We start from the raw sequence: 1,153,433 nt of genomic DNA, 5'->3' as shown, positions 1-1,153,433 counted from the left end.
ACTCTGTATTTTAGACCTGGAACCCTTTGTTGTAGGTGGCTTCCCTATGATTGCAGGATGTCTAGCAGTGCCCAGCTCTGGCTCTGCTTCCCTGTATGCGTTCTGGCCACTGCCGCCAGGCAGGAAGCCAAGATGAATGTGAAGTTCCCTTCATGTGCTTCCCTTCTCTCAGAGATCACAGTCTTCCATTACCTGCTGTCTATTGCCTTGGAACTGTTGTCTCATCTATTCTGTTCTGTTCTGTTCAGTGCCAGCTGTTTTATTGAGGCCATGTGTGCAAGTTCTTCTGACTCATCATCATTTTAATGATAGACAAAATAATTGTAATGAATCTCTGTTTTCATTTTGGTCCAAATAAAGGATATCTCATCATCTTCAAATCCAGTCAAATAAAATATCTTGTAAATAGAATGAACACATTTCCTGGTTTTCTAACATAATCCTCATTAATGGCTATTATTAATAGTTCCCCATTGTAGTCTCAAAAATATTCCACTTTAAAAAAAATATTCCAGTTTTGGTAAGAAACATCCTGGATACTCATTTACAAGTACTAATAATAGTGATTTATAGTGGGAGAACCCTATATAACCAAGTTTATCTTTACTATACAGTAATTTTAATATTCACTTTACCTTTTCCAGGTTTCATATCATTATTTCTTTTTGGACATCTTTCTTGCCAGTTTGTGAGTCTGCATCCAATCTCCCTCTCCATTCGCGTGTGCTTTGAAATAAGTTTCAACATTGTAAAAACATGTTAGGAGAAATAAGCTGCACAAAACTAACCAAACTTGTATTAGGATATTTCTTAAGCAGAAAAAAAATACATCCTATTTACTCACAAAATTCTCCCTTTTTCAAAGATGTTTTTATTGTCAAAAGACAGCAGATTGCTTTATGTACCATGTCGATTGGATTAACTCCATGAATTCTCTGTCTGTAGCCCATACAACTGTGCAATGGACAGAATCATCGAATTATTCAGAGAAGTAATTAAGGCTTGTTCTTGCTCCTCAAACCTCTCTCCTCAGTTCCTCTGAAGAACAGTCATTCACATTTTAGTTATCATGACCTGACCTTCTGAAAAAAGACGTAAAAACTTGTATGTGCCCAAATATCTTACAGGAAAAGAAGTATGCAAAGAAAAATGTCCTATATTTCCTTACCTTAAGAAAATAATGAATCTTAGGTAAGAGAGTATTTGAGAGTAAATGTGGACTTCTGGCCATAAATATTACTCCCTTATTAGAGGGTGTCATGTTCTCTGAACTGCATTTCTGGCCATGAAGTCAATGTATGCTGGTTAGTAAACATGGTGTAAGGCAGACTTCTTGTTCATTGCTCATTTTTTTGACCATGCACCCAGTGAATGCACACTGACAACCTGAAGAGTTATCCAGTTGTTTTTCAATTGCTAAGTTCCGTATCATATTGAAGACGGTCATAAATGTTGAACTATCTGATCTTATGCAAATATGTTGTCTTTCCCTATATTTCCTGTTCAAACATTATTATTAAAACTATTCATAACCTATTTAATGTTGGGCTTGTGCCTACCACAAAATATGGAGAACACCTTCCACTAAATGCAGGCGTTCCATTTTATGGTCATTCTTACAGGATCTTCAAACTGTTAGTCCAGAGATGCTTATTTTGAGAGAGTAGCAGCTTGGGTGCTATAATATGTTCCCTCTGTTTTAAAACATCCCAAAGAATGCTGTCAGTCCTAAGTTTCTATACCTAGTATCTACTAAATCAGATCAGACCATTTTTATATAACGGTTGCAAATGCGTTTTTTTGAATGTTAAATCTGTTACTATTTTTCAATCAATTTAAAATGTGTAGAAAAAGTGTTCTGATTGTATATTATCCAATTTTCATCAGCTGCCGGAAGGAAATGCTATGAAAATCTGTGATTTAAAACCCTTAAAACTTCTGCTTGAAATGCATGTTTTGTTAAGAACATTAGATATGCAAAGCATCTTAAACAGAATTTTGATGCCTTTATTAATAGCATTTCAAGCTTTTCAGATATCAGATATTCATAGATTTTATTCTTGACTTACAAGGTCATGTATTTTAGACCTTTATCATTCTTCTATTGGAAAATAATTGAAACTGTCCAGGAAACTGGTAAAAGATAAAGAAATAATTACAGTATTAATAATAACACTAGCCTTTCTAAGATTTAATGAAAAATATATTTCACATAGGATATATAAATAACCATAAATATCAACAAACACATTTAACTCATTGGGTATAAGTCACTTGCCTGTAAGCCATGTGAAATACAAAGATCTTGTCTTCCATGAGGTTGTAATCTGGTTAAAGAAATAGAAATATACATGCCAACAAAGTAGTATATTTAAGTGCTGCTGGGGTTTAGAGGAGCAACACTTTTTTCTTTTCCTCTAATATCTCACAGCTGAAGTGGGATTTGAGTTGAGGAATGGAAGCAATGAATAATAGTAATTCATAATGAAAATACTACTGAAGAGTAACAAGTATATATGCAACATGTTTTTATTACATCTAACCAGCCTACATTAGATATAAAAATGGTGAAAATATGAAATGAACCAATTAGAACAGGAGATTTTCTTTTTTATAGCTATATTTGGTCTCATGGTAATTAAAAAAAAACAAACACAGAAGCACTGAAACTCTGTGTTAATTGGTACTTTGTTTAGTTTTGCACATTTAGTTTTACCTACTCTACCACTTAGTATTTATGTTCATCCCCAAGAGATTGCCAAAGAAATTGTGACTGAACCATGAGGGGATTTCATTTCTCCTCTAAAGCAAGTCCCAGGTTGTGGCAGCTCCATGAGGTCCTTGGGGTTTTTCTAGCCCTCCACCCCTCCACCCCCGTGGTATTGGATTAGGCCCAAAGTAGCAGCCGGAGCTCCAGCCATCACGTCTCTCTTCCAGACCCACAGCCAGTGGGAGGAATACTAGTAAAGAAAGGTATCAGCCCTTCCTTTAAGGAGGATTCAAGGATATACCATACTTTACTTTGCTTATGACAGGGAGGTTAGAAAATGCAGCTTTTCTAGACATAATGCATGCTATTATGTTTGCATGATGGCCTAGATAAAGGTTGGGAGAGGAAGGGGATATTGGAGACTAGGGTGAGAATATAGCCATTTGGGACATATTCCTACTAAACATTTTTCATATCCGTGATGCAAATTGTGGCATTACTATGTTGAAATGGGCCTGGCTGGCATTGCAGTCTTATATGAAGGTTATTCACTGGTTGATCTATTCTAGGCACTAAAAATATTACTCAATGCTTAGGTAGGCTCCACACATTCTACTTCTCAGATTGTATGAAGATTATGAAAAATTCCTTGAAAATGACTAAACCTCGAAGGGGAATAATAGATATTGGGCTTTGTGGTTAAATTATGCAAGGGTGTATATCATTGCTTTTGGCTGGATAGTTACATAGGTATGTATATAGGTAACAGGCTCTTTAGTTAGGTTGATGGAAAAACAGAAAGAAAGAGGAAAGAAGATGAGAGGAGAGGGGACAGAAAGGGAGGAGAGGAGATGAAGAAAACTGAACTAAGAAATGGGAGAGAATCCTTAGCAGTAAGGATAGTCTGGTCTAATCAAAATTTGCATCTCTCTGTATTGACCTATTCTGCTGACATTTTCTCCATGTAGCACATCTTTCTGCTCTGGAATGCTATTATGTGTCATTAAGATCCTGATTATTATTTGTAGATGAGCCTTTATTTCTAGATTTGTAAATGCTGAGAGTGTCCCTCAATATCATCCTGAGGAAGCATTTTCCTTCTAATATTTTATCACATGTTTACTTCCTTATTTACTTATTTTAAATATATATATATATATATACATATAAACATAAATATATATATATTTCTTTAATAAATATATATAAATGTATATATATATTTCTTTATTTCAGTGAGGAAGGGAGAGGGAAGGGGAGATAGAAACACCAATGATGAGAGAAAATCATTGATCGGCTGCCTCCTGCACGCCCCACACTGGGGTTGGAGCCCACAACCTGGGTATGACTGAAATTCAAACTGAGACCTCCCTGTTCATTGGTCAACACTCAATCATCGAGCCACGGCAGCTGGGCCCTGCTTACTGCTTAACAAGAGATGACTCTTCGCTGAGTGCTTTTTGTCTATGGGCCTGCTCTCTATATATCCTTCACTGTTGCCTCTGTCCTCTGCTAGCTGCATTTCCCATCCCCTAGTGGAAGGTCTTCTACCTTTTCACAGTTAAGGATCAGCTCCACACTGAGTCTTGGTTGAAAATGGACCCCCTGTATTGGGCACTCCATTATACTGTGTGTGTCGCCCCATTAAACCTATCTCTAGTACAGGAGAGCGAGACTGGCTATCATGTGTGCAGAACAAGGTGGGCCAGGCTGCAGAAACCAGCACTATCCAGTGACCTGACTTCAGAAGGACAATAGTCAGTGTAATTTGTACAATGAACTACGTCTCCTCTCAATGCATCACAGGCAAAAATTAAAATTCTCTGAGGAGTTTTCAGTGAAAGAGATTGCTTTTAGGCACATTAAAATGTTTTCAATGGCCTTCTTAACTGGTTTTAGGAACATAAATTCCCTTTTCTCCCATCAACATATACAGTCTACAAGAAAATAGGTAGAATTGAGAGAAGGTAGAACATCTGTGAAGGGAACTTGCTGTCAACTTGGAAAACCAGGTGCCAAGTTACTGACACTGCTCATAATCTATCCCCTGGGAATGCAGGCATATCTGACGTACCATGTAAATTTGTGATGACATAACTTTACATTTTAGTATACAGTGATATATTAGTTCATAAAATTATTTTTTTTATTTTTCTTTAAAATATCTATACCACCCAGATGGCATGGCTCAGCGGTTGAGTGTCCACCTATGATCCAGGAGGTCACAGTTTGATTCCAGGTCAGGGCACATTCCTGGGTTGTGGGCGCAATCTTCAGTGTGGGGGGTGTAGGAGGAAGCCAATCAATGATTCTCTCTCAACATTGGTGTTTATATCTCTCTCCCTCTACCTTCCTCTCTGAAATCTATAAAAATATATTTTTTTAAAAAAAAAATATCTATACTCATCTAACTCATTTGGCATTGGTGATCACCCAGAGGTGATTGCTGGGGTATTTAGCAAGGTCTCTTAGTCTTACTCTCTCCTATGAACTTAGTAGACACACCTGTGGCCCTCAGTTGACTGCACATTCCAAAGTGACCTGTCAAATATCCATACCTGCAAACATGCCTTCATGCACGCAACACTGAAGCTCAGGAAAAGGTTGGGGGTTTTTTTGACATGTTCAGATTAGATTTTTAAAATGAAATAGGTGAACTTTTTAGTGTGTCTAAGTTAATTTTTCAAAATTCAACTCTTGCATAGTCAATGGGGATGGGATAAACATTATGGGATTTTCATTTGCATTGCCCTTCCTGTTCTTGGAAATAATTTATTATAATTTCCATGAGATTTCATAATATTATTCATTCACTTCATAATTGAAACGTTGTTCAACGCTGCCTCATGTTGATTCCTGACCTATCCCAGCCAAAGGCACCTTCCGCTGCTACTCTCTCCTTCCCAACTAAGGAAGTTAGCAAGTTTGATAGACAATGATAACCTACACAGATGATTCCAGTCTTGATCATTTATAAAATGGAAATACGATCCCTACCTTCTAGAAATATATGGTAGATTAATTGATTCAAAATTATTTAAAATTTCAAATACTATACAAATATGACAAATTGTTACTGAACAAAAAGGTTTAAGAACAATAAAAGACATTGGGGAATTAAAATGTGATCATGATTTCATCAATAACATTAGTTTGTCATTAAAAATAAACAGTGATCATGTATTGTATTCAACTTTATTATCCAACTTTTAGCAAGCTAAGAGAAGGAAAACAAGTAATATGAAGTCCTAGAATATCAGGAAAATTGTCAGCAACTGAAACCGTACCTGGTACTTAGTAGGTCCCGAATAAAAAACAATTTGGTGAGATCTATCTCCTAGACTTCAAAAGCAGATTAGGAAAAAAAAACATGTACCCTCCCTTTGTAAAGATTCATATAAACTCACACGAAAATTTCATTTTGCCTGGCAAGTGACAAGTCCTTCATCTTTTGACAAAATCAGTAAGATCTATAAAGCACAAGCACAACTCCTCCTGTGGCAAAACTCCCAGCACCTGCCCAATGGGTTGAGGAAAGGCCAGGTCAGATCCATTCTCCTGGTCCTGAAACATGAAGTCATTCTGTGACTTCACCCCAGCTAATTTGGGGATGTGATGAGAATAGCTCATGGAGCTCGTATATGTAAAACAGCCTTGGGTTCCAAGGGAGAATTCTAGGGATAACTTTAGGGATAACTTGGTGCTGCTTCTGCCCAGCCTTCCCAGGATTCATTCTCTGTTATCTGTGTAAAAGGGCAGCACAATGTACAATGCTCTTTTGGGATACGGAGTTTTAGAAGCCATCTATGGAAGCAGGTGTAATGATTCAATCAGTTCTTTCATTTCTCACTAGTGTTCTTAACCTGGCACCAGTAAGAGGAAGGGAAGTTGGTGGAAGTAATTAGCAGGGGAAAAAAAGTTAAGGAAAAGGAGAATTTAAAGAGAATAATTTAAATACATCCCTCTAGAAGAGAGATAGGAGCAACATGAATAAATATACCAGGGAAAAGTGATATTTGAAGCCAGAGAGAGATAATATGTATTGACTGCGTATGATGTGCAAAGCATTATTCTAGGTCCTCAAATGTATCTACTAGATTTTCATTTTTCACCCTCTCAGCTTATTGTGCTTTGCTTTTTTAAAAAATGGTTAGCACATGCTAAAACTGTGACAAGTCAATCAAACATAACTGGGACTGAGTGTGTTTTCTGGAGATTGTAGAACTATGACCGAGACAACTCCAAAAACATACTATCGGTTGCTAACCCCTGGGTTTCTACAATCGGGCAGCCAAATGAAGTGGCCGAACGAACTGTAACACCAAGCTAACCGATTCATACGTCCATGTCCTTTCTGGGCATCGAGACCATAAAAATGAACCTAATTTTTAGTTTCAGGCTCTGAATAACAGTCTTTCCCATTAGAATTGATATCTTTTAAATGACTTCCCACATTCATGTAACTTCTGTGATTTTGTACACTTTGGATTGAGGGGAAAATATGCACACAGCTCAGAAAGTCAAAAGGTGCAGGGTGAATAGACTCTAGTGTCATTTCGAGTTAACTGCGGAAGTTCAAGGTTTTCGTTGAAAGAACATCTGTTTCCAGGACTCCGAGTGCCCGGTTTGCCTGTGGAGCTGGCAGCAGCACCCTGACTCTCCGGGCTCTGATTTCATTGCGAGAAAAGCCCTTGATGGAGGGCATCTGCTCCGCGCTAATAACACATTCTAGGGGAGGTTCAGAACCGAAATGAGAAGCAAATGGATTAGTTATCCCTCTACACGGGGCCTGGGAGTTAATTCATTAGGTTTGCTCCTCATCGCTTTGTGTACTGTGGGGCTGTGCCAAAACCAAATGCTACATGAGAAGTGAAAGGTGTACGCCTTCATTTCTCAGTGTGGGAACGTCAGGGTAAGGACTCTGGGATAGAGAAACCTTCGTAACACTGTGACATACATACCATCTGCCACGAGGGCCCTCTTCTTGGAATTGGAGGTGGAAGACTCATATACAATGGTGCGCATTCTCAAGCACATCATAGTCAAGCTGGGAAAACAAAAGTGATGGGAAAAGAACTGGATGATAATCCTGACTTCAGGTGGTTGTATCACCTTGGACACTTAGTATCCAAGACTTCATTTGTAAAATTAGAGGATTAGAACCAATTATTTCTAAGTTCTTCTCTAATTCTAAAATTGTATAGTTCCATATTATTATAGACTTCCATTGTTGCAAAGGGCTTCGGCGATCATGTCACGTTTTGTTCACCTGGTTCACTACTTTCTTCCAAATTGGCCTAATAGGTGGGAAAAGTTGAAGATGGCAGATGTAACTTGGTAATAGAGGTAATTACCTAAATATCAGAATGAATGAGCTCCCAAAAGTATGATGAAGGGAAGCAGAGAAACAGGGTATGCAATGATTTCAAAACAACCACCAAAGTCAGATTAACAGGAATCTACTTTGCACACTGTGGATCACAATTTTTAAATTATGATCTTAGGTATTTTTAAAAAGTATATCCATGCTCTTGGGGAATTTATCCCCATTCAAGGTTATGGCTTGTTTTGTGTTTCATAAGAAATTGTGCTTATTGAATATTTTCTATTGTAATTTATTTTTTTGTTTAAAACAGATCTAGTTCATCTAACATTTTTATGACCAAACTGTGAGCTTTCCAAGGGTAGAGTGAGGGAAACACCACAAAAACTTCTGAGAACCTGTGTGTATATATGTGTGTTTATGTGTTTGTATGTGTATATGTGTGTATGTGTGTGTTGTGTGTGTGTGTGTGTGTGTGTGTGTGTGTGTGTGTGTATAGTTGGAGTGAAGAGAAGTTTGACAACTCATCCAAATCATCCATGTGAGGCACACTCTGCAAACTTAGTGAGCACTCAAAATATTGGATTCTGTGCCACTGATCAAATTATTTTTACATTGTCAGATTCTTTTCACAAAGAATTTGAAACAATATCCAACTGAAAAGAAAATGTAGTGAACTAATAAATTACAACTATGGGAGATTAGTACCTGGGACAAGGAGGACATAACTGTGCCAATCATAGGATGCGTCTAGTCACTAAGCCTCATGCTCTGTTTGAGCTTTCTGGTAGCCAGAGGAAAGAAATGGAGACACCCTCAATTATAAGGTTCTCATTAAGGGACAGGAGGAAGCATCCTGGTCCCTCAGGGGAAATAACACATTTTGACAAACACATTAAATAGTTGTGTTTTGCTGACAAAATCCTGTGGAACTTTTCTCATTATTTACACTGAGTTCTAGAAAAGTTAATTATTTTTTCATGGCACACTGATAGGTGTATCTACCAATTGGACATCATATGGAACTTTGCTTCCCAGATAACTAAGGAGTTATTTGACTAACCCAGTTAGTACAAGGCCTCCTTGTCTTAAAGATGGGAATAATAAAGCATAAACTTACTATAGTTACTGGGAGTTTTCTTTTTACATTTTTTTGTGATAAAATATCCATTTTAGAAAAGTTACCATTTTTACCACAGAAAGATGCTCTTCTGACCTGTATCAGGAAATTAGAAGGGTTTTAGGATCTCTTTGCCAGGAACCAGGAAGGAAAACCAAATACACACGCCTTCTTCTTACTTAGTTTTATATTTATTTTATTTTTTAATTTTATTTTTCAGTTACAGTTGACATTAAATATTATTTTACATTGACTTCAGTTGTTCAGCACAGTGGTTAGGCAATCACATACTTTAAAAAAATGTTCCGATATTTCAAGTACCCAGTTGGCACCATACTAGTTATTTTATTGTCATTGATACATTCCCTATGCTGTGCTTTACATTCTGGTGACTATTTAGATATAGACACAGGGAACAAACTGATGGTTGCCAGAGGGGAGGGTGCTTGGGGGCTACCTGAAAAATGGAGGGATTAAGAAATACAAATTGGTAGTTTCAGATTTCTTCTTACATGATGCGATTACAGACTTGGAAGTTTTATTGCTGTGGCCTTTTATTGGGGAAAAATTGAAATATTGTTTTTGTTGGTTTATTTTTTAAAGTTCCAAACTTTCTGGATCTGATATAGGTGTTCTATGTGACATTGTTCTTAGTGCTTATCTTTGATTGATGCAATGTTCACATGTTTTCCTGCTGTATAATTTATAAGCATTGCAAGTTGTATTTCTTCTCCCCTTGATATGAGCAACTACTGGCTTCCTGAGAATGTCCACTAGCTTTGGGCATCAAAAGCTTCTGTCTCAGTCCTACAGTCTAAGAAGATAATCCACAAAGTACAAAGAACATAGAGGTTCAAGATTTTTAAACCACTGACGAGAATTTAAACAACATGGGCATGAAAAAAAAATAGTCCCGCATCTATGCCTCCATTTATTTTAACTCTTTCAAAATAATGCATAGCAATCAAGGCTTAGATCAAATAGCAATGTCTTAAGTTGCAACTATAAAGTGCACATTGAATCCTAATTCAAGACTTAAATATTGCTTATGAAATATTTTTCTCAGTAGGTATACAGGACTCATATTTTATAACATGCTAATATACTAATATGATATATTTTCTCTGGGCCCTTCTTAGAAATAAAATATTTGTATAATAAACTCAATGAAAATAAGCTTGCTGTTGTTCTAAGTATGGATTTGGAAGAGTAGTTCTTTACATGTATTTTTGAGCTAAGTCTTCCTTTATGTGAACACTTGTAATAGCTACAGCAACAGGCTGGAGAAATTTCTCCCAGCATGCTCTCTACACCTTCTGCTTCATCATGCTTTCCTAATAATTTTGGAAGTAGCTGTGTTATTGGTGGGGCGTTCTCTGTGTCCCCTCCTGTTGCTGGTGGAAGTGGATCTCTTGGGGTGCCACTGGAATAAGAATTTCCAGAGGCCCCTACTGGAGGATGAGGTATTGTGGAAAGTTTTATTTCTATGAACTTAAGCTCTGAGTTTCCAAGGTCCCATCTCCTTCCGTTCCACCAGGGAAAAGGCCCCATTTTGTCTTCAGCAGATCTGGCATCAAAGTTGTTGCCCAGAGTCTCCTTTCCTTAATGTGGTCCAGCCCAGCATCGGGCTGGCTTAGCTTGTGTTCCCAGCTGCAGCCCATGGTGGGTGGGGTCATGGCCATGTGGCTTCCAGGGCCAGATGGCGGGCTAGGGCAGGTCATGGAACAAATGAATGCAAGCAAGCAGGAACGAAGCACATGGAAAAAGAGAGAGAGAATTCGTTATCTTGGGATTATGTACTTCCAATTTTTCATGGGCTTGCACTGGGGCCCACCCTCCTAGCCAGGCAAGCACCCCTTTGTCACCACTGCTTCACTGTGTATGCACCCATCTTCCCCTTCGTCGGACCTCTTTCCCCAGTGATCCGCAGGGAATGGACCGGTGGCTCCCTGGGGAGTGTAAAGTTGCAGCTCCCTGGTGAAGCTGCCCAGATGACCCTGCCTGTCATGTCTGGCCTTCCCTTTGCTCCTTTCCTATTATTAATAACTAACTAATTACAATGGTAATAGCTAGTTGTTAAATTAAGTAAAAATGGATTCTAATTTTGAAGCAAACTTATGAAAGACACATTAGTCCAATAACAAAAATGCATTAATTAAATGCATTTAAATATTTTGACTTCTTAGAATTTTTGAATTCTATAATTTACAGTGTTACTACTTAACATATGTAATTTATATATATGACTAATGTATATATAATACAAATCAAGTACATTATGGACATGCACTTAACATTCATTTCCACTGTTTAGGAAAACCTCAAATGTACAGTATATATATCCTATCTAATAAAAGAGAAACATGGTAATTAGCCGTACATCTGCTACCCTTCCCATTGGCTAATCAGGGTGATATGCAAATTAACTGCCAGCCAAGATGGCGGCCGGCAGCAAGGCAGCTTGAAGCGAACATGAGGCTTGCTTGCTTCAGTGAGGGAGGACTCCAACGTTTCCTGCCTGCTGCTGCCAGCCTCTGAGCTTGCAGTTTGAAACATTGTTACAAACATAGAAGCTAAACAAAACCCCAGAAACCTGCTTTCAGCCAGCCGGTATCTCAGAGCTGGAGTTGAAACAGTGTTTTGATTATAGAACCCAAACAAACGAGATACCTGCTTTCAGCAGCGTAAGGCCTAAGAGCTGGAGCCAAGCCTCAGAGCTAAAGCTGGCCCAGAATAAAAAAAAAAGAAAAAGAAATAAAGGAATGGTTGGGAGCTTCAGTCACCCGCCAGCCTGAAAACAGCCCTCAGCCCCTCACCCAGACTGGCCAGGCACCCCAGTGGGGACCCCCACCCTGAAGGGTATGTGACCAGCTGCAAACAGCCATCGTCCCCTCATCCAGGCTGGCCAGGCACCCCAGCAGGGACCCCCACCCTGATCCAGGACACCCTTCAGGGCAAACCAGCAGGCCCCCACCTGTGCACCAGGCTTCTATCCTATATAGTTAAAGGGTCATATGCCTCCCAGCACCAGGATCAGCAGAGCCGCAAGGCCTCCCGGCACTGGGATCAGCGTGACAGGGGGCAGAGCCCAAACCCCCTGATTGCCCTGTGGCTCTGTGTGTGACAGGGGGTGGGGCCACAACCTCCCTATCTGCCCTGCTCTGTTCGTGACAGGGGAAGGTGCCCCAACCCCTTGATTAGCCCTGCTCTGTGCCTGATAGGGGGGAGCTCCCCAACCCCCTGATCGCCCTGCGGCTTTGTGTGTGACAGGCTGTGGTGCCCCAACACCCTGATCGACCCTACTCTGTGTGTGACAGGGTGCAGCACCACAATCCCCTGATTGGCCCTGCTCAGTGTGTGACAGGGTGCAGCGCCCCAACTCCCCCCACCACCACCACGGGCCCTGCTCTGTGTGTGACAGGGTAGAGCCATAACCTCCCCATCAGCCCTGCCCTGAGTGTGACAGGGTGTGCCACCCCAACCCCCTGATCCACCCTGCTCTGTGCGTGACAGGGTAGGGAGCCCCAACCCCCCTGATTGGCCCTGCTCTGTGTGTGACAGGGGCTGGCGCCACAACCTCCCCATCGACCCTGCCTTTAGTGTGACAAGGGGCGGCGCCCCAACCCCCCAATCGGCCCTACCCTGAGCATGACTGAGGGTGGCATTGCAACCTCCGGATCTGCCCTGCTCTGTGCATGACAGGGGGCGGCGCCCCAATTCCCCAATAGGCCCTGCTCTGAGCCCGACCAGGGGCTGAACCTAGGGATTGGGCCTGCCCTCTGCCACCCAGGAGCAGGCCTAAGCCAGCAGGTTGTTATCTCCTGAGGGGTCCCAGACTGTGAGAGGGCACAGGCCAGGCTGAGGGACTCCCCCTTCCCCCCCGAGTACACAAATTTTTGAGCACTGGGCCTCTAGTATATATATATGGAAAATCTCAGATATACAGTATATATAAATATATATTTTTTAATTCCACATGCCATCATTTCATATTCAAATTAAAACATCAACATAATAAAAAATCTGGTTTAAAATCTTACAGTGTTACCAGTTTAATTTTTGTTACACCTTACTAATAAATTTTCAGTAATGATCAGTTCTAATTCAGTTTAATTCTATTTTAATTCAGTGATATTTCTAAATTGGGTAATTAATATTTGACATTATTCTTAGTGCCTGACACCTGCTTGAATGTCCTTTACCACAAAGAGAGGTTTCCATTGAGCCAACATAAATAAAATCTGGGAGCAAGAGAAAATAGCTACCTTGAAGAAATTTGGCACATAAGAACCCAGCAAATACTTGAAATACTTTCCTGTTTTATTTCAAGAGTTCTTATATAGTACACCTTGAACAAGTACACTTTTCCTTTACCGTTCACCTTACTTACCCGGTGCCAGTCTCACAGGCTCAATCACAATGGACGCTATGAAACTAGACTGTCCATTCTAGATATCAGACTCCAAGTTTTGGTTGCTGATTGGGTTTACCAAATTTAAATAATTATTTTTATATGCATCTAAGTGATTTTTTTAGCTTTATTGACATATAATTGACACATAAAATTATGTAACTTTAAGATGTACGTAAGTTATTTTTTAAAATATGACATTTAGAACCAGAAAAAAGAATTTAAAATATACAAAATGAATTAATAACTAAATATGGTTTGCTAGGTCTTAACATAAGCATAATGATATACCCAATAAAATACATTGTCTTTCTAATGCATATTTCCAATAGCTCTTTACTAGGAAATTTATGGTTTTCCTTTTTAATATTTTTTCAATCATAGTTTATGTACAATGTTATATTAGTTTCAGATGAACTATCCAGTGGTTAGACATTTATAGACTTACAAAGTGATGACCCCGATAAGTCTAGTGCCCACCTGACACCATCCCTAGTGATTACAATATTATTGACTGTCTTCCTCATGCTGTACTTTACATTCCCATGAGTATTCTGCAAGGACCAATTTCTATTTCTTAATCTCTTCCTCTTTGTCACCCATCCCCCCAAACCTCCTCCCATATGGTAACCGCCAAAATGTTCCCTGTGTCTATTTGGGAGACCCATTAATTTAGATGACTACAGACATATCCTCAGGTTACTTTTGTAAATTTATTTTACTCATCTTTGTCCTTGCTAACTGCCATCAGTCTGCACTGGAATGGGTGATTCCTCGAATCATGCCTTCAATCATGCCTACAAATACTTAAAGCAATGCTAAAAGTATCCGCTTTCCTCCAGCGTAATTCACTACGAAGTCCCAACTTAACGCCCAAGAACAGTGTCTCTGCTCTGCTCCCTCTGATCAGCTGCTCCAACTCCAGGATGATTTTATACCAATTGGCTTTCTGCAGCTAAGAGGCAGCCCCGAAGGCGGGAACAGCCTAGAATAGGCTACTTGAGGGCACAAAAATCTTATAAATCAAATTACACTTTTCAACTATCAAACATCCCCCATCGATTGGAGGATCTCAGAGATTAGACTTTAGCTATTCCATGCCTACAGTACATGTGAGGAAAAGGCAAGTTTCAAAGTCAATCACACAATAACCCTAAACAACTTCCCAGATAAGGCTCAAATTGAGTTTGTCATTTTCCAACCTGGCCCTCCGACACAGCCCAAGCTTGTGCTCATTTTTATTTATCTATTTTTAAACGATATTTTTATTGATTTCAGAGAGGAAGGGAGAGAGAGAGAGAGAGAGAGAGAGAGAGAGAGAGAGAGAGAGACAGAGACAGAGAGAGACAGAGAGAGAGAGAGAAAGAAATATCAATGATGAGAGGGAATCATTGATTGGCTGCCTCTTGCATGCCCCACACTGGGGACCGAGCCCACAATCTGGGGACCGAGCCCACAATCTGGGCACTGAGCCCGCAACCTGAGCATGTGCCCTGACCAGGAATCCAACCATGACCTCCTGGTTCACAGATTGGAGCCATGCTGGCCAGGCTTGTGCACATTTCTAGATAGACAGCTCATGAAAAGTACAAATTTAAATCAAATCGTATTCAATGTTTTTACATGGTATGCATTTGGGGTATTTGTTGGCATGCAATCAATGTTATTTAATCAGCTGGTAGTGACTGCAGAGGACAGGCATGAACAATTTAATTGTATAGGTGATAATTAGAAATTTATCCTAATATTAGTTATGTTCCTCTTGACCGAGCTCACTTTTGAAGACCAGAGATACATACAGCTATAATCTTTGGCCCTGTGCTTCCCATTTTAGGATTTTCTGATTGCATTTCGGAAGGGTGATGAAATTTTTAAGTCCCTTCACTGCTAATGGAATCTATGCATATAAATGTTAAAATTATACCCCAGTATGAAAGTACAGTAATTTGCTTTTATTTTTCTCCTTCATTATTTTAATGAATTGGGATTTTTCCTATAAGCCAAAGATCTGAACTCCCCTAGCTCTTAGGGAAGGATGCAAGAAAATATAATTCCTTCACAAATGTTAGGTTGATTGGAAAACATCTTGCTCTGACCTACTCAGCCGGGCTAATCAAGAGCAGCATTCAGAGGGGCTCCTACGTACACAGTCTACAATCCATCCGCCCTTTGTTTGTCCCCAGCCCAGGTTTTGTCAGACATCAAGTTTAGTGTATCAAAAGCCACACCACCGTGGTGGAGAGAGATATAGCCACGTCTGGGGTCATTGGAGAGCACACTGAGTTTCACCTTAAGCTGCTCTGAGTTCATGAAAGACATCATCCACTTGCTTAGCTGGTTTAATGATCAGAATTGTCACATTTTAGTTATCAGCCCAAAGGGGCAGTGCTGAGGTTGAGTGTGAGCATGTGGTCCTACCTGATACAGGTTACCTGATGGCCAGATATGGGTCTCTTCAGGAACAGCCTCCATTTAAAGGAGCACTCTCCTGATCTATATATATAAAACCCTAATATGCAAACAGACCGAACTGTGGGACAACCGAACAACCAGTCACTATGATGTGTGCTGACCACCAGGAGGCATGCGCGGAACATGGTGGGTGTCAGCTGCGGTGGGAGGGTGAAGCAGGTGAGTAGGGACGCCAGACCAAGGCGGAGTGCCGGCCATTGTCATTGGCTGAGCCTCTGGTGGTTACTGAAAACTCTTTGCTCCTGAGGGCTGCCGTCCCGCCCAGTGCTCGCACCCGCTGCTGGTGCCAGTGCTGGCCCCGACTGCTCAGCGCCATCAGCGGGTGCAAGTGGTGGCTGCCGACCCCAATCACTCCTTAGGGCATCTCCACCTCTCCCTGCTCCTGAGGGGCGATCATCGGGGTAGCAGCCACTGCTCGCCAGCTGGTGCCGGCCCCCATTGCTCCACACTGTCAGCACTTGGGAGCAGCAGTGGTGGGAGCAGGGCTGCCAGCAGACAGGGGACCAGAGGCCATAGTGGGAGGGGCTGGGTGGGGGCACAGAGGGTGGGCCCCTGTGCCCACTGCAGCTTTGTGGCCCTCAGTTCCTTTCAAGGTACACAGATTTGTGCACTGGGCCTCTAGTTTAGAAATATTTATGGGTAGGAATTGGGTTTTCAACAGAAAAAAAAAAGGCTACTTACATGCAAAGCTGTTCGGTGGGAAGAAGGAAAAAATCAGTTGCAATCTCAGTGTCTTAAGCACAGGACTTACGTTGATATTAAAAGTTTTCTAATTGTCAACAGTCATTATGGGTTTTTGTCTCATTTCACTTGTGCATTGAAGATGATTAAACTCAAGCCTTTTATTCCGCGTTAAACTAACCCATGGCCCCTTCTAGTGTTAGGATAAAGTCAAGTCTTTTCAGAAATCTTTGTTATAAACCAAATAAAATGTAGTCCTCCCTTATTCTTACTTAAGGGAACCTGAATCATTTACCTAGAAAATCTTCAGTGTCTGAAGAATCGGTACAGTGTTCAGTTCTATGGGTTTAACTACACGTCTGCTGGAATTCTATAGCGGGAATGCTTCAGTCACAGGGCACAATTTATCCCATCGACATTCCGGTGCTCTGAGTTCTTCCATCTCCCAGGATGCTCTGGCTTTCCTGGAGCATCAGGAAAAAGAATGGCGTTCATTCTTGTGCATCACGGCGCCCTCATCCCAGCTCAGTTCTCACAGCCCCAACTGCCGTCTAAGCATGTCTGCTTCGCTCAGCACAGCCCTTACAGGGCTTTCCCCTTTGAAGGCACGCTCTCAGTAGGTGGCCAACACCCTTATGAAATCCTCTGACTTGAAAGGAAGACGGATTGTTACTGGAACATTAAGGAGGACAGAGAGCAGATGAAATTTAAATACAAACTTGCAGCTGTTCTTAAGCTCAAAAATTTAAATTAGTTCAGCCGAACCGCTGAATTCCGGGGAGAAGCACGCCGAGTGAGTGGACTACTCATTCCCTGATAGGAGGAAAATGCATCTAAAATATCAATGGAAACCTCGCCATCTTGAGAAATGAACATTTGTGCTCAGTGATCCCCTCCCCAGGCAGCCCTTTCATCTGAGTTCCTATAACCCTTAGAGAACAGAGAGGGAGCCGACGTGCAGATGGTCTCCCGGGCACTGAGCGCGCTCCCTCTCTGCGTCTTCCACACCAGGACCCTCTGCTTCTTTGAAAACTTCTCTGCCTTTCTTCTGCTCTCCTAATGCCTTCTTAGTGTCTCTCTGTTTCCCTTTTGGCTCCTCTTTCGACAGGTTCTCTTATAAAATTCCCAGCACTCCCACTCTCCGTCTCTACTTGCCTTGCCAGTGCCTCAGACCAGCTAGTCTTGCCATCCCAATGGCTGTCTACAGGCTCCTTATTAAACTGGCCGTTTCTACTCAGACCTTTATTCTCAATCCACTTCCAATTGTTCACAGACATGGCCAGGCAGGGGGTCACGTTTGGAGGTCGAGCTTGAGTGTATGCACTAATAAAAAATGTATCTGATGTCAAACTTCCCATTTCTATTCGTGGCTGTCCTGTCACCCTGTTAACTCAGCTGCAGAATGGAAGTCGCCTCTGTCTCATGTCACTCATCCCTCACCGTTGGTTTGTTTCTTCCTTCCCGTGTCACACCGCACCTCCCCCATGGACCATTGTCACCTCTTTTCCCTTTTTGAATAGTTGACGGTCCTGTTCCTGAGTGTCGCTGCTTTATTCCAGGCAGGTGTTCCGGGTTAGTGATAGAGTCACTTTTACTGTGTGTTCTCTTTGTTTAACAATCGATCGTGGCTTCTGTTTGCACACAGGACAAACGTAAAACCGCCAAACAGCAGTAAGGACCTGTATGAACTGACTCCATTTCACTTTATTTTATTTTTTTTCCAATTCTCACCTGGGGATATGTTTTTATTGATTTTTAGAGAGAGAGAGAAAGAGAAGTACGGATGGGAGAGAGAAACATGGATCAGGTGCCTCCTGTATGTGCCTCAACTTGGGTTCAAACCTGCAACCTAGGTATGTGACCTTCCCAGGAATCTAACCCATGACCTTTCGGGGTGGGGGACAGCGCTCCAACTAACTGAGCCGCCCAGGCAGGCCTGCTCGGCTTCACAGTTTCAATCCAGCAACGTTCCGCCTAGAGCCTTTTGGCTCTTTTCCATACTCACCACCAGCTTTGCTCCCTGACACCCTCACTTGCCTTTGCGTCGGCTCTCCTGTGCCCTCTCTCTACTGAGAACAGTCCTGCGCATCTTTAGCTCTCAGGTTTGCCCCCTCCATGGAGCCGGCCTGAACGCACACCGCACCCTGAGTTTCCTCAGGTTCGAATTGCCCCTCCGAATGTCACATGCAGGCTGACGCTCTCTCTGAATTGTATAGATCGCTTCCAAGTAGTTTTCTAACTTACATGAATACATAAACTTGCTCTCAAGTGAGAGTTAACATTCCTGAAGAGGAGGAACTGTGAGTGGTACCATTTTAAACGTGTGAGTTCTGCCATTGAATTTAAAAATAACTATTCCTAGTTTCTGGGATGTTTCCCCAATTCAGTTATTTCGAATCCCTGTGTGAGTATCAGAGAACTAGGTCTTTAATGGCATAATCAGATCCCATGTCAAATAAATGACATTAAGAGTGTTATTAATATAATTCCGTATTCCCAGAGATATTCTGGAACGTTTACATGCACTCTCATTTATTATAAATACATTGACGCATGCTTAAATGAAAAAGACTGAATGAAAATGAACTTAAAATGACAAAAACGACGTTCTATAAATGTAAGAATTAACATCTACATGCTCATGTAACTCTGAGCAAATATATAGAAATCATTACACCACACTCTGAACTCACTTCATATTTTTCTGCCTATAAAAATTACACATATTTATGGCATCACTGAACACTATTCCAACTCATATAGCTAAGGAATTATAGACATCTAGGTCATATTTGGAAAAATATGAAGATAAACATTATTTATATTCTATTCCTTTTAAGACCCACCAGGTATTTTGTGGGTTCCAAATTAGGTATCAGTGAATGCAAAGATTTTTGCCTCTGCAATTTTGTTTGCATAATTAAATTCATTGACATTTATATCTGTGATTATTAATCCCAAATGAAGTATATTTTGGAACACAAAAGAAAAATGCTGCTATTAATATTTGGGCCTGTGTGTACATTTCATTTGTGTTAGGCTTGATAAATGCTAAACAGAATAATAAAGCACAGCTGTAGGTTAATATGTTTTAGCAACACAAGACAGTCCCACCCAACACATAACCCTCCTGCTTGTTCACTGAAACCTTTGAAGTCGTTTATAATATGTCCACACATTTTTTAAATATGTGGTAGAGTACTATACGTGAAGCAAAGCATTTTTATTGCTCACAAAAGTACCAATACACAAGCATCAAACATTATGTGTTATGTTTTATATGTAGGAAAAAAGGGCTCATCTATTTCATATACATTGCTGAGCAGTTAAAAATATTGGGATCTAGCCCTGACCAGTTTGCCTCAGTGGCTAGAGCAGGGGTGGGGAAACTTTTTGACTCGAGGGCAACAATGGGTTCTTAAACTGGACCGGAGGGCCGGAACAAAAGCATGGATGGAGTGTTTGTGTGAACTAATATAAATTCAAAGTAAACATCATTACATAAAAGGGTACGGTCTTTTTTTTTTTTTTTTAGTTTTATTCATTTCAAACGGGCCGGATCCGGCCCACGGGCCGTAGTTTGCCCACGGCTGGGCTAGAGTGTCAACCTGTGGACTGAAGGGTCGGTCCCAGGTTTGATTCCGGTCAAGGGCATGTACCTTGGTTGCGGGCACATCCCCAGTGGGGGGGGTGTAGGAGGCAGCTGATCGATGTTTCTCTCTCATGGATGTTTCTAACTCTCTATCCCTCTCCCTTCCTTTCTGTAAAAAAATCAATAAAATACATTTTTAAAAGTATATTGGGATCTAGAAGATCAGAAAAAAATATAGTTTTTAAATTAAAAACCCTGGCATGAAAATGCCAGCAGCTAGGAACTTTTAAAAATTGTGGCGAATGAGCTGATTTTAGTGAACTAGATATAAGGCAGTGGTGTTATTACCAATTTCAAAAACCCTAATGATGTGGGCACATCACCCTTTAACCTAAGCTCTTATATGGACTGGTCCTCATTGAGAGGTAGCATTTTATACCCTAAATCTACGAGGGCTGAGGAGCCACACAGAAGCATGAGGGTAGTTCTAATTCTGTCACATGTCCACGCCATGGAGACCCACCTGTCATTCTCAGACTGCACACGGGATGCGCTCAATTATAGGCCTGGCATGACCGACTTCACCAAAATACTTATCCGTTATTTGCTGGCAGCTGATAAGCCCATCAAAAGGTAACCAATAAGTAAGAATTTCTTTGAAGAGTGACATTATCTTACTGCTGTCAGGGAGTGTGTGCAAAATAGCCATTGGTTTATCGTATTTACAAAGAGAAGGGGTGATGGAAGCAGGACTTTATTTTTAAGGTTAGGACCCTTAATCCAAAGCTGCAGAAGAAGATTTGATGTTTTGAAAATGGCTGGTTTTATCTGGGATCGGGTTAGGAGCTTTGCCAAGTCAACAGTCACCAAGTCAGTAGCAGTAAAAAGAAAAGAAAAAAACAAGGAAAGTTAGAGAGAAAGCTTAAGATAGGATAATATGTCATGACTTTGGGTGGTGGGCACATGGGGCAAAATACAGATCTTGTAACATAGAATCCACACCTGACGCCTATATGTTCATGTTGACCAATGTCACCCAATAAATTTAATTTTTTTAAAAAAAGAATGATATGTCACAATCCACAGATGCCACAGTAGGTATCTGAGCATGGCTTGCATCCAGTTATGGGTGTCTTGTTGCAATGCATGCATATTTATGCACACCGTGTGAAAACAGGGACTAATGTCCATAAACATGGAAAAGATTAGAAAACTCATTAATTAGGTCATTTGTACAACTCCATTGTCAACTTTAATCACTTGTTTCAATTGATGTCTCCTTTAGAAAATCAATCAGCAAGTAGCTATTTATTTACTCGGCAAGAATATTGTGTAGGGCCAGCTTCTGCTTGACCTATAATATAATTTCTAATAAACCATTCATTTCATTCTAATAAGCAGGAGGTTAGGTTGAACACATTAACATAAACTGTTAAATTAATAAATACTTATTAACTGCGTTAGATCTCACTCCTTGTCAGTGGAAATAATGTGGTTGCCTTTTGCAAGTGTGTGTCAGTTAGCCACTTTGTGTCTTTTGCATGAGGGCTTAAACAAAGTTAGCATTTTTACAAATTTCAACATTAAAAAGGATTAGGTCATTCCATAGTAAAACAGTAAATCTCATGATTCATAAACAGAATCTCAACTCATGAATGTATTATTAGCTATTCTATTTATAACTCTTGACTCAGCACGGCTCTATAACAGTCTAAACATTTTCATTTACTGCATGCTCACCTCCCAGGCACCCAATATCTCTTCCTATCTGTGCCATGATCTCTATCTGACTATTCTTATTGTATGGCCTCTCTCTCTCTCTCTCTCTCTCTCTCTCTCTCTCTCTCTCTCTCTCTCTCTATTTCTATCTCTATATCTCTCTCCTCCCCCTCCCCAACTCTCTGGCCACTGTAAACTTCCATTTATTTTACTTAATCATATCTGCATTCACAAAAGCCTGTGACATCGCCGTGCTTTCTTTGGCTTGTTTAAAGGTAGTTGTTTTTCTTCATAAACTATTCCTTGACTTTCCCCTTACAAGTCAGTTTTTCTATTATCATTCCCACGGGATTTAACATGTAAGTACCGCATTGAAAGAGTGTGACTCGGTAGCTCCCCTACCCCTCGGCACAGGCAGGTTCTGGATCAAGGAAAGTTGTGCGTTGGAGGGGAGCAAGCTGTGCCCCCGGGGAGATGCGGAGAGGGATTAGCTAGGAAACCAACATACAAATGGTCTTTTTTTCCATCCAATCTAAAATCTAGAGAATTAGTTCAAGACTTCCTTTTCATTTTTATAAAAATGATCTAAGGCAAGTCACTTAATCCCTCTAGACTTCCATTTTGTTGCCCATCCAATGAAAGTAAAATTAAATTAAAGTGTGCGTTTCTGAGGAAGCGCACCAAGAGCTGAAGTTTTACTGGAGAACAAGGTTTTCCAAAGCACCCCGATAGACCTAATAATCCAAATTCAGCATCTGCCTTTCAGCTTGGAAACTGGCAGCACCAGCGTTTTCCCAGATGCATCTCAAAGCCATATGGGAAAATATGAAGTGTGAACATTCTGGAACATGCTAACACACACACAGGAAGAGTGCAGCTTTACAAAGGGGCAAGGATGCTGGGGGCATCCCTTTCAAAGCGAACACTCCTATTGGACGCTGAGAGCAAGGACCAGGGCTTATGGTTTCCAGCCCCTTCGTCTTTGTGCCACAGCAGCTGGGGTCGGATTTCTGAAGGAGGGAGCTCTCTAAATAGGCACCGCTCCCCAGGCCCTTTGCTGGCCTCGGCCCCAGTGGTATGTCTCTTCTCCATGCAGCTGAGTTTTGATTAATCCCGAAAGGCCCTGCCTGCTCGTAATAATTTGAGGAGCCCCAGACCTGTTACAGGATGAGTTCCAAATGTTAGACACCAATATGAAAACACCCAAGGTCCATCTCCACCGGAGACACTCCTCCTGGAAGTAATCTTACAAAGATGCCAACTCCTGTGACCCAGCTGGAACGGCTAGTTATTCCTCTCAGGCCTGAGAAGAGCCCTCTTTCACCCTGAAATTCCCTTCTTGCAAAGTCCCAGTTCCTTCGTGGGGGTTCACTTTAGGCTCTTAGCTCCTTCTTTCTCTCAGCCTGCTGATGTCAAAGCTGGCTAATGACTTGTTACTAGTGGGGTCCCCAGATCTGCCACCTGTAATTTCAATGTGCAGAATCCAGCATTTCAAACAAATTATTTTGGCCCAAATGAAATGTTTAAATGGAATAGTTTTTTCTGGCATCTTCCATATAGTCACCCCATTTTTTTATCCACAGCTCATTGATTTCAGCTCTGACACAGATATGGAGACATGCTCAAGAGCATAACATATGTTATTAGTCAAAAGAAGGCCTCCCCATCATTCTTCTGGGCCAAGTGTATCCAGAAACTCATTTACAAGCGACTATACCCAGTTATTCTCCTGAGCTAATCTCATCGTAGCCAAATGCAGCACAGCTCCGTCCTAAACCTGGCATTCCCGAGATGAGGTCTAACTTCACAGTTAGAAGCATCTTGGTTTTCTCACAAGCTTTGCTTGTGCTTCAAGCACAAAATTCTTAAGGTTGACCAAGGATTTGATTCAAAAACCTTACCTCCTACATCTAAATCTGGGAATATTGGAGGTCACTGGAAATACTGAGTTTATTTTCTTTCATTTTCAAGTGTTTGAAGAACTAGTGTGCCAGGGAAACTTCTACACCGGCCAACAATACCAATACATGTGTGTGTAAAAACAGACTTAAGCCCTGGCTTGTATGGCACAGTTGGTTCATCATTTCCCATGCACCCAGAGGTGGCTGGTTTGGTTTCCGGTCAGGGCACATGCCAAGGTTACGGGCTAGATCCCCAGTAGGGGGAGTGCAGGAAGCAAGCGATTGATGTTTCTCTCATCAATGTTTCCGTCTCTTCCTCCCTCTCTCTCTAAAGCAATTTTTAAAAAGCATACTTAATGACTAGATTGACATTGGCATCTTCTAATGCTTTCAGCATTATCCTGATTGTGAAATGTATTTGTTCTTTTTCTCCCTCCTCTTCTGTCTTTTTTACCTTATTTAATAGTACATGGTTATGCTTCCATCAGAAATGGGCTTAAAAACTTACTCTACCCTTATGTACTCTTACACTGTCAAAATACTCATCAAAACTGCCATTGTATTAGAACAGCTTAGCAGCCAGATGACTCACCAACAATTATATTTCCCTAAAACTGCAGTCAATGGCATAGGTACCATGGAAGTTCTTCCTTCATCTGTTATAGGCTGATCCCATCAGGTAAAGTGGCTTCATTCACTTCATTCACTTCGACATCATTGAAAAGAGAAAATGGGAAAGGATCAGTTCATACTAAAAAGGGTTTAGTGCTACCTCATCATTCATTTTTAAATATAATCTTTGAAAAAGCTGCTCTAGATAAGCCTAGTCTGAGGTTAAACACTCAGGTACTTGCAGGGGTACATACCTTTGAGGTGGTTTTATCAATGCATAATACTGTAGTTACCCAATTCCCATATTTACTCTAGGTTTTTTGGTATTTTTTTCTATATTGTTGCTCATCTCTGCTATATTGACATTTGAAGTCTGTTGATGTGTGTGTTTTTTTCCATTGACTAAACTTTCTTTTATTATTAGCATGAAAGAAAGAAAGGTGAAGGCTCATGCAAATTTCTAGTCCCACTGAAATCTACATTGCTGTGTGTTCTAACAAGGGAGCTCAAGCTCTTCCAAATCATTGGGCTTCCTAGCATTCTTCTTTCTTAATGAAGACATTTTTATATAACCCAAATGCTCTCAGGCCAGATTCTTTCCAAATTCCTGTTGGGGAAATAGTTTGGGATAGTTCCCCATTTGACATTTTTCATCTGTAATGTGTGTGCAGGTCTAATCTTTAATGTGCCATTTTACTTTTTTTTTATTTATTAACTAGAGACCCAGTGCATGAAATTCATGCACAGAGGTGGTGTCCCTCAGCCCAGCCTGTACCCTCTCCAATCTGGGACCCTCAGGGGATGTCCAACTGCTGTTTTAGGATCAGGCCTAAACCTGCAGTCGGACATCCCTCTCACAATCTGGGACTGCTGGCTCCTAACCACTCACCTGCCTGCCTGCCTGATTGCCCCTAACTGCTTCTGCCTGCCTGCCTGATCGCCCCCTAACCACTCCCCTGCCAGCCCAATTGCCCCCAACTGCCCTCCCCTGCAGGCCTGTTCGCCCCCACCTGCCCTCCCCTCCCGGCCATCTCATGGTGGCCATCTTGTGATGACATGAAGGCAGCCATCTTGTGCCATCGTTGGGGTGGCCATCTTGTGATAACGCAAGGGTGTCGTGCGAGCGTACGCGGGCCACCTAGGCTTTTATTAGTATAGATTGAAAAGAAATCTCTTTTCTTGGGAGAATTTCGGGGGGAAAAAATCCAAGTAGTAACGTTTTTACTTCACCATATTATTTATTTTAACAGAGCTTTTGGCTTTTTATATGTTTAAATATTTATATTAAATATTTTCAAAGATTAGATATAAAAACAATTCAAGTTATTGAGGTGGTGTTTTTTCTCTAGAAAATGATTAGAAAACTTATGAAATGTGTATCTTACTTTTTATACCATCCTTCTTTACCTCACAATAACTTTTGATTCTTTAAACTAAAATTGTTAGATGTATTAGAAGACTAAGTCTAGGTTCACATGAGAAGTAAAATAGCAAATACTGAGAAACAGCATCTTTCTACCCTTAAGACTTAGGTAGAGTAACTCGATTTTGTTTTTTTAGTTATTTGCTTAGATACAAACAAATAAAAATAAAGGAGTATTTAAGAATTATAGGAATTGAGAAACACAGAACAATACTTGCTACAGTACACACACAAATAAAAGAAAACCAACAAAAAATATTAAACAAATGTTATCCAGTTATTCAATTTTTAATAGGATTCTAATGGTATCTCATCAACTGTCCAGCAGATTTTATTGTGGATGTAAAACCTCATTTTTTCCTTACTAACTGTTTTAAAAATTTAGGACAAATTTTCTATTGGTTGTAGTATTTATCACTGTAATTAATTTAGCAGAGATGATTCCATGTGTGTGTGTGTGTGTGTGTGTGTGTGTGTGTGTGTGTGTATATACATACTAGGGGCCCGGTGCACGAAATTCGTGCACTGGGTGTGTGTGTGGGGGGGGAGTGTCCCTCAGCCCAGCCTGCCCCCTCTCATATACTGGGAGCCCTCAGGCGTTGACCCCCATCACCCTCCAATCGCAGGATCGGCCCCTTGCCCAGGCCTGATGCCTCTGGCCTAGGCGTTCAGCCCGGGCAGCGGGGACCCGCAGCTGCAGTGGCCCCACGATCGTGGGCTTCGCTTTAGGCCCAGGCAAAGGACCCCTAGCTCCTGGGACTGCCAGCTTCGACCGTGCCCAGCTCCCATCGCTGGCTCCACCCCTACTTCCTGCTATCACTGGCCAGGGCGGAAAAGGCACCTGATTCTCCGATCATGGCTGGGGGGCAGGGCAGAGGCGGCCCCAGGGCCGCCTCTGCCCTGCCCCCCAGCTCTTAGCTCCCCCCTGGGTTTCCAATCACTGTCAGTGGCAGGGGGCTTCTCCCTGCTTTCCCTTTCGCCTCCCTGCATTGTGCCTACATATGCAAATTAACCACCATCTTGTTGGCAATTAACTGCCAATCTTAGTTGGCACTTAATTTGCATATAGCCCTGATTATCCAATGAAAAGGGTAGCTCGTACGCCAATTACCATTTTTCTCTTTTATTAGTGTTGATATATATATATGTGTGTGTGCGTATATATATATATATATATATATATATATATATATATATATATATATATATGCCTAAGTGACCATCACAACCGAATGGATGACCGAACAGGCTGCGTGGGGCGACCAGGCCAGCAGGGGGGGCAGTTGGGGGTGGCTAGGCTGGCAAGGGGGGTAGTGAGGGGTGACCAGGCTGATGGGGGGGCAGTTGGGGGTGACCAGGCTGGCGGGGGGGGGCGGTAAGGGGCAACCAGGCCAGGGGTGGTAGATAGGGGTGACCAGGCCAGTGGGGGGGCCAGGAAGGGGTGACCAAGTTGGCAGGGGGGCAGTTAGGGGGACCAGGCCAACAGGGAGGCAGTTGAGGGCAACCAGGTCAAGAGGGGGGCAGTTAGGGGTGACCAGGCTGGCAGGGGGGACAGTTGGGGAAAACTATGCCAGCAGGGGGGCAGTTGGGGGTGGTCAGGCCAGCAGGGGTGGCAGTTAGGGGTGATCAGGCAGGCAGACAGGTGAGCAGTTAGGAGCCAGTGGTCCCAGATTGTGAGAGGGATGTCCGACTGCCGGTTTAGGCCCGATTCTGGGGAATCACACATCCCCCGAGGGGTCCCAAATTGGAAAGGATGCAGGCTGGGCTGAGGGGACTCCCCCGCTCCTGTGCACAAATTTCATGTACTGGACCTCTAGTAATTTAATAAAATAATAACTTTCACACTGAAGTTTTTCATACCTCATTAGAACCCAAATATGAGTTTATCTTCAAAATTTGAGGCCAATCTTAAATCTTCATTCATTTATGAAAACATTTTAAAGAAGCTTCCATTGCCAGTGCCAAAAATGTTTTGGCTTTTTGGGTTAATTCAAAATTTGATATGGTTTAAATTAAACTTTAAATTTAGTGGGTTAACTTTTGCCATTAGGGATTTTAATTAACTGAATAATATGCCATTTTCTACCACTTTACCCGAATTTCATCTTTAAAAATCATAGAACTTGAGAGGAAAGTAAACAAGTTTTGGCTCAAGATGTATTTCCATAATGTTACAATTAGAAATCAATATAGCCTTTCACATATCGTACATAAACACGCCATCGGCAATCCCAATTGTTCCAATGTGTATGTTGGATATGTGTTTCCCATTCAAGACATACATCTCCAGTTCCCAGCAGACAAATCCGCAGATTTAAAATTGCAGTCTCTCCTCGAAGCTGACCCCCTTGCAATCTGCTCTTGAAGTCTCCAAGTGCCCGGAGTCCTCTTTTCCCTTCAGTGCAATTCAATAAATTCAATTCCACCAGCGTTAATTGGGCCTCTGCTCCGTGTAAAGGACTCAGTGTGAAGTACAACAAAGAATGAGCTTCTGTCTTTCTCCTCTGTGGTTCCAGCGCGGGAGAGGGGAGCTCCCTTCCCTTCCCCCGAGGAGCCAAAGCTATCACTGGTGTCACTGGGAACAGAAGCACAGCACCTGGATGTTGCCAGTGTCTTTGTTCTCTCCCAAGCCTCACATCCCCTTGCTGAGTTTTTGTGCACCTGCCCGAGCATGCGCACACGCTCACCTCCATCAGAGTCTCCAGGGCAGATAGGCCTTCGTGTTTCCATTTTCTTTCAACTAGTTTCCGTCTTATAGACCACACTCTCCTGTCATTTTCACTAATTTGAAAAAGACACCAGCAAACTATCAATATATGATGACAGGTTGGAAGAGAGGAGAAAGAAGGGTAAAAATTAAAGGTATTCAATAGCCCCAAAGCAATGCCAGGGTGGACATTTTGGCAGTCTGATAGTTAAGACATTTTCTACATAGCGTTATTCAGTAGAGTGTTATTAAAACAATTTGAATAAAATGTGCAATGTCATGGTTATAGCTGCACAGTGCCATCAGAATTGTTTATCTTCCACTTAGTGGAGTGCAACCCTGTGGACATTCCTTCCAAGTACAAGAGCATTTGCCTCGAGTAATATTTCAGATGGCAGACCAGTTGCTCAGGATGGGCACATGGCCTGGTGTGCACTGGTTCAGAGAGAGAGCAAATCTCATCTGAGTGCACAGTTCCTACTGGGCCCCAGTGTGAAGCACAAAGAGGAGCCCATGGATGCTGACTTGCCATACACCTTCACAAGCATGACAAGGGGTAGGAAGAATTCGGCACTGAGCTTCCCCCCAGAAATCACAGCTCCTCTACAACCAGGAAATATGCACTGTGGTGAGGGGCCACATATATTCTACCTCTGTGCCAAATAGATATGAGTCTGCCATGCTGAGTCAAAATTATGGGGTGGGATGGAATTCCGTGGCGGGGGTAACCTGGTGAGGTCACCAGGAGTGACCACATCTGCTCACCATGCCGCCCGTGTACGAAGCTGGGAACAAATTTTAAGATTCCTCTGCTGTCCGGAAAAAAATAAAAACACACACCGCACTCTTCAGCCTTTCCCTGGGGCCACCCAGAATGCGATCCACTTCTGAAGCTAAATTCAATATTTGATCTGCTAAATGAAAGGAAAGGGGATCGGTGTCAGCCAAGATAGTTCTTTAGACGAGCCTCCCTCCTGTCTACAAGAATTTTCTCAGAGCTTTCCCATGGAATTCACCCAGTGCGTGCTGAGAGCCTCCAGGCTTTGTGATCTTTCTCCCGTGGCATGTGCTCTATATGATCTGCAGATATTTACCCAAAACACTCACAGCTGAGAGCTCTTTCCACGCCGCCCACGTCAGCACACACCTGTACTCTCTCTTGCCAGCCGCCCACTGGATTGAAAGTCATAGGATTTGACCACTACGTTTTCCCACTTTGGGGTCTTGTTCAGTGTAAAGTCATGAACTAAAATATAAAAAAACACCAAAAATACTGGCTACATCAGCGCCAGCCCATTATTACTATAAAGTGAATGTTTATGCTTCCATCAAGTTTTCCCATCCTTCATTCCCCAAAAACTGTAAAAGGATGGAGATCGCAGCTCTTTTTGCCTGTTCTAATGGGAGTTGTCACTCCTAGGATTTAGATAATGTAGGGTGTCCCAAAAAATGTATGCACACACTTTGAATAGTTATAAAGGCAGAGTTTATTAAAATACATTTTATTTTAAAAATTGAGCTATCAGCTATGAGAGTGTGTAAACATTTTTTTTTTTTTTTTTGGCGGGGGGATCCCCTGTATATAACAAAGAAGCACACCACGGGACTGGATAGTTTTAATCATATTTGAGTTATATAATGCCAGACAGAAACGTGGGGCTGGGCATAGAAATATGTAAGTCCATATGTTCTAGATAAAGAGGTAAGTGGGTGTGCGTATGTGAGAGTATATGTGCATACACACACACACACACACACACACACACACACACACACATAATTTGGATCTGCTGCCATTTTTTAAAGTCCCATGTGTTTTACGTCTTCCTTCATTTTGACAGTTTCCATCCACTTGATGTTCAGAGACTAATGGAGATTTTACAGCCACATAGTCAAAGTCATTCTCCAACATGAGAGAGAAAGGTTCCCTGTGTATCGTAACTAAAAATTGAATAGACTTTGATGTAAAGATCAATTATAGCCAAAAAATAAAAGAGAAAAAGATCATATTAAAATAGTAAAAAATGATCCCCCACTGTAGTCATACCAAGTCTGTCAGTGACATTGGCTCCAGAGCCCAGCACCCTGCTAAACCATTTAGACATTTAAAGAAGAACAGAGGGCCCGACCGGCATGGCTCAGTGCTTGAATGTCAACCTATAAGCCAGGATTCCCAGTCCAGGCATATGCCCAGGTTGCAGGCTTGATCCCAGATGGGAAGTGTCCAGGAGGCAGCCAATCAATGATTCTCTCTCATCCCTGATGTTTCTATCTCTCTCTCCCTATCCCTTCTTCTCTGAAATCAATAAAAACATAGATTTTTAAAAAATAAATAAATAAAAGGAAGACAGAGGGGCTTTCAGATGATGTGGTGCAATTGAATGAAGATTAGTGAAAGTAATCATCCTACAATATTTTAGATATGTATCCATCTCAGCACCACCTGTGTGAATAAAACTCCTTAATAGGAAATTCTTGGGGAGATCCTTATGTCCTTTCACAGCTTGGTCACTGTATCCCACTAGTGGCATCATACTGAGAACCAGCACAGGCATCAACGTACTCAATAAATACTAATTGGATACCAGGGGCCCTGTTCACTGCACTCTCTTATGGAAGCGTCAATATTGCTTGAAGGACTACTTAATTTCTGATTTTTTTTTCAAAACCTACCTTCTGAATTCAACTTAAACATCCAGACTGTCGAACTCTTCCATCGATGAAAAGGGTACAAACATTGGAGGGAGGAACATTTATACTCTCACTCTGCTGTGTGCCAGGGTCTAGAATAGCATCCCACATAGTGAAAGGGCTTTAGATAATGTTGTGATGGCTGATCATCGAGAAGGAGCACTTCTAAGAACAGGGGTCAATATCAGATGCCTGTGACTGTTCCTCATCCCCCGCTTTCCTGCCCAGAGACAGGAGTAGCTGGAAACAATTCCAGCTGCATTATGGATACTTGCCCCATCTGTCACCTCTGTAACTGAAAGCTTCATTCCTAGTCAACTAAAACCAATTATTGCTTTGGGTGATCAACCTTCCCATGTCACAGTCTCAACTTTTGTAGAGTGCAGGACTTGCGAAATACTACTGCTAAGGTCCATGTATTCCGAAAATGCTGTTAGAACATCATAACCTTGGAGAACAGCCTGCCTTATGAACACATCAGGCTATGAACTCAATCTATGGCACAGCAGGTGGCCACTCTCCTGGTTTTCTCCTACTGCACCAGCTACTCATTCTCAACACATTGGATGGACCCTCTTTTGAAACCTGAACACTAAGTCTTTGAGTAACCCAGGGATCAAGCCTCATGCCTCTTCTTTTTCACTCTACACTCAAGTTATTGATTTTATCCAATTCCATGGCTTTAAATGCCATCCAATGATTTCCAAATTTATATCTCTAGTCCCAATCTCTCCCTTGAAGTCTGGATTTATATATAACTGTCTCCTCTTGGGCGTTATGCTCTTTGGGCATCTAAACCTCCACATGTGTAAAACTGAACCATTGACATTTGTTCTCACCCTCCCTCCAAACACTGGACCCTCTCCCAGTGTTCTACATTTCAATACATCTTATACAATCCATCCCGTTTCTTATGTTGCTAACTTAAAAGAGATCCTGTGCTCTTTTCTTTTGTGTATGCCCTGCATCCGCCAGCAAAGCCTGCTGCTCTAACAATCTGACCATCTCACACCTTCTACCGCCACCACCATAATCCTTGGTGTGGACTATGGAACACTCTCCTAATGGATCTCCAGCTTCCCCACAGGCTATGATCCACACAGCAGCCATTCAAGACAAAGCATATTCTGTAAATTATGCACTTAAATATTCCAGGGCTTTCTGATCACCACTGAAAGCCCAAGTGTTCACTGAGGGCCTACAAGTCCCAACATGGCATGGCTCCTAGATAAGTCTCCAGCTCTCTATCTCTCACTCCCTGGCCTGCTTGTCATTGATCATAATACCCAGCATGACCTACTTCAGGGTCTCGGCCCCTGCTGCCAGTGATGCTCTCCCCTCATGTGCTTCCATGGCTCCCTCTTTCCCCACTTCGTTCACATTCTTGCTTTGTATCACCTCTTTGGTCTGCCCTATCTGAAATAGTACATGTCCCACTTTTTCTTGCTCCCTTTGTTGTACCTTACTCTTTATAACACATACTAGAGGCCCAGTGCACAAAATTGGTGCATGGGGGGGAAGGTCCCCTCAGCACAGCCTGCACCCTCTCCAATCTGGGACCCCTTGGGGGAATGTCCTACTGCTGATTTACCCATGGATTGGGCCTAAACCAGCAGTTGGACATTGGACCTAAATCGGCAGTTGGACATTGGACCTAAATCGGCAGTTGGACATCCCTCTCACAACCTGGACCACTGGTTCCTAATTGCTCACCTGGTCACCCCTAACTGCCCCCCTCTGCCGGCCTGATCGCTCCCAACTGCCCCCTCTGCTGGCCTGGTCACCCTACGCAGCATGCTGTTCAGTTGTTTGGTCGTCCCTCACTAACCCCCCTGCTGGCCTGGTCATAGGCAGCCATCTTGTGAGGGCATGAGGGTTAATTTGCATGTTACTTCTTTATTATATAGGATTGTTCCTGGCATTATACAATATATTTATTTTTTGTGTTTATTGTCTCTTCCCTCAGTATGTAAGCCTCATTACAGCAGAGAATAGGCCTGCTTTATATACAATTAAATACCAAATATCCAAACTAGTACAGACACACAGAAGTTGTCTACTGAGTATCTGTTAAAGGAAGGACTCACGGTATCAGTTTATGGGTTCCAGCCAGTGGGGCAAATCTACCCTGTGCTGCTGAAGTGATCTTGCGTGAGAGCTTGGTTCAAAAGAATCTCTGAACTTTGCACATGGTGAGGACAGTAATAATATTTTAGCACTTAATATGTGCTTACTATGTTGCATGTGATGTGTGGACTATTTATTACTTATTTTCCTTAATCCTCAAAAAAAAAAAATCAGTGAGGATTATTTCTATTTTTTTGAGATAAGATACCAGAAGTAGAGGCTTCACAGTTAATACAGGAGAAAGCAGATAAGATGCTGAGGTTGCACAAACGGTGTGCTCTTCGGTTTCATACTTGAACACAAAGTCCAACCTCAAATGCGTATGCGGCAATTTGTGTTGAGAACAAGGCTATAGGTTGGAAACCACCCAGCGGCCTTCTTGCTTTCTTTTGTCGAAGCCTAGATATGGGCACAGGTAAGTACTCCTCTGCCTCAGAAAAGGGCGGTTATGCCGCCATGGGGAGGCTCCGAGGATGGTTTCAGTGGGGAGCAGAGAGGGCAGCCGCAATCGGCGCACCCATTCCCATCCTAGAACTACCACTTGGCCCTTGCCAGATGATGCCAGGGAGGAATATGGATCCAGAGTTGTCAGGTGTTCTACTTCCTCAGAAGAAACTAGAAAATCAGATTCTTAAATGAAATTTCTCCAAAATTGAAATGTTAGCTAGACACTGTCAAGCACTAGAGCCCATATAAAGCGTATCTGTAAACCACGCTCAGCCCACAGGCATTCTGGTTGTAAATCCAGGCCAGCACTCTGGGCCAGGTACCCAGTGGAGGGGTGAGAGGGAGGGAGTGATGATAAAGTAGGAGACAGCTCAGAGACATGTTGAAAGGAAGGAAAAGCTCATTCAAGGCAGAGCCATTGCCATGTGCGATAATCAGCCCCAGAGCTTTCCAACAAAGGGGAATTGCTTCCATCTGGGTGGTGAGAGGACCTGCGGAGCCAGTGGACTTGAGCAGACACCGGCTGCTGTGCTGTGGAGAAAGGTACCTGCTACACTAGGGTAGAGAGGGGCCTTCCTTGGTGTTGTGAGGTTGAGATAAAATAATGAATTCCATGCGATGCTCTGAAACGCATGAGGCGCTCTACACATTTAAAGAACATTTTCTTAATTACCAACTAGTACTGGCATATAAAACATTTAAAATGTATATGAAATTAAATTCCTGCACAGAATGGTTCTGTTACCATCTCATTAAAGATAACGTGAATTTTCAGGTTCTTGATTTTAACTATAAGTTATGATTAGGGCAGTAAGCTTTGCAAGCTCTACTTTTACATAAAGTCGTTGTTGTCTGTTTATATTTCATACCTGGGGGTGCAGCTGACCATTTGCCTTTTTTTTTCCCCTTCCTTTGATTTTATGCTGATTTTACAGGTTTTATGGTGAAAAAATCAGCTGTGGTTTGTTTTGCTTTTGTTTTTTGGTGACATGGAGGCACCTTTGAAAATTCAATGTACCCATAATTTTGAAAGTTGTTTTCAATGATTAAGAACTGATTTGAAATTTCCAGCGCGATGGTTTCTCTGCAGCTTTCAATAACCTTCCTGTCCTCAGACCAAAAGCTGAAGGGTGTGGGTTTGTGGCATTTAAAGTGACCCGGGAGTCACTTTTTCTCCCCTGAGCAGATCTGTCCACCCACATGGCCCAACTAATCTGTGCTCTGCAATTATAAATTAAGTAATAATTTAATTGTAAAATATTTAAGTTTAATATTTACATTCCATATTGGACAATATATTTTGAAGACAGCCATTTTCTGATGAATGTTTTTAATTTTAAGGCCTCTAATATAAGGAATAATAAAACTGACATTTCAGACGATTCTGAATTTAGGAGCATAAACAGGAAGTTTTAGGGCCTCGTTTTCAAGAATAGATGCTAACAGGGTAAACAAAATTAAACCTGTCATTATGCAAAACTGTGTTTTTCACCCCATGCATGATATTTTAATATGCATTTTATGAGATTTGCAGAGAGTTTAATTTTCAGTTCAGAGGAGAAGATAGCGTTGTGCAGTGGAGGTGATGAATTGGGTTATCACAGTTATGTGTATAACCCTTGAAAGGTAAGCAAACGAAACTCACCTCCAAGACAGAGCTATTACCCTTACAGCGGATTTCAGACTTGATCAGTGGGAAAACGCATGCAAGCCAGGTGTAGTGTTTTTTATACATATGCCTGCTGTTTGGTTACCAGTACAGTATTAGAATATTCAAACATTGTGTATAGGCTAGCTCAAGGCAGTATGTGCAAAATTTTTATTCCATTGGTTTTCCTACTTGTCTTTCACCTTTCCTCTTTGAATTAATTTATATCTCTCTTACTACAAGATATTCTTACTACAAGAATTTATTAGTACAGCCTAAGCCTTCAACTGGCCATTTTCTCTACATACCTCTTTCATTCCCACTTATCTATCTTTGCTCATATTCTTTTTTTTCCTTTATTGATTAAGTTATTACATATGTGTCCTTATCCCCCATTGCCCCCACCCTTCCACTCATGCCCTCACCCCCCTGGTGTCTGTGTCCATTGGTTAGGCTTATATGCATGCATACAAGTCCTTTGGTTGATCTCTCCCCTTTACCCCCACCTTCCCCTACCTTCCCTCTGAGGTTTGATGGTCTGATCGATGTTTCTCTGTCTCTAGATCTGCTTTTGTTCATCAGTTTATGTTGTTCATTATATTCCACTAATGAGTGAGATCATTTGATATTTATCTTCCTCTGACTGGCTTATTTCACTTAGCATAATGCTCTCCAGTTCCATCCATGCTGTTACAAATTGTAAGAATTCCTTCTTTTTTACTGCAGCATAGTATTCCATTGTGTAGATGTACCACAGTTTTCTAATCCATTCACCTGCTGATGGGCATTTAGGCTGTTTCCAAATCTTAATATCTATGGTAAATTGTGTTGCTATGAACATAGGGGTGCATATATCCTTTCTGATTGGTGTTTCTAGTTTCTTGGGATATATTCCTAGAAATGGGATCACTGGGTCAAATGGAAGTTCCATTATTAGTTTTTTGAGGAAACGCCATACTGTTCTCCACAGTGGCTGCACCAGTCTGCATTCCCACCAGCAGTGCAGGAGGGTTCCTTTTTCTCCACATCCTCACCAGCACTCATCATTTGTTGATTTGTTGATGATAGCCATTCTGACAGGTGTGAGATGGTACCGCATTGTCGTTTTGATTTGCATCTCTCAGATGATTAGTTACTTTGAGCATGTTTTCATATGTCTCTTGGTCTTCCTTATGTCCTCTTTCGAAATGTATCTATTTAGGTCCATTGCCCATTTTTGATTGGGTTGTTTATTTTTCTTTTGTTAAGTTGTATGAGTTCCCTGTAAATGTTGGAGATTAAACCCTTATCAAAGATAACATTTGCAAATATGTTCTCCCATGTAGTGGGCTTTCTTGTTGTTTGGTTGATGGTTTCTTTTGCTGTGCAGAAGCTTTTTATTTTGATATAGTCCCATTTGTTTATTTTCTCTTTAGTTTCCGTTGCCCTAGGAGCTGTTATTGGTGAAGTAATTGCTTTGGCACATGTCTGAGATTTTGCTGCCTGTGGATTCCTAAAATTTTTATGGTTTCCTGTCCTTTTTTATGTTTAAGTCCTTTATCCATTTTGAATTTATTTTTGTGTATGGTGTTGGGAAAACTGGACAGATATATGCAAAAAAAATGAAACTAGACCACCAATTTGCTCATATTCTTGAGATGATAAGTCATGGAGTGAGCCAGATATGACTTTAAGTTCTAGTCTCACTATGTATGACGTATGTCTTTGTGCAATTTTTTAAATCTCTGGGTTTCCTTATTCATGAAATAAATACGGTTACTCCAGGGACTAAATCAGGTGGGTGGCTCACCCCAGTGCCAGATATATATTTCACGTCATAGCTCATCTTCTTTAATGATGCAGCTCAAACACCTGCAAGGGACTCAACTTGACTGGGAACTTACGGGGCCATGGACAAAGCATTATGCCAAACAGGATGATCAGACGCAGTCCCTACTCAGCCCTCTAGTTCACCTTGGGCAGATTACCAAAACTCCCTAGGTCCAGCCACCAAATCAGGTAACCCAGGGGGAGACTCTGTGGGCTCTTCCAGGCCCCAGAGTCCTATGACTTGGCTCTGATTACTCCAGCTCTGCATGCATGTTCTAGCCCAGCTGGGGTGACGTTCCCATATGATGCTGTATTTATTCAGGCATCAGCTAGCAGTTGTTCAGCTTTTAAAAAGTAATATAAAGCAATGAAGAATGGGTGCCTTCTAATCCTTTTGTGCCTAAAGACTAAGCATTTGAGGGGAAAAATAAATGAATAGAAGCTTAATACAAGCTTTGGTTTGACTGCTCTCCCCATGTTTGCTTACAACATTAACCTGCTCCATGGCACATTTTCACAAGCAGCACATCTTATTTTGAGCCCCCTACTGAATGTTGATATTCTTTCCAAGGTAAAACAATCTTTTATGGCAATCTTCCACCCACAACAATATTATAAAATTTCTTACATTTATTTTTGGATAATAGGTATTCATTTCCTTACTAAACATATACTAGTATAAAAAAATCAAAAGGTCCCATTGTACTATTTGCATAGCACTTGCTGCTATTTTACAAAGAAAATTAAACATGGGCAGGGGTAGAAACGTGTAACATATAGAAGGGCACCTACCTGTCCTCAGGTATTCTCCTCCAAAGCAGTCATTTGATCAGCCATACATTCAGTGCAGAATGTCACATATATACCAGCATGTGTGAGCACACCTTCGTTCTCTGTTGACGCTATATGACATACTGCATAGGGCTCTCTCCCTGGCCTTTTACTTTTACTAGTATGTCTTGCAAATAGTTCCTTATAAGCCACACAAAACCATATGACTTTAAATAGTGACTTTATGTATTTTGTTATATTTATATTCCACAATTACCATCCTGAAGTCTTTTAAAGTTTATTTCCGGTTGTTTGTGATTACGTACAATGCTGCAATGCATGATGTTTTACTTACATCTTGGCAAACTCCGTTGAGTATATCCTAGCTCTCTGGTTAGGAGCAAAAGGTATGTGAATTTGTTGGCAATTTATCTTAAAAGATTCTTTATCATTGTTTTTTTAAACTCTTGCCCTCTTAAAATCACTGCCCATTGTACAGATGAGAAAAACTGGAGAATTCAGCAAGAACACTTGGATAGTAACTGTAGAGAAGACACGGTTAGAACTTAGACCTCCCTCCATTCTGCATCTCTTTCTATCACCTCCAGCCGAATGTTCAGTGAATTCCAAAAGAAAGGTCATTTGGAAACATGGACATCTCTAACAAATGGAATGCGGTGGTGGTTGATATGCCTTTGAAGAACCACATAGAGAGAGATGCAAAGAAAGGCACGCTGGGATTCTTTTCCCCACTGACTGACCTCTTTGGAGTTACAATAAAGCCAAGCTTTTCTCTTGCCTTGTTTACCAGGTTCTGTGAGAGAGAATAAAGAGAAAGATATTCTGTTGATGAAAATGATGACAGATAAAATGTGTTTGAAGGCTAGAAATGCTCTAACATCTGGAGCAGCTGGCAGCCTGGGATGGGACTCTGAGGGGAGCTCAGAGATACCTAATTTGAGGGATGGTTAAAAGTGAACTTGGGAACCGCTGATTCAGTGCAGTTATCTCTGGCTCTGGGAAGTTTGTGTGATGTTCAGAGGCTGGCACATAAAAATCCACATGACACATATTTGCTGAGTCTAATATCCTTATGAAAATGAACAGGAATGATTTACAGGAATATATTAGGTACAGCTGCTTTTATAAGCCAGGATATAACATGCTATATGACATAATGAGCCGTTAAAATGGGCAGAAAATACTTGCTAATAGTTCAATAATTATGTATATTGAAATACAGAAATAACATATAAGTACCAGTGGTATAGGAATCAATTAAAGTAGATAAAGTGCTAGGTATTCGGCAAGTGTACATGGTGTACCAAGAATAAAGCATTTTTCTGAAACTCAAAAATAACACAGTCTTTGTACCTCCACTATATTCCAGGATCACACACCGGAGGTACTCTCTACATAATGCAGCAACTTAGTCCTATAATGAGAACAGAGATAGGGTGGGCCAAGGCCAAGCCCCAAGGGCATCCAGCCATAAAAGCTGTCTTTTGGAAAGCTGTGACATCCGCGAGGCAGATTTGAGCACCAAAGACATCAGCTCAAGTCCCACATCAGAGCTTCCAGGGATGCCCACAAGAGGCAATGTCAAGGGAAAGAGAACACACAGACCCATAAATTCACATGGCAGGATTCTAGCATGACAGGCCTCTACTAGGAGTTTGCATTCTGAGGCTGACACGTACTTTCCTCATGATGCTTCAAGTCTAGATGAGGATATGATGTGCACGCACACATTTCTCTAATATGAAGCAATATGCGATACACATCATGTGAGGCCATAGACTAAGTACTGCTGGGCATGTAACAATGTGGGGAGTAGACTTTCCCCTGAGGTAGTCATGGGTGATATTATTGAAGACACCCTGAAGAGCACTAAGGTCTCTGACAAGTAGTAATACATTTTGGAAGGAAAGATAAAGGAAATAACATGAGCAAAATTATAGAAATAAAAATGCTCAGGATCTACTCCAGAGCCAGGGCATAGAGCAGATGGCTAAAGTGTGAGAACTATAGTAAGAGATCAGATTAAAAGGGGTTGGAGATGGGCAGGTTAAGGAGTTTACATATTATTTAGGAAGACAGACTCATTCAATATTTTAATCAGGGAAACAATGTGATTATAATGGTACTTTTGAAAGATTACTTTTGTAATCATTATAAAATGGTCTGGAAAGGGGAAGTTCTGAAGCAAGCCAATTATAATAATCAAGGTGATAAAAGCCTGGACTAGCACAGTGCCAGTTGGGATGGAAGGAAGTATAATATTGAAGAAGTATTGATTGGGAAAAGCAACATGAGATTTTGAAACTGATGAGAGAGAGAGAAGAGAGAGAGAGAGAGAGAGAGAGAGAGAGAGAGAGAGAGAAGAAAAATAATAGGTACAGGTCAACTTCACCTGATAGGTAAGAATAAGGGCACCACTGTTAGAGACAGCACAAAGAAGCATGGGTTTGAAGGACATTTACATGTTTTAGTCAATTAATTGGTGGGGTTTTCATGTAGAAATACCCAACAAGCCTTTAGAAATGTATAAATGGGCCTCAAACACAGTAACAGGCCTGGGATTACATGTTTGGAATGGGTTGTATGCACCTTAGAGATGATACTTAAACATATAGAGAAGGGCAGGAATGTCTGCAGGATAACTCAGGAAGGAGAAGAAAATAGACCAGAATGAGCATCCATCTCAGTGGAGCAAAAGCAAGATGAACCAGGCAAGGAAACGCAGAATAAAAGAAAGGCAAGAATAAAATAAAATAAAATAAAATAAAAACAATGAGACTTATGTGGTAACACAGGCACCAGTACAGAAAGGAGAGGTGAGGGGAACTGGATGCTTAAAGGTATAAAATAGGTCATTTAGACGGGAGGTCAAGGACTAAGAAAGGACCGTTGAATTTGCTCTGTAGGCAGTGATTGGTGATATTCAATGGAGCAGTTTAAGAGAATGTTGGTAGCAAAAGCTAAACAGCATCGTATCAGGTGCATTGCAATAACCTCTCAACTGGGCTTCCTATTTCTAAAATGTCCTGTTTCAACCATCCTTCTTTCTACAAAAAGTCATCTTTATAAACTTCAAATTTATTTTTTAATATATTTTATTGATTTTTTACAGAGAGGAAGGGAGAGGGATAGAGAGTTAGAAACATAGATGAGAGAGAAAGATCTATCAGCTGCCTCCTGCACACCCCTTACTGGGAATGTGCCCACAACCAAGGTACATGCCCTTGACCAGAATCAAACCCGGGACCCTTCAGTCCGCAGGTCGACGCTCTATCCACTGAGCCAAACTGGTTAGGGTTAAACTTCAAATTTAGTGATAGCACTCCTTTGGTTAAAGTTTTTCAATGGCTGCTTTTCCCTACAAATTTCAAGGCTCTCCCAACTGGGGCCATACCCAACGGACATCATTTACTAAAATCAACCTTATGTTTTTTGTCCGTCTCTCACCAGTCCTAACTGAGACTTCTTACCTTTGCTAGCACTCATTCTTCAAAACCAGCTATCTCCCAATGCCTACCAACAGCCCCAAGACCTACCTCAGTTATCTCCTCCCTAGCCCTCCAGGCAGAACTGACACACTCATTCCTCATTTCACTATTCCCAGAAACCTTTTCAGGGGTTGCTATTTTATTATTATATCACATTTTCTAAATAATGATCAGGACCTAAAAATATATGTGGGACCTATTCTATTAAAAAGTGGGTGGGTAGATTAGGCAGTCCATAAGAACGAAAGGGAGGGAAGGAGAGGGGAGGGGAGCAGGAGGAAGGAGGAAGGGGAAGAGAGAGAGGCCAGAGAAGAGGAAAGGACAGGAGAGCAGACAGGGAAGAAAGACTGAGGGACAAATAGCTGGTTCTGGGAGCCAGAGCTAGTCCAGCAGGGAAAGTGGGACTAAAACCAAGGACCAAGGTCTACAATATTGAATTACAACTGGGAGATTACTAAGCTCTGTACTCAGCAGGCCATAGGGAGCCATTGAGGCTTAAAAAAAAACAAAAACACAGAACTCCATTGCAGTTAGTGTGATTTCAGAGATTAAGTTTTTTCACTCATTAAAATCCTTCTGTGTTAGAATCAAGTATCAAATCCATATCCGGGTCCTCATAATCATCACCTGGATTCCACCTACAACTGCAGGCATAACTCAGGGTGCTCGAGCCCTCCCACCTCAGGGTTTTAGCACAGTCTGTTCCTCTGCAAGTCTCTCTGCACCTCTCTCTCTGGACATGCTGACTCTCTCAAATCTTACCTGCACATCACTGCCTCAGAGAGGGCTGCTCCCCTGAGATCCTGGGCTAGATCAGTTCCCTTAGTTAGGCAGGCATGGCCAACTCCTCTTTCCAGCACCAAATCACACACCAATTCTGTAGATGCCTGAGTCAGTGCTTGTCAACCCCTAATCCAAAATTATACTGTAAATTCTGCGAACTCAGGGACCATGTCAAACCCCCACACCTAACGCAGAAAAGTAACACAGAAGTTGGTTCCAGACTGTAGGTTCTGGGGATGACTTTTCTGATGTAAGGACTGGAGGTGGAGAGACATGTCTGTTTTTGAAATGTCCAGGAAAAAGAGATGTGCTACAAGTAGAAATGGAGAGGTCTGTTTACGAGCTAGTTAAGAATACAAGCCACAGGTCTTAGAGATTTATTAGGTGGAGTATTACTAAGTAATTTGAGAGGTCTCATAGAAGATAATTAACAAGTTCCATTATTTTCCCACCTTCTCTGATTTTGAGGAAATCCTTCCCAGGTCCCCTCCAGTATCTCCCACCATTGCAGTTCCTTTTACCAATATATTCTTTATAGAACATTCTACAGATATTTATTGAGGACCTGCTATGTGCGAGGCACTCTTCAGGGGGTGTGATAAACAGTGAACAAAGCAAAGCTCTCTACACGTATGCTACCTTCATTGTTTTGCAGACAATAAAGGGCAAATGGCATATCTAAGTATAGGATATCATACATTGAAAGGTGGTGTATATGGGAAAAGGAAAAGAAAGCCGGGTAAGGAGGGATCCGTAAACATGGCCCCGTGGCACTGCACCAGTTCCTGCAGAACATCACACGTATTCATTTTAAAAGCATCTTTCTTTCTTTGTTTTACTTTTAATGAAACCCAGAAACTGTCCAATTGTAGGTATTCAGTGAAATATAACTTCTCTTTTTCTCATCTGTATCCCGGAGATGAAATCCTCAAGGGCAGGGAGGGAACAAGAGGTCATAGACAGAAAGCTTCCTTGTCGGCCTGGGGGTGGGGGTCCTGCATCCAGACCCTGCCTACCCCTTCCCCTGCCAGCCCTGCCAGGCAGCCCCTCCCTTTTTATGCCCCTCCCCTGCCTGTCCCTCCCTGACTGCCCTCCCCTGACTGACTCTCCCCTGCCTGTCCCTCCCCTGACTGCCCTCCCCTGACTGCCCTCCCCTGCCTGTCCCTCCCCTGCCTGCCCCTCCCCTGACTGCCCTCCCCTGCCTGTCCCTCCCTGACTGCCCTCCCCTGACTGACTCTCCCCTGCCTGTCCCTCCCCTGCCTGCCCCTCCCCTGACTGCCCTCCCCTGCCTGCCCCTCCCCTGACTGCCCTCCCCTGCCCCTCCCCTGACTGCCCTCCCCTGCCTGCCCCTCCCCTGCCTGCCTCTCCCCTGACTGCCCTCCCCTGCCCCTCCCCTGCCTGCCCCTCCCCTGACTGCCCTCCCCTGCCCCTACCCTGACTGCCCTCCCCTGCCTGCCCCTCCCCTGACTGCCCTCCCCTGCCCCTACCCTGACTGCCCTCCCCTGCCTGCCCCTCCCCTGACTGCCCTCCCCTGCCTGCCCCTCCCCTGACTGCCCTCCCCTGCCCCTACCCTGACTGCCCTCCCCTGCCTGCCCCTCCCCTGACTGCCCTACCCTGCCCCTCCCCTGACTGCCCTCCCCTGACTGACCCTCCTCTGCCTGCCCCTCCCCTGACTGCCCTCCCCTGCCCCTCCCCTGACTGACCCTCCCCTGCCTGCCCCTCCCCTGACTTCCCTCCCCTGCCCCTCCCCTGACTGCCCTCCCCTGACTGCCCTCCCCTGCCTGCCCCTCCCCTGCCTGCCTCTCCCCTGACTGCCCTACCCTGCCCCTCCCCTGACTGCCCTCCCCTGACTGACCCTCCTCTGCCTGCCCCTCCCCTGACTGCCCTCCCCTGCCCCTCCCCTGACTGCCCTCCCCTGCCCCTCCCCTGACTGACCCTCCCCTGCCTGCCCCTCCCCTGACTGCCCCTCCCCTGCCTACCCCCCCTGACTGACCCTCCTCTGCCTGCCCCTCCCCTGACTGCCCTCCCCTGCCCCTCCCCTGACTGACCCTCCCCTGCCTGCCCCTCCCCTGACTGCCCTCCCCTGCCCCTCCCCTGACTGCCCCTCCCCTGCCTGCCCCTCCCCTGACTGCCCCTCCCCTGCCTACGCCCCCCCCTGCCTGATCCTCCCCTGACTGCCCCTCCCCTGCCTGCCCCTCCCCTGCCTGCCCCTCCCCTGCCTGCCCCTCCCCTGCCTGCCCTCCCCTGCCCCTCCCCTGACTGCCCTCCCCTGCCTGCCCCTCCCCTGACTGCCCTACCCTGCCCCTCCCCTGACTGCCCTCCCCTGACTGACCCTCCTCTGCCTGCCCCTCCCCTGACTGCCCTCCCCTGCCCCTCCCCTGACTGACCCTCCCCTGCCTGCCCCTCCCCTGACTTCCCTCCCCTGCCCCTCCCCTGACTGCCCTCCCCTGCCCCTCCCCTGACTGACCCTCCTCTGCCTGCCCCTCCCCTGACTGCCCTCCCCTGCCCCTCCCCTGACTGACCCTCCCCTGCCTGCCCCTCCCCTGACTTCCCTCCCCTGCCCCTCCCCTGACTGCCCTCCCCTGCCCCTCCCCTGACTGACCCTCCCCTGCCTGCCCCTCCCCTGACTGCTCGCCCCTGCCTACCCCCCCCCCCGCCTGATCCTCCCCTGACTGCCCTCCCCTGCCTGCCCCTCCCCTGACTGCCCTACCCTGCCCCTCCCCTGACTGCCCTCCCCTGACTGACCCTCCTCTGCCTGCCCCTCCCCTGACTGCCCTCCCCTGCCCCTCCCCTGACTGACCCTCCCCTGCCTGCCCCTCCCCTGACTTCCCTCCCCTGCCCCTCCCCTGACTGCCCTCCCCTGCCCCTCCCCTGACTGACCCTCCTCTGCCTGCCCCTCCCCTGACTGCCCTCCCCTGCCCCTCCCCTGACTGACCCTCCCCTGCCTGCCCCTCCCCTGACTTCCCTCCTCTGCCCCTCCCCTGACTGCCCTCCCCTGCCCCTCCCCTGACTGACCCTCCCCTGCCTGCCCCTCCCCTGACTGCTCGCCCCTGCCTACCCCCCCCCTGCCTGATCCTCCCCTGACTGCCCCTCCCCTGCCAGTCCCTCCCCTGACCGACCCTCCCCTGACTACCTCTCCCCTGCCTGACCCTGCAGCCCCTCTCCTCCCTGCCCCTCCCCTGTCCATAGCGCAGGCAGGGCTTTCAGCACTGCCCTCTCCTCAGCATCCCAGCATCTTCCTCACATGCTGGGTGATGCCTTTATTTTGCTCTTCTGAAAATATTAAAAGTTTTCTCAGGCTACTTTTCTCTGTCTTGCTTTCATCAGTTTCTTCTCTTTAAAATCTTTCATGGCTGTATTGAGCCACATAAAAGCACTGCGCAATGGCTTTTATTTGTAGGTTAAGTTTTTTCAAATAACTCACTTGCTGCATTTACTTTTTCATTCATGAATTATAACTTTTTCATGGCTTTCTATAGAGCATTAAGGCAATTTGCATATTCATCATAATAGTAAATAACACAATATCAGATGATAAATATTAGCTTTACCTCAACTTTTAGAGAACAGTTGCAATAATTCAAACTACTCAGATGCTGTTTACTTAGAAGGTGACTTTCTTGAAACAGAGGTAAATATACTTTTTTAATGTTTTTCATAACTTAAAAAGTAGGAAAAGAATGAATTAGTCCCTTCATTAGTGCAGTCCACAAGACATCTATTTTTACAGCTGAAAAAGAGTTTGTCAAGTAGACTCCAATTATTTGAATCAAAGCTTAACCACAAGAAGTTTAAAAGTTAAATATTTAATTATTATTTTTCTTATTCCCAATAGTGGAGTGATTTTTTTCATATTAAATGAAATGTACTGATTATTTTGGCTTTGTGCAAATACAATTTAATGTGTTTATACATGTTCAGTTAATAAATCAATCAGTCCCATAAAATTCTATATCCTGGCTTCTCTTTATAAAAATGTTTAATGCAAATGTTTCTTTCACTCCTGTAGTCATGTTACCCCTCTGTCCTGAGGGCAACTCCAATCCATTGATAAAAAAAAAAGAAAAGGAAGGATAAGAAGTGGTCCCTACTTTCTCACAAAGTCTGCAGTATAGTAACAAATAAAAATGTTTAAATAAATAAAATAATTTTTATAGGGTAATAAATATGTTTCCTCTGCTTGTATTGAAGATTTAGATGAGACACCTCCCACCCCCCAAAAGCCCAAGCACTTCAAATACATAAAAGAGAAATTGAAGATTGACCGGATCAGAGAGGATAAGGATTCGGGAAATTGATGAGCTGTGGTACCAGCCATCTGGAGACAGGAGCGCTTCTCTAACAGTCCATTTGAGAGGAACTTAAACACAGCCACCCAAATGTGTCATGTGTGTCTCCTGATGTTCAGGAACCCAGAGGCTGATTGCTGACTTTTTCCAGAAAAGACATAAATGGCTATTAGGGAGTGAGGGGCATGCCTATCAACCATGCCTTCCCAGCAGAAGGGAGCCAGCTGGGAGCTGGAGAGAAGTACTGTGAGGAAGGGAGGAGCCTTGAAACCCTCCCTCTCCGCTGTAGGTTTTCCCATTTAAAACAGCCCCAGGGCGTGTGTGTGTGTGTGTGTGTGTGTGTGTGTGTGTGTTGGGAAAAATAATTTAATTATATGTGAAGTTTTGATTATATACTCAATTCAACTTTTTAAAACCATACCTAGGGGACCATTTCTTTTTTAACCTGAGAGCAATCATAAAAGGTATGAGATTACTTGAGAGTTCACCCCAAAGCCTGGAAATGCAGCTTGTTCAAAATAGGTTGAAAGGTGGCAGGAGAGGGAAATAATAAAGCTGTTTCTTTCGATGCCCTTCCTAGTCCTGCTCATTCAGGGAGGTTACACAACGTGAGATTTGGCACAAGGGACCACCAAGGCTGTACATCAAGGGAGAACATAAAATTAGTTCAAAGAAGAGAAATGAGTGTGCATTTCAGAAGGAACACAAGTTTCATGGAGAGGAGAAGGGATTGCAAAAGGGTTGGCCACTGATTGCAGATGACTGTAGAGTTTGGACATTTTAAAATTTGTGGGCACATCAAAATGTGGCCCCATTGCCTAAATAGTTCAGTGGATCACTCTGTATAACTCACTGAAAGCTGGAGATTAGCTTCCAACTTGAGAATAAAAATGTATTATGACTTCCTATGTTTAGCTTTCTCTTTAAGAAATATGTATAAAATGGCCCATCGAGCCCCATTATAGGCCTCTACAGTTGGGTATACCAAGTAAATCAAGGTGTAAGAAAACATGTCAAACTCCCATGGCAGTAAGAATAGGAATCTTACTGAAGGAGAAGTGAAATGATACCTGGAACGGAAATGACATGAGTGGACAATTCTAGAGAAATGACAGACTGAAAACAGATAATTTGAAGAGCAATACAGAGAAGAGGTTTATCAGAGGATAGCTCTCTCCAGAAGTTTCCTGTGTCATATTGAACAACATTTAACTAAACATGTGGAGGTATTCATGGACCTAGGGACAGAGGTTTGAACTTGAAACCAGTGAATGAGGTTGTCTTTCTATCTAGTTGTACATCAAGTTCCTGAACATGTTCATATAATTCTTGGAAAAGATGGTTCTCCATAGGTCTTTTGGGCTCCTGCATGTTTTTCAGAGTTTGTCAAGAATGCAGGGCTGTGACTGCTCTTTCCTGGGGCCATTTGTCAGGGTCATGTTCACAGAAAGTAGCCTTGATGGGTGATGTTATGTCTACCTCTGGGACAAAGCAGTTTTGCTTACTGCTTGTTATAAAAAAGATGGATTCCCAACATCAGTGTTTCTCAGTTGCAGTGCACACCCACAGTGTGTGGAGCATCTGTCTGGGACTTTCCACATCATCTTCATGCCAGGACAAGGGAAACCAACATAAACATGACCACGCTCCCACTGCTTATTGTATTTTGGGTGACAGAATCCTTTATCTCTGACCCTGGAATTGTGTGTCTTCTTCCACCTTCCATGAACCATTAATAGGTGAACTTACTAGTTGCAAGTAGGATAAAATCTCTGACCCCACAATCATCACTGAGGCCCCCAGTTGCCATCATGTGCAGGCCTTTCCCTAGTTGGGGATATTATTCAATGGTATTCAAAATACTACATTTGGAAGGCTCATATGTTAGTGTCAACATCCCTTAATTTCTGAAAAACAAATTGTCAATGCCTCAAAACAAATAACAAGTACATACCTGGAAAAAGTCAGAATCCTCTTCTTACTCTATTTGTTTAGTACTCATCCTTTGAATGTCATCTTTAAAATAAGTTTCAAGATATTTTAAATTGAAGACAGCAAGTTTATATTAGTTCTCTTTCCACTCCACATATCTGTTAGCACACACTTACATAAATACATGATTTGAATAAGGGCAGGAAAATGGTCTGTTGGTCTCTTCTTATTCATCCTGTGACATTGATTGCTCTTGGACACATCAAAGAGCCACCTCAAGATTATCACAATATATAACAAAATAAACAGATGTGGGAATAAAAAAACTATTGCTATAATCTTATAAATGGCAGGCTGCACTGAGATAATTATGAGGATGAACAGCCTTCTTAATGTCAAATACAATAGTATTTTCAATAAACTTTTGACAAAACATCTTCTATTCCTTTGCAACCAATATTGAAGACTTGGGGAAATATGAACTTTTTTTTCAGATTCATAAAGGCATAAGAAGAGATAGTGACATAATTATAATTATATTAAGAAGCACGGTTGATTGGTTGTCAGCATACTTTACATTTTACAATCCTGGGTGTTTTTACATGATAATGGCATAATGACAGTAATGAACTTGGAAGTTATTCTTAGCAGAGTATCACAGTAGAGTAGAATCGATTTCTGCACAAGCTATAAATGTGGTCCCCAACCTTATAGGTTATTGTAAATGCAGAGCACAGATTCTCATTCATAACTACTTAATTAAAGAACATTATTGGTTTACCTGTAATTGCTTTAATTTATCACAGTGTTATAATTTATAAGTAATGTGTGTTATTCTTCAGTAGTTTCATTGTAATTACACATAATTTATAATTCACATTACTGGATTTCTAATTAGCCTCTAAATATTCTTGGTTATAAAAATAAAAATACTATTTTAAGAAGAATAGGATAATTAACAATGTATTAAATCTATTGGCTATCAAGCATTTACCAAACAATAAAGTCAACTAATTCAGGCTATGTAGTTGATGAGTTATAAAATTTTATAAAGTTATAGAGCACAACTTAGTCATGCCCTGAGGTGCTAAAATTAATATGTTTCCATTTCAAATTAATCTTGGTTAGCACCCTGGCTCACATTCTATTTAGCCAAGCTACCTCCTCTTGTGTTGGGTGATGGCATTAGAGAGGGCGACCAGGATTCATGTCCATAGAAATATTCCTAGATGAGCTTTTTTACAGTTTTCAAGGTCCTAGCTCAATAGGTTGAACAATGAAAAACCAGATTAACTGAATCTTTAGTGTTACAGGGAATTATGTGGTTGTTTCCACTATTTTGAATTTTTGTTGAAAGTGCTTTAAAAGCCTTGTTTTGACATGAAATAGCTAGAAGCCAAGTCATATGACCTGGTCCCTTTACTTAAAGATGAAAGACACATGACTGGCCTAAAGGTTTCATAGACTATGCACACACCTACATAGTGTGTTTTGAAAGGTTTTCAAACTTCAATAACTCCTCTAAACCAACCTGAAATGTCCACCATTAGAAACAGTGCATTGGGTTGGGCATTTATCCAGAAAGTTCCTGTAAATGCTAATATGTACTATGGGTATAACATTAATTATTGGTCCTTTTTATTAAATTCATACTAATTTATTTTTTTAAACTAGAGGCCTGGTGCACAAAATTCGTGTACTTGGGGGAGGGGTTGTCCCTCAGCCCAGCCTGCACCCTCTCCAATCTGGGACCCCTCGGTGGATGTCCGACTGCCGGTTTAGGGATCAGGCCTAAACCAGCAGTCAGACATCCCCCTCACAATCCGGAACTGCTGGCTCCCAACTGCTCGCCTGCCTGCCTGCCTGATTGCCCCTAACCATTTCTGCCTGCCAGGTTGATCATTCCCTAATCACTCCCCTGCCAGCCTGATTGACGCTTAACTGCTCCCCTGCTGGCCCTATCACCCCCAACTTCCCTCCCCTGCTGGCCCAGTCACCCCCAACTGCCCTCCCCTGCCAGCCTGGTCACCCCCAGCTGCCCTCCCCTGCTGGCCTGGTCACCCCTAACTACCCTCTCCTGCCAGCCTGGTCACCCCTAACTGCCTTCCCCTGCCTGCCTGGTCGCCCCCAACTTCCCTCACCTGCCGGCCATCTTGTGGATGTGGGCGTTGCCATCTTTGAGGGTGTGGCAGTCAATTAGCATATTCCTTCCTTATTGGCTGTGGGTGCAAAAATCTTTGAGGGAGAGGCAGCAATTAGCACATTCCCTCCTTATTGACTGTGGGTGCCTCCATCTTTGCGACTGGGTGATGGTCAATTAGCATATACCCTCTTTATTAGATAGGCTAAGATAGTATCAGGCAGAAGAGGCAAAATAGACAGAGAAAAAACTAAGTGAGAAAATAAGCAAGAAGAGGAGAACGCAGGGAGTTGTGATGAAGACAGAAGCCTCAGCAAAGCCACCTAACGGATCTGTGTGGTGGGAGCGGGACACACCCAGGAACCTAAGGGTCCTGTGAAGCAGCTATGGACTAAGACTGGCTAGCCCAGCCGTGGGCAAACTACGGCCTGCGGGCCGGATCTGGCCCGTTTGAAATGAATAAAACTAAAAAAAAAAAAAAGACCGTACCCTTTTATGTAATGATGTTTACTTTGAATTTATATTAGTTCACACAAACAAACCATCCATGCTTTTGTTCCGGCCCTCCGGTCCAGTTTAAGAACCCATTGTGGCCCTTGAGTCAAAAAGTTTGCCCACCCCTGTGCTAGACCATTGAGCAGAATGGGGACTCGCATCAAAGACAAGCATCCTTGCTTGGTAATTTTGCCTCAGGCTAACCATGAAATCGCCTGGCCAAAATGTTTTCACCCAAGCCCTTGAAGCTCTCACACTCCCATACATTTAATGAAAATGGAGCTTTCCATAAGCCAGGATAAAAATAATCAGTGATGACACTGTAAATGGAATCAAAACATAAAGCCCTAAAGTTACAAATGTCACTTACAGTTCAAGCCATATCACTGTAACTGCCAATCATTCTGCTAAACCCCCCTGCATTGAAATTTGGTTGTGATGAAAAAGGGGGGTCCCAGTTTAAAATAGTACTCCAGTTATTCTCATGATTATCTGCGGATATGAACTGTTAGCAGGAAGGGCTAGTCTGTGGGTTTTGTTTTCTGATATTGAAAAGGTCCACGTCTCTTCCCAGGTTCATTTCATATTCAGAGACTCAACCAAAGATTCCAAAGACGGCAGCCACTTCAACACCAGAGGGTTCATAGGTCTGTCCAGGCTCTTTCATTAGTGGTGTCACTATGATGAAATCAACAAAGCCCTATTCTGAGGACTTTCAGGACCAGTTTGGAAGCATTTTATGATAACGGTGCTCATTGTGACTGGACTTGACCTGTGGTTAACTCATGGCAGCAACTAAGAATGCATGCATTTAACCACATTGAATATCATCCTAGCCCAAACCAAGCTTTAAGTCAGCTCACTGATGTCACAGAAACACCGTGGAGCTGATTAGGTGGTTGCATTTAATCAGACTCAATATATTTTTTGAGTATTTTTAGGCAAGAAATGTGCAATTAAGATGTGTGGGCTGTCTGTGTTCCCTTCTCCTCTAGTCTGTCTGTGTTCCTTAGGCTCAAATCAGTTCTGAGTTTACATTGTAAATGTGTCACAATTATTCCCAGAAATAGGTTGATTAAGTTGATATTTTCAACAGTAAAATTTCCCTTTCTTTCTGAGAACTTGTATGTGTGGTTTTATTTTAATTTTTTAAATACTTTTATTGATTTCAGAAAGGAAGGGAGAGGGAGAGAGAGAGAATGAGAGAGAGAAACATCAATGATGAGAGAGAATCATTGATCTTGGCTGCCTTCTGCAGGCCCCACATTGAGGATTGAGCCCGCAAACTGGGCATGTACCCTGACCGGAAACCAAACCATGACCTCTTGGTTCATAGGTCACCACTCAACCACTGAGCCATGATGGCTGGGGATTGTGTATGTGGTTTTAAATCATACTCAACATATATAGGAATATCACATTGGAAATCTATGCTAATTGAGCCAGGAGTTTAATGGGCCTCACAAAGGGTAAAGACAAGCCATACCTCAGTTGATTGCTTCTTGATTGGGACGCAGAATGCAATCCCATTCTTCCTTTGGGGTCCGGCTTGAGTCTGTACAGTGCAGCACATAAATGATTTTCCATGGCTTTCTAAAAGGCGGTGCATATTAATATTTTAAACTGAAGTAATTGCTTCTTGCTCAGCAATGGGTTCCATTTATGAGTGTTTATCCTCGGCAAATGGAAAGTATGGTTAATCTAAGTTAAAAATGGGTTCTTTAAATAGCTCTAATTACATTCTGTTTATATTTGTATGTATTAGACACTTAAGATTTAATCGGTAGCAGTTCCAACAAACCATAATGTTTATTAGCTGGTTTTAAATTATTGTTATGGATGGCAAATGAATGAGAAAGGAAATGATTTTTTTTTTTTTTTACTATAAAACACAGTAAGTAAAAGGTGGACCAAGGTTAAAAAAATTTAGCATAACTTCACATTTTAAAATAATTGATCAGAAAGAGGCTACAGTAAATTCTTCCTTACCTTTCTTTTTTCTTCTTCTTCTTCTTTTTTTTTTTTTTTTTTTTTTTTTTTGCTGTAGAGGAATGGAAGAAATATGTTCTCTAATGGCATGAGGCTAGTGAAAATTTTGTTTTTAAAAATTATTAAGCTCTCAATGTTCAAGTGTCAGAAAGAGAAGGGATGAAATTTTAACATTTTAAATTAACATTTATTTTTCTTCAAGGAAAAGTAAACATCAGAAACAAAAGGCTGATTATTTAAATGTTAAAAATCAGTTTGGTTTAGGTGATGCAATAGCAGCTTAAATCAGGCTATTTGCTTAGTTCTAGACTCTGCGTAACCAGCAGAGGCATGGAGGAGACCTGCCTCCTCTCTGAGAAGCCTGTGGAAGGACATCCCTTACCTTTGGGGTCAACTTCTGAATTGCACCTGCGTGCTACTCGGTGAACTAAGAAACTCACAGTCATTTTATTGACATTTTACTTCCTATTTATTTTCCTGCGATTTTTCAAGAAATGCAAAATGAAGTTTCAACAAAAGGCAATTTATTAATAATCACACCTGTATCTCTATGGAATTATGAGAATTTAAAATTGTTTTCTAAATGCAATAGTATTCCCAGGAAAGAAATTTGTGGGTTATTGGTGTCATTTTATAAGAAAGCAGTGACAAAAATATGACAATTTCTCTAACATGGTAGATAAAGTTTAAAAAACAGAACAAGATTTTATACTGCACTTTCTCACTAACACACCGTTTAATTACAATGCTGTGTGACGTTAGGTAAGCCCCTAAACCTTTTTGTGCTTGAACTTCCCTACCAGTAAACGTAGGAATAACAGCAATACCTGTTTTATAAAGTTCATGAGAGGTGACTGGAGCCGTCTATGAAAACACATAGAACAGTGCTTTCGTATCAATATCAGGTGTTAATATTGTGTTCATTTGATCTCTCCCTGTAGCTCTGAGCTCTGCGCCAAGAGCTATAAGCCACCACAGTCAGCCATTTCTCCCTTTGCAGAATGTATCCCATTCTTCCTTCCTTCCCCATTCCATTGCTTCTTTCTAGAGCGTGCCCCTGACCTGTCACGCCTGAATATCAAGCCTCTCACATGCAGTTGAGTCTCTCTCCCCACCCAGCTGCAGGGCTCTTCTCCTGTGTTTGTCTCCTGGAGCACCCACCGTCAGGCCACCTCACTCTCAAGCCTGCTGAGAGCTTCTCTTTTCAATGAAGACAGCCCCAGGCACTCATCCAGGCTTGCAGGACACTCCAGCATCAGTGCCATACTTCTCTCTTGTCTCCCGTGTTCTGCAACACTGCTCGCATCCCAGCCCATTCTCACTGCACAGCTCGGGTTCTCCCTCCCGCCTCTGCTGCCTTCCTTTTTCTTGGAATGCGCTCTCAATATATCTGCCTCAAAGAGATCTTCCCCATCTTCAAGACGGAGACAAATGCCACCTCAGGACTGCCCCTTCCAAGCCTGCCCAGCTATGGGTTCTAAACACACTTGTTTAGAATGGCTCATGTGATAATTATCCTTTATTTGTCTCTTAGCATAAGCATTCATGAACATGTCTCTTCTCTACTGTATAATATCCTTGTTCCTATCCTAAGCATGTAACTCAGGCCTGGCACATAGCTGGTACTCAGTGCATGTGTATAAATGGGTAGTAATTTTATGACTACATGAATGTTGCTCAGTGCTGAGCACTGTATCTTGCATGACTAAGCATCAAGGTATGATAGTGTCCATCATAGGTAATATTTAAATTAATTAATCATTAATCAGTAACTCAGTCAATTACTTTGTAAAAATGGTGAATCCTTTCTCTCTTTTGCCTATCCCCACACTCTCTCAATGACCATCTCTTCTATAAGTCATGTCCTGGTTTCTTACTCTGTGTCATGCACTATGTTGGTGCCAGTGATCAGAGGTCAACAAGATGGTGATTGTCACTATCAATAGCAGCCACACAATGGCAGGGAGGCCGAGCCCAAGCAGCCATGGCAGTGAGATCTGATGAGCATTCTAGCAGGGATGGTTAGGGGACTTGAAAGCAAAAAACAGGGGACTCTGACTTGGTTTGGAAGTCAGAGAAGAGTCCCTGAGGAAGTGAATTTTAAGCCAAGATCCAAAGAAAGTACAGGGTGACTCCAGCAGAAGGGGAGGGGAGCAGGCCAGTATAATTACTGTGGTCCGTCCAGGTTTTAATTGATATTGTTGACTGCTGCATAGGGTTATGCCAGCAGTTCCCAACATACTATAGCTAGGATGACCTTAGATGTCACATTTTCTGGTGCCTTCACTATATACATAGGAACAGTGAGACGTAGGAAATGGCCCGGGCCGGTGGCTCAGTTGGTTGGAGTGTTATCCCATACAGCAGATATGGGACAATTCCGAGTCAGGGCACGTGCCTAGGTTGTAGGTTTGATCCCTAGTAAGGGTGCATATGGGAGGCAGCCCATCAATGTCTCTCTCTCTCTCTCTCTCTCTCTCTCTCTCTCTCTCTCTCTCTCATCATTAAATATATCCTCAGTGAGAATTTTTTTTAAAAAAGATGTAGAAAATGAAAGTGACTTTGGGCACATTATGCTACTCTAGAAAATTATAAGCTTTGGAATCAGAGAAATTTGGATTCCAGTTCTAACCACATCTTTTATTAGCTGGGCAAATTAATTAATCTCTGTACCCTCCTTCAGTTTCCTCATTTTAAAACAGGGATAATCATCCCTACTTTGCAGAATAGTTGAAGATGTTACAACCAGTGAACATTGAGCACTTACAAATATTCAACAAATGCTCGTTATTATCACTTGTTTGCTTTCTCTCATCCATTGCTAAAGTCAGAGGGCCCCTTGGCAGGCAACACAAACCTAGAACCCACAATTGCCAACCTATGATGCTTCTTTATCTGTGTCACGTTCAATCTGATAGAAAGTTAATGACCATGGATTCTCCTCGTCAGGAGTACTTAGGAATAGCAAACTAGCACATCCCCTCTCATGCCCACTTCAAGGCCGGTGAGACTTTTCTGTGCCCTGGAGAATCAGGCACACAGTTTGTAATTTTATTCAGCAGTGAATTGCCACCATAGTAGCATCAAAAGCTAAAGCCATATTTCAACCGAAAGAACCAGGTCTGCCTCCCAGAATAAAAGACTCTTTTAATAGGAAGAATAATCTATCAATTTTGTGAAAAGGCTGTTGCAAAAAGCTCAAAGTCCTACTGCAATATAATACATAAATGCTACATTGTCCTAGTTTTTTGCTGGAAATTGTGTGTTCGCACTAAAGTGCAGAATTTCTTTCCCCTCAGCCTGCAGTTTTAGAATACCCTATATAGACAACTCTATTTTCTAAGGGCTAATAAGAAAAAGAGATGGTGTGAAGAAAATGCAGATAAAAATAATAATTATAATAATGTGTGTATTTCCACAGTTAAAGTATTAAAAGTCTGTTTCTGCTCATGAAAGAAAAATCCTCTTACCATTATTATTGTTCCATGCACTTTATGTGTGGAGTTTCACTATACTGAGATATACAGGAGGGGAGTCATCTGTCCCTAGACAGGGGTCCCGCCTGCTCTTTTCTGGTATGAGTCACTCGAGTGTTCTTTGGAGCAAGCATGTCATTTGTCTGTTCACCAAAAAATGATAGATTCTTGGAAAAGCCCATGGAGGTTTTGAACTGGTGTTTTTTTTATGGGGAACAGACCAGGAAGACGTAAATAAGGATCCCAGAGAAAGAGCCCAGGCCATGGGTATAGTTAGGAGTGACTCTAAGCCAAGGAGAGAGGAAATGTGGTAAGATTGGAAACATACTCCTAAAGCACAGTTGTTTTGTATTTCTTGCATGGTGTGTTTATTTCTCATTTTTTTTTCCTTAGTTATTAAGAGCCACAGCCTTCTCAGTCGAGCTAAGAGAAAAGGGATGTTGTCTATTCTTTGGTGAGAAATATAAGGGAAGAAATGGGGAATGTAGCACATGGCTGGAACCAAAGAGATTAGAGAGCTCACCTTAGTGAAGAGCTCATCATGACTGAGGAGTACCACCCTGGCCAGTGTGGCTCGGCTGGTTGAGCCTTGTCCCATGCACCCAGAGGTCTCTGGTTCAATTCCTGGTCAGGGCACATGCCCAGGTTATGGCTTGATCACCAGTAGGGGGCGTGCAGGAGGCAGCCAATCCATGGTTCTCTCTCATTGATGTTTCTCTCTCTCCCTCTCTTCCTCTCTGTCTCTAAAATCAATAAAAACATATATATTTTTTTAAAAAAAGACAGAGAGATACCTGCTGCTTCCTCCACAGTGAATATTTTAGGGACTTGGTTTTCCTTTATTAATTTATTAAAGCTAGGATTCAATGACCAATAAGTATTTCATCTCAAGGCTTTAAGTTATACTCTAAATATCTCTTTCTTTTGCCCCAACCTCAATAATAAAAACTTTCAAAACATAGTGGCAAGCACTCGACTAAGGAGAACAGCACCGATAACCATAGAAATTTAAGCAGTTGCACATTTTATGCCGGTGCTCTTTATGTTCTCGCTTAGATTTCTTAGAGAGATTTTTGTTGCACTGTTTGAAAGGAAGCCATCAATAAGAAAAAATAATGATAACAATAATTTTGAAATACATTTAGCCAATATATAATGTCCCTAAATACACACATTGTTTTGCTTATAATGTGGAGTTGGTGTGTTCCATGTAGGAATATACAATAAAAATGCTAGTTCTCTTTTTACCCAGGATCTGAACATTAAATATTTTTTAACTTATGACATTTAAATTAGCTTTACTGAAGTTTGATAGTCTGTTCGATGCTTCTCTGTCTCAAACTTCAGAGGGAAGGCAGGGGAGGGGGGTGATCAACCAAAGGACTTGTGTGCATGCATATGAGCATAACCAATGGACACAGACACTATGGGGGGGTGAGGGCATGTGCTGAGGGGTGGGGGCGGCCAGGGAGTGGTCAATGGGGGGGAAAGGAGACATATGTAATACTATATGTAATACTTTAAACAATAAAGAATTAAAAATAATATTTAAAAATTAGCTTTCCTAATGAAATATCTCAAACATAGGGAAAATACAGATGTCCTCTAAACTGGGTTAGAAGGCATGCATATGTTTAGCTTCTCAAGAATCATTGATTCAACCAGTTATCTATGAAGTGTTTACTATGTGTTAAGCACTGCTCTATTGTACAACAAATTCCTGTCCAGTACACTGCATGTTCTGGTAAGGGAAGACAGATTATAAATAATACTCATAATAAATAAATTAGGTAGTATTTTAGAAAATGGCAAGTGGCATAGGAAAATAAAGTAGGGTATAGGGAGTTGGGAATACCATGGCAGGACAGAAGGCTGGGGCTGCAATTTTATATAGGGAGGCCTGATTGGAAAAGTGAGCTTGTGCAAAGATTTGAAGGAGGCCAAGGAGTGACCCATGTGGATATCAGGGGAAGAGAGCAAAGGCCCATTGGCAGCCTCTATGGCCCGTCTGGGGTGGTGTGAACAGAGTGAGTGAGTGTCTGAAAGAGGTGGTCAGAGAGATGGCTGTCTTCCAGGTCATCGCAGTGCTTTGCACTGAGTCCGAGTGAGCAAGGGGGCTCCTGGAGGGTTTTGAGTAGAGGAGTGAATTGGGGGGGAGCTCATGTTTAAAAATTCACTTGGGCTGCTTTGTTTTGAAAATAAGGTAAAATTAGAGAAATGCATGAGAGGGGCATTACAGTAATTGGGTGAGATTTGATGAGGTCTCAAAACAGAGAAGGTAGCTGTGTTGTGTTGGGAAGTGGTCAGAGTCTGGATATACTTTGAAGGTAGACTCATCTGAATTTCCACAGGGAGCCTGGCTGGCATGGCTTAGTGGTTGAGTATGGACCTATGAACCAGGAGGTCACAGTTCAATTCCAGTCAAGGCACATGCCCAGGTTCTTATGTGGGGCATACAGGAGGCAGCCAATCAATGATTCTCTCTTCATCATTGATGTTTCTATCTCTCCCTCTCCTTTCTTCTCTAAAATCAATAAACATATATATTTTTTAAAATAATAAAAAATAATAAATTTTTGCATGGATTGGATACCAGATGTGAGAAAGAGATGAATCAAGTATGGTGCCATGGTTATCAGCCTGAGTAACTAGAAGGATGGAGTTACCATTGCCCAAGATTCAGAAGACAGCAGGATTGGGGATGGGAGGTAGAGTCAGCAATTTAGGCCTTGCAAATACTCTCTCACAGGAGTTTGAAAAAATGTACACTCCCACCAGGCATGTATGAGACTCTGCAATATACCTATCCCTATATCAGAGTTAACTCTATAATCTGAGAACTCATATGTTTAAGTTGTAGAATATCCATAACAATTATCACTCAAATATCACCTCTTCCCCATTCTCTGCTCTCTCTTTCCAGAACTTTTATTGAAAGTGTTTATATATATTAAGCTCTATTTCATCTTTTATCACTTTTTTATTTCTCTGTGCTGCGTTCTGGATGATTTCCTTAAATATGTCTTCTAAATTATAGTTCTCTCTGCCTGTTACCTGATCTGCTATTAAACTCATCCACTTTTTATTTCAATGACTGTAATTTTCACTTATAAACGTTTTATTTGGTGTTTTAGATCCACCCATTATTTTTGTAGATTGGTGTGTTCTTTCTATTATGCATTTTATTACCTCAGTTATTTAAACCAAAATTATTTTCTAGTTTCTTTTTCAGCATTCTCTTATCTCTATCACTGGAGATGCAAATTCTCCTTTTCTTACATCTAATCACGCCCCTTCATGGTGAATGACTCCAGTGAATCATTTACAGCTTTCTTGTTGTTGTGAGGTTATCAAGAGCACGATGATCCTTTTGTCTGGGTGGTGGGAAGGATTCGATTGATTTGATTTCATCTTTGTTTCACTTAAAGGCTCCAGTGGCTTCGTAGGTCAGAGGTGAGTTTTTCGGTTTATGTGGCATGGATCAGAATTGAAGTTTCCAGACCCTGTGTAAATATTTTAAATCTGGCCCCCACACCCACACTTTAAGGAGGCTCAAAGTCACAATTTCTCCCGGGAGACTTTCCCACCAGAACACCAGAAAGACAACAGACTTCCCTGCCTCTCCTCTGGCGCATGGGCACATTTTTTCTAGATGCTCTTCACACAGGGCCGCCCAGTGCCTGCTCTAGACAGTGACCTGGGTTCCCTTCCCTCCCGGTGTGAGGACACAGGCCACCTGGAAGGCATGTCCTTAGTGGACAGTCACATCGTAGTCTCCAGGTGCCAATCTGAGTTTTTCTTTGTTTGTTTGTTTGTTTTTAATATATTTTATTGATTTTTCACAGAGAGGAAGGGAGAGAGATAGAGAGTTAGAAACATCGATGAGAGAGAAACATCGATCAGCTGCCTCCTGCACATCTCCCCACTGGGGATATGCCCGCAACCCAGGTACATGCCCTTGACCGGAATCGAACCTGGGACCTTTCAGTCCGCAGGCCGATGCTCTGTCCACTGAGCCAAACCGGTTTGGGCCCAATCTGAGTTTGATACTCCCCAGGGAACTTTGGTGTCATATTCTGGTCATGTTTTGTTTCTTTTACCTTGAGAGGGCCCTTTCTTTGTTGTAAACTATGCTGGTATAGTTTATGTTTTAAATTTTTGGTTGTCTTTTGTCCAAAATCCCTACCTATTTGAAGTTAGAAGTTGCTAAATATGACTCGTGTGGTCAGTGATGATAGTTAGCAGTCTATATGACACATAAGGAGCTTGAGTGCATAAAGCATTGGTGCACAAAGCATTCTTCAGTTTCTGGATTGTATGGAATTCTAGGGTCTTGGGGAAGCTTCAGGGTGGTGGCTATTTTCCAACCAAACTCAGGACTTCCAATGTTTTAACCACTAGTATAGCTAAATATCAGACAGTATAGAGTGAATTTTCTTATTGTTCTCTACATGTAATTCATATTTTAGTTTACTGCAATTAGATAATGATCTCAAAGGACTAACACTAGCCCAGGGAATAAAAGACTTCAGAAATATTTGGTCATTAAGGTATTCAAAACTACATAGAACTATCAAGAAGTCTATTTAGATTGTTTTGTTTCTTGAAGTAAAATAGACTGGGGGAAAAACTATTTTTAAGCCTGATAGTCAATTTCATGTACTCAATCTGATACAAAATAAAATACACATTGTAAAGATATTTAGGAAAATAGTTATTTACATTTTAATGAGTTCCAGGCACTTCAAAATCTAATCACAATTAAAAAAATCATTAAGTCCATAGGTTAATAAGATTGATATTGAAGTGTTTTTTTAGAAACTGCAAAGACAATCTTGGCATCTTCCTAGGGTCCAATAGAGCACATCTGTTTGAATTGTCATTCAGATAGTTTAGAGTAAAACAGCTTTTGCAAAAATTTTTGTTTGAAGTCAACAAATATAATTTGTAGGCCAAAGTAAGGATTTTCCTGTGTGGTCTCTTCTACATGCCAAAATTGGTATAGTCCTTGGATGCTGAGTAAATTGTAAAACCCTGCGTATTTAAGGATAGAATAGTTAAAGATTGATGTCAAGTTTCTCAATGATACCTAGTGGTCAGCAATGTGTTTGTCTTGCCTTCAAACTATTTTAGAAGAACTGTCCTGTACAAACTTTCAGTTTTAAGTTCTGAGGACCTAATGCACCTCATGGTGACTATAGTTAACAATACTATGGTAGTACATACTTAGATCTTAAGCATTTACACACACACACACACACACACACAAAGTAACTCAGTGAGGGGATGGATGTGTTAATTAACCTGATTGGGATGATCATTTCACCATGTATATATCAAATTATCCTGTTGTACACTTTAAAGAGATCACAATGTTATTTGTCAATTAGTTCCCAGTGGAGCTAGGAATTAAAAAAAGAGATCTGTCCTGGGTTGTTCCTACTTGTCAGTTATTTCCAGCCCTTAGCCAGCCAGATTGCAAGCAAAGACTAGACCAGGGATTGGGTTCTTTCAGGGATTTGCAAAATGTTGTCAAAATTGCCTCTGACTCCAAAGATTATTCTTCTAACATTAATTGGTTATGAAAACCCTCAGGAACAGAAATTTCCTATGAATTCCATAATTGTGGCAGATGAATTTTCACTTCAGTACAAAATTCAATATATATTGGAAAAATGGCGGTGCATGCAAGCCATTATTAATTAAATTTATTTATTTAATCGTGTGTGTGTGTGTGTGTGTGTGTGTGTGTGTGTGTGTGTATCAACAGATTCTGGGAATTCCTGACAGTAACTCTTTGCCTCCCAGGATCTGGAGTTCAATGTTGAAAAGGACTGTAGGAACAACCGAACAAATATGTAGAGTCTTTATCATTGATATTCAGCTGTGGTTCAGTTTCTTCGTGGCCTAATCAGCTGACACTCTGCAAGTGCCAGCACCCCAATTATTCCACTATTTAGTAGAACAAGTTTCTCCAGCGCCCACAGCCTGTGGCTGTGGATGGGATACCAGCAATTCTAAGGACACAGATTGTAGCGCATTCCTCATCACACAGAACCTCAACCCCCTAAAAATGCTCCTCAGATTCTAAGAATCTCAAGCTCTGTCTCCCATATGCTCACTAATAAACTTGATCCCATAGAGCCTCATGCAGACCTGTCCACTAGGCATGTCCTATCTGTCCCCAGGATTTGTGTTTTCAGTCCTGCCCTGTGACTGACCAGGCTGGTGGTTAATGACATGGGAGAGCCGTCATGCTCTTCTGAAGCGGGGACAATACCCATCTCCCCACGCTCTGGCTTTGCTGCCCCATGGCTCTCGGTGACCCTTATATTAGCATCCAGTTGACTTAATGATTTTGTGGACAGAAGCTGGGTCTCAGTGCAGATCATTGCTGACATCCCTTCCTAGGACCTACATGCAAATGCTGGCTTCTCTTCTTTCTCTTCCATCCAAAGCAGAAGCCTTATTGCAAAACACCTCGTAGAACCCTCTATTTACCCCTCTATTTATTCATCAGATGACTTAAACATGTTTTCATCTCAGGGAAGGTGCATTATTGATTAGATGTAATATATTGTTGTTGAGAGAATTTTCAGATTTATTCCTGCATGATAACAACCTGATGTGATTGAATCAAAGCGGCATTACCCTGTCACCCCGGCCACTGTGGCTTGGTTGGAGCGTCATCCTATGCACCAAAGGGTCATGAGTTCAATTCCTGGTTGGGCATGTACGCTCTGCCTTTCTCTGTCATGTTTTGCTCCATAGGACATAGCACCATGGGCCCTTTGTAGGTTCCATCCCAGTTCGGGGTACATACAGGAGGCAAGTGATCCAGGTTTCTCTCTCACATCAATGTTTCTCTCTGTCTCTTCTCTCTCTCTCTCTCTCTCTCTCTCTCTCTCTCTCTCTCTCTCTCTCTCCCCCATCATCTCTCTCTCTCTCTTCTAAAATCAATAAACAAATAAACAAAATAAGAGATACCTCATGGATATGGAAAACAGTGTGGTGATTATGGCTGGGTGGGGGTTGAGGGATAATTGGTGATGGAAAAAATTAAATTAAATTTTAAAATTTAAATTAATAAATATTTTAAACAGAATAAAAAAATGCTTAAACACATTTATCAACTACTATAGGTATATTTTTTGTTTCTAGAGCCCACACCCATACCAGGATATTTCTAATAGTTGTTTCAGAGATTTGTGATACATTTCACCCCTCTGGTAATTCTAAGTACAAAACCCAAAAGGTCATCCAGGTCTTCATGATGTTCCCCTCAGTTCTCTGCCAATTTGCTTCCAATGAAAATTAGAATTAGATGCAATGGACATCGTCCATTTTTATAAATAAGCATAGGTAAGCAATTATCTCTGAAGAGACTGGGAAAATTATCTTTATAAAAGCTGTTTTCTCAAGAGAACTAGACTCTCTGGAGGCTGTGATGTACCCCCACTCTCCTCACCTCAAAGCAAGTGAAAGTGTGCATGAATGCAGATTTCTCCATTTAATTTCCACAAAGTGTGTGTTTATACCGCTGCCTAATGAAATGATCAGCTCCTCTGCAGCGGGGGAGTGGCAGTGCAGAAGGGAGGGACCGTCCTTACAGGTCTATTATCCTGTCGATAAGTGCACAAAACTCTCATTAATGTTAATTAGATTTACTCGCCAGGACTAAGGGGAGGCTAAACCTTAAACAGCAAGTTCGAGAAAACCTATCTAGCAATGCAAAGCATAGGGAAGACAAATTAGAAATCATTCCTGCCTCCAAGCAACCTTAACTCGTGTAAAAGACGTTTATGTGGCCATTAACCCAAGCAGAAATTGAACTTGTCAGCAGTACATGCAGAATGTATACAAGGGTAACTGTTCATGAACAATTTCTCCAATGAATTAAGCACAAACGGGATTTATTTCCAGGCAGTAGATGTACACTGTCCATCATCTTCTTAATAGAACAACTACAAGAGGGCGAGGTTTTATAGCCCTCTTATTCATGCTTGCCTTTAAGGTAGAAGGCAGGGGATTAAAACATAAACTGCTGTTAGAGACTTGGCTTATGAATAAAACCAAAATGCTAAGGTCATCCTTGTCTTCTCTCTTTGTTGCTTAGCCATTTCCAATCCATCAGCAAATCCCATTATGTTTTTAAAAAATCAGCTTAAAAGTAGGCCACGTGTCTTCACCTTCACCTACACCCCTTTGTTCCACATCAACAGAGGTCAATCTGGTGATGGCAATAGCTGTAACTCAAACCCTAAACCACAACATAAAGGCCAGAATATCCCTTTTAATATGAAAGCCAAAGCCTGTCATTCTCTACCTTTTTCCTTAAGGGATGGCTATCTCGTTCAGAGTGCATGCCTTGTAGTGGTCCTAAAGGTGGACCTACCCTCACCCATCACCTCTATGAACTCAAATTATTTAATGTTCCTTCTATGTCACTTCTCTCAAACCACGTGCCTCTTTGGGATTCTGTGGACATGCAGAGACCTCTCCGGCCTCAAGGCCTTTCCACCTGCTTATCCCATAGGAAATGGCAACCTCCCTCCCCATCTCTTGCACTCCCTCTGCCTTTCTCTGTCATGCTTTTCTCCATAGAACGTAGCACTGTAACAACTATGCATTTAGCAATGTATCTGTCTACAGCTACCTGCCCCCAGTTGAATGGAAGCTTCATGAAGGCCCAACACCATAGATGGTGCCCAAAACACAGGAGACCTCCACCAAAACATGTCTTCAAGGACTAACGTAAATTACTGTTGTGGTAATTGAGAAAACATTGTGTTCATGCTCAGTTACTAACAGATAGTGAACCTATTTTCCCAAGCATCTGGAAGTCTCTACAAACAACATTAAGGGATTATGTAAGAAGATATATTCATAGGTCAGCTTTGGATATCCTAAGTTGGATACCATTAATTTCCCATATATATTTATTAGCTCCCAAACTGGATACTTAAAAATATCTTTTTGCACTCAATGCCTTTTATTCTTAAACTAGCGGCCCGGTGCACAGATTTGTGCACCGGTGGGGTCCCTCAGTGTGGCCTGCAGGGATCGGGCTGAAACCAGTAGTCCACACCACCTGCAGCTCCTGCCTGCCGCTCCTCCTCATCCCAGCCCTGCTGTGTCTGCCACCACCGCACCTTGGTAGGCATGCTGCCACTCTGCTGTGGTCTCCAGGCTGTGGCGGCCAACCCTGAGCCCTGCGTCTGGCGCCCATCAGTCAGCTGAGCAGCGCTCCTGCTGTGGGAGTGCACTGAACACCAGGGGGCAGCTCCTGTGTTGAGGGCCTGCCCCCTTATGGTCAGTGCGTGTCATAGCGACCAGTCAACTGGTTGTTCAGTTGTTTAGTCATTCAGTTGCTTAGGTTTTTATATATATAGATAGCTTCCTTGAAGCCCATATGTATTGTTTTCTCATTCTAAGTTCATTGAACAAAAACTTACATATACATGATGGTCTCTTTTATTTTTTTTAAGATTTTTTTTTTTTTTTTGAGAGAGAGAGAAACAATGATGTATCATTGATCTGCTGTCTCCTGCATGCCCTCTACTAGGGATTGAGCCAGCAACCTAGGCTTGTGCCCTGATCAAACCAGCAACCATTCAGTGCACAGGATGATGCCCAACCAACTGAGGCATATCGGCCAGGGCAGATGGTCTCTTTTTTATTTTTGTTAACTCTGGACCTGTCTCAATATCAGAGTTGCAACGAGAAAAAGACCAATACAGAACTTCTACAGAATAATCAGAAGTGTTGGAAACAGGAGCCTCAGCATGAGTGTACAGCCCTGAATTATGCAACCTACCAGCATTTGCCTGTGACATGTTGACAGAGGTTGACACTTAGTGGGTGAGTCCCGTGTAGTTGTCAACTGGCATTAAGACTCGCAGTTCATTCTGCAGCCAAAATAAAGAAGGAACGACAAAGTCCATATTTGAAATCTAGACTCCAGCACTGTGACAGCCTAAAGCATTTCTGATTGCCCCTCGGCACCCAGGGCCCCTCTGCTTTGCAGGGCACCCGGAGGGACACATCTACCCTTAAACAGCGTATCTGTGAACTGTTCAAACCTAAGTGCTTTTCCTCACTGTGGCAATAAAAAATACATTTTTATCATCAAACTTTTTTGTGTTTTTCTTAAGTTAATTATAATATCATAAAATAGAAAATAGGCAAGATAGGAAATCAGGGAAAGGAAGTATCTTATGAGAAGAGATGATACCTATCAGTGGTGTCAGAGGTCCAGAGAGATGTAACAGGAAGCTGTAACCTGTGGGGGGAAAGTTCATTGGGTGAGAAATTGTCTTCTATTTTGTAGGGTTTTATATATTTACTGCTTGCCCAGTAGGATATATTTTTTTATTTAAAAATTCTTGAAAGTCTACAATATTACCATATTATATTGCATGGTGTTGTAGTCACAGAATTAGTCTTTATAAGGAGTATGGTTTATTGCATGCCTATCATGTGTAAAGCAAGCTTCAAACTCCTAAAAGTAATTAGGGGTGCGAGCTGTGGAAATACTTTTATATTGTTTAAAGGTATTTGTGCTGCCTTTCTTTTGCGGCTCAATTACTATGTGTTTCTAAATTGGGGCTTTTTTCCTCTTCTTCTAAAGCATGGAGGTTGCGCTTTCTTTGTTTGTATGATGAATAAGAGCCTTATCTAGAAGCTGCTGCAAAGCCACACTCCACTTTAGGTGGACTTGAAAATTCAGCTTCTTCTTTCTCATCAACGTGAATGAATAGACTGAGAAAGTCTTCCCCCATCTGACTCGGCTAATTGAATTACTGCACAACACATTAAGCAAAGAAAATTCTGAGCAGCAGCAATTAAATTGTGTCCTCATGTTCCAGAGAGTAGGCTGTTCACAGAGAATAAGGAGATGAGATGGTGTAAGAAGATGGACACTGCTGTCAGGAAGGGGGAAGAAAGACTTTTTATTGGCCCTCAAGCTGGGCCATCCTACAAAGGACTAAACAGAAATAATGACGCACAGGTGGCTCAAGTGGTTTTCACGATGGATTGCTTCCAACCCAGCTAACAAAATTGTAAGGACAAAAAAAAAATTGCAAGGACAGTTGAGTTTAAGATATAAAAGTGTGTGGATGGGTCTTCCTAGTTTTCCTGGAGAAGGTCTTCAGTTTGGGAATCAATTGAACTTGCACCAGGCGGAGATATCCAGAGCAGGGCTCTTATTGTTTTAACTGAGACAGGTCATCTGTGGAAGGCACCTTGCCAGCACGCTAGTGTCTCCCCACTGCCTGAAGAGGTCCTTCTGTCCTAGCTACAGTTGTATACATTCAAGAGTCATACTAGCCATGGGGGTCAGAGGGCAGAATTTAGGTTGTTTGCAAACATTTCTAGTTCCTCTTCTTACTTCCTTCCTTGATCTTACCTATCACAGACGTAGCTAATTCAATGGATGTGAGCCTGATGCCTAGGCCTCTGAACTAGTGACATTTAGGCCAACAGACGAGAATGATCTAGGGAAATATCTGGACGAATGCACCAGGCAGGCAGAGCCACTATGAAGAACTGAAGTCCTCTTATCAGCCTGAGAGGGCTTCTGTGTTAGAATTCATAGAAGTGGGAGCAAACATGGAGGAAGGGGCTGATGATATAAAGGAGAGTCTGACTGTAACACAGAACCTGATGAGGGTCATGGAAACACAAGAGTTTGGAAAGGCCACATGGGTGCACATTATGGAGGGGCTTGAATACTAGATTTAGCAGATTAGTTTGATGGGTAGGCAGTAGGGAGCCACTTAACTAAGGGCTGCCATGATAGAAAGGGTATTTTAAGAAGATTAATTCAGTGTTGTACACAGTCAACATTATGAATAATAAACTCTTGAATTAAATTGATTTTCCAAAATGAGTTGGAATCAGAAAAGTGTTAGGTGGTACCAGATCAGGAATTTATTGCAATAAGGTAGGCTAAAATAATTTCAATGGAGATAAGAATGAAAGGAATCAAACAGGGTGGCATTATATATCAAGCATCAGTATCAGTTAACAACTAAAATGTAGGAACAATTCCTATCCTCATCATATCATAAGTGTCTTCAATTTCCAATTGACACCCATGACAAAAGTTGGGTGCCCATCTCTCAGAGTGCACCTACACCTGTGTAATGTATATTCATGAGAGCAGGTGATTTTTCTCTTTGGTTCACTATGGCATTCCAAATATCTAGAAGAGTACCTAGCACATAGTAGGTATTCAGTAACTGTTAGATGAATGAAAAGTATTCAAAGGTCGGAAAAGTCATCTTGAATCTGAAAAGGGTGCTGAAAAATGGAGGGTCATCATCATTGTACCAGGGAGTTACAGAATTTCTTTGATCAATTCCACACATGCAAAGAAATCATCATTTGGCATTCCTCAGATTCCAAAGATTAAACTTTTGGAGGAAGTGCTGAATGTCTAGTGCCCCCAGGCAAATGGCATATGAATAGTCTTGCAGGTCTGTCATATTTATCTGGACTACATACATTTCAGGTCAACAAGCCCCACATATTTATTAAATTACACCAGTTTCTTAGGGTTTCTCAGAAGGCAGCCAGGTTACATCAGCATGGAGGGTTACTGCTCTGGGATACATTCTAAAGCAGTAGAAAGAAATAGTGTCTTCTAAATCTGAAACAATAGCATAACTTTGTGAATTATTCTTATGAAATGACTAGAGGCCTGGTGCACAAAATTCATGCACTCGAAGGGGGGGGGTCCCTAAGCCCGGCCTGTACCCTCTTGCAACCTGGGAGCCCTCAGGGGATGTCTGACTGACCCTAAGCCATCAGTTGGACAGCCTTAGTGCTGCCACAGAGGCTGGAGAGGCTCCCGCCACCACTGCTGTGCTCGCCAGCCATGAGTCCGGCTTCTGGCTGAGTGGTGCTCCCCCTGTGGGAGTGCACTCACCACCAGGGGACAGCTCCTGCATTGAGCATCTGCCCCCTGGTGGTCAGTGCTCATCATAGTGACCAGCCATTCCACCGGTTGGTTTGAAACTGGCTCTCTGACATCCCCCGAGGAGTCCCAGATTTGAGGGCGCAAGCCAGGCTGAGGGACCCCACTGGTGCACAATTGGGGCCAAGGAGGTATGTGGGAGGTTGGCCAGCAGGGAGGGACCACAAGAGGGCTCCAAGGCATGTCCGGCCTGTCTCACTCAGTCCCAATTGGCCGGACCCCAGCAGCAAGATAACCTACTGGTAGGAGCATCTGCCCCCTGTTGGTCAGTGCACATCATAGCAAGCAGTTGAGCAGCCTTAGCATATCAGTAGCATATTATGCTTTGATTGGTTGAACAGCCAACTGGACACTTAGCATATTAGGCTTTTATTATATAGGGTGTTTTTTGGGGGGTTATCATTTTGCTTATTTACTTCAGTTGGCATTGCTGGCAGGGCCTACCTCCTGTGTAACCCGACACGGCAGGACTGCATGCCAATGCACAGGCTGCATTTTGAATGTCTCAGACCATTTGCTAGAGTATAAATGCATGTAGACTGTGGAAAGATGCGGTTCTGCATAGTTTATTTTGTCTCTCGTCCATAGGGCACTAAGCCCTGGACATTACTGTGTACAATGGGTTTTGAATTCCGTGCCCATGGACCACAGCCAGTACCTCACACAGAAGTTAATGATCGATTGTTATCTCAGCCCATAGCTTGCATTCCTTTTGATAAGACTATTTCAGCAAGGGGGTGGATCACAAAGTACAGGATTAATTAAGGTCAAATCCCAATGAAACGTGCACTCTATTTTCTCAAGGAAAGAACATGGAAGAATCACAGGGTGAATTTTATATACCAAAAACCAATTTTTAAAATAATGTTTAATTAAACTTGAAGCTTAATTTCCTTCTTGTTTAAAGAGATAAAATAGTAGTGCAACATAATTTAAGTGTACCAGTAGATCAGTGGGCAGGAAACATTCATCACTACTGTGAGCGACTGTCATATACAGTGGAGATGAACCACCCTGCACATCCTAACAATCCAAACACATCTAAATCCTCCAACAATGCTGACACTGGTTTATCAACATCTGACAGTAAAAATTGGTCTTTAAGAAACCATTGAATTTGGGTCCAGGGGTGTACGGTTATTTAAAAATGTTGGTTTTGATGAAGAATGATCAACAAAGTCAGCCTGTAGCTCAGAGCACTCATCATTCCTGTCTTCATGCATTGCAAACATGCCAATCCCAACAGGGATTCTAACTCAAGATCAGATCGTGCTGAACTCTCAAAACTGTGAGTTTCTCCCAGGATGGCAATGCCATTTCCTCCTAATTACCTCCTGAAAATTTGTCCTGTCATATTGTGAAGTCCTTTAGAAGAAATTAAGTGTATTTGTTGGAACTTAAACGCAGGCTCCATGAGCCAAAGTCCTTTGAATACTTCAGGCTGTCTCTCATACTATTAGAGAAGATAAGTTGTATGAAAGACTAAACTTAAAAAAAAGATTTTAAATGAGAATTGTCTTCATTCCTGAGTGTGGTTCCATAATCTTTCTTGTTCTGATTTTATCTTTCCTAACATGGTAGCTGCAGAGATGATTAAGTACCACTGCAGGGAAAGAGAGAGTGAAGAAAAATTCAACGATAAATTAAATGACGGGTTCACGGGTCTTTTTATTTATTTATTTATTTTACTCTTAGGCCTCTATCAACAAACAATAAGAGCCTTTGTAGCTGCCTATTTGTAAAACTATGTAAACTGGAATGAAAATATTAGTCTACATTAAGATGAGATTAACTATATGAATAATACAGTAATGATCTGAGTGTTATTATGTTTTCTTCTGCCTCGGATATTATTTTTAAATGATTTTTTTAAAATTCTTGAGATATTTGATGTTGGGCTAGACCACTAATATTTATGGGCTTTAGATTCTGCTCAGGTAGAATTAGTGTGCTGGTAAGTGCCTCATGGACGTGTCTCCAACCTCATCAGGAATGTACGATTTCCCATGTGCCCCAAGTTATTTCCCTGAGAAAAATTAGCATACAGCATAGGCATACAATTGTGTGTCTTCTATGTATGTTATAGAAGCCAGTGACAGACTCTCCTTCAATATCGTATTCAAGGGACCTAGCAGAATATACGTTAAGACACAGGGTAGAAAATCAATCAATATTTATTGAGCAAAAGAATTACCAATTCAGTGCACAGGGTTAATGAATGATTAAGTGTGAAAATATATTTGAAGGTGTTTTGGAAAACTGCTTATAGAAACAATTCATTAATAAAATTATAATATCCATGTGGACGCACAAAGATCCCTGAGGGTAAGAATCAAAGTTTAGGATGGTTTTATGTAGTTTGATGTGTATGGGGAGTTTCTGGTCTTCATTCTGGTTTTGATTATTGTTATCAATTTTAACTTTAGAACTGAGCATAGAATCATACCCATGTCCTCAAAAAAGTATTGTTGTTGTTATTTGGTACCTAATACAGTAAAGTCTTTAAGGCTTTCCTCAAATTTGTGTCTAAACTGGGTGTCCTTGTGTACTCAGTCCTGGTACCAGTAACTTTGTCCTGGGTCTTATCACCTTGTGTAACTCCAGGAATCTGGGTCAATTGACTGTCCATCTCCCTCACTGAATGCCTGGTTCCCTGAAGGTGGGGCAGCCTCTGTTGTGATAACCCTTTGGCCCCAGCATCTGAGACAATCCCTGGTACAACAGGAGCTGCTAAAAGAAGGGAGTCAAAAGGAAAGGGAGGGCACTGCAAGAGAGGGAGAGAGGAATAAATGATATGCTTACATTTAAATTCAGTTAGTGAAGGTAATAAACCCAGGGTTCCATTGAAGCAACAAAAGATACCCAGCTTTGTGCGCACATCACCTCCCTATCCGTGTTCCAAACTGGGCTTTTTCATTGTTTTCTTTATTTACACATGGGGAGGGGGGACTCGTATACCAAAAAAAAGTTGAAAGAATTATTTTTTTTTCAGATTATAAATTTTCCATTGTTGGTGATATATATTCTCATGGGAAGTAGTCCAAATAGACTTTTTCTAAAGCCTTCAGAAGTCGAAATATATGGAACGTGGGGAGGTAATAGATGTGAGCCACATATAACTTAAACTGGTACTTAAATTGTCCATAGAAAGTGGACATTAAAAAAATAAATGTCTGCCCCCTAAAAATGCCAAACAAAAACAAAACCTGACGCTTACATCCTTTAAACTGAAATCTTGGACTTTATGTTGCAAAAGCAAATGAGAAATGTCAAACACAGTTCAAGGGCAAGTCATGCAAATGGAAAATTAATGGCTTTATTTTTCTCTGTGTTAGGCATCATTTCCTAAACATTTGAAGCAAAGTGTATATTTAAGCCACATTTACATTTATCTTTGACATCTTTTTAAAGAAAATAGGAATTAAAATGCAATTTGCGTATATTCTTGTTCTTCATATTATTCCTATCTATTTAGCATTAATGTAGGGAGAGCTGTTCTTTTAGAAAATGTCAAAAGAACAAATTACTCAAAATGGTACTGTTGATTGTACGTAGACTGTTTGGCCTTATACTAATGTAATGAATTCTCTCAATAATAAGACATATTTTTCCAATTTTTCAAGATAATTTTAGTGATGCGTGAAAAGAAACTGAAGGATAAGGAGAAAGCTATATCAATGTGAAATATTTCAATCCACTTATATACCAGCTAGCTATTTCTTGAGGGCAACTTTAAATCTAAGTCAAGTCCCAAATGCATTGAGACTGGCGAGCTCACTCCGTCCTTCAGAAAACTATGTATATCACAAAATCAGTATACATTTTGACACAGTCGGCAGCCTTTGCTTGAAATAGGCTGTGAATCAACTGAGCATGGAAACTCAATTTGCCGGGGGATATACTGGCCTTTAAATAAAAAGGGTTGATATTCTCTGGTAGAGCGATGGTAAAATCTCCCAACATCTATAATGTCATGCCTACTGTCATTGTAGCAGACAGTCTTGGTTTCAAGTCATCAACTGCTCATAAAATGATGATGTGGACTTTTGAGAACAGCAGTATAATAAATGGGCTTTTAAGCTCACTCCAACACACACTTTTTTTCCAGTACTGAATTCATTACCTATGTTTTGTTTGTTATTTTATGTCTCCCAGAAGATTATTGTCGCGTCCTCTCTCCAGCAACCCTGGCCATGCAGAATCCCACCTGCTGATCACAGGGCTGCGTGACAGCCACGGCCGATCGCTAATGGTAACACCGCACATGTGAATAGATGGCTCTGGTTATCCACTTTAGCCCAGGGGTGCAAAGGGCCTGCTCAGAGAGGAGATGATGGAGCTACATAGAAACAGGGAGACCCAAATGAGGAATAAGTCAATATGTAAGCAATTATCCATGGGCGCATCCTACCTTCAAATAATTGGAACCACTGTGTACATTGCTTAAACCTGCCTGATTCTTGCTATCAACTTGCATCCTCTCTTCTGTGCTGGCCCTGAGCCACCTAAAGGATAAAGGGAAAGCACCTTGCATCAAGCCAGGCTTCAGGGAGATATGCAACTACTTTCAGTTGTTTTATGTGTTGAATTTTTTTCTGTCAAATGAAATGACTTTGGACCATTGTGCTCAGAAATGTGGGTGACAGGAAAAAACTGATTTTCAAGTTACCAAACATGATTTAAAAATGCATGTATTTTTAAATGGGTTTCAAGATATCTGAACAGTAAAAGTATATTTTCTCTATATGACTTTCTATAATAACAATTACTTGGGGTATTTCGAAAGGTTTCATTCATTCCGGTTTTCAGAAAATGGCTTTGAAAGAATAAAAATCTTGTTTGCAACACTACCGGCCAGCCGCCTGCTGCTAAATTTCACTTTCTGCTTATAATGGTCACTTATTAATATTGGTCATAAAACGATACAATATAAATGTTAGGCCAAATTCTTAATCTGTGTAAGTGAAAATATTAAACTACAACCCAGAACAGGTTGAGTGAGAGAGAAAGGGAAAGAAAAAAGAAGGAAGAAATAAAGACACTGGTCTCCTGACAGGGTTCAATTATGATTTTGATAATAACTGTATTATTAGAAAAAGATGGGTTAGAGGCAGGTTAAATTCTATTGAGGTAGTACGCTAATCTATGTGTATATATAACTAACATATATTAGACATAAGCAAGGCATTTAAAATATTCTTACTGTATTTTAAGTTATTCTAATTGCTTCTCCCACTCTAATTTTAATGCATCCAGATCATTTTTTTTCATATAAATGAAGTTTGAAAATGTCAGCCAAAATCCAAATTCCAGAATTTTATTAATGGCAAATGGTGAAGTAGAGGACTTGTGAGCTGGGCAAGCGGACCTGATCCTTCTGCTCTCTGTGTGGTGACTTGGCATCGCTCTTATCTGTGTCATGCAACCCAGTGCAGTAGGTGTCAACCGGTGGGTGTAGCAGTTTGGGTATTGTCATCTCGGCTCCTTGTGGCAGATGCCCTACAGAAACATTCGCTTCCCAGCTAAATGGATTTAGGAAAGGAATTCGGTTTAGATAAAGCAGGTTGTTTCTGTGCCAAACAATATCCAGCTGTAGAGCTTAAGAGCCCATTATCTTACATGTGATAAACAAACGGCCTGTTATATGGTGTGATCATCGCCTTTAAACACGTGCACACACGCACAGGCACGCACATTAGCTGCTTGCTCTCCATTTCCAAGCAAAGCTTCCAATCTCAGAGAACTGTATGTAAGACACTTGAGTGATGCCTAAATTAAGAGGCACTTTGTTCTTGCCAGGTTGTTAGATCTCCAAATTCAAATGCCAGTACTCAAATACCAATTTCCTTATCAACATGTAGATTAAAGGAAATGAAATAAAACTAAATAAATGGCATGGAAGGATTTCGAAAAATGAATCTACATCTATCTGCTGTGTGATTAGTGGTTTCCTTTGACATTGAATCCTTAAGGCCACTCAAATAAGAACAAGTCTACCCTCTTATTCCAACCCTTGATTGTTAATGGATCCCAAGACTTTCCATACAGAGAAGTTTATTTTATTGAATGCTTTGACAGGGGTTGTGAACTGGTCTCTTTGAATCCATTTTAGAATTGATGCTTTTGAAGACATAACGTATTACCACTGTAGCAAGAGAAATAATTAGATTTGGCCATACCACTTGTACTGGGCTATCTCAAACAGATGGGGAGCCCAATCCCTTCACAGCTATAAGCAAATAAAATTCTAAACAATGCTATATTTCAGGAATACCAGTCATAGATTTAAATAAATCAATGGCTATTTGAATATAAAGAAGATTCTAATTATACATTTTTGTTTTCTAAACTTTCCTCTTTCTCTCTTTCTCATTCCTTCTCTCTTTTTTTAGTGTGTCATATAATTCTTTAGAAGCAGTGCCAGCACACAGCAAACATTTGTAGTTAAATTGAAAAGCTGAATTTACCCAGAGGAACAAAAAAAGCTCTTTTTAAACTTTGATCTCATCATAAGTTTCCACTCTAGGAGGGATATAGACACTGTAGGCCAAATTTGGCTCTGGTTCCCTAAGAAAATATAGTCATTTGAATTCAGAGAGAATTGAAATTTCTGCATGTCTGAGGAGTGCGTTGGCCTCATAGCTTCAATCAACAAGCTCTGAACCTGTATGGCCCAAAGTTAGCCCTTCAATGAACAGTATATATTAAAGCCAAGTCTCCATCTTCAAAGGCCCCTAGCAGTGGATAGAACACAGAGATGAAAGGCTTGTTGGGAAGAGATAATTAAAACTTAATGGATGCTTGTCGTATAAGTAGGTGCAAAGAAAAATGATCACTTTAGGTATTCACAAGGAATTTATAAAGAGTTCTCTGTGTTATGAGTAATTACTTTTGGATAGTTAACACTAGGAAGATGACCCCTAAAAGATGTGGGTCAAAGCTAACTGCCCAACTATCTCTTCTGTTATGTTTTATGGGGTGTTTTATACTCAATGTAAGAAAAAGACACTAAATCCCAGAAAATCAGAGAAAAGCTGACCTCTTCTGAAATACTCTATTGAATTGGTTCAGATTAAAGCAATGACCTTTTGATTTTATGAGGTCTCTTCTAACAGGCCTCCAAAGATTAAAGGGCGTGATATGTAGCTTGGGAAAAAAAGACTGATTAGAGCCTTTGACCAAATGGTTTCAGAAAATAGAAACATCTCTTGCCTTAGGTGGTGGCCATAGAGGCATTTGCTCCAATTGCACCCAACCACAGCCTCTCAGGAAATGGTGGATCCACCAACAAAGCCAGATATGGACTTAGAGTGTCAGAAAGATGAGGGATAATTGTACAAAGCTTTTGGCATTTCAATCTCCAGTAAGCTACTATGTCTGCCTAGTGGCAGGTACTTTTGTTTGGGTGTGTCAGATGACTTGAGCTTGAATGAGCTTTTTCATGCACATTTCGTTTGAAGAAAGGTCTTGCTGTGTTCTTTTCTTTTGTCACTCATGTGTCTGTACAGTACAGTAGCATTGCTTTCTCCCAACCCAACCACCCCTTTTCAGTTCTGTCCTTCCTCTCATTCCCCTCCAACACTCTAAGCTTCTTAATGTAACTAGACAAAAAAAAATAGTCATTCTGATGTCAAATTGTGAATATGCTGATGGAGTTACTTTCTTCTCATCTATGTGATGTTATTTGTATACTGTACACACATCTGAATACTGTTAACATGTGACTAGTACTAGCAGAAACTCAGCTAGAAATCAGGCATTTGTCACAGGTGAGAGAGTAAACATAGACACAGGGACAAATATTGAGAAAAACAAATATGAACATCAAAATGGAAAGGGAAAGATAATATAGACTAAGCTGCACATTGATATGTTTAGTTTGAGGATTCTCTTTTGGAAAGCAAGATCCCATCCCTTCCAAGAAAAAGTTCTGTATGGTAACTGTAGAAATGGCCTTCATGCGTTTTCTTAACAATCTGAAGTCTCTGAGCCAATGCAACATATGAAGAGTGCTTCTCAAGAGAGTTACTATCAGAACATCAAAGTTAAAAATAAAATTCACAAACCTAAAAATCTTATCGTTTTTAGTAAATAAGTATTTTCTAATACTAGTTTGCAGTAGTAATAACTTAATTACAAAACTATGAGAAGAAATTCATTTCTATAGGTAAATAGATCATAATCAGTGGTGGCAGCGGAAGAAAATAAAATTTTATTGTTTACTAAAAAAAAAAAAGCAATCACAGTGAGCCACATTCTCCACACTGGCCCTTCACTGTCCTGCTTCCTTTCAGGGACCACAGGACTTCTCAGAGGAGTGGCTACTTTGAACAAAGTAATAAAATCCCTTAATGTTTTAACTCTTATAATGGACATTCTCAAGTACATACAAAAGTAGAGAGTATATTTTGCCAATCTTGTTTTATTTATTTATTATGTATCTGTTGCTGCAGTACTGTAAAGCAAATCATTTCATCTAGAAATACTTTAGTGATAATAAGGGCAATTATTACTTCACTTGGTTTTCTAATAACCACCATGCCATTATCACGCCTTACACAAAACAAGTGCCTAATATCAGCTAACATTCTGTCCATATGGAAAGTTCTCTGGTTGTCTCAGACATGTTTTTTGCGGTGTAAGCCGGGTTCCAAAGGAGGGTCACACGGTGCATTTTTCTCCTCTCATGTCTTTTGTACTCTATAATAATATCCTTCCCCATTTAATGACACTTATTTGTTGATGAGATCCAGAACTTTTTTTAAAAAAGGCAAGAACTTCCATGCAGGTGGCACTATTCTCCAACGTCTCTCATCCGTTGTCCCACTGGAGGGATGCTGAGATTGACCAGTGGGTCAGATGTTACCCTGATCCATCCCTTACAAAGGTCCCTGTCCTTTCACCGAAAACTCTTAGTGTCTTTGGGTGATGATTGGCTAGATCCATTATTCCACTGGGGTTACAAAATAGTGACTACTTAAATCAACCACTCTTTATCAAGTCATTCAATGCCTGCCTATCAGTTAGCCTGTTATCCAGCAGCTGTGTCCTTTTTCCAAAGATAACAAAGATGCAGTTATTTTTATGACCAAGTGAAGCCACCAACTATGTGAGATTCCCTGGCCATATGCCTGCAAAGGGTGGAGCTAGATGTCCTGTCAAAGAGTGAGGTGCACAGGAGATTTCTTCAACAGGTGCCAAGGCCGTCTCTGTATCATTCAATTTTGACAGTGAGGGTGAAGAGAAATCGTGCCTCCGTCCTGAGCGTGTCCTCAAGATACTTGGTGTGAGGCCGTATGGTGGAGGGTTGTCCTTACTCAATATGACGAAGGTGTCCTCCAGGCTCGCCGGAGATGCTCTCCATTAGCTTGTCGCAGAAGGCCATGGCTCATGGTGGGTCCATTTCTCACTTGATATACAAGTCAAGCAGGCAGAAGACTGAAAATCCATCTGAGATTTTACTCGGTGTCTCTGTCTTCAAATATAGCCAATCCCAGAGAATAAACTGTGAGCTGAAATAAGCTTTCTCCCAGAGGGCCCAGGGGCAAATGGAAGGCTCAGGCAAAGAATTAGTAAAGGCTCAGAGAATGAAATAAATGCTTGTTTCAAATGTAATGTGAAACCATTGCAGACTAACACCAACCTATTCTCTGAGAGAATAAAAGAAGCCCATCTTTTCAAAGTGCAAGGCCCTTTTCCACAATAGATACCAAATTGACTCCTAACTCTCCTGGGCCACCAGATCCAAAAGTAGCAAAACATTATTTTTATGTGATGGAGGAAGGCTCATCCTTGACCCACCTATGTGCCTATTGGAGTGGCTCAGGACAAAACATCATTTCTCTGGTCCCTGAAGAACTCCCTATGAAAACTACTGAATTCTTTCTCTCTCTCTCTCTCTCTCTCTCTCTCTCTCTCTCTCTCTCTCTCTCTCCCTCCCTCCCCCCTTCCTCCCACCCTCCCCCCTCTCTCTCTCCTTCTCTCTCTCTCTTCCATTCCTTCAGTCTCATTTGAGATACTAAAAGCCACATAATAGATGCAATGGCTTTGGAAACAGGGACAACTGGGCTTAAATCTACATCCAGCCAGGTACCTGCCTGCCCAGGTGACTGTACCCAGTTTCTTCTAATAAAATTGAGATTATAATATTTAATTTCCAAAATCCTTGCAGGGTCTGTAGGTTATGTACACAGAATACCTAGAGCAGTGCCCAGAATACAGAAGATACTTGATAAACGACCCAATAAATGGCAGTTACCACACTGATTTTTAGAGAATGTCCAATTCCTAGAACAATTTAACACCAATTAAGTTTCTTTTCTCATAAAGCACATCTAGTCTTTACACCAGATTTCCTGCCCTTTCCACACTCTTTGCGTAGGGTGGAGAGCATCTGCCTGCATGTCATCACTTCATCGCTGGCTTGGAACATGCCATGCGCTCATGGTTCCACCCAGGAGGAATAGAACAGCCAGTTTAAAATCTCTAAAATATTTCCCTGTGACCCAGCACACACTCAAATCTAAGAGATTTTTAATTGCTGTTCAGTATATGAGGTGAGGTAAGAGTCTTCCTACTCGGAGCTGCTGATACATAAGGCTGGAGTTGCTCAGTTCTACCTCCAGGCTCACTTCTGGACTAAGGCCAACAATATTTAACCAGTTTGCCCTGGCCAGTTTAGCTCAGTTGGTTGGGCATTGTCCTGTGCACTGAAAAGTTGCTGGTTTAGTTCCTGGTAGGGGGCATGCAGGAGGCAGCCAATTGATGTTGCACTCTCGCATTGATATTTCAATGTTTCTCTCTTCTCACTTCCTCTCTCTTTGGGGCTGCTCAGTGCAAGCTGTAACCAGTGTCTCACTGCCGGGGTCCAACCCCAGCAGGTCCAGGGGTCCCCAAAGGTGTGGACGGAGTCGGCGAAGAAGGAATGACACGGAGACAATGTTCTGTTGATCAGCAGCCTAGCCAGGATCTCCAGCCAGGTTCTGTACAGGTTCTCCAGCCAGGTTCAGTCACTAGGTTCTAGTCAGGTTCTCTTGCCAATTTCTGTAGTCAGGTTCAGTCCAGGATCTTTTGCCATGTTCTCTCCAGCGAAGTTCTTCTGTCTCTAGAGAACGTTCTGTGTAGGTTCTGTGTTCTGAATTCTGTCTCTCTTGGTCCTGTCTTCCAAGCCCTGTGTTCTAAGTTCTGTGTTCTGAGTTCTGTCTCTTTCTGTCTTGTTACATCTGTATTTATACCAGTTGATTCAATCCTATCAATCTCTATTACAAAGGTTAGGGCGTTTCTTATCTCCATTCCAGGGAGAAAAGGTTATGTAGTTTAAGCATGATTGTTCGTAGTTAAAGGGATTAATTACCCGCCTGGCACTTAGTTGAGGGGTTTTATTCCCTCCCTAACTTCAGGGGAAAATCCCTACCTGGGGATTCAACCTTTCTCGGAGAGGTGACCTTGGTTAAAACACAGCGCCAAGAAGGTGAGCAAACATATTAAGAACCGTATGCCATATATGCCAGGTCCCTTGAAACAGCAAGGATGGACCGGCTCCCGGCATCTCACTTGACAAAACTGGGCTTTGCCTTCTTATAGGCACAAACTCATCCTCTCCATAGACAGGGATTGTGCCTTATCCTCACCAGTCCCTTCACAAGCGCTGCCATTCTGCTCCTAAAATCTAGTCCATTGGTTGTGCCTTGCTATATGCTGATAGATTTCCTGCAGGTCCTAGGATTCTGGGTACCAGATGACCACTTCTGTTCCTCCATCTCTCAATTCATAAGTCTGGATGGAAGATACCCAACCATTTCACTCCCTGAGATGTTTATTTGTCTGGACTGAGTCCTCTTGTTGCTGTACTTTGTGGAGATCTCTCAAGGACTAAAACTTCCTTCAGCATCCGCAGGAGAAAGTGTAGCCCAGAACCTAGACCATCCTTCTTGGCTGGTGAGTTTAAGGCTTAGCCTCCCCGAATAGGCCCTGTCCACCCATACCTGGGGGAGCTTTATGACAGGACATCTGAATTTAGAACTGATATTTTGAACTTGTTTGTCACTGACTATTGGCAGGTAAGGGTCATATTCTCAACATGCCATATGGTGGAGTCATCTTGCTAGGAATCTCTTAACCGATGGTGGCTCCTCTACCAATGGCAAGAAGCAAAAACAGAACCTCTATTGATCCTATCTTCTTTGGTTTGCTACAAGAATTTTTGTCTTGGCTCATAAAAGAAAAAATTATTGATAAAAAATGTCTAGAATGTTATTAATTAAGAACAATAAAAACAGAATACAGAACTTTTCAATGAAAAGAAAGATGGCCACCTACAGGTAATCATTACTACTTCAGAGTATTTTTCTCAATTCATTGGGTATAAAATTCACACGTGTAAAATGATGAAGTTCTAGAGATCTGTTGTGCAGCATTGTGCCTAGAGCTAACAATACTGTACTTATCAATTTGTTAAGATGGTAGATCTCCTTTTAAGTGTCCTTACTACAATTTTAAAAGATTGGAATTATTATATACATATATATATGCATACACATATATAAGCACATATTTTTTAGTCCTCACCCAAGGATATATTTGTATGTTTATTGATTTTAAAGAGGAAGGAAGGGAGAGAGAGAGAGAAGGGGAGAAGCATCAGTGTAAGAGAGAAACATTGATCAGAACAGACTCTGACTGTGGATTAAACCCTCATCCTTCTTGGTGTACAGGGAAATGCTCCAATCAACTGAGCCACCCAACCAGGGCTATTTCTTTTAAATTTTGGCATTTGTTTATAATTTTTTTCACTTCAAACAAGGAATGAAAAGTTACAGGATCCAGAAAATCCAATGTATTTTTTACTGCTACACATGTGATAAATGTTGACTAAAATGGATGTTTATTGATAGTCGCTTGGAAATTTGACCATGATCATGAAACACTAGAGGCCCTGTGCATGAAATTCGTACACAGGTGGGGTCCCTAGCAGCTGCTGGCTGCTGGCTGGGGTGCCTCCCTTCCTCTGGACACCTGCTGCTGCCTCTGGCGGTGGGGGGCTCCCTTCTTCTGGCCACCTGCTGCCACTGCTGGCCCCGCCCCCTGGTCAAACTCCAGGTCGAATCTCATTCAAGGGGACAATTTGCATATTAGGCTTTTATTATATAGGATTATTTGTTATACTTGTTTTATAGAAATTCTGGCAACTATTTTGAGTCTTTCAAAGAGTTTATAAGTCAACTAACTGTAAAATTCTAGTTTAACCCCTTTTCCTATCACAATGCATGAGTTATTTAATTTCTTTGAGTTTCTGGGCCTTCCTCTTAAAAATTTGGGTATTGATACATACTGACCATAAAATAGGGTAGTGTGTGTTTCATCACTCTTTTGCAACTTTTTGCCACCATAACATGCATGACCCAGGACATCTTCATGTACAATACATTCCATGAGCACTCACTGGAATAGCTGTATTACCTCTGCAACATGAGAAAGATGTCAGAATGCAAATGAATGCAGATAAGTTCAGGCCGCTTAAAGGTATAAAATAAGTGACATTTTCTAAATTAAATCTACCAGTGTTTCACAACAAAGATGTTGAATTCTGTGGTGTTAAAATCCATAATAAATGGGTAAGCGGCAAACCAAATAAGGTGCTATTATTTCAGTAATTATATTCAAGTGGAAGGTCTGTTTCTCACTTTGCAGAGATTTCACCCAGGTGGGTAAACATTTTGCAAGTTTGAATACCACCTGACAAGAAACAATTAAGAAATGCAGTATTTAATTTGTTAATTTGTTACCTGATATAAATTAAAGATGAATTAAGCTATGTTCTTTATTTATTAGCAAGATTCACGTAAATAAGGTTTAGAGAAATAAATAGAATTGAGTTTCTTTGTGCCTGACTTTAATTATGAAATAAGTTTCAAAGACAGTTCCTCATTTGTTCCACTTAGAATAATTCAAAAAGCAAATCTCTGAGCCATAACTGATGGCTTTCAGATAGCACCTTCATCTCAAACACTTGCTTATTATAAAAACTAAATAATATTCTTGTAGGCATAACTTCTGATTCCCTTTGATTCCTAAAACTGAATTCTTAGTAGTCATTTAAATAAGAATGAGCATTTAAATATGTTGATAAACAAATTCTGTATTTATACATATATTTCTATATGTATATTCAAATTACACAAATAATTTGTAATATGTGTAAAATCTAATTGTAATTAATGGGAATTCACTGTCAATTCCCCTGGCAAGTGAGATAACTATCATTAAAAAATCTACTCAGCAGTATAATTAGGTTTTTAAACTACCTAACATTATTTTCATCATTGCTGAGGCTACAATTTTTTAAAATATATTTTATTGATTTTTTACAGAGAGGAAGGGAGAGGGATAGAGAGTTAGAAACATCGATGAGAGAGAAACATCTATCAGCTGCCTCCTGCACACCCCCTACTGGGTATGTGCCCGAAACCAGGATACATGCCCTTGACCGGAATCAAACCTGGGACCCTTGAGTCCGCAGGCCGACGCTCTATCCATTGAGCCAAAACGGTTACGGCTACAATTTTTTGATAGAAACTTTATCCCAACTATCAAGAGAAAAGAAAAAAAATACTCCTTTGTCTCTCATCTTACAACTTCCACTTCCTGTGGTTCAGTGTGAAAGCTGACGCATCTGTTTAACACCAAGCAGCTTTCAGAGCTCTCCTTGAGCATTTCCACCATCGGGGATTCATAACCAGCTCCTTCATGTGACCGTGTGATATGGCTTTCAAGTCTACATTTTAAAGCTGTTTCAGGGACCCACTTAATCAGAGTTACAGAGGCCCATTGCCTGTCCTTCATCTCCCTCCCCATACACACACCCTGCATTTCTTCTCAGCATCCACACCTCCCACCCCACCCCGTCTGCTGTGGCTGCTCAAGCCATGGTTTCCCAGCATGCCTTTTACCAAAAGGAGCATTCTGGGTTTGCTCCATACCATGTGTTTGGAGAATTAAAAATAAAAATAACACCACTTTATGTGAGCTCTTCAAAATGTTCAGAAAATTGAAGGAGGAGGATTTGAAGATTTGCTTATACTGCTGTTTCATTATTGGTGATTTTTAAATGATATTCAGGGGATTAAAAAAGATTGTCATGGAATTAGCATATATGATTCAGGACAGCAGGTCATACTTTTAGGTCAGAAATGGAATTGGAAAGAAAAGAACAAGCCCCTTGAGGCCAGGGATGAGATCTGTTCCGCCCGCTGCTTTATCCTGCACCTGGCACAGTGCCCAGCATGTAGTGGGCACTCAAAAGTGTGTTTATTAAAGACACAAACAAGAATGAGGAAGAGCAAGAGAATCAGATAATAGCTTCTCAATCCAAACCATGATGTAGCCAATCTGGAGAAACCATGATGACTTGCATGCTGTCGCGGTCAGAGCTAGCTGATGGAGTTAGCAAAGGTTAATAAAAACAGCACATGGGGTTGTTTTTAAAACAATTAATAACTGCTTCATCCCCACGTCCACCTGTGGTGTTATTTACTGTTTCCAGCCTACCTATCCATTTACCTTCTCCTGTCCCCCCGGGGCAAGGCCAGAGCCGAAACCCTTAAGCCAAGAAGAAGTGACTTCCTGAGTGGGACCCAGTTATAAAATTCTACTGTGAAAGCACAGGATGTGTCCTGGAGGGACGTTCTCAGAAGACGGCCAGCTGCAGTCCCCTGCCTAGCAGGCTTCTCCTCTTTAAAACCAGAAATGAAAGTTATTCGGGGGTCAGGCCCTTTCTTTTCCCCCCACACCCCCCCAACACACACACACAGACACACACACACACACACAAAAGCATTCACTAGGAGAGTAGAAGGGCTATCAGATATGAAATTACTTAAAGGTAGAACAGAACTGTGCTTAATAGCACAAACGGTGTGGCCCAGCTTCCCAGCCCCTTCCCACCCCCTCGCTAGCTCTGCAATGTTGTACAAGGCACTGTCCCTCTCTGTTCCTTGGTTTCCTCAACTGTTAAACAGTGATAATATCTACCTCGTAGGATTATTATAAAGATCAGATCAATTAAACCTCTAAAAAAAGAAATGGATTCTTTTCAAGTTCTTTGCACAGTCCTGGCACATGGCAAACACTGTGTCATCGCCTGGTAATTCCGCAAACGTGCTGAAAGTCACACTATTCCTAAGTAGCAGACATAGGATTTGAACCTAAGACTTTCCACATTCAAAGCCCAATCTGCTTCTGCCATATCAGAGTGAATGAGATGCTTTCCTTATCATTAGAATAGAATAATTCCTCTCATTAAGGGGGCTGCTCATTTGCAAAACTGGAGAGACAGTCTTGAAAGGCTGCATTAGAGATGTTTTACTAAATAGGAAATGAAGTTTTGAGAAGATAATGGTCAAGTGAGTGTGAAAGCCATAAGAAAATCACACGGAGCCCAGGGCACCTGGTCTGAGAAGGGAAAGGCCGGCTTGGAGCAGAGAGCCCCTGAGTGCCAGGGAGCGAAGATGAAAGACCTCGCTTCTCTCCCCTTCACTGGCACCTGAGCCTTTCTTCTGGGCGTTCACCACCAGGCGTGGAGGACCATTCATATCTGTTTCAAGTTCATGCTGCAAGTAGTAACCTGGGAGAATCAGGAGAGGACGATGTTCCCAAGCCCCAAATGCAAGAGGATTGGAAATCCTCCAAATTCAAGAGGACAACCAGAGTCTAAGGCGACAGGAAGTCAAGGTCAGTGATTTGACCGAAAAGCCTTTCACCAGATTATGAAGAGACCAAGTTGTTCCAAGTGAAGGTGCAGCCAAGCAAAGAGAACAAAGGGTTCTAAGGAGATCGGTAAGCAGGGGTGACAGGATGAAGGCTGGAAGAGTAGCCACGGAGAGGGATGGAGTGCGTCATGTGAAAGTAGCTGAAAGAGAAACTGAAGCCAATGAAAGAAGAATCAGGACATGTAGGGCTAAGAGGGGCCGTGGCATCACCCATCAGCCACTGGGATCCTTTAATACAGGAAGGAAACCCGGCCACCTGCCCATGTGCTTGCCCAGGGAATGGCGGAACAGGATGGAGAAGGGCAGGATCATAAGGGAAGGACAACCTGGACAGGCTCTCTTAGAAAGGGAGAGGTGGTGTACTGACGGCCTTTTTCTTTCAAAAGGGAAGAAAGAATTATAAAGCCACAGGGCAGGTGCGCGTGGGAATTAAACAGCAAAGAGGCACTTCACTCTCTGAAACGTGGGGACGTGGGAAATAAAGGCCCAGACACGGAGCAGGGAAGCGTGAATTGTGGTTCCTTTTGGCAGTTTAAAAGGATACAAGAAGCCCTTTGAGAAGTGACACAATGAATGAGGGGTTACAAAATTTAATATTTGGGAGTAGGGAGACTTTAAACTCTGTAGGGTACTTTATCAAGAAAAAAAAAAAATCCCATTGGATGGTTAGCTTATATGTTTAAAAAGTAGTGTAAAGATTTGTATTTTTTAACTATACCACGTTTTTTGTTGAAGAAGCAAAATATACACTAAATTAAGCCTGGTTTTATTTTTTAAAAGTCCTTGGGTGACTACTATGGTAGGGGCTAGGGAATTCAGCTGGAAATTTATAGCGCTTATATAGGGTTTTCTGCCCTGTATTTCTTGCGTTTGTATTGGAGTAATGAAGAAATATGGAAGCCGTCGGGTGGCCAAATAATATCTGTAAATTCCCATGGATAAAGCCTCCACTTTATATTTCAAAGTTATTAAGTTCAAGTCCTGTTATGGTTCCAGTTTTATTAGTTTTTTGCCCATCAATGCAATTATTGATTGATTAATTCTTAGTGGCTTTCCAAAGTAGAAAAAAATTATGGCTGAAGTAAAACACTTCACGGAGAGGAAAACATAAAGTATATATAAAGGGGAAATCTGAAGGATAATAAAAGCTTATTCCGGCCCAGCAGCTCTCCGGTGCAGAGGACTTGCGACAAGGAGAAGATTCGGGTTAGGCGTGGATTAGGAGGGACCAGACCCGCTTGAATGGGACCAGCGCTGATTTTAGGCTTCAGCCCAATAATGATGCCCAGCCCCCAACTATGTGCGGTGTGCAAGCATCTCACACCCTCCTCTTCCTCTGCCCTGCAGTCTGGGGGACAGACATGGCAAATGGCCCCTTCTGAGAACACTGAGTCTCACAGAAGTCAAGTGACTTGTTCATTATCACACAGCTGGACCCGGCAGACCCAGAATTCAACTGAGGTCCTTTTTCTCTCTCCCTTCTCTTTTCTACTTCTGACCCAGACCAAAGAGCGAGTTTAATGATTAGAGTTATGACAGGGATTCCAGGGGGATAGCAGGCCCACTAGTGACACCTGCGACCCAGAATGCGTTTAGAAGGCCAGGCAGATGGAAAACTTCTTTTTGAACTCTTCTTGACCACAAACACAAACCAGAAAGCATTTTCCCTGGAGGTCCCAGGACTGTCTTACCAGCTTCACTTCAAAAGATGGCATCCTCTTTGGCTGAAAGGACCAAGTGTTGCAAATAAAAATAAGGGAGAGCCAAGCCGGTGTTGCTCTGTGGTTGAGCGTCTACCTATGAACAAGGAGATCATGGTATGGTGCCCGGTCAGAGCATCTGCCCGGCTCCATCCCCAATGTGGGGTATGCAGGAGGCAGCCCATTGATGATTCTCTCAAATTGATGTTTCTTCTCCCTCTCCCTCTCCCCTCCTCTCTCTGAAATCCATTTAAAAATACTTTACAAATAAGAATAAGGGAGAAGGGGGTGTCAGTTTCTCAGTGTCAAAGGCAATCCTTTTCATCCCCCAGAAAACTTGGTGTCTGTGTAGGTTGGGAAAGTCACCTCTCAGATAGATGGCGGTCTCTGGGGAGTCACATGCCTGCCTGAGAGCAAAGGCTGTCTTCCAGGTGACTCCCCTGGCCCACCCTGGAGACTTCCTTTCCAGTCCTGATCGCCAGGGAATCTGGGGCCTGGTAGGAGATCCAGGCCAGGCTGGGACAAAATTACGTCTGCAAAGTAAATTTCATAACCAAGCATGTTTATTTAAACATGGAAGTTGAGCCGATATAAATTGCTATTTGGGGGAAGTAAAAAATGGTAGAATTGCGACAATTGCATAGGTTCAACCTAAGAGTTGCATGGACCATAATCCCACTTGGAATGCTTGTTAAATGATTCAGTTGGACCAAGTCGGCTTACTCACATTAAGATTTCTGATCTTAAAAGTCACAGCTCTTTTCCATAGATCTAATGTCTAATCCTTAAGTCCAAAAACATCCACTGCCTATTTAACAATAGCTCGAATAAAAATGAAAATGTTTACGTTAAATTAGGTATGGCAATTCTTTTATTATTACATAAGGGAGAATTTGATTTTGGCTGTCATCTTGTCAAGTCTTAAAACTTATGTCTATTTCTTTTTCCATTCAAAATCATGTCTTCTCTAATAAATTAAATATACTCAAGAGAAAGCAACAGAACTTAGCATTCGATGGTTTTTCAAGAAACGTGGACTAAGAGGATAAAATCTGATGGAAATTGAATATATCTCATCATGCTATTGTACAAGAGGTGGACCATGGCTGTAATGCTGTGGAACGTGCCATGCGAATGTCACTCCCTTCCTCCCTCTGCTCCTGTCACCTTTAATGACCTCTCCCCTTTACTCTGCCTGTCCAGACCTCACCCATCAGGTCCCAAATCTTGACATGGAATATTCTTTCATTGCTATAGCTAATGCGCTATCCTGTCTTCCTCAAAGTCTATACAAACAGTTTAATACCCATTTCTTCATTAGGTGGACTAATTTATGCATTTTATTACTTCTGATACTCTATGCACATTTTGATTATCTTATGTTCTTTGGGGCACCTCAAGTGGTATTAGGCTCAGCGGAGGGACTTGAGGATCTATCTAATGAATAACAGTTATTAAAATGTAACAGGTATAATCTTCCTGCTTTGAAAATTTACATAATACAGTTCAACATGAATATTCAAATCTACTGACACCAAAGCATAGAGGTATTACAGACAAAGATCATAGATAGATTACATAAATATCATATAAGTTTTGTATATATAATTATACACAGAGAAACAAGTTTTTCATCAACATGGATAGGAAAGCAGTATTAAGTCACTCTCACTTAGCCAGGTAGAAGTTGGACTTTGGTAGGTTTTTTGAAAAATGGATAGGCAAAATACGAATTTATCATCAGGCACAAAATGGGATTCAATAAAAATAGTCCACAGTGACGCTGAATAAAGAGGGGTGGGAAAGTTCACAGGAGACTATCCCAAGGATAGACCAAGAGAAAAATAGTGAGACAAGGTAGCCAGCCCTGGACGAGCTGGATTTCGGGGGAACAGAAAGGTCTAGTATCATTGCCCGGGTGGTAGCTACCCTAGAGAGATGCCCTGTGGCCGGAGAAGATGAGCTGTGATGGGTGGATCCCTGAGATGTACTGGTGGTGAGACGCCCAATGTAAGATGACCCATGGCCTCGAATTGAACTTGAGGTGGTCTAATGGGGGAAGTGGATGGTTACCTAGAAAAGCCGATCACAGCCACATAAGACCTTGAACCTTGTGGGAGAGATGAGTAAAGCCCTGAGGGTGTAGACACCAGGAAGAAGCCAAGCTGGGGTCTATGATGAATATCAGTGGGAGTAGACGAGAAAAGAATATGAAAGAAAGATGATGGCTGTCACCAAAGTGATAGGATAAGCAAGCAGTAGGGGGTGATTTCCGAGGAGGGCATTTCAGAGCAGCAAGTAAGCGGAATTAAATCAACTGCGCCAAGATGTCAAAAGGACTACGTTGGCCATAACCGGTTTGGCTCAGTGGATAGAGCGTTGGCCTGCGGACTGAAAGATCCCGGGTTCGATTCCGGTCAAGGGCATGTACCTTGGTTGCGGGCACATCTCCAGTAGGGAGTGTGCAGGAGGGAGCTGATCGATGTTTCTCTCTCATCGATGTTTCTAACTCTCTATCTCTCTCCCTTCCTCTCTGTAAAAAATCAATAAAATATATTTTTAAAAAAAGGACTATGTTGGCCCAGCCAGTGTAGCTCAGTTGGTTGACCATCCTCCCAGGCACCAAGAGACCACCAGTTCAATTCCCAGTCAGGGCACGTGCCTGGGTTGTGGGCTCCATCCCTAGTAGAGGGTATCCAGGAGGCGGCCAATTGATGTTGCTATCTCTCTCTCTCTCTCTTCCCGCCTCTCTCTCTCTCTCTCATAAATAAATAAGTAAATAAATAAATAAATATCAATTTAAAAACTATTTTAAAAAAGACTACATTGATCAAGAACTAGTAGCTACTGTGATTTTTTTATAAAGCGGTCAGTGAAAACCTTTCAAAAAATCAACCTTGTTTCCAGTAGAGAGGAAAAAGTCTCTGTAGGCGTACTTTGGGAGGGCATGTGCGATATTGAAAATGAAGGTAACTTTATTTTAAAGACTTTTACAGAATCCCTCCTTTTATAAAGAATGATGAGACACAGCGCGTTCCATCCGGGCGACGCTTTCCCTGGGAGCCACGTCGGCGCTGCTGGAGCTGCATTAATCTCTCCGTCCCCCGAGCCCCATTAGGTCCAGGCAGCCGTAATTTACTAAATTGCATACTCGAAGCCCGAAAGAGTTAACGCGCCTCCAAAAGTGCCTAACATTTACCCAGGGAGTCATTTACACCCGGAGCATCTGGCTGAATATGGATTCCATTGTTTACTGTACCGAGGGTCTCCCACAAAGGAGGTCACATGCTGCCTCTTACAGAAAAGTTCTGGGGAACAATTTCTTTCTTTGGAAAAATATGCACCGACGGCCCCGTTTCCCTCGGTAATCTGCTGTCCTGGTGCTAAAAGAAAAGATGTTGTGGGACATACACGGAGACTCTGATTTGCCAAAGCAAACTCCTTTATTTGCCTTTTAATTTCATTACCTACCTGCCGTCTGGGATGCTTAGGGGTGTAGTGAGACCAAGAAACGAGTCGATGTGGGAACAGTCTTTATTTCTGCTCTGGGAGAGGTCATTCTGTCGATTTGTACAAATGTTTGTATTTTCCCTCTCAGCACGCCGGAGACTCTGGCACACTGCTGTTTAATACAGAATACAAGAATAGTAAGACTGAATACAAGAATAGGAAGACAGAATACAAGAATAGGAAGACGTCACACAGGAATCCATGGTACTCGTTCTCCACAGGGGCCTTAGTGCACACCCTCAGGAACACACAAGCATCAACAGGAGCAGTAGCAGATTAGGCATTAATTTTTTAAAATTCCCTCCCGTATTCTGTGGCCAGCATCGTGGGCAGGATGTTGTAGGAAGAGAGGGAACTCTCCCGTGAAAGGAACTTGTAAACTGAGGGAAAGGATCAGCAAACAAACAAGTACATGCAGAATTCCAGATTTTACAGCAGGCACTTTTGGAGATAGCTTTTAACTGATAAGATAACCGTATCCTTTGCCAGGGTGACTGAAACTGTGGCTTAATACGTAATTGCTTAGCTATCTCAAGTGGTTGTATTCGCAACCAACATCTCTCTCAGCAACAGAAGTGGGTGGTCGTTGTCATTGATGTTGTATCTATTTGCTTAGAACTTCTGCAGTTGCTAAAATTACTTTGGCTCCTTGTTTATGTCCAAGTTTATTTTACCTTTTCAACATACTTCTTCATTGAGATGAATATAAGCAGAGGTTGTTATGTTAGAGGATTCAGTTTTTAAACCATTGTTGGTTTTTTTAAAACTAATTTCCTACATAAAATTGTATTTCTATTTACTAGTATATTTTGACCAGGATTGATTTTTTCAGCTAAAATAATGTTTATTCTTTCTAAACATTTGTTAGACAAAAATACAGAACACAGATGAATTCCGTTTTAATAGAATGAACTCTTCTCAAAATCACAAATCTGTGTGCCCTACAGTATATCTGTACAAGTCAAAAAACCAATGAAGTGGTTTTAAAACATGAGATAAGATGCCCCTTTGACCTCTACTTCTTGAAAAGAGAATTAATGTTTTCGTTCTGATTATCCTAGTTTTATGAGTATAAATTCTTATATGTATTTGAAGTGTGACTGTGCCGTTCAGGTTATGGAATAATGCTCCCTGTCCACACCCATTCTCCCTCTCCCCCACCCCCTCCCCCCTACACACACACACACACACACACTTCTTTCTCTGTCCCTTTCGTCTGTGGGTCTCCTGAAGCCTCCTGGGGTTTCTTTAATCCTCCTCCAGTTCTGTGGTTCTTTGCATTTTCCTCTGATCTCTGGACCCTTACACAGCACCACTGCGTTCCCAGCAGCCCTTGGGCCACCTTCTCTCCGATGACCCACGCCGTTGCTCTCATGTTGTGTTTAATACAAGTAAATACATGCATGCACCAGAATGACTGGAGCATACATCACATCTCCAAGTTCCTTTAACCATGAAACCCAACTCATAGAAAACGTGCGCCTTTAACAGTCCTGTAAAATAAAGGGGGGCGGACATGCTAGTATGTTCTGTTTGATGAAATTTCGGAAATTGGCATGAAGAAAGAACATGTGCCTTCCTCTTTCCTTGCTGGAATTCTGGAGTTGTCCGGCTGGCTTTGAATCAGGCGTTGTGCTCTTTACTCGCACTATGTGTAGATGTGTTTCATTTCATTGTGTATTTGAAAAAACCTTTAGCAAAGGATCATAAGCCACATAGTATTTGCCCATTAACCTAAAGCTAAAAGGGGCAGAGAAGCATGTTCTAAAGCCAAGTAACCTCCAGTAAATTATGGAGTAACAATATTTGGGGTTACTGTGATGTAAATGCATTAAGGCATGGACGTTAAAAGGGAAGCCAGATCTCACAGGCTCCTTATGGTTTGCTGTTGGTCTGAAAGGGGGTCATGTGTGCGTGCCTTTAAAGGAAAGAAATGACTTGGACTCTGAATGTGTACACTGCTGTGTGAAAGTAAAAATAATTTACTGGAGAGACAATGAGGGGGAAGCCTGCTAAACCCCATAGCAGAGAAATAGAACTACGCAGGGGGAAAGCAAGATCCCTGTACAGGTTTTGCCCGGCCAGTAGCAACAGCTATGAGCAGGAAGACGCCAGATACAGCCTTAAAGAGAAAAGGGAAATGTTCATTCGCTCTCGGGGGTCCTGGTTCTTCACCTGGATCGCAGCTCACTTCTTTCACAAGTGTAGCCGCATCTTACTACACGAAATATGTACTCTACTGCCTTGAAATGTCCACAATGGAAAAAGCAATGTTATCATTGCATGGTCACATTCGTAAAAGAAAAAAAAAATGAAACACATTTTAGAACGTGTGCTCCCAGAACATCACATGCTTTTATGGGAGCCAATCAGCTAAGGTTCCCAGGGAGGAGAAACAATGAACTAATATAGGAATCTCAGGATGTGGCCTTTGTGTCTGCAAGTATCTGAGACTGCTTCACTGATACCAGGTCATCGATCGTCACTGGGTAAAAGGATCCTCATCTCTGAGATAGACAGGGATCATTCTCTTGGTTTTATGAATGAAGGGCATCGATCACAATTCAAAGGGCTCACCTGAAACCACACCTGCAGGGCCTCAAGAAACTGCTGATCTCCCACACCCCCAGGGCTGTGCACCACCCTGGCTGTAACATCTGCAGAAGCTGAACAATGGAGCAAACCTCACTTTGGATAATAGATGTGCCCCAGAAAAATGCTTGCAAATTGAATTTTTGTCAGGCAAATTGTATTTTAAATAAACAATGAGCCACGGAAAGAAACCAAGGGTGGATTTTTTCCCATAACATAAAGAATCCTTTCATAGCGTGAAGAATACTTCACCATTTACCTACTTTACAACTCTGGAGTGTGATATAACGGTTGTTGTGCCAGCAAGTGCAGCCTGTAACTCAATACGTTTCCCATCGCTCTGCAGGGCAGGTCTTCTTTTGTCTTTCCTCGCAGCCTCTCATGGCCTGCTTTCCTCTAGTGCAGTGGTTCTCAACCCTCTGGCCCTTCAAACACAGTTCCTCATGTTGTGACCCAACCATAAAATTATTTTCCTTGCTACTTCATAACTGTCATGTTGCTACTGTCATGAATCGTCATGTAAATATCTGATATGCAGGATGGTCTTAGGCAACCCCTGTGAAAGGGTCATTCAACCGCCAAAGGGGTCGCGACCCACAGGTTGAGAACCACTGCTCTAGTGTGTCCCCCACATGCCTCATCTAGGACTGACCCATTCTGCCTCTATCCAAATACTTGATCAGACCCACCAGCCAAGGTCAAAATTCACTGATTGGTCAGGCTACAAATTCACATGCTCCTCTCAGCACTCGGATTGGTTTCCATTTCCGTTGACAACCTGAAGCATTTTTCAAAGCGGTTCCCTCGCTCACCTCCCTCTGCCCGCCTCTCTGTCTACTTCCCACTGCTCTGACAGGGTGCAGCCAGCAGACCTCCCTCATCTCTTGTCTTCTGCCCTTCACATACATTCATCTCAGCTCACTTCCCCTTCCTTTTTCTCAAGAGGAACAAGGTGCCCCACTGCTTCCAGAGGCCCACTGTTCTTTTCATGTCCCGGACCCCACTGCATCCTGCCTTCCCCAGCATTTCCCTTCATTGATGTCCCATTTCCCCGGCTTGTTCAGGCTCTTCCCAGGGTTCCAGCTCTGCTCTCTAACTGCCAGCATTGGCAGGAGCTCATGTGTTTTTACCTTGAACCTCAACCTCAGCTGTCTTTGAAGACCATCCTCATCTCCAAATCTAGGGAGAGTTGTCCTTGCTGTTCGCCTCCATGACCTTCTTCAATATTCTTGAAACTTGCGTTGCTCCAGAAGTGGATGTTTGTTCTCCATCTTGCTCCAACCATGTCTCCTTCCCACCCTCCTTCCCGTTCCTCCTATTACCAATGGCCTCCCTCTGTATGTTTTCTTGGGAGTATTACATAAAGCTTCAAAACCTTCACAGGATTAACCAGGAACCTAGGAAGTTATATGCAACCACTAAGTGATGACATAGATACACATCTGTAGACACAGAAAGATATTACATCCTATGTAGTGGGGGAAATTGAATAAATGCTATAACGAAATTCACCACAAGATGAACAGCAGTTACGGTGCAATGATGGGAGGATGCGTGTGTTTTATTTTCTCCCAAAGCTTTCACAATGCCCATGACCCCTAAGTCTGTATCTCTGATTATAACATATCTTCCTTGAAGTCCCAACAGAATTTCAAAACAACCTCATCCCAAAACAAAACTCATCAAATTCTGGAATAAATTTGTCTCCCTTCTGGTGTTTTCTGTTTTGCCCTTGACTTCAGTCTTCTGGCCCTACAACCATCTATGCTCTTTCCAAGGTGATAGAGTTAGTAAGTGGAAAAGACGGAACTTGATCCAGGCTGTCTGACTCCAAATGTCCTACTCTTTCCACCATCCCAGGTACCTGGCAACCAAGAAATGGGAACAAAAGTCCCTGGCAATCATGTAAAGGAATTCGATAAGAAGAGAACCAGAGGGGCCCTGAGAGGAGGATGAAAGGCTGTTCCCCCTTCATCCCACACTACACCTGGCTGCAGGGCTAAATCTTTTCTCGATTTGACACAATTTCAAAGGAAGTGTGCTTCCTGGGATCGCTGGTGGACAGTCCTTTTACCCAGGTGTGGCCGTGATGCACTTGGTCCACTGGACCACAGGTTACAATGGAAAGCTGAAGAGCTGGGGCCGCCCCCTCTAACTATGCTCACAGCACTGCCCCCAGCCTGCCCTTTAGATGCAGGACTCGGCAGAGTCGCCTTTTGGTGTAGTTATGCTTCTAAATTCCTGTCAGACAACAGCATACGGGAGATGTCATAGCTGAAGTACACATTTCTCGTTTTCTTTGGCTTACCAGTGCTGAATAAAAAAATAAATCTTTTTTTTCTCTGGATGAGTGACAGTATTCAAGCAAATGAACTAAGGGCAGAAGGGATGAAGCATTTATAAACAAACATGGGAGAAACACATCATGATATCATTGGAGAGAAGGAGGTAAGGGAAGACAGAGGCAAGCCAGAAATGGAAACATGGGTAGGTTAGCAATTAAGTGGGGTAGGAGGGTTAAACAAGGAAATGGATTTTTTAAAAATTAGAGTCAAAAGAAATTAAAACTCCCAGCCCAATTTCCAAAAGAAACAGGATCTCTCTCTTGCTTCTTGTCCTCATGCCCTGGGTACCTCTGAATACCTATTTCATTTCAGCAAACTCCTTCCTTTATTAACATATCTTTTTATTGCTTGAACTTCCTAATGTTCTAATTCCTTCCGCTTTATTTTATTTTGCCTGTATCCTGTTTCCTGCTGTGTCATCATTATCACAGCTACTTCTTGCCACATCAGATCGTATATCATCTTAAATCCTTCCATTTGCAATCATCATCCTCTCCTGGCAACCCCTCACCTATCACTTTTGCTAATTCTCCACTAGGCTGTGGTTATTCACCCATTCGGGGCTTTCTCTTTTTTTAATATAGCAGTTTGATGACTGCATTTTCAATTAAATTTATTGGGGTGGCATTGGTTAATAAGATTATATATGTTTCAAGTGTATATTTCTCGGATGCATCATGTATAATACTTTGTGTGCCCACCACCCAAAGTCAGATCATCTTCTGTCACTATATGTTTGGCCCCTTTTACCATTTACTACCCCCCTCCCCTCTAATAAGTTTGTCTATGAGTTTCAGTTTTGTATCCCACATATGAGTGAAATGCTATGGTTCTTAGTTTTTTCTGATTGACTTATGTCACATAGCATAATGTTATTCTCAAGGTTCAAATCTGTGAAGTTACTTAAAGTAACAGTTTTTGAAAAGCTGATTCCAATACCCTAGCAATATTGCTGGATCTTGGAATCACAACATAGTTTAATCAGGTTCTTTTCTAATTTTTCTAAGTTTTACAGGGTTATTGATGTAAACAAATTAATGTTAAGTCAACTGGCTCTCTGTGCACAACAAATTGAAAGGACTATGACATCATCACTCAGTCTATGTTAACTATTCTGATCATTAGCAGTTACTCTGTACTTGCACGCAGCTATTGGTAGTCACTCGCAAGAATGCTCTGAATGAATACATCCATCCCACCAATGCCTACTTTGTGATCCCTGCATCTGAAAAAAACAACATATAAGTGATGGGAACAATTGAGGAGCAGGGTGACCTTAATTGGATGTAATGTGATACATGAATAAACGTTTTTACAACAAATGTGCTGTTATTAGTTTCAGATAGAATACTGCACTTGCTAAAACTAGGCAAAGTCTGTCATACATAGGAGTAGTTTGCTTTATTGCACATATGACATGATCTGTTGCCAAAGTATTCATATTTTCAGAGTCTAATCAGGGCTAACCTTTGCTTATTACACATGCAAGTATCTTATTTAGTATGTGGTGGGTAGTGCTAGACCAGTGGTTGGCAAACTGCGGCTCGCGAGCCACATGTAGCTCTTTGGCCCCTTGTGTGTGGCTCTTCCACAAAATACCATGTGCGGGAGTGCATGTACAGTGCGATTGAAACTTCGTGGCCCATGCGCAGAAGTTGGTTTTTGGCCTGGGCGAGTCTATTTTGAAGAAGTGGCGTTAGAAGAAGTGGGGGGTGTCGGTCAGTCGGGCGATGGGAGACGCGCGTGATTCATGCATGAGTTGAGTGAGCCAGTCAGTCAGCAGTCCCATTGTGCAGTGGTTAGTGGTTGGAAGGGGTCGACCTCAGCGAACGTACCTCAATCAGATTGAGGACGCTTTTAGCAAAGGCCAGCTTAGGAGCACCCTAATTAAGTTAATAACAATGTACCTACCTATATAGTTTAAGTTTAAAAAATTTGGCTCTCAAAAGAAATTTCAATCATTGTACTGTTGATATTTGGCTCTGTTGATTAATGAGTTTGCCAACCACTGTGCTAGACAGTTACAAAAGGTCAGTTCTTTGTTAAAAAATATTTTTGTATTGATTTTTAGAGAGAGAGGAAGGAGGAGGGAGAGAGAAACATTGACCAGTTGCTTCCTGCATGCCCCCTCCCTAGGATGGAGTCCACAACCAGGGCATGTGTCCTGACCGAGAACTGAACTGGCTGCAACCCCTCAGTGCTAGAAACAATGCCCAACTAGCTGAGCCACACAGGCCAGGGCAAAAGGATGGGTTCTTTTAAGCTTCTGTAGATTTTCTCTATAAAAGTACACATTTCATTAAAAACATTTTCAAGTATGCTATTTAAGTTTCATCCAGCCTAATCATGCATTAGCAAAGTAATGTAGGTATTCTTGGATTCATAGCCAAAGAACAACTAAAACAATACAACTATCACTAGGAACGTCTATTCTTCTGAAGTAAGCCAGTTCAGAGTGACTGTGAATAGACTACACACATACAAATGAATATCCAGTTCTAGAATTTGCACCTCCTTCTGAGTCCCCCTCGCTGAAGTTATTTTTGTAATTCCTCCCATTCCAATCCAGTCTTCCCCACCAGATCTCACAGGTGAACACACACGACAGCCAACAGATTCACAGGAACCAGGAAGAATGACTGTCCTCAAGTCCAGGCACCCGATTCTCCAGGAGTGACGTGGGGTCCCTCTGAGGTCCAGGGAAGAGTTGAGTATAAAATCCCAATTGACTGGCTTTCCCTTTGGGTGAACGTTGGAGAGTTATAGCAGCAGGCAAGGAGCCTGGATGGATAGGTTGCAACTGCTAACAGGAGCCCACCCTGAAGTGGCCAACTAAAGAAACCTGAAAGTTAAACACTAATAATATTAAACATTAATATTGGACCACAGCACTCTTCACTTCCTTGCTGCAGGAAAATCAGACAATTTGACAGGAAGAAAAAGAAAATAGCAACACCCCTGTGTCGGTGAATAGCATCACTGATAGGAAGCAAGTTCACAGAGCAGTTACGAAGGGACACAGCGGGAGCAGAAGCAGCAGAAAGCACAGTCCATGCAGTGAGTGCATGCGGATAAAACCAACCAGAAGGCTAGCTCTCGAAATGTTAACAATCATTTGTTATCTCTGTGGTGGGATGATACATGTTTGGGGGACACTTTCTGCATTTCCTAAAAATGCAGCATTAACCATGAATATATATTATATTGCATAAGAAGAAGAAAAACTCCTCTGCGAATTTCCTCTTAATAATGAATGAGCAGCTACTGTCTGGCCCATTTTTCCGTTTCGCCCAGCATGGGGAGCACCCTGGCGAAGCGTCTCCACGCTCAGCTGCAATATTGATTCACACTGGCTTTTCCATGTCAGTGATCAGGGCGGGCAGAGCCGTGGAAGTAAGTTATGTAAAAGGTTCCCGCCTACCTGTTGTTTTAATTAATCTGGGTCCCTGAATGGCACACAGGCTAAATCGGGTGGCATGGAACCTGTCGCCGTTAAGTAATTAGTTTGAACCCAAACGCCCGTTGCGATCAAAAGTTATCACCATCCAATGACTACTCACCGGCCCATGCGAAATGGGCCGTGGTCTCCGTCTGATTCCTCACGGACGAGTGTCAGTCTCGTGAAAAGCATCACGGGAAGAAGCACTAATTGGTTGACATTCTCAGCATGAAAGCGGGAATAAAAAGATTGAAATCTAAAATAGCCTTCAGCCCGGCCGTGTGGCTCAGTGGTTGAGCGTCAGCCTATGAACCAGGTGGTCAGGGCACAGGCCTGGGTTGCAGGCTCCATCCCCAATGTGGGGCGTACAAGAGGCAGCCAATCAATCATTCTCTCTCTCATCATTGATGTTTCTATCTCTCTCCCCATCTCCCTTCCTTTCTGAAGTCAATAAAAATATATTAAAATCAAATCAAATAGCCTTCAAAGTTCGGCTGGGGGTGAAAATGGCCATGTGGCTTGGGTGGACTCCTGTGGCCACCATGACGCTGTGTGAGAAGGCAGGGTCCCTTCCCAGACAGCTTAGCACAAACCCTGTATTCCTAGGCAGAGGCCGCTGAACCTAAGGAAATGGAACCTGCTGTAGATTTCCCAAATCCTCAGCCTTTTACTCGGCTGTCCCTGGGGAAACGGAACAAAGATATTTTACCAAAAGGCAACAGACTGCAACTGATTTTGCTAAACCTTTAAAAAAAAATTCTCCGAAGGAGATCTCGTGTCATTATTACCAAGCAGTGTGTGTTCATCACTTTAATTACAGGAAAAATCGATAGGGCCTGGACAAGGCCGGGCATATTTTACCCGACACTTGTGCTTGTCTGCTCTGTGAAGCATGCCTCTCTGAGCAGAAATAACAGGCGGGAACTTACCGAAAGCCTGAGCATCGCAGAGCAAAGCTGTGTCTCACACTCCATCTATCTCGTGCGCGGTGCCTGGGCCGAGGCCGACAGCATGTTTGCAGTAAAGGAAACGGAAAACAAATTGAAAAGGCAATAATGGATGCACTCGCCGATTAGTGCGGCCGGGCACATTACTAACTCGCAAATATTGGAACTAGCACTGATGGAGACAAATGAATTTCTCAGAATTTAATCATGCAGATCACACTACAGCAGAGACCTCCCGTCACCAGTGGCACTAGAATTCCCACGCATGCCCGCTGCCGGGTGCGACGTGGAGGAGCTGTTTGTCTCCTTGCTTTGTGCCTTTGATGATATTCATTATTTACCCTGCATCTCTATCTCTTTTATTTGTTACAAATGAACTCCTTTCTTCTGAAGGAGATCAAATGTCTGGTTCAACGGCAGCTAAATGTTGCAAGCTAATAATCTGTTTCTGATCAGGTACATTTAAATAGGTGACACATCGGAGAGCCAGCAGCTGTTTTAAATGTGCAGCGAACATTACTAGAAGCATTTTTTTTTTCAAAATTTAACTTACAAAAATAAACACAAAAAAACAAACCTAGCAGCATCAATTCATTAAAAGAAAGCAACAAAATTACAAACCTGTTTTCAAAGAAAAAATGTCCAATGAACTGTCCGCCTTACCACAGAGTTTAAGTGGCCCTATAATTCCAAACTTCTACCATGAAGCTTCATTAAAGTATATAAATTAGTATACTGTCAGCGATGGCATTAAGTATTCAATAAGAGTAGACTTAATGCAATTAATAGCAATTAAAATTATACTTTTATGATGTCAGCACCAGCATTGTAAAGACATAATTGCCTGTAAGGACTTTTGTACCATATTTATCCTCTAAAACTGTCCAATTTATATGAAAAATGCCAAAAACATACCCCATATGGGTACCATTATCTTCTCGGGATTTTAGCAGTCATCCGTCTTCTCCAGCCCCTGCACATTAGGCTAATTTGCTTTAATTAGTTTTTCTCTCATTTTGTTAATAGGCATGTGGATGTTAAGTTTTCATTTCGGGGATACAGATGCTAACTTCGCTCATTATGTTGCTATTCGAGGGTCAGTACACTTTGAGATGAGCTGGACGCCCCCACGTAAAAGGCATCTCCTTTCACAATATCAGATGCTCGAGCTCATCCAACATACACACGCTGCTGCCGTCTGGTAAGAGCGCATCGCGAGCCCCCGAATTAATTAGCAGTTAGATGTGAGAGAGCAGCTCTGCCGTTTCTGCCGTGGCGAGGCGTTTCTGGGCGGACATCGTACATTAGACGAACTAAGGCACTGACTTCAGAAACACAGTCATCTGTGACTCGGCCGAGTGGTCCTGATTCCCGCGCTTCTCGGCCACGGCTCAGCCCCAGGCTGACAGCATCAGACATTTCCTACAGATCGCCACAGCTCCTGCCTCAGACTTCGGAGACCGCGGAAGCGGACCTAGTAAAAGCATTGTGCTAATTGCTATTATGGGTTTTCCTATCTGTGAACTTTTCTAACAGAGGAATCCTATCATATCAATGTGATCATAAAAATAATGACAGGCATGCAAAGAGCAAAGCATATGATTTAAAATGTGAGCTCTCTGAAGACATAAATTTTTTAGGGTTTTTTTTTTTTTTTTGCAAATGTTTATTTTTTTATTAAATGTACGGAGGAGAATTTTTCATACAATAATTTAGAAGGTTCAGCAGAGTTCCCAGATGCAATCTAGAGAACTTAGGAAAAACATGAAGGGCGGGCTTGCTTTTTCCCATTTGATAAATCTATTCAGTTTGTACACATGTCTTCCCATCATGAAAGATATTTATTGTGGTCATACAACCATTTTCTGTCTTTATGTTATTTTTCAAATGCTTTATAAATGCTGTCATCATGAAATAAACTATTTAAAACTATGCAAGCTCACAATTGTAAGATTATAAAAATTATACAATTTACTGTTTTCTAACAAGCAATAAAATAATTATCAAGTTAGTTTCTTTCAGTAGACTTCTCTTGTAAAGAGAAGTTGATGGTGAACAGAGTAAAAAGGGGTAAAAATCAAATTTCTCAGATGTCTTTGAGTAGAAAGGAAATACAATAAAAATGTTAAAATACATAATTATGTTAAATACTATGCAGTTTATATATAATATTTTATTCTCAACATAAAGAAATATATTTCTTTGAACTTCTGTCAGTAAGAAGACATACTCTCTGGATACTATTACTGAATAGTTTCATAGCTTCCTGAAAAACCTGCTTCTGTTGTTTTGTTTTTTGCTTTGTTTTTTTTGTAAAACTCCACTGTACTCTATAAGGCTTGAACTGTTTTCTTGAGTCAGCCAATCGTTGCATTGATAAGATCTATAAATTGAACATTTTCATGTAACTGAAAGAAATAATTAAGAAATCAAAGAAATTGAAAGAAGCTAAACTCAATTGCATGCTTGATCCTGTTTAACTGTTAGTCTCCGAGATTAAAGGGGCTTTCACAGGCAAGAATGTTTAGCAACGAAAAAACAAAGTAAGTAACAGAAAGGAGAATAAATTAGGATGTAATGGTCCTTCACACCCTCTCCCATAAGCCTTTCTGGTACAATTTGAATGTAACAAGTGTTTCTGTATTCCTTTTGTCTCAGCTGTATTATAAAGCATAGTGATTACTAGTCGCTGGAATTGAATTAGCCTTGTTTATATTTAGTTTCTTGTTTCTAGGAAAATAGAATGAATTGCACATCTACCTTTGTCCCATGTGTATAGTGAACGTACACGCTCAACCAGTTGTTTAGTAACAATGGGATGAGTGCTGGAAAAATAGCACTGTGAAAAAAATAGCCCTGAAAAAATGTATATCTCGAAGCAGCGCGGTAACAAAATGTAAGCACACATATTTCTCGTGACAATTCTCAAATTGCAACCAGGTTGTATTCCAAAAGGCATTTACATGGGAGTTGATTACTTAGGTATATAATTTCCCATGGAAACTATTTTAAATGGCGGTCCTAAGCTTAATTAACCCCAAATAGAATTGAATTCTGAAATCAGTAGGCTGTGTTTGTGGGGGGGAGGAGGTTTGTAGCAGGGAGTTCTTCTCGTTGAGTACTTGCTATAGATGAGTCTCTGTGTTCCGTATTTGATACCCGCTTGCAATCCTATGAGACAAACAGCATAATTATGCTTACTTTATAGGTGGTGAACTAGTCCTCTATTTCAGGATGAAAAACCAGAGCCTTTATCCTTAACTCAGATGTGGCCCAGATTTCAAAACAGTGAGTGGGATGTAGAGGTGAAAGCTGCTACTTCTCCTTTCAGGTCCCAGGTGTCTCTGTAGACTAAGAAAGTGTTTGGCCCAACGGTGACACCTCAGTTGGCTTTCCTCTCCTCCCTGAAGAACTAGATGAACATGGGCTCCCTTCTTCCTCAGGCAAATTCCAGAGCCCATAGTAGCTTTTCATCATCGGGTGTTGAGAGGAAAGCCCTGGGATGGTAGCTGACCACTCCTGAGCTCCTACAGTGCGCCCGGCTTCGTTAGAGAAACCAGAGACACTTTGGTAAAATCACAACATTCTTGCCTTAAAATTTATCTTCTCCTGTAGGAAGAAGTACAAGCATAGAAACAAATATGGCGACAGTGAGTGTTCAGAGTTATGCAGATAATAAAAGGCTGGGGTGACTGATGGTGACAGGGAGAGTAGTAGGAGAGGGATGAGCTAGTGGAATTATGAAAAGGATGGGTTCGGGCTGAGGCTGAATGATGTAGAGAGACAGCCATTCTAAAACCTGGGTGGAGGGTGGGGGCGGCAGAGGATGCTTATCAGCTGAAAACAATAAGCAGCGATTCTGAGAAGCAGGTGAAAGACCCTATTTGTTTTAGAGAAACAAAAGGAAAGCCAGTTTAGCTGAAGCAGAGCCTGAAAGGGGGAAAGTAGAGGAGACGGAGTGGGGAGAGGGCACTGCTCGCCGTAAGGGAGGATTTTGAGAAGTGCTAACTCGATTTGCTTTTTTCCTCCATCACCCTGTCTGCTGAGCGGAGAATGGACTTTAGGGGCACAGGTAGAAGAGGAAGGAAAACACAAGTGAGAGTCAACTGTGATTTAGATCAAGGTTGTTACAGTGGCACTAAAGAGAAGTGTTGAGGCTTGGATGTATGTTGGAGAAGAGTAAACAGGGTCAGCAGGACTTGACGATACATTGGATCTGCGATCCAGAATGGCCACTAGGTGTGTGGCCTGAAGAATGGGTTTATGGTGGTGTCGACTGAGAGAGAAGACCTGAGAAGGGGCTGGATTGGACTGGCTCTTCCGAGGTTCCCAGGACTGGGTTATGACGGGATAACAACACACAGCACAGGGATGACTGATGTTGCTGTAATTCTCCTCTAAAACCAGTAAGTTTTGATTCAAACAAATCATTATTTGATGGAATTTTAGCCATTATGAAAATGAAGTAAAAAAAAATGTAGGATTGGTTGGATATAAATATTGGGGAGAAGCTGAAAGTAATGTTAGAGATAAGTCTCTCTTACACTTACTGTGTACATCAGCCTTACTGTACTTTTCAAATTGTTTTCATTTCTTTCACTTCGAACATCACAAATGATTGCCTCACATCTCCTGTCGATTTCTAAATAATGGGCCTTTGTTGGCGTCAGGCGGAGCCAAGGTGATAGTGGCCATTTTATCTTGACGGGTTATTTTTCAATCCAGTGCTTGGTAAGGAGGCTGCCTGTGCAAACATGATGCCTTTCACGTGAGAAGAAAAATAGGAGCCACCTGAATGGGATGGGCATGTAGGCACTTGTATGTGCTGGATGCTCCTGGAGTAGCATCAAGAGGAAGGTTGATGTCTAATGTCCTGAGATTATTCTTGGCCTCACATTCTCTCAAGGGGAACGCAGATGCCTAAGTTGTAGGGCTCTCTGTAGATCTATTCTATTTCATGAAAGGCCCCATCAAATCGCCAGGCAGGAGAGAAATAGGACTGATGTGTGTTTGCCACAGTTACAGAGGTCAAGTCAGAGACAGAGCGTCTTGCTGAGATAGCCCCCAGCCCACGAGACACCTTGCTGGGAATTTTAGAATAAGCTGTGACGGACATGCTTTATGTATTACAGCATAAATCGTGAGTTCTATTTTCCTCAGTGCATTTATCTGTAAACAGAGATAGTAACACTCATAGACATGTATTGTTAAGAGTAACTAACCAAAAGGGACTAAGGTATTTCAAATACACAAAGAAGATGAAAGGCAGACCACTGTGACTGCTTTAAGAATGAGCTTTATAAACTTGTTTAAACAACTGGATTTATTTATATAGGTGCTCCACTTTGTCTTTTAATTTGAAAGTTCTGCAAGATTTCACAATCTCATCAGGACGAGAAAATCCTTATAGATTCTCATACCTAACGGAATTGGTAGCCAAGATAATAGACAACTGGTTTCTACAACAGTTTTTTTAAGCAGTATTGCTGTTTGCCACTAGAATTCTTTAAATCACTGAAGAACTGTAGAACAAATAATGGGTTTTCCTTTCTCATGAACATCTGATGAGAGTCATTGTCATTTAAAAAGTGTGTGGCCCTTTTTAAAATCATGCACAGAAGGCAGAAGTTTCCATTACCTGATAATCGCCTCCTGCCTCGTGTGTGACTTGGAAGTGATTTGCCCTCTACTGGTGATGACTTTGCTGACCTAAGAGGGATCACTCCTACAAGTAGTATTTAGACCAGTGGTTCTCAACCTTCTGGCCCTTTAAATACAGTTCCTCATGTGGTGACCCAACCATAAAATTATTTTCGTTGCTATTGCATAACTGTCATGTTGCTACTGTGATGAATCGTCATGTAAATATCTGATATGCAGGATGGTCTTAGGCGACCCCTGTGAAAGGGTCGTTCGACCGCCAAAGGGGTCGCGACCCACAGGTTGAGAACCGCTGATTTCGATGACCATCACCTGCAGAGGCCAGTTTTGAATACATTGGAAGAATATTAGTAGGAAGGTCAACAAACTGAGCAATTAGGCTTTGCTCTCTCCTGCACCTAAACCAGCGGTTCTCACCCTCGGCTGCGCATTAGAATCACCTGGGAATCTTTTTAAAATCCTGATTTCTGGGCCTCGTCCTCCGGAAATTCTGTTTCTTTGTTATGGGGTAGGGCCACAACATTAGTAACAAAGAAACAGAATTTCCGGAGGATGAGGCCCAGGAATCAGGATTTTAAAAAGATTCCCAGGTGATTCTAATGTGCAGCCAAGGTTGAGAATCACTGCCCTAGCCAGTGGTCGGCAAACTCGTTAGTCAACAGAGCCAAATATCAACAGTACAACGATTGAAATTTCTTTTGAGAGCCAAATTTTTTAAACTTAAACTATATAGGTAGGTACCTTGTTATTAACTTAATTAGGGTACTCCTAAGGCTTAGGAAGAGCCACACTCAAGGGGCCAAAGAGCCGCATGTGGCTCGCGAGCCGCAGTTTGCCGACCACTGTCCTAGACCCTAGCTAGGTATCCAGACCAAACAGCGCCTACATGGAGAACCTCCCTCCCTTCAGGATGTGAGATTCGCTGGCTGGTTTGCTACTCAGTGATTCCTCAATTGCCAAGGCTCTGGGACGCTACTTAAGCCAGACCTGCCAATACAGCTCCACCTGAGATGTTGAGATCAATTCCCCTGCGTGGAATAGCTCAGAACACGCCAGGTATTCAATCATCATTAACCCACTCTCGTTAGAACTGCCAGCCCTACTTCCAGCAGCTGCACGCTTGCTTTCTGCATTGCGAAGGAGCCCTGGCCCCTCCAGCGGGATCTTGAAGCAGCATAGCCTGCTAGTGAGAGTGTAGACTCTTTATTGGATGGACCTGGTTCGATTCCCAACACTGCACAATTATTCATTCTGTGAGTTTGGGAAACTTCTCTAACCTCTCTGAACTTCAGTGTTTTCAAATGGAGTAGGATGGCCATAAATATACATATTTTTATCCAGTTCTGGAAGAATTAGAAGAATTATATAGAAAGCAGCTAGTGGAGCTCTTTGCTCATGGTTAAATGCTAGTCGCTGATCCAGTCCCTGTGGACATGCTTTTCATTTCCTGAGTCCTTCCCTTTAATCCAAGATTTCGAACCCCTGTAGCAATTGCTAGATTTCCGTCTTGCCAGGAATCTTGTTTCTCATCCTTCCAATGCAGGAGGGGCCTGGAATTCCTGCCATAGTTTCTTGGCCACACGCATTTTTGCCACAGGTATTTTCACCACATAACTAATTGTCCCTAAGACAGTTTTGCTGTAAAAAGATAAAATCACACAAAAAAGAGGGACAGCAAAAGGAATAACAGAATTTAAAGATTTTCTTGTGAGATACAAAACATTTGAATGTATTTAAATGTGGGCAGATTCACGCCAATATTGCACAGATGAGTGATATTATTTTGTGGGTCACACCTGAGCTCTTGTCTTTGTTCTGTGGGAAATGCGGGTTCACCTGTGCGCCCTCGAAGGAGCCCTCTCATTCTCCTCCCCTTGTCATGCGTTTCCAAAAAAGAAACCAGCTAACTCTTGAGGCAAAAACCCTTGCCACCTAGAAGAAATGCCAACTGTTTTACCACTACCACTATTTAACTATTTTTTCTACCACTTCATCGTAGAGTACTGATACCAAATTGACACACACAAAAAGAGCTGTCAACCTGTAATTTTATCTTTTTTATGCAAAATTGCCTTGCAGCCAATTAGCTATGCATTGTAAACGCTTGGGGCAAAGATGCTTGTGGCAAAGATGTCTACCCCCAAAGTACCTAGAACCATTACGAGATGTGCTTGATTTCATTTTCTTATTTCCTTTCTACTAAAAAGGGACTTTGTGAGGGACAAGCATGAAAAAGAAAGTCAGGACTTACGGACAAGACAGGTGCTTCAGGTCATGTCAAGTGTCCTGTAATGTCTAATAAATAGATGGTACAAAGGAACCGGGACAGACAGGCAAAGTTCTGAGACTGGTCTACGTGTTACCTGCTCTGACTCTTCCTTGGATGTTGAAGCAGGGCTTGTTTGGCCATTGACCCCTTCAGTGAGTTGTGGACATGAGAAAGACTGTCACATGTCACATGCAAAACGTGTCAAGCAATGAGAATACAGGGCTTCAGTGGAATAGAGTCAGGGCCCTAACATTCCTGATATTATGAGTTATTAGCATGTGAAGGTGGCAATGTGCCACGAGCTACCAAATGTCATACAAGACATCAGACATGGGATGAGGAAAATTCCTCCAGTAGTCTCCAATACAATAGCCTATATTCCTCTTCGAAACACAACCCACCCAGATGTCTAGGTGACCACAAAGTCTAATAAAGATCTGTGGTTACCACAGAAATGCTGATAGAACAATGCTTTATTCAGGGCAGGACAGAATGAGGAATTCATTTTCAACCTCAAAGTGGGTTCTCCAATTTTAATATAAATTCATTATGGAAAAGAGCGGCAGTTCATTAACTCCTAGAAACTTTATACTTATTAAGTATTTAATGAGTTTAACCTTTATGTTAAATATAAAATAAGAAGAAACTCTGTACCTACCAAACCTGCAACACTTTTCAATCATAGTTATTTTAATCCACTTGATGGAAAAGATTACCTATGTAGACTTCAGAGATTTTAATTTGGTGAAAACTTCTATTTCGTTTTAGGTTTGGTTTGTCTACCTCACACCACTGATTTTATTGTTTCTCTTTCACTGCCGTCAATTAGGTGGGATTATTTTGTTTCCAAAGACTGTTTTTACACAGGCTGTGTAGCTGTTCAATGAAATATAATCCAACTCAGCCCTTTCTGCATCCAATAAAATCGTCAGTCAGTGTTGGGGGAGCAATCATCGAAATGATGAAATAGCGGTAGTGATGAAAATAAGCAATGGAAAATTCTGCAAAAGCTCAAATTATACCACCGGGACTTCCTGAATCACCACATCCCTTCTCTGGCCGAAAATCAGTTCTCCCTGCGAATGGAGAACCTGTCCTTAAAGGAAAACTGCTCTCCTGCGGAAAAATGACCTTCCAGGGGAGCATTCTGCTTTCTGCGACCAGCTCTATGTTGCCTCTTTCACGTTAGCAAGCAATTGCTCTTTCTTTGAGGCGCTATTGCTGTCAGGTAGATTTGGTTCAGTGGGTTATTTACTGTGAACCCACAATAAGCGTTGTAACCCCTGTGTTAGAGAGTGCTTGGTCGTGGGCCACCCTTCAAATGTTTAAACCGGCACAAAGGTGGCATTAGAATAAACACAAAAGGAATCATCAATTTTCAAAGTCTAAAGTATTTCTCACTTCATCTATGAAAACAAGAGTCTACAGTTGGTTTGCGAAGGGTAGAAAAGTGACCTGCTGGACAGGGGAAAAGCATAAAGGAAAATTAGTGATAAGTTAGACCCGTTAGCATGTCTAGTAAGTCCAAAGACCATGATCTTGACTTGGTTCGGGAGAATAAATTGAAGGGTGACTGACTGTATAATAAAAAAGCCTAAAATAATAATGTTGAACATGAACATTGAAAACAAGAACAGTGTCAGGAATGCTTTGAAGGATAAATCGCACTGTCCCGAGGAATGACCAAAGCAGAGAAAAAAATGACTTCTTCTTTTCTTTATTTCTTCCTCTTTATTTTATTTCAATCATTCTTGCAAACAAACAAACCAAAAAATCTTATTTGTTCTAAAGCTTCAGAACTATATCACTGCCACCACCCACCAAGGTATTTGTATTTTTTTTCAACTTCTTTATTAATTAAGTTATTACATATGTGTCCTTATCCCCACATTACCCCCCCCACACTCACTCATGCCCTCACCCCCCTGGTGTCTGTGTCCATTGGTTAGGCCTATATGCTTGCATATAAGTCCTTTGGTTGATCTCTCCCTCTTAACCCCACCCTCCCTTACCTTCCCTCTAAGGTTTGGTATTTGTATTTAAACCCCATCTAAAAGGCCTCCCTTTCATCCTATTGTGTAACCTATTTGTGGTCAACCAGTTCAGCATTAGGTAGTGCAAATGTAAAATATTTTCCCTCACATAATGGATCTCGGTGTTTTTAAGTATATTTTTTCTAAAACTATTAAATTGGCTACAGGTAGAAGAAACAAAATAACAAATTAATGAGTATGGGCTGTCTTATGACGTTATCATGTGTCTGGGCATCAAAGGAAGTGGTCTCTATTTCCTGTTCTCTATAGATGCGTAGATGCTGAATGTGGCTGAGGTTTCTGGGCTTCACACTCTCCATCTATTACCCAGAACCTGCCTCGGCTTGAATGTGGTACAGATCACACCAGGCAGAATCTCGCCAACAAGACAGGAAACTCAAGCTTCCTATGTGAAGGTCGTTTCTTTCAGGAGCTATAAGGGCTCTTTCACACCCATAAAGTACCGCTTGGTAAATTAAAGCTCTGTCAACTACTTTTGCTACTTCCCTCTACTGTAAAGATATAATCATCACGAGGAACAACTCAGGCACTTAGAGAATTCAGTTGTGTGTCTCTAAAGTGCATTGAGTTCCTTTAAAAATGTTATAATTTTGTTTATACTCGGTATAAGTACAGGGAGATAAGCAGCATGTAAAAAGAGGAAAGCAGACTTTGTCTAAGACTCTGTAGATGGATTTTATTCCCTATGCAAGACCTAGAGGATTTCTGAAGTGAAGGAAAAAAAGAAGCTAGGTTAGATCAAGCTGATTGGCTTCACGATTGTCACTCTATAAATTCCATAGGTGGTTCAGCACAGGAATCTGAGTTAATTTTAAAATACTGTAAAGTTCACACACAAATATAGGAACTTTCTGAAAAGGCTTTAAATGTCATTAATGTTTTCCCAAATTCCAACTGAACTTTTCTCTTGAGGAGAAAAAGTTAATCACATGTCAGGAAAAATACATAAGTGTCTCAAAAGCGACATCTCCACCATGGATGTTAGATCTCTGCCAGAAACAAATCCGTTCAAAATAGACTCAAGCCCTAACCAGTTTGGCTTAGTGGCTAGAGCGTCGGCCTGCGGACTGAAAGGTCCCAGGTTTGATTCTGGTCAAGGGCAAGTGCCTTGGTTGCGGGCACATCCCCAGTAGGGATGTGCAGGAGGCAGTTGATCGATGTTTCTCTCTCATCGATGTTTCTACCTCTCTATCCCTCTCCCTCTCCCTTCCTCTCTGTAAAAAGTAAATAAAATATATTTTAAAAAAATAGACTCAAGTTTTTCACTGAGAGAGAAAGTTCATTTACTTCAACTCACTTGCTGGTATTCCACTAACTGCTGAGATGTAGGAAACTGTGTGTGGAACAAGTGTGAGTTGGGGAAAACCGGGGCCTCAGAGAATCATGGGAGGCGGAAGGGAAAAGGCTTCTCACTTTAGCAAAGACTCATCACTGACTACCAGTATGGTCTTGGAATTGGGGCTTTGGGCCCTTTCTACCTGCACGTCATAGGCTACCTGTCCATGCTGAAGACCTACCTTCATGCTTTGCCCTAATGCAACCAATGCTTGGCCTTCCTGTTATCTCCTAATACCCAGCCTTCTTACCAAAACTCATATTGGCCTTGACTCTTTTTTTTATTTGTTCGGTAATCTTCAACTGAGGATATTTTTCCTTTGATTTTTAGAAAGAGTGGAAAGGAGAGGGAGAGAAACATCAATATGAGAGAGACACATTAATGGGTTGCCTACCACTCTTGCCCCGTCAAGTTCAAGCCTGCAACCGTGGTACGTGCCCTTGATCAGAATTGAACCCAGGGCCCTTCAAGTCTGCAGGCTTATGCTCTATGCACTGAGTCAAACCGGCTAGGTCTGGCCTTGACTCTTGACTTTTCCTTTCTTATGTCATACATAGCCCATTATATTGAGTCTGACACCAATGTCGAAAGACTTCATTTTTTACATAAACTTTGCCACTGGATCAATTGACATACATTTTAAGTGAGATACCTTGGTTATTTTTTTAATTGGACGGCCACTAGTGATTTGAATAATGGGTATTTCCAGAAATACAAATAGTAGATGCACAGCATGCAGGTAAGTTAAGTACCAACTCTACCTGGGAATCACCAGGTATTCTTGATGACTAAGTACCCACATTTACTTTCTGATAGTTCAGCACCTCTCTAATTACAATTATATTTCATGTCCATCTTATCAGGGTTCTTGGAAGAGAACACTGTATATAAATGAGTGTAAGCAGGTGGGCTACCAACATTGTCCTGTACTTTGGAATATTGTGATCTGAGATGTAACCAATACTTTCTTTCAATTTCCCTGAAGTTACATAACTCAGTATAAAGGTTTGAAAATAAAATTAGACCTAATATATTATGCCCATGGGTCACCAGCTTAAAGCTAAATTTAAGTACATATTAATCATTTTGACAAAATAACTCATGATTAATTATAGGAATATTAAAATAAGTAAAATTTGGACAAGATTGTAGGGTTTCCAATAATTTGATTTTTTCTTTTTCTTTGGGAGTAGACACATTACTGTTGAATACACAATAGACATAGTGACTTTGTTTTCTTGTTTAGTCATTGTGTACTTGATGTCGGCAGGGCGATTGTATCCTACGAATGTTTATCCGTCACTACATACGCCAACTGCTCCAACTTTTCATACAGCAATAATTATGTTTACACTCCTACACCCTTGTATAGCTATGTGAAATTCTCTTGAAACCATTTTTAACCTTATAGATCTTTGAGGTTGAAAAATATTTCCCAGTGTATGTTTTTACTTTTTTGAGAAACATTTTAAACATAGCAAGTGGTTTTATTTAGTTAATCTATTCATGAATACTGAAAAAAGAAATCAGACCTTTTAAGACATAACCTGTTTTCTTATTCTCATCATTTTAATGCCAATGGAAAATAACATTCATTTTTGTAGGTAAGGAGATATGAGGAATATTGGATTTATAACCATATTGTGGTTGGCTTATGTTAAAAATATTCTAGTCTTGATAAAATATAGCTCTTTATAAAGGTATAATGAAGTATTACTTTGTTCTTCTCTTTAATTTAAGATCATTTGACTTTATTCTGAAAAAGAAAATATCCATATTATGTTTAATAGTCTCTCTGCATACACATAAAAATACATATATATATATATTAAAAAGTAACCAATTGGAAATAGAAATGTGCTTTACCGCAATTATCAGAATATGGTTGAAGAATATATGTTTATATATGTTACGTACCATAGCCATTGAAGCAGGTGCCACCAGTCACTCTATGCGAGCTCAGAAAGTGGAATTTACTTGCTATTTTGGAATTGGAAGTGAGCCCATTTCCCCCAGAAATGGATTATAAAATTTGAGCTTGTGTGAGGGTGGGAAAGGATGCTTGCAGGGAAAGCAAGAGCCTAGAGGCGCTGGTGGGGCCCTTCCTCTGCTCCTCACAGCACCTAGACTACATTAGATTTATTCAATTAGCTGACTGTCAGGTTGAACAGTGCGGGCGAGCTGATCCTGAGATGAGAAACAAAACGAATTGATGCAGCAATCCTGGTGGGGCACGGAGATGCATTAGCCTCACTAAGCTCTAGAGCAGTGGTTCTCAACCTTCTGGCCCTTTAAATACAGTTCCTCATGTTGTGACCCAACCATAAAATTATTTTCGTTGCTACTTCATAACTGTAATGTTGCTACTGTTATGAATCGTAATGTAAATATCTGATATGCAGGATGGTCTTAGGCGACCCCTGTGAATGGGTCATTCGACCGCCAAAGGGGTCGGGACCCACAGGTTGAGAACCGCTGCTCTAGAGGCAGCCCATCCAATGAGGCCCCCGGGGAATGAGGCCCCGGGGCCACTCTCTCTGCAATGGTCTCTAAGCTCTGGGAGCAGGCCTGGGACCCAAGACCTATCTCAGGGTTCAGCTTCTCCAAGGACACAGAGATTTGCACCATGTTTAGTTCACCAAGCCCAGCCAGCCAATCCCAGCAGTATTTGCTCTAAGAGCAGAGTCCAGTGTAGAGGAAGGGTCTTTACAAATGATAACATTTGATAAAATCCTCTTAATTTCCCTTCATTGTTTGCCTTATAATTAATACGTATTCCCAGTGTAGACAAGATAATCAACGTGAGACAGGATTTTAAATTGAGGGACAGAGACATAACCTATTTTGAAAGGGTCTTTAAGGGAATTAAATTCCACTCTACTCTTCCTTTCTACTTTCTCACTATAGCCAATGTTCCAGGCAACCTTGACTGTGTTAGTGGAGGCCAGGAGTGGTCAGGGTGCTCGTGGTGAGGGAGGCCTCCCCTCGGACCACCCCCAGTGGCCCTCACCTTCCAGCAAAGGCCCTGTGGTTGTTACCAGTGACAGAGGATTCAGCTCTCCATAATGGCAGACAGGTGGTCTTACAGTCTCTAAACCCCTTCCCTCTTGTTAGAATGTTAATAGCAGGGAAGAAAGAAAAGTCACACTTAAAAATAGCATCCTGAACATCTTTGTTTTTCTCCATTTGGACTCCCTACTAGAATTTATAAAATGGCAGCTATCAGCAAACACAATCATTTCTCATGCAGGTGTTCAAATCATTTCATTGTTTTACACTTTTGATTTGTAATTTTCAGACTTTAAGGTACCATTTTAATGATACTTTCTAGTATTTTAGATAAATTCTTCATTATCTTAAAAATATAGAATTTGTTCTTTAAATATCTTGGGTATCCTTAGCCTTGTATCAATGAGCAGTTTCATAAATCAGTGAACCTTTATTGATTATTTTGAGAACCTGATATTTTCAGCCACTTAAAATACCCGCATGGTTAAAGATCCCTCTCTGATGACTCCACTGAATGTGGGGTGTTTTATCCTGTTTTAGAAACATTTATTCTTTAATATAGGTTTATACGGGCAACTGAAATAAAGTACAGTGTAGAAGTATTAATTACCTTGAAATTCATATCAGGTTGTTTTTCTGGCATTGATTGGTATGTTTAAAAAATAAAGTAACCATAATTTTTAATGTCAATATATAGATTAACCTACAATTCAAAATAATTTAGAGTGTAATGCAGCATTTGTAATTTGGGCCATTTCATCTTTTTTTTCTGGATTTTATCAAAAATTCATTTACAAAAAGTCATAAAATCCTCTTAATTTCCCTTCATTGTTTGCCTTATAATTAATACATATTCCCAGAGTAGACAAGATGATATGCAAATTTAGGCCATCTGTGGAATTTAGATGTAGGCCACCCGGCAGATTCTGGATTTAGCTGTCTCTAGCCCATTTCCCGTGTGGCCAGTCCTGCTCCCCCAGCACCTGGCCCCAGTGTTCTCTGCCCCCATCCTCATCCAGTCCCTGACCTTCCAGCCATGGCGATCACTGCTGATCAGCTCTGTTCCACCCTAATGCAGTAGGAGGAAAGCAAGAAGTTTCATGGATTACAAACATAGTGTAGTTGAGAGGTTTGTTTGTTTGTCTTTAATCTTCTACATGCCGAGTGAAAATTATTTTGCTGGGATGTATAATAAGATGGACATCTTCCTGGATTGAATTCCACATGGCAATGAAAGTTAGTGTGGCAGAGAGAGAGGTAGTACTGTTTGCACCATAGGCAATATTTACCCTGTTCTGTTTCGGTTTTCCAAGAATCATTTCTTCAGTATAATCTGTTTTAGTAAGTGCAGTTGTATCAACATTTTAAAACCCAGATACATACATACAACTTATGTAGAAAAGAACCTAAGAAGTGTAATCCCACAGGGGAAAACAATGACACAGCTTCTTAGGGAAGTTTTCTGCTACTTATCACAAGCTTTGCATGAAGAGCATGTGAAGGGAGTGAGAACCCTATGAGCCATCATTTGTGTAGCAAACTTACATCAGCACCCCAACAGGAACTTCATGCAAGTCCCCAACGTTTTCAGAGCAATTGGCTAGGATGGCTGTCTTTTCTCTGACTAACTGAAGGCGCACTGCATGATTGATTTGCTTCTGTTCCACGGAAGAGAAGCAAGAACAAGAGTCTTAAAGTTCCTGAGCAAGGCACAGAGCTTACAATATTACTTGCAAGCCACAGGAAATTCATGGCGAGATGGGAAAACAAATGGTATTTGCCTAGAGCTGGGGATGATGTTGTGACCAATTGGAGGTAGGAACATCTAATTCTGAATGATGCGTCACTCAGTTCCTGCACCCTGAGAAATTACTGCTATATTACTCTTGTAGTGAATGATTCTTTTGGTTTTCAGTATTAACTCATCTATGTGGCAGGAGGTTGGGTTGCTAATGTTCTCTTGGTCATCTTGTAAATGTACCGGGGACCCCGAGCCCCTGCATCTTGTGCATTCACCCACCTTGTTAACCACAAGCATGAAGTATTTCTTTTCTTAACTATTTGCTTAAGTCAGAGATATAAGTTGAGTGAAAAAATAAAGAATTGGCTGGGCTGTAATCATTTGAACGTTTGAAGTGATAGGAGTGGATGGGGATTTTTGCTTCGGAGCGCCTTTGCCTAACCATGCTCATGGGAACTAGGAAAGCCGGCGTTCTAATCTCAAACTCTGACGTCCTTTAACAAGTTACTTTGGTTCCCTGCTTCACTCTAACTTTTCTATGATGGGGATAATAATATTTATCCAGCTGAGAAGAAATCTCCAATTGTATGTTACAGAATACTTCACATTGATAAGGTATTCCCTTTAAGACTCTACGTGTTTTACAAATAAGATCAACTTCACAGTCTGGTGCTTCCTATTGCATAGATGTATAGACCCCAAACCAGAGGAACCACAGTTTGCCACAGGTTTTGCCATAATAATAGCTAACATTTGCTTAGTGTTCACATTATGCTGGACATGGAATATTATGCCATTGAATTCTCCAGCAACGTTGTGAGGATTTTATTTCTATTTTCCTTGTGAAAGACTAAGAGAGTTTCCCGGGATCATCCATTGAGTAAGCGGCAGTGCCCAGATCATGGTACAGACGCTTACAACCTCCCAGGATTGCCTTAGGCCAACCATGACAAACTTGAACCTCAGCGAGGGCTATACGACACAAGCTCATCGGACTGCTGAATGCGCATTTAGTTGTCCTGTTGCCTGAGCTGATTACCTGGTCATGACAATGATGACATTTCCCTTGGCACTTCTCCAACTGATCTCCCTGCATAATCTCTTTCCTGGCTACTGGGTGTTCCTTTGGCTGCATGGCACCCTGGTGCACAACTGGTAACAACCCCACCACCAAGTAGGTCATGTTAGCCCTGTCCTGCCAGGGTCACATGGGTTGGGTCTTTGGTTCCAATACCACTGGCCAAAGCTCACCCTTGTCTTGTTTCTCATGTCCTACGTCAGGAAATGAGATGAGAAGCTGTGGACTAGCTACTGTTCACCACATGGACATTTTCCCTTCACTGTATGCATGTGCAGTGTCTTCACTAAATCTTGTTACCCCAACCCAGCTACTCAGACCAGCAGTTCCCACACTGCTTTTCACTGAAATGGCCCACTTGTTCTGTTATGAAAGCCTAAAACCAAAATAAGACTTAAAAAATAAACGGACTAGACACTTCACCTCTGAACCAAAGCTGACCTGCAGACTTGATCTCATGTCTCTTAGAAACATGATAGGAGGAAAGGGATGCAGTTGGGTTGTCCTATTTTGTTAAATCAGACTCAGAGGCCTGAAAGCGGCCAATAACTGAACTGTTTTATCATTGCACAGAGCCAGGGATCTGACAGCTCCTTGCGGGAGTGTGCACAGCTTCCCCTCGCCATGAGACCGGTGTCTCCGAAGCTTTGGGAATATCTTAAATACTGTTAGCTAAGTTTTCAAAGTCATCACTCCCAGTGATCATTTGACAGGAAGCCTGTCACCTCCCAACTTCAAAGTCCTCCGGTGGCCATCAGTGAGCCGATTCTGAATGCCAGCAGCCTCCTGGCCCACAGCCTTTCCACGTGACCTTCTTCTCTTCCCCACTCCACCCAAGGCCTTCTTTTAGCCATACCTCCTTCAAGTTCCCACAGGAAAACTTGAAAATGCACTCAAGATTAGAACAGCCCCTCAGTTATGTATACTTTCCCTAAAAGAGCTTATCAAAATTTTAATTATAATGTACTTATTCATTGGTTTAATGGTCTTCTAAACTTCTTGCCCTCCACTTGCCCCTTTATCATTGCATCCCTCTCACTTAGGAATGTTCTGGCAGGTGACAGGTGGACAATGAATATTTGGTGAGTGCATAAATTGAAGTGGAAAAAAATGTAGTTTCAAAGTGTTAGGAGTGGTCAATCTCTTGCTTTCTTCCTTAAATGTGTACTTCTCAAAAAGAACAGGTACCCTCTTACTAACTAGAATAAGCATTCTGAAAGAAAAGGAAAAAGTCCACTTATTATATTTCTAAAAACTTTACATAAAAATAAGCATACTCTAAACAGATGTTTATGCTGACACATTAATATTTTAGTAAATATAAATAAGTATAAATATGAATATAATTCCTACCATGGTCTTCCCAGCTCATTTGTTTTCTTTGATATTAAAAGCCTAGCTCATTCACAAAACATTCCAGAAAAGAAAAAAAACTAATCATATTCTAGCCATTTCTTAAATATCAAGTATCATCATGAAATGCCAAACTTGAGCTCAGTGCATGAATCAGTAAATAATTTTAAACATGTATCACAGCAATAATAATCCTCACTCAAGCCAGTTTAAAATTTTTTATAACATTCCTGGCCCAAAGTGGGTAGTGCTGAGAAGAAAAACAAACAAACAAAAAAAAACAACAAAAACAAACAAACAAAAACCCTCTCCCAGCTTATTTTTTTCCAAATATGAAATGCTTGCCCTCACAGGTGGTTTCTCCTGGTGCTGTCCGTGGAGGGCCTGATTGCTTTTCATGAGACTTATGAACATGCACCTTTGTTTAAATAGTAATCTAGGGCAAGATGTGGGTGCTTCCTCTGTTTGAGCTTACGTGAGGCTTGAAATGGCAATGAAAGCCCAGCATACAAGTTCATCTGGACTTCCATTTATTAAGTAAGAAAATGTTTCTCTTTTAAACACTTCCTTCCCGGTGTCCTCTCCACACATCATGTGGCATTTAAAGATGCTGAACAGCTTTGCTATTTAAAAAAATTGGAAGTTTGGGGTTGCTGCTATTGATTTTTCCTGTTTGTCAAATCTGGAACCTGAGAATATGTGTGGAGACCATTTGCTTTGAGTTCTTCCTGGTAGAATTATGATAGGTTTTGCTCCCCTCTTAGATGCAGACACATTTGGGTATTTTTTTTTAATCGAAAAAGATACAGAACTACCCTGATGACCAGCCAAATCCTGAACATAGATTGTGTCACAGGGAGGAATTTCTGACTCGCCCTTCCCGGGAAATGGCACCTATGAGTTTGAGTGCATGCGACCGATCATTGGCCCACTGAGCACAGAAAATTGTGTCTCAGCAGGTTTTCCCTCAAACCTGGAGAAAATGCTCGTTCATTTGTTTGTGTGTTTGTTTTAAACATTTCAGGACAGAGGCACATTTTGTGGATATGCCACAAAGAAAGCTTATTTTTAAAAATCAAAGATATGATTTTCTCATTTATATACCTTGTGGTATAGATAACCTCTGCACAGACATCCATTGCAACTGGAACCCCTCGATTGCCGTGCTCTCGTGAATATGATGGATTAATAATAAAATAATCAAGAAGCATCCAGCCTGGGAGGTCCAGGAGCTACATGAGTCTACAGTACAGGCGCTTTCTACAGAGAGGGCCCTTTTGAACTGCCATGGGCTATAGGGTTACTTATTCCACTGGGAGAACATTATGCCGATACACTTGTGATTATGCGTTTCCTTTTCTAAATGTGTTGCTAATAACAAAAAATATTGAATGTAAGCTATAGATTTGGGGTGAAAGCAGCATTCAAGAGATTAACTATTGGTGAGAAAGAAAATGACTCAGGATTCTAAGAGGAATGTTTAACGTCAGAAGCAAAAAATGCTTCTTTACAAAAATATGTAAATAACTAGGGAGACATTGCTGTGTTTTGTATTTGGTTTGCTTATGAGAAAGCGAGTTTTTTTTTTAATGTTTCTATTAACACCTCCATCTATCAAAAGTTGAATAATGGGGATGGAAGAGAGGACAGTAAACACAAGCAATTTAAGTGCATTATGAAAGTGTAAACTATTTACTGTATTTTATGTAAGTGGGGTAGATCTTGACGGTTGTTTGTTTATGTATGTAGCATTTAATTATACTCTACCTTCTTTCAAAAATGATTTAAGGTAGCTACATCTTGATGCAACTAATTTCTAACATGAACTATTATTTTTGTTAGTAAAACCGTGGGTTACACATAAAACATTTTAAAAGTCCTTGTATTTGTATGAAAAAGAGAGTTGTAAAAAGAAAATATATTGGAAATGAATGTTCAACCTTTTAATATTCACAAAAACTAACAGAAGTTTCAAAGATGAGTAGTAGAGAATTCAAATTTAGTTGGATCATTCATAATACACAACGGCTCACATTCTTTTATTGTTAATCTTCACTGGAGGATATGTTTACTGATTTTTAGAGAGAGGAAGGGAGAGAAAGAGAAACATCAATGTGAGAGAGAAACGGACTAGTTGCCTCCTGCATGCACCCCAACCAGGGCACTAACCCACAACCTGGGTATGTGCCCTGACCTGGAATCAAACCCACCACCTCTTGGTGCACAGGACAAGGCTCCAACAGAGCCACCGGCCAGGGCGGGCTCTCTCATTGTTATGTTTCTCTTGCTTCTGCTATGCCTACTGCAATATTCCCAGTGAACCTTCAAGTTCCAGTTGTAGGAAGCTCAAAACACAAATGTGACCAGGATGCCTCCTGCTAAATCCCTTCGAAACTTTCCATTGGTCTCGGGATAAAAATTAAAAATCTTTAATGCACAGTCAGTTTGGCCCCTTCTGGACACCAACCCCTTCCACCTCTTGCTGCCTCACCTGAGCCTGAGCCATGGCTCTAAGAACCCACCCTGGCTTCTCTCAGTTCCTCATCTCACCATCCTCCCATCCATCCCAGGGCCTTGGGTAAGCTCCGCCCTCTTTCAGGAAGGTTCTTCACCCCCATCCCTCACTCTGGCTTCACTGGGCCCAGATCAATCCTTCTCTGGGTTTCTCAGGTCTTCCTGTGATGTGATCTTACAGCACTTACCATTACTGTATGTATACAGTGTTATTTGTGTGATAATCTCATTAATATTTATCTCAGCAAAATGGAGACATAGGAGTGCTGTGTCTGCCTTTGCTCATCTTTACATCCCCAAAACCTAAAACAGTGCCTGATGCACACAGTCGTATTTGCTGAGCAAACAAATATATGCACAAGAAGCTGGCATATCGGTTAGCCAGGCTTCATTTTCCATATGCAAAGGCCACTTGAACGAGTTTTCAAAGTACTTCATATAGGAGCCACCGCTCCTGCTTTCTGCGTGTGTTTATGATATTAAAATGGCAAGTAAGACCCCCAAAATGCTATTAATTTGGCTGACTAAAAAAAACCAAACAAACATACAAATATTTCTCAGCCACAACTTTATTGAACTAATTTGTTTATCTTGCTGAGATATCTTTTTTAATAACAAGCTCAGTTTGCTTTTTGACAGCCCGCAAATCACACTGTATTGTTGCGAGCTCATTCTTATTGTGGTAAAAACTGCTCTAGCTCTGGCCACTGTGGCTCTGTTGGTTAGGCATTGTCCCTTGCACCAATAGGTTGCCAGTTCAATTCCTGGTCAGCACACATAACCAGATCCCCAGTAGGGGGCGCACAGGAGGCAGCCAATCAATGTTGTGCTCTCACATCAGTGCCTCTCTCTCTCTAAAAACTCAATTAAAAAATATTTTTTAAAAACTCCTCTAATCTCCTAAATGTCTTCTTTTCTTCTTTGTTAAATATTTTTGTAAAGAATCTTCCTAATATTTATCTCTAATAATTGGACAAAATAAATCAGAAATAACAGAGTTCTACATATATAGTCTCTCATTCTGTTCAATTGTAAATAATTCAAACAATCTTTATCTCCAAACTTCATTATCAAATAATAAGTACAGTTTTAGATTTTTCTCTGGACTAGATTGCCAAACTCTTTTGCCTATTTTATTTCCATAGTAGGTAATTGTCTGGTATCAGCAGAAAAGCATTTAATAATTTTCTGCAGGAGTGAGCAGAAAATTAAGAACCTAAGAGCAAGGCAGCAACTATCTTTGAACAACGTTATTTGTCTATTTTCATCGGCATATTTAAATTTTGTTTGCATACATTTTTTTCCTATGGTGTTAAGCTAATTAATTTACATGGAAAGAATCTGTGTCTTATTGTTTTTCTCACTGTGCTTTGTTTCAAGATAAAATTGAAAATTGGTGGGGAGTATAGGATGTATTTATTACATAGAGACTTTGAGGAGCTCAGAGAATTTTAATCACCCTGAACAATGAAATCTAATGACAAAACAATTATTAGACTTTCTGTACTTTACTTGATTTTGCATGAGTGTTTTCAGCACTGTTGTTCCATCCTGTTTTGTTTGTTTCAGGATGGCCTATACTAATTGAGAAGTTACTTGGTGCTAGAAGAATATGACTAGTTCTATTTTTGATCCAATCAATTTCACACAACCCTTGAAAAACATCTACTTAAAATTTCCCATTACCTGTGAAGAGTCTATTCCTAGTCTCCCAACCAATGATTTCAGCTGACTAGGACGAGACCATTTTATTTGAATATATAAATATAAATAATAACTGTATCTTAGGATTCTAAAGCATTTTAAGATAGTTGCCAGTACTCAAATGCTTTATAGCTATTAACTCATTTTATCTTCAAAACAAACCATAGGAAAATTTTATCTTATCCCATTTTAAAGGTAGAGTTGGCTTAGAGATTGAGTGTCTTGACTAAGGTTACACAGGCTGAGCTGTTACATGGCCAAGCTGGGTTCATTCCCAAGTAGTTTGGGTTCAGAACCTACACTTGCAGTCTTACTAACGAGAGTTGGACAGGTAGCACCCAAAATAACAATAGTCCGAAAGCTGTAGGTGCTGGGAGAACATTGAGTGTTAGTGCCTCAATTCAACCACACTTTTTTTCTCTTCTCATCACCATTGAGCTTTGCTCCTCCTGTCAGCTGGCTTTTGTACCCTTTTTCTAAGCAAAATACCTGCCTCAGAAGTCACAAAATTTTTCCAAGATCAAATCTTATAATCAGACAGTCCTCATTCTTTCAGAGCTACCTATAGCATGTAACATTGTTGACTAATGATGTCTTCTCTAAACACTTTCTCCATCCTCCAGTGTGACTGCTTGACCCTGAGTCCCTTCCTCTTTCCCCCGGACCCCTGACTCTTCTTCGTGCTTCAACACTCTCTATGCAGACATTTCCTCAAGTGTAGACCAGTTTCTGCCCATTTCTTGAAGAGTGACATCTATTCTGTGACTCCCAACCCTAAAACTCAACATTTTCAGCTTAACATATATTAACCAGACATTGACCCCTCAGTGTCTTAAAAGATGAACACATCAGCTTTCTGAAAAAAAAAAAAAAAAAAAAAAACAAGTTATTTCTCTTTACTTCTCTTATTTCAATAACTCTATCAATTATATCTCAGTTAAAAAGTTCAAAACCTAAAAGTAATCTGACTTATCTTTGCCTATCTTACATCAGCCGTGTATTTTATGTTTGATTATCTTTATTTTCTTTTTTACATGTTCTTTCTACTTTGTGTGTGTGTGTGTGTGTGTGTGTGTGTGTGTGTGTGTTCTTTTGTCTCGTGTCTCATTGCAGGGTGAGAAGGGGGAAATGAATGGAACAGAGAGCGTTGGTTTCATTGTTCAATCAGAAATGATTCCAAGGACCATAATGCTAAAATCAGAAACTTAAGGAACAGATTCATTTTAGATGTGATTGCTATTCAAAATGACGGAGCGAAGTGCGAAAGCAAGGGACTCACACATGTTTTCCTTGAACAGAACCAGAAACTAATATTTGTAAATTCACAGAGTAGTGTGTAAACATAATCCTGGTCCCTGGGAATACATTGTGACATAAAATATCTCCTTCCCTTCATCTAATTATCATAATACGTAACAGGAACACCAATGAGAGGGACCTTAAACAAGATAGAAAGGAACAGGTCTTACATAGACTCACACACTTTTTACTCTCTGTAAAGACAAACGAATGAGCCATGTATATTTCTTGCTTTTACTACTAGAAAAAAAATAAAAGCTCAACCTGCATGGACACATGAAATCAAGTTTAGCTTCACACACACACTGCTAGGGTGGCCACAAACTTTTTATGACTGCTAATCCCTTTTCTATTTAACTGTTAAAAATCAACAGTCATCCCTTGTTCTAATGCATCTCTTAATTTTTAGAGTTTCAGAACTGAAATTAAGATAAAACATGGAATCCCCTTCTCTTCCAGTTTACTTATTTCATTTATTTTATTCTAGAGTCCCTGCTCTTCCACAACACAGTGAGTTAGGACGTCTGTACCAGCAAGAGGACTGAAGACCTACCTACAGACGATAAGGTAAGCCCCAGGCACTGGTATGTGCCCAGATCTACCAAACGAGACAAAAAGACCTCGTGAATCATACAACATGTGTGTGTTGACAAAATCAGACACTTGTGCTCAGTTGCGGGTACTTTGCGGCCTATTATTTATACCGTTAACCTCTGTGAGTCAGCTGTAGGTGAGTGATTCCAAAAAGCGCAAGTACTCTGACGTTCATGCTCTTTTTGATCCTATGAAAGGAATGACATTACTGCAGTCTTCTGGTTCAGGGAAATGAGGTGAATGAGGACATTTTAAAATATCACTTCTCTGCTTGTTAAGGAGAGAGAATCGTCTCCCTGGATGGAGTGGCCCCAGCATGACTGGTTACAGAGCTGGTGCCTGCTTTGCCCACGTGGGGAGCCACGCTTCCGCAGGGCTCTTGTTCCCGGGAATGTTCATCCATTCTGCGCAGCTCTCACAGGGCGACCTGAGAGAATTACGCTTGTACCTGGTTATGTGTTTCTCTCCTCCATAGAGCTCAGTGCACTTTCTCAATGGGAACCGTGATCTTGTAATTTAAAGCTTTGAACCCTGTGAAAAGATGCCTTTGGAAACTATTCTGTGGGGTTAAATGAAAAGTGTCTTCTACCAGGAAACAATGAAAGCGTTTACAACAGAAAACCGGAGGGGCCCCCCCTCAGGATGTGTGTACAGCGTTTGCCTAGAAGATCCGGTTCCTTGAGGAGACCATTCAGGAAGTGCTGGGGCTTTTGGCCGAAAGGGCTGAGTTCTCTGGGTTTCTTTGCCTTCTGCTGATGGGTGGTTTGTGTCTTCTTTCAATGCAACATTCAGTAAACATGTCCCATGGCGAAAGGGTTTTCCAAAGCAAGAAATAATTATGAAATGCATGTCTATGAGAACAATCAACATTTTAACATCAGAAAAAGTGAGTTACTTGCTCATATTTCTCTTGGATGCTTTTTAGTCATAGTTAATACATTGTTCTTTTCCAAGACGAAAAAAATCATTAGGAGAATTTGGAGGTTATGAGTCTAGGAGACTATGACAGTGGCTCTGGTTTTGTCACTGATATAATTTTATATCCAGGTTGCTAGATTTGGTTTATTTTATATCCCAAACAAGTAATCTTTACTTTTCCCCCCACGTTGAAATTGACACAAGTTCAGTACTCGTGGAGGAGTTGTTTCCTCTTACCTTCACAGAGGGTGATGAGAAGATAGAAGTACATTTTTTTGTTAAGAACAAAATTGTGGTTTGCTTGTTAACATAAAATAATGGCAATCACTGCTGTTTTCCTTGAATATCCCTCTCGGGCATTGATGTTTGACTTTTCCCCGGGGGTGTCCCAGAGAATGGGTAGGAGAGTCCTTTCATACAAGCTCCCACTTCCGTCAGACTGGGTGAGTAATTAATCAAAATGAGCAGGAAGCCCTGGCCTGAATTTCTGCGATTGCGCCGTTTCGTAGTGGCAGGCCGTCGCTCTTCCCTGGATTTCAGTGTAGGTGACGGGCAGATTCCTGCGTTACCATGACACGGTTCATGTGAAATAGATTTGTAACTTACCAGCGGGGATTTCCCAGTCACCGTGTGTTGAAGATGCTCTCTAGGAATGTTAGCATTCTGTTTTCCCCCCGGTCTCTGGAAACAAAGCCCCTGGAAGTTTCCGTGCACTAGATCTAGCCTAGATAACAAGGGACTTCTCTGCTTTGCTGATGTTTTCCTCAAATACTCCTCCCGGCTTCTCTGTTCATTCAAACGTGGATCACAAAAGGGGCGCACGCTGTGAAGAACTTGTCTTTGTAGTTTTAGAATAGACTTCGGTAAATTAAATTTTGAGGATAACTTATCATTGAGATTTTCCTGGAATTAGGTGCGCAGTTCCTCTTATTACTAATTCCGGGCGCCCTGAGCTGAAATGTAATCACTCGTGTGCCTTCCTCCAGTGAAAATATGACTCCGTCCTCGGTGCGAGAGCAGTCCTCCTTCCCCGAGCCCACGGTGGACGGCCAGCATTGCACCTTAGAAAAGCTCTTTCTCTGAGCACCACGCTCATAAAACACGTCAACCTCCCCTGTCTCCTCAGTCCCCTCTCTCCTCACCCTTCTCTTGTCAGCTCCTGGAAAGCACTCTTCCCATCACTCTGCCCCTGCGGGCGCTTCCCTGGGTTAGCCACTCAGCCTGCAAAGCTCTTACACAAACCTGAGTGTTGCAGTGCTCCTCGGAGATGCACATCGAGTGATAACTTCCCATAGGGGATGGTGCTGCTGTGTAGGACGCTGCTGCCTTCCAAAGGCTGGCAGAAGCCACTAGTATGTCTGCGTGAAGAGACAGAAGTGACCATCCAGGCGCCCAAACTCTTCCGAAGTCAGGAAACTACTGCGCATTTTCTAACCCTGGAAGAGCACTCAGGCCAATGAAACAGCTCTGACTGAAGGAACTCTCTCCGCATCACGATATCTAGGGCGATTCCTAGAGTTTGCCTGGCCTCACTTAGACGAGATTCCGGGACTAGATGGTGGGCATTTTCCAGCGTGGTTATAAATGAACTTTCTAGGTGCTAAGGGCACCCACATGTTTTAACTGAGCCTAACTGTTACAGAATTTACCAGGCGACCGAGAAATACGCAGGAGTACCGGAGGCACAGGAAAAACCAATTATTTCCAGACGTTTCACATGTACCGGTCCAGTGGCTCAGGGGAGACTGTTTCTCTCCAAATATTGAGCAAGCCAATATGGAGGAAGCTTTTCCTTTATACTCTTTGGTTTCTTTGTCCCCCAAATATGGGGTGGGACTTCCGGACCTTTCACGGGCTTTGCAAAAAGCCCTGTGTGTTGGGCTGGGGGCCGGGAGACCACACCTCAAGGCCCAGCCTGGCGCCAGCGCTGATAACTCCGTCTGGGGGTTGTGCATTGTTCATGGTTTACGGCCTCTCTAAAATGGGGGTGGTACTTATGTAAACAGGTCTTGCAGGACCAGATAATTAAAGGAGGGGCAGTGGCTACTATAGGCTAACAAGAATGTGCATAGGTTACTGGCACAGATTCAGATTGCTAGCCCCCAAAAATGTCTCCTTTCCCCATCATAACAAATACGCAGAAACATTCCCTAAATTTGCAAAGTTACAAAATGATGTTTTGCAAGTAAGTGGCCCCTAGAATCAAACATCACAGTGTTTCCACGGCATAGAGTCCGGCTATTGTTTAACAGGGTTGTCAGGAAGGAGAGAAAACGTGTGACATATCAGGGGTCTGTGTTAGAAGTAGAGGAAAGGAATAGCATATGTAATTGAAATCCACAGATAAGCCCGCACTACCATTTCTAGTCAGTAAGCTCCACCCTTTTCCAGGCCTTTGTAAAATTGAACTCTGAATTGCAAAAACACTGACATGCAAAATGTGAGTTACGTGTTTTCCTACCGGATCAGCATTGACCAAAAGAGAAAGGGAAAAGCCAATAACCTGCAAAAACGCTCAGACTGAAGGGTGCCCCCCCAGCATCAACTGGCATTGGAAGCAGATTATGTCACTTTGGGGCAGGTCATGGGTGAGTTGGAGAGATGAAAGAAACAGCAGGGGTGGGCAAACTTTTTGACTCGAGGGCCACAATGGGTTCTTAAACTGGACCGGAGGGCCGGAACAAAAGCATGGATGGAGTGTTTGTGTGAACTAATATAAATTCAAAGTAAACATCATTACATAAAAGGGTACGGTCTTTTTTTTTTTTTTTAGTTTTATTCATTTCAAACAGGCCAGAATCCCACCCACGGGCCATAGTTTGCCCACAGCTGGCATAGACCCACCATGGCAAAAACATCATCTTCCGCTCTGATGACTAGAAGTAGCTCTGTGTTTGTTGTCTTGTGGAAAAATCAGAATGGCTCCCTATTCTAGTAGGTGGGGCTTATCCCCGTACCAGTAGGTGGGACTTGTCACCTGGACGTTTCGGTACTTTGCCAACACACCGTATGGTACAAGGGAAAAGGGAGAGCTCTGAGTGTGTGCGCGACCGCGGCGGTGTTTCACCGCGCTTCTGACGCCCTCCCTCCTGACTCAGCTGGCTCAGCTCTGAGCCTGGACTGGGCGGTGAGGCTCACGGCCTCTCGTTTGGCCTGAGACATTGGGAAGAAGAACGGGCTCTCGGAAGCTGCCAGTCTGGTTTCAGAATTTGGGGAAGCCTGTACTCAAGGCGTGTTCCGGCCGCCTGGGTACTTTGACTCTTCATGTTTGCATCCAGTTTCAAAAGGGTGGGTTTCTCAGCATGATGTTCATGCCTGTCTTATCATATGACCAAGGTGACAATTTGCCTCAATTAGAAAAATCTAAGGGGCCAGACTGGTGTGGCTCAGGGGTTGAGCATTGACCCATGAACCAAGAGGTCATCAGTTCGATTCCCGGTCCGGGCTCATGCCCAGGTTGTAGGCTTGATCCCCAGTAGGGGACATAAAGGAGGCAGCAGATCAATGTTTCTCTCTCATCAATGTTTCTATTTCTCTATCTCTCTCCCTTCCTCTCTCTCTCTCAAATCAATAAAAAAAATACATATTTTAAAAAATTCTAAGGGGCATAAACAGATTTTCTTGCTAAAGTCTATAATCTAGGCGGGAATAGAAGTAAAAGACAAGAAGTTCAGAAAATTTCCTTTTGTTAGGTCACTGCAGTGTTTAAATCGTGAATTAAAATTGAGTAGCCATTTATATTGGGGAGTTAGAGAGTGAGCAAAACGGGCTTGCTGGAGCCGTCCCAGGGATGGTGAGAAAATAGCAGGAGTAACTGTGTAATGCAGAGAGGTCCTGGGCGAGCTCCCTGTAAAACATGTTGAAAAACACCTTGTGCAGTTTATTATTTCAGTCGAATCTGACACCAGACCTAAAGCGTCACCCCTCCAGAGTTGAAGTCTGTGGCTACGTCAGGGCTCTTAACAAACCCCATTGTAATTAGTCTTGGACCTCGACAGGGTGGGACTGTAAAACGGTATGACAAATGGCTCTCCACACGGGCGCGTGGCCTGGTCCCCGGTCGTGGGGCTCCCCTTTGTCAGGTTTGTGCAGATGGAGAGCAGAACTCTTGTGGAACTGAGGAAGGGCTCGGCCTGCTGATACATCCCACATCCCGCACCCTGACAGGCTTATTCTTGTCCGATATGCTCTGCCACCAACAGCCCCGGGCCCAGGGATTGTACTGTCCTGTGTCTTCTGTGTTCCTAAAGAGCCCAGGCTAGGGAAATGCACAGCATACAAGAAAGGGCTGTCCCTTTAAAACCTCCCATTGGCTGTCTGAGACCAGACCACTCACTTCACAGCATGTGGCCGACTCACTGGTGACCATATAAGAAAGTATCCTTTAAGATGCCATCCACAGAGAATAATAGGCGAGGGCAAAGCAAGATGATCAAAGGCACAGGGACAGTCGTCAGGAACCAGAGAAAATACTCCTCACGGAGCATATGGACAGTATTTTTTTTACTAATAGGTGGTTCCTCTTTGCCTCCAGTTTTCCTAACAGTACAAAAATAAACAACACATCCGATGAGACATGGGCTGCAGTTTGATGCAATGGAGAAAGCAGGAGCCTTGGTTTTGAATGGTTTCATATTAAATTCCCCTCCTGCCACTTCCTAACTTTAACAACATTGCAGTTTCTCACTTTTTCAGTATCTTTATCTGTAAAATGGGAATATAATCTATCTCTACTATTATTTTATGAAGACAAAATGTGACTAATATGCTAAGGTCCCTGTGTATATCATATTCAGTAAAGTGCGCCTGTTATTATTATTATTACTAGAAGCCCGGTACACAAATTCGTGCACGGGTGGGGTCCCTCGGGGCGGCCTGCAGGGATCGGACCCCATCTCGCATCCCCAGGCTCGCAGCCCCAGCTTGCGCCCCAGCCTCGCAGCCCTGCAGTCCTGCCTGGCACCCCGCCTTGGCCTGGCGCTGCCCCCTCACCTGCTCTACCATCCCGCCTGCAGGGCTGGGCCCCCACCGGTTCCCTCAGTGCCTGAGAGCCAGGCTGTGGCCCTGCCCCCCACCGCCGCTGCTGGTCACCATCTGCTGGGCGATCAACGGGGCCTGTTGCCGTCCGCTTACCTGCTCCACCATCCCGCCGTGGTCCGGCTCTTGTCAGGGCCCATCGGGGCCAGCAGTGCCTCCACTGCCACCTGCTGCCAGCACCGCGTCGCCAATGCCCACCATGTTCCACGCCACCCCCTGGTGGTCAGCTCACGTCATAGCAAGCAGTAGAACTCCTGGTCAAATGACAGCCCTAGGGAACAATTTGCATATTAGGCTTTTATTATATAGGATTTGGGGTAATTGTCTCATACAAACACCCTGTTCTTTGACAGTTTCTATTTTGAACTTCCTTTCCTAAGACCAACGGGTTAATGATTAGGGCTCAGATAATTCCAACATTCTTATACTTCATCGTGTTTTATTCCTGGAAAGGGGATGGCATTCTGAATTTGAGTAGTGGGAGAAAGAATGGGAACAGGCAAGGCCAAGAATTTATTTTTTCAGTAGCGCAGCCACCATTCCAGCAGCCACCGTACCTCTTGGATCCCCCTCATGAGATTAAGGGAGGCGCAAGGAGTGTTGAAAGTTTTACGGGCAGGAAATGCAGCCTGTTGCCAGTGTTCTCTGGAAGTCTTCTCTCTTGTCAGGTTCTGCTTTATGGCCGATGACCACAGTAAATAAGCCTGTTATAGGAGAGCTGGGATGGGCAGCTAAAAGGCTTAGCTCCCACATCTGGCTGCAGAGGACGCCACTGTTGAAAAGGCAGTGGTCCTTCTGTTTGCTGCTCTGTCCCTGGCTCCATCCACAAGTATGAGTCCAGTGGATGAATCAATGGATCGTTTTCCTGGGAAATAACATTCGGGGTGGTCTCCATTTAAGAGTTCAGAGGCAGCCTCTAATGACCGCGACTGCTATTCTTAACCTCGTGTCGAGGCAGCCACTCATCATTCCTTGCCCTTGATATTTGGGATTTCAAGACTCCATGAGTCCCCCCATCCTTCCACTGTGTGTGTGCCCAGGCTGGACCTGATTAGAACAGAGGTGCTTTTGAGGCCTGTCCATGGACACCCTTTACAATTATGAAGTCATTTCCAAGGTACAGTGTTCCATCGCTGATTTATTTCTTGCTCTGTGGGCCTGACCATATAAGAAATGTCAGACCAAGTGAGCCCCGTGACCCGTGCCGGCAGCGGTGACCCCGGGGAATATTCCTTATGAGATTGGGGTTGCCATCCACCTCTATCCTCAGTAAACCTCTCTGACATCCCCTGAGAGCTCACCAGCATTGGCTCCTGTAAGAATCCATGAACGTTATAAGCTAAAAGTGGATCCTCCACTTCAATGTTTACAGAGTTCCAGATGATACAAAGTTAAATAGTCTGATGAAGGATACCAACCTCTGACCAAATATGATTTCCAGAAAGGGCATGTTACCTTATAACAAAGCATTTTCATCGCTATTTCAAGTATAGGCGAATATCGAGGTTTCTTAGATTTCTACCTGCTTCTGTTTCTTTTTTTCTGTTTGCTCATGTCTCTGAAAACGGTATTTCCTCGGTTCACAGAGTTGGTGGAGTTTGCTTTATCAGATACGTAGATGTCACCAGACCACCACCTGCTTGTTGATTTGTCACATTGAGAGGAGACTAAAGGTGACAGAGCCTGGCCGGGTGGCTCAGTGGTTGAGCGCTGATCTATGAACCAGGAGGTCACAGCTAGCTTCCCGGGCAGGACACAAGCCTGGGTTGCGGGCTTGATCCCCAGCAGGGGGTGTGCAGGGGGCAGCAGATCAATGATTCTCTCTCATCATCGATGTTTCTATGTCCCTCTTCCTCTCCCCGCTCTCTCTGAAATCAATAGAGGAGACTACTAGTGATAAATTGTCTGACTGCGGCAAATTTTTAGAAGAGCCGGAGGTAAAAAAATAAAAATAAAAATTCAACTTGCAAACAAAATAAAACTCAGTTGACAACAGTGACTTTGACTGAACAGCATGTTCAGAGTAAAAGGTATTTTTTGTGCCTCCATAAAGGGAACTTTTTTCTTTTTACACATATATCATTCAAGTACCTAAAAAAGCCACACACCCTCTCAGACACGGTTATTGAAAAACTTTCATGAGCAGCTCAGCAACCTGCCTTCTAAGAGGGAGGCAGGCGAGGCTTTGAAAACTCTTCCTCATGTTGCAATGCATTTATTTAAAAACACCGTTTCTGTTACTCTTGGACACGCAGAGTAAAGCTCATTGCAAAGGGTGGTATCATGGGGATGGGCAGGCCATTTTCCTGCGCGGAGTTCCGGCCTCCTCTGATGTGCTCAATTAGGGGACTTTAATACAGCACTCGGGAGCGTGGGGGCTGCGTGTTGCTGTGATTTTTTTTATACATGGGTCTCATATCCTCCTGACCTGCCTGGCATGGGGGAGTCAGCGTCAGCTGGTGTTTCTCAGAGCTGCTCAAGGAGGTCCCCGCAGCAGGACTGGCAATTTGCGGGGGCCTCTGTGTGTGCCCAGCTCTATGCCCAGCTAGAGATCTGCCTGTTGTCCTTTCTGTCTGTTCAATTACTTACCATCCACACACTCCACAAACGAAAGGTCTTTGGTGTGAGTGTGATCTTAGAGTAGATTCATACAAAGTGCAATTGGCCTTTATCCAAAGGATGAGGTGTGCAGAGAACACCTGGCTCAGTACTCCCTCTTCCGGATCAGAGTTTGACCTCCAGACCTACCTCAGTTCCGTCTGCAGACAGTGTGAATAGTTCCTTTCCTCTGCTCTGGAAAGGGACCGTGGGAGGTGGGCGGGGAGGCCCTTTAGCTCTTCCCTTTAGAGGAGTTAGCAGCCTGGTGTCCCTGGGAATCGCGGCCAGTGGCCTCCACTCCCCTTCAAACACCACCCATTAGATTCAGCTGGCCGGGAAGTTAGGTGGGCGGAGCACTGTCCTCCACAGCCTCTCCTTGTGTGACCGCAACTTCAGCTCTTTCTTTGTTAATCCTCACCTGAGGTGTGAGAATATTTTTTTCCATTGATTTTTAGAGAGAGTGGAAAGGAGGGGAGAGGAGGGAGAAGAGGGGGAAAGGAGAGGGGAGAGGAGACAGGGGAAAGGGGAAAGGGGAGAACAAGAAAGAGAATGAGAGAGAGAAATCCATGTGAGAGAGACACATCGGTTGGTTGCCTCCCACACATGCCCCAAAGAAGTGGGAATCAGACCTGCAACCCAGGTACTGCCCTTGATCAGGAATCTAACCTGAGACCCTCCAGTGCCCAGGCTGATGCTCTAACTACTGAGTAACACTGGCCAGGGCAAGACTTCAGCTCTTGATGGATTTTAGGATCACAATTTATATGAAATGCCAGATTTCAAAATCAAGATGAAGTGGCATTCAACAAGAGATCTGATTACTACTTAAAAAGAAAAGAAAATCTAAGAGGAAGTAAGTGTCAGTCATAGATGGCCCGCATCTTAGTTTCACTGGTGTTCATTGTTCTTTACTGTGTGTGTGAGGTCTGTGATTCTACATAAATATCTCTTGGGGAGCATCATGTGTAGATCAGGAAACAATAAAGAATTTGCCGTCGGTCCTTTTAGACTAAAACTGTTAAAACTCAGACATTGGAGAGCGCAGGTTGTGTCTGGCCTGCATTTGAGAAAATTGGCTGAGAGGAGAAACGGAGTCCTTAAAGGCAAGGGCACCCCCCTAACCATGTATTTATGTATTTTTGTGTGGCATTGTGCAAGGTCTGCAGGGATACACAAATGAATCAAACATGTATCCAACTGGCAGAGAGCTCTCAGTCTGCTAAGGGGAATAAGTCATAAGGGGAATAAGTCACAAGGGAACTAAGTCATAAGGGGAATAACACATAAGAGGAATAAGTCATAAGCAAAACACGTCAAATAAAGTGGTTCATGACACAGCAGGGGTCTACATCACATGTCCTGGAAATTAGGAGAAGAGAGATCAGTCCCTTCAGTCCCTGCAGACATTGGTGGCAGAGCGACGTCAAAGAGCCACATTCTATCATGTTTTCAGTTCACGTGTGCTCTTGGCACGCAATGAACAGAATGAAAAGAGGTATTTTGGAAGACTCATTGGGCCAAAGTTGAAAGCAAGTGAAGCATTTTTCCTGTTCTTAACTAGCGTCATTTATTCACGTAGCAAATATTTCCTAAGTGCCCGCTTCTGAGGAACAAAGGTGGTATTGTCTGGACCAATAATTTATAGTTGTAGCAAAGGCCGCCCTGTATAACACAATGAGGTAGTTTGCGATGTTAAAGCTTCAACACTTGGAGTACTAACACCATAGGGATCTTTCAGTTCCCTCATCAGAAAGTCATGGCAGAGACAAAGCCCTAAGCGTGACCCTAACGTGTTGTTCCCACTTATTTGCTTGGGCCGGTGTTCTCAACTGCACACAATTTCCCTGCAGGGGACATTTCTGCTTGTCGCCACTTAAGGAGGGAGTACAACTAGCACCCAGTGGTAGGTAGAGGCCAAGGATGCTCTAGACACCCTGCAAGGCACAGGACAGCCCCGCAACAAAGAATCGCCCAACCCAAAGTGTCAGTACTCCAGAGGGTGAGAAGCCCTGGTGTTGGCTTATGTTCCTCCTCAAGTCGCTGATTGTGGCCCCAACACAATGCAGGTCTACATCAGTGGTCCCCAGCCTTTCTTTTGGCCATGCCCCACCTAAGCATCTCTAAAATCCTGATGCCCCCCTGTGACATACAATTCTTATTATTCAAAAAGAGAACTCCTATTCATGCGGAGGAAGCCTAAAAGGCCATTAACATGGTCTAACACACTTCCAAAGAACATGGCATCCATGAACAAGAAAAATAAAAGAATGAAAGGACAGTGGAAGTACTGAGGAAGAAATCACTAAGAAATTATTGAAAATAATAATAATAGTAATAATAATAATAATATGAAGTGATACAAAAAAATCGCAAATAAGTTTCAAAACATATAATAGAGAACTAAATGCATAAATATGTCACAATATATATTTATATGCTGTATATGAGGCCCCTAGAACCATAAGAAATGCAAAAAATCCACGGTAATAACTCATTCACAAATCGTCCCCTTAAAGTCAAATTGGCCCTAGCCAGTTTGGCTCAGTGGATAGAGCGTCCGCCTGGGGACTGAAGGGTCCCAGGTTCGATTCCGGTCAAGGGCATGTACCTTGGTTGCAGGCACATCCCCAGTGGGGGGTGTGCAGGAGGCAGCTGATCGATGCTTCTCTCTCATCGATGTTTCTAACCCTCTATCCCTCTCCCTTCCTATCTGTAAAAAATCAATAAAGTATATATTTTCTTAAAAAGTCAAATTGCCCCCCGGTGGGCGTGTGCCCCACATTGGGAACCACTGGTCTACACGAGAGGCCCGATATTCACACACCCCTTTATGAAGAACAGGCACCTCAGCCAGACAGTCAGAGAACCCAGAATCCATCATGTCATCAGGTGTAAGAGCAAACTGTCACAGGAAAGAGGACAGGAGGAGGAGCTCAGAGAACTCCCCCTGCTGGGCTGGAGAAGAGGCCGCCTGAGGTCCCAGTCAACGGGCTGAAAGTGGGCTCCCGGAGGATCGTGGCCAGCATTGCAGCCACATGAGAGGTACCATCTCTCAAGGGCCTGCTGAGCTGCGGATGGTTTGCCACCATAGCTGCCTGCTTATGGCAGCAAAGAGTTACTTTTTCTTGTATTTTCATTGCTGCCAACATGCTTCTTTGTCCTTCATTGCTTTCATTCGGATCTTCACCTCTGAGCTCCTGTTCTGCGGTCCGCCCCATGCACTCTTACCCCAGGACCCCGTGGCACATGTTTCCCCACACCGCCCAGCCTCCCCTGCTGGCTCTCTCCTCTGGGCCACCGAGTCACCACATGGTCATGGCAGGCAGGAATGGGGCCAGAGGGCCCTGCTCTTCTTGCTGGGGATACATTGGGAACAATGTACTCCTCTAAACCGGGGATGGGAATATGAATTCATGTCCCCAAGTAAATATTTGTGTCCATGGTGGTCTGAGTCCAGTTCCATCAGGACATTTGAATGCAAGTCGATCTTTGTAAAGTGTTCTGAAAGCCAACTGAAGTTTGTTTTTGATATATTTCACTACATTTTGGGTCTCAAAGTTGTGATGTGAAGATGGCGTGTTAGCAATTTTCTCTGACCAGCAATACATGGCCTCCCCTGCCAACCCCGAATGGTTCACAGCATGCAGGTTTTCAGTCGGAGAACACATTCCCCACCCGTATCTCACTCATTTCTCATGAGCTCAGCAAAGTCCAGGCTCCTTCAGCACAGTGCTTGCCATTGAGTGGATGCATAATAAAGAGTTGATAAATTCACAAATGCCCAATCTTTTGAGCTCATACAACATTCTGATGATCAGAATTACTTGCACAATGAGCCATGGTTTCCTAGCGGCAGATCTGGAGCCCTGGGCAGCTGGCTCCTCACTCAAGGCTCTTCCATGCTGCTTCCCTGGGTTTGTCTGGACCAGGACAGACGCACAGCTATAGGGTCTACAGTGGGACCAAACGATTTCCTGGATCCCAGAGGGCCCAGGTGGTTGCGTGGGGAGAGCTCTTTAGGAAGAGGTCCTGTGTACCTGAGCTTTGCCTGACTCCTTTGCACACCTTCCAGTGGGAAGGTCATTTAGAGAAATTCCATCAGAGACTGCTCTCCTGCCCTTTAAGGCAGGGGAACCCAGCTTTTGATTTATTTTGTGTCTCACCACAGGGCTGAGCACACCCTAGAGGCGTTTAATCTGTTGACTTGAATTGATCTGAGTTGCTGGGCTTGGCCTGAGCTGAACCTTTACACTATAGGACTCAGCAGGTCACCAGAACTCATTTCAGTTGAAATTCAAGGCCCCTGACAGCTCCAACCAACTCTCTCTAAGGTCCATGGGTCTGGTCCAAAGGTCATAGCTTTGATACAAGAGGCAGTTAAAGCAAAGCATGCTCTTCCTTCAAAGTCTACAGGTTGAAGATGCCAGATGACCGAGGGGTAATAGTTGCAGTCTCCTGCTCCAACACCATCAGTTACCTAAAGAGCAAAGTGCAAAGTCGATAGACCAGCATTCTGATCCTAATTTACCTTCTCAAATTGTTTCTCATTACTCCTTCCCATCGTTGATGTGCTCTCTCCAAGCTGAACCATTTCCTTAACTGCATGGAAGAAACCATTTCTCTCCTTCTGCCCCCACCTCTACCCATCTCTATATAACTCAGCCCTTCTTATTATGTGTCTACAACATGTCAACTGGTATGCTGAGTGCTGGCAATAGAGGTGCCAAGAGAGTCAAGGTCAACTATGGAGTTTGACTTCTTCAGCAACAGCTAATATAAAACAAATAATTTAATCAAATATTAATAGACTCCTGTGACAGAAAGTAACAGCAGACTCTTGGAAAGAAGTCATGGGCAAACTCCTTGGGAAGAAGCCAGTCCAGCTGAGAACTAAACCTATGAGAGAGTAGGAGGAAGGGCCTTGCAGGGCAAAGGCAGCCAACACAGCTGATGCAGTAGAACTCTACCTTCACGTCTGTTTCCATGATGCTTTATCTCACCACCAACCCGCCCACTCTGTCCCCTGGAGGGATGAACACGTACCCCTTGAATCCCATGCACCCTATCTGTTCCTTTTGTGATGTGTCTCACTGTTATATATATTCTGTATATACTTATATATTATTTTAAATTTTAAGTGAAACATATGTCCCAGATCGGCAGTCTGCCTTAAGTCGTATTGATTTGTAGCTCCTGCTCATGCTCTCCTAGAACTGTGCCCTTGTGATGAGCAGAGTGTCAAACAGCTTGCCACTTTCAGTCCTACAACAATAACGATAACAGTGTTGGAGAAGAAAAATAGAATAATTATATAAGAAAATGCACGCAGAGGAGGTGAATGCAGTCTGTGGAAAGCAAACTGAAGTCACTGGCAAATAAATGAGTTAAAAAATCATAGCAGGAAAATTGGTCTCCTAAGAGAACAGTGTTGTGCAGCCGCCTTGTTGTGGTATTGAATTCTACTTGAGTAAATTAGGAGTGGTGTTCCTCTGCTTAGCTGTCATTAAAGAGCCCAGTGGTAAGTGTCAGTATCCCCACCAAGATCCCACTGAGTTTTGTGAAATTCTCCAAAAACGTTTCCAACAGGAGAATTTTTAAGCTCTGTGTGTTCGACCATCTTAATGTGCGAACTGGCTGAGAGATCTAAGACTAGCAGTACGCGGCTCAATTCTAATTTGTTTGTTTTTTTACCATGTCTGCGACACCTTACCTTATGTCACGTTCCAATTTGATGGAAAATGACCTCCTGCGTCCAAAAAGAAATACATTTTTGAAGGAATGCCAATGCGCTGTCGTCGTCCTTGCTGCTCTCAGTAGCAGGCACCTGGCCACATCTTTCTCTGGGTCACTTATGGGCAGCAGAAGCAGAGTTGGCTCCTGGTGACACAGGCTGGCTTAGTCCCTCCCACCTGAGTGCAGCCTGAGGCACTCACAGTCTGTACTATATAGCGACCTTTTAAAAAATATATGTTTCGCCCTAGCTGGTTTGGCTCTCTGGATAGAGCATTGGCCTGCGGACTGAAGGGCCCCAGGTTCGATTCCAGTCAAGGGCATGTACCTTGGTTGCAGGCACTTCCCCAGTAGAGGGTGTGCAGGAGGCAGCTGATTGATGCTTCTCTCTCATCGATGTTTCTAACTCTCTATCCCTCTCCCTTCCTCTCTGTAAAAAATCAGTAAAATATATTTTAAAATATCTATATATATCTATATATATCTATATATATATCTATATCTATATATATATATATCTATATATATATATATATGTTTCTTTTAGTGATTTCAGAGAGGAAAGGAGAAAGCGGGAAAGATAGAAACATCCATGATGCGAGAGAATCATTGATTGGCTGCCTCCTGCTCACCCCCTACTGGGGATTGAGCCTGCAACCCAGGCATGAGCCCCGACCTGGAAATTGAAGCCAGGCTTGACCTTTACAAAATGTCTATAACATGAGTCCCAGGAATGAGGCCAGAAAGTCTTATTTTGATGGAAGGGAAATGACCCTTTTCTGGGCTAAATTCCGGTGGCTACATGCCACACCCTCTACAAACAGCAAATGTCCTCGAGTTGCATTTATCTGTGGCCTGCTTTGGTGGGTCATCCGCAGTTCATGTTTAGCAGCATAGACAGATCTTAGGGGAGCAAAGAAACACTTATTCAGGCCAATCAGGGAACCGACAGAGAGGGGAGGGGCAGGAGAGAGGGCCGGGAGGAAGAATAGAAACTCTTACAAAAGTTTGGGAATATCTGAAAGTGAGTCAGGGGTCCTAGTGGGATTCTTCCCCTTTTAACAACAAAGTGCAGCCTGAAAGGGCCTGCACAGCGCACTTTGTTTTCCTGCTCCGTTTGATCTGAAAGAACAATCAGATATGGCTGATTTCTGAAGCCGCACGGAATAGAGAGATGGGGAAGGCTCCCCGTGATGGCCAGCCCTGTCAACAGGAGGCATTCAGGTACTGACACCAGCCCCGGCCAACACTCAGAGGCTCAACACTTCCTCTTTCATTTCAAGATCGACTGCTGGGAATTTTCTTTGCACAATGCGTCGGATGATAAGTGTTTAGAGGAGAAATGGATCCCGCAGGAGAAGAAAGCATGAATCTCAGACGCTGTGGATGGACACTGGAGGAATCAAATAGTTGAAGGTTGGCACGGAGAAATTTCAGGGGGAGGGGGAGGCTGAGAGAAGCTGCAGGGAGAACGAAAATAGAGGTTCTGTCTACCTGCACCCCAAGTCTCTCATTTGAGCTCCGGTGGGTCATGGGGCTCTCTCCCCACCTGCCCGTGCACTGACCTCACCAGGTCATCAGATGGTTTGGAACGAAGCACAACCTAAAGTGACCAAGATAAGCAGGAAATCCCCTGTGCGGGTTTCTGCCAAGAAACTGAGCACCTTGGTGTCCCTGATAAAGGCCCCCACTTTTAAGGGACAGTGCAGATTCATCACCATCGTTTTTTAAAAATCCGTTTTTAAAGATATGTGGTCACTGGTGAAATATTTAACCAGTTTGCCCTAACCAGTTTGGCTTAGTGGATAGAGCGTTGGCCTGCGGACTGAAAGGTCCCAGGTTCAATTCTGGTCAAGGGCATGTACCTTGGTTGCAGGCACATCCCCAGTAGGGGGTGTGCAGGAGGCAGCTGATCGATGTTTCTCTCTCATCGATGTTTCTAACTCTCTATCTCTCTCCCTTCTTCTCTGTAAGAAATCAATAAAATATATTTAAAAAAATAAAAGGGCAGTCATAACTGAAGCTTGGAATTAGATTTCATGCAGCATAAAGGCATAAAATTCTTGCTAATTGTTAATCCATGGAAAGAAAAACCTCCCAACAGTAGCCTCCATGGGTCCTTGGAATCGTGTAATAGGATGGGTGCACTTGTTTGATTTTTGTTTCGTTCCTAAGTAAGAACACAATTCAACTGGAGTGCATTTCTCTCTGTCTCATCCCTGGAAAGTTCTAAAGTTATAAATAGTTGTATGGCTACCGATGAACTGCATGAGAACACCAAGAGATAGGTGTGTTTTCCCCTGGGCCTCCCAGCTGTCTTTGGTGCCATACAGATACACTCTATGCAAGGCAACACTTAGAAATGGGTAAAAAAGCTGACAAGATTTTAGGTTCTAAACTGACTCTAATCTGTTTAACTCAGTTTAGCAACTTATTGAGTATACTTAATAACATTCAGTTTGGTTTTAGATTCTTCCTGGGATACCATAAAATTAGCATCAGATAAAGAAAAAGTCATTTGTCTTGAAGATCAAGGTAGTTAGTCACTAGAAATGTGTTCTTGCATCTTTTTTTATAAAGAAAAAAGAACTCTGGTAAAAATAATAAATATACCATATTTCTAATATCTGTACACCTATGATTCAAGTCTTCAGTCATATCTAAACCACTAAGAAATAAGTTAATCTTTACCACACTGATGTTCAGTTTTTTATTCTTTAAGATACTACATAAAGCTCCTAATCTGTGATTGTTAAAATTTTCCTTTCCATTTATAAAGGACAACATTTTAATCTTTGAAGAAACAAAATGATTGCTACAATGCCTTGGAGTATAATAAATGTAGGTGATAGAAATTTGAAATAGGTTCTTTCCTATTTTTGAAGGAGCTGAAACAAAAATTTTGAGGAAGAAATCATAGTTCTTCCATCCTTTTTTCTGAGAAGCTAGAGTTGGCTAAGTGAAAGAGGTCAGAAGTAGTATCTAGAAGGAGGGACTGAGGGTCTGGGGCAGGATTCAGGTGACAAGGGCGTGGAGAGACAGGTAGTGACCTGGGATGTGTATGAGCATCAGCAACAATGGCAAAAGGATGAAAACTGAAAACTGGCCTCATTTTATAAGCAACTACATGCATTCTTTATGCTATAGATATAATTTTAGCCTGCATTTGTTCCATTTATGATCCCCCTTGATTTTAAAGAATAATAACCATTAATATACTTATTAGACTTGCAGCAGTTCTCAACCTGTGGGTCGCAAACAATGAAAATACATCCTGCATATCAGATATTTACATGACGATTCATAACAGTAGCAAATTACAGTTTTGAAGTAGCAATGAAAATAATTTTATGGTTGGGGGTCACCACAACATGAGGAACTGTATTAAAGGGCCGTGGCATTAGGAAGGTTGAGAACCACATAATTGAATTTTTTAAGCTTTGCCTTGCCCTTATCAAAAAGATTTGAATTGTTACAGTATTGGAAAGAATCCTATCACTGAATGCAGCGGTTCTCAACATGTGGGTCGCGACCCTTTTGGCGGTTGAATGACCCTTTCACAGGGGTCGCCTAAGACCATCCTGCATATCAGATATTTACATTAAGATTCATAACAGTAGCAACATTACAGTTATGAAGTAGCAACGAAAATAATTTTATGGTTGGATCACAACATGAGGAACTGTATTTAAAGGGCCAGAGGTTGAGAATCACTGAATGGAAACCAATGTCAAAAATATTAACCAGTTTTACCAAAAATGCACAAATGGAATCACATTTTTGTTTTGCTAATGATGCTTTTTAATTTTCAGTAATGTATCTAAGATAAACATTAAGGTAATTTTATACAAAATAGGAGCAAATGTTTTGGTTCGCTATTGGGAGGGAAACTCAACTAAGTATATAGGGAGCTGCATACAAATGCACCCATTTGTTTGCAGGAAAATGTTCCCAATACAGGTACTCTGGTAGTTCCATAGGAATGAGTAGTCTATGGGTTACCTAGAACCACCACCTAAAACATTTTCTATAGCAAATCCCTAGTTTAAAAGTTCAACTTGGCACACACATACACACACACACACAAGCATAGTCATATTGAAAATTAATTTTAAGATATCATGAAGCTAAGAGTGATAATGATGTAATTCCTGACATTAAGCAGATAATGTTTCTGGTGCTTATTGCTAGAGAATTAAAATCTCTAAACAATGACCTGAAATATTATAGGTCACATTTCTCTAGAAATTAAGAAGCACATATTTTGCCAATGTTACCCCAATAAATTTAAAGTTAAAAAGAAAAAGCATGTGTTTGCCTAGACCAGCCGTGGGCAAACTACGGCCTGCGGGTCAGATCCGGCCCATTTGAAATGAATAAAACTAAAAAAAAAAAAAAGACCGTACCCTTTTATGTAATGATGTTTACTTTGAATTTATATTAGTTCACACAAACACTCCATCCATGCTTTTGTTCCGGCCCTCCGGTCCAGTTTAAGAACCCATTGTGGCCCTCGAGTCAAAAAGTTTGCCCACCCCTGGCCTAGACAGATATATGCATTACCTTACATATGTGGCACTTGCAATATGACATGGAAATATATTCGTTTGCTCCCTCTTTGAGGGTAAAGAAATGTTACATATCTCAATACATCACCTGTCTCTGAAAGTTTAGGATGTAGTTCAGACTTTAGTCTATTGGGTGAAACTCACCAAGTCATGTTTCACTTGGATGTTTCAATAAAATTGTCTTTTTCTACGAAATGCCTACAGTTGGGTTGCCTGGAGTTGGATTGCTCTAAGTTGCTGACCAGAATTCTTTCAAGAGGAAAAAAAAGCAGGAAAGCAATTTGAGATGGTGTTAGAGCTGATTTTTGTCCTTTGATTTATCCTTCCCACATCGAATTCCTCTACAGCTTTCAAATTGCTACTGGCGAGGAAGTTGGCTCCCAATGAAAACAGTGACCTAGGGTGGAAGGCAGTCATTTTGGCTGATATGCGGGACTTGGGGGCACACAGCCTGGGGTCAGGTGGCTCTCACTTCATCCAGCTGCTTACTTTTCCATCTTGGTGCACTTCTGCCTTCAATCATTTCATTTTTTAAAAAATTACAGTTATTTAAAAGACTTCTACTTTTGTTCCTGGGCAGACACTTTGGTTCTTGAGTGAATTTCACACGTCCGTTTGGACTACCCTCAGTGCTGTGTAAATAGGTCCTATTGCAATACATGATGAGTCTAATGTGATTATCACTCCTCCAATGCTCTATGAATGCTGCCCTAGGTATCCACATGTGTATTTATTTAGTAATTGGCATAAGGTTATGCAAAACCAGTGGCAGCTGTCTCACTTCTTGCTCCCATTCATTCATGTGTGCTTTTAAACATTTTTTCTTTATTTTTTCCCATCACTATTTATCCCTCCATTCCCTCTTCCACCCCTACCTACCTCTTTCCCCCTGCAATCACCACACTGTTGTCCATGTCCATGAGGTCTTTCTCTTTTTTCTTTTATGCTCAATCCTCCAATCCCACCAACACCCACCCTGCCCCAAACCCACTACAGCTGTCTGCCTACTCTCTCTGAGTCTGTCTCTATTTTGTGCTTTTAAAGTAAAATTAAAGATTAAGTATTTGATTATACTTATAATCAATAATACTGCATTCTACACTTAAAATTTTATTAAGAAAGTAGACCTCATGGTGAGTGTTCTTACTACCATAGAATAAAATGTTAGCAAATAAATAGTTTCCTTATTAGAGCTTTTCAATTTTTTTAGCCAATTTCTAAAAACTCTACATATTCCTGGGTACACATATCAGGGGTTACCTTTTTGATCCACTTCACTTGGCCTATCAGCCTGTATTTGATTGCATGTCCTAATAGTTGCTTGACTATCAGGCTAACTTGCATTTTGCAACACACATACCACATACTCAGTCACTTAATCTCACTTAGGATAGCTGAGCACCTTGAAGAGGACATACCAAGCTTTTGTGAATGAGACTCCTTCACAATTTGGTATTTGTGTCTACAGGTTGAGGGTACAGCCAAAAGCACCCAGGTCAAAACTGAGCAGTCAAATTTACATATATTTTCTTTTAAAAAAATATGCTTTTATTTCTTTCAGAGAAGAAGGGAGAGGGGATAGAAAGAAACATTAATGATGAGAGAGAATCATTGATGTGCCCTGACCAGGAATGGAACCATGACCTCCTGGTTTATAAGCTGATGCTCAACCAACTGAGCCACACAGGCCAGGGCTACATATATTTTCTATTTTAGCTATAAGATTAGTCAATACATGTCCATGCTGATTCCTTGGGAATGACATTGATTTAAAGACTGTCTTATTTATTTTTCACATGATGGCTGAAATTTCAATGCATATTGTTACTTTTACATGTAAAGTGATACTGTGTTGATGGATTTTGTAGTCCTTTAATGACAAGGCAAAAAAAAATATATATATATATATATATATATATATATATATATATATATATATATATATATATATATATATATATTTGAAAAAATGCCTTTCTTTCTATGACTACCCAAGAAAGCACTGGGCTCAGATGGTAGTGCTCCCCCAGCTATTTGTCTGTCACAGATATGGGACACTGCAGCCTGTCTCAAGGTTGGTGTTTTAGACACATTCTGAGATCAATGGTTTTGCATGGACACTTTGGACTCCAAGTGATTTGGGGATGAACTCTATCAAGAACATGCTCAGGTGTGAAGAAAGCAGAAGGGCTTTTTGAAGTTTGGTGCTGGGAGCTCTATGTAAATGAAATCTTCTTGGTAAACACACTACGCCAACATTGAACATTATATGGCTTCCCTTGTATCTTCAGAAACGAAGAAAGATCTTGAACCCTCAGTGACTGGCCCCATTCCAAGGTCTTGCTTTCATAAATCCAGAGCAGACGGTTATTTTTCTACCGAACATTTCCAAAGAGCCCGTGCTCTGGTTCTGAAAGAAGCAGATGTGGAAAGGAATGTTTGATGTGATAAATGAACAATCACAAAGAAAAAGTTACTTAAGTAGCATGAGTCACATGAGAAAACAATTCAGCGAACAATGTGCTGATTCACTTGTTTTCAATAACAGTTTGTTTTTTGTGCTGCACTGTGATCTTATAAGTATTCCTACAGCTGGTGAATCTGAACACCTTAAAGGGGATGAACCGAATATTGAAATATGCAGAAGTCACCCAAAAGTGCATAGTAGTTTACGCTTGCATTTTTTGAGCAGTTATGCTGACTACTTCTGTAAATTAATTTCTCTATCTGGACCCATCATGAAACTCATGAGAATAAGAGCTTTAACATAACAGATTTACAAAGAGCAATTTCTTTTCCCTTTAGTCTCAAGGTTGGGCAGGTAAGCACTTGGATAAAAATACATTTTAACACTTCATGCTTTAAGCACTTTGAGTTAAAATTAGGAATATTTTACTAAGGTTCACCCTATTTATTTAATTCCCTCAGAATATCAAAAAAAATGCACTTAGTAAAAGATTGAAGGGCTAAAATCCATTTTTATGACTAAATTTTAACAAAAGTTCTATGTTAAGACAATATTTCCTGGCAGGTAATCTATAAGAATTTTTGAAAAATAATTATTGAACAGCAGTCGTGAACAAGATACTGCTCTAGGTAGGGCTGGAGATACAAATGTTAGACATCCTTTCCACCCTCCTTACCGCTACCATCCAATTCACAGTGTGATGACTAGAACTTCGAAAGGATAATGTGAGCAGCAGGCAGAAAACACATGCTCTCCTGGGTAAGTCTAAGTGGAGGAAGGACCTGCCGGCCCCAAGGGCCAGGTTAGTTAGAGAAAACAGAAGTGAGGGAAGGGAGCCCTTCTTGGATGTGGCGTTGGGAATAGAAATCACGAAAACAGGAAAGTAAAAGCCAAAATCAGCACCAGCACCTGCCACCAGGCGGTTTGAAAACCAAACTGTCTGCATTTAAATCCTTGTCCCGACCTTCACCAGTTTTATATGTATTTACTCTCTCTGGCCTCAGTTTCCTCACTTGGTTTGTTAGGCATTGTGAAATTTAATGAAACGGTATATGTAAAGTGTTTAGCACTGGGGCTAGCCTATAATAAGCCTTATGTTTTCTATTTGCTAATAATATTATTTTAAAAAGAAAAAGTAGAAAAGATCCAATTTGGCTTCCGTCTTGGGGAATGAGTCTGAAAAATGGTGTAGACTAAGATGTGTTGACCTCATTGAGTGATTATGAAAATAGTGCTCTGTTGATTTTCTAAGAGCTAACTCTCTATAAAAAAAAAAAATTTCTATTCACTGGAGGATTTCTCTGGCTATCTTACCTAATGATAGACAAACATGTAAATTGACCGTACCTTTGTTATGCTAACCAGACAATCAGGAGAGTATGCAAATTACCCTAACAAAGATGGCGGTTAATTTGCATATGTAGGCTCCAAGTGGTGGAGCGAAGCCTGACAGCCCGGGGGCGGAGCAGCACCGCCGGTCCCGGGGCCATGAGGCTTCGCTGCGCCGCCGGCTCCGGGGCCGGCTCTGGCCGGAGCCTGGCCAGAGCAAAGGCCTGGGTGCCGGATGCCAGAGGAAAACCGGTGCCAGCAGCCAGGAGAAAGGAAGGCCTATTTCATGAATCTCTTCATGCAACAGGCCTCTAGTTTATAATAATAAAAGTGTAATATGCTAATTAGACCAGACTTCCTTCTGGGATGAAACCGGGGCTGTAGCCTTGTCTGCAAGGGAGGGATCCAGGCAGCCGAGGCTGCTACTCTTGCATGAATTTTGTGCATCAGGCCTCTAGTCATTTATGTAATAGTCACTACTGTTTTCTGTCTCTATTCTGACTATTTCATAGAAATGGAATCAACATTATGTGACCTTTGTGTCTCCTTTCTCTCACTGAGTTTTTGAAGTTCATCCACACTGTAGCATGCGCCTGCATTTCATTCCTTCTATAGCTAAGTAATGCCCCATTGAATGTATAGGCCGCATTGTGTGTATCTGTTCACCTGCTAATGAGCCCTCAGGTTATGCCTACCTTTTAGCTACTGTGAATAATGCTGCTATGAATATTCATGTACAAGTATTTGTTTGAGGATCTGTTTTCAGTTGTGGGTGGGTATACAATTAGGAGTGGAATTGCTGGGCCACCTAGTAATTCTGTGTTTAACTTTTTGAGGAAATGCCAAACAGTTTCCAGAGAAGCTTATACCATTTTATACTCCAGTTTCTCTACATCCGTGCCAACACGTTTTCTCTTTCCTCATTTCTTATAGTATAATCATCCCGGTGAGCGCGTGGCCTGTCATTGTGGTTTGCGCTTTCATTTCCCTAATAACTAATGATGTTGAGCATATTTTCACGTGTTCATTGGTCACTTATCTATCTTCTTTGGAGAAATGCCCATTCAGGTCAACTTAGATGTTTTTATGTCTATAAAGCTCTTGGCAAACTGCAAAGAAAACAATAAGCAATAACAAGACCAATAATAGTAACAACAATAATAATGAGATTGGGGTTCTGGTCTCGGTTCCACCACAGCCAAGATTTGTGTCTTTAGCCAAGTCCGTTAGGAAATACATGTAAGAATCGAGACTGAGAAAGTCTTGACTCCTATCGAAGTTTTATTTGCTCGTGTTTTCTGCACATGTCAAAACAAGGATCATAGTGAAGAAATAAGCTTGAATACAAAGGACACATTAGAAGGGCCAGCCACATTTTCCAGTGGCACTTCCACATCTGTCTCCCTGGCAAGGGCTCTGCAGGATCCACCGCGGGTATCTCTGCTCCGCGAGGCTCCTTATCTCCAATCCAGCCAAGTGTCCTTTCTGTGTCTCTGCCTCTCCTCTGCCCCCCTCGCACGTGCAGCCCTTCAGAGCTGAGGGGAGGGTAAGATTTCAGCGATGAGGGTCAGGCAGCATTCCGTCTGGGAACTTGCAGAGATACGCCCTTATCTGTCCATTGCTGAGTGATGCTGAAATAGCACTGCAGAGGCCAGATATGACATCTGGGGCAGGGACTCATCTTACATGAATGGAGTGTTCATTAAAGGGCCCTGAGGCTGGGCTGCCTCACTCTTCAGCAGCTTATTCGTGGCCATAAATGAGCCCCACCCCCGCTCCCACTTGGGGTTCAGAGCGTCTCCATGAAAGCTACAGTGACATGATCGCATGCATTCACTGTGAGTCTGAAGGCAAACTGATGAGCCACTCTAGCATTATCATCGACTGACAACGCTCCTGACCAAAGCGTTGGAAGATACGACCCAAAGCGATAATTAAAAGAGTCTTCCCTGTATATTCAGTCCCAGGAGCTCCTGTGAGAGCTCGGAGTTACCTGGAGGAAGCCAGGCCTGCCTCCCCAGGCGGCCGCCGCTCTGAGGCTGGAGTCTTGGTGATTCTCCGAGGCCCTTCGGATGCACTGAGACTTCCCCCCTCGCCCAGGGACCCGCCATCCTGGTCCCTGCAGTACAGCGTGATTTTAATCTACTTACTTTTCAGCCTGTTTTAATTATGCTGTAAAAGTTTGCACTTCCATTAACTGACGGTCTGATTTCTCTATCTAGGACTGCTTTCCAGGGTCATTTTTTTTTTCCTGTTCAGTTGAATCACTAGGATTTGAGCTGCTATTATTATCATTGTGAGAGTGGACTGTGCTATCTGCCAGGACCGGGGCCTAGCAGTTTCTGGAGCACCGTCCGGGTCACGTGCCATGCAAGGTGTGTCATTTCTGAGGCAATTCCTTGAGATTGGCGGGCAGGTTCTTTCCTCCGTGCCCAGAGCCCAGGCTCGGCGACCCCGTAGCCCTGCAGTCAGCGGTAGAGGGGTGATTTCCAGGCGCCTCTCTCCAAGCCTGCAGCCTGTGTTTGTTAGTTCCACTAGCCTCTAGCAGTAGAACAAAACACCTTTCTTTTCTAAAAATATATTTTTATTGATTTCAGAGAGGAAGGGAGAGGGAGAGAGAGAGAAACCTCAATGATGAGAGAGAATCCTGCATGCCCCCTACTGGGGATAGAACCTGCAACCCAGACATGTGCCCTGACCGCAATCTAACCATATCCTCCTGGTTCATAGGTCAACGCTCAACCACTGAGCCACACCAGCTGGGCCCAAAACACCTCTCAATAGGGTTTGGAGCTTGAGCATGAGCTGGTTGAAGACATTCATGTGTGTTTTCTCCGAAAGGCCCCATCTGTGCCATGGTTGCAAAATTAAAGTTTGAGAATGGCAGTGGGGCTTTGTAAAAGCCCCTCATTCTTGAGACTCAGGAGAATAGAGAATCTCTATCTGATAAAGTTAGAAAACAAATCCCACCTCCATGTGGAGTTTCATTCAGCATCACTGTTTTTGAAACTTAGATTGTTTCTACTACACAATAAATGTATTTTGGTCCCTAGGATGAGAATTAAAGAAAGTTTTCATTATAGCAATTAAACTGTCTAAATGCAACTGATAAATGAAAACTAAATGAAGAAATGCATTATTTTCCCTGCTTGATGAAAACAGCTTCCAGTGTTATATTCTCAAAAGGATATTTAATTAACTGTTGAATAAGCTTCTAAACCTTACTTCCCTTTGCATTCTAAGTTCTCCTTCAATAATTTGGTAAGAGCTCTCCTTTACCCACACACATGCACAAAGGTGCCATAAATAAAAATACATTTCTGGTGATGCATTTTAGTGATAATCTATAAGCATGAAGAACTTTGGAAGTTAAAGATGAATAAATTCATTAATAATCTAGAGTAAAAGTTGATGACATACACTGCCTATCAGTACAAACAATAAAAATGAACATTTTATAGTATACCAAAATAAAAGTTCTACATTGATAACAAATTAATGTGTTAGATTTTATATAAGCCTCCCCCTGGCAAATGGATTTAACACCTAGAAGAATATGATAGAAAAAAAATCACAAATGAAATACAACATGGAATTAGAAAAATCTCAACTCTAATTCGGTGCCAGAGGAAGAAAAACAAAGCTTTGTGGGCAGGTAACGGTGACAGAGCAAAGTCACTAATTCCACATTCATGACAGACCCAGGGATAGCAAAGTGAAAAATGTAGAACTGAAGAATTCAGAGGTAACTTTGAAAAGAGAGAAGGGAGCTAATATTCCAATTTCATTTATTGCATGAAAACACCAGCGTTCCACTGTACAGTATGTATGACAATGCTTTGTATCGTAACATCATAGGTGACTTCCGCCATGCTCAGTCCACTCTCTCAGGCCTTTATCTTGCGCCCTCTGGTTGGAGGAGTCTGGCAGGAAGGACATGTTTCAAACCAATTCCCAGGACTTCCTCCCAGGCCCTTCGGCCACATCTCCCTGCTGCTTTCTTTCCGGTCCCTCAGCTGGAGGATGCACCCTGTGTTTGTTTACCTGCCCATCCCTTTATCAGACTCAACCTAATGCTCACACCCTTTGTAATCCACATGGGCCAGGTGTCTTAGACACCAGGTAAGTGATAGTTGTTTCTTCCTATTTGCAAAGTCTGGGCCATCATAAGGAAAACACAGCATGCATGCATACCTGTACAGCGCATGCACGCGCACACACACACACGTGCACACACACATACACACAGGATTGCATACATAAGCCATAAAAGAATGGGTAATGACCGCCGTCCCTCAACTCACAAATCTTTCAAGGCCTCCTTACCCCCAACACAGCAGACACTAGGACTCCCCACAAAGGAGGAGTTTCTGCCCCTTCTTCATGGTGAAGACAGGCAGTTACCCAAACCATTGAAACGCAAGGCATTCTAATCCTCCAGCATGTTTCTTAGGATCATTGACATGGAGCTGGGATGTCAGAGAAGGCTCCCCCTAGGCCACACTGCAGGTGTGTGTTAAATAAGAGTTTAAGGCAGGAAGGAAGCTAAGCATGTTTCTGGGCAGGGGCGTCAGACTGCGTGGAGGTGCAGAGGAGTGACATCTGTCATGATGTAGGACTTCCGTGTGCCTGGCGTGCAGAGTGCAGCGGTGGTGGAAGCAGAGACAGCATCTGTGACTGGTTGTGCTGTATCCACCCCCGGACGCTACCTGCTTTATCCACAGCATGTACATATGTGGGTTTTGCATAGCTCCACAGTCTCGGATAATGCCTTACGAATAGAAAGTATTGAACTGAAGATGAAGAAGACACATATGCTCAGAATAACAATATAGAAGGAGAAAAGCACTCCAGAGCAGAGAAAGAGGAGTCAGTTGTACAGAAATCTAAGACCCAAAGATGGAGAGGCATCCCGTTGGTCACATATACCTGGTTTTCAGTTACTCTCTAGGAAAGTGTGCTTATGTCTCTTCACCCTAATATTGGTGGGATGTACTGTTTGACATATCGACTCTGGCCACACACTCGGGTACAGGATCTCACAATGTAGCCCCATTCAGGACTCGGGGGGCCTTTCCACTGTTTCTATTCACCACCCCATGAATCGCTCTTGGTTCCTTCCAGACAGTTCCCGGTTCCCGGTCCCTTGCTTTTGTTGAAACGCGTTGCTCTATGCTTCTCCCAAGGACTCGAACCTCAGATCACCTTTCAATCCAGCCAGTGCCCTAGCTTCGCCCTTGATGGGGAACCCAGAAACCTCAGGGTGCCAAACTTCAATCGGGCAAAGCATTCGCCCTTTTTGCTCAAGAGAAAAAATACTGTACAAATGTAAATTCAGTTAGAGTATTCTACTCAAAGAATATTGACATCTTCATGTAGATGGCTGTTCTACTTCCAAAATGTGTTCTCATCTTACCGAGTGCCTGAAACATTGGTTGGTACAAATAAATCTACACTGCAGATTGGCGTTTCTGTGACATTGGGAAAGACTAGCAGGGGTCCTCAAACTTTTTAAACAGGGGGCCAGTTCACTGTCCCTCAGACCGTCGGAGGGCCGGACTATAGTTTAAAAAAAAACTATGAACAAATTTCTTTGCACATTGCACATATCTTATTTTGAAGTAAAAAAACAAAACGGGAACAAATACAATATTTGTATTTGCATGTGGCCCGCGGGCCGTAGTTTGAGGACCCCTGGACTAAGGCATCTCTGAATGTAAACCATTGCAATTATTCTAATACCAGCTCAGAGAGCTCCTGGATCATGCATAGTAATTGCAGGTTCAATGTGTGCCTGCGCTTTCTCTCTGTCCATTCCCGTTGTTCCCGAATTCAATATGAACACCCTTGATATTTCTTCTACATCATTTATCTTCTTTGGCCAAACATTATACTTCCAGGTTTTTAAAATGTGGTCTTATGGCTATGAAACGCTAAAATCATACTCAAAAATGAGTTTTTTTAAAAATTATTTAAACACCAAAAGTATACTAAAGTTTAAGACAGTGTCAACACATTGCAAAAAAAAATTCTTATCCATTAGGAGCTCATTTCAGTGAAAATGATGAATAATGCCATTAGTGTCTGATGATACATACACAGCGGGAAACATTGCCGCTGCCCAGTTGTCTTGTCTCGATGCTCTTTTTCTAAGAAGGTATTCCTTACCACTTACATGCCTTCCGGGGGCCTGTCAGCTCTCCTGTCCCTGCAGGATCTCTCCTCCTCTGGATCCCTGTCTCTCTTTATTTTTTAAATATATTTTTATTGACTTCAGAGAGGAAGGGAGAGAGAGAGAGAGAGAGAGAGAAATATCAATGATGGGAGACTGTCATAGATCAGCTGCCTCCCGCAACCTGGGTGTGCGCCCTGACTGGGAATCAAACTGTCACCTCCTGGTTCGTAAGTCAACACCCAATCACTGAGCCACACCAGCTGGGCTGTCTTTCTTTATATAGAGATGGATATATGCTTATATGCTCTACACATACACACAAGCACGCATGCATATGCACACCCACAGCCCGCTCTGCGGTACTTTGACTTGGCTGCCCACGCTGACTAATATAACAGGTATGATCCTCCTTTGCAGAACAGGAAACCAAAGGCAGAGGAATGGAGTAAACAACCATGAGGTTAGAGAACTTGAATGCGGACCTCAGTCTGTCTGAAATCAAAGCCACACTTTTTTCACTTCATCACACAGACTTTCCGCATAACACAGTCTTGCCCCACCTCCACCTTGACCCCTGGGAGATATGGGGGCGTTCAGCAGCTACTTGGCCCAGGCAAGGTGGCTCGGTCATCAGGAACACCTAGATTCCCCGTGGACAGGCACGGCTCCACCATCCATCTCTGAACTCCCAGGCTCGGCCCAAAAGCACCTGAGCATCATCTATTTCAACCCCCTCACTTTGCAGACCGGGCAGGGCAAAGTCAAGGTCACCACATTAGGTTTGTGGTTAGCCTTTTCCAACCAGGATACGACCTTACTCTTGGTCCTCAGTAGCACAGAAATGCTATAATATGCAATTTTATAACACTCTAAAAATTAGTTCCCGGGTCTCTGGCAGGGTCCCAGCTCTGTTAGCTGCTTTTGACCCAGAACTCTGACCTAAACTGCTTTTCAAGGGCCAAGTCATTTTTCTCAAATCATAAAACACATGTAACCAGATCACAACCAGGCTTTACACCTGGTCCTGTGTGTACTGCGCTGGATCAGCAGAATCCATCGTGGGGCCTGCTTTCCTCATGGCTCAGCCTTGCAACAGTATGCTCAGTGTTCAGGGAGGGGACCGGGAGTACCCCAGCTCCGCCCGACTGCAGACATATTAACTGCCACTTAGAGCATCTTCTTCGCTGGGAATCACACGTCATCCAGTCATACTGAAGTGCATTTCAGCCTATTTTTAACAGCCAGGCAAAGGGAGAGACACATTATATGAAGGAATTTAAAGAATCCTCTTGATAATGAAACACCAGCTACACTCTTAAAAGACTTTCTTGGGAGGAACAGTTTTTGTTTGAGGAAGAATTAAAAATGAAATGCTACTGAAAAGCATAAACAAAATCTGTTGTGGTCCTTTCAGCAAGAAGGAGCAGATGGAACCTGCACTCTTAGGGAAAGGGGAGCGGGTTAGAATGGGTGGTTCACACAGGTAAGACGTGTTCTGTGAGAAATTAATGAGGAAGAAAAGAAAAAGATATTCTACCATGGAATTACATCATAGGTCTTAACCTCAAGGCAGCTGTTCACCTACAAGATCTGTCATAATCCAATTAAAAGTCTGAGACACACACACAGACACACACACACACATCCTCAGTGTTTGAAAATGAAGGAGGTGCATGGAGGGGCCTGGAGAGTATTATGCTGGGTGAAATAAGCAAGTCAGAGAAAGACAAGTATCACATGATCTCACTCATGTATGGAGTCTAATGAACAAAATAAACTGATGAACAAAATAGATCCAGACATGGAAGCCTGCACCAGGCTGAGGAATCTCAGAGGGAAGGGGGAGTGGGAACAGGAAGAGATTAACCAGAGAATTTATATGTGTGTATGCATGACCCAGGGACACAGACAATAGTACAGTGAAGATCTGGTGGGGCGGGGGTTGGGGGGCCTCAATGGGGAAAATAGAGACATCTATAATACTTTCAACAATAAAGATAAATTTTTTAAAAACACACAAATCCATCTACTTTCTGTATGGGGGAGAAAACAATGATCTAATTAACACTGGGGGCAGGGGACAGAGAAGGAAACTGCTACTGGGGGAAAAAATGAAAGAGGTGAATCTTCTTCAAGCTTCAGAAAGAATAGTCAATAGTAAGAGTTCAAGGCAGGAAAGAAAGGTGAATGTGTGGCTCCATTCTAATTGAAGACTTTTCAAACTTTATGCCCAGATTACGGTCTAGTGGGCCACCAACTCCAACGCCCACAGGGGTTAATTACACGATTATATGAGCCTGCTCTGGCCAACACCTCACAAGGCAGCTCATCTGCAATCCATCCTCATTTAAGAATGCAGGCCCAGTGTTAGCAGGTACACTGCTTTTTTTATGTTTTTTACTATTATTATTATTGATTTCAGAGAGGAAAGGAGAGGGAGAGATAGAAATGTCAGTGATGAGAGAGAACCATTGATCAGTTGCCTCTTGCCTGCCCCTTACTGTTGATCCATTTTGCAACCCAGGCATGTGCCCTGACCAGGAATTGAACCCTGACCTCCTGATTCATAGATCAATGCTCAACTATTGAGCCACACTGGCTGGGTGGATATTCTGCTTTTTAAAGAAACTGTCAAAATCTAGATTTTTAGTGCAAAATATGCTTTCATAAATATAGTCAGCTAATTTTTTTAAATGTTCAAATACCACATGGACAAAGAACCGTCCCTGGCCTAAATTTGCTCTCAGTCTCTTCTGTCCTCTTCAATACACATCCTGGTCTCCCAGGTCCTCTCCAATTCCATGTCATAGGAACCAGAGCCTGAAAATCTGTTCCCTTTTTTCATATCATTGCTCTGGACAAGAGCCCCCTTGACCTTTCTGGTTAATGCTGAACATTTTGGTCTCTCTGTGTAATTCCTCTGGCCACATTCAATTAAGCTTTCACCCTGGGCATCCCACTGGGAACCCATGGTCCCAACTGGACATTCTATCTATTTCCCCCAAATAAGATGTGTTAATTCCTGCACATGTATCTTCTTTTTCCTTCTTATTTCTTTGTAATCATATTCCTGTTCATTATCTGATTCTTCAAGACATCACTCACACTTCCGGGCGCCCTTTCCTGACTAATTAATCTCTTCTCTCCTTGTCGCCGCCTCCTCCATGAAGCTCCTGACATGCCTCTTCTCAGCCCAGATCTCACACAGTTGTAGGTGTTCTACAGCCGTCTCCCCGACTCAACCCTGAGAATTTAACTTGGCAGCTACCAAACCTCCTCTGTAAAGGGCCAGATAGTCAATATTCTCCATATGATCTCTGTTGAATTACTCCGTTCTCATGTTATGGTGTGAAAATCAACAAGGTGTAAATAAATGGGTGTGGCTATATCTGAGAAATCTTTATTTACAAAAGAAAGGAGGCCAGCTTTGCCAACCCCTAATCTACATGGGCAAGGACCGGGTCTTGTTGTATAAAAATACTTAAGAAGCATTTGTTAGAGAATGAATTTTTCTCAAAACGAAATTCAACTTTTGCCTCTTCTTTGCTTCTTTACTTGACACTCAGGGACACAGCAGGATTTTTCACTTTTGAACTTGTACAACTACTTGCTATACAGACACCTCATGTGATTGTCATGATCACTATCAGTGTGATCATCACTCAATGCTGCTCTGAGGAGTTAGGGTTGATCTATATCATTTCTAGGGTCTTGAGTCAATCATCATCTTGCACTGCCACCTACTTGTGTATTTTTGTCTTTTTCCTCGATTACATTCTAAGTTCTAGAGAATAAGACAATATGTAATTTTTCTAAGAACTGTTAAAATGCCTACTAGAATGCTGTTGTCATAATGTTTATTCATTTATCCATTCAACACGTTTTTAGATTAGTGTGGGACAGGATACACACAGAAAAGTAGGCCCAACGGAAAGGATCCTTGCTCCTATCGAACTCCGTGTCTACTGAAAGAATGATTGTATGGTCACAAACTGAGATACATGTTCTGAAAGGAAGTGCATGGTTTTAAAACATTTCATACAGAAATCCAACAAAGCCTGGGGGAGAAGGAAAGACAGGTTTTCCTTGAGGAAGTAGCCTGAGATTAACTTACTCAGCCACTATTTACTCAGTGCCTATTATGTGTCAGGCACTGTTTAACACAGTGGTGATCTAAACAGAAAGAAGTTCCTGCCTTTTTTTTCTGGTAGGATCAGAATAATGAGTAGATATTAGAAGGGAAAGAGGATTTGAAAAGTGTTCCTGAAAGAGGGAACAGCATGAACCTTGGGTGGAAGGGAACATGGTCCATCCCAGGACATATAGATCAGTGTAGCTCTCACTCAGAAATGTCCAACAACAGAGGTGGAGAGAGGCCAGTGAGGTCAGGCCTCAAAGGCAATATGACCATATAATTTGTTCTCTGAAGCAGAATACTCTTGAGCGTGAATGAGGCCTTAATAATTATTACAACAAGCAAAAACTGGTACAATTTCAGCAAATTGGGATGTGTGAATATCCTTCTCCTAGGTCACATAAAGATTTCAGCATGACCTCATTTACATTTTTAAAAAAGATCACTCTTTTCCATGCTTCTATGTTTCTGGATCTATTTTGTTCATCAGTTCATTTTGCTCATTGAGGGAAAGAAGGATTAGGGGTTGGGAAGAGATTAACCAAAGAATTTATATGCATATATTCATAACCCATGGACACAGACAATAGTGTGGTGAAGGCCTGGGAGGGGGGTGATGAGTGAGGGGGTCAATGGGGGGAAAAAGAGGGCATATCTAATACTTTCAACAATAAAGATAAATTTTTATAAAAAAGATCACTCTGATTATCATGGATAACTGTGTTGAGGAGGAACAACGTCAACATGCAGAGACAAGTTGCTATGCGATTGCAGATGTCCAAGTCATAGATGGGTGTGGCCTGAGCTCCATGGTGAGTAGCTGTGGAAATGGAGAGAGAGAAATCGACTTTGTCAGTATTTAGGAGGCAGCTTTAACAGAACTTGGTTGATCTTATTGGTTATAGAACTGAATGGAATAAAGGGTGGGGGCTGGGAGGAATAGGACCTTGTGCTGGAGGGAGCGTAGAGTTTAAAAAGAGATTCAGGTACCAAGGACTCCTCTTGGCACCCGCAGCTAAGTCCCCAGGGAGTCTTTCGGACACTGGCCTTGATGAATCTGAAGAGTGCAGTGAGCAGCAGAGCCTCCTTTAGGGATTAATGAGACTCTAACTAGGGCTTCCATACCTGAGGAGGGTTGACAGGGCTAACTGTTCCCCCCTGGACAATGTGTACCATTTGCAATTTCATCAGAATTGCAGACAGAGTTCATGTGCTCTGAAGAAAATGGGAGATCTTGGCAGCTTTTGTGGCTCAAGACAAAGACTGAAGAGCCAGGGGGTGGAGGGTGGGTTAGCAGTGAAGGTTCAGTGCTGGGTGCTGGCATGCCACAGTCAAGAGTGAAACCTAATAGGAAGTGACAACCAGGCCAGCAAATGAGAGAAGGAGAGCGATGGTTTGTGCCCATGGATGTTGCAGAGACAGTTCGCTGCAATACTCAACCAAAGCTATATTTGGAAGCTCCGTTTAATACATAATTCAAAACCCACCTTAACTCACTGCAGTTTTCCATGAGATGTTGAGACAGTTGTCTGGTAATGGTGTAGCATTGACTCCTCATCAGTCATGTCTCTGGCCAGCGGGTGCTGCCCACTAGGAGACTGCTGTTCAGGTCTCTGAGAGCTTTCAGTCAATCTGATTGCATTTGACCGGGGAGGCCTCAGTAAAGATGTCACTTCCACCCTTTACCCTCGGGCACAGTCAGAGAGGGAGTCAACAGAGTGACCACGGCTCTCTAGTAAAGGTCAGGCATCCCTTAGCCCCGTCCCCAAGGCTTCACACTACTCCGTGGTTAGCAATTATTTTATCCTTTTACCTGGGAGTACTCAGTTACAAAACCTTACGTGTAAAATATTGGCTTGTCCCTACAATGCAGAGATACTGAGGGTGAAAAACATATGTGGCTGAACAGTGAGTCTCTGTGCGTGAGCATGCTGCACGGGTTCTTGTAATACCCTGGTCCCCTCTCCCCACTTTAAAACTCCAGAAACAAAGAGAGTTCCAGCTGAGACCGCACGTGAGGTTCAGGTGGAGGCTCGGTGCTGTCAAATGTGGCCCCTTGACTTCTCTCAAAATCAAAATAGTCGAGCACGTACTGTAAGAGATGCCATGGCGATATATCTCAAGACATTGGAAGATGTTCCTGATAGATTATTCAATCAAAAGTCATAAAGAACATGCTCAGGCTAATTAAATTCTTATTTTTAAGACAGGTATAAAAGACTACTTGAATAGAAAGGAAAATCCCCAAAGCAGTCATCTCTAGGTAGTGAAATTAGTAACAATTTTTATTTCCTTCATTTGGATTATCTACGTTGTCTAACTTGTTTTACAATCGTGCACTATGTATGTTACAAGAAAACGTTTACCTTAAGATATAGCATTCAGTGTTCGTACACATGAATATCCATTGAGTACTCATAAATATGTATGAGAGTCTCACTATACTGCCATCCAGTGAGGCTGCCATGAGGCTACTTTAATGGACTGGCTAAGAACATCGTCTCTAAAATCGGGCTGCCTTGCTTGCCGCCTTTGGTAATTTAATTCATCTCACTGGGCCTCAGGTATCCCGTGTATAAAACAGGGGTCCTCATAGTTGCGAACTCAAGAGTCATTGCATGAATCAATGAAAAGCACGCTGATAAATTGCTTAGCGTACAGTAAATGCCCAATAAACTTCAGTTAATTTTACTATTACTTAAAGTAATATTCCCCTTGAATAGGTGCCAGGAAGGTTCTACAGTGGAGGGTTGCATTGTACATAGAAAGTGCTTTAAAAAGGCCATCGCGCAGGAAGACTCTTGCCAGACACACAGCAGTCATTTATGGGAAACCGTTAGCCAGAGGGGCTGACATTCCTTGGCCCTTGCATACAATTACTCCCAGCCTTCCTGACACTTTCAAGTAGCTCTGGCTGCCCACAGTCGCTCGTCCATCCGGTGCAGAGAGTCCAGCACTGACCCTGGAAACCAGATCTGTTACCGTTCCTGCATTTTTCAGGTCACTCCAGACACGGAACTCAGGCCTCTATTTTTGGAATGTCCAGATAAAATCAGGGACAGTAATTGGCGATAATGAAACCTTATCGACTGAGTCACTTTGTTGGAATTAAAGAGAGTTTGGGGGTAAATATATCTTTGTGAGAACATAATTTGACTTTTTCAAAAGCTGGGCTCAAAATAAATAGATTCCTGGAAAAGTTTCAGAGCACAGTGGCATAATTTGTTACTTACTTTAGTTTACCTGAGCTAAGATCGTTGTGGGTTACCCATTTGGCCAACTCTTATCTTTGACCTCCACTGAGTGACTTTCCTATCTTACTACCCTGGGTTCCTGAATGCTGACAAACTCACCAGGTAGATATCGAGAGCCACCCAATTCACAATTAGGTGGGAACATGATATCATGTGCATTTTCAATACCAAGGGTACATAGGAGTCTATTTTTTTTCAAAACATTCTAAAGTATAAACATGTCTATGAATATGTAGCATTCCACCCACTTCATTCTGACTAATCTTAATGGCCTTTTATTAAGGTAAATTTTATGTGGATTTTGTATGATAGAGAAAAAAAAGTTCCACTCTTGACAACGTAATATACTAGACCAATTCTTTTTTTTTTTTTTTGAGATGTCAAATATCTACTTTATTATAGTGAGAAAGTGACAGTCAATTTAAATCAAAATTTATGGAGAACATTAGGAGCTGGAAGGACTTTGGCTAATCACTGTAATGTCCCCAACAAATGGTAAATGAAAGCATAAGGAAATTGAGTTAACACAAGTTAAAAGTTCACATACTTATACAATTATATTAGAAGAACCTACAACTTAATTAAATTATCTGAAACTGCTCATTTAGCGTCTATTGTACTAGTGAACATTTATGCAGTTTTACTGTTAGATGTATATTAAGTAATAGGTTTGGATTGGATCACATTGGGAGGACCCTAATGAGGCAGAGCAGGGGAGAGTTTAATCCATCAGGAAGCATCCTTCTGAATCTTTATACTGAATATTATTAGGCAGAGATTTCCCTAGTTAGTCGGTTACTCTCTCATATCTATCATTCTGGCATTTGGACTAACTGAAAAATCAAACAGGAATTTTGTACAGGGAAGAAATAATCTGATGGAGAAGAAATGTGTTATTGATCACCTCATCTTTGATTATATTGTTTTTAGTCTTGGATTTGCTTTATCAACTTTAGAAGCTCAAGAAGTAGAAAATGTGCGGAATTTTAAAAACTAAAGGCATCATTCACAGATTTGACACAGAGGGTAATTTTGTGAGATGCGGAAGACAGACATTTACACAATTCATATTCCTTTTTCTACTTGCAATTCATTTAAGATTAGTAAATTCTTCAATGCAAGGTACTATGCTGTAGAATTGTTATTTTCAAAATATGTGTAATGCACAGCGGAGGGTATTTGATAGCTGAGTATATATAGCATTTCTTTCTTGTACGGCTACGAGCTTGACTTTGTTGGGGAGAGCAGACACACTTTGTAACTGAAGTTTGCCACCAATTCCATGTGTATGGCCCTTTCTGGGGAAACTCCCAGTTAACCCAGGATGGAGCTCAGCCCCCTCACGGAGCAGCTGGAGACCGGTGTGCACCTGAAGAAAGGTGACCTTCCATTCAGCTCTTCATAAACAGTTTAGATGTAGAACTGTAATTTTTCAGTCATCAAGCCTTTGGGAAAATTCTAGCCTTGTTTTCTTTTCTGGTGGAACTCTGTGGAAAGAACAGATGAGTCGCCATAATACTTGGTAACACATCCATGCACACACTAGAAACGAGGGAGAAGAAAGTATGGCCTCCCGCAGACTCGTGTCTAGCGGCTGGCTGGGGGGAGAGCACGCGGCCTCCTCTCCACTGAAGTTAGAGAATTAATTCTCAGAGGGAATGAAAGGGCCCGTCCGATCCTATTTCACGGTGGCTGTGCGTGCTCGACGGGACAAAGCAAAGGGCATCCCTGGATTGTTCGCTGTTGACATCGCTTTGCACCAGAAGGTGGCAATTGTTTTACTAATCACACTAACAACCCCGCTTTGCCTGCATGAGATTTTTAGAGATGGCGTTCATTAGGCTGCTGTCAGGAGGTGCCTGTGGACATCCGCAGCTTTCACGCACAGATTTCTTTCTCGTGACGCTTTACTGCACTCCCATTCACGGGCTGAAATATGATGCCTCTTTTAGGATAATGAAAGCTGCACGATGTCTGTATTTCTCCTTATTAAACCTTGTTTTTTGCACCTGAAATCCAATTAATGCCCTTGAAGGTGACAACTCCAATGAAGCGATCTCCTGATAAGTAGGAGAATATAGTCTCGTTAACAATGTGAAGATCGTATTTAATTTCTCACAAGGAAAACGGTGAAGAATTTCTCCTCTCGCTCATGATTGCTGAAAAGGGCCGTAGACCGGTCAGATTTATGTGGACCCACAGTGAGAAATCATCCCTCTATTCATCACCAGGCAGTTATGTCCAACGTACCTCGCAAGGTGGCAAAATGGCATAAACCCCTCCGTTAAAACTGAGCAGCAGATACAAGCCTGGGAGCTCAGACGTTCACAGAAAGCCTAGCGGCCTCTTCCCCATCTGACAAAGTGCACAGAAACGTCCCAGATGCTAGCTCACGGGGGCTGCTGGGGATGCAGCTCCTACGACAACTGCCCAGCCCTGTCACCCCAACGCTGGTTGCAGCCCGGGGAGAGGAAGAGGAGGGAGCCGCCTCCCTCTGTGCGGGCAGCACCCCTTCCAGGTGGTCCCCTTGCCCGGCCTAGGCACCTACATGGCAAAGGGGGCCGAGGCCAGGGGGAGCGCTCGTTTTGTGAATCTGAGAACTCCAGACATTTGTCATCCAGCAAATATGCCTGCCGCTCAGCAGGATGGGTTTTTTTTTTTACATTTTTCCCAGGGCCTCTCTCTAATTGGGCCTCCTCGACGTCTCACCCGTCCTTCCTCCCCCCGAGTCACAAAAGCCAGAGTGCTCCCACAGCCAGTCACCAGTGGCAGGCCCATAAATCACAGGCGATGGCAAAGAACTTTCTCCCACCTTCTGCAAGGAACGCCTGTCGTGTAGAAAAGCACGCGGCATATGAAAGCCCCAGGAAGGAGCATGTCAGCTTTCTCATCAGTAAGTTCTAATAATGGCTCACATAAAAATGTTACCACCGATTAGTATTTCCCCTTCAATTCACATTTAAAAGAAAAATATTACGGCAGCGTTTCGTGTTCGTGCAGCCCTCGCGTGGGAATTTATGACAGCAAGGTGACGTGGCGTGCCTCACCGAGCGGGAGCGATATGAAATTTTAAAGATAGCTGAGTGCCCGTTCTTTAATTTTACTAAAATAATGAAAAACATACATTACTTGAGCTTACGAGACATGTAAATACTAATTCACGGGAAGCATCTAGTTTGTACATATATATTGCATTTTCCTCCTCAGTATTAAAAACCATCTCTCTTGCTATGCTTTGCTGGCTTTTATCCCCACAGTGAAAGGAAATATGCGTGTTGAAAATCATCCGCCAGCCCTTTTTAACCTCTGTCACACGTAGCCTACTGCTCTCTTTAACTTGGAGGAATTACTGGGCGTGGAAACGTGGGAGCTAAAGGATAGCCTGTACATTTTAATAGCAGTGGTGGGACAGGAATCATTGCTCTTCCCCCGAAGCAGGTTGGCATTAAAAGTTAAGGGGTTCTGTTTATTTCTCAGGAAAGATGTAGATGTAAGCGTTCGGCTATCAAAGTGGGACTTAGAGCAAGAACTGTTGTTTGCCTCCCAGCGACTGGCCGGACCCTGGGTCAGGCCTCCCAGAAAAGCCCAGTCTGGAGTCACATGGGACTGTGAGAGGCCCAGACCGGGCATCTCCCAGACACCCACACAAATCAACACCCTCCCCACCCCCACCCCCCCCCCGCACAGCCCCCGCCCTGCAGGGCACTGGGGAAGACACCGTGATTAAGAATTAACATTGCACCTTCTAAAAAACTCTTCATGTTAAAAAAGAGAAAAGGGAAAGAAAAATGTGCTACCTTCCACATGCCTTCTTAACACATGTGTCTACCTGCCATCAGCACATGCCCTTTAGTATTGCAAGGAAAACAGGAGAGCAAGCAATGGCTGAGGAGGAGGGGTGGGGGTGGGGGGCAGGGTAGCAGAGAGAGATCTGAAACATACTATTAGCTTTCTTTCCAATTTTTTATGGGCTTTTTCTAGGAAGGTGTTTTCTCTTAGTTTTTCTCTTTCTTTCTTCCTCTTTTCTTTATTCTGGCATCCACTGTGTTTGAGTTTGCTTTGGAATACTGAAGGTAAAATGCATCAGTAAGCTGCACTAGAATTACGTTGTAGTTGCTAAAGCCTTCGTACTGCTCGGTGTGGTTTTGGTCTGAGTTTCAGCAGTCACCGAGATCAAATGGATCTCTAAGTCACAGCTTATTTCTCTGGGGAATTTTTAAAAAAATCTTCTGAATATAAAGAAGACCACACCGGAGGCAGAGGCCTGGAAGGTACCAGCTTTGTCAATGACTCATTGAATATCTTTGGACAAGTCCTGTCACCTGTGTGGGCCTTGATTCTTTACTTCTAAGATTATTCTAGCATTGCAAGTAAATGCTTTGAGTTCTACCAAAGTGTATTTGGTCCGAGGAAGAAATATATCCCCTTTTTTCCCCTTTCAGCTTGTGTTTCTCAAAGTAATTAATTCCAAACAGAATTGCAAACTGGTCGTAGATACAGTCACAGACCCTCCTCTCAGCTGATCACAGTCTACACGTCCTCGTGTCCACGGCTCCCCAGTGTCGTGGGCCACAGGACTGTGGTCCCATGATTATATTCAAGGGTCCAAATGAAAATGCACTGATGAAAAGAAATGCCTATTCTATGCTTACTTACAAAATACGTTAATTCCTATAAGCTAAGTCTGTTTTCATTCAGGGTCATTGTGGTTTAATAAATGGTCAAGTTTTCTAGAAATTAAAATACACCTTGTGCCATGGCTGGGTGGCTCAGAGGTTGGAGTGTCATTTGTATCCCAAAAGGTGATGGGGAAATTCCTGGTCAGGGCACATACCTAGGTTGCAGGTTCGATCCCAGTTTGGGCTCGTGTGGGAAGCAACAGATCAGTGTTTCTCTCTCACATTGACATCCCTCTCTCTTTCTCTCTTCTTCTCTCTCTCTCTCTCCCTTTCTCTCTCTAAAAATTAATTGAAAAAGAAAATACACCTCTTGGGGGAACACACAAAGTCATGACTGGGACTTTGAGAGAAGGGAAATTCCTCTTCATTGGATAAAGCTGAAGGCACATGATGCAATATGAGCCCATCGGGGACTTGTCAATGAACATGTGATAAGGGGCAGCAGAGCTATTCTGTGTGTATTCAGCCTTCAGGCTGTGCCCTGCCAATAGGCGCTGGTTGAAGACAGCATTAATATTCATGAAGGGCGGAAGTCTGAGATTGAGTGACTCCGCTTCCCGACCCCCACTTACTCCTTTCTTGCTAAATCCATTAGTATAGATGGGTCAGCGCTAATAAACAAGAGAACAAAGCAGCTCTCCATTCAGGGCCAGTTCCACTTGACCCCTGGTCCACATTTCCCGTATGTGGCCACAAGATGCCTGACCTGTTCAATGACATTCATTTTTTTTATTTTTATTTATGCATTCTCTGTGCTTCAGGCCAATTTTTCCCAAGGCACCTTACACTTTTTAGACTTCAAATGTATTAAAAAGTTAAAATCTCAGACGGGAAAGGCTTCAAAAATAAATTGAGAAAAGAGTCTGTCATTCATCTCGGTAACCCTTGGGAGCCTTGTACGTTTTGCACGGCGGCTGCTGCACAGTGGGTGCCCGATAAATGCTCAGTGAACGGAACCTAATTGAATAGCATTGTCAGATTCCGAACCGTTCCATATGATCTTGTGAGCACCTTCCCTGTAGGTATAGACACATACCTGGAGGTATATGTGTCCATACACATCGCTACAATAATGTTACTCCAGTGAATCCAGGCAAAAACATATAGTGAACTTTCCTGTGATGGGTTGATATTGAATACTTTAAACCTCACATTTATAAGTGATTTTTGTTATGGCTATGAACATAAGCATAGGGTTTTCCAAATCATAGATATTTGGTGAAAACTGTGTATTTTGTTGTTGTTGTTAATTCTCACCTGTGGATATTTTATTCCCGTTGATTTTTAGAGAGAGTGGAAGGGAAGGAGAGAGAGAGAAAGATTGATGTAAGAGACACACATCTATTGGTTGCCTCCTGCACATGCCCCGACCTAGGCTGGCGATCAAACCTTCAACCCAGGTACATGCCCCTGACCGGGAATCGAACCCACGACCCCTCAGTCCCTGTGCTGGCACTCTAACCACGGAGCTAAACTGGCCAGGACAAAACTGTCTTATGGTTGGAAGGGAACATGTAGCTCATATGGCCTAATGGTTTTCAAAGGAGTTTTTTCAGGTTCCCCAAGGGCTACCAAGGGGCAGGAAGACAGAGACAGGGAGACGGAGTGTTTAGGAAACTCAGCTCTCTCCCACCCCCCACCCCCAATCCCACACCCCCGTCCCCACATCTCTTTAACAGAGAAACTCCACTTCTGGGTGTTGATGTAGTTACACATGGGACTTCCCGGCAGGAATGCGTTTGAACGACAGTTTACTGACTGGAGAAAAAACTAAAGCCACCAATCTTTAATGTAGGAAGAGAGAGCAAGAAATACTTTTGCAAACAGGTCATCTAAGGCACAGAGATATGAGTTAACTTAGTGAAGGTTATAGGACATGGCTATAGAGTACACGAGTCCTGACCCCCAGTCCAGTCCCAGCTTACCTAGGCAGCATGAAAAAGGTCAGAGAAAAATAGACTTCCATAGAAGAACCTGGGTGACCCCAACATGAATCTGCATAGCAGAACCGCAGGGACTGAAAAGCAACTAACAGTCAACTAATACACTAACATTGACCTGGGCCCCCTGCTAGTCACAATTATTTGCAGGAGACTAATTAATGCCTATTGAGGCTTTATTGACTTTTTAAAAACTACCAGACTCTCTTTCTCACCCTACGAGACAAAATGTTTCTGCTTCTTCCCTCTATGGCTACTAAAATATGTATGTCCTCACTCGGTCTCTTCAGGATGCTGGGGTCCTGGTTTTAGTTCATTCCATGATGTTTATAAGACAAATAAATTTTGCTTAATTTGTCATTGCACCCTTCAGTTCTATAGTACTCTATGTGAGGTTTCATTTTCATTGATCAGTATTAAGTTTATCTGTTTATCTAGTGCCACACTAATTATTTAGAATTTTTGCCAATGCTACCAAATATAAATCAATACTATGTAGTATTAGCTATAACTATTTTGAGGAAAAGAGTATATTACTTCGTAGTAAAGTTTAGCACTTTGAATATGCTGTCATATTTGTAAAGGTAATATTGACTCAGTAAATGTGATTTTGCTCTAAAACAAAAAAAAATCATTTTTATTATTAACCAACTGATGTCTCATTAGACTTCAAAATGTTCATTATCTGAAGGATTATGTATTTGACAATCAGGCTCATGCTTTTAAGCTCTTAGAACTGCTCAATGGTAACCAGCTTTAACTTTTTCATTAATAGCAAATGTTGATAAACCTTTACCTAATGAACGCCCAAGGTGACATCATGTTAAAGACGGTGAAGAAATGCGTTTAAAGAGCAGGCCCCCGGACGCTGGGAGGCGGGAGGGTGTGCTGTGCAGTGCAGAGCAAAGCAGTAATGGGCCGCAGCAGACCACCCCATGGTGGGAACTGCTCTCCAGCCTGGATTGTGTCAGACCAACAGCTGTTCCATCAGTCAATTAGTGACCAGGGACAAAATGTATTTTTAAAATCAATTAGCAGCCTCTCCAACTAAAAAAAGATCCCTGGGTAGGCTTTTCACAAAAAAAAAAAGAAAGCTAAGGGTGAATAAAGTAAAAGGATCATAAATTCCTGGACAGACAGCTCAAAAACCTGAGAGAGCCATACAGAGGTTAGCAGGTCACACCATACCCTTGGCAGGACTGCAGTAACTCATCCCAGGCAGACAAGAAAATATATATTATGTGGTTTTTTTCTCAGTATATATATTTTCAGTATATGTATTCAGTATGTATATGCAGTATATATATATATATATATATATATATATATATATATATATATATATATATATGTGTGTGTGTGTGTGTGTGTGTGTGTGTGTGTGTGTGCGTGCGTGTGTGTGTGTGTATGTACATATATACATATATATATTTATCATAAATTATATATAAAATTAGTGTATATATGTATAAATATTTAGCGTGTGTATGTATCCAGAGAGTGAGATTCCCCTTTATTTCTTATTAGCTGATTTTACTAACAACCTTCCCTACAAGGAATTCGTTGCTATCCAGCTCTATTCCACATTCAGTGGTGGAAGTGAAGTATGGGCCTTCCCAATATGAATATGTAGAATAGCTATTTATTATCTGCCATAAAATCAATCATAATTTTACTATTAAGTACCCTTTCTGTGTTATGTAGAGAAATAATAAAAATTCATTTAAACTTCGTTCTTAGCTATCTATCTTCTAATCCCTTTGTCCTACTTCTAAAATAACATTCTTATCCTAAATCTAATTTTCTCAGCATAAGGTTGGCATATACTAGATGCTTTAACAATATCGGGTTATAAAGTTGTAATTTCCCTGTGTAATAACAATTTCAGTATTCAGATATATGCACTTCAGGCTCTCATTAAGCAACTGCCAGTTGTCCAAGTTTCTGAAGAACATAATTCCCACTCAATAAAAGGAAAGGTCTGAGCCCTCCCTTGCAGCCAACATGAAAAGTACAGCTCACCAATTTGAGAACAGCAGCTGAAAACCCAGTAGATCTTGCAAAACAAGTTCAAATAACCAGTCAGGGGGAAAAAATTAAGAAAAGAAAAGAAACTACAGTAGGTACAGACAACCCCTAGAGACATTACAGGTTCGGTTCCAAACCACAGCAATATAACAAGTATCACAATAGAGCAATTCAGAATCTTTTGCTGGTGGAGGGTCCTGCCTTCAGTTTGTAAGAAACACCACCTCTGTGAAGCACCATAAAGCGAGGTGCACCATGCTTAGTAGTAAAGAAGTGTCAGACTAGCAGTTAGCTAGAAGGGAAAAGAGCCAGCCGAGGGGTGCTGAGATGACCTACATGTCAGTCATCACTAGGAAGAAACGCAAGCCCTAGCGCTGAGGTCGCCCAGGTCACAGAAACCGCAGTAAGTAGCGTGTAGTCCTAGGCTGGGGGTCTGAAGCCAGCAGCTGAGGTTCCTGCACGCTCAGAGCTGAAAGGAGGGAGAGACGTGCGTACGTGGTGCTCAAACCTCTGCAGTCAACCAGTGCAATGTGGTTTGGCCAGCTAAGGACAGGGTGGCACCTCCCATGGGCATGTGTAGCTGGTGCTGGCAGCACCAGAGGAAGCTGTAGGTGAGAGCCTTGGCTTTCTCTTCTCCTGGAGGTTCGTGGAAAGGAGTTTAGAGACAGGAGAGGCAGTTTTAGGAAAAGGGGGGGTCCATGGGAGAGGAATGCATACATGACGGGCAGAGATAGCACCAAGCTGCCATATTGAGGGGGCACCAGGTGAACTTTGAAACTTTGAAACTGATACCATGCAGGGAAAAGAGGGAAAGTGGCTGATGCAGAAAGCATGGGGGACATAAAATGAGGAAGGATCCAATTAGAAAGTAACATATACAAGACAAAGAAGTGGCCAGCATTTATAAACCCATAGACAAAGAGACTCACTGGACTAAGTTTTTTCCCAATTTAGAGGGCAGGGGGACTCTCCCATTTTGGGGGCCCCCTCCCCAGGGGGAGTTTGTATACACTTACAATGAATTTTTAACTTTTGCTTAAACTCTTTTAGTCCGTGAGTCTTATTCTTCAAACTTCATAGGACAAGAACCTGCGGTGAGAGTCCGAGCTTGCCATTTGGGATATCACAAGATCTGGGAACAGAAAGGTTGCTTTCCTTCCTCCAGTCTTCTAATTGTCTACTATTTGCAGAACTTTAGAGGAAGCCACATGCAAAGGAGTGTGGGAAGTGTAGTTTTTTAGGCTTCCAGACTTAGCATCACAGAGAAGAGCATGAAAAATGAACTTGAGGCCTGGAGACAGTAGGTAAATCATCAACACACATTTGTTCCTGAAATGAACTGACCAGGCTCGATTTTGTTCTTTAAAGACAGGCTGTAGCTGGTTTAGAGTTCCGCATCAACCATTGGGCTGGCAGTTGGTAGAATTCAATAGATGGCTGCATTTTTTGAGGAGGCACGAGAACATGAGGAGTAAGCTGGCCTCTGTGACTGTGATATTTTTCTGCCCGCTGGTTGCTTTAGGCAACCCCCCCAGGGTGGAAATGCAAACCAGTCAGTACAAAATATTTACTAATAATTCACGACGACTCAAGGTTAAAGCAGAAGCATTCTGGCCTATGTAAAGTTCTCAAGTGTGTAGGACACTCGCAGGTTTTCTTGTTGACAGGCAAAACTCAAAGTGTATCGTGTTTCTGGTTCCCCTGCGCCTACCTAAGAACCCACACCCCGTGTCCACTGGGTATTAGAAGCCGGATCTCTGCCCAAGTATCCCAACTTCACAATGATCTCTCTTCTCCTCACCCTCATCTCCATGGATTAGGAAAGTGAAGCTCTCTGAACAATTCACTCCGATGTATGAATAGCTACTCACCCTCCCATAGTCATTTCAAAGGTACTGGGATTTTAGAGGATGATAGTTATCTCCTGATCAGTCCTTTATGGTTAGAATGTTAGAAAGGAGGGCATATTGGAGAGCCGTGGGGCCAGATCGAAAGACGGGGCTGCGTCTGAAGAGCCCCAGAAGGTGCGCCAGCTGCGCTCACTGGGAAGCGGGTGGGCAGGTCCAGGCAGCTGGAACCGGGAGGGTTTGCCCAGTCCAGTACCGAGTAAGCGGAAGGGACTCACAAAGGCTGGGAAGGTGGGCAGTCTCTCCACCATAGTGCTCAGAATGATGCCCCCCCCTCCCACCAGCCCTCCACCAGGGACAGGAGCCTCCCACGGCCAAGTTACCCACCAGGCACGGGGCCCACTGTCTTACTGGGGACCCACAACATGTTTAAATTTTGTTGAAAATCAGAGGAAACGAATGCACTTTTAGGTCGAAGAAAATAGTTTAATATCTTCATCTTAATATCAACGCAGTTATAAAATATTATTCATTACTTTTAAAAAGAATGTTAATTCTCACCTAAGGATATTTTTCCATTGCTCTTCAGAGAGAGTGACAGAGAGGGAGGGAAGAGGAGAGAGAGGGCTTGAGAAACATCGACGTGAGACAGACACATCAACTGTTTGCCAAAGCTCTAACCACTGAGCGACACCAGCCAGGGCTAATTCTTTACATTTTAATGAAGGAAGGGCCACCATGGGAGTGGGGCCTAGAACCCTGAGCCCCTGCAGAGTAGAAAGAGTGGAATCACCAGTGAGCCGGATGTGGACCACAGCGATGAAGGCCAGGGAAAGTCCAGAGCAAAGGTAGGAGGGACAGAGAGCCGGGAGGCCTCAGAAAGCAAGCCACCCTGCCGGGAGCACTACAGAAACACCGCAGAGCAGGGCGCTCTGTGAAATTAGAAGCCCTCCCCTGAAGCCAGCCTCATTCTTCAAGTTCAAGGAAACTCACTTCATGTAGAAATGAACAACAGAAAAGTCTCCAGGTCAGATCCCATACAACATCGTGATGAGAGAAAGGAGAGACCAAACAGCGGCCTAACATCCTGACAGACAATGAAAGCACCCCAGGAAGATGTGTCCTCGAAAAGATCAAACGGCAGCGCCCCTGTCAAAACACGCTGCGAGGCGTTAGGAACGTGATGCCGACCACGCAGTGTGGCGAGGGGCAGAATCGGGGATCGCAGAACCGGGGGCCAGGCTTCAGGAAAGAATTTGAAAATCCGGTAAATATCGTTTTAGGAATGACTGCGCCAGAAGGAGCAACAAGGCTTATACACACAACACGTGGTGTCTCAAGAGAGAGAAAGAGGAATTTCTAAACATCAAAAATGAAAAGAAAAAAAAAAAAGATAAAAGAGATCCAAGAGAAACTGATCAATATTGAAGGAAAGAGAAGGAAATCGAACAAATGGAGTTTCTGAAGAAGAAAACCCAAACAAGAAAACAGAATCAGTGCTAAAAATGGCAAGCAGGGAGACTTCCCTAAAATGGTGGTTTAAAACCACATACGGAAGTGCACACTGCATTCCTGAGAACCCGAATGACCACCGACAAGGCAGAGTTCAGGAAATTACTGGACTGCAAGTAGAAAGAAAAAAATCCTTGGAACATCTTAGCAAAAAACAAACAGAAAGAAACTCGTGATTTAAAAGGGAAAGAAGATTAGATTATCGTCAGACATTTCTATAGCAATGCGTTATGCCAGAAGAAAAGAGAGTAACATCTTTAAAATATTCAGAGAAAGAAAGTGCGAGCCAAGGATTTGATATCTAGCAAGACTGACTCTCAAGTATAAAGGGAACAGTTAAACTGTTATCAACACGCGAGAACTCCAGGAGCACTGCTCCCAGGAGTCCTTCCTGAGGAATCTGGTGGAGAGAATGAGCTTATGCCTGGAGACACACTAACTGAAGGGCTGGTGGTGAGCATTAAATATATATTTACCTGGAAAGGTCAGAGGAAATGAGGGCTAAAAGGCAGGGAGCACATTAGGCAATGTTATGCGCCCTGACAATGAAGATACAATGTGCCTATTAAAAAATGAGGGGAGAACAGATCCAAAAGCTTAAGTTTTCAGTAATCATATTGGCGATGATATTTGTATTCCTATTTTTAGACTTTTGTGTGGGATGAGATTAAAAACAGATGTGAAATTATGGGACTTTCTAATTCTATTATTTCCTATGTCCTTAAGAATTAAGATTCAAGCTATTAAGAAAGAGGAATACAGTATTAGAAAGGCAGCTATGAAAGAAGGAAGAGATAGTGATGTAATTGAGGCTTTACATAGAAGTTTGAATTAAAATATAAATAGGGATTTATAAAACATTTTTATGATTAGATGTATGCGTGTATGTGTGTGTGTGTATTCCCTAGCTTTGTGAAGGGGGACAGGAAGAGATTAACCAAAGAACTTATATGCATATATGCATTACCCATGGACATAGACAATAGTGCGGTGAAGGCCTGGGGAGGGGGTGGAAGTCGGGATGAGGGTGTTAATGGGGGGGAAAAGGGAGACATCTGTAAAACTTTCAACAATAAAGATTATTTTTAAAGTATATGGTCAACTATAGTTTAATTTAAAAAATAAATAATATGGATAATGTTATGGAAGTGAAAAAAATAAAAGAACTAGAAACAATGATCAGCTTAATAGCAATGAATATCATTTAGCACTTTATGGCCTTGAAAATGGTTTCTCACATGAAAGAAACTAGGATTTGGGGGAGAAATTCCAAGTCTGGAGCAAGAAATATACAAAGTGAACCTGGAATATCTTATATTACAATAGAAGGTAGCAAAGAGGCTATTAAAGGCCAATACGACCACATCAAAAGGACTTAAGGACCAACACTGGCCAAAGACTGGACAAATCGAACTTCATGATGATACCGTTGCAATAGATCAAAACCCATAAATTTGTTTAGACTCATGAGTTCCTTTAAGTAGCATAACCATATTTTTTAAAGCAAGTATTAGGTGTCTTCAGAAGATAAGGAATTAATTCAATAACTTGAAAAACAGTACAGGGAAAGAATCTACTGAGGAGCCAAATAGTCGATGAAGAGAAGTGTCTAATTTATAAGTATTCCCACTAATAAGTGGAAAGGAAATAGTAAAACTAGGATACCACTATTTTTTCAGCCTTCATGAATGAGTACATAGGAGCATTTAGTATCAATGGCTGCTAAGATCACCAAAATGAGAGAACCAGGCATTGTGTGCCTCACACAGCCTTGCCAAAAACCATTATGGAAATGATGACTAAACTAGAAGGAACACTGAAGTATATAAAGACACCTTTAGTCTTGCCAAAGGGATCGAACCTGGGACTGATCCAGTTTCTGGATTCAGCTGCCAATTTGCAGGGAATTAAAAAAACAGAGGAACATGTTGAAGTGCACCAAGGGTATCACATCAGTGAAACGCAGACTATGGGATACTCTACAGGTTAAACAGCCCCAGTTCTTGAACAAAATGGGAGAAAATGAAAGGGATCTAGGTGAAACCTATACATTAAAAGAGTCTTAAAAGACATATCGAATTTTTAATGGGCGAAGCTAAGCTACAATGTCTAGGAATGCACATTGGGGTGATAAAACCATAAAAATGGAGGCAAGAGATTATTAGAGAAGGCAGATGAATGGTTACTTACGGCAGGAGGGAGGGATTATGACTTGAACAGGTCACATGGAAGGAGCTTCTACCAGGTTGACAGGGCTCTACTTTTTGACCTGGGTGGGGTTCACCATATGATAATATTGAGCCATGCATTTGATTTGTATCTTTTCTGTGTCTCTGTTTTACTTTACAATGAGAATATTTTAAAGCTACAAAGCCCTTAGAGCAGCTTTCTGTTTTACTGTTATGTCTCCTCTTCCAAAAACAACTTCTTTATCTCATTGTCAACAACTCTGCCTCTTCTATGTCTCCCTGGATTGCATCCTCTGAGGTGTCTCCTCTTTCTTCCTTCTTATATTAGACTAGAGGCCCTGTGCACAGATTTGTGCACCAGTGGGGTCCCTCGGCCTGGCCTGTGGGGATCGGGCTGAAACTGGCTCTCCAACATCCCCCAAGGGGTCCCGGATTGCGAGAGGGCACAGGCCGGACCAAGGGACCCCACTGGTGCACAATCGGCACCGGAGAGGGACCGCAGGAGGGTTCCAGGGCGTTTCCGACCCGTCTTGCCCAGTCTGCATCGGCCAGACCCCAGAAGCAAGCTAACCTACTGGTCGGAACGTCTGCCCCCTGGTAGTCAGTGTGCGTCAGAGTGACTGGTCAGACGGTCAAATGAATGGTCAGACACTTAGCATATTAGGGTTTTATTATATAGGATGCTGAATGAATATTAGTCACAGTCAGAGACCAGATCATGGTGGCTTGAGTACTTGCCCTGCCTACAGGTCCCTTCTGAGAGAGCAATAACCTGGGTTTCCTTCTATCTAGGTCATTATCCTTTGTTGCATGGGTCTCTGCTACCCTGCCCACAGGTGATAGAACTAAGGACCTTCAGATTCATTCAACATACATAGCAATGAACAGAATAGACTAAGATCCTTCTCTCCTCTACACAAGTTGCCCTGTTGTAGAGCTCAGAAGATCATCACCATCGTCACAGCTAACATTACAGAGTGTTTGCCACGTGCCAAGTACTGAGCTGGCGCTTTCACACCATTGTATCTTGTCTGATTTAGGCACCAACCCACAGAATTAGGTAATAACCCTATCTTCGTTTTACATTAAAATAATGAAGCCCAGGAAATTTGAATAATTTTCTTTAGTTTATTCAGCAGCCAGTAAGTGCTAGAATGTGGAATCCAAATTCAAGTAATTCAACTTCCTAGCCCGAGACCCTAAACATGATTACTGGTTAAACCAATAAATATCCTCTTTGTAGGAAAATAGTAATATTAATTAGAGAAGGATCTAAACCAAGGATAGACCAAACTATAGCTCTCAGGCCAGAACCAACCACACCATCTATTTTTATATGGCCCACAAGCTAAGAATAATTTTTGCATTTTGAAATGATTAAAAAATATATAAGAAGGATATCATTCTGTGATGCCTTAAACTTACATGAAATTCACATTCCAGCATTCGTAAATAAAGTTTTATTGGGACACAGCCCCACACTTCTGCATACATGCTGTCTGTCTATGGCTACCTTTGAGCTACAATGGCGGTGGTGAATATTTCCAACAGAGACCTTATGGCCCGCAGAGCTTAACATAGATCACATCCATCCTGTAAGAGCGAAAGGGCAGTGACTCACCCTAACCGGTTTGGCTCAGTGGACAGAGCATCGGCCTGCAGACTAAAGGGTCCCAGGCTCGATTCTGGTCAAGGGCATGTACCTTGGTTGCAGGCACATCCCCATTAAGGGGTGTGTAGGAGGCAGCTGATCAATGTTTCTCTCTCATTGATGTTTTTAATTATCCCTCTCCTTTCCTCTCTGTAAAAAAAAAGAAAACAAAAACAATAAAATATATATTTTTTTAAAAAAGGGGGCAGTGACTCTGGGGCTAGAGACTAGGTGGGGAATGTAAAGAGAGGAAGGAGGGAAAGACAGCCATCGGAAGCCCTGGGCAGTGGAATCCTTGTGCGAACAGTAGCTGTGAATTATATCAGAGGCAGGGGGCATGGGAGCCCCACAGGCGGTAGAGGAGAAGACAAGAGCAGCCGAGTTACTAGAGTTTTAGAGGAGCCCTAACACTTCTCACGCTTATCCCATGAGGCTTGTCTGCAGTGGTTCATGGTGGCAAGATGCAGTGTCCGCCTTACTTCTTCGTGTTTCCATGTAATAAGCTCCAAGTCTACGGGAGATGAGTTCAAGACAACTCTGACTCTGGTGACCTGGCAAACTCTGACACACAACTCAGCTTTCGGTCTCTTCCCTGACCCCAACCCCCTGAATGGGCCGCAGTGACCAGCCATGAACACGTCTGATTGGAGGTCGAGGTTGCAGAGCCTGGTGAAAGGCTCCGGCGTTCTCTGCAGTGTGAGGGTCAGAAGCCATCTCTTTGCTCCATTCCCACATGCCCGCCGAGATGAGGTCTTTTCATTTCAACCGCAATGATCAAACACCCATTTCCTCCTGTGTCTCCCCTACTCGCATCTTCAATGGCTACACCCGCTGCTTATAGAGCTCACCCAGACCCCAATCCCTTTCCCAGAGCATCCCGCCCTCTACCCTCCACCCTGAGCTCAGCCCTCCAGACCTCTCTCTTGAGAACCAGATGTCAGAATAGCTGAGACCGTCATGGTTAAAGTCCAGCGGTTGGGGCGCAGTTCACAGATCCGTCCGGAGCTCAGCTCTGGCCTGAGCATTCCGGGGGAGAGCTGCTCTCACAGAGCCTGGGCAGGAGCTTCAAGTCTCTGAGGGTCCAGCCACCCGGTGTCTTGCCAAGCACTCAGGAACAAGGCCCGTAACAGGCCAGGGGCATATGAACTGAAGTGACTGCCGCTCAGTGCAACAGAGGGAGGCCTGTGCACGTGCCCAGGCCCTGGGGGAGCACAGGGAGTGGGCTGCAGCGGAGGCTCCAGCAGTTTATCTAAAGAGGAAGAGACCCACAGCCTATGGCACTGATTTTCAGCCTTTCCATCCCATGGCACATAAGCTAAGCCCTGAAGTTCTGCGGCACACCGCAGAAGATGTTTCTTGCCGATCGAGCTGACAAAAATAAACAGGTGTCATTCTGATTCACTTACACCAGCTGGTTGTAGTGTTGGCTGTTGTCATTGTTTTTTATTTGACAACCTACGGGAAAAGAGGTCAGTTCTCCTAAGTAGTCAGGTGTTGCATGTTTTAAACATCCTGGTGGCGCACCAGTGCGTCTGCCGTGGCACACCGCTTGAGAATCACTGGCTGTGGTGCCTGAGTGGCGAAACCACTCATGACCCTGGCAGCCAGACTGCCCTGTGTTGAGGGTGATCCTCCCACGTGTCCTCACCAGCTTGGAGACTCCAGAAGGATCAGGCAGTTGCCCTGTTAGACTTGTTGCATTGGTCTAGAAATCAATGACTAGCGGTGATATGGGGACAAAGCTTGAGGTTTCCAGATTTGGGCTGTCCCATCTCATATGATGCCTGCAACTCAAAATGCTCTTTTTAGGATTTTAATCCTAAATGACCCAGAGAACTCTTTCCCAGGAAGCCCTCACGTCATGCTAAAATGGTTTCAGAATCACGTGGGGGGCAGGGGGCGCGGTAAATTCTGGGACCTTCACTCACTCTGTACTGTCTGGAGTCTGAGACCAAATAGGAAGAGAGTTCAGCACAGCCTTGGGTGGCAGACTGTCTAGCCTGGCCCTGCCTCTGCCTCTCAGAATCTGACTTGAGCCAGTTTCTTAGCTGCAGTTTCCTTATCTAAAAGCTGGGATCAGGACTCTGCTTATCTCCTAAATTTAGTGGGAGGATTAAACGAGATAAAGCACATCAAGTGCTTAGGGGAGCCTCTGGCCCTCAGCAAGTGCTCAGTCCATGTTCCCTGCCCTTGCCCTGCACTCTCTGTTACACCAGGAAACCCTACTACGAGTGGCAATTTAAGGAGGCAGCATTGAAGTGAATGAGCTTTATGCGATATTGTGAGCATTGTTGTTCTTTCAGTGAAAAATAAGGACTTCCCAAAATAAATCTTCTTTTTACAAGTCTAAAAGTTGGCCCTCTTAAAAAAAAAATAGTTTCATGAGAGACGAGAGGCAAACATACAAATATATTCAACTGATACTTGCCTCTCTATAAAAGTATACATGAACCTGTACAGTTTGTAAGAAGTAGGCTCACCATCTAACAAGGGCCTGGACATGGAAGTATGCCTTGTGAGTGTATCCTGGAGCAGTAAAATGCACATGCAACTAAGACACACTTTTAACATTGCCCAAGGCATTGGATAAATATTTTAAATACTACAATCTGCTAAGAATAAGGGCAGAAATCCATTTCTCTTTTATTTCACCTATAAATCTTAATAATTAAGTGCAAAAAAAAATTTTTTTTTTACATTTACCTGACAGGATTCTCTTTGAATTCAATCAATTGCCCGGATAATGAAGTTTCTTAACTCAGATTTTGAAATGAAAAGGAAAGATAAAGGAGAACGGAGTCAGTGGCTCACTTACATGTTCACTAGGACACAAAACACCGTTCTCAAAGGCCTGCCTCCAAAGCTACTCATCACTTATCACGTTCCTACACTCATCCTTTTCTGCCTCTGACAGCAAAGCCAGAGGAAAGCAATCTCCTTCAATCAACTTGAGAAAAATCCCCCTTTTGAAATCAAAGCCGGACTGTTAAGGCTCTTTGTAAACCATTATGGCTCTACCATTGTAACAGTGGTTATAAGACTACTGAGTGACAAATAATACTTGATATCCAAATGGCCCCTTTCAAGTTCTCTGTAATGTCACTCATAATATTAAGAAGAACCCTGTCTTTCACAGATTAACACAGATATGCAAACGACCTTTATTGTATCAGGTGTCCTTTCTGCTTGCAGATACTGCTCTCTCTGCATTCCTCCCCAGTCAGCTGCAGGTGTTTGAAGGTAAACAGCAGCTCTAATTCTCGGCCGGTAAAAGGATGAGTGAATGTCAGCGCCTCCCTTCAGCACCTGCCTGGACTTGCACTAGGGACTTGCTGGGAAGTATTTAAAACCAGTGGGGGTCAATTTGTACAGTTTGCCAATGTCTGTGGTGTAAACACTCCCACTATGACCATTGTCAACCTACCACGTGATGCCACTGAACTTGAGATTGGGAAGAGATAAATCTGGTTGTAAAGTCTTCAAAGTTATAGCCTTTTCAAGGAGGGCGGGCACTTTTAAAGATGTTTCTCTTTTTTTCCTGTTAATGACATTTTCTATGTGAGTTGAAGAAAATCTGATAGGAAGTTTCTTGATTTACTGAGTAGTCTTAGAGTTTTCTCTTATGATGCTTAACTTCAAGAGACAGGTTCAGTCAGAGCCACCGTATAATTAAAGGGCTTATTTCCAAATAGTTTCACAGCCCTTAGAATATGGAAATTGTTACTTTACCCATTTTTTTGATAGGTAAGTGCAATGCAGTGAAATACTTAGCATTTTCAAGGAGCATAAATCAAGGTTCTTAAAGTCACTTTAAATTTGTTTTGACATGTTCTGTACTTTATCACAATCAGAGAGGCACCTCATACAGTACCAGGGAAACAAATGGCAAGTTTATGCCTCTGTTAACCCCTAACATGGTTTAAATCTCCATTTACACCCACCAGCTTATGGCCTAGTTTGCAGCATCAGCAACCGGCCAGCCTGCATGGGCCCCCTGCCACCGCCCCAAGCCCTCAGCCCTCACATGTTGCTCTTACCCACAGGCTCGCGGCAGAAACCCGCTATCTGCTGCTGACCTACCTAAGGTGGCAATTCATATCTGGATCTGTAAACATCTGTATTATACAGTTTCAGTGCTAAGGCTTTAATAAGAAAACTTCAAATATATGGGAGTTTTTCTTGTTTCCTGGAAGCTCTTAGGCTAAGGCAACTGAATCTACCTCTATTTAAAAAAAAGGTAGAATAGGGAAGTATGAGATGGCTCTCTTGCAATTAATCCGAACAAGTTTTTCACAAGATAATGCAGTTCACTCATTCTACAAGGATGCATAACGTGTTTACACTCCTCTGGGCGTTTTGCTCCATCCTGGGAGTACGCAATGAATAAGACACATCCCCTCCCTTACAAGAGCTTGTGGACTAATATGGGGAAGGTTGGGCGGATCATGGAAGCAAATAACTTGAAATATATTGGACAAGTTCTGTACAATACGGGTAAAGAGAGAGCAAGGGAAGCATGCCCTGGCAACTACCCGCAGACTCAAAAGGTGGTCTCTGAGGGTTTCTGTGTCTGTTCCCTTTATGAGGCCACTTGCATTATGAATTGTTTTAACGAAAGACTACTCTCATTTTGTTTTTATATTAGCATAACTAGAAAATTTATCAACTATAAAAGCGTACTAATGATCATATGAGCTCAATGTCTTATACCTAAAATAATATATTACCTACTCATATTTCTAAATCATTAGCATGCCAATTATACTTGCTTTAGAATCTGAAGTTAAGAAACTTATATGCATATATGCATAGCCCATGTCCGCAGACAATAGTGCAGTGAAGGCCTGGGAGGCAGCACCAAGATTTTGATAGAGAAGTATTTTGTATGAGGTTGATGCACATGCTGTGATTATGCTATAAGTTACATAGAATCAACAATACTTTCAGACACTGATGCCTTCTCACAACGACGGAAGTAAATATTTACACTTAACCTCACACACCAGAAAGCAACCCAGTTAATTAAGATGTTGGGGGAAAGAACTGATCAGAAAATCAATGCATTTCAGCATAAAGACAAGGTGAGGAGAGATACGCTGTTGCTTCTCAGGTATGTAATGCAACCCAGAGCAGGCCCACATCTGCACCTCCATTGCCTTGGTTGTCAGACTGAAGTTGGGACAAGTACTGAGGTCTGATTTCCACTTTCCCCCTTGTCCTCCAGCCCTTATAGCACAAAGTGTTGTATGCAATATCTTGATTTTTTTTTACAGAGGAAAGTGAATTATAATTAATGACCGTCTCCCCTAAAACAAAATGGGTGGATGAGGCTTCAAAGTCATTGAAATCTCATCTTCCAGAACAGGGTTTGGGAAACTCTGGCGTGGGAAACGAATCAATCTGCCACCAGTTTTCGGGAAAGCACCTGAGATCATGGATTTTACATTTTTAAATAGAGGGGAGGGGAAAAAATTGTGACATGTAAAAATCATATGAAATTCAAATATCATTGTCCATTAATAAAATGTTGTTAGATCTCAACTTATTTACATCTTCCATCACAGCATTCATGCTGCTACAGTAGAGTTGAGTAATTACCATGGAGACCCTGTGGCCTGCCAAGCCAAAAATATTTACTGTCTAGCCCTTTAGAGAAAAGGTGTGTTGATCCATTTTCACAAAAACAGGTATTTGAGCAGCTATGTTTAGGATCTTGAGAGCCTAATCCAGACTTAAAGAGTGGGGTTTTCCGTTTTGGCAGGGGGATTGACGGTGATAAGAAAACTCTTCCCAAGTAGGGTGAAACCGGATGTGCTTTCAAACTAGTGGAATTCTTTCAAGATGAGAAAAATACTGAAAAGCCACCCAGAAATTTGATATCATTTTGATGTAGGCTTGCCTGAGGGAATGGGGGTAAATCAAGGACCAATAGGTGGTCCAAATGAGAGCAACTCTAAGACCAAGTGACCTTATTCAGAGTGGGTAACTTTCAGACTGTGATCTTGTGAAAATGCACAATTTCCAGGCCCTTTCACCAGCGAAGAAGCAAAAGCGATACCGTTAGCATATTGAAAGCTTCCTGTCCTTTTTGTAGGCACTCTTACTTTTTTGTACTCTAAACTAAACCATGTCAACCAACAATGAAATGTTAATGGTTATGTACAACTTTCCTCATAGTTTCCTATAAAAATTATATAGTATCTATTAAAATGTTTGGAATACAAGGAGCCGAAGTCTGTATTTACAAGTTTTCCTTTTTTAATTAGCATTCTTTCAGAGCCAATTGAGTCTGACAGGTAAATCGGCATGTAGGGACTTTTACTGTTCAGACACTCATGCCAGCTTCCCTTCACACACTCGACACTCGGTAGTACTTGGCTCCCAGAAGCAATAAACCGTAATGGCCTCACTCGCCGAGGCCTTTTAATTCATGGATCACAGACATGATAAATCACAGGAACTCCTCTGGTGCCTTTCTGTCTACAATGGCCAGATTCTTGAAAGCCAAACGCAGAACACCTTTTTAAAAGGTATCTACTCAATTGAATAAGGATGTTCACATTCAGAACAGAGAGAGAGTGTTTATGAAAGCATGTGTAATAGGAAGATAATGTACTTGGTGACAGATGTTGACCCCTAAATATCTCTGCTCCCCTGAGTACATGGCAAAGGAGCTTTTTCCCAGCATACCTTTGGGATTCCACTATCACCTCCTAAAGCCACATTCCCAGTTCAAGGAGGCAGTGGCAAGGGATCTGTTTTCTTGTTTTAATGGAAAATGTCTTCCCACCCACCCCCAGCTTTACAGAGAGATAACTGACATATAACATTGTGTATAATTTTATGATGTACAGCATGATGATTTGGTATATTATATATTGCAAAGTGATGACCACAATAAGGTTAGCTAGCACATCCATCCTCTCACATAGTTATCGTGTGTGTGTGTGTGTGTGTGTATGTATGTATGTATGCGTGCGCGCTGAGAACTTTTAAGATCAACTCTCTTAGTAAATTTCAAGTGTACAATATAAAGTATTGTTATTTATAATTACCATGCATATGTTATATACCCAGAACTTATCACCTTAGAAGTAGAAGTTTGTATCTATAAATTACCGTCACATTAACCCCCGCCCTGCCCCTGGCAGCCACCAATCAACTCTTTGTTTCTACAAGTTCAGTTTTATGGTGTGTGTTTTTAGATTCCACATGAGTGAGATCCTACACTATTTGTCTTTTTCTGTCTGATATATAGTTTTGCTTAGCATAATGCCCTCAAGGTCCATTCATATTTTTGCAAATTGCAAGATTTTCTTCTTTTCTTATGGCTGAATAATGGTCTATGGTAGATATGTGCCATGTTTTGTTTGCCCATTCAGTCACTGACAGACAGGTGGTTTCATATCTTGGCTGTTGTAAATAGTACAATGAGCATGGGCGTGCAGACGGATTTTGAGTTCATTAGTTTCCTTCAGATAACTACCTAGAACTTGAATGGTTGGATTGTATGGTAGTTGTATTGGGAATTCTCTGAGGCTGTAGCACATTCCCACCAACAGTGCACAAGGGTTTCCTTTTCTCCACATCATATTAGCATTTGTTCTTTCTCTCTTTCTTTCTTTCTTTCTTTCTTTTTTTCTTGCTTTCTTGCTTTCTTGCTTTCTTGCTTTCTTGCTTTCTTGCTTGCTTTCTTGCTTTCTTGCTTTCTTTCTATTTTATAATAGTCATTCTACCAGGTATGAGACTCTATCTCATTGTGGTTTGATTTTCAATTTCTGGATGATTAGTGATGTTGAGTACCTTTTGATGTACCTGCTGGCCATTGGTATATCATCTTTGGAAAAATATGTATTCAGGTTCTTTGTCCACATTTTTTTCTTTTTTTATTGCTTAAAATATTACAAAGAGTAGTATATTTGTCTCCTCCCCCCCCCTTGACCTTCCCCCAGCCTCCCCTACCCGCCCCCCAGTGTCTTGTGTCCATTGGTTATGCTTATATGCATGCATACAAGTCCTTCGGTTGATCTCTTACCCCCCACCACAACCCTCCCCAGCCTTCCTGCTGTAGTTTTTCAGTCTGTTTAATGCTGCTCTGCCTCTGTATCTATTTTTGTCCACTTTCTAATCAGACTATTACTTTTCTTTTACTATTGAATTTTATGAGTTTCTCATGTATTTTGGATATTAACCTCTTACCATATAAATGAATTACAATATTTTTTCCATTTGTAGGTTACCTTTTCATTTTGTCGACTATTTATTTTTCTGTGAAAAGTTTTTAATTGGTGTAGTCTCATTTATTTTTGCTTTTGCTGCTAGTACCAATGTCAAGAAGCTTTTTCCTGTGTTTGACAGTTTCAGGTCTTAAATTCAAGTCTATTGGGATTGAGATTGTTGCCTTATTTTTTTTCCAGATAATTTGTTGTTAGTATATACTCATAGAAATGCATTGTATGTTGATTTTATATCCTGAAAATTAACTGAGTTGGTTTATTAATTCTAACATTTAGGGTATTCTTTATACACTATCATATCATCTTTAGATAGAGATTGCTTTACTTCTTCCTTTCTGATCTGAAGACCTTTTATTTCTCTTTATTGGCTGATTTCTTTGGCTACAACTCCCTGTACTATGTTGAATAAGAGTGGTAAGTGTGGGTACTTTTGTTCTGTTCCTGATCTTAGAGTAAAGCTTTCAGCATTTCGCCATTCAATGGGATGTTAATTGTAGGCTTGTCATATCTGGCCTTTCCCATATTGAGGTAAATTCTTGCTACATTCAAATTGTTGAGATTTTTTTTTAATCATGAATAGTTATTGAATTTTCTCAAATGCTTTTTCTGCATCTATTGAGATGATTATATAAATTTAATTTTTCATTATATTCATATGATATAAGTGGTGTGTGTATGCTGAACCATCCTTGCCTCCCAGATGTATCATCATGATGTATGACCCTTTTAATGTGCAGTTGAATCTGGTTTGCTAGTATTTTGTTGAGGCTTTTTGTGTCTATATTCATCAGGGATATTGGCCTGTAGTCTTCTTTTCTTGTACTATCCTTATCTGCTTTGGTAGAAGGATAATGCTGGTCTTGTAAAATGAGTTTGGAAGTGATCCCAATGGAAGATGCCTTGGGATAACTCATGACAGGTCAGAAGATTTAAGTTCTTTTTGCTGTAACCAACAGCCTAAGAATTGTAGAATAAAAAGGGAAGGACCAGTTAACAGTCTGTTGTAAATAGAATTAACATTTAATTCAGCTTATCTCCCAGAGCACACAGACCCCTGGCTGTGCCACAAATAACACATTTGCTCAGTTCTAAAAGTTTTGTCTATAAAGCTAGAAAACTTCTATTCATGATATATGATGCATACTTTTTAACTTTTTTATTCTATTTTTATATCCATGAAATTTCTACAGTTTTCTTCTTTCTTCCAAATATTTGACTACCTATTAAGTTGATCACCTGTAGAGTTTGAATTCCTACCCCCCACCCCCCATGAGCGGTCTTGTCCTGTCTTTAGGAATAGTTTATCAGCGCCACCTTCACAGATTGGCTCCTCTTCCCTCCTCTCGTCTTCTTTTGGGGAACACAGATTTTTGTACACAATTCTCATCGGACTAGAGTCTGCAGATGAATAAGAAAAAAAGAGCAGCAGTAACAGTGTTTTAAAATATTCTGACCCTCTGTAGCATCAAAGTTAATACTAGTTTATAGGATTTCATTGGGCCTTCACAAAGAAAGTGATCAATGGCTATTGACTTCCCACATCACAATGGGTGTTAAATTATAGTGTGCTTTTCTAGGTTTCTGAAAGGATTTTATTTTACTCTTTATTTAATGCAGCTTTTCTAGCGGGTAAAATGCAGTCTCCAAGTTCTGGTTCCCATCTCCTTCAGTGTTCAATTAATATTAAAACTGTAAACAAATTTCAGCACCTCCATTTACAGGCTCTTTTCATTTTTGCATTTATGCTAATCACCATCCTGGAATCTCCACTGAGTGGTGTTCTTTAGGATTAGCTGTTAAGACCTTGGAGTTTTAGCTCAATATTGATTTCACTTGGATAAATGCTGTTCACCCTTAGTGGGGGGGGGGGGGGGAGGTCAATATTATTGCTAGTTAAGGAAGCCTGTTCTAGTACTGATGGTCTGGATGGCATGTTTGGGAGACTTTGTTAATTCTGTATTTAATGGTGTTATTAAATGAAGACTTTCTTGACCTCATCTTCAGATTATAAAATGTATAAGATATCATTCACATTTTAAGAGCTAACTGCTATTTTGAAGGTTAAGCCACATTTATGCTTATCTTATAAGGAGCTGGCTTTTAAAATGATTAAATGGTTTGCAAAATAGTTGGTGCAGTTTAATAAAGGGCAATCAACTGTCTTATCTGGGAGTGACCCAGGGTTCCAGAGGCAATATTTGAAAAATCAGCCCAGTTTGTTTTCTTTGATGTTGTTAAAGATTTCATTTGTTATCTTAATTTTAGGAGAGGATTTAATATCATCCTGTGCTTTGCCTCTTTTTCTCTCCTGGGTTGTTTTTTTTAAAGGTCACTCCACAATTGAAATGAGTCTACAAAGATGGGGAAGGAAGCATCGCTGCCTTGTGAAGAACTCAGAGAGAGGAGATTGAAAGTTGTGTTTGGGGACTAGGAATAGATTTCATCCGTTCATTCTGTCCTTACTCTCTATTACCAGAGATAATTGAGAGGTGACTGGACTTAACTGAATGAGGAATATACATCAATGCATCTTTTAATAAATAAGTGCAAATTTTAGGTTACTTTCAAGTAGCCAATATTTTATCTGTATTTTATTAAAATATAGGTTCATCATGTCAGCAAAGATAGTCTAAAACAAATCAAACACTAAATAAGTATTCTAAATAAAATCAAGTGCGTGTGTGTGTGTGTGTGTGTGTGTGTGTAGGAAAAAGAAGGGAAGGAGGGAGGGAAGGAGAGAGGAAGGGGAAGAGAATGAATGAAAGTTAAATTTTTGTTCTCTGAAAATATCAGGAAGTGATTCACTCTTGCTAATTTTAACCATTTTGGTGGCTTTATCTAAGTGACCTGTTTTCAAGTTTCTTAACCAGAACATCCTGAGATATATAATTTAACCTTTCCTTCATGATGCAGGACCATAAGTATAAATGTTGCACAATGACTTACTTGGATAACATTGAAGAATGTCCAACAATTTCCCGTTACATGACCTGCAGTCAGACAGCCCAGCTTATCCGAATACCTCTGTCTACTTTTAAGTTTATTTGTTGGTTAGGGTTCTTCTTTTCAGTGCCTACAGGTAGACTCTGATTTTCTGTATCTAAACCACTATACATTTCAAAGACATATAAACAAGTTTGTTAGAATTACATACAAAGCGGTGGCTGAGAATTTTAGAAGTCTCTGTGAGAGAAATGTGCAGAATTTAGCCGAAGAACAATTTATATCTATTCAAACCACTCTATAATTCCTCCTCCTTTTTGTCTTCCTCCTTCCTTTCTTTTCTTCTTGATCACAGCCACAATTGCCATAACACTGAATTCCACAGGTAAAGGTATTAATTTGGGATTGGGGAAGGGAAAAGTCTAATGATTTGACACTAAAGATTGTTTATGTAATGTATGCATATATTAAATAAGTTTTCCTGGAAAAGAAATGTATTTCTATATATGCATATAAATATACATAGTATATAATTAATGGGTAAATAATATACATTTTCTCTTAATTGAAATTTATGTGAGCATGTGTTCAGTAGATTCAGAGCTAGATGGGCACTTACAGACCGAAATCCTCATTTTAGAGATAATCACTAGGTTTATGAAAAATAAATTATACTTATGTATAATAGATGTTTACATGAAATATATGCAATGTATATGAAATTATGCTTAGTGTGTGTATATGTATACACTCTTTACTTTTAAATGGATAACATATGAACAAAATCCTCAAGTCTCCCACCTTCTCTCAAAGGTGGTCATTGCTTCCAGGCTTCTCTATACTTACATTTTGATCATTTAAGAAGTAATCATTAAGTGCTTGTTATTTAAAGTGCTGACCTGGGTGCTGGAAATAGAACAATCTTAAGACTTTGGGTTCCCTGCACTTGAAATCACTAATCTACACTAATAAAAGACAAAGATGCTAATTGACCATACCTTTGCTATGCCCACCAGCCAATCAGAAGAGTATGCAAATTAACCCAACAAAGATGGCGGTTAATTTGCATACACAGGCTCCCAGCAAAGACTGAAGACAGTGTAGAAGGAAGCCAAGCACTGCAGAAGGGAGCCAAGCAGTGGAGAAGGGAACGAATCGGAGGTAGCAGAGACAGGAGTGGAGCTGAGACAGCGGACAGGGGAGGGAGCGAGGTGGCGGACACAGGAAGGAGGTGAAGCAGAAGACATGGGAGGGAGCTGAGGTGGCAGGGAACGGAGGGAGCTGAGGCGGTGGGGAAGGGAAGGAGCAAAACCTCTTCAACTCAATAGTTCGCTCGTCCTCAAAGAAAGTTATACTCTTGCTTTGTCCATGAACACCTGCTGGATTCTGAACTGATTGGACTGAACCTGCGCCCTATGCATGGACCTAAAACGGCAGCCCTTTCCCCCTCTCCTCTGAAATCACATCGTTTTAATGTCGGTTGACTAAATGAACGATACCTGCCCACAGTGCTGAATCTGAAAAGAACCCAAACATAATCTTGCCTGGCTGGCCATGCCTATGAGCTGTGGGTTTCATAGGGTCTGACCTAAACTCGAACCCCTGACTGCAAGCAAGCCCAAGAGTGACACACTCCCACCGCATGCTCAGCATTGACACTGAGGAAGGGGTTTCCTGGCCGGCGTAGAGGTCGCAGGGCAGACTGCATTTCAGAGGCCCACATCCCCTGTCCACCTTTAAAGGTGGCTTTCCTAAACGAAGTGCAGTAGCCCAGCTGGCGTGGCTCAGGGGTCGTGTCGACCTGTGAACCAGGAGGTCATGGCACATACCCAGGTTGTAGGCCTGATCTCCAGTGTGGGGCGAGCAGGAGGACAATGATTCTCCATTGATGTTTCTATCTCTCTTCCTCTCTGAAATCAATAAAAATATATTTTAAAAAAAACAAGGTGCCATTATACTTATGTTTAAGTATACACTAGTATGTGATATTTCATGCAGATCAGTGTGATCCATCCAAGTGAATTTATTTGTAGGATACCAGATATTCCAATTATGCACACAGTTGATAAGAAATCAGGGCCTTTCTATGTAAGGGATTATATAAAAATGATTTAAAAAGATATATACGCACATGAACTGCCTGTCTTTGACGCATGTGCACGTAAAGAGTTCACAGTCTATAGAAGGTGGACATGGAATGGACACTTTTGAAAGCAGCTAGAACACAGCACCCTGTGTTATAACTTTCATAATTGCGCCTTCCTCCGGAGATAACGGCGTCGTTATCAGGGGCGCCTGTCCTAGGAAACACGGCAAGGTTATGATTGTTACGGCTTTGGTTATATTAACATACACATTAATATTTATAAATATTTGATGCCATGTTAATTTTTCATATAAGATGATTTATGTAACGCTGCTGTGCCCTGTTAGAGGGCATTTGCAATCTGCTTCAAAAGCAGCTGAACTGAGGCGTGTTCTGTAAGGGACCCCGCCTGTACATCACTGTTCTCACAGCGCGTTATCCCGAACAAAAATGTCTCAAAATAAATTAGGTGAGGTGTGGATTTACTCCATTAACATGTTAAATAAAACATAAAGGAAGAGATCATGCTGAAACTGTCGGCTGCATTCTTAAAAGGTGCTCTGTTCTCTGGAAGCAGGGCAAAGTTTGCAGATATACTCTTGTTCCAAAACAAAGTCATCCAGCCAGCGATGCGTTTGCAACATTGTTTTAAATAGCATGTGGTCTACATAGCATGCAAATGAGGATGTTCCGCCACGGATATTAACTTGGGATAGAAAACATTTGCGGTATTCTTGTTTTTCTCGGTCAATTCTCTTTTGCTAAATTTGAATATTAAGGAAATTGAATATAAATGAGGCAGGTTATGTATAGTAAATAAATCAACTATGAATTATGAAATGACTATTTGCTTTAGGTGAAAAAATTAATTTGTTTTTAGGAAGTTTAAGTAGCTTTAAGCATGAAGTTACTTTACATATACAATGGGGACTTGGAGCCAACGATATATAGTATGAAGAATTACAGGTTTGTTTAGTATTATCATAATGTTTTATAACACAGTCCACCACTCCACATTACCAAATAGTATTACTGATTAAATGCTTTACTTATTTTTCCATTTTGGTAAAAAGAGCCATTGAGTAAATTATCTACAAAAACTCTGACATACCCTATTATATATGACTAGAGGCCCGGTGCAAGAAATGCATGCATGAATAGGGTCCCTAGACCTAGCTGGCGATCAGGGCCAATTGGGGCCTTCCGGGTGCTGGCCAGGGCCTCCCGGCTGCCAGCCAGGGCCTCCCTTACCTGGCTGCTGGCTGCTGGCCAGGGCCTTCCTTCATTCCATGACACCCCCTTGTGGTCAGCACACATCATAGTGAGCAATTGGTCTCCCAATCAAACTCCCATGGGAATAATTTGCATATTAGGCATATATATATATATATATATATATATATATATATATATATATATTTCCTTATTATAATGGATGTTACCTTTATATCCTTTTATCTATATATAGACAATTTTAATATTGTCAGTGGTTATACTATTAGCAAATGTATTAACAAAACTTGAGCCTGGTGTATTTTTCTTTTTCAAAATTTTTCAATATCCTTTTAAGTGTTCCTTTATTTCAATGAGATTCAAGTTTTCTTTACAGAGAACCACCTCAATATTTACTTATTTTTCTTTCTGTATACCCAAAATAAGACATCACCCTGTGGTATAACAGTAAGAATTTATTTAGACTTTTGGAAATCCTAATTTAAAGTACATATATTTTAAATAAAGTTATATATGCCTTGAATTAATTATTTTATTATTTTAAATTTATCAAAAAATAATAATGGTGACTTTTCAATTCATCCCTTACATTATATTAAACTCTTAAAAACTTTAAAAAAATCAACTCAAGAAATTAGCTACAATTTGACTTTGTAAAATTTGGTTTGCTCTCAATATCCAGTTTCGCAAAATTAACAATTAATTTGAGTTAAATGTAATGACTCCCCCCCCCCTTATTTTTATACTCAAATGAATTCTGTCATCAGAATTATTCACATTACAAAAAAAAATTACTACAGGTCATGAGGGAGGAAAGTGCTTTAATTTAAGGTTGCCCAGAAAGATCTATGCACAAGGCATGTGAGGAAAAAGGAAGGTCAGGGTTACATTCCCAGGGGACAGACAGCTGGCACCCCACAGAATACATCATTTTCAAGTCATTTTGAATTCAAATAAAAAATAAATGTAAAATAAAATGTCTCAGGGCAAATAGTCAGAAAAAAAAGGCAGTAAGCACTGGATAAATTGGGTTAAGCATAGATAATTTTTAAATATATTTTTATTAAATTCAGAGAGGAAGGGAGAGATAGAAACATCAAAGATGAGAGAGAATCATTCATCGGTTGCCTCCTGCATGGCCTGGGCATGTGCCCTTGCCGGGGTCCAGCCCCAGCAGGTCCAGGGGTCCCCAAAGGTGTGGACGGAGTCGGCGAAGAAGGAAGGACATGGAGACAGCGTTCAGTTGATCAGCAGCCTAACCAGGATCTCCAGCCAAGTTCTGGTCTCGATCTCCAGAGAGGTTCTGCTTAGGATCTCCAGCCAGGTTCTGTCCAGGTTCTCCAGGCAGGTCCAGTCACCAGGTTCTAGTCAGGCTCTCCTGCCAATCTCCGCAGTCAGGTTCAGTCCAGGATCCCCTGCCATGCTCTCTCACCAGGCTCCGCCTCCAGGCTCCGAGGCCAGTCCCTGTCCAGGATCCTCCGGCATGCTCTCGCCAGCGAAGTTCTTCTGTCCCTAGAGAACGTTCTGTGTAGGTTCTGTGCCTAGGCTCTGTCTCTCTTGGTCCTGTCTTCCAAGCCCTGTCTCCTTAGTTCTGTGTTCTGAGTTGCCGGGAGCCGGTCCATCCTTGCTGTTTCAAGGGACCTGGCATATATGGCATACGGTTCTTAATATGCTTGCTCACCTTCTTGGCGCTGTGTTTTAACCAAGGTCACCTCTCCGAGAAAGGTTGAATCCCCAGGTAGGGATTTTCCCCTGAAGTTAGGGAGGGAATAAAACCCCTCAACTAAGTGCCAGGCGGGTAATTAATCCCTTTAACTACGAACAATCATGCTTAAACTACATAATCTTTTCTCCCTGGAATGGAGATAAGAAACGCCCTAACCTTTGTAATAGAAATTGACAGGATTAGAATCAACTAGTATAAATACAGATGCAACAAGACAACAACAGACAGAATTTAGAACACAGAACTAGAGACAGAAGAACTTCGCTGGAGAGAGCATGCCGGAGGATCCTGGAGAGGGACTGGCCTCAGAGCCTAGAGACAGAGCCTAGCGGGAGAACATGGCAAGGGATCCTGGACTGAACCTGACTACAGAGATTGGCAGGAGAACCTGACTGGAACCTGGACACTGAACCTGACTGGAGAGCCTGGACAGAACCTGGCTGGAGAACCTAGCGAGGGAACATGGCTACAGAACCTCGCTGGAGATCCGGGCTAGAGATCCTGGCTAGGTTGCTGATCAACTGAACGCTGTCTCCATGTCATTCCTTCTTCGCCGACTCCGTCCACACCTTTGGGGACCCCTGGACCCGCTGGGGTTGGACCCCGGCACTGAGTTCTGTCTTCTGAATTCTCTAGCCAAGTTCTGGTCTGGATCTCCAGAGAAGTTCTGGTTTCCATCTCCAGCCAGGTTCTGTGGCCATGTTCCCTCGCTAGGTTCTCCAGCCAGGTTCTGTCCAGGTTCTCCAGCCAGGTTCAGTCACCAGGTTCTAGTCAGGTTCTCTTGCCAAGTTCTATAGTCAGGTTCAGTCCAGGATCTATTGCCATGTTCTCTCCAGCGAAGTTCTTCTGTCTCCAGGCTCCGTGTAGGTTCTGTCTTCTGAATTCTGTCTCATGAGTTCTGTCTTGTTGATTCTGTTCTAAGTTCTGTGTCTTTCTGTCTTGTTACATCTGTATTTATACCAGTTGATTCAATCCCATCAATCTCTATTCCAAAGGTTAGGGCGTTTCTTATCTCCATTCCAGGGAGTAAAGATTATGTAGCTTAAGCATGATTGTTCGTAGTTAAAGGGATTAATTACCCGCCTGGCACTTAGTTAAGGGGTTTTATTCCCTCCCTAACTTCAGGGGAAAATCCCTACCTGGGGAAACAACCTTTCTCAGAGGTGACCTTGGTTAAAACACATAGTGCCAAGAAGGTGAGCAAACATATTAAGAAAAGTATGCCATATATGCCAGGTCCCTTGAAACAGCAAGCATGGACCGGCTCCCGGCATGCCCTGACCAGAATTGAACCGTGACCCCTTGGTTCATAGGTCAAGGCTCAACCACTGAGCCATGCCGGCTGGACTAAGCATAAGTAATTTGAGTTAGGTGTAGAATAGTTGTGTTACAGATGTGGAACTTTACTAATATCCCTAATACGTAGAACATGAAAATATGGCTACAAGTATTGTTAGAGTACCACAAATCTCTTTTGTCAAATATTAACCAGAATTCACTCTTCAGAATTCTTGCTTCCTAAAAAAAAAAAAAAAGAGGAATCAAAAATTTTAAGAGTGTGATATTATATATAATCAAAAAGTTACTAATCAACGTAACTAAAATTATCAGACTCATTGGCAGAACCACCTGTTAGAAAGAGAATGACACATCACCAGGCAGGAGAAACCCAGAATTAGGAGCTCTAGGTATAAAAGGAGAGCTGACGGGAAAAGGTAATTAAAGAGTGAACCCACTTGAAGGTTAGCATTGCGCTTCATATTCTTAAACAAGTCTTTTGACAACTGAGATATATTAAAGAATCAGATTGAAAGATTTGATGTTGCACTGATTCCTTTATAGGTATAAATATATATTAGGAAAACAATAAATTAAGGAAAAGAATGTAGATTCTTAATTGTAGTATTGTTAAAGCATCCAAGAGGCTGTGATACCTTTTATTTTAAAACAAAGGCAAACTATAAAACTATGCTAGGACAGATAGATGTGAATAGATATAGACACATGTGTCTGTCTATCTATCTATCAATCAATCTATCTATCTATCTATCTTTCTACCTACCTACCTACCTATCTATCTATCTAACCATCTATCCATCCACACATACAAGTAGATACACACATGGATATATATATGTGAGTATCTCCACATATACAAATCTATATTGTTAGCTAATTGTTAACAACTTTCTATTGTAAAGTTTCTCATCTAATCATAATATTACAAAGAAATAAAGCCATCATAAGAATAGTTTACAACTCCAAACTAAATTGAGTTATTTTTCTAAATTTAGGCAACACAAACTTGTTTCTTAAATACATTTGAGAGAGAGAGAGAGAGAGAGAGAGAGAGAGAGAGAGAGAGAGAGAGGTGTCTGAGAAATCATAATTACAAAAATAATGTACAATTTCATTGAAATCTATAATTTATATTTGGAGACAATTTAGTTATCAAAATTAAATAAATGTTAGCACTTCCAAATAAGGGATTAACTGAATTAAAATCCTAAACTACAAAGCAGTTTTTCTAGCTAAACATGAAAAAAATTCTCATAGTTGTATTCTCACTAAAACTTGATAGCAATAAAATTAATCTAAGGCAGATTAACACTAGTAAGATTAATGGATCAAACTCACAGGCTTACAAATCACATTTCTTATTATCACTGGTTAATACTCAGGCATACAGTGTTAATAGTCACCAAAATGGTGTGCCATGTGCTTGCATAACAGTGTAGTAAGTGAAAGCTTCATATGAAACACCATGTAGGCCAATTTCTGAGAAGTCTGCTTCCCTGGCCGGGGATGCTAAAAAGGCTGCGAACTTAAAGAAGTAGTTGTTGAATGAGCATGGATGGCTCACAATGATATATCCCCTCAAGCACAGAGGACCAGTTGATCAATTTCATATGCCCTTTTATTTTTGCATCTTTGGATCTATGCAGATGATTTTAATAAACGTTTAAAATTAAGACAAAACTGAAATGGTGTGGCATCACTTCACACAAATGATGACATTAAGCCTGTGACACAAACACTCGATATTTATTTTGGTTTTTACTCCATAGGATGAGCTGAAAGAACAATAATTGGTTAGATAAAGGAAAGGTATCCATGATAAATTCTCTATAACCCTTTCCAATGTGAGATGCCCTCATTTGATTCCCATGACATCTCTGGGCATCAGCAGACATAGAGAGGACTTCCTATTATTTCTTGTGTGGTGGACTTGACCCCAGGATGAAGTGACATGGTTATTTGACAAACAGTTTAGTTTATTGGTGATGGTACTGATCTTTGGTGTATCAAGTGGATTGTTGGCTATGGTTGTCTTCATAAACTAATCAAATCCTTTCCATTACCTTCTATGACATAAACTGTGTTGAAATATATATAAAAAAAAATCTAAACGTGGTGGGGGTTGGAGGAGTGGGGAGCAGACAAAGGAATTATTTTCTCCAGTTTAACCGTGAACATATAGCATGTCCGAACATGTAAAATTAATGTGCCCAGCACAGTCATTCACATTGTAGCCTATCAGTCTTCACAGAGCATGTCAAAATACGTTTATCTGCAGTAATATGCAGCCATTATGAAGATAACCTACATTAATAAAGTGACATCGGGCCGTAGTTCCCTTCTCTTCCAATGTATGGATAAGTCTGTTTATTCGCTCAGTCCTTCCTAGAAAAACTCTCCGGTCATCGTGTATTCATAAGGAAGCAAGATAGTGGGTTACTTTTTTGCCCCCGTCGCAGTTTTTCATATTAAATTCTGCCTCTAGGAAGAGTGACGGGTACTAATTCTCGGGTTAATCTGTCACCGCATGACTAAGCATGAAAGGAACACGTTCAGAAGTCACATGACGGAAAGGAACCAACGGTGCCAGGGTCGATGAGGATGTGTCTTTTTCCTTCCACTGTGATCTGCCGCCGCTGAGAACAACTGATTGGACGGGTTCATTATTGTTTTGCAGCCACACGTAAACCGTTATTAGCCACGTTTACTCCCGAAGGTGTTCTCTGGGGCAGTTTTTCAATGATTGGTCATTTCAAGGAGCAGCATGCTTATCATTCTCGCGGTTTCACTCTCCTGGTCCTTTCAGGAGGATTACCAATTCCACCATCTAGAGGCCTCTAGCAGTTAGAGCCTTCCCTGTCATTTTTCATCAGAATCAGAAGTGTTTATCATCCCCAAACTCTCCAGTCCTTAGAACGGTGACTTAACTCGATCCTGAATGTATTAGTCGCTGAAGAGAGAACCATCATTCTGAAGAAATCTTCTTAGAGTTCAGCCTTAAACCATCCTTTTAAAATACGTGCAGTTGATGCATTCATTTTGTTTAAAGAGATAGGTAAAGAAGTTGTAAACTATGTTATGTTGGGGGCAATTTTATGGTAAATCTCTACAACACAAAAACGAAAGGAAGATGAATAATGTTGCTGAGGAGCCGGGCCTGAGTTGTTGCCATGGTCAGTGTTTTCACATTGGGAGATAACTAACTTTCCTCAAAAACAGACTCAAGCCACAAAAAGATGTTTTCTTTGTGTAATTCTCATTAGGGAGGTGTGCACTCACATGTGCGCACGCGCGCTTGTGTGTGTGTGTGTGTGTGTGTGTGTGTGTGTGTGTGTTTTTAAGAGGCATTTCTCTCCCCTTGAGCTTGAATTTGTATTTCTGTGTGTGCATGATTTAATACGTGTGTATAAAATATAAATGCACTTATTATAATCAGAACTGGTTCTGTTCCTCTTATTCCCGATGAAGAGGAAGTGTGTGCCCTTGTTAAGTGTTTGGGTTCTGGAATCAGAGGACGTGCAAAACAAGGAGGTGATGATGGCAGGATAGAGAATATGCTCTGAGTTAAAAATGAGCAATACCTTTGAGAAACCATCCTAGAAACAGCCTGGGATGCTGACCTGTAAACGCATCACTTTCGAAGACCGCCCTTCATGTCTTGGGTGGAGGTAACTTTGATATCTGTCAAAACCTATTACACGTTGAGTTAGTTCCTATCCCATCTCACAGAAGGAATTCTTTCATTTCTGATCATAAATGGAACTAATACATATTTGAAGATTTATTTTAAATATCTATAATATTAGAATCATACCAATACTATTGAACAATATCATCGGCAAAAGTTTGTGCCCAGGAAACCAACTACTAAAATCATAGAAAATGCTATTCGATTTATAACATGGATTTTACTACTCTCAGAGAGAATGACTCAAAATCTAATTATGAAGTGTCACTGAATTTTCAGTGGAATTTATCCAGACAAATACTCTCACCCTCTTCATTTTGTGAATTTCGATTTTTCTTAAATGGGAATGTGTCACTTTTTGAAAATAATTCGGCTGGGCTTATTTGAAACCACTTCCTTTTAATAGGCTAATGATAAACACTGAAACATCAATTTACTTTATGCAAAATAGTTAGCCCAGGGCAATACTTCTTAAACTCCCCAGTGCACAGGAATGCTCTGAAGGCTTATTAAAAATGCTGATATATGGGTTCCATCCTCGGACATTCTGATTCCACAGAGCGGGGGTAGGCCCAGGAAGGTATATCTCATTAAGAACACCCAGGTGAATCTGATACAGGGGGGTCTAACGGTCTAAATTAGACAAACAGGACTAGCACAGATTCTGTCAGCTTGTTTATTATCAAGATAATCTTCAGATTTTAATTTAGAAGCTCTGTATTATCAAAACCTTCTTCAGAGTACAATAAAGGTTGATTTTTTTCTTTTAATAAATTTTATTTATCAATTTTAGAGAGAGAAAGGAAGAGAGAGAGAGAGAAAGGGAGAGAGAGAGAGAGAGAGAGAGAGAGAGATTTGTTGTTCCACTTATTTATGCATTCATCGATTGCTTCTTGTATGGGTCCTGACTGGAGATTGAACCAGCAACCTTGGCATATGGGAGGACCCTCTAACCAACTGAGCTACTTGGCCAGGGCAAGATTGATTTCTAATAAGGTTGAGAGTTAATATTACTGGTACCATGGCCCGATGTGAACCTAATATGTGAGTAACACTGAAAAGTCTTGAGGCAAGATGCCAGTCCTCACTGGTGAGTGTGAATGGAGGCTAGAGTCGATACTGACTCCATCAAGTGGGGCATAGGCCCAGGACTGACCCAGGACCCTCACCCGGGCTCTTCCTCGCAGCACCCCCTCCTTTATCTTCACTTTCAGCCTGTTCTCCCTCCTCTTCCTATGACTCAGATTCTCTGCCAATTTCCTCTGTCTTTACAGTCGCTTAGCTCATAATCTTCTCGTGGCCTACTTTTTTTTTTTCCCCCCCTCCTAGATATCTTATCCAAGGATAAAAGAGAGGAAGGTGCATCCTGGGTTTTCATAGAAGTTGTGGATTAAAAGCACTGGATTTGGGCTGGGAAAGAAGTGTTAAGTACACAGAGAGAGAAATTTGGACACTAACTCTGCCCAGCCCAGACTCTGCGTTCTCACAGTCTGCTTGAGAAATGTCTTGCTTCTTACATTTCCCCCGAAACCAAACAAAACCCAGAGAGGCTAAGAATCAGGATCGCACGGCCTGTCAGAACGTGCTTTATTTCCACTCTGAGTCCTTTTGCCATTTCATGGCCTTAACCCACAACTCTCCTCCCTCGAGAATTCATCACGCTGCCCAGCACACCGGCTCTGCTGCCTCCGTGCCCCGCTAGCCAAGTGTGCCAGTTTCAGTCCAGAGAACACGGAGATGTTGCTAGGAATTCCTTCCCCGCCCACCTGGGAGGCTTTGACTCTGAGAGTAGGGCTGTGTTTAGTGCCATTTTTTAAATGTTTTCATTGATTTCAGAGAGGAAGGAAAAGGGAGAGTTAGAAACATCGATGATGAGAGAGAATCATTGATCTGCTGCCTCCTGCACGCCCCCCACTGGGGACCGAACCCGCACCCCAGCCTGGGAATCAAACCGTGACCTCCTGGTTCCTAGGTCGACGCTCCACCACTTAACCACACTGGCCAGGCTCCAGTGCCATGTTGAAAACAGTCCCGTGCCCCACGGAGATGATTGCTTAGATGCCCAGACACAAACTCCTGTGACCGTGAGCTCGCTGACTTGTGGCGTCTGGATTCACAAACGGTCCCGTTTCAGCCTCTTCTAAGAATCAGTTCTGAGCCCAGCACAGGCTTGCCGTGGAAGGAAAGAAGACGTAGATGTTGCAATCCCGTGTTGGATTTTCGTTTTCTAAAGTCTTAAGGAAGTTGTCTGTCGCACTGTCTCCATTTCAAATCAGCACAATGGCCCAGGACACGCTTTGCTCTTCTGAGGAAACAGCGCATACGCGTGAATCGCATCCTAAATGCGCACGTGGAGAGGAGCAGGGAGCTGTGACCTCAAGAGCTTTTCTCTCTGGGCATTTTCAGGCAGAAAGGTGACTTCTTCTAAAACCAGTCACACGAGTTCTTTGGAACTTGCACATATACATGCGTAACCCATGGACACAGACAAAGTGTGGTGAAGGCCTGGGGTGAGGGACAGTGCCATGGGCTACAAGGGGTCAAGGGGGGGTGGGGGGACATATGTAATACTTTGAACAATAAAGATTTAAAGAATAAAATAAATCAGTCACACAAACACACTTAGCAGCAACATGTGAAACTCACCTCTCTGCTCACACATCCCGAGTTGCTATTTCACAGACAAGAAGTTCTGGGGAGACTGCACCCTCCATGGTCTGTGAATGACTTGGGATTTTCAAAAGTCCGCTCTGGAGCTGGCTCTTGCAATCAAGTTTGACATGAGAATAGTGCTGTCATTAGACTCAAGGAAGTGCCACCGTTTAATGCCCAATCACACTAAACTTAAGATCGCGTGTGTGTCACAAAGCTGTGTTTTGGAAATGTGCGTTTGAGCCGGATGACTGAGCAGGGCGCATATCTATCTAGACTCCTAGCCTCTGAGCAATTCAGCCTGGAGTTGTGGGTTCAGGAAGTTGGCCTGAGGAAATAATACCTGTTTATTCTACACTCAAATGCTTTGGAAAATGCATACATAGGATTACACGCCATTGACGACAAATTGCGCCGCCATGATCCATTTCTTGTAGAAGCCGCGTCTTCCTTTCAGGGGGAAGATTCTTGCCCTTCCACCTGTCTCGAGGCTTCCCAGGAGTGTGCCTCGCCTCCAATTTGGAGCATTTTAATGTTCTTTTTCCCAGGACTTCTGATGGTCTGCCCATAGGTTTTTGTGTGTAGACATTGTCTGGGGAGGGATTAGGCTGGGTTTTGAACGGCGTCAGTTTACAGAGTAAATTCTGGAAGGACTGAGAGGTTGGTTAATATTTTTAAGCTCAATCCTTAGAACTGTGGGGAGAAATACATATTCTAAGGGCATTAACATCTACCTAATAGGTCACCCCTACCCCCACCCCCCCAGGAGTGTTAGTACTCGGGAATTCCAGTTACTCCACACAGATGGTTTTGTCCGATGGCTCTAACTATCACGATATACCTTGAGCAAAACAACTGATGTCATTCAATAAAGAGTGAGGGCCAATTAAAGAGAAGCCCATTGTCAACATGTTATACAACCCACACTGCAAACGAGAACACTGTTTAAACGTAAAATGGAAAAAAAAAATGTGAAGGAGGCTAAAGTATTTTCTAAATAAAAATTTTTATAAAAGCTAGCCCTTACTCCTAAGATCTCTGAAATATTCTTCGAAGTATCCACCCAAAATTGTGGAGTAGTCTTTGTGTCCCCAACCTGAGGATTCCCCCGTCACAGCGTTGTGTTAAACTTCACCCAATTGTTCAGCTAATTCTTACGCTTCTCCAATTTTACTGGCTATGATGTTTTTATTGGGGTTCAGGGAAGCATGGCTAATGACATCAGCAGGCTTTGTGATTTCTCACTGCCAGTTTTCTACACAACTCACACTTTTGTCACTCAAACTGCACCCTGTTGCCTCCACAATCCATCTTAAAGCGCCGGCATGGGGGGTGGGGGGCTGTTAAATGGGCCCCTTCTTGGGATTTTGTGTTAGAAACAGAAAAGTTCCCATGAGTGAAGGGGATACATTAGCTTCTCCAGCCTCTGCCCCACTCTCTTCTCCACCAACCCCCTCCAACCTGCCCCCAAAAGGAATGAATTACATTTCTCTCCTTGTCCTTTAAATGAATAGCATAGTTTGGGTGAAATTATCGGGCAATTGCATGCCTTTTATGCAGATAATGCTATTTGATGAAAGCGGTGTTTTGATCTGCTCAGGATAATGCAGACCCAGGGCTGGCTTCATTGGGGAGAGTAAAGCTGTCTTCTGTGATAACTTCATCTCAGCATGAGGTCAGGCGGGGAAACTGGGCTGGGGGATTAAAAATGACACAGTCGGAGCAGCATTCAGTTCCCTGCTGTGCCCCTAGCTGCACACTATAGCTTATGTTTCTGATCTGTTATGGTATTGTCTGCCTTTCTCTCTCCGAGCAGAAAGAGATTGCTTAAAACTTTTCTTTTTGCAGCCAGAGGGATTAGTTCTGTGCAGCTTTTTTAATTAAAGAAACTGTATCTTTTTCAAGGCAATTGAAAGCTGCGAGGGAAGGGCCATCAACAGCCATAACTTTGGTACTATTCTCTGGAACAAAGTGTAAACTCCAAATGCGATATTCAGAAGCCAGGGGAAGGAGCTCCAGAATCCTGTTGTACGTTTAACCTCCCGTGATCGCTCGGGTCCCTCCGTGAAGAATGGTAAATACATCATTTTGTCGAAGTCTGGAGGATGCTTCCAGAAGGGGTGGCTTCAACTGCTTTGCTTTTTAGCTTAGCTGAGCTTGCTTAATTAAATCTTCATGATGATGGCGGAGTGCACTCGAAAATAGTGTGAGAGGGAATAGATTTGACTGTAGAGCCTTCCCTTTACCCAGAGACCACTTTTAAACATTCCCGTCCCCCTGGAAGTGATAACAGCAGAAAATGTCGGCTTTATCAGGGCAATTTGCATTTAAACAGTGCGAAGTGCAAGGTGATGGTGCTTTTCCATAAGGAACCTTTGCGTGGCCATCGGCGGTCATCGCCTTTACTAATCCGAGGGGAGCACGGACTGTGGCTGTCCAAAGCGATGATGCGTTTGTCAGGACGGATACATTTGAGTTGAATTTGTAGCTCAATTTAAACTCAGGTTCATGTCGAACAATCCTCAAATGTTTCAAATAAGGGCCATATGGTTATCACTTTACAAAGCACACGGGCTCCGTGCTTGGGTTGCAGCGTACACATCTCCAGCGAAATGCCACCCAGGTCCGTCGGAGACAGTCCCCAGCAGACAGCAACAAACAGGGCTTGTTCCCCCTGTCGGCCGCACCCTTGTCTTGAAGAAACGAAAAGCAGTCGTCTTAGGCTCTATCCGTCTTCCCATTTAAAATCCAAGGGGAATTGGGGAAATAATAAGGGTTTCATAAATAGCATCATATCGAATAGAAAATATTGAATAGACGCTTACTACAATTTTTTCCCTATTTCCGTAAGTACTACATCTGGCTGGAAAAAAAAAAAAGAGGAAAACAAAAATTGATGTCTTTGCCTTTCCCTGTGATATTTGTCTTGACTTCAACGTATGTTTCTGAGAAAAGTCAACCAAGTCCAGAAGTGACTTGATATGGCTTAGTATCATGGCCAGAATTTTTTAACTACACGTCATTAACACTCTAATGGGGCAGAAACGTCAAAAAGTATAGTTATAAATATATTTTCACAGTCAACTTATTTGTGATATATCTTTTTTTAAGTAGAAAGAATGGCAGAATTCATGCAGACATGGTATTCATGGTTCACTTTCATTCAGCATCTATTTGTTGAGCGTCTTTTATACTGGGTTTCCACTTCAAATTCACCTTTGGAAGAGGAAAGCCTGTATCATAGCTCTTTGTGTGAGAGCCAGTGGGTCCGACGGAGACTAGGCTAAGCCATGGAGCTCACAGCTCTTGGGAAAGGTCCTGACAAAACCAACCAACCGTCCAGCAGGCCCAGGGTGTATCACCTGAAGGAAATACAGAGGAAGCACTTCTGAGGGAGTGGGGTACCACTCAGGTGTTTTAATGAGTGGTGTCCGGAGACTGAGAGGACACCCCAGACAAAGGGAGGAGAGGCCAGGGCCCTTCTGGGGAAGGAGGCCATGTTCCGGGGTCAGATACTAAATGGCGTCACTCAGTGGCTACTCTGTTAACCCCATGTACAAGTTAATTTACAGACGGGACCCTGAAATAGCTAAAGGGCGTTGTATTATTAACAAACTTGTCTCATGTCCTTAATTTAGGATAAACATTGCCTCACCTAGTACCTACATTAAATATACTTACACCCTGAATACACTACATACTGCGTGCCTTAAAGACAGTCCTATATAATAAAGAGCGAATATGCTAATTAGACTGACCAGCAGAATGACCTTCCAGACAACCTTCCGGACGAAGCCAGGACTGCGAGGCCCAGCCAAGCCCCTTGCATGAATTTCGTGCATTGGGCCTCTAGTGTGTGTGTGTGTGTGTGTGTGTGTGTGTGTGTGTGTGTGTGTGTGTCGCTAACTAAAAAGTTGTGTATAGCAAATAGCCTGGCCGGTTAGCTAAAACGTCAGTTGGTTAAAACATCGGCTTGATACTCCAGGGTTTCAGGTTCCATCCCTGGTCAGGGCACATATAGGAACCAATCAATGAATGCATCAATGAGTTGAACAATAAATTGATGTTTTTTTCTCTCTCTCCCTTTCTCTTCTTCTAAAATCAATAAATAAAAATCTACAAAAAGAAAACATGACATTTTAGCCCTCACTGGTGTGGCTCAGTTGGTTGAGCATCATCTTGTGCACCGAAAGGTCACAGGTTCGATTCCCAACCAGGAACATACCTAGGTTATGAGGGTTCCATTCCCAGTTGGGGTGCATACAGGAGGCAAGCGATCCACGTTTCCCTCTCCCTCTCCCGCCCCCTCTCTCTAAAATCAATAAAAAATATTTTAAAATGTATATGGATTTTAAAAGGGACGCCCTGAGTACTATTATGAAGGTTGTGTCTTTCAGTGTGGAATCACGGGGCAGGTTTGAAGGGTACACACGGAGTTCCACCAGAATGGAAAATGCCACATGTGAAAAGATGCCTGTGTTCAAACTCCATCAGGGAAGCGGGTCTTTTCTGAGGTTCAAGCAAAACCAAGTCAGCAGCTGGGTTGTGGTCCATGCCTGCGTTTTCACCAAAAGTCAGAGACGCGTGGGGCTGGTCCACGCAGTGGGACACACACCAATGTCCCAGAAAGGCGTGAGCGTGGGCGCGGACCCATTTAAACATTGGTCTGTCTCATCACGGGGTCACTGGGTGGCTCCAAAATGCCTGGGCGTTGACAGAGGCCTACCTTCCTTAATTAAAGTCATGAAAGCATGTTTCCACTACAAGCAGTGATTTCATTTTATGACTTAGTCAGTGATAAAATTAGGATATTTGTTTTACAGTTTCCATCAATCTAACAGCCAAGGCACATGAGTTACTTATTTTTGCAAAGGGGGAAAAACGCCAAATACCCAATATCACTGCAGAGCTCCTTGGTTCTGAGGCTGCCAGTTGTTAATCAGGGGCCACATGCACAGCGATGTGTCCCACCACCGCACTACAGGGGCCTGGCGCTGGGGTTCCCCTGGATTCCCTGGCGGGGACCTCGGGGCTCCAGCCTGTGCTTAGAGCAGCCCATCACTTGTTCTCAGGTGAGACATTCCTCCTGTTGGAGGGATAGAGGGGACTGGCTTTCCTGGTCTTTTCAAAGGGCGAGCTGGACGGTCATTTCTCCCTTCCCAGGCAGCGCCCAGAGCCCTGGAGTGAGAGAGCTGGCAGCTCTTTTTTTTTTTTTTTTCAGGATGCTAATTCCATTCTTTTATTTCTTCATGCCACAAACATGTTTCGTTTTGCCACCTTGAAACTGCTTTTTTGGTATATTAATTTTAAACTGTTTTTTTTTTAAATATATTTTTATTGATTCCAGAGAGGAAGGGAGAGGGAGGGAAAGAGAGACAGAAATGTCAATGATGAGAGAGAATCATTGATCACTGATGGACTGCCTCCTGCACGCCCCCACGGGGATGGAGCTTGGGCTCTGATCAGGAAAGGAATGGTGACGCCTGGTTCCTAGGTCCAGGCTCAACCCCTGAGCCACACCGGCCGGGCTGCAGCTCTTGGTTTGGGTCCCCCGCAGGCAGGCCACTCTCCTGTTTGCTAGCGTGGATGTCACAGGCCCCAAGAATACCTAGGAGGCCCTGTGGTGTCTGGGAGCCTCCCTGCGGGACCAGGGACCTCCCTTCTGCAGGCCTCAAGCCCTGTGTTAGGGGAGGAAGTGGCTGCTCCGCACAGGAGGCGGCGGACAGCTCTGGGCTGGGTCCTCAGGACTGGAGGGGGCGCTGACACCCCCAGAGCAGCAGCATCCAGGGCAGGCCCTGGGGTGCACCTGTAATGAACAGCACACCCTCCGGAGGGAGGACACTGACTAGGGGTTAAATGGATGTTAATGTGGCTCCGCCTCAGCAGCCAGACAAGAGCCAGGCCCTCGCCCACCCAAGTGCAGGGGTCCCAGCCCACTCCCCACTTCCTAGGCGCTGGCAAAGGCCAGAGCAGGCCTTGCCGGGGTGGGTGGGGCTGCCCGGAGCTGGGCAACAGGTCTTTTTCTTTTTGGAGACACGCCTATCAGTGTGACTGGGGAGAGGAGTTCCGGCGGGGTGGGGGGCCAGGAGGGCGATGCTGCCAGCTCGGTCCAGTGGCCCCTTCTACCTGTTCATGCTTCCCATGAGGCGCTGCTCTAGCGAGGCAAAGGCGGCAGCAGCGCGGGCAGAGTTTGCAGTGAGGGCCGGAGGTTTGGAAAACAGACAGGACTTCTTGCATTTCCTCTCCTGGGATGGATGTTTTGTTTTGTTTCCAGCGGAGAGCACTGCGGGAGGTCCCCTCCATCCCCCATCCCCCGCCCTCCCCCGACAGCAGCCCCTGAGGCTAAAAACCCTCTGGCCACATTGGAAGCCACCTCTCTGCTCCCCAGGGTGGCACTGGGAGGAGAAAGCGGGCGCTGGATTTGGGCATTGCGCACCATCAGCTTTTCCTCAGGGCTCCAAAGGGCGGACTTCTTTGTTAGGGAGGGAAACCCCGCGGAGCCCCGCATTTAACACTCAAACTGCCTGCACCGCGGGCTGCGCCTCCCGCACGCAGATGGTCCAAGTCCCTGAGGACACCTGCGCGCTTTGTCCGCCAGCGACGCGGGCATGGGGTGCACAGGGCCCCATTCTTGAGCTCGCCAGTGTTTTGTCCTCACTGTATCCAATTAGGGTGAGTGTTCAGCGTCACATACCGAAACACTTTGAATATCATGTAGCAGGGAGCTGGCTACAGACAGGCTGCAAGATTTATGACCATTTCCGAATGGTCTGAGTCCTCTATTGTTCCCCGGGCGGGCGTCAACTCTAAGGAGGGTTCTAGGAAAAGGCCGAAAGGAGGGAGCAGCCGCCTGCTCGGCCCACCTCCCACCTGCGCTACCCTGTCATTCTTCTGTGTGGGCTCCTTGGGATGAGGCTGCGAGTCTGGTGTTCTGGGGTTTGTTTTGTGTTTCCTTGGTTTTGCTTTTCATGTATTTTTAGACAGTAAGGGACCAAAGAGCGAGGGAGCGTGTTACTTGGGCACTTACAAAAGTTTTAAACACGAATGGAACCGCCTTCAAGCTCCCTATGATCGTGTCAGGGATGCAAATGTTGAGTCGTCCCTGTGATTGTCCCGTAATATGGGGCGTTCCTTCATCAGTGACACGTTGTCTTTAAAAAATGAGAATGGCTAGAATGAGATAGGTGATAGCCTGGCCCCCCACCCCGACTTTTCTTCAAGTGTGGCATGCACTGGGCAGCAAGGGCATGGGGCCTGGGTGGCTTCCGCCCACGGAGAGGTGCCAGGGGTGGTGTTGGCACTGGCCCTAGGGAGCGGGGTCCTGTTGCAGGCATCCCCTGGCAGTGTGGGGGTCACTTCAGCACTGTAGGAACTCAGATCACTGGACTGAGCACACTCATTCAAGTTCAAGGATTCTCCTGGTGGGTTCTACCCCAAACTTTGGAGAAACTCTATCCTAAAGGCTCTGAGAGGAGGCATCGTTCTGTTTTGCCAGCGCTTAGTCTTTATGTCTTTACAAATGCAAGTCTATTTCTCTCCAACCCTAGTTACATCCGGGCCCTTGGTGCTGGGATGCCCTGCTCTGAGGCTGCGGGTGGGACGTGGGATAAGAAGGCGCAGAGCCCGCTGGTCCCTCTGCCATGCTTCTAGGGACAGGTCTGGGAGCCGGGGACACTGGTCCCAGCTACACTCGGGGGGGTGCTCCAGGCCCCAGCAGGAACCCCCAAAGCACCTGAGACCATGCACCTCCGCATCACCAGGGTCCTGAGACAGAGAGCTGCCCAGGTTCCATGGGCAGAAGGAAGAGCCCGGCCGCACAGCTGTTCTGGAAAAGTTGCAGGCGGGCAATACAAAATTCAATACAAAATTCGGAGCCCGGACTTCTAACTACCCAGGTGGGCATGCTCAAGCCTGGGCACCTGGCATAGAGGATGGGGCGCGGGAGCCTGCGTTTCACAGGGAGCCTGAGGGAGTGGAAATTGACCGTGTTTAGTGTCTTGGGGAGAGCAGCAAACTTTTATTTCCTCCCCCAGCAAAGTCAAGGCAGCAAGGGTGATGTTCAGCTGCTAGTGTGTGTGAGAGAGAGAAGAGAGAGAAGAGAAGAGAAGAGAAGAGAAGAGAAGAGAAGAGAAGAGAAGAGAAGAGAAGAGAAGAGAAGAGAAGAGAAGAGAAGAAGGAGCCTTCAGCGGACTGTAGATTTCTGGATTGCATCCCCCGACAGGTGCGCACCGGTAGGAGGTCCTCCTGTTTAAACCCAGGGGCAGACACTTGTTCTGTGACTTTGCGGAGTTGGGGCTTGTAAGGACCTCTGAGTGTTTAGAGTCCCCTCTCGGGTCCGAAGGTCCTTTGAGCTTTCCGGTCTGGGAGGAGAGGACGCTGGAAGGGAAGGCGCGGGGCCGCTCTCAGGGCTGCGGGCAGGATGGCGTCCTCTGGGGTGAAATCCTTAATTACCCTCCTGCCTCCGCATGCGTCTCGCTCCCACCGAGCGCCGACTGGGCCGCCCCGAGAGCCCACCCTGTGGAAGATCAAGAGAAGGAGTTTCCTAAGAAGGTGAGCGGTGGGGATGACACAGATAAGTGTTGGCACTGAGGTCCACAGCAATTACCCGCCCCGCCCCCTGCGCCCCCTCCTGCCCCGGGAGGCAAAGGACAGACCCCCGCGCACAGCCCGCGCGCCCGGTGGGTGCCTGTGAATTTCAGACGGCGCTGCAAGTTCATTAGTGTTTGCAATCAGCGGCGTCAGACCCCTCATCAGAGCCGAAAGCGGCGAGAGCCATTCATCAGCGGGAAGCGTTCTTCAGGGATGACCCCTGAGTCGCAGCGAGAGGAGTAGATGCCCTGATTGGTCACAGCGAGGGAGCCCTGTGCCTCCCCAACCTACGCCTGGCCTGGCGGAGGGAGGGAGGGAGGGAGGGAGGAGGGGCAGCGAACGTGGTTCAGTCCTGCGAATCCCATTTGACAGAAAAAGGCAGTAAACGGGGAATCTCTTTTTTTGAATAAAAAGAAGAAGAAATGAAGTACCTGTCATGGTGACAAGTGGCGCGCGGAGGAGTCCGGGATTATAAATGGTCGCGGCTGGATCCGGCTCGCCCGGGGACTGGCTCCCGCGATCCGCACGGGGAAGCGCATGGTAGGCTCCTCTCGGCCCGGCTCCCGCACTCACTCGCGGACACGTGTGCGCGCCGGCTCGGCTCGGGGCTCGGGGCTCGGGCACCCTCCGCCCGCGGAGCCCCCGTGCCATCCCCGGTCTGGGTGCCGCTCTGGGCGCCGCGCCCGCTGGCCTGCTCACCTTTCCCTCCCGCCTCCCTCGCCGTCTCCAGCCTCCCGCTCCCCAGCCCAGATCCCAAAACTCCGGTCCGGCCTCGGCAGCCAGGAGGCGGCTGGAGGGGCGGCGGGAAGGGAGGGGGCGGGCGCGGGGGAGAAAAAGAAAGTGAACTCATTGGCGCTGCGCGCTGCCCTCCCCTCGCGTCCCCAGCCCGCGCTGCGGGGCGGTGGGCACGGAAGGAAGTTGTAACACTTGCCGTTCTCTCCCCTTCCCGCCCCCCCGCCCCCCCACTCTGCTCCCTGGCGGGGCCCCCTCCCCTGCGCCCGGCTCCTTTGAATTGGCCGAGCGCGGGGTGCGGGGTGCGCGCAGCTCGGTGGACGCGGTGGCTGCGGGCCGGGCTGGAGCTGGTGGCGCGGGCAGCCAGCGGTAAGTGGCGCCGCCACCGGCGCGTCCTCCTTCCTTTCGGGGGTCCTAGTGCCCGGGCTTCGGTGCCGGGAGCGGGAAGGTGGGGGGGGCGGCCGAGCTTTCCCCAGCTGCCCGCCCAGGCAGCCGCCAGTTGGGCAGCCCTAGTGGCCTGGAAGCATCTCCGCCCGCGCAGTGCCCCCAGGTCCGGCCTCAGGGCTCCCGGCCTCCTGTCCCCGCCCCTCCCGCGCCTCTGACACCTCTGGCTACGGCTCCGGGGGCAACTTTGCCGGGGCCTCTGGCTGGAGGAGCTGGGTACCGCCCGGGTTCACATCGGTTCCCGGGAAAGGCAGCTCAGAGGCCGGCCGGCCGGGCGCTCGGTGGGGGCAGGGAGCCCAGCCGCTCTGGCTCCGATCGATCGGGGTGATCCCCAGTTTTGTGTGGGGCGCCGCGTCTTCCTCCCAGAGAAGGAGTCTGACCCGACCCTGCGGGGGCCCAGCGAGCGGGTAGCCCTGGGATGCCACCGCTTTCCGGGAAGGGGCAGCGAGGCTGCTCCAAGTAGCAGGGCGCCAAGTTGGGAAGGAGCGAGGGAAGGCGAGCCAGGGGCTGGGTGGCGCGTGGGCCGGTGCATCTCCACTGCAACTTGATCTGGACACTCTGGCCAGGGCCGGGGACACACCGACAGATGTCCTGAACCGGGCGTTTAAAAAATTCCAGGTTTATGAGTCTGCAACTCAATCAAAGTCTGTATCGCGTTTTACAACCTTTGGAAGGAGCTTCACACATTGCAGATGGCAGTGGGGAGGGCCGAGCCCTGCTGAGCACCTGCCTGTGCAGGATGGATCCTACCTGGACTGCCTCGCCTGCCCGGAAGGTGGTTGTAGTGGTAACCGGCTGCTAATTCTCATCGCTGATTATGAGTAACGAGGAATTCTGGTGTGTGACACAGCAAATGCATCTGTTTTCCGAAGTCCTTAGAATTTCAGGCAAAGGAAAAGTTCCCAGGTACTTTTGGGTAAGAGCAAGGGGAGTTAGAGAGTGAGAACTGTCCGCGCACTTTTTACAGGGCCAGGGCCAGCTGGGAGTCACCAGAACACGGCTGTCCCTTCATAATGCTCTCTTATCTTCTGATAATGTACTGGTCAAACATGTGTAGACTCCGGCAGAATCCACTGGGTGGTCTTTTCCCTAGAAATAGAAATATGTGCAGGCATTACCTTGCCCTTCTGTTTTCATAAGGAAAAGAAAGAGACAGGACTGGCCTCTTCGCAGGAGTACCCCTGAAGGTGGTATTGCAACTCAACAGAATTTGTGGGATTTTATCTCTTTAGTGAATTTGTTTAAAAATGAAGCATGTCCGTCCCTCACACCCCTCCTTCCCAATTGCCTTTCTGGAGAAGTTTTTGTAGTCTCTGGCGTATTAAGAACAGAGTTTAGAATTTAGAAACTGTACCATTCATGATGGAGTTTAATGTTTTAGTCAAAAGATTTTATAGGCACACCAACAATCTTGCTTTGTGTGTATGCCTTCATCCATTTTTGATTATCTGAAACTTTTAGCTTATATTTCTTAATACATGAAATTCTTGTAAGAGCCTTGAAACTTTCTATTTGTGATTTTAAATGCAGAGCAAATATTTAATTCTTGCTCTAAGAGCAAGAGGTTAGTTCAGTAATAAGACTTGCTAATCCCACTTTAAAATGTCATGGCATTCACAAATTATTCCTAAATTCTTCAAAGATAGGAGTTTATAATGAGTTTGCTTATTCTATTGTGTGTTTTAGGATTGTCTGTCTCTTCTTATTTTTTTCTTAACAATCTTGCCTTTTTTTACATGAATTTTAATATTCCTCTTACTCAAAGTATTATTTTTCCTAGTAGAAAATATACTTTATTTTAAAAAGAATATATTTATGTAGTTCCTTTGAGTAAAACAAATATATTTTTACAACTACTACACAATTTATATGAAAAAAGTATCTATATACTAATGACTGTGCCAGTGCTTATAAATTTGGAAAATATATTAGGATCTTGTGCCAATAGTCTTAATGTTAACCACCCATAGACAGAATATCGACCCTAATGAGGGTTGCTTGATTACTTAAAATAAAGCGGAGAAGTTTATGGTAGAATTGTGACTATTTTTCCATATTGAATCATTTTTGGATGGCTGTGTTTATTTTCCAGGAAGAACTGTTTTAGGTCAATCGTAGAAGCTTTGCTTGCTATAATCCAGTAGGCGTGTCAGGAGTCTTTGGTTGGAAAAGGGAACCTGCTTTATTAGGGTGAAGACAAAGGAACAGGAGGAGGCTTATCTTTGAACAGAAGAAAGCCCCTAAATAGAGTGAAAAGTTTTAAATTGATTCAGAAAGAAAACGTAGCTAGACAGTAATAATAACAATCCAGTTACCACCTTCAAGCTAGCCCTGCTTGGCTCTGCTTCTTCTAGCCAAGAGTCATTCTTCTCTTTGTAAAGACTCAAGCAAGTAAGAGACCAGGCAAAAGGGTATGGCTGTCACTGGGAGTAGAATGACCCGTCAGAAATACTTGATCAACTTTGGGCTTGAGGTACAAAAAGCGACGTTGTTGCCATAGCTGTGAACGTATGTTTGGAAATGCTCAAGTGTGTTCTACCTAGGAAGGAACTGGGAAAGAAGTCCAGAAGACGGTCACAGTCCCACATAAAAGCACCCCAAAGACAACTTCATCAGTTTATTCATATTGACTGTCTTAATAAATGCATTACCTCCTTTCTACTCAACTTTATTTCCCCTTTAACAAGTTAATGTCTGGTGGCTGGGGAACGTCACCAAGGTAGGATACTTACACTTCCGTGAATCGATGTATTCGGCAGCATTAATGAATTGCCTGCCTCTTCCCTGAAGATGTGCTGCGGAAACCTGTTAAGCCCATTCAGTTGCATGTTACTTGTCTATCCAGCGTTGCATTTGATAGTCAAATGTCCATTTTGACTTTCAGAACATACTTTTGCTGTCAGACTTGTACTCTGACCCACATTCAGTTACCCATCCCTTTGGATTGTCAGTTAAAGGCAGTGTTCACATTTGCTGTGTGAACTGGAATGGTACTTCCCGGAGGAGAATTTCACGTGCATAGAGAATAAAGAAGCAAACGGGGAAGCTAGTACAACGATGCAGTGCTGACCTCAAAGTTTCACCAACCAAGTCTTTAAAATTATGTCCTAGAAGCTTCTGTTAGAACATAGTTAAAATCTGATTTGGGAGGTACCGGTTGCTCGAAAAGTCCTGATAGAAATTTGGTGCTAACAACAACAAAACCTCTCGTTTCAAAACTGATTAATTGTCGTGTCTTATAAAAACTGATTTATTTCATACTTTTTATACCAAGCATTACCATTATGAAGCTCTCTTCCTAACTGAGATTAATGTTTCTGAGCAAAGCAGTGGTTTGGAGGGCTGCATTCATTTTAAGTGCTGTTGTAATCAATTTCAGATACAGCATTCCACAATGGATCGGTTTGCATCCAAACCTGCCTTATTATGGAGAATTAACTTGTTGGTGATGGATTGTAATACTTCTACATCCTGAGAAGTCATTTGTTTCCAAACAAGTGTGATGGCTTGTGAGAGTTTCAAAATATTGCTTCTTGTAATTAAAACAGCCTTGTTGGGGACTCAATTTGAACTTCCTCTGAGCATTATCTGCAGCACGAAGAATCAATTCATTAATATATTTTCAACTGAAATAGCCTTTTTTCTCCCTAAGATCTATGTGCCTCAAGGTTTGTTTTCTCGCTCTTCTAAGGGTTTTATGGTCCTTTGAGTCATAAGTGGTAAACATATACCTACGTGTTTGTATCAGTGGTCTAGTTGAGTTTTTCAAGGATTTCTTAGACTCACAGCTCTGTCTTGTGTATGCATTACAGCGTTATTTCACAAGGTGGTAGGTGTAACCCTAACAATGAAAAAGAATGCACTCGAGCCAATTCTTTATCCTCTTCGGAAATCTTCAAAGATGGTGAATGCTCTGGTCCCTCCTGTGATGTTTGCATGTGTTTCTTAGTTGTGTCCAGTGGGCCTCAGTGTTGTCAGCTTCGTAACCTCTACCGAGAGACCATGCCTGTTAGAATTTCCTTTGGCTTTGGTCCGTATTCCATTGCTTCCTGTGACACATGCTTACAGTCTCAACGAAATAAAATATTAAGAGTGTAGAGAATATAAGAGTAATATAAGGTAATGACATCCTGCTGTAGCTATAGTGTAGGGGATTTTTAAATAAAGATGCGACTGTTTTATAGAGCATATAAAGTCCCACGGTGATGCTGTTCTTTGATTGCAGGATAACAAAACTTGGTAGAACATATGCTTATTATATTTTAATTGTCTTCTCTGTAATGACAGATTACTTACATGGACTTAGTGTTTCTCTGGTTAAAAACATTCATTTCAAACAGTTTTAAAGGCTAAAATAATGCAACTTAAGATGCCATTTTCAAAGCATTATTTCAGCCAACCTTTAGAATATAAACTAACAAACCACAAACATGCTCTATGATACATATAGATGTTGCATACGCCAGAATGACAACAGGACACATTCATTTGAAAGAATTTTGATAATTTTGAAAATGATTTTGATTAAATAACTCAGGTGACTGGGTAGTCACAGTGGCTACAGAGAATTCTCCTAAAAGACAGTGATCTATGCAAATCTGTTTATTTCTGCTTTAAATAATCACTGTGCGAATTAAGTCAAGATCGAAGAAGATACTCATAAGTAATATGGCTAAAAGATTGAAACCATATCATATAATGTATCATATAATAATAATAATAATAATAATGAAACCACTGTCCTATTGACACTCTTGCAGTCTTTGGAAGAACTCGGACTGGGGTGGCACTGACTTTTCAAGCAAGTTTGTGTAGGTGCCAGTCTTCACTGATAGGACTCAGTGAGATGGTCGCTGGTTCTAACAAGTTCCGGAGCCCTGCAGAGTGAGTGTCATATGACCAAATTGTGGGGACATTCTCCTCTGTGAGTTAAGGAGTCTGTAATCACTTATGGGCATGTGACCATTTTAAAAATCGTTTTCCCCATATTGACAGTCGTCTGGCTTGCTCTGAACTATGCAAAAAAGAGATTAGTATCCCCTTTGCAAATGAAGTGAGTGTTTTGAGAGCCCCTAGTGTGTATACATTCAAACTTGTATTTTCCTATTCAGTTCTATGAAAGTTACGGTGGGGTGCTTTTTGTTGATAAAGTGTGTTTTCAAATGTTGTGGAATACTTTCACTTCCAATGGAGAATTTGGGGAAGAGTGGAGATGCTGCGATTGAGTTTGCCCTGGGGGGGGGCAGGGTCATATTATTTCATAATGATCAGCTGTATTATAACTGGGTCTACTGGGTCTCTGCTTCCACATTACAAGGAGATGGAAAGTGGAGGAGAGGAAGGAGAAATAGTGGGAATTATGTTTACAAAGAGTGATGGTCCTTTGAGCATTTTCTCTGCGTAGCTGTGTGTTTGGTAGCAAAAGCAGTCTAGAAAGGGCAGATTTGATCATTTAAGTTAATTGGGTAAGTACAGAAGAAAATTGACTTCTAATCTTTTTTTTCACTTTTAAGTTTATGCATTTTAGATCCTTGCATGTAAGTATAAGCATCATCAGTGTTTTTAAAAAAAAATAAAGAAATTCCAAATATTTTACTTGGTTCTTCATATTTTTGGGGAAAAGAAAATGTAGTTATACCTCTGTCTTAATAGATATTCTTTATTTGCACATGGGACTGAACACCTTATCATTTATAATTTTATAATCCTAGATTTTATAAAGAGACTTAAAAAAACACTCCAATTATTTTGAAAGATCATTAGAAGTAACTTGCAAGGTTACTTATCTTTGAAGATAAGGCTCTTAATCCATAGATTTCAGTCATTCTGCCATTTCTTCTATTATTAGTTGCAGTAGCCAGAATTCTTGTGATAACTCCTCTTCGGTTTGCCATAATTTAGAAAGAAATTATTATTCCTTCAGTCAGATTCAGAAGCACTTCTGAATAGTGGGATTATGGGAGTTTGTGGTCCCTGCTGGCCCCAGAAAAAAAAAAGAAAAAGAAAAAGAAAAAGGTATTCCTTTATTGGAATGGGTTATTGCGTCTTGAGTTAAATTAAGCTCAACTAATATTTTATGGTGAGAATCGTGGGCGCCCCATCACGAGGAGGAGGTAGGGCATCTTTTTGATAACAGGGACATTTCTCTAGGAAAGACCCTCCCTTGCTCCAGAGCACCCAGCACCCCGCTGTGTCCAGCATTTGGCTTCTGTGGAGGGCGCGTCAGGAGGGCTGCTGTGCTTGGACTCCTCGTTGAACCAAACGGTATGTGATACCGAGAGAGAGACACACACAGGCTTGAAATGGCTTTGCTGTAATTTATACATGAAGTGTTTTCCTGGGTTTGCATGGAGCACATGCAAACATGTTCATACATATGTAAGTTTATTTTGGTAATTATAAAAGCCAGCCCGTGGAAAGGTATATTTCTTGTTTATTTTCTCTACCAGATCCTTTTTAATAACGTAACTTCTATGCTAATACTTTGATCGGAGCATTTGGAATTTGTCAACATGTAGGTGGGGAAATTTGGCAAGGGACGATTCTTTTCAGTCGCTCTGAAAAGAACGCTGGCACAGGGCTTGTCATTTAAAATATTTCTCTCGGAATTGACAATAACCTCCAGCTAAAGAGAGCTGTCAGTCCTATGGTTCAAACCTGTGACTTGCTCCTCAGACGGACAAAAGGAGCATCTTGACCAGGGCCAGCACGTGCTCCTGTGTTTATAAGGAAAAAGGAAATGAAAATTTGAAAACGTAAATGTTGTTCACTTGCATTTTGTGTAATGATGAGAGTAATACATCTAGGCAAAAAAAAACCCAAAAAACCCTGCAAATAACAAACTTAGTTATTTAAATAAATACAGACAGGAGACTCAGTCTAATAAGAGAATAAAAGCTATAGTATAAATAAGCATATTTTGTCTCTTCATTGCCACAGAATAGGACATTCTTCTTGGAGTGATATTGCTGAAGTTGATGATGACATCAATAATAGTTGAGGAATAACTTGATATAATCGAAATAACTGAAATATCAATCCCCTTCATGTTTGCTAACACTGTAGGAAACATTCCAAAAGCATTAGAAAGCTTTTGAAAATAATCAGACCTTCGAAGAGAAAGAGAATATGTTTGTTTCCTTCCAAAGCGGTTGACGAATTGGGGTTCAGAAAGAGGTGAAGGTTGAAGGAAACTTCGGCCAGGTTGTTTTTCTCCAAATTAAAATAGGACATATGGTTTCCAGCTCTGCTGTATCTATAAGTTGATATTTCTGCTCCGAGTTAATTTTTTTTTTCCGAGTTAATTTTTAACTTGTCTTTCTCTCATGAAGGTGCTGGCACATTTAGCATTTAAAATAAATTCCAGCTTAAACAAAAATTAACATTATTACTTGGAGGTAAATCGTACCTGTCAAACCAGAATTGAATCCTCACTTCTTGTGCGTCCGAATAGTATAGCTTTTTCTCGCCTGTGTGAGTAGACTGCCCTAGTCTTTGTTTCCTGTGGTTGAAAAATTAAGTAAAATTTTCCCTTAGTGTTACTTTTGTCCTAGAATACACTATCTCTGAATGATAAGCCTCTGACATTACAACAAAACTTAGAAACAATGTGGGCATGTTAAGTTGATTTGCCAGTAAGATTTTTTTCTTTAATTATTACTAATTTTAAAAATCACATGTGTGTCAGAGACTTTTAATAAATACCAAAGATATACTACTTTTTTAATGTTTTCTCTGCTGTGTCTTAATTGTGACATAATTTTATATATTGCTTCAATCTGTATTATATTAGGTGGCATAGTATATGTGCAGTATGATAACTTTAAATGAAAAATCATTGCAGTGATATTATTTTAAAATTAAATGTATTTTTTTAAATACTGTACAGAAGGATCTAAAGCACAGTATATTGTAGCTAAAGGTACAGTCTCAAACAGAAAAGCCCTCACTGTATCTTTTCATATGAATAAACTTTCATCATTAAATTATGTACATATAACTTTTGTCTTTTATATATTTCCACTAATGAGAACTTCAGGTTTTTGTTTATATGGATAATGTGCTCTATAGTCCATAAATAAGGAATTTAAAAATATCAGTAATCAAAATTTACACTAACATCAATTTAAGTTTTTAAAGAATCTGAAGGGAATGAAGATGGTTAGGTAAATCTAGAAATCATAAAAAAATTTAACAAATATTTCACCTTACATAACTTTGACACTTGGAAAATTAAGTCACATAGTATTAATGCACTTGTAAAACATATGTTACATTTTATACATTATTTATTGATGTTCCGGTTTAAAGTAATCTCAGTAAAATTCATATAATCTTGCATTTCATTTCAATCTGATCTTAGCCAGTTAGGTCAACCCTTAGGATAGCCCTGACAGAAGTCTGATCTCTTTTCCTTCAAGTTTCATATAAAATCTGCTCCTTCCAATAACACAGCTCACCTCTGCTGTGCAGGTGTGTGATGTCTTTGACACGGGAGCGACCTGAGGAGAGGCTGGTTTTATAAGATGCACTAGTGAACTCTCACATCCTCTGCTGAAAGCAGCTCTTAAAACGGCACTGCACTTCAGATAGGAATCTTTGCATATCAACTTTAGTGAGTGCTACGTTTGCCCATCAGCAAAGAGTCATGTGAATGACTTAAATCCTTGATGTATCAAGTACTTCATTTAAATGTCATATAAGCTATATGAATTGGTTGTATAATTACCACCTGTGCTTTCAAAGGCTTGATCATCCTGAATGTTGAAGAAAGCAAAGTATTAGTAATTCTCAGCCTCAGAAATTGTTATTAAGGTAGACCTCTTAGGGACTGGTTTATTTTTTATTATTTTGTTTTTACCTTTAAAAATATCTTCGAGGGTAATTTGTATCACTTAATCTTAAAACTGGAGCATAACCATTTGATTTAGGAACAGATGTAAATCATTAGTGCACATTATGCATTTTCTTTATCAAATGAAAGTATCATGAGGTTTTTCTGGGTGAGATTCTGGTTCTTTCAAGATTAAGAATCATTGGTATAAATGGTTAATTTTGGAGGAAGAGTGTTATATAGTTTTAAGTCCCCGTTATTACTTTTAAAAGAATATCCCCCGGGGAACAGGAAGCTCTGTGGATAAGCTGCCACTCTTTGATGGAGGATTATATAGTTTCCCCTAAAACTCTGATCCAGGAATCTATTGCACAGCAGTTTTTTCAAGTAGCACTAGACTGGCATGGCCATCATTTAATTCCCTTTAAAAAGTTAATTGGTTCCTTTGCTGAATCTAATGTTTATGTAGAATTTTAGTCTAAATAGATATTTTAGGAATTAATAGATTCAACTCCTAAAATGCAAAGGTTAATAACTAATGCAAGCGAGGGCAGCCAGAAAAGTTTGGAGGATGCGTTCACATTTACGCCACGTGACCAGTGGATTCATTATGCGCAGTCCCGGCCCTTTACGTGGCTTTGCCTAGTCAACGAAGTCTGAAGGGGCCGGCGTTAGTTCTGTGTAAGCCTTTCCCGTGTTAGTGATATTGAAAGCAACTTGAGAAAGAGATAACAGCATGTGGAAATGAAGCCATCGCGACTTATGAAGGTTAGTTAATTTTCTCTGAACATGTATGTAAAAGAGTGAGGCTATGGGAGCATGCTTTGGTCATGAATTAACGAGAAAAAAGCAGGCTATTCTGTGTGGAATGAACAATTTCTTATAAAGCATTTGGAGTTTCACAGAAGTGTTGTCATGTTCGAAGGAGACTTTTTTTTTGGTAAAGGAAATGTGTTAAAAATTGAGGGGTCAGACTGGACAATTAATTGCATTTATATTTCTATCAGTTTTCATTTAGTCAGTGTCAATCAAATAAGTTACAATTTATCCTATTAAAATATTAAATATTGACTAATTAAGGTTATTTTTATTGTAAAACACAAGTGATGCCACATAAAAAATGTAATGTATTATAGACAAGAATTTGCCTTAAGAATGGGTCCTTATTTCTGAGGCTACTAGCTTCTTCAAGTTCAAAAAGAGTAGCAACGTTTATTATAGAAATTGCAAAGGGAAGAAGTAAATTTCTTACAACTTAAATAATTCAGGTTTTTCTGTGCTTATTCATTGAAGCATACGATAAACTTCAAAAGATGGCTCTTTATAATGTTCATATTCCTGTCCTGAATTATTATCCTCTTAAGGTTTTATATGTACATATGTATCTCTTGTGAAAGATATACAAATCTAAATGTTTTTCTATTTTTAGAAATTAGATTGAAAATATTTATAATGAGGAAACGATTTCAAAAGACTTGTTTTATAATCACTTTAATATCACAATTGAATACTCAAGCATCCTAAAGGATTCTAGACTTTTATATTGGTATAAATATGAGGCTAACACATAAATAATAGTACCTACACACTAGCTGGATAGAATCAAGTTTCAATTACTTTCTACAATTTTTAGCAGCAGAAGAATGTAAATAAGACCTTAACATGTTTTAGGTAGATATTGTCACATTTTCACTTTATTACTAGTGAAACACGAGGTTACCACATTTTAAACTAATTGGTTGGAACACATCAGTCATCATGTTGGCTGTTTCTGACTCTTGGGCTCTCTGCGTTTTACTGTCGGGTGTGAAGTCACACAGACTGAGGCTGTGGACGAGCGGGTTTCTTGTCTCCATCAGCTTGCAGAGAGCCCTAATCCCTTCCTTCGTTATTCTAAGCCACTTGCAGATTCTAATCCTTGCTCTCTCCACAGCTGTTTGAGGATTTTTTTTTTTTTCTATTTTGCAAATGTGCTGGGTATAGGTCCGTGGACGATTCAAACGCCCTGTCAGTGGTTCTTAGGAAGAAGTTCAGAGGTTAAAACAACAGCGGCTTCCCCGATACTGGGCAGTAAAAATCACTGGAAGGCCAATACTTTCTCCGCAACAAGGACGTTTTTATGGAGTCAAGTTCCACTCAGTCAAGTGGTTACTCATTCCTCTGGGACGTTTTCTAAAGTGATGACCATACTTTAAACTCTAAACAACAGATGATAGTTTCGTTCACTTTCTAAAAACCCATTAGAATATGACATTGTAGGGAGGAAGGTATTAATCCCTCGCATTTCTCTTCATGTACCAAGCTGGAGAAGGCTATACGTCCCGTGGGCAGCCAGCAGCTGTACAGTGACTTCACCCTGTAGAAACTTAGAGTCCTCTTTGGAGAAAACTCAACATGGTTACTCCCATTAATATTGTTAATACAACACAATTGGAAGCCCTAGCTTTATATAAACCTTAAGAAATGTTAAATTTGTCCACTTTTAAGGACAGCCTGTCTTCGTCATTTGTAGTCTTCCTCTTTTGTAATGCCTGAATGTTTCCCAGGTCTATGTACAGGGGGACTAGGTGTTTATAAGAATGAGTAAAGGTACTTTCCGAGATTAGAAATGTGGAGAAGATCATTGTGTCCAGCACCTACAAAGATATTGTATATGAACAAAATCATTTTTGTTTTCTTCTGTTTGAGATTCAAGAGAGAATCTGTTGCCTTATGAAAATTCTTTTTTTTTAAAATATATTTTATTGATTTTTTACAGAGAGGAAGGGAGAGAGATAGAGAGCTAGAAACATTGATGAGAGAGAAACACCGATCAGCTGCCTCCTGCACACTCCCCACTGGAGATGTGCCCGCAACCCAGGTACATGCCCTTGACCGGAATCGAACCTGGGACCCTTCAGTCCGCAAGCCGACGCTCTATCCACTGAGCCAAACCGGTTTCGGCATGAAAATTCTTAAGAACACAAGAAAGGCAGGGGAGGGATGGATAAATTAAGCTTTTTTTAGAGGCATACATAGTACGTCATATTTCTAGGTCTTTTCTAGTGAGCATATTGAGTGTGGGAAAAGGTAATCAAAGGTGAGGCCCAAATACGGAAAATGCTTTAGTTTCAGGGAAACTTTGGAGAATATTTTAGGGGGAAAATGTTCTATTTACCTTCAGTTAAAACTTGAAATTTTCCTCTTTTATGTTTAATACTAGAGGCCCGATGCAAGAAATTCGTGCAAGGGGCCCGGCCCTCGCAGCCCCAGCTTTGTCCGGAAGGACATCGGGAAGGTTATTTGGCTGTCAGGTCTAATTAGCATATTATGCTTTTATTATTAGAGATATTAGAAATTAATAATGAACCACTGCCCCTGAACCTATACAAATGAAGAGGTTGTATACATGTAGTGAAGCTGTGTCCTGATTTGAATGTCCATATTTATATTTAATTCATGCCTTACTTACACCTACATTTTCCCTCTCCCAATCCCTTTCAGTCAAACTCCACATGTTCTGTCAGTGTTCTGCGTCCTGGGGAAGACTGAAAGAAATAAGACACGATCTTAGGCCCTTAAGAAGTTTCTACTTCCAGGTGAGGATGAGATAAAAGCTAACTGAGAGGAATGAAGGTGATTAAGGAAGCCAGAGAGGTCATGGGAGAATTACTGCTTTGGTCAAGTTGTACTCTGATAGTCCATAGGTCTAAGAAATGCCAGAGAACTGAAGGGAGTACAAAGACGGAGCCTTCCTACAACCTGCAGACCTTAGCAGTGCCTTGAAACTCTATGGGACATCGGAAAGGCCCCGAGACAGTAACTACTAAGTAACAAAGTCCCCTGGAGTTCACACATGTGTAAAAGCATAGAGAGCTGAGCAAGTCAGAACCTATGCCTCACCCTTCTCCACTCCACACATGGAAGGCCATAGAAGCCCAAGGGATGGGGCATTGGGAGCCGGGGGCCTGGGAAAAACAGAGGTTGATCAGTTCCTTCCCTGTGGAATAGCTTGGCCAAATGTTCGTTGCACACTTGCCCACAAAACCCTGTGAAGGCCTCAGTAGACCCTCAGCTCTAGCACAGTGCCTGGCCCTGAGCAGCCATCAGTGAGTCATTGATGCGGGAATGAAATCATCGCTCACTCTGCATCAGCGTCAAGTGCCCTCACTAGAGAATAGCTCCTTTCCACAGAGGGTGTGTGACCTTCAGGCTTAGGTCATCATTGAGGCCAGTGTTGGCGAACCTTTTGAGCTCGGCGTGTCAGCATTTTGAAAAACCCTAACTTAACTCTGGTGCCCTGTCACATATAGAAATTTTTTGATATTTGCAACCATAGTAAACCAAAGACTTATATTTTTGATATTTATTTTATATATTTAAATGCCACTTAACAAAGAAAAATCAACCAAAAAAATGAGTTCGCGTGTCACCTCTGACACGCGTGTCATAGGTTCACCATCACCGATCTAGGCAGTGGGTCTCAACCTTCTGGCCCTTTAAATACAGTTCCTCATGTTGTGACCCAACCATAACATTATTTTCGTTGCTACTTCATAACTGTAATGTTGCTACTGTTATGAATCATCATGTAAATATCTGATATGCAGGATGGTCTTAGGCGACCCCTGTGAAAGGGTCGTTCGACTGCCAAAGGGGTCGCGACCCACAGGTTGAGAACCGCTGGTCTAGGGTGACTCAAATTCCACAAGTATGGTTCTGTTGTATGAAGATTGCCTGTGACTCATGTTAAACACACGGCACCAGCAACGACCTGCCAGCACTTGGATGAGAACAAAAGGTGCAGCTGTAGACTGTAGATCTTGGAGAAGGACAGGCATTGCCCTGGAGGGGTAAGGAGGTTCCCGGAGAGGGAACAGAGGAGGATCAGCACCAGCAAAGTGACGAGCAGGTCACAGCAATGTTGGCAGGTAATGTAGATGTAGGAAATGGACCGGCTCATTTGCATGTAAATGTTTCACTTCTACACAGATGTATGTTCTCATATTTCTTTTTTAAAATATATTTTTACTGATTTCAGAGAGGAATGGAGAGGGAGAGAGAGATAGAAACATCAATGATGAGAGAGAATCATTGATCGTCTGCCTCCCCAAACCCAGGCATGTACCCTGACTGGGAATTGAACCGTGACCTCTTGGTTAATGGGTCAACCTTCAAACACTGAGGCCCACTGCCGGGCTGTTCTCATCCTTCTTAAGAGACGTCGTTCTCTTTGTCTTTCATTTTCCTACTTTCGAAGAGACGGCTGCAGAGACATGTGTCCTCACTCGGTGGAGCAAGGTTGACAGTAAGTGGTGTTGACGCAGCCTCAGAGTCAGACTCGGGTGATGGGGACTGTGAACTGCAGGGCACACACTTCCTCAAGAAGGGAGACGCCACCTGCACCTCCACACCATCTTCCCACGTGGAGGGAAGCAGTGTTGCCAGATGCCAGCTTGCTAGATTTTGCAAGAAAGGCCAGGATATGAACTGTGTGAAATCTCTAGATTTTTAAATGTTGGCTCATTAAAACAAACACACACACGCACATACACACACACACACACACACACAGATACAACACCCCGGGCGGCGGGTCTGCGGTGTGGAGGCAGAGGTGTGCATCCTGAGTTGGGGGGCGAGGTGAGGTGGCGGGGAGAGGCTGTGGGAGCGAGCAGAGAGCCCCCTGGAGAAACCTGCGCTGAGTTTGGAGAGAGAGCTCGGGTCCAGACTGCGGATTCTCTTAAATGTCACCCTCTGCTACCCGTTTTGGAGGAGAAAATGTTTGCAGTTTGCGGGACACTTTTTCCTGCTTTAAAACAGAGCCCCAGGCTGCCAGCTGCCTTCTGGGAGCCCGGGCCCCACCCAGGCAGGGAGGGGCTGAGTGACAGGAGCGAGAGGGGTGGGCCTGCTCTTGCCCTTGCTCCTCTCTCCTGATCTCCTTCTCCCCCACCGCCCCCTCCCCCAGGCTCTGGGAACCCTACTCTATCTATAATTTGGCCGGGGGCGGGGGGGGGGGGGGGGACTCCATTAGCAAGCTGCTCTGTAGCTAATAGAGATTTTTAACAGCATTGGAATATTCCCTGAGTCCAGGTACTAAATTCTGTAAGAAAGGAGGGTGCAAAGTTAGCCTAGCCGTGGTCGGCAAACTGCGGCTCGCGAGCCACATGTGGCTCTTTGGCCCCGTGAGTGTGGCTCTTCCTAAGCCTTAGGAGTACCCTAATTAAGTTAATAACAATGTACCTACCTATATAGTTTAAGTTCAAAAAATTTGGCTCTCAAAAGAAACTTAAATCGTACTGTTGATATTTGGCTCTGTTGGCTGATGAGTTTGCCGACCACTGGCTGGCGTGTTGCATGAGGTCACATCCGCCCCATTCGTCGCTAAGGACGCCTGGCACATGCATTTATTCCCATGGTTCTGTGGCGGTGCACTGGGCTCCGGGAGGAGGGAGGTCCGCCTAAGTCCCATGTCTGCCACTTGCTCTCTGTGGCCTTGGCAGAGCCACTCTGTCTCTGAGCTTCACTGCCCCGTCTGGGGACACGGTGGGGACATTGGGGGGGTCAGGAGCCCGGCCCGCGCCCGGCTCCCTCAGATGCCACGGTGGTGAGGGCCTCAGCCGTGAGGTTGTCGGTGGCACCTCGGGCTGAGCGTCAGGCGCACTGGGGTGCCTTCTGCAGAGGCTGGAGTCGGGTCTGTTGACCAGAATTCTAGTTCCCGCGTGCCAGAGTTACCTTTCACGAAACTGAGGTGCTAACGTGCCCACGTGTGGGCTGATGTGGGGATGAAGCAGGCTAAGGCCTGGGGAGGACTTCCTGGGCCCGGGCTGCCGTGAGCGCGGAAGTCCCGTGTGTAAGTGCGTCCGTGTGCATGTTGGGGGCGGCACCCTCCCCAGCAGTCAGACCCCTGCACCCAGACTCTCTCAATCAGGAGGAGCAACTAAAATGCAATCGCAGGGGGTGGCTGTCCGGGGCTGCCACCTGGGATTTTACTGACAAATAAGGAGCAGTTCTTAGCCACGTGACTCTCTGGCCTGAGCCAGGCATCAGAAGTTCTGAGTTCGAGGGGAGGCGGATGGAGGGGCGCCGCTCACCTTTGGCCCATGCACGGCTAGAGCAGTAACACGGGGCCCATCCAGGGAGCACACCAGCCCCGCTGATCAGGGAAGGCTCCTGGCCGGGTCCCCAGCCACTTAGAGAGGAAGGAAGGCCCTGCGTGCGACACGTTTCACAAGAGCTTGTGTGGGCAGGAGGGAAAGATGCCTGGCATTTTAAGAGGCATGAGGTCTACTTTAAAGTGTCCTTTAGGGCGCACTCCCTAATGTCAGATCACTGGGATATTGGGGGCGGGGGGCCGGGGGCAGTGTCTGCACAGGGTCAGAATTTTAGGTATATTCTGGTTCAGAGTTTTAAGAAATGAAAATAAACATCACGTTTCTCCCCACATTACTATTGCACGTGCTGTTCAAACCACAGTATTTGAAGTGCCAGGAAATGTCCCATGGAAATTTTGTGTCCAAACTTCACCATATACGGTTGACGACCCCTGCACAGTTGAGAATCTGCACATAACTTTAGACTCTGGAAACTTGACTACACTCGTTCCTCAGGCTCCATGGGGAATCGGTGTCCGGAGCCCCCAGACACAAAAACCTGCAGACGCCCAAGTTCGCTGTTTAAAATTGTGTAAATCAGCGCATACAGTCGGTCCTCCGTGTCTGTGGGCTCTCAGCCACCACGGGAGGAAGTACTGTCTCAGTCCGTGGTTGGTTGAATCTTGATGGAAGACCAACTGCACACTTACTGAAAAAAATCTGTGTATACAGCATGGGGCAAAAGTAGGTTTACAGTTGTGAGTACCCAAAAATGGAGTCTATTCTTATATTATTATTTATGAACTAGAGGCCCAGTGCACGGAATTCGTGCACAGGTAGGGTCCCTAGGCCTGGCTGGCGATCAGGGCCAATCGGGGCCTTCCAGCTGCTGGCCGGGGCCTCCCTTCCCCAGCTGCTGCTGCCGGCCAGGGCCTTGCTTCGGTCCGTGCCACCCCCTCCCCTGGTGGTCAGCACACGTCATAGCGAGCGGTTGAACTCCAGGTCTCCTGGTCGAACTCTTGAGGGGACACTGTGCATATTAGCCTTTTATATATGTAGATTGTATCATTTTCCACAGGAACCATTGTAACCCTTTGGCCCCACCTGTAAATACACCTGCACAGTTCAAACCCTTGAAGTTTAGGGGTCAACTTTATATTTAAAACATTTTGATATATTAAATAGAAATAATTACAAAACACATGAACATAGTAAAGAAGAGTTGTTTCCCTAATAAAATTACTTAGCATTTCGATATATCTCATTTGTTTCTTTAAAAAAAAAAAGTATGCTACAAAACATGCCCACTAGCATATTAGTTAGCCCACTGGGTTTCTTAAAGTTTTGCTGAAAAGCAGGTTTTAAACATTCATCTGTGAAATGTTAGTTGGCTCCAACGTGAGACAGCCCCCTGCGTTCTTATTCAGCGCTAATGCCTTCATTAAGTTATCATTTATTAAGCATCTGTTTGGAGTCCAGCGTTGGTTCTGGCGCTGTGAGAAAGAGGTGCAGAAATAAAGAAGATGTACATTTCAGAAGCTCCCGAGAAGCACGTAGTAATTAGAGGCACCAACAACATGGCGCTGGATTTAAATTGGAATGTGTAACACACGCTCTAAGCAGGGAAAGCCAGGAAGAGGGAGGGATGTGAGGATGGATTCATTCCATTCCCCCTCCACCCGTCATGTCCACGGCCACTCTCTCCCTGGCCTCTCTCGCCCGAGGAGCCAAGCTGCCCTTCTGATTGACACCTCCTCCCCTTGGGTGCCAGGGGAGGAGGTGTGAGAGCCCTCCCCACGTCCCTGAGGTCCCACCACCCATCATGCCCTGCAGCTTCTCTCTTGGCTGAGTTTCCGTACCCACGCCCCTCGCCCTCAGTGTCCGGTCCCTCAGCTTCCTCACGTGCACTCCAAGCATTCCTCATCCTGGTCACTGCGCGTCTCCAGTCCTGCCCCCGCCCTCACCTCTCCCAGATGACTCCCCCACCCCCAGGTTTTCTTCCTCTGCTGTGATCAGAGCAGGCCTCTGTCCTCGGGCACTCCCAGTGGCTCCTCTGCAGGGTGATGCCCACACTCCTGCGTGGTAGTTGGGCTGTATTCTCCGTGGCAGTTGGGGTGTATTCTCCGTGGCAGTTGGGGTGTATTCTCCGTGGCAGTTGGGGTGTATTCTCCGTGGCAGTAGGGGTGTATTCTCCGTGGCAGTTGGGGTGTATTCTCCGTGGCAGTTGGGGTGTATTCTCCGTGGTAGTTGGGGTGTATTCTCCGTGGCAGTTGGGGTGTATTCTCCGTGGCAGTTGGGGTGTATTCTCCGTGGCAGTTGGGGTGTATTCTCCGTGGCAGTTGGGGTGTATTCTCCGTGGCAGTTGGGGTGTATTCTCCGTGGCAGTTGGGGTGTATTCTCCGTGGCAGTTGGGGTGTATTCTCCGTGGCAGTTGGGGTGTATTCTCCGTGGCAGTTGGGGTGTATTCTCCGTGGCAGTTGGGGTGTATTCTCCGTGGCAGTTGGGGTGTATTCTCCGTGGCAGTTGGGGTGTATTCTCCGTGGCAGTTGGGGTGTATTCTCCGTGGCAGTTGGGGTGTATTCTCCGTGGCAGTTGGGGTGTATTCTCCGTGGCAGTTGGGGTGTATTCTCCGTGGCAGTTGGGGTGTATTCTCCGTGGCAGTTGGGGTGTATTCTCCGTGGCAGTTGGGGTGTATTCTTCCTGGCAGTTGGGGTGTATTCTCCGTGGCAGTTGGGGTGTATTCTCCGTGGCAGTTGGGGTGTATTCTCCGTGGCAGTTGGGGTGTATTCTCCGTGGCAGTTGGGGTGTATTCTCCGTGGCAGTTGGGGTGTATTCTCCGTGGCAGTTGGGGTGTATTCTCCGTGGCACTTGGGGTGTATTCTCCGTGGCACTTGGGGTGTATTCTCCGTGGCACTTGGGGTGTATTCTCCGTGGCACTTGGGGTGTATTCTTTCTGGTAGTTGGGGTGTATTCTCCGTGGTAGTTGGGGTGTATTCTTTCTGGTAGTTGGGGTGTATTCTCCGTGGCAGTTGGGGTGTATTTTCCGTGGCAGTTGGGGTGTATTCTCCGTGGCAGTTGGGGTGTATTCTCCGTGGCAGTTGGGGTGTATTCTCCGTGGCAGTTGGGGTGTATTCTCCGTGGCAGTTGGGGTGTATTCTCCGTGGCAGTTGGGGTGTATTCTCCGTGGCAGTTGGGGTGTATTCTTCGTGGCAGTTGGGATGTATTCTCCGTGGCAGTTGGGGTGTATTCTCCGTGGCAGTTGGGGTGTATTCTTCCTGGTAGTTGGGGTGTATTCTCCGTGGTAGTTGGGGTGTATTCTCCGTGGCAGTTGGGGTGTATTCTCCGTGGCAGTTGGGGTGTATTCTCCGTGGCAGTTGGGGTGTATTCTCCGTGGCAGTTGGGGTGTATTCTCTGTGGCAGTTGGGGTGTATTCTCCGTGGTAGTTGGGATGTATTCTCCGTGGCAGTTGGGGTGTATTCTCCGTGGCAGTTGGGGTGTATTCTCCGTGGCAGTTGGGGTGTATTCTTCCTGGTAGTTGGGGTGTATTCTCCGTGGTAGTTGGGGTGTATTCTCCGTGGCAGTTGGGGTGTATTCTCCGTGGCAGTTAGGGTGTATTCTCCGTGGTAGTTGGGGTGTATTCTCCGTGGCAGTTGGGGTGTATTCTCCGTGGCAGTTGGGGTGTATTCTCCGTGGCAGTTGGGGTGTATTCTTCGTGGTAGTTGGGATGTATTCTCCGTGGCAGTTGGGGTGTATTCTCCGTGGCAGTTGGGGTGTATTCTCCGTGGCAGTTGGGGTGTATTCTTCGTGGTAGTTGGGATGTATTCTCCGTGGCAGTTGGGGCATATTCTCCGTGGCAGTTGGGGTGTATTCTTCGTGGTAGTTGGGGTGTATTCTTCGCAGCCTGGCCAAGCCCCTGCTGACCCACCTCCCTGGGCCCCTCGTGCACAGCTTGCTCCACAGGTGACTTCCGTGCTGTTTCCCTAAACACAGGGCAGGTCTCCCTCTGTGCCAGGTCACAGCCTCTGGGAAATGCCTCTTCATTCTCTCAGTAGCATTGTCTGTTATCTATCATCTATCTATCTATTATCTATCTATCTATCTATCTATCTATCTATCTATCTATCATCTATCTATCTATCTATCTATCTATCTATCTATCTAATCTATTGCTCTCCCCCCATACTATAGCACTTGTAGACTTATCATTTCCCTCCTTCTGCACTGCCTCTTCGTTTATTAGATCCGATTTCCAGGAGTAGAAAGGACTCTGAAGACCCTGCAGGTGAAGCACCATATTTTAAAATGGGATAAAACTAGGCTAAACCTGTAGCTGTTTATCTCTGCAGCGTCCCCACGAAGTGCTGCTCCCCTCGCCCTGGGACGCCGTCAGATGTCCCCTGCATCTCACAGCTCCGTGTCCCCCACATTGGCGCTTGGTCCTCCACATCTTGGATTCCTCGGAAGCCAGCTCAGCCCTTCTCCCTCCGCCCTGCGTCCACTCTCCCAGCCCCGCAGCCTCATCCATCCCCATGGCCTCCACGTTTGCCAAAGGCGGACAGTTCTCAGATTCCACCCAGAATGTCCCCTCTTAGCTGAAGGTCAATCTAGGGCAGTGATGGCGAACCTTTTGAGCTCGGCGTGTCAGCATTTTGAAAAACCCTAACTTAACTCTGGTGCCATGTCACATATAGACATTTTTTGATATTTGCAACCATAGTAAAACAAAGACTTATATTTTGATATTTATTTTATATATTTAAATGCCATTTAACAAAGAAAAATCAACCAAAAAAATGAGTTCACATGTCACCCCTGACACGCGTGTCATAGGTTCGCCATCACTGATCTAGGGACCACACATTCTGTCATGCAAACAGGGGTCCCTGGAGATGTGAGTGGCTAACAGGCAGAAGGCCGGCATAACCAGCACAAACCGGGCTGTCCTGGGCACAGATGCCCGTAGCCGTCACAAGCATGTGGAGCTACTTGGCATATGCCCTTGGATGTCTCCTAACACTAACATGTGATCTGAACTTGGGCTCTTTTCCTGAAGACCTGTATCCAGTTCCTTCAATACCTCGTTCCTTTCTTTTCTTATTTTCAAAGTATATTTGTATTGATTTTCAGAGAGGAAGGGAGAGGGGGAGAGAGATAGAAACATCAGTGGTGAGAGATAATCATTGATAGGCTGCCTCCTGCACGCCCCACACTGGGGATCGAGCCTGCAACCCGGGCATGTGCCCCTGATTGGGAATTGAACCCAAGACTCTCAGGTGTGCGGACTGACGCTCCAGCCACTGAGCAACACAAGCCCAGGCTCATCTCCATTTTTTCTTAGGGCTCAGTAGCGTATAGTAGAGCAGTTGTATGGGCAAGACTTATTGTAGTATTTAAGGATTTCTGATCCTATGTATTAGATCCATTAGGGCTGAGATTGTGCGTTATATCTAGGAAGTTGCTGACACCTGTAAAGTTACTTTGTGATTTCCTTTCTTTTAACCAATGTCCACTTGCCACTTGACAAAGACTTAGGGTTCATAAGCGAGATCTGCCTTTATAACCTGACATCTGATTTGTGGCTGCCTCTAGGGTTGGCGATACCACCCATCTTATGTTTCTCATCTCCCCATCTTATTCCTGATCCTTTAGTGAGATTCTCTAGTGAACTGTCCTGAGTCACGCGGTCACCTGAGGTCCTGGGGCTCAGGTCAGGCTGTAGCTAGGAAGGAGGGCAGACTGCACAGGTATTTCCTCCGGCCGCTTGGAAAACCAAGCATCAGGATCTCAGACTTTCAGAAGATATTTCTACAGCAGCGATGCAGCCCCCTGAGTTGTTGTTCCGTGCATGCAGCGTGTAGCAGATCGGACAGAAGCCTACGCTGCACTCTGGGCAGTGGGCACCTCTCTCATTCTTTCTTCAGGGCAGCAGCAGGTGTAACAGCGATTTCCTCCGTGTGTGTATGTTTACCAACCCGGCCGCCCCCCTGTCTCATTAGTGAAGATCGCCCATTTCAGGGCAGTCGTTTTGAAGAGGGTATTTTCCCACAGGCATAGTAAAATAGCTTTTAAACACGGTCTCTTCAGGCGTGGCTGCAACTTTCCACGGGAAACTGTAAAGGCAGCTCATTTCACAGGACCTTCTGAGCCACTCGCGTGGGCTCAGCGCAGATAAGATGAGTGAGGGGAGAGAGAAGGGGACCGCCCTGCCCCCCGGCTTCTGCCATGAGATCGGAGGGAGATGGCACCTCAGGGTCACAGCCATTCCGCACAAAAGGATTCTGAAGTATCCTGTCAGTGGCATCATTGATTGGAGCAGGTTTCCCCATCGTGTTGCAGCTGCCAGGGGAGTCTTCGTGACAGTTCACCCCACACCACAGAGCATTCAGCAAAAATGCCCCAAGTATGGAAGTCTTGTTTCTAGTAGTTTTATGATGAACTTCATTTGAAATTTAGTTCTAACCAAATTCCTGCGACCTTTTTAGAAAATCCAGACGTTTGCTCATGTGTGATTATATTTATAAAAGCCTAAGCGACCGTCCGACCGTTCAACCATCTGACCAGCAGCTATGATGTGCACTGACCACTAGGAGGCAGATACTCAATGCAGGAGCTGCTGAGCTGCAGTGACTTGGCAGCTGCAGGTCTTGGGTGACGCATCCAGAACCAGAGAGGAGGGAGCCCGATTCTGGGGTGTGTCACCTAAGAACTGCCCCCTTGCAATCCAGGACCCCTCAGGGGATGTCAGAGAGCAGGTTTCAGCCTGATCCCTGCAGGCCAGGCCGAGGGACCCCCCCCCCCTGAGTGCACAAATCCGTGCACCAGGCCTCTAGTTTACGATAATGGTTAAATTTGAGTTTCATTAAGACTTAGGGCATCATACAGATAAAGAGCAAAAGCAAGCTCTGTTTGGAACTGTAGCTAAGTGTGTTTGGCGGACAGCAGGCTGGTTGGATTGAAAATGAGAATATTAAAGTGAGCTGCCTATAATAAGGAACTAATCGAAGGTGGGTTTGGGGGACTCTGGTTAACTGGATCCCAAGAAGCTAAGTGTACCTCAAGTTCCGAATTTATGTAAAGACCACCAAGTCACATCTCAGGATGTCATCGCTGCTGGGCTCGAGCCCACTGACTACAATGGCTGGCATTTTCCCTGTTCTCACACTTACAAAAATAAAATCAGAAAGCGTGAGAGGATCAGAAAGACATCTGGTAGTACAAAATGTAGACATTTATCTGAAAGGACGCCTTTTAAAAAAGAAAAGTACAAAAAAGCCTGTTTTAGCCAATTATGCTTAAAAATATCAATTTCACATAATTCGTAGAAAGGTGAGTGAACGGCAGCAGGTTGAAACAAACCTTTTCCCTTGTATTAAATAATGGCTTCACTTCATTTCTCTGTTAAATGCCTTGCCTCCATACATGGATTATGCTAATTCACCATCCAAGTGTCATAATTAGGTTCAGGGGGTATTTCACAGTGGGAGAATGGGCGTGACATGTGGAGGAAAGAGAATTCCTGTGCTTACCTCTATCTTTCCAAGAAATGACTTATTGCAACCATTGTAGAGCCACACTTGTTTTACAAGATAGGGTATTAGTAACTGCTTTACATTTGGGTATTATTTTAATAGTATTTAATATAAAGGACAAACCTGAATTTCCATTCAGTCTGTTCACCTCTCAGTTAGAGCTAGGTGAGTGACATATAATTACAAATTAAAGAGACTAGATTCAGAAGCCCCCAGGAAATTAACCACATCTCACAGTTCTCTCTCGGTGTCTGTAAATGTCTCCTTTGTTAGTTGTGACTACCAAAAAAGAAAAAAAGTGGGGTCACCTTCATGAAGTCACGATGCTCTGTGTAAACGTTCGGAATCTAACTTTCGGTGCCACATGGCTTTTATGTGTAAGAGCTTGCTCAAATTTTGGTGCTTTGCGTTGAATTTTCTTTTCAAGGTTGGTACCCCTTTTAGTGCCACTAGTCAGCCCATTTCATCTTTTCATTGTATTTGGGGCCATTTTCCATTTGTTACAGGGTCTCAAAGAGAACACACTGTGTGTAATAATTTCTTAAATTTGCCCAGTTTTTCAGAACATTTGTTTATACGTACATTCACAGATTTAAAAAGTGTTCACATAGCCCATAGCAATTCGTGTTTAAAAATGAGAATTATATGAGGGGCAAAAAGTGTGTGCATGGACATTTGACTGCCATTAACCAATGCTTCTTTAAAATTAATTAGATTAGATTAATCCATAAATCAAATGGTTCTGCGGCCTGCCATCTAGCTTGTTCGGCTGCCTCATCCTGTTCCTTAGACAAACTGAGCACAAAACGGGATCCCGGCACAGCGTGTCAGGGGACCCTCCGATTCCAGCAGCCATTCTGAGCATGTGTTGTGGGGTGGTTTGGAGCTCCCGTGGAAGAGACTTCAGGACTGTCCCCAACATTCCAGCAGAAACCTGCCACCTAGGGAAAAACAAACAAACAAAAAAGAGACTGACGAGACAAATAGAATTCTTCTGAAACATACATAGTGTACTTCCATCTACAATATGAATGAAGATATATGTGAGGGGCTTTTTTGAGGAGAATTAACGGATGTTTGTTAAAAAATAAAAATAAAAAAAATCTGTGCATTGAAAATCTTTCCTTTGCCCCACCTAGAATTTCCAGTGATCTTGAAAGCCCTCTGATTCTTGACCGTTTTGTTTACCAAGCAGGGATGGGAGACCCCGCCACTGGAATGATGACTTCCGGTGACATGGGCGCCAGCGTCCGATCCGGCAGAAGACCTCTGCTGGGGGCGCGGCGTGTTTAGGGCTTTAACGCCGACGGCTGTGGCGCGGAGCGTGGCCGCTCCAGCTGCTCCGGGCGTCAGCGAGGCCATCACAGGCAGGTTCGGAGGGTCCCGCTGGCTGACAGTGTGTATGCCATTTAATCTCACCATCTGGTGGAACGCAAACACTCTTCATACAATTAAAGTTTGTAAAGTGAATCTCGTAGACTTCCCAGTTGTTGCAAATGGCCACCTGAAACGCGGTTTCACGAACACTGAGTGGCGATCCTGTGTCCCCCCCTTTTGAGATGAAGACGGGGTCTCCATGGATGTCGCAGTTTAACCTGCGCTGGCGCCTGCAAACTGAACAAGTGGGTGCTGTCGCCTCTGCTGAAGATTCGGCGTTTCATGCTTCGGGCATCCCTCTAAGATAACACGCGTGTTTTCATTTTTATTTTACACAAAAGAAGCCACGACTCAGCAGCGTTGTGTGTGTCTGTCGTCTCAGAAGCAGTGAAGCCACCGCTGAAATGCATGTCCGGGCGGAAAATGAATGATTTCTTCTTTGCGTGTCATAGTTTCTTAGAGCGCAGTCATCGTTAGGCGATAGGCACTTGGCTATGGTGAATTACTGGGCCGGCTGCAGTGCGTTCTCTGTGCAAGGAGCTCCCTTCCCTTCCCTTAGAAGTTGGCAAATTAGTAGATTTGTGAAACTGACAAATTAGTCTGCGAACCCTGCCAAGTTCAAACTTTATAAATCTGACCTAGACATTTTACTTGAAATAAATACACAGTCAGATAGACTCTTGTGTTTATAGCTGCCCCTCTGTTAAATTGAAAGTCTATGCTCTGTGTTGATGTAATAAAATTTAATTAGTTGTAAGTCAGGTTTTGGTTTCGTGGTAATTAGTTTAGTGTATAATTATTACATCTAATAGCAATCTGAAATCTGCAAGCATTTTGATCTTTTTCCAAGTTTAAAAAAATGAAACCTCTGTAAGATTTACAACAGAAATAGCAATCGTAAAATCACATTAGCTAATTTCATTACAGAAATTATGGAAAATGTTAAGTGGCAAAGCAGAATTTCAGTGGTGATGTGCGTGTGTCATGTTGAGCTAGTACATAAAATATTTTAGAGTGGGTTTTTTTTTCTTATTGACTTTGCAATAATCTAATGGGACTTTTAAGGTTTCTTACACATTAAAATGTATTATCTGTAACTTTGCATCATGGAATTTAATGTTATTCATAAAAAGCTATAGTAGGATGATCATCTGGGTGGACACACAAATTAAGGCAATTTTATTAATAAATTTGAAAATCACCTTTAATCCGTTGAATTCTGACAAGCGTTTAAAAATTCTGCATATAAATATTGCCTACTTCCAACATAATATAAAAATATACCACGTAAAGAAATCTAAACATTCGTTTTAAATTAGTAAATTTAATAAATTTTAAAATGTAATGTGTCTCTGAGTTACATGCTACTTTGTAACTAATTGGTCTGTCAGAGTCAAGGACTAAATTGAGGCCGTGATATTTACTTCTGGCGTTTTCCTGCATCTTTCAATCCCTTTCTCTAATTAGAAGCATTTTTAATTTTTTTTCTTGTACGTTCCAAATGCTGTCTCCTTTCTATTGTTAAACTTATCTTTAGTAGCTTTTTTTATTTTCAGCAAATGAATTGTTATTTTTAGCTTAAAGAGGACGACCCAAGTAGAGCTGTCGTATTCCACAAAACAGTCCCAGAACAAGTGTGTTTTCCACATCAAAGATCAGGTTTCTCATCGTCTTTCTTTAAAATACTTAGATTAAAAAATGAAAAGTTCAGGAAATAGTGTTCATGGTACATAGTGCAGTCTTAGTAAAAGTGGGTGAGTTGGCATCGCAAGGTTGTTAAATAGTTTAAAATGAATTTCCATAGCTTACTGACTTTTATAAGCGGAAATCAGGTTTATTGCAAATGTAGAGAAGGTATTTAAAATGTCTATTTCTTCTATAGTAGTTTTTCTTTTCATTTTACCTTATTAGTGAAAGGTCTATTTTGACTTCAAACGAGGTCTCATGATCATGTGCACTTGGCCAGGAGAAAAAAGTGATTTGAAATAAAATATTCATGAGCTGACATAATTAAAAGTATTATCCGAGACATCTAAATTGGCTTTTATAGTATACCATTATAAATATTTATTTAGGTCTTTGTGAATGCCTGGTGTGATGTACATGTTTCACCTAGGATATCATTTTGGTTTGTATAAATTTGAGTGTGTACTTATTTATGATGCATGTATATTAACATGCGTTGGTCGGGCATTAATGCTGAGTGTCCACTGAAGAAGTGTTTCCTGCAGTCCTCACAGGACAGGTGCAGAACTGAGGGGCGTGGAAAGACTGCTAAGAGGGACACCCTCAGTCAGTGGACGGCCAGCATGTGACATGAGACGTACCCCTTAAAGTTAGCCACACAACATGCTATACAGTTAGGCACAAATGAGAGATTTAGTAAAAGATGAGGTTGGATGGATGAATAGAGTTATCATCCGTTCCTATGTTTAGTAATCAACCTTATAGAAATTTGATTTCCTTGGTTCCCTGTCTGTGGAACCAAGTGCCCAAGATACTGTTTCACAAATCAGTGATCCATTTGCTAATTTATTTTGGGGAATCACCTCATGTTAAAAATATTTTTATTGATTACTTTGGGTACTGGAAATGAATGCACCCAAGCAGCTGAGGAACTATAATCATAAAGTGACTGGGTAAATCTAAGATTATTTATTTATAAAGTCAGTGAGTTACTGATTGAGTCCTACTATATGCAAAGACCCAGGTTAGGAACAATGATAAAAAGATCATCTTGGCGGATACTGCCGTCCCTCCAGAAACATAGGGTGGTAAAGATCTTGTGTTAAAATATGGAAGCAGAGTTCAGACTCAAAGGAATACCCAGAGCGTTTTGGTGACTGTTGCACCTAAACCAAACGAGAGCCTGGAGAAGCCTTCCTGCGTTTTGATGACGTGGCTATGCCTGATGTGGAACGGATTTTAAAATTCTGTCCTGCACACCAGCGCGAATAAACGTGAAGAGTTGACCATGTGAGTCTGAACAAAAAGGTGAAGCCAAAGAAGATTCTGATATCTTTGTCCTGGTCATGAGAGTAAATGTTTTTGTTTTTCAAAAACACACACACACACACAAAATGATTTCTGCCCAGTCAGCATGGCTCAGTGGTTGAGCATTGACCTAGGAACCAGGAGGTTGAGGTTCGATTCCTGGTCAGGGCGTGCAGGAGGCAGCCAGTCAATGATTCTCTCTCATCATTAATGTTTCTATCTCTCTATCCCTCTTCTTTCCGCTCCGAAAATCAATGAAAATGTATTTAAAAAAAATAAAAGGCTATTTCTATTTCTTATCCGACTCTCACGGTTCTGTGCAGTGAGAGTGGAGAACGGCAAGCAGTGTTACCAATTCATGTAGTCAGCAGTGTTTCTGAGGTGCCACGCCCCTAAGGACTCAGCCCCTGGGATACAGCTGTGGACACGCACAGTCCCCGTCACCACAGGCCTGATCCTGCCCTCATGTGTTGCAGGTGACAGCGGGACATCAGAGGACAACTCAGGCAGGATTTGAGGATTCACAGCAAGAGTTTGGGGAAAACACATCAGAAGTTTTGGGGACACGTATTTAGAAGTAGACCCTAGTAAACCCGGGGAGTGAATGGATCCCTGGAAAGAGATAAAGGAGTGATGGCCGAAGGGCGAAAATTTGAGGGCAGCCTTGCCTGCGGGAGCTATAAGGAGAAGAAAAGCCAGCACGGGAAGGGAAGTCAAGTGGATGGAGTTTGGGAAAGGGACAAGGCCACCTGCACAGACATGGGCGGACGGGACCAGAAGTTTCGAAATAGGAAATGGACAGGGAGTAGCGCCAGGCTCTGAGGAACGCGGTTGGGTGAGAGCCTGGATACGTGAGGAGGAGGAAATGGGCACTGTGGGCCTGGGTGTGGAATATGGGGGACATGGGACAATCAAATACAACATACACAGACCAACAGGGAAAAGAGGTGGAAACTAGTGGAAGAGCTTCAGGTTTAAAAATAACTTACGGATAAATATTTGGACCAATTCCTCTTTTGGGTAGGTTGTTATTGTTTTTTAATGTTATAATGTTGACTTTGGATTGCTTCTTTGTTGGTACAAAATAGGTAAAAATTGTTATTTTTTTATTAAGAATATGTTACAGTTACATTTTTTTTTTGGTAAATTATAAGGCATCATGAGAAAAGCAGGATTTATGTAAATTGATAACTAAAAAACTATTTCCCCAGAAATTAAGATTGATTTACTTAAAGGCTGTGGTCTCTGTATGTAGCTTATCTTGATGGGAAAATTCTCTTGTCTCAGGAATTTCTCCTTATCCATTAACTGAATAAATTTGATCCTAGGGGTACTATCTGTGAGAATCAGATGTGTTTCCTAAGTTCATAGCACCATGAACATAAAAGTACAGGCCATCTATCAGAAATTGAATTGATATACAGTATAACATCAGAACTGATTTCTTTTTTTTTTTAAATATATTTTATTGATTTTTTACAGAGAGGAAGAGAGAGAGATAGAGAGTTAGAAACATCCATGAGAGAGAAACATCGATCAGCTGCCTCCTGCACATCCCCCACTGGGGAAGTGCCCGCAACCCAGGTACATGCCCTTGACCGGGATCGAACCTGGGACCTTTCAGTCCGCAGGCCGACGCTCTATCCACTGAGCCAAACCGGTTTCGGCAGAACTAATTTCTCATTTTTCCTCCTTATTCTCTTGGATTCCTTGAAACATATGCTGATGTGAGTGTTTATGGCTACAGAGCAAAGCTCAGGGTTCCGCCCGCTTTCACAGCCTGCATTCTTTTTGTGTTCATTTGTCCTTCTTCTTCTGATTGTATCTAAAGAAAGCCTCTTTACCTACTAATCCTCTCTCTCTCTCTCTCTCTCTCTCTCTCTCTCTCTCTCTCTCTCTCCCACACACACACTTTAACAGGACTGTGTGGCCCTCCAGCTCAGATGGCCTGAGTGGCCCACAATTGTGGGAAGGGTTAGTTCAGTACTTAGGGGCGTTAGGAGACAGATTGAGCCCCGTCGGGGAGAGGGGGTGAGTGGAACTGATATTAGGACAATAGAGAAAATAATTGAAACTGGAGAACTCTAGTCCATTAATTTGGAGGTTCCCTGTATAGCCAATGAGCTTTAATATCCAATTTAATGAAAGATGCTTATTTTACTTTCCAGAGCCGAAAAATTAATTGGTAGCTATAATTTAAGGTTGGTCTCCTTTCTAATTGAAAGAATGTCTAAAGGGAGAAAAAGAAAAGAAAAAAAAAAACCCACATTTTTATTCCACTCATTTTCCTTTTTTTGAAAAGTTTTATGACAAGTATTGACATTTTCATTATTTCGGCTGGATATCTAATGTGTTATACACCGCCTGTAAGGAGGGAAGAAACTCTTTACAGAGAGCAGGCAGCTTGAACATGCAGTCCATTCTCAGTGTTAAAACGTGCGAGGATTACATTTGTCTAGCAGGAACCTGGCCCAGGGCAACGTCCACATAATGGACTTGAAGGCAGAGAACATGATCATGAACATATTATTTTTTCACTATGTTAGAAATTAATTTTACTAGTGATTCCTCACAACCTCCTGTGGCATTTTTCTTTAAGAACTAGAGGCCCGATGCATGACATTTATGTACTTGGGGGATGAAGGTAGGTGGGGGGGTCCCTCAGCCTGGCCTGCTCCCTTTCACAGTCCGGGAGCCCTTGGGGGATGTCCAACTGACAGCAGGGAGCGGGCCTAAGCCAGCAGTCAGACATCCTTAGCTCCCGCCACCACCGCTGCACTCAACACCCACAAGTTGTCAGCCAGGCTTCTGGCTGAGTGGTGCTCTCCCTGTGGGAGGCACTGACCACCAGGGGGCAGCTCTTACATTGAGCGCCTGCCCCCTGGTGGTCAGTGCACGTCATAGCAACCAGTCGTTCCACCATTCTGTGTATTTGCATGTTACACTTTTATTATATAGGATGTCATTGGCAGCGGGCCAAGCCCTGATGTTCTGTTGAGTTACCAGTGTTCATGCCTTAGCATGTTTCGTTTTTACCTTTACTACCTCAGGCCTCTGGTCTGCCTAATTTAAATATACATTACTGAATGAATGTCTATGAAGATTTATAATTATATACCTAGAGAACAAAGAAATATGTGCTCTGCCTAATTTAAATATATAAATAGGTAATGCATAAGTATATGTTGTTATATATAAATGCATATAATTCATTAGCATTAATTATATATGCAGTGGGCAAAAGTAGCTTTAGAGTTGTTCCTATGGAAAATAATACAATAATAAATAATATAAGAATGAACTGTTTTGCATACTCACAACTGTAAACCTACTTTTGCCCTCCCCGCGCATGTATTTACCAACCACAACATGCTAGTGTGCACGCAGAACTATTCCGTGCCGTGGTTTTTGCATGCCGTTCTTTCCTTACGCCACTGCATAATCTAAAATCAAGACCCGTCCCTCAGAGCGCAGGCACAGATGTGCCACAGAGTACAGAGGCCCACAGGAGCGTGGCCTACTTAAAACATCTGAAAATAACTCGAGAGAAGACCCTCCTACTCTTTCCCCTGCCAAAGAGCCGGAGACAGCAGGGGAGAGGGTCTAGCTATTATCTTGTCGGTGTTTCTCCTGGACCAGGGACCGAGGGTCCAGGCGAGGTGTCCGCTGCCAGCAGTGCAGGCTGAGCCTCGGGCTTCCTGAGGGCCATGGAGGAAGTGCCAGGCCGTGGGCCTGCAGAGCCCCTACATTTGAAAAGTCGGTTCATCTTCCAAGGAAGGCCGGGTGCCTCTACATTTCTTATGCACGTGGGTGCACGTGGGTGCTCGTGGGTGCTCACGGAGCCCCAGGTCAGTGCCTCGGCGGCTCTGGGAGTAGAGTTTGCCTTCATAGTTGACATGATGACTCCCTGTCCAACAGCTAATGAATACGATAGCTTCAACTATTTTGTGCTGCTCGGTGAATGACTTATTCCATCAAAATTAACTACAGTCCATGTTGTTGACGAGTTAGGGCTTGCGAAATGTCCAGCATGAATGTCATGCTCTAAGGCCACTTACTGTGAGACCAGCATCCTCATACACGCAAGGCCCAATGGGTAGCATAGGGCTTGGTCTCCAGTAGGCATGTCATAGGTGATGTTACCGCAATGAGCGATTATACACATGAAACTTTTAAGGGGCCGTGTAGCACAGTGATTCAGATTGTTGACTCCTGTCCGGCTGGCATGGCTCAGTGGTTGATCATTGTCCTATGAACCAAGAGGTCATGGTTCAATTCCGGTCAGGGCATATGACAGGGTTGCAGGCTTGATCCCCAGTGTGGGGGTGTGCAGGAGGTAGCTGATCAATGATTCTCTTTGATCATTGATGTTTCTATCTCTCCCTTTCCCTTTCTCTCTGAAATCAATAAAAATTATTTTTTAAAAAATATTGTGGACTCCAGAATGAAGCTCCTGTGTTTGACTTACAGCTTCAGCACTCGCTGCCTGCATGACCATGGGCAACTCACATAGTCTCTTTGGTTCAGTGTCATCTTCTATGTGGAGATAATAACAGTACTTACCTCCTAGGTTTGTAGTGAGGCTTCTACTTATAAAGACATCAGAATCATGCCTGGTACACAATTAGCACTCAGTAAGTGTGATTTATGATGAATGTTGTATAAGTGAATACATAAACTATTCTTTGGTTTAAAAGTGAATATTCTTTTAGAATCACAAGTTCTAAAGTAAACTGTAATAATCATTTGTTGAAATAATCGCTGACATTTAAGTAGTGTTTTACAGTTGGCAGAACTCTTCACATGTGTATGTTGACAGTTGGATATGTTACTTAACTTAAGCCTCACGAGGTGGGCAGGAGAGACGTTGGAATGTAGAGATGGTTAAGATGATTAGCGTCAAGGTGTCCCAGGAAAAGGTGGCCTACGAGAGTCAATCACGAGTGAGATGAGGCCTGTGGGAACCCCACTGGGGTCCAGCTGGGAGCCGAGGGCTGCCTCCTGTGTGGCTGGTTTTGGTGGTCAGGTGTTTAATAAATTCTCATTGTTCCCCCTCAGCTTGTATGAGGTGCTACCATCCCATCATCAGATTAAGATACTGAGACCCACCGATAAGTTTAATTCTTTTGAATGTACATGTAGATGATTGAGCCAGATGAAGGCGCCCCAAACCCTTCCGTTCTCTCAATCTACAACTTATCTTACAAATTCTGCCCGCTGTGTCTGGAGTACCCGCTCAGCATGACCCACGGAGTCACACAGGGAACCAGGCCTCCAGTCCCTGCTCCATCCCCCCACCCCATCACCCGCCAAGGTGTCCCTGTATTCGGCAGACATTTCTGCTACGAAACCACCCTGAAAATTCTCAAATTAGGTGATTATAACATGATCTTGGAATCATGATGGAAATGAAAAAGGAATTTTCTTTTATTTAAAATTAAAAACTATTTGGCACAGGTGTGTTCTTTTACTCTCTCAGCACTACGTACATTGATGTTGCTTGTGACAAGCTTTGAGGTTCAGGTGAGCCAACAAGTCAGTCATAGGATTTAATCTATGGGCCAAAGACAGACTTCCGTACAATAGTGCATACATTTTGGTATAGGTTTCCGCTCTGATTGAGTGTGTACTTGACACCTATACGATCCTATTAACTAATGTCACCCCAATACTAAAGCACGCTCGGAGTGCTTCGTGGAGGTGGAGGTGTGTGTCTTTCTAACAGACTGTCAGCCATCCATGGGCAGGAGTGGGATTTTCTCACGCGGGTCCTTCCTCCCAACCAGAGCCCCAGTTTATATCAACTAGTCAACAAACAAATGATCGAATCAGACATCCCGAACTCAAACTTCCGTGCCTTTGAATAACCCCAAATGCCTTCAAGATTTGTGGCGGCTGAGAACATTCAGATAACAGAATTGCCCACGTTTATTCTTTGAGATAGATGGCATCAATTTCTACCGCCTCACTAAAAAATTACGCTGGCCGGGGATGGAACTTGCCTTATAAATTTGACCGCCAGCTCCTGGGAGGCCCGAGAAAGATGGTTGCCTTCCCCGCACGGTGGCTCTTTCCTGCGGCTCTGGCAGTGACTCAAGCCCTGTGACAGTGCCAACCCCAAGGAGGAGTTTCATGGGATTAAAGAAATATGGACCCACAAATACATACATCAACTTGGCATGAAACCTGTGTCTTGCTTGTTCAGGAATTCCCTTTTTTTTTTTTTAATGTATCTTTGTTGTTGAAAGTATTAGAGATGTCCCTACCCCGCCTCCCATTGGCCCCTTCTAGCCTGCCCCTGCCCCAGGCCTTCACCACTATTGTCTGTGGCCTTGGCTTATGCATAGATGCCTGTAGGTTCTTTGGTTGATCTCTTTTTTATAGGCCTGATCATTTCTCATATTTGCTCCCCTTCTAAGTTTAATGACAGTAATTTTGAGCATGATGGGATAGTATTTCAGTTAAATGGTTTTTAAAAATTAACAGTTGAACGCATTACTAGTTTCTTTGGAAAATAACTCATAATCATTTTCCTGTAGTATCTGTGAGGCTTCCAACTTTTCCCAAACAATTATTGCTCTGTGTTTTATCTTGGGACCAATTAGGCATTGGAAAAAAAATTTTTCTAGTTAATTTCTGCAGATCAGCTTCTTACACAGTGATGTGGTTGTAATACTTCATCTATATGTACCTGTATATTTTAGATTCCAAATATTTAAAAGCAAGGTCATTGCCGGACGGACAGACATGGACCGGAGTATGTATTTGAAGCAGTGAGTGATACCATTCGTTTTCCCTCGAGTTCTTTATGTGATTTTATGTTAAGTATTCCCTGACTAAGGAACAGCTGAGTGTCTTCAAGGTGAGAATTTTGTATTAAGTAAAATACACTGTAAAAATGGCCGAGCAAAACCACATGTACATCTCGTATTTCAGTTAGATTTCACTTCACAGAGCTTTCAGGACCCCTTTTCCTTGTTCTCTTGGTGGTCTTTCAAAAGCCAGGTGTCCGGGATTGCCTCCAGCCCCCTCCAAAAGCCCCGGGCCTGGGATTAACCGGGAGGCTGCCTTTCATTCAGAGCCATTTACATAAGGCCCCTTCATTCAGGCCTCTCCACGGGCATGGATGGCCAAGAGGAACCCCAACCAGAGCAGTCGGCAGGGCCTGCTCTTGTTTTTCCATTGAATTAATTTTAAAAAACTCCTCACTCCCACCGCTGGAATGGAAAAAGAAAAAAAAAGACTGCAGAGGCACTTCTTAATTCAAATGCTGTATCCCAGCCTCAAAATGCTTGCTGCATGCTTTGTAGCCATATAGAATACAGCTGGACTTTTTTAAAGCAGTGTCATTATTAAACATCCCAGCACTATAATATTTCATGACAATTTACGTAATCGGACAACAAAAGGTACCACAAATCTCAAAGTAACCTCCGCTCAGAAACCGTCCCTTCTCACAGGATATGTGCACCGAATCCTTTGATTCAACTTTCAGGTTCAAAAAGCACCTTTGAGTATGTGTGTATGTGTGAAATAGGGAGTTGTTGTTTTTTGGGTTTTTTTTTAATGTGAACTCTGTCTTCTAAGTATTGAGTGTGTACTTGACACCTATACGATCCTATTAACCAATGTCACCCCAATACATTTAATAAAAAACAAAATAAATAAAAATACAAATCATACTATACAAACCTCCTCGCATGTAATACCATGGGAGAAGAGGCCTCCTTAATTTTAGACTTTTACATGAGTTTTGAGTATGTTTGTGGCTCAGTCAAGAAACTCTCCCCCTTGGACCATTTTTCCAGCCTCACATTCAGACCCATGTCTGTGTTCTTCCCCCAGAAGGTTCGAGAGCCATCGGCGGCGTCTTATGAGCAGGAACCCACGTCACTAAATTACAGTGTGTTTTAAGTATTTACTTAAATGTTTCAGTAAACATTGGAGTCCGTAATAGTTTCAGTTACACGCACACTAGAAATTTAAATAAAACCTGCTTTCAGGGTAGAAAATATATATGTATATCGAAGGGTTTTCTTCTTGAAAGAATGTGAACTTTGAATTAGGAAAATGCTGCTTTGAAAAGTTTATTTTCATTCCTAACACTTTAATGCTTTGGGGGACTCCTTTTTTCCCTTTTATTTTCTTTCTTGGCTTTTACTAAATGACTTGCATTTGAAAATGTTGATATTTAGTTACATACTAATGGAGGACGATAATCTCAGCCATGTGTCTGCCTTGCTCGTCTTTGTGTTTTCCCCCAAGAGGGGAGACGTGATGTTTATCCGCCGCTACACTTTAGTAGTTTTGAAATCCTACTTGGACATCTTACTTTAGCAGACATTTAGGGGGTGATTACATCTCAGACACGAGAGTAAAGAGCACTGTTTACACTACTTTAAGTTGGATAAGTTTCAGAAAGTCATTCTGTGTGAATAAATGGGCAGGGCTTTTTTTATTTCAATATTATTCAGTATGCCTGTAACATACAAATTATTTTTGTATTGGACTTCTAGATAACGGCCATTTCCCCCCCAGAATTTTTAGTAGAAATTAAATTCATTAAATAACACAATTTAGATTTCTTGCATTTTAGTAAAATCTTATTGTTTTCCCCCCTTTACAAATCACATCAGTGTGTTCATTTTTATTTTACTTTATTTTTTTCCCTTCCTGGCTACCATTTCACCTTAGAAGACTTCTTGATGCATTTTAGTAGCTATAGCTTGTTTCCCTTGTCTACATGGATGTATGAATGAGCTGGTTTTGTGACATTAAAACAGATCTAAACCCAGAAACCAACTAACGCATCAGACAATGAAGATCTTTGGAGAATGAAACAACTTTCTCAGGAATTGCAAGCAAGTTTTCTGTGTCCCTAAACTATCAGGACTGTTTCATTTCTTTCTTTACTGTTTCCCTTGAACCTTGAACCTAACAATAAGAAAGAATAGAAAAGCAGAGCCCTGCCATGGCTCACTAAACTAACACCTTTAAAAGGCGTGTGACTGTGACTGGATATGAATGAGACTGGTCCCCAAATCTTCTGCCGAAAGATGGGGCCTCCTGGGGGAGTCTTTAATTGTTTTTCCTCTTTTTTCTCTGCGGGGGTTCCGGAGCTCAGCTTTTTAACAAAACCCGTCTTAGTGCGGGGATCAAAACTGAACCTCTAATGTAGCCAGGATTTGACCACCTTTTCATAAAGTTAATCAAATCTGTTAAGAAAAATGTAAAGTAGCAGGATGGAATATTCTGGAAGCAAATTCCATAATATAATATGAAATTCCAACAGCTTGACCCTGCGGTAGGTGTTCACTTAAAATAAACTTTTAGCTGATCTTCAACAGAGCCAACAGGACAGTTGGGTTAAAAGGGTAACTTCATTTATGTGGAGATCAGCTTTGTGCACTTAGAGCAGTTGTGTTTCATTGTGTCGGGTTATGTCATATCTGCTATATTATTTGTCCTATTATTTATGTTCAGTGTTGCTTTATTTTTGCTTCACATTACAAGTGTAAAAATATTGTATAATGCATAAGCACCGCTACTATTTCATTAAAAAAAAATCAGCTGTGGTACATGTCCCGTTACAATTTTGGCTGATGTTTTGCTGGTTTGTTTTAATTTGGTTCTAAACATTTTTATGGAGGTAATAGATAGCATGTCCTTTGGGTTTAAAACATCATTCAGTGGTCATGTGTCTGTATCTTCAGGTATAAACGATTATCTGACGGATCTAGGAAAGCCTGACCTACATTTATGAAATTCAGTTTCTCCCTTTGAGGAATTCTTGCTGATGAAAAATATGACACTAGCAATTGGATAGTTGTGGCTTCCTAGTCAGCAAGGAGAGAGGGTTGGGATCTTTCAGACTTAGTTCTAACAAAGGGCAGGTTTGGGGGATATGAGATCATTTGAAGGGCAACCCTTTCCTTCAAGAGCCACTTCTATTATTCTGTGATGCCTAACTTATCCCAGTGGAATTTCATTCCTATTTGGAGTGAATGAACTACTCCCTATTAAAATGTTAATATCTCTGGTCATTTATGTCTAATATCATCTGGTCACTTACTCCTAAGCTTGAACTTTTAAGTATCAAATTCTGTCCTTTCTGAAGGAGAGAGTAAATTCGGGGTGATAAAGTGAAGACAACGGGTAGGCCTGGATTTCTTGGTGTCAGTGTGGACATTCCAGGAGGTTGGTTGGATAAGGGTCATAAATGTGAAAATAAGATTACCCGACGAGGGGTCGTTGTGGTGGGAAGTCCTAGGAATGGCTCAGGTACAGGCACAGTGTATTTCTACACAGGGTGACGGACCACATGATGTGCACCTCGGGGATCTGTTCTTCCAAGTGACAGCAGTAAGAGCTTGCCCACCAAAGCAGTGATGTTCAAGAGCATGATTCTGAACCTAGGATCTCCCGCCCATGGGGCCATGGCAGGGGACTTCTATGAGCCTCAGTCTCTACCTCCGTAAAATGCCTCCCTGCTAGGATTGTCGGGAGGATGAAGTGAGAGTGTACGTGTAAAGAAGAACCTACAAGATACGTGGTCAGTTATTTTATCACTGATTATTTTTTTTAATCCTCACGCAAAGATATTTTTTCATTATTGATTTTTAGAGAGAGTGGAAGGGAAGAGGAGAGACAGAGAGAAACATTCATGTGAGAGACACACATCGATTGGTTGCCCTCCGCACATCCTGACCAAGCCGAAGATAGGTGCCCTTGACCAGAATCGAACCTGGGACCCTTCAGTTTGAGGGCCGATGCTCTATCCACTTAGCCATACCAACGAGGGCTTATCACTGATTTTTAAAGCCATTCAAGTACTGCAAACATGCAGTATAATTTAAACCCAACATACCGCTAGTCCAGTGGTTCTCCACCTTGGCTGCACATTAGAATCACCTGGGAATCTTTTTAAAATCCTGATTTCTGGGCCTCATCCTCCGGAAATTCTGTTTCTTTGTTCTGGGGTGGGGCCACAACATTAGTAACAAAGAAACAGACTTTCCGGAGGATGAGGCCCAGAAATCAGGAGTTTAAAAAGATTCCCAGGTGATTCTAATGTGCAGCCAAGGTTGAGAACCACTGTGCTAGTCTATTATGATTAGCTAAGGAAGACCCAGGACAAACTCTTTTCACTTCACAGACATCTTCCTGTTTAATTAAATTATTCTAATTTTTAAAAAAATGATTGAACTCAAAAGGTAGTCAGATAAGTGTGATCCAGAATAGGATAACTTAAAACTATATATATCGTGAGTCAGTGTGCTAATATATTGGGTTTCATCAGACCCTCATTTCAACCTAGCAGTGGGTTTCACCATCTAAGGTTTCCAGCCAGAAGTGAGCACATTTAATTCACTTCATTGGACTTTGTAGCGACTCTTACTCCTGTGCAAACCAGGACTTATTGCAAAGACAGTCACTATATTCTGCAATTTTATTAATTATAATCTATATAAATATTTTCCTAGACTTTTCATCTGTATTAACATTTTGAGGTGTTAAATGACTCAAGTAAAAAAGGAAATCAATGGTGCAATCAGGTTGCTAGACTCAACCAACATGTTTGCATATTTAGCATAAACCCAACTCAAAGCAATGAACCTCCTGACGTGTGACTTAATTGTTTTCTCCAAAACATTTTCACTTCAAGAGTGTAAAAAAGAAACAATATTAGTCACTAAAGGAAATGCTAAGAAACTGTGGAATTTGAATTAAATGAGTTGGTTCATTTTTATAATGTATAGAAAAATAAGGTAAAATGAATAACACAAGTTTATAGGCCCAAATCTTTATTCCAATTAGGAGGAATAACCATCAATTAGATGAGAATATTAGATGAGAGTTGAACACTGAATTTATAGTATTAACAGCTGAAAAGTATGGATAAAATTAAGAATGAAATCGGGTTTCCTAAGATTAGAACTGCATGTTAGGGGAAACCAGAGTTTCCTGGGGAATACTGAAAGTGACCTTAATCACCACAAAGCCAACCTGGGCGATGCTGCATTGTTTTTAACCCATTATTTAAAGGATCCATTGCCCTCCGGCTCAAGAAGAATGGAGATAGAGGTTCTCGTCCATATTTCTTACTTGAGGAACGGTCCTTGGTTATAATTCATTAATATGCAGTTGCAGAATCCAGGACTACTTTGGTAGAAATAATTTCTTCTCCCAGGAACTCACGAATGATAAGGAATGGATTGGGGAAGGATAATTTCCTTTCCTTCTTTTCTGGTTATTTCAACGGAAGTTCAGTGTTCCAAGAGACCAGATAACACATGTCCATTTTTGATCAGCACTTCCATTCTTACCATGTCCTGAGCCATGTGCACATTTACAGAACTGCCCAAGCAGAAGCAGGGCAAGATGTGGGGATTGTTTCTGAAAACGCAACACACCTGGTCTAGATGGTATTATGTTAATACAACTGCATTTATCTTACGTATTTTTCATTCATCTAGTTTACTTGAGTTTTAGTGGAGAATTATGTGGAGGATAAATACAAATCTGTACGTATCCTCCAATATCTGAGTTTACTCAAGTTGAAAATATGTTCTATATTGAAACTAAAAATGTAGTTTGCCACATTGATGTGAAAAACCAATAGTTTTACGTTTTCATTTTGACATAGAAGAGGTAGCTCTATTTCATTATTCCAAAATAAATGTTTTCTAAATTGTGAAAAATGCTGACCAGCCGTTTGCGTCCTCCACTTGAGAAAGTTCAATATTATAAGAAGAAGTGGTTCGAGATGACAGCGAGAGTGCTTTAGGTTAGACAAGCAGAATATTTTTGTGCAACCAAGACTTTTAAACAGGCTGTACTAGAAGGTTATTACCAGTTCATTCCCAGTAGGTCTCTCCGTTTCTAAGACTGAAATTTCTGGGATAGAAGTTAATCAGGTCCTTTTATTGAGTATGCAAATCACTCCACTGGGCCTCTGGAGGGTTCCTGGGGATGCTGCTCTCCTTAAACAGTTTACAGTTTGATGTAGAAGCAAGACGATATCGCATGGAAGCCCCCCGATTCTCTGGAAATGACCACTGTGTCCCAGATGTAAACACTTAATAAAATAGATTTGATGATGCTGAAAATATTGTTAACTACAAAGGGATACATGGTTGAGTTGATTTTTGTGGGGGGTTTTTGTTGTTGTTTTAGAAAAGGAGAGGAGTTCTTATGGCTTTCATGCAAATTTTCAGTGTCTGAAAAATTCAAGTGTGTTTTGAAATTTAAACATACCTTTTCCAAATTAAGAGTTAGCCTATTTCTATTACTTGCCCTATACAACCCAGTATTCTTCGTCTTACTTGGGGGAAGTATGGTTTGAACTACCTAACTTACCCTCACAGAAATTATATGGTCCTGATGAATGACACCATTAGTGTATCTTATTTTTTTCATGACCTAAAATGACTTTGTTATAGTCGTGAGAAATCGCCTGTTTTATCCGGATTTTTGGAAGCAGGACAGAAGCCGTCAAAGGAAGGAGCACGAATGTGGCTGGGGGTATCTTCCATCCCTTTCCAAATCATTGAGTTTACTCTTTTTAAAAAAATCTATCTAGTCATCCAAGCAATCTAAGCTATTGTCTCAGTCCCATTAACTTCAGTGTCAACTTGTGCTTCTGATCAGCAACTGAACAAAGTCCTAAGTTGATGGACCCTTGGCATAAACAGAGATCTTTTCAAACACTTAGCACTTAGCACTATTGGAGCAGAAACTGGTTTGCATATTCTTCCCAATGACCTGTTCTTTGGACTGCCTGGGAAGCTGATCAAAGGCCTTGGGAGTCCCACCGAGTCTGGCTTTGCTGATTTTGAGGACATAACGTGTGAGTGAAGAGCTCACAAAGAAAAAAAATAAAGGACGTTCATTCTCACCCAGACAACAGAGGCTTCCAGCCAGTGCTGGCTTAGCAGCCTTTTCTGCGCAGCGTCCGCAGCCAGAGCCGCAGCGAGGGTGGGTGCTGCCCCTGGTCCCAGGCCTGGGAACAGCCCTCAGCCCTGTGCATCTGGTTCCCGCACTGGGAGCAAGACGCTGAAGCACAGGGTGCCAGCTGACTCGAAGGCAGCTCCCTCCCCTTCGTGGAAATTCCTGCTTCTCATATTGAATCGATTCGCTGAGTGAAACTTGACCTCTTGGGAGAGTGCATCCACTTTGCAATGTGCTCAAGTGCTTCAAAATGAAATGCCAGTTGTACGTAGAAAATGCAAAAAACCTGACTCCAATATGTCCAGCTTCGTTTGAAAATGAAAATGCCTTCAGAAATCTGCTTTTCTATTAAGAGAGCTACATTTGCCATACATTAGGTTTTCCTGCTCATTGTAAGTTCATTAAAGCAATGGATTCTAGCCTGGGCTGCTATCATTGTAACTCATGCTTAGGCTTCCTTTATAGGGGGAGCCAAATGGGGAAATGGCGCAATTAATTAAAGGAAAAGAAAAACTCTTTGCTAAATGGTGTTTTTGACTTCAAGAATGATGATGATCAATTTTCTGCAGGTGTGCACACCTATGCTTGTGTGTGTGTGTGTGTGCGCGCGACCACGCACGTGCGCGCATGGGTATGTGTGTGTAAGGCAGTACATAGGAGATTAAACACTCGTGCTAACTTTTTGTCAGTACCTGTTGAAAGGTAGAGAAAGTTCTTTGGTTTATGAGTTCAAGAGATAATATTTGGATGAAATTGATATGTAATCACTTTTGAAATGTGTAGTTGTTTGAAATATTTCTTTGATAAAATTTACCTCTTTCAAACAATAACTTCTAAAATTTACTGATCAGTGCCCAAACAATAACTTCTAATGTTTACTGATCAGTGCCATTAAGTTTACCTTGAAGAAAAAAAATGTGTTTATGTTTTTGTTTCTTTTCTGTTAATCCTCACCCAAGGATTTTTTTCCATTAATTTTAGAAAAAATGGAAGGGAGGGAGGGGGAAGTGAGAGAAGAGAGAGGAGAGAGAGAGAGAGAGAGAGAGAGAGAGAGAGAGAGAGAGAGAGAGAAAGAAACATTGATGTGAAAGAGACATATCGATTGGTGGCCTCAAGCACATGCCCTGACTGGGCTGGGAATCAAACATGCAACCCAAGTACATGCCCTTGACTGGGAATCGAACCCACAGCCCTTCTGTGCTTGAGCTGATGCTCTAGCCACTGAGAAACACCAGCCAGGGCATGCATGGGCTTATGTTTTTAGTAATAGATTACTTACTTGTTTTCGGTAACAATTACTTACTTCACTGGAACTTGTTATATTTATTGCATATTATTTATTGGGAAGTGAAGCTAAACCACATCTACATGTACAAAATGAATAGGTCCCCAAACAACCAATTTTGGCTTCTTGATCAATATTGGTCATTATATTTTTCTTAACTGAGTGCCAATTCATGTCAGTGATACGGTTGTTTTAAAAAAATTCTGTATATATGAGCTCAAATAGTTTGGGTAGGAAACACAAATGCATCTCACAAACACTGGATATATTTATACAGGATCCTACCCTGTTGAATAATGACTCCAGATTTCCTAATATCCAGGCAGTTGGCGTGAGGGTGGAGGTGGGAGGTATTGGCAGAGATAGCGCCACTTCCTTCGATCTTAATAAATGTAATTAGTTGAGATTTGTGCTTTGCCTTTTTATTTTTTAAATAGTGAAGCAATTGCAGTGTAAAAAGAGCAGTTGTTTGACTGTATTATTGAATAAAACAGATTTGCCTCCCTTATTCTTGAAAAGGAAAAACAGTTATTCAGAGTATAAAATGGAAAAAAAAAGAGATTAAAAATAATGGCCCTTAAATTTTACAAAGTACATAAGGAAAACTCATTAAAAACCTGCATTTTTAAAGTATAAACAAAATCTAAAATACATATGAGAAACTACAAGAACAAAAATCTTTTGAAGAAAAGACAAGATTCTAAATTTATTTTAGTTCTTTTATAAACACTTCAACAGATAATTATAATCATGAAGTAAGCCCCTGGCAGGTGTGGCTCAGTGGTCGGAGTACCAGCCCTCGGACCAAAGGGTCTCAGGTTCCATTCTGGGTCAATCCCAGGCCCAGTCAGGGCACGAGCAGGAGGCAACCCATCATGTCTCTCTCACATTGATGTTCCTCTCTCTCTCCCCCTCCCCACCCTTCCATTTTCTCTACAAATCAATGGAAAAAGTGCCCTCACTCCTCGGGTGAGGAATTAAAAATGAATAAATAAAGAAATAAATAGGCATAAAGCAAGACCATTATTTGAACTCCTGCGGAAAAGTTTTGATAGCAGAAGCTTCCGTATGGAACCAGGTTTGGTAGTATCTGCAAAAGGTCCCACCACTCTGTTTAGGAACCCCGGAACCCCATCCCTCTCTGGGTAGCAGATGTCAGTTTTTGTCTAGGAGAATCATGATTGGCCCGCTGTCTTCAAGTGAAGAATAACACCTCAATGGGAAAGAAATCTCTTTGCATTTCCTGCCCCTTTGGAGGAGTGAGAGCTCAGAAATGGGCTTGTTCGTTTTACGCAGGCACGACTATGGTGGTGGCAGGAGCCATAACGGGAAAGAATTCTTTGGTTGAACAGAAAATAAGTAGGAAAAAATGAGAAAGGTAAGGCAAGCTCTTAAGTCAGTGGCTTAAAAAAACAAAAACACCACCACGTTCTAACAGCTGTAATATCAGAGAACATACTAACACATTTTTTAATATAATTATATGAAACAGACATTTTTATATTTCCCTCTTCTCACATAAAAAGAGTTTTTTGTCAAGCAGTGACAATTTATTCCTTATGGAAACTGCTGTATTATTGTCTGATGGCCATTTTAGATCCATAAAACGAAATGGATTAAAGAAAATTAAACAGTATTTTTAAGTGTCTACGGCGTGTGGCATGTTAACAACAATCTATGTGAAACAGCACCAAAAATTAAGCTTGTGTTTCCAAGACTCTCTTGTACTGTAACACAGTACTTAAACGTGTACCTCTGAAAGTTTGTTTCAGAATACAATTGTGAGAGTCCCAAAAAGCAGGGGAGATAAAGTGAGATACAACCAAATAGGATGCTATGTATCGTGTTGCATAACATGCATAACATTTGTGCATTTGTATTTTATATTTCTGCCCCACATTATTTGTTACAGGCATTTTGAAAGTTAGATAAATACAATGAGTGCTTTTGGAGAGTCAGGAAAATTTCATTCTAACTCAGAATTTATGTCAATGCCTGCGCCATTTTAGCTAAGTTCATTCAGCTCCCAGGGCCTCAGTTTCCATATTCAGATGCCTCTTTTGAAGTCTGAGGATGCCTAAAGACGCTTGTTAGTATTCAGGTCGTCTTCTGACGTTAAGTTGAACACCCAGAAGGGGCTCAGTATCTCTCAGCACACGCCATGCCCTAATGAAATCTTGTTCAGGTCCCTGCAGGTGTGTAACCTGCCGCAGGGGGCCTCACTTACATGTTGTAGAGAATGGCTGGAGGCAGGTATTTTGATTTGGGTTGAGATGACTTTGAGAGCTGCTGAGCTTTTGCCTGTAATTAAACGGGTGAGTAAAAGTGAAAGGGACAAGACATGAAGGATAACGACTTGACAGTATCGAGTGGTCAGGTGTCAGAACTCTAACTGCAAAGAGGGAGGCCTGGTCCGTGCAGCCTGAGTCTGCAGGTACGAGAGCCCCTTGGGGCGAGGCTGGTGGTCCTCCCCACGGCACAGGCCCTGCTGAGGCTCCAGAGCTGTGCTGAATGTTTGCGGATGGACTCACGTCCACCATGCTCGTCATATGTCTACATGTCATGTCAGTGTGTCAATGTGAAACCCTAACTTAATTGATTATAAGCATCTTTTTTTTTTAATTTTAATTTTTTTGTATTGATTTCAGAGAAGAAGGGAGAGGGAGTCAGAGATAGAAACATCAATGATGAGAGAGAATCATTGATCTTGGCTGCCTCCTGCACGCCCCACACTGGGGATTAAGCCTGCAACCCGGGTATGTGTCATGGCCATGCATCAAGCCATGACCTCCTGGTTCATAGGATGCTCAACCATTGAGCCACACCGGCTGGGCTGTAATTTTTATTTTATTTTCCATCACCATTTATCCCCTCTGTGCCATCTTTCAACCTCTCCCCTTTCCTCACCTCCCCCCACCCCCACAATCACCACACTGTTGTCCATGCCCACGAGTTCTTCTTTTTAAAGACTGTATAATTAAGAGAGGATTTTGTTAAATATTACAGGGGGACACATATTTAGGTAAAAGGTGGAAGACTCTGAGTTAAAGTAGATGGAGAAATGTTAAGTGTAAGGCCTCAATCCATTACTCCAGTTCCGTTACCTGTGTTTACGCCCCCTAAGCTTACAGGGACACCTCAGTGTTGACCCTCTTGTTGCCCCGTGATAGAGAGCAACAGGTGACTTTGATGTGTGACGCTTGGTGGCCTCCCTCTCCTGGTGCTGGAAGACTCTGTAACTCTAGCTCGTGAGATTTTTCTGGATTCAGTGGCCCTGATTGCTCAAATGTCCCCAGCACACCAGTGCTTTACCCGCTTGTCTCCTACAAAAAACTCTCTTTGCTGTGTAGACTCAGTAATGAGTGGGAGGTGTTAACTCTAAATACCACCCCATCGCCACGCCCAGCCGGGCACGCTGGGAGGTGTGCTTTCCTAGGAATGCCTAGCACAACGCCAACCGTTGAAGGCAAAGAACCATTAGGAAACCAGACCTGGCGACTGTGCGGCACGTGACCTTGAGATGAAAGACTGACCTTGTGTGGGGTGCAAACGCTCAGGCTCCTCCCAGGCTCCCTGCTGAGGATCCCTGGGTATTGGCCCCATTTCAGTTCACCACCCCCCACCCCCCGCTGACACACACACACATCTCAAAAGTGGGCATCTTTGGTGGTCTGCAGGGTGTGCACTGCGGTTTTTGAAGAAGCATAATTGGTCGTGCCTGCTAATTAGAAAGCACATGTGTCCCTGCCCCCACCCCGCACCAGCCTGCACGAGAGGACTCACGTGGCCTGCCCAGCACCTGGCCACCGGGCGGTCTGACCGAGACCTGGGCGGTACCAAGGCCTCTCAGTCCAGGAGCATCTCACCTGCATGGAATCGCATTTATGAGTGGGTACGCAGGCACCTGCATCTTTGCAAGTACAATTTTGTGAGTTTTACCCTAACGATGTTTTCATTGTTTTGTTTGTTGTTTTTTTTTTTTTAAGGATGTTAATTAGCCTTAGAACCTGTTTGGTGGTTTCCTTAGAAATAATCACTAAAAGTGACTAATGATAGGGGAAGATGAATAACTATTCCATTGTGAGGTCTGTGTCACAGTTTCTTATTTCTACAGATGTATCATTGTTTGCATATATGCTTAACAAAAATTGAGTTTAGTTGCCAGTTTAAAGAAAAAGAAACATATTTCCTCATTTTGGTCCTTAGATTTTTCCCTCCAAACCTTCATCCTAGCTCACCAAATGCTTCCTAAATTAGTTTTCTCGGGCAGTACCGACATTCTTCAGTATTTTTAGTATGGCTCCGAGTATATATCAGTAACTCAGATAACACTGTCAAAATCAACACACAAATATTTGAACAAATATTCGCGGCTCTTCCTGTGCACCTGAGCCCTGGAAGCTCGCCCTGACACCTGGCCGCGGGCGAGCGCCTGGCCCCTCACTCCGGGGGTTATAATTGGAGGTCCTCTAAGCACCTCACTGCATATGGCTCCTAATGGAACAGGTTCACAGGGTAACCGGAGCCAAGAATCCATTTATAATAACTGTTCTCTGATGACAATTACAGACCCGTGGAAATTTGAGAACTGAATTCACAGGGAGGTGTCAAGCTTAAATGTCAGGATTGTTGCTAAGCTCTAACTTCTTTTTTTTTTTTTCATGTGCCATGTCTTACTTAATGACATTTTTCATTGAAAAAAATTAAGGGCGATCTATCCCCAGTGAAATAACCCTGGTATAATTCACAATTGGCCCACACAAGTGATATGTTGAAAACTGGGGTGGGAGGCTCCCAAATTTTCATATTATATTGAAGGAAAATTATACTTTATTTCATGTGCCTGCCATTGGCATAGGCACAAAAGCTAATATAAAATCCTTGACCTATTTCTGAGCACCTGCTCTGTGCTGGGCCCCCTCCTACAATGCACGGGTGTCCTGCTCGACCATGTAAACCCTAAACCCTGCCTTGTAAACTCATGTTGAATTTTACTCAGAGCAGTGGCAGAATGACTGTAGGAAAAAATATGTCTCGTGCGAAAGTTTTCATTTTGTGATCAGAGTACTCTTGAACTTGGGTTATAAAGAATATTTCAGCTCTACTGAAATTTCATTTGTTTAAGAAGAGCTTGAAATTCTTGGTATTCATCTGCATAAAAACCAAGTCCATATTTTTCATGGCAGCATCCAAAGCCCTCTGTACTAGGAATCCATCCTTTCTTTCTGCCTACTACTCAATTTTCCCTTAGAGTGCTCACTTCTCCTTGTACTTCCCACCCCTCCGTCTTTTCTCAAGCTATTTCCTCTGTACAGTGTCCCTTCCGCCATTTCCACTCAAGTCCATGCCGTGATGACAGGACAATTTCAGAGGTTGCCCCCTTAATATGTCACGACAGGTCATCTCATTGGACGTCCTCCTTCCTCAGCACAGGTGTGCCAGCTGCTAAACGTCGTGCAGTTGTTTTTATCTGGAATTCTTGAAACAGGTATGTGTTTATCCTTCCAGGATGCTTGGCACCTACGTACGAGGAACGGGCCTGCTCGTTAACATTCACACCATATCGACCCCATGTGCTTTGCAGTTTCAGTAGAAATCAGGATGGGTTTCCAGTCTCCTGTCCGAATTGAGCCCTGAATGCTCTGACCACTGGCCAGGGACTCTGCCACCAAAGAGTCAAAGCCCTTTTTGTCTTGGGGTTTCATGTCAGTGTCATAGTTAGAATCATCGTGTCGTCTTCCAATCGACGGTACATGCGTTTTAGATTAGACACTACATCTGATCTACGTTTTCCTCCTTGACTGATTATAGCTGGAATTTTGTGATTGTGCTTAGAAGGTTCAGCCAAGGATGGTCCTCCGTCCTTTTCACATGGCCTGTGCGCTGAACACATGTTTTACATTCTTACATAGATGAAAAGCAATGATGAGAAGCATAATATTTCATGACATGGGGACATTGCATGAAGTTGGAATGTTAGTGTCTTTATGGAATATGGTCACCTGTGTCTGTTGGCATCATGTCTTGGATGCCTTTGTGTCGCGACGGCAATGTCAGGAATTGTGACGGAGCCGGTCTGGCCCACGGAGCCTGGTTCCTCTGTGGCTCTTGACATAAAAAGCTTTTCTGACTATGCTTTGGGCACTTGGGTGATATTTTATTAGATGGTAAACTCTTTGAAGACAAGGGCCATCTTTGTGTCTTCGGCACCCCTTCAAATGCATGGCTTTTGGGCTCCTCTTTAAATGTCTGTTTGTGGACTGGCTGGTTGATGTTTGCTGGGAGCTGGTCAGAGCAGCCTGGAGCACCAACAGGGCTGTCGCTGCGGTCAGGCTGGGCCTTCCATGCTCCCTGGCAGAGACAGTCAGCAGGGACGCCAGGCGTTTCTGGCCTGCGCCACGCTGATGACTATTTCGGGACTTTGGCGAGTTTTCTGACATGTCATTCTCTCATGTTTTACAGAAAACACTAATTCTCACTTTGCAGTGTGGTTTCCATTTAGTCCCAAGGGTGTTTATGCATTAGTTTCTGATTAATGGAATGTTTTCTCCTTTCCCCAGATAAGCGAGGGGGGTGGCACCTATCTAAATTGCATCTGGTGTGTGTATAAGGGCTGAACAGCTGCGTTGGGAGCTAAGCACAGTTAAGTCCACGGATTTAGGTTAAAAAAAAAAAAAGTAAATAAATAAAAAGGCACTGGATCTTTCTTCTGTCTGCCAGCCACCACGATCTCCTCAACTTTCCCTGTCATAAGAAAAAGAAAGGCCAGAGGAGAATTCCTGTGAAATCTTGTCCTACTTCGGCATGTGTACTGAGCCAGGAATTATGCCCCTAATCCTCCTATCATTATCGTGTTTTGTTTGCTGGCTGAACGTTAGCAATAGGGTTTCCAGTACCTCTTTCATCATGACAGGAAGGTAAGCATTTTATGTTCCCAGGAGTGTATCCTGCGGCATTAGGCATACCATCATGGGTTTGGAATGTAAGAAACTAGGCGAAGCAAGGCTCTGGCAAGTGAACGGGAGACTATGTCAGGAGTAGACGCAAGTGCGTAACGTTCATTAACGTGTTTGTTAATAATGTATTCAGTCTGACCGTGTTTCCCAGCCTCTTCTGTGCCCATTATACGCTGGAGTAAATTAAAGCCCGGAAACCTTTGTGGGAGTTGTAATACTCAGACCGACATCTAATTCCCCCAGACAATAGGTCCAAGTCCGCTGGCCTCTCCCATTCTTTCCAGCCTTTACATGTATTGATTCTTTTGTGGACCTGTTTCATTCAGTCCGTGACAAACAGCACTGGGTAAAAGCGGGAAGTTTACCACATTCGACCGGAGGCACGTGAAAAAACCATCACCACCCAGCAGACATGCCTTCGGTCCCCGGGCGGAGCTCTTAATCCGAGTGACATTTCATCTATAATTACTCCATTAGATTTGAAGTGCGGGTCTGATTAGAAAGACTGACATGTTTATTTTTTGGCTGACCTATTTGGGTAGATGTGGATTGCATTCACCTGTGGTGTACAACCAGGCGTTGTAAACATTTCGTTAGTTGAGCAAGAATCCTGTTGGATTTCGAACTCACCATTTTATTATAGATTTGAAATCTCCTGATTACAGTTAGACAAGGAGTTGTGTGTGCCACGTATCTAGATATTACAAATAGATACATATCACAGAAAGCTTTTTAGGGTTTGCTATGCTTGAGATTGCTATGAACTCTATATGAACACTGCATCCAGCGGCTTCCACCACTGCACAGCTCGTGTTAAGCTTTCATGGAATTAACATAACATACTTTTCATTGTGCGCCATTGCTCAGGATTATGCCTTTGCTACACATCTGATGTTGTAAAACATACTGCGTAAATAATTGATAATAAACAAACAAATCTACTTTTGCCCTGGCGTACTTCACCAGTTTCAAGACTTTGAAGTCCCGTGAATAATTTATAGTCCTTATTAGTGCAGGCAAATCAGCCGGTCTCCTTGATCCCAGCTGCTCTCTGTCCTCGATGTTTCTGAGCAGAATTGCTAAGTGATCTCGCTGATGGGTGACGAGGCCGAGCACTGTGAAAATCAGGGGGTTCTGCTGACGTGACACCTCCCACCTGTGCCATTGCTTCGTAAGAACTGTTCCGATCATTGAAGGCTTTTTTCCTCTTTTCTGTATCATTTCCTACACATCAAAGGAACAAGCCGGGAAGTTTTTAAGATGGTGATACCTTGTTAGTCTACAACAGCGGTTCTCAACCTGTGGGTCGCGACCCCTATGGGGGTCAAACAACCCTTTCCCAGGGGTCGCCTAAGACCATCGGATAACACATATATAATTACATATTGTTTTTGTGATTAATCACTATGCTTTATTGGTTGATGTTCAATTAGTAACAATGAAAATACATCCTGCATATCAGATATTTACGATTCATAACAGTAGCAACATTACAGTTATGAAGTAGCAACGAAAATAATTTTATGGTTGGGGGTCACCACAACATGAGGAACTGTATTAAAGGATCGCGGCGTTAGGAAGGTTGAGAACCACTGGTCTACAAGAACCTGTAGGACGTTCCCCCTTTCCAACCTGAGTTCATACTTGCCTTGGGACTTTGTGTTTTCATTTCTGTCCCCATGAGATGCTACCTACCAGTTCTGGCCATCTTTTTTTTTAATGTTTTTATTGATTTTAGAAAGGGAGAGAGACAGAGACATCAATGAGGAGAGAGAATCATTGCTTGGCTGCCTCCTGCACGCCCCCTACTGGGGATCGAGCTCACAACAGGGGCACGGGCCCTGACCCGGAATGGAACTGTGACCTTTCTGGCCTGGCTGTTCTGTCATCTTTACAGGGAACTCAACACCTGGCGCCCCAAGAAGTCCTTTGCGGCCTCCTCTCCCCTTTTCCAGCTTAAACTCCCGATTTCTGCAGTTTTGTCATTCTATCTATGATTACTTTGTTCCTTAATCTAGTTCCTATACATGTGGCAAACCCATTTTTATTGTTTTTTGTTTCCTACAAGATGTTAAGAGTTCCATGGAAGAAGTGGGCGTTCAGTGTTTCACATTTGTTGGCTTGCTAAGCCAAGTGAATTGTTTACTTCTGAAGTCAAGGCCAGTGATTAACATCTTACCACTTAGCATCGTCCATAGCAGTGGGTTAAAGACGATGGCACCCCGACCCTCCCAGCCACAGGGAGTCTGGGTTCTGGGGACTGCACTCCCAATCCAATAAGAGCAGCTCTGCTTTTAACACCATAAGGGTTCATTTCACCACAGAGGCCATTATTCAGAGGACCAAGGCAAGGTTCCAATCCATGGCTTTAATTACTTACTGAAGAATAAATAATTTTCCCACCATGGTATGGCTTTGGGGAATGACACGTTGTAGCTCAAGAATACAAAAACAAAGTGTTAAGGGCACTATATGGGTAAATGGTTGGAAGGGTGACAGTAACTATTAGTGACTTAGGTTTAGTTATTTCATCTAACAGATTTTGAGCAGCTACCGACTAAATCATCCAGAGTAGCCTTACAGAGGGGGCTCCCAACTTCTCAGAAAGGGGTGTTCAGCTGTCAAGCCAGTTCTCCTGTTTGGCAAAGAGATAAAGAATCCGTGGGCGTCCAGCCAGTGTGGTTCAGTGATGGGGCATCAACTTATGAACCAGGAGGTCATGGCTTGATTTCCAGTCAGGGCACATGCCCAAGTTATGGGCCCAATCCCTAGTAGGGGGCATGCAGAAGGCAGCCAATTGAGGATTCTCTCTCTCTCTCTCTCTCTCTCTCTCTCTCTCTCTCTCTCTCTCTCTCCCTCTCTCTGCCTCTCTCTGAAATCAATATAAAAGAATCAATGGGAAGGCCTAGAATAGACTGCTGGGCCCCCATGCTTACCCTAACTACAATCAATACATTCTGTAGATTAGAGATTCCTTTGCATGAATAAACCCCCCACAAGGAGTTTCTGTAGAGGTGGCTTAGTCAGGTACACCTTAGTATGTATCACTTTATTAATCAGCTAATCAGAGGACTTTTCCTGCGGGAAGAAGCATATCAATGGAGGGTAAAGTGAGGCCATTTGTGAACTCAATGCAGTGAGCCGAGTGGCTTGTCCAAGCCAGAGTCCAACATGTAGGCACTGGGTCAGCTTGAAGAAGACCCAACTAACCCTTTCGGGTGTTGGTGTGAATTGTGAGGGGATGTTGCTGACATCTGCCACTTTGGTGAGGGAGAAAGGACAAATAGCTTGTCATGGCTTATGGCCCCGGATGAGGGACACTTGCCATGGAGCAGGCGAGCAAAGTCAATGGCAGTGGGAACGGGTGAAGCCACACAGGCAGCAGGTGTCAGCAGTGGGATGTCTCGGCTACTGGTCATACCCAGACTGCACAGAGTGTGACTGATGGCCCAGTGATGGACAATTAGGGGAAGAGAAGGAGTAGAGACAAATATCACGGACAGAGGTTTGCATCCATGGTCCGATGTGTTGTGAAGACACAAATGGAAATGGGGCAGGAGCTACATGGAAGGGAACAGCGGAGTTTGAACCCCACAGGAAGCCAAGGTCCAATCACAACCAGGAAAAGTTCTTGACATATAAAGGAAGATGATGGGCCTTGCCAACTTCTGCTTCTATCTCGTTTTGCAAACTGTAGGAAAGTGTCTACATTGGTAAGGTCTGAACAAAAAATCAAGTGTGGGATAGGTAGTGTTCGGACGCAATGGCGAGAGCTAGCCAGGAGAGACATTGCCACAAGCCCGGGAAGCACCCACGTGGCTGATGGGGTGGACCAGAGCGATACATGAAGAAGTGTTGCACATTTCACTATTCAGTGTCTTCGATGCAAAAATCATTGCTGGTTAGTGAGGAAAATTAAAGTTGCATAGACAAAATTTTAAGTTGAAAATTGGTGGAAAGTATGATGTGTGTTTGTTTTATTTTATTCTTTTTAATATTTTTATTGATTTCAGAAAGGAAGGGAGAGGGAGAGAGAGAGAGAAACATCAATGATGAGAGAGAATCATGGATCGGCTGCCTCTTGCACACCTTCTACTGGGGATCGAGCCCAAAACCCAGGCATGTGCCCTTAACTGGAATCGAACCTGGGACCCTTCAGTCCCTAGGCCGATGCTCTATCCACTGAGCCAAATCGGCTAGGGCATGTGTTTGTTTTATTAGAAAAAATAATAGCTCAGCATCCAAGTTTACTACTGGTGTAAAAATTCAGGAATAAATCTCAAATCACTGGAAATGTGGTACTAGTGTGTATGTATGTACATATGTGTATACACACACACGCACACACACACACATATTAATGGCATCAATTCAATTGGGCCAGTTTTTTTGCTAGAAATAATGGTTCAGAAATAGAAACCTTAAGTATTAGAAGTAGTGTTATTGAGCCCAATTCGTCTTTAAAACATAACCCACTAACTCAAAATCAAACACTGAGAATAAAGCGTTTTAAGTGAAAGAAAATATATCCAATTCTCACTTCAGGAAAATGAAAATATTACAGACCAAGAGGACATTCTTATTGAGCTCTATTTCAATGCTCTCATTTTAACCAGCTGGAATTATTTTTAAAGCACATCCAATTCAACCTTTTAAAATGACAGATTTGCTTTTTAATGGGAGATATGCATTTCATCATAAAGATGGAGCACAGTGTCCTTGGCTAAGTTTTTCTCCACAGACGGATGCTCTTTTTCTGTACTTTGTGCTCCAGTCCATGAGGAGCACAGATTATAGAACACGTGCCCCTGGCCGGGCAGATTCGGATGCAGGCAGCCTGGGAGAGACCATTGTAAAACCACACACTTCCTTCCAGCGTCCGGATTCCCCTCATTGTGATGTAATGGGCGTCCACACCAACAGGATCAGCAAAGGAGAAGACCTTGGAAACTAGAGTTGCTTTTAGTTTAAGAAGAGACAGGGCCAGCTGCCATGGCTCAGTGTCAACCTGGGAACCAGGAGGTTATACTTGGATTCCAGGTCAGGGCACACGCCGGGGTTGCAAACTCGATCCCCAGTGGGGGGCGTGCAGGAGGCATCCGATCCATGATTTTCTCTCATCATTGATGTTTATTTTTCTTTTTTTTTTATTGTTAAACTATTACAAAGGGTATTACATATGTGTCCATTTTTCCCCCCCAGCCCTTGACAGTCCCCTAGCCTCCCCTATCCCCCAGTGTCTTATATCCATTGGTTATGCTTATATGCATGCATACAAGTCCTTTGGTTGATCTCTTACCCCCCTACCTCCTGCCCCCCAACCCTCCCCGGCCTTCCCGCTGCAGTTTCTTTTTTTAAAAAAATATTTTTATTGATTTTTTTTATAGAGAGGAAGGGAGAGGGATAGAGAGTTAGAAACATTGATGAGAGAGAAACATCGATCAGCTGCCTCCTGCACAGACCCTACTGGGGATGTGCCCGCAACCAAGGTACATGCCCTTGACCAGAATTGAACCTGGGACCCCTCAGTCTGCAGGCCGACACTCTATGCACTGAGCCAAACTGGTCAGGGCTCATCATTGATGTTTCCATCTCTCTTTCCCTCTCCCTTCCTCTCTGAAATCAATAAAAATATATATTTTTTTTTTAAAAAAAGAAGAGTCCACGCCCATTTAAAATAACCAAACAGTACATTAGAAAAGGTCTCACAGGCTCCCTTTTTGGGAGATGGCTCTCACTCAAGGACCACCTTAAATCTACTCATGACAACCTTTCTTGGAATAAAAAGCATCTCCGAGTTCTAAGGAGAAACAACCGGCTGATAACAATGGAGCTGAATTAAGCTGTCTCCGAGTTTATGTCAGTAAACCTGACACATTTTCAGTTCAGATTGACATTCCCGAGACCTGGGCATGACTGATGCTGTTGGACAGCTCAGCTCAGCGCCTGGGAAGGCAGGGTCAGTGTCCTGGACTGTGGCCAGGGGGGCTGAGGGCAGCCGGGAAGCTTAGCCAAAGGAGGACGAAGGGCAGGGCCCGGAGCACGAGGGTCGAGGCCGGAAGGGGGCCAGGTGGCAGCCGCGTGGAGAACCCCAGAAGACCCAGGGGTGAGGGCAGTGGCCCACCTCCGGAAGCAGCCGAAGGCAGCCTCAGTCGGCCCACTTTCCCACGGGAGGGGGTGGAGGTCGGGAGAGGAGCGCAGGGCTGGTGGGAGCATCTCCTGTGTTAGAAACAGAGATCCCACCTGTCTCATCACCAGGCTGTTTATGGCGCGTTCATGGCAGAGCCCACTGCCTCTGAACAACCTCACAGAATTAGGTGTGTCAGCCGGGGCATGCTGTCTTACGGATGTCAGTGCTACATCTCTGGGGAAGCTCTCCAAGATCTTTTAGGACATAGGATGGTAACTATGCATTTAAAGACATTTTGGTAAAAATGACAGCCCGGAACGCTGTATTCCCGTGCTCTCCAGAGCTCTTTACAATCATAGAAAACAAATGGTGCCACTCCTCACAGTGGGCACATGAAAACCCTTGGTGCATGGGAAGCCCATTCATTCATTCATTCATTCATCAGCTGGAGCCATTGTCTGTGCTTGTCCCTGTGCTAAACGTGGGGGGTTACTGTGAAACCGGGCCCGCAGCCTGTTGCAGCTCCAGGGTCCAGCTGGATTGGAAAACAGGAGACATGTTAGCTCGATTTGACAGAAACTCGAGTAGTTCAGAACTAAACTTGAGAACTAAAAGTGTTAAAAAGTGGTTGGAAGTTCCTGGTGAACTTGAATGCACAACTAAGGTGTGAACTGTGCTTCTTTTAATCTAAGTGTACAGTTCTGCCTGCTCACGGCTGGTCCTGCCTCTGTGTGGAGTGGGGCGCGGGGGCTGAGGGGGACTGAGAGCATGCTGACGGACTGAGCCAGCCCACAGCCAGGCTGGCGGACAGAAGTGCAGGGGGCAGGTCTAGGGAGACTGGCACGTAAGGCCCAGGCAATGAGGTGAAAAATCAAGAAGCTAGAAGAATGGGGCGGGGGGGGGGGGGGGGGCAGGAAAGCCTGCATGACTGCTCTAAGCCTTGGGAGACAGTGGCGTTATTATTAAAATAGGTTCACACATAATGTTTTGTCCTTTCTCCCCTTTCCCCCCTCACTTCACCATTATAACTCACACCCGGACTCAAGGGGGCAGGTAACTTTGTGAAAGCATGGCCAATGCTAAGAGGGTGGGAGAGCCAGGCCAGTGTCGCTCAGTGGTTGAGCATCAACCTATGAACCAGGAGATCAGGATTCGATTCCAGGTCAGGGCACATGCCCAGGTTGCGGCCTCAACCCCCAGTGCGGGATGTGCAGGAGGCAGCTGAGCAATGAGTCTCTCTCATCATTGATGTTTCTGTCTCTCTCTCCCTTTCCCTTCCCTTCTAAAGTCAATAAACATATGTTAAAAAAAGAAAGAGTGTTGGAAAAAAAAATTGAGTGTTGGCGTTCTCCACTACCATCAACCCAGCCTTGCAAAGTGGTAGACGGGAAGGTAGTGGAAGGAAGGAAATTTCCCGGAGAACTGAGAACAGAGACTGCCTGGTGGTTTCTGGAGCCCCGAGAGCTGCCTGGAGGTCTTCAGTAAGAGGCACAGGCAGTTGGGAGACTTGCACTCCTGTCTGGGGCCAGGAGTTTAAGCCAACACCCTGGGCTCTGAGCAGATGCTGCTCTTCAGAGCCCACATCCCACAGCTCTGCCTGGCCTTTCTTTCCCCTCCTGCCTTCTGAATCCCTTCCTCCCTGGCCTGAGAGCGAGGGCTTCAGTGGCTGCGCTGAGGAATTTGCTGCAGCTCTGGCTCCAGGGGAGTGTCTTTGACTGGTGGCCTCTCGTCAAGGGCACTGCCTCACAGTCCCTCCGCAAGGACACCTGACCAAGCGTAGGGCCTTGGGCCTCCCTCCTGAACATGGCGGGAGCCCAGAGGCCTCCTGGGCTCAGTCAGAGTGTTAGAGCATGGGGATGACGGAAAAAGATGCATGTTTCAAGAAAATTAATTTCATGCAAGATGCAAAATGGTTCGGAAGCTGTTGCTATCAAGGTTAAACGCTAATGAAGCATCTTCGTGCTGTTGGTAGCGGATAGGGGCAAGATCATCCGCCTCGGTAAATAACTGTGGACAGTAGCAAGAAAAGAGTCAAGGCGTCTGATGGACTTTGAGCTCATTACAGTCACAAAAACACGAGGACCACGGAGACAGCTGGATACAGTAGGAGCGACAGTGGTTCAGTCTGATACAAGAATTAAAATAGTTTCAGAAGGTTTAAGAGAATTAGTGTAGGTGTGTATGGTACAGTAAGGTGAAAACATTCACTCCAAACTGACTCATAATTGGGTTTTGTGTGTGTGTGTTTTGAAAGAGTAAATAATTCGAAGTGAGTTTATCTTGAAAACACTCTTAAAGTAAATGTGATCACATTGGCACATCCTTGCAGAACTGTCTTGGGAGCGACGCACACATCTGTGTCGCCATCCACCAGTTCTTTCCAACGTGGTCATCTCGGTCTGTGTCACACAGTCTGTTCTGCTCGGTGACTCAACAGTCAACACGTTATCGTCTCCCCCGCCACGCATTTATTCTCTGGTCATTGTGTTAATGAGAGGCACAGTAAAGGACTCTTGCCGACTCCTCAACACCTTTTTCTGCAATGCTTACACCGAATTCACCTTCTTGGAAAATAATAACTACATGCAAGTTGAAAGGATTTAAAGCAAAAGTGAAAAGAAGCAATTCTCTCTGTTCAAATAAAATTACAGCTTTATTTTTTCTTTATACAAATATACATGTTTGCATTAAGTGATCTGGTAAGAACTTTCTCTAAAAACAAATTCACAGAAGATATTCATGAAAACCGTGTGTGCTGTTCCCCCTGTCCCAGCAGGCTTTGCGACTTTTCTGTTTCAGCAGCTGTGGGTCAGCTGATCCTGGGTCCGATCAGATCCACACTCTCATTCATTCTCTGTAGCTTCTCTGAATTTGAAACAACCCCGTCTACAATAAAATACAGTTTGCAAGTAGTTCTCTTATGCTTATCGGGGCATGCAATTGATACTTGAGCTCCAAAAGCACATACTGGCTCTGGCGTAAAAAATCAGATGTAGCCCACCCAGCATGGCTCAGTGGTCGAGCATCACCTATGAACCAGGAGGTCGTGGTTCGATTCCTGGTCCAGGGCACATGCCTGGGTTGCGGGCTCAATCCCCAGTGTGGGGCGTGCAGGAGGCAGCCGACCAACAATTCTCTTTCATCATTGCTGTTTCTAGCTCTCTCTCCCTCTCCTTTCCTCTCTGAAATCAATAAAAAAATATATTTTTAAAAAATGAAATGCAAACTCTCCTACCCCTGCCTGCTCACACGCTCTGCCCCACCTTAGACATTCCACACTGTGCCCTCCTTTGAGAATGCTGCCCTCCTGACCACAACAGCCCACAGATCTGAGTGGTTCTTTACTGTCACGCCCAGCAGTGGCATCTGCTGACCTCAGCTGTTTGCGTCATCACCTACAGAACTTGGAGCCCAGGATGACCGGTGTCCTTCGAGCCCACCTCTCCCGTGTGCACTTCTCATCTGTCTCCCTGTGGCTGGTCCCAGTTTTCCTCAGGGCCTCCCAGGTGCAGTGAGCGTTTCTGTGACTGATTCACACCCGCCTTTCTCCTCCTGGGTGCTCCCCGGGGGGGTCCCCAAATCACCATGCAGCATCTGCCAACCAAACTCATTGTAAAGCTTCCCTTTGTTTCAGTGTGCCCCTGGCACATCATTATCATGTAGACCAGTTGTATTTACCAGTTGTATCATGAGCAGTTGTATTTACCTGCATGTTTATTTATCTGCAAATTTCTCTTCTTACATTTGACTGCAGTGGTCCCCCTGTGTGAGTTTTATCCCAGAAGCTCAGGGGAGTCTCCTCGCATGCTCCCCGCTCACCAGGCTCGGGGTTGCCTGTGTCCGCTGGTGCAGAGTTAGCATGTATTGGGCAGAATAGGAAATAGTTAAGCCAACTGACAACTGATCCCGAGAAGTCAGACTTCCCATTTGCAGTGTGGCCACTGTCTCATCAACCACTGGGCATTTATTCCTCTCTGAGGTTGGCCAGGAGACAGAAAAGCAACTCATTATGTTAGTCAATGCTCAGAACAGAGGAATACATAAAATGGGGGGGGAGGGGGGGAATAATCAGCAAAACTAACGTGGGATCTAATAGAAATGGTTGCTTGCCTTTGTCACATTTACAATGTCCACATCCATGTTTTAAAACATGACCTAAGCCCAGCCGGTGTGGCTCAGTGGCTGAGCGTCAACCTATGAACCAGGAGACCGTGGTTTGATTCCTGGTCAGGGCACATGCCTGGGTTGTGGGCTCGATCCCCATTGGGGGCCGTGCAGGAGGCCGCTGATCAATGATTCTCTCGGATCACTGATGTTTCTATCTCTCCCTCTCCCGTCCTCTCTGAAATCAATAAAAATACATTAAGGAAAACAAACATGACCTAAGAACAAAGTACAGTTTGACTATAACCTCGTGTGGTGGATACCTGTCCTCCCTCCTCAGAGCAGACTTGCTTCCTGGGCTCCTAGTGCCTGTGTCTGTACAGAGTGGGGAGGGCCAGCCCTGCTCCCTGTAGTTTTGTTTTCCTCTTTTGGTGTTGATCAGCTCTCCCTGCAGAGTCTAGGGGTTGCTCTCGCTCCTTATATGGTAGTGCCACCGCCACCCTGATTCTCCCCACTCAGAAGCATCGAGGACTCCACTATGGCCCCATCGTGTTAGGGAAAACTTACTTATTGTGATTCAAGAAAATGCCTCCCTCTTCCTATGGTCAAGCCTTGAATTCCTGACGCGAGGCAGTGCTTCCTGTATGAATGCCTTCCCCTGTTCCTCACCCCTGTTATTCTTGTGAATTCTGCCAGCCGTTCTATGATGAGTCTGTTTCCCGCCTGTGTCATAGACTGGGACTCATTCATCCCAGGAGGATTTGTGGAGACCCTTTCATGGTCTGTGCTTGCTGAATGGCAGCTGCTAGTGCTCCAACAATCTAGGCATTTCCTTCCCCCCAAGTCAATTCCAGATTCTCTGGTCCTGTCTCCCTTTCCTAGAAGTCCATTTCAGGTTATTTGCTCAAGGAGTAAATAAAAAAAAAATTAGCAGGAGTTACTGGAATGTTCATTTGGGAGTTTCTCTGTAGAGGGAGGACTTGGCATGTCTTCCTAAGTTCTCCAGACTCAAATGTTCTCAGTCTCTCTCTTTTTTGAATTTGTAAAACTCTACTATTTTCTAACGTCCCCTCACGCTGTCTCATGCTGCACTCAACCTAAGTGTGAGACTCGGAAATTTGTTTGCTAAATCATCTGGCAAATGGTCTTGTTGATGTCCGCTGCGCTGCGCGGAGCCTACTGTCGTTAAGCACTTATTACGGGAACCCAGCCGGGCAAATTAAGAAAGCGCCGTATTTGCTCGTTATTTGGGGGCTGTTATGCTGCGCTTCCGAGGAGGCTGCACGCCGGACCTTGTGACCCTAAAGGACAGGCTGTTCTCTACTCAGAGGTGGCCCCGTGGAATCTGGACGTGTGACCTGGTGACCACAGAGCGATTACCTTCCAGGGAGAATGTCCTCGTGTTGCCGCGGGCCGCTCACCTGCTGGAAAATGGGAAACGCTTATAGCGGCAGCGCGAGGTTCACTGGGTGAGTCATCTGTTGTAACTAAGCTGGGAGCTTCTTATCCTTACAAATCAAGTTATTTACTCCCTTTTAAATTTAAGTGCTTTTTATAATGGCGACTCAGACCTTTATGCTCTCAGCTCAAGGTGAGCCTCCCGCTCTCCCCATCCCCCCACATCCATCCAGAGAGATCTGGGAGTGGTAGGTAGGACTGTCACCAAAGCTAGAGCTGCTGTTCCAGGTGTTTTCTTGGATGTGCGTGTGACAAACTGAAGCTGCCACAGAAGTAACCTACACATCGTGTAGGTAGCAGACCCTCTACGACAGTGGTTCTCAACCTTCCTAATGCTGCGACCCTTTAATACAGTTCCTCATGTTGTGGTGACCCCCAACCATAAAATTATTTTCGTTGCTACTTCATAACTGTAATGTTGCTACTGTTATGAATCGTAATGTAAATATCTGATATGCTATATGTGTTTTCTGATGGTCGTGACCCAGAGGTTGAGAACCGCTGCTCTATGATATTGAAAAATGACACGCCCTCCACCATGTGTAAATTACTTCTATGGCAGCTTCAATTTGTAATATGTGCATTCAAAACAACACCAGGAACACCAGCTGTAATTTATAGCTTCCTCTAAATTTCCTTTAGCCTTTCTGTGAGCCATTAAGAAAGCATATTTGGTCTGGCTGGCGTGGCTCAGTGGTTGACCATCAACTTATGAACCAGGAGGTCACAGTTGGATTCCTGGTTACAGTTGGATAGCTTGGGTTGTGGGCTCCATCCCCAGCGTGGGGCATGCTGGAGGCAGCCGATCAATGATTCTCTCTCATCATTGATGCTTCTGTCTCTCTCTCCCTCTCCCTTCCTCTCTGAAATCAATAAAAATGTAAAAAAGAAAGAAAGAAAGAAAGAAAGAAAGAAAGAAAGAAAGAAAGAAAGAAAGAAAGAAAGAAAGAAAGAAAGAAAGAAAGAAAGAAAAAAGAAAGAAAGGAAGGAAGAAAGAAAGGAAGGAAGGAAGGAAGGAAGGAAGGAAGGAAGGAAGGAAGGAAGGAAGGAAGGAAGGAAGGAAGGAAGATATATTTGGAGAACCTGAAAAATTTCTCAATATGCTAAAGATTGTGAAAATAGGATCAGAAGTAGTTTAAGGTTCATGACTGGAGGGTCCCTAATGCTGGTTTTCTACAGAACAGAATGTATTCTTGTTGTTATTTTAAAATGTCATCTCTGGCGTTGTGTTGTCTTCTACCCACAGCTTGGCCGTAGGCACCTCCTTCCTCTGGGAGAGGTGTCACAGGTGTGCTTAGGACCCTCCCGACGATGTCAGCGGCTGCTCTGAGCTGCTTCTAAATGTTGCCCTGGGTAAAGGGCTGCCGCTGCCATGATTGGGAAGAGAATCCCGTTGTGGGATCTTAGTGTGTTTGCCCAAAACATTCCAGTGGGTGTCGCGAGCTTCGAATATATAAATGATGCAAGAGAAGGTGGCCTTTCCTGTCTCCTGGTGGCATTTTCAATAATGCAGCTGCTTAAGCACAGAATAATGTCTAACATGCCTTTTCCTCGCAGCAGATTTGTACTTTATAAATGCTTCATGATGTTAAATATTTGCGAGAAGTAAGGGAACTTGCCTTTTCAAAATACAAAGCAGTGGCTAATCTTGCAGGATTCACGTCCACAAGCCGTTGGATGCCACATCTGTATGTGTCTAGCGTAGCTCTGTCTGTGAATCTGCCCGCAGCTCACTTTCCATGAATCTGCCTCTGGTTCTCTGGTCTCAGGAGGTACAGGTAGCTTCTTACCAAGACTTGAAGGCAGGCAGGGGTCAGCACAGTTTGTGTAAAGGGTCAACTAATAAATATTTCAGGGTGTGTGGGCAGGAGTCCACATCAGGGAGTCTGCGGTACCCACCAAGAGAGAAAACACATTTCTACGAAGACTTATTTGACCAAATTCCAAATATAGTAATAGTAATAGAGTATCCTCTTTGGAGTACAGGTCTCCTAATGAAAAGAATGGATGCTTTTGGGGAAAGTTAACATTTTGCTTAATTCGGATTCTAAGGCAGCGTTCCCTAGCATCCAAACCAGTATTGCAACGCTTGGCTCCAAAAACCATTTGAGCTCAAGGCCACACAGAAGCAGGCAGCAGACCGGACTTGGCCACAGGACAGTAGTGTGCTGAGCACAGTTAGAAGGTGGCTTTTCTCAGAGTGCGGCCTTGGGACTATCCGATGATGCGCAGCTGAGCTGGTTTATTAGACATGCAGGCCCTCGGTCCTCACTGCAGATTCCCAAGCTCAGATTATGTGGCCTTTCGCTGCTGCTCCTGCAGCCTCGGTTTAGTAGGCAAAGTACATTCCCCGTCTTTAGGAAATCCAGCTTGGACTTTTCCCCGTTAGCCTTCAGATAGGCTCAGCTCCTCCCGTGTAAAAATAAACATGATTTTGACCCTCTGTGCTCCAGCTACCTTCCCCTTGCTCCATTCAAAGCTGGACACTGCAAATGCTCATCGACTCTCCCACCATGAGCTCTTCACATCCACCCATGATCGAGGTCTTGTCCTCACCATTCTAGCAAAACTACACCCCCAAATTGCCAAGACCACTCTTCCAGTCCCTCTGGTGTTTGTTATCCTAAATCTCTGCCTGTCACTTGCCACTGGTGGGAACTACCCTGAATAGCTTTCTTTTGTGGGTACTTTTCACAGTGTCCCTGGGTAAGGTCCTTGAAAGAAGTATTACCTGGTGCTGGAGATGATTTCCTCGGACTCTCTTAGTCATTCGAAGTCATATTGACTGGGCTCAGGTGCAGGAGATAAAGAGGTCCTTGCACAGAGCGTGAGTCTAGGGCTCTGAGTGGTAGATATGACGGTTTTGAACATATGAACATACCAGACCCAGGGTGAACTCTAATGTGCAGTAAGTGTGCAAAAGCATGTGAGACCCCAGACCAGATCTCTGTTTCTCAGGTGATGAGACCTGGGTGATTGAAGCCATTTGTGGAGCAGGAAGGTCAGAATTGACTAGTTCATCTCTCCATCTGTGACTCCTTCATGCTCCAGCGGCCCTGGAGACACACAGAATGTGAGGAGGTTCAGGATATCTGGTCCCCCAACACCAGACCTGTACTCCTCCATCTTCTGTCACAAACCCTCTGTTTCCTTCAGTTCTCTCCCCTCCCCAACCCCAAGCCATGGGGGTTGCCAACACCTCGTACCTGCCCTCCCCACCTTCTCTCTCCGAGCTTTCTCCACCTGTGCACACCACCCTGCTCTCTTGCCTTGGTTCACCAGCTTCTAGGTTGGCTACTATATCTACAAATCCAGCTCTGACCTCTTGCCCTCAATACTCTCATTTTTAATGGGGGAGAAGCTAAAAAATTAACTGCACTTGGCTTCCAAGCAGTTATTGCTAATTCTGTTTATCAAAATGGAAGGAAAAGAAAGTCTCTTGAAATTACATTTCTCATTCCACCTAACCCATTTTATTCCGTTGTTTTCCTGTTATTCTCATCTCAAAGCCCAGAAACCTGACAATTATTCTTTCCTCTCACTTCATGTCAGGTATCCCAGTCTTTTAACTATTTTATTTGATTATTTTAATTATTTTATATTCTTATGGTACATATTATGATTCTGTTTAGTTTATAATTATATGTACTGGGGTTCCTCTCATTTCTATGATATCATGGGTTTGTACTCAGTTTTTTCAGCCTTACTGTCATTTTCTCCCTCCCACGTTTATTGTATGTATCATTGTCATACTAATCTTCTCAAAGCTCTGTCTCCTTCTAAGGCTTCCCTGTCCCCTGATTGGTAACAGGGCCTGTGTTTCTAATCCCACTTCCCACTGATCCCCGCACTGCATTCTTCATCCTCCCAGGCCCGGTCTTCTCACTCTTCCCGCCCTCCCGACTCCATACTCACACCCTTGCTCTTCCTGCTTCTGATTTCATCCATGTTCTTTCCTCAATCCAGACACCTTCCCTCCAAAGAGCGTGGCTCCTAGCCAAAAGGGTGACCTTCTGCCGGGAGCCGGTCCATCCTTGCTGTTTCAAGGGACCTGGCATATATGGCATACTTTTCTTAATATGTTTGCTCACCTTCTTGGCACTGTGTTTTAACCAAAGTCACCTCTCCGAGAAAGGTTGAATCCCCAGGTAGGGATTTTCCCCTGAAGTTAGGGAGGGAATAAAACCCCTCAACTAAGTGCCAGGCGGGTAATTAATCCCTTTAACTACGAACAATCATGCTTAAACTACATAATCTTTTCTCCCTGGAATGGAGATAAGAAACGCCCTAACCTTTGTAATAGAGATTGATAGGATTGAATCAACTGGTATAAATACAGTTGTAACAAGACAGAAAGACTCAGAACTCAGGAGACAGAATTCAGAAGACAGAACTCAGAACACAGAACTAAGGACACAGGGCTTGGAAGACAGGACCAAGAGAGACAGAGCCTAGGCACAGAACCTACACAGAACATTCTCTAGAGACAGAAGAACTTCGCTGGCGAGAGCATGCCGGAGGATCCTAGACAGGGACTGGCCTTGGAGCCTGGAGGCAGAGCCTGGCAAGAGATCAACTGAACGCTGTCTCCGTGTCATTCCTTCTTCGCCGACTCCGTCTACGCCTTTGGGGACCCCTGGACCCGCTGGGGCAGGACCCCAGCAACCTTCCAGTGGAGAAGGCCTGAGATGTGGCCGAGGGTGTCTCACGGGACTGTCATCACTCAGTTGTCTCACTGGATGTGACCACGGGACCCTCATTACTCATTGAGGTCACTTCTTCCTCTGTGGTGGCGTCCAATAAGGGCGGTGATGCAGGGCAAACCAGTCAGGAAAACACAGAGTCAACACAGGCCCGGCCACAGTCACCGTCTCCCATTACCTCTTCTGGATGTTTAACCCCACCCTCAGCGGAGATGTCCTCGACAGGGCACAAGGCACCATAGCATTGCGTCTCTCCAAGTTATTCTCTTTTCCCCGGAATGAGGACAAAACCCAGAACTCTTTTTAAGAGTAAAGAGAACATTTCAGAAAAATCTTTGAACTCGTGAGCAAAAGACAGGGCTCTTGTTTCCAAGAAGTGCAAATATTGTGCATGCCCTGTTTTTTTTGCTTTTGTCTTTTTTTTTAACTGGTGGAAACCAAAGATGGCATTTTTAGGGAGAACACTAATAAATTAGATTCATGTGAGCTTCCATGATTAATTATGCCATAATTAAATATTAACCACTTTAGTATGCCATATTTATGCAGTGGCTCCCTTTTCTATTTGAAAATTCTTAATTATATATAGAACTCTGTCTTAAATATAGGCTATGTCCTGAGACTAACCTGGAAAAGAAATTTGATGTGTCCATGAAAATAAGCCCCCAATATTAACACTAAAGACTTGGTAGATTATATCTACTGCCACCTATAAAAATCATTATCAAATAATTCTGCTTATTAATTTTTTAAAAGATTCCCCAATCCTCACATGAAGAAAGTATACTAAAATTATTATTTTTTGCAATGCTGAAAACATTGATTTCATCTGCATCTGATGAGGCAGACGCAATATTACTTCTGATTTAACCCCTTCCCCCAAATTATTTTATTTTAAATATACTTATTTGTTGTGGTGATTTTTAGTTATTTGAAAATTGATCCTTTACTTACCATGCCACTTTGCACAAATGTCTTAATTCTTGCCAGGCCTTAGTTTATTCAGTGGTATATTGGAGATAGAATAATTACTGAAAGCTTTGTTGCTAGGATTAATTGGGTTATTATATATAAAGCTGAAACATAGAGCCTAGCTAATGAAATACAGCAAATAGCATATTTACTAAATGAAAATGTACAATGAACCAAGCCCCATGCACTTCTCCCAACTGCTGTGAACACATTTTTTTGGTCCTCATTATTAGACTGTGTTAAAGACATGGTGAGGGGGACATGGATGCACAAGGATTCCCTTATCTCTTCCATAACATGTATCAAAGATCTGTCCATTTTTCAAGTGAAACCAAGACCGCTACCGAGTTGTGCCTGGCTCCCTGGGAGCTCATAGAGGGGGGATGTGCTCCTCTACGTTCAGGTCCAGACTGGACCAGCATGTGGCTCCCCCACTGCACGGCCATAGGAACCGGATCCCGGAGCATCAGGCAGGGCCTGGGCCTAGCAGCTTGGAGGAGCGCGCAGCCGACATTGCACCAGCAGCTGAGGATGCCCTGGAGGCCCGCAGGCGCCTGCTGGCACCTCTGCTGACACTCCAAGCTCAGACTAAGAAGAGGCCAGCCATCCAGCCATCGGAGGCTCCCTTCAGCTCAACTATTTAAAAAAAAAACTTATGTCAAGTGAGCACTTTACATGTTGTCCACCCACTCAGCCGGGGCCCCTCTGCGGCTGAAATAGATGGCTTACTTAAAGCCCTCTGCATGGCCCACCACCTCTTCCCTGCCACTTGCCTCCCTACAGCTGTGGCGTCCTAATCCTTTGATCCCGGACCCCAGAGTCTCGGAGAGCGTGGCGGAAAGGATGGAGTGGAGCTTTCAGTGTGGCAAGTGGAAGAAAATCAATTTTGACGTCCCAAAGATAGAACCGGCGGCGCAGAAGATCGCCAGTCACCAGCATGTTCTTGATCCTTGTCTTGGGCCTGACAATGCGGAAGAGGCCGAACGCAGTGCAGACCATCGGAGGAGATTTTTTCCCTTTCCGGGGAAGAATAAGAGAAATGGAATCTGAGGTTCAGGCCGCATGGTGAGCACCGCACCCTGCCCGTCCTGCTGCTCCCTGTACTTTCGCTTGATGTGACGGATTTAAACGTGCAGCCTCCCGCCGGAGGATTTGCGCATTGATTAGCAGTTAAAAGCATTTGCCTCTGAGTTCAGTTGGACGACTGTTTCCTGCACCAAGCAGAACAGATCTCCCCTGTAATTGGCAGGCCTGTTCTAAGTGGATATTCTGTTTAAGCTTCTAAAGAACTTCTAAGAACGTATTAAGTAATTGAATAAAGTAGAGTGCTTTCGGTCTTATAGCTGCACCTATTTCAGCATATCGTATAACCTGTGCGTCAGTTCAGATGCTATGTGTGAGCGATAAAACATGGGGTAAAAAGAATACGGGGGGGGGGGGGCGAAGGGGAGGGATGATGTGAATTGCCATGCCACCCACTCACACATTCCATCGTGGTTTAGTCATCCTTTTTCCCAATTATGCTGTTAAAGGTTTGGTTAGCACTATTTTTACCCTCAGAATAAAGCTGTTATGACCCAAAAGGTGTAGGGAAATGAAGATGGGCTTTCCATAATTCATAACAAACATGGTTGCTTTGAATGTGCTTAATTATTATCTCGATTCCATTCAAGACCATGATGATTTATTGCCTTTTGAGAGCTGCTTGGGAATGTCTCATTACGAAGAGTTACTGAGCGATACAGCGCAATCCACAAGGAGGCACATTTAACGTCGTCTCAGTAATAGAAACACCGCTGCTTAAGCTCTATCTGCAAGCCCGGAACTCTGAGCAACCAACAAACCCCGCTATGATAATAGAATGTAAAAATTAGTCCATATTTTTTGGCTATTGTCTAGAGAGAAGAAATTCAGCTCTTCTTAAATGAAAGGAAGAAATGCGGGCAGTTAAGGTAACTAGGGCTTGAATCTGCATGAAAATGTAAATGTATTAGGGAAGCTTAATACATCACTGCTTGGAAATAAGAGATATAATTCTAATCTCTTGACCCCTGATGTTTCTTAAAAATGCACTTACTTTGTGATCTTCAAGAAAGTGAAATAAATTGGCCTGTAACCTAGTCGGTAGCTTTTGTTGACCTGACATCTGATCTGTAGTTCAGCTGTGTCCTCCGAAAATCTGGAAGGTTGAATGCCCATTGTGGCTTAAGATATGAAAGCTCAATTGCCTTTCCTTCTTGATCAAAAAGGCATACTTAGCACTGTTTACGAATGTCCAACATTAACCTTTATTTCAGGAACTTATATTCCATTTATTTTTTATTAAAAAAAAATAAAACTACCTCATTAAATCTAGGTAATTCTCTAGAGTTTTATAAGGTTTAGCAAAATGATGTAAACAAAGTCCTTGAATTTTGACAGCGATCATATTGTCAACATAAGAATGTTAATGACGACAGGGCAGTCTTGCCTTTAAATTCATCTGGAGAGTTATCGGAGACCAGCGTTAGCAACGTTATCAGTACATAAAAATGCACTGTCGATTTTCTAGATTTATGCACATTCTTGAGATAGAAACAAATACATTAATTTTCTATTTTATCGCCCTTTAACTACTTCATGGCACACAAATGAAATTCCAGGTAGAGATAAGGAAGGTGCTGGCAAGACCGACCTCATTTATCTTGATTACAGGTGTGGACCTGTAGTGAAAGAACACATCAGAAACTTCTGAAGAAACGGCTCTGGGCTGGAGTGCAAATGAAATGCCAAGAGCCGCCCTGTGGCGGGGCGCAGGCCTGTAAGTGGTGTTTCGAGAGCTTTAGTAGTGGACAGGGACAAGCAGTCAGAGGCACTGTGGTGCAAGCGACTGGATCTTTATTGACGAAAAGAGGAAAACACGAAGCCTGCAAAGCAAGGCCGCTACCGCGGAATTGTGGCGAGCTCCTCTTCACTGGCTAAAGGACCACTTCGCTCACCTAGTTTTTGAAAAAGACGCGGTTGAGGTCAGATGAGCATTCTGTTGAGCCCAACAGAGGCTGTGGTTTTACTTTAAAAAGGATGCCGTTTTTCAACGTCCTGATTAAAGAAATCAACATCGACAACGAAAACCAGGACGAGTTGCCCAGCTTTCTAGAGCCAATCAAAATGCACTGAAAAGACCTTTCCGTGTTTCTTTATAACAATAATGTTCGGGGAATAAAACATTGGACTCAAGTTATATGTGACCGTAGGTCACGGAAAGCTATAGATCTCGAACGCCGGGGGAGATTGCTGCTCACAAACAGGTCTTTCCATTCGTGCCTCAAGCGTGTCAACAACGTAATCTCGGACCTCAAAGGACACGATTTCATTTACTTTCTCCGGTGGCTTGCAATCAGGGCTCCACTTCCATCGATCTGTAGATACCTTTTAAGATTAGGGCTCCACAGGCTCCAGGAATCCCCTATCAGCACTCCCTTTGGGAGGGGAGACAGCATTAATTAGGAAGGAGCACCTGACTGGGGATGAGGGAGGGAAGCTGGAGAAGGAGGCAGGGGGCCTCTCCCTCCCCACCCCCACTGGCGATCTCAGGGTCCACGCAGAATTTCTTATTCCCGGCCGGAAAGCCCCTCTTCTTTCATTTTTTTTTCCTTCCTAGTTGATTTCTCCAAAGGCCCGTGAACAATCTGCACGTAATATTACAGAACAATAGGCATTCTGCTGTGTGTCTGGCCTTTACTTACCAACCAGAGGCGATGCCAGCGCACGGGCCTCAGAATGTGCGGGTTTCCGTGGGGTCAGACTCTGCCCACTAAGGAGGTGGAAACATTCCTGAAGCCCGGCTTCCTGGCGGGTTCCTTTTTGGATCCAATTGCCGGGCCTAAGTCCAAGGTGCCGCGAGGTCCCCAGGGGAGTACCAGGTGCCTTCAAGGTGGTGTGGCCTCCTTCATTCCAGCTCAGTTCCCACGTGGTCTTGCACTTCCGCTGCATTAGGTCAACTGACTCATAGTCTGGGGAGCTGTCCTTTGTTACCGGGGCCGTTCCTGAGAAGCGTAAGTCATTGCAGCATCATTTGCCTCTGTCTGCTGCGCATCCTTTCCCTGTCAGCGTGGCTGCCACACCTCCATCATCCATCCTCCCTAAGATGAAGGAGATGCAGGTCTCATACCATTTGGTACAAGGGATATACACGGACAGGAATGTGGTATTTTAGACCATATTTCCTAGAAGCTTGCTAAGAGTAGAACCATGTCTTTCTCAATCACGGTTGACTTGCAAGCTCCCTGGCGTGGAGGTGGTGTGCAGGGGATGCGGAACTGAGGGGCACTCCCTGTTGATTCCATTTAGCCATGGTGCTCAGACAGTGCTGACATACCCACAGTCCTGGAGATGATGCAGGTCCTTCTGGAACAATGGCGGGCTTGCAGCCCATTACAGAACCATCTCTGTAGCCAGAGTGTCCACAGAAGGAGAGTGGGTGCGGTTCAGACATTTCTTGTGTAAAATGCCCTCTTCCACGTGTAAGTACGTTTTGAAATTTTCCCGTAATTTCTGTCTGTAATTTTTCCGCGGAGTGACTAATGAGGAGCGTGTCCACAGCGGCGATAGTGGCTCTGTGTGCCCCTGTCTGGGGATTTTTAAGGCAGACTCTGTCAGGAAGACTTGCCTGGCTAGTCCGATGAGAATAACTGAGGTGCGTTGAGCGCTCGCGGTGTCGGGACTCGTTCTAAGCACTTCGCATGTATTAACTCTTAAACCTCCGCACACTCCCATGAGATGAGTAACAGTGTTATACCCATTTTATAGAGGAGGACCCTGAGGCCCAGAGACATTACATCATTTTCCCAAGGCTACAGCGCCAATACATCGCAGAACTGAGACTTGGAGCCAGGCGGTCTGGCCTGATTTTTGTGCTTTTTTCACCTGTGCACAGTATGACTGCTGCTACTTTGTGATACTATTTGGGACTCCCCTTTTCAATTTTTCTTTCTATCTTTGAGGCAGAAAAACAAGTGAATAATAATGTTACAGGTATTATTGAAACTCTATAAATAGAACGGTATTATGCCTAAGGGAAAAAAAAATAAAGATTTTCATTAAATATGGAAAGCATGTCAGTGGAGATAAAATTGTTTCCGTAGAGTCCAGCCACAGATAAAGGACTTAGGGAAGACGGGCCCCCGGAAAAAGATAGTGAACATTGAGTGGCAGGTAACATGTATTCGGTGCCTTCTCTCTACAGGCGGTCGTCTACGTGCCCTACGTGTAGTAAGTCCCATTTTATAGGTGATGCAGTCGGTTGCCCGAAGTCCCATAGGTTCTAAGCAGCGGAGCAGGGTCCGCAGTGCAAATATACCTGACTCCACAGTCCGCGCTTTCTGCCCCACCTGCACTCCCCCATGCCAGGGGGAGGGAAGACAGCTGAGGGTCTCCCCCGGTCCCCTCCCAGCTACAGTCTTGGGCATCTGGAGGAGAGGATGTGCTTGCTGTCTTGTGAACCCCATGATCTTTTAAAACTATTTTAACTGTAACTATGATGGGAATGTGTTCTATAGGCGTCCAGTTTTTGCGATAATTCAGGATAGCTTCCTGTATGTTCGTTATTGCGCAAATTCATACATCATCTCATGTAAACTGCTGGATGACCCTGAGGGGTAGGAATCATTATCCCTATTTTATGAAGGAGGGAATGGAGGCCTAGAGAGAATTTAAAAAAAATAGCTGAAATTTATACAGTAAGTGACTGCAAAGCCCATGAGCTTTATCGCTTCATACAGTATGTTAAGTTAAACGATGTGAGTTTGCCATTTTGGTAGGTCAAAAAAATGGTCGAATATTGGCAATTTCGTGTTACCTAATTAATGGGTGAGATGATTTAACCCTTCCCTACTGTTAATGTTAAATACGTTGAGGGAGTACCTAATATATTTGCATGAGAAGAAAAAGAGCACGAAAATTTGACAGAACCAGTGCCTTGATTAGCATGAAAGTGAATTGATATTAATAAGTAGGTGACCAAAGAGAGTGTTAAAATTTCATTTGCTCACACGTATGAAATATCTGGCATTGTAGTTTTTCAAACTCTAATATGTTTTGTAGAGGAACTAAGTCATTGAAAATGAAGAAAACTAATTCCTTTCTATTAGTTTGAATATTGTCAACAAATACATTTGCTCAAAACCACATGCTAGGAGTTAAAATCTGAAAGCATTCAATAATGGCGGTTAAAATTCAACCTAAGAAAACACATGTGGTCATGTTTCTTTAAAGTCCAATTTCAAACTATCCAAGTGATAGTGTAAAATAGTTGTTTCCGTTTACATTGCAAATTGACATTTTTCAAGTTTTGCTGACAGCCTAATTGTAAAGTCTGCTCACTCTGCTAAAAAAAAAAAAAGGGAGGGAGGAGGGAAGGATGGAAAGAAAGGAGGGAGGGAGGGAGGGAGGGAGGGAGGGAGGGAGGGAGGGAGGGAGGGAGGGAGGGAGGGAGGAAGGAAAGAAGGAAGGAAGGAAGGAAGGAAGGAAGCTAGGAAGGTAGGAAGGTAGGAACTCCAATTTGGAAAATCCTTTTTACATTATTTGGCAAGATTTTTTGTACTTTATATGAAGTATTTAATATGCCTCTGTACGTGCTGGGTTTGTCTGTTTCCTCAGAAACCATTTGCCCAGTTCACCTTTCCGTTTGGCCATATTAACGGAAGACGAGGACTCAGGGTGCAAGCCCTTGGCCCTTAGGAAGGTCTTCCATTCTGCTGGCTTGCGAAATGTCTGCTTGGTAAAGAGGAGCCTCAGCTCTCCAGTGGTGGCCCCTGGGCCCTGACGGCTGCTTCTCCCCCTCCCTGCTCTTCTTCCTCCAGGCTCTCCTGGGACCCGGCAGCCGCTGCCTTTCGTAGCAGGGCTCCTGTCAGCGCTGATTCATAGCAAACTGCACCGAGGTGTCTCACTGCCAGCTAGCCAGAGGTCACCTCGCAGGTAGAAACATGTAACTGGCAAGCCATAGGTGGGCTAAAGAGAGCAGCTTTAATGACTGTAATATATGATATATTTATAATCACCTGATAGCTGGCAGGTAGTACAGTGTATATCCTATGTGTGTCCTGAGATCAGAGTTGTTCCCTGTTTGAGTTTTCCATTAGTAACTGGTCGTGAACAGTGTCTGGTATAAAACAGTATGTACAGCTCTATGAAGGCCAGCACATAAAACATATTTTCTTGCCCGGCCGGCGTGGCTCAGTGGTTGAGTATCGACCTATGAACCAGGAGATCACAGTTGGATTCCCGATCAGGGCACATGCCCGGGTTGTGAGTTTGTTCCCCAATGTGGGGCGTGCATGTTTCTGTCTTTCTCTCCTTCTCCCTTCCTCTCTGGAGTCAATAAAATTATATTTAAAGAAAAGAAACATAAAACATATTTTCTTCTTGTTATTCTTGGGAAATGATGATTACATAAGGTTTGAGCTCTAGCCTAAGAGGCTCCAAAGGCCCTCTCTTTGTGGATTAGAAGCGTGCCGTGGGTTTTACCCACCAGGACTGTCCGAACACAGCTGCGCAGGGCGCACCGGTCAGCAGGGTTTTGTTTTGCCTTCACTTAATCAAAAGTAATGAAGACTCATGTGCATCGGGTCGCTGAGAATTCCTGATGAAAGGCGTGATTGTTCTGTCTGGGCTAAGGACCTTAGCTCAAGCCACTTACACCGCTGCCCACGAGATGTTAACATTTTAAAACAAGTCTTGATTTCATTTGCACCGATTTTTATCAAAATAAAGGGGCTGGGGGAACACTGTGTCTTTGTTACATGTGGTAAACAAGCCGTTTTCTCTTGTAGAGCCCCCTGCTAAAATGTAGGCACGTCCAGCTCAGAGAGTCAGGTGAAGAATATTGGGACATGTGAGCTTTGTAGGGATTTGACATGACATTTATTTCCTAAAGACCAGAAACTTGATTGAAGCTGAACCTTGGAACAGTGGCCTTGGCGTGGCGTTGCTGCCCCAGATGAAGAGCTAGAAGGTGGCCGCAGCCCCTAGTCTGGTGCTGAGCCACGAGGGAGGGAGAGCACTGTAGCTAGAAATACCAGAGCTCAATCATGATGAGCCGCCAGCCTAGCACGAAGCTGCATTAGTCACTGTCTTTCAACTGTAACCTTCCAGAATGAACTAATAGGCGCTCAGCCACCTTCCAGTACAGACTGGGTTCATTTTCAGAGGCTTCGATGATGTCACCTATAAGATCAAAATGCAGGTGTTTGCTAAATTAATTAGAGAATTACATCAAGAAATATTGTTTAAAATCTAAAATAGGAAACGCTTTTTATTTTCCCTGCTGGCATTTGATGTCCTATAGACTCAATCTCCGAGTCACATTTTTCCACAAGCGTCAGCGCTCAGCACATATTGTATGCAAATGTCATCCTCGCTTTGAAAATACCTTTTGCATTTCCAGCAAGATCCTGTTTTGACAGTTCTTTATGCTTTTGGGGGAGCGTTCTTGTGGGGAGTTTTTTAAAAAAGCATCTTGAGTTTTTGCTTTGGCATATTCCTTGTCATGTGCTTGTTTCTGCTCCATCCCAGTTAACCCTCCATCAAATCACCTGGAAGCCTGGGTTCAAGCTCAAGGCATCCATCGACCCCCATCAGAGATGGCAGGGCGGGAGGTTTACACATGTTAACCCTCCGGGTTGGAGGTTGCTCCCCGGGACCACCGGCAGAGGTTTCTACTGCATTTTTGCCAATTGAATTATGATGGGAGATGGCATGAATATTGATCAGATTTCTAAACTGAATTTCCCGATTTCTAGACTGTGGTGTAAACTAACCCACAGGTTGTCATAACCAATTCAGTCTGTTTTTAACGACAGTCAGTGAAGCATGGAGGTCTTTCAAACTCGTGGAAATGTACAAAATTATCTGCACATCTGCTGTCAACTGATCTCCCTTAACCCCTCCCTGCCCATGATTCAGACCAGCAACAGAATGCATACCCAGGGAAGGGGTCAGTGTTTCTGTGTGCGTGTGCGTGTGCGTGCACACGTGTGTGTTTTTCCTGTTGTTTCTTCTTTTTCCAGTCATATATGTTTGGAATGATCAGGGGAAATGTGTTCATGTACTTGGTGACCACAGGCGTATTCTCTGCAGGATGAGTAAAGGAACCAGAATTGACTTGGGAAACAGAAATATAGCACAAGAAAGGAAATGTATGCCTCAAATTAGTCTGAGATTCAGAATACAACAAAAAGAGGTTATAGATTTTTTTTTTTTATATATTTTATTGATTTTTTTACAGAGAGGAAGGGAGAGGGATAGAGAGTTAGAAACATCAATGAGAGAGAAACATCGATCAGCTGCCTCCTGCACACTCCCCACTGGGGATGTGCCTGCAACCAAGGTACACGCCCTTGACTGGAATTGAACCTGGGACCCTTGAGTCCGCAGGCCGATGCTCTATCCACTGAGCCAAACCGGTTAGGGCTAGATGTGTTTTTTTTTAAATATATTTTTGTTGATTTCAGAGAGGAAGGGAGAGGGAGAGGGAGAGAGAGAGAGAGAAACATCAATGATGAGAGAGAATCATTGATCAGCTGCCTCCTGCACGCTCCCCTGTTCATAGGTGGCTGCTCAAGGACGCACTGCCCCTGAGCCCAGCCGGCCGGGCTAGGTTTTTTAATTATAGTGCGCTGGTGCTGAAACTTTCCTGCTTGGCCCAGGCTGGCATACAAAACAGCAATGAAATCAGTCTAATAGTAATATGAATAGTATTAATTATAGAAGTAGCAGTAAATGTATGTTTTAACATGGATGTTTTAATACAGCCTACAATTTACAATATGTTTTAACAGATCTGACATGACCTCACTTGTTCCTAAAAAAAAAAAACAAACCAAAAGCCCTTTTGAAAGCATTAACGTAGGAAATGTCCAAACCTGTAGAGAATTTTCATGAGTTTATTTGAGCCAAACTGGCGACAATTGCCGGGAAGCAAGGGACTGAGGTTTTGCTCCAGAGAATGGCAGCTTTGCAGTTCACTTTACCCGTTAGGGTGAAAGGCGTTATGATCAGGGTGGTAGATCAGGAGGAAGGAGGAAGCAAAGTGGGGAAATCTCTGAGACTGGGGAAAGAATGACATGAAGAGACAAATACTTGTTTTTGCATTGGTAAAGGCTGTGCCCTGAGGGGCCTGGGAAAGGGGATTGTTCTGACATTCCAAGCATATCTTATCTTTTTTAGATGCAAAAAAACCAGTAGACAGGCTCAGGTAAGGTAAAGATTGGCCTTCATCAAGGAAGATACAGGCCTGGAACAGGACTGCCTTCTGGTTCAGAAGTTTTCATTTCAGACCTTCCTCTGTGGTTACTTTAGTTCTCTGAGTTGGTGAGGCCGCCATGGAGGCTTCCCCTGAGCTTGTCAGGTATAGTTTGTGGCACCTGTTTCATCCACAGAAGTCAGCAATATTGTCTCTGTTCTATAAATGAGAAAACGGGCTCCGAGAGGTTGAGGGAGAGGAGTAAATCTTCGTGGTTGCCCTTTGCCCAGGAGTTTCTGTAATACCCAGTGCTTGCTTTGGGGTGCGTGGGTGTGAGTATAATCACAGAGCACTGGACAAATGAGACAGATGTGTGTGCGCTCAGAGACAGCAAAGACAGAAGCTGGGTAGGGTGTCCTACCCGTGGCTGGGCGAAGAGCAAGGAAATTGGAAAAGTAGAGACGGTACCAGTTCACAAAAGGAATAAAAAAATAGTAGGTGGAATTCCTGGGAGACTTTGGAAAGGAAGAAAGGAAAGCGTGGAGAACCAGCCCTGGACACATGGGTCCCAGGGCCAGGGACTGACTGTACATTTGATTTTCTCACTCTGGGCATCACGTTGTACAGAAAAGATGTCTGATGGAATGAAATGAGTCTCTGTTTCAACGACGCCTAAGAATCCTTCTTTAAGTTGTTCGTCAATAATAAAATTATCAATTGAGAAAAACAAAAATATCACTAAAAGGAACAGGAATTGAGCCGGTCGTGAGCGAGCTTCGATAGGTCTGTGTAAGCAATGGCAGGGCATGCACGCAGCTGAGTCCTGAGCCTCACCAGGCCCTATTTGGTAGCTAAAGGATGGAGAGGCGGAGGCTTAGGCCTTTCTGTGGGGTGGAGCCACCCGCCCCCTGGCTCCACGCTGGGTGGCTGGGGCAGTGAAGAGGACAGTCTGGCCGAGGCGCATCGCTGCAGGAGTCACCTGAATCTTCCCGCAGGTACCTGGGCCGGTGTGAAACTTGCTCATCCTTTCTGCCCTGACTTCTACTGCTGCTGCTCTTCTTCTGCCTTCCGTCAGTCCCTCTCTCTCTGAATTTGTAAGCTCAGTTACTGCATACGAAGGCTCACATGGTAGACAGTCCTTTCCATGGAGAGGGGCGGTCATGGCTTTTCCTATACATTGTCCCCCTTCGCCTTTGCTGAAGTCATTTTGTCTCCTGCCGCGTCAGGGAGCAGGCAAGGCAGTGTTTTCTGTCTGGGTTCCCCATTGGTGCTCCGAGCTGTCCTTTCCCAGTTTACCCGTGAGGATCTGTCTTCTCCTGGTGCCCTGGAGGCCCACGCAGAGTCACGTGACCACAGGCCCCCTGCGACCCCATGGTCCCTAGGCTTTCAAGGTCTCAGGTCCTTCCCCGATGACAATGACAACCTTGGGCACTGGCCAGTGGCCACTCTCAGTGGGATGGCCTCATGGCCTTTGTTGGCCACACAATCAGCCCCACTACCTCTCGGGAATGCTGGTGTCGTGACCTCTCTGTTGCCCACTCTCGGCCCCGATCCTTGAGTGGGAGGCTGTGTGCCTGTGAAACTAGCTACTCACAAGTCCTGTCCTGAGTCTCCTGCTTCCTCTGTGCCTGTGGGCAGACTTTCTGTTTGTTTCTTTCAATGTTGTTGTCCTTTCAGAATAGTTCTTTGCACATGGCTTCAGGGTAAAGAAGAAAATGGGCTCTCGTCTCAGCCATGCCTGTCCCCTCTTCGGCACGTGTAAGTCTGCCTTTCCTGTCCCATCAGCCCGCCCCGGGGGCTTTGGACATCTTTCCAGGAAAGCACACTAAGGGGAAGGTCTCAGTGTTCCCTGAGAATGAGTGGAGCGCCAAAAGACACCTTCTCACTGTGAGCACATCACCTCCTCTTCAGCTCTGCGTCTGTGTTTTCTCGGGATAAAAGGGAGGACTTGGTGCTCTTTGGGACCCACTGCGGCTCTGTAGTGTGTAACTCAGAGGTTGTATGTTGGAGATGGGCAGCTGAGGGTTTAAGAATGGATATTTCCCTGCACATCTCGGCCTCTTGATTTGTCTCCCGGTGCCTCTGCGACTACCTGCCAGGCCCCACCAGTTCCGAGAGGAGAGAGAGGGAGTCGGGCTCGTCACTGCTAAATGTTGTCGTACGTAGATAAATTATCTAGTTATTAGGTGTCTCTTCACTCTGTGGCAACATGGCATCAAGACACCTCATTAAGAACGTACAAAGTATTCTTGTGCTCACAGATTTTTTATTTTTTTAGAGTGAAGTATCCAGCTCTTGAGACGCAGGAATTCACCTTTCCCACCTAGCGTCAGGGTGTCAGGGTCAGATTTCTACCTTGGTCTTCTTCTGGTTCTGTAAGATGAAATGCCTTTGTAGACTTTATTATTTTAATTTATTGGGATGACATTGGTTAATACAATTATATAGTTTTCAGGTGTGCCATTCTATAATACATCATCTGTATATTGTATTGTGCATTCACCACCCAAAGTCCAGTCTCCTTCCGTCACCATTTACCCCCCTTCTAACCCTCACCCCTCTTTCCCTCTGGTGATCATGTTGTTTTCTGTGTCCATGAGTTGTTTTTTCGTTGTGGCGCTCTTTACAACAGCCAAGATCTGGAAACAGCCCGAGTTCCCCTCCGCAGATAAGTGGATAAACATGCCGTGGTACATTGACACCAGGGAATGCTACTCGGCTATAAAAAAGGAGGAAATCTTACCTTTTGCAACAGCATGGATGGACCCGGAAGACATTACGCTAAGTGAAATAAGCCAGTCAGAGAAAGACAAGTACTATATGATCTCACTCGCATGCGGGATCTAATGAACAACATCAGCTAACAAACAAAATAGAAACAGACTCACAGACACGGAGAACAGACTGACAGCTGTCAGAGGGACAAAAAAAAGTGAAGGGTGTAAACAAAATAAAAAGGAAAAGGCCCTTGTAGACTTCAGCAGGAGGCACTGATATTTTTTCCTTTGTAGTTTAGAAGCTCAAGTTCTGCTAGAGGGGCCCTGGCCGTGGGCGGAGCTCAGAGGTCACTGCCAAGCTGCACTCGGGTGGGCTGGTGGAGCTCCCGACGCCCCGGGAGCCTGCTGGCTTGGAGACGTGGGGTTCCTGGGTCAGGCTGTGTAAATAAGGGCTCGGTAATGTGGATGACGACGTAAACAGCCAAGCATCTTTGCTTTTTATCCTGTTTCCTTGCACGGCAGCAAAGACGCCGGTGGGGCTTCGTTGAGACTTGTCTTTGTGCCAGCAGCATTTTTATTTCAGCTTCTAACCTACTTACTCTTCTTTCCACCTCCCTTTTCAGTAAACAAAGATAGAGCCTTAGGTAGAGGCGAGGATTTGGGAGGGGTTTTAGGAAAATCATTCTTTACATTTTAGAGGTTGTTTGTAATAACTTTGCTTATGCTGTAAAAAATGTTAATAGCTTTTAGAGGGGGGAAAGAAAAGAAAAAGAAAAGAAACCCTGTGATAATTGGCCATCTATAAGCAGAGTCTTATGGTTTTAGCTGCAATCTCTGGTCCCGGGTGGTGACGGAGGAACATAATGCCTTCTGTGTACGCATGGTTTATGAACTGATGCGCACGGGGGCTTTGTGTGTATGAAAATGCGCCTTGCTCTGTATGCATCTTAACCATTTAATACTGGATTTGCAGGGAGGGAAACATTTTGTCTTTAAAATGCGGCAAGCTCACCTTAGACTATAGCGATACCACTAAGTGCGTCTTGAAAGTGTGAGGGAGGACAGCTTTGGAGGGAGATCAGACCCGCGCTGTAGGTCCCTGGGCGTTCCCGTCATCCGTGCTGCCTGATTTCCATTCCTCTTGCGGATACGTGTCATAATGAAAGTAACAAAGAGTTTCCTTAATGAATTGCTTGCATGTAGGGCATCTAACACGAGTGTTTCCAGTTCTAAAATTTGGAAGGGTGGCGTTTAAAGGCGCTGTATAGTTAGTTATCCCAACAGGTGGTAGCTGGTAATTGATAATTATATTTAAAGTATGTGCATTCATTGTGGGTAGTAGTAATATAGCATTTTTACCCACAGCTCTCAAAGCATGTGTGAATAAATATGCATTATTTCCCTATTTTAAATAGCCAGAGACTGGCTGAACGTTAATTAGACATAAGCAGACAGAAACTTCATGTCCCCTGCCTGCTTGGAGCTACTAAAAAATTCTTCCCAGAAACTGGGAGGAAGAACACAGTGAGCCTGGTCTCTGAGCAACTACTGTCAGGGGTCCCGTTCCAGCACCAAGCGTAGCCCCTGGAAGGCAAAAGGCCCCGCCCACATCCCCCGCTGAGCCCCACACACCTTGGCTGGCAATGCTTTCTAGCAAACGGAGACCTCCTAGCCCTGAATCCTGGCCTGCGGCCTGCAGCTATGCAGCAAGGGAGCCGAGGACAGAGCAGAGATACCATTTCTCTCACCCTTCACAGGACTTCCTTCTGAACTCTCTGTGACCTCTGGGTTAGGGAAGCATGTATTGGAAGGCCCACTCCGTGGCAAGCTATTTTCTAGGGGGTGGGATTCAGCGGTGACCAGCAGACAGGGACGCTGTGGTGGAGCTGGTGTCGCTGAGGGAAAGATGGCCTCAGCCACCCCTCCTGCTCCTCACAGCCTCGCCATCGCCGTCCGCACCCTCCTCCACCAGGAAGGACGCCCACCTTCTGTAACGACGGTGCTTCCATCCATTGCTGCATCTCCCTGTCAGAGGGACAGATATTTTTTAGCTTTCATTTTTGTAGTTCGTATAATTTTAATTTTGAACTTTGTGGGAGAAAAGCAATAGCTCATCAAACATGGTTTCTCAAACCATACATCTCCCTTCTCCCTCCTCTTCTCCCATCATCACAGCAAATGAAGGGGCAGGAGGAGGGTGCTGCCTGCCTCGTGGTTACCTGTCTGATGAGCATCTTTCCTGGACCAGACCTGGGAGCCTCCCAGACCCCAGGCTCTTCTTCGGTGGGGGAAGGAGAGAGGTGGCTGCCAGGGACTCCCTGTGTTGTTGGTTCAGAAGAACCCCTGATTCCCCTTCTGTCTTCTCATTATCTGCCTTTCTTCCAGCAGATTCCAGACATGTGTTTCCGATTTCAATTCCCCACGCTCCATCCTCTTTCTTTGTTCTTCTCAGTATTGTTCCCACTTTGGTGCTGAGTGTGCGATTCCCTGGCCTGCTGCCCACGGAGAGGGTCTGCCCTGTTCTATTCTAGTCCTTATGGAACCACCAGGTGTGGGCGGTGGAAGCTGGAGCTGGAGCAGATGAGCTTTGATTATCAACTGCGATGGCCCTGACGGGTGGGGGAATGGAAAGCAGGTTAGCTTTGGGTGCACAGCCTCTCCTGGCATTCATAATTGTGTCTATTATTAACTACGGGTCAGCTGGACTTGGCCACAGCTTCCACTTGAGTCCACTGAAGCCTGTACCTGTGCATCCAGTTGCTCAGGTTTCTGTTTCATGGGCAGCAGGACCCAACATGAAAACGTGGGAGAGCTCTGGCGAGCAGGCCCGAGAGGCTCTGGCCAGAGGGTGATGCCCAGAGCAGGAATGTTCTGGGCTCTGGCCCAGGAGAACCGCTCAGCTGTTCGAGGAGTGGCTCTTCTCCTAGAATAGCCATGCTGGCCACAGACGGCTGCCTGCAACATCGTGCTCTTGCACGGGGGCTCGACTCCGGGAGCAGCTGGTGAGATGTAGGTATGTCACTGGCATTCCCAGCCCTGGCTGCAGAGGGCGAGAGGGCAGACTCCCAGGGAATTGCTGGGCGGTCCACACCCTCCTCCTGCAATTCCAAAGCTCTGGGCGAGATGAATCGGCAGGAGAAAAATATGGCTGGAGAGCACCTTGGCTATGAACATGGCCAGGGGCCTGCCTGGTTTGCATATTGTTAGTATGTCTGTGATGTGCATCTCAGCATATTTGTATTGATTTCAGAGAGGAAGGGAGAGGGAAAGAGAAACATCAATGATGAGAGAGAATCATGGATTGGCTGCCTCCTGCACGCCCCCTACTGGGGATGGAGCCCACAACCTGGGCATGTGCCCTGACCGGGAATCAAACTGTGACCTCCTGGTTCCTAGGTTGACGCTCACCCACTGAGCCACATCGGCCAGGCTGGGATGTACATTTAAAATCATTACCTACGCTTTCCACCAATTTCTCAGGAGCATTCAAGGTTCCCATTCCCCGTATTGCAGGCATCTCTAGAGTTTTGCTGCTGCTGTTGATGTTTTGACGTCTTGGGGGCATTCATTCTTGACAGCTTATACACACATGCGTTCAGGTGACTGGCCCTGTGTCCCCCTGCCCCGCTGGTCCAAAGAGCCTGGAATTCTGCTTCCCGTTGATGCTGCTCTGGTTCCCAGCTGGTCCCGGGGGTGGCCCGGCAGGACCCCCACCCCCCACCCCACCCCCCCGCATGGCAGGCTGAGGAAGCCAAGTAGGAAAGGGAGGAGGAGCGTGAGCAGCTGCCACCCCTCTCTCAGGTCCGATTTACGGGGCCTCGGCCAAATGCCTAGGGAACTTCAGCATTGTGCGCGTGAGTAAGCCGTCATTTTCCGCCAATGAGGACACTTGTAGACGTGATCGTCTCAGAAGTGTGCAGAAGAGGGCTCCCCAGGAGGAGTTCCTCCACATGCCACCCCAACAGCTCCTCCAAGTCTCCCCTGAGAGGGACCAGCACCCAGATACTGCTACCATCCACCTGAGGCCCGAGCAGCCCTCCCTTTACTGCCTGGTGAGTAGCAGCAGGGACAATTCTCGGATGCCTCCCACAGTTTCCATCAGGACAAACTGTGAGCCTCCTGGACCAAACCCCACGCCTTCCCGCGGTGGCATCGCAGTGGCATCTCAGTGGCATTGTTCTGCAGCGGCCGGCTCCTGGCCTGCCGGTCACGCTCGCGCCATGTGCATTACGGTTCATCTGACTCAGGAAAGGGGCCGCCATGTATGTTACAATGTCGGTGGGAAACGCGCGGCCACATTCTCACAGGGCTGCCTCGAAAACCAGCTTCTGAAATGCAACCTGCCGTCAGCTGCGGCTCGCCTGTACCCAGTCCCTTTTGGGCAGCACGGTGAGTGGTCCAAAGTGCGTGCTTCTTCTGGAAGAGACAATCTGGGGACTGTTTGAAATTCACCAGGTGTCGGATTCTGTCTCCGCGTACATTTCATTTCGTCTTTGGCCATAGAGTTGGCACCCAACTGTGACGAGGTCATTGTCACAGTTTAGCCTCAACAGATAGTCAAGCACCGCTGTCTTCCCACCTTACCCAGATGAGTTTGGGTTAATTCTTTAACCAAGAAGCTGTACCCTCGGGGACACAGCATCCCCATGCTTCCACCAAGCACCGACGCCTCTCTTTAAGAAGGACCATTGCTGTCCACTCGAGGGGAGTGGCAGGGGCGCGGCCAGGTGCAAATCCCGGTTTCCTGGGGTGTGACCCAGGCTTTGCTCCCCGTGTCTGGATTGTGTATGTTGTTAAGTCACTCTGTACCCCTCACCTGGCCAGCTCTCCAGGCCCCAATTCTGTGATCACTGCTTCCCTCTTTACGGGGGAGGTTGCGAGTTGGGTGGCTGAGTCCCTTGGAGTCAGAGCGGCCACGGGCGCAGATCTGCTTCAGTGTCTCCAACAAAAGCCACCTCTTGCTTCATGGGACTGTCTGTTCTTCCTGCACGTGGACTTCCCAAGTCAGTCCTTCTCCCCGGCCCTGGCCCGGAGCAGAGGGTCCAGGCTCCTGCCCATGACGCGTTGTCCACACTCAGAGCCCGTGGCCCCGCTACACGAGGGAGCAGCGGAGGAACGGAGACCTCCCTCCCTGCCCAGCGCGGCCTCCTGCCCCGTGCCCGCGCCCAGCAATCACGTTCAGGGGCTGCCATTCAGCGAGGAGGTTCACTCCTTTTCCCACAATGAGCCTACTGTGTGGCATGGCCGAGGTCAGTGCTGGCATTAGAAATAGAGGTAGGACCCGGTCTGTCCACTCAGAAAGCAGGGGTGAGGCAGGCCTGGGTGATGGGAACAGAGCCTCCCAGGGACCCAAGAGACTGTGTAGCTTGGTGGGGACGGCAGCGACGCTGGCTCCTGGACTGGGAGGGGGGTGAAACGAGGCGGGGCTGGGTGCTGAGGGAGGCACAGAGGCCAGGCGGGGAGGCCAGGCTAAGCACCCGGGTCACCTGGGGGAGGCAGAAGGCAGGGAGCTGGTGTGGAGGACAGAGAAGCGGCACCTGATGATGTGAAACCTCTGCTCAGTTACCCCCTCAGACCCCACCCTGCTGCCACCTGACCTGGCTGGGTGCCAGTGGCCCTCATTTTTCGAGTGTCCCTGGGGGTGATACGCCCCACACCTGTGCTATGATACCTCAAACGGCCTCTGGGGCACAGTAATGGCTCTAATTGAAAGCAGGTGGGCATTTATGGGGAAAATATCAACTCCAGGTCTGTGATGTCCGACACCTCACAGTGCACGTGGCAGGCATGTCTTGACTTGGACCTGGCAGCAAATCCCACCTTCCTGGTGGAGTTTCAGGAAGACTAACGTGCAAGTAGTGGGTGTTAATGACGAGAGGATGTCTGGTGACTCATGCACGGATTGGAAGGCTGAGACTTGCAGTCTCTGAGGGGTGAAGGAGCCGGCCTGCTTGCTGCAAGGTTTGGAGTGACAGTAACAGGGTGAACTTGCAGGCAGGGCGTGGCTGTCCCAACGCTGAGCACACACCGCAGCCACCTCTCACCGGCAAACCCACGGAACACCCACCCCAGTGAGCTGACCACGCCCGGCGCCAGGAAGGAGACAGAGATGTCACCAGGCTTTCATTCGTTCAGCACATGTTTTGGGAGCTCCTACTGTGCGCTGAGAGACAGCGGCGGGCACGATATCCCTGGCCGCTGTCCTCAGGAAGCTTACAGCTTTGTGGGGGAACTCATATTGAATAAGTAACTGCACGTGCCATGCATATTGCAGAAGGGAAGGGGAGAGTAAGACAGGAAATGGTAACACAGGAAGTTACTCTGGTGTGGGTTTTCAGGGAAGATCTCAGTGACTGACACAGGGCAAAACCGGATGGAGGAAGAGAGAACTGGGCTGCGAGAAAGATGTTTGAGGAAAGGCAGACAGCGGGGCCCCACCGGAGGCAGGGGGAAAGGCGGTGGGAGCTAACGCGCATACGGAACCATTCAGGAAGGAAACATGGAGCCCCTACTATGTGCAAGCCTTGCCCTCGTCAGCAAGGGTAGAGCAGTGAACCAAACAGCCTACAGCATTTTCTATCCTTGTGAAGCTTGCTGTTAAGGGAACTTGATCTCATGGCAAAGAGACGTTAGGCAAGTGCCACGAAGAAATTTGTATTTGCCTTGGCTCATTGTCTGACTAAATCTTAGGCAGGGACCATCTGTGAGTATAGAATGGAAAAACAATAGCAGAATCCCTTTTAACTCAGTGCTTTCACCAACCCCTAAACTTCGGTGTTCTCTACTGTTCTCTCCATGGACAGAAATTTCAGAGGTTTTGTGGCTGTTGTTTAAAGATACCAAACAAGTGATGCTTTACACTGAGGAAGACGTGATCTTTCTGACACAAACATTTGTGGGACAGCACGGGGAAGGCATGCCTCTGGACGGACACTCGCCGGCAGCTCTCCCAGCAGTTCCTCACTGCAATCTCCCAGCAGTTTCTCATTGCTCTCGAATCAGTGCGGTTGATAAGAAGTGACAAACTATAATATGTTTGCTTACATAGACCATCTGCCTATTCATGACATGGACATTAATTCTCATAAACACTTACTTCAGCGATGCGAAATGCCCGATCTCCTTTCATGATGTGTTTACCCACAGGCAATTCCTGCTCTTTCAGGGGATTGTATAATGGGCCATACCAACTTTCTCTTCCCATTGCAGACTTTAGGAAATGTTACGTGCAATTGGCATGTCAAGGGTATGTGCCAAACCATTTATATGTGAGACAGTTTTCACAGGTAGTTTTGGTGTGAAGTAAGACACCTTGTTGATAAAGTCAGACAGAGCTTCGATGGTAACGGGCAGCCACAGTCATCCAAGCACAAAGCGGTGTCATTTTAAATCATGAATAAGTGGGGGCGGTGCCCACTGACCTTGCTCTGTATCCTGAATATGCTGTCAAGCCCCATGGGTCCTTAGAGAATCCTTTTGCCAAAACCCATTCAGAATTCAGGATTTCTGGATTTTAAAATAGTTATATGGTGGAGGTACTATCTAATATATAACACAGTTAATGAAAGCTAGGGCCACATTTGAAAGTTAAATGTGTTAACATGTTGCCTGACTGGCGTGGCTCAGTGGTTGAGTGTCAACTTGTGAACCAGGAGGTCACGGTTTGATTCCCAGTCAGGGAACATGCCCCAGTTGCAGGCTCAGTCCCCAGTGGGGGATATGCAGGAAGCAGCCGATCAATGATTCTCTCTCATCACTGATGTTTCTAGCTCTCTCTCCCTCTCCCTTCCTCTCTGGAATCAATACAAATATTTTTTAAAAATTTGAAAACAAAAAACATGTTGAAATGTCTTCTATAAACTCATGAATATTCAGAATTGGTGAGGTAAAGAGTATAAAGCAGTCCAGGCGGTTGTGTCCTCAGTGAGTTTCCTTCATTCTATTTTCAGAGTTTTCCAGGTTTGAAACTGTAGATAAGAGATGGTGGCGCTGTAGTCAACTTCCAAAGGAAAATTCCCATGTCTGGCTTCTGGCATTCAGCCTAAGAAATGTCAGAAACGTCTGGACATGCTAGTTATTGCTATTGGAATACATAGGTTTCTTTTGTTTTCTGTACAATAAGACTAAAGGTGGCGGGGCGAATAGTGTTACCTTTAAATAAGTTGGGGAAATGAATAAGTGAATGAACGAATGTATGTGGCAATAAAGAAATGGTCCCAGAGTCACAAATTAAACATCCTATATAATAAAAGCCCAGCAACCAAAACAGCAGAACGACCAGAGACCAGAACAACCATGGCCCCTCACGCTGGTCGGCCGCCCCCCAGCGAGTAGTTAGGGGTGATCAGGGAGGCAGGCAGAGTGATTAGGGGCAATCAGGCAGGCAGGCAAGTGTTTAGGGATGATCAGGCAGAGTGGTTAGGGGCGATCAGGCAGGCAGGCGAGCAGTTAGGGGCCAGTGGTCCTGGATTGCGAGAGGGATGTTCAACTGCTGGTTTAGTCCCATGGATAGGGCCTAAACTGGCAGTTGGACATCCCCCAAGGGGTCCCTGATTTCGAGAGGGTGCAGACAGGGCTGAGGGACCCCCCCCCGCCCAGGGACCTTCCCTCCCTACCCCTGCTTCCCGTGCACAGATTTCATTTCTTACTTGCTTTATCCTCAGAATGGTAGTCTGGAATCAGGTGAGCCCCAGATTCCCCAGGCATACAGGATTCTATAGCAAAGTGACTTCCCAATAGTTTTCCAACAACTGAGTGTCAGTTTAAGAACTGGGATAAGTCAAGTTGATGCCTTCCTGAAGATCTTTGCAACCAGCCGGTGTGGCTCAGTGGTTGAGCATCAACCCATGAACCAGGAGATCAGGGTTCAATTCTCCCATCAGGGCACATGCCCCGGTTGTGGGCTTGATCCACAGTAGGGAGCATGCAGGAGGCAGCTGATCGATGATTCTCTCTCATCATTGATGTTTCTCTCTCTCCCTCTCCCTTCCTCTCTCTATATTTTTGTGAATGACCTCTGCATACTCTTCCCTCTAATGGGAACATTCTCACCCGCTTCCCCATGGCAGACTTCTTACCGTCTTTGAGCTCTCAGCTCCAATGCAGTCCTCAGTCCTGCCCCATGCTACCAGTACGGGCCCCTCACTTACTTTGTTTTCCTCTCTCTCGGGAATGCTTGTATGTGTTCCCTCCCCATTGATCTGAATCCCTCACTGGCATGGGCACCCCATTAGGGCAGGAACTCTCTCTTCTCTCTGAATCCCTGGGGACCTAGGCCAGTGACCAGCAGACAACAGCCCCCAATCACCGTGTACTAAGTGAATAAATAACCCAATGAATGTTTCCATCATTGTTGGTGCATAATAGATACTTCTGTGTGAGGACTGAAGCTCTTTTCATTTGTAACTTTACCCTATTTTTTTTAAGACAATGGTGATGACAGTATTTAAAAACTACTAAAAGTTGTGAGTTTGGGGGGATTTTTAGTGCAAACACAAGTAATTTTTCTCCTCTTTTTTTTCATTCACTTACCTGCTCCAGTGACTCATTCTAAAAATGTCTGAGTCTTTTTATGGTAGAAACAAACAAGAGAAAAGAGAGACAGAGATAAAGAGCTGAGGTCATACATTCTGAACAGCTCTTTCTTCTAGATAAATGTTCTTTCGGTAAAAAAACAAATTATCTGAGAACCTTCTAAGATGTGTGGAGTTTTTCAAAATCTTGATTATAGTCCTGTGTGGCATTACAGCTGCTGCTCCGTTCAGTGTGTTGAGTTCTTTCCATTATGAGTAAGCTATATTTTGTTAGTGTCTAAAACTTGGCAGAAGTTCATTACAATCCTACAATCTGACATTGAGCATGCTGCAAAATCTTTGATATTTGTGTCATGTGAGTAAGTGGCTTCCTTAAGAGTTAAGTTTATCTTGCAGGAAAAAAAAAAAAAAAAAGATTTACTTTGTGGAGTTTCCTCCCGGAATGAGATCTAGTTGCAAATCAGATTGAAAAGATTTAAAACCAAATCGAGTCAGAGACAGGAGAGGAAGCAGATAGCATCGCTGACATTTCAAGTGAAATAAGGAGGAAGCTAGACAATAACTAATGCTTGTTGCTGATAGTAATATCATATCCCCAATAATCATGAAAAGCCTTTAATGGGGGGAAAATCATTACACATCCTGATTAGAAAGAAAACCCAAAACTGATGAATAGTTTGCTATTTCGAAGTGTAAAATGGAGCAATTAATTTCAGATTGCTTGGCACATTCTGACTTTCTAAAATTAAATTCAGAGAAATGAATTCAGAAGAAATTTCACAAAACAACATGAATTAAAATGGTTGGAAAAACAGTAGTCTAATTACAGCTGTAAAGGAAGAAACGAAGTTGAGGAGTACCCCTTGCTATCTGGTTACTTTGGTGAAGGAACTTCTGGGGGTGGGGGGAAGAATAAAGGATATTGGTCCTGGCCTGAAACTCTCTATTTAACAAGACCCTGGGCAGCCACAGCTACCAAGAAATTCCAGAGAGAGTCACTTCTGATACAGTCTGTCACCGACTCTGCGCCTGGCGCTATAAATAGGCCTGCTTGTGTCAGGCCTGTCATGTCATGGACATCAGCTGAGATCAACTGAGATGCCAGAAGTCACCATGGAAGCAGAGAAAGCTGTGTTCACGTAAGAAACACAGAAGCCCGCGTGCCACATTCTTGAAATATTTCCCCCGGACTCTCTTCATAACCTCTGTCTTATCTGGATTAATCCTCTTCTGAGGCCCTTGGATCCCGCTCCCCTTGGGGCCCCTCAGATGCTGGATACATTGCGAAATTGTGGTGTCGGGATTAGAGATGAAAGGGGCGATGCAGACCATGTGTCATCAGCATACTGATCTGGGAGTGCAGATGCCTCTGCTCTTCCTGGAGGTATCGCAGGGAGCGTGGAACAGGTGGGTGGTTCCTTCAGACCCTCGGACCCCTCCCTGCGAGGTGGGCCTGAGAGCAGGAGAGGCAGGACAGAGCAGGGCTTCTTCCCCTGTGACATCCGGGAGTGGTGTCATCAAGGCTTTCTCTCTGTTCTCATAGAGCCTTGAGTGCAGGCACAATGACTACCTCATAGAGGATGCAACTCAGGAACCTACTTGTTTGCCTGTTTGTTGTATGGATGCCATGTTCCGTGGTTGTGAAAGCAGACCCGTGGATGGACTCTCATGTTTGGCCTCCCGGACCTGGGGACTATCATGCATTGTCACTGCCTCTTTGACACAATTATTGAAGCCCACTTTCTGTCATCATCCACCAAGATCATCCCCTTGTGTTCTTTGAGGCTTTGGGCATCTGGTTTGAATATTTTCCTTCCACGCAGTTTCCTTAATCGGGCCCCTCCTTGGTGCTTGAATTTGTGTGTTTGCTGGACTCTCACTCCCTGGACAGTCGGAATCCTCATGACAAGAGCAGTGGCTTCTTTCTAGTCTACTGCCCAGTGCTCAGCTCATAGTAGACACTCAATAAATATTTATTGGCTAAAATAAATATCCAAATGCTTGGATGTCTTATAAGAGCTTTCCTTTTCATTTCTGATAATGCTTCCTTCTAATTCACTAGGAAATGAGAGGCCATTACATATAGACTCTATCGTTTTCTCCTCTCTTTAACAAAAGCAGTTATCTCCACCCACTCTTCTGTTTAGCTTCCCCCACTTCCTGTGCCCTGGATGGGATTCCTTCTGCTTCCTCGAAATGCTTGCTCTGTTAATTCTTCTCTAATTCCCAGATCGTCAGCAGCTTCCTGATCTTCAGTTATAAAATGCACAAGTCTCAACCATCCTTGTAAAAACACACTTTCAACACTGCCTCCCCCGGAAACAGCTGTCTCATTCCCTTCATAGCAACAGTCTAGAATGAGTAGTTTTTATTGGTCACTGCATTTGCCACTCCTTGTCCCACCGCCATCTCACCTACATCTCTCCTGAAATGACTCTCCAAGGCCACCAGTGGCCTCCTAATTCCTAACTCCAGTGTATTCTTTTCAGTCCCGTTCCAATCTGTTTTGCATTGTTGACTACACACCCTTGCCATCAGTTTGCCTTCTTAAAACTTTCTTGGTTCTCCTACCTGACCATTTTCTCTGAATCCTACTTTGGATCCTCCCACCCAGTTGTCCAGGTAAGAGATGATGGTGGATTGTGCTTAGGTAGTGGTTATCTGAGATGGAGAAAAGTGGCTGATTGAGGAAATATTTAAGGCAGTGATGGCGAACTTATGACACTCATTTTTTTGGTTGATTTTTCTTTGTTAAATGGCATTTAAATATATAAAATAAATATCAAAAATATAAATCTTTATTTTACTATGGTTGCAAGTATCAAAAAATTTCTATATGTGACACAGCACCAGAGTTAAGTTAGGGTTTTTCAAAATGCTGACACGCCAAGCTCAAAAGGTTCGCCATCACTGATTTAAGGGATAAAATTGATGAGAGTGGATGATGTCTTGGAAGTGATGAGTAAGAGGGGGAAGTAACCAAGATAACCCCAAAGGTTTTGACTTGCATAACTGGATGGTGGTGTCATTGCCTGAGTTAGAAAACGGTCCACATAGGCTACATGGTGGGAGGCTACCATAGGTTCAACTTTGCACAAGTGAGTTTGAGATGTCTTTGAAATGTCCAAAAATATATACTAAATAATCCTTAAGATCAGTCTGGAGCTTGGAAGAAAACGAACTAAGGATGAACTGAGGATGTATTGCTGAGTTACCTGTGAATAGGTGGAAACTGAGGTCATGGATGAGAAGGTCCAGACTCAAGAGAGGAGGTGAGGATGGAGTCTTGAAAAGTGCCAATGCTGGGGAGGATGAGACAAGTCTAATTCTTGAGACTGAGCAGTAATCAAGATGTAGGGGGGCAACTTGGGTAATGTTGGGGCATTGAAGACAAGGAAAAAAGTCGTTCAAGATATTTCAAGTGGAATGTACATAAAAAGTACTGTTAACTAATTTAGCAAGTCATGGCTCCTTAGGTAAAATGTAAAGTTGATATTCACATTAGCAGAATAATTTACTAGTAAACATAAATGCCTGTTGACTTCAAATATTCTTTTTCTTTTTTTATTACTGATGTTTCAGGACTTAGATAAGGAAACCAAAGAAAGGCAGGCCACTCGTGGCTGAGGGTCTTCTCCGTGTGCAAATGCAAAGACCCTTTCAAGAATGACATAATTTGTCTTTTCCGTTATAATAAGTAGCTGAGGGTATTGTAGCACCATGGTGGTGGTGGTCAAGACAGTCAAGAAATAACTTGAACTGGTCTTCTTTGGGTTGACTTTACTTTTTTAAATGGTATCATATTGACAAATGGAATTGTATGAACTGGCTGTAAAGCTCAAAACAATTCACAGCCACTCATTGTAAGGGTTTTATTGGAGCGTGGGCACCACGCAGGTTCCTGTGCCTTACCTTCAGAGGCATTAACTTCCATGGCCTCCAGATCGGCTCGCGTTGATTTGTTTTCCATTCTGTGATTGTAATATGTAAGCTTTGGCCATTGGCCCACCTAGACAGGTGGACAGAGGAGACTATGGAGGGGAGGGCAGAGACTCTGGAGTCCTCCATTCACAAGCTCCTTCCCCGGTTGCCCAGGAACGCCATGCGCCTGTCCTGGATCCGTGTATTTCCATGGTAGGTCACACATGCAGAGGAGACTCATTGTGCAGCCTAGCAATATAGGAACCGTTTAGGAAACCCTCACTGCTCACAGTTCCCCGAGAGGTTGCAAATACCACTTTACCTCTCACCTGAATGTGTTTTCTTGCAAATGAAATCATATTGAACTTTCATTAACTGCACCTGATGTTATCTATGTTCCAGTTAAATGAATGAGCATCTTGCATTTCTTCAAAAAATTAAATTTCCAGAATCTCTTCTATTTTAACGTCTATAATCCATCAATGCCTTTAATGCCCTACATGATATCACACTTTGGAGTGATTGGGATGTGACACACAGACTTCAGAACAGTTTTTTTAAAAAGCAAACACTATCGTTTGTTTAATGAGCGAAGGTCAATTGCTATGTGGATATTGACAGTCTGTGACATGCTGTCATATCTGGGTCAGTGGATGAGTTTACTTAATCTGTGGCCTTTGTTCCTAAAATTGGTTCCCAGGTTTCTTGAGAGAGTAAGCCCTCACTGCTTCCCCGGCTAACGTGGCGAACTTCCTCCAGCACGTTCAGAAAAGTGCAAGGGCAAGTGCACGGCAGTTTGTCAGATCTTCGTCTCTGGTTGTTGTTTATTTGTGGCACATATTGCTTTTCAAGTGGTCCCATGTGTGCGTCACGCCTTTCTATTGAGGTTGTAAATTCTGCTTGGATTTCCCGTTGCTTCTCCAGCACACAGTCCTTTCCTTTAAATTCTGTCACATCTTCTAAATGAAGACAGGGCCGTGGCCCAGTTTATTTTTCTGTTTAGCAACTGTGGTCTTTCTGAACCGTGGCGATCCAGACAGTGTGCAGGTTCCTGAGATTAAGGTGACAGCCGTGGTTCCTGCTACAGTCTCTTAGAAACAGGTATCCCAGGATGCCGCTGTGTGCCTGACCATAGGACTGAGCACTTCCTTCCTTCTGGGCCAGCCATGCATGACAGAGAGGGGTGGGAAGGCCGCTGTTGCTATGTCAATGCTGAATTTGCTTGAGGACTCTGAGCTGGCTTCTTAACTTTTCCATCACTAACCAATAAAACCAATAGAACAATAACTGTCCTCATTGATTTGATAGATCAGTGCCAGTTAATAAATCCAATAATTTGGGGAAAGCAATCCCTACTTTCTATTCACTACCAATATAACATTTCACTGTAGCAACCAGTAATTTCTTTCCGTGTGTGTGTACTCCCTGGTTCTACAAAGAGCAGCAACTCTCATAAGAGCTAACTTGGCTCTTGTGTTGAACAAACAGAGGCAGTAACAGGTGTACCAGAGGGTAGCACCTGTGGATTAAATGTGCTTTTCTCGTTTCACCTATGGCCTGCAATGAGGTTCCTAGGAATTGTCTCACTGACACAGTGCACACTAACCCAAGTATAAGAGAATTCTTTCTCCAGGATCACCAGCAGGCCACCACCACCACCTGCAGCCCCAAGGCATGGGGAGAGAAAAAATTAGAATTAGAATAAGAGGAGGGTAAGAAGGAGGAGAAAGAGGAGGGCACAAAAGAGAAAAACAAAACAGTGCTTATGATCAGACTCATGTTATAGTCCACCTGACCCCCTAGAATATCATTTTAGATGTGGTTGATCCACGTCTGCATGAGTGGACACAGTACCTGCCTCGCTTGCGAAAAATACCTGAGTTGCCAGTGTATTTGTTTTCTAGGACACAGGTGGTGTGGTTGTCACAATTGTTGTGGACAGGAAATAGGTAAAGGGAACAATATTGACGAGAGAATCCGAATAGCGCTAGGACAGTGGGCTGAATCCAACAACCCCTGGCGTCCCTCTGAATTCAGCATCACAGCCATATCACATTTCATGTCAGAACATGTCTCATCCATATGTGAAAGGGACACAGCTCCATGGGCCTCAGACGGTTGGAATAACCAAGTGTGGTCTGAGAGCCAGAAAACCTGTGCAACCTTGACTCTCTTGGTAAAAAGTAATGACATGGGTCTGTGGGGTCCAGAGCAGGGACCGTGGCCCGGCTTCCTTGCTGTGCCCTGCGCTGTGCTGGGCTCTGGCGGTGCAAGGATGGACTCACTTCCAATGAAACTGCCGATAAACAAGTAAACAAGTGAACAGGATACATTTTGACAATGGTGACTGTTAATTGAAAATAAAGCAGACATAGGAGAGTGAGCAGTTAATTGAGTTGGGTTCATCCGTGATGCAGCTGTGAGGGGTTGATTTGCTCATTGAAGACCGAAGAATGGTAAGGAACCTGCCATGTGAGAAGCCACAGAGATGGCTCATGGGAAGGGTCAGAGGTTGAAGAAAAGGTGTTTAGGAAGAACAGGAAGTCCCCCCTGGGATATGGTGAGCAGGGAGGTGTGGTTAGAGAGGAGGTTGGAAAGGGAAGTGGGAAGGCAGTGAGCTTCATTCACTACGTGAATGGCGCTTCAGCAAGACTTGATATATGAAGGCGAACACCAAGTGGTGAGAAGTTGTTTTTCTTAAGTGATATGGGCAATAGCAAATGGAACTGGAGATAGGCACCTTCAGAGAGAAGACTTTGGGAAGAGAGGCATGAAAAATGCCTGCGCCTCCATAGAAAGAGCTGGGGGAGGGGCTCCCTAGAGTAGCCCTCGGCCATTGGATGGGCCCTTGTGAGGCAGAACTCGCACTGCTTAGAAGGAAGAGCTTGGGCCATTCATCATGTGCAAAACTAAAACAGCAGCTTTCTCAAGGTTGATGGTATCTAGTAAGAAGTGCTGTCCCGCAAGGCTGGACATAAGAGTTCTCAGGCCGGCGACTATGTTTTATGACTGTGAGTTATTACTCCAGCACAGTATCTCATGGGGGATGCTGCACTAATGTTTGCTAAAAGGATGAACAATAGAAAAAAAAATGCAGCAACACTCAGTCCAAGGATTGATCTACGTGACTCTAAGAACACGCCTAACTCCAGGATTTTATAACGATGCAGTATGCGTAAACTCATAATTTCTTTTAATGATTTAAAAAATTATTTTGAGAAATAACTGTTAACTTTGGTGGGAAATCAAAAAACAACTTCTCAGACTATAGCAAATGCATAATAAAAGCCATCCAGCAAACTCTCCCAAGTTTTCTAAACCACAGCTACAGAACACCACTGATGTTGAGCAATAACAGAAAATATGATTTAAGTTACAGAGGGTTTTCTGATAATTTGGCCATTAAATGTGGATTTGAAAGTTGATCTAAAATGTGTTATTTAGGCTTTTAATCAAACACATATTAAGCAAATTATGATGTTATTATATTCATTATATTTCAGTTAAAATTTGCTTTTATAATATACTGTCATTCCTTTTTATAAAAATGTATAATTTCAATAGTCTTAGCCTTAATGTCAAAGAAAAAAAACATTGAAATTATTAGACAAGTTTCAAATTCATAGTATAAAAAATGTTGACATGTACTCTATTGTACATTGATCAAAGACTGTATTATAGTAGATTCTTTAATTTAAGGTGATTCTTCTAATGCGTAGCACCAATTATTCAGATTTCTGCTGAGAAGGGATGACACGTGGTATATTTTTTCTTAACATAGATCTAGTAAGTTGGATAATTTAAGTAGATTGTTAAATATCTCCGGTACCTGAAATAAGCTTGCATGTATGAAGCTTTGATTTGTGGAACTGGCTGAGACTCTGTCTGCAAGCATAGAATTTAAAAGCGGCAAAGGCATCGAATGGATTCCAAAGGAGACCGTGATTTCCCTTCATTAATTCAACACGTGTGTGCCAGCCTGCTCTGTGCCAGTTAGTGTTTGAGTGGCTGGGACACAGCAGTGAACACAGCACATGGAGATTCCTGTCCCATAGGCTTCCTCAAAGTACTAAAGGTTGCAAATGAGATGGTGAATGGTTCCTAGCAATCATATGTTCCTACATAGCATTTCATAGTTAACCAAGTATGTTCACAAACACTCTTCCCTTTAAGCCCCACATGTATCAAAAGGTATTATAGTACAACTAGAAGCCTGGTGCACAAAATTTGTGCACTAGAGGGGAGGTGTCCCTCAGCCCAGCCTGCACCCTGTCCAATCTGGGACCCCTCAGGGGATGTCTGACTGCTGATTTAGGCCCCTAAACTGGCAGTTGGACATCCCTCTCACAATCCGGGACTGATGACTCCTAACCACTCGCCTGCCTGCCTGCCTGATGGCCCCAAATCGCTCCCCTGCCAGCCTGATTGATACCTCACAGCTCCCCTGCTGGCCCGATGGCCCCCAACTGCCCTCCCCCTGCCGGCCTGATCTCACCCTCAACTGCCCTCCCCTGCCTGCCTGTTCTCACCCCAACTGCCCTCCCCTGCCGACCTGATGGCCCCCAACTGCCCTCCCCTGCAGGCCTGGTCACCCCCAACTTCCCTCTCCTGCCAGCAATCTTGTGACAATGTGTGGGTGGCCATCTTGTGATGATGTAGGGGTGGCCATCTTGTGATGATGCAAGGGCCTGAGGGTCAATTTCCATATTACCTCTTTATTATATAGGATAATAATAATGACAGTGTGGTCATATAATAACACTTGCTTAAGTGTTTACCATGTGCAAGATGCTCCTCTGAAAACTTTACATATATTCACTACTTTAACTTCCGCAGCAACCCTGTGAGGTAGATATTATTACCCCCTTTTTGCTGTTAAAAAAGTTGAGACATAACTTGCCCATAGCTACGTGGCTATTGATTGGTATACTATGTGCTCTGACCCTCTGCATCCTGCCAGTAGAATGGAGAAGTGAAGCTCATGGTGGCCCAGGGCACACAGCCAGGTGGAAGCTGAAGTTGGATGGTGTGTTGTTGTTGTTGTTGTTGTTTTTATTTATTTTTATTATTGATGTCAGAGAGAAAGAGAGAGGGAGAGAGATATAGAAACATTTATGATGAGAAAGAATTATTGATCGGCTGCTTCCTGCACGCCCCACACTGGAGATCGAACCTGAAACCTGGGCATATGCTCTGACTGGGAATTGAACCGTGACCTGGTTCATAGGTCCACGCTCAACCACTGAGCCATGCGGGTGGGCTGAAAGTTGGGTTTTCTGAGTTCAAGGCCAGTGGTTGACTCAATGCACCTGGTGCCTGGCACCCAGCAATGAAGCCACCACATCAGTTAGGGTTTGCTGTGATTACAAGCAGCAAAATCTTAGGACTTACAGCAACAAGGTTTATTTTGTCATTTGTATTTTGTGAGTGGCAAGATGAGCTGTGTCTATGTTCATGCTGCCTTTGTACCAGGAGAAGACAGGGACCCAGAGGGATGGTGGATCCAGCCATGGCTCCCGGAGCTTCTGCTTGGACACAGATGGCTCTCCTTCTGCTCACATCTTGGCCAAAGCAGGTGGCACAGTCAGTGGGGCGGAAAGTGTCCACCTCCACCAGTGAGGGCACAGGGAGGCAAGGTGAGCTGGTAGAGAGGCGTTGCCATTATTTTGAGTATTTGTGAAGCATTTTTTTATACACTTGTTTAGTTAACTCAAAAATAATTGATTTACAATTTACTAGCACTGTGTTATTCCTTATTCTACTGTTAACATCTTTTATTTTACCTGACCCTGTTGGCCTTCTTATCCCCATTTGATAGGTGAGGAAACTGACTAGAAAGAGAAACAGAAGGTTGTAGAACTTGCCTATCATGTCTTAATTCTTGGAGGACAGAGTCGGATTTTGAACCCAGGTTTTCCTTTCCCACACGCCACTTTCCCCTTCAATATATTGCCTGTTGGTCAGGAAATTGCTCATGAATTTGATTCACGTTTGAACAGATAAAAATTTCTTGTATGTAAATGACTGCCAGGTAGTAATTGTCTATAACCTATAAGGCAGTTAGTCATTCTGGCTAAGTTCTACAAATTATTGAAGATTTAATCTTAAAATAAGGACTTTACTATTTCTATTGACTAAAAAACATACAAGTGAGTGGAAATTCTCATGTAGGATAGCAAACATGGACTGAGGAGTTGATAATGTTTCTTCTACCAACCCCCACTTGATTCCAGCACAACTTTAATGGGGCAGCATTTTCCCATGGCTGTAATAATCTGCTATGCAAACAAGGATTAGTTTACATTTGATTGTCTCAAATATCTAAAGGTCCAAAAGATTTGCTCAAGGTGATGAGGACTTTTCCATCAAATCAGTAGCTTTTACATAATGTCCATAGTCACAAAGATATTTTCTTCTGAAGGGATCTGTGGCCTTCCTTATTACTTGGCTGCGTTTTGGGGTTGGGATTTCTAGGTGAGCCTTCTCCGGGGATATCAGTTTGGGAACCAAAATGCCCTTCCACTGGGAAACTCATCCTAGAAGTTGTCATTTATTGTTGAAAAGAAGAGGATGGGGAGGAAATGAACTCACTGCTGTGCTTACCCTGCTAAGTGGACCTTCGTCTCCAGTATAATTAGAGTCACCTTGTCACAACTCTGAATTTAAGATGGAAAATGAGATGGCTGATTGTTTAGTAATCACTAGAATTCTAATTTTCCCCAAGGCGTAAGTTTTCTCTTCTTTAATGGGAGAAATTTGTTTATGTTCTTGATATATGCTGACATAGTGTATATCTTGCATATAAATAAACTCCCTCAAACTCAGAGTTAAAGCTTGTATGGAACATAAAATTCTTGGTCACTCACTGTGAATGAGACCCATAACGATAGCGACTTATTTTATTCCTTTCAGGGCATTAATTTGAATATCTACATTTGAATTAAAATATGTGATTGCTGATAATGTCACCTGCCTAGACTTATCAGTCACGCTTAATGACTTAAGTATAGACACAACTTTCTCTTATTGTGCTCCTGATAAGTCAAACAAATATGAAGTGCAAAGCTTTTAAGACCTCTAAAATCCCTCCATCAGATGTATACTGCTGTGAAAGGAGAAATTGCTTTCATGGAGATTTGGAAGGGAAAAAAATTTAAATAACGATGTGATTTAGTGCGCAGTTGGCAAATCAGCATACTTAAAATACATGAATATTAAAAATAAAGGATGCGAGAAACATAACGACTGACTTTCTCCTTATTGAGCCAACTGACTTTTAAATAAGATATTTTTCCACTAATAATTTTTTTCATAGACCTTCAGAGTTCCTCCCACTGTTATGTCTCAAGATCAGTGTTCGGTAGAGATTTATTCTGCTCGTAGAATTCACCTGCGTGTTGAAACTGACATAATTACTGTAACAGGGCTCCGGGAGGCCTGCAGGCTCAGTGCGTTAGTTGAGGCATTGTGTACATAAATGCCACCTGGCTAATCAAAGGAAGCCAAATGATTTGCATTTGCTCCGTCGGTGCCTGCTAAGTGCAGGAGTGCTGCCGGGTGTCTTATAGAATCACATCGCCTGGCATTTTGGAACCGCAGTTAGGGCGACTGATCTGGAAACCCAGGTTCTTGTAGGTGAGATCTCTGTCTGTCCAAAGTCACCTAATTTTCAGAGCAAGACTGTGGGCCCAGAGCCTCTGCATGGAAAGCCTGGCTCTTCTTCCTCGTCAGTCCTGCTTCCGGACACCACACCACCTTAGCAAAGACCAAGTGAGCTTTTTAGCTAAGGAAAGCCCTTGCTCTCCTTTGTGCCACAGGCTTTAGTTGAGGTCCGATCTGGCCTGTGGAAAGCCCAATGCATTGTTTCTGGTGGCTCCCTTATTCCCAGTAGGAATTGTACAGGGAGTGATGGGACCATTCAGCCTTTCTCAGGCTTCAGGCCAAGCAGAGCCCTTCCGATGGAAGGCATAATTCCGTATCTTAGACAAACATGTTCTTTGATAATAAAAAGCTTGAGTTCTCTTTATGATATTTATTTTCTTAAGTCGGCTTGCCTCCTCTTTTCCCCACAATCCCAGGCTCTCTGAAATGTGATGATATTATCTTCTCGAATTGAAGCAAACGCTTAAGATTAATCACCATTATCTAATCTGTTTTGTTTAAACAAAGTTAATACTTAAAGGAGTGATTGAAGATGACCCGCCATTCGCCTCTAAACTGAGATAGTAGAAGTTGCAAACCTAGTAAGTGGCATTAAAAAAATTCAGCTTAGAGCAAAGAGTCTTTTTTTTTTTTTCCCGAAAGAAAACATTGTGATTGAGACGACACTTGGGTAACGTTAACACTGATGCACCCAAATATGTTCTGAAAATTGGAAACCATCTCAAATTTGAATGCAGGACAAAGGAACTAGTTTTTACCCTAACCTTCAGGACTTGTATATCATTTAAATTTTACAGCTTAATTTTGGAGTCATTTGGCAGGATGACAGCCCTCTGGGATCCTGTTGGCTTTTCCCCTCTGCATGTTAGCCAGACCTAGGTCTCTGTTATTGGGAAAATCGCCTTAGACAGTTTGGACGTATAGGAGCTCTATAAGCCCATCATCATAATGTGCCCCCAAATCACACATGTTATCAGCATGTTCAAACCTTTAGTCCAAGAGGCCGTTATGCTAAGCGAAATAAGCCAATCAGAGAAAGGCAAGTATCACATGATCTCACTCATATGTGGAATCTAATGAACAACATAAACTGATGAACAAAATAGAGCCAGAGACATAGAAGCATGGAACAGACTGTTGAATCTCAGAGGGAAGGCAGGGGTGGATGGGAAGAGATCAGCTGAAGAACTTGTATGCAGATATGCATAACCCGTGGACACAGACAGTAGGGTGGTGAAGACCTGGGGCGGGGGACAGGGTGGGCTAGAAGGGGTCATTGGGGGGAAAAGGGAACATAGGGAATAGTTTCAACAACAAACAGTTTTTTAAATAATAGTTAACAAATAAAAAGAAACAAAACCACTTATTTTTGGCAAAAAAAACAACACCCAAACCCACACAACCAAACAACAAACAAACAATGGACGAGAAGAGCGTATTAGTACAAGGTAATTTACCCAGGACCTGCCTGCACTAAGGGCTGCCCCTCTTCCTGTTGACTCCGGCAGCATTGTATTGGGAAAGAAACTAATCAAAACTTTCTGAGAATTTACAGTTTTTTACTTTTCAATAGAGAGTTTGAGACCAGAATTGCCTGTGTCTCATGTGAGCATCTTTAGCCAGTGCTGGCCGGTCAGCCGGTCAGCAGGCCCCGGTCTGATTCCGGGATCAGTGTGGAGCTGCTGCGAGTCCCCAGGAGGAAGCAGGTCTCCTAAGGGACAGAGAGAGGGTGGCCCTATGACCGGCAGCAGCAGCCGGAGGGATTTGCCCCCTGGAGTGTCCATGGCCTGCCAGGACGTGGCTTACATGTTTGTGGGAGAGGGTGGACCCGTGAATTAGACTGACCGCACCAGTGCTTCCACAGCCTGCCCTACAGTCTGCGTTTTTCATTGTTACCATTCTTTCTCCTGAATAATAGACCGACTACTGCAAAGTTGCATTCTGAAAGTGCCAGGAATATTGAACCTGTGCTACACCATCCCCTTAAATCCTCTGTGTTCCGTCTCCCCCGTCTTTGTACAGTAATTCCTATCCCGGAGGCTTTCATTTGCACAGTTACTGTTACCCGTGGTCAACAGGAGTCTGAAAATATTAAATGGAAAATTCCAGAAATAAATAATTCCTAAGCTTTAAATTGCTCGCTGTTCTGAGTAGCATGATGAAATCTCATGGTCTCCTGCCCTTCCCCCTTCGGTCCAGTCTCCGGCTGTAGAGGCCCCGCCCATTAGTCATGTAGTGGCCCTTGAGGTGACCAGATGGACTGTCACAGGACTGCAGTGCCTGTGTCCACGTCACCCTTATTTTACTTAACAATCGTCCCAAGGGCAAGGGTAGTGATGCTGGCAATTCGGATGTGCCAGAGAAGCTGTAGAGTATGTATGTATATACAGGGGAAAATAGTTTATATAAGTTCAGTCCTATCCATGGTTTCAAGCAGGCACTGGGGGTTTATTTATTTTTAATATATTTTTATTGATTTCAGAGAGGAAGGGACAGGGAGAGAGAGAGACGAAACATCAATGATGAGAATCATTGATCGGCTGCCTTCTGCACACCCCCTACTGGGGACTGAGCCTGCCACCTGGGCATGTGCCCTGACTGGGAACCGAACCCTGACCTCCTGGTTCATAGGTCGAGGCTCAACCACTAAGCCACGCCAGCCGGGCTACACTGGGGGTTTAGAATGTATCCCCTGCACTAGTCTATTACTTGATTTATTCCATAAAAAGAAAAAACAAAAACGGGAGTTTCTGTGTTCCTGAAATCCCCCTTAAAGGCACACTGAGCTCATGGGGTCACGGGCCTGTCCATTCCGCACTGTCACTTGGACATCCGTGCAGGGTCCAGCCATCCTACAGATCGTGGGGAAACCCATGCATCTTCCCTGACAGGGCCTCTTGAGGTTATTCTGATGACTCCAGATCATTCCAGCCCCACAGGCCTAAGAATGGGATGCACGAGATAACTGTCTGCTTCCCCTTTGGCCATAGCTAGAGAGAAGAATGGGTTAAATTAGAAGACATCATGGGCCCATTTCAGCCTGGATGGGTGGGGCTGTTCCCATATAAGGTGCAAGGGACAGGTGATGTGCACCTCAGGAATAATTGCATAATTTAAAGCAACTTTTTGAACTAACGGAAGTGCCCAATCATGTATTGAAGCCGATGGCCACATTGCAAACTATATAGATTAGCAGTTAGAAAGGTTTGTGCATTCATCTACTCCTTAAAAACTGTGCCGTACAAGCCACGAGGAATCTCAACACCGGGTTTTAGGAGTTGCCAACATAACCCCTGGTCATTTTACTTTTCTGCTGTTCTCTTGTAAAGTATTCCGTGGTCGTTGTTCACTTGTCTAAAGAAAGACTATAGCGTTGCAATATAGGTTCTATTCCAGGTGTTCATTTTAAAACTCTTTATGAATTTTGGTGTTCTTCTTTCCACACAGAACGAGATTTTAGATGTGGTTGGAGCATTGCCAGTTGTAACATAGCCCAATGTAAAGCCAAGTTAAATCAAATTAAATGGAAATAGTTGTAGGCCAAATTCGGTTGGATTATTATTTTTAGCTTTTTCTTTTCTTCAAACACTGCTTCTAAAATGTGTGTGTGTGTGTGTGTGTGTGTGTGTGTTCTATATGTATATATTACCCGCCATACCCCCTGAGTACCATTTTCTTTTCTCAACTTCACACAAAACTCCCTTAGAGAAGAAACGGTGTCCAAAAAGTTTCTGATATGTTCAGGGTGACTCGTGGTTTGTAGCTACTGTGGGCATGATGGTTGTTCCATTGCAGGAGGTGCTCACACATCAGCCTGTAGCACAGTGGCTTCTAGGACTAGCTCAGGCTGCTTGTCCCAGCTCAGACTCTGACTTCGTGGCTCCAGACTGGGGCTCAGGAATTTGCATTTCTAGCAAGTTCCCAGGCAATGCTGAGCCCTGGCGTCAGGGGCTGCTCTTTGAGAACTTCTGCTTTGTGGTGGGTGATGTCTGCATTGAAATGTAAAGTGTGTGTATGTGTGATATGTCTCTATATATTTTTGCAAGTTACACAGCAGGAAGGCACACCTACGAATCTGACTGTCATTGCCCTGCAAACCGTGGAGGGCACTGTGGCTAATGACTGTTTGGAAGGGGCCAGGCCAGTAATGTCTTTTTAAAAAAAATCTTTATTGTTGAAAGGATTACATATGTCCCCTTTTCCCCCCATTGACCTCTTCCATCCTGCCCCCCACCCCCCCACCCCAGCCTCACCACCCTATTTTCTGTGTCCATGGGTTATGCACATACACTTATGAGTTCATTGGTTGATCTCTTCTCCCTCTCCTCCTCTGCTTTCCCTCTGGGCCCGATTTACAGTAGCTAAGATTTGGAAATAGCCTAAGTGCCCATCAGCAGATGAGTGGATTTAAAAGCTGTGGTATGTCTACACAATGGGATACTGTGCATCTGTAAAAAAGAAAGAACTCTTACCATTTGCAACAGCATGGATGGAATGGAATACTGGCCAAGGGCTCATTTGCAATTCAAAGAAAAAAGTACTGTTATATAAGAAGTCAGAATAGGTATCGCCATTGCTTTGTGCCTTTCAGCTTGTTACTTGTGACTGTGCATGTGTATAGACCTCAGGTCCTGTGACGGCCTCTGGAACTCACTTCAGGGCTCTGAGAGGGAGCGCTACCAAAGACCCGCCCTCTCGCTTCTCTGCAGCCTTTGTCACGTAAACATCAATCCCTAGACTGTTTGGAAAGGGCTCCAGAGACTGCGCCTTGAAACCCTGACTCACCTCAGGTGCCTGTTGAAAAGTCTGCGTTTGCCCCGCGTGCTTCCTGTTCGGTTGGCTTTGAATTTGCTTCGGAGGATAACAAATCGCTTTTAAGTGTTTTTGTAATTAGATGAGGCAGACGCTTTGCCTGTCAGGCTGCTTATATGTGTCACATGTCAGTGGCACCCGAGCTAGAGATGGCAGACATGCACGAGGGGAGGAATCTGAGTGGGTGCAGGAGCTGCACATTGAGGGGCTGGGAGTCCGTTTCGGGGACCCTGGCTCTCGGGTAAGGGAATCGGGCCTGACTGTGATGTTTGCTTTCCACAGATAACTTAAGGAACACTTCAGGGAGCCATTTGCAAATTTAAAGAGTTATTTGATGAATATTTTAAGAAAGTTGTTTTATGAGTTCCTTATTTCTGCTGTGTTGAGTGGTAATATAAAAAGAGCAGACATGTGGTGTTAAAACACGGCTGCACACAGCCAACTAGATAATGTGATATAATAAATGTATTGCCTACCGAATAGTGTTGAGATATTGCAGAAATGGCAGAGCCGGGGGAATGGCTGGAGTACCAGCTTTTGTGTGTGTTTGACAGTTCACCCCGACTTCTGAAATGGTTCTGTTAAAGAAAAGCATCCCTTTCAAGTCAAGGTTCTTTCTTATCCACACGTCACTCTTTATGTAAGTGTAGCTTTCACTGACAAATGGGTGCATTATTCTTACATAGTCTCTACAGCATAGAAAGGCAAATCAAATCGCTGAACTCAAAATGCAATATTGATAACTCTAAAAAAGTGTAGGTTCCTGGACCACAGTGGTTACCCTGATGCCGGGAAATAGTGAATAAAATGTGGTACCTGGAGCTTAACTCCTGTGCCTTGAAACAGTCACTTGCTGATTCAGTGAATATGTACGGAGTACGCGCTGAAGTTCTAGGCGCCCATCTGGACACTCGGCAGCGTCAGTTAGTGAGTCGTAGCTGTAACAATCTGAGTGTTTTTAAAGCAGAACCCTCCAGAACTCCAGCACTGAAAGCAGCATCGCCCTTCGGAGAATTCCGACCTTTAGGAGGTTACGGCTGAGCCAGCATTTTGCTGGTGTCTTCTCTGCCTCAGCCATGCCAGATGACATGCCAGAACCCCGCCTGCTGATAGAAGTCCCCAATGTGTGTGAGATGGTTGTTTGTGTGTTTTTTGTGTGTGTTTTTTCAGTTATACCATCTATTCATCAGACTTAACTCTAAACTTTTAGGTTTTCAAATAACAAATTTACTTTTAAGGAATGTTGGTTTTTTATCATAAAGAGTGGAAAAGTTGGAGGATTCATTTTAGCTTTGGAGACTTCTCGTAAAGATTTGTTCTCAAGAAGGCCAGGCCCGGAGCCGGTCTGTGCAGGTTGGGGACAGTCCCCACTTGCCTGCCTAGGTGGCGTTCCCACCCCCGGTGGTGAAGGCCGTGTGCGGGGGAGCCTGGGCCCCCCCATCCTCCTTGTGCAAGTGTATACTCCAGGGGCAGCGCCGCACCTCCCGCAGTCGCTCCCCCGTCTGTGCGCTCCGGATCGCGTGGGTCTTTGAGGGAAGAGGCCTGTTTGAGAACCTCCACGGGTGGTTTGGAGGACCCCCAAGTTGCTCCCTTCGCTTAGTCCTTGTCTGAATAAAAGTTGCCAAGACCACAAGCGAACCACCTGCCATTTTCTGGAGCCAGTGCCTCCGTGGAAGAGAAGGCGGGTGGGAGGGCAATGCTCCCGGGATGTATCCACGTGGGGCTAAGAAAGGAGGAACTGTGGTCTCCACAGCGATCGGGTGCCAGACCAGGTCAGGTCGCAGCCACGTGGCATCGGTGATAATGAGATGAAACACGGACATGAACATAAAGGGTTTAATTGGGAAATTTTATTAAATGTCTTAAGCTATTTACTCTGTGGAGATGGTGGATCTGTTCAGGTTTTCCTGCCTCTGCCCTGTATTCCTGCAGAGATCTGGACATGGAGAAAGTCTGGGGATGCTAACCGTCTATAGGTTTTAGAGAGGATGGCCACTCCGTGTGTGTAAATAACTATATGGCAGTGTTTGTGTCGCTCTGCAGCGGCTTTCTGTGCAGATCAGAGCACCCGGGGGCGTGTCACAGCCCGACCCTGGAATCCCCAGGCGGGTGCAGATGCCTGCAGGGGCCGGAACAGAGAATAACACGCAGGACGGAGCCGTTAAAGGAAAAGGCTTTCTTTTCACAAAGTGGAATGTGGAGTCCCGCACGGTGGACGTAGGGAAACTGGAGGCGGTGCGTGGCAGCTGCTCTCTGGGTGCTGTTGAGGGATTCAGGAAGCAGCGAGCGAACAAAGTAGGAAATGTCAGCAGAGGTGCCCGGGACAGGGTCTCACAGGCCAGGCCCTCCCCCCTCAGATCCGTAAGGTCAGTCAGACCCCGACTATGGCCTCCTGTTGCCTTCTCTCCCTCCCCATCTAAGGCTTAATTTAACTTAATTCTGTTGTTAATCCTCACCCAAGGATATTTTCCCATTGACTTTTAGAGAAAGGGGTAGGGAGAGGGAGAGACAAAGAGAGAATAACATTGATGTGAGAGAGACACATAGGTCGGTTGATTCCCATACACATCCCAGCCAGGGCCTGGGATAGAACCCGCAACCAGGGTACATGCCCTTGACCGGAATCAAACCCGGGACCCTTAAATCCATGGGCCAATGCTCTATCCACTGAGCCACACCGGCCATGGCCCCATTTCAGGTTTGAAAGGAGCAAGGACGGATCCTTGCAATGTGAAATTGAAGGGACTCTCAAAGATTATCTAGCCCTTTCTCAAAAGAGGAGCACACCCAGTTATCTTATTTCAGTTTGAGCGAGTGAGTGAGTGAATGAATAAATGAATGAATGAATGATGGGGGGCACCAGGATAGCGGGACATGTACAGTAGCCCAAGCTTTGCGCTCATAATCCCACTTTTAGAAAATGCTCCTGTCAAGCCCCGTCCGTTAAATCCAGTTCTGTTTATGCTCTGGACCCACTACAGACAGCGATTGTATAGCCAGAGCATGTTTCATTCTCCCGATTCTCCAAGGCCATGTCCAAATGGCAATCTCCATGGCGCTACCAGGAAACCTCGGAAAACTGTATTATTTCCACATTGGCCCTACGTAGTGGACCCTGGGTCGATTGCGGTCTCTATAAAAATAGGCTTAACACAAGCACAGATCATGGGTGGTGGTTTTCATTCTGCTGCTTGATTTTGGTTGGGGAACAGAATCAAGTCCTTGCCTTCTGTCATCCCTACGGGCCCGTGGTCTCTCATCTCCGGTCACTCAGAGACGGCGGTTGGGAATAGGGAAGTTCCTCGTGCTCAGGCAGCCAGCCGTTGTGGCCCCGGAGTGTTTCCTTTTTCCGTCTTGTTTCCTTAACACAGGGCTCGGTCTTTACAGCCAGCCGGCTATCCCCTTACAGCGGGACTCTCTCTTCTTCCCTGAGAGCTCAAGGCCTAACCACCCGCATCCTGAGTGATGCCCGAAAGACCTTTCCCTGAAATCCAGTCTCCAGGGCACCCATTGATTCAGGAAGACCCTGGTTCGGGGTCGAAAGACTTGCACAAGGAATGGAATCTCTCTTTTCCTACCCCTTGCAGTTCTCAGACACACGGCCTTCCTGGCCTCCTGTCATTGGGGGAGGCATCGGGGGGCCCAGCGGTGCCTTGCAGTTCTGTCACAGAAGAAGGGCACGTGTCCTTGAAAGTTGTTTTGCCTACTTTTCACCTGAGTGAAGAAGGAGGACCCTGGGAGGGAGGGAGACAGTGGGACTCCGAGGTGTTTTGATTTCTTCGCTGTGTGTGATGCCTTTGTCTTTGGACCTCAATCCTATAAGCAGTCGCAATATTTTTCCAGGACTTCCCACCTTCACTCAATTGTATAACAGTAATTAATTCTCACAGCACCCAGTTGACTGAAGCGTTATTATCCCTGTATTATAGAGGAGAAAACTGATTTGCCAAGCCCCACAAAGAAAGTCCGTGTCGGAGGAAGGATTAGCGCTCAGGAGGGTCTGAAAGTCTAATCTCGGCTCCGAGATGCCTTTTTATTGTGAATTTCTTCCTGCGGAACAGATGCAGCGGGGACTTAGCAGGTGACTTCGCTGAGGTGTGAGCGTGGAAGGCAGCCCTGCCCGCGCCGGGTCTTGGTGGCCATTAGATCCGTCTGTGCTGATTAGATGTCGTTTGTTCACAGAGTCCTGCCACCGACGATGTGAAAATGTAGGGTGAATTACTCTACAGGGACCCCACAGTTTTGGTCAACCCATGTCCACATATAGGCAGACAAGGTGTAGGCTGGTTATTTATGGAATCGACTTATGTCTGCAAAGACTGGGTAGACTAAGATAGCTAGTTCACGTTCTTTCCCATGACAATGACTCATGTGTCTGAGGGTCTTTACCTCAAGACTCAACACTATAATTCAGCCAAGAATCAAGAAATTAGCAAAAGAGCCCTGGCTGGGTGGCTCGATTAGAGCATCGTCCTGAATACCAAAAGGTTGCAGGTTCGATCCCCATTGGGGCCGAACATACCTAGGTTGTGGATTGGATGCCCAATCAGGGTGCGTTTAGGAGGCAGCCAGTAGATGTTTCTCTCTCCCCCTCTCTTCCTCCTCCCTTCCTCCCTCCCTCCCTCCCTTCCTCTCTTTCTAAAATCAATAAAAGACATATCCTTTGGTGAGAAAAGGAAACTAGTGAAGGCCCAGCAGTCTCAAAGATTCCCCCAGCCCTGTAACCAGTAGTGCATTGCCAGCGTGTGTTGCTCATGGAAAAACTCTGCAGAGGTGACTTGCCACAGGCTCAGAGGTGGTGATAACAGACTTGAACCAGATCTGCAGGTAAAGAACCGAATAAAATGAGGCTGGGGCCAGTCAGGAGAGGCCAGCACACAGAGGCTGACCCTCTGAGACAAGGCAGACACAAGAACGTAACAAATGCGTAAACCCAGCACCTGTCTGTGTCAGACCAGGACCCTTCTCTACGGGCAGGCTCTTCCAGGTCTGTGTGTGGGCCTCACGGACACAGTGCCCCTCCTGGGATGGTGACTAAAGGAACCCGCCTTCCTCTATTTGTTGAATATTAGTGAGCTCCTGGACTCTGACAGTGAACAGACAGACAGGGTCCCTCCCCTTAGAACAGCAGTTCTCAACCTGTGGGTCGCGACCCCTTTGGCGGTCGAACGACCCTTTCACAGGGGTCGCCTAAGACCATCCTGCATATCAGATATTTACATGACGATTCATGACAGTAGTAACATTACAGTGATGAAGTAGCAACGAAAATAATTTTATGGTTGGGTCACAACATGAGGAACTGTATTTAAAGGGCCAGAAGGCTGAGAACCACTGGCTTAGAGGGCGGGGGAGAGGAGGGCGGTCAGGGTGCAGGAGCCCGCTGTGGTCAGTGCTGTGCGTGAGATAACCCGCCCTGGAGAGAGGAAGGCGGAGCAGCATGAGCCCCTTCGGAGCAGGGGTTGAACGTGCCCAAGACTTGCAGTTGCCTGACCAGAGGCTGAGAGCCAGGGGCCAGGCCTCCTGACTGGGAGCAAAGCGCAGGGAGACTGCCTCCCGCCAGTCAGCGGGGGAGGGCGGCGGGGTCAGAGGTCCCAGGGCAGCCAGCTCCCAGGGCCTGGAAGCGGTTTAAATGGGAGCAAGGAGGTCCAATTTAAATGTGTAAAAGATGAATCACTGTGCGGTGGGAGGATTGAGGAAAGCCCCGGTCCGGTGGGAAATAAAGGTGGCTCTTGCTCGCCTGGCATGGCTCAATGGTTAAGCATCGACCTATGAACGGGGAAGTCACAGTTCAATTCCCAGTCGGGGCACAGGCCTGGGTTGTGGGCTTGAGCCCCCGTGTAGGGCATGCAGGAGGCAGCCGATCCGTGATTCTCTCTCATCATTGATGTTTCTGTCTCTCTCTCCCTCTCCCTCTCTGAAATCAATTAAAAATATATTTAAAAAATAATAAGGTGGCTGTAACCAGGTTGGAGATGGGAAAGAATGTGTGGTTCACTGTCCTCTGATGAAAGCCGGACAACTGAGCAGACATGATCATGACAACATAACTCACACTCCTGAGCTCGGACCGCGTGAGGCACTGCCCCTCGCTGCTGCCCTGCAGCCCTGAGAGGCCCTCATCCAACTGCTGTGCACCCGGAACGGAGCGGCCGAGGGCGGGCAGACCTGGCCTGGGGTCTCGCCGCTGCTGAAAGCCAGAGCAGGGGGCGTGAGCCCAGACGGCGTTCAGGTCACTTCTGGAATAAAGCGTTTCCCATTTCTGATCTCTACCTGGCCCATCTTTGAGGGCTAGATAATGCAGGCAAGGAAACGGCCCGCCGAGTCTGGCCAGCGCATTCTCTCTATTCTTTGCTCCTGTGAGCGAATCGATCACATGATGTGGGTACCAGTCCCTGCTTTGTTTCTTCCAAATGAAATCTCTTTCCGCTCTCGCACACCCTCCAGGAAGGTGTTACTGACGGTACCACGTTTCAATAGTCCATGTTCACTGCCTGGGAGGGAAATGCGTGCCTTCAGTGAGCCGGCAGGTGCAAGGCCAGTAAAGAGAGACCCGGAGAGAAACACCCGACAGCCCTGTGGCCCATTCAGACTGGGGAGGAGGCCGGGCAGCGCCAGGCGATTTTCCACAGCGAATCCCTCCCCCCCTCCCCCCCCCCCTGCCCCGTTCCGCTCACAAAGGGGCTCGTAAGTGGAGAAGCGGGAAGGAACACCAGTGCGGAAACTTGAGCCGCACACAAACATTTTGCTTTAAATTTAATTAAGGAGCCTTTTATTCTAGAGCTGAAAGCATGAAATTGCTATCTTTCAAGGGGGCTTGTTTTGCTGTTAGTGCTTTCACCAAGAGCGGCGGCGGCTCAAGTATCCACACAGGTGTCCTCGCCTCCAAGGCGGGGCTGTCAGGCCCGGAGAGCCAGCCCCGGAGGGCCAGGGGCAGCCCTGTCAGAGGCCAAAACTAGCGGGGAGGGCCAACTGACGGGGAGGGACTACAGAACTAGGCTCCGAAGGAAGTAGAAATGCTAGTAAAATACTGCTGCTAGCGTGCCAAGAAGCTTCTGGAGACATCTGGGCTAAGAAAACGTGTTGAGCCCTGGCTGGTTTGGCTCTGTGGGTAGAGCGTCAGCCTGAGGACTGAAGGGTCCTGGGTTCAATTCCAGTCAAGGGCACATGCCTGGGTTGCAGGCTTGATCCCCAATAGGGGGCACGCAGGAGGCAGCTGATCAATGATTCTCTCTCATCTTCAATGTTTCTGTACCTCTCTCCCTCTCTCTTCCTCTCTGAAATCAATAAAAATATATTAGAAAAAGAAAATGTTTTGAGTTGGTGGGTATGTAATTCCCACACGCTAGACTTGGTTTTTAAGTTGGCGTCTTTGACGTATTTTTATTGAATGGCATAAAGAACGCATCCGATGAGGGTGGGACAGAGAGGTGTCATTGCACCCCAGACCTCCTCTGAGAGGAGAAGGCGCCTGTCCTGGGAGACAGCGGTCCTGGCTTTGCTGAGCCCTAGCACGGAGGAGGATGCAGGCCTGGCGTGACCGGGAGACGGTCTCTACACTAGCCGCCTCGTGAGGACGGCGGCTGCCAGAGGAGGGGACGCGATCTGAGAGAGGAAGAAGGTGCGTTGGGAGAGTGAGGTTGCCTGGTCCCTTCTGCTCTCTGCTTCCTCCCTGTTACCTGAAGCAGGAAAGCAGGCCTGCGTCAGGGCCACATCCTGGGCATGGGACCTTTTGTTTTTTAAATGTAAATAAGTTTTGACACACAGAAATGCTATGAAATTAAAGGCAGCATTTTTTGACATTGTAGTTGGGTTCTAAAACTTGGCAGATAATTATTACTGTTATTTTTTTAAATATATATATGTTTTTTAAAATATATTTTATTGATTTTTTACAGAGAGGAAGGGAGAGAGATAGAGAGTCAGAAACATCGATGAGAGAGAAACATCGATCAGCTGCCTCCTGCACATCTCCTACTGGGGATGTGCCCGCAACCCAGGTACATGCCCTTGACCGGAATCGAACCTGGGACCTTTCAGTCTGCAGGCCGACGCTCTATCCACTGAGCCAAACCGGTTTCGGCTTTTTAAATATATTTTTATTGATTTCAGAGAGGAAGGAGAAGGGAGGGAGGGATAGAAACATCAATGACGAGAATCATTGATAGGCTGCATCCTGCACACTTGATTTGTGTTGTCATCTTGTGTAATAATGAGGGGTTCCTTCCTGTGGGCCACCAGCCTGGAACCTGGTCTGAGGACTCGCCGGGGACGTCTGCCCAGGGGGCAGGGAAGACTGGGAGGGGCGGGTGCAGGGATGATCCAGGCCTGTACTGGCATCTCTGGGACGGCCTTGTTCTCATTCATTCTGTCCCCAGCACCAGCAGTACTGTAATTGCATCACCATCCACCGAGGTTTGTGGAAATATTACTAGATGTTCTCAACGTGACACATGCACTCATTCACAGGCTTTGACTTCACATCTATAGAGTAGAAAGCACCGTTCCAGGTCCTGAGAAGACAGTGGCTGTAAGGTCCTTGTTCCCATGGAACTCCCATTTTTGCGGGGCAGTAAACAAACAAGAGGACAAGGTAATTTTAGAGCTTAGCAAGAGCTCTTTTTCTAAAGGTGTGGTACATTACAGTAGCAAGAAAGCTACTTGAATTGGCTGATCAAGCCAGGTGGGCTTCTCTGAGGAGGTGCATGTGTTCTGAGACCAGAATGACAAGAAGCCTCCAGCTCTGCAGGGCTTGAGGGAGGGGCCTTCCAGGTGGAGGCGCCAGGTAGCACAGACCCTAAGAGAGTCCTTCCTGGGATGGAGAGACCAGTGTCACTGCGTGGACACACCCTTTCCCGTTAACCACAGGGCGTGAGGGTGTTTGGTCTTTTTAGCTCAGACGTCCCTCGCTGACCTTTTGCCAAGTGAAAAGAGTAGAATTCCAGTAAACGTGAGCACTTATCAGGTAAGCGTATGCGACATCCTGTCTGAGCGTTTGAAAGGGTAGGATGCTCTTCAGGGCGTGGGCCCTGCGCGCTCCCTCGGAGACAGACCTCCGTGGTAAGGGACAGGGCCTGAGGCCGCCACAGTCCTCTGGCTACAGTGCTGCCTGCCTCCCTGACCAGGTTTAGAGTCTCACCTGATTAGAGTCCCAGAGCCAGTAAACACGACCACAAACAAATTTTCAAATAAAACTGTCCAAGCTGTTTCCCCATTGAAAATGCACTCTTCATTGCGGTGTTTGCTGACACTGCTGTCTAATTCGTTAAAACAGCGCTCAGCGTTCAGCTGTTACCGGCCCACAGAAAAGAATGTTTCACTGGAAGCAGTCGGCGACATCGCCTTAGGTTATCTGATTTTCCGTCTTCTATTTTATGCTTATTGTCTTTCAAGGTGACATTTGGCGTATTTCGTGTCTGTGTACATATGCACATACTAGTACACAGACCTTCCCACATGCGGACTGTGACTCGCTGGGCCAGGCATCAGGTCTCCTAATGAAGCGAGCTGGACTCTGACTGTGCACAGCAGCCCCTTGATAACCCTAAGGTGTGTGTTCATTGCATTTCATTATTATGAAGAAGAGCGTGGAGAGAGAGCAGGACACATTTGTAAAAACCCTGCTTGGCACTGGCCCTGTCTGTCTCTGTTTGAGCAAAATGTCCTGACTTGAGAATAAACTGGACGATAGGAAAACATGGCCCTTCTGTGAGGTCAGGTCCTCTTGCTTGGGAATGTTTAAAGAGAAAGCGTAACCCAGGCCCTCAGGATAGACGTAGAAATTCTGCCATGTGGTCCGAATGCCATGAGTTTGGTGGGATTAGTTGCTGTTGAATATTCAGAGCAAGATTAGATGAGCATTGTTAACCAAATTCACAGGCTTTCCTGGGGTGGAAACATCTCCTTTCGGAGAAACCTTATGTTAGGCCAGTATGTTCTTAGAGGTAGAGGGGTGTTTTTTTTGTTGTTGTTTTAAACATTTTTTAAAATTGTTTTCTTGTCCATCTGTTGCAGGGACGTGGGTATTTTCAAGCACTCCTTAATATGACAACTGTTAAAAAGCAAAATTACAGCTCACATTTGCGGCTGTGGGTTTTCAGGAAAAGGAGTGTGGCTATGATTGTGTACCTGTATAGCTGCTCTCCGCTCGCGATAGTACAGACCCTATGGGCTGAGGTGTCTGGTTGCATCCCCTGGGGATGCGTGAGTTCTCTAAGCAGGACAGGGCTGTTCTGTGAAGGGGTGACACAGTAGCACAAGGTCCCAGTTCTGTGACACGGGCAACAGCTGAAGGTGAAACCACTCTAGCGGCCCGTGAAATCGCTGCTCTACTTTATTTTACCAAGTGGTCTAGCTTTGTGAATCAGTGCTACTCAGAGTCCAATTTTAAACTCTAGGCGGCTGAGGGAGATTTTGGAAGAAGCCATCCAGTTAAAGAACAGTGTGAAATTAAAATAATGTTTACAGCTTCGGGAGGAACACATGGGTAGCCCGGGGACCCCCTCTGCCTCCAGCCCTGTCGCTGTGGTTCCCCTTCCCTGGCCTCATCTGGTTCACTCCCTCTTGGCCTCTGTACTTTCCCACGCGACCAGACCTGAGGCGGAATTCCCTGCCCGTGAGGAACTCACCCAGGCAAAGTCACCTGTCCGAGTGCCTGTTTCCTGGTTGGTAAAAGGGGAGAATGGGAAGCACTGTCCTTCGGGGTTGACCTGGGCATGGGCTTTGAGGAGCCCCAATACACGTTAGCTTTTGTTATGATAATGACAGAGGTGGTGGTTGTAACAGAAATGCCATGTCCCTGGGAGCCCGCTGCCCTGGCCCTGACTCTGCCCTGATGGGTGCTTGCTGGACCCTCCCAGCCCTAGGAGCCCCCAGTGGGCACCCCTCTGTGACATGGCAGGGTCTGATCAGTTTAATGCAAGGAGCTCGCCCGGTGGAGCTGGCGTGTCGTCAGTAGAGATGGAAATTGGTGGAGCGCCAACCGAGCGCCGTGTGGAGCAGTGTGGGTTTGGGAGAGAAAAAGAGATTTAGGACAAACCCCATGTCAAGCCCTGGTGCTTTGCTTTGGGCTAAAACTGAACCTCGTAGTCAGTGCCACAGAGGGGAGGCTGGGAACAAGCCAGAGCTGCCCCGTGCCGGGGGCCGGGCTGGAGACGGGCAGACGGGAGCACACGGGTGTGGGCAGTGGGGCCACGTGGGGCCCTGGCGAGGGACCGCGAACCAGGACCACACGCCGCGTGGCGCAGACCAGCCGTGGAAAGATCTGAGCTGTGCCGAGCGGCACCACAGCTACTAACGTGACCGCCTTGTCTCAAATGATCCAGTTTTCTGAGTTGTTCCAGCTCTTTCATCAGAGACATATATGGTATTTTGGGGGGGGAGGGGTGTTAAAAATAGTTCTATCGAATACAGGTTATATGATACACGTGTGTATTTACATATATAATTTATTTTTAATATATTTTTATGATTTCAGAGAGGAAAGGAGAGGGAGAGAGAAATAGAAACATCAATGATGAGAGAGAATCTTTGATCGGCTGCCTCCTGCAGGCCCTCTACTGGGGATCGAGCCCACAACCTGGACATGTGCCCTGACCAGGAATCGAACCGTGACCTCCTGGTTCATAGGTCGATGCTCAGCCACTGAGTCACACTGGGCTAACATAATTTAGAGAGAAATGGAGAGAAAGATTGCTTATAATATGATTACTTGGAATTGTGAGTAGTATTATCCTTAGGATAAAATATGGGTGCGTTCTCTTTACGTCCTGGCAGTGCAATGAAACACATTTCGTGTCTTACGTGTGTAGGATATTTTGATAGTGTCGCCTTTTTCCCCTGTGCCAAGCAGGGATGGGCCGGGAGCATAGATAAAGGAGCAGACACCGTAGAAGCCTGGCTTCAGAACTGGCAATCAAAGATGACCAGCACTCAGGGTTACATAGACAGTAAATCTATAAGACGACGGAGCAGAAAGTACGGATGTGTGTCATGTCCGTGACCACGTATGGAGTCTCTGTTTCTCTTTAATTCTCTTTTGGATGCTTTACTGTTCGGTAGCCCGCAGAGTGTGGCTTCTGCCCATCGTGGCTCCTCAGTAGTTGGCCACACGCTTTGTGATGTGTTACCATGAACCCGTCTTCACCAGCGGCCCACGCTCGGGCTGCTCCCTGTCCCTGCAGAAGGCGGCTGCCTCTGCCTCTGCCGGGCCCCAGCCTTTCCTACACACTTCCACTCACCATCTCAGAACAGGGTGACAAGGTCGTAACAATATAGCCTGACCCTCACACGGGGCCCAGACTCAGGCTCTTCTCTTTTTAGATGACACTTTCATCTCACCTTTGGTCTGGGCGGCTCTATGTCCAGACCATAGGCCATTGGCAGAAGCTTTCCTAGTGACCTTGTCAGAGGTGGGACAGTTCTTTCCCCGCCCTGGGTTCATGTGAAGAGCACATGGAGCTTCCCTGGCTCCCTTGGCCCAGTGCAGGGATCGAAACCCTGTCAGAGCCGCCCTGGGGGCCTGTGCCTGACCGCCTGCTCCACCTTTGGGCTCCGCGTGTCCTGTCTATCATCCCTGAAGGCTTTCCTGTTTTGTTTTCAAGATTGACTTAATGTAAAATTAGGTTTTTTAAAACTATATTTTTATTGATCTCAGAGAGGAAGGGAGAGAGAGAGAGAGAGAGAGAGAGAGAGAGAAACATCAATGATGAGAGAGAACCATTGATGGCTGTCTCCTGCACACTCCCCACTGGGGATCGAGCCTGAATCCTGGGCATGTGCCCTGACTGGGAATCTAACTGTGACCTCCTGGCTCAAGGTCAACACTCAACCGCTGAGCCACGCCGGTGGTCTAAAATTAGATATATTAATATGTATATATCAAACAGTAGATCATAAACTTAACGTAACATTTGTATTTTATTCAGCATTCCCAGGTGTTTAAACTTGGTCCTCCGTGTCCATTAGAGTTGTAGTCTAATCTTTGGGGTCTGACAGTTGGAGTAAAGGAGGGGAGAAGAACACGGATAACTTTTCTCCTAAGTAGAATGGATTTATTTTTAACAAACATGTGAGGATACATCATTTCTATTTTTATGGGAAATCTATTCTTACCAAGTACGAACGTGACTCACTGCATCAATATAAACGTTTTTTTTCTCACTCCCACGATGTGCGTCGGAAGCCATATTTCAGATCAGGCTGCCGGTCAGCATGGTCTGCAAAAAACGAGCCCTGTCCAGACCCCTCTGGGAGCAGCGTTTGTGAAGCCCTGGACCACAGAACCCTTTTGTGTCTGGACGTACGTGGTTCGGGAGAAGGCAGAGTGGGCAGCCTTGTCTGATGACTGCCAGCCCCTCCTCTGTCTTGGATAATTGCTTCCACGTAGTCTTCCTGATCCGTCTTAATCAAGTGAAAGGTTCACCGAGGAAGAGATTGAGTTGTTCATATCTTTAAGTTAAAAAACTGTCATTTTTCTAAAGAAAGAGGGACCATCCCAGGCAGAGTGGCCCATGTGGTCATCCTATCTTGAATATTAATTGGGGCAGTTTTGGTAAGGTTTCCTGCAATTTAGAAAGAGTTAAGACTATCATAGTATGCATTTTGTTACCATATGTCTGTGTAATTGTCACTTTAATAACAGCTGTATTCGAAGAGATTTCCACAGATTGGACATGAACGAAAAAATAATACTCCCCCCACCCCACCCCCCACCCCGCCGCGAAGCTCCTTTGTCCTTTATAAACTCTTCCAGTATTAGACTGACTACAGCCCAACACTGCGAACAAAGCCGTGCTCCTAGCTTCTCCTTTCGCCTTAACTATTTTTCTACCCAGACACGGAAACCAACACGCTCAGCCACAGCTCTCCGGTGCCAGATTTCCAAGCGCTTATACCAGTACCTGGCCATCTTAAAATTTAATTCTACCTGGGACTGAGTCAAGTTTTACCCCACAACCAAGTCTTTATTGTTGCCAGTTTATTTTTTTTTTAAAAAAAAAAATCAACAGGATAGCCATTCTGACAGGTGTGAAATGGTATCTCATTGTCGTTTTGATTTGCATCTCTCGGATGATTGGTGACTTGAGCATTTTTTCATATGTCGCTTGGCCATCTGTATGTCTGCTTTGGAGAAGTGTCTATTTAGGTTCTTTGCCTATTTTGTAATTGGATTGTTTTTCTTCCTTTTGTTAAGTTGTATGAGTCCCCTATAAATTTTGGAGGTTAACCCTTATGGGAAGTATCACTGGCAAATATGTTCTCCCATGTAGTGGGGTCTCTTGTTATTGTGTTGATGGTTTCTTTTGCTGTGCAGAAGGTTTTTATTTGGATGTCGTCCCATTTGTTTATTTTCTCCTTAGTTTCCTTTGCCCTAGGAGATACATCAATAAACACATTGCTACGAGCGATGCCTGAGATTTTGGTGCCTAGGGTTTCTTCTAGGATTTTTATTGTTTCACATCTTACATTTATTGAAGTCCTTTACCCACTTTGAGTTTATTCTTGTGTATGGTGTAAATTGGTGGTCTAGTTTCATTTTTTTGCAGGTACTTGTCTAATTTTCCCAACAGCATTTATTGCAGAGACTGTCTTTGCTCCAATGAAATGTATAGCTTTAAAGCAACATTTACAAAATGCTTTATAATGCAAACACCAAGATGCCAAGAGGTCTTGCAAAGTGGCCGCCTTCCCATGGGCACATCTATTCCCACACTGTTTAGGGGGGACAGGCTCTTCAAGGTCACTGCAAACTTAGTTCAAGGAGAGCAGTCAGGATTTCTGTTTTTATATCGAATTCTGACTTCTCTAGTCTACCAGTGTGCTCTTTGTCTTCATGCCTGTGTTAAAAAGCAGAGATAAAATTTTCATTATCCTTCTATCCTGAGGTGGCATTATTTTTTTTTCAAGAGTAGTTTCAGTGTGTTAATAACATGTAAATATGACAATCGAAAGTGCTTATCTGCCATCAGGAAGTGAAGGTAGGTGTGAGTACCAGTGTTCTTTTCTTTGTCTGGAACCTGAAATTTTTGTCATAAAACTATAAAAGAAGCTGAATAAAAACTCATTGTCAAATGTCTCCTAGTATAGGCTTACCTCCGTAATATATTTCATAAACTATTATTTTAAACAAAAAATGAAATAGAATTGCCTTCACGCTGACAATCTACTGACAGTTTATAACAATGAAAATACTGCCGCGTATTTGAATATACGAGGAAGCCCTGAGTTTTCTATTTTGATAGGTTTGGATATTTCTTGCATTTTTCAAGAATTAAATAGCAACAGCAAATACTCTTTTCCTCTTTTTCTTTTAAAAGTTTATTTTTAATTGTCTCATAATTTCACAAATCCACTCTTGTAAAAAATACAAATAATATAAATAAAGCACATCTATTTGATCTGCACTTTGCCTCCTATTAAACGGAATGAATTTTAAACGGCGCCCCCCCAAATCCTAGGCACCTGGCTTTGTTGCAATTATTTGTCACTGCTCTGAGCCATGAATGACCCACGTCAGCCATTCTGCATGGTCTCAGCCAGATGCATTGAAACAGCGAAGGTTGTGCTGTATGAACGTATTTTTTGGATTCACTTAGATGTGGTGGGCCTTCATCAGCTCATCCTTCATTCCCAGTAGCCTTCCCAGGATCAATATTTGCCTTTAACTACTTTAGAAAAAAAGAAAAACCGGGGAGATAATTTTTGAATGTAGGTGATGGGTATATCGGGTTCATTGTAGTATTTTTCCTGTTGTTTTTTTAAAATATATTTTTATTGATGTCAGAGAGGAAGGGAGAGGGAGAGAGAGACAGAAACATCAATGATGAGAAAGAATCATTGATTGGCTGCCTCCTGCATGCCCCTTACTGAGGATCAAGCCTGCAATCAAAGTCGGGATCCTTCAGTCCACAGGCAAACGCTCTATCCACTGAGCCAAACCGGCTGGGCTATTTTTTTAATATGCTGGAAAACTTTCCTAATGAAAAAGAACACTAGTGAACTGCTTTGAAGAAGTAGAAGAAATGTTAACCCAGAGTCGGTGGAACTGTGGCCTTGAAGTGCGATACGGGCATTACCTCAACCTCACTTCATAGCGTAGATTTTCTGCCGAAAGTAAGTGTTTATTACATGGCTTTTACCTTTTCAGAACTTTAAAATCGTTTCTCTTTACAAAGTCCCAATTTATAAGGCATGAGAGAGTTTAATTAAAGTAAAAATAATTGAACACTTAAGGTTAGAGTTTTATTTCAGGGTTACAAAAACCTGCCTCTCCCCTCTGCCCGTGTGGCTTTCAGATGAAAATGAATGAATGAAATCCGAGCATCTCCTGCTCTCCACTTTCCCTTCTGCTCCAAATTCCAGGGTGCCTGCCTCTACTTTTGTAGGCTTTTCCAGGTGACCCCGGAGGGCCACCGCCACAGGTGTTAATCTCTTATAAAAACCTATTGCAATTGTGAGTTTTAAGAAATGGGTGTTGTGTGTCAAGTAGCGTATTGTTCAGGCAGCCTGGTAGTTAGTTTCGGTGTACCTGTGGGTTGATATTGGTCGACATTGCAATAAAAGGCGAGGCTGTGTACATTGCAGTGTATATTGAGGGACAGTGAAGGGGAGAAGGCTGGGCCTGTGTGTGACCGTGGGAGAAATCTGACACTCCTCGCACCCTGATTCTTCTTCAGACCCTGAGCTCAACAGACGGACAGCTGTTCGGAGCCGTCAGCGGGAGCGTGTCAAACACGAGGTGGATCATGCAGGCGACTGGCGTCGGGGTGGGGGAGTCAGTGGTCGGGAAGGGAAAGAGTGACCTTGTGCTCCCCACGTTGTCCTTCCACGGAGGAGAGCAGCTGAGGTTGTGAATTATTCAGGGCACTGAGCGCTCATAATTGTTAGCAGGGGTGGCGCCTATGGAAGAGGGAGACGGGGCTGTGTTAGTCCAAATGTCTGATTCTATTAACCATCAAAGGAGTCTTTTCTGAAGACCGTCTTTGGGGATTCGGGTGGGCGGGCCCCTTGCAGAATCCTTTGCTCGTTTGATACCTTTTTGGAGAGCTGGGTCCAAGAGGCACAGCGAACATTTGCATAGATTTTTGGGAATGCGGGGCGAAGGAACAAAGACACACGGGCGGGAGGATCTGCTGTTTCAGCGGGTCATTGCCTGGGGAGTCGGTTCCCGGTGACATCACAGACCCTCTGAACTCCGGGGGCTGCACATTTCATCAAGGGATCTTATCTTCGTAATAACTGGTTGAAGAAGATTTGAGGCCTAACAGAAAGTGTTCTCTACATAGTTCTTAATTGCAATTTTAAAATGAAACTTCTAAAATAATAGTCATATGATAGTTTATATTTTTAGCAACTTCAGATGAAAGCTTTTGCCCTGGCCGGTGTGACTCAGTGGTGGAGCGTTGGCCCAGGCACCAAAGGGCCATAGGTTGCAGGGTCATTCCCAGCCGGGTGGGAGGCACCCAGTGGATGTTGTCTCTCACAGACTGATCCCTCTCTCTCTCTCTCTCTCTCTCTCTCTCTCTCTCTCTCTCTCTCCCATCCGTCTTCCCCACCTCTCTCCTTGGAAAAAATATCCTTGGGTGAGGATTAACACAAAAAACTGGTATGCTTTTGGCGCTGGCCAGATAGCTCAGTTGACTGGAGCATCATCTTGCTATCACAGGGTTGCAGGGCCTATCTACAGGCACTGCACATGCAGGAATCAACCAATGAATGTGTGGGTGGGTGGAATTAATGTCTCTCTCATTCAAAGTCAGTAACACAAAAAGGTGTCAAGGCCTGAAAAAATACATTTTTATAATACTTACTGCATATTATAATGTCATTATTTTCTGCTTTAATGCATTCATCAAGATTGACTTATAATGTAAAAAAATTTTACTTATGGAACAAATGGCTAAAATATGTATGCATTGTCTCAGCTCCTGAAAAGCTATCATTTGCTTTGGTCCGAATCTTGTATCTCCACCAGTAATAATCAGAAGAAGCATTTCAATAAAACAGGTTCCAAATTCTCTTCTAAATTTAGAATTGGCATTTTTTTTTTTTTTTTTTAGTGTAAAGACTATTTTAAACTCTGGGTCCTTCTCTCTCTAGAATCCTGGAATGAGGATGAATGGAAAAGGTTCGTAATGACTGTTTCACTGCATAACAAATCAAATATTCTTGAATTTATTGGGGTGACATTGGTTATCAAATTGCTTTACAACATGCTCTAGACTACTGTTTTTGTCCATTTCAGTAAGTCGTCTCATTGGCTGGATCCAGCATGCAATTTCATTGTTAAATGTATTGGCTTCCAATTACTAAATTTTGTTTCCAAAAAATGTTTGCCATTTGTTTATGTAGAGAAAGTTTTATAACAACAACAAAAAGGCTTCTATGAATCCACTTAATTATTTAGACCAGCCCTAGCTAGTTTGGCTCAGTGGATAGAGCATCAGCCCGTGGACTGAAGGGTCCTGGGTTCGATTCCGGTCAAGGGTGTATGCCCGAGTTTCGGGCTTGATCCCCAGTAGGGGATGTGCAGGAGGCAGGTGATCAGTGATTCTCTCTCATCATTGATGTTTCTAGCTCTCTCTCCCTCTCCGAAATCAATAAAAATATATTTGAAAAATAGTTAGACCATTTCTATGTCTGACAGAAACTATGACGGGGACAAGCAATAGCTTTCTGTAGAAAACAGTTAGTTCTCCATCCCTGAGTTCTGCCTGGAGGGCGTGTTGAGCAGGAGTGGACTGGGCACTCATCTGACCCAGCTAAGTGACTTCTTTGGATCTGAACAGTAACGCAGCTCAAATGAAGGAGCTACTCGGGGAATCAGAGGCAGTATTTTCCTCAGTGTAAAACTCAGGTGTTTTCTTCGTCGACTGTTGACACAACACATACATTTTTTAATTGAGTGGCTCTAAGGAAATACAGCCACACTGCTATCATCCATCTCAGTGTGAAGGGTGAGTCTTCACTTCCTAGTTCCTCCCTCTTTTAGTGTCGTGTCTCTTGTTTCTGGGATCCCTAAACTGGAGGGCAGGTGTCACTCCTTATGGTAGCTACTCACTGCATTGTACCTGACTGGTTATAGGGCCTGCCAGCTGTGCATGTTAACTGGATGGATGGATGGATGGATGGATGGATGGATGGATGGATGGATGCTGATGCACACCTACTTCCTCCCACACTGATGCTCTCCAGGAAGGCTCCAGCAGCAGAATTTGACTTCTGAATCCTCAGACTTTGGGTAGCGGCTTAAATATTCTATGTCCTTGGGACAAGTCTGCACTCACTCATCTCTAGACTCCCCAGAACCAGTAGGGCAGTGGTTCTCAACCTTCTGGCCCTTTAAATACAGTTCCTCATGTTGTGACCCAACCATAAAATTATTTTCGTTGCTACTTCATAACTGTAATGTTGATACTGTTATGAATCATAATGTAAATACCTGATATGCAGGATGGTCTTAGGCGACCCCTGTGAAAGGGTCGTTCGACTGCCAAAGGGGTCGCGACCAAGGTTGAGAACTGCTGCACTAGGGGAAGCCATATGGCCAACAAACCAAAGTAAACTTGGGAAATTTTTTCTAGTTTTAAGTAAAAAAAAAAAAAAAAAAAAAAGCCTTTTAATGAAGAGTTTCATTCTGCAGAGCCTCAGACTGGCCAGGAAGTGATATGAAGGTGAATTATTGATCAGTGGCTGTCTGAGGGGTGTCCCATTGTGGGCTCTCTCTCTGATATGGCCATGAGCCTGCATGTCCTGGAACTGTTTTTCCCCAACTCCAGGTCAGTACGCAGACCTCCTGGAACGGGACTCTGAGGCCAGGAGTCCTGCTCATATCTGGACACCGAGGCATTGAGTCAGCGTAGCTAAAACAGCACAGAGCTTACATGCCAGGAGATCATGAGGAGCGAGAGGGGAAGTGAACGTGGATTTGAGTTGTGAGAGTGTCGGCGTGTCACACCCAGTGCTTGATGCCTGCACCTGTTACCTCAGTTAATCCTCAAGGCCTTCTGGGTGGCTCAATAACATTAACACCCCAATAGGTGGGCAGCAAGCTCAGAGAGGCCGTGTAACCTGCCCAGGTCACACAGCCTGCCCACTTCAGAACTCACCTCCGTCCTTCACTGTGGTGTCTTCCGAGGCCCAGAGATGAGGGGTGGGACAGAGTGCAGGACACTGAGTGGCCATCTTGCAGAGAGGCCCTGTTTTCATGGAATGTTCTTTCCAGCTCTCGTCCAAGCTCAGTGGTTGGCCTGGGCCTCAGGAGGGGGGAGATTACATCCCGTGAGTCACATCTATGTTACTCTTCCCATGATGACTTTCTTAGCAGTCTTACTACAGCGTGGGCGTCTCTGATAAGGACCTATAGAAAAGATTTCCCCCAAACATTTTCTCTGCGTGTCGTTTCCTTCTGCAGCCCATGGAGAAGCGGGTTTTACCATATGAGGGCCTTCTGTCATTTATGGCGCAAACTGTCATGGAAAGAACAATTTGAGACTGTTGTGTGTCTTTCAATGAGAAAAAGACAAGGCTACAACGGTGATTTGGTAAGGATGTCGGCTCCTGGAGGTGGGCATGTTGGCATCCGCAATTGAGCTTATAGAAAAGCAGAAATATGGGGCTATTTCCAAGATGTGTGGTGGTTCAGAACATTTGCAGGGTCTGCGTCCATAGTCTTACACCTTTACCCACATCCGGGAGTGCTTTCCATATGAAAGTCACCTTTAAAAGTGGAAAATGCACATCTTGGTAATAGAATTACATGTCCCACAGAGGTAAACTTTGCTCCCTTGGATCCAGGCAAGTGGTGGAGATGTTTTCCTAAAATGCTTTCTGTTGTATTTCTCCGGCATTACAAAATGTTTTGTTCTGTGATGATCGTGGGATTGTTAGAAGAAGATTGTGTCTACCTCAGCCACAATTGGCATTCAGTCATGTTTTTGTCACAGTGTCTTAGGGATCACAGATCTGTTTGTCCCTGCGGGCCAATGCTTAGACTTTGATCTTCTCTCTCTTCTGCTTTGTCTAGAAATGGGCGTTGAGCACTTGCTATGTGTTGGTTTGGGGGACATAATGCCCAGGTGGTTTGCACCCCGTCCTTAAAGGCTCTGCACTGGGCTTGCGGATGCAGGTGAATAAGCATGGTGTGAAACTGGAGGGACCCACGCTCAGGGAATGCAGCGGAGCCTAGCTGGGCCTGGGGTGCAGCTCCAAGGTTTCCCATAGAGGGGTCACTGCAGCTGGGAGCTGAGGGATGAAGAGGAGTTGGCTAAGGGGAGAGGTGAGTTCCAAACCCAGGGAAGACGGTGTCAGAGACCCAGAGATGGGAGAATGCACCATATAGTCAGGCAGCTGGTCCATTATCTTCTTCTTCTTTAAATGCATTTGTAATGACTTCAGAAAGGAAGGGAGAGGGAAAGAGAAATAGAAACATCAATGATGAGGGAGAATCATTGATTGATTGCCTCCTGCATACCCCCTACTGGGGATTGAGCCCCAAACCCGGGCATGTGCCCTGACCAGGAATTGAACCATGACCTCCGGATTCATAGGTCAACACTCAACCACTGAGCCACACCAGGCAGCATCGGTCATTTTATTAGGCTTTCACAGCAAGTCTAGTCCATGGTTGAACCTGGCTTGATTATACATACCGCCCATGACCATGGGGGGATCCATCATGGGGGACTCAGCAGCCCGCCCAGCCTTGGTAGACAAGGGCAACACCAAGGAGAGCGGTCCATCTTCAGAGGGCACAGGCTGTAGGCTAGACCAGGGAATCCATCTTCTGTCCAAGGATGTCTGGAGACCACAGTCTGGGAACCACCATGAGTAAGGAGGGTGGAAGGACACATCTCTCTTCACTTTTCTCTTTCTCCTACTTTTCCTTCCTTTCCTGATACATAAAAGTTGGCCAGACCTGATGAGTCTGAACTGACAAGAAGAACTATAGACCAAGTATGCCTTGCCCCCTGCACTCCCTTCTGGACCCAACACCCTGTCAGCCCTGCCCCCATGCTGCCTCCTAGGTCTTCAGAGGCCCCTGCCCTGAGTCCCTTCCAAAGTTTTCCTCCCTTCGGCCCACCTCAATCAAAACTCTCTTTCCCTGAGCCCTCAATTAATTAGATCTGATTATCTAATTAAAGGAATTCACACTGAGGTATGAATGAGGCTTAACCCTCCCAGGAGCATCGGCATTTTACAAGAGGAGTTTGTTAACCCAGATGCTTCAACGGTTAGTAGAATGGGTGGGGAGGTCTGGGGGGCTTTGGGCTCTCCTGTGCCCCCGGCCGCCTAGGCCATCACAGGAGGTAGTAGGACTGGAGTCAGCATGGCAGACGCCAGCCGTCTATTTCCTGCCCCTCTGCCTCGGTTGGTTAGCAGAGTTAAAAAAAGAAAAACATCATCACTTAAGAGGGTTTCTACTCGCACTGAGCCGTGGTTGTGAAGAGCTTTCTTTTCTTAGAATCAGCCTTCCACTCCCGAAGCGAGAAGATCTAAGGATTCCTAGCGGCACAATTAGAAGATTTCTAGACCCACCCACAGCAGCCACAATGGCTGCCTGTAAACATTCAACAGTCACTGAGTTTTCTCATCCTAATTTTTTTATAATATTCTTTTCTTATATGTTTTTTTTATTGATTTTAAACAGGGTAAGAGAGAAGAGGGAAGAAATAAAACATGAATGGTGAGAGAGAATCATTGATCGGCTGCCTCCTGCACACCCCACACTGGGGATTGATCCCGCAACACAGGAATGTGCCCTGACCAGGAATCCAACAGTGATCTTCTAGCTCATGGGTTGACATTCAACCACCGAGCCACACTGGCTAGGCCACCCTAACTTTTGATCCCTAAAGAATTTCTGTTTTTTATCCGAGAAAGACAGAAACATTTGTATTCTGGTCCTGAATGGACATGGGGCAGAGTTGACCAGAGAGAGGAGGTCTGGGTTCCAGGCAGCTTGATGTCCCCGGGGGTCTTGCTGGGGCCGCTCTGTGAAAAGACATAAAGGCTGTTTGTTCCCAACGCCTGAGAGCTAGGAGCCCAGCAGGACATTCCAGCATGATCCAAGTGAAGGCATTGCTCTGGGACGCCAACCCGAAAGCCACTCCGTTACTGCCCACTGCTGCATATTTGCCAAGACTGCCAAACATGATCACCATTTCCCATCAAACACGGGACTTCCATGTAGGGACACAACCCCCCAATGTGTAGGCTGCTCTTTATTTTAATTAAAGATATGACACAAGATCAAAATACGGACAAGAATAATTTATATGTCCATCGTTAAAGTCCTTTCTTGACGCAATGACTAGTTTGTTTTTCTTTTTAATATATCTTTATTGATTTCAGAAAGGAAGCAAGATGAAGAGAGAGAGAGAAATATCAATGATGAGAGGGAATCATTGATAGGCTGCCTCCTGCACACCCCCTACTGGGGATTGATCCTGCAACTCTAGCATGTGCCCTTGACTGGAATCGAACCGGACCCTTCAGTCTTCAGGCCAATGCTCTATCCACTGAGCCAAACCTGCTAGGCCCGCAATGACTAGTTTTGCTGTAGTTTGTAGACTTATTCACACTTCTGTTTGTGTGTTTTTTAAATGCATTCAATGGTCCCATGTTCTTAACATGTTCAGGTGGGATGGGGCAGGGGCTGCAGTTTGATACTATTGACAAAGCATTGGCATTTTCTAATCGATTTTGAGTGAAGGATTAAGAGAATTATTTTATGTGATGACTAATTGATTTTACATGCATTCCTGTAATATTTAAATTGATTAAATTCCTTGCAATAGAAAAAGTGATGCATATCATTGATGCTATAAGACTTAGTGTTGCATTCACTCAGGAATACATAAGGAAACAAGAGGGGAATGTACTTTTCTAGCCCTTATATTTTAAGATCATAGCTCTTGTAGAAAAACAGCAAAATTAATACAGTAAGGCTTCAAAAAGCAGAGCCGACGTGCCAAAGCAAGACAAATAATACAACAGGAAGCAGTAAAAATTGTGATTCAAGCTTTCATCTGATTGTTTTTCATTTCATATGCTACTTGAGATTTTATCTGTATGTTTTGCTTCCCGGAAGAAATAAGTCTGACATCTGGACAAGGAATTCGCATGGGGGCGGGGAGTATGGCGGGGCAAAGCTGTTTACCATGGATATTTGAGCTGTCAGGGCCTGGAAATGAAATATGGAGAACTGACCAGCTAGGGGAAACAAAATAGGATTATACTTCTTAAGTGATTTTGGTTCATGCATACATAAAATAAAAATGTTAATTATTATGAAAATATTGGTAACATATTTTACCTGCAAATATTTGATACTGGTAAATACATGAAAGCTCTTTTAGAGGATCTGATCAAAGCTGATCTTTCTTGATAAAGTTGCAAATTAAATGAAGGGAATTTTTTTTCCCACTGGTACTTGAAACCAGTGGATTATTTTGGTTTATCAGCAAGCTATCCATCACACAAGGAATTTCTGAACCGGAGATGTTGATAATCAGAGCAATCCTTGATCGGCCAAAGGAGTCCTAGATGCTAATTGTGTGTAAGGAGTGGAGTTTGTTAGATGAAGAGACACTAGGGTTCGGTTTGCATAGACTGAGAGTTCAAGTCTGCACCTTCTGTTTTAGCTCACTTAGTGTCTGGCACTGCTGTGTGCACAAGAAGTCTATTTCTGTAAGCTGCTACCTTTGTTTATACTGTCTTACTTACTCTTTACCAAAAACACTTTTGAAATTAAAACAAACGAGCTCATTTTTTTAAAGAAACAAATAGATTGCACTAATTTGCTCTTAATTTTCTGTGCTCTCATTCTTTAGTTTTGATTTTGATAGAATAGCCTCCTGGGAAATGAGCACTTGCATTTATTTGGAAGGAAGAGACGCTAAAGGAGCCAGAAGAAATCAGGGACATAGACAAGTGAGGAGGGATGGACCACGTATCAGTCTCATTCTACATGCTGTTGTGTAGTGCCTCTCCTTGAATCTCCATTTCCGTAGCTATAAAATGCCAGGAAATATGTCCCACACTCGAGGCATAAAGGAGATGTGTATGGAGAGCACCTAGCGCTATGCATGGTGTGTGATGACACTCAACACACTACACTCCTTTCTGTTCTCTCTTGGGTGAAAGAACGCAGATTCAGAGGATTTTATTGGGTCAGAGTGATGTTTATCAGAGAACAGCTGTTGGATCGTTCGTACAAGTATTCGTCGAACCATGTGAGTATCAGCAACTTCATATGGTTTGACCCAATATGGATATAAACAGTTTACACATTACTCGGCTAATATACATGATATGGATGAACTGTTTTTCTGAATTGTCTTGATCTTTGAAGGTGCTGCTTCTAGATGAATGCATTGTTTTATTCCTGTACTTCCTTTACACGATACCCGATGAAAACAGATGTTTAGTTCACCATCCTGTGGCTTCTGATGCCTTCATTGCCTCCTAGATAAAACGACTGAAAATATGCCTCGATGCTCAGCGCCCCAGCCCACCAGGCAGCTTTGTTCAGGATACATCTATGTCCATGTCCAAGACCATGTATGAACCACAGGCTGCCAACAGCCCCTCCCGCCCCCAGGTTGACGCACCCTATTTCTGCCCGAGTGCCCCTTAGGTGGCCAATCCAGTTAGGGCGGGTCGCCGCGTTAATTGTGACTTATTGTGTGAGGTAGGGGGACCATAGCACTCGGGGCGCAGGGCAGCGAAGCTCAGAGAGCTCTGGAAGGTACTGGTGAATATCAGGATTCCAGCAGAACCTCAGCGCCTCTGTCCCAGGCCTGGGACTCAGAGGCAGTGGGATGACACCGCTCTTCTCTCTGCAACTATTGTCCCTCCCTTCCGCTCCGGGACAGGCCTTTCTCGGGCCTCCTCTCTGCTGCAGGGTCCGTGCAGCACCCACCCCAGCCCTGCTTCTCCCCAGGCCCATCACTCAGCACCTCTTTGTCCATCTCAGGTTAAGCATCACTCCATCCTCCCCTCCACCACACTCGCCTCATTCTTCTGCATGTTGGGAACTGATATTTCGCAGCCCCCGTCACAATCTATAAGTATTTATTGCTCGTCTCTTGTCTTCACTGAACTAAAAGCTCCACAGGACGGGCTGGCTCTCATTCCCCACCATCCTACCCCGAAACCTAGCACAGTGCCTGGCACACCAGGGGGCCTGCGTAATAGCTGTTGAGTGAATAATCGCATGAACGAGCAAGGAGCTCCTCTGAGGGCCTGTGATGACGTCATGGGAGACACCCCAAGACTTCGCAGGGAGAGGGACTGCTGGTAGGCTCTCCTCAAGGTGACTATTTGAACCGCTGTTAGTTTGGATACCGCCCTAGAGTGGGACACATTTTACCAAATCCGGTGATTTTCTGTTCGGCATTTCTCCCCATGAAGCGAGGTACACATCCTCACATGTTAGCTTTTCCTCTGTTATAAGGAAGTGGATAGTACACAGAAGCGAAACTTTCAGTAAAACACCCACTATAAATGGACCTCAGATTGAGAGACGTAGATAATGTTCAGGAAAGTACATCTGGAATTAAATAGCCAGGTGGAAAGGCCTGCATTGGAATGAAAGAATAGAAATGCCATGGTGAAGAGGGGAGAACGGAGCGCATCAGAGGGATGACGGACTGGCCATGGCAGGCGGCCGATGAGACCGAGACGGGGTGTGAGACAGGAGGAGTGGAACTGGCAGGCAGGACTCACTGGGCCTGAAAGAATAGTGGGGCCTCCCAAAGTAGTCTGTGGCAAACTTGTACTTGAACCCGTTTCTGCAAGTGACCAACAGCTGTTTGTTGAAAAGTGAGAAAGACCCAAGCAAGGGCATTTGTACGCCTCTTTGTAAAACTAGATTTGAAACGCCGTCTTCTTGAGGGACCCCTTTGTGACATGCTAGAGTACAGCTTTACCTCTTACAAGGTGACTCAATCCAGCCTGGGTTCTCTAATTAAAGATTGCAGGCGTGTGATTAATTTATTTTGGAGTATGAGATAAGGAAACAATTAAAAACATTTTAAGGGAAAAGAGATGATTGCACCTCATGCTGCTTATCTCTGCTCATGTTCCACAGGAAGGTTGACCTTTTACCGAGCCCCAAGGTCATGGAAATTAGGAACGAACACTCTGTCCTTGAGAAATCTCTGAATGGTAGATGTTAGAGTTAGCAGGAAACTCAGGATTATTTCACCAACCCTTTCCTTCCAGGAAGGCAATGTGTTGTGACGCCCCATATTAGAGAAGGGATGAGTATATTCAGTTACCTGCTGTGGTCAGATGACTGAAGAGTGACTGATGACTAAGGATGTGAAGGCTACTGGGGTGGCAGGGGAGTTGGAAAGAGCCAGGTGCCAGTGTGTGATTAGGGTGTGTCTTCCATTACACTGCAAGCAGGTGGCTGTTTCCCATTTTCATACGGACCCAGTAGAAGACATGCTGTATTCAAGTAGACCATTGTTTGCTAACATAGTTTCCTTCCTTCAAGAAAAAAGGGAAGAAGGAAGGAAAGGAGGGAGAGAAGAAACCGCGACTGAAAGTGACAAGGGACTCTGGGTGCATAGGGTTGAAAAGAGGAGAGCGATTACCTTGACTTGATCTTTTCTGTATTTTTATGGGATTTGGTGACCCACATTTTAACAGATAAAACCATTGAGATGTTGGGTGCTTTTTACCAGTCAAAGATCTGACAACACCATTACACACCTTGAGAATTTAATACTGACAGTGAAGTGGACACAGGAGTGATGTCTCATGCCTGCCTTTGGTCTTAGAAATGGGAGGTGAAGATGACTTCTAATGAAGTTGAGATGAATTTTCTCTTGTCTTACACGTGCTAGTGTGTACATGGATAAGTCATGAGAACTTGATAGTTTTTAATTGAGTTGCCATGTGTGTACATACCCAGAGGGAGTCTTCTCAGCTGTAGAAGCTCTAGCTAATTCCCTGTATGTGCAGCACACGGATTCTGGAGCGTCCATTCCACACGCGTGACAGCAGGACAGCGAGCTGCTCTGCACCCGCAAGCTCTCCCCACACTCCGGCAAACAGTGACATTTTCAAAAAAGACAGAAGCATGATGACAGGCTCTCATTTCATAAACAAGTCAACTTAACGATGGATTCCGACTTAACTGACTTCAGTTTGTGCTGAAATGACTTTTGATCTCTCTCAGCCTGCTAGTTCCAGCCTCGTTGTGTTTTCAGGAAAAGATGTATTCCTTGTATTTATTTGTCTCTGTTGCTTTTGCGTGATAAAGCTACCCCTTAGAAAGAAAAATAAAACATACATTTGAAAGGACACTGCTGAGGACCGCATCTCGTGCCTATGCAACCCCAGGGTGAGGACGATGAATGAGCCACAAGCATGTTTCCCTTTGCTGTGTCCCACGTTGTCTGTAGTTTTCATAGAATCCCTTCCCTGTTGCAGGACCTTTCCTATTGGCTGAAGTTCATTCTGTACAAGAAGGCTTACACGGCTCCATCACCTCTCTGTGGGTCCCCCAAGTTTCTTCCTTCCTTTACTTAATACTGCGACTGAACGTTGAGAGCTTTGTCTGTATGAAATCATTTGCATATTTTAAATAATACCTATAAGAATAATATACTTGCCCAGCCGGCATGGCTCAATGATTGAGCTTTGACCTATGAACCAGGAGGTCATGGTTCGATTCCTGGTCAGGGCACATGACCAGGTTGCTGGCTCAATCCCAAGTGTAGGCGTGCAGGCGGCAGCCAATCCATAATTCTCTCTCATCATTGATGTTTCTATCTCTCTCTCCCACTCCCTTGCTTTCTGAAATCAATAAAAATATATTAAAAAATAAAAATAATCTAGTTCTCCCTGTATTACTAGCTTTCATATCCCCCATCCATTTTAGACAGAGCCCCCATTAAGCTGTGACAGTGGGCATGATGAGATTTAGAAGAGAGGCTGAAGTTAATTGAGGGTGGAAAATATTACTGTCCATTTCAGATTTTGTTCTTTAATTATTTTTGACTCATGAATAATCCATGAAAGGAAAAAGAAATATACACTTAAGAGCATCTTGAAAAGCCCCTCCCAGAAGCATCGGGTGCCCCCGTGGCATTATCTACCAAGGAGCACACTATGGGCTCTGGCGGGGGACGCAGTCTTCTCTCTAAATGATGCCTCTTTAGAAGCAACAGGATGGACGCACTGGGAAGAGGAAGCTGAGGAGATGCAGTGATAGAAAGCAGTTCGCCTTTTCAGTGACAGCCTGGCGGCACTGCAGCACGGGGAGCCGGTGTAACCTACACTCTGAAGGCAGGCTGGTGTTGGGTCTCTACGAGAAAGATACACGACCAGTGGGGACCGCACAGGACCAGGGACGCCTCAAAGCGCTGTGTTTCCTCATGCACATCAATGTGCTTTTGGCCTCAATGTACAGAGAGAAGGCTGGCCTAAAATGCCACTCGAACCTGGCCGGTGGCTCAGTTGGTTGAGCATCATCCCATGCAAGGATGCAAGTCTGATTCCCAGTCAGGGCACCTACCTGGATTGCGGGTTTGATTTCTCTCTCTCTCTGTCCCCACCTCCCCCCGCCCCGCCCCTCCTTCTCCTTCTCTCTCCTTCCTCTTTTCTCTAAGCATGTCCTTGGGTGAGGATTAAAAACAACACCACGACCCACTCGAATAATACATTTTCTTTGAAAGGCCCATAAGTTGTTTTATCAACCTTATTAGCCAAGTGTCATAGACTGGATTATTTCATTTCTTTTTCTGGAAAAATGATTATTTCGTCAAAAATTTAGCAAGAAGGTAATTTGTCTAAAGAAATAAAAAAAGGAATGGGCCTTAAAATTCTCCCACAGCCCCTTTTCCTCAGCCTTTTCCATGCTAACGTCCTGCCTCAGCTTTTTTCCCACCTGTGTGATTTGAATACTCCTTCCTTTGTAAAAGGAGTTAGCATCTTAGTTTCATGTTGATGCCTATGGAGGTGAAGGTGTTAAAGGTGTCTGTGATCTGGGCCTGAAAGCAGCACTTCCCTGGGGTCATTCTTTGCGGGGTCATTCTCTCTGTCACATATATGGTCATCAGATAGTCATCTAGCGTCCCCGCTCTGCTTGCCTGTAACCATGTGAAGAGTAAGACATAACATGTGATATTTCATAATCTGTGACAGCTAGTTTTCTTTTAATTTCACAATATTTTCCCATTAGTAAAACTGAATGCCTTCTTCTTAAAAAAATTATATGGAAACATCATTCATTATGGATGACCCAGAGTAATGGTCAAAGATAAAACTTGAAGCCAAGAAACTGGCTCTGAAAACAGTATTTAAATTGTTAAAATATATTTGTATTGATTTCAGAGAGGAAGGGAGAGAGAGAGATAGGAACATCAGTGATGAGAGAGAATAATTAATTGGTTGCCTCCTGCATGCCCCACACTAGGGATGGAGCCTGCAATGCAGGCATGGGCCATCACCGGGAATAGAACTGTGACCCCTGGTTCATATGAACCCCTGGTTCATAGGTCTATACTCAACCACTGAGCCATGCTGGCCGGGCTGAAATCAGTATTTAAAGAGCATGTGATCCCTAGCCTGTTTGGCTCAGTGGATAGGGTGTCAGCCAGTGGACTGAAGGGTCCTGGGTTCCATTCCGGTCAAGGACAGACAGGTACCTTGATTGCAGGCTCCTCCCTGGCCCGGTCCCTGGTCGGAGCTTGTGCAGGAGGCAACCAATCGATGTGTTTCTCTCACATCGATATTTTTCTCTGTCTTCCCCTCTCTCTTTTCCACTTTCTCTAAAATTAAAGAAAAAAAATGCAATGGAAAAATATCCTTGGGTGAGGATTAAAAAGAAAAAAAAGAGCAGCGCCCTAATCGGTTTGGCTCAGTGGATAGAGCGTCGGCCTGTAGACTGAAAGGTCCCAGGTTCGATTCCAGTCAAGGGCATGTACCTTGGTTGCGGGCACATTCCCAGTAGGAGCTGTGCAGGAGGCAGCTGATCGATGTTTCTCTCTCATGGATGTTTCTAACTCTCTATCCCTCTCCTTCCTCTCTGTAAAAAATCAATAAAATGTATTTTTTTAATTACATTAAAAAAAGAGCATGTGAGAAATTAGGATTTCCCCTGGTTCGGCTTTCTCAGGGCTGTTCGCTGAGAGGCATCTCTGCTGGGAGTGCCCGCTTTGGGCATCCCTTCTCGTTGCCACGTGGGAAGACAGACTTCTATCTTTAGGAGCTGAGCTCCCAGGTGTGAGGACCCGAGCTGTCCCCGTGCCAGTCGGCACTCTGACTAATGGGGGGTGCCGTCTGCATATCATCCCGGGTGCCTCTTCCCAGCGGCATTTTTCCAGCTCGGCTGGTTTCTGATAGATCTCACTCTATCGGTCATCGGGGTGGAAATCTCATCCCTCTTACATGCTCGATGAGCTTTCCTCAGTGTGTGTTTGTAATGGGTGATTTGTGATGCGAACTGTGGGCACCTCGGGCACGGGCACCTCTCCTCGTTTCATTCATGAAACCGGCTGCTCTCCAAACTCTGCCATCAGTCACGGCCCGATTTGCGTTTCATCCAAACACACCTTGTTGAAATGAGTGTATGTATCTTTTGTCACTACTGAGTATGGCAGCGCAGAGCTGAAGTTACTTGCTCCAGCGCTGATGTTTGAGCTCGTTCCAGCTCTGTGGTCTCACCTGTGGATTACTCTGCTGGGCTCGGTCAGATGTTGGGACGTGACCAAAACCCAATGAACAAGAACATGACGACATAAGAGGAGTATTTGTCTTACTTCTGCACATGATCATCTTTGCCTTAGAAGCTTCCATAGGAAAACAAGGGACTTGATATTTCCTACCATTTTATTTTCCCTAAAGTGACTGCGCTTACCTGCCTGACACGCGGCGTAGTGTCTGGCCCAGGGCACGGATTTCCTGTCGTGGGGATCTGGGTTGGACTGAGCTCTGGCAGTGCTTCTTAGCAGTCACGTGACCTTGAGTAAGTTGTTTAATTCCTCTGAGTGTAGGTTTCCTTACGTGTAAAAGAGAGTTCATAAGAGAACCAGCCTCGTAGGTTGGTTGTAGAAATTAAATGAGATGTGGTATGAAAAGTGAGCATTTAGTGAGTGCTCAATCAATTTTAGCCACACACATTAAACTTCTTTAGTCTCTGTTTGGCAACGGTTTAGGCATCCCAGGGCCGTACAATCCGCAGGCTAGCTATCTCTTGCAATTTTTAATGGTTTTGTTTTTAATGTGAAGGTTTCTCCTCCTGTTTTTATATTGCATGGTCATAATGTGGATATTCTGCACAACCATTTTCTCCAGATATAAATTTTACCATAATAAGAGTCACATGAATGTTATAGCATGATTTGGTAGCTTCCTTCCTAGGTCATCACATCCCTATTATTCAAGAGGAAAATTCAAAATAGAGTATGAAGACTCTCCAGAGGATAGTGGCGGGAAAAATACACATGCAGAAAGCAACGAATCTAGGAGTGGGAAATGGGAGATGCCCTGCGGACAATATTATATCTTCACTTTTAAGATCATTTATTTTTTCTATTACAATCAGCTCTATTGTCTCACTTTGGGTATGGGGGAACATCAACATTCACTTAAATCAGACAACATTGTTGACTATTGAAGACCTACTGTGTGCAAGACACAAAGGTCGGCAGCATCAGGATTTCTAGGTGGGTTGTTGTGAACTGTGAGGAAGAGAAGCCCGTGCAGTGATTGAGTAGAAAATGATGCACAGGAAACCCTCAGTCACCCTTGGTGTCATCCAGCTGCTCAATTGTAACCAAAACAGTGTTCGGTCTGGGACAGGAATGACCTGGTTGAAGACTGGCTTGTAGGGACAGAACCAGAGAGCTTGAGACTGTGGCTCTGTTACCATCCGCAGGCGTGCTTAGCCACGGTGCCTCGGCTTCTTGGTGCTGCCAGTGAGGAAAGGCTGCTGCTAAACTGAGTTCAGTTTGTCCAGGTTTCCTTCTCTTTTTTTGCACCATGAAGACGTGGGGTGATTGGGTTTTTAGCATCATTGCCTGTGAACAGGGTGCGCTTAGCCAGCACAGAACGCCATGCTGTCAGGCAGCTCCAAGATCACTATATATATATATATATATATATATATATATATATATATATTAGAGGCCAGTTGCATGAAGAGATTCGTGCAATAGGCCTTCCCTTCCCCTGGATGCCGGCACCGGTTTTCCTCCAGCATCCGGGACACAGGCTTTCGCTCCAGCCGGAGCCTTCAGTCTTTGTGGCTATGTATGCAAATTAACCTCCATCTTTGTTGGGTTAATTTGCATACTCTCATGATTGGCTGGTGAGCATAGCAGAGGGACGGTTAATTTACATGTTTGTCTATTGTTAGGTTTTATATATATATATATATATATATATATATATATATATATATATATATAAAATCTTTATTGTTGAAAGTGTTACACATGTCCCCTTTTTCTCCCATTGACCTCTCCCAGCCTGCCCCTGCCCCAACCCCGAGCCTTCACCACCCTATTATCTGTGTCCATGGGTTATGCATATATGCACACAAGTTCATTGGCTGGTCTCTTCCACCGCAATCACTGTATGTTTGCTGAGCCCTGTGAGCACACCATCTTGACCATGTAGAGGAGGAAATTGTCAGGGCCCCAAGCAGCTCTGCCCCCAGAGCAGCGGGTTGTCACAGACACCACGTTGAGAAGGTGTGAGAAACCGGAACTGCTCTTCCTCCTTCATTGACCAGGAAGGCAGTGATTTACTGTTGAAATAACTGAGTGATGTGTGGATGACTTTTCAGTGTTGTTTGGAGTCTTTTCTTCCACCAAAATGTGTAGCATTTCTGTGTGCCAAGCACAGAGAGTTTGCTGAACTAGAAAACGAGGTGTGGTCAGACCCACAGGACATTCTCTACCCGGAGGCAGAGTTTCATTACATCCAGAACCTGTGTCCCGATGGCATCCGGGTCACAGATGTTTCAGCTGCAGGTTGTCCTTCACTCCGGTTGTCCCATTAAACCTTCCGGTTTGGCTCTTAGTTCTGTCTGCTGGTTGCGCCTTTGCTTCTACAACATTGCTCTGTTCTGCCTTGGCCTTGGATGGAAGGATAACTCCCATCACTGCATTAAATTCTAAGCCAAGCAGGGAGCCTAGTAGAAATACCCAACACCAGTTTGCTGCCTGGGGCTTACTTCTCAGGAGCCATTTCAGCCTTTTGTAGTCAGCCTTCCAAGTTAGTTGTGGCCACCATAGATTCCTGCAGCTTAGGAACACGAGGGAGAAAGGCGTTCTCATAACAGTGTTACCCACTCCCCGGGGACCGGCTAAGGCAGACCAATAGCAATGACTTTGAGCTCCTTAGTCTGCCCCGTCTGCTCGGATGTTTCATAAGAGGGTCCAGCCGTGTCAGGCAGTGGGGATCTGGCTCATCTGTCCCCTTCAGCCACTGAGTTCCCGAGACCTGGCTCAGGGCCCAAGGAGAAGAAGGATGGTTCCCGAGGGAGCCTCCCTTACATTGGAAACATTTTTTCTGTTTGCAATGGCTCATGCTAAAGAAGCCAGGTTTTCACAGCCAGCTTGCTACCAGAACATACATGAGAACGTTTATAAATTAGAATACACTGGTCAGGATGTTATGATCACAAGGTAATCTACATACTTACTTTCCAGAACCACCTGGATGCAGTCCTCATGGAGAGGTTATAACGAAAGATTTTAATGAGAAATTAAACGACATCAATTTGGGCACTTTCTGTGCATTTCTGATTAGTATTCATTGGACCGATACTCACGCTTTTCTGAACGCACCTGAGTGAAGTCTCACCACCTGAGGGCTTTGGCCGGTGACACACCGTAACTTGCCTCAGGTATGCGGGTCTCCATCTGCCTAGAGTCCCAGAGTTGTCCGGTTGCACCTACCGGAGAGGATGTGTAGGTAAAGTGTGAGAGCAAGAAAGTGCTACAGGCATTAGTTGAAATTGGCATCATGTTGCCAAACTGTAATAAGCCTTTGGGGAACCCAGTGTTGAAACTACTCGATTGAATGCTGCAATTTCCCATAACAATTCACAAGGCCTGCAGGCTGCTGAAGTCCTAGCTGGATCTCTCAGTTAACACTCCCTAACATGACCCCAAAGCCTCATTTACATCACCGCAATTAAAATAGATTCCGCCTTCCACACTTCCTGCTATCTGCTGCAGGAATGATTTCACGAAAGGCCGCTATTTCCCACACAGAACGTGGAGATCTTTACGTTCACCATGACTTCTGGGCATAGTGGCATCACCGTTACGTGTGTACACTGAGGACAGTGGCGACTGTGAAGGGGGCAGCGGGTGGGGCTGGGGAGAAGGGATGCGATGTAGACTTATTACAACTAGTAGTCTTTACTGCTTGGCGACACACATGAAATTAGGCTAGTAGTCTCAAGTTCATAGGTGACAGGTGTCCATTATGCAAAGTAATTATTGTAATCAGTGCTAATTGACCCCCTACAGGCCTAGGACAGCCTGCTGTGCCCAGTCGGGAAGGTAATGGGGAAGTGGATGGTGTTTTTGTACATTACAGTCCTTGCCCTAGCACTCCATCCAAATTAATTTGAAAATCCTCCTGGCATATGGGTTGTAACGCTAACTAAACTGATATCCAACTATTTTATAATGAGATGAATAACAAGTTCAATTATTTTTTAAAGCAAAGCCGCACTTGCCAAAATGAGGTCATATTTTCTCAGCAGTGACCAATGCATTTTAGTAATGCCTTTCTGTCAAGAAACACGGGCCAAATTGACTTACGCCAAATTATTGTTGCGGTTTAATGCGTATTGAGTAACCACAATTGACTGGCTTACCTGGAAAGGTAACAGTGGTTAAAGGTGGCCCTTTAACAATTGTCTAGAATATATCCTCAACGTACAAACACAGTGGCAAAGCCCAGCTTCTGGACATGGCAGGCGGCCAGCTGGAAACCAGGGAACCTGAATTTCTCCTGTGCCTGCAGGACACTTGCCTGCACTGCCCTTTTGTGGCCAGGAGGGGCGCTGGGGGAACCCCACTGCGGCAGACACCTGAGGACAACACTTTCCTCTGCTGTGTGGATGCGTGTCAGCCTGTGCCTGGGCTTATAACTCCCACTGGGAACAGCAGGAAAGCCACGTTTCTGATTGGGCCACTGACTCCAGGGTCTTTGTGCTCATTTTGGAAAGGGGCCTCCTTTATGCAAACACACTCCCCTCCTGGGGGTGCTGGGCTGGGCAGCAGCACTCACCCCCAACAAAGCCGGCCTGGGTCGGGCCATGTGTACCTGCCTCGTAAAACATTTTATGAGCCTTATAAATGATGCACATAGTTGCCTGATGATATAAAACACTCAGGAGATCCAGAGCAACTGACTAATTGGACGCACTTTTTCTCTTTTTACTGGGCTCCCTGGCAGGCCTTCCGTAAAGTCACAATATTTGAGAGCATTTTCCATATGTGCTTCAAGGCGCGGGCCTGCACTTGAGGTGTCAAAGCATTCTATCCCTGGGTGAGCCTGTACCCAGTCAAGCGTGTTTACACATCCTGATAGTGTTGCCTGAAGGTTCGTTTACACGCAAACAGTAAACACCACGGAGGGAAAATGTGAAAGAGAATTGAATCCTCTAGAGCCGGTGCACAGACCGCGCGCCAGACGGGCTGCGGACACATCGGTCCTCTTCCCACGCCCGGAGGGACCGAGTCCAGGCCTGACCCAGCCCTGCTGGCTCTGCAGCGTGCTCCGGGGTCTCCTTCGTTCTCTGGGCGAGTCGAACAGCAGGACTGGACACAGAGGTGTTTGGAATCCTGAAGCAACTCGGGAATGGACCTCCTCTCCCTCAAGCATCACCCTTCTGGGGGGAGGAGAGCTGTGAATCTCTGGGTCCCCATCCCCCCCTCCCTGCACAGGGAGATGCCTGTTGAGCGAGAACCTCACCTCCAGCGCTGATGGAACCCCAATTCCCTGCTTCTGGGATCTGTGAAAAGGGACTGACTACTTGGCTGTTTTTTTTTTTTTTTTTAATATATTTTATTGATTTTTTACAGAGAGGAAGGGAGAGAGATAGAGAGTTAGAAACATCGATGAGAGAGAAACATCGATCAGCTGCCTCCTGCACATCTCCTACTGGGGATGTGCCCGCCACCCAGGTACATGCCCTTGACCGGAATTGAACCTGGGACCTTTCAGTCCGCAGGCCGACGCTCTATCCACTGAGCCAAACCGGTTTCGGCTACTTGGCTGGTTTTTAGACTGAGATGAAAACTATCTGGTGGAGCCCAGCCGGCGTGGCTCAGTGGTTGAGCGTCCACCTATGAACCAGGTCACCGTTCAATTCTCTGTCAGGGCACATGCCCGGGTTGTGGGCTGCATCCCCAGTAGGGGGCGTGCAGGAGGCAGCAGATCAATGGTTCTCTCTCATCATTGATGTCTCTCTCTCCCTCTCCCTCTGTCTCTGAGATCAATAAAAACACATTTAAAGAAAACTATCTGGTGGGCAGGAGACCAAGGATATGTTTATTCTAGTAACTTTGCCTGTGGGTTACAGAAGCATGAGTAAATGCAATTATCCCTCCTCCAAATACTTGTGGGTAGTTATCAGCTCTCCTCCTAGTTGTTACTAAAATAAACTCACATGGTTCTTGAATCTGGAGACTCTCAATCAGTTTCAGTGCCCCTCCTGAAAGCCCTTCCTGTCTGCCCCCTGCCTTCTGCTACCGAGACGTGCACATTTGGATAACATTACAGACGAACTCATTTTGATATTATCAGTGTGGGAACTACTTCTATCTCATTGGATGACATAGCATTTCTGAATAAGCTCATAAAAATTCAAGACCCAAATTCCATTCAGACATTTTAGCAAAGTAGCAGTTTCACTGCGAATGTATAACCCCCTGTTCTCACCCGAAAGGACGGAGCTTTAGTTCGTTTCCCCATCCCAGCTTCCTCCGATGAGCCTAATGACACGGCCATTGTTCTTGGGCACTGGACAATGTTGTTGAATTTAATTAGAATAAGGGGTCCTTATCAAGCTCCTAGTATGTCATGTGCCAAAGGCTGTGCTTTTAAAACTGTATTTCATTTCATCGTCACAATATCTCCATAAACAGGATACTGTCATATGCGTTTTAGGGAATGAAGTGCAGGAAACGAAACCTCGGGGAATTTAATAACCTGCCCAAGGTCATGAGTCACATTAATTGTGAATTGTGGAGCTCGACTTCAGACAATAGACCTGTCTGGTCGAAGGCCTGCCCTGTGTCTCCTCCTGAGTTGTATTAGCATAGATTTGTTTTAGTTAAAAAGTCAGGATAAGAGCTTGTTGATTCAAAATCAATCTCTCTCTCTCTCTCTCTCTCTGTCTCTCTCTCTCTCTCTCTCTCTCTCTCTCTCGTTTGTGTTTCCTCGATGTTCAGTGGTAGGCTGGCCTTTTTTTACACAGTGACAAGCATGAAAACAGGCCCCTGGCCTTCATTTTCCAGATTAGCAACTCCACATTCACAGGGTTTTTTTTTAGTTGTGTTTTTTTTTTTTAATATATTTTATTGATTTTTTTATAGCGAGGAAGGGAGAGGGATAGAGAGTTAGATAAGAGAGAAACATTGATCAGCTGCTTCCTGCACACCCCATACTGGGGATGTGCCCACAACCAAGGTACATGCCCTTGACTGGAATCGAACCCGGGACTCTTCAGTCCACAGGCCGACGCTCCACTGAGCCAAACCGGTCAGGGCCACATTCGCAGGTTTTGAGGGGGCACATCCCCAGTAGCTCTGACACCTGTTCTAGAGCTGACCTAATTGGTCTGAATTAGATCACATGTCCATTCCTGAACCAACCACTGAGCTTCTGTGTGGTTCTTCCCAGGATTGGAGTCTGTTTCCCCTGAACCTCTTGGAAACCAATGTAAGAGAGGAGCATTTATTTAGAGAAATACTGGTGGTGATATAGGTGATGTAGGGTTGTAGGTGATGTAGGGATGTGGGTGATGTAAGGATGTAAGTGATGTAGGGATGTGGGTGAGTAGGGGATGTAGGTGATGTAGGGATATAGGTGATGTACGGATGTTGGGATGTAGGTGATATAGGTGACGTAGGGATGTAGGTGATGTAGGGATGTAGGTGATGTAGTTGATATAGATGATATAGGTAATATAGGTGATATAAGGGATGTAGGTAATGTAGGTGATGTAGGGATGTGGTGATGTAGGGATGTAGGTGATGTAGGGATGTGGTGATGTAGGGATGTAGGTGATGTAGGGATGTAGGTGATGTAGGTGATGTAATGGGATGTAGGTGATGTAGGGATGTAAGTGATGTAGTTGATATAGATGATATAGGTAATATAGGTGATATAGGTGATATAAGGGATGTAGTGATGTAGGGATGTAGGTGATGTAGGGATGTAGGGATGTAGGGATGTAGGTGATGTAGGTGACGTAGGGATGTAAGGATGTAGGGATGTAGGGATGTAGGGATGTAGGTGATGTAGGGATGTAGGGATGCAGGGGATGTAGGTGATGTAGGGATGTAGGTGATGTAGGGATGTAGGGATGCAGGTGATGTAGGTGATGTAGGGATGTAGGTGATGTAGGGATGTAGGTGATGTAGGGATGTAGGTGATGTAGGGATGTAGGTGATGTAGGGATGTGGTGATGTAGGGATGTAGGTGATGTAGGGATGTGGTGATGTAGGGATGTAGGTGATGTAGGGATGTAGGTGATGTAGGGATGTGGTGATGTAGGGATGTAGGTGATGTAGGGATGTGGTGATGTAGGGATGTAGGTGATGTAGGGATGTAGGTGATGTAGGGATGTGGTGATGTAGGGATGTAGGTGATGTAGGGATGTAGGTGATGTAGGGATGTAGGTGATGTAGGGATGTGGTGATGTAGGGATGTAGGTGATGTAGGGATGTGGTGATGTAGGGATGTAGGTGATGTAGGGATGTAGGTGATGTAGGGATGTAGGTGATGTAGGGATGTGGTGATGTAGGGATGTAGGTGATGTAGGGATGTAGGTGATGTAGGGATGTGGTGATGTAGGGATGTAGGTGATGTAGGGATGTGGTGATGTAGGGATGTAGGGATGTAGGAGATGTAGGGATGTAGGGATGTAGGTGATGTAGGGATGTAGGTGATGTAGGGATGTAGGGATGTAAGGATGTAGGAGATGTAGCGATGTAGGGATGTAGGTGATGTAGGGATGTAGGTGATGTAGGGATGTAGGGATGTAAGGATGTAGGAGATGTAGCGATGTAGGGATGTAGGTGATGTAGGGATGTAGGTGATGTAGGTGATGTAATGGGATGTAGGGATGTAGGTGATGTAGGGATGTAGGTAATGTAGTTGATATAGATGATATAGGTAATATAGGTGATATAGGTGATATAAGGGATGTAGGTGATGTAGGGTTGTAGGGATGTAGGGATGTAGGTGATGTAGGGATGTAAGGATGTAGGTGATGTAGGGATGTAGGTGATGTAGTTGATATAGATGATATAGGTAATACAGGTGATATAGGTGATATAAGGGATGTAGGTGATGTAGGGATGTAGGGATGTAAGGATGTAGGTGATGTAGGGATGTAGGTGATGTAGGGATGTAAGAATGTAGGTGATGTAGGGTTGTAGGGATGTAGGGATGTAAGTGATGTAGGGATGTAAGGATGTAGGTGATGTAGGGATGTAGGTGATGTAGGTGATGTAATGGGATGTAGGGATGTAGGTGATGTAGGGATGTAGGTAATGCAGTTGATATAGATGATATAGGTAATATAGGTGATATAAGGGATGTAGGTGATGTAGGGTTGTAGGGATGTAGGGATGTAGGTGATGTAGGGATGTAAGGATGTAGGTGATGTAGGGATGTAGGTGATGTAGTTGATATAGATGATATAGGTAATACAGGTGATATAGGTGATATAAGGGATGTAGGTGATGTAGGGATGTAGGGATGTAGGGATGTAGGGATGTAGGGATGTAGGGATGTAAGGATGTAGGTGATGTAGGGATGTAGGTGATGTAGGGATGTAAGGATGTAGGTGATGTAGGGATGTAGGTGATGTAGTTGATATAGATGATATAGGTAATATAGGTGATATAGGTGATATAAGGGATGTAGGTGATGTAGGGATGTAGGTGATGTAGGGATGTAGGGATGTAGGGATGTAGGTGATGTAGGGATGTAGGGATGTAGGGATGTAGGTGATGTAGGGATGTAGGTGATGTAGGGATGTAGGGATGTAGGTGATGTAGGGATGTAAGGATGTAGGTGATGTAGTTGATATAGATGATATAGGTAATATAGGTGATATAGGTGATATAAGGGATGTAGGTGATGTAAGGATGTAGGTGATGTAGGGATGTAGGGATGTAGGGATGTAGGTGATGTAGGGATGTAGGTGATGTAGGGATGTAGGGATGTAGGGATGTAGGTGATGTAATGGGATGGGGACAAGCACAGAGGACTGTGACAGTGTCCTCCTCTGAGACACCTGTCACCACGAGGTATCATCTATTCCTTTCTTAATTGTATTTTTCCCTGAAGAAGCTTGCAAATGTTTCCAGTTCATTATCTTTTTAATTTGGTCTTGAACTTTCCTCCTCTCTTACTCCTCAGTTGAGTTTCACTTGCCTTTCCCTTTGGCCTCCCCAGTGCTGGGGTCTCTACAAATAGAATTATGGTGTTTTCATAGCACAACCTCCATTCAGTTTGTTAGTATGGACCTGTTGACATCCTGACACAGTCTGTCCAATGTTTGCTGTTATTTCTCTCTCAACTTAAAAAAATTTAAAATATATTTTTTATTGTTCATAGTATTACAGATATCTCCCATCCCCCCCCTTTATCCTCCTCCTCCCACCCCCTATCAACCCCCCAGGTCTTCACTACCCTATTGCCCGTGTCCATGGGCTATGCCTATCTATATATATAGAAGCCTAAGCGACTGTTACTATGGGACGACCAGATGACCAGCTGGTAGCTACGACATGCACTGACCACCAGTGGGCAGACTCTCACTGCAGGAGCTGCCCCCTAGTGGTCATTGCACTCCCATAGCCAACCTCCCGCGGTGCCTCCCCGTGGCCAGCCTGCCCCGATGGGCCCCAATTGCCAGCCAGACCGAGGGACCCCCCCCCCCCCCCGTGCATGAATCATGCACCAGGCCTCTAGTCCTATATAATAAAAGCCTAATATGCAAATCGACCAAATGGTGGAACAACTGGTGGAACAACCAGTTGCTATGATGTGCACTGACCATCAGGGGGCAGATGCTTAATGCAGGAGCTGTCCCCAACCTGCAGGCCCCAGGTCAGCCAAGGTGGGTGCCAGCAGAGCACCGTGCCCTCACCCCCTCGATCACCCACCAGTTGCCCCGCAGAGAGAGGAGACCCGCAGTGGGCGGTAAAGCTGGTGAGTGGGTGGCACCAGGCCTGCCAAGGGCAGGTACCAATGGGGGCCCCCCACCAGTTGCCCCCACAGATCGGCCCTGATCACTGGCCAGCTCTAGGGACCCTACCTGTGCATGAATTTCATGCACCGGGCCTCTAGTAAGTATATAAGTTCTTTGATTTATCTCTTATCATACCCCCCCCCCCAACCCTACATGTCAGTCTGTTCCATGCCTTCATGCTTTGGGCCTTATTTTGTTGGTCAATTCATTTTGTTCATTTGATTTCACACATAAGTGAGATCATGTTAAATTTTTTTTAATTGCTTAAACTCCCTTTTGGTTCTGAGGTTTGGAAGTAGAGTTGAGTGGTTAAAAGTGCAGCTTTGGAATGAAACTGGAATGTGTGCAAATTCTGCCTGGCTACTTCCAGATGTGTCGTTGGGGCAGTCAGTGAATTTCATAGGAAAATGGGGCCTATAATTCTTACCCAGCAAGGTTGCTGTGAGGACTCAGTGAGGTCATGTATGTGAAGCACCTGGCATATTTTAAGCACTCAATAAATAATCAAGATTGAAATTAATAATTCATCCAGGAGCTTTTATGTCCACTCTGCAGAGAGGAGCCTGCCCGGCACTTAGGGAAATAATATCAGCTCTTCATTGAGGAAGCGCCTCCCTTGCGCACAGGGTTCCCCGTTGTCGCCAGGTCATCTCTGAGTCACTCTCAGGGAACAGCAAGCGTAGTTGTTTGTAAGTCATTGAGAAGACTTGCTCTTTTTCCCTCTCATTATGACTAAAGGGTTGAATGTGGAGGTGATGCTACACAGATCTTAGAGTTTGACACCTCTTCAAAAAAATAAATGGAAGGGCACCGTGTGGGAGTTGGGTCCAGCCTCGCCATGCCGGTTGTCTGACTTGAGCACTTTGATTAGTGTCTCATATTTCCTCATATTGAAGGAACAGTCCCTGATGCCATTCAGGCCGAACAACACATAAAATCACATTAGAGTTGTCTACAGTTGTTTTTACCTCGTGTGTATGTATATATTTTTAAAGGTGGGAATTTTTTTTAAATATGATTTTATTGATTTCAGAAAGGAAGGGAGAGGGAGAGATATAGAAACAACAATGATGAGAAAGAATCATTGATCAGCTGCCTCCTCCACGCCCCCTACTGGGATCCAGCCCATAACCCAAGACCAAGAATGGAACTCTGACTCCTGAGCCACGCCAGCTGGGCTACCTAGTGCCTCCTGAAGGCCATTTGGAAAACCCAGTACCAGCTGCCTGACACACAACTGTTTCCTTGATTTTCCTTTTCAGCTAGATAGTATTTTTGGCAAAATTTTCAAAGGCCTGGCTCATGCTGAAGCACAAGGGAACCAAATGGATTCAGGGTTCTGGTTTAAATCATCATGAAAATGCTTAAATATGATGTGTATTGGTTGATCCAGGCAGGCAGACAAATTGAGAGCTGCTATTAACACTTTACAGATCTGCAAGGTGAGAAAGCTGCATTGGGCTCGGCTGTATTGGATTCTCAATTACCCTTCCCTTCTGTTCTGTGTATGGAGAGTCTGGTCTTCTCCCCCAGTTATTCATGCCACTGTAGCCATAAACTAGGTATTAGCACATATTACTGTGACATGTGTTATATTACTATTGTCCACACATTTTAATCAAGAGAAGCAATCACTTTTAATTTCAACTATGCAAATGAATTGCTCTTTTTATTTAAAATAAGAGAATATATTCCCACCTTCCATTACTGGGTAAATTAGCCTGATTATCTATATTTTTTTATTTTTTGATCTTTTCCATTTTCTTTTTCTTCTACATATAAATAATTTTGAGAGAATTTTTAATGATTTGATCAGATTTAAGCCACTTTTCTTATAGCCTAAGGCACTGTTCTATATATTTTCCAATTAAAATTTTCCGGCTTTCACTTATTCAGTAGCTATTTTAGTATGTTCTCCTATTTGTTCCATTGGCTACGTTCGCCTATTTGCTATCCAGGATAACGAATGGAGAAGAATTTTGAGTTTTGAAACAATAAGCTGCCTATTTATTATTTATTAAAGACATAAATATATTGGCTCACATGAAAACATTGACAATATGTTAAGTAAAAATGAGTTACAAGATCATCTATATTATGTATATGTGTGTGTATATATGTGTATATATATATGGGATACATATATTTACACACACCTGCACAGAAAAAGTCTGAAAAATGTTGAGTGCAATAATTTCAGGTATTTTAGGGCAATTATTTGTATTTTCTAGTTTTCACAAAGAATAAATATTACTGCTTAATACATGTTTCAAATGAAAGGAGAGCAAGAATTGGGAGTGTGCATTGCACTGTGTTTAGGGGCAGCCTCCTGTTCTCGCTGTCTCCAGAGTTGGCCCCTCACCTATCTCACCCAGGCCTCCAGCCAGCCACCTGCTGGTCCTCAACTCTCCTTTTCCTCTCTCCTTCCGGCCTATCACAGTATTGCTGCCCCACCCCCACCCCACCCCCATGTCTAGCTGCTTCTCTAAATCTCCTCGTCCAAGATATCCTTCTCTTGCCTGGACATCTGCAAAAATCTGCCTGCAAATGTTCCTGCTTCCGCTCCAGACCCCCTCCTCCCTGCCCTCCACCCTTCAGCCAAGAGTGATTTAATCCCCAATTGTGAACGCGATTGAGCATGCCAGTGCCCCACCTACAACTACCCATTGGTCGCCCGTTACTGGTAGAACATGAATGAAATGCTAGCCTGCCCTGTGAAGCTCTGCCCCGGCCCCTAAGTCCCCGCTGGCCTGGCCTCCTCACTCACTCTGCCCCAGCACTGTGGGCATTTGGCCACCAAGGTTAGGTTTTCTTTTAACGTGTTTGTGTCTTGATATGTAAGCATGTTTCTTGGAAGCAGCATATACATTTGTTATTCAACCTGAACATCTCTGCCTTTAACCATGTACATTTAAGGTGACTATTGGCCTGGTTAGTTTTAAGTCTGTCATCGCGCTACTTGTATTCGATTTGCCCGTGTCCCTCCTTTCCTGCCTTCCTTGGATGAGGTGATTGTTTTTATGCTCCCCCTTTTTTAGGATCCCATTGTTTCTGTTGTTGTGGGCTCATTAACTCTAACTTTCTGCTTTTATTTTCGTGATGGCTTGAGGGTTTAAAGTGTACACCTTATCATGACACGATCTCCCTTCAGGTGTATTATGCCACTTCACGTAGAGTGTACCAACCTTCCGGTAGTATACTTCTGCTTCTCCCCTCCCTTCCTTTTTGCTGCCGTTGCAATACATTTCAGTCACATGTACATTACAAAATCCACCATAATTATGATTGTCTGTGAACGGTCATCTGTCTTTTTAAAGAGACTTTTATAGTAAGAAAAATAACTGATAAATGTATGCATGTAGCTGCTATCTCCAGGCAGTTCGTTCCTTTGTGTAGAGCCATGTTTCCATCTGATGTCGTTTTCCTTCTGCCTAGAGGACTTCCATGATAGCTCTTGTAATGAGAGTCCATTCGGTGTGTCTGTAAAGACAGCTATTTCACCTTCATCTTTGAGAGATAGTTTCACTGGGTATAGATATGTAGGGTGACAATTTTTTCAGTAAAGATGTTTCTCTATTATTTCCAGTGAGAAACTCTGTATATGATGTGCCTTTCCCTTATGTCTACTTTGAAGACTTTTTAATGACTGGCTTTGAAAATTTTAATCAGAATAAAATATCTTGGTGTAATTTTTTTTTTTTTTTACTTTTTTTGTTGACCTTCTGGACCTGTAGATTTGTAGTGTTTATCCAATTTGTTTTTCATTTATTATTTTTTCTAAACACTTTTATGTTCACTGCTCTCTGTTTTCTCTTTCAGGGTCTCCAGTTACATCATGGCCTCTTGAAGTAGTACCACATCTCATTTATTTGTTTATTCTCTTTCTCTGTGCTTCATTTGTATAGTTTCTGTGGTGATATCTTTAATTTATTAACCTTTTCTTCTGCAGTTTCTATTCTGCCTTTCACCCCACCCACTGCATTTTTTACCTGGGACATGGTAGTTTCATCTCTAGAAATTTGATTTGGGTCTTCTTTTTTTATATTTCTTAAGTCTCCATTCAGTGTTTGAACATATAGGGTGCTTTTAAAACAACAGTGTTCATTTTCTTGTCTATTAATTCTAGCACCCGTGTCAGTTCTGAGTCAGTTCCTACTGATGGATTTTCTCCTCTTTGTTTTCCTGCTTCTCCCACACCGCTGATATTTGATTGGATGGCTGATGTTGTGAGTGCTGGGTATTTTTGTATTCCTGTTCTATTATTGAGCTTTCCATGGGGCAGTTAAGCTACTTTGAACAGTTTGCCCCTTTCTGGTCTTGCATTTAAGATGTTTAGGTGGAACCAGTACTATGGTTTGCCTAGTGTTTCTTATTCTGCACAGCCGAGGTCAGGCCTTTCTGCGTGCATTGCCTAATTAATACATTAGGAGATTTTTCCAGTCTGGCTGGTGGGAATGTACAGTGTTCGTGGCCTTAGGTGAGCTCTGGCTACTGCTCTCCGTAATTCAGGGGTCCCTCAGGGGGCAATTTTGCCCCCAGAGCACAGTTGGCAATGGCTGAAGGTATGTTTTACTGATGTGACTAGGGATGCTGCTGGAAGCTAGTGGGTAGAGGCCAGGACTGCTGCTGAACATCCTACTATAGGATTGCCCCAACAAAAGGGGATTTTTTTCTTTCATCTAAAATGTCAGTGATGCTGAGGTTGGGAAGCTCCACGCTAATTCTTTCCAATCCTTCCTCTGGCCTTGGGCAAGTTCCTCACACACAGGTGCTGGTCAGTGCTGGGCGAAGGACCCTCTGCAGACCCCAGAGTTCCTTCTCCATGTGGCTCCCCTTTTCCAGCACTTTGCCCTGCAGATTCTTATCACCTGGTCTACCAGACTTTCAGCTCTGCCTCTGGCTTAGGGAGACTGCTGGCTCCCCCTGCCTTTCTCCCCGCTGTGCTGTGGCCTGGAAATTCCCTCAAGGCAGTGAGCACCGCTAACCAAGGGCTCTCTTATTTATTTCCCGTTTCTCAAGGTTTGCCGTCCGTCATGACTTCATGGAAATGACTTGAAAACTGTGTTTCATGTATTTTGTTGTGGTTGCTATTTAGACAGGAGGGTACATCCAGTTTCTGCTACGCCATCTTGTCTGGAAGCAGAAGTTGACTTAATTATTATTGCCGTCAAATGGTCTCTTTATTTCCTGTCATGTTTAAAGAAAGCAACCGGCCTTGTGTGAACCTTACCAAACGCAACTATTTCCCGTTTTTATTTTTTTATTTTCCTGGATCTTCTCAACAAGCATCACTTCTATTACTCATATGAGACACCCCTTTCCCTATATATCTTCCCACAGTTTTGCTTGTGTTTTAACTTTGCGCCTCAAACACAATAGCTAAATTCGCTTGCATTCTCCTGTTTGAAAACGTAAGCTCTAATGTGACTTGTGCTTGAGGTTAGCGTTGCAAAAATAAACCGCCACAATGGGATTTTGTGTTGGGGTTCAATTATTTCAACTCTTTGATCTGTAACTTTGCCTCGGGAACCAGAATTTCCTCTAAAATGAACAATTGTAATTGATTTCCTCTCGTGTTCAATCTCGCTATTTTGAGATAGGAAGCACTTTGAAATTCTTATGGCGGATGAACATTCTGTATTTACTGTTTGGTTAATGTAATTGGTAATAAGTCATAAAAACCAGCTTATTAGGGAAAACTATGGATTGCTAATAACAAAAGGCACATTTTCTCAGGATTGTGTATAAAGAACTTGATTCAGATATTGAGTCTAAAATATGTTTGGGTGAACTAGTGTTTCTCTGAAGTCTGCTTATTCTTTTGGGAGAGCTTTTCAAACTATTGTAAAGTCAGGAGGACAGTGTATGCAGAAATTATTCCAGGAAACAATCAGAAATGCACAATTCTTACGGAAAATAAATAACAACAGAAGCATTAGCGGCATCAACTAAAAGATGACTTAATCCTTTGGGTTCAGATGTGTGCTTTTATTCCAGGTGCTGGGTAGACACATAAGCTCCTGGAATTTTAGAAGAACAGGTGATTTTTCGGAATGTTTATTATAGGCCTGATAGATTTTAATCATTGGTATCAAGGGGTTTTAGAGACATAGAAAGTCCAATTCAAATCAGATTACTTCCTAAAGTACGATTTAAAAAATGTTCCTTTGGAATTAGGAACATGTTATGAAACAATGTAATAATATTAAATTCTCTAGCCAAGTTTCAAAGCATCCTATATAGCAAAAGCCTAGGTGGTGCAACGCTCTCGCGCGCTGCTGCTACAAGATGGCCAGCAGGGGAGGGCAGTTGGGAGCGACCAGGCCTGCAGGGGAGGGCAGTTGAGGGGGACCAGGCCTGCAGGGGAGGGCAGTTGAGGGGGACCAGGCCTGCAGGGGAGGGCAGTTGGGGGCAATCAGGCTGGCAGGAGAGGGCAGCTGGGGGTGATCAGGCTGGCAGGGGAGCAGTTAGGTGTCAATCAGGCCAGCAGTCAGGCGAGCGGTTAGGAGCCAGCAGTCCTGGATTGTGAGAGGGATGTCTGACTGTCATTTTAGACCCGATCCCGCAGCAGCAGTCGGACATCCCCCTCAGACATCCCCCTTTATGTCCCCCTCAGACATCCCCTGAGGGGTCCCAGATTGGAGAGAATGCAGGCCGGCCTGAGGGATACCCCTTCCCCCGTGCACGAATTTCGTGCACAGGGCTTCTAGTGTTTAATAATATCTCTGAAATAGAGGATATGATCACCCTAAGTCTAGTGTCCCTAAGTAAGGGACTGCCTGCCCACTCCCTCAGTGGATTGGGTACATTGCAAGAGATTGAGGAAAAGCAAATAACCATATAATGGCATTTGCTTTAAGACCAGCTGTGTTTTCTAAAGGAGTGTTATGGTTTTTAACTGAGTTGTTTTTCAAGGAGCTAATGAAAATGAACCAAATCAGATTGGTATTGTCACATACTTGTGGCAGCCAATTCAATCAAAAGTGTTTGGTCAACTTTCTCCCTAATGGCTTTCCTTATTTTTCACAAGCCCTGCCCACCGAGGCAGGAAGGTTAAGTGCTTTATGCTAAAAAGTTCACAGTGACCCTCTTTTTGGTGGAGGACCATGCAGTCGCCACCAAAGTGCTCCAACAACTTAGCGCTACATTATTTAACCTTCTCGTCTCCACCCTTGAGTACAGGAGATGGCAGAGGACTGCCTTTGAAGTCACATGGAACTCATTGGCTTGCTTCTGAGGGAAATCGGTGGCTGCAAACATTACAGTGCAATCGAACTCCTTGAAGAGTTCGAAGGACATACACAAATGGACAGAAGGGTGCAAAGGGCTTTTCAGTTTGAAATCCCTCTGAGATCAAAATGGCTTTGTCTCTGGTGGTGTCTTTGAGTCCTATGTCTTGATTTATCATGGCACTGAGGATTGCTTCACAAATAAAGATGACTCAGATACAGTGGTTGGTGCTAGAGATGTTCTGTAAAGCTCAAGTACGCCTACAACCATCTTTTCGTCACTCATTTTTAACATGCAATTGGCATCGATTCGTAAACATTCGTAACATTACCGCAAGGATGCGTCTTCACTAAGTGATGATATATGTTCACATCACTCTGTTAAAGAACGTATTATCTCATTTGCAAAATTGTAAAACAGTATCGTGAACTATATAGAAAAGAGAATAGTCTTAACATTCATGGATCCAAAGAGACAGATAAAGACAGAATGGAAGTGTGCATGGTCTACCTCAGACATTGGCAGTCTTTTCTCTAAAGAGCTGGAGGGTAGCCCTAGCCTGTTTGGCTCATGGATAAGCATTGGCCTGCGGACCAAAAGGTTCCAGTCAAGGGCACGTACCTTGGTTGTAGGCTCCTCCCCTGCCCTGGGCCCTGATTGGGGTACGTGCAGGAGGCAACCAATCAATGTGTTTCTCTCACATTGATGTTTCTCTCTGTCTCTCCCTCTCTCTTCCACTCTCCCTAAAAATCAATGGGAAAATATCCTTGGGTGAGGATCAACAACAACAACAACAAAGCCAGAGAGTAAGTAGTTTAGACTTTGCAGGCCATCAGGTCTCTACCTTAGCTTCCTCGGCTGCAGTAACAAATTACCACAAACTTGGGGGTTTAGAGCAGTGGCCGGCAAACTGCAGCTCATGAGCCACATGCAGCTCTTTGACTCCTTGAGTGTGGCTCTTCCACAAAATACCACGTGTGGGCGCGCACATACAGTGTGATTGAAACTTCCTGGCCCATGCGCAGAAGTCAGTATTTTGTGGAAGAGCCACACTCAAGGGGCCAAAGAGTTGCATGTGGCTCGTGAGCTGCAGTTTGCCGACCACTGGCTTAGGAGTACCCTGATTAAGTTAATAACAATGTACCTACCTATATAGTTTAAGTTTTAAAAATTTGGCTCTCAAAAGAAATTTCAGTCGTGGTACTGTTGATATTTGGCTCTGTTGACTAATGAGTTTGCCGACCACTGGCTTAGAGCAACGGAAGTGTATTCTCTCAGCTCTGAAGGCAGAAGCATGAAATCCAGATGGTGGCAGGGCCGTGCTCTCTCTGGAGTTCTCAGGAAGCATCTATTCCAGCCTCTCTCCCAGCTTCTGACGGTGCCGGCAGCCCTTGCATTTCTTGGCTTGTAGCTGCATCGCTCCAATCTCCGCCTCGGTCCTCACGTGACCTGTTTCCCTGTTTGCGTGTATGTCCCTGTATCCATACCTCCCTCTTCTGTCTCTCATACTGATGCCAGTCACTGGGTTCAGGACCCACCCTAATCCAGTATGACCTCAGCGTAACTTGATTATAGCCTCCAAGACCATATTTCCAGATTAAGTCACATGCACAGGTACTAGGGATTAAGACACACACGTGGTCTTTTTGGGAGACATGATTCAATTTCCTACAGTCTCTGTTACAACCACTCAATTCTGTTACAACCACTCAATTCTGTGGCACGGGCACAGCCAAGGACAATCCATAAAGAAACACACATGCTGTGTTCCAGTAAAATTTATTTCCGGAAACAGCTGATTGGATGGCTTTGGCCGGCAGACTAGAAGTTACCAGTTAGCGCCTGGTGATCTAACTAACTGAAGCAAAACTGCAGTGAAAAAACATACACACAGACACCATAAAACACTTTTCCCTTGCTTCAATCAGTCCATTTTAAAGTGTAACAATGCATACATCAGTGTATATATAGAAACACTGACTTTAAAATAGATGGCAACTTGGGGCAAAAAAAAAAAAAATGGAACTTTTATAATGATCTCAAATCCCAAAGCTCTGTTCCTAAAAATGCTTGAATTAGCTTTTTTTTTTTTTCTGGTCAATTAAGAGCTTTTTGATGATCATTTAGTTTTGAGGGTCTACATGGACTTTCAGCCAATGAGATGCAGACTACTTCGGAGACAAGATCTGTGTTGAACTCAGACATATTTGCTCACTCTATTAGAAAGAAGGTGCCTGCGGACCCCACTGACCGTTCACTCCACGAGGGCAGGCACACTGTTTCAGCCAATGGTGGGTCCGCAGGGCACAGAAGAGACTGTAATAGTCACTCAATAAATACTTGTCTAAAGTAACTTGTTCGCTAGCATAAGAAGAGTGAATCCGTGTATTGTTGTCTTAATCCTAATGTATAAAAATAGTCTCCATCACCATACCTTAAAATTATTGATAGTCTTAAACTGAAAGGAAAACTAGACTAAGAGAAATCCATTTTCGATTAAGAGCGATTAGGAGAATTTGTAAAGAGACTAACGGGGGTAATAAATCAGAAGGAGTCTGTGGATAATATTAGTTTTTGAAGATCAGATTTATGCAATCGAAGGAAAAGGTGGGAAGTCAAGGTCCATTCCAACAACCGAGCTAAGAGGTTAGCAGCTACTCCCTCTGGCCCAGCTCACTCAACAGCAGAGCAGCGAGGACCCCTGGGAGGCAGCCCTGCCCTGGTGGCTCCGGGAGGAAAGGGTGTTGTTGGGTTGAAGAGGGCGCAGGAGGAGCAACGCTCTGGGAGGCTGTGAAGGCTCCAGCTCAGAGTCTGGCCGTCCTTACCGCTGGATGGAGGGCAGACATTTGCACGTGAAAGGTGTAGGATGGCAACGTTGCTCAGAAAGAATTAAGGCTCATGACTGCGGAGACATAAGCTGAGACCGAGGGAGAAGCAGCTGTAGGATTCCCCGCTGGGAGCACATTAAAGAACCCTGTGAGCCCGGCCGGTGTGGGTCAGTGATTGAGCTTTGACCTATGAACCAGGAGGTCATGGTTCGATTTCCCATCAGGGCATATGTCCGGATTGTGGGCTCAATGCCCAGTGTGCGGCGTGCAGGTGGCAGCCGATCAATGATTCTCTTTCATTATTGATGTTTCTATCTCTCTCTCCCTCTCCCTTCCTCTCTGAAATCAATAAAAATACTTTTTTATAAAGAAAAAGGAAGGGAAAGTACTTACAAATGAAGAAAATGCTACAAGGGAAAAATGTTTCCATTGTGGAGAACGTAACAAGCATGCTGAGGCCAGGTGTAAGCTGCATTAGTGCTGCATTCAGCTTGTTTTTTGTATCAATGTGGAAATTCAGATATAGTAGCTTAAACAAGCACCCATAACTCACTAACAGAAAACGTGCCTCAGCTCCCAATAATCAGGATAATTTACACCGATTCCACCAATGTTCACTCCTTGTTGAAAGCGAATTTTTTAAGTATATTTTTAATTCATTTGAGAGATGGGGGAAGGGGGAGGGAAGTAGAGAAACATCCGGGCAAGAGAACCACCCCTCTGGCTGCTCCTGCATGCCTCCTCCTGGGCGTCCAATCCGCAACAGGCACCTGCCCCAGCTGAATGGAGCCTGCGGCCTGGAGGGGCAGGGGAGGATGCTCAACCCGCTGGCTGAGCTCAGAGCCCGGGCGAGCCTGTGTCCAGATGAAGGGGACACTGACCGCCTGCCCCCCTTTTCTCCTTCCAGAGCGCCGATGAGAGCCGCCCCCTGAGCAGCGCCCGCCGCCCCCAGGACCCATGTGCGCCCGGAAGGAATGAAGCATGGATGTGAAGGAGCGCAGGCCCTACTGCTCCCTGACCAAGGGCAGGCGCGAGAAGGAGCGGCGGCACACCAACTCCTCCGCCGACAACGAGGAGTGTAGGGTGCCCACGCAGAAGTCCTACAGCTCCAGCGAGACGCTCAAGGCCTTCGACCACGACTCCTCCCGGCTGCTCTACGGGAACAGAGTGAAGGACCTGGTTCACCGGGAAGCGGATGAGTACAGCAGACAAGGTAGGTGCCTGCCTGCCGGCCAGCAAGGCCTGCTCGGGGGCGCGGGGAGGCCGCTGGGCAGCGGAGCGCTCACCTGTCCCCGCTCACCGTGACATGGCTGTATTCTGAGGTCGCAGTCCTATCCTCTGACTCAGATTTTGAAACATTTTTTTCAGATGATCACATACTATTCCATATCTGCACGTACAGGGACCCCACGCCACATTTTTAAAATATATATATATTTCAGAAAGGAAGGGAGAGGGAGAGAGAGATAGAAACATCCATGATGAGAGAGAATCATGGATCGGCTGCCTCCTGCATGCCCCCTACTGGGGATCGAGCCCACAACCCAGGCCTGTGCCCTGATGGGGAATCTAACCGTGACTTCCTCGTCCATATGTCATTGCTCGACCCTGAGCCATGCCAGCTGGGCAGCACCTCCACCGTGTGTGTGTGCGGTCTGGGACTCCGGATGTGGCCAGGTGTTTGCCCATGAACTTGAAGCCAGGGCTCCAGGGCTGTCTCGCAGCCTCATGAGGGTGCTCACGGACACGGCTTATGCAGTTAGCACTGGGGCAGGGGAGCAGGAGCTGCTGGGGAGGAAGCTGGCCTTTCCCTCATGAGAAAGGAGGAAGTCTCCTTCAGGTCATCTCCTGGCCCATCCTGCCCTGCTGGTGGCCCGCGAGCCGCGGTTTGCCGGCCACTGCCATAGCACAACCCACCATGGTCTGTTCAGTCGCATACGTTTGTTGAACGTTTTTACGCTCTGTCCTCTGCTGGCATATTCCAGCAGTGACTTATGTGACTTTACTTCACAATCCAGAGCCTATCGATGTCTATGCTTTGAGACAGTAGCTCCTTTTAAATTAGGCACACGGGGTTATATTTTGTTTCTTCTAATACAGTCGTGAGTTGTGGGCAAGATTACTGCTAATAAAAATAAAATCCTCTTATACTGGTATTGCACAGTCAATTTACATAGAGCTTGGCGTCCCTTCGCCAATTTAATCAGGAAATGAAGAAACGTAAACTTCAAAGATAAAGGATATTTTCATCCTTTTCCAATCACCTTACAGACACTGTGACTAACAGTTTGATATTGGGCAGGAACAAATGTAAGAAAAAGTAATAATGCAATAAATCATTCAAAAGTTTGAAAATTCCCCATGCATTATGGGAAGAGTCATCCTACCTAGACTGAAAGGCCATTCGCTCGCCCAAACCCGTTCACATCAAAGCAGACTCATTTGATTTGCCAAAGAGTGGATTTTTTTTCTCCCCGAAAGCATGCCTTCATGACAGGTGTCAATTTCACGGAAGGGGGCAAAACAGCTTAAGGTTTTACATCCAGTTTTTAGGGGAAGATATAGAACATGTATTAGAGATACGTGATCTTGTTAAGTGGGGTTTAATTCATTGTATACTGCATTATAATTCTAAACCCAACTTTCTTTTCTTCCGTATTATCTACACAGCCAATATAGACCATCAGGGTACATTTTTCACCGATTTAAAAAATAGCTGGCAGTGGTAGAAATGCGTGCAATCGGAACCAGTGTAAATTCCTGCTTTTTGTAACAAAAACAGCTGTTCAGTGCCCTCCTGGGAAATACCACACTGTGGGAGGCGATTAGAAGGGAAAAGGGCCCAAGAGGCAGGCTGCGCTGGGAGGCGCGTCTCCACCCCACGCGAGCAGGCCCCGTGGCAGAGAGGATGCTGGGGGGTGAGAAACAGCGAGCTGACCTGTTCACCTCCCGGGCAGCGCCAATCCCGCGGAGAGCCCGTTGTGGATGGCATGGCGATACTGCCTGTGGGAACCCTGGAACTTAGTTCTTAGGGACCCAATAGCACCATTGCTCAGCTCCTCCCAAGCCATGGACAGGAGAATGAAAAGGGACAGGAGAGACAGCGAGCCAGCCTCCTGTGGCGGTGGAGGCCGCTGGCAGGAACAGTGAATGGAGTCATGATTAGAGGTTTCAGAACAGAGGTCAAAGGCGAAGGCACAGGTCCCTAAACGTACGTGTTCATAAATCAGAGAATATCAAACACACACAGGGCCCGGCCTGCGTTGCTCAGTGGTTGAGCATCGACCTGGGAACCAGGCGGTCATGGTTCAATTCCCAGTCAAGGCCACATGTCTGGGTTGTGGGCTCCATTCCCAGTGTGGGGCGTGCAGGAGGCAGCTGATCCGTGATTCTCTCTCATCACTGATGTTTCTATCTCTCTCTCTCTCTCTCTCTCCCTTCCTCTCTGAAATCAATAAACATATATTTTATTTAGAAAAGGAAAAGAAAACATTACACACACACACACACACACACACACAGGGACTGTGCTGCTATGTAGAGCTCCCGTGCCCTGACCCCTCAGTGGGCAGACACACGGGCATGGGCACTGCCATCCCCCCTCGGCCACCTCTGAGGAAGGTCCCCCTGTCACAGAGTGAGACTTGGGGGCGTGGGGAGGCCCGTGGTGGTGCCGTGGCCGAGCTGGGACTGGAACCCAGGCCCTCTGTCCCTAGCGCGCAGGCTTCTAACCTCGGTGCACTCGCCAAGGCCGGAAACAGGCCGTTCCCTATCCTAAGCCCCCATTGGTTTGTCAATGTCAGTCCATTTTGGGTTTTGTTTTTTTTTTAGTTTTTAAATCTTTATTGTTGAAACTATTACATATGTCCCCTTTCTTCCCCCACTGACCCCTTCTGGCCTGCCCCTGCCCCCCCCCTTGGCCTTCGCCACCCTATTGTCGGTGCCCATGTGCATACCTGCAGACAAGTTCTCTGGTTGATCTCTTCCCCCCCTCCCGCCTTCCCCCGCCTTCCCTCTGAGGTTCAGCAGTCGGCTCCATGCTTCCAAGTTCTGACGGTGGGCTGGAGGGGGTGAGGGCACTGAGGCATATTTAGGAAATAGAGCTGGTATGGGTCCCGGAGGCTGAGGGAGGAGGAGGGTGGCCATACCTTTTCTTACTGGGCTTTGCTCCGGGGCAGGTTTGTCGCAGGAACAGTGAAGGAAAGTCGGCTCTCGGGTCTGTTTTTCTCGGGCCAGCATCGCGGAAAGTCCTCCCAGACTCTCATTTTCTTTGAACCTGACAAATGCCAGTGTTTCCTCCCTGACAGGGATGCTGTGGGATTAATTATTTAATTGGCAAAATGTGCTTCCTGCCAGTGCTCCTGACATCAGACACATAATAAAAATGAAAGATTAAAAATGTTAATAGTAGCCAAGGACCGTTGAAACAGTTCCAAAGAGTCTTGCTGATTGAGCCTGTCCACGGAGTGTCAGTCCTGAACCCACGTGTCCCGTGCCTGACCAGGGAGAGGCAGCGTGGGCTGCGGGAGGGCGCAGTGGGGACCCGTTAATGCGAGTACAAGGATTCCAATCCAGAAATGCGATGCTTTATATTTCTATTCACCACTTTTATGTTCTATTATCAAATTTTATTTTAATCATTTTTATGGTTTTCCTCACCGGCCGGTGATTATTGTTAAGTCCAGGTTATCTTTTCTTTTTTAAGATTTTTTAAAAATATTTTTTATTGATTTCAGTGATGAAGTGAGAGGGAGAGAGAGATAGGAACATCAAGGATGAGAGAATCATTGATTGGCTGCCTCCTGCATGCCCCTTACTGGGGATGGAGCCTGCTACCCAGGCATGTCTCTTTGATAGGAATCGAACCCAGGACCCGTCAGTCCGCAGGCCAAACTGGCTGGGGCCCCGGTTGTCTTTAGATCCTGGGAAGCTGGGATGATTTCATTTGCACAGTAATGTGTGATTTGACTGGATCTCACAGATCTTTCTCTTTAAATGTCCTCGTGTGATTTATTGGGCGATGGAAACAGTTCTCTTTAGCAGCTGGGGAGCTCTCTGTAGGTGTGACAGGGTGAGGGCGACAATGGCTTGTTTTGCATTCTTGGATGCTATTTTCTTTGATTCCCCCTTGAAGAGAATTTATCCTGTCAGGCCTGAGACACATTTCTTCGGAAACAGCTGCCTGAGATCGGCCCACACTTTTGGAGCAATGATCAAATAAAAGACCTTTCTTTCTCTCTCTCTCTCTCTCTCTCTCTCTCTCTCTCTCTCTCTCTCTCTTCCCCCTTCCCTCTCTCTCCATGATTACACTGCCTGCAGTGTTTTTGACCAAACGCGAATGTTTATCCACTCCAATCAGAATGTTGGCCATGAGGGTGACTTTTGAAGAGGGGGTGTCTGCAATAAGGACATGTTTTCCATAGAACCATAAGCCCGCGTAGAACACCTCTGAGCCGTCTTAACCCAACACGTTCACCAGTTAGAATTTGGTGTTGGGGTTATGAATTCCAGGACTTCAAACTGAAAAGTTCAGCATTTATTCTTACATCTATGGAATGGCCATGGGGAGGAGGGTTACATTTAAAACACAAGTAGCATTACGTCTCCCTTTATACACACCTGAGAGCAAAATAGAAAATAAATTAGCAAGGTCGGAAGGGCCAGGGGAAGGCAGATGGGCAAGAGCAGGCGCTCACTGATGTTGGAGGGGCTCACCCCAGGCTTCTCTCCTCCTTCCTCCTGTTGCCTGGGGATTTGTCTGTCTCCTGCTGCTCACCATTGGCCCTTCCGGCTGCCCCAGCGCTTACAAACCTGCTTCTGCTTCTCAGCTCATGATGCGGCCGGTCCAAGGCCAGTTCAAGTGTAGACCCCACCCTGATTTCTCAATGTGGTGCCTCCCCAGTGGGCTGCATCCTGGCTCCGTCTCTCCTGTAAGTGTTTCAGGTGCTAGACCTTCCCCTGGCCAAGGACAACCCCCTCCTGCCAATGAAAAGGGCATTAGAGGAGCAGGCTGCCTTTGCCTGCAAATATCCAGGACCCCGGCATGATGGCGGCTGGAATGACGCCTCACCCCCCCCCCCCCCCCCAGCCAGCACCTCCCTCCTGTGAGCTGAGCCCTGACCAGGGGCGTGAGGAGACCTAGAACTCACTAGGGGCCTGAAGGACAAAGCCGATGCAGGTGCTTTTCCCCAGGTGAGAGCCCAGGATGGGGAGGAGACCTAGGGTGGGGATCAGAAAGGACGCCTGGCTTTGTGGGCCTGAGAGGGGCTCCCTGCCTCCCCGTGGGCCTGAGGAGCTGGTTTCCTCATTCCCTCAGGAGCTGGGGGAACCTTCGCAGACGCAGTTTCTCCACTCAGACCTGTGGCAGTCCAACACGGGAACTGGGGACTGGAAAGGTGTCCCTAGAGTCTCACGGACTTCCTCCGGTGTCATAAGGCACCCAGGAGAGCCCGGCCTGCTTCATGGCACCTCACACACAGGAGGGGTGGGGTGGGGGGATAGAAACAAACATCAGGAAGCACCCAAGGGAAAGGAGCAATGGAGATGGGAGAGGAAATGAGAACCAAAATTAAAATTATATAAGAGAATGGGAACACAAAGGAACAACAAAACCAACAATAACAGCTAAATGCTAGGGAGAAAGCTGCAATTTACAAACCAAAAAGATATAATAGATTCATTGAATTAGTTGAAGGTGAGAGGATGGTCAATAGTTTGAAATTTGAAATTCAAATCAATAGTTTGGAAGACGAAGGAGAAGAAATAACTCAAAAGGGAAAATACATTTCCAGGTAAAATTAAGAAGGAAACACACACACACACACACACACACACACACACCCCTGAGCACATCCTAGAAAAATTATTTAACTTCATGGATAAAGTTATTTCACAAAATCCAGAGAGAAAAGAAAATGTTACTTGTTAGTTACAAAAGAAACACAAATAAGATGGGTGAGTTTCTCCTCTGCAACAGTGGAAGCTGGAAGACAAGGGGCTAACATCTACAACTCAGGGATCTTACAGACAGAGAAGGTACCATTCGTCTCCCAGAGGAAATGCAAGGTATTTCAGAGCATGCAAAGATTCAGAGACTGTATCACCAATGGATACCATCGAAGGAAGCACTGAAGAAGTGATCCCACCGGAATCGGATACTCTGCTACGAAAAGGAGGGGAAACAGTGGTTTACAAACTAAAATTTTATAGGGGGGTGGGGCAAACGTAGGCTTCCGGTTGTCCGTATGGAAAATAATGCAATAATTAATCATTAATACAGGAATAACCCGTTTCACGTGTTCACCACTGTAAGCCTGCCTTTGCCCCACCCTACATGCCTTGGAATCCCAATGATGACGGAGCAACTAAAAATGTGTAAGGAGCACCAGGAGGGGAACACAAAAGCAGGCGACAACTAAAACTACTTCCCCATCTCAGCACCATCCAGCAGGTGGAGGAAAGTGGGAGGGAAGGTGTTCCAAAGTCAGAGCTGAAAAGGGAGGTGGTGGGGTTATGGAATGGAGCCCACGTGCAGGGAAATAATTGCTACCTTGCACTCGTGTAATAATGAAAAACATGTATTTGAATATGAATGTCAGGAAAAGGCAGGTAATCATTACTAGAATTTTTAAAAAAGAAAAGAAAAGCACAATAGACCTAGCTAATTAGCAGGGGGAAAGGGGAGTGAATAGCAATCCGATCAATTTAGCAACAACAGCTCCAAGGGAAAAAAGGAAACCTGTAGGATCATGACTCACCATGAAACGAGACGGAAGGAGTCAAATGTAGATGGACGTGAAATGAAAATGTGCTGGATTTTTTTTACCAAAACTATTCAGTCTGCTTATAAAAGCTATTGGTCTTCATAAGAAACAGACATAATGATAAGAAATAGTGGAGAATAACGAGATGGTTTCCGGTACACAATCCTGTAACACACCACCTGGACAGTGTATTGTGTGCCCATCATCCAACGTCAGTCTTCTCCCATCTCCATTCAGCCCCCCTTTACCTCCTCTACCTGCTCCCACCCTTTCCCTCTGCTAATCACCATGCTCTTGTCTGTGTCTCTGAGGATTGCGGGTTTTTGTTTGTTTCTTGCTTAACCTCTTCACCTTTTTTTACCCAGCCCCCAACCACCCTCCCCTCCGACAGCTGTCAGTCTGTTCTCTGCCTCTATGAGTCTGTTTCTGCTTTGTTTGTTAGTTTATTTTGTTCATGAGATTCCACATATAAGTGAAATCATACGGTATATGTCTTCTCTGATTGGCTTATTCCAGCTAGCATAATGTTCTCCAGGACCATCCATGCTGTCACAAAATCTTATTAACCAATGTCACACCCAATAAATTCAATTTAAAAAAATTTAATGAAAAAAGAAAAAATTAAAAGAATAATGAGATGGATAAAAAGATATATTAAGTAAATACAAACAAAAAGAAAGCAGGAATAGCAATTTTAATATGAGGAAAAGTAGAATTTACCAATAAAAACACAAAACAGGATAAAGAGGAACAGTGAGGAAGTGATGAAAGACAGAAGGATGAACAGTCTTAAATTGCAAACATTAAGCAATATAGCTAACTGAATACAGTAAAAACTATTTTTTTTTAAATTGTGTTAAAATACATTTGTTGTGGGATACTTTGGTCTACTTCTTTCAAAATCAGATAAATCTCAGAGGCAAAAATAAGAGCAATTATACACTATTAATAAAAATTCAGCAAAGATACAAATTCAGAAATTGATAACAGTCAGATAGAAGTGACACTATTTCTCATAATCTATGGAATATCTATAGAAACCAATGTGCATTTAACCACAAAAAGAAACATTAAAATATCAGAAAAATCAACACTTTATAAATCAAAATATCTGTTCATATTAATTTAGTAGAGTTAGAAATAGATAACAAAAATATAAACAAAGCCCCTCCCTCTGGATTATGACACTCTTAGACCCTGCTAAGGAATGGTAGAAAGCAATGAAATAAAAACCCTTATTCCAAAATGTATAAGGAGTCTGTGAAAGCCATAATCAGAGGGAAAATATCTTTTTAAATAACATATTTAAAGACTGAAGACCAACAAACAGAATTTACCATACATCTTAAGACATGAGTAAAATATCAGAAAAATAAACCAAAGGAAATGGAAAGAGGTAGATATTCAAGATAAAACTAAAATTAAAAGCAAACATAAAAGCTGATTCTTTCAAAAGACTAAGGAAATAGAAAGCCCCTCATGTTTCCTATGAAAGAATAAGGAGAAAGGAAGGCGAGACGCTGGAGACATTGTAACAGCTACAAGGGCCTGTTCTTACAACACTTTTTAACGCTCTAGAGGAATTTATCTTTTTTTCTTAGCAAAATGTAATTAACCCAAAATTATTTCAAAACATGGAGACATCTTGCCAAAATCAGTTACCTCAGAAGAGATTAAAAAGGCCATTAAAAGGGGGCACGGTTGAAAAGGAAAAGGCCGATTCCTGGGTCCCTAGGAGAATTTTACTTAACCTTCAAAGCACAACTAAGTGCAATGTCCAAAGAGCTATTCAACACAACACACACCCAGAAACACGGAAAGCACTAAAGTGCACATGATGAAGTTGACATGCCCTTCCTTGTAAAACTTGATTATAACAGTACATAAAAGAAGCTACCTAGACCAAATTCTCTTCTCCATAGATGTGTAAAATCCTAAAAAAATATCTATAATAATAAAAGTGTAATATGCTGATTAGAACGGATGACCTTCCGGACGAAGCCGGGGCTGCAAGAGCCGAGGTAAGCCGCTGCGGCTGCAGTGGCCAAGCCCCTTGCATGAATTTCGTGCACTGGGCCTCTAGTTTGCATAGAAAAATGTAGCAATGTATAAAAGGAGCAATAGGTTAGACCAAATGAATAACCAAGTTGTCACTAACCCTTGATGATAAAGCAACTTTTTTTTCCCAATGTTAGGAAATCTATAATAAAAGCATAATATGCTAATTACACAAATGTCCTTCTGGATGACCTTCCGGACAAACCCGGGGCTGCTAGGGAAGCCTGGGTCCCAGGTGCCTGCCGGCAGCCCAAGGAAGGCCTACTCTTGCACAGATTTTGTGCACCGGGCCTCTAGTTAGATTAATAAATCAAAGTAGAAAAATGTGATCTTATCAATAGATGATGAAAAGGTATGGGATAAAACTTAGAGACCATAAAACTTATTAAAATGAAACTCAGGAAGTAACATGAGAAGAAAAAACAAATCCATTAGTCATATGTAAGGTGGCCAATTGAAAACATGAAACAGCTTTGTCAATGGTGAGACTCTAGGAGCATTCAATTATAATTGGGATCTTAAGGAAGGCTCATCTCCTCTCACAATTAGTATTCAAAATTGTTTTAGACATTTTAGCAATTTTATCTTTTAGTAAGAAAAGATAATGAAATAATATATATTATTTGGGAAAAGTTAATTTGGTGCTTTTGTTAAATATATGAGTCATTGTATACATACAAAAACCATGTGCCTCTAGTAATAAAAGTTGAAGCAAATTGTTACTTGAATGAATATATGATAAGTATATGGGCATCACGGGTACTATGGCATAGCAGTTAAGAAATGATCTGTGTTTGAGTCCTAGATCTGCCACTCGTTAGCTGAATGGCAAGTGACATATTTTTGGCCAAGTGACATGCTTGGACAAATTAGTTCATTTCTCTGGGCTTCAATTTTCTTCTGTGTGGATTGTGCTTTAGTTTTCAATCTGCAGTTTGTTGATAATAAAATGAATTATTATAGGTCAGCTACTGAGAATAATATCTGATGCATGTCCCATACTATTTTTAAATAATTATTAAGCACTAATTGGCTAACTTGTAAGTCAACACATTATCTACAGAATGGTAACAAACGCTATAAAATTCTTTGGAACAAATTTTATAAGAGTGGTGTGGGACTTAACATGAAGGGAGCTATAAAATATTACTGAAAGATGTAAAAATAAAAGATCTGAATAAATATAAAGATAGTGTTTTTAGATAGAAAGGATGATATAAGAATATCAATTCATGAAAAATAAGTGCATAGAAGTCAGGCTAATTTTTAATTGAAGAATGTGATCTTAAAATTCATGTGGAGGAATAAATGTCTGAAAATAGACAAAAATATATTTAAAAGATAAATAGTGAAGATCAAATGGCATATGTGTGTATGTGTGTGTGTGTGTGTGTATGTGTGTATGTGTGTGTATGTGTGTATACATGTGTGTATGTATGTATGTGTATACATGTGTGTGTTTGTATATGTAAGGGTGTGTGTGTGTGTGTGTGTGTGTGTGTGTGTGTGTGTATGCTATGACCTCAGTGTAATCACATCTATATGATATTGGCATAAACAACAACAAATTGATCAATGGGATAAACTAAAATTTCAGAAATGGACCCCATTATATAGGGAAATTTGGTATAAAACAAAAAAATGTTTTTTCTATTCAGTAGGATTTGATAAATGGTGCTGGCACAACTGGCCATCCATCTGGAAGAATATAAAGTTGGACCCATATATCTCAGCATATTCAAAAATAAATTAAGATGGATTAAAGTCAAACGTAAAAAATAAAGCAGTATGAATTCTAGAAGTTGGTTTGAGAGGCTGAATAACCTAGGAAGGACTGGACCCCAGAGCCGCAGAAAGCCCCAGAAACAATGGCTTCAACACCTAACAGAATTACTTTCTCATCAAAGGGAAGCCCAGAGGCGGCTGCTGTCAAGGACCGGGTTCCTCCTGGGGGTGTGTGCTCTGCCATCCTTAGCCTGCGGGCTTGTCCGGGGAGGCGCAGGTGTTGGCTGCGGCTCTGTATTCCTGGGTGAGATGGAGACCAGCGAAGGTGAGAAGGCGTCCGGCAGCAGGCTGTGTCTTCCTGCTCCCCTGCGCCTTCCTCCGACATCTCTTTTTTCAGAGCCGTTCCACTCGGCTACGCTGAGCTGCAGGAGAGGGAGCATTTACTATATTTACTTTCCAGCTTTTATAAGAGGCAGGCCAGGGAGTGGCGGTGAGCCTGCGCAGCCTGCCCCGGGGACTCTATGCACGCCCGGAGAATGGGGGAAGCCATTCCAATAGAAACAGGCAATCCGGAGGAAAAGGCCTCCAAGGCTTGTGTAATGTAAAATATTTTATATGTACATGGAAATGCCATAAGCAAAATTAGTATATGTATTGGGAGTGCGTTTACAGTCCATAAATCATCTACCATACATATGTATATATCCTATATGATAAAAGACTAATATGCAAATTGTCCCCTATACCGGGAGGTTCACCGGGAGTTGGACCAGGGGACAAGGCCAGCCAGCCAACTTCCCACCTTGGGAAGCAGGAAACTAATGGAAGAGGCTATTGTGGTGAGAGGTTTTCCTGGTTGGGACAAAGCATTTCTCAGCGACAGCCTCATAGGGTGGAGTCCTGCCCTAGTGCTGTCAGTCGGGTCCTCGGGGACAGGTCACTGCACAGATGTGCCTGCTCCATCCTGGCTTCCTCCATGTCGTTTTCATGGGAAAATGTCTACTCCTCCGTGTCAACAGCTAACGGATGCATTCCTAAAGCAAGGACTTGCTGTACAGCTGTGAAGTTCGGGCTTAGTAAGACTCTTAAAAAAGAGCAACTTATTTATCAACTGCTTTCCTCAACCCTTGACTCAGAATGGCTTTAAAAGTATGTGGAATAAACACAATAAAATCTGTTTATAGAAATATAGGAAGAAAAAAAGAAGGGAGGGAGGAAAGGAGAGGGAAGGAGGGAGGGAGGGCAGGCAAAATCTTGACAGGTTGTCTTTGGAGAGCAGGGCTATGAGGGAAAACCTGCGGATTTTAAATCGCCAAAGGTCAAAGGCCAACAATCATTCCCTCGGAGCCGCGCAGGCTGGGTCTGCACGCCCTGAGTGGGAAGAAGCCCGCTCAGACAGGCAGATGCAGGGGTTCATGTCCCGCTGTCTTGCGTGTGGCTTTCAACTCGGGGTGAACTCCACTGTGGGAGCTGAGGCGGGAGATGGCAAAGGCTCTGAGTTAGTTTAGGGATGAAATGTAGACCAAGAGTTCCGGGCACTGAAGGGAAGTTTACTCCACTTCCACCCGCGGCTTCTTCCCCGCTTCCTCCTCCCTGGACTGTGGGTGCTGGTCTGATGTCCTCAGCTTTGCTGTGCTCCAGTGGCTGCCCGCCTCTGCCTCTGTCTGCACAGACGTATCTGATGGAAGGTCTTTGAGGTCCTCTAAGTCCACATTGTAGATGGATACAACTGAGACCAAAATTCACTGAACACGTTCCTCAGCCCAGAGCGGGTGAGTTCAGAGCCAGACATACCCAGGGTCAAACCCCATCATTTCTGGTTATTTCACCTCATTTCTACAAAGGTTTTTGAAAACCACAGCAAACAAGTAAATGTGTTCTTGAGTGTGTTTGCAACCATGGAGTAAGCATGGGTGGTTGAAGCGGTCATAAAAAGGACTAAACGTAAGAGAGAAAAAATGATAAATCGGACTTCATCAAAATTAAAACTTCTACTCATCAGAAGTTGTAATACTCTTTGTAATACTAGTTTAAGCAATAAAACAAAATTTAAAAAAATACAATTACCAAGAAAAAAAAAGAAAATAAAAAGGCAAGATGCAGCCTGTGTTTACCAAGGACTTGTATCCAGAATATAAAGAGCTCCCATAAATCAATGACCAAAAGTGCAGTTTTTAAGTGGGCAAAAATCTTATGACAGAAACTACACAGAAAAGACAACAATGTTTAATTAGCACATGAAAAAAATGCTCAACAGTATTAGCCATCAGGGAACTGAAAATTAAAACCACAATAAGACACTACCACTCACCCATGAGAATGGCTAAAATTACAAAGACCCAAAGCACCAAACATTGGTGAGGACGTGGAATAACTGAACTCTCGTGTATATTGCTGATGGGAGTGTAAAATTTTTCTAAAAAGGCACAATTTCCTTAGAAACTGGCAATTTCTTATATAAAGTCAAAAATAACATCTCCCCCAATCCCTTGACCCAGCAAACTGTGTCCCAAGCATTTACCCCTAACAAATGAAAGCGTATCTTCATAACCGGCCCAAACTGGAATCACGCAGTGAACGGATGCGAAAGATGGTAGCATATTCTCGCGGTAGACTACACCTTGGCCGCACAAAAGAACGGCCCATGGACTGATCCCCCCACGGCCGGGAGAAGCTCAGCCACCTTCCAGTAAGCGAAAGGATCCAGAGTTCATACTGTCTGGCTCCGTTTATACAGAGTTCAAGGACAGAAAAAAAAAATGAATCTGTCGTCCAAGAAATCAGGGCCCCGGTTGCCTGTAGGCTGGGGGTTGACTGCGGGGGATGGGAGGATTTGGGGGAGGGGGTGATAGATGTGCCCCATTTTGTTTGGGCTCCTGGTGGATGCATTTGTTAAAATGCACTGAAGTGCAACCTTAAACTTCTGCGCTTCAGATTTGTGGATTTCACTGCAGAGAAAATTTACCTAAGCAGCTAATCCCTTCAAGGACAAAAGCTAATGAGCATGGGAGACGGGTGTGGTTGCTCATGGAATGTTTGGGGTTTGTGCTCTCCCTGTCCTCCAGCTTCACCAATCGTGAGGTTTCACTTGGTGCTGGGGCAGCCACACACTGGCCTACTGAGCCCCGGTCCTCCTACTGGTAAAAGCGGTCGCTGCTGCCATTGAGTGTAAAGTTTTGCTGGATAAAGACATTTCGCCCACGAAGGCAGTAGCGTCCACAGCCCAGTCAGGATTGTGCTGAGGGAGGATGCGGGGTGGGTGGCGTACACGTGGGACTGTGCCTTTCAGATATTTCCATCAATTTCTAAACAGAAAAAAGGCGCCCATTTTTAGCTCTTAGATATATTTTCTTTGACAGCTTTATTACTAGACTATCACTAAAATGCTAAATAACTTTAAAATCTTTCTGCATGCTCTATGTTCCAGAGAGGTCAGCAGAATTAAATTACTATTTGTTAAATGTGAACCATGAAAGGAGTACGTATTGTTTTAGAATGCCACCAGGTGCCTTGTACAGATGCAAAAATAATACAAACAAAGGCTTTAAAGATACTAATTCTGTGTTTTTTCAGGACATTTTATTCCGCTTTGGAAGTGGGATGGAACGACGTTATTTTCTCTTCCTCTTCTTATTTCTGTTATTTATTTGCGTTCTTTGCATTATGAAAATAGATGACACATTCGGGCATGTTGGAAATCGGCAAAGAGGAAGATTTGAGAGCCAAGAGCAAAATGCTTTTAATTTTAAAGACTGCGATTTAGTTTAGTCTTGGATGCCATTATGGTGAATAATGGGAACGGATCCTAGACTTCAAAAGAAATATGACCATATGGTCTTACCATTCAGCTCCTAATGCTGCTATGAATTTCCAGTTCTGCCCCGAACGCTTCATTTCCCCAGCGTTCCTCCTCACCTCTGTCATCACACAAACACGAGAGGAATCTACATCCTTTCCCGTGTTTCCTGAAACCGTCCTTACTGGCGCGGAGCAGACTCTTTCTTTGTGAAAATAGGGTGGTAAAAAGAAAGACCCAAACCTGCAGCATTAATGAGATCCACCGGGCTAATTACTGCGACTCTGAAGTCTATGACTTTTAAATATTAACTCCTTAAAATGATTCATGTGGAGATCGCAATGATTAATCCGCCCGAGTCACAATAAATGTCAGCGGCAGGATTAAGGGGTTTAGAGGGTCATGTTTGCCCAACCTTAAACTTCTGAGCTTAAAGACACAAGTTAAATGGCTCCAGTTTATCATTGTTTCCAGTTAATGTTTCCCTCCTTCGCTCCCTCCCCAGCTCCCCCGCCCCACTGATGGTTAACTAACTTGGGCTATTAGCTGGGCAAGGCCTTCTTTGTGGCTTCTTTGTGGCTTGGTGGCCAACTGATCTTGTAGATTACCTGCCAGAAGGTGTGAGCAGATAGAGATGGCTTAGAGCCCTCCTCCTGGCACAGTGCAGGTAATCCTTTCCCCCTGCCTGGGCCTTGATTGGTCTGCTGTCTTGAGCCCCTACTCACCGCTAAACGTGTACCTGGTTCCTGGCCGCACGGCCAGTTCAGGATCCATGTTGTGAATCACTGCACAACTTCCTTCACGATTTTGTTTTTCAGAGAGATTGAAAGGGAGGGGGCAGAGGCAGAGAGAAACATGGATGTGAGAGGGACACATCCACTGATTGCCTCCCACATGCACCCCGACCAGGGCCGGGAATTGAGCCTACAACCAACGTACACGCCCTTGACCATAATTGAACCTGGGACACTCTGTCCACTGAGCCAAACCGGCCAGGGCTGCCTTCACAATTCTTGCAGAGCTGCTGCTTCCTGCCAAATCCACGCATATTTATACCACTTCCTCCTGCAGCGTCGCTGGCAGACAGACGGCAGCAGGTCTGTTGCAGGCATGTTACCATCCCCGCGTCTTGGATTCTTCCACAGCAGTAATTATTTTTTTTTTTCAATATATATATTTTTTTTATTGCTTAAAGTATTACAAAGGGTATTACATATGTATCCATTTTATCCCCCCGCCCTAGACAGTCCCCTAGCCTCCCCTATCACCCAGTGTCTTATGTCCATTGGTTATGCTTATATGCATGCATACAAGTCCTTTAGTTGATCTCTTACCCCCCTACCTCCTGCCCCCCAACCCTCCCCGGCCTTCCCGCTGCAGTTTGACAATCTGTTTGAGGCAGCTCTGCCTCTGTATCTATTATTGTTCAAAAGTTTATAATGGTCTCTATTGTCCATGAATGAGTGAGATCATGTGGTATTTTTCCTTTATTGACTGGCTTATTTCACTTAGCATAGTGCTCTCCAGTTCCATCCATGACGTTGCAAATGGTAAGAGTTCCTTCCTTTTTACAGCAGCATAGTATTCCATCGTGTAGATGTACCACAGTTTTCTAATCCATTCATCTACTGATGGGCACTTAGGCTGTTTCCAGATCTTAGCTATGGTGAATTGTGCTGCTATGAACATAGGGGTGCATATATCCTTTCTGATTGGTGTTTCTGGTTTCTTGGGATATATTCCTAGAAGTGGGATCACAGGGTCAAATGGGAGTTCCATTTTCAGTTTTTTAAGGAAACTCCATACTGTCTTCCATAGTGGCTGCACCAGTCTGCATTCCCACCAGCAGTGCACAAGTGTTCCTTTTTCTCCACAACCTCTCCAGCACTTGTCGTTTGTTGATTTGTTGATGATAGCCAGTCTGACAGGTGTGAGATGGTACCTCATTGCTGTTTTGATTTGCATCTCTCGGATGATTAGTGACTTTGAGCATGTTTTCATATGTCTCTTGGCTTTCTGAATGTCCTCTTTTGAAAGGTGTCTATTTAGGTCCTTTGCCCATTTTTTGATTGGATTGTTTATCTTCCTTTTGTTAAGTTGTATGAGTTCCCTATAAATTTTGGAGATTAGGCCCTTATCAGATATGTCATTGGCAAATATGTTTTCCCACACAGTGGGTTTTCTCGTTGTTTTGTTGATGGTTTCTTTTGCTGTGCAGAAGCTTTTTATTTTGATGTAGTCCCATTTGTTCATTTTTTCTTTAGTTTCAAGTGCCCTAGGAGCTGTATCAGTGAAGAAATTGCTTCGGCATATGTCTGAAATTTTCTTGCCTTTGGATTCTTCTAGAATTTTTATGGTATCCTGTCGTACATTTAAGTCCTTTATCCATTTTGAGTTTATTTTTGTATATGGTGTAAGTTGGTGGTCTAGTTTCATTTTCTTGCATATATCTGTCCAATTTTCCCAACACCATTTATTGAAGAGACTATCTTGGCTCCATTGTATGTTCTTGCCTCCTTTGTCAAATATTAATTGAGCATATTGGTTCGGGCCGATTTCTGGGCTCTCTATTCTATTCCAATGATCTATATGCCTATTCTTGTGCCAGTACCAGGCAGTTTTGAGAACAGTGGCTTTGTAATACAACTTGATATCTGGTATTGAGATCCCACCTACTTTGTTCTTTTTCAGGATTGCTGCAGCTATTCGGGGTCTTCTTTTATTCCAGATGAATTTTTGGAAAGTTCGTTCTAGATCTCTGAAGTATGCTGTTGGTATTTTAATGGGAAGTGCGTTGAATTTATAGATTGCTTTGGGTAGTATGGACATTTTAATGATGTTGATTCTACCAATCCATGAACACGGTATGTTCTTCCATCTGTTTATGTCTTCCTCTATGTCTTTTTTCAACGTCCTGTAGTTTTCTGAGTAGAGGTCTTTTACCTCTTTAGTTAAGTTTATTCCTAGGTAGCTTAATTTTTTCGGTGCAATGGTGAACGGGATTGTTTTTATAATCTCTCTTTCTGAAAGTTCACTATTGGTGTATAGAAATGCCTCAGATTTCTTGGGGTTAATTTTGTATCCTGCTACATTGCCAAATTCATGTATTAAGTCTAGTAGCTTTTTGATGGAATCTCTAGGGTTTTGTATGTATAATATCATGTCGTCTGCAAATAAGGACAGTTTTACTTCCTCTTTTCCAATTTGGATGCCTTTTATTTCTTCTTCTTGCCGAATTGCAATGGCTAACACTTCCAGTACTATGTTGAACAGGAGTGGTGAGAGGGGGCATCCCTGTCTTGTTCCTGTTCTTAGGGGAAATGGTGTTAGTTTTTGTCCGTTGAGTATGATGTTGGCTGTGGGCCTGTCATATATGGCTTTTATTATGTTGAGGTATGATCCTTCTACTCCCACCTTGCTGAGAGTTTTTATCAAAAATGGGTGTTGAATTTTGTCAAATGCTTTTTCTGCATCAATTGATATGACCATGTGGTTTTTTTCTTTCAATTTGTTTATGTGATGTATCACGTTTATTGATTTGCGGATATTGTACCATCCTTGCATCCCTGGGATAAATCCTACTTGGTCGTGGTGTATGATCTTTCTGATGTAAACAGCAGTAATTATTAAGTAAAGTAAGAAGCAAGTTCATTTCCAGAATGCATTTGATCAAAACCAGCTCGAGAGCCGTGTGTCTAATGCCCAGGGGTTGCCAGGATCAGAACCGCGTGCTCTGTGGCTGGGACTGGAAATCCTCGTGGTGGGTGCTTGCAAAGATGCTCTCCTTCCCAGTTCACAGACTCGGCGCCTGCCTGCTCCCATCGGAGCCATCAGGCCTGCTGTGCATGCGTCTGTCCTCCCCTGGGGCTTCCCCAGTCTCATCCTGGAGGGAAGGCCTCTGCTCCGGGCTTTCCTCCCAATCCTGCTCCTCTCCTCGCAAACATACTCGGGCTTCCTTCTTGCGCTTCTCATCAAGTTAATTTTATTTCATTTTTTTAATTGAAACCATTTTTTTTTCAATGACACTTGACACACACTATTATATTAGTTTCGGGTGTGTATACCCAGTGATTGGACATTACCTAACTTAGTAAGTGATCATCCCAGTAACTCTCATACCCATCTGACACCCTACATAGCTATGAGACTGTCACTGACTATATCCCCTATCCAGTGGTCGGCAAACTGCGGCTTGCAAGCCACATACGGCTCTTTGGCCCGTTGAGTGTGGCTCTTCCACAAAATACCGACTTCTGCGCATGGGCCACGAAGTTTCAATCGCACTGTACATGCGCTCCCGCACGTGGTATTTTGTGGAAGAGCCATACTCAAGGGGCCAAAGAGCCGCATTTGGCTCTCGAGCCGCAGTTTGCCGACCACTGCCCTATGCTGAGCTGCCCCTCCCTGCAACTGTTCCGTAACCACCAATTTGTACTTCTCAGTCCCTTCACCTTGTCACCCATCCCCTACTTGTCCTCCCATCTGGCAACCATCAGAATGTTCTCAATATCTGTGAGGCTGTTTCTGTTCTTCTTGTTCACTTATTATTATTTTTTTTAGAGTCAGTTGTTGATAGATATGTATTTATTGCCATTTTATTGTTCATATTTTTTTTCTCCTTCTTCTTAAAGAAGATCCTTCAATGTTTCGTGTAATACAGGTTTGGTGATGAAGAACTCCTTTAGCTCTTTCTTGTCTGGGAAGCTCTTTATATGTCCTTCGATTCTAAATGATAGCTTTGCTGGGTAGAGCCATTTTTTAAATGTAGTTTTGTGTAGGGACTTACAAGTAAAGATTTATGCCCTCATTGAAATTTCTATCTCATGTTCAAAGATGGGTATTCTGTTCAAACAGTTGACAAATTTAACTTAAGAAGGTTAAAGCGTTTGGAGTGTCCCATAAAATATGCATTAGGACTTGAAGGGGAAAACTAACATACATTCCTATTACTGTGTGATCTCCTTATCATTTTGCAAACATAGCAGGAAAGGGAACTCCAGATAAGGTGGTGGTGACACTAATTCTACAAATATCAAGTAAGGGCTGTTTGCCCAATTTGTAGTTTTGTGTTACACTGCACCCTTGCAGGAAATGTCACTCCGTGTCTGAGAACAGATCACTCCATCCAAGCTCACAATGACAAAGGAGAACACCTGAAGAAGATTCTAGATTATTCCCGTGTATTAAGTTCCTATTGATTCTTCTATCCATTTCCCATGCTTAGTTTTGGGGGTGGTGACTATATAAGAAGTGGTTTTTATCATGTCATAAGTATACTATCTTTTTCAAAGCCCATATATGATAATGGGGAAAGAAAGCATTGAAATAATATTTCAAAAACTGATAGCGAGACAAACGTTGCTCCTATTTTTCTTATAGTACTTCATTTCTTTACAATAAACAAAGAAGGGTTTCTAAAGCCCAGCATCTCCAAGAGAAGGTAATAAATTAATTATTTCTAATTATTGAACAGAAGCTATTAAGCAGCAAGTCAGGAAAATATAGTTTTAAAAAGAAGATAGACTTTAGTTTTTCTTTACATTTTGAAATTAGTGAAATTATGAAAAGTAAAAATTCAGAGCTCTAAAATAAAGAATTATTCATTTCCTTCACTTACAATTCCTTCTAAACGATCCATCAGAACAGTTACTTAACTTTCTTCACTTTTATTCATGCTCAAAACCAGAAGCACTTATGTAATTCGTTGGCTCTCTACCTTAGTTTCCAAAAATGGGATCATACTCCGCAACTTGTATTTTTACTTAAAATGTATAGAATAGGCCTCCCTCCAGATCTGAACATATAGGCCCAGCCTCTATGTCTTGTCTGCTAGCCACATGCAAGGGATCTACAACTTACTCAGCCACTCCCTTTATGATACACTTTCCAATTAATTTAATTTGTGCAACAGTGCCATAATAAACCTGTATATTTAAGATCAGGTGATTTTATTTCTATAGGATATCATCTCAAATAAAGTAGACTTTTTGATCTAGAAAGTATTTTTAATTTTAATAGAAAAAATCTTTTCAACTACTAAAGCAGCATAAAAGGCAAAGGAAAAAATGATAGCATAAAGTAATAATGGATTCTTGGAGCAGGCCCACGGGATCACCTGCTTTAGGAGAACAGGGATTCTTGGTGTGTCCCCCAGATTTCAAACACCCATGCCCCATAGCCCACCTCCTCATTGCAGAGTTGCTGTGTGCCCCAGAAGAGAATGGGCAATAGCAATGATAAGTGTTTGTGAGGACATGTGGAAATCAAGGCCCTCATAGGCTGCTGGTGGGAATGTAACTGTGTGCGGTCACCGTGGGGAACAGTCTGGTGCTTCCTCAAAAGGCTAAACCTAGAGCAACTACCTGACCAGCAGCATTTCCCACAGGTTTATAGTAAAGAGAAGGAAAAGCATATGTCTACGTAAACATTTGTACACTTTATTGAAATCACCCGAAAGTGGTACCATCTCAAATGCCCATTAACTGATGAACGGATAAACTGTGGTCTATCCATATAATGGAATATTACACGAGCATAGCAAGGAATGAAGTACTGATACATGCTACCACATGGATAAACCTTGGAAACTCTGTGCTAAGTAAAAGAAGCCAGTCGTAGACACCCACACATTGTAGAATCACTTTTATTTGAAATGTCCAGAATCGGTAAATCTATAGAGACAGAAAGTAAATTACTGGTTGCCTAGGATTTGTGAGAAAGGGAGAACAAGAGGGTAAGTGGGAGATGACCGATTGTGGGTACCAGGTTCCTTTGAGGGTGACAAGAGTGTTCTAAAATTGATTGTGATGACAGTTGCACTCATGTCCCCTCATGTGGAGTCTTGCTCTTTTGAACTCACAAGTAGATGCCTTGCCTGTTGGTGAACATCATTGCATTGTAGTTTTCACAAAGCCGTCCCTGCTCTGACTAGGTTGTGGAAACTACATGAGGAAGAGGCCAAATCGCTATCCAATCCCCTTCTTCTGTGAAAAGGCTAGCTGTGCCGTGTGCCAAGTTCCCTTGAAACATTCGTTCTCACATGGTCTTTTCCACCTTGTCACATACCATCACTCATTTTTGAAAATGAGGGCTTTTTTTTTAAAGATACAGCCTTCCTAGGTTGTGTTCATTCAGTGTTTCTTTTACATATTTTCAAATGTATGAGGCTCATAAACAAAATGTCTAATCTCTTCCTAGCTGACCTTACCTTTTAATCACAATGGATTTCATCTTTGGGTGGACTTCATTCTGGCTGCAATTTATTGCTTTGGGACTGTTTCAAATTGCAATGGGAAAATTTGTTGGCCCTGCTGATCAAGGTCACCAAAATTCAACACGCAGGACATAAGTACTTATTTCACCAGCCTCAGCCAAACAGACTTCACATAGAGACTCCAAAGAGCAAAGAAAGAAATTAAGGAAATGCCGTTAGAACCGTGGCAAAGACCCCAACGCAAAGAAGCAAGCCATGGCAAATAAGAGAAATGCATCCGTATCTCTTTGTCTATTGAAGCCAAAGCTGACATGAGACATGATGGTCAGGTTTTTAGATCCAGACGCATCTTTGCTGCCTTTTTCTGCCTTTGTCTTTCCACTGAGCAGTGGCTTGAAGTCCTCCCTCAACAACCCCGCCCAACCCTCTGGCTCAGTGACCTTCAGTCAACTGTCTTTGTTCATCTTCCCTCTGCTGGTTAACACTGCCTGTGTGTGCTTTCCAGCTGTCTGGCCCATCTTGCTAAACACTGCTGCATTGTGGGAAATAACCTCATAGAAAAATTTATCTATCTGTATAAAAGTCTAAGCGACTGACCTACCATTCAACCATTCAACCATTCGACCCTTCAACTCGTAGCTATGATGTGCACTGACCACCAGGGGGGCAGACGCTCAATGCACAGGCATGGAAACATGGAACATACTGATGAATCTCAGAGGGAAGTGGGGAGGGGAGAGGGTGGGAAAAGATTAACCGAAGATCTTATATGAATATTAGAGGCCTGGTGCACAGATTCATGCACCAGTGGGATCCCTAGCCTCGCCTGCAAGGAACAGGCCCAAACCGGTAGTCTAACATCCCCCAAGGGGTCCTGGATTGCAAGAAGGTGCATGCCAGGCCGAGGGACCCCTCAATGCACAAATCCATGCACCGGGCCTCTAGTCCTATATAATAAAAGGGTAATATGCAAATTGACTGGTCTCTCTGATGTGCACTGACCACCAGGGGGCAGACACTCAATGCAGGAGCTGCCCCCTAGTGGTCAACATGTTCCCACAGGGGAGCTCCACTTAGTCACAAGCCAGTCTGACTCTGTGAGAGCAGCAGCTATGACCAGAGCCTCTCCTGCCTCCTCTGCAGCGCTAAGGATGTGCGACTGCAGCTTAGTCACACTCCCCGCGGGAAGTGGGCCTAAGCCGGCAGGTGGACATCCCCCAAGGGGTCCCAGACTGTGAGAGGGATGTCTGACTGCCAGCTTAGGCTCAGGGAGCAGTCCTAGGCCAGCAGGTGGACATCCCCCGAGGGGCCCCGGACTGGAAGAGGGTTCATGCCAGGCTGAGGGAACCCTCTGAGTGCAGGAATCCATGTACTGGGCCTCTAGTTCTAGTATAATAGGTGTTTGTATCAAAACAAGGAATCCTACAAGCAAGCATCTATCACCCAAAAGGATGAATGACAACAGCAGACTCTGAAGCACTGAGGCAGGCCTAGGGAAGAGAGATGTCCTGAATGTGGGGGTGGGGTGGCTATTCTGAAGTGATTGGACAATGATCCTCTGTCCACCCTCGAATTGTACATTTCTCTATGATCATTACTGTCATTTACCCAGGGGTTTATTTTTAACCTATGTCTTGTTTAGCCTTTCCTTAATGCTGTCACATTTACATAAAGCATCGCTTAAACCAAGTCATAACAGCCCGGAAAGATGAAAAAGTGGGTGATACAGTGACTGGAACACAGCTAGTAACTGGCTTTAACTTAGGTTCATTGGAGGTCAAGTTCAGTGTTCCTTCCTAGTGGAAACAAAAGCAAACTAGAATTCAGCAAGGGAACCCAACAGCTTGCCTGCTAGCTTGCATTTCAGAAGCAGCCCTTAGGAGTCTTGAGTCATTGAGACGTTGATTTCCCAGGCTCGGGTTTTTAAGGAGTTTGGGATGCACCACATAGCAATGCATAGGGATCATCGGTTAGATATTCATTTGCAAAGTGAATTGTGTTTACTTACCCGGATAACCAATAGCAAAGACTGCAGTTTTCTGCTTTTCTTCACCTCATAGATTTTTGCATCAAGATGGCAACAGTGTGAAAAGTCAATAACGTGGGAACGTTTCAAGTTACATTTCAGAGACGCCAAAGGGAGTTTTTATTGTCTTTTAACTTCTCTTATTTTTATTCTGCAATGTGGGCACCTCCCCAAATACAGGAAAGATGCCACTGGTCCTATCATTCATCCCCACCCTTTAGACATGAGAGTGTGTGCTTATTTTGAAACATCAGCATGTCGGATGGTAATAGTTAACTGTTTTAGCCCCTTTCTTCCCCCCTCCCCACTTTACATGTGATACATAAGTAAGAATAGGGAAGCTCTTCCCCAGCCTTTCCATTAACTGTCCATGACCTTGACCTTTGCTGGATGTAGATTCATAAGCACAATCCACACTAACTCTTCGATATACCCACAGCCGGGTCTGGCCTCCGGCAGCGTGACCACTGGCTCGCGGTCAGCAGGCTATTTCCCTGTTTTCCTCCCCATTTTTTTCTTTTTTGCTACTTCCTTTTTGTGCATACTTTTTTGGTTCAAATACTTATTCACATCTCTCTGATAAGCACAGTTTGATTTGTAGCTAATTGTAGCAGCAGATTTTCATTATTGATGAGTGTCACTGTCAGATTCCATTTGGAAGTCTGGCCGAGATGTAGCCGATTCCAGCTTCTGATATGACCGCAGAGTCAAGCGATTAACCACACGGTTCAAATGTGCAGAGGCCTGGAGGGCGCTCATGTCTTTACCACCAAATAGTTACTGTATTGCACATCGGGTTTGGTTCATGTTCTAGAAGATTCTACATATTATTTTTATCACAAATACTACATAATACCTTAATATACAGTGGTGGGCAAAAAAGTAGGTTTATGTTTGTGAGTATGCGAAGTTTACAGAGTTTATTCTTGTATTATTATTTATTAATTGTAGTATTATTTGTTGGTACTACAACTGCAAACCTACTCTTGCAACCCCTGTATAATCTATGTTATTTCTCACACCGGCCAATTAACTATAAGAAATAGCAGTAGGAAGATGAAATCTATGAGTACTATAAATGCTCACTATTCTTAAACGGTTTGTATTATGTGGCAGCATTTCAATCAGTCTTTATATACTATTTTCTTTCCATGTATTTTGATTCTGGGTGGCACCTAAGTCTCAGGCTGTCCCATGCCAGCAACGGACATGGACAAGCCACCTGTACCTACATCCTGCAAGCAAACACTTCTCTGTCTTCTCACCCATAGTATCGTAAACATGCGAAATTTCAAAAATAAATTCAGAACTGGAAACGTCATTAATAACAGCGGTCATTTGAAAGTGTCACCTAATTTAAACACTTTTGCTTTAACTTATTGCAGTGTCAGGAGTTTTAATATGCTCCATTTATTAGTAAAGGCCTGCAGGGTTCACGGCCATTTATTCTGCAGGGGACTTGATTTTATCATTAATTTTTAAGGACGTAATGCTCCCGGGACATGTTCAGAGTGCACTTTATTTGCAAGAACTGGTTTATTCTAATCAATACAGATGTCCAGGTGTTGATTAAAGCAAAACATTTAGAAAGTCAGATGTGGGCAAATCTTCAAGACATTATACTCCGAAATTGAGTGTATGTACACGCATGATATATGCTAGTATTGGTGGTGAACTTAAGGTGAGAAGGAACAGTAAAGACTGGCCAAGCCCCCTTTTCTACTTATTCTTGAGGGCAATCTTTTCCAAAGAGGTAACATCTGGGTGGGAAAATCCTATCGTTTGAGACTAGCACCCGGACAGACAATAATTCTGACACTTTCTGATGCTTTGTAAGTCTGCGGAGCTAAATTGCATCGCTGAGAGCAAGCCCTTCGCCTGGGTTGGGTGTTCCTGGTCTCGGGCTCACCAGCCCACCTGTCTGGGGTGCTTGTGGGTTAAAAGGTTGACAAAGGAGCTCTAGGTGGGATGTGTGGAGAGTCAGCGGGGAGGCCCAGCCCCGACCCCCCATAATCGCACCCCCTGACCCTGTGCCAGGCAGCGTTCATGTAAACACCCGGTGCCTCTAGCTGAAAAGCCTGGGTGCTTGAGTGTGTATTGTTTGGAGAGTTTCTTTAAAGAAAACAAAAGCACTGAAACTACAGCTGAACCTATACTCACTGGCTGTTGTCTCTTTTTCCCCCTAATCAGGACAGAATTTTACCCTAAGGCAGTTAGGCGTGTGTGAACCAGCAACACGAAGAGGACTGGCCTTTTGTGCGGAAATGGGGCTGCCCCACAGAGGTTACTCTCTCAGTGCAGGGTCCGACGCCGACACCGAGAACGAAGCCGTGATGTCCCCGGAGCACGCCATGCGGCTGTGGGGCCGGGGCGTCAAGTCCGGCCGCAGCTCCTGCCTGTCCAGCCGGTCCAACTCGGCCCTCACCCTCACCGACACGGAGCACGAGAACAAGTCGGACAGCGAGAGCGGTGAGTCCACTCTTGGCTTCGGTGTTGTTGGACGGCGGCGGCTTGTTCTTCTTCCTCTCTTCTTCCCTCCTGTCCTGCCTTCTCTTTCTTCCTTCTGCCTTTCTTTTGGTTTTTAAGGCAGTAGGACTTGAGAAATGACCTTGAAGAATGCTTTTTTTTTCTTTCCTGGGAAAAAAAAGATCAATATTCGAAATGAGATTGCTCAGTTACGCAAGGGGTCTATGATGTGTTCGTTGGCTATTGTTTTTGAAAAACAGTTTAATCGCGTACAGAAGGGAAAAAAAGAAAGATTAGCTTTGACTTATCTTGGGCCATGTCACCTATTCTCCTCTGTAGGGCCTCAAAGCCAGAGGCGATAAAGTTTACCCCCGAGCCAGCTGGCAATCAAACATGTCTTTGTAGATGCCTCTTGAAGACATCTCAAAGAAGTTGCAGAATCTTAGGATGGATGAGTGAGCACACAGAATAGTTTGTTACCCGGGCTCCAGTGTCTGAAGAACAAATTTGATCATGCTTCAAACTTACTCGTTGATGAGAGCAATTGAAATCTGGGGGAAGTGGGGGAGCGTGGCCTTTGATGTGCTTTGGAGGCTGGATTACGATGCAATTAAATCCACGCACAAAATTGGATTTCAGGCTCTCCCGACAGCAGCTGTGCATGTGGGAAGGAAAAATGCCTTTAGAAAGTACGGGGACTTTTTTTCTGACCGCCCAATGCAGGAGAATAGAACGGTTGACGTACGTGCGGTAACGGGTTTTAAGGAAAACTTCATTTCAGTCGGTGCCGCTTCTAGGAAGAGCCGCGTCTCTCCTGCACGTCACGTCGGCAGAGTGCTTGCCGGTTCGGCCCGGCTGTGAATGCTCCCTGTGTATCGTGCATCAGAAAGCAGAGAGAAAATCACAGTGAAGGACTAGGGTGCCCTTTGAAAAGAAGGACCGCTGTTTTGCCATTGATCTTTCATTTTTGTGATTTGCTGAGCGAACTTGGCAGCTTTGCTTCGTGATAGGAAAGCAGGCGTGTGGTCGTTTCCGCTTCAGCTCAGGGACAGTGCGAGGCGATGCCCGGCGCTTCTCCCTCCTCGGCCTCAGCATCTTCTTTCCGGTCATGGAACTGCAGTGCAGTGTCAACCGGCTTCAGCGGTGTCTTAGGTGGAACCCCTTAGCGCATTAGACCAAAGTCAAGGTCAGTTAACCACGTGCACTCACCCCATTCATGTTGGAACTGTCAGCTTTGGGGGGAGACTGGCTTTATTCCAACCCCAGAGAGAACACAGGGGCGGCGCTTGCCGACAGCCTCCATTTCCCCGGCCAATCCGTTCACCTCGGGGAAAAACCAGGTTTCTATCCATGTTCACTGTGGACTCAGAAGTCACTCGCCAAAGATACATGCGAGTTGGCATAACCTGTGCTTCCTGTCCGCCTGCGTCTGCCCATCACAGTCCTTGAGCGATCGCAGGTACAATGCTTAGATTCAAATGTGGCTCTTGGCTTTCGATCTCCCTAAAATGCACAATAACATGTATGATGGTTGTAGGAAGAGCAGGACGCGGGAGGCTGACGCACGCGGGGCTGACTGTCCGCATCACAGGCGCCGGTCTCCGCGTCCGTTGGGTATTTTTCCACGTTGGGTCAGCTTGCCTTCCCTACCCGCGGCCTCCGGAGCGTCACTTTCTCTCTCCCCATAAGTGTACCTGTTATGGTATCTGCGCTGGTAACATGGAAATTAATGTTATTGCTTTTAAAAATGATGTATCTGCAAAAACCATCTTGCAGTGAATTCCCAAACACATGCCATATTTTTTCTTTGCAGAAAATATAAAACTGCAAACTGTGCAAACTTCAGTTACCAGTGTGTGTACCCAGATGGCTGAGAAGTGAGGGGAGACTCGGGAGCGCCCTTCACCCTGGCCCTCCCCGGCCGGATGATTATTACCCAGAGGAGGACCTCCTTCCGGGGACTCGCAGGCCGTGCTCTGGGCGCGCAGCACAGGCAGGAGGAGCTGTGCCCTCGCAGGGCTCCAGGTTGCTAGGAGGCTGGAGAGGCGGAGGAGGGTGCCATGGGCCTCTCGCTGAAATGCAGAGCCTTTGGCAGCTTTTGCGGAGAGTAAACCGGTCGCTAAGGGAAGAGGATCAAGTGTCAGAAACGATGTGTGTTGAGTTGGGCAGGGATGACTTGCGCCTGTGTGTACGCTTTTCCCGAGGTCTGGCGGTGGTTGTTTGTTAAACAGTTTGATGGTCTAAGAACTCCTAACGACAGAGGTCAGCTTAGGGAAGAAAACAAAAGAGGAAATGCGGTAGATAGAACCACCGCTTCGCTGGCTGCTGTGCCACGGATTTCAGATGTGTGTCCCGGGAACATTCAGATTAATTTATTTGTCCTGAGTTCCCAGTGACTAGTCGGGGAGGAACAAGATTCCATTTAAAGTAATTAATTACGTTAAGATCTGGGGAAGCATCCTTTTCTGAGGTGTTTAGTGGAGCTTGGAACTTTGAATTATGGAATTAAACAAGAGTATTTAGGATTTTTTTTTTCTCATATTAAAAAAAAAACAACACACGACTTTTTTATTTTTCTTCTCAGGCTGGCTTATGGTAAAAACTAAAAGTTGCAATCATACTCACGGTCTTCTCACAGCTTTATGAAACAACTAGAGGCCCGGTGCACGAATCGTGCATGGGTAGGGTCCCTAGGCCTGGCTGGCAATCAGGGCTGATGGGGGCCTTCCGGCTGCTGGCTGGGGCCTTCCATAGTTCCATGCCGCCCCCAGCTGGTCAGTGCACATCATAGCAAGCGATCGAACTCCCGGTCTCCTGGTCAAACTCCCGAGGGGACACTTTGCATAGTAGCCTTTTATATATAGAGAGATATCCTCGGCATTATTTCACACAGTGTTTAAGCATCACTGCTCCTCTCGTCAAATATTTCCAACCTAAAATTACTATATACAATTCAGCTCTATCCTCCTCGGGTATGTCCATTGGTCCAGCTTTGAAAAACGATTCATTTTCCAGTTCCATTTGCCTTTGGCTTCCAGTTAATGTCATCGTTACATTGTTATCCAGTCTGCAAGAGCTTGCGTCACTAAAATTGAAAGGGGAAGGCCTTGTGCAGGCCACCCTACCAAAAGGAGAGGAATTTGGGAACCAGACACAAACTTGTTTTCATTCTTTTGAGCCTGGGAGTTTGCTGGACTGTGTTCATCATTTGAAATAACCGTGAATAAGGCTATTTTCCCCAGGAAAAAAAATGTTATTCAACATTTGTAAAATTATGCAAGCCGAGTGCCGGATGTTCTAGTTATAACTTCAAAGAAGAGTTTAGCGACTAACAGGGATTAAATTTCACTTATTTATTGATAAGGAGGCCACCAGTTCAAGTGAAGATGGCGCTGGGACTGCTGGGAGGCTAATGAAATTTTGATGGTCTGCGCATCCCCCGAGAGTGGAAGAACATTCAGACTGTGTCACACGTCTCCGTGTTAGCAGAGATTCGAAAACAAGCAATAAAATTTATAATTTCACAAGACTAACTCTTCCCCAACCATGGGGGTTTGAAATTAGAAAGCATGTTGAGGAGGCAATATTTTTCCAGTGTTTTGAGTTTTATATGGAATTCCAAGTGTTAATTTTGTTCTAAATTAAGGATATGAAGCCCGTCCTTTCTTGACACAGACTGATGGCCGTGGTTGTCTTTGTCCTGAGACACTGCCAGGCGCCAGGGCCAACACTGGAGGGCCGTGGTTGGTGACCGCCCGATGGCAGCGGTCCTAGCCAGCTGCTGTGAGGTTACGGCATAGCTGAGGGCAGGCCCTACTCCAGGGTAGACCAGCAGGCTGCTCTGGGTTGGTGCAGGCGTCTTACCTCCTTGGATGTATTGCTGCAACACCCCTGACTGATGTGCAACTGTTCAGCTTTGCAGGTAACCTGGCCTCGGTTCCCACTATCTCCATAGATGCCCGGAACGAAGAACTTTTTTCTAGAACATTCGCCTTTAAGCTTTAGAAATGTCAGCTTGTGCATCTTTTCCCAGAAGAACCCCAGTATATATTGGCGTCTTCTGTCACCTCCCAGTGTGGTGTCACGAAGATGCCTGGGTTGGGATCACGCCAGTTGGGGTTAAATCTTTTCTTTAACTCCTGGCTCTTTGTTTCTGAATCACCCCAAGGTCAAGTTCCCAAAGTCCCATCTCTGCCTGGTTGTACCTTGAGTTCTAGAGATGCGTGCCCCCTGCTGCAGGTCTTCCTCCTCCTCCTCCTCATCTTCCTCCTCCTCCTCCTCTTCCTCCTCCCTGTCGCCAGCCTCCTCCCTGCCCTGGGGAAGCGATGACCGTGAGGTCAGGCAGACCCAGAGGAGGATTGGCACTCCTCTGGTACCTCATGGTGATTCGGGACCTTGAGAGCCTCCACTGGGGGCCAGTGTTGAGAATGTCACCTTGTAGTGGGCAGACTACCTGGGTAGGACTTGGTTTCTCGCCTCCCGCTGTGTGACCTTGGGCAAGTTACTTAACCTCCCTGTGCTACGGTTTCCATAGGGCTAAAATAGAGACCGTGGTAAACAGTATATAGTCCTTACTGCTTGTTGTGAGGACTCATTGAGTTTAGGTACTTAACAGGCTCAGAGCAGAGCCTGACGTCGGATGAATTCCAGATTAAGTGTGTGGTCCCAGTATTTATAAAAGCTGGAAAATTACTGTTATGTTTTAAAATATATTTTTATCGATTTCAGAGAGGAAAGGAGAGGGAGAGAGAAAGAGAATCATTGATGAGTGAGAATCATTGATCAGCTACCTCCTGCACACCCCACACTGGGGATGGAGCCCGAAACCCCGGGCATGTGCCCTGACCAAGAATCAAACTATGACGTCCTGGTTCATAGGTCGATGCTCAACCACTGAGCCACACCGGCCAGGCTGGGAAATTATATCTCCATCATAAATGGTGATGAAGTTTAAGTTAGATAAAGAATGTCAGGTACCTACACAGTTCTGGCCCACAGGAAATGCCCCCCACTTCTCCCATCCTCCCCCTCTGTCCGCATTTGGGAAGCTGAGGGGGAGCCCCGGTCTCCTCCAGGGCAGGCACTGGTGAACTGCAGAGCAGGGAATTTCTGTCACCATTTATTGATTCTTTTCTTTTTCTCCAAAACCCCACATCCTTTTGAGTTGACTGTAATGAAGTGGCTGTACATTGAGTGGTGATGATAATGAGTGTGATGGCAGCAGACTTCAAAGGCCTTAGCATCTCCTCCCCTCCTGGCCAGCGGGCATTTCAAAGGCGTGTTTCCCTGGAAGGCATGGCGCTTAGCCAGCCCTCAATTCAAAGGCAATTTCACTGATGCTCAGCAGTTCCCACCATCAGAGAAATCATTCCTCAAGACTCCTTCTCACCTGGGCTCTTAGCAGTACACCTACCACAGGACCCCACTCATGCCCGCTAACCAGGCTGGTACTGAAGCATTAAGGGCTCATTTGCCTAACAGAGGGTCTAACATTGAAGGGCAGTGTTTTTAGATGCAGTAGATACTTGCTTTGCCAACTAAAGCACTTCAAGGAGGTGACATGTCTTTTCAAAAGTGTTTTAATAAGTTGACTTTGTGTGTGGATAGATAAAGTCTAAACGTTGAGTTATTGTACTTTATTTTATTTTTGTTTCTTTTGTTTTTTATTAATTCTCACCTGAGGATATTTTTCCATTGGTTTTTAGAGAGAATGGAAGGGAGGGGGAGAGACAGAGAGAGAGAGAGAGAGATATGAGAGAGAGACATGGATTGATTGCCTCCTGCACATGCCCCGACCAGGGCCAGGGATCAAACCTGCAACCAAGGTATGTGCCCTTGACCGGGAATCAAACCCAGGACCCTTCAGTCCACAGGCCGATACTCTATCCACTGAACCAAACCAGCTAGGGCAAGCTATTGTACTTTAGAAGGAAAAGGGATGCCCCTTCAGCCCACTGCGTGAACTATTGTGGTGATAGCCTTTCTTCAGTCTCTCAACAGAGACCTTTAGCGATTTTGCCATTGAAATGACCATGTCAGGCCAAACATGTTCTCAGAAAGGGTGGGCAGTGTAATGTTTTCTCTTTCCAAGCAGCTGTGTACAGTGAGAGAGAGGAAATGGACGGCCTTGTGGCTAGTCTATTACCACGTAAATTCTAGCCTCGTTTGTGAGAAAACGCTAGTGGCATCGAGGTGCCCTGTGATGTCACGTACCTGTGATCCTTCCCACAGGGACACCCGTCATTTCTCTCCTGGCTCTGCTCACAGGGGGGTAATGTTTGAGTTTCCGGAGGGTAATGTAAAGAGAGTATATTACTTTGCCTAACTAGCCTAATTCCATTCCTTCAAACCTCCTCCAAGAACCTTTCAGCCCACTTAGGAAATTGATTGTGAGAATTAAGGTGGAATTCCTTTGCTGCGAGAAATAAATGGTGTTTCGGTGTTATTCTAATTTTATGAGATTCCATTACACATACTAAACTATAACTTGAATATAAATTCCATTATAGGCCCTCTTCTGGCATGTAATGGTCAATTCTGGCATGTTCAATGGCTGTAAATTATATTTTATGTTTTAGGTGCTCTGGGATGTCAAAAATCGCAAAAGTAATATGTTGCGTGGTTATTAAATCAAGCTTCGAATTAAAGTGCTGCTTTGCAAAAATATAGCCCAATAGTTTCTAATATATTTAAAAAATGGCGGTGCCTGGATAGGGATACATTTATAGTTTAAATAGCAACTTGTCACTCTTTTAGCAAAAACTTTCTTATTTCGTTTAAGGATGAAATATATTCATTTCTTGGACCTGTTACAAGTCGCTTGAGCACAGCAAGTTATGATTTAAATGAACTTTTTCGGTTTAATATGAGGGAACTAGAATGTAGAGGACTGTAAGTCTGCTACCATTGTTGCTATCACTGACATACTTCCATGCTCTAATATCTTCCGTTCTAAGTGGATTTTCAGAGCCTCTTGGCCTTTGGCGGCTCTTCCCAAGGGTATTGCCATTCCTACAAAACCCAACGTGTGTTCTCAGTACTTCTGCCCAAAGTATATGGAGCACATGCCAGCTCTGTTTAAATCCTAACTATCTTTTCATTGTAGGTTTGAATCCAAAGTCAAGCGTCCTGTGCACATATCAAAACTGGTGATGGTCGCTACTTTGATGTTTGAACGTGTTTTGATAGCCTGCAACACCACAGTGGTAGCTGCACATTGTTTCAGTGAGTGAACTGAGCAGCAGCGAATGCTGAATCAGGTTTACTGATGTGATTATCACTGGCACAGAAAAAACAGAAGTGTGAGAGCTGTACCTCAGTAGCTACCTTCACAAGTCATAATAATTCTGCTATTAACATTGCATACATATACAATAATTACCAACTTAAAAATTAGCCGGCTATTTCTGGCCAAACATTTCATTAACTCACCCACCCCGAATGCCTTAGCAGGCCCAGACCAAGTGATTCCTTGGGCCTTATACAACCCCCGGGCTGGCCATTCCCCACCCCATGGAAATCTTACACATGCTTACTGAGCGGTGTGAATAATGGTCTCTTTGTACTGGGATTTTGCTGCATTTATCAGTTGACCTGAGGTAGTGTTTTGTAATGAATAGACTGTACATGAACTACCTGTAAGAGCCTTTTAAGTGCCTATTAAAATGGATACAGATGCACATAAACTTGAGAAAAGGTCAATTAAAAATGTCTTGCGAATATTACCTTGGCTTTAAATTTCATTTACACGGAAGCTGAAACTGAACAAAGAAGAGGGGAGACTTTTTGAGTTGATTTTTTTTAATTGTACACTTTGTTTTGTTTTATTTTTTATTGTCTAACATTTTACATATGTCTCCTTTTCCCCCGATTGACTGTGCCTCCTGCCCCCCTCCACCGCAGCCATTCCCACCCTGGGCAAGCCCTCACTACCCCATTGTCTGTGTCCATTGGTTATGCTAATATGCATGCATACAAGTCCTTTGGTTGATCTCTACCCCCCCCCCCCACCACCACCACCACCTTCCTTGCCATTTGTCTCTGGATCTATTTTTATTCATCAAATTATGTTGATCATTACATCCCACATATGAGTGAGATCATGTGGTATTTATCTTGCTCTGACTGGCTTATTTACCTTAGCATAATGCTCTCCAGTTCTATCCATGCTATTGCAAATGGTAAAAGTTCCCCTTTTTTACAGCAGCGTAGTATTCCATCGTGTAGATGTACCACAGTTTTCTAATCCATTCATCTGCTGATGGGCGCTTAGGTTGTTTCCAAATCTTAGCTATGGTGAATTGTGCTGCTATGAACATAGGGGAGCATTTGGTGTTTCTGGTTTCCTGTGATTTCTTTTTTAGTAGATCAACTACATCTTCATTTCATGACTAATGCATGCTGGGTATTGTCCCAGGTGTTGGTGAAACAGTGAGTCAGACAGTCCCTGGCTTCCAGAAATCCATAGGCTGGTTGGGCAGACCAGGAAGTAGACGTGGTAACTGCATGTTAGTGTGGTACGTGGGGTTACATTATGCAAAGTCAGTGTCGGCACAGAGCACGCTGTTGCCAACAGAGAGGAGAGAAGGTTGCCGGAAGGAGGAGGTGGTGGCATTGGCACTCAGGCGTAAGGGGTGTGTAGCAACTCAAGATGTAGACAAAGCAGCGAAGGAGAAAATGTGAAATCCTCGAGGACTATTCCCAGAGCCCTGAGCTGGGTGTCCGGGACAGGGTGTGCGGATGAGGGATGCACGCTGAGGCGGCACAAGTGGCCGAGACCACATGACAAAGGGCCTTCAGGGCTGGCTGAGGAATTCTCCTCTAGGTCGGGGGTCGGGAACCTTTCTTCTGCCAAGGGCCATTTGGTTTTTGTGACGTCATTCGCAGGTCATACAAAATGACCCCCTTAGCCCTACCCGGTATGGCTCAGTGGGTAGAGCGTCAGCCTGCAGACTGAAGGGTCCCAGGTTCAATTCCGGTCAAGGGCTGGTGCCTCCGTTGCAGGCTCGACCCGCATCCAATCAATGTGTCTCTCTCACATCAATGCTTCTCTATGTCTCTCCCTCTCCATCCCACTCTCTCTAAAAAACAGTGGAAAAATATCCTCATGTGAAGATTAACAACAACAAAAAAGAAAGAGATTCTCTGAACTACGTAAAATAAATAATACAATACCTTGTAAAAAATTATCAACTTAAAAATGAGCCTGCTATATTTGGCCAAACATTTAATGAACTCATCCTAATGCCTTGGCAGGGCCAGATGGAATGATTTCTTGAGCCTTATGCAACCCCGGGCCAGACGCTCCCGCCCCTGCCCTAGGTCATGGGGAGGCTCTGGAGGATTTTCGTGCAGCGGAATTTTAGGGTCATGCTTACATTTTACAAAGTGCTCAGAGGCCCGTGGAGGGTGGAGGGCCTTTCCCACGGACTGAGCTCTAGGGGTGTAGCTCTGTGCTCTCCTCAGACGGTGCCTCAACCTGCAACCGAAGTTGGTGCCGAATGAAAATCGAATGGACTTCGAGGTTACCCTTGAAAGCAAACTCATCCATTAAGTAATATCACAGTGATCAAATGAGAAAATATAAAAGTTTGAATCCGGAATCTGGGGGGAAAAGAAGAGGGATTCAAATAGACAGAATGAAGATTTGACGATTCATTCATTGCATTGGGGTTAGGGAGGAAGAAGACGTTTTAAAAGACCTTGAATATGCAAGACTGGGTAGTGACGGTATCCTCCAAGTTGGAGGTTAGAGTATATTTTTCATAACAGAGTGAGTAATTCAGGCACGGACAGGTTGCATTTGAGGCGTTAGTGTGACAGCAAAGTTCAGAATCTATGAAGCAATTATATATGTATATGTCTATATACAGACATATACAGATATACATAATGTTATATTTGTTTAAAAATGTATACTAGTAGGTTTACAGTTATTCATACTGAAACTAATACAGTGCTTTTCAAATATATTTCTATTGATTTCAGAGAGGAAGGGAGAGGGAGAGAGAGAGAAACATCAATGATGAGAGAAAATAGTTGATGGGCTGCCTCCTGCACGCCCCCTACTGGGGATTGAGGCCACAGCCAGGGCGTGTGCCCTGACAGGGAATCCAACTGTGACCACCTGGTTCATAGATCGATACTCCACCCCTGAGCCACACCAGCGGGACGAAAATAATACAGTAATCAATAGATGAAAACACAAGAATAAACTGTCTTACATACTCACAACTGTAAACCTACTGTTGCCCGCCCTGTACTGAGGGATGTGCATGACTGTAGTGAATGCTGTGGGGCAGGATCCAGCCTCTCAAAGCAAACAGAACGAGAAAAGGAGAGGAGCGAAGAGAAAGTCCCGAGGTCATCACTATTTAGCACAGGGAACAGAGGGGGCACCCACTGAAGAAACGGAGGCGCCTTCCATAGAGACAAAAAGAAAACCAAGCCATGTCAGCTCTCAGAAGACAGGAGAGACAGGCGTGATCAGCGCAGCCACACCTTCCCAGAGCCTCGCAGGCCAAGTGCCAGCAAGGTCCCTGTCACGTCCCTGTGGCTTGACTGCGAAGGAGGCATTGAGTTCTGGGGAGTGGACGCGGTCGTGGGGGTCAACATGCAGAGGGGGAGAGGTGGACACAAGCCTAGAAGGTGGAGCCAGCAAGTGTAGGTCCCTCTTCCCAAAGCTCAACTAAGGACCGAGGGAGCTCGGCAGGAGCCTCCAGGTGACCACAGGGCGGGGATGTGTTCCCATTGGAGGACGTTTCGGCATCTTTCTGAGGAAAGGCAAGGAGCAAGTACAGTCGTGAGAAGGTGAAAGCAAAGACGATTAAGGAGGAAATTAATAGAGTCTGGCTTCTGAGGGATCGGGATCTGCACATTCCCAGAATATAAATTTATGTAGCTATGAATCCTTCAAAGCTTTTTATCTCTTAAGGTAGTTTTTATCTCGCAACTTTGGGTACATAACTAGTTTAGTGTTTGCCATAGAAAATGTATACTTTAAAGAGATCCATGTCTATTTATACAGCTTAAAATCATAGGAGATATAAAGTCACGTGGTATAAATTGATGGTATTTGATGGAACTGAGGTTCTGTGTCATCGTGTCATCAAAATATTTGGGGAAAGTACATTATTATTCAAAATTGATATTTTATTTTATTTTAAATAGTTCTATTAAACTAAAAAACAACAACATAGCGCATATTGTCTAATGGAAAACAGGTAGTTTTCAACTCTGGAGCCTGAACTAATAGGATTGTTGTCCTGCTCCGGATACAGGGTACCTTCTCATTCCATCCCGTGATCCTTGATGTGTGTGTGGTCTATATATAAATGTACAGACATGTAGCAAGTAAGCAGGCACATATAAACACATACGATGACATTAATAGCTAGAAAATAGGAGTTTCCACCTTAGTCACTGCCGCATGGCTTTGCACTAGCTATAGTAAATATCTTTTTTTTGCTTAAAAACAAGATGCATGCCTACAAACATAAAGTTATATAACAGATTGGATTTTTCAAGAAACACCCTTGAGACATTACTAAACATTAATTTTTTTAAAAAAAAATACACAAAAGGGGGCCAAATCATAAACCACCCGAAAAGCACAGCAGTGTTGCACAAGTGGGATGTCCACGAGACAGGGACACGGGCTGGGAACTGCCCGCGTGGCGGCTATTTGCACAGTGACATTTGGAAAGTTGTGTCTTGGTGAAAGAATTATTCAGACTACACTGAATAATCGGTTTGTCTTGCATTGGTTAATATCATACTAATCAATGGAAGTGAACTTTCCCTTCCAAACGGTTTCTGTAGGTGCTAAAGTTCGCGGAGAGAGACCTTCACATTTCCTCACAGTAGATGGAGGCTCCTGGGGGATTTGAAAGCGCTTGAGTGAAATGTCAGCTGCTGCAGAAAACAAGTCTGAAACATCCCCTCGTAACGGACTGTGTCATTTACTGTGACGAGAAGACCGTGGCACGGGTTGTAGGGTACACAGTGGGCGTATAGGTGAGCGTGGTTGTCTACATGAGCCCACCTAGAGTCTCAGGCTTCCAATACTCGTTAGAATCTTTTAAGTGTTTAATCGCTGTTTGCGTTGTTCTGCCTCAATAACCCAGGTAAAATGATAGGTAATGACAGAAGGATAAAAATGGAACTTGAGATTAAACAGATTTAAGTATAAAATATCTGAATGTTTAAATTCATGTCCTTAATTTATCTGTTCTGATTACTTAGCATTCTATGTTGATTGGACAACACAAAGAAGAAAATGGATAATATTAACTGGTCTCTATATTGGCATTTATACTTTCAATCTTTATCTCTATGCATTTTTATTACATTTGCACATTCTGTTTTGACCTGGGTTTCCCCATATTATTAGATAGTCTTCTACTACATAATACTTTTTCATGCTGTGATTTATTTTGCATATCCACTATTCTGGACATCTAAAAGTTTGCAGCATCCTCATTACAAATCATTGTTTCACTATTATAAATTGTGTTGTAATAACTATCCTAGTGGCTAAATCTTTGCCACTAATTCTATTATTACCTTAGGATCAATTCTTGAGAGTGGGGCATCAGAGCCAAAGGGTATATGCAATCTAAAGCTTTTGGTACACTGTCAGAATGCCCTGCAAACAGCCCTGTTTCAACTTATACTCCCACCAGCAGCATTGAAAGGTGTCTTTTTCCCACACGCCATCGACAACCAATGTTGTCATGCTTTAAATTCTGGCGATTTGATGGATGAGACCTAGTAGGTTACTGTTGTTGTCATTTATATCCATTTGATGAACAGTTTGAATATATTCTTATATTCTAGGTGTGTGTACTGTTTGTATTTCTTTTGTGAATTGCCAGTTCATGTACTTGTGTATCATCCTACTGGGATGTGAAGAAATGGGTCCCAGGACTTAGGGACAGGGAAGCGAGAGATGGCAGGACGCTGACTCTGCTGTCCCCCTTGTATTCAGGTGGCCTTGATGAGACAGGATTGGTTTCAGAAGGATCTGGTCTGTGTAAACATCTCCTTACATGCCGGCCTCTGCTCTGGGGCACATGTGTAAGGTGCACAGCAGTGATGAACCGTCAGGCATGGTGCAGAAGAGCGGGCATAGCCCACACATGTGCTCCTCGAGTCTGGCAGGACACCCCCTTGCTTACACTGTACACTCCTGTTAGAGATTCTAGATGCCAAGAAAGCCTGCATTTACTCCAGCTCAGAGTGCAAAAGCATGGCCGCAAAGTTGCTGTCCTCTTCTCAAATAAATTAAAAACTTTAAGCAGGTGATAATAGCAGAGGGGAGTATGTCTCTTTTCATCAATCCATAGTTTGTTGGAAAAGTGCAGGAGCTATACAATTATGCACATACATATACATATACAACTATATATACACATACAGGTACAAAATATACACATATAACTATATATAGATATGCCAATACCTATGCATGTGCAAATAAATATGGATACATACAACTATATAAACATAGACATAGACATATATGTATACACTAGAGCCCGATGCACGAAATTTGTGCAAGAGCAGGCCTTCCTTCCGGCTGCCTGCACCGGCTTCCCTCTGGCACCCGGGACCCGGGCTTCCCTCACAGCCCCGGCTTCGTCTGAAGGACATCAGATCTAATTAGCATATTACTCTTTTATTATTATAGATACACTTTTTTCTTATTGAATTGCAAGTGGTTTTATATAAAAAGCATCTTAATTACACTTTGTCTCTTTTAAAAGATCCATATCTTAATCTTTTGCAAATATTTTCCTCAGTTTGATTTTGTTTAAGATATTTTTATATAGAAAGAATTTAATATAGTCAACTATATTATATTATACGTGGCTTTTTTATGCTTAGAAATACTGATTTTTACCTCCAGAGCAAATCGTTATTTAAATGTTTTTACTTTTATATTTCTTTCCTCCTTTTTACATTGAGTCTATCTGAAATTTTTAAGGTAATCCGTGGTTTAGGAATTTAAATTGATTTTCTCACAGTTCGCATTTGTAAATGCCATTGAATCTAATTAGAGGGTGCTTGTAATGTCTAACAAGTATATACTCATCTACTTAACTTTGAGCAATGAGTCATCAATAAAAAATTGTGCTGTTAAATCTTTGCAAAGAAGTGGGGTGAGATTTGTGAAATATCTTCTATAAATATTAGTTTTTACATACTAGATTTAGGTTTGGTAGTTTCTGAGAGACCTAGACTGCTAACTGAAAAATAAGCATTTTCAGGAATACACAATTAGCCACTGGCCGTGAATTACATAACCTTTCGTCATTGCAAAATAGGTGCTAGTAGAAAAACAGACTTAAACAGGCCTATGGAAGTTATATATAATGTCAGAAGCAGTTAATTGAGATCTAGTTTTTCATTAAAAAATTAAGCATTAACCCTGAAAAAGCCTGGGTGTATTATGCACATGTTTTGTGAGCATCCTGCTATGAACTATCCTAAGATGTTTTTAGGGAATAAAATGTACCGTTGGCTGTCAGGCTTATAGACTTGTAGATACAGGCTCTACAGAGGGGACAACTCAGAGACAGAGCAGCTCAGTGAAGTACAGGCTAAGTGAAATACAGGCTAGGTGAAGTACAGGCTAGGTGAAGTACACGTGAAGTGCACGCAAGGTGAAGTACAGGCTAGGTGAAATACAGGCTAGGTGAAGTACAGGCTAGGTGAAGTACACGCAAGGTGAAATACATGCGAGGTGAAGTACATGCGAGGTCAAATACATGCTAGGTGAAGTACACGTGAAGTACATGCAAGGTGAAATACATGCGAGGTGAAGTACATGCTAGGTGAAGTACATGCGAGGTCAAATACATGCTAGGTGAGGTACACGTGAAGTACATGCAAGGTGGAGTACATGTGAGGTCAAATACATGCTCAGTGAAGTAAGTACACAGACAGCTACACGGCACAGTGAGTCCAGCCTGCAGTTCAGATTCTGAAAGGAAGGGTTTGTCCGAAGGCGGTAAATCTGTTGAGGTGGCGGGAAGAGCGGTGCAACAAGGTGGCCACACGGGGAAGCGGGCAGTGTGAGGAGGCGGCTGGCCGGGGAGGAGCCCGTGGGAAGCGGGTGGGGGTGGGACCGCCTGGGGAGAGCTGTGAGTGTCCCGCCCAGAGGCCTCAGGTCGCCTCCATGGGGTCTGTCCCTCCAAGTCCCAGAGCGGAGATGAGACGTGATGCACGGACTGTCAAGGAGCCAGAGTGGCGCGTGAGCCCGCAGGTGGTGTTGTGAACAGAGAGGAAGGACTGACTGTAGAGGTGCGGGCTGGGCCCATCATGTGAGAGGGTAGAGTATGGAGCCAAGAGGACGCCATGCTTGTGAGCGCAGAACCTGGAAAAAGGTAGGAAGATCATTGAAATAGACGTCTGCACAGTTGCTTAAGCCACAGCACAGAAGAGTTCCCGTCGCACGTTGTGAGACGGTGAACGGCATAGAAAGGACTCCATGGGAAACTGCAAATGCTTGTGGGTTTAAAGGACTATGTGACGGCTTCCTTAGAGAGCGACCTGGGCGGTGAGTGATGGCAGATCTGGGCCGGCGATGTCTCCCTGCCCTCAGCCAGCCTGCAACAAGGCTGCTGGCGCTGAGGCCGGGCACCTCCCGGACTGGGACTGGGGGACCCTCAGGCACGCTCCTTGGCGACTAGACTGAGAGCCTCGGTGGCTGAAGGGCGGCCTCTGTGAATGTTTTATCTTCATACCTTTCAGTTGCTTCCAGCCAAATCCCAGCACCATCGCTGCATAAAGTCAATTCCCTGGTCTCTTGACTGCATTTCTCTTCACCAAGGCCACGGCCATGATGACTGTTAGCGAACACGGGGATCTGAGAGGAGGGCGCGGGCAGGGCGGCTGCAGACTTATTCATCCTGAGGCCTCCTCCCCTTCCACCCGTGGGGCTCAGTCCTGGTGGAGACTTTAAATGAGGCGCTGGAGTGCCGGGGGGCTTGATAAAGTCACCAGCCCTTCGATGTGGTCAGGACCAGGGACTTCAAGGCCCGCGGCCTGACTGCAGCACTTGCATCCTCCAGGGTCTGTGCGGTAACCTCCCGGTTCCACCAGTGAGCACCCTGAGTGCACTCAGCTTTTTATCTCAGAACATGGAGCGAGGAGCCCAGACGGTATAAGGGGAGCCTGGGGGGCAGCGTTTCTTTAAAGTATTGTCAGATCTTGACCTGTCGATTCCCGGGTGGATCTCTAAAGGGAAACAATTGATGGAAAGGAGTCCATGTGGGGGTGAAAGCTGGTGCTTCATGGGATGAGCATGTTGCCCACGTGCACCCTGAGGCCTGGTTCCTGGCCCCGCATTCAGGTATTTGCCCTGAACGTGCAGCTCCTCCCCAGCTGGCAGCTGGCGGGCAAGGAGACCTCTTTCCCCAAAGAAGCATCAGGAAGGTGAGAGCTTCGGTCGCCCCTTCTGTGAGGTGAGGTACGTTTCTTATTCTATGTCAATTAGAAATGTCTCCCCGAAACGTCCTCTTACCCCAGCCAATGCTGCTTCTGCTCTTAGGACGTCGTTCTTTTACGGATGAGTTGGGGTTCCCTCCAAAACCCTTTAGCTTCCCCCGGAAAGGTCCGTGCAGAACGGAAGTATTTGAAAGCACTCGGTTTGTAACAGCGACCTTTCCAGTGACGATTGCTAAGGATTGTGAATGTGAATGTTGTTATTCTTTAGAAAACTCATGACTGAGGATCTAAAGGGTAGAGAAGTTGATAGAGATGGGAGCAGAGATAGATGCTTGGATTTTATTGAGCACCTATTACATTCCATATACCAAACGCTGGGGTTCGTACTATTCTCCTTATTTTACCGAGGAACAAAAACTAAGCCTTAGAGACTCATCTGGCTGGGGTTTCACAGACACTCAATGACAAGGCCAAGATTTAAAGCCATGGTCCGGTCTCGTCCCAAGACCCACTAGAAAACACTGCTTGCTCTTGTGTGGAAATGCTGGTGTCCAGACAACAGTAGGGAGGATGTGGGTCCCCTTAGGCCACTTACTTTTCAACGAGAAGGAGAGACCCTTGTACGTTTAAATGTCTTCCATGTCACTGTGAGCTTCTGGGTAGTTCAGTTTGTCGCATGTTTCTTATTTTAAGATGTAATCCTACCATATTAAAAAAAATGGTTCATAGGCATGATGGTCATGACACTTGGTTAGAAGTTAGGAGAGCTAGTTTCTTATTCTGGTTCTGTCATTAGCTTGGATAATTCACCCAGTATCTTTGGGCCTGAGTTTTTTGTTTTTTTTTTCAAACTCTGCCTTCTTATACATAATTTTGAATATGCATTATTTTATCTTTGTTTAACTTTACAAAGCTAATGTTGCAACGTGTTCTGTTGAGGATTGCCCTCAAGGAAATAGGTCCAGTAAAGTGAAGTTATGACTCACAAAATTCTAATGAACCACCTAAAGTGGAAACAAAAAAAAATTAGATTTATCATTTGTATTCACCAAACATCATTCAGGTTTCCTCTGCTATCTGTGTGTCTCTTAACAAGCATTACATCTGCAAAGAATGGGATCCGGACCCTGGACTAATACAAGGTACACAGTTGCCTACCAAGTTCATCTTTTGTTCTGACTGACATTCCATCTAGAGGGTGTCCCCCAAAAACGTATACACACTTCAACAGCTGACGGCTCAATTTTGAAAATGAAATGCATTTTGATAAACACTGCCTTCCTAATTATTCACAGTGTGTGTGTACCTTTTTTGTGGGACCCTACATATTACTCAGTTACCGCAGATTGCTGACATAAGTTCATATGGTGTGAAGTATTTTATCTAAGTAAGCAGTGAGGATTCTATGCTATATTATTATGTAAGTTTACAAAATTTCCTCCATGGTGATCGCTCGGGAAGGAATTTTTTTTGGTGAAGACCTCACCATACCTAGCTAGGAGCTGAAATGTTTAACAGATGAATACAAACATAGCTGACCTTGCCTAAATATTTCCATCCATCTTTTTTAAAAAGGCAATCAAACCCGTTTTAACAAGCAAAACATAATCAATACCATTTTCTCCTCCTCTTTCATGCACTTTTTCAAAGAGGAAGATTTGGTTTGGGACGGGCTGTTTTGTGTTACCCATCGTCACTCACGATTTCCGTACTGAATCATTCCTGCCCCTCCCCACCCCCTGCCCCCACTTCCCCGTGTACTGTGTTATTCTCCGTGTCTCTCCTGACATACCACAGGCTCTCCAAACACAGTCTGGTTCAGGTTAACATCTCCTGGCAAGAAGGTCCTGTGATTGTCAGCTTGCTTCCGGGGGAAAGGCTCTGAGTGGCTGAAGGACCTGCCAGGTCACCGAACATCATCATAGGCCTAGCAGGGACCTGGTGCGACGGCCGTTCTGTGCTCTGGGCGGAAGCTGGACAGAGGCCACTGAGCTGGATGGCGTGGTTTTCATGAACTGACCTGTATCTGTGTTTAAGGAGAAGCGTCCCCTGGTTTTCTTATCCTGGGTTCTTGGTGGGAAGTGGGAAACTTTCGGCCCTCAGCTGGATGCCATAATCTTTCCCATCCCTGAGAAACGAGATTGATGCCCTTCTTTCCTTAAAACTAGCCAGGCCCAATACTCACTCCATGATAAATTGATTCGACCACCTAAGCTTAATCATTTTCATTATTCACTGAGCTTTTCCCCCAGTTCATTATGTCTCCTGACTTTCTTGGTGACCTCAGAACACACACACACACACACACACACACACACACACATACACACACACACACACACTCTTTCTCTTACACTTTTAATGATAATAACACCAAATTTCTGCTCTACGTTATTTTTAGTGCATATGCTGTGGGTCAACAATATGTTTAAAAACAAGGTGTCGCCCTAACCAGTTTTCTCAGTGGTTAGAGCGTTGGCCCACAGACCAAAGGGTAGTGGATTTGGTTCCCCATCAAGGACACGTACCTGGGTTACAGGCTTGATCCTCAGCCCTGGTTGGAGCCCACAAGGGAGGCAACCAGTCAATGTGTCTCTCTCACATGGTTGTGATGTTTCTCTCCCTCTCTCTCTCTTTCTCTCTCTCATCCCTCCCTTTCACTCTCTCTAAAAATCAACAGAAAAATATCCTCAGGTGAGGATTTAAAAAAAAACAAGGTGTCTGTCCTCCAAATATGTTTTCAGTGATTAAATCGCCTCTTCCTGGCCCTTTTACTGAACTCTGATCTAAGTCTTACTGTGCTGTTTCTGGACCATTAAAAGTCTGTCACTTGTTACTTTTCCCTTCCTCTTCCTCCTTTACAAATGTCTTCGGAATTTCAACTTTGGATTTCTTTCGACTTTCCCATAAAATTCTGCTTTCTGGGATGTTATTTCCTACTGTAGATGACTAGGTCAGAAGTTCCTGTTAGCTCTCTTCTCGCATCCTCTCATCTTACTGATCGGTAAGACTGTACTTACTGTCTGGTTCCTGTCCTCTGTGTCATCATCAGACCCTCTCGCTGCTTTCTCCTGTCTTCACTGTAGATGCCTGTGTAGCTGGGGTATTCGAATATGTGTTTCTTTCAACCTGCGGTTCTTGAGGAGGCAGGGTGAGCAGTACGGATCTAAGTGAAGGTCCAACGTCGTACCTTCCCAGATCTCATTTCCCACGCTGGAAGTCCATGTGCTTTGGACAGATCTGGGCTTAAAAGGGAATCCAGTATGTGAGTTGGTGAAAGCCTGCAACACACACAGGATGTTTCAGTTATATCTATTTTAAAAACACACCTTAGAGGGTCTCATTTCAGCCTGTAGTTTCAGGTGTCACGGGTAAATTATGCAAACGCTCATTAACAAAAATAACTTGCGTTCCTTTGCAAATACACGTTCAGTTCGAAGACTCCTCTCGGGGAGTAGAATGGTAGCTGTCTTTTAGTAGCCTATTCCCTCCCCCCCGCCCCCAATGGGTATAAATCATTAGGAATAAATTGTGTTCTGTCATTGTAGCCAGTAATTGGTGACATTTTCTTGTCACTATGGGATTATAAATAACAGCAATATATGTACTGTCAACAGATTCATTATGCTATGAAAAGCGTAAACCAGTAGTCTGTTTCTTGTAACTGTACTTTGCATATTTTCTATATTAAGCATGACAGTGACATCTTTACAAGTTTTTAAGGAATACTCGGCAGAGCGATTTTCATCATTAAAAGCTCCAAATTGTTTTATTATGCCTGAAATGTACTTTAATTATTTCGGTTTCTTTCACAGTTCACTTGGAAAATATATCGTTCCAAGAGTAGTTTGTTTGCAAACAGATATTTGACCAATAAAACAGATTGGATTTTTTTTTTTTTTTTAGTGGTGAAGCGTACAAGTGACATGCAAAAAAACTGTAAGCCTTTGGGTGCATTTGAACATAGCTCATGTTATAAAAAAAATTTCTAAAAGTGATCAGAGTACCTCTCAATACGGGGTGCTCACATTTTGTGTTTCTGTGATAAACAGTGCTGGTCTGCCCCATCCCGAAGGAACAAGCAACCCATTTGGAAGGAACATTCACGGGGACCAAATCCCATCATCACTTGCTTCACTGATTGTTAAATTAGTAAGCTGCTTTCTAATCTGAGTGTCCTGGCGAAGCTAGGCATCTGTCATACCTGGAGCACCACCCCCTAGAGCAGTGATGGCGAACCTATGACACGTGTGTCAGAGGTGACACGCGAACTCATTTTTTTGGTTGATTTTTCTTTGTTAAATGGCATTTAAATACATAAAATAAATATAAAAATATAAGTGTTTTACTATGGTTGCAAATATCAAAAAATTTCTATATGTGACACGGCACCAGAGTTAAGTTAGGGTTTTTCAAAATGCTGACACGCCGAGCTCAAAAGGTTCGCCATCACTGCACTAGAGAGAGAGAGGAGCTCCCTCTCAGTAGCTTCTCCTGCTGCCTGGAGAGGAAGGTTCGCTTTTCTTTGCTTCTGCAACAGGGAGACCAACGAGCCCCTGGCGGTGTGGGAGGAGCTGGCAGGCAAGATGGAGCCTTGTCTTGCTGGACAAGTTCATCGCCTTCTCCTCAGCATCTCAGGAGGGACACAGGGTGGGCGTTGCGTGCAGCTGGCTCCCTGGGGTCTCTTTGGGGAGCTCTTGGCATCCTGACGCCTCATGGAGAAGGAGTCCTCTCAGCGTCTCGCTGTAATTCTCTTTCCAGCTGCAAAACATTGTTGAGGTTTATCTCAGATGCCCTCACTTTGCAAAAACATTATTATCCAAGTGGACTTTGTGTTGTATTTATTCCCTCAACAAGCACAGCCAAGGCATTGTTTCCGATTCTTCACAGGCTACAGCTGCGAACCAGGACCTACCAGGGTGTGGTATTTTTTTATTTTTTTTTAATCCTCACCCAAGGATATTTTTCCATTGATTTTTAGAGAGAGTGGAAGAGAGAGGGAAAGACAGAGAAATATGGGTGTGAGAGAAACACATTAATTGGTTGCCTCCTGCACTCACCCTAATCAGGGCCCGAGAGAGGGAGGAGCCTGCAACCAAGGTACATGCCCTTGACCAGAATAGATCCCAAGACCCTTTGGTCCACAGGCTGACGCTCTATCCACTGAGCCAAACCTGCGAGGGCTAGACTGTGGCAATTTAAAAATGATTCTAATGGAGGCTAGAATCGCCTGTGCATTTCAGAGCCCTTTAGTCAAATGTTTTTCTCTTTTAGTATTTCTGAATTAATTTCTCATTATTTGGGGCAATACAACGATCATCCAGACAGCCTTTTTTCCCCCTCTGAAGCATTGGTTCTCAACCTTCTGGCCCTTTAAATACAGTTCCTCATGTTGTGACCCAACCATAAAATTATTTTCGTTGCTACTTCATAACTGTAATGTTTCTACTGTTATGAATCGTCATGTAAATATCTGATATGCAGGATGGTCTTAGGCGGCCCCTGTGAAAGGGTCGTTCGACCCCCAAAGGGGTCGCGACCCACAGGTTGAGAACCACTGCTCTGAAGGTTAGTCCTTTCACAGAGTGGGGTTTTTATTTTTACTTATTTATTTTTTTAATTTTTGTGTCTTTTTCTTTTTTTTTTTCTTTTTACTAAAGGAGTCACCAAATCTTTATTTCATTGAATCTGAGTTACACTTGGTTTTGAATTCTGCTTTTTCTTAGCGGGACTCCTGATGCTGCATTGATAGCCTTCCTATTTCTCTTCCTACTGCACTTCCGCCTGCCAGCCAGAGCTCTCAGCCTGAGCTGTGAGCTACACACATTATCTCTTCCACAATGCAACGTTTTTTTTAAGCGTTTCAAACATAACCTTCCATAAAAACGTTCCCACATCATGAGCTCACATAGCTGGCGTCGACCTGCCCAAGTGGAGCTCAGTTTGCTGTTTTTCATTCCCCGTTTACCATTTCCAAATGACGCCCAAAACTTCAAGCTTGTCACTTCGTCTTACTTCCCTACTGGAAATCCTTCCACTGCCATATACTTCCATCTGATTCAAATGGTTTATGTATTTCAAAGCTATCCTTTCTCTCTGGCATACAGGAGGCCTATATATTACTTAATTCACATTTCTGTCCTTCTTTTGTTCTTTCCTTCCATCTAGAAACCTACATTTCTTTCCACCAATTCTCTTGATTTCTGGCTCCTCAAACGTCTGTTCGCCAAAGAAGACAGAGAAAATGGAATCAATCTTCTTAGGAAACAGGTTCTCTAAGCTTATTTTTTCTTATTGTTTAAACACCAGATAATATTACCTTCCTCTTCCTGGAGGTTTCTTGTGAAGGCCTTACGGTGGACTCTTCTGCATCATTCGCCATCCTGTGACCACGCGCCTTCTTGCCTGTTTGCCTTAATGGCGTCCTGACAATCTGCAATACCCCCCTCCTCCTCCCCCGCCCCCCGCCCCGTTACTCATGTATCAAAATCCTGCCGATCTTTCGAGGATCCACTTAAATACCTCTTCCTTTTAGTCGTCCTTAGAACCCAAAGGTTTACTGAGCTGACTGCCTCTAAATTCCCATAGTGTCTACGCATCGTCACTCTTCCACAGCATTCAGCATTTTTTAAAAAAATATATTTTATTGATTTTTTACAGAGAGGAAGGGAGAAGGATAGAGAGTTAGAAACATCAATGAGAAAGAAACATCGATCAGCTGCCTCCTGCACACTCCCTACTGGGGATGTGCCCGCAACCAAGGTACATGCCCTTGACCGGAGTTGAACCTGGGACCTTTCAGTCCTCAGGCTGATGTTCTATCCACTGAGCCAAACCGGTTAGGGCCACAGCATTCAGCATTTACTGCATTATTGTGAAGTTAGTAATGTGTTTGTCTTATTTTCTTATGTGAGATCATAAATGTCTAGACAAGAGAAACGAGGCTTCCCAGCCTATTCCTTGGGTTGTGTAGCACTAGAGCTACGCCCAAAGTAGGTGCCCCGTTACGTTTTTACAACAACTGAGTAAATGAATGAATGAAGTGTCCACTGAACTGGGAATAATGTCAGAAAAGGGTGGGAGCATAAATAGAAAATCTCAGCTCTCTGCAGACAAGCACCTTGATCTTCTCATTGGGGAAGTAGATATTTGTATACTCGGACTTGTGAAAATATTTTACAAAGAGTCTTATCTTGTAGATTTTTTAATATATATATATACACACATATATATGTATATGTATATGTATATATATATATATATATATACACATATATTATTGATTTCAGAGAGGAAGAGAGAGAGATAGAAACATCAATGATGAGAGAGAATCATTGATTGGCTACCTACCTCCTGCAATCCCCTACTGGGGATCAAGCCTGCAACCCAGGCATGTGCCCTTGACTGGAATCGAACCAGGGACCCTTCAGTCCGTAGGCCGATGCTCTATCCACTGAGCAGAACCGGCTAGGGCGTGGATTATTTTTAAGGCACATTTGTAAAAAGGAGGAAGAACGCATGGACTCTGTTACGCACTGCTTTAATTAGAATCCAGGCCATGTGTGCGTCCCTCCTAATGGCTTCTCCCAATTGGCGTTCACTAGGTTTTCTTTCCTAAAGGATTTGTAGACTCGCATAACTTGACATTTCCAACATTAAATGTGTTGCACATTGTCATTATATGTTGAAATTATTTTCATAATCTTGAGTGCTTTCATCTACATCTTCTTATACACATAATTTATGTTAAAAATTTCTTCAGCAAGCTTCACACATCATTTGGAGCACTTTAGAAATCAATATTGTAGGGTACTATAAGGAGAAAAGTTTTTTCTAGAAGCACTCCCCTGTGTTCCCATTAATTTGTTTATTATCCAGGTCTTTATTAGGGATATAGTTGCTGGCGTAAGCCTATAATAAACAGAGTCTAATTGAATTTTCAATATTTTGTCACTTGGGAGTCATTTTCCTAAGACCTCTGCTCCATCTTCTGACTAATTGTCAGCAGTTACTCAGTCTCGCCCCGTTAATGTCCCCAAACCACAGACTTATCTACCTGGTGGCGTTAGAGTTGCACATATCCATCTCAGGCCCGCGAGGTTTCCTCTTGAAAATATTTACCTCCGTTTTAAATATCATTTGAAATGCAATTAGTGTAGTGAGCCTACAGGCTTTGAAAATACACATTCAGCCGGAACCGGTTTGGCTCGGTGGATGGAGCGTCGGCCTGCGGACTGGGGGGTCCCAGGTTCGATTCCGGTCAAGGGCATGTACCTGGGTTGCGGGCACATCCACAGTGGGAGATGTGCGGGAGGCAGCTGATCGATGTTTCTCTCTCATCGATGTTTCTAACTCTCTATCTCTCTCTCCCTTCCTCTCTGTGAAAAATCAATAAAATATATTAAAAAAAAGAAAATACACATTCAGAGGTAAGCTGAGATCTGTTCGCGTAGATCAGTGGCTCTCAACCTTCCTAAGGTCGCGACCCTTTAATACAGTTCCTCATGTTGTGGTGACCCCCAATGTCATTGTTACAAATTGAACATAATTAAAGCATAGTGATTAATCACAAAAACAAGATGTAATTATATATGTGTTTTCCGATGGTCTGAGGCGACCCCTGTGAAAGGGTCGTTCGACCCCCAAAGGGGTCGCGACCCACAGGTTGAGAACCGGCGTAGATGATCAAACCAGCCCTGTGGGGCGCCCCAAAGCCTTGGGAAGGCAGCGGCAGCGGCAGGGGGCGGGCAGCTGGCTGAGCCCGTGAGTGCTCTAAACGACGGGTGGGCAGCAGACTCTCCTTCACTCTGTAATGCTTGGGTTTTGGTCCAGTTACTTTTTTATTTTTCTGGGAACTTCACCTGGGGTGGATCCGATGTCATGCTGACGGCATATTATGCTGAACGATGTCCTACTATGACATCATCAGGAGGGAATGAAGCAGTAACGGTGGAGATGCTAGATGCAGGGAGCGCGCTGGGGCAATAAGAACCTTCGTTTTTGTTGATGCCGGGTGGTTAGACGTGGGTGTCCCACAAATCCGGGACACCGGTCACCAGCCTGGACAACCAGGTGACGTCTGCAGCCCACGCTGCCCCTTCACTCGCACGCTGGGTTGGTCTGGTCATGAAGTTACATGGTCACCCCACCTCTGACGGGTGTTTAGCTTAGTACAGTGATGGCGAACCTATGACACACGTGTCAGAGGTGACACGCGAACTCATTTTTTTGGTTGGTTTTTCTTTGTTGAATGGCATTTAAATATATAAAATAAATATCAAAAATATAAATCTTTGTTTTACTATGGTTGCAAATATCAAAAAATTTCTAGATGTGACACGGCACCAGAGTTAAGTTAGGGTTTTTCAAAATGCTGACACGCCGAGCTCGAAAGGTTCGCCATCACTGGCTTAGTATGTGCTCCGTGTCCCAGGCCTGAGGATGACCCACACGGTAAAATGACAGCAGTTGTGTGCCTCCTCGTCCTGCGTGCGGTTGACAGCAGGAGCCGCTTCCGAAGGCTGCGGGCGGAGTGGATGGGGCGACCCAGGGAAAGTGTCACCATGTGTCTGCCGTGCAGTCAGCATCCAGGCGTGTCAGCTGCTCCACAGAGGGCCCAGGGCAGCAGCTCCCCAAGGGCAGGCACGGCAAGGTCAACTGGAGGGAGGCCGGGGGGGGGTAGGCAGGGACTGGATGGATCCCGTCCGACCGGAAACCCCACGGACAGGTGCCACGCCCACGGTGCCCGTTTCACATCGAGGAAGCACGCAGTACACAGGCGTGCGCTGGGCTCGGACTCAGAAATGACGTTTCATAATTGGACCCGTGGCCTGTGTGTGTCAGTGATGCCTGTGCGTAGCATGGGCGTATGCTGACGGCAATAATGATTCGTTTTGATCATATCAGGACCCACGCCTTGAGCTACACACAACAATAAGCGAACAGAGGGGAAGAGACTCACAATCATCTCCTGACAGTGAGAGGCCATGCAGTTCACAAGACTCCCCACTTTCCTGCGACGGAACCGAGGCCACAGCTCACTTTTCCCGGTTCAGCGGGAGGGTGATTAGCCCAGCAGTGACGCACTGAGGTTAACCCGGGCGCTGGCCGGCAGCCCAGATTCATGTAGTTAAAGCTCCTTGGGCATCTCCGCCGCCTGCCCCTGCCTTCCCGACCTCGCCTCCAGCCTCCTCTGGTTTGGCCTCAGAGCTGGGGGTTTGGGGGGGCGGTTGGCTGACCAAGGCCTGCGAGCGTGGGATGGGCAGCCCTCCTGCTCCGTGCTCAGTGCAGGGCCAGCACTGCCCACACGTCTGCCCGTGACCCTGGGTCGCAGGCTTTCCTCTGACGTGTGGCCCCTGGAGGGGCTGAGTGCTGTGACTGGGGACGAGATCAGACAGCTGGCCGCCCAGGGCTGGGCCAAGACGGGCAGCAGGTGCTTTTGACAGCCAGGGAAGAATGGGTCTGGGAATCCCCCTGACGAAGGGACATGGCAGACATTAGAGACAGGAAAACACCTATTAGTCAAGTCCCTGCCAGAGGTAAATGGGTCCCTGGTGTGTATTCCCAGCTCCCGGGCCACTCCGGGATACCCATGTCCATCCGGGAGGCGGAGGGGACAGGGGATGGAGACAGAAGACTCAGAGCAGTGGGGGGAGGGGGGTCCTGGGGCGAGGGGGGAACACGATCCGTAGCCATCAAAGGAATCGTAACTCGGAGGAAGAAGAATCCTTGTTCTTAGGATGGAAGGTTGGAGGAGAGATGGAAACCTCCCTGCCAGGGTCTGTGCTTGCTGTTTTCTCAAGGAAGCGCTGAGTCGCACTTACGCAAAGGGAAGAAGGGGTCTTGCTCAGAGTCTGCTCAGTTTTGCCACAGTGACGCTGTGAGTGAATATTTCTGACATTGCACGATTAGAATTAGAATGTGGCCCGGCCCGGGTGGCTCAGTGGTTGAGTGTTGACCTAGGAACCAGGAGGTTGCGGTTCGATTCCCTGTCAGGGCACATGCCCAGGTTGCGGCTGGATCCCTAGTAGGGGGCGTGCAGGAGGCAGCCGATCTCTGATGCTCATCATTGATGTTTCTCTCTCTCCCTTCCTCTTCCTCTCTGAAATCAATAAAAAAAAAAATTTAAAAAGAATATGCATGTTGCCTTTGGAATAATGAGAGCAGAGAAACCCCGTAGGATGGTGATCTGGTAGATTTTAGTCAAGAGCCGACTGGAAGGTGAAATATGTGGCAACGGACTCTCTGCAGCCACCCAGGAGAGCCGCCGAATTCTGTTGCCAAAGATAAGGTCATATTTAGGCGCAAGTAGATAGAGAATGGAATCTGAATTGCTTCTCTCTTGCTTAGACTTCATCATTGATAAGAAGAAAAAGGGAGCTAGTCCTCAAAGAAATCGTGCGGTTTATCTTGGTTTGAAAGCCGTGAAACGAGATGGCTGGTGACTTGAACTGACTTGGATTGTCCGATACTTTTTTCATGTGTTTTTGGATATTTTCAAAACACACCCAGTCCTTTCGTGGCATGGTTCCCATTCAAAATCACCGCTGAGTGGCATCCTCCTGCCCTTCCCTGTTCACACGTGGGGGGGTGAAGGACTTGTGGGAGCAGTATTCAGAGGGGCTCTCTTCCTTTGTGACGTATTCCTTTTCCACGCTCATCATCAGGGTGCTGACTCCTGCTGCTTCCTGCTCAGGTCTCAGCTCCCTGGGGCTCAGCCTGCCTCTCAGATCCCAGGCCCTGGGATCCAGGACAGAGGCCTGACCCTTCCGCCAGCCCCAGGTGTCCAGCGATCGAAATGTTGTCTCTGGGTTCAGCTCTGAATAGAATAAGAACAAGTAGGGATTTCCAGGCAAGGAGCAGGTTGGGGGGTCGGTAGATGGGAAGTGACTCAGAGGAGACCTTCAGGGAAGAGAGATTCTCGCTAAGCCGACCTCACAGGGTGCCCTGCTGAAGGCAGGCCCAGGGCGTAGAAATCGGAGGTGGGGATGAGGGCATTGCATTGCTCAGATGTGGAGCGTGAGAGAGCCCCTCTGAGTGGACATCGCGGGGAGGGAGGAGGGCTCAGAAGAGCCTGGCCGGATCTGGATGAGGAGAGCGTCTTGGTCAGTGTGACAGGCAGCAGTTTCATCCCCAGCATCTGCAGCTCTTCCTGGCGCTGCCGTGGCAGGACTGCTCTGCGCGCCCCTGGAACACGCCCCCAGCCCTGGCAGCGGCATTTTTTATAAAAATCTTCATTGTTGAAAGCATCACATGTGTCCCCTTTCCCCCCAGTGACCCCTCCTAGCCCACCCCACCCCCGCCCCAGGCCTCCACCACCCATTGCCTGAGTCCGGGTTATGCATATCTGCGTGCAAGTCCCTTGGTTGACCTCTTCCCACCCTCCCCCGCCTTCCCTCTGAGAGTCCTCAGTCTGTTCCATGCTTCTGTGTGTCTGGATCTACTTTGCTCATCAGTTTATGTTCCTTAGATTCCACATAGGAGCGAGATCATGTGGTCCTTATATTTCTCTGACTGGCTTGTTGTGCTCAGCGTAATGCTCTCCAGGCAGCGGCATTTTGGGGGTTCCCTCCGCCTTCCTCACTGGGGCGGGGGCAGGGGGCAGCCTTCAGGCTTCAGTGAGGACGGGTGTCGGTGGGGAAGGATCTGAGAAGAGCCTGAGGAAATGGCTCAGGGATGATGCTCATGTTTTTCACACTCGCCCCGCCACCGTAGATTTTGTCAGATGCAGACACACGCTCCTCCGCATGTGACATTTACACTCAGAAAAACTGGCCTAGGCTTCTTCAAAAAAAGCCTTGTGCTGTTGATTTCTGTTTTCTTTTCTTTTTTTTTTCTTGAAAGCACAGACTGTTCTTCCTTTAGTGGCCTTCCTTTGAGGGAAGACCTCAGGGCGCATGCAGGCAGGCGGTGAAGACTCTCATTGTTTTGTTTGTTTGTTTCTAATTTCTTTATTGATGAAGGTATCACATGTGTGTCCTCATCCCCCCATGGTGGGGGGTGAGAATCTCATTGTTATGTGTGTTTCCGGACAATGAGTGTGACCAGGGAACGCATCCCTGCTACGGATTGCCCCCCAGACAACTGGCATTTGAGTTGCCCTTGAACAAGCTAGAAAACAGGGAGGAGAAATGGCCCTTCGCTCCTTCCCACCAGCTTCTGAAAACACCACCGACACTGAAATATGTGTGTTTTCCTTGCTGCGCTGCCAGCAACATAATAGATGAGGAGAGAGTGGACGGTCGGTCGGTGTTCTCCCAAAATATAGCTTCCAGTCCTCCTGCAACTTGAGCCTCGCTGCAGCGTCCCTGTCTCTGTGATTTCCTGCTCGTTCCCCCTCCCTCCGCTAATGGCTCTTCCTTTTCAGACTCCTCCTGACTCTTTTCTTCTCCCCTTAATTCCCTCTTGCCTACACCCGCCCCCCCCCACACACACACACCCCCACCTTGTTGGGGGACAAGTGCTCAGGACTAATATTTCCTCTTTTAGTCTGGAAGCTGCATGAGCCCAGCTTCCACCAAACAGCTTCAGGGCTTTTCTATGGAAAAGCCAGCCTGGCAGCAGCCTCCTTGCAGAGGAATTTAAAGGCAGCGGGGCCAGCCCAGGGGAAGGGCCCCAGTGCGAGGGGCGAGGGGCTCTGCAGCCCAGACTCCTTTCACGTTTAGGAAACTACTCAGCCTTCCTTCTGCCGGCCCTTGTTGGGAGCGGACGCACCCCAGGCGTCCCGGGCTCAGTCCTCTGCTTTGTCACATGCAAGTGAGAACCATCCAGACACAAGCAGCGGATGCTGAGGGCCTGCCATTGTCCCAGCAGGAACCTGACCAGGTCATTCTGGTGGATGGACGTTTTCTTGTGCATCTCATACAATAACCAGTGAGGGTCACTCTGAGTGACAAAAAATATATATTAGGCCCTAACCGGTTTGGCTCAGTGGATAGAGGGTCGGCCTGCGGACTGAAGGGTCCCAGGTTCGATTCTGGTCAAGGGTAGGTACCTTGGTTGCAGGCACATCCCCAGTCGGGGGTGTGCAGGAGGCAGCTGATCGATGTTTCTCTCTCATCGATGTTTCTAACTCTCTATCCCTCTCCCTTCCTCTCTGTAAAAAATAAATAAAATATATTTTTTAAAAAATCTATTAGGGTACTTGGTATAATATTTGGGAGGGGCTTTCGTTAAAAGTTTTTTTTCCTTAGTTTTGAAAGTTATTTTTTAAGTAAATAAAAAAGGAGTTTAAAGTGAAATGTAAAAAATTTGGAATTCTTATGACTTAATCTGTTTATTCTTTTCTCTGCCCCAATGATACGTTATTTCCTCAAGAAACTGATCTAAGTGGAGAGTTTCTTGAAACCATTCATGGGCGATAGGTGTGTGTTTTTGAATCTTTCATTGGAGGCAGGTGGTTTTTCCTCTTGAAAGAATAAATTGTTACCGCACACATCGTGTTTCCCGTGGACGCTTACAAAGTCACTCACCGACACCCAGGCTGCATTTTTAAAAAGCGCGTCGCCTTTGATCCTATACTGCCGGGAGCCAGTCCATCCTTGCTGTTTCAAGGGACCTGGCATATATGGCATACTGTTTTTAATATGTTTGCTCACCTTCTTGGCACTATGTGTTTTAACCAAGGTCTCCTCTCTGAGAAAGGTTGTTTCCCCAGGTAGGGATTTTCCCCTGAAGTTAGGGAGGGAATAAAACCTCTCAACTAAGTGCCAGGTGGGTAATTAATCACTTTAACTACGAACAATCATGCTTAAGCTACATAATCTTTACTCCCTGGAATGGAGATAAGAAACGCCCTAACCTTTGGAATAGAGATTGATAGGATTGGAATCAACTGGTATAAATACAGATGTAACAAGACAGCAAGAGACAGAACTTAGATGAAGATCCTAGAGACAGAACTTAGAAGACAGGACCAAGAGAGACAGAACCTAGGCACAGAACCTACACAGAACGTTCTCTAGAGACAGAAGAACTTCGCTGGAGAGAACATGGCAAAAGATCCTAGACAGAAACTGGCCTCAGAACCTATAGACAGAACCTAGCGAGAGAACATGGCAAAAGATCCTGGACTGAACCTGACTACAGAAATTGGCAAGAGAACCTGACTAAAACCTGGTGACTGAACCTGGCTGGAGAACCTGGACAGAACCTGGCTGGAGAACCTACCAAGGGAACATGGCTTCAGAACCTGGCTGGAGAACCTGGAGAACCTAGCAAGAGAACATGGACATAGAACCTGGCTGGAGATCCTAACCAGAACTTCGCTGGAGATCCAGACCAGAACTTCGCTGGAGATCCAGACCAGAACTTCACTGGAGATCCAGACCAGAACTTCACTGGAGATCCAGACCAGAACTTGGCTGGAGATCCTGGCTAGAGATCCTGGCTGGAGATCCTGGCTAGGCTGCTGATCAACTGAACGCTGTCTCCGTGTCCTTCCTTCTTCGCCGACTCCGTCTACGCCTTTGGGGACCCCTGGACCTGCTGGGGTTGGACCCCAGCACTATACCTAGGAAAGGTACCATTTACCTTAAAAATACAAACTCCATGAAGAGCCTCAGAGATGCATCTGGAATGAGTGTCTTCTGTCCCGTGTGGCGAGGCGGAATCTCGGTGTTGATTGAATTAGATGTTGGAGGAGGAGGGGCACTGGCCACAGCAGGCAGCTGCTGTGTGAAGAGAATCGATCCTGACATCGCTCAGAGCTCACGGGAGGGCCTTCACCCCTTACGCTTAAAAATCTCAGTCTACACAGCGCAGCGGGGTGTGGACCCGAGGAAGGGAACAGTCAGCGACAGCGCACCCCAAGAGGAGGCTCTCCCCAGTGTGAGCCCCCAGGGGACTGTGTTCTGTGACCAGGAGAGGGATCGCACATTTACCTGCTAGCGTTGTCGGAAGGCTTAGCATTTTGAAGAGAAAGAATGATGTATAAAATAGAGCTCTAGGTGGTGAGGGAGGATCATTGGAAATAAAAATGGTAATAATTCGGTGTTGCTGTGGGTGTGCTCCTCCGTGTGGTTAAGCACATGGGTAAACGGTTTGCCCAGGAGAGAACGGCTTCTGCACGTGAGGAGGACTTAGTAACTCTCGGGAATTACGGTGGTTTTGACCGTCTGGATATCTTGGGTGTTTTGTTTTGTTTTGTTTTGCTCTGTGTGGCTGTCCTCTCTTCCCCTCCATCAAGGTTGCCCGCCCCCAGCTCAGAAATCCATCCCCTCTTCCCTGGAAGCCAGAAACCCTTTCCTACCTGCCTCCCTCACCTGACCTCTTCCCTCCAGGTCCTCCGCCAGGGCCACATCAAGCTTCCGGAAAGCCATTTCTAGCCTGTTCTTTTCCTAGAAAACCGTTTTCTGATGAAGATGATAATAACAATAATAATGCAATAAATATTTACTGAGCAGCTCTGTGCACTAAGCTATATTAAATCGTTCGATATGGTATCTCATTTAATCCTCAAAGCAATCTTTGCAGGCAGGGTGGAGGGTTCCCGCATTCACTAAGTGCCGATGGAGGCTCCGCAGGTCAGGGCCTTTGCAGAGCCTTCGCCCTCCTGCTCTCTCACTGGGAGGCTAAGGTGCCCCGCTGACGGGATCCCAGCATCGCAGAACTACACCCATCCCGCTCACTGAGCAACACACGTGCTGTTTTTGTGGAATTTCTGTCTGGGACCCATGAAGATTGACTTCGAAGCGCATCTGAAAGTGCGCTGTTACTTCCTGATGTTATCATGCCTGAGAATCTCAAGTTCGGATCACAAATGAAATTGACTGGGAAGCTCTCTCGCCACCTCAATTTCCCGGAGACATTTATCTATATCACAAGCCCGAGGACCGTTTTGAAAGGGTTAGGAACCTGTGACCAAAAGCCGTTGACCCCGTGACAAGAGCGGCGGAGAACCCGCCCCAGATAGATGAGGACGCTGCCCTGGGCACGGCTGCGGGAAGCCGTCCCTGGGGGGGCCGGCCCAGCTCAGCGCTGTGAAATCTGGTCCCTTTCATAACTGAACTCCCCCATGTAAATTGTATTGTAATGCCCCCACGGCCGTGGCTAGAGCCATCAGAGAAGCAGGAAGGATGAGCAAAGTCCACGCCACATCGTTAACATGTCAGGTTTCCTTTCCCGTTCACATGAGACTGGGACGCTCTCCAACTTTTCATCCCGACCCTGAGAGCAGTCGCCGGAGTCTGCGAGGGAGGGAGGCGCAGATGAAAGTACCAGTTTTGTGTTTCCACTAATCTGATCCCCCAACCATCTGGCCTTCCCACCTGCCCCGACTCCGCTCTGAAACTGCCCCTTCAATCAGCGGTCAAAGCCAGAGCCCGTGTCGCACAGGGTGGCCGTGTGGGTTCGGTAGGTGGAGTGAAGAGGTTGAAGAACCACGCCCAGGCCATGGAAATCACGCTAAAGTAATTTTGGAGCCATTTCACATGTCTGGGGGGGGAAAAAACGACATTATCATTTTAAGAATTAGTCATTTTCCACAGAGGCTCTGGCACAGGCAAACACATCTGAAGTGTAACTATGGAACGAGGAATACGACAAAATAGAAATGTGTCCAACGATGCATCGTATTGTAAAGAAGTCACCGACACCAGTTACGTTATTTCTGCGCAGGCACAAGGCTGCAGTCTCGAAGGCACGTTTCACTAGATGACTCTTTAAGGTAATTTATGAAGCATCCGCTAAATCCCTGGACAGGGCCCCTCGCCACCTCCCCGTCTGGTTTTAGGTTTCATGGACTGTGTGAGCCTTAAGCTCTTTTGAGAGTGACAGGCTGCAGGGAGGGGGCCCAGGTGGGATCTGGGATCTGCTGGACCAGCTGCTCCTTAGCGCGGATAACTCTTCTCTTTGAGATTTACAGACCCGTTTGCCGTTTGCGTCTGACAGGCCAGGGCCAGCTTTGTACTGCCCAGTCCTGCTGGCTGAGAGCGCAGGCTCGGTCATTCAGGAAGGGCCGCGCTTCCTCCGAGCCGCGTCGTGCGATGCTGCGGAGCCACGGACATCACAGACACGGAGGCACCTGCGAGGAGAGCGCGGGACTCGGTTGTTGTTGATGGTCATTGGGCCGAGGGCTCCTCGGGGAGTCTGCTGGCTTCCCCGGTGGAAGGCAGGCGGACATGGTCAGCTTTGTAACCTGGGGCGCAGTCGGGGTTGAGGTTGTTAACGCTGTGTCCTGAGCTGCAAGGTAGTCAGCAAGACTTTGGCAGTCAGATGTGGTGCCGCCGGTTCTGAAGGCCTGGCGCTCCAGGGACACGGGACAGGTGCCCGCTCCCGTCTGGTCTGTGCCCTCTGCAGCCTGAAGCCACCAGGCCCTCAGGCCTCCGCCCTTCCACCTCCTGCCTGTGCTGTGAGGCTATCTCAGCAGGGACGTTCCTGCCTCAGGGCTGTTAGGGACCCTCTCCAGGGTGGCCGTGGCCTCGGCCTCCTTTGTCCCTTAGGACATCTGTAGGATGACTCTGGTAATGCTGGTTCAGAACTGGACCAGAGGCTGAGATGTCCACCCCGCATTGGCCTGGCCAGTCCTGTGTGGCCCACACAGCATCCTGCGTGTGGTAGATATCTGCTTGTTCACTTAATGCAGTTCAAGAGGATAGCTGTTAATTTAAGCCCTGATCCTTCTTTTCCATCTTTCTCTTCCCTGTCCTAATGGCATGTAACCCTTGATTGATTTAAAAGTTCATAGAATTTCAAAATTTTATGAAACTTATTTTAGCATGGAAAATAAATTTCTTTTAGCGACTTTAATGTTCAATGAATAATAGAAATAATATCTGCCTTTGTGAGCTGTTCTTCAATTTATAGAATATTTTCGTATATTTATTTTTTTAATATATTTTTATTGATCTCAGAGAGGAAGGGAGAGGGAGAGAGAGATAGAAACATCGATGAGAGAGAATCATTGAATGGCTGCTCCCTGCACATCCCCCATTGGGGATTGAGCCAAAACCCAGGCATGTGCCCTTGACTGGGAATTGAACTGTGACCTCCTGGTTCATAAGTCAATGCTCAACCACTGAGCCACACTGGCTGGGGCTATCCTATATAATAAAGATGTAATATGCAAATGGTCGTTAATGCCATGAAGCGTAATGACTGTGTCATGACCGGATCATCAGGAGGATGGGCCAGCGAGCTACAAGTGGGCAGCGGAGAGCTACAAGAGGGGGCAGGGCAGCAATCTATGAGGGGGGCGGGCGGGGGAGCTACAGGAGGGCGGAGCAGTGGGCGGAGAGCTACAGGAGGGCAGCTGTGAGCTACTGGCACACAAATTCGTGCACAGGGCCACTAGTTTTCATATATATTATTTGGCCATCACGGGAAGCTAATGACCATGCCCGTGACTAAGGAGGAGGAGGGGTCTCCTTACACATTAGGAAGCTGAGGGCTAGAACTCGTACAGAGCTGCACAGCTACTAAATCTGAGGTTAAAATCAAACCCAGACCCAGGGTCCTGCACATTCCAGGAGGACTCACCCCACTTGTGCTTTCTCTCATCAGATAGTTGCTGAGTGCCCACCGCTGGGCCCTGCGTAGACCAGTCCGGTAAGCTGCGGGCCTCCCCCCCCTCCACCCCGGGAGCCCGCCTCGGCAGCATCGCGGCCCGCTGCCGAGTGTTAGCAGTGATGGTACCGCCAGGCTCCTCACTACCCAGACGCGTGCACACGAAGAGGCAACAGTCATTTTCTGTAACTGAGCAGTTCACTACGTTTAATGGCACTGAGTGGTTATTCAGCGTGTGGCGTCTTTTATCCCAAGTTCCGCTCCCACGCACCGTGCACTCTTTGCTGTTTGTCATTGATGGGTATCGGAGGGGAAGGAGACCGTCCACTGTAAAGAAGTCATTGGCACTGCCCTGCATACAGCTGGCGCTTAATCAATGTTTAGGCTACCTCCACAGAGACTTCTATGTTTCTGAATTTATCCCTTCCATAATTGGTTTCTTTCTCTACAAAATGGACAAAAAGACTGACTTTTGAAGTACAATTGGGGGAGTCGGGCGTATTTAGATTAAAGCAATTTCAGGCAGAAGCTGACCATATGGCTCAAATGTTTTATCCCTCAATTTAAAAAAAAATGCTCTGGAGAATAGGATCTGAGACGAGTTTTCCCTGCTTTTAGTTACTTGAGGTTCATCTATACGTTTGCTCAAGTTACTGATATACCACACTGGATGGCTGCTTTATCTATTAGGTTCCTTTATCTCAAGTTTTTTAAAAATCACATTTCAGCCCTACCCGGCTTGGCTCAGTGACTAGAGCATCAGCCTACGGACTAAAGGGTCCCGGGTTCAACACATGCCTGGGTTGCGGGCTCGATCCCCAATGTGGGGTGTGCAGGAAGCAGCGATCAACGAGTTTCTCGCATCATTCATGTGTCTATCTCTCTCTCGCTTTCCCTTCCTCTCTGAAATCAATAAAAATATATTTTGAAAAGTCAAATGTTCGGTATAAGAGCTATGGGATTTACACAGTTAAGGGTGATTCCCCCGAGGCTGCTCTGCGTCACTGTAGCCACCTGCCCGAGCATACAGAGCTGAGGTCACTAGTAGGAGGCATGAGCACGCCTGGTATCACTGGGGAGAGGAAGAACCCAAAACCAGTGGACCAGCCTGAGCTGTGAGACGGTCATGGCGATGCACTCACCATCTCTCACCTGACCACCCAACTGAGCCGTTTCTGCAGGATGAAGTAAACGGTAGGCTCACACGCCAACGCCACTTTAATGGGTTTAATTACATGCGACCTGAAATATGTGTTGGGCTTCGTGGTACATCCAGCCACCGATCCGTAGCCAGCCTTTCTGGAGAAGCAGAGCCGTGCTCAGGAGAGCGGTGGGGATTGGAGCTGCAGACTCGGGGTGGCAGATGAAGCTGGGGAGCCATGATTGACGGCTCTGGGGGGAGGAAGGAGACAGAGTATCAGCCACCAGCCATTGGGGGTAGGAGTGGAAACCGAAAAGGAAAAGAGGGGGAGGCTACAGAGAGTACAGTGTTACACAGATTAAAAGACAAATTAGTCCGGCTGGTGGGGCTCAATGGTTGAGTGTTGAGGGGTTCGATTCCCAATCAGGGCACATGCTAGGATTGCGACTCAATCCCCAGTAGGGGGCGTGTGGGGGGGCAGCTGATCTATGATTCTCTCTCTCACTGATGTTTCTGTCTCTCTCTCCCTCTATCTTCTTCTCTGAAATCAATAAAAATATCTTATTTTTAAAAAAGAAAAATTAATTTTTTTAAGGAAGTGGGTCTTGAGAATGCAGGGTATGAGGAAACAATGAGAACTAGAAGAAAATGCCCTGGCTATTTTAAAATAAAGTTTAATAGTGAAGAGGGAGAGCTATTTGGGGAGCAAAATTGAAGGTAGAGGAACGGAGCAAGGATAGGAATTTACTTTTGTAAGGATCGGTGAGACTTGTGGGTGTCTGTGCAGGCTGAGGTTAAAGGTCTAATGAGAAAGAAAGAGTAAAGAACAAGGAGTGGCAGTTTGTCGTAGTGGGATAAGATGCTATCAGAGGGCTTCCTCCTGATGAGATCCCCTTCCATCACCATCTCTGTGTAGCACATCATTAAAAACAACTAACAGAAAACGTCCCTTTAAGTGACACATTCGTTTACTTCGGTCTTTCCATCTGAATCCTGTTCCTACTTATTTTCCTGCACTTGTTGACAAGTCATGAGGAAAAAGAGTGTTTAGTTCAATAGTATGAGGCATCTAAGGGGGTTGTGTTGCTTAAATAAAAACGTGATGGAGTAATACTACTTTAAAAACAAAAAGCAAAAATGCTGTGAATGGCCCTGTCTCTATTCCAAGCCATACATATATGCGTCTCTAGTGATACATACAAGTAAAGAAGCTGGAGAAGAATAACGTAGAAAACTAGAGAACCTGAAAACTAGATGGCTAAAGATGTACGCAAACATCATATAATCAAAGTAGAGAAATAATCATTTCACAAGGGTACTTTATTTAACGTGTATATGTTACCAAAAGATTTGTATCTCAGAATTGCATAATATGCACTAATTAAATTAGCCAGAGGAGACACTGGCAAACATCATTAGTGGGCTCTGCAGTTACCATTTTTTTTAAGCTGCAAGATTCCTTCACCTTGATCCCTGGCTTTAGTATGATTTTTAAATACCCTCTAATATCCTGTTATGGATTTTTTTAGTAGACTGAATAACAAAATGTCACCAATCCATGAGAGTTGGCAGGAAGTCAATGACACTTTATCACAGAGGGTTGCTGGCATGTTCATGATAATAATGGTACCTCTAATACGCATTAACGGTTTCCTTCCGCATCTCAAAACTGTTGGATATAATAGATACCGACTGAACGGTGGCCAGCTCGGAATGATGACACATGAGTCATTCAGAGTTCCTATTCACTGACCAGAAACCACACACCAGGGCAGAGAGAATAATGACAGTTTTATAGTCGCAATCGTAGCCAAGAATCGTCTGTAGTTAGCACACGGTGATTCACAACAAAATTTAGTAATAGAATCTGATAAACACCACCCTCAGGCTATTTCAAAACCCACAATGTAGTTTTATTAGGAACGTCATGCGTGCGTCTAAGGCAGCTGTGGGCAAACTACGGCCCGCGGGCCGGATCCGGCCCGTTTGAAATGAATAAAACTATTGAAAAAAAAAGACCGTACCCTTTTATGTAATGATGTTTACTTTGAATTTATATTAGTTCACACAAACACTCCATCCATGCTTTTGTTCCGGCCCTCCGGTCCAGTTTAAGAACCCATTGTGGCCCTCGAGTCAAAAAGTTTGCCCACCCCTGGACTAAGGTGAGCTGTGTTTGGTCTGTAACTTCTTGGGAACAACCCACTGGTTTCTCTTTTTGCCTACGTGATGTTTGCATCTAGACAAGGAATCTGAGAATGATTTTTGTTATGGAGACTTGATTAGCAGAAGGGAAGAGCACATTGACCTACCACCCCACTCCCAACTTAACTATAAAAATAAAACTAGCCTGAACCGTGTTTCTCAGTGGTTGAGCATCGACCTATGAACCAGAAGATCACGATTCGATTTTCAGTCAGGGCACATGCCCGGGTTGTGGGTTCGATCCCCAGTAGGAGACGTGCAGAAGGCAGCTGATCAATGATTCTCTCTCATCATTGATGTTTCTGTCTCTTGTCTCCCTTCCTCTCTGAAATCAATAAAAATATTTAAAAAACAAAAAAACCTAACTTTGCACAATGGAAACATGTGTGCATACGGAAACAAAGAGTGATACGGATTAGCATTGCAAGCATGTACATCCGGTTGATCCCATTTAGCTTGTGAAGCACATAAGATTGCATGCGGAAGCGCTGTGGTGTTAAGCAATTAACCAATGAATTGGGGTGGAATTGATCCTCTTCATAACTGAAGTGTTATTTCTTTTGAGAGCAGCACAATTTTAAAGAGTTCCTTGGAAGTCTGAGACCGGAAGCTGAGTTGTGGGCTTTCGTCATTTATATATTTCTTTTTTCATAGACGCTGGATTATTTTACATTGCTCTTTCTGCAGCTGCTTGCCAGTACGCCTAGAGGACCAAATTGATTTTTAATTGTGAGTCCTTGATTTTAGACTTGATAACAAAACCAAACCAGAATATTCTTGAAGCCTAAGGAATGGGTTGCCTCAATTCTTAGCTCAAGGACTTGCTAATGTTGGCATCGATCAATCCACCGTTCCCAGACTGAGCGGAAGTGATGGGAAGATTGGATAAAAAATGCCACGCGGGCCAGGAAGATGAATCGTTTGGGTTGTCTTTTTGCCACTTTGAGGTCACGATCCATTCATCTTGTTACTTGGCGATATCCGGTTAGCGGCCTCCATTGCAGGATTGAATATTGAGTGGTGGCAGGTCCTTCCGTGGGCAGGCTCTCCCCGTCTGGCACGGGGAGGCTTTTCATGCTTAAAATGGAACCGTGCGCACACGGAAGGCCAGGGGCCAGCGTGCTGAGGATCTAGTCTGCGAGATTAATCCCTCAGCAATATGACCAGACACCTCCTCGCCCATCGATTTGTCCCTGATATGACACTTCTGAAACAAATGCATATACTAAGCATTTTAGGAATAGCATCGGGGCGTCCGTACCGCCTGGCTCGTTCAGAAAATTAACCCCTTAGCAGATGCGCCTGGCACCTTCCAACACGTCATCGCAACCAATGTTTGTTGCCACAGAAACAAAAAGTAAAATTTTAAAGCTTCAGAATGCTTCGGGGGTGGGGGGTGGGGGGTAGAGGGTTATTAAAGAATAATTTTTCAAATATCACTTTAAAATGCTGCTCTCATGGCTACATGTGCAGGATGAAAGTACTAAATTCATACACTAAGAAGTCCAGTTGGACCTAGACTATTCCAACCACTTCTAGCCAGAGATGTTATACTTCATATATTTTGTTATTTTGCTGCTCTCCCTATGCATTGTGGGTGTTGCTTACATACTAAGCCCATTAAAAAGAGAATGAAAACATTCAAAGTTAAAAACGCTGTTTAGCAAAGAGACTCAAGAGGCTGGAAGGATCAATGCATATACTCTTAAAAACCAAACACGTTTTATTTATAAAACATAAAAATTAACGTTTGACAAGAAGCAGGAGGTCCTTCACTTTCTCCCTGCCTGTGCAGAACTGCTATCATTTTTTTTTTTTACATTTGTCTGGAATGTCGGACATGCGCCCAGTGATCATTTTTTCTCCTTTCTGAAGTTGCTAAAATCCAGACGCCCTCCAAGGGGGCTAGGGAAGGGGAAGATTTCGTCTACAAATTCTTTTCTTCGAAACAGTCCATTCTTTCTCCCAGATTAGGCTATTTTAAATCATCATCATAATTCCACTGTGCTCCATAAACAGTGATGTCATTTTTCCTTTTTTCCCCCCTCAATCTAAGCACATTTGGATTTTTCTCTTTTTTTTCTTCATAAGTCATTCACTGCATTCCTTTCATCACCTTGCATTGATCTCTGGCTTCCTTCCAGGTTACCCACATCTCTGTGGAGTGTGGGGGGCTGAGTCAGTCTTCCCTCTGAGGATGAAGCCTGGTATTCCTAGAGGCAGAGGAAGGGTATAGCAGCCACCTCCCCCGCCCCCACCCCCACTTGTCCAGACTTTTGCTTTCCATGGGCTCAGTTACTTGTGGTCAACCTCCATCCAAAAATAGTAAAAGGAAAATTTCAGAACAAATAGTTTGTGAGTTTTAAATCCACGCTGGTTTTTATTTTTTTCTACTCATGTGCCTTTATCAGCAACACTATTGAAGTAGACACTGATGCTTTAATGTGGTTAACAATGAATGGATATTTTATGGATAAAAATATGATATTCATACAGTTTGTCATATTCTACATTATAAAGGTATTTTGAACACTAATATATTGTTCAGTTTCTATAAAAGCCCCATTTCTTTCATTCTTTTTTATTTTTTTAATTCTTTATTGTTTAAAGCATTACATATGTTTCCTTCCCCCCCCCCCCACTGACCTCTCCCTGCTGTTCCCACCCCCAGCACATGCCCTCACCCCCCTACTGTCTGTGTCCATGGGTTATGCTTATGTGCATGCATCTAAGTCCTTTGGTTGATCTCTTACCCCCCCCCCTCCCACTTTCCCTTGTTTTCCCTCTGAGGTTGGATGGTCTGTTTGATGCTTCTATGTCTCTAGATCTTTTTTAGTTCATCAGTTTATGTTGTGCATTATATTCCACAAATGAGTGAGATCACGTGATATGCATCTTTTTCCGTCTGGCTTATTTCACTTAGCACAATGCTCCCCAGGTCCATCCATGCTGTTGCAAATGGTATGCGTTCTCTTTTTTTACAGCAGCATGGTATTCCATTGTGTAGATGTACCACAGTTTTCTTCTAATCCACTCATCTGCTGATGGGCACTGAGGCTGTTTCCAAATCTCAGCTATGGTAAATCGTGCCGCTATGAACATAGGGGTGCATGTGTCCTTTCTGTATGCTGTGTTAGACATGATGACATCTCGTGCTGTCCCGCTTTATCCTGCCCGTGATGTAAGCCATGCCTCAGGGAGCAGGCCACCGGCCGAACCTGGTAACGGAGGTGCCTTGGCCGTGTGGGGACCGTCGGGCTCCCCAGTTGGTACAAGTCACTTACAAGTGTATATTTTTGCATGTGGAAAGTAGCCTGGATTGCTGTTTGCATCGGCGATTGGTGATATTTCAACTACCTGGTCAGAAGAAAATTGTGCAGGCCTGCTGGCCCCTACAGACTAGGACAGAACAGGTTCTCTCCTGCTGTCCCTGGACCAGGCCTCGGCCCATTTGAGCTGCACAATGCACTGCTCGCCGGTGTTTGTGCACCTTTGTAGGGGATGGTGCGTGGAGCCCAAACCACTGTGCCAAAGGTCCTTGCTGGCTGCAGGCTGTAGTCTCCCAGAGAGGCCCTCCCCTCACCTGATTCCGGGAAAAGGGCCTCCAGGCAGCCTGTGCCTGCACCTCGTGTAATTTTCCTACATGTGTAGCATCTCCTCATGAAATTCATGAATTAACCTGTATTCCTCCTTCGCTGTTTTAAAAAAACTGAAGTTTGGTTTCCAAGGCCATTACCCATTTTCCTTGTCTCAAGGGAAAGAGGAGACAGCTGTTAAGATATTGAAAATATTTTCTTGTCTTTGCTGTCTCGATTTTTTTTTTTTCGTTATCCATGAGAGACCTTATGTAATGTGTAATGTTTCCATTGACTGTATGCATTTTCGGCTTCGGTATTTGTCATCTTGTTCCAATTTAATGAAAGCTTACTTGGCGTTGGTTTTCATTGGGAGCGGAGCGCGTGTTCGACGCTCAGCAATAATATATATTTTTCTCTCTTTGGATTCAAGCAGCCTTCTGAAACGTTCTCGGCTGGAATCCTGGCAGCAGGACTTCCCCAGCATTTGGCTGAGGGTTTGGAATGTTTTAAACATTTGAAGTGACTGGGATCAATTACTGTAACCCAAAATGGATAACCTTTAAGACACAAAGCGCATGTTTTTTTTAATCATCTCATTGCCTGACATTTTTTTTTTTCTGTTTGTATATCGATAAAACACGCTCTGTTGGTGAAATAAGGCACATTTCATTTATTTCCAAGTACTGTTGATATTGCAAAGTTAGCATATTCCATATAACATTAAAGTTATTTTTAAGATATAACATCTTTGTGGAAGAGAAAAATAAAATTCAGAAGCTAGATAAACTTGTAACAATTTAGCAGTCTAGCAAAGTATAATACATAGGAAAATCATGTATTGGAAATGAATCTAAAAAAAACACACACACACACAAGACAAACATTTTTTTAAGCTCAGTTTTTCTAATTGAGGGAGCTCCAAGGGCTTTTCTGACTCACTCTTACTGGTGTTATTTCTTTACGGAAAGTTTTCTTCTTTCCCCTGTAAAACCACCACTTGTAAGACATGTTTATTTACAAGGGGTTAGATAGTAATGTTCTGGAATTTTTATTTATCAGGTTAATTTAGGACTCTCATTGCACTTGGAGGGTAGAAGGAAAGCAACGCATCATCCGTTTCAAGATCTATCTTTTGATAAATATAAACTCAGAGCAACTGTCTGCTGAGGGTACGTAGTGGATGTGACCCATGACGGGCAGATGGCTGGAGCGAGGGAGAGAAATATGACCGCCAGACATTCCTGCTTCTGCTCCAGTGGGCGCAGCATACATTAGCAGGTCCTCTCTCCCCTCAGAGTTTTTCTCCTGATGATGGATTAGTGATAAGCTCATATGCAAGTTATTCCGAAAGTTCCTTGGAGACCTTAGCTTTTCATGAATGAAAAGGTCGTTTGTAGATGTTCTAACACTCTTCCACTATTTTATTTCCTGCGGCACCAGATTGCTTTGTACACTTTTACGTTGCTATATTTTCGTTGAATTAATAGCTCACAGTCGTTCGGTTTTAATATCCTAATTATTTGTTTGGTGGTTTGGAGAAACGAGCTGTTCTGTCCTGCAATAAATTACATTTCCTAAAGAGGGAACTTGGAGTTGAAATCATTCTATGAACTGCAAGCTCAGACTTCCACCAGACCACAAGTCTCCTTGCTCATGTTGTCCAAAATGCCCTTGGATAGAAGGCCAAACTTTGTACCAGATGTGTGATATTTTATAATAATTACACAGTGCAAGCCTTCCATCATTTTCCACGGAGACCATTCAACATCTGTTTTATCAAAATGGTTTTCAATTTTTTTTTCAGGGCCACAGATGAGTAAGAATATTAAGTGAGACACGGAGTCACATATTTCATAAGCAAATGGCCCTTGCCTCTATCTGTTATAGACCTACCGGCGTCCTTCAATGGCTGAGCACGGTGGAGTTGGGGTTATTTTTGCCTGATATTTAGGGGTTAACATGTTAAAGGCATTCCTTTACCATTTGCATGTACTGCTCTCTTAATTCTATCAACCATCAGAGTTCCAAACTCAGACAGAGACCTCAGGAATGCACGGGAAGCGGTGGGGAGGGGGTGGCGAGGTCCATTGCGACCGTCTGCGCTTCGAGACCCTTTATCTATTTCCCAGCCCCCGTCACCGTAATCTTCTTATCTGTGCTCGGCGGAGTTGGCAGATACTGACTCACAAAGACAAACAGTCGCAGGTCAGAAAAGGCAGGGGCGCCAGCGCCGTGTGATGCTGCGGAAGGCTGGTTCTCACGCACCTGCTAGCACCTCCCGCGCTGTGCGGATGGTAGTGGGACCCCTGCCCTGGTCCAGGGGATGGGCAGGCGTCTGACTGAACTCAGCAGCCGCTCGCTCTGCTCCCTGCGCACGGGCCCCTTCCATGGCTCGTCTTGACTATTTCACTCAAAACTGCAGGGAAAAGTCCTTTAATTGTTTCTAACTTACTGAGCAAATACCAGCGTTGCAAAAATGCAGACTCCTTCAGGGTACAGCTTTTAAGAAAGTGTTTAATCTTTATTGTTGAAAGTATTGCAGACATCCCCCTTTCCCCCCTGGACCCCCTCTGTCCCCCACAGGCCCTCACCACCCTGTTGTCTGTGTCCATAGGTCATACACACACGCATACAAGTTCTTCGGTTGATCTCTTCCCATCCCGCCCACCCCCCCTTCCCTCTGAGATTCCACAGTCCGCTTCATGCTTTTCTGTCTCTGGATCTATTTTGTTCATCAGTTTATTTTGTTCATTAGATTCCACATATGAGTGAGATCCTGTGATACTTGTCTTTCTCAGACTGGCTTCTTTCGCTTCACTAGCATAACACTCTTTTTTCTTTTTTTTTTTTCTTTTTTGCATAGTCATTCCACATACTAGCTTACAGCAAAAACAACACACCTTGTTTGTGCACTGATGTTAGTGAGGTGGTCTGTTTTCTAGGTCAACGTAGACATAACCCACCACAAAAATGACTGTGCACTTCCATGGCCCAAAAGAAGTGAAAGTGGACGTAATGAATAATTCCCACCGAGCGTACGTGACACCGAAGGAGCGCCACCTTTGTTGGGTGGGTGAGGGGGGTGGTTGGTTTCCATCGGCATTTTCATGTGGAGAAAACCTCCTGAGAGGGTCTTCGCCCACAGCCATGGTGTGAACTTGGAGGTCGGAGGGAAATTACTCCGTAAGTTCCCGTGGGCCCAACGAGTGTTCCAGGAGCCAACTCACGTTTCTGTCAGCTGAAACGATATTTGCGTATAGTCGAAAAGACAAGCCCCAAAATAAAATAAAAAATGTATTCAAAACATAACGTTCTCCTCAATGAGAGGATTTTTCTGTCATTCCTGACAGACTTGATTTGAGAATAAAAGGAAACACAGAACCCGGGCGGAAGTGCATTTACATCCCAAAGCCCGTTTGCGTCTTAGATCTCTTTGAGTTCAATCATTTCAAGATTATTTTTGGAACTGTAGATTCTCGCTGGGGCCCCAAGTATGTTTTGTTCCCAAGATAGGACGCAACTGCCACCCGGAGCGGAGCGTCTCCACGCCTGGCGCGTCCGTGTCCGTGTCATCTGGACCCCATGTGGCCTCGCTGGCAGCGCAGGCAGCTGCGATGTGCTTGAAGTTCAAGGTGGATGGGTCAAGAGTAAGGTTTCCCCAGGAAGACGTTTCCACCAGGCGCCCTGTCTCCACGCTCACAGCCAGGCACCAGCGTGAGGACGACGTTGGAATGTAAGGATGGCCAGTGTGACCGTGGGAAGGTCTGTAGGAAGCGAGAGGTCGGCCTCTGTGTGCACGGACCCCGGGCTGCTCCTCCTGGTAACTCGCCGCGGGCACAGGCTCGGCGTCCAGGCTGTCACACGAGGACCATGTGGTGACTCACCCTGAAGGGCTTAGGCAGCAGGGCCACGCCATCTGAGGCCAGGGCCGGGAGAGGGAGCTGGGACCGCAGCCTAAATGATGCTCAAGTGTGAGCTGTTCTTCAGAGGGGACTGGTTCTCTGCGAGGGGGCGGGCCTTGCTAAGATGGGCACCTCCTTACCCCAGGGACACAGGAGGCCTCCGCAAGGCCGGCTCTCCCTTAAGAGCACAATCCTCTTGTAAAAATTATTTTCTTAATTAGCCATAAAACCAAGACAGCATTGTGCATTAGAATTTACTAGTTTTTTCTCTTTTTTTTTTTTTTTCCAATCATGGTCCATGCTCTCTGATTAAAAAAAGAAAAAAAATTCTGAAATGTGGCTTCCCCTTGTGTCCCGGTAAAGGCAGAAAAGCGACAGCCCTGCGTGAGGCAGAGCGGTGGGATGTCGGGAAGATGCTCCTGGAGCGTCCCTAACAGTGCTCCAGCGCGTGGCCTGGCCGTGGAGAACCCCCGGGGGAACAGGGAGGATCCCATCTCCATCCCCCCAGGTCAGAGGCATTATTGGAGGGATGGGGAAGGCACATCTGCAGAGCGAAGTCACCTGCCCCGTTAAAAACACAAACTCAAGGTCGCCCTAGAAGCAGAAGCAGCTCCGACAGCACCCTCAGCCCCGCTGGAAGGGAGCGTCAGGATGTCAGGAGGCGGCTCCTCTGCTGGGTCAAGGACACGCCAAGCGCGGAGCCCGCCGCGTGCGCCCGAGCAGCTCTGAGAACAGGAAGCTGCAAGACGTGTTCCCACCTTCTCATGTAGACACACAGGGCTGCTGTGTGCTGTGTTTCCACCTTTTCATGTAGCCATGCGTGTGCGGGCGGCCGGCTGGTGCAGGGTGGCAGGGCTGCTGTGTGCGGTGTTCCCACCTTCTCATGTAGACACGCATGTGCAGGCAGGCAGCCGGCTGGTGCAGGGTGTGAGGGCTGCTATGTGTGGTGTTCCCACCTTCTCATATAGACACGCATGTGCAGGCAGGCAGCCGGCTGGTGCAGGGTGGCAGGGCCGCTGTGTGCGGTGTTCCCACCTTCTCATATAGACACGCATGTGCAGGCAGGAAGCCGGCTGGTGCAGGGTGTGAGGGCTGCTATGTGTGGTGTTCCCACCTTCTCATATAGACATGTGTGTGCAGGCAGGCAGCCGGCTGGTGCAGGGTGTGAGGGCTGCTATGTGTGGTATTCCCACCTTCTCATATAGACACGCATGTACAGGCAGGCAGCCGGCTGGTGCAGGGTGTGAGGGCTGCTATGTGTGGTGTTCCCACCTTCTCATATAGACACGCATGTGCAGGCAGGAAGCCGGCTGGTGCAGGGTGGCAGGGCTGCTGTGTGCGGTGTTCCCACCTTCTCATGTAGACACGTGTGTGCGGGCAGGCGGGCAGGCGGCCAGCTGGTGCAGGGTGGCAGGGCCCCTGTGTGGGGCACATGCCTCCTCTGCCCCAAGTCTGCTCCCAGAGGCGCCAGGCCGCAGTGCGCACCCAGCACGTTTACTCATGAGCGCGCCTTGTTCCGGTGTGTCAGACGGGGGCACCAGGCAGTCGCACCCCTGCGAGCTGGCTGTGGGTGAGGCTGCACAGCCCTCTCCTAGGAGCCTGGGCACTCTCCCCGGTGCCGGGAAGGAGGCCGAGGCTGAGGCGGGGTGGAGGCGCGCAGTCAGTGGCCTCGCTCTCCTTGAACCCCTTGGTCACCGCCAGCGCTGACACTGCCCAGGGACGCAGGCCCCTTCCTCAGCGGCATGGTGAGCCTGAAGGCCGCTGAGCTGCTGCTCATCGGGGTATGGAAACGGGCCCTGCTTGCTAACTCTGCCCTGGCTGGTGGACGGCTGGTGGACAAGTGTCTGAGAATCAAACCCGGCACCCAGACCTGGGAAAGGTTGCTCACCACTCCCCACTCAAAGGCCTCTTTTCCCTGCGACTTCCACCTGCTCTCCCCTCAGGGAATCCGCTCCCAGCCTCCATAGGGTAAGTGCGGGGCCTCCCTGCGCACTGCGTCGGCTCCCCCGTGCCCTGGCGGCCCTCCGTCCATGTGCAGCTGTGGTGAAGGGGGATCGTCCACCAAGGGCGCTCTCCTCACCTCCCCTTGAACTAGTGCATGGATGAGCGCTTACCTGGAGGCTGTGCCTGTAACGGGAATCCAGCGAAGGCATGTTGAGCGCCTGGGACCATGACGGACACATGAGGAGGTGCCTGGGGTTAGGAACCCCGCCCCCCCAGAGGAACTCGGCATACCCTGCTGGCTGAGGCTGCTCGGAGCATGGGCACCTTGCCTCAGTTTCTTCATCAGTAAACATCTTCAGATGATCAATACAGACTCTCCGTCCTCTTAAAATCACAGGATGCTCTAGAGGCTGCTTGTTATTGTTGGGACATCAGGCTCCGTGTAACCTCCCCGAGAGCCTAGGGAGGTAGAAATGCCAAAGGCAGGGCTGTCATGGGAACGAGTGAATTTGCCAAAAGCACGTTCTTATTTTCGCCTGCGTGTCCGCTCACAAAAGGAGATTGAAATGTTTGATTACCGGCATTTCCGTTGTTTCATTCGTCCCGTTCATCACACGCAGATTTGCCATCTTCAGATTCTTAGGAGAAAGAAAGGCGATGAAACAAACTGAGAGTTTGGCGGGAAAGAGAGAGACGATGACCTTCGCGTCAGAATGCGTTTATTCCGTGCGTGCTGGTTAGAATGATGAGGAGCGAGGCAACCTGAGGAACTCTCCACCCAGGGTAGGACCATAAAGTAAGAGGACTGGTTTTTGAAGTCTAGTCTGGAAGTCAGTTTTCTTGCTTTAGCCTCATTCCATTGATATCTCAATCCAGTACCAGTAGAGAGAGTTATCACATAAAAGCCAATCTCATGTAAAATAAACTCAATAATGTGAGACAAATAACTGAACATCTGGTTTTATCAGCTTAGGAAACTAATTTTTTACTCCCAGGTTGGTTCTTGCCGTTTTAGGCGGAATGTTAATACAACCAAGAGATAGTCCCTTGAAGATGGACAGAGACTCTCGGGGTCAGCTGCTTCCTTTCACAGCAACTAAATTTATCAAAATATGTCAAAATAATATATTACAGGGGAGTGTGACCCTGGGAGCCTCTATGAAGAGCAAGCTGGTAGTAAGTAGTTCAGATATTTTAAATGATGTCATTCCAGCGAGAAAGAAAATGTCACATTGTTTGTTACTTTCTATAACATTGTAACCTGAGTGACACTGGTGCTGGGACCCGGGCCTGAAGCATTTGTTGAGTGAATGAGTGAATGAATGGATTTTGTTACTCACTGACCTTCACTGAGAGGAAAGACTTGGGGACTGAAGATATTAAAGCTATAAAGAATGACTTTGAATTTTAAAAGTTCCAATAATGAAATTGACATTTGTTCAAAATACACTGCGTCCTTTAAAAAAAAAAAAAAAAAAAAGACAACCCAATAGATTGCTAGCAAATGACCTGATTTTCTATGATATCTTGGCTGCTTTATGCTATCTTTAAAAATCCATTCTTCACTCCCAGATCTTCCTTGTGTTTTATCAAAAAGTATTAGCAAGGGCTACCATGGCAATGGCAATGCACTGACAGTCCCTTTCGGGATCCATACACGTGTATCCTCAAGGGTTTAGGGCAAACTCCTGCCCCTTCTATAAACCTGGACCACTGAGTTCGAATGTCCCTGTCGATTCTTTCTTCGGAAATGAATTCATCTTTAATCCTATCTCAGTGCGAGCCTCCTAGAAGTATAATCAGAAACTCACCCTGGGAAAACGGCAAACCGGGCGGTAACCTAACACCCCGGTGTGCAGTGGGAGTTAGGATATTGACGGGGGTTTGCCTTCTCGGGTCCTGTTCTTAGTAAATCATTGCAGGGGTAGAGATAAATATTAACTTAGTCGTATTTAAACTTTTCCTTCCAAATTCCTTCCACAAAAAAAGACACCCATTCATCAACCATCCCTCCCAGAGGCCCTTTCATCCAAATTCCTTAGTAGACACTTCCGTCGGTGACAATGAAACATAAATAAAATCAGGCAGAAATATATATACCATATTCCTGGGAATTGGGGGCAAAGGTTTGAAAGCTCGTTGGCTGGAAAGATTCTGTCCTCCTAGAGAAAAACCTCAGGACCAACTGCAAATATTTATCTTCCGTGGACCAAAAGGGGCCGGTCCTGGAAGAGGAGAAAAGGGAAGAATTGTTGACATGAGGACATTGCAGAGGTGGGATGGCTAGGGGTTAACGACAGGCTGCTTTTGGTTTAATGCCGCTTAACACTTTGGCTCTTTTTTTTTTTTTTTTTTTTGCAAAACCAAATAGAATTCGCGCGGCAGGAAAGTTGAAAATACAGTCATCTTTTATAGTACACTCTGTTCCCATTAAACTTCAGTGGGTTCCGTGTGGATGAAACAATGGATCCTTTCCTTCAGGTAGCGTTCTTCCTTAAGAACCCGTACCTCCCTCTCCCTGGTGTGGCTCAGTGGATAGAGCTCAGCCTGCAGACTGAAGGGTCCCAGGTTCGATTCCAGTGAAGGGCACATGCCTGGGTTACGGGCTTGGTCCCCAGTAGCGGAGGGGGGAGGGTGTACAGGAGGCAGCCAACCCATGATTCTCTCTCATCATTGATGTTTCTCTCTCCCCCTCTCCCTTCCTCTCTGAAATCAATAAAGATTTTTTTTTTTAAAGAAGAGTCCGTGCCTCCTGGCCAGTGGTTCTCACAATGAGCCCCCCAGGAGGTGGCCTGCGTGCCCCTAGCAGCCGTGGTTCTGTGTGCTCAGCCGCGTGCACATTGTTTGAAGGAGTGAGACCTCCGCCTGGCGGTACTAAGTCAACGCTCAGTTCCAGATAACGGGGGGGGGGGGGGGGGGAGCAGATAAACCACGCAGGCGGAGGTTGCAGATAAGTGAAACCTGCCCCTCCACGCCGGGCACTCTGACCAATGAGGCGGACACGCCAAAGCAGAGGAAGGAAAAGGAAGGAGCCAGCGCACATAGAGGGGGCTCCTAGCAACGTCGGCTTCCCGGGGACCCTTGCTGTCCAGGGAAGGCCCAGCCCAGTCGCCCCATCAGGACGTTTGAGGCCTTGCTCCCAGCCTCGGGCTGGCTGCTGGCTGATGGGGGTGCCGCATCCCTGGGCCGCCCCTCAGGAGACGTTCCGGGCCCTAGAAAAAAAGAGCAATGCAGTCCTTCTGTCCCGACACGGCTCTCCGGGAAATACAGTTCCCAGCCCCGTGGGTTACAAGGAGCCCATTTCCTTTCATCCCAGCAGCCAGAACAGGGGCCTCCTGGTCTCGTTTCAAGTGAAATAGCCCCGGAGCGTTGGCTGCGCCTGTTCCCTGTTGGGCGCGGTCCAGCGGGGGCTGGTGCTCCCCGCACTAATGACCAGACCGTGTTCCCCGCACAGCGGCCGCCTCTGTCCCGCCGGCCACATGCACAGGCACCCGGTCCCACACATAGTAACGGAGGGGGACTTGTTTGTTTTCTTTACTTAAATCCATTCCAGTCAGAATACCATCCTGGCAATACTATGAGCTGCAAACTAAACACATAAATGAAAGGGCATTCTCTCTGGCTACTGACGTGACAGTCACACGCGTGGCAGCTGTGACGGAGGAGAGGGGGCCCTGAGAGGCAGGCGGCGCGTTGCCCCTGACTTGCTCCCCTGCTTTGCCGGGTCCTGCTGATGCTGAGCTCTCGCTGGCAGGCTGCCACGCGGATTTTTTAAAGGGCTTTTTTTTTTTTTTTCTTTCTCACATGAGATAATTCTGTGACTTTCCTGTTTGCCATAATTAACGGGCTCGCTCTCTACTTGGAAGCTGGGAGCGTCGGTGGCTCCGGAACGGGAAGAGGGGTGAGGAGGGGCGAGCAGGCCAGGACAGGGAGGAGAAGCGGCCTTAAATGAGGACCCCGATAAAGGCACTTGGACAGAAATGAAAAGTGTTCCCACACTATGGAAGCAGTTGGGCATACGCTTCCCTGTTTATTGTTCATATACCATAGTGCATACCAGTGGGAGAGATGGGAACACTGGTTTTCATTCAACCTATTTCAGCGGTTTTCAAACCTTTTCCATTTCAGGGCACACGTAAGCTAATTCCTAAAATTCTGTGGCCCACCAAAAAGTAATATGTTTTGCCAATCTGGAAAAAATAGACATAATTTTGATTGATTTACAAAAATAATAATAATAGTAATTACCTACCCCTTTTTGCTCCAAAGTCACTTTGTAAAAAAAAAAAAAAAAACAGGTGCCTATCCTTGTATATAAAGATTTCTTGGGCCAGGAATTAACCAATCAGGCGCAACCTTTTTATGCAGCGTGACCAATAAGATGCACACTGCTGTCTGACCTATATATTTATGGTCCACAGAGGGCATTCACACGGACGGCTATTGTTGTGGTTTGTTTTTTTTAATTTGACAATCTGAGGGAAAAGAGGTCAGTGCCCCTGACTGGTACACAGTCAGGTACTGCGTGTTTCAAAAATCCTTGCGGCACACCAGCTGAAAATCCCCGCTCTATGTGAACTCAAGTATAGTTTGACTCTTTTCTCTTACTTTTCCTTAAAATGCATTCTGCTTGCACATTCGTGTGCGGGGACCGGCGTTTGCCATCGTGTCTGATTATTTCACTCACGTTTCTTCCCATGTCACTGCCCCGAGCAGGCGTAAGGGAGGGAGTTAGGACAGACACCCACCTGCCGTGAGAGCCATAAAAATATATTTATTTTTATTGATTTCAGAGAGGAAGGGAGAGGGAGAGAGAGATAGAAACATCAATGAGGAGAGAGAATCATTGATCGGCTGCCTCCTGCAGGCCCCACACTGGGGATCGAGCCTGCAACCCGGCACGTGCCCTGACCAGGGATCGAACCACGACCTCCAGGTTCATAGTTAAAGGCTCAACCACTGAGCCACGCCAGGCGGGCAGCTGCATCTCTGATACATGGACTTACCCCTGAGCCCTGCCCAGTGGTCAAGAGCCGCCGGCTAACCCACCCCTCCTAACTTCTCCTCCTCCAGCTTTGCAAGGCGCCTCAGTCGCCAGGCGGGCACCAGGCCTATTACACAGAGGTAATTTCCTGATGGGAACTCACGAGCTCACTTCCTTGCTTTTAAGACACTTCACGGAAGGTTTTTGACGAAAAGTGTTTACTGTCCTGTGTCAAGTCAAGAGTGTGGTTGACTTCTGGTTTCTGTGTTCGGTGACCTCACTGTCCTGCTTGGGAGCAAATGAGGGAGCTCGTGGAAGAGGCGTGGAAACAGGACTTTACAGGGAGGAGGCTGCTGGCTGTGCCCTGGTTCTCAGAGCTTCAGTTTGCAGAAGCAGCAGCTTAAGTGCAGTTAGAAATGTGAATCCCGGGGCTCCCACCCTCACATACTCCCGCACGCTAAATCCAGCGGGGCCCCTGAGCGTGCATTCCAGATGAGTGTTGCCGCTAATTCTCTGGCCAGTCCTGTGGGCTCCTGGGTTTAGCTGATGGAGGAGAGGAAGGGAGAGGACGGGAGGGGAGGGAAGGGGAGGGGAGGGGAAGGGAGGGATGGAACTGTAACTCAGAGCCAGGAGGTGACATTGTCCGGAGTCTGCATTATGCTAATAGGTTCACATGGTAATTTAAAGACAGCGAAGAGCCCTGGCCTGTGGCTGGCTTGGGTGGGCATCCTCCTGAGTGCCCAGGGGTTGCCAGTTTGATCCCTGGTCAGGGCACATGCCCAGGGTTGCTGCTGGGTCCCTGGTAGAGGGTGTGCAGGAGGCAGCCTATCGATGCTCCCTCTCACATCGATGTTTCTCCCTCTCCCTCGCCCTTCCTCTCTCTCTAAAAATCAATGGAAAAATATTTTTAAAAAGACAATAAAGATTTTCTGTGAAGATGGCATTGCACGTTCACACTTGGACTCCCACCCTTCCCGCACTCATACCCCCTTTACTGCCTCCTGGCTTCTCAACACCAAAACTGGTAACTAGAATATAAAAGGGGGCGTGGGAATTGAAGCCATGTCTGTAACCAAAAACAAGAGGCATAGCTCTGCGGCTGAGGAAATCACAGAAACATGCCTCAGTGAGGCGGAGGCGAGGGCCTGCGGGGGTGTGGGCGGGAAGGCGGGGAGCAGGCGGGAGGCGCCACCTTCAGGGGTTCGAGGGCCATCTTGCTTCATCGGAGGCCGGACCCAGACAGCCTCTGTGCTTGAACCCGGGACTGAGCTGGAGTGAAAAGTAGCGAAAGGAATGGGGAGGAGAAGGTCTGTAAACTGCTCCCTAGAAACTAGGGTCCCCGGAGGCTGGATGGAAAAGACGCGGCCTGGTAGCCGGGAGCTGGGCCAGCGATCTCCCTGACATGGCGTCTGGGTGGGAAATACGTAGGGCTCCCGGAGACTGATCTGGTTCGGGACAGGGTGCAGGGGTGAAGGGAACGGGAGGGAGATGGATGAAGGAGTGAGAGAGACAGAGATGTATGAAATACTATTCAAAACGAGTCTGCACACAAAATTCCAAAATAGGGGAGTAAGATTAATGCTAAGGAAACCGATGAAATGAATGTTTGGGAAATGAGTTTACTGCCTATGAAATGAAATACTTTTTAGTAAATATGCCTGTTATCCTCAAAGTGATAAGGCAAGAAATAACATCTTCATAAAGGTAAGAACTGCTGAAGCAAAACAGACAGGAAGGAAATAAGAACAGACGAAATGAAAAAGTACGATCAGAAAATCTGAAAAAAAATATGGTCATTAAAATGAAACACTTTTAATAGATACGTTGTAGATTCAGCATAGCTGGCACAGAAAGGTAGTGTTAAGGAATTCAACCAGGACAGAGCACAGAGAAATAAAGAAAGAGATTGAAAGCGTCTGTTACAAAATACAAGTTTCAGGGAAACCAGAAAGAGAATAAAGGAGATGGAAGAGATGTCGCACTCAGAGGTAATGCCGAGACGTGTCCGACGGCAGGATGACACGGACCCTCATGCTGAATGCACATACCATGTGCAGAGCAGGGGAAAAAGGACGCCTTTGATAAGGAGTTTAGAACGCTGAGATCAGAGAGAAGAATATTAACACAACTTGAGAGAAAAGACAGATGACCTCCAGAGGAACAACCCTCAAGCAGAAGTCCTCTCAGGAGCATTAGTAGAAAACAAAAGATGTTTCCAACATGCTTTTGAGGTGCAGAGAGAAAAGAAGTGGTTTCTATTCCCAGCTAAACTGCCACTCACGGCTGTTGATGCAGCCTTCTCTCCCCCGTGAAAGGGAGAGTAATCTCTCATTTAATAAACGCCCCGAGGGGTGCAGACCCAGGGCAGGTCCTAGCCTAGAGGAGCGTTGGACCAAGTTGGGGACTCATTCCTGCAAAGACCGACTCTAATTATTGCCTTAAATCAAGTAGGAGATAACGTCAGCGAGAATGTAATTTAGTCCGTCAGCGCCAAAGCGTGCGGAGGTTAGAAAACAGCATAAGGAGACCATCACAGAAGTCACCTGTATTCCTTCCTGAGGTTAGTTCCTGGGAAACTTTAGCCTTACAAATAAATCTGATTTCATCCTTCATAAAGTGGGAACTGTCCCACTTAACATTTTAATTTTTCCTATAAAAGCTAAGACACGCCTCGTCAAATGTTGTGCATACTTGTGGGGATTGCTCTGTTTTGAGCTCATACCAGACCAGACCAGGATTCGGTTTTGCTGCCAGCCCACGCTCCTTGCTGCCCGTAGCTCTGGAAAAATGGATCCCCAGTCGTGTATGTTGTTTATTGTGTATGTTGCTTAACTTTGGCAGTAGATACTGAGATTAACTTCCTTTCAAAAGAAGAGTTAAGGGAAATCTACCATTTTTATAACCAGTATGGAAAAAATACCATACATGATGGAAAAAGGAGTTCTTAGTAATCTAGTTATGTTGTGATGTGTGTGCATGAGAAAAAGAAACATGAGCTTTATTTTTTTAAAAATAACCGTGAAACTACATTTCCAAAAATGACCATAGCAGTTTGGGTTCGAAGCAGTAGTTTGAAATAGGAATTCTGTAAAATAGGAATTCCGATGCTGCACGTGCAAGGAAATGTAGTTCATGTTGAACATGGATGACCTCGGACTGACCCGAAGAAATGTGTGAAATAAATCCTTATGTTGTTCAGGACATTCAACACACACACATCCACCCACACACACATACACACACACACACACACAGATAAATGTAGAGGCCAAATTCACGTAGAGAGATAAAAAGCTTCACATTTGACTTCTGGAATCTTCTATTCGTGTGACTGAAAGATTCAAACAATGTTGAGCTTTTCAGTGATTTCATTTGTGCCGCTCCCCTGGCCTCCCACCTTCGGCATCGTCTGAGGAAGTGGGTACAGCCTTGCCTGGAACACTAATTGGTGACACTCCATTAGTCAGCCGACCATTTCACAATCTCTTAATGCCCGTTAGGTCTGAGTTTCACAGGTAGTGTTTCTCCGCCGGGTCTCTCGCAGGAGGGAGAGCCCAGGGCAGCTTTTCCTCGCCCCTGCGCTGCTTTCTGGCCACAGCCATTTGCGAGCCTCGCGCCCCTCCGCGGCCTGGCCGCCTCCTCGCCCTGGCACCGTCGTCTTCGATTCCCAACGGGAACGTCACGTTTCAAATGTCGGAAATGTGCTACAGATTTCTTGGCAGGAGGAAGGCATTGGGTTTGACTGTCGTGCCTTTAAGAAATATATAATGTTACGAGCAAAATTAGTATCTGAAACTATGTTGCTCTGAAATGGAAAGGAGCTCATATGCATCTCTCATGTGGTACAGGAATGCTTGGCCTGGCAGCCAGGTTTGAACACTTTTTTTGACTAGAAATCCGCGTTCATGTATACATTCATTCATTTGGAATGAGAAGTAAAGCAGGCAACGCTGGAGACAAGAAAATTGCACATGAAACGTTTAAACTAATGTAACATAAGGTTCACGAGCAGAGAGGTACGATTTACCTACGTTCATACGTGACAGTGAATGAAATCATGAACAAGTGTTTAAAATATACCAAGTTGCCCATATGTCCGAAAACAGAAAAACATAGAATGCAAAAAGATAAAATAAATTGCTGATTGAAAGTTAAAGAACACAGTCCAAGGTGCACATGGACATGGTTAAGTATGGACTTTTCAGTCGTAGGTGATATGCTTTTTTCACCTTACAGAGTACAGTTATTCTAAGCTCCTTGTAGTCATTTAAATGGAATTTTCTGGTATGCATATCATCCTGAGACACCTTATCGTAAATCCAATCCCCCTACCTCCCCAACATACCGTATGGTAAATTAATTAAAAATAAAACCTTTAACTACACTTGTGAAAGTACCAAGAAATTGTCTCGACTTAAAAGCACCTGGAGCCTTTGTTTCAGAATACCTACGATTAGTTGTGTAATGTTTGTGAAAATTTGAATATTATAGGAAATGGATAGTCGAGTGAAAGAGTCTTAATTCATGCCCCAAAGGAACTCGCTTTCCTCCCGTTGGGGTCTCCATTCGAAGATCCATAATGCATTTTTATTTTCAACAGCTGCTTAATGTGTTATTCAAGTTAAAGTCTGGTCAAGCTTGGTCACATAAAACCTTTGGAGACATCCAGGAATGTGATATTTCTGACCAGCTGCAAAAGTGGTAACCTCTGAGGGAAAAATGAGCATAATAAGACAAAAAGTAGGCAGCTCGCGTATTCATCTTTCTCCTTCTTTGTATTTTCCTCTCATATTGCTTTCCTTTTTTGAAAAACCTGTAATACAGCTTTAACCTTTAAAGTTCTCCGCATCGGGCGATTTTTCATGATCTGGCTGTCTCATGATTGTTTTTATTTCAGTTTAACATTTCCTCTGATGCACTACATTTTTCAAGGTATTTATGAGATTTTACTCCTGAGTTCACTGGAGGTTAATAACTCATGATTTAAATCAGATCATTGACTACATGCATGTGACCAAGTCAGGGCAGTTCCTGAGGTCACAAATAACGTCCCAAAGTAACTGTAACGAAATGATTTCTGGTAGCATTTGTTGTGAAATGATAAATCTGCCTATACAGTTACGTCAAGCACGCTCTAATAAGTGTTCTTGCGACTAGTAACATGGAGATGATCTTATTGGTCAAGAAACACCTAAGCCTGAGATAACAGTTTATTTTAATCTTACAGTAACACATTGTCTGCGTTGCCGTCTGTATCAAATTATGTTTCGATCAAAATTTTGTCACTCAGTGGATTGCTAATACGAATGACAAAACACGTAATTCTAAGGTAGTGAGTTTCCATATCCAATATAGTATGCAGAATAGAAAACATAATCGGGAATAAATCTTTGACTTCGTTCTTCATTGGTCTATCGTATGTAACATTTTAATGTTCATTTGTTTCTCAGTAATCAAATCTAAAAACTGTTGTTACCAATGCAAACATGTATCCAGCCTTTTACTGTAGTGAATAGCATATCCTTATATGGCATTTTTGGTTTACTTTTTGCTTGCATTCATTTTTTTATAGTTGCTAACATCAATATGCAGAACGAGAGAAAAAGCTTCCATAAAATACTGTCTCTTGTAGTTAAAAGTAAGCAATGCCAGAAATGACTTCTTAGCCAATAAAGGCCTAAAAGTCACTTTAAGAGTAAAACATTGTCCCTTTGGCATCTTCAAGGATCAAGAAGCAAAGAGAAAAGTGACTATCAGGACAAGAATAGGGATTTTTTTCCCTCTAAATGATAGTTTTTTTTCCACATAAGCTTAGTGGTGTGTTACCTTCCCCGCTCCCGGCCAGAGACAAGGAAAAGCCGGGAGAGACCATCATTTTGATCCCTGTTTATGTTTTTCCACCGCTCTTTGGAAATGTAGACGATTGAGGCCATTTTTCCGTGTTTTCACTAGAGGTTTGCTATCTGTTCACCTCTCCAAAATGAAGGTGTACGCTTCCAACACTGAATGCTGCCCAGGGATGCGTGTGCACATGTTCGTTTTCTTAGATCCCTAATTGTGGAAAGAAATCTACGACGTGGGCCTAAGTGATAGTAAAAATGAATCCGGATAGTATTTCTGAAGCATTTCTCTGTGCAGGTGCCAGCATAGAAACTGCACCACGCTCCGAGATCTGCCTGGGGAGCTGATGTTCAGGAAAATACCGGTGAACAAAAGCAGGCCAACGAAGTAGGGAAACATTTCAACCCACATGTATAGCTTCCCGGGTTCCCTGCAGACGGCGCAGCTGCTGAGAGGCGGGGCGGTTCCTCTAGGCACAGTCTGACCTTTACTTTCAAATAACAAGTCAGGGTACCATGTCAGGGCGCAGGAACCAGCTGCGGCCCCTGGGTCTTCAGTCTCTTCTGCTTTCCCGTGGGAGCCTGTGTGTCCTTCACTCATTTGGAAAGCGGCCTTTTGGGGTTCCTCGGACTCCGGGACACAGAAGACATTCACACCTGAGTTACTGTTGCTTGGCGGTAGTGATAGGATTCCGAAACCGAGTTCCAGAGGGACGGGCCCCGGGGCCACAGGAACTGAGGACTGAGGGATTGAAAGGTCGGATACTTGAGACCCGTCCTGAGTGATGGACCTGTCGCCTCTCACAGTCCTCACATCTGCCTCCCGCCCTGGCCTTAGAGATGCGTGGAAATCCCAAGTAGATTGCACAAACAGAAGACAATTTTTAAAAATTGTTTCTGGATGCTCTAACCGGTTTGGCTCAGTGGATAGAGCGTCGGCCTGCGGACTAAAAGGTCCCAGGTTCGATTCCGGTCAGGGGCATGTACCTGGGTTGCGGGCACATACCCAGTAGGGAGTGTGCAGGAGGCAGCTGATCGATGTTTCTCTCTCATCGATGTTTCTAACTCTCTATCCCTCTCCCTTCCTCTCTGTAAAAAAAAATCAATAAGATATATTTAAAAATTGGTTTTGGAAATTTAGTCAATCAATGTTGATGATGCTGGGTGACAAGGACCTTCTATATATGAAAATATTTATTTGAGTTTTTAAAAATTCTTTTATGTGACCCAAGTAGCCTCAAAATGTAGGGTAGTGGTACTTTTGTGGGCAGCACTAGTTTCTTTCTTTTTTTAATTTTCACCCGTTTCCCCGCTCCCCTCCCCTTGGGCAACCATCAGCTTGCTCTCTTTAGCTATGGGTCTATTTCTGGTTCATTTTGTTGGTTCATTTCTTTTAAAGATTCCACAAATCAGGGAAACCAGATGGTTTTTCTCTTTTTTTCTGACTTGTTTCACTTAGCACAATATCCTCTAGGCCAGCGGTCGCCAACCAGTGATCCTCAGACCTCTGGTGGTCCGTGAGGTCCGAAAGGTTGGCGACCGCTGCTCTAGGTCCATCCAGGTTGTCAAAAATGGCAAGATTTCATTCTTTTTTATGGGTGAGTGACATTCCATCGTATAGATGTACCACAGCTTCTTCATCTATTGATGGACGGCTAGGTTGCTTCCTTATTTTGGCTATTATAAATAATGTTGCAGTAAACAGAAACAGAGGTGCATACATCATTTCATATTAGTGTTTTCATTTCATTCAAACACTCAGAAGTGTTGTTGTTGGGCAATTTAACAGCTCTGTTTTGAATTTTTTGAAGAATCGCCCTACTGTTTTCCATTGTCACTACACCAATTTACATTCCCACCAAGAGTGTGGGAGGGTTCCTTTTACTCCACGTCCTCACCAGCACTTGTTATATATTGATATTTTGATGGTAGCCGTTCTCACAGGTGTGCGGTGGTATGCATTGTGGCTGTGATGTGCGTGTTCCTGATGATTTGTGATGCTGGCATCTTTTCATGTGTCTGTTGGCCATCTGTGTGCCCTCTTTGGAGAAATGTTTACTCATTTTTTTAATTGGATTCTTTGTTTGGTTGGTTGGTGTTAAGTTGTATGAGTACCTTATATATTTTGGATGTTAATCCCTTAGCAATGGTATCATTGTTGAATAGTTTCTCTTTTTGTTTTGTTGATGGTTTCCTTTGCTGTGCCAAAAATTTCAGTTTGAGGTAGTCTCATTTATTTATTTTTGCTTTTGTTGCCCTTGCCCAACAAAAGCAAAAATAAACAAATATTTTTTTACTAATATGAGCCTATTTAGTAATAAATAGGAAAAATTTTAAAATATTTGGACATTATATTTTACTTTAGGGAAGATTTGACTGAGGAGATATATTCAAAAAGATATGCTAAGACCAATTGGTCAAAGAATTTACTGCCTATGGTTTCTTTTAGAATTGTTATTGTTTTGGGGTCTCACATTTAAGTCTTTAAGCCATTTGAGTTTATTTTTGTATAGGGTGTAAGAAAGTAGTCTCATTTCATTTTTTTTTTTTTGCATGTGTCTGCTCACTTTGCCCCAACATCACTTATCAAAGAGACTGTCTTTACCCCATTGTATATCCTGTCTCCTTTGGCATAGATTAATTGACCATACAAGTGAGCACTTCCTCCTGAGCTCTCTGTTCTAGCCAATTGATCTATATATTTGTCTTTATGTCAGTACTATACTGTTTTGGTTGTTGTAGCTTTGTAGTATAGTTTGAAATCAGGGAGTATGAAACCTCCCACTTTCTTCTTTCTCAAGGTTTCTTTGTCTATGCAGGCTCTTTTGTGGTTCCATATAAATTTTAAGATTAGTTATTCTAGTTCGGAGAATGCCACTGTATTTTGATAATTGCATTGAATCTGTATATTGCTTTAGGTAGTCAGAGCATCGTAACAGTACGATCCTTCCAATCCATGAGCTTTTTATGTAAGGTTTTTATTATTAAAAGTAATCATCAACCCTAACCAGTTCGGCTGAGTGGATAGAGCGTCAGCCTGTGGACTGAAGGATCCCAGGTTCGATTCCAGTCAAGGGCATGTACCTTGGTTGCAGGCACATCCCCAGTAGGGGGTGTGCAGGAGGCAGCTGATTGAGGTTTCTCTCTCATCGATGTTTCTAACTCTCCCTCTCCCTCTCTGTAAAAAAATCAATAAAATATACATATATTTTTAAAAAGTAATCATCAGCCCGGCCAGTGTTGCTCAATGGTTGAGCATTGACCTATGAACCAGTTGGTTGCAGTTCGATTTCCTGTCAAGGGCACATGCCCAGGTTGTGAGTTTGATCCCCAAGAGGTACTGTGCAGGAGGCAGTGGATCAGTGATTCTCTCTCATCATTGATGTTTCTATCTCTCTCTTCCTCTCCCTTCCTCTCTGAAATCAATTTAAAAATATTTTTTAAAAAGTAATCACCATAGCAAATAAATACCTCCTGAGCATATTGTATGACTCTATGCTAAGTGTATGCTATTCACAATCTTATTTAATGTTTACATAAAACCTATGACATAAATACTATGTTATGTTCGTTTTGCAGATGAGAAAACCGAGCTTGTAAAAGGATAAGAAATGTGGCCAATTGTCTCCATCAGTGGTTCTCAACCTTCCTAATGCCGTGACCCTTTAATACAGTTCCTCATGTTGTGGTGACCCCCAATCATAACATTATTTTCGTTGCTACTTCATCACTGTAATGTTGCTACTGTTATGAATCGTAAATATCTGATATGCAGGATGTATTTTCATTGTTTGCGACCCACAGGTTGAGAACCGCTGATAAGAAAGTGGTAGAAGCAGGGATTTGAGCAAGCCTGCCTGATTGTTAGAATGTTGCCCAACGTGCTAGGCAGCCTATTTTGAATGGATTTCTAGTTCTCACAAATATGATTTGGTACTTGGAAAGCAGGTATTCTGCAGTTCTAAAATAAATGAAATACCGCTTTAATTTAATCTATGTGTGGCCAGGAAATAAATTAATACTCAGCTACAGTTGACTTGGCTCAGGCACTGTCAGTTAGATTACTGCATGATCGACCCTAATTATCCACTGAGAATAATTCATTCATACACATCTCTTTGTCTTCCCCCTTCTTTCTCTCTCAAACACACACACACACACACACACACACACACACACACACACACTGGTGTACTATACTGGTTGCCACATGTGCCCACTATTTTGAGAGCCATAGCCTGTAGGACATCTGTAAAATGGTGAGTTTTGTCTAGAAGTTTCTAGAATGTTTGTAAAATTTAAAAATGGAACGTAAGGATAATTATTTCATGGTAAGACTTGCCAAGAGAAATCCTTTGAAAAAGAGTAGGCTCGGAACAATTAATGGAAAATTTAGCTATCGCTGCTTTGGGGGCAGGATCTGTGGCTCTGATTGCCCCCATTCACATTCATATGGTGATGTATAAATGGACATGTGCTAAACTATAGGTTTGTCCGAAGTCATGGCTGCTGTAAAGATATTCTGGGTTAGAGCTGTAACAGCAAACCACAGAGAAGAGATTATCACCAAGTGAGGGACAACATAGAGATGAATGGGTACGCCATGTCACCAACCTGAGCTAGTGACCGAGGAAATACACTTAAGCCCTGGTACAATATACTCTTCCCGTTCTATCAAAGCCCACCCCCCTCATTTCAAGCTTTCTCTATGACTTTGAAAAATGAAGTAAACCAGAGGTGTATAGTCCGATTCCCATTGGCTGCTGTACACTCTGAGTATTTCCAAAAGCATCTGGAAGAGAGGGCTTGTGGGCACATGTTTGGCCCCTGCTCACCATGTGTTCCCGCTGGTGCGGTGTGGGTAGGCCAGAAAGCCAAGTGTGACTAAGAATCAGAAGAGCCGGGCTTCTGCTCTCCGTCGTATGAACCAGTTCTATTTTTATGCTTATTACGATTCTTTAAAACAAAAGAAAATAAAATGAAATGAGCCATGAAAAAGGAAGAAGCAACAATCACAGCTCTTTCTAATCAGCAAGGGAGTGTTCCGTTTTTGATTTGCAACTTCACTGGCTCTAACCAGCTAGCCCACGTCCTCCCACCCATGACCTTGGGGACCCCACGGGCCCTCCAGGACCCCCAGATTCCTGCAGGAGCGCATCCCTGTGGGTCACATGTAACCCGGGCTTCGCACCTCTGCTGCTCGGCCGGGCAATTGCCCTGGGACACGGATCCCGCTGTGGTTCGAAGAACCGTTTTAAGCTGTAGCTTCTTAACTGCTTCTGGTAAAATACCCCTCATCTCCAGGCTCCGTCTCCCTTTTTGTCTGTGTAAAGCACGAGTTGCAGTGCCAATGCCTTCCCCTGCTGTCAAACATCTTGAAGCCTTGTGTGCAGATTTTCTCCCTGCAATGAGGGTGCTGATTCACCAACCAGCACAAAATTCTGCAAGGGGCCTGGCCCCTGCCGCTGTGGCAGCCACCTCGGCCCTTGCAGCCCCGGCTTCATCCAGAAGGTCATCAGGAAGGGCGTCCGGTCTAATTAGCATATTATGCTTTTATTCTTATAGACCAGAGGCCCAATGCATGAAAATTCATGCAAGAGTAGGCCTTCCTTATCCCGGCTGCCAGCACCAGCTTCCCTCTGGCACCCGGGACCTGGGCTTCCCTCCTCCGGCCGGCCGCAGACAACTGGGACCCGGGCCGGCCTCCCCTGTGCCGCCCACAGGTACCCGGGACCCCGGCCGGCTTCCCTCGGGCCCCGGCTTTGTCAGGAAGGTCGTCTAGACGTCCGGAAGGTCGTTTGGCTGTCCGGTCTAATTACCATATTACCCTTTTATTATTATAGATGGGTAGCTGTACTTCCTTCACACTTCCTCGTAGAAGAGGGGGAGCTGTAATGTTAGAAGCTAGTAAAGCCAGGCGAGCAACTGGCCAGTCCCTGGAGAATGGCATCTTTGAACCCAGGCTGGTTAACTCCCGGGGACGTGGGAGGCACCCGGGCGTGCTTCTGACCCTTTGTCGCGCTGACATCGCTGCTTCAGTTGTTGGCTTCGGGTGTCTTCCTCACCAAGTCCCTGCTGCCTTAAAAATTAATTATGATAAGAGTGTCTTTTCAGTTCAGACCGTTCACGAACGCCTCGCACGCGGGCTGCAAATGAGGAAGTGTAAATTAGGGCATCGCTGAGCACCAAGGGTCCCAAGAAACCAATTTAGGAATTCTCCCCGGGCTTGGTGGAGACCGGAAAGCGCCCCCCGCCCCCAGGGGAGAACTGGAAATTAGAAGCTGCTTGCCTCCCGTTTCACTGCACGTTCCGATCGACCTTCCTGGGAAGAAATGTGCTAAACGTATGGGGACCAAGTTTGTAATTTTATTTTGCCGTTCATAGTACAATGCTCACAGCTTTATGAACAAACATTCTCTAATAATTGGCATGTGCTATTCAAAGGGTGTCCCACGGACAAGCTCCTTTAATACTTAGAGCAGCTCTGTGAAGTGGGAATGGTTGTCGCTCCCATTTTACAGATGATGCAACTGAGTCCTGGAAAGTTCAACTGGCGGGAGTCTTTGCTCCTAACTTTGAAATGATAGCGCCTCGACAAATTGGCTCAGTTTCCGAACTCTCCTTTATTATGCCTAAATGCAAGTGGTAGATAGTTTTTAAGGTGGGATCAGATTACTGTAAAAATTAATTTTCCACAGTGAACTTCGGGTCACCAGGTGTCCGTTTCCCGTGTCTTTCTGAGGCGATGGGGCAGGAACCCGCTTGCCCTTGGTTGGTTGTCCTTCCTGCTGGCCAGCCCTTGAACTTGACCTTCTTCTCGCAGCTTCGCCTGTTAGCATGTGTTCATTGGTTTTGCACTTTCCAAAATTTGTCCACATTTCTTCTCCATGTGTGTTTGTTCTGTGTGTGTGTGAGAGAGAGAGAGGGAGGGAGGGAGGGAGAGAGAGAGAGAGAGAGAGAGAGAGAGAGAGAGAGACTTTAAAAATTGTCATTGCTGTCCTTGTATTTTCAGGGTTCTGCTCAGGTTGTAGGAAGTATTTTCTCTGTAGGACTTGGGGAACAGAGGTGGGGAGAGAGGCAGAAAAGAAAATACTATGACTCCTTCAAACCTTGAAAATGGTCTCTTCCAGATCACCGTGTATTTGCACAAGTTCAAGTTTAGGCCGGAATCGCTCCGAATCTATGAAATGCATAGCATAGCCGTTTGCACAGCTGTGGTCAATATGGCCGCATTGTTCTCTCAGACTGTTCGCATGTCCTGTGTGAAGGATGTACGTTCTGAAAAACTGCGCTCACTCCATAAACCTGAAAAGTGGGGTCCACTGGGCCCAGTGAAATGGTAACTGAAATTGAGGAATCGCAATAACTGAGAGGACAATAACACTACAACAAGCTCTTGTTTTCTAAAATATAAGCAAAACTTCATATGCTCATGCCCCAAACTCCAAGACGCCAGTTTATTTTTAAAGCAAGAAATAAGAAACACCTGTTTATTATCAACCGTAACAATATGTTTAATTTTGAGCAGCTCTCCTTGGCAGCTGCTAACAAGCCATATTTTAAAATTTAAAATGGTTTTTAATATATTCGAAGGCATGAGGAAATATATTTAGCTGTTTCTTAGCCTTCAGTTAAGTTTAGTGTGTATTAAATGTGTACTAACATTAACTTCAGTCATTATTTTACTATTGTCATTAATGAAAAATGAAACTTAACAGTTCTATCGTTTCATCTTACTGTATTATATTTCTCAAGGAAAAAAAATAAGGCAGGATTATCAGTGACCCAGTAATAGAATATATTTTTTTAAATAGTTTTATTGATTTCAGAGAGGAAGGGACAGGGAGAAAGAGATAGAAACATCAGTGATGAGACAATCATTGATTGGCTGCCTCCTGCACGCCCCACACTAGGGCTCGAGACCGCAACCTGGGCATATGCTCTGACCAGGAATTGAGCCCTGACCTCTTGGTTCACAGGTTGACACTCAAACACTGAGCTAAGCCACCAGGCAATACAACGTATTTTTTCAAAAGCAGTTCTCATTTGTAAAATTGTATAAGTGCTAAAATAAAACAGGAGAAAAGAAACCCTGTAGGTAAATAAGCTAAGAGGAGTCATTCCTTTCCATTTCACAGGACTGACTTGACCAATTTTCCTATATTTTCTTTGGGTGGAATACGATGATTGTCTACAATTAAATAGAAAAAACTAACTAAAATTTATAAAAAACACACTAAATGTGGCAATTCAACTAGGAACTCTTCATGAAAAAGTAAAAAATATAAATGGAATGTTTCCTATAAATCTCCATGGGAAACTCTTTTAATAAATCTTTAAGGGCAGTATTGATTTTCATCTTTCTCAGGTTTGAGGCTTTCAGTTAAAGTCACTCTTTCCAGCATTCACCCCTTAGAAAGGAAATAGTGAAGGAAATTATTTTCCTTGTTGATTTTAATATTTTTATACTTTTTGTTTCCATTTTGACAGTTTTATTGATATTTTTACTGGTTTAGGCCTAATTTTTTAAATAGATGTGACCAAACTATTTAATGTAAGAATGTTCAAGCACATGTTTCATCTGAAGGTTTTGCACAAATCTTGCCAAGTTCCCACCCTTAAATGAAATAATGCATGGACAAATCACGGAACTGCCTAAAATAGACAAAATTGACCTCTTTTTAAGTTAATTTCGTTGAAAAGTATGTTTGCTGGTGGCAAGAGAGGGTTTCCCCACCCTCCTCCTCCCACCCCCACCCCAGCCACAGAATTTTTGTTGTTTTAAATAATTGAGGTCAAGAGGAATTAAAAGGGGGGAGATAGTCCTGGAGAGAAAAGTGCCATTATGTGAGCTAATTAAATTTTTGCTGACATTGTCTCTTAAAATTGCACTTAACCCACTAGGTATGCACCAAATGAGTACAGAAACATTATGGGAAAACGGACTATTCTCTTTGATGACATGGCAGAGTGTAGAAAAGGAAGATTTCTGCGATGTCTCATCAAAATTTAGTGCCTGCACATTTATCTTTATTTTCCGATTTTTGGAGAACATCCACTTTCTACATTATTTGGCTTTTATTAATGAAGAAAATCACCCAAGGAAATAACCGTAGGACTCATTAACTCTTTCTTTTTCATTCCACCCCGGCCGCTGTGCCATTTAAATAATGGCTTAGAAAATAAAGAACATTTTATATCACGTGGGGGGATTGTGTGGAACTCAATTATAGTCTCCGGAGCAATCAAGGAAGATATTTGTTGTTTTTATTTCTCAAAAAAAGAAAAGGTCAAACAACCCAAATGATTCTGCTTGCCTAGGACAAGTCCTGGAAGCATTTAAATTTATTTCACATCCCAAAATGCCGACCTTCTCTAATGCATATTAACCTTCGCCATAAGGATCACAAATCTTCAGATAATCTCCTGTATTTTAGTAATTTATTTTCTGTCAAACATATAAAACAAATCTTGGTCAAGCATTCCATTAAGAAGGGAGAGAGGTTGGGGGAAATGTTTCCATTGTGGTATGCGCTGCATTTTCTGGAGTTTCTGATGAAACACAGATGTTCCACCGTGCCCACAAGGATGGTTAGCTGTGATCAGATTGGTCCCCGGTTAATCTCTGAAACCTCATGCTTCCCTTCTCTGATCAAAACGCATGGCCTTCTCCTGCTGAATGAACTCCGCTGAGCTTGAATCAAAATCCTCGAAGGGCACATCGAACATATCAGAATGTCTACAATGGTTCATTACATACTTCCCTCCGAAATGTTTTAAATATAATTTGCTTTCCTACTTGATGTCTCTCTGGGCATTAGGCAGTGCCAGTATTTACACATGGACCATCAATTCAGTTCTCATGGATATTTTGCAATATTCTACGGTGACAAATAGTGCGTTTGCTTGAGAAAGTAATTGGGTGTGTGGGTACTGAAGTCAATAGTCCACATTGGAGAAACATTGAGAACGTAGTATTCCACTAGGTTTGAATCTCTGACTTTGAAAAACCAATAAGGAACAGAGACTGTACCCTAGAAAGCTATAAAATCAAAGCAACAACCGGAAGAGAGTTACGATGGCTACCACAGATAATGACTGAGGACTCACTCCATCATTGACACGTAGGCAAATCGCTGCAGAAATAGAAAGGAAAGCATGCATGAATGATTTTTTTAATCATCTTGGTTGTGTTGTCCAGTGACTTTGGACAATTAGAAGCATACTTTTATCAGAAGTTAAAACCACATACGGATCACTTTAGCTATTATTATTATTAGTTAATTATTGTTAATTTGGTTATTTTGTAGTAAAGTAATTGATTTCAGAATAGTTCGCCCTTATTCCAATATCTCAATATCTTTAGCACCCAGATTGTTTTCCTTCACTAGTATTGTATAAAACCACATTATTATCCCATTAACTGATCTGTTTTAAAACTTTATGTGATCTTGAACCTAGACCTAATACTTTGACATGCACAATTTAAAATAATATGATTAACTATTGAATTTATAAAATAATCCCCAATCTTTCAGATAGAAGCTATAATACTGCCATGCTCGTTCTCTGTTGAAAATTATTGAATTTCCAAACATGTTTCCAAAATATTTGCCTTTCAGTTTTGCATATTTGTATGTCTAATTTTCTTCCACGCTGAGGCATCTGTTCATGATTTTAGCTTATTTTCAAAATCTTTTTGGGTTAATATTTGGATTTGATATTCAAATTCTTTATGGGCTGAGCAACTTCTGGAGACCTCATCAATAATGCTTTTCAAGTTCATAATTTTTAACTTGAAACATTATTGTGGATGTTTGTTTTTTTCACTTGGGAAAATATTCAACATCTTACTTATACCCTATAACACAGAGTGTGTTGTTACTTTTGTTTTGCTTTTATACTTGAACCTTCAAATATATTCATGATTTTGAGCATATTTGCAGTCTTTCTGAAAGTTTATTTTTTAATATATTTTTATTGATTTCAGAGAGAAAGGGAGAGGGAGAGAAAGATAGAAACATCAGTGATGAGAGAATCATGGATCGGCTGCCCCCTGCACGCTCCACACTGGGGATGGAGCTTGCAATCCAGGCATGTGCCCTGACCGGGAATCGAACCGTGACCTCCTGGTTCAGAGGTCAATGCTCAACCACTGAGCCATGCCGGCCGGGCTGAAAGTTAATTTTTTAAAATAAAGCTTTCATTCCAGAATACAGAGAGAAAAACGACACAGGCGAGAGGGAGCTTTTGTTCGCTTCTGGGAGGGGCAGTCACATTTGCAGAGGAAGGTCTCCTGGGGGAGAGAGAGGAAGCCGACTCCCCAGGATGCGCGCCCTGGCTCTCTCTTCTGCAGCACAACTCTCGCTCATTATGGTGAACGTCAGCCTGTGGTTTGGGACATGTGTACTTTCTGCTAATTCACTTACCAACGCTTTCCCCCCATCTGTATCCCCCGTGAACCCTACGTCCGCGGGATAATATATGTGCCCCTCTTTATCTGTGGCTCCGGAAGATGACAGAGATAGATGCCACTCGGCGCTAAAAATACGCGGAGAGTAATGCAGAGGTCAGCCCCGAGTCAGACGGTACACGGAGCAGGCTGGGTTTGGAGCCATGACACGACGCAAAACGCAATCCTGCTGAACTTTCATATTAAGAGGTTTTGGCTGAAGGAATTCAGACACATGCACAGTATGGCCCCAGAATGCTTGCCAAGAAAAGTGGAGTTGAAAACGTAGGGGGAACGGGTCCAAGAATAGGCCTCCAACATGTTGCATTCATTACACACAGCTGTGTACATGCAGAGTGACTTTTATCCCACCTACCAAAGCCCTGCCCAGAGCTGTCACTTTTTTTTTTCCTTTTTGCCAACTTGCTGACCTTTCTGTTCCCACAAAGGGAAATGTGACTGACAGATGACTATTCAAAACATTTTGGCAATTAAAAAAAAAAAAAGCATGCTAGTGTGTTTGCTATATATACAACATATCCTTAAAGAGACATGCTCATAAGCTGGGTGTCTGTGAGTAAACAGTAACTACCCGAAGGCGTGGAGAAAGCCCGCGTGCGTGCTGCATGCGGACGGATGCTGCGTCCGGTGCCTCTGGAATGGAAGGAGGGAGAGGTACCCAGGTCACCTAGGAGATGCGGAATTACGCTAAAGGCACGTGGCAAAGAAAGAGTAAAAGAGAATCCCGTGTCAACACGCCTGGAAGAAACCAGTGTCAACCACGACACATCAGCCACCGTGCAGTGGGTGCTGAGATTCCCCTCCTACCCAGTCGTAGCTCCCCGGTCAGGTCACGGGTTCTCTGCCTCCGCTTCTCCCACCACCATGGACTGATGTTCTCCCGAATTATCTCCGGATCCTGCTTCCCCAAGGCAGGGTCTGGTCCCCCAAGTCTAGTCTCCGTCAAGTACAGACAGGGCCAACCGTGTTGGGCGGAGCGGCCATGGTGCTGGGCCTGCCCGTCATGGCTCTGTTGGATCCAATTGCTCTGATGTAACCTGAAACTAATGTGTCATAGCCTGTCGACTATAGGGGAATTATATTAAAGCTCTTTAATGGGGGGTCCTTGTAAGAACAAGAATGCTGCAGCTACTTCCGACTGACCCTGGTAAAAAGGGGCAGAGCCCCAGCCGGCTTGGCTCAGTGGATAGAGCATCGGCCTGCGGACTGAGAAGTCCCGGGTTCGATTCCGGCCCAGGGCACGTGCCTGGGTTGTGGGCTGGATCCCCAATGTGGGGCGTGCAGGAGGCAGCCGATCAATGATACTCTCTCATCATTGATGTTTCTATCTCTCTCTCTCTCTCTCCCTCTTCCTTCCTCTCTGAAATCAATAAAAAATATACCTTTAAAAAAAATTGGAGCAGAGATGACCAGGATAATTCTGATGACTTTGAGGGGAAATCGGGAGAGGATCAGGTTTCAGGAAACAGGTTGTTTGTGCTGCGTGTTGAACTCTGTGGTTAACGTCACAGAATTAAAAGAGAAGAATGGTGTATTTGTCTATTTTACTTATAAAGTGGCTTTTTTCCTGTCTTCCCTGAGCTTTTCAAACGATATGCCATGAATTAGGCCAGGTTATTTTCTTTGTTTGTTTTTGCTCTGCACTGCCAGAGAACTAAAGAGTTAGAAGCCCATTTGGAGAGAGACTGGAATGAGAGGACTCGGTGGTCCTTACCAAGAGTGCAGGTCAGTGGTCTTTGCTGGGCGGGGCCACGGGGGTTGCCGGGGGACGGGGGGGCAAAGAGCAGCCAGGCAGCTGCACTTGGGGTCTAAGGCACCCCTTCTGCTGGGATCAATAAAAGGATGCGGGCAGCCCCCATGTGGGTGTTTCCATGGGAATCGCTGGGACCCACGCCGTTCTTTTACTGGCATTGTTGAAGCCTATGAAAATGTAATTCTGGGTGCACACCAACAAGAGTCTTCTGCAAAGTCAAACCCCAAGAACTCCAGCTGCCATTTCCACTTACGTGGCTGTCTGTTCTGAGCGGGGAGGGGCGGCTTTGCCTGGTCATTGCTGGTGGCCGGCTGGTTCCACGGTTTAATGCGAGTTACGTTTTTGTTCAGGCGAGTCCATTCTCCCTGGCGGACCGACACAGAGGGCCGTTTTCCCGCCATTGTATTGCTTCTAGACAGTCTGCAAATACGATGTTTATTACATGACTTCTCCCGTCCCCAGTGTTTACAATGCAGGTGAACTCTTTTCTTCAGCGACTTGACTCGGGAGTTGGTTGTTGTTATGGTTTCCCTTTCTAAGTAAGAGCCTTTATTCCCAGACAAAAAGCCTTTGATTCTCATTGAAAAGAAAGACGGGGGACCCCAGCCTGTGGACCCAAGTGTGAAGATGCTTTTGAAGATGGGGCCGTTGGAAGCTGCTTGTAATATGGAGATTAGACATTCCGTCTCCGGCCTGGGAACAGGGCCTGGCATGGGCTGAGCCGGCGACGGCTGCCGCCCGCCATCCTCGGGCCAGATAAAGGCCCGGAAGGAGCAGCTGCCAGCCGGGAGGAGTGGGAGAGAATAGGAAATGGATTTGAAATAGGACCGGGAAAAAGGCAGAGGCATGAATCGAAGACTTTTCCAGATATGCCCTTCTTAGGCATCTGTCCTTGCTGTGTCCACCGGGGAAGATGGTCTTCAGTTATGATTCTCCCATGAGAGTCAAAAGGCAGCAAATTCACCATCAGTATAGACATAAGAAAGACCTGATGTTGCTTTATTGCTTCCTAATTGGAAAAGAGTTCAATATGGATTTGTATTTTACGCTTTGGGAAGTCTTCTTGATCCTTTAGAAATGAAAAAGGTCGTGAAAACTTAGAAACATTTTAATTCTAGGCTGAGGAAAAGCGTATATTTTTTCCCTGTTAGTGACAAGGATATTAATTAAGTTTCACACTAACCAGAGGGGGCTGGGCAGTTTCATGTTTGACGGAAGGTCGCGGGGCTTCTAATTTTCCTGTTGACCCTGGTTCTTCTGCTCGAGCGGATGCCAGCAGGCAAATCGTAAGACCTGGCTCTCCCTTGCTGAAGGGAGTCTGAGGTGGGGGGCGTGTTTACAATATTTAGGATAATTAATAAATAGGGAGATGGCTGTCTTTAGGGTCATACTCCCCAGCTGCCCTGCAAGTAGGCAGTGAGCTCTATGCTGTTTTAGGTCCTGACATTCGGTGATGATGGTAGGTGATCTCTACACTGGCCACGCCTCCTGTTGGTAGAAGGCCTTACTGAAGTTTTCCGTAGGGTACCGAGGCATGAGAAGAAAGAGACCTTGTGAGATATGTAACACTTAGCTAGGAAGATAAACACACGTGATTGCCACCAACCGTGTGACACCAAACATGTAATAATACTAGACGCCCGATGCATGAAATTCATGCAAGGGGCTGGGCCCTTGCAGCCACCGCAGCTGCCTCCACTTCGTCCTGAAGGTCGTCTGGAAGGTTGTCTGGAAGGTCGTTCGGCTGTCTGGTCTAATTAGCATATTATGCTTTTATTATTATAGATAGCTCCCACAAACCCTTACCTCTCTTGGCTGCTGAAAAAAAACACCGATGCACCTCTCATAGGCATCGGAATGTGGCTAGCGTCTTACACAGAATGTTGGTACATGGAGGAGAATGAAGATGAACATGGCAGTTTTCACTCACATCTGCATTAATAGGTCAACATTTGGGAATGACTAGGTGGCCCTTTAAACTCATCCTCCCAAATAAACAAAGAAAAGCTTGATCAGTAAATTGATCATTGATAGTGAATGGATGGGCAACAAAACAATCAGGACAGTGGAAAACCAAGACTGGAAAAAGAAAATCATTAAGGAAATGAGTGAATTTAAATATCCAATGACTTGAAAACTATTATCCTCAGACACTGAAGACGCTGGAAGAGACTCCTGCATGGCTGATTCAAGGAATCAAAAGACCTGAGAGGTTTCCTTTCCACGGAGGCAAAGTGCACACCCAGGTGAAATTCACCAGGCCCTCCAGCCAGTTAGAAGGGTCCTGTACAGCGCCCAGATGTCCTGACGCATCGAGAGTTTGTAGGGGAGTGCAGAATCCCCTGAGGGGCGGGCTGGGGTGCTTCCTCACTGGTTTCCATGTGCAAACCACTGAGGCCATTCTGTCCCTTCCCGGTCTTCTCTCTTGCAGTGAGCACACTATCATTGGGTTCAGTGGTGCTGATTCACGTAATGTAAGGCAGGGCCAAAAAGATGCCTGCTTATCCGAGTGACAGCCCTGGGTTTCCCTGACACTGCGTGTTTTTATTAAAGTGGCTAGAAATCATCACCAAGCAATCCAAAAAGCTTTTCATGGGGTCCTTAGCTCTCATTTAGGACCTTTCTCACTAATCGCCAGTTGCTGTTCATCACAGCCTAACCCAGCTGCTCTTTTTCAGTTAGAAAACGCCTTGTTCTAACCATCCTTCTGAAACACTGCCAGAATTTCCTGGAAGATAAATTGACCCGACATCTATCCTGGAATACCAGCCGAAAAGGTACAGCTATTCAACATAGACATCTACCTTACAACAAGAACCCTCCCGCTTCTCCTGGCTTCTGACGTCCTCTGAAGGAAAGCCATCTTATACTCTGTGGTTAAAATGATACCGCGGTGTATTGATCTAATGAGTAATATTATAGAATTAATTCTAAAATACTGCAGCTCATCTGCCTTCGTCTTTAAATCCATCTGAATGATCACATTGTACAAACAAACCTCTTGTTGCAGATCTTGCAAAGCCCTTTGGCCAAAGATTATATATATATATATATATATATCTACTGTAATAAAAGAGAAACATGCAAATTGGTGTTACTCTGCTATGCCCACCAGCCATTCAGAGTGACTATGCAAATTAACCAAACAAAGATGGCGGTTAATTTGCATATGCAGCCCCAGAGCGAAGACTGAAGGCTCTGGCCAGAGTGAAGACTGAAGACTGAAGACTGAAGAGGCTTGGCTTCTCCGCTGCAGCCAGACCAAAGGCCTGGGTCCCAGGTGCCGAAGGAAAACTGGTGCCAGCAACCAGGGGAAGGAAGGCCTATTGCGCGAATCTTCGTGCAACAGACTTCTAGTGTATATATATCCCTTTATCCGGAAGGCTCTGACACGCTCATGCCCAGGATCTTTCCTCCGTCTCATCCTCAGGACTGATATTCTCCTTGCTTAGCATCAATTAAATGCCCTTGTTTCCTCTTTCAATGACTCTAGATCTTTGGGGAGGCCCACCTCCCTTTGCAGCAGTTCTTCTAAAGCCGTGGTTCTCAACCTTCCTAATGCTGTGACCCTTTAATCCAGTTCATGTTGTGGTGACCCCAATTTCATTGGTACAAATTGAACATAATTAAAGCATAGTGATTCATCACAAAAACAAGATGTAATTATATATGTGTTTTCCGATGGTCTTAGGTGACCCCTGTGAAAGGGTCATTCGACCCCCAAAGGGGTCGCGACCCGCAGGTTGAGAACCACTATTCTAAAGGCAGTGACAGCCCCTGGGCTTGCTGTCCCTCCGGGGCTGGAAGGCCCCAGGATGGATGTACCTTCCTCGGTGCTTTCCTTACCCTCAGCCTCACCTCTGCCTGTTATTTTTCCCCTTATCCACCTGCCATTTTTTTTAAGAACCCAGTTCTTCTCACACGGCACGTAACGTGTATCTGTGCGATTTCCCGTCAGCTGCCGCAGTCACGCCTAGCAAGACCCTCGCTTATTACACACCCAGACGGACCCCAGGTAGAAATTCACCCCAAAGAACCAGTATGGCTTTGCCTATGGAGGCGTTATCTTTATCTTTCCCTACAGAGCACTTTAAATAATGGAAATATAGTTTTCTGCACTAGTTTTAAACCAGTCTTGCCCTGTGCGGTTTAAAGAAGGTATTTCATGTGAAAGCACCGAAGGTGTTTCGGGCACATAATAGGCATTGGCTAAGTGAGTCCAATTCGAACTTGAAAGTTTTGGAGGAAAAGAACTGGTTTGGGCAGCAGCTGTCTCCGTTTCCGCATGACCACCCACTTGCTTTTCTACCCCCCATTCCTTGCGGCAGCCACCCCGTTACCCCTCTGGGAGTTGTTCTCCTCCGGGTCACAAATCACCTCTTCCTGCCAGTTTCCAGAACGTTAGTCCATCGTCGGAAGTGCCAGACTGTGACGCGTGGCTGTGTTCGCCCTCACCCCTCACCCACCGCACTCCCTGCCTCAGTCCTCGCAAGCGCTCCCCTGGGGCGGCCTTGTTGGGCTCCCGCGGGTTCTCTCCAGTTTCCTAAACCCGCCTTCATCTCTCTTGGCGCCTGGACTTCCTCTGGGTGGGCCTGGATGTGAGCAACCCCCAAGGTTCAGCCTTGGCCCCTTGCTCTCTTGGGGTTCCCCTTCCTCTCGTCTCAGTGGCTCTCCTGATACTCACTGTCTGCCATCATGAGGGCCACTGCTCTAAACGGGCGAGCAAAGGCCCAGTGCAGAGCCGAATCCCTCTGTCCATCTCTGCCCGACTCGCTGGCACATGGAAAGGCAGATAGCCGAGGACATGCCCGCTTCGTTCTAGCTGCTTTCTCTTTGTCTTGTCATTGAGCCTCCTTGCCTGGCTGCAACCAGATCTCTACCTGTGGAGCTGGGAGCCCCGGGGTCCTGGTTCTCAGCGTCACCCCTCACCATGCTACTGTTTCCATAGACATCTACCCACCAGACAACATCACCCCGTCTCTGGCCATCCTTGGACAACTACTTCTTGGTGTCTAAACAAACAGCGCATGTCTAGTCATAGATTTAATTTCAAAGATCTATCGCCTAGCTCTTTGACATTTAACTGCAAATGTGTTTTTGGAGAATTGACACTCAAATTCGCTTTGTCAGTGCACGGGAAGATGGTTGAAGCCAATAGCTTGGATTGAGGCAATCGCTCCACAGTTAAAACAACCTTACCATTTTTATTTATCATATTCACCATGGGCTCTCCAGGAGTGTATTCAAAGGACACCCCCCAAAAAAATATATTCTTGTTTTCAAAACCTAAACATAAGTTAAACCCCCGTCAGTTGCCAAGCATGGACAAACACTGCCCTCCCTGGGTGGGCCTGGGAATTCGCCTTGCTGCTTGCAGGCCTTGCATTCGCCCTGCCCAGCGCCAGCGGCTCCCTCCATCCTGGCCCCTCCTGGGCCTCCCCTCCCGCATCCTGGAGGTGGAGTTCTCCTCCTAGAAGAAGCTTCCATGCACTGCTCTGCTGCAGGGCCCTTCTGGCATGCGGGTGGACACCTGGTGGCTCCACGCGGGCCGTCGGCTCACACCATGTACTCTGTTCCCGCATGCCTGCTCCTGCTAACTCTGGCCAGCCGTCTGGATTTCTCTGGAAGCTCTGCCCTCCTGCCCCTGCCCTGCTCCCACCCCTAGGGAGGAATGATCTCCATCCTCGCCCCCTTCCCTCCCTCCCTCCTGGATACCCGCCAGCATAGGGCTGAAGCTCAGGCCTCTTGGATGCAGTGCCTTGCTTGATTGCCCCCTGCGAGGAGCCCAGACCTCCACACACACCCAGATCCTGCTTCCCCCTCCTCCCGCCTGCCCAGGCTGCGGAGACCCAGCATGCCCCTGCCCAAGGTCACCCCGATCAGGACAAAAAGAAGAATCTGCTCTTTTGACACATAACAAACATGACTGGAGCGCGAAAGCAGTCTTAGGTCTTCATCATGCATCGGCTTTCAGAGAGCGGTTGTGGCTTGGGTGAAATAATTTAACACCTTTAAAAATAAAAAGAACTTACCTTTTAGACGCGATTTGGGATGTGGGTCATTGCAGACAGTTGAGAAATAAATAGCTATATTGTGGGTGGATTTTTCCGTGGGTGAAATCAAAGAGTTAGCTGGATCTTATGCCAGCCTTTTAGATTTTCTGTAGCCATCTGTGAGAAATTACCCATTGGCCTTTAGTACCAGCCTTTTATTTTTTCCAAGCTTTTACTTCTGCTCCAGTGTAAATGATAATTTAACTTTATTGGAAAGGGACCCAGAAATACGGTTTTAAGTACAGTTCTGTGTTAGCTTCTAGCAGAGCCCACATAACTGTCAGAGACTTTCCTGCTACTGGCATAGTAGCACCGAGAAACGAGATGCAACCTAACCTCTTGCCCGCGGCTTGGAACTAAACTCACGGCACAGTCACAAGGCACCGATGGATGTCTGTGCTCTGTAACGCTGGTGACATAAACAGTTTCTTTGACCTATTTCTTTAAAACAGAAAAAAATGCTTAAAGATAAATGTGTCATTTTTAACAAAGTCCATTTAGATGAGCGGAGCTGTAGAGTGAGGCGTATCAATTGGCCTAAACTACCCCAGAAGCAGGCGTGCAGGCGTGTTTCCTACCTACTGTCCTTCCCTCTAAGAGCCCGGCCTGCGGAGAACACCAACTTGTGTGTTACGTGTTACCTTCCCTCCTAAGCGGAAGGTAACTGTGAAACACAGGAGGAGTCAGGCGCCCTGCCTTTCGTTTCCCATCCCAAGTCAACAAATTCTCAATTGTGAAAATAGAATATCGTGTTTTCAAGTCTTTGGTGTGGCTGACCCCGATGAACTTGACTTAGAATGTGAACTGCACTCCTAGCACCTGTTTAAGCTACCGAGTCCACGCTTAGTTTGTAGGGAAATCAGTTTAGCGGCAGGCGCAGGGCCCTGGCGCTCTGTAACTGTGGGTGCACGTTATTCACCCCGTTAAGCTCCAATGCCCTCATCTGTGACGTGGGTAATGCGGTCATTCTCTCGCAGGGCCTTAGAGAAAGAATAAAAGCGGCATGTGTCAGGTGCTCGGCGGAGTGAGCCGTGCAGCGTGTCCGTGTGGATGTCAGACCCTCCATCAGCTAAAAGGGCTGGATTTCGATTTCCTGTTCGCATCTCTGGCGATATGGATTTGGTGCCTGATTTGGGTTAAACTCTGGTTCTCCTTCAGGGTTCTGGGCTAAGCAGCAAGAGGCCAGGAGAGCTCTTACTATTACAGCGAAGTTGGTGCCAGTTTGAAGTAACAGCTCATTCGTGAACTTTAAAAAAGTAGATGCAATTTGCTTTCATTTGGTTCGTTCAGGCCTTTTAAAAACAGTTCCTGGTGGTGTGCAGTCGCTGGGCTTTTATGCCTAGAGAACCGCCTTCAGTTACAAGTCAGGCAGTTAGCAGTGCAGGTCTGATTCCACGTGGTCACTTATTCACAACATAAAACAGCCACGTACGTCACCCTCTGGGGCCATGTCTGCTCGCGGAACGGCGGGGAACTCTGCAGATCTTCCACAAGAAAAGCTTCATTAGAGAAGGCGGTGTCTACAGCTAATTATCCCTGACATCATCCGCACGGCAAACTGGAGAAGACGAAAACAGAAGCTCAGAGTGCCTCGTTCGGTCTCCACAGACCCCTGTGGCAGACGCCTATGGCAGGCTGGCGTCTCTGGGAGGGAGAGCTGTAGAAATCGTTCAAAACCACACCTCTCCTTCCTTCTCCCGTGGGCTGCTGCCACGCTACTCCGCTGAGTTCAAAGTCAGCCCTTGATTGTTCCCAAGGGACACTTTGTCCGCTTTGAAAAGAATTAGTTTTGTATTCAGAAAAGATTATACTAGTAGATAGTATTCCAATATCCTCCAACATAAAAATGTACCTAACCTGATCTGATATTTATAGATGGGCATTGCTTAATTAGCATTGTAAATTGGAATTTTAATAAATGCTATCAATCACTGACCGATTTACATAGCATTTATCTGGGGAAATGAGCCTGCCGAATACCAGTCTTGAGATTCCTCTGGACCGGAACAGGGATTTAAGATGTCAGTGCCTTTCATTCTTCCATTAGAATGTTCATCTTTCTGTCTTCTAATGTTCGCATCTAAATCCCAGATCTTCTAACTGTGTCATCAAAAATCCAGGGGTACATATCTGAAGCCTAGACAAGCCCCCTCCTTCCCCGCCGCCACCCCCCCCCCCCCCAGTCCTGGCAAATTCTACTCGTGGGACATGCTACCTATTTAATTCTTCTGGACTCCAGTTGAACCCCACCTCTGGTAGTCTGGCGTGAAAGGGATGCAGTGTGTATTTGCAGTTACTTCAGGCCCTGCCCCCTGAAGAGCTGCATGCCTCAGTGACCTGTGAAAGCATCCTTTGCAAACTGGTTCGGTTTAGGAAGATATTTGCTTAAGAACATAGAAGTCTCTTCATGCCCCACAGCATATCTATTGTTCTCTTTTTTGACCCAATTTTACTAAAGAGATTTTCAAAACCCCGAAACAACTTATCATGTAGACCAGTGGTTCTCAACCTTGGCTGCACACTAGAATCACCTGGGAATTGTTTTTAAATCCTGATTTCTGGGCCTCGTCCTTTGGAAATTCTGTTTCTTTGTTATGGGGTGGGGCCACAACATGAGTAACAAAGAAACAGAATTTCCGGAGGATGAGGCCCAGAAGTCAGGACTTTGAAAAGATTCCCAGGTGATTCTAATGTGCAGCCAAGGTTGAGAACCACTGATGTAGACTCTGTCAAAGGAATGTTTAAATAATGTCTATGACATCTTATTAACGTCCTCATTAAAGGGGAAATATATTGATCATTCAGGGAAGAAGAGCCATGATGGTTATGATCGTCATGTTGTATTAGTATGTGTTTGTGAGTCATGATTTTCAAAGAGCCATTGTTAAACACACACACACACACACACACACACACACACACACACACACACACACACACACTAAGGTATAGAGACGTTGCTGAACCCGGTAACATCAGGCATTTCCATGTGTGATGGTGGGTGTTTAGATGGGGGTGAAAATTGAGAAGAAAAAGTACCCCCAGAAAGGCAGACGGACTGAACCCCATTACAGCAGCATTAGATGTACAATGTGACAAAAGTCAAGGGACGGTGGCATGCTGAAGAGGACGAGGGAAATGGCTGTTACTGAGTCACGGGAATGAGGGAAGAATGTAGTCTGCATTTGGACGTATTGATAGAGGGAGAACACTAATTCTGGCATGTGTTCCTTTTTTGGTTTAAGTCTGTATTTAGATGATCGTTGAAATGTGGGATGACAGCAAACAATGTAAGATACGCTGATTGATACTGGCATTGCTACCTCAGTGCTTCTGGTTTCCTTCTTGTTTATTTATGTATAAAAATACGTGAGGGCTTTGGAGGAACTGGAAGAAAACACTGGTGAACCCCCAAATTCCAGGAACATTCATTCAATTCTCAGTTTAATGGAGGAAGAAGCTAAAGGGGGTGGAATGTTCTAGAAAAAAAAAAGAAATTTGGCTTGGAGGCAATGCAAAAATAATGATAAAAGTGGATCTGGAGGGGACAAAAAGACAATTTCTACATAAACATTTCAAAGCCGCGACATTAGGCTATCATTTAAAAGTAAACCGAGCTGGGGCACCACATTAGCTGCCAGGAATGAGGGCTTCCAGCCCGACCCCTGGAGCCCCTGCCACCAGCCCAGGAGCCCGGTCCCTCCGTGCTGGCCTGGCCCGCCATAAGCGAGGAGGGGGGTCCCCAGCGCGCAGCGCCCGGCCTCGCAGCCCAGGCCTAGGGGCGAGCGGGCCCGCGGGTCCCCGCTGCGCACACCAGCGACACCCCCACTCACAGGCTCCCGCCGCGCGCGGGACTTCAGGCCCAGGCCGGCCTCCCTTCCGCACCCGGGACGCCCGCCCGCCCGCCCGCCTTTCCCCGCAGCGTGTCGGGCAGCGGGGGCTTGGCCGGGCAGAGACCGGTCCGGCCGCCGCGCTCCCGCGTGAAGCACACAGCCACCGGGCGCTGCGGGACGGCGGGTCGCGGCGGGCTCCCCCGCGCGCTGGGAGAGCGTGGGGCGCGCTGGCGGGAAGATCCGCTCCGCGGCCCCGCAGCGCCCGGAGCCGGCTGCAGGCGGCGAGGTGTGCCGGCCGCGTGCGCGCGCTGCCTCCTCCCGGTCCCAGAGCTGCCGCACCGCTTCCCGCAGCGCTCACCCCCCTCGGGCCTGGCCGCGGCGTGCCGGGCGCGTGAGTGGCGTGAGTGTGTGTGCGAGGGTGAGTGCATGAGTGTGCGAATGTGTGTGCATCTGTGTGCATGAGAGTGTGTGGGTGTGTGCATGTGTGTGCATGAGAGTGTGCGGGGGTGTGCATGTGCGTGCATGAGTGTGCGGATGTGAGTGCATGTGTGTGCACGAGAGTGTGCGGATGTGTGTGCATGAGAGCGTGCGGATGTGTGTGCATGTGTGTGCATGAGTGTGCGGACGCGAGCGTGTGTGTGCGTGTGTAAGTGCCCGTGAGCGCGGCAGGCGGGGCGGCGGCAGGGCGGCCGGGCGCGCAGGGGTTAAGCGCCGCCCCCGCCGGCCGGTAAACAGCGCGCAGCCTATCCCGTCCGGCGGCCCCCGCAGCCCGCGCCGCGCCCGGCGCTGCAACGCGACGCGCTCAGACCCGGCAAGTTGGCGGCGGCTCCGCTCCGCACGCAGCGCCCGGCGCCCGGCGAGGTGGGTGAGCGGCGCGGGCTGGGGGGCGGCCCCGCGGGGCTCCGGGGCGGCGGGGAGCGGGGCGGCCGCGCGGGGGGACTGGGGCCGGGGCGACCGGAGCCAGTGAAGCCGGGGCCGGTTCACCCCCGCGGGGCCGGCTCTCGGGCTGAACTTGGCGGCCGCGCGGCGCCGGGGGAGGCACAGGTCGCCGCGGGCGCCGGCGCCTTTGTTCCGGGGCTCGGACGGGGCGAGTCGGTGGGGAGCGGGGCCCGCCGGCTCCGAGGCGGTCGGTCTCTCCGGCGACTGGGGCGCGGCGTCGGGCTGGATTCGCGGGGAGCAAAGCTTGGCCCCCGTGGTTTGGATACTTTGTGTCTGGGCGGCTCGGAGCCGCACGGAGCAGGAATCGGAGCCCGTGCGCCCCGGGAGCTAGAACCCGTCCTCATTGCTTGACGGGGGAAAGGTACCAAGTGACCTGGCTCCTCCGAGGAGAGGAGCGAGGCGATGTTCTCCTGCGGGAGACGCGGTGCGTGGTTCTTGCCAGGCAGAGAGTGTGACCGGGCAGAGTCCCTAAAAGAAACCCAACTTCGGCGGCGGCCCCTGCAGGGTCCTCCCGCGGACCAACTTGCGCAGCGACGGAAAGTCAGACTCACTCCCCCCCTGGCGCGTGCGATTCCATAACATGAACAAAGGTCGGAGCCCGCTCTCGGTGCCCGGAGCCGCGGTCCCCTCCCTGGCCGGCCCCCCTCCCCCCACCAACGTCCCCCTCCCCCGACGGGCAGGGAACCCGTGTCCCAGCCACAGCCCTCCTGCCCCGGGAAAGCCGCCGCTCCTCACATTCAGCGCCCGAGAGGGTGTCGCTGAAGATTTGATCCCCTTCCACTGAAGTGGAAATACTTCCAGTAATTGGAAGCAGATTCGCGTCTGGAGTGGTACGAGCCAAGGTTTTCATTTTTAAAATAAACCTTTTGTTCTCCGGTTTTTTAAAAAAAAAAACACGTTGCAGCGAGCCATCCAGAGACCTCTGTGTGCTAATTGCTACAGGAGCCCCTCAGAAGGGACTAAACGACCCGGGGGAGGCACTGGAGACTCACAGCTCACTTGCTAAGCCCTCTGCGCCGCGTGGACGGTCGGGGCCACACGTTTTGGGGGGTGTGTGTGTGTGTGTGTCCCCAGCAGACGCTCACGCATTGAAATGCAACTCTTGCATTCAACCCCCCCCCCCCCCCCCCACACACACACCGCAAGCAGAGGCCTTACTGCGAGGCAGCAAAACTTGAGCGATGTTTGCGTTCCCCCATTGTATACTGTGATTTACAAAATTTGACGGTACATTGGAAATCAAGAGTGAAGTGTGTTCCATTGAAAGGGACGCTGATTGTACATGAGCTGGCAGTCTGAAACTCAACAAATCTGATTGCAGGTGGTTAACCTGGGTCTTTCCTCATCTTTGGCGGCTCAGTTTGAAAAGCTTTTTTTTCTAAAAATGGACGATTAAAGGCTGAAATGAGGATGCTTCTAGACAAAGAGGGGAGTCACTTGATCTCTTTATTAGCTGTGCAGCCTCGAGAAGAATGGTGAGATGTGAGAGCCTCATCTTCCTTCCCCGGGACTTGAAATCTGAAATGAATTGTGTGGTCACGAGGGAAAAGTTAGAAGACTTGTACTTGTAACACTGATGATGGAGATCAGAAAAAAACATCACCGTATTCCAGATATTTTTCACTGCTAGCTTCTCAAGCCCGTTGTCCTGATTACGAATGACGTGGGGATGGGCATATTTACAGGGTAAAATGGCAGTTTGGTTTCTTAAAAAGCGACTTGATAGCTCCATAGCTTGCCTTGCTTCCTTGAGTTCCTGCTAATCATTCGAGCACATGAAAATAAGTCTCAGGGGGCTGAGGCGGTCATGATTTCAATGATACTCGTCCTTGTGAACATTTCTCATGTGAAAGTCCTCTTCCATGAAAACCCATATTTTAAATTGCAGCCACGCTTTAGGTACCAAATAAAATCTGCCTACGTTTTGGCTGTGCCCCATCCTGTTTCGTAGATATCGGTGGCCTCGTGTGTGGCTCGGCAAAATGTAGTTCTCCACAAAGACTTAGTGAAAGAGAAGCAACTTAACATGGATCCTTGTAGATGCCTGACACGGGTTTCCAGTGGAAGAGCCTCCTCTAAACACTTAAACACGAACCCTTCTGTGGCTCCTATTTGCTGTTGCCACGTCCTAACATTTTTTTACTTGGTGAGGGAGTGCGGTGCACAGGGCCTTCTGTCATCTGAGATAATATGTTCAATTTATCACCGGACTCCTTGCTCTCATAATGTAGGGAGGTGCCGAAGGAGGCTCTGTCTAAACACAGTGATCTTGGTAATTAATGCCAGAAAATAGATTAAAATGCTGTATTCCAGGTATTCATTTCCTTAAAAGGGCCACCAACACCGCGTTGCTAAGCACCCGTCACTACTGCAAGTAACAGAAAATGACCCAAATTACAGAACCTGTTCTGTGCTGTATTCTTGCATTTTCTAAAGTGCATTTCAAAAGGTTTAACAAGACTCACTCAATTAGTGGAGGAAAAAAGATCTATTTTCAGCTCTGATCCGCAATTAAGAGATTGGGCTTTGGAACATCAGTCTCTTTATAATGTATTTTGTTTGCTAGACTTTAAACAATTGTGAATAAAGATTGCTAACAAACCGCCTTTCTAACAGTCTAAGCACAAGTGTCAAAGGGCAGTGTATTTGTTTGAAATTTTTGACTAGAAGAGTCATTTTTTAAAAATATAACTTTCCCTCACTTTAGGAAAGTTTAAATTTTACACTGACAGGGTATCTTACTGCTTTCCTGTGCATTTCTGACTGTGTCTGTGCAAATATGTGTACACATATACATACATACACACATGTCTTTGTAGTTTACAGCTGAGTGGTAATTATTCTCTTACTGTAGATATGAGTGCTTTAGCACTGAGCACCTGAGAAACAGTATTCTTTCCTAAGCATGTGTGGACCTTGTGAATTTGGTACCATGAAGGAGGTAGAGTGGTATGTGGAAGTGAGAAAGTAAATTAGGGACCATACTATTTTTTTAAAATTGATTTTAGAGAGCGAGAGGAAGGAAGAGAGAAAGATTATTGTTCCACTTATCTATGCATTCGTTGTATGTACCCTAACCTGGGATCGAACCCACAACCGTGGTGAGTGGGGACAGTGCTCTAACCAACTGAGCTACCCGGCCTGGGCTGTTTGTTAATTTTATTGATTGACTTATTTATTTTTTACCATACAGTTATCTATGTACTCTTCTGGGTTAGACCAGAACTTTTAAATAGTTATGGCTAAAACCTAAATCACAACAATTAGATGTTTAAAAAGTTAGATTTTCCATGACCTGGTTCTTGGCTCCTGGGACAGGAGCCACACCTGCATATGGGGGACTCTGCCGCAGAGAAAGGAGTTGCAGGCGCATGACTGTTAGTGGAGTAGGAGGGAGGAGCAAGAGGAATCCCAAAGGTGTAGGCTAGGGTTATTAGCAAGATTATTGCTATATTACATTGATCTGGAAAATTCTCAAAGCATATAATTATCAATACGAAGTTATCCTGAATGCTATTTTGGCTGTGATGATACATGAAGCGATTCCATATCCTCAAACGTTGAATATTTTAAAGCGAAAATTATTTTAAACGATATTTTACATTAGAAATTTGTTATGTTTATTCATCAGATTTATCAGCGTTGTTGCTGTTATCAATTTCTCCAGTAATATGTAGTATAGAATGAATGAAGTTTGTATGACTCTTGTAGTCTTGTCTAAAATGAAAAATTATGTAATATTTGTGTGTAAGGTGTCTTAAACTGAAGTCTCAGTTTAGAGATTATGTATTAGAAATGTATTGTTTGTTTTCTGAAATGTCAAAATTAGTATTTTCCAAAGAGAATAACAATTTGATGTATAGAAGGTATTTGATTATATTTATTTTATATGGCATATCTTTTAATATTTAAGAAACCAGTTGTTTTAAAATTGGTGTTTTTATTTTAGTTATAAACCTAGCTATTAAGTTACAAATCCTGTGTGTTTAAATTTTGAAATAATTGCTCTTAATTTTCACAATAGGATGAAAATTAATCGTTCTTCAGTATCCTAGAAACAGTTCATGCCATAGACGTTACTGATGGTAAATTCATTTCACAAGGGAAGATTAACAATTGAAAAGCACACAGATTATTTGAGGGCCCTTCACGTCTAAATATAGTTAGACTTGGGAAACCACGGACGATAGTAGTTCAGAGAAAAAGAGCTTCTCTCTTAAGTATGATTTTCCCCCGCTCTTCCTATTAAATGCTATTTCACATAAACATGTTGTTTTATTCATTTACAAGGCAGATGGATTCTAGAGCATACCAAAATGACTAATCTAGCGCTGATGCAGAAAAACACATCCGTTTTTCCTATTTATACATATCAACCTCAAATTTTTAAAAATCGAAATGCAGTGTGGGAGTTTCAGTGAATGCGTTTCATGGTTGTCTCTGCACAGCCCCTTGTGAAACCATTTCCCGCAGGCGGAGGGAGGGAGGGCCTTCTGGCCGGAGGCCTGTGACATGTCCCCCCAACCCTTCTTCTCCTGTTTTCTCTTAAATAAGACAAAGTGGCCGCGCATAACACACTTAACACGGTTAATCTTTTGTAATTACCTAACCGTGGTTCGATTTTACCTCCTGCTTAAACGTGGCCCCTTAGTGAGGGAGACACTGGCTGTGCTCTTAAAAGTTTATTTGTCTTTCAGTTCCTGGGATAACGAGGGCAGTGCTTCTCCTTAATTATCTTTGTCCAGGGAAAGGCTGAAAGGTCTGGGTAGTCACACAAGGCCGTTTGGATTTGTGAGGTCAGGTCAGATGCAGGCAAAGTGGTTAAGTGCATTCTCATCGCAGTGAGCGCCTCATCAGGAACGTGACCTTGAAGGAGGTGGGAAAAGCCATTTGGCTGTTTTATGGCAGCCACCCTGGCTTGTTGGAGCACTGACAGATTTGCACTTGCCACTTTGTCACAGTTCCTCCTTTCTGTTCTCTAATATGCCCTCCGATTGTAGATCATCAGCGTGGAGGTGAACATTACAATTAGTTTCTTTCTAAAGATAGATTTTTCCTTCATGAGTTTATTTCATGCATTGATCTGTTTGGAGATAACCCTTCATTAAAAATTAAGGGGATCAGCCTGGCTGACCATTCTGTTCCTGCTTTTAAGAATCGCTTCATGATGACGATTAGTCTCTTTGCAAAGAGGCGACAGTTCTGCTGCTTTTCAGAGGGTTTTGAAGCTGTTCGGAGGAGAGCCTCGCGCATCTCAGTTTGAGCAGTGGGAATACTCAGTTCACACGTGCCTGCGTATGTTTACTTGAAGGTGGTTCAAGTTTTAGTAGTTCTGTGGCTGCTGTTTTAGTCATCACTTCCTCTAAAATGTTCAAACAAAACCGAAAGATTTGTAGTGTATATTTCTTCGCTTTATGGCCAATATTTTCCTTGTGATGCATTTTATATCAGCTCCATTAAAGTGGAATTTTTGTTTAAATATTTGAACAAGTATTGTTTAATAATAGGAAGAGTTTTACTAAACACAGTACAAGATCTAACCTTTGGAAAACTCCAGTTAAAACAATTAAGCACTGCATACAAGATTTTCCTACGTAAAGGGTTTAAACATTACCGATTGGAGTTTAGCTTTTTACTGAAACTTTTATTACAATTAACCAGAACTAAATACCCATCTTATCATAAGAAAGAAAAAACTTGGCCCATTATCAAAATACCTAAAATATTATTTTAAACTTTCTCAGAGCTATCACCCTCTCATCACGCTATGAATTATGTAACGCTGCAATCTGAGGAACTCAAGAACACCAAAAATGGTTCCACCAGGAGAGCCACGTTTTCTCGATTACAGAAGATGTATTCCTTTAAGAACTTTTTATTTACCAAAATAAAAATGTAATTGGCCCTGGCTGGGTGGCTCAGTCGGTTGGAGCATCCTCCCATACACCAAAAGGTTGCGGACTCAATTCCTGGTCAGGGTGCTTGTGGGAGGCAACCAGTCAATGTTTCTCTCCTCCCCCCCCTCCCCCTTCTCTCTCTTTGAAAATAAAGACATATCCTCGGGTGAGGATTTTTAAAAATATGTAATTGAAATATGTTTAAAATGAATGATTCTCGCCCTCACCGCCCCTTCCTCTGCTCCCTCCGTCGGGGCCTACGTTCAGGCTCTGTTCCTCTCCCCCCTGGACTGTTTCATCAGCCTCTCACCTGTGTCCCTGCCTCTGCCCGGCCTCCACACCATCATCCTCGTTGTCATTCGCCATCGTAGCCTGAGCCTGGCACCTCACTGCCTGAAATCTTCACGGCGCTCTTTGGGTAACGTCCGAACTCCTAAGTATGTTTCCCCGGAACCGTCATGATCGCACCTCTATCCCGTTTCTCCTTTGGGATGATACCTTCCCCCCACACACCCCGTGCTTGGTGAGTGCCTCTGGCCCATTCTCAGCCTCTCACCCGTCTTTCAAGGGCCTGCTTGCTCGGGCTCTTCTCCAAAGCCTTCACCCACGGCCTTGGGGGGTGCTGGCTGCACCTCGGTGCCAGGTGCACGTGCCCCTACAGCTCTCAGCGTGTGTCCAATAGTCACTGTGCACAGTTCTCGCTCCCCCACTAGCGGGCGAGTCCTGTGGGGTCACAGCGGGGTCTTACTCGCCTCTCTGTACCAGCACCAACCCCCATGCTGAGAAAATAACTTATTCGGGGGTGTTTGTTGAGAGCTTATCGAATGAGTCCATGTCATTGCTAATAGACGATCGTGGTCATGAACATCAGTTATTTCGCTCTGCGTCACAATAGAATAACTTAGGAGCTGTTGAGGGCTCAGTGCCCCCCATCGAAGGCCCCTCGGACAGTCTAGCAGTACTGTTACCTGTCATCTCTGAGCCCTGCACTAGGCAACATGTTTTATACGCACCACTGTATTTTGTTCTCACAACGTTCCTTTCCGAAGGGATTTCTCCATTTTGCTGATGGCAAGGCTGTTACTGAGAGAGGTTAAGTATCCGATGGTGAAAGGATGACCTCAGTGTAGTGCTATGTGGGTTCCCAGTGTCACGCTCCCCGCACACTCCCTGCTGGTGAGCATTTCCAGTGACACGTGCAGCTCACGCACAGGTATACGTTCCAAGGTGAGCACTGCATTCTCCTCCCTCGCGTCAGCCTTCACCTCCTGTCACTGTTGATCACCCAGCAGCTGGTCATTTGGTGATGGTGGTTGTGATCTTGGTAGGAATGAAAGGTTCTGGGCAAAGGCTGTTCTCCGGGCTGATGGGATGAGCGTTCCTCGTTTCGGTCTCTCAGAGGGCTCTTTGACCCAGCGGTTCTCAACCTGGGGGTCGTGACCACTTTGGGGGTCGAATGACCCTTCACAGGGGTCACCTAAGACCATCGGAAAACACATATATAATTACATATTGTTTTGTGATTAATCACTATGCTTTAATTATGTTCAATTTGTAACAATGAAAATACATCCTGCATATCAGATATTTACATGATGATTCATAACAGTAGCAAAATTAGAGTTATGAAGTAGCAACGAAAATAATTTTATGGTTGGGGGTCACCACAACATGAGGAACTGTATTAAAGGGTCGCAGCATTAGGAAGGTTGAGAACCACTGCTTTGACCTAATACCTCCATTTCTTTGCATTTCTTGTCTGGTGAGATTTTGGGGTAGCTGAGTCCCAATTAGGTACTCAGGGGTTTAGGCGGAGCAAAACGTTAATTTCTACAATGAAGGGCTTTTAAAAGAAGCCAGTAGTTCAAGGAGTCATAACACTAAATTTGAGTAAGAAAAAAATAGGCTAAAGCTGTATGCATAGATACATTTGAAATTTAAACACATTGATATTTTTGAGTATTTTTTTCTAATTTTTTAAAACTGGTAAACATTATATCTAATAAGACTCTCTCAGGTGATGAAAGTAGGGAAGATATACCTTTAGTATGATAATTTGGAGCAAGAATTAGTAGATCTTCAGTGTTTTGGCTGCTGAGAGATTACAGGGGAGGATTGTTAGGACAAAACAGCCATAACAAACCCTCCACACTTCTACTCTCTTGCCTCATCTTTCCTGACCTTCAACAAACTCAAAAAATGTAAACACCAGTTTTACTGACTTTTCCTATGGAAGCGAATAGAATTAGAGATTTTCAGAACTGAGAAGGGTCTTCAAGGTCACCAGATCTAATCCAGACGGCACTGTTTATAGGTGGAGAAGCAACAGCTAACATTTACTAGGTATGTGCTGAGTACTGGTCTCAGCTCTAAAACCTTTCTGTAAGCATTATTTCAGCTTGAGTTCAGAACAACCCATGGAGTTCCACATTCTTATACCTCCGTTGAAAAGATGGGGAAACCGAGGCTAGGAAGAGTTAAGGCAGTTGCTAGTTAGAGGTAGAGCACCTACCCAAGACCCACTTCTGTCTCCACTGGGAATGGCTGGGAAGGCCACACCTCTCCTTAGGAAGTAAGGACCCCAAGCCCCTGAGTTCCAGTCCACTCTTTGCATTAAAAATAACGATGCTGCCCGGCCGTGGTGGCTCAGTGGTTGAGCATCAACCTGTGAACCAGGAGGTCACGGTTCGATTCCCGACCAGGGCTCATGCCCAGGTTGTGAGCTGGGTCCTGGAGCGTGCGGGAGGCAGCCAATGATTCTCTGTCATCACTGATGGTTCTCTCTCCCTCTCCCTTTTTCTCCGAAATCAATAAAAATACATTAAAAAAATAACGATTATGACACGTTAAAACACCTCATATGTAGCAGGTGGTTTTTGAAGTAAAGATTCTTGGACCCTACGTCATAGATGAGAAAACTGAGGTTAAAGGGGATGAGATATTCTGTATAAGGCTATTCACCTACCAAAGCACAAAGGAATGCTGGGCCTAATCTGAAATTGATATCCTTCTTTACTGAATTCTGCCTCCTCTTTACCTGTCAAATAGCTTTGTTTTCACTTGAACCCTTTTCGCTTTGCATGTAAGCTCCCTTTACTGTTGTAGAATAGAAATATGCTAATATACAACCTTCCATAAAAATTGGAACCACTGAATGTTACAGATATTTCCATGCACCTCCGTTCAGAGTGAATGCTGACCGACGTTACTTTTTGAGGACGTGTGTGTCTGCTGATGTCCTCTGTTGGTTTTTCACTGTCTGCAGGTTTGTTTGTAGTGAGGCGTGTTCATGAAGGATTATCTGTGCCATAGGTTCTATGTGGCATGGGTGGCGTCCACTCCCTGGCCGATATCCAGCAATGACTAGCATCCTTGATTAGAAAATTAGTAGATGAAGCCTTTATTGACACGTCTCTTCCCTGTTTAATGGTTTGTTTATTTAATTGATGGCTAATGCCTTCACTATTAAAGGCTATTAACACATCAGAATGGTATTTATTGAACCTGGTAAAATGGTAAATCATGTTTACTCCTTTGTGCCCAAGGCTGATCTATTGGTGGGCTTGTGGGTTGTTGTTTTTGTTTGTTTGTTTTGTTTGTTTTTTTATAGTTCTGGTCTGCTGAGAACTTCTGCTTAGGAAGTTCAGTAATTTGCATCTAAACTATTAGCTGGTGGTATGACCTTGGGAAAGTCACTCCGCTTTCAGTTGTAGTTGTAAGAGGAGGGGAGGAAACCAGATCACAGTCAGAGAGAGACAGCATCACGTAATCTCATCTGTGGAATCTAAAGAACAAAATAAACTGATGAACCAGATAGAACCAGACATAGAAGCATGGAACAGACTGAGGAACCTCAGAGGGAAGGTGGGGCTGGGTGGGTGGGTGGGAAGAGATTAACCAAAGAATTTATATGCACATATGCATAACCCATGGACACAGACAATAGTGTGGTGGAGGCCTGAGGCAGGGGTGGGTGTGGGGGTGAGGGTGGGGGAAGCAGGTGCAGGCTCAAAGGGGACAATGGGGCAAAAAGGGGACATTTGTAATATTTTCAACAATAAAGATAAATATTAAAACATAAAACAACATAGGCTCCTGTAGAAGTTCTCTAGAATATCTTTAGTTGATTCAAGATTCTTGGGGAAAGAATCAAACTAAAAATGGTAATAAGACAAGCCTGCACAGCGAACTCTATGATAACTTTTTACATTTTGTGCTACTGGGCTGGCTTATTCTTATGTGCATGTCCTGCTGCTTCTGTGAGTGTGTTTGCCAATGAAGAAGGTGTCATTGGCTAGAGGAGTCCAGGTTCTGTGCTGGCTTCTGGTTGATTCAGTTGCCTAAGGAACAAGAAGGGAGAGCGCCCCCTGCAGAGGAACAGTAGGTAGGAACCCCATTGCTCACCAGCGTCCAGGGAAGTGGTTCATGGACTGTGGACTATGCACACTTGCTACGTTTGGTCTTCGGGTGTCCTCATCTGAATAGATGATTACTCTTCATCATGAGTAATTATTACTATCCCCATGTTCCATCTTTACCTTCATCAAAACTCTTTCGAAGCCACTCTTTTAAAATCAAGTTGATTGGCAAGACACAGATAAAAATAGTTGATGTTACATAGGCATGTCTCATCTTGATCAAACACCAATTTAGCTGGTTTCATTGTTTACCTTCCCTCACAGGCTCTCCTAACCAGCAGTTGGCTATTTCAGAAAATTAGATCTGTACTCAGAGAAAGAGAGAGAGAGAGAGAGAGAGAGAGAGAGAGCTATTTACCACAGTTAAAGATACTCTTTGAGGCCTTTTCAAAAGAGAAACGTCCATGTTATATTGAGAAATGACTGTGTCAACTGTCAAAGGCAAGTAACTCCTGAGATGGCCACTCCGAAGGCAGTAATACTCACCTGGGTGAATTCTGGTGCTTTTAGGAGTTGAGTGACATTGCATTATGGCCCCTTGCACAGGTCAAGCTTAAGGACTGAACCCAAATGGTGTCCTGAGTGGGCAGAACAATGAAATTTAGAAACACAAACTTGATAGTTGTCTTTAATGTACAGTTGTTTATTTTTAAGGATCCTTAGCCCTTTTCAAACTGCTCAGGTTTGTGAGTACATGATAACATGTTTGATTTCCTTAAAGTCTATTTAAATTTCATGCATATTACATTTCTTACAGAAAGCTACGCTCAATCTTTACGTTTATGCTTCAAGTTAGGAATATGGATTCCAGGTGCCAGAGTTTTCATAAATTAAAACAGATTCTTTTACTTTCATGCTCAGGTATCAGTATGAACATCTAGTTTATTAAAATGCTGATTACTAATATTCATTTATTTCACTAGTGCCTCAGTTTCCCAGGAGCTAAGCATTGGAATTGTGAACTTACAGTATCTTTCCACCTTCAGTGAGGCAGAACGTGGGTAGAATTAACTATTAAAGATTTTCAAAGTGTATTTGAAAGTTGATAGTATCTTTTCATTTAAAAAACATCTCCTTGCCCTTGCCGGCTTGGCTCAGTGGATAGAGAGTCAGCCTGCAGACTGAAGGGTCCTGGGTTTGATTCCTGTCAAGGGTACATGCCTGGGTTGGGGCTCAATCCCCAGTAGGGGGTGTGCAGGAGGCAGCTGATCAATGATTCTCTCTCATCATTGATATTTCTATCTCTCTCTCCCTCTCCCTTCCTCTCTGAAACCAATAAAAATATATTTCAAAACCAACCAAACATCTCCTTATGTGTGTTTTACAGACCTTCTCTCCAGCCCCCGTTTGCAGGAATACCGCAATTAGCAGTAACAAGGTGTCTACCTCAGAAGGCCCAGGGTGTGCCTCAGACCCTAATGAGGTGCCTCCTTGCAGGCAACCGCGGGGAGATTGTATTCATCTGCCGTGTGGAACTGGAAACCCTAGGAGACAGAAATACTAGTTCTAGGCTCTGATCAAACAATAGGTTGTCATCAAATCATTAGGATTTTAGAAAGGCGTATCTGAGACAACATATCAAATTATTTCTTCCTTTCTTACATTCACCCAGAATAAAATCCTCTCTGTATTAGACTGCTGTGTTTAGGAGAATTCTTTTGTTATACGTGCCCCACCCTTTTTTTTTTTTTTTTTGCAGGATTTAGTTAATCATCTGATATAATGTCGGTGTCTGAGAGCCTGATTCTGATTGCCAAAACATACCTCTGCCACGAAAATAACCTGCTTTTCCTCCAGGCTAACATGCTAAGGTTGTGTGCCGGGAAGGGCACACGCCTAGCACATTTAGTGGTTGTGTGGCTGCCCAGGGAGGAGAGGAAAAAGGAGAGAGACCGGAGGAGTGGAGTGGCCTTTATCTCTCTCTCATAAAATAACGTTTTATTCCTCTTCGATCAAGAGATCTAAACTCAACAACCATTGATGATACCGTCCTATGCAAGCTATTGATCATACAACCCCTACTTCACTTAAATGATACCCATTTCATATATTTCCGTGAAAGTCTTAGTGTTGAACCCTATTTCTTTTTAAGATGATAACTGCATAACCCAGGAATCAGTGAGTTTAAGTTTTACTTCGTCATGATTACTGTAGAAAAGTTTTTTTTTCTGTCTACAAAATTAAAACTCAATATAGAATATTTAACTAAAGAGTAATTCAGGAATTCACTAATTTCTTGAGGAAATTCATTTTATAAATTTTAAAAAAAAATTATTCACAAACATACTGTGCCACCTGGAAAGCTCTTCCTTTTTTCTTCTTTTTCTATTTTTTAAATTAAATTTATTGGGGTGACATGGTTGGGAAAACTATATAGGTATCAAGTATATAATTCTATGATATGAAATGCTCTTTAGTCCTATTTATAATCATATAATTTTGAGTTCATTTAGACCAGTGATTTTCAACCTTTTTCAACTCATGACACACACGAACTAATTACTGGAAATCTGAGACACACCAAAAAATATATTAGATTTTTTTTTACAGATCTGACAAAAAATTTTAAAAATATGTGTACATATACATACATACATATATATGTGTATATAATTTTGATTCATGCACACCAGATGGCTATTGTGTGTTGGCTGTTGTCATTTTTTTTATTTGACAAGCTAAGGGAAGAGAGGTCCCCTGACTAAATACTCAACTATTGCATGTTTTAAAAATTCATGCAACACAGCGGTTGAACATCGCTGATTTAGACTCATTTCTTCCCATTTGTGAATATAGTCAATCAGTAATCATAAACTGCAGAGTCTACAAACCAGCTGTTTTTGGAAATACCTATTATAATGTGAGGGTGGTTATATGTTATAACATCCTCCTCACTAGCCTCCCGTTTTTAACTTTCTTCTTCAATTCAAAAAAGCAAATGTTACTTTCTTGGGGTCAGCTTGGTGTTTCTCTCTCCTGCTCAGAAAATCATACCCAGAAAGTGTCAGGCCTGGTAGAAGAAGGGGTAGGGTTACGGACAAGTGGCGGACATAAGTCAGGCCGGGTGAGGGAGGCACATAGCAAGGTTTTAAATAAAGTCGGTTTGTGTGAAGTATATTTGTGAGAATATCAAATAGTCAGCTTGGATCAGGAGGTTCATGAAAGAGTTTTGGAAGGTAGCAGCTAGAAAAGTTGGTTGAAGCTGGGACATGGAGGACCTTGAATCTGTAATAATAAAAGTGTAATATGCTAATTAGACCAGACAGCCGAACGACCTTCTGGATGTCATTCCTGACAAAGCCACGGTGGTGAGGGCCAAGGCAGAGGCAGTTAGAGGCAATCAGGCAGGCAGGTGAGCAATTAGGGGTGATCAGGCAGGCAGGTGAGCAATTAGGGGTGATCAGGCAGGCAGGTGAGCAATTAGGGGTGATCAGGCAGGCAGGTGAGCAATTAGGGGTGATCAGGCAGGCAGGTGAGCAATTAGGGGTGATCAAGCAGGCAGGTGAGCCGTTAGGAGCCAGTGGTTCCAGATTTTGAGAGGGATGTCCGACTGCCGGTTTAGGCCCAATCCCACAAACTGGCAGTCGGACATCCCTTGAGGGGTCCGGGATTGTGAGAGGGTACAGGTCGAGCTGAGGGGCCCCCCTCCCCCGTCCCGTGCACAAATTTCGTGCATCGGGCCTCTAGTCTCAGATAAAAGGGCAGAGATGTTCATTTCGGACCCACTGGGGATTCGGCATAGAACACAGTAACGTAGAATGTGTTTGGGGGAAGACCTCTCTGGTAGATGAATTATTAAAGGAAGATAGAAGTAGGAAACCAATAGTGGGCTTTTTGTACTCTAATTTTCACTTCATGACTTTCTCTAGATTTTTTTTTTTTCTAAATAGATTTTATTGATTTCAGGGGGGAAGGAAGAGAGAGAGAGAGAAAAAAACATCAATGAGGACAGAATCATTGATCAGCTGCCTCCTGCAGGCCACCTACTGGGGACCAAGCTCACAACCCGAGCATGTGTCCTGGCCTGGAATCGAACCGTGACCCCCTGGTTCATAGGTCTATGCTCAACCACTGAGCCAGGCCGGCTGGGCCTAAGTGTCTTAAATGGGGCAGTTTTTTCAGTGAAAGCTTCCCTAAGGCAGGCGCTTCTGTTCACTTTAGTATCTGCAGAGCCTAGGACAGCGCCTGGGCCTTGGCCCTGCTCAGGGAACACTTGCTGAATTGCATGAATGAGGACACACAGGATCCAAAAAGCTCCGGTGACATTTTTGAGTTTCCACAGCTAACAGTGACATGCTGAGCTAGCATGCAGGCCATGTCTGTGAGCAAAGAAAGCTCTTTCCTCCTTGTCATCTCTTGTCTTAGCTTCTTAACTCATTTCTTCCAAGAAGTACTTGTACAGGACCTTGTCTGCTCACGACCACCTCCTCTGCGGTTGCGTTCACTCCCACATGTAATTGGTTAAACGCTCTACTCTATCGCTTTTGGGGCATGGCAGGCCCAAGGTCAGAGACTGTGTGTTCTGCTGTTTTCTCTTTCAGCTTCCTCCTCTCTCAGACCCCCTGTCCTCAAGACACCTTAGTCTGCACAGGGCAGCTTGGCCCCTGCTGCCCAGCCTTCAAGTCTGTCTTTTAATTCAAGTTCTTGAGGAGTTACAAGCCTCCAGTTAAAGTTAATTTTGTTGGTAAAGGATCGCTGATATATACATATATTTTTTTTAATAGTTGAAATAAATAATGAAGTGTTTCAGGGTTTTCTCGCTCTCAAAGCAATAGTCTTCTGAATTTAAATAACGACTTTATTATTTTTCAAAGTAAAAGCAAAATTAAAACAATTCAAAGTGTTATTCCATCCGGTTCTGTGAAACCACCTTGAAAATGTCACATAGAGGGAATTACTGTTTGAAACCATGGCAAAAGTTATAGGTGACGCCCTAATACCGTCTGGATTTTACTCAGTAAGAATTTCACTCTGTTTTCACTGCACCTGTTGCCAATATACTGCTGTATTTTAGTGGAATAGCAATTGCTGGAGTACTTTAACCCAAATATCTCTTACTTGTGTAACTATTTTGTTATACTTTCTTTCCTGGAAAAAAAGTGTTATTCATTAAGTGTAACAGAGGCTCTTACTATTGATTAATAAAATATTAAGGAATAAGTGTTCTTAAGTAGACCAAGAAATTGCCACACATTTATAAACATTTATAATTGTCAGGGAATCATTAACTTTTAGAGTTACAGATGTTTCCCTCACAGCTGAAGGGAGAGAAGCTGGAAATAACTGCTCTCGTGAAATAATGAGTTTCTCCACAATATGAAATATTCATCTGTGATTCAAAGTAGTCCTGATATTACTATAACTTCTGCGATGTAAAACTTTTTAGAGAGAATTTTACAATTCATTTCATCTCAGAATGAATTAAAAGTACTAAAATAGGAGCCAGGCTGCCGGCACGCGTGGCAGGAACTGTAGTGCTACAAGGCGCTGCTTTAGAACTGCAGAAGCTCTAAAATTGCAGGGTGAAAACGTGTCAGGTTTCCCATGCTAGAGAAAGACGGTTTCAGAGGCATATGTGCGCGCAGAGAGATTCTGTGGATCATAATGGCACGTGGTATTAGTTTTTACTGGCTACCCACACCCTCATCACCAGTTAGCATCATTTTGTATGTAGGTAAGATGAATATATTTGCATTTTTTGGTTGTTGAATTAGACGCTTTTTTAATAAGCTCCTCCTCCACTCAGAGCTCAGGATTACCTGCCTGTGGTAATTCTTTGGATGTTTGGTCCCTGAATTCACAGGTTTTAGTTTCTGAAGATCCATAAGCATATTTTAGAGACAGAATTTCTGTGGTCATGTCATTGATGTATTTGGGGAGGCAAACATTCTCACAGTCTCCCAGAGGCTCCCGAGAGGAGCCAGTGCCCTAGAAAGAAGTTATTTGCAGCCACAAGTGGGGTGGCTCAGTGGTTGAGGGTTGACCTGTGAGCCAGGAGGTCATGGTTCGATTCCTGGTCAGGGCATATGCCTGGGTTGTGGCTCGATCCCCAGTGTGGGGTGTGCTGTGCAGGAGGCAGCCGACGAGTGATTCTTTCTCACCATTGATGTTTCTCTCTCTCTCTCCCTCTCCCTTCCTCTCTGAAATCAGTCAGATATTTTTTAAAAAGGAAGGGTTCTATTAGCAATTTTCCCCTCCCCATCTCCCTCCCAGTCCTGGAAAACTAACATGTTTTGCATATGGTTTCTTGACTATAAAACCAATGCAGAGGGCTCTGTAGGCAGGATGGAGTTTGTACTTCAGCCAGTGGTTCTCATGCTTTGGCCTTAGAGACCCCTGGCGGGCTTGTTAGAGCAGGGGTCTCGGGGCCCTGTCCCCCCTCCCCGCCCCCAGGTTGTCTCAGCCTGGAGCCTGGAGTGGGGCCCAAGAACTGCACTTCTAACAGGTTCCCGGGTGGTGCCGCCACTTGTCCAGAACCGGGCGGAGACCCACCGCCGCGCTCCAGGTTGCTGCTCAGAACCCCTGATTCACCCCCCCCAACCCCCCACTGCTTCCTGGAATCAATGGGAACCAAGCCTGCACTGAGATCCCAGGTCACTCCTGATGAATCCTGTGCTTCAAGAGATGCTGACCCCCCCCCCCCCCGGGGTTCTTGTGAGAATTAGGTGAGAACAGACTAAGTTACCTGGCTACCAAGATGCCCCATCAAAACCCCAGAGTTCACCGTTACCAGCACGATGCCCATAGGAGCCAGGTGAACAGGAGCATCTGAGAGCAGCCCCAGCTGTGACGTGCGCTCACCCCGGACCCCTGACCAGGCCAGAAAGAACTCGTCTGCGGTCGCTGAAGCATCGTTTCTCTCCGATCCTCATACGATGGCCATTGTGACCGCTATCAGCAACTTTACAGATTACTTAACAGAGTCACACTCTCAAGACTTCCTCCCGCAGGTAATTCTGCAGCAGAGCCCGCTGTGGGCAGGAGGTCTGATAGGCGTCATGTGGGTGTGGTGTGGGGTCTCGAGTTCCCTCTAAGTTTTAAACCTATGAACTGTTTTTTAATGAGAAAAGTAAGTTGCATGATAAAGAAATTTTACAATTATGAACAGTGCTTATTTGGCATTACTCACACAGTTACCCTTGGCTTTCCATTTAAGTTGCAAAATTGAAATATCTGGCGATGCCAGAACATAGCTTTTTATTTAATTTTATTTTTTTTAATTTCTTTATTGACTAAGTTATTACATATGTGTCCTTATCCCCACGTTACCCCTCACCCCCCTGGTGTGTGTGTCCATTGGTTAGGCCTATATGCTTGCATACAAGTCCTTTGGTTGATCTCTCCCCCTTTCCCCCACCCACCCCTACCTTCCCTCTGAGGTTTGAGGGTCTGATCGATGCTTCTCTGTCTCTGGATCTGTTTTTGTTCATCAGTTTATGTTATTCATTACGGAAAATAGCTTTTTAAAACCAACTGTGTTTTCATGAACACCTGAGCTGTTTCTTGGTGAGAATGAAGAGGTGTCTAGGTCAGGGACTTCAGAGGCTTGGCATCATCTCTCAAGACGATAAAGGCTGCACCAAAGTCCAGCGGGTTGTATCCGGGGAGGGATGGCGCGGTCCTGTCCTGAGCAGCTTCGGTCGCTTAGACGTGGGACAGGCCCTGTCAGGGAGGGGGGCCCTGCCCGGGAGGCCGCAGCCGGGGGAGCGGGTGTGCTCACTGCAGCTGCTGGTGCTCTGCTGCTGGCCAGGAGGGTACAGTTGTGAAATATGATCATCGGAATATAGTCTAAGCCTCTGTGAACATGCGCCCGTCAGTATCCAATCTCACAGGGTGTTGTTAGGGTCTGTCCCGTCCTGGGAGTGGGGGGTGGGGAACGGGAAGGCGTTCAGAATCCGGAGCTTGCCACCCGTCAGATATTTTGCAGTGCTGATCGACGCGGCCCCTCCTTCAGACAGAAGAGAAGACCCACGTATGTTCCTGGATCACCAGTCAGCTTTCTCTCCAGCCGCTGGGGCCCTTTTACTGCCTGAGGACGGTGGGCCTGCAGCTCTGCCTTCCGGAGCCCACGCTCTCCCCAGGCGTGATGTGCTCACGGCTCCTTAATGCCAGTCCAGGTACTGCTTGGGGGAGGAAAGGGGATATGTTTTAAGTTACAAACCTTTCTCTTCCTTACTTGTTTATATGATACCATTCACAGTTATAATTGGTTCTGTTTTTTAAAGTGTTTTTTTAATTGTTGACACTATTACAGATGTCTCCCATCCCCCCCTTTACTCCCACTCCGCTCAGTATAATTAATTTTAAGTAAATCATACTAGTTTTAAAAAATATTTGACAGATTTCTAAAATAAGTATTTTTATTGCTGTGTGGAAGGGTCTGTTTGAAGCTTACCACAGAATATTCATCCACCAGAGCAGCTGAAACGCGACGGGCTGGGAGAACTGGGTGGGGGCGCCTCGCTCAGCGTACTTCTCTGCTGTGTGGATTTATGCCCCTTTCACTTGACCTTGAAGCTCAGAGGAAGGCAGCGGACCAGGGCTTCCCTCTCATTCTGCAGGTTGCACAGGAAGAGGAGGAAGGGGTGATAATCTGACCTACAAAACTTAAATTCCTAATAATATTAATAGTCATTACATTTATATTAGGGGGAAAACATTTGTCAGTTTAACAATGTTGCAAGCTCAGAGGCAACAAATACAAGGCATATAAAAAGGTTTACCACCATTTATTCATTAAACACCCAGTTTCTCACACTTAGTTTTATTGATTTTTTTTTTTAGAAGGAAAGGAAGGAGAGGAAGAGAGAGAGAAATATCAGTGAGAGAGAAACATCGTATCGATGGGCTGCCTCCTGCACCCCTCCCCCACAACCCAGGCATGTGCCCTGACTGGGAATCGAACCTGTGACCTCTCACACTTCTTTTAAAAGCAAAAGTTACTTTGTTAACCTGTCTTCCTACGGAATTAGGATCCGGGTGTATTTGAGGGAGGTCAGAGCTCCGCCTTCCATGGGCAGCGTCAGGACGTGATGTCAGATGTCAGAACTGTGGGGCTGACCTGGGCTCTGCCGCCAACAACCTGGTGTGGGTTGGGTCGGACCTCAAAATCCCAAATAATGACTGAACAGACCTTGAAAAGGGGCGTGGTTGGGACGGTGAGATCCCAGGGATGCACTTCCATTTACACGGAGACACAGCGTCCCTCCTTTCAAGCTCGCTCTGGCTGATCAGAGCGGGTTCTTCGTCCGCGCCTACGGCACGCCCCAATGATGCACATAAAACACCCCCTTGTCATGAACTGCCTTCTCGGGCGTGTAGATTTGTTTCGGAATAAATCACCCGACCTCACATGTTAATTTTAATAGGTCCCCCTTCAGTGCTCCACTGGGCTTTGTGCCCACCGTTCTTTAGTTATTTCCCAGGAGCCTTTAAGCAAATTGAAAACAAAAAGATCCTGTGTGTGTCAGTGTGTGTTTGTATGTGAGTGTGTGTGTGTGTGTGTGAGTGTGTATGTGAGTATGTGTGAGTGTGTGTGCTTTGCATGTGTGCGTTTTAATTAGCCTATTAACATTTTATCTCCTTTGTTTTCAGTAATAATAGTCATTCATCTATGTTTTGAATTATTGGCCAATTATTTTGAGGTTAAAAAAACTAATCTCAATATAGATGTCTAAAATAAGTGATTTAAAGCAAAACTCAGTAAATCAACGATGATGATATGACTTTAGGATTTTTAAAATATATAACCAGAAGGGTCATCAGCTGATTTTTAAAAAACATTAAGCTTATTTGTGTGCAGCTCCCATGGAAGCCCTGTTTCTAATCAGCAGTTTTTATTCGGAATGTCGTTGATAAGCATTTGAGTTTCTGCAGAAACAAATTCTTCAAACCAGAGTAAGCAGACAAGCGGGAGTTTCGGCTGTTCGTTTAGTATTAAGCTCGGCTACCGTATACCCCAGTTTCATGACTTCACAGGAATAAAATAAAAGTAAAGCATTAATTGCCACGTTTTCAATTCACCTAATTCATACTGCATGTGAGAAAGTTCAAAAGAATTACACGATTCTAGGGCCATGAGGAAATCACGACCTAGGGAACTTGAGAAATCTGACTGTGGACGTGTAGGTATCGGTAGAGAGGTACCTCGTCTCTATTTACTGTACCAATGTTTTGTTAAAGTCATGTCATCTACCTTAGAGAAAATAAATAGCTACCTTTCTTGTCTGTATCACATAAGTATAAAGGACTGATTTTAATAGTATTTTTTTCTTCTGTTATGTCTGATATCCCAGGACATTTGAAAGAGTTCTTATAAATTTGAATTTTTTAATTACAAAACATCCAGCTGGGACTGGGCCATTTTTAGAAATAAGTAATAGAATTATGAAAGTTGGAAAGAATCAAATATGGACTTATCCCCTGGGTATGGTCGTCTTTAAAACAGATGGACTTTTTTTTCATTCTATAAGAACTAGTTTTGTGCCCTTAAAGTCACTTCTCTGGCTATCCTGACCTCCTAAGTGATTGCTAATTAAATAAAGACAATCATACATGAATGCTGTGGTGTAAATTTGGTGATCAGAAACTATGTAAAACTCTCAGATCAAGGCAACCCCTAATTTAAGTGAATCTGTATTTTAAGTGTCAGCTTGCAACTCAGAAAGTGTTTCCTCTCAGTCCCTTCATTTGGAGGGATACCACAAACTCCTGTTTAACCCGCAGTTGTAACAAGAAGAAAATCCCATCGTCTTCATTTTCTCAGCTCTGAGTTCTGGGCCACGGCTCCTGCGGTTAAACACTGGGCTCCCACCTGCCACACCCACCGCGGACCACGGGGCAGGATGGATGGAGTGCAGGATGGGGAAAGGAGAGGGGACACACCCTGTCATGAAGGCTGCTAAGAAGAGGAGAAAGGCCCTAGGATATAGAGGGGACCCTGGGTAGTGCCCCGGGAGCAAAACGAAAAACCATGGCCCAGGAGGACCCTGCTTTGCAGCTTCTGCAAGCACCAGGCTGGCGTTGCCCTTAATGGTTTGCCCTGGTGTCACCGTGTCCTCACTCCGGAGGCTGCAGCCCTCTTGCATGACCCCTGGACTGGGCCCCTCTGAGACCTGAGGGTGGCCGGCCATTGGAGACGGGGCTGAGAGCAGAGCTCCTGTCCAGGGAGAACCCAGGCACTGAGCGCTCAGCACTGCAGCGTTCTCACTGGGATAAGACGGCGACGGGCTTTAAGTAAATTGGATTGGGAACAGGATTGCAAGTGACTTAGACAAAGATGGGTGGTGTTTTCCTGGTGCAGGAATCCTCGGGGACGGGCGCGTCCGTAGCTATGGAGAAGAAGTAGCGTGTGCTGGCCTTGGAGTGCCCGCGCATGTGTTTCTCTGGCCGCGTCTGGTGTACATTTTAATGAGTGGGGAAGTGACCGAGCACTAGACCGCCAGGGGGAGGAAAGGAAAGTTACTCTAAAACGAGCCTAATTGTCCTCCGTGTAAGAAAAATTGCACTGTAACAGGGGAAGTGCACGGACCTTCAGATGAACTGAAAATATTTCCCAGTCCCCTGCCACGGTCAGAGTAAACATGCCACTGTGTGTTGTACCTATACAATAATGATTTTTCTCAAGTATATAAAATAAGTATTTTATCATTTCTATACGTCTGTTTTTCTAAATTAGATGCTTATAAAGATAAGTGTTCCTCAATATAAAGGTAATTGAGGTAATCATAGTGAACAGATCATTCCTTATGATATCACAGTGTGTCATATCTTATTTGCTCATTTTCTTAAAAATATATTCAGAAGCCCATTTTTGTTTAAAAAACCTCATGAAATCATTATTAAAACCAGCCATGATTAAGTTAGTCATGTTTCATTTGAATGAAATACTTTCCTCTGGACTCTCCCTTTTTATCACTATTTCCAATTAAACTTTCTGTAAAAGCTAAAAGAGTAGTTCATTTTAATACTAAAGATACCCTTGTGTGTGTGTGTGGGGGGGGGAATTTCTTGAGTGGACTTTTTAATTTTAGAAATTTCAAGAGATTTTTGCTTTGTGGGAAATTAGAGTAGAGGCTATAACCTTGTTTTCCATTCTTTTTGGCACCTTGAACTTTTTATATTATTCTGCCTAAATGTAATTGCCTTTTTCTTATCCTGACGTTTCTATATTTGTTTCTATTTTTTTTTCTTGATTAGACTAGCCGTAGGTCTCTGTATTACATATTTTTTTCAAGCCTAATGTCCTTAGATAATTATCTTTTTCTCTTTTTTCTCTTTGCTAATTAGTAACCTCTGTTTTATTCTAATTAATCCCTTTGCTTGTTTCCTGTGGACATAATTATGGCTCTTAATATGCTGCTGAATACAGCTTTGTCCCCATTCCACGTGGGGGTAATCTTATCTTTTTTTAAAATCACTATTCTGCATACAGTTGTGACTGCAGATTTTATTTTTCTAGGTTTAATTCATTGAAATCAGTTAATGTGACTTGAATGCTAGTTTTTTAAGGATTTGAGAATTTTTTGCATTTCTTTACAGTGTTCTTCAAACTTTTTGCTTACATTCTCACTATAAGAATTTTGATAAGGTAAATCTCCCCTCATATTTTTAATGAAACTCTAATGTTTTTTATTGCAAGTAAAAATAGTTGCAAAGGATTAATTTCCAATGTATGACAAATGCTGCATTTTTAAATAAAGCTGTCACATCATGATTTTAAAGTCCATTAATAATATATAAATAATAAATGTCCTATAAATATTCTGCTCACCATCACTTATTTACAAATAAATTAAACTCTGATAATAGGGTATTTCGCATGATGTCACGTTCTCTTTGAAACTTGTATCATCATTCCACTTTCCATAGAGCATGTTATTTTAATGAATTTAGCTTTACTCTCGCAAGTCCTTCATTGTCCAACCTATTGTACTCTTCTGCAACAAACATGTCATTATATAAATAAAAACTTAATTTAAAGAAGTTCCTGTGGCCACAAGGTTCTAAGAGATAGAAACAAAATTTCTGTTTTGAAGTTTTTATATAATTATAATTGGTATACACTTTCATATATTGAAATCCCAAATCTGAAAACAAATATGCATGTTTTAATAAAAATGTATTGAGAAAAAATATATACACACACACACACACACACACACTATTGGAAATGTACCTCAGTGGAATGGGGTGGCTTTGCAGTGTGTGTTTGACTGGGGACCCCTCTCGTTGCTCACTATTCTTTGTTTTGCTGCCTAGGGTGCTCATGGCAAGTGTTAGGATCGTGTCTTCCTATTTTAGAGTGAAAGTCGGAAGGGCAGACCTCCTCTTCTGCAGGAGCCTCTGCAGGCCAGTCGGTGCCCAGGCCTGGCATGGGCTTGGGTGTGCAGACCCTCGGCAACGTTTTCTCTCTTTCCTCCGGACTCCAGCGGCCGCTTGTCTGGCGCATGGTCCATATTTGGGAATGAGTTGATGAATATATGTGTTGTTCTCTTCTTTAAAAGTATAATCTTTATTTGTAGGTGTCAGCCTTTGCTCTGTATTTATTTAGCCAAATTCAGATTTATTAATTATTAGGTGATTGAATATAATCCAGTTGGGCCACTGTTTAGCATTGTGGATGGGGCCAACTCTCTGTTCGAGGAGCTGTCCCTTATGTCTTAGGGTACGTAGGGTTCCTGACTCTCGTTCTGAGTCACTAACAGACTAAGTGGCACCCCAGACACCCCTCTCTCTCCACACCCCATCACCAAACATTCTCAGGCAGCTAGGACTGTCCTTGATGGAAAACCACGGATTGAAATCCCCAGTGTTCTCTGTAAGCCTGCTGGCTTTTTCATATATTTGCAAGGCCTGTTTAAACTTTAAAGTTTTCCACTATTAATTTGTTTCTGTTCATTTTTTAATGTTTCTTACCACTTTGCTGTAGTTGATACACTGCATTCATATATCCATTTATTGCAAGTAACAATAGTTGCAAAGGATTAATTTCCAATTAATATTCATATATTCATTGTAGATTGCAACCTCAACACATCCTTTTTATCCAAGTTAATGCTTTTTATATCAGAAGTACTACCTTGTCTGATAGTAATACTGCTTTTTTAAAGAGTTAATTTTAAGAAATTGCCTTAGCCGGTTTGGCTCAGTGGATAGAGTGTCGGGGCGTGCGGACTGAAGGGTTTGATTCCAGTCAAGGGCACGTACCTCGATTGCAGGCTCCTCCCTGGCCCTAGTCAAGGCTCGTGCAAGAGGCAACCAATCGATGTGTTTCTCTCATACCGATATTGCTCTCTGTCTTTCCCTCTCTCTTCCACTCCCTCTAAAAATCAATGCAAAAAATATCCTCGGGTGAGGATTAAAAATAAGTAAGGAAACAGATAAATAAATAACAAAATAGTAAAATGGACGTTGTGGTGGGCAGAAGAATGCCCCCGCACACCCTGTCTATGTCTTAACTCCCCGGGCCTGTGGCTGTGTTCCCTTAAGGACTACAGGGACTTTACCGATATAATGAAGTTACAGGTACCGAGGCCATTGCATTCCAGAGAGAATTCGAGCTGTCGGACGGTCCTATCCAACGTTTGCGCCCCCTGCTCCTGTCTGTCTTGTGCCTTTCAGGACGCTCCTCCTTAAGTGGGATTCATGGGGGTCCTATTTGCTGTAAGTGACTTAGAACAGATTTTGGCGAAGCGACTGAGTGTAAAAGTGGCGTTGGCATTCCTCAGTGGGACCTGCTGGCATCCCCGACTCACTGCACAGCGGCCCACGCTGATGACGTGGGGGCGCGTGTGGTAGCTCACCCTCCTCGCAGATCTCGAGCGGGGCTGCCGATGGGTGCTTTCATCCAAGGCCGTGTTAGTCCCTGCCACACCTGTGTCTTCCCCGTTTTCAGATTTCTCACGCAGACTCATTTCTCTCCTCAGTGTCCTGTCGGTTCAGCAAGTGCATGACGTGCGGTGGCTGCGGTGTCTGATTTGAGGTGATCGGGGCTTGGTGAGGAGAAGAGGGTTGGTGAAGAAATGCAGTTGCTGATTTCCTTAATGCTGGGGGAATCTATGTGTTTAGCAGACCTTCCTTAAGCATTAGAAAATGTTGGTGTTTAAAGTGAAGAGTTATTTTAAGAGCATAGTATGTCAGTAGGCCATACAGTCTTTGGGGATTTATAAACACGTGTGTATAGATGTGTACGTACATATATGAATATTGGTTATTGTGCCGAGTTAATGCTCTGCCTGCACTCGTTCCTGCTCTTAAAGGACCCGACTCCACCGCAGGGTGAGTGTTGAGGTCCCACCGTGAGGGGAGCAGCTGCCCAGGCTGGGGGGCGTGGCATTGAGAAGCAGATGTTCTAAGTGCCGCCAGAACGGGTTGTGCTAGAAGAACAGCAGCTGCCCCAGCGTCTCCCAGCAGCCCTTGCTGACGCTGGTTCTCACGCTTGGGTCTTCAGGAAGGTCACCAATGCCCACTTCTTCACGTTTGAGCCGTTTCAGATACACTCTCTTAAACCACATTCCTCCATATCCCACGTGGGTGAGTTCATGTGCAAGGTGCAGAGGAAATGCATTAGCAAAATGAATGCTACGTAGTCTAATGTTTTACTGTTTCTGATTATGAGAGACAGAGTATGCTGTAAAAAAAAAAAATCATTTACATGCTAGTTTGAGCTATCTTTTCATCCTTACTCTCAAATTCACTTTAAAAGTCACATATGCTGCATCTTAGAAAGAGGACTTGGGGCTGAAACTACATTATTTTGCTGAAATTGGTGTAGAGAGAGTTCAAAATGGTCTGTGTCTGCTCTTCCAATTGCTCATTCTTGTTTCATTTGGTCTTACTTTGCTGTCTAGATTTGATTGACAACTGATTTTTAATGTCTGTGTGTTTCTTAAAGGCAGATTATTAATAAGTTACTTGTTACAGGCTGTTTGTCTTGTGTTTGTTGTTTTTTTTTAAATTCTGGCCTACCTCTTAGAAAATTTGCAGTCAGAATATAACCCGTTTTTTGCAAGCAGTCTTGTTGCGTTTCTGAACATGTGCCTGAACCCGGTGAAGGGGCTGCGTGTTCAGCTTCACACGGGGAGGCGGCTCCTGCAGCAGAAGCACCTGGGACCCAGTACTTCCTTGAGATATTTTTATTTCACATGTGAATTTGGAGGACCTTGCCATCATTAATATTCTTTAAGAAGCGTTTAGCGGGGTCTTTGTCTGTTGTATGTATTGGTAAAATGGCTAAAGGCAGTGCTTTTAAAATGTTCTCTTTCATTCCAATTTTCCACTGGATGGAAACGTGAAGCAAGCACTTCAGGCTGTTGAACCCCGAAGTGACTCCCTCGCGGGTGGGATGTGCAGCCCGTGAGGGCACAGCCCAGGGACGCGGGGCTGCGGCGGTCCCGAGCCCGGCCCAGCGGCGGTACAGGGACGCACTCCTCCCCCTGGACCGGCCAGCCTTCAGCGCTTAGTAAGACCCCGAAAGGAGATGCTGGTACCGTGCGTGGCGGGCGCCGTGTGAAAAATAACGAAAAACACGAGCCCACAATTTATCGCCTGCGGTCGCAGAATTCCTGAAAATTAGAAACCGGAAAAGAAGGACCTGCTAATTAGCTTCTGTCAGGCTTTCTAGCTTTTTATTTCCGTTTTTGGCTCATTTCTCTGTAGCATTCTATGATTTTTTTTTCTCTAAGACAGGTTATGTGAATAAATTACGTACATTTACAAGATTACACTTTTTTTAATATAGTAAAGCTATTTAATAAATTTCATGTGTGAGATACAAAAGATCCCAGTTTACTGCTTTATGAATACCTGTTTTTAATAATCATAAAGTGTGTTATGTCCTTCTAAAATTATTGTTTCGGATTATGGAAGATGAATGTTGAAAAATAAAACCACAAATAATGAATAAAATTATGCAGGTACACTGGAAAATTCCTGGAGAGATCTATTTCATTAAAAAAAATAGCAGAACAAAAGTTACTTTGCTTTGAAATTATATATGCTTTTTTATATCAAATGTCAATTTTATACCTGGTGATAAGTGTTTCAAAAAAAATGATTTTGTAAAATATCATCCCTGAGCAGATCTGAATATAAATTTAGTTTATTTGGTTCTGTGGAATTTAAATACCTTTACATTTGTATTTGTCTAGAATGTAGAATTTTAGAGAACATTAAAAATAACTTTTTATAAGCTTGCCTCCATGGCCTAAAAGTAACCAAACCAGTAAAACATTCTCTAATGTCAGGTAGACAAATTGGACTGAATTTTCAAATTTTTAACTAGTTGCTGTAGGGCCATGTAAACACTGCCTGTGTTTAGTGGTTGATGTAGTGTTGTGCTATTATTCATGCTCCTCGTGTCATCCTTTAATTTTTTATCAAATAAAATTAGACTTCCATATATAGAGTTTTCGTTTGTTTAACAGTCAACCTCCTGAAAAGAAGTATGACATATGGTGTAAAATTTTACCGTTTTCCAAGATCTTTTTATAGCCCCCCTCTCATGTCTTCCAAGTCATTCTCATCTTCATACAGTGACTTGACTCTTTGCCACTAGAGGGCAGTAACAAAATTGATGTTAATAAACATCTTTGGTAGCATTTTCTCGAAGCTCTTGTACCATTGTTCTAGATGATCCACCCAGGAAGGGATATCTCGATGTCTGCTTCGCCGTCGGAGAGGAAACACACGAACCTGAGTAAAATATATCTGCATAGTTTCATAGATTGTAATTTAAAATCTTTTTAATAGTATTAAGTCAATCATGATTCTAGAAAAAAATGTTATGTAATAGTGCAGAGTTTCTAGAAATTCATGATTTAAAGTACTCCTTTTGTTTTATGAACATAGGAGTTTATTTTTGGAATTGAAAGCCTTTATGGTGGATGGCTTTTGACTAAATTATTTTTTTGGATAGATTCTTATTTGGCATATTGACTAGCATTTTTTTTTCATTGATTTTTTTAGAAAGAGAAAAAAGGAGAGGGAGAGCGAGAGAGAAACATCTGTGTGAGAGCAAAACATCGACCAGCTGCCTTATGTACGTGCCCCTACCAGGGATCAAACCTGCTACCTGGGCATGTGCCCCTGACCAGGAATCCACCCTTTAGGTACAAGGGACGATGGTCAACCCACTGAGCACACTGGCTAAGTAAAATAATTTGAAGCCCAATACTTATCCATATTTTTCAGTAACTTAATATAGTAAGTGTTCAGTTTCTCGTTAGACACAGAAATGCCTTTTTTTAGCCTGAAAAGCTCAAAGTCTCTGTAATGTTGAATATTACTGCTCTCTAATTCAGAGTGAAATTACTGAGAGATAAAATTGCTAAAAATCTCCAGTCATACTACATACTCTTCTGATTTATTTAGTCCCGTGAAATACCAAAAAACACTTTCAGGGATTAGCCAGCCTATGCATTTTACCATTTCATCTTACCTTCTTATTTTATTTGTTGTATTTAAATTCATTAGTTTGAAAGTTATAAAGGTATTTCTCATAGCCAGTCCATCATCCCCACAACACTGCAGCCAACGCTCAGGCTATGAATACCTAATTACTGAATTTGGAAGTGTTAGAGTCTTGTTAAAAAAGCAGAGCTTATGATATTCAACGTGCAATTCTGAAGAAATGAGGAATGCCATTTGTTTTTATTAAGCTGGGATTTGAAGGTGGGAAGAAAGCAGTGAGGGAGGCATTTCCTTAAGATGGAGGTAATAATCCTCAGATGTAATGTTGAAAAATATTATTTCTTACAATACTCTCATTCTTTATAAGTAAACATAGGAGTCCATGCTTGCAAGAAATAGGTTTACTTTGTCTACTGATAAATTGCTTTTTGTCGTTTTTTTTTTTATTCCATGGAGAATCCTACAGAACTGCCAGATTCGAAGTGAACATTGTTGATCTCTAAATGGGGTATCACGCTCTTCTGATGGACCTATTGATATATTGGTTTAGGATTTCCAATACATAAGAAAGTATTTTTTGATGCTATGATAGGAATTCTTTAAAGATAAGTAAATGGATAGAACTATAGAGAGTCTTTTCTCCTGAAGTTTTGCCTGCACATTTAGAAAATACAAGGAGAGAAGATAAAAGCAAGGAATAGTGGTGTGTTGTTTTTTTTAAATGAAATCTATATTACACTCCTTTTTGGGGGATCTGATAGATAACAACAGGAAGTACTTCAATATATTTTCAGAATGCGTATCAGCAATTACTGTGCCGTGAGAAGTTGTGCTGTAGGTTCCTGTAGAATTTTAAGTGGTTTTCAAGCCATCATCTTCTTACTCTCCGCAAGCTGGGTAGAAGATCCACTTCATTTGGTCACGCTAAGCTTCTTTGTGAAATCAGTTCTAAAAATAATGCAAAACCCAATATCATGTAATTTAACAAATACAGTCTCAGGTGGCCTTCCGAGTGTTTGGTAATTTGACAAAACATCCTCCGCTTCCCTCTCCCAGGGCCACCGGGAGGCACAGGGAGCTGGAGACCAGGCCAGTGTTTGCTCAACTTCCCTGGAGACACAGCCGGCCGGGTTCCTACTGGGGTTCTCAAAATTACAGCGTTCTTTCTGCCCAAGTGCGAAGGAAGCATTTTAACACATACAGTTACTGCGTTTGTTTGCAGGCCTTCAATACCTAAATCGTGTCCAACTTGCCTTAGAATGTTATTTTTTTTTATTTGAAAAGGCCGTGGAAAAGGGAAGTGAACATTGGATTCTAATTTAGTTAGAAATGTGTGTCTTTGAAAACATAAGTGAACGATTCAATGAGCCTTTCGTTGTGTCCTTTTTCTTTTTTTACATTTTTGAAAAACCAAACACTTAAGTATTTTTTGTGAAATATTCTTAGGCTTCTTATTTCAACTCTGGGTTAGTTTGGTGGATTTTCAGATGCAAAACGAATTCTTGATCCGTGACTAACGTATGGTTTTAATATGTCAAATCTCAGCTGACTTCTTTTTAAGTAATTATTTCAGAGAAAGGAGGATTGGGTATTCAGGGAGCGATTTTGAGATGTATACTGAGCCATTTTGTTGATTTTGAAAGATACAGGAATTAATTTCCTTTTCTTTCTATTAAATATTAGTGTTTTTGAGAAATATTTTTTTAGTATAATCACCTTTAAGAATTATCTATTTCCTGGGACCTTGAATTAAGAAATTTCATTTTGTCAAAGTGAATCATTGGGTATTTAAGTACAAACTCTGAAAAATAATTAATGGAGAGGCTGATACAGGGCGGATAAAAGTAGGTTTATAATTCTGAGTATGTCAAACAGAGGTTATTCTTGCATTATTAATTAATTATTGTATTATTTTCCATACAAATAACTATAAATCTACTTTCCCCCCCACCCTGTATGTTCTAAATCAAGGTGTAAATGTAATTTAAATAGACTGAAAAATATTTTCAGAGGGAGACTAAGATTTTCTAAATTAAATTTTAAAGGTAACAATACATCAACAACAAAAATCCTGATATAAACATAAAATTTAAGTTGCTTTTCTTTATATTACACTTTTTAACAATAAAAAAAGGCACCTAATTTTCTCTTCTCATTTACTTTGACTTTTCTGCTATTCTTAGACAGCAACTCTTTCAGGTTTGTTTTTTGTGGTATTCAAACAATTCTTTGTGTTAAAGATCCCTTTTACTAGGTAAATCCTCAACTTTGTATGTATGTTGAATAGTTTTTAAATGCTAGTTTTTTTCCTATTAAAACGTAATTTACTTCTAATAACAATTGGATGCTGATGCTTTTTTAAAACTTATATCAAACGTAAAGCGGTGACGTTTGTTCTTGCTGTCCACTCCCGCTCTCCTCGGCTGATTTGCTCGGGGGGAACAGGCAGTGCACCCAAGAAGGGAGCTGCTCTTGCACAGCACAGTTCAGCAAGTGCACACCCTGCGTCTCAGGGGAATAACTGCAAAGTGCCGTGTGAATTAAATTTATAGCCTAGTACTTCTCTATTAGCCTAAAAGCAAAAGCCATCCGTTATAAACTGTTATTAAATCTTACACTTGAACGAGTAGGAATATATTTATAGAATATATCTATAACTTATCAAAAACAGGATAGTTTCTACTTGAACATACTGAACTAGAAGCGCTCATCTAATAAGTTTGGGAGAATAATTATCGTTTTACTGTAAATACACATTTTTTTGTGACACGAATGCTTTTGAGTTCGTAGCTCCTTTTTTTTACAAAGTAACAAAGTAAACTCTATTATTAATTTGCTTATATTGTAGATTTATGATATACTCTTGTGAACATAATAACGCAGATTGATTTTATTTTTCTTCCAGTGACATGGACAAAATGTAATGTGAAGGTACCACCACTAACTGAATTTATAAAAAACACACACATTTCACTAAGTCTCAGCCTCAGATATTGTGGATATTGTTGAAATGTTCATATGGTTCATTTGGGGCATTGCAGACAGTCCTCATTGCATTTTATATTGGAATAAGAGAAAATAAAGGGCCTTTTTTTCTTACTCTTTGGCAATTTTAGAGTGATTTTCATTGCTAACTGAGAATGCCGACATAGAGGTGTTCTCTTGTACGTGACAGCGTCGCATGGCCTCTGAGGGCCCGGCCTTGGCTGAGAAGTGTACATTCCTGTCGGTTCCTTTCAGAAACCACGGCAGACCCCAGCAGGATGTGATTTATTTTTATGGTCTTCTCCCACAGGATGCTTTTGTGTAACACATTACAACGGACTTAAAAGACCTTAGATTGAAATAAAAGGATCCGAGGACGCAGGCGCTAGTGCGGATCTTCAGTCTATGAATTGCATTAGAATTTTAGATTCATCTCCAAAGGCAGCATTTTTGGATTTCTTTTCACTTTCTTCATGTTTTCATTCAAACTAAGAATAGTATCCGAATTAGGAACACACACAGAAAAAAGGGTACTTGTTTGTTCTTCGTGTGATTTTTTTCCTTTATGAGTCTTGTAGTCTAGCTTCAAAACGGGGCTCATTAACGCATGTTATATGTGTATTCCCCCAAATGCAGAATCTTGTACTTGCTTTATCTAGTGATGCTGATTTTAAGTGGAATAATAGCATTATTGTTTTCTCCACGCCGCACTTTCTAATACGTCTGCAGTACAAACAGTAGATGGTAGGAGTGAATAATAGATGCAGATTGGACAGTGTGTGTGTGTGTGTGTGTGTGTGTGTGTGTGTCAGTGTGTGTGTCAGTGTGTGAGTGCATATGTGTGAGTGTGAGTGTGTGTGTCAGTGTGTGTGTCAGTGCATGTTAAGTGTGTGTGATAGTATGATTTCCCAGGGTCCTTATTAAATAACAGCACATTGTGCCATCAAAGGGCAGTTGCAAACCACCTACTTGATGCTGTTTACAGCCCAGCATACAAATGGAATGGCTAGTCAGTGGTCGGCAAACTCATCAGTCAACAGAGCCAAATATCAACAGTACAACGATTGAAATTTCTTTTGAGAGCCAAATTTTTTTAAACTTAAACTATATAGGTAGGTACATTGTTATTAACTTAATTAGGGCACTCCTAAGGCTTAGGAAGAGCCACACTCAAGGGGCCAAAGAGCTGCATGTGGCTCGCCAGCCGCAGTTTGCCGACCACGGGCTAAATGATCAAGCAACTAAGTTTATTTGATATTAGACCCTAATTCTGATATCAAAGAAACTGAGAATTTAGACCCTAGTTCTCGTGGAGGTGATCAGACCGATGTTTTTAGGAATGAGAGAAGGAACTGCCCATAACGGAAGGATCGGTGTGTGCCTGTGTCCTGCTCAGCGGCACCCCATCACGTGGACAGGGCCGTCTCCCGGCAGCGCAGCCATGGGAGAAGCGTCAGTCTGTCTGTGCCCTGATAAGAACTTCATGATGGTAGGGGCCATCCAGTATAGCTAGTCATTCCTTTAGCATTTAGCACAGTGCCTGCCATACCGCGAAATATAAGTGATGGTCACAGGAAGCACTGTGTGCCAGGCACTGTTCTAGGCACTCTGCATAGATTTATATATGTCGTCCTTACATCCGCCCTAGAAAGCAGGTAGTATGTTCATCGCCCATTTTACTGGGCACGGAGGGGCAAAGGGGCTAAGTAACTGACTAAGGTCACACTGCTGGTCCGCTGTGGAGCTGGGTTGGAACGCGGAGGGTGCGGTTGAGAGGTCTGTGCTCTTGGTCTCTGCCCTCGTCCGTCTCCTAGTGATGGGATGAGCTAGTTCCGCAGCAGTTTAAAGGCTTTGCGGCTGATAAAAGAGTGATTACATTTTACCTGGCATTTTCTACACGGCTGTTTCTCATTCATAGAGAGTAGGAAGACAAGTTTTAAAAGTTACTTGCTGTAAATTGCCCTATGGATAGGATTCATTTTAACTGGTAGTTTGAGAATGTTTGTTAAAATTTTACAGGTCCTGAAGATGTATTCGGGGATGTAAAGTATAGCATAGGGAACATAGTAATATTCTAATAACTTTGTCTGGAGTTAGACGGGTACGAGATAAAATACCACGATGACCACTTAGTAAGTTATATATCGTCTAATCATGGGTGTGCACCCGAAGCTAATATAATATTGTACGTCGACTGTATTTGAAAAATAAAAAATGATTTAGAAAATATCATTTAAAAAATAAAAAGGATCAATATTAGTTAATATCCATTTTTAAAGGAAACAATAATGATAAATTAATATTTATCATAGATTATTTCTGGGTTTGGTAGCTGTTTTAGAATATGTTAAATTATTTTGCAAATTACTCTTTATTAGAGTTGTAAGTAATTGTGTGGTTTACCACTAATGATGTTGAAAGCTACCAGAGTTTATATTATCTTTGAATTATTTATTTAAAAAATTAAAGGCGAAATTAACTTTTTATTCAGTATGATAGATAAGAATACAGTTATCATTTCATATATAGTGATGACTAGGACATATCTAACTGGCACAAATCCCCCATGTTTTAAGCCTTATTAGAAATTTCGTGTTTTATTTTAACTTAGAAAAGTAATAATACCTTTATCTTAAATGCTCTATTTTTTCATAGTTTTTTATATTAATAATTCAAATAGTTTCAAGACTATATTTTATTTTGCATGTACTATAAATAAACGTACAACTATGTACCTTTCAGATTGAGACAAAATTTGGTAGAGTATGCAAATCAGTATTTTATGGAAATGGAGATGCAAATGGCTTTCACAATACTGCAGTATTTTTAGGAGCAACATAAGTGTATATCAAATCACATTGTTTTCTTACTTACAAATGTATCACCAAACATACTAATATTAGACTTGTAAGAGCTATTAATGCTTCATTTGTATCCTAAACATTAATAACTGGTTAATTATAAAAATGAACGTAATAGAGGACCCTTTGCCTAATGACAACTTTATAAAAATGCACATTTTAGGTATCACAAATTCTGTTTCTTCATTCCCCAACTCAAACAAGTATTATGTGTAAATCCAGATATCAAATAATATATATATTCACACCCAATTTCAAGCAATTGATCCTGACCAGGCAATCGATAAGTTTAATCAAGTTAACCATCAATAAATGTTTCCCTAGAATCTCACTAAAGTTTTCAATATTTGATAGTTGGCCCTAGAAGTAAACAGTCAACATAGACGCCAAAACGAGAGATGTAGTTGGATGTGACTTACATTTTTGTTTTTTTGAAAGTTTATTTACACTGTTACTATATCCAGTAATCGCCGAACGACTGCTGGTGTTGGGTATTGTGGGAGCACTGGGATGCGCTGCCTTAGAAGACAAAATCTCTGGTCTCAGGTCTAAAGGTCTCTGCATAAATACAGTCAAGGAAACAGAACAGTTGAGAGAGTGACGCAAGATCTACCGGGGGTGAAAGGATTCGGGGGGACAGGGAAGGTGGGCACGGCGGCTGGGAGGAAGCCACAGGTAAGGACAGACCTAGGCCATGAGGAGAAGGCAGGCAGGGCTGGTGCCTGCGTGTTGTTGGCTTCCCAAAAGCAAGGGCAGAGCACAGCTGGTGCCTGGAGGGGAGCACTGTGAGGGTGCGGGGCCGAGGGGGGAATGGCCAGGCAGGAGGCTGGGCCGCCCGCTAGGCAAGGTCGGCCCTAAAGGCCTTGGAAGCCAGCCTGATTTGTGTGGACTTTCTCTTGATGCCGATGGGAAGCCGTGGAGGATTTCAAGCAGCCATTTAAGGCTTTTTACAATTTTAAATAATACACTCTAAAAGATAAATATAAGAAAGAAGAGCAATGTTTTCCTGTGGTGCAAGTCATTGTTGGGAATAGTTTGAACTACAGGGGAGCGGTGACCTGTTACCTGGCGGGATGGCTGAGGCCCTGAGATGCCGCCTGTGGGGTGGGGAGCACGGAGCTTTGGTTCGCAGCTACAGTGGCTGATACGGGGGCCTGAGACCGTGAAGGCAGTGCCCCCTCCATGCACAGCTCCTCCCCAAAAGCACTAGCCGATCAAAGTAAACCAACAAACATCTTGGTGATAAAACTTTATAGCGGGTCCAGGATCACAGAGGCCACTGACAAACATGGGGATGAAAGAACTCCCAGCTGCTTCCCTTCCATCCAGAGAGCCCAGAGCTTCCGCCTGGGCCCCGTCTCCCCTCCCAGCCAAGTGCATCGATCGGGGTGGTGGTGGGGGGTGCGGGCAGGCCTGCCTTGTTTTCCGGGCTCACCTTCCTGCAGATGGCCGTCCACGCGCACAGCCCGGTCCTCAAGGCAATGGGAATTCCCCCAACGGTTTCATGACCAATCTAGTCCCTCGAGTGTTCCAGAAAGTGAGAGTTAACTGACCTAGGAAGGATCCAGTTCCGGGCAGCACAAAACACAACAGAAACTGTGTTCCTGATCAGACACACGCCCTGTGCCTCCTCATTGCCTCCCTCTGCGTGGTTTCCCTGGGCCCCCCAACCCCCACATGGCACAGCTGTGTCCTGAGGGCAGAGGGCTGAAGGAAGTCCGTGCACATCCCACCGTCCTCGCTCTGGCACCTGATCTCTAGGCTTCGAAGCGTCAGCGGGGCATGAGACATGCGGCAGCAGCACCACAGCCACAGAAAACCCTTGGACGGCGCCCGCAGACGTGTCACACTCTGGCTGTGTGTTCCCCTCACTGGTCCCGAGAGCCTGGATGGAAGGCGCCCGCAGACCGTGTCACGCTCTGGCTGTGTGTCCTCACGGGTCCCGAGAGCCTGGATGGAAGGCGCCCGATGCGTGTGAGCCGCCTCTTCCTTCCCGGCGGTGATGGTCGTCACCAGTGGGTGGATGAGTTATTGTATTTCACAATCACCCGCAGGGGTTGCGATTTGTAAAATGGCGGTTTTTGAGGAAAACTCACATGCGACTTCCTTTCCGTGGTGCAGCATCTAGCACAGTAGGCGCGCCGCGCAGGGACGCACAGTAGGCGCGCCGTGCAGGGACGCACAGTAGGCATGCAGCGCAGGGATGCACAGTAGGCAGGCGTGTCGCGTAGGGACGCACAGTAGGCGTGCAGCGCAGGGATGCACAGTAGGTGTGCAGCGTAGGGATGCACAGTAGGCATGCAGCGTAGGGACGCACAGTAGGCGTGCAGCGCAGGGACGCTGGCTTTACTACTTGGGGTGGTAGCTACCACTCAGCCAACCGCTGGAACACGATGCTATTAGCCAACGCAGTTGAAGTGCACACGTGTGTTTTGCAAAATGTAAAAAGACTCTTCTCTGCTTTCAAGGAGACAGTGGAGGCAACGTACATAGTAAAGGCTTGAGGTCGTTTTAAAGTGAGACCTCAGTGAGATTCGAGGGATTTATTCAAAAAGTATCTCAGGTTCTACTTGGTGCCCATAGGAGGTGTCCCGTAAATATTAATTAAATGCGGTGATATAATTTATCGTCATTCAAAGAGCGCCTTGACATTGCTGGGCAGAATATAGCAGGATTCCAGAATGTGCCAGACTGAAACTGGAATTACACATGGCGCTCACGGGCTCGGAGCTGGCCTCGCGGGGCGTGGAGAGAGGATTGTGCGGATGATAAGGAAGCGAGTGCATGTTGGATAAGATGGCGAAGGCAACAGCATGGAAATAGTGGCGATGAGTCGTCTCCAGCTGCTGGGAAACATCTGAATCACGTGTGGGAAGTGATGGGCGAGGGTATGTTGGCAAGTACAAACAAGTGGGCTTGTGACTCGTTGGGGGTCGTGGTGGGAAAAGTTCGCTTCGGGAGCCCAGACCCAGGCAGGCGAGGAGGAGGGTGGCCGGGAGTGACGAGGGTGGTGGCCGCCCAGCGGGAGGAGGGCGCTAGATACTGAAAGGGGAGGAGAGGCAGGAGGTGGTGATGTCTTTAGCTCCCACCATGCAGAAGGGAGTGTGCTTTAGAGCGTCACTAGAGAGGTGGAGTGACTTGTTAGAGCCAGGAATAAAGAGCTTCGGTGTCAGGAGTCGGCACGTTATCTAAGTAAATGTGTTCTACGTACAAATAGAGATGCTGGACGTAATGCTGGGGAGCCGGGGTGTTCATTGTATATTGTTCGTGTGCTCATGTTGCGTATAGGAAGTCCTGTGAGAAATGACACCAAGAAAATGAGTAAAGGAAGGCATTCGAATCAAGGGGGGTGAGAAGGTGGCAGTGAATGAATCCCAGAGCCATTCTGCACCTTAGCTCGGACCGCCCAGGGTTACAGGATGCTAAGGCGGAGACTGCCAGGAGAGAGGCTGTCATTTCAATAGAGGGTCTAAAGAGGTGACTATAGCCCTAGCTGGTTTGGCTCAGTGGATAGAGCATCATCCTGCAGATCATAGGGTCCCGGGTTTGATTCCGGTCAAGGGCACCTACCTTGGTTGTAGGCTCCTACCCTGCCCGGGCCCTGGTCCGGCTCGTGCAGGAGGCAACCAATCGATGTGTTTCTCTCACACCCATATTTCTCTCTGTCTTTCCCTCTCTCATCCACTCTCTCTAAAAATCAATAGAAAAATATCCTCGGGTGAGGATTAACCAAAAAAATATGTTTTAAAAAAGGAGACTATATACAGAAAGGTATGTAAGATCTACTGTAATGATGTGTAATGAAAGTGGAAGGTATTAACCATGTTGAAATAAGCCAGTCAGTGAAAGAAAAATACCACAGGATCTCACTCATTTATGGATAAAAAAAAATTATAAACTGATGAACAAAAATAGATACAGAGGCAGAGAAGCATCGAACAGACTGTCAAACTACAGCAGGTAGGCTGGGGAGTGTTGGGGGGGTGGTGGTAAGAGATCAACCAAAAGACTTGTATGCATGCATATGAGCATAACCAATGGACTCAAGACACTGGGAGGGGGTGAGGGCATGTGCCTGGGCGTAGGGGAGGCTGAGGGAAGGTCATTTGGGAAAAAAAAGAAACATATGTACTATTTGTAATACTTTAAACAATAAAATAAATAAATAAATGATAATACTCCAAAAAAAAATAAAATAAAGTTCGGGAGAATGCCAGGGTCAGCCGCCAGTCCGGGGGGAAGGGGTGTGGGCCGTGGGGCGAGGTAGCGGGAGGTGAGGAACTGAAGGAACTGGGCGCGACAGGGCTTTGCAGCTGCTAAAAAGTGTGTTCATTTCACCTCACTTTGGAATGACTCTAATGACATAAATGTTACTCGGCAGTTAAGAGATCATTTTCCATGCTTTGTTTTAAATGAATGCATTACTGTTTGGAAAGTGGTTTTAGCACTCCTCAGAGCAGACAGGCTTTTATGGACATGAAGTGTTTGGAATCCTTGACAGTTCTTGCTTCATCATTCAGGTCGAGGGAGACCCCGAAACTGGTAAGTAAACATGTTACGTTGACCTTTGGAGCCACAGTTTTATTTTGGAAGAGCAATACCTTAGGAAAGCTACTCCTCTCATAATGCGCTCTGCCAACCAAAGGGGGAAATGTTTCCTTGCAAAATATCGCAATTTATTCTCTCATTTCTTGTGTTTACATGATTTCCAAAGTTCACTTTCAAAATTATTTTTACCAGGTAAATATTATGATAACTTACGGTGGTGAAAAGAAGGTATTTCCAAAGCAGTAGGGTGTCTTTCCACGCACTCTGAACTAGCCTTCTGTGGTCTTAGCAGTGAGTTGCGCGTTTGGGGCTGTGTGGACTTGCGGGTGGGGAGAACATGCCGAGTCACAGAGTGGGCGTGTGTGAAACATGTAGACTGTGATAGGAGGAAAAGCCAGCCGTTACTGAGTTCAGTGTGAGTGAGAGCAGCACGCTGTTGGAATGATGGATGGTTTGCTCCTCGTATGCAACAGACTAACGTAATTTCACGAAACCGTTGCTTACCACTTACAATTACCCACAATTCTTTTGCCGTAAAGATAGCAGGATACTCTCCCTACGCAAGGCCTCCCTCCCTCCCTCCTTCCCTCCCTCCCTCCCTCCCTCCCTCCCTTCCTTCCTTCCGTCCTTCTTTCTCATTCTGACTTTGGAGTTTAAAATTATTTTATATTTTTGTTTTAATTTGGTAAATGTATTTAGTTGTTGAATATTTCATAGAAAAGCTGTAATGGAAGGTAGGAAACTGAAATGATTGACTTCTTCCTTTCCGCCTTCCTTTCCCAATAGCTGTTTTTAGCACTGACGCGTATGAAATACGATGCCCAGAGTGGTTAGAGCGAGTGAGAATTCATTAATTCATTAATTCGGTGCCATCGCTGAGTGCCTGCTGTGCCAGTTAGTGGTAATTTATCATTGAACAACTCGGGGTAAGTTCCTGTCATAATGGAACTCATATTCCAGTTCTGCAACCAGATAATAAAGAAGTAATTCTATTAGAACTACGGTAATGGAGGGCCACGAGGCAGCGAAGGCATTGAGCGAAGGGCGCAGCCGATGGGGTAGCCGGGGAGTGCCTCTGCGTGGATGTGACATTGCACCTGAAAGGTGAGAATGGACCAGCCCAGCCAAGACCTGGGAAAGGGGGCACGAGGGAGGAGCGTATGGACAAGCCTGGAATGAGGAAAGGACTTGTATGAAGATCAGAAACGAGGCCAGTGTGAACACGGAAGAGCGAGCAAGGCAGAGGGGTTCTGCAGGACGCGGGCCTAGGGGAGGGATGAGAAATGCAGGCTACACAAGGCTTTCGAAAGGGTTTTGGGTTTAAACGGAATGATACGGTCTGATAACATGTTTTTAAAAGATCACTCTGGCTGAAGGGTAGAGATGGAATAGATCTTGCCTTCGCAGACATTCAATGTAATAGGGAAATGCATGACGCGTATGTCACATAATACACAGTAGAAAATAATAGACCGAATAAGAGAGGTGAAGACCGGGAGAGTCCGTGGAGACGTGTGTGAAAGGTGTGCGTGGTTTGGACACTAGAAAACACTGGGATGGAGCACCTGGCAGGAGGGCTCAGTGGCAAGTGCGTTTGGGACCAGATCCTGGAGGACCTAGGACCCAAGGTTAAGAATTTGGACTGCGCTGGAAGCAGCGGGTGCCATGGAAGGAAGGAATTGCAGCCGTGTCTCGCAGACATGAGTTAACTTGGAAGGTGTGTGTAAGCATACTGGGGGGCTTTCGCATTAACTTGGCTGCTAACCAGCCATGTAGTTTGGGGCCAGGTTGCTTGGTTTTGCCTTTATCATCTTCGGTCCCTGTTATTTTTAAAACGCTATTTTCGATTCAATACACACCAGAAATATTCCTAAAGTACAAAGCGTTTAAACTCATTCAGCATTTGAACACTGAGTTGAGACAGTCTGCAGACAGCACTGTTCGATGAGGTCATTGTAGGGTTTCTCTGTGGCCCTGGCCCCAGCTCTGTGTGTCCTCATGTTGTTGGTTCGCTTTTCAAACACATCCACAGTGCTAGCTGAGCAAAGGTTCCAGATATCTCTTCCCTGCTGCTAAATATACACCATTGAGCACAGCTCTTTGCCTCTACAGTGGCATTGCTTTTTTTTATGTATATGAAATAAGAGAGGAGTAGATGAGATGTTAGCTCTCAGTTAACCCAGGAATTCATGTCAAAGCATAACACTCAGTGGTGTTGCTATTGGTCTCACTATTTTGGGGGGTCCACTCACCACGGGCCTCTCTCCTACTTAGAAACGGGTAAACCAGTCACCCACGTCCTCGTCTATACAGCAGACTACAAATTGATGGTGAGACACAAACGCCAGCATCTAACGCAAGGGCAGTCCTTCAGTTCTCACGAGGTTCCAGTAGACATTTCTGACCACCAGACTGACAACGCAGGATCATAAATTGTTGACATCTGGGGGACGACATCTCTATACTTATTATGTTGTTATATAAAATACTTGGTGTGCCAGATGACTCTCTTCAAATATTTCATTAATACACAAGTGTTGATACAAAAGGAAGATACAGCTTCATTTTCATTCGAGTAAGTCCCCACCAGAACCTCCTGACGTTGGTAGGGCTGACGTAGGCTACCCTGTGGTTGCTCCCTGCGTCTGTAGGTCTGTGCGGTGCTCTGATTATCTTTGAAATGCTGTCCTCCTCCTCTTCGCATTGGGGAGGGATGGTGTGGCTCACAGCATCCCCGTGCCCTCCCGTACCGGCTGGGAGCCAGGAGCTCAACAGACACTAAGTCACATGTAGTCGGTGCACAATAGCGTCCGTCTCGGGGGGGAAAGGGGTGGCTCTGAGAGGCTATAACTTTTGATTTCGTGGAAAGATAAATGGGACGGGTTGTGCTCAGTGTGTGGTGTGAGGTTAAATATCTTCATTTATTTTATGTCAAATAATTGCTAAAAAAAAAAATACATCTTAACTGATGTTGCGAGTGGCGGGTTTCTGAGGCTGCTCCTGGGCACTTTCAGTACCAAATGAACGAACCCGGAGACTCTGGGTGACCCGAGGCCTCGCAGGGGCCGAACCTGCCAGCTCCTGGCCTTGCAGCCTCCCACTCCGCTTCGATGCGGAGCTGCAAACTCAGTGTCCTGAGCCTCGGCCCCCACCAGTTCCAGTTTCATGCCTGATTCTGTTCTCCTCACCTTTCCTCCTGCTTTCCAATCTAGTGCACAGAGCAGAGACAGGAACAATTCTGAGAAAGAAAGAGGAAGAACTTAACACATTTGCAGATGTATATGGCCCTTTACATCTGCTGGTACAAATACTCCAGTGAATCAACAAGAAACTCAGTTTTTAAAACAATATATTTTTATTGATGTCAGAGAGAGGAAGGGAGAGGGAGAGAGAGAGAGAGAAGCATCAACGATGACAGAGAACCACCCACCAGCTGCCTCCTGCGCGCCCCCCACTGGGGATGGAGCCCACAACCCTGGCATGTGCCCTGACCGGGAATCGAACCATGACCTCCCGGTTCATAGGCCGACACTCAACCACTGAGCCACGCCAGCTAGGCCAAGCAATTCACATTTTACTGACCTCAGTTGGGAGGCCAGGAAGCCTGCTCTTGGTTTTTCAATACTGTTTTTCAAAGAAAGGCTGGTAATGATGTCTTTCTTCGAATGCCACGTGGGCAGTAGTTTTATTCATTAACAAAGTAAACTTTAAGGTGAAAATTACCCTGAAAAATGATTAAAGGACATGTATTTTTATGTAAACGTTGGGAAATATTTATCATAATTCAGTCTGGGACAGGATGTTTGTCAGATGAATGAGGGAATCTCAGGACATGTATGTAGTGGATATTATTAACACTATGTGCTTAATTTCATCGCCTTAAAAATTTACAGTGAAATTCATATATATATGAAACTATATATTATATATATCTTCCACATATTTAAAAAGTGCTTACAACTTATAATCAAACATTAGCCATAGGATTTTGATGACCTGATATTCTTCTGTGTCATTTTGATTGTTTCGTTTTTAAGTTTTATTTATTTCTTAATTGAGTTTATTGGGGCAACATTGATTAATAGAATTATACAGGTTTCAGGTATACAATTCTACAGTACATCATCTGTATATGGCATTGTGTGTTTACCTATCCCAAGTCAAGACTCATTCCATCACCATCTGTCCCCGATTTACCCTTTTCTGCCTCCCCCGCCTCCCTCCATCCCCCTTCTCTCCGGCAATCACCACACTGTTGTCTGTGTCCATGAGTCTTTCTTTATTTTAAAATATATTTTATTGATTTTTTACAGAGAGGAAGGGAGAGGGATAGAGAGCTAGAAACATCAATGAGAGAGAAACATCCATCAGCTGCCTCCTGCACAAGTCCCACTAGGGATGTGCCCGCAACCAAGGTACATGCCCTTGACCGGAATAGAACCTGGGACCCTTCAGTCCGCAGGCCGATGCTCTATCCACTGAGCCAAACCGGTCAGAGCGAGTCTTTCCTTTATTTCTTTTCTTAATCCCTTCACCCTTCTCACGCAGCCCCCAACCCCGTCCCGTCTAACAGCTGTCAGTCTGTTCTCTGTATCCATGAGTCTGTCTCCACTTCGTTAGTTTATTTTGTTCATTTTGATTATGTTTCATATCGTGCCACATGCCTCTATTCTAATCTCAAATTCTGATTTTTTAATGAACTCATAAGGTGGTACTCTGTTATTTTCTGCAGTGCAGAGTATTTATATTTCCATCAGTGTAATTTGTTAATGTTAAAGGGAGGGTGTATTTTCAAGGTGTTCAAGGATTTCATGGAAGTTTGTGGAACACATCAGTGAAAATTGTCCCCCCCCCAATATTTTCTTTCCAAGGTGGAATGCATTCAGTCGGCTGTATGAAGTCTCGGGGGAGTCCTTTCTAGCAGCTCTAACTTGTGTCCCGTAGACTTTAATGGGGACACCTACAGGATCCACTTCTGACCTGGGGAAGGCTGGGGGAGGATTGCATTACCCTGTCAGCAGGTGCTGCCCTGGACATCGGTACACATTAGGGGGGAGGGGTTGGGATGCGGAACAGTAATTGGAAAGAGAGAAATAAATCCCTCCCTTGCATTTGCTTCACTGATTCCCCGTGTTCCAGGTGAAGTGCACCTGCCGAGCGGCTGAGAACGGGTCCATGCGAGCATCCCATTAATTTCCAAGGAGTGTCGGTGGGCTGCATCCGCCCAGCAGGTGTGCTGAGCTGAGGCCAGAACGCGGACTCAGGGCAGAGTACAGAGCAGAGCAGAGGTAGCCCAGGTAGCGTGGTCCTCAAAACAGGAAACAGTGGGGTAGACCTCTCCTTCGACCAAGCCTGTCTCTCTAGTAATTCTCCTGTGATCCCTAATACTACCTTTCTGTGGTATTTGAAGTCACAATTATGACAGCGCGCGTTAAAATCGTGCTGCATGGTTTCGTAACATAAAGCCAACATTTCCTGGAGACGGCTTTAAAATCCAGCAGACTGTGAAGTTATCCCGTTAGGAAACTTGGTTTTGATGACAATAATGAGATATACGGTCTGGTGTCAAAAACTGTCTTCTGGTTGACACAACAATCCATAATTTATAGATTGCCTTAGAAATTAAAAGGCAAAGTCAATTATGACTAATTAGGATGCTGCGTTTGCTGGAGAAGCTATTCTATCCTCTGGGAAGAGGGAAGTAATATTCGTGTCAGTCAGGAATCTTCAGCTCGTTTCCCGGCTCTGCCTTCAGCATTTTTCGGTTGCGTTTTGTGAGAACCCCGCGCCGCTGGAAGCCGAAGCCCCTGCTATTTTTAGAAGGAACCGTCCTGGCTTCTGTACATTTATTTGTTCCTATTCTGAGCTGCTCCTCTGTGCCAGGTCTTCAGCGAGGTTCCTGGAAGTTTCGCCCAATGATTGCTGAATCAGTCGGAACTGCGCTGTAGATCACGCTGGAGAAAACAAGAATAGCCCGCGTCACAGCCTCAGACGGCCCTGTGACTCCTGATGGGACCGGATTCACATGCCCAATAGAAATTAAAAATGCGAAAGATCGGATAGGTATCCAGTCCTTTTTTTCACATTGGACCTGCATTTGGTTTAAACAGGTAAAAGCCACAGTTATCTGCCAGTGAGACTGGAAGGCCAGTTTATAGAGTGAAAAGGAGTGGTCTAGATTTTCCTATGGTTTTAATATCATAAGGAGATGAAAGGCTGCTCTTCCTTCTAAGGACAGTAAGTTATTAGAAAACCAGGAAAGTCCACCCCGTGCGACCTTCCTAGGAAACGTAATGACTTTACAAATTAATAGCCGTGGATCGAGCCATCGGCGAGGGCCCCTGGTGCGTAGCTTTGATCATCAAGCAGTTTATATGGGAAGCACGTGTGTCTCAGGTTGTGGAATCGGCCCCGAGGCAAACACATAGCGTGGGCTTCTCTCCTTACCTGGGGGGAAGGAAATTCTGGGGTAACATCGGGGTGCGTGTGTTCGGGAAGACAAGCCGCCCTGGGTGTTGGAATCCTGTGCCGAGTTGTTACCCGTTTTAGATATTTAGGATCTCATTTAGTGGGAACGCTTTCAGAGGATGACCGAGGGCGTGCGCCAATGACAAAAGCTCCTTGGAACAATTCAGAGCATGCTTCATGCTTTATGAAAGGGGATTGCAGAGATCCTCTCAACACCGACGTCCCAAATAGCATTAAAACGCAGTTTCCTTTGATAAGGCGCGCAGGCACTCCCAGGGAAGGCCATCGCACTCCGGGTGCCACTGTGTCAGCGTCCTGCCATGTTGTGTCTCTCGCAACCGACATTAATCCATTAAGGGTGCGAGGGTCATTTCTTTTCCCCGTGAAGTCATTAAATGCCATTATTGATTTCTGTTCAGCCCGTTAGCTCGTACCTTCGTTTTATGAGCATTGTATACATTAATGCTCAGTCTTGATTTCATGCCCTTTAAATAATAGATACCATATTTGAACTTAGAGCTTACAATGAAGTTAAAATAATAACAATTACGGAAAAGAAATCCTGTTGATTTGTTTACTCGTCAAGATTATGTTTAATAGAATTAAAAAATAACATTGATGCAACTAGGCCCTGGCTGGTGTGGCTCAGTGGTGGAGAGTCAGCCTGTGCAATGAAGGATCACGGGTTCGATTTCCCAGTCGGCCATACCTGGATTGCAGGTCGACCCCAGGCCCTGGTTGGGGCATGTGCAAGAGGCAGCTAATCAGTGCCCGCCCACCTCTCTCTCTCATCTATGTTGCTCTCTCTCTCACATCTATATTTCTCTCTCTCTCTACCCCCCTTTTTTCTCCCTTCCACTCTTCTCTAAAAATCAGTGGAAAATATATCCTCAGGCGAGGATTAGCAAACAACATAAAATGTGGCTGTACATCTTCAGTGTACTGTTTGCTACATGGTGTAAATAGATAAACAAGTTAATAAAACTGTAATGTGGGTCTTTATACTGTTATTCTTTTACCGCTGCCATTTGTATAACTAGTTGTACTACTGTCTGCAGATTTGCAGATGTTCTATTACTCGTCCACTTTCTAATTTCCTACTTCCTCCCACATACATGGAGACAAAGAGTAAACACTTTACCAGATTCCGGGTTCTGCAGTATGTTAAGGAAGATGATGAGGGAGGAAAATAAAGATACCAACATATGACATTCTGTTTTGCAAACAGATGGATAATACTACATGGGCTTTTGTTATAGAATGTATTTTATGTTAAAGTGTTTCATTTAATGGAAATGACGTAGAATTAACATTTCTTTACAATTCCTTCAAATAATTTTATTTGTCAAGAGAAATGGCAATATAGAGAACCCTGTACTTAACAGTCCCTGTCTTTTTTTTTTTTTTTTTTTTTTAAGACTGGTCATTTTTCCTTAATACATTGTATTTGTGTTTTACTTACAGGCATACTTTAATAGTACTAGGAACTTTTAAACTTTCCTATTTTGGCAGTGTTTTACATATGTCTCTGCCCGGCTGGTGTGGCTCAGTGGTGGAGCGTCAACCTATGAACTAGGAGGTCACAGTTCCCTTCCTGGTCAGGGCATGTGCTGGGGTTGAAGGCTTGATCCCCTGGCAGGGGGCGTGCAGGAGGCAGCCGATCAATGATTCTCTCTCATCATTGATGCTTCTGTCTGTCTCTCCCTCTCCCTTCCTCTCTGAAATCAATAAAAATATTCTTTAAAAATAATAAAAATTAAATCAAAAAAATATTTCTCTTACCCACCCATTTGGAACTGGATATAGAAATCAGGGGTTGACACAGCAGTGAGATGGTGTTTATCAGCTCACCTTCCTCCCGGGAAGTACTCGGTGGTGAGGTGCTCGAGCCTCTCGTGCGGCAGGACCGAGTGGTACCCCGGCTCTTCCGGCAGCATCTTTGGAGAAGTCCTGTGCTCAGCACTTCCCGTGGGCGTCTTGCCTGGCTCATTGAGGGGAGCCTGAGCAGGGCTGTGATCCTGATGAATTATGACAAGCCTCCTGCCCGTCAGGCAGAGGTTCCCGCCTTCCTCCTTCCAGACAGAAACTTAATGGAAGATGCTCAGATGGGCCAGCGCTCTGACGCTACCCGTAACTGCTCAGCCCTTTTCTGATGTGACTGTTCAGAGCTCCGAGCTGCAAGTGGCGCGTTTCCGATCGCCTCCCGCCCCGTGCCGGGGTGATTTCCCAGAGACCCAGCGCCGGGCTGCGGAACATGCCTGTTTGTTTATTGTTCACCTTGGTCCTGGCGGAATGCTGACCGAGCTCATCTTCCGGACTGCCGGCCGGCCGGGAGAATGGCTTCACATTCATAGCTCTCGCCTGTTCTTTCAAACACACACACAGCCAGCCGAAGCGTGTGACCGGCCACTTTCATAGCAGAGAAATAGGGAGAACGGGTTCTTTCGATTCCTTTCACCGTGGAGGGGGGGTGGGGGGGTGGCTGTTCATGAAGAATTTGGTGGAAAATGAAGACCGTCGCGCCTATTTTGGATGGATGCCTGTGAGCCCAGTGGAGAGAGCACAGACCGCCCTGGTGAGTGCCGGCTGCCTCGGCGATTTCCCCCTGGTCGGGCGGCTCATTATGTTAAACAGCCCGGCTTTGAAGCCGGTCCTTCTCCTTTAATGCGAATTGGCCTTCATTTGCTGGAATGCTCCAAGTTCACAGCACTAAAGTCATTTCGAAAACCGGGATGTAATTACAAAGGTAGCTTATGCTTACCAACAGCTTTTTGGGATCAATTTAATTATCATTACTCGTGGATACTGTAAATTGAATATCCCTTCCCTAATTACATTAAACTCCGGGGTGAGCCGCGTCCGCGTCTCAGTGAGAGAAGTTCACCCTCTGCTAGAAATAGGCGGCTTGTTCTCCTCTTCAGGCTGACCCAGGGAGCCCCGCGTCCCGTCCCCCCCCCCCCCCCCATGGTGTCAGGTGAGCATTGGAAAGACAGTCTGTAATGAGCTCTGTAATGAGGAGCGCGGTATCATGGCCCTTTGCAAAAAAAAAAAAAAGCCCATTTATTCAGCGTTTTCTTACTGCAGGATGGAATTAGAGTTGGTTGTGTATGGCCAGACCCCCGCCCCTCGCCCTTTTTTTTCTTTTAAAGGGGCCAGTCCCACTGTTCTTGGTTGACTGGGATGCTGCTGGGAGTTTGAAGCGGTTTCATATTACCGCCCCAGCTTAATGGAAGCCACCCTAGAAGTGGGGAATTAGTCCTGCCCTTTTAAACAGAGCTAATTTATTCAGGGACGGGGAATGCTCTTTCGCCTGCCTTTCCCTCCTGCCCACCCCCTGTGCACAAATGATACACAGGAGTGTATTCAAGCCACAGAAAGTCTGCATGTTTTCTCAGAGGGGAAATAGGCGTTTTCTCAGACACCGAGAGACAGGGAGCTTGTTCTCCTGTTGGGGAAACCCGGCCTTGGGTCCGTGGCCGCGTGTGTCTCGGGTGAGCGTCTGTGGTCTGTTGAGCTGGAGAGATTTGGTGCTTAGGAAGAAACAGAGGTGGTTCTGATGAGAGGTCGGACGGCTTCCGGCTGTTACGGCCAGTGGGAATTTCAGTGCGTGCGTAGCTGCCGGCTTTCCTTTACTTGTGTTTTTTTCCTCAATTGTCGCTTCATTCAAAATCCGTCTCATGCAGTTAAACCTCTTGAACGTGGAAGCGTGGCTACTTATTTTCGCAGAACCACGCCGGCTACGTGTGCCGGCGGACTTCCGTCAGAGCCTGCAGCAGGACAGAGCGGGGCTGGGCCTGAGGCAGCTCCCGGGATGACTAGGAGAGAGTGTTATTATGCAGACAAGTAGCAGTCATGGGTAGGGAATGGCCAGTTTTGAGCCTGGGATGAAGACGCATCCTGGATGTTTTCTGGATTTTCTAATGAGGCGCGTTGTAGAATACAACAGAATAAAGGGGGGGAAATGTAGACTTTGTAACGTCAGAGCATGAATGAGTGTGTTTGAGCTCTGGGTTTTCGAAAAGCAGTTGCATTTTCTAGTAAATCTATTGGGAGTGGTGTCTTCACAGCTATTTCAAAATAGTGTCAGCCATACTCAGTTCCAGAAACTCACTGTGGATGGGATACTGCATAACAACATGAAAAACCCTTGGATTTAAGTATGTCTTTTAATACCTTTTTTGAAAGTAGTTTCTTAAAAAATATGGAGTCCCACCTAGCAGTTGAGTGGTTAAAGGTATGAAATGGACGCACAAGTTTTCCTAATCAACTCACACAGGCTCAGGAATTATGTCTCTAATATCAGCAGACTGACTAGAGGAAACCTAAGTTTAAAAACGCAGTTGTCTGCTTTGATACAGTTAGGCACAGTTACCAGTGTGTCAGTCCATTAGTGGTCAAGTTTTATTCTTCTGCATAAACAGCCATCCGAGGGACACCTTTAAACATACATGTATATAGGTAAGGGGGAAATGCAGAGTCCTGCACACCCAGGGTAGGACCAAGGTAGGTTTACGGTTGTTTGTATGGAAAATAATACAAGAATAGACAGTAATACAAGATTAAACTCTGTTTCATGTACTTACAACTGTAAACCTACTTTGGCCCCACCCTGCATAACTTCCTGAAAAGGAATCTTGATAGAGATCCCATAGGTCAGTACAGTGTGTGTGTGTGTGTGTGTGTGTGTATTTATATCAATAGTTGAGCAATGAAACCCCAGGGTCATGAAAAATAAGGAAGGAATGGTTTGAAGCTGATTTAGGCATCGATACATAAGATGCTTTTCCTGGGCAGAATTAAATAGAGGGCTGTGTGTGTGTGCGTGCGTGTGTGTGTGTGTGTGTGTCTGTGTTTTAGCATCATGGCTACATGACACGTTATAGTCATCAGAGTTGAGGTTCTCAGTCCAGAGTTTGTGGAACCAAAGTGCATGTAAGACACAGACCTCTGGGAGGAAGGCGCTGGCTCCTGCCACCTCTCTCTGTGACACCCAGCCCAGCACCCAGATGTTAAGAGCTTTGACTTTGATGATAATTGACACACGTTACGTTTAGCTCAGAAACGAAGGGCTGTTAGGCCAAACTGCTCCTCGTCCTGTCTCCTCACTTCCTGAGAAATGTTATGCATTGAGGGGTGTTTAGGCTGCTCTGGGGCTCAGTTACCCGTGTCATCATCCTTTCTGAGCACACCAGTTGTGTTTCACTGAGATGCCACCGAATGGGGCAAAACCTTGCTAAAACCTGTCTCCAATTAGTTGTATGTTTCCAGCAGCTTCTATGCACGCTCAAATTCTATTAAAAATATTTTCTCCGGACTTTATGAAATGACTCTTTTTAAAAAGTCTAGGTTTGGTACAAAGCGCCAGATGGTGTAGGCGGCGGTAAGCTGGTAAACTTGGCCGTAGGCACGTTTCCTGGAAGAAGCAGTCGTTTCGCCTGAAGGGATAGGGAGCCCTTGCCTGAGCCTGCTGGTGCTCTGCAGTGGGATTCTTGTAGAAGCTTGAGAGTGAGCGTGCAGAGTGTGGGCCCGGCAGAGTCCCTCACCCGTGCACCTGCACGGTGGCAGGTCTGCCAAGCGCTGTGGTCATGAAGGAGTGCATGGAGGCTGAGGTGGTGCAGGCCGGATGGGCTGGGGAATAGCATGGACCGACCGGGGAAGGTGGGAGCATTCGGACCTAACCTGGAGGGTAATCGAGAAGCACATAAATCAGAGCCTCCATGGGAAAAGGAACCTTGACATTTAATTTCCACCCTCACCCTCAGAGGGGCCGCCCCCACTTCTCAGAGGGCAGGAGCCCGCCTCCCAGGAGGGGCCTGGTTTCCCCAGCAGCACAGAACTGATCAGGAGACCGCGGGTACTCCTTGAACCCCGCTCTGTCTCACGCCAGATGGTTCAGTGAAAAGCTGCCTCCCACGCAACCTGGCCCAGGGGCCTGGCCCTCGGTGTCCACACGGAGAAATAGAAAGGGAACCCGTTCTGCGCCTGTTTCTTCTGTAAATTCCTCTCATCGCCATGCGTCATATTCTTCCCCCGAAATCTTCATCGCTCGCCCCAGCGTCATTGCAGATAATGAAGTCTCCGTGAAAAGTGAGCTCTCCATGCACATGCATCTTCCAGACAACTCCTCAAGCCTCCACTTGAAGTTCTAGAACTCTCCCTGCTCACGGCGCCGGGGAGCTGAAATAGGCAGCCGATACATACCAGGATATGCCGTTCAATAGTGTTTACTGACTACCTGGAAATTGTATATAAACCCAACCACAGGCCAGATTCCCAGCTGCTAAAACCCCTACAGCCCTTCTCCCAAGATATATTCTTTTCTTCTTTTAAACGTTTACAGACTATAATAATGTGGGATACGTAGACCTTGGGTAACAATTGTCATCATAAAGTATTTATGTGTTTTAAAAGAAATCTCAGAAAAGCTATTTCCAGCATGTCCCTCTTGAAATAGAGACAGGGCCGGAATCCAAAAGAAGTGGAAAATATTTATTTTAAAGAAGACCCTTACATGGCTTCTGGTTTACATAACCATCACAATATTGTTCCTGAGTGTCAGTGGTCTGGTCTGTGCCTGGAGCTGCTACAAGCAGCATGGATCCAGGGAGTGAACGTTCCAGTAGCTGAGACATGACACTGAGCGACACTGAGGCTGGGCGACTCTCTGGAGTCTATCAGCGATGGTGGAATTATTGTGAATACTACAAAGGTAGCCTGTTCCAAAGACCATCTTAACAATGATATTGCCCAGTGTATTAAAAGTGAAAGGACTTTCTCACATGGTTATAACTTCTATCTTATTTATATTTGAATTTGGCATGCATTTTCTCCTTTCCCATTCCATCTCTTCTCCCCCAAAGGGAATCCTTGTCTTTCATTTTTTTTTTTTTTTTTTTTTTTTTACCAAGGAGTAAGCTTGTACAGCCTTAAATAATTCGTTGTGCCATTCCTAGCAATTTTATTTTTATTGATTTCAGAAAGGGAGAGAGAGCTAGAAACATCAATGATGGAAGAGAATCATTGATCAGCTGCCTCCTGCATGCCCCCTACTGGGGACCAAGCTCTAAACCTGGGTGTATGTGCCCTTGACTGGAATCGGGTCTGCACCCTTCAGTCTGCAGGCCGACACTCTGTCCACTGAGCCAAACAGGCTAGGGCCCTAGCAATTATTTTTAACTTTCACTCCTGAAGCTAGATTTAGCATCTACTTCTTTGTTTACCTTTTTTCTTTCCTGGTCCCTGAATTATGGCTTATGCTGAAAAATCTTGCGCCAAGTAGGCTTGTAGACGAGGAGAAGATGGACACCCAGGGGTAGAGGAGTGATTGTGGTTGACCAGTGTCACCTTCCTCTGCCTCAGTACAGACACACCCGCAGACCTACGACGATGCAGCAGCCATACCCACTCTTAACGTGCCACTTGCTAATCATCAAAGGCACACGTCCGTGATGCCTAACTTCACACTAATCAAAACAGCTTTGCGTACTGAAAAGAAAGCATTAAATTGTCATCATGAACTCTTCATCCAGCGACTGAGAGTGGGGGGAAAAAAGCTTCAGAAAGATGCACGTAAATGAGTTAATTATTTACAAATGTGACAGAGGGTTGATAGTCCTAATATATAAAGAGCACTTACAATTCAGTAAGAACAGAAAAATGGCAGATTTAGAAAAGATGACACATGGATAGCTAAGAGCCATGAAAAAATACTCAGCATTATTACTGATCAATGAAATTGAAGTAAAGCAGCAGTGACATACCATATTTCATTTCTCACATTGGCAAACATTTTGAAAGCTTACTAAAATGCCAATCTCCTACACTTTTGGTGAGAATGTTTCCTGGTGAACAGTTTAAGGAGCACAATTTAGCAATATCTGTTTAAAATCTTTTAAAGTATGTATCATTGGGTTTAGTTTGGAATTATCAGTAAATAATTGGAAAATTATTTAGAATTACATTTGCAATTCTAAGTAAATAATGTGAGAAAATGTTTGCGTATGTATATTTGCTTGTGGTTTTGTGAATGTGTGCTTTGCACGTGTGTGTTTGCATTTGTGTGTGTGTGTTCGTGTGTGTGCAAGAACATTTGTCAGCATTGTATGTAATGCCAAAAAAAACCACACACACAAAAACCCCTGAATAGCGAGAAATAAGAGATAGTTTTTTAAAAGTACACAATTTAACATCACATAATCTTCGAAGTACTGATTCAGAGCTGTCTGACCTCTAAAAATTTTTGAAAGAATTTATGATCTTTTAAGTAGAAAAATAGCTCATAGAAGAGTGCATAGAGTATGCTTTTATTTAATACATATACTCTGTTTGAATGGGAAAAGTCTGAATGAGTACATCTAAGTGATAATATATATTTCAGGGTGGAGAGATGGGGAGATTTTATTTATTTATTTTGTCTTTTTGATTTCTTTGACTCTTCTAAGTGTTTTAGAATGGTGAGCATATACTGTTTATATAGGTAACAAGTGAAGAGGAAGCCATTCAGTGCTGGTTGGTGATCAGATGACTTAATCCATTCTTATCACCTCCAAAAAGTTATGTCAAGCAAATATTGGTCTTGATTGGGTAGTAAATGCCCAATAATACAGATTTTTTTAGTTCAAGAATAGTACCTGGTTATGTTTAGCAAAGGGCCTACCACAGCCATACTGATAATCAACATTAAATTAATCGTTGATAGACATTGAAAGAAAATGGAGAGAAAAATTCAGTTTGAAAATACATTGATTAAAAAATAGTTAAGGTTATATCTAAAGTAAAGGATACTTGTTGAACATTGTATCCTATATAATAAAACCCTAATATGCAAATTGACTGAACAATGGAACGACCGGTCGCTATGATGCACACTGACCACCAGGGGGCAGACGCTCAATGCAGGAGCTGCCCCCTGGTGGTCAGTGTGCTCCCACAGGGGGAGCACCACTCAGCCAGAAGTTGGACTCATGGCTGGCGAGCGCAGTGGTGGTGGCGGGAGCCTCTCCTGCCTCTGCAGCAGTGCTAAGGACCCCTTGAGGGTGTCCTCCTGCCGGCTTAGGGCGGACATCCCCTGAGGGGTCCCGGACTGCGAGAGGTCATAGGCCACCCCCCCCCCCTTGCAGTGCACGAATGTCCTGCACCTGGCCTCTAATCACATATAATTAGCCTTTGCAATTTATCTTATTTCATGACAGCTTAGGGATATTAACAGGGTAATAAACTCAGTTATAAATATCTACTAGATAATATTTGGGGGTCTTTTGTGGGAATGAATTGGGTCATATTTTAGAGTATTTGTTCTTTTATAAATTATTTTTAATTCCAGGAATTTAAGTGCATAGTTAAAAGTTCAATAGTGCAGACCCCTCAAGGAGAATGGCAGTTTCTCACCCCAGCCCATTTCCATATCCAGAAACGGCTACTCCTACTCATAACACTTGGAGCTGTTATTTGATTGTTAAATCCATGTTACTAGATCAACGGTTCTCAACCTGTGGGTCGCGACCCCTTTGGGGGTCGAACGACCTTTTCATAGTGGTCGCCTAAATACATCCTGCATATCAGATATTTACATTACGATTCATAACAGTAGCAAAATTACAGTTATGAAGTAGCAACGAAAATAATTTTATGGTTGGGGGTCACCACAACATGAGGAACTGTATTAAAGGGCTGCAGCATTAGGAAGGTTGAGAACCACTGTACTAGATAATATACCAGTACATCTTCATTTATCAGTTTTAGATATGATCTGTTGACTTGACATGAGGACATCGCTCTTAGTTTGTCTACTTATCCTTTTCCCCATTCTTCCTAAATAGTCACAGACTATTTTCCATGTGTCGTTGAGTAGGTTCTGTTAGCTTCAGAGCATAGACTGGGCGCTCTGTTTTACCTTCTGTGATTGAGCCCGTACTCCAGTTCCTAAGACTCAGTACAGGGAAGCAGATTCGCTGAGTCCGGGTGTAGCTAGCACATCCTTTTCCCTGCCTTCACGTTTGTTTGACAGTTTGCATAGAATTCTCAACAGAATTGTGAAGGTGTTGCTCCATTCTCTCCTACTGTACACTATGGCTGTTGAGACATTTAATGCCATTCTCATTCTTCTTTGATTATCTTCAACTTACTCCCCACCCTGTCTCCCGTGGCAGCTTTTAGGATGGTCACTTTGTTCTGGGAATAATGACATTTCATGATGATTTACCTTGGGAGTGTGTGTGTGTGTGTGTGTGTGTGTGTGTGTGTGTGTGTGTGTTTCATTCATTAGGCTTGTTATTTCTTGGGTCCTTTAAATTTGGAGACTCATGTTTCTGTTATGGTAGATTTTCTTACAGAATTTGATAATTTCCAACTTTCCTTTTCTCTTCCTAGCCCTCCTAGTCATTGGATATTGAGCCCCCTTTTTTCTTCTTTGTCACATTTTCTCCCTGTCAGGTTTGTATTTATTTCATTTATCTATTTATTTATTTATTTGGTTGGTTGGTTGGTTTGGTTCGGTTCTATATTCTCAGAGATTTCTCAGCTTTTGCCGGGGATTCCGTTGAACTTTCTTTTATTTTGACATAATGGCATTAATTTCCAAGAGCTCTTTCGTATTTTCTGATTACGTATTTATCATAGTATACTGGCTTTGTATGTGGGTGTAGTATCTCTTTCACTCTCTGAATGTTTAGAATTCTGGTGGCTTAATTTTTCCGTTCCCTGAATTACCATTCATTTTAGTTGTTTGTTCATGCTGGAATCTTTTCAGGTGCTCCTTGGTCGTTTATATGTGTTAAATCGTGAGATCCTAAGGCCAGCTGGAAGCTCTGTGGGCGTGGTGTCATGGACTAAATGTCTGTGTCCCCTCAAAATGCAGCTGTTGAAATGTTCACCCCCAATCTGCTGGTATTTGGAGTTGGAGCCTTTGGGAGTGGGTTTGGGTTAGATAAGGTCTTGAGGGTGGGGCCTTCATGATGAGGTTAGTGCCCTTCTAAAAAGAGGAGCCATGGGAACTCTCTCTGCTGTCCTCCAGGTGAGAGTACAGACCAGGGAGGGGGAGGGGCTCTCAGCAAACACTAACCGCCAGCACCTTGATCCTGGACTCCATCTTCCAGGATCGGGAGAAATAAATTTCTGTTTAAAGCCACCAAACCCCACATCAATATAGACTCCTTTAAGGATGTCTTTAAATATGTTTTTACTTATCTTGACTGTAAACAAATAAGCATTATGGTTTCCACAAACCCCGGGAAATGTGATGAGGCCAGCAAGGGAGGACATAACTGTGAACAAGTCATTCAACCTACTACACCCAGATGTCACATGACTCGCTTTCTCACTTCCCGCAAGTCTTTGTTCAAATAGCATCATCTCTGTGATAACCTTCTCAAGCTCCACCTTTACTTCAAGTTCTACTCGTCACTTCCTGTTCCCCTTCCCTGGTTTGCTTTTCTCATACCATCCAACGTAGTTTACAATTGGCCATTTATTTTTTCAATTGACTGTCTTCCTTACAAGAATATCTCTAAGCTCCGTGGGGGCAGAAATGTTCTGTTCTGTGCATTGCTGTTTACTCAGCGCCTGAGTACCTGTCCCACAGGAAATGCTCAAAAATGTCCTCATCTGGAGATCCCATCTTCACGGGAGCTGCTCCATCGTTCTCAGGCCTTCACCCCATTCGGGCTGGTTTTTGTTGTTGAACAGTGTGTTGAAATCACTCATCCACTGGGGGATCTGCTTCCATTCTCTTTGACTTTGTGATTCTTATCTTCACTGTTATTATAAAGGGTCTGCAAAGTGAGGGGAGATAAATACTTTTTATGAAATAGGCCATCCTTCAGGAGAAATCTGACATCTTAAGTATTTATTACTAGTAAATAAAGAAAAGACTTTTGAATTGCTGGCTCTCGTACAAACTACCAACCAACCACAGATTTAGTTGGGGCTTTTTTTCCCAAAGTAAAGGATACAGAGTTAGGTCCTCTCTCCAGGCTGCAGTGAATAAATTCCTCAACATAATAACTGTGACAAGATGTTTGGGTTGGTGATGCCACCCCCTGAGAATGGGTGATTCATGGTTGCCCTTCAGTTAAGAAATTAGCATTATAGGCAACCCACGTGAACGTGAATTCGTTCTTGTGCAGCAGTGAATGAAGGGCCTACATGTAATCAAGAATGTTTTTATACTGCCCAGCCAGTGTGGCTCTGCAACTGAGTGTCAACCTATGAACCAGGAGGTCACGGTTCAATTCCGGGTCAGGACACATGCCCAGGTTGTGGGCTCAATCCCCAGTGTGGGGTGTGCAGCAGACAGCCGATCAGGGGTTCTCTCTCGTCATTGATGTTTCTATCTCTCTCTCCCTCTCCCTCCTTCTAAAAAAAAAATAAGGAAAAACATATTTAAAGACAAATATTTTTATACTTAATACATATAGCATTTGTAATTTGTATTCAAAGGACCGTTGGTGATGGGGCGTGGCTTCTAACCGCGTAAATGCAGAAAGCAGCTCTGCTCCTTGTCGCTCTGCCCGTAGGTCTGCGCCAGGTGCTGCAGCTCCACTGGCTCCAGCAGGTCGTCCTCATCCCCGAGCCTGTGTTTCAGTGGCTTGTTCCTGCCTGGGCCGCTGGGCAGCAGATGTGTGGGTACCACGCTGTTGTATATTCTTCCCAGGTCAGCAGAGTGGTACTGTGATGGGGACCTTATTCCTGTTACTCGTGTGAGAGATTGATGAAACTTGTTTTCAATGTTTTGATAACATCATAATGCTTATTTGTTTACAGTCAGGGGAGCCATCAACTTTTGTCAGTGTCTTCAATATCAATCAAAACAGTTTGAAGCTCCTTCTGTAGAAATACCTTTAGAGTCGGCGTAAATGCCACATTTTATAAGTCTCATTATTAATGTTCCCGCCTCTCTTCACTAATTAAGCGATGCTAATGCATGACGGGCATCTCCGTTCCCCAGCGGTTTTTTTTTTAACTTGGAAAAATAAACCCCATTCCGCAAAGATGAAAATCTGTCTCGTACATAAAACTGTGTGATAGAGATCTCCAAGCTGCCCGAGAGCATGCCGGCGTGCTCCCTGGGAAGGAAATACTTAGTAAATGGCTGCGTTACTACGTTTGCTTCTAAAAAACATCTCTTCACTGTATCGCTGCGCCTCTTATTCTGTCTTCTGCTTTCATTTTTACACTCCAAGCCTCACTCCCCGTTCCCGCGATGCTATCACCGACTGCATAAATCATCCCTCGCTGGCCTTGTCGTCTGTGCTTCCTGAGACGTGCCCTGCAAACACGGTGTGGAGACAGGCCTCTGCTTGCTTCTTATTATAACTGGAGCATAAGTTTCTCTTGGGAAAGGTAGGTGTTGAATAGGAACTGAACGTAGGCGACGATGCCTCACAGAGTAAAGCCCCCGCATGTTAGAAGTGGAAGGGACCTGTGGTGATTGCTAATGAGGATAAATGAGCAGCTCCGTCCTAGACAGGGATGGAAATTCATCGCTAAGGCCGCAGCAGACAGTCAAGGAGAAAGCCTGGGTGAGCATCAGCAGCGCCAGCCTGGCGGTAGCAGGAGCCTCCCTTTACCCGGATGAGCCTGAGACCGTGTTGATAACCCTAAGGTCCTTCAGTGGTTTTGGTTTTGTTGTTCGAGCCCTGCTGCATCTGAAGTGCTTTGAGTATTGAGAGAGAATTCATATGGTCGGAAGAGTGCGTGTCTGGGAATCAGAAAACCAGAGGTTTAATCTTGGGTTTAATCTTGTTTTCATCTGAGGCTAAGTCTCCCCATCTGCAAAGTGAGCGTAATAACATCTCCATAAGGGAGTGAAATATTAATAAATGAAATCAGTGTCTGTTAAGATTCAAAAGTTTTAAGCAGTGCCCTGCTACAGTGATGGGTGCCTTAAATGTCAGGCTGTTTCTCTCTGCCTCATTTATTAGTTGGTAAGTAATAAGGTTGGTCTGGTTGTGTGTGCGCGCGCGCCGCGTGTGTGTGTGTGTGTGTGTGTGTGTGTGTGTGTGTGTGTATTCATCTCTGTCTTCTATGCTGTGTTAAAATGAAAAATAACCAAAAGCTGAAAATGCCTGGTCTCAAATATTTTAAATTCTGGTTGGGATAGAACATAAGCACATATACTTCAAGTGGATTTCAACGTTGGTTTTCTTAAGTGAACTAATAGCTTTGCATATAAAAAAATTAAAGTGAAAGAATCACCTTTAGGGAGGATGGAGGAGGTGAGGTAGGAGCCGGCCCCAAGCCTCCCCAGGAAGAGCTGAAGGCATCCTTATCCGTTTCCGTCTGTTTGACAGCACTTGCCAGTTCTGTGGCTCTTCCCGCCTGAGGATGGCTGGCCGTTAGTCCCTGATGCGGGTGAACCTGGGCTGTGAGGTTATCGGTGTTTAATCTTCAGAGGCCACTGCGATGGGACGTCCAGGACGGGCCTGGCAGTCAGGCTGCACGTGGCAGGAAGCGGAGCTCCGAAGTAGGTCACAGCCCTGCGAGACACACGAGCCACGTCTGAAATGGAAAAGCTGTGCTCCGCTCGTATTCACTGTTCAGGTTGTCACTGAGAAAAAAGCACACGAAAATTAGATTAAATAAAGACTGACTTATGCAAAATGGAAAGGCTGTACGCTTGTTCTTTTGTCTTTTTTCTTCTGTCATTCCTACAAAGTGAGGTTCATGTAGCATCAGGTCTCAAGGTCCCGGAGAATCGGCCAGCTTTGCTGTCTCCGGTTTCCTTTCTTGTGCAAGTTCTCGTGCCCTTGGGCCTTCTTTCTACTCCAGAAACTTGTTGCCAAATGTCTTGAAAAATCAGTTATTGGGGCTTCAATATTTCCGAATGGAATCAGCTCCCAATGTGATTTTTTAGGGCTCATACTTTCATGGGCAGTTGCATCAGATCAGTGTGTGGGCAGTGGGTTTCCTCATTCAGCCTTGCCGCAAAGCTGCAAGCGTGTGATGTTGAAAGGGAACGTTCCCACAGAGCGGGTAGCGTGGTGTATTACCAGTGTGTACTCCTTTTATGGGTGAAGTTTTGGAAGCAGAGGTTTATCAGTGTTCAGTTTTGGGAAGGAGATTCTGCAAAACATTTAACCAAATATCTGGGAAATGTTCACCTTTGAAATAATAGTGCTTCCAAGCCCATTTTCCTAATTGTCGTCTGTATCATTATTGTCTTTTCCTTTTGCAGACGATGGCAGATAGAAATCTGAGAACTGTCTCTTGGAATAATTTTTTAGCATTGATATCTTGATGTTACCTTCTTTACATATTATCCACGGACTCTTTCACATTTCACATACTTAAATCATGAATGCAGTTTGCATCTTAGAGACCAGTTTGGTCACGTGGACCTGTGTGTTCATGGGTCCCTGAGGGGTAAATGCCACAGTCACTCTGGCCTGGGACTTTTGTGGTGGAATCCGGTTCTGTCACTAAGTAACTGTGTGATCTGAAACAGTTATTTAACCTCACTAAGCCTCCCTTTTCTTTGTGTAAAATGGGGATTAACACTGCTTATCTCACTGAGTTGGGATGAGGGTGAGAATTCATGTGACATCAACAATGGCTCACAGGAAATGTACAATAGGTAGGCGTCATCATTGTTGGTGTTGATGGACTTTGAGGGATTAGCTTGCATTGTCTTGGTTATGAATATTTTGTAGGGTATTTTTATAGGCCTTGGTTTCGGGTGTTCCAAAGGAATGATTTCTTTGATTTGGGATTTTCAAAGTAGCATGTAGCTTTCGTTAAAATAACTCTTCTCAGAGTTTGCTCCATTGTGTTATGGTAGTAAAAAGGAAATCGGGCAAGTAAGCACCAATAATGTGATAATGACAGATTCGGCTGAGCTACCTGAACTGTAACCTGCAGTCAACAACTATAGAAAGGCTGTTTGGTCAAAATGATCACTGTTATTATTTGAACTCCATGAAATTCATGAATCATTTATCTTTCTTTATAACTCATCAGTATAATTTACTTTCAGATACCAGTTAGTTGAATAATAAATAATATAATGTCATTTTCTTCTAATATATTGTATCTTAGCATATTCTGATAGACTCGATGTTAATGTACCGTATACCAATCAGTACACAATGAACCGTAGGACTTCGTGCAGGTGAATAAGGCATGGTGAAACCCGGTTCTTTCTTCTTTTCTTTGCATCAAACCGACAGCCTAACTTAGACTTTCAGTGAAGCGTTCCAGCTTCCCGCCTGTGCTCTTGTATTGGTTTCTTAGGTGGGAACATTTTCTCTGCATGGACAGAAACAGTTGATAAACTCAACTCCAACAGAGAAATAAATTACATGCCGGCCATAATGAGACATCAAACGTCTAGTAAATTTCCTTTTGCTTGTAAAAACGTGGCAGTCGGAGTAAGAGTCAATAATTACTTATTGTTAATTCCCTAATGTTGGCTTCTGGTGCACATGTAAATGGTGATGTGGGTAAATGGGAAAGAGCGATCAGTTGTTTACCACGTTCACTCTGCACACGGGGATGGCCATGGCTGTGGCAGTCCAGCGCGATGCTCTCTGTGTCACTGGCTTCAGTGCAGGAGCCCACCCCGCAGCCCAGGACAAAGGTTCTCTCACCGAACTTCGTGGAAATTACCTTTGCTGACAGTGAGCCAGACACGTGCATCAAGGGCCAGCCACTGAGTCCTCGGATGTGTTTCACTCCATCTCCATGGTTCTGAGAGGGGCAGCCATAGAATGTTGGGGACCAGCTAGAATTTAAGAAACATTAATCCTGCTCTGTTAACTGTGATTGTGTTCTGATTAAAGAAGGCACATTCTACCCTGGCTGGGAGTTACAGGTGGGACTTGGGAGCTCTCCTGGGATTGCAGATTATCATGGAAAGATGAACAGCCTTGTTGCAGAAGCCAGAATCCCTGGCCCTTTGAAGACCCCTGGCCCTTTGCATATCACCAGCCCTTTAAAGACCCCCAGCCTTTGCATGCCCGTAGGCCTTGGCAAATCTCCATCCTGCATTACCTGTAAACTGCCCATTTGGCACACCCTTTGTCTACTTCCCCATGTAATCTTTGTCTTTCTACGCAATATAAGCAGCTGGCTTTAGGGGAGAGGCAGAGCAGATTTTTGTGGATGACCTGCTGCTCTCCCATGCTGCTTGGCAGTATTGGAATAAACACTCATATGATTCAACCCTGTCTCTGCTTAATCGGCTCAAGTAGTGACAGGCAGCACGGACCCACTGATTGTCAGTTACAGTTCCACCTTTTTTTGTATATAATTTCTACTTACAGGTTGTAGTGGGAGGTCCAAAGTCTGTTTTAAACTGTTTTGCCTTCCTTAGCAAGAGCAATAGAATAAGCATTATAATACTATATATTATAATATAAGCATTGATAGTTCTTCATTAACTGTCCTTTTTGTACATGTATGTGGGGCTCCCATAATAATATGCAAACCGTACTTGTAAGTAATTATTCCTGTTTTCTAAGATACTTCAAGGAAAATACTACAATTTTATTTTCAAATATGTAATTCATTTCAGTAACTGTTGTTAGAGAACCGAATCTCTCTCTCGAACAAATACCATGTCTAAAAACAAGAAGAATAGAATTAACTCCATGAGAGCATGGAAAATAGAATACTTGGCTCAGGGAGATAAAGACACACCGTTTGTACATCAGAACCAAAAGACGTGAAAACATTTGACACAAGAATACAAATGTGCCAGTTAAGATCTTAGCCGTGTTTTTACCAAATCCTATAAAATGTTCTTCAAACGATCACTTCTAGCCAGTTTTTAAATCTCTAGTTCATTGCCGCCTCAATTTTTTTCCTGATAAAAAGGTCATGCTAATTTAGCTTAAATATTGCTGTATCCCTCACTACCTTGCTTAGAAATTTACAAAAGTGGCCTTTTTTCTTCCTTGTGAATAGTAAATATTTCCATTGGTCCAAGCCTTTCTTGATCTATTTCCTCTCACTCCCAACCTTATTTTATTTACTCTGAAGACGAACCCCTTTGCTTCCGCTCGGTCCTTTTCCAGTACGATTATGTCGTGTCCCTCATGCCTAAAAGGCCGCTCCCTCTAGCCCCCAGATTTGAAATCCTCATTATCCTTTCAGGATCAGCCCCAAGGACCGATTAATTTTCTATCTTTCCAGGTCTCCTCGGTAATCCCATGCTCTGAAATCTTCTTGCACATATTGTGTGTAGCATCAATGTAACATTTAATTACATTTAACTTCTGGATAATGGGAGTCTGAAAATCAATGACATTTTTCTGTTTGCTCTTAAAAGGGCTGAGTTATTGGTCGATCCTTAGTAATTGCAGAGAATCTTTGATATTCATTTCTATGTGTTAACTTTCCCTGCAGCATTGTCTTAATGGCAGTGATTCTCTTTGGCAACAATTCCTTCTCATTTTTAAATCTCCTTATAGCGTCTGTCTCCTTGCAAGCCACCTTCACTCCTTGTTAGGAGGGATCACTCCCATGGGCCCTCCGGGCTCCGCACATTCTTGCTGGCTATGCCGAAGACGGAGCCCTTTCCCCAGACCGCTCCTCAGGGCTGTGTTGATAGCAAGAAAGCTGGAGGGACGAGGCATTAACTAAGAGCAGGCTTGCTTGCTGCTTACTATAAAACAGTGGGTTCCCCAAGCTCAGCGTTCCTCAGCTGTGATACAGACCTACTGTGCGTACAACATCCATTTTGGCGCGTGGAAGCCAAAGGAACTAACACACGTGCAGATGTTCATGGTCTTGGCTGTCCCATAAGTAATGAATCCTTTACCCCTGGCCTGGAAGCCGCGTGTTTCCTGTGCGCGTTGATGGCGGTAATGGGCTAGCTTATTAGATTGTAATTCAGAGAAAGGAAATCTTACACCAAACCGTGCCTTATGGAAAGATAGAAACGATTCTATAAATCGATAGAAATCAATGTGTTTCGAGCCTTTTAAGCCAATCCACTGTGCATAGCACTGTCCTAAACATGTTGAGTATGTAATTCGATGTAAATATAATACTAACTCTGCTTTGCAGAGCTTGTATTTTGTAAAATCATGGCAGCAGTAAGGATGATTAAATTGGCCATTTTTTAGAATTACATTGAGAATACTCAAGCTATTAAAATTGCTTGGACTTTTCTGCTTCAGTCGAAAAGGTGACTGGAGGATACATTTAACTTCAGCATCCTTCTGGGCAGGTTTCTGAAGAGCACTTTAGTATAGAATTAAGAGTTTCAGTTATTTATCTACCTAAGTCTATGTTCATCCTTGTATCCCCTTTTATTGTCATATTTTGATTTTCATTTTCACTGCAGTTTTGAGAATGTAGCATTTCTATGTGGATAAAAAGCATGTGTTTTTAAACTGTTTAGATATTTTTTTTAAAACTTTAGCCTTAAAAGAAAAAAAGGAAATGATGAGCACAGAAATAAATCGCATATAGCCTCTGAAGGATTGAGGTGGGAAAGCATGAATATTGATGGATCACTTAGCAAGGACCAGGGCCTTTTGAAGTGCTTTATCTGCATCCTATCTTTAACTCCCCAATCATCGAAGAGTTGGTATTAGCAGAAGAAACCAGACTATTGGAAAAGTAAACTGAATAGAGTTAGGTAACCAGCCCAAGTTTCTATTGATTCCAACCCAGGTAGATTAGCCATCAGCACCTAAGACAATTAAGCATTAACTCGCATCTACTGTAATAAAGTGGAGGAAGATGTGGCAGAGACTAGTATGTGTTCACCAGACCCTGTTCTCCTGTCTTCCCGGGCAAGACTACATATCCCAGCCCTCCTCCACCCCATTGCATCTGGGCACGTGGCTAATTCTACACATGGTATGTGAGCAGAAGTGATGTTCCAAGACAGAAGTTTGTCTTTACCATGGTCTGTTTTTCTACCTCCTTGCTAAAAGCAAAAGACCTCAAAGACTGTGGAAGTGTCACAAGATGGAAGGAGCACTGGTCTCTGATGCATCATGTGGATGGTCACCCCCTTCAACACCAGCATCGGCTAACAGAATGAAAAGGGAAAACTGTTAGAGTCACACCACTAATACCCAGGGTTTATCTATTGCAGCAGCTCACATTACAGATACAAACGGAAATGATCAAATATCACCATTAGGAGCATTAGGAGACATGTGAATGTCTGATGAAATAGTGATGGTATTAGTTGTTTCTGAGACCTCTAGAAGATTAGGCTATTACCTTGCATGTGTGAAAGAATAAATATCGTTATTACCTTTATAAAAAGAAAAGAACTCTGAAAACAGCATATTGGGTGTGGGGTCAAGACAGTTGTCGCCTCGTCCATGAACTGACTGCTTAATTGAGCAAGTCATTGAATTTCTACGAGTCTCTGTTTCCAGAGCTGTGAAATGAATAGTCTGGCCTCTTTAAGATGCCAGTGAACTGGTTGGACTGACAGTGTACAGCAGTCCAGGGGTGGGTCTGTTCTGGCCCGTGGTAACGCCGTTCAGTGTATCTGTGTGTCTGCGTGCGTACTGTGTCAGCACAGAGGATGTATGATGGCCGGTGAATGAATTTCTGGTGGAACAGAGCATGATATCCTTTTAGAAAGCATTTTTAACTGAAAGCCATAGATAGATCTATTCCAGTTGGCCCAGTACTAACATTTAACATTATGTATGAGTAATCCAAGCAAAAGAAGTGTGATAGGTAGGATCACAGAGCCTCATTTCAACCTTTAGAAATACTAAATATCTAATGGAGTGATTTGGTCAAGTACGGTAGACTCACTTGCTGCAGTTTTCCTGCTATGGAAAGGTAAGTCACTCATGGTGACTGTAGCTAATAATTCTCCACTACATGTTGGAAGGTAGGTGGCAGAGTAGATCTAGAGAGTTCTCATCAAGAGAAAACATTTCTAACGACGTGTGGTGTTGGATGTTATCTGGGCTTATTGTGGTGCTCGTTTTGCAACATATACAAATACCAAATCATGATGTTGTACACCTGAAGCTAATGCAATGTTATATCAATTTATCTACATATATCAAAGCCTAAGCGACCAAATGACTGGTCGACTGGTCGCTATGACACGCACTGACCACCAGGGAGCAGACGCTCAATGCAGGAGCTGCTACCTGGTGGTCAGTGCGCTCCCCCAGCCAACCTCCTGTGGCCCACCAATCTCCGGCGGTTCCCTCCCCGGCACCAGGGACGGCCCCGATCGGCCCTGATCGCCAGCCAGGCCGAGGAACCCCACCTGTGCATGAATTTGTGCACCAGGCCTCTAGTTCCACAATAAAAATGATATAAATGAAAAAAAGGTTAACCCAAACTATACTAGGATATGAATAACTAACTGAAACACAAAACTGGAGCTAAGTCTTTATTAAAGATCTGGAAATGTTTCATTTCCACTTAGTAAAGAATTAAAAGGGAAATCGGAAGCAGTTTGATATGTTAGTGATAGAATTATGGAAATGTTTTTCCTTTCAATGGATTTGTAGAGCACAATGAGAGAAGAGGCTAGAAAAGAGCTTAGGGCCTATTTAAGGAACTGGAATGGGGAAAACCGTTGGATTTCATTCTGTAGGTCCTGAAGGGTAGGTCGCTTAAGATTTTTATGCAGATCTGTGCTTGGATCTGGCTTTTCAAAGATAATGTGTGGTCAGGCAGTTGGTAATAGGGAGGTGAGACCATTGCAGTCATTCAAGGGATGGTGGCAGAGATCAAACAACCTGGGTTCTATTTTCCGTATTCTGAGGTCTTGCTTAGCCCAGAGGGACCGTCCCTCCCAGGCTTGGCCGATCACTAGACATAATAAACTACTGGCCCAGGGGCATGTTTTCCAGAGGCAAACCAACCAGTTTAGAGCTTATCTCATTGCCTTCTTTATCAGGCTCTCAAACTCTGGGCTGTCATCCAAGTGACCCAGTCACCCGCAAGCCACATACCAGAGAGCGAGGGACAGCCCCTGTTCCCCAGAGTCAGCAGAAATTATTTAAACCAGACAGCCTCAGCCTGTTCACCAGCCTGGCCCTTTTCTCTCTGGGGAAACCACAGTGGAGACCCCTGCCACTCTCCCACTCCCCTGGGCCTGCTGGCCGGCCCCGGTGCTTCCCATGCACCCCCTAGGGTGTGGCGTGCCCCTCCTCTTGGGAGCTGTGAGTAGCAAACGCTTCACAGTTATAATCGTCCCCTGCTCTGTTGTCTATCTCAAATTTCCCGTTAGAAGTCTCTGTTTTGAAACAAGCTGTGTGGGCCTCAATGAAAGCAGTGAAAGTAGGGAGAGAGGAAGACCGGGATGGTTAGGAGCCAGAATGACAGGTCTCCATAGGGGGTGGGTGTGAGGAACAAGGAAGTGGATGGAGATGACTGCTGACAGGTTTCTAGCCTCATGATATTAACTGAGAGAAGTGATAAGCAAGGAGAAGAGGCTTTGAGGGGCAAAGGTAATGAACTTGGTGTGGAACTTGTGGAGTTGAGGTGCCCAAAAGACTTCCATGAAGAGACATGTAGTAGGAAGTAATAAATACTTCTCGTTCTGGATCTTTTATGAGCATGACACATGGTAACCGACGTGTTTTGCCTCCGACCCTATACAAGGGCATGATTTCACAGACCAGGACCTTTTCTTTGTGTGATGCGCTCTGAGAGTTTCTGTCTGTGCCATGCGTTAGACATGCATTTTGTTTCTGCTTTTAAACGTGTGATAGAAGCCGCTACGCTCAGGAACTACTGAAAGGTCACATGCCCTTCTCTGCAAAACACTGGTGTGGAGCAGAAAAGGAACTCGGACTTGAAGAGGCCAGGAAGCCCTGCCTGTACTGATGTTAGTTGAAGCTGTGGGACGTTTTCTAAGGACCAAGGTGGGAAGCAAGCACATTTCCCAGACTAGAGCTCTATAAAATGCAAACATTCAAAACATCAAAGCAGACAGGACGGGGAAGCAGCAAAAGAAAGTGGTCAAGAAGAGTAAATCCTAATTTCAGGGTCAGAAATGCGGAGGAGTGAGAAAGGGGAGCACTTCCAGGAGGGAATATGTAGGCGTGGCACGTGCCACTGGATTTGCAGTTGCAGGCGGCACCGGTGGTCAGGAGAGAAGTTTCAGTGGAGTGCCCTGGAGGGGAGTGCGTTGCAGTGGGAGGGGAGAATGAATGGGAGGTAGAGAAAGGGAGGCAAAGAAGTTAAAATTCTTTTTCTGAGCGTTTGATTTTTTTTAATACATTTTTTTTTATTGATTTCAGATAGGAAGGGAGAGGGAGAGAGAGAAACATCATTGATGAGAGAGAATCATTGATTGGCTGCCTCCTGCACACCCCCTACTAGGGATCGAGCCCACAACCCGGGCATGTGCCCTGACTGGGAATCGAACTGTAACCTTCTGGTTCATAGGTCAATCACTGAGCCACACGACTGGGCCAGAGAGCTTGATTTTAAAGGGAAATAAATATATGGGTGACAGCAACTGGAGAGGCAGAAAAATGCTTTAAGTGAAATCCTTGAAACAGGCTGGTTTGTTTGCCAGGGAGCATGTTAAGGGCCAAATAAATGTTGGCTGAATTTTTATTGAAAAGGAAATTTAAAGAGTTTCAGCGGAAATAGATGAGAGTGACCAACAGGTAGAAAAATTAAAATAAGATTATAATCATTTAATTATTTAGCTCAGAAATGGACAACCTAGAAACTAGTAGCAAGAATCATATAATAGCTATGGCAGCAGATTAAGAAAGATGAAAAATAGTCTAGTTAAATGAATAGAAATTGAATATGCATATATACATTAATATTTTTATTAATAATCCTATATAATAAAAGCCTAATATGCTAAGTTTCTGGTCGTCTGGTCGTCTTTTCAACCAATCAAAGTGTAATATGCTAATGATATGCTAAGGCCGCTCAACTGCTCTCTATGACGTGCACTGACCACCAGGGGCAGACAGTCAACCAGTTGACCATTCACTGCAACATGCACTGACCACCAGGGGGCAGACGCTGCAACCAGTAGGTTAGCTTGCTGCTGGGGTCTTATCGGGACTGAGCAAGATAGGCCAGACACACCCTGGAGCCCTCCCACAGTTTCTCCCTGGCAACCTCCCCCATCCCTCCCCGGCTCCAATCATGTACTGGTGCGGTCCCTCAGCCTGGCCTGCGCCCTCTTGCAATCTGTCCCTCCGCCCCTGAGTTCATGAATTTTGTGCACCAGGCCTCTAATATAAATATATATATATATATATATATATATATATATATATATATATATATATATATATACACAGACATTGTGTGTGTGTGTGTGTGTGTGTGTGTGTGTGTGTGTGTGTGTGATATTCGCTTTGAAGAGAGCTAATGACTCTAAACTTTGTTACGCACGGGAATGAGGTGTAGTGGAGATGGAGGTTTTGGATGATTTAGAATCAGTTACTGAGTGGAAATGATAAATGACTGCTGTGAATTAGTTACAGTCCTCTGAGTCTGTGATTTTTCTCTGGGTCACAGTAAACGTCTAATCTAATACTAGTTACAACGTTTAACTAGAACCTACCATGTATTCTTTTTTACGTTATAAATGAAAAATGTCTGTGATTCCACATGCAGCCTGTAGAAGGCACTCTACCGTGGCCACTCTTGCTTTAACCCACAAGGTAAAGGCGCGTCTTGGTCCTGCTGGAACTCAAAGGTCATTGCCGACTGATGGAGAAAAGCGTGTGTATGCGAAAGTCTAAGGTGACTGTGCATTCACCGCAAATATAAACGTACCGTCAGTCAGCGGTGATCCTGGGTGGGGCTGGCTAAAGATCCCCACCCATCTGTAGGGGAGAAGGGAATGGTGAAGTAGGGCAGTGGTTCTCAACCTGTGGGTCGTGACCCCTTTGGGGGTCGATCGACCCTTTCACTGGGGTTGCCTAAGACCATCGGAAAACACATATATAATTACATCTTGTTTTTGTGATGAATCGCTATGCTTTAATTGTGTTCAATTTGTAACAATGGAATTGGGGGTCACCACAACATGAGGAACTGTATTAAAGGGTCGCAACATTAGGAAGGTTGAGAACCACTGAAGTAGGGGATGTGGCCAGAAGTAGCATGGGGTTGAGAGGCAGGAACTGCAGTTCTGCACCACCTCAAGCGAGTCATGTCATCCTTGGATTGCACTTCCTATCTTCTAGGCGTGTGGTTGTTTTCAGTAAGTGAATGATTGTGGAGATCTGTAAACAAAGAGAGCAATAGCTGAAGACGTAATTAGCTAATTAAATGGCGGTGGTATTGTGAGGAGCTTCATGAGCTCTACGCAAACACTACTGTCAGATTCACTCATTACGGGGAGTCAGGCTTGGCTCATCCTCGGCCTGAATCCCATGCAGCCGGAGACTTTTACCAGGTTCATTGTCAAGGTCGCCTGCGCTGTCTCGGAGGCACTGGCCTCCCCTGTTAAACATTAGTGAGGGGAGAGGGTCACAGGGCTCTGTGGGTGGTGCCTCACCAAGTGTGTGGTATGAAATCAGGTGGAAAATGTTGTGTAGGCGTCACGTGTATCACAGGGACAAACCCGGGAAGCAACTGATTCGAGTTTTCTCTACGTCTTCTCTGGGCTCGTGGAGTTAGAAAAATGAGTGCATTTTAATAGCAGAAAACGAAGAATTTCAAGACAGGGAATTCCTACAGTATTTCAAAACACGAGGCAGGTAAAATGATTCTTAGGATTTTAAAAGAAAAGAGAAGGGAATAAAATAAACCCTGAATTTTTAAAGAACTTCTTTTATCATTTTAACATGTAGCCAGAAGCAAAGATACGTCCAAAGCCAGCCAAGAAAACTATAAAAAATATAAGCTGGACAAACTTCTGGGAACTGCCCAAACCATAATTTAAAAGTAGGAAAAATCTTCCAAAGTTGTTGGAAATCTCAGAGCTTCAGAGCGGAATTGGAGCCCAGTGGAGTCTTTTTCCTCTTTTCTATAGTCTGTTACCGATCACACACACACACACACACACACACACACACACACACACACACACACAGAGTTCATGATAATGTAATAGACTGAGGGTCAATATAATGCAGATCCAAGAGGAGAAAGTAACATTTAGCCAGTTTTTACACTTCGTTTACTGACACGTAACATTGATCTTCAATGCTTTCAAAGTCCATGCTGCCAACAGTACCCTGACTATTTGAACTCTTACCAAGGTACCTGGGACAGATTGAGAAGTCTGTATCTCATGGGAGAACAATGTACCACATTTTTCCGTGTACAGGATGCTATTTTTTTTTCTAAAATTGTAGACTGAAAATCGAGGGGCGTCTTACACAGAAGTCAGCCCAGGAGGGAGCCGGGCGGGTGCGTAGCTGCCCATACCTTGTCAAACAATCACACGCCTTATTGTTACTGACGTCAGCAGATGCCCTGATTAGAGGTGGAGGTGGAGAGTGTGCAGATGCAACAGGGTCCGAAGCATTCTGAGCCCTTAAAGACGTCAAAAAATAAAAAGATAAATACTGGTAAGCGATTGTCTTACTCTGCAAAATTCAAACTGAATGTAATCAGCTCTGCAAAGGACCATGGAAATGGAGCTGCAGAGAGACCATGTGGGCCTCCTCCTGCTGAGTGTAGGATCAGACCGTGGAGAAAACAGGAAGAACAACTCCTCAAGGTGCCAAAAAAGAAGGCCTTAAGAGGAAAGCCAGCAAAATGGGCAAACTTGGAGCAGAGGCTTAAGACTTGGATTACGGAGCAGCGCCAGAGTGGCTTATATAAGTGTGCCAACCCAGCTTATTCAGTGTCAGGCAAGAATGTTTGCGAGTGAAATGGACATGGTTGATTTTACAGGAAAGGCAAAATGGTGCTTCCATTTCATGGGGGGAGAAGGCTTGGCCGTGCGAACACAAGCGAAGTTAGCTCAGAAAATGCCACCAGTTTATGAGGAGGATCTCACAGACATGGACAGTGACTCAAAGACAGCAGTGACGCAATAGAAGTTGGAGAAAGTGATGTGTCTGGAACTGATAGCGATGAAGAAGAGAGCAGTGATGCAACAGAGGCTGAATGGAGTGAGATGCTGCATAAGATCATAGTACTGGTACGTGAACATTACCCGCGGTAATTACTAAATAAGAATGTGTTCTGTTTTATGTTTAAAATACTGATTTCTTAATGTTGGGTTGGAAAAGGGGGCGGGGAGTCTTATACATGGAAAAATACGGTATTAATCTACTGGGGAATAAATACAACTAATCCCCACGTGTCCAGACTAGCGACCTGCCTGCTGGCTTCCCCAGACACTGCTCATTCAGAGGCCCCAGAGCCTCTTCTCCGTGATCTTTCCTTCCCTGCTCTTGTTCCTTTTCGTCTCATCCTGAGTCCTTGGAAGCCTCCAGTTCCACATGCATGGACTTAGGTCCAGAAAAGGGGGGCGGGACGGAGAGCATTAACCATGATCCTGGGGCCTCATAGCCATCAAAACTTTTGGAAATAGTGTCTGAATCAGGCCCCCTGGAGACGCTGAAATACATGGTGGGGAAACACTGGGCAGTAACCAGAGATGAATGCGTCTGGAGAACTGTGAGTGACCCCCCAGATCCCCGCCCCTTGGTGTACATGTTCTGCTCCTCCCCAGGAGTGGGAGGAAGCTCTGAGGGGAGGGAGGGTTATTTTACATTAGAAGGCAAAGGGCCTAGCCGTTGTGGCTCAGTGGTTGAGCGTCGACCTGTGAACCGGAAGGTCACATTCCGATTCCTGGTCAGAGCACATGCCCGGGTTGCATGATAAGGGAAGGGGATTTTGCAGATGTCATGATATGGCGCCTCATCAGGCAGTTGTTCATCCATCTCATGGGAGATGATCTTGGGTGGGCCTGACCTAATCAGGAAACGCTGTCCCTGCTGTCCAGGAAGTCTCCAGGTAAAAGCAGCCGGCTTTGAGCTGCCTGCGGAGAGAGGGGGCCTCGCGGGCCTTAGGGCTTCCGTCCTGTGGCTGCAAGGAACTGAATTCTGTCAACAAGTGAGTTTGGAAGGGACCTGGAGGGCCAGATGGGAACAGCAGGTTGGCTGACACCCCGAATCCAGTCTGGTGAGATCCCAGTGCAGCCAGGCCTGGGCCAGCCCGATCCACGGGGAGATGATACAGTTTCTGTTTTAAACAGCTCACATCCAATGGCAGATTATTACTCGGGAACAGACAGCTAGTAGAATAACCCTGAGAGTAAAATCGGAGATGACAGGAGAATCCCAAACATACGCAGAGAAACGACACTCGTGTATCGCGTTCCTGCTGAGTACTGGGAGTTATGCCGGAAGTCTTGGTAATGCTCACTGCAAGTTTTATGAGGACACCAAGACTCAGTGACAGTGTGAATCTTGCCAAGCCGCCTGCACGGGCCATCCCTTTCACTGTCTCGCGTGATGTTCGCCCGCCTCAGCTCACAGCGGAGCACTTGGGGTGGAACGAGGCTGAAAGGAGATGCACGCTAAGTGGGAAATACACGCTGGATTTTAAGCTTTAGTGACCCCGAAACTTAAGATAACATTTTTATATGTGGATTCCATGATGAAATGACGTTTGATAAATTAGAATAAATTTATTCATAAATTTACTAATATTGTTACTATTAATTTTACCTATTTATTTTTGCCTTTTTAATGTGATTTCTAAAAATTAAAGTTACATATGTGGTTCTCATGTATTTCTCTTAGAGGAGAATTTGGGAATAAGAAGGGATACAAAACCCCCATCCCACTGCCCAGCAGTAACCATTGTTAATATTTTTTTTGTACTTCTGTTATCTTTTCTCTCCCTCCACAGTTTATGCCAGTATATCAAGAAGCATTTTTAGGGCAAGAGAAAGAAACCCCAGGGGAGCTTAAAATGTTTGCCTGAGATATTACGTTTGTTAAGTGAAGGAGCTGAAATCCAACCCATTGTCTTTGTGACTCCAAATCCATTTGTCTCCAAAATCCATGTTCTCTTTGCTCTACTGCCGTACGTCTCCTGAAAAATCTTTACAGGAAAAATTCCAAGAGAACTCCCTGTATTGCATTATAGAAACTGGTACACACAGAAAGAAAACTCAACAAGGCCTGCAGTTTTTTAATGACTATTTTATTTGGAAAAAACAAAACTAAATATTTCTGGAATTTGTAAGTAGCCACCAATGTTTATATTGTTGATTGTAAGTTTTCTTTCTAGAATATATTCAAGAGGTATAGGTGGGCAGGCTATTGAATATAGTTGGTTTTGCTTGTTAAAGCTAAAAGTTATTTGTAGGTATGTATACAATTGATTATATCAGCAGTCGCCAACCGGTGGTCCGCGGAACACTGGTGGTCTGTGAGGTCTGCAAGGTTGGCGACCGCTTGATTAAATAACTGCTTTAGAGATAATTCTTTAACAAGGCAGTTTGGGCCCAGCTGGTATGGCACAGTGGTTGAGCATCCACCAATGAAGCAAGAGATCATGGTTCGATTCCAGGTCAGGGCACATGCCTAGGTTGTGATGTTTCTGTCTCTCTATCCCTCTCCCTTCCTCTCTCTCTCTCTCAAAATCAATAAAAACATATTTTTAAAAAAATGCAATTTGGAACCAAAAGAGATGACAGGCATCCAGATAGGAAAGGCAGAACTAAAACTTTATTTGCAGACTACCTGCGTTTATGTCGTCGAAAATCTTAAATCTTTTTAAAAAGTTCTAGAACTAGTAAGAATTTAGCAATGTCACAAGGCACAAAACCAATATACAAAAAAAAAAAATCAACGGCATTTCTATATTCTGGCAACAAACTGTCTGAAAACGATAGGAAGAAAACAGTCCTTCATAGTAGTGAGCCCCGCCTGGGATTGGCCGGTTCCCGCCTGCCCAGGCCCGATACAGCCCTCCCGCGTCCACGCAGCACCCGAGACGTGCGTTTCGGGTGTTTTGCCCTCAAATTAAAACATGTCCTGTGGCTTTGATCTCAGAGTATGTATTACTCAGTTTGAGCTTGCATTTCTGAATTTCACTGAGTAGCTTGCTTCACACACCGGCTTTTCCAAAAAGCAAACACTTAAGAGTGAGGCATTAATTATTCCTGGGAAATGTGGGAGCCCGCATGACATTTGCTCCTGTTTTCCACTGCACAACAGATGCTGGTATTTCACAATAAACACACACTTTTCCCCTAGATTTGATTTGCCTCCTTTATGAATCCGTTTGGGACAAGTTTGTGCAGGCTTGTGTCTTTTCGAGGGTGTATGACTTCTTATTCTTATGACAAAGTGGCTTAAAAGAAAAATAATTATGGTATCATGAAAGTCATACATCAGCTCTTGCCTTCTCTCCTGGGCCGTAGTTCTAATTATTTTTTCTAATGGTAATTGATAACCAGGTGAATTCCCTTGCTGTTGCAGCTTTATAGAATTTTTTTTTTTTTTTTTTTTTTTTTGCTCTTAGCTTTCATGGGAATAATAAAAAATCTCCAAGTTCAAAACATGTCAAAATGGCGTACTTCTCCTGTACATAAATACTCCGTGTACAGAGGCCCGTGAAAGGTGGCTTGCATTTTCTATTTCAGACTTGCATCAGATAGGTAAGGACGGTACATTAGCACGCGAAGTATCTCAAACTTAGAAAATACATTTCACCATTCAAGGTCAAATGGGTCATCACTGTATGGAAGGAAGGCTCGCGTGCTCGGTAGAATGGTCACATATTTCAAAGTGTGTCTCCTGCAGGGGAACACAGCTCACCTCAGAGCGGTGACACGGCTGTAGGAAGACCCTACTGGCTCATGCTCCCATGTCAGTGGGAAGAACTGACAATGCAGGTGTTCGCTCCGGGCGAGGTCCACACCCACGCTAGGCGGTGTTAAGACACAGGATGAAAGGGATTGTACGGTTATAAATGGTCATGCTTCGTGTGTGTTTTCTGCGACAGCACATTTTAATCCCGCTCTATTTGCATGTAGAGTTTTAATTAAGAGATAACCGTCGCCACAGGTTGGCTGCAGAAGGCTACCGTCTCCCGCAGAGAGAGAGCGATGTCCGTGCCAAGTCCCGCAGGTTGGGGAGCAAATGGGGGGTCGGGAACATAAAATAGGCCTGTAATTACAAGCATCATCGTCACTTCGCTCTCACTTAATGAGTCATTCAAAAATATGGAACTGCGCTCACTTAGATGATTTTTTTTTTTAAAGAATTGCTATTCCTTCAGATGCCTTTTTAGTCTTCTGAATGTTGCTGCCCCTGTAGATTTCTTTTTTTTTTCCAGCTCATGGTTTGTTTTCTAAACTGGATAATAAATCTTAGACGCGAAAGTTCTGATCCAAGTACATTTAATCTGTTTCTCATTTCTCTCTGATTCATTAGCGTCAGGATTGTCCTTCCATGTTCACAAAAGAATTTTTCGTACCCAGTGGTTTAGATCAAAGCGAAGATAGTCTTCATTTACTTCCCAGCAAAATCGCCCAGAAAAGAGGCTCCTAAGATGTTCTAACTCAGATGAGCTCTCAAGAACTGGTGGCGAGGAATATTTTATACATACGAGGGGAAAATGAAGTTTAAATAATTCCGTATTATTTATTCATGGGGCCTATTATCCCATTTTTCGGTGCCTTTTGAATAAGACTTAATTGAGATTTCCAGTCTGAAGCCAGACGGCACACGCACAGATCAAAGGGAGATGCTCTCGCCTGGGGCTGGGACTCTTCCAAGCTCCCTCTTTCTCCTCTCTGCTTTCACCCGTCAGCCCAGTGATTATTGCCGCTTTGTCTTCCCTTGTTTTAACCAGTTACAACCCTCCTGGAGCAGCGAAGGCCCCTTTATGCGCAGTCCAGGGTGGGACAACCCCCACCCCCTCTTCTTGTAGAAAATGTTTGGGTACGAAGAAGAGAAAAGAATCGCCGTGCCATAGCAACTTAAATTTAACCACACAATCTATCGTTTCTTGACTGAAGTGTAATATGATGGCAAATTGTATTCCCCAAGAGAGAGTATTGGACGACTTGAAAATGTTCGTGTTAATAACAGCATATCTTCCGGTGTCTTTTGTGATTGGCTTTGGGTTTGGGTTGAGCCTTGCTGTGTATATCACAGCGCACCTCCATGGCAAGGGACAGGATTGGAGCCAACCCTCCCTACTTTCTCATTTAAAAATAATTCTTACAGTGAAAGACAAGCCGGGTGATTGGGGAGGATAGAAACAAGGCATTTTGCTTTGTTAACTTTCTCTTGGGATATGGTGTGAGCAGGGTGTTGAGTTTCCTCACATGCGACAAGGGGAGATAACCAGTTTAGAGGGAAGAATTTGCCATAAAAGGAGGAGCTGGGAACCCGAGAACTCTAGCTGTCCCCGAGTCCCGTTCAGGCTGCCTCCCCACCACCGTCACCCTCGTTTTCCTGGGACTTGGATGCAGTCACCATGGCTTTGCGTTTCCAGTTCCGGTCGGTTAAGAGGCTGCGGTTACTCAGGTTTGTTTGGACAAGAGGAAGAAGAACACACAACAAGAAAGTGAAAGTCAAGTGAGGCAAGTTATTGTTTTGCCAAATACGTGAATATGTTGCCATTTCAATGGTGACATCGGAAATCTCGCGTGGAAAGCCAGAGTGACCTCCTTCCGTCCATTCAGAAAAGTGACTTACTCCACCTCCACCCTGACGAAGCTCTTCCAGCACCAAGCCAGTGTTTGTAAATCCAGCCCTGGAGTCAGAGCTTTTTAAAACAAGAGGACGTCGACCAAATTCCACGCAAACAATGCAAAACAACCTCCCCTCCCGCTGACCCAGGTGAGCTCAGTAATCCCCAGTCACTTGGCTGGACTGCCCCTGCCCCGCTGTGCCTCTGACTTCAGGAAAGGACACACGTGTCCTCATAACATTTACGGGAGCGGACCATCGGGTTCCTCTACGAGGCAGGCTCCCGCAGCGCGCTAAGGGTGTCACTGTGAAATTAAAAGCAGAAGCTGTAGGAGCTGCTGGTCCCGGGCATACAGTTCACCGTGACCGCCGTGCCCTTGGACGTGGGTTATGGCCAGTTTTACGGATCAGGGTATGGAGGCTGGAGAGGTCATTGCTTCGACGATCTGTCCAAAGTCAGACAATAACGGCTGCCAAAATTAGAATTTAGATCCTGTCTGACTCCCAAGCCAAACCCTTTCCATCACTCTCCGCTTTCTTCCTTTTGTACTTGATACTTCTCACAAAATCAGTCTCTTACGAAACAAAACACGTCTACTTGAATAAAAATGTCATACGCCCGTAAAGTAGCCTGGAACGGTGTGTAGGCCCACCCATCCACTAAGATCTGCCTTTATCAGTTACCTGGACCCATAAATGTTCCACATGATGCCAGCCTCCTGTCCCTCCACGCCTATAACTCACTGTGTCCCTTACCATCCTGCAAAAGGTGATAGGCCTACAGTTACTTGACTCTTTGTCAACACAATGAATGAATAAATGAATGAATGAATGAATGAATGGTACTAATTTACCAAAAAGCCTCAATAGCTGCTCGGGTCTCTTCTCGTTTCCTTTCTAGCAGATTCACCATGGCAACACATCTTAATGATGTAACATGCAGGAAGTTGCCACTCTAGGTTGGACCTGTTGAACTGCATTTGACTCACCTGATTGTGAGTCCGCCTGACAGTGAATCGCTGCCCGTGTGGTTGAAGTGGTCACCAGTCTATCTTGTATCCCCCTGAGACTAGCCCTTTGGTCTCCTTCCTGAGTTCTTTGACTTTTTCTGAGCCCCTAATAATATGTGAAATTTGCTAGTGTGCAGAATCCGTTCTGACAAATGAAATTTGGCTGATTGGGTTGTTTTTCTGTAGTTAGAATGTGTGTCTGCAGTGTTAGCTTCGGAAGCAAATATTCCCAGGAAAGGAGGCCAAGGTAGTTCACAGGCAAAGGAGGGAACTCACCGGAGGGGGAGCGAGGAGACGGGTCCTCCAGGCCTCTGCCGGCACCTCCTACTTTCCCTCCGGTTTGAAACATCTGTGTGCTTTTGTTTGAACTTTGTGAAATTGGGATGTATTTTTTAAATTGACATGTAAATAAGAAACGTGCCTAGTTGCCAGGTAGAGGAGTAAATTGTGACATGGTTGTCACCATGGAGCTGTGCCTAATTACAGATGATCAAACATGATTCAGAAGAGTCATTAGACTTTAATGAGGAGAAGGTGTGTGATCATGTTACCGAAGCAAAGATGGTATTTTAATTATATGGATTAAAGGTAACTATTGCCTGTTGGTATTTTTAAAAAACCAACAACTGTGTACATTTATTTTATTGTATTGATTCCAGAGAGAGAGAGAGAGAGAGAGAGAGAGAGAAAGAGAGAGAGAGAGAGAGAGAGAGGCATCAATGTGAGAGAGAGACATCGATCAGCTGCCTCCCACACCCACCCCTCCCAGGGATTAAATCCACAACCTAGGTATGTGCCCTGTGCCCTGACTGGGAATCGAACGCACAACCTTCCTGTGCACAGAGGATGCTCCAACCAACTTAGCCACCGGGCAGGCCCCACTGTGTGCATTTAATGTAGCATTTTAGCCCATACAGAACCTAATTAAATGGGTGACTGGGGCTATCATCCATGACGTCACACATAGAGGGAATGTAGTAGCTGTGTGGATTTGGATTGGTAATTTAACCTCCGTGTTTATTTTTTATCTGTATAGAAGGAGTTAGGCCAAGGGTATTTCAAGACCCCTTCAAACCTAACGTTCCTCTGTTCCTATGTTCAAAATGAATAATCAAAACTTAGCCAGAAAGGACTCTTGATCAACAAAGACCTTAACCTCAAGGCTAAGGACACATGGGTCACATTAATTCATACCAGAATGTTTCTTTTATTACAACAGTGATTTATCATGGCAGATTATGCTCTAATGCTAAAACAAACCCACTCTGTAGCAATGTGAACCCCTCAGAGTGTGACTGGGAGTTACTTGGAGGATCTGCTTTGATTCTAGAAGTCCGGTGCTCATGCATATGCTGTCCCCTCAGTGCCAAGGACACGGCTGTGCCCTGTTTAACCCATCGGTGCTCAGCTGCAGTGACAAATTTTTGTGATTGCTGTGTTTGCAACTAAACTTCCCCGAGGCCCAGGTGCCTGCCGATTTCTATTCCTATAATTTCGAAGTGATTTCAGGGTAGATTGCCGTTTCCGGAATTTCCCCATGAAAGGGGAAGCACCTGACATACCGGGGTCAGTGCAGTAATGGAACCTGAAAGGAGTTGGGGGGGATGGCGATGAACACTGGGAAGGTTGGTATTCTAGAGAGGAACCCTAAAATGAACCAACATTGAAATATTAGTTGGTCTTATAAAATATTGTCTTTATGCCCTATTTTCTGTTTTATGGATACATGACGTTGTACTTCGGTGTGTATAGAAATTGCCCAACCTGTCCATCTTCCTCTGGTTACTAATTACACACTTTCCAATCACTTAGGCGTTTGTGAGGCTATCACAGAGACAGTTGTTTTGAAAAGACAGCCTCTTCTCTCTGCTGTGCGCCACCAACTTTTTTTAAAAAAAACAACACACACACTTTTATTGATTTCAGAGAGGAAGGGAGAGGGAGAGAGATAGAAACATCAGTGATGAGAATCACTGATCAGCTGCCTCCTGCACGCCCCCTGCTGGAGATGGAGCCTGCAACCCAGGCATGTGCCCTGACCAGGAATATAACCATGACCTCCTGGTTCATAGTGGACGCACAACCACTGAGCCACACCGGTTGGGCGTACCCACTTATAATGCTTACCTAGAGGCGTGGCCCCAGGATGAGTCTTAGGTCCCATTTCATTCTTCTTGCTTTCTGCTGGAGTCGGATAAATGTCCCCGCTCCGTCCCATTTGCTGCGGGAGCCCAGATATCACGGAAGGCACCCCAGAACCCCTCCCTTGCCTTTACCAGTGAGTTCTCTTTCCTACCCATCTTCTCATTTACTCATCTGTTCATTGATTCATTGACATGTTCATCAAATAAATGTTTGTTCGGCAGCAACGTAGGGGCCCGATGTTCTGATAGAAATTCAGATAAACCACTGACCCCACAGCCATGGCATATAGTGCAGTGGAGAGAAAGGGAAGCCAACAGCTGTCCTACAGTGAGGTAAGCGCAGTGTGTATGGGTGCCGGTGACCTATGCCAGGTCAGTGAGGGAGAGACAAGCATCGCTTTAACTTAAGCCTTTGCTCTGCCCCACGCCTTGGCAGGTGTTTATGCGTTCACTTGGTATGTGTGTAAGCAGGATATCCTAATGTCAACCAGCACAGGGAAATTTTTTTCTGAGCTAACTGGGAATCTCAGACTGGTCAGTGAGGAATTTCCTCTGTTTGAAAGTTACATAACCGACGTGGCTTCCATCTCAACTTGCTCACAAGCATATTCATCGCAGGTTGAGTGACTTTTTTCCTAATTTTTTCTTGTTTGGGTCCATGTGGAAAAAATATTACCCAAAGGCACGAAGATAGCAGGCTCATACTTTCTTTCTGTCATTGAAACTATCTCTAAATTTCATGCGCGTCAAACTTTTTCAACAGGCTCTATATATCTCTCTAATGTATTGCTTTTAGAAACGCTATAGATTTTAGTTGAACTTTCCTTTCCCTGTTTATAATATCAATTTTACTTCCACTCTGTTTTGTTCCAGATAGGATTGGCTCTAGTCTAGAAGGATGCGTAAAGTAGACACAGAGTGCGTACATTAAACTCAGAAGCGGTTAAATGCCGCCGTACCCAGTGTTGCCTGGGTTCACACAGGCTCCCTCCATCTCAGCATCACTGACACACTGGGCTGCTCAGGTACTATGGTTGGGTGCCCTGTACATTGAAGGATGGTCAGTAGCATCTCTGAAGTCTGCCTACCAAATGCCAGCCACACCCTCCTAGTCATGACAACTAATAATGTCTCCAGATTGTCAGGGTCTCCCGGGGAGCGGAATTGCCCCCGCTTGAGAGCTGCTGGTCTAAAGTTTAGATGTAGAGAAGTGGGTCTGTTTTGTTGGTGTGATTGACAAGACTTGCTTGTGGATTCCCTGTGGAGGTTGAGGAAAAGAGAGTCAGAAATGAGTCCTACATTTTCAGCTTGTGTACTCAGTGGATTTTAGTGTTGCTTACTAGACATAGATGGGTAGGAGGACTGGGGGAGTACAGGATGGGATGGGGATGAGAGGGGTTGTTTTAATTTTTAAATTTAATTTTTAATTACAGTTGACATACTATATTATATTAGTTTCAGGTGTCCAACATAGTGGTTAGATAGTTATATACCTTTTGAAATGATCACCCAATAAGTCTAATACCCATCTGACACCATGCATAGTTATTGCAGTACTAGAGGCCCGGTGCACAAAATTTGTGCACTGGTGGGGGAAAGTGTCTCTCAGCTCAGCCTGCTCCCTCTCGCAGTCCGGGACTCCTGGCTCCTTACTGCCCACCTGCACACTGCTCCTTACTGCTGGACTCGCTATTCCTTAGCACTGCTGCCGCTGGGCTCACCAGCTGTGAGCCCGGCTTCTGGCTGAGTGACACTCCCCCTGTGGGAACGCACTGACCACCAGGGGGAAGCCCCTGCATTGAGAGTCTGCCCCCTGGTGGTCAGTGGGCGTCATAGAAACCGGTCATTCTGGTCGTTCTGCTATAATGGTAGCTTAGGCTTTTACTATATAGACTAGAGACCTGGTGCACAAATTCATGCACGGTTGGGGTCAGGCTGGCCCACCCCAATTGGCCAGGACCGGCCAGGGGAAGGGGACACAGGAGATTGGCCGGCTGGCCCTGCCCCCTGGTCGAATTCCCCATAGAACTCCCAGTTGAGGGGACAATTTGCATATTAGCCTTTTATTATTTAGGATTATTCATTGTATTCCCTGTGCTGTGCTTTGAATCCCCATGCCGATCTTTATAACTGCCAATTTGTACTTCTTAATCCTTTTCACCTTGTTCACCTGTCCCCTCCAACCCAGTTCTATCAATCTGTTATCTGCATGTTTGAATTTGTTTCTGTTTTGTTCATTTATTTTGTTCTTTAGAGTCCACATGTAAGTGAAATCATATGATATTTGTATTTTTCTCTCTGACTGATTTCACTTAGCATGATACGCTCTGGCTCTATCCATGTTGTCGCAAATGGTACGATTTCATTCTGTTTTATGGCCGAGTAATATTCCATGTTATGGGTGTTCCACATCTTTATCTGTTTGTCTGTTGATGGGCATCTAGGTTGCTTCTATACTTTCGTCATTGTACACAATGAGTTTTGATGGATTTGGATATAACAAGTTTAAGATGTGACAGGCCGTGTGGAGCAGTGTCTACAGAGAAGCTCAGTGGAGACTCCGTGCCCAGAGTTTTTCCGGGGCTGGTCACAAAGGCACCCTCTGTCGAGCATGTCCCCAAAACCCAGACTCACGGGAGGAAAGTGGGCATCTGTATAAAGCACCCCACTCATAAAATGGATTAGGCGCAGTGAGCCACTCCTAGCATCCGGGAGTGGTGGGAACTCTCCCCAAATCCGGGTTCCCGGAGCCCAGCAGGGGCCAATCACACAGGCAGGCCTTGCTAAGGAAACTCTCTCAGGCTGCTGTGGTAGCTCTCCTGTCTGAACCCTCTCGCCCCCTCCCCCCCCCAAAAAAATAAGCACTAAACCTAATCCGATTCCTCTGGGGTGGACAGTTGATGGATAAACTGTGTCCAACATGTTCGAGGTCGTTTGGATCGCTAGTGAGCTAACAATGTCGTCTCTATCTATTTGAGAAGCAGTTCTGTCCAGAATAAAATCATCATAGACTGTGGTACCCAACACCTGGCTCTTACTAGTAGTCATGGCTTATCACCTCTCGGCATCTCCATTTCTGGTGATGGAACCTACCATTTTGGAGATCCAGTCTGGAATAGTGATGGGCACAGAATAGGCCCATCTCAGAAATAGTGGTGGCATTGGTGTTGGCGCTAATAACTGCAGGCATAGTTGTTTATGATTATCTGTCTTCGGTGGGACGTGCCATTCTTTCCTTGGATGAGTTGGTGGTAATATCCACGCTACCACATTTCCAGCTAAATGGCTTTCCGTTTTTCAATTAAAACTTCAGTTGAACAGTATCAGAGGCATTTTAATAAAAATTTTACTGAGCTTGATTAGTTGATGAGGAGTGAATGGCTCATTTTTGATTACCACGTTAACTCTTTCTGGCCCTGAGGGGGCTGTTTAATAAATTACCGCTTTCCAATCAGCACTGAAAATGTTCCCCGTGTGGCCAGAAAGAGTTAATGACGCACCCGCGATGGCACAGTGACTGCTTCTCACCGTCAGATCAGTCTCATGGTGGTAAATGTTTCTCTTCCTGTAATTGCCATTTTCTTTGAAAATGAAATAGTGGCTACAGGTATTGATTTTTAATAGACCTCATGCGCTCAATGAAAAGTGTGACGAGGTCACTCACAAGCCTTCTACGGGGATGTAGGTGTGGGTGGTGACTATATCAGATGGGAACTAAACCCAGCGGGGATGCTGAATGCATCTCACAGAGTTGTCACCTGGACACTGTTCTCCGAGGGCGCAGGTGATCCCGGGATTATGATCTGAGCGCCAGGGGGCACGTTGATGTGCCTAAGTGTTCCAGCACCAGGGACTGACGCCTCATGGTATTGCGTGTTTCATCATGTCCCAGGGACCCTGCCTTTTCATCTTGTACACATGGCCAGCCCGCTGTGGAGGTGCTTCACTAAGGCTTTTAATTTTCCAGGAATGACCCTTCCTTTCTCATGGGTAGGGACCTGCAGTCAACTCTTCAGATCACATCTCTTACACAGACACTAGTGGCCCAGTGCACGAAATTCATGCACATTAAAAGGGAGTTCATTAGAGGAAATATTTTAATATTGCTATTTGCTCTTTCTCTACAATAGAAGTGTCAGAGATGAAAGACAATTAGTAAAATGTATATGAAAATCTTCCTCCTGTCAGTCTGGGGCATGCTGTGGGACCCAGAGTTAAGTCCCCGCCCACCAGCACATACCTTGAAATCACATGAGACCCAGACCCGACCTGGCTGGCCCCACTCCTACCAAGCCCCACTGGGCAGGGGGGTGCGGCCTCAGGTCCCCTGGCCTGGTGCCGGGTGGGGGACACAGCCTCAGGTCCCCCAGCTCAGGTGGGGGGTGCGCGGCCTCAGGTCCCTGCTGATCGCTTGTTAAGGCTTGTTACGGAAACCCCTCCTCAGCTGTGGGCTCAGCCATCTTCTGTTACGGGAACCCTGCCTCCGCTGTGGGCGCAGCCATCTTGTGACGGTGTGATAGCGTGAGAGTCAATTTGCATATTACCTCTTTATTATATAGGATTTTTTCAGGTAGCCTGGAAAAATCCTTCCTACTCCCTGGAAAAAGTACTTGAATTCTGAAATACTAGCTTTTTTTTTTTCACGTAAAAGGTTGTCTTTTCATTGATATGTTATCGTCTGATAACCCAGGAGGCACTAAGTATTTATTTACTGAGTCCTCACAGTATGTGTAACACTATGTGAAGTACTTAGAGTGACTCACAAGCATGTGTAATGTACTGGCTCAGTCATTTCTTCATACATCCTTCTGATCCACTGTGTGCGGTGTACTCTGAAAAGACGAACCAAAAGCATCCCAGAACTTGGAGTTTGGTTGGGGAGGTGATGGATGATGACATCATAACACCCTTGTACCTGTAGAAGTGTGCTAACTGGAACTTGCCCAGCTTCCTAGGAAGGTCAGAGAGGGAGACCTGACCCGGCTTGCAGGAGTCAGGGAAAGTTACCTGCAGGGGATGTGCTGAGCTGACTACAGTGCTGATGGGGATCAGCTAAGGACAGTGGCCTTTCCTTGCGAGAGGACAGTACGGAGGCGCAACGTTGAGAAATAGGATGAGGGGTGTAGGGGCTGGCGGGACCGTCCTGGTTTGTCTTTGTGGAACGTCACTTGCAAAGCAGAAAGCAAGGCTGCAGAGGTAGGGACACGTCAGGTTATTGCCATGTTCTGGTTTCCATCTGCAGAGCTTTTAAACTTGATTGGAGAGAGAAAGCAATGCATGTACATACATATGCGGTACTCTGTGTGGCTAACAGTGGTCCCTGGAGTCCCTTCTGGATCCATTTTCTCCCCAGACCCATGAGGGAGGTACTGTTATAGCTCCCATTTTACAGATGAAGGGCCTGTTGTTTAGAAGGAGTACATAAATTCCCTAAGGATGCCTAGACAATTAAAGATGGAGGCGGAGTTCAATTCTGCGGGATTCTAGAGCACAGTGTCCAGAGACATTGAATAATTTACCCAGGATGATGTAGTGAGTGACTGAACACGTATTCAATTTAATTTCTTTCCTTGCAGGAGGGTAGTTTTGAAAATGGATTCTCATTAGGGAGGCTGAGCGAGGGGGCAGTAACAGCGCAGGGTTCGCCTAGGCTGCTGGAGCAGGACATGGTCTGGCACGTTGGCGACAGAGCCGGCTTTCCCTGGCCCGTGCCCATGGACACCTGCTGCCCTGGCACTGTCGCTAACAACACCAGCTTTCACTCTCCATTGGGGTAATAAATTACGTGGTCACCCTGGACATAGAGCGTTATGCAAAAGTCCAGATTTGTGAGCACTAAAACAGAGAATGATTGGGGGGGAACAGAAATGCTGGCTTGCAGAGTGAGACTAGATCATGTTTTCTATCTGTAGTTGAATTAATTAGGAATGGAAATGGGGCCGTCATAGATTTCACAGTGATAATAGTTTTAAAGATGTGCAGACAACAAAAAGCACCTTTTTTTTTTACCTTCTATGCAGTATAGGTGTGCTCAGTGGTTAGAGTGTTGGCCTGTGCACCAGAGGATCTCGGGTTCAATTCCTGGTCAAGGGCACGTACCTAGGTTGCAGGTTCAATCCCTGACCGCCCCCCCTCCCCAGTTGGGGCACCTGTGGAAGGCAAGCAATCGATGTGTTACCATCATGTCTATGTTTCTCACTCCTTCCCCCCACCCCCTCCTTCCTACTCTCTCTAGAATCAATGGGAAAAATATCCTCTATCTTTAAGCAAGAATTTAAATATATTTACATATTTATATATTTATATTAACATAGTAATATATATTTATTTAAATATATATGAAATATATATTTAATTTATATATATATCTCCATCCCCTGGGATAGCCATTCTTCACTGTCCAAGCAAGTTGAAGTTTGGTGGATGATTCCTGCTTTGAACAAGCATGTTTGCTAAGTTACCTGACTCAGGATTTCTCTGGCATGTAACTTGCTCCCTTGGCCTCACACTGCCCATCAGCCCTTTAACACATGTGTGTGGAAAGGATAGTGGGGCGGAGTCTAGGAAAACAGCAACTATGGTCGAAGTTTTCTGAGATAATCAGCCCAGCCTCAGGGAATCTGGGTGGAATTTCAGACAGAAAAACGTTCCCCTTTCCCGTGGAAAGAGGCTCTCAGTAGGATTTGGTAACTTACTGTTTTCTCACTATCCCCAGGATGTATTGGGGTAAATACTGTTATTTGCCCTGAAATGCTTACTGGGATTTATACTTTTTTGAAAGAACTGTTCTGAGTAGACTCGACAGCAGACACAGTACTGCGTGAGCCAGGGCTTGGGCAAAAGAGAGAATCTCGTGTTATTTCTACAATCTCTCCGGTGGCTGTTACTTGGTGGTGGTGGTGTTTTACTTTGTGTGAACATGTATTTCTAAAATATATAGGCACAGCATGTATGGTTCTAAATCTTTATAATCTTTATGAAGGATTTCTATCGTAATTCATGACCCATCATGAATTGTTATGTATTATAATATGTTAATAATAATAGCACCTCCCTTTCAGAAGAGCCTCCCTCCAGAACTAACCTACAAATGAGTTAGAATATGCTAATATATGTAAAACACGTAGAATAATGACTGATACCCAACAACTACTATCCAAGCATTGTTGAGCAGTTTTTCTAAAAAGCTGTTAACTTCCCGGCGATGGAGAACGCTGTTCAGTATGTGGATAAATAAGTGCCACGAACAAACACCGTGTGTTTGTATTGACGTCAGATTTGCACAGCTCACTGTTCCCGTTATTATTGTCATCACTGCGACTTTTATTTTCTCTTCCCCGCACGCTTGTCTTCTGGCGCAATCAAGCCTGTCACTTGTAAGTGGGTTAGGGCAGCCAGCGTCAAGTGGCACAGTCCAGGAGACCGGTTGAGGTTTATAAGCCATTCTTAGAAAATTTACATCTTAGTGGCCACTCCAGTCTTTCTTCTCTCCGCGTGACCAGTCCCAGCAGCAGGGCCACGGCCATGGAATGGGGATGTCGCCTCGAACGAATGCCTCTGCTCAACATCTGAGCCAATTGCTGCCAAAGGCTGCCCTGCTTCCAGCTCCGGGAACTCGCCAGAGACCCTGGGCGGTCTCCTAGCGGCTGGTGACGTCCCAAGTGGGTCAGGGGACGATCATGTCCTGGCTGCCAGAGAAAGTCTGCACTTGCCCCCCTTCCTTCTGCCAAAAAAAGGAAAAACAACATCGAGTTGCTGAAAACAGGAGCAGCAGTGACTGTGCAGGCCTGCGGGCCTGGCTCCCGCCCTGTTCCCTGCTCTGATGACTCAGGGAACCCTGTTCGCCTGGAAACACTTGGGGTGACTTTCGGCTTCGCTCCTTAGCACGGGGCGGTCTGCTCACTCGAGGGGTGAGTTTCTGTGGCATCGCTGCTGCTTATCCCCTACACGTGACAGTTCCACCTCCCGCCTCTGCTGGTCTCGGGCAGCTCAGGTTGGACTCGCTTCACTGTGAGATATGTTGGCTGCTTCTTAGGTGGAGTAGCTCCCTCTTTCCCCGCGTGTCAGGGAACCTCATCGTCCCTGCTTGTTCACTGTCTGTATTCAGGATTGTTCCCTACGAGCTGGTAGTTGGCGAGGCACAGACAAGCTAGACTAGGGGTGGGCAAACTTTTTGACTCGAGGGCTACAATGGGTTCTTAAACTGGACCGGAGGGCCGGAACAAAAGTATGGATGGAGTGTTTGTGTGAACTAATATAAATTCAAAGTAAACATCATTACATAAAAGGGTACGGTCTTTTTTTTTTTTAGTTTTATTCATTTAAAACTGGCGGGATCCAGCCCCCGGGCCGTAGTTTGCCCACGGCTGGGCTAGATGCTGTGTTGGAGGAGCCAGGGCCATGGAAGGCAGAAATGCAGCTAAGAACGTGTTTCCGTTAGAAAGGAGTCAAGCTTGGATGACGTGTTCCAGAAGCTTCTATACGAATCCGCCACTTCTCGGCTGTGAGAACACCTGGTTTTGTTTCGACCTTCCCAGCCTCATCCCGGCCCTGCTCGCAGCATCCCGTGTGGCTCTCACATCAGTCACAGCGGCCGTGGCGGTTTCTGTCCCCGGTCTCAGGGCGGTCCTATCTGCACCCTCCCCAGGAGCCAGCCTGGAACCCCAGGACCTCAGCGCGCACCTCCTAAACGCTGCGGGTCTCCTTCTCTGCGAGGCACGGGCTCTGTGCGCTGTTGATCTTGTAATTGTGCGCGTGGACGCCTTGCACCAATTTTTTGCATCGGCTGCTCGGTCTGTCTGCTTGCATTACCCCTAACCCAAATTCTCAGCGTCAGTCTCAGAAGCGATGGATTTACCGTGCCCTCCTCAGCCGCCTGCCTCTCCTCTTCCTCTGCCTCTGCTCCTGCAAACCCTCTCCCCCCACATGCAGAACCCTTCCCTTCTCCCCAGCGGGAGCCCGTTTTAGCCTTGATTCCAAACTCCTCCTGATCCTGTCCCTGCATAGTCCCGCTGCTTCTGGTAATTCTGCATTTTCCGCTGGTGCTTAATGGTAAAGCTACGACTAGGGACTTCGTGTGGGTTTTGCGTTGGCTGCATGTGGATCCGTGTGCCTGTCTCTGGTATGTTCCGTGCTTCAGTGTCCTCTTAAGTTTCCCGGGACACAGAAGTGTCCTCTGAAGTCAGTGAATGCAGCCGGGCCCTTCTTGCCATGCCCTGGCCACGGGGGCGGGGGGGGGGGGGGGGGCGTGTGGTGTTTCTAATGGTCCCAGTGGCTCCCAGTTTCCACGCGTGGAGCTTCTGAAGCACTTGCCATTTGCTCGGTTTAATGTCCTTCTTCAGTGGGAGTTCACATGCGGGGGTTGCCTGACATTTGAATGTGAAAACAGAGAAATTCATTCATCCGATATAAACTTTTCAATGGAACTCTAAAATTCACGTGTCCTGCAGGTAGGCCATGCCCTTTATTTGGCAGGTTAGAGTAATAGACTGTCCTGGGCCGAAACACAGCTATTTGGCCAAAGGTCTCCCCGGAAGTGTGATGAAACGGCATTATTTATGAGTATTTTTGGAGTGCTCAGAGCACGGAGCAGGAGGCGTTCTGCTAACTGCTGAGACTACAAAGCTAAACCAGTCCAGACAAGGGTCCCCACCCTGCGGGGGCTTCTCATCCAACAAGCACACCAGTGCAATATCTCACAAATAACTAGGTCGCCGTGGAGATGGGGCTCACCCCAGGCACTGTCACCTGCGCTGAGGCGAAGGGGGTGTGGACATAACCAGGGGCAGAGGAGGGAGAGGAGGAAGGCATCACAGGGAAGGGCAGCCCATGTGCGAAGGCAGCGAGCGGGAGGGAGCAAGCACCTTTGAGGAAGGGACAGCCAGGCATCCTGGCTACAGCGCTGCCCTGGAGCCTAATGCCGTGGTGGGCGGTGTTCAAGGGTTTGGATCTTGAGCCAAAAACATGCAAGAGTGTTGGGCCTCGACGAAGGATGTGACTGGATTCGTCTTTTGAATTATTCCTTTGACTACATTGTAGAACAGATTGGAGTCTGCAAAGAGGTGGGAGTGGAGATGGAACTGAGTGGGTGGATTTTAGAAGATAAATATGGGAAGACAGCAATGTAGACTGAGCAGAGGAGTGAGGGGGATGGGGATTTCCGGGGTGACACCTCCACTGTGACTTGCATGATGGGATGGGCAGGGGTGCCGTGTTCTCATTGGGGGTACACGGGACAAGGGCAGAGTTTGGGGCTGGGGGGAGGCGGGAGTGTTGTTTTAACATCATGAGAAGGAAGCGTTTTGCAGCATCCGAGTGGAGATAGCAGAGAAGCAGCTGGGCGGACAGCTGAGTAGCTCCAGGGAAGTGTCAGGGCTGCAGACACACATTTTGACGTGATCATTCTAGGGGTGGTAATTGAAGCCGGGGGATAGATGAGATGGCTCTCACCTAATGCGCGATTAGCTCTGATCTGGGCGGATGGCAGCCAATCTCTGGACCCCTCCCAGCATCGCCGTCCTCACCTGAGCCGGAGCTGGGTTCCATCAGGAGCTCCCCACTAGGCATCAGAATCCAGCAGTGAAGAGCGGTGACGTCTGTGCTGGGCCTCTTTCGACTAAGTTCCCCTCCGGGATTGGCGTTTTTACGCTGTGTCTCTGAAGAAAGAAGTAATGGGAAGTTGTTGCCCTGCATAAGATAGGCGTATTCTTTAGCTAAGGTGATTTCTGAGGGGCCACCCAGTTTTACGGTCACCGACACTTTTGCACAATTGGTTCCTCTTCCTTGAAGCCTCCCCCCACCCCCGCCACTTGGTAGGGCACCACTCTTTCTGTTTAGAGCTCAGCTTAATGTCAGCTCCGAAGGGCAACCTTCTGTCACTGCCCTGTCTGGGTGGACCCACCATTTCTGCTCCATTTCTCTGTCCTGTGTTTCTTTTCATAGCAGTTATATTAATTTGCTATCTGTTTCCTTCTGAGAACGACTGAGAGCTTTTGATAGTAGGGACCATATCTATTTTGTTCCCTTCTGTACCCCAAGCGCCTGGCACCATGCCAGGAACACAGCGGGTGCCCCACAAATATTTGTTGTGTTTTCCTTCAGTTAATTAACATAAGTTTCTTTTTTTCTCTGAAAACCCAGCCTATCCAGGCAACTGAAATAGAGTCTGGAAATGGGCAAAAAAAACCCACACACACACACACAAAACCAGGGAAGCCTGCCAGAGTTTTCATTTGTCCACAGCTCATTCAGAAAGTGGGTGAGTTACACATGGACAACCCAAAGAACGACCAAGAGGTGTCTGTTTTCGAAACGCTCTACCCACGCCCCTTCTGTTCCCGAGAAGAGGACACTTCAGAAGGGGTGCATATTAACATCCGAGCACATATGACCAAGTTCTTTTTTAAAAAATATATTTTTATTGATTTCAGAGAAGAAGAGAGAGGGAGAGAGAGAGAAACATCAATGATGAAAATCATTGATCGACTGCTTCCTGCACATCCCACACTGGGGATCGAGCCCACAGCCCGGACATGTGCCCTGACAGGGAATCAAATCATGATCTCCTGGTTCATAGGTCAACACTCAACCCCTGAGCCACAACAGATGGGCTATGACCAAGTTCTTAACTGGAGATTTGCAACATGTTTATACTTATAACTAGAGGCCCAGTGCACGAATTCGTGCATGAGTGGGTTCGACCGGCCCACCCCAATCGGGGCCGATTGGGCCGGGCCTGCCAGGGGGAGGGGCCATGGGCAGTTGGACGGCTGGCCCGCCCCCTGGTCGAACTCCTGGTTGAGGGGACAGTTTGCATATTAGCCTTTTATTATATAGGCTCCCTAATCTACATGATCCCATGGAATTATTCCCATATGTTAGTTTTCCAAATATTGAATATGTACATTTTTACCAAATAAATATCTCCTCTTCCATTTCTTGAGCTTCCTCTTGTGATTAATTCTCGTGAGCAAGCAGGGATCTTGACCTGTGGCTGCTGCATCTACCCGTTTATTCAGTGGAACAGAGACTCCGGGGGAAGCAGAGGAAGGGACCACGGTCTGTGTTTGCTTTGCGAACACCTCCCCTCTTCAATCCAGAACCTGCGGGGACCTCTTGATTCCAGGTTTCCTTGGACTTGTTGGTCATAGGAAGTGGAGTACAATGTTTTATAGATTTATGTCTAAACTATATTATAGTTACTTTTTCTCACTGAGCTTTTTAACTGTTTGATAAATTATTTATAGGCTATCATGAATGTGAATTCATTTTCATTAAGTGTTAATCAATAACACTTCTTCCAAATAAAGTGGTGGGCCTGCGCTCTTTCCCTTGTATAAAACCTACCCCATGTTTTTTTGGATTTCTTCCCCTGGTTCCTTCTACATCATCTTCTTTTTCTGGTCCATCAGTTATTGAACATACACGTTCCCTTTCTCCATGATCCAGTCTCCATGACAACCAGAGGTGGTTGCTAAGTGCTGGATTCATCCAGGCCCTTGCCGACTGAGCACAGGACCAGCCCCTCTCCCTGTGGATTGGGACGTTCCGGTGGGAGAGCCATTCCACTGAGAGAAGATGGCAGCTCGTTCGGAGTTTGACTAAATTCTCTATTTTTCACATCATGTAGGAAACCAAAAGGCTATTTTAAACTTACGTGGTGTCAATATAAAATATTCTAGGGATGTTATAGCTATTAAGGGAGGGAGAAGAAGTAGATGCTCTATAGTAGCCACATGAGCCGTTTTCTTTGCCATCTCCCTCAAAAAAAAAAAAAAGTTTCCCATATCTGATTGGAAGAGAAGAGACCTACCTGCCCCCCATTCAGAATTCCTCCCGACCAGCCCCTCTTGTTTTAGAAAAGCATGGCAGGCCTTCAGATTCACGGCGTTCGCAGTAAACACGGGAGTTTTAGGAACCTGGAGAAAGCCCGCTTTTAGGACACACTCACAGCTCTAATGGGCTGCTGTCACTCTGTCACTCGGAGTGAGACTCAGGACCTCACTGCCTGCCGGCCGCTGCCCTCTGCTGGGGGGAGGGCACCTGGGGTCCAGCGGGTGGGCAGGTGATGGTGGCTCTTCAGTTCCTCCCCGATTAAGATGTTCTGCTGTGGGGGTGGCAGAGGTGCGGCATAGGGTCAGTGCTCCCACCTCAGGAGCTTCTGGCACAGGGTGGGGAACCTTTTCCCTGCCAAGGGCCATTTGGGTATTGATAACATCATTCGCTTCATGCCACCCACTTAATATAAATGTCTGTTGCTATGAAAAGAGCTCCTAGATCAGTGATGGCGAACCTTTTGAGCTCGGCGTGTCAGCATTTTGAAAAACCCTAACTTAACTCTGGTGCCGTGTCACATATAGAAATTTTTTGGTATTTGCAACCATAGTAAAACAAAGACTTATATTTTTGATATTTATTTTATATATTTAAATGCCATTTCACCAAGAAAAATCAACCAAAAAAATGAGTCCGCGTGTCACCTCTGACACGCGTGTCATAGGTTCGCCATCACTGGCCTAGATTTATGGAATTTCGAGTTCCGCCTGTGGTTGCCTTGGTGGGGCCAGACCAAACGATTTCAAGGGTCTCATACACCCCCACCCCCGAAGCAGATCCCAGCGATGGGCCCTGACCCTGACACCTTTCCTAGGCAGCCCTGGAACCTTCCTGAACAGCAGTCGCCACCAACCGCCCAACCCAAAGCCCTTCTGAGTCACCTGGCTCTAAGCTGTGCTGTCTGCCTTTCACACTCCCTCGCCACCCTAGGCCCCTGCACTCTCCGCCCCAGGGTCACCTATGGTATTTCCTGAGCAGCCTGCCATTGGCTTTTCCAGAATGAAAACCAGAGAGGATGTGATTTTGTTTATCCTACTTTGCAGCCAGCAGTCCCTTACCTACATAAGCAGGGGCGTGGGTGAGGGAAGAGAGCATTCCCAAATCTGTCCCAGGGACAAGTCTCACAGGGCAGGGACGCTCAGCACAGCCTACTTCTTCCAGAACTCCTTGTGGCTCTGTGTGCGCCTGTGTGTAGATTTGTGTGCGCACACGGGTGGCTGTTACAACCCAGTACATCAGCATGGTAATCACAGACCAGAACGGTTCCCTTTCAAGGATTAAGTCTGTTCAAAGGCAAATTCCTGACTTGGAAACTGGCATTCCGAAAAGAAAGCATTTCCAGGGAGAGGTGGGTGGAGCCCTGGCAGCCTGCAGGGAAGCCCCCCTTGCCTCCCAATCCCTCCAGTCCCAGCGCATCAGGGGGTCTGCGGGATGAGCCTGGGGCGTGGGGATCAGTAGGTATGAGGTGGAGAATGGGGGGCAAACGCTGGGCTTGTCAGGCTGGGAGCAGACTCGTCCTGTTGCTCCGGGCTCAGCACTTTGCCTGAGGAGCCTGCTTTTGAAGTATTTCCTTTGCTTAATTTTCTTCCCCTTTGAGATCCTCTCACAAGTGTTTTCTTTTTAAGATGTGGGGCATTCTCCTTCAGAAGCCTCGTCTTTGAGGGAGGATAAAGGGACACAGGTTCTTGTAATCTGTCAAGTGTGGCTGGAAACCTCGGCATGGAGGCCAGGGAGAGTGAGGCTCCGGAAGGGGGAAGGTAGCATCTAATTATAACCCTGCTTCCCCCTCCTTTTTTTTATTGTCTAAAGTTTTACATAAGTCTCCTTTTCCCCAATTGACTCCCCCACCCCTCAACCACGCCCCCTCCTTTTAATCTAGTCCGACTGCAGAGGAGTTGATCTAGGTTAAGAGAGGAGAAGTTTCGGTTTCTTTGAGGGTTTGCAGTGTGTCTTGTTTTGTAGTATATTTAGTTCCTTAGAAAGTGAAAGTGGGAGCCCTTCTGTTGGGTTACAGTTATGTTTTGGGGTCGTACTGGTACATGGAGATAGTTAAAGGTCTTTAAAGAATTCTACTCAAACCCAACGCCTATCATGTTACAAAGAGCAACTTTATTTTTTTTTTAAAATATATTTTATTGATTTTCTACAGAGAGGAAGGGAGAGAGCTAGAGAGTTAGAAACATCGATGAGAGAGAAACATCGATCAGCTGCCTCCTGCACATCTCCCACTGGGGATGCGCCCGCAACCCAGGTACATGCCCTTGACCGGAATCGAACCCGGGACCCCTCAGTCCGCAGGCCGACGCTCTATCCACTGAGCCAAACCGGTTTCGGCCAAAGAGCAACTTTAAAACATTATCCACATGACCCTAGATTTTTTTTAGAAAATTTAAGTTAAAATCCTCAGCATAAACTGTTAATATGGGATTCAGAACAGAAAGTAGCAATTCCTGGAATAGCTCACCTGGTCGTATGTATGTATGTATGTATGTATGTATGCAAACGAGCCTATAATTTAATCGCCGGACTCAAGAGATTTAGTGGATTTTGATTCACAAACACAGGAAAAGTAGCTGTACCCACAGACCTGTTTGTTGAGGCCAGTGCACAGAATAATGTCCCAGATGGCTAGCATATCGCTTCTCTCTTGTGGTTACGTCACAGTTCTGGGGTCACAGCTCCTGGAGTAATGCCTGCCTCCCATCCTCTTTCCTGCTCTAGGCAAGTCTGTGTCTCTTCTCTCAGGTGGTAATGTCTTTTGCGGATGTTAGTACTGTCAACATCTGGAGGACTTGGTTTTGACGTTGCTCTGTGAAACCTTATTCTGCCTTCCTTGTTAGTCTCTGACGCTTGCCTGAAATGTTTATTTCCGTTTCCTGGGTTTCCCTGGCTGGAGACAGGCTACTGAATACCTGGAGGACCTTTGTTCCTGTAAACCTGCCCTCCCATGATGTGAACTGTTTGAGGTCAAAATGGAAGGTGTCTCTTTTTGTAACCCCAGGGCCTAAGACAGTTTAGCCTGGCGTAGTCACCGAATAAAGGGCTTCTTGAATGAACGCGTGTCCTGAGGTGCTGGGATGGGGAAGACAGACGTTCCTTCCAACTCCTGCTGCGGGGGGTGAGCGGTGCTTTGGGGAGAAAGCCAGTTGGGAATTGGTTTAAGTAGATTCTGTTGAAAAAAATCTATATAATTGTACCCCTGTCCTCCCTCCAACAGACAAAGACGATGGCGCTACCCCTTCCTTTTTTTAAACTGAACGTTCATGCTGACTTTTCTGACTCTGACAACAGTCTGCGCATGCTCATCATCATTTTTATAAAAATACTAGAGGCCTGGTGCACGAACTCGTGCACAGATGGGGTCTTGCCAGCCCGCCCTGATCAGGGCCAATCGGGGCTAGCCGACCGGGGGGAGGGGCCATGGGAGTTTGGTCGGCCAGCCCCGCCCCCATCAGGCCTGTTGGCCGGCTGCAGTGCGCGTCATAGCGACTGGTTGTTCTGGTTGTTCCAGTCCGCACCGGTTGTTCCGTCGTTCTGGTCACTTGGCTTTTATATATATAGATAAGAGCAGGGGTTGCAAGTCACCCAGGTAAATTGCACAGATGCACACTCAACTAGGTGTATTTGCGTGAAGGAGTCACTTTCAAACTCTGGTGATTAGCAGTGGTGCTGATAATGTGCGTTGCGTCTATTATACAGTGTACAAAAGGAGAGGAGTAATGACATTCATAATGTAAGGATAAAATTAATAATGTAAATATAACTTAATCAGGCTCACTCCAAATGTAATTACTGCCTTCCCTGACTCGTGTGACCCCTGTTCATTATGCAGACTAGCAAAACTTGATAATCGTGTGGAAGGATAATAAGGTCGCATATTTTACTGTACGTAAATGACATGTGACATTTGGGAGTGACAAGACTGCTTATCAGCTTTTACTCAGCGTTAGCATTGCCCCCCACTATTGCTCAGGTGGGGGTGAGGAGAGGTGGGAAGAGATCAACAAAAAAACTTGTATGCATACATGTATAACCCATGGACACCGCCAGTGGTGCAGTGAAGGCCTGGGGCGGCGGGCAGGGGCAGGCTAGAAGGGGACAGTGGGGAGAACAGGGGACATATGTAATAGTTTCAACAATAAAGATGTGAAAAAAATAAAATAAAAAGAACATCAACAACAACAAGACCCTCTTGAATTGTTTTACAACAGTAGCTAACGTTTGAGTTCCCATGATCGCTGACCCGTTCATTCATCTCCTATTGAACACTTGCTGTGTTTCCGATGCTGCAAAGAGGTACAGAGCTTGGCTTCTAATTCCAAGGACCTCCCAGCCTAGCGGCGTGATAGGTAAGCTGGATGCCTTCGTGTTGGCCGGTCCCATGCCAGAATTCAGTGGTGCTGCACCATCCGGAAACCAAGCGGGCCAGAGAGCTACACAGGGAGACTCGCGTGGAGAAAACTCAGGAAGAATTGCAGTGTGTAAGAGGGAGGAGAGAAAGCTGGAGGGAGATGGGTTTTGAAGATGTAATGGATGGTGACCACCTGGTGACCAAAGATGGGAAAAGGGAAAAGTGGATTGAACTATCGGATGAAGTATTTAGGTTAGACTTGGAGGTTTAAGACCAAGTCAATTGTTTTAATATGGGTCCTATTAATGAATGTACTCGGACATTTTAAAAGGATATTTTTAAATTATATAAAATACCTTTTGTTTCCCAAATTGAAACTTAACTGAATTTAGGGATCGGCTGCGGACGAGTGTGCATGGCTCGCTGAAGCCCTTCAGGAAAGCATAGAGCTCCCACGGGAGCAAGCTAGCCGTGGCTCCGGGATGGGCGGGACAGTAAGTCAGTTTTTAAAAATGGGCACAGCAGGGGCAGCCCTGTTATAAGAAATACATCCTAGTTCACTTTTGTAATCTTTATAATCGTTTAGAAAATTGACATCATTTACTGTGGATAAACTTGAGGGCATGATTTTGATCCTTGTAATGACTACGGTTTATTTTCAACCGTTTCTCGTTCCTTTGCTCAGTGGCACGTTGCTAGGGAAGATCTTGGCGCAAGAGCGACATCTGTCATTTAGAAGCGAAAGGCAGACTGTGTGCTTTTTAGCGCTCACTCCGATGACGAAAGCGTGGCGAGTTGGGTCAGGGTCCCAGCCTTCCAAGAAGATGGAGAGAGCTCACCTGCTTGGTGATTTAACTTACTTCAAAGGCCCTGATTTTTACTTCAGGTGCCAAATTTCCTCAAAGCACAAGTCCCCTTCATTCAGTCTTTCCTCTTTACCAAGCCAACAACTGTGTGTCCTCTCCTTGCCGTACGGCCACTGCCGGCTAATGTTCAGGGATGTGCTCAGGAAAGGGTCGCAGTTTTTCCTCACACACACCTTCTGTGTCGTTTAACTTATGGCTGCTCGTAGGCACTGGCACCGGCACCTCTGGTACCTGCAGAAAGTGAGGTTGGAATGGGGACGATCCCTCAGGGAAAAAAGCTGTTCGTGTTCCTTCTCATGCTTTGGGAGAACAGAGAAACATTTTACACTAACTAAGGTTTTCCGACGATGGGCCCGCTTTTAAAAAATCTCGTTTTGATCTCTAGTTTGATTGGTTTTTTTTGTTTTGTTTTTCTTCCTCAGTTTCAATGCCAAAGTCATTTGTACTGTTCTTCTCATGTATGAAAAATATATTTGTTCAGTTTAATTAAGTATTCCAACTTTTGCCAATAGGCAATTACTGTTCTCATCACATCTGACCATTCACTTACAAAAATGTTCATAGTGTGGTTGAATAATTGGTTGAACTACATTATCCTTGCAATTCATGTTTTTGAAGAATATCGTCTTCCACCTCTTCTCCTTAATGATAGAGACCCATTCATTCTCCTCTCACTGCGGGCTTCTCCACTTTCAGAGAAAAGTGTTCCCTACACATCTACCATTAACTGCATGTCTCTCTCTAAGAATGAATTCAACCCTTTCACAGACCAAGAAGTTGGAATGACGAGTGATTCCTTTCACAAGTTGACTGTCACCAGATGGCCCAACCTGCTGGAAGTGTAACATGCTAGAGACATGCTAATATCCAAAGATACAGTCCCATTAACATGTGATGAGAAAATGTGAGATCCAGAAGACTCTAGAAAGGGCATAAGTGATTCCATAGCGGAAGTGATATCTCCACCAATTTTAAAAGCAACACTCAAACTCCAGGGCAAGATTATCTGCAAATACCAACTAGGATAGGAACCAGAACAGAAACTTGGCCCCAAATAACGACTCAGAGAGCTGAAAGGAAATGTGTATCTCTGTACTACTCTTACTACCCATTCAGGTTTTATTTGAGCTACTCTGAAATGTGCAGGTAAAAAAATTATGTGCAGTAAAATATAAAATTCAGAAGTCTCCATAATGTGAGGGGTAATTAAGAGGACCAACTTAATTCTGAATCTCACATTTAAACACTCAAAATGATGATGAATTTTAATCTTTCTTTACTCTTTCACATAAGTTAGGTGGAAAACATTACTGATTTGCTAATTTGTGAAATGTAAGACTTGTTATTATAGAGAGAGAGAGAGAGAGAGAGAGAGAGAGAGAGAGAGAGAGAGAGAAAATAGATGATTTATGGGTGCCTGCTATGAGCACGCTAGTAGCCAGGCAGTGTGTGTGTGTGATTTAATTTAATGTCCCATCCCTGAGGAGGTGGTATCATGAACCCTGTCTTACAAATGAAGAATCTGTGGCGTGGAGAGGTTAAATAACTTGCCCAAAGTCATAGGATTATTAAGTGGCAGTTAAAATGCAGATCTACCTAAAATCCACAGAGAAAGGGATATTCACAGGCCTGGGCCACAAAGCCCACTTCATCATCAGGCCGACTTGGGAGACAATGAAGTCTGACTTGTCTTTTTGCAGCTTTAATTCTATTTCCACTTCTCGCCTTTGGCTTCTCAGCTTCCTTTTTCTTTTCTTGTGATTTTCGCGTCTCCTTTTCTTTACCCTTTTCTAAAACCAAAGCAGTGAACAGCTTAAAAGGTTAAGGAAGAAAGAGAATAGGAAGGCGGAACTATTGTGGTCTCTGTTGTTTAAGCCTCGAGTGCACAATACCACAAGATCCCCGTCTTCTAAAAAAAGCAGTGGACATGGTTGCGTGCTTAGCTCACATGCGTGGCCTTGCTGAGCGTGTCTGGTAAGTGTAAAGTAAGGGCACAATTGACACAACCAGCCATTCTGATAGAATTAGTCAACGACTAAATGAAGCAAGCGATTCCAGATTACTCTGTAGTGTTCAGTACAATTTTTTGATATCAGGTATAAAAATTTACCTGTGTGTTGTAATCACTGCCAAACTATCATAAAGTGGGTTTTTTAATGCTATTTAAGTCTTATTTAAAATATCATGCTTAATTGGTAGACATTATGTTGCCATAATTCAGGGAAAAAAAAATTTTAGTTGTCTGATAGTACCAGTGGATGCTTTAAAAATTTTTTTTTTATTTTTAAGAGAAAATAATTATCTGTGTGGCTTAAGGCTTAAACATAGATTTGAATCTTAAAATACATTTAAAACTGCAACATTATAAATGAAATTCTGTGCCTGGTTCATAGGAGTTGCTGAGCACATGAGCAATGGATGAATGCTCTAATAAATGAAATATTAACGTAAACTAAAAAGCCATACAAGTAAATAACATGTTGAGGAAATTTAATCCCTAACAGATGCAGATATTAAATGCATTATACGAACTTTAAATTGTCACCCTTCAAACTTCAGTGATGCATTTATCTTGATTTTATGACTTGTAAAGTCTAATACTTTAAAATTTTTCTGAAAATTCAATTTAAAAAACAACTCATTGATATGCTCCCAAATTAATGTTTTGTTGTTTGTTTTACAAACTCTTGGAAGTTACTGGGAAAGAATAACTTTCTCAATACTTGATGCAAAAAAATAATCAAAGCACTTTATTTCTGTTTCGTCTCTTTCTCTGTCCGAATGCACCCTGCCTGAGCCTCCTTGTCCCGAGCCCATTAAGAGTGCAGAAGTTTCACCCCGCTGGTGCGCCCTTTCCTTAGGAATGTAGAAATCTGCTGGGAGGCAGGGCACCTCCCGGGTTCCTGTAACCAAGGACTCCTGTTGTCAGATGCCATGGCCACGAAAGCAGCAGTTTCGCTGCACAAAAGCTCCAATAACATTTCCCTCAGCTGGCTGGCTGAGGCTGGCCTGCGCGGGCACTGCTCTGTCCTGGTTGCTTAAGCACCAGCTTCCCTTGGCTTCCTGCCATTTGGTGCATTTCAGAGAGGCAAGTCCTTTCAGGAAAAGGAGTTTTGCTTGTAACTGGCAGTGGAGTTCGCAGACCGTTCAGGCATAGCTTATTGCATTACAAACTCAACTCTGCAAATTACTCCGAATCGAATGCAACCAAGTAATTAGTGAAATCACTTGGTTATTAGAATTCATACCTATGAAATGTCCTGTTTAAGATAGTAAATATTTTCTTTTCTGAAGAATCACTAAAATATTTATATTTAGAGAATGACAACTTAGCGCTCAAAAGTTTTTCCTTATCAAGTATTGACCTCCAAGGCCCTCCTTTTACAAGGGTCCCCTTCCCCTCCCCCGCCCATTGCCCTGGAGCTGGCGTTTGGGGGGAATACATCTGGGGGCACCTTGGATCACAAGGCAGACATAGCAATGAGGAAGACCCACTCCTACTGAGTGCATTGCTGGCCACACCAACCCCATGTTTTTATATTAAGAAAAGGCAGAGAAAGGCATAGCTGGTAGACGTACCAAAGCACTTAACTATCATGCGGAGCCAGGTGAAATTGCTCACACGCTGTGTTCCTTCACTTTATCAGAGTCCCTGGAAGATAGGCAAGCAAGAGGGTAGGGGAGCACAGATGTACTAGTTCAATCAGCAATCGCATTTATTCCTGCAGCCAAATCTTACCATACATTTATTGTGCGCTAAGAATGAGCTACTAAATGTGGTTACCAGACTTTATTATTTCTGCTCGACTCTTAAGTTCTATATCTGGGCTTTTTTTTTTTTTTTCAGGGGAGGGAATACTAAAACAAAATTATAAGTTCTCATGTAAATTGTAAAATGAAATGACTTTTCTCATTTCCACTCAACATACCTCTACTGGTTATCGGTGTATAAATCAATCTTTATACTAGTCCAGCTAAACTACAAATTTCAAAAGGATATTAGCAAAACTGTACAAAACGATTAACACATTTAACTGTTCACATGTCAACTGAAATCACGTGTTTGTGTGAACCAAGTTCTCTGAGCTTCATTAAAGTTATTGTTTCTAAGAAAATTATAATATATTTGAATATCTGCAATTATGTTTATTTTTCAAATTTTGTTAAGCTGGGGCTCAGCCCTTAATCAATACTTTCAAATATTTATTTATTTACTTATTATCATTTGTTGTTGTTGTTGTTTTTAATCCCCACGAGAGGATATTTTCCCCATTGGTTTTTGTAGAGAGAGTGGGAGGGAGGGAAGAGAAGGGAAGAGAGAGAAACATTGATACGAGAGAGGCACATTAATTGGTTGCCTCCCACATGCCTCCTAACCAGGGCTGAGGATGGAACCTGCAACCCAGGTACATGCCCTTGACCAGGAGTCTAACATGAGACCCTGTGGTGCCCGGGCTGATGCTCTGTAACCATTGAGCCATGCTGCCCAGGGCTCAAATGCTTATTTCCCTTAATGCAGCGCTAACACCTTACGTAAGATAACAAGCGAGCCATCATTCACAAAGAACCTAAGCAAGACCTTGTTAGTCCACACGTTAATAGTTTCTTATGAATGACCTTGTCCCTGCTCGCTCTTTGGGCATGTCGTCTCCACCCAGTGATACCCAGAGGAGCCACAGGGCACAAAAGGAGGGGAGTTGGAGTTCAAGCTACAGTCTCCTTCCTCATCCTACAGATTCTAATCACCCCCAGGCCAGACAGGTACATCCTCAGCCCTGCACCCCCTCTGCTCCCCACCCCCTCCCACTGCTGCTGTCACCGCCCCCACGGAGTCTCCGAATCACCTCTGAATGGAGGGTGTCCCTCAGCTAAGCTCGGGCATAAAAGGGTTCGTGTGCATCCGAAACACTTCCCCCTGGATGTTGCACCATCTGTATGATTTACCTCAAAACTCCCCTGGAGTTTGCTGCCTGAGGCTGAGTTGCAATCCTAGGTTGCTTCTGGCTGGATGGGATAGAGCCCAGTTTTGTGTGTTTTTCCGGAGGGATCAGAGAGAGAGCTGGTAGCCGGGCGTGGCGGCTTGGCCTCCACCTGGCTGGGCTCCCACCTGTAGGACCGACTTCCCTTAGTGCTCAGGAAGGGCTTAGGTGGCATTGAGATGACCTTGAGCTTCTGGGTTACTTTCAGTAGATGCCCCCTGGGAGTGAAGGAGAGGAAAGGGTGGAGGGACCATGCCATCCCAGCACGCCCGCATTGGAAATGCTCAGAAAGCAAGCGGAGAGCTGCCAGGGACGTGTCCCCAGTGGACTGGCTGTGGCTGCTGCTGGGATGAGGGGCACCACATGGGGTGAAGGAAGGGCTCGTCGTGACTTGGTGACCGAAATACACGGCGTGGTGGGAGCATCGGGAAGTTTACACTCGTGTGTCTTCCTGTCCCTCGGCCATGTCTGACATGACCGGCCAGCAGCCTCTCCAGGTGCGGGTGACAAAAGTGGCGAAGCTGGGAGGTGTGGCTTCTTAAAGACGCAGCCCATCGGTTCAGTAGGAGGACGTGCATTGGTGATGCCTGAGGAGGCGTTGGTTCCTCAGTAAAGATGGTTGATGTTAATCTCACCCAAGCAACACCATGAAAAAGCCCGCAGTTTTCATCTTCTCCTGGGACACAGAATGGCACACGGGAAAATATGTGTCTCCATGTAAAGAACAATTCTGTTTCCGTAGTATCTGTGGGCTCTCACACCCGGGTCCTGACTTGTCATTACACAGAAATCGGTTTTTATGCTTTTTCCAGAGAAGCTTAATGCCTCGTGGTTTTTTTACGTGGAGACCTTATCATTGTTAAGGGGGTGAATGGGTAGTTTGCCAGCAATAGAATGCACAACGCACTGTGCACGCTGCCCCACCCCGGGGCCACGGAAGGCCTACTCAGTGAGGCTTGGAGTGAACGCGGTGCAGTGGGCGACCAGTCCTCCAGGCTGTCTGCTGGAACCACGGCGTCTCCAATCCAATCAGATTAGTCTCCATGTACCGTTCCTCTCTACATTCTATTCTGGTCTCTTCCTTTCACTTCTTTGTCTTTTTTTTTCTCCTCAGATCTTAGTTTTGTATTTTGAAAAGCAGCCTTCCTTGTGTCAACCTAGGGAAGAGTTTGGTGGGTCTTACATTAACGTGTATCTTTAAAGCAGTTTATATATACACATACATTTACTATTGATGCAAATGATAGAGTGTACAGGATTGGGTTATTTAAATTAAAATTGTCAAAAGTGGTATAATGCAAAGAGTTTCCTAAAATTTCTGCAAGGACTAAGGTTGCCAGTTGCCATAGAAATGAGTTTCTTGTTCTTTGGTCCTTGCTCAGCTCACACTGCTTTTGTCTAATTACAATAAAGGAGTAACCAGTCAACAAAAGGTCCTTTGTTCTGTTTAGAATTCAAAGTTTTGTTCCCCTGAGCAGGGGTCGCCTGCCTTTCTGGGTTCCTTCCCACCAGCAGAGCCTGGGCCGGAAGTGAGAAAGCCAGTGCGCACCCCAGGCTGTGCCTGTAATAAACAGGTTTTCCCACTGCCTCCTCCAACGCCCACACTTTGCTGTGTTCTATTCATAAAGTGTTTTCACTCCACTGGTCACTTGAAGCTTTATTTCATTCAGAATTACTTTCAAGCGCATGCGTTGATTGAAATTCCATTTGGGAAATGGAGAAGCGGGAATCCTCCTACCATCCAGCAAGAGGGAATTATCCCATATCATAGCACTAAGCGACGTAACACCACACACACACACACACACACACACACACAGACACACCTTAATCCTGGCAACAGTGCCGTGCACTCAAGTTATTCCTTAAAATTAAAATTCCAAAAGCACATTGTCTTAAGCACACACAACTGCATATACTCACACATACACACACTTCTGTTCATTAAAAACCAAAACTGAATAGCTAAGACACTGAAAAAGGCGAAGAAAAATTGGAATCATAATAATACATAATCCACAATTTTTTCTCAGATTTCTTCTTAAACATTAAATGGAGAGTGGAGTCCATTGGGAGGAGAGTCAACCATTTACTGTTTCCAAACTTTGGTCCTTCCCAGAGGCCATGCCCTTGCTCGCACTGCGGCAGGGATTTCCTGTGAAGCCAGCAGAAACCACGGCACTCAGCTCCTACAGCCGCTCTGAGGGAGATTTCCCAGGGGGCAGGGCGCTCCCCTCCTTCCTGCCCCGGTTAATGCCATCGTGGGTGGTCACGCCTGCTCTGTTCTTGGACAAAGCAGCAGGAATCACACGGACAAGCATCACATCTGTTCCGTGTGTGCCTCCAAGCCCCAGGGTGGCTCCCCCAAGCCCCAGGGTGGCTCCCCCAAGCCCCAGGGTGGCTCCCCTAAGCCCCAGGGTGGCGCCACGTAGATCAGGCAGTGCTGACGGAACCAGGAGGGAAACAGGACGAGGGCTCCATACAAGACAAGGTCCTGCGGGAAAGAGGGTGGGAGAGAACGTGTCACACGACAGCCCCCTACGAACACCATCACAGGGGAAAGCGAAATGAGCAGACACAGCTTGTCAGAGAAGCAGGGTTCTGGAGGTTGCCTCCCCATGTGGTGTGAGGTCTGAGTGTTTATTGGTTTTTTTTATTGAATTTATTTGGGGTGACGTTATTTAATAAAATTATTTAGGTTTCAGATGTACAATTCTATAACACATTATCTGTATACTGTGCATTTACCACCCACGTCAAGTCTCTTTTCATCACCATTAATCTCCTCTTTACCCTCTTCTACCTCCCCACTCCCCTATCCCTCTGATAATCACCATCCTGTTGTCGGTATCTATGAGTTTGGGTTGTGCTTTTTGGTCTTTCGGGGTTTTTTGCTTAATCCCTTCACCTTTTTCACCCAGCCCCTCAACCCCCCTCCTCTTTGACAACTGTCAGTCTGTTCTCTGTATCTATGAATCTGTTTCTATTTTATGTGTCAGTTGATTTTGTTTATTAGATTCCACATATGAGTGAGGTCATGTGATACTTGTCTTTCTCTGACTGGCTTATTTCACTTAACATAATGCTCTCCAGGCCCATCCATGCTGTCACGAAAGGTAAGATTTCCTTTTTCATAGCCGAGTAGCATTCCATTGTGTAGACATACCATCACATTTGTCCACTCATCTGATGGGCACTTGGGCAGCGTCCTTATCTTGGCCATTGTGAATAATGCTGCCGTGAACATCGGCTGCATATGTTCTTTGGAATTAGTGGCATGAGGTCGGGTGCATCTGTCTCTCCGTAGGTGTGCAAAGGTGTAGTCCTGAGTAAAAGAAAGCATGCAGTCCTCTGTGTGCCACCTCCAGATGGGGGTGACTGCCAGGCCTTTGCTGTCACTCTGCAAGTGAGAAGAGACATGGCAGGCCAAGTGTAAGAGCCAAACAGGATTTAACCGTTATAAATAATACTTGAACAAATGGAATATAGGAGAGAGGCTTAAGGCAACATTGATGGGATTGTTCTAAAACTGGGTTGGCTAGTGGTTGGGAAAGCCTATATATTTATTAAATATTGAATTTATGAGTTCAGATTTAATATAGTGTCAAGTGATACCTAAGCAGAGGTGTCTTAACATTAGCGTATATCTTCATTATCCTTTACAGCTTAAAAAATTCTTCCAAATAGTTAGTGACATGAGAAAATGCTTATGCCACGATAATACATAGAAAATAGCAAAGCAGAACTATATAGTATGATTGCAATCTGTATGAGAAAGAAACGACAGGAAAGCAGGAAGCTGAACTGCTTCTGGGTAGATGGGTGGGGGGTGGATGCTCTTAGTTTCTTTATTTTCCTGTAGTTCTGTTTTCCCCAGCTCTTCTATGGAACATGTAATGTTTTATGAAAAAAAACTTTTAATGAGAAAGCTTTTGTCAGTACCTATCAAAATCGTTTCTATAGCTAAGCTATGATTCAGTTTCTTACTGCTCTGGTTGTACCTTATAGAAAGATAGGGTGTCCCAAAAATGTATACAAATATTCCACGTTGAATAATTATAAAGGCAGTGTATATTCAGATACATTTCATTTTCAAAATTGAGCCATCGGCTGTTACAGTGTGTATTCATTTTGGGGAGTCACCTGTAGTTACATAGGAGATTAGAAGTGGAAGGGCCAGCTGGTGTTGCTCAGTGTTGAGAGTTGACCTATGAACCAGAAGGTCATGGTTCAATTCCTGGTCAGGGCACAAGCCCAGGTTGCAGGCACGATCCCCAGTAGGGGGTGTGCAGGAGGCAACTGATTGATAATTCTCTCTCATTATTGATGTTTCTATTTCTCTCCCTCTTCCTTCCTTTCTGAAATTAATAAAAATGTATTTTTTAAAAAAGAAGTGGTAGTAACAGGTAAACATTAGAAGCAACCTAAATGCTCAACAAAAGGTAATTCATGCTATTTAATAATGCTATTCAGTTGTTATAAAAGAGAACTTTCTAAAGTATATATAAGATATTCTGTGTATATATGCATGTAAACAAGCATGTGTATATGCGCACGTGTGTATGTGTGCGCGAGTGTGTGCACACTAACTTGGAAGGACACCTACGTTCTGTTGTGGAGTGGGTTACAAAGCAATTCACCAAACTAAATAAGAAGATTGTTTGCCTCCCAAGAATATATATGTATTGTGTGGGCAAAGTGAGGCTATAAAAGAAACACAACTGTCTTTATTGTTTAAAATAAAATAAGCTTTAACTTTTGACCACCACCACCACCACCACCACCACTCCCGCCCCCCGCATTCAAATAGTCAAATCTTATCCGTTTTCTAATGCCAGCCTAGGAAGTAGGGGTAAATGCACGTCACGCTCTGAGTGCCTGATGGAGCCCTAACTCCCAGTTAGGGTATGTGCAGTGAGGCTGGGGGGAGGTTGAGGTTTAGATGGGGTCCTGAGGGGGGATTTCTCATGATGATTAGTGTCCTTAGAAGAACGACAGACACCAGCGCTCTCTGCCGAGTGAGGACACAGCAGGAGGGCAGCTGTCCGCAAGGCACGGGCCAGGAAGGGGGTGCTCAGGAAGAACCCACTTGGCCGGCACTTTGACCTTGGACTTCCCGGCCTGCAGAACTGTGAGAGAGAAATGTGCATTGTTCACCCAATGCATGGTACTTTCCGTAGCAGCCCAATGCAGACTTGGTATCAAGAGATAGGGTACCGCCATTCCAAACACCTAAACGTGCGGGTCCTGGCGGAGGCTGGGAGAGTTTTGAGTGCATGCTAGAGATGGGGATGTTCAAAGTGATTGTAGTGAGTCCCACGTGACAAGGAGGGACATGGCACTGAAAACTGGCAGAAAGGCCGTCCTGGTTATAACGGGGCAGAGAATGGGGCTGGACTGTGTTCTCGGGTTTGGTGGGAGGCGGAACCTCCGAATGGTGACGTTGGATATTTAGCAAAGGACACTTCTAAGCGAAGGGTTGAAGCATCCACTCGGTTCCTTATCCGTCCTTGCTTATGGGAAACGCTCCAGGGAGAGCTGAACTGAAGGAGGAATGGTTACGCAAGAAGCAACCAAAACTTGAAGACTTGGAAGATTCTCAGCCCACCCATGTCGTAAAGAACGAGAAAGCGTGTTCTGAAGAGAGCGCTGCGGGTGTGGATTTAATCAGCCATTTCAACAGAAGCCAGACAGAGAGATGGGTTTATTCCAGCAGGACACTGGCCGATGGAATTGACGGGAAAGGGGAAAGTGAGACAGAATCAAGGAGGGCCATTGGACTTCTCAGACCCTCCAGTCCTGGATCGGGCCTCTTGTCAGCTACAACCCCGCACTGTTCTTCAGGCAAAGGGAAGAGGGACACGGAGAGCAGTTCAGAGATGAGCAGGGCGTCGGCCTGCGTTCCAGCAGCCAGAGGTCTGTCATCGAAGTATGGGAGGCACAGCCGCCCAGAGCCCGGTGTGTGCACAGCCTGACCCAGCAGAGCTGGAGCCAGGCCCCACCCCGGGGGTGAAGGGGCAGAGCATCCAAGCAAAGAGGATCATTCTAGATCAGTGGTTCTCAACCTTCCTGATGCCGCGACCCTTTAATACAGTTCCTCATGTTGTGGTGACCCCCAATTTCATTGTTACACATTGAACAAATTAAAGCATAGTGATTAATCACAAAAACAATATGTAATTATATATGTGTTTTCCGATGGTCTTAGGTGACCCCTGTGAAAGGGTCGTTCGACCCCCAAAGGGCTCTCGACCCACAGGTTGAGAACCGCTGTTCTAGAGCCTTCAGATCTAGTGCGCTTGCCTGGCTAGTTTTGGGACTGGCTCAGGACCCATCACTCCTCTCTTCTTTCCTGTTTCTCCTTTTCATTTGTTTATTTTTATGTATTTTTTAAAGTATGTTTTTCTTGATTTCAGAGAGAGGGAGAGAGAGAGAAAGAGAGAGAGAGAGAGAGAGAGAGAGAGAGAGAGAGAGAAACATCAGTGATGAGAGAGAATCATCCGTCAGCTGCCTCCTGCACGCCCCCCACTGGGGATCAAGCAGGCAGCCCAGGCATGTGCCCTGACTGGGAATCAACCATGACCTCCTGGTTTATAGGTGGACACTCAACCACTGAGCCACACGCTGGCCTCTTTCTCCTTTTTAGGATGAGAATCCTACGCTGTGCCTGCCCGCCACTGTGTTTTGGAAGCACATAACCTGGATTCTAAGCTGGAATTTTGCCCCAGGATGAAACCTACTTCAGGTCTCACCCTTCCCTGATGTAGTTGCTATTTAGATAAAACTTTGAACTTTAGGCTTTCGAGTTGAAGCTGGAAACGTTAAGATGTTTGAGGCTATTGGGTTGGAATGAGTGTATTGTGCGTGTGAGAGGGATGTGGATTTGGGGGACCAGGAGCAGAATGCTATGGACTGGATTATGTATTCATTTAGACACTGCTTCTGCGTTAACAACTTTTCCCTGAGATCCTATGTAGTCTCAGAATACAGAGAAAGAAAACAGGGGAAAGGCAATGGAGGTGATGGTAGGGAAGCAGCAGTAATATTTCAAATTATTATCTGGTACAGCTGGCTATGTTCAGAAGTTAGGATTGGAGAGGGAAGGGAGGACTTTCACTTCTTACTTTATATAATTCTGTAATTTCTAAAAATAATCATCTCTTTTTAATAAAAAAGTGAGCACTCCCCTAAGTTTCATGTCAATTGAGTCTTATTGTAATACTTTGATGTAGCCTGGACAGTTACTACTATCCCCGTTTTAACAGACGAAGGAATGAGTTCATTCACGCGAATTACAATTATCCTTAATCTTGGACAAGTCGGAAAAAGTGGGGGGCAAACGTAATGCGCGTCTTCCGTGTGTCAGGCATGTGCTAGGAAAGAAGCTATTAAAAGGGTCTTCTAACACCTAGCGTCTCTGTAAGCCCTTGTTGATTAAAAAGCATCCCCAGGTCATTTTGTAGATGGATGTTTCGTGGAAACAGCTCGTGTCCATCCTTTCATTCCCAGCGGTGCCTCTCCGTTCTGGTCTCCGCGGCTCCACGTTTCAGCTGCCGCCATCCATCGCCTCTTCCCCGCTCTTCCTTCTGCCCTAGCACATTCCTCTCCCTGGAGCTGCTCCTGAAGCGTTGCTGGGAGCCTGTGCTCACAAGAGCTCCTCACATAGCTCAGGCCTCTTGTCCGGGGATCCCGGGCATGTGATCTCGCAGCCTGGTCTCCAGCAGGTGGATCGGGATTAGCTACCGGAGGGGGCTGCTTGTCCTGTGTTTAGCCACTTTAAAGTGTTAGAAGGTTCCTTCTGATTGCTCTGCCCCGGGTTTCCCTTTATCTTCCACACAAGATGATCCCAAGTCTTCCTTTTAGATGACAACCTCTCAACAAAAATAACCATACAGTACCGATGTGTTTGGGGAGTGAATTGAGTGGTCCCTGTCCTGTCGCCGCAGTATGGCTTGGGTCCCGGGCTTGTCATCTGTAAAGGGAAGTGTCACTGCATTCCCTCCATCTGGGAGGTGATCCGTAGCAACTCCTGTGGTGATGTAACATCTGCTCCTCTGCTTTTTAGCTTCGCGGAAATGCCAGGTATTCCTCTGCCAGGGTAATTTGTAAATCCGTAGGTTCCTTCCCTCTCTTTGCTTTCCTATCTGTTGTTTTTGGACAGCACATCCCCACGCTACAATATAAATGTCTTACTTGAATATGTACGGTCTTATTTATCTCCTATATATGAAATATTTCTGGTTCGGTTGGAGTTTTTAACCACGGTGTGCGACAAGTTCCACTTTCATTAGTGTTCATATATAATAAGGCCATCTCTAGAATAAGGCAATAAGGCTTTGTTAACATGTTCATTAGTAAAATATATGTTACTATATTATCATTAGTAAAATAATGCTAATAAATTATTAGTAAAAGCACTATATTGCACAATTTATAAAGTGCACACCCTAGTGCAATAAGACTAAGTTGTAAGAGAGATTCCTGGTGAAATTATAGTCTTGATTACTACCTACCTTTGCTTATTTTTCTTACTGTCTAGACTTTTTTTTTTTTTTTACCTCCAAGATAATAAAACCAAAAATAGCTGGGGAAGTAATAAGTCAGTTAATTATTTTCTGATAAGTGTATCGGCTGTGAAGACTGAAGCTACAAATTAAATTATATGTGACTTTTAATCATACCCACATCCAATTATCACAAATAATCAAAACTTGCTGCAGTTGAATTTCTTATAATTACTGTTCAGGAGCAGCTATTTTAAGTCCACTCTAAGGGTATAATGTAGTGTTGCAATTATGTTGCTTATTCAGCAGTAGAATGTTTAAAAGAAAAATATGAAGCCAAATATCCCAAGAAATGATTTTAAATTACTATGCACCTTTGAAATCGGTGCCTCTCATACCACTGGTCCTTTCCCAATGTGCTGTCAAACTTTCTGTCTTAAATCACAGTGTCTGGTGTTCTCGTGCCCTTTCCAGCGAACAGATGACCCTATGAAGTGAGACACTCGGAAAGCACATTTCCTGCCTGCGGACATAAATGGATTAGGCAGCTCGAACGCCCCGCCTTGCAGAAAATGCTTCTTGGTGTGCATTAAGGAAGGGGGGAGGGGGAGGGGGGGGTCTCACATCTGTTAAATAATCATTAGCATGTAGGATTGAATTGCTGTCTTCCTTTCAGCTTCAGCCCAGCTGTGAAAGTAAACCTGAAGGCCCCTTAATGACTGCATATTTCAGTAGCTCACAGAGGATTCGCTGCTCTGTTCCACCACCCTGATCAAAGGAAGCGAGTACTCGGTCTGTCGGCCACTGTTGTTGAAGCATTCCTCACTTGATTATGTTGCTTCTGAAGTGTTCTATGGAAGGTCAGGTAGCGTGTCTTTCTCTGGTGTCACGGTGCCTCCGGGAATAATCTCTGCTCCCAGTTGTGTGTGGCGTGGGTGGGTGCCAAGAGACCCAGCGCTCTTTGCCTTGGCCTTTGCGCATGCCTGCGCTTGTCACTTCGATTGCAGAAGATTCCTCTGTCACGCCCGGCCGGTGCGGCTCAGTGGTTGAACCAAGAGGTTCGATTCCCGGTCAGGGCACATGCCCAGGTTGCAGGCTCGATCCCCAGTGTGGGACGTGCAGATGGCAGCCGACCAATGATGCTCTCTCATCGCTGATGTTTCTATCTTTTTCTCCCTCTCCCTTCCTATCTGACATCAATAGAAATGCATTTTAAAAAAGATTTCACTGTCGCTGTGATGTCCGGAGTCGGTGGAAAACAATTCAGAAAAGGGAATAGGTTTTCTGTTCGGAACATGATTTGGTCGTGTCGCCAGAGACACATTTGCCAACAGCTGTGCATCCTCATCGATGGCTTTCACTGTGTTGAGGGTTTCCTCTCTGTTGTTGGCTTCAGGACTTCCTGTAGCCGTGGGGTGGAGTCTGGCCCCGGCATACATACCACAGGGCTCGGAAGGAGCAATGCAAGACCAAGGCGTACAGCTTTGGCCCTTCGTTGGGCAGCACCCTCTAAGTGACTGAATATGAAAATCAAATCCTGCCTGCTTGCAAGTAGATCAGTGCCGAGTTATCATGCGGGGGTTATGTGTATTGTTTCTTTCTCCCGGATCGTAATGGACTGTGTCACCTGGCGACAGTGTTCAGACCCCGGAGCCCTTGCATTTGCACAGCCGGTCCTCTGCCTGTGAAGTTAGCCTCCCGAGTGTCAGTGTGGATGTGGAAAGATATGTTCTCTTGGAAGGTGCTTTCATGCCTGCACAATTAACAAATCTTCCATCTAAAGCTATTTTCTCCAATAGTGGATGCCAAAATGTCTTTGAACTCCCTTTATAGTAGATGCCCAATAAACTGCTTACCTGGACACGGATCTTCTTTATAGTACGTCACTATAAAGAATTTATCAGGTAAGCAGATTAAGTTTATTGCTACATGTAGTGGCATGTTTTAAGACTTAGAGAAGCCATGTTCTTCTTTACTGTGAGGAGGGGTTTTTCCCCCTAAAGAATGTATGAAAGAAATGAAGCATACCTTTAGTCTGATCCATGTTAGAAGTGAGCAGTAGAGATTTGGAAAGGGGATAGGCTGTAGGTGTAGCGATGAGAGTCCTGTGCATCTAACTCACCAGCAGGTCCTATCAGCTCCGCCTTCTCTCCATTCGGAATTTAGCGCTGTTTGCCACCTCCACCGTGAGTCACGCTCAGGCGAGCCACGTCATCCTCTCCTGCATGATCGCACCAGCACCCATAGCATCTCCCTGATTTGGCCCTTACCCCTCACCATATTGAAAGCTCAACGCGGGGATTTGGAAGGCAAGGATCAGGGGAGAGGAGCAGCCGAGCTGTGGGAAAGAGCAAACCGTTAGGGAAGAGGTGTCTGCAAGGAGGTTGGAGAAGCTCAGATCAGGAACAGAAGGAGAGAGAGCGAGCAGGCTGCCTGTTCTTTGGAGCTGTTAGGGGCTTGAGAAGACCGAGGAAGTCTGAGTAATCTTACCCCCAAGGAATCAAAGAGACGAACAACACCAGATATGGGGAAGGGTGTAAAAACCGGAGCTCTCATGTCCCTCCGTGGTCCCTGCTGATGAGGATAGTATGGGTCAGACACCTTAGGGAACAGCTGTTTATAAAGTTCAGCATCTATGACCCCATAATCCGGGAATTTACTAAAAAAGATAGGGAAACATATATTCAAGAAGACTTGTTCAAAAATGTTTACAGCCTCACACATCATAACCTAAAATTGGAAACGACTCAGACATTGGTTGTGGTGCATGCATACAGTGGAATACTATTAAACAATAAAAAAGGGCAAACCGCTGCCAGTCACAACACTGTAACTGCATCTCAGAAACATTATGTTAAGCAAAGGAGGGCAGACGTGGAAGAGTGCACACTGTATGATGCACACTGTATGACCCATTCACATGAAGACGGCCTGGAGTCGGGGTGGGGAAGGAAGAAGAGAACCCTTTGGGAAGGGGCCAAGGGCACAGGGAACTGTCTGGGTGAAGGTCATGCTTGCTGTCTTGTTTTGGGTGGTAATTGGGTGGTGTGCACAATTTCCAGAATCTGCAAACTCAGCACGTAAGATCGGTGTCCTTTATGCAAATTATACCTCAATGAAAACATTCATAACGAAAATGTATGAGCATATATGGTGAGGTTCCGGAATCAGCGGGAAGGAAAGGGTGAGAACTCACATCTTCAGCTACCAAAGCCGTTTCCTGAGCTTGATGTGGGAGCGATCAGATTGGGAGATGAGAGGAGGCCCAGACCAGCTCCCTGAGGAAAGTGGCAGGAAGTCAGACCCAACAGAAGCATCAGGGAGCAGAAGGGAGGCCTGGCCTGCCAGGCAGAGTGACTGCAGCAGGGCACCAGTCAGCAGGAGTCTGTGATTAAGGGCGAAGGATTTAGGTGACTGCAGGTTCGGAAGTCAGAAAGGCTGTTGGGCTCTGGGGTATTTGTGTCTTCCTGGAAGTCTTCTCAGGAGAGGGGAGGTTTGGACTTTGCCCTGCAGAAGAGGTTGGATTTTACTACGTAGAGGAAGGGCAGGCAGTAACAAACTGGTATTAATATTGACCCCCCCTCCTTGTTTCCCTGTGCCTGCTCTGACTACTAGGAAACTGTAGATTGTGTATATGGCTCACCTTAGAGCTCTCTGAGTCATGCTGGGCTTGAGGCATGACGGTAAGTTAAACTACTGCCATTCAGCCCACAACGCTGCGTGCCTGGATGCAGACAGTGGCGGTAGGAAAGAGGAGCAGTAAAAGGCAGAGTTGTTTCTTGGGGCAGAGTTGACTGGCCTCGGTCAGTGGTTCCATCTGGTGGGTGGAGCTTACAGAGGGGACGAGGCAAAGGTTGCTCTAAGATTTCTAACTGGAACGATGCCGGTTGGGGTGGGACGTCACATACCACATCAGGGGAAACACAGGAGAGAAGGAGCAGATTTGAGAGTGGTTTAGGAGGAGAGTACGGCCACGTATTGAGTCCCGAATCGCCCACCTGTCACACACTCCATCACTTTAATGTCTGCCTGCAAACGTAAGACCCAGAGACGTGATTAACCTTGCCAAAGGTCAGTCAGCTAGAAGGCGGTTGACCTAGGATTGAAGCCTACAGCAGTGCTGGTTCTAAGTGACTTTAAAAACTGGGGATGGTCAATGAGCAGGTGATCATTTGGGTTCTGTAAGTAGTGACAGGGGTGCATATCCTGAGTCAGTTGGGAGAGGGCCATGTACCATGGTTGGAGTTTGTTGTAAGAACTGACAGATGAACCCGGAATACAATTACAGACAGTCCTTGGGTTACATCGGATTCGGCATATGTCGTTTTGTGGTTACGACATATGTGCTTTATGTCTTTTATTATTTATTTACCACAAGTAAAGGTCAGGAATTGTTATCTTTCTTTTAAATTTTTTTTACTGTGTCACTTCATTACTGCTGTGTATGTGCTCCATGTGAGTGATGTAGGTGCTTCTGTAGGTGGGTTCCGACGTACGAAAATCGCGTTGTGTCGTAGGAAAGGATCTCTGACGTAACCCGAGGACCTACTGTATCAGAAATGGCAAGATTCATTGGCGGGGATGGGGCTGGCGGGGGTTGAATCTTAACTCAGGGCAAGATTACAAAACCTGTACTGTTTTGTACAAACAGCTCAAACAAATACATGTAAAGGACACTGCCTATATTACATGGTAAATAAGAATTACTGTGCTTATTATGATCTTCGAGGTAAACATACAGGCTATGAAGATGAATCTGTTATCACAAGGACCTGCATGTAATTCATGTTCTTTTTAATACTTATAATTCATACTACATTTTCTTCTCTTTAAAATTTTGAAGGATAGAAAAACAATCCCAGTTCACTGAGAATTATAGTTTACTTGAGTTAGATGTTTCCTGATAATGCATTTTGGTAATATGATCTATGTGGCAGACAATATACATTTCCACTGGAGAACAACCATGTACGAAACCACTGGTATGAGCACTTTAAGAGGAAGACTTTCCCCGATGTATATTATTAACGCACCAGACTGCAAAATTTCAAACAATGTGACATAATTACAAATTGCTCTGAAACCCAAACCGAAGCCCATTCCGGCACAGGGCAATTAGGGATGATATGACCCATTTTCAAACAAAGACTTCCGACGACTCGGGAGTGAGTGGCAGATTTGCGTGCAAAAGCACATTTTACAAACAGCCAAAGATGAGTCTTACCGCGAGAAAGAACACTGTTGTAGAGACAGTTGCTTATCTTTCACATTGTCTTTTCAGCCACACATAAGCGGCTGTCAGTCTGAAGGAGCATCTATTAAAATGCCAGGATGGCAATAGGATCCTTCAGTGCGGAGTCACTTCTAGCAGCCGCCGCGGTCCTCTCGGGCCCAGGTCTCCCTTGAGTTAGCGGTTAGTACCTACAGAACCACACCGCCCTTGAGTACTTCCTACAGTGGAGGTGACCTTAATGACATCGTGTGGAGAACCTACTGATTTGCAGATGGATGTACCTATCTTCAGTGACCTATGGTTCTCCCTAAATTTTACCAAACTGATATTTCAGTTACTACTATTTAGAGATAAATCCAAAACCAAGTTAGCACTGCCCGGTTTGGCTCGATGGATATAGGATCGGCCTGAGGACTGAAGGTCCCAGGTTTGATTCTGGCCAAGGGCACATACCTTGGTTATAGGCACAGTCAGGGCCTAAAATGTGTCTCTCTCACATGGTTGTTTCTCTCTCTGTGTCTCTCCCTCCTCCCCTTCCACTCTCTCTAAAAATCAATGGAAAAGTATTCTCAGGTGAGGATTAACAAGCAAAACAAAACAACAACATCAAAAATAAATAAATTAGAAGTATTCAGGTTAAAGAAACTTCTTTGACTTTAAAAGACAGAAGAAATAGTTGGCTCTAGGTTTGTTGAAGAAGCTTAAATTCACAGTCTCAAATTCATTGTTGGTAACTACCTGATCCAGGGTTTTGAGAAATGTTTAGGGCCTTGTTAGGGCCAAGAGCACTATAAATATGAGTTTATATACATATACCCTGTTAAGGTCACAGACCTAGGGTGGGAATGAGGCCATGATGGGGATCATAAGGGCTTCATTAGTCCTGCTCTGTTCTAGGGCTTTCCTGATTCTGAGTAGGTCAAACAGTAATTTCATAAACAATCACTTCTTGAGCATCTGCTATCAGTTACAAATTGTGCTAGATATTGTTTCGTTGAATTTCATTCTCCCTGAAATTCCCCCGAGGTAGTAGCTGTTCACCCACATCTTCTGCCTTAAGAAAGTGAGACTCTGAGGTCTAATGCCGACCAGGACCCAGACCTGGCTCAGGTTTTGCATCTCAGTTTTGCTGAGATTTGCGCAGTAGGACCACCTGATAGTGAGACTTTGGGGAATGTAGCCACTAATGTGTGCACCCAAATGAACTGGACTTACTTCTGATCATGACAACATACATTTATCAAATCAACTTAGAATATTAATTTTGAAGAGATTTCTACACAGTGTTTTGGCAAGTTTTTAAGTATATTCCTCTGAGTAAACATTTAAGTAAGCATTTTGACATGGGAATCAAGTCTCTCAATCATATTTTTTTTCCCGTTTGTAAAAGTTGTTTTTAATTTGGGTTCACACTTTTTGTTCTCAATCATATTTTAGCAGAGAATCACGAGAAAATAATGATGAAATTCTGGGAGACACCAACAGAAAAAACTACTTATAAAAGAAGCAGTGAGATAAAGCAAAGAAATATTGAAAATACATTATATTTGTGTCTTAGCCTCGTTTCTACACTGAGTGAATGCCACAAATATTTATGACTTCAACGCAGTGTATCCATTAGAACCCCTTGGGGATTTTCTCAAGGATTTGGGATGAGTACTAGCAAAACAGATGTAGGATCAGAATTGAAATTTTTTGTGAAATATTAAAAGAAATATTAAGTTTCTTTTAATATTTAAAAGAAAGTTTATGTATAGTTCACTTCCAGATATTCCCATGCCATAATATTTATTTATTAAAAAGGAAAATATTGAGATTCATATTTCACACATCATTGAAATGATTTTACTTAAGAAGACATTCTTTCACATTCGTCAGTATTTGTTGTTATGTTTCAGAGCTGAAAACATATATCTTGTTGTTCCGGAATAAAAATAAATAGGTTAACTATAATAAAATACTACCAGCAACTAACATGAATTCTTCTTAAAGGCCTTCAGCACAAGGTATTTTCTGTTTCATCTCAAGCATAGGAAAAGATTTTAATTCACAAAAGACGTATTTCTTCAACATGCTGCTTTATCCATTTGTGACTCAAAATGCTTCCTCACCATTTACCCAACATCCCATACATTTTAATTCCAACAAACGTGACCATTTAGTTTGGTGATCTTTCCAATGCCTTCTTTCAATCTTTCGAGATACCTGGTCATGCCAACTTGATTCCCATAACAGTACCTTTCTGCTCTGATCACAATGGCAGTTTTCCGCTGCTTTATTACTTGCTGTTTATTTATTCTCCACTTTATTCCAGAAAGGATACTCACAGGAAGACTTTACTTATGGCTTGTTTTAATTCCATGTGCGTTACCTTGTGCAGTTATTTATTGTCGTCTTGACTAAACTATTGAAGAAGCTTTTACTTACTTACTTACTTCATTAATTAATTAAGAAAACATCTTTAAGCAAATGAATTCTTCTGAACCACCATAGAAGAATTATTTTCAGTACTAAAGCATTTTATTGAGCCATTTATAGGTGTTATTTCTTATATATTTTAAACTCAAGTTGAACACATAGTGAAATATATTATTTGTGCCCTCTGATGGTGATTTCAAATGGTACTTATAGTTAAAGCTTGAATTTTAGGTGACAGCCTGGGAATACTCCTCATTGGGTGAGTTTCGCTGCTCTTTCTGTTCTCTTCACCCCCCACCCCCACCCCGTGCTCTGCACACCTCCCTCCCACGTGGTCTCTAGATGCGATTTCAGATGGTAACACAGTGCACTTAGCTCACAGACACAGCACGTATCTCCTTTTCAAAAATATGATTTTTGTGTTTAGGCCTAAACCTGAGGGTCTTTCTGCAGGTTTTCTCCCCAGCTTCTGCCATACTTGAAGCCAACATGAACTTTACCTTGGGGGGAACTGAGTGGGAGGGTCCACACGTATCTGTTATGATTTCTTAAAGCTGCATGTGAATCTGCGTGGAATTTTCTCCAAAATTCCAGTTAAAAAAATAACTGGTTGGCGGACTTTTTCTTAGAAGGCCAGATGGTCATAGTTGAGGCTTTTGGTTGGAGAGTGGGGCATATGTTGGCAACCACTCAGATCCATTGTTGTTGAGCAAAAGCCATCAAACAAAGGAATGGGTGTGGGCTTGTTCACTGGAAACTATTTACAAACACAGCCAGCTGTAAACTTGAAGTTCCCAGGCCTCTCATTTAAAAAGAGACATGAGCTTTTAAAAGTCTATCTCCTGTTTGTTCCCTTCCAGAAAAAAAAAATATTAAAAGCTAATTCTATATTTAGAAAGTTTTAATTTGCAGCTTACCTCCATCTGCAAAATGTTCCTGATTTGCATGTGTATTTATATATGAAGTTTACACGTACACTATCATTTGTTTTAAATATTCTGCAAAGCAGTGCTTGGTGTCAAGTTTCTCTGGGGAAATCAAAATACATTAAAGTTATTTATTTTAGAAAAAAAAATCTTTTTTAGACAGAGCACTGTAGTAAAGGAAGAAATAGCATGGAATTTCTACCCTAAATTCTCATTTCTAAACAGGAATAGTAATCAGTTAAAGAATAAGTCTTTTTTGATTTTGATAAGGTTGAAAAGGCGACCATTCTGTGCTTTCCTTTCTTTTTTATCTACAATGTCTGTGAGCTGAGCATCCCCGGGAAGAGTTGAGGCTGTGCTCAGTTATTCTCATTTTCAGGGTGTGGTGACACATCACTCTAAGCAGAATTCAACTTTACTTTTTATTAAATTTATTGGAGTGGCATTGGTTAATGAAATTATACAGGTGTCAAGTGCATAATTCTATAATATATCATCTGTCTATTGCATTGTGTGTTCACCACCCAAAGCCAGATCTTTCTCTGTCTCCATGGATTCGACCCCTTTACCCTTCGCTACGCCCCATCCCCTTCCCTTTGGGAGCCACCGCACTGTTGTCTGAGCCTATGAAGTGTTTGTTTGTCTTGTTTGTTCATATTCACTGCTGGTAGGAATGTACTGGTACAGTCCCTATGGAGAACAGTATGAAGGTTCCTCAAAAAATTAAGAATAGCCGAAACTGGTTTGGCTCAGTGGATAGAGTGTCAGCCTGCGGACTGAAGGGTCCCAGGTTCGATTCCGGTCAAGGGCATGTACCTGGGTTGCGGGCACATCCCCAGTGGGAGATGTGCAGGAGGCAGCTGATCGATGTTTCTCTCTCATCGATGTTTCTAACTCTATCTCTCTCCCTTCCTCTCTGTGAAAAATCAATAAAATATATTTTAAAAAAAATTAAGAATAGAGTTAACATACGACCCAGCAACCCCTCTTCTGGGTTTCTACCCAAAACATCTGAAAACATTTATTTGTAAAGATATATGCAACCCTACTCGTTGCAGCATGTTTCACAGTGGGCAGGACATGGAAATAACTGAAGTGCCCTTCGATAGAATGGATAAAGAAGATGTGGTACATGTACACAGTGGAATACTACTCAGCCATAAGAAAGAATGGAACATCGCTATGTATGACCTTGAGAACATCATGCTAAGCGAAATAAGTCAGATGGAAAAAGTTGGGAATACTATGATTTCACTCATGTGGGAGATATAACTGAAAGCAACAAATGAACAAGCAAGAGTTTAAATAAGAGTGCACCGGGGCTTATGTTTCAGACAAGGTTCAGAAAATCTACAAGATATTTGCTCAGCGATTTTATATTTATTTCGTTCTTTTGGGTAAACGTTTGTGTGCTCTCTCCCTGCCACCTCGTGAACTGTTTTAAGAAGTCAGATTGGTTCCCATCAATCCCTAATTTCTCTCTCCCAGAATGTTGCTTTTTCCTTACACTGCTTCATCTAGTTTTAGTATGAGTAGCTTGCATGGAAAAGCACCTTGAATGTGGGATGAGATGAAAAGGATTTGCTTTAGAGAGCCTTTTGTGTTAAGTATTCACTCAGTGCTGTGGAGGGTTACAAATAAAGATAGACTTTGTAATTCAAAAGGCAAGACAAACACTACAATGCACTGGTGAGAAAAAAAGTTTTTCAATGGCCACATTTTAATAGAAATTTAAATCAATCCTGTATAGATTTCCATAATAAATAGAGCAGTTAGAGGCAAATAGGGTTAACCCGATGAGGCCTCATGACTTTTAAGTAATTTTAAACTATGAAAGGTATTTCTGAAAATATTTTTAAAACTCTATGCATATCCCTCTCTTTTACCCTACCCTCCATTTAATCTGTTGCTAACGGTAATCGATATATTCTGCTTCTTAATTATCTCTTGAATCTGACTCGACAATTTTATCCCCATTACCAGGGCTTTCAATTATATACTCAATGCAATACTGCAGATAGCTACTAAATCTCATCACCCACCACTGACCCAAACACAACACCACACACACACATCCATACATCCATCCTCCATGCTACTGCCAGAGAAATCTTCATAAATACATCTGCGACCGCCTGGCCAGCGTGACTCAGTAGTTGAGCATTGACCTATGAACCAGGAGGTCATGGGTTCGATTCCCGGTTAGGGCACATGTCTTGGTTGCCGGCTCGATCCCCCGTAGGGGGCGTGCAGTTCGCAGCCCATCAATGATTCTCATCATTGATGTTTCTATCTCTGTCTCCCTCCCTTCCTCTCTGAAATCAATTTTAAAAAATACATCTGCAACCTTGTCATTCATTTGCTTAAAACCATAGAGCAACTCCCTGTTTCTAATACCATAATACACAAATTCTCTAGTCAGTACACAAGGCAAAGCCCATCAAAGTCTTTCCCTTCCTGTCCTTCCAGCTTCAGTTCCTGTCTCATTTGCCTCTCTCCTGCCCTGTCCCAACATCCACCCACACCCCTTCCGCGCCAGCCTGTGTGAACTGTGCTTCCCTGCGATCCGCTCACCTGCGTGCCTTGGCCTCTTTCCCAGTTCTCCTAAGGCTTCTCTGCCTGACATACATCCCTCAAGCCAGCAAGTGCTACCTCGTCAGCTGAGTCCGGTGTGAACCTTTCAGAACTGAGCACATGCATCTTAGACTACGTGCCACATAATAGCTGATCTCTTTGGATGTTTGTAAACGCAAGAGTGGACGGCCCTATAGTGCGATAGAAAGAAAGCTTCGGAGCCAGGCACGGTGGAAGCGCCAGTAGGGCAGGCGAGTGTCTGTTTAACTCCTCATTGAGTTGCTAGTACCTGGCGAGGACCTGAAGTAGGAGTTCAGTGTGTAGGTGTCGGATGGAGGAATCAGTGAATGAATCCGTGGAGGAGATCATTGTGCCTTACTTTTTGGAACTGAATGGAATATCAGCCGAGGAGGCATTTCTAAAGATACTGAGGGTTTATTCTGTAGAATTGCTATAATAAAGGAATAGATATCTAAAGGGAATTTCTAATCATTCAGTAGGTTACATAGGAAACTCTAATAGTTCATTTCATAAATGGCAATGGAGTCCTCAATAATCAAGTGTATCTACTATATTCACAACAGAAAACATAATGAGTCTGGGGAAAAATAGAAACTTGGGGAATACGTTTGTTTTAGCATTAATAGCTATGGTTAGCATGCACGTAAATAATAGCACTTCTTTGTTTCCATTTTCAACTCTCTTTACAGTTCACCAGATACTCAGCAACCTATAAGATATTTAACCAAAATAAACTAATACCTGAACATTTCTAAACTATTATCAACATAGCTAAGACATAATTTATTATTCTTTAAACCAATATGTCCCTCATGCTGTGGTAGGTGCTCAATGAATATTGGTAGGATGAATGAATGAACTATGACCAGATGAGTCTGCTCAGCTCACACACTTAAAAAGAGGGCCATGACTTCAGAGCTGAATTGCTGCCCCAAGATCCTTGTAGCTGGGAAGAGCACCCCAGGTCATCTTCCTCTGACTTCTCTTCTCATCGCAAGTCCCATCCAAGGACCCCACATGGCCTGCCGCATGGAGTACATACTGGCCCCACTTGGTCTCCCTAGAACTCTCTCTGCTTGCTCTCCAAACCGGTGTCACTATTCGAGTCCACAGCATATCACTGCTGGACTTCCATCAGTCTTTGCTTCTCCCTTCAAATTTCAGCTGAAGTTTAGCCTATACTGCAAGCCTTCTGATCCACCCCAGCGATCCCTTTTCACTCTGCTCTCATAGTGTGAATGTGGGTGTGTGTGGGTGTGTGTGTGTGTTACACTTGCCTGGGATATGTGTTCTAGCTACGTCAGGGGTGTTAAGTCCTGGCTCCAAAAAGAGCATAAGCTCCTTTAGGCCAATAAACCTGTCTTCTCCCTGAGTCTCCTCAGTGCTTGAACGTTATTGGGTCAATAAAGTCCGGGTTTGTGGCTTGGCAGAAGCGAACCATTGCTGGTCAAGAAGGAGAATACGTGTATGAAAATGAAGTAGTCGGGTGTGGGCAGGAGAGATTGGAATGGAGAAAGGCAGTAGGCGAAGATGTCGGCATACAGTTCTTTTCCGGGCCTCTCCCTAGTCCACGGACGAAAATGCTATTTAATAAACTGGTAAACGAGAGGTCGAGAGGAAGAGAGAGGAAGGGTCTGGTAGTGCGATACAGTAGGAATTCAGGGGAAGGTGCAGTCTCAGCTGCAGGCAGCACTGGTGACTAAATGGAGAGAGAGAAAGAGTCCAGGTGCCACCAAGCCTTCGATTAGCAAATGGTGATTGCATTGGAAAAGTGGAAAGGCTGAGAAAGAGGCGGACTGGGTGGGGCATGCAGGAGGAGGATGAACTTGGCCCGGGGCAGATGGCACACGGAAGTCAGAAAATGCCTTTCCCTTTGAGGTGTCTTAGGATGAGAATAATGACATTACATTTGCTGAAGTGGGTTTTTTAAATTGTGGCCACAGATTTGGAAACTTCTCTGTTTCCCCCAGGATGGATGTGCTGTCTAGATTAACTTTCAGGGAACCTACTTTACAGCGATCTTTTAAAAATCGCATTCGTTATTTCAAAGCGAGGTTCTGATGGTGCGCTGGTAGAGAGCTCATTGAGACATCCATACAAGTGTAATTTTGTTGTAATTCTCATTTCAAATAGAATGGATCGGTTCCTGCTGCAAAGGCAGGACACATTGGGAACTGATGTGCCTGTGAGAAGGCAGCGGGGCGGCCAATGACATCTTGGTTCTTTGGAGAAAATTGCAGGGAGAGGAGGTTTGTTTCTGCTGCTGAGGTGTCTGTTGCTTTAAGTAGGACGTGAGTGTGCTTGAGGGCCAGTAGAGGACAAATATCAAATCTTAATCAGTCGTGATGTTTTTTCTCTTTAGGAAAAGGAAGGTTCAAATTCACCGTAAAGCCTGGGGGGTTTCGGTGGAGACAGAAGCGCTGTTTCCAGGCTGTCATAGCTCTTAGGGCGACACTATTAATACCATGGTGCAATGCTATTTTGGAACTTTGGTTCTTTCCTTGTCTTTTGTCTTGTTCTGACTCCTCTAGATCCGAAGGGAAAGGGGAGTGAGGCATTTAAGGAAGGTCCTACCTCCATCCGCCGTCTCCTTGTGCCCCACATTATCTCTGACCTCAGCTGTAGTTCCTTGAAGAAAACAACCTTCCGAGCTCTATTTTTAATCTCCCTTCCTCTTTTAGCAACAACATTTGGAAAGTGTGCCTGGCCAGTGTGGCTCAGTGGTTGAGCCTCGATTTATGAACCGGGAGGTCACGGTTCGATTCCAGGTCAGGGCACATGCCCGGGTGGCAGGCTCAGTCCCCAGTGTGGGGCTTGCAGGAGGCAGCTGATCAATGATTCTCTCTCATCATTTCTCTCTCTCTCTCTCTGTCCCCCCCTTCCTCTCTGTAATCAATAAAAATATATTTTTTAAAAAATGAAAAACAATGTGACCTCATTGAGAAAAAACAAAAACATTTGCAAAGTGTTTCCCATAGAAACTTTTTCTTCATTGAGGATGAAAATCAGATCACAACGTGACCGTTCCACTGTGAGTGTAACTTCCCTTGTTGACAGTTCCGTTCGCTCTGCTGGGTTATAAATCTTCGCGTTCCTGGCTTGCCTGGGAATCAGAAAGCGTTTCGCTACCCGGCCTCCCGGGGGCCTCCCGCTGTAGGCGGTGCTGGGCAGTGTTGGCTGCCGCACCCGCGGATGCCGCCCCGACCGCTCATCTGGTGCGACCCCTGCAAGAAGTTACAGCGTGTTTCTGGGGCCACTTTGCATGTCGATGCGTGCAGCACTGTGTCACGTGTGCTCGGACTTCACGCTCTTCGTTGTTCCGAAGTGAATTGGGATTCTTTGTCAGAATAGCTCCCACTTTGCTGGAGGAATCATTTCATCGCCTCTGTCTTAGGAACTTGATTCTGCTGACTTTTCAAGTCAGATTATATATCAAAAGCGTGCCGCCTCTACCTGCATTGGCATGCAAAAGGGAGATTACTAATGCCCATGTAAACTTTACTTTTATTCTTTCCTAACACTCTTTTTATAACGTTTCAGTTAAAAAAATTTAAATTGCCCAGTATTTTCACATGAGTAGGTAGTAAGATGTGATAAATTAATAAGGGAAGCAGGTACTATTTTGTTTTAACTATAATAGATGAAATTGACCCTATGTTGAGGCCCTCACAAATCAATTAAACATCTTTAAAAACAAAAATACAAATAAACAGGGCTATATAGAATCAGAGTAAGAAATTAAAGAGTTAACGCTTCCTTACAAACCCGAAGGCCACTGACTCTTAATAATGCAGTCTCAAATATTTGTCTTGATTGTGCTGATGATGAGCTAAGCCTTGGGGACTGGGCTTTGGGGGCCCTTTGGTTTGGTAACCCCAGTAATCCGTGCAGAATGCAGGAAAAGTATTTCATGCTTCCATTAGCAACCGTTGTGCGTTTGTGCAATAACCTGCCAACCCCGATATGTGCTATAAGGACAAGAAGAAAAGGAAGCATATCTAGGATCTTGTAATTTTTTATTTATTAATTTTAGGGATTTTTTTGCCTAGTACATTTTTTATTTCACAGTCTGAGAAAGAGATGAACTGGCTTCAGAAAACTTAAAAAATGACGCTCCACACCGCCCACATAGGAAGTAACATTACCCTCTCTGTATGACGGGAAATGACGTGCTCGCTGCTTTTCATCTGTGTTCCCATCTCAGTGCAGCACGGCTTTCCTGTGATGCAGACTCTCCCATCACCACCCATGGGTGTGTTCTTCACTCTGGCCTTTACTAGTTGGCCCTCTGACCTCAGACTCAAAGCAAACACTTCTTCCATTTAAAATGGAATTTCTAAGGCACCATCTTTTTTTTTAAATCCTCACTGGCAGATGCTTTTTCCATTGATTTCTAGAGAGAGTGAAGGCAAGTAAGGGGGTGAGGGGAGGGGAGAGAGGAGAGAGGGAGGGGGAGAGAGAGAGACAGAGAGAGAGAGAGAGAGAGAGAGAGAGAGAGAGAGAGAGAGAGAGAGAGAGAGAGAACATCTATGTGAGAGAGACACATCAATTGGTTGTCTCCTGTACATACCCCAACCAAGGCTGGGGAACCGGCACCTGAGATACGCGTGCCCTTGACTGGGAATCAAACCCTCAACCCTTTGGTTCACGGGCCAGCTCTCTAACCACTGAGCAAACCGGCCAGAGCTCCGATACTGTCTTCAAGCTAGCTTTCCCTCTTCATTTTCTTCTTGACAGCATGCTTGAAACAAAACTGACCAAGGTAATTATTCCTGTGTAAATTAGTATGGACAGCTTCCGAGTCATGTTCTGTGACCATTGCCAGAGTTCGCCGTGTCTCTGAACTTTCTCTCCCCTGCGTGAGAAGTGGGAATAAGTGCTGACAACATCAGTTGGCTGTGAGATGAAGTATAGGGGTGTATGTTGAGCACAGAGCATAGTGAGTCTCATGGGCTTGAGTGAGTGTGAATTTTCTTTGTGGGTTCCTGCCCCTGGAGTGCGCCCCCTTTTTGCATTTAAGGTCTGTGATGTTAAGTTGATCTTGGGTTTTTAGTCATTTCTTTTTAGATTTTTAGTAAAGCCTTTCTGTAATTATTGGATTAACTGTTTACTCAGAGCTAGCAGCACACACACACACACACACACACAAATAGAGGAAAAATGTGTACATTAGTTCCTTTTTTCTTTCTTTCTCTTTTCTTAAGGAGAGATCATTATCTTTTAAGCACAGTGTTCTTGAGTATCAGGGGTTAAAGGAATTGCTACAGACTGGGTATGGGCATGCTGGGACGCTTTAAGAAATCGATGCCAGCTAATGGAGAGAATGTTTTGAAAGTGAACCACATACGGCAGAAAAAATTCAAATAAACATTGCAGGGCGGGGGAGGGGGGGCTCTCCTGACAGAATTAACGAGAACCGCGGTGATCTGCCACGGGCACTGGAATTTGAAAACCCTTTTTCATGCGCATTATTCCCTCGTGTGTAGAACCAGATAAGTGGACTCTAATTTTAAATGTGCAATTATCCAAACAAGATGAGTGTGCAGGGCTGTGCTGGCTAAGAACGGCGATCTTAATGTTAATGTTTTAATTCTCCATTATAGGAGGCATATAGTGGGCCAAAGCCACAGGTCTGAGAGAGCCCTACAGATCACAGCTGACCTAGAGAGATGAGGCCAGCACCTTACAGCTCTGGAGACATCCCAGAATAAGCCCCTTGCTATTGTTCTTTTTTTTTGATCAGTTGGTTTATCTTAAGTAGATCTATATTTTGTAAAATGCAAAGTGGAAAAATCATAATCTATACTGTAATTTTATAGATGACGGGAGTTAGGACTGGAAGAGTAGGACAAGTTAGCGACAGAGCCAGGACCTAAATATGTTGGTTTATGTCCAAAGCAAAACAACAGCAACAACAAAATAACATCAAATATAAGAATTGTCTTTTTTTCCCCACTTGTATCCTCCTAACTTATTTATAGGTAACATTTTATTATGACTTTGGTCTTTAATCCATGAAAATGACTTACATTTGGTATGCTTGAGTTTCAGAAACTTGGGGATTAATGTCAGGACACTAGATTCCTCTTTAAACATAAATTAGTAATTGTATTTTTTAAACAAAACGTGCTTTTGCAGCATAAACCAGTCAGCAGTCAGTAACGTGGACTATATTTTTCTTTACTAGGCGGATACTGTGCATGCACGCCCATGAAGGTTTTGTGAGCTCTGTGTATTTGGCACATATTCTGATTACATTATAATCCTATAAAGTGATTTACTAAAATATTTGGGTGAAAGCAAGCATATTTAAGACTGTGCAAATGAGAATGCAACCAATTGAAGTAGATTTTTTATTGATAAGTAAATACTGATCATACGTTTCCCCTTAGTTTTAAGAATCATCAGGATTTTCAGCAGAAAGGCATACTTATTTGTAAAGCCGGAGCAGCGTTTCTGAAACCTGGAAGAGATTTGTGAAAACAGCCTGCAATAAAAATCACACACGCTTCATAAAACTCTACTTGATAGATATCACTTGCACCATTAAGAACTAAACGACGAAGGATGTAATTTCAGTTCTGGCATGCAATATTAATCGAAAGCCTTTAAAACATCTTGCTGATGGGAACTATGACAACGTGACATTGAAGAATTACGAGCTAAAGACATCTATCTTAATCAGATTTTCAAAGCAAATGCCATAAAACATAAAGTTGTTTCATTCATCTTTACATTTTCACATGTTTCGGTGGGAGCAGCATTTTCGAGTGTGTTCCTTTAAATGCAAAGAATACAAATTCAGTACTTAAAATGTATGAGTTCAGGAAACGGGATGGAAGCCAATTTTAACCAGCCGTTCCGCATACACAGGGAATTCTGTAATAATGTACGTTCCTTCCCTCTTTTGTTCTGGGGAAACATCATCCTAAGTAAACACTCTAAATCAGTGGTTCTCAACCTTCCTAATGCCGCGACCCTTTAATACAGTTCCTCATGTTGTGGCGACCCCCAACCATAAAATTATTTCCGTTGCTACTTCATCACTGTAATGTTGCTACTGTTATGAATCGTCATGTAAATATCTGATATGCAGGATATATTGTCATTGTTACGAATTGAACATAATTAAAGCATAGCGATTAATCACAAAAACAATATGTAATTATAGATGTGTTTTCCAATGGTCTTAGGCGACCCCTGTGAAAGGGTCGTTCAACACCCAAAGGGGGCGCGACCCACAGGTTGAAAACCGCTGCTCTAAATGCTAGTAAGAGGCACTTTTGAAAATTAATTAGGTGTATATTTGCCTGCACACATTTAGAAATTTTAAAAGAATCTTTTTAAAGACTTTCATAGAAAGAAATTATCTTTTTTAAAAAAAATATATATATTTTTTTTTAATATATTTTATTGATTTTTTACAGAGAGGAAGGGAGAGAGATAGAGAGCCAGAAACATCGATGAGAGAGAAACATCGATCAGCTGCCTCCTGCACATCTCCTACTGGGGATATGCCCGCAATCCAGGTACATGCCCTTGACCGGAATCGAACCTGGGACCTTTCAGTCCGCAGGCCGACCCTCTATCCACTGAGCCAAACCGGTTTCGGCGAAAGAAATTATCTTATGAGCATATTCACACATAAACACCTTTGGCCAAAAATATATATATATATTATATATATTTTATATAGATATATATTATATATTATACATTATACATTATACATTATATATATATGCTTTATTTGAATAAATGGGAAAAGTCTGGAAAATAAGACCTTATCCCAAAGCAGCAGTTTGTAAAGATACTTAATATACATTCTTGTTTTAATCCTCACAATCCTATGTATGAGAGTGAATATTATCCCCATTTCGCAGATGAGGAATTAGAGAATCTAGAATATAACACTGATTTGCTCAAAGTTACACAGTTATTACATTTCAGACCGGAGGCTTGAGCCCAGGTGTTTTGGACTGAATGTTTGTTTCCCCAAAAATTCCTATGTTGAGGCTCCCCCTCATCCCTCCCCCTACCCTGACTGTACCTGGACATAGAACCTCTACAGACATAATTATGGTTAAAGAGACCCTAAGGGCGTGGTCCTGACCTGACTGAGTTGGTGTTCCTAGAAGGAACAACACCAGAGGCTCCCCTCTCTCCATCGAGGCCTCGGGGCGCAGGCCGCTGTCTGCAGGCCCAGACACGGACCCCGGGGGCCTGCACCCTGGCTCCCAGCCCCCAGGCCTGTGGGGAAATGAATTTCTGTTGCTCATGTCACCAGTCTGTGATGTTTCATTGTGGCTGCCCGTGCAGACTAGTTCCCCAGGTCTCCTTTCATCTTCTCCACCCTAAATCCAGTGCTCACCTGGCTCTTTTATGGAAAGGTTTAATGAACGGGACTGACATACGTGCAGACCCATGACTAAAAGACCAGACCTAGGAAGGGGCATCTCAGTCACCGGCTGCTTTCTGAACCTCTGTTTGGAGGGGAAGGTCTCCAGTGGCCATTAGCACACGAGGGAAAATCATTCTACTTTGGAAGGCACTACACAGCCTCAGCAAACACACCTCATTTGTCTCCCACACAATTCTAGTACCGCACACATCTGTAGCACGTTGCAGTTCACGGAACGCAGTCACATACGTGATCTCATCTTGCTCTCGGTTATCATATCTCCCGTGTTCAGTATTTTGTCCACTGAACCCTCCTGCTGTCCCTCGATGCTCAGTCATGACTGCAGCGGAGAAGTGTGTGTTTGGAAGAGGCTTTTAGTGTTACACGCACGCAGAAAATTATCCCCAGATTATTAAGGACAGAAAGGGGAATTCCGCAAGTGTGCATGGGAAAAGTCTGAAAATTAGACCTCATACCAAAGTAGCAATTTACGACCCTCTTTCCCTTTTAATCAAAAAGCTCTGCCCTGACTGGGAGGCTCAGTTGGTTGGGGCGTCATCCCTTACACCAAAAGGCTGCTGGTTCGATTCCTGGTCAGAACACATGCCCAGGGTGCGGGTGTGATCCCCAGCTGGGTACATCCAGAGGCAACCGATCAATGTTTCTCTCTCTCTCTGACTCTCCCCCTTCCTCTCTCTCAAAAATCAATAAAAAAATATCATTGGAAAAACTGACAAAGCATCAATACTCCGTTTTCATTTAAAAGGTCACTCTCATTGCAAATGGCAAGAATGCAAAAGATCTGGAAGGAATATCCTACTCACTGGCTAGGATATGACTTAAAATTGATTATAGTTTCCCTAGCCAGCATGGTTCAATAATTGAGTGTTGACCTATGAGCCAGGAGGTCAGCGTTCAATTCCTGGTCAGGGCACATGCCCAGGTTCGGGCTTAATCCCCAGTGTGGGGCATGCAGGAGGCAGCCGATTAATGATTGTCTCTCATAATTTCTTTTAATTATCACCTGAGGGTATTTTTCCATTGATTTTCACAGAGAGGGGGAAAGACAGAGAGAAATGTGGATGTGAGAGAAACACATCGATTGGTTGCCTCCTGCACTCACCCTGACCAGGGCCTGGCCAGGGAGGAGCTGCAACTGAGGTATGTGCTCTTGATCTGAATCAAACCCGGGGCCCTTCAGTCCACCGGCCAATGCTCTATCCACTGAGCCAAACCAGCTAGGGCTTCCTCTCATCATTGATATTTCTATCTCCCTCTCCCTCTCCCTTCCTCTCTGAAATCAATAAAGATATATTAAAATAATTCTTTAAGAAATTGATTATAGTTTAAGGTAAGATATTTCTAGACAGCATGAACCCCATAAACTGCGGGTAGCAAATACGATATCAAGTGATCTGCAGGGTAAAAAGCAATGGCAGAGTTAACATTCGGGGGAAAGAAGATCAGCAGGTTGTTGTCAGATCAATTATTTCTCCTATAGTTGCTGAAATATTTAAAAAAATAAAATTCACAACAAGGTTCAGATAAAGTAGGCAAAATCTCTTTACTGGTTAATTGTCATTTTAAAAACGTATTATAATCGTCATCAGAACATTTACAAAACAGGTCAGTTTTCATTTAAGTCTGAAAGTTGCATCCTGGCTTTTTGCATACTTGTTTTCACAAGCCATTTTAATATTGAAATCTGAAGCAAATTTAAATTTGATGTAAAATGAATCTCACTAGATGTGCCTTAAGATGTTCCAGGCTACAACGAAAGGTAATAGAGAGTGGCTTATTTTTGGTATTTTTAACCCAAGATAGTATGGGAGGGTATTTATGGCATGAGTTACTGTGGAGAAGTTTTCATAATATTTACATTTGTAGGATGGTTTGTGTTTTTAATCCTCACCAGAGGATGTATTGATTGATTTTAGAGCGAGAGGAAGGGAGAGAGAAACAGAAACATGGATGTGAGAGAGAAACACGGATCAGTTGCCTCCCGTATGCACCTTGACTGGGATTACTGAGCCCACAACCCAGGAATGTGCGCTGACCGGGAATTGGCCCGCAACCTTTTCGGTGTGCAGTACGACGCTCCAACCCACCGAGCCACCTGGCCAGGACTGTCGTAATGATTTACTTTTTGTAAATGTTTTATATATATAACTAAAGATAATATAGTTTTCTAAAATTATCTTAATTTTTAATATTCATGACACAAGCTAATATGTTTGAAGGAAATATTATGTATTGTGTAAACTAAGGAGAATTTCAAAGCTGAAAGTCTTTAGAATTCACTGTATAGTGCCCCCTGCCGTCCCCCATGACCATTTGTTTTACAAGCAGAAACGCTGCGGCCCTGAAGTTGGCTTGTCTGTGGTTACCCTTGGTAGTGAAAGCAAGTGCTCCACCCTGTGAACCCTTCCTAGTACTCTTTCTTCCGTACCACACGTTTATCTGTGATACGGGATATGCTATCTGAAAAGTTTGTAAATTCTGCATGATTTTGAATATTTGATTTGCTTTTCTTATTCTTTATAAGCCACTTGTCACATAGTAATGGTTTTAGTTGTCTTTATAGTCTGTCCTTTTCCATATTCAAACGTGTTTCATTTATATCAGATCCTATATTCCACTAGAGTCAGTCAGTAAAATTTAATTGCACAAAAATCAGATGTTTATCAGGTAATGAGAGAGGAGAGGGGAGTGTTAATGATTGTATATCAACAATTTTTTATTGTCAAGATTGGGAGAGCGTCTTGCTTTTTTGCTTATTACTCTCAGGTGGATTTTTTTAAGTGGGTAGAAGAATATCCTGAAATATACACCTGAAACATTTCAGAGGTATTTTTATCCCGTTTGTGTGCATGTATAATACATGACTTTTATGTATGTTTCTGTAAGAAATAATTATGCAAAGCCAAGAATTTCAACAGAGGATAATATGTCTGTGGCATTGCTTGCGTACGCACAGTGCAAGAAGAACTGCTTTAACAAGCAAGGTCCCTGAACGTTTATTCCCACCACTGGGATAGGCCAGGGTGCTTGGCATGTGAGATGAACTATGCACTTTTGAGCAGCAGCCATAGAAGCCAAAATATCTTCCAAGAGAACCTATTGCCATTCAATAGGTTACCTTTTAAATAAAACAAGCAAAGCAGCTGTTATCCAATAACAAAAAAGAACCCTCCTATATAATAAAAGCGTAGTATGCAAATTGTCCCCTCCACCCGAAGGTCCGGGGGTTTGACCAGGGGGTGGGGCCAGCTGGGGCAAAGGAGGGAGGGAGGCCCTGGCCAGAGGTGATGACAGGCAGCCAGCAGCCACTAGGGACCCAGCCAGTGCACGAATTTCATGCACTGGGCCTCTAGTCGCAGAGATAATCCATATGAAATGAGAACGAGATGAGTAAGTTTGCGGTCTGTGTAATTTCACATTACGTATATTAGGAACTTCGAAGAAATGTTTAAGTAGCTCTGAAGAATATGCTCTTCTAGTCTTCTGGGCCTCTTGCTGCTGTGTATTGAGCTTTCTCAGTCTCGCTTTTTGGTCATTGAACTACTGTACATATTTAAGCATTCTGGATCTTCCTGGTGCCACCTCACTGAGTTTCCTACATCTCTTTCCCAGTTTCCTGGTCACCTCTACAGTTGTATCTAATAATGTCCTGTTTAAACCATTCAATACATTTCTAATTTCAGTGGCTGCATTTTTCCTAGTTTTACACGTTTTACTTTTTTTCATAACTACCACATATTTTTCTTAATGCTTTATTCTTCTGTTATTAACCATTCGTATGCCATACGCGTCCACAGACCAAGCGGAGGACCTTTTTGAATTAAATTCAAAATATCATGGCGGTTAACTGGTTAAATTGTTTAAGTCCTTAATTCTAAACATGCTTGTAGTTTTATCTGATTAGATAAAAATTCCTGCTGTTTATTTTGTATGTAGCGTTCGGCTCCGTGTGGGTTGTTTCCTCTTAAGCTTTGTAATTTTGGATTGTAATCACATCGAAGGCAGTGTTTTGTCTGTGGGAATCCTATGTGACTTGGGTTCAGCACAGAGTCTGTTAAAGAAGGTTTGCGTTTGCTTCTGCCAGGTGACTGGGAAGGAGCATTGCTGATCCAGGACCACTTTTTTAAAGCATTTTTTTTATATTGATTTCAGAGAGAGGAAGGGAGAGGGAGAGAGAGAGAGAGAAACATCCATGATGAGAGAGAATCATTGATTGGCTGCCTCCTGCACGTCCCCTACTGGGGATCAAGGCCACAACCCAGGCATGTGCCCTTGACCGGGAATGGAGGTTCACCTATGACCTCCTGGTTCGTAGGTGGACACTCAACCACTGAGCCACACCGACCTGCACAGGGACCACTTTTTATACTAATTGCTTAGCTGGGGGTTTCCAGAATTTCTTGATGGTATAAGTTTCAACCTAAATACTCCCAGGGTAGCCCAGGCCAGTGTTTAACATTTTCAAGAGTTGTTTGTTCTCAGCGAGAGCTGAAGACAACACAGCAAGATTCCTGTTTGCTCCAGCTGCCATGAGAAGATTTTTTTAAGTCTATTCTTAGACTGAGAGTATAGCACCTCCTGTAGGGGGTCTCAGCAACAACTGAGGCCTTCTCTCCGATTTCATCAGTAAATTGTTGCAGAGACTGGCCGATCTCCTCCGGGAAACTGCAGTGTCGGCTCACAGGCTCTCAACACTTTTTCTCTCCCCTCGGTTTCTGGCCAGTCCTTTCTTCCCAGGTCAGTTGTATTAACCTAAAGTGTAAGCTCTGCTGTTGGGCTGAAATTCTTGGCTGTTTTGTTCACGGCTATATCCTCAGTGCCTGGAACAGAGCCTGGCACATGTTAGACACTCCATAGATATACTAAATGCAAGTAATCTAAAAGGTATGTATTATCTTCTACCCAGCAGTTCTGGGTATTTTTTAAAATATATTTTATTGATTTTTTTTTTTTTTTTTACAGAGAGGAAGGGAGAGGGATAGAGAGTTAGAAACTTCGATGAGAGAGAAACATCTATCAGCTGCCTCCTGCACACCCCCTACTGGGGATGTGCCCACAACCAAGGTACATGCCCTTGACAGGAATCGAATCTGGGACCCCTCTATCCACTGAGCCAAACCAGTCAGGGCAGTTACGGGTATTTTATAGCAACAAGTTGCTAGGTAATCTAGGTTACCACATTGCTTGAAATAGAGAGTACAATGGACTCTCAGAGAAAAAAGAGAATACAAAGATTTAAAGACACACTTTGATGATTTCTTCTAATCTTCAAAGAATGGCCCTAGAGAAACTGAACCAAATTCTCACTAACTCAGTAAGTATAGCAAATGACTCCATCTGTGCTCACTCACGTAATGTCCTCCGGTCAGCGCCCGTCTTCCTTTCCCAGCTCTAAGGCTTTTCATACCCCAGTGTCTTTATGTAAATAGCCTTACAGTCAATCGTCTGATGATGGTGATAAGAAGGATAATGTTTACTTACACGGGTTTTACGGTTTTAAAGCACATTTTTAAAAATTTTCATTTGATTTGTATGCAGCTATCTGAAATGTCTGTGGCAGATAATGGGCGGTGAGCATTTTTACACGGTGACCTGCAGAGGTACGTCAGTGGACAGTTTATTTCCAAATACGTGGCTTGTGTGAGAATCACTAGATGAAATAACGAACCAGAGGGGTAGGTTTATGTAAAAGAGACTTTCTGTGTGACGTGAGGTCTTTCTCTCCCAATTCCCATTACACCACCATAGGTGGTTATCTTACTGATACAGGATTTGGGAGGGCAGGTGGGAACGGAGAAGAGAAGGCACTCTGACTGTCTAAATAGTTTGCTCTACTAGGAACTCACCTGAGTTGCAGTCTTACTGAAATCACCTATTTCCTTAACTCAGACTCTCCCCATTTTTAAGGAAAATGCCCGCTACTTAATTTCTTCCTTCATAGGGAAGTCATGGCAACTAATGGTCTGCAATACATACGATATTTTCTGGGCAAAGGAGACGTTTCTATATTTAATTTACTATTTTTGGTGTCATAAAGTTTTTGAATGTATAACACATCCTTCCTGATAAATCCTGAAATGTACCCGGAGGAAGGAGGCGTTGTTAAATTACCGTTAGCAAATCCAGGAAAGCGCCTTCCTCCGTGAGATCGCTGAGCTCGTTGATAATGGAACAAAAGATGAAGCCGAACCCCAAATTGAGGTTGGGATTTTCAAGATCAAAAGCTGGCTACGACTCGTCCTTGGACATTGAGACCATCCACTGCAAGCTCGGGCCACTCTAGTCAAAACTGATAACCGGTGCTTGTTGGCGCCAATTCAGTGTCAACAGAATCCCCAAGAAGGAAACTTTATTCAGTGCAAAACAGCTCAGTAGTGATACAGCACAGCTGTGAGACAGAGCTGCCACTGGCCCCTCTGTGGCTACACAGCTCCGCTCTGCTCCTTGCTGGTCTGCATGGCCCTGCGCTGCTCTGCGGACACATCATAGGGGTCCAGCCCAGCCAGGGGAAGGCAGTCTGCAGAGAAAGTGGTTTCCAGAGCCAGAGGGGAGCTGGCTTATCTGGACAAAAGACCCCACCCATGGCCCCTGATGGGTCCATCCTCATGCAAATGAGGACTCCAAATACTCAAACTTTTTTTTTTTTAGAAGAGTTTATATTTTATTGATTTTTTACAGAGGGAAAGGGAGAGGGATAGAGAGTTAGAAGCATTGATGAGAGAGAAACATTGATCAGCTGCCTTCTGCACATTCCCTACTGGGGGTGTGCCCGAAACCAAGGTACATGCCCTTGACCGGAATCGAACCTGGGACCCTTCAGTCTGCAGGCTGACGCTCTATCCAATGAGCCAAACCCGCTAGGGCCAAATACGCAAACTTTTGATTGGTCCAAAAGGCACTGTTCTGATTGGTCAGAATAGAGCTGCTCTTGTTGATCAGAGCTGTGGGGCTCTGATTGGACAGAGAAAGCCTCAGCCCTAGTGGTTGAAATAGGGCCCCAGGAACTCCTTCCTAAGGGCTGGCTCAGATGGCAGGCGGTCCGGGCAGGCTTCTCCCTGCGTGCAGTTTGGGCGCCAGGCCCCTGGGCAGCAATGGCTGTGAGGCTCTGCTTTTTCACACATTTGAGCCCAGGTGGCCACCTTTCTTGGTAGGTGTCTTCTTTCTCGGGGTTCTCAAAACCAACGTGATAGTGAAGTGCACAACTCGAGGAGCTTTATAGGTTTTGTTTTGGCGACTGTCTCAAGGGAGAGGTGAGTTTGGAAAAAAAAAAACTTACATTTTAAAAAACTTACATTTTGTTGAGACGGGTAGGAGGGCAGACAGGTAAAGGTGTGGCCAGGAAGTGAAGTGAGGATGCGTCCATTTCATGATACAGAAGCAAAGACTTCAACCCACCTCTGCTCATCACCCCAGTCCATGGCTGTGGCTCCTAAATGTGTCTAGTTCTGGAGCTGAGCTTATTTGTTCAGCTGGCAGTGATGTGAGCGCTTAAATCACCTGCTGTAATTTTTGTTCAGTTTATCAAATAAAAACAAACGACTGTTAGTATCCAAGACGAGGCAAGGACGACTGTTCTGTTCGGTAAAGTTAGAAATGTTTCTGTTCTTTTGTGTTTCTCTCCACCTCCCCCTTCCCTCTCCCCCTCCTGCCCCCCTCCAACTCCCTCTCTGCATCTCCCATTTGTCTTTTGTTGGCAGATTTGACTCAAACTGCAGGCAGTTCTTTCCCCGCAGCCCAGGTCCCCGCCCCTAGCTTCTGCTCCCTTCCGGGTTAGAGCACTTCTTCCCTGGGGACCTTGGCAGCCAGCGCACAACTGCCTCCAGGGACTGCGGTCCAGGGAGGACAGAGAGGGAAGGGAGTGGGCCGAGGAGCCGTGGTTGTAGCCATGGTGACACCTGCTCAGAGCCAGGGCCAGCCCCTTCCCCTCCTCACCCCTCATCCCCCTCTCACCTGCCAATCCGGCGTGAGCAGAGGCCGGCACACCAGCGCACCCACACTCACGGGACCACGGCGGTGTTTGGATCTGCCTGCAGGTATCATTTCCCCCCCAGCTTTCCTGTTTGAAAGCCCATTTCCACTCTGCTCCCCGGAGACCATAGCCCAAGGCCTTACATCAGACAGGAGCTGCACTGCACACACTGGAAGCTGCCAGGGGTGGCTGTTCATTTAAAAAGTCAAACCAGCCGAAACCGGTTTGGCTCAGTGGATAGAGCGTCGGCCTGCGGACTGAAAGGTCCCAGGTTCGATTCCGGTCAAGGGCATGTACCTGGGTTGCGGGCACATCCCCAGTAGGAGATGTGCAGGAGGCGGCTGATCGATGTTTCTCTCTCATCGATGTTTCTAACTCTCTATCTCTCTCCCTTCTCTCTGTAAAAAATCAATAAAATATATATTTAAAAAAATAAAAATAAAAAAATAAAAAGTCAAACCAACAAATACGCCCGATACATTACGAAACCAGGTGTCCCCCCTTTTTTTTTTTTGACGCGATCCTGCGGTCATACCAGACGGGAGAGACAGACCAACCTCAGGATTATGCGATCAGATTCCTCTTCTGTGGGAACCGGCAGGACCTTGGTTTAATTTTTATTCCTGCGACCTTTCTGATTCTTGTTTGCTTGCCTGTTAAAGGAAATCACTTGCTCCGCAGACCTATCTGATTGTGTTACTTCCTGAGATGGGGTCTTCAGTCGCTTCACTTTACCTCACCACGTGCCAGTATCTTCCCGCCATTGATACGTTCCCACTCAGCACTTACTGTGCGCCAGGCTCCGTCTCTCTTGCCTCCTTTCCGTAAGCACCATCAAGACTCCATCAGAACGTCAGACTCAGAGGGAAGGTAGGGGAGGGTGGGAGTACCGGGGAGAGATCAACCAAAGGACTTGTATGCATGCAGATAAGCCTAACCAATGGACACAGACACCAGGGGGGTGAGGGCATGAGTGCGGGGGGAGGGAAATGGGGGATAAGGACACATATGTAATACCTTAATCCATAAAGAAATTAAAAGTCAAAAAAATAAATAAAACAATGGAATGTATAAAAAAAGAAATGGGGCTCCTGGAGATGGGGAGCTTATCAACACGTACCCCACTGAAAACTAAGTACCCCATATTCATTGTCCTTTGTCTCCATGGCACCTTTTACCTCCCTGGCTCAGCAGCAGACTTGTTAGGAACCGTGTCAAAAGTTTCATTCCTTCCCCGCAGGGTCAGTCAACACTGCCTGCATTTGCTAGGAGTTGGGGTTTATAAGTCACTTTAACTGGAATGTACCCCATTAGCCAACAGCCCTTTTGTGGTCTAATAGTTGACACACTTACTGAGTGTGTACTGTGATCCAAGTTGGTACCCCATGCGGCTAGGGTCAGGGGACAGCCTCAATGACACTGTTCAAAAACTGAATTGTTTGGTGGTGAAGGGCTGAGCAGAATGACCAATAGCTTGTCTGATATTTATTAATTTTTGCTCAATTTATCAAATAAAAGCAAGCAACCATTAGACTGTCATGAAAGTTACGTGAGCAATAGGAACTTGCAAAAGAAAGACTGAACCGAGTAAAGACACTGGTTGGGTACGATACGTAATTGCTAGTAAGCATTGTGACAACATTTTTACTTTAAAAACAGAAAGGCAGGGAAAAATATTTTGAAAAAAGAACCTGCACCTTTTCTAAAATATTTAATTTGGAGTATTTCTAATCATAAGCTTTAAAATACAAATTCAAGGCTTAGTGAAGGTCCTGAGAAACCCAAGGAAACTGAAGTGAGAATCCTTGCCTTTCAGACTCTAAGAATTTGGTTGGGGCCCAGCCAGTGTGGCTCCATGACTGAGCATCAGCCCAGGAGGTCACAGTTCGATTCCTGGTCAGGGCACATGCCAAGGTTTCAGGCTCAACCCCCAGTAGGGGGCGTGCAGGAGGCAGCCGATCAATGATTCTCAATCATCGATGTTTCTACCTATCCCTCGCCCTTCCTCTCTCAAAAAAAAAATCAATAAAAATATTCTTTTTTCCAAAAATAATTTATTTGGGGAAATAAGACATGCTTGTAATTAATTGCTTTACAATCAAAGACAGTATGGGCAGCCCTAACCGATTTGGCTCAGTGGATAGAGCGTCAGCCTGCGGACTGAAGGGTCCCAGGTTTGATTCCGGTCAGGGGCATGTACCTGGGTTGCGGGCACATCCCCAGTAGGAGGTGTGCAGGAGGCAGCTGATCAATGTTTCTCTCTCACTGATGTTTCTAACTCTCTATCTCTCCCCCTTCCTCTCTGTAAAAAATCAATAAAATATATTTAAAAAAATAATAAAGACAGTATGGGCAGGCTCCAATTTTCACCACGTCAGCCTCTCTTCATTGGCTTTTTCACAAATCACCCTTCACTCAACAAATAATTTATCCTTGTGTGGTCTTTAGGGGGTTCTGAAGTGAAGTGAACGTGAACCTGGCCCATGGAGACTCTAGCAGAGGACATGCGACCCTTAAGATGAGTTGTAATATCGAGGGGAAAGTGGAGAGAGCAGAGAGAAAAAGGGACAGCTAAAGTGAACCTCAGAGCCCTTGCCGGTTTGGTTCAGTGGACAGGGCGTCGGCCTGTGGATTGAAGGGTCCCGGGTTAGATTCCGGTCAAGGGCACATACCTTGATTGCAGGTTCCCAGCCCTGGTCGGGGTGCATGCAGGAGGCAACCAATCGATGTGTCTCTCTCACATCAGTCTTTATCTCTGTCTCTCCCTCTCCCTTCCACTCTCTCCAAATATCAATGGGAAAATATGCCCGGGTGAAGATTAACAAAAATAAGTGTCAGAGAAGCGATCACTGACCTCAGCTGGAAGAGAACCGGAAGGCTGTCATCTTAGAGTTTGCAATGCATGGGATTTGGGTAGAGAAAGGAGAAGGAACATGTCTTTCTGGTGAGAAGCAACTAAGCAGCAGTGGGGGCACCAGGCTTGACTTGAACAAAGATACGTAAGAGGATTCATGGGAAAGCTTTTTGCAAAAATATGTTTGGGGCTCTCTTTGAGCAAGTATACCACTCACCTTTAGAGTTCACCGGAGGTGTCAGAGGCCCTAGGGGGCCATTTGGAGTAAAATGACATGTGGAGAGCTACGTTTCGGGAGCATTAAACCTGGTGACTGGGATGTGCCTGTCCCATCTGTGACTCAGCCATTGCATCCCAGCGCCAAGCCTGAGTCGATGGCTTAGCTTCCAGCAAAGCCTGCAGTTAATGGTTAGGTTGTTCTCGTGTGGATTTGCCCTCCTGTGTTAGACTCCGAGGGCCGGTCTCCCAGGCTAGTCCCTGCTTTCTGTCTCCTCGTGTCAGTGTTGAACCTCGGTCATAAAACTTTCCCTGGGTGTTCAGTTGTTCTTCATACGAGGACTTGAGAATTTTCTCTCCATCCTCAGTGCCAGTAATAGTTACACATTTCTGAGCAAACTCTTGTATCTTGAAAACACTCCGAATTATGTAACTGGTCTTGTTTTTCTCTTTGTTTTGACAACTAGATAATTTAGAGCCAGATTTGTATCCTACTTTAAAAATACATAGAACTACACAGCCGGGATGTTGTCCGCTAACCTCACATCTGGCTTTATCTTATCTTTCAGTTTTCTGTTATTCTGTCTTCCTTTTTGGCTACGTTCAGTCTTATTTTATCTTGTTCTCCTGTGTGAACCTACTCTGTCTTGAATTCGTTGGTGTAGATAAGCACCTACTCAGCCAGTTTTATGTCCTAATGAGTCCAAAACTCAAGGGTAGCGTTGACCGCCAGCCGAGGCCGCGGGCCTTGCGTCTGCCTTGGGCTGCTGCAGAAGTTACATTTCTGGCCATTCAGCTCCTCCACTCAGACGCTGCCCTTACTCTGTTCCGTCAGATTTTAGATTGGCCCGCACTTTCATTACCTGGATTTGTTTTGCTGGTAGGTCTCCTGGTGATGTAGTCGAGGACCCAGCGGACAGGACACACTGAGCTGAAATAGCCCGGACACGCAGCTGGAAAGAGCGTGGGTCTTTGCAGGGTGCCTTGTACATGCTACGTTCCCAGACAATACAGGTGCCGAATGGACGAGGGAGCCTAGAGGAGGCCGCAGTGGCACTAACTGTTTTTGAAACCTTACATGGAAGCTTTTTCTCGCTGTTTATCTTTTTATTTTTAACATATTTTATTGATTTTTTACAGAGAGGAAGGGAGAGAGATAGAGAGTTAGAAACATCGATGAGAGAGAAACATCGATCAGCCGCCTCCTGCACATCTCCCACCGGGGATGTGCCCGCAACCCAGGTACATGCCCTTGACCGGAATCGAACCTGGGACCTTTCAGTCCGCAGGCCAATGCTCCATCCACTGAGCCAAACCGGTTTCGGCTATCTTTTTATTTGCTTTAAGATTTAGAATCTTGAGTTCAGCCTGTTGAAATATTTGCTGATGATAATATATCTTAAAATCACTTAATTTTCAATAACAATCTGAACATTCACAATGCCTTCCCTTCGACACAGTGCTTTCACCTGTTATGAACAGCATATCCTTGAAACACAGAGACCTGATGTATGTATGCAGGGTGGCTGGGTGAATCAATGAATGAATGAGTGCATGTCACTGAATCCTTAGATTGCACGAATAGCTCAATGGGGCAGTGTTACTTCCATCTTACAGATGAGGAAACTGAGGCACCCAGTCATGATGCTGACAGAGTTAGAAATTAACGTGGCAATGTGACCGCTGCTACACAGCTTTCCTTTATGTAGTGTAATACCTTATTTATAATTTATTCTACATAGAGTATATCCCCAAAATGCATACACACACTTTGAATAACTACAAAGGCGGTGTTTATTAAAATACATTTCACTTTCGAAATTGATCTGTAAGCTGTTAAAGTGTGTATACATTTTTGGGACACCCTATAGATCATCTATAATAATAAAAGCATAACATGCTAATTAGACCAGACAGCCAAACGACCTTCCGGACATCCTTCCAGACAACCTCCCGGATGAAGCTGCGGCTCATGGCTGTGAGGGCCGAGCCCCTTGCCCAAATTTCTTGCATCGAGCCTCTAGTATATACATAATATAGGATTATATGGAGTAAATTATTGCAATTCTATATATGAGGTATAGAATACATTATGTATTTTATAATACCACTCTTTCATGGCACCATGCTTAAAAACACGGAGTCGTCTGATCCAACCCTCTTCTTCTTTTTAGACACCGTCTTAGTACTTTTCCCTGTTTCCATTCCATTGACACCTACCTGGTCTAGGCCCCAGTAACTGTAGCTTATTCTGTCATCCAACAAGCAGCTTGAAATGTCCCTTAACGACAGACACAGGCACGGATGCTGGGGCGGCAGAGCTAGTTCATTACTCTGTGTACCTGAGCGATAAATCTTCTGTGAATTTTAAACTGTTAGTTTCATTTTTTCTAACACCGTTAAACTATGTGCTATTTTAACTCTGCGTTTCCCCCCAAAGGCTAATTTCAATTTAACTGAGGTTTAGACACATAATTTTTCATGAGCACCAAAGCAACGGACTGGGCCAGATTTCTCTCGTGTCTAGTATGGGGATCTTCACGAAGAGAGACTGGGCGAGGAAGCTGCTTTTTTCGTATATTTAGGTGATATCTCTGGCCCTCACTTCAAGAGTAAGAAATTATTACTTGTTAAATGATGTGAAATGGATTATTTGAGACAAATCGGAGCACGCGGTAATTACTGATATGATATGCTAGGGGAGGGCTTATTTTAATTGGTGTCCCCTGTAAAGAGGTTTAGTAATATATAGTTAGACGATTATATATCATGTATTCATTTCATGTGACCAGAATTATAATGCTTGGCTGTCTAATTTGGCTTCATCACTGCTGGCGTTCACATTGTAGATGAAAGATAGTCCCTATGTTTCCTATTCCCTTTTAATATGTGCATTTATATTAATAGCATGGTTTAATACATCACTTTAAAATTATATTGCCCTTTGAACTACATTTAGTAAGAAATTGACATCTTTGTGTGTGGAACCGGAATAAGTTTAGCATGAAATGAAGGCGTCCTCTGTCTGCTTGCTAAAATGTAGCCTTTGTGAATCCTGGCATTTCCAAAGCCGGGTAGGTAATGAGGTTGAAAAGTATGGCTCAGAATCTGCAAACTTTCACTTACGACATCTTAGCGTTAGGGGACCCTTTTCTGGTTACAACCTAACGTTGTATTTATATTTGGAAGTTGTCTGGATCTTTCCTGATTCTGGTTTAGGACAAAATTTTTGTACCACTGACATAGGGGCACACCCCACTCTAGTCACCTGGGACTGACTCCGCACGCCGTTCTGCCGCGGTCCCGCCGTGAAATTGGCAAGTCTGCGGTGTGTTCCAATGAGTGTAACGGTCATTAAGTCTGCGAGTGTTCTGACGTGGTGGTCAGATGTGATTCTGTTAAATACCCATGAAGCAGCACCTGCTTCCCAGAGTGACCTTCTGCTGAAGAGCCCTCAGCGTCTCCGAGCGGATCGCGCGCAGACCTGCCGCGTCCGGGACGCACTAGAGCAGATCTGCCGCTGTCGAGCCGCGAGCTTGGCATAATTTATTGCAGTTAAATAACTCTTAAAAAAACGCCATCAAATAATTATAGAGATTATACGCATTTCGCAAACCTTTGTGTTCTACCGAAACTACCCATTTAATTTCAGGCTTGGTTTGTTTAAATAAGGCTGGAATCAAAAGGCGCATTAGGGGAGCTGTCATGTGCTTTCTGTAGGTGTTCATAAAACCAGATGAAAAAAAAGTCTGAAGCAAATTAGAACCAAAAGCAATTTTGCCATCTGTTGTATATTAATCAGAACTCTGGGTATCAAGGGTAAAGCCGCGCTTAGAGAATGTCGCCCAACACCCACTTAATAGAATAATATGCAAATGTATTAGGTTATGGATTCATAGGCAGGTTTTCATTCTAATTCACGCAGCAGATCCCCAGCAGCGGGCAGCGTGTGTCGGTGTGGCCGTCTGCGGACACACAGGTAACGAGTGTCCTTTTCCATTTTCAGAGCAACCTGCCAACAGCCAAGGCCAGTCCACCCTGCAGCCGCTGCCCCCGCCCCACAAGCAGCACGCGGCCCAGCACCACCCGTCCATCACCTCCCTCAACAGAAACTCCCTGACGAACAGGAGGAACCAGAGTCCGGCCCCGCCGGCTGCGCTGCCCGCCGAGCTGCAAACCACACCCGAGTCCGTCCAGCTGCAGGACAGCTGGGTCCTTGGCAGTAATGTCCCCCTGGAAAGCAGGTAACTCCTCCGGGCTCGGGGCGTCAGCACAGGTTTCGGTTCAACTCGCCCAGCCTTTCCCGTAGGAACAGGAACTGAGCAAACTTACATACGCTGTTTGCTCTTTTCGAAGAGTGGTTCCTGGTGGTGGCTGAGTTTTTTATGGCTGGGCCAGTGAACTGCCCTTACTACCGTTTTTTGTGGGGGGTTTTCTTGTGCACAAATCATCGCACGTGTTTAGACAAGGACGGAGATGTAAAACGGGATTCAGGCTGTGAACACGGCCAGCGTCTACCGGGTACTAGACAGCCCTACTTTCCCCGCTGGGCTGTGTCCGTTACATCGGAAACTCATAGTGGACGCCCAAGTGCGGTACTTGAGCACAAGTCAGGTGACCGTGAGGACATTTTCGTTTCGTGCAGGATGAGAGGGGTGGGACTGGCTCTCCATCTTTCTTCCCTGAACCACCGTGTTCACCCCTAGACAGGGCCTTCAGAGTCCTTCCTGAGGATGCGCGTTCCAGCGCCCTTCCTGAAACTCATCCTCGGGTGTCACCAGGCCACTAGCCACCTGTCACCTACGGAGTCGTTCCGCCCACTTCTGCGTGACGGCCCGTCTCGGGCTGTCCCCGAGGCTGCGCCAGCCACGTGCTTGGTCTGCACACGCACTGGTGTCTCCGTGAACTTGAGCACCAGCAGGCCCAGGGGTGGCAGCCTGTTCGTACAAAAGTGCAGACCAGTGAGTGAGAGCTGTGCGAGCCGATCCACTTCCTTATTAAATGTCTCCAGATACAGGAAGTTTGACCGCTTTCTTTGTCCTGAACCTCCACAGCCGTGTCTCCGTTACATCATGTGTGACACAAGCAGAGAGGGAGGGGTCCCGCCGCATTGCTCTTATTGGCAGCTTTGCAGCCACATGGCCCTGACAGGCCCCTGAGTATTTAGTTCTACTCTGCCCTGAGTTTCCATTAGACTTAGAGGGCAAGCATCGTCACCATATAAACCCAGATAGAGGACTCGGTACCCGGGGAGAGTGTCCCCTACACAGCCTGCTCCTGGAGTCCCCCCTTTGTGGGTGTCAGCATCTCAGTCAGGCTTCAGGTGATGCAATGGTCCCCCGATGCATAAATTCCTCTCTTTTTTTGCCATTAAATGCACCATCTAAAGGAATTTTGCCCTGAGGATGAGCTGACAGGAGGTCCTCACAGTTGTCAACAATCAAAATCTTGCTGTCTTTTCTTTTACTCTTGACCTAGGAACTGCCAAGTACTCTTGTGTTTTTATCTGTAGTGCAGCCAAGAGTAGCTGCAGTTGTATTGTTGGTTTTCTATTATTGACCCTCTTCCTGAGGAATTAGAGAAAGTACAGGAGAAGTCGGCAGGTGGCGGATTTCCTCACTGTGCATGGAGTCTTCTGCACACACCTCTTCTCCCCCAGGTTGCAAGCACAGAGCTAACTTTACCCAGTGTCATTCACTAGCACCCACCGAACCACTCAGCAGTGCTGGCTCACTGTTTTCACTTGGAAAAATTTTATTAGGAAAGAAGGAATTTTCCAGTGGAGTCATATAAGTGAATATGGATAATTGCGTTGTAGTTGATATTGTGTTGACAAATATTTTTGAAATATGTCCAGTTGAGTCATCAGAAGCATGTTTAATTTCAGGGTGTTCTATGTAGCACAGGACACTCAAAAATTCTAGTGTTAGTGGGAGGGTTGCTGTTCCTTAAGGCCACTTCTTAGACTGGAGAGAACTGGAATAATTTTGCAGAAAGATATGCTGTGTTCTTGTTATTCCTCATGTTATACTAATGAATTTTGGTTGGTAAAGTCAGGAAAGAAAGTAGCCCTTCAGAGTACAACCCATTATGGCTGTGTGTGAAATCATAGCTGATATCTCTGTATTCAGAAATCACTCTGGGGGTGATAGCAAAGCAATACTACTTGAAATTCCACTTCAGAGCAATACAGTTATTGAACCATCAATGGAATTGCATCTTAGGTTTTATGAGTTGACATAGGTGGAAAGCCTACCTGATGATATTATCTCATATATGTATAAAAAAATAATGAATCTGAAAATTGTCTACCATGCTAAAAATGTTCATTTGTAGTATGGCTTTGTTTTCTCATTTTTAATGTTCACCTTATAACTATTGCTAATTAAAAGGGGTGGCATTTCTGCCCTGGATGGTTTGGCTCAGTAGATAGAGCATTGGCCTGTGGACTGAAGAGTCCTGGGTTCGATTCCGGTCAAGGGCATGTACCTTGGTTGCAGGTGCCTGGCCCTGGTGGGGGCATGCGGGAGGCAACCAATGGGTGTACCTCTCTCATATCGGTGTTTCTCTGTCTCTCCCTCTCCCTTCCGCTCTCTCTAAAAATCAATGGAAAAAATGTCCTCAGGTGAGGATTAAAAAGAAAAAAAGATGTGGCATTTTAGCCATGGCCAGTTTCTCAGTGGTTAGAGTGTCAGCCCACAGGCTGAAGGGTCGCTGGTTCGATTCCCGGTCAAGGTCATGTGCCTCGGTTGCGGGTTTGCTCCCCATTCCTGGTCAGGGCATGTGCAGGAGGCAACCAATCGACGTTTCTCTCTCTCATCCCCCTCATCCTTCCCATCCACTCCGTCTGAAAATCAATAGAAAAATTATCCTGGGGTGAGGATTGAAAAAGAGAGGTGGCATTTGAGCTTGCAGGCACCGAGTGGCACCAGCGGGAGCAGGGCACGGCTGTCTCTCCCGCACTGACACAGCCGAGCTGCGGCTTCCTTCCTCGTCTCGCTTGGTTGGAACTCCTGAGAGGAGGAACCAGCCTCACTTCTCATCGATTTTTTTCCTTATTTAGTTAAGGTTCCCCATTGAGCAGGAGTCTCAGGCTCCGTTTCAGCTACAGGAACAACTCTATCTCCACTGTGTCTGCCTGTAACAAGTTGTTCATCTACTGTAGCGTTTCATCTTTGGCAGTTATTTCTATTATTTCTACATACTCATCTTACTGATCCTCGCTGTTCTGAAACTGCCCTTTAAAAATATAAACTATAAAGTATGAAATTCTTTATATAGCTAAGAACCTCTGTGTCTTTCTCTTTGGCTCCTCCCCTTTTCTCCTGTCAGCGTAGATCGATCGCGGCTGGTCACAAATTGGCGTGTAATAAATCCAGGAAAATTGCAGTCCTGTGTGGACGGTCGGTTTATGTAAATTGGAGAGAAGACCTAAAATAGTTCCTTCCTTGTCCTATCTGGTTTGGCATAGCTTTCATTTCGATTTATTTAAAAAGCAGGGTTTTTTTATTTATTTAAAAAGCAGGGTACGCGTGCACCTGTAAGAGGAATAGGACAGTTTCTCGCGTCCATAAAAATGTGTACGTCCTTTCTCTGATGAGTCTAACATTTGTTGCTGCTGGAGACCATCGATACCACTGTATTGCACGTTTCTACTCAGAAAATAGACCAGTGCTGGTCTGTATTCTCGGTGCGTTTCAGATCCCCTGCAATCACAGGAAGAGGCAAACAAGCATTTGCAGTTGATAAACATATCTTTGGTGTCTCACCATCCGTCGCCACAAATAACAATCAGTGCCCAGATGTACCGTGACTGCTCGTGTGGAATTTTCCTCACAGTTCCTTTCCTTTGAGCTGAGTGTTCCTTATACTTCCTGTAGTTCACCTGCAGGCCATTTAATAGCTGCTTCAGGGCGTAACCGCAGCTACGCCTGCCCAGACTCCAGGCGGCTGAGGGAAGGCTTAGACTTGGCCCCCACAGCACAGCACTTAAAGGTGTAGCTCAGTCACTCTCATCGAAGCCCTGACCTTCAGCAATTGTAAAGTTAATGGCCTGCGGGGTCCTCGTTTGTGGATGTGAATTAAGTAGCCTAGTACGCAGTTCCCTATTAGATGTTAACAAAACCGTTCTTTTGTAGCCGTTTAATAAAACATTTATTAACGTCTTGTTTTATTATAAAGTGTACTTTGGCATTGATAGTTCATTAGTTATGTTCCCATAGCTTTTTACCTTGTAGTTCAGTAATGCTTTGCTAATTACTAATGTATGAAATTGCATATGAAATGACCTTTTTATTATTGCATGTTTAATTTAAATATTGAGATGTCCTGGGCGGTTTTAACGTGAAATCAATGGCTGCATCTTTAAAAACAAATAAAATCCCTAACCAGAAGTATAACGTACTAAACTGATAGTCCCTTTTCCCCTGACTTTAATCTTCACTCTAAATGGTTCTAGACAAGAGCGAGACTATCCTAGGAGCGTCAGGGCCGGCTCAGCCTCGCCAATCAGAAGTGTAGGCAGCACCCTGCCATTGAGGCAGCACAGCACCAGGGGAGTGCGCTCCCCATTGAAAAACTACCTCCACCCACGTGCTGATGGCCAGCTGCCTGCCGCAGGTGCTGAGTAGTAGGAGTCTCCGTGACTGAAGATACTCAGTAAAATGTTCCAGGGAGGGCCCCCACTGACTGCCGGGGTTCATGTCTCAACATCAAGAAGGGTTCAGGAATCTGGAAAAGGCTGTGGGCAGATGACATAGGAATCCAGAGACTAATAAAGAGTCTGGAGACGAGATTTAATTTTGAAAGGTATTGGGGGTCAGAGGACCTTCAGCTAAAGGAACTGAAGACTCCCTCCTTGTCTAGGACCCTTGCTTCTATTAACACAATTTACCCTAAGGCAAGGTGGAGATGATACACTTCAAAGGGTAAGGTTTCAAAGGGACAGAAGCATTGTCAGTTTGGGGAATAGCCTATGGCTGTTCAGGTGTTTGGCCAGTAGGAGGCAATAACATGTAGATTAAGATGCCCTGTAACTGTCTGGCAGCCACAATCAGTTTCCTAGTCAGGTTTGGGGAAATGCCTTTAGCCATTCCCAACAGGTGACTACATGCGTGACTCAACCCTGGTGAGTCCCCAAGTCTCATCAACCTTTTGATGAAACTCTTGAAATGATGACCTGCTGGAATTGGTCCCCGGCAGCTGACATAGGTTCACTATGTGATGCCTTACCCTTTCATTGAAGTTTGGGGAGACCCAGGGTGCCTGTGGGGAAAGAATATCCCAGAATGTGGAAAAGAGATGCAAAAATGAAGAAAGTAGGTTACTGAACACAAACTTTAAAATTGTATGGGGACCTAGGCTAACAATTCTTTTTCAAAAATATATGTTTTTATTGATTTCAGAGAGGAAGGGGGAGAGAGAGAAAAATAGGAACATCATTGATGAGTGAGACTCATCGATTGCCTGCCTCCTACACACCCTCTACTGGGGATTGAGCGGAAACAGGGGCACGTACACTGTCTGGGAATCGAATCATGACCTCCTGGTTTATAGGTCATTGCTCAACCATTGAGCCACACCAGCCAGGCTCAGAATTCTTAATTCATCTTTGAGAATCTCATCATCTGCATTTATTAAAAAGAAACAAACAAACAACAGCATCAAAAAAAAAACCCTGAAAATTCATCTAAAATTACATACTAATAAATAGTACAAATCAACTGGGTCCTAGGTCTTTTGAAATATCTCATCTTTAATGACTTACGGTGTTTCTTAAAAGGCCTATGAAGAGATACATGTGCACCTGTAAGAGGAATATGTGGAGTAATAACAAATTTACCTTTATGTGTTAGGTAGGCCGAGCACAAACCACATTTTTATCAGAGTAAAACCTCTTGTTTTTTTTCACTATTCCTATCACTCAACAAAAAGTAAGTGAATGTAGGAAAGAACCCTACGTCTGCTAATTTTGTTCTTGTAACGAAAAAAACACACCTTCAGATTATCATGAAAGGCAACTCCCATAGCCTTGAAGCGTGTCCTTAGCGGAGGTCGGAAGAGTTTGGAGGGAATCACGCAGTCTCCCTTCAGTCAGAGGGGAGAGGCCCCCGCATCTCAGGCATTTCCGGCGTAGGCCGCTTTTGAGCGTGAGGAAGGCACCGCCCGGTAGAGCAGGCGTGTTCCTTTGTTTCATTGAAGTGAACCAGCTTGCCTGTAATAGCAATGAAGACACCAAGAAAGTATGCATTAGTCATTAGGCTAGAGGCCTAACTGCTTTTTTAAAGAGTTAATTTTAAGAAATTTCCTTAGCCTGTTTGGCTCAGTGGATAGAGCATCGGCCTGCGGACTGAAGGGAATGATTCCGGTCAAGGGCATGTACCTCGGTTGCAGGCTCTTCCCTGGCCCTGGTCGGGGCTCTGGCAGGAGGCAACCAATCGATGTGTTTCTCTCACACCGATTTTTCTGTCTTTCCCTCTCTCTTCCACTCTCCAAAAAAATCAATGCAAAGTTATCCTCGGGTGAGGATTAGAAAAGAAAGAAATTGCAAATACTGTACACTCTGATCATGTTTGGTCTTGGATAACCAGCAATCTGTATGAAATATTCATATGATGACCTTGATATCCATGGGGCAGAGGGAAGTGGATTGTCACTACTCCTAACACATCTCTAGTCACTGAGAACAGGATCAGCGTGGACAGCCATGGGTCTTAGCGTAGGACTTCGGCCGTAGCCACTGAGGATTTAATCCGTTCTTTCCTGAGTGGGATCTATTCATGTTGGGTACTTCTCCTTCTCAGTAACTGTTCTGTGAGATTTCTTTTATGCTTCTACTCTTCACTCACATTGTCTGTGAACATGCGTTCCAGTCCTTTTTCTTAAATGTGTGTGTTTTATCTCTACTTAACGTCATTCCTACATGGTAGTTTTACCTTTTCCTAGAATTAAATTTTATCCATTTTTAAAACTGTGGTGTGTTTTTTTCCTCTGAAATTTCATCCTCAGGTTCATTACCGATTCACATGGACCCTGTTGGTGGTAATTGCTTATCTCTTCCTGGCTTCTTTGTTGTGCCTTGACATGCTTCTGCCGATTTCATGTCTTTCTCCTTTAATTTCAAGCCTGTTTTCTACCCCATAAGATTAAATTCTGGGACATGCAATTAACCAACTGAGCTTAATAAATCTCACTTTGTAACCCTCTGATTCTGCTTTGGCTCTGTTTATGATTTCTTAGCATCTCACCCATAGTCTGAACCACTTAAAACACCACCGGAATTCATCGTGTGCCGATGACATCCTGCACTAATATAATACCGCTTCTTTCCCGTCCTGGAGTGCTAGGAAAAGCTTCTGTCTGGGGACAGACAGATCTGGGTTCAAATCGCACCACCCTACTCGCTACGTAACCTTGGGCAGAGGGCTCATACATTTTTATATTGTGTTTTTCCCCCCATAAAATGGGCTTGATCACACGTCACAAAGATTTTATAAGGATATATTGAAATGTCATGTAAAATACCTGGCCCTTTAGTTTCCTTTCCTTATTCCTTTTCTATGCTGCACATTTAAAAGTGTGATCATTGATTTAGTGTTTGTAAAGTTAAATGACAGCTATCGAGAACTTGTGTGTTGACTAATTTTTGTGAGAAATAGCCGTTTCAGCTGCGGAGGTAGGTATCTTAGAATTGTGAGAAGAATCACCTATTACCAGTTTAATTGGAGCGACATCCTGGAGGAGATGACGTGGGAAGTACAGACAGGATCTGTTTCGGAAGCAGGTCACTGGAATACCACGGGAAGGAATTATCCGCAGTGCTGGTGGGAGGGATACTTCCTAAGGTGAAACCGGAAGGCACGCACCCGCTCAGCAGGTGTTTATGAAGTCTCCCGGGGACCACCGTGAAAACGCAAGTTCACTGCTGAGGGCGGGAGAAGGAGGGAAGGCTTTTCAGAAAGATGGGCTCTCCGAGATTGGAATTCACTGTAGAGATTATCTAATCTTTTTCATTCTTCTGAGGGCCCTTTGAGACTTAGAACTCTGGGCCTGTGAGTCCGGCTTTTTGAGATGCCACCCAGTTCCGAGGTTGTGCAGTATCTGTTGGAATCTGGCTGATTTCTCTGATGCACTAGCAAACAAATGGTAAGCTGTTGCATTTTCACCTTTTTTAATAAACAAGGACCAAACCCATTAAAATACCACGTTTTGCAGACTCCTTATAGATGACAATCATTATTCTTGGCAACAAAATCCTGTGTTGATGGGAATATTTCCGTCCATAAGTTTTCACACTGCTCTCTCTGCACTAAGACTTTCTTTAGAGAAGCAGTGCTTTCTCAGTGATTCCTGAACACTGCCTTTACCTTGAAGGGGCAGATGAATACAACAATTTTTAAAATATATATTCTCGGTAGCTACTACTGCAGCCGCTTGTCATCGCAGTAAAGGTCAGCAAGTTTGGAGCCTTCTCCTTTTTAGTTATTTAACTCAATTTTTAAGGTTTATAACTCTTTTGGGTACTTTGCCCTGAGCTCACTGGGTAACATTTATGTGGTTAAACAAGATTTTCAAATTAGTGCAAAACGCATCCCTAAGTCTTACAAAGAATCTTGTGCTTAATCACACACAAGCTGCACAAGCCATGGGTGGGGTCTTACTGACAACTCCAGCACCTGGAGACCTCTTCTCTCAGGACGCCTCCCGCCACGCGAGACCTCGCAACAAAAGGCTGTGTGTCCTCAGTGCATTAAATTATAAAAGCTAACATCTCTTATGTTTTAGGTAAGCGATAAATACAAATACAAGTGTGTTCTACACAAGTGCTAAGGTACATTCCTCACATAGAAACTACGACTCCTTTAGGTAACTGGTTAAAGACATAAGTCTGGGGGCAAAACAGACCTGGCTCTGTCTCTGTGCCAGCTCTGGCACATTGCAGCTCAGTTTCCTCACCTTAAAATAGTAGATTTTACACACACACACACACACACACACACGCACACGCATAACGTTGTGATGTTTAAATTAGATAATACTGGGTGTCCCCAAAAAATGTATATGCACTTTGAATGATTACAAAGTCAATGTTTATTAACATACAGTTCATTTTCAATATTTAAAAGAATCTACAAAGGTGAATAATTTTTTTGTCAGTGCCTGTTTTCAAACTGATGAGTGTTCTGGTCCAGGCATTGCTAGTAATGCGAATCGATGGAATTGCAAACATCAAGAATCTTTTCGTTTGGGATTTGTGTGCCCTCAATTCATAGACTGTTGCCAGTTTGGCTGTAAATTTTATCTTTTATTTTTTATCCCCGTAAAAAAAAGTCTAGTGGCCCTTTAGGGTAAATTTCCTTGGTTCAAAGCTTAGTCAGGCTTCACCATTATTTCAAATCAGTTAAACCTGAACAGGAATGAAAATTAAGGGAGTTTCCAGCTGTTAAAGTGTGTATACATTTTATTGGGAAATCCTATATTTTATTTGCGCCCAGAAAACAGGTGATTAATAAGCCTTATTTAAACCACTTCCTGCTCTTTGGACTGGTTGTTTTCTGTTTTGATTTGTTAACTAACTGTTCACTAACTCTCATCTGATTGGCTGAGATGGACAGCTCCAAAGTCTCTTACAACCTTGACATTCTTTTATTCGTCATAAATGGCACATCCACACCCGAAATTCTTCTCTTCATCTAGTCCACACTTCTGTCTCAAATGTACAGAAAGAACTTTGCTGAGTACTTTTAACCATGGATGGCCATCGATAATTAAATGAACTAATAGTTAAATATAGCAAGTCGTGTTCAAACAGCACATAGACATTTTAAGATGTTCCTTTTCATTTCCATTTTAATTGTAATATATTTTTAGAATGTAATAGCTACCAACAGGAGGTGTAATTAATATCGTAAAACATGTAAGAAAATGTCTAGTACAGACTCGTGCACTTGATGCCGTGGCTCCCCCACCAAAATAACTAAAACGTGAAGCAAAGACTGTTACACTATTTTAGCCTTCTTGTTAATAGTAAAAAACAATCTTCATATTTTCAGAATTAATACTGTTTAGTTGTTGTTCAGTTCTTAATGCTCCCAAACAAATTCTGTGACGTGATTTGGTGCTCGGTTCTAGACACCTCTACGTTAAAATAAGCCATGATAACAACAGCTTGCTTCTTGTTGTAGCCCTGTATGTTTTATACAGCCCTGGTTATGCTTGCACTAGACCGGTCTCTCACGTCCTTAAGACTGAGAGGTAAACGTAAACAGTGGTAAGGGATTCCCTAAAGTGTATCTCCCACAAACTGCCTGAATAGTTTCTAGAATTTTGCTTCCCAGTTGCCGGACATCAATGAACACATATTGCTGTGCGGGCCATGAGCGTATCTGTGTATTTAACATAATTACAGATTGATACAGAGGCCGTTGCTAAAATGTACAGTTACTCATTTATATTGCAATTGTTTGGGTAAACAATTAAAACAATTTTTGTCTCAAATCACCTTTAGTTCAGTCACTGATCGCTCATATTAATTCAGGCACCAGCAGTGAAATGTGTCTTGTTTATCAGCTTTTCATTTAAGACATCTTTCGTGCCGGGATCACCTCCTAGCATGGAAGTTGTCCAAAGATAATAGCACCTCAGTCGAGAAGGGTAATAGATTGGAGATCGCCACATGCTGTCGGCACGAAGGGGCCGTTTATCAGGCTCACTAACTCGCTGTGTCCCAGCTAGAATCATTACAGACTTCCCCTTTTGTTTCCACATCAGAATATATAATCTGCATCCTAATGTTGATGACTCACTTGGGGGTGTTTCACTTCCTTACTTAGGATATTTTTCTTCAAAATGCATACCGTAATTACTGTAAAAGTTATAAAAGAAGAGTCTTTTTAATTAGTAAGAGTCTCAAATCTTTTTACCATTCAGGGATGCATAGGATATTACTTTCTGTAAAAGATTTTCAATTAAATTTATTGTAATACATGTATTCCTTTATATTAGAAGCAAAACAATCCACCCATTTTGTTTTTTTGTGTGCTTTTTTTCTTTTTCTTTTTTTAATGCACCCATTTTGAACAAGCCCCAGCCAGTTCTTAGAAAATGTGCGCCCACGTGTACATAAACCTTTTCTGGACTCATCCTATTTTAAAAACAGCAGAAATTAAATTATCAAAATGCAAAGAGAGAAATATTGAAGTTTAGGTAAATTGTATCATTTCTTAAGTGTTTTAGCATTTTATCCGTTCTTTTTTAAAATATATTTTTATTGATTTTAGAGAGGAAGAGAGAGATCGAAACGCCACTGATGAGAGGGAATCATTGATTGGCTGCCTCCTGCACATTGGACAGAGCCCGCAACCCAGGCCTGAGCCCTTGACCCGAATCGAACCTGGGACCCTTCGGTCTGCAGGCCGATGCTCTATCCACTGAGCCAAACCGGCCAGGGCTTTTCCGTTCGAGACAGGCCTTTTCAGTTGCTAGATTCCATTTGCTAATTTTTGTTCTTGGTTATAGCTTTTGTCAAGTACAGCGGCCAGCGCAGTGGTTGTTGAAGGACTTAAAGACGGTCCCAGAACTTCTTACTTTCCACATTCGAGTTCAGGGCTCGGCGAGGCCCCCCTGCTCCCACCCCCGAGGCATGTTCTAAAATAATATCTACAGGAGGAAAGAAAAAACCTTCCTCGTTAACTGTAATAATGAGGATTCAATGTGGGTGTATTTTTTTTTTCAATTTTGCTGTATTTCTGCTCCCTCAGAAGCTTGATAAGAGAATCGTTTCCTGTTGTTGCTGGGTAGGTCCGAGACTACCACCTCTGCAGCCTTGCCAGGGTGTGGAAGTGCCTCCCTGTCGCCCTCGCGGGGGGCTTCGCCTCGATGGTCTCTGCTTTGTTCTCCGCACCTTAAAGCAGGAGAAGAATTAAGGGGAAGGGAAGTTGTGCAGAAAATACTTCTCTTTTCCTTCCCTTCAAAGCAGCAGATGTGAAAAGGGGTAAGGAGGGTGTGTGTGTGTGTGTGTGTGTGTGTGTGTAGTGCTTTTAAAATATTTAGAACTGAGGTTTCCAGAAGTCTCTGCTAATAGTAAAGGGAATGAGTAGAGGCTCTTTCTTGCCTGGATACATTTTAATACAAGTAATAAATTGAAGCAAAGTTTTTAGAGGAAAAAAAAGAGTATATAAAAGCTACTCCAGCCAGAAAGGGGAAGGGAGGAGAAACGGTGTGATCTGTGTGAAGACAGGTGAAACCTTGGGAAGCTGTGGGTGCTAGACGTCTGTGTGCTCACAACCCAAGCGTTAAGCTCAAAGGGAAAAGCAAGAGAACCCCCCTGAAGAAGGTACTTGTGGAATGCGAGCGTGCGTTGGCGAGCGTGTTATAAGCACATGGACATGTAGCTACAAACACAGGGAAGGAGAACTGAAGGAGAACTGGTGTCCTGTTTAGAGATAAAGGCCAATAAATATGGTAGATCGGTGATTTTCAACCCTTTCCATCTCCTGGCACATAAACTAATTGCTAAATTTCTGCAGCATGCCGAAACCATGTTTTTACCGATCTGACAAAAAGCAGTTATAATTTTGATTCATTCACACTGGACGGTTATTGTTGTCATTATATATATTATTGATTTCAGAGAGGAAGGGAAAGCGAGAGAGAGACAGAAACATCAATGATGAGAGAAAATCATTGATCGGCTGCCTCCTGCACGCCCCCTACTGGGGATCGAGCCTGCAACCCAGACATGTGCCCTTGTCTGGAATCGAACCTGGGACCCTTCAGTCCACAGGCTGACACTCTATCCACTGAGCCATACCGGCTAGGGCATGTTGTCATTGTTTTGTTTGACAGCCTGAATAGTTAGGTATTGCATGTCTTAAACATTCTTGGTTGAAAATCGAGGCGGTAGATGTTTGAAGACAGCAATGCGATTAGAAAGGGTGAGGAAACGGATTTCTTAGCAGACAGGTAGAGTTCAAAGGGAGGCACGGTAAAGGGGATAGTGGAGGTGAAAATGAAGAGCGAGGTGACATAAAACAGCGGAGACCGTCGAAGCCGTGTGATTCTGAGGTCAGGCGGATTGCGCTTCGTGCAGCAGAAATCCCATTTGTCCTAAATTGACGCCTGGCAGTGAGCTGCCAGCAGTGCCTTGCGAAGCAGGGCCCTTTGCATTGATTTTCCCATTTGTTACACAGTCTCGATGCACATCTTGAAGTGCAGTGGAAGCTGCGACGCTCACATGCCCGGTCCTCACTGCAGTGCTCCTCAAAGTGTGGTCCTTGGGCCAGGTCCTTCAGACCTTCCCTTTCAACAAGGCTCCCAAGGAGTCAGGATGCGGGCTCACATTTGAGAACCACTGGTTTTACGTGTGGAATGGGCCTGGAGCACATTCCCCTCATATTGAACCCAAGTTCACCAGGCTCTGCCTAGACCTGCGGTTCCACAGCCAGCCTGGTGGGCCTGGTCCCGGATCAGGATCCACTCTGGATCCTGCTGTGACACACGGCACGGCCGAGGTCGTGGCTGGGAATCCCTTTGCCGTCCTAGGCAGATGCTGGTGTGCATGAGCTTCTCCCCGAGCGTTCACCGCAGCCTCCGCCATCTCTCGGCTCAGGAATCTGCGGGACTTTGCCGGCCTCCTGGACAGATGGAGGCTTCTTCCCCACGGCAGGTATGTAAGCACAGTAGGCGGCCACACGAGGCGTCTCGGGGTGTCTGTTGAGAATCAGTTGCTGAAAGGGAAGGCAAACAGACGAACCCCGCCTGGATGGAGAGCAGGGAATCCTCTGTAGGGCTCAGGCTTTCTTTCTTTCATTTTCTGCCTATTTAGCTGCCAGGAATTTTGTATTTCCTGGCCTCATTGTCTAAAGCACATCGTTGAAATAAGCTGCTTTTCCAGCCATTTAATTAGTTATAAACACATTGCTAAATAAGCATCAAACAGATGAGCCAGTTGGCTGTGGAATTTAAAACTCAGACTTTGATAGTGAAAATCCGAAGACGGTGACCATGCAGTAGAGGGGTTCAACATGCCGGGACAGTAGTTAATATCCTCTTTCCGGGAGAGCTTTTTTAAAAATATATACTGACAAATATTTGGGGCTGTTGTAACTCATGCAGTCCGTAGTAAACATACTCCCCATTAGAGACCAGTAGTTAAATGAGTGGTGATGGGCAATATTGAAGGAAGGTGACGCACAGTTACTGTTTTGTGTGTATTTTGACAAATTTTAAAATGTATTTTATCCTGAAGGGCTTTCTAGGCACGCCGTCTTTTGTTTTGGAACAACCGAGTGCCTAAAACTCTTTGGAACTCATAGTTAATTTTAGCCTTCAGATACTCCAAGGTAAATTGAATCCACGAGTGTGGGACTCGTTTCCTTTGGGTCTGAAAATGACATTTTGGAAGCGTCGTTTGAAGTGGAGGAAACCTTGTGAGACCTTTAATAAGCCTCTTCAGTCCAGGAAGGTATGTTTTGCCTGGAGGGAAAGGAGCCCATCCCTGAAAATATTTTAGCTCTTAAGTCAGAACTTTGGATTCTGGAAACGCTGGATTTGACCAAATCTAGCCCATCTTCCTTCTCGTTGGCACCATTGTCTTTGAAATCAGAGCATCTGATCTGAAGCAAACAATCTATGCTCTAAGTTAAATATTGATTGATTTGCCTAGAAACAGGTAGAATGAAGGACGTCAAGGGATTTTATTGAAGCAGTTCAGGTGTAGTTTGGGGTAAATCACTCTCTCTGTTCAATGGAGAACATAAGAAGGAGGAAGCATCAATATTTCCTGTGCAGTAGAGCCTTCCCCCTCGTACGGTATAGCAGGCGACTTACAATAGGAGTATTTCCCCAGGGGTCTGCATGGCACTAATAGAGGCTCCCAGCGTGCCTCAGGGACAGAAACTGGACGCTTGTGACTATTACACTCTTTTTATTCTAAGTATTTGCTTTGTAATCTCTAAGGTGTTTAACACTATAAAAAACATCGAAGAAACAAGCCTCTTTTCCATGAAGGTAACCAGTTATGAAGTTAAACTAATTAGAAGTTCAGCGGTTACACACTTTCCTCTGACCTTTCTTTCCTGTCCTAACGTCCCGTTGAGGACGTGGCTCGGGCCACTTCGGATCGTGCTGTGTAACACGTTGTCCAGGGTGCCTTTCACTTTGATCCGTATAATTTCTGATTTATTAAACCATGTTAACCTCCGGAACAAAACATCACTATTAACCCATTGTTTCCTGGTTACAATATAATTATATATTAGAATGTGTTTGATTTTGGACTTGATGTTAGGATCTTTTTAAATGAGCACCGATATGTTGATATTATATCTAATATACTATAGGAAGGCACATTTAAATTTACTGCCAAAAATCTGATTATTTTTCTACCAAATATTTTATGACTGTAAGTTTATGATTATTACTTTGAAAGACAAAAGTCAATCAAAAGTGAAGAATTACTCAGAAACAAACCATATCTGCCAAGAGAAGGAGCTGGAAAAAAAAACAAAAAACAAATTCTAAGAGGCCTGCGCATAGAGGAGACAGATGTTATGACTGGACTCACAGATGCAATTCCGTGTCCTGGGCACGTCCAGTGTATGAAACGTGACATTGCATTTGAGGGAAGATGAAAGTTCGCAATGGAAATGTTAGTCTTGCCTCTTCTCTGCCAAGTAGACAAAAAGAGGAAGCTGAGAACACAAACCTCCTCCAGCCCAGCTAGAAAAAGACACAGAAAAGAGAAAGAAATGCTGGAGAGGAGAGGATGCACGATTCTCACAGTGGGACAGGCTGGATGCGGGGCGGGAGGAGGGCGGCCGGATGGGGGGGTCATTGACAGTCACCCCTGCGCCTCAGGGACAGACTCGCTCACAGTGGCCCGGTGGGGGGTGGGGGCAGCAGGACGGATGAGCAGCTCCGGTCTGTGTCCTACAATTTGAATTTGTGACACGACCCATACAAAGGTGCATCAGAGAATCCGTTAGAAACACAGCAAGGCGGGAGCACAAATGCAAAGGTTGGTCTAGAGGCTGATCCCCGAAGAAACAGGCCTCCCACTCTGGAAGAAGAACAGCAGCTGTCAGTGGGGCGCAGTGTGGAGCCGTCCTGCCCGTGCATGTTTCTGTGGCACCGTGAACGCCACGGGCCCACGGCCTCGTCCGCTGGCCGGTGCTGTTAATTGCATCCCCGACAGGTCCCAAGCCACCCAGCAGCTGTTAATGTTCAGTGACCTCCTGCCCTGCTGCCTTTGGGCTTTGGAATTGATTTTCCTCATCTGGGTGTCTGATCACCTGCCATGGAGTGAGCCTCCAGTTCCCCACGGGGGGGGGTGGGCAGGGTGTGATCACCAAGGCCCTGGAGGCTGGCGGCACGCGGGCATCATTCAGGGCATCAGAGCAGAGCCTGCCCCGCCTGCTCCGTGTCATCTGTCACCGCCGCTGCTCTATCACACGATACAACGGCAAATAGTCTCACCGGATTCACGGTTTTCATTCCCAAAGATTGCCGGGGTCCTGCCCCAGCAGGTCCAGGGGTCCCCAAAGGCGTGGACGGAGTCAGCGAAGAAGGAATGACATGGAGACAGTGTTCAGTTGATCAGCAACCTAGCCAGGATCTCTAGCCCGGATCTCCAGAGAGGTTCTGCTTCGGATCTCCAGCGAGGTTCTGTAGCCATGTTCCCTCGCTAGGTTCTCCAGCCAGGTTCTGTCCAGGCTCTCCAGTCAGGTTCAGTGTCCAGGTTCCAGTCAGGTTCTCCTGCCAATCTCTGTAGTCAGGTTCAGTCCAGGATCCCTTGCCATGTTCTCCCGCTAGGCTCTGTCTCTAGGCTCCGAGGCCAGTCCCTCTCCAGGATCCTCCAGCATGCTCTCTCCAGCGAAGTTCTTCTGTCTCTAGGCTCCGTGTAGGTTCTGTCTTCTTGATTCTGTTCTAAGTTCTGAGTCTTTCTGTCTTATGAGTTCTGTGTTCTGAGTTCTGAGTGTTTCTGTCTTGTTACAACTATATTTATACCAGTTGATTCAGTCCTATCAATCTCTATTACAAAGGTTAGGGCGTTTCTTATCTCCATTCCAGGGAGAAAAGATTATGTAGTTTAAGCATGACTGTTCGTAGTTAAAGGGATTAATTACCCACCTGGCACTTAGTTGAGGGGTTTTATTCCCTCCCTAACTTCAGGGGAAAATCCCTACCTGGGGAAACCACCTTTCTCAGAGACCTTGGTTAAAACACATAGTGCCAAGAACAGTATGCCATATATGCCAGGTCCCTTGAAACACCAAGCATGGACCGGCTCCCGGCAAATTCCCCCTTTTTTATTTTTTAAAAGCAGGCATTAAAAAGAAAAACCTGAAATGCTCTCTTGTATCCATTTTAAGAGTAGGATTGGCGCTTTCTGCTATTACCTGAGTCCTGATCTATCACCCCAGGGAGAGCTTGCCAATCCTGCACTTTCCCAGGGTAGAAAGGCTGCAGTGGGGTTAAGGATAAGGCTCCTTGGGCCTACCTCCTCCCATGCCATTACATTTACCTTTCCTTCCTCAGAAAAGCATGGACATACTTCTTGTATAAAACATTCTGTCTGACTGGGAGTAACCTTAATTCCTCTGCTAGCAAGCATATATGTTAAAAGATCAATACAGAGTCTTTTTTCTTTAGACTCAGTATGGCACATCTTCTTAATCTAAAGATCAATACAGAGTCTTCTTTCTTTGGACTCAGTATGGCACATCTTCTCAATCTAAGTTCTGTACTATCCACCTTCTTACCCTATTTATCCTCTATAGGGGGGTCTGTAGCACCCTGGTGGAGTCCTATCCGTCCCGAGTGTGGGGGGTTCTCAATGGGGGGGGGCTTTACCTAAGGGAATCCTGTTCCAGGGGTTCCCAAAGGTGTGGACGGAGTTGGCGAAGACTATCCACCCTCTTCCTACGGTGGAGTCCGATCCGTCCCGAGTGCAGGGCGCTTACCTAGGGGTCCCTGTTCGGGCGCCATATGCCGGGGTCCAACCCCAGCGGGTCCAGGGGTCCCCAAAGGCGTGGATGGAGTCGGCGAAGAAGGAATGACACAGGGACTTCTCCAGCCAGGTTTGGTCGCCATGTTCTAGTCAGGTTCTCTTGCCAATTTCTGTAGTCAGGTTCAGTCCAGGATCTATTGCCATGTTCTCTCCAGCGAAGTTCTTCTGTCTACAGGCTCCCTGTAGGTTCTGTCTTCTGAATTCTGTCTCATGAGTTCTGTGTTCTGAGTTCTGAGTCTGTCTCTAGATTCTGAGTTCTGTGTGTTTCTGTCTTGTTACAACTGTATTTATACCAGTTGATTCAATCCTATCAATCTCTATTACAAAGGTTAGGGCGTTTCTTATCTCCATTCCAGGGAGAAAAGATTATGTAGTTTAAGCATGATTGTTCATAGTTAAAGGGATTAATTACCCGCCTGGCACTTAGTTGAGGGGTTTTATTCCCTCCCTAACTTCAGGGGAAAATCCCTACCTGGGGATTCAACCTTTCTAGGAGAGGTGACCTTGGTTAAAACACATAGTGCCAAGAAGGTGAGCAAACATATAAAGAACAGTATGCCATATATGCCAGGTCCCTTGAAACAGCAAGAATGGACCGGCTCCCGGCAAAAGATGGTCTTAGAAGTGAAGGAAGTTTGGGCCTTTATTCTGTAAACCTCGTGTGGGTGCCAGGTCACAACCATAGGTGTCTGATAGTCATTTTTGCAGAATTTTTCATACGTGAGAAGCATAGTCCCAAGGCTGGAGGACCTGGCCGGGGTCACGGGATGGGGGCAGACCACAGATGGATGTGCCTTATAAAGAATTAGGGATCGAATCATTTTCTCGTGCACTGTGTCATGTTCCCGCAGCTGGGTATCAGTGTTAATGGATCTGTTCCCTCATGAAGTATTAGGGGAGGTCTAGATGCCAGCTAAGCAGCGTGGTGGCCCATGAACGGTGAAGGAGAAGTCCTGGGCTTGGAGACAGGCAGTCGTCACAAGACGCACCTGCCAGTGCTGTGCGCTCTCTGTGTTGCAGTGGGAAGAAAAACATGGTTGACTTTGGAGAGAAGACACCCTGAGTCTAGGAAATCACACCATTCCCCCAACTATGAAGGCAGATGTTCTCTTCTGTAGGAACATGCGGACGTGGACCTTTCCCACCACACTAGCGTGTGTCTGAGTGGCCTTCACGTGTATTTTTATGCATCTATTGTGAGGGCTGATTTTACCCAAAGAAATTGTTCTCACAGGCGTGACACCCTTTTTTTATGATGAGTTTTAAAGACACATTAATTTAAACAATCTTTACAAATTCTATCTGTACTCCCTCACTAGAAAGCCACCTGGAAATATTGAAGACAGTGAATTTAAAATACAGTGCATTGGTGAGTTGGCTCGTCTTTCAATGCTTCATCATGTCTCTGTATTTATTAAGGACACACAGCTGCCAGGCATTGACCTCAAGGCCCCTGAGATGGGTGGGCACTAGAGCAAGGGGAAGTGTACCTCTGCCGTGGAAAGTCAGTGGCCAAAATATGTCTCTTGCAACAACACAAGTAAATTTGTGTATAAATAAGTTAGAAACTCTTTTAAGATAAAGCAGTCTTCAGTTCCACTAATCCTGATGAACTAGAGGCCAGATGCACAAAATTCGTGCAAGGGGCTCGGCCCCCGCAGCCCCGGCTTCATCCAAAAGGTCATTTGGCTGTCCAGTCTAATTAGCAAATTACGCTTTTATTATTATAGATAGTGGATTTTTTAATATTATGTCTTTATTTTCGGCAATATCTCAGAGTTGCGTTTTGCTCTAAGAAAAGTAATTTCACATTAACTCAAGCCTAAGTCTTGAAAGAATGCTTTGCCGTGTTCACCAAAGCAGATGAGCATCTGGTACTAATTCCACAAACTTCAGGAGTTGAAACAGAGATGTCTAAGCTGACATTGGCATGTGTCCAGCTCATTGTGTTTGCACACAGTAAGTACATGTTTTTAGTGTCAAGGCTAAAATAACGTAGTGGAGTCCCACAGGCCCCGGTTCAAATCCCAGTTCCCAGGAAGAAATGACCCAAATGTCCTTCAATAAAGCGATAACATAGTTCCCAGAGAAGGTCTTCATTTTGGTTCCTATGATTGCCAACTTTTAGTTATCTGTTTTTAGAGGCCCGGTGCACGAAATTCGTGCACTTGGAGCGGAGGGGTCCCTCAGCCTGGCCTGCATCCTCTCGCAGTCCAGGAGCCCCCAGGAGATGTATGACTGACGGCTTAAGTTCTGCCATGAAGGCAGGAGAGGCTCCCACCACCACTGCTGTGCTCACCAGCCATGAGCCAGGCTCAGGGCTTCCTGCATTGAGCGTCTGCCCCCTAGTGGTCAGTGCGCATCATAGCAACCAGTTGTTCTGCTGTTCGGTTGATTTGCATATAAACTTTTTATTATATAGGACCTTTTATTTCTAGAAGTTCTACTTTTTTCTCTATTTTTTAATATATATATACATATGTACATATATATATGTGTATATATATACACATATCAGAGAGAAAAGGAGAGGGAAAGAGAGTTAGAAGCATCAGTGATGAGAGAGAATCATTGATTGACTGCCTCCTGAATGCCCCCCACTGGGGATCAAGCCAGCAACCCAGGCATATGCCTTTGACTGGAATCAAACCCAGGACCCTTCAGTCCATGGGCCGACACTCTATCCCTTAGCCAAACCAGCTAGGGCATGCTTTGCTCTTTCCTATATCTTCTATTTATCTCCCTGTTATGTTCATGCTTTCCTTTAAGTCCCTCAACATATTTATAATAGCTGTCTAAAATTCTCATCTGCTTTTGATCTTTATTGTTTCTATTAGTCTATTTATATTTCCTGATTTTGATTCCCACTCTCCTGCTTCTTCCCAGTAATTGCTAAGAGTCTAAATTTTTTGTTCTTCTTATAAAAAGCAGCTTTACTTGGAAGACAGTTAAATTGCCTACAGATCAGCTTTCAGGGATTGAATGTAAACTCTGTTGGTATGGACTTATGGTGGCCTTTAATCTAGGTCTATTTAGCCTTAATATCAAGGCATGGCCCTTCTGGGGTCTCTATTAACTGTACCGGATGTTCAAAAAGGTATCATTACTGTGTGGGTTCAGAACTCTACCATCTCTCAATTCTTTGTTATTGCTGGGACTTGTTTAGCCTATAGTTTTCCTAGTAGTTTGTTCTGTTCTCAGTAATTGTTCTTTGACCAACAACTTGAAATCTCATTCTAAGTATGTAGGGCACAGTATTGTGGGTCGCGACCCCTGAAAATACATCCTGCATATCAGATATTTACATTACGATTCATAACAGTAGAAAAATTACAGTGATGAAGTAGCAACAAAAATAAATTTATGGTTGGGGGTCACCACAACATGAGGAACTGTATTAAAGGCTCGTGGCATTAGGAAGGTTGAGAACCACTGCGCTAGAGACTCAATGCGACCCCATGCAGATGTTTGGGGATTTTTATCTGGGCAATGCCCTTCTCTCTGAAACACTGGCCCACAAAGTCTAGCCTCTGCAGCCTCCCTGACCCCCGATCCGTTTCCCCAACTCAGTGAGACCACCATGCTCCATTTAGAATCCCTTTCCAGGTACCATGTGTGACCCAGGAAGTTTCTCCAGGCAGAAAATCCCTTTGTTTCCCTTCTCCCAGGGATCAAAATGCTGCACTGCCAGTTGTCCAGTGTTTGCAAACAGATGTCTCATAGACTTTGTCCAGTTCTTTCTTTATTTACAAAGAAGAAAGGCACCCGGGACCCGGGCTTCCCTCACAGCCCGGCTTCATCTGGAAGGATGTCAGGTCTAATTAGCATATTACGCTTTTATTATTATAGATTGTAATTACTTATTGTTATCTGTGGCTCCTTGTCCAAGGTACTTCTCTAGGACTCACGTTTTGCATCGGCACAATGGTCACCATTTTATTTATTTTACAATATTTATTGAGCAACTACTGTGCCCCAGGAACTTCCTATCGTCTTGCAAATACTTCAGGAGAGTAAGATGTACTAGCGTTCACATGGGAGCAGACAGGCGATAGATGTGTGCGGTGGCTGTATCGTTCCTATCCATGGACCTGGTATGCTGACCGACTTTCTCTTTTCATCTCCCTGTTTTATTTGAAGCCCTCCTCTTAGACACTGTGCTCAGACAATCAGGGCTCTCCCCCCTCCTGGGCTGCGCATCGCAGGCTGGGGTGGCTGGTGCTCAGGCCTTCTCCGGGACGCCGTTGTGTTCGTTGTCATGGCTCCGTGTTCCTTCCTCATCCATCCCCATGTCGCTGCTGAGGTGGCTGCATTGCTCCCCGTGGGGCCTCTCGGGCCAGTGGCACACACTGCCATTTCCTTGCTACTCTTGAAGCCATAAACATAATTCTACTCCGCACACTTAACGCTGAGATGCAGGAGCCCCGGGAGGCCTCTGGAGCACCCCGGACACTCCACACGTCGCTTCTCTCGACGGGACACCATTGCCTCTGCAGGTCTCTGATTTCCTGGCCTCCTGGCACACCCGGTGGTCTCCATTCTCCAGGCTCCGTCTTCTAGGGGAGCCAGGCGGGGCTTCTGTCTCCAGGGACCAGGCCATCTCCTGCCCTCACTCACTCCTCCTCTCCCCTCTCCCAGACCCATCATGAGGAAATACCCTCACCTAAGGGGAACCTTTACCTCCTGAATTCTGTCTTTCAAACGGTTTGATTATATCCCACATCCTTTCTGTTTCTCCTTTTCTGCAGAAATCCGTCCTAGTACCAGGGACTGCCTGCCTTTGGCCCTGGACCTACTAGTACACGCTGGGTGCGTGCAAATGCCTCTTGTGTCTGTGTGCCTGGTGTCATCTGGCCGTGCTCTGCTAGTTCTGTGTCCTCAGCCCTCAGGCGTGTCGTGGAAGTGGTAGCGAGAGCCTCAGACGTCTCTGGAAACTCCCCACTCATCCCCAGACTTGCCACAGAGCACTGGGCAGATGCGCTCCCCAGTGGGGAACCGTGGCTGTTGTCACCTCTCCCGGTCAGGGGGGACCGCTTTTATCTCCCACCGTGTTTTTCCCAAACATCACTGTTATATTCCAATCTGCTCCATTCTCTCTCCCCTTCCCTCCCCCCGCCACTACCCCCCCCCACCCCCCCGCCACACACACACACACCACCACCCCCTGCAGTCTGGGCGTTAGGAAGCCCACACGCACTCAGACTGTTTTTACTTCTCATCTTGCCTCGTGTCCCCTGGAGGCGAGGCAGTGGCACAGTTGTTGGAATTGAGAGGCCGGGCAGAGCAGGGACACAAGGGGGAATTTCAGGAGGAAAAACACACCACACGGTACATAGAATTTAATTATTTCCTTTATTTACCCCACAAGCCTGATGGTCCCGTTAGTGGAGAGCGGCTAGGACTAGAACGTGTCAGGACACCAGGAACGGAAGCAGCCGCAGCCTGAGCGCGGCCGACGCGCTTGTGTTTACCGGAGTACGTGCTCCCACGTGGCAGCGAGCATCCATGTGGCTGTCAGGTCCTAAGCTGAGTTGTCTGCAGGGCCATGGGAGGAAGTTCTTAAGGCAGCTCGTACAGGGCGGCTCCAGGATGGTTTGTGCAGGAAATGGTCCGATGGGAACCCCTTGCCAGGCTGTCACGTTCCCTGCCTGATGTAGAGACAGCCGCCATTGTCAGGCCTTAGCACTGCTGTCTGCACTACAGACCCTCTTAGCTCAGTCTTCTTATGAGCTGCTTTTTTTATTTTTTGGTTAAAATATTCTTTGTGTGTGTGTGTGTGTGTGTGTGTTTTTAAAAGACGCCTATAGTTTTATTTTTTAATATATTTTTATTGGTTTCAGAGAGGAAGGGAGAGGGAGAGAGAGAGAGAGAAACATCAATGATGAGAGAGAATCATTGGCCAGCTGCTTCCTGCACACTCCCCACTGGGGATGGAGGCCGAAATCCAGGCATGTGCCCTGATGGGGAATCAAACTGTGACCTCCTGGTTCCTAGGTCAACGCTCAACCACTGACCCACACTGGGCTAAAATGTTTCCTTAGTCTCCAGGTTTGTAAAACTATTGGAAGTAAACGATTAAGGAGACAGAGAGGAGAGCGAACGCCTCGCAGTCTGTCTCCGCGTGTTAACACGTGTGCGTCTTGCTGTTGGTACCAATGTGTAACCATGTCCCCCGTTCCACAGGCATTTCCTATTCAAAACAGGGACGGGGACCACGCCACTGTTCAGCACCGCGACCCCGGGATACACCATGGCTTCGGGCTCCGTGTACTCGCCGCCTACCCGGCCGCTGCCCAGAAACACGCTGTCGAGAAGCGCTTTCAAGTTCAAGAAGTCCTCCAAGTACTGCAGCTGGAAGTGCACGGCCCTGTGCGCCGTAGGCGTGTCCGTGCTCCTGGCCGTGCTGCTGTCCTACTTCATAGGTAAGAGCCGCGCGGCAGGAGCGTGCTGTCCCGTAGTCGGGACGTTGTGGTTCTGTTGCACGTACCTATTTGTTTGGTCCAGAAGTCTGTTCTGAGGTTATATTTTCTGGGGAAGGAGTCGGTAATGATACGTTGTAATTACAGGGTAGTGTACGTGATTTTTAACAAATTTGGGTAAATAGAAAAGCTGCATTTGCATAAAGAACAAGTTATGTTCTTGGACGCAAACCCTAGTGTATGTACGTCTGGTTTTGGCTTATTTCTCGGGAAAACATGGGTAACCTGTGCCATGTCACGTTCACAAAGCAATCCGTGCCCTTCCAGGAGTGGACACAGGGCAGGAGTCACCTACGACGCATGGTCAGTAGGCGCTCTGCTTCTTGGGACGGGCCACGTCTCCATCTCCCGCTAGCTCAGCTCTCAGAATTATCTCAGACTTTTTGTTGCTTAATGAATCACTAAGTGTAAGTCCCCTCACTGGGGACCACGGTTTTCCCCTCAGGAACACTCTCTGAGAACCGGGCATCCGTGAAACTGGGAAAGGAGGTTTTACTTGCTCGTGGATGTGCATTTGTCAACTCTTCTAACATGGCTCTGGTCAAGGTTCCCCCTGCATAGGAACCCACGTGACGGAAGGGCTAATGACAGTGGTCACTGTTACCTTTGCCCCCTCTGTCCCACAGATGAACACTCAAACTGTGGGAAACTGTTTTCTTTACCTGTCAGGACCACATCCGATTTTGATGGCCTTCTAAGTGTGGGGAAAGGCCTATGATATTGAAATGCTAATGGTACCCACTGAGAGAAACCCCAGGCTGCACGGCTGGTCCTACAAGAACCGCAGTCCCTGGTGCATTTCCAAGTTCACAGAGCAACGTGTGCTGCCCCGTGAAAGTCTGTCGCTGAAGGAGGTGTCACAGAGCTGCGTCTAGAACAGTCGTATGCTGGTGCGGTGGGCCGGTGTCTGTCATCAGCTACAGCGCTCCTTAGTTAAAAATTACGTGCTTTGGAAATGGAAATAACCATTTTGAGCCACAACATTTAAGAGAAAAATAGAACTTTAGAGCGTGAAGGAACTTTAGAGATGATGGAGTCAAGGATGGTAAGTGTGTGGCTTGTTCTGTACACCTGCTTCCAGGTCGTAGACCCCGGCAGACATCACTCATGCGTCAGGCACTCTCTCCCCCTGACCCTGGACACAGCCTCATTAGCCTCAGGGAGCCACTGTCCGTCGGGGTGACACCTTTGTGTCAGTTTTCAATCGAAGGTAACTCCCTCCTTGTAAAAAGGGTCAAACCAGCTACCAGCTACCAGGGGTTTCCCTGGGCCGAGATCGCACACCGATGAAGCGATGCTGTGCTGTGTCGTAACATTCAAGGTCAGTGAGGGCGGCCACACCAACAAACCACTCTTCAGAGATGGATTGCTCGTGTTCAGCTAGAGAATGTCCGTCTGTTAGGAGGGTCTCTTCTGGTTAGCTGGATAAATTATGCACATTTGTCAGCATTGTGCTGCCGGAGAATCTTCAAGGGTCCGGAAATACATCGGTCATCAGTGGGATGGAATCAATTCAGCTTATGTTTTTGCAGGGGAGTTTTGAACTCTCGTGCATGCCAAACAGATAGGTACTGCGCAGGGCCGGGATTCCACGTAGGTGTTGCCCAGGGGTTGCCCAGGTGTTGTCGGACATCCTGTCCGATTGTAAGTGCCTGGATCCCACCAGTTGTAAAATCCTTTGAGTATCGGCTCTAACACCCTTCAATTTTATTTACGTGTGTGAGTGGCAGGAAAAATAGCATTTTAACGTGTGATTAGATCACTGTTATTTGTGAGACGTACTCTTTTCAAGGGTCCTTTCGTGAATATAATTGAGTATTAGAGCTCTAAGTGAAAGCTCAAATGTTTCTTTTTTTTCAAATGGCCCCTTTTTTGCTGTTTAATAGTTAGCATCATCCTATATTGCTTCTAGTACCACACTCCAAAAATTCTCCCTTTGACTTTATCTTTCCCCACAAGGAAGCATACAAATTATATAGTTAATCTACTCATGTACAGATACTTGCTGAACGTTTTTCTGATGATCTGGTTATTGTGCTAGAAATTAAGGCGATGCAACCCAAGGATTACCTTTATCATCAAAATTACTTTTATCATCAAAGAATTCTCTCGTATTTTTTATTAGTTTAATTAATCTCAAATGGACTTCCAGTTTTCACTGGTCTTCCTGTGCTTAAGTAACCAGCACACATTTTTGCAATGGTTGTCATTGTTGTAGTTTAAATCAGCTAAAGAATTTCTTTTCTTCATCAGTTACCATCGCAAATCTTTTCAGACTGAAGATGCCATCATTAGCTTTGGAGAAAATGGAATAGGGCGCTTTTCTCAGGGAAGGTCGTGCACGCCCACCGAGTGTGCGAGTCAAGCAGAGAAGGAAAAGGGCCACTTGCCTGTCCAGTGAGATCCCTCCGATAAACCCCGAATCAGTGGGGAAGCCAATGTCTTCATCAGCTTGACTTCCCAACTGTTAACAAAGTGCAGTCTCCTTAAACTTTCCCCGCATTCTCTCCTATTGACTGTCAGTATAAAGTCAAAGAAATATGCAAACTGAAAAGCTTGAGGAATCACGTCTATCCCAGAATTTGCTTTCTCACCTTCCAGTAAGGTCATGAGAAGTTATGAGGATGGAGCTGTAATCTGTCTCTTCTCTAAGGTGAAGTTACCTCAGGAGAGTCAAGGTGTGGTGTAACTTCTGAAATGGAGGGATGATGGGAGGGGGAGGGGTTTTCTTGTTTTTCTATTCCCATACAATTTTCAGCTAATAAAAGAGGAAGAAGAAAGTGAAAATTAATCCCCATAGATCACTGTGAACTCTGCATAGGTCACCACTGCTAACATTTTGGCATATACCCTTCCAGATATTTTTCCATGCTTATGTGCATCTGGAGTGCCAGGCTTTGTAATGCATTTGTACCAGGCTTTCTTGCTGATAATGGATGTGTATAATCTTATTTAGCAGCTGTTTTTAATTTACCAGTTCCCAAAAATGCACTGTTTTCTTACACAAGCATGTGTTTATGCTTTGAGCGTCTGCCCCCTGGTGGTCAGTGCATGTCATAGCAACCGGTCGTTTCGACGTTGAGTCGATTTGCATATTAGGGTTTTATTATATAGGCGTGAATCATTTTTCATATATGTTATGTAGTTTTTCCAGTTTATTATTAACTTGATTCATGACTTTTATGCCACATATCATATAGAATTTTTTAATTCATCACATTTATCAATTTTTCTTTTTTTTTAACAATTAAATATATTTTTATTGATTTCAGAGAGGATGGGGGAGAGAGAAAGAAACATCAATAATGAGAGAGAATCATAAATCAGCTGCCTTTTGCACCCCCCCACCCCCCACTGGGGGCAGAGCTTGCATCTCGGACCGAGAATTGAACAGTAACATCCTGGTTCATGGGTTGATGGTCAATCACTGATCCATGTCGACTGGACTATGCATCACCATTTGATTTCAGCATCGCTTGGACATCTTACATGATCTAGTAGTCATCCCAATGCCAGTGACTTACTCATTTAACCCAGTTTAATTTTAAGTTGTGTAATCATTCGGAGTTTTTTAAAATTTAGCAGTAATATTTCTATTTCTTTTTTTTTTTTTTTTATGTCTCATAGGGATCCTCCTCCTCCCTTTCTTTTTTTTTATTTTTTTTTATTTATTGCTTAAAGTATTACAAAGGGTATTACATATGTGTCCATTTTTTCCCCCGCGCCCTAGACAGTCCCCTAGCCTCCTCTATCCCCCAGTGTCTTGTGTCCATTGGTTATGCTTATATGCATGCATACAAGTCCTTTAATTGATCTCTTATCCCCCTACCTCCTGCCCCCCAACCCTCCCCGGCCTTCCCGCTGCAGTTTGACAATCTGTTTGAGGCAGTGCCGGGGTCCAACCCCAGCAGGTCCAGGGGTTCCCAAAGGCGTAGACGGAGTCGGCGAAGAAAGAATGACACGGAGACAGCGTTCAGTTGATCAGCAGCCTAGCCAGGATCTCCAGCCAAGTTCTGGTCTCGATCTCCAGAGAGGTTCTGCTTCAGATCTCCAGCGAGGTTCTGTAGCCATATTCCCTCGCTAGGTTCTCCAGCCAGGTTCTGTCTGAGATCTCTAGCCAGGTTTGGTCACCAGGTTCTAGTCAGGTTCTCTTGCCATATTTCTGTAGTCAGGTTCAGTCCAGGATCTTTTGCCATGTTCTCTCCAGCGAAGTTCTTCTGTCTGTAGGTTCTGTGTAGGTTCTATCTTCTGAATTCTGTGTTCTAAGTTCTGAGTGTTTCTGTCTTGTTACAACTGTATTTATACCAGTTGATTCAATCCTATCAATCTCTATTACAAAGGTTAGGGCGTTTCTTATCTCCATTCCAGGGAGAAAAGATTATGTAGTTTAAGCATGATTGTTTGTAGTTAAAGGGATTAATTACCCGCCTGGCACTTAGTTGAGGGGTTTTATTCCCTCCCTAACTTCAGGGGAAAATCCCTACCTGGGGATTCAACCTTTCTCGGAGAGGTGACCTTGGTTAAATCACAGCGCCAAGAAGGTGAGCAAACATATTAAGAACCGTATGCCATATATGCCAGGTCCCTTGAAACAGCAAGGATGGACCGGCTCCCGGCAAGGCAGCTCTGCCTCTGTATCTATTATTGTTCAAAAGTTTATAATGGTCTCTATTATCCATGAATGAGTGAGATCATGTGGTATTTTTCCTTCATTGACTGGCTTATTTCACTTAGCGTAATGCTCTCCAGTTCCATCCATGATTGATAATTTGTGATATTCTTGTTATACCTATAAAGTTCTTATTTAGTCTAAGTATTTTTTTTATTTTCTTCTGTTCTATGGTTTTTCAGTAACTACTTTAGGTCAACATTTTTCTGGACACTCTAACAAATGTTAGAGGTCCAAATTAGCTCTCCGTTCTAGAAACTCACAGTCAAGTGAGAAAGACAATAACGTAAACATACTATGGACGGCATATGCTCTCATAGCTGCAAGGTCCATAGGAGCAAAAAATAGAAAAGAAAACTCTCTCGGGCTGAAGATGTTGGGGAAAGACTTGATCTAGCAGGTGATTCCTAAGAGGTAAAGCGGAGGTCAGTTCACGGGGTTTAATGTCAAAGCGGTTAGTGGGTAATGACCCTGAGAAGAGGTCATCCAAGGCAAGGAAGGGACATGAACTATCTGCATGGGTGATGGCTGCTCACAGGGCAGCAGGCATCATGTCCAAAGCTGTGTGTGAATCGCCTCATTTAATTTTCACAGCAACCCCTGAGTCACTGTCTCCATTAAACAAAAGGGAGTCTGTTGCGGAGAGAGGCCCCTTGTGTGAAGTCACACAGCCTGGGAATGAGGAAGCTGGACCAGAAACTGGAAGACCCATTTCACTCTACCGCCCCCATGAGGTTTCAAAAGACTTACCATAGGGAAGAAACTAAAAAGTTGAAGCCGTTATGTTTTGTTTTTTGTGTTTTTTTAAAATATATTTTATTGATTTTTTTACAGAGAGGAAGGGAGAGGGATAGAGAGTTAGAAACATGGATGAGAGAGAAACATCGATCAGCTGCCTCCTGCACACCTCCTACTGGGGATGTGCCCGCAACCCAGGTACATGCCCTTGACCGGAATCGAACCTGGGACCTTTCAGTCCGCAGGCCGACGCTCTATCCACTGAGCCAAACTGGTTAGGGCAGGCCGTTATGTTTTTAAAAGATTGCTTTAGTGGCATTCCAGAGCATGGGATTTGAAGAAAGGAAGTCCAGACTTATACTTTTCAAACTTCCATGTGCCAGCAGTCACCTGGAGACCCTGTTAAAATGCACCTTCTGATTGGGCACATCTGCGGCGAGAACCCAGGGTCCGCGTTCAGACAGGCCCCAGGGATTGCCGCAGTGGCCACAGACCACACCTGGAGCATCAGGGCTCAGCCAGCACGTCAGACGCTGCTCTTCATGATGGCGACGCCCTGTCTCTGCTCTGTCCAGTTCAGTGGCCACTGGACACGTGTCACTCATGAGGCCTCGCAGTGTGGCCAGCGCAGCTGCGGAACTGGAGTTTCCGTGTTATTATTGTTCATGAATTTAAACTCCAGCAGCCACGTGCGGCTGTTGGCTACCATTCGGACAAGCACAGACAACCTGTTAGAAACCGCCCCTCCGTGGGCAGTCACGAGGCCCTGTGGGGAAAGAGAGGAGTGAGCAGGAGTGAGAAGCTCCAGCTGGTCCCTCCTAGGACAGATGTCCCAGGGGTTAGCATCTCTTGCTCTTCAACATAAACTGTCCACACTTGGACAGATGGCAAACCTCTTTTCAACATCCATGTTAGGACTTTACAGGGCTGAGCTCCCAGTTAAAACCCTCCTCTAGGACTTCAGTTGGTGCATCTTTACACAGTGAAAATCTGCTGATTTCTAAACACACATGTTGTGTTTGATGACAATAGTGATGCAGATCTATCAAAAAAAAAGACCTGTCCTTTCTTTTCCTGGGCCCTGGCTCTTCTTTTTTCTGCCCTAATGATTAGAAGACAGTAAGGAAGGGTACTAGATAGTAGTTGTTCGCCAACGAATGGATTAAAGAGATGGAGCCTATTGGTCACCATTGCTTCGCCCTCTGCTCCTGGTTATGGGATGAGTCACAGGCTTGACTATTGTCCTTTGCTCACAGTCGGTGGGGATAACCTGTAAACATATAAAAATGCCCAGAAATCTTATCATCAGGAATGAACATTATTGAAACATTAAATAAAGTCAAAATAAATGTTTGCGTTATTCGATTAACACCGTTAAAGACGGCAACAAAGTCCAGTCAGACTCCAGATAACACCATGGTGGACATACCACCTCACTGTCATTTCGGAGATGGCTACGCAGAACCTGAAAATTCACATAATTCCCCGCGTGGAGGAGCACCAAAAGCATTTGCACCCATTCTTTAAATTTGAGGAAAACTAGGGAAGACAAAAATGCCATCAAATTCTATTGTGCGAGCACATTTTCTGGATTTTTGGCTCAGTTTATCCCCCACCAATAATTCACTCGACAGTTTTTATAATAGCTTTGTTGAGATACAGTTCTCATTCCCTACAGTTCACCCATTTGAAGTGCACAAGTCAGTGATGTTTATATTCACACAGTGCCACAATCAGTTTTCAATCATTTCCATCCCCCAAAACAGAAACCCTGACGTCTTCAACAGACACTTCCCATTTCCCTCTAAACCAGTGGTTCTCAACCTTCCTAATGCCGCGACCCTTTACTATATAGTTCCTCATGTTGTGGTCACCCCCAACCATAAAATCATTTTTGTTGCTACTTCATCACTGTAATTTTGCTACTGTTACGAATCATAATGTAAATATCTGACATGCTCTATGTGTTTTCTGATGGTCGCGACCCACAGGTTGAGAACCGCTGCAAACCTTCCTTAGTTTTGCTTTGGTTTCGGTTTTCCCCCAAAAAATCTGGACTTTTAAGGGATTGGTTGTTAATTCCTTTCCCAATGACGTGAAGTAACTCAGCATGGTTTCGCTGATGAACTCCTGGCGCATCCTGCTAAGGAGGACTCGCATTTTCAATATTGTGTTTCATTGGAAAAATTCATGAACAGCTGCTACCAAGTGACTCCTAAAATAGATGTTGTCATGCATCTGCTAACAAGGCTGTTGAGCAGCACGAGCATTCCGCAGACCCAGCAAAAGGTAACCCGTCAAGGCCGGCTTCATGGCACTCAGGGTTCGGTAGCAGCTCTCTGTCCTACTTCTTTGTCTGTTTGCATTTTATGAACAGTTTACCTCTCTGTGCACCTTGAAATTGATTATGCTACTAGCTATCTATACGCACCTCAGGGTCAGAAAGAAAAATACGCCAGCCCTTTGTGCTTCATGAAAAATCAGCCATTTCAATATATACGGCAAAATAAAACGTGCTGTGACATTCTTTTTTCTTTTTGGACATGTTTGTGCAATAAAAGTGCTGTTTTATTAGGTTACAGAACACAACTGAGCAATGAATTACACACCGTTTTTCACTACAGCTTCCTTCCTGACTCCTAGTTGCATTACGTTTCGAAAATGCATCTTGTCTGAGATGCGACGGCAGCATTTTAATACTGGTGTGATTTCATCACTTTGTGGAAGAAAATATACTGCCTGTGGTTTAGAGGATTGAACATGGTAAACGAAAACTTATAAATCAGTATTTTATGTTATCCTTGGATATATGAAATTAAAGACATATTTAAACCTGATTCAAAGGTGAATGAAGACTCAGAATAAACCCGTTGACCCCTGGGAGAGGGGGGAAGTGGTGATATGATAAAGCAGCTACTGCAGGACTCTGACTCTGCCGATTCGAAAAGGAGAAAGTCTACTGAAACCCATTCTGGACGGTGGTACGCTTCCCATGAAAGAGGCACTTTGGATGAAAGCGTACATATATGTTCGCATACACACACACACTCCTCCCTCTGACCTACAGAGATGCTGGCGGTCTTGCACTCTGTCCTGACTTCAGCGTGAGCTCTATTAATTTGCAGAAAATACCAGTTTTCTCTGTCCAGGGCATCGTCTAGAAACCCAGAAATGATCAAGAGGTGACTTAACCTTCAGTTCACTCGAGAGCCAGCTCTGTACGAGCATATAGGTGCCGTCTGAATTGGACCTAAAGTGGGAAAAAGCTGTGTATCGCACACTCAGTTTTTTTCACATTACACATTTTTTTTTGGTTTTTATTAGGACGACAGCAGAATGTGGAGCTTTGAGCTGGTACGTGTTTATTACTGCACATCAGGAAGAAATCACTGCCAAATTGGTGCGAAGATAGGGAGTGTGCTCCTCTTCTCCTTCCCCAAAATAACTTATTTGACTGTTAGCTCGATACGAGGTCAGCGGAGTAAATAACATAGGAGGAATTCTATGCACAAACAGGCTGTTCTTTACCACTCAGATACAAGGAGCTCCTGAGTTGAAAAGGGTTCAAGGACATCAACGATAAATACTTTTAGCCCAGCCGGCGTGGCTCAGTGATTGAGTGTCGACCTATGAACCAGGAGGGCACTGGTTTGATTGCTGGTCAGGGCACATGCCCAGGTTGCAGGCTCAATCCCCAGTACGGGGCGTGCAGGAGGCAGCCAATCAATGATTCTCTCTCATCATTGATGTTTCTATCTCTCTCTCTCTCTCCCTTCCTCTCTGAAATCCCGTATAATAAAAGGCTATTATGCAGATAGACCTAACAGCAGAATGACCGGTTGCTATGATGTGCACTGACCACCAGTGGACAGACGCTCAGTGCAGGAGCTGCTTCCTGGTGGTCAGTGTGCTCCCACAGGGGGAGCGCCGCTCAGCCAGAAGCCCTGAACTGGGCTTACAGCTGGCGAGCACAGTGGCGGTGGCAAGAGCCTCTCTCGCCTCCACGGCAGCACTAAGGATATCCAACTGCCAGCTTAGGCCCGCTCCCCATGGGCCTAAGCTGTCAGTCAGACTTCCCCAAGGGCTCCTAGACTGCGAGAGGGCCCAGGCCGGCCTGAGAGATCCCCCCCCCCCAAGTGCACAAATTTCATGCACCAGGCCTCTAGTCTGTAAATATATACCTTTAGCATCAGCTGAACTTGAGAGTGTGGGGGACATAAATATCACGTGTGAAATGCCGTGTTGTTTTCTGTTTGGGGTGATCATTTCTGCAAAACGTAGCTGCATTTCCCCACTAATGCCAAGTGGAAAGTGCGATACAATATTTGCCATTTCCTTGTTACGTTGCATAGATATTTAATCAGCGTTGCGTATGTCACTTGCTTTCATATTGGTGGTACTGAGGGCATTGTTTTTTCAGAGCATATTCGACATCAAGAGGAGTGAAAGGAAGAGTAACTGGCATATATAAGGTTAAAAAAACAAAACTATCGACTGCTAGCAATCTTAGGAATGAATTCAGTATAAAAGCTTTACTTTCCATTGAATCTGTATTCAAACAAAGGTCTTATCCTGGAATCTGCGATAAAGTAAATTCCAAATGCATATACTCTTTCAGTTTATTTATTGTCCGACATAATATTAGCATGTCTACACACCTCATCCTTCTTCCTTAACAATGAGACTCCACAGTTTCTACACAGTGATTTTGTATTAAATTACTAATATAACACCAGAAAAGGAAGTGACCGTCCATCCGTCCATCCTTTATGCATTCAAAATTTGTTTATTGAGTGACGACATTTATTCCGGAAGCAGGATGAGAGACACAGCAGGGAACAACATGGATTATACCGTGAGGATGCAGACACTGGGCACTAATGACAACCATGATGACTGTTTAAAAGGGGGCTGGGGGGGGTGAGTGCACAGACGACAGAGCTGAGCGAGCCCGAGCACCACAGAAAGGTCTTCCTGCGAAACCAGAACAATGACGAGGGTTGTTATGTGTTTTGACAAATGCTGGCATTCGGACAAATTGGAAGTGTGACCACATAAACCGAAAGGCGGCCGGAAAAATCAATTCCCAGGAATACTAAAGCCAATATAGAGCGATTAGTACAAAGAAAGCCTGATGTGTCCGAGGAGAAAGGGTTGCGTTGCTCATCCGTTTTCTTTGTTGAGTGGGTCTAGCTACAGCCCTTGTAGCAGTGAGCGTTAGGAAGCGGGAAGGAACCTCACCGGGGGAACGCTGGCTCTAGAACGAGATGGAAGATCACCGTAAGGCCTTGTAGTCTGTTCCTGTACGTTCCTTCCCCTCGGCTGTAGAGAGTATGCATGCATGTGTTAAGCATTTTATTTATAAAGTAGCCTCAGAAAATAGTTTTAAAACTGTTCAAAGAAAAGATAACTTTGGGTTTTTCCTAAACATGTATGAGTGCTCGATTCATCCGTGTTGATGACATTTTAAAAACATACGTTGCTTCTGTATGTCAGTCGTTGTTGGGAGATACAGGTCATGTTGCTCTGCAGTCGATAAGCAAAGAGGTCAGCGTGGCCAGTGCCAGTCCTGAGGGGGCCGGAGGCAGAAAGGGCATTCCTGTAAGACCCTCGCTCTGTGCGTGTGAAGCCCACATGTCAGTTATCTCAGGGAAAAAATAAATATTTAAATATAAACATATGTATAGTATTATAATACCATAAAATGTTTACAATTACAAAGGCGATAAACACATTTTTTTAAAAAAAAGTATAGAAATCACTGCTGAGGGGACTGGAGATGCTGTAGGTATTTCCTTTGGGTCCTGTAACCTCATCCTAGACCAGTGATGGCGAACCTTTTGAGCTCGGCGTGTCAGCATTTTGAAAAACCCTAACTTAACTCTGGTGCCGTGTCACATATAGAAATAATTTTTTGATATTTGCAGCCATAATAAAACAAAGACTTATATTTTTTATATTTATTTTATATATTTAAATGCCATTTAACAAAGAAAAATCAACCAAAAAAAATGAGTTCGCGTGTCACCTCTGACACGCGTGTCATAGGTTCGCCATCACTGTCCTCTAGACCCTTAATCGCATCATTAACTACATGGGTGGCTTTACCAAGCTCACTGCACGATGTAGTTAGTGAACCTGAATTTCATCGAATTCGTACATAGAACCTAACTGTGTTAATCACTTCAAATAATCCCAAATTTTACCATCATTTTCTATTTTTAGAATAAAGATATTTTTAGGCGATTTTTCCTTCTTCCAAGAGAGCCTTTGAGATCTTAGCAGAGAAGCGATGCGAGTTGGCAGCTGGGAAGGTGGCTGCTTACCTTTAGAAAGGGAGACTGAACCCCCCAAGCACGGAGGCCAGCTGGCCGGGGGAGCCGCCTCCTGGGGACCAGTGACATTTTGCTTTGAGATAAATGTCCACAGATGTCCCATCAATACCCATTAGTAATAGTTACGGCCAGTGTGTAACCAAGGGACACTCCTCTCCCTAAGCCACATCAGTGGCGGGAGCTGGGACCCTGGACGCCCACAGCCTTTGCTCCCAGCCTGGGGGGGTGAGGTGGTCAGGGGAGACCCGGGTGACCGTTACCATTCCCGACCGGGTCCCGCAGGTGGTGACGTGGGTGCAGCTCACCCTGCTTCTCTTGAGAAACAGAACTGGGTAAGGGCGACACAGACTGTTTGTTAATGAATGAATGACGAACAAGAAGCTACATGGATGAGTTGTGCCCAGATTTCTAAATGGTCATCGGTTTTATTTAAAGTTGCAACTAGGCAAATGCACCAGCACCTACACACACACACACACACACACACACACACACACACACACACACACACCACAGGTCACATTACCTTTCTCAAACCTAAGGGGATAATTTTCTGGATTTTGCCACATTTTAATATACCAACCTCCCGCCAACAATCTCCATATCTCTAGTGGTGGAATCTTTGAATAATGATGGTTTAAGTGCCATAAATTTTCAAAGAATTCTGATTTTCAGGTCTAGTCTACTTTTGTCCAAAGTCAAACCAAGCCAAGAAAAACTTTTGTGCGTGAGTAGGTCATCAGCACTCATACGCATCGTTGCCCACCAGTAGGCTGCGGACCTGTAAGGCTTTTCGAGCAGGGAGGGGAGTTGTGAAAGGGAGTCAGTACCACCAGCCTGTGGATCACGGGATCCGTGGGCCTCTGGTGCATACATTTCCCGGCAATAACAAACCCCGTGTTTGGGGAAGCAGGGAATTACCCATCAACCCTGTGAATGAGTGCATCCTGCATTCTGGGTGTTTTGGGGATGTTTTTATGTCCTCTTCCCGCATTCTTTAATGTCGACATCGAAGATCCTCCACCTTCTCGATCATGATGGGCCCCTCTGGGCAGCTCATGGTGATGGTGAGCCCTCAGTGCTTCCCATCTGAGTGGCGCATGGATGCTTCCTCCACCCAGAGAACAGAACCTGGAGATGGGAGGGCGGAGGTAGCATCAGGAGAGCCGTCTGCAGGGGGGGAAATCCCGACACCCTCCGCCCCCCCCCCCAGGCAGACTCAGCAGTGACTGGCGGGCAGCTGGGACCCAGTTCCCAAGCAGCACCCTTCACGGAGCACCTGGGTCCGCACAGTTAAGGAAGAAAACATGCAGCTAAATTTAAAAGTAGATTTTTTTAATATTGCTGTTTATGAAAGAATATGAGCCGAATATTCTGGCAGAAGCAAGCCTGCCCAGCTACATGACTGTTAGTCTCAGCAAGATATTTTGACAGCCAGTGTGATTCTCCTTTATTAAGTGACAAAATGCCAAAAGAAGAGAAAGGAAAAATACACAGCATAGAAATAGAAAATATTAGCCACCTTTTTTTTTTACCTCTTATTTTCTTTCCCTCTCCCCCCCCCCCCCGCACAGAAAATATCTCATAAAAGTTATGATTTAACTTGTTATCTTAAAATACTCAGGGGAACTTGCTGCATCGGGTGTCCACTGCTTGGAATGTTCCAACACCTTGTAGTTGGGATAATTCCCTTCTTCTAATGACAACGAGAGTATGTATTCATGTGAAAGCCTTAAGAAGAAATATTGATGTTAAAACACTATATGTGGGTTAGCAAGGTCAGATCTGTTGATATTATATTAGCCTTAGAGTTAATAACGAATAATAATGGAGTGGAATGCCAGAACGTTGCCTCACACATCCCGTCAGCACGTATGTGAGCACAGCGGGAAACCCAAAACAAAAGCTAATTTATGGAAAACTATGTATTTCTAACGACACCGGAGGCCAGCAGGGGTCCCAGCCTCCACCACACTCCTCACCCAACCTGCTTTCATCTGGCATTGAAACGGGGCTGCATTCCGGAAGCGTCTCACATCAAATCACTGCCCCATATTTAAAAAGTATTCTTATATTTTTTTTTTGTAAAATCTAATCATTGCACACGTGCATTATGTATATTTATATATTCATGAAACTAAAACAGAAAACGAAGAAATTTTGTTTTCAAAGCCCAAGGTACCGAGGTAACATATGCACGCAATGATGGTTGGACTTCGTGTAATTATATTTTCATTTTAAAATCAAAACAAAGGACCAGCATTTGCATTCAGATACACTGAAATCGTTTCTGTGCCGGGTGGGGCTTTTCCGAGGCTCCATGCTTCCGCCTGGGAAATGGCCGCACGTGGATGTACAGCGGCATCTCAGAGCATAGGTCTGGGAGAAACCTCAGGTCATCCGGTGTAGAAGTGAGATGTTCATGTGAATGAGACACAGCGACTTCCCAAACCGCCACACCAGGTGGAGCCTGAATGGAGACGGGGACCTGTGTCTCTTTTCATACAAACAAAAGGCTCCCCAGACGCCCAGACAATCTCTGCTAAAACCTGTGCTCTGACCTCTAACCCTCAGATTGGGATGGTCTTTTCCTGCACCTTCTGATAGCATGTTCTTACCGAATCTTTCTCAGGAAGGGTGTGTGGGGGGGAATGTGCCACAGTGGACCCCAGAGGTAAATTACAAGAAAGGGAAACTTCAGACCCAAGTTGCGTGGGTGAACGCTCAAGGCTTCGAAGGCTAAACAACACGGAATTACAGGCATTTTCTGGATATTTTTTAAGTCGGTTTTTCTTACCAGCTCTGGTTCTCATTGCTCATATTTTTGTCTTTGTGAGAATGACCTTGTCATGTTCCACAGCGTTTAGCCAATACTGGCAGTCATGGTAAGAACAGCACTCAGTTGCCAAAACCGGAGTGTGGTCCTCAGAGTGCTGGTGGCCTGAGCTCCCTTCAGGGCTGGGCGGGAGGGTGCCTGCTTCTGTGCCTGCTCCACGTGTCCCCCGGGATGTGCCCCAGGGTCCTGGCAGACACTGGGCCTTGGCAGCAGCTGTCCCCTCCCTGCCTCGTATCCGTATTCGGCAGGACCAGGCCGGAGAGCGTGGGCTCGCCATGGAAATGACAGCCGCTGTGACAACAGCTCCATGGCCTGGTCCCCGGAGACGCGGTGACATTTTGGCACCTCTCCTCTCACGGGGAGCTGAAAACGGCACTGCGTCTGCTCCTTGGTGCCGTGTAATTTTCTTTAATGACACATTTTGGTTTCAAGTGTTCCACACGCTGGCTTTTGCGTCTCAAGCCAACATATATTGGTTAGAAACAACATTGTGCCCTTTCTTCTGTGGGCGGAGGCGAGATCTGGCACCACCAGGGCCCTTCATCTCCATCAGCCTGGAAAACGCGAGGAGGGCCGCAGTAATTGCTCTCACCTGCCTGGGCTCAGAGCCTGGAAGAAAAAAATCTTCAGACACTTGCACTGGTAGATCTTTCCAAGCATCCCGTCTCAAAATTATCTCAATTAATGAGGGTTTTCTCAACATTTTCTGGCAAAGTCTGCAGAAAGAAACACTGTAAGAGGCTATAGAATGAATGCCTTTGAATTCTGTAGGGAATATTTTCATTTTAAACACATCATTCGTTACACTCTAAGAATGCCACCAGCACCCTAAGAAGATGGAACCTAAAGTAAGCTATTTGGCTATTAGTAAAACAGGTGGCAATCGTGATTGATGGGTGAGTGTGCATGTGAGTCTCTCCTACCGTGGGTACCATGGTGATCTTGTTATCACTGATCTGGGTGATCGTATAAAATGTATGCTTATTATTTTGTAGTGTAGAGGGCAAATGTCAGCTATTACAACCAATTTAAAAGAGTTGTGCCTGGGAATTATCCTGGAAAGGGTTTAGGGAAGGTGGGAACATACACTCTTGAGCTATGCTGTGTTAGATGGACTACTTTTAAATGGAAATTTTAATTTAAGCGTCATAGGCATTTAGAAAAGTATACAGCACGTAAGTGGAGACAGCCAGGGGAGGCCCCTCCAGGTAGAAAACTGGGATGTTACCCAGCACCCCAGAAGCCCCGAGAATTCGCCTAGCTCCACCAGCTCCCCCTCCCAGCGGGCAGTCAGTCACTTCTGTGACTGGTTTCCACCAGCTGGTAGGTCCTGCTTTTGAACAGTATGCACATAGACTTGCCAGGAGTCACGCTTGTTGTGAATGGGTTGTCTGGTGAATGTTCTGCTTGTGAGATGTATTCATGCTGCTGCAGCTGGCAGTGGCCGGCCCCTTTGCGCTGCTGTGTGGGACCCCTTTCCGTTCTGTGCGGGGTCCCTTTCCGTGCTGTGTGGGACCCCTTTCCGTGCTGTGTGGGACCCCTTTCTGTGCTGTGCGGGACCCCTTTCCGTGCTGTGCGGGGTCCTTTTCCGTGCTGTGCGGGGTCCCTGTCCGTGCTGTGCGGGACCCCTTTCCGTGCTGTGCGGGACCCCTTTCCGTGCTGTGCGGGGTCCCTTTCCGTGCTGTGCGGGACCCCTTTCCGTGCTGTGCGGGGTCCTTTTCCGTGCTGTGCGGGGTCCCTTTCCGTGCTGTGCGGGACCCCTTTCCGTGCTGTGCGGGACCCCTTTCCGTGCTGTGCGGGACCCCTTTCCGTGCTGTGTGGGACCCCTTTGTGTTGCTGTGCGGAAGGCCATTGATGACTTCACTATAAGATGTGAATCCGCTCACTGCTGGCAGCATCGGGGTAGTTTCCCGTCTGGGGCTTTTATAGTTAACGCTTCTGCGAACATTGTTGGTTGCCTTTGGATGCTGTGTGTGCATATTTCTATAGGGGATGTAGGCAGACTTTTGAAATCAGTGGGGACTTCAGCCACCATTTCTAAGATTTTTAATATAGAGGAAATACAATTCAGTTCCAAATAAGCAACTTACCAATAACCTTGCAAAATGCAACCATTTATAGTTGGTAAATATCTTGTATGTAAAAGCCAATTTTAGCAAATGAATAACTTCTGATTATACTTGCTGCTATCAATTTGTGTTAAATTTTTAAAATTTTCCTTAATGTGAATGCTCAATTTTCATTCAATACACTTCTGATAAGTAGGAAAGTAGCACAGTGTAGATAAAGGAACCTGAAATTGAGTCAGGACTCTGGTATCATGCGTCTTCTTACACAGTAACTTTTTAAGACATTGGGCGACTTGCCCTCTCTGCCTGTGTTTCATCCTCACACAGTGGGGACAGTGGTCCTCGCCACGTGCACATTGTTGGAAGATAACAGGCTTCAAGGTGTTTTAAATCTGAAAGGCACACTGATAGACATAGAATAGCATCGCCAGCATCCACAATTCCACTCTTACTCAGATCCCATTTAAGATATGAATACAGCCCAGCCCCATTAAAATCTCCTAAAGCTATGTGGAAATAACAATATAAAACTACAAAACGTAATATCATAAACTTTTTAAAGATTAAATCTACACCAATACTATTCCTAAAACTTTAATAAGTATGGTGTTTACTTAGGTAATTTTTAAATTGTTGTTTTAAGACTCTGGGTTAGCCACAGTATCCTGCTTCATCATCATCATCATCATCATATTATTGTAAAATTGCTTTTAGGACAATAGAAGTATATGGGAAAGTACTTGTATGGAAGGACAGTGCCTGGGATGCACACATGTGACCTTTGCCCCCTCGCCCCACACACTGTCTCTGCCCTGGGTTCCCAGACCCTGGGGAGAAGCTGTGTCCAGCCCGTGGCCTCAGGGAAGTCCCATCTCACTTCCTTCCCTGTGGTTTCCCTCTGAAACCCTGGAGTGAAAGGGACAGGAGTGCTGTGATATGACCTTTGTTCTCAGAAGGTCTGGGTTCAAGGTCAAGATCCACTGCTCACTTGTTTGGGACCTTAAACTCTCAAAAAAAGCCTCTGTTTTCTGAGACTTAACATGAAAAAAAAAATAATATCCACTATTGGTGGGGTCTTTGTGAAGATTCAATGAGATAATGCAGGTCACACTAGCACAGCACTTAACACAGAGCAGGTGTTGGTGACGATTTTATTTTTGTGATATTGCACCACGGTGTTCTCGCTGCGGCTCGGACAACGGGTCTGTGGCTGACAGATGCCTGGTTCCGCTGCCAGCCCAGTTCTCCCCACCTCAGCTATCAGCCCGGGGAGTGAGGGACCCGGAGCGCACACGGCTTCCAGCCACATCCGTTTGTGTTTTCCTTATTGTGGCTTGATTTGTCTTCTGTTGTTTCATTCTCACATCCATCAGCGGCACTAGGGCGGCATGTGAAAGCATCCCTTTCATCTCCCAGCTCTGTGAACTGTTCCACTGAAGACACACAGGGATGACGGGCTTTGAACATACCTGGCAATTTAGAAGTTTTGTCTTAAAGAAGTGGAGAAGGTCTAACTGGTGTTAGAAACTTCAGTTCTTTAAATGTAGAATTTATTTTGTCACACTGCAACTTTTTTAATAGCTTATTGATTTTTAGAGAGGCGGGGGGGGAGGAGGTGGAGAGAGAGAGGGAAACATTGATCAGCTGCCTCCTGCACACCCCCAACCAGGGATGGAGCCCACAACCAGGACTGGTGCCCTTGACCAGGAATCGCACCTGCAACCTCCTGATGCGTGGGATGACACCCAACCAACTTAGCCACACCGGCCAGGGCACAGCCTCTTTTTCACACTTTGTAAGGGTGGTGTAGTAGGCACCCCAGAGTGAACTAGGCAGCCCTCCCTCGTTTTTGCATCAGGGGTCTTAACACCATTGCTTGGACCTCTCGTTTTGTCATCTTGCTCTTGTTCAGACGTGAAATACCATCGTTCTGAGATGTTCATTTTCCGTCTCTGCTCTTCCTGACTCCAGATCAGCACCCCTATCTCCAGCGTTGACTTCTTGGGCTTGTTTCTTGTTGCATAAGCCTCCTCAAAGTTTTCTCCAAATTTAACGTTTTCTTGACTCTTTGTCGTGACAATATCTCTAGTTGCATGGGGTACTCTTCAGGAGGTGGGCTCCTGCCTGCGTGGCCTTCTATAGACATAATATTTTCAGTCGGACGCCCAGCTTCTTCTGACACGCGCCCCACGCCCTCCGGTCAGTCCTGCGTCAGCCAGGGATCCGCGGTACCACCTTGAAGGTTGGGAGCACAGCCTCCCTGGGGGTTCACGTCTGCCCTCCCGCTCGGGCGAGGCAGGGATGTTCTCATCCTTCTTCATCTACAGATGGGTTTTATTTCACTAATTTTCTCTGTGTCTGCCGAGACATTGCATGTCATGTTACTGACCGGTGCTTAGTAATTTCTGAAGCATTTTGACTTTTATGACTTCGTTGCCTCTACCCCACTCTCCTCCTCTTTTCTTTTTCTCTCTCACACTACCTTTGGAGTGAATCTCCCTAACACTCTGAGTTTGTATAAATATCTTAAATGACACATCGTAAGTGTCAAGAGCTTCACTAAAAATTCCAACCAGCAATATTTTCAAAGCACATAATATTCTAAGACCAAACAACTTGTTAGCCTCTGTTTTCAATGCAGTGTGAAACAAGATGTGATATTAGTGGGTATGGTTCTCATTAGATGATGTCTTGAGTAGAACTGAAATCCCATTTTATGGAGATTTTCTATAATGAATATATATAATAAGATATTGCCCATCTGGCAGAAAATAAAATAGGTCTCCAAACATAAACATAACATTACTTTTAACACTTCTGTGTATAATCCATGGATTATCTCTCCTCTTCAAAGTCTGTGAAAGCCAATAAAACGAGCTAATCTATAAGAGGACTTTTTATGCTCCATGAAAGCACACGGTAATGACACGTTATTTTGTGTGAGAGCCTTGACCCTGTTGGGTAGTTATTGTTGCTCCACCAACAAGTGTCTGTCAGACCTTTACTCTGTGCCCAAGTATCTCGCACTGTTTCATTCAAAACTTGCGGAAATATCTGAAGCTTGACAGACGTATGATGTGCTCAGTGTTTAGAAAGCTCTTGACATTTTGCCAGTCAAACCCTACATTGTCTAATGCAAAAATGACATACAGAGTCATACCTCTTTACCCATTGACAATCTGTAAATTCAAGCATTCCATGACCTATGTCTTAATCCTTGAAAAATCAGAGTCTAAAAGAAATTGCCGGCAGACTGGGGTTGAAGCAGGGAGCATACATGTAAACATTTGTTACAGATACACAGGGTAGGTGTAGTGTGTCTGGTATATTTCTTACTAGATCATGATTTCATATCAGGTATCGGAACAGGAAAATGGGAGACTGGTCATGGAAGGTCCCCAAACTGTTGAATCTTTTTTTAAAAATCCAATCAATTATACATAATACGAGGGGACTTTCACTCACTATTTTTCATACACTCTAAGGCAATCAAATAATGAATAAAATAGCACTCTTGTCATAGCCACTTATGTATTTGTTTTATATTTATTAAATTTTCCTTTGAATAACTATATATTTTTATACGCAAGTGTTTTCTTAGATTTTAAAACCTCAGGAAATAAAATCGTTTATTTGACAGATATTTATCAAGACCCACTAGGTAGTCCAGCCAGCGTGGCTCAGGGGTTGAGCAGTGACCTATAAACCAGGAGGTTATGGTTCGATTCCCAGTCAGGACACGTGCCCAGGTTGCAGGCTCGTTCCCCAGTGTGGGGCATCTAGGAGGCAGCTGATCAGTGATTCTCATCGTTGATGTTTCTGTCTCTATCTCCCTCTCCCTTTCTCTCTGAAATCAATAAAAATATTTTTAAAAATCTACTGGGTGTCAGGCACTGTGTAAGGTAAATGAGATACAAAAGTGAATGAACAGTCATGGGAAAGATGCTCCATCCAGTCGTGCTGCTTCCCCAGGAAGTGGGCACCTGCCACCTGAGGGAGGTGCAGGGATTTCACGGGGGAGGGGACACGTCGCAGTCAGAGGGACTGTTAACTTGAGAGGTACCGTGGTCGGTCAGGTGACTTCCAGTAGCTCAGTAATCTGGGGTAAAGGATAAATAAATGAAATGCCTCTACACGAAGAACTGTCCTGCTGCCTTCCATCTGTACTGCCTAGGAAGTTCGCACCAATTACATAAGGTTGGGCAGCCAGCCTCACTGTTTAAGTAAACCTAATGTTTACCAACATTATGTCACTTGTGCAGGGTTAAATTCTCAATTGAGGACAGAGCCAGAGTTTGTACACTGTGCCAACATAATTGTGTTACTACGTATATCGGATGTTATTAAATAATACATAAAAATTTTAATTAGATTTAGACATGTATAACTATATAACTTATAGTTATCTTTTCCAAATCTTTTAAATAAAGTTAGTCAACAACGTTTTTACAATTTATCAGATTACTAGAGGCCCGGTGCAGGACATTTGTGCACTGGTGCAGGGTGGGGTCCCTCAGCTCCATCTGTGCCCTCTCCCAGTCTGGGACCCCTCAGGGGATGTCCTACTGCCGGCTTAGGCCTGCTCCCTGGTCCTTAGCGCTGCCACAGAGGCAAGAGAGGTTCCCACCACCGCCTCTGTGCTTGCCAGCCATGAGCCCAGCTTCTGGCTCAGTGGCGCTCCCCCCCCTGTGAGAGCGCACTGACCACCATGGGGCAGCTCCTACATTGAGCATCTGCCCCCTGGTGGTCAGTGCAAATCATAGCGACCGGTGGTTCCGCTGTTCGGTTGATTTGCATATTAGAGTTTTAGTATATAGGATCACGCTCATACAGAAATTCTCCAGGAAACTACCTGACAGATATACAGGCAGCTTGATCTGGATCATTGCTGAATTATACTATAAAGTCATCCTAAATTTAGATTATTAAAATATTCTATTTTGTGCATCGGTATCCATTCTGATCATTTCATATGCCAGCTAATTCATCTGTGAGCCCAGTTTTTAGTTTTACATTAATCCAGTGAATAGCATCGCATCGCTTGAGAACCTATAGGTTTTACAACAAAGTGTTATGCACGTGGGAGTGGCCTGTGGTCACGCAATTGGGCAGGTGCTGCTATGAGCACCCACCACTTAGTTCAGGGGTGGAGGGGATGGAACTCCGACAAAGCAGAGAAGGTAACTGTTCTTGCCTAGGAGTGCCCTGGTACGATTAATGGAGAAACATCAGAGCACTATTGCAGTGCTGCGTATGTACCTATCGCCACCCATTGCATTTGTGTGCGGGATTGCTTATTTTCTGATCTTTATCATGCAGTTACCCTTGGTGTTGCATTGTAACTCTACGTGACTTTTTATCAACATGTTTGCCGTTGGCGTTGCAGCGAAAGTAGCAGCCCTTTAACCAGCCTCTATCCTTCCCCCCAGCAATGCATCTCTTCGGCCTCAACTGGCAGCTCCAGCAGACAGAAAACGACACGTTTGAAAACGGAAAGGTGAACTCGGACACCGTGCCCACGCACACCGTGGCGCTGCCTTCTGGCGACAGCGGTAAGGCAGAGCGTCACGTGGCCTGTGTGTTTCTGTGAACATCTCTTGCCATACGTTTGTCTTTACCCAGTTTTATGTGGAAGAGAGAAAAGGTTTTGAAATTACAGATGTCGTATTTGAAGGAGCAGTTTTTATTCATTTACTTGAACAATTGAAAATGTACACTTTATTATGGGAATAATACTGTGTGCCCGTCTGGTTAGACAGCGAGGCCTTCCCACCTTTCCCTCCTTGCAGATGTGTATTTCGTTTTATTTTAGGCTGAAAGTAGATTATAATTCAGCATCTCATCACTATTTCCTTGCGTATATGACGCTTTCTTCACTCAGCAACTGTGTGGCGTTGGAATACTATATTAGTTTTGATATGAAAGTTTTTAAGCACAGCCCACACTAAAGGATTATAATGTACTGCCCTTTCTCTAACCTTCCCAAGCTTGCACCCTGACCTGACAGGCTTGCAGGTCAATTGACTCTGAATTAAAAATGGAATTTAAGAGGTTGTAGCTAATTTTTTTCAACTTAAACACCCAGAATGCTGTGTTTCATTTTTCCAGCATAAACACGCAGGAAAATGTATTCATGTGTGTGCATATTTACATTATGCGTGCCTGTCTGTTGTTTTTATATATGTTTGTGGTATGTAGATATGTCTTGGCGTTTGACATCCTCTGACTTTTTGCAAAAATGTCGTAATACTTTATATCTCAAAGCCACCAGAATACAACACCTATTGCCACGTGATGAATATGTCGTCTGCCTCTAAGCATCTCCCTGGCGTGTCTTCCACTTCTTTCTTTTTATGTTTGTATTCTGCTTCCACATCAGTTAGGTCCCCCTCGTGGGGCAGGTTCCCTGCGAGATTAAAAAGAAGCTATTCTATCTTTATATAGAACATATTTGCTTATCCTATATAATAAAAGGCTAATATGCAAATTGTCCCTTCAACCAGGAGTTCGACTGGAGTTCGACCAGGGGGTGGGGCTGGCTGGCCTACTGCCCTGCGGCCCCTCCCCCTGGATGGCCCCACCCCTAGTTGCTCCCCCCCATCCCAATCGGGGGCGGGCCGGCCAGACCCCCCCTGTGCACGAATTCGTGCACCGGGCCTCTAGTATTTATATATCTATTGTGGTTTACATGGACTGTGACTAATGCTCTTATTGTATTTTTGTTCTTTGCTTTCCCATCTTCTGTTTTATTTTAACAACAATACTTTGTGACTCTTCTTTTCTCTCTCCAAGAGGCTGAGGAATTTGACAAGATCTTCATAGTAATAATAAATACCCCGTCCCACCCCTGGAGGGGGCCTTTTGACACCAAGTTCTGCATGTCCCCAAAGTCTAAGCTGGTGATTGAGAGGACACCGCACCTGAGGAAAACGGGCAGATTACCGAGGAGGGAACCCATCTTTCCTCGTTAAGACTGTCGGTGGGAAATTTCCATGAAATAAAATACAGTTACTTACGCAGTTGTTTTAGGCAGTGATGGCACACATATGAACAGATCGAGTAACTACACAGAAATTAATAGTATTTATTTCTGGTTTATATAGATTGAAATTTAGATGTTCTCGTAGCACTCATTAATCACACATGTAGGGGACTTTATCCACTGAATATACTAAAAAGGGAAATGTTTATTGTAAATGTTTTATTTAAGAAGACACACACCCTAGCCATTTATTTATTGCGACTGAACTGAAGCCGGCAGGCATGCCTCAGAGAGCTGCGGGTCCAGTCCCTTCCCTGGTGCTGGGCTGAGATTTTGCCAGGAGCCTCTGCTCGGATCCGCAGGCCTCGGCTCCCAGAAGCCCACAGGCAGACCTGGCTCCTTCCCCGGACTCTGTACCCTGGTCCAATGGTTCAGACCTGCAGGAAAGCGTAGGGCAGCCCGGGAAAGCCTGTCGGGGTCCCAGCAGCCCCAGGGGTTTGGAAGAACATCCTGTAACTGTGGCTTTAGAAAGCGCTCTGGAGCTGATGGGCTTCTAAACTACTCACCACGATGCAGGGAGATGCTACTGCATCAAAAGCACGAATGCATCCACATATCCTGCCGGGAGCCGGTCCATCCTTGTTGTTTCAAGGGACCTGGCATATATGGCATACTGTTCTTAATATGTTTGCTCACCTTCTTGGCACTATGTGTTTTAACCAAGGTCACCTCTCCGAGAAAGGTTGAATCCCCAGGTAGGGATTTTCCCCTGAAGTTAGGGAGGGAATAAAACCTCTTAACTAAGTGCCAGGCGGGTAATTAATCATTTTAACTACGAACAATCATGCTTAAGCTACATAATTTTTACTCCCTGGAATGGAGATAAGAAACGCCCTAACCTTTGGAATAGAGATTGATAGGATTGGAATCAACTGGTATAAATACAGATGCAACAAGACAACAACAGACAGAATTCAGAAGACAGAACCTACACGGAGCCTGGAGACAGAAGAACTTCGCTGGAGAGAACATGGCAATAGATCCTGGACTGAACCTGACTATAGAACATGGCAAGAGAACCTGACTAGAACCTGGTGACTGAACCTGGCTGGAGATCTGAAGCAGAACCTCTCTGGAGATCCAGACCAGAACTTGGCTGGAGATCCGGGCTAGAGATCCTGGCTAGGCTGCTGATCAACTGAACGCTGTCTCCATGTCATTCCTTCTTCGCCGACTCCGTCCATGCCTTTGGGAACCCCTGGACCTGCTGGGGTTGAACCCGGCAATATCCCTTGAGTGTTTCCCAGGATAGCCCATCCTCCCTGTGGGACATGCACCTGGGTGTTCTCTGTTTTATGGTCTCTCCCATTCCTACAAACGCCAGTTGGAACTCAGAGGACTTCACAATTCACAAAGGATGTGCTCCACCGTCTCAAACACACAGCTGTGGCTCCCCTTCTGTGAGGGGCTGCAGGTACCCACGTGCCCTGGAGGCACCGCGTGCAGTGACGTGTGCCACGGAACAGCCATGTGCTCCTGGGCAGGTACCTTCTTCCTCACCGCCCAGGTATGGAGCAGACAGCGATGCCTCGGGACGCGTAGGCGCTGCAGAGCCAATCCTCTAGCCGCCAGCCAGACTAGGGCATCTGCAGGAGTTCCTCTGTGTCTGGGCTCAGTCCTTGTTCAAATCATAGTCACTAGTGTCTTTTTATTTTTTCTGGAACAGCCAAAAAAAAAAACTAAACTGAAAGGAATCTTATTTTCATTTTTCCATATAAAGATTCTTGGTATCTGTCTCTTAAATATGTATAGTCCTGGGTGCAGGGAGCATGAGGGGCTCTATTTGCGAGACGGGGCACCTCACAAACACCGCTGCTCGTCTCCAGGATGGACCCACGGCGTCCCTCACCACTTCAGCTTCCCGAGCTTTGCACCTCATTTCTAGAAATTCTTGCTCACACCTGTAAGCAGGCCTGAGCCTCCTGAGCAAAGCTCACCCGGAGAATAACTGTGCTGAGCGTCATGAGAAGATTGCTTTCAGCTTCTAAATGCCGTCCTCTCATTATGTAGCCAGGTTTTTATAACGACAAGTAGAGGCCTGGTGCACGGATTCGTGCACATTGAAAGTAAATTAATTGGAAGGTGGCCGACAGGGCAGGACTGGGCAAGAGGGGCCAGACATGCCCTGGAGCCAACCTCGCATGGACCCTCCCCGGGCAGCCACACCTGGGGTGGTGCTGGGGCTCAAAGGACGTCTGCGGAATGAGTGGGGTCCCTCAGCCTGGCCTGTGGGGATCAGGCCGAAACCGGCTCTCCAACATCCCCCGAGGGGCCCCGGATTGCAAGAGGGCAGGTCTCGGGTGATGCACCCTGGAATCTGGCTCCCTCCTCTCTGGGTCTGGGTGCGTCACCCGGGAACCACAGCTGCCAAGTCACCGCAGCTCGGCAGCTCCTGTGTTGAGCGTCTGCCCCCTGGTGGTCAGTGCGCATCATAGGTACCCTGGCGACGGTCAGATGCTCGCTTAGGCTTTTATATATATATTAGATTCCCAGGCACAACCTTGGTGCTAAGGGTCAGTAAACTCCCTGCTTGCTTTTAAGCGAAGTCCGAAGGCACTTCTAAAGGGTGTTTATTATTTAAAGAAGAATGTCTGCCCTGTGCCAGGGGCCTTTACTGATTATCCCTGAGACCTCCTTAGACTGCAGACTGCAGAGAGGAGGTCAGAGGCACCGGTCTCCGGAGACCTGAGGGAAGTGGGTGGGAACGGAGTGTTTAGCTCCAACGCCAGTCTCCTTCCAGAAACGGCAGTTACTCCCCTGGACCAAGGAATTCAGTCAGCCTAATGCGCTGGGAAGAATCACACAGGCCTCCGTTCCAGTGGTAGCTCCTGCATTTATTTAGTTTGTAACCCTGAGCAAGTTACTTAACCTCTTTGAGCCTCCCTTTCTTCGCACATAAAGAGGGAGCAATCATGCCCGTCTCTTGGCTCACCAGCTCCCACCGTCTGGCAGCCCTACTCTATGTCCCTTGCAAATTCTTCCACATTTCTTACCAGTTATTCAGAATCTTCCTACTGCACCCGTCAGCTTTCTCAGCTGGTGGCCTTGCCTCCTGTTCAACAGCCACCATCGCAAAAGAAGCAGAAGCCTTCAGAGGGAGCCCTCTTACAGCCCTCCAGGTCTCCGTGTGTCTGGATGTTTTCTTTCATCCAAGGCCCACCTTCCCATGGGACTCTTGATCCCATCCTGAACTTCAGATGTCCCCACTCTACCTGGACATCCAGTCAGCGCTAGAACATTCTGAGGCCACTCGCCGTCTCCAGTAGACCCATACAGAGACCCTCGAGCTGCCCCCTGGGCCAGCTCCGCCCCGTCTCTCTCTTCTCCCCTGCAGCCAGCCTTCTGGAACAGAGGGTGCAGAGTCGGGATTGACTGCCCGTGCACCCCTGCTCCAGCCTGGCCCCTTTCTCGTGGCTGTCCTCCGCCCGCCACTCACGCAGCTGATGCCTTCCAGAGTCACCCGTCGCTGTGTCAGGGGCACCAATGACTGCCCCTCTGTCTTCGTAGCGCGTAACAGTTAACCCACCTCTCCTCGTTGAAGTGGTCTGTCCCCTTTGCCTCTGTGACACCACGTTCACGCACTTCCTTCCCGACTGTTCGACAGGGACGTTTCAGTTTGTCCAGTGACTCATCTTCCTCTACCCAATCCGTCACCATGGCTGTTCTCTGGGTTCTGCTCTCTTCAAAGTATGCCCACGCCGGGTTCAAAGTATACCCCACTCCTCTGGCTCCAGCGGCCTTCCGTGTGCTGCGCTGCCGGCTGTGAGCTCCCAGGTCAGTAAGTGCAGCCTAGACCCCGCTCCTCGAGTCCGGACATCAACCCCATGAACCTGACCAGGGAGCTTTGGAACACGTCCCCCCGCTGGCCTCGCCGTGTCTGCAGCTGAACCCACCCCGGCTTTGATCATCGGCTCCTGCACAGCCAGCCGCACCCGAACTCAGTGGCGTCAAAGATCAGTGTGTGGTCGTCTCTCACGGTGCTGCAGATTGACAAGGCAGCTCTTGGGTTTTCGCTTGGGCCTCTCGTGCAGCTGCTTCCAGATGCCAGCGGGCCTCTTTGAGAGCTTCCCTGAGCTGGAGTCCGCGGCAGCCCGTCCTCACTGCTGGCAGTCGCTGCTCCCTGTCGGCTCCGCGGTGGCTGTCGGCTGGAGCACCTGAGCCTGGCCCTCTGTGTGTCTGGGGCTTCTCAGAGCATAGCCGGTGGTTCCGAAGAAGCATGTCCAAGAGGGATCGTTCACAGAAACCGTTTTCTAGGATATTGGACATTCTCGGGTGTCCTTCCATCACATCCTGTCCGTCAGAAAATCCAGTGAGGTCAGCCCAGGTTCATAGAAAGGAGAATTAGCCCGGCAGGCCTGGCTCAGTGGTTGAGTGTCAACCTAGGAACCAGGAGGTCTTGGTTCGATTCCCAGTCAGGACACGTGCCCAGGTTGTGGGCTCCATCCCCAGTGGGTGTTGTGCAGGAGGCAGCTGATCAGTGATTCTCTGTCATCATTGATGTTTCTATCTTGCTCTCTCTCTCCCTTCCTCTCTGAAATCACTAAAAATGTTTTTATAAAAACCTTCCTTTCTTGACTGGGGAAATGGCAAGGGCACATTTTATAAAGGCATGGGGGGTAGACGATGTGGTGGCCATCTCTGGAAAACACTCCAATTGGCCTCTCTTCAGGGCTTTCTGTGTCAACAAGTGGCATCACCATGCACCTGGTTACCTAGGCCAGAAGCTTCACCTCCCACAGTCAGTCAGTCACCGAGTCCTGTCAATTCTAACTCCAAAGTATCTCCCGGATCCCATGGTCTCTCACCTGGATCATAGGAGCCACTTTCCATCTGGAATGTATGTCTTTAGTCTCGCCCATCCATTCTTCAGAGACAAATCTGAGATACCAGTGCCCTGCCTGACCCCCTTCAGTGGCCTAGATTCTGACCTGATGCCTTTGGGTGACTTACAGAGCTCTCCGCGAGTGGCCGTGCATGGCCCTGTGCCATCATTCAGACACAGTGTAGCCGAGAGAGAGACCAGACCACCTGGTTTCATGTCCTTGTTCTGACCGTTAATGCCTTTGTTGCTGGGGACAAGTTCCATCGCCTCTTTGTGCCTGTTTTCTCATCAGTTAGAGTGGTGTTGCGGATTCATTGTAAATACCTAAAATGGTGTGCAGTACCTAGTAAGTGCCCGGAAAATGCCGGTGATGATTCATATTCCTAGTTAATGTATGCCTTCTTCTTCCTGCTCTGTCCTATGATGTTAGCATAGTTACTGGCATGTAATAGGTGCGCAACAAGAATGTGTTGAGTGAGTAAATGAAAATAGCATGACCAAGCGATAGTATATAAAGGGGCCAATGACATGAAGTACATGATGTGCCCTCTATAAAGCAGACACAAAGCAGGTGTCGATGCCGTGTAGTGGGTAAGGAAAGCAGCGCTGCCATCATGGGCTGGCTTTGAGCAAATGACCTTCTCTAGCCTGCTTCTTCATGGCGTAGTGCTGAGATTCAGATCAGGTAATGCATGCAGGCTGCCAGGCAGTGATTGGAACATGACAAGTATTTGATACCTGTCAGTAATTATTAGTTCACTCTTTGTTCTACAAGTCATGATTATGTACTTGTACTTTTGTAGCAAAATTCTTAAGAAGGTAGATCCTTAAATCAGCATCAATAATATCCTCTGAAGCAATCATAGAAATCCCTGTCATTCGTTCTTTCTGTTTTTATTTATTTGGATTTTATGAAAGGAGGCTAATCTTTAATCTTGCTTTGAATGCATAATATTCTTTCATTCTGCATTCATTTACTGAGCATATATAGGGTGTCCCAAAATTCATGCAAGATTTGAATTTTGAATTTTGCATGAGCATTAACAACAACAAAAAATAAAAACCTAATTTTACTTGGTTTATTCAATCAGATTCTAATATCTGTTGCCCTTTGATTTCAATCCCTTCAATTTGATAAGCATTACCAAGTACCAATTATGGCCCAGGAGCAGGGACAATGAAGACCACGGCTTCGCCTATGTGCCAGCAAAGCTGTAGAGGCCATTTACCCGATGTGCTATTCCATACATAACCCTATACTGTATACTTTATGAATCAATAAAAAATTTACGATTTTTAATTATAAACCTGTGTTTTCTATTGAAATTATTTCTTGCGTGAATTTTGGGACACCCTATATTATGTGCCATGTACAGAGCAAGGTTCAGAGAATAGAGCAGTGAAAAAAAGGCAGTCACAATTGTTCCCAAAGCAAGTGAATTTCTAGGCAAGACAGATGTCAAGCAGGCAATCACAGTGTGTTAGAAAATGCACAGCAGGGAAAAGCAGAGGGTGCCATGGCCGGACATCTCAACATTAACTGATATGAAAAAAAAGCGATGAGACAAATGCCAACATTTAGTATATGATAATGTGGGATAGTGTAAGACAAAAGGAAAATCCATAAATTTTGGTTAGTAATAACTTTGGCAAATGACTATATATATATATATATATATATATATATATATATATATATACATACATATATATATACACACACACACATACATACACACACACACACACACACACATATATATATTCTCTTGTATGAGTACAGATTGAAACACTAAATCTATATGTATGTGCATGTGTGTATATCTGTGTGTGATTTATACTGTTTAAACAAAATAATTCAAATTGCTTTTAAATTTTCATTATTGTTCATCGTGTACCAATTTTCTCGAATACTAGACAATTTCAGCAAATTAGAGTTGAGCGAGTGGAAGATTGCCTGTGAACTAAAGCTCTGGGACTAAGGTCTGCAGGACCGTCAAGTTTTATTCGATATTGTTTATAGAACTTGCGGGGTAGACTAGTTATTTAATTAGGTGCCATATTGATTTCTCCCATTAGGCTGTATTTACAAAGCAGTTATGTTTGATCTCACTTCTCTCGTGATGTAATGTGCTGTGTCCGTGTTGGGCCTGTGGTGGTTTAAAGAAGGACTCGATCGCGCAGAGATCTCAGAATCGGTGAATGAATCCAAGGTCAGATCATAGGATTGCAGGGTGGGCTGCGGATTGTAAATGCCTAGCCTGGCTTCCTGCCGGCTTAATTTTCTGTGCCTCCATGGGACTTAAGATATTATCACTTACCCTCTTCAACAACTGAGTTAGACTCTTATAGTTGGATTTCTTCCCTGCCTTTCCATTGTAATCGTTCTACGATTGTTCCCCCACATCATAGGCAGGCAGCAAATGCATGCTATACATGGGAAAATATTTAGTATTTTTTAACTTTCCGTGACCTCTTGGTTCATAGATCGATGCTCAGTCACTGAACCACACCGGCCGAGCCCAAGTACCTTTTCTATGGCCTTGTCTGAAAAACCCCACTTCACTGATGTGTTTCCCTGTAAACTGGGTGTCACATGAGTAAGCAGAGGAAAGGCAGTAGCTCTGTGTACGTGGTCTCTTTATGTTCTCACACTCTGACCACTGTATTTTAAGACATTGAGGCTGTAGTGACACGTGCTTGCTGATGAAAGAGAAAATCACAGTCAGCAGGTGGAAAGATTGCCCGTGGCTCCCACATTCAGGCACAACGGGACGCGGCGGGAAAAACCTTCAAGACGATGCCCTGTTGCGTTTGAAGACGTGGCACATCTCACTCTTACTGGGAAGGCTTTCATTGGTCTGATTCCCAGGCTCCAGGCTTTGAGTGTAGAATAACCACAGGGCACCCAGTTGCCCTATGTGTTTGCCTCCATCCTCCCTCCTTTTTCTCTTGGTGACACCTACAGACAACCTTCCTGTGTCTCCTGTGATCACTCCCAGGCCAGGCTCTGGGGCGGGCGGGGGAGTGATCTCCGTGCGCGGGGAGAGCGCTCTGGGCCCGGCCTCCTTTATTTCCTCGGAAGCCAGAGTTTCTGGGATTCAGGACACGATGAAAGACTTCTGTGCCCGGCCTTTCTCTGAGAGGCCTGACAAGCTCCAGAGGAAGGCTGTGCAAGTGTTTACAGGTTTATCAAACTGTGCCCAAGGCTCGCCCACTGCCAGGCGTGCTGACAGTCAATAAAGAGCACTTGAAGCGCTAGCGGGAGTGGCCGCACTTGGCTCGGCCCCGATTGCCAAGGGCCATGACTTGAAAATCGGCAGCGCATGATTTAAAAAGACAAAGCCCTTCACGGAGCCCCGGTCCCCTGGCATTTGCACCGGCGGCGGCAGCAGGCGTGTCCTGCTCCCCTGAGCTGCCGGAACAGTGGATTTGAGCAGAGAAAGGGCAATGTTGCCCATTTGTCTCCCCATCAGTGATTAGAATGAGAAGTCAGGTCTGCACCCACCCTGTAGAAAAGACAGATTCTAAGACTTTAATTCAAAACACGTTCATTCTAGAAACCAGAACAGTTTGAAGCAAATGGAATTTGATAGGCACTCAAAGATGAGATTTGTATCTCATGGGAAAAGCTAGAATGGATCGCCAAACTTTGAACTATTTGGTTCTTGTGTCCCTAAAACAAAATATGCACACAAATTTAAGTTTGATTTCCTGTGACCATAATACTTTTACATGTCGTACAAAACCTGTTTGCTTCTATATTGAATTTTGCTTGTAACTATTAGTGGCACACACAATGGAAATCAACCTAAGTATTACTTAAATAGGTTAAAGATTTTGATGATCATTAAACATCAAAAGTGGGAAATCCCCCTCTGAGTGAGATATGGGGACTTTTCCAAATAGTGTATGTATTCGTGGATGAATATTACTTATTTACAAGAGCAAAGCAAGATGCAGCATCCACTCTATTCCTCTTCCCTTTATTATAAACATAAACATCAGAGGTCTAGGGACAAAAGGAGCAGGTGGAAAGGGAAGGATGTCTTTAGAGCTGTGCCATTCGATTATGTGAAATCCTTAGTACTCAGATTTCAAAAATCACATTGTGATCTGTTTCCAGAAAGTGTGTGCCACGGTCTACAAGCTGTCAGTTCCACCCCATGTCCTCTTCAGTTTTAGTGAAAGCGAGGAATTGGCACCTGCCTGCTTCCAGGAAGATTCGTCACAGCATTTTCTGAAGCCGTTTCTGGTTCTGTGAGGTGTTCCAGGCTTAGCAGAATGCCACTCATCACACCTTAGTACTTATACTAAGCAGCACCTTGTTTAAACTGGTACACACAGAATCTGGTAGGAAATTGAGCTGTTTTTCATTTACATTCACCTTCGTTATTATAATCCTTTTGGAAGGCTTTGTGTCATGTAACATGCTTTAAATAGCTCTCTTTCATTAGCTCATCTGATCTAGGGAAGTATCTATATGTAATTTACCCGCAGAGCATGTACTCATTCAAACCAAACTTACTTTTGGTTGGAAAGAGTCTGACTTTATATTTTTCAGTTCAAATAAATTAATATACATTTTTCACAAGCATCTCAGTTCTGAATTCCTACTCTAGGTAGATAGTAGATAGATAGATAGGCAGATAGATCAGGAATCTTACACAGTTTACTAACTGGATTAAATGGTGCCTCACTGCCTTTGATATTTCCTACTTTATTGATGTTCTCTTTGCAGTCATGCAGCCCTTCTGAGATGAAAATGATTCTTGGACGCCAGCTGGGGTGGGTGATGCGGGCACTGAACAAAAGTGTATTCCCTCCCTCTTGATCAGCATATTTCAGAATCATGACCAGCCTTCGCACGGCATTTCTTAACTCCACACTTTGACCTGGATAGAAATACGTGTAAGGTGTGGAAAGACCTCACCTTGGACTCATGGTGTCTTGAATAAAGGAGGCTTTGTCAACAAAAACACTTCAAAGCGTGTCTTTGGCACCTGGAAGCTTCGTGCTCCCCGCCAGGGTGCATCGGAAGGTCCTGGGTGTGCAGGAGGCATGTCTTTATGTGCAAAGGAAGTCCATATGTGGGAGTTGTTGAAGTTCTAGAAAGCAATGCCCTTAGAACAGTCTACCGCTCTCCTCACGGCACGTCTCCATGCAGGCTTCAGCCCTCAGCATGTGACTCCACTCGTTTGAGGACTCCTGGACCAATGGCCTCCATGACCCTTGAACTCTGAGATTCTACAATGTTATGATTAGTGAGGCTTTCTCATTGGAGGAAAAAAAAACAATCATTATAACTACTGCCGCCCTACTCAAGCACATGCAATCAACCTTGGTTCTTTTTATTTTTCTTAACAAATGAAAAAGGGCCACCTGTTAAATTAGCTGTGGGACTAGTTGAATAAGGAGATACACTTATTCACAACAGTGGGCAGGCATATTTCAGTGAGAAAGATTTTAAGCTCTCCAAATCAGTAGCTGGAGGAACCCACAAAGCAAAACCCTGACACTCTACAAGTTGGAACTTGATTGCTGTTTTCCAAGCTTGATGTTTTGGGGGGAAATTCTGTGGCTCGCACGTTCATGCTCACCAGCTCTCAGAGCACAGGTATGCCACCAAAGCTACTAAAAACCGGTATGGCGGCAACAGACACTATCAACCCCACAGAGCCCATGCAATCACATTGGCTTTAGATAATAACAATAGAGTTGTTAATAGCAGTAAAGTATGATATTAGCCTTAGAAATATATGAGCTTGATGAATGTGTCCAAATATGAACCATTTCCATATTTAATTATGATTTGTGTACTAACAGATCTTAATGGGGAAAAAGAACTAATACTCCAGTATTTTAAAAATATTTTCATGTGGAAGTCAACCACAAGACAGAACTTACAAGGAGTCTCTTACAAGTTATAGCACAAAGAATATGGTGTTACAGAATTCATGGTTGTTTTCATTTCACAACACTGGTCATTTCTTCACAATAAAAACAGTTATAACTCTGTCCTAAAGTTAAGGCTAAGCAGATGTTTCTGTTTGGTTTAATGGGTGAATAGGTCTGATTTCATGTGAAATAGACAAATGTAAAGCTTAGTAGTTTAAACTAACACTTTTGTTGTAAAAAAAAAGCAAGGATTATTCTTATGACTATATAGAACACACATAGTTCTGGCATCATGTAGACCTTGACCTGATTCTTGACTCTACCACACACTTGGGCCACATAATTTTTTTCTCTGAGCCTTAGTTTGCTCGGCTCAAAATAACATCAACCTCATAGCGTTTTTTGAAATTTCAAACAGATAATAGAGGCGAAACCATTGGGCATGTTGTAGGCTCTCGGTACAGGTTACTTTGACTTCTCTTCTCCCTCCTCCACCATTTCTGTAGAAGCTGATTTATGACAAGTGCAGGTGCCTGTGCAGAAGCATGTAAAGCGAAGAGTAGGCTCCAAAATTTCCTATTTTGTATGAGCAGAGGATGCTATCTGGTTAGATAGGAAGCGGCCATCTCTGGTCTGCGTGGTAGAATTATATTCTCTATCTTTTTATTAATTGTATGTCCTGATTGAGCTAGCATGAATATGCATAACTATTGTAAGAGAAATCTTTAAAATTTTAGTGAGTGATGCATAATGTATAATCTTTGAGTTGATACATGAAAAATTACGATTCCTATAACCCAATTTTTACTCCTGTTCCCTAGAGAATTTTATATTACGAAGTTAGTTCAAGATAAACAGACCCTGATAGCTAAGGAGTTGTTCACTGCCAGGATTATGGACATCGAGGGGAAAGAGAGAGGAGGTGACGGTGTAAATAATGTATTTTTATTAAACTTTCCTGGGCAACCCCTTCCCCCTGCCTCTACCTGGTCATCAGCAGCTGCATCCTAACTGGCTCTCCACTCCCAGGCTCCCCCACTGCTGCCTTCAATGTCCTCAGAGCAGTGACTCCCTTTCCCCCTTAGCCTGGTCACACCTTTAACAAGTCTCCTTTCACTCCAGCTCTCCTTCGCAGCTGGAGAGCCAGGGCACAGTAGTCCAGGCAGAAAACCATCCCAACATTTCCTAGTAATAGCCTCTCCCTCGAACTTCACATACATCTGTCTGTGTGAATGTGTTGTGATCCTCATGGCCATAAACTAGAGATCAACATGCTCATGGGTGATCGCACGGCATGTTCCTTAGTAATACTGAATTCTGTTTCTCCTGATTATACACACACACATACCCGCACACACACACGCATACACACAACACAGGAACAAGCAAGTGCTTTTGCGGCATTGAAATACAATGTACTCATATTAATTCTACTTGAAGTATCTCTTTTTAAAACATGACATTATAGGCATAGTAGTATAATGCTAGTACATATATTTGTATTTTTACCTGCAGGAAAAAGGGTAAAATAACATTATGGAGAGAGATGAAAATACAACATACAAAAAAGTCACTCGCATGAAGAATAAAGACCCAGTTCTGTAACCTGGCCTTCCAGGCCCTTCTCCTTCCAGCCTGACTTCCCATTCCTCCCGTGACAAACCATCTCGGTCTCCCGCTCCTGCAGAACTACCGCGGGCCCAGCGCTTGGTGTAACACAGTCCTCACCGTGGTCCTGCGATTGCATCACTCTCCCCATTTTACAGACGAGGTTTAGTATCTTCCTTCAGGTCACCCAGCTGGTTAGTGAGAGAGCAAGGACTCAAACCCAGGTTTGTCTGACTCCAAAACCGGTTTTCCTACCTGTTGTAGCCACACGGATCCCTGTCTTCAGTAGCAGCCTGACCTGTGCCATGTGACCAGTCTTTATGCGCACTGTAATTCAGAAATCGTGTCCCACATGACCTTCAAAGGTGACCTAGGACTTAACTCATCTGTGCCGTCTCTCAGCCTCCAGCCCACGGTGCTGTCACCTCCTCTGGCCCTCAATCATATGCTACTGTAGATTGTCATCTGTTTGTGGGTGTGTCTCCCCAACCAGGCAACCAGGTGCTTAATGGCAGGAGCCCTGGAAGGCTGCGTAGACTCTTGGACTATATTCCCTCCTGTCACCTGCAGTTCTGCGTCCCTCGTAGACACTCAGAACCTCGGCGTTACAGTAATACTCTTCACAAACAGTCAGAGGACTTTGTGGCGCCATTAAACTAAGATCACTCAGAACTCTCTGATTTGACACTAAGGCCTCTAACTGTTGAATGAACCATTTCTCTGGAGGCCCTTATGTAATAGGTATTGTTTAATATGATGTAATATCTGAAATAACCATCAGATTAATGTTTCAAAAGATAAACTTAATAGTAAGTCAATTTTGTGACTTTAAAAGGACTGAATTGCCCGGCTGGTGCAGCTCAGTGGTTGAGCATCGGCCCAGGAACCAAAAGGTCACCCACCAGTTTGATTCCCAGTCAGGGCACATGCCCGGGTTGCGGGCTCCATTCCCAGTGGGGGGCATGCAGGAAGCAGCCAATCAATAATGTTCCTCTCTCTCATCGATGTTTCCATCTCTCTATCCCTCTCCCTTCCTCTCTCTAAAAATCAATAAAAACATATTTTAAAAAATAAAAAGTAAAAGGACTGAATCAACACAGGATCATCTGCCCAGTTTCATTCTGTTCCTTAGCCTTCACAGCCCCTTTCTGAATGAGAGACGGTGTGGTTTTATTTCTGTTTAAGGAAAATCACAAAACCGCTTCTATCAGCAATCCCCTGAGAATAACTGAGAAAGAACCTCAGCGAGAAGGGGAGGGGGACACCTTATGTAAAAGAGGACTCGGATCTGTCTCCGAAAACCCGGCTTGCAGAGGAGGGGAGATTCCGACAGCCGAGTCTTTGTTCCTACAGGTTGAAGGTCACTGGGAGGGATAATCAAGTGCACCTGCTAAGGCTGAACGTGAATTTGAGGTGAGGGTCAAAAGAAAGAGGGAAAGTTGCAGCAGCTTACGTCAGAAACTTTGTAAGAATTTAAACCTACGCCTCCTTCCCTTCCCCTCCCCATGGTCTTCCCACACGCACCCCCCCCCCCCCGCTTTGTCTGTTTGCCTTCCAGCATCTGATTTCTCACTCAATCTAATAAATAGTTGAGAGGGAACGACTTGAATCAGTGCCATTGATTGGTTCTGTTGTTTGCTTAAGGATTGATTTGAAAATCTCCATAATCCATTCCACCTTAATTTACACTTCAGTATGTTTAGAATGACTGATCACTACCAGGCTTAATCTCTCCCAAGAAATAGCAAGACATATCATTTGCAAGATAATTATGTTTGAAGTGATCAAGAAACACTGTAGGTGTGGAAACAGTTTCCGTAATAGGCATGCCTTGGGGGAAGTCAGAGGATTTTGTCTTAAGTACCTTCAAGAATGTGCTGGTTGAACTCACAGCATCTAACCAAAACGCTTTTAAAGTGAACGTTATATGAGAGTGTTTCATTCTGCGAGGACGATGAACTGTCGGAGCGTCGCGCGCAGAGAACTTTTTGGAAGGCAGGCTGTTTGTGTTCTGTTGCCGCTTTAATTTTTTGTCCTTCGCTGGATCTCTTCCATTCAGGAAAATTGGGCGGATTCACGCAAGAAAATAACACCATAGATTCCGGAGAACTTGATATCGGCCGAAGAGCGGTTCAAGAGGTGCCTCCCGGTGTCTTCTGGAGATCACAGCTCTTTATCGATCAGCCACAGTTTCTGAAATTCAATATCTCTCTTCAGAAGGATGCATTGATTGGAGTGTATGGCCGAAAAGGCTTGCCACCTTCCCATACTCAGGTAAAAGTAGGCTTCGTTGTCAATAAGATGAAACTGCCCGTGTGCATCTTTAAAGTTACTCTGTTTCTTCACTTGAGCTGTTTCACTGTTTGACCACTTTTGTATTGATCCTTTACGGTGAGAAGAATTTCGGATGTAGGGTACATGTGTCTTGAGGTTTTTGAATTAGTAGGAAGAACACCATTTTCTCCCTGGCTTGCTTTAACAGTTATTGATTGATTAAAATGTACCAAAATTTGTGAGCAACTTAATGAATATTGAACATCAGCTCAGCACCTAGTAAAACACCAGGGATTTTTCAAGTGTTTTACAAAGATTCTATGGTATTTTGGGGTGATCTTATTCCTTTCATGTAATAGATGCATTTTTATTTCAAACATGTATTGATTCTATTGAAAATATATTACTTTATTTTTTTTTTTTAATTTATGCCAGATTTGCTCTTAGTAAAGAAATTATTGGGACATAAACATAAATACCATGATATGAATTTCATCAACTCAAGCCATGATTTCTCATCGACACATGATGAACAATGAAATAAAGAGGCAGACAAGCCTCATAGATGACCAAGGATGATCACATGTTTGAGTGTGATACTCAAAACCATTCAAACATTCGTATATCATAGACCCAAAGAACCTTGAAGTCTGTTTGCTTGCATGAAGATCCCTTCCCAATAATGGTCACCGATAGGCACTATCAGTAATTACACAGGCCTGATCATAATCTAGTATTGGTCTGGAGAATGAAACTCCCCGGTCGTCCGGGGGAGCAAGGTGGAGGGTCTCGGGGTGCCATTGAAACAAGCCCCCACAGAACGGTGGGGTGTGGAAGATTGTATTGGCGTGGAGTTGCATTTCTCGTGTCCAAAGTCCCTGTCCCTTAAGCCAGGCCTGGAAAGGGTGCAGCTGGGGTTCCAGCAGAGCCAGGCCCAGGCCAGGGGCCAGAGCTTCTCTTCCATGTTGCAGCCGGTGTGGTTCAGCATTCAGGCCAGAGTAAAGCCCATTAGCCCGGGTGTGGAGCCCCCCATGGCCGTGTGCCACGTGGGCACAAGGGAGAGCTCCCCTGCCACAGGAGTCCCAAGAGGGAGAAGAGAGGGAAATTTAGGAATTTTAATATTCAGGGTTCCAGAGCTTGCATTGGCCACGCCCATCCTGGCCAATTACCTGTTCCCAGGGGTGACTGACAGACGAGCACTTTCCCACGTCACTCAGACCTTACTGGGCAAGTGTCTGTCTGGTCTTCCTTTCCCTCCGTGGCTGTTAAATAATAACCCGGTCATTACAACAGCATCAGTGGCCTGTAAGTGGGAAACTGCGGTTTAAAGGAGGGCCCACTATGTCTAAGAGAAATTATTTAAATTACCATAACTAGGAGCCCAGACTCTTCCCAAGATCAACTGTTCTGTTAGTAAACACAGGAATTCCCAAAATGTAATAGATGGTTAACGAAAATTGACAGTTGGATGAACTTAAAGTTATGCTTGATAGTTTTTCACCCATGGAATTTCATGCTGCGTTTAATTGGACTTATGAAATGAAGACTGGAAGATTTTCATATACTCTTTATATTATGTAACTTTGTGAGAAAGGCTTTTTCTATAACAGAAATTTAAAATAGGAAATTATAAAGAAAAGTTGATCATACACTATTAAAAATTACATATTTTTTAAAAGGTGACCAACAGTATTTGAACATACTTTCTCTGATGTCATTATGGCTCAGGGAAGATGTCATATACATACATAAATACATAGTTGTAAAATTTTTGGATATCATGCTTTGGTGTATTCATTTTTCTGATTTAACATTTTTCCAAATCTAGATGATTGAAGTAAATGTCTTTGATCCTTAGACATAAAAGACTTCCTATTGTATATTAGTATTCAATTTTAAATTTTAAACTACATTTGACTCCCCTTATAGGCGACAGTAACGAGGATGTAATAACCAGGTTTTCTCAAATGGAAGGGGCCTCTGTAACTTCACTTGTAACAGATAGATTGAATGTATAGCAATACTAGAGGCCCGATGCATGAAATTCTTACAAGGAGCTCGGCCCTTGCAGCCTCAGTGGCTGCCTCGGCCCTCATAGTCCCGGCTTCATTCAGAAGGTTGTCTAGACCATTGTTCAGCTGTTCGTCTGGACAGTCTAATTAGCATATTCGCTTTTATTATTATAGATTTCAGTGAGATAGAAAAAGAATAACATTTTAATCATTGCAACCACATACATGACCAAGGTATTTTATAACTCAAGACACATACCTATAAGTTCATCAAGGACACAACAGTGAGTGAGCATGTAACCTATAAATTCCAAAAATAATTTCTAAAAATGATTTTCTACATGCCATGCCTTTCGAAGGTTTATTCAAAGATTTAGGGTGGGCTCTTTGCAAGTGACATGTACCTGTAAGACTAGAGAAGAAAAAGGTGCAGTTTCAGGTTTCTCATCATTCTTCTGGTATTTAAACACAATATGCAGATGTCTACTTTCTCTCCTACCACATGCATGGGTTTAAGTAGGTTACACGCTTTCTTAAGCCCCACAGTTATTAGAGTTCCTTTCTCTGGTTTATTCGAGATCAGCAGAGCCAACATCTATTTCTAACTTCGGCGTTTAATCATGAAATATGCTATAAAGCAGCCCAAATTGAACATTTCTCTGTTTCTGGGGAACATGAAATAAATCAGCCTGAAGGAATGAAAAGTGGCCACTCAGGAGAGTTGCTTGAGTGTTGAAGGTCTTTGTGGTCCTTTAGGAAACTGTCCGTGTGATTGCTGCCGAGGAATCCATGGGCTTCCTTCTCCCTGAAGTCCAGTTCACGCTCCTGGCGGCCGGAGCCCAAGGAGGCAACCTAATGCCCTTCAGTTGGTAGTGCCCTGTCTCGTTTAGGTGCCGTTTGCATGAAGGCTGGTGTAGAGTGGGTGCTGGAGACCTGGGTTCCAAGCACACACCTCCACCCACCTTTTGACCTTGTGGCCTGGAACAAGGCGCTTACCATCTCTGCGCCTTGGGATGTCCCTGTGAAGTGAAAGGAGCAGGTCAGAGGCTCGTGAAATCGCTTCCTCTTCTCTAGTCCAGAGAGCTGCAGCGAGACTAGGCCGCCACCACCCGCGGCTGATTTGAGAACACAGTCAAGTAGTCAGAGGTTCTGAGTTCTCTGCATTATAATAACTGAATTGAGTTAAACCTGTGGACAGCCTGTTCAAACAATGAGCCACCAAGATACCTTTATCAGGTATAAGTGCCGTCTTCATAATCGCTCCCTGAAGTGGTGGAACTGAATCTTGTCCTAAAAGTAGCGTAAGATCTACTGCAGACACACAAAAAAAACCCTTGTCTCCATGTCCTGAACAGGTACACACACAAACCTCAGTCTCTCAAGGTGGCCCATAAGTGATTGCTTTGCGGCCTCAGAACAAAGGTTATTAAATATTTCTATTCTATACAATGTGTTTACTTTCTGTAGAAATGATTGTAGCACTGAGTAGGGAATTTGTCTTTGGGTGGTTGAATAACCGCCTGAAATGCGTGAACTGTGCCGACGGAAGGGCCTGGAACTGAGCAGATACTCAACACCTGTGAGCTACTCCCACCACCACCACCCTCACACCTGGCACTCCAGCCTCACCCTGCTGTTCATAGTGTGATGCCCACAGTGGTATTTTCTGTGATAAAGGTGATCATTCTGAGTGAGGATTTGAGTTAAAACCTAGAATATTCTCCCTTTCTGTTTTTCTTCTACTGTGCTTAATGTCAGTGGACAAGATGTTTCTATGAAATGGGGCCAGGACGAGATAGCTGTTTCTGCCTGTGCCAGGCTGATCAGAGATTTCAACCTGAGGAGGAATGACTGGCTTACTTGAGCTAGAAGCACCTTTGAGAAGTGCCGAATTTTCCTCTGATAATTTTGGAATACAATTCTGGTGAATTTTTTGCAGGTCAAATAGCCACAGTAGTCATTATGTTAATCTTTGTTAAGATATAAATGCACACAAAAAATTTTTAATGTTAATTAAGTTATAGCTTTTTTATATTTCTCCCAGTTAAACTGTACAGTCTTACTACACAGAAAGGTGCTTTTGTATTAAAGTAAAATCTTTACTGAGTCAGAAACTGAATTAGATATTCTAAATTCTGTTCAATAGTGACAGGAGGGTCTGTGATCGGCACAGTGTTTAACTGTGACTCTCAGAATCCCAGCAACTGATTTTATTCCTGTTTGATTGCATTAAGGGATTCATGTAATAACCATTTTTTCAAAATAGAACACTGATGAAATTCCATTTAAGGAGTAGATCTGAAAGTGGAATTTTAATAGCTCACAGGCACAGTACTGTAGCCTTAATGATTGGTATAGATAGTCCTGGAGTGTACTTACACAGAAGCACCTGCCTCCGGAATAAAATGGAAGTAGGTAGGAGGTTCTAGAAACTCAATCTCTCTACTTTTAAGAAAATCCCTCTGCTTTGAAGACACTTATCTAGCAAGTTTATTAAAACCATGTTGGAAAGTCCTTGTGAGGCCTTCCAAAGTCACTGCATTGTCTCGGGTTACACAGTGTTACCCCCTGCTACCACTCACACCCCCCACTGCTCATTATCTTTAAGTTCTCCAGTTAAATCCCAGCTACCCGATGTCCATGATGAATCTTGCTAACACAGAAGTGAAGTGTAATGCTGAGTGACATAATCATAGCATAGTTTGGCCATCCCTTCAGAAGCCCTTCATTGTGTATTTTTGTTGTACTTTTTATTTTGTTAATCCTCACCGGAGGATATTTTTTTCATTGTTTTTTAGAGACAGTAGAAGGGAGGAAGAGAGAGAGAGAGAAGAGAGAAACATCAATGTGAGAGACATCTATTGGTTGCCTCCCACATGCACCCCAACCAGGGCAGGGAATCGAACCTGCAACCCAGGTACATGCCCTTGACCAGGAATCAAATCCGTGACCCTTCAGTGCACTCTAACCACTGAGCAACACCAGCCAGGGCAATTTTTTTTAATTTTTTATTTAGATGTGAAGGCATATTGTTACATGTTTTTGATCGAACCATAGCCATAACCACCGTCAGCGCCCATGCGTGTGTCCGTGATGCTTGGGTGGTTGTGTCGGGTCACTGAGATGGGTGGCGTGTGGGGGAGGACAAGTCGAAGCTCTGAGAAAGTGCCCTTGAGTTCACGGCCCAGCTCAACCACTTTGTGCCCAACATGTACCCTGCCCACGCTCCTGAAGTCTCCCTCTCCTTCCTCTGTGGGGTGTAACATTCACGCCTTCCCAGGAGGGCTGCGGGGGGGGGGGGTACAGAGGAAGTGTTCCGGGGTGCTTGTCACTCCGTGAGTGTGGGCTAGGACACCTTGAGGTTGCCGTGTGGCCGAAGGGAAATGAGGCCGTTGGGTGTGGCATGTGGTAGATTTGTGTTCCGAGCCCCAAACTGCCCACAGCGTCGCCGTGTGTACCAGCCAGATGAACCACATAAATGTGGGAGCCCTGGGGCCCCATCAGGAAAAGCATGCACCACCGGTGTGACTCGGCGGTTGAGTGTCAACCCAGGAAGCAAGAGGTCCTGTGGTTCGATTTCCAGTCGGGGCACATGCCAGGGTTTTGGCTCGATCCCCAGTGGGGGGCGTGCAGGAGGCAGCGGATCGCTGCTTCTCTCCGTGGATGCTTCTATCCCTCTATCCCTCTTCCTTCCTCTCTCTAAAATCAATTAAAAAAAAAATTTTTTTTTAAAGTGTGCAGCGTAAAGGCAACGAGTGTGCACAGTAGGTAGTTTTCCCGTCTCTGTAGACCTCTGCACGGAGCACCTGCCCCCCAAAACATTCGTTTTAAGGCCATATGTATTAGAGCAAAGGAGAGAAGCGGCCACAATTGTAGTGTTTCTGACCACGGAACCATTCTGCTTGTCCCGTCCTCAGTACGACTTTGTCGAGCTCCTGGATGGCAGCAGGTTGATCGCGAGAGAGCGGAACCTTCTGGAATCAGAGCGAGCCGGGCGGCGGGCGCGGTCCGTGAGCCTCCACGAGGCCGGCTTCATCCAGTACCTGGATTCTGGCATCTGGCACCTGGCTTTCTACAACGACGGGAAGAACGCGGAGCAGGTGTCCTTTAACACCATCGTCATAGGTAAGGGTCTTGAGCACCCTTCCCAGGCCGCAGCCTATGCCCCGCACTGGGTAGGAACGCGGTTGGCGTTGCCGACACGGAGTGGTTCCTGGGCTGCGGAAGCCGGCGGTTAGATGTGAGAAACATGTTTGAACTGTTCCTTTCTGAGTATGTGACAGACCATTTGGCACCAGGAGGAGGGATTGTTTGGATGCATCTGGAGGCGGCCTGGGCATCAGGTTAACCCCTGAGAACTCTGCCAGTGAGTGGCAGCCCTTGCCTTGCTATTTAAAAACTCAAGGATCTGCCCGGCTGGTGTGGCTCAGTGGTTGACCGTCGACCTGTGAACCAGGAGGTCACCATTTGATTCCTGGTCGGGGCACATGCTCAGATTGCGGGCTTGATCCCCAGTGGGGGTCGTGCAGGAGGCAGCCAATCAATGATTCTCTCTCCTCATTGATGTTTCTCTCCCGCTCCCCCTCCCGTCTTCTCTGAAATCCATAAAAGTGTATTTTTTGGTAGAGTCAGTAAATAAAAACTCTGGCTCACGCAGCCTGTTTTGGTTACGTGCAGCTAGAATTACCGAAGAGCCGCTGCTCACCTTGGGCCAGGGGCCGGCCACCCAACAAGCACGCCTCCTTTCTCTCTCCCTCAGAGTCCGTGGTGGAATGCCCCCGAAATTGCCATGGAAACGGAGAGTGTGTGTCTGGCACTTGCCATTGTTTCCCGGGATTTCTGGGTCCGGATTGTTCGAGAGGTATGCGAGTGCTGTTGTTTTTCCTTAAGCCTGTGTCCCTAAGCCAGGGCAACAGGGCTGATCCAGGAAGCCACCGAGCCGGGGGCGGGGGGTGGGGGGGGGGGGAGATCTGGTACCCCTGTCCCGGCCCCGCTGCCTCTCGCTCCAGGCCCGCCGGCCCGTGCACCATTGACATGTCCTGCCTGTCCCCCAGCAGCCTGCCCCGTGCTGTGCAGCGGCAACGGGCAGTACTCCAAGGGCCGCTGCCTGTGCTTCAGCGGCTGGAAGGGCACCGAGTGCGACGTGCCCACCACGCAGTGCATCGACCCGCAGTGCGGGGGCCGCGGCATCTGCATCATGGGCTCCTGTGCCTGCAACTCGGGGTACAAAGGCGAGAACTGCGAGGAAGGTAAGCACGTCCGTGCGTGCAGGCGGCCATGGTCGCCCTCGTGAAAAGAAACAGATGAAATGCGTGGCCTTCACGGTGGCCGACAAATCCTTTCGTTTGCCTCCTTATGAAAGCCAGTTTGATTTCCGTACTTGGGGAGCGCTGTTTTTTTTCAGCGTGTGAGCTGATAGAAAGAACTAATACCAGAGGGCCCCTTAGCTCTTTCTCAATCGTGTGAATAACTCTTTTTCTTGTAACGCTGAGAAAGCAAACAAACATTTGTGTCTAGGAACCAAGAGCAGCCTGTTGGATGAGTGGGTTTTTTTTTTTTTACAGATTTTCACATTGATGCCAGTGTTTACATGGGGCATTTGGCATCTCTAGAAAGACATAACTAGTGAACAAAATGACTGTTGAACCGAATAACGAGTGAATGAAAGGACGGGGTCATGAGTTAGTCCCACACTGTGTGTAATGGCGAGAGTCGGATGCTCCACTGAGAAGTGCAGTCGAAGTGTTTTTTCAAAAAGCAGAAAAGCACCATTTCTGGTCTTCAGTCACATTGATTTTATAGATCCACACACACAGAGTAATACAATTAAGTCCCCGGAATTAAATTTTCAGGCCATTGACCCTACAAGTGTAAAGTTCTATTGAGTCCAATTGCTAAATTAAAAGTCGTCATCTAAAGCACATTAAAGTGGATGAAGAGAGATAGAGAGTGTGCCACTCATTTGTTTCTCAAACGGTCCGAGGGGCCAGACAGCAGCCAGCACTTGATGGCCGTGGGTCAGGTCAGCCAGCCCAGGGTTCTTACCGAGAAGCCAGTGCGTGTGACTCCCTGAGGAGGCAGGACAGCGAGCAGTGGGCCGAAGTCCCAGAGCAGGTGTGAGCGATTCATGAAAACTACAGATCCTCGCGAGGCTCGCTTCCCTGAGGGGCGTGCCTCTCCATGCTTTATGGGATGACGCTTTGCGTTTTCAGCAACGAGTTCTGGAAAATGGCAGGCATGTGTTAGAGGGTCCAAAACGTTCATCTAAATTAGGGTGGGATTTCATTCTTTATGTTGCACGCCCTGTGTCTGATGCCTTCTGGATCGGTCACCGAATTGTCCTCTGCTCTTGACACCAGCTGACTGTCTGGACCCTGGCTGTTCGAACCACGGTGTGTGCATCCATGGCGAGTGCCACTGCAACCCGGGCTGGGGCGGAAGCAACTGTGAGATCCTGAAGACCATGTGTCCGGACCAGTGCTCCGGGCACGGGACGTACCTTCAGGAAAGCGGCTCCTGCACCTGCGACCCTAATTGGACCGGCCCAGACTGCTCAAATGGTGAGGTCCCTAAATGCAGCACAACGGCGGGCTTACAACGGTGTAGCTAAAGATTCAGATACTGTAATTTTTTAAAATATACTTTTATCGACTTCTGAGAGAAGGGAGAGAGAGAAAGACATCAATGATGAGAAAGAATCATTGATCGGCTGCCTCCTGCACACCCCCTACTGGGGATTAAGCCAGCAACCCGGGCATGTGCCCTGACCAGGAATCCAACCGTGACCTCCTGGTTCATAGGTCAATGCTCAACCACTGAGCCATACTGGCTGGGCTGAGATATGGCAATTTTAAAGCGCACTTATTAAATTTAATATTTATTTTTATTAAAGTGATTGTTGATAGAAATAAATATTAAACGTAATGAAATTTGTTGTTTTATAGAAAGGGAAGAAACAGGCTTAGTAGTTTGTCATTAAAATTTCTTCTTTAGCAACATCCTAAAGAATAATCTTTCGCTTCTGGAAAGCACTCTCAAGGCCTGTGTACAGCGTGGGGATCTAAGCACATGATCTCATAATGAAGAATCCGCCCTTAAAAATTATGTGACAACCTAAGGCTAAACATGGTTACAGTAAAGGGTATACACCTGTAGGTATTATGACGTATAGAATGGTTCAACACTGAGTATTTAATTATAACACAGGCATATCGGAGATATTGCAGGTTCAGTTCCAGACCACTGCCATAATGCAAATATCGCAATAAAACAGGTTATAATCTTTGGTGGCGGAAGATCTTGCCTTCAATGTATAAAAAATGCAACATCCGTGAAGCGCAATACAATGAGGTCCGCCCGTAATATGGTTATAACAGAAATGGCAGGCAGTCATTTCATCCAATCAGTCAGGTTCTTGGTGAGCGCCCGCTGTGTGCCTGGCACTGTGCTGGGCCGACAGGGACAAACGGGTAATAAATCAGTCCTGCCCTCTAGCGGGGGGACTTTCAGATGTTTGACCTGAGTGACCTACAGTCTTAGCTACCTGTTTACTGTGACCTCGTGTACATATCCGTGCATATGCTCACATCCCTGAAGGAAAAGCTTTCCAACAGCGTACACACACTGATACTTTTTTACAAGCGTATTCTGCTTTTTAAACTCTGATTGCAACCCATGACTTAATTTCATGGCCGCTCATGAGTCACACAGTTTGAAAGGAGGCTGTTCTGGTCTAGAAAATGACCGTGTGAATTGGGGAACTAAGAGGAACACACAGGAAACGCATAGAAACGAGTGCATTCGAGCTCATTGAGTTTCACGTGGAAAGATGTGCGAAATTCAGTCAACACCCAGAGGAATGGTGCCTTGGTGCCCACTGAGAGTTCTCAGAGAGACTTTTACTAATGTGTCTTCCTTTTTTTAAAGGTTGTTGTGAGTGTACGGATGGGGAAGCGTATTTTTTTGACTCAGGAAAAATGTTACAAAGTACATAGGAGCCTGGCCTCTGAAATCAGGCCCGGGGTTCAGATCCAGGTCCTCCTGCTTGGCTCTGTAACCTCAGGCAGTGACTGTAGGCGTCAGTTTATGTGCCTGTAAAATGGACTTCATCATGAGACAGTCTTCGCAGGATGCTGTGGGGGTTCCTTGAATTCTGCCTGTGAGGTACTTAGGTACAGTGCTGAGCCCGTAATGAATTCTACATGTCGCTGCCAGCACCGCTACATTTGCAAAGATCCAACCCTAAGTGTGTCTACAGCCGGGGGACAGTGAGGGCAGGGTGCTCAGAGCGGGAAGTTGGGCTGGGCCCAGTTACGGGGATGCAGTTTGGAAATCATGGTTTAGGTCACGAGGAATGTCCTCGCGGTGAAGATGTGCTCCCACTGATGTGATGAGGACAGTATCTTAGGACCTTGGTGGAGAGATTGTATGTATGTCAGCATCTGAACAGGGAGGCTGCTGACCGTAGACACGGCAGCGAGCTCCCCACAGGGTGAGGTGACGAGAGCATGGATCCGCTTGGAGTTAGCAGAAAAGAAAAGGGTGAATCTGAGGGACTTTGTGCTAGTAAAGGGAAAAGACAGGACTCACTAAGAACACTGAGTGTAGATACTGGTGAGAAGAGCTGAGAGTCTGAAGCAAGGAGATGGGTGTTGCGTGAATGTCTCTAATGAGGCGAGAAAGTTGGGAAGGGCTGAGGCTCAGGGGTCAGCAGGGTGTCACAGCAGCGATGGGGGATACGTGAGAAACAGGTGACGGATTCTGCTCGGATGCTCTAACTCTCTGAGCAAAAGTAAATAATAGAAAGAAAGAAGAAGAAGATTGAGGAGGAGGAGGGAAAGGAAAGGTGGAGGTGGAGGTGGAGGAGAAACTGGAAGAAGAGAGGAACCTGGGCTGGAAAGTGCATGACTCACAGAGCAAGTAACATCCAGGGGGAAGAGGAGCAACAACTGGGACTGGGGGCCGGACTGGAGAGGGCTGGGGCTGTCTCCCTAAAGAGTTTTCCGAAATCATCACCAACCAGCATTATCAAACAGGCACATGGCATTCTTATGTTTTATTTTATTTTTTAAAAAATATTTTTATTGCCCTAACCCAGTGGTCGGCAAACTGCAGCCCCGAGTGTGGCACTTCCACAAAATACCACGTGCAGGCGCGCACATACAGTGCGATTGATACTTCGTAGCCACACACTGAAGGGGCCAATGAGCCGCATGTGGCTCGTGAGCCGCAGGTTGCCTACCACGGCCCTAACCGGTTTGGCTCAGTGGATAGAGCGTCAGCCTGCAGACTGAAGGGTCCCAGGTTCAATTCCAGTCAAGGGCATGTACCTTGGTTGCGGGCACATCCCCAATAGGGAGTGTGTAGGAGGCAGCTGATCGATGTTTCTCTCTCATCAATGTTTCTAACTCTCTATCCCTCTCCCTTCCTCTCCGTAAAAAAATCAATAAAATATATTTTTTTAAAAAAATAGTTTTATTGATTTTAGAGAGGAAGAGAGAGAGAGATAGAAACATCAGTGATGAGAATCATTGATTGGCTTCCTTCTGCACACCCCACACTGGGATTAAGCCCACAACCCACAGAATCTAACCACGACCTCCTGGTTCATAGGTAGACACTCAACCACTGAGCCACACCAGCCGGGCTGCGTGACATTATTTTAAATAACACTCTAACTTGTTCTGTCTTCTAAATATATTTTATAATTACAACAATAAAAATAGGCATTTAGTTATTTCTGTTTTTATTTACATTTCCAGCTTTTAAACAAACAACAAAAAAATGCATCCCACAAAGATATCCACTTAAAGTTTATAGATAGATGAAATCACTTGTACAGTAAAACTATTAGTTTGGGTCCTTTATGCCACAGTCAGCAAAACAGGCATGATAATCCTAGTTTTAAATAATATTTGCTTGAAATATCATCCTTCTAATTTGTTTCCCACAATCATTCAAGGAGGAGAGAAATAACATAATAGCCCTTTTTTGTTTCATATAAAGTTAACATTACCTGAATTATTTGATAAAGGGCTGTTTGTAATTTATAGTAAACAGCTCAAAAGGTAATTCAGTCTTCTTCATAAAATGATATTGCTATGAGAAGCAAAAAAAGATGTAAGCGTTCATCAAAATATAAATTGGCTGCCACAATCGCATATCATTATTTTGCATATTTAGACTAATTGTTGTGCTGATGTAATTATGTTGCTATTGGAAAATCTAATTTTTTCGCTGTACAAAATGACTTCATCCTATTCGTCTCTGTGTCTTCAGTGCAAAGCAGAAACTTAGCATGTATTAAACGCTCTCATTACATAGAGCTGAATAATGAGAGCAGTCCTGTTCTTTGGAGGAGAGTGAGCACTGAATAAACTTTTCTGTTAGTGGCAAAAAAATAAGAAAAGAAAAAGCAGAAAACTCACTTAGAATTATTAGTAAGGGTCTCAACTATGCATATACACATCCTGGGAAAGTATCTGGAATCATGTGCCTCAAATGGAGCTGCATGTTGCACAGTTCCCACTGGAAGCTTGCGAAAACGCTGTTGATTTACCTTTGTGACAAAGCTAACTAGCAGCATAATTCTGAACGTCTCACCGAATCCTAAGGCAAGGCACTTTCCCAGCTGCCCCTTCTGCTGCTGCGGAAATGACCTTCCGGCACCGAAGTTCAACAAGAGTTTACCCCCAAAGAAACATCTGGTTAAAGCTGCTAGACGAGAAGAAAGGAATTCTTTCCCTCAGAAAGTTTATGGGTTTGAAAGCAATAGAACTCGCCTCTATCTTCATCAGCAGTTTGCCCATTAATTAGCCCTTCAATTCCACTTCAATTAAATTAACTCTAATTAATAAGTTCATTACAAAGATCGACGCACCTTGCTCAGAGCTAGTGTGCTAAACGCTGATAAACACCTTGGCCCTAATGAAACATTGATTCGATGGAAGGACAACAGGACCTCGGAAAGGAACCCCTGTCTTCTGGCGCTTGGTTGACGTTCTGTTCCTCTGAAGTTAATCAAACCATCTAGATCTCTTAATCAAAAATTTAATTCCAATGAGCAAGGAAGCGCAGCACGTAAGAAACACGGCCCGCTGTCTTCCAGCTCGCAGTCCTGGCGGTTGTTTGTAAGAAGTGTTCCGCCGCCGGCCGGTGCAGGGGTTGAGACTCTGCAGTCTGTGAGACAGAGGAGGGCGTGGCTGAGAAACGTCATTTGGGCGGTGAATGGGGAGCACGGGGCCCTGTGACTGTGCACCCAGTTACCATCTTTTAGTCGAAAAAGAGTGCGGTAGTGCATTTTCTCTGTGTTCGAAATGATGTCAGGGTTTTGGCGATCAGCATGTTTATTGCAAGAAAGTCAAAACTAAAGGATGGTTTTTCAATCTTAGAAAAGAGTGACAGTTAACTTTATTTAACTTTCTCTGTAGACAGTAGAAAATAAAACGCACTTCCATGTTGTCTCTCTCTCTCCCTCAATTGGATCCTATAAAAGAAAGCTTTTTAAGAAAAGAAAAAAAGTAATTCTGTACCTGAATTCTTTTTAAAGACCTAACCTATGATTATAGTAGTTGTTGTTGTTGTTTTTCATTTTGCCTGGGGTGTGTGTGTTTTTGGGGGGGTGGTCATATTTTTTGTTAATCCTCACCTGAGGATAACCTTTCCATTGCTTTTCAGAGAGAGTGGAAGGGAGGGAAGGGGAGAGAGAGAAACATCCATGTGAGAGGCACATGGATTGGTTGCCTCCTGCACATGCCCCAAACAGGAGCGGGGAGTGACCCTGCAACCCAGGTACACGGCCTTTATTGAAAACGAACCCGAGACCCTCGGTGCTCGGGCTGACACTCTAACCACTGAGCAGCACCGGCCAGGGCCAATTACAGTTTTTAAGTCCTTTGGTCTCTTGTGCTCCGTTCAGCAGTTCCAGTCATGGGAAGCCTTGTTTCTGAGCTGGCACAGTCAGTAGTTATGTGATTAACCTGGTTTTCCGCGGTGGTTCTGCGAGGCAGCCTGTATCTGTCAACAATACGCATTACTGAACGGGAAAAACGCAGTTTCTTTCACTCAGCCCGCATGCCTGTGCCTCAGAAGCAAGCTAATGTGCATACGCTAATAGATCCTTTTTAATTAAAGCTCCTGAATATTTTAAAATTTTGAACTCCAGGATTAGAAAGAACACCTCTTCAGTTCCTTCTGGAGGGGTGAAACCCAACCGCTGTTAGCCGCCTGCTTAGACCCTGACATACTTCATCGACTTACTGTCCATGTGATGTAGCAACACACGTGTGCATGTGCTCTGGGCTGCCCAAAGGTACTCTCGGTTGCATATGTGTGCATTTTCCTCTGGTTACGGATCATGTGTTCTGTTTCGTTAGTAGCCCATGTGCATATGTGTATATACATGTATGTATAATACAGGAAATGGTTTCTGAAACGGTCATGTGTATTTTATGCACGATTGCAGCAGCATATACAATTACGTGATGGACAGAAACTGAACTTCTGCCATTTATATGCTTAGTAGCTGACGCTGACGTTTACGTAGTCCATAAATCCTGTGACTTTTGTTCAGTGATGGTGATCTCCACCTTCACACGGCGTCTTCGTTCCCGTCTCACTCCCTGCTGCTCTTCTCTCCTGCCCCCTCCCCTCTCCCCACAGAAATATGCTCCGTGGACTGCGGCTCGCACGGGGTCTGCATGGGGGGCACGTGTCGCTGCGAAGAAGGCTGGACGGGCCCCGCGTGCAACCAGAGAGCCTGCCACCCTCGCTGCGCTGAGCACGGGACCTGCAAGGACGGCAAGTGCGAGTGCAGCCAGGGCTGGAACGGGGAGCACTGCACCATCGGTAGGCTGTGACCCTGCGCCCCCCGCCCCGCCCCCGCACCTCCCACTGCGCGCCCCTGTGCCCCCCCACCACGCCCCCGCACCTCCCACTGCGTGCCCCTGCGCCCCCCGCCCCGCCCCCGCACCTCCCACTGCGCGCCCCTGTGGCCCCCCACTGCCCCTCGCACCTCCCACTGCACGCCCCTGGGCCCCCCGCACCTCCCACTGCGCGCCCCTGGGCCCCCCGCCCCGCCCCGCCCCCCGCACCTCCCACTGCGCGCCCCTGTGCCCCCCGCCCCGCCCCCGCACCTCCCACTGCGTGCCCCTGCGCCCCCCCCGCACCTCCCACTGCGCGCCCCTGTGCCCCCCTCGCCCCCGCACCTCCCACTGCGTGCCCCTGTGCCCCCCCCTCCCGCACCTCCCACTGCGTGCCCCTGCGCCCTGGGAAGGGCTAGTGTTGGCTGGGTTTCTACTCTGAAAAGCAGTAAACAGGACAAACACAGAGGCACTGGTGGTCCAGACAACAGTGTGGTGGTTACCAGAGGGAAGGGGGCTGGGGTAGTCAAAGGTAAAGGGGGCATTATATGGTGACAGAAGGAGATTCGGCTTAGGGGGGTGAGCACACAATGCGATATCCAGATGATATGGGAATGTACACTTGAAACCTTCAGAATTTTATTAACCAACATCACACCAATACACTTAATTAACATTTTTTAATATTTTTAATTGCAAAAAAAAAGCTGATTTCTTCTAATTAATTTGTACTCATCTTTATTAAACAGGAATTGTTTTTCAGTAACATTCTCATTTTACAATGGCAGTTTAGTTCTTTTTAGAACAACTGATGTGAGTGCGAAGTATAAGAAATTTTTATCCATTGTTTTTTTTGTGATGGCCACAAAAATTGACGCACATAAAGGTGATTTCATTTCTTACCTGTACATAAGCTTTCACTGTCTATTACCTTTTAGTGTTCCATATTGCACGTGCATAACAAAAAAATATTTTTATTTTAAGAAAAAGTCTGTGTGCCCTTTTGGACTTCTGTAGATTGCAGAGTCCCACATCTTTGCACTGGTTAGTATACCTAGTACCACCTTTTCAGGGAATTCAGTGCCTTTTTGCTTTTACCATTTGAGTCACTAAAATGGAAACATTTAATTTAAAAAAATACAACAAAAATAAGTACCAGCGGCCCTTGAACAACACGGGTTTGAACTGTGTGGGTGACTGACCTGTGGATTTTTTTTCAATAAATCCTACATCGTGTTTGACCCATGGTTGGGAGTCTGCGATGCAGAGGGCCAAATGCATTCATCCACCTCCCCCATTTCGAAGGGGGCGGGGCATCTACAGCGATTGGCATGTGCGGAGGGTCCCGGAACCAGGCCTCCATGGAGCCTGAGGGACAGCTTTAAGTTTTCAGGGAGTCAAGAGCTATATGTGGGTTTTGGTTGCGTGGGGGTCGGTGCCCCTAAGCCACGCATCATTCAAGGGTCCAGTGTAATCGATGTCTACCTCAGCTCAGTGAAAGTGTGCAATATCCTATATAATAAAAGGGTAATATGCAAATTGACCCTAAGGGCAGAACAGCCAGTTGCTATGATGTGCAATGACCACCAGGGGGCAGCCGCTCAATGCAGGAGCTGCCCCCTGGTGGTCAGTGCTCTTCCACAGCGGGGAGCGCTGCTCAGCTAGAAGCCAGCTCATGGCTGGCCACCACAGCGGTGGTGGTGGGAGCCTCTCTTGCCTCCGCGGCAGCGCTAAGGATGTCTGGCTAACGGCTTGGGCCAGCACCCCGGGGAGCGGACCTAAGCTGACAGGTGGACATCCCTCAAGGGCTCCTGAACTGCAAGAGGCCAGGCTGAGGGACCCCCCGAGTGCATGAATTTTCATGCACCGGGCCTCTAGTTAATTATAAATGGCACAGGCCTGCAACAATTTCATAACACTTGAGGTATGGCATTTCTCCACACCATTTTGTGTCTGTAGGGTAGAACTTGATAAAGCTTTCGGGGGAGTCTTGTTATCTTAAGAGGTTTCTTCTTCTAACACATCTATAAGGAGTACATACTTCGCTCTTTTTGCTTACAGGAATTGGTTAGCCAGGAAGTTTTCATGGGAACATTGAAACCACATATGTCCTATAAACTGTCACGGTTGTATCTTTGTAAAACGCCATGGGGTTCTCTCTAATCCTGCTGACATCCCTGACACTTGTTTCAAGGAGCCCACTACCACCCACCGTGCCGTGCCCACTGGCCAGGCTCACAGGCTGGGGTGGCCCTGCTCACAGCTAGTAGTTACCAGAGGGACAGGAGCCAGCAGGGGTGTCGGGGAAACCCACCCACAGGCGTCCCCACAGGAGGGGTCCCCCGCAGCGTGCCTCTCTCCAGCAGTGACATGTGTCAGCGCGGGCCATGGTTCTGCCCAGGGAAGCCCCTTGGAGACTCAGGGTGAAAGGTTTTGATGGAGCTGCTCAAAGAGGCAGCCTTGTCAGCACGAGCAAACCACCGACATTCCCGATGGCTCTGCAGGAGAGCAGGCGTTTGAGGCTTCAGTTGGACAAATGAGCCTCATAGGGGAGGGAACAGCCAGCCCCCCAGATGGCAGCCAGGGCCCCAGATGGCAGCCAGGGCCAGCCTGCACACTCAAAGGTTACCTCCCACCTGAGAGGCATCCTCGGGGTCTCATTGTCACAGATGAGCTCACTGCCCAGCCCTGGGGACACGAGATGCACAGCACCCATGGGTGCTCATCCCTCAATTTCGCACGGCGATCCCCTCCCCTGCTCTAAGAGAGGCCACGTAGGGCAGTGGCCGCCTGTTGTTAGTGTGAACAACATTAGGTGGAGAAAAGTTGACAACCACAGTTTGTGTATCTTCCTGTGGACGCACAGAGGACCGGGCAATGCCCCTGTGACTGTTATGCCCAGATTTCAAGATCCCCCAAAGGACATCACTAGGGAGCACCAAATCCGATGCAAAACCATAGAGTCTTTATTCAAGCCAGTTTGGTCACCCCTCTGCCTCCATTACTGGATGTGAGAGAGAGCCCCGAGTCCCAAGAGAACAAAGAATTTATAGGGCTTGGGGTCGGGGGTGGGGGCACACTCTGACTGATTTGGCCGATTCCGGCTGGTTGAGTGAGGGCGGGGGGCTAGTGACGCAAGGGCAGGGTGCAGCTAGGGTCTGGTTACACAAAGACAGGGGGGTGGCTAGCATACTCTTGGCCTTGGGCTAGTTTTCCCCACTTTCCCATTGGCCGAGATAGGGGCAGGCTGAGTAACTGATACATTCTGTGGCTTTTTCTTGAAGAGGGGTTAAGGACACAGCTATCAGTCCTGTTCTGTCCTTTCATGACCACACAGACCCATTTCAAGTCCCAGAATGCCCGCGTACCAGTGGAGAGCGGGGAAAGGGCTCTGATCATATTTGTATGTTATGACCCCACCCCCTCCTTACCCGGGCAGCAGTGAATCGATTCCAGCTGGAGAAAAGCTGCCTATTGACTGTATGTATCCCAGGAAAGCAACAAACGCGTGCGTATCTAGCGGAGAAAACCAGGAAGCGAACTATAAAGTTAACAGGCAAGTTTAACTTGCCACCCAGCAGTTACTAAGCCCTTCTGTTGTTCGCACTGACCGTGGCAATGTTACATGGCTCGTTTCTCACGTTGTGCTGTTCTTGAACAACTGTTCCGTGTCTGGCGACAAGCGGGATCGTTGTGATGAGGTAACATGTCTTGCTGCAGTCCTTAACAATTCCATTTCTACTGTTCCATTTTATTTTGCTGCTTCTATAGTCCCTGTAAGTAACAACGTGGAAATACAGGGCCTGCGTTATTTCAGCATAAATCCTAGAAGCGGACCCTTTTAAAGATGTAGAGAACCTTTAAAGCATTGCTGTCGCTCTTTAATACGATTAGAAGTATCACTCCAGATTTGGGCAGGCAGAGGTCCCACTGGTGGTCCCCTGGACCAGCGGTCGCCAACTGGTGGTCTGTGAGGTCCGAAAGGTTGGGGACCGCTGCCCTAGACATGCCTGGGTGCCTGTCCACTGTGACCCTGAGGGGCCAGTGCCAGGTGGCCTTCAAAGGGCTCTGATTAGACAGCCCAGGGATCTGAGTGTCCTCATCCCGGACGGTCACTGCGCTGTGCGTTTCCTCTATTTCAGCACGCAGGCATCTGGCTGGAAGGAGCTGCCACTTTGTGAGAGAATACTCATAAACCAGCCAGGCTTTTTTTTCTCATTCCATATGATGTGCCAGCTCATTGAATACAACCAGGGAGCTTAATTGAAAGAGAGATAAAGGAGAAATTAAACAGTTAGAAGCACACCGACGTTCCCAATAGAAAGCAAAGGATATTTGTCATCAGTCATCTTCCTGTCTTCGTAGCTATTTACGCTTTTCATGAAACCCTACGGATTTTGATGCTAAAACAGGTTATGAATTTAGAGTATTCCCTGAACACACCGTCTATCGGAAAGGATTGGGTCCTGATGTTTTATTTTTCATATATATATTTTTATTGGTTTCAGAGAGGAAGGAAGAGGGAAAGAGAAAAACGTCAATGATGAGAGAGAATCATTGATCAGCTGCCTCCTGCACAGCCCCTATGGGGGAGCCACAACCCGGGCATGTGCCCTGGCCAGGAATCAAACCGTGACCTCCTGGTTCATAGGTCAATGCTCAGCCACTGAGTCAGCTGGGCAAGGTTCCTGATACTTTTATTAGGGTGTTCATATTTTCTTCTCATAAATCACACAGGGGTGGACAAAAGTAGGATTACCGTTGTTTGTATAGAAAATAATACAATAATTAATAAGTGATACAAGAAGAAACTTTTGCGTACTCACCACTGTCAGCCCACTGCTGCCCACCCTGTGTGTTCCGGTCGGGGTTGGAAAGGTGCTGCTGTTTAAAATCCTGGTGATGAGCGAGGTGCAGCCTGTTGTGGCATTTCCTCCCGCGAATGCCTCAAACACAGAGTTGCTTATTCAGCTACATTGATTTCCATGTACTTTCAGGCAATTCAAATGGAAATTTGGCCTAGGGGAAATCCTAATTCCTTTAAGCTACAAAAGACTAGCTATTTGTTTTTATTCTAATTCTTTAGTACACTGGGAAACAAGATCATTAATGATCACAAAGACACGCTTTGTGCGTTCAGAGGAAACTTAGACGCACAGCACCCAGCACACCTCTATTCAATACCGGTTGCTCTGGGCTTTGTGATGCTGCCATTAGCGGTTGAAAATGAAATACACAAAGTTGAGGAGTTTCCTACTGAACAATAGGGGGTAAGAGAACGATCAAAACTATACCAGGGGAACACTCCGGTCTGTTGTTCTTTTTCTCAGGAAAATGGTGAAAGGGTCGTCTTTTAATTGTTAAATTTAAAAAGTAGGTGACAGTTTGGGGGTTGGAGTGCAGGGGGAGGAAGACACTCTGATAAATGTTTCACTTGGATTACAAAATCAACATTTTTTGTAACTTTTGTAATGTTCCCAAATTGGCGATCGTATTCATAATAATATAGAACAGGGACATGCTAAATCTGTCTTTTCTGCATTTTCATTCGAGCTTTATGGTTCCCCTTACCAAGTGGACATAGGGTGGCGCTTATACCTGCCAGGGCCCTCCTGGGGACATGGGGCCTCCCCTCCGGCCGTGTGACTCAGTCCATAGGAAAGGGGTCTCTAGCGCCCCCTGCCTGGTTCCTGCGGGCTTGGGGGTGTTCACTGAACCTGGTGAAGGTGGGCTACAGGCTCCTCGCGGCACCAGCCCCTTCTCCGGCCTCGCTGGGGGCCGGGGTGATGCGGTCCTGTGTTAATGGAGAGCCTGCACATCAGTGAAGGCCTTGTCCCTTTCCACTCGAGTTTCTTTCCCTCACACTTCCCTTGGGCTGGGGTGGGGGTTGGGAGGCCTCTGGGGTGACTGGCACTTGGAGGATGCACTGAGGAGACGGAGCTGGGGTGCATTCAGTTCCGAGGTGACTGGATGTGAGTGTGAGGTGGGGAGTCACGGCCGTCTGTGCTGGCCCAGCCGCGAGGAATGTTCCTGCCACCGCTGACCAGCCGAGTGCGTGGAAGGGGCGGAGGTTCCGTGAGGCTCTGCCCGTGCCCTGTGGAGCCGCTCACGAAGTAGGTGGCTGGTGGAGGAGAGAGCACATCAGAAATGTGCAGAAACCAGTTAACCTGCAGAAAATCCTCCCTGTCGTCACACAGGGAGTAAACTTCCTGAGGGAAGCCGTTTTCTCCTGCCAGAAACAGACTTGGTTATGGGACTTAATACGCTTATCATTTCCTCCTTGTGGTGAATGTTTTTGAGGGGTTCATCGGAATTCCTGTAATTGGGGGGCACAGGCCTATGCTAGTACCACAGAGGTGAGCTCCTCGGGCGGGAGGCCACGCCCGTCACGCATCCCAGTGCATCCCAGGTCATGGGAACATGAAGTACTGATGCCGGCAAAGACAGCCTGAACTGATAGGCCACCGAGGACATCACAGGTAGCTAACGAATGTCGTGGACCCAACGAGTACTGCAGGCGGCTTAGTCACACTGTGGAAAGGCTTCCCGCCTGGGCTGCGCCCAAAGCTCAGCGACGGTTTGAAATCGCCCCCGCGTGTCGCTAAGGTAAATTGCAGTGGCGGTCGTATTGCTTTGGGAAATGTTCCATGTGTTCTGTGCTTTAGACAAGGGGCATTTCTTTAGGACTTCTACAACTCAGCTCTGAGTGCAGGCAGCTGTTTTGTGGGTGCGGACATCTGGGTTTAACGGGTATCTTTCCATTGAGTTGGTTGCCAGGTCACCGGGGAGGAGGAGAATTTTGAGTCTTTAGGAGACAGCCACTGCGCTGTCCCATGAGAATGAGTTCTGTGCGGTGGTGGCTGTGAGCGGACAGGTTTTCTCTCCAGTCTCCTCCGTGGCATAACGCGGCCCCAGTCATTGCTATACATTAAGCTGATTTCTCCTCAGCTGACTGCAAGGCCCCCTGGCTTCCGAGGCAGCTGTGTTCCGAACAACATGGAGGTGAGCGCCCCTGTCGTTTCTCAGATGGGAGAAGGATAGAAGGCAGTGCTGGCTATTGGCTTTGTTTTGTGATCACTTGGGTGTTACTGTCAAATTCCTCATTTCTTTAGGTTGCATAAACCTGCGTCCTGTCTCTCTAGACTTGGGTTTCGTAGTTTCCTGCTAAACCCACGAACTTAGTCATTTTCTCGCGAGTCTGAGCTTCTCAGAAGAATGTGCAGGGTAGGTGCCCCGTGTCTTAGGGAAGCAGTTCATGCGCTGTATTATCCGAAGGAGGTGTTTGTAACTGTCCATGGGAATTAAAATGTTATCTGCCAGGACAGATTTCTAAAACGTGGATATACCTGTGCCTGGGCGTTCCCTTCTGCTTCCTTAAACCTCCTTTCTCAGCTGCAGTCCGTTTAAATTTAAAAAAAAAACTTATGGAGAGGCATAATATTTCAACAAAAGGCAGTTACATTACATGTCAAATCTGTATTATATTGCCGTATTAAAAGTCCGCCATTGTATACCTTTACTGTTATACTATCCAGTATCTTTTTCGCTGTGGAACACCTCATTGATCTGCATCTTTTTAAAACCACCTACGATCTGAATTTCCACCAAAATCTAGAATGTAGGAGGTGTTCAAGCTCAATTGATTGGACACACAGCCTAACCAGCACTAACGATGAAAACCACTCCCCTCCATCCCCCCACGCTCATCGGAAAAAGTCTTGATTGAGAAGTTTGGGCGCCAGGCATTTGGGAGTGAACCGGGGCCAATATGCTGTCCACTACTTGACAGTGTTAGCCAGGGAGAGACCGGTGTGCCTAGTGCCAGCCTATGAATAGGTCACATTCTTCCCAACACTCGGGCCAGGCAGCTGAGACCTAGTGCAGTGTTCGTGTGCGTGTTAAGCCGTGTTCATCACATGCAGAGATCCCTGTTCCCCTCGTGGGGTAAAGGAAAAGGCAGGACTCTGCATGGGGTTCCATGTCAGGGGGAGGAAATGCGCCCACAGTTTCAAGGTCTATGATGATTCCTTCCCACAGAGCACATGAGTATCCTCTCAGTGGTGGAGTAGATCTCTGTTTTTTTCTTGAACATGAAGTTGAAAATTGCCTCTTTTCATCTGAAAACAATCCCTCCCCCCCCCCCGCCCCACCTGTTTTGGAAATACAATTTGTTTATGGTGTTAATCCATACAAACGCTACGGCTCCTCTGCCTGTTCACATTTAACATCCTCTCTGCTCCGATGACCAGTGAGAAGAGCCCATCTCTATTGCCCCTCCTCACGGGGTCGTTGACCCTCCCTCTCCTCTGAGCACCTCTGTGAGCTGGGGAACAGCTGTCTGGAACCTGGCTACTATTTCTGGGGTTTAACAGACATGTGGCTTGGATAAATTAAGGAGCAGTCAGAGGAGGTCCATAAACACGAGTCCTTTGCCAGCTGCTTTTCCATTAAGCCCTGTTGGTTGAATGAAATTAGGAAATAATTATGTTGGTGGGGAACCTACCATATCCCAATGTAATACAGTGTCTTCCTTTAACAATGGAGCCTAGTGTTGTGTTTTTCCTATCCACCAAATTAGTTTTCAGGGTAATCTACATTGCAAATGGGCCGATTTGCATAAAAACTATGCCGACTTCTTCTGATTTGTCAACACCTCTTTTCTTGTTTTTTTTTTCAAGTCTTTAACACGAAGCCTGGGTGGGTAAGACCATCTGCTTGCAGAGCTCGCCTGCAGCTCCATCACTTAACTCAGGAGACAGGTTACAGCTGTTTAATTGTTATGGTGCCGAATGGTGATCATTCTTTCCAGAATTAATATTTATAGATGTATGCATGGAAAGCATGTGGTTAAACATAAGTGATCTAATTGTGCACTGGTGGCATTAGGTATTCATTAATTAGTCCCCACGTGAACAAGGAAGTGTAAAGTAGTGCTTTTTACAGACACTCCCAACTCCTGGCTTTTCCGACGAGTCCCTGTAGTGGTGACTGGGCCTGGGAGTGATCCATCCCAATGCATCGGCGTGCGCAAGGGGAACTCAACTGGCCGCTGCCATCAAAGCAAGGAGAAAACTATCTTGGGGGCTGCTGCACAGCCCCTAACTCCTTCCTGCCCTCTATCTCGGGGGGGCTGCTGCATGGCCCCTAACTCCTTCCTGCCCTCTATCTCGGGGGGCTACTGCATGGCCCCTAATTCCTTCCTGCCCTCTATCTCGGGGGCTACTGCATGGCCCCTAATTCCTTCCTGCCCTCTATCTCGGGGGCTACTGCATGGCCCCTAACTCCTTCCTGCCCTCTATCTCGGGGGGGCTGCTGCACAGCCCCTAACTTCTTCCTGCCCTCTATCTCGGGGGGCTGCTGCACAGCCCCTAACTCCTTCCTGCCCTCTATCTCGGGGGGCTGCTGCATGGCCCCTAACTCCTTCCTGCCCTCTATCTCGGGGGGCTACTGCATGGCCCCTAACTCCTTCCTGCCCTCTATCTCGGGGGGCTGCTGCATGGCCCCTAACTCCTTCCTACCCTCTATCTCGGGGGGGCTGCTGCATGGTCCCTAACTCCTTCCTACCCTCTATCTCGGGGGGGCTGCTGCACAGCCCCTAACTTCTTCCTGCCCTCTATCTCGGGGGGCTGCTGCACAGCCCCTAACTCCTTCCTGCCCTCTATCTCGGGGGGGCTGCTGCATGGCCCCTAACTCCTTCCTGCCCTCTATCTCGGGGGGCTGCTGCATGGCCCCTAACTTCTTCCTGCCCTCTATCTCGGGGGGCTGCTGCATGGCCCCTAACTTCTTCCTGCCCTCTATCTCGGGGGGCTGCTGCATGGCCCCTAACTTCTTCCTGCCCTCTATCTCGGGGGGGCTGCTGCATGGCCCCTAACTCCTTCCTGCCCTCTATCTCGGGGGGGCTGCTGCACAGCCCCTTAACTCCTTCCTGCCCTCTATCTCGGGGGCTACTGCATGGCCCCTAACTCCTTCCTGCCCTCTATCTCGGGGGGCTGCTGCACGGCCCCTAACTCCTTCCTGCCCGGTGCGTTCTCCCTGAACTGTGGTGCATGTGGGTGCCTGGTAACAGCCTGGATGGGCTGTCCTGGCTGCACGTACTGGCATTACTAAGAAACGTCTCTGAGTGGAGTGCGGATTTCCTCCTGAATTTAGGAATGATCTCTCTCTCTATCTATCTATCTATCTCACTCTCTCTTTCTGTCTCTCTCTCTCTCTCTCTCACACACACACACCCTTCCGCTACAAAAGTTAGCCATTTGTATCCCATCGCTTCTGCTCAGTCCATTCCATAATGAGCATGTTCAGCAGGATGGCCATGTAGGGACAGAACTACGCATGTAACGTGTGCTGTGTTGATGTCTGAGTTCAAAAGCAGTTCCTGTAAAGGTGACTTGTATTTCTAAGTCTGGGGCAGATTGAGTGAGTACTGACACGGATACGTACACGTCCTTTAAAGTATTAGCGGTCCTCGCCCAGACAGGATTACTAAAGAGGGGACACACATGATGTAAGAACAAGTCGTGCCGTGTTCCTTTCTTCAGTTAAAGTTTTGTTTTTAATTTTTCAGTTACCTTTTACATTCAGTATCCTTTTGCATTAGTTTCCTAGCGGTCAGACAGTCACATACTTTACGCAGCGTTCCCCTGATATATTCCCACCTGGCCCCGTGCCTCGTTATGACAGTGTCATTGCCTATATTCCCCATGTACTGGGCCTTTTTTAAATAACTCCCGATCCGCACTCCCCCATCCCCTCACCTCGCCACGGTTCTTTATTCCCCGCCAGTGCTCTGATTGGGAATAGTGCATAAGCACCAGCAGGGGGTTCTGTGAGAGAGGGAATGAGAAAACTTCCCCCACAAAAGGGGAGGTGTCCCCACTGTGGGCGCTAGCTCGTTCATGTAAACAGGGTTCCCATGAAAGGGAGGGTACCTTGAGGAGGCGCAGCAAAGGGGGTACCCCCGGCCTGATTGGGGCAGAGCGCACCTCACGGCTCAGGGAGGCCATCACTGGTAGTGCCACGCTCCTTTTCTTAAAGCCGGCTTCCTTCCTGGCTTCAGAGTCTCCGAAAAGACACCAGCTACTTCATGAGTCTGCAACTTTTTAAACTTCCTTTGTTGACACGATGAATTAATGGTACCTGATATTTATTGAGTGTTTACTATGTGCTGAGGCACAAAGCAGAATTCCTCTGCTGACATTATCTTCCTGAATGCTCCTGGCAACCTTGGCGGGTGGGAGTTACTAAAAACTCCAGTGGGGGAACCCAGGCTCAGCTAGGAGGTAACGGAACCAGAACCCAACCCATGTGAACCATTCCCGAGCCCGTACTCTAAAGCACTAGGCACTGTCGCCTCCCGAAGCACTTCCCAGGTGTGTAGTGTGGGTGTGCGTAGCGGAATCGGTGAAGTTTAAATTTTCCCTGTGATAAAGAGAACGTAATATCGATGTTTCTGTCACGAAAAGATTGAATTGTCATAGAAGTGGACGCATTAATAACGATGTCGATGATGTCTTAATAATGAGATGTCACTTTTTCATTCAGGGAAGTTTGAATTATGACTGATGACAGGACGCATAGTTTGCCACAATAAAAATAACAATTATAACAACAACAAAAAGGCGTTCCAGGAAAGTCCATTTCTACTGTGAAGGATTTAAGAAAAGTGTAAAGTACTTACTGAAAACTCAACATAGCACCCTCTAACATTTAAATTCACCTCCAGTTTTTTCATCAGCTGAAATGAGTAGATGAAATACCATGTACAGACATCAACCGTGGAAAACTCAGCAAGTGGACAGATGACTGTAGAACCAGTCTCAGTTCATGAAAAGGGCTCAGGAGGGCTTAGTGCCCCAATACAGCTGCCCAACATCTGAGCACTCTCACCCATGAAGGAAGAAAAATTCCCTCTCTCTGACTCACCTTTGAAAGGAGCCATTTATTGGTTTTTCCCAAATAAATTAGTTTATCAGAGGTGAGTTCAAAGGACTGTTCAATGTTGTTCCTTATTTTCCCTGATGTCGTCAAGAAAACTAGCAAAAGAAAGACCTCAGTACATTATACATACGTATTTATACGTCTTAATTCTACACGTTTTTCTTAAATGTCAAATTTTATGAAAACACAAAAATAGTGATGATAGATGAGAAATTCTACTCATTGACAGTGACCTAATCAATATATCATTTTTATGGTTTCCTGCCATCAGACTTACCAGTTCTGCTCAGCGACCAGTTCACTAGTTGTCAGAACCAAGTTCATTGAATCAAAATGCCAAAGACTCAAATATTCATGTAGTCTAAAAAAATATGTGTTATAATTTTTGCTTATTAATGTTCAGAACTACCTCTGGATAGTTTCATTCCCGAATCAGAGTGCGGAAATAGATCTGATTTTCTTTTTAGTCTAGGAAATCCTAGACTAAATCACTAAATGTGATTTTGCTTATGTCATTCATTGAATCCAAACAAGAAGTAAAAATCTAGCCCTGGCCGGCGTGGCTCAGTTGGTTGAGGATCATCCTGTCGCCAGTTAGATTCCTGGTCAGGGCACATGCCCGCCATGTGGGCTCTATCCCCAGTAGGGCGTGCCCGTGCAGATCTCTCTCTCTCTCTCTCTCTCTCTCTCTCTCTCTCTCTCTCTCTCTCTCTCCCTCTCATCAACCCCCACCTTCCTCTCCCTCTAAAATCAATAAAAACCTTTTTTTAAAAAGAAGTAAAAATCTAAAGTAGACGTGGGTTACTAACATGTTTACATGTATGGTCCAATGTAACAAATCACGCCATGTGCAAAGACTGTATCACACGGCGAACAATAGTCCTCCCCACCCACAAGCGCGCAGGCGTCAGCATCCGCAGCGGTGCCGGCCCGTGTCCCCTGTTACTCCCATTATGTAGATGCGGTCCACAGCCAGGCGTGAAATTCTAAACAAGAGGAAACTACCAAACAGTGTTCTACCCGCTGTCTGTTCAAAGCTCTGTCGCTTATAATGGCACTTTTCAGCACTGCTGACTTCACCAAATTTGGTTTATCTCAGAGCACCTTTTCCCTCGAATGCAGATATTTCAGGGCTGACTTCACGCAGGAAAAATATTATTTCACTGTTTTGGAACGTGTTCGTATAAATAATGCTCCCGGCTGAAGTGTGGTGTTTTGCTTGGGTGGGTGCGTGTAAGAAGCAAGGTACTTGTGCAGATGATTTTTACACCGAATTTCCGAACTATAAAAGGAATCAAATCTGCAAACTTTCAAAAACAGTTCCTTTGAAGCAGGTTTTCAAAAGTGGTGGCAGTGTCGAGGGCGCAAAAGCTCTCTATGACGTGCGCACACGTGGACACACAGTTATTCTCCACTGGCCCAGTCTCACTAGGTGTTAAAATTCAAATTAATGGGCTCTCCTAAGTGGGATAAAATATTTGCAATGTTTTGTCCTAATCTTAGAATGAGGATGAGAGAGAGAGAGAGAGAGAGAGAGAGAGAGAGAGAGAGAAGAACACTTCAAATTGAGTAAATTGTCTTATGATGTTCGAAATTATGTCAGGGTCATCATCCTTTATGACAGAGTAATCAGTAATAAAACAGTGCAGGGCGTACCAATTAAGGATCATCAAACCAAAGGGTATGCCGCCCGCTTGCTGATGTAGACAGCTGCTGATGGGAATAAATAGATTTAATATGCACGTATTCTCAGATGGTAGCTTTCCTGTCATTCTACAGGAACTGGCATGTGAATCATCTGAGAGTGACACCTACTTATGGCTTTAGTGAGATACTAATGTGAATCACTTTCTAAAGGCTGCGTCATAAGTATTAGGAGATGCACCCTGCGAAATAAAATGTGCCCTGGACTCTGAGGATGTTCGGTCATCGCGAGAGTGGAGAATGTGTCTGTATTTTATTATGCGCGTCTCTGACTGGATTATCCTCTTTCGAAGATGGGCCTCTAAGATTTTCTTATTGTACGAAACTGAGAGAGGTCCTCAGAGCCCCGGGAGTCAGTTCAGGAGCCCAGTGGACTGGACTCTACTATTTAATAGGCCCTAACCAAGCACATTGTCAAGGGCAGAAGCAATGCACCTCGTTCATGACTACACACACCAGCAACTATGTATACATGGGCCAAGGATTTGTACTTTCCCTTTGTGAGCTGCCTCAGTGCGTATAACCAGCTTGGCTGGCCTGTGTTTCTTCTCCGTGTTTTTAAGCATCAGTTTGAGAGCAAAAGGAAAGCAAACTTGGGATTAAGCCTTTTCCGTATCCACCTCCCCGTGTCCCAGGCCCTCCCCAAGCGGGCACGCACGTTCCTCTGTCCTCATTGCAAGGGAGCAGCCTTCTCTGGGACTTCTCGGCAGCTGTCGCTCGCACAGCCTTCACCCACCCACCGAGCTGCTTGTCTTCTTTGATTTCTCAGACTCATTTGTTTTTCTTTTTCCTGCTGTTGCCCCTCAGTCTTTACATCTTGCCAATTGGTTTCCCATACTGTGGGCTCTTAGGACAGGTTACAGCAGTTCTTAGGGAGCTTTCTTAGGTCTACAAAAGGTAGATTTACTCTGATTTATGAGGCTGTGTCAACGGATTAATATTTCAAGTTAGTTTAGATTTTAATTTTATGTCCTGGCCTCTCCCTTTAAGTGTCAATGTTGAATTAAGAATTTCTATATTTTTTGTCTTATTTTTTCGTTCAAGTAAGTTTACTGACCAATCCAAACAGACATGATGCTTCTGACAACCTCACGCATGTGCACGGTTCTTTTGAATCATCAGTGTGGCTCATTTACTAAATATGTGGGCTCTGGCCTCAGACTCCCTGGGTGGAATTTTGGTTTGTCGCTTGTTATGATTTTGACCTTGAGAGAGTTATTTAACTTCATGTGCCTCCGTTTCTTCATCTGGGAAGTAAAGAAGATACTAATAGTGCCTGGGACACCAGGGAGTGGTGAAAGTGAAGTCAGCTTAGCATCGTTTCCAGCACATAGTAACAGGCAGGAAATGGTAGTTACAGTTAATGCCACTGCCTATCAGGATGGAGGGATGGGGTGAGGGAAGAGGAACCGATGGACCAAGGAGAGAGGAGGGTGTTGTAATGGGGTACTACTCATATTTGCTTCTTTCTTAAAAGGTAGCCCTGTATCATTCATAGGCTTCCTTCAGAAGCTGCAAACATATGTAAGACATACTAGCACCACCATAATAAATTGTACGTGTCATCATTTTATTCAGCGGACAGTAAGACATCCCCCGCTGAGCCAGGCAGTGAAATACCATGGCCAGCATGGCCACAGAGTCTCCATTTCCAATGGAGAAGGTTTACACATCGGTCCCACGTGTCTGTCCATTCTGAAGCCGGGTCTTGTCATGGAATCTCTTCAATGAAATGACCACAGCTCGCTCTTGACTCTCCTCTCTTTTTACACTTAACCTGGTGTTCCTATTCCTGGGCTCCGTCCATGAGAAGTACTCAGGGACTGGGGGGAGTCGGGTAACTGGAGGAAAAGGAGGGAGGGCTGCCCACAATTTTGAGAGAGAAGCAAATGAGGCACCAAGATGTAGGTAGAATTTCCAAAGAGATGCTGTTCCTCCCGAATCTACATATTCGGGTTAAAAGTGGCACAAGGAGACGATGTCTGAGCAAGGTCCCTCCTAAGGGATCTTAGAATCCCCATCCGTGACTAAGGGGACAGACAAGAGAAAGTTGTTTTGTGTCCACCCCGACCCGTCTTCCCCAGCATGCAAAGGAGGAAACACAATAAGTAACATTTTTGGTGATCTGAACTTTTGTCCCATATCGAAAAGGTGACTGAGTCGTTACCTACCTGGACAGCAGGTAGACTGAGGACCTCCAGTGCCTGGGCTTGGCATCTGTACTCAGGGAGGACTGTGTAGCTGAATGTATTTTGAGGGAGAGAGATGATGGAGGCCCAGATTTTAAAACACACCTGCCTTATGCCATTTAAGGGAGAGCCCCCTGCGCTTTCCCGAGGAGGCCACGAAGATGGCACCTAAAAGATGGGCGGTGCCACCCTGTGGCTTCAGGGAGAGAAATAGCTGCTAAATTCCTGGTAGGTCCGGGCTGGTTGTGCAGTGGATTGTTCTGAACCAGAGGAGGAGACCTACTGGCCGGAGCTGGAGATGTGGGCTCGTTCATACATCAGCCGGGTGTTGAGAGTCGGCCAGTGTGGACCGAGAGCTCCTGGAGGCGCTGGGACCACGGGCCGCATTTTGTGTTTGTGAGCATGTGTGCCTTTCTGCTGGGGGAGAATCCATGACTTTCTCCACTTTCCTCAGATCTGACACCCCAAAGAGGTCAAAAATCACTATCTTACAGGAAACACGGGAATGCTGCCCTCTGTGTTCCCCGTGGGTCTTCCTCAAAGACAAATAAGCAGAAGTCCAGGGAGAGGGTGTCAGGAATACAGCATTTTCCTGGAGAATCGTCTCTTAAAGGCTCCAATTCCCATGTCTAGCACTCATTTTATAAGAGTTTTCTTCTGTAAAACAAATTGCAAACTTCTTCGTAGACTGAGTAGGCAGGACTCTACTTCAGTGTCTGTAATTTCTGTGGCAATTTAATGTGCATTTCAGCACTGGTCAGGCATCTTAATTTTTAAATACACTGTATTATCTGTATGATTATTGTGCTTAATGGCTTCTGACAGCTTGCCTGCATTTTTCTGATTGTTTCCTGTAGTGGCTTAAAAAGCGGTGTTTGTATTGTTGCAATGATCATTTCTAATCATTATTTGAACCTCAGATGTCGACATCTCCCTTTAACTCCTTTATTGTTTAGAACCAGGCTTTTGTGGTGGTGTCAGAAGTGTTACTCTTCAAGGCCAAGTTGTTGGTGGTGGTTTGCCCTTTTTCTTAGCTTTAAACTCTCAGTCTCATCATTGTTGCCTCTGATGTAAAATGCAAATGCCAAATCTTGCTCTCTTTTGCTCAGTACATATATTTTCTTATGGCCCATGTTTACCCTTTGGAAAACTTGTGCTACTTATTTTTCACATTTAAAGTGTTCCATACATTTTGACCTCCTGTATATTTTAAATGTATTTTCTCATTTCAGCTTCACTTTTGCTGTTCTCTAGGCTCCATGACAAACTTACCCTTACCACTGTTTTGAGATCCACAGTTCTGCATAATTGATTCTGTTTGCTAACATAATGGGATTAGCTAGATGAGAAATAATTTATTCCTACGTTAAAACTATTAATCCCGGCCAGAGTTCATCGCATTCCTCAGTTTGGTTGTGTTAACTGGCGTGGACCTGGTGTGAAAGCAAAAGGCTTACACTCCAACTACAATCGGTGTTATTAATGCTTATGAACTAGGAATTCCCTCAGAAATCCTACCCACCCAAATCGGGATTTTCGGGGAGCTACTAAGGGGCTCTAGTAGATTACGTCATGTGCAGAATGAATTATTCAGAAACTCTATGGATGATGTTATTCAGTAATACATTTGTATTGTAATGTCTGAAAATGGAAGTATTTTTATGAAATTAGAATTTCAGAGTGGTGCCTCTCACTGCTCTTCCCCACCTGAGCCTACTGTCAATCAGCGGTACACACGCTCCTGTTTCCCGCAGCTGAGGAGCCGCTAATGGACTCCGGTGGCAGCGTGCAGCAGCCTCTCACACACGCGGTACAGACGTGTCAGAACCACTTACGGCTTCACTTACACACATGACAGAACCAGCAGACTTGAGAGGCTCAGCCGCAAGTCCTAGTTTAAATCCTTCGTGGAAGAGTCCGGCTACACGTGCATGCGTCAGTAATGAAACACAATCCACAGGAGCGTCTTTGAAAAGCAATTTTAGGTCATTAAAGATGCATGAATTTTGACAAAGCAAGAAGATTTGGGGCTTATTAAGAATATGTTGGCCCAAGCCCGTTTGGCTCAGTGGATAGAGCATTGGCCTGCAGACTGAAGGGTCCCGGGTTCAATTCTGGTCAAGGGCACATGCCGGGTTGCAGGCTCGATCCCCAGTAGGGGGCGTGCAATAGACAGCCGATCGATGATTCTCTCTCATCATGGATGTTTCTATCTCTCTCTCTCCCTCTCCCTTCCTCTCTGAAATCAATAAAGAAATATATTTTTTAAAAGAATGTGCTGGATCTCTACATTGAGGGGAGAGAGGTATCCATGCTTCTTCCAGAGAAAGGTGCGGGCTAGTTGTAACCTCGTGCGAGAGGTGGTGGACAGCGATGGAAAAGGCAGCCTCCATCCGCTGTTTCTGCGAAGCTTGTGTGAGAAACGGAGCTGCTCCCGTGAGAAGACAGGGCCTTAGCGCATCTCCCAATGGGCCGCCCAGGCGGCACCCTACTGCCCACCTGCCGTGGAGTTGAGGCCACTGAGTAATCATTTTCTACACAACTTACCTTTTGATGATAGATTGCATCTCCATTTGCTCAAGGATTCTCAACTTATTTTTATTTTTTGCTTATTGATTAACCATGATAGTTCAACAGTTTGTAAATACGCAAGCAACTGGAGAGAGAAGGTGCGCGAAGCAGGGCTTGTGTGGGTTTGTCTCGGGTGGGGAAGCTCAGAAACGCAGAAACAGTCCCTCCCGGGCTGTAGTCTCCCCCTGTGGAACCCTTATGCAACTACTCCGTTCAAAACAGACTTTTAAAACACAGAAGTCTTTTCTCAAACCTCCCCCCCCCCCAAAAAAAATTTAAGTTTGATTATTTGTAGATCTCATCGTTATAAATTTCCAAAATTCTCTAGCACTAAAGAATGGAGGCCACTTGTATCAATTCTCGGGGTGGGGGGCGCTTTCTGAGCGGCCTGGGAAGGAGGTGGTCGCTGACCTGAACATGCTGCTTTCAATGCTGGGCGTCCCCACAGCCATGACTGCGTTGGCTCACACACGAATGGGTTGCGTTTTGAGAAGCTCTGAGGTGCCTCTGTCGTGTGATGTGAGTCTCCTGTCAGCCGCAGTGACTCGATTTGCATGTAAATTCTGAAAATTTCCTTGTCCCATGTGACATTTCTGAATTGTCTGTCTGTTCTTTTCTCCTTTTTAATTTCTCCAGCTCACTATTTGGATAAGATAGTCAAAGGTACTGTATGCTTGCTCTTTGTTCACGTTTCTCCATATCTATCTATAGAACCATGTATCTGATTGCACTAGCTATGAAAATAGGTTGGTTTTCATGCGTAGTTTTTTGTGAATTATGAGTGAGGCTTAATTATGTGAAATGCCTTGAATTTTCAGTAGAGAGACTTAAATGTCTGTGTCTCATTTTTATAATTTTGGGTTATCACAGATTTCATTCCTATGTGAAAGGCCTTCACCAGAATCCCCAAAAAAAGCAAAATAAATAAAATAAACTGAAGATAACAGTGCATTTGCTGTTTTCTGTTTACTTATTATCTTTTGTTTCTATTTTAAGATCTCCATTGTTGGCAATTCAGCTAATGAGCTTTAAATTCTAAATTAAAGTTCTCAACGGCCCACTCTCTTATCGCAGAAAAAGAAATTGCCAATCTGAAGATGTTGGTTAACATATGTTGAGAGGAATCCCATTTATACTTACATGAAAACTTCTTGGCTTTTCATAAATGTTTCAGGACACATGCGATATCATAATCTGCTTTGTTATTCCCTTAAAAGCTCTAAAATATCGTGCGTTCTATAAAATAAAGAGTGCCACCGCTTGAGCAGAAAACAGCAGATTCTCGTGTCTTCAGTTATCGTAGAAATAGGTGAAAACCATTTTTCCTGAAGAGGAAATTCCCTTTCCCTTTCTCCTCAGATTCCCTATTTTCTAGTCCTTGTTCGTGCTTTTCATTAGAATATGAAAAGATTCATGGCAATGTCCAGGCTTTCATTTAATAACCCCTGTTACACCCAGTCAGTGCTGCACCTCAATCTTTCTTTCCAGTTAAAAAAAAAAAAAAGGCATCCATAAAGTTCACCTCTTAGGTATTGAATAGTCTAGAAATGCAGACAGTAATTGTCTGAAAGAAAAGAAGCAGCAAAATTAATCTCATCTTGACCTGGTGGTATCCATAAGAGTGATTTTACCACACCCCACCAGGCTGTCAGAATCGCTTTCTGTTAACGCTAATCTTAGGAGGCAGAAAGTCTCTTTGAGATACTTTCCAGTTTCGCACTGGAGGAGGGAAGCCACTATATGAATTTTTTTATATACAGACTTAAATAAACATCTTTAAACAGATCGTTCCTCACACGTCCCCACACCGAGAGTAGCATTCTCATTGTAAGAAGCAGCACAACAAACCCCAGTTGGTAGAATAAGTATTTTTTACGCAGACATATTTTATACCAATTTATAAATAATTCTGTCCAAAGACATCCGATTTATCACCAGTTAACTCTCCCCGTTTCTGGGCATTTAGATCCTTGTTTCTGTCAGTGTCGTGTCAAACCCATAGGTCAGAACCCAGGGCCTGCCTGGGCGTCATCCTCATGACCAGATCACGTGGCCGCATGCCAGATACCATCGTCAGGAAGTGGCAAAAATTGTTTTTCTTTTTTTTTTTTTTTAATGTCATGTTAGACTGAAACGATGATAGCTTTTTGGATATATTAAATTATTTTAATCGTTTCCCAAATTTTCCCTCCTTGCCCATAAAAGCAGACAAGATAGGATATAAAGGTAACAGCATAAAAGCCTTAGGGAGATTGTCACCAGACATCACTCCGCGCTCTGTCTTGAAGCACGTCACTACCGTGTTTTTGTTCAGTCTATCGATGTTTTATTGTGGTCCTTATGGTATTTCATTTCGTCCGTCCTCAGTACTCGGATCTGCACAGCTGCCACATTGAGTTGGAAATCCTGTCGGTCCTGTCCCATCCGTATGCAGCCTGAACCCTAATGTTTGTTAGAATAGACGCTCAGCTGCTTCGATTTCCCGGGCTTTGCTTCTCCTGTGACGAGGAATGTACTCTCGGCATAAAGTATAGTCACTGAGACTGGCCTATACTTTGTGCAGTTAACTGAACGCACTGTAATTTCACATGAGTACACGGCAACTCTGGGGCCAGATAAAATTAACGTTCTCGTGCCCACTTCCATGCTGCTGAATTGAGAGGGAATGTTTCAAAGCAACAAGGCGCTCTCAGGAGACACGTCCTAAGGAGTGACCAGTATCTGTTCACAACAGAGTAAAAAAACCTATGCCGGGGAGCCCGAAATTGTCGTGCGGACATGCCTTTGCGCACCACGCAATCAACCCATCGGCCTTGTTGCTTGGCTAAAGGGGGAAGAAAAAGGAGGTTAATTCTGTCTGGCCTGCAGCTACTTAGCGGGTCGTTGCATATATTTCGGTCCTGCCCAGGTAAGTGGTGTCTCAGGGTCGGGCCAATCAAAGATGCCACTTGGACGAGAATGAGATTCCGTGGACAAGGTTGCTGTTTCTATCCGTGTGCAATTACAGTCCCTGTGCTGTTGACAAAGGCCTGTTCCCACTCAGTGTCCCTTCTCTGTGTGTCCGGGGTGCGGCCACTCTCCGTTCTCAACTCCCGTGCCTTCTCCTTCTTCGTCTCTCTGACAGAGGGCTGCCCCGGGCTGTGCAACAGCAACGGCAGGTGCACGCTGGACCAGAACGGCTGGCACTGCGTCTGCCAGCCAGGCTGGCGAGGAGCGGGCTGCGACGTGGCCATGGAGACCCTCTGCACGGACAGCAAGGACAACGAAGGAGGTAGGGGACGCTGAGCCCGAGAGCACGGGTGTGCGGGGCACGGGCTTACAAGGCACGGCGAGTGCGTAGCTACCTGCCCCCCCCCCCCCAGATGAGATTGATTGAAAGATATGTGAGGCTGCGTGATTCTGTTTCCGCTTTTCCCTGCGATGGTCACCGTCCGGCCGGGGAAAGGGCAGCCGGGCTGCTGTGCACCCTGCCGTTCTCCACCCCTTTCCGAACCCCCGGTGACGGTCATCCGCGCCACGGTACTCAGGGCCCGGTGAACTGGGGCTCCGAGCAGTATTTTAATGACGACAGCCCGGGAGAGGCAGGTCTTTCCAGGCTCTTCTATGGTGAGACGTGGGTGACAACGGGAAGCAGGCACAGGAAGCAGTCCCCTTGAAGCTGCACTCGCCGTCTTTTTCCCTGACCTGTCCTCCTGGTGGGAAGGGTCCTGCTGCACCGGGGAAGCGGGGTGAGAGAGGATCCCTCTCCCCACAGTGCACACCCCCTTCCCCATGCTGCTGGGCGAGTGTCAGAAACGGGGAGAGGGGAGACCTCCCCATGGTACATACACCTACCCCCCCCACACACCTCCCCACCCCCCGTGCTGCTGGGTGAGTGTCAGAGACAGGGAGAGGGGAGACCTCCCCATGGTACATACACCTATCCCCCCCAAAACTCCCCACCCCCCCACCCCCCATGCTGCTGGGTGAGTGTCAGAGACGGGGAGAGGGAGACCTCGCGGTTGCCCCTCAGGACATGCCTGCGGGATGAGTTTCTAGCGAGGCTGGGCCCCTGCGATCCCTTGCTCTGTGCGTTGTGTGTCTCACATGTATAGAAACCAGTGCTGAGCCCCTGGCACACTCTCCATGCCCCAGGTTGGCGAAGCAGCCACCCATCTCCCTGTACACCCTTGTACCCAGAGTTGCTTGCACCCACCTACCCTCTAAGGCTCTCATTCCATAGAGGGTTTTGTGACTTGAAATAGTTCCCCATATGGTGGTCCCACTATGCAAGCTTCAAAATGCAACAGCTTGCCACAGGTGATTCTCTCTTTATAGAAACTTGACATACGTATTAATAGGATGACTTATTGCTGGCAGTGGTCACCATGTTCCCATCTTTCCTCTAGTTAGAGAAACCTAGTCAGAGATCCCTTTGACATCTTGCTTCCCTGTCTGGGTCTCCAGGGGACAGCCCCTGTGGGTACCTAAGGCACTCAAGCCCCCTCCTGGGTATTGGATGGTTGAGGGCACAACACTGACTTAAAGCTTCATAGTGAACGTGGTGTGAGCCTGGTGGAATGCCACTGTGTAAATCCTGCAGGAGTGGTTCATCTCACTTGGAAGTAGGGAGGGTTATGTTTTGTCCTTCAGGGATGCGTCAGGAAGATGTACCTAAAACAGGCTTTTTATTAAAATATTTGGAGGTGGGCAATAGTACAGAAGAAAGCACAATTGAGTTGAGGTTACTCAGAAATTAGAAAGATAGAAGCAGTAATGAGGGAGAGAGAGAGAAAGAAAATGCAAATGAAAGGATCAAACTGCAAGAAAAAGTAGGAATGTGCCTAGGAGTAAAAGAGAGAAGCAAAAAAATGAATGAAAACTAAGCATCAGAATGAGTATGAAGGCTGGTAGGGTTGCTCTAAGTCTGGAGATTACCAAGTGAAATAAGGAAATACTTGAAAATATTTTTTTAAAGTTCTAGCAGGAAGATGATACTGCTGTGTTCTCCAAAAACATATTTAAAAGTAAAAAATAAATAAAATGAGAGTAACAGAACTGGGAAGAGAGAGGGAAAACAGTTAAAAGAACGAGAGGAAGAGAGAGACAAAATAACAAGGTATTGTGAGCACTTCCCAAAAAGGATCCAGATAACGGAACACAGAGGGGCACTCGGAGTCCAGAGCATGAACACCTATTCCTGGTAGAGATGGTTTGGGGGGGCCTGGGGGATACTGGGTTACTACTGGATCCTCCTTCAGGGGAGAGAGCCAGGTTGGTCTGAGCCTTTGACCATCCACGGAATTTGGAGCATGGTCAGCCCCCTTCTAGGAAAGGGAAGTCCATGCTGGGCTCTCAGAAGCAGAGGACCCCAATAGCTTCCTGATCATTGACAAGGAACATGGGGGTTTTCGCACTGTTTGAGTGAGCTTTAGAAGGGGAGGAAACTCGGGCCACGCAGGCTAGCACTGGAAGTCCCCCCTACATTTTGCACCCACTGCCATTAGCTGCCACCTCGAGCTTCGAGGGTAGACATGGGCCTTGCTGAGTACCTCTTCAGAAGCGGGTCTCCTTGTCACACTTGACTCATGGTGAGAGCCTCTGCATTGGTGGGAAGGGTTGTCATTAATGGTCATGCACGGATACGACATTCTCATTATCAGCGAGTTGAACACTGTCAGCAATTCAATGTGCATCTCTCCTCCTCCCTCAGTGAACTTCCATGCACAGCTATGTTTTTAAACTTGAATGGGATGGGTACAGTTCTAAAGTGGATTCTGCTGAAGAGTATATCCAAGAGGGTTTTTTCATGCCAGTACCTGTAGGCATATCTCATTCTTTTTAATAGAAATATGGGTACACTAGTTAATGTTACCACTACTACATTAGTAATAACTTAGTTGACACTAGTCGGATAGCTCAGTTGATTGGAGCCATTGTTCCCATACACCCAAAGGTTGCAAGTTCAAATCCTTGTCAGGGCACATACCTAGGTTGGGGCATATACGGGAGGCAACTGATCGATGTTTCTTTCTCTCTCTCTCTCTCTCTCTCTCTCTCTCTCTCTCTCTCTCTTTCTCTCTCTCCCTTCCTATCTCTCTAAAAATCAACAAAAAACATCCTAGCATGAGGATTAAAGGGAAAAAATAATAATTCAATTGTTTCTTATTTTTTGCTGTTAGTATAGAGAGAAATCTGTAGTGAATCTCTGTATTTCTCTATTTGTGTGTATCTGCATATAAATCTTTTTGTAAATGTGCAAATATTTCTTTTGGACAGATTTTTAGAAGTGAAATTGCTGGGTCAAGGGGTTTTTTAATTTTTAATTTCAATAGCTGCTGCCAAATTGCCTTGTAAGTGGCTTTCACACTCTCTACTTCATCAGCATGAGCGTGTTTATGTCCCCTGTTCCTGCTCCGCACATAAACAAAGCCGTCCAGCAAAATGAAAAATATGAATTTTCTCTGACAGCTCAAAACGACTCCATTTTTATTGTTTTAATTTGCATTTCCCTAATTGCTAGTTAGATTGATGGTCTTTATATACATTTCTTGACCATTTGTATTTCTTCTTTTGCTAACTGTTTATTTATTTCTCTGCCCATTTTGTTCTGTTGAGTTGCTTGACGTTTCCTTTTTCATTTTTAAGACTTTTAGTTTATTCAGTTTATTAACTCTTCGTTAGGTGTGTCGCAGATATTTAATCCCAGGGTTTGGATTATCTTTTGACTTTGTCTATGGTGTCCTTTGTCATGCAGAAGTGTTTGCTTCATATGAGGTAAATTATCATAACATTTATCTTTTCATTGATGAATTCTGAATTATTAGTCTTCGTGAACAAGGAATTTCACTTTGTAAGATTATAGTCTTTCATATAATTTGTTCTAATGCTTTTTATAATTGTGTGGATTGCTTAATGTTCAGTTAATCAAGAACATATTTAAAATATGTTTTTATTGATTTGAGAGAGAGAGAGAGAGAGAGAGAGAGAGAGAGATATCAGTTGGCTGCCCTCCTGCATGCCCCACCTTGGGATAGAGCCCACAACCCAAGCACATGCCAGGGAATTGAACTGGTGACCTTTTAGTGCATGGGATGGCGCTCAACCAACTGAGCATTTAAAAATACCTGTTGTAGCAAAAACAAAACCAAGAAATGGCATCGTACCTAAAAGTAGGGTAAAGGTGATAAAGGAAAACCAGTAGGTGTTTCTAATGTGCTTTTAAGACATTATTCTGACTTGTTCAGATCTCACAATCCTTAGGAACTAAAGTCATTCTTCTCTTCATTCAGCAAATATATTGTAACCCAGCTTGGGGCCAAGTGATGCTGAGGATACAACAGCGAACTAGACTATCCTTCAAGGAGCTTCATGAGGCCATTGAGCTGATTGTGGAAGGCTGTGGGGTGGGGCGTAAGAGCAGGTCTCCGGGCAGAGGAAATAATGATCATGAGAGGTCTTGTAAGCTGTGTCCAGGAGTTCTAACTCCTCAGAGGAGGCAGGGACTAAGCAAAGGAAGTCTTTTAGCTAAACAAGTGGAATAATCAACTCTGATCTTATTACTCCAACTAAAGCATAGAGAATGAATATTTCAGACAAGACTGGAACCTGAGAAACCTAGCTGTTGTTTGAGATCTTGTCAAAAGGTGACCCCAGTGGCCTGAAGGGTAATTTCAGTGAAATGGAAAGAAATGCACTGATTTAAAAGATGTTTGGAGTGAAGAAAAGAAGGAATTGGTCATTGATTATGTGCAGAGGAAAAAGGAAGGGAGGTGAGGAGTCAAGGATTACATTCATGTTCTATGTAGAGAAGCTGGGTGGGTGGGTGGTGCCCGCTGATGTGGGCAGTACAGAAGAAGCAGGTTGCCTGTGTTGTGTTTTAGACATGTTTCATTTTTGATGCCTTTGTGATATCCGAGTGGAAAAACCTAGAAGGCAGCTTGTGGAAATGGAGTTCAGGAGAATGATCAGCCTGGAGGCATGAGCATGGAACACAGAGACTAAAATCATCAAGAAAGCCCCTAGAGACAAACCAAGAAGATACAGAAAACTGAACATGATGCCAATTCAGTAGTAACGAAGTAAATTTCAAGCATGTTACAGATAGTGACTTAACAGAGTAATGAAAGGTGTGCCTATCTGTCCACTAAAAGTTCCCAAGCCCCCAGATAAAATACTGCACCGGAATTTCTACCACTCCCTCTGGCTTGGACTGGATAGAGGGTCTTCCAGAAATCGTGGGGTGGGGGCTGGGCATTATCTTTTGAGTAAAAAGATGAAGATTCACTAAAAGGAGATTTATGACTTTTTATTCAGTCAGTAAGTCGAGGTTTTGAAAAACCAATGGAAATACCCAAAGCCGCGTGAAAGAAGAGTGAGAGTCTGGACAAGCAGATTAAAGCCGGCGTAGAGGGTGACCTAGGGAAGACTGGGAGTCAGGAGTTTCAGTAATCAGGCAGAGTGTGCCTTGTTAAAAAACAAAAAAATCCAGATTGATTTGGAAAAAAAAACAAGGAAATAGAATAGAGCAGGGTAGAAACTTTAAAGCAAGACCAGAGGTTGGCAAACTATGACCCCTAAGCTAAAACCTGGTTTTGTAAATAAAGCTTTATTGGGACATAGTCACACCCATTCATTTACATGCATTCTATGGCTGGGCTGCTTTAGTCTTGCTATCAAGGCAGCTCAAGAGTTGCAACAGAGACTCAATGGCCCACAGAGACTAAAATGTCTATTGTCCGGCCCCTTGCAAAATAAGTTTTCCAATCACTGTTTAAAAGTCCAATGAGAGCCTAAGGAACGACAAGAACATGTTTAAAAATGAAAACTAGAGCAACAATATTAAAGACTGAGCCCAGCCAGCATGTCTCAGTGGTTGAGCATCTACCTATGAACCAGGAGGTCACAGTTCAAGTCCCGGTTGCGGGCTCCATCCCAGTGGGGGATGTGCAGGAGGCAGCTCATCAACAATTCTCTCTCCTCATTGATGTTTCTATCTCTCTCTCCCTCTCCCTTCCTCTCTGAAATCACTAAAAATGTATTTTAAAAAAAGGTTGAATGAACGCATAAACTATATTATCTACTTTACCTCAAAGTAACACTTACATCGCAAAGCTTACGCTGAAAAGAGAAAGGCTCTTAATTGCTATTGATGTTGTTATTCAGGGCATCTGAACATTCCTGATTTTCTTGAGATGTTTTATGATTCATCCTACTAGATATGGCTTCTACACCAATATAAATTTAAGCCAACCTAATATTCTTGAGATTCAAATGGAATCTCGATGATTTTAAGAAGCTATTCCACCAAGACAATTTTGCCACAGTATACATGTGGGCAAGTGGGTAATCAACTTAGTGGTACCAGATAGCCCCAGCCATATCAGTACAAAGAATAAAAAATGTTTTCTCCATTTATGGGGAGCCAGATTCATAACCCTCCTTCATTTGCTTGGGAAAGTTACTGATAAACTCCCCAGACAAAATAACCATCAGTGTGTCCCTGCATCTTGGCTGTTGAAAAGGAGACTCCTTTTCTGATTGATGTTCAGAGAGGCTTGTAAAAATGGATTCCCAGCTGATTCGTTCCGAAGGTGTCGGTCTCATGCAGCTTTATGACCTGCGGACCGCATGCCAGATGTACATTTGATTTTTATAAACTAACAAAGATGAATGGCTGAATTCGAGTCCTCCTCCTTGGTCACTGAGCCACACAGTGTCTGCAGGAAGCCACGGTGCGAGTGTGGCGGGGAAAAAGAGAGTGGGGAACATTTAAACCTTAATTTATCAGAATAATGGACATACAATGTAATACAGTACTTGAAAGTACTTTATTGAGTAGTTTCTACTCATGTTAAAGGTTTAATGTAAGGGGAAACCTGCAGCAATATTAAGAAATGTTTGTGTTAAATAACTCTCCCATGCCAAATGCATTCTAAATCCATGGAGTTTTATTTTTAATTGGTTTTTTTTTAAGTCAGTAATGATATTGGGGCAATGGTTCAACAGTTGACTAAAATCTGAATCGCAATACTGTGCTTCTATTTCTTTGAAAGAGATGGAGGGAAAATGCGCTGTATTGCACTATTAGAATATATCTTCATGAAAAATAAGCCTGTGGCATAGTTTCATCTTTCTTCCACTAGAAATATTTAGACATTTCTCATTTTCGTGGCCTTTTGGCTTAGTGATATTTTGGTGAATTTATATTAAATTTCAAAGTTCAGTTTCATTTGATTTTGTTAAAACATGATTTTATATTTTTTTCAAAGGAATAATACGCAGTGTTATTTCATGTTAGACATCTACATGAAAATCTATCGCAAGGAAACAATACGTCATAAGATCTGCCTGTTGGCAATTCTGACCATGTTTTCATGTGTATAGAAATTGTGGACATACAAAAATTAAAATATTAATGTAAAGATAGTCCAACACCATCAGCGTAACTCAAGTACTCGCCCATGAAGCTTTTCCTTTAACTACAAGGATAATCGTGAGAGAGTTGTAGTTACTGTCTCTGGATTAACTAAGTCCTTGCAGTTTCAAGTAACAAAAAACCCAACCCAGGAAGGCAGAGGGAGAAGGGAATGCCTTTGCCTCTTGCTGGGATCCAACCCCAGCAGGTCCAGGGGTCCCCAAAGGTGTGGACGGAGTCGGTGAAGAAGGAATGACACGGAGACAGCGTTCAGTTGATCAGCAGCCTAGCCAGGATCTCTAGCCAAGTTCTGGTCAGGATCTCCAGCGAAGTTCTGTCTAGGATCTCCAGCCAGGTTCTGTGTCCATGTTCTCTTGCTAGGTTCTGAAGCCAGGTTCTCTAGCCAGGTTCTCCAGCCAGGTTCTATCCAGGTTCTCCTGCCATGTTCTCTCGCAAGGTTCTCCAGCCAGGTTCTGTCCAGGTTCTCCAGCCAGGTTCAGTCACCAGGTTCTAGTCAGGTTCTCTTGCCATGTTCTATCCAGGTTCTGTAGCCAGGTTCTGTCTCTAGGTTCTTCAGCCAGGTTCTCTTGCTAGGTTCTGTCTCTAGGTTCTGTGGCCAGTTTCTGTCCAGGATCTTTTGCCATGTTCTCTCGCTAGGTTCTGTCTCTAGGTTCTGTCTCCAGTTTCTGTCCAGGATCTTTTGCCATGTTCTCTCCAGCAAAGTTCTTCTGTCTCTAGGTTCTGTGTAGGTTCTGTGTCTAGGTTCTGTGTCCTGTTGTCTTGTTACATCTGTATTTATACCAGTTGATTCCAATCCTATCAATCTCTATTCCAAAGGTTAGGGCGTTTCTTATCTCCATTCCAGGGAGTAAAGATTATGTAGCTTAAGCATGATTGTTCATAGTTAAAGTGATTAATTACCCGCCTGGCACTTAGTTAAGGGGTTTTATTCCCTCCCTAACTTCAGGGGGAAATCCCTACCTGGGGAAACAACCTTTCTCAGAGAGGTGACCTTGGTTAAAACACATAGTGCCAAGAAGGTGAGCAAACATATTAAGAACAGTATGCCATATATGCCAGGTCCCTTGAAACAGCAAGGATGGACCAGCTCCCGGAAGCTTCTAAAACTGAAGAGCCCAGGAGGCCAGGTCAGGTGCAGCTCACTGCACACACCCCAAAGATGTCCCCAGGACCTGTAGTTTGTCCTCTGCAGCTCCTGGCTCTGCGTCCTGTGGGATGGCTGGGTTCCCAGGCAACAGCAGCTTCACAGCTTGCAGCTCCAAGCTGGGGCACCAGGGATCTCTTCGCAGGTCACTCCTGAACTTCACTCTGGTTAGTCAGTTAGGTCACATGTCCATTTCTGATGCAGACATGAAGGGATATGCGCCTGGACTGAGTCAGGGAGGGATGGGTCCCCAATGAGAGTTTAGAGCTGTTGCCCAAAGACGGGGAAATGGGTGTCAGGGGAACTCACAAGGGCTCACTACATTCTTCCTCAGGCGGGCAAAACATACTGAGCCAGGACCCCCTGATCTCATATTCTCACCTGCCCTGTGTTGCTGTTCACCTCCTTGTAGACTGAGCAGTACAATTCAGTGTAGTCTGTTTTCTTTTGTCTCCATTTGCTGTCAAATAATGAAGGGGCAAGCTTATATTCTACTAGAGGCCTGGTGCACGGATTTGTGCACCGGTGGGGTCCCTCGGCCTGGCCTGCAGGGATCGGGCCAAAACCAGCTCTCCGACATCCCCTGAGGGATCCTGGATTGCGAGAGGGCACAGGCCAGGCCAAGGGACCCCACTGGTACACGATTGGGGCCGGGGAGGGACCACAGGAGGGCTCCAGGGTGTGTCCGGTCCGTCTCTCCCAGTCCCGATTGTTCAGACCCAGACCTACTGGTCAGAGCATCTGCCCCTTGGTGGTCAGTGCACATCATAGTGAATGCTCGAATGCTCGAACGAATGGTTGGGTACTTAGCATATTAGGCTTTTATTACATGGGATTAATAAGAGTAGCCTAAAGCAAAAGAAAGAGAGAAGAAAGAAAGAAAGAAAGAAAGAAAGAAAGAAAGAAAGAAAGAAAGGAAGAAAAAATGGCTAGTGTATTGTTTTTTTAAATAAAAGATATTTTTTTTAAAACTCCTGTGTAAATAAAATATATAGGTCAACTAGATACTTTCAACTGATTTGCCATAATAGAGTCACACCGAGACCTGATACGTGTGTTTGAAGATTTTAAAACTATTTTATCCGTTCTCCCAAGAGTGATTAAAGTCTTCAGAAACCATTGCTTTTGATGAATCTATATTGAGAAATGTAATTGACAGGCAGGTGAAAATTTATGTATCAACTGGTCAGTGAAAAATGAACTTAGCCCGACATGGCTCAATGGTTGAGCATCAAGCTATGAGCCAGAGGTCGCAGTCGGGTCCAGGCATGTGCCTGGGTTGCGAGCTCGATCCCCAGTGTGGGGCGTGCAGCACCCTTAGCCACTAATGGGTTGGTTGATATGTTTCAAACAAAATGCTTAAATGAACATTGAGTGTGGCTTCCTTTTGGGCTCCTGTAGAGGCACCGGCAAAGTCTGCCCGTGACTGTTTTACATCACCATCACTATTGGTCAGTTTTTTGTGATAATGTCTCATAATTTCCAATAGATAGCATTAGCCACATTTTAAATTATCATCTCCATTATAGGGAGGCATACCCGGGGCTCAGGCTCCTGTTTAAAGTTTGAGAAACGCCTTCATTTGATTTGGAACGTGCTTTTATCTTCCTTGGGAGAGCAGCATCCTCGGGAGGTGGTGGACTCGTCTCATCTTGTTTGTGTCGGTTTGTGTTGGCTTCGTCTCACAGAGCTTCGTCATTTCCTGAGCTTTTCCCAAATTAGGACGTCGCCTGTGCTGCCCCGTCCACTCACCACACACACTGCGTGTGTTACCTCCTCGTGCATTTTCCCTAAATTATAGAGGGCTGGAGCGATTGCACATAGAGCTAATCCACATCACTTCATCCTGCTCGTAGACTGTTCTAATTAGTCCCTTTTCACTTCTTGCTCTGAATCAACATATTCTTTCCAGCCGTCTCCAATCTAAACATTTACTCTCCACGAAAGCAGCTGCGAGGATCGTGTTTGTATTTCATCGGTTCCAACATGTAGACCTCACGGGAATTACTCTCGGGTGGGGGCGGGAGGGACAAATGGTTGGATGGGGGGAACCAACCAACACACAGAGCGCGCTCCACACCTCGCGTGGGAAGGGGTCTCTCACCGGTTTACCTCTCCGCAGACGGCCTCACCGACTGCATGGACCCCGACTGCTGCTTACAGAGCTCCTGCCAGAACCAGCCGTACTGCCGCGGGCGGCCCGACCCGCAGGACGTCATCGGCCAGAGCCCGCAGTCCCCGTCCCAGCAGGCGGCCAAGTCCTTCTACGAGCGCATCGGCTTCCTCACGGGCGCCGAGAGCACCCACGTGATCCCCGGAGAGAGTCCTTTCAACAAGAGGTGAGGCACCTGCTCCCCATGCGGATTCCGCGTGAGGTTACGCGGCTGCTGCTGGCTGTGCATGTGGGCAAAGTCCTTTTTTTTCTAAGGCAGTTTTTCCTCTTTCGGCAAAGTCTTCCCGAAACTTCGCATTGCGAGCGTCTTTGCCACAATTCCTGCACTTTGTCAACTTCAGGGCCTGCACCATAACGGGACACCCCAGTAGGGAGTCAGTAAATCTTCACTTAGCTCGTTGGCACAGTTGGAAATGTTTCGAAAGAGGCCACGGAAAGACCCCAAAAGGCAAAGAGAAGTGCTCTCTTATTTTTAGCTGAGCTCAGTAGGTGGTGTAAATGGTGAAGGAGGGGATGGCTCAGAGGCCGGGCAGGAGGCCTGTGAGCCATGGCTGTGCTCTGCGGAGCAGTGATGCCCGGCCTAACCCGGGAAGGCGAGGCAGGGGTCCCCCTCCCGCTGCGGCCAGGAATGATTCACCCGGACTCCTGGGTCGGCAGCGATGTCGCAGCATTAATGCGGCCAGACCCAGCGGCTGATTAAAAGTTGTTGCACAAATGTTCCTGGTTGCCCCTTAAATCTTGTGCTACTCGCTCCCTGAAGATTTACAGATTGCCTCGGAATTAATTGGAAAGTATACTTTTCTTCATGTAAGCACCAGACATACGACTTATGAAAAAAAAGGGGGCAGTTTATCATTTTAAAATTCATCTCTAAATTCCTGGTGCGGATAAGTCTCCAAAACCAGATTGCAACGAATTGAAAACCCAGGGCCAGACACGCAGCATGTAGAGAAGGTGGGTTACACGGAATTAAAGGGGACCCAGTCGTGGGAGTATCTGGGGTCTGGCTTTTGTGGATAAGGATTGCGTGTGGTGTTACCCTGAGGTGGAATCATCTGTAACTCAGGCGTGTGTGGGGCTGGGAAGACACTTGTTCACTCTGGATCTTCTGGGATTCCCACAGCCTCGCGTCCGTCATCAGAGGCCAAGTGCTAACTGCGGACGGAACGCCACTCATTGGAGTCAACGTCTCATTCTTCCATTACCCAGAGTACGGCTACACCATCACCCGGCAGGATGGCATGTGAGTTTGTCCTACTGCACAGTCTCTGAAGTATTTTAAGAAGCAGAACTAGACAAGCTTGCCCTGGCTAGTTTGACTCAGTGGATAGAGCGTCAGCCTGCGGACTGAAGGGTCCCGAGTTCGATTCCAGTTAAGGGCACATGCCTAGATTGCAGGCTCAATCCCCAGTGGGGGATGTGCAGGAGGCAACCGATCAATGATTCTCTGTCATCATTGATGTTTCTATCTCTCTCTCTCTCTTCCTTACTCTCTGAAATCAATATATATATATATATATATATATATATATATATAATTTATTTAAATCTAAAAAAACAACAACAAAAAGAACTAGACATTTTTCTATCACCCCGCCTGTTTTATTGTCCCTCGTGATATAGAAGTACAACTATGTTTAGGCTCCAGAAATCAGTGACGGTACATGTGGCAAAAACTTAGAGTCATCTCTTCATGTCGTTCTGTAAGAGCTGATTTCCTTTTCTAAGGCATGATGGCAGTGTTGTGGTTTTGTCTGAGAAAGCTCTTTGTCTTGGGGGTTCTGGTTGAGATATTTAGGAGTGACACTGCATAATATGTACAACTTAAGCTCAGGTGGTTCTGAGAAAGGAGACGATAGGGAGATGATAAAGTCAATGTGGGAAAATGTTAATTGGTAAATCTAAGTAAAGGGAATGAGTGTTGGTTGGATCATTCTTTTCATATTCCTGTCGATTTGAAACTATTTCATGTGAAAGTTGGGAGGAAAAGTTGACTTTCTTTGGAAGGCATGTTAATTGGTGGAGGTTAAGCTAAATGAGCTGGGCATCATTCCATGGGACCCAGATGGTTCACTCAGTGTATCTTGTTCCTTAGGTTTGACTTGGTGGCAAATGGTGGCGCCTCTCTCACGCTGGTGTTTGAGCGATCCCCGTTCCTCACTCAGTACCACACCGTGTGGATCCCCTGGAACGTCTTCTATGTGATGGACACCCTGGTCATGAAGAAAGAGGAGAATGACATCCCCAGCTGTGATCTGAGTGGGTTTGTGAGGCCAAATCCTATCATCGTGTCGTCGCCTTTATCCACCTTCTTCAGGTCTTCTCCTGAGGACAGCCCCATCATCCCTGAAACGCAGGTAGGTGTGCTCGCAGGACTTCTCAGTAAACCGCTTCAGGCCATGATTCCAAAGGCTGCTTAAACAGGGCTGCGTCATTCTAGTGCTGCCCTTCGTCATTCTATAGAGTGAACTACAGAATGTGGGAGGGGGAGGGGGGGTGGTGGAGAGTGGGAATGCACGCACTAAATAGGTATTGCTATAGTAGGCTCTCTGTTATTTCTTAAAGGTCTACTCAAAGGACTTTTCCTTCAGGCTGCATCTGTATAAATGTATTAGTTGTAGCCAGATGGAAAAACAACCTCAATGCAACAGCAATGACATCCTTGCTCGTGAATTCATTCATTCATTAGGAAAAAGTTTTAGTGCCTACAGGTACTTGACCTCCTGGCTGCCTTGTCCAAGTCATTTCTCAGTAACTCACCATTTGATAATTAGTGTAAGTAAAAAAAAGTTTTCAAAAAATTATTTTTTGACAGAAAATTTTCATTAATTTTCTCAAGATCATATTTTTAAAACTTGATATCCTGTCTTAAGCTCTATAATACGTAATTCATAAAGTCCTATTCTCACAGGTTAAAAAAACCTTATAATTTTCTTTGAAACAGCCATATTTCACTACTCATTTTACCTACTGAACTATCTGGGCATTGTTTTCTTTCCTATATGTTACCAATTAGAAATACTTTCAGCCCGGCCAGCGTAGCTCAGTGGTTGAGTGTCGACCGATAAGCCAGGAGTGCATGGCTCGATTCCCTGTCAAGGACACATGCCTGGGTTGTGGGCTCGATCCCCAGTAGGGGGTGTGCAGGAGGCAGCCGATCAATGATTCTCTTTCATCATTGATGTTTCTGTCTCTCCCTTTCTCTCCCTTCCTCTCTGAAATCAATAAAAATGTATTTTAGATTTTTTTAAAAAGAAATACTTTCAGCTATTAAAGGCAGGACATTTGGTACCATAATAATGGACTTTATTCATAAAAAGCTAAGTAAAAGTAGATGGTCTATAAAATACAGCAGCACACCACAACTTTGTCATGTCCGTTCTGCAAGTATTCACGGAACACCTGTTCTGCACCAGCACTGTCCGAACGGAACAGGCCAGAAACCAGTCGGAGGAAGCACCTGCTCTCTGTGGCTTACCAGCTAATAGGGAGAGAGAAACATCAAATGTATAAAGACGTGTCAAGTTGTGAATAAGCCTAATTGTTAAAGAACGAAGCAGGGTAACGTGGTTGGAGAGCAATTTTGTAACGTGTGGTTGGGAAGATCCCTTTGATAACATGGTATTCCAGCAGACACTTTAAGTGAAAGAGTAAACCTTAAAAAGAGAAGCATTCCAGGCAGAGCAGGGAGCAAATTCAGATGCTCCGAAGGAAGAGCTTGCTTGGCTTGTTCAAGGGAGAGCAAAGAGGCAGCAGGTGTGGCTGGAGTGAAGGTCGTGGTACACCAACCCTAAGGCATTGAAGGTCACGGAATGGGTAAGAGCTTCTCACTTTGAGTGAGAGGCCACTGGAGGCTGAAACCAGGAGCCCCGTCCTCAGGAGGCAAGATCAGTCCACAGGATCAATGGTGTGGCCTGGACAGAGGCGTTTGGGGGTTGAGGTGGTAAGAAGCGACCGTGTAAGAGTGGAGTCCGGGGAGGAGGTTGGAAGTAAAGATGTATATGGGAGTCATCAGCGTTATAGATGCACTCACAGCAGGGGATGAGGGAGTGTAGGTGCGGATGAGCGGAGGTGAGGATAACAAATTACGAGATTGCTCACAGGCAGATACGCTGCAGAAGAGACACCTCGTTCGTTTACTGCAGAGCAGTCCAGCAGGCTTGGAGCTGAAGCTTTAAGGAATTCATTGCAACCTATTCAATTTAGTCCTTGCTCCCCAGGGTCCACTTGGCAGCCACTGACCTCCTTAGCCAGTCCTAAAATAGGCTCAACCTCGAGGCGCTGTCAGCCCATTGGTGGCAGAGGTCTAGCAAACCAGGTCATTGAAATAGGTTTCAAATAGCCAATAGTTCCAGGAGGGTGGGGGTTTTTTCTCCCCGTTCCATTATACAGACATCCAACATTTAGCAACATTTACTGAGAGCCTATCCTGTACAAGGCACTCCGCTAGGATAGAAGAAGACTAAGACACGCATCCTGCTATGCTAAATAGGATCAAGAAGTGAATGAAGAATTGTGGGAGGTCAAAAGAGCGGTCAACTCCCAAGGAAGCCAAAGAAAGTCGCTGAGGAAGTTTGAAGAAAATGGATGAGCAGCAATGTGGGGGTAAAAACAACGTAGTGTAAAAACTGATGAACAAGTTAAATGTAGGGCGTATAAGGGGAAACAGCGGGGGAAGTTTGTGAATGGCCCCGAAATGCCGTACGATGGAGACCTTGAATTCTTTAGGCAATAGGGGACCAGGGGCTCAGTGGTTGGAGCATCGGTCCGCTGATCGAAGGGCCTCAGGTTTGATTCCCGCTCAAGGGCATGTACCTCAGTTGCAGGTTCCCCAGGCCTGGTCGGGGCACAATGCCGGAGACAACCAGTAGATGTGTCTGTCTCAGGTCAATGTCTCTCTCTCTTCCCCTCCACCTTCCCTTCCAGTCTCTCTAGAAATCAATGGAAAAAATATCCTCGGGTGAAGATTTAAAACAAAAATAGGGAACCAAAGGACCCATGAAGTCTTTTCAGCATTTCTATAAAGCTAACTAAGCGACAGAGATCAGTGAGCAGGCTAGCGTCCCCGTAGCCCCATGCATATCCCACGCACAGGTGGAGGGGGCCCAGCGATCATGGTGATGGAAAGGGAGAGGAGGGTGGGTTAGACAGAGATTTGGACAGTAACATTGGCAGATGTAGCTTCTAACCGAATGTGCAATGAGGTCCAAGAGAGGGGCTGACAGACCACGCGGCTGCCAACAGGAGGCTGAACGGTTGCTGTTTCCCCTCTGGCTGGACTGACTTCCCCACTATAGCAGAATAACGTGGTCCAGTTAAATTACAGAGGAGAAATGCATGCCTTAATGAGCTAAATCACAGGTATGTGTTCCATGAAAGTAGGTTAATGATGGTCAAGTCAATAATCCGTTATTAAAATTAGGATAACACATGCTACTTTGAAAGAGAAAAGCAATTTCTAGGTCACAGGAAATACATTAATGAAAGATTGCCTTCCACATAGAAAACCAATCAAATGTATGAGAAGTTATTTTGAAAATAAACTCAGAGGAAATAGAGTGTATGCTTTAGGTTTCAATCACTTACATTTTCAGGGCCGTTCGGGAGTCACAGAATCTGTTTTTCAAACTAACCCATTGACATTCCACCCCGTGATGGGAGAACCGTGCATTTTGTTTCATTTATTCACCTCACACCCCACAGTCGATCCTTAATGCGGTGGTCTCCCTGAGTGTAATGAGCTCTAGAAAGTTTCTGTGTGCTCCAGAACTATTTTGCTTAAGACAGTGAGTGTCTGAGCTCAGTCAGTGTGTTTGGTAAAGAGCCCCGACTGTACTAAGGTGGCCTGTCCAAGTGTGGCAATGCCTACTTACTCTACTGCAGGGCATCGGCATGGCCCATTGTAGATTCATGCCAACACCAATCGCACACCAGAATGGAAGTTCCTTGAGTTCATTCTTTTGTGCCACTTCCAGGCATTGGATTGTTTCCATTGACACTGACAGCGACCCCCTCAGTTTCCAGGCTTCTCCTTAAGTTATTAAAATCTGGAGATGACGGGTGCACATCATTCCTGTGTCCTGTGTGAGAGGAGTTGGGGGAGAGAAACACTCCTGAACATTGAATCTCTCTTCCATAATTCTGTAACATAAAAGGTGATCCTTTCTGTCTGCGTGATGAATCTTGGGAGGGCAATGTGAGGAAGTGTCTAGAAACACTACGTAGCCCCAACCAGTTTGGCTCAGAGGATAGAGCATAGGCTTGTAGACTGAAGGGTCCTGGGTTCGATTCCAGTCAAGGACAGGAGGCTCGGTTGCAGGCTTGATCCCGGCCCTGGTTGGGGTGTGTGTGGGAGGCAACTAATCCATGTGTCTCTCTCACATCGATGTTTCTCTCTCTGTTTCTCCTCCTCCCTCCCACTCTCTCTAAAAAAAATCAATGGAAAAATATCTTCCAGTGAGGATTCACAAAACACAAAAAAAGAAAACACTATTTAATTCTAAATTGAGAAAGTGGTGTTTCCTGCCCAGGTTCTGGGACATGGAGAGCCTTGCCCTTTACAGTATATGACATATACTGCATATATGACATATGACAGTATATGACATATACTACATATACTATATGTAGTAAGCCATTGTGGGGCTGCCATTATTAGCCAAATGAATAGGCGTATTAGCAAGGAGAGTCTGAATCATTTAGGAAGACTTGTATATGCTACATAAATACATTTTTCAAAATAACTAAGTAATGTTTTGTATGCATCAATATCAATTTATTGTCATTCATTGAACTAGTCACATCAATGGGTAAATTGTAGGGTTATGAATTTTTTTTAAGGTGTACAGTAGATAATTCTTACGTGGATAATTATATTAACTTTTTGCTGTCCAGTTTCCATTCAGAAGATATGTATTCAGTGTCTTTGTGTGCATTCAATAACACATTAGTTGTTCACAGGGGAAGTTTTTCACAGCTTTAAACTACTGATTCATTTACTGTCATATAAAAAAATCAGTGGTGAGTCCTAGCTCAGTGTTGAGCTAATTATGAGGATGTGCTGTTATTACATTACCTTTCCACATGGATATGGAATGTGCGACAATTGAACCCACATGAATTGGCCTTTTTTGTCATCATCCCTGCCTTTGTAGGCTGCGACCAATCAGGTGATGAGGCCAGAGCAGAAGTTTCATCCCTAGTTGCGCAGCTGGGGGAGCCCAGCTCTCTGGCCTAGAGCACATCCGTGTTCTGAGCCAACCATCTTACACATGTTGCTCCAAATTTCCTGGGCAACAGGTTAAATTACAAACGGGCCAGTGAGACTCCAGGTGACTGTAAACCAAGCCCGTGCACGTCACTCGGTGGCGCAGTCACAGTGTCTCCTGTAGGAGGAGCCCCTGAGGTCCGAGTGACCCAGAATGAATGACCAGAGGCTTGGAGGAGGAGGAGACCGGGCTGGCAGCAGATGCATCCCTGGTTGTCCAGCAGGATCACAGCTCACCTGGGCATAGAGGAACAGTGACTCCTTGGTGTCTCGGTTGCTCTACTCGGTCCTTCCCGTGTATTTTATCTCGTGGCTGTAGGGGATCCCAGTGTGCGCTTGTGCTTTATCCACATCAGGTGCTCCATGAAGAAACCACAATCCCGGGGACAGACCTGAGGCTGTCCTACCTGAGCTCCAGAGCTGCCGGGTACAAGTCCGTCCTCAAGGTCACCATGACCCAGGCCGTGATACCCTTCAACCTGATGAAGGTCCACCTCATGGTGGCTGTCGTAGGAAGACTCTTTCAGAAGTGGTTTCCCGCCTCACCCAACTTGGCCTACACCTTCATATGGGATAAAACAGACGCGTATAATCAGAAGGTCTACGGTCTGTCTGAAGCTGTCGGTGAGTTCCATGTAAATGTATTCTGCATCAAACAGATTGTCTTGCCCTGGCTGTTTTTGCTCAGTGGTCAGAGCGTTGGTCCACAGACCAAGGCATTGTGGGTTAGATTCCCAGTCAAGAGCATGTACCTCAGTTGCAGGTTCAATCCCTGATCCTAGTCAGGGGCATGTGGGAGGCAACCTGTCGATGTGTCTGTCTCACCTCGATGTTTCTCTTTTTCTCTCTCTCTCCCCTCCTTCCCTCCCCTCCACTCTCTTTCTCTCTAAAGATCAATGGGGGGAAATATCATCAGGTGAAGATTAACAACAACAACAAATTGTCTTGATTCAGAATTAACCTAAAAGTAATTGTAACCCGTGGAAACCAATGGGTGAGCAGATAGGAGCAGTGGGACTGTCATAGGGAAGTTGCCCACTGGTTGGCTTAGATGCACCAGGAAAAAGGAGTGTATTCCATGTGGCCAGGAGGAGACAGGGTCATCATCTTTTCTGGCTGAAATTATATCTTAGAAGAATATTCTGGAAGAGATATCAGATTATCTTTTTTTTCATGTTTTTTCTTTATTGTATCCTTTCCTTTTTTGATTTTTCTTCTTTGTAATTTTATCTCCCTGGCTTTTCTTATTTTTTCATGTCTTTCTGTATCTCACGACTAGTGTAGCTTTGATTCATAGTGATGATTAACAGGATATCAGACAACATTTGTGCCTAAAAATTATGTTAGCTCTTTTGATCAGAAGATCAATTCAAGGAGAGGCTATTCTTAAAACATCAGTCAAACCATTTGTTCACTGAGTGACTGGATGGTGTAATCCAGGTTTGACGTGTGGTGATATACTTAGAGTAGCTCAAACTCTGGCTCAGGAAACATCAAAACCGAAGGATAGTGTGCTTTCTGCTACTCATTTTTCATAGAGCAAACATGGTATTCTGAAGTTAATCTGTAATGTGGACTTGAATTAATTCCCAGCAGCCAGATAATTGCCACTACTCCCTTCGCGTTGTTCTGAACTTTAAAATTCATGTTGCATTGTGAACGCTGAGGTTTTTTGTGATTTGTTCATATTAATTTACTGTTAATTCTGTTGTTCATTCCTGACAACGTGAATATAATGTCATAATATGGCTGTAATCCATAATTGTGGAGCTGGGGGACTGTATTTTTTGCTGTATTGAGCCTTATTTATTCTAAATGTTTTACATAACTTAATACTCTTGGACACTAAATAGCTCTACTAATTCAGATAGAAAGTAAGATTTTAAGTTGGTATGAACTGATCACCATTTGGGGCGGATTTATCTGATCTAACTACTTAACTAGTTGCCCAACCTGAACTTCATTATGTGCTATGATCCCCTAGTAAAGAATACTGTGGTAAAATAAAAATACTAGCTTTCAACGACACCAGTGCAAAAGTAATATTTGGAGGACATTTTTTTAGGGAAAAAGATATTTTATGCGATCAAATCTTCTCATATAAAAAAACTATACTCCGCCCATAAATAACTAGAAATACAGTCTCAGAACATAATTGTGAAAAATAACGACATGCATTGTATTTCTGCTGTAGTTGACAGAGGGACTTGGTTTGTCTCCATTGCAGTGTCGGTGGGATATGAGTACGAGTCGTGCTTGGACCTGACCCTGTGGGAGAAGAGAACTGCCATTTTGCAAGGCTACGAACTGGATGCCTCCAACATGGGCGGCTGGACGCTGGATAAGCATCACGTGTTGGATGTTCAGAACGGTAAGGTCTTGTTCATAGTTACTATCGCTCACCTTCCAGCTGACTAGATTGCGCAACCCTTTACTCTCTGTGTGATGGGATTAGCATTCGTAAGAAAAGATAAGGATCTACAATTGACCCTTAAACAACACAGAACTAGGGGCACCAACCCCCGGCTCAGTGAAAAGTCTGGGTATAACTTTTGACTCCCCAAAACTCAGCTACTGATAGCCTACTGTTGACCAGAAGCCTTACTGATAACATACCGGTCAATTAACATAGATGTTGCATGTTACATTAGTATCATATATTGAATCCTTACAATCAGTCACCTAGAGAAAAGAAAATCATAAGGGCTCTGACCAGTGTGGCTCAATGGGTTGGGTGTCATCCCAGGCACTGAAAGGTTGCCAGTTCCATTGCCAGACAGGGCATAAGCCCGAGGCGTGGGCTAAATCCCCAACAGGCAGCGTGCAGGAGGCAGCCGATAGGTGTTTTGCTCTCACATTGATGTTTCTCTCTCTCTCCCTCTCCCTTCCTCTCTCTCTAAAAACATCAATTAAATTTATTTTTCAAGTGGTCTACTCTTTTTAAAAAAAGAAAAAATCATAAAGGAGGGAAAATACATTTACACACTGTATGTATTTATTGCAAGAAATCCACGTATCATGGACCTGCGCAGTTCAAATCCATGTTCAACGGTGTGCTGTGCTTGTAAAGTCTGTAAAAGCCTGGCGTGAGAACTATGTAATACTCTTCTAACAACTGTATGAACGTTCAGACGTTCATCACCAAAGTAGTGTTCCCGTGAGAATGGAAGCGGCTGAGCCGTGCTGCACTGAAAGGCTTCTTCACCGTGGATTCGCCCAGGAGTCTCCTTCTGCAGCCAGTCACTGAGTTATCTGAAGTGCTCTCTGAAGATTTACCCAAAACGGAGAGAGGGAGGTCTTCTTCTAAAGAAAAAATAAAAATCCGTGTTACTTTTCCAAGATACTTTTAATAGATCTTAATCCTTAGTTAATTAGCCTATTCGATTGTTTTTCGGTTCATCTTAGAGTGTATATGAGAAAAAAATATATATTCTTACACTCAAATTGGGTCACATACCCTGTTACTTGACTTTTCAAATATTAGGGAAAAAATAAAAGAATAATCTGAGGGGGGAGGAAAGCAAGAATCCAGACTAACACTTGTAGGAGAACTTATGTAAAATACAGGTGAATATGCTTTGAAAAAAACATACTTTAGCTATCACAAACTAAAAGAAATAAATTACTTGCAAAATTTGACCAGCCTAATTTCTTTTTTAAGACCAGCTTCATCTCATAAAGCATATAACTTATACGAAGCAAATTCTGTTGTCTTTACATGTTGTCCACATGCTGGCTACAGCTCAGATCCTTGATAAATACTCTCCTGGAAGAGCAGAACCTTACGGTACCTTATTCCAGACTCCCGTCCTGCCAGGAGCTCTAGAGATTTCAGCCCTGATGACATAGTCCGGCTTTGCCTTTGCAGAGGTTTTGGGGCAGTTCAGAATGAATTTAGCATCCAATAGAACTAAATATTTGAGTGTGATTAATGGTCACTCTTTCAGATTAAGGTTGCTTTGATAGTCATTCTTTTTTTCTTTTTAATGTATTCAGTTTGGAGAGGATGCATTATAAACCTCCAGACATACTCATTCTCAAGCAGCTTCCAGGCCAGTGCTTGACAGTGCTGGTTGGTACCTTCCCTCCAGAAGAGAACAGGCCTGAGCAGATCAGCGGTAAGAAGCGGAACAGAAACGCCGCACACCTCCCCAGTCACATAGCAGTTCTGGCTCTCCTCTTCCCACTGCGTCCTGGGCAGGAAGTCGCAGTTCAGTTCGCGCCTCAGAGGTTTGGGAGCCGGCGCCCCGCGCAGCACACGCTTTGGGGAAGCGCCCCTCCCAGCCGAGGCAGCTGCCTGCGTCCCTTCTCATCGCCCGCCGCGGTGCCAGCATGTCAGTGTGCGGAGTCAGTTACTCGGGCCTCCCGGTGGTCTTTCAGGTCGCAGAGCCACGTGCCAGCCAGGCCGGTATGCTCTCGATTAGATTATTTACGTTCTGTTTCACACAATCTGGCAAATCGCTGTATGCCTTCAACGTTCTCTACAAACACAACAGGGGTAAGCTGTCTAGATGCACCTTCGGCATTGTGAGAACATAGCGGAAAGTTAATAACCAGTTAGCCCAGCACTTCACCCAGGAGACTGGGAACCAGCAGGGAGACCACAAGCAAAGAGCTCGGGGAAAGCCCATGCCTCTAACAGAATAACATGGAGTTTGTTTCTGTTAAAATATCAGCTCGGATGTAAAAAGCGGACGATTCAGTATCCTGCCCTCCAAAAGAAGAATGCTGTACATGATGGAATGTATGTGATTTTGAAATGCGAGGTAACCTACTTGTAGAGGGAAGTGAATGTGATTTGAAACGCCATCCAAGAACAGTTTGACAAGTGGTGGCTTTCCAAAGTGACATGTGCCTAATAGAATAAACCAAGTGATTTGCAATCATGACAGGGTGGGTGAGCGGAGAAAATAGGCGAAGGAAGAAGGGAAGGCAGAAACGCAGACACTGACAGGTGCCTGGGCAGCCTCCCTGCAGCACGGAACGGAACATTCTAGCGTTCATCCTTCTGGTCTGTCAGCGGAGAGGAGACTCGCACTAGACCGTCACTCGCGGGAATGACTGAGCAAGCCAGGCGCAGGGGGGCGTGGGCTGGCTCGGGGGATTCTTCTGGTGGAAATCACAGAACTGGCTCTTACAGGAAGTTGTGGTCCATAGTTGTCAAATGGCGTCATCCCAGCAAGAAGGGCCTTCGTTATCACTAATGGAGTCCTTAAATATGGAAGGCGGAATGCATTTCACTTGTTGTTATGTTCGTCTTACGTAGATTCCTTTTTCCTGACTATGAGTAAACCTCGTTTTTCTTTCCTGATTTCCTTACGTGGATTGGCTATGACTGTTACATCACCCAAATGGCAGAGCATTAAGAAAGTCATCCTAGCTCCAGCTGGTTTGGCTCAGTGGATAGAAAGTCATCCTAGAATCCCCCTATAATACGCTGAACTCTAAGGGGAATGTCGTTATTTGATCTCTCCTTCACTTTAAAATTGTCCCAAAGTGGGAGGAAAAAAATATTCTCTCAGATTTCCTGTTTGTACTTTCAGGGGGCTGATTCTTTTAACAGTTTGTCTGCTAAATGTATATATAATTATGCGTTGGCTTGGAGAGCTGCCTTGCAGTGTCGATCATTCAATGAGTATAATATGTCCAGCTCGAACGTTAAAGCAGGCGGTGTACACAGATCACACACTGAGGGGGTCATGAGATCTGCACGGAACAGTGACCACTGGCAGCCGGCCATGCATCAGACCGAAATGGAACCCTTGATCTCTGTATAATCATGATAAATGAATAAAATTAGAATCTCAACTCAGCTCCTTTCTAACTAGGCAAATACTTCATACTCATTTGGAATTTTTCTCAGATTTTCATTGAGGATCATAAAGGAGCAGATTGGCATTTTGTCTTCTTCAGGTTATTGGCACTTCCGTGCCCTACAGGAGAACGCACTGCAAGTCATAAATTGCCCCCCCTACAGCAGTTTCCTTATGTTTGACATTTTGAATAACTGTAGGTACATGCCTTCTTATATCAGACAAGAGTAAAAGCAAGGAGGATATTCTTTGACAGTGTAGTAGAATATTGGAGGTTTGCTGTATACTTTCTAACATTCTTTTCCAAAAAGTATATTTATTTTCAAAACCAATGATGGCCCTGGCCGGGTAGCTCCATTGGTTAGAGCAGCAATGGCGAACCTATGACACGCCTGTCAGAGGTGACACGTGAACTCATTTTTTTTTGGTTGATTTTTCTTTGTTAAATGGCATTTAAATATATAAAATAAATATCAAAAATATAAGTCTTTGTTTTACTGTGGTTGCAAATATCAAAAAATTTCTAGATGTGACACGGCACCAGAGTTAAGTTAGGGCTTTTCAAAATGCTGACACGCCGAGCTCAAAAGGTTCGCCATCACTGGGTTAGAGCATCATTCTGATTCACCGAGGTTGCAAATTCACTCCCTAGTCAGGGCACATGCAAGAATCAACCAATGAATGCATCAATAAGTGGAATAACAACTAACTCACTCTCTCTCTCTCTCTCTCTCTCTCTCTCTCCAAATAAATCCATACCAATGATAAACTCTTAAGGAAGCAATTCATATTATATATTACGGTGCACTTTTTTATTTTTTAGCAAACAAAATGAGTGTATTCGGGAATAGCAGAGGAATTGCAATACGGGACAAGCCAACTTTGGCAAACCCTAGGCAAGTGCGGGAGGCGAGGGGGAGGTCAGCTGTTCTTAGTTTTAGGAGTGAATTGGGGAAAGCTGTGGTGGCTTTTATTGGCCACGAGCAGAGGCAGCGGGTTGGTACTGGGGGAGAAGGAGAGCACATCCTTCCGTCCTCCCGGCTGGCGTCTGCAAGCTTCGGTGAGTGGTGCTCCTTTCGTCGCCCCCAGACACCTCTTGATTTAGGGGTGCTTTGTTCATTTTCAGACTATTCTCTGTATCTGTGGGCCTGCTTGTGTTTTGCTGTTGCTGTTATTTTTAAATCTCGTATAAGTGAGATACGGAGCACACTGTTCCAAGCTGGATCCATTTCTAGTATTTCCAGCATCCTTTAACAGCCAGGTAAATGCGCTGTCCCCTGAAGAACATCATGGAGAGCCCGGGCCTCGAGCTCGGCTGCACATTAGGATCGTCTGGAGAATCTTCTAAAACCTCAGTGTCAAGGCTGCACCCCACACCAACTAAGTCAGACTCTCCCAGGCGAGATCCAAGCTTCGGCGTCTTTACAGCTCCCCCGGGCAGCCAAGTCTCAGAACCACTGAGGCTGAGAATTGGGGTTTTTACTTATTCTTATTAGTCCTTTGTATCTTTCTCCAGACATTCTTTAAACTCCTAACAGACAACATATATAAATCTCCTATGTATCCTGTCATGATCTTTTCCCCTAGAGCAGTGGTTCTCAACCTTCTGGCCCTTTAAATACAGTTCCTCATGTTGTGACCCAACCATAAAATTATTTTCTTTTTTTTTTCTTTTTTTTTATTGCTTAAAGTATTACAAAGGGTATTACATATGTGTCCATTTTTCCCCCCCGCCATAAAATTATTTTCATTGCTACTTCATATCTGTAATGTTGATACTGTTATGAATCGTCATGTAAATATCTGATATGCAGGATGGTCTTAGGCGACCCCTGTGAAAGGGTCGTTCAACTGCCAAAGGGGTTGCGAGCCACAGGTTGAGAACCGCTGCTAGAGAATCAAATTGAGTTCTTTACAGTAGAACTTGAAATAAAAGTTTTTCCAGCCCGGCCGGCGTGGCTCAGTGGTTGAGTGTGGGCCTATGAACCAGGAGGTCATGGTTCAATTCCCGGTCAGGAAACAGGCCATGGTTGTGGGCTCCATCCCCAGTGTGGGGCATGCAGGAGGCAGCTGATCAATGATTCTCTCTCATCACTGATGTTTCTCTCTCCCTCCCTCCCTTTCCCTTTCTCTCTGAAATCAATAAAAATCTACTTTTTAAAAAAAGTGTTTCCGGTCCCACCTCGGTGGCCCTGGGCGATGGTCGGAGCTATGGTGGCCCCGCTGGCTTTCCTCTTCACACCGTGCGCTGTGAGATGTGTTTCCTTTCTCCTAGGCATCCTGTACAAGGGCAACGGGGAGAACCAGTTCATCTCCCAGCAGCCCCCGGTGGTCAGCAGCATCATGGGCAACGGGCGCCGGCGCAGCATCTCCTGCCCCAGCTGCAACGGGCAGGCGGACGGGAACAAGCTGCTGGCCCCGGTGGCCTTGGCCTGTGGGATCGACGGCAGCCTGTACGTGGGCGATTTCAACTACGTCCGCCGGATATTCCCTTCCGGAAACGTGACCAGCGTTCTGGAGCTGAGGTATGTCTTTCCCTCACTGGGGATGTTAATGAGAGCGAAGCATGCCTTTGTAAAAGGTCGATCTGGTGTCCTCATTTATCGGCTTAAACATGCCTTCCCAGTGTTTGCAATTCTCCCTAGAAATGGAAGCTGGATTCTTGGCTAAAGTTGGGGGAAAGCACAACGTGTATATATTTCGTCACAAATATATAAATAAGTATGAAGTCACCTCATCTATAAAATGTCTCACTGGTTTTAGTGAATTTTCTATTCTCCCGGACAATGAAACTGTGATTTCTAAATCTCTTTAGTTGCCTTTGGAATAACCTTGAGCTGTATATTGTTACTCTCTTATTTCACAGTGGGCGAAATTAAGGCATAAAATATTTTCCTGCAATTATTCTCCTACGTTATTAGCCATGATGCCAATAGCTAAAGTAACAAATGGTTGTCTCGGCTCTGTTCACTTCAGTGTGATTATCAAAATCATTCCACTCTGTAAGTTATTTGATGAGCCTTGACCCACACAATTCATTTCCAGTGATATTTCTGCTCCCGTTGGCCATTTTCCATACAAATAACTAAAATCTCAGTATCCAACTCGTGTTTTAGAAACCTTTTCTAACTGTGCTTTTTTCACCTCTTTTGTCTGCTTCCACCAAGAAATAAAGATTTTAGACATAGGTAAGCACCTTGCGTAAAGGTTGTTGTATGTTTCAAATGTCCTTCCATTTCAGTGTGATGCTCTGACCTTGTTTCATCATGAGAGAGGACACTCGGTATCACAGACCATCTCAGGCATTAAATCCACTCAATGAGCTAGCATCACGCGACCTGGCGCCAATTACGTAATGTGATCTGAAAACTATTTTCACTTCGATCAATGAAATTCCGTTACCAAAAATTATTATAATGAACATCTTCGTATAACAAAGAACATTTCCAAACGTCAGCTACTGACTCACAGCAGCTAAGCCTACTGAGCAGCACAAAAATGATGCGCAGTAGGGAGTTTAAGGGGAGTTGAGTTTGGCCAACAGCCAGGGCAGGTCCCAGTTCATGGGGCCCAAAGCTTAGTCAGTGTAGGGGACTCTGTTCAAGAAAAAGCATCTCAAAATATCATCCTTTGGCAAGTTCTTAAAAACCGAAGATCGTGTGAACTGCTGCCACGGGCGTTGCTGGGCTGGAAGTCCTCCATGCGTGGGTTCCCCGGGCTCACCCGTGATTAACCCCCCTGAGTTCCTCGCTGTGCAGCCTCTGTTTCCCTAAGGTGAGAGAGTTGCCAGATTCAAGTTTGAAGAAGTCATGCTTCCATTTCCTTACGGAGGAAGAGACTTTCTTCAGAGCCCGGGATGAATGTGGTTGAGCGAACACGGAGGCTCAGCTTCTCCGATTCTGTCCGCTGTGCAGACTTGCTAGTAGCTGGAGATGAGCTGCGTAGGGACACTTAACTGAAAACTTCCCTCCAGGCAGCAGAAAAGGGGCAAAAGCAATATTTCAAATAAAACTAGCAAAAAGCAAGACACACCCAGGCGTGTGCTCCAAATGAATGTGGACGTGCCGGAGGCGATACAGGAAAAGCTAGCAACGCAGCGCCCTCTTCACAAGCCGCCGGGGGCAGGCCTTGCACACGCCACTGCAGAGCCACCCCACCGCCCTCGGGGTGCACGCGAGGTCCCCGAGGCTCGGCAAGGGCGCCTGTCTTCCCCAAGATACAGACTAAGAAGTGGGGGACCGGGGTCGGAACCACTCTAAAGAGCGTGTGCTCCCCACTGCACCGCGGCCCATTTCTGTGGGCCCAAATGGCTAGGTTTCTATGGGATAATTTCCTGGGTCTTCAGAATGCGAGGTGGGTTTCGTAATCATTTGACAAATTCATTAGCACTCTGATCTCTTTCTCGGGAAAAGACCCATGTGGTTAGAGCTACGCTGTTATTAACAGACCATAACAAAATGCACTCGTGATGCACTAACTCGTGGTGGTTGGCGGTGATGGTCCTTGTGGCCCTTCTCTCATGATCCTCCGAGCCTTCCCCTCTGCACGCTGTCCCGGCCGCGTTGTGCTCCTGCCTGTCTCCTGTGTGCCATGCATGGAAAGTGCACTGTTCGGGTTTCATACTGATGTCTTTAACTCAATCGATGTTAACTGACCACTTGACCACTTTGACAAGTAATAGTAGAAGACGGAGTCCATGCGCCCAGGCCTCTGAATCTCGTAGGGGAAGCAAGATATAGATGTAACAGACTGAATATTTTCCGTATCATTCTTTGACACTTCATCACACCCCGGCTCATGCTGAGAGAGTCATTCTGGGGAGGAAGAGGGTACTGGGAGGGGGAGGGGGGAAGAACAGTTTCCTGGCAGGGTTGGTATTTGATGTAAGTCAATAAATGAAGTCTTGCCCTAGCTGGTTTGGCTCAGTGGATAGAGCATCGGCCCTCGGACTGAAGGGTCCGATTCCAGTCAAGGCCAGGTACCTCAATTGTGGGTTCGCTCCTTGGAGCCCCTGGTCCGGGTGTGTGGGAGGCAACCAGGCGATATGTCTCTCTCACATCGATGTTTCTCTCTGTCTCTCCCCCTTTCTTCCACTGTCTCTTAAAGTCAATGGAGACATATCCTTGGGTGAGGATTAACAACGACAAAAAAAGAAGTCTTAAATGGGACAACCAGAAGAGAGGAGGGGGGAGTCATGAAGGAAGAATAGAGAGCAAGTGAAGTTACTGGGGTCTGGGGTCTTGGGGGACTCAGACCCACCCGAATCTGAGCAGGGGACTCACGTTGCTATAATGAGGGAAACGGGGGACAGGCAGGTACGGGCAGGTCGCTGAGGACCTGAGCACCCTAAGGAATTGCTCTTCTCTAGGATAGCAGAGACCAGGGTGGGGGGCGGGGAACCCTTTCCTGACCTTGAACGAGATGGCGGCATACTCAGACGGCCGTCCAGGAAGATTGATTCCATCTGGTGTCAGTGGTCAGGCTGGCGTGGTGATGAGTTAGAGAACTGTGAGATGCTAGGTGCCCACACTAGTATGGCTGTCATGAAGGAAATCAACCAACACAATAAAGAAATGAAGGAAATGGACACACTGTATGTGGGTGATAAGGAACAGGGAGATGTAGAAACTACCCAAGGTTTTTGAGCCCAAGTTATCAGATGATAAATCATTGACAAGAATAGGAGCTCCACTTGCTTCATAAGTAATCAGTCAAAATTAATAATTGATTAATTAGTTGATTAATTAATCAAAGCCAGGATATTGGAGCTCATGGGCGCTTCTTAATTTAGCTTTAAAAATTAAAATTCTTTTCAGATGCTTATTCCTGTTTGTCTACCTAGAGTCAGCGGTCAGCAAACTGTGGCTCGGCAAACCGCGGCTCGCGAGTCACATGCGGCTCTTTGGCCCCTTGAGTGTGGCTCTTCCACAAAATACTGACTTCTGCGCATGGGCCACGAAGTTTCAGTTGCAGTTGCACTGCACGTGCGCGCCCGCACGTGGTATTTTGTGGAAGAGCCACACTCAAGGGGGCATAGAGCCACATGTGGCTCGCGAGCCGCAGTTTGCCGACCACGGACCTAGACCATTTTCCTCGTAGAGCTGAGGGGGTCCTGCCTGGAGGGGTCCTCCTGGCTTGTCCTTCCCCCACTTTCCTGGCCAGCGTAAAAGTCATGGAAGACTTAGGAGTAGGTGACCAGGAAAAAAATAAATTGAAAAATGTGTCAACATCTATAAAAACGAATGGTGTAGTCAATAATAATTAATTAAAACATAAAAATGCATGCTTCTGGTCTTCTTATGATGTTTCATATACTATGAGCCATCTCATTAATTGCACTAGTGGGGGAACTAATTAATATGAATGTTAAATGATAAATATAAAAACACAGTCTTATTATTTTAAATTTGGAATATTTCCTCACACCAAAGTTAGTAAGTACTGCCAGGCTATTATATCAAATAAAAGTTCCTAGCTGTGCTATCATGAATAAATAGATATCAGTACTACCCCATCAACATGTTAAATTTTTTATATGGGTGGGAGCTTCTGAGATGCTGAAAAGATAAGTTTCTCGTAGATATGCTAAAATTTCTCCATATGATGCTTATAGTTTTAATTTGCTAACAAAACCTTTTTGCAGATAGTAAATGGTAGCTCATCTCCATTACAATTCTTAAAAATCCTGAAATAAAGGAGCTTAAATTTACTGACGCCAGCCAAAGCCCAGGGGCAGTTCAATACGTAGTACTAAAAACCAACTTTGTGGGTTTTATATCGCCATTAAAAGATAAAAGACGCATCGGTCACAGGTCTGTAAATCTGAATCAATTAACGTTTAGATACAAATTATAAAAGTATGTAAAACACGAAGCAGGCCCAGAAATGTCCCCCAAACCCCTGCTTCCAATGATCTCAAGTCTTGTGGTAGCCAGGAAACAGACAGTTTACTTCTACATGTAAGTCTGATTTCTGTTCAAATGCTCCCGAGGCTATCCACAGTTTCCAGCTAAACAGATGAAAGTGCTGGATGTCGGTGGGTAGCGTGTTCTTTGCTGATGTTTCTCTAGTCCAAGAGGTTGAATTGTGACCAAATGAATGAGCAAATCTAGTCTGCCTTTCCCCCGGGCCTGTGTCCGATGGAACAAGACCACAGAGAAGATGGCCTGGGAATGATGGTAACCTAGGCGATTTGGGGTGAGCTAAGAGCCAAGGTGCAAAATACTACAAGGTCTAAACCTGACCTCGGTTTCTCAGATGTTGCTTTTCTTAGTCAGAATCTTAATGCAAATGGAAACCTTTCTGGAATGGGGACCTCAGTCGCTCCCGGAAAGGTCACCATGCCCCTCCCGCCGACCGATTCCCGCCGTCCTGCCGCCAGCACACTGTTCCCAGGCCGTGTTGCGCCCGTTTCTACATGAGATCAATGACTGATCTAAACACGCCCCACCATCTGTGCCCACACACCAGCTGTCAGAAAGCCCGGGCTTCAGTGGGCGTCCTTGAACCCCAGCCCAGCCCAGATGACCAAGAGCCTCCTGCCACCGGGCTGGCAACAAAATTGTCCAAGCCCACGTTTGTTTGTATTTTAGTGCGTCAGGACCAAACCCTCTTCCTTCTGGAGGGGCCGGCTCTGAGCAGCCCTCTCTGCTGTTCCAGGCTGCCCTGCAGGGGCGTCATTCAGTTCACCCCCTGCCCTGCTCTGGGACAGTTGCTCTGCCCGGGTCACAGCTCCTCCAGGGTTGTTCTGGGTAACGGCTTGTGCAGAGTTAGAACTTTCCTGGGCAGACATGGTGAAAGCCATCGCCTGTGCTGCTTGATGAGAAAGGTCCATTCAGAGCAGGAGATGCAGACAGCAGACCACGCTGGACATCCTCTCACCCCTGTCCTACTGGGCGAAACCGGTGCCGAGAAAGTCACGGCTGATGGCGTGAATGTCCGTCCGTGATTTTTGCACCAGGAACACTCGTGTCCCTTCGCTAAAGGGGGTGCCACTGCTGCTCAGGCCGGCAGCTCCGACACCCATTGTTTTTTCTCAAATTGAGAGACGGCATCCAAAAGCATGCGTCATCCGTGTATCTTTCTCATCAGGAGCACACAGACAGTTCAAAGTGGGCGCTTGTGAAAGGGTCTGCATTGTCTCCGCTCTTTCTGCTGTTGCAACAGCAGGATTAAGGGAACATATCTGGACCTGTCCAAGTTTAGGTCATTACTTTTTTTCTTATCAGGATTTTCAGAAGGCAAACCATATGTTAGTTAACACTGAATAGCGCTACAAAGCAACTGATACATTGCAGTGTACGAGGAGCTGGGACACAAGCAGATAGGAGGATAGCTCATGCTTCTGAGTGTGAATTGGGTGCTAGGCCGTGTTCTGAGCATTTTACATGGATTAGTCCGTGCAGCCTATGGATTATTATCACCACCTTTGCCAGTGAGGAATCGGAGGCACAGAGAAGCGAGGTAACTTGCCCAAGCTCACACAGTTTGTGATGAAGTGAGGTTCAGAGACCCAGGCAACCTGGTTCAGAAGTCATGCTCATAGATATACAGCTGACAAGAAAATAACCGTGTGTGTGGGGGGGGGGGGTGTGTGTGCAGGGGGTTGGGGGGGGAGAGGGAGAGAGAGAGAGAGAGAGAGAGAGAGAGAGAGAGAGAGAGAGAGAGAGAATGAGACGCAGTAAGACCAAGTTTGTAAGCAGGAGACACATGGAACCCAGTGGATTCCTACCTGTTGACATCTTTGTTCCGACTCCCAATCACTGAGAATTTTTTCCCCAGAGGCCGTGTTTGCACACAGTGCAAAATTACATTAATTCTAAGCATGTGGGGCTGAGTGTTTATAGGGAGCTGCCAGAATTAATCCATTTGTTGATGATGTTGGTCTTTCCATTTTTCACAGGTAATCTATAATAATAAAAGCATAATATGCTAATTAGACTGGACAGCCGAACGACCTTCCAGACGCCTTCCGGACAAAGCCAGGGCTGCAAGGGCCGAGGCAGAGGCAGAGGCAGCCGCTGCAGCAGCAGTGGCCGAGCCCCTTGCACGAAGTTCGTGCATCAGGCCTCTAGTAGGACATAAAATAGTATATATTTGCACTACTTAATAGTTCGGAAACCAACTTTGCCAGATTACAATAGTGCAACCAGGACGGACATGATGCTATGCTTTTTCAGGGGTGGCTGCTCGGTTTGGTTGGGTTTTGTAGGGAGAAAACAGGAGAGTCCCCCGTGATGAGGTGCAGGTGAAATTGACGGTGTATGGACTTCACGGGAGAGTCTGAGAGCAGCACCTTCCTGGAGCAAGCTTTGTGCCTGTCACTCAAGGGCAATTTTTTCATGGCTTTGCACCAAACCACAGAGATTTAGAGAACTTGTTTCCGTCTTTTAGGCAAGAAACAGATTGTCTCCTGCAGGTAATTATTTTTAAGATGGCCAGGAAGGAACAGTCATGTCAGAGATTGCTACCAGTTCTTTTTTAAAAAATAGGGAGAGGGAGAGAGAGCTAGAAACATCCATGATTAGAGAGAATCATTCATTGGCTACCTCCTGCAGTCCCCCCGCTAGGGGTCAAGCCTGCAACCCGGGCCTGTGCCCTTGACCGGGAATCGAACCATGACCTCCTGGTTCATAGGTCGATGCTCAACCACTGAGCCACGCCGGCTGGGCTGCTACCCAGTCTCTCTGTAGGTCATTGTGAGCACGCCGCTCATCTTCAGGTCTTTGGTACTGACTGCAGGTTGCAGTGTTGCCCATGGTGGGCCGTTTTGCTCTTACTTTCTCTCCGTATTGGGAGTAACTCCCCATACATGGTGGGGCTCACGTATGGTCCTTTCTTACAGCAGCAACCCAGCTCATAGATACTACCTGGCCACCGACCCCGTCACCGGAGACTTGTACGTTTCGGACACTAACACCCGCAGGATTTATCGCCCCAAGTCGCTGACGGGGGCAAAGGACTTGACAAAAAATGCTGACGTGGTCGCGGGGACAGGGGAGCAATGCCTCCCCTTCGATGAAGCCAGATGTGGAGACGGGGGCAAGGCTGTGGAGGCGACACTCATGAGTCCCAAAGGTACCGGCATTTACCAATTTGGGGATTTCCTTCTATTTTTTTTTTTTTTTTTTAAAGGTAGACAATCTGCTTAGTGCTGATGAGGCTTAAAGCTGAGTCTCACATTTCACCCTCAGCTCTGTCTGGGACGCTGTTGCCCACCTAGTGTTTGTAAAAGCCGTGGAACTTGAACGTGAGCCTGCTAGGATCCTAAGCTGATGTTATAGTAAATATTAGGTTCTTGGCATTTTTTTATTGTCATACCATTTTTTCCAACGTTGCAAAGAATAAAGCAGCTACTGTTATTCAGTCACATCCCATTAAGTGTCAAGGAAGTGCCCGAATTCTTTCATTGTCCTGGGATTTCTTTGCCATGAATGCGTCCCAGGCCTCTTTGAAAACCACCACTAAGCAGCCCTATTAGCCCGCACCCTGTTTGGAGCTGCTAGACTTTTGTTCCTATGCCCTGGGAAAAAGTGCTTGCTGGGAGGAATTTCTGGGGAGAACAAGAGCTTGAATTCTATGTGAGGACCGTTTCTAGCTTTGAAACCCGTTGGGACTGACTCCTGGCTCATGTATTATGCCATTCATTACGGTGTTTTGGGTTGAGGGCTCTATTTTTTTTCATTATAGCTAGCAACTGTTTTGTGAACAGTGACTGGAAAAAGTATTTGCTGTCCTGAATTATTCATAATAGCCAATTTCGTTGTAGCAAGGTCAACAGAATATTCACCTTGGCTTGCATCTATGTTCGTTGGACTATGCTAGTTACTGTAAGCTCCGTGTGACTGAATTTGACCTATTTCTATAATTTATAGACAACATTATGCAGACATTATCATTTGATGTTTAACACCCAAGTAATAGTCTTACGTTTAATGCCCAAGAGCTATGTATATGTTTCACACACCACGTGGGAATTCTCACAAAGGCGGGTTATTTCTTCATTACCGTTCACATGTGTTTGTATTATGGACACGCCTATGTTGGGTTTTTCCTAATGTGTTGGCAATCTACTGTCCTACCTGCTACCTGCCGCCCACGTTATCACTGGGGTGAGCTGTTGAGTTTTGTGATAAGCCTAAACGTTGAATCGTTTTTGAAAACTTACTAACCCTTGCTTCTCTTGGACCAAGGCATGGCAATTGATAAGAATGGATTGATCTACTTCGTTGATGGGACCATGATCAGAAAAGTTGATCAGAACGGAATCATCTCGACCCTCCTGGGCTCCAATGACCTGACGTCAGCCAGACCTTTGACCTGTGACACGAGCATGCACATCAGCCAGGTAGTTCTGAGTCCGCTGAACGGCTTCTCTTCTCAGGGGCCTCGTTGCTGAGTCGGTAGGCTGTGATGACACCGTGTCAAACTGCCGGCATCATGGGCGGCAGTGTTGTGATAAAGCTGCCCCCTTTAAGTGTATCTTAGGAGCTAATAAAAAAATTATTTTCTTTTTTATATTTTTATCGATTTCAGAGGGAGAGAGAGAGAGAAACATCAGTGATGAGAGAGAATCATTGATCGGCTGCCTCCCGCACGCCCCACACTGGGGATGGAGCCCACAACCCGGGCATGTGCCCTGACCAGGAATCACACCGTGACCTCCTGGTTCATAGGTCGACAATCAACCACTGAGCCCCATTGGCCAGACAAAAGTTACTTTCTTCTTTAGTTCTGCATTTGATGAATTCAACAATTTACAGAATAATTACCACTAAGAAATGCTAAGCAGTTGTAATAAAATACCAGTAAAGTAGCAGCATGTAGAGATTCCAAAAAGAGCAAAACCACTTAAACCTCGAATCTTTTTATTGCACGATCTCCTTACGCAGTAGAGAGAACCCCCTACGATTGGTCCTGAGGGACTTACATTTAGAGTTGGGAACTTTACTATGGGCCTTACTGGAAATACAATAGAACCTGAATGTATTTACGAGGTAGAAAGCCTGCCATTTGCTGGTTATTACTTCTAACAGAAACATCTGCGTTCATACCTCATTGGTATCTATTAACTCTCTATTTAGAGGCTCATTGCCCATTTGGCTGTAACTTGCAAATCTTTCAATAAGCTACATTTTTTAAATAAAATGCTGTTCCCTACATTGGTGTTCGTGCAGATTTCTCAAGTTTATTTTACTGTAGCCATTCAAAAGACAACTTTAAAACAGCTTCTCAAATTAAGGGTAATTTTCCCAAACGGTCTCATTTACTCTTCCGGCGAGTTAACTGCATCGCAGCCGCTGACTGACCGGACCGTTTCTGTTTTATGTCCGAAGGTGCGTCTGGAGTGGCCCACTGACCTCGCCATTAACCCCATGGACAACTCCATCTACGTGCTGGACAACAACGTGGTCCTGCAGATCACCGAGAACCGCCAGGTGCGCATCGCCGCCGGGCGGCCCATGCACTGCCAGGTCCCGGGGGTGGAGTACTCCGTGGGCAAGCACGCGGTCCAGACGACGCTGGAATCCGCCACGGCCATCGCCGTGTCCTACAGTGGGGTCCTGTACATCACGGAAACCGACGAAAAGAAAATCAACCGCATACGGCAGGTCACGACCGACGGGGAGATCTCCTTGGTGGCCGGGATACCGTCGGAGTGTGACTGCAAAAACGACGCCAACTGCGACTGCTACCAGACTGGCGACGGCTATGCCAAAGATGCCAAACTCAGCGCCCCGTCGTCCCTCGCTGCCTCTCCGGATGGCACCCTGTACATCGCGGATCTGGGGAACATTCGCATCCGGGCCGTGTCCAAGAACAAGCCTTTCCTCAACTCCATGAACTTCTATGAAGTGGCCTCTCCGACCGATCAGGAGCTCTACATCTTCGACATCAACGGCACTCACCAGTACACCGTGAGCCTGGTCACGGGGGACTACCTGTACAACTTCAGCTACAGCAACGACAACGACATCACCGCCGTGACCGACAGCAACGGCAACACCCTCCGCATTAGGCGGGACCCCAACCGGATGCCGGTCCGAGTGGTGTCTCCGGACAACCAGGTGATATGGCTGACCATAGGCACCAACGGGTGTCTGAAGAGCATGACCGCGCAGGGGCTGGAATTGGTTTTGTTCACTTACCACGGCAACAGCGGCCTGCTGGCCACCAAAAGCGATGAAACCGGATGGACAACATTCTTTGAGTAAGTACATCGGAATGATACTTGGATGATGCAATATTGTGCTCTGATGTGAAATAATAATACAATCTTAAAGGGATCCAGGTTCAGGGGGGGCATGGAGCCTCTAGAATTTGGGCTCCTCCTTTCTAAAAAAGACAACATAAGGGACTCGGGGTCTTGGAAGGAACCCGTGATATAGTGAGACGCCCAAAGCCCAAGTTCCGTTAGCAGAGAGGGAAGGCCACGTCTGCCTGAAGTTTCATGTTTTCCTGCGTGCAGCCTTAATAAATTAGCAACAGACTTTCGGGCACGTGCTACAGCCTTGGTTTTAGGCCTAACCCTGAGGGCTTACCTCTGCCCATGTGATAAGGCTGTTTTGAGACCTGTCACTAAAGAGGAACTTTGAAAACATTTGCAGTGAACTTAGCCGATTGGTACATCAGTACTATAAGTAGTATTCTTTCTCTTTTTTTCCTTTTCTTTTTCAGTCACAGTTGACATACAATACTATATTAGCTTCAGGTGTACACATCGTGATTCAACATGTATAGCTTACAAAGTGATCACTCTAAGTCTGGTACCCATCTGACAGCCCACATGGTTATTATAGTATTACTGACTGTATTCCCTATGCCGTACTGTACATCCCCGTATTTATTTTTATAACTGCCAATCCGTACTTCTTAATCCCTCCACCTTTTTCACTCGGCCCTCCAACCCCCTTCCATCTGGCAACCATCAGCTTGCTTTCTGTATCTATAGGTTTGTTTCTGTTTTGTTTTGTCTTTTAGATTCCACATATAAGTGAAATCATGTAGTGTGTATCTTTCTCTGTCTGACTTATATCACTTAGCATAATACCCTTCAGGTCCATCCATGTTGTCACAAATGGCAAGATGTCATTGTTTTTATGGCTGAGTGATGTGTATGTGTACCCACTGTATATATGTACCACATCTTCTTTATTCGTCTGTTGATGTACACTTAGGTTGCTTCCTTATCTTGGCTGTCTATATTATAAAAACCCAGTGGCCCTAACACCATAACGACCAAAGATCAGCGCGGGCGGGTGGGCAAGGTGCGCGTGGGTGGGCGGGGCCTTGCGATTTCCCGCGCTGGGCTTCTAGTTGTTAATGCTGCAATTAATCTAAGGGCGCTTATATCTTTTTAAATTAGTGTTTTGGGTTGTTTTTAATAAATACTCAGAAGGGTTATTGCTGGGTCATATAGTAGTTCTATATTTAATTTTTTAGGAATCTCTATACCAAGCATGTCAAACTCGTGGCCAGCAGGCTGCAGGCATGCGGCCCACCAGCTGTGAGTTTGACATGCTTCCATATTGTTTTCCAATGTACGTTCCCACCAATAGTGCACGAGGGTTTCCTTTTCTCCACGTTTTCAACGGCACTGTTGATTGTTGATTTATTGATGACACCATTCTGACGGATGTGGTTTTAACTTACGTTTGCCTGCTGATCAGTGATACTGAGCATCTGTTCATATACCTGTGGGCCATCTGTGTGTCCTCTTTGGAGAAGTGTCAATTCAGGTCCTCTGCCCACACACGTTAGTCTTATCAAATAGAAGAGCTTAACTTTTTATCATCAGTTACTATAGAGTCTAATCTGCTGAAAAGAACCCAACCACTGAATGCAAGTCAGGACCTGCTGGTCGCTCTGAAAGCATATGGAAAAGTATGCCATCTAGCCGGGCATCCTGCCCAGGGAGTGGAACAGTGGCCTGACATGTATTGTGCGGGGAATGCACGTGTAAAATCATTTTCGTTCCTTGCTCACTGCACAGACCGTAAGGGGGAATTCGGCGTACAGAAGGGGCATGTTGACAAATGCAAAATCATCCTTGAAATGAACACTGAGTTCCTTAGTGTGGTTTTTATCATGAGATGCTGAAGCAGAACTCTTTTCTGTAGGAACACACCTCTACAATTATAGTAAAATTCAGTAGAAGAAATGATCCCGTATACAGATATTTTCCGCACAGCTTCTCCAGTGGGTCTTACATGGAAAGCATAGTCCTACGGCAGCTCAAATTGCTTTTCTTTTTCTTTTCTTTTTTTTTAAATATGTTTTTATGTATTTCAGAGAGAGGAAGAGGGAGGGAGAGAGAGTTACAAACATCAATGATGAGAGAGACTCATTGATTCGCAGCCTCCTGTATACCCACTCCTGGGGGTCGAGCCTGCAACCTGGGCATGTGCCCTGACCGGGAACTGAGCCGTGACCTGGTTCGTGGGTCAGTGGTCAACCGTGGAGTCACACCAGCGGGGCTGCTTTTCTTTTTCGACAAACTCCCCTTTAATAAAATGAGTGTGACCAGCAGCTTGATTGTGTCAGGAACAAACCTTTCCACTGAATTACATTAGAATTTTAGGATTGCAGTGGGAAAGGGATAAATTGGAAGTTATAAAATGGTACTACCTACTATGCACCATTTTCAAAGTAATAGCAGGCTATCTTGCCCGAGACGGGGGTGGGGGAAATGACAGAAGGAGTGTTCCCGTCGGGGAGGCTGGGCAGGAGACCTCCGGGAAGTGGTGGTGCCGAGGGGCTCAGTTTAGGCGAAAGCAGGGAAATGCAGTCCAGGACCCAGGCCTGTTCTGCGGGCCGTTTTTGAAGGCGTCATTGGCTCCCAGGCCTTGACCCTGCACAGGAGTTTCCCGTGTGGTCGTCACTGACACAAGACCGTCTTGTCGCAGTTGCACTGGTCCCCTTAGAGCCTATAGGTGAGTGTTCACCACCTTCACAAAACGAGAGAGAGAGGGTGGACTCCATCGGTGGAGTCAGTCTAAACAGAAAGATCTCACCTGCTAAAGATGTGTCATTTACAGAGTTCACACCCAACGCGAAACCACAGCTCCGCCGGCTGAGCGCACACAGACGCACGGCCAGGGAGTGTCCTGGGTAGTAGAACACATTATCTCATGGGAAACGGCAGTGCACGGCTCTCTGCTGCCCCCCCAGAAAACACAAGCGTTTAGGCCCAGGAGAGGCTCCGTGTCTGGGCGTAGAGACGGCCGGGGGAGAGCCGCGTTCCAGCTGGTCTGGGGGTGGCACCCCCGGGTGGTGGCAGGTGTTCTACCCGAGACGTGGAATGCGTGGGGCTTTCCATGTGTGGAGCTGCCTGTGATGGGGTGTGAGCTGTCTTCGAGTTCACAGGGCAAACAGCTGCGTCTCAGCCTCTCCACGTGTATGAGGTGTACGTGGGCCTCTGGCTGCTCACCTGGGTGCTGTGTTGCCCCTCCTTCAGGCTTCGCCGTTCCGGAACGGGCTTCTGAACCGTGTCTTTAGAATGAATGAGCTCCCGCTGGCACCAGCTCTGAGACAAAGAAAGGATCTCAGCGGAGGAGGGCCGGGCGGTGAAGAGGGTCTGCCTCACGCCGGGCAGGTGCCGACCGCGCAGGTCATTCGGGAAACCCGACGGCAGTTATTGCAAACCAGGCCCACGTGTCCACTCGTGTCAGTCCTGCCTCCCGTCCGAGTAGTTGTGTTTCCTTGTGTGTGCGCTGCTGTAACAGCGCTGTTAGCGAACGATAGAGCATCTTCCCCGGACAGACTGAGGGCCTCGCCTTTCCTCACACAGACGCCCGAATCCGGCCCCAAGGACGCAACGTCCAAGCCACGTCTCATTGTTCTTTCAGCCAAAGCTGCATTAAAAATAGAACGGCCCGTTTGATCAATTCTGACCGAGATATGGCGCCCGGCCCACCTCCTTTATGCCCCCCCCCCTTTTTTTTCCCCTGTCTTCATGGAAGAACACATTCCGGGCATCCAGAATTATTTTTGAGAGATTTTTTATCAGCAAATTACTTAAAAGCACGGAAATGCTGTGGTTGACTTCCATTTTTGCTATTTTGTTTAATAGCTATATGTTTTTAATCGCTATATGTTTTTAAGCTGGTTCCACTAACAGTAACAAATAATTTTTGCTTTAAGTGTTTAACCAGAATGTGTAATCCCAGGAACATCAGTTAAAAAAAATGTGTACGCAGTTGATTCAAGGGCTGCTGTCCGTTTCAGACAACAGCCTGAACACGACCGGGGTGATGCTGTTATTAACTCCTGTCTTAAGACACTTTTCTTCTGCAGTCCAGTTTTAAGAAATGATTCGTTCTGTGCAGGTGTCAGAGCAGGAAGGGAAGTGAGGAAATTTTATGTTACTAAGATCATTCAAAAAAAAATCCCCTAAAAAAGGAACAGATTCGTCAGGTTGTGTCCGTCTGTCTCAGCGCACAGTAAGTTACCAAATTCCTCGGGTGTCTTTAGTGCACTTTGCGGGCGGCAGTGGTCACGGGGCTGCACTAACTCTTGCCCTGGGTACCGTGTAGCAGGTGATGGCTGTGGGTGTGCAGAACGGCTCCATGGCAGTTCAAGAGTGAGCCGTGCAGTTGCCAAAAGAGTTTGACTCCCTCTTTAGACTAACAAGTCACGGTTCCCTCAGAGACCACCACACGGCTCCCCTAAGACTGAGTAACACACGCCGCCCTCGTAAAGGATCTGTATTATAAAAAGCCAGTGATTGTGACGCCGTAGCGACCAAACGACCGGTCACCAGGAGGTGCATTGATGGGTCTCGCGGCGCGGAGGTGTCGGTCCCGCCGGCGTGGCGGGTCTGGGTCCCATGCGATTTTGCGGGCTGGGCCTCTAGTTGTTTGATAACAGAGCAGGAAATGGACACACTGACAGCCGGTGGAAGGGAACTTTTTATTGTTTTCTCTGAACATCACAGAACTGAAGATGGACAGTTGGAGATTTTCCGGAGACGGTCAGCATCGCTGACTCCCTCCTGTGACCTCACAATCAGAGCAAGTCCAGCAGCCCTGCTCCTGGCCACCCCACCTCCCCGGCCCCTCGCCGAGGTTCCAGGATCCTGGGAGGGTTTCAGAAGGTCTGGGGGCTGCAGGACAGCACAAGGTGGACACTGTTCTTTCCTGAACTCCCTCCCAGGGTTGGGGGAGGCCATGAAGGAAATGAGACAACTGGGACGGCCATCCACGCTGTTCACAGCGCCCTCCTCCCTCACTGCTCTCTTTTTGGTCTCTCTCCTGAGAGGCAGCACAGGCAGCCTGGACCACACGGGGACCTGAGATCCTGAGGTCCTGCCCCGATTGGTCAGTTACCCCTAACAGGGTGACTGTGGGCAAGTCCCAGCCCCTCCCCAAAATGCCATGCCCTCACCTGTAAAAGGAAAGACGTCCTAATCATTAAAGATCTCTTCCTACGCTAAAAAATCTGTGATTCTGGCGTTTCTCCTCAACTTTTCTTAGGCCCCTGTCAAGGCTTGTTTCAAAAGAAACATCATTTCTCAAATTACCACATTTCCTTTGCTGAAATAGTTAGGCGTATTGCCTTTCTGTCAAACCTCATATTTTTTATACGATGCCAGTGCTTGTGGTGGCAATTCATAATAAATTAGGGTTTTCTGTCTGAGTGGGCTCCCTGCTTTTCTATGTAAGCCTCCCTGACTTACTGGGAGACACACACACACCCCGTGCCTCCTTGCTCTCCCTGCACAGCCGTTTCCCCATGAGGCTCTGTGTATGACAGACACAGGCCGGGGGACAGAGAGGAAGACGAGAGAGAAAGATGAGTTTGTCCTCTGCACATTTAGGGCCCCCTGGAATAAATCAGGAAGATGAGGGCGTGCACAGTTCTGTTTTATAGATTTTTTTGGAGCAAAAATGTCCCTTGCCATCCGCTGCCTGGTAAGTCTACATGTCAAGACCTGCCCACGACTTTTGTTATCTACACAAGTAAGATGTGTCCTGCTCATGTCAACCATCCTCGGCCCATAAACAGTATGTTAATGACTTATAGATGATCAATATGACCCTCCTCATGATGGTGGTCAGCCCAGAATCTTCCCACCCCCCAGGGAGCCAATTCCGAACGTCCTGACGTAGATGCCTTTTCTCCAGGCCTCTGGATTTCAGAGCCGGGCGTCGTCCCTGCGGCATTTGTCCCTGATGTGGCCATGTAAGGAGGGACACTGGGTCCCTTTTTTATTCACTTTTGAAAAAAATATGTCATATCTGTAACCATCTCTCATTAGGCTCAATGCTCGGAGAAAGGGCTGGGCCCGAGGGGAGGAGGAAGGCTCTGCCCTTGACTGTGGTCCTGAACTCCTGTTGTCTGGGGCCGTGGTCGGCAAACTGCTGCTCTTGAGTCACATGCGGCTCTTTGGCCCCTTGAGTGTGGCTCTTCCTTAGCCTTAGGAGCACCCTAATTAAGTTCATAACAATGTACCTACCTATATAGTTTAAGTTTAAAAAATTTGGCTCTCAAAAGAAATTTCAATCATTGTACTGTTGATATTTGGCTCCGTTGACTAATGAGTTTGCCGACCACTGGTCTGGGTGTTTGAAAAAGAGAGTAGAGGCTTGAACTGCAGGCTTCTGCCCTCTCTGGTTTATGGAGCCGAGTGCTTGCGGGAATTTGGCCCATCGGCAAGTCCTCTGAGAGACGTGCAACCGAAGCAGGTGTTAACCACCTTTCCCCGCCTCCCGTGGGACCCTGACCCTTTCTCATTGAGCTCCTCTTAGCCCTGGAGATGAAAGTCGCATAAAATACTGTCCTATTTTGCATTTTCCCTGTCACCTTTGTAGATCATAGGTAGCAGTCAGCTGAGTACCAGATGAGCCCATGATCAGGGAGTCGGTGGGTCACTCTGGTTAACTTGATGGAAGCAGTTTGCATATTCTAAACGGAGCCTTGTTTCTGAGGATTCCCTGCAGACAGCTCTGCTGCAGAATTTAAAGAAGTTACCATTTGTCTGCGAGGTCATTGTTAGGATACGCGAATCTCAGACTCATAGCTGGATGCTCACGTGTAAATTCTTCTGGTATTCGTATCACAAGTCACACAACTGCTCTTAGGACCCCAACCCACCGCCCCCCCCCCCCGCCCCCCGCGTTTATATGGGATTCTGTTCTGACTTGGCTATTGGTGCGAGTCCTTCATCAGGAATGAGGATCAAGGTGTGATCGACACGTGCGTTGTTGTTATGATGGGTTAGCGAGTGTGTCTGCTTCAGAATGGCGGACGAGAGGCTGTTACACGTTAGCATTGCAGAAAAAGCATTGCCCAACAGGTGGCAAGATGGAGGGGACTTTTCTGGATTTTGCTGGCTGTTAAACTGAAGGAAATTTGAACCTAAGGGATTCCAATAGATGGAAGAAAAGATTATCGCTCTGCGTGAGAGGGGCCCCAGGTTAGGTAGGTCTTTTGTGGGGGTCCTCACTTTGGGTCAAGGTGCAGGAAGACGGATGTACCCGACTAAGCAGCTCTCCGGGCAGGCTGGTGCTGGGGTGGGGAAGACACAGAGGAACATGACCCCAACCCAAGGCCCCTAGAATGTGCCCAGCAGCCCCTGCACTGTCCTGCCTTCTCAGAACAGGCGTGTTGCTGAGAAACCATTCAGTGATCACACACACACTGGGCAGGCTCTCATTGCTCTTCCACAGAGAAGAGAAGAAAGGTGCGGGCGCGGGGCACTGCCAAGACTACAGCATCCGTACAAAAACTTGCCCCGTTTTTCAGACAGACCCATTCAGTGTCGGGCTGCATCAGAGGCCGGCCCTCGGCGCCAGGGCTGGGGCCCGTCCTCCACCTCCCATTCTCGTCTCGGGTTCACTGCCTTCTCTCCATCCCTGCTCTGACCTTCACGGTTTTTTTCTCAAAAACAGAAGATTAATTTTAAAAACATTTGATCAAAGGAGATCAAAGGATTTTACTCCCAGGGAAGCACTCAAGACAATAGGTCATCCTGCTATGTTAAATGTGCAGGATCCATCGTCTGCTGACATGTGTGGGTCACAGTCTGTGTCTGTCGATCTTCTCCCAGTGGAGGGTCACTGCTGATGTTTCGCGGAGGAGTGTCACCTGGCGTTCCCGTGACGGTGACGATGGGAGAGGCCAGACCTGCTTTAAATCGAGGGCAGCTGTGGGGGTGGGAAGACGTGAGAGACGTGATGAAGACAAAGGGAAGGATCGGGAACTCCGTATCTGTGAGGGGAGAGAGAGAATGTCCCGCCGGGAGGATTGCATCATTTTCCACAGAGAATGGCTGAAGCCCCATCTCTGGGGCATTTGTCCGTAAGCCCCCTGCTTAGGAGACTTGAAAAGAGAGTTTAGAGTATCCCACAAAGGCTAGAACAGCAAGGCTAGGCAAAAACGCAACAAAATTAGAGACAACAGGTAGATAAACATCAAACAAGGGCATCCCATGAGTGAACACATGAATGAACAAAGGCCCTGAGGCCTGGGGAGTGAGCCCTTTCCCAGCCAGGCCTCTGGGAGGGGGCATCCGAGTGGGAGAGGATGTGCTGGGTCGTCAATTAGAAGCCCGGAGGCTTGGGCCCATGAATAGAAGGAGAGCAGGAAGCTGATGTTCTCTTCCAGTTTCCTGGGGCCTGTCGCATTGTGAAGTCCCAACACAAATAAAAGAGATGCACTCAGAGAGAAAGAGATGCACTCGGAGAGAAACAAAGGCCGGTCAGGGCTGTTCACCCCAAGGCGGCTGCAGTGAGGACAGCCAGGAGCGCAGGGAAGTGGGGAGTATGTCCACAGGCGTAGGTTTGGGGGGAGGCCTCCCTCAGTCCCCACGGTCCTGTATTTCAGAGGACGGTTGGCCGCTTGCTGGGCGTTGTGTGTCTGTTTTTGTCCGGGTGAGGAGGGGTCACCTGGCATTCTCAAAGTCCCCGAAAGTCGCCCCTGACTCCTTCACTCACTCCCTATTCCCAAGTCCCCTGGTACCTTGCATGGCCATGTACACCTTGCTTTCATTTCTCTGGACGTGGGTGCTGACCTGGGGGGCAGCTGTCGCTGGTCCCCACTGAAATGAACAAAATAATGATGGGAGTTTTTTTTATCAAGTTTCACCTATTCCTGGGAAAGATCGCTCACCCTGAAGTCGGTCCCTCCTAGCTTTGATCTGTGTGCCCGGCCTTTCTATAGGAAACCCTGGAGGAAACCAGTGATCATTTCCATTTCAAAACCCCGTGTTGGTCGCTGACTTCCTTTCTTGGCGAGGAAAATCATCAGGTCTGAGAGGCACGCTCCGCCTGACCCGGCCCATCGCCCCCGGCTCTGTGCGTGCTGCCATCATCAGCTCCTCACGTCCCCGCTTCCTCCTTTACTACGCTCCTCAGCTCCCATGCCTTCCTCCCCCCACCCCTCCCTTTGAAACCCGCCGGGGCCTCCCTCTACGGCGGAATGGACCCTAAGAGGACCCTCCGTCAGCCAGGCTGTCCACTCCTGACCTCGCTGCCCTTCCATGCTCCTCCACCCCTCACCGGCTGTGGCTGTGGCCGTGGCCGTGGCCGTAGAATGCCGACCTGCCTTCTCTGCCTAAATCCAACGTCTCGGTCCAGGCTGGGCGCGGTCCCAGCTGAGGTGGGCCTCCCTCGGTGCTCGGCGTGGTGGCATCTCTCCGTGCGCCCCGAGCCCTCGTGGCCCTCGTTTTCAGTAGCGCAGTTTTCCCGCGTGACTCCCCTCCCATCCGACTCCGCGTGCGCGTTGTGGCCGCAGTACCTCGCCCGCCCTGTGCGCCCAGTGAGAAGCTGGGAGGGCCGGGCAGGCAGGTGCTGGGGCCTCGCGCCTGGCCGCCCGCCTGGCCCGCCTATGTGTGCACGTGAGTCGCATGGGTGCCTTCACGGACACTCGGCTGCTCCTCCAGGGCCAACTCAGAACCGCCCGGCCAGACCGACCAGGCCACGAAGACCCCGCTCAGCCGGGTCACCAACTGCCCCGCCCGCAAGCGGGACTTGTTTCTCTTTCCCCGAGAGCCAGGGCTGGTAGGTCAGGGTCTGCGTGCCAGCACCCTCTCCCATGCGTGTGCCAGCTTCCCTGCCACGGGACACGGCGCAGGGGTGAGCCGTGAAGAGCCGAGGCGGCGGCTGGGAGATGCTCTCTGCGGGAGACGGGATGTTCCCGCATTAGATTGAATGGGGCCGGAAAGCGTACGCCAGCCCGGGGGTTAAAGGGGGCAGGTGAGTGGGCAGAGCGCTGGCAGGTGGCATCGCCTGCGGAAAGCTGGGGCTCCCTGGGAACCAAGCCCGTGGTTGGCACGAGGATAATGGGCCCGGGCCCAGGCGTGCAGGTTCCAGGGATGGCCCGGCGTGAGATGCAGCCAGAGGCTGACCAACTCGCCTGGCCACAGCCCGTGCTCACTGCCGTCTGGAAACGGCAGGAGGGAGAATGCAGTGTGAATGCATGCTCCATAGGAGATTCAAAAGGATGCTCCTTTCTTCAAAACATGGCGTTTCCACGCTATGCTGTGAGAACGTCACGTGGGATAAGAATACGTCCAGGGTAAGATTTCCCCGCAGGCTGGTGTTATCAGTGATTCTGTATAAATAGGCCTGCGTGTGTTTGTGTCTTCAAGAGCAGTCATTTTTCCAAGCAAGCAAGGACAGCGGTACACCGGGCTGGGCTCCTGTGTGTGGGCTGGGGGCGGGGCGGTCTCCCTTCCTATCTCAGCTCTGCCTTTTATGGGTCCAAACAGTGGTTGCACTTAATGGCGCATTTTCTTTCTCTTCACTACTCCCTCGCGCTGCTCTCTTCCCAGGCCCAGGCCCTGCCGCTGGCTGAGCAGCATGGCCAACTGTCAGAACATGTCAGTCCAGCCGTGATCTGATACCGCCCACGGGGGCACTGGGATCAGCGATCAGGGGGCTGAGCAGACCCCGTGCTCTCCCTCCGTCTCCTCACCCAGCCCCACCGTGACCCTGTCCTCTCTACTCTCATGACCTAGAACCTTTGCCTAGTTATTAACCAAGCTCTCAAAGCTAGTTTTTTACACTTTAAAAGCTCTCTGTCCTGTTAAAACAGAATATCATGTAGGTACTTCTGTAGCCCTTGCCCCTTGTTGCCCATACTCACACCTATGATTCAGATGCCCTCCACGCTCTCTCCCCTGCCTGTCACTATTAAGGTGCTCTCTCTACGTGGCCCACATCTGGGCTGACCCTGGGTAGGGCTTGGTCAGAGTCTCCAGTTCACTGAGACCCGTGGTCAGCAAACTGCGGCTCACGAGCCACATGCGGCTCTTTGGCCGCTTGAGTGTGGCTCTTCCACAAAATACCACGTGCGGGCGCGCACGTACAGTGTGATTGAAACTTCGTGGCCCATGCGCAGAAGTCGGTTTTCGGCCTGGGCGAGTCTATTTTGAAGAAGCACTGTTGATATTTGGCTCTGTTGACTAATGAGTTTGCCGACCACTGGCTTAGACCTTTGATTAGTGAAGCAGCCTTAGTACCCAGCTGAAACCCGATCTTAAGTGTATGGTTGTCCCAAGGAAATCCCTACTTTTTCAGCCATAATTTGCATTTTTTTTTCTTCAAACCACATTGTCATTTTTGAAATGTTCTCTGATGCTACCACAAATGGAAAAGTCACCCAAAAAATCATTTCTTTAGTGAAGTGCTGCATCTGTAATGCATATTTATGATTATGGGACAGCTATTTAAACTGTACCTTAAGGCCCAGCCGGTGTGGTTCAGTGGTTGAGCATCGACTTATGTACAAGGAGTTCACAGTTCGATTCTTGGCCAGGGCACATGCCTGGATTGCAGGCTCCATCCCCAGTGGGGGGTGGGCAGGAGGCAGCCAATCAGTGATTCTCTCTCATCATGGATGTTTCTCTCTCTCTCCCTCTCCCTTCCTCTCTGAAATCAACAAAGGTATATTTTTTAAAAATAAATAAAATGTATCTTAACATTTAAAAGTGCCTCCTATATTATATACTTAAAAAGTAATAAAAGTATAAAAAGTAAATATAATAAAAACACATGTAATCATTAAGTGTCAGTAAACACTATACCTCATTTCAGTAAATATAACAAACTAGAGGCCCAGTGCATGAAATTTGTGCACTGGGGGCAGGGGACCTCAGCCTGGCCTACGCCCTCTCGCAGTCCGGGACCCCTCGGGGGATGTCTGACTGCCAGCTTAGGCCCGCTCCCTCAGGGAGCCCCCGAGGGGTCCGTAGCGCTGCCTCAGAGGCGGGCAAGGCTCCCGCCACCGCCGCTGCACTTGCCAGCCATGAGCCCGGCTTCTGGCTGAGTGGCACTCCCCCTGTGGAAGTGCACTGACCACCAGGGGGTAGCTCGTGCATTGAGCATCTGCCCCCTGGTGGTCAATGCCTGTCATAGCAGCCGGTCGTTCTGCCGTTCAGTTGATTTGCATATTAGGGTTTTTATTATATAGGATGATTGTTCAAAATGCCTCCCATTCCTACCATGTCAGTGTGGACAAGATAGAGTCTCACTATCCCACCCAACACTTACGCCCCAGTTTACCATGATAAAATGTGTCAATCCCTGAGAAATAAGAAAGTCTTTAATAGACTTTTATCTGATTAGTTTGTCAAAGATGTCTCAGGACACTCAAGGAGTATGTTTAAATACACAAATACATACATGCATGTATACACACTATTTCACAAAGTTGTATATGTATTCGGGTTGCACTGCCATATAATAAATCTTTCACAACTGGTAGGACTGCGCATTAAGTCTACTTTGTGGGAAACGGGGAGGAATGCTTGGGAATTTAACATCAGCAAGCATGTTCCCTTTGAAACAGCAAATTGGATGTGCAGGCAGGTCCTGGTCACACTTCAAAGACGGATGCGCTGGGAGGGAGAGCTGTGCTGTTGACTCGCGCTCGCCGGGGAGGGTTTCCGTGTCAAACAGGCTTTGGTGACTTCAAAGCATGTTTGAAGCCCTCCGTCTGCACCGCTCTTGCACGAAGACAAATATTCTTCCCAATTTGTGCGGCTGACGGAGCCGCACGTTACACTACAGGAGAACCCCCGTTGCCCATTTAACACCGAGCCCCTGCCTTTGTATTCAGCTACGACAGCGAAGGTCGCCTGACAAACGTCACCTTCCCGACGGGAGTGGTCACCAACCTCCATGGCGACATGGACAGGGCCATCACCGTGGACCTGGAGTCGTCCAGCCGAGACGAGGATGTCAGCATCACTTCCAATCTGTCCTCCATCGACTCTTTCTACACCATGGTTCAAGGTAAACACGAAAGCACCATTTAAACATAGGCCCGGCCCCCAGAGAGAGCGTGGCCACCTCGTTGTCTCAGGTCAACCGGAACAGGGGAGGGGAACATGGAAACCTCCAGAGATGGGGAGGAAACAGCCTCATGTCTACACGAAATGGTTGTTGAGTTATATGTACATACAAGATGTCCCCAAAAAACATATACATTGGTTATAAAGTCACTGTTCATTAATGTACAGTTCATTTTCAAAATGCACAGGAATCTACAGAAAGGAACAATTATTTTTTATCAATGCCTGTTTTCAAACTGATGCCTGTTCTGGTCCAGACACTGCTGATAACGCAAAGCGATGGAATCACAAACATCAAGAATCATTTTGTGTGTTGCCTGTTGCCTGTTTTGCACCGTAAACTTTATCTTTCATGTATCCCCATTTTAAAAAAAAAGTCTAGTGGCTCTTTAGGGTACATTTTCTTTGTTCAAAGCTTAGTCTAGCTTCGCCCATTATTTCAGATCAGTTAAACCTGAAAAGGAGTGAAAATGAAGTGAGTTAGCTGTTAAAGTGTGTCTTCAGTTTTGGGGGCACGCTATATTATAAAGTTACGTCATACAGAAAACACTATGTTAACCGGGAAACCATCCATTCCCGTTTAATAAAACGATGTATTCCCACGCTTCACATGCACCATCAGACCCTCCCTGGGTCACCGTCCAGGTGTCCTGAGCCCGTCACCCGCACCGCCGGGCGTCCCGTGTTGGGGGCACGGCCCTTCCTGAATCCGGGACACGGTGTCTGAATGCCCTGTGGTGTGGTCACTGGAGATTCTATCCCAGTTCCAAACACGCCCGTATGTAATGTCTGCCCTTGGAACTCTTCGCTCGGTAGGCATCTGCATCCAACGTCTCCATGACGGTACCCCCCACCAGAGTTCTTTACGATGCAAAGTTGTGAGGGCGTAGCCCTTAGGAATCGCTAGCTCTGAGCTAAACTTCTTCGACTCATTTTGTTGTTTGTTGCTAATTCTGTCAGGTACTCTGCACAGTCATCTGAAGTTACTATTGCTCGAGTTCATTTATTCTCCAAATCGTCCGTGTCATGCGAGCATCTTAAGCTGAAGCAGCTTACAATACGAAATGTCTTTGGTACCGAATGTAAGATGAGTCTCTTCCTTTAATGTTCATTTCAGGCCAACTGTCGCCTTCTACTTGGGGTAGAGAAGGTATAGCTATTAAATTTTTTCAGCGTCCTTTGGTAAAAGATACAGGGACAGGGGAGAAGGGTCCCCTAGACGCTGGAGGTGACACCAGCCTCCGGAGGAGCACATCCTTGGCTCTTTGCAGAACGCTCACTGCACGACCCTCATTTAGTGCGTCAGGCAGATGAGGAAAAGGAGCCCATCGGTAGCGGAGGAGGCCTGTAAACCCCCACGTTCTCTCATGGTCGGCCACACCCGGTGCGGCGTGAAATGCCAGAAATCAGAGATGTCTTACTGTTTTCTAAGCGGACGTCCTTAAGCGTTTTTATTTCCCTATGAATGCAGTTCGGTCGGCATTTTAGAAATCGGTGTCACTTCTCGCGGCGTCTCCGCCCGAGGGTCTAATCCACGCCTGTGGCTGACGCTCTCTGCTGCTTGTCCCGCAGACCAGCTGAGAAACAGCTACCAGATCGGCTACGACGGCTCCCTGCGGATCATCTACGCCAGCGGCCTCGACTCCCACTACCAGACGGAACCGCACGTGCTGGCCGGCACGGCCAACCCCACCATGGCCAAGAGGAACATGACCCTCCCCGGGGAGAACGGCCAGAACCTGGTGGAGTGGAGGTTCCGGAAGGAGCAGGCCCAGGGAAAAGTCAACGTCTTTGGCCGGAAGCTCAGGGTGAGTCAGAATCTGTGACCAAAGATGGTTCTTCCCGGGAAATCAGGAACGCGCCTGTCGCACGGCCTCCAGCAGCCCGGGTGTCAACGGGTTCTTACTGTACTGACGCCATCGTTAAATCTTAGCTTGTCCTTCACCCGCTCGGGGTGGCGGCTTCCTGATGTGGGGACGGGGCTCATTAAGAAAGGGCTTCGCTATTGAAAGTTTTCCGGACCATAAAGACGGGCATGGAAAGGTGGGCTGGCCGGTGGGAGGTGGGCTAGTTCTTTATATCCTCAATTTTTTAAAGTACAGCTTGGGCACATGGAGGAGTATCAACGTCAGGCCTAGCGCCTGCCTCCTCGCCATTGATTGTGGAATGTGTAAGGGGAATGTAATGGCCTTTCTGACTGTGCTGCTGACCCTGACCTTTGCAGTGTTCTCTGCGTGACCATTCCACACCCAGCCGTGTATATCTCGGAAGCACGCGGTGACGTAGGACACCTATTTAGTGCTTAATCTAAGACGACATAGACTCGGTACTAAAACACAGGTGACAAGAAAACCACCGTCAGACCCCTGCAAACTGAGCCTGACCCATTCTTTCTATTAGTAAACAGGTTTTAGTTATCAGATAACTAGGTAACTATTCCTAAAATCACTTGCCGCGCCACTAAGCAAAAGTACTTAAAATCAGAGAGAACAGAACACACCATTAAAATGTCCATGTTTTCTGCACCAAAAATGGTTAAATTATTATCACAATCCAACATGAATTACCTTGACAAACCTTTGCGAGGGGGCAGGTGGGGGGTGAGGGGGAGGCAGCTACTGACTACAACCCAGTCTCTGTTTCCAAGAAATAAAAATGAAGTGAAAAAGGGACCGATGGGTCAAATACGGTCTGCATGCCACTGACGGTCATATTCTGATTCCGCTTCAGTAGCAAGGCCGGTGTGTGGGACTGAATCCAGGCCTTCGGGCACCAGTGCCACGTGCTCCCACCCCACCCGCACCAGGCTGTGCGAGCCAGGTGCCCGCGCTCCGTCCCTGATCAGGAGGCAGGCAGGGGAGGCGGAGGGAGGGCGGTTCAGGGAGAGGAGTGAGAAGGGAGACCAGTGGACGCCAGGAGGAGGTGACGTGATGGATGGGCGAGAAAGCGGGCTCGGACTTTCCCCAGGTCACTTGGCGAGGGGCGAGGGCTGTTGCCACAGTCGACTCCAGCCGCCACCTTTCCTTCCGGGGAGCCTGGCCTCAGTGGCTGCCTGTACCCCCTCTGCCTCTCCCCAGGACCTGCTTCCTGGGGCCACTGCAAACCAGAAGGCAGCTCCAGGCTGTCTCCTACTCACTGTCCCTAAAGCAGGCAGATTACATACACACCGTCTCGGGCACAGGACTGCCTTCATCAGACACACAAGGACACTGCTCCCACGCGTGCTCCCCAGTCTGCACCCCAAAGACACAGCCCCACCTGGAATTCAGAACCCGTGGTTCTAGACCGGGCTCCACTTTTTACTAATCACTAGCCTTCTGGGAAATCATAACATCCGTCAGCCTCATGGGCTTACCTGTGGCCTGGCTGTCTATAGCATGACCCGAGTAACATATTACCCAGGTGCTCCCTCACGAAGCAGACATGACAGAGCTGTATTGTGGATGAATGAAATGTTCCCTCCCTGCCTCTGTCCCCTGCCAGTCAACCAGATGGCAACCGTTGTTACGTGAGAGAATCACGTGGGGCTCTGGGCAAGTACGCTGTCAGCAGAGGCCTGGTCGTGTGTTCCTAACCCCACCCCGGAGAATCCCACCCTGTCCGCAGACGCGGGCTCTCAGACCAGGCAGCGCGGGGACGGGGAGGGGCTGTTCCGGTCGCAGGTTAGGAAGGTGCCAGGAGCGGGAAGAGCAGGCCAATCACCAAGCATGTGTTGCGGCTGTTCTTTGTGACGAGCTGTGTATAAGTTATCCTTTTTTTGTATTTTATTAACACTCCTTTTTCAGACATAAAAGGAAATTAGGAAGAGCAGGGGGAAGGAGAGGAAATCCAATCTTATGTCACTGGTTCTCTGATTCTAGACAGAGACCCTCCTCACTCTGGGGAGGAAGGGACTGCGCGCTCCATTTTGAAGGTCCGAGCTAGGACATGGTCGTGGGAAATTAAGATCTCCCCATCTAATTTTTAACAATCCGAACAGTCAACAAGACTTCGTTAGGTACCAGCCGCCAGGCCACACCGCAGACCTAAGAGCGGAGGTCCCGGGCTCCCCCTGCGGGGCCCCAGGCTGCAAACACTGTGGGCCGTTGTGAGGTAGAACTTACTGAGGCCACGTAACCGAGGCCACGTAACCGAGCGGCTGCGACACTCGCTGGTTTGGGTGCGCCATGCATCACCGACAGTAACAACCGCACGTGGTCGAAGATTGTGGCCGTGGCCTGGGGCCACAGAGACCCTCTCCCAGCAACGTGGTGCGAGACTCGTAAACGAATCACAAACGTCGGACAGGGCGGGCGGGGGAGCAGAGGATCTGAAGTCCCTGCCAGTCAACCAGATGGCATCCAAGGAAAAGGCATTCGGCAAAGTGGTGACATTTCAGCATTTGGCCAAGAGCAATGCTCGTGTTTGTAGCCTCCTGCTGTCTCTGCTCATTATTAATTTATGGTAATGTGGGTTCCAGCTTCCACACAACTGCTCCGCAGAGGGCGACAGCCCTGCTCACCACTTGCATTTCGTGCGGCCACGATTAACCCGTGAGCAGTTCCCTCCCGGTGCCCGTGGGGGGGGCCGGGCGCCGTCTGCAGCGACGTATTTCCCATCTTCGCATCATCTGAACCAGCTCTAAAGCAAACGCGTTTTGGTGCTGTTCTTATCGGTTGCTCGAGTTTACAAAGTTTAACTGAAAGGGTTTTGAACAAACGCCAGGCTGTCTTTCTGCTTAATGAAACCTTTTAGAGGAGCAGTTAATCTGCCGCCTTGCACTCGTACCCGAGAAGTTGCGAAATTAATTTACTGACAAAGAGAATCAATCACCATAAATGGTGTTTAAGCCACGGTGGGGACGCCGAAGGGTGGCCGGGGGCGGGAACTGGATCCGCGTGATTTATCGTGTCTTCCGGTTGGTGTTCTCACAGGTCAACGGCAGGAACCTCCTTTCCGTCGACTTCGATCGGACCACAAAGACGGAGAAGATCTACGACGACCACCGCAAGTTCCTGCTGAGGATCGCCTACGACACGTCGGGGCACCCGACGCTCTGGCTGCCGAGCAGCAAGCTGATGGCCGTCAACGTCACCTACTCGTCCACGGGGCAGATCGCCAGCATCCAGCGGGGCACCACCAGCGAGAAGGTGGACTACGACGGGCAGGGGCGCATCGTGTCGCGGGTCTTCGCGGACGGTAAAACGTGGAGTTACACGTACTTGGAAAAGGTAGGTGTGCACCCTCCCAGTCCAAACCCCGTGCGGCCGAGGGGGTGTGGGTCAGCCCATGAACCAGGGGGTCACGGTTCAAGTCCCGGTCGGGGCACGTGCCTGGGTTGTGCGGTGGGTCCCCGGTGTGGGACCTGCAGGAGGCAGCCGATCCATGATTCTCGCTCATCGTTGATGTTTCTGCCTCTCCCTTCCTCTCTGAAATCAATAAAAGCATTTTTTTAAAGACAGCTGGGGAGGCAGTGATAGTACTTTTCAGCCACCTCCCAGAGCACAAGGACAAGGGGACAGGGACGGTGCCTGAGCCCCACGTACCACCCTCAGCATCGCTGTGTGTGTCTCAGCTGCACAGCAGCGATGCATCCGCATGAGCCGAGCTCTTCCTCCTGAGCTGTGTCCCCCTCGCTGAGGCCCTTGTAAGTGATTTGGGCTGTAAACGGACACGGAACACTGTCCCCCCGCCAGGCGTGTACATGGACCGCTCCACGGATGAGACGCTGGGTGTGTAAGTCGTCGGTGAAGAACCTCCCGGCTGGGTCTGTGGTTTGAGAGCCCGCCGTCCGCACGGTGAAAGCTGCCGCTGCCGGGCCTGCGCTGCCGCCGGCGGGCATCGACCTGGCCATAGAGAGCGCAGAGGCCCTGTGTACGCCCTGTTCACGCACCGGTCGCCCAAGGCTGCTCTTCAGGAAGCCGCCATTGAGCCACCCCATCCCCACCCCGCTGTGCCTCGCTCCTCCCTCCCCGTGTAGAAGGCCAGCACCTGGCTCGGGCTGGCCCCCTCCCTAAGCACTAGGAGCAAAGGGACGGCCCCACAACAGAGTCCAAGCTCCACGTGCAGAGCCAGGCGGCACGCGGTTGGGGCAATGACAGGGCCCGAGGGCGGGGCCAGAAGAGGAAGGAGGAGAGGACTGTCTCCTGGAATTCCTTTCTCAAGAAACACAAACCCCAAAGAGCATGTCCTTGGGGTGCCTCCTTCCTGGGCAGTGAGCACCAGCCCGGGAAACGACTGGGTGTGAGTCCTGAGGCCTCTCCACCACACGGCGGCCTGAGCTACGGACTCAGCGCCCAGCAGCTCCGGCCTCCACGCTGGCTCCTTCTCACAGAGTAACGCTGGCTGCCAGCTCATGTCTGCATCATTGTTGTGCGCCTCACACACTCTTGTTTGTCGCCAGGGGTGCTCTGCGTGGCCCCTCAGTCTCAACCTCACCCCTGCCCTGCAGCCCCCTCAACTCCACCCCTGCCCTGCAGCCACCCCAACCCCACCCCTGCCCTGCAGCCACCCCAGCCCCACCCCTGTCCTGCAGATACCCCAACCCCACCCCTGCCCTGCAGACACCCCAACCCCATCCCTGCCCTGCACTCATCCCAACCCCACCCCTGCCCTGCAGCCACCCCAACCCCATCCCTGTCCTGCAGACACCCCAACCCCACCCCTGTTCTGCAGACACCCCAACCCCACTCCTGCCCTGCAGCCCCCTCAACCCCACCCCTGTCCTGCACTCATCCCAACCCCACCCCTGCAGCCCCCTCAACCCCACCCCACCCCTGCCCTGCAGCCACCCCAACCCCACCCCTGTTCTGCATACACCCCAACCCCACTCCTGCCCTGCAGCCACCCCGTCCAAGTCTGGCCCCCCTGAGAACCAGCTGCAGGGCCACTGTTCACGGTCGGATGCTGCTGCTTCAGGCAGCCCCCCAACCCAGGACGCTCCAGCGAGGGCCCTGCCTGCCAACCTTGCCTCTGGCAAACCCCCCGTGTGCTCTCCTTAGAGGAGACTGGCCCCCGAGACAGGGGTCTGTGCCCCGAGATGAGGGTTTCCCTCCACACCAGCCGCCCCCCCCCCCTGCATGCAGTCAGGCTATTGGTTGGCTGTTGGGAAACCACAGAGTAAGCTCCCGACACACCTGCCTGCCAGGAACAAATCCTGACCCTGAAGCCTTTCACCCCCACCCACCCACCCGAGACATCTCCCTGGGGAACCTGGCAGAGGACGTGGCTTCGTCCAGGAACCCTGCCCATCAGACACGGGACGGAGTTCCAGGGACACGAGTGTCCAAACCCCAGCGCTGATGAGCGTGACCACGAGGTGACGGGAACGCGGAAGGGCAGCCGGGGAGCACGTCACTGACCTGAGAGCAGCGTCACCGAGGTCACCGTGACCACCTGCGGCGTCAGGAAGCCAGCGGGGACTTGCTCATCATCTCCAAAGTCCCTCACGTCCGCCCAGACCTGCTCCATTTCCTGCCAGGATGGGCACTCAGCCAAGCCTGCATCAGAGCAAAACAAGGAACATTCCGCCACCTGCCGTCCGAGGCGATTCCAAGGGACTGTAAAACTACGCACTGCTTCCGGCGCAACAGTCGGAGCTCCCCGAGGAATGCAAACCATCGGAACCACGCTCGCAACATGGATGGCTCAGCCTGTGGACAGAGGACCCCCGGACCTGCCCATGGAGGTGCTACAGAGGCTGGGCACACGGCTGCTGCTGGAGGTGGCGGGCAGTAGAGAGACGCAAGGGATAGTGGGCAGGGATTGTTCATCTTAGTGTCTGCCCTCCTCCCCCCACCGCACAGCAGGCGCCCCGAGGGCAGCCCCCTCGGCACCTCGGCTCCACAGCCTTGCTGCCGGTCTCAGGGGTGCGAGGAGGCTTCCTGGGGGCAGAGCCGCCCTGCGGTGTGATGATCACGCATCACTTATCCAGCCCAACGCCTGCTGGCCCAGCAGATGCATGCCTTTTGTCTTCCTGCAGATACCTGCTAAATAAGCAAAGCTAATGTTTAGGTATACATTTATTCACTTCGTAATTTAACACCGAAGCAGTGTGTAGCCCAGAAACCTCCCATGGCCCCTGAGGTCCGGGAGAGATGGGCACGCCCAAGAGGTGACTTCAACATGTAGATGGCATTGCGGCTGCAGATGCCACGCAAGAGTCTGCAGACAAACAAGCAAAACCCACATCCGGGTCGTGTTTCTGTGAAGGGAGTTGGTAGCGCTCACTCGCCATGTGCTTACGCTAGCAATGTTTGCTGACGCCGATGCTTTACGGACACATTATCCACTTGGGGCTCATTTTATGTCTCTTCTTCATAAAACGATATTCTGAAGGTGTTGCTCCGCCCCCACACCCACTGGAAATTGAAACATGATTTGAGTGGCTCTTCAGTCAAATGAGGGGGGAGCCGCCCTCCTGAATTAACTGCTCATGGTGGACAGCACTGCCTTTCCCAGATGCTGTTTGCACCTGGAAACGGTGTCTCGGAGGCAGCTGGGCCCAGGCCTGCATTCCGATTTACCCAGGCCCATCGGCAGCCTGCCGCTCGGTGGGCGTGCCTGGGGAGGAAGCGTGCGTCCTGACACGGGGCACACTATGAATCTCGAGCCGCTGATTGCAGAACCCCCGACCCCCTCACGATTAAGCACCCAAGCAAAGTAGACGGGGAATCCTTAGCAACCTGCAAGGTCAAGGGCAACTCAATTAAAATGAAAATCAGCCCAGCTGGTGTGGCTCAATGATTGAATGTCGACCTATGAACCAGGAGGTCATGGTTCGATTCCCGGTCAGGACACATGCCTGGTTTGTGGGCTTGATCCCCAGTGGGGGGTGTACAGAAGGCAGCCGATTGGTGATTCCCTCTTATCATTGATGTTTTCATCTCTCTCCCTTCCTCTCTGAAATGAATAAAAATATACTTTAAAAAACAATCATTTTCCCGGGTGGCATGTTTCCGCGTGCCCGCGCTCGCTAAGCCTTGCTTCTGCTTCCCCGTTCACAGCGCCGCCTAACGGTGTGTCCTCTCGTTGCAGTCCATGGTGCTCCTGCTGCACAGCCAGCGCCAGTACATCTTCGAATACGACCTGTGGGACCGGCTGTCGGCCATCACCATGCCCAGCGTGGCGCGCCACACCATGCAGACCATCCGCTCCATCGGCTACTACCGCAACATCTACAACCCGCCGGAGAGCAACGCCTCCGTCATCACCGACTACAACGAGGAGGGGCTGCTGCTGCAGAAGGCCTTCCTGGGCACCAGCCGGCGGGTCCTGTTCAAGTACCGCAGGCAGACCCGGCTCTCCGAGATCCTGTACGACAGCACGCGGGTCAGCTTCACCTACGACGAGGCGGCCGGCGTCCTGAAGACGGTGAACCTGCAGAGCGACGGCTTCATCTGCACCATCCGGTACCGGCAGATCGGCCCCCTCATCGACAGGCAGATCTTCCGCTTCAGCGAGGACGGGATGGTCAACGCGCGCTTCGACTACAGCTACGATAACAGCTTCCGCGTGACCAGCATGCAGGGGGTCATCAACGAGACGCCGCTGCCCATCGACCTCTACCAGTTCGACGACATTTCCGGCAAAGTCGAGCAGTTTGGGAAGTTCGGCGTCATCTACTACGACATCAACCAGATCATCTCCACGGCCGTGATGACGTACACGAAGCACTTCGACGCCCACGGCCGCATCAAGGAGATCCAGTACGAGATCTTCCGGTCCCTCATGTACTGGATCACCATCCAGTACGACAACATGGGTCGGGTCACCAAGAGAGAGATCAAGATCGGGCCCTTCGCCAACACCACCAAGTACGCCTACGAGTATGACGTGGACGGCCAGCTGCAGACCGTGTATCTCAACGAGAAGATCATGTGGCGCTACAACTACGACCTGAACGGGAACCTCCACTTGCTGAACCCCAGCAACAGCGCGCGCCTGACCCCGCTCCGCTACGACCTGCGAGACAGGATCACCCGCCTGGGGGACGTCCAGTACCGGCTGGACGAGGACGGTTTCCTGCGGCAGAGAGGCACGGAGATCTTCGAGTACAGCTCTAAGGGGCTCCTCACGCGGGTGTACAGCAAAGGCAGTGGCTGGACCGTCATCTATCGGTACGACGGCCTGGGAAGGCGCGTTTCCAGCAAAACCAGCCTGGGGCAGCACCTGCAGTTTTTCTACGCCGACCTCATCTACCCCACGAGGATCACGCACGTCTACAACCACTCGAGCTCAGAGATCACCTCCCTCTATTACGATCTCCAGGGACATCTGTTTGCCATGGAAATCAGCAGCGGGGATGAGTTCTACATCGCCTCGGACAACACCGGGACGCCGCTGGCCGTTTTCAGTAGCAACGGGCTCATGCTCAAGCAGATCCAGTACACCGCCTACGGCGAAATCTACTTCGACTCCAATATTGACTTCCAGCTGGTCATTGGGTTTCATGGTGGCCTGTATGACCCACTCACAAAACTGATCCACTTCGGAGAAAGGGATTACGACATTTTGGCAGGACGGTGGACGACGCCTGACATAGAAATCTGGAGGAGAATCGGGAGGGACCCAGCTCCTTTCAACCTGTACATGTTCAGGAATAACAATCCTGCAAGCAAAATCCATGATGTGAAAGACTACATCACAGGTGAGCGTCATCTTACTTCCTTGCCGGGTATGGAATTACTTTAATCCTTGGGTTAACGCACAAAATAATTGGAGTTGCTTTCTTTTTAACTTCGTAGTTTACTCATGCAAAATCAAATGCCTCGCCTCTTAAATGTATTTATTTCTCTGTGGAACCATAGAGAAACCAAAAAGGGAAACCGAGACATAGTTTGTTACTTCTATTCTGCCTGCCAATGCCCAAGGCCACAATTTTCTGAAATGACATGGAATCCAGTCACTGAAGGGAAGTGACCTGGAGATGCAGACACCACGGAACTCGGGGTTCCAGTCCCTTCCCCTCTCCTACCAGCTGTGTGGCTTCATAGACAAGTCGTGTCCATTCTAGTGGAAAGGATGGGTGTGAAATACAGCACAGTGTGGCTCAGCATCCCATCCCTGGGAAGAGTTGAACTAACTGTCCACCACCATCACCTCAGGACAACAGAGGAACCGATTCTCCCATCAGTTGCTTAGCCAGGGGACACTGTGTCTGTCCTCACTCCTGTCCCCTTATACTACCATCTTCATTACCATGTGGTACAGTCCTGGGACTACTAACAGATACACTGATCTTCAGGGCATAGATTTAAGATCTTCCCAAGTTTGGTGTGTGATGCAATTGAAAGCATCAGCTCCCACTTCTGCCACCAGGAAACAGAGACAGGAACCCAGCAAGCACGCCCAGTCCCCTTACGTAGCTGACTTCCTCACTCCTCCTCCACTCCAAGGACCCTGAGTCCTTCTGCCTCCACCTTTCATTCCTGAGCTGCCCTCCACAGTTCAGGTTCCCTGCTTTGTGGTTTCGTTTGGGGGTTTTCTGTGTTGCCTTTGCTTGTGTTAGATAGATGCTCCTTCAGGCCGTCGTTTTCTTGCTCGGCATTTCCGGTGTACCGAGATGTCCGTTTTCTCAGTTCTCAGGACGGCTCTCCAAACGCTGCCCCCGTTCTCTCTCCATCTGCCTCCTACTTTCCCCGCATTCCCAACGCTGTCCGTAGCTCTCTGCCATGTGAACCCGCTGAAAGCCCCTTCACTCCTTGTCCGAATTCAGCCACGCCCTCCTGGTGCCCTCCCTCAGGGCTCTTCAGTCTACCTCCACAGCCATGTCCCATTATGTTGGCAGTGCTTTTCAACACTTAAGACCCTGTGGTTCTCACTGTTACACAGACATTGGTTGTAAGTAGGAGAGTCCTTACCTCCAGTACTCCACCAATCATGAGAAGGGATTTTCTCTAAATACAAGATAGATGATCGATAGAAAGATAGATAGATATCACTTTCTGTCCTACATGATGAAGTTGGGGTTTATCTCTCCCACCACCCCACCCCCCATTTAGAAGAGGGAGACTACCGCTGACTTTAGAGCCATATGATACCTGGACAAGGAGCCAGCCGGCCTGGCAATGGGGTGAGAGTTGGTGCCCTAGAGAAGGAGATAGGAAGCAAGCGACTCCATCATGGTGACGGGCAGTTAACCCCGGGCTCTTTGCGAGGTGCTGACAGGGGCTGACTGGAAGGCGGGGACACCACACTTCCGATTTCCTCCGCTCCTAGCAATGTGGACTGCAGGGAATGCCACAGCAGCATTTTCTTAAAAACATCAAAAGAGAGATGGGCTGGCATAAACTCTATTAGGTGAAATGCAATTTCCCACTTCCCAGCTTAACATATAGAGTCATCGACACCCAAGCAGAGTCCCAGAGCCGCACACCCGCTGAGCACTTCTGCAAGAGCAGAACCTCCCAAAAGAGACGCCTTCTTCGGAGCTTACTGGCTTTCAGAGTCACAGGAAAATATTTTAAAAGACCATCTGAAAGGTTTCCAGGTTTTCTCCCAAAAAAGTGTGTTTCCACTGTGCAGAGTGCGCCTCTGAAGGCCTAGCTGAGGTTGAGCAGCAGTGCTGCGCCCCGGGCCAGCTTTCCGCATCCGTCTCTGATAAAGCATCTATTGTTGTTTTCCACTCTCTCAACTTAGGGCTTTTATTCCTAGAAAATGGGTTGCGGGCAACTGCATATCCTTGGGCCGTGCCTTTTGAAAGACAGTGACACACAGCTCGTCTTCAAGGCCAGCCTTTGCTGACCACACTACACATTCCATCCGTTTCCAACAACCCTGGCTCTCCCCGCTGCTGCGCCCTGTTCCTGCCTGGTTGCGGCCCGATTACCAACACAGGCGGCAGCCGGCGCACGTCTGTCCCAGTGCGTGTCTGTGACTCCCCATTTCCTACGGCCCTTGCTGGGGTGATTGTCTTCGCGTCCGAAAGTGGGGAGCTGGTTCTGAATTGTGGGGTCACGATACACGTGTGCTCTTTCCCTGGCTGTTCTTTGTGAATCCGGGCCTTTCTCTCGGGTAAGAGTTTCAAGTTCTGAAAGCGCAGCATAAACCCTAACCCCTGTCCTTTGCAACGTCCTCCTCCCAGATGTTAACAGCTGGCTGGTGACCTTTGGCTTCCACCTGCACAACGCGATCCCTGGGTTCCCCGTCCCCAAGTTTGACCTGACGGAGCCTTCCTACGAACTGGTGAAGAGTCAGCAGTGGGACGATGTCCCGGTAAGACCCGAAAAGCGAAGCCAGGGAAGGGTGGTGAATGGCTTACACGTGTCCTGTGCGCCCGTATTCAGTCACACTGTGCTTGTGAAACCTGGGCCAAAATCAGTTTCTAATGTTTTGACTCGTTGAGGGAAGAAAAAAACAACATTTCTGCTCAGTAAACTGGGGGCCCATGAAACGGGCTTAAATCTGTTTTTAGTGATGCTAATAAAAACGCAGAAAGACATTAGCAAAAGGTACTAAACTGCAGGGTTCCTCCAGAGCAGCCACATTTATGGCCCCTGGGACCTGAAGGCAAAGACACAGGAAACAGGAGGGCCGGCGATCCCTACCCCAGATTAGCAGCCCACAAACAAGGCCACAGAGGCCACCTTTTAAAGAACAGCAACCGTGTGTCATGGGAGACGATTAAAAATAAAAAATAAAACGCAAGGCTCCCCCTACAACTCGGTGTTTATGGATTTTCCTGGCAATAACAGATCAGGAGGCCTGTGACGGTTCTGAGAAATAAAAGGGGCGGGGGCGGGGGGAAGAATGGAAAATGGCAAAGTCAAAGCTGCCATTTCAGAAAATGCCACTTTCAGTTCCCACCATTCAAAGATCAGAAAGGAATGCACAACAAAGCAACAGAATTCTAGCTTAAAGCAAGAATAAGGAAAGATCAAGAAACTGGGCTGCCCCGTAACAATTAAAGGAGAGTGCAGATTCTTAGAAAGACTCATCCCCCCCGCCCCTCGAGCAATTTCCTATAATTTCAATGACTACAAAGAGGAAAGGCAACTGTGGCTAAAACACACACACACATACAGCGTCAATACCTCTGTTTCCCGGTACATGTTTCATCACATAAAAGCAATTCCCTTTTTCACATGTCATCTTCACATTTAAAAAAGCAAAAACCCATCGGTGTCCAGGGCTGGGGGCCATTTTAACATTTCTAATTGCAAATGCATCCACGCTGACCACAGTGCCATGCAGACATACTGCAGTTTCCTGGTGCATTAAACAAGCGTGTCCAAATTGTGTGCGACTCCCCAACATGTCTGAAAACACTTATGTCTGACGGTACAAATGGAATTGCCAATTTTTTTTTCCGAGGCAGCCTTTTAAATACGGTTCGGGTTCTCTGTCAAGAGACACGCACCATAAGGACAGCTTAGGGCAGGGGTCCTCAAACTTTTTAAACAGGGGGCCAGTTTACTGTCCCTCAGACCATTGGAGGGGCGGACTATGGTTTAAAAAAAAAAACTATGAACAAATCCCTATGCACACTGCACATATCTTATTTTGAAGTAAAAAAACAAAACGGAAACAAATACAACATTTGTATTTGCATGTGGCCCGCGGGCCGTAGTTTGAGGACCCCTGGCTTAGGGAATCTCCAGCAAAGAGGTGGAGGCCGCCCCAAGTGCAGGGAGAACAAATGTTTCTTTCACGGCTGCAAATAAAACAGATGTTTCCATTTGGGAACACTGGCCAGACAGACATCTGGTAGTACAGGAAATGGCTTGAGTTAAGATGCCCTCTGGTTTAAATCATTTGCCAGGCCCTAACTGGTTTGGCTCAGTGGGTAGAGCGTCAGCCTTTGGACTGAAAGGTCCCAGGTTCGATTCCGGTCAAGGGCATGTACCTTGGTTGCAGGCACATACCCAGTAGGGAGTGTGCAGGAGGCAGCTGATCGATGTTTCTCTCTCATCGATGTTTCTAACTCTCTATCCCTCTCCCTTCCTCTCTGTAAAAAAATCAAAATGTATTTTTAAAAAATAATAAAGTAAGTCGTTTGCCAGTGTAGCGTGTGCCCTGTCCCTAAGTCTCCAAAAAATAAATGTTTTCCCAGAGTAATAAATCCTCATCCTCAGCTGTCCCACAGCGCACTCATCCTTGTACGTTTCAGTTCTGCGGTTTCACTGATGACATTCTATTGAAATCGTGGTCACTGGGAGAGGACAGAGTTTACAAGTCAGAGCATGTGACCCCCAGCCTTGCACATCCTGTGTTTGCTGCTTGCTCCTCAGCCTCCCGGGGACAAAGCTGCCGGGATGGTGGACCTGCTAAGCTGGGTGCCCCAAATGCGAGGGACGGAGGAAACGGGCATCTCGAGATTGAAAGAGAAAAGCTCACACATGAACATTCTGCCCCCGTTAGAAACTAAAAAGCTCTGAATACGCGATGGCGTTGGCGCTCCCTGCCTTTCCAAGCACGTTTGGGTCAGCTTGAGGGGTGTGCCTCTTGCGTGCATTCCTCCACGCAGGGTTTCTTTTAAGCCTTTTCATCTCGAAAGAACCCACAGAGGTTTCAACAAATGCCATGGCGCTCTCTCCAGATCCCGTCCGCCTCCTGTGGGGAGTGGGCGCGCCGCCAGGCAGCCGCGCTCCTGCCAACCAGAGCCACAGCTGTCGCTAACCCGGCCCCCTCTGTTCTCCCTTCGCAGCCCATTTTTGGAGTCCAGCAACAAGTGGCGCGGCAGGCCAAGGCCTTCCTGTCGCTGGGGAAGATGGCGGAGGTCCAGGTGAGCCGGCGCAAGGGCGGCGGCGCGCCGTCGTGGCTGTGGTTCGCCACCGTCAAGTCGCTGATCGGCAAGGGCGTCATGCTGGCCGTCAGCCAGGGCCGCGTGCAGACCAACGTGCTCAACATCGCCAACGAGGACTGCATCAAGGTGGCGGCCGTGCTCAACAACGCCTTCTACCTGGAGAACCTGCACTTCACCATCGAGGGCAAGGACACGCACTACTTCATCAAGACCAGCACGCCCGAGAGCGACCTGGGCACGCTGCGGCTGACCAGCGGCCGCAAGGCCCTGGAGAACGGCATCAACGTGACCGTGTCGCAGTCCACCACCGTGGTCAACGGCAGGACGCGCAGGTTCGCCGACGTGGAGATGCAGTTCGGCGCGCTGGCGCTGCACGTGCGCTACGGCATGACCTTGGACGAGGAGAAAGCGCGCATCCTGGAGCAGGCGCGGCAGCGCGCGCTCGCCCGGGCCTGGGCGCGCGAGCAGCAGCGGGTGCGCGATGGCGAGGAGGGCGCGCGCCTCTGGACGGAGGGCGAGAAGCGGCAGCTGCTGAGCGCCGGCAAGGTGCAGGGCTACGACGGCTACTACGTGCTGTCGGTGGAGCAGTACCCGGAGCTGGCCGACAGCGCCAACAACATCCAGTTCCTGCGGCAGAGCGAGATCGGCAAGAGGTAACCCCTTCCCCGCGGGGACAGGGACGGCCTGCGGGAGGGGGCGCGCGGCCCGCCGAACCCCCCACCACCACCACGGCTCAGATCTGTCTGTAGCACAATCCGACTGGGACTCTCCGGCGCAGAAGAGCCTTCCTCCAGAATGAGACCGCTATTTTGAAGAAAAAAAACAAAAAACATTTCACGGAAAAAAAATAAAAACAAAAAAAAAACCAGAACCCCTTTTCTGAATGACCTTAAAGGTGATCGGCTTTAAAGAATATGTTTACATATGCATATCGCTGCACTCGGTTGGACTGAAGGTGTGAGTAAAAGGGACAAACAGTAAGAGGACGGGCGGACAGGCCTAACCGTTTTGCCCCGGCCATCTGTTCCTGTGAGGCCCTGTATCTAAGAGGGTGAAAATGCGTACAGTGTCTCCACATACCACCGCGTTGTCGACCTTTGCTCACAAGAAAGCAGTCCCTGCATAGGATGTGATATATATCTGTGTTCATTTTAAAATGTGGGGCGAAATTACAGTTTATAGACAACCGTATGCTCTCCCGTGCTGCTTTCCACAAGGACATGGGCACGCGTGACTTCTGCTCCGAGGGGAATTCCTGCTGCATTTCCCAATGCTCTGGTGGTTTGCCTCAGGGGCAAAAAAAAAACAAAAAAAAAAACTGGCAAATACCATCCTTGTCCCTGATAAGCAAAGGAAACCCTGATTTTTTTGTAAATTATGTGAGACAAGTTGTTTATGGATTTTTTATATGAATTACAATTTACTGTACATCAAATATTAGTCTCAGAGGAGTTAATTTATGTAAAGTGTTTAAAAAGTTTATACTTAAAAATAAAATGATAAAAACATGTGAACCGTGTGATTTTTTAAAAAAAAAAAAGGATTGCACCTTTTGTTATCAGTTATAGCTGTACAGTATAAATTATTATATTGTAGAGATATAACAACTTATGCCTATAATGTCCAGAAGTGTTAATATTTTTGTATTAGGTTGAAGACACGTGCAGCTTTCTATCACTAGATGGGTAGGACAGTGCAATCCGAGGTGGGTGGCGAACCGGAGAGCTGCTCCTTCCTTTACCCTCTCTCTCAGGCCAGTGTCCTCACCAAGAGCAACTGAGAGGCACAGCAGAAAACTAAGGCTGGTGGAATGTAACGGAAGATACGAAATAAAAAAAAAAACAACACACAGAATAGGCGGGTGTTCCAGCTGCTGTCCCTGGGCCCTAAAGGTCAGTGGGGGGTTGGTATAATCTAACCACAGGGTCTTTAAGGTTCCTTCCAGCTCCATTTCTTGATGGAGGTGAGAGACCACATCAGGTGCTCCAGGAAACTGTGAGAAGGAAAGGATCTGATGTGGCCAGGACCGTAAACATGTGTCTTAAGATGTAGGAAAGACGGCAGAAACCCAGCAGGGGGGAGAGAGCCAGGTGGGGTAGGTCGGGGTCATTCTGCTAGTCTTGGGTGTGGACCCCAGGGTCGCCAGGAGGGACACCAGAGGCGAGACCAAAGCTCCCGTGCCCAAGCCCACAGGCCCCAGCCACCTCGGGAGCTGATTTGAACAGCTTTGCCCCGTCAGGGGGGCTGGAGGTGAACCGACCGCCGTGCCCTCCTGCACGGGTGTGCATGGGCCCAGCACAGCCGCCGGCTGCACCTCCGTGCCCGCTCGGCCGCTCTCGCAAACCTCTTTCGTGAGCACTAAATTCAGCCACAGAAATATTTTTAGAAAAGATTTCCCAGTTCATTGAGCTATAGTCCACACTGTTTCCCTCTCTGTATAATGGTGATAAAATATAGCAAGTGAACATGTCGTAACTATAAAGGTTCAAGTGATGTATTGAAAATAATTTTCTAACCGCTTTGTATGTATCACATACTCGAACTTGCACAGTAGGCGTGTTTCTTAAACAGATTTGGCTGGGAAAAGTCTCGAAATAGCTACTGACTTTACCGTCTCAGTGCTATGACTGTGTGTGTTTGGTAGAGCATACTGAGGTACTTAATCTCCTAATGAATGCTGATATTTTATTAGAATGAAAGCACAGATTAGCATTGATATTTTTTATCCTGGAGATCCTTTGGCGAGGATGACGAAGCCCCAACTTAGAAAACTATGAGATTTCAGACCCCACCAACATGGCTGTTGCCCGTTTTCTTTTTTAGCTGTTAACCTAGGTGTCTGCAGTCCTGCGGGGGGCAGCTCTGCAGGACCGTGTAGCATGCTGTACGTACTTTTGGTTGAAATGGGCTCTGAGTCTAGGTGCTCGGAAATGCCCCTGATGTAATGACCATGGGCAGCTTGTGCGCAGCTCAGCAGTGAACCCCTCATCTTCCCTCTTCCCCACATGGACCGGTCCGCCCCACTGGCCCCGTGACTGACAGATTTACAGTCTCTCCTGGTGCTTATTTTAGATGAAGTCAAATCAACCCAATTAGTGTCTTGTTCGTAGGTATAATGAGCCTATTTCTTTCTAAAAAAAAAAAAAAAAAGATTTGTGATCTGAACGTGCTTTTCCGAGCAACAGTGACCTTGGGGAATATGTAAACAAAAGACCGTTTTCTAAGGGTTGAGGGTGCGGGGGGACTGTGTCATGAAAAAAATTAGCGGACAAGAAAAAAAAATTGATATTCAAAGTATTTTAGGCAAAGCCAGTCCAAATGCTTTCATGATATTTTGAGATGTAAATTTTGTCTGATTTGTATTGTTCTTTTCATTTGCCTTCCTAACTTTCTATGTGACCTGAATTTTCCATAACTTGATGACTATAGATTGCATCTAGGCATTCCAATAAAAGCCAACCCGATGTGTGTGTGTGTGTGTTTATATTTTTTTTTCCAAAAAATAAGTCTCAGGCCAGCCAGCACTGCTTTTGTGTGTCAGCGGAGCGGAGGACACAGATATATACAGTCGTTGGGGCAGTGACTCATCGGCCACCCAGTTGGTAATAGCTCTTACTCTGTTTTCCATGTCCATGTCCACTGGCTGGCCTGCCATCTCAGCAGTGTGCACGTGGCAGGGGACTCTCCCATGGCCTACTTCAGGAAAACACTAAATACACGCCCACACATTATCACTGGGAAGAATACCAAATAATAATAATAAATACTGCCTGAGAGCAGGCTGGCTGTTTCTGTGATCCTGGCACTAAGTGCTTAATTGAAACACTTGATTAGAGCGATAGTCGGGGCCTGGTGGGCTCCCAGCCCAGAGACCTCTAAACCCACATGGAGACCAGGGCTTGGCTCCGCAGCTCCCGGCCGGCCGGCGGGCCAGGGCTGTGATTTTAGTCTGGAAAGGCAGGTCCGTCACACTGGCTTTGTGGTGACAACCTCCACTTGATCACATGTTGATCCAACAAGAATCAGGTCACTCCGCCTGGCAAACTGGTCTATTTGTTTTCTCGTCAAATTAGAGTTGAACGGGCTCAGCCTGGGGAAATGCAGGAAAATGCATGTGAATTCCTACTCTCCTTTCCCACCGTGCTCTCTTCCAAAGCGGTGTCTGCACAACTGCGCAGGAACCCTGGCGGGAACCACTGTGCTTTAGGAGTGAGTGCCCTGGGCTGTCCTGCTGCCGCTCCCTGTCAAAGCCGCATTCATCTGATGACGGTCCCCACGCATGACCAGGTAGTCGCGTGGGGTGTTAAGTGCCAGACCCGAACCTAAGCCCAACACCTGACTATACACACCTGCAGTCCACCCCGGTCCCAAGCACTTCCAAGGATGAGGAGGGATGCTGCCTTTGATGTACAGTGGGGCCTTGACTTACGAGTTTAATTCGTTCCGAGACCGAGCTCGTTAAGGAGCTCGCTAACTCAAATTACTCTATCAACTCAATGCAAAAAATCGGCCAAGAGACAACTGGTATCTCAAAAAACTCATTAGTCGGGACACTCGTAAGTCAAGGCCCCACTGTAGCATCTTCCCTTCTCCTTTTGTCCGCCTGCTCCCAAGGGAGGCTGGTTTTCTCACAGGCTGACAGCAAATCAGTGGAGGTGCCTTTGAAATGGGGACCCCAAAAGGGGAGCCTGGAAGGTGCTGGCCTAAATCACATCTGCCGGGAGCAGTGCTGACACCAGCTCACCTGCTGTCACTCAGAGGAGGGGAGGTCCCCTGGGACCAAGAACTGCCCCACCAGCCTAGGAGCCACCCCGGGAAGCCTTGCAGGGCAGCATAGCCTTCCCCCTTCCCCACACACCCGTCTACTCTCTGCCCCTGCAGAGGAGCGATCCGATTCCAGCACCCAGCGCGGGAAACGCATCAAGTTCTAGCAGTTGGCGCCAAAGGGACTTAGAGGAGTTTGGGTGAGTTGTCCGCCTTCACCGACGCAGCTCCAGCCCAGGCGAGCGGAGACTGCCCATCAGCAAGCACTTCCCACCCCGTCCCCTGGGAGCTCCAGGTCTTTCCAGAGCTGCCCTCAGGCAGAGCCAGAACCAGCATGTAAAGAGGCCCCGACCTATTAGCAGGGTGTGTCTTCAGGCCCCTCTGCCCGCTGGGATTTCTAGCTCCTCAGCTCCGCCTCGTCCTCCTCCCCATCTGGGATAAGAAAGTCTGCAATGCAATGCTAATGACCTCATAACATCTGAAAAGACATCTAAAGCAGTGGTTCTCAATCTTGGCTGCACATTAGAATCTTTTTAAAATCCTGATTTCCGGGCCTCATCCTCCGGAAATTCTGTTTCATTGTTATGGGGTGGGGGCACAACATTAGTAACAAAGAATTTCCGGAGGATGAGGCCCGGAAATCAGGATTTTAAAAAGATTTCGAGGTGATTCTAATGTGCAGCCAAGGTTGAAAACCATTGTTCTAAAGGAAGACCGTTGACCTGCATATATGCCTATGTTGGGCTACTTAGCTAGATTCACTATAAATCGCTCACCTGGCTTGGGTCATCCTACCAAACCAAGGACAGAAGGAAATCAGCGGTAGTCACTGTTACCCGTTTTCACCAGGGGGAAGCCAGCGAACCAGGGAGGCACTGATCAGCCATTGGAGTTTTCTACCTTCTCATTGAAGCCACATAATCAATAACCTCTCTTGCAAGAGTTCTCATTTGCTCGTCGCCGCCTCTGCACGCAGTAATTACCAGTAACTTTCAGGTAAATTGAGTAAAGCTTTTCATTGACCAATGGACTTAAAATTCCGTCGTGGAGGAATAGAGTCCTGTGCACTGAGAATGTGCTACACCCCGATTCTAAGCCCAGAGTAACATCACTATTCAGTTTAGAGTTAATGGGTTCCACAAAGCAAATTTAATAAATCCTTCGGGGACCTCGGCTGAGGGAAATGAAAATTAGAAGCATAAATTGTGACTTCCAGGGCACGACAATGGCTTGGTTTTGGTCGGGCCTCCCTGCTTCCGGGGTGAGCTGTGAGCCGGCCCTGGCCACGGGCATGCAGCCTGGGTGTAGGGAGGGAAACTGCCCCCTTTCACACGCACGCAGAGATTTCCTGACTCGGCCCACGATGCCTATTTCTGTGCAGCGTAACTCACCGCGTACAACCGCCAGGATATACAAGTGGCCCGCTGGGTCAACATGAATCCTTCACCATTTTCACAGACTAACTCATCAGTGGGGTGTGAGGGGAGCGCAAACACCCAGGAGTTCAAGTGACAAGTTGTTTACGTGACTGCAAGGCTGAAACGGACCCGCTGGGTGGGCGTCTGCGAGGAGGCGCACCCACAGCTCCCTTCCATCTGGTGCTCTTATCACACGGAGATTAATGAGCGTATCAGCGAAGAACCTGCCCTATCCCAGACTTCCACCAAAGCTGATTACCCAGAGATTCTCCCACAAGGTTCCTGTCTCTACACCCATGATGCCTGCCTCTCTGTCCCTCTCTCTCTCTCTCTCTCTCTCTCTCTCTCTCTCTCTCTCTCTCTCTCTTCCTCCTTATCTTCCTCACTCTCTCCCTCCCTCTCTTACTGGATTTACCCTGGGAAACTGTCTTGGCTGCAACTGCTCAGGTGTCTAACCACCTGTCGTTCTAAGGCTTAAAAGCACAACCACAGGGCTCTGTTGGTAGACCAGATGGACTTCAAATCATTAGCCAGGATCTCAGGGAAGGAGGAATGGTCAGGGCGGCCAGCATGCAGGGAAGCGGCCCTGGGAGGTGCCACAGGCCACAGCACCTCGCCTAGGCTGGCCCTCCATCGCAGGCGGCCCTCTCGCCTTCCCCTCCAGTCTCCGGGGATCTGGCTCCTGCGGGAATGAAAAGCTGTCCCAACATCAGGAAGCCCAGGGGACAGGGCCTTGAGGACACTTCCTCCCGCTGAAATCCCCAGGAGGCTGCAGGGCAGGCAGGACCTGGGGCCAGCGGCCTGTGCTCCAGGTCACCTGGGCATCCCAGGCACTTTCGGGAAGGGCTCTAGCGCCCCCTGGTGGGGAGCATCCTTGGAGAAGCAGCAGTGGCAACTCCAGGGACCTAAACCCAAGACACCACCCTCTGCGCCTCTCCCTGGCCAGGGCAGTCCCAACCAGCCTCCCTTTTCCCATCTTTGTTCTGCCACAGAGTTTCCACATAAAACGATTGCTTCTGCTCCGTGTGCCACCTCAGGCCTGATCCTTGCAAAAACAAAATAAAAAAGCTCTCCCATAAGATTTCCCTTCACGTCAAGTGGAAACTGTCAATGTTCCTGCGCTTTGCAGATCAAAACCGGGCCCTTCCTCCCCGGGAGTGTCCGCGGGCGACTGGGGTTCTGCAGCCCCCAAAACAGCCATTGCTGAGCCATCACACAGTTTCCCTTTTGCTTTTCATGTCTGAACAGTCCTGTCGCTCAGAGGAATTTCCCAGAACGGCAGGTCACTGGCATGCAGGATGGCGCTTTCTTCCTGAGGGAGCCAGTCTCCTGGGGAGTGGCAGCCTGGGAAAGGGGCGCCCTGCTGCCTCTCGGGCAGCTTGGGTCTGAGCAGGCCTGTCCCCTGGCCTCCCGGCCGTGGCATCATCTCCCTCCCTCCACTGCCCAGCCCTGCAGTGGCCACCGGGGGAGAGAATCGGGGATTCGACCTCAGGGCCCCGCACTGTCGCCCAGAGAAGGCAATGGGTGCTCCCTGGAAGGGCAGCCTGAAGGGTGGCCATCCAGAAGCGGTCCATGCCGGAGCCCACTGTCACCGTGGGAGGGCTGTGGGGACCCAACGCGGAGCCCCCTTTTTTCCTACCGAGTTTTCACGGGACTAAGAGGACGAGTGTGGGCACATTAAAGCCAAAATGTCACCTTCGACAAAGACCGAGTTGGAGAATGGAGCTTCATGTCACAGGGGGTGGACAGATGGCGCCCACTCCCCTGGCAGCGCTGTCCCCACCCCCGGCAGCCCTCCTGGTGGCCCTATCTCTGCAGGAGCCCAGTGCCCTGTTCATTCATTCTTCCCAATTCCCAGTGAGGGGCAGCTCGTCGCCCTCTCCCAGGAGCTGAGTGCTGGGGAGAGGCCAGGCAAGGATTCACACACACACACACACACACACACACACACACACGTGCACACACAAACCCTAGGAGCCTTCAGGAAGCAGCGGGACCTAGCACATGGCACCAGATCCCAGACCCTAGGTCCCCCAATGCTGCCGCCAGGAACCTGTGGCCTCAGCTGGGTGACTTCATCTCCCTGGGCCTCTGCCCAGCCCTCCGTGTCTGACACGGTGTCTGCATTTGGCGACTGCCCGGGAAACCACTCCTAAAACACGAGTTCTCACCCCATAAGCAGAGCCCAGCCCTCCAGACGAGGAGGCCCCTTTCACACACCTGCCCCCACACCTGGAGCCCCGACCCCCTCACCCCACCTGCATGGAGGAGCCCGCTTGTGTGTGGGGAGCACGCTGGGCCCGGGCTCCTGAAGCAATTACTCCCATCACTCGGCCGCTTGTGCAGCTGGGGGCGCAGACTCGCCTCCCCCTTGTCAATCAGCGGGAAGCAGGACCAGCCTCGCCACAACACAGCTCTTCCCGCAGCCTCCCCTCCACCAATTAGTGTGGAGTTAATCACGCAGAGCCACGGAGCCATTCCCGGGAGGGCGAGCTGGGAGAAGCCGGAGCCGCTGTGAGACCTGCTCATTAGCCCAGCTCCAGACCCAAGCCGGCGGCCACCTGGGGCTCTGCCCCTGAGCCCGCCCTTCCCATCCTCCCAGGCCCGGGAAGTGAGTGAGTGTGAGTGGATGTGTGTGTGTGGCAAAGAGAGAAGAAAACACTGGAGAAAAGAGCCCATGCTGATTTTAGGGTCACACCCAGCCTCCTTTCTCGCCGCCCAAGGCTGCTGTCATTAAACCAGCTGCCTTAGCCCCTGCAGGGGAGGTGCCGAGGGGCAGACATGGGGTGACACGTGGTGGCTTGGGGACCCCCTTACCCGGGTGGGGACAGCTCCTTCCCGACAATGGCGGTCCTGAGGGGGCCTGTCCACAGGAAAAGCCTCCGTGATGGTCTCATCGCCGACAGCAGAGGCCCCGTGACCAGGGACACCCTGGGTGGCGAGGCTTCCTGCCTGGGGTTCGGGTGTCTGTCTCCACAGGGAGCCGAGGGGCCTGCAGAACCCCGGTCCCGTGGTCCTCACTGGTTCGCAGCTGTGGGCCTCCAGGCCGACTGGACCTCCCACGGAACCACAGACGCAGGCCCAGCTGCTGGGACTGAAGGAGGCGCTGGGAAGGTCCCAGAAGAGAAGGACCCCAGGCCTCGAGGATTTCACGTCTAGTCGGCAGGCAGACATGGGTTCTTTCCGGTCCTTTCTAAACAGGGTGCCATTGCTGTGCGCGGACAGGAGACCCCCGTGCTCCCCGGGAGTCAGGCGGGCTTCCTGAAGGAGGTGGCGCTGAGCTGGAGCTGAGCTGGAACTGGGGGCCCCCAGCAGTGGCCAGGGCCTGGGTCTCCCCACTCCACCACTGGAAGGAGTGACTCCACGACTGTCTCTGTGGCTGATGCCCTTTTTGTAAACTAAGGATGATGGTTCCATGGGGGCCATTGTGAGGTTCAATGAGTTAGATTAGAAGCTGGGACAGCGCCCACCGAGGCTCAGGGCGTGGTCAGTGTAGAGCCCTGGCCTGTGGTCCCACCACGGTGCAGCCTGGGCCCCCGCACAGGGGCGCCATGCAGGGCAGAGCCCCAGTCTACGGGCGGGCACCGCGGGCACCCACTGGGGGTGGGGCGGGATGCAGGTCCCCCCGAGCGCGGGTCCAGGTGGCCCGTGGGCTTCCCGCAAGGCGTTCCCACCTCCAGGCGAGGATCTGGTCAGGCCAGTGGCGGGAGCCGAGTGCCGCCAACTGCAAAACCCACGCGCTCCCACTCACCTTGCTGCACCCACGTCGGGCTCCAGGTTGGTCCCGGGCCGCACGACACTTCAGATCCCAGGCGATTTGCTCTCCGGCCTCTCTGGCCAGGACGCGCCGGACACTGCCTGAATCCGAGGACGCGGGCCCCCCCACCTCCCAGGCCACCTCCTCCCTCACACCTGGGCCTTCACACGTGCCGCACCCCCTGCCTGGCTGGGGCTCTGCCCACCTCGCCGGGCCCCCCTGGACTGGCACCTGCGTGGCAGCCCGTGGCCAGCCCGGCCCAGCCGGCCCGGCAGCGAGCAGGTGCAGCTCCTTGGCCCCAGGAGGCAGCGCCGGCCTGGCCCGGGGTTGGGCGGGGTTAGACACGCCCACGGGGGCTGGGGCCCAATCACATGAAATCCTAAGCCGCGGTGGTTCTGCGAAGCATCCGGAAGTTTTACCCTTATTTCAAAAATACACTTTAAGTTTGAAAACATCGGCCGTCTGTGGGATAGAAAAAGAACGGTCTACGACTAAAGAGCCCGTTAACAGCTCGAAGTACAGGGCACAGCTGCACATGGACATGAACCGGAGCTGGGGGCTCCTCTCCTGGCCCCTCCCCGCTCCCAGCAGCCCCAGTTCTGCTCCTCCCGCTCCCCCTCCTCTCTCCCTGCCCCGGCCCTGCCAGGATGGGAGCAGAAGCGGGCTCTGTGTCCACTGGCATTGCACGGTGTGGGGCCCTTCTGTTCTCTTTTAGCGTCAGTGAATAACAGCTTCCTATTTCTCTAAAACGGGGCAATGGGTGCACAGTGCTGCCTGCTAGAAGCTTCTGCGGACCCGACTCAGCCAGGACTCAGCCCCACTCGCAGGCCCCCCGTGGGCTCCCTCAGGGCCTCGCCATGGCCCTGGGCTGCCATCCAACTCGCCTCTGTTCCTTCTTGTCCGCCTGCATCCCTGTCAGGAGGGAGCCAGGAGCTGTCTGCTCCCTCAGATAAGGAGGTCCCAGGCCGTCATGCGTCCTCCCACCTCCATCCCTGGGCCCCTCACCCCCGATCATAACAGCTTTCAGTGGGTCTTCGTGCCAGTTCAGTTCCTTCATCTGCAGGGAGCAGGCACTGCTGGGCACAGAGACCCCACCCCCGGGAGCCACCCAGGCTGGGATTCCGGTGCAAAGGTGCAACCAACACCCCCCACACAGAAGACAAACTGAACTGTGGGGGGGGGGGCTCGGATTTCTTCTTCCACCTGGGGTTGGACCCCTCCCAGTTTTAATAAAAGTGGGGGACCCGCCAGCAAGCCCACAGCCCCTCCCGGGGCTCCCCCTCAGACCTGCGCCGGGCCTGTGGCTGTGCCTCTATGGGCCCAAGTTGGATGCCTGCAGACCCCCATTCCACACTCACCGGCAACAGGGTCCCTTCTCATAGCGCCCTCCGCACAGGGCCCGTCCTCAGTCGCGGGAGGGGCCGGCCCTGCTCTCCCTGAGCCTGCGGACCAGGCCTCCACGGCCACGGGTGTCCTGGGCAGCTGCAGGCGGGCTCCCCCAGCCCCAGCCCCACGGTGGGTGCCCTTCCCACGCCCGGGGTCTCAGAAGGTGCCGCGTCCGATGAGCAGCCCAGGACCCGCCAGTGGGCATTGCCGCTGGGATGGACCTCGGCCTCTAACTGTTCCTCCTTCTTCCCCTGGGTCTGGTTCCGGGGAAATGGCACCACCGTGCCCTGGTCATGCCGGCTGCTGTTCTCAGCCTCCTCTCGACCCCGTAACCAATCGGTCACCGCGCCCTACGGATTCCTTCCGGAAGGCCTGGGTGCTCATGTCCCCTCAGCCAGGGACTGGCTCCCTCCCCAGCCCCGCGGGGACCCCACTCCAGCCCAGCGACCAGCCCAGCGACCAGCGTTCTTCCTGGCCAAGCCCCTCCTCCTGTCCTGGCCTAGGAACCCTGTTCCTTCCACTCCACTCAGCTCCCTCGCACTGGCTGCCGCTCTCCCAATGGCGCCGAGTCTCCATTCACTCCAACCACCCCAGGGCCCACCCTCCTCCCCGGAGGGAAGGTGAAGCCGCTTTAGAGAAGAAAGCAGAGAGCAGAGGCAGAGCCAGTGGGGCTCCGCAGGTGGCTCAGCGGGAATCGCCAGGAGGGAGGCCGCTCCTCCTGCTCCAGGGCCTCCTCCCGGCTGTTCCGATCCCAACAGACCTGTATCCAGCTGGTAGGGATGATGCTCAGACTGCAGGCGGCGGGCAGGGCTCGGGGAGCCCGGAGGGGGAGCATGAGTAGGCTTAGAAGCAACCCTGTGGGCCGGGAGCTGCCCCCTGGACACATATAATCACACACGGGCACGTACACACACAGGGGCATGTACACACACAGGGGCATGTATACACACACAGGGGCATGTATACACACACAGGGGCATGTACACACGCAATTACACATGGACATGTACACACACACGGGCACGTACACACTACAGGGGCATGTACCCACACACAAGGCATGTACACACACACAGGGGCATGTACACACACACAGGGGCACGTACACACACACAAGGGCACGTACACACACAGGGTCATGTACACACACAAGGCATGTACACACACACAGGTCATGTACACACACAGGTCATGTACACACATGGCATGTACACACACACAGGGGCATGTACACACACACAGGCCATGTACACACACAGGGACACATACACACACAGGGGCATGTACACACACAGGGGCACGTACACACACAGGGGCACGTACACACACACACAGGCCATGTACACACACAATCACACATGGACATGTATACACACAGGGGCACGTACACACACACAGGGCACGTACACACACAGGGGCACACACACACACCATGGACAGCTCTTTCTCGGGGACCCCTCTGCCTCCCTCCACCTGGCAGGGTCCCTGTGCCTCAGGGGGAGCGGTTACAGCAGCTGGCAGGGCGGCACCTGGCGCCACGACTGTGCGTCCATGGAAAAGCCGCCATGTGAGCGCGGCCCGAGGAATGAAGGGCGCACTTCCACATACAGAGGAGCCCGGTTCTGGGTCACGCACTCCGCACTTCCAGGGCCGGCTTCCCCCGGCCACTCCTTCCCGGGGGACTGTCCTCGGGGCCAGGCACAGGGGCCGCTGGGAGGAACAAGGGGTCCCGTCCTCAGGCCAGCAAGCGGGGCAAGGAAGGGGCGGGGAGCTCCTGGGATCGGGAGACAATGGGCCCACACGTCCTGGTCACAGCCAAGTATGGGGGGCGGCAGCCGGGGAGCCTCAGGACAGGGTCCAGGGTCCCCACGCCTCCTGCCGGCCTTCCTGCACCATGACAAGCCCGGGGAGCACCCTGGCTGCACCTGAGTGTGCGGGGCGCGACGGGACCGTGTGGTGATGGAGTCGAGCGCTCAGCCAGCCCCTCCGACACACGTGCTGGGCGGGAGCGTCAGAGCTGCGGGCACTCTGGCCTGAGGGTGATCCCTGTGCCTAAAGCCGGCGATGCGTGTGCCTTTTCTGTGATGCACGGAGCCTGGCTGGTCCGTGGAGGGACCCCAGGCCGGCAGCATGCTCACCGTCTCCGGACACATGAGGCCCCGAGCTTCCCGCTCTGGGGGTGAGGACCCCCCAGAACTCAAACTAAAGCTACCGGCTCTGGTCCTTTGCGCCCCTGCAGACTGTCTTCCGGCAGAGACTAAGGGAGAAACGTCGTTTAAGGGAAGGCACCTGTGGAAGCCCCGTCGCCTTCAGTGACCCCGTTTAACCAGAGAGCCGCCCCACACTCGCGCCCCCCGCCCCCGCCCCCACCCCCCCACCTCCCCCAGGAACAGCGGAAGGGCCACTGTCCCGCCTGCCCAGCGCCCCTCTGTGTCAGCACAGCCCTAGAGGAATTCCAGATGGCACGCCACAGAAAATATGTGGTGGGAAGGATTTTGTATCTGGCCTTTTTAAAAAATCTATTATCCTTTTATCTACTGTATCTAGAGAGAGTCCAAGGCCCTATCAAAACTTTAAAGTGAGTGTGTTCTTGAAGGCGCCCTCCCCAGCATTCAGATCTCCCCACCTCCTTCCTCTTCCTCCTGCTCCTCTCAGACCAGAGCTTCTGTGTAGCCCCCCCCCCGCCCGCCCACGCGCCCTCCCCATGCCCCTCCCCCCCACGCGCCCCCTTCCCGGGCCCACCCGCCCACGCGCCCCTCCCCACGCCCACCCGCTCACGCGCCCCTCCCCGCGCCCCTCCCCACGCCCACCCGCTCACGCGCCCCCCACCCGCCCACGCGCCCCTCCCCGCGCCCACCCGCCCACGCGCCCCCCACCCGCCCCCGCGCCCCCTACCCGCCCACGCGCCCCTACCCGCCCCCACCCGCCCACGCGCCCCCTACCCGCGCCACGCGCCCTCCCCACGCCCACCCGCCCACGCACCCCCTACCCGCCCCCACCTGCCCACGCGCCCCTCCCCGCCCACGCACCCCCTACCCGCCCCCACCCGCCCACGCGCCCCCTACCCCCGCCCACGCGCCCTCCCGGTCCCCACCTGGCCCTCGCCTCCCTCAGAGCCCGGATCCCTAACTGCTTTCTCTCTCTCCCTTCCTCAAATCTTCCTTTCTCCGGAAGCTGAGCCCGGGTCAGGAGGTCTCCCAACAGTGTGTTTTCCTACATTCAGGGTGGAATAAAAAATGCGGGAGGGGTGTGTCCGGATACATCTCAGTCTCCTCTTGTCCTTTCTTGTGCTTGTTCTCACCTTCTTCTTCGTGTGAGAAACACGAATGCTTTGGGGAGATGATTTTTACCATCTTTAAAACTGGCAGTGGTACCACCTGGCCACGCTACCCCGGGACAAAACCAACCATTAGCAAAGTGTGCCGTGGGCTCTTCCTGCCCCTCTGAACCTCCTCACCTCCCGACCCCAGAGAGCTCCTCCGACCTCCAGACGGGACCTCGGTGTCAGCCGCTCCATGCGCCAGTCAAAACCCCAGCAGGGCCCGCGCAGGTCTGGCTCCGTGGCTAGAGCCTCGGCCTGTGGATCGAAGGGTCCCGGGTTTGATTCTGGTCAAGGGCGCTTCAAGGGCACCTAACTCAGTTCAGGCTCCTCCCCGGCCTGGGCCCTGGTCGGGCCACGTGCAGGAGGCAAACAATCAATGTGTTCCTCTCACACGGATGTTTCTCTCTGTCTTTCCCTCTCTTTCCACTCTCCCTAAGAATCATTGGAAAAATACCCTCAGGTGAGGATTAACAACAACAAGAAAAAACCCACAGGCTGCAGCCAGGAACCAGTTCTCTCAACAGAGGAACTGCACACAGGGAGCTGGTCCTGCAGGGAAGGGAGGGCTGAAAGGGAAACGGAAAGGCGAGGGACCCCAAAGTACGAAACCTACAAGAAGCAGGTGCCTGTGGTGCCGGGGGCGAGGGGAAGGGCTTGGAGACGGGCTGGCCCCACAGGCCCGGGACACACAGCTCCGGGCTGCGGGGCCTCTCCTCTACGGAGGCGCCACGAGGCTGGTCCTGGGAGCATCCTCAGAAACCAGCAGCTGGAACGAGGGATGCTGCCGCCAGGACAGGACACGGTGGAGCGCGGTGCCTCCGTGGCAAACAGGTAACACAGAGAACCGGGAAGTCCCTGTCTGGCTCCCAGTGGGCCCTTCTGGCTGGACTAACAGTGTCACCTGCAGAGAAGAAACGCATTTGCAGGCCCAGCCCGAGCAGCTCAGAGCTGGGGCGGGGGGGGGGGGGGGGGGTAGGGGGCCAGTCGTAAACACCCAGAGCATCCACAGTGTTTGCAATTGGCCACCAGAGAGCGAGTACTTCCTTCTGCCGGACGCTTGCAAAACACCGCCCTACGAAAGCGTGCTTCACAGGAAACATGAGCTTTAAACCAAAGCTATGGACGGAGGCCACTGCAAAGGCTGCTGTCTGGTGTCCTCTGTGCGCGCCCCGCTGGCTCAGATGTGAGGAGCGGGGTGGCCAGGGCGTGGAGGGCAGGGAACGGCTGGGCCCCCGAGACCGGCTTCCTCTGCAGGCTGCTGGCGATTCCCGGAGACGCCGGCACCATTAATCCTCCCGTCTGCGCCAGCTGGTTCTGCAGACGCCCTGGATCCCCAGGGCATCACATCTATATTTATTCCACTACCTTCTCCTGCTTCCACTTATCTGTGGATGCACCACGCACTTCTCCCCAGGGCCTGTGGCAGGCACTGGGCCAGCGCTCCCCCTAGTGGCGGTCAACGAAACTCCTCCAACCCCCTTCCTGGAGAAAGACTCAGTCCGCGTTTCTGGGGCACTGAACTCCGCCAGGCCTTGGGCTAAGCTCGCTGTCTTCCTTCCCTCCTTTCACCCTCACAGCAGCCCTTTAAAGGAGCTGCTTTTATTCCCAATTTACAGATGGAGACACCGAGTCTTAGAAGAGGCTAAAGACACACGGGTCTCCTGCCGTGCGGATACAATACGCAAATGGCCGTGCGCTGCCCCAGCCCGTGACTTCTGGGCCACCACGCCTGCATCTCTCACATCCCCTGAGTCCTTCAGTGTCGTTGGCTAAAAAGTGACAGGTGGTACGATCAGCCTGGCCCTGGCCCTGAGCCCCAAGGGCCCAGATCCGGGGCCCCAGGCTATGGGTGTTTAAGACCTTCGCCGCTGCCCTAAAAAGTAACGCACTTTTTCTCTTACAAATCCCTTTATGCCACTCAGACCCCCCAACAAGTCCCCCCTCTCCCCAAAAGCAAAATTCTCAGAATGCTTCATTAACCTCGGAAATCCTCTGGTTGTGAAGAAGCTCAGGTTCCTGGAGGGAACGCCTGACTTTTTAGAAGAGTTTGTTCATTAAGATAAGAACAAGCAAACAGAACAAAGGGAGGGAAGGGGGAGAGATTTCTGAGGGTTTTTCATTCCCCCCCTCGCCTGCCTCCTCTGCAGGAGAGTAAGGCACAGCGTGGCCGCAGACATTCTCGCGGAGCCAGTATCTCCGCTCACACAGGCTGCCCGGGGACACCGCGCCTCCAGAGGCACCTCACGCACCAGGTGCGCTGTGGCCCAAGGTCACGGAGACCTTCGCTGAGGACAGTGCCAGCTGCTGTGGGCTCCAGATGAACTTATTGTGCAAGGACCTCTGCAGGTTCTGGGGAGCCCCCTCTTAGAGGAAGGATTGCCTCCGCCCACCCCAGCCAGGGTGGCCCTCGGTCTGGATATCCAGTGACAGGAACTCTCCCCCACAAGGTGTCCCAGTCCAGTGCCGCCAGCTCCCATGGTTAGAAATACCTGGTTCGTACTGGCCCTAAGCATGCCTGTCACTTCCACCCTCTGGTCCTCATTGGCAGCCTGGGGCCCCAGGGAAAGTCTCATCTCCCTCCCACAAATGTCCAGGGTATCCTGGCTGCCCACGACCGCCCGCACCAGCCACCACCCCCATTAAGTCTGCCCTTCTTATTTGACCCCAGTGATCCCACTCCTAGGACTATATCCCAAGAAACCAGAAGCAGCAATCAGAAAGGACATATGCACCCCTATGTTCATCGCAGCACAATTCACCATAGCTAAGATTTGGAAACAGCCTAAATGCCCATCAGCTGATGAGTGGATTAGAAAACTGTGATACATCTACACAATGGAATACTACGCTGTGGTAAAAAAGAAGGAATTCTTACCATTTGCAACAACATGGATGGAACTGGAGAGCATTATGCTAAGTGGAATAAGCCATTTGGAGAAAGAGAAATATCACATGATCTGACTCATTTGTGGAATATAATGATCAACATAACTTGATGAACAAGAATAGATCCAGAGACAAATGGCAGGGAAAGTGGGGGGGTTAGAGAGCAACCAAAGGACTTGTATGCATGCACATTAGCATAACCCATGGACACAGACACGGTGGGGGCAGTGGGAGCTTGCTCGGGGTGGGAATGACTAGGGGGGGGGGTCAATTGGGGGAAAGGAGACATATGTAAAACTTTAGACAATGAAAGAAAAGAAAAAAGTCTGCCCTTCTTCCATTCCTCACCCAGCACTCCCTTCTGGATATCTGCCCGTTTAAAAGGGTCGCCAATCTCTCACACGGGACCTAGAAACCAGCTCAATGCTTACGTCCTAAGATACCACACACAAGTCCCTGATAGGTGATGGGCAGCGCCAAGCCCTGTGGAATCCCAATAGCGTCACCCTGATCCCTTAGGCAACACTCCTTATCCATTCACCCAGGTGACTGGCCACATAAGTGTGCCATCTTTCTGTTTACTTGCTCTGTCTTGTACATTAGAATGGGTCATTGCTGAAATCCAGATTCACTCGTTCATGCCTTATTCATTCAACAAATAGTGACTGCGCTCCTACTATGTGCTGAGTCCTATTCTAAGTGCCGAAGACACTGTATTGAATAAGTCGGATGCTCTTCCACTTCTCTTGTGGAGCCAACAAACAAGTAAAATAACTTAATGAGGTCATTTCAGACAGTGGTTTAAAGAAAGGTAAGTGGCCTGGCCAGTGTTGCTCAGTGGTTGAGCATTGGTCCATGAACTAAGAGGTCACGGTTTGATTCCTGGTCAGGGCACATGCCCAGGTTGTGGGCTCAATCCCCAGTGGGGGTGTCCAGGAGGCAGCTGATCCATGATTCTTTCTTATCACGGATGTTTTTATCTCTCCCTCTCCTTCCTCTCTAAAATCAATCAAAAAAATTTTTTAAAAAGAAAAGGAAAAGAAAGGTAAGTGGCCAGGATTGTTGAAAGGGCAACTGTGGCCATAGGAGATGAATTGGGAGGCTCTGTCGTGTGCCTGCCACGTAGCAGGCTCAGAGCCCCGGAAATACGGAGTGCTCTGCACTGGGATTTGTCCTTGGCAGCCACACGCTGACCGTCACCACCTCCTCGCCGGATGACCACAGAGCTGGGATAATGTGTAAGTAGTTGACTGGACCCACATGATGCTGTACTCACTGGTGGTTCCATGTTCCTCTCCTCCTGACAGCTGGAGAGAACTGGTCTCGGGCCCGATCGACCCTCCAGACTGCCAGCAGCCGAATGCTCTTCGGGGCTCTCTGGGGGGGGGGGGGAGGCCTGGGTGTGGTCCCACCCCACCTCCGGCCTCCCAGGGGGGCAGAGCACATTTAGAGCAATCCGGAGCTCTCTCCCTCCCCTCTCCTATCTGGGAGCTCATTCCCCTCTTCTCACCTTGTCTCCACCTTCTCACCTGAAGTTTCTCTCCCCAGACAGACAGCGGATGGGGACCCGTGGCCACATTTCCACAGCAAGGGTGTGCCCTGGCCGAGCTCCCAGCTTGCTCAGCCTCTCACGCCCCTGACATGGTCTTGAATTAATGCCTTTGGACCCGCACCACGCACTCATCTTCGGATCTTCTCACAGGCTTCCTGCCGTCACAGGGCCTGGAGGACCTGCCCCCTTCCTGGTCAGGGAGCACCCACCCTGGCCAGTTTCTCAGTGGTTAGAGCGTCAGCCCAAGGACCAAAGGGTCTAGGGTTCGATTCCCAGCCAAGGGTTCATGTCTCAGTTGCAGGCTCGATCCCCAGCCCGCCGGGGTGCAAACGGGAGGCAACCAAAGGATGTGTCCGTCTCACATCGACGGTGCTTGGCCCAGCAAGTGCCTTCCCCGCGCTGTGTCTCCCTCCAGATTATCTTGGGGGACAACGTTAATAACTGTGATCGCGGCCTTGGTTTCTGTGCACTTATCACCCCTGCGATAGGAGTGCTTATTGTGAATAATAACAATTGAGCGCAGACTTCCCTGCTTTTGTGTCGCAGTGAGTGCCTGGATTCTAATTATCTGTCTCGTTTCAATATTTATGGAATTAATCACACTTTGTAATGGAAAACCCCACAATGGACCGGCCGAGCGCATGCTTCAATGAAGACAGATGCGCCTGCTGCGGGGAAGACAGCGCGACTTTATTAGCCTCCCGGGAACCGCCATGCAGGCCCCGAGTCGGGGAGCACCCCGTCTGCGGGGCTCACCCCGTTCCCTCGGTGCAGATGGGGGTGGGCAGGCCTGCTTACCAAGGCCAAACTGTCCACTGAGGCGGCTCCGCTGGCCAGGCCGTGCTGACAGGCTCCTGCGTGGCCTGACTCCCCTGCCACAGGCGGGAGGCAAAGCCAGAATCGAGCAAAGCCAGGTTGGAGCTGGGGCTAGAGATGAGCAAGATGCCCCTCTGGGCTCCAGCCTCCGCCGGCTTAGGCCTGTGGGCGTCTCGGGCTTCATGGATGCTGGCAGGGTCAAAAAAAGACATCACGAACATCGCCTCAAGCCTGGAGGACCAGTGACCTGGCCGAGGTGGCCAGCTGGCGGCTCCTGAGGCCCCCCGAGATTCTGCAGCTCCCGGCGGCTCAGAAGGGTGGAGAAGGTGCCCTAGCTGGTTTGCTCAGTGGACAGAGTGTCACCCCAGGACCAAAGGGTCCCGGGTTCGATTCCCATCAAGGGCACGTACCTCAGTTGCAGGCTTCATCCCAGGCCCCAGGCTGGGTGTGTGCAGGAGACAACCAATCCACATGTCTCTCTCACATGGGTGTTCCTCTCTCTGTCTCTCCCCTCCATTCCACCCCAAAATCAATGGAAAAAATATCCTCAGGTGAGGATTTTTAAAAAGAAAAGGAGTGGAGGGGTGACAGCTGCCCTGGTTAAGCCTGCGGGCCCTTTACAGGAGCTCGCCCCCAGCAGACCCTGTGGGACCTGCTTTCTGCCCATCCTTCATGCTCGCTGACAACCCTGCGCATCAGGCACTGCTGTCAATTCCTGTCACAAAGGCACTGGGGCCACACGGGTCCAGCAGGTGCCACGGGGGCAGGAAGCGCCCGCCAAGCACTGGGCTGGGGACTCAGGTGCCAGGAGGAGGCCGGGTTCCCGGGGACGCTGTGCCCTGCACCCTCACCTGCTCCTTGGAGCTCCATCTCGGGGAGTCCTCGGCCACGGGGCTGGGCCCTCGGGCTGCACTCCTGGATCCACGTGGCCCTCCAGCCTGGCATTTCCCTCACTCTGTCCCCTGCCCCAAACCCCCTCGGGGAGCAGCCGGCGCTGAGCGCAGGGCACGACCAGCTGGAACCAGCCCGGCCAGCTGCACCCCTTCCATGCAGCCCCCGGGACCAGTGGCAGCATTGTCATTAGGAGACGAGATGAGAGCCCGGCTGGTGGGCACAGTGGGTTGGAGCGTCGTCCTGTGCACCAAAAGGTTGCTGGCTCAGTCCCTGGTCAGGGCACATGCCCAGATGTCCAGTTCGCAGTCAGGGCGCATGTGCATAGGGGAAGCAACCTATCGATGTTTCTCTCTCACATAGATATTTCCCTCTTCTCTCTCTCTCTCTCTCTCTCTCTCTCTCTCTCTCTCCATATATATATATATATATATATATCTCCAAAATCAATTTTAAAAAAAGAGATGAGAAAGTGCAGATGCAGCATGTGGTCCACTGTGTGGCTAGAGGCCCGAGGTTCTCTGTTTCAACGCCTCACTGGGGAGCTTTGTGAAACACCCACGTTGGGCCCAGCCCCCAGGACCCTGCTGAATTGGAGGGGATTCTGTTTAAACTAGAGGCCCGGTGCATGACATTCGTGCATAGGGGGAGTCCCTCAGCCCGGCCTGCACCCTCTCGCAGTCTGGGAGCCCTCGGGGAATGTCCACCTGGTCCTTAGGACTGCCGCAGAGGCGGGAGAGGCGGGAGAGGCTCCCACCACTGCTGCTGGTGCTCCCCCTGTGGGAGTGTACTGACCACCAGGGGGCAGCTCCTGCATTGAGTGTCTGCCTCCTGGTGGTCAGTGCGTGGCATAGCGACCAGTTGTTCGGCTGTTCGGTCGATTTGCATATTAGGGTTTTATTATGTAAGATGCTGAGACTGGCTTATACTTTTTTAAGCTCCCGGGTGATTTCACTGTGTGAGCTACCTGATGTCCTGGCTTAGACTGAAAACCTATCGTCTGAAACAGACTGACCCTAAGGAGTGGGTCCTCTTCCCGCAGCGGGGTGCTCGTGTCCTTGTATGTCAGCTCAAAGGTCCCCCTCTCGGAGGGGCCCTCCCTGACCCCATCCCAGACCCTCCACATGGCAGTGCCCCCCACCCCCAGCGCTGCCACTGCACCCAGCTCCCGCCTGTGGCACATGTCAGTGCGCTGGGCCATGCCCACCCAGGAGCTGTGGCGGCCCTGGCGTGGACACAGGTCCTGCAGGTGAGGGCAGGCTCAGGCACCATCACGCGATGAGGGGGCCTTCCAGGGACTGGCGTCCTTATACGGGACGGAAACTTGGACAGAGACCCACGGGGGGGACTGCCGGGTGACGAGAGGCAGAGGTTGGAGTGATGCGCCCACGGGGGAGGATGGGGGGGATGGGGATGGCAGGAAATGAGACGGGGGCTGGGACCAGGGCGAGCGTCGCTGGGGACCCCAGAGGCCCAGGGCTGGGCCAGCCCTTGCGCTCAGACTCCTGCCTCCAGAACTGAGCAACGCTAACCTCCAGGTGCTCCGGAGCCCCCAGTTTGGGGGGGTCTGTTGCTAACACCACCGCCGCACCCCCCGGAACTGATGGTTATTCCTGAGTGCACCTATGACTCACTCCCGGCTGGGCACCGTGAGGAAGGAGCCTCGTCCCTCTTCACTGCTCTGGCCTCGGCGCCTCCAACAGCGCCTGGCCCTTGGCTGAGGTTCAAAATCCTCACTTAAGTGAATAAATAAGAGAAGATATAAAAGGCATAATCCCGCCTCCTCAGCAGACAGGCGGAGCTCTGTGCAACCGGGCGGGGCGGGAAGGGGGATCCCGTTACCTTAGCCCTGGTTACGGGAGGGGGGCGGTCATTGCTCTGAACCCTTCACGTGGATGTGACCTCTCGCTGCTGAGTAAGCCTGGGCTGCAGGTGCCGCGATGAACCCCACTTTATAGCGAAGGAGCTAGGTTCACAGGTGCAGCAGCCACCACAGAAGCCGCCAAGTAGAAAATGAACCCAAACCCCATGTTTGCCAAGAGGGGCCTGGCCCTGCCCGTGCCACGCACCTGCCAGCCAGGACACACCCCAGAGGCCGGGCTGAGCAAGCCAGCACCCCCGGCAGGAAGGTGCGGGCGTGGCCTGGACACGAGTTTCTCCCAAGCCCCACCTCTCAGCAGCCCTCCCTCTCCCTCCCAATCGCTCCTGGAATCGGAGCTAATTTATCCAGGGCCGCGCCTTCAGAACGATCTGAAGAGGACGAGTCCAGATTAGAAACGTCCGTCTCCTTTCAGATGACATCCCGCGCCCGCTCTCCCCAGAAAGGGCTGTTCAAAGGCCAGAGAAGTGGGGAAACTCCCTGTGTGACTATCCCGGGCGAGGGGCGGCTGCAGCGCCTCTGAATAATGATGCTATTTTTTTAATTTGGAAAAGAGGGGGAGCGTGGGGCCACCTGGTGGAGCAGGTGCAGCTGGTTCTGGCTGACCCTCCGCGGAGAGCCTGGGGACCAGAGCACCTGGTCTCGCCGCCCAAAGCCCCATCAGCTCTGGCTGGGTCACCAACAAGGATGCGTGGGGTCACCCTTACGACAATTGGGGGTTCACCCTTCAAGACGATGGCCCCCGTGCTTCTCACTATTCCGAGAACTGGGCCAATTTAGAGGCATCTGCTCCTCTTCTCTCCGCCGAAATCTAGTTTTCATTAATTGTCTGTAACCAGTCAATTGTCCCATTTGTTTCCTTTTCAAAAAGTGTCCATCCCCAGAGCCCAATCAGTCATCAGCGGCAGCCACACCCTGCAATCAACGTCTCTCCACTCCGCCACAGACCCTGGGGGTACCTGAGGCCAGTGGGTCCCCAGCCCCTGCCAGGGCACCAGCCTGTCCGTCACACCGACCCCCTGCTCCTTCCCCATCTCATCTCCCACCTTTCCTCTCTTATAAGGCTGCACTTGACCAGGGGCCAGGCACCCACCCCACCCAGTTCCTTAGTCCTTCAATCACGCAAAGTCTGAGCAATGAAGAGAGGAGGACAGACGATGGGGAGAAGATAAGAAGCAGGTCAAATGAAAGCGACAATAAAAACTTCTTCGTGAAGTCTCAGACTGCACAAGGGTGCAGGCCAAGCCGAGGAACCCCACCCCTGGTGGTCAGTGCACGTCAAAGCCAGCGGTTGAGCGGTCTTAGCATATCATTAGCATGTTACGCTTTGATTGGTTGAACGGACTGGTCGACCGGACACTTAGCATGCTAGGCCTTTATTATATAGGATATATATTTTTTAATGTATTGCCAGGCACTGGGCCCCAGTGGCCCCAAGCTTCGATTGTCCCTAGGAGAGGCCCCAAGCTTCGAATGTCCCTAGGAGAGGCTCGCTGACGGACACATTAGCCATCTTCAGAGGGTCCTTCCCCACCACACACCACCTCACGCAGGAACGGAAGCTTGCTGACCCCTCTGTCCTCCCGTCTCCTTGCCACAGCTCTTACACCCAGGCGAGTAAGACTCTATTATGCAACTTGCATTTCTCTTTTACAAGTTTAACAACTTCAGCTCCCCTGTAACCTTCTCTCCTTTCTGCCTGTGATCTGCTGCAGTTTCACTTTATTGCTCTTAAAATTCAGAGCGCAGAGCTCAGCGGGAGGTCCCGTCACCAAGCCCGACCTTCTGGTGCCTGCACAGCCTGTGGCGTGCCCCCCGTGACCCCGAGTCACCGTTCATCCCGGGCCCCCTCGCTCCCTCTGTCGATACCGCGTAGCACTGGCCGTCACGTCCTGCTTCCGAGCCCCAGCGGTCCCCGAGGTTCTGTCTGGACCGTCTCCCACTGGATGTGCAGGAAATAGCTTGTACCGGCCCGTAAACGCATGCTGCCCGTGTTATTGCTGACAGGCACCTTATTATTCAGCAGCCGTCTGTCTGCCTTAACTCAGCCACGCCGACTTCTCTCTGTCCTCGGAACTGGGCCAGTCTGGAGGCACCTGCAGGAGCACGAGGAAAAGACGTGGCCGCCTCTCCAGCCTGGCCGGGGCCTTGAGGGGCCCCCTGTGTGGGGCTAGTGTGTTTCCCGGGATGCCCCGATGTCAAATTTCCCATCCCAGTTTTCCTCATGAATAACATATGTCTTCCTTTTCAAGCGCCACTGTCCCTCATTCTTGAGAGCAGTACCGCAGCATGAATCATCGTCATCATCATCAAAAATGCTACAGAACCCCTTCTCCATGGGCCAGGGGCTCACACAGCACATCACCCGCCACGGCCCTCAGCTTCTGGGCCACAGCGCCCAAGGCCACGTGAGAGGCCACGATGCCATTTACTGTATTTGCTCACTCGTTCAAGGAATTGCGCAGCCCCTCGTCCGCATTATGCGCTGGGATATGTTTTGTCAAAGCCCCGAGACTTAGCAAAGAGCATGGCAGGTGAGGGGGCGTGACATGATGTCTTGTTCCAGGACCTGCCTGTCTCCTGGGGGCAGTGGGCAGAGGGCCCATTTGCAAGCACATCGCAGAGACTGGCCGCAGGCGGCAAGAGGCGAGAGCCTGCCATCCACCCCCCGGCCCACCCCTGGCTCACACCTGCGCAGGCCTGTGGCTGCAGCCACTTTAGGTCACGGCAGGTGGCCAAGCAAAGCTCAGGCTGCTACGGAGAAGGCGGCTTGCTCTCCTGCCACTCGGATGCCAAATGGAGAAAAATGCCCCTCTCTGGCTACCAGGACGCCTCCTCGCCAGGCCCCGTGCCAACGCCTGAGTTCTGGCAGAGCGTGGCGCTGCCTGCCACACGTGGGTGAGCACAGCCACTGGGAGCTGGGAGGCCTCGGTCTCACCTCAGCCAAGAGGCAGCTGCTCCAGCCAACCGGCGACTAACGTGGACCCTGCCGTGCGCCCGCTGACAGCCTTTATGGGACAAGATGGCAAACCACCGCTGCGGCTCGCGCCCTGGACACCCCGTTCAAGCACAGGACTCCTCAGGTGTCTCCCGGGGTCCCCCGACCCCAGCTCTCCCAGGCGTCTGTGTCCTTGACCAGCGGCTCAGGCTGTGTCCAGCCACCTGGCCATCTCTCTCCTGCCCGTTGGCAAGGCCCAGGCGCTCCTGTCCGTTGGCGAGAGCTGACCCACCTGTGGGATGTGCGCTCACCGTATCTCTGGGGAGTGGGAGGGAAGCAGGTCGTATTTAAAACCGAAGCCAAAACGCTTAGCCTCCTCCTGGGAACGCGTGCTCCTCCTGGGACCGGCTCTGCTGTGCCAAGTTCAGACAAGAAAAGCAAACGCAGGAACAGAAGCGCAGGAACAGAGCAGCGCCCGGCCAGGCCTCCTCCTCACCAGGAGCTGCACCTGGGAACCCCGCAGGCGGGACCTGGGGAGCTACTAGTACTGCCGCCCACCAAGAGGCAGAAATCCCAGACTCCCCGATGCCCCAAGTCGAAGCCGATCTGGGCCAGGCTGTGCCGCTCTGTGGGACCCGACTTGCCCTCTCTCTGAGCTACAGGTAATTCTATCTTTTGTTTGTGAATCCTCGCCGGAGGCTATTTTCCCATTGGTTTTTAGAGAGAGAAGAAGGGAGGGAGGGGAAGGGGGAAAGAGAGAAACATTGATGTGAGAGAGACACAAGGATTGGTTGCCTCCCACATGCACCCGACCTGGGGCCGGGGATCAAGCCTACAACTCAGGTACGTGCCCTTGACTGGGAATCGAACCTGTGACCTGTGGCGAGTCGGCACGGCCATGGCACACTCAGCCCCAGGGCGCCTTATGTGCTGCCCAGCTCAGCCAGGTTCAGTGACCCTGAGAGGGGGCGGTGAAGGATGGAGAAAAGACAGACAAGAGAATAAAAGCTGGGTCTGGGTGAGCAGCGCCACGGACTACAAGCCGTGTCTTTATTTTATAGCCAGATTCCACGAGGCAAAGTAAGGGCGTGGTCAAGGTGTTTACCACATTCTCCGTGAGTTTCGATCCTACTCAACTACATGCACCTGAACTCTATCAAGCCCACACCACTCAGCCACGTGGGGCCAGTGTTGGGACCATAGGTTCAAGCTCACAACCATAGCTGTTGGCTGTAACTGTGCTGGGAGGGCCCTGCCCTCCAGCTGGGGCTTGCACGTGGCCATGAGAGGACCGTGCCTTCTCATTAGTCTGAAGCTGGAACCTGCCCAAACACTGTAGCCGCTCTCCACAGTGACCCTTCAGTGCTCAGGGATGGAGCTCTAACCACTGAACCACCATCCAGGGAGAGAGAATTCTATCTCACACTCCTGTGTCTTGAGCTTAATTAATTGGCAGTGATTGAATGCCTTGAAATTTTTAAAAAATTTTTTAAAATGCTAAAATACATAGCACCTCTCAGGAAGAGGGGTCATGCTCTGGCCTCCCAGCTAAGATGTCTGGATCATAACTCAAGATGAGCCACCAGTTTTAGGGTGTGGCCTCGGCATTCGGGCCATGGACTGTCTGCCTTACCACTTCCTGCTGTCTGGAGGGGTCATTCCTGGCACGTATGATATTTCGAGTTCACTCCCCAGCACCGAGCCTGTGCCCACACTGGTTCCTCTGCTGGCAGAGCCCGTCCCACTCCCCTCCCCCATCCCCCTGCCCCTGGTTTGGTCATACCTGCCCTCAGGCCTCAGAGTGGACACCCTCTCCCTGGGGGAACCCCTACTCCCCAGAGCACCCCGGCCACCCGCCTGAGCTGAGTGCCTCTCCTCTGTGCTCCATGTCCCACCCCTGACTCTGCAGATGGGGCACACACTGTGGCTGGGTCTCCCCCACAGCCCACACATGGTGGCACATAGTAGGTCCTCAACGACTCTCCAGTGACTGAAGAAGTGGCAAGTGCTCCCGCATCGTGATTGATATACAGAGGAGAATCAAGAAGGGACTGAGCCCCTTTACTGCCCGAGTCTTCCGTGAGCCCAAAGCCCACTAAGGCTCTTTAGCGGACGAGGGTGGCTTTAAGGGACTCCATTTCCAGCTTCTCGGCATCTGCAATTAATCAGTTCAAGGAGGTGCCAGAATTACATGGGGTTTCCCTCCTGCCCCCTCAACTCATCCCCTTGCACGTCTGTGTTCTCCGTGAACAAAAGAGTCAGGCCTTCCCCTCACCCGTCCCGAATCGCCCTGGAGTGTGAACACCGCTAGGACACCACAGAAGGGGCCATCCCAGAATGCTCTTGTCCTGAGAGCGAGGCGAGGGGAGTTTTAGAACCTTGGAAGGGAGATCAACCCAGCAAGGAACGCAGACTCGGCCTCCCCTGCCACCTGCCATCCATCGCTCTGCCTGCGCCCACCTCTGTCTCACATCGCTGCAGCCACCTCTCCGTCTGAGGCCATGTCCTGGCCGCGCCAGGATTCGACTTGGGTAGGGACGCCATTACCTTTATTCTCACGAACCTGGAGCTGAAATGTGGACTTCCTCCGTTACAAACGGGGGCTGGCCCTCAGGCGTTTCAGCGGTCCCTGCGGTTTGTTCCCAGCGGAAATCACAGGTCTCCTCGTGTCCTGTTCCCAGTCGCTGCAGACACCTCCAAATAGTAGTCACCCTGTCGCTACTCGAATCAGGGTGGTCGTGAAACCTGGGCCAGATCTTGTTCTTTAATTCCATGAAAATTTACTTGATTCCAAATGAAGTTTTAAAAATATATTGATAACTATATATCACTGTAACTGGTTTCCCGTTGTAATGTGTTGTGTTCTGTTTATGCATCTAAAAATATTGTTCTGAAAAAGAACCCATAGACTGCCAAGGGGTCCCCAGGGCAAAACAAAAGTTTAAGAGTCTCTGCTTTAAAAAACAAACAAACAAACAAACAAAAAACCACAAGAATCTCTGCTTTCAAACCACAGTCCAAAAACCACTTCATTTGTGTTTATGGTGACAGCAGTGACTGGGCCAGGGGGTGCGGGGTGGGGTGGGGGGGGGACACCATAAGCAGCCACACTGGAGAAATGGCACGAGGTGAGCCAGCAAAGGTCTCTGGTCTCTTGGGAGCCTGTGGGATTGGCCGCTGGCCACTCTCCTGGGCTTTATGGGAAACAAGGCCTTGTTGTCCATGGAGCCCCGAGTCATTGTCCCCCACCCCCCCACCCCCCGGGAGTGGGCATATTTACTGGACCTGCTGCTCTTCCCGCCTTCGCCCTCGGAGACACTGGCTGCTACTAAAAAGGCAGCCTTTGACCCAACATTGTACTTGGGAGGGCTTTTTTCCTAGAGAAACAGAGAGGCATAGATTTATCATGAGAATATCCTCTGAATCATTCATTTATTTATTCCACAGTTATTGAATGCCATTATAGGCCAGGCACTACCGTTATTACTTATAGTAACACAATATTGGGGGGGATGAAAGAACTACCCAATTGGAATTGGTTAAATAAATTTAGTGAGGGTCGTATGACAGAATACTATGTCGTTATTAAATACCACGTTCTTGGAAGGATAGTTAATAACACAGAAAGATTCACGGAGAAACACAGCCAGTTTCTGAGTGCTACATAAAGACTAATCTCAATCCTGAAGGCAGAAACACACACACATGCACAGGTACCCACCAAAATGTTAGCGGGGTCTCTAGGAAGTGAGGTTATGAGGGGTGTTTATTATTTCGTTCATGTTTCTACATATTCCCAATTTCTAACGTTAAACAGGGAAAAATTACTTTAAGAGCAAGAAGCAAGAAGGATCGTGCCTCTGTTCTACAGAGGCACCCATCACCAGCCCTTCCTCGCTGGCAGATCCCGCCACCTCCTCCGCCCGCCACCTCCCCCACTTCAGCCCGGAGAGAACCACACCCACCCTCCCCAGTGAGAGCACCACAAGCACCTTACCCCGGGGCCCAGGCCGCAGTCCCTCTCCCACACCCCTCTGTCTTCGTTCAAGCAACAGGCACTCACGGGTGCCCCCCTTGTACAACCTCTGTTCCAGGAACTACTCAACAGTCAAAACAAGAGACAGTCCCTGGCCTCCCGGGCTCACATGCCAGGAGGAAGACAGGCGATGAACACATACACATGGAGGTATGTGGTGAACTAGCTCCCTCATTGCTACTGTAACAAACGACCACACACTTAGTGGCTTAAAACAACACAGATGTACCCAGCTGGCGTGGATCAATGGTTGAGTGTCGACCTATGAACCAGGAGGTGATCATAGTTCAATTCCCAGTCGGGGCACGTGTCCAGGTTGCAGGCTTGCTTCCCCAGTGTGGGGGCTGCAAGAGGCACCTGATCCATGATTCTCTCTCGTCGTTAATGTTTCTGTCTCTCTCTCCCTTCCTCTCTGAAATCAATCCTATATAATAAAAGCCTAATATGTCCAGTCATGCAGTCATCAACCAATCAAAGCATAATAAGCTAATAACATGCTAAGGTCGCTATGACGTGCACTGACCAACAGGGGGCAGATGCTCGGACCAGTAGGTTAGCTTGCTGCTGGGATCCAGGTGATCAGGACTGAGTGAGACAGGCCAGACACGCCCTGAGCCCTCCTACGGTCCCGCTCCAGCTGGCCAACCTCCCACGTCCCTCCCCGGCCCCGATCATGCACCAGTGGGGTCCCTCAGCCTGGCCTGTGCCCTTTCACAATCCGGGACCCCTCAGGGCATGTTGGAGAGCCGGTTTTGTCCCGATCCTGCAGTCTAGGCCAAGGGACCCTGCTGGTGCACGAATTCATGCACCAGGCCTCTAGTAAAAATATATTTAAAAAACAAACAAACAAAAAGCCAACACGAATGTATCCTCTTACAGTGCTGGAGTCTTACAGGACTAAACTTGAGGTGTCCGCAGGACTGGTTTCTTCTGTAGACTCCCATGAGGCCTCAAACATATTGGTTTAACTCAACAAGCAGGTACTGAGCACCTACTGTGTGCCAGGAACTGTGCTAGATGCTAGACACACCCATTTTCTGGCCTCACAGACACAGCAAGAACTAAGCAGAGTAGAAGTGACCAGGCTCTGAGGCCGATGAGACTCACGGGGCCACCAGGGGCCTGTGTGTTGGGCAGTGTGGTCGTGTTATTCAGCCCAGAACACGCCCAGGCCAGAACTCTTGCATTTCCAGCTCTGGTGTAATTTTGAGAAGACAGTTCTTTCTTAAGGTCCCGCTGATTGTCCATGCAACTTCTGTTGAGAGCCGCACGGCTTTGCATGTGTGAAATCTGCTCATACACAATTCCACTTTCCTTTGTCGGAAGGCACGTGAGGACACCCCTGCAGCTCTGCTCAAGAACATGCTTGCACCCCAGCTGGTGTGGCTTAGTGGACTGCGGACTGAAGGGTCCCAGCTTTGATTTGGGTCAAGGGCACAAGCCCAGGTTGCAGGCTCAATCCCCAGTAGGGGGCGTTCAGGAGGCAGCTGATCCGTGATTCTCTCTCATCATTGACATTTCTATCTCTCCCTCTCCCTTCCTCTCTGAAATCAATAAAAATATATTTAAATAAAATTTTTAAAAAGACATGCCGGCCACTGGGTGGGAAGAGCAGCCAGGATCACGGCAGTGCGGGCTCAGGGACGTTCCCACTTCTCACTTAGCGCTGTTCCCATCACACCTGGGGTTGCGGCTCCAAGATGCCCAACCAGCTGCCCTTTCTGTGATGTTTCCTGGGAAACTCCTGCTCTCAGCTCTGAGACGGACATTGACAGAACATGGCATTTCTCTGCCTCCCAGGAAGCAAGGGGCGTGAGGGTGCCTCCTGCTTCTCTCTCTTGGGAAAGGTGACCGTGAGCCTTCTCTGACCGCCCTTGCGTGGATGCTGTCCCCTCGGATGGCCAGCGAGGCCACTGCCAGGGCTGCCGTTGGAGCCTTGCCCAGGCCCCAGTCAAGTGGCCACAGGCAATGATTGCAGGTACCAGGGGCACAGGGACAGATCTGAGCCCCGAAGGTGCCAGGCTGCCTCCCCTCCACCTGCCTGACACTCCTGAGCTCGGACCCGCGCCTTCCCGGCTGAGCTTGGTCCGCCTCTGTGCAGCTGGCGTCTTTCCCTGGGCTCAGCACCTCTTCTCTGAGACGCTGCTTAGATTTCCGTCCCCGCTCCCGTGTCCCGGACACGGGTCAGGGTTCAAGGATGACGGGAAAGGGCGACATGGCCATGGGATATGCGAGGACCGACCTGGCCTACTTTGAAATTTAAATTTGGTTTTAAGTCACAAAAGGGCTATAAAAACCTTGCACTGAATCAGGAAAACGGTCTCGTTCAGGGGCCTAATCCCCGGCCCGTTCCGCTCGACTTTGCCCGGGTTCCCAGGGGGCTCCCCCTGTTTTTACACTGGTTCTCGCTCCGCCGACTTCATCACCGCTGAAATTTAGCAGCATTTTTTCCCACGGCCATAAATACTATTCAACTCAACAAACGCATACAAACGGTTTCCATTAGAATGTTAATCTATTCTCAAAATGAAAGAGAAGCTACATAGAAATCCTTTAAAATCTCCAGCACGTGAATTCCGACAGGGACGGCTCCACCTTGTCCGCGCACGGCTTGCCTCCCGCCGGCCTCGCTCATGAAGTAATTGAGGCCTCACTTGGCCTAAAAGAAACGGCGCTTCCTGGAAAGATGCTATCTGTCAAGATCGCAGATTGCTTCCCCTCCGACCTGGTAAAAGTCACCGCTTGCAATGCCTTCATTACGCCGGGGAGAATGGCCGTCTCCCCAACTGGAAAGAAATAGGTGTTTTGTTCTGTTGCACCAAGATTTACAGAAAGCAATTTCCCTCCACGCGGGCGATATGACAAACCTGCTGGAAAAAAAATCATTTCACAACTTACATTTCATCACCTTTTTTACCGCTGGATGTAGATTCTCTCCCCTGCGTGCACGGGCGGCAGTGACATTTAATGGCTAAGCAAGGTGTCCCCAGGGAGTGGAGGCCCCTTCCCCAGGGGCTCAGGGACAGAGTCAGCACCCCCTCCCCCAACCCCCATGACGGCAGGCTGCCTGGAGATGTCCCCGCACCCACCAGCACCAGGGGGCAAGGCCTGGGCCCCTCCAGCCCTCACACCGACGTGAACACAGAACTCACCTGAGTCTTGAGTCTTTGGCAAACAGCTGAAGGTGCCTCAGTTTCACTCCCATCTGCTGAGCCCCAGAACCACAGCGCGTGTACACACACACACACACACACACACACACACGGCGCTGTCCTTGACCGCCAGCACCCTCTCAGGACAGCTGAAGGGCAGAGTTTGGGCTTTGCTTTTTCGTTTTCCATTTCCTCGTGTCATAACCTAATGTTGTTCTCACGGAGCTTCTGCATATGAAATTGCCTCTTAGCCACTGGGAAGGGGGTGGCGTGATCTGTGGGCGAAAGGCCCCTCATGTAAATGTATGACTGTGACACGGCCCCACGCAGGAGCAAGGGCAAGATCCGCCCGGGGCCCGTGGGTCAGCAACCCCCGGGGAAACGTCACTCTTTGCAGCAGCTTCTCTCCCCTGGAGTCCAGCCGCTGTCCTGGGCTCCTCGCCCACAGAGGCCCCATCCCGGGCTTGTCACCGCCTGTCCTCGGGGTCGTGGCTGGTAAAGTCCGAGGGGCGTGTGGAAGTGCTTTGGGTCCTGTAAGGAGGAGGAGGAGGAGGGGGGAGGGGGAGGAGGGGGAGGAGGGAGAGGAGGGAGAGGAGGAGGAGGGGGGGGGGAGGAGGGAGAGGAGGAGGAGGAGGAGGAGAGGAAGAGGAGGAGGAGGAGAAGAAGGAGGGGAGGAGGAAAAGGAGGAGGAGGAGGAGAGGAAGAGGAGGAGGGGAGGAGGAGGAGGGGAGGAAGAGGAGGAGGAGGGGAGGAGGGGAGGAGGAGGAGGAGGAGGAGGAGGAGAGGAAGAGGAGGAGGAGGGGAGGAGGGGAGGAGGAGGAGGAGGAGGGGAGGAGGAGGAGGGGAGGAAGAGGAGGAGGAGGGGAGGAGGGGAGGAGGAGGAGGAGGAGGAGGAGAGGAAGAGGAGGAGGAGGGGAGGAGGGGAGGAGGAGGAGGAGGAGGGGAGGAGGAAAAGGAGGAGAAGAAGGAGGAGGAGGAGGGGAAGAGGAGGAGGAGGAGAAGAAGAGGAGGAGGAGGAGGAGGAGGGGGGGGGGAGGAGGAGAGGAGGAGGAGGCCTCGGGCAGCTGGCCACACCGCAGACCAGGCTTCCTAGCCAGGCAGCCACTCCCGCTCCAGACAAGGAGGGCAGGGCCAGCGGGCAGCCAGGTGGGGCATCGTTTCTAGGGGCTGAGGTTTGTGCAGATGCTCTCTAGCCACATAAAGCGGCATAACAGCCCCTGGCTTTCCTGAGCGGTGCTGGCTGCCCGAGTGCTTATTTCTGGATTCTGAGCCCATTTGCTTCCCATTAGCAGGAATCCTGAGCCTGCGAAACCCCAATTACGAAGTGAGAATAGAAAGGCTGTTCCGCCTGGAATCCTCCAGCGCGCGGGGGGCAGTGCCCCCGGGTTCCGTGCACAGGACGCTGCAATCACATTGATGCCAGACAGCAGACGGCTGGAAGGCCCAGGGTGGTCACAGCGGCATCTGCAGGGCAGGGTCCGAGGGCGGGAGCTGGGAAACGGGAAAGGTGCTCCGAGACAGGCCCAGGCGCCCAGGCAGGAGGGGGCGCGGGGAGGAACAGCCAGGAAGCAGGAACCTGATCGGCGCTGATCTTGACTTCTTTCTTCCGGAGGCGCCCGTCCCTCGACATGTCGCCGTTGTTGCCTGGGCCGGGCCTTCCCGAAGAGCTACCTTTTCCCCGTGACGTCCTCCTCCCTGAGACCGCTCAGCCCCTCAGGTGGCGTCCCTCTGAAGCCCGTCTTCTGATTTCAGCAGCACCACCCTTCCCTCTCCCTGTTCTCTCACCTCAAAGACCCTCTTTCAAATTCACTAGAAAGTCAGGCTTGTCCCATGTTTCTCCATTTCACACCCAGGGGTAGATGGACCTCACAGACAAAGGGTCCCCAGGCTATCCTGATAGTCCTTTTGGTGGTTTTGGCTTCTTGGCTCAGCTGTCTGCATACCTGGCCCCTGGGAAAACTCCAAATTCTGTACTGCGGCCACCGAGCAAGACGGTGAGCGTCCCTCCCCGGAGCCGGGTCCGTCCTGACGGTGTGTCGTCTCTGACCATGAAAAGCAGCAGAGAGAACGGACTCACAGCCTCTTCTCTCCGCGCCCCGCGCGCTTTTCCGAGCGGCTTCTCAGATTGTTCCCTGTCGCACCAGCCACAGCTTCTTTTTTTTCTTTTTTCAGATTAAAAAAAAATTAATAGACATTATTTTTTAGAGCAGTTGTAGATTTCAGAAACATTGAAAGTACAGGAAGTTCCATATGATTCCTTCAGTTTTGCCCCCCAAGACAGACACACACACACACTCACACTCCTATTAACATCTTGCACTCGTGTGGCACATTTGTGACAACTGATGATCAGATATTGACACATTACTATGAACTAAAGCCTATAGTTTTCATCCTTGGTGTTGTGAATTCTATGGGTTTTACCCTAAATACCCTGTTCTCTGCCTACTCAGCCCTCCAGGCCCTGGCACCAGCCATATCTACAGTCACACTTTGGGCCAATGTTCATGAGACTTCCCACTGAAAGTCTCAGACACGTGTGGCCTCACGTGTCCTTGCTGAAATCAAAGGGGCAGGGGGTGTCCATGGGACGAGGTGACTCTGGTTCCCCTGCGCAGGCTTCCGCACGAGGGGCTGCACCCCAGGATACGGGAGCGGGGGGCTGACTTGCCAATCCTTTCTTCTGTGTCACCGTGGGAAAAATGTGTTAACTGCCCCCCAAAAAGAGGGGTATGCATTCTTCTAACACCCCATTCCAAAACGATGTCGTGCGCATAGATGTTCCTTAAGTGAAAAGTAATTTCATGTGCTGTCGTAGACGATCGGACTCCGCCATACAGTTCCCAGTCGTGGTCAGCTCCCCCCAGGCCTCGCTGGGCCGAGGCCCTCAGTCCAGCCTCCTGGCCGCCATCCCCTGAGCAGAGGCCACAGGACACACGGCCGGCCTCTCCCGCAGGCTTTCCTAGGTCTGTCCCTTAGAGGGGGATGGAGGAGCTCCAAGCCCTGGACAAGTGACTGGGTTTGGAGCCTGCCTGTCCCCAGGTGCCTGCCTGAGATCCCAGCCCCCTCGCCCTGCTGCCCCCCTCCAGGTCCTGCCCTGTCACCTGCTGACACACCTCCCCTCTCTCCCGGCCGCCCACCTCCATCGCCCGCTCCTGGGCGCACCTCACGGGCATCATAAAGGCCCTCTGTGGGCGGCTCAGGTGGAGACAGCAGAGCCTGGCACCACGGCGCTGTCTGCCACCTTCCCTCTCAGCCCCCACAACGGGAAAGGGCATCTGACCAACGGACAGAGAGCTTCCCTGACCGCGACTTCCACAGATCAAGTCCATCTCCTTGTTCGACGAGCCATCTAATCCCGATTCACTCGGAACCACTCCCGGCCCAGGCCCGGTAACAGGCACGGGGGAGTCGGCAGGGAATCAGACTCCGGCCCTGCTCGCTTGCGGGGAGACAAGCAGAAAACAAAAAAGCGAACAGACAGAGTAAGGACAGATGGAAAGAAACCGGGGGATACAATAGAAACTGGGGTGGGGGTCCCGGAGGGCAGGCAGCTGCTGTGGGTTCTCTGAGGAGTACGAGGAGCTGAGAACAGAGATGGGAGGGCTGGGGGAGGAAGCCGCATCCACGCGGAAGAAACAGCCAGTGCAGCGGCCTTGACCCGGGAAGGAATGGTTAGGAAACAACACCGGCCCCCAAGGCCAGAGCATCCAGAAGGGAGGGGAGTGGAGGCTGCACAGAGCACAGCGCCCCCAGCTGGCCGGCTCCAGGCCCAGCTCTGTGACCCGCCCTTGGCCCAGGTGGCTTAGCCAGGACCCTGGCCCCCGGATGGGGGAGTCTGCATCCTCATCGCGGTTCTACCTCAACGCTGGGCACGCCCTTTCACTGCCTCTCCTCCTCGAAGAGAAGAAGGGGAGACCGGAGGGCGTGAAGGCCGATGCCCTCCGGCACACCGGGGTGAACGCAGGCTCACCGGGACTGCCAGGACTCCATGGCGGGCCCACGCTGGCATCTGAAGAGCCTGGCATCTCCCCTGCAAACCTGCCCCGCTCCAGGGAGTGGAAACCAGCCAACGCCGCCGGGGACGCTGACAACTCACTCGGCCCTGAGCGGTGTCAGGGCCGCGTCCAAGAGCGGACAGGCAGCAGGAGGGGGCCGGCAGGCAGGGCGCCCATGCCCGGACAATGCGGCTGGAGATCCTGACCGGGCGGGCGTCTAAATTGAAACATCATCCCGGGCCAGCCGAGTGACTGCCCTACAGCCAGTGGGCACACCGTCAGACAGCGGGCGCCCGGCTGCTGCCTCCCTGACTGGCCCAAGCGCCTAGGTTCCTAGGAGGGCGGACGCACCGTTCTCAGGCACCACCACCGGGGCTGGAACGGCTGGTCCTTCACCAGTGACACTGGGGTTTGGAGGCGGCCGGTGGCCTCTGCCTGGAGGACGGAGGGACTGAGTGAGACCCACATCCAGGCTGCAAGGCCCGGCCCTGCAGCTCGAACCCGCCTCCCCCTGTGCTGCTGGGACTCGCTCCTCCCACTCGCCACCCAGGAGAGGATCGTGCTTCCCCGGGGCTCTGTGGTAGGAGACGCCTGCCCCAGGGGGTCCTCCGTGCCCACACCTGTCACTCCGTCAGGCTGCGCCACGCTGCTTTTAAATCAGGCGCTGCTGCTGTTTTAACCCTGAAACCCCGTTTGGGGGGCAGGGCAGGCCCAAGTCACGAGGCTGCTCAGTACCTCCTTCCTCTGATTTCCACCAGCTGGAACCGACTCCCTGCCGCCTCCCTTTTCCAAGATTTCAGCAGCTGCTTAAGGACTCCGTGCCCGTGAGGACCCACGTTCAGGTTGGGTGTACGCGCATTTGTCAGGCGCTTTCTTCTGTTTCCTTTACTTTTTTTATTGATTTGAGAAGGAGGGGAAGGGGGAGAGAAACATCAATGTGCCATTCATTCCCCTTATTGATGCGTTCACTGGTTGCTTCTTGTATGTGCCCTGACCAGGGATGGAACCTGCAACCGTGGCGCATGAGGACAACATCCTAACCAGCTGAGCTACGCTGTAGGGTGTCAGGCCCCTTCCTTTCCCGGGTTCTCTGGCTGGTGCAGGGGGGACACGGACCAGCCTGCCCCATCTAACCATTGGGGATTTAGTGGAAAAGAGAGGGGAGGGGACGCGGCCGACATATCGTCTGTCCTTAGTCTGGGCTACTTGTGGGCTAAATGGAAAGCCCTTCCCCAGCCGGACGCTTCCTTCCCTCTGGAATCAGAGCTGCTGGCACCAGGGCCACTCCGCTCCCGTCTCTGCCCCGCTTCCTCTGGCAGGAAAGAGCCGAGGTCACCAGCACGAGGAGAGCATGCTCACAGTAGGGAGTTTCTTCTAAGTAACACTCCTCTGATGCATTTTATTAAGAAATGCATAGTTGAACCATCTGAACTCTCGTTAATAGATATGAAATGCTGCTTACTATAAAAAATGCTAATAAATCATTAGGTTTTTAAAAGATTCGCCACCACATGGCTAACAAATTAAATTTAAATAATTAAGTCTGATACTCCTCGGGAGGGATCACAGGGGGAGGTACAGTGGAGAACCTGTTTTTATTGCATTTGGTCTTAAACAAAAGGAGCGTGTGCTGGCTGCTGGCTGCTGGCTGCTGGCTGGCGCCTCCCTGGCCCCCTTCCAGGGGCAGCGAGCATCTGCAAGGCAGCTGGCCGGGCCGGGCCTGGCGGCGGTTTGGAGGGCGGCCCGGCTACCTGGGCTGTCAGGCCGCCTCGGCGACCTCAGCCTCATCAGCCCACACTCTCACCAGCCGCGCTAATCAGCGCCCATGTGCACGTGTTGATGGCTGTGTTTATCGCCTCTTCTCAGGCCGCCGAGCCTGAGAAGCTCTGACTACCACGGAGATGGCCCGTCAGCCTCCTCTGCAATCAGAAAGAAAAGCTATTGTCCCCACTCCTCGCAAAGGAAGCAAGAAACAAGAAGGCCCGGGTGTGGGCAGAGTTCTTGTTGGAGCTCAGAAAGTCCCTCCTCTGGAAACAAGCCATGGGACCGACTCGTTCGCTGTCCCTCTCCGGCACCTCCACACAGGGGCGTTGAGTGAGGAGAGCGCCTGTGTCTTCCAGCTTGCAAAATCCCAGCAGGCAGTGACACAGCTTCAGCTGAGCAGACCAGGAGAGGCCGTATCTATGCAGGCTCCTCCGTCTTCTCTTCCTTACAGCGATGATGTAAACCACACCGGGCATCTCACTATGATGTTACAGGAGGTGACAGCACAGGTGGAAGGGAAGTGATCAACTCTAAAAAACATCTCGGGCAATGGCACCCAGGCCAAGAAATCCTATATAATAAAAGCCTAGGTGGTGTCACACCCTCCTGCGACATCATCACAAGATGGCCGGCACAAGATGGCCGGCAGGGGAGGGCAGTTGTGGGCGATCAGGCCAGCAGGGGAGGGCAGTTGGGGGCAATCGGGCCAGCAGGGGAGCAGTTAGGGGCGATCAGGCTGGCAGGCAGAAGCAGTTAGGGGCAATCAGGCAGGCAGGCAGGCAAGCAGTTAGGGGCGAGCAGTCCTGGATTGTGAGAAGGATGTCTGATTGCCAGTTTAGGAAGTCGGACATCCCCCGAGGGTTTGCAGATTGGAGAGGGTGCAGGCCGGGCTGAGGGACACCCCTCCCATATATGAATTTTGTGCACCAGGCCTCTAGTGCATCAATAAAAGGGACAGTGGTTCCAAGTGCCTATCAGACCAGTGTCATATCTAATGCAGCAATTTCCAACTGGTGTGCCGCGAGAATTTCTAAACACGCAATACTGACTGATTGTTCAGTCAAGGGCACTCAACTGTCCTCCCTTAGATGGCCCAATAGAAAAATGACAATAGCCAATGCAGCAGTACCGTCCAGTGTGAATGAATTAAAATTATACCTATTTTTTTTTGTCAGCTTGGCAAAACATACATTTTGGTGTGCCACAGAATTTTAGTAATTACTTCACGTGCCCTGAGATGCAAAAGGTTGAAAGGTGATGACCTCAGGCAGCAGTTCCCAAAGCAGGGTCCTGCCGACACTTCCAGGGGTTCCGCACTGGCCAAGCTGTTGCCTTGATACTGCCAAGGTGCCACTGGCCCCTGTCAGTGCGCTGACACTTGCACTGATGTCCATCACAAAGGCGGTGGTGGCTACAGTGCTGGTGAGTGAATCGAGGCAGCAGCACCAGCATGTGCGAGTGAGTGCTCTTCATCGCCACACACTCGGAGGAGGAGAAAGCAAGGAGGGAGAAGGGGCCAGTTCCACCTGAGAAAGTCCTGGGCGGGGCCTGAATAAAGTGGGACCTGTACCAAGTCTCTACCCTCGAGTCTCTTTTCTTCCCCATCCTCACCTGAGAATATGTTTTCTTGATTTGAGAGAAAGGGAGAGAAAGAGGAAGAGAGAGAGAGAGAGAGAGAGAGAAACCTGTATGGGCATGCGCCTTGACCAGGAATTGAACCTGCAACCTTTCAGTGTACTGGATGACGCTCCAACCACCCGAGCCCCCGGCCAGGGCCCACCCCTGAGTCATTTCCCCCTCCCCCCGGGATGAGATGAGGGTCCGATGCAGCCCTGGCCTGCACTCCCGGCCACTGGCTACAGGAAAAGCACCTGCTCCGCTGTTAGAGCCACAGCACCACTAGCCTCTCTGGTCACGAAAGAGCGTTTTTGCTGGAAGGAAAGGCCGACAGCTACGGTGACGCAGATTAGGGTACAGGACAAACTTCTTCTTGAAAATGAACAATGTAAGCCTATCACTTCCAGGACAATGAAATAACGCATCTCCAGCTTCCAAAATGAATGTAGAGTTTGGGGAAACTTGTTATCGGCGCCGTGAGTCTGACAACCTCCCAGTATTTAGAAGATGTTTCTAATGAGATCAGTTGTGCTATTTACTGAAGTGATTTGGGGATATTATATAATGAAATGTGTCAATGTTTGGAAGAACTACACAACTCAGTGAAGCATTCTTTTTCCAAATGATATCGTATCCTGCATGAGTAACACACCCATTCCAAGTAGCAGAGAGACCCATGGATCTTAATGTAAGATAACAGGAAACTGTCATTAATATGATTTCCAATGTCACATAGCAACTGCTCTGTGAGAAACCACCACCCATCACGTTGTGGTGTGGTATCCAAGGAGAATATTCCCCATTTTCTGTAAAGGCTATTAAAGCCCCTGCCCTTTTCTAAATACACATCTGTGGGAGGATTTTCCTCAGATACTTCCATCAAAATAACTTATCACGAGAGAGGGAAAACACTCACAGAAATGACACTAATGGCTTTCTGAGAAGTCAGACATCAAAAAGTAAGATGTTACTCTTTTCTCTAAATATTTTTTTTTGCTGTTCTGGAAAATAGCTTTTTTTTCCTCTCATAAAAAATGTTATTTATGTTAGCATGTTTTAAATCTGTTTTAAATCTGATTTTCAACCTTTTTCATCTGATGGCACAGATAAACTAAGTACTAAAGTTCTGAGGCACACCAGAAATCACTTTTTTGCTGGTCTGAAAACAAAATAGGTGTCATTTTTATTGAATTACAAAAATATATATATATTAGTAATTACCTACCCTTTTTGCTCCAAAGGCACTTTGTAAAAAAATAAGGTGCCTATACAGGAACATAAGGATTTGTGGTACCAAGAATTAGCCAATCAGGTGCAATCTGAGAACCGCATCATTAGGCAATTTCGTCGTTGTGTGAACATTGTAGGGCACACTTACACAACCTAGAGGGTACAGCCACGCCCATGCTGTAGGGTAAACCACTGTCGTATACACAGTCCGTTGTAGACCGAAAGGTCAATACGCAGCTCATGACAATAACAGGTGTCACTAACCCCTCCCCTGCCCCCATGCAGCCTCCACCATAGAACTTGGAATGCCAAGCATCCTGGCAGCCTCTCTTGCAGCTAAGGTGGCCATGTGATCCACGTGTGGCCAAGGAGACATAAAAGAACGTTTGCTGGAAGTTCCCTGATAAATGGAGAGGCCTCATGTCCACCCCACCTCCCATCTCCTTCTTGCAGTTCATGCAAAACACCTGGAGCTTGACCGAACGAGCTGAGAGACACGATGCTAAAGGGAACCGAGTGAAAAGAAATAAAGCCTCCATCGTTGCCAATATCACTGAGCAGCGGAACCAACTCCAACCAATGCTCACAACTGTACTTACTCTGTGAGAAAAATAGAATGGTGTTTATGTAAGCCATGGAGAGTCAGGTGTCTGGTAAAGCTGCATAGATGACCGATGCCTGCTTATCTGGAACACCTGGGGAGAGGCAGGAGAAGAAATACAGAGGCTGCATAACACGCACCAAAGGAAGCAATTCCGTAACGAGATGCCCATTGCAAACTGGGGCTGATGGCGTCTCTGACAATATCAAGATATAAGAACTTTCACGAACAGATGTTACAATAGAGAACGCTGGCAACGGTTAGCATTCTACAGGGACCTGTAGGGAGGGGGTCTAGGGTCAAGCCTCAGGCTGACCTGTGGCAGGGCCACAAACAAGTCCCAGCCTGGAGGGCAGAGCTCTCCTAGCGTAATTAAGCCTGATCTTGTAGCCCTCCCTAATTCCTTCCTAGGTAGCTCATGGGCTGTGGGAGGTACAGCAAGTGTTGCCAAAACAAGAACATTTGTATACATGTTCATCTACCCTTGTTTTAATCAGACTATAAAATAAAGCATCGGCTTGCAGGCTGGGTCTTTTGTGTCCTCATCCAGGCAGAGGAGATCCACCAAGCCCCAGCTGAATTCTCTTGTCCATCTTCTTTAATCCTCCACTGCCCCTTCTCAGGTTCACCCTTGGCCGTGCTGGCGCGGCACAGGGACCAAAGACCCGCAAGACATCCCCTGACCAGATGGGTTTCAGTGGGAACATCATCTCTGGGTGTCCTGCCAAGAGCCTATGTTATTGCCAAATCCCCATTTGAAAACCATAGATAAGAATGCTTTAACGGAAACCCAGAAGTTAAAACTAAGACATTTAAATAGTAACATCCCTTCTGTCTCAGAGACAAATGTGTCCATTCACCCTGAGGCTCACAGGCAGACTTCTTTCTCTTAGAGTCTATTTGATGTTTTTTTTGTTTTTAGCCATTCACGAGGAAATCGACGTGGAAAAATAATTTAGGGAGTTGGCTGCTGATCAGCTACTTGACTGAATCAAAGGGCAATCAGGCACTAGATGAAAGGTAGACCTATTTTTTACAATGTCTCCAAGTTCCATCTTATTCTAACCACTTGTTTGCATGTAACTAACATTTTTCTATATCATACTGGTTTTTTCTCTTTAATGCTCAGGAGCCCAGGTATAGGGGACAGTTAGGTTCAGGGCCTCAGGTCTGGTAGACTTAAGTGGGAATGTGAAGCTGATGCATTGAGCAACTCTGTGTAAGATACTGGGCAAGCAGTGGTGGGAGGGGGGCAGGTGGGTATAGACTCCAGACACACCCATGCTCGGTTCACCGTCTCGTTAGAGCAGGGAGAGATCCCTGAGAGAAGGTCAATGGAACGTCTCAGTAATGGTTGGAGACGTAGAAGCGAGGGCATCACACCTGCATGATTTATGGCCACGAAGACTGTTGCTGACGGGCACTGCAGGAGGATGTCAGAGAGAAGATCACCTTGAACGGAGGACGGCTGGGGGAAACTAGAGAAGGCAGGATCCCCGCTCAATCTTGAAAGAGGCATTGAAACCTGCGGTGGGCAAAGGAAGCACTTGGACAGCCTCTTAGAAGGGCTGGTTTCGTTTCCTGTTGTGTTTTTTAAGGTGAGGAACCCCCTGGGACGTTGGGTGACGGTGTAGGCAGGGAGGCAGGGCCAAGGGGGATGATGGTAGAGGAACACTGGACGTTCAAAAGAAACCGGCAGACAAAAGGTGGAGATAACGCCAGAGCCCATCAACCAATGAACAGATTAACCAAAGGTTGGCTACAGTGGGTTACGATTCAGCCTTCAAAAAGGGGGAGGTTCTGACAACATGGATAAGTTCTCCTTACGGCTAGACCTTTACGACATGATGCTAGGTGAAATGAGCCCGTCACAGAGAAAGTTCTGTAGGGTTCCACTTCCATGAGGTACCTAGCGCCGCCAAATTCACACAGAGAGATGCAGAGTGGGGGTGGCCGGAGGCTGGGGGAGAGATGAGTGGGGAGTTAGGGTTCATGGGCACAGGGCTTCAGTTTTGTAAATGAAAAGAGCTCTGGAGGTGGGTAGTGGTGATGACTGAACGACAATGTGCATGTACTTAATACCACGCTTAGAAATGGTTAAAGTTAAGATGTGATGTGATGTGATGTGTATTTTACCACATAATCTATATATATAAAAGCCCAGCAACCTGAATGGTGGAATGAATGACCATAACAACCATTCGCTATGACACGCACTGCAGTGGCCAAGCAGCCCAATCCGGACCCCCATCAGCCCCCCCCCAAACCTCCTGTGGCCCCTCTCCCCAACCCACCCCACTCCCAATCGGACGCCCATCCTGATCGGAGGGTGGGACCAGTGAGCTGGGGGGGAGGGGCTGTGGGTGGTTGGCCAGCCCCGCCCCCAATTGCCCCTCATCAGGGCAGGCCGCCAGACCCCACCCGTGCACGAATTCGTGCACCCCGCCTCTAGTAAACATAAATATTTAAAAACAGAGAGATAGGGAATAGCAGGAGAAAAGTAAAGACACAGACTGGGATTCAAGAGGGAGCTCAGAGCTCCAGAGGAGAGGTGGCAGTTGGGCGCCAAAAATAAGGATGACCGCCCAGCCGGGTGTGGCTCAGCGGTTGAACGTCGACCCAGGAACCAAGGGGTCACCGGTTCGATTTCCAGTCGAGGCATGTGCCCGGTTGCGGGCTCGATCCCCAGTGTGGGGTGTGCTGCAGGCAGCCGATCCATGATTCTCTTTCATCATTGATGTTTCTGTCTCTCTCCCCCTCTCCCTTCCTCTCTGACATCAATAAAAATATATTTTTTAAAAAATAAGAGTGACCCTTTGTCGGGACCCAGGCCTGTGACTCCCACGGCTCCACCAGTAATTCCACGACTGAGCGGTAAACAGGTGTATGCAACCCCTCCTCCAATTCTTTTAACTTAATGAAGACTTTTTAAATCTTTTTCTAAAAACCTCTGACGTTGGAAATGAGTAACAGCTGGGCACCGGCAGACACTTCTGAGCCCTGCCCTCCCCCCGGGCCACACTCGGGTGTGGACACTAACGGTAGACAACTCGGTCCCAGAGGAAGTGAAGTGCGGGCCGCGTCTGCAGGGCCTGGCGGTGGAGGCCGCTGGCAAAGTCAAGAGGCTGGCAGAGTGGGCTTCGTTTGGGGTTCCTGGACCCGATTCCCATGCTGAGGAGGGGGTGACTTTACCCCACACCCTCGAGCGCTTCTCAGGACGCCCGCTGGGCTGCTGCAAGGCCGCTCAGTTCTGACTCATCGCCTGAGCGAGCAGGGGCCCGGGAGGGGGAGTCAGAGAATCTTCCTCACAGCTTCCGTCTGGTCCCTGAAGCAGCACCGCCCGCCCGCCCCGAGGCAGCACGCGGGGCCCTGTCTCCGAGCATTAAAACATATGTCATGTGCTTTGCAGACAATGCAGAGACGACGGGAACGGAGAACCAAGCACATAATTACAAGATAAAAGCGAACGTCCTTCGCTGGGGTAGGTTTTAATAAGATTCTAATAATGTTGGTAAGGAGCCAAATTACAAAGTGCCCTGGAATACCGAGTACAAACCCTCAGAGACAAAATAAAAACTCATAAAAATGTAAGAGCCCTTTAAAATCAGTCATAATCTTCAGGATAAAGAAACCACTTTCTCAACAAAGGGACTGAGCACGTTTAATAAAAACTGAGTGGGATTAAAGACAGGTGTCCAGCCAGCCACGCCCCGCCCTCCCCCCCTCCCTGCGATTAGTGTCAGAGGAGGGAGGCGCGGAGCCAGGAGGCCCTGTCACCAGATCTGGTGAAAACCGACTGGAGGCACCTAGATCTCTGCACAGCTCACTTACAGGTTAGGAATCCTTTACTCCCAGGCTGTGGTGTGGCCTTGGGAGTGGCCTTGGAGTGACCTTGGGAGTGGCCTTGGGAGTGGCCTTGGAGTGACCTTGGGAGTGACCTTGGGAGTGGCCTTGGGAGTGACCTTGGAGTGGCTTTGGGAGTGGCCTTGGGAGTGGCTTTGGAGTGGCCTTGGGAGTGACCTTGGGAGTGGCCTTGGAGTGGCCTCGGAGTGACCTTGAGAGTGGCTTTGGGAGTGGCCTTGGAGTGACCTTGGGAGTGGCCTTGGAGTGGCCTTGGAGTGGCTTTGGGAGTGGCTTTGGGAGTGGCCTTGGGAGTGGCCTTGGGGGTGGCTTTGGGATTGGCTTTGGGAGTGGCCTTGGGAGTGGCTTTGGGATTGGCTTTGGGAGTGGCCTTGGGAGTGGCTTTGGGATTGGCTTTGGGAGTGGCCTTGGGAGTGGCTTTGGGATTGGCTTTGGGAGTGGCCTTGGGAGTGGCTTTGGGAGTGGCCTTGGGAGTGGCCTTGGGAGTGGCTTTGGGATTGGCTTTGGGAGTGGCCTTGGGAGTGGCTTTGGGAGTGGCTTTGGGATTGGCTTTGGGAGTGGCCTTGGGAGTGACCTTGGGAGTGGCTTTGGGAGTGACCTTGGGAGTGGCCTTGGAAGTGGCTTTGGGAGTGACCTTGGGAGTGGCCTTGGAAGTGGCTTTGGAATGGCCTTGGGAGTGGCCTTGGAAGTGGCTTTGGGAGTGACCTTGGGAGTGGCTTTGGGAGTGGCCTTGGGAGTGGCCTTGGGAGTGACCCATGACGGCCGCCCATCCACACAGTCCCCACCCCCACAGCAGGATGGGGTCTTGGGGGCGACAGGATGAGCTGTCTGCTTGGGAACAACTAAGTAATATGTGACCAACAAACCAAAAATGAGACATAAGAGCACAGAGTCCCCACCCCCAGAGGGACAGGAAGCCACTCCCCTGTGGGGAGCAGGACAGCAAAAGCAGAGAACGTGCCCAGAACTCAGCTCTGCCACCACCGTGAGGACAGCAGGCGGGGGGCCCTCGACTCTAAAGCTTACGCTGCCGTGTGGGCCTCCGTTCGTTTCCACGGGCACTACACGCTCTGCTTCACTGGGGCCAGATGTTCCCGCCAGCGCCGGCTCTTCCCGCGAGGGCACGATGGTTGTTTGTCCGCCGAGCACATGCAGCCGCGTGCAGCAGCTGTGCCATGCGGTGGGTGACAGCGCGCGTGGGGACACTCCCCTGCACCCCGGCAAACCGGCACGCCAAGGGGAAGGCACCCCACGCCAGCCCCTCGAGCCGGGCCGGGCCCAGGCCCCTTATCTTAACCCTAAATCAGTAGCTTAGTCAGATGCAGACTCCGTGCGACGGGAGAGTCGGGGAGGTGAGGCTTTGTGCGGATTAGCTGTGCGTCTCCGTGTGCTGCCCGGCGACGGGAAGGCGCGTGTAACTTGCAGGTGAAAGGCGCTCCGGCTCCCTGGGGGAGGGTTATCCCCACCTCCCCTGGTTTAATGGGACTGGACTCACTGAAGCTTCTGGCTGGGCCTGCTGTTGATGGAATCAAAGTCAATGACAATCTTGCTGCACTTGGGTGTGAATTTCCTAAATGGAAGAAACAAAATAGATAATGAAAGAAATAAACCAAAGAACTTGTGTACATAAAGGCGTAGCCCACGGACATGGGCAATAGGGTGGTGAAGACTGGGGGGCGGGGGGGCGGGTAGGGGCCAGGAGGAGGGGTGTAGAAGGGTGGGGGGATGGAAGATATCTGTAATACTATCAACAATAAAAAATATATTTTTTTAAAAAAAGAAATATATAATGGTATTATCCAGTGAGTAGTTAAAGTAATCTGTTTAGTTTGGCTTAACCCACATTTTCTGTGGGGACTCACTTTATCCTATAGGAGCCAATTACAGGGCCCTGTGCAGAAAGGAACATGGCCCATAAGGCTCAGACCCAGCCCTAACCGGTTTGGCTCAGCAGATAGCGCCTCAGCCTGCGGACTCAAGGCTCCCAGGTTCGATTCCGGTCAAGGGCATGTACCTTGGATGCAGGCACATCCCCAGTGGGGAGTGTGCAGGAGGCAGCTGATCGATGTTTCTCTCTCATCATTGAGGTTTCTATCTCTTTCTCCCTCTCTGAAATCAATAAGAATATTTTCTTAAAAAGCACAATTATTAGCCAGAGCATCTTCAACTACCTCTGTCACTGCTCTTAAAGATCTGCCCCTAAAACACAGAGAGGCTCAGCCCACGCCTTGGAAAAGAGGGGCCGGAGGTGGAAGGGAGTCTGGCATCACAGGCAGAAACGAAACATGGGTCCAGGCCACACACCCTCCTCCATCAGGCCTCAGTCCCCCCTTTCTCCATCAGGCCTCAGCTCCACCCCCCACACTCCCGTTTCTCCATCAGGCCTCAGGCCCTCCACTCACCTGAAGGCGACCCCAGCCATATCAAACATGAGCCTGGCGGCGGTGGACTCCTCGCTATCGTGGTACTTATCAGACATGAATATAACTTCTTTGATACCTTAAAAGGCAACAAGGCAGGAAGCCCCGTTAGTACAAGCACAGCGGCACCACCACGTCGGACGGACGGACGGACGGCAGCGCTGCCCCGGAGCACCTGGTGGGTGCCCAGCAGTTCATCTTTTATAAGAAATCATGCATCCACTTGATGGCGGTGTCTGCGATGAATCGCCTCTCCCAGGGCGCATCCACACCACACCCAGTGGCTGCAACCAGGAGCTGAGCTCCAATCCAGCAACGGACAGGGACAGCTGCGGACAGGGACAGCAGCGGACAGGGACAGCAGCGGACAGAGACGGGCGGTGCTGAATCTGCCCTCCAGCATTTATGGATTTTTTTTTTTAATAAATGCAAAGTGAAAACAGTCAAGTGGTCAAGCCTCGATGTGATTAACAAATTTCCTTTACTGCGGGCAATCAGACGTTCTCTCTTCATAAAGCAATTACTGTGGAACTCCAGAGGCTGGTGGGGCAGGGAGGGGAGAGCGTGCTGGCAAAATCAGAGAGAGACCAGCGACTTCCCCGGAGGCTCTGCAGACCCACATGGAGCAGACCGGTGCTTCTCCCGTCTCACCAGCAGCGCTGACCTGAGGCAGGACCCGGGACGGCACTCCCCACCCCAGCTCTGGGGGGACAGCAGGGGGCTGGCCCCCAGGGCATGCGCGGCTCTGCCCACGCCTGCACGGCCTCGGCGACTGTGTCCCCAAGGACCTTCCAGCGCCCGCGGGGAGCCGCAGAGATTCTGGTTCCGACACCGGCAGACCCCCTCTGCTCACAGACCCACGGGCTCGTGAGAAACAGCCCCTCTAAGCTGCACATCTGGCCAACACGGCACGTCCCTAAATCTCACGCGGAGAGTTTTATGGAGACAGAGTGCGGCCGAATCTCAGATGTGACAGTTTGAAAAAGGCAAAACGTTCAGAACACAGTGCTGTCGCTTCGCGGTAAGAAAAGCTTAACATGGTTCCATTGGATTCTTAGGACATTAAAATGCAGAGATATGATTAGGTCCTCAAATATCTACCCTACATTAGCTACAAATTAAAATTTCACATACAGCCTCCCAGCTGACCTTGTATCTGACAGAAACTCATTCTCCCCCGACCCGCAACCCCCCCCCCCCGCCCCGTAATCTATGCACGATATGCCAGAGAACAGAAAACTGACAGTAACGATATGCAAAGCCCGTGTTGCGTTTTGGCAGCTTGCGGTTTAAGAAGCTGCAAACGAAATTAGAAACATGTTAAGAATCGCAGAGGATGCAATTAGTCGCAGAATACCTGGCACCGTTCAAAAACAAAACACGGGAGGCATCCGGCAAAGTCGATAGTGCAATTAATTTAGGTCCAAACAACAGCAGCGTAGGATCAAACCCATCTGCGAGGAGCGGCGAGAGGCAGGCCGCGACGCAGGCGTGACAAATGGGCCGCCCGCGCCTACCTGCCTGGATGATGAGCTTCGCGCATTCGTTGCACGGGAACAAGGCCACGTAGATGGTGCAGCCCTTCACGTCAGCCGAGTTCTTGTTCATGATGGCGTTCAGCTCGGCGTGGCACACTGCGGGCGGGAGCGAGAAGAAAGAGAAACACTTACACTGGGGCTCAGGAAGAATTCACCAATAGTGCTGGAGCATTCCGTCCCGCCCTCTGAAATCTACACTAATAAAAGAGAAAAATGGTAATTGGTGTACGACGATACCCTTTTCATTGGCTAATCAAGGCTATATGCAAATTAACTGCCAACTAAGATTGGCAGTTAACTGCCAACAAGATGGCGGTTAATTTGCATATGTAGGCACAATGCAGGGAGGAGAAAGGGAAAGCAGGAAAAAGCCCCCTGCCACTGACAGTGATCAGAAACCCAGGGGGGAGCTAAGAGCTGGGGGGCAGGGCAAAGGCGGCCCTGGGGCCGCCTTTGCCCTGCCCCACAGCCATGATCGGAGAATCAGGAGCCTTTGCCGCCCTGGCCAGTGATAGCAGGAAGTAGGGGTGGAGCCAGCGATGGGAGCTGGGCACGGTCGAAGCTGGCAGTCCCAGGAGCTAGGGGTCCCTTGCCTGGGCCTAAAGCGGAGCCCACGGTCGCGGGGCTGCTGCAGCTGCGGGTCCCCGCTGCCCGGGCCGGACGCCTCAGCCAGAGGCGTTAGGCCTGGGCAGGGGCGGAGCCTGCAACCGCGGGGAGCTGGGGGTCCCCTGCCCAGGCCTGACGCCTCTGCCGGAGGCCTCAGGCCTGGTCAAGGGGCCGATCCGGTGATTGGTGATCGGAGGGTGATGAGGGTCAACTCCTCTGGCCGAGGCATCAGGCCTGGGTGGGGGGCGGAGCCGGGGATTGGGGGGATATGATGGTCCCCTTGCCCAGGCCTGAAGCCTGGGTCAGAGGCGTCAGGCTTGGGCGGGGGGTGGAGCAAGCGATCAGAGGGAGATGGGGGTCCCCTGCCCAGGCATGATTCCTGGGCCAGAGGCCTCAGGCCTGGGCAAGGGGCCGATCAGGTGATCAGAGGGTGATGGGGGTCTACGCCTCTGGCCGAGGCATCAGGCCTGGGCAAGGGGCAGAGCCAGCAGTCGGAGGGGTCTGGGGGTCCCCTGCCCAGGCCTGACACCTCTGTCAGTGGCGTCAGGCCTGGGCAAAGGGCCGATCCTGCGATTGGAGGGTGATGGCGGTCAACGCCTGAGGGCTCCCAGTATGTGAGAGGGGGCAGGCTGGGCTGAGGGACACTCCCCCCACACACACACCCAGTGCACGAATTTCGTGCACCAGGCCCCTAGTCTATATATAAAGGGTGTCCCAAAATTCACGCAAGATTTGAATTTTGCGTGAGCATTAACAACAACAACAACAAAAAAATAAAAGCCTAATTTTACTTGGTTTATTGAATCAGATTCTAATATCTGTTGCCCTTTGATTTCAATCCCTTCAATTTGATAAGCATTCCCAAGTATGGCCCAGGAGCAGGGACAATGAAGACCAATGAGGACCACGGCTTTGCGTCTGTGCCAGCAAAGCCGTGGAGGCCATTTACCCGGTGTGCTATTCCATACATAACCCTAGAATGTATACTTTATGAATCAATTAAAAATTTACAATTTTTAATTATAAACCTGTGTTTTCTATCAAAATTACTTCTTGCATGAATTCTGGGACACCCTATATAAAAGGCTAATATGCAAAGTGTCCCCTCAGGAGTTCAACCAGGAGATGGAGAGTTCGCTCGCTTGCTATGATGTGCACTGACCACCAGGGGGCAGCATGAAACATGGCGGGCAACCAGCAGTGGCAGCAGGGCACTGAGGGAGTGAGGGAAGGAGGAGGCGGGGAGGCGGGGAACCCGATGGGCCTTAATCGATGGCCAGGCCTAGGAACCCCACCCGTGCACGAATTTCATGCACCAGGCCTCTAGTAACATATAATAGACTCGATTTAAAAAAAAAACTAATTAGAAACCGAAAGTGCTGAGAATGCCAATGAGGGTCATGTGGCCCGACGGGTTGGCGATTAGAGGCACCCCGGTCCACGCAGCAGCCCAGGGTCTGTGAGCACCTAGAGCCGCCAGGAGGGGCCGGGGTCAGGTACCTCCCCCCAGCTGCACCCCACGTGCAGCCACAAGGCCCTGGGGCATGAACTACCCACATAAAATGGCTCATCTGTGTGCTGATATGCACACTCGGGGATGTGCTTTCGCCGGGGCCAACGAGAGGGCAGGAGCAACTAAGAGCAAGAGAATCAGGAAGTGGAGCTGAGCATTCTGACCGAGGGATCTGCAGGCCTCATGGCTCCCGGCCCACACGTACACATTGTGGGTTCCCCGTAATTCGTCTTTTATAAGAAAGACACGCATCCACTTAATGGCAAGGAAAAGTCAAGTTTGGGGTTTTCTTTATTGATTTCAGAGAGGAAGGGAGAGGGAGAGAGAGATAGAAACATCAATGATGAGAGAGGATCATGGATGGGCTGCCTCCTGCAAGCTCCACACTGGAGATGGAGTCCATAACCCGGGCATGTGCTCTGACGGGGAATCGAACCGTGACCTCCTGGTGCATAGGTCAACGCTCAACCACTGGGCCACGCCGGCTGTGCGAAAGGTCAAGTTCTTGCTGCACTGGCTCATTCCCCCTAAGATCCCTACACGGGGATCCCAGGTCATCCCCAGACTTGCCGGAATTCCAGGATGAAGGGAGCCCCCTCCTCTCCCCTCCCGCACCTTCCCAGGGCCTTGGGCGGGGGTTCCCACCGACTAATCCACGGGGCGCTCCTCTCAAGGCAGGAGTTGTGCTCACCACTCAGACCTAGTGTGGAATCTCCTGCCTGCTCTGTGCGGTGGCTAGATGCTATCTTTTTTTTCTATCCTCACCCAAGGATATTTTTTCCATTGATCTTTAGAGAGAGAGTGGAAGGGAGGGGGGGGGGGGGAGAGAAACATTGATGTGAGAGACACATTGACTTGTTGCCTCCCGAATGCACCCTGACTGAGGCCATAAATCAAACCTACAACCCAGGCACGTGCCCTTGACCGGAAATCGAACCCGAGACCTTCAGTCTGAAGGCTGACGCTGTAATCACTGAGCCGAACCAGCCAGGGCACTGTATGCTATCTTAGTTGCTATTTCCCTTTCTGGGTGCATTATCTAAGGCTATATTATATCTCCCTGTGGCAGAGATTCACACATGTCTGCAGACAGGAATCCTCAGATGTTCCAAAGCACGGCGGTCCGGGTCCCACACCCGGAGCCTGACAGGGCCTGGGTGTGGACTGGGCTTTGAAATCTCTAAGCGGTTCCCCCACGTTCCCAACGTGCAGATGTGTTTAGGAAACACTGCCTCCCAGAGCCCTCTGGCCTCCCCAAGGTCGCTTAACAACACACGCTACACATCCAGGCGCTAAAATCAATGTCTGCTGAACGAATTAATGACTATCTGGCCGTGGTCCAAATCACACAAATCTCCTAGAATTATAAACGTGGGGCCTCCGAGGGTCTCCGCGCCCTCTCCCACCACCACCAGCCTACACACAACGCCTTCCTCTGGGCACATTTGGCCGTGACGTCCTCCCTCAGTCAGCGAGCCTTTGCTGAGGGCCTCTGAGGGCCCACCTTCCTCCCAGGCCTCCCGGTCTCGGGTGGGGTGGCCGCTGTGCGTGTCCGGCCGCGGCTCTGGGATGCTGCGGGCAGGAAGCTGACCAGGGCCCCCCCAGAAAACGCTGGGAGCACTCCTTGTAGTCCACGAAGGCCACTGTGGATTTAGGAGGTCTCAGGCGCCTGTGGAAACCAACCGTCTCAGGCCTTGTAAGAAAATCTCCCGAAAAAGAAAAGCTGCACTTGATCAGATCGCAACCCACCAGAGAACCCCTGCGGGCCAGAGGGACCTGCGCCAGCTCCCTGAGCCCACAGTCCATACACCCCCAGGGCAGGGGAGGACAGGGAGGAGGAGGGACAGGCTCCAGGCTCAGGGCCCAGGAGGATGCCGGCCTCACAGAAGTCCCCTTGCCCCCACGTCCTTCCCATGACCAAGTCCCCAACCTGGATTAACCCTGCTCTGTGTTAAAAACAACTAGATGTAATTATTTCTTCTATTTCCCCCTCGAGGGCAGGACCAGTCTTCTAGGTTCCAGAGTCTAACGCGGTGCCATGAACATCATGGGTGTTAAATATTTATTGAATGAATTAAGGGGGAAATGAGGGTTCTAGTTATTGATGCCAACGCCGGGAAATACGGACAGTCCTCTTAAATTCAAATATCAAACATAGGCCTTCCCGCCCAATCAACACTTTTTGGTGGTGTTGGTATTACTCTTCAGAACTGCAGAGTTTCTGAATCTGGGAGAAAACCCAGTGCACTGTCCTCTCTTGAACTTCTAAATTGTCACGTGGACGGCAACTGTCTTCCTCGAATTCATTTTGGGGCAAAATGTAGCACTGTCTGCCTGGATTCATTAAGAAAATTACCATATGAAACAGCCTTTCTTGGGCAACGGGCCAGCATCCCTGGGTAAAGGGTGGTTCAGAGAAATGGCACCCAGGACCATGAACAGATTTCCTCTCTCTGACCCACAAAATCGCAAGATGAAACCGATAAAGTTTCTTGCTAAAAAAACATGAGATCTGCTGGCGACATGAGGGCTGAGTGCCAGGCACACGTGGGCTCTTTCAAAGGAACAGTTCACAACCCACGACCCCCCATGTCAAGCTAGACAATGAAGAAAACAGCCCGGCTCCGTGGTTGAGCATCCACCTAGGAACCAGGAGGTCATAGTTTGATTCCCGGTCAGGACACATGCCCGGGTTGCGGGCTCCATCTCCAGTGTGGGGCATGCAGGAGGCAGCCGATTCCTTCTTATCATTGATCTTTCTCTCTCTCCCTCCCTCTCTTTTCTTCTCGGAAATCAATAAAAATTAAAAAAGTAAAAAAATTAAACTCGTGGAGTGTCCAGGCACACTTGATTTCTCTGGATCATCCGTACCTTTAGCCTCGGAAGTGACACCCACTCCCACCTTCCCGGAGCCCCCTGGGCCCACCGAGCCGTGTCTGATTCGCCCTGGCTCCCCAGCCTACACCTATGGGGCTGAGGAGGGAAACCCCAGCCCCGGGCTCCACCTGGCACCTCTCCTGGCCCCGCCCACCGGGAACTCCCCGCTGCTGTCTGTCCAGATCCTGGCACGGGTCTCGCAGGTCCACGACCCCACAGCCCCGTGGCTCTGACCCTCGGCTTCCCCTCCCAACCCCCCTGCATTTCCCTTCAGAATGGACCCATCGGGTCCCCAGACTGCCCGCCCGGAGGAACCTGGACAGACGCCTTGGGACTCGTTCGATGTGTTCACGTAGGTCGATCAGAGTGGAGTGTGGGGACTCGCTTAGCCGGGCTGGCCATCACAGCTGATCAAGTAACAGGCAACTGCCATGTCGGCTCCAGGCCACAGAGAGCACTCGGCAGGGAGCAGGCCTGGCCTGGGAGGGCTTGCTTCGAGCCCTGCCGGCCGGCCTGGCCTGGCCAAGCATCTCCCCCACCCTCGCATCCTCCACCTGCAACTGAGGCAGCTTCGAGGTGCAAGGCCCCACTTTGCCACTTGAAGCGTGTGACCCCGACCGGGGGCACGATTGCGCTCTCGGTTGGCAGGAACAGCGCCAGCTCTCAGAAAGTGCATTTCCACTAGCTGAATCAAAGCAATTTAAAAGGTACTAAGTGATGCAATTTTTAGCTTTTCCCTAATGTGCCCGGTGTCCTCCCTCCATCTTCCAGAACAGCCAATCTTTTCCAAGACAGGCTCTGACCGCAAAACAGGAGTCTCCTCTCCCATGGCCAAGGGCAAGCCTCTTGACTCTGTAATGCATATAAAACCTCCACTTGTCTCTGAAACAATGCTTTTCAAACTGCAGGTCGTGACACCAGTTTAGTGAGCTATAAACAGCGTTTTCTTTTCTTTTTAACGAAAAGAGAAGGGCTGAGATTAGAACGCACCCACGTGGCAAGGTTAGGTACTGCTCCCAAAACTTCCGTGTGTGTGTGTGTGTGTGTGTGTGTGTGTGTGTGTGTGTGTGTGTGTGTTGTGTGGGTTTTTTTGCAGGAAAACTATGTCACCATGTAAAAAGTTTCAGAAACACTGCTCTAAGGAAACCCGCTGACCTCCCGAATACGCTAGTAATGTTTACAACCAATTGTTCTCTTAAAATGGCCCTAGTTTGTAGGTCTGCCCATTTCTGTGGTGTAAATGCTGCCACTCAGCCAATGTCAGGCCCCCAACAGGGCAGGGAAGTGAGAAGAGATGCGCACATCGGCGGTGGTGAGCCGGTCCTGGCACGCCACTGAATGGCCTGCTCTTGACCTAAACCCAAAGCCTCCTTGGGCTGCAATCCGACTCGCCTGCTCCCTGGCCCTTGGTGAGTTACCACCCTCCACCCCAAGTCCTCTCAGGAGGTCCAGGGCCTCTGGGGTGCCCTACTTTCAATGGGTCCTTTTCTTTCTCTCGACTTACTAGGCACGTCCCAAAGTCCAGTCCTGCTCTTCGATGCATTCATTCTTAGATTCTCGGGTAGCAGATCTAGTTGCAAAGCCCCGAAATCTACATTCCTGACCCCAGTGTCCCCTCTTCTCCTCAGGCCTTTCCCTGGGTGGCCCAGGTCTTCTCCGTCACCTCTCTCGCTACGATACACAGTCCACAGCTGCCTGCGAGCAAGAAGGTCAAAAACAAATTCATCGTTTTCCGATGCTGGCATTCTGATCGCCTCGGGATACACGCGGCAAGAGCTACGAGGAGATGAGTGCAAGAGCCAGCCCAGGAGAAAGGTTCTCACCGGGATCGCGAGAACAGCATGGTTTTATATCATAGGAATAAAGACTCAGTACCCCAACGAGAGAGTGTCCAGGACGTAATTCATAAGATAGCTAAATTGTCCTAAAAAAAAAAAAAGCAAATTTTCCAACTGTCTACCTAGAACTACTCCCCGATGGCTAGGCAATAAGCAAAAGAACTCCCCGAGCACTACAAGTGTATTTGCTAAGCAGCCAGAGCGCCACAAAACCCTCCGATGACTCTCAACATTGTTGGAGGGGGAAAGAGGCAAATGCTGAGCACATGGGATTAGCACTCAGAAAGTTCCCCGCCACCGGGAGGAGGGCCTCTGCCTCGGGTAATTACAAGACAGTTCTACGCTTCGGTCTTTTTCTTCCCCCTTTTCTATTACTAACTGTCAGAATTCAGCACTGCATTAACCTTGGACCATGGAGCCGAGATTGTATAATTAGAAAACTGTTATTTTTCAAACTCCCTCTTACCAGAGCTTGATTAATCCTTACTGTCTCGTGTAGGCGGTTTGCGGCAAGTTTGACAAATTAACAGGATACATTCCATCCTCGGTTCGATTTAGATTTAAGAGATTCGACATTTTATAAATTTGACTTTCATCTCATTTGATATAAGACTCATACAATATCTATTTTAGACGGCAGTATTTTTAAGGTCACTTTAATAGGTTTAAACAAAGAAAACACCTGTCTGGTTGAGCATTGACCCATGAACCAAGAGGTCAGGGTTTGATTCCCAGTCAGGGCACAGGCCCAGGTTGTGGGCTCAGCCCCCAGTGAGGGGCGTGCGGGAGGCAGCCGAGCAATGATTCTCTCTCATCATTGATGTTTCTATCTCTCCCTCTCCCTTCCTCACTCTCTGAAATCAGTAAAAACGTCATATTTAAAACACAGCACCTTCTCTCAAAATACCCAAAAACATGGATAATGCTAAGCAAATGCTAACTGCTGCACGGATAACTGAGCAGAAATAGCGTGGCTCTCCTCACGGACCTGCAGGTGCGCCCAGCACAGGATGGGAACCTGGGGGCTGAGGAAATTTGGAGTCGGGAAAACAAAGTTTCTACTCCAGGTAAAGAAACACTCTAGAGTCCAGGGATCCTCAAATTTTTAAACAGGGGGCCCAGTTCACTGTCCCTCAGGCCGTTGGAGGGCCGGACTATAGTTTAAAAAAAAAAACTATGAACAAATTCCTATGCACACTGCACATATCTCATTTTGAAGTAAAAAAAACAAAACGGGAACAAATACAATATTTGTATTTGCATGTGGCCCGCGGGCCGTAGTTTGAGGACCCCTGCTCCAGACGGTTTAAAACTCCTCGCTGTCCGTGGTGTGGAACTTGAAGAAAAGGCCTCCCCCAGGCCTGAAGGGCACCCTGCCAAGGCGGAGCGGGGTAGCGGGGGCGGGGGCCGAGGGGGGGGGCGGGGGCCGAGGGGGGAGCAGCAGCGTTGGGGGTGTCAGGCGAGGGGAACCCTGTTGCCACTGAGCCCGGACCTGCGCCACCTCTGCCAACTCGCTCCAGGCAGCACCGCTCAGCCTCCGACGCCTCTGGGAAGCACCCTTGCCCCTGACCTTGAAGGTCCTCGGCGGTGCAGCCACCCACGGTCACGGCACAGACAGTCGGCTCACGGACACGACAGAGGCCAGGACTCCGGAGCCGGAGCCTTCCGGAAGGAAAGGTGGGGCGCCTCACCCCGCAGTTAGCAGCTGACATGAAGGGTGCCCCAGGCCAAGGTCGGCCTGTGCGTTTTTAAAAATAACTCGATGCTGATTTGTATAAGATATTCCGTTCCCGTTCCGACGACACAGCTTGTGTCATTGCTTCTCGAAATACGGGTCTAAGTGTATCCACTTCTGGAGTCACTAAACGCTGGTACATCTCCCTCGGGCTCAGCATCCCCCCTGCTCCCCCCCCCCGCCCCCACCGCCCTGGATGCCTCAGACGCCTGATGGGTACACACGGGGGTGGGGGCAGGGGGGAGGGCATGCACTCGGTCCTCTCAGATGCATTTCGGGAACTTTCACAGCTTCTGAAGCTAAAATGGAATTTCAAGGACTTATTTCTTAATTATTGAAAGATACCCTGACAGGGCCTCATACATCACGCCAGCCCCCAGGTGCCGATCCTTCCAGACGGTAATTAACGATAGAGTAGCTAGCCTCGAAATGTAAGCCCCTCCAACCCACCACCACCTCCAGCACCCTCCCCAGAAGGTTATAAAATGTTCGTTATTATGGCGACCCCCAAACCCAAAGCAAGCATTTCTAAGCTTTGTCCCAAACAATACCACTCCTCCGCTACCTCCCTCGGGAAGTGCCCACTGTAAGGAAGCAATGGGGTTCACGATCAGGGTTTCAAAGGCCCTGGCATACAGGTGGGTAGGGGACAGGAGAAGCGACCTGGAAACCCACAGTACAGCCCTCCTCCAGGGCCACCCCAAGCGGCCACACGCAGCTCTTCTCAGCTTCTGCTCCCCACCCCTCGCCCCAGAGACACCCTCCCCCCCACCCCACCCCCACCTCTGGTCTCCCCTCCTGACAACTTCTTGGTGTGCAAAGCCCATTCACTCTCATGGCTTCTCAGACAGAGCCCTGTCCGCCCCCACTCCACTCCCCGGCCAGGGGAGCCCCCTTGGTGCCGGGCTGCGGCCGGGAGAGGAAAGGGCTTAGAACTGGACACGGTTCCCATACATGTTCAGTGACAAGACCTCGCTGCGACCTCACTGGCGCAGCACGGCACCCACAGGCCGCAGCTGCAGGGGCAGGCAGGTGACCAAGGCCCACGCTCAGACACAGACACAACCACAGCAGGAGAGGGGAGCACGGGGAAGAGCCAGGAAACAAGGGGTTAAATGCCCTCTTTGGGGGCGGATGGGACTGAATCTGCAGGTTGTGCTGTTCCTGTGGGAATTGTATTGGGATTAGATGTGTCTTTTCAGAACACAGGGGGCTCAGCCTCTGCCTGCACGAGGGTTCGAGTCCCAGCCGCGCTCGGCCACCAGCAGGAATGGTCGCCCGCCCTCCCTGCCTCCGGTCGGTGAGGAGCATGTGAGGAAAATGCTGGGGAAAGCTTCGTGGGCTGGAGAGAAAGCTGCCAACGTCAGACCTGGGCTTGTTTTCTGAGGACGCAGAGTCCCCAAAGGACCTAAATAGACACTTTTCAAAAGGACATTCAGAAAGCCCAGAGACATATGAAAACATGCTCAAAGTCACCAATCATCCGAGAGATGCAAATCAAAACAACAATGAGGTACCATCTCACCCCTGTCAGACTGGCTATCATCAACAAATCCACAAACGACAAGTGCTGGAGAGGATGTGGAGAAAAAGGAACACTTGTGCACTGCTGGTGGGAATGCAGACTGGTCCAGCCACTATGGAAGACAGTATGGAGTTTCCTTAAAAAACTGAAAATGGAACTCCCATTTGACCCTGTGATCCCACTTCTAGGAATATATCCCAAGAAACCAGAAACACCAATCAGAAAGGACATATGCACCCCTATGTTCATAGCAGCACAATTCACCATAGCTAAGATCTGGAAACAGCCTAAGTACCCATCAGTAGATGAATGGATTAGAAAAATATGGTTACACATCTACACGATGGAATACTATGCTGCTGTAAAAAAGAAGAACTCTTACCATTTGCAATGGCATGGATGGAACTGGAGAGCATTATGTTAAGTGAAATAAGCCAGTCAGAGAAGATAAACATCACACGATCTCACTCATTCATGGACAATAGAGACCATTATAAACTGATGAACAAAAATAGATACAGAGGCAGAGCTGCCTCGAACAGATTGTCAAACTGCAGCGGGAAGGCCGGGGAGGGTGGGGGGGCAGGAGGTAGGGGGGTAAGAGATCAACTAAAGGACTTGTATGCATGCATATAAGCATAACCAATGGACACAAGACACTGGGGGGTAGGGGAGGCCGGGGGAAGATCAAGGGGGGGGGAAAAAAAGGAGACATATGTAATACTCTTTGTAACACTTTAAGCAATAAAACAAAATTTTAAAAAATAAAGAAATGAAAGGCAAAAAAAAAAAAAAGAAAGAAAGAAAAGAAAAAGAACGCACAGTCCCGGGCCCGGCGGGCTCCCTGTGGAGAGCGGGAGGGGGGCCGGACGGGGGCTTCCTCACAGAGGCGGCAGGTGACCGCGCAGGCCACCCCCCGGCCTGTGCTCAGAAGCCGGCACCGCGGGTCCTGGCGTCCAGGCGACCCCTCGGGTCCTGGCGATACCGCGGGCCCTGCCCCACCCCCTGCACCGCCAGTGCCCTCCCTTTCAGAGGACAAATGGAGCCACTGCTTCTGGCACCGAGGGGCGCGCCGTCCGGGGGAGGGACGTGCACAGGACAGTGCCCGTTGGCAGGTGAAGCTAAGAACAGGCCACAGCGGCAACGCGGAGGCAGCCGGCCCTGCGCTGGACCAGGTCCGCTGCTCCTGCTCCCACGGTGCCCGAGGGAGTCTCTGTCCGCAGAGAGTGACGCAGAAAGGCATTCTGGCCGGAGCCGGGGTCTGGAGAAGGGGAGGAGCTGCTCCCTGAAAAAGCGGCCGAATCTCCCAGGCTCCCCCACCTGCAGCCCGGCTCTGAGGCCGCCCGCCTGGGGATGGCTGGGCCCCCCCACCACGGCAGGTCCCCGTCCCATCACAGCTCCTGGAACCCAGCCGTGGGCTTGTGGGAACAGCCGAGTCCTCAGAGCCACCACGCTCTGCGTCTCCCTGTGCTTCTTCCCCACGTGGCCCCTTGGCCACCTCCCCACCTGCTGGTTCTGCGACCTTCCACCCTGTGAAGCCTCAGCCCCAGCCTGTGAAAGGGGGGAGGAGAGGCCCGCAGAAGACAGACAGACGGACAAACACGGTGCCCCCTCGCCTCTCCTGCCCACCCACCTGAGGCCAGGCAGCCCTGCTGCGGGGCTCTGCCGATGGGGAACAGACACTCCTCTCTCTCTCCTGCTCTCCACCCCCAGGCCCCTTGCCCTCGCTCCCGCCAGGGCTGCTGAGGCACTTAGCCCCAGTGGCAGTGCCCAGGGCTAAAGAGACTTCTGACCGTGGTGCTTCCGTTATTGATAATAAAGCCCCCAGAACCCGAGCTGCACTGCTCCCCGAGGTGCGAGGGCACACACCCAGGTCAGAAGGAGGGGGGCGTGGAAATGCTGCGTGTCTTCGACGACGGGCGGGTGAGCCAGGCCCAGCGCCCTTCCCACTGTCCCTGAAACAGCCTGGATGCCCACAAGGCTGAAGAAACACCACTAGCAGCAGCACTAACCAGGGCTCGACAGCTCTGTGCTGCAAATCCCCCTCCTGCGTTAACAGGCTCACAGGGCCCTGAGCAGTGCGCGCTGGAGCAGGAGTCGGGCGTGTTCTAGTTAATTGCAGCGCCGCAGGCAGCCAGGCAACTCCCTGGCCCGTCCAGCAGGCAGAAAGCGGGGCCTCGCTGACCGAACCCGAGATTCGGGGACCAGGTCAGCTCCCGACAGGGCCCTACATTCCCAGGACGTCCCTGCAGGGTGGGGGACACTCTCTCCTTGCTTCTCCCGTGTGGGAGCCTGCTCGCCCTCCTCCCGCCTCCCACGGACAGCCTCATCCCGCCCTCCCCGGCAATGGGGAACTGATCACATCCCCACCACGACTCCACAACCTGCGTGCCCGCTGTCCCTGCCCCCACTTGGCGTCCCAATTACTAACCAGTGTGCTATTCCACTCCCTTCCTCCAACACCTTCCTCTTTTCTCTTCTTTAAAATATATTTTTTTAATTTTTTTTTAAATTTCAGAGAGGAAGGGAGAGAGAGCGAGAGAGAGAGAGAGAGAGAGAGAGAGAGAGAGAGAGAGAAACATTAATGATGAGAGACAACCATCTAGGGGCCGCCTCCCGCATGCCCCACACTGGGGACCGCGCCTGCAACCTGGGCATGTGCCCTGACCAGGGAATCAAACCGTGAGCTCCTGGTTCATAGTTGGACGCTCAACCACTGAGCCACACTGGCCAGGCTTTTCCCCCTTCCTCCTCAGCAATCTCTCTCTCGACTGGATTATTCCCATCAGCAAACAATGTCAGCAAAAACAGACAAACCAACCAACACCAGACCCTCCCCTCCCGCAGACAACATAAACCTTCCTCAGCCCCAGCCCCCATGCTGGCCACTGCCCATCGGTCTTGCTCTCGTCACAAACGTCTCGACCCACCTCCACACACATCTGTCCCCACTTCCTCTGCGCCTCCTTCCACTGGCTCCCATTTGCCTTCCGACCCTGCCGCTCCCTCCATCAGAGCTGCTCTTTGAAAAGTCAACAATGACCCCAGGTTGCTAACCCCGTGGACATGTCCCCGTCTCCCTAGACCTCGCAGCAGCTGTGCCGCAGCCAACCGCTCCCTCCTTCCCACAAGGCAGCCCTGTGCTCCACCGCGCCCCTCTCCGTCCTCACAGGCCCCTCCTCCCCCACCCAGCCTCTCAGTGCTGCAGTTCTCAGGGACCAGCCTTGGCACACCCTCCAGGCCACCTCCCCCGTCTCCACAGCACTGATGTCACCCAAATGCCAAACCTGCCGTTGCTGACACCTCCCCGTACTCTTCAACCCAACCCGACACCCTGACACACCATCCCAATCTCAGGGCCCAAATCGTCCTCGATCTCCCTGCAAGCCTAGGTGCTCAGCTGAACTGCTGGGGAATCCATCTCCCTCCCCCACCCATGTCCCCCCGCCCCGCCCTCTGGATGTGTCTCCAAACACTCCCTGCACCCCGCCTCCCCATGTCCAGCACGCCCGCCCTCCCAGGCTCCCCACCAGGTCTGCAGCGTCACCCCACGGCTGGGCTCCCCGCTTCCACTCCTGCTCCCAACAACCCATTTCCCACGCGCAACCCATGTCATCTTTCAAATCCAAACTCCTTACCCTAGGGGCCCTCAGCCTCACCTCACCTCCAGCTTCACCCCCTCAGCGTGAGCCAGATCCCTTCCTTCCAGACGAGGCTCCGAGTGCCGCCAGGTCCGGGGACCCGCACCCCGCACCCCGCACCCCGCACTCCCACTGCAAGGAAGGCCCTGCCCCTGTTTTTCCCATCCCCCAACACCGCCCAGCCATCTTCCCGGACCCGGCCAATCCAGCAGGTCCCTGTGTAAAAGTCACCTCCTCGGGAAGGAATGTTCAATAATATGTTTGTCTCATCCGTGTCTACCTCCTCCACGAAGAACCGGGCCAGGGGACATTTCACGTGCCCTGCAGAGCGCCTGGCGCAGACCGCACAGGCCAGCCGCCCTGGGAGGAGCTGCGGGTGAGTGAAGGACGACAGGGACGTGGCGCAGGACACAGTTCGTTATCCTTTCTCAAAAGGAAGCCAGCGGACTCGGAACTCCCGTCACCCACAGACAACGCACGCTGATAACAGGACGGGCGACTCATGAGTATTTATTCCAGTTCCTAAGGCAGGATGGCGAACCTATGACACGCGTGTCAGAGGTGACACGCGAACTCATTTTTTGGTTGATTTTTCTTTGTTAAATGGCATTTAAATATATAAAATAAGTATCAAAAATATACATCTTGCCGAAACCGGTTTGGCTCAGTGGATGGAGCGTTGGCCTGCAGACTGAGAGGTCCCGGGTTCGATTCCGGTCAAGGGCATGTACCTGAGTTGCGGGCATGTCCCCAGTGGGGGATGTGCAGGAGGCGGCTGATCGATGTTTCTAACTCTCTGTCTCTCTCCCTTCCTCTCTGTAGAAAATCAATAAAATATATATTTTTTAAAAAATACATCTTTGTTTTACTATGGTTGCAAAGATGAAAAAATTTCTATATGTGACAGGGCACCAGAGGTAAGTTAGGGTTTTTCAAAATGCTGACACGCCGAGCTCAAAAGGTTCGCCATCGCTGCCCTAAGGAGTTATAGCTCACTCACCGAGGGGGAAAAACGACAATGAGGAACTCTGCTTCCCTTTCCCACCTAAACTCAAAATTAATGGCGTCGGGGACAAAGTCTTTTAATTGCAGAATTTAAAAATTCATGCTCCGTTATCACACGCGATATTTTAAATGTACGGCGGCATCTATCATGTGCAAGAAGCGCAGGGATGACGCTCACACCTCCGCTCCCGGCTGGCCCGGCCTCCCGCCAGCCCCTCACATCCATCGCCCTGCGCGCACCGGCCTTCTCCGCGTCGCGTACGGATTCTCGTATTCCCACTTATTCTCCATTTAGTCCGGACGCCGGGCAAGTCTTGTGTTTCAACAAACACTGTCACACGGACTGGTTTGCAAAAGGATTTGCAACTCCTTTCTTTCTATTTGGTTCTAGAACAGCCTCTTGTCTCGGAAGGGTTCTAAGTGTGCCTCTTCCAGTCAGACCTCCTCTTGCACTTAGAAACGGTCTTTCTCCGCACGGCTGTCCTCCAGGCTTCCTCATCCCCGTCTTCTGACGCCCGTGTTTGTGGGGGGCCTCACTCGCCTCAGGCCCTCCTGCGGGTGCCGGCTCTGTCTGGGTTACACTCACCTTAGAACAGGAGCAGGGCTGCGCCTCCGAGGAGGGGAACAGAGCCTGGTTCTAGTCACTCATCCACACGCAGAGGCACATCCTCCGTCCCCACCGCCCGCTGCTTTGCTGGGGGGGGGGGGGGGCGAACCTTCACCCAGGATGCTTTAGAACTCCCCGCAAAGCCCCCGGAAGGGGAAGAGCACCCTAGGTAGTCTAAGGGCACCAAAGCTACATTGTTTAATTTTTCTTGGAACTCTAGAACTGGAGGAGTCCTCAAGGATCATTTCTTTCACGAAGACATTGAGAAGCAAACGTCAGTCATGGATCTAACAAGCCCACGGTCGCTGGGCACAAGCACACCACACCCGGACCCGGGGCCGGGGGGCATTCCTTCCCGGGAATCTGACCACCGCCTGGTAACCGGCTGCTGTGCATATTAAACACACGTCCCCCCCTCCAAACAGGAAACCCACGTCCTCAGCGGTAAAAGTAAGACCAATACAAACATCTGCGAAAACCTCCGGGAACCAGGCTGGAGTGCCCACCTCGGGGAGCAAGCAAGATTCATAATCCACTTTAATTCCAGCGTCAGCAAAGCTTACGAAGGAAGGATTCTTTTTTTTTTTTTTTTTTTTTAAATATATTATATTGATTTTTTACAGAGAGGAAGGGAGAGAGAGATAGAGAGTTAGAAACATCGATGGGAGAGAAACATCGATCAGCCGCCTCCTGCACATCTCCCACTGGGGATGTGCCCGCAACCCAGGTACATGCCCTTGACCGGAATCAAACCCGGGACCTTTCAGTCCGCAGGCCGACGCTCTATCCACTGAGCCAAACCGGTTTTGGCCGAAGGAAGGATTCTTGAGGGGGAAAAAATGCAAAGTAAAATAAGACTAGTCATTCAGGCCAGAAGATCAGTCAACATCAGCGTAAGGGCCAGAGACCAACAAACAGAATACAAACCTCCACGAGGTAAAGTGACTCTTTACAAAACAAAGAGAAATACGTGTCGTTTCTCAAGTGGGTTCGATCCCGCGGACCAGCATCTCAGCTTTTCCGGCTCCTGCCCTCCCCAACAGGGAGCTGTCAGTGTAGGTCCCTTGTAGACGTTCAGAGTAAAAGAGGAATCTCTAGCGCCTCAAAAATTAACCCTGAGTCCACAGATTAAAATATATAGATGAAAATCAAATAAATTAACAAAAAAGTCATTATTGATTCTTTTCTGAAGAACTGTTGCCAAACAATTATACCTGAAAGCGGAATATGCTTGTGTCAAGCTGGTTAATATATATTGGGGGGGGGGGGGAGCCTCATACATAAGCCATCAGGTTTCCCTGTCTGTCTAAAACATCGCACAGTGAAACCCGAGTTTGCTTCCTGATTCATAAAAATCATCTACTTTATTTCTTCTCTGTAAACTTGCTTGAAGGTTTTCCACTGATTATTTTGTACAAAATCCCTAATGAAACCCATCTTCGGGCCGCAAGCACTAGCTGGCCAGGCAGGGGAGGGGTGGTGGGAAGCTGTAAGTGAAATTAGAATTCTGCAGGAACAGAAACAGCCAGCCATCCAACCCAGGGACCTGCCTCACAAAACCAGAGGGCATCTGACTCCACCCGGCGGCAGGAACAGATTTGGTCTTAATTACTAGGAAGCCCTTACAAGTCCTGACGAAGTCGCAGCTTAGCAAGGATCAACTTCTTGATAAATTAGTTTCTCCAGACGAACCTTTTGGAGGCCAAAGAAATACCTCACACGCATGGCAGGGAGGAAAATGCCAGTGTTCAGGCGGGTAAGGCAAATGGCTACGTAATCACTAAAATGACATCTGTGCACGCTTAGCAATATGCTAAACCTGAGAAAAGAAAGATGAAATTTAAATATAAAATGTACAGGCGCGCTGCCACACCTGGCAGAACGGTTCAGGGTTGCCGTGGGGCATTCTCGCCTCGATGAACCCAGCGTTTTCCTCCCCAGCGCGATGGCCTTCTAGAGCATTCCTGCAGAAATACGGACTGACTCTGGGAACAGCCCGGAGTTGCCACATCTGCCCGATGCATCTCCAGTGTGGCGACCGCCCACTCTTGGGACATCGGGACTCGGGTCCCTCCCGCGAGGAAGCAGTGTGATGGCACCGGCAAAGCCACCCTGGCTTCTTGAGTGCCCGGACGGAAGAGCAGGCCACGCAGAGGCACGTTTACCCACAACGGCCCCCCAACAGGTGTGCAAACCCAGGCATAGGAGCCTGATGAGCCCGGGGAGCCCTGTTACCGATGTGAGCTTGAACAATGGCTCCCAGGAGGAAGGTAAGGCAGCCTTGCTTAGTGGGGGGCCTCAAAGTTGTTTGACAGGGACCCCAGATATTCAAGGCTTAGGAGTCACCGGCCTAGAGCTCGGATAATCTCTAAAGTCCTTTATGGGGATTTAGGCATCATCTCCGACCCTGATAGAGCAGCGCAGCCACCATGACGTCAGGGAGGAAAGACAGCCTGAGTCTCCCCAATTCCAGACACCAGCGATTCTTTTTATAAGTGAATGTTTGAAGTCTTAAAACAGAAGTAAAAAGAATTTGCATTTTAGTCCATTATCACCAAAACATTTCTATTCTACCCTAGGCTATCTAAACATTTTTTTAATATATTTTTATATTTTTCAAATATATATTTATTAAGTATGATTTCAGAGAGGAAGGGAGAGGGAGAGATAGAAACATCGATGATGAGAATTATTGATTGGGGATAATTCTCACACCCCACACTGAGGATCGAGTCTGCAACCCGGGCACGTGCCCCAACCAGGAAGTGACCTCCTGGTTCATAGGTCAACACGCAACCACTGAGCCACACTGGCGGGGCTCTAAACATTTTTCACTCTGCGGGCAGAAATCCCTGGAAAAGACAAGACTGTTTACGGCCAGTCATCGTTATCTAGACGGAGAGACCGTCTTTGTGTATTTCATGACCGTAGTAATGCTAAATGCCTTTTAAAAACCATTTAATACCTTCTATAACTTTTACGGTACATCAAATTACAAGCGTACTCTCGTGGAAGAAAACTGTCTACATTCTAGCACAGCTGTGTGTAAAATGAAAAATTGATAAGTGAGGGCAAAGAGCTTTGAAAACCTAGAGGTATCGTATGGATAGTAAAGAAATACTGCAGCCAGCCAGCCAGCCAGGGCCCAGAAACTCAGCCACTATGCAAAAACAGCAATCCGTGAGGCTGGCCCAATGCCTGTGTGGGTGGGTTTTTTAATTCCTCCTGGAAAGGAGCTCTGAAAGGTCCTCTCTCCAACTCGGGCAAAAGGCAGTGTCTCTGACAAACAAAACCAGCTACTCGAGACCCCAGCTCACTGGGAAGCGGGGGATTGCAAAGGAGCTGCAGGCCTCTGGCTTCTGGGTCCCTGCCACCCATCTGCCCGGGGCCCACAGTGACAGGACGGCACGGGTCCCCTCGGTGGGCCCCTCAGGAGCCAACAGGGACCCCTCGGTGCCGGAGGTCAGCACGAGGACCCACCTCTCCGTCTGGATTCTGGGAAGGAAGGACCGTGGTCCGACATTCCAGTGTCGCTGCTGACTGAACGCATGGACCCTTTTCATTCTGCGATTTTACACGGACACTGAACTGTGCCATGAACCTCTGCACGCACCTACACACGACGGAGCCCTTCCCCTTTCCTACCATCGAAAGCTTACGATCCAAGCAGGGTGACCAAACGTTTCGGCACTACGTTAGCACCTTTTCCAGTTCACACACTCCACGCAGCCGGGAAGCGCCGGCTGAGCCGACAGCCTCACGTTCGCCCGACTAGTGGGGCCCCACTATTCCTGCTCCTACGAAGGCTCATCTATAATAATAAAAGCTAATTCGACGGGACAGCCAAACGACCTTCCGGACCACCTTCCGGACAAAGCTGGGGCTGCGAGGGCCGAGCTCCTTGCACGAATTTCATGCATCGGGCCTCTAGTCTGACTATGAAACGCCCGTATTCACTAAACCATGCTTTATTCCCCGGAAACCCTAAGCGCTTGGTTGTTCTCCTTGCCGGCATTCCTCACGCCCTCTCCCACCTCTGGGCATCTGTTTTTTTTCTTTCCAAAACATAGCAGCTGCCTGAAGCAGTTTGAAAAGAAATTGATGGGGTTTATTTCACATGATTGAGGCCCGAGAACATTAGTGAAGTGCATAAGCTAGGCTAACTGCAGACCTGGGATTCTGCAGGAGAAAAACCCACAGGAAAGCTGCAGGGAAGAGCCCACAGCGAAAGGCCTCCCATCGCACCCGGGACTGCTTCCCGCGGCGCACGCTTTCCCTGAGGGGTGGCCTTAGTCCCCCCGTCTTCCACCAGGGCCGGCCTGTTCACTCAGACACGGCACAGGTCCTGGCATTATAAAGACTCGACACGAAGCACCTGCAGCCCACTTTGCCTCATTTACGCCTTAGTTACCAAATCTCCAAGGAATTAAGGGAAAAGTGAAGCTGTAGCCTGTCCCTCCCAGACACTCTCTGAAGTGATTCTCCACGGTGGGACTCAGGTAGGCAACACAGTATAAGAGACCGAGGGACCCTCCCTAATTTAAATATGCAAAACAGACGGCCAGGCCTGAGGGGCCCAGTCCCACCCATCTGGCTTGTACTCTGACCACAGCCCCCCTGGGACTGCGGAGCCCCCAGAATGGCAGGAGGCCACAGCATCTTCCTCCTCCCCAGGCCCTGCTTCTCCCCAGCGCCAAGCCCGGCCATGCCTGTGGAGCTGGCTCTGCTTCCAACCTGCAGGGCCGTCACGCACAGTCCTCCCCGGGATGCACAGTCCTCCCCGGGGTGCACAGTCCTCCCCTGGGTGCACAGTCCTCCCCGGGGTGCACAGTCCTCCCCAGGGTGCACAGTCCTCCCCGGGGTGCACAGTCCTCCCCGGGATGCACAGTCCTCCCCGGGGTGCACAGTCCTCCCCTGGGTGCACAGTCCTCCCCGGGGTGCACAGTCCTCCCCAGGGTGCACAGTCCTCCCCTGGGTGCACAGTCCTCCCCGGGGTACACAGTCCTCCCCAGGGTGCACAGTCCTCCCCAGGGTGCACAGTCCTCCCCAGGGTGCACAGTCCTCCCCAGGGTGCACAGTCCTCCCCAGGGCAGCAGCCCTCGGCACAGAAGCCACCACCAATGCCCTGGCGGGTACAGCCGGCGGTTCTCCATGGAAACACACCCGGCCCACGCAGGCCACAGAGCCCCGGCCCTCAGGGCCAGGCTGTGTGCCACCACCAGGCTCCCTTCCATTCACTGGTTCTCTTTGGAACTTAAGAGACGGGGACAGGAAATTGGGGTCGTTCAATAGGGATTTTTTCTTTCTTTCTATCCAGCTGCTGCTGACTGAGGGGAAAGACGCTCTCTGACCCAAGCAGGACGGGATGCCAGGCTCGCCTACCGTAAGGGTACTTGGTGTCCAGCTTCCGCTCCGCTGTCCTCCTCCAAGGCAGCAGGTCGTCGCTGCACCCGTTGGGCATCCCGTTGTACCCGATGCCCACGATCTTGTTTTCTGCGTTGACGATACAGGCTCCCACCTGCAGCGAAACATGCCCGAAGGCCTGGTGACTGCCTGGCCGGACTGCCCCGCTCGAGGCTGTCAATGGAACCAGAGGCCTGCAGAGCTCCAAGAGGGCACGCAGCTTCTGGGGTGCTAGGAGCTCTGCGTCCTCGCTTCTGTTCCGTGGCGGTTCCCACGAGCCAAAGAACGAGCGCCCCTGGCCCCAGAGGGGTGGAGAGGCACCCACAATCTCTCCCACAGGAAGACGGACGCATAGGGGTGCAGCACAAAGGGCAGCAGCTTCACTCTGCCCCGTGAGCGGCCTTTGCAACGTGCTCACAGGCAGGCATCTCTGCGTCAGTGAGGGCCCAATCGTCCTCCCGCGAAAGTCACTTACCTGGGAATTGGGATCTTTGCTCCTCTGTGCCGACAGGAAGGCCACGGCCATGAAATACTCGGGCCATTCCAGATAGTCCTCACGTTTCTTGCAGGGGACTTCGCTCATGCTGGGTCTAGAAGGAAACACACAACAAACATCAGCGGAGAAAAGCATTTGGCTCAATCCGCTCTCCGGTCCACCCCACCCCAACCCCAACCCCATTCAGACTGCGCAAGGCAGGACTCAGACAACTTCCGGTGCGTGTACCAGCCAGATATCACAGGACATGGACCCCCCCCGCCCCGCCCCCCAGACCGTCTCTGGTCTCAAGAATATTAAGTTACTATTTCAGAAGTTTGAATTTGGCACACAGAGCTTCACATTCCCACACAGCTCACCTATGTGCTGCGTTGTCACAGGCTTTTAAAAGTCAATACCGATGCCTGCCTTACAAACAGTTCTCATCCCGCACCACCCTCTGCTCTAAGATGGGGCCAGGGCAAGAGGGAGGGGTGGGAAGAGAACATTCATTGACCACCTGATACATTTCAGATACGGTTAAAGGCTATACATCACCTCACTCAAGCTGCCTTCCTTCCTAAGGCAGACAGTACCACCGTCCTAGAGACCGCGAGAACTTGGGTAACTCGCCCTAAGTCACGCAGGAGTATTGCCCATGCCCGTCCGATTCCACTCGGCCCTGTCCCACCTCTGACCTTAACCAGATCCTAGTCCCTTCCCTTCCCCTCAGATTCCCCAGGTGGGACAGAGTTACCAAGTCTGAGGTGCGGACTGAACCAAAGGAGGAGCCGCTCTGACAAGCGCCACCTGCTTCACTAAGTCCAGGTTTTAGTTAGGGGCGAGCGCCTGACCGCAAGCAGGCACCACCTCCACAGCAGGGAGAGCCCCCCAAGGGACCCAACGCTTCCAGCAGAGAGGGGAGAGGGTCCTTTCAGGGACGAGGAGGGAGGTCAGCACGAGGACTGGGAGGGTGTCACTGAGAAGTCTCCAGAAAGCCTAGACAGCCGGGCTAAAGGAAGGCAGCGGAAACTGAGATGCAACAGGCCGGTCTGGGAACCAAGGTCACCCAGTGATCATGAGAGAGTCCTGTGAACTCTCTCAACAGCAAGCAGGCCGGATAGGCCTGGTTTAGCACCCGGCTCAAGGGCTGGCACCCTAACTGCTGCAGGGTGCCAGGGAAGCGCCTGCCTGCAACCACAAGGCGGCGGGGAAGGGGAGCGGGGGGGGGGGGGGGGGGGCAAGAAGTGAACTTATCCTCTCGGGGCGCCTTCCCAGAGTCTGGTTTAACGCTCAGGGGTGCCCCACACCCAGCTGCAGAAACAGGAGAGGGACAACTAGTCCGGGGAGGTTCCCCCGGTCACCCGCGGGACAGATCGCAAGCCCCTCCCATCCCCTCGATTCCGATCCGGGACGAACCACGCGTTCCCACCGCGCCCGCGGCCGCAGCCGTGCCGGCCACTTTCAGTCCCGCGTGCGCCTCCCGCTCCGGGCTCCCCGAGGGAGAAAGACTCCCGGAGGTCGCCGAGCGGCTGAGCCCGGGAGGGGGGGCGGCCTCGGGCTCCCCGTCCCACGCCCTGCGCCCCAAGCCCCGCACCCCGCGCTCCGGCCGCGCCACATGGCGCGCGGGCCGCGTACCCGCCCGGCCGGGTCCCTCCGCCCAGATCCGCGACCTCAGGCCAGCTCGCCCCGCCGCGCCCGCCGGGAAGGAAGTGGGAGAGGAGGCGGGGCCGCCGCGTGGCCGGAAGGTGGCGGCCGGGCAGCCGCGCGCCCTGGAGAGGGGGCCGGGCCGGCGCGCGCCCGGGGGTGTTGGGGGTCCCCTCCGCTTCCGGGTCCCGGACGCGCGGGTACCTCGTTCAGCCCGCGGTGGGGTTGGGGTGGGGAACCCGAGACCACCCCCTCTCGGGTTTGCCGCTGACTTTGCTCTGGTGGCGGCGGGGCCCCTGGGCGGGGACGCACGCGGGCGCCCCGCCTCCCCGAGTCCCGGATCCCCGAGCCTCCGCCGCGTTCGGCCGGGAGGCACTGCTCCGGGCCGCCCCAAGGATCTGGCCTGAGTCCGGGCATTTCTCAGATCTCGGAATCTGAGGCTTGGGTCGTTGTCGTTGTTGATGATGGTGAGGTCCCCCCCGCCCTCCCCCCGCACCTCACACACACACACACCTGAACCTACCGTCACCTACTTAAACTCTCGCTGTAATTATATGTAATAGGTGAATAAAAGACATGCAAAAGGCTAGTGCAGTGAAACGCAAGGCGCAGGAAGTGCGGAGGCCTGGTCTCACACACACACACACACACACACACACACACACACACACACCCCCGTGGGCCCGCGCTGTGCCTCTGTCCACGTGGGAATACTGACCCGCGCGGCTTCAGTTTTATACGGGGCGGGCTTGTCGCGATAGGGGGGGACCAACGCCTCCAGGTGCAAATGCCTCGAAGCTACTTCTGCCTTTGTGCTCTGCGTGGCCAGTTTACTGCTTCTACTCCAGCGGTTCTCAACCGTGGCTGCACATTAGAATCACCTGGGAATCTTTTTAAAGTCCTGATTTCTGGGCCTCATCCTCCGGAAATTCTGTTTCTTGGTTATGGGGTGGGGCCACAACATTAGTAACAACGGAGGATGATGCCCAGAAATCAGGATTTTCAAAAGATTCCCAGGTGATTCTAATGTGCAGCCAAGGTTGAGAACCACAGCTCTACTCAAATGTTGTGGACGAGCTTGAGAGCTTGAGATATGTGCCAAAGCCTGCGCCCCCTGCGCAACCCCGCCACTGTCCACACACCCCTCGTGGTATTCCTCTGCTAACGTGTGCCGACTATGAAATTGCACTTATGTTATTACAATTGTTTAAAAGATCCGAAAAGCGGGGCACGGGTCAAAGGGAAAGGCCTCCCGTGATATTTCTGAAATCCTACGCCCCAGGGGTCTAAACCTGATTTCTCCTACCCCTACCGCATTCTTCTATGCCCACGCTGAGCTCCTAAGTCTGATGGGAGCATCGGTTCCTGCACGGAACCTGACAGGGAGCCCCTCCCCATTTGGGGCTGAGGGGCGGGTGGGGGTGCTGGAGGAGACCGCCGGCGCTCCATAAATAATAGCGACTCTAACGGTCACGGCTCTGATCGCACATCCCAGATCTGAGCCACTAATCCAAACAAAAGCTTGTTAACTATATTAATTTAGCCGAACGGAGGAAGAGTGATGAGAATAAACAGTTGGTCCTGTCTCATTTCTCACCACCGCAGACACATCCCTCTTCCTCTCCAGGGTCCAGCGGGTAGGTTCCATAATTAAATTATGCACCGCGTTTGGTGGATGCCGGGAACGCGAAGGGGGAAAATACTTCATCGTTAACTGTAGATTTTTTTTTCCTTGATAAGACTCAGGCTTGAAAGTGCTACACAGATTAAGATGATGATTTTTAATGTCACGTTAACTTTATGTAGCTGTCTTGTTGTCACGGAAACGTATGATATGCCCAGCGCCCGTCTCCCCTCCGCCACCCCCACATCCACTGCTTGGTCTTCGTCACAGTCATGAGTGTCTGCGTCTTCCTAGATCATTTCTCTTCTTCCCAACCTCCAGCCTCTACATCACCGGTTGCCGCTGGTCCTGCAACCACAACACCATTAAGCTTTCTTCCTTCGTCTGCTCTGTAAGGACTGCCATACATAATTTAGTTACTTCTCATCATTCTCCATTTTGGCCAACTCACACCCTCCCCTCCGCGGTAAATTCAGGGTCCTGCTTGCTGCAGACACGTTGCCCAGAATGTGCTTGCCTTTCGCGGAGAGCTTCCCATCTTCTAAGATGACATCATTCTTCTACCGGAAACCCTCCTGATTCATCGTTCCACTGCGTGAGGTTTCCATTATTCTGCACCCACAGCAAACCCAGGCCTCAGAGGAGGGGGAAAATGCATTTCTTGGTTTATCTTGCTCGTTAACACCTTGTAAGTCCAAGTGTGCCCGTAGGTGTCAAATCTCTCCTGTTAGTACCTTGTGTTTGGGTTTGTCATTGAGGATCTTTCTCTGAGGGCAGACACAGGCTCGCTGTCTTTTCAGCCATCTCAGAGCACGGAGGGGCTTCAATAGGCGTGAACACAGCCGGACATTTGTAAGGACCATTGTCTCCACGTTGGCGTGGCTCTTTTTACAGGCCTGCAGGTTGTCTAGTCTGATATATTTCAGTGCCTTGAAGGTGGGGGATCCAGATTAAAAAGAAGTCAAGGTGAGATTCTTCTGGGGCTGCCTCCGATGGGGCTTCGATGGCATCCATGGACGTCTACCAAGATGCCGCTTATCACTTCTCTTCTGCTCGCACAGGAGAGGATGTGACCGGCGACCGGGGAAGGAGGCAGGGAGCCTGGAAAGTTGCCTGTCCATCGAGTTAGTCATCATAGAAAGGGCACAGGCCTTGGGCTCTACCCGGACTTGGAACTCTACTTCCACTTCTTACCAACCAAGTGACCTTCAGAAGGTACTTGGGTTCTTGGATCCTTTGTTTTCTTATCTGTAAGTCAACAACATTCATTCGTTCCATCATTTTTAATTAATTCTCTATGAGCTAGGTGCTGTGGATACCAGCAATGAAGGAAATAAATCAGTTCTTGCCCTCCCAGGGCATATGCTCCGCCTCTCTCACTCCCCCTCTCTGATAAATGCTGAATAAATGAACCTCACTGCTGGCTCAGGGAACACAATCGGATACATCGCCTCTGGGAAGAGCCTGGTTCCCAATCCAGTGGGTGTCAGGGCCAAAAACTTCTTTTCCTAGCCCAGCAACTGTGCTCAGAGGCCACGCACGTCTCTGCCCACTTTTCAAAGGAATAGTTGTTTCTGTTCCCATGCAGCGGTCCAAAGGAGAGAGACCTGTTTAACTGCAAGGGGGTGACTGGAAGATCTGCTAAGCCAGAAAATAAGTCAGTGAAAACGCTGGGGAAAAAAAATAGGTAAATGATCTTGTCAATACATTTTACATCTGTTAAAGCATGAGGTCAGTTGTTGATGTTCAATAAAAGACATGCAGACTACACATTGATATGCCAGGATGTTCCTACCGAGAATTCAAGATTCCTAAATAGGATTTGTGTTGGGAGTCAAGGGCCCCAGTTATCTCTACCATTACACTTCTTCAAACCATAATGAGGATCCATGAGGAAATGTTCGCTTGTCATTTGCATAGAGCTGGGTGCTTGGCTATTAAATGTCAATAAGTATTTGCTAATCAAATAAAGGAATTAATAGACAATAACTGCTTGACATCAATGCATATCTGTAAACTGTAGCTATACCTCCCTATCCGCTTCCTTTTTTCTCCTTGCGTTTAATGGATCTGGAAAGACATTTCATAGGTGAGACACTGGGGTTGGTGGGTCAGAACCAAGGGCAAGCAAAGCTGTGTTCAAAACACGTGGCATCGTAGTCTCAGGACTTGTCTTGCCTGCAAATACACAGCTCTGGGCCCAGGACGGAAGGCAACGGGAAGGCTGTGGGCTTTTTTGTGATACGTCGGTTTTCTCCGCAGCTTGCTTTTTCTCTCCGGAGCTGAACTTGTAGCCTCTTTCAGACATAACTGGTTGAAGTTGATGGAAATGACATGTCTTATCATTCCTTAAAAGAAAAAAAAACATATAAAATGTAAATCTAGAAGAGATAGGCAATTTTCTTGTACCACTTTATAATTCTGTGGAAGTTACCAAGTGCCAATCATTCTTACTTTTTAAAATTCACATCTGACAAGCAGCATGTAAGCTTTCCATGTTGTACAAGAAGAGATAATGCTTCGTGCGGAACCATCACTTACGCTGGCTCTGCAGAAGTGCCAACCAAAGTAGAATGGATCCGATTGCCGGTTTCCTAGAAATATTAACCACCATGAAATCATCCCCTCCTCTCTGGGGTCACGGTGGAATCCACTGAAAGGTGATCAACGGGATATTCTGCTTCTGGGTGTGGAATGCTTTACTGACATCGAAACCCCCGCTCATTTCGTGGTGTGACTTCACCTGCTCTAACAAGGCGAGTGAGTGCCCGAGCGTCACCGTAGGGAGAACCCCTGTTCCATTGTGCTTGGAAGTCAAAGGCTATCATGACCTGACTGACATGCTGTGCCTTCCATCAGCTCACTGGAGGCCTCACTGGGGGGAAACTTCTAGAATGAGAAAGCAAGAATCTAATATTTCAGCATTGCAGCCCACTATGTCTGCGTGCGTCGAGGGTAACACCTGTGGTCCCAACACGGCAACAACCATCAATGCCAGGAGGTGAGAGGTCAACTTCTACAGGCACCAGCAAGCAAAATGAGGAAGGAAGCCTATTCCATCTGAGTAGCTGTAGACACTGTTCACAGTAAGAAATTCTAAGCTGTGATGGAGGAGAACATGACAGTGACACGGTCAGGGTCTTCCCACCGCCTCATTTGACCAACCTCTGGTTGATGCTGTGTTTGATGGACAACCCAGAGATGAGGAACTGTGGAGCGCTGTCAGCCACGAAGCATTCTGGGAGACTTTGATAGTAGCGCTGTCTTCGAACGAGTCCTGGATTGAGCTGAATATCCATCAAAGGGCGGAATGACCCCGGTGAAATCATCCTTCGGAGGATGGGAGAGCCTGAATAGTTTGGGGGTTACAGCAGCCACTATCCTGCGAGAAAAACCAATATCTACATAGTGTTAGCATCACACCAAGGGCTCCCAGAGCTGAGCCACCTCACTGAAGAATAAACCTGGATCTGTTAGAGGGGAGCGTCTACCTTCTAAGTGGGAGGGGGTCAAGCACAGATGCACTCTGGGCTCTTTTGTCCGGAAACCCAAGAAGGTTGTCTTCTCTCAGGGTGCGAGCATTGTTGAAAGCACAGCTGAGAAGTGACCTTAGCAGTGCCGAGTCCAGCCCCTTACCCTCGCAGTTAAGGAGAGAGCGGCCGGGGAAGGCCACATGCCTTGCTCTCATTCCTGCTGCTCATCTGGTGGGGTTTCCTCCCTGCCCCACTGCTCGCCCCCAGTCTTGGCGTCTGTGAATCAAACCACAGCTGTCTATTGGCAGCCTCTGGCAGGCACTCTGCTAAGCCTTCTAGCGACATCAAGAAAGCTGACCCGCTTTCTCTGATTACTTGACTAAGAGAAGATAAAACTATGTAACAGGTGAACCAATCAGTGGTTGTGTAGCAGCGCAAGACAACAAACGAGCGGTCCCAAAGTAGGCGTGATTTGTTGTGTCTTCTACCTAAAAAACCCTTTCCGCCCACCCAGGAAGTAGTCTATGGACACCATTTCCCCTGATCCCAACATTATTACTTCCCTTTCGTACAACATCTGTTTACAACCCAGCTTTTTTTTTTTTTTTTGACTTTGACGAAGTGCAACATACAAGATGCAAAGAAGAGCCTACACAGACATACAGAATCAGTCGCATCTCAACCTTGATTCTAAGAACTTGCCTGAGCCAAAGTCTGGAACAACCTGAGGAGAAGATCAGCATCTCAGGAAATCTTCATCTGCCTCCAGAGCTGCGGTGAAGGCCACAGGGAAGAGTGGGTGCTGTCACTAAATCCTATATAATAAAAGGCTAATCTGCAAATTGACCAAACGGCAGAACGACTGGTCGCTATGACACACACTGTCCACCAGGGGTCAGACACTCAATGCAGGAGCTGCCCCCTGGTGGTCAGCATGCCCCCACAGGGGGAGCACTGCTCAGCCAGAAGCCAGGTGAGCGCAGCAGCGGTGGCGGGAGCCTCTCCCACCTCCACAACAGAGCTAAGGATGTCCGACTGACAGCGTAGGCCCGCTCCCCACTGGCCTATTGTTTGTGTCCGTGGGGAGCAGGCTTAAACCATCAGTCAGATATCCTCCGAGGGTTCCCGTACTGCAAGAGGGCGCAGGCCAGGCTGAGGGACCCTCCCCCCAAGTACACAAATTTTGTGCACCGGGCCTCTAGTATCAACATAATCACCACTGCCGGGAGCCGGTCCATGCTTGCTGTTTCAAGGGACCTGGCATATATGGCATATTGTTCTTAATATGTTTGCTCACCTTCTTGGCACTATGTGTTTTAACCAAGGTCTCTGAGAAAGGTTGTTTTCCCAGGTAGGGATTTTCCCCTGAAGTTAGGGAGGGAATAAAACCTCTTAACTAAGTGCCAGGCGGGTAATTAATCACTTTAACTACGAACAATCATGCTTAAGCTACATAATCTTTACTCCCTGGAATGGAGATAAGAAACGCCCTAACCTTTGGAATAGAGATTGATAGGATTGGAATCAACTGGTATAAATACAGATGTAACAAGACAGAACTTAGAAGACAGAACCAAGAGGCACAGAACTTGGACACACAACCTAGAGAAGAACCTAGAGACAGAACATGGCAAAAGATCCTGGACAGAAACTGGCCTCAGAACCTGGAGACAGAACCTAGCGAGAGAACATGGCAAAAGATCCTGGACTGAACCTGACTACAGAAATTGGCAAGAGAACCTGACTAGAACCTGGTGACTGAACCTGGCTGGAGAACCTGGACAGAACCTGGCTGGAGAACCTAGCGAGGGAACATGGCTACAGAACCTGGCTGGAGAACCTGGAGAACCTGGCTGGAGAACCTAGCAAGACAACATGGACACAGAACCTGGCTGGAGATCCTAAGCAGAACCTCTCTGGAGATCCAGACCAGAACTTGGCTGGAGATCCTGGCTGGAGATCCTGGCTAGGCTGCTGATCAACTGAACGCTGTCTCCGTGTCATTCCTTCTTTGCCGACTCCGTCCACACCTTTGGGGACCCCTGGACCTGCTGGGGTTGGACCCCAGCACACCACCTTCGAGAATCATGCCATTTCAGGCAAATAAATATATATGCAAACACAGCAGCATACACTGTGTCTGCTTTGTAATATTTAACTCAATCCTTGTTGCAATCCCAGGGATAGCATGACCCCGTTGATAGAGGCCCACTATTTCCTCCACACCCCCCCCCCCCCGCCAAGCATCACCTAAAATGAAGAAATAAGAGGGTGCAGGGAGCCCCCGTTAGGACAGGAGAGGACTGTGTCTGAATCCGGCTTGGAGGCCGACAGCTAGAAAGGAAGTCTGGCTGCGGAAAGGCAACAATGCTACACAATGGTGCACAGACCCCACGGAACGCCTTATCTTCGCCTTCCGCTCCTTTATGTTCTCAGATCCACGCTCCCTGTGAAGCCAGAGGAGGCTGCTTCTTGGAAGTCTTTGTTAACAGCCTGTTCATGGCCTTGCTGTTCTGGCGTCACGTCGCAAACGGTACGTGTTGGCAGGAGGTGAGAGAGCACGTTTACCTCGTGGTGTGTAATTTCCTTGGGAAGCAATCTGTTTGCAACCATCGTTCTACCCAGTTCTACCAGCCGGGCACCCGGAGGCAAGAACGAACTTCATTTTGGAAAAATGGTGACAAGTCCTCTCAGTGACTTCAGGGGCACGTCAAGCAGGTTATTATCAGACAGAACTGACATCTCACACGCAGAAGTGTTCTCTACGTGAAAGCCAAGCGTCAGTCACACGCGGGAGCAATGTTTAGGATTTCTTACAACGCCGAAGGTGTCCCCTGCAAACTTCCCTTACAAACGCTCCGTCAGGGCAGGCATCGGGGCTGGAACCCACGGCTTTGAGTTCGCTTTGATGCAAACAATAACACTGGAATGGAATGGCTCAGAAAAGGGGTGAGCAGATCCAGCTTGAATAGCCACAGCCAGACGCCAGCACTGCTGGGCCGAGGCCCGGACGACGGTCGCTATTATTCATTCACAAGGCCCGCCACAAAGAACCCCCCTATCCCGGCTCCATCTGCACAGCATCTCTCCGCCTGCGGGACACGCGGACACGGCCACACGGACCGCCCGCGACGCTCGAAGAGCGTTTCGCGCGTGGGCCTTCCGAGCTACGCATTCGGCTCAGCAGAAGCGCCACGTGTTTAAGAGCACAGTATGGAACGGGCTAGCACACGTCAAAACTCGATAGCTTTTTGGAAAACTGATGGTCTTGCTGGTGCAACTCCCTGGGATATGGCTCGGCTGTAATAACAGTGGAGAGTGCATCGGTGCGAAGGCTGATGAAACACCAGCCAGCGTCGCGGAGGGTCCTTTAAACACATCGAAGGGCTGCGCTTCTGAGCCGGCTGCGGGGGAGCTGCAGCGCCAGAACCTGAAATGATCGCATCGGTATCAAGCGCTGTTTTCTCTGCGAGAGAAATTGCCTCTGACAGGAAGGAGAAGGGCAGGCAGGGACCCGGGACCGGGCTCAAAGGCCTGCCATCGCAACACGCTGGGGAGCCGCTCAAATGAGGTGATGTCACCAGAGGCGGAAAGCCGCAGTGACAGAAGAAAATGTTGTCCGGCCTCGGAATGCTTCATTATCACCACCACAGGTCACTGCGCTTCAGCGAAGGCATCCATCAGCCCTGATGGCCATTTGTGAGCCGCCCCCGGCGAGATGGAGCAGGAACAGCCAGCTCTGAGTCACGGGAGACGGGGGGTTCACACGGAGGCCGGGTGCCCACACCGAGGTTTGTTAGTCTCCAAGTGCTCTCTAGTGGCCGCAGGGACGTAACGTCTCCGGTGCACCGGGGCTGTGGCCGGACTCACAACCAGAGGTGTCTTGGAAAGGCAAGGTAGGGACGGTTCCGCTGCAGCCAGCACCTCCCGGGTCCCTGCCAAGATTTTATGAGCAAACTTGCCTTTCCAGCCCTTGTATTGCCACCCATAAAAGGGTATAAAACACTTATAACGGATTAAACTCTGCTGGGTGAGTTTATACTGTGCATTATCAAGTGAAGGGGGAAGCATTTAGGTGTAAATGAATCCTCGTTAGTCCAGGAGGTTTATTAGTGAAAGGCAGTTCTAAATCGAATGCAAAGCACATCTAGCTTGTCCTTCCATCTGACGGTGCAAACGCGCTTGCTGCGCCTCAAACCGTCTCAGAAGCGGAAGCCACTGTTTTAGGGAATGAGATGAGGTTCAAGCGCTGTGCATTGGGAAGCACTGAGCACATGTATGTTCACTGGACACCCAATACATAGCCAGGTACAGGCCTGACCCGGGTCATAGGTGCAAACATTTGCCAAAAATGTATACAGATACAAGGCCCACACCCAAGGGGAGGAAAGCCTGCCTGGAGTTTTTTGTTGTTGTCGTTGTTTTAAATATATTTTATTGAATTTTTACAGAGGAAGGGAGAAGGATAGAGAGTTGGAAACATCGATGAGAGAGAAACATCGATCAGCTGCCTCCTGCACACCCCCTACTGGGGATGTGCCCGCAACCAAGGTACATGCCCTTGACCGGAATCGAACCCGGGACCCTTGAGTCCGCAGACTGACGTTCTATCCACTGAGCCAAACCGGTTAGGCCTGCCTGGAGTTTTGACAAAAGGAGAAATCGGTGAAAAGAAGAAATATGAAACAATTGAGATTTTTTTTTAAAAAGGAAGAAAAAGGGAAAGCTCACAGATACAAATCACAGACCTGAGGGTCAACAAAATGTACGTTCGCCGTCACCACACTCATGAGGATGGGTAAACTCTCAAAGGGCTCCATAGAGGAGACACGGGCAGCACTACCCGCCCCCCAACCCCCCAGACTGAGTGCTAGTCCTGGGCTCTGTGGGCTCCATCCTGTGGCAACAGCTGCTGTCCTAGCATCCGGCTCTTCTCTTTGTGTTTTCTGCCGCCATGGAAACGGGCTCTTATTTCAGTGAGTGTAATTGAGCCCCATTCAGCGATCGTAGGGTCATCTGTAATCTATCATCACAAATGATGCTTTTACGACTCTAGGCGACAGAATGTGAAACCATGCAGACACGGCCTTCATCATTCGGTGCAAATGCTTTCCGTCGGTGTTTCCATGAAAAGACCCATCCAAGGAGGGGAGCAAGAGGCACACCATCTATTCCCACCCCTGGTTTAGCACCAACGGCTGGCTGGCTGGCAGGCAGCAGTGTTAAGTATCTTTGCTGTGCTGCCTTTGGCCAAGTCTTACCTCCCACTACTTTTGATACTTCCAGGTCTATGAGTTTAGTGTTTTAAGACGTTTGAAGGAGGTTGGAATGGTCCTTTGAGTATGAGACAGTGTTCTATTACTATAACCAAAGTTAATTGCTCCGTGCATGGAGCAGAAGATGAAGCAAACAGAGCTCACACAGCTTCAAAGAATTTGAATTGCATCTTTGAATTCAGGCTGATATTATCAACTGACATAATAACTAAGAATCTACCAGGATTTTTCTCTGACAATAAGAGATATTGTACTGAATTCATTAGTACTTGAGTCATCAAATACAAGATTATATCTGGGGAAAATAATGAGTTTAGTGATCACATGAAAAGCAGTATGACATATGCTAGATTATATTTTTAGATGTAGGCTTGAAGCCTAGTGAATATTAATAGATGTGTGTACTTTTATTCATCATAAACTGACACCCAGTGACATAATCAATAGGCTCACCAAAACTTCTCATTTCCAGAAGAGAGTAAGCAATCTAGGTGTGACTCAAAAATAATAAGATTGATTGTTGTGGAGTCTGTGCCATTCTTATCATTAAATGACATAAAGTAGAAACTAAGGCAGCATAGCAAAGTGGAAGGCGCCTGAGTCAAAATACCCGACTCCTGATTCCACCACTTACTGTCTCTGTGACTTTGAGTGAGTTAACATCTATAACCTCAATTTTCTAATCTGTGAAATGGGTATAATTGTATTTCTCCTGCATTATGATAATTAACTGATATAATACATGTGAAGTGCTAAGTAACTCTTAGCGATCAATGATGATGGTGTTTTTAAACATTACATGTGTTTCCAATGTATGCCAATTGCGTTGCTAGTTTTACAATTTTTTAGAAAGTGAAGTTAACTGAACATGTGGAGCTTACCGGAAAACAGGGAGCTCTGGTTGGCCAAAATACTGAATTGGTGTCCCTGAAGAGAAGACAGGATTGGAGCCATGCTGACTCAAACCACGGAGCGCTGAGAGCCACCAGTAGCTGGAGGAGGCGAGAACATATTCTCCCCTGGAGCCTTTGGAGGGAGTGTGATGCTGCCCACTCCTGGATTTTAGGTTTCGAGACTCCAGAACTGTGAATCAACACATTTCTGTTGTGTCAGCCCCTCAATCTGTGGTAGTTTGTCACAGCAGCCCTAGGACTAATAACACTAACTCAGACTATGGGTTATTCTACAATGAGGCTAATTCTTTAAAAATATTAATGTCATAAACAACAACTCCGCAAGAAATGGATGGGGGATTATTCCAGATTGAAGGAGACTAAAGAGACATGATGATTAAATGCAATGTGTGAGCCCAGCCAGTGTTGCTCAATGGTGAGCACTGACCCAGGAACCAAGAGGTCACAGTTTGATTCCCAGTCAGGGCATGTGCTGGTGTTGCAGGCTCAATACCCAGTAGGGGGTGTGCAGGAGGCAGCCCATCAATGATGTTTCTCTTTCTTTAATGTTTCTATCTCTCTATCCTCCTCCCTTCCTCTCTCTCTAAAAATCAATAAAAACATATTTTGAAAAAATGCAATGTGTGACTCTTGATTAGCTCTTGGGTATTAAAGGGACAATTGGGGAAATTTGAAGAAGGATAGATAATAGTATTATATCAATGTTAAGCTTCTTGAATTTGCGAATGATGCTATGGTTACATAGATTTCCTCAAGCTTACGAGTACAGAGTATTTAAGAGTGACATGTCGTGATGTCTACAACTTATTTTCAAATGGTTCGAGGAAATCAATGCATACACACATGTACCCAGAGACAGCTTGATCAAGCAAATGTGGCCAAAGGTTACCAACTGGTCATCTAGATGAAAGGTATACATACATCACTCTTTCAACTTTTCTGTAGTTCTTAACATTTTCAAAATAATAAATTGGGGGAACTATTACATTTCTCGTGGGTGGTGGATTGTGGCAGCCATCACATTTTCACGGACATGAAGCCTACATTTATTTTCTAATAAATTAACTAGTTCTGAACAAATTGGTTGACTTGTTCAAGCCACATCTTGTTTAAGTGGGTGGATATAAGAGATATGAGAATACATTCCCTTTGAGAAACCAGCAGGGAACAGGCCACCCACCTAAAATTTAAGAATATTTGTGTTGATTTCAGAGAGGAAGGGAGAGGGAGAGAGAGACAGAAACATCAATGATGAGAGAGAATCATTGATCAGCTGCTGCCTCCTGCCTGCCCCCCAATGGGGATCGAGCCCACAACCCAGGCATGCGCCCTTGACCGGAATCAAACCTGGGACCCTTCAGTTTGCAGGCCGACGCTCTATCCACTGAGCCAAACCAGCTAGGGCCACCCACCTAGAATTTAGATCCTTGGGGAAGAGTGTACCGGTTGCTGCTCACAGATGTCCCCCTGCCTCTTAGGCAATTTAGACTTAGGTGTGTCATTGGCAGGCTCCCATAAAACCAGCACACACACATTCACACGTATGTGAACACCACGCCTAACAAGGAACTGTCGGACTTTCAACTAATTTGTCTTTCAGCCCCGAAAGACCAGTACCCCAGATTTAGATCCAGCATTCTTTTTGAGGCTATTCTAAAATGCTGCGACCTTAACTCATGAAATAAACCTTCTAAAATGTATTTTTCTCATTCAATTATTTAGGTTCAACGTTTATGTGACAGTGTTGAGAACTCTGAATATGTTTTCACCGTGTTCAAAGTATTTCTACTCTCCGGACACCTCTGGGTAATTTCTGACATTATGAAAACTATAAAAGCCCGAATGACTGAACCTGTGAGTACAAAGTAGTTACCTTATGGCGTTATAAAGCGTCGCTCAAAAGGACCCACGCAGTCATACATTAGAGTTCACGTCTATAACATAAAATTTTACTTTCACTCCGGGGAATTTCAGGAACGGTTGCTTTATATGGATCCAGGCTCTGCTTCGAGCACAGTAGAAAAGAACGCCTCTGGCATTACCACAGGAACACGGGAGGGAGGTGTAACCTGATACGACCACAATTGTTAGCTGCAATATCCATAAAATGTGCCTGCATAGTTTATGTAATTTATTTAAACATCTTTTTACACAAAGGGACATTTTAATTGGTCAAAAAATTACAATGAGGATGAGTAAGGTGCGTAAGCCTGCAGTCTTCCTATTCACCGTGATTATTTCTCCCCTTGAAAACTCCTCCTCCACTCGCCTCCGTGATAGGCACTTTCTTGTTTTCTTCTGACCCCTGTCTCTGCACCCTTTATTCTCCTTTGATGGCTCCTCTTCCTCCAATTATACTTAAGCCTTACCTTTCCCTGCAGACTTTATCTGCTCTCTCCTCACGTCACCCACTCTCACTGAGGCTTCCACTCACAGCTTACCTACCCCTGATGACTAACAAATATCTTCTTTGAGCCAAGGTTGCTTTTCAGATCTTCAAAATGAAGATCTTCCTTCTGAACATCTCTACTTCTATGGTCCATGGGCACCTCAAACACAAAATGTACAAAACCCATGTCATCTTCCCCCACATATGTGTCCCCCCTTCTGCATCCACTTGCTCAGCGGGCATATCCTTTTTCCAATGTGAGACCTTGGGGTGATCTGAAACCTCTCTCTATTCCTTGCCCCAAAACTAATGTGTCCTATTGAAGCGACAGTCCTATTGAAGTGACAGCCTAAATATATTTTTAAATTTTTATTTATCTTTCATTATAGTTGACATACAATATTAATTACATTAGTTTCAGATGTATAACATGGTGATTCTACATTATCTTTTAAATCTTTCTTCTATTCTCCCTCTTCACTTTCAATGACTTGATGGATGACTCAATATTTCTGTAATATTCCAAAATCGTCTTCCTCTTTCAGGGACTATTTGTGACTCTACTCATTACATTCTTATCAGGAGGATTTTGTGAACATGTAAATAATGTCATGTCCTTTCACTGTTCAGGATCCTTTAATTCCTCCCCTTTACTCTCAGGGAAATATCCAAACTCCTTCCAATACTCTACACAGCTATTTCTGACCTTGCCTTTTGCCCATGCACACCCATTGTGCCATGAGAGTGAACTGCATCTAGTTTCCAAATCTTCCTCTACTGCTACACCCTCTTTGCACACATTGCTTTCTTTCTCTGGAATGACTTCTTCCCTTCGCTTACCTGGCTGACTCCTCCTGTCCTCGAAAGGGTGAGTGCCGGGAGCCGGTCCATCCTTGCTGTTTCAAGGGACCTGGCATATATGGCATACGGTTCTTAATATGTTTGCTCACCTTCTTGGCGCTGTGTTTTAACCAAGGTCACCTCTCCGAGAAAGGTTGAATCCCCAGGTAGGGATTTTCCCCTGAAGTTAGGGAGGGAATAAAACCCCTCAACTAAGTGCCAGGCGGGTAATTAATCACTTTAACTATGAACAATCATGCTTAAGCTACATAATCTTTACTCCCTGGAATGGAGATAAGAAACGCCCTAACCTTTGTAATAGAGATTGATAGGATTGAATCAACTGGTATAAATACAGATGTAACAAGACAGCAAAGGACAGAACTTAGAAGAGAGCCAAGAAGACAGAACCTACACAGAACCTACAGACAAAAGAACTTCGCTGGAGAGAACATGGCAAAAGATCCTGGACTGAACCTGACTACAGAAATTGGCAAGAGAACCTGACTAGAACCTGGTGACTGAACCTGGCTGGAGAACCTGGACAGAACCTGGCTGGAGAACCTAGCGAGGGAACATGGCCACAGAACCTGGCTGGAGACCCGAAGCAGAACCTCTCTAGAGATCGAGACCAGAACTTGGCTGGAGATCCTGGCTAGGCTGCTGATCAACTGAACGCTGTCTCTGTGTCATTCCTTCTTCGCTGACTCCGTCCACACCTTTGGGGACCCCTGGACCTGCTGGGGTTGGACCCCGGCAGGTGAGCCCAGGCATCGTCTCATCTAGGAGACTATCTCAGTCCAATTAGGTATCTCACTATGTGCTGTCACCTGTTCTGTTTATACGTCCATCACCAATGCAATATAAGGATGTTGGTTTATCTTCTAATCTGTATCCTTTACTAAATTGTAAAATTCTGAAGTGTCAGACAGATTCTGCCTATTTATCTCTATATCCACATGGCCTGACATATAACATCTGCAAACCAGCATTTATTAATGGAAATCTATGTGAAAAACTTGCAAGAGGCCCCCATCAGTGTGGCTTAGTGGTTGAGCTATGAACCAGGAGGTCATGGTTTGAGTCCCAGTCAGAGCACATGCCCAGGTTGCGGGCTCAATCCCCATGCAGGAGGCAGGCAGCCAATTAATGATTCTCTCTCATCATTGATGTTTCTATCTCTTTCTCCCTTCCTCTCTGACATATATATATTTGCAAGAAGAGTTTCAGTGCATTGAGTTATTCAAGGATTATTATAGGTTAATTTTGAAGTTAAACAATGGTGATGATTCCCACAATCAAACATCAATTTTTTTTCTCAGCATCAAGTCACAGAGATTTGTTGCACAGAAAGGAAAAAGTACGTTTTAAATGGTCTACAGAAAGCTGCTCTAATGATTATGAATTTTCTAATGGCTTTATAGTAGAACTATCCATAACAGGCATTGTTCTGTTTTCCCAAGTTCTCAGTACATTTTTACTTATACGAGAAACGTAACTATTTTTCAACTCTCTAGGTCTCATTTAAGCTTTCTGACTTGCATTCAGTTGATCTGTAGCCAACTGGAGATTTAGAGAGGAAGTACTCTTTCATCTTTATCTAACAAGTGCTATGTTTCTATAATCTTTATGAGATTCATATGAACCACTGATTTGTGGCAACATCCGTTTTGACATTTTATAGATCGTCAGAATCTTCCTCAAGGAAGAAATTTACAGTCTTGTTTCTAATAGCCAACAGCCACAGAAGTATTCATGTACCTGCTAACATTTATATTCTTGAACCTTGCTGTACAACTTCATTGTACTATACAATCTTTGACGGCAGTTCTTTCTTGGTTATGAAGCTATAAAATGATGGAAATATGAGGATTAGAGCCTTCTTTTAACACTTTCCTAGACTACGTTTTTCAAGAGAGAAGTGAAACGGTTCAGCTAATATGGAGACGTATTCCAACCCTTCTCTTTCATTATCTATCTGCTTCTTTCCAAGGGAAAGGGGTGCTTGGTTCCTTTAGCATGAAGGACAGAGGGAATCCTTATTTTACTCCTCTGGGATGCCATTTTAGGAACTAGAATCCTGTTGTGATTACAGTTGGTAACATTTCCTTTTGTTTCATACATATGGGAGAAGTTAGACAGGGGTCTCCAGTGTGCATAGGTCAGGAGACACAATGGTATGGTAGGGGGCAATGACAGTTCAGTACCACGGACAGGGGGACAGCAGGCCACTGCCCACTCCCTGTTGTTTGTTTTTTCTCTTTTAATATTCTGCCCAGATCAATTGTACTCAATGATCCTTTGGGATACCAGAAGAAAAATATTAAAACTTCCATTTATAATTATTGTTATCGAAAAGAATGAAAACGTTAAGTTTAATTGATATGGAAGATGAATAGACAGGAGTACATGTGTTTAATTATAAATAAACTAGAGGCCCGGTGCACAAAAATTTGTGCACTCGGGGGGGAGGGGGGGTCCTTCAGCCCGGTCCGGGGCCCTCTCGCAGTCTGGGACCCCTCGGGAGATAATGACCTGCTGGCTTAGGCCAGCTCCCAGGTGGCAGAGGGCAGGCCCAATCCCTAGGTGCAGCTCCTAGTCAGGCTCAGAGCAGGGCCGATTGGGGAGTTGGGGTGCCGCCCCCTGTCATGCACAGAGCAGGGCGGATCAAGAGGTTGCGATGCCACCCGCAGTCACGCTCAGGGTAGGGCTGATTGGGGGGTTGCGGCACCACCCACTGTCACACTCAAGGCAGGGTCGATGGGGAGGTTGCGGCGCCACCCCCTGTCACGCACAGAGCAGGTCCCATCAGGAGGGTTGGGGAGCTCCCCCCGTCACTCACAGAGTAGGGCCGACTGGGGAGTTGGGGCACCGCCCCCTGTCACACACAGAGCAGGGCTGATCAGGGGGTTGGGGCGCCACCCTCTATCACCCACAGAGCAGGGCCGATTAGGGGGTTGGGGCACAGCCACTCTCACACTCAGGGCAGGGCCAATGGGGAGGTTATGGCTCTACCCCATCACACACAGAACAGGGTCGATCAGGGGGTTGGGGAGCTGCCCCCTGTCACACACAGAGCCGCAGGGCGATCCGGGGGTTGGGGCGCCTTCCCCTGTCATGAACAGAGCAGGGCAGATAGGGAGGTTGTGGCCCCGCCCCTGTCACACACAGAGCCACAGGGCGATCAGGGGGTTTGGGCGCTGCCCCCTGTCACACTGATCCCGGTGCCGGGAGGCCTCTCGGGTCTGCTAATCCAGGTGCTGGGAGGCATATTACTCTTTTACTATATAGGATAGAGGCCTGGTGCACGGGTGGGTGCCGGCTGGTTTGCCCTGAAAGGTGTCCTGGATCAGGGTGGGGGTCCCCACTGGGATGCCTGGCCCGCCTGGGTGAGGGGATGATGGCTGTTTGCAGCTGGTCACACACCCTTCAGAGTGGGGGTCCCCACTGGGGTGCCTGGCCAGTCTGGGTGAGGGGCTGAGGGCTGTTTTCAGGCTGGCGGGTGACTGAAGCTCCCAACCGCTCCTTTTTTTCTTTTTTATTCTGGGCCAGCTTTAGCTTTGAGGCTTGGCTCCAGCTCTTAGGCCTCCGCTGCTGAAAGCAGGTTCCTGGCCTTTGTTTACCTTCTGTATTTGAAACAATGTTGCGATCCTGCTGGCTGAAGCCCAGCTGACTGAAGCCCAGCCGACTAAAACAGGTTTCTGGGGTTTTGTTTAGCTTCTATATTTGTAACATAGTTGCTTAGAGTTGCAGCTCAGAGGTCCGCAGCGGCAGGCGGGGAACGTTGGTTTCTTCCGTCACTGAAGCAAGCAAGCCTCATGTTAGTTTCAAGCTGCCTGGCTGCTGGCCGCCATCTTGGCTGGCAGTTAATTTGCATATTGCCCTGATTAGCCAATGGGAAGGGTAGCGGTCATACGCTAATTACCATGTTTCTCTTTTATTAGATAGGATACCTATCTACTAAGGGTGTATGCTCAAAATACTTTTATTAATATCCAATAAGTTTTGATATTGCTACTAGAGATGACGGGGCACCACTGAAAATTTCAGCCAAGGTAACGACATGAGGAAAAGGGAATTGTAGGAAACGCCATCTAAGAGCAAGATAGAGGCGAGACGTTCAGAAGACTAGTTAGAAGGCTGTTGCAAGAATCTAAATATCAGCTAGGTTGGTCGCCTTGGGGAAATAGAAAGCCTTAGTTGCAAGAGGTGTTATAAAAGAAGAATCTCAAATATTAGCAGTGGGAAAATGTCAGCGAATATGTGGACCTTTTCAGCTCAGCTGAAAAAAGCAAGGGGTGTCAGTTATGCGACTCAGATTACACTGTAATTGACAATGACAAAAAGGCCCACAAATAATATAGAATCTACAGTACTATCTTTTTTTTTTTAAATATATTTTTTATTGATTCTTTACAGAGAGGAAGGAAGAGAGACAGAGAGCCAGAAACATCGATGAGAGAGAAACATCGATCAGCTGCCTCCTGCACACCTCCCACTGGGGATGTGCCCGCAACCCAGGCACATGCCCTTGACCGGAATCAAACCTGGGACCCCTCAGTCCGCAGGCCGACGCTCTATCCACTGAGCCAAACTGGCTTCGGCAACAGTACTATCTTCTTGAACATAAGAGTTAGGATCCCAAAAATCCCCACAGTAGGAAATATATAGTTGAATAACTTAAAACCTTACAGGAAAAACATACACACACACACACACACACACACACACACACACACACAGGATTATGGAGCAAATAAGTAATAAGTATTAGATATAAGTAATAAATATTAGATAAGAAACAGCAACCAATTAAGGAAATGTCAATACAATGTACATACATGTAATTGGTAATAATAATTACTATAAATTAGTTTCCATTTGCCGGCTATAATACACTGGAAACTTTTCAGGTTCTTCCTTTCCTGTTTTCAAGATGCGCTTTGAAATGTGTCTCTATTTTTTGTTAGTAAACATGTAATAAAGGAGGTTTTTGTTGCCATTGAGTCTTTTCCTCCAAATTTCTTTCCGATTTTTAATGTGGATATGTTGCTTTCGGTTTCCTGTGACTCCAAAGATACAGAGTAATTTGGATGCTTAAGATTTAAAACCTTTGGGTAACTGTCAAATCACCTTAACCTTGGCTGCACCCATGGTAAAGTGGGACTAGAATCCATGACCAATCCGCGCCTTCACTTCTCCAGCACCTCGCTGGCAGTGGGCAAATAAAGAGGTGCTCCTCTCGTGCAGATGCGGCCCCCAAACCACTGTCCATTTCAGTGTCATTCTCACGATGGGCCAGGCACCCTTGGGCAGTGCACACTTTCTGTTGCTTTACGTCACCCAGTTGGTGATACTTTGGAAAACGGCCATCATGCACCATCACCTCTCCCTCGCCTCACACCTGTGGCCCATTGACCGACAAGTAGAAGTGGCCTGGTTCAAAGATGAGCCAACAGGGGGTGTGGCAGCAAAAACTAGACTGCTGGTGCTCTGCAGATGCACCCACAGGGGCCCTGAGAGGTGGCGATGAGGAATAACCCCCCACTGGGCAGAGCAACGGGCACCCTTCCTAGTGACCCCTTTGGATGGAGAGAGGAGAGGTTCGGAGTCTGTGTGGACTTGGTCTCCTGAACAGCGGTGAATGGTTTGGGAGGTTTGTTCAGGGCAAGGAGGGAGTGTGTTTGGAAGGAGACCAAGAGGTCCAGGGCAGACGCATGAGGATGAACTGAGGGAAGTGGACACAAAATGCGAAGACCTTCCCGAAGCATGGGAATGCCTGCTGAAGAGCTTCTGCTACAGAAGAGGCATTAAACACCGAAGTAGCCCGGCCGGCATGGCTCAGTGGTTGAGCGTCAACCTAGGAACCAGGAGGTCATGGTTCAATTCCCAGTCAGGGCACAGGCCCGGGTTGCGGGCTCAGTCCCTGGTGTGGGGCGTGCAAGAGGCAGCCGCTCTGTGATTCTCTCTCATCATTGATGTTTCTATCCCTCTCCCTTCCTCTCTGAAATCAATAAAAAAATGTATTTAAAACAAACAAACAAACACCCAGGCAGATGGCACGGCTCATCGGTTGATGCCAGCCAGCTTGTGTCGGTGCCACCCAGCGCCTGCAGGAGGGCTCCTGAACAGAACAGACTTGCGGCGCAGATGGAGGGCCATCACGGGATTTGCTGGGGCTGTTCCCTCTTCCAGACCCCTGTCCCGGAATAACTCCCTCCCGCCTCCAGTCCTGGACAAATTGCCCTTGCTTAGTGAGACACCCGTGGGGCGGACTTAGGTTTGAAGCTTAAGTTGCAGGAAGTGTCACTCCCACGAGCCCTGGTGCGGGCTGGACGTTGCTGAGGGCCGTGCCGCGTGGAGAGGGGCCACCGTTGACAGTTCGGAAGCATCGCTATGGAAACATTCCTGGGAAGTTGCTCAGTCAGAGGCTAGGGACCTATAACTCCAAGATGACAGTACTTTCTTAGGTTCTTTTCTCGTTCTAAGTAAGTACTCACTCCGGGCTGAGTTTTTATTCACAATTTTGCTTTTGTCTCTCAATGAGGATGCCCACCTGCAAAAGCTTTGGGTCCCACAAAACCTGGCTGCCCTGCCTTTCCCCCCCACACCAGCCCTTTCCCTCTTGGCACCCCCGATCTTACTCACCCTGCCTCCATTTCCCCACAGTGCTCATCACCTTTGAGTGTACCATACAATTCCTCGGCTTCTGGGTTTTGACTGACTCCCCTCTTTAAAACACAGGCACTGCCTGCCCAGCATGGCTCAGTAGTTGAGTGTTGACCTATGAACCAGGAGGTCATGGTTCGATTCCTGGTCAAGGCACATGCCTGGGTTGCGGGCTCAATCCCCGGTATGGAGCATGCAGGAGGCAGCCAATCAATGATGCTCTGTGATCCTTGATGTTCCTATCTCTCTTCCCCTTCCTCTCTGAAATCAATAAAAATATATTTTAAATAATAATTAAAAAATAAAACCCAGGCACCAAGGAGGCAGGCATCTCAGTTTTATCCGTGGATTCTAAGTGCCTCACACAGTGCCTTGCACATAGTAGGTAATCAATAAGTACTAGTGAAGGAGAAGATAGATGGGAGGGAGAGAGAAATGGAGGAAGAGAGAAAGGAAAGGAGGGAGGAAGCATGAGAAGGAGGAGGAAACCATTGGGTAACAACAGTCAGCAAAGACAAGAAGAGCTACGGTCGTGCGACGTCAAGGGACCAGCCAAGAGAATAGCCCACAGGTGTCAGCAGTGGCTGCCCACAGGGTACAGGGAGCAGGTGATGGGGGGACATCGAAGCCAGCCAGCGAAGGCTCGCGGGGGGAGGGGGGACACAAGGAGCTGAACTTGAGGACCTAGGGCCCCTCTCCCGCCACCCTGAGGGCAATCGGAGCTTCTCTGTGTACACAAACACAGTCCTGGGAGAAAAAGGGAAAGAACTCTGAACCCCTGAGCATTTACCTGGAAGGGAGATCTTTAAACTGGAAAAGAAGGCTTTAACTGGCAAGCCCTTCTAACCCCTCCCACAAGGCTACTGTACACCTAGACTAAGGTTTGAGAACAAGACTGTCAGCTGCTATAAAAATAAGCTGTGTGTTCTTTGCGTGTCTGAGGAGTAGTAGACAGCCTTTAAAGACTAAGAAACACTCGTGGAAGTATGGGATACCCTTTATTCTAAAAGGCCTCCGGGCATCCACAAAAAAGGAGGCATGCCATCAATATTTTGGTCAGTTTCCTAAAACAAGTAAGTCTTTGTGAGTATTTTTACGTGCGTGTCTGTTTACTTCTGACTAATGACAGCATCTACCAACGTAAGAGGCACCTGGCAAGTTTTACGGTGCCTGTCATACTTACAAAATCTTGCTGTGCGTTATCATACACAGCGTTTTGTCATGCAACCTATGGCATGTAGCTTCTGCTGCATTAAAAATTAGATTCGATTAGATTAATTGGATTTTAAGTATTTGATAAAACAAATTAATGATAAAAGAAGTACCCCCAATACATCTTTTCTTTATGGTCATATTTATAGTCTAGTCACAAGATAAGGGATGCGTAATGTGTATACACACACACACACACACACACAGCCTTAGCCTTCGATGTGAAAAAGCATCCTTTTAGCAAAAGAACGCATCTATCTGAAATGTAAAGAAACTGGAAATACAGAATATTTGTTTTCCTGGAATAGATAAAAGCCCATATTGCCTTATTCCCTTCAGGACATGGAGGGAAGCGTTTCCGCTCAACGCGGGCTAATTGCGCCGTAGGAAATGCCAGTGGAGCTCATTGTCGTGGGATTCTATCCATCTGTACTTTCCACTCCCAGAACCAAACACTCATCTGTTCCCGTGTCTTCCAGATCAGAACCCTTGGTGGGAAAGGGAGATATCAACAGATTGTCATCTCATCTGTGAGAGCCATTCAGAAAGTAAGAGGCAGACTGCAGCCTGGGGACCAGGAACAGATTGAATCCCTAAAAAAAGGCGCAAGCCAAACTGTTCCTCTCGAGCACATGCGAGATTAGCAGTGTTGTTGTTACAACAATATGTTCTAGGTAAGGGGACAGGCTTTGTATCCACGCTGACATTTGTTCTGAGGAATGTTAATGTACTTAATGCTGGTATGGGCTCAGCAGCCATTTGCAAATTTGAAAAGTCACCCAGAGTTCAAAAAACGGGTAAAAGCCCTTGCTGGTTTGGCTCAGTGGATAGAGCATCGGCCTGTGGATTGAAGGGTCCCAGATTCAATTCCAGTCAAGGGCACATGCCTCGGCTGTGAGCTGGATCCCTGGTGGGGACGTGCAGGAGGCAGCCGATCAATGATTCTCTCATCATTGATGCTTCTATCTCTCTCTCTCTCCCTCTCCCTTCCTCTCTGAAATCAATAAAAATATTTTTTTTAAAAAAAGAAAAGAAATGGGTGAGAAAGGTAAGAAACTTCATCCAAGATGTTTCTCAGTGATCCTTGTGTCTGGATGTTAGCACATATGTGAAGACCTATGGCGTTGGCCATCATTTCAGAGCCTATTCGGTATGCAGAATCTACCTGTAGAAGTTTGCTCACTCTGCCAAAGAGTCCAAAGATGAAAACAACCCAAATGTCCATTAACGGACAGATGGAGAGGCAAAATGTGACATAAACTGCTGTGAGCTGGGGATAGTCGAGGCTTTGGCCACTGAAAATGACAGTGATTTGCATCTTTCAGCTGAAACTCTGCCCAGTTCTTCAGGCCCAGTTTTAAAAAAACATTTCTCTGTTGGGTTATAGCATAGAAAGTATGCATTATGTGGGAAAGGGCACAGGTCATACATGAAGTATGCATTATGTGGGAGAGGGCACAGGTCATACATGAAGTATGCATTATGTGGGAGAGGGCACAGGTCATACATGAAGTATGCATTATGTGGGAGAGGGCACAGGTCATACATGAAGTATGCATTATGTGGCAGAGGGCACCGGTCATACATGAAGTATGCATTATGTGGGAAAGGGCACAGGTCATACATGAAGTGTGCATCATGTGGGAGAGGGCACAGGTCATACATGAAGTGTGCATCATGTGGGAGAGGGCACAGGTCATACATGAAGTGTGCATCATGTGGGGGAGGGCACAGGTCATAAGTGTTTATCTTGATTAACCATACCCAAATGAACATACCCATGTGCCTTGCACCTGGGTCAGTAACGGTGACCAGTTCCCTGGAACCCCTGACCTTGCTCCCACTCAATCACGCCTTCCCTCTGCCCGAGGTTCCCAGCCATGCTGACTTCTAGAATCCCAGATTGTTTGCCCGTGTCTGGACTTTCTATAAATGGACTCATAGATATTCTCATGCAATGGACTCATAAGTAGACATGTATTCTTCTGTGTTTGGCTTCTTTCACTCAGCAATGTCTGTGAGATTACACTGTTGTGGAAAACAATAGTTCGTTCATCCCCATCGCTGGTAGCATTCCATCAGATGAGGATACCACAATTTCTTCATGCGTGCCATTGTTCAAGGGCATTTTGGTTATGTCTAGTTTGGGCTGACTGATGCTGTAAGAACATCATTATAAATGTCTTTTGAAACACTTTCCCAAAACAGAAGAGGAGGGAGCATTGCGCAACTCATTCAATGAGGTCATAAATACCCTAAAACCAAAATCAGACATCATGAGAAAAGAAAACTTCAGACCAATCTCCTTTATGAATATAGATACAAAAACCATCAACCTAATACTAGTAAGCGAATTCAGCAACATATGGAGAGGATTATAAATCATGACCAAGTGGGTTTTATCCTAGGAAATCAAGGTTGGTTTTACATCTGAAAATCAATTAATGTAATACACCTTTCCAACAGAATAGAGGAAAAACACCACATGGTCATCTCAGTAGATGCAGAGAGAACCTAGAGGAAACCCAGTACCCTTTCATGATAAAAACACTCAAGTGCAACCCCCTCCTAGCAGATATAGAAACATGTCCACCCACCAATTTGTATAAGAACGTTCATTGTAGCATTATTCAGAAGAGTCCAAAGATGAAAGCAACCCAAATGTCCATTAACGGACAGATGGAGGGGCAAAATGTGACCTATTTATGCAATGGAATATTATTTGGCAATAAAAAGGAATGATGCGCTGATACATGCCACCACATGGACAAACCTTAAAAACATTGTGCTAAGTTAAAGCAGAAAGGCACAAAAGGAACATATATTGTTTGATTCCATTCATATGACGTGCCCAGAACAGGGGAGTCTCTAAGGGATGTTAACTAAAGCAGAAAATGGTGGCCTAACGCTAGAGGGGATGTAGGGTATGATAGCTAAAGGGTACAGGATTTCTTGAGGATGATAAAAATGTCCTAGAATGGATTGTCTCGATGGTTGCACAACTTGGTAAATAAACCAAAAAACACATTGAATTGTACATTTTAAATGGATCGATTCTATCTCATAAAGCTGTTACATAATAATAATAATAATAATAATAATAATAATAATAATAATGTATTCCAGACATCATGGCATTTTTACCCTTAAATACTTTAGAATGCATCTCCTGAGAACTGGAGCTGGTATGTTCTGTGAACAAATAAACAGTTTTTCCCTCTGATCCAGAGGTCAAATATAGAGAGAAAGGGAAATGCCGGGGTGTTATCCAGCATCTAGAAGGGTTCAGGAATCTGGAGAAGGGCTGCGTGTAAATTAATAAAGAGACTAGACATGAAATATAAATTTGGAAGGCATTTTGGGGCGCCAGAAGAGACCTGGCTTCAGTAACCAAGTTCTCTGAATCTCTGCACCCCTCGCTCTTTATTAACACAAATTGCCCTAAAGCAAAGCAGATATACACATCGAAGGTTAAGGTTTGGTATACAGTAGGCATTGTCAGGTTGGGGGAAATGCTTTCCGCTATTCCAGCAGACAATAACATGTATTCAGCCCTGCTGAATATAGAAGCCCATCAACCTTTTGATAAAACTTCTTGCACTTATGACATGCTGGAATTAGCTCCCGGCATGGCATTTTTACCCTTAAATACCCATGCCGGAAAGAGAGAGGGGCGTGTGTGTGTGACTGCATAAGTGAGTAAGGTAACATCTCAAACCCAGCACAGTTTTAGAGTCAACATTTTTTTCTTCTTCTTCTTCTTTTTTCTTTTATACACTTCATTGATCTTTTACAGAGAGGAAGGGAGAGAGACAGAGAGTCAGAAACATCGACGAGAGAGAAACATCGATCAGCTGCCTCCTGCACATCCCCCACTGGGGATGTGCCCGCAACCCAGGCACACGCCCCCGACCGGAATCGAACCCGGGACCCCTCAGTCCACAGGCCGACGCTCTATCCACTGAGCCAAACCGGCCCCGGCTAGAGTCAACATTTTTATAGAAACCTTCCATGCACCGACCTAAATGCAGTGGAGACTTTCTCAACGACGGTGCGAGCTAGGGCTGCTCTTTCCAGCCCTCCGCAATTTGGTGTGTCCACCAATTCAGCTCTTGCCGAAGAAATGAGATCAGAAGTAATGAGGACCATTTTTTCTCACTTGCCTAAGAGACAATCCCTTACCCTGGACATGCTGTTCCACCGTTCCTGTGGGAGAGGACAGCGAAGTCTGACCGACCCGCGATGCCGTGTACTGAAGACGGTAAAGCCCCTGTCAGCCTGACTCCTGGATGACAACCTTGCGGAGGAGGCCCGCTGCCCGCCCAGAGCACACGCCCTGAGCTGCGACTTGAATGACAGCAGCTATTTTGTTTGAGGCACCAAGTTTTCTGTGCCCTTTGGGGCGGCAGGTACCTCTACCCCAACGAATAGTCTTTAGAATCACAGAGGAATGAAAGCTGCTCTTCTGCCTTCCAGCGACATCCTCTCATCCAACCTGAAGTTCAAGATCAATCCCTCCCCTGAAGCTAAGGCTCCCAATAGGCATCAATCAGCAGGAAAATTCTCCTTGGAAGCCGGGAGGGTTGGAAGCAGCTTCTGAACAAGAAAGAAGACCTGCGTGGCTGGCACCCAGCCAGACTCCACATGCTCTCAATCTCCTCCCAACATCAGTGACACCAATCATGGGAGACTTCCTTCCTCATATCTGTAACTCTATTCTCTGCTCTCCCACCGAACCAAGAGCTAGCAACTGCCGCTCTTGCTGTGACCACAGGCTAATGGGAATTTTTCCAAGCAAATCTACTTGGTTAAGTAAATATTTATTCTAGGCCCGGCCGGCGTGGCTCAGTGGTTGAGTGTCAACCTATGAACCAGGAGGTTACAGTTCGGTTCTCGGCCAGGGATCCAGGCTTGATCCCCAATCTGGGGTGTGCAGGAGGCAGCCAATCAACAATTCTCTCTCATCATTAATGTTCCTATCTCTCTCTCTCTCTCTCCCTTCCTCTCTGAAATGATTTAAAATATATTAAAAATATATTGATTCTAGTTCTCACCTTTTCTTCTCGTATTGTTTTATTTCATTCTGTGTGTCCATGGGCAGGTGGGTTCCATGTGCATGAAGCTGACTGAGCTCAGTCCTGTGACACCTGGACACGGGGCAGGTTCCCCTGGACAAGAACCCTAAGGTTCCCTTTCCTATCAGATGAGAACGAGGGAACCTCCTGTTTCCCGGCATTCGCCACACGCCCGGAGGCACTTGGAAACCAGCGAGGCTTTGCACGGGGACTCCTTTAAAATATCTGCGCACAGACAAGAAGCGGGTGCTTTCGAGGGGCATTCTTGTTACTGCAGAGTTTCCAGGATTGAGAAAGTGACATTGCAGTCCTGAAATCCTTCCTGTTTGTTTATGGACAAAAAGGCTTAGGTCGTCAGAATCCAATATAAAGCCACACGTAACCATATTTCCTAACATTAATATTGTGTGAAAGGGTGACATCCGAGAGGGATTGGTCCCTGCCAGCGGCACGTCTTTGCATAAATGAATGCCTGAGCGTGTGGTTCCACCGCAGAGCGTTGTGGCTGCAAATCAAACACAGCGAAGATTTGTCTCGCCTCCTCTTCCTGGGGGCCCGAGCGAAGCGGTGACTCTGCATCATTATTTCATCACCAGAGACAGTAGAATCCCACCCAACAGCTGGCGCACCACGGATGTCAATGTTATGAGGATAAAACCACCCTCTTCGTGCACCTGTTCACCGGCTGGCTCGGGGGTTGAGTGTTGACCTATGAACTGGGAGCATTGATCTATGATTGGGTTGCAGGCTCGATCCCCAGTGGGGATCTTGCAGGAGGCAGGAGACAGCCAATCAATGATTCTCTCTCATCACTGATGTTTCTACCTCTCTACTTCTCTGAAATCAATAAAAAATATATATTTTTTAAAATCTACGAATACAGATCCTCAGTTTCCAAAACCTTATGCATATTCAATGCCCCGAGCTGCCGGGAGCCGGTCCATCCTTGCTGTTTCAAGGGACCTGGCATATATGGCATACGGTTCTTAATATGTTTGCTCACCTTCTTGGCGCTGTGTTTTAACCAAGGTCACCTCTCCGAGAAAGGTTGAATCCCCAGGTAGGGATTTTCCCCTGAAGTTAGGGAGGGAATAAAACCCCTCAACTAAGTGCCAGGCGGGTAATTAATCCCTTTAACTACGAACAATCATGCTTAAACTACATAATCTTTTCTCCCTGGAATGGAGATAAGAAACGCCCTAACCTTTGTAATAGAGATTGATAGGATTGAATCAACTGGTATAAATACAGTTGTAACAAGACAGAAACACTCAGAACTTAGAACACAGAACTTATAAGACAGAACTCAGAATCTAGAGACAGAAGACAGAACTGAGAACACAGGGGTTGGAAGACAGGACCAAGAGAGACAGAGCCTAGGCACAGAACCTACACAGAACGTTCTCTAGAGACAGAAGAACTTCGCTGGCGAGAGCATGCCAGAGGATCCTGGACCGGGACTGGCCTCGGAGCCTGGAGGCAGAGCCTGGCAAGAGAGCATGGCAGGGGATCCTGGACTGAACCTGACTGCGGAGATTGGCAGGAGAACCTGACTGGAACCTGGACACTGAACCTGACTGGAGAGCCTGGACAGAACCTGGCTGGAGAACCTAGCGAGGGAACATGGCTACAGAACCTCGCTGGAGATCCGAAGCAGAACCTCTCTGGAGATCCGGGCTGGAGATCCTGGCTAGGCTGCTGATCAACTGAACGCTGTCTCCGTGTCATTCCTTCTTCGCTGACTCCGTCCACACCTTTGGGGTCCCCTGGACCCGCTGGGGGTGGGCCCTGGCACCCAGCCTTTTCTAAGGCTCGGGTGAGAGGACGCTTTGCTTTTCAGACTCAGTTGTAGTCTAGGTGCTGCCAAAGCGAGCGTGGCTTTTTAGGCCAAATTTCAGACTGAAACGCATCCATAATGGGACTGTCAGCGAAGGCCAAACAGTCATCTTTCCTTTCATTTAAACAAAAAGCCTTGGGAATGGGCCTCCGAAGGAAAATTCTTGAAGGCGTGTGGAGAGTTCCAGAATATATCTCTGTGCATCTCTATAAATACAGTTAAATCTACCTGCAGCAGTGGCAAAGCTCTACATTATATCACCCTGGAGACTTTTAGGAGGTGATTTTTCACATGCATATAAGTTTAAAACAAGACATTTTCTGTACTCAATAAGTTACTAGCCTCTGAGACCCATAAGAGAAATTCTGAGTTGACAATTTTCCTCCAGAAAAGGTGTGAAGGAAGAGCCCTGGCAAGCCATAATTTACTAATTTTCTCCTCTGTGTAACACTCAATAAATCCAGTTATTTCCTCTAACCAAGATGTATACGTACAATAAAGGGAACTGATATTGCATCCACTGGACATATTTCACATATATTCTGGCTAACGTCCAAACTCGATCTGATTTCCACAACAAATGAAGAATAATTGGAAACATCGCACATCTTAAAATGTTGTTGCTTTTTAATTCAATTAGGACATTTTGTATAAAAACAGTTTCTATAAGTTCTAGCGGCACTAATAATTTTCTTTGAAGGCCTGGGTGTGGTCTGAAGTGTACTAGGAGGAAGGCAAGCCCATGAAAATGCATGAACCACGAAAATAGTTCTCTTTCCTGGTAGGGAGTCACACCTGATACCCATTATTAAATGAATAATTACCCCTGAGAAGGGAGAACGAAAAACAAAGTAAGTGTAGACCACTTACAGACCAAACTGTGACAGGCCACGCCGAAGAGGTCGGTCACTGGTACTGCTCCCAGCTTCGCCTCCCATTGAGACATCAGCCACATCCCAGGGAATACCCAGAGAGAAGAGAAGAGAAGAGAGAAGAGAAGAAAGTTCTAAACTACTGACTTATGCTCTCCAGGAGTGTTATTTTGTCACCGTTGGCAGCTGAAATGAGTCACTATTTCATCAAAACCCCACCTGAAACAACAAGTATAAAAACCAAATAACTAAGAGACATAGCCACATGACTCTTAGATGATCACTACTCTCTATGAATAGAATATCCTGACCTTCCTTCGCCAAACCTTCAAGACCTAGAGTGAGCAAGAATATTAAATGATAGGCTCTACTGTTTTGGTCAAAATTTATACATATATTTCTAGGTATACACATGCAGGGAGATACTTGGAAGGATATACTTTAAAATATTACTTCTTTATACTTTCCTGAATTGTTTCAACTTTCTTATCATGAATATAACTTTATAGCAGGGGTGGGGAACATCTGACCCGCGGGCCATATAAGGCCCATGAAATCATTTGGCCTGGCCCTGCCAAGGCGTTAGGGATGAGTTATCTAAATGTTGGACCCAATAGAGCAGGCTCATTTTTAAATTGATAATTTTGTACGATCCACAAATGGGCCTTGGCAGAGAAAAGGTCCTCTACCCCTGCTTTATAGTAATAATGAAGACATTTTCAACAAAGCAAAAAACAAAGGACAAAAAAAGAAAATTAAAAGACAACTACAGACTGGAAGGAAATAATTTTGATACACATATATGACAAAGAAATTGTGTACAGGATATATATATAAAGAACTCATACCATTCAATAATAATCCTACATAATAAAAGCCTAGTATGCAAATCGACCGAACGGTGGAATAACCGGTGGAACGACCGGTCGCTATGATGCACACTGACCACCAGGGGGAGGCGCTCAACGCAGGAGCTGCCCCCACCCTGCAGGCCCCAGGCCAGTCAAGGCGGGTGCCAATGGGCCCCCCCCCCCCCCGATCGCCCCGCTGGTCACCCCACAGAGGGAGGCAACTAGCAGTGGGGGGTCAGGGCTGGCTGGCAAGCGGGTGGTGGCAGCAGGCGAGGCCAACCAGTGAGCAGGCCACAGAGGCAGGCAACCAGTGGCAGCGGCGGGGCGATTGGGAGACAGGGCTGGCTGGCGAGGTGGGTGCTAGCAGGGGCCCCCCTGATGGCGCCGCTGGTCACCCCACAGATCAGCCCTGACCACCGGCCAGGTCTAGGGACCTACCTGTACGTGAATTTCATGCACCGGCCTCTAGTGTCAAATAATTTTTTAAAATAGGTGAAAGTGTTTTATACTCACCAGATGAGAGGTAGAAATGGCCAAAAAATACCTGAAGAGATGCTTGATATCATCGGTGGACGTCTCAGTTTGATGGCCCATCCTCCAATTTATGAAATGGGGGGGGGGGGGGACAACTAATAAGTACCACAAAGTAGAAGGAATAAAACAACAAATGTAAAAGCAAAAATGGATGAAATAGAAAACATCGTTATAAAAGAGAATAGACAAAGCTGAAAGTTGGGCCTTTGACATGTAAGGTTAGTGAGAGAGGGAGAGAGCAACACTAATTAAGAACTAATGTGTGGACGTATTTACAGAGGCTGGAGAGAGTCAACAGCATGTTCTCTGGGCAATACCAACCCACAAAGACAAATCTATTTTAATGCACTGGCAGCAGTCAGTGAAGACACCATTTAAAAGTACGTATATATACGAGGGGCCCAGTGCACGAATTCATGCACCTTGAAAGGAACTGTGGGCCACGAAGTGGCAGTGGGCACAGGGGCAGGTGTCAGCCCATCCTCTGTGCCCCCACCCGGCCCCTCTCACCACGTCCACCGGTACCCTGTCTGCTGGCAGCCCCGCTCCACCACTCCCTTGCACTGACAGCACCACCCCACTCGCACCCGCTGACAGTGCAGAGCGACTGGGGCCAACGCCAGCAGCGGGTGCGCGCTGCGGCTGCAGCCCCATTCACCCCTCAAGGGCAGGGGGAGGTGGAGAAGCCCTCAGGGCTGATCAGGGCTGGAGCCACAGCTCACACCCACTGACGGCACTAAGTGATTGGGGCTGGAGCCAGGTGCCAGCAGCAGGCAGGTGTGTGCGGGGCCAGCACTGGCAGCAGGTGCACGCGCCCAGCGGGACCACGGCGCGTGGATGCAAAGAATTTTCAGTAACCACCAGAGGCTCGCCCCATGCCAGCGACCGGCACCCCACCTTGGTCTGGCACCCCTGCTCACCTGCTTCACCATCCTGCTGTGGCCAATGCCCGCCGTGTTCCGTGCTCTGCCGCCTGCTGCTAACGCCCGCCATGTTCCACGCGCACGGGCCCTGGTGGTCAGCGCATGTCATAGCGACTGGTTGTTTGGTCTATTCGCATATTAGCCTTTTATTATATAGGATAATACCTCGGAAGAAATCAAAGATGGATAAGCCCTTTAAAGCCTACATTTTAACAAGATCTTTAGATTAAAGATTAAAATTTGGAAGGAACTCTTCAGTACAGTAACTTTTACCTTTGCTGTATGCTGTATATTAGAATAAAAACTGATTATACATCCAAAAGGTAGAAGCAACCCAACACCCATCAGTTAGATGAATGGATAAACACAAGTTGGTATTTGCATATAATGGGATACTATTAAGTCCTAAAAAGGAATGAAATTCTGACGCATGCCACAACAGGGGTGAGCATTAGAGAAATAAGCCAGACACCAAAGGACAAATACTGTATGATTCCACTTACGTGAGGTACCTAGTGGTCGCATGTATGGAGTCAGAAAGTAGAACAGTGGTTCTAAGGCCTGGGAGGTGTGGGCTATCGGGGCGGGGGGGGGAGGGGAGAGGAGGTGTTTAATGGGGACAGGGTTTCCGCTGAGGATGATGAAGGAGCCCTGGAGGTGGGTGGTGGTGATGGCCACACAGCAGTGCGAATGTACACAACCGCTGACCATGCACTTAAATGTGGTGACAGTGATCAGCTTGACGTTACGCACATTTACCACAAAAAACGCAGAGATTGCCATCTCCAACTGGATCTGGCACAGAGGAAGATGTTAGTGAAACAGTATGTTTTTAGGAAGAGCTCACTTCTAAAGAAATGGGAATAGCCCGGCAGGTGTGGCTCAGTGATTGAGTATCGACCTATGAGCCAGGTCATGGTTCGATTCCCGGTCAGGGCACATGCCCAGGTTGTGGGCTTGATCCCCAGTGTGGGGCATGCAGGAGGCAGCCGATCAATGGTTCTCTCTCATCATTGATGTTTCTCTCTCTCTCTCCCTCTCCCTGCCTCTCTGAAATCAATAAAAATAGATTTAAAAAATAAAAATTTAAAAAAAATAAAGAAACAGGAATATCTCTCTACACTCTTCATTGTGTTTGCTCCTCTCAGAAGCTGGGAGAGAAGGGATGTGGAAATTCAGAGCATCCCTCCCACCAGAGCAGCAGAATGTGGCGGGGAGCCTGTCATCTTGCTCTCTGTCCCCGAACAAATCTTCTCCCCCGTGTGCGGTCCGGTCGCGCTTTGATGCGCCCCCTCCCCGCTGCCCCCGCGGGTGGCTGTGTAAGCTCCTCGTCTCCCCGGGCCTGGCCTGGCGGTGACCCTGCGTGTCAGTGACCCTGGCCGAGGGAAACGATACCCACGGTGATGATGGCAACGTCAGATCTTCCCTTTCATCTGCCTCCGTCCCCGGCGCCCTGCCTGCCCCCTCCCTCCCGCCAGGTAGCGGGACCCAGATAAAGAGGAGAGGCGTTGTCGGAGCCTGTGCCCCGAAAGAAATCCAATTATGTGTGGTCACCGGAGACATTTCCTTTCAAGTGTGTGAGCGAGTGACCTGCATGTGTAGTTCTCCTCCCCCCATTAACTAACTCTTCCTTTATCTCGCGTTTAAAAGTTGGTCACAGTCCTTCTCCTTCTTCAACATGAAGATGCGTTAGGGAGACCCCACCGCGCCCGCCACAGCGCAGGCAAGGCAGACATTGGCAGACGCTCCTCAGCTTTCATTTTTTTTGCTATGATTTTTCTTTAATTGTCCCTAGGACCACAGTGATGTCGTTTTTAAAAAATATAGTTTTATTGATTTCAGAGCGGAGCGAAGAGGGAGAGAGAGATAGAAACATCCATGATGAGAGAGACTCATTGATCGGATGCCTTCTGCACGCCCCCTACTGGGGATGGAGCCCACAACCCGGGCATGTGCCCTTGGCCGGAATCGAACCCGGGACCCTTCAGTCCGCAGGCCGATGCTCTATCCACTGAGCCAAACTGGCTAGGGCTGATGTCATTTTTAAAATGACAACAGGGCAGGACCATAATCCAGAGGCGCCTGCCTCACATTCTGCTCTAAAGACTCAGCCACTGGCCGGTGTGCTAAGTGGTTAGAGCGCCAGCCCCATGAGTTACGATTCCTGACCTGGGTTGCAGATTCGCTCCCCGCCCTTGGTCATGGTGCATGTGGGTTCGATCGATGTGTCTCTCTCACATCAATGTTTCTCTCTCTCTCTCTCTTCCCCCTCCCTTTCACTCTCTCTAAAAACCATAGAAAAAATATCCTCTGATGAGAATTAACAACAACAACAAAAGAATCAGTCACTGTAGCCACTTCCACAGGCCCCTGAGGAGAGAACAGACCCTGAGCTCACAGGGGAAAGCGTCACTGTGGAGGAGGAACCCTTGGGTAGACCTGAAGGTCAGTCTCATTTTCTGAGAAGCCTTCCTCTGACCCCACCCCTGGTGCCAGTTGCAGCAGAGCAGCCGGAGGGCAGAGCACTTGGCCCTGGCCAATGCCACCCCTGGGGGCTCCGTGAATGGGAGACAGGCGAGGCCTTTGGAGCTATGCCCTTGAGAGCGTTCCCACTTGAGGTGTCCCCACCTGCTTAAGGAAGGGAGCGACTGTCCATTTCCTTAAAGCCTTTTGCCATTGCTGTTGGGGAGACAAACCCATCGGTGAAGTCCCCAAGGAGGTGGAGAGCAGGTCCGGCTGAATCCAGCAGCAGACTCTGGTCAATGGCTGTGGCCTGTGCCTTGTGAGGCTTCTCCTCACCGCGCCTCCTGTTGATTGTGTGTGTGTGCTGGGGGACAGGGGAGACTAACTAGAATTATTTATTTAAAATATGTTTTCATTGATTTCAAAGAAGAAGGGAGAGGGAAAGAGAGGAATTAAGTCCACAACCCAGGTATGTGCCCTTGACCGGAATCGAATCAGGGACCCTTCAGTCTGCAGGCCAACACTCTATCCACTGAGCCAAACCGGCTAGGGCTGACTAGAATTATTTATTAAAGGACTGGAAACCTATTTCCCCCAAAATACGTAGCACACAGGGCTTTGCACCCGGCCTGCTTTGGGGCAAGAAAATTCCAGCACAGTCGGCTGGAGCAGTGGGAGCCATGAGCTCTCAAGGGCTCAGCTTCTGTGCAGTCCGCTCCATGGAAGTCTTAATGAGGGTGGAAATGTAAGCCTGAAGTATCGGTCACTATTGCTTGATCTAATAAATGCTCATCGGCTGACACATCAGCATCTTGCTTACCGATGTCTATTCCTTCCACAGAGCATTTCTAGAATCAAAGGGGTCTTAGTCCCCCGAGACCACGTTGCTTCTGGAAAAGGCCGATACCCCCACCCAAGAGTGTACCGGGACGTCCAGACCTCGGACGGCAGAGAGCGACTAACGGGGCTGTCCGAAAGCGCAGGTGGCTGGGGAGCGCGGGGCCGCGAGCTCAGTTCAGGCCTGAGATCAGTCGCGATTAAGCCACGTTATTTCCTTCTATGAACTTTCAATGCTTTCTGGCGTATCTGCTTGGAAAGTGCCACAAAAATGAAAAAGGGTCCATCCATCCGAGTGGCCCTCCGCAGGCCTACCGCCTACCGTTTGGGGGGGGGGGGGGTTTGGAGCATCCATTATGCATGGCCCCAGCCGGTCCGGTGTTCCAAGGGAGAGGACATTGAATACGGAGTCTTTCATTCTTGTTTTCACTCCAGCCCGAGTCATTAGTCCCTTTCTCCCCACCCCCACCCTGGCCCACGCCCAGCATCTGCTGGCAGGACCCCTCTCCCCTCCTCCCCCCCACGTGGTACCTAGAAGTGACTCCTGGTCTTTCTCCAGTTCCTGGAAGTGAGCATTCCTATTTTAAGAAGCGGCACTTCCTCTGAAATAGCCGCTGCTTCTCCAGGAGCTGCCAGCACAATTGGGCCTTGAGTGGGACGTGCGCGTGCAGCCTGTCCCCTGGGACAGAGTCGTTGCTTGACAGTTTGGCTGCCCGACCCCCAGCGGCACCCCCAGAGAGAGCCAGGCTGGGGCCGATGACTAAGAGAAGACCTCCTCTCCCACAGGCGGCTCCCCCAGCGGATTCCCTGCAGCACGCCCCTGGCCTGAGCATGGCAGGGTCCCAGCTGCTAAGCCCAGCCGCAGGGGACCGGGGACCCTGAGGCTGAGACCCCAGACCCTGAGATGAAAGGAAGTGCCCTCCCCTTGGATGCAGTGAGGGGGAGATGGAGAGGCAAGCAAAGGGAGAAAGAGAAAGAGTCGAGAGCAAGAGGCAGCAGTGAGAACAATACAAAGACGTCTAGACTGAAGGAGGAGGATAGGGATGGAGAGACCCCGGGGTGCGCAGGAAGAGGCCAGGGGGTCCCTGAATCACAGTGCCTTCAGGATAGGGCCCGCCCTGGGGGATGTGGGGAGCGACGCAGGGGCCGCTCTATCGTAATAACACCGCCTGGGACAGCCTTCCTTCCCATCTCTGGAAGGAAGCTGTGTCTCAGGCCTGGCCATCCCCCCTTCCAATCAGACAGATGGAGGGTTGCCTTAGAAAATACAGACTTCACTGTGAGATAAAGGAGAGAGGTGCCTCTTCCTCCAAGAAGCCTCCCCTGATTTCTCCCCCTCCTAGTTCTCATTCTTGCGCATCTGTTTTCACAGGCCTGCCTCTCTCACTGGCTCTAGAGCTGCTTAAGGGCAGGAACTGTATCTTGTTCACCGTTGTATCCTCAGGGCCCCACCCCCTCACCCATGATGCCTGGGACATGGTTGGAGATCAATAAATGTTTGCTACATCCATGAACAATGAATGAATAGAATGAGCGATCACTCATAAACACACTAAGCTGAGCGTGGTAGTCTCCAACGGAGGAGAGAGGGGCTGAGCCCACCACACATGGTTTTCCCCGCTGCGTGTAAGTCCATGCGGCCCTCCCCGACTCAGCGGAGGGCAGGCGTGGTCAGTACATACAGAACGGCCCACTTTCTTCATGCCATCTCTGACCGCACAGTGGCCTTCACGTAACCCTATGAATCCTTTCATTTATGTATCCTTGACGTCAGCGTGGACACTCATTAGCCATCACTGAGCTTTCCGACCCACGGACCTATCCCAGATCCTTGTATCTGCCCGAGGGCACCAGGGGCAGCGGCTGGAACAGCTGGAAATGGGTGGAAGGCAGCGCCGAGGGCAGGAGTCCAGGCCAGAGAGAGCTCTGCGGCAGCTGCTGACAGCCGGGCTGTGAAGCACTGAGCGCCGACACCTACTACGTGCTTAATTCAGTTCACCACGATTTCACAGGATCGACGCTTACCACGGACAACGTCGTGTGTTAGACAAAGCAAAGTCTTGAACACAAAGCACTTCCTCCAGCTTCTAACACCTTGTCATTTAAAGGAAATATTTCTAGACAAAATAACACGGCCCTGTGTCTAGGAAATAGTGTTCAAGTACGTTTTAGCTGGAGATCCTCATTCTATAAAACAAAACTAACCATTAACTTTAGCTTCATTCTTTCAGCAAGTATGTATGGAGCGTCTACCACATGGTGTCCATCCTTACATCTCTCCTGCGTCAGCTCAGCAGAGATTTGTAGAACGAGTAAAAGTTAAAAGGAAGAAGTAGACAAAAGTTTGTTTGTCCTCCTAAAAAGTAAGAATCCAGGGGAAAAAATCGGAGAATGGCTTTACATAGAGTAAGCAAGCAAACAACAACAGTGTGAACCACAGCAATGTTTCCTGTTAGGATCGGGCGGCATTAACACTAATGAGAGCAGGACGCAGACGTCCTGACACAGTTACACTGTTTAAAGGTAAACATTTGTGCCACGCGAGCCGCACGTGGGTTAAGACACCAATGAGGACTCCATGCGCCATCTGCTAGTCTCTTAATGAGGCCAGTAGCTATCACTGTGCGCAGGGGGCGCCGCAGGTCACGGCTGCTGGCTGTACTGGAAGCTGCAACGCCTCGCTGCAGAATCACACGGAGCCTGTCTTCGCAGGCTAATTACAAATGTAATGAAACAACACGGAAACACGGAGCCCACGGAGAATGCTCACGTGGCACCACAAGTGCAAACCATAGCAGCCCCTCTGTTTTCATGGCGAGAATTCTGAGGCCCGAAGCCGAATCGTATTTAACCCCTAACAATCCAGGCCATCGAGGGGCCCTTCGCTTCCCATCACTTCATCACAAGATGCTTCGTGAGCCATCTGGCCCGCGAAGATGTTTGCTGTGGCACCCCAGAACCTGCACATGCTTCGTAAGACCCATGGGTGTGCGTACGCATGTGTGCGCGTGTGTGCATGTGTGTCTGATGGGGTGCTGCTTTAAAGCTGGGCCTCTGTGGGCCCAAGCTCAACTTGCTGAGTGGCTTAATTCCGTTCGGAGGAGGGGAGGAGGGGAGAAATTGATTGCTTCGCTCACAGAGACAAAGAAGGCGATTGGCTGTCCGAATTGTTTTACTTTTCAACAGACAGTTTTAGCATCCCAGAGGTGTCGTCTGAACCACCCTGTTTTGGGCCGCATGTTGTGGCAGAATTCCCACCGGCTACCAGGGAAATAATCCGGCCCGGCGCATTCACTGATAAAGTGCACATCCGTTTGCTATTCTCAACATTGCGGGCCAGGAAGCTTAGAGTCACAGTAGAAAGTATTTGCAAATACTATATCTGATAAGGAGTTAATATCCAGAATATATAAAGAAATTCCACAATACAGCCCTGACTGGTTTGGCTCAGTGGATAGAGGGTCGGCCTGGGGACTGAAGAGTCCCAGGTTCGATTCCAGTCAAGAGCATGTACCTTGGTTGTGGGCACATCTCCAGTAGGGGGAGTGCAGGAGGCAGCTGATCGATGTTTCTCTCTCATCGATGTTTCTAACTCTCTATCCCTCTCCCTTCCTCTCTGTAAAAAATCAATAAAATATATTTTTTTTAAAAGAAATTTCCTGATTAAAAAAAAAAAAAGAAATTCTACAATACAACAACAACCCAATATTAAAATGAGCAAAAGACTCATCATCAACATTTCTCCAAAGAAGATAGACATATGGCCAATTAGCACATGAAAAGATGCTCACCATCACTAGTCACTTAGGGAAATGCCAATGAAACCCACAGTCAGACAGGCATTCCCATCAGGATGGTGACTGTGACATTTTAAGGAAGGTAATAGCGGGTGTTGGCAGGGCTGTGGGATGGGGGAACCCTTGTGCTGTTGGTGGAAACACGGGATAGGCCCGCTGCTGTGGAAGACAGTATGGCAGCGCCTCCAAATCTTACAACTAGAACCACCCTGTGACCCAGAAGTCTCCCTTCTAGGGACTGACTCCAAAGAATTGAAAGCAGGGACCTGAAGAGATATTTGTCCATCCACGCTCACAGCAGCATTATTCACAAGAGCCAAGAGGCCGAAGCTACCGACGCGTAAGCAAAATGTGGTCTCTACATGTGACGGCATGTTCTTCAGCCTTAAAAAGTAATGACATTCTGGCACCTGCGCAACATGGGCGAACCCCGAGGACATTGTACTGAGTGAAGTAGTGAAGGAAGCCGGTTACTAAAGGAGAAGTACCGATGATTTCCTTATTTGAGGCACCTACAGTAGCCGGGTCCATAGGGACAGAAGTAGGATGCGGTTGGTAGGGACCTGGGGGGTGGGGGGGATGAGGAATTCACGTATAATCATAGGTACAGAGTTTCAGTTCTGTAAGGCGAAGAAAAGAGTTCGTGAATGGATGGTGGTGATCACAGCATGATAATATGACTGCACTTCATGCCACTGAACTCTACACTTAAACATTGTATGTTGTGTATTTTTGCCACCATTTTTTTAAAAAAAGAGCAGATCACAAAATAACACATACAATAAAATTCCACTTAAATAAAACTCAAAAACAGGCAAAACTATGCTTTCACAGATGGTAAAATTGCAAAGAAAGGCCAGGAAATGATTCAAATGAGGAAGGTCCAGAGAAATGGGTATTGTTTCCGCTGGAGACAGGAAGGGACAAGAGAGGGCCTTTGGGGGTGTTAGCTATGCGCTCCCCCCCCTCTCTCTCTCTGTTAATTCTCACCTGAAGATATTTTTTTCCCATTGATTTTTAGAGAGACTGGAAGGGAGAGGGAGAGACAGAATGAGAAACATCGATGTGAAAGAGACACCTAGATTGGTTGCCTCCTGCTCCTGCCGGGAATCGAACCCCGCCCTGCAGTCCTCTGGCGGAGACTCTAACCACTGAGCCACCTGTCCGGGTGCCAAGTCCTCCTTTCTGGTTCAGGTTGCTACAAGCATGTTTGTCCTGTGGCTCTCTTTCCTGCGCATGCATTTCAGGCACCCTTTCTAGCTGAGGCATTTCACAGTTACGAAGGAAAAGCTGGCAGCACCTGACTGCTATCGATTATCCTATCAATCAGACGACACTGTGGGGAAAGCAGCTAATGGCTCGCTGGCAGCCTCAAGCCTCCGAGATGGCGCTCGGGTTCCCGTTCGCTTCCTCCTGGGGCTTTGCAGGCGCTGCGGGAGGGGCGGCGGGGCGGGAGGGACCGCGCGCGCTGGCCTCGGAGCTGGGCCTGGGCCTGGGGCTGGACGCCTATTCGCCCCTCTTCCTGACAGGCCCGCTCTGCGGGTGTTAGAAAGCGTCCCTGACTCCATCGCTCAGGTCGGTGTGCACAGAAAGCGCATCACTCAGGTCGGTGTGCACAGAAAGGCGAGCTTCAGGAACAGCTCCCGGGGCTCCGGGGTGAAGTGCCTCCGGGGACCAGCAGGGGTCGCCAGTATCGTCTCCCCTGGAATGTGCGGACCACGCCCCCAGCGCCTTATCCTCCTGGTGCTGGGATTGGGGGGGGGGGTGAGTGTGTGCTGAGATTGGGGTGAGTGTGTGTGTGTGTGTGTGTGTGTGTGTGTGCTGGGATTGGGGTGTGTGTGTGCTGGGATAGGGGTGTGTGTGTGTGTGTGCTGGGATTGGTGTGTGTGTGTGTGTGTGCTGGGATTGGGGTGTGTGTGTGCTGGGATTGGGGTGTGTGTGTGCTGGGATTGGGGTGTGTGTGTATGTGTGTGCTGGGATTGGTGTGTGTGTGTGTGTGTGCTGGGATTGGGGTGTGTGTGTGCTGGGATTGGTGTGTGTGTGTGTGTGTGCTGGGATTGGGGTGTGTGTGTGCTGGGATAGGGGTGTGTGTGTGTGTGTGTGCTGGGATTGGTGTGTGTGTGTGTGTGTGCTGGGATTGGGGTGTGTGTGTGCTGGGATTGGGGTGTGTGTGATGGGATTGGGGTGTGTGTGTGCTGGGATTGGGGTGTGTGTGTGTGTGCTGGGATTGGGGTGTGTGTGTGATGGGATTGGGGTGTGTGTGTGATGGGATTGGGGTGTGTGTGTGTGTGCTGGGATTGGGGTGTGTGTGTGCTGGGATTGGGGTGTGTGTGTGTGTGTGTGTGTGTGCTGGGATTGGGGTGTGTGTGTGTGTGCTGGGATGGGTGTGTGTGTGTGTGCTGGGATTGGGGTGTGTGTGTACTGGGATTGGGGTGTGTGTGCTGGGATTGGGGTGTGTGTGTGTGTGTGTGTCTGACTTTGAAAATAGGAACCAAGCAACTCCGCCTTCCAGGAACCTCAAGAGAAGCCGAAGAGACCTCACACCCCTGCGTGGGAAACATAAACGGGGCGTCCCCTGCGGCCAAGGTCTTCAGGGAGCTGGGCCGCTGGGGTGCGGGCTGGGGACACAGCGGTAAATGCGAGGATTTGGAGGAGGCCATCGTCATGAAAGGCGGTGGAGTGACAATGGAGTGAGCAAGTGCATCGTGCGCAGGTCCTTGCGGGAGGGGCTGGGAATAACCAGAACAGCCGTCTGTGCCCCACATGGCAGCTGGGGCCTCCCCCGGAGCCCTGGCCGCCTCTGGCCTGGGCGCTGCGTCTGAGAGTGGCTCAGGTCTGGGAACGGAGCAGGGGATCGCGACCTTTTATTGGGGTGCCTGCCCTTGGCTCCCTGCTCCTCCATTCTCCTGTGTTCGGGGTGATAACCATCAGGCAAAACCTGGTCCTCCGCTGCCTGTTTTACCCCCGGGATGGCATATCCTACCGTCAGGCGCTTCCCCTGAAGGTGTTTTCAAGGTCACCCCTTCCTCCAGGCTAACAAGAGCCACCCCAGAAAGGAGTGCACCCCATCTCCGGGGAGGGCGGGGGCAAGAGGCTGCCAGGACATGAAATCCCAGCTCCAAGACCAAGCGAGTCCCGGCTCCGGCCCAGTCCACGCGGCCACGCGTGTCACTCCCTGGCGGGCGGTCGGTCTCTGTCCCCCTCGTGCCCACATGCCATGGCCAGGTCGCTCTGGGATTTAACCCCATTACCCTCCTGGCGGCCAAGAGAGGAAGCGGGCATTCCCTGGGGGACAGGGTGGCCTGCGGGGAGGTCTCTGCAGTGTCTTGCCAGGTAGCAGCAGTGCCCAGCTGGTTTGCTCAGTGGATAGAGCCTCCGCCTGCGGACTGAAGGGTCCCGGGTTCGAGCTGATCAAGGGCAGGTACTTCGGCTCAGGCTCCATCCCTGGCCTGGTTGGGGCGCCTGTGGGAGGCAACCCATGGATGTGTGTGTCTCTCTCACATCGATGTTTCTATCTCTATCCCCTGCCTCCCACACTCTCTAAAAATCAACGGGAAAGTATTCTCAGGTGGGATTAACAACAACAAACACAGCCAGTATAGCAGACGCCTAGCTTACTAGGGAGGGTGGGCCACGCCAGCCCAGAGGATGGGGTGGGGGTCACAGAGCCAACACCCCAGGCCTCATTCCATGTCCCTCCACGTTTCAGAGCCCAGGCTTTCTCCCACAGGACGGCCCTTTGGTGGGCAGAACCCCTGTCCCGGGCTCAGCACAGCTGCCCAGCGGCCCTGGCTCCCGCCTGCCCCACTCCCCGCCCTCCCCTCGGCGGCTGGAGGGAAGGGCCCTGTGCCAGCAGCCCCGAGGCTTGAGGCACAGGCTGGGCCCCACCTGCTTGTCACCGCCTTCAGGTATCCTGTCCCGCTCAGGGCGTCCACCCATTGAGCAGCGACCATCAGGGCTGTGTTGTGGGCATGGCTCCCCGCGTGGCCCCAGTGCCTGGCCCTGGGCGACTCTGCAGCAATGAAGCCGCCACGTGTGCCCGGGGCTGGTCCTACCCACTCACCACGCGGGTGGCCTCCTCCCTGCGCGTGGCCATGTGCCCATGTGCGGGGCCATCTCAAAGCCACCTGGTCACCTGGCCCCGGAGCGAGGGACGCAGGCGAGGCGGGGAGTCTTACCTGCCAGGCGGGCCTACAAAAGGGCAGCCAGGCGATGGGGCGTCTCCTGGGAACTGGCTTCCCTCAGGCCTGGCTGTGCCCCGCGTGAATGGGGGGTGGAGGTCAGGGCCCCAGCGGCGCCATCTCCTCCTCCACCCCCTCCTCCTCCGCCTCCTGCAGCCCAAGTGGCAGGTGCATCTCACACTTAGTTCTCAGGTGCAGGCTATGAAACCACTACTTTATGTACTAAGAAGTAAAAAAAAATTAGCTTGAAAATCCCTCCAGGGAACAGGAAAGTATAAGCATTCCGTTAACAAACAAACAAATAGAACTTCTAAAACCAAAAACCCAACAGCTGACGTCCATTACTCAAACACATTTCAAAGGGCAGGCTGGACGAGCGAGAGAAGGTGAGGGGGCTGGATGTTGGCCAGAAGGAATTCTCTAGAATGTGTCGCAGAAGACGGAAACCACAGAAAAGGGGGTAGAAGTCATAGAAGACCAAATAAGAAGGTCTACTGTACATTTAATGAGAGTCGAGAAACAGGATAAAAAGAATAAAAGACAGTATTTGAAATTGTTATAACTGATAAAAGAGACATCCACACACGTAAGAAGCTCATCAAACCCTTAGCAGGAAAAAAATATTCCACATCTACACGCATCAAGTGAAACGACAACCAAACAAAACTTTTTTAAAACCTTAAACCAATAACAGTTATTTTCAAAATCCAAAGAGAAAAAATGTTAAAGCAGCCAGAGGGGAAAAGCGAATTTCCTTGGAAGGAGTAGCAGGCAGACTGAGGCCTGACTCATTCCCTGCCACACAGGAAGCCCCGAGACAAAGGATGGGTTTTTTTTTTTTTTTCCAGAGAGGAAGGAAAAGGGAGCGAGAGATAGAAACATCAATGATGAGAGAGAATTATGAATCGGCTGCCTCCTGCGTGCTCCCCACTGGGGACGGAGCCCGCAACCTGGGCATGTGCCCTTGACAGGAATCAAACCTGGGACCCTTTAGTCCACAGGTTGATGCTCTATCCACTGAGCCAAACTGGCTAGAGCAAAGGATGAGCTTTTAACATGACGGAAAAAGTAATGGTCAGCCCAGAGTCATGTCAGGAAGGAGGGCAAATAAAGACATCGTCAGACAAACAACACAAAGAGTGTACCACCAGCGGAGACTCGCTAAGGAGCTGCTACAGGATGTTCTTTGTAAAAGGGAACGGAGGCCATATGGGGCCCAGAGACGAAAAGCGAACAGCCAAGGAGAACTGAAGTGTTTGGATGAACCTAATAAACCATGACTGCATAACCCAGTGATGTGGTGTCTTTGAGGATTAAAAAATGTTAGAAACATAAGTGGTATAATTTCTATAGAGGGAAATTTGGCAATATCTATCAAAATTATGTAGGTACATACTCTTTTTTAAAAAATGTATTTTTATTGATTGCAGAGAGAAAGGGAGAGGGAGAGAGAGAGAAACATCAATGATGAGAGAGAATCATTGATCAGCTGCCTCCTGCACGCCCCTCACTGGGGATTGAGCCCCAACCCGGGCATGTGTCCTTGACTGGAATCAAACCCTGGACCCTCCAGTCCGCAGGCTGACACTCTATCCACTGAGCCAACCCGGCCAGGGCGGGACATACTCTTTGATTTAGCAATTCCACCAGGAATTCTAGGAATTTACTTCAAGGTTACATATTTTTTATAATAATTAGTCTTCCCAATTTTTTTAGGGGGAAAAAATAAGGATATTTCAAATAAGTGTGCACTTAGTGGAACTAACAGATTCTAAAATTGTGTAATTCTTACCAAATTCTTTGATTCTTACCGGCTTTATCTGAGCTTATCCCCACTGGATTTATAATGACTTCTATTTCTAAATGTTTTACAGCTGAATCACAATTAAAAGGCATTCAGGAGATTATTTTACTTACAGGTGCTATGATAAATTAATCTAAGAAGTAGCAAATCTTTTTATATTCTAAACAAAATAGCCCCTAATTTATGTCATTGAATTGTAGGAAACTTTTGTGTTGAAGTGGACTGCATTTCAAAAGCCCTTGACTACTTGATAGAACTCAAAATGAATTTTCCCTAAACACAGTTTTATCGCCATTATGTTTACCAATAACCTCCTCAAGATTTAACCCACAATGTACTTAAATGATCAATACTTACAATGAAAGATAGTAAAAAGCAACATCTACTATTGTTAGAAAATCGAAAATGGATGAAAATTGCGATCTTTTTCTCAAGTGTTGGTGTATCAGGAAAAGTGGGTACAGGTGGCATAGACCCAATTAGATAAGGAGGCAGAACGAGCCTTTTGGTATGCTCTGAGCCTTTTTGAGGCCTTTGGAAGTTCTCGGAAAAATAAATATATAGATATATGATTTTTTTTTCTTGGAACAATGTCTGACAGCAGACTGTTTTTACTTGAAGTCATGATCAGTGTCAGTGTTGGTGCACAAATGGAGCCTGAAAAAAGAAAGAGGAGGGAAATAACTATTTCTAAGGAAACCTGGCAAGAACTGAGAGAAGAAAGGCAAGTAGGGAAGGTGAAATAGAATGTCTGTCCCCAAGAAAACAATGGCATGAGATTAAATAGACTGAATTGTAAATGGCAAAAAGCAAAGGAAAAGTAGGTGGAGACAGGTCTGTCCCTGAGTAATTACCGCTTTGGCTGGCCCTCAGGTGAGCTCAATGAATGTTTATTGAACCGGGCAACGCGGAACTGAATTGGATGCAGGACGCCCTGGAAAAAATTGGTTGGGGGTAGGTGTTAGTTAGCCCTTTGACCACCAGGTGGCAGCACTATTTTAAGAACCCCATCCCCCCCCTTCCCCTCCTCCCCCAGGTGTTCTAGGTAAAATCCAGGGGACAGGGATACAGCCAGCCTTCAAACATGGATTTTTTTAAATATATATATTGTATTTATTTCAGAGAGGAAGGGAGAGGGAGAGAGAGATAGAAACATCAATGATGAGAGAGAATCATTGACTGGCTGCCTCCTGCATGCACCCTACTGGGGACTGAGCCTGCAACCCAGTCATGTGCCCTTGATCAGAATTGAACTCGGGACCCTTCGGTCCACAGGCCCGACGCTCTAGCCACTGAACCAAACCAGCTAGGGCCCGAACACGGGTTTTTGTGCATGGGTGTTCAATAGCCAAGTATTCACGGGTTGGGGAGAATCTGTATGGGCTTTCTCAAGCCCCGCGAAGTAAGGTTGAAGTAATCTTATTGATGGAATTTCGGCCCCAAACTACCTACATATCTCTACCTTAAGTCATTGTTCTTCAAAAATTGCCCCTTAAAAAAAAACAACACTACATTTCTAAACGTTAAAATCAAATTAAAAACACGTGGAATGAGTAACAGAGCCGTCGTCTTGATCGCCCACACTCACAGAGAACTATTGCTACAAGATGCTACCTTGTTCGTGGTAGCTGTGAACTGACCTATTTCCCCAAAATACAATAATTCCAGGCTTCATTATTTCGGGCTAATTCATACATGGATATTCCTCTGGGTGTTACTAAAATAAAAATCAGGTGAAACCGATTAAAAACTATATTTAATGGTCCCCAAAGAAACCCTTTTTCACAAAAATGTTCTCTCTGCCCATGCCAGAGACCAAAAACATAGTTTGGAATTTTAAAGCAAGTCAAGGAGAAAGTAAAACAAAAAATGTTCTTAGAATGTGTTGACCAAGATTTGGATAAACACTTAAGAAGAGAGAAAACATAACTGAGAGACACAGTGGGGCCTTGACTTACAAGTGTCCCGACTAACGAGTTTTTTGAGATACCAGCTGTCTCTCGGAGGATTTTTTGCATTGAGTTGACAGAGTAATTTGAGTTAACGAGCTCCTTAACGAGCTCCGTCTTGGAACGAATTAAACTCGTAAATCAAGGCCCCACTGTACGCCTTTTTTTGTCTTAATTTCTCATTTGTCTAAGCGCCGATCGCTAGCTTGGGATCACTCTTCCCAATCAGGGAATTTTGCGGGATTCGGGGTCACTCTCTGTGAATTCCCCTTGCCCGTGTGCACACTGAAGGGGCAGGCCGCTCCTCCCCTCCGCGCCCCTTGGCTAACAGGGCGCCCCTCGGCACCCTTCTGTTCATCTCCTGGCGCAGAAAACTCCGCAACGGCATTCCTCGCACAGACCTCCTCCTCTCTGCCGAGACGGGGCTCTCTGTCTCCCCAGCACCTGCCGCTGGGATCCCCCATGAACAAGGCAGAAGTGAGGGAGAGAGAGGAGGTACACATCTCCAGTTATAGGAGAAATAAGTACCGGATGCAATGTGCAGCCTGGTGACTGGAGCTCACTGCTGCATAGTGTATTTGAAAGTTGTTAAGAGAGTAAATTCTAAAAGTTCTCATTACAAGGAGAAAAATGTTTTCTTCATACCTATATGAGATGATAAATATTAACCAAATTTATTATAATAATCATTTTATGATATATGCAAGTCAAATCATTATGCTGCACGCCTTAAACGTATACAGTGATGCATGTCAAATATCTCTCAATAAAATGGGGAGAAACAAAGACGAAAAACGATGTGATGAAGTTAAAGAAAGATGTCTGTAAAGTTAAAAATAGCATTTATTAAAAAAAATATCAGAATTCTCCTTTGTTTCATTTACCATATGGGACCTCCTTTGAAGGGAAGTCAAGAGCAATATGTTTGCAGGATATAAATGATTGGTGTTTGTAGGGTTGACAACTGATTCTGAGTATAAAGTGTTGGGGATTTTGTGGATTTTTTAAAAAAACATACCCTTTAAAGTTTAAAAGGAAGGATCACAGCAAATCATCAAGGCCAATGGCAGTTATTTGGGGTTACTTTGTTGAAGTGGGCAACAAAGAACCTGTCCTATCAAAGAACCACCATGATATTTTAAGAGGAAAATTATATCATTTGTGTCTTAGGAACATAACTCACTGGAGGATGAAGGTCTAAAACTGAAGGGAGGGGAAGTAGGAAGTCACGCAGAATATTGGGCAAATGATGACGAGTCCTGGGTTTGCACAGCGACTGACCGGGAAAGGGGAGAAGGTGAAAAGTAAGGGAAACTGTGGAGTATGAGCTATGGGGACAAAGGAGTGATGAGGGGAGAGAGTAAACAATAGTGAGCGACGTCTTAGTTGGGCCGCTAAGAAGAGAATGAGGGAAAACAGGAGGAGGGAGTGTAGATGTGAAGACAGTGGGTTTGGTTGGGGAGTGATGAGCACGATACAGCCAAGGAAATATCTAAGGGGCATTTGGAAATATTTAAGGGGCATTTGGAAGGTGAGTGGAGACCTAGGGGGAGTGAAACAAGAGCTATGGCTTTGGAGTTCTTCAGCCTTTATGCTGTAGAGCCCAGAAGATGGATAATGACCTGGTGAGAGAGAAAACGTGTAGAAAGAAGGAGAAGAGCCTGAGAAAGAACCCTGGGACAGTTACATTCGGGGCAGAGCAAGTGGCAGAGAAACCAGTGGGCAGGGCGGAGCACCCAGGAGGAGAATCAGCAGGGTTCAAGGACAGGGAACCCAAGATTGAGCCCCTGTCTAGGGCAGCTTGAGATGGGCTGTGCAATCATTTGCTGGGGTTGTCATAACAGCATCAGGTGATCAATACCGCAGGCTGGGTGGCTTACACGCAGAAATGCCTTTTCTGAAGGCGGGGAGTCCAAGATCACGGTGTTGGCACGGTCGGCTTCTTCTGCAGCCTTCCCCCTGGCTGACGGAGGGCCACGTTCTCCCCGAGTGTTCACCGGCCCTTCCTCCGTGTGTGTCCCTGTTCTAATCTCCTCTTTTACTTTATGTTAATTTTATTGACTGTATGCATTCATTCGTTGCTTCTTGTATATGGCCTGACTGGGGATCGAACCCGGAACCTTGATCTATCGGGTCAACATTCTAACCAACTCTGAGCTACCTCTTACTGGGACACTGGTCACATTGGATTAGGGCCCCCTCATACGGCCCATTTTACCTCATTATCTCTAGAGCTCCTCTCTCCAAACACAGTCACATTCTGAGGCACTGGAGGTCAGGACTTTGACATACGAATTTGAGGTGGACAAAATCTGGCCCCTCACAGGCAGGGAGATCTGAGAGTTCCTCACTGGTGAACGAAGGGCCGTGCACTGTCATGGTCATCGCTAACCCTAACTGAGCGCGGGCTGTGCCAAGCTGGGAGAACCTCACCTGAATCAACTCAAGTCATATTCCCAGCAACCCCCTGGTGTTGGTGTCATTAGCACCACCACCTGCTTTTCCAGAGGAAGAAACAAAGGCACCAGGAGGTCACTTGCTGAGGTCACAGCTTGGCAGGTCCCGGGAGCATGGCTTCCACACGGGGATTGGGGCCAGTGCTCTCTTAGTTTGCCATCAGCAGCAGGGACCTAAGGAAGTGGTGGTGGTGCGGAATCCTAAGGGAAACAGAGCCCTCCCCCCTGGAGCTCACACTGACTGCAGGCTTTCCCAGAGTGGGAGGTGAATTCTTTTGGCGACCTACAGCAGTTTGAGGAGGAAGGGGAAAAAAAACACAGTAACTAGCCCTGACTGGTTTGGTTCAGTGGATAGAGCGTCAGCCTGCGGACCGAAAGGTCCCAGGTTCAATTCCGGTCAAGGGCATGTACCTTGGTTGCGGGCACATCCCCAGTAGGGGGTGTGCAGGAGGCAGCTGATCGATGTTTCTCTCTCATCGATGTTTCTAACTCTCTATCCCTCTCCCTTCCTCTCTGTAAAAAAATCAATAAAATACATTTAAAAAAGAAAACACAGTAACTAATAGATGGTTGAGATGCCTCCGATTGAAAATGCAAAGAAGGCAACCCTATTATGGCTTCAGATGTCTTCCATCCATTATGACTGCAGGTTATTAAGTGTGCTTCTTGCCTGGCGGCTGTCATCCCACAGTGCACTGTGAAATGCAGTGAGGATATAGTCACAATAAACTTATGTGCCTAAAATAAAAAAAAATTTTAAATCGTGGTTTGCACTAGCATCTCTGAATCCTGGGTTTCCCACGGTTTGGGTTTTATTGGTCTCGAATCAGAGATAAGTGTGTGAACTCTTTCGACGACAGGTTAGACTCTCCCAGGAGAAGCCTGTCCGAGGGTGGTGGGATTCGAGTCACTCCTTCTTAGGATGGTCTGTTCTTCACCTGCACCTGTGTGGTCCCGGCCGGGCCACCTGCAGAGACGTCCAGCCGGGGCAGTCCCTGGTTCCCAGTGAAGCCAGCACAGCAAAGGCCTGCACAGCCCGGAGCGTTAGTGTGGAGCCAACGGCTGCACCTGGCCAACGGGCAGGAGGGAGTCTTCCGACTTTCACCTTGGATTTTTCCAAAGAGGCCCAGAGTGCCCTCTGCTAACAGAACAGCCCCTGTCAACACACCTTTTGCTGTCACTTGTCAACACACTTTTTTTTTTTTTTTTTTTTTGCGTTGAGAAACCAGAGCAAAACATAGGAGTGAACTTTGTAGCTGTTTCACTCCAAAGCCAAAGACCAGCCAGGCTGCTGAGAAGCCAGCGGGGATCAGGTGACCGTGACTTTTCCTGCGTGTTTGCAAGCATACATGTATATTGCCTGTGTATATTCACATACAAAATCATTCTACCACGGACAACCTTTCTACACTTCAATGTAGATCACTACTGGACCTATGATACATTTCTCTGCCTTCCTGGAGTTAAACAGAAATCCACCAAGAGGTTTAGCTATTATGTAGCTCTAGTGAAGATATTTAAGTCAAGGACATCTCAACATGCGCTTTCTCTGGGCATTGAGCCCAAATTAGTCTTATGGTGCTCAATCTCCCCTATTTATTTATTTATTTATTTATTTATTTATTTATTTATTAAAATATGTTTTTATTTATTCCAGAGAGGAAGGGAGAGGGCGAGAGAGATAGAAATATCAATCATGAAAGAGAATTATTGATCGGCTACCTTCTGCATGCCCCCTACTGGAGATCGAGCCACAACCCAGGCATGTGCCCTTGACCAGAATCAAATCCGGGACCCTTCAGTCTGCAGGCCGATGCTCTATCCACTGAGTCAAACCAGGTAGGGCTCCCATATTTATTTATTTTTTAAATATATTTTATTGATTTTTTTTTTACAGAGAGGAAGGGATAGGGATAGAGAGTCAGAAACATCGATGAGAGAGAAACATTGATCAGCTGCCTCCTGCACACCCCCTTCTGGGGATGTGTCCGTAACCAAGGTACATGACCTTGACCAGAATCAAACCTGGGACCCTTCAGTCATCAGGCTGACGCTCTGTCCACTGAGCCAAACCGGTTATGGCCCATATTTGTTTTTAAGTGAATGTTTCATAAATCATTACTCGATTATCCATGATATAAACTTTTACAGGTCGATATGAAAGAACGAAAAGGCATAAGGCCATGCAGCTGGCAATCACAATGGCAGAAGGATGGACTTTTCATGCCAGTTACAATGGAAGAGCCAAAGTCGTCTGGAGAGTTTCCTGGCCTTTATGACAGTTCATAGTCCATCTGTTCATCTGCTATTTGGCTGCCTAAATGGTTGAACTCTACGTGCGCTACATTATGCTAAACTTTTAAGGACTAACAAACCCTTGTATCTGAGGCTTGTGCACACAGACCTGTTGCATTATGTATTTAAACAGGCCTTTATACACACCTCATTTTTATGTCTTAAGGAATGCAGTGTATTCGGTCTTTAGAATTATAATGTTTGTGCATTTGACCCAATATCTAGGTACAGTCCTTGCTACTGAGGTGTCATTATTTCTAGGCTCTCTAAGAAGACAAACCGAGACACGTGTGTGTATATAAACTCATGAGTACATCCATATTTTACATTGTCCATCTGTCTCTCTGCCTGTGTGAAACTAAACAGGAGTTCATGTTGATGTCTCCAACACTAATCCAGCACCAGGTTCATTCTAGACTTCCCCCTTGCTCCTTCCCTCCCTCCCTCCCTCCCTCCCTCCCTCCTTCCCTCCCTCCTTCCCTCCCTTCCTCCCTCCTTCCTTCCTTCCTTCCTTCCTTCCTTCCTTCCTTCCTTCCTTCCTTCCTTCCTTCCTTCCTTCCTTTCTTTCTTTCCTTTCTTTCTTTCCTTTCTTTCTTTCTTTCTTTCTTTCTTTCTTTCTTTCTTTCTTTCTTTCTTTCTTTCTTTCTTTCTTTCTTTCTTTCTTTCTTCCCTTCCCTTCCCTTCCCTTCCCTTCCCTTCCCTTCCCTTCCCTTCCCTTCCCTTCCCTTCCCTTCCCTTCCCTTCCCTTCCCTTCCCTTCCCTTCCCTTCCCTTCCCTTCCCTTCCCTTCCCTTCCCTTCCCTTCCCTTCCCTTCCCTTCCCTTCCCTTCCCTTCTTTCTCTCACAATGAGAAACCTGGCTTAGGTCTGCCCACAATGACCTTTACTAATAAAATGACTCCATTTTGAATAAAGACGGAAAGTAAAGAGCCAACGTGCTGCTCACAATAATTGCCCAACTGACCCCTCCTCTACCAAGGACACAGGCACTGCACCCCGTCTCCTTGGTTGGGTCCCAGCTTCTCCGCTTAACCGTCATGGGACCTCGTGTCAATGAGCGAAATGATCTGTGCCTCCAGTGCCCCCTCTCACGCAGGAGTCATAATAGCACGTCCTCCGAAGGGGTGACGGGGAGATGAAGTGAGCTTATGTAAGTAAAGCAGTTAGAGCAGTGCGGGCTCATGGTAAGCGCTCAGTAATTAACGCTGGAAAGCGAGTCTACACCAGAAGATTTATTTGACCAAAGCATCTACTAGCCAACAGGAACCTGATGCCTCTGAATTTCAGGAGTGTTTGTAAGTATGAGTCACAAATCAGCACAATGCATAAAACAGTCTCAGTCTGGAAACTCTCTAGCAGTTTAATATTTGCTCTGTATGAATCAGTGCTTCCCTCTGTGGCAAACCTGTACACCGTAATTTCTTCAAATTACACCTCATTCTTCAGCATGTTGTAAGGGGATCTACTTCCAATCCCTTTTTATCATTATTATTGTTTTCTACTAGACATATTTCCTTTCCGCTGAGAAAGTTGACATGTTTTACCTTGAAGTCAGATCTTCCTTTGGGTCCGAAGTTTTTATTTTATTACCAGGGGCCCAGCACATGAATTCGTGCACCTTGAAAGGAACTGTGGGCCACGAGGCTGCAGTGGGCACAGGGGCGGGTCTTGGCCCCTCCTCTGCACCCTCACCTGGCCCCTCTGCTGCAGCCCCCAGTCCCCTGTCTGCCAGCAGCCCTGATCCTGCTGCCGCTGCTCCCACGCACTGATGGCGCCTGCCCCCGCTCACACCCGCTGCAGGCGGAGGCCGGTCAATGATTCTCTCTCATCATTGATGTTTCCATCTCTCTCTCCCTCTCCCTTCCTCTCTGAAATCAATAAAAATATATTTTGAAAAGAAAGAAAGAAAAGAAGCGCTGCCCTCACAGGCATGGGGGAGGCAGAGCCTAGTGGAGTAAGGAACGCATCACACAGAGGGGCAGCGTGTGCGGGGTAACAGAGCCCAAGGGGGGGAGAGAAGTGCGCACAGGTGGGGACTAAAACGAGCAAGGTGGAGACAGTGTCCCCATGGAGGGGCCACCTAGAACGGGGCGTCAGAGCCCGAACAGACGAGAGGTCATCATTGAGGGGACTGGGTGTCCTGGGGTGGGGTGGTGGAGCTCGAGTGGGGTGAGGAGGGCTCCTGCACAGCCGTGGGGCCGGCACCAGGCTACAGCCCACCAAGGATAAGAAAGGCTTGGGGGTGGGCGGGCCAGGCGGGAGGTGTGCAGGGGAGGGGGAGAGAGAGCGCCTCGCTGGAGGACACAGTGGCAGGCTTGGAGGTTGGTACATTCACGGATATTGATTAATACGTATTGATACATAAGGACGCTATGGAGGAGGAGAGTCGGATTTCTCCCTGTTCAAGGAGGAAGTTGCAGATATGGAAAGGAAGCAAAACCAGAATGAACGTGGGATTTGAGCAGGAGTCCAGGTGAACTCGTGGCTTTCATGCATTAGATAAATGGGCGTGTGACAGCGTCCACTCAGAGGCCCCAGCTGGCATTCCAAGAGCAGTGGGTTCACCCAGGTGCTCAGATATTTTCTCAAAACCACGTCCCACTGGAAGGCCACGGGGTTCTTGGAGAAATGGTGATCCCAGCTCTGGGATGGGGAGTGCATAGGACTTCGCAATCTCTTGTTGTGCCAGAAAACAAGGAAGTGCTCCAAGAATGATGGGGACGTGTCAGAGGCACAGGAAACAGACGGAGGGCGCTCCCCTGGGACAAATCTAGGACAATCTGAGCATAAAAACAAAGATGCTGTCTGTCGTTGCCGGGAATGGGGGAGGGGAGGATGGGGAGTTCGTGTTTAGTGGGTACAGAGTTCATTTGGGGAAGATGAAAAAGTTCTGGCGAGCCCTGACCGGTTTGGCTCAGTGGATAGAGCGTCGGCCTGAAGACTGAGGGGTCCCGGGTTCGATTCCGGTCGAGGGCATGTACCTTGGTTGCGGGCACATCCCCAGTGGGGGGTGTGCAGGAGGCAGCAGATCGATGTTTCTAACTCTCTATCCTTTTCCCTTTCTCTCTATAAAAAAATCAATAAAATATATTTTTTAAAATAAGTTCTGGCAATGATGGTGGCGATGGCTGCACAACAAGGTGAACATACTTAATGCCACTGAACCATACATTTAAGTTGGTTAAAGTGGTAAATTTTGTGCAATGTGTATTTTACCACAATAAGAAACGGTGCTAATGGTTTATAACACACTGAATTAAAAATAATTCATGAGTCCCTAATGATAGAAAAATAATAATAGTGGCAAAAGCAATAAAGTTCTTCATGTGAAAATGTAGGGGGAAAAAACCATTTGGAATTGATGTAATAATTGATGTGCGTAAGCATGGCTCTTCCATAAATGCCAGGTGCAGGGGGTGAAAGATTTGCTGGGGGAAAGGCTGTTCGTGTGTCTCCAAGTCCCGCTGTGATGGTACCCGGTATCACTTTAGCTGAGGGATCAAATGGAGCCTCACCACTGATGGGACAAAACTGACGGCATGCGCCTCCTGCTGAGATGGAGAGAAGTGTATGACCTGCCCACGGAGTTTCCTTGACAAGAGTTTTAATATGGAGCTAATCGTGAGGAACGCGTCTAAAGCCAGATCGTGGGATGTTCTGCAGAACTGCCAGCTTCGCCCTGTCATCGTCATGAAAGGCTTTTTAAAAACCAGAGGGAAGTTCAAGACGAAAGAAGACTAAAAAGACAGGACAGCTAAGTACGATATGTTGTCCTTGACTGTGTCCTGTTTTGTTTTAATATATTTTTATTATTGATTTCAGAGAGGAAGGGAGAAGGAGAGAGAGAAACATCAATGGTGAGAGAGAATCATTGATCAGCTGCCTCTTCACGCCCCCTACTGGGGATTGAGCCTGCAACCCAGGCATGTGCCCTTGACCAGAATGGAACCTTTGGGACCCTTCAGTCCCCAGGCCCACGCTCTACCCACTGAGCCAAACCGGCTCGGGCTGTGTCCTGTTTTAATTAAACAAACAACAAGTAGCCATAGAGCAGGGGTCCTCAAACTTTTTAAACGGGGCCAGTTCACTGTCCCTCAGACCGTTGGAGGGCCGGACTATAGTTAAAAAAAAAACTATGAACAAATTCCTATGCACACTGCACATATCTTATTTTGAAGTAAAAAAAACAAAACGGGAACAAATATGATATTTGTATTTGCATGTGGCCCGCGGGCCGTAGTTTGAGGACCCCTGCTATAGAGGATGCCTGGGGTAATCGGGGAAACTTGAGCATGGACTGTATATTAGATAATATTTATTATATCAATTTAAATTTGTTAGGTTTGACAAAAATACTGTGGTTATGTGGGACAATGTCCTTATTTTTAGGAGATATGTACTGAGGTATTTAGGAGTCAAATGTCATGATGTCTGTAATTTCCTTTCAAATGGTTGAATAAAAACACCTGCATCTCAAAGGATTTGTATGCATGCGTATAAGCATAACCAATGGACAGGCAGTAGGGGGGTGAGGACATGTACTGGGGGGGGCGGGAGCAGGCGGGTGGGGAGAAGTCACTGTGGGGAAAAATGAGACACGTGCAATACTTTCAACAATAAAGAATTTAAATAAAAAATTATAATAAGCCCTAGCCAGTTTGGCTCAGGGGATAGAGCCTCAATCCCCAGTAGGGGGCATGCAGGAGGCAGACAATCAATGATTCTCTCTCATCATTGATGTTTCTATCTCTCTTCCTCGCCCTTCCTCTCTAAAGTCAATAAAAATATGTTTTTAAAAAGAATTTAAAAAAATGATAATAAAGAAAACACCTACATCTCTGTCTATAGACAGAAAAGTAATGTGCCAAAATGTTAATATCTCCTGGTGAATCTGGAAGACAGTTACATAGGGACTCATTATTCTTTCCATTTTTTCTGCAGTTTTCACATTTTAAAAAATGGAGTCTAACTCTCTCAAGTGTGTCTCAAGAAGTGAATGGTTCAGCTGTTTTATTTAAAAATATTACAATAACAGCACGACACCAACAAAATGACATTTATTTTAAAAAATAAGGCAGCACAATCCGTGGGAATACCCGATACTGAGAATCAGGGCTGCGATCTGCCTGGGACTTTTCCTCACCACCTTTTAGCCTTCAGAACCCTGTTCAGGGCTCACATGCTGAATGGATGGGTCAGGAATTTGTTTAATTCTGTGACTTGATGGTTTGGGTAACTCCTGGAAGAGGTTATCTGGATGTTTTATTCAAAAAGAGTTGAGATGAGCTAAAGGGTAAGAGCTGTAACAACTGCACGCACAGTGCAGCTCAGGGGAGCCTGGCCTCACTGGCCTACCTGCCCCCCCCCCCCACACCCACACACCCACAACCATAGGCTGCCAGTAATGGTTCTCAGGCTGTTTTAAAACTGAAAGTGTTTTGTAACCACACAGAGCATTTGAGGTGCAGAACTATTGTTGTGCATAATCTACTATGTTTTTTAAAAGTTCTGGTAAAGAACAACATTTGAAGGACATAGCTTTGTTTTATAGAATTACTAGAGGCCTGGTGCACGAAACTTGTGCACAGGTGGGGTCCCTAGGCCTGGCCGGCAATCAGGGCCAATCAGGTTCCTCGCCTCCCCGCCTACCCTTCCCTCACTCCCTCAGCATCCCGCCACCACCGCTGGTCACCTGCCATGTTCCGCACCACCCCCTGGTGGTCAGTGCACGTCATAGTGAGAGATCGCACTCCCGTTCTCCCAGTCTAACTCCCGAGGGGACACCTTGCATATTAACCTTTTATATATATATAGATTATAATTGGATTTTATTTGTAAGTATGTGCCAAAATCTGCAAATAAATAAAAAGCGAACTCAGTCTACTTTAAAAAGAATAACCTTTAGTGCAACATTTGCATTCGCACACTAAATGTGCTAATTATATGTAAACTAGTGGCCCAGTACACGAAATTTGTGCACATTAAAAGGGAATTAATTGTAGGAAATATTTTAATATTGGTATTTGCCCTTTCTTTATAATAGAAGTGTCAGAGATGAAAGAAAATTAGTTAAATGTATATGCAAATAATATATAAATTTATTAATAAATAAACAGTAACAGTGTCAGATCCCCTGGCCGGCGCCGGGCGGGGGATGCAGCCTCATGTCCCCCAGCCTTGCCGCGCACATAGCCCCACCCACCCGCGCCTGCCATGCATACAGCCTCCTGCTGATCGGTCGTTACAGCGTGAGAGTATATTACCCTTTGCATATTACCCTTTTATTACTATAGATGTTTCATCTGTCCTTTAAAGCAGGCTTCCCAGGTGTTGGGATGGGTGCTGGGTAGTTCCTCACACTTCAAGGTAGAACTATAGTATTTCTGTGTGTGTGTGAAAGTGAGAGACAGAGACAGAGAGACAAAGAGAAGAGAGAAATATAACATACAGAAAAGTGTATAAAATATGCACATACTGTTTAACAAATAAATATAAAATGAACAGGTAAAATAATAATGGAACATGATCAGAATGCCCCATCCGACATCCCGTTCCTTAGCTTCAACATCATCTCTATCTGTGGAAGTAAGCACTATCTTGATCTTTCCTTCTTTCTTTCTTCCTTTCTCTCTTTCTTCTTCTTCTTCTTCTTTTTTTTTTTTTTATTAATACCCACCTGAGGATATTTTTCCACTGATTTTTAGACAGAGTGGAAGGGAGGGGGAGAGACACAAGAGAGAGAAACATCGATGTGAGAGAGACACATTGATTGGTTGCCTCCCACACAAGCCCAGGTATCCAGCCTGCAACCTAGGTACATGCCCTTGATCAGAATCTAACCCAGGACCCTTCAGTCTTCGGGCTGACGTGCTATCAAAACCGGCTAGGGCCACTATCCTGATCTTTGTGGAAATTATTTCCTGTTTTACTTTATAATTTTATCTATTGTGTATGCATCCCTAGCCAATATGGTTTGGTTTTACCTGTTTTTGAGAACTTTGTATGAATGAAATCATACTATACAAATTCTTTTGCTTCTTGCTTTTTTTTTTTTTTTTTTTTTTTTTTTTTTTTCTCTGTTTATAATTCTTTTCTTTTTTTTTTTTTTTTTTTTTTTTTTTTTTTTTTTTTATTGCTTAAAGTATTACAAAGGGTATTACATATGTATCCATTTTATCCCCCCGCCCTAGACAGTCCCCTAGCCTCCCCTATCACCCAGTGTCTTATGTCCATTGGTTATGCTTATATGCATGCATACAAGTCCTTTAGTTGATCTCTTACCCCCCTACCTCCTGCCCCCCAACCCTCCCCGGCCTTCCCACTGCAGCTCGACAATCTGTTTGAGGCAGCTCTGCCTCTGTATCTATTATTGTTCAAAAGTTTATAATGGTCTCTATTGTCCACGAATGAGTGAGATCATGTGGTATTTTTCCTTTATTGACTGGCTTATTTCACTTAGCATAATGCTCTCCAGTTCCATCCATGACGTTGCAAATGGTAAGAGTTCCTTCCTTTTTACAGCAGCATAGTATTCCATCGTGTAGATGTACCACAGTTTTCTAATCCATTCATCTACTGATGGGCACTTAGGCTGTTTCCAGATCTTAGCTATGGTGAATTGTGCTGCTATGAACATAGGGGTGCATATATCCTTTCTGATTGGTGTTTCTGGTTTCTTGGGATATATTCCTAGAAGTGGGATCACAGGGTCAAATGGGAGTTCCATTTTCAGTTTTTTAAGGAAACTCCATACTGTCTTCCATAGTGGCTGCACCAGTCTGCATTCCCACCAGCAGTGCACAAGTGTTCCTTTTTCTCCACATCCTCTCCAGCACTTGTCGTTTGTTGATTTGTTGATGATAGCCAGTCTGACAGGTGTGAGATGGTACCTCATTGCTGTTTTGATTTGCATCTCTCGGATGATTAGTGACTTTGAGCATGTTTTCATATGTCTCTTGGCTTTCTGAATGTCCTCTTTTGAAAGGTGTCTATTTAGGTCCTTTGCCCATTTTTTGATTGGATTGTTTATCTTTCTTTTGTTAAGTTGTATGAGTTCCCTATAAATTTTGGAGATTAGGCCCTTATCAGATATGTCATTGGCAAATATGTTTTCCCACACAGTGGGTTTTCTCGTTGTTTTGTTGATGGTTTCTTTTGCTGTGCAGAAGCTTTTTATTTTGATGTAGTCCCATTTGTTCATTTTTTCTTTAGTTTCAAGTGCCCTAGGAGCTGTATCAGTGAAGAAATTGCTTCGGCATATGTCTGAGATTTTCTTGCCTTTGGATTCTTCTAGAATTTTTATGGTATCCTGTCGTACATTTAAGTCCTTTATCCATTTTGAGTTTATTTTTGTGTATGGTGTAAGTTGGTGGTCTAGTTTCATTTTCTTGCATATATCTGTCCAATTTTCCCAACACCATTTATTGAAGAGACTATCTTGACTCCATTGTATGTTCTTGCCTCCTTTGTCAAATATTAATTGAGCATATTGGTTCGGGCCGATTTCTGGGCTCTCTATTCTATTCCATTGATCTATATGCCTATTCTTGTGCCAGTACCAGGCAGTTTTGAGAACAGTGGCTTTGTAATACAACTTGATATCTGGTATTGAGATCCCACCTACTTTGTTCTTTTTCAGGATTGCTGCAGCTATTCGGGGTCTTTTTTTATTCCAGATGAATTTTTGGAAAGTTCGTTCTAGATCTCTGAAGTATGCTGTTGGTACTTTAATGGGAAGTGCGTTGAATTTATAGATTGCTTTGGGTAGTATGGACATTTTGATGATGTTGATTCTACCAATCCATGAACACGGTATGTTCTTCCATCTGTTTATGTCTTCCTCTATGTCTTTTTTCAACGTCCTGTAGTTTTCTGAGTAGAGGTCTTTTACCTCTTTAGTTAAGTTTATTCCTAGGTAGCTTAGTTTTTTCGGTGCAATGGTAAACGGGATTGTTTTTATAATCTCTCTTTCTGAAAGTTCACTATTGGTGTATAGAAATGCCTCAGATTTCTTGGGGTTAATTTTGTATCCTGCTACATTGCCAAATTCATGTATTAAGTCTAGTAGCTTTTTGATGGAATCTCTAGGGTTTTGTATGTATAATATCATGTCGTCTGCAAATAAGGACAGTTTTACTTCCTCTTTTCCAATTTGGATGCCTTTTATTTCTTCTTCTTGCCGAATTGCAATGGCTAACACTTCCAGTACTATGTTGAACAGGAGTGGTGAGAGGGGGCATCCCTGTCTTGTTCCTGTTCTTAGGGCAAATGGTGTTAGTTTTTGTCCGTTGAGTATGATGTTGGCTGTGGGCCTGTCATATATGGCTTTTATTATGTTGAGGTATGATCCTTCTACTCCCACCTTGCTGAGAGTTTTTATCAAAAATGGGTGTTGAATTTTGTCAAATGCTTTTTCTGCATCAATTGATATGACCATGTGGTTTTTTTCTTTCAATTTGTTTATGTGATGTATCACGTTTATTGATTTGCGGATATTGTACCATCCTTGCATCCCTGGGATAAATCCTACTTGGTCATGGTGTATGATCTTTCTGATGTACTGCTGGATCCGATTTGCTAAGATTTTGTTGAGGATTTTGGCATCTATGTTCATGAGGGATATTGGCCTGTAATTCTCTTTCATTGTGTTGTCTTTACCTGGTTTTGGTATTAGGGTGATGCTGGCTTCATAGAATGAGCTTGGAAGTGTTCCTTCCTCTTGAATTTTTTGTAGTAGTCTGAGGAGGATAGGTTTTAGTTCTTCCTTGAATGTTTGGTAAAACTCCCCTGTGAAGCCGTCTGGTCCTGGGCTTTTGTTTGATGGAAGCTTTTTGATGACTGCTTCAATTTCTTCCATAGTTATTGGCCTGTTGAGATTTTTAGATTCTTCCTGATTGAGTTTTGGAATGCTGTATTTTTCTAGGAATTTGTCCATTTCCTCCAGGTTGTCTAGTTTGTTGGAGTAAAGCTGTCCATAGTATTTTTTAACAATCATTTGTATTTCTGTGGGGTCTGTTGTTATTTCGCCTCTATCATTTCTGATTTTATTTATTTGGGTCCTCTCTCTCTGCTTCTTGGTGAGTCTGGCTAGAGGTTTATCAATCTTGTTTATCCTTTCAAAGAACCAGCTCTTGGTTTCATTGATTTTCTGTATTGTTTTTTTGGTCTCTATGTCATTTATTTCTGCTCTAATCTTTATTATCTCCTTCCTTCTGCTCACTCTGGGGTTTTCTTGTTGCTCTCTTTCTAATTCTTTGAGTTGTAGAGTTAGATGATTTACTACCATTTTTTCTTGTTTTTTGAGATAGGCCTGTAGAGCTATAAACTTCCCTCTCAGGACTGCTTTCAATGTGTCCCATAGGTTTTGGATTGTTGTGTTTTCATTGTCATTAGTTTCCAGGATGTTTTTAATTTCTTCTTTGATCTCATTGGTAACCCAATCAATATTTAATAGCATGCTATTCAGCTTCCAGGTGTTTGAGTATTTTGGGTTGTTTTTATTGTAGTTTATTTCTAATATTATGCCGTCGTGGTCTGCGAAGATGCTTTTTATGATTTCAATCTTCTTGAATTTGGGGATACTTTGCTTGTGACCCAATATGTGGTCTATTTTTGAATATGTCCCATGAGCACCTGAGAAGAACATATATTCTCTGGCTTTGGGGTGAAGTGTTCTGAAGATGTCTATTAAGTCCATCTGATCTAGTGAGTCATTTAGGATTGCTGTATCTTTGCTGATTGTTTGTCTGTAGGACTTATCCAGTGCTGTCAATGGTGTATTAAAGTCCCCTACTATGATTGTATTGTTGTCGATCTCTCCTTTGATATTTTCCAGGAGTTTTTTTATGAATTTGGGTGCTCCTGCATTGGGTGCATATATGTTTACCAGGGTTATATCTTCTTGTTGTATTGATCCCTTTAGTATTATGAAGTGGCCTTCCTTATCTCTTGTTAAGGCCTTCACTTTGAGGTCTATTTTGTCCGATATAAGTATTGCTACCCCAGCTTTCTTTTCCTTTCCATTTGCCTGAAAGATATTTTTCCATCCTTTCACTTTCAGTCTGTGTGAGTCCCTTCTAATGAGGTGGGTTTCTTGTAGACAGCAGATGTATGGGTCATGTTTTTTTATCCATTCAGCCACTCGATGTCTTTTGGTTGGAGCATTTAGTCCGTTTACGTTTAAAGTTATTATTGAAAGGTACTTGTTTGTAGCCATTTCTTTTTGTGTGTGTGTGTGGCTGTTTTCTTTCTGAGCTTTTTATTTCTTCTTTTTATACCAGTCCCTTTAGCATTCCTTGCATTGCTGGCTTGGTGGTGACAAACTCCCTTAGTCTTTTTTTGTCTGTGAAGCTTCTTATTTCCCCTTCAAGTTTGAATGATAGCCTTGCTGGATAGAGTATTCTTGGATTCAGTCCTTTGCTTTGCATCACTTTGTAAATTTCAGTCCATTCTTTTCTGGCCTGATGTGTTTCTGTTGAGAAGTCATTTGACAATCTAATGGGAGATCCCTTGTATGTAACTTTCCGCCTCTCTCTTGCAGCCTGTAAGATTCTCTCTTTGTCCTGAACATTTGCCATGGTGATTATGATGTGTCTTGGTGTGGGTCTTTTCGGGTTCACCTTGTTTGGGACTCTCTGGGCTTGTGTGACTTTTTTCTTCCCCACCTCAGGAAAGTTTTCTGATATTATTTCTTCGAGTAGGTTTTCTAATCCTTGTTCATCTTTCTGTTGTTCTGGTACTCCTATTATTCGTATGTTGTTTCGTTTCATGTTGTCCCAAAGCTCCCTTAGGCTCTCCTCCTGTCTTTTAATTTTTTTCTCCAATTGCAGTACATTTTGGGTGTGTTTTGCTTCCTTGTCTTCTAATTCACTTATTCGGTCCTCCGCTTCTCCTAGTCTACTGTTGATACTTTCAATGGAGTTTTTCATTGCAGCTATATCACTCTTCATTTCTTCTTGGGTCTTACTTAGGTTGTTGATTTTTTCATCTGTTTCTTCTAGCTTCTTCCATATGTTATCGATTTTTTCATCTGTTTCTTCTAGCTTCTTCCATATGTTATCGATTTTTTCATCTGTTTCTTCTTGCTTCTTGCAGAGGTTGTCGATTTTTTCCTCCATTCGGTTTATGCACTCTAGGATCCTTATTCTGAATTCTTTATCTGTCATGTTGCATGCCTCTGTATTACTTAGCTGCTTTTCTGGAGAGTCCTCCTTCTCTTTCCTTTGGGGGTTTCTTTGTCTACCCATGTTTGATCTCACTGACATATCTAGACGTTGAGTTGTTCAGTGGTTGCTCCCTTGGTGGCAGTGACTCCTTGGTCTGTGGTTGCTCTTCGGGCGGTTGTGGTAGCAGCTGCTCTTCAGTTGGCAGCAGCTCCTCTGGTGGGTGCTGTTCACAGCTGTGGTGGCTCTTCCGGCTGGTGGGGCGAGGTTTCACGTACAGCTGCTGTTCCTCAGCAGAGGATGAGGTGCTCAGGAGGTTGCTGTTGCTTGGATCTGCTGCGTTGATTTAAAGGCACAAAATACAACACAACAAGGCACCACGTACCAGGCACTATACACAAATATATTCACGATATTAATAACCCCAATTAAAGGTGACCACCTGAATTAAGAGAATTAGGGGATAAGGAAGAAGGAAGAGAAAAAGATAAAAGAGAAAAAGGAAAAGAAAAGTAGGGACCAAAAAAAGGGAGTGCAAAAATGAAATTGGGAAAAAGGAAGGGGGAAAATAAAAGCGAGAAAAGAAAAGAAAAAAAAAAAAAGAGCGAAAAGAGAGAATGAAGTGGAAGAGGGAAGAGACTTTTTATATGAGGAGAATACTCCTATAGAACAGCCATTAATCCCAACAAATTCCAGCAACAGCTCCCTGGATATGAATGCAAACTAGAAACAACCAATAATATAACGATGAAAATAGAATGGTGAACACTAATCCCAAAATAAAATAAAGAAAAAATAAAATGGCACTTTAAAAAATGGTAAAATGGTGGCAGTAATAATACTGGTTAAAAATAAGAAGGTAGTAATTAAAAGGGTAAAATCAGGTGATGGAAAAAGAAGAAAAGAAAGAAAAAAAAAGAAAAAAAAAGAACAGAAAAAAAAAAAGAATGAAAAAAAAATTGGTTTCTTAGTTAAAAAGTGAAAAAAGAAAAAAATTGCAGTAGTGAAGGTCCTTCTTTTCTTCTATTTTTCAGTCTGGCTCGCCTTAGACCTTCCAGGTATTCAGGAGAGTGTTGAGTTTCCCTGCGATATACTGTTCCTCTGTGTTGTAAACCACAGTCCTTATTTTAAAGCATGCCGCATTTGTTTCCCAGACTGCCTTATTTTGTGTTTAGCAAAGAGTCAGTTTGTGGGTCAGCCTCTGGGTGGCAGTGTTCTGGGGTTGGCCTCTGAGGCTATGGGGCCTCTCTGTCCAGTGGAAGTTCACTGCCCAGAGCTGACTGCGTAATAGTTTAGTTACCGGAGCTATGTTGTTGCTGGGATTGAAAATCCCCCTATAGGCCAGACCCTGTTAACTCCCAGGGACTGATAAGGTTATTTTAATCCTTGATCTCCTACAGGGTGGAATCTGGGTGTGGCTGTGCTCCTTGCCTGGGGGCTGGGGGGAGGAGACTCCCTCTCAGGAGCGGGTGGCTACCCCAGTCCCGGGCTCTGGGGTGTCTCAGCACTCAATTCACTACCACCTCTCCTGGCTCCCCCTCTTTCCCCAGTCTCTCCCCAGATTCCACTCCCCAGCACCCTCTCCCTCTCTTCAGCACAGGTGAGTGACTGTATCCGAAATGTCCCATGAACAGGATTCAGTGAAAACAAACAAACAAATGCCGGCCGCGGAAACGGGGAAGGCTTGGTTTCTGTAAGCTTCTTCTCTTACCGGGACTGCATGGTCAGGTCAGCTCTTCAGGCTGCCCCCTTTAGGCTCAGTCCTCCGTGATCACAGAACCCAGCTCTCAATTTCCCTGGCGGCGCCAGGAATCCCGCGGTTCTCCTTTCCCCCGTCAGGGGCTGTGCCTGTCCCAAGGGACGCGGCTGTCTGCCACGCGGTCTCCCTCCGACTCTCTGGGCTCAGAGGTCTGGCAAACTTTCCTGCCCAAATCCCTGGTTTTTTTTTACCTTACCAGGGGAGTTCTGCTCTTCCCGGCTGTAAACCCTCTCACCAGCTGAGCAATTTCGCCAATTCGGTGTGAGTGTTACTAGCTTCAGCTGCTCGTTCCATTTGCTCCGGGACACGACCTGGGACACGTCTGCCTATATCGCCGCCATCTTGGTTCTCCCTCTTACCCAACATTATGCTTATAAAGAGTCACTGTATGGATTTTGTATCGCTGCAGTTCATTGTTTTATCTTTGCTATATTGCACTCCATTGGCTAAAGATACTACAGTGTATTTATCCATGACACTCGTTATTGCACATTTGCATGCTTCATTTTGGGGCTATATACTGCTATGAGCATTCTTGTATGTGGATCTGATGCACATGTGTGTGTTTCTCTAGGAATGTTCCTAGGAGTAGAACACTAGGTCATAGGATGTGGATCCTCAATTTTCCTAAATAAGGCCAAATTGTGGCTGAACCAATTTGTATCCCACCCATCATTGATGAGAATTCCTGCTGCTCCACAGTCTTGCCAATACTTGACATTATTAAATGCTAACATTTTGGCCAATATAGTGGCTGTACAAGTATCTCGTTGTGGTTCCAGTTTTCATTTCACTGGTTACTAATGATGTTGAGTATCTTTCCATACGTTTATTGGCAAACTATATTTCTTTGAGCATGTTTTGTTATGTAGACCCCCCTTCCATTTGAATATCCCCAAATCAGATACATTCGGGAGATTATAATTTAGCTAAACTTCGTAAAGCCAAATTCACAGTATTGAGTCAACATCAACACTGTGAGGGAAGAGAGAGATGAAGTAGAGAAGAGCGATAGATGGATAAATCATAAGTAAAAATAAACATTGTAATGGAAAATCCAGAAGATTGGAAAGGAGATTTACACTTGTTTTAAGAGACAGGATGAGTTTTGCATAGACTGTAAATTGGAATGGGGGGAAATGCAAATTAAAAATGGCAAAAGGAAAACAGAACCTCCCATTATTTTATTATATAAGAAAGGATGTCAATGAATATTTTCTACGAGCCTATCCCACAGGAAATACAAGGCTCCCTCTGAGAGCCTCACACATAGAAACATGGCATTTGAGTTTTTGCTCCTTTCCCCTAATAAGACAGATTTTAAATGCTCAGTATCTTGCGAGCAACCACAGAATTTGCTCAGTGTGGGTCTCCTATCTGCAGTGGGAAGGTAAAACCAACCTGTTTGATGTTGTTTGTGACTGAGTTGGAATGACTGTTGTTGCCTAAGGTGTTGGTGTAATAATTAACTGGAGGGGAAGTGGTTAGGGTAATGGAGGTTTCTGGTTTGGCCCAGAACTGGGAATTCTTAAAGATCGCATGCCTGTCTTCTTAAGGACTGTCTAGACAATAAAGCTTTTGTGGATTAGGGTTACCTGTTTACAATAATTAGAGACGTTACTTACTTTCTTCGGTTTGGTTGCAGAAGAAAAACAAAAATGTCACTAGTGTGACTCAGAAAAAAAGCAGCATTCTCTTTCTATAAAAGTTCCAGTTTATATAATCCCTGATCTGCTCAAGGAAACAGGGGTACTGAAATGTTGAAAGTCAGTCCATCTTGTCCTACACATGAGTGGATTCACCAGCCTAACCACAAAGGTTATAAGGCTAATTCATTCAGAGAGGGTTTGCACAATAGTACTAATTCTTATCACACATCCCTGGAAATGGAGACCGCATTTTACAAAGAAATAAACGAACTCACATCAAATTACTGAAGAGTTATGGGCCCAAAATAGAGCTAGCTAGACGTGGGCTACCTAATTCTATTTCACTTGCCCTGATGTTCCCTTCCAAGATTCAGCCCTGGACCCTTGGACCTCTGCAGACTTCGGGACGGTGACATCCAGTCACATATTTGCAGCCCTGACCTTTTGTCTGAGCTTCAGTCCTGACCTTTAACTTTCTGCTGGGTATCTCTAATTTCCAAAAGCAAAGGCCATATCAGATCCCCCTTTGGACTTCCTCCTTTATTTCAGCTCTTTCAGTCTCCCTCCGCAGCCTAAACTCCTGGCACCATGCCAGATTCCTCCTGCTGGTCTATTCACCTCTCCCTTCTTAATCTAATCAGTAGCAAATTCTTGCCAGATCATTCCTTTTCATCCCTCCCACCCCCACCCCTTGCCTTACCTTATTGCTAATCCAGACCTTTATCTGTCTCATACTTACACTATCCTAGACCAGCCTCCTAACCAGATGGCTCCAGCCAGTCTTGGGCTCTTTGACGCCAGATTCATTTCTGAGTTCTGCACGGCCCAGTCTTTCTACAAGCCCGCCCGCCACTCCTGCCTGTCTGCTTTGGAGTCCCGTCTGCGCTCATCTCTGCCCCATTCCCTTTCTTTAATGTCCCCTTTCCTCATGCTTCTTCGATGGGACCTCCCGGACAGCCCTCCTTCACTGGAACACCTCCCTTGCTTCACTCTCTGAATTCTTCTTTTGACACCAGGACTTGCGTAGGAGTCTGTGTTGTTCTTTACATGTAATGATTGTCCCTATCTGCAGGGATGTAAGCAAGTGTCTTTTTGCACCTTGCTTTCTCACTTAACATATCCTGGGCCTCTTTCCTTATCAGCGCATATATGTTTATCCGATGCTTTTAAAATGCCTGCTGAGTATGGATGTCCCATAATTCATTTAACCAGTGCCTTGCGGATGGACATTGGTGGTTTCTTCAGTTTTGTTATTATCAAACATGCTACAGTGAACACCCTGGCGTATTTTGAGAAAGTTTAATAGCCATAGGTAGAATTGTAGCAATGGGATTGCCGGATTAAAAGTATATATGTACATCTTGCCTGGCTGGTGTGGCTCAGTGGTTGAGCATCGACCTATGAACCAGGAAGTCGAGGTTCAATTCCCAGCAGGGCACATGCCCAGGTTGAAGGCTCAGTCCCCAGTAGGAGGCATGCAGGAGGCCACTGATCAGTGATTCTCTTCATCATTGGTGTTTCTATCTCTTTCCCTCTCCCTTGTTCTCTGAAATCAATTTAAAAAAAATTTTTTTTAGAAAGCATATATGTACATCTTAAATTTGCATAGATATAACTAAATTACCTTTTGAAATAATAGTCACTGTCCGCCCCCATTTTTGATATCACTAATTTTCCTGCCACCCCGGATTTGGACATTGACAAAGGGGGAGCTTTGTTTAATGGCGGTTCATTTCCACCCAGAATTAGTGGAGAGAATTAGGAGAAAAGGGAATGGAAGGCCAGAAAACAGACTCGCAGTGGCTCGTGTCTGCCTCCACAGACTGGGGTGACCGGGCCCCGCGCTGGCAGAGTGCATCCTCCATCTTTCTTTGCCAGTGTTCGACGGAAGCCCAAATCAAATCGAAATGTACCCAAGTATCAGAAAGGGATGATCTTTATACTTACTTTATCCCTACAGGTACGCATATAAAGGAAAGGAAGCTTCATTGTCTGATCCATGAGGAACTGTCCGAAGGGATGGATGTAAAATGTGTGAACTCAGAACAGCAGCGTGCAAACCCGTTCAAGACAAAGAAGCCGCCAGAGCAGCCACGCCCCGTTCCGTCATCTTAACTGCCTTTGTGCGACCAAATGGTCCCCGTGCCCACCGGAGGGAGGGAAGAGGCGCGCTCCTCTTTTCATTGCTTTAGAGCAGCGGTTCCCAACCTTCCTAACGCCACGGCCCTTTCATACAGTTCCTCATGTTGTGGTGACCCCCAACCATAAAATTATTTTCGTGGCTACTTCATAACTGTAATGTTGCTACTGTTATGAATCGTCATGTAAATATCTGATATGCAGGATGTGTTTTCATCGTTACAAATTGAACATAATGACAGCATCGTGATTAATCACAAAGACAACATGTAATTATATATGTGTTTTCCGATGGTCTTAGGCGACCCCGGTGAAAGGGTCGTTCGATCCCCAAAGGGGTCGCGACCCACAGGTTGAGAACCGCTGCTTTAGAGTTTTGTTTTTCTACTTAGTGTTCCTATTTGAAGTCTCAGGATTTATGGAACAATACACGCCATTTACCGCTGTGTGCTATCTGGGATTCCCCGACAGTGTTAGAAGTGGGGTAAAAATATTTAGCTGAAAGCTGATCACATTTGAAATCACACCAAGAGGTATTGTGCTGTGATTCGTCCCAGAGAAACAAATCAAATGGTGGCAGCAGCAAAGTAGGTTCCTCAAAAAAAAAAAAAATAGTATGTGGACATCTTAGTATAATACATGTTTTCTCATTGTTGGGGGTCGGGGGGCCTGAAAGCAAGGACTAAACCGGAAGGGTCTGTGGGGCGGCTAGTCGTGTTACTAGCATACCATAATGCAAATTTTGACCATGCAAGTGGGCCAAGTTAGAGGAGTCCAAAAAAAAGCACATCCTTAGACAGTCCCGGCCCCCCTTTCCCCCAGCATTCATTCCGAAGTCCTACCTTAAGATTACCTACAAGGAGGTCCTATCTCATGGGGACTAGGGAGGCTTGTCACCTCTTGATGAATGGACTGCGTAGAAGCCTGGCCCAGAAGGTGGCGGCTTCCCAGAAGGGGCCCAGCATAGCTTCCTGGTGGAAAAGCCAACCCCAAAAGAGAAAGTGAGCTAGTTGGTCTTGGGTGACTCTTCCCCACCCCATTCTGGGTACTCCCAGCTTTCCAGAGTTCCGGTGGCTTAAAGTGGTTTAAAGGCAGCTCAGGGGCAAATACAGCCGCTTCTAAGACCCTCATCTGAGGAGGCAGGTCCAGTTCCCGCTGCAGGAAACTGCTCCAAGCCTGGCGCTCTTCCATCCTCCCCAGGACCACCCTCCTACCCCCTGGGATGGACCTCATGCACCCTGACTGCCTGAGGACCCAGTGTCAGTCCGACGCGCTGCAGTGAATCTCAATGCATTTGGCCCCTGCAGGTCTGTGCGTCCAGGGGGGGAGATGCTGCCCCTGCCCAGTGCTGTGCCCTGCACCAGGGGGGCAGTCACCACTGACCAGCGGGCAGGATCCACACCAGGAGGAGGGACTGAGCTTGGGAGCTTGGGAGAGTGGGCGACGGTGGGATACACCCTGCTGGGGAGGAGTTTGGGGACTGGGAGGCTAGGCTGCCCCCAAGACCGAGGGGCTGGGGGCGGTGAATGCTGTGTCCAGGCCTTGCCAGCCGTCCCCGAGCCCGCTGTCCGGCCGCTCCTCAGCGCTGACCAGGACTTAGTAGCTGCTGAATAAATCGGAGCTTGGGGCATGGGGCGCCCTGGTCCTCCAGGGGACAGCGGGGCCTCGGGGCCTGGCCTGTGGCGCCCTGGGCTTGCTCCGGGCTCGCCCTCACCCCCTCGGCCTCGGCGGGGCTGGGGGGTTTCCCCGGGCGGGGACTTTCCGGGGCAAGGGCTGGACGGAAGGGGCTGGATACCGGACACGTCCCCGTCCAGCCGTCCTCACCCCCGCAGTGGAGGCAGGCGGCCGAGGGGGCGCCGGTGGCGGCCAACCCCGCTGGGGCGCACGGCCCCGCGCGCTGAGGCTCGAGGGGCGACGGCGGCCGCGGGAGATGGGGGTGGGGTCGGGTCACAGTTTCCTCGCGGGCCGAAGGGCGGGCGTGTCCGGCGCACCGGACCGTGGGGCCGTCTCCGTTTGGCGCCGGGAGGCCGCGGCCTCCAGCCTGAGGTCACCGGACCAGGCGCCCTGCAGCGGCCCCCGGGCGACGGCGCCCGGACGCACTAGGTCACGCGATGGGTGCGTGGCGCGCTCTGCCGCCGCCTGGGACCGCCCTGGGGTCCGAGGGGCCGCGGGGCGCGGCGCGGGGGCCCTTTGTGCCCTCGGCGTTGGCCGGGCCTTTTCCTTCCGCAGGGAGCGCGCTCCCCACCCCTTTCCTCTGCGAGCCCTGCTTTCCCTGAAGTCGGAGAGGGCTAAGCAGGGCGCGCACACTTCCCTGCAGCTCCTTCCCGTCCCCAAACTCGAAGCCCCCGCGACGCCGGGCCCGAGGGAGACACTCGGGATCCGGGGGGGAGCGCGCAGCGCCCTCCAGGCCCCTCCCTCCCCCCTCCGGCCCGCTGCCCTCCCCTCCCCCGCCCGCCCGCCGCCCCGCGCCCCGCGCCGCCCCGGGAGCGGCAGGGTTAAGCCCTGGAATGTGGCGGCGAGGAATGTGCATGCAGATGAGCCGGGCGGGGCGGGCCTGGGGGCGGGGCGCATGCAAATCGCACGCAAATGAGGAGGCCCGTCGCCGCCGCGGCCGCCGCTCCGCCGCGCTTCCCGGATCCGAGCCCAGACGGCGGCGGCTCGGGCAGCCTGGGCACCGCGACCCTCGGCGGCCGCAGGGGGACGGGGAGCAGGAGGAGGAGGAGGAAGAGGCGGAGGCAGCGGCGGCGGCCGCGCGGAGGAGGAGGAAGAGGCGGAGGAGGGTTCGATCTCGGGCTCCGACGCAGACATGGTGGACTGATCCCCGGCGGATTCCTGGACTGATTCCCGCGGCGCCCCCCGCGCGTGGCCCCGCCGCGCCCCGCGCCCCGCAGCCCCTCGCCGGCGCCCGGGCCGGACAGTCGCGTTCCCGCCGCGTCCCGCGCCGGGTCCCTATGGAGGCGCCGCTCGCCGGCGAGGCCGCCGACCATGCCTAGGAGGGCCGGGAGCGGGCAGCTGCCGCTACCCCGGGGCTGGGAGGAGGCCAGGGACTACGACGGCAAGGTCTTCTACATCGACCACAACACCCGGAGGACCAGCTGGATCGACCCCCGGGACAGGTGGGCGGCGGCGCGGCGGGCGCTTGTTGTCCGGGAGACCCGGCCGAGCGGGGGGCGTGGGGCGTCGCGGGCCCCGGGTGCGGGGAGGGGTCCGGGAAGAAGGCGCGGGAAGGTCTGCCCGGGCCGGGCTGAGTCCGCCGCCAGGCCCCTGGGAGGAGGGCCTTGGGGACCGCCTGTGCCGGGGCCCCTGCGCCCGCCCACCTCCCGACGCCCCCCGGGACCTGTGGACCCTGCGGGCCCCGGGGGACGGGCGCCGGGGCCGGCCCTCCGTCCAGTGAGCGCACCCAGACGGGCCACCTGAGCCCGGTTCCGAGCTCACCAGCGTCTGAAGTTGGCCCGAGGCGGGCTGGCGGGAGGGGGCCGGCTCGGTGAAGGTGGGGAGCCCGCCGTCCAGGCCGCCCGGGGCCCCTCTCCGGCGGTCCTTGGCTCCCCACCGGGGCTGGGAGCTGCAGACGGGGCGCCCCGGTCAGGCCCCCGGGGTGGGTGTCATTGGTTTTGCCCCGCAGATTTCAGAAACATGCGTTCGGGGTTTTGCTGCCTTGTTGTTCGTCTTCACCTGAAAACTCGAACCGACTGCAGACCTGGGGGAGGCCGAGCCTTTTCTGCAGTGAGAAGCGGTGAAGTGCCCCCCGGGCTGGCCCGGGCTCCTGGGGAGTTCTCGCTGATTCCCGTGGGGACCAGCGCGCACTTTCGTTCCCTGGGCCTGGGGCGTGCCGAGCAGAAGCAGGACAATCAGGAGCTCGGGGGCCTCAGTGTAGCTGGGTGTCCACAGATGTTCTTCCTCTATCTATTCTATCCCATCTTCTTTTTTTTTAAAATCCTTAAAGGAAACTTTTTTTGTTTGTTAATCCTCACCTGAGGATATTTTTGCCATGCTTTTCAGAGAGAGTGGAAGGGAGGGGGAAGGGGGGAGAGAGAGAGATCACTGAGCGAGTCACATCCACTGGTTGCCTCCCGCACGCCCCCGCAAACCCCTCAGCTGCGCGCCCTTGACTGGGAATCAGGATTCGAACCTGTGTCCCTTTGGCGCGCAGGCCGACGCTCTAACCACTGATCCATATGGGCCAGAGTAGGGAGCTTTTATAGTTAGAATTATTATAAGAATATGAGATCCTCCTAATTGTAAACTTGTAATTCGTCCACTAAAGAGCTATTTCTAATTGTGATTCTAAATAAAATACATATATTATTAGGGATACCTCCAACATTTCTGAAACTTTTCCCCCAGCTATTTATGGAATGTGGCCTTAGGGGTTTATAACCTTTTCTAGGTGCTTCTACACAACATTACCCTTTTTTCAAATTGAAGCCAAAATACAGTTTCATACTTTATAGTCCCAGTTACTTTAGTCCTAAGAATATTGTTTTTGGAAGCTGTAGAAGAGCAATGATAGAAAGTCATAAATTACATTATAAATTTATGGAACAATCCTTATTAAATTACCCATGAAGGCGTCGGTGTAGGTTTCCCTCCTGGGATGAGGGAAGGCAGCTGTGTGGAGTTCTCCTTGCCACAGCCCTCTGCCTGTTACCGCCACCTGAAAGTGACGACGGGCATCACACCTTCACAGTCTCCCCGATACGCTTGTGGTCATAAACTCCCTGCTCCAGGCCAGGTGTTGCGCTTTGAAACTACTTAACAGATAGTCAATGCCCGTGATGATGGTGTGCACCCAACAGGGCCTTTTGGGGCACCTGTGTAATTATCTGACCTTTACAGTTCCGTGGGAATTCTTTCTCCTTGCTGGTACTTGGAGTTTCAGGTTATTGAAATTGCAATGGATTCTTGAAATATTCAGGCATTTCAAGTTCTCTTCTTCCATTTTCATGTCTTATTATGTGTGTTTACGAACAAGGGTTATAAGAATATGTAAGGCCTGGGCAAAGCAAATAGAAAGGGAAGGGAAATTCATGACATGGCTTGGTGTATCCCTATTACTGCTTCTTAAACAAGTTAAGCGTGTCTGTTATTTTAAACTGTTAATGGATTACCAATTATTAGGAACTGTGTTTTCAAGAAACTGGGTAACCAGTTCATTTGCTGGAGGCAAACAGTTTTGACTAAGACGACTTATCATTCCAGCTTTCTTGAAATTGTTGGATTTTTAAGTATCTATCAACTTGACAGATTATTTCTGCATCTCAGTATCCAAGTGTTAAAAGACAATTCCTTGAGAACAGAGTCAACGTTGACATATTTGTGTTTTCTTTTAGGACAGTGAAGTGTCTGCCAGTCTTGCTAAATAGTGTAAGAGATGCTGGGAGAGGCTTTTCGGAGAACTCTTAGCTAGGCAGTTTTGGTTCCCACTCACACACGCACCGAACATGGAAGGAGATGTTACACAGGCCTTGAGTGCGCCGGTTCTTCCACGGGGTCCGATGACAAGGCCCGGAAGAAAAGGGACTGGGTGCACTGTGGGTCTGCAGTGCTTTTGAACTTTTAAAGCCATTTAATTAAAACGACCAGGATGATTTAGCCAGCCATATTTATGTTAAGAAAAAGAACTTTGTGTTTCTGATAGTCGGTCAGAATTTGAGAGGTATTTCTGATTGTCTAAATAATTATTCATATTTAATGGGAGAACGGCGGGGGATTTCATAACATTATTTCATTGAACAAGTTGTGGTTTTCAGAATACTGAAGTATTATTTTGAAATACTTTCAAGCCCCGCCAGTGTGCTTTAGTGGTTGAGCCTACGCAGATCCATGAACCAAGAGGTCCCCGGTTCGATTCCCGGTCAGCTGTCTCTCGTCGCTGTTTCTATCTCTCTACGACTCTCCCTTCCTCTCTCTCTAAAATCAATTTAAAAAACCATATTAAAAAAACAAAATACAGTACGTTCAAGCTTTTAGAGGTGGCTGACATAATGCCGCAGACTTTGCGGGCGCGATCAGAGCTTTCCTTGCTCCACCTGATCGAGTCAGCTTAAATGGGGTTCTGAATCCCTCTACACCTCCATTTTTCAGCTCCAAGATGAAGATAACACCACCTCCCTCATAGGGATGCTTGGGGGCCCATCATCAGGGCCCAGCCAAACAGTAGTAGTTGTAGTGCTGTTCCAGCTTGGGAACTGAGTGGAGCTTCAGGTCCCCCCTGAGAAGAGCAGAGATACTAGCACACGTTTCTCAGCGTTCATTGTGGGACAGCCACTAACCCAGGCTCTTTAACTGGGATCTCATTTTGTTCTCCTTTAGCCCTGTGATGTGAGGGGTGAGGGAGGCGCTGTTACTGTCTTCCAGTCATAGACAAGGAGATGGAGCCACGGGAGATGGCTATTGCCAGTGACCGTGGAGCCAGGATTGGAAGCCAGGGCGTCCGACGCCCCATCTGGTGCCCTTTTCCTTCCTCCAGGCTGCCCGGCCACCTGCTCAGCAGCCCTCGGGTAGGGCACCAACCTGTCTGCCCAGCTGATTTTTCAGGCTGATTGGCCAGTCCTTACTAATCTTTAAAGGATCCTGTCCACTTTTTACAACCCTGTGACCCCCGAGTTAGCCACGCGAAGGGTCTGGTTCACGCATGCCTCGGAAGTGTGGCTTGTTGGGGACCCAACAAGTTGACCACCTCAGAAGTTCTATTTAGGGGAAGAGTTAAGCGCTGTCTCACCCCTGAATAAATTACAGTTTTACTGTAACAGTCTTGACTTTGCCCTCCTCCCCCCTTCTCACTAATCCTGGGGAAATCTCCCCGTCCTTAATTTCTTGCCCTGGCGGGACTCCCCCCTCCCAAGGGCCAGTCCCCCAGGAGCGCTGTTCTGTGGGTCTGCTCCCTCAGTCACCCCCATTTGGCTCACCAAGGACGCCCTTTGACTGCACCAGTTGGTGTTTATGGTGGCCCATAGGTCATGGCCAAATGGCCTGGTGTTTAAAAAAAATAAAAAAGACCATATTCAACAGGGGAGAAAACGGTTGGATGGATTCATTGCTTCTTGGAGGAGTAAGGGGCCAAGGCAGGCAGGCCTCAGAGACGGGGTGAATGGTTTGACAAACTCCCAGGAGAATTCTGCCCCCTTTTCTATTCTTGGATGGACCGTTACCCAAGTGAACCATGACTGTGTCCTTGAACTTAAAAAGCTTTACCACCCACAAAGCGACTTTACCTTAAAACTTCCCAATAGATTGTCATCTTTGGTCTAAGGCTAGTGTGAGATGTTGAGCAACCTGTACTTCTTTTTTTATTTTTATTTTTTATTTTTATATATTTTATTGATTTTTTACAGAGAGGAAAGGAGAGAGACAGAGAGTTAGAAACATCGATGAGAGAGAAACATCGATCAGCTGCCTCCTGCACATCCCCCATTGGGGATGTGCCCGCAACCCAGGTACATGCCTTTGACCGGAATCGAACCCGGGACCCTTCAGTCCGCAGGCCGATGCTCTATCCACTGAGCCAAACCGGTTTCGGCCACAACCTGTACTTCTTAATGGAAAGGAAGAAATCTTGGGTTTGGGGTCACCTGGTGACCGTGAGGAGGAAGAGGGTGTCATCGATGACTGAGTGCACTTCTGGCACATGGTGAGGGAGCTCTGGGTCCTCTTTCCTTCAAAGTCACAGCAAGGAGTCGGGCTCACCCTCCTGCTAGAGTGTAAGCTCAAGAGCCCTGCCTGGTTTCCTCCTGCTGCTTCCTGTATCCCGTGTATGGCAGGTATTAGCTGCGTGCCAGTTAGGTCAGTTAATGAAGAAATATTAAGTGAAGGAATATTAGTGGAGCGACTCTCTTGTTTCCAGTTCTTATGGTTGGACTTTCAAAAAAGTTACCCATCACCATCCAACAACTGGCAACCATTGATGTTCCAGTTAGATTACTAATAACGAGAGAAGTAGCTGCCACCGTTTGCCTACCGGTACTAATGCGGATGTGAATTGCTTACAGGAGCAAAGAAAACACAATCGGCGCTTACAGTCTACGTCGCAAGTGCCGTTGCCGTAGACGGCTGCACAGACTCCCGCCGCCGGCTCCCCGCTTGGGCGCCCAGCGGTTACTGATGACTTACTTGAGTGATTACGGTATTTGAAGTGTGGAGAGGTTGTTAAAAGAAGGTTTCTTTTAAAAATAAAAAATCACTCTGGGAAGCACCAAGTTAAACAAAACTGCACTGTCTTCCAAAAATTCCCAAGGAAATATTTCTTGCTTTCAGCAGTTTGCTCGGATGCTTGTTGGAGCGAGCAGCCGCTGCTCCGTGTACGGCTGAGATTTCCGCAGTGACTTGAACAGCCCGTCGTTTGCAGTTGAATTTGGTTGGAAGACTGAGGGCAGAAATTGCTTTTTCAAGAAAGACGATTATTTAGAAGTGAGTCTGTAGCTGCAAGGCACTACGTGGTCAGCTACAGTGAGCCATTGTGAGCGAAGGCTGCAAGCCGGCCGCCGTGTCCAGCTCATGTGGGCATGCCGTGCCTGTGGGAGCTGGCGATGCTGCTCGTCCATGGCACTGGAGCACCGCGGCGAGGGGCGTGGCAGCTTCATTTCGCTGATGTGGGAGCTATGAAATGGCAGGAGCTGGTAGCCTGTCGCAGTAGAAATTCCTCGAGGCGGCCTGGGCCTGTGTCTGTTCCATCCTGTGAACATCGTGGATATTGGTTGAACTGATTTCCTGTTAGAATTTTAGACTAACTTCTTCATCTTAGAGAGATGAAGGGAGAAAGGAGCATCAGTGTGAGAGAGACACATCAATCAGTGTCCTTCTGTACATGCCCTGACTGGGGACCGAGCCTGAAACCCAGGTATGTGCCCTGACTGGGACTCGAACCGGCAGGCCGGCCGTGCCCAGGATGGCGCTCAGCCGCCTGAGCCACTCTGGCAGGCGGAAGGGGTTTTTAAGGGCATAGTGTGTAGATAAGTTGTGGGTTAGAAATGATTTACCAGCTATAGAGGCTCAGAATATTTTCAACCTCTTCAGTGTTTTTTTTTTTTCTTCCATTATTTTATCTTTTACTGTGATTACAAAATCACATAAAATTCACCATTTTAACCATCTTAGAGCGTACAATTCAATGGTTTTTACTATATTCACTGTGCGCAACCATGACCATTGTGTAATTCCTGAACGATTTTATCACCCCAAAAAGGAACCTCATACCCACAATGAGCTCATCCTCCATTCTTTTCCCGCCCCTGCTGCCTTTGGCAGCCACTAACTCATCTATTTACTGCCTCTGTGGTTTTGCCTATTCTGGACATTTCATATAAATGGAATCATATAATTTTTGTGTCTGGCTTCTGTCACTGAGCATGATATTTTCACGGTGCATCCATGTTGTAGAATGTGTCAGTGCTCCATTCCCTGTATGACTGTGGGTACTGTGCCATCGTATGGATACACCGCTCTTGGTTTACCCATCCCTCAGCTGAGCGGCATTTGGTTGGCTTCCCCTTTGGGGCTATTAAGATGAATGCTGCGTGAACATTCATGTAATTTTGTATGAATATATATTTCAGTTCTCTTGGAAATGGACCTGGAGGTAGAATTGCTAGGTCATATGGTCATTCTAGGTTTAACTTTGTGAGGATCTTCCAAAGGGGGTGCACCGTTTTGCACCCCACCAGCATGTTTGAGGGTTCCGCCTTCTCTCCGTCCTCGCCAACACTTGTTATTTTCTCTCTTTCCTAAAGCATCTCCGGTGGCGGTGAGGTAGTGTCTTCCTGTGGTTTTGATTTGCGTTTCCCTCTTCAGAGTGTTTTGATGGCCTTCATTTGACCCAAGCTTTCCCCTCTGTTCCGGCCTCTCAGGCCTGGACACGGTCTCCACCTTTCTGTGTCCGCTCACCAATTGACCAAGAAAAGCTCGGTAAGAGGCCTTGCTTCTCTCGCATCGCTCTTCCCTGTCCGCATCCGCGGAATTATTTTAACTCCGAAGGTGTAGACATCAATTAACCAGTAGTTTTTATTGTGTCAGCCAGCTAGGTCCCCTGGACTCTGGGAGATAAAAAGCTGATAAGATTCCTCCCAGCTCAGGTTGCTGACGATCTAGTTTGCATGATCATCACTTAAAAGCCAAAGCAAGTCTGAGCCCTGTCCATATTGCTTTCTTTAGATCCACTTTTAATTCAGTTCATGGTACCTCCCTCCTTTCTAACAGGCCTGGGAGGAAGAGTTGGGAGGATTTAAAAGTCGAATATACCGACGAAGGACACATGGATTTTTTGTCCTCATCTCGAATGGATATATTTTATGAAGCATAGATGTGAATTGCGTAGATAATGAATTATACTTTGTGTGTATACAGTCAGCTTACTCAAAATGATTTGATACTTAAAACCTTTTAGCTAGTTATAAATGGTGAGAGTTAAATTCACCTTTATCATTATTATTATTATTATTGTTTGTTTTTTAAGAATGGCTGGAAGAAACCTGGCAAACTCTGCCTTAGTCAGGTGATCAAGGCAAATGTCAACAACAGTAAGTCATGTTGATGTCCCCTTGACAGGCTGTGGTCACAATGGTGCCTTTTATTTGTGGGCTTTCTCCCCCAAAACCATCTTAACCCCAGTGTGATCATGAGAAAAACACACCCACCAAGTGCCCAATAGAGGGACATTCTACAAAATATCTGGGCAGTACGCTTTCCTTTTTAAAAATAATTCTTTATTGTTTCAAAGTATTACATATGTCCCCCCCTCCCCTCCCACCCCCAGTGACTCCCCATAGCCTAGCCCTGTTCCCCGCCCCAGGCCTTCACCACCCTATTGTCTGTGTCCATGGGTTATGCAGAGATGCATACAGCTGACCAGTACTCTTTAAAACAGTCGTCATTATCAAAAACAAGGGAAGTCTGCGGCACTGTCACAGCCGAGAGGAGGGCAAGGAGACCCGATCGATGTGGTGTCCAGGTGTGTTCCTGGAACAGAAAACGGAAATCCGAAGGAAGCTTGGATTTTAGTGAATAATGCATCGATATTGGTTCATTGATTTTATGTTCCATTCTAATAGGGGAAACTAAGTGTGGGCTATATGGAAACTCTACGATTATTCTGTACTATAACTCTGCATTTTTCCTATAAATCTAATACTATTCTACAAAAGTTTATTTTTTAAAAAAATTACCAAAGTACCCCACACAAAAACGGTTGGAAGTGTTTTTTTCTTGAGTCGAAATGTGAGCGTTCTGAGTAACTATGGTTTTTTGGGGGATACTTGAAAAGCAAGGGTGGGCGAACGGCCCAGGCCCCAGCCCAGCCTGCGGCCTTCCTTTTATCCGGCTCTCCAGCTAAGATCGGGGTTGCCTCATTCAGGGGCTGCCAGTGAACAAAAGCAACGAAGGATATGCGACAGGTTGTGCTAGTCTGGGGCCCACTCACCCTAAAATAATTCTAGTCTCTGGCCCTTTACAGGAAAATTCCGCCAACCTCTGATATAAAGCGAGATGATGAAAATCTTTAAAATATTTTAGGTCAGCATTGAAGGGAAATGTTAATAGTATGTGATAGGTGGTCGCTGATCATTCATGTAGTCCGCAGTCTGCCGGGACTGCGGGCGCTGTGCAGCGCAAGGCTGGACCAGGCGTGGATGCTGAACTCGGCGTTGCCTTTCTTCTCACGCAGGGCAGCACGTCACTTACAGTCTCATAGGCCCGTTCTTCCCTGATGCAGCCGGACTGGGCATGGGGACGTGAGGAAAACAGGCCCAGGTGACCTTCCGGAGTGGCCACCGCTGTTTGTTTACAGTTTGCTGTGGGAAGACTAAGTGTTACAGTGTCTGTTTCAACAGTTGGAAACACTGATTTCCCTGTGACATATGGATAGCATTTATAAAAATCTCCCAGTTGGCCCTGGTTGGCATTGCCCTGGGGTTAGAGCATCGGGCCAAGCATTGAAGGGTCTCTGGTTCGATTCCTGGTCAAGGGTGCATACCAGGGTTGCAGGGTCTAGCCCCCAGTCCCAATCTGGGTGTGTGCGGGAGGCAACCAATCACTGAGTCTCTCTCACATCGATGTTTCTCTCTCTTGTCCCCTCCCTCCTTCCCACTCTCTCTAAAAATCAGTGGAAAAAATATCCTCTGGTAAGGATTAAAACCAGAAAAAAAAAAATCACAGTTGGTGATGTTGATCAAGTAGAAAATAACTCCACATATTATCTTTATAAAGCAGGTACCTGTCACAGTTAAGGTTCTTCCAAAGATGCCATGAAAACTAAAATTGTGTAACCCTGAGTCATCTTTCCTACCCAGTAAAGCCCTCCTGGCTCCCGGAGGACAGTGGGGAGTGCCAGGGGGGCGTGCACGGGGTGGCGCGGGCGGGCAGTGGGCAGGGCTGCAGTGAGAACACAGTGAGGCTCGGGGAGCCCTTTCCCCGGAACGTGCACCCCGTCACAGGCCCGGACGGAGGCTGGGAACAGAGGTGGGCATTGAACCTGTCTGGTCTCCCCTGGTCGGAGGTAGGAAATTTCATGTGAAAGAAATGTCGACAGTATTTTGATTGCTAAAATAGCGACTGACCTGTAGCTAGAAAGTGTCGCTGGCATTTCTGTAAACGGAGCGAGGGTGTGGGCTTGGCGGGCGCACAGGCTCTGCCTCCTGGTGCCTGGTGCTGCTCCTGGGGCGCTGCCTTCTGGTGGGGCCTGGGCTGCCCTGGGCGGGGCGTGCGTGCTGATGGCGGGGTGAGGGGCAAACAGCCACCTGCAGGGATCTGCCGTGTAAACGCCTGATCCAGTCCCCGCTTGGTGGCGGCCCGTGGAATGTGCTGTGTACACTACGGACTGACACTGCTCCATTGGAGGAGCAGTGGTCTTGGTTTTCGGTCAAGTTTAAAGCATGGTGGGCAACGTTTTCTGCAAAAGATGGGAAGCGCATGCGATAATGGGGTTAGTGGGAGCTCCTTGGGTGGGGTGGTCAGGAAAGGCTGTTCGGAGGAGCTGGCGGAGCCGGGGCAGAGGACGAGAGAGCGCCGTCCACGTGGAGATCTCGGAGGAGACGAGCCCCGCAGGGAGAAGCTGGTCCCGCTCTGCCCGCGCACCAGCCTCCAGGAGCGTGTGGCTGTTTCAGTTAGAAGTACCTCAGCATGTAGTTCCTGGGGTCAGCAGCCCGGGTGCGTACAGAACACCTCCGTCAGCGCGCTGCCCTCAGGCCCAGCGACAGCGCTGCGTGTCCAAAGGCACCCCGAGCGCCTGCAGCTCAGACGGGGGCAGGCGGGTCTCAGGAGACAGTGCGGACACCTCCGGGGTCCGATCCGGTTCACCCTGTAGACAGTCAACACTGGGGAGTTTGAAGCTGAATGGAGGAATGAGGGGGCTTGTGTGTGCGCCATAGTGTCCCTGTTTTTAAGCAAGAGTTCGCTGCTCTGGGAGAAGGAACGGAGGAAGCTGTGGCAGAGAGGTCATCTAATGGAGAACAGTCAGATCTTTAGCTGGAGTGGCGGCTGTGGCTGCGGAGATGGGGGCGAGAAGGATCAAGGACCTGCTGGTTACTGATGGGGAAGGACCTGGGAGGAATGGGGTGGTTGGTGTCCAGGTGGGTCTGGGCTCGGTCTGAGCTGCCGCTGAAGGCCTGCTCTCCCAGGGCCTCGCGGGCAGTGGGCAGTGAGTTGAGTTTGGGACACGGCTGGACTTTTTCAGTTATTAAGTTTGGGTCCACATGGCTAGGGTTTAAAACGGGGATGGGACGAGATTCCTGGGAGAGAAGGAAGAGGTCTTAGGTAATGTGAAACCTCAGACGCTCTATTTGTTCTCTCTGGGACGTGCCTTACACCGTCCACCACTGCGCCAAAGGTGGTGATGAAGACGATGATGATGCACAGGTACCGCCTGTTGAGCCCTCCGCATATGTTGCCTCCGCTCCGGTCTGCCTGCTCCGTGTTGTGTTTCAGCGTGTGGCTCTGCGCGCTCAGTAAGTATTTATGGACTCAGTGACGCCTTTGATAGGCACTGCTCTTGCCCCCACTTTGGGAAATGAGGCTTAAAAGGTTGAGTGACTTGTCTAAGGGCACAACGCGGTCGAGCAATGGAAGCAGGTTTCAGCCGCGTCTTTGACTTCAGAGCCGTGTCTGTAACTACGGACCGCCTCCAACCACTGCCCAGGGGGCTCCCGGCCACCGTCCTGGGGTTAGGAGGTCCTGGATGCTTGAAGCTTCCCTTAGCACGTTAGCCCCACCCAGTCTCCAGTGCCTTCACTCTCGTGGCACTTGCTTTAGCATCTGTATTAAAACTAATGCGTGATGTGTTGATTCTTCAAGTTGAACTATTACTTTTTCAGAATTTTTTATTTTCCCAAACATGTTGGTAGTGTCCGCTGGTTAAATCATGCACCCGGCTCTTTACGTGTGCCCTCCCAGGGCGCCCACACCACATCCACGCGCACGTACTAGTCCTGGTGCTCGAGGGAAGCCTGACGGTCTGTCCCCTGGGCCGCCTGCCCGTGCTGTAAGGCTCTTCAGAGGCGGAGGTCTGGCATGCCCTGCATCCTTTATCCTTGTCTCTGGCTCTAAAACCCTTGACCTCGTACCACAGCCTCTCCCACCCAGGCTTTCCTAAATACACTGTGCCACCTGCGCCGTGGTGCCCTCTGTACCCCCTCTCCCATTTGAGGACAGGGGAACTGATTACTAAGGAGGGAGGATTTTCCCAGCTCTTCTCATCTAAACCGGGGATGAGGAACGGCCCGAGGAATCCATTGGTCTGGCCCTGCCAAGGCATTAGGAGTGCGTTCATTGAATGTGTGGCCGTATAGAGCAGGTTACGTTTTTTTATAGTATGTCACTTTCCTGTATTTCTTCACATTAATTATATGCCTTTTTTAAAAAAATTATTTCAGAGAGGAAGGGAGAGAGATAGAAACATCAACAATGAGAGAGACTCATTGATCAGCTGCCTCCTGCACATCCCCCCCCCCCCCCTCCTACTGGGGATCGAGCCCACAACCTGGGCATGTGCCCTTGACTGGAATCGAACCCGGGACCTCTCAGTCCGCAGGCTGGCACTCTATCCACTGAGCCAAACCAGCCAGGGCAGCAGGCTAATTTTTAAGGAGATAACTTCCTGTGGCCTGAGAATGATGTTATAAATATCCAAATAGCCCTTGGCAGAAAAAAGGTTCCCCACCCGTGATAAACCCCATTGGGCATCTGTTGTCTGAGAATGCCTTGGTCTCACCACAAATGTGTAAATTGCAGACCTTGATGGGAATTCTTTTTTACCTTGACTCTTGTAGTTGAGTTTAAGTCTTGGGGGAAGAATAATCTCTGTAAATTGCCTTGTTACATAGTTTGCGTTAAATTGCTTAGATTTGGATTCAGGCTCTAGCCTTCATGAACAGGCAGTGACAGAAGCTAGGAGGGAGGGTGGTGAGTTTCCGTTAGGTTTACTGATGCCATGACGTCTACCTGTAAGAATACAAGCAGTCACTAGCACGGTGATTATAAAGGACTCTCTTAACTTGTCACGGGAGCTGCGCTTTTTATTTTGTCTTTGTCATAGCTGACAATGTATTGTGTATCTGCCTCTGTTTGGGAATCTAGTATTCTTACATTTCTACTTTTGGCTTGGTTTGAGATCCAAGTTTGTGAATTTTAATTAAATGCTTAGATTTTGCATGTGAGAAATCTTTTGTTCCTGTGTTGCTATGAGCAACAATTGTTCAAGTTAACCTTCCTTTTTTAGGGAAATGTGGACAAATAAATATATGAATTTTATAGCAGGTTAAAAAAGTCATCATTTAGCTTCATGAATGTTCTGCCTATAAAATAAATTGCTAGGTCGGCCATAATTATCTCGGTGAGGGGAAGAATGCAGTAGAAGTGAGTAGAGTAATCATCCAACACATTGACAAAACATTCCTAAAATACTATTCAAATGAGGAAAGACTTTCTTGGCTGCAGCTGGGTAGCCAAGGGTGGCCAAGCATTGCGGCCCCTTAGCCAGGCTCTGACGGGGTTTACTGCTGTGGCCCGTGGAGTTTGCACAGAGGCCGTGACTTCCCTGAAACGGCCCAGCTTTCCTTCTTTCTGTAAACCTCGTCGCCCGCCCTCCCCACACACCACTTGACCTCAGTCTTTTTTTTAAAATATATTTTATTGATTTTTACAGAGAGGAAGGGAGAGAGATAGAGAGCTAGAAACATCGATGAGAGAGAAACATCGACCAGCTGCCTCCTGCACATCTCCTACTGGGGATGTGCCCGCAACCCAGGTACATGCCCTTGACCGGAATCGAACCTGGGACCTTTCAGTCCGCAGGCCGACGCTCTATCCACTGAGCCAAACGGGTTTCGGCAGACCTCAGTCTTAAAGACGTCTTTGCCCTGGTGTCATTTGCTTCTGGGCTTTCCACCCCACTTCAGCCTAAATGTTACCCCCTCCTGGTGACCCCTGGTGATTGCTTCCACTTGCCGTTGGTTCTGCTGTGGGAAGTTTTTAAAATTTTATTTTTACTCCTTTGTGCTGTTCAGACTAGCGGTGTTGACCTACGTGAGTGGTGGTAAGGGACACAGGTTGGTCCCTTTGAGTGAAAACAGCGCCTGGCCCTGGCCCTGCTAGAGCCAGAGTACCGCTTGGTAGATTCCCGGGAGCCCCTCTCCAGGAGGCCTGGGAATTTGGCGGGACCATGGGGGCTGGCTCCCCAGTTAGGGGCAGGAGGTCTGGGTGTGGGCTCGTGCAGGGACTGAGTGATCCTGTAATCTGTTCTCCCTCTGAGAGTACGGGGCTCTGCCCAGAGCGCCCCCTGCCTTCCCGCATCCTCACTCTCCCACCGCTGGCCCTGGAGCAGGAGCCTGGAGCCCTCCTGCCTACACAGTTTGCAGGAACCGGGAGCTCCTCCTCCCACGGGCGTCTCTATTTGCCATACACGTGCTATGTTGGAAAACAGTGATTTCTTTTTAAAAAACAAGCTTTAATTTTGAAAATTTAAATTAGATTTCTATGTTTTTTGTTGTTTTTTTGCTGCAAAAAGCTGTTTGTAACCATTTGACCCAGAGCGTGGAGAGGGCTCTCGGGTGGTTACAAGGCTCTGGTGGTTGCAGGGAGAGGCGCAAGCAGCCAGACCCCAGGGGGCGGAGAGGAGGCCCGGGAAGGCCTCTGTGCGCACCTTTGGGAGAGAGGCTGGCCCAGCCCAGCCTGGGGCCGGCCAGCCTGCAGGGGTGAGCCAGGTGTGGCCCATCTTCTTGATGAGTTTCACCTGCTCATCCAGGACGTGGTTCCCAGGAAGTCCCAGAGCTGAGGGTCTTCGCAGGCAGAACCCAGGGCCTGCAGCTCCGAAAGGGCCTGGTTCAGGTTCTTCTCTAGGACCCTGGCGGCTTCCCTGGCGTTCCGAGGTTTGCCCCGCTCATCTGGGGTAAGTTTCTGCCATCTTGGGAAGAGGATGTGGCCACCACGCTGGTTTTGCATCTTTAAGAGATGCCCAGTGCCCTGGGAAGAAGTGGCCCACGCCCGCCAGAGCCACGTGGTCCAGGCGGAAACAGAAGCCCAGAGAGAGAGAGAGGTGTGGGAGGCCCGCAGATGTCAGGCTCCATGTGGTTGCTGCAGCCTCCATTTGGGTGGATAGTTCTCACGAATTTGGGAGCTCATGGTTCCTTGGCAATAAGGAGATAAGCTCAGAAATCGGTGTTGGCTGGTCTCGGAGGCCGAGGATGGCTGAGATGGTTCCAAAGGTGGCAACTGGAGGAGTCTGGAGGGTGGTCGGAGGCTGGAAGAAGGGGCGTCCCTGGGTCTGTTCTGCCCAAACACTGTTGAAGCAAGAGACGGATCCAGGGTACCGCTGAGAATCACAGTTTGAAACACAGATCTAGTGTTAGGATGTTAATTCTAAAAGATATTCTGGGATCAGAGTGGGAACGTAAAATGAGCATGTGATGTGGTATTTGAGATGGACATTCTTGAACCATTAAGGAGAGTTCTTATGTGTAAATCATTGAAGACTGCCTCTTGTATACTAAGTTCATTTCCTTTCCACTATTCTCAGTTCTTGTTCCACGGTTCGTCTTTAACTTCCATATTCTTTATTCTGATACTCATCCGTAGTGATAATGATATTGTTCCTAAGCAGTCCATCCAAAAAATCTTTTTTATTCCAGAGAGGAAGGGTGAGGGAGATAGAAACATCAGTGATGAGAGAGAATCATTGATCGGCTGCCTCCAGCACGCCCCCCTACTGGGGATTGAGCCCACAACCCAAGCATGTGCCCTTGACTGGAATCGAACCCGGGATCCTTCAGTCCACAGGCCGACGCTCTATCTACTGAGCAAAACTAGCTAGGGCAAAAAAAACTTGATAGGTTTTAAAGCAAGTGCCAGTGGAAATGGAAACCATCTGAACATCTGGTTTCATCAAGATATCAGAAGTGATGTCAGGGGTCGTGGGAATAAGAGTCCTAATATATGGTGAAAGGAGAAGATTTGGCTTTGGGTGGTGGGCACACAGTGCAGTATACAGATCTTGTAACATAGAAACCCACACCTGAAACCTGTATGTTCATGCTGACCAATGTCACCCCAATCAATTTAACAAATATTTAAAAAGTAGAAGTTTAAAATTATATGCAACAACAACAAAAATTAAAATAAGAAATGTATGGGGGGAAAAATAAGTGAGGTCCTAGCTGTGGAGATGAAAAGTTACCCTTGCAAGTGAAAAAAAGGATGTTTTTACCACTTTAAGATTAAATCCTTCTAAATTACTGAACAATTTGAGGATTGAAAATACAGGAAAGTCGGTTTTCCTTTTCTGGTCTTGAAGAGGAAAATGAAGAATCATTTAGTTGGAAAACCAGTTATGTTAGAATCGCCAAGGCCAGCTGCCTGAAAGGGGGTGTGTATATATACATTTTATTGAAAAAACACCTTTATTCGTGTTTAATAACCATGGTTCACAGAAGGAAATGGTACGGATTGATAAAGAAGGGTGTACGGGTGCCGGAGACAAAGCTCTCCTCTGTGGCTTCGTGGAGTGAAAACACGCATCGGGCACTGATACCCTCACATAGTCCGACCTTTGTCACCAGATGGTTTTGAACAAGGGATCTTTCTTAGAGGTTACTTCTGGGGAGCGAGGCTGCGGGTTGGAGAAAAAGACTTCTGTGAACTCAGTCTTCATACCCTTTACTTTTTGTTGTTGGATAGTTGCTGTTTTTATTCCTGATTTGTAAACAGTATTTACAAATGAGTCGAATGACAAAATGAGTAGGGCAGGCGTGGATTATTCCGCAAACGGTGCTAGTACAGTCGGCCATCTGTTTGAAAAAATGGAACTTGGATTTCTGTGCTTTCCCACGCGCAGAGATTTGTGGAAAGTCAACATGGAAAAACAGAATTTAGGCTATTAGAAAGCTGTAGGTAGGTGGGTGTCTGTATGACGTCGTAGCAGGGGTCCATTTGACAACAGAAAACCTCAGACGTGACAAAAGGCACAAATGAAATTAAGACAGAAAACGAGGGGGGAAACCGTTTGCGTGTAACCAATAAGTGACAGCGGTTAGAGTAACCAGACTGGGATCTTCCTACATATATCAACACAGATCAGCCAGGAGGGCGGTGTCTAGAGAAACAAAGCAAGTTTCAGAAGCATATGCATAGTACGCATATCATTCATGTAAGAATTAAAACCCCACACGCCAGAGGGCACAGCATTTATGGGTGCAGGTGGTCAGGGTGGGAAAGCAGCAGTGATCTGCTCTGACATCGGGATAGTAATCGCCTTCAAGGAGGGAAGGGCGTAGGGGGTCCGTCCTAATGTCTATATTTCTTTGTGTTTTTAAGTCTACAGGCAAGAATGGAAAAACATTACCCAAATTTTGATGTTGCAGACATGGTGTTCATTTGTCTCTGTATCTTTCTGATACATAGTAGATATACATTTTTGAATTTTTCCACATGCCTTTTCACCATAGACAGATAGTTTGTGCTTGAAGCTGTGAGTATAATGAATTTCCTAGTTTTGAATTTTGGACATTTAAAAAATGTATCGCTGGATTCTGTTTGCTAACATGTTATTTAGGATTTTTACACTTATATCCAGGAGAATAGTGTAATTTTTTTCTCTTCTTTTTTGATTAGATTGTGGTTCAAAGGTCATGCTGATTTCCTAAAAAGAATTTGGAAGCTTTCATTCCTTTTCATGGAACAGTTGAAACATTATTGAATCGCATGTTCCTGGCAGTTTGGTGGAGCTCACATTTATAACTTATTTGATCTCACTTTTTCAGGGAGGTTAGTTCTTGGATAAGTGCATCTTTTGGTATCTATAGGGCTGATTAGATTTTCCCTGCCTTCTGGGGTCGATATATTTATACCTCCTGGAAACTCAGCAGTGTTTTTCAATTTGCTGGGCAAGATAATCCTTTAATGCTCTTCTCCTCTCCTGCATCTGTGGTGGTTTTCCTGTTCTCATTTGTTACTTAGTGTATTTGTGCGTCTTTTTTTTTTCTTTCTTTTTAGGTTAGGTCACCTAATTGCTCAGTTACTTGGGTATTTCTTTTTAAAGCAACCAGCTCTTGAACTTATTTTTATTAACTACTGTTTTTGTAATTTAGTAGTTTTTGTTTTTATATTTTTTTGTTCCTTCTGCTTTTTCACTTTTTTGGTAACTATTTGAGATTGCTTATTTTATATTATTATTTATTGATATTAATAGTTAAGTATTTTAACTATTCTTTTGATCTGATGGGGTTCAGGACATATTATCCCAACATATTCCTTCCCCTCAACTGTCTGCTCTTCATCAAAGCTTCATTAGAAGTGCTCAGGTCTCACCGTTCCTCTGGGTCTTCTTTCCTCATGAAGGCTCTGGTGTCATACAACTCGTTAAGTAAATAAACTTGTGTGCTTTTCTCCTGTTAATCTGTCTTTGTCAGTTTAATTTCCAGTCTTAGCCGGGGACCCTGAGGGGGTGGATTAAAACTTTTTCCTTCCCTACCGGTCACTGATGACTGCTTTAGTTGTCTCAGAGCTTCTGCTATGTTACGGTTTCATCGTTGTTTTGTATTTATCCATCAATATTTGGTTTTGAATTCCTCTTTCTGCCAGGCTTGGAATCTGCGGTAACACAAAGGTCTCCACAAAGCATAGAAGCGAGTAGACGCCCGAAATGTTCCTGATGGAATGTTTGCTCAAAGAAATTGTCCCAAGGGCAGAAAATGTCCCCAGCGCCACACCCTGCCCTGGGTTTGGAGATGCCGGGGTGGTGACGGCTGCTTTTCCTGTCTTGGGATTGGGGAGGGGTAAGGCTGGTCTCCATTGCAGGCTTTCCCGTTCAGTCCTCCTCATGCTCAGGCTCGAAGCTCTCACACAAAACAGGCGTGTTCCCTGGGACGCAGGTGTTGTAGGTGCATCCTCAAGTTCTGTTTTCAAGTTCAAGGGCACCGTGGAACCTGCCTTCAGATGCTGAGTTCAGAGGATGACAGATAGTTAGTGCTCCCTAACAACTTCCCGTTTTGGTATTGGAGCCTCTGAAGCACTGTTTTCATAATTATTATATTGTATTTATCATATAAATATAATATTATCATGTTATAGTTCATAATTATTGAAATATTTTTAATTTGGTATTTCATAAAAATGAATGCTACAAATTTTGTAAATGCTGATATTAGTGAAAAACGTGATGAATCCTTCCCTTCAGTCAAACACTTAATTTGATTTAGGGCAGTTGTTTGTGTTCAATTGTGAAAGAAAATGGGAGATATTTATCTTACCTAACGTTGCTCTAAAATGTTATAATATTGCCTAGTTTTTTGCTTCTTCCTGCTGCCCCACATAAACCTTTTCACGCTCGGCGTAGTGTGCCTCTTGCGGAGTGCTTTCCTTCTTGCTAGCATTCCCTCTGGTCTGAAGGGTTATCTGTGGTCAGTGCTCCAGCAGAACCATGCCCTCCCACAGCCCTGCCTGCGAGGTAGGAGGGGGAGGTAACACCATGCCCCAGCGGGACCCCAGTGGAAGCTTCAGGACTTGCTAATGAGGCACCTGCTGGCCCTGGACCCACCCAGGCTGGACCAGGGTGGGCCCCGCACCTCACAGGGCAAGGCCAGGGCGCAGGGTCTCAGACACCCACTCTCTGCTCGTGAGGGTGCGGGTGCAGGTGCAGGTCGCCATTGCATTGCGAGGCTCCGAGGCCAGAGCCCCCTCACATTTTCTGCCCTGGACCCTGGCTCGCCTTCGACCCCGTGAGTTCCTCCACCTGTCCGCTCTTTCCTGCTGTACAGACACTGTCTCCTGAGCCTTCTTGTCCTCAGAGCTGCTGAGAAGCCACCAGGTTGTCCATTCGGATGATGTTGGCCCACTTCTGACCAGAGCTGGGTGAGAAGCAGGCACTGTTATGCACTGTGTGAGGGGGAGGCCCGTGCTCCTCTCCCGGGATTGTGTGTTCAGAGGTAGAGACGCGCTGCTGGGAGCCTCTTGTAGATTTAAGCCGGGATCCTGTTGTGGCGAGAAGGGGTCAGATGCATTGAGCCTTGTTCTTCTGCTGGCATCCTGGCCCCTCAGGATTCAGGCCCTGCCTCACTGTGGTTGGTGGTGGGCACGTAGTGTTCTCTCTTCCCACTCCTGTCATTTCCAAGGCAATTAAAGCTGGGGCTCCTGAGGAACAGCAGAGGGGCTGCTGGAGATGGGCTGGAAGCCACGTCCTGAGAGCGTCCCAGGATTTGCACGTTCAGATTTTCAGGTCAGAGGACAGAGTAGCTTTTGCATCACACCAGGTTGAGTAAAGATGAGGAATTACTGATTTGGAAAGCAGCCCATGCAGACACACAGGAGTTTATTTTTATTTTGTGTGAGAGAGAGGAGAGAATTGTAATTAGGAAGCAGAATGCTATACCAATATTCTCTATTATTTACTACTACGCTGTAAGATTAGTTGCATTTTGAATAGGTGCAAGGTTGAATGTTTTGAGTTTATTTTTATTTAATCAAATTTCCCAGTCTTTCCCTTTATGCTTCTGAATTTTATAAAAGCCTTGAAAGGCTTTCTCTATGTGAAGATTATGAAAATACTCATTTCATTTTCTTCTAGTATTTTTTAAAAGGAATTATTTTATACATTTACTCTTCAAATCAACAGGAATATTTTCCCCCGTGACCACTGACAGTCCAGGCCACACTCTCCCCTGTCCTCGGCACCCCAGTCTGCCTTCGGGGCGTGTGGACGCTGTGATTCCCGAGGCGCAGGCTGGGGGGCTCTTGGACTCTTCTCCCCGCATCCGGTTTCTTTCCTCCGCTCTTGCTATAAGACACCCTCCTTGTTCTCCACCTTAATCTTTGGACTCTCCATTAATTTTTAATTTTTTAATTTGGGTCTTCTAACTCTCTGAAATGAGTGTTTTTCAAAATTTTGTGTAGATAGAGGCCTTGTACTTATTACCTTTGAATCATCAGGGCCAGCCAAAATGCTTGCCACCTGTGGGGGGCTGTACTTGTTGAATGGCTTGGTGAATATTTGTGCGTGAATGTACTTCTGTCCTTGATCCTATATTCACGGTGTGTCCACATTGACATCCAGATGTAACCTCCAAGACAACATGTTCCAAAATAGTCTCATGCAGCGGACATAGTACAGTAGTCCCCTCTTATCTGCCATTGCGCTGACCATGGTTTCAGTTACCTGCAGTCAACTGTGATTTAACATGTTAAATGGAAAATTATAGAACTAAACAAATAATAAGTTTTAAATTGCACGCCGTTTTGTGTAGCGTGATAAAATCTTATGCTTTCCCGGTGCGATGTGAATCCTCCTTTGTCCAGTGTATCCAAACCATATACATTACCCACCCATTAGTCACTTAGAGCTATCTCAGTTATCAGATATTTTGTGTGTGTGTGTGTGTGTGAGTGAGAGAGAGAGAGAGAGAGAGAGAGAGAGAGAGAGAGAGAGAGAGAAGGGGAGAGAGAAGAGGCCACATTTATATAAATTCTATTAAGGTATATTGTTATAATTGGAAAACTATAGCATAGATAGGGGTCAGTACTATCCATGGTTTCAGGCATCCACTGGGGATCTTGGAATGTATTCTCTGCAGATAAGGGGGGATAATGTTTAAACCAGATTTTAAAAATATATTTTTATTGATTTCAGAGAGGAAGCGAGAGGGAGAGAGAGATAGAAACATCAATGATGAGAGAGAATCATTGATCGGCTGTCTCCTGCATGCCCCCTACTGGGGATCAGGCCAGCAACCAGGCATGTGTCCTGACGGGAAATCGAACCATGATGCTCATCCACTGAGCCACGCTGCTGGGCTATAAACAAGATATTTTATATCTTAGGAAGAACATGGTGAAGTGTGGATTGTTAACCGTTTAGTTGGGCATAGCAGGAATTGAGTGACTGCACCCTAAGGTGTCCATGAGGGATCAGTGGAACCCGGAAAGGGGTTTCTTTGGGCTTGTCTTAGGATTTTGATAATAGCTTTAAGTTCAGTCTTTTTTTATCACTATCTTAGAGGAAAATGTGTGTTTATCAGACTTGCAGATAGGATAAAATGGGGCAAGATAAAGTATATGACAGAATCAGCATCCTAATGTACTGTAGACTTGGTCGAAGTAATGCGCTAAATGAAATCCAATGCAGCAATGTAAGGCCTAGCATTAGAATCTGAAAGTCTGTTGGGTAAGTACAGTACTGCCTGGTGGAAAAACCAGGGGAAAGGACTGACAAGTTTTCATTGGTAATTTGGGCTCAATAAGTAAACAGCGTGACTTGACTTCTGAAAATGCTAAGGGGCTCTTATGTGATCAGAAGAATGGATTCTGGTTTTTCCTGTGACATCCTACCTGGTTTATACTTGTCATTGATTTAGGGATCCTATCACCTGGAGCTCATTCAGACTAAGAGCTTAGGGGATGGGGAGCAGGTGAGTGCTCAGCCTGCAGAAGAGTAAATGATAGCCCTCCTTACATTTACTGTCCACACCAGGGCTCTGAGAGTGAAAGAGTGAACTGCTAGCAATTAGGCGGGGTTGCTGGGCATGAGCTAGGATCGTCCTGGGCAAATGGGAACGTATGGTCGCCTGATTACAACAGTCTTCAAATATGTGAAGGTCTGTTATGTGAAAGAAAGCCTAGACCTCATCCGCGGGAGAGACACAACTACAACACCTGCATCTTTTCCTTACGAGGAGCCACAGCCTGATTCTTCTGGAAGAAGGGATTGGGCTGCCCGGCAAGGTGGTATGTTTCCCATCGCTGCAGATGCCAAGAGTTCGTGTAGCTGCCCTTTCAAAGTCTCGATAATACACAGGTTAGTTGAATCAGTTTGTACAATCTATCAAATATTTGTGTACGTCTCCGCTCCAAGCGCTGTGCAGATGTCCATTTTCTCATTCCACGTGGCTTAACCATCTGTGTGCTCCCGGCCCGCGCCCTTCACAGAGAAGGTTGCTCTCCAGGTCTTGGGGGGCCTCTCTGATAGACCGTCTCCTTTCATCTTTTGTGGCAGCAGCGGGATCGTCCGTTCTGTGTGGGGCAGAGCCCCTCCTCCATTCACCAGCGTGCAGGGCCGCCAGCCTTTGTCTCTGGCCGTTTTCTTCACTTTCAGCCCCTGCGCTCCTTGCCCGGGAGCCCGTGTCCACGCTGCTGTAGCCTCCCCCGCTGCCGCCGTGTTCACGTAGCATCTTTCTGTTCCTAAGGACCCGTGTTTTTATTTTCATTTCTGCGAGGCTTGGGTTTCCTGCTGCATAGAAGATGCCTCTTTTCCTCTTCGTGGCAGAGCGATCTCTTAAACGTTCAGGGGCCTGAGCGCGGGCCTGTTCCTCTCTACGTGTTGTCTGGGTCCTTCCTTGGCGTCCACGGGACACTGGTGTCGCGGGATTCTTTGGAGCCTGTTTCGTCCTTTACAGCAGCTCCAAGAGGCGGATGTGCCTGTTTCCATTTTATAAATGAGGTTTAGAAAGGCGACCTAGCCAGGAGGTGTCGAAGCTGGATCCAAACCCAGGTCTTTCCATGTGTCCATGTGATTATTCATTCCACCAGCGTCCGAGCCTGGAGGTGTCTAAGCTGGATCCAAACCCAGGTCTTTCCATGTGTCCATGTGATTATTCATTCCACCAGCATCCGAGCCTGGAGGTGTCTAAGCTGGATCCAAACCCAGGTCTTTCCATGTGTCCATGTGATTATTCATTCCACCAGCGTCCAAGCCAGGATGTGCGAGGCATCGGAACAGATTCATAACAAGTCACCTTCCCCTCTCCCCAGACACACACTCGGGCCACAGTGGGCATTTCCTGTACCTCCGGGCTGCTGATTGGTTCCTGCCTGGTCAGTGAGGCAGGCCCGCCCCTGCTGCCATGCCGTTTGGACTCTAGAGGACTAAACTCGTATAGAGTAGCAGTTCTATGTCGGCATATAATGTCTTCTTCATTGCAGAGCAGCAGAAGCGACATTTAAATGGAAACCTGAAGTATATAATAGGAGTGAGCTAGAAAGGGGATGGATGAGACCATTTGTGGGGACAGAGAAGAGAGAGCATGTGTTGAGTCTCCACAGAAACTTGATGCCCTGGAGATTCAGAAAGAATTGTGTGTGTGTGTGTGTGTGTGTGTGTGTGTGTGTGAGAGAGAGAGAGAGAGAGAGAGAGAGAGAAAGAGAGAGAAAGAGAGGGGTGGGAGAGGGAAGGAAGAAGGGAGAAAGGAGGAGGCTTGATACAGGATTGGAGAGTTAGGCAAGGGCTAGGTCAAGGTCTTGGTAGTTCCACCTGAGTGCAATATTTTTTTCTTTCCCTTTGATGTTATTTATTGTTGGAATAGGTAAAAGTATCACATAAATTTATTTTTAAGAGATAACAGAGGGTGTAACACTGTTACCTCTTTCCTGTCTCTGTCTTTCCTCCTCCAATTCCTTTCCCTGGAGACATCTGTGCTTCCATGTCCTGTTTATCCTCCCGTAGGTATTCCGTGCATTACAGGAAAATGCACAACTATTTGTTTTCATCACTCCTTTTAAACAATAGTAAAATATTATATACCTGTTCTATATACCTTTTCTCAGTTAACATATGTTAGATATCATCCCATGGCAATATAGAGCTGTCCCATTTTTTTATGGCTGCATAGTATTCCATTGCAAATATGTTCTTCAGTTTATCTAGCCGGTCTACGGGAAATGGAAAACAGATTGAGGGAGAAGAGCAAGATGGTAGAGGTAGGCGATAACTAGTAAGCCATTTCAGTAGTTAGGGCAGGAGGTTGTGCTGACTTGGTTCAGAGGGTGGCAGTGAAGACGGAGGTGAAGTGGCTGCGTGTAAAAGAGACAGCACGAGGCAACAAGAGGATCTGTTGACTGATGGGATGTTCGGGGTGAAACACAGGGATGACTTCTAGCCTCTCAGGCTTGAGCAGTTGGGTAGATGATGATGCCATCTAGCAAGTTGGTTAACACCAAACGAAGGCCAAGGTTGAGCTCAATCTCAGTGGCAGACCTGTTGAGTTTAAAGCATTTGTGAAACATGCAGGTGGAGATGTGGAGTGGTCATTTGGCTATTGGAGTCTAGTCTCAGACGAGAGGGTCAGTCTTAAGATGTAAATTCGGGAGATGTTATTGTGGAGCAGTGCACTTTTATGACTGTGGTGATTGAACTTTTGGGAATGGTTGAGATCATCCTGGTCAGTGACCTGGTCAAAATGTCCATGTGGTGGAACGTGCTTAAAAAAGGCATGTCCCTTTAGTCTTAGAGAAACGGACATACAGTTAGTTCTGTAGGGCTGTTATTAAAGCCCCTGAATGAGTTTGTAGAGATCATTACAATTTGTTGTTTGTTAACAACAATTAGCACATTAGTGGAGCTTTTTGGGGAATTCCATTCAGGATTCTGCCAAGAAGTTGGCTGCCACACAACTCTGCAGAGCTCACGTATGCCCAGTGCCTGACAGATGGCTGGGAGTTAGCGGTTTTTCTCCCCATCACTCCTTCTCTCATTTAACACAGACTGCGCAGGCCCGCTTACCTGTCCACGGGGCGTCCAGGGAGCATGTCCACTTTCAGCGTTGTTTTGGGGTAGTCACTGTTTCCAGTGGCTTCTTTTGCTTCCTAGTTACTCATTTCAGTTAGCTGCGTGTCCTTATCTTTAACTTGGTCCTCCGAGATATTTTAGCTCAATGTAGTGATGCATGTTCACAACAATGGTATTTTTTTTACCCAGGATTTTCTATTAACAAAACTTCAGACATGCATGAATTGTGGTTAAAATATAAAACATGCATACATATGCGTATTGCTAAACAGGGAACCATATATAATGGTCTTCCAAGACTTTCCTTATATAGTCACATGTTACTGTTAGTACTGAGTCATTTTTCCACAAAAGAGTAGAAACGGTGGGTGGAGGAGATGGCCTGTGAGGAATTTAGGTTCTTTAAAGTGGTTACAGTCAAAGAAATGCCAAAGACCTTGGCCTCCTAGTGTGGTGGCCATCAACTCTGACCTAAGTGTTAACTTAAAGAGATGATACAGGGTTTTTGTCCTTACCCTTGAAAGAAACAAAACAAAAATACTTTAGAAATAAAAGACATTACAAAACAAAAACATTATGTAACTATTTAAGAATTATGAATACTATGGTAGTTAAAGTTTCATAAGAAAAGTAGTATTGTAGATGCTAAGCTTATTATTTAATAAACATTCCTTCTTTTCAGTCTTAACTTTCTAAAACACTTTTTATTTAAACCATATTAAAATTGACCCCTTTCTCACCACACAGTAATAGTAAAACAAACTCCCTAATAAAAGATTTGGGCCCTCGCCGGTTTGGCTCAGTGGATAGAGTGTCGGCCTGCAGACTGAAGGGTCCCAGGTTCGATTCCGGTCAAGGGCATGTACCTTGGTTGCAGGCACATCCACAGTGGGGGGTGTACAGGAGGCCGCTGATCGATGTTTCTCTCTCATCGATATTTCTAACTCTCTATCCCTCTCCCTTCCTCTCTGTAAAAAAATCAATAAAATATATTTTAAAAGAAACAAATAAATAAAAGATTTGGGCAGACTCTTGACCAAAGAAGATATGTTAATGGAAGATAAATGCATGACGGATGCTAACCGTAGTCACCAGGGAACTGCAAATTAAAACCACAATGAGATACTACTATACAGCTATGGGAATGGCTAAATAAGAAAGCAAACAAGCAAAAAACTTGCTAATACCAAGTGCTGGTGAGGATGGGGAGCTGCTGGAACTTTCACACATTGCTAGTGGGAATGCAGTGTAGTACAGTCACTTTGGTGAACAGTTTATTCCTCCTTTACCTCTCAACCCGGCAACCCTACTCCTAGGTCTTTACTCAAGAGACGTGAAAACATGCCACCCTCAGTTACTGAATGAATAAACAAACTGGCACTTCTGTGCCAAAGTACTATCAATAGTAAAAGCAACAAACCATTGGAACAACATGGATGGATTGCAAATGTATTGTGCTAAGTCACTGTTTCTCAACCTTCTTATTCATCCCCACCCCTTTTACATATTTCCCCCTCTAATTGTCCATTCCCCTCTTGAAATATTTTTAAAATACATTTTTGTTGATTTCAGAGAGAGGAAGAGATAGAAACATCAATGATGAGGGAGAATCATTGATTGGCTGCCTCCTGCACGCCCCCTACTGGGGATTGAGCCCGCAACCCCGGTATGTGCCCTTGATCGGAATTGAACCTGGGACCCTTCAGTCCACAGGCTGACGTTCTGTCCACTGAGCCAAACCAGCGAGGGCCCCCTTCATGAAATTTTAGTACCACTGATGTGTTGCCTGTCTGTTTATGGACTGTAGCCCTTTGGAGGACAGACCGTTGGAAACCTTTGCAATAGCTAAGGCTTTGCACCTGCCAACGACCAGTTTTCACCTCATGGGGGAGAGTGTCTCTCTTGCTTCGCATTGAGAATTCATGGGCTGAGTGAAGGAAGCAAATTCGAGGGGCTACATACTGTGTAATTTCAATTTAGTTGCCATTCTTTTCCCCCCCTCTTTATATATATTTTTTATTGATTTCAGAGAGGAAGGGAAAGGGAGAGAGATAGAAACATCAGTGATGAGAGAGAATCATTGATTGGCTGCCTCCTGCACTCCCCCTACTGGGAATTGAGCCTGCAACCCTGGCATGTGCCCTGACCTGGAATTGAACGTGACCTCCTGGCTCATAGGTCGATGCTCATCCACTGAGCCACGCTAGCGGGCCGGGCTAGTTGCCATTCTTGAACAGGAAACACTATCAGCAGAGACAGATCTGTGGTTGCCACGGGTAGGAGCGTTGACTGACCACCTGGGAAGATGTGGGAATTTAGGGAGGTGATGGAAATGTTGTTTCTTGATTGAAGTGGTGGTTGAGTAGTAGTACGAATTTGTCAGAATTAATTGAATTGTCCCCCCAAAGGGTGAATTTTATGGTATTTATACCCTTAACAAGCCTGACTTTTCCAGAGTGGCCTGGGTCAAATCTGAGCAGTCATGGGAGTGAGAAGGTTGGAAGCATCCGAAGCTGACCATTTTGGAATCATCCTCACCAGATGTGGTCTGTGCGATGAAAGGCCACATACAAAACCATAATAAAACCAGAAAACACACATGTTACACTGAAGGGGCAGTGAGGGAATCGTGTAAATGGGGTGTCCAGGGTGTGGGGCCCAGTCCCCTGAGCACAGAGGCCAGTCTAGACTCATCATCGGGGCTGGAAGTCCTGCTTCCCTGGGAGCTGCTAAAGCCACGTTGAGATGTAATTTGCATAAAGAGAAAGACCAGAAGCAAAGCTGCCTCTGTTTCTTCGTGGGAGTGGCTTATTGTTTTCAGTCTGACTTCTAGTAGGAGTCCCCCAGTCCCTCTGGCAGCCAGTAGGGGAAAATGTTTTAATGCAACACTTGCTTTTTTACAGTTAAAGCTGACTTTTCTCCTTTACTGCCTGCTCCAATGCAATGCGCCCTCATCTTATATCTGGAGGAGCCTAGAGGAACGGGTGGTGGAAATACAGGTTTGGCCTTCGGAATACCTTTAACAAGCTATTTGAATTTGTAGATGTTGCCAAGAAATGGAGTTTCCTCCTCCATTAAAGTTCTTCTGTATAATCATTGTAAGCATCTGACTCTGATGCCAAATGTTGTATTTTAAACGATCTGGTGACAAATGAGCTATTTTTCCCCTCTGAAAGCCCTTACTGTACTGTCGATATTTTGGGCAGTTCCCACAGAGTGGTATAAGGAAATTCCGCTTCTTGTAGTCTCTATACCACAGTGGTAGGTGCTGGGCTTGTGGAAAAGGCTGTCGCCTACTGCACAGATCAGGACCGCACCCTACGGGCCGTGTCCTCGTGTCTCAGAAAGTCATGAGGAGATGCTGACCTCAGCGGCCACAGAGACACGGCATCTTGTCAGTGCTGCTCGTTGATGTTTACTAACAACTGGGGTTAGAGAACCCTTTTCTAGAAACACAGAGAATACAAATGAAACTGAAGACACACAGTCTTCACACTAAGCCAATGGCCACCAGCCCCTCACCTGTCACCTGCCTGCCATCATCAGCACAGGTGCTTCTGTAAGACCTTCGCTGCCGATGTTGGCCTGCATGGGGCCGAGATGGTGCCTGTCAGTTGTTTTTTATAAAGTTGCTTTTCTCTTCCCCCTTCCCATGCTGTCCCTTGGGGACAGAGGCCACCATGTACCGCCCACACTGGGGGAGTTGGGAGTTATGTCCTACCTCCTTGAGGGGGAGCATGAACGAAAATGTAAAGCAGTATTTTTGTAAGCTAGCAATGGACAATTGGAAAACCAAAATTAAAACAGTACCAGGGAGAAGGCTTGGGGGCTGGAGGAAAGAGGTGAAGGGATTAGGCCTAAAACAGGTGGACACAGACAGCAGTGGGGACAGCCAAAGGGGCAGGGTTGGAAGTAGGTGGAGGTGGGCAGAGGGGGAAAATGGAGGTGGAAAGAGACTTTGCTTGGAATCAATGGGCCCAAAGTATCTTGTGCAGACGATGTTTTGTTTAGTTGTACAATTGAAACCTGCATGGTTTTGTGAACCAATGTCACCCCAATAAATTCAATAAAAAAATAAAACAGTATCATTATAATAGCTTAAAAAATGAAATACTGATGTGTAAACCTCATGTACATGAAACTGTAATCTTTAAATTGCCTAAACACTGATGTAGGAAATCAAGGAATATCTAAATCGATGGGGAGACATAGTCAATAATATGGGTAATAATAAAAGGAACACAATAAGGTTAACCCACAATTAAAATTTTGAATTTATCCATGTGGACGACTTGATCGTTTGTAATGACTGCTCTGTAGTCTCGCCTCCCGCAGCTCCCGTGGCGGGCATTGGTTTGTGCCCAGTTTTTCTCTGTTATGAACAGCGCCGTGAGCGTTTTCACACGGCTCCATGGGCACGTGTGCCGGGCACATTCCCCAGTGTCCACCTAGGAGTGGGCTTGTTGGGTTGGACGGTTGCAAAGGCAGCCTTGCTATGTAAAGCCAACTTTTCAAAAGAAATTTGCTTTTTAAGTTATTTTCATCTGGGTGGGCTGGAACGGTGCCCATTGTGTGTTAATGCTTCATTTCCCTCGTTGTAAATGGGGGCGAGCATATCTTTGTATGTTTTGAGACCATTTGTTTCCTTTTTCTTTGAAATACTTGGGTGCGTTTTCTGTTTGTTCTTTTGGTTACTCATCTTTCTAATGGTTTGATAGTTGTTTATTAATTGTTAAAAGTTCTTTATATATTTTAGAAACAAATCCTTGTGACGTTTATATGCTGCAAATATCTTTTCCCAGTTTGTTGCTTTTAAAAAAATATTTATTTTCCTCATGGAATTTTTTTTTAAATTGATTTCAGAGAGGAAGGGAGATGGAGAAAGAGAGAGAGAGAGAGAGCGAGAAAGATCATTGATCAGTTGCCTCCTGCATGGCCCCTTCTGGGGATTGAGCCCACAACCTGAGCATGTGCCCTGACCGGGAATCGCACTGTGACCTCCTGGTTCATAGGTCGATGCTCAACCACTGAGCCATGAGGGTTTTTTTTAATTGAGCCTCATGGAATTTTTGATGAGTAGCAGTTCTTAAGTTAATATAGTCAGATCTGCCCATCTTCTGGAAGGAAGGCTGTATCCTGAAGTCACCAGGTATTCTGTTACGTCATCTTGGCAAAGCTTTAGAGGTTTGCCCTTCACATTGGGGGCTTCACATCACAGGGGCTTGGTTTTGAGTATGGGTGGGGGAGGGGACCACTTTCACCACACCCTCCCCCCCTCCATCTGTCTAACCCAGGGGTGGGCAAACTTTTTGACTCGAGGACCACAATGGGTTCTTAAACTGGACCGGAGGGCCGGAACAAAAGCATGGATGGAGTGTTTGTGTGAACTACTATAAATTCAAAGTAAACATCATTACATAAAAGGATACGGTCTTTTTTTTTTTTTTTTTTTAGTTTTATTCATTTCAAACGGGCCGTAGTTTGCCCACGGCTGGTCTAACCTATTGCCACAGCCTGTGTATCAGAAACCCAACGTATCCTGCCGCAGCAATGATTCGTCCTCCACCTCAGTTTCTGTATATCAGATGTCAGTCTCTGTGCGGGTCTATTTTTGTGTTGCTATGCAGTTCCTTTATTCCATTTATTCAGTTTGTCACCATTAGCACACTGTCTTACACATTATAGTTTTATAGCAAATCTTAATATTTGGTAGGGAAAGTCTCCTAGATGATTTATATGAAAACAACGATAACACTTGCAAATAATGGCACTTTTGTTCTTCCTTGCTTATCCTTAATCCTGTTATTTCTTTTTCCTGCCATACGTCCTGGCTTGGACTTGGAATACAGTGTTGAATTGAAGTAGTAATAATGGGCATCTTTGTTTTGTTCTAAATCCTACAGGAAACGCTTTCAATGTAAATAGGTATTTTGTAGACTCCTTTATCAGGTTAAGGAAGTTCCCTTCTGTTCCTAGCATGCTGAGTTTTGTTTTTTTAAAATGATGTTGAATTTTGTCAAAAGGTTTTCTGTTCTTTTTGAGATAATCAAATGATTCTTTTCCCTGTGAATGGCATGAGTTACATTAATTGATATTTTACTGTTAAGCCAACCTTGTATTCCTGGGATAAACCCAAGTTGGTTATGAATTATTATTATTATTGCCAGAGTTTGGTTTGCCAGTACTTTTTAAAAAAGGATTTAAAATGCCATTTATATAAGATACACTCTTATTTCATGATTGTGAAATTTCTTTTTAGGTGGCCAATAATGATTATAAAATGTTTTAGATTGTAAAATATATTCTGGTTTCTGAGATCTTAAAATGTATGTCTTAGTGCCAATTAAATGTCCTCTTGGCTTCGTGTGTTGTTGTTTTTTAAAATATATCTTATTGATTTTTTACAGAGAGGAAGGGAGAGGGATAGAGAAGAGAGTTAGAAACATCGATCAGCTGCCTCCTGCACACCCCCTACTTGGGATGTGCCCACAACCAAGGTACATGCCCTCGACCGGAATCGAACCTAGGACCCTTCAGTCTGCAGTCGGACGCTCTATCCACTGAGCCAAACTGGTCAAGGCTTGCTTCGTGTTTTATATCTGTGTCTGTCAGTGAACTTGACCTACAATTGTCCTTCCTCTTTCTTATCAAATTTTGGTCTTAAGGTTATGCACCACGCATGATAAAATGAGGTAAGGAATGTGCCTGCATTTTCTGTACTATTGAGTAATTGATGTAATATTGGCTTATTTCTTTCTTGACTCTTTGGCTAAATAAGCCTGTAAGACCATATGGGTGCAGCATGTGAACTGCTGATATAGTTTCTTTAATGCTTATGAAACTTCAGGTTTTCTATTTCTTCTCATTCAGTTCTTTTGAATTTTACTTTTTAGAAATTTTTTCATTCTATCCATATGTCCAAATTTGTTAGCATAAATTGATTTAGAATAAATTTTTATGTTTAATGTAAGTAGCATCTGTAGTTGTCTCTTCTTCATTTCTGCCACTGTCTATATTTTCATCCTTTTTTCCCCTTTAACTGTTTGTTAGAGTTAGTCAATTTTGTTTTTTCCCTCCCAAAGAAATGGGTTTTGGTATTGACGTTCACTCTCGTTATCTGTTTTTTTGTTTCATTCCTTTCTGCGCCTATTATTTCCATACTTCTACTTTGCGTTGATTTTACTTATTAAAAAAATAAAACTTTTTAAAGGGACACTTAACATATTAGATTTCGGTCTGTTCTTTTTAAAAATGCACTTACTAGGTAGTAAATCACATGGCACTGTGCGTGAAACCCGTGTATTTTTCGTGCAGGCTTTTCTTTATTATTGTTTTGCGACTTTTGTTATATCTAGCTATATTCTTTTCTCTTACCCATGACTGTTTAGAAGTATCACGCTGGAGTTTCAGGCAGCCCTTTGTCATTGGTCTTGATTCTGATGGAGTTGAATCGGGTTCAGAGAGTGTGTATGTCCAGTGCCCGTCCTCTGACTTTGCTGGCGCTTGGCCGCTGGCCTGTCACGTTGCTGTCTAGTGAGCGCTGCGTGTGGCTGGAACCGTGTGTCTTCTGCAGGCAGTTGGCGCAGTGACTCCCGCCCAGGACTGGAGGCCACTGCTTCAGAGGGAAGTGGCCACGTCTGCCGCAGACAGGAGGACCCACGCAGGTTTGCTGCAGTTTCATGAGTGGGAAAGGCATGGACTCACACAGGAGTCGTAAATATAAACGATGAGCTTAGAACTTTTCCAGACTTTCAACAATATACTGGGGAGTAACTATGGTTAATGTACACAAACAAGCATTCTTTTTAGTAAGCACTGTTAGGCGAAATGATCGATGTGACCCTATAAGAGCAGGATCGGAAAAGGAAAGCAAATTGCTTTCTTGACTTATGCCCACTTTTGCTTTCCTTACTAACCTTCGTAATGAAAGCAGCACATTTGCAGTTTTCACTCTTTCCAGCCCCTGAGTTCAGAGTCTAACCCCAGAGTCTGATGGACTGGTTTCACATCTGGGCTCCTCTACTTAACTGCTGACCTTTCTGTGCCTCAGTTTCCTGGAGTGAGGGTGCTGGTCGTACCCACAACGTAGTGCTATTTTGGAAGCAGAATTGGATAATCGTGCTCTTAATAAAGCAGCCGATACTAGGCAGCGTTTACTCTGCACCACACAGCGCTGTAAAGGTTTCCCACAGGTTAAACGTCACCCTCACAACCACCCTGGCGTGTGCTGCCAGTACCCCCATTTTGCTAGTAGGTGCCGGGGCCTAGAGACAGGGAGCACCAGAGCCCTGCCAGACGCCTGACCTCTGCTGCTGAAGGGGGATCGTAACCGAGGGAGCCCTCCTCCTGAGGATGGGCAGGTTTGGGGGGGGGGTGGGGGAGAGCCCCCAGGGGAGTATAAACAGGAAGAGGCATGGTTTCCGAAGGATTTCAGGGCTGTTGAGGATCACCTGATTTCCACTCTCTGTGTGTGTTAGTTCAGGCTGTCCTGTCAGAATACCACTCGCTCGAGAGGTTAGAAGTCCAAGATCAAGATGCTGGCCCGTTCGATTTCTGCTGAGGGTGCTCTTCCTGGCTTGCAGACAGCCACCTTCTCACTTGTCCTCACATGGCCTCTGTGGGTGAGTGCATGGAGAGAGACCTCTCTTCCTGTTCCTCTAAGGCCACCAGTCCTCCGAGATGAGGGCCTCCCCCTTATGACCTTGTTTAACCTTCATTAACTCCCACACACCCCATCTCCAAAACCCACTCAGATTCGGGTTCAGGACTTCAACATAATGGATTTTGGGGGCACACAGTTCAGTCTGTGGCACCCGCTACCACCCTGAGGGACAAATATGGCATCTTCTGTGCTCAGTAGGTTCTCTGCTACCTTCTAGTGAGTGCCAGCCTTTTTTAAAAAAGCCCTGGCCTGTGTGGCTTAGTTGGTTGGTCATTGTCCCATGTACCCGCAAGGTTGCAGGTTTGGTTCCTGGTCAGGGTAAAGGCCTGGGTTGCAGGCTCGATCCCTGGTGGGAGGCCTACAGGAGGCAGCCAGTTGGATGTTTCTCCTCCTTCCTTTCTCTCTAAAATTCAGTGAAATATCTTTTAGAAAAAGGTATCACCAGAATGATTAGGTTCACATATGTGCCACCAACAGGCTTCTGTCACAGCCTTCCTGTAGGCAGTGAGGTAGTCTTGTGTTGCTAAAATAAAGCATGGCATCGGTGTGGAGACCAGAGGAGGGCGTCTCTGTGTATCATTAGGTGGACGTACACATCTGATACCTTCACATTCCATGCGGGACATTTGTGAACAAACCCATCCGCCCGGTATTGTTGGTTGAACAAATGCTTCCTTGTCCTGCTGTATGCCACGCGCTGCCTGCAGGCGGATAACACGGTGAGAAGCGTAACAACGAGGTGCTGCCCTTGTGGCGTGTTTCCTAGAGCAGGGACACCTGCTGACCAGGTAGACGAAGCAGCGCACAGCACAGCGTCTGCGTGTGGAGGGGAAGTGACTGCGGGGCAGTCGGTGGGCTGGGGCGTGGTGCTGGCTTAGGAAAGCAGTGGGAGGGTAAAGGCCTGGGCCAGGGGAACATTCTGGACAGAGCGGGTGTTATATGAAGTACAGAGCCTACTAGTGGGAATATTCTTGGCAAGTCGAATGAAGGTGCGTGAACGCCCCAGGGTCTGGGGTCTTCTTGCCTCGAAATGCTCAATAAATGTGAAGTCCTGCTGTTATTCATGTGATCATGGTGCAGATATAACTGCAATAAACAGACCTTTTTCTGCCCAAATGTACTCTGGGAAGCTGCGGTTACAGGGATCAGCTTGCCACCCTCCTCCCCTTTCAAAACCCTGGGAGCTGTGACACTTTCTGGTCAGTCCTCAGCTTCTGCACACTAACGGAGCACGTGTGCGTCTCTGCGTTGCTCCCAAAGTGTTCTAATGCAAAGAGGATTGAACGTGTGTGTGTGTGTGTGTGTGTGTGTGTGTCAGATCTTTCCATGAAGGGAGCATTTCTTTGCACACTCTTGTTTTCTTCTAAAGGTTCATGCCAATTTTGTGTTCTCCTAAATAATATATTTATGTCCCTTTTGCTGTAGAAATGCTGTTTTCAGTGCCTCTCTGTTTTGTGGATTTGAACAGCCTGGCCTCCAGGCACGTTCCCTGTTGCAGGAGCAGCCCTGGCAGGCGGCCATGTGGTGTACGTCCTGGGCTGGCCGGCGCTCATGTCACCAGGGGGACGAGGGTGTGGCTGGGCGGTTTTGCTGTTAGTATCCTGTAAAGCGAAACACAAGAATGTTCGACTTCCTTCCATAAATTATATATAAAGTAAAAGCCAAGAAAATGCAGTTTTCTTCCCAGAGGAGCAGTGTGAGGAGAAGCGTGAGGTCATGCAGTCCCCTCCCAAGAGAGAGCGTGGAACTCTCCCTGGCGCTGGACGGGGAGAGAATCCGGAGGGAAGGTCGAGGCGGCAGGCATCTTCCCCAACCACTGTCGCGACAGTCACTCTGGCAGGCTAACTTTCTCTTTAAAGCCATGTTCATTGGCGTAATATTAAAATTACCTTGGCAGTCTCTGAATATTTATTAATAGTGGGTGTGGCTGCCTCATGGCCCCCAGGCCACTGCACTCTTCCCCTGCATGGCCGCGGGTCTTGGCCGCCTCAGTCTTTCTCGCCAGCCTCTCATTGACTGGCGTTGCCCAAGAGCTAGTCATCGGCCAGCTCGGCGGTGGTGAGTAGGTATGAACTTGTGGGTAATTGGGAACCAGCTGTAAGTAGTGGACTCTCCTAACCACTTGTTTTGTTTCACACATTTTTAGTAATATACAAACACTTTCAGGCAAGAATTAAGGTAAGTTCTGTTTCTAGACTATTAAACTCACTACACTGAAGGTTTTTCCTCAAATTGTAAACGGCACACGTTCTGTGCTAAGTGATGACCTTGTGTTATGGACGGATGTCCCTGCCATGAGCTCTTTCCCGATGGAAAGGCCGAACACAGTGACGACGAACGAAGATAAAGGGTAGAGAGATGTAAAGGAGGACATTGTAAGAACCTCTTTCAGGCGTCTTCTCAGGTGCCTGTATTTCAAATTCCTGTGCAAATGGGCACCATTGATACGCCGTTTGCGAATCTTGAGAACTTCCGGATGACTTGTTTCCCTACGTTGAGTTTTTAGTATTTGAAAAATAGCAAGGTGAAGTCTCTGTTCAATAGTTGGCTAAGTGATCTCAGTACTGCAGGCTCATTCTGACCCGGGCGCCTGCCTCGGGTGCATGCATGTGCTTTGAGTTGTTTGCAGAGGCTGTTGGCCTTATGAATTTTGTGAAATGTTACCGTTTTGACTTGAGTAAATAATAATGGTTTACTGTGAAGCCTTAGTGTTTAATTCAGTATTCTGTTTTGGAATTTCAATTGCAAATTGAGAAAATTTACTAATTTAGAGAGTATTTTACTAAAAGACTAGTGCTGAAATGTACTAAGGCAAAGAGAACTGCTTGGCATTCATTCATATTCTATGAGCATTGCTAAATCATTCTTTTGAAGGTTAAAATTAATATTTGAAAGTCACAATTAAGGCCGTGGCTGCCAGGACTAATTGAAATTTTCGTAGAGAGAAAATGTATGATCCCAGATATCGTTACTCATTCATGAAATGTCTTACTAATAGGAGCTTATATTGGTTTCAGTTGTTTTCATGCTAATAGGACACATTTTGTTTAATAATGTTCATTGTACATGCAACACCATTCACTGTAAATACACATTGCATTGTGATTAGAATATAATATGCAAACAAACAGTTATTTTTTCAACATTGGAGCAAAGGGTCACCAGGAGCATCTTGGGCATTCATGAAGCCACTGCACTTTTTTTGGTTATTTCTTAGTGCGGGGGAAACGCACTAATCATTTTTTGGTTAGGTTTTGTTGTATGTAGCTGATGCAATCTGACAGAAATTGCAGCCCCAGGAAGTACGGTCTTAGGTGAGGGAGTGTGCTCCTAGAATCTCCCTCTGGACCAGGGATGGAGGGGAGGTTTAATATCGTCACCCCGCAGTGGAGGCAGAGTGCGCTGGTGGCGGGCAGCGTGGTTTCATGGTGGGTCCCTGACTGTGTGGCCCCGAAGCAAGTTTCTCTGCCTGTTGGCTCCCCGGGATTCAGTGTGTGGTATTTAGCAAACAGTCAGGGGCACAACCGCCCCCTGGGAAGTGGGTATAAATGACTTTAACCAAATGAAGGAAGTTCCAGGCCATATTCATTTTCAAGCTATTTGAGAGTGTACATGGCAACCACTTTTCCTTTCACTGTGGTGAAAAGATGCTAGATCAGCAGTACTGAAGAATTTAAAAATAATTACCCATATGTTCAATATTTAAAAATAGTGTTTGCATGTTATATCCTAATTATAGTTCATTTGCATGCATGTTTTGTAGTATTGAAATCATAATTTATAAAGTGATCAATCATGTAGGGCAACTGAATATGATTGGCCCGTCCTGGTCACATGATTTCTGGGGAGTGGGTTGGGCATGGGGGTCCCAAGCAGAGTTACATGGGAGGGTAGGGCAGTCTCCTCCGAAAGAGAGAGAGGGGCCAGCAGCCAGAGCCACGGAATCCACTGCAGGGAGCAGCTTTCTCATATGCGATGTGAATGCCTTTCTTGTTCAGAGGTCTTAGCTTATCAAATAGAGAGAGTTACCGTGGTAATGACAGCCATTTCACTGGTACTGCAAAGATTTGATCTCTTCTAGGGGTTTGAGCTAACAGTGTGGTAGGAGGAAGGAGGGCTGAGGGCCGAGGGAGATGGAGTCTAGTGCACTGGTCTGAGAGCTGTGACTTGGACCAGCTCTCCAGGCCTTGGTTTCCTAGTGGTTAAATGAGGCATCAGATCAGTCGACGTCCTTTTCCACCCCGTGCGGTAGACTTGCTCTTGATGTTGTTCGTGTTTACACCATGCTTCTTTAAGATTGGATATCAAGATATATGTATTTCTTAGTTTTTGCTGTTCCCCCCCTGCCCATCCTGTAGTTTAATAGCATCTGAACAGAATAAGTAAAAAGTGTGTTTATCAAGATTGCCTTGTAGCAGTTTGCTTAAAAAAATGATCGCTAAAAAGGAGAAATTCATGTGTCTAGTAGAAAAAGTGGGGCAAAACAGTTTTCCCCATTTGAAACTGACAGAGATGTAAACACATCACTGCCGCCCGTTTTGGACTTAGTGCAGGCGCGGGGTGGGAAGTGGGGGAGAGAAGCCCTCTCACCTAGCGATGGTGAGACTGGGCACTGACAGATCATCTCTTGTTTTCTGCGTGGCCACGGAGGCTCAGAGAGACTAAGTAATTTGCCCAAAGCCGCACAGCTAGTCTGTGATATGACTGGTTTTCTGAATTAACGCCAGATCCGTATAGTAACGCATATTATTTTCTGTGTAAGTCACTGCACCGCGGAGAAGTTTGTGGCCGTGGAGAAAACCTCCGCATTTGGTAGGGAATAGGCAACTCACCCCAAATTCCTGTGTGACTGCAGATCTCTGCATTCGCCAGGATGTAGAATCTGGCAGGTACCAAGTGAATCTCAGAGATTTGGAGTCGGTCAACCCCTTCAACTTTTTGTTTAACAATGTTATAAAAAGGTGATGTTGAAAAATAATGAAACAGACTGTTCAACCTATGAGGGAAGGCCGGGGGAGAGGGGATAAGAGATCAACCAAAGGACTCATATGCATGCATATGAGCATAACCATGGACACAGACAATAGGGGGTGAGGGCATGTGCTGGGGGGTGGGAGCGGCTGGGGAGAGGTCAATGGGGGGAAAAGGAGACTCATGAAATACTTTAAACAATAAAGAATTTAAATTTTAAAAAAAGAAAGTGATGAAAATTTTTAAAGTTTAAGATCAATCTGAAGATGGTACAGGCATTTCTGGCATGTTTTAGATTTAGGAGTTCAATTTTGTTGTGAGAGACTTGGAATGATGTTAAAACAAAGGATTGCCCAAATAATTTATTTCAAGTTCTGTGTTCTGAAACATCATCCATAAAAGACAACCATAAAAGCATATCAAGGCAAATGAAAGAAGAGTGAGGTGCAGCATGCTCATGTATGAATCGGAACAGCCTTTATAAAATAAATACTTAGCATGATCGGACTGAATAATCCTTTTGTTTTGAGTAAACAGATAAAAGCAGGTTGTGAGAAACTTCAGAACTTTGTGAAATTACACTCTGCAGTTAGCTGATCTCCCTAAACCTGCCTGCAAGTTCTGCTTCACCTCCGAGGACAAAAGGTATATGTGGTGCGTGAGGCTGTGGCTCTCACAGGACGCTAGGCACGCACGTTTCCCTTCATTGAAAAATGTCAGTTTGGGCAGAACAGTGGTTGGTTTGTGTCTTTTATAAAAAGTGCTACTGGAGAGCACTGTGAAAGAACCCACAGAACTTGCCCAGGCCTCATCTGGTCGGGAGGTGCCTCTGATTTATAGCGCTGCTAAGGAATATTGAAATTTCATGGACTTGGAGTGAAAAGCCTGTTTAAGCTCGTCTATATGAGATCGGATTTTTAACTGCGCATCTTGCGGGTTACCACGCTGCCTCGATGGGCTCCTTCCCCTTTGAATATTAGGCAGCGCACATCGAGCTACACCGACTCAGCCTGCTCCTCTGTGCACCCGGCTCCAGCTCGTAGCTCATCAAGTCAGGATCCGCGTTCTCCGCCACGCCCGTCCCCAGCCTGACCCTCGGCAGGAGATGTGCTGCCTCAGGCCGGAGTGAATGTCTGGAAGGCGTTCCCCCCCCCCCCCCCCCCCCCCCCCGAGCCCGGGTGTCTGGATTGAGTTAGAAGGAAAGAGTGAGAAGCATTTAGGATAGATGAGCAATCGAGAATAGACTCACTAGCGCTCCTTCTCACCCAGCAAGGGGAGAGATTTTGTTTTGAAGAAAAGGCAGGGCAGATACACACTTTGCGGGGCAGGGCAGGCATTATAAAGATTATGTGGGGTCCCTTCAGTATAACTCACATGGAGTACTAAATGGTAAAGGGATTGTAAGGGCCTCCGCAGAGTTCTGACTTCTCATGCACATCTTCAGTGACTTTTTTAAAAGTATTAAATACAGTATGCTTAGCAAATTGGGGTAGGGGCTGGAGAGGAGGAGTCTATTACTAATGCTCTGAGTACCTCAGCACATACTTAATCTGCGTATTGGCAAGCTGGAATTACATTTAGAATCTCACTATTTTTTATTGCAAATGTATACACGCGTGCGCATACACAGACACACACACACACACCACATAAAACAAACACACAGCTTAATGAGCTGTCCTAAAGAGAAGTACCCTTCTGACACCACACAGGACACTAGAAGCCTTCTCTAGCCCCTTGTCATGAAAGTAATCACCCCGCTGAAACTACAAACACCAGGGGTGGTTTCTTTGTATTGCCTCTAAGTATTTTTTAATCCTCAGCTTCTCTCTTCATCCTTTTTCTCCCATTGCACAATCTCGTGTTTCTTATAAACGGATAGCAGGTCTAGAAGTGTGTTCCGGTTCAGGATTCACAGGTGCAGATACAGATCTACAGGTAATTTGGTGGTGAGAGCACAGTGTGTGAGATGTTCCCAGTGAGACTGAGGAAGCGATCAGTGTTTGAGCCAGGGATGCTCAGTGTCTGATCTGTGAATTAATTGGAGGTTGCAGAACGATGATCTTATGTAGTCGTTCCCGTTCATGTGTTAGCTGGACTGTTCCTGTAACGAGGGGGTCTCCCTTCATTTGCTCCTTGGGCTGCAGGTCTACTAGCTGAGGGTCTCCTGGCTGTCTGCACACGCCTGGAGGGGGCCATTGGATAGTCTGTTTTGGGGTTGGACAAGGGGTCAGTGGTCCTGGCCTGCAAGCTGTCAGTTTTTACTCAGTTGCTGCTGGTGAGTCCTTTTTCCAATGAATGGACTCCGTACCTTTGCATTTGAGGCCCCTGTGTTTTTGGATCTATTCCTTTTGTTGAAAGACTGAAAATCTATTTTGCTGCATGAAACCACTAAACACCTTATGGCCCTATCTTTGTCAAAGAAAACATCAATGAATGAAATAATTTCCAAGAAGAAATTTTGGAATAAATAATTGTGTGTAAGTTACCCGCATTCATTGGAATCTGGAATTGGGAAAGGTTAATGCAGCTGTTTGCCTCAGAGTTTCATACATGAAAACGGATGGACAGCACTGCTCGTCTCTGGATCTGGAAAGTATGCATGTGGATTTCCTGATGCCCAGAGACCAAGTCAGCTGTCCTTGTTTCTCTTACAAGAAAGGAAGGCAGTTAGCATTTATTTCTTTTAGGTCTGCTGTTGTGTGCATGTTACATATTTCTGTCTTCAGTAACTTCAGGTCACAGAGCTGGAGAATGGGCCAGCTGTGGGCCAAGCAGAGCCTCAAAGCCTGGGAAGAGGCCATGGAGACCGGGTCCTATACCAGATATTTTTCATGGAAACCCGGCCAAAATGTTTTATGTCACTTGTGTTCATTTCATTTTGGTTTTAAAAGACACTATAGTTTTGTATTAATTACTAAAGTAGTTAACATTTAAAATGTGTGCCTATTTAAAAAATTATTGCTGTTACTAAAGAAAATATTCATACTGTATAGTTATTTTGATTAAGCTAATAATTGAAATGTCAGTTTTTAGTATTATTGCCTCACAAATAGTTATAATTAATGGGCTCCCCATTTTAGCAGTGCCTTAAGGTAGCTTTTAAAAGCAAACAAAAAAAAATCCAAATCATCATTTAATACAGTTTAAAATTAAAAAGCATTCTAATACTTAACCATAGTTTTTACTTTTTGGTTAATTCTTAGAATGCTTTTATTTATCCTTTTTGATCCATTTGTGTTTGTTCAGTGGTTGAAAATGTGAGCTCTAGCGCCGAAACCGGTTTGGCTCAGTGGATAGAGCGTCGGCCTGCGGACTGAAAGGTCCCAGGTTCGATTCCGGTCAAGGGCATATACCTGGGTTGCGGGCATATCCCCAGTGGGAGATGTGCAGGAGGCAGCTGATCGATGTTTCTCTCTCATCGATGTTTCTAACTCTCTATCTCTCTCCCTTCCTCTCTGTAAAAAATCAATAAAATATATTTAAAAAAAGAAAAAAAGAAAAGAAAACGTGAGCTCTAGATCCCCCCTGCCTTTGAATCCTGGCTCCGCCCCTGCTGGCTGTGTGATTTGGGGCAAGTCGCTAACCCTCTCTGAGCCTCAGTGTCCCCCTCTGTTAGGCCCTAGGCTTACGTGACTCAAAGGCTTGTTGATGAGGCTTACATGATAGCTGCTCAGAGTGCGTTACTGTGACTGCGATCACCCTGAGTTGTGAAGACTGTGTATGTGGGTTATGTGCCATTCCCGAAGATTCTTTCATTTAGATATAATTGACATAAATCATTGTATTAGTTTCAGGTGGATAACATAATGGTTCGATGTTTGTAGACATTGCACAATGATGGCTGTAGTAAGTCCAGTTAACATCCATCACCACACAATTACCCCCAGGGAGGATCTTAGCCGAAGCCCTTGTCCTGAATGAAGAGGGGGAGGGTCAGGTACAGCCTTAGTGCCCCCTCCCCCCTGCCCCACCCCTAGGGTGGCAAGCACCTCATTAATTTACATTTATTGAATTATACATTTTAAATATGTTTTTAAATTGATTTTTTTAGAGAGTGCAAGGGAGAGGGATAGAGAGATGGAACATCAGTGAGATCGATCGGCTGCCTCCTCCATGGCCCCTACTGGGGATTAAGCCCAAAACCCAGGCATGTGCCCTGACCGGGAATCTCTCCGATGGCCTCTTAGCTCATAGGTCAACGCTCAACCACTGAGCCACACTGGCCCGGCTCTAATGACAAGTTTCACTAATTTGAACCGATGAGGGTGGAGTTCATCCTTCCCGCTGTGGTGGCGTTACTTGTTGACTCACCATTGCCCTTCCCCAGCTGGAAGCAGTGTGCCCTCCAGTGGGCGGGGTCACCCTGCTCTGCTGCCTCAGCTACACTCTGCCCCCTCGCACGTCCCAGACACCAGCTCTTCCGCACCGTGCGGGTTTTCTGCTTCTTTGAGAACTGCAGTCCCTTGGATGTGTCTGTACTCTGGAGAGTATACATTGGAAGAGTATACATTGTGTCTTGCTCTCTCTAAAACAATCAATTTAAAAACATATTTAAAATGTATAATTCAATAAATGTAAATTAATGAGGTGCTTGCCACCCTAGGGGTGGGGCGGGGGAAGGGGGCACTAACACTGTACCTGACCCCCCCCTCTCTGTCACATTGGAGAGTGCGTGTGGGGTAAGGCCCGGCAAAGCGGGGCAGTAAGAAGAATGAAGGGGGTTGATGGGCGGGAATTAGGGAATTCATTTCAAAAGGAGCAGAGCTTTGCAGGGCTTCTCTATACTGTATTCCGTTTCCTTACAGGCACCTTCCAAGGAGAGGGAGGGGCGGAGGTGGTGAGGGCGGAAGGCGTCCTGGGGTCGGTGGGCCCACAGGTGGGCTTGGAGGGTCAGCAGGGTGTGTTGGGGGCGGCAGAGACAGGGCAGCTAGTTGTGGCTGAAGGGAGATTAGAGAGTACGTTTGGAAAAGAAGCTAACGACTAGATAGATGGTAGGAGATCTTGGATATGGAGGGTCAGGTGTCCGAGCCTGAATCTTTAAGGCTCTTTCGAAGGTTTTGACAGGAGTGTTGCCATGGAAGGTGCATTTCAGAAGGAAGAGTCTGGAAGCTGCAGCTGGAGGGAGCGGACAGGGGAGGGCGACTGGAGGCAGGGGGACTAGTCGGGAAGATGCTCTCTGATCTAGGGGTGATCAGGCGCCTGGGTCTGGCGCTGGTATTGGGAGGAAGTTGTGTGGTGGTTACTCCATCCTTCCTCTGTCTGCAGTCGCCTGGACTGCATCCACTTGAGTGAGAAGGAGTGCTGTAAGGAAGTGTCTTACAGTATGCACCCTCCGCTGGGTCCTTCTCTGTGTGCGAGTGCCCACTGCATTGGTCATTGGCCCCAGAACACCCAAGCCCAGGCTGAGTGATTGTCCCGTGCCACCCGGCCAGGCTGGTGGTTTAAATCAGGGCTCCCCAGCCTGCATGATGACAGCCTGATTACTTTGCAAGTTTATTTGTTTTAATTTCTGAATTCAGATTTTAAGATGATATGATGGTGTTATTCGTGAATTTCCATTCCCTTTTGTTCTTTGCTCTTGAATTATACTCCCATCTACTCTGCCATGACCTCGCTGTTCTCAGTGAATAAGAACTTAACCAGAGTATACATTGGAAGGCCAGGCATAATTTATCTCTCTCTCTTAACTTTTTATTTGGAAATAATTACAGAATAGTTGCAAAAAGAGTACAAAGAATCCCCATACACCCTTCACCCAGATTCCACAAATGTTAACATTTTACCATGTTTGCTCCATCACTCTCTCTCCCTCCTCCCTTTTCCCTCCCTCCATACACACTCACACTCACACTCACACACACCCCTCCCCCTCCCCCAACACACACCGATGCACATTCACATACACACACTTTCCCCTCCCCCCACTCGCACACATTCACACACATACACAATTTTTGTTCTGAACCATCCGAGGGTAAGTTGCAGACATAACACCCTTTACTTCTAAATACTTGTTTGCATTTTCTAAAAGTGAGGACATTCACTTCCATGGTCACAGTGCAAGGATGTGGTCTACGTACCTCATTCACACTGTGCTAAACTGCCCCAATACTGTCCTCTGTAGGACACCTCCCCCACCCACTATACAAGCCAGGCTCCCTGTTTTATCCAGTTGTAACGCCTCTGTATTCTCCCTTAATCTGGAATGGTTTCTCCGAGTTTGTCTTTCATGAACTTACAGTTTTGAGGAGTCCCGGCCAGTTATTTGGTAAATGAATGGCCCACAATGTGTGTTTGTTCAGTGTTTAAGCATGATTAGAGTCAGGTTATGCATTTTGCTAGAAAGCCCCAGAAGTGATTTTGCATGCTCCCAAGGCGTCGCCTCAGGGTCCGCGAGGTCCGCGTTTCCCCTTGCTGGCGATGCTCTTTGTTCTAAACACAATTACCACTGTTCGGTGGTCACCCAGAGTCTCCTGGGGCCTTGAGTGAAAAGTTGCTTTTCACAAGCAAATGCAACTTCACTGGTAGAAACTATGGCCCAAGGAGTGCTTCCCGCTCCGAAAGCCTGTTGTCTCACATGGACTCGGGGCGGGCTGTGGATGCCACAACTGGAGCCAGGCATTTCATGTAGCTGAGTTCTGAGAGAAGTATGACATACATTAGACAACATTCAAACCTCATGGCAGGAGGTACCAGTGAGGATAAGGGCAGAAACTTACCACCCGCACATGCCCTTGCAGTTGGCCATGGGAATGTTGACATTGCCACCGTTCCCGAGACCGGAGCTCTGTGGCCACAGGAACTCAGTGGAGTCCGATTCTCTTCCTAGAAAGGAGGGAATGGCTGTGACAGAAAGTGTGAAGATGCCCCAGAGGAAGTGATGCCACCTGACACCTTCACGTGAAAGAAACCTGGGCGATAACTTAGATGCTTTCCGTCTTGTGAGCTGTTGGGTATTTTCTAGGTCATAGCACAAAGGAGCTTTGGGATCTGGCCACCGGGGCCTCATGATTTCCCAGCACAGGTACACATAGACCTGCATCATCGCAGCAGGTGGCAAGGGGAGTGGGTGATGGGCTCGGCTGTTGCAGGTTGTATTAATTTTAGATAAAATGAAATTAGTGTTCCTACGGACAGCCACGTTACCGAATTACGCTATTCAGTTGGGACCGACTCAGTTGAATAAAATGGTACTTTTGGAGTGTTTTAGGGCAATGAGAAAATGGACCTGAAATTAAGATTCTCGCAGTTTGGACGAAATAATTTCTGTGAAGAGCAATGAAAAGGTCCAAGTGAAAATTCACTTGTGTTCTAAATTTCAGTAGCAAGACTTAGTAACCTAACTTCCCTGTTACGGGAAAACGTGACTTTCTGCAGGTCAGTGTCCTCTGCATTATGCGATTTATGCTTTTTTGTCATTGTTGGTGTGTGTGTGTGTGTGTTTTAACGTAATGGGAACAGAAAGAAGAGATCGGGAGTCGATCTTCAAAAGACAGAGAAAGGTAGAACTAAGTTAGGGATTCCTCTTTTCTCTCTCTTTTTTAACCCAGGCTGCTCTGGCGGGGAGGAGCCGTGTGCTGCGTGTGGCTTGGAGGGGCAGAGAGGACGTCCGTCCTTCCTGTGGGTGTGGCCCTGGACAGGCCGGGGCAGGCCAGCTCGGCCCGCCTCGTGAGGATGTCCTCAGTGGGGCCAGACCTAGGCATCCCCGACACTGGCTGACGTCTGGGGACATGGCTAGATGTTTTTAAAAACCAGGCCATTTATGATGGGCTGTGTGCCCGTTCCATGTGACTGCCCCTGGCATGGCGACACCCACATGCTCATGACCTGAGTGACTTTTTTGTCCAATGCTGTCCTGTAGGAAAGGCGCATTTTGGACATTTAATCAACCAGAAGGGCTAAGAACTGTTACTAGGGACTGTTGTCAGGGGTCCTCAGAAGGAATGGACGTTAGACTCAGTCAGGTAGGCACTGTGTGAGCACTCCTCCTTCTCCTACACGGGGACAAACACCCTGAGCGGGCCCTTTCGCATTCCATTCCATTCAGAGCCTCCCATTTCCTGGGGAAACGCCCCTGGGAACTCAGACCGCGGTTGGGCAGAGTTGCTACGAGGGTGGGTGGGGGTGACTCGAGAGTCAGAACCACAATCGTGCCCAGCGCAGCAAGGGCCTCTTGATCAGGGCTTGGTATGTGGAGAATGGGGAGCTGGGTTGGTAAGCTTTCTTCTTTTCCTCCCAAATTCCACCCGGATAACAACAGCAAAGCATGTTTGACCAGCATGGCGTGGACACAGCCGAGCGTTCAGGGTCAGGTGCCGGGGAGCAGGGCCGTTGGGCGGGGCTGGGGCTCTGAGCAGCCTCCGTGGCGATGTGTCCACACACACCGGGGACTAGCACACTCTTTCTATTTGCAACTCGAGTTTAGTTTTGAGAGAACACAGCAGGCCTTTTGAAGGCAGTTTAAGGAACGGGCGTGGAGGGGGTGTGGGGGAAGGAAGTCCCAGCAGAATGCTCTTAGACATTTCCTGTTATATAAATGCTACATACTTCTCATGCCTGCAGACTCGCAGCGAATGGGAAGGAAGCCCGCTGAGGCTTACATTTAATGACTGTGACAAAGAAAGAGTGTAGGAGCTGGTAGGTAACGAAGGAGTCTTGAAAGCTGGCACCAAGCGCGAGTTTCCCTTTTTCAGCCAATTCCTGTACGTGGCGTCGGAATACAGGCTAGAATGACATGCACTTGGACAGAAATAAGTGTTTGATTTTTTTTAAAAGTGCTCTTTGTTTAATTCATAAGACTTTCTGTTTTAGTGAAGTCCATCTCCGGGTGGACGTTCTGGATGATAAAGGGCTTCATTTATTTTGACCCAAAAATAAACTCAGTACATTCACGTAGCAATAGTGTCATGTGTGTTTGCGAGGAACAAAGTGCGAGGCTGGCATTACGGCCCTTGGGCTGTCCACTTCGCGTCCTGTAGTGTGTTAACTTCTTTTTTTCGCTCAGTTATGCTTCTTCTGTTTTTCCCTACTTGGACATAGCCAGGCCTGTCTATACCAGTGGCTGGAAGAAGCAGCCAACGGAAGCTTTTTCCCTCTTGTTTTCAGAAAACTAATAGAACACGTGGGGCAGTTCGCTGTCTGTGGTGGCCTGTGGACTTCAGGGACGAGAGGAACAAGGGGCGTGTAGATATTTTCTCTTATGTAAATGCCATGTCTGTCAAGTTCACTGCAGTGTTCCCGTGTGGATCAAGACAGCCTTGCTGCTCAGTGTCTGGATTCGGGATCTGGCTCCATCACGTAGCAGCTCGTTCTGGACAGCGCTCTTCGCTCCTGTGAACCGCAGTGTCTTGTGAAGTGGGGACTCGTATGGCCTCACCGGGTTTTTGCACACTAAGGAGTTAGAGTACATGGCTGGAGCAGGTCTGAATCCGTGCGTAGGTGAAACACGCTTCAGCAGGGCCATGGAGTTCTTATTTTTCATTGCTGCGTAGCCTCAAGTCATGTACTCATTGATTTTTAAATATTAATTCAGTATTTGTTGAGTATGTGCTGTGTGTGCTATTCTCTGCACTCCGGAGGGCACCGAGATCAGTGAGTGTGGGTCTGAACCCCAAGGTGTCTAGAATGTAGAGCTAGAAAGTAGTCACCATCTGAAGACAGGAAGAGATGCAGGGCTGTGGGGTGCGGCGCAGCGAACCCCGCGGGGTCATGGTAGTGTCTCAGCTGTCCGTCCCGCGATCAGAAGCGCTCCTGAAGGGGAGCCTCGCTTTTCAAGGGACGCCTCCTCGCGAGGGGAAGCAGAGCTCTGTGGAGCTGGGAACAGGGCCCCACGTGGTTGGATGCCATCGTATGTGAACCAGGGAGGTTTCCTATCAGGACACGCGCCATCGCAGTTTGTGAACATCTCTGAGTGAGATGACTCTTGGGTGTGGCCATGGAGTGTGGTTCTTCTCTGTGGCTGCTGCTGATGTAAAAAGGCAGGCCCTGATCTGAAGCAGCGACTTCCATCTATGAGCGTTAGACATGCCTACAGCTCATTTCTGCATCCAGTGTTTATTGGGAACCTACCACTACAAGTGAGGCATTGTGGGAAGTGTAATGCTGACCCATGCAGGCCTCAGACTGGCTAGCCTGTGGGACACACAGCTCAGATGCGCAGCAGAAGCAGCACTCAAAAGGAGGTGTAAATGTAAAGGGTGACGAGCTTTAGGGGAGGCAGGGGCTATCCAGTAGATGTGCTTTTGGGCTGGGCTCTCTGTAGAGCCCTCATGGGTCCCGTCTGTGTGCTAAGCCCCAGTTTACTGCTAGCATCCCTTGTCCCATCCAATTAATACCTCCTTTCACTCAAAATTGTCCCACTTTGGCCTGGCCGGTGTGGCTCAGTGGTTGAGCATCGACCTATGAACCAGGAGGTCACGTTTCGATTCCCAGTCAGGGCACATACTAGGGTTGTGGGCTTGATCCCCAGTAGGGGGCGTGCAGGAGGCAGCCGATCAGTGATGCTCATCATTGGTGTTTCTATCTATCCCTCTCCTTTCCTCTCTGAAATCAATAAAAATATATTTTAAAAACGTCCCAGTTTGGATGATAAAGTATGTGGTTCCCTGTCTTTGAGGATTAGGTGGAACTTGCCTCTGTGGAGAGAGAGGACAGCCAAGATGACACCAAGAACAACTCGGGCAACAGGAAGAAGACGCTGGTGGAGTTAGGAAAAGCACGTTTAGTTTGGAGCTTTCGGAACAGCAAAGGGAATCCCTGGAAAGAAGGTGGGAAGGCGGGTTGGGGCCAGCTGCTGGGTGTCCCAGTGCAGACCAGACACCTTGGAGTCTATGTAGTTAGCAGTGGAAGTCAGTGAACAGTTGTTTTTAAAGATTTAAAAAGACCCTCGTATTTCCTGCCTGATACAGCACAGGACTCTTCTGGGTCTAAAACCAAATGGTCAGGGGCGACTGCCAATTAAGGCTCGTTCAGATTCATTCCTATGTAGGTCAGTGGGAAAGTGAGACGTGAATGGCCACAGCTCTGGTGAGGTTTTGCAGACTCTAAAAAATCATTAAGCTTCAGAGCATGCTTGACTTTGGATCTTTGACTCAAACCCTGCTGCTCTGTGGGTGAAGAACCAACAGGCAGAGGGGTGGTTCCGAGTTGACGCTCCCCAGCAAGCCGTGCCAGAGCCCAGTGGGCACCTGGCGCTCTGATTCTTCGTGTTGGGTGGTTCACGTCACCACGGAGCTGTGTCTGGGGGACTCTGTGATTAACTCCGGCCCAGTCCCATCACTGTCTGTGTGTCTCGGCTTAGTTGTGATACAGTAAAGAGGTCTACTCTACTTCAAGGCTGTTGAAGCTTATTTTTAAAAATCTCTAGTGCCTAGAAAGTCTTTGGAGAGAGCAAACATGAAGAAGGGAGGTTGTTGCCCGGCTGGCGTGGCTCAGTGGTTGAGTGTCAACCTCTGGAACCAGGAGGTCATAGGTTTGATTCTCGGTCAGGGCACATGTCCGGGTTGCAGGCTTGATACCCAGTAAGGGGATGTGAGGAGGCAGCCGATGAATGAATCTCTCCCATCATTGATGTTTCTCTTTCTCTTTCCCTCTCCCTCTCTAAAATCAATAAAAATATATTTTTAAAAAGGAAAAAAAGGCCTGGCTGGCGTGGCTCAGTGGTTGAGCGTTGACCTATGAACCAGGAGGTCATAGGTTTGATTCTCAGTCAGGGCACAAGTCCAGGTAGCAGGCTCGATACCCAGTAAAGGGTGTGTAGGAGGCAGCCAATCAATGATTCTCTCCCATCATTGATCTTTCTCTTTCTCTTTCCCTCTCCGAAATCAATAAAAATATATTTTAAAAAAAGAGAAAAAGAAGGGAGATTGTTAACCCCACCTCCCTGTACGCCATTGCATGCTGGAGTGAACACTGGCTGTGGTAGAGATCCTTAAGGATAAAAATGAAAAAGGACATTGGATACCATTTTCACATATTGAAAAGGGGTTTTAAATTATGGTATGTGAAGAAATACAAGAGTTTAAAAAAATTACCGTTAAATGTGAAATTCATCTCTTTACAGCATGAAGTATTAATTCAGTATCTTTGTATTTTTAAAACCATTTTGAAATAGTAAAATGAAAAAAAAATCAAATAAGTTACAAGCTTGCCAAATCATTGGCATGTGAGAACTATATTTTACTGTAATTACATGTAATAATTATGGATACTCATTGAAATAAGATGTGTTACTAGCTGTTAAGGTTTGAGGGAGACTGACAGTATGTTTTGTATGTTTTTTATACCTTTATGGAAAGTTGAGGTTTTTTTATCATTATGTTTTTGGATGTCCTTCTGAGAAATCTTATGAGAATACAATTTTGGAGTTACCATGCTATACCCAAACAATGGGGTGAATATCTGTATGCATACGAACCCGATTTGTTTATGTCACATTGAATTTGTGTTAAAAGAGTTAACTCATTTTGGAGATTCAAGACCTGTTGTAAATAAATCAAGTGCTACAACTTCTCTTAAACCAGCGATTTACTCAATAATGAATTGTTTCATAATCAAACAGACATAGCATGTAGATTTGTGTTTCCATTCCGGGAACACCTTTGAAACCTGATTCTGGTTTACTTTAAACAGGTAGATGTTAAGGGAGGTAGAAAAATTACGATGAAATCAATACACGGGCACCTATTTGGGCTTCAAAAGAAGAGTGCACTTCAAAAGGATGATTTTGTTTTCTTTGGAAAATAGGTTTTCAAGTTACTTAGCGAATAGTAGGTTGGTTGGCAAAATGAACACAAAGCCGCTACAGAAGTAATGCTGGAGGATTCTTCCAGACGCTTAGTAGCTGGCAGAGGCAAAACAGGTGAACAGCAGTTGCCGTGCCCTTGGCCAGAGGAGGATTTCCGCTCCAGGAGATACCGGGTCCTCTGACGCACCGTCTGGCTGCGGCCCTCAGAGCGAGGAGGCAGACAGGACGTCGCTATGGGGGACAGGCTCAGGGTGTATAGGAGGAAAACGTGGCCAACCTCCCGTGAGCAGGACCTGCACATACCTGACACGCAGGGGCTGCCGTGGGCAAGCCTGTCAGCTGAGGCCCTGGCGTGTTGGTTGTGGGGAAGGCGGGGTGGAGGGTGAGGGAGCAGCTCAGAGACAGGTGGAGACTGCCCAGGGCGGGACGGGGGAGGTAAAGCAGCACGCGGAGTGAGCCAGGGGGAGCCTCCGACGTTGAAAGCACTTCTGGGACCTAGCCTTTCACGGGTAACGATCTTTAGTTCTGTTTATTGGGCGCATGCTAGAAACAAGAGGGCGGAGAGATGGTCATGGTGTCATGACATCTTAAAAGAGTACTTTCTCCAGATCGCCTCGTTTGTCTGCTTTACGAAACGGAGCGCGGAGGTCGCTGAGGAGAGCGGAGCTTGCTGACCACCGGCGCAGATGCAGCCGGGGAAACGGCCTTCACGTCTTCATCGCTCCATCCACAGGGTTCACAGCTCCACTGCCGGGCGGTAACCCTCACGAGCTGTGTCCTTCCCGTCACACGGCAGCCTCTTCGAGCAGGGCCACGGGTACAGTACAGAGACATCACCTGGCATCTCTGTGTTGGCTGTAACAGGACTTCCAAACAAAAGCTAGAAGAAGTGGGTACAGTGGGCCTTGACTGACGAGTTTCATTCGTTCCGTGACGGAGCTCGTAACTCAAATGACTCGTCTGTCAAATCAAAAAGTGAACGAGTGAGACACGTGATGCTGGGCTGATGTGGTGGCGTTCACTGTGACGTTCGCTGCGCCAACTAGCGGTGGGGTATCTGAAGCTGGCTCGTAACCCGAATTGTAGCTCGCAACTCAAAGCAAAAAATCGGCCGAGAGACGGCTCGTATCTCGAAAAACTCATTAGTCGGGACACTCGTAAGTCAAGGCCCCACTGTATAATACTGACATTTTCAATCTTAAGGTTCGCTGCAACTCAGTTTACACTAAAAGACTACATTGGTAATAGGTTATGTGCTTTAGAGAAACAGATGTGCTTTATGTGAATTTTGAGCAAACGTAACTTTAAAAATGTATGAGATTTCTTTAGGGATAACTTTGAATCAGTGAGTAGCAACAACCGATAAAGTTTTCTGACTTTTGACATTAAAATTGGAAACTTATGGGAGATTTTACAACTTTGTTTTAATCAAAGTTGTCTCTGTAAATGATTAATAAACACAAAATGGTTTCCCAAGGCAAACCCGTTCCCCTTCCCCACACCCGATTCTCTCCCCCGAGAGAATACCTACTACTGAATGGTTACCTTCGTGGTTACCTCTGGATTTTAAACAACATGTTCATATGTCTTGGTTTTCCAGTCGGCGCCCTGCCCACTGTCCACACACTCCACACGCCCCCCCCCCCCCATCACCCTGGCGCGTGGTATCACCTGGTGGAGAAATCGCTCCTCGGTGTGTACCCTTTTACGACTGTGTGACTGTTGTTTCCGGATGACCAACCGAATGTTCTATAATCGAGTTTCCTTTGGTTTTCTCCATAGTTAATAATTGTCTCTTTTTCCCCATTGGTTTAACATTTTATGTCCCTGTCACCAGTGTGCTGCCAGAATTATAACCTCCTTTCAGGGCATTCAGACACAACAGGTGCTGGACCCGTGTCACCTGCTCCCGTTCAGACCGGTCCGCGCTCTGCCTGCTGCGCGTGGTCGGCGCACGGAGTCTCCACTTGCTGCCAGCGCGCAGCTCCCATCTCACTTCCCTGGTTGTCCCGTGTCGTCCAGCCTCCTTGTTCTTCTCTCATTCGGGAGCGTCGCCTTAGAAAGGCAAGATCGTGAACTGTACCAGCCCCACAGGACTGGGGAAATGCCTCCAGATGAGGCCCAGACACGGAGATGGATGTGTGATTATCAAGTGATTTTAATGGCTTGTTTCTCTAACTCAGGTGCTACTAATCTAAGAGGTAACCAAGCAGTGCTTTGCGATCGCAGTGCATTAACATTTTAGATAAATAAACAGTATTTAACTCTCAGCGATGAGGAGCTATATTTAGAGCCTTCCCCACCCACTCCGCCATGCACCCTGAGCCGGCATTCAGCTCATGACTCTTGTTTGCTTCCAGTTGAATTTGAGTCAAAGGTCAAAGGGCATGCATTTTTGTTTATGACTAAGGGCTGATCTCCGCAGTGTGTATAGCTATCAGGCATTCCTGCCATTCCATACGTCCAGTGTTTAGTGCTCAGAGGACCTGGCGCTGCCCCAGAGGGAAACGGGCAGGAGAACTTGAGGAAATGCCGCCAGAGAAGGCCTTCCCATGAGGCGTAAGAACCCAATCGCGTGCTCAGCGGAGCCAGTGCCAGGTATGGGATCGATCGCAGCCCGTTGGCCATTCCTTGGGCTGCGCAGGGGCATGTCTTCGTTTTCTGATATTTGATTCTTAAAATTCCAACCCTCGAGCTTTAAAAAAAAATCTGTGATTCTTCTGGTTTGTGTGTTAGTGGTGCTCAGGGCTGGGATGAGGCGCTTTCCGGCGCACAGCTGACGGGTGGACGGGGTCGCCAGTACCCATGTGGGGGTCGCACATGTGGATGAGCACCAGGGTGTTCTAGGCATGGGAACCCCGTGGTGGACGGCCGGCTGTGGGCTGAGGAAGAAAGACTGTAGCAGTAAACAAGAGACACCAGCCATGCTAATCACATCCCAGAAGTCAGCTGGGTGATGCCATGGACATGATTCCTGTAGAGCAGCGGTTCTCAACCTGGGGGTCGAACAACCCTTTCACAGGGGTCGCCTGAGACCATCGGAAAACACATATATAATTACATCTTGTTTTTGTGATGAATCACTATGCTTTAATTATGTTCAATTTGTAACAGTGAAATTGGGGGTGACCACAACATGAGGAACTGTATTGAAGGGTGGCGGCATCAGGAAGGTTGAGAACCGCTGCTTTAGATGGACGTGGGCGGCTCTGCTGCGTGAAGAGCAGCCTGCAGGCCTCAGCGACTTGGACATAAGCCTCTGCTTGCGAGGAGGGGAGCACGGGAGCTGGTGGCCAGAGGGAACGAGCCTGAGCATTCTCGGTGAACTCTTACTGTTTTACAAGGAGGACGGATGCCCGTAGTTTCTAACTAAACTTTTACGTAAAAAGAAATCCCGCCAGCTGCTGTGCCGAGAATGGGTTGCAGGGTGATGAGTAGGAGCACAGCAGTGGGGAGTTAGGGTGCGGTGCAGGCGTGAGGTGCTGCTGGCGTGGCTGAGGGGACAGGACGCTGGGTGGGCCGAGGCTGCGTGCTGGGGGTCCGGACTGCAGGATTTAGGGTGGATCTGGTGTGGGGCGTGCTGGACAGGGAAGCCTCGAGGGTGCCTGCTGCCCGGGTTGTGACTGAGCATCTGGGTGGATGATTGTGGCATTTTCTGAGCTGTGTAGTTTGGGGGGGAGTGGTGGGGGGTTGTCTGGGGCTGAGGGAGTCAAGAGTTGTGCTTTACACTGACGTGGCTCTCAGGCACCCCGAATGATCAGGTAGATGTTGGCCCTAAGTAGCCTGGATCTCCACAGAGCGTCCGGCTAGAAACCACTTGCTTTTCGTTTCTCTAACAACTGTCTGTGCGCCAAGTGCCATGCTGACCCAGCGCGCCTGGAATACAGAGAGGAAAAGCCAGTAGGAGCCCAACGAGCTGAAAGGCCAGGTAAACTAAAGAAAGCGACCAGTTTGAGTAGGGAAATACCTCCCCCATCAAAGCTCACGCGGTGTCCTTCAGTAGTGACAGCCGAGGGAGCAGGGCTCCCTGAGGTGGCGCTGGCACCGCCTGTGGAGGAAGGTGAATCTTAAAGACCAGGCCTGAGGCGAGGCAGCAGGTGGAGGGAGGAAGCTCCCGGCAGAGAGAGCGCGAGGATAAAAGCATCTTTGCTCCCTTGTGTTCCTTCCCTCTCCCGGCTCGTTCTCGGCAGGTTTTCCAGTAGTTGGAGTTGGCATCTGACGGGCAGAGGCCCCGCTTCTGAGCCCTGAGGTGACATTGCTGCCCTTTGCCAGCTTGTCTTGTGAATTCCTGGTGTTCACGAGGGCACCTTGTTAATACTGGATGCTTTTCTTCCTTCTTGATGCTTAGTATTGTAGATGTCTCTCTCTCTCTCTCTCTCTCTCTCTCTCTCTCTCTCTCTCTCTCTCTCTCCCCCCCCCCCACATCAGTAAAATCATATCCTTGGTTGACGATTGATAATATGTAATAAAAATAATAACAAGTGTATATATTCATTGACTCACTGCCAGAAATTCATTCTAAAAATACTTAACAGCTGAAAATATTTACAAGCATATTCATTGAAACATTAGTTTCTCTTGAAAGAAATGGAAACTAGTGTCTATCAGTTGAATGGTAGACTGTAATCTACTCAATGTATATAGAAGAAGATGAAGGTAAACTGTATGTATGGTCTTTGAAAGAGTTCTAACTTGCATGCCAACTGATTAAAGTCGTGGAAAACTTACATAGTATCAGCCTATTTGTATGCTTTGTAGGGTATGTGAACTTATATACTGAAAAGATACCAAAATATTGGAATATATATATATATAGCATTCTGTAGGGAAATGAAAGAGGGACTTTACTAATAGTTTATCCTATTTTGCATATTCCTCATAATGAGAATGTAATACTTGTGTCTTTCAAAGCAGGACTCAAAACTATAGTGTATATATAGTTTACTTAGTTTAATACTAATCTTGCCAAAATGTGTATCCTGTTATTTGTGCATCAGTCTACACATGCATATATTTACTTAAGAAAAAACATAGCTGGGAATGAAAGCGTGTTAACTGGGATTGTGCCTACGGAATAAGGTTCCAGGCATTCAAACACCGTCTTCCCAGTCCCTTACATTGAGCAAAGTGATGTAGGTTCATTTTGATGAACCTCTTTAAGAGGGAGGTTGAGCAGAACAAGGTCCTCTCTGCCTAGCGGGGTGCCAGGGCCCGGCCCCCAGGCTGACCCTCAGGCTTGTCCCAGACCTGGCCCGAGCAGAGCAGCCATTCCCTGCCCTGAAACTGGAATGGCTGCGGGTTGTTGGAGCCATCGTAGGAGAATGAGACCGTCTTGGTGGATCTTGGTTCGTTTGTTTAGACAACAATCTTTCAACCTCCTTCCTCGCAGACATTCCTGCCTTCTTTGCCAGCAGAGCCACTTAAATTCTCAAACTATTTTCCCAAACCAAATGATCCCACAAGCAAACATTTCTTGGCACTTAGGAGAGGGGAGAGGTAGGGGTGAAAGTGTTTGCAGAGCGCGAGCTTGCTTCTGGAGGGTAAACATTTAAAGGCAGCACCTTCTGAGTTACTGAAACACCTGAGGTGAATTCCTTTACGTCCTTGGAACCAAGATTCTGTGTTCTCCTTGGCTGTTCACTTATGATGCCTAACAGTAAATTAGAATAAACTAAACTATCACAGGACCATCATTTCGATGCGAAAGATTTTTCTCCTACCTGGTCCCATGGTCAGGAAACACGTTTATCAACGTTCAGCTTCATATCAGCCCTCATATTCTTTTTGGGAAATGCACTTACCATGACATCTACATAAATGGAAAGTTAAAGACAAGCGACCATCCTTCCTGATACAGTTGTTTTTCATCGCTGTCTTCCTGTCTAAGGTGCATGCACTCAGTCAACATGGATGACTTGCTGACTATTTACGGGGCAGGCATGTGCATGTGCTGGGGATTTGGGGAGCAGAGCAGGGCCGGGCCCAGGAGAAGCTGGGGTTGGAGGGCGGGACATCCGTGTGTGGCTGCTGAGCCTTCCTGAGGGTGCCAGGTGGGACAGGATGCGGGAGCACAGTGTGAGAACAGCATTCCTAGGTTACGCGTAATCAACAAGTGAATGGCTTTTAATACTGCCAAATTGTTTCTTAAAAAGATTGTATCAAGTTACTGAATCACCAGCAAGAATGAGTGTCTGATTACTCACATCCTCACCAGAACTAAGTTTCATTACGACTGAGACAAAACAAAACTTGATAGTCGCGTAAGCTTACAATTAAGCCTGATTATTGTTTCATTTGGCGTTTTGTTTTATTCTAGTGAAGTTGAACACTTTCCCATGTTTTTATTATCTTGCTTCCTCTTGTGGAAATATTTTATTCACTTGGAGTCTTAGCATTGTTCGAACTTATTACTATTAAAAAGCAGTTTATTCAGAGATCTTACATACATATATGCACTACCTATGGACACAGAAAATAGGGTGGCGAAAGCCTGGGGCGGGGCGGGAACTGGGTGGAGGGGGGCAGTGGGGGAAAAAGAGGGGCATCTGTAATACTCTCAACAATGAAGGTGAAAACAACAGGTTATTGAGGTGAGATTCACATAACAAATTAATTTAAAATGACACAGTATATTCAGTGTTGTGCGACCACCAGCGCCGTCGCCCTAGTTCAACGCGTTTCCCTCACTCCAGACGCCCAGAGTCCTTTCTCTTCATTTGCCCCTTTGCCCCTGGCAGCCACGGACATACTTCTGTCCTCATGGGTCCATCTGTCCTGGCTGTTCCACGTATGTGCAGTCATACTTCAGTCTATATGGGACCCTCGTGTCTGCTGCTTTCACTGAGCATGTTTTGGGGTGCACCCACATTATAGCAGGGAATAGTACCCCACTGCATGCATGCACCACACTTTGTGTACCCACTTATCCAATGACAAAAATTCGAGTGGTTTCTACCTTTTGGCTACTGTGACCACCGCTGCCATGAACGTGTGTGTACATGCAGTTGTGTGGGTACCTGTCGCAGGTCCTTTAGGTCTGTACCCAGGAGTGGAACTGCGGGGTCAGATAGCAGTGCTGCGTTTAGCTTTTGGAGGCACTGCCGTACTGTCTTCTGCAGACACTGCGCCTTTTCCGTCCACACCAGCAATGTACAGGGTTCCCATGTTCCCCATCCGCATCCACGCTTGTTACTTTCTGTTTCTTGTCTTTTTTAAAATACATTTTAAAAGGTACCTCAGCATGACAAAAAGCGTCTCCAAGGCAACAAATGAAGGAGAGAATGCTTTTGTTCCGGCGAAATGGAGGCTTAGCACAGTTTTTAAAACGTCAAGAGGCCACCGAGAGTGCTAATGTTGCTACGCATGTGGAAGTGCTCACAACACGCAACCACGGGCACTTGAATGGGTAGAAAACCTGTTGCTGATTGGATAAAGGGAAAGCGGCTAGCCAGTGAGAGTATTTCCCAGGCAGTGATAGGTGAACGTTCCTGTAAGGCTAGTCATGGGTGGTTCTGTACATTTAATAAAAGACGTGTTTAGTTATAAATTAAACAGTACATTAGACGTGCACTGCATATAAGGAAGGTTGAAACATGGAATCACTTCGGGGTCTGGAGCAGATAATTCAATTCACATTATTTCTAATGGGAAAAATGATTCAGTTTTCAAACAGGTCGCTTCTTGAACAGCCTTTGAGGAATGAGGTTTCACTGGACTTAAAAGAGAAATATTTTTTAAAAGCTACGTTTGATCTTTGGCTAAGTCTCTAAAGAATGGAAGAGTTGCGTGTCCTTGATCGGTACTTTTCCTGTTACCTGTGATGGGAAGTAATACTCCTCAGCGCCCCCGCTGGGGGGTGTAGAGGTGGAGCCTGTGCAGCCAGCACGCAGCCTTCGTTGCTGGAGACCAGGCTCAAGGCCAGTGATGGCGAATCTTTTGAGCTCGGCGTGTCAGCATTTTGAAAAACCCTAACTTAACTCTGGTGCCGTGTCACATATAGACATTTTTTGATATTTGCAACCATAGTAAAACGAAGACTTATATTTTTGATATTTATTTTATATATTTAAATGCCACTTAACAAAGAAAAATCAACCAAAAAAATGAGTTCGCGTGTCACCTCTGCGTGTGTCATTGGTTCGCCATCACGGCTCTAGGGACAGCCAGCGTCATCTTCAAGGCCAGGCCCCTCCCCGCTGCTCCCTCCAGAACCTACTGAAGGGACCCCTTTCTTGACGCTTCTTCCAGAAGTGGGTGGCAGTCAAATCGAAGTGGGTGTCAGTAGTCAGGCCCGGCATTGATAGCAGTGGTGGCCACAGACTGCGTCGTGACCTTGGTGGAAACCACGGGTGCTCACGAGTGCGAGGCACGTGCTGCATCATCACGTGTTTATGTGATTCCCAGGAAGCTTTGTCTCCTGCACAGGCCATTCCATCAGCGATAATAATTCTGTCTGCTCTGCAGAGTTTTATGAGGATTGAACTCACACACTCATATGTATTGAAGCTCTGCGGTACATGGCAAACACTCAGGAAATGCTTCATATTATTAGTATAATTATATAAAAATCGACTTTTTTACATAAAATATTATAAGTATTGACATTTTTGCAAAGTAATATATGTATCCCCATAGCAACAGCATAAGCGAGGTGCTCTGACAGAGGGGAATCGCCCACAAATACCACCTCTCAGAAGTGTATTCCCGAGTAATCATAGGACTCGGCCGGCCGGCATTAGGGCGATTTGGGTGGGGCCTCCTGAAGCCTCCCGGTTAAAGGGTGCAGGTTGGAAGGAGTGAACGGTGGGGAATGCATGTCAGAAGAGGAGCCAGAAGACCTGAGGAAGGAGTGGGCAGACCGGTGGGAGGAGAGAGAAGGAGCTGTGAGAGCAGATGAATACTTGGTACCGGGGATGGAGGGGAGTTGCAGAGCGGAGAGAGGGATGGGGTGAAGGGCAGGAGGCTGCAGGCTTTGGGGGGAAGGATGTGGGAGACAGAGCGGGACGGGCATTAGGGTTCCAGGAGTGCGAGCTGGGAACCAAGGTCATCGCGCTCCAGGATCTGAGAGCCCCTCGGGAGGAAGCGGGGTTCATGGAGTTCTCTCTGCACCAGTGGTGAGGCTGTAGGGGGCGGGCCTAGGGCCAACACGGATGACAAACTAAACCTGAGGACATGAGCCTGGGCAGGCCAGCGTTTTGTTCCTTTGTGCTGCTGGTTTCTCTGCTGGAACAGTCACAGAAACACAGACAGAAGTCGTTTTGAGGAGCTAATCAGCATCATTATTGGGAGGGGAAATCTTTCCAGTGTTTCCCCCTCCCTTTAAGATTCAAATGGCAAACCCCGTCCTTCCGTCGTGGAGTTCCCGAGGGCGATTCTGTGTCATCAGACAGGTGACAGTCCTCCAGCTGATGGGCTGAACAAGGGCCGGGAGAGGCTGCCAAGGAAACGTAGCCGATCAGACCGCTCACGTGCGCCTTGGACCCTGCCGAGGAGGGTTGAAGCGTGGCAAGAGTTTTATTAACCGGAAAGTGGCTTCTCGCTGTTACGTGCTTTTCCACGTAGTGCAGTTAGGGCACACTCGGTTTTTCGGGACTTGTGCCCGCCCACACGTGGTGTTCACCGTCACGAAATCGTGAAGAGCACAGGTGTACGTGTCGTAGCACAGGTATCCGTGACGTGACAGGAACACGCAGTGACAGATTGTGTGAAAGAACGAGACCGTGCCCGAAGGAGGGAAATGCGCAGTTCAGATTTTATACGTAAACTTCGGCAAAGAGCTGCAGCCATTTACCGTTTTCTTTGCACAAGTCAAGGGGCGCAAGAGGACGTTTCTAAGCAAACCGTCATCTCTGGAATTCTGCAGAAAGGCTCTTGTTAACTTTAGGCTCTTTGCAGGATGTTGTGGGAAACAATGCAGACCAACTCCGTCCGTGCTTTCTCCCTCCACATCAAAGGGAGGGTGAGCACGTCAGGGACTCTGCCCAAAACAAGAGGAAGACGCTTAGAGGCTCATGGACATTCCTGCTCGCTCTGTTTGCTGTATGTGTTGTGATTCATATTTTTCATTTTGGAATACGTCCGTTGTTTCTTTTTGTTTTGTGTTTCTTCTTAGTCTGTGGTAGGAATATGTCCCTTTTAGCAGGATCGCAGCAGAACCCGGTGCTGAATTCTGTTTGCTACCTGAGAACGTTACTCTGTTTATACCTTGTCATGTGGATAAGAATTAAACCCTGCAATTTTGAAATGAATCAGTTTTTATTCAACGGGTTTACTGAATGAGAGAGTGTGGAGAAAAGATACGTGTTTATCCAGATGCAGAGAATAAAGTGTTGCTTTTCTGTTGGAAGTGACACTGCAAAACAAGTTTCCCGTGAAACTTTGCAGGCATGGAAGCGTCTGAGTTTTTAACCGAGTTCACAGTGACGCGTACCCTGGAGATGTAATTCCAGCCTTAGAGCAGGGACAGGTAATAAACTGCTTATTACTGCTGAGCAGTCGATGGAAAAACTGGGTTCTTTCCAGGTAGAATCATGTTCCCGTGACTTGTAATTGAGCAGGTGTCCGGGGCGTTGGTGACTTCTGATGCCGGCGGTTGATTATGCTCCTGTCACATCCAGGCCTCTGCGGCATTTGGCGCCAGGCTGGACTCTTGTCATTTAAACGTACCGTTTCCGTGGTTTCCTGTTTGTTCTTTTTTTAGGATACACGCACCTCTCAGACCGCATTGCTGAAGGAGCCGGGGAACGGGAGTCCTCAGACAGAATGCCATGCGGGGTCCCCCGGCTGGGGGTTACCTGACCAGCTTTATCGAGGTGGCCAGAGACCAGTCTTGTAGACAGGGAGCCAGGCCGCTGCCTATGGCGTGGGGATGCCTGGCGGTAGTATCCAATTCCTTTGTCAAGAGAAAACTCAATTTTCCCGGGCAGTTTATATAACATGGAATTTGAGCACAGTTCTAAGAACGCAGTTGTTTTTTCAACTCAGATTGAGTTCAGATTGACTCCAGGTTTAGAAAGTAAATATGGCAGATGGCCTTATTTGGGCAGGTTGCTTACCGTGTCTGAGGTTCATTTGACTCGCCCAATACATATCGAAGCTTACCACTTGTCAGGCACTCTTCTGTTCAGTTCTCATTTAAACTTCACCACCACCACCCTTTTAGGAAATAGATTGGGAAACAGGGGCTTCTAAGGTTACAAACCTGCCCTCGGCCGTGCAGCAAGTAAGTGGCAAAACAAGACTCCACCCAGGTCTCCGGTCCAAACTTCAAGCTCTTCGCTTCTGCGCCAGTGGTTCCAACCCCCCAGCCTTACCCGGAGGGCCAGACAACACGCACTGCTGGCCCCGGGGGTTCTGGTTCTGAGGGCCGCCTGCAGGTCCAGGAAGGTGATTTCCAACCAGCCCCCAGGTGCCGATGCTGCCGGCGGCGAGGACAGACCGAATGGTTCCTCTGGAGCATACAGGAGACAGTTCACTTATCCTGCTTGTATGAATCACCATTTATTGGCCATTACCATGTCCTAGGGCAGCGATGGCGAACCTTTTGAGCTCGGCGTGTCAGCATTTTGAAAAACCCTAACTTAACTCTGGTGCCGTGTCACATATAGACATTTTTTGATCTTTGCAACCATAGTAAAACAAAGACTTATATTTTTGGTATTTATTTTATATATTGAAATGTCATTTAACAAAGAAAAATCAACCAAAAAAATGAGTTCGCGTGTCATAGGTTCGCCATCACTGTCCTAGAGCAATCCCCTCCTCTCCTCCCATTCACCCTGGAGGCAGGTAAAGTGTGGGGGCAGGGCCGTGTGCGCCCCACCTGCAGAAGGAAGCTGAGGTCCAGAGAGGAGTCAGGGAGGGGTCTCACTGGCGAGTCAGTGGCTGCACTGGCTTTGAAGGTCAAGGCTCTGGAGCCGTCTTCAGCGCGGACTTCATGCAAAGGGAAGCCCGAGAGGAGAGACGCTGTCTTCCTTCCATGCGTGGGGCGTGGGTCCTGGGAGGAGGGCTGCTGTGGGCGGGCCGGGAGGAAGGGTGCCCTCGTTCCGCTGTCCTCCCAGCATCCTGAGGGAAATGGCGCGGTTTGCTATTCTGATGCGTGATGTGATTCTGCAAGTGACGCGTGTTTCAGTTGGACCACGAGAGAGTTGGTACTCACTTGCGTGGATTAGAGCAGTGATGGCGAACCTATGGCACGCGTGTCAGAGGTGACACGCGAACTCATTTTTTTTGGTTGATTTTTCTTTGTTAAATGGCATTTCAATATATAAAATAAATATCAAAAATATAAGTCTTTGTTTTACTATGGTTGCAAAGATCAAAAAATGTCTATATGTGACATGGCACCAGAGTTAAGTTGGGGTTTTTCAAAATGCGGACACGCCGAGCTCAGAAGGTTCGCCATCACTGGGTTAGAGGGTCCCAGGTGATTTCGCAGGTGGGAGCCGGGCTGGGTGCCAGCACGTGACGTTAGAAGCTGTGTCCGCTGCCGCTGGTCACTCCACAACGGGACGTCACTGGTCTGTGCTGTGAGCTGCTCCAAGGCCCAGGGGAGCCTCGGAAGCCAGACGAAGGGAGAGGGGAAACCAGCCACAGTTGAGTCTGAAACCCGTCCTCTGCTTGGGAAACTGGTTTCCCACTGGTTTCCCAGCTTAAAGAGAAGATATAGGCAGTTTCAAAGGGGGAGACCACATTGATGTGTAAATACTTTGTGTGTCTCTGAAATTAATAAAAAATATTAAAGAAACTTTTTTGTTCAATGACTGTTACATACAAGATACTTACAAAAAATAAGGTATTTGTGTCTCCTCTCATGAACTCCTAGTGGACCTCACCATCGAGTGTTCAGTACCATAACTTAGCTAAGAGCATCCAAGCCTGAGGTCGGTGTGGCAGGCAGGCGTCTCGGAGAGGTGCTGGCAGGATGACTTCCAATTGGGCGGATTTCTCTTTGGGAGGGGATGGGATGGATGGCTGCTGAACTGTGAGCAGGAGAGAGCGGCCCCGCCCCGGCTCCAGCGGGAGTGCTCCTGGTGTAGCCTTGTGTACAGGTATCTCCCGGTGTTGAGCTGTGAACTTTCCAAAGGGTGTGACGACTTATTGCTACTTTTTTGGATGTTCTCCTGTTTTTTTTCTTTAGGATTTCGAACCTAAAGTGGTGCAAACTCTGGAAACAGCAGAACTGAGAGGAGATGCAGCGTGGACAGGCGTGGGGCTGGGGCTGGATTTGGACGTGCAGTTGGATGGGAAAAGTCACTGTGCATTGCCCTGGTTTCTTGCAGGTTGACGAAGCCCTTGTCGTTTGCTGACTGTGTTGGGGATGAGCTGCCGTGGGGCTGGGAAGCCGGGTTTGACCCCCAGATTGGTGTCTACTACATCGACCACATCAACAGTAAGTGTTCCTTGGCGGGAGAAGCGGCCGTATGGGAAAGTGCTCCCCCCCCCCCAATCCGGAGCCACGCAAAAGAGGCGACCGTTCACAGAGTGGTTCTTTATGTCGGCCCCCGCTCTCTCATGACTGATAGTCAACGGGACGTCCAATTTGGAGTTTGGGGCATGTGTGTAGAGGTGGGGTTATGGGGGCAGAGAGAGAAAGGTGTCGTCTGTCTGCCCGCCCAGCAGGGAGTGAGTTTTCCTCAGTGCAGGGCTGGCGGCCTCTTGTCATGACCACCGCCCCTTCGGGCTGGGCTCCTCCTCTGGTCCTCGCCTTGGCCCCAGGCGGTGCTGGCACAGTGCGGTCTAATGGCGCAGCTCTGTGTGTGTGTGAGTATGTATGTGTGTGAGGGGGTGTGTGTGTGTATGTGTGTGAGGGGTGTGTGTGCGAGACCGTATCTGTGGATGTGAGGGTGTGAGTATTGTGTGTGTGTGTATGAGGGGTGTGTGAGTGTGTATGAGGGGTGTGTGTGTGGGGTGTGAGTGTCTGTGTATGAAGGTGGGCTCGAGGGAGGCCTGAGCCCCATGACCAGCCGGGAAGCCCAGCTGAGGCTGTGGGGAGCCCTGCCCTCGTCTTGCCTCTGCTTCCTGTGTTCTTTGTGGTCGTGGGGGGGTGGGGTGGGGGGAGCACCTCTCACTTTAAGAGCTTTTATGGCTGTCTCACCCCTGGCACGGCCAGGCTGGGCAGAGGACTTGCGCGGCCATGGCCGCTTTTAAACACGTGCTTGAAGGGTTTTATATGCTTACTTTTGTGTGTGTGTGTTTATATTTATAGTGAGCTGTTTACCTCTTGAAAATTTTGTTTAGATGGTGGCACATGACACTCACTGATACATATTTTGTTTCACTTAAGAATAATTATTTTACTTTTATAGATTTTGAGACATACAGGATCAGTTTATATGCTGTTACCTTATTCTCTTAGGTCTGTTAAATCCTATGCAGTATAGTTCCGTGTTGTACCGTTAGGACTGACGTCACATGGGAATCGCTTTAGCCGATGCCCGTTCATGCTGATGCCTTGCAGCCGCCGTGTAAACACGTGCGAGCTTCGGAGCACGGAAAGCCCACGTGCACAGGGGCCTCTTCGGAAGCTGAGGTTGTTAGTAGGTGGAGTCTGTTCACAGCCCAGACCCGTGTGTGGGACTGTCCTTGCCCTGACTCCCTCGGGGCCTTTCATTCTCCGGGCAAACCATCATCTCCAGGACGACCGATGGGAGCGCTCAGGGCGCCTGAACTCTCGGCTGGAGGCCCTGGGTGTGCGGCCGGCGGGTTGGCGAGGCTTCGGGTCTCCCGGTGAGCCCACGCGAGGCTCCAGTAAAAGGGGGGTTGGGGCGAAGGTCGCCCTCCAGCGGTTCCCACCGAAAGGAGGCGCTCCCCTGGGAGACAACCAAGGTCAGATAGTCAGACGACGCTCACCCCAGCCGGCATCCGGGGAGGTGACTGGGGAAGCGTGGCTGGTGAGAGTCCGCCTGCCCTGGGGCGCGGGCCGCACTGTGGTCCCTGAGCTGGGCCAGCAGGGCGAAGGGCCAGCAGGGCCAGCAGGGCCGGCTCGCAGGGAGAGGCGTGTCGGTTTCCCGTGAAACGCGGTGCTCCTGGCGGGAACAGCTCCATGCAGGGGGCTCACACAAACACAGGCGCCGCGTGTCCGTTCTGCCTCCGCTCTTTCCGTGTGATCAGGAGAAAAGTCACTTCGTTACAGAGATGTTCTCTCTCCCTAAACGCTTCTGCAGGTTCCATGGAGGATTCATAATTGTGAGCTTTGAAGTTAGCTTTTATTCTTGTATTTGTAATAACCCTTTCATGATGCTTTGTTATTGATTATTAATTATTGACATCCAAATGTTTCAATGTTATGGTGGAAGGAGCTAATTTTGCTAAAATTAAGTTCATTTTAAATGATCATAATTCATTTTTATGTCATTGCAAATCAACAAGGCAATGGAATGTCCGAAATGTATAACTATTTAAATCTCACTTTTATACTTATTTCCTGTCTATAGAAATTTAGCTTTTTTTCCCCCTTAAATAGTTTGGGAAGCCAGGAACAAACCTACCCGTCTTGGTTCAACAGAAATAAGCTCTGTGGCTCCAACATGCGAAAGTTCATTCCCTCCTCTCCCTCCACCACCCGCAGACAGGCCTGCTTTCTGAGCCCCCGCCGGGCTTTCTCCTCCGTGTCAGCAGAAGAGGTGTCCTTCCCCCCGCACCCCGGGCCCTCTTAGTAACTTTATATCCCAGCCGCCTCTCCTCCTTGGTATCCTTACCAGTTATTTCCCGGTCTTGACATTTTCTCCACCATTTCTATATTCCTGTTTCTAGTGGTTCTTTTGTCTTAGTATTTAAACACTGGAAACTATCAACATAAAACCAAAACAAATAAAACAACCCCCCCCTCCTCCCTCCCTCCCTCCCTCCCTCCCTCCCTCCCTCCCTCCCTGCCTCCTGCTCACTCACACTCAACCAACCTTCAACCAGAGGCCTTGCCCACTGGGGTCCTCTCTTTCCCCTTCGCCATGAAACTTGCTGGAAGCCACCTTCTGCGGGAACTTCACTGCGTCTGTCGTCCACCATCCACTCACAGAAACTGCTCCTGCCAAGGTCCCCGAACCCCACAGACGACAAGGTCCGGTCCCACTGTAGTCTCGCCTTTCTGGATCTGTCAGTCCCCGGCACTCTGGCTCTTTATGCTTGGATTTCATGGCGCCGGTGTTGGCATTATTTTACCTACCTGGCTGTCCCTCCTCGCCTGTGCCTGGGGTGGGACTTCTGGAGCAGTCTCTGCTTGCGCCCTGCACATCTCCTTGGGCGATGACCTCCGGTACTTTCTGAGGCTGATGCTGACGAGCTGGTCTCTGAGGTCTTGCCCAGAGGACAGGTGCATCTGATGCCTCTGTAAGGCTCTGTGCGGTCCTCCCCCCTCAGGCCTGCATGTCTCTCTCCCGCCCGGCCCTGCCCGCCCGCCTGCCTGGCACAGAGGGCACACGGCTGTGCTCTGTGCCTCCTTGGCCTTCCTGTCATTTGTTGGTTTTAGACCCAAGCACTGTCTGCCCAGCCCCTGGGCCCTGCCTCTTGGCCAACTGCCTCGTCCCTCTGGGGTCCGCCTGCCCAGGCCCGGTGCTTCCCACGGCCCCTCTAGTACCCAACCCTCCACCTCGCAGGTCCCCACCCGCTTCTCATTGAGGTGCTGTAGCACCAGGTCCTTAGGGATTTTTAAAAGTCTCTCCTCATATTGGTTTAAATGACCTATTTGTGTGTTTCTCGCACTAAATTTTGTGAGCGTCTGGAGGCCAGTGACTGCATCTTTCTCTATCCGTGGGCCTGGTGTAATGATAACCTCTCGCATGTTAGCGGGAGAAAGCTTATCGTTTCACTCACGGATGAAAAGGCTCTTGTTCGTTTTTGAAGACACTAAAGTGCATGTCAAGTATAACTTGTGCTTCAGGAAGCACCATTCGGAGTATTGAAAACCTTAATGATCAGAATATCAGCTTCTAGGTCCCCCACGCTGCTTTAGTGCAGCGACGGTCTCCCAGCGGCCAAGGGACTCACTGCCCCGGGCCCAGATGACGCCAGGCAGTCGTCCTCCCACTAACAGGACCTGCCCCATCCGCTCATTAATCTTACAGACAGCCCGGGAGCGGTGAGGGAGCACACGGTGTTATCGTCTCGTAACAGCTGTCCACACATATGTTGTGTCTTGACATTGTATAGTTTCAGCATTATTTTCTCTTTATTTTAATAAAAAATGAAATGGAGAACGTTTGGCTGTTTACTACTGTTTCTATGTAACACCATTAAATATCTGTAAGTAAAAGATTTGACCTTGGCAGTGATCGTGTGTGTAATAGGCCTGTGTTTTATGATGGAGTTCGCTTTTGAGTGGGTGAGGAGGTCGAGTGGGTATAGATATTGGTGGGGGAGGTTAACTAACCAGAAGGTGATCATGAAATACTGTTTGTAAGGTTTTAATATTATTACTAAAATCAGAAGTAAATAAGTTTTTGGTAAGGTCAGAGTTCTACCCTCATTTTTTGTCTTTTCTTTAGTAATTGAGGTCCCATTTACATATAAGAAAATGCACAGATTTTAAGTGTGTTTTTCAATGAAATTTGACAAGTGCCATTCCAGTTAACATACTGAATGTGCTCACGACCTCAGAAAGTTCTTTCCTGCTCCCTTCCCATCGCCCACCCCCCTCCAGTGCGGCCAGGTGTTCTAATTCCGTCATCACAGCTTGGTTTGACCTGGCCTAGAGCTTCATGCAAATGCAGTGTGTTTGATTTTGTGAATAGAGACTTCACACGATGAAATGTGTTTGATTTTGTGAATGGAGTCTTCACGCGACATGCTTTAAAGGATATACTACTGAATACAATATCCTGGTTGAATATTTACAGTACACATATCTGACAAAGAACCCAGATCAGGAACGGATGACTAACTCCTGAAAATCAACATTAAAAAGACAACCCAACTTAAAAATGGGCAACAAACATAGACACTCCCTCAACTCTCCTCTCAGTCATCTCCCCCTCCTCGCTGCTCCCCCGCAGCCTCTTTCCTGGTGTCTGGCTCACACTCGGAGGCCCAGCCCGCCACACTCCTCACTGCCTCCCAGGGCTGCGGATAAGCCGCCGCCATGTGGATAATTCGCCCACCATGCGGTCCTGTGAGCCCCGAGTTCCCTCCTCAAGCCCCTGGCGTATCATGACTCTGTAGAACCTGGCTTTGAGTGTTTTCCGTCCTTTGTCTGTGGTTTTGGGGTGTTGTCAAGTGGGAGAGCTTGGGTGGTGTGTGCCTCCTCATTACCCCCAACCAGTGTCAAAGCAGCAGGAGGGCCAGGCGTGATGAACTCCTCCCATGTAGATGATGAACTCCAGTACAGATGACACTCTTTGTGGAGTTGTTTCCCTTAGCCCAGGGGTGGGGGACGTATGAGACCCGCGAAATGGTTTGGTCTGGCCCTGCCAAGGCAACCGCAGGCGGGACTCGAAATTCCACAAATCTAGGAGCTTTTTTCATAGCAGCGTACGTTTATACTAAGCGAATGAAGTTACAAATATCCAAGTGGCCCTTGGCAGAGGAAAAGGTTCCCCACCTGCTCTGGAGGAAAGAAAATACACTCGGGGTCTGTCTCTCTGTCTTATTTCACCCTTTATGTTTTCCTAGGAGGATAACCTGTTAAGGTATTTTATAAAGAGGAAATTTACAGCTGGTGGTGATGACTAACCGTTGTTAGTGGCATCACGCCTGTGTGAACGTCCACAAATTTCACGGCTTGTCAGAGTCGGGGACTCTTCTCAGTGGCCCCTGTTCCTTCCGCCGGGGTGTGGAGGTGACACAGGCAGCCACGCCTTCGCCCGGAACCTGCCCTCTTCCTACTTCACGCTGTTCTTTCTCTCCTCAGTGCCTCCGACTCCTCTGGGGTCCCTGTGTCCGTCACTCCCCGTAGGTGTGCCCTCCCCCTCTCGCCGCTGCCCTCCACCCCCAGCAGGGCTCCCCGGCCCTGACTACGCACGCGACTTTCCCGACTTTCTCGTCTGGATTTCTGGCTCTGATTCTCCTGGTGTCTTGGCAGACATTGTGGTCAAAACTTTAAAACAAACAGATACAAACTGGGGTTCTTCAGTTCTCCCTTTGATGGTATCATTTGTTTGAAATGTCACAGTCCTCACGGTTACTGACTTGGAAAATGTGGAACCATCTTGTCAATCCTTGATGATTTTTTCTCTATTATGTAATCTCAGATTTGGTCCTTCAGCTTCTTTCCGCTGCCATTTTCCTAATTCACACCCTCATTACCTTGTGCCTTTCATTCTTTTCCCTTTTAAAAAAAAATTATAAGAGGAATAGATGTGCATAGGCGAAAAGTAGAAAATGCAGGTGAATAACAGAAAGTAAAATATTATCCATATTCACACAGCCTAGAGATAACTCAGTATCCTAAACCTGTTAGTGTGAATCCTTCTAGACTTTTCCATGTTGACACACACACAGTTCTAAATATACCTCAAGTGGGATTATATTATACATAGGGTTTTATAAACCGCTTTTTTCACTTAATGTACAATCTTCCATTAAAAAAAACCATCCGATCCATCCTATCAGCACCTCACATGTTTAGGGGCGCTCTTGCTGCAGTCCCGCCGAGACCCTGCCCTGGCCTGGTGCCTTCCCGGGGCTCACAGCAGCTCACACAGGGGTCTCCCTTCACCTGGAGTTAAGGGGCCTCAGGCTGGTCCCTCTTGGAGGAGGGGAAGTGAGGAAGGGCAGTGGAATGCGGACAGGGGAACCTCCATCGCAGGTGGAACAAAGGCTCCTGCCATCCCAGGGGCAGCTGGCTGCTTAGGGAGGGGCGTGGGCCCCGGAATGCGCTAAGCAGGCCCCAGAACCGGGGGATGGGGGACCCAAAGCTTCCGGGAAGAAGGAAGACCACAGCGGAGGCAAAGGCCTGGGGAGGCCACGGAAGGCAGGGCTGCCAAGGAAGGAAAGGAAGTCGGTGCCTGAGGGCGGGGAGGGGGCTGGAGAGAGAAGCAGGGCGGGGCCTGGGGCCCTTGTCCGTCCAGGAACCCTGGTCTCTGAGCTGCCCTGGCATTTACCCGGCTCCTCCTGAGGCCCCTGACTCCCTCCTTCATAAGACGGTTACGTGTTTTTAACACTAGATTGCCCAAGGAAGTCATTTTGACTGCTTTTTAATTTCAATTAGAAAAACAATTATGTATATAAGGACACAATGTCTTAGAATTTTGTGACTTTTTGTACAACATATAAATGCGTTTATTAATAATTGTAGTTACCTCCCCCTCCTTCATTTCCGGTATATATATATATATATATATATATATATATATATATTATACCCATATTGCCCAAAAGCAGTCATTTTGACTGCTTGAGAAATTTTAGACTCTTATTATTGAATTGAGTAAATTTCTTATATGACCAGTTCGGCTCTGTATTGAAATAACAGTTTTCATTTTTTTTTCGATTACCGTCACATGATAACATACAAGTACATGATAAATTGTCGATACTTGATAAGTTGCAGTTGCTCAATAAGCTAAACTAGTACTTGTTATTCGAATCTTTATGCAGTGATACTTGTTCTAATAAGTTGTTTATTTTATTTCTTTTGCGCCCTAAATTCATGAAAGAAATGTCGAATAGAAGTGAGTTATTGGAAAAGCTAAGGAACATAAGTGAAGAGTGCTCCGATATTATTCTTTCACAATGCAGTCATTTTGACTGCTTTTGGGCAATATAGGTATATACTAAGTTTCAGTCTTTCTAGTGTTAAAATCCACACGTCACGGTGTCTTCCATGTAAGTTCTAGGAAGGAGGGGTGTGCCTGGCATCTTGTCTCCCCTGCTGCATGGGGCGGGTGGTCAGCGATTGTAGAAATGGATCGTGAACAAACGCAGCAGACAGTGTCCAAAAAGGAAGGTCAGGAGAGTTGCTCCTGTTCGTTTCATTCATTCTTCCTGAGCGCAGCGGAAGGGACAGAAGCAGGCACGGCAGACGGAAATCATATTCTTCCGCGGAGTCGAACGTCATCTCCATGGTAAACTCTAACTCACAGAGGTGCTCCAGCTCCAACGGGTCACGTCTGTGTGGGTGCGAACTCCTCGAGGTTCCTGGCGTTCACAGGAAGTCCTCTGTTCTCCTCTCATCCAGCGGCAAATGGACATTTTAATGCATTAGACTATAGTGGGCTCCCAAGGCCACCAGGTCTTACTAACAACAGAAAGACCACACTTGTATAATAGAGTTCTTGAATATTGACATTTAATAAATATTCACAAATCTGTTTGGCAAATGCCGCTGACGGAGACAAGCCTTCAGCCATATGGAGCCTCCGGTGCCCCTGGGCGCGCTCTCCTGCTGGAGCCTTCAGCCATATGGAGCCTCCCGGTGCCCCTGGGCGCGCTCTCCTGTCGGCGGCGTTTGTGCTGCTCAGACTCCTGCGTGCCGGGTGCTGAAGCCAGTCCCCTGAGGTTGCTGCTGCTTTTTAAAACCAGTGCTGCCGTTTACTACCGTGACTGTTGTTGGTGTCATAATCGCACCACGGTCACCGACATGCCAGTGTTGCGTGGCCGGGCAGCTGTTGGCAGGTGTCTTACTGAAAGCATGCCAGTTCCCCGGGAAGTAGGGAAATGGGGAGATAAAGCCCATAAAGATTCTGAGAGGAAACTGCGAGTACAAATCTTAGCATAACTACTACAGCATAAACATTTCAAGTTTTCCACGTACATTTCCTTTTTAAAAAAATATATTTTTATTGATTTCGGAGAGGAAGGGAGAAGGAGAGAGAAAAACATCAGTGATGAGAGAGAATCATTGATCGGCTGCCTCCTGCACGCCCCCTACTGGGGATCGAGCCCACAACCCGGGCATGTGCCCTGACCAGGAATCGAACCGTGACCTCCTAGTTCATAGGTCGATGTTCAACCACGGAGCCACACTGGCTGGGCTTTCACGTACACTTTCCGTTTGCTGTCTCTCTATCTCATTCATTTATTCTGTATCTCAAAATAACAAATTACCCCAAAACTTAGCGGCTGAAGATACATTTATTATCTCCTGGCCGCTGTGCGTCAGGGATCCCAGCAGGACCTGGCTGGACCCTCTGGCTCCATCGTGCACGCGAGGCTCGAGGAGGTGGCCCAGGCACGGCCGCAGGGGGCCTGCTCCCCACTCTCCCGCGTGTGGCAGGGCCCCCTTCCTTCCTGGCTGCGGGCCAGTGGCCCCGCATTCCTTGCCACGTGGGCCTCTCCACAGGACGGCTCCGAACCTGGCAGTTCCATTGGAGCAAAAAAGCCAAGAGCCAGGGAGAGAGCGAGAGCGAGATGGCATCACAGGCTGTGGAGCCTCATCTCAGTGGCGCTCCGTCCCTTAGTCTCTGACAGGCCAGGATGTCTAGCCCACGTGCAGGGGCATGGGTACCAGGAGGGGACCATTACTGTGGACCAGGTACAAAGCTATTTGTTAGAGGGTGAGTTCTGTGTTTGAGTCAGGTTGCATTCATATAGATAACTATAAAAAGGGACTATAAATAGTACATGTTTGGATAGCCAGAGACCTGAGTTATAATGAACTAGAGGCCTGGTGCACAAAATTCATGCACCCAGGAGAGGTGGTCCCTCAGCCTGGCCTGTGCCCGCTCGCAGTCCGAGAGTCCTCAGGGGATGTCTGACTGACGGCTTAGGCCTAAGCCGTCAGTCGGACATCCTTAGCACTACTGCAGAGCCCGGCTTCTGGCTGAGTGGCGCTTCCCCTGTGGGAGTGCACTAACCACCAGGGGGCAGCTCCTGCATTCAGCGTCTGCCCCCTAGTAGTCAGTGCGTGTCATAGCAACCGGTGGTTCCTCCATTTGGTTGATTTGCATCTTAGCCTTTTACTGTAATGAATAGTTAAAAGGGAGACATTTGGGCCCTTATTGGCTGATCTCTGCCTGTTCTCATTTCACCACGTGGCTGGGCTACCCCTGCAGTGATGGAGCCCTTAATTCTTGGCTGGAGGGGCTGTCCCTCCGGCCTCTTCTTTAGACATGGACTCTAGCCCATTTCCCCCACAACTGCATGAGATGTTCTCCTTTTTCAGACTGAAGCATTTACATTTGTGAAGACGAGTGTTCAGAACACGTGCCACTTTAGAGAAAGCTACCCTTGGTTAGCCAGCGACTGTGACGCAGGGCCCAGGGCTGAGGCAGCACTTGCAGTCGTGTGGCTGACCCAGGCCACTTCCAGAGTCACCCCTGGCCTGTCCCGGCCCCAAGGGGACCCAGGCTGCTCAGCCGGAACTGCCTGAGTGCTTTCCCTCATCCCTGGACACCAGGTTCATCATTTCCAGAGCCAGCGACCCATGTGGTCACAGCAGATCACCTCGTGTCTCTGGGTTTTGACTCCAACCTTTGGGGTCAACCAGAAATTCCAAGTTGGGGCGTATTGAGGCTGGAGACGGGGTGTACCATGAGACACTCCAGCAAACTGAGAACTTGATTTTTCATCCTAATTTGTCAAGAACAGGTTCTCATAGTCATAGGGTGGCCAGCCCATACGACCCGCCTGTTCCGATTGTACCTGGATTTAACTTACAGAGTGACAACACAGAGAGAATGCCATCCAAAAAAGTCATGTAACTTCCAGCTCCCGGAGAAGGGCATGCACACCACAAGGGGCCACGCGGGGAAGCACCTGAGTCAGGACGCAGAGGGGGCGGGGCGGGGGGTGCAGGAGGAAAGCATGGGCCAGAGCTGACTGCGGTTGGGGGGGGGGGCGGGGGGAGGCAGGGAGGAGAGTGCCAGCAGGTTTTGGGGGGAAGTCGGAGTGAGTTCCTGGCGGAGCAGTGTGCCAGCTGGGCAGAGCACGGCGCTCAGCCTCCAGCCTCGCTGCTCACGGAATCTCTGAGGGGCTCGGGAACCGCCATGGCCGGGGCTCCACCCGCAGGCACTCCCACTGGCCGGGGTTGAGCGCTCTCTGGGTGATCCCAGAGCGCCGAGGTGTGGAAGCCAGAGCCGTGCCTCCCGTGTTCGCCTCGGACTGACCCCAGGGTTTTCTTCTTTGTTCGCATTTACATTTCTAATCCACTGTGGAATGACTATTTTTGTAAAATACAATGAAAATTAATTATTTGAAAACTGGGCCGGGGAAGGAAATACACACTGTAAGCCCCAGTATTGTGAGAGTCAACAGACATACAGTAACTGTATAAAATGTTTAACCGTTCCTTCTTGGTGCCTGTACTCATCGCCGTGGACACATGGCCGTTCAGGGCCGGGCGGGCGCTGGTCTGTAGAGCGGACCCTGAGCAGCGCTGATTGGAGGCAGTGTGTGTTGCACATGGAAGCGTGTGTGTGTGGAGGCGCGTGTGTGCCTGGAATCGTGTGTGTGCGTGGAAGCGTGTGCCTGGGAAGGCGGGCGGGTTCGGGCCGTGCAGGGCCGTGAATGCTGGCACAGATGGCTTTTTCTTCCTAGGGACTGGGAGCCGGGGAACTCAGAGGAAGGACCCCATCTCTGCTGTGGGCGTTTTACTGTGACAATTGTGTCTGATGGGTTCACAGGGACAATAAACTGCGGACAGGGACCTGAAAGGCGAGGCCGGTGGGGAGGGACTGGGCAAAATTAAACAAAAACTGTGTCCCAATTCCTGTAGCAGTCCCTTCGCATATACTAATGAATTACTTAGAGGCTGTAAGAATTAAAGCTAGCCATTTTTTAAAGAGCTTAAATAATAATAATAATAATAATAATAATAATAATAATAATAATAAAGCATAATTAGGTGCTAAAAAATGACCCACCCAATGTGCTTTCAGAAACCACACAGATTGAAGACCCCAGGAAGCAATGGAGGGGGGAGCAGGAGAAGATGCTCAAGGACTACCTCTCGGTGGCTCAGGACGCCCTGCGGACGCAGAAGGAGCTGTACCACGTGAAGGAGCAGAGGCTGGCCCTGGCCCTCGATGAGTACGTGCGATTGAACGACGCCTATAAGGAGAAGTCAAGCTCCCACACAAGCTGTAAGTGCGGTGTGGCTGCTCCCGGGAACCGGGGGCCAAACGGTAGCTGATGGGGGGCCACTGGGGCTCTGTGGGGCTTCCTCTGGGGTCCTGTTCCCTCTCAGCCGGGAGTGGGGCGGGCACACCGCAGACTTGTCAGTGGCCACATTCCAGATGAAGTCTCCTCTGGGGATCACGTATCCTGTCTGCTTCTGCTCCCCCTCTGCCTGCTGGCCTTTTATTTATTTCCGAGTTAGTTTTGCCCTTTCAGATGAAGGCAAGCCAACAGCCCTGTCGCCACTCTTACACTCTCTGTAGTGGGAGGAACTGGAGCCCTTAGCTGGAATGACGTGTCCCTTGGCCACCGCGTTGACTTAGCTCGCCCTCATCTCCAGAACGGGGCACCTGGGCTGGCCGTGCTGAAAGCCGCAGCACCGTGGGCTCGGAAGTCCCCTGAAATGGTGGCTTTCGGGGTAATACGAGCCTGGTAAACTGTCATGTGCCACCGGGACCTCTAAGATTTTATTCACTGGGGAAAACCCAGAAGAAACCGAAGTACCAGGGTCTTTATGACCTGTGTCTTTCTTGAGGCTTTATTTTTAAATTATGAAGGTTTGAAGATTACTTTTTATATTTAGGTGTCTGATGCATGACAATAATGAAATGATAAAGTAAGTAACCACCGTGGCAACGTGTGACTCCTGTTTGTAGTTTGTAAATTCTGAGCTGAGAACCGGTGATGCAGCCTTGCTTTTCTCTTCTCTCTTTGGAAAGTGTTCTCAGGGTCCTCCTCGAGTACTAAGTACGATCCTGACATTTTGAAAGCGGAGATCTCCACCACGCGACTGAGGGTAAGATGTTTTATTGTGGTTCTACATGGAGCATCTGCGTAGACGCATTCATGTTGGCCTGCCTTGTCCATCGAGTGCAGGAGCCTCCTCCACGTCCCCCCGACGTCTGGTGTTTCCTTCCGCCTTTGTTAGAACTGTTCTGTGGTTGTATGTTCTTGCTCCTGAGACCCAGTGCGTTCCATTGTCGGGCAGTTTTATGATTGGCAGTTAGTACATCAAATCAAAACTGGAGTCTCGGGAACTTCCCTTCCCTTATCGTGCTGACGTGACTTCCGGAGCTGAGCCTTGCTGCCCTTTCATCAGATGTCCCGAATTTAAAGATGCCCATCTTCCGTCACCAGTCGCCGCTTTCTAGAACTGACTAGTCAGCACTTCTCATGGGTGTGTCCCCACCTTTTACCCCGAATCTTTTTGACCAAACTGCTGTTAAGGCCAGAGCTTGTTCATCTTTGACTATTAGAGTCATAATCACTGTTCACCACGTCCATAAATCCACGTAACCATTAATTACCTATGTCCTGAGATAGGTTGCTGCCATGACCCCTCATGGCCGTCCTCCTTCTCTGACGGATCTGACCCATCAACACTGTAGGTCAGGTTTCTGGCTGCTTTGAACGTTGTGGACTGGAGTGCCACCATATATATTATCTGATGGCTTCTTTTGCTCAGCAACACTGAGATTCATTCACATAAGCTTTCATTGCTGTAAGTTTGAAGTACCATCTTGGGGTACACACCATAAATTCTCTCTCTTCTATTGATGTGCATTACTGCTTATTCCAGTTTCTGGTCATTAAAAACTGTGCCTTAACATACATGTCTCCTACACATGTCCTTTGGGGCACATATGTACACATTTTTCTTAATTATGCAACTAGGAATGAAATTGCTGTGTCAAAAATATTTATAGCTTTCACTTTAGCAAATACTTACAAATGATTTGGGGCTTTCTTACTTTCTAACATTTGCTTTTAAAGCTCTAAATGACTTTCTGCACGTGGCTCTTGTCTGCAACTCCTAGTTTTTGAATTTTGTGTTTTTGTCAATCAGTTCAAAATATTTACTAACTTTTGTAACTTCTTTGTGATTAGACTCTGCTTAATTTTTAAGTAGTTGGGAATAATCTTTCATTATTGATTTCAGCTTCATTCCACTGCATATTTTTTAGTTCTAAAATTTCTATTTAATTGTTTGGATACTTGCCCAAATTCTGAACATTGGTATATTTTTTTTTTAACAAAATAATCACACTTACTTTTTCAGTTTCATGTCTTGATTAGGATAATACCTAGGCTTCAATAGATTGGATTCTTCAATATGGTCTGAAGAATGGTTTTGATTTGGGGTCAATATTTGACCTCTGATAGCTGCTTACTTTGTAGTAAGAGCCTTATGTATGAAAACACATAAAGATGATTTAAGGTTTGGGGTGATCTTGTCATCCTTCAGAGCAAAGTTTTGCCTCTTGTAGGAAGACAGGCCCGGGACGTACAATTTTAACTCAGTCAGGGCTTGTGCTATCTGAAATCCATGGAAGGAATATCCTCCGGTGAGGATTAACAAAAACAAAACAAAACAAAGAGCCAGCGTTTCTGTAGCTGGTTGGAGAGGAGGAAGCTAGATGTTCAAAGTGCAAGGAGCATCCAGGGCATGGTTTCTGTATTGAAGGTGGATACACCCACAGGAAAAGGCCCTGAGAGGGACCTGCTCTACTTGCCAGGAAGGAAACCGAATCTCAGTCCCACCTGGATGCACAGGAACTGAATTCCGCACAGCCAGAATGTAGCTGAGAGCGGATTTTCCCCCTGACCCCCACGTGAGTGCTCAGCCTGGCCGACACCTCAGTTTCAGTTTTTGGGTACCTTGAACAGAGAACGAGCGAGACCTTTCTTGTGATCTATTGAATGAGTGTTATTTTAAGCTGCTAATTTTGTGATATTTTGTTCCGTAGCAACAGAAAACTGGTTTAGCAGGCCACGTATAGTTTCTGTCATAGGTTTTTCTTTTCACTTTTCTGAGAAAAGTAGTAAACACATGAAAACCATTCTTAACTCATTAGCCATAAAAAAATTAGGCCCTAGGGTGGATTTGACCCACAAGCTATCATTTAATGATCCCTGTCATAGGATAACTACTAAGAAAATACAGAGGTATTACCAATAGTGGAGATAAAATGGAATTTTTAAAAATGTAGTCAATACAAAAGGAGGCAGGAATAGAAGTAGAAAGTATAAAAGAACATACGTGACAATTAGAAAAGAAAGATAGTAAGATTTAAAACCAACTATGTCAATAATTGCACTAAATATAAATGGTCTAAATGCTTCAGTTAAAAGATAAGAAATTATCAGAATGGTTAAGATAAGAACCAACTCTATGATGGCTATAACAGATCTACTTTAAATATAAATACCCAGATAGGTTGAAAATTAAATGAATAAAAAAGATATACTATGAAAATACAAATGCAAGGAAAGTTGCACTTGACAGTATCAAAGTAAACTTTAGAACAAGGTATTATTTTCTACTAATAAGTCAGTTCATCAAAGGACATAATGATATATACACATAACCCTAAAGTGTTATACATAGAATAACAGAGCTTTAAATATCTGAAAAAGACCAATAGAACTGAAAGGAGAACTACAAATTTACAATTATAGTTGGATCTGTCAACACTCCTCTCTCCGTAATCCATAGAATATACAGTTGTTGAAATTGTGAACAATATCATCAACCAACCTAATGAAATGAACATGTGTAGAACATGCCACCTCAAAATAACAAAATATGTGTTATTCTCAGGTGCACGTGGAGCCGCCCTCTAGGCCTTGCTGAGTCCTATGAGAACGTACTGGTTTATTTGAATTGTGGAAATCTGGAATTGACTTTCCATGTTTTTATCTATTATTTGTACCTCAAGTAGCATATCTCATAAATGTTTCACATAATGTTTCTCATTGGCTTTGTGGGGGTTTTTTCCTTTCTGTTGTTGGTGACTGAATTCATTCATTAGTCATCACAGGTGGCTCTGAGAGTACCTGGGATTCTGTTTGCCTCTATTCCTTAGTCAGGGCAGAAACGTCTTCATTATCAATCCTGTGACTGTCAAGCTGACGTCTCGTTTCCGTTCAAGGTGATGTGGACGCAAGGAAAGAGAAGGCTCTTTGAGGAGCAGGTGGCAGGGGCCTGTGCTGGCCTGCTGAGGGGCCCTGGCAAAACCGTAGAGAAAGGGTGCAGCGGGAGGAGGTCATCAGCAAAAGGCCGTCTGCTCACCCCGGCGTTACTGTTGCAGGGTTCGCTGTCGGGCAGACTTAGGAAACCTGCCTCTCTCGGGAGCCTTCCAGGATCCCACGTTTCTGGAATGTACTCTTTCCTTCATTGCCATCATCTTTCTCCTTCTTAAGTAAAACTTGTTACACTAGGGTTGTCAGAGACGGTATCACACTTAATCACACAACTTCCTGGCTTTCAGAAACAGCTTGAAAATCAGTTTGAAGTGCCAGTTGCTTCAGTGTAGTCAGCATAGAAAGCAGGGGGTGTGAAAAGTCAGGCTGTCTTACCTCCACCTCAGTGTTCTGGGCTGTGGGGTTTGATTCCTGAGGCAAGGTCTGGGCAATTAGATGGTTGGCTGGGGCTGCAGAAGGTCTAGTATGTCAGGGGAGACAACACAGGTTCCAGGGCTGTGGGCTCTTCATGTCTTCCGTTGGGGTGGGATCTAGGAGTAATGACGTTCCTAAACTAAAATAAGGGCCATAGATTTGTTTAGGTCATTTTGCTACAATCCCAGTTTGTCTTGGATCTTACAAGCACAGTGATGTCATTATAACTAAAACTGTTATAATTGTAGTTTTTTAAAAATTCTGCCGGATTCTAAACTGCTCTCTGCTCTGCGTAGTAGCAGTGAAGTCCTCAGTTTCATATCTCTAGTCCAGACACTGCTTATGAGCATCAAGTCCACTTGTTCCAATTGCCTTTGAAGTCTCGTGGGTCTCCGGAAAGTATCTTAAAGAAAATCCCTGATCTTTCCCCCGGATCTGGTCCCCGTCTTCAGGAAAGCACCTTCGTGCACCCACCTGGCAAGTCAAGACCTTGGACGTGACCTTTGCCACATCTTCTCCCCCACCCGCCACACCTGGTCCATCACCACGTCCTGTTGGTCTGCCTCCACGACGTTCTTCCTCTGGGCTCTGCCTCTACGGCACTGCCCGTGCGCCAGCCCCCAGTGCTGGTGCCTGGCCCCTGCGGCCCTCTGGTCCGCTCACCAGTCCTCACAGTGACCTAAAATCTTCAGCAGATCATCCTCTAAGATTCCTCCTTGATTCTTACTGTTCTTAGGATGAGAGTAGAAATCCTTCACGTGGCTGCAAGCCCTGTGAACCAGGCCTCCTTTTCCCGTCCCGTCTCATGTCACACGCCGCCTCTGGGACCCCAGAGGTTTGCTGAGCTCCCCTCCCCGGGACGCGGGTTTGTCCCCAAGCTCTACCTTCCGAGAACCCTTCCCACCACGTGCAGGCCCACCGAGCCTCTCAGCCTAACCATCACCTCCTCACAGGCTTGGTCTGGGACCTCAGACCACATCAGGGCCCAAGCCCCCTGTGTCCTGAAGTGTCCTGAACGTTCCCTCTGTGTCCCTGTGGTAGCTGGTGAGATTCATCTCACTGGGTGATCTTGCTCGGTGTCTGGCTGCCCCATGGTTCTAGAGAAGTGAGGGGGGTGAGAACAAAAGGGGAGAGAGAAGTCATGGACATGGACATCAGTGTGGTGATGGCGGGGGCGGGGGGTGGAAGAGGGCAAAGGAGGGGGGAAAGTTGTTGGTAAAATTGAAAAAAATGACACTGTAGCAGCCATGAAAGTTTGGACAATTATAAAGCTTTGTTTGTTTGTTTTAAAGACCATTGAAGATCAAGATTGTGTCTGTTCTGCTGACACAGCAGACCCAGGACCTGGCACCTAGTGGAGAGTCAATAAATATTTGTGGAATCGGTAGAATGAACAGGAAATAAAAGCCCAAAAGCACATGGAAATAATGTGTAACGGGATGCGCCCGAGACTCAGCTGTGCCTTAGCCTAGAGACAAGTTTGCCGGCCGGTGGGGACCACCTGCCTGGCCACTCCAGGCTGCTGCTGCTTTTCTGACCCCCCAGATCTCAGGGTTGTTATGACCAAGGAATGTATTTGGCAGTAGGAAAAAGAATACTTCTTATCAGTTTGACATCGAATATTTGTAAGCCTGGTCGTGCTCTGGAAGCTTGGACTACAGCTGCATGGTGCGGCGTCCTTTCCCACGGGGAGGCAGGAAACCAGGGCACAGAAAAGTGTGGCTTTTGAAAAATGCTGTGAGCTGAACGAAACAGTGTAGTGCATGAGGGGGTGGCTAGGAGGGGTGAAGTGTGGCTGAGACCTGAGTGGCAAGGGGTCAGCGACTGGCGATCTGAGGGGACAGCGCTCCAGCAGAGGGAACAGCATGTGCGGGAGCCCTGAGGCGCCACTGCTGGCGTGTCTGAGAGGCAGAGGCGTGGCCAGAGGTCCTGGAGCCTGGGCAGGAGGCATCCAAGCGACTAGAGTTAGTGATGCTTTGGTTTAAAGCCCCGGCTCTCCCTTCCTGGCTGTTTATCACCGACTGGAGACAATGGTGATGTCGCGCTCATAGGAAAGCTACTAAATAAGATGCTGAGGGTTAATACCAGCAGGACGTCCGTCACTGATGATTTATACATAATTAGTCCGCCGGGCACAGAATTTATGTCCAGGAGAAACTAGCAGAGTGAATGTTCAACTAAGGCTGTGTGCATGTGTTTAATAGTTTACTAATGGGTTATCTTTTAAAACAGTGTTGCTAATTATTTACAAACATGCGTATTTACATTGATTTCTCACAAAAGGTTAAAAAGCTGAAGAGGGAACTGTCGCAGATGAAGCAGGAGCTGCTCTATAAGGAACAAGGCTTTGAGACCCTGCAGCAGTAAGTATAACGCCCTGACGCTGGCCTCGGGGTAACTCCCAGCCCCCAAACTCGTGCAGAGGAAACGCAAGTGCAGACCCCACACGACATTTCTCAGGGAAGCACACAGGCCAGAGCTCAGAGCTCTGCACCCAGAAACAAAATCAACCAACAGCCTAGGCACTTGGGGAAATCTATGTCCTTTGAAAAGGGCTAAAGTTTTTATTGCTCACTGGAGACCCAAGGGATCCAGTGAAAAACTCGCTCATCTCCTGGTACCTGCGGGCTGCTCCAGGGCTGAGGTGGGGAGCTGAGAGAGGAGCAGGGCCGTGCCCCCCACATTCTCCTCCAGGCTGCACTGTGCGCACCCCCGGGGATCAGGCCGGGCTGGAGGGCCTCTGCCCCCCCGTCACCCGGGCGTGGTCTGGAGTCTCCCCAGGGCTGAGCTCAGGGAGCAGGGGACTGTCAGCACAGGAGGTGAGGAGTTCCCCACTTCCCAGTGCCCTCTCCCTTCCCAGGCCCTTCGCAGGTTGAAGGATGAGACGAGACTCAGGGTGCGGGAACTGGAAATCCATGCCCATTCCCAGCCCGGAAGCCACTGTTCCCCCTGCTGCCAAGGCCGGCCTAGCTAGACCCTGACAGGCCCCCAAGACCTCCCAGCTCTCCCAGCCTCTACCCACAGGGCCTCCCGGTCCCCACCCACAGGGCCTCCCGGCCCCCACCCACGGGGCCTCCCGGCCCCCACCCACGGGGCCTCCGGACCCCCCACCCACGGGGCCTCCCATGCCAGGAGGAAGCATGGCTCACAGCCCATGACCACACAGAGGCTGGAGGGCCTCGCCCCCTGAAGGTGTGCAGCTGCCTGGACTTCCTCGGGCACCGGCTGTGGGCAGTGTTGCAGGGCTTTCCTCCATCACCAGGGTCCCCGTCCTCCCCATGTCTCCCTCAGGGGCAGCCCAGCTAGCAAGGCGCCCGCCTTCTAAAGCTCCCGTGTCGTGGCCGGGCAGGCACACTCTGATGGTCCATGTGTTGGACGATGAGTTGTATCTCGGATGCCCGGTCACTCTGGACCACCAGTCATGTGACTTGACTTTCAGACACTGGTTTGGTGGCTCATCTTCTTTTCTGCCCACTCACCTCCTGGAATCCCAGCCATGATGTTCTTTCAGACGCCCCACCCTCAGATATGAGCACATGTTAGAGTCATGGGGTGCGGGGGCTAAAATGTCCTGTGTCTGGTCTGACCCCAGGTGTATTTTAGGAGCCCCAGGTGGGTTAAATGTAGCTGTTCTAAGAGATCCGTTGCTTGAGAGCCCCCGAAATGTGGGCAGATCCAGGGGACACATATGTGCCATTTAGTAGTTGCGTGGCCGCATAAAGGGGGCTTTGTGGCAGGAGTGGGGAGACAGATGCGGGAGAGCACCCCCCGATGTTGAGCCACACGGTAAACATTTCTCAGGCACGTGAAAGTGTAACCCGCGTCACCACCGGGGTGAAGGTTAGCCAAACTCGCTGTCTTCGTTATATTGATGAAACAAAGCCGTATTGTCTCCGTTTTTATAGGAATCTGAGGCATGTTTAAGAATCTGTCAATAACATTCCACAGGAAAACAATAGCCGTTTGTTGTAAAAGCACAGGCATTCTCCTGCAGCGATGCTGGTCCCGCCAGCCGGAGGACGAGGACACGGTATCTAACATCAGCAGCCTCCCTTGTCCGTCTCCCCCGGCGACAAAGTACAGCTGTTCCCATTCCAGCCGCAGCCCCTGCTACCAGGACGTTGGATGGTACTGATGGAGCCCAGAGACCATTCTCTTCAAGAAGCCACGTTCCTGGTGCTATGAAGGGACTTGTACTGGGTTAGGACAGAAAGTATGTTTCAGGAAAAGATTTAAATCTCCCATTGCAGGCTTTTGCAACTTTTCACTTATTCACAATAGAACGGGACATTTTTGTTGAATCTGGAGTTACCATGTAACTTAAACCCGGGCTTTCATTTACTGGGTTCAGTAGTTTATGCCGGATGAGTGAATGGGGTTTTATCCTCTAAGTTATCCATGTCGTTCACTCCGTGGCCCCAGGTTTGACCTTGGCCCAAGCGATAGTGCAGCGGGAGTGTAGATGGGGTCCGTGTTCACGCCATCGGAGGGGAGATAGTGAGGCCCCAGGCAGCACAGGCCCTGCGGAAGGCTGGCTCCGGGGCACTTACTCCCGGGAAGGCGTGCGGATGGCCATTTCTTCTCTCCAGAGAAGACTAAGACACAGATAAACATTAATTACAGGGACACACAAACCTAAAGGTTTAAAAAAATATATAGGGAAAAATATAAAATGGTTTTTCTCAAATTAAGAACAAAAAACAGTATTTTGTTTTAAAAATCAGCAAATAATGCTAATATTTTATTATATTGTCAGTTAGGGTCAAACGAGAAAAAAGATGAAAGGTGGAAAGTGGAGGAGGAAGGGAAGAGACGTGGAGGTAACTGCCCCCCACATTCTGCTCTGGGGGGGGAGGGGCACAGTGAGAGGCTCCAGGGGCAGGAGTCGGGGAGACTGACCCACGGGCCCGGGGGGACGGGGCTGGGCTGCCCGTGCCTTTCAGATTCAGCATTCGCTTGAGCTGCCTGTAGCCAGGAAATATTCACCCATTTGTAAAGCTCCCTGAAATGTAAATTTGCCGTCTGGAGGTCATTCTGCTTTTATTTTTAAAAGGTAAAGTTTATTCCTGAAAACAGCTTACCTGCTTTGTTATTTTATTTTTATTGATTTTTTTTCTTTTAGAGATAGAGGAAGCGGGGGAGATAGAGAGAAACATCAGTGATGAGAGAGAATCATTGATTGGCTGCCTCCTGCACTGGGGATGGAGCCGGCAACCCGGGCCTGTGCCCTGACCAGGAATTGAACTTCTCGGTTCCTGGGTCGATGCTCAACTGCTGAGCCACACTGGCCAGGTTGCTTTTTTATTTTCAAATGTCAAGGTTGATTTCTGAATTAGAGATTTGTTTTACTGTTGAATTCTGAAGGTTTTACCCAAATAGGAAGAAATTACTTGGGCTTTAGAAATTTACTTTGACACAGTTGGAGACACCTGTTACTAGCCATTTCATAAAATCAAGCAGAATTTTTAAAAATTCAAAATAAGAATTTTGCCTCCACTAAGTTTAATACTTCAGGGACCCATCGACTTCACTGATAAAACCCTCCCCAAATAAATGGAACTAACCAACATCCTAAGTGCTCCCAGTGTTTTTATCAGACACTCTCAGTGTCAGGGTCCTAGGAGCCCGAGGCCGAGGCTGTCACTGTGAGGAGTCCCTGAGCAGCTGGAGTCCAGGCCCCTTCGCGGCTAAGTCTGCATCGCCTCTGGCCTCGGAGGAGGTGACAGGGTTCTCAGGGCCCCTCCCACCCCAACACTGTGCGTGCCTCATCCAGTGGTTTCGTTCGCTGCACTTCATCTTCAAATGGCCTTAGGGTGAAACTGACTTTATTTCCTTAGATTCCTTGAGACTTTTCTTGTTTAGCAGCAGAAAACATTTACTAAACTCGCACTTGGGGAAGTATGTTGTCTGCACAAAGTTTACTTGTTTGAGGAAACTGTGGAAGAGTGAATCCGATGGCATTGGTCTTGTTTTCTCAGATGGTACCTGTCACATTGAAATAACTATGGATTATTAAATGTTAAGAGCCCAGTGAGCGGAGAGCCAGTGTTCTGTGGTGTGCTGGGTGGCTCTTCTCTGTGGGAAAGACTGCGGAGAAGGAGGGCTGTGAGCTGCGGACAGAGGCAGGGCTGTGTCCGGCATGGACCCTGGGCCCGTGGTGGGAGAGCCGGGAGTGGGAGAGTGAAGATGCTGACCATCGCTTAGGAGGACTGGGTCATCTGGTTGAGCCCTTCAAACACAGACAGTTAGGGTCCATGACGTCCTCTGACATGGGCGGCCAGGTGAACTGCAAGGACATTTGGGAGCAGAAGTCATTTGGGTAGTACATCAGCCACTGAAGACTCTATTCAGTGGGGGTTGACAAGGGAGCTTGCCTGCCTGCCCTCCTGCCTTATTCCTGGACTTGAACTCATTCAGCAAGGCAAGCAATTTACCGGACTCATAACCCTGACAAACGTAAATACACCCATATGTTTAAAAGGAAGGAGAGACTAACCACACGATCCAGATGTCACAGGGCGCACGCCGGTGTGAGCAACAAGCACCGCCATGTAGGAAGGCCTGCCGGCTGCCGGCTGCGGCCCGGGCTGGGGTTGCAGACCTTCTGCAGTAAACTCAGCCGCAGTGCCGTGTAGGAAGGCCTGCCGGCTGCCGGCTACGGTCCAGCCCGGGCTGGGGTTGCAGACCTGCTGCAGTAAACTCGGCCGCAGTGCCGTGTAGGAAGGCCTGCCGGCTGCCGGCTATGATCCAGCCCGGGCTGGGGTTGCAGACCTGCTGCAGTAAACTTGGCCGCAGTGCCGTGTAGGAAGGCCTGCCGGCTGCCGGCTGCGGTCCAGCCCGGGCTGGGGTTGCAGACCTTCTGCGGTAAACTCGGCCGCAGTGCTGAACCCCGGAGTCCCTGTGCTTGTTCCTCTGCTAGGTCGTTTCCCAGTGCCCTGGCCCTTTCTCAGAGCCAGTCAGGGTGGCCTGTGATGAGGTTTGAGTTCTGCTGGCAGTGGAGTCACCCAACTGACTGGAAGCAAAGGGGCATGAAAGTGATGAGAAAGGGCCTGGGGGTGGCGGGAGGCAGACGGTGAGAGGAATCCCGGCTGGAAATGGCTGGAAGAGACAGAGGAGCGCTCCTCTCTGAAGGAAGATCTGACCTGTGAGAGTCAAGGGCTGAAGCAGTCAGCCAGCTAACCCAGCCCAGACCAGTCCCTCCTGCCTGCTGAACTTGTACTCGGTCAATCTTTAACTTTTTTTCCTTCTCTTTTTTTTTTTTCCTTTTTACAGAATTGATAAAAAAATGTCTGGAGGCCAGAGTGGCTATGAGCTTAGCGAGGCCAAAGCCATCCTCACGGAACTGAAATCCATCAGAAAGGCCATCAGCTCCGGAGAGAAGGAGAAGCAGAACCTGATGCAGGTGTGTTACGGGCACTTGGCCAAGTCCAACCACTGCCTTCCGGGCCCAGAGACTCCCCTGGAGGCAGACTTCTCCATCCGAGTTGGGGGGCCTCCATCACCCTTCCCTCCGTGCGAACCGGGCCGGAGCAGATGGTTCCGGCTCCCGCGCTGCCTGGGAGGGAAACGCTGCCCTGAGGCCCCTGACCTGTGGGTCAGTGGGTGGTGGGTCCTGGAACCGCGCGAGGAGATTAGCATCCGTGTGTGCCCTGCGGCTCACGAAAACTTCAGGTGGGACCCTGACCAGCAGGGTTACCTAAGCCCCTGGTCCTCAGCCCGGGACACGTGACGGGCATGGCACCTGCCATCAGGAGGTGGAAGACCTGCCTTGCGGGGCGGGATCTATGTGAGGATCTTAGAAAAGCTCCTCCCCCCAGGTGGGCGTCTGAGTGGCGTGGGCAATGCTGGCCCTGCAGGGGGGTGGCTGGGTGGTCACCTAGGGGGTCTGCAGGCGCCAGGAGAGCCCCTCGCTACTCCTGGAACCTCAACATACAGGTCGCAGCTCCCAGTGACCCAGCCCTGTATGTGGAAACCAAAAAAACCACCCCATGCAGTGATCAGCAGTCTGCATTCCGAGTGTCTCCGCTTAGCAGACAGCGGGGGATCTGTGCCTCCTCCCCCTCCTTCCGTCCACGACGATCCCAGCGCTGAGGGTTCTCTGTAGTCCAGATATTTGGCGTCTTCCCCCAGCCCAGTGAGGCTTTCGTCTGTGTCTTTGGGAAAATGTTAGAGCCAGTGGTGATGTTTGCTTTCCTAATAGAACCTCTAAACTTAAATATGATATTCAGCTACTTCATGCCAGTTTTCAAAATGCTAGCTGGAAATAGGTAAATATTCTTGAACCCATATAATTTTGCATTTTGGCAATGTTGAAATAATTTGAGAGATCAAATAGGGAAGACAACAGTAATAATAACAAATACTTAAAGTATTGGCTCTGTGCCAGGCAATCACTGTGCCCTTGCATAGAAATAATTCATTTAATTATCACAACAACCTAAAGATGGGCCCTTTTATTATCCCAATTACCAGACAAGGAAATCACGGCACAGAACAGTTAAGTAACTCACTCACAGTCACACAGCTGGTAAGTGACAGGACTCCAATTCACACCCAGGGGTCTTACCATCATCATAACACATACAGGACTTTATTTGGATGTATTTAGCTTTGGTTTCACAGTGGTCCTGCTGATTAAATCGATAATTTCTGAAATGTACATAAAAAAGCCACTTGAAAAAAGTTAATGGAACTTGAACAAAGGTATAGTTGTCAGCAATGTTAGGTCATTTTGATTCTTCCTATAAACTTTGGGTTTATACACAAGCCAGATTAAATGGAAAGAAAAGATTCCGTTTTAATTTCTCCAGCCTATAAAATAATCAGTAAATACAGAAATCAACAGGAGAGCTGAAGTGGCATTAGTATCTTTGACTTTCAAACCGCTTTGGCCACAACACACAGTAAAAAATATATTTAATGTCAAAACCCACTCACACACAGATACCTTTCCTGTGGATACACACAGAACAGACTTCACAGAAACGTGCCTGCTCTTAGTGCCAGTAATGCACTCAGACTTCCTTTCCTGGGCCCTTCTGTTTCTTAAAAAACTAGTCAGGACCTAGATTGACCAAGTGCATTGTCGTCACAGGCAGGTTTGGAAAATGCTAGTTTTTCGCTGCACAGATGGAAAAGTTGGAAAGACTTGCCAGCGTCACTAAGCAATTCCTGGGTTCTTTTCTGTGACATATCATTTGATGCGACCATTTAAGGTTTGTCCCTCTCGTGCACACATTTTGTATAAATATCCCTTTGAAAGAAAATTGAGAAAGTTAGGTAAAAAAATATGTATCAGATACCTGATGGTTCTAATTTCTAAATATCAGGGTCAAGTCTTGGTTCTTCATAAAGTTGGTAAGTTTCTCGCCATTTTTACTAGTGTTTTGTGAGTTTGTTTTGCCTTGGTGGCAGTTTAGCTACAGTTTTTCCTTTCTCAGCCTTCCGCTTGCACCTCCCGCGAAGGCTGCCCAGTCTGTTACCCCCGGTGCTGCAGGGCACGTGCACTTGACTTTCACTCTCCCAGCCAAGGGCGTTGCCTTCCCAGCGCCGCGCACCCGGCACAGACGGGCTCAGATCGTCTGCGTGTCGCGACCTCTGGGCCTCGGTTTCCCAATCTCTGACATTACAGGAGCCACATAATCCCTCGGGTCCGGTCCAGGTGTAGAATGGCGCCCTGCGAGACGCCGGCTAAGTACATTTCCTCAAATGAGACTGCATTATAGGATTCCCTGTTTCCCTAATTTCGACTGCGTGAAGTGAGTGGTTCTTATTAAAATAGAGGCTTCTTTAGAACGAAATTCCAAAAATAAGAAATATCTGAATTAAATATAAAGACCCCATTATTCGCAGGGTGAAGAACGCCCAGACCGTCTTGGGAAAGTTAAGATAACTCATTTCATATGCTCTCACATCCTTCCAGAGTCACCTGTGTATGTGCAAAATTATATTCTGCTCTTATTTTTTCAATAATGTAAAGTGCTAGGTCCCCGCTAAAATAAAGTCATGGTTTCTTCCATGAAGATTCGTTCTCTGCATTTACTTCTGCCCGGTGGGCGTGCGCCCTTAGCGTTAAGCTGATGGGGCCTGTGTGTTTCCCGAACAGAGTCTGGCGAAGCTGCAGGAGCGGTTTCACCTGGGCCAGGGCATCGGCAGGTCGGAGCCGGACCTGAGGGCCAGTCCCGCGAACTCTCACCTCTCCCTCTCCAGACAGACCCTGGACGCCGGGTCCCAGACCAGCATTTCCGGAGAGGTGAGCCACGCCCGCAGGGTGTGCTGTCCCGTTCGGGTGCCATCAGCAGGTCTGCAGTGAGTCCCCGGTGACTTGCGTGTTCCCTTAGGCGCCTTTGAATTATGTGCTGTGACAGTAAAACAGTTAGAGGTCAACAGAGGGCCTGCCTGTTTGAGAAATTAATTTCTGAAGTTATTTACTTCACATTGTATGCAGCTGGAAGCTAAATGATGGAAAATTTGGCTCCTGTGCTAAATGAGGAAATTAGCTCCAGTCCATAAATTTTATTGACCTGAGCACCTTCATAAACTCCTGGGCACCAGAAACATTTACCTGATCTTTTTAACCTTAAGTTTAATGTGTGGAGAAGATGCTGTGAAAGTCTTTGAAAGACAGACAAGTTTGCATTAAAAAGGCGACGTTTTGCCCCAAGGGAGCCTATAGAGGAGTGCCTTCCCCAGCCTCTCCCACCAGTGTCTCAAGGTCAGCACCGGTGTTTCAAGGTCAGCACTGGCTCCTTAGCTTTCCAAGGACTCGTACTTCCCAGAAACAGAAGCAGTTAACTTCCTTCCTGAGCAGATTCATGGACTTTCTCCCTTTTGTTTTTCACTAGATCGGAGTGAGAAGCAGATCCAATTTAGCTGAAAAGGTCAGGCTGAGTCTACAGTATGAAGAAGCCAAAAGAAGGTGAGCCTGGGCAGGGTGCAGCCAGCGGCTCCCAGCTCTCCTCCGCTCCTGCAGTGCCATCTGCTGGGCGCTCCCACACGCTCTCGCTCGGCCTCCCTGGTGTGTTAGAAGTCAGGGCTCAGAGCCCCTCTCTGCTCTGTTTCTCCTTTCCCCTCCCCGCGAAGCCGAAGAGCATGGAGGATTCTTGAGAAGCGTGGGGACGAAATGCTCCCGCTCCTCTGAAAGGGGCGGTCTGAGCGTGCACCGTCCTCACGGTTAGAAGTGGCTCAGGTTCAGGACGGGAGTGGCGCGCGGGCCCCGGTAGACAGCGTCCAGCATGCGCCTCTGTCTGGGGGGCTCCTGCTAATGTCCTCGAAGTCCGAGGTGACTGTGCAGGGCCTAGTTCCTGGAGAGGGACGAGAGATCTCCCTCTCTCACCTCCCGAGCCCCCGTCACACCCTGTGCCGGCTTTTTCTCCCCGTGACTCTCGAGGGGAAGCATGAGGGACTCCCCGTTCTTGCCTCGTAGGCAGACGCAGCTTGTTTCCACGATACGGGGCGCCTTGCATGTTTTGAGGGAGGGAGCCATACTAAACGCTTGATGTCGTGGTTTTCCTTTTAAGATTTTAATAATGCTATTGATATGCCATTTAGGAAGGCACGGGGTGGGCTGCAGCATCACTCAGCACGGGACAGAGAAACCTGCCTATTGCTCCGCACGAGCCTGGAGCCTCAGAGAGAGAACCTGCTGAGCGCCCGGTCCCGTGGCTGGGAGCCCACGGCGGGGGCGGGCGGGGGGCGGGGGGGGGGGGGCAGGCTGACGTGTGTGCATGGCTGTGTGATGGTCATTTAGAAGCATCACCAGGGTTCTGAGAGGCTTCTGGCTTAACAGCGTGATTACTTGATCCCCTAAATCAGTGGTTCTCAACCTTCCTCATGCCGCGACCCTTTAATACAGTTCCTCATGTGGTAGGGACCCCCAACCATAAAATTATTGTCGTTGCTACTTCATAACTGTAATGTTGCTACTGTTATGAATCATCATGTAAATATCTGATATGCAGGATGGTCTTAGGCGACCCCTGTGAAAGGGTCGTTGGATCCCCAAAGGGGCCGCGACCCACAGGTTGAGAACCGCTGGCCTAAAAGCACTATTTGCCTCTGCAGCTCTGTTAGGAACGTGACTCAGTCCTTCAGTTTCCTAGAAGCACCCTCAGCTTCGCTCCACAAATTACTGTCCACGGGAGCTCGAGCAAGTCTCTTGGTCTCTCCCAATACTTTACTGACTAATGCTAATGCCTATGCCTGTGAATTTGTCCCGGGAGGTGGTCCGTTTCCCGAGGTCAGGAAGCATTTTGTGGGCTTTATCGCCTGCTCCTCAGCGCCCAGGCGGTACTCGGACACTGGTTTCGTGGCCCTGGGCCACGGAACCGGCTGTGGGAGGGTTGCAGTCCTCAGGCTGTGAGCACATAGGCCGTCAGCAGTCAGCACCGGGTCTGCGGTGGCCACGCCGGGCCGTCAGTCAGCACTGGGTCTGCGGTGGCCACGTCAGGCCATTAGTCAGCACCGGGTCTGCGGTGGCCACGCCGGGCCATCAGCAGTCAGCACTGGGTCTGCGGTGGCCACGCCGGACCGTCAGTCAGCACCGGGCCTGCGGTGGCCACGCCGGTCGTTAGCCCTCAGCACCGGGCCTGCGGGGGCCACGCCGGGCCGTCAGCAGTCAGCACCGGGCCTGCGGGGGCCACGCCGGGCCGTCAGCAGTCAGCACCGGGTCTGTGGTGGCCATGCTGGACCATTAGTCAGTACCGGGTCTGCACTGGGCCACGCCAGGACTTGTGCCTGGTTTTCTAAGGAGACGGCCACACTCAGGTTGAACCTGAGAGGCAGGCCCGTGCTCCGCGTTCTGGGGGCTTGGCCCGACTTCCTTGCGGCAGCTGGAGCGCTCGCTGCACTTTGGTCCTGACCTGTTCCTCCATCGGCAGCTGGCACAGCACCGCTCCAGGTGTCCCCGCATTTCCTGCTTTGTCCCCAGATGGGGTGCGCCGTCTCCAGATAAAATCCACACCTGCCTGGTGCTGGGTCAGGGCCAGAGGCCTCTCCTCCGTGCATGTCGCTCCGGGGTCAGCTGGGTAACTGGGTGAGGCTGGTTCTTCCCCGCAAGGGGGCGTTGCTGTCCTCCCTGATGCGGGCTTCTGTCAAAGGGACTAGCGGTGCTGACGAGGGGAATCGCCAGGGTTTGTGCGTGTGTGGGAAACGCTGTTTCTTCCTCGATCCTGAATGAGTGAGTGGAGGCGGCTGTGTCTGGAGGCCTGCTTTCTCCTCCGCCTTTGCTGTGTGCCTAATGAAGCTCATAATGCCATGCTTAGTTAGCATTTTGATGATTCATTTTTCCGAACGTGGAGACGGTTGTGTGGTTGAGTGGCCCCAGCTGAGGAGTAGCTGACGCTCCATCCCTCAGCGATGCCGACGGCGGGTGGAATCAGAGTCCGTGATAGACACGTGCCCATTGGAGGCGGCGACTTTATTTTTAACCAAAACAAGAAACTTCTGGCACGAGGATGTGCAACTGCTTCCGTCTTTGTCCTGATAACGTTTTCTGTTCACCTTTTTCCTCCTCTTCTACAGCTTCTTCCATAAAAAGGGAAAAACAGAATCCCCTTTCTGGGTTTCACATTCTGGCGTGCTCTGTCGCAAGCCAAAGCAATCCTCTCACACTTTTTACAGGACGCCAGCTGTGTTCACAGGTGGTCTTGTGCCATTGGTCCCCGGGGCCCTGAGCCTTTGACCCTGTGAGCCACTGGCGCCCTCACCGAGCCGCAGCGCGGTTATTGTGCAGGTGAATCGGGAGGTCACCTGCCCACCGAGTGGAAGGCTCTGCACAGAGAGAAATGCGGGGTCAGGCAAAATTATGAAACCGGCCAAGTTTCCCTTCGCTGCTTTCCTTCCTCCTCCTCCCTCGCTGTCCCCCACTCACACCTGTTGTCACTCCAGTGATGCAGCCAGCTGGGCTGTCTGCTGCCGAGCAGCCAGGTGCCTGTGTGCAGGGGAGGCCAGGCCGAAGGCAGGGATGCCGGCGCTGCTCCGTGCAGCGTAGACGCCAGCACAGCAGGGAGGGGCATCGCAGGGCACAGCCCAGGGGAAAGCAGTGAGGCCCTGCCCGCTCTCGGTGCCATGGGGCCGTGGTGGGGTGACTGTCTTAATCCCGGTTCGCCCACCCGCCGCTCTTCTCCCTCCTCCTTCCCCGCTTGGCTCGTGTGCCAGTTCCCCCAAGCCACCCTGGGGACAGCGTCTCAGCTCTGTAACGGTGGCACTCGGGGCACCGCAGCTTTTAGTGGGGGCCTCCGGGTCTCCTCCGCCACCTGCCAGGGTCCCGGAGCCCCTGCTTTGGAGCTTCTGCGTGCTGTGACCTTCACCCTTTTCTCAGAGCGGGGGTGTGCTCACCAGACTTGAAAGGTGGGACAGTGACATGGTGACAGCTAAGCACAGAGCCAGGCCCAGAGACTGACAGAGCTCACACCCCTTAGTGAGGCTCACACCTCCTGGGGGGGCCTCACAACTCTGTGAGGCTCACACCCCTTAGTGAGGCTCACACCCCTTAGTGAGGCTCACACCCCTGCGAGGCTCACACCCCTTAGTGAGGCTCACACCCCTGCGAGGCTCACACCCCTTAGTGAGGCTCACGCTCCCCTCTCCTCTGCCCAGCATGGCCAACCTGAAGATCGAGCTGTCGAAACTGGACAGTGAGGCCTGGCCCGGGGCGCTGGATGTTGAGAAGGAGAAGCTGATGCTGATTCACGAGAAAGAAGAGCTTCTGAAGGAGCTGCAGTTCGTCACTCCGCAGAAACGCACCCGTGACGAGCTGGAGCGCCTGGAGGCCGACCGCCAGCGGCTGGAGGCGGAGCTGCTGTCCGTGCGGGGCGCCCCCAGCCGGGCGCTGGCCGAGAGGTGGGTGTCCCCCGGGCCGGGCGCTGGCCGAGAGGTGGGTGTCCCTGGGGCCAGGCGCTGGCCGAGAGGTGGGTGTCCCCGGGGCCGGGCCGCTGTCTGTGCGGGGCGCCCCCAGCCGGGCGCTGGCCGAGAGGTGGGTGTTCCCGGGACCAGGCGCTGGCCGAGAGGTGGGTGTCCCCGGGGCCGGGCGCTGGCCCAGAGGTGGGTGTCCCCGGGGCCAGGCCGCTGGCCGAGAGGTGGGTGTCCCCCCAGCCGGGCGCTGGCCGAGAGGTGGGTGTCCCCGGGGCCGGGCGCTGGCCGAGAGGTGGGCGCCCCCAGCCGGGCGCTGGCCGAGAGGTGGGTGTCCCCCCAGCCGGGCGCTGGCCGAGAGGTGGGTGTCCCCGGGGCCGGGCGCTGGCTGAGAGGTGGGTGTCCCCGGGCCGGGCCGGGAGGCCTGTGGGTGTGTCTCAGCCGTGCTGGTGCCCGGCCCCTGGGCTCCGTGCTCTCGGTGCGCTGTGCCCGGTGGCTCTTCCTGTCCAGCCATCAAGCACCCGTCCGCTATCCCTTGAGTCCCGCGTCCCGCAGCTCCTCCGGTCTGTGAGGATCGGGAAGGTGCCGAGGGAGGTGCTGAAAGCGAAGGACACAGAGCGTCATGACCGCGCTGGTAACCGTACCGTAAACCGAGCCCCTGATGAGCGAGATTACCTGGTTGGTGGGAGCCCCCAGGCTTCCTCTTCTGGGTTCATTACTCACAAGGATGCAAAAAGAGTCACTTCTCATTTCACAGGGAAGGTCAGCTCGCTCCCTGGACCTCTCCCCAGGTCACGGAATGTCCTCGTGGACTTTGCCCGTTGAGAGCCTCCTCTGCAGGAGGTGACATGTAAAGCGGTTTTCTCATCTCTGCGGGAAGGTGTGAATTGATCATTTAATCTTAAAAATCCAATTCTGCAGTCAGATCAGCAGGACTGTTAGGCAGGGGACCCCCGGGTGTTGGTGTGACAGGCGCACATCTGCACCTGATGACTGACAGCCGACACCTGTGCCAGCTGCGGACCAGGTGGCATCTGAGCCACCACACACCCTCAGGCCACCAGGGGAGGAGCAGGGTCCAGTCCAAGGTGACAGGAAAGAAACTCACATTCGTGTAATCCCAAGTAACTGGAGGTAACGTCCCAGTACCCAGCCGGACCCAGTCCCTCTACTTTTTGTACCTTCTCGGCTCCTTGCCTTCTAATTCCTTGTGCTCTATAAATGTGTCAGGTCGTGTATCTACATAATACCAAAACATGAGTCGGCAGCGTGGCTCAGTGGTTGAGTGTTGACCTAGAAACCAAGAGATCACAGCTCGATTCCTGGTTGCAGGCTCGATCCCAGTGTGGGGCGTGCAGGAGGCAGCTGATCCGTGATTCTCTCTCATCATTGATGTTTCTCTCATCTCCCTTCTTCTCTGAAATCAATAAAAATAAAACAGGGTGGTGGGGAGGATGGAGGGAGGGAAAAATAAGTCTCCTGACATCCCAGGTTAGGTGGCAGCGTGGGTGGACTTGCCTGCCCTGCGTCTAACCGCCCTGGGAGAACTGGCCTTTGTAAGTGAAAACGTGGGTCAAGATAACGCACAGCTGCCGCCTCACCTTAGGGCACAGGAGAGAGTGTGCCAAGGGGAAGCCTCTGCAGATGCCATCCTGTTCTGCCTTAAAGGACCGCAGCGCCTCACCGGCCCCTCTCCTCCCCTCCTGCTCTTGCGCTGGTGTCTGGAGGAGCTGATGGAGCTCAGCCCCTCGGCCCGAGGCAGACTGAGCAGGGCTGGCCGGGAAGGGTCCCCGCGGCAAAGACCGAAGGACCAAAAAGGGACGGTGTGAGGCAGGAGGCAGTTGTTTCCCGAGTTACCTGGTGGTGGGTGTCTGCGTTTGGACACCTGTCATTTCTAGGATAAAAGTGACAGTCATCAGTAACTATGAAGCATGGGCAGCCTTGTGTGGCCCGTGTATAAAATGCCAGTGATGTTCTGAGTGGTGCGTAGCACTTGCTAAATGTTACGTATCGTACAGCACCTGTCCTGTGGGAAGACTGAGTCCTCAGCCTCTCTGCTCAGTCTGTGGGGCTGGGAGGGAGGGACACAGCCCTCACCCGTGTCCTGGGGGAGAGAAAGGCAGGCCATTGGTTTGTTGGCTGTAATCGGCTTTCCGATCAGGGCTGGAGCTCAAAGATCACTGATGAAGTAGCATTAGCTGTTTACTTTGTTCTAACTGCTCAGACGTTGGCTTTTAAGCTTTGGTTCGCACATATATGATAACTGTCGGAATCTGTGAGTTTTCAGCCGCTCTGTGACCTGTGCCCTCCAGCACTGTCCTGCCAGTCCCTGACTCCCTGACTCCGGACAGCGGTGGCTGAGCTCGCCCCCTGGTGGTGGCAAAGCATATCGGAAAGAGACCTGCTCAGTGAGGGACCCTCAGCAAAGAAATTGCTCCCAAGTGAAAGTGTGGGACTTCCCGTATCCTGTCCACACAGTTACCAAGATGCCTGCCCTGTGCTTTCCCATACTGACAAGGTCTTAACATTGCTCCCTGTTTCTCACAAATCTTAGAGGCTTTCTCTCGTATCTTGCCCAGATGTTTTAATTATTTCTTCATGCAGTCATGCACCACATAAGGACATTTTAGTCAGTGCTGGCCCACATATACAACGGTGATCTCCAGGTTATAATGGAGCTGAAAAATTCCTACACCTGGCGGCGCCATAGCCATCGTAGGGGTGTGGTACAACACGGTACTCACGTGTTTGTGGTGACACGGGTGTAACCAGACCCACTGCGCTGCCAGTCGTGTGGGCGCAGAGCGCACACAGTTACATACAGTACAGAGTAGCTGGTGATGACGATAAATGGCTGCTGTGTGTACTTAACCACACTATACGTTTGTATCATATCTGAATGTCCTCTAGAAAGAGCACTTTTAAAAAGTTTGCTGGCAGGCTCAGTAGGACTGTGCTCCCCATTTCACAGATGAGAAGGCTGAGGCCTGGCCTGAGTGGCTGTCCTAAGGATGCACAGCCAGCACAGCACCCCCAAGCCCAGAGCCCGTGTTCCAGGTCCCCTGCTGCAGCTCGGGCACCGCTCTGAATGGCTCGTTTCCATGACGTCTAAGGACCGTTAGAAGACGCAGACGGCCCCCGTGCCGGCTCCTACCTGCATAAACCCCCATAGCAAACTGTTTTATGGTTACATTTGAGTGTACTCTAGAGAGAGTACTTTTTAAAAGCTTGCTGTTAAAAACCAATGTTTTTTAGAGCACGTCAAAAAAGAGCACTTAGAAACAACAACCGGTGTGCCATGTTCCGTCACCGTAGCCTCTTGCATCTCGTGTTTACTGTGTCCCTCAATCGCAGCGTGGTCTCTTGTGCTGGATTTGCTCTCGTGCTTTTGTGCAGTGGCCTGCTGTGCAGGCGTGTGGCCCTGGCGCCACGGGCTGCCCGTGTGGCCCCGGTGTGGGGCAGGCTCGCACCCGGGCTTGTATACCTGTGCTTGGTAATGTTTGCACAGCAGTGAACGACAGTCCATCTCTCAGGCGCATGACTAATATTTTTGTCACTGATCCTGAGAAGAATTTTAAAGTGAGCAGGTGGGGTATGAGTGTCCTCTATTTTTTAATGAAAAGGGACCTACTATTTCAGCAGGTGACCTGAAAATGTGCCTACCTGCCAAGTTCTGGGTGGTCTGAGTCAGGCGGGGCCAGTAGCAGGGAGTGGGGACCTGCCCGGGCCTTGCCGCCTCACACCTTCGGGAACAGGACAGAGTGTGACAGGGGCAGCCTCGGCAGATGCCGCCCTGTTCTGTCTTAAAGGACCGCAGCGCCTCACCGGCCCCTCTCCTTCCCCTGGGGATGGAGCCCGCCACCCGGCATGTGCCCTGACCAGGACTCGAACCGTGACCTCCTGGTTCGCTGGTCAATGCTCAACCACTGAGCCACACAGCCAGACGGATTTTACATTTTAGCGTGAAACACGCTAACGTCGTGCTGTCGCCTCCTTCACACGCCAGAAAGAGCCTTCGTTCGCTTGTGCACTATTTAGCTTTATCCGGAATTAGAAAGGCTTCTGCTGCTCAGAAGACTCAGCTCTGAGGAGACGGGGGGCTTTCTCCAGACCTTCCTTCCTTTCATCTGTTTTGTGTTAATATTTTTCCTTGTTGAGTTCTGATTTATGTTTAAGAGATCTTAAAAGTACGGCCTGTACTCCTTTTCAAAACCCACCTTTGAAAGCTGTGAATTAAGACTTTACCGCCCTTTGAAGTCCTAAACAAAATGACAAGAATGACTTTTTTTATTTTAACATATAATGAAATTGTGTTGGTGACACATCAAAGGAAAAATACCTATAAATAAAATAGGGGCATGTTTTCTTACTGCCTAAAACATACATAACATTTCAAAGGAGCTGGAAATTAGGGAAATTTTCTTTTTCTTCCCAGGAGAGGAGTTAATGTTTATATGGCCACCTTGCAAGGCGTGAGGCTCTGAGCGGGCTGGTCTGTGTTGATGTCTGAGCGCGCCCCACACACACGCTCCCCACTTGGTTGCCTCCACAGCCTCACCGGCAGGGTCAGGTGGACTGTGCTCCCCATTGCACAGATGAGTAGGCTGAGGCCTGGACGAGTGGCTCTCCTAAGGACGCCCAGCCAGCACAGCACCAGCCGGCACACCATGGTGTTCCGCGTCCCCTGCCGCAGCCCGTGCACCCCTCTGAATGGCTCGTTTCCATGACGTCTGAGGGCCCTGAGATGACGCAGCGGCCCTCGTGCAGGCTCCTAGCTGCATAACCTGGGAGCTGAGTGTGTTTTCCGATGGCTTCTTCGCGTGCACAGTTCCGGAACATCTGATTTTCACAAACCCCCGACTAGTGCAGTGAAGTGCACGGAGCTCCATGAGGATCTGGTGCGGCGATGGCTGTCCTGTGGACGGAGGGATAGTCATAGCGATGTCTCTCTTGCACAGACATTTGGACTAACTGGTTTCTTAATCACTAACGTTCCCGTCGAATTAAGATTGGAATTTTTATCACTAAACACTCCTTTGGCAGAGTCCCTACCTATCCAGCACCTCGGTGACCTTTTATGACTCGTTATTGCTGTTACATTGTTTCAGGACCGGGAGCCCAGCACGGGCCAGTGGGCGTCTGTGATCTCGGTTAGTGCCTTGTTTTCCTTCTCACTCTCTTTCTGTAATTCGAGGGAGCATGAGGTTTTTCGCCCGTTGAAGAAAATTGTAGAAAACCAAATTCACAGCATCCTCAATTATGCTAACGAGGCGCTTCTGCGCACTTCACTTCCTGCCGGGGCTGCTCCCTCGCCATCAAGTTCACAGGCGCCACCCCCCCTCGGGGCGCGTAATGTTTGTATGATGGTAATCTTTCCCTTCAGTCTCCGTGTTTTCTCATCGTCATTTGAAAATATAAATTCATTTCCGTGGTTTTTTTTCTAGATTGAAACTGGAAGAGCGAAGGAAGGAGCTGCTCCAGAAACTCGAAGAAACGACCAAATTAACTACTTATCTGCACTCAGAGCTGAAAAGGCAAGTCTCTCGGGCTCTCGAGGGGACGTCCTTTCCTGACGGCATTCAGGAATGTTTTCATCCACCTTTGATTGCTTTTCTCTTTATGTTCAACTGTTTACAAGAAAGGAACGTACGTTGTGCTAGTACAATTCAAACTTGAATGACCAAACTTAAGGTTGCATAGGCTTTTCTTTCATGAACCTCAAGGTGGCATTTGAAACACATTTGAAATCTCTAGTGGGAAACAGGTGTGTTTAGCTTCAGTACACACTTAGGGAAATGGCATGTTTTCTCCACATCAGCCCTTCTTTTGAAAGGGGGGCGGGGGGCGGCGGCAGCTACGTCCGAGAACACCGTCACTATTTAACACTCACACGCGAGGGGAGGTGGGGGAGCCCAGCTCTGTCAGCTCTGCTTCCTCACCGCGCCTCGTTTCTCTCAGAAAGTGCCGTTTGTTCAGCGAAGTGACTGCACTAGCACTTGGTCCTGTTTACCCGTCTGTATTTTAAATTTCATCCTTGCTCTGGGTCCCTGTGCGGGTAGATTTGCCGACAGGGATTTGATTCCCCCGGTTTTGTGTCTTTTGCGAGGGGGGTGGTTTTGGATAAGAGCAGGGTTACTGCGGAGAGAGCAGCGGAGGGCCAGGTTGCAGGGTTCGTGAAGAAGCCCACCACTGGGGCCGTTCTGGCCTCGCGGGGTCTGAAGAGCCAGGGGGCTGGCCTGGGCTCCCTGATGAGTCCGGCTCTGACCATCGCGCTCCTCCTCCCGCAGCCTCTCCGCCAGCACCCTGTCCGTGTCGTCCGGGAGCAGCCTGGGCTCCCTGGCCTCCAGCCGCGGGTCCCTGAACACCTCCAGCCGGGGCTCGCTCAACTCCCTCAGCTCCAGCGAGCTCTTCTACACCAGCCCGGGCGACCAGCTCGACGCGGACTATCAGTACAAACTGGACTTCCTCCTGCAAGAAAAGGGCGGTTACGTCCCTTCCGGGCCCATCACCACCATCCACGAGCACGAAGTGGTCAGGTCCCCCAGCCAGCCCGGCCAGAGCGGTCCCTGCGGGGCGGCCGCCGTGGGCCCCGCGCCCCCGCCGACCGAGGCCCCCAAGTCTGTGACGTCCCTGTCCTCGCGGTCCTCCCTGTCCTCCCTGTCCCCGCCCGGCTCCCCCCTGGTGCTGGAAGGCACCTTCCCCATGTCTTCCCACGACGCCCCTCTCCACCGGTTCGCCGCCGACTTCGACGACTGCGACGTGAGCGGCCACTTCGCAGACATGGGCCTCGGCGACAGCCAGACCCTGCTGGACGCCGACGCGGGAGGCGCGTCCCAGGCCCTGTTAGAGGACAGAGACCTGCGCGAAGGCGCCAGGGAGCCATTCTACGAAGGCGCCGCAGGTACCTGTGGGCGTCGCTGGCTGGTCCCCGCTGGGCCGTCTTAAGGGGAATGATGGGAGGGTGGCTTTTTCCACTTACACCAGCGGTGCTAGTCCCCCTGCTCTTTTTAATTTGCTTCGTCCAAGGCGTGTTTAGGTGATATCCCTAGACACTTTTCTTTATCAAATAGGAAGCGCCTTCCCTGGGTGGTGACTTAGTCGCTGGTTTCTGCTCTGCTGTCCGACCCCCTGTGTGTGTGGACACGTGGCACTTCGGGCAGCTTCGGTTCTGGAAGGACAAGGCCGAGAGAAGGGCTTTCTGTGCAAAGCTGGCCCAAACCAGACGAGAACCAAAGCCGTTAGCATCCTGTCGTCAGTGCCGGCTCGGTGTTCAGGCTGCCCCGGGGATTCTGTACAAACACGGTGGTTTCCAGCCAGATGCTCACAGACTCGCTGCCCAGTGCCTGGGGTAGGGTGGCCAGGAACGGTGCCACGCTGCCACCTGCTGGCCTCCGTGCTCCTTGCAGGGCGGGAGGCAGCAGCTCTCCCTCGGTTCTGCTCAGACAGGAACGGAGAATTCTCTTTACCGGGATAGTTTCCCTCTGCGGAGCCGGTGTGGCTGCAGAGAGGACAGAGGTGCCCTGTTGGCACACGAGCACAGCTGTGGTCGAGGAGGGCGGTCTGCCGTGGCACTGGCCTGAAACGAAGCATAAGTAGCCCCCGCGTGGCCCCGGAGCCCTGTCCACACTGCACGTGTGACTGTGCCCGTGACACGCCAGAGCACGGCCTCCTCGCGGGCGTTTTCTTGCTGTTTCAAGGAGCCTGTTTAATGGGTCTTCATGGTCCTAGGAGTCCAAGTATTCCTTGATTGGCCAGTTCAGATGTTTAAGGAGAGAGAAGAATCCATCTTGTTTGCGTGGTTTCCATCCCTGAAGACGGAGACCCCGCCCGCCCGGGGCCTGGGGCGGGGCAGAGGCGGGCACAGGAGCATCTGTGTGGCTCGTGTGCTGCTGCCTGGCCGGTGCCAGAGCCCAAGTCACGCTTTTCTGAAACAATCAGCCACAAGGAAATAGCGCAAGAGGGGGGCTCCAAAGCGCAAAGCCTGGGGTGCCAGGAGCTCCCCCTGGAGCCAGCCTCGCCTGCTCGCATGGTGGCTGCCCCGCTGGCTGGCGTGTCCTGGCCAGCATGGACCCCGTCTCCCCAGGGGTTGTTCCTCCTGGGAAAGGGGGAAGGTGTGTCTCTACTCCTGAGGGGCTGGGGGGGGTGCGTGTCCATGAGGCACCCAGCGGGCGGGCTGTACCGCACTGGCTTATGGGAATTACGATGACGTATGGAGAGGGGTCACACGCTGCTGGCCCTGGTCCTGCAAACCTCTGGCATCACGAGAGGAGAGGGAGAAGCAGGTGCTTTGTGCCGCTCTTCTGTGCGTGGACGAAGGGCCTTCCATTTCTTGGACGTGTCTGACCTTCGTGTGGGGCGGGTGGCTCACGGGGACGGTGTCTGCCCCTCCATGCCCTGGAGTCCCCTGCGGGTGCAGCCGGGTTCCTTTTATACTCACTCTGCTGCCAGCAGTCCCTGCTGGTGACAGACACGGAGCTGGAATAAGTCCCCGTCCTTCGTGGTCAGCCTCTCTCATTGTCAGAGTCGGTCTCAGGCCGCCCGGTTGCTCCTGGGACTGATGGATAAGTCATGTGTCACCCTCACCCCTCCGTGGGGGTGGGCGGAGAGAGGGCACTCCGTCCTCCAGAGGGAAGCAGTCCCACCGCCAGCCATCAGCACGCCACCTGAAGCCGTAACCCCCAACCTCTTCCTAGATGTACGGTCAGGACGCAGAGGCGGGAGCACAACAGGGCCAGGGGGTAGAGACCAACGGCGCCGTTGGTGCCAAAGACTCAGGAGGACAAAGGTTTTATTAAAAAAAAAAAAAAAATGACATTGGCTGATGGGTCCTTTCCTGCCGGGCGCTGGGCGCTCGGTCATGGAAACGTCTCTGATGCTGGGGAACGGGCGTATTTTATCCTTAACGTGTCCTGATCAGAAACCTCATGAGTGCCCTCTCCCCTCAGACGTGGAAAAGGCGGCCCCCAAAAGGAGAGGCGCGCACTTGCTGGGGGAGAGGACCGCGTGCGTGTCGGCGGCCGTGTCGGACGAGTCGGTGGCGGGAGACAGCGGCGTCTACGAAGGCTTTGTGAAGCAGTAAGGCTCCCGTGCAGCGGGGGGCTCCCCCGGAACCCCCACCCCGAGCGCGTGTGGGTCACGGGCCAGGGTGTCCCGCCACCCTCAGTCGCTCCCGCAGCCTCGGGGGCAGCACTGAGGAAACGTGTGCCTGCACATGTCAGTCTGTGTCAAAAATGGTCCGCAGCCAGGGACAGACACGCATGTCAGTCAGGGAGGGACAGACATACATGTCAGCCAGGAAGGGACAGCATGTCAGCCAGGGATGGACAGCATGTCACAGGGACAGACAGGCATATCAGCCAGAAAGGGACAGCATGTCAGCCAGGGAGGGACAGACATACATGTCAGCCAGGGAGGGACAGCATGTCAGCCAGGGAGGGACAGACATGCATGTCAGCCAGGGATGGACAGCATGTCACAGAGACAGACACACATGTCAGCCAGGGAGGGACAGACATGCATGTCAGCCAGGGAGGGACAGCATGTCACAGGGACAGACAGGCATATCAGCCAGAAAGGGACAGCATGTTAGCCAGGGAGGGACAGACATACATGTCAGCCAGGGAGGGACAGACATGCATGTCAGCCAGGGATGGACAGCATGTCACAGAGACAGACACACATGTCAGCCAGGGAGGGACAGACACACATGTCAGCCAGGGAGGGACAGCATGTCACAGAGACAGACACACATGTCAGCCAAGGAGGGAGAGCATGTCACAGGGACAGACACGCATGTCAGCCAGGAAGGGAGAGCATGTCACATGGACAAACATACATGTTAGGGAGGGACAGAACGCATGTCAGCCAGGGATGGACAGCATGTCACAGGGAGGGATAGCATGTCACAGGGAGGGACAAGCAGGGGCTGTCCTTCCTCAGACACGTCTCCTTGAGACTTACCCTGACTTGGATGAGAATGCTGGCGGGGCTGGCCACCTGCGTGGCCATCAGCTCCCGAGTAGGTTTTGGGAGCTGGGAATGGGTGCAGGGTGCAGTGTACCCACGGAGGCACCAGGAAGTCGGTCCTCTAAAGCAGTGGTTCTCAACCTTCCTAAGGCCGCGACCCTTTAATACAGTCCCTCATGTTGTGGTGACCCCCAATTTCATTGTTACAAATTGAACATAATTAAAGCATAGCGATCAATCACAAAAACAATATGTAATTATATATGTGTTTTCCGATGGTCTTAGGCGACCCCTGTGAAAGGGTCGTTCGACCCCCAAAGGGGTCGCGACCCACAGGTTGAGAACTGCTGCCCTAAAGGGTCAGAGACAGACCCTCCTGACAAGGTGAGGGAGAGCTGAGTGAGCGCCCCCCCGGGTGCTGGGAATTCGGGTTTTCACTCAAGTTGGTCCAGTGGCAGATGGTAACCATACCATCGAGCTCCCCATTAATGAGCCGCTCTCCTGCGCCCCTGTCTCCGGTTCCCAGACCCAGTGAAGTGGGAGACGTTGCCTACGGTGAAGAGGATGCTGGCGTCGTCATGGAGACGGCGCAGGTGCAGATCGGGCTCAGGTAAAGCTGTGCACGGGCAGGGGCGGGCCTAGAATTCGGGGCGGGGACCACCGGCCTGGGCGCTCTCCTCACTTCATCAGCCTCTCTTTCCACAGATACGATGCGAAAAGGTCCAGTTTCATGGTGATTATAGCACAACTCCGGAATCTCCATGCCTTCCTGATACCTCATACTTCTAAAGTGTAAGTAAACCAGTGAGGAGCAAATGGCGGCCATCAAAACCGTCCACAGGAGACATTTACGCTGTCACCAAGCGGTCCCTCCGGCGGCGGCGTGCAGGCACGGAGCCGGGCGCCGGACCTACCGGCAGCAGATGGACGGGAGGAAGGGAGAATGTGAAGAAGCATTGGGGTTTGGATTGTTGTTCAGCCGATTCATTATTAAGAACAGGAACCAGGACTTTTTATCTCACTTTTCAAGCAGAAACTGTAAAATGCTGGGCTGTGTGTGGCAGGGACTGTGATGCTCAGCCTTGACCTCGAGCCCCAGAAAATGGCCTGCAAAGACGGGGACCAGGATGACGTGGCCTTAAAACAGTTGCTTTTCCTCCAACTCAGAACTCACTGTTTATTGCGAGTTACCGCCTGCGGAGTGTGCCTGGTCGGCAGCGGCCGGTGTACCTGTTGGGGCTCCTGGCCGCAGGTTGGAGGGGAGCCTTGAAGGGGAGAGGAAAGCACCCACTCCCCCCCCCACCCCCCCCGTTTAGTGCCATTTGCTGTAAACCACGAAGAACCTGTTTCCACGGGAACGTTTTAGGGTCCCGTAGTGGTTCTGAGGCGGCTGGTGCATAGCACTGGGGTCTGGAGAAGGAGCCACCCTTCCCTCCCCCAGCTCTCCGCGTGCTGGTCCCCGGAGGCGGGGAAGATGCTGCCGGCCCCCAGCCTCAGCCGCAGCCCCGGGCCCAGCAGGCTCTAGCGCTGAAGCTCCATGGTCAGTGTGGACATAACACACAGCCGCTGTGCCCTTCCTCAGTCGGCGTGTGCGTTTGCAGAGTGATCCATGGAGAGGCATCTCCTAGAACACGCCTCCCGCAGGCCTGGCGTGGGCGGGGAGGGCTCAGTGGGTGTTCTCTTCCTGGGATTTAAATGGAAGCATCTCGTGCAGTTTCCAAGAGTTGTGAGTCCTCATAGAATGTGCGCTCAGGAACTTTACTTTAAGGTAGTATTACAAGTTGTTTCTCCCTAACTTCTGAATGTTGCAAAGCATAGAGTCTAACACAGGTTGTCATGTCTGATACTTCTGAGATGCCAGACTGGGCTGTGGAAGTCCATCTGTTTTAAGTTTTGGCCCAGAATGCTCCTCGGCCCTTCTCCTCTGGCAGGACAATGTGTTGCATTCCGGGGACGTGCTCACCGCCGTCTCTAATTAAGGACTCAGGACGATGCTCTTGGGAGCACGTCACCTAGTGGGTCCCTCCCTCCCCAGGCTCAGAAATCACTTACAGTGGAGTTGGCTGTACATGGGCAGGTGGGGCGTTCAGCGTGTCTGTCCCATGGTGTTGTCCGCCTTCGCCTTCCTGCCATGTGCGCTGGCTGTGGCCCTTGGGCGTGGTGGGCTGTGGCCCATGAGTGTGGCTGGCTATGGCCCTGGGCATGGTGGGCTGTGGCCCATGAGTGTGGCTGGCTGTGGCCCTGGGCGTGGTGGGCTGTGGCCCATGAGTGTGGCTGGCTATGGCCCTGGGCATGGTGGGCTGTGGCCCATGAGTGTGGCTGGCTGTGGCCCATGAGTGTGGCTGGCTGTGGCCCTTGGGCGTGGTGGGCTGTGGCCCATGAGTGTGGCTGGCTGTGGCCCTGGGCGTGGTGGGCTGTGGCCCATGAGTGTGGCTGGCTGTGGCCCTTGGGCGTGGTGGGCTGTGGCCCATGAGTGTGGCTGGCTGTGGCCCTGGGCGTGGTGGGCTGTGGCCCATGAGTGTGGCTGGCTGTGGCCCTTGGGCGTGGTGGGCTGGGGCCCATGAGTGTGGCTGGCTGTGGCCCTTGGGCGTGGTGGGCTATGGCCCATGAGTGTGACTGGCTGTGGCCCTTGGGCGTGGCGGGCTGTGGCCCATGAGTGTGGCTGGCTGTGGCCGGGGGCGTGGCGGGCTGGGGCCCAGGGGCCTGTGCTGGGCACTGGTGGCAGGGGCGGGTGGGCTGGGAGCAGGGCCTGTGTCGCTGAGCAGGACGGACCTGGGACGGCAGCAGGGCTCTGCGTTGATGTGAGTCCGTCCCCCCTGTTTCTCTCTTTGCAGACAGTCTCAGGCGCAGTGGTGAACCCGCTGTGGCTGCAGGGCCCTGAAGTCGTTTGCTCTCTTGTCTCTGCAGGTATTTCAGGGTTGCTCTGCTCCCCTCCTCCACGGACGTCAGCTGTCTGTTTCGAACAAAGGTGCACCCGGCCACGGAACCCCTTCTGTTCAGCGACATGTTCCGAGTGGCCATCTCGCAGGCGGCCTTGCAGCAGAAGACGCTGCGCGTGGACCTGTGCTGCGCCCGCGCGCACCGCACGGAAGAGTGCCTGGTGGGTGGCCCGGTCCCGCCCCGGGACCCTCGCCCGCACACCCCCAGGTTTCTGGTTGCTGTGTGCCGCCCCGACGTCACCACACACCCACCCAGGGCGCCGACACACCCAGTGGCTGTCTCAGCTTCCATGTGAAGGCGTGATCTCAGGTTTTCGTTCTTTTTCCAGACCTTTGGCCTCTGCTTCTGCGCAGTGACTCTGTAGAGGCTGCTTTCCCTTCCTACCCTCTGACCTCTGTCTGTCTGTCTGTCACTGGGAGCTTGTTACTCAGTACGAGTCTGTGCTGGGTGCTCTGTACATATATCTCACGAAATCCTCGTCACTTGTATAAAAAAGGTATGGTCGCCTCTATTTTCAATAAAGAACCACAGAGAGAGGTGATGTACAGCCACCAAATAACCCCGCACACAATTCACTGTCACAAACTTAAATTGAGCAAGACACTGAGTATAGGGTCCCTGTGTCAGCTCACTCTCCCAGCCTTGGTAGCAGAGCGTCTAGGCCCTAGATTGTAGGAAGACATGCCCATTGTTAGTTCGGGCAGTTATGACATTAAATGCTAAAGCAGAAGACTTCGAACAACTGACAGTGACTTTTACGCACTGTCGTGCATCACACCGGAAATCCATTCCACACGAGTGAAATACGGTGCTCCAATGCGCTGGGTGGACGGTGGGTCTCTCACCGAGCCTTTCCCGCGGTGCAGGGGAGACACAAACACCTGTCCCCATGCACAAAGCTGAAAAGAGTGAAAGATCTCTCACTCATGTTTTGTCTGTGTATAAAAATGCCTGGTATTGTCTGACAATGAAGGCAGTTAGAAAGCAGCAAAGATGCCCTGGCTGGTGTGCTCAGTGGAGAGAGCGTTGGCCCACAGACTGAAGGATCCAGGGTTCAGTTCTGGTCCAGGGCACATACCTCGGTTGCAGGCTCCATCCCGGCCCTGGTTGGGGCGTGTTCAGGAGGCAACCAATCCATGTGTCTCTCTCACATCCATGTTTCTCTCTCTCTGTCTCTCCCCCTCCCTCCCACTCTCTCTAAAATATCAATGAAAAAATATCCTTGGGTGAGGATTAACAAAAGAATTTTTTAAAGCAAGAAGCAAAGATAGACTAGGCTGTCAGAAAGGCTTAGTATAAATATATGTGTTAGCGGCTCCATAAAGTTAATAAATATGTTAAGTGATCTTCTTCTAAAATGATACAGTTTAATTTAGATCCTGGCTGAAAGTGTGATTTGGTGAAATATTAAAACTTTTAACCTTTTTTTTTTATATATTCTAACTTAGTTAAAGAAAAATTGTTCTAATTTCTCATTTAAGAACCACCATCGAGTTTGTTTGTTTGTTTTTACCTTTTTCAGTAGATAATGGGCTTTTGTAAATAATAATCAGATCACTCATAATATACGATGTATTATGGTTTATACTTAGTCATTTGTATTTGTATTTTTAAACTTTAAAAAAAAATTTCACACTTACAAAATGTTGCATGCTTAGTCATTAGGTTGTGGCAAAACAGTATCTCACAAAACAATCCCAGAATTGGCTTTTATTTTTTTTAATATTTTTTAATTGATATCAGAGAGGAAGGGAGAGGGAGAGAGAGATAGAAACATCAGTGATGAGGGAGAATCATTGATCGGCTGCCTCGTGCACAGCCCACACTGGGGATCAAGTCCACAACCCAGGTGTGTGCCCTGGCAGAGAATCAAACCAGTGACCTTCTGGTTGATAGGTCGACGCTCAACCACCGAGCCACCGACTGGGCCAGAGTTGGCTTTTAGATTGGGATCGTTTCTTATTCAGTCACACCTGAAAACATAAGACATCTTCAGGTTTTTAAAAAAATGTAATGCTTTATGTCATGAATATTGCTTTTTTTAAAACCCTAAAACAAGCTTGCCCAATAATCTTGATGATATCAGGAGATAGAATTTAAACATTCTATCTCCTCTCTTTTCTTTCTCTCGCCTCCCACAGGCTGGAACTCAGATCAGTCTGGCCGACTTGCCGTTTTCCAGTGAGATTTTCACTCTGTGGTACAATCTGCTTCCTTCTAAGCAGATGCCCTCTACGACGAGTGAGGAAGAGCACGAGGGTCCAGTACTCCGACCCAACCAGCCGCTGGTAGAGCCCGTAGACCTGGTGAGTCAAAGAGAGGAGAAGGTCACTGCCGTTTCATAAACTAACACGGGGCGGAAGGCCGTGAAGCCATGTGCTTCATTCACTCGCTGTCCTTCCTTCCTCCCGCCACCTAGGAAGAAGGAAAGATAACTTCCCGCTGTTTCCAGTTGATAAAGGATCACTCGTTTCTGCTCACACTTCCTCCCATAAGCATAGCCTGACGTGGAGGCGCGTGGCTTTGGGTGACATGAACAACCCTTTGACTTACGTTTCTATTTTTACACGTGGTGTTCACTGTCAAGTTAGACATTTGAAACTGTTACATTTTTTGCAAAGGTTAAAATATAACCTTAGTTTCCGTTTGTAACATCAAGCTCCGCAAATATTTTCTATTACAAAGTGTGTTGTAACCAATAGTCACGCTTCACGACTTCACAGAATTGACTAAGGGGCCTTCTGTGAAGCCACTCGTCACCGATCTGGCATCTGTGGGTGCTGCTGCTGAGTCACGTTTATAGACTGACTGTGAGGGAAAACCTTACAGCGTGAGTCAGACGATTAAACAACAGGGCTCAGCGGGTCATCTGCGCAGACGCCATGGGCACTAGTGGGCGGCGGAGGGAGACCGGCGTGTGGGAGAGCCCCCGTGACACACCAGCGTCGTGGTCGAGACTCAGGCGTTCAGAGTGCTTCCATCATGTCCCCGTGTGCAAGCGTCTTCATAAGCTTTATGCCATATAATTCGCACAGCGTACAGTCCACCCCTTTAAAGTGTACGGCTCCCCATCTGGACCACACAGTTCAGTAGTTCTTAGTTGATTCACAGCCGTGTGCAACCCTCACCACGTCTAACATTAGGACATCGCTTCCTCCCAACAGGGAGCGCGTAGCCTTTAGCTTATAGCTCCCAGTTCTGACCCTGCACCCAAGACAACCATTCACCTTCCTTCCGTCTACAAATTAGTTAATTGTGGGCATTTCATACAAATGGAGTAATGCAGTACTTACTCTCTGTGGCTGTCTTTTACTTAGCGTAACGTTTTCCAGGTACACCCATATAGTAACGTATTAGTGCCTTGTTATTTCCAAGTAATATTCCACTGTAGGGATATACCACCTTTTATCTGTTCATCAGCTCATGGCCATTTGGGCTGTTGATACTGTTTTACTCTTATTAATAACGCTGCTACGAACATTTGTATAAACTTATATGGACATGAGTCTTCATTTATCTTGGGGACATACCTAGGAGTGGAATGGTTGGGTCAAATGTTGAACATGGTTCTAGGTTTCACATGTTGAGGAGCTGCCAAACTGTTTCCACGGTGGCTGCGCCATTTTATATTCTCGCCAGCACCGTCTGAGGTCCGTTTCCCACACCCTCGCCCATGGGGTTAATCTTTTTCACTCCAGCCAGGCTGATGGGGAGGAAGGGGTATCTCTGGGTTCATTCTCATTTCCCTAATGACTAAGATGTGGGGCATATTTTCATGGGCTGGTCATTAGTATATCTTTTTTTTTTTCTTTTGAGAACTGTCTATTCAGATCTTTTGTTTGCTTTTTAAATGGGTTATTTATCTTTTTATTATTGAGTTATGGGAGTTCCTCGTATATTCTTGATAGAAGTCTCTTATCCAGTAAATGATTGTAAATATTTTCTCTCATGCTGTGGGTTATCGTTTCATTTTCTTGATGGTTTTATTTGTAGTAAAGTTTAAAATTGTGATAAAAATCAAATTATATATTTTTTTTCTTTTATTGCTTATGTTGTTGATGTCACATCTAAGAAGGCTTTGCCAAACTTAACGTCACAAAGGTTTACTCCTGTGTTTTCTCCCGAGAGTTTTAAAGTTCAGTTTTATTTTTAGGCCTCTGGTTCATTTGTTTTTTTATGTGTGATGTAACAAACGGGTCCAAGTTCATTCTTTTTGTATGCGGGCATGCAGTTGTCCCAACACTATTTATTGAAAAAAACTACTCTTTCTCCCATTGAATTATCTTGCCCAAAATCAATTGACCACAAGTGTGAGCATTTATATTACAGGACTCTAAATTCTGTTCCACTAACCTACATGTCAGCACCACACTGCTTTGATTACTGTCGTTTATAATTATTTTGAAATCAGAAAGTATGAGTCATCAAACTTTGTTTTTCTTTTTCAAGATGGTTTGGGCTGTTCAGGGTCCCTTGCATTTCCATATGAATTTTAGCACCAGTTTATCAATTTACACACACACACACACACACACAAAATAGGGTATTGATAGAGACTACATTGAGTCAGTAGGTCAGCTGGGGGCATTGTTGCCTTAATGGTGTTAGTCTTCTGATCCATGAGTACAAGATGTCTTCCCATCTATTTAGGTCTTCCTTAATTTCTTTCAACACTGTTTTGTATTTGTCAGAGACCAAGTTTATGCTTCTTTTGTTAATTTTATTCTTGTTGATGCTCTTGTAAATAGAACTGTTTTCTTAATTACATATTCAGATTATTCATTGCGTAATTAATTTTTGTCTATTTATCTTGTATCCTGCAATCCTGCTGAACTCATTTATTAGTACTAATAGGTTTTTTTACTGGATTCCCTAGGATTTTCTATGTATAAGATTATATGTTCTGGCCGAAACTGGTTTGGCTCAGTGGATAGAGCGTCGGCCTGCGGACTGAAAGGTCCCAGGTTCGATTCCGGTCAAGGGCATGTACCTGGGTTGCGGGCACATCCCCAGTGGGGGATGTGCAGGAGGCGGCTGTTCGATGTTTCTCTCTCATCGATGTTTCTGACTCTCTATCTCTCTCCCTTCCTCTCTGTAAAAAATCAATAAAAATATTTAAAAAAAAAAAAAGATTATATCTTCTGAAAACAGGGTTAGTGTACTTCTTCCTTTCCAGCTACTTTGGGTTTCTGACTCTCGCCTGGCTTCCCCGGCTGGAGCTCCCAGTGCGGCACTGGGAGAAGTGGTGAGCGCAGGCCTCCTGTCCTGTGCCTGCCCTTCGCGGGAAGTTCAGGCTCTCGCCGCTAGGTGTGATTTTTGCTGTGGGTTTTGTAGATGTCCTTCCTCACACTGAGGAGGCCCTCCCCCTGGTTTGCTGAGTGTCTTTGTCATTATAGGTTATTGGATTGGACAGGAGCTTTTCAGCATTTATTGAGATGATCATGTGGTTTCTGTCCTGTATTCTATTCATATGGTTTATTGACTTTCAGATATTAAGCCAATCTTGCATTCCTAGGATACATCCCCACTCGGTCATGGGGTATAATCCTTTTTATATGTTATTAGATTTAGGTGGTTTTTTCCAGCAGTTTACTCTGATGTGCTAATATGATTTTTGTGTGTGTTTATTCTAGTGAAATTCTCCATCATTTTATCTGTTTTCTTAAATATATTAACTGTAAAATTATAAATTTCTTCTCTAAGTAACTGCAGTGCATAAATCACCGGTGAGTCTGCCTCTTTTAAATATATTTTATTGATTTTTTACAGAGAGGAAGGGAGAGGGATAGAGAGTTAGAAACATCGAAGAGAGATACATCGGTCAGCTGCCTCCTGCACACTCCCCCACTGGGGATGTGCCTGCAACCAAGGTACATGCCTCGACCGGAATCGAACCTGGGACCCGTGAGTCCGCAGGCCGATGCTCTATCCACTGAGCCAAAGCGGTCAGGGCGAGTCTGCCTCTTCTGTCTGCTGTTTCTTTCGGCCTCGTCACTGGGTGTGTTGTCAGTGGAATGCTGGGAGTTATGTCTGAAAGTGCAGGCTGCAGGCCTCCTCTGGAGAGGGTGCGCTCTCCTGGAAGGCAGCTCACAACTGGGGGCCCTGAATTCCAGCTTTTCTCCCCTAGGAAGGCGAGACGACTGGACTGCCTCCAGCCAGCTGCACATTGCTTTCTTTCTCAGCTCCTTGTTTGCACAATGGCAGCTTAGGAATGGCAGGAGCCTCTGTGGGGAGTCACTTTAGAGTCGCTTTCTTCGGTCTCTTGCGTGCTGGCAGCACCATCTGTTGGTCTGTTGGTCTGAGGGCCTCCCACCGGAATTGGCACGCGCCCCCCACCCCGGGAAAAGAGTGCAGTGGTGGTCGGTCTGCCTGCCTGCAGTTCCCTCGGCCAGGGCCTTGGCCCTCTGGTCCCCATCGCCTTTGTGGCTCTTCATCGCGTAGAAACCCCTGGAGTTTCTGTTGGTTTTATTCTGTTCCTCTTTCATAGTCTCAGCAGGAGAACTGGGTCTAGTCCGGCTTCCTTTTCACAACGGGAAGTCCCACCTGATGAGCAGCTCACTTAGTTCTGGAAGGGCATCTGTTCATGCCATCTGTTCCACTCTCCCCAGGATGCAGTGTCAGCCCTACTCGCAAGAACATCGGCGGAGCTGCTGGCCGTGGAACAAGAATTAGCACAAGAAGAAGGGGAAGAACCGGGGCCAGGAGAGGAGCAAAGGGGCCCAGATGGAGACTGGTAAGGCCTTCCCCTCCTTTTGCTGTTGGGAGCTCAAGGAGGATGCGCTCCGTTTCTCCTAAGAAACTTTCAGCCCAGCCTGTGGCTCAGTGATTGAGCGTCAACCTAGGAACCTGGAGGTCATAGTTCTACTCCTGATCAGGGTACATGGCTGGGTTGCAGGCTCGATCCGCAGGAGGGGGCGCGCAGGAGGAGGCAGCCAATCAATTATATATAAAACATTTTAATTTGTATGTATAACTAGAGGCCCGGTGCGTGAAATTCATGCGGGGGCGGGGGGGGGCTGTCCCTCAGCCCAGCCTGCACCCTGTCCAATCCGGGAGCCCTCAGGGATGTCAGTAGAGTTTGTACAGAACATATATGTTGTGAAGCCCCCACATATCACAGCACCCAAACCCATGCCATGGCTTTTGTTGATGACAAGGTCACACGGCTTGAAGGGTCTTCTGTTATTTTAATAGTAAAACTCCCTTCCCACGGGTTCCGCCCCTGTGGACCCTGAGCACAGGGGATCATGGGTATTTTTACTCCTCATGTCTTTATCCACGCTTAGCAGAGAGTCACTCCGTTCCATTGTACAATTAAGTTTACAAGACATGGCCCAGCCAGCATGGCTCAGCGGTTGAGCGTCGACCTAAGAACCTGGAGGTCACAGTTCGATTCTCGGTCAGGGCACATGTCTGGGTTTCGGGTTTGATCCCCAGTGCGAGGTGCGCAGGAGGCAGCCAATCAATGATTCTGTCTCATCATTGATGTTTCTATCTCTCTCTCCCTCTCCCTTCCTCTCTGAAATGAATAAAACTATATTTTAAAATTTTTTTTTTACAAGACACGGACAACTAACACCAAGTTATATTCTAGGGAGTGACAGTATTTTAAATGGTGGGGCTAACCTTAATATTTGATTTTCAGTATATTTCTATTTTAATCTGTAGGAATTAGGTCAAATTGCATGAGTTTGGCATTTTCGTACCTAACTATGGTGACCTTGCTGTTGGTTGCTGGAGAGAACTTTATTTTTCATGATCATTTAGTAAACAAGGCTTGGATCGTGATGTGTGTCCGCGGTTCCCTGCCCTGGTACCAGGTGGACATCCCAGGGTGCACTGTGCTGGGACACGCCGGCTGGACTTAGAGTGTGTCTCGCTTCGTTTCTCCGAAGGTTGGCGATGCTGAGAGAGGCCTCTGACGAAGTGGTGGCTGAGGAAGAGGCCGACGTGGCGTTGCCCAGGGGCAGCAGGCGAATGGGAGACCTAAGCTCGTGCCCGAGTGTGCCCGAGACAGCTGAAGACACGAGGAGGGGAGGAAACAGCTGTGCCAACAGCCCTGGCAGCCAGCCCCCTGCGGGAATGCCCACCCTGGTGAGGACTTCCAGCTGCACTCTCCCCTACAGGCACCCTGTCGGCTGAGTTTGTCTCTTCGGGTATAACCACACCAAGACGTGGCGGAAGCTGATCGCCGTAGGCAACGGTGGAGTCAGCTGTCAGAGCATCGTAAATGCTTTAAAATTGTACCAGGTGTACCGGTTAATAACGCGGATTTTGTAATCAAAGAAAACACGATAATTTCAAGAGAAACATCAAAAGTGCTTTATTCAAAGTAATGTCCATTGCTAGCTACATATTTCCCCCATCTTTCAGGTAATTTGTGAATACTATCCCAACAGAACTTTTCTTGTTTTGAGGCAAACCATTCAGAGACCCAATTTTCCACGTCTTCGTACGTTTTGAAGTGCTGCTCAGAAAGTGTGTGCGCCATCAATCGGAACAAGTGGTAATCTGAAGCAGCAAGGTCTGGTGAATACGGCGGGTGGGTTAATACTTCTCAGGCAAGATCTTTAAACGTGTCTTTAACTGGTTTTGAAGTGTGTGATGGTGCGTTATCATGAAGCAAAATTACTTTGCCGTGTCTTCTGGGCCATTCTGGTCATTTCACGATCAACGCATGGTTCAAATTGATTATTTGTTGTCGGTAGCGATCAGTATTAACGGTTTCACCTGGTTTTAGAAGCTCATAATACACCACACCTTCCTGATCCCACCAAACGCAGAGCATTGTCTTCTTTCCGAAGCGATTTGGCCTTGCAGTCGATGTTGATGGTTGACCTGGATCAACCCATGATTTTGTGCGTTTGGGATTCTCTAAATAAATCCACTTTTCATCACCAGTCACAATTCAGTGCAAAAAAGACTTTCGTGCTGTTGAAGCAAAATTTTAATGATGACTTTTCGGTTTTCCGTTTGTCTTTTGTTCAGTTGATGTGGCACCCATTTTGCTTCCTTTAAAATCTTCCCCATTGCTTGTAAACGATCGGAAATCGTTTGCTGAGCAACGTTTAATCTTTCTGCAAGTTGTTTTTGAGTTTGGCATGCATCTTCTTCCAATAATGCTTGTAATTGTTGGTCTTCAAGCTTTTTTGGTAGACCTGGATATTATTTGTCTTTCACATCGAAATCATCACTTTTCAAGCTTTTAAACCATTGTTCACAGGTATCTTGAGATGAAGCATGTTCACCATAAGCTTCCCAATGTATACGATAACTTTCAGCAGCACTTTTCTTCAAAATAATGAATTAAAACTTCCCGCAAATGTTCTTTTTTTGCCACGAAATTTGACATTTTTTCCCCCTAACCCCCCCAAGGTCAGCATTCTGCGAAATTTGACATTTTTTAAAAAATATATATTTTATTGATTTTTTACAGAGAGGAAGGGAGAGAGATAGAGAGTTAGAAACATCGATGAGAGAGAAACATCGATCAGCTGCCTCCTGCACATCTCCCACTGGGGATATGCCTGCAACCCAGGTACATGCCCTTGACCGGAATCGAACCTGGGACCTTTCAGTCCGCAGGCTGACGCTCTATCCACTGAGCCAAACCGGTTTCGGCTGAAATTTGACATTTTTAAGCGTAAAAATATCTATGATGTTAATGCCTTCAGAAAATTTGACATATGAAGTTTTGAAGCGTGCTGTCAATACAACAAAATAGCATACATATCAAATCGCATATAAACATATATGTAACTCCATCTATTGGAAAAAAAAATCCGCATTATTAACTGGTACAACTGGTAAATGGGCCCCAAATATTCATTCCCCACTTAGCTTTTATATGAGAAGGTAAATAGTGGTACTTCGATCTGGTAACTGCTCTGTGACTGTGTATTAAAAGCATTTTCAGAATTTCCTGGGTAACACCAGCATGATTACTTAATTGCATTAAGTTTCATAAATGTTGTAAGTTTATTTCCATTTCAAACATGAAGTAAACGTTGAAAATCCACGCCTGTTAGAGGGTGTTCTGATTGGAGGTGGCAGATGACCCAGTCCAGGCACAGGCTAGTTCAGTGGCAGACACATTGAGGGGACGTTATGTTCAAGCTTTGAGGGTGCCGGCAAACTTGGGATGTTGTAACAAGCTTAGACAATTCCTTATTCCTGAGAAAAGCAATACCGCATGTACCCTGGCTGAAGACTTCATATGGGTGGGTACGTATAGCTGCATAGTCCATGTAGGCCTATAACTTTGCAGTAGATTTCATTTTCTTGTTTAATTACCTTTATCATTTATTCTGGAAAAAGCACTCATCCGTTGAATGCTATTTAATGATGAGGCATGTCCAGATAAGATTGTTCATAGAGCCCCGTTTACCTTCTGTCAACGGAAACCTTCGTTCTTGAGGCCTAATCTGTTAGGGCGGAGATCACCCAACCCCCCCCCCCCGCCCCCCCCCCCCCCCCCCCCGTGGTCGTCCCCTGGGGTCCCATCAGGAGTCACGCGGCCCTCCTCTCAGAAGAGGCCCTAGTGCTAGATGGGTCTGTGGTGTAAGGCTAGGTCTTTCTTTTGTCCTTAGAAGAACGGGACGTAATGAGCCCACGCGTGTCAGCTCCTGACGGAGGCCTTCCATTGCAGGTTGATAAGGAGACCAACACAGAGGAGGCCGAGGACGCTGGCCTGGCGGTTCGGCCCAAAGAGCGCAGCGGGCTGAGCGCGCGGCAGCGCCCCCTGGTGAGGAGCAGCGTGATCGTGCGCTCGCAGACCTTCTCGCCCGGGGAGCGCAGCCAGTACATCTGCCGGGTAAGGACCGGCCCTGCCCGGGCGGAGCATGGGACATGCCTGGGACGTGCACCTGTGGCGGGCATCTCAAACTCTGACCACAGACAGGAACTGCTAGGAGCGCTTTTATAAAATACTCATAAATATCACACTCTGTGGTTCGTTTTAGTTTGGTTTTGGGGTCCCCCCCTTTCCTAAATTTAATGTCTCATTGGCTCCAGGGCCATATATTTGGCAAATATGTGAAGTTGCAGACCCGGCTACTGAGCACACGTGGACTTCAGCCTGTATTTAGAAACTGCAGGTGATCGGAGGGTTAGCTTTTGTAAACCTCTGCACGTTACACACCACGTTGGGCCTGCTGGACCAAAAACTGGGAATTGGGTTTTGGAACCAAGCCATCTTTTAGTGATGGCGCTAGGCACCGAATCAGAGTCACAATTCCGTGGCGAACGTTGGGGGACTCGTACCAATGTACCCACCTCTAGTTCCAGGAGAATTTATGACTGCTAGCAATAGAGGTGCAGTATTATAAAATGGGGTGGAAAGTGCTGTGAAAATGTATTTGTTTGACTCAACAAATGTGTTTATTAGCACCTGCTGTTAAGCATGTTCCTAGCTCCTTGGGACCTGTCTGAACCAGAGACCCAAGCTCTGCCCTTGCAGAGCTGCATTCCTGGGGGCCGAGCCCAGCGATGAGCAGTGGGCACGATGTGTCTGGTGTGGGGACAGGGCTGTGAAGACGAGGGGCTGGGGTGCTGAGGCGAGGGGCGCGGGTTTAAGTAGGTTCGAGTGGGCTTCACTGATGAGGTGATATGTCAGCAACTCCCCGGTGCCGGCGAGGGGGAGCGAATGGGCCGACTGGGCTAAGGGTTGACTAGGTTGTCAAAGTGTCTCAACGCCAACCTGTGCATCAGCTTTTCTTTTAAAAATAAATGTGGGCCCTCGCCAGTTTGGCTCAGTGGATAGAGCATCAGCCTGCGGACTGAGGGTCCCAGGTTCGACTCTGGTCAAGGGCACATGCCTGGGTTGCGGGCTCGATTCCCAGTAGGGGGACATGCAGGAGGCAGCCGATCAATGATTCTCTCATCATTGATGTTTCTGTCTCTCCCTCTCCTTCCTCTCAGAAATCAATTTTTAAAAATAAAATTAAATAAATGTTGCGTATTAGCTGAAAACAAAAAGGATCATTTTCTGCCAGAGTCTGTGCAGTTATCTTAACCATGACTTCTGATAACTGCCACCGAAAGGCACTGGTTTAAATTATTCCCAAAGATTAAGTCATTTAAGGAAAAAACGGCACAGGGCAAAGCGTGTTTGGGGAGGATTTTCTGTAAGAGATAAGCTGTTATCACCATCCCTTTGTCGGCTCTGTGATGCAGTGATTTTCTTTCTTTTTTTAATCCTTGATTCCAGTTAAATCGCAGTGACAGTGACAGCTCAACCCTGGCTAAAAAGTCTCTGTTTGTGAGAAACTCCACTGAACGGCGCAGTTTGAGGGTCAAAAGGGTACGTATCCCGTCAGCACCAGCCCGGTCCTACCCCACCCGGAGTCCTGGCTGCCACGAGTCCACGCCGACTGGCTCTTGGGCTCCTGAGTGAAGCCGCTGTGATGACAGGGATGCACCTGTTCCGGACCGTCACGCTAGGATGTTCGCGTTTCAGTCCCTCCTCTCTTCTGTCACACAGTCCGACTTCTATTAGTAATCTCCCATTTCCCATTCCCGCTGCCAGCTCTGTAGGCAGGAAGTGCCCTGTTCCCCTGCGTGTGGTCTCACCCGGCCTCCTTGGAAGTCCTGTCCCCAGGCCAGTCCGGCCCAGGCTGAGCGACCACCCTCCCCTGACACCCTGCAGCACAGCGACCCCCACCTCACAGTCTCCCCCAGCCTCTAACTCCTCCTCAAGGTCACACACTGACCTCCCCCCCTGAGATCCTGCGGCACAGCGGCCCCACCTCACAGTCTCCCCCAGCCTCTAACTCCTCCTCAAGGTCACACACTGACCTCCCCCCCCTGAGATCCTGCGGCACAGCGGCCCCCACCTCACAGTCTCCCCCAGCCTCTAACTCCTCCTCAAAGTCACACACTGACCTCCCCCCCCTGAGATCCTGCGGCACAGCGGTCCCCACCTCACAGTCTCCCCCAGCCTCTAACTCCTCCTCAAGGTCACGCACAGCGGCCCCCACCTCACAGTCTCCCCCAGCTTCTAACTCCTCCTCAAGGTCACACACTGACCTCCCCCCCCACCCCGAGATCCTGTGGCACAGCGGTCCCCACCTCACAGTCCCCCATGTCCTCTAACTCCTCCTCAAGGTCACACACTGCCCCCCCCCCACGCCCTGTGGCACAGCGGTCCCCACCTCACAGTCTCCCATGTCCTCTAACTCCTCCTCAAGGTCACACACTGTGTCCTCTTCCTAGGGTTTTGCCTACAGACCCCAGCAGACATTCATTCATACATATTCAGGTTATTTCTTAATAAACCGATAAGACTGGCTGCAGGAAGAACAGCCGAGATGCGGGGGTGAGAGCTGATATGAGATGATGGGAAACAGAGGAAGGAGCCAGGATTGAAGCGTTGCTTAGAGGAGGGATCAGATCTGAGCCCCACCGACGGCGGCCACCCGGCCGTCACTCACAGGCATGAAAGCAAAAGGTGTGAGTGCGGGGAGAGAGTGTGTCCTGAAATGGAGGACGTGTAGGCTCCGCACACGTGTTGGTTTTCCCAGAGGGCGGCCTTCGTGCAGCCGAGTGGCCAGGCCGAGGAGGCTGTCTATGGTGATAACGGGAAAGTCTCAGGTTGGAACAGTGAAGGTTTGCTTCTTGCTCAGCACGTGCTCATGCCGTTCGGCTGGGTGCCCTGCTGCTGTGGTCCTCCCCTGGGACCCTCTTGGGTGCAGCAGGTGCGAGAAGCGTGCAGACTGACACGGGCGTCGAAAGCTTCCGCGGGGAGTGACACGGCTCCCGCTGACCGTCCCTGGCCAGGGCTCGTCACTCGGCGGGCGCGGCCTCCCCCGGGAGCCAGGAGCTGCCACCCCGGAGCCAGGAAGCAGGGGCAGCGGTGATGGGGGCGACGCGCTCAGGGTGTTCGTGGTTTGTTTTCCCACCTCCCAGGCGGTTTGCCAGCCCGTCCTCCGAAGAGCGGCCCAGGAGTGCCCGGTGCGCACGTCCCTGGACCTGGAGCTGGACCTGCAGGCCTCGCTCACCCGCCAGAGCCGCCTCAACGACGAGCTGCAGGCGCTGCGGGACCTGCGGCAGAGGCTGGAGGAGCTGAAGGCCCAGGGGCAGACGGACCTCCCGCCCGGCGTGCTGGAGGACGACCGGTTCCAGAGGCTGCTGCGCGAGGCCGAGAAGCAGGTACAGCCCCGGGCGCCGGCTGGGGCGGGGGTGCTGGGGGCGGCGTGCAGACCCATCCCTCCAAGGCCGCCATGGGGAGCTGCCAGCTCCCTCCTCAGCTGGCCCGCCTCTTCAAACCCCTTTCCAACAGCTTGGAGCACCCTCCTGTTGTGGCCTTTTTAAACCCAGGATGTAGCTGAGAGGGGTCCTGCCACCCGGTGCCGTGAGAGGGCCGCCCCTCCGCACCCCATCCCGCTGCCGCTCTGGGGCCACTGGCCTCCTGACCCAGGGGAGCGTGCAGCGAGGGCAGCGGTCGCCACTTCTGCTCCGCGTTTTCCTTCGTCTCCACATGAGACTTGGCAGATAAACACAGTAAAACTTAATGCCTGGTCACCTGTGTTGGAAACTGCGTGGCCACATCACCGTGAGTTTCCACATTCTGTTACCTTCAAGGAAGGTCCTGCTGCATGCATTCTCCCGTCACACAGTCCCCCTACAAACGGCTGTATAAAACAGCATAGAAAATCCCTGATTTAAAAATAGGGTCTTTTAAAGGAATATTTCTGTTAGTCTTCCTCCTACATAGAAACTCCAAGAGCCTTCATATTGATGACATTGATTTATTCTCTCAAGATTAGAGTTTATATTTTAGTATAGGAGCATGTGTTTACATCTATAATAATAAAAGTGTAATATGCTAATTAGACCAGACGTCCTTCCAGACGAAACCATGGCTGCGGCAGGGGCCAAGCCCCTTGCACGAATTTCATGCATCGGGCCTCTAGTCAACATATAATATACGAATAGAATTTTCCGCATAGCTGAAATATTATAAGTGCCAATACATTATTTTCTTTCAACCCTTTGGATGGAAATGAAATAGATTCGTCATATCCTTAAATCTAATAGAATCTTCTGTCCATAATATAAACTCCTCTTTTCAGCCCAAAGTGATTGCTTAATCATATAGAGTATGGTACTTTAATGAAACTTGGAGTCATTTAACTGACTAGCACTACTAATTCTAGATGGAACTCAAACTTAACGTATGAATTTCAGAGATCAACCTGATACCAATGACTTCTAAAGAAAGGTTAAGCAGCAAAACCCATTACATACCTGTATTATATCCCTCCTGATATAATGCACATAGGATCTCAGAGGATGTCTGTTCCGCAGGGAGTTGAATAGTAGGTCTCCTATTAGATGCCACAGCAGATAACAGGGTAATTAGACACTGTCATGCCCGTAAAGGGCTTGTGGTTTGGTATAGGAGATGAGCCAGGAAGGCTTCCTGGAGGAAGTGGCATTTCCCTGATCTGGAAAGTAGGTGGTGAAGGGTGCAGAGGCCAGCAGTGGGGTCCCAGCAATGACAGCACAGGCCCCGGAGTGCTCCTGGCAGGGAAGGGCCACGGATGGGAGCCTGTAGGACAGCAGTCTTTCTGCAAAATGGGATGTTGAGTTAAAGGCTGAAATGCCCTCGCCCTATGTTTGTGACCTTAATAACCATCATCGTCTTCACTCTAGAGTCTTTCAATTCAACATTAGCACTAATTCCAAACGGTTGGTTGACATTGACCAACTTTAATATCCTGAAGAAGCATTGCAGTCTCTCACCCTCGTGCGTCAAAGGTTTGCAAAGCTGGGTTCGAGTTTTACAGCTGTAGACGTGAGCGGGACTTTACATCTTCGCATTTCTGTAAACAGAGACTGCCAGGGCGGCCATGCTGTTCGAAGTCAGGTGCTGGTGACGCTCGGGCTGGTCCCTGAAGGAGCGTGGGGAATTGGGATGTTCTGTTTCCCCATCTGGTGGGGTGGCCTGGGTGTGTCCAGACTGTAGAAGTTCTCTGAGCTGCACACTTATGTCACCTTTTGGGAATGTGAATTCTATTTTCGTTAACAGCTTTTAAGTGGCTAAGACAGAAAGGGGTTGAAAAGGTGGATAAGGGGTTGAAAGTATGTTTCCCAGAACGTCAGCAGCAGACGTTCCTTGGACACGATGCTAGGGTAGTTTTTCATTTCCTTTCTGAGGGTTCTGAGGTTTTCCAGCTGCCTAAACAGTCGCCCTGCCGGGGTCCAACCCCAGCGGGTCCAGGGGTTCCCAAAGGCGTAGACAGAGTCGGCGAAGAAGGAATGACACGGAGACAGCGTTCAGTTGATCAGCAGCCTAGCCAGGATCTCCAGCCAAGTTCTGGTCTGGATCTCCAGAGAGGTTCTGGTTCGGATCTCCAGCCAGGTTCTGTGGCCATGTTCCCTCGCTAGGTTCTCCAGCCAGGTTCTGTCCAGGTTCTCCAGCCAGGTTCAGTCACCAGGTTCTAGTCAGGTTCTCTTGCCAATTTCTGTAGTCAGGTTCAGTCCAGGATCTTTTGCCATGTTCTCTCCAGCGAAGTTCTTCTGTCTGTAGGTTCTGTGTAGGTTCTGTCTTCTTGGCTCCTTCTAAGTTCTGTCTCTTTCTGTCTTGTTACATCTGTATTTATACCAGTTGATTCAATCCTATCAATCTCTATTACAAAGGTTAGGGCGTTTCTTATCTCCATTCCAGGAAGTAAAGATTATGTAGCTTAAGCATGATTGTTCGTAGTTAAAGTGATTAATTACCCGCCTGGCACTTAGTTGAGGGGTTTTATTCCCTCCCTAACTTCAGGGGAAAATCCCTACCTGGGGAAACAACCTTTCTCGGAGAGGTGACCTTGGTTAAAACACACAGTGCCAAGAAGGTGAGCAAACATATTAAGAACAGTATGCCATATATGCCAGGTCCTTTGAAACAGCAAGGATGGACCAGCTCCCGGCAGTCGCCCTGCCTGGGAAACAAGGCATTTTTAATGCGACACCACGGACAAGCCCGAATCCGTGGCCGCTGCGCCTCCGCAGGGTCTGGTACATGAGTGTCGTCCGCGATGGTGAGGAGACTCCACCCTGTGGGCCACCGAGGTGCCCCCTGGCTTGTTTGTCTCCTTGAAGCCTCAGCCGTCTCTGGGCGTCTGATTGGGGTCTATTCCTTTGCCAGGCTGAGCAGTCCAAAGAGGAGCAGAAGCAAGACCTGAACGCGGAGAAACTGCTGAGGCAGGTCTCCAAGGACGTGTGTCGGCTGCGGGAGCAGAGCCGCAAGGTGCCTCGGCAGGTGCAGTCCTTCAGGTAACCGGCCCCGGCTCCCGTGGGGGCGGGCCACGTCGGACGTCCTCACGCGTCTGATCACAGGGGTCCCCGTGGAGTGCCCTGGGCCTTAGTGTCAGGGTGCGAGGCGCCCCGCCCTCCCCCCAGGTGGGACGGATGAGTTTCCCTTTGCTCCTCCGGGGCCAGAGGAGCTGGCGCGGTGCCCACGGGGTGCGCCCACCGGAGGGAAAGGCAGCGGAGGCGGCATGGGCTTCAGACTGAAAGACGAGCCTGGGCCACAGACTCCATGGTGAAGAGTCGGGTTCCTCCCGTCCTGCTGCTGCAGACGCACCGTGACAGGGCAGTGCTCCCCGTTACAGGGTCTGTGCGCCCTCGGTGCTGTGGGCACCAGGAGGTGCTCCAGCAGGGAAATCACACGACTTGGCTGCTGCTGAAACCCAACATAGAGGTTTATAAACGCTCCCCTGGCCCTTAACGTACAAGCCCGTTACAACCCCGGCAGGTGATAGAGACGCGTGAGACGGGCCGGCCTGGGGGTGAGGTGGGGAGCGTGGGCTGGCCACTGCGCCCGGCTGCCGTTGCACTTGGAGCCAAGAGCCAGCGTCCCTGGCCTTGGGTTTGTCCGGGGAATCGAGGACTGGGGAGTTTTATGTGCGGGTCTCACACAGGATTGGCAGCTAAGCGAGCAGCTAGATGCCCCACGCGAGCCAGGCACCCCCTGTGCAGGCCATGTTCCGGGGTCCCTTCTGCTTCAGCGGCCCCCAACCACACCCACTTGCCTTTTTCAATGCTCACTCTTCCCTCTAATGGAATGGAGCCAACCACCAGGACCTTCCACCACAAAATGACTCTCGCTCCTGTTTCCATCGTTTTCTCACTCTTCCTTCCTTGCTGTCTCTTTTCCATGGTCTTTCCACCTCGGCTCTGGCCGTCAACCCTCACCTGCTCCCCAAGAACATTTATGGTTCTTGGGTAGGCGGTGCCTCGTCCCCTCGGCTCCCGTGGGTCCGCGAACGAGACCCGCTCAGTAAGCGTGATGGACGGCGCGAACCAGGTGACGATCCTGTGGGGAAGGGCAGGTGGCTCCTGTCTGGCAGCTAGAAGGTCCCAAAGCCTCCTCCCTGCTCCCCTCTCTGACCTCTGGAGAGGCGCCACCTCCCCCGCTGCCCCCTCGGGCGGTTTCAGCTGGTCCTGCTCCGGCGCAGGACAGTGTTACCGTCTTCTCCCCTCCCTGAGGCACCCTGTTGCTCACCAGGCTGGTCATCCTGGTTTTAACGTGTTCCCGGTGCCACAGTTTTCTCTGAGGTTCCTGCAAAGTTCCCTCAGGTTTCAGCCTCTGAACCCTCTCCTACCAGGTTCAGAAATACTCCTACCTGGGCTGACCCCCGATGGTTTACAAACCCGCACATGGGAAACCCAGCAAGGAAGGCACTGTCACTGTCATGGTCTCGGGTGACAGACATGGTCTGCGGGTGAGGACGTGTCTGCGGGTGTGGACGTGTCCGCGGGTGAGGACGTGTCCGCGGGTGAGGACGTGTCCGCGGGTGTGGACGTGTCCGCGGGTGTGGACGTGTCCGCGGGTGTGGACGTGTCCGGGGGTGAGGACGTGTCCGCGGGTGAGGACGTGTCTGGGGTGAGGACGTGTCCGCGGGTGAGGACGTGTCCGCGGGTGAGGACGTGGTCTGTGGGTGTGGATGTGGTCAGACGTGGCCTGCAGGTGACGGATGTGGTGTGCAGGTGGTGGACAAGAGCCAGAGCTGGGGTCCTTCACCCACTGTGAAGGGCAGAGGCCCTTGGTTTTAAGCGGAGGTCTCCCTCGGGACAGGAGCTCGAGGGGACTCCGCCGGAGGCCGGGACTGGTCGCAGTGTGTCCAGCGCCACACTGAGGGGGTTGTTCCTCGCCCCGACTCTAGGGAGAAGATCGCCTACTTCACCCGAGCGAAGATCAGCATCCCGTCGCTGCCGGCGGACGACGTGTGACCCGCCTGCAGACACGGTGTCCCCCGGCCCCGAGGGAGGGAGACGGAGCCCCGTCTGTGGTCTGCCTGGGGGGCGGGTGTTCAACTGTCAGCTCTCAGAGAGCTGTTGTTTCTCATCAGGATTTCCACATGCTCATTTGTAAAGTACTTGGAATATCATTCTTATATAAGAAAGTAAGAAAAGTCAGGTAACCAAGCGGGCTAATCTGGCACCCAGATGTTGTACAGCAGGAGTGGTTGCAAACAGGGGATCGGGCGGAGCCCAGGGCTGACCTGGCGAACCGGCCGAGGCGGCCCTTGCTCTTCCTGGTTTTCCTGCAAAGGCCGGAAGCTGGCCCCAGCGCCCGCGGCGTCCTGTACTCGAGAGCAGCAAGGTCAACGTGAATGAGCTTCGGAGCGGAGCTCCGGGGCCACCTGAAGCAGGTGCTGTGTTCATCTCCGTCACCTGTTTCCTTGGAGCAGTTTCTTTTTTGTCTTTGTTTGTTTGTCTAAAGAAAACAAAATGCTGAGTTCAAGCACATAGGATGCAGACCTGGGAGCAGGCTCCTGGCTGCACGGAAGGCCTCACGGCCTCTGACCCCGAGGGCAGGGGCGGTGCCTGCAGCCACGGAAACACGCGCCCCCGCCCCACAGGCTGTGGGGGGCGGTCAGGTGTGAGTCTGGCTCGTCCGGGGTGTGGGATGGTGTCAATAGAGGAACGTGGTGGCCCTCGTCCTAAGGGCAGAGCTGAAGACGGGGAGGGAAACCCATCGGCATCCGCGTGGTGAAGCCAGGAACAGAGGAAAGGGTGTCCTGATTGAACCAAAGGTGCCAAAACACACAAAGAATTTAAGTCCTTTCTTAAACAGGTTTGTAACATTTCGTAGCAGCTCCTCGCAGCCTCATTGAAGGGATCCTGTCTCTGGGAGGAGCTGGGAGGCAAGGAGAAGAGAGTGCCTGGGAGACTGGACTTGAAGTGCTGGCGAAGCCATCTGTCTCGAACAGAGCCGTTGCGGATGGACGCTTAGAGCTGTTGACACGTCCCTGCAGCGTCTCCCAGCGCAGAGTTCCAGCTGGCCCAGCCAGGCCTCCCTAGAAGGAACAAAACCCCAGTGCAGCCCACCAGCGTGAAGGCGTTTAAATCGTTCTATGCAATTTAATACTCAGTTTGTAATACTGGGAGAGGCGATTTTTGACCAGCCATCTTTTATAGCAAACTAAATCCTTTTTTTTAGAGATGCAAAAATCATCTTAAAGGAATAGGCCCCTTTAAACACACACACACACACACACACACACACACAAAGTTCTGTTTCTAAGCAAGAATCCTCAATAGCAAGAATTTTTATTTTCTTGAAAGCAGTTACACATATTTCAGAAAGTGAATTTTATCAGAATTCAAATGAAGCAGTTTCTGAGCCTTGAACTTGATTGTTTCCTGAGTGTCCCACCACTTCCATACAAATGTCTTTGAAGCTATAACTGGACGTGACACTACTTTGAGCAAAAACCAGCTTTATGAATTGACCACATACAGTCCTTCGGGTCTGCCCAGTCCATTCTCAGCCAGTTGAGGAAAACTACAGAAGAATGCCATCCATCCTTGTCAAGGTCAAATGTGAAAGAGAAGTTTATTTAATGTAGAGATAAATGAAGGTCAGCTGTTTTCAGCTTCTTAGTTTGACCATGAAAATGTTTATAGAATTATGTGTAGTTGTACCGTACGATTTTATTTTCTTCATTTATTTATTTACGGTCTTATTTATGTTCTGTTTAATATATAGTTCGGTTCTGGCCATTTAAAATGTTTGACATAGAAGAAGCTATATTGGAATATTTACAGCTTTATAAATCACCAGATCAGCTGTTAACTTTCTGCAATACAGAAAGTTTCATACGATTTTATAAGAGGATAAAATCTGTCTCCGGCTGGTAGTCAGCAGTGGTGACCAAGAAGCTTTCGGTTTTATTTTACAAAATTTGCTTATTTCTAACAAGAGATAAACTTATTTTAACATAATCCTTTTCCACACTTTAAAAATCAGCCATAGTGTTATACATTTATAGGAAGCTTTTAACAATCCTGTCATATTTGTACTAACCCAAATGATTCACAGTGACACATTTTAATAACTTGATCACAAAACCATATGGACAATATGAATTTTAATACTATAAGTGCTATTTTTTAAAGGTAGAATTTATTCTGCACAGGGTAAAAAGAATGTAATATTTAGTTCTCAAGTTTGAATTATCAACATGTTACTACAGTTTTGTATATCAGAATCTAAGTGTTACAGGTACAAAAGCATACTGCTAGCCAAATGAACAAAGTTTAGCTGAATCTTTGTCGCATGCAAATCAAAAAAAATTAAAATCCTTTTTTTTTTTTGCTATTACTTTATATTGTATTAAATATCAAAAGCTCAGGACTGAACTAAATATTTAATCAGGTTAAATTCTGAATATGTTTCTGTTTTAATTTGTCTTGTTTGTAAAAGTGTGCAAATATATCACATAGATTAACTGGTTTCTGCACTTTTCATGTGTTTGTGGGTGGAAAATATTCAGTGGTTTTTGTTTTGTTTTTGTTTTTGTTTTTTTCAACAAAGATACATATTCCCTAAGACTTTATCTGTGTCGTTTGTTGCTCAGGTAATTTCCCTGATTGGCTCAAACACAAGAATTGACTTGACCTGTGTACAGAACAAATATAAAATCTTTCATGAAGAATCCCCCAGGCCATCAGTTTGTTGTGGATACTTCTTGGTTGGAGGATATGCATTGCTGATTTAAAAAAAAAAAAAAAAGGCAGAATATTTTCATTGTGCAAGTAAAACAAGGGCTCCATATGAGCTCTGCCCACACACCCAGACCGGGCTGGCCTGCAGCGCCCCCTGCAGGGGGGTGGGGGATGAGCGTTCACCATATGCTGCAGAGCACAGGGTCCAGATGCAAAAGCAGGCTGGTGGGTGGGTTTTAGTGACCCTTCCAATACACAAGTCTGCCCTCCTCTGCCCCTGGCCGGGGCGGAGGCATAGGTGAGAGGCCAGAACCCCTGAGGTCTCTGGTTAAAGACACGATGTGTCCACGTCCCTCACCTCTCCAGCTTTCAAAGAGCAGCCTTTTTTTAGTTTAATCAGATGTCATACAGTTTAAATAAATATGCCATGAGCCTGTTTCTGTAGAGTAGGTCATCTCAAACACTGGCGAGAAGGGCTTGATGAGCAGTAACATCTCCCACTGCCAGAATGACCCGTCTCTATGAGTAACACCTTCAGGGGCGTAACACGGGTAGAAGGTTTCATTTACCAGTTCTGTGCAGTCACTGGGTCTACTTCAAAAGTGAGGAAACTCCTCCGCAGAAACGAGCTTGATTACTATTAAGTCTTGATTGGTTTTGGCCTCAGAGTAGAAGATAAAAGTGGTTTACGGCCTGGGAAGGAAATCACAGTTCAAGGAGCCAGTCGCCCCTGGGGAAAATGCATGTTAGAAAGTTGCTGGCGTGGTGCCTGGGTGACCCGGCAGCAGGGACTCCTACCCGGTCCCGGGCTCAGCAAGCGTCCCCCGCGCAGTGGCCTCCCCGTCCTCCGGCTTAGACGGTCAGCCGAGTGTTTTTCATCTCCAGGGGGTGACGGAGATGCTGCGTCTCTGCCACCGGGTACTGGCCCGCAGCCAGCGGAGCCTGGGTGCAGCAGGCGGCCCAGGTCACCAGGCACCCCCCGAGGAGGAGAGAGAACCCAGCGAACCAGCCCAGGAAGAGGGCTTCCCCGAACTCCCACCTGGGCACAACCTCCGGGAGGGTCTCGTCCCAGAACTCCTGCACGGTCACGTGGGCAACCCAGGAGACCGGCACCAGGACCCCGACGCCCGCCGTCCAGAACAGGACCCCTCCCAGGATCAGCAGCCGCTTCTTGCACTTGCGCTGTCTCTCTCCGACTCTCAGGCAGTCCAGCCCAGACCCCGAGACCAGCAGGCCCAGGAGCCCCAGCCCGTGGGACAGGAACATCAGGACCCTGGAGACCCGGAGCTCCACGGGCAGGGCCAGGAAGGAGTCGAAGTCCTTGCATTGCATCCCCACCTCTTCCTGGACGACGCAGACCTGCCACAGGCCCTGGGTCCAGTTCTCCATCTCGTTCAGGTCCAGGTTCAGGTTCTTCCAGTGCGGCAGGTAGTTGGTGAGGCAGGCTAAAACCCACCCCAGCAAAGATAACGACATTCCAGCTAATTGGGCCACAGTTCTAAATACGAAAGCCATTATGAAGTCCCGTGAGCTTTCGCCCAACTCACTGCTGCCTCTGGGTTGCTGTGAAAACTGTGACGGACTTTGGTTATCACCTGCAGAGCTCAGAAATCTTTTCATTGTGTGTATAAGAGGATTCTTGCCAGAGTGGCTATTGTTTGATTCCATGCTGAATGGGTTTCAGGAAAGGAAAGGGAACTAATTCTGCAAACCAGTCATGTCAAGGAGTGGCCAAGATCAATTTTCTAGTAAGCAGTTTGTCCCTGAAATAACACGAAGCAGTAAGAACCTCCTTTCATTGTTAACGTCTCAATGGCTTTCGTCCGATTCCCAACCTCCCTTGCAAGTCAAAGCACAGAGAAGTCTGAATGCAAAACATGTAATTGACAGTTCAGGTTCAGCTCCTGCCGCTTTCTCTCTGGCTAATCGCACCTGCCGGGCCTCCACCCGTGACGGCTCTCACATTTCAGGAATGCGTTGTGGTAACACCGAGTGTTATCGTTAAAAAAAAAGGTTCAAGAAAAGTATTTCTTAACCAAATAAATCCATCTCCTTAGAAATCTCTCTAGATCTTAAATCAGGCCTACTTTTAAAAAATTCGTTAGGCTACATATATACCACATAACATCTGAAATTATACTAAACACGCTCTCAAGTCTGATTACCCACAGTCCCCTCTGTCAGAGCACGCCCAGGTGCGCCAACACTCGCTTCTTTTTGGCTGCCATGTGCTCTCCACGCTGTGGCAGAGGGAGGCAACGGAACTTGTGGATTAGCACCAACATCTCTTGCTGCAGCACTAAAGTATAAAGCTTGTAATTTTGCTCGTCTGTTTTCTTGTTAATCCTCACCTGGGGATATTTTTCCATTGATTTTCAGAGAGAGAGTGGAAGGGAGGGGGAGAGAGAGAAACATCCATGTGAGAGAGACACATCGATTGGTTGCCTCCCACATGCCCTCTCCCCCGACCACCCGACCGGGGCTGGGGATCAAGCCTGCAACCGAGGTACGTGCCCTTGGTCAGAATCGAACCCGTGACCCTTCAGTCTGCGGGCCGACACTCTATCTACTGAGCCAAACCGGCTAGGGCTAAAGCTTGTAATTTTTAACTGAACAAAGGAAAGTTTTTTTCAGAGCAAGTGAATTGTCACTATCTCAATATCAAGCAAAAGTTTTTCATTGTTTATCTTTTTAATAATGAAGCTTTAGAGGGATGAGACGAAAGAGGAAATTGGCCAGTATTTAGAATCGGAGAGCATCGTGATGTAAAAACCTTTTAGCCTCATAAACCCTGTCACTCACACCCGTTGCCTTGTAATTTCCTAAACACAAACCACCTCTGATCAGAAAACAAAGTCACTGTTGTGGAAATTACACTTCGGAATGAGTTTAACCTGTGGCTTTGCCAATGTAGAGTCTCTGTTAGTTTTTCTCTTTAGGAAACAAAGTAATTATTATTTCCAGTTACCAACAAAAACGATTCTAATGTAAAATAAACACATTAAAACTTAATACGGACCATACTGGACAACCATCACCAGTTTTATTTAAATAAACAGATCAATTACTTTTTTTCTTGCTCAGACCTATGTAATGCTTAACGTAGTAATTTTCTTGTAGATATGAGACTGCCTCTTCTCCAGATTTTTTGGGGGAGGGGGAGATCTAGGATAAAAAAGTAATTATTATATGAGAAAAAGTGAGCAGCGCAGATTTAGTTACGTAACAAAGACCCCTTTCCCGTGCAGACCTACAGCACTGTTGGTGCGGAAGAGAGGTCTCCCTGGTCTGGTCCAAGTCACACTTTCGGAGCCGCAGTCCCATTTTCCAGGCATGGACACTGCGTCTGCGTGTCTGCCGCTGCGTACTGGCCCGCAGCCAGCGGAGCCTGGGTGCAGCAGGCGGCCCAGGTCACCAGGCACCCCCCGAGGAGGAGAGAGAACCCAGCAAACCAGCCCAGGAAGAGGGCTTCCCCGAACTCCCACCTGGGCACAACCTCCGGGAGGGTCTCGTCCCAGAACTCCTGCACGGTCACGTGGGCGACCCAGGAGACCGGCACCAGGACCCCGACGCCCGCCGTCCAGAACAGGACCCCTCCCAGGATCAGCAGCCGCTTCTTGCACTTGCGCTGTCTCTCTCCGACTCTCAGGCAGTCCAGCCCAGACCCCGAGACCAGCAGGCCCAGGAGCCCCAGCCCGTGGGACAGGAACATCAGGACCCTGGAGACCCGGAGCTCCACGGGCAGGGCCAGGAAGGAGTCGAAGTCCTTGCATTGCCTCCCCACCTCGTCCCGGACGACGCAGGCCTGCCACAGGCCCAGGGTCCAGTTCTCCATCTCGTTCAGGTCCAGGTTCAGGTTCTTCCAGTGCGGCAGGTAAGTTGTGATCATGGATAAAACCCATCCCAGCACAGACAGTGCAAGTCCAACGAATTGCATGACCACTCTCAAGACGAAAGCCATCGCAGCCAAGCTCGCGCCTTCCGCCGCCCCTATAGGAGCCGCTGTCTGTGGGGACGGCGTGTGCCGGTTGGCCTCGGGGCGATGCTGCCTGGGATATAAGCTCGGGGCATTGCGGCCTGGTCATTCGCTCCTTGGCCACTCTGAAGTGCGCGTTTGTTCTTGAATATAGTGTTTCATGTAAAGGATGAGGGGCTCCGCGAAAACTGCGCGTTAGGCCTTCTGATAAGGAACTGACCTGCTGGTAAAACTATACCCCCGATGCTCGATGGTGCGAAGGCTGAGGATGAACAAAGGGGCCTCTGTGACCCTCACCCTAAAGGACAACAGAAATCTTTGTGCTTCAATATGGATTAATTAGATTTTAAGTGGTGATAAAAGGCCAGCTCTCTGGGTAACAGGACTTCATTGTGGCAGCTGAACCTGAGATTTCAGGATGCAGAACAAGCCCCTGTGAGGAAAGGCAGGCTCTCCCTATAATCTCCGCTCTGCACGGACCTCCTCAACCTACACAGCCCCTGGCCCCCCGCTCTGGAGTGTCCCGGGGACTCAGGACTTGGCAGGAGCGGCACCCTCAGATTCCTTTGAAAGGTGGACGCGGGGTCACTGGGTTAGTTAAAATGGCACGACGGAGCCAGGTGCCCAGCGGTGCTCAGTGAGGAAGGGAGCGTCCGGGAGTCCTGGGTGTCCCTGGGTGATGCCCCGGTCCTCGGTAGGGACTTGGGGTACAGCGTGGTTTTTACTCTCCCAGGGGTGTTTCCTGCCCACAGATGAGCTGTCTGTTCTGCCACTTCAGAGACAAAGCCGCCCGCATGAAGATTCAGCCGTTCAGGACACAAGACTCTGAAAACAAGGGCCACAGGGCTGCCCTTTGAGGTTTCGTCTTGTTTGGTTTTTGCGGCCACACCTTGAGAGCACACCACAGAGCTGGCCCCTCAGGCAGGACAGAGGCTGGGCCAGGTTCCCAGGGCGGCTGCAGGGCCCGGGGCGTCCAGTCTGGCACCCCGGCCAGGAGGCGAGGTTGATGGGCCTGCGGAGACCTGCAGAGCCCCTGCCTGGGGGCCCAGCCTCGGGCAGATTCCCTCCGCACTCGCCCGCTGGGGCGTCTAGTCGAGCATCTGAGCTGATCTGTGTGACGTTGCTCAGGAGATCAGACAGACCCCTGTCCTGCTGTCTCCACACTCAGCAGAAGGGCCGGGCTGGATGCCCGTGGCTGCTGCAGCATCCTCCCCCATCAAAGATGGCTTCTCTCCTAACTTGCACAGGTTTGCAGAATCCCCTAGGCCTTCCTGCTGGCCCCTTGGGTCAAAGTGAGAAATGGCTCCCGTTTGCACAGAGACCTGGGGTCCAGAAGGGCTAGGGCTCTGCCCAGGCCTTGGCACCAGGAGAAGGGATAGCGGGAGCAGAGCAGGCCGAGGGAGGCAGAAAGCTCCTGAGAGCGAGGCTAGCAGTTACGGGGAGCGACTCTTTTCTTGTGAATCCTCACCAGAGGATATTTTTTTCCTGTTGATTTTTTTAGAAAGAATGAAAGGGAGGGGAGACACAGAGAGAGGCACATCGACTGTTTGCCTCCCACACGTGCCCCAACCAGGGCGGGGTTTGAACCTGCAGCTGAGGTACGTGCCCTTGACCGGAATCAACCCACGACCCTTCAGTCTGCAGGCCGATGCTCTAACCACTGAGCCACCGGCTAGGGCTCGGGGAGATGACTTCATATCACATTGAAATGTTTCATTACAGACGGATGGGGACAGGCTGCCTGTGAGTGGTGATCCCTCCATCCCAAAGGTGTGAAGGGTCGTGCCTACCTGTCCGGGCTCTCATAGAAGTAGTTTCCGCCATGCTGGCCGTTGGGCCCAAGTAACCTTAAGTGACCTCTAGACTCATTAAAAAAAAATAGTCTTGAGCCTGTCCTCTGGCCAGGAGTGACTGCTGAGGAGGAGGACACAGCCAGGACCAGCCTGGAGGCAGCCCTGCCCGTGGGGCTCGCGTCCCAGGGGGAAGAGGCCACCAGGAAACTAGGAAATAAGAGAATTCAAATAAATGGAAAAGGGGGTTGGGAGTGTCCCCAGGCAGAGGAAGCCCCCAGCCCACACCCCCAACCGGGGCTCCCCTCCTCCGTGTCAGGTCACGGACTAGCTGCTTAGACCTGCGGTGGGGCCGGGGAGGGGGAAGTTCAGCCACAAAACAAGTTCTACTCCCACCGCCTGCTCAGCACAGAGGGCATGACCTCTGTCTCCGGAACGTTAACCTGAAAGAAGACGGGAACCTCTTCAACAGGCTCAGGAGGTCAGCAGGCCCCGTACTTTCTCGGGGACTGAAGGTTCGGGTGGCCCCCCGTCCCCGTCGGCCCAGAGCCCCCATCCTGAGAACCTCAGTCCAGGGCAGGCGTGCATGAATGTCCCAAGTAAACTGTCCCCACGGTTAGTCACGGAAACTAGTACTCGCGTGTCCGTGTGCTGCTTACGCGTCTGCGGTGTGGGCGACTCCGCAGGGAGAGTTCGTCTCCGCTCCGTGGTGTGAGCGAGGCTGAGTCCCCTGGATGACCTGGTCTCAGGTCGCCGGGTGTCACTGGGCCAGACCCTCCGGCTCTCCGTAGGGGATAGCAAGGTTCCGGAAGGGCCCAGGACTGGGAATATATTTGTGGTCGTTTTTGGAAAATTGTCACAACAAGTAAATCAGATTGGCCTGTTCGTGAAGCCACTGGCCACACCTAGGTGCCAGGAGAGGCCTGGCAAGCTGTACCCAGGAAGATGGCCTTTTTCTCCTCCGTGTCCTGCGTTCATGCTCAAGGTTAAGCGAGGGTCACACCAACCTCTCTGGGTGATGCAGACTTTGACAGGTTTGGCACCAACTCCTGCCACTGCCAGTCTGTGCCGTTGCCCTCAGCTGCCCCTGCCCTTTCTGCCAGTCCAGGGCTGGCATCAGAGGAGGAAGTCCCCAGGTGGCTCCCGTGCCAGCTTCCTGCTCTGTGCTGGTGACCAGCCTGAGCCAAGGCCACAAAGATTCATTCTCAGGCAGACCAGCCGCACCTAAGACGGTGTGGTCCATATTCTAATCGGATGGCGCTGGGTGGCTCTTTCAGGGGAAGGGGGCGGGCAAAGATGTCTTAAAAGAGGTTGGTCCTTGAAAATGGTGAGGGAGCTGATGGTCTCAACAGCCGGTGCTTGGGGGGCAGGGCGGGGGAGCCCACAGAAAGGAGGCTGCAGGGCTCAGCTACGTGCAGCTACATCGTTCAGGTTTTAGAATGTGGATGACGAAGAGCCTTAGAAGGGTTATCAGCGCGTGTGACATGGGCGTTTGTGCATTACTGGTGGCTCCAGTGATGAGCTCCTCTGTGTCATCTAAAATGCAAACGCCACACGGACAGGTCACCTGGAGCCCACTGCAGCCCCACGAGCTGAGGGTGGCAGGTGCCCCCCGAGCCCCAAAGGCAGGGCCTGCTCCAGCCCCACCTCTCAGCTGGTGGTCCTGCCTCCGACGAGGAGCCCAGGAAAAGGGATGGAAGAGAGCGGGGAGCGGGGGGAGGCGCAAGGTGTCTTTTGAGAGTGAGAGACAAGACACACGCAAATCCCATGTTGTTAAAATTACCCTTAAAAACCACCCCAAGGCCCTGGAGATGCGTGCACGTGTCCGTGAGTCTGGCTGGAGGCTTCCCCTGTCCTTGGGGTGAGCACAGGACGAAGTGGTTGGCGTGGCCCAGCCCCTTGTAGGAAAGATGTCTCTGGAACCTTCAGACACTAGAAGCAGCCGTGAGAGAGGCGGGCCCTGAGGAGAGTAAACCAAGAAACAAGCAAGTCCCCTCCTCTCCAGCGAGCATGAAAAGCTACCCTTTCCCTACGGGGCTGTCCCCCTGGACCTTGGGCAAAGGCGGGGCTCCTGCTGCCAAGCACAACTGTTTTGATTAAAAGAACATCCATAGTTTATTCTGTTTTTCTTACGAGGTCTTGTCCTGCAACCTGGTAGTTGTCACAATCAATACCATGAGCTCAGTAATCAACCAGACATGCTGCCCTCACAGCCTCCATAGCTCAATGCCCGTGTCTCCTACATGTCCAGCAAACAATATCCATAATAAATGGCTGAGAAGGGTCCGTAGGTGATGGCGAGTGTGAATATAGAATGTCTGTAGGTGATGGCGAGTGTGAATATAGAATGTCTGTAGGTGATGGCGAGTGTGAATGCAGAATGCCCATAGGTGATGGTGAGTGTGAATGCAGAATGCCCGTAGGTAATGGCGAGTGTGAATGTAGAATGCCTGTAGGTGATGGCCAGTGTGAATGTAGAATGCCCATAGGTGATGGTGAGTGTGAATGCAGAATGCCTGTAGGTGATGGTGAGTGTGAATGTAGAATGCCTGTAGCTGATGGCGAGTGTGAATGTAGAATGCCTGTAGCTGATGGTGAGTGTGAATGTAGAATTTATGTAGGTGATGGTGAGTGTGAATGTAGAATTTATGTAGGTGATGGTGAGTGTGAATGTAGAGTGTCTGTAGGTGATGGTGAGTGTGAATGTAGAGTGCCTGTAGCTGATGGCGAGTGTGAATGTAGAATTTATGTAGCTGATGGCGAGTGTGAATGCAGAATTTATGTAGGTGATGGCGAGTGTGAATGTAGAATGCCTGTAGCTGATGGCGAGTGTGAATGTAGAATGCCCACGCACGCAGAAGTGGGTTCCCATGGCCTTTGGTGGCCATCCTGGTGTGTGTGAGCCTGGCCAGGGAACCTCAAAGAATGAACTCAGCCACCAAGAACATCTGCAGTTGGCAAACAAGCGTGTCCTGCCCCAGAAGATGGACAGCTGTAGGCCTGGGGGGAGACAGGCCGCTGGTGCTTCCCCTGCTGTTCTCGGGGTGCCAGAGACGGATGACCCCCCATTTTTACTATATTGAAAAACTTCCTACAGAGCAGTAAATGTTATGAAAGAAGAGATTACTTGCTTTAGTCCGTACTCCCTCAGAATGTCCGAACAAGACGCGCCAGGTCAGCGGGAGCCGCTTTCGGGAGCTGACTTCCCAGGTCCCCGCGCAGGAAGCCCTGGCCACGCATCTCCGGGCACCTGCTCCGGTTTGCAGGGCAGCGTTCATTGTATTTGCTGACGTGTTTCCTTAGTCTCATGATGCTCCCCTCTCCCCCCATTTTTCCTTGCTTACTCCAGTGGGCAAGGCCTGGATTTGTTATTTGCCCCTCTCCCCAAAACCCTTTGACCAAAGTCTCAGGGCCACTCAGCTAATGGACGGCCTCGCACTTATAATATCAAACCGGGCAATTCAAGTCGTTAATAAGGACTGTGGATTTTCAAAAAAAAATGTTTAAACACCAACGTCCTAAATGTTGGGAGGCCTGAGCGTCATCCAGCGGGTGGTGTTGGGAGACTGGAACAGAAAGGCATGAGGGACCACGTCCATGTTTCAGAAAGGCCACCTGAGCAAAGCAGCGAAGATGCAGAGGTGAGTGGGTGAGAAGGGGGTGGGGGAAGCCAGCCAGCCTCTCTCCACAGCCTGAGGCTGAGCCGCGGCTGGCAGAGCATCTGGGGGTGCGTCGTGCGATCATTTTAGGCTGTAAAAAGCCATCTTTGGCCACTGCCGCGCCGCCTCTCCAGTTTGTCTCCACGTTACCTGCTGACCTCGGCGTCCACCGAGCCTGGGGCCCGAGTCAGGCCGAGCGCATCCGCCTTGGACCAGAGTCAGGCCGAGCCGTCGCCCGTGACGGGCTGCCACGCGGAGGCCTGGAGGCTGGGCAGGTGGGCCAGCAGGGCCTCCAGGAAGGAGCGCGGGCCGCCCCAGCCAGGATGCGGTCCCACCCGCTGCACAAATAGAAGTGAAAAGCCCTCTCTCTCTCAGGATTAACTGACTTCTTTTCTTTGTAAATCCTTTCTAAATATTAATCTAGGCTCACACCCCCGGTGGCTCAGTTCATTTCCAGTTAACAGGAGGGAAAATCACGGTAACTCGGTGACAGCCTTGGCACCGGGTGGGATGCCGAGGCAGCCAGCGCGGCAGACACCACCGACCGCGGCTTCACTGCACAGGGAGCTGAGCCGGACTCCAGGCTCCTATTCCGGTGTCACTGGTGCAGGGTTCTGGCCCCCCCCAACCCCCACCCCCACCCTAAGGTAGAATTCAATAGAGGAGGCGAAACAGGTTCAGAAAGAAGAGGTTTACTGAGCACACACCAGCGAAGAGTAGGGCTCCCCAAACTGCTCGGGTCTGGCTTGTATACGGTGGATTCTTCCCGCAGGCGCAGACGAACCCTTCCTTCTCCGGGTTCCTGCGCGCTGCATTGCCGGGAGCAGGCCGCGGGCTGGTGTTGGGGTGCCCGAAGAGAAACTTCAGTCTTATCTAGAAGATGCTCAAAAATAACAACAACAATAATGATAACCGAAGAGCACGTCCATCCACCCAGAGAGGCTCGGCCTGTCTCAGGGGCAGCGTGGACGAAGTGGGGAGACCCGAGAAGAGAGAAGGATGAGAAGAAGCAGCCCCTGTGTTGAGTGACACTGGAGACCCTGTCATTTGCACACAGATGAGTAGGCGCTGGAGGAAAGCACCCGGTGCTGGGAGATCTGAGCCGGAGGCCCAAGTTGGGAGTCACTTCCCCCAAAAGAGAATGGACTCTGCCATGAATCAAAGGTTATTTCAAGGAAATGGAAGCGCGTGGGCCCTGGAATCACGTCTCTGAGCCCCCATCTCCCGGCCTGTAAAATAGGGATCGTAGCAACTGCAGGCCAGCACGCACGGGGCGGAGGAGTGGGATAAAGACGGAGGCCGGGGCGCACGTGGGAGGCTCTCCATAAATGAGCTACTATTTGTATTTTGTCTTTGGATGGCGTGGATCTGCCTTCTTCTGCGCTGGGTATCAGTTACTGCACACTGGCCAAAGCGGGTGCCTTCCCCGGAGTCTATGCAACTGGATTCTCCTGAACCCGGGTTGGTGCCATCGAGAAAGGCTTGGCAGGCGGCTTGGCAGGCGTGCCTGTGAAACCTGGTCTTTCTCCTCAGACACGAGCGAAGGTTCCCTCACCGCCTGCCCCCTCTCACGCTGTGCCCCATGGCTGTTTTGTGGGACTGTCTCACTTGCCTTTAGATTAAGGGGATCCGATACCCTAGTCATCCACTGTGGTTTCTCTGGCCACCGGCCCACCTGCTCCACCTGGGACTGAGGCCGGGAGGCTGGACCCAGAGTCAGTGTTTCGAGCCACGTTCCCCTGGATCCTGCTTTGGGAGAAGGGCTATAGATGTCATCAACAGAGATTTCCATCAGGCCCAGCTGGAAGGAAAATGTTATTCCTAAGAAGAGAAATCTTGATTTAAGAGATTGTAAATGAAAAACTTCGCATCTGCCCCGAATCTTTTCATTCATCCACCCACCCATCCATCCATCCATCCACCCACCATCCATCCACCCACCCATCCATCCATCCATCCATCCACCCACCCATCCATTCATCCATTCATCCATCCATCCATCCACCCATCATCCATCCACCCACCCATCCATCCATCCATCCATCCACCCATCCATCCACCCATCCATCCATCCATCCACCCACCCATCCATCCATCCACCCATCCATCCATCCATCCATCCTTCCATCCATCCTTTCATCCACCCACCATCTATTCCCCCACCAGTATCAAGAATTCTTGGAGTGCCCTGGCCAGTGTGGCTCAGTTGGTTGAATGTCGTCCCACACACGGAGATTGCCAGTTCAGTTCCAGGTCAGGGCACATGCCCAGGTTGCAGGCTTGATCCCCAGCAGGGGGCGTGCAGGAGGCAGCTGATCCATGTTTCTCTCTCATTGATGTTTCTCTCTCCCTCTCCTTTCCTTTCTCTCTAAAATCAATAAGAATACATTTAGAAAAAAAGAATTCTTGGACTCTCCCACTCAGGACAAAAATGCATGGAGTCCTCATTGACGACGCTCCAACTGTGTGGCTTGCACAGGTGATACGAGGCCACTGGGCACAGGCGGGCTGCCTCCAAGGCGACCCCGCTCCTCCCGGCACAGCTTGCTGCGTTCTTTCCGGCTGGGATCCTGACACAGACTGGGCATCTGGCCCCACGTCAAGCTGATAGATTTCAGCCCCCCAGCGATGACAGAAATGTCACTTAACCTCCCGACTATTAAGCCAGCACAATTTTTTTTAATAAAAGAATAAAGCATAGAACTATGTGACCCAGTAATTCCACTCTGGGGAATACACTACAAGAAAATCATTCCAAAGGGAAAACAATCATCACCTAACATGTACAAATACACACACCGCAGCTGCAATCTAACAGACTGAAACTGGACGTGGCCCAGACACACAACAGTAAGAGAAGTGGCTACGGGACCACGTGGAGACGTCCAGCGCTGGATAGTTCAGCCACAAGGGCATAGAAAAGCAGCATGCGCGCTCTGAGTGTAAGCATGGCTTTAAAGCAGGGACGTCATCTACAGAAGAGACAACCCGGAAGGAAGGAAGGACTGAGGCTGTGTCTGTGAATCGCTTGGTCTCTGACCCCACGGGTCCTGCCACCCCGCCTCCCACCGGACACACAGGTCTCTTTCTCCGAGCCCCGCGGGCCGGCGAGCCCAATGCTCATGGCATTTCTGCCTCACACAGAGCCCGGCGGGAACTGACAGGGGAGGCAGGAGGGTTTCCGTGCGAATTGGAATGCCAGCACGTCCCCCTCCCCCAGGGCAGTTGGGCCAGCGGGGCTGGCATCTGCTGTGCCGGATATGAAGCCATCACGCACAGGGAAGTGAGTGAGCAGCACCCTAACATTTAGGATATTTAGGGGCTACCTACTCAGAAGCTCATGGGCACCAATCCTGGTTGCACACTTGGACCTTCCGCAAACAGCCAACACCAATTCTCTCTTGTCTTCATTGAATTAGATTCCAATCCAAAGACTTTCATTGTTAACAGCTTTATTAAGCTACTAGAGGCCCCGTGCACAAATTTGTGCATGGGTGGGGTCCCTAGGCCCGGCTGGTGATCAAGGCCAATTGTGGGGGCCAGCCGGCCAGGTGGAGGGACCACAGAAGGTTGGCCAGCCATGGGAGGTTGGCTGTGGGAGCGCACTGACCACCAGGGGGCAGCTCCTGCATTGAGCATCTGCCCCCTGGTGGTCACTGCATGTCATAGCAACTGGTCGACAGGTCATTCGGTCACTTGGGTTTTGATGTAGGTAATTCATATGCCAGATACAATTTGCCTACACATTTTTTAATACTCTATTTACAGGGTCCCCAGAATGTATGCACACACTTTGAATAATTATAAAGGCAGTGTTTATTAAAACACATTCCGGAGAATAAGTAACATATATATCAGAAATCTAGCTTTCATTGTGTAAAACACTCCATTGTTGGTCTAGCTCAGTCTCATTATCGTCACTATGGAAGCATTACTGTTGGCAAGCATACTTTCCTACACACCTTCGGACTCTTCTTAAAAGTTTAATGGACGCTAGCTGCTCTGCTTATAGAGTGTAAGTCTTCTCCATTCACCAAGGAGCTTGACGACACAGCCATCACTTCGCGGTGGGAAGAGAAGGGGCCGTGTTCCTGGGGGTCTCTGTGGGGCTGCCTGAGGAGCTCAGCTTCTTCAAGTGTGATGGAAAGTTCAGGTATGCTGTACCTTTTCTAAAGGGTATACATGAAATCAAAGGTTGTAAAGTCTCTCTCTTATGCTACTGGTCCAAAGTCACCTGTTTTTAGGACTGCTCTTGGCTGCTCAGCTGCTTCCTCCGGACCCTTCAAGGCAGCGTGGGCCTCTGAGAGGCTCTTGTCCGGGGTCGGTGGTGTGGGGGGTACCGCTGGGATGCTCCCCTGTAAAGCCGCTGTTAGCCATCAATAGTGTGTGTAAGATGTAGTGCTTCCAGGTAGCACACTTCTTCAAATCAAGGACCAACTTCAGCTCTAATTTATGTATAAAAACAAACCGGAAAACCATGCTTTAGAGGCTGTGCAGAGGTCTAAGTCAGACTGTATATTCAAACTGTAATTATGAGGTTAAAATGGTAAAGTATGTGAGGCAATACAATCGCCACTGTCTTAAAACAGCTCAGTTAAATATGCAGCCATGTGTGTGATGCTGAAAACATGTGCAGTTCTTTCAGCAGTAATCTTGTTCTCCTCAAGTATCTCTAAAAGCACCTTTTCAACATCACCTTTGATAAACAATAAGTTACTGCTTTTAGAAACTAAAGAAAGTAACAGCTGGCAAACCTTCTGTAGCGTAAAATCAGTCATTAAAACTCACAATAGGGCAAGTAATTAGAATACCTGTTGTTAACATGTAAATAAGCAGAATGTGTTGTGTTCCAAAGACGAAATGTTGAAACTTAGCTCATGTCTGCGGTCACCTATTACTCAGGTGCTGCTGGGTGTTTCCCGCTGAGAGCTCATTTCAGCGACAGCACACACGGGGCTGAGCCTGGTGCGGCTGCTTTGCGATGAATGGCCTAATTAATGATGGGCCGATCGTAAGGTTCTGCACTGCAGAACCCTGCAATGATTTCACTTCCAAATTCACGTACTGTACATCCTGAGTGAAAATAAAATGTCATATTTTCAAAAACAACAACAACACATTTCATTCTCAAAATTGAGCTATCAGCTGTTAAAGTGTGTATACATTTTTTGGGACATTACATATATATATATATATATATATATATATATATATATATATATATATATAGAGAGAGAGAGAGAGAGAGAGAGAGAGAGAGAAGGTTTTTTCCTTGTTTATTTTTTACCAGAGAGTTTTTTTTCAATCACGAAATTTCTTCATGATTTCTACATTTTCCTTTTTACTGGGTAGGATTAGAATTTCAAACCATCCGGCTTCACCTCTGAGGCCCGTGGAAGTAAATGGAGAACAGGCGACGGACTCGGCGCCATGACTGGCACTGTGATGGGACTCGCCACATGGCCGCAGAGGAGAGGGAAGGAGGCTCCGCTCGGGGGCCTGAGTGGAGGCTGCTGGCTGGGAGGCGCAGGTGGGCTAACTGGAAGCGGGTGAGGGGTGCGGGCGGGTGAGGGGTGCAGGCAGGCGAGGGGTGTGGGCGGGCGATGGGTGCGGGCATGTGAGGGGTGCAGGTGTGTGAGGGGTGCCATCAGCGGGGCTTTGGACCTGAGTGACATCTCACAGCTCCCTCCGCTGCCCCTCGTCTGACACCAAACCCTCCCTCCATGGCGACTGTACTCTTCATTTCAACCAGAAAAGCGTCCGTGCTTCATCATTTTAGGCAGCACCAGAAATAGGCAGCGGCATGAGGGAACCAGGTTGGAAATGTATGAGCCAGAGCAGGCCTGGAAAGCCTTCTGATCTCAGACGCACGTTACCAGCAGGGGATCAGTTCTCATTGGCGCTCTGTCAGGGTGCAAGGTCCCTCTTGCTGGAAACAGCTCATAACGCATAGCACACCCTTGTGAATGGGTCTTGTTTCTCTTTGGGGGAAAGTGCCGTGAGATAGAATTTACCGGTTCCTGTCTGGGGGCACACATCTGCCCCAGTTCTTCACGCAGAAAGGGCATCGGGGCGGGAAGTCACGTGCACGATGCACCCAGCATGTCATGTCTGGTGTCGGTGTGTCTGATGCATCCTTTGTCGTAATGACGTCTGGCAGCTCCAGATGAAACAACATGGAGAGCTGTTCGAATGCAGTGAAATAACCCGAAGAAATAAGCAGTCCCAGTGACCGAGCTGCACAATTCGTCAGGGAGCCAAGGGACTTCAGCTGTTGCTTCATGTCACATCTGTGCCGCTCCACACAACAAAGAACAATTGAAAATGCACTTGAGCCCGGCCGGCGTGGCTCAGGGGTTGAGTGTCGATCTCTGGGCCAGGAGGTCACGGGTTCAATTCCTGGTCAGGGCGCATGCCCAGGTTGCAGGCTCCATTCCCAGTGTGGGACCTGCAGGAGGCAGCCGGTCAATGATTCTCTCTCATCATTGATGTTTCTATCTCTCTCTCATCCCCCTTCCTCTCTGAAGTCAATAAAAATATTTTAAAAAATTAATTTAAAACATGCACTTGACTTGCTCATGACTTCCGATTGCAATTCTCTTCTTCAAGTAAACCCTCAGAACCGTATCTGCTTCCGGCCCCACAGACCGGGCTCTGCCCCTGCTGGGCCCCTGTGTCTTCAGCCCAAGTGGGAAAACAGGAGCTACGTGGGGGAGCACATGCTTCGATTTAAAAAGGGAAAGAAAATGCGTATTTGCTCGTAGGTGTAAGGAGTCCGCCTGCGCATTTAAAATGAAAACAACGCGTATCCGCAGGGGTTTTCCTACAGCTCGCCCACTGTATGCGTTCCCGTGACCTGCCTGGCCCTGGGGAGTGTCTAACTTTGTCACCTCGCCGCCAACTGTTGTGCGGGCTTGGCTCGGAGGCCAGTGACAGCCAAGGACGGTTAAGAGGGACACACGCGAGCCTGCGGCCACCGTGGACGTGTGCAGTCCCGTGCCGGAGGGAGGTCACGGGCCTGTGACCGGCGGAGCTGCACGGGAGCCCTCTCACCAGACACCGTGAGCGTGGGTAGCCAGTCACCTAATGAAAACAGCCTCTTAAAGTGGGGATCATGGGAAGTAGTACAGGGCCACCTAATGCCATGACTTTACTCTTGAAGACATCAAGATCCATTCACGTGCTCACCCTGCGACCTCCGGCCAGGCTCTTCTAGGAGAACAGGTCACGTGACCAGAGCATCTGACTTTTGTGCATGAGCCACACCTGGACGCAGCGCCCACCAATTCCACTCTTGGTTTCTTGAAAGTGGAGTGAAAACTGAAGGCACAGCCTGGCCTTGAGACTCAGTGATTGAGCACCGACCTCTGAACCAGGAGGTCGCAGTTTGATTCCCGGTCAAAGCACATGCCCAGGTTGCAGGATCTCCACTAGGGGGCGTGCAGGAGGCAGCCAATCAATGATCCTCTCTCATCATTGATGTTTCTCTCGCTCCCTCTCCCTTCTTCTCTGAAATCAATACAAATAAATTTTTAAAAAGCAAGTGCATCGTCACACACACACACACACACAGCTCCAGACTGGCACCTGCAGGGCGGACTGGACCCAGTGACCTCACCCTGCCAGCAAGCCCCTCCCTCCTGGCTCCGGGCTCTGGGCTCTCCTTTCCCTCTGCCTCACCTGCATCACCTCCCATCCCTCAGGCTCAAGTTGAATGGTTTTCCGTTCTGTACTGAACTGCCAACTACCCGCACCGACCTTTGAAGCAAGTGAGTGAGATGAGGAATCATTCTCGGTGAGGCTGGAAGGGGCCCCTCCAAGTCCGTGGGAACAGACAGTGGAAGAGTTCTAAGCTTCTTAGGAGGGGACCCCACCCGCTTGCAGGAAAATGGGAGTCAGGTGCTCGCTCAGCTTCTAAAAAAAAGGGCAAAAGATGGAAGAGGGGCTCTGTCCTGGGGTCGGCGGTGACAGCCGGGCCCTGGGAAGCTGGGGGTGGGGGGACCCAAAGCACAGTGCCCCGCTGCTCAGATCCTCTCTGCTGTTTGAGGACTTCTCCAGGGATCAGAGGTCACCGGGTGCCAGAAAGGAGGAAGTGCCCAAGAGAGGAAATGAGAGGAAGAAACTGGGATTCAGAAACAGAAGAAACACATTCAAGAGGGCACGTTGAAATGCATTGAGGATGCCCATTCCAGAACAGCTACCACTTTCTTTTTTCAATCCTCACCTGAGGATAGTTTCCCATTGGTTTTTAGGGAGAGTGGAAGAGTGAGGGAAAGACAGAGAGAAATACCCATGTGAGAGAAACACGTCGATTGGTTTCCTCCTGCACGAGCCCCAACCAGGGCCCAGGCCGGGGAGGAGCCTGCAACCAAGATACGTGCCCTTGACCGGAATCGAACCCGGGACCCTTTGGTCCGCACACCAACGCGCTATCCACTGAGCCAAACCGGCTAGGGCCACAGCTAGGGCTTTCTGATGGACAAGTGCCCTCTGGAATGATGGGCAGGGGTCAGAGCCCAGCCTCCAGGGCCAATAGGATCAGAGGAACCTAATTCCTAGCACCAGTTCTAAGCAACCTGCTGGATAAATACAGAAACGCAGAGACAGAGAGCTCCCAGGTTTTGCTACTGAATTCAAAGCCGTCATGGTGAACGTGAGGGCAGAAGAAATTCATGTCCTGCATGGTGACTGGAGCTTCCCCGGGTGGGAAAGCATCTCAAATGAGAGAAGACCAGGTGCCGCCCCCCCTCGAGTCCTCAGGAGCTTGTCTGAAACGGTTCGTAAGGAAGGTTTAGGTCAGTGAGAGGGTGATGCCGACGGAGGGATTTCAGTGGCGGGAGGAGGCAGTGTGGGCCTGAGTCAGTGAATGGCCATTATTGTCTGGGATTAAGGCGGCAAACCCGGCCAATAGAGAATGCATTGTTTGGGAGAACTGGTTAAAGGACAGGTCTGAAAAGGGACGTCCACCCCCGCAGGAGGGCTGTCCTAACTGTAGAGTTTGTGATTTTCCTCCTGACATTGACCTTATCTCGAGTGAGTGATGGCATTTCCTGGGCCTCAGCCCTGGGACCTCTCACTGAGCTGACCTCATGGTGATAAAATCACCAGAGTCCGGTTCGTCATCGCCAGCTATCTGGGCAAATCAGGAAAAAATAAAAAGCGAGCAACTCGGTAATGCTTAGATATCCTCTCATTAGGAGGCCTTTGTGGGGAGATTGTGGGAATTGCATTACAGTGACCTCATTCCATAACCTTTGCTGAAATCTCAGTCATTCTCCGGTGCTTAAAACACAATTCTGTCTGAAACGAAAACATGCCTGTTGGAAACTCACTGCCCATTTCAAGTTTCGCGAGCAGGTCTGAACCATGAGACTGTGGGCGCGTACAGAAAAGAGCTGGGACTGGGTTGGGGGGGTCTCCCTGAGGCCACCGTGGGGCCTCGCAGGGCTGTGTAAAACCCCGAGGTATTGCATGTCAGAGATGCCTCAGAAAACGTCCAAGGTAGAAATGTGTTCATTCACAAAAACCCAAGTCCTGCAGACAGGAAAATAAACATGCATCCAAGACCTAAAAGAGATCAGGCTGCAGGGAAAAGATGTTGAAATGAAAGTTGAAAAGAGCTCTAGCCATTTTGGGTCCCGGGTTCAATTCCGGTCAAGGGCACATACCTCGGTTGCAGGCTTCTTCCCGGCCAGGGCCCTGGTCAGGGCGTGTGCAGGAGGCAACCAATCAATCTGTTTCTCTCACATGGATGTTTCTCTCTGTCTTTCCCTCTCTCTTGCACTCTCCCTAAAAATCAATGGAAAAATATCCTCAGGTGAGGACTAACCAAAAAAAAAAAAGGTGAAAATAAATCCAGCTGGTGTGACTCAGTGGTTGAGCATGGACCTATGAACCAGGAGGCCCCAGGTTCAATTCCCGGTCAAAGGCACATGCCTGGGTTGCAGGCTTGATCCCCAGTAAGAGACGTGCAGGAGGCAGCCAATCAATGCTTCTCCCTCATCAATGATGTTTCTATCTCTCTCCCTTCCTCTCTGAAATCAATTAAAAAATATATATATATATATATATATATTTTAAAGTTGAAAATACAGCCCACCATCCCAAAGACCACCCTACCCTCAGATGTGACTTAACCATGAGCCACAGCTCTTCTTCCTTCATGTCTAACTCTTGCCTCTTCAGTAGCCAAGTCTGTGTGTCCTCCTGGCCCTTGGTCCCTCCCTCCCTCCCTTCTTTTCTCCTTCCCTTCCTCCCTTTATCCTTCCCTTTCACCTTCCACAGGAAAGCAAACACCTGGGCCTGCTAAGCCCAGCATGCTCTGGGGGCAGAGGCCCTAGCAATGCCCCAAGGCCATGGTCTGCAGGTCCGCCCTCTGCCCTTTCCCAGAGGCGCATCCCACAGCCATGCTCTCCACAGAAACCAGAGGGAGGCCCCGCTGGAGCCCAGCGGCCACCTCGCCTCCCAGGCTGGCTCCTGCCCTTCCTCCTGTCACCCCTCAGTCCCTCCCACCCAGCCCGAGCGGCTGGCCCTCAGAGCCTGGGTCCGGTCAGTGCACGGGGTTGTGGCTGGGGCACTCGGAGGGACCGGGAGCAGTTTCAGTCTGAGGATGTCTGGACTGGAGGGAGGGACTTTTCTCTAAGGTATTGTGTCTGAGTAGGAGCAATAGGGACAAGTGGGGCTTATTATCTACTAGTGGCCTGGTGCACAGATTCATGCACATTGAAAGGAAATTAATGAGAAGAAATATTTTAATATCGCTATTCGCCCTTTCTCTATAATAGAAGTGTCAACCAAATTCACGATCGACAATGACAGATCGAAAAACACACGTGATTGGTGCTAGCGAGAACTTTATATGTATCGGGCATGCGCGAGTCAACGTTTATTTCTAAATCACCAGTGGGAGTCGGACATACGGCCGGTCAGATTTGGGGCCGACAGTGCCCCAGCAACAACGTAACCCACGGCTACAGGTGGAACCGCGTGGCCCCGTGAGGAATCGGGCTCCCTCCTCTCTGGTTTCGGGGTGCATCACCTGAGAACCGCTACTGCCAAGTCACTGCAGCTCGGCAGCTCCTGCGTTGAGCGTCTGCCCCCTGGTGGTCAGTGTGCGTCATATGTACTGGCTGGTCAGATGGTCAGACGGTTGGACGGTCACTTACCTTTTAAATATAGAGATAGCTTAGTCTATACCCACGCCTATCATCTATCATCTTTACCCCCAAAAGGAACTAATTGCCGTTCTGAGTCCTCAGGGGGCACCAAGCCAACTGGTGGCCCACGAGGCATCCTGATTTCTGTGGCTTTGAGCAGATGCCTTTTCTGTTTCTCTCCTGGAGAGAGCCGCGACTGGACTCGGCGCCTGCTTTTTAATTCCTTCGATTAATGAGGTGCTAGTTTCTCGTGTTCTCTAACTGGACCCATTTTTCCTCCTTTCACAAATGCAACACGTAAGTGCCCCGTTTATGGAGAAAGGCCTCATGCAAATGAACCATTGCATTGTTTTCAAATGGAAGTGGTTTCATTGGCTCTTCACACTATAAAAGGAATTTTTAAACGGAATTTCTTTTTATGTCAGACAATACAGAAACCTAGAGAAAAATAAAAATACCTCATTTCCTACCACACAGGTGTTTTTTCTTTTATAAAAATTCTATAACAGCGTACAGTTGTGTGATTGGTTTTATTTTTTCCAATAGCTCTGTATCGTGAATATTTCTCACGTCAATAAATGCAGAGCATGATTTTGAGTAGTTGCCTATTATTCTATTGGGTAGATTCCCTTAATTTATCTAACCAAGCTATCATTTTTAGAAGCCATAAAGAGATAAAGGTCTTGTACCAACATGTTTGCACACTCATCCGATTGTTTCCTGGGGATTCACACTAGAAGTGGGAGGCATTCACTAATTCATTAACACATGCATTGAGTGCATAGAAATGCACATCTCTGTTTCTTTTTGTTTTAATATATTTTTTATTTCAGAGAGGGTGGGAGAGAGAAACGTCAATGATGAGAATCATTGAGCTGCTGCCTCCTGCATGCCCCCCACTGGGGATCGAGCCCGCAACCCAGGCATAGGTCGATACTCAACCACTGAGCCACGCCAGCCGGGCTGTACATCTCTGTTGTTGGGGGCAACACAGCGATGATCAAGAAGGTCCCGCCCTCAGAGTTGTCAATCTGGTAGAGAACTTCGGTATTAGACAAAGGACCCAAATAAAGTGGGAACAGTGGTTTCACGGGGGAAGTATGGAGTAACTTGGTTCTAAGGCAGTGGTTCTCAACCTTCTGGCCCTTTAAATACAGTTCCTCATGTTGTGACCCAACCATAACATTATTTTCGTTGCTACTTCATAACTGTCATGTTGCTACTGTCATGAATCATCATGTAAATATCTGATATGCAGGATGGTCTTAGGCGATCCCTGTGAAAGGGTCGTTCGACCCCCAAAGGGGTCGCGCCCCACAGGTTGAGAACCGCTGTTAAGGAGATGTGCTTTTCAAAAGGCTCCTGCTACACCTCCGCCAGCTGTGTCCCCAGAAACCTGTGTGAATGTCGCCTTCTACCAGCGGGTTTGCAAGCACCTGCGCCCGTCCTTACTTCCCCGGCACCTCTGTGAACCCACATGCTTTTCAATCCTGGCCAACCGCAAAGGCTAAAACTGTGGTCGTGGTCATAGCAATTATGTACACAGGTTTCTGGTTACCTTTTGGTTGTCCTGCCCATTGGTAAAAAGACACTTAGCAACCTTACCCTCACACGTCTGTGGCTTCAGAACGCTAACGGCCCAATTTCCCATCGACATGCTTACATTTCATACCTCAGGCAAGTTGCTCAGAGTTGAAGATGGTCCCTGGAAGCCTCCTTGGCGCGAGCCTCCCTGCCTCCGCCGTGCTCCGGGCCGGCAGCCCCGTGTTTCCATCCCGGCAGGGGCTGCTCTCAGCCCTCCTCTTCCTGATCGCCCACCACGGCTTTGGAGAGCTCGGGTGAGGCCTTCTCCCCAATGCATACCTGTGCTTCCCTCTTTCTGCACAAGATGCATCCACACAGAAGGCACTGGGTGGATGGAAAGGGGGAATAAAAAGGGTAAAGGACTTGGGTAAGGATCCAGTCTAGAAGAGCCTGGGCACTGTTAGTAAATCCCACAACAGGTTTATTTAACCACTAGAGGCCCGGTGCACAAAATTTGTGCATGGGTGGGGTCCCTAGGCCTGGCTGGCGATCAAGGCCGATCAGGGCCGGGCAGGCCATGGCCTGGTGGCTGCCAGACAGGGCCGGTGGACAGGGCCTGCCGGACGGGGGAGGGTTCGGGGGAGGGGCTGCAAAAGGTTTGCTGACCTGGGGGAGGGACCGGTGGAGGTTGGCTGGCCATGGGAGGTTGGCTGTGGGAGCGCACGGACCACCAGGGGGCAGCTCTTGTGTCGAGCATCTGCCCCCTGGTGGTCACTGCATGTCATAGTGACTGGTCAACTGGTCGTTCCGGCCATTCCAGTTGTTCGGTCGTAACGGTCACTTAGGCTTTTATATAGAGAGATTGCTGGGCTACAGGCATGTCAATCATTTCTGTTTTGTAAATAATCTGGGAAATAAAGTGCTATTCGTTCATTCGCTCAGCTAATATATATTGAGCTCCTCATCTGTGCAAGGCCTCGTGTCTGAGGGTGCGCTGTGTGTATCTAATTGTAGGAAGATCACTTTTTATATATTTCAGCCACGGGTACACTCATGGTCCTGCAGGCTCAGAAAGTCATTTTCTAGTAACTGGGGTTAGCCGGTCCCGCTGAGAGGCGACTAGGTCATGAACCGATCTTCAAAGTCTATGTGGCGAGTCCCTCACCTGCAGAACCAGACCTCAAGAGCAGAGCACGTGGGAGGGGCTTCCCTCAGTACCACGGGGAGACCGGCTCCTGGGGGACCTGGATGAAGAGGGCACCCATCTCACCAGCACAGCCTGGTGCCCACGGGGCTGCACTGCCCTGCGAAGGTCAGAAGTCTGTCCTTGGGAAATGTGGCTTCACATACACTGGCATTTCCGGCAGCTATTTCCACTTTGCCTTCCTTCGTCGATGCCCTTTCAAAAATGCCAGCTTGTCCCCTCTGTGCTGAGAGGCACCTCGAGAAGGGACTGTGGGTGCCCAGGCTGGAGTTCCTTCTGTGAGGCTGGAGGAGCTCCCCCGAGCTCAGTGAGGATTGGCAGAGGAATCAAAGCCACGTGACTCGGGTAGGTCTCCCCCCCCTCCACACAACAATAATCTTTTTTTAAAAAATATATTTTATTGATTTTCCACAGAGAGGAAGGGAGAGGGACAGAGTTAGAAACATCGATGAGAGAGAAACATCAATCAGCTGCCTCCTGCACACTCCCTACTGGGGAAGTGCCTGCAACCAAGGTATATGCCCTTCACCGGAATCGAACCTGGGACCCTTCAGTCTGCAGGCCGACGCTCTATCCACTGAGCCAGACCGGCCAGGGCCACACAATATTCTTATTCTTCTTCCTCTTGCTCCTTCTCCTTTATTATTTTTATTTTTTACTTTTTTTTTTTTTTTAGCTCTCCCCACCCTGTTACAACCCATAGCACAGTAACAAGCTGAGAAGTGGCCAGACCTCTTGAGACCCCACCAAGACACTACGGAGAACAGGAAGCTTGACCCTGACCCCGGGGCTGCCACCCCGTGGAACCAGCTCTTCCCGAGTGTTCACCCTTCCGTGGGAGCATGATGCCGCCCTCTGATTTCATCACAGTTGAGCTTTGTTCTTTCCACGCAACACATCCTTGGCTTTGGGGCCCAGGGAGACGACAGAGAGACTGCTCTAGGAACCCAGGGCCACACCCGAAAGGCAGTGCCTCGATTTTTAATTAATTTCAATACAGTTCCTGGATCACGGATTTTCTCCCTGTGATTTTGTAAATGAACGTCTCACGGATGGCCGGCTGTGGGGTGCTCTCGCTCCGACAGGGAAATCCGGGGCTTTGTCTGCCGGAACCGCCGGGCTGGCCGGCCCGAAGGAAGGAAATCGATGCCGAGACAGGCCCAAGCCCAGCCCGCAGTGGCCATGGCTCTGCCGACGCCAGGCAGCAAGCGGGCCACTCAGACCAGCACTGGGCGTGCGGAGGGGGGCCGGGGACAGTGTGAACCGTGGCTCAGTGTCTGTGGTCCGCGTTGGAAACAAATTGTCGGGATTCTGAAAAAGATTCAATTGTGTGGGAGTTACTGTAGCTTGACAATCCTCATTATTTGTTTGTTGGCTTTTATTTTTAGACTTTAAAAATGTCCCGTGGTTAACCCCCCCGGGCACACGTGCAGCAGCAGTGAGGTCACACGCGGCTGGCAGCGGCTCAGTGCCAGCTCCGCAATCGGTGAAAGCCAGTCTCGCTCCAGTCACAACAGGAGGCAGGATCCACGCTCTCTGCTGTCACTGAAGGTCAGATACGCATCACAGGCCCGAGGTCACCAGCAAAGCGCAGTCGGACCTGCAACTACTGGGTCTGTAGCAGCGAAGCGGAGAACAAACCCTGGTACAAGCTGGCTCACTGATTTCCAAGGGCCCGCGGTTGGCATCCTCGCCCACAGGCCCAGAGGGTAATGAAGGCGAGAAACAGCAGTCGGGGGCCCGGGGCGAGCCTGCGCCTCACTATCTGTGCGGCCGTGGGCATGTCGGCCGCGACCCCCCATCTGGAGAGCAGAGGAGGGCGGGGGCTTCGTGGCGGGTGGGGGGCCCACGTGTGTGCTGGGAATTGTTCTGAGCACCGGGTACAGTTGCCAACCATGGAAATGGAGGCCGTGCCCTCGCAGTCAGGGTGGCGCCACGGAGAAGACGACAGACAGTGACAGTGCGATGACCACGGGAGGACGGGAGGAACTCAGGGTGCCAGGGCCCCCGACACCATGCGGGGGGGTCCAGGACAGCTTTCCAGGAGCAAGTCTTCTCAGCTGAAACCTGAGGGCTGGCCCAGGGGTGGCTCGTTGGCAGGGCAAGTGCCCCACGGGCAGAGGAGCGGACTGTGGGTGGCCCAGGCCCCAGATCCTCATCAGCGATTCCTCCCCGCTCCTCCCAGCCCTCCAGGTCACCAACTCAATTCTCAGGCACCAGCTCAACTCAACGCCGACACCAGCTACCTGGAGCCGGTCATCACATTGGGAGGTGCCGTGTCCGTGATGGCCAGGAGCTGAGCAACACAACGCAGCCCCTGCAACAGGAGGCCCTCCCAGCCGCGCGGCCCCTGGAGGCGTGGAGGCCTGAGCCGCACTGGCCTCCAATTGAAAGCCTCGGCAAAGGACTCCCACAGGCTGTACCTAAGTTCCCGTGGACTGTTTGTAATTTGTATCCCAAATAACAACTACCATTTGCAGATAATTTTCCTTCTCTTTCTGATGTTATGCCCTTCGTTCTTTTTCTTACCTTATCGCACGGGCTGGGGCCTCGCATCGAAATGAAGCGGTTGGACGTCCTTATTTTGTCCCTGATCTTGGGGGAAAACATGCCCGATTTCACCATCAAGAATGACGTTAGCTCCAGGCTTTTTATATATTCTCTTTGTCCGCCTGGCCGTTCCCTTCTCTCCCTATTGGGCATGTAGTTTTTGGCTTTTATCACGAGGGTTGAATTTTTTCTAAATACTATTTTTGCATCTATTAAAATGGTCACATGATCTGTCTTCCAGTCCATAAATATAATTAATTATACAAAGTGATTTTTGAGCCGTAACCGGTTTGGCTCAGTGGATAGAGCGTCGGCCTACGGACTGAAAGGTCCCGGGTTCAATTCCGGCCAAGGGAATGGACCTTGGTTGCGGGCTCATCCCCAGTAGGAGGTGTGCAGGAGGCAGCTGATCGATGTTTCTCTCTCATCGATGTTTCTAACTCTCTATCCCTCTCCCTTCCTCTCTGTAAAAAATCAATAAAATATATATTTTTTTAAAAAAGTGATTTTTGAGTGTCAAATCAACTTTGCACTCCTGAAACAAAAATCTACCTGGTCATGATATTTATTCTGTTTATATATCACTTGATTTGATAAGCTAATATCTTATCCAGGATTTTTGTGTCTGTATTTATGAGAGATATCGGCCTCTAATTTTTTTTGTAATGCTTGTTAAGTGTTATAATTAAGGCTATGCTGATCTCATAAAATGAGTTAGAAGTGTTTCCTCCAACTATCTTTTCAAAAATAATTTTTTTTTTCTTAACTACTTGATAGAATTCAACAGCCACAAGAACCATATCTTCAGAAAAAAAATCACTTCTACTGTCGTGGTAAACAACCTGCTTCCCTATTTATAATGGTCTGGCCCTCTAGCAACTTCGGTGTGAAATTATAGCTAATTTGCCTACAAATGTCAGGTGGTCATAATAATCGGGCCACTCAGTGTGAGTGTGTGTGTGTGTGTGTGTGTGTGTGTGTGTGTACCAAATGTTATTTAGCCATTTGAGTTGCGAACAGGTTTTGGCTCTGATGAACGGTGATGCTGTACACATTCATGTACATGTCCTGGTGTGCACGCCCCTAGCCTTTATATTGGCTTGCTACTTTGAACCCAACAGGCCCACCCACTTACCCACTTTCATCTCGTCGCCGTGTAATTGAGATCCTCTTGTTTTTTGCTGCTGAGTGTGCCGTGCCAGCACAGCCAGGTCCGGGGAGCCTGAGAGCGGGCGGTGAGGGATTGAGAAAAGATAGACAAGAGAAGAAAGCTGAGTCTGGGTGGGACGCTGTCCTCTCTGATGGAGAGCTAGCGACAGCGCCATGGACTACGAGCCGAGTCTTTATTTTATAGCCAGATTCCAGGAGGGAAAGTAAGGGCGTGTTACAACGTTCTCTCGGGTTTCAAATCTACTCAGTTACATGCACCTGATCAAGCTTTGTTTACTGGCTGCACCTCTCGCAGCCCAGATCACTCAGTCAGTCACGTGGGGCCACAGGTTCGGACCATAGGTTCAAGCTTACAACCATAGCCTTTGGCTATTATTGTGCAGGGACTTGCACGTGACATTGCCAAGAGAGGATCGTGCCCTCTCATTAGTTCCCAGGGTTGGACCTGTCCAAACTCTGTAGCCGCTCTCTACAGCTGAGAGGTAAGCAGACCATGCCACCTGCGCTGGATTGAGCTGGGGTGCCATCTTGAGGCTCCCCAGATGCCGGGACCCTGGGGCAGCCTGCACCTGGAGGCCCTGAGCTGCTGCTGGAGGGGCTGGATCTTAGGACTTGTTGGGAACTCTTGCTTAAGAATTCTTGAGCAATACGTAATTATGCGATGTATGCACAGTCTGTTAAGCAGTACATGTGCGCTGTGGATGAGCTTTGTTCGTGTGCACACACACGCTTGTCTCCTGGAAATCCTTAGCCATGGCCCGTGACTTTCTAGGGAAAGAAAAGAGCTCAGCCCTTGAACCCATCCCCTCCCCCGCAATTGGCATTAACTCCGGAGGACAAAAGGCAACAAGATCATTTTCTTTCAAGTGTTTGTCACTTACCTCCTCCAGCACCACCTCTGAAGTCAGCCAAGGTTCCTCCTAGTAAATGAGAATTCGGCAAGTCCTTCATTATTTTCATTTTCCTTTTACAGGGCTTGTGGGTAAAATTATTGGAAGAACGTTACGTGTGATAGACCAGGTGTTGAATTGACTTAATAAGTAAAGAAAGGAAGGAGCAGAAGGAGGTTAACTACGTGTGAATTTACAGCTGTTTCGGTGTCGGGAGTCCACGCAGATAATATATTACCGCCCTGTAAACATGAGCACAAATTGCCAGGCACTCCCGGGAGCGAGCGCTGCTCTGCTCTTAATGGTCTCTTTAACGCCAGCTCCAGGTACTCGGACCCTGCAGGGAATTCCTGGAATGAGCTGCCGTTAAGACCCTGGTTCTCAGTGTCGGAGAGTTTGTAAAGGGGGAAAAAAAAGAGAATCCTTTCCATAGAAAACAAACACTAAAACACTCCAGCCGTTCATCTCGCAGTGGTTCTCAACCTTCTGGCCCTTTAATACAGTTCCTCATGTTGTGACCCAACCATAACATTATTTTCGTGGCTACTTCATAACTGTAATGTTGCTCCTGTTATGAATCGTCATGTAAATATCTGATATGCAGGATGGTCTTAGGCGACCCCTGTGAAAGGGTCGTTTGACCGCCAAAGGGGTCGCGACCCACAGGTTGAGAACCGCAGGTTTAGCGCAATGACAGTCCTTGCTACTGACCTGCAGGCTCCAGGCTTTTAGACAGTCAGTTGGTCGTATTTTTTAAGGTCATGAAAGTGGATCCTTTGACCAAGGTTGTTAGGAGGAGAGGCAAGACTTGTCCGGGAACACAGGATTCACACGTGTCCTGCTGCTGGGAATGCGGACCCAGCCCATCTGCTCCTCTCTGCTGGCCCCTCAGAAAACCACCAGCTGTGGCACTGCCTGCTGGGCTGCCACTGGGCTGCCAGGCCCGGTGCCCGGTCCGACGGCTCCTCCCCAGCGCTGTTGCTGATGTCCGGAGCGCACCCGTTCCCGACCTATGGGACAGCACACTGTCCGACGGGAGAAGTCTCAGCCAGCAGTGGACCTCACAGAGTGAATTGAAACAGGTGTTCCCGTTCTCTGGACTCATAGCTTCTCTCCTTTCTCCCTACACCAGCAGTTCTCAACCTGTAGGTCGCGAACAATGAAAATACATCCTGCATATCAGACATTTACATTACGATTCATAACAGGAGCAACATTACAGTGATGAAGTAGCGACGAAAATAATTTTATGGTTGGGGGTCACTACAACATGAGGACTGTATTAAAGGGTCGCGGCATCAGGAAGGCTGAGAACCACTGTGGCCTAAACACGTGTGTGTGGAGGAGACAGGGAACAGAGGGGGGAACAGCCCCCACCCCACGTTTGAAACCTCATCAGGTTCTGCTTCCAGGGGTGAGTCTCTCCCCGGAAAGCTCCTGGCTTTTTTTTTTTTTTTTAATATATTTTATTGATTTTTTACAGAGAGGAAGAGAGAGAGCTAGAGAGTTAGAAACATCAATCAGCTGCCTCCTGCACATCCCCCGCCGGGGAAGTGCCCGCAACCCAGGTACATGCCCTTGACCGGACTCGAACCCGGGACCCTTCAGTCCGCAGGCCCACGCTCTATCCACTGAGCCAAGCCGGTTTCGGCTTTTTTTTTTTTTTTTTTTTTTTTTTTTTAGATTTTTGTATTGAGTTTTAGAGGGAAAGAAAGAGAGGAAAACATGGACCGGCTGCCTCCTGCACGCCCTCCACCGGGGATCAAGCCCACAACCTGGGCATGTGCCCTGACTGGGTATCAAACTGGCAGCCTCTTGATGCTCAGCCTCTGAGCCGCACCAGCCGGGTGCCTGGCTTTTGCAGACGGAGTTCTGCCGGGTCACCTGCCAGCTCCCCAGCAGGAGGCCAGGCCGAGTCCCTTCCTGGTTGGCTCCTCGGTTCCCCCACATTAACGTCCGCCCAGCCTGTGCCAGTCCGGGATGGGCAACACAGGGCCCTCGTTCAAGTGCGGGCTCCCCACTGCGTCTTACAAGTAGCTATTTTTAGTAAGCTTGTTTAGAAACTTCTATTGTCAAAAATTGGCGATGGCCTATGTAATGGCCCCTTAAGGTATGCATGTGCTAGCATAAGGAATTATTTCAAATAAGTTAGGCGGCCGGCCAGCATGGCTCAGTGGCTGAGCGTTGACCTGTGAACCAGGAGGTCACGGTTCAATTCCAGGTCAGAGCACATGCCCAGGTTGTAGGCTCGATCCCCCTGGGGTGTGTGCGGGAGGCAGCTGATCCATGATTCTCTCTCATCATTGATGTTTCTCTCTCTCCCTCTCCCTTCCTCTCTGAAATCAATAGATATATGTTAAAAATAAAATAGAATAAAAAGTTAGGCGGTCACTTGAATCTGACGGTTGCACCAGGCCTGCCCTCTAGTGGAACCTTGCTCAGCTGCTGCAGGGGCCTCACCCAGGCTTTGGACACGTCTAAGAAAACAAAACAGAATCCGGCTCCCTGTGGGTAACGAGAGCCACTGCATCCGGGTCTTGAAACCAAGGCTCCAGACAAGCCAGTCTCCCACCAGCAGGGAGAGGGCAGCGGGCAGGGATTCCACCGACAGGGCGTGTGCAAAGGCCCGCGCGGCAGAGAAGCTGGCTTTGGGTGGTGGTTTGGGGTTCTGGAAGTTTGCAGGCCGTACGCCTGCCGTAGGGCAGCGGTCGGCAAACTGGGGCTCGTGAGCCACATGCGGCTCTTTGGCCCCTTGAGTGTGACTCTTCCACAAAATACCGACTTCTGTGCAGGGGCCACGAAGTTTCAATCGCCCTGTACGTGGTCGCCCGCACGTGGTATTTTGTGGAAGAGGCACACTCAAGGGGCCAAAGAGCCGCATGTGGCTCGAGAGCCGCGGTTTGCCAACCACTGCCGTAGGGAAACCACGCTTCAATTGCACACAACAGGCCCTCAGAAAACCTTTCTGCTGCCTCAGACCTTGTCCTGGGACCGCACCACCCCCCACGGCTGCTCCCCGGGAGCACCTGAGTGACTTCCGAAGGGGCTGCAGGCAGCGCCTCAGAAACGCACACTCGGGAACTCACTCAGGGAACTTGGTGCCCTGTGAAATGCCCACTGCTTCTCAGAGGCGAGGAAATGCAGAGCTGGGTCCCGGGGAGGCTGGGAGAGCCCTTCATTCCAGCCGTCGGTCACCAGTCATGATTAGGCACCCACAGCTGAGGGCTGGGCACTGTGACAAGCGCCAATTCAGCAGCCCCTCCCTCGGGCCTCTGGGGGAAAGAGTAAATGTGATGTAGACCATGGTGGTGCACCGCTAGAGGGGTGATGGGAGGTCATTTTCCTGGCACCTCTCTCTCTTTTTTTTTAAATACATTTTTATTGAGTTCAGAGAGGAAGGGAGAGGGAGAGATAGAAACATCAGTGATGAGAGAGAATCATTGATCGACTGCCTCTTGCACGCCCCCTACTGGGGATCAAGCCTGCAACCCAGGCACGTGCCTTTGGCTGGAATCGAACCTGGGACCCTCCAGTCCGCAGGCCGACGCTCTATCCACAGAGCCACACCAGCTAGGGCCCCCTGTCTCTCTTTGGCAGCTTCCTGATCCAGCTGTCTTCAGGGCTTGCCTTCCTCTCCCAGTGTCCTGGGCAGATCCCAGTGACCTGTGAAGCATCAGGAACCTGCTCCCTCCGGAGTCCCCATCACAATGCGCCCTTTGAGACTTCCCTGTTCCCTGGGGGGGGGGGGGGCCTGGGGCAGCAGCACCTCCCCTGCCCGAGGCTGAGGCCAGGGCACAAAGAGCAATCTCGCAGCCAGTAGTGAGCCTCTACTATGAAGCAGACGCCTGGCCCTGGCCGGTGCTTTATGCACGTGAGCCTTTAGGCTGACCTGCCCGATGAGTAGAAATTAACACCCCTCCTTGTGTACATGAGAATTTGACTGTTTACAAAATTCCCCCCAAGATTCCATAATGAATACGGTGCAGAGCCAAGTCTCTTTAATTCAAAGGAAGAGACGAAGACGAGGTTGGCCTGGGATCTGGGAAGAAATACTGAACTTAACACATGATGCATGTTCCATTTCTACAAATAAGTGGGCGATCCTAACCATCCCACCCACCTAGCTGACACTCCCAGGGGCCAGGTGGGGCGCCCCAATCCACGGGGTCAGAGAAGAAGGCCGGGCGTCTAGGGCCGGTGCCCTCATCCTACTTGGCAGTGACAAGCTGGGCTCGACACGTCCTTTCCTCGGAATCCACATTCGCCTATCGATGAGTCCAGAACGTCCCACAGAGCTTTCACTGCCCCCTCACCCCCCAGTGACCTCTAGCAAAGTCATTAACACCCGGGCAGGCATCCCGCCTTGGGTCTTGTCACTCCATCCCCTGGAAAGAGGAACGGCCAGAATGTACTGATTCCAATCCCACTCGCCCGGGAAAGAAGAAGAAAACACAGCTTTCGGTTATGTAACACCCCTGGTTAATTAAAACGGAATTGCCATTTGGACTTGGGGGACGGTAAACCTTGTACTGACAACACAACCCTCCATGCCTCTTAGGTATTTATTTTTAAAACAAACTGGGCTTAATTTTGCCGGGGATCTGAGGGGAGTCAGACCAGGGAAGGCTAAGGCACTGGCAAGTGTTACTGTCTTTGTCGGAAAGTTGAACAACATGAGAGTGTAATCTGCAAATCTGCCATGAACCAGGGCGCCTGGGTCTCCCGCAGAAGCGCCCAGGGAAACCTGACCGCTCGTGACAATCAGAGCGCAATTTCTGTTTTAAAATTCAGGGTGGCATCGATTCTCGAAACAGCTGTAGCCCTGCCCGGCCGGCGTGGCTCAGTGTTTGAGCATCGATATATGAACCAGGAGGTCACGGTTCGATTCCCAGTCAGGGCACAGGCCCAGGTTGTGGGCTCGCTCCCCAGTGGGGGGTGTGCAGGAGGCAGCGGATTGATGATTCCCTCTCATCAGTGATGTTTCTATCTCTTCCAATCCCTTCCTCTCTGAAGTCAATAAAAATATATTTAAAAAATAAAATGCTGTAGTCTTGCCTGGGGCTTGTTTCTGTGCATTTATCCAACATATTTCAGTGACCACCTGGGAAGTGAAGCTCTCATGACTTCCCACGGGCAGGGGGCGAGAACCCCGGCTCCGACTCATAAGGGGATGGAAATTCGGATGCCGGCTACAGGGGCCATCTGGCCTGCACTCAGCGAGAGAGTGATGGCATCTTCAGGTGGAACGGGAGCTTCCAGGAGCCGAGGCCGGGAAGGAACACACCACGCTGACCCCAGCCCTGCCCCAAGCCCTCTGCCAGCTCAAGTCACTCCCAGCCTCTGGTGTGGGCGGCACACCCCGCCCTCCTTCGGCCTGGCTGGCCCGGGCCTGGCTCCTGGCTGCTCCTTGGGCATAGTTACCAAGATGCCATGTCTTCCAGTCCAGCCCTGCTGCAGATGCCAGGAAAGGCCGCCGTCCACCCACACGCCTGCTCGGTGGCCCGAGGGCGCCGAGGCTCAGGTGCCAGCGACAGAAGGACAAGTGCTCGATTGTAAGGCTGTATCCGCGGGCCTCTCCCAGTGCCACCGAGGCGGGCAGCCGACCGTGTGCCGCCCTTCCTGGCGGTTTGCATCTGCGTTAAAGAAGCCACCACTCTCATCCACTGTGACTAACATTTCCCGAGCACGTATCAGCAGCCTGGCCTGATAGTGAGCCCACCGCGGGCTCTCACAACACAGAGGGTGTGGAATGTCTGGTTTCAAGGGGCGAATGATAATAAGCCAGACATGGCAATGAATCCGCCGCTGTTGGTGGAGTGCCTGTGAGCACCGGCATTTCGCTGGATGCTTGTATGCCACAGCTCAGCAGTCATGGGAGAGACCCTGGTTCATGTCAGAGCATCTCCACAGCCCCAGCCTGGCCTTGGAGGACTCCCGGGAGGGTGGGGAGGTTGCTGTGCCCCCTCCCGCCGGCGCAGTGTCTGTTATCAGCTCTCCACAGCACATGCCTGAGGGGTGTTTGCAGGGGTACAGGAGCAGCTCATGTTTGCTTTTGGTTATTACAAGTAGCATTTGATGTCTGGGGTCAGGGATGCTAATCGCCTGCAATGTGTTAGTCATCCCTCCCTCCCTCCCTCCCTCCCTCCCTCTCTCCCTCCCTCCCTCCCTCCCTCCGAGAGCTTTCCCCTCGAAGCCCTGCAGAAAGCGAGACTACAGCTCTGGAACCACAGCAAAGGTTGAGGAGTCCTCACCCTCTGTCCTTCCCCAGGGAAACCCTTGAGGAGGGGCGGCGTGGGAGGGGCCACGCCAGGGCAGCCGGAGCCTCGGCCTTTGAGATGAAGCCTGGGTGGTCTGTCCTGATAAGTCCTGAGGACCATGCCTTTCGTTGCTGTGGTTACCTGGTCTTTGGAGAAGGTAAGCAAGACTCAAAGTTTATAGTATTATGTGGCCTCTGGTTTTAACGGGACAGTCATATTACAATGTGTCTTTCAGAACAGTTTCTCTTTTTTTATATATTTTTTCATTGATTTCAGAGAGAAAGGGAGAGGGAGAGAGAGAGAAACATCAATGATGAGAGAGAATCATGGATCGGCTGCCTCCTGCACACCCCACAATGGGAATCGAGCCCGCAACCCAGGGATGTGCCCTGACTGGGACTCAAACCGTGACCTCCTGGTTCACAGGTCGACGCTCAACCACCGAGCCACACTGGCCTGGCTGGAATAATTTTTCTTAACGACTGTGAACCAATAAAAACAGAGGAACATACAGTGTGCAAGGGATGGTAGAGCGGCCCACCGTTAAAGGCTCAGCAGACGGTCGCCGCCTGAGCGCCGGGCATCCCCAAGGCGGGCCGAGCCCTTCATCACCGCCGGCATCGGGAGGAGCCACCCACGGCCTGGCGACCCTTCTCCTCTCTACAGAACGGCTGTGGGAGGGACCGGGTCACGCAAGGTCATGGGCTCCACGTCCGTGTGGGACCAGCGAGACTCGCTACCCACAGCGGCTTGGCGGCATCTGCGGGGAGATTAGCGGCTTTGGTCCACCGGAGCTGGCACGCCTCACTTCCTTGTCACCAGCCTCGCAGGCGGAAGCTGGCCTGGCCGGGCCTGTGGCTGCTCATTTCTGTTACTTTGAAGCACAACAACAGAACAAAAAACAGAGGCTTCAGCTCATTCCAATGCTAACAACCCACCGCTGGCAACCACAGCGGCAGGAATCTGCTGGGCCCTGAAGCAGGCCCTGGGCGGGGCCTCAGGAACACTGACTCTGAGCCAGCTCCTCTGACCCCCTCCCCTCACCCCATAGTCCCTCTGCCCCGAACGCAGGGGCGGGCTGCCTGGAACTCCCCAAAGCTCCAGTTGTCCCCATCCTCTGGAAGGCAGCCCCCCTTCCCCCTGCAGGCTGGCCCGCATCTCAGGGGAGTGTCCTAGAGTGGAGGGTGGGAAAGAAAGGGGGTGTGAGGCCATATCCTCTGACTCAAGTCTAGCAACTGTCCCCACTCGGCCCCAACTTTAAAGGATGGGGACAGAAAGTTAACTAGAGGGACGAGGACGGGGGCGAGAGAGTGGGTAAAGCCGGTATCCCAGCTGTGCTGTCTGAAAACTTGGTCCCTAGTTCTTTGATACTTCTATCAAGAGGTGGGGTCTCGCTCGGCCGGTTTGGCTCTGGATAGAGCATTGGCCTGAGGACTGAAGGGTCCCGGGTTCAATTCCAGCCAAGGGCACATTCCCAGGTTGCTGGCTTGATCCCCAGGAGGGGGCGTGCAGGAGGCAGCTGATCCATGATTCTCTCTCATCATTGATGTTTCCTTTTTTTTTTTTTTTTAATATATTTTATTGATTTTTTTACAGAGAGGAAGGGAGAGAGATAGTCAGAAACATCAATGAGAGAGAAACATCCATCAGCTGCCTCCTGCACACTCCCCACTGGGGATGCGCCCGAAACCAAGGTACATGCCCCTGACCAGAATCGAACCTGGGACCCCTGAACCCGCAGGCTGACGCTCCATCCACCGGGCCAAACCGGCCAGGGCTCATCATTGAGGTTTCTATCTCGCTATCTCTCTCCCTTCCTCTCTGAAATCAATAAAAATATATTTTCTTTAAAAAGAGGTGGGGTCTCTGTCCTCTACTCTTGACCTTGAGCTCAGCAACTATCTAACCCAACGAGTACAGTGGACGCAGTGTAACATCAGTGAAGGGGTGGGGGTCGGGGTGGGGTGGTTTGTGATGCAGCCCTGGACCAGCAGGCCTGGGGGAAGCCAGGAGGCACGCGGGCCTCCCCCAGCTGCCCCACCCCCCCACCCCACCCCCAAGGCTGCCTGGAGCCTGCGTTTGCACGAGGCTGTGTCTGCACACTCACACATGCTCTTTTACAGACCAATAAAAATAGCATTTTCAAGGAAAAACAGCTTTCCTGAATACCCTCTTATTTCTTCTCTATATAAGAGGGAGAACACAGCGACTGTCCACATTATCAGAGGCGCTGGGAGGGGGTTGGCCGCACTGGGCTCACCTGTGGGCGTAGCCCCGTGGCTGGCGCGTCCAGTTTGGACCCGACAGAGGCAGGAGGCCAGGGCCTCGCCATCCCGGCTCCTGCAGCGCCACCCAGTGGCCCCCGGGCGGAATGTCACGCGCGCTCACCGGGACAGAGAAATCACCCCTTGTCTCAGAAGGTGATTTTCCTGCCAAGCCACCGGCCCTGTGACAGCCACAGAGGAGCAGCCTGAGAAACAAGCCCTGGTTTTTACGGAAAGTGGAAACCTGGCCCCCTTCCTTCCTGCAGGAGCAGCCCCCGAGGCTGCGGGACGGTCGTCTAGTTGCGGGTTGGCCTGCGCCATCCATACTCACTGGGGAGAGAGGGGCGTATTTCAGCTCTCCTGGGGGCGATCACAGGCTTTGCTGCTCGGGCACCGACCTGTTACAGAGGCCTCTCCTACAGGTGTTTCTCTTCATTGTAGAGAAAGTTGTTTAATGTCGCTGCGTCTGAATTTCCCTTCCCTGCCAGGTGGAGAGCAAGTGAGCCTGGGGTGTGTAACGGGCGACACCTCAGCTGGCCCGTGGCTCCTGCCGGGGAAGCAGGGTCCCGCCCTCCACGGGGACCGCACCCTCCAGCGCAGGCGACCGAAGGGATGCGCACAGTGGGAGCGGTGTGACCAGTTCGATTCCTCAGGAAGGAATTCAGGAGAAACTACTGCAAAATAAAGGGTTCGCCAGCTTCAAAGATGAAAACTCCGTAACCAAGTTGCAAAGTAGAAGGCAGGCAGGGAGGGAGGGATCTGTCCCAGCACCACCTGCACAGCTGTCGTGCGGGAAAAGTGATTACAGGGTCCTCATGGGGACGCTGGGTCCCTCGCTGTCCCCATATCTAAGGTCCAGAGAAGGCGGGGCTGGGAGAAGCAGGTCATCCTCCATTGAAATTGGGGGAGCTGCCTGGGCGGGGGGGTGGGGGAATTCGCTGACCCTGAACGTGTTGGTCCAATCACAGAACCGCAGGGCCACCTGTGGAAAAGCAATTATTTCTATGTCAGCATCACTCCATCCACATTACAATCTGATGATTCCTCTTCATCTGGTCATTTGAAACCATGTCAGAATGGCATTGAATTGATAAGCCCAGAGGTGGCATTTAGAAAGAGAAACCTTCATGTAATTTAGTGGAAATGTCTATATATTGGCATGAGCAGTGTTTATTTCGTAAAGAAATGGCACTTTCTCTCCTTCCCATATTTCACAGTATACTGCATATTCCGTGTCTTATTCACATGTCATATGTAACAGCAGGCTCTAGACCAGCGTTCTCAACCTGTGGGTCGCGACCCCTTTGGGGGTCGAACGACCCTTTCACAGGGGTCGCCTAAGGCCATTGGAAAACACACATATCATTACATATTGTTTTTGTGATGAATCACTATGCTCTAATTATGTTCCATTTGTAACCATGATACTGGGGGTCACCACAACATGAGGAACTGGACTAAAGGGTCGCGGCACCAGGAAGGTTGAGAGCCATGGCTCTAGATGAAGAGACTGGCGAGGCTGTCACCAGCCATTGGGCCTCTTATTCCTCCTCCATCCATTCTCGTCGCCCGCACAGCGCCTGGTCTCCCGTGGCTCAGTTTTATTCATTTCAAACGGGCCGGATCTGGCCCACGGGCCGTAGTTTGCCCACGGCTGCCCTAGACTCTCAAGTTGGAAGACATATGTGAGAAATGAGAGTAGAGACTTGTAATATCACATATTACAACGTATATTGTTAAAACGGCCATAGTAGTCGTGCAGTTGCAGGAATAAAAGGCGGAGACTTGCAACAGACAGAGGAGGGGGGGTGGCATGGGAAGACGGAGGCAGAGACTAGCCGGATGGACGCAGGGGCTTAGCTGGCACCACCAGCAGCTGGCGGAGGTGAGCGCAGCCCTGCACCTGCGTTCGGAGCCATTTACAGCCATGACCAGGCCCGGGTGCCGGAGGGAGGGAGCAGCCACGGGGATGTGTGAGAACAGACCTGCAGGGGACAGCCTCCCACGCAGGAGAAGCGCTTTGCCTCGGTCATAAGCATGAAGCTAGCCTCAGACCTTCCAGTGTGTCGTCCGACAGTAGCCTCTCCCCCCTGAAGACAGAGCTTTGTGGAGTAAATTCTATGCCTTTCGTTCCTGGATAACATGGGTGAAGCTGTCCTTCTGGGTCACGCAGGGGCCAGCCTCAGACAGAAGGCATGGCCTCTGCCTCTCCCTGGACCAGTGTTTCTCACAGTGCGATGCACACACCACCTGCAAGTCCAGTTTAAAGCCCAGATCCAGGGCCCATGCCCAGACTCGCTGACTCAGAGCCCCCGTGGCCCAGGAATGTCACGGACAGCACCCGCAGGCGGCTTCCACACACTGCGCCCACCCGTCTGCGACCTCCCTCCTCGCTCCCAGCACTTGACTCGATCACATCGCGGCTCTATTGCTGTTGACTGAGCCTCCAACCTCCCATCTGGAAGATAAAGCACAGTCTGACCCGCTGCTCGGTGTTTGTCTGACGTCCTGTGAAATCCTGAGATCAGAGGAGCCAGATAAACACAGGGCTGCTATTTAGCAACCCTTCGCTGGCAAAGGGCCCCGGGAGGGCCTGGGAGCCATAGATTTGATCACTTCCCTCTCATTCCACACGGACGGGCGGGTGGAAATGTCTCAAAGAGCTTCGGGGACATGTTCCCCCTCTTTGCAATATTCTCAGTCACATCTGCCGACTGCCCCAGGCCCAGTGGGCCCCGAGGGTATGAGCTACTGGAGTCTCAGAAGGTCTCACAGCCCAGCCTCTGAAGCCAGGGGCCCGGTGCCGCCCAGCCACTCCGCGCCCAGGGGCACAGGTGAGCTCTCCGCGACAGAACTCAGAGGCTGGGTGGTCAGCCTTTACTCAGGGACGTGCTGTGCACACAGATCTGCAGGCCTTTGTGACCCTATATTCTTCCCCTGGTGGCGATGCCACTGAAACTGTGACAAGTCATACAAAAGCACAAATCCCACCATGTCGGAGACAGAGAGCGGGCACACAGCAGACTCGCGACTTGGACACTTTATGGCGGGTGGAAGGGTCTGCGCACTGCGGGGGGCCTGCCCTCGGAGATGTGGCCCAGGGACCTCCGAGCGCCCTGCAGAACTCCCAGCCCTTCCCACAGGGGCGGGAGGTGAGAGGAGGTAGACCAAGGACGTGAAAAATACAGATTTTCTGACAAAAGGGACACATGCGCCTTGGAAAATTCTGTGGGTATTGAAATGCCTAAAGTGATAGTCTTTGCCTCCCACCCCACAATGTCGGAATACACCTCCTACCCCCAATGTAATTACTGGGATCAATTTCTGCATCTCTTTCCGTTAATTCTTTGAAACACATGCAAACACATACGTATTTATAGATTCTTTTAAAGATAAAATGGGATCACACAAAAGGCATGTTTTAAAATGTCGTTTTTGTTATTATTATTATGCAGGTTGGGGTGAGTACCAAGACCACATAAAGCCAACCCCTTTAGGACCCTCCCAGTCCCGAGGAGACCCCACCTCCACCAGCGAACTTCCACCTAGGACCCTGCAGCCTCAGAGAAAGGGAGCCCGGGGTGCTCTGGCCCCATCTCTCCAAATTCCTGAGGAAGAGGGAGCTCTGCCCTTTCTGGCTCCATTCCTTGGCATTAGATGCTGCGACCAGTAGGTCCCTTTCCATCAAAGCCTTCTCCTGCGGGCAGTCACAGCAGCCCCAAGGGGACTGTCTCAGGGTGTCGGGAAGGGTATTGAGGGCCTGTCCTGAGAATGGCCCGGCGATTCGGGCCCTCTTACCCGTGCCCTGAGCCCCAGAGTGAGGCTGCCCCCCGGTTCCCGAGGAGCAGGAGAGAAAAGGCGCCCTGTCTGGGCAGGAGGGCAGGCAGAAGGGGACCCCCCGGGCCTGGGACAAAGGGCTCTGGGGCCCGGCCCCAGGAGCAGGCTTGAGGCTTCACGGGCTCCTGGGGCGGGGTGGGGGGGTGGGGGGGCCTCAGGCCCGGGCAGCAGACTTGAGTGCAGGCCCCTAGGAAGGCTTGGCTCTTCCCCTGCCTCTGCCCAGCTGAACGCAGCGAGGATGGCCAGGAGCGATGAGGCCAGCCTGTGCCTCAGGGGGCGCCTCTGGCCTGGTGTCCTGCACCTGCTGTTTGGCCCATCACACTCGCTGCCACAGAGGCAGCCATGAGTCCTCAGAGGCGGCCGAGTGGAGTTGAACAGGTTGATGGAGCTGATAAGGAACTAAAGCCCGGGGCCCTCAGCACCTCCCTGGGTTCCCAGCCGGCCAGCGCGAAGGGATGCGAGTCCCCCTGACCCGGGAACTGACCTGTCCGAGCGCGGGTTCTATAGGCAGGAATGCGACCGCTCCCAGGGAAGCGCACCCGCATCTGAGGTTACTGAGGTCACTGCCCAGAGGAAGATGGCCTGCTGCAGGGAGAGCCGACATGCTCTCTCCATGTCATCCTGGGCAGGATAAATGGAAGAAGAGAGGTGACGTTTCCAGAGCGCTTTCATTTTTTGGAGAGTTCAATGCCAGGGCCCTGGGCCTTATTGCTTTGCCATGTTTCCTTTATAAAAACTCCCTTTAACATGTCCAGACCCTGTGTCACTTCCAGAGACTCCAGGATGCCTTAGGTCAGTGGTTCTCAACCTTCTGGCCCTTTAATACAGTTCCTCATGTTGTGACCCAACCATAAAATTATTTTCGTGGCTACTTCATCACTGTCATGTTGCTACTGTGATGAATCGTCATGTAAATATCTGATACGCAGGATGGTCTTAGGCGACCCCTGTGAAAGGGTCGTTCGACCGCCAAAGGGGTCGCGACCCACAGGGTGAGAACCGCTGGCTTAGTAGAATGAAGCTCCTGCACGTGGCAGCCCCCAAGGAAGGGGCCTCCGGGCGAGTCCCAGCAACCTGCTCCCTCCCGACTGGGCGCCGTGTCCTCTGCACCAGGCGCTGGGCACAGGGACAGACGGGACACGTTAGGGGGCCACTGTGACTCCACGCGGACAGGGTGCGCTGTGCGGGTTTGCACCCACCTCCCCGGCCTTTTCGGGCACTGTGGATTCCCGGCGTGGGCCAGCCACACTCCACCGCGCCCGGGAGGGGAGGTTCCTTGTGTCTGACTCGACTCGAAGCTGGCTGGCTGCTAACTCTTCTCTTCTGGCAGCCGGGGCTGGGGAAGGGCCGGCCTGGGAGGGAGGGCGTGGCGGGCTCTGCTCAGTGGCCTCCGGGTCCTCATGGCCCAGGGTTCCCAACGCGGAGGACGCGGCCTCAGGGATCCTGTGTCAGCAGGAGTGGAACTCCCTGAATCTGTGACGCCATAAGAAGACTGAGTGATTCCCCGATGTTTTTAAAAATATATTTTTATTGATTTCAGAGAGGAAGGGGGGACCCTTGAGCAGGTGTGGCCCAGGCCTCATTCCCAGCAGGACCCGGGGGAGCACCCCTCCTCCGCGCGCGCGCGGGGTGTCTGAGCTAGCGGACCTGAGAGAGCCTCAGAGAGCGCCTGCATCCAGCAGGGATGACGACCAGTGGGTGCTCACTACACCTGGAGAGGCATGAGCACAGCAAGGAGAGTCCTCTGAGCTACAGAGGCCCCACTGCAGGGATGAGGAGGAAGCAGTGGCCTCCATGGACCTAGACCTATGACATGCGTGTCAGGGGTGACATGCGAACTCATTTTTTTGGTTGATTTTTCTTTGTTAAATGGCATTTAAATATATAAAATAAATATCAAAAATATAAATCTTTTCCTATGGTTGCAAATATCAAAAAATGTCTAGATGTGACACGGCACCAGAGTTAAGTGAGGGTTTTTCAAAATGCTGACACGCCGAGCTCGAAAGGTTCGCCATCGCTGCCCTAGATGGACCCAAAACCGATAGGGGAGATGGCTATTTCAAGGGGTGCCGGGCACTCCTCACCTCGGCTCCCCGCTCCAGCCCGTGCTTCGACACTGTAGGAGTTCCCTGGAAAGGACGCTCGAAATCCTGAAGTGCAACTGGGTCTCCCCACCCGCTTCGTGGAACTGGACTTTAAAACAGAAAATGAATTCAACCATAGAAAAACAGCTACATCTCTTTGCACACCGTGGGTTTCTGGACTGAGATTTGTACCTGCTAAAACACAGTTCATTTGTAAAGGCGTTATTTTCATAAACCAAAGAACTAATCATCAAAACTGCATCATCTCTAATAAAAGCATAATATGCTAATTAGACTGGAAGAAGCCGGGGCTGCGAGGGAAGCCAGTGCCGGCAGCCAGGGGAAGGAAGGTCTACTCTCGCACGAATTTTGTGCATCGGGCCTCTAGTTACCAAATAAAACCTAAAACACGTTTCTAAAGTTCACTTATTGAACGTAAGCTATGTACCAGGTACTGACCTATTCTCTTTAATACACGACCTCTTTTACACGACCCCCATTTTACAATTACGACAATGAAGACTTAGAGGAGTTAAATAATTTGCCCAAGGCCACAATGGTGGTACAAAATGGAGCCAGAATTCAAACCCAGGAAGGTCTGATTCCTAAAGCAATACTGTTAACTAATGTAAGTGACACATGTCCACTCACCTGGCTTCCCAGCTCTCTCCACGAATACTTCTAGGTCCTCTGCTGCTCATAGTTCCAAGGCAATTGTTACCAAACCCAAGTAACTCTTCAAAGGACAATATAAAAAACGTCAGAGTTTGGAGTAAGGAAAGGTTTATTGACCAAGAAGGTGCCAACTGAGGAGATGGGAGACTTAATGGTACCTCAGACCTATCTTGCTCGCTGGACGAGACTAAGGGATTTTAAGGGGTTAGGAGGAACGGGTACGGGGAAGTGCTGGTGGGGCAAGTTTTAGTCGAAGGACCTTGGGACTTGGCCATTTATGATAAAGGGTCATCAATACCAGATCTTCCTGGGCAGTGGACTCTGCTCCTGAAGGTTATGTGCTGGTCCTTTAGCTTCTGTCCTGGTTGTGTAGGGAGGGGGTGGGGAGTGGCAAGACTTTGGTTCTGGGTGCAGCGGGAGGTCAAAGTTCTCTCATCTGCGCAACCTCTGGTTACCTGACATGAGGTTGCGGTCTGTTATCTCTTAAAAGCAACTCAGTATCTTGTTAAACAGGATAGGACCATTCCGAGCTGCTTCTGTGGTTGCACAACCACACACTGTGCACAGAGCCCTGGAAAAACAAACACAATGTCCTATCCCTCCTACTCCTAGTTTCCAAACTGCCCAATAATTCAGTGGATTATTACTGTGGTAATTTTAGTGCCTGGACTCCAGTTCTAAAGATTTTTTTTTAATTGATTTTGAGACAGAGAAGAAAGGAGGCAGGGGGAGAGAGGGGGAGAGGGGGAGAGGGGAGAGGGGGAGGGGGGAGAGAAGGAGAGGGGGAGAGGGGGAGGGAGAGGGGGAAGAGAGAGGGGGAGGGAAACACTGACGCAAGAGAGCAACACCCATAGGCTGCCTCCTGCACGCCCCCGTTGGGAGTCAAACCGTCAACCTTTCAGTGCACTGGAGGATGCCCAACCGAGCCACACCGGTTGCGGAGCCTAGAGTTAACTCAGTTCCTTTTTCTTTTGCAGCCACTACATCTTGTTAATCAAAATTCCTTAAACTTCCCCAAGGAGCAAAATGTGTCAGGAGACAAAATTCTAGACCAGAAGTCAGTAGACTACACTCCTTGGTTCCTCATGCTTCCCTTCCAATTGACCTTAGTGAATCACTTAACTGCGCTGACCTCAGTTTCCTCATCTATAAAATAAACAGCCTTAAGGTCCCTACCAGTTCTAACTTCCCACGATTCTGAAGAACCAGGATGAATGGGTTCTTTTATGGGAACTTCAACTGTAATTCTTCAACTCAGAACTCTTCTCTGATCTCCATCTGTGTCTTTCTCCCAGATTTAAATCTCCCACGTTCTGGGATCAGGCACAGGTGAAGGGTTTCACAAAGGGATGGAAAGTACACAGAATAATATCTCATCTTGTTGGTATTAGGAGGAACATGAAGACTAAAAAGAAAAAATTGTTTTCAGGAAGGCTCTTCATATCCTAAATAATAAAAGCCTAAAATACTGTGTCCAGTCATCTGGGCAGTGACTGGGTCTACTGTTCAACCAAAGTGTAATATGCTAATGACATGCTAAGACCATTCAACCACTTGCTATGACGTGCACTGACCATCAGGGGCAGATGCTCCGACCAGTAGGTTAGCTTGCTGCTGGGGTCTGGCCTATCGGAGCTGAGCGAAATGGGCCGGACACGCCCTGGAGCCCTCCTGCGGTCCCTCCCTGGCCCTGATTGTGCACTGGTGGGGTCCTTCGGCCTGGCCTGCACCCTCTTGCAATCCGGGACCCCTTGGGGGATGTTGGAGAGCCGGTTTCATCCTGATCCTGTAGGCCATACCTGCCTCCTTCTATCCCCGGCGCCCCCCCCTCGCACCAGGGCACCAGATGCAGGGCTCTCAGCTGGCGAGTGCTGCTGCAGCAGGGTGAGCCTCTCTAGATAGGGACTGATTGGGTGCAAGCCCGCAGCAGATGCAGTGGGGCTGGGATGGGCGGGAGCAGCAGGCAGCAGCTGCAGGCAGCATTGGACTCCGGGTTTCAGCCCGATCCCTGCAGGCCACCCCAAGGGACCCCACCTGTGCACAAATTTGTGCACTGGGCCTCTAGTGACTATATAAAGAAACATAGCACTATAAAAAGATTTTATAGCCACATTTTGGCTAAAATGTGGAGAAAAAGAAGTCATCCTGATAACAGACCCTCCCACAGGAGAACTGTCTTAGTCGTTTGGAATTGCTTCCTACCATCTGTTCTTGAAAATTTTTTTTCTGGTATTTGGTGACTTTTCTGTTCACATGGCTGTTATCTCCATTTCCTTGAGTATAAATTCTTTGGTTTATTGAGTTTGTCATTTTCCTTGCATGATATTGACCGTACTCAGATGTTTTATTATTCTTAGGGTGTACCCACGACTCAGATCTGTACAATCAGAACATTTCATACCCTTGGTGTGAGTGTTTATTTAAGGGATACACATGACCCAACAAAACCAATCGATTTTTAACAGAACCTCAGACATTGGCAGAAACTCTCAGAAAAATAAATTCTGATGGACACAAGCCATGCGTTGCTAGGAACCATTTTTGCCACTCTGTAGGAAGAGCTTGCCCAAGACTGAAGCTAACGCAGAGAAAGCCAAGTCTGGAGATGAGGAGAAACAGGCTGCCTGATTTCAATATACTGTTTGAGTACCCGGAGCCCAGGCTACCCCCTGGACTGTCAGTAACAGCCAATAAACTCCCTTTTTATTTAAGCAGAAGCCATTTTAAATCATAATTTTTGTCTCTTGTAACTGAAATAAATCAAACTAGAATTTGTAAATTTGTAGAGGAAGTCCATAGTTCTCTACTTCTTCACATCAGTAGGTACCCAAAGAGCCTTTCTAAAACTGAGGTAATCGCTATGCCACAGGAAAAGAAGGTACAGGCATACCTCGGAGACATTGCCGGTTTGGTTCCAGAGCACTACGATAAAGTAAATATCATAATAAAGTGAATCATAGGAATATTTTGGTTTCCCAGTGCACAGCAAAGTTCCTTTACACTATACTATCTATAGCCTATTAAGTGTGCGACAGAACCATGTCTAAAAAACAATGTACATACCTTATTTAAAAAATACTTTATTTTCGGATTATATTGCCATTATTATAACTTAAAAAATAATTTTGAAATTCAGGCTCTATTTGCTCTTCATCCAAGGCAATGAAAACTATGGGTGGAGGCTACAGGGCAACAACAACAAAAGCGAGAACATTCTTGGTTTAAAATGCACGCCCAAGTAAGCCCTGGCCGGGTGGCTCAGTTGGTTGGAACATCATCCCCTGAACCTAAAAAAGGTCTCTACACATATGGGAGGCAGCAGATTCATGTTTTTTGTGTGTATTCTTTTTTGTTTTGTTTTCTCTCTCTCTCTCTCTCTCTCCTCTCTCTCTCCCTCTCTCCCTTCCTCTCTAAAAATCAATAAGAAAAAGAAAAAAATGAAAAAAAATCAGTAGGAACATATCATCAGGTGAGGATTAAAAAAAAAAAAAAAAGCACAAATAACACCTAGGTATGTAATCATAGATTCTTTTACCTGATCTCCCCCCTGCCTAAGAATTCATGGAAGACCATAATATTTTCCATCTTAAATTGCATCTGAAGTTAAAGCATTTCCTCATCCTTTCACCCCTCCAAAGTCTCAGCAATTTTCCCTGAAAAAGAAGAGCAAAATCCCAAATTAAAAATTTTTGTTTTGCCTATGTTTCTATGCCGTTTCTTTTGGCATAGCAGCAAAGTGGGCAATATGACTTTCACATCATACTGTAGTTGAATTTTTATTATTCCAGCATGTATATAGGGTGGGGCAAAGGTCTACTCGAGAGTTTATTCTTGTATACATGTATTCTTAATGATTGTATTATTTGCCATATAAGCAACTGGAAACTACTTTTGCCCCACCCTGTATACATTCCATGGCTTTTAGAAATTGTTACCTAAGTGACCATTTTTTTCTTGCTTATTCTAATTCAAGCACTTTTCAAAACCCACATTTAGTAAAAGGAAATGTTTCATTCCGTAATTTAAGATTATTACACAGCACCTATTGTAGCTTATTATTAACCTTAAAGTATACCTGCACCTGAAATCGGAAACATACAGCCACCGAGCGGCAGTCTGCTAAGCGGGGACAGTACACAGGCCCTTTCCCACGCCCTCCCAGCTGCCGCGCCGCGGGCGTCACTGTTTCAGGAAACATGCAGGACGTCCTGTCCTCTGCGCGGCGGGGTTCGACCAGGTCCACCCCCGGGGGGCAGCGGGGATCCACGGGGGGGGGGGCACCGGGGATCCACCCCGAGGGGCAGCGGGAATCCACGGCGGGGGGTGGCACCGGGGACCCACCCCGAGGGGCAGCGGGGACCCACCCCCGGGGGACAGTGGGGATCCACCCCGAGGGGGCAGCGGGGGTCGCGGGGACCATGAACGCGACCCTGCGCGCCGAGGACAGTTGCAGACGGCGCTCGCAGGGCCGCCCGGAGCGGGGCCGAGCGTTGGGCCGCATCATCTCAGCCATGACTGTTCCTTCCCGCGGACTCCACGCTCCGAACGCGCCGCCCGGGAGGCCTCGGAGCGCGTGGCCGGTCTCCCTCGGAAGCAGCGCCCGGAGCGCAGCCGGCGGGACCAGAAGATGGAGGCGGTGTTATCGCCCTCCGGCCCGGAGAAGCATGGGGGGAAGGAGACCTGTGCACTACTTTAAACGAGGAGGGATTTAAGTTAAAACAGAAAAAGAGATGGAGGCGGGCTTTGGGGTTGGCTCCGCTCAAAACCCGCGTCTCGGGCAGAGCGCACGGCCGAGGAGGGCGGGGCCCGGCCCGGCCGCAGCGGGAACCCGGCGCCGACGCGGCCCGCGGGGAGGGCGGCGGAGCCCGCGGCGTCACAAAGCCGGCCGGACGCTCGGCTGTGCCCCGGTCGCGGCGCCCGGACCCGCGGGCGGCCCGCCTCCCCGCCCCCCGCGCCCCGCCCCCAGGGAGCGCCCTCCGCCGCCGCCGGCGTCTCCGCGTCGCGGCAGCTCGCGCGCCGCAAAGCGTCCTGGGAGCGCCGCGCCGGAAGGACGCACGCGCGCGGCGGCGGCGAGGTTATAAAAGGGCCGGGGCCGGCGGCGGGCGGAAGTGGGCGGATCGGCGGCTCCGGCGCTGTTGTTGGGGCCGGGACCTGCCGAGGGGCGTTCTCCCGAGGGCCGCCGGCGCCGGCCGCAGTGACAGGGCCGCTCGCCCGGCGCCCCCGCCCCGCTCCCGGCGCCGCGTCCGCTCGCGGCCTCCGCGACCTGCAGACCCAACATGGCGCAGGAGGTGTCGGAGTACCTGGGCCAGAACCCGCGGGCGGCCGCCTGGGTGGAGGCGCTGCGCGGCGACGGCGAGACGGACAAACACTGGCGCCACCGCCGGGAGTTCCTGCTCCGCAATGCCGGGGACCTGGCCCCCGCCGGCGGCGAGGCGCCCGCGACCCCCGCGACCGCGGAGGAAGCCGCCGACGCCGAGAGCGGCCCCCGCCGCCGGCAGCTGCAGCAGCTCATCTCCTTCTCCATGGCCTGGGCCAACCACGTCTTCCTCGGGTGCCGGTGAGTGGGGGCGCGCCCCCGAGCCGCTCTCCGGGTTTTGTCTGCAGCCTCGGGGCTGCGGGGCGGGGAAGTTGGGGAGCGCGGGAATGGCGGGGCCGCCTGCCCTCTAGGGTGGGAAGGGCGAACCTGCCGGAAGCCGACCTGCTGAGCGTCTGTGGGTGCCCCCTTGGGTGGGGGGCGGAGGGGGCTGGCGGCGTGGTTGGCGGACAGCCCTCTCGTGGACCGGCCCTGAGTTGAAGGGGGACCCGGAGGGACCCGCACCCCCCCCCCTCCCCGGACGCTGGCGCACCCGTTTCTGAGGTTCCGGGAAGTGCCTGGCGGTTGGTGCCCGGTCCCCTTTCTCCATTGCAACCAGGAAGTGCCGTTCCTGGGGCCTGTTGGGCACCCCAGACGGGGCAGCTTAGGGGGAAACACCTCCTAACAGTGGCTTTTCCTTCTTTTCCAGGTACCCCCCAAAAGTTATGGACAAAATACTTAGTATGGCCGAAGGCATCAAAGTGACAGATGCTCCAGTCCATACCACCCGAGACGAACTGGTTGCCAAGGTGAAGAAAAGAGGGATATCAAGTAGCAATGGTTAGCAGATCATAGATGTGAACATACATAGGAGTTTAGAACATAAGTTTGATGCCATTAGAAATTGTTCCTACTTTTTGTAACGATCTGGAATTTACGTAATGTTAAAATCAAGTGAAATGTCAAAACTGAATCCTGTGTCTGTGTTTTAGCCTCTGCCTTTGATAAGTTTTCCTTTAACTGCTTTTAGATTTTGAAGTGTCAAATGCCTGTGTTGTTGATTTTTTTAATGTTAGAAATGAATGATGCTCTTCAGTGCTGTTTTAAAAATTAATGAAGTTATTCTACATGTTTTGTTTATTTTCAAATTAAGGGACCGGGGAAGGCCGCCTTTTTTTTTTTTTTTAATTTTTTAATTGATTGTAGAGAGAGGAAGGGAGGGAGAGAGAAAGAGGAAAACATTCATCGGCTGCTGATCAGATCACACGCACCCTGACTGGGATCAAACCTGCAGCCTGAGATGTGCCCTGACCGGGAATCAAACCAGCCACCTTTTGATGTACTGGATGAAGCGCCAACCAACTAAACCACACTGGCCAAGGCTGTTCCACCGTTCTAAAGAAACTACTGGTTCTGAAATATATTTGCCTTGTGCCTTTATTTTAATGAGTACCTGTCTTCTAAATTTTTAGCTGATTTCTATGAGGTGGACTAGTCACATATCTGTTTTCCTTTTTTTTTTAGAAGGGGTAGAAGAGCCAACGAAAAAACGAGTTATAGAAGGAAATAATTCTGCAGTTGAGCAAGATCATGCAAAAATTTCTGCCAAAACAGAACATGCATCAGCTCAGCAGGAAAACAACTCGGTGTGTACGGAGTCATCTGCCAAATCAGAGAGTGGTGGGAACTCCACTCGGAGCTCTGGCACCTCCGATCAGAATAGCTCGACAAGTGATGGCGATCGGTCTGCTTCCAGCCAGAGCAGCATTTCCTCTCAGGTAACAGCAGCAGGGTCTGGAAAGGCTTCTGAGCCAGGAGCCCCAGATAAACAGGGTGCAGCGTCGATTGTTTCTTCCTTGTTGAAATCCAGCGTGAATAGTCATGTGACCCAGTCCTCTGATTCCAGTCAACAAAGTGGATCACCTAAGAAGAGCGCTTTGGAAGGCTCTTCCGTCTCAGCTTCTCCAAGCATCTCCGAGGTTGAGGTGCCCTTGTTGGGCTCCTCGGGAAGCGCAGAAGAAGTAGAGTTGCCACTGTTGTCTTCTAAACCTAGTTCAGAGACAGCTTCAGGTGGGTTAACTCCCAAAACCAGTTCAGAGGCAACTGTTTCATCGTCGGTTTCGAAAAACAGTTCCTCATCAGGCACATCCTTACTAACTCCCAAGAGCAGCACGTCAGTAACTACATCCATGCTGACTTCCAAAAGCACTTCGCAGGTAGCTGCGTCGCTATTAGCTTCTAAGAACAGCCCACAGACCAGTGGGTCTCTCGTTTCCAAAAGCACTTCCTTAGCAGGTGTGTCCCAACTGGCTTCTAAGAGTAGTTCTCAGACTAGCACATCCCAGTTGCCTTCTAAAAGTACTTCCCAGTCCAGTGAGAGTTCTGTCAGATTCTCTTGTTGCAAGTTAACCAATGAAGATGTGAAACAGAAGCAACCTTTTTTCAATCGACTGTATAAAACGGTGGCATGGAAGTTGGTAGCTGTTGGTGGCTTTAGTCCCAATGTGAATCACGGAGAGCTCTTAAACGCAGCTATTGAGGCTCTGAAAGCAACACTGGATGTGTTTTTTGTCCCGCTAAAGGAACTGGCAGATCTGCCTCAGAGTAAGAGCTCTCAAGAAAGTATTGTTTGTGAACTGAGATGCAAGTCTGTGTATTTGGGCACTGGATGTGGAAAAAGCAAAGAAAATGCAAAAGCAGTGGCATCAAGAGAAGCATTGAAGGTATTTCTCAAGAAAAAGGTGGTAGTAAAAATATGTAAAAGGAAGTACAGAGGCAGTGAAATAGAAGACCTAGTGCTCCTCGATGAAGAATCAAGGCCTGTCAACTTACCTCCAGCATTGAAACATCCTCAAGAATTACTATAATATATGCAAAGTATCACTGCATACAGTATCTGGTATTGGATGAGAAAAACTGACTTTTGTATAATATAAACACAGGCTTTCACAAATTTTGTATTGCTTTTTTCCAGTTTTGCAGAAAATTTACATTCTAGTTCTCTTCACACAGTAGAAGTTGTAAATAACTTATGAATGACAGTACACATTAAAAGATAAGCATTAACAGCATACCAGTATGCTGTTTTATTTGCTGAGGGAAATACTGTCTTCTATTTTTAATGATGCATTAGGTACGGTGTGTAGTTCTGTAGAGTCTTAAAACTTTTGTACTGCTTTTGATTTGGTGAGAATATATTGTCTACCATGCTTTTTTTTTTTCCCCTAGTGTAATAAACCTCCCACATGAAGAAAAGGGGACCATAGTATTTGAAAGTCTGAAGCTTAAGGTTTTAAGAATGTTGCCCATAATGTTGAACATGTCTGTTAAATAATAAAAGGAAAAATAGTTGCCTCAAACTATTTTTATGAGGAGTTGTAAGCATTTTTTTAGATATAAAGTACTTAAGGTTATTTTATTCTGAGGTTGTTTAAAATTCATGCTTTTGACCACTGCAGATTCTTTAAGTGGGTTAATAATTTATGTTTTGAGGTAAAATACAATTTACACTTTTTCTTAAGACATAAATGTGGGTTTCTATATTAAACATATTTTGTGACTACTGCTATTAACAGATTGATTTGTTTAGATATTAAATGCTTTAAGCTATTTTACCTTTTCAAGAAGTTGTGTTTTTTTTCCCCTTAAGTCAGAATTCCTGCAAATAAGCTTCCTGCTACCAGTCATTGTAAATTACAACCAAGTAGTTTTTCATAGCTGATATACAACTTCATGAATAGAGAAGGTACAGTTACCAAATCTAGAACTGGATAGTCTTCTGTTTACAAATCTTAATACTGGGAAGAATAGAGAGCCATGCTCAGCTCTCTAATGAGCTTGTTCAATTGACATACCTTCGTTAGTAATGAAATGGAATCCTGTTTTTGTGTCTTGGGTGATTCTAATTGTATTATTCCATTGTGGTAGATCATTTCATTTTTCTTCAAACTTTGGCCCAGGATGTCTCGTTATCTTTGTGGCTTTTTTTCTGGCTTTTGAGATACTGCAAATTGAGCAGTCACAGTGATAATGTAAGAGAAAAATCAAGATATGACCTTTCTCGTGCCAGTAATATTACCAGGAGAATAGTTAAACAGAACACAAGTAGCACGATTTAAATAAAAGATAAGGATACTTTATGTACTTGAAATAGTCAGTTTTTATTTCACCAGATAACCTTTAAAAATGAATGACTCGAGAATGTTAAACTGGATATTAAAGTTATCTCCATATTCTATAAATGGGTTGTGAGAAGCAATAACATGAATGGTGGAAGCACTTTTAATTACCTCTCTTTCCTTATTCTTGGAATGTGTATTTTGTGGGATGATGATGGTCAGAAAAATGAGCCAAATATTACAAAGAATAAATTGCTATGACGTACCTAGGTAGTTTGGTAAGTTCCTAAATTGGCTCGTTTCAAGTGGGTTATTGAAAATACTTTAAATTCTCGTAACCTTTTGATATGGTAGACTTGGAGGGAGCTATTTAGTGTAAAAACAAATACTGTTGAATTTTTAAATGTTATTTGCTATAAACTTATTAAGAGCTTCAATCCCTTGAAATTTTTAAAGAATTCCTGATTTAAGAAAAATGCATACTTTATAATATTCTTCAAGATAGTATAGTGCAGAAGAAAGCAAACTTGGGAATCTGTTATTGAGAATCTAGGCTTTTAGTCCCTCTGCTGTAAAGTAGGACTAATAGCTGCCAGAGAGCACTGAAGATTAAGCAAGATGATACACTTACAGTGCCCACTGTGATGCAGTATTCCTTAGTTTATTAACTGCTTAGACATGTTCTGATTTCCTCACAGCCTTATGAGTAGCTGTGCTCATTTGGCCCTTTTTCAGATGAAGAAACTGAAAAAAATAATTTGGTCAAAGATCAATTTCAAACCCCTATGTGATTCCAGAGCCCAAACTTTTACTATGTTGTATTGCTTACCTTCTCCAAATTGTAAAGTTTTTGAAAATCCCCCTCAGACTGATTTTCAGGTAGTTAATTGTTAGTGACCACATCTTCAAATCTTCGGTCCCTTTAAATGAGTCACATCATTTCAAGTAGCTGTGTATTAATGCTCCTTAGTACTTGCCTGTCTTGAATATTCTCAACTAGGGAATTATCCCTTATGAGTGCAGTTGAAGTTTGTTTTTAAAAAATCCTAAAATAATTTTCAATCAGGTTTACTGAGTAAAATAGGTTATTAAGACAGGGAACTAAATTAAAAACAAGACAAGACAGTGTCCTGAGATTGATTTTTCTTAACATTGTTAAGGACTTTTTTTTTATTTTTAATGGTAAAGTTAGAAAGTTGGGCCCTAGCTGGTTTGGCTCAGTGGAGAGAGCATCAGCCTGCAGACTGAAGGGTCCCAGGTTCAATTCTGGTCAAGGGCACTTGCCGGGGTTTTGGCCTTGATCCTCAGTAGCGGGTGTGCAGGATGTAGCTGATCAATGGTTCTCTCATTTATGTTTCTATCCCTTCCTCTCTGAAGTCAATAAAAACATATTTTTTAGAAAGTTGACTTTGAAGAATGGTGGTGTGGTGAGTTTTTAACCCAAATTCTTGGGGGCTGTTGGTGCTGCCATTGACTGGGATAACTGTCCTAAGGCTGTATCATTCCTACTTCCCATTCTCAATTCCTGCAGCACCTCTTTGGACTATGAGTAGCAGTGGGGTTAGCAACTAAGAGGTCCAGTGTAAATAGCCAGCTTCCTTCCGCAACAGATATTAGAGTGGATGCAGGAAGAAAGCCATCTGTTTACTACAAAATGAAATTTATTTTTTTCTTTTTAAAAAATAATTGATTTTTTACAGAGAGGAAGGGAGAGGGATAGAGAGTTAGAAACATCGATGAGAGAAACATCAATCAGCTACCTATTGCACACACTCCACTAGGGATGTGCCCGCAACCAAGGTACATGCCCTTGACCGGAATCGAACCTGGGACCCTTCAGTCCACAGGCTGACGCTCTATCCACTGAGCCAAACCAGTCAGGGCGAAACTAATCTATTTTTAAGTAATAAGCCCTATTAGAATTTGTAATTAGTAGGGACTCAGATCAGGTTTAAGGGACCATTACATAAATTAACATTAAGTAACACTAAAAAAGCTACCATTCATTTTTAATTGTGAAATATAGGAGTCCATGAGGTCCATTTATATATTTGGTCCAATAATTATTAGTTGAATGTCCATATAACATTTGCATAGGTCAAAATAGAACTATCAGCACTTCAAGAACTCACCTGTGAATAGCTACCGTTTATTGAATACCCACAGTATGTTGATGTTTTGCATGTGTTATTTAAGGCTTTCCAAAGCCTGCCGGGTGGGTTGGTATTGGTTGTGGGTTCAAATGAGGGAACTGATGACCATTATGAATTGTTTCCCTCAGTTCACAGAACTGGGACATATTGAAGAGAAGCCTGAACAATGACGGTTCTAATTTGGGGCACCAAATGTAAACATCAGTGAGACATGCTGTCCCGTATCTGTTTCCTATGTTACAGAAAATAAGTGTAATTACACAGGAAATTTGGAAAAAAATTTATTTAAATTAGGAAGCTTCTAAAGATACATATAGCCCTGATACATACTGAAATAATCATTGCAAAATATTTCCTAGACAGTCTACTTGTAGAATGCAAAAGGACAATTGACAGAGGCAATGAATGATACAGTCAAAGATGTAATCAATAGTTGAAACATAATCCTCATTGCTCTTCACCATTTGCTTATTAAATACTTTTCTACACTAGCTAAAGAAGACATGGTTCATGTGAAATCAAAACTAATAGAGGTCAATGGAGGCATTTATAGTTTATCTGCACTGTGGTGGAGGACCATACTTAATGAGGGAGTTAGTTATCACACATAATAACATGCAGTTGGAAATCAATATGGGGTAAAGCACCTTTCTGTACTCATGTTTCAAAACTGAATAAATGCAATTAACAAGAGAAATATCTCTCTATATAAAAGCCCAGTGACCGGAAAGGCAGAACAACTGGAACGACGATGGCTATTATGCACACTGTGGCAGCCAACCAGCCTGATCCGGGCCCCAATTGCCTCCCCCCAATTGGCCCCCAAAGCCCCGATTAGGGATGGGGCTGCTGGCCAACCACCCGCAGCCCCTACCCTCCTCTGGCCTGGCCCAATGGGCCCCCATTGGGGTGGGCCTGCTGGGCCCCACCCATGCACTGATTTGTGCACTGGGCCTCTAGTAAGTAAAATAAGAATCCTATTTTGAAATTATTTATTCCTTTCCCCTGTAATTGACATTTGTTAGCAGTCATTTCCTATTATGACTCACATAGGAAAAGAAGGAAGGATAATGTGACTACAGAAGTCCCTACCAGAGATAGTGAGGAAGTCAAAGTCCACTCATTCCAGCCTGGGAGATTTTGAGAAGGTAAAGAAGGGAAGCAGGCATTTGAGATGGTGAGTCCTGACTTTACAGCATGAACTTCACTTGTGTCAGAATTGCAGTGGTGGGAGTACTGACAATTTTCATTTAACGAGCCTGCCTGGTTTACCCCAACTATAAACAATGCATCACTCTGTAGGAGGGCCCAAGAGAACAAGGAAGAGGCTGGAGTAAGAAATACTGAAGGCATCAGGAACTTAAACAGAGCCATTGAGTTGCACAACACCAGGGGGCACCATTCACATGAAGTATAATGGATATCATTTGATACGATGGATAATGTCCCTTGGAGTTTGGGAATCCCTGCAATTGCCATATGAGTAAACTTATTAGAAAAATCTTACTTTTAAAAAGTAATTTGAGCCCAGCCAGCATGGCTCAATGGTTGAGCATTGACCTATGAACCAGGAGGTCACAGTTCAATTCCTGGTCAGGGCACATGCCCAGGTTGCAGGCTCGATCCCCAGTGGGGGGTGTGCAGGAAGTGGCTGATCAATGATTCTCATCATTGATGTTTCTATATCTCCCACTCCCTTCCTCTCTGAAATCAATCCTATATAATAAAGAGGGAATATGCAAATTGACCATCACTTTGCCACAAAGATGGCGGTGCCCACAGTGGAGGCAGGGGTTTCCGTAACACAAGATGGCGGCACCCACAGTGGAGGCTGAGTTCCCGTAATGAGCCTTAACAAGCAGTCAGAAAGGACCTGAGGCTGTGCCCTCCTCCCCGCACCCGTGGGGCTTGATAGGGGACCTCAGGCCACACACCCCCCACCCTGGCGCCAGGCCGGGGGACCTCAGACTGTGCCCCCCCACCCGGTAGGGCTTGACAAGGGTGGGACTGGCCGGGTCTGGATCTAGCCAATGGGGGGAGGGCGGCTGGGTCTGGGTCTTGCACGATTTGAGGCACACGTGGGTGGGTGGGAACTTGACTCTGGGTCCCGTGGTGCACCCTGGACTCTGACAGGAGGAACATTTTCATATACATTTTACTAATTTTCTTTCATCTTTGACACTTCTATTATAGAGAAAGGGCAAATAGCAATATTAAAATATTTCCTCTAATCCCCTTTTAACGTGCATGAATTTCATGCACCGGGCCACTAGTAACAATACATAAAGTAATTTGAATTATAAATAGTGGTGGTTCTGTGAAGCATGGGTACCATATAAATTCTAACAAACTTCTTGGAGGTGGCATATGCTGAAGTTATTTGTTGATGCTGGGGGCACTATAAATGCTCAATAACGAATTACTTTTTCCAACATTCTTCTATATAGGGAATTATTTCAAGACAACAGCCTAAAATAAAATTATTTCAAGTGAAGTAAGGCTGCTTGGGTTAGGTTAAGGATTTTTTTTCTCTACTCAGACCTTGGGGGAATTTCAGGAACCAGGCAGATGAAGAATTGTCAGCTCAAGAATGGAATAAAACTCAGTCTGCTCTGTGGTCTCTACAGATGATGTCCCTCAATCACACCGTTTGCTTCTATACATTTGATGTAAACCTACCCTCTCTTGCTCAGTTTCCTTTTCATCTTTTTCTGGCTCCATTAATGTTTCCTTGGTTGTCACCTTCTGCTGTTGTAAGCTAATGTCAGTGCCTAAAGATTTTAAGATTTTTACTGTCTGCAGCCACAGGAGCTAATACTTGAGAAGTCAGACACCCTATAAATTTCAATGTGATGTTGGTTCTGGGGGAATTTGTAAGAAAAAAAAATTGCTGACCCCTTTTGATCTCTGTCAGTTTAAAGCAAGAGGGGAAGAGTGGTACATAGAAAATAATACAAGGTCAGCTCAACTCTGTCCCAGTAAACAGATCTGTGAATTTTTTGTACACTTTGGTGTTTTTTTAGAATTTAAAAATCTATCCCTTTTTATTGTTAAGGGAATCCATGCCACCATATATTAAAGCCAAGTTTCCCAACTAAGCCTTGGCCTACACTAGACAAACTAAAGTCACATTAATGGCATATGATTTGCTATTGCTGCTGTCACAAATTACCACGAATCTGGGGCTTAACCAATACAAACCTGTAGGTTTAGATCCAACTTGGGTGTCCCTGGGCTCAAGTCAAGGTATTGGCAGCTCTGGGTTCCCTTCTGGAGGACTAGGGGAACCTGCTTCCTTCCATTTGCAGCCTCCAGAGGCTGCTTGCATTCCGGACTCATGGTCCTTCCTGTCTGCAAAGCTGGCAATGGTGGGTTGAGGCCTCAGCTTGCATCACACTCATCTTCCTGCTGCCCTCACACCTCTTTTTCTGACCCTGACTTCCCTGCCTCTCTTCCACTTTTGTTGCCTCCCTTTTCTACTTAGAAGGACTCCTGTGACTGATTGTATTGGGTTCATGCAGATAATCTCCATATTTTAAGGTTATCTGACCAGCTTTATTAATTGTCTGCAACATTAGTTCTCCTTTGCCATGTAACAGCATATTCGCAGGTTCTAGGGATTAGGACATGGATATCTTTGGGGGTCCATTATTCTGCCTACCACATAGGGGTCTGAATTTACCACCAACACTACTTATCTTTAAAATGTTGGCTTTCTAACTTCATTAACGACAACTGTTGACTGTCTTGCCTCTGAGCAAGATACAGTATGGAAAGTGGCACAGCTTAAAACTGAGTTCTGCCGTGCGCTCGGTAATTGCTGCAAGACTGATATAATTACTTTAAACGATGTCTGATCACAAGTAGTCGCTGCCATGGAATCCTAAAGGTCTAATAAAGGAGCCTCCAGGGCCAGGTGTCCTTAAATAAGAAAGACTTTCTCTTAAGTGATGGAAGTAAAATCTCAGCTGTAATGGCAAACAAGCTGAGTTTTTCAAGACGACTTCTGGGGCTCAGTAGACGGGACAGAATTGCAGCTATGCCACAGTGAAGCTACGGGGCATGGGAAGAGCTATGACATGAGTGCTCCATGGCTAACTTCGTTTACCTACTGCCTGACTGAGCTCCCAAAGGTTAAATATCAACTTCTCGCTGCTGAGCAAAATACATCTTAAATTTATAGCTCTCAAGTATAGTTGGACAAATAGCCAAAAGCCATATCTAATTATTAAAACACTTGATCATACATTCTTCATAGCCGTAACAGTAAAATCCATCCCAGGCACTTAAAAATCACATTAAAGACCTAAAATTTCATTGCAAGTATCCTAGAGGTCAAAGGGAGTGTTCATAACAGCATGTTTCACTCCAGGTAATATGTATAATTCTACAATCAGAGATTGTTTTAAAAAATTTACAAGCTCGTTTTATGTAGTCCAAAGAAAGACTTTATTTGGAAAGAATATCTTTATTTCATTGTTCCACCACTTTCAAAACATTTTTAAGTGTTCAAAGGTAAACACAGAAGATAACTATAATAAATAATGAGTTTGGGAATAGTATGCATAATCAACAATCATCTGGAAATAGTATACATAATTGTGTTGTGAAGGTTAATTTTATCAACTTGCCTGGGCCACAGAGGTGCACCAGATATGTGGTTAAACATTATCTTGGGCGTGTCTGTGAGGGGAGAGATTAACATTTGAATCCGTGGACTTTGAAAGCCCATTGTTGGCCTCATCCAATCCACTGAAGGCCTGAGTGGAACAAGAAGGTGGAGTAGAGAGAATTTGCTCTTTGCCTGAGAGTTCAAGCTGGGACACCAGTCTTGCTTCAGACTCGCACTTGGATTGGAATTTATTCCATCTGCTCTCCGGGTTCTCTGATGTTCAGACTCGGACTGGAACCATGGGCTTTCCTGCGCCTCCAGCCTGCGGGCTGCAGATCCCGGGACTCCGCAGCCTCTAAAACCACATGACGGGTGATGGCGAGAACTGTAAGCGGCATGGGGACCGTTGTCCTTGTTGCTGTGGGACTGGCACCAGGAGATGGAAGGCTGGAGACCTTAATCCCGAAGCTCTGGACGTGCCTGTTGCGAGGCCTCCTCCAGGGCTCCCATATATTTCTATTTTACTTATTATCATAGCGTAGATTTAAAATGTATTCATTAAAAATAGTCTTTTCTTAGATTTTAGGCAACATAAAAACAAAACAAAAAAACACGAGTGTGCGCGCACACACACAGTCATGTTATATACACATATGTGTACATGTACCACAGTGCGGTCATGTGATGCAGCACCACCACCCTTACACACAAAAAAGCACCTACAAAAAACTAGTGACTGCTTGAGGCTTCCTTGAATGCTGGAGCGTTCGAGGAACCCTGCTTTTATAGATCCAAATCCATTTCAACCCACATCTGAATGTTTTCCGTTACCCAAAACAATGAGGGGAACGAATAAAAAATAAACTTTGAAAAAAACTGGAGTCTAAGATTAAGACCCTGATTGATAAAAGGCCTGGTAGCTCACATCCTTCAAGTCTCAATTCAGAAGGCACCTCCCCAGAGAAGCCACCTTTGACCACATCGATAAACTCGTCCCTATCCTGGCTGGTTGATCAGTGGTTAGAGCACCAGCCTGTGGAGGGAAGGTTCATGGGTTTGATTCCTGGTCAGGGGCACGTACATTGGTTGCAGGTTCCCCAGCCCCAGTGGCGCACGAGCGGGAGGTGGCCAGTCAATGTGTCTCTCTCACATCAATGTTTCCTCTCTCTCTCCCCCTCCTCCCTCCCTTGCACTCTCTAGAAATCAATGGAAAGAATATCCACATGAGGATTAAAAATAAAGTAGTTCCCACCCAACTGCACTATCTTTGAATGGGTTCTCAACTGGAATTCCAGGGAACCCTGGGTTCTGCAAGATATTAGGGGTTCCACAAGAGCCTGTGATTGAAAACAAATCATTCTTTAAAAATGCTAGCACTCACAATGATCAATTGTCTTTCAGGGCAGTGTTCACCTGAGCCCTTCTCGGTGAGTTTTTGACACTATATAAGGGACTCCATCTGATCTTTGGTCAGCACTCTTCAGGGGGCGGTGGAGAGGGGAAGATGGTATCAGCCTCTCCATCCTGAATGGCAGCTCGCCCAATCTCCCCACGTCATGGACTCACAGCAGTAAGCAAGCTCCTCCAGTTAGAACGTTGGAGAGAAATTTCCTTCCTAAAGAAGGGCATTTTTAAAAAAATATATTTTATTGATTTTTTTACAGAGAGGAAGGGAGAGGGATAGAAAGTTAGAAACATCAATGAGAGAGAAACATCGATTAGCTGCCTCCTGCACAGCCCCTACTGGGGATGTGCCCGCAACCAAGGTACATGCCCTTGACCGGAATCAAACCCGGGACCCTTCAGTCCGCAGGCCGACGCGCTAGCCACTGAGCCAAACAAGTCAGGGCAAGAAGGAGGACATTTTTGAACGCATTGTGACTCAGCTGCCCATCCCTGCTGCTTTGGTGACCTAAGGCAGTGGTTGGCAAACTGCGGCTCGCAAGCCACATGAGGCTCTTTGGCCCCTTGAGTGTGGCTCTTCCACAAAATACCATGTGTGGGCGCACACATACAGTGCGATTCAAACTTCGTGGCCCATGCGCAGAAGTCGGTATTTTACAGTTAGTTACCTATCATGAGTTTTAGGCTGGCTGGTAATCCAAGCTGCCTATTCCACTGTGTGTTGTCAAAAACTTAAAAATGTAGCAGTGCCTCCCCAAAATTTGAGAAGACCCTAACTACAAATCACAGCTGTGTGATAATAAAGGCGCTAATTCTTTTACATGCTACTGGAAACTCAAAGGGAGTCAAGTTTGTTTTTTAAAGTTACATTCAGTAGAAAGGCTCAATGAACTATTTAGTAGCCATACTTACTACTCAGAAGAGGAAAAGTCATACAGTTGGTGAAAATATCATAAGACCACCATGTACAATGCTAGGAAAAGATTCAATATGAGAAACTGAAAAGATTCCACTTTCAATAGAATGATCAGTTGACATAACGATGACATGTTCCGTGATGCTGAAAAGTTGTGTGTCATGAACTGAAAATCAATAGTTTCTCTATTCAGGTTGATGAGTCAACAGATTTTACCAATAAATAAGCACAGTGCGGCGCTGGTAAGATTTGTAAATGGTGATAAATCTCTACTCGCCTGCGGTAAAGGTCCCCCTGGAACCAGCAAAGAGCATGATACCTTTAGTGTTTTCCCTTCTGGGAACAAAAGTTCTGTCTTGATTGAAGGAACTGTGTTCACAGTCTGTGCTGAGGGTGTCCCGGCAATGGACGGCTCCATAAGAAGTCTCACCTCCCCTGGAAAGAAAGCCTGACAAGGTCACAACACACTTTCTTCACAGAGGGGCCTAAAGGAGAAACCTCATGGGGATGAAACGCAAAGTTCTGAGCGGTTACAAACTGGTACGCTGCACTCAAATGAAGGCCACTTCCCCTGAGGATGCTCTGAAGCCTGTGGAAACCTGGAAAAGGGCACAGGGAAATCTGGGGGCTTGGCAAAGGGAGAGCTCTTCACCTGGTGTTGGAACTGACAGGTGACTTGCATACTTTTGAGAAAACAGTAAGCCGGATTTTTCGGAAGATAAAGAAGATCAGCAGAAACTATTTAGCAAACACTTCATCACATGATCTAGTTGGACAGGTATCTGAGGCCTGGGAGAAATGTTTTGACTCCAAAGTAACAAGATTCCTGGGTTTTGGAAAAATCACGTTGATAAAATCTTGAAATGTTTCTACTGCTGTTTGGCCCTAAGAGTGAGGAGAGAGATCCTCTCGAGTCACTGAATGCTACCTGGAAGAACTGCCAACACGTGCAGCACGGTTTTCCATGCCAACACCAGCCACTGAAGGACAGATGAGGGGCCTTTTCTCTGAATCTTCTGCTCAGCTTGAGAACTTGACGTTGAGAGAAGAGAAGGAACTTCGTCAGCTGCAGTCTGATAGGACACTCTATGTAAGACTACTGCTCTCTCCCCAGGAAAGTTCTGGATTTCTGCAAAAGAAGAGAATTCTGCTACTCATAGGCAAGCAATGGAAATTTTGCTGCAATGTTCAACTTCTTACTTACACGAGCAGGGTTTTAGTAGCTTAACAACAACACGGGTAGCAATAGCCTCATTTCGGTTGAAGATGAAATCTGTGGGTGCACTTTTCAAATTTATTCCAGGATCAGGCATTTGTGCCATCCAAAATAACACAGGTTTCCTTTCTCTTCAAGTATTTTTAAAACTATTATTTTTCAATTGACCCATTGGGGTGATACTGATTAATAAAATTATGTTTCAGGGGTACAATTCTATAATACATTTGTGCAGGTTTCTTTTAAAGAGTAAATTTTACTTTTTTAGTTTCTAAAATGATATTTTAATGCACAAATAGGTATATAAAAGATTAAGAAACCAATACATGTTCAACAATAATTATTTTATTCTACCATTTCTGCATTTATTGAGAATTTTTATTTTTTATTTATACTTAAGCCTGTAAGCATTTTCCCAACACTTTACATGTCTATAGAAGATTGTATCCCTATAGAGACGATGTTTTCAGGACCAAAGATTTGATTTAGTTTAAATCCGCACACAGCAGATGCTTACATGTGTTGGGCCTTCTTTTTTCAGTGAATTCTATCAAGATTTGGATGGACAAATTGGATTTTAAATTTATTCAGCGCTTTGTATACGGCTGTTTTCTTTGGTGATGCCAGGAAGAATCACAAGACCTGACAGCAGGTTATACACATGGTAAGATTTATTACAGCAAAGGGCAGAGAGCAAAAGCAACAGGAAAAATATGCATTGAAGTCCAGAGAGGTCCAGCACAGGCTTCCCATGCCTTTTGTCTGAAGCTACACAGGAATTCTCTCTATAGCAGCAAACTACAAGCCCATTTGAGTCTTAGGGTCCAAGACTTCTTGGTGCCTGTTAATGTAAGGATATTTTGCTCTGCAACCGCCACAGCAACGGAAACTCAGGATCCCAACAATGAAACATGTTTGTGCAAAGCAACCTGGCAATCCAATGTGCATGATCCGCTGCCCCAGGTGTCCATAACAAAATCATCACTAACACAAAGAACACTCCAAAAGCCAAATTCCCAGGGTTGGCCACGGCTCAGTCATGGTTCCCGGGAGACATGCAAGGAACAAGCAACCAGACCGGCCGCATTAACTTCTTCCTCACAAGGGTCTGTACATCCTTGCTGTCACCGTTTACCAATTCCTGGCTCGCTAAGAAAAATAGCTCAAAGGTAATTAGTCCTGTCACGTGGAAGATATTTTTAAGACCACTGTAGGGAGCGGCTCTAGGGTTAAGCCTCGGGCTGACCTGTGGCAGGGCCACAAACAAGTCCCAGCCTGGCGAGAAGAGCTCTCCTCGCATAATGAAGCCTGACCTTGTAGCCTTCCCTAATTCCTTCCTAAGTAGCTCATGGGCTGTGGGAGGTGCAGCAAGTGTTGCCAAAACAAGAACATTTGTATACATGTTCATCTACCCTTGTTTTAATGACTATAAAATAAAGCATCGGCTTGCAGGCTGGGTCTTTCATGTCCTCATCCAGGCATGGGAGATCCACCAAGCCCCAGCTGTATTCTCTTGTCTGTCTTTTCTTCAATCCTTCGTTGCCCCACCTCAGGTTCACCTTTGGCTGTGTTGGTGTGGCACAGACCACTACATCTCTAAATTATTTCCTCTAGGGTAACCTTCCCACCAAACACATCCCTAGTTGCCAATTTCTATGCTTGGCTGTTCGAATGTTCTTTATAAACATGTAGGAAGCCATACTTTGTTGTTTGAAGTAAGAGGCCTAAGATTGATAGAGCCCAGAGATGCCAAAACTATAGGGCTACAATCCTTATATGATTTAAATTTCCCCCAAACCTGGATGCTCAATTTCACATAGCCTTGCCATGATCTACTTGTGGCTCAAGCCAAAACCCTAGATGACTTCTCTTCTCCCCCATCCCCCAAATGCAGTTACTAAATCCAGTTGTTACCTCCCAGAAACTTCCTGAATCTTTCTCCTTGTTTCCATATGCCCTCATTTCCGTTAACTGCTCTTTTCTTGCTTCTCCTTCCTTCTCCCCACAGGCCATTATTCACTACAGCAGAGTGCTCACCCCCATTCTTTCCTACAAAGCGAAACCACACACTGAAGAATAATTTTCTGAAAAACATCTTACAGGAGGTACTGTAAGCACTCAGGCCACTGTGTCCAGGTGTCTTCCTGTATGATATTTATCTACTAATATCAATTTTATTGGAAAAATAAATAAGTTTCTATCCCAAAGGGAAAAATATGCTCGGTGGGAGAGAACTAATCTCTTGGAGCTCTTCGAGCCACACAACAGGAATATTAATAGCTGCTTCCTGCACCGCATCCTCTTTGCTGCCAGCCATCTGGGCTCTCCTCCCAACCGTTTTCCTTTCTCAGCTACTATCTACGTGCAAGGGCCCCTTCATTAGACACTTCTGCTCAATTCCAGTCCTAGAGAGAAGACCGCAGCTCAATAGGAGACTCCCGGGAAACACTCCTTCTTGGGTGGACATATCTCACAGGGCCTTCTGAGGTCACAGGCAGAAGTTATAGATGGCATTAACATAACATCAGCCTTATTATGAACTCCCAACACCTGAGTCACAAAAACGATACAAATGATTCCACCTTAACTTAAAATACCCAACTGAGAGAGGTGACATAACAATTATGAAAGCTCTAAACACACTGAAAACTATACTGAATGAGAGAGAGGCTACTTCGAAGCTACGAAACGGCTAAAAACCTTCACACAAAATGTGTTTGTGTCCAAACTGCCTAGATTAGTTCCTGAAGTGGGCGTCTCAAAAGCTTCAAACTTACCAATTGTGGCATTTCTTGATTTTAATTTCGTATAATAATATGTGTGCAATTAGTATGCCAGTAAGCAAAGTATACAATTCTCATAAAATGAGCTAAACCCACATATTTAGTACATCTACTTCTGTGCTCCTTTCCTAGCAGGTAGTACACATACGCATTTTGTTACTCCAGAAGGCACAGGAAGTATTCTTCGCTTCTTTTACATTTAAAGTAATATATACAGCAATAACATCAAACAGGCGAAATGGCATTTATAAAACTAAGTCTCCCTCCGCCTCCAGATTCTCAGGCCCTAAATCAGAGGCAAGTACTTACTATCAGTAGATATCGCGGGGCTCTTCTGCCGGAGATACTCTGCCTGAATACTAAAAGTTAGGGATATTTTAAAGATAACATCCTGTAAAAAAGTCACTAGGCCAGTGATGGCGAACCTATGACACGCGTGTCAGAGGTGACACGCGAACTCATTTTTTTGGTTGGTTTTTCTTTGTTAAATGGCATTTAAATATATAAAATAAATATCAAAAATATAAATCTTTGTTTTACTATGGTTGCAAATATCAAAAAATGTCTATATGTGACACGGCACCAGAGTTAAGTTAGGGTTTTTCAAAATGCTGACACACCGAGCTTAAAAGGTTCGCCATCACTGCACTAGGCTCTTGGAATTATTATTATTTGGGAATTATTTTAGAATCAACATCCAGTTTTCAAAGATAAGGTCAGATAGGCTATTAGTCCAACCCTACAGAGTTATAACTGTATTTTTTATTATAATAAAATTACATAAGTAGTTTCCATAGATAGAATTTATATATTGTGGTCCCTAAATTTTAATTCTGATATTGTACCACCATCATTGATGGCTCAAATAATCACTTCTTTCTCTGATTCTTCTCTTTTTCCCACAACAGAAAGCTTTAGCCTCTGTTACTCTCCATATACACCCCCCCACACACATATCTTTTATATCTTTAAAAACAATCTCTCTAATTCTAGTACATACTTTAGCCAGATGGCATTTCTACAAAGTCTTCTCCCTGGAGATGTGACAAAGGACATTATGCTAAAGGATCTGGAATGAACACCAGTTAGAAGGACAAGCAAAGGAAACTACACCTGGGCCGCAGTTCGCTAGTGGAGACACAGCCTCCGTGTCCTCAAGCGGAACAAAGCAACCGAAGGCAGTCCAGGAAATGAGAGAAAATCAGACCAGTTGTTTGTAATAAACAAATATTTTCATTTTCAGAACTTGAGTGTCTTATTTTATAGAACTGGCACATTTAAAATCACTTGTTGCAAAATAAGGTTTAAACACAATTTTCCGGAAACACATGCATAAGGTGAGATATACATGGTTCCTAGGTAAAACCATCTTTTTGTGAGATTATTAGTAAAATAATAAAAATAAAAAGAACAGTAATTTTAAGAAAGTGGGAAGTCTATGCTAACACGGCTTTCAGTATCTTCCCTCCCCACCGCTCTTCCGTGTCCATTTGATGACATTAATAGGAAAATCTCCAAAATTAAGAGTAGCATCTGACGGGCATTGGGTTAAACTTTAATCTTAAGCGTTCAAAGATGGTGAGGTCAAAGCTTCCGTTCACAGTGGCTTGGAAACGTCAAGATGCTAGGCCCGTGGTCGGCAAACTGCGGCTCGCGAGCCACATGCGGCTCTTTGGCCCCTTGAGTGTGGCTCTTCCACAAAATACCACATGCGGGCGCGCATGTACAGTGCGATTGAAACTTTGTGGCCCATGAGCAGAAGTCGGTTTTCGGCCTGGGCGAGTCTATTTTGAAGAAGTACTGTTGATATTTGGCTCTGTTGATTAATGAGTTTGCCGACCACTGTGCTAGGCTATTGTTGGATTTGTAGGTTTGGCTTTGATTATCTACAAAAACATTTTAAGATAGCTCACTAAGAAAAAGGGGTATCCACAATGACAGAATGCTGGCATGTCTTTCATCACACTTATGGATCTAGTCATTACATTATTTGTATAGGTTGAACAGTTTATTTCTATTTAATTTTGGACAAGTTTTTAAGTTTCACTACCAAAACTAGATAAGAGTTTGAACTTTGAACATATCTTTCTTCCCTAAATTTTAAACCCTTTCCCCTGTTTAGGAAACATAATTGCATAATTTAAACTCCTTCAATATCGTGACCTAGTTCCCCATCTTGATGTTATAAACAGTTCAAGTAACTATGGTAACCATCTAGGAAAATGTTTGAATGCTTTTCTGGTCAGCAATATGCAAAGTATACCATATGTTTATTTTTTTCTCTCTGGGATAAGTAGATAATATGTGTTTTTCTTCTTGGTTATGGGATATTATACTGAGTGTTCTCTTGACTACAGTCCCAGTCTGAATTCAGTTCCTTCATTAAAATGTTTTAGGATCATTTTTTGCTGTTAGCAGTCATTCTAAATGCTGAACAGTACTATAACCCATAGGATTGATGGTAGGAACCAATTTTAACTCTGTGCTGTCCACCTCATTAATTGAATGTACAGGCTGACATTGCTCAGATTTGTAATATTCTATTTGGAGAACCTGGTGTTTTTTAACTATGTTCTTTAGTCCTACCTAGTGTTTCCTTAAAGCAAAATACTAAAATGAAATTGCATCTTGGGGGTGTACTTACTGAGAAGAGTTACCTGCAGTTTGTAGTCAGTTTTTAAAAGCTTCATTTTAGCTCTATTTTCTGTCCCCCCCTATAATTAGTGTGTACTACTTATGCAATAACACAAACATGCTTTAAAACTGAGCTCACTGGAAATGCAGTTTTTTGAGTTGCCTGCTGTACTAATGAATTGACTTAAAAGTTTTACGTTTTTTTCAGTACAATTTAAAATGCTTCACTGGACTTGTATGACACATTATACTATAATGTGTTAAATTAATAAACGCCTAGATTTTTAAAGATTTATTTAGTTGCATTAGGTCCAATTACATTTCTACAGTGGGCTATCAGTTGGTGACCTTCTTTTAATATGAAGATTTTGTTTAAAGTTATTTTCTTGAATTTCCCTATATATAATTTTTAAAATTTTTTTTCCCATTGACCTCCTCATCCTCCCCACTCCTGTCCCCTCCCCAGGCCTTCACCCCGCTATGGTCTGTGTCCATGGGTTATGCATATAAGTTCTTTGATCTCTTTCCTCCTGAATATCCCTATATTTTTAACAGTGCTTTTCAACCAACTAAATATCTTCCTTAGAAAAAACATTGCAATCTGCTTCCCTAAATTAAATAGGGAATCAACTGCCTCTTACTAGTTTAGAAAGAACCTCACTGAGGAGAACCAAGATGGCGGCATAGGTTAACGCCGGAGTTTGCTGCTTTGAACAACTACTTCAAAAGTGAAACCAAAAAACGGAAGGGACATCACCCAGAACCACAGGAACGCTGGCTGAGTGGAAGTCCTACAACTAGGAGGAAAGAGAAACGCATACGGACACTCAGAGGAGGCGCAGTGCTGAAGTCAAATTCTGAGGTGCGGAGTGCGCGGAGCGGGCTGGCGGCGGAGGGCGCGGTTGTTGTTTTCAATCGGGAGGGAGTCGCAGACTCTGAGCACCAGATCCGGGCGAGTCTTTAGGGACCCAGACTCAAACGGGAGAAGCGGGACTGTCTGGCTTCGGTCAGAGCGAGTGCAGCTTTCTCTCCGAGCTTTGCAGCGGGTGCTGGGACTCAGAGAGGCAGAGCCCCTTGGGACAGGACTGAGAGCCGCCATAACTGCTCTCTCCGGCCCACCCTGTTGATCCTGTGTGACCCGCCCCGCCCAAGCCCTGCACAGAGGCACTTGCCGGATAGCCTCAGGCAAAGGCATTTGCCAGATAGCCTCAGGCAAAGGCTAGATTAGCACCTCCCTAGAGGACAGAAGTTCTCTCACTGCTGACACAGCTGATTCTCATAGCCACTTGGCCTGGAGGTCAAACCCTCCCTGGAATTAGCTACAACAATCAAGATTTATCTATAAGACGGCGAACAAAGACCACTAGGGGGTGCACCAAGGAAGCATAACAAAATGCGGAGACAAAGAAACAGGACAAAATTGTCAATGGAAGAAATAGAGTTCAGAACCACACTTTTAAGGTCTCTCAAGAACTGTTTAGAAGCTGCCGATAAACTTAATGAGATCTACACGAAAACTAATAAGACCCTCGATCTTATATTGGGGAACCAACTAGAAATTAAGCACACACAGACTGAAATAACGAATATTATACAGACGCCCGACAGCAGACCAGAGGAGCGCAAGAATCAAGTCAATGATTTGAAATGCGAGGAAGCAAAAAACATCCAACCAGAAAAGCAAAATGAAAAAAGAATCCAAAAATGCGAGGATAGTGTAAGGAGCCTCTGGGACAGCTTCAAGCGTACCAACATCAGAATTATAGGGGTGCCAGAAGATGAGAGAGAGCAAGATATTGAAAACCTATTTGAAGAAATAATGACAGAAAACTTCCCCCACCTGGTGAAAGAAATGGACTTACAGGTCCAAGAAGCTCGGAGAACCCCAAACAAAAGGAATCCAAAGAGGACCACACCAAGACACATCATCATTAAAATGCCAAGAGCAAAAGACAAAGAGAGAATCTTAAAAACAGCAAGAGAAAGAAACTCAGTTACCTACAAGGGAATACCCATACGACTGTCAGCTGATTTCTCAACAGAAACTTTGCAGGCCAGAAGGGAGTGGCAAGAAATATTCAAAGTGATGAATACCAAGAACCTACAACCAAGATTACTTTATCCAGCAAAGCTATCATTCAGAATTGAAGGTCAGATAAAGAGCTTCACAGATAAGGAAAAGCTAAAGGAGTTCATCACCACCAAACCAGGATTATATGAAATGCTGAAAGGTATCCTTTAAGAAGAGGAAGAGGAAGAAAAAGGTAAAGATACAAATTATGAACAACAAATATGCATCTATCAACAAGTGAATCTAAGAATCAAGTGAATAAATAATCTGATGAACAGAATGAACTGTTGATTATAATAGAATCAGGGACATAGAAAGGGAATGGACTGACTATTCTTGGGGGGGAAAGGGGTGTGGGAGATGTGGGAAGAGACTGGACAAAAATCGTGCACCTATGGATGAGGACAGTGGGTGGGGAGTGAGGGCGGAGGGTGGGGTGGGAACTGGGAGGAGGGGAGTTATAGGGGGGAAAAAAAAGGAACAAATGTAATAATCTGAACAATAAAGATTTAATTAAAAAAAAAAAAAAAAGATAAATAAATCCCAAAAAAAAAAAAAAAAAAAAAAAAAAAAAAAAAAAAGAACCTCACTAATCAAATGCAAAGTGTGGATCCTACGGAACAAACCAAGTGTAAAAAGGTATCAAGACAACAGGGAAATTCAAACTGCCTGATGTTAAACGATAGTAATATTTTTTTACGGGTCAATGATATTGCTGATGTTTTTAAAAGTTATCTCTTATCATTTCAGAATTAAAGTATTTATAGATAAAATGGTAATAATCTAGCAAGGGTAAGGGTGTCCTAGATGAAACAATATTGGCCATATATCAATAAATGTTCAAGCTAGGTGAATAGTGTATTAGGATTTATTGTACTATTACCTCTACTTTTGTGTGGTTGAAATTCCCATAATAAAAAGCTTTTAAAATTAAAAAGTTGAAAAAAATAAAAGATTTCAAACTTAATTGGCCGGACTCAGGCAGCTGCTGAATTTTCACAGGAGGCGTCTTGAGGAATTTTTCAGAACTCTTTGCTACTGGTTTTCTATCAGAGTTTGAAGTTGTTGCTTTGCCCTCTCAGTATAAACAAGGGCTGCAGGACATAGGTTTAGATAGAAGCATAAACATTTCCCACCAGGTACTTCTCAAAGTAGCTGATTTAGAAATTAAAGGTAATCCCAGGCACTTCTTCTAATTTGGAGATTTCAGTTACTATTTTTTTTTTTTAGGGTTACTTTATGATAGAAAATATACCGAAGAGCAAATCAGATACCTTTTTTTGCTTTATTCACAGGATTAAATATCACCAGTTACTTGTTGCAGAGAAATGGGAACTTTTATTTATTTACTTTACTTGAGAGCTAAGGAGAGGGGAAGAGGAGAAACATTGATTTATCATTCCACTCATTTCTGCATTCACTGATTGATTTGTTATTCCACTTACGTACGCATTCATTGGTTGTTTCTCATATGTGCCCTGGCCAGACTGAGACCTTGGCCTATGCAGACAACGCTCTAACCCACTGAGCAACCTGGCCAGGGCGAGAATTGGGAACTTCGGCATTTAACCGAATAAGGGAACCCAATCTGAAAAAGCCTAAAATTTCCAGTTAACTAATTACTGAGGAGAAAAGGACATGGCAAATAAGGTCAAAAGTTGAGTTTGGGGAGCATGGCGATTTCTTTCCCCATGGGGGTACATCTCTCCACAGAATGCTTTCACAAGTTCGGTAGGAATAAGCCTTTGGTAAACGTTTATAAATTGATATAGCAAGAAAAGCACATCTGAAATAATTCACATACACATGCATATCACCATCTTAGAGTGTTCTTCATGGGTTTAGAGTTAGACCAACACAAGCTGAAAAAAATCATTATTTGCCTTTTTTACTTCCTTTCTGCCTGTTCAACTGAATTATGAAAGGTGAAGATAACGCCAGGAAAGGCCTCCCCCACACTCATCCTTCCTGCCTCGCACCTTGCTCTAGGCTCCTGAGGGAGTTCCCTCCGTACTCTGCACCACTGCCTTGCCTCGCTTCTGGTTTCTAGCCGCCTGTCTTCTCCGCCTGCAGATCACTTCCCAGGCTGAAGAAAACCCAGCGGTGCCTTCAGCGTCTGCCTGAGTCGATAGAAAACAAGGCATCTTGCATTATTCGGGGCCTTCAATGAAGACCCGATTCAAATCTGTGAGTAAACAGAAACAGCAGGGTTCAGATAAAAAGCAATACATTTCTATTCTTAACTGCGACTGTTGTTTTTGTTTTTTTACAAGACCCACCTGCTTAATCTGAACGATGAAAGAACGACACTAAAACCCCTCCACGGCTCTCGGAAATACAGTGCACTGGACTGCCTGGGCTGCCTGATATTCAAGTGGTAAGAATCTCCACGATCCCAGGCTAACGCAAGACAATCTCTGCGGAGAGCGGCTGGTGTTTGCACAGGTTCAATCCTGGACTGAGGAGAGGGCACAGTCCTCTCATGGCCGGTGCAAGCCCCAGCTTGGAGGGCAGGGCCCTCCCAGCACAGTTACAGCCAACAGCTATGGTTGTGAGCTTGAACCTATGGTCCCAACACTGGCCCCACGTGGCTGAGTGGTGTGGGCTTGACAGAGTTCAGGTGCATGTAACTGAGTAGGATGAAACTCAGGGAGAATGTGGTAAACACCTTGACCACGGCTGGAATCTGGCTATAAAATAAAGACACGGCTTGTAGTCCCTGGTGCTGTCGCTAGCTCTCCATCAGAGGACAGCGTCCCACCCGGACCCAGCTTTCTTCTCTTATCTGCCTTTTCTCCATCCTTCACCGCCCCCACGCAAGGTCACCGAACCTGGCCGAGCTGGGTGGCACATCTCCACGTCCTTGTGCAATCTATCTAGCTGTCTTCCTTGATAGATAGATGATAGATATTGTTTCCAATACTTCGAGTTTCTTGGAGTGCTTTTGGGGGAGTTGACATTTAAAACTTCCTCTAGATCAGTGGTTTTCAACTTGGTTGCACATTAGAATCACCCGGGAATCTTTTTAAAATCCTGATTTCTGGGCCTCATCCTCCGGAAATTGTTACTAATGTTGTGGCCCCACCCCAGAACAAAGAAACAGAATTTCCGGAGGATGAGGCCCAGAATTCAGGATTTTACAAAGATTCCCGGGCGATTCTAATGTGCAGCCAAGGTTGAGACCCACTGTTCTAGAGGAAGGTCTAAATGTCTCTTTGCACGTCCATGGTTACTCACTATTAACAGCTGTTTGCAAAGCGCTCTCCACAGGTCACCATACAGGTGGCACCACCGCTGCGAAACCCCAGCTGATCTCCCGCTCAAGGTTCTCTTTTCACTCCAGGGCACTGCTCTCGGGGGACCTGGGTACAGACACCCCCTTAGAAGCGCCGTGTATCCGTCCTGCCGACCCCCATTTATCTCACGGGCACTCGCTGGTATGCGCGGAGCGCCCATCCGGGACGGAACCGGCTCCCGGGCCGGCTTTCCATGGACACGCACAGAAACTACCCGCTGGCCGGGTCCGACTCCGGAGGAGTGTGCGCCCGTCTACCCTCCCCGCCCTCCCCCGGCCGCCCCGTGGGCTTCGGTTTGAGGGTAAAAGCAGATGGAAAGGTGTTGGTGTGCGCGCCTTGCGCCGCCTGGAAGCCCTCGCCCGCGTTCAATGCGTAAACATTGAACGGGAAAAACAACAAACACTGAAGGTTGTCTACGGGTCAAACACGTTCCCAAGGCACAGGCAGCCGCACTACACGCGACTCCCGAAGAGCCGGGGCGCACGGACCTGCAAGACACATGGGCGCCGGGGACGCAAGCGCGCGGAGGCCGGGAGGGAGATTCAAAAGGCGGCCGCCTGGGAGAGCAGGCGAGCGCAGGGGGCCCGTGGGCGCGCCGCCTCCCTCCGCGACCCGCCCCCCGCTGCCCCGAGGGCCCGAAAGCCGGGGCGGGGGGAGGCGCGGAGCTCGGAGCAGCGCCGAGACGGTGGCCCGGCGAGCGGCAGGGGCGGCAGCGGCCCCGCGGGAGCAGCGCCGCGACGCACGCCGGGAGGCGCGCGCGCTGCACGCCGGGCCCCGTAGTCCCCTCGGCCTCACTGCCTCCAGGTTGCAGCGCAAAGCGGCCGCCTGCTGCTCCTTTTAAGGCTCGCCCGGGGCCGCGCTAGACCCGCCGATGGGGAAGAAGTCGGTAACTGCGGGCCGAGGGACCCGGGCCGTGTCTCCCCCGCCCCGCGGGAAGGAGGCCACGCCGGGGTCCCCACCCTCGCTCCCCAGTCCCTTTCCGAGCTGGGGCGGAAAGGTGGGCCTGCCAGTCCTTCTCCTTTAAGAGGGGGCGGGGCGCGGCCTGCCGTTTGGGCGGGCCGAGAGCTGACGGACCAATCACCCGGGCGGCGGCGGGAAGGCGGGAGAATGCGAACCCTCCGGTAGGGCGGTGGAGGCGGGCCCCCGGCCTTATTTGGAGGGAGGCTTGCGCAGGCGCAGTGGCGGCCGCCGCGGAGGGGCGGGGACAGGCCAGTGAGAGACGCTCAGACAGGCGCCGCGGGTGATTGGGAGGAAAGGGGCAGCGGAGGGCTTGTCATGGGGATCCGAGCGGCGAGACGGCGTTGGTAGCATCTGGGGACGCCGAGGGGGGCCGGAAGTGTCACCGCCGGAGACCCCGGCTCCCGCTCCGCTGGGGGGATCCCCGCTGCTCCGGTCCCGCGGAGGGAGGACAAAAAGGAGGGAGCCCTGATCTCGCCCTCGCCCCGCCCCTGGGCTGGTTTACCGCGGGGGCGGGGAGTGAGGGCTGCTTTTGGGGGGAGTGGAGATCGGGGGACGCGGCGGTGCCCTCTCGAGCGGCTGCCGGGATCCCCGCGGCGCGGGCTGCGGAGCAGGGTGGCCACGGCGGCCGTGGCTGTTGCATGTGTGGCTGCTGGATGCGGAGGCGGCGGCGGCGGCGGCGGCGAGCAGCAGCGGCAGGATGTTAGGGCAGCAGCAGCAGCAGCAGCAACTCTACTCGTCGGCGGCGATCCTGACCGGGGAGCGCAGCCGGCTCCTCACCTGCTACGTGCAGGACTACCTGGAGTGTGTGGAGTCGCTGCCCCACGACATGCAGAGGAACGTGTCTGTGCTGCGGGAGCTGGACAACAAATATCAAGGTAGGGGCCGCGGGGCTGCCCATGCGGGTCCTCCCCGCCCGCGGGGCCGCGGGCCGCCGGGCCGGGCGCTCGGGGCCAGCCCGGGGAAGTGACACTTTCCCTTTCTCCGGTGACAGTCTCCTCTACTGCACAGAGAGGGGGTCTGACGTGTGGGACCGGGGAGAGGGGCGGGAGGCCGGGCTCGCGGCCCTCCCTTCCCCTCCCACGATCGGCGAGGACTTCGGCGGGGTCTCCAGGGTGGGGGTGGGGGCTGCTCGTCAGCCCACGCTGCAAACCCAGCGGCTGCAGCTGGCGTGGAGGGGGATCAGCCATTTTAAGCAACAAGCATTGGCTCTGGGTCCGGCTTGCCCCGTGCCGCAAGCCTCCTGCCCGGCGAGGCAGCGTGCAGCCGGGCGGCGGGCTGCAGGGAGTGAGTGGCCGGGCTCCCGCGGGTCTCCGGGCCTGGCTTCCCCCAGCCCCTGAGGCCCCCACCCCCCTAGGAGCATATGCATTGGAACGTGCGGGGGGAGGGGGCGAGAGGGGACCGCGAAGGCGGACTCGGGGGAGGTCCCTCCCTCCCTCCGCGCTCCGCTCCGGGCTCGTCCATCGGGGCGTCGGTCCTCCCCTGCCGCCCCTGGGCGAGTTCCGGGCTGTAGCCTTTTCCCAGCTCCTCCAGCCGAATGGTTAAAAGGGGAGGGGTCCCCGCGGGTGGAGGAAGAGGGGTGTGTGGCGGGGAGGGCCCCCGGCGCCGGGGGGCGTGGCCTGGGCGTGACGTAGGCCTGGGAGGGGCGCGGACGCGCGCTCTCGCCCGCCGGGAAAATGGCTGGCCGCCGGGAGGCTGGGGCGGAGCCGGCTGGGCTGGCGTGCGGGACGTCAGTTCGTCCGCAGCGGAGTCACTGTTAGTGTGGGGGACAGGTCTGCTGTCATTTTCCGGCTCTTTCCCAACCATTCAGTTGTGACGAGGACGGTCAGCTCCCGGGAGCGTCCCCGACCCTGGCCCTGCGTAGGTTCCGGTTCTCGTCTCACTTCCGGGTCTCGGGAGGAAGTGGGTGGTTGACCGGGCAACCGCCTGGCGTCCCTTAACCCCTCCCTCCTCCGCCAAGTTTAAGTGAGGAGGCGAAAGGCGCCCTTGGTGTCAGTGCCCACGGCGCTGGGACGGGGTCCGCTTTCTACAGAGTGTCGCTGGCCGCCCCCTGTTAGGGGCCCTTCGCCTGCCCGCGGAGGGAGGGGCCCCCCAGGGGCCGCTGTGCTGTTAGCTGCCCCGGGTCGGGGCGCAGACCTGGGACATAACGTGGACAGAACAGCTATGCGGACACTACAGAGAGAACTTCCTGGCCCGTTCCCTGTTTTTCTAGACACGTCGTAAATCTAATGATTTAGTTTCTAAGGAACCCACTCCTGGGGCGGCATTTTCAGGCCCTTAGCATGTTAAGATACTTAAACGTCTCTGTTTTCGAATCTATAATTTACTTCTGTCTTCTGAACCCACAGTTGATAGGACTGGTCCATGTTAGGAGGAGGAGAATTAATGCTGATTACTTGCAGTGTGTCATATGCTGTGTCAAGTCTAGAACACTATCTCATTTAATCCTCACAGTAACCTTATGAAGTGAAAATTTACGGATAAATTAAAATGTTCAGGGAGTTTAAGTAACGTGTTCAATTAGCTGGGGGAGTGATTGACTCCACAGCCTGGCTACTTTGGGTGCCAGGCTTGTTTTTGAACTATTTTTATTTTTATTTTTTTCAAAGAAAAACTCTCCAAAGGTTTTTTTTTTACAGACTTGAAGCACATACACACACACTTGAAGCACATACATACACAGTACATACATGGTAACCTAAAAATGATACACACATGCTTAAGAATTGTATATTCAGAATTTTTAGTTTTTCCGATATCACTGAGGTTAGTAAAGGTTTTCACATCTCTATAAAAACACATACCTATATTTGCCTTCACAAAAGTGAAGCTATTTTTTTTTTCATTTTAATTGGGGAGTGACAATTTGTTACAAGGAAATCTTTCATCTTGACCATCTAGAATTGTCATTAGTAGCTCTGTTAACATGAGAAATAGTATTAGGCCTTAAATGATTGAGAGATCATAAAAAATTTTCAGCTGTGTTAAGATTGTGATTAGTTCCAAGATTAATATAAAAACGACCTAGTTTTGCCCAAGCCAGTTTAGCTCGGTGGATGGAGTGTCAGCCTGAGAACTGAAGTGTCCCAGGTTGATTCAGGTCAAAGGCACGTGCCTGGGTAGCAGGCTCAGTCCTCAGGGGGGGGGGGGGGGGGGGGGGCCTTGCAGGAGGCAGCCAATCAATGGTTCTCTCTCATCATTTGTGTTTCTCTCTCTCTCTCTCTCTCTCTCTCTCTCTCTCTCTCTCTCTCTCTCTCTCCCTTCCTCTCCAAAATCAATAAAAATATTTTTTAAATAAATAAAATGATTTAGTTTTCACTCTGCATGTGCGTGCTGAGTTAAGCTTTCTGTTTTACTTATATTAACCTTAAATACTTTTGTGTTTTTTAAAATTTATTTGCTAGTTTTCAAGTATTTTCCGATTCTGGATCTAATACTGCAATATTTAGTGATACAAATTATGTAAGCAGTCAAAGAAATTTCCTAACTATTTGAGATACTTTATTAGAAATTACTCAGGAACCTTAAAAGTAACCATAAAAAGTTAAAAATAGAGAAATGAAGAAAGTATTATGATAATGAAGTATTTATTATGGGATTTGATTGTTAGAGAACCTCAATTTTTGTTCCAGTATTTTTGTTCATAGTTTCCTGGGTAAATAACCTTTGAGCTAAAATTTAATACTTAATTTCAGTGTCTTCCTTTCAACGTAGGAGAAAATGCTTACTTGGTGAAGCCAGACATACAGATCTGGAAGAGTTAAAAGTCTGGGGTTGTTGCCCTACCTGGTTTGGCTCAGTGGATAGAGCACTGGCCTGAGGACCAAAGGGTCCCTGGTTCAATTCAGGTCAGGGGCACATACCTTGGTTGCAGGCTCCTCCCTGACCCGGGGCCACAGTCATGGCTCATGCAAGAGGCAACCAGTCGATGTATTTCTCTCACATAGATGTTTCTCTCTGTCTTTCCCTCTTTTCCACTCTCCCTAAAAATCAATGAAAAAAAGTCTGGGGTTGTCTCTTGAGCTTCATTTTCTCTACGTATGGAAGTGATGGCTTCCTCATGGGGTGCTGTGGGGATTAAATGAGAAAATCTTTATCATATAGACGTGTCTCAGTATTAGTTTCTTTCACTTCATAATTAAGGTGTCTTAAAAATGAGAATTTTTATCTCGTATAGCTGTATGTGTTGGTATGCTATAATTAGCTTTCTAAGCCCTGATTAGATTATTAGATAAAGAATATTTGAAATAAGGTTCCCCTTTATTTTATTTATTTTTTAATATATTTTTCTTGATTTCAGATAGGAAGGGAGTGGGAGAGAGATAGAAACATCAATGATGAGAGAGAATCATTGATCGGCTGCCTTTTGCACACCCCCTTCCGGGGGTCAAGTCCACAACCGGCCATGTGCCCTTGACCGGAATTGAACCCCGGGACCCTTCAGTCCGCAGGCCAGCCAAACCGGTTAGATCTCCTCTTTATTTTTAAACTTCAAATTTTGTGTGTTTTGGGGGGAGGGGGCGTGTACAGGAAAATATTTAAGTTCCTTATTTTTTTCCTGGAGGAAAATTAAGTTCTTAAGAAATCTACTTACATACCTACCTGGGCAAATGGGCTAGATAAGACCTTTGTTTAAAAGAATGCTATGCAGGTGTGAGTACCTCAGATGTGTAGTGCCACTTTGTCATATATCTGAGGTTAAAGAGTTGCCCCTCAATTGTGAGTACCTACAATTTTCAGGGAGTAGCTTCTTGCTTTGTATTACCTTACTTGCAGACAGCCCCATTGTATGTATTTTACTCATCTAATATTTCTGTTCTTATCTTTAGAATAATAATATTGGGATCTAAACAGTGGTCTGCTATGTGTATGTGGTGTGATAAATTAGAGTTAATTTTTTGTTTCTCCATCTTTACTAAGACAGAACTCTTTCAAATAGTGTTAAATCTCATAAGGATTAAAAAACAACATTTGAATAAAAACTAATCTTATGCAAATTTTGGTGATATCTGGTGCTATATTTTTTGTGTGACTCAGCTATTTTTAATTGATTGAATGTGTTCCAGGTGCTATACAATAACTAAATCAGCAATTCAAAAAAGCTTACTTAGAACCAACTGCTGAGTTATCTACAAAAATATAGTGATCCAATGCTGACTTTACTGTAATTCTGTTAGTAGCTTAGTCAGTTGATGCCAGAACATGAACCTAAACCTACTCTGGAAATAGTTTAAGTTTCAGAATTATCTCTTGTGGCAAAATAAACGAGCCATTAAAACTAATATGATGGGAAGCTAAGAGCTACTTCAGCTTTAAGGAAGTGCAGGGGTATGATAGGAAATTAAAGGTGTAGTGTCTCTCTGGAGTCATGCATGTCATTGATGGAACTAAATCCTGCAAATGCAATTGGGCAGTAATCTGCAGCATAGTCCTTGGATTTAAGTTTTACAGCTAGAGTCTGGCCTGTACCTTTTATATACAGGATTTTTTTGAGATTCAAATGAAGTGTAGACAATATGGCAGTAGGTAAACTGTAAAGTGGTATACAGTGAACCTGACCACACAAAATACTTTTTTAAAAAGATTCTTGTTCGTGGATATTTTTTCCATTGATTCCTAGAGAGTGTGGAAGGGAGGAGAGAGAGAGGGAGATTGAGAACTGGTGTGAGAAAAACATTGACGTGAGAGAGACATGTGGATTGATTGCCTCCCACATTTGTCCCTACTGGTGCTGGGGAACCTGCAACTGAGGTACCCTTGACCGGGAATCGAACCTGCGATCCTTAGGCCCTCAGGCCGACACTAACTGGTCAGGTCACATAAAATACTTTTGATTATTAGGTAGCCACACATTTTTAAGAAAATATATTTTTATTGATTTCAGAGAGGAAGGGAGAGGGAGACAGAGATAGAAACATTAATGATGAGAGAGAATCACTGATTGGCTGCCTTCTGCACACCCCCCACTGGGGATCAAGCCTGCAACCTGGGCATGTGCCCTTGACGGGAATCGAACCTGGGACCCTTCAGTCCGCAGGCCGAAGCTCTATCCACTGAACCAGACTGGCTAGGGCACATTTTGTTTTTAATATTGATTAATGAATATTAGAGTTTTGTGTTCTCTTTTTTATTAGTTTATTTCTAAATACACTTTTATATTTGATAACATATGGTCTTTGTATGGGAAATAATGTATTTTTTAATGTACACATACTAAAAAAGAGTGTGGTCTTATGGTTTGAGTTCATTCTAACTTTTCCAATTCTGTGAAAGATAACTAACTTGAAAAATGCTGTATGTGCTAATACACAATAACCTGATTATTCCTTTTCTTTTTTAGAAACATTAAAGGAAATTGATGATGTCTATGAAAAATATAAGAAAGAAGATGATTCAAACCAGAAAAAACGCCTACAGCAGCATCTCCAGAGAGCATTAATCAATAGTCAAGAATTGGGAGATGAAAAAATTCAGATTGTCACACAAATGCTCGAATTGGTGGAAAATCGGGCAAGGCAAATGGAGCTTCATTCACAGTGTTTTCAGGATCCTGCTGAAAGTGAACGAGTCTCAGATAAAGCAAAGGTAGATGCCAGCCAACCAGAAAGATCTTCAAGGAGACCCAGAAGACAGCGAACCAGTGAGAGCCGTGACTTATGTCACATGACTAATGGCATTGAAGACTGTGATGATCAGCCACCTAAAGAAAAGAAATCCAAGTCCGCCAAGAAGAAGAAACGCTCCAAGGCCAAGCAGGAAAGGGAAACGTCACCTGTGGAGTTTGCAATAGATCCCAATGAACCTACATACTGTTTATGTAACCAAGTGTCTTACGGGGAGATGATCGGCTGTGATAATGAACAGTGTCCAATTGAGTGGTTTCACTTTTCATGTGTTTCACTTACCTACAAACCAAAGGGGAAATGGTATTGCCCAAAGTGCAGGGGAGATAATGAGAAAACAATGGACAAAAGTACTGAAAAGACAAAAAAGGACAGAAGATCGAGGTAGTAAAGGCCATCCACGTTTTAAAGGGTTATTTGTCTTTTATATAATTCTTTCAGAATTTACTTTCAGAAAATGTTTTAGGGTAAATGCATAAGACTATGCAATAATTTTTAATCATTAGTATTAATGATGTATTAAAAGTTGTTGTACTTTGTCTGTGACCTTACTTTTCTGCACTGAATTACCAAATATTTTGAACCAGGTAGTCTGTAGATCACTGATGAAAGGAGCAGGGACGGGGGAGAGGGTGGGGTGACCACTAGGAAAACTTCACAACCCACGCCTATTTCATTTTCACTTAAAATGTGATTCTATGTTTTGGGCTAACACCAGAGTTTTGCTGGCATTTTTTAAGTTCTACGTGCTTAAAAAATGTTAGATAATAGTTGGAGTTCTCTGCAAGCATTACAGTTACCGTGGGTGATTTAAATGTGAGCACTATATACCATTTAGAGCTTTCTCCCTGGCCCCGTTGACACATACACTTGTTCATCTCTAGTCTTCCTAGGATTTAAGGAATTAGAGATGGTAACTTGGGATTCCATGTGGAATAATGTGCTCTTATTAGAGCGTTTGCTGCTGTCTTTTCATTAGTAGCATTTTGATACACTGTTAGAGGCCCATTTACAAATGCCTTGCTGCTGCTGCTTAGACACATCCAATCTAATGCTTAATAAGGGACCTGTGTTTTGTTTTGTTTTAATTGGGACAGGTAAGAGTGGTTAGAATGCCAAAAATGCTGTCACTGACTTATATTGGCAAAATTGGGGTTATGTAGTATGGTTCAAGGTTGAGCAATGAAAAAAAAAATCCATCCTATTTAATATTTTCTACGTTGACCCACCATTGGGAAGCCTAGACCCAGGCCTCTCGCTGGGCAAAGGGCATATACTAGTCTTTAAATATTGCCTTCATGTCAAACAGTAGCTTAAGTAGTTTTGCTAGTGGCTATAGTTCATTGCTGTCCCAATCAGTGATTATATATTATTTTAAGTAACAGTGCATTTACTTTCTTAACTTTCTGGTATTGGTGCTGTTGATGCCTTCACATTTAATTAGCTAATTATAACAATGCAATTAATAATGTGTTTGTAAACAGAATTTTCCAAAATCCTAATATTTTAAGGGTAAGGGATGTATGTCCATATATTCAGAGAATTTTTGGGGGGGTGGCAGGGGGCAGCAGATTGACTAGTCCTTATATTTATGTTTAACATACTTTTTATTCCTCATTCCTAATCTGATGATCTTGATTTTTTTTTTTGATTCACATGTGAAAAATTCTGTCTGCTTATTTGGAAAAAAAATTGTTTTTTTTCTCTTGTAGCTCTCCTGTGTGACTTTTAGGCATGTCCTTCCACCTCAGCTGGATGTCAGGTTATTCGTGTGCATGTAATAGGAGATTGGTTTAAATATCCCCAAGGTTCTTTGGAAATCTTCAGTATTTTCACTGTATTGAGGATTTTAATAATCACATGACTTGTTTTTCTCTTTCATTAATTTTGTCTTTCATTTTGAGGTATGAAGATACTTTATTATTTTTCTTTTTTTTCTCTTAATCTTTATTGTTGAAAGTAATACATAGGTCTTCCTTTTTCTGAAGACACTTTAAAGGCAAGCTTAGAGACAGGTAAATGCACAATATTTTATTAACTTCTGTCCTAAGGATATTGATTGGTGACTAGAGTTCATTATATTACTTCCTGAACAAGGAATATTAGTATGATTAAGATTTTATTTTATTGTAACTTGTTGAGTTTTAAAACCCTTTTCTCTCTCGAGAATATAGCATTTTGTCTTAATAATTACATCCTTGTTACCAGGATAGAGCTATTTACCTGATGCCATTAAAAATATGAGTATGTGCAAAGCCCCCAAAAGCTTTTAAATGTGACTTACACAGGATTCAACACTTTTTATTTCTTTCTTTTTAAAAGGAATACATTTTTATTGATTTCAGAGAGGGAGAGAGAGAGAGAAACATCAATGATGTGAGAGAATCATTCATTGATCAGCTGCCTCCTGCATGCCCCTTACTGGGGATTGAGCCTGCAACCTGGACATGTGTCCTTGACCGGAATCGAACCCAGGACCCTTCAGTCCGCAGGCCGATGCTTTAGCCAGTGAGCCAAACTGGCTAGGTCAATCAACACTTTTTAATACATAAATTTGATTAGGCATATCAGTAAATAATAAACTTCCAAATAGAAGTGCCCAAGTTTGGATTAGTCTTGACGGGAAAACAAATGTAGGAAATCGTGAAAGATGTGCTCTCTTGACCTAACGTTTGAAACAGTTTTATTTTCATGAATTTCTTTTTGTTTTCTATACCTAAAAGGAATAGAAGTCTTAAGTTTGCATAACATTATGACTGGCATTTTTTTAATGTATTATATATTTCATATCTTTTTTAAAAATATGATTTTTATTTTATTTTTATTGATTTCAGAGAGAGGAAAGGAGAGGGAGAAAGAGATAGAAACAGCAATGAGAGAATCACTGATTGGCTGCCTCCTACACGCCCCACACTGGGGATCGAGCCCACAACCTGGGCATGTGCCCTGACCAGGAATCAAACCATGACCTCCTGGATCATAGGTCCACGCTCAACCACTGAGCCACACCAACCGGGCTAGATTTTAGATCTTATGTCATGCTTACCAATGCATACCATATACCAGTGGTTCCCAAACTTAACTCACAATGGAATTACCTTGAG

General features: G+C 46.6%; 8 protein-coding genes and 3 long non-coding RNA genes across 56 annotated transcripts; 4 read left to right on the top strand and 7 right to left on the bottom strand.

Moving 5' to 3' along the window:
• Positions 1–210,588: 210,588 nt before the first annotated feature.
• Positions 210,589–794,622, top strand: TENM3 (teneurin transmembrane protein 3). Of its 7 annotated transcripts, none has more exons than XM_059685785.1 (29): positions 210,589–210,720; positions 371,028–371,333; positions 396,892–397,170; positions 628,229–628,466; positions 652,415–652,653; positions 674,787–674,909; positions 690,787–691,001; positions 696,931–697,138; positions 697,773–697,874; positions 698,071–698,262; positions 699,373–699,573; positions 705,674–705,859; positions 724,911–724,937; positions 727,399–727,545; positions 737,958–738,174; positions 739,132–739,251; positions 740,104–740,365; positions 745,632–745,899; positions 747,503–747,646; positions 753,364–753,613; positions 760,933–761,165; positions 762,281–762,435; positions 763,424–764,298; positions 777,150–777,325; positions 778,957–779,192; positions 782,298–782,594; positions 786,400–788,011; positions 790,448–790,578; positions 793,010–794,622. In XM_059685785.1, exons 2-29 carry the CDS (start codon positions 371,102–371,104, stop codon positions 793,763–793,765), a joined length of 8,121 nt encoding a protein of 2,706 aa, XP_059541768.1. In that variant the 5' UTR covers positions 210,589–210,720; positions 371,028–371,101; the 3' UTR covers positions 793,766–794,622. The 7 variants fall into 7 exon arrangements, with proteins under 7 accessions (XP_059541768.1, XP_059541769.1, XP_059541766.1 ...); XM_059685786.1 differs by having other exon boundaries at positions 698,068–698,262; positions 760,936–761,165; XM_059685783.1 differs by having other exon boundaries at positions 698,068–698,262.
• Positions 794,623–835,156: 40,534 nt separating this feature from the next.
• On the bottom strand, positions 835,157–839,733 carry LOC132226815 (circumsporozoite protein-like). Its single transcript, XM_059681236.1, has 2 exons — positions 839,136–839,733; positions 835,157–835,209 (listed from the first exon to the last, which is right to left on the bottom strand). Exons 1-2 carry the CDS (start codon positions 839,731–839,733, stop codon positions 835,157–835,159), a joined length of 651 nt encoding a protein of 216 aa, XP_059537219.1.
• On the bottom strand, positions 838,565–865,896 carry DCTD (dCMP deaminase). 39 transcript variants are annotated; one of them, XM_059685748.1, is made up of 8 exons: positions 865,757–865,840; positions 864,160–864,274; positions 863,664–863,799; positions 842,914–843,030; positions 841,379–841,475; positions 839,551–840,546; positions 839,170–839,227; positions 838,565–839,100 (listed from the first exon to the last, which is right to left on the bottom strand). In XM_059685748.1, the coding sequence occupies exons 1-6, from the start codon at positions 865,777–865,779 to the stop codon at positions 840,468–840,470; spliced, it is 567 nt and encodes a 188-aa protein (XP_059541731.1). In that variant the 5' UTR covers positions 865,780–865,840; the 3' UTR covers positions 838,565–839,100; positions 839,170–839,227; positions 839,551–840,467. The 39 variants fall into 39 exon arrangements, with proteins under 39 accessions (XP_059541731.1, XP_059541727.1, XP_059541737.1 ...); XM_059685744.1 differs by having other exon boundaries at positions 838,565–839,147; positions 839,205–839,227; XM_059685754.1 differs by lacking the exon at positions 839,170–839,227 and having other exon boundaries at positions 838,565–839,018; positions 839,054–839,158.
• A 69,043-nt stretch (positions 865,897–934,939) lies between these two features.
• LOC132226480 (uncharacterized) lies at positions 934,940–938,199 on the bottom strand. The gene is made up of 3 exons (XR_009451066.1): positions 937,608–938,199; positions 936,626–936,754; positions 934,940–936,378 (listed from the first exon to the last, which is right to left on the bottom strand). It is a non-coding gene; the product is annotated as an uncharacterized LOC132226480 (long non-coding RNA).
• A 174-nt stretch (positions 938,200–938,373) lies between these two features.
• WWC2 (WW and C2 domain containing 2) lies at positions 938,374–1,068,381 on the top strand. The gene is made up of 23 exons (XM_059685737.1): positions 938,374–938,899; positions 1,003,409–1,003,518; positions 1,014,878–1,015,081; positions 1,015,835–1,015,911; positions 1,021,797–1,021,876; positions 1,026,786–1,026,915; positions 1,029,619–1,029,765; positions 1,030,358–1,030,431; positions 1,034,112–1,034,354; positions 1,039,808–1,039,897; positions 1,040,651–1,041,264; positions 1,043,309–1,043,438; positions 1,044,856–1,044,939; positions 1,045,035–1,045,121; positions 1,047,237–1,047,429; positions 1,049,411–1,049,575; positions 1,053,878–1,054,002; positions 1,055,165–1,055,363; positions 1,057,918–1,058,082; positions 1,059,478–1,059,570; positions 1,061,175–1,061,417; positions 1,064,407–1,064,534; positions 1,066,427–1,068,381. The coding sequence occupies exons 1-23, from the start codon at positions 938,769–938,771 to the stop codon at positions 1,066,491–1,066,493; spliced, it is 3,579 nt and encodes a 1,192-aa protein (XP_059541720.1). The 5' UTR covers positions 938,374–938,768; the 3' UTR covers positions 1,066,494–1,068,381.
• Positions 1,068,382–1,070,066: 1,685 nt separating this feature from the next.
• LOC132228762 (claudin-22-like) lies at positions 1,070,067–1,070,729 on the bottom strand. Its single transcript, XM_059685739.1, has one exon. It carries the CDS (start codon positions 1,070,727–1,070,729, stop codon positions 1,070,067–1,070,069), a length of 663 nt encoding a protein of 220 aa, XP_059541722.1.
• A 1,783-nt stretch (positions 1,070,730–1,072,512) lies between these two features.
• LOC132228761 (putative claudin-24) lies at positions 1,072,513–1,073,175 on the bottom strand. Its single transcript, XM_059685738.1, has one exon. It carries the CDS (start codon positions 1,073,173–1,073,175, stop codon positions 1,072,513–1,072,515), a length of 663 nt encoding a protein of 220 aa, XP_059541721.1.
• A 39,169-nt stretch (positions 1,073,176–1,112,344) lies between these two features.
• On the bottom strand, positions 1,112,345–1,116,624 carry LOC132228759 (uncharacterized). The gene is made up of 2 exons (XR_009451434.1): positions 1,115,789–1,116,624; positions 1,112,345–1,112,930 (listed from the first exon to the last, which is right to left on the bottom strand). It is a non-coding gene; the product is annotated as an uncharacterized LOC132228759 (long non-coding RNA).
• Positions 1,116,625–1,117,377: 753 nt separating this feature from the next.
• On the top strand, positions 1,117,378–1,121,172 carry CDKN2AIP (CDKN2A interacting protein). 2 transcript variants are annotated; one of them, XM_059685735.1, is made up of 3 exons: positions 1,117,378–1,117,810; positions 1,118,256–1,118,386; positions 1,119,071–1,121,172. In XM_059685735.1, the coding sequence occupies exons 1-3, from the start codon at positions 1,117,530–1,117,532 to the stop codon at positions 1,120,411–1,120,413; spliced, it is 1,755 nt and encodes a 584-aa protein (XP_059541718.1). In that variant the 5' UTR covers positions 1,117,378–1,117,529; the 3' UTR covers positions 1,120,414–1,121,172. The 2 variants fall into 2 exon arrangements, with proteins under 2 accessions (XP_059541718.1, XP_059541719.1); XM_059685736.1 differs by having other exon boundaries at positions 1,118,256–1,118,355; positions 1,119,071–1,119,214.
• Positions 1,121,173–1,130,067: 8,895 nt separating this feature from the next.
• On the bottom strand, positions 1,130,068–1,143,622 carry LOC132228757 (uncharacterized). The gene is made up of 3 exons (XR_009451433.1): positions 1,142,691–1,143,622; positions 1,141,433–1,141,573; positions 1,130,068–1,131,878 (listed from the first exon to the last, which is right to left on the bottom strand). It is a non-coding gene; the product is annotated as an uncharacterized LOC132228757 (long non-coding RNA).
• Positions 1,143,623–1,143,943: 321 nt separating this feature from the next.
• On the top strand, positions 1,143,944–1,150,868 carry ING2 (inhibitor of growth family member 2). Its single transcript, XM_059685733.1, has 2 exons — positions 1,143,944–1,144,584; positions 1,150,047–1,150,868. The coding sequence occupies exons 1-2, from the start codon at positions 1,144,407–1,144,409 to the stop codon at positions 1,150,715–1,150,717; spliced, it is 849 nt and encodes a 282-aa protein (XP_059541716.1). The 5' UTR covers positions 1,143,944–1,144,406; the 3' UTR covers positions 1,150,718–1,150,868.
• Positions 1,150,869–1,153,433: the final 2,565 nt, after the last annotated feature.

Source organism: Myotis daubentonii, chromosome 2 (genome assembly GCF_963259705.1).
Source record: "Myotis daubentonii chromosome 2, mMyoDau2.1, whole genome shotgun sequence".
In the NCBI taxonomy this organism is placed as follows: domain Eukaryota; kingdom Metazoa; phylum Chordata; class Mammalia; order Chiroptera; family Vespertilionidae; genus Myotis; species Myotis daubentonii.
Note: the sequence above shows the minus strand (reverse complement) of the source record. Positions and strands in the feature narration are given on the sequence as shown.

What these genes read in the sequence shown, in the direction of transcription:
- TENM3 (XM_059685783.1), top strand. Translation starts at nt 371,102, where the DNA reads ATGGATGTGAAGGAGCGCAGGCCCTACTGCTCCCTGACCAAGGGCAGG. An exon ending in TGCCACCTTCCCATACTCAG is followed by an intron (nt 691,002 to 696,930) that starts GTAAAAGTAGGC and finishes TCCCGTCCTCAG; the next exon opens with TACGACTTTGTCGAGCTCCT. An exon ending in TTTCTACACCATGGTTCAAG is followed by an intron (nt 777,326 to 778,956) that starts GTAAACACGAAA and finishes CTTGTCCCGCAG; the next exon opens with ACCAGCTGAGAAACAGCTAC.
- LOC132226815 (XM_059681236.1), bottom strand. Translation starts at nt 839,733, where the DNA reads ATGGGTCACTCCCAAGGCCACTCCCAAGGCCACTCCCAAAGCCACTCC. An exon ending in ACTCCAAGGCCACTCCCAAG is followed by an intron (nt 835,210 to 839,135) that starts GTCACTCCCAAG and finishes GCCTCTCCCCAG; the next exon opens with GTGTTCCAGATAAGCAGGCA.
- DCTD (XM_059685748.1), bottom strand. Translation starts at nt 865,779, where the DNA reads ATGTGGCGCGGCCGGAGCGCGGG. An exon ending in GGACACCAAGTACCCTTACG is followed by an intron (nt 843,031 to 863,663) that starts GTAGGCGAGCCT and finishes TCCCGCCCGCAG; the next exon opens with TGTGCCACGCCGAGCTGAAC. An exon ending in ATGGCTGGGGTCGCCTTCAG is followed by an intron (nt 840,547 to 841,378) that starts GTGAGTGGAGGG and finishes TCTTCCATTTAG; the next exon opens with GAAATTCACACCCAAGTGCA.
- WWC2 (XM_059685737.1), top strand. Translation starts at nt 938,769, where the DNA reads ATGCCTAGGAGGGCCGGGAGCGGGCAGCTGCCGCTACCCCGGGGCTGG. An exon ending in AGAAGCAGAACCTGATGCAG is followed by an intron (nt 1,026,916 to 1,029,618) that starts GTGTGTTACGGG and finishes TTTCCCGAACAG; the next exon opens with AGTCTGGCGAAGCTGCAGGA. An exon ending in TGCGCGAGGCCGAGAAGCAG is followed by an intron (nt 1,061,418 to 1,064,406) that starts GTACAGCCCCGG and finishes TTCCTTTGCCAG; the next exon opens with GCTGAGCAGTCCAAAGAGGA.
- LOC132228762 (XM_059685739.1), bottom strand. Translation starts at nt 1,070,729, where the DNA reads ATGGCTTTCGTATTTAGAACTGTGGCCCAATTAGCTGGAATGTCGTTA.
- LOC132228761 (XM_059685738.1), bottom strand. Translation starts at nt 1,073,175, where the DNA reads ATGGCTTTCGTCTTGAGAGTGGTCATGCAATTCGTTGGACTTGCACTG.
- CDKN2AIP (XM_059685735.1), top strand. Translation starts at nt 1,117,530, where the DNA reads ATGGCGCAGGAGGTGTCGGAGTACCTGGGCCAGAACCCGCGGGCGGCC. An exon ending in CACGTCTTCCTCGGGTGCCG is followed by an intron (nt 1,117,811 to 1,118,255) that starts GTGAGTGGGGGC and finishes CTTCTTTTCCAG; the next exon opens with GTACCCCCCAAAAGTTATGG. An exon ending in AGGGATATCAAGTAGCAATG is followed by an intron (nt 1,118,387 to 1,119,070) that starts GTTAGCAGATCA and finishes TTTTTTTTTTAG; the next exon opens with AAGGGGTAGAAGAGCCAACG.
- ING2 (XM_059685733.1), top strand. Translation starts at nt 1,144,407, where the DNA reads ATGTTAGGGCAGCAGCAGCAGCAGCAGCAACTCTACTCGTCGGCGGCG. An exon ending in GCTGGACAACAAATATCAAG is followed by an intron (nt 1,144,585 to 1,150,046) that starts GTAGGGGCCGCG and finishes TTTCTTTTTTAG; the next exon opens with AAACATTAAAGGAAATTGAT.